This window comes from Tursiops truncatus, chromosome 3, assembly GCF_011762595.2.
Source record: "Tursiops truncatus isolate mTurTru1 chromosome 3, mTurTru1.mat.Y, whole genome shotgun sequence".
Taxonomy (NCBI): domain Eukaryota; kingdom Metazoa; phylum Chordata; class Mammalia; order Artiodactyla; family Delphinidae; genus Tursiops; species Tursiops truncatus.
The window spans coordinates 96,300,666-97,454,098 of record NC_047036.1 but is presented as its reverse complement, the minus strand read 5'-3'; the positions used below and the strand labels follow the sequence as shown (position 1 = coordinate 97,454,098).

The window sequence follows — 1,153,433 nt, the reverse complement described above, 5'->3', positions numbered from 1 at the left end:
CAACTTTACCAGATTCATTGATTGGCTCTAGTAGTTTTCTAGTGGCATCTTTAGGATTCTCTATGTATTGTATCAAGTCATCTGCAAACAGTGACAGCTTTACTTCTTCTTTTCCAATTTGTATTCCTTTTATTTCTTTATCGTCTCTGATTGCCATGGCTAGGACTTCCACAACTATGTTGGATAATAGTGGTGAGAGTGGACATCCTTGTCTTGTTCCTGATCTTAGAGGAAATGCTTTCAGTTTTTCACCATTGAGAATGATGTTTGCTGTGCGTTTGTCATATATGGCCTTTATTATGTTGAGGTAGGTTCCCTCTATGCCCACTTTCTGGAGAGTTTTTATCATAAATGGTATTGAATTTTGTGAAAAGCATTTTCGGCATCTATTGAGATGATCATACGGTTTTTATTCTTCAATTTGTTCATATGGTGTATCACATTTATTGATTTGCATATTATGAAGAATCCTTGCATCCCTGGGATAAGTCCCACTTGATCGTGATGTTTGATCCATTTAATGTGTTGTTAGATTCTGTTTGCTAGTATTTTGTTGAGGATTTTTGCATCTATATTAATCAGTGATACTGGTTTGTAATTTTTTTTTTTTGGTAGTATCTTTGTCTGGTTTTGGTAGCAGGGTGATGGTGGCCTCATAGAAAGAGTTATGGAGTGTTCCTTCCTCTGCAATTTTTGGAAGAGTTTGAGAAGGATGGGTGTTAGCTCTTTAAATGTTTGGTAGCATTCACCTATGAAGCAATCTGGTCCTGGACTTTTGTTTGTTGGAAATTTTAAATCACAATTTCAATTTCATTACTTGTGATTGATCTCTTCATATTTTGTATGTCTTCCTGGTTCATTCTTGGAAGGTTATACCTTTCTGAGAATTTATCCATTTCTTCCAGGTTGTCCATTTTATTGGCATAGAGTTGCTTGTAGTAGTCTCTTAGGATCCCTTGTATTTCTGCAGTGTCTTTTGTAACTTCTCCTTTTTCATTTCTAATTTTATTGATTTGAGTCCTCTCACTCTTTTTCTTGATGAGTCTGCCTAATGCTTTATCAATTTTGTTTATCGTCTCAAAGAACCACGTTTTAATTTCATTGATCTTTGCTATTGTTTTCTTTGTTTCCTTTTCATTTATTTCTGCTCTGGTCTTAATGATTTCTTTCCTTCTGCTAACTTTGGGTTTTGTTTGCTCTTATTTCTCTGGTTCCTTTAGGTGTAAGGTTAGATTGTTTATTTGAGATTTTTCTTGTTTCTTGAGGTAGGCTTGTATAGCTATAAACTTCCCTCTTAGAACTGCTTTTGCTGCATTCCATAGGTTTTGGATCGACATGTTTTCATCTTCATTCTTCTCTAGGTATTTTTTGATTTCCTCTTTGATTTCTTCAGTGATCTCTTGGTTATTTAGTAACGTATTGTTTAGCCTCCATGTATTTGTGTTTCTTACATTTTTTTCCCTGTTACTTGCTTTCTAATCTCATAGTGTTGTGGTCAGAAAAGATGCTTGATATGATTTCAATTTCTTAAATTTACTGAGGATTGATTTGTGACCCAAGATGTGATCTATCCTGGAGAATGTTCCGTACACACTTGAGAAGAAAGTGTAATCTGCTGTTTTGGGATGGAATGTCCTGTAAATATGAAGTAAATATATCTGGTCTGTTGTGTCATTTAAAGCTTGTGTTTCCTTATTAATTTTCTGTTTGGATGATCTGTCCATTAGCGTAAGTGAGGTGTTAAAATCCCCCACTATTATTGTGTTACTGTCAGTTTCCTCTTTTACAGCTGTTAGCAGTTGCCTTATATATTGAGGTGCTCCTGTGTTGGGTGCATATATATTTATAATTGTTATATCTTCTTCTTGGATTGATCCCTTGATCATTAAGTAGTGTCCTTCCTTGTCTCTTGTAACATTATTTTAAAATCTATTTTATCTGATATGAATAATGCTACTGCAGCTTTCTTTTGATTTCCATTTGCATGGAATATCTTTTTCCATTCCCTTACTTTCAGTCTGTATGTGTCCCTAGGTCTGAAGTGGGTCTCTTGTAGACAGCTTATATATGGGTCTTGTGTTTTTATCCATTCAGCAAGCCTCTGTCTTTTGGTTGGAGCATTTAATCCATTCACGTTTAAGGTAATTATCGATATGTATGTTCCTATGACCATTTTCTTAATTGTTTTGGGTTTGTTTTTTTTAGGTCCTTTTCTTCTCTTGTGTTTCCCACTTAGAGAAGTTCCTTTAGCATTTGTTGTAGAGCTGGTTTGGTGGTGCTGAATTCTCTTAGCTTTTGCTGGTCTGTAAAGCTTTTGATTTCTTCATCGAATCTGAATGAGATCCTTGCCAGGTAGAGTAATCTTGGTTGTAGGTTCTTCCCTTTCATTAAGTATATCATGCCACTCCCTTCTGACTTGTAGAGTTTCTGCTGAGAAATCAGCTGTTAACCTTATGGGAGTTCCCTTGTATGTTATTTGTCGTTTTTTTCCTTGCTGCTTTCAATAATTTTTCTTTGTCTTTAATTTTTGCCAGTTTGATTACTGTGTGTCTTGGCGTGTTTCTCCTTGGGTTTATCCTGTATGGGACTCCCTGCACTTCCTGGACTAGGGTGGCTATTTCCTTTCCCATATTAGGGAAATTTTCTACTATAACCTCTTCAAATATTTTCTTGGGTCCTTTCTCTCTCTCTTCTTGTTCTGGGACCCCTATAATGTGAATGTTGTTGTGTTTAATGTTGTCCCAGAGGTCTCTTAGGCTGTCTTCATTTCTTTTCATTCTTTTTTCTTTATTCTGTTCTGCAGCAGTGAATTCCACCATTCTGTCTTCCAGGTCACTTATCCGTTCTTTTGCCTCAGTTATTTTCCTATTGATTCCTTCTAGTGTATTTTTCATATCAGTTATTTTGTTGTTCATCTGTTTGTTATTTAATTCTTCTGGATGTTTGTTAAACATTTCTTGCATCTTCTCCATCATTGCCTCCATTCTTTTTCCGATGTCCTGGATCATCTTCACTATCATTATTGTGAATTCTTTTTCTGGAAGGTTGCCTATCTCCACTTCATTTAGTTGTTTTTCTGGGATTTTACCTTCTTCCTTCATCTGATACATAGCCCCCTGCTTTTTCATCTTGTCTCTCTTTCTGTGAATGTGGTTTTTGTTCCACAGCCTGCAGAATTGTAGTTCTTCTTTCTTCTGCTGTCTGCCCTCTGGTGGATGAGGCTATCTAAGAGGCTTGTGTAGCCATCAGTCTTGAGAACAGTAAGTCCCTCCCCTGGTCACAAAGATTCCTTTATGAAATACAGTAGAAAATTTTTATAAAATTATTGAAGTTATTTCTTTAAAAATATACCTGCATATATATATCCCAAGGAGCACTATCCCCATCAGAATAATTGGGTCAGGATGTTATACATATATTCCACAATATTTTAGGAATCTATCTGGAATTGCATCCACAACATGGATCAATTCTTTTCATATTCTTAAAGGTAAGAAAATTATCTCTTGATTGTTTATTTATTATTCAAATACTTCAGTGCAGAATATGAAAGTGGAAATCGACCTAGTTTTACTGTGAAAATATGGTGAAGAAATTGTAGTTTGTTCCTTTTGAGTTGAAAAGAAAACCCAAACACTTCACCATTTTTGTACATCAAGCCTAATTGCTCTTGTAGTATAAATCCTTCATGAAGGTGTCCATTGATTTGAAAGAAAGTCAACATTTATATTACTTTTTCATCGGACACTTGGACATTGTAAGGCTTCAGAGTGTTGGGGATCTCTTCTGATTTGTTTAATTACTGATTAATATTTTCTGTAATATTAAATTTTTTGGCCCCCCAAAAATCATCTTAATTTTTTACTCAAAGTCTATGACAAAATAATTGCTAACGTTTTTTCATGTTAATTTTATTTTACAGTCATCTTTCTTTCATCTAAATTTGACTTCCAATAATCCAATCTACCTTAATGAACATTTTCATTTGAAATTTTCGTGGATCTTACAGGTAATTAGGTAACATTTCTTCATATAGAATTGTGGATATCTTTTCTTTTACTTTAAAACTTTTGGGGAGCCCAAACCTTTGTACCTTAACATAACTTCATCTGTATAAGCTTTTAACAGGTCAAAATATCTTTCAACAAAAACTTATTTTTTGATCAGTATTATAACCAGTCACTTTTATGCTGACCTGAAACAGCAGGAATGTACAAGAGCAATATCAAGACTTTACTAGCTGATCTTGACTGATATCGAATATGTAGCTGCAAGTTGTAATGTTACAGTATTTTCTGCTTTTATCAGTCTTCTTTTCTATAACAACAATAATTAACTTCCCATTGTTGGTTGTGAATCCCAGCTTGCTTGCTTTCACTGGACCCTGTTCTGTTACTGATTACTGAGAGTTCTGATGAAGGGGAATTGTTATTAATTGCATTTGTGGCAAGATTTCTGTCCTGCCTAAACCCCCATTTTACTTTCAACCCCAGGGAGTTGGGCTTGATCATATTTAAACCTCAAAGACTTTCTTTTCATCTTTCTCACCTAAAGTCTAGACCTTGCTTTCTCCCTAAAACCTCATCTAGGTCCATTTAAAGTCATCGAAAGAGTGGGTGACTGGACAGTACACTCTGGCCTGTAACAGCATCTATTGAAAAAAACCTAGAGTGGGGAGGAGCAATAGGAGAATTCAGTTCCTCATTGACCTTCACCTTCTGGAGCACAGCACAAAAATGTGACAGTGCTGAATGAAGGCTCTGGACAAGGGCCCCAGCCCTTGGAATGTAGGATTTTGAAGATGAATTATTGGAGGATGTATCAGCCCTTCCCCTGGCATCGTCAGGAGCTGGGATCCAAGCCTTAGGGTTACAGCTGTGTAACACAGTAGAATCTGGACTTGTTCTGTCCCCTCGGTATTTGCTAAATCATCTCTCTACAGAAGGCTAGCTACTGTTCTGTGGAGCTTCCCTGCATTCTCAACCTAGTTCACCTTTATCTCACACACTAAGGTGGCCATTGATAGAAGAGAGCAAACATTGCCTTAGTCCGCTTCTAATCATGACCTTGTCTTCCTCTTACCAAAGCATCCAGTCACTAGTCCTAAGGAAGATGGTGAGTGGGACATCATTCCGTGGTACTTCTTGCCTCAGGTTTGTCACAGACTCATTCAAGAGAGTTGCTCCCTGATGGTAGAGTTGGAGATGCTGTGATGAACAATTTGTTTTAGATATATAGATATGACAGACTGGTCGCCTGTGAAATAAAATGTTTCTACAACCTGCACATTGTTTAATTTAAAAGAAATAGTTGCTGGCATTTCATATTGGAAATTTCACTTAAGAATTCAGATTTCTGTTTTCTTTCAAAAAATTAAAAGATTTTGCCTCCTTGAGCTTATATTCCTCCGTGGCAACAGTCAGATGGAGGTCAGTGTTGCCTGACCTCCATACCTTTGGACAGGTATTCTTCAGTTTCCACTTTTCCCTGGCCTAGCACAGTCACATGTGTTACTTGCCTGGCTCCTGTGGTCATTTGAGCCTCTACCTTTTGTTTTCGAATCCCACTGTAGGTATAGCTGCTGATATATTGCTCCCATCATGTCTGTCTAATCTAAAGGTACAAAAATGGAACAGATTAACAGTGACAAGAATATTGTTTCTAAGATTTTTCAGTTTTTACTGTGGACATGGACATTTGCCAGAAGCGTTAGTGTAAGCTTTCTGGTGGAAAACAATCATATTTCTATATGAACTGAGTTGCTTGTTCAAAATCTTTGTTCCTTGGGGTGGAGGCAGGGTTAGTGAGGACATATTCTGCTGCTTCTGTCTGCACTTGAAACATTTTACACAATTTTGATTCCAACTAGAGTACTTGAGTAAAAATTTCATTGTATAGGAATAATGAGCAAATTGTTTTGAAGGAATAGTGTCTGTCTTGAACATAAGTGACAAGCACGAGACAGTGGGTTACAAAGCACTGGATCTAACTGATCACAGATTCAGAGGCTGCTCACCTTCCACTGTTCTCTACACCTTCCTAGAATGTTTATATCTGGCGGGGGGGGGGGTGGTGAGTAGGGCATATTGAAGATGCATACCAGAGACTAAAGCAAAAGTGTTTATGTTTCTGTTGCTTTCATGTAAATCTAGAGTTTTTATGTAAGATCTTGATGCTCTGCTTTATTTTAATTTTTACTCCTAAGTTGAGACAAGGTGTTAAAAGCATATGTTATAGAATGTGCACCTGAGGAAGTATTTTAATTTTGTTAGGTGAATGTAAAACTGTTGAAGTGGCTAGCTTTTCTGGAGAGCATCAAGAGTAGGGTGGGTGTGGAGCAGTAAATGAAGAAGAGAGAAAATGGGGAGGGGGAGGGAGGGAAAGAGAAAGAAGGGGAGAGAATGCCCATGTGTGTATGTAATATGTAGTACTGTAGGATTTCAGGGAAGAAGTTACACTGAATTGGAAACAGTTCTGGGCACCTCTGAGATGAAACTGAATATAGAGTTGAAATGCCAGTGCCTTCTCTTGCTTACTTTTCTACACATCTGCTCTCCTGGCTGGTACTGACATTAGCATTTTTCGAGTCTTAAGGAATTTTAAGGTAGAGTAATTGATCAAATCAGTAAGAATTACTCAAAAGATGGGGCAAATCAGTTTCATTGACTTTTAGAAAACTCTTGATCTGAATGTGAAGTGGCATCTAAGAGGCAAATGGGGCAGAGCTGCTAGCAGATTGTAGACAGTTCATTTCCAAGGCCATGCGATTATTTCAGTATCGACCAAGGCCTGCAAACACTGCGCAGAAGTATCCGTTTCCTTTTTATTTTCAACTTATAACAAACCAAACAAAAATTGCACTACGTTTTGGAATCATCAGTTGCCTCTCATGATGAAATCAAAGATGTAATTTGAGATCTTAATATGCAAATTTTATTTATGAAAAGTTTAAATGATTATATTCCTGCAAAACACTCTGATTTATAACTTGAAGATATAAACATATACTAATAAGCTTATTTAGTCAGTCAAAAAAAATCTAAAATAACAATACATTAATGATAAACAGTATAATGCTATATATGTCAGCATGGTCTGTGTATTTTTATACTAAACATTAAGGGCGGGAACCTTAAATCAGATGTTTCCAAGCTAGTCTTTAATTGAAATTGTTGTTAATTTAAATGTGGGTGCTTGAAAGGAAAAAAATGTGAGACAGAGAAAGCCTCACAGGTGCCAGATCATCTTAGTGGAAGCCTGGAACCTGAGAGAAGAATCATTTAATGTTTTGGTCAAAAAAATGCTTCTGAAACCCTATAAACTGATGTAGAATTTATCAGGGTTATAAACCCATAATGAATTTTAGGGACCAATTTCTGTAAGCCACCTCCTAGTTTAATGATATAATCTTATTAACTTGTGCATCCTATATTGTCACACAATAAATATTAAGTTAATAACAAGATGAATGATTTATTTAGATGCTAAGATCCTTGTTCAGTATTATGGTAGCTGGTTATTCAGAGAACTTTAAAATTTAAGCATATTATTGGATGCCCAAAACTCTGATTTGCTTAGATAACCTAAAAATTCATATGGTTAAACTAAGAAGACAGTGTAAAATCCCTCTGAAAGCCTGATTCTTGAAGGGAGTCCTAATCATGGAAGAAGAAAGGACTTTGAGGAAATCACTCTGTGTGCTCACCTTTCCCACCTAGTATTTTTTATTTGGGTGAAATCAGATTAATATAATCATCAAAGAATGCTTCTGGAAGAATGGGGTAAGACTGCAGGAAGTGGGAGGAAGTCATAAATTATTCTCCCTAATAGGATACATGTGGAGGGGAGGAAGCACCAATTTTGCTGTTTGCTTTGTTTGTATTAGAGGTTTTATGGTTGATTTATGTCAAATAACAGATCTTTTCTGACTCTGGTTTCTGGAGCTTCCTTCCTCACATGGACTCCTCTTGGTGTTACTGCTCATTTAGTGGTTGTGGAGTGCCCTGAAGCTGGGGTCAGGGAACTACTGTTTGAGGGCCAAATGAGGTCTTCCACTTGTGTTTGTAAGGCCCTGGAATTGAGAATGGCTTTTACATTTTTAAGTGGTTGAGAAAAAGCAGAGGAAGCATAATATTTAGTAACAGGTCAAAATTGTATAAAATCCAAATTTTGGTGTCCACAACTACATTGTTATTGGCACATAGCCACATTCATTTGTTTACATATTGTCTATGGCTGCTGTCACACGACAACAGTGGAGATGAGTACTTGCAGTAGAACTGTATGGTTGGTTAAGCCTAAAATATGAACTCTCTGGTCCCTTACAGAAGTTTGCCAATCCCTACCCTTAAAATACGGAATTTAGGAAGAACACCTTGATGTTCTTTCTTAAGATCTGGGCATCAGTGACATAAAATCACCTGTGGCAATTGTAAAAATTCAGATTCCTGGGTTCCAGTGCTATACTTTCTACTAAATAAAAACCCATGGAGCCATGTAGACTGTGGAGTTTGCATTTTAAACTAGTGTTCCATCAGGTGGTTTTTCCAATCAATATGGAACCAGAATCATTGCTTTGTACAGGGAAAGGGAACTGGGCTTCTGGATGTCTAGAACTGACTTAGTCTAGATAGGCTACCTGATTTTACATGACATGTTGTTTATAGATTATTTGAGATAGGCTAGAGCCTTCTCTCTGAATTTTATATTTTTCTGTGATCTCTTGTCATTTGCAGAGCTCCTAGGAAGACTTGCTATATTGAAATAAGGTCTTATTTGTTTTATTGTATGAAATGATGGTCTCCAAAGTGGAATGTGCATACTCAGAGTCTGTAATCCTCTCACTTCCAGGAAGAATATATTAGAATTATTAATTTTCCTTTGTAACTTAATTTTTTGTGAATGAAATACATGTACAAAGCTTAAACATTAAAGAGTTTATAACAGAAAAATAGTGTTTCCCAGTTACACCCATTGCTACCCTTATTCCTTTTCCCCAGAGGCTCTTTCCTTTGCCACTTAAATAGTACATCCATACTACTATTTCTTGATTTTTCTATTGTAGACATTACCTGTTGACTTTTGTTGTGAAAGATGAGGATTTTGTTCTCCTATATTCTGCTTACTCATACTCTTGCCTTACTGCCATTGTCTCAGTATGATTATGTAAAATTTTTCTTTAACATTCAGTATTTACATTATTACAATGGATTGATTGCTTTCTAGATCTACTACATAGCTATCATCCTTTGACTTTTCTTCACTATCTTGGAATTCCTTTGCCTCTTTTCTTTGTTGATTTCTTAGTTTGTTTTGTCTCATGTTTTCCTTTTTGTTGCTTTTCTCCCTGATTTTGATGGATCCCATTCTCCAGTGACTTCCTGGTAGAAGGTATGTGGGAGATAAACTTTTCAAGAATTTGCATGTCTGAACTGCCTTGATTGATAGTTTTGATGAAGATAGTGTTGTAGTTTAAAAATATTTTTTTTTCTTCATAAGGCATTATTTCCTCTACTTCCAAGTTCCAAAGTTGCTATCAAGAAATTCAATGTCATGTTGATTTCTGATGCTTTGTTTTTCTCTGGGAACTTTTATAAAAGTTCCTTTCTCATCCAGTGATCTGGAATTTCACAATTATATGTCTTATTGTAGATATTTCTTCATTTATTGTGCAGTGTACTTGGTTCCTTTCAATCTAGACACTCATATCCTTTAGTTCTGAAAACCTTTTCTTGTATTATTTTTGTTTTAGTTACTTCCTTTTTCTCTTTTTAGAACTCCTATTAATTAGATATGGGAACTTCTATGTTGATTTTAATTTTCTTATTTCTTTCCTGTTTTCCATCTGTTTTGTGGTCCTACTTTCTGGTATATTTTGTCATTCTTATCTCCCAATCCTTATATTGAACTAGTTTTTGGCTAACATTTTTATCTCCAAGAGGTCTTTCTTTTTCTATGTTTATTCTTTGACTATAACACATTATTCTTGTTTCAGAGTTATGATAGCTTCTCTTAGAGCTCTGACTATAGTTTGTTGTTTTTAACCTGTGCTTTATTTCTTCTGAGTGCCTATTTTTCTCTATTAGTTTTGATCTCTATTTTTCATGCTAGAGACCTTTCTCAAATTTCTGGTGATCTTTGGCTCTTTGTTCATATTAATGAATGAGACACTAAAAAGCTTAATGAAATTTCTGTATGTACAATTGAGGCTTATCTATTGGGGAGCTTCATAATAGGGTAGAAAGGCAATGAGCAGGTTTTTTCGCTTTGGAATGGCCAAATAGTGTAGCTGTTCGTTTACCAGTTCCATTTCCTCAGAGGAATCTCTAGTTTCATGCATGGATAGAATAAACTTGACTTCTAGCATTCTGGTAGCTGAATAAAGGAAGGGGACTGGAGGTCTCATCTTTCTGTGTGTAGAATTTAACTTAATCATTCTCAGTACAGTGCCTCACTCAACCATGCAAAGCTTTCTAGAAAGTAAACTTACTGTCTTTTGCTGGAATGTGTAGGTTGCGGTGAGGTGTGAGGGGAGTCATTTAGCTATGTAAAGTGGAGATGGGATCTTCCAACCAGTCCTCATGTTCCAACCAAAACTTCTACACAGTGCCTCTAGTTTCTAAGTGCTTCTAGAAGAAATCTGTATTGTGAATTGAACTTTCTAGTCACTTTACTTCTCTCAGGCCCCCACCCCTGCCCCCATTACTTGCAAGATTTCAGGTTTCTGTCATCTCTAAATCTTTTACTGTCACTTTTGTGGGGTTGGGACAAAGTAGTGATAAATGTGCATGTATAATCTACTATGTTTAATGGGTCATACAGAACTCTTTATTTTTCTAAATGATTTAATTAAAAATTCATATTGATGTATGTATTTTACTGATTTAATAGTAAAGAAACACATGTATGTAATTTATACATATATATTTGGAAATGTGCTCAAAATATTAACTGCTGGAGATATTGGATAAGAACCACATTTAGAAACTACTTATTTTAAAGATATATAGTTAAATTTTTGAAAAATATTTGAATATAAAGATAGGAGTTGATCTGAGGATTTCTTAAATTGAAATACTAAAAATTTTGCAAGAGAAAAACATAATAAAGTTCAGTTGTATAGCTTTCCAGAGATATTGTACATGAGGTTTTTCTTTTTGGTGATTTATTAGGCTAGAAAAGTTCTAAAGTTCCTCCTAAGTCTAATATTCTATGATTTATAAAAATCAGATTTAAAGTGGTAAAATACTATATTAGGGTCAGTTTTGAATAAGCAAAACAGAATGCAGAGTAATAGTTACATGTATAATGTGTTTCGTAGTTGTAACTTCATCTTTACTATTTATAGCTAAAGATTTATCTGATTGGCATGACTTACAGAAGATGTTCCTCAGTAGGGCTTATGCACAGCTCCCTGACACTTTGAAAGAAAGGTCTTGTCTTGGTGGGAAAAACATCCATCCATTTCACTGGGCTATCTTTCATGTGGAATGAAAGTAATTAGATGTCTGGCTTTAGTAGTATAGTATTAAGTCTTATCTTGAGGACACCTAAGGTTTATGTAATACCCAGGCATCAGTCAATTAGACCGAGAAAAAAACAAGTCAATTTTATGAGTCTGCATGAGTCAGGCATTTGATTATCCTGAGAAAACAGAGGTCTGGCTCCTTTCAGTGAAGCTTTCCTTCTGCAATCGATTAACTGCTGACTCTTATTATATTGACCCTCACTAATTTTGTTGCCTGGTCTGTCATGCCTTATCTGGAGTGAGAGGGAGGCTCCTCTGTACATATCAACAACTGATGAGGTTAGGGGGGCACTATCTATTCTGGGATGGATCTTCATAGTGTGTGTCTGTGTGGAGGGCCGTTCTTGAGCTTGTACCTAACACATTTTCTTAGACCAGGTCGCGAGTTATAGCTCTCTGTTTTACACATAAAAGAGTTATTGGACAACCAGCCCCAGTATAGATATTTACAAATTAGAATTTGACTTTGTCTTTACTTTATTCTTTTGGTTCTTATGTTATATTCTTACTAATATAAAATCCTGCCTTTACGTGGAAATGGAGTTTAGAGACTCAATAAATTAATTCTTCCCAGCTAAGGATTAGCTCATGCTATTTCATTTTACTCTCAGCTTCTTTGTATCAAAAATTTTAGTGGCTTGTTGAAAACAACAAACTTGACCTAATTCTTTAATTAGTGTAGACAATTAGTATACTCAAAGTCTAATGCTGCTGGTTTCATGTTATTTGTTGGATATCATTTGGGTCTCTATATCCATTCCCTAAATTGTCTAAAATTTGTTTGTTGGGTGAAGTCATATCAGATTTCTATAATTTTAAGACAAAATTTCTAAAATCAAGCTGAATTATATGTTAGATATTGGACATAGAATGAGGAATTCACTGGAATAACCTTATTGCTGAATGAGCTATCCAGAGTGGGATATGATCCATCACTGCGGAATACTTCTCCCCAACTTGATACCTTATCACCTAAGCTCAAACTGAAACGCGACATTTATAAAGAGAGATGCATTTAGATCCAAACAAGCGGACATTCTAGAAAGGCAGGTTAGTGTAGGCTTAAGAGTACAAACTTACTCCTATTTTGACTGTCTCACGTAATATTTGTAAAATGGAGCTACTAAGAATTTATTTAGTTCTCATCTGAGCCTGAAGACCTTCATCTTTTTCTTCTCTCCAACACGTACCTGTACTCTTACTAGATGAAGTAATGTGCAGGTTCCTGAACATCCTGTTTTATTTTTCATCTCTACACTGTCATTTCCCCTACCCATGATTATCTTTTTCTTCTGAATCTGCATGGTCATTTTTCAAGACAAAGTTGATGTCTTTTTCTTTTTTCCTGTGAAACTGCTGACTAACCAAAGTAGGGTAGAGAACTCCTTCCTTTATTATCCTTTGTAATACCTATCAAGTATTACAGCCTTTGTCACACTGTGTAGTTATTTTATTAACATGCAAGTCTCTCTTTTAGGACTGTGCACTCCAGGTGCTCAATACATGTTGAATGAATGCTATTTATTATGCCTAGAATGTGTTGGATCAGTTGTCAATTGCTGCATAAATCCCTAGATGTATGGATGAAAGCAACTCTGATTTGTTTGCACATTTTTTCTTTGGTCTCACTTGAGCTCACTCATGTGGCTGCAGTTAGCTGGCAGCTTGACTGGGGATAAGAGGATCTCATATGGCCTTCCTCATGTGTCTGGTGCCTCAGTTGGAATAGTTGGGATGACTGATCCTCTCTCTCTTTGTGATCTTTCATCTGGGCTTCTTCACATGATGGCGGGCTAGTCCTAATGAATGGGTGCTTATAAAGCCTCCATGGTGTCATATTTGCTGATATTCCCTTGACCAAAGCAGGTCATGTGGCTGAGTTCAGAGTCAGTGTGGGAAAGGACTCTACAAGGACCTGGATGCCAGGACACATGGTTCACTGGGGACCACTAATGTAACAATTCAGGATGTGCACTTACCTCCATGGTCTAGCTGTTAAAGAGCTTTTGTTCAAAACTCCCTTTGATCATTTTTCTCCTCTAAAAAGCCTTCAATGACCCCCTAAAGCTTTTCTTACATGTTTCTATTGCTCATAGTCCCCAGTTATCTTGCCTGGGAGCAGCAGTGAGGTGCTCAACCAGAACTTAGAGAATGTTATTCATTTATACTTCACCTTGTTCCAGAAAAATTTAAGGCAGCAACTTGGAAATAGAGGACGTAGGGTCACCTTGGAAACTTTAACTGTGTAATATATAAGATTTAATACATATCGACTCCAAGTTCAAGTCAGTCTTTACTGAAGGTATCAATATATCTAAAAGAAATATATTGTTTTCCAAATTTCAGTTTTGAAAAGATAAAGGCAAAAAAACCCAGTACTCTGTGCTGATAAGGGTTCAGGGAGAAGGGCACTCTTATGTACTGTGGGATTGGAATTGCAACTGTTCTGTAAAACCATTTGGCAGTCTGTATTGAGACCTTAAGAAGTTCATATTGAGTCAAGTCCAGTGATTCCACTTCTAGAAAATCATTCTAAGGGAATAATCAGAGACAGTTTTGTGCAAAGATGTTTAGTGAGGCATTATTTATACAGAGAAAAGGGAAAAAAATCCAAATTGGGAAATGATGACATTATGGAACAGTTATGTAATGGAATATTATGCAACTGATAAGAAGTCTATAGGAAGAAATTGTTATGACTTTGGAAATTGCTCACAATGTAAAATGTAAGTGATTCAAAGGTATATAGAGGATTAATTCAATTCTGTAAAACCCTGTGTGTGTGAGTGTGTATGGGTGTGTGTGTGTGTGTGTGTGTGTGTATTGTCAGTGATCACAAACGTATTAACACACTCTGTTTGGCACTAGGGCTTATCTGGAAAGAAGAAAGACATGTTTACTTCCCTTACTCTGCTTACAGATTAGTGGGGAAAATTGTTGCTGAATGGCGTTGATGCTGATGGGGTAATAGCCATATTTATACTGGAAATGGAAAGACCAAGAAGAAAAAGGAGCAAGCAAGAAAGCTTGTTGGTTTGAAAAGACTGAGTGAATTTTGAAGGGGTTAAATATATTTTGGGGGTGGGAGAGAATTGAGAGAGAATAAATCAAATGAGGTAAAAGGGTTTTTAAGAATTTCTGCTAGATATATTCCTGCTTTTTCTTTTATTTAGCGAGGGACTTTTGCAAATACTTAAGTTACTCTTCAGTTATTTTAGATGCTGAACTGAAATACCTTTGGGTATGACACCATGCTGACATGAAACATTCCAGAGCCCCCAGCTTACCATGGGATACATATACATATGTATGTATATGTATGTGCATATATACATACATTCATCATCTATCTGTCTATCTATGCAAATGTAATAAAGATTGGGGGGAAATGCATTCCAATATCTAGGAGGTGATTACAGCTAATTTAAATTTTGTTCTCAGTTTTTCTGTAGTCATAAAAATATGTACATACATTAAAATTAAGTATATTAAAAAAATGAGTTAATGAGGAAGTACGTTGGTCATCAGGGAAAGCATGCTGTTGCCTTGGCCAGGGGTAGGGTGACTGTCGTCTTGACTGTTCAGGTATTCTCAGCAGGTCTCACTAGTGTGGAGTTGGATTCTTCATGGTGTCATAGCCTGAAGTCATCAAATGTGTGTTGCCTTCAAGTAATTTCCCTAGTTTTGACTCTGTAATTATCTAGGTATTTTTCTGCATATAAGTGAGGTTGAGAATGTGTAGGTAGATCTGTCTTCAGAAGCAGAATGAACATGCTGTGTCATCACAAGCCCTCTGTCCCTAATCCTCGTGACAGTGCAAGTTTCATTATAAACTAGTTAGTTAGAATTCTGGGTTATGCATTAGTATTGTTAAGCTCAGTTAATATAAGTTAATGTTACAGAGACAGATTCATGCTTGGTGTGCTGACAAAATCAGATTTCTGAGCTTTCCAGGGAGGAGGCCAGGCCACGTACATGCAAATTTAGCAAGGTAAGTCCATCCTGAGAAGCTTCTTGGCAGTTTGCCGCCTGTTCTGTTAACACTTGCACCTGAATGTGTGTTCATTTCCCTTAATACTCTACATTATTTACTTAAACTTTATAGAATCTCGTCCATTTTCTTGTTTTCCTTACCACAGGGAAGAACCTTTGAAAGCAGATATTTCTTTTTCATTTTTTAGCACTTAGCACAGTACCTGGCATAAAGTATGTATTTAATTAACATTTAACATTTAAGAAAACAAATATATTAATTGAGGTTAATTACCAGACATAGTTAACCATATATACAAGGGCAAATATAGACAGATTTTGGAATATCCACTCTTTTGGATTATTTATACTTTTCTTTACATATGTTAACCTAATAATCAAATAACTGTACTTATAAACTATTATTCTGTCTTCTTCTCATCCCCTGTACAATTCTCTGTGTGAGCATTGTTGCAGTGTTATTAGAGGTGGGTGATGTTTAAGTGTGTGTTAGGCCATAAATGCAATCACTATTCTGTTCTGACATAGTATCGCTTGTAAGAAATGACAGGACTGGTGGATGTAATCCAGTGTAGCTAAGGTAAGAAATCAGTGTATCTGTAGATAAAGCTTAAGTTTGTTCCAATGACATTTTCTTCCATAAGAAATCTGCAAAATGAATGCACTGAGGGCTCAAGAATGAGGAGAGTATTGGCATTTTCGCTCCTTCTCTGTAAAACTGATTGAAACAGACGGGGAAGAAAGGTAAATACCTGTGACCTCCTTTCAGTGGGCCTCTGCAGAAGTCGTTTGGCATGAAATGAGGCCTGCAGTGAAGGGTCCTTCGGGGGGCCCCTCAGGTTTCCCCTCATCCAGTGGGATTTCTTTTTTACTCTCAGTAACGCTTTTGTGCTCCCAGGAGGAAAACAGCTAACAAGCTTAGATATGAACAATGGGCTCCACATGTATCGTGCAAATTTCTCAAATTTCATTTGCACAAAACTGCTGAATGACATTTCCTCAGCTCTAACTACTGTCCATACCTCTGGGGAATGTGAGCAGCATGGCGAGGTCAGCCCCACAATGAGGCGGCTTTCTGGGCTTCAATAGGCACTTTATGCCTGTTCAAAAAGAAACACTTTGAAGGCTCGCTCTCTCCATCACAGGGCATGTGAACACTGCTGTGCAGAGAGAGAGCTAGCTCAGGCTGAGCCAAGAGGAATTAGGCTAACCTTGCTGAGGGATCCCAGAACTGGCTCTGAGGTTGGTGGGAGGGTGACTTGGGTTTGAAGCTGGCAACCTAACATGTGGTCGGTTTAGAGTAACCCTTTGTGCTGGACTCATGTCTGAAATACATTTGACTCTTTTACTCATAGGCAGGGTTTTTTTGTTTTTGTTTTCTTGCTTGTTTTAGATTAGGGCCCTACTTCCCTTTTAAACTGTTTCTATATATTTTACATACTACTTAATATTATATAGGCCAAATGTAATAATTATCTTTGAGAATAATACGTAAAAGGAATTTTTGAATTATCTACCATTTCAAACCCATTGTTCTCTGTCATTGCAGTTTTCAGGGAAAACTTTTATTCTAGAGGAAATGTTTTGTAGTAGATTTCAGTGAAAAAAAGTTAAGAAAAGTTTAAGAAAAAATTAAGAAAACTTTAGTGAGAAAAAAATTAAGGAAAATTCAGTGAAAATAAATAATTCTGATTTTGGGGTTATAAAGAAGCGAGAAGAAATATTCCATTGTGTGTTAGATTATAGCTGCAAAAGCTGAGAGGCCTATGATCTGGAAGAATTTGTAATTCCTGAGGTTTAGCATAAGAGGAAAACAGAATCTAGAGAAAGAGGGAAAAGTATTAACTGATGCACAGTCATATTGGCAATACACATTTCCATAGGGTAGCATCTCATTTATATGAAATCATTACAGCCAGTGATTTTAGTGGTTATTAACAGAAAACCAACACAAATGGGCTTAAGCAAAAGGGGAATTAAATGGCTGTCAAAAATGAAAGGTATTAAGTAAGGGCTGTTCGATGAAGGGGCTCAGATTACATCACCAGGACTCCATTTCTCTCCATCTCTCCATTTCTGCTTCTTCCAGATTGTCTTCCCTGCATGGGCAGCAGCATTGCTGCACCTGTTCCAGCCTCAGAGCTTCACTACCCTCTGCCTCTTTTCCAGGTGATCCTGGAAAACCTCTGGGATTCACTCTGATTGAACTGATTTAGATCACATGCCCACCCCCTCGTCAACCATCAGTATAATGTAGGGAAATACTATGCACTGGTTGCCTTAGGCCTGGGTCTCTGACTTCCTCTGGGGCCTGAGGAGCCCTGAACAGTCCAGTGGATTGAAAGAGAACAAGGGGTAAATTCTGAAAATTAAGGATATAAGAAGGTGTAATGGAAGCTGGAAAGGCAACGGTAAGTGTCTATCACATCTAACAAAATGTAACTTGTTTAAAAACGTATAATTTTCTTGTCTAGTTAAATAGTTTATTTTTAAAAACAGTATTTTGTGAAAGTGCTACCTGGTGAATAAAATTTCCTGTTTTTAGTAATTGATAGATTTTCGAATTTCTATGCTGACTTGTGTGAGGCTAATCATATTTAATATCTTCCTCATATAGGCTTTCCTAAAAATGTTTATTGAGAAGGTGTGGACTAAATAGGAATTTATATCCTTTATATCCTATGTCCTCCCCATCTCAGTCCTAGAAATACGAGTGAATCTCTCACAAATTGCACTCCATGAGCTAGTGTGTATTTTTGATGCAACCCCCCTCGGTGGGGTGGAGTGAACTCTTTTCAGATAGACTATAGATTATTCTCTATAGGAGTAATACCTATGGAAATGTAACTAAGTCAGGGTCAGATCTAGGTAGGTGAGTTGGAATGAGAAGACCCTATCCAGTGGCCCCTGCCCCTGATGTATTCAGGAGCCTCCAGGCTCTCACACTCCACCCCTTGGTGTTAGAAGTGAGGGGCCGTCTCAGATAGGTTGGCTTGCTGAATCTCTAATCTGTTCTCTCTGGAGTCTTTTTGTATCATGTTATTTCTGCAAGTCTCTGTCTTTCTTCGTGTTTGTTGCAAGATACTTGAGTCCCATTCACGTCTGATCTTATGTAACACATTAACCCTTTCCACATTTTTTTTCCCGACCACAACCCCATATGTGTGATTACTTGCCTCTCATCAGTCCAAGACTTGAGAATTCAGTGTTTGATCTTTATTAACTCTTCTATGCCTAGGGATGCATTTAAGATATTAAATAATTTCAATTATTAGAAGGACACCAATATAGAATGCAGATAATAAAGGTTGTGACGCTTAGCTGAAGGCAGGTATTCCTAAAATAATTTAATCCTATTCTATCTTTTCTTAATAACCTTGCTTTAATCGTAAACTTTAACATTCCAGTGTCCTCATGGAAAGAACTAGAGTTATTTCTGTGCAGATGACTCCAGGTTGTTGAGCTTTCTTAGTTTGGGTGTTTCTCTGTTTCTGATAGCTGTCTCTTCAGAGAACTATCGATATAGCTGATTTTAGGAGACCGCTGGGCTTCCCTCTTATTTTCTAAGATGAGGAGAACTGAAATGGCTTGCATGTAGCATGTAATTGAAATGCATGCTTTTAATGCACTTATTTTGGAGCATTTAGTTTGGCTTCCTCGGTGTCTCCTTTCTCTCTCTTCTAGTATTTTCTGGGTTCTGGGAGTGAAAAAAAAGGTAAGGAGAAACTGAGTCTTTGCATTTTGCAAAAGACAAATGTCTAATTTTTGCTTTGAAGGACATCGATAAAACCATCTAATCTTAGTGACTTCATGCTTTATAAATGAACAAATGGTTTTATTTCAGTTATTCTATTAATAATATTTTCAAATAATGGAAGAAACTCACTGAGTGAGTGCATGTTCATTTTGCTGTTGGCAAAAAGATGTGAAATAAAGCAGCAATAGGTAGGCATGGCCCTTAGCTGGACCATGATGTGGGTGAGGTTTGACTCAGGAACCCTCACACATCCCCTCTGTTGTCCTTCTCCTCTTTCCTGGACCTCATTCTCCAACTGTCCTTGCTTCTAGATATGCAGGGCTCTCAGGCTGCTCTGCCTGCCAAGACCCTCCAACTCCAGGCAACGCATCATGCCCTCGTCTGGTCTTCCAACCAGTTATCTAAACTAGACAAAGCAGATTCCTAAACTTGCCGTCTGGATCCCAGTTTGCTGCCACTACTGGAGATGAGTGTCACTACTGGAACTAAGCCTCATTAAGGTCTTAATGCACTGTAATGCTTAATATATTATTTCTCCCAAGGTTACTGGCATTTTGATAAGAAACTCTTAAGGCGCATTTACATTTAAGGCAAGGGAATGATCATCCTAAAGAGGAATTTCAGGCAAGTCTATGGTCCGGTTGGTCTAGAAAGGGGGCAGCTTTCTCTGTCTCCTCTGGGACAGACAAATCCCCTTCTTCCTGGACTTTCTTCACATCTCTCTCCTTCAGGAGAGTTTTTGAGAAATCCTCCCTTATAGCCAGAGTGGCAAGGGATTACTTTCCAGCTCTTTTCTCACCAGGTGCACATCCAGGTTTGGCCCATTTGTAATCATTCCCACCAATTCTTAGAAGGACCTCCCTTGGATACAGCCCTATTCCAGATTTGGTCCTCCTACCATTTCCACCCCACTTGACCATTCTGAAGCCATATTCCCTCTGCTTTGTGATAGAGCCCTGTTGCCTTCCATCTGGAATTGTTCCAGAAATGCCATATCTATAATATGAACTTACTTTGTGAATATTAATATCTCCTTGGGGCTGTGGATTCTTCTCCCAGGTTTTCTCATTTTTTTACCCCCTTCTCTCTAGCTCTGGCTCTCTGTCTCCCACTGTCCTGCATTGCCCACTCTGCCCTGCAGACATTGTTGCAAACGGTGGAGTTACAATACAGAGCATGGTAAGTGCATGTGGATGACACAAAGCATTTTGTAGTAAAGGAAGATTCATGATTTGAACCTCGGTTGCCTTGCAGAGTATACTCATTCCATTCCATCACAGATGCGTACCCCTTCCCGCTTCCCCCAGAGTCTTCATTTTTCAAAGATAAAACATTTCATCCCTCCTAGGATAGGATTACCAGATTTTTCATCATTCTGACCATTTTCTTACAGGAAAATCCACTTTGTCAATGTCTCACTGAAAATTTGGTGTCCAAAAAGGAACAAATATAGGCAGCATGAGAATTCACATAAGCGTATTATCATCCAGCCCACATTTCTCCATCTTGTTCACAAAGATATCATAGGAGACTTTATAAAAATGCCTTACTGAAATCTTTGCATGGATTTACCATGTCAAAAAAGAAATTGGATTATTTGATATAAAACATAACACAAACACACAAGCACATGTGGGACATTTACACATTACAACTGAAGTGTGCAAAACAAGTAGTATTCTTTATTTTCCATAAGTGATCTCACCTTGTCCTCAATCCTATATTCCATTTGGGAGCAGGAAAAATAAATCTAAAACTTACTTGGTAATTGAGTTTCTTCTGTTTTTAAATAGTCTGTTAGGTGAGCTCAGTGTCTTTTGGATAAATATTTATTCAAATTCAGAATTCAAACTTCTGCCAGAAAAGGATATTCCCCTCCTTTCAAAGATTTGCCCCTCTGCTTCCTGCTCCCTAGGGTGCTATATGGGTATCAGTGAGGGGGGCCTCAAGGAAACCATTGTAGGGTAGTTAGTCCTTTTCAGGGTCTTTGTGCTGTCTTTGGGATCTTCTCCAGTCATTGTGGAGATGTTCCTTATCTCTCGATCATTGAGGGTCCTGCTGGCGTCTGCTGCTGAGTCTTTGGCAAAGCTCAGTGTAAAATGTCTACCTGCTGTAAGTTGTAGCCCATTTTCTTGCCCTGAAGAGTCCAGGTAAAAAGTGCAGGAGACAGAAAAGATGACAGTGAGATGATGACTGTGTGGGGTTAAGAATGGGCCATGCATTTCAGGCTTTTTTTTTCCTTTTTTAAAAAAAATACTTTCTGATATATTTTTTTGCTGTTGTTTTAAATTTATTTATTTATTTTTGGCTGCGTTGGGTCTTCGTTGCTGTGTGCGGGCTTTCTCTAGTTGTGGCGAACAGGGGCTACTCTTTGTTGCAGTGTGTGGGCTTCTCATTGCGGTGGCTTCTCTTGTTGCGGAGCATGGGCTCTAGGCACGTGGGCCTCAGTAGTTGTGGTGCACGGGCTCAGTAGCTGTGGTGCAAAGGTTTAGTTGTTCCATGGTATGTGGGATCTTCCCGGACCAGGGCTCCAACCCATGTCCCCTGTGTTGGCAGGCGGGTTCTTAACCACTGCGCCACTAGGGAAGCCCATCATTTCAGGCTGTTGACTTGGCAAGAGTTGGCATAGCTACCATGGCTCAGGCTGCAGGTCGAGCTGTTGCTCAAGTCAGCCTCGGGCCCCCTGGTCCATCTCAGCTGGGAGTTTGGGGGTGGGGAGAGAGCTGTAGAGGAGCGCTTCGGCAGGTCTGTGATCTCAACGTGGAAATCTGTGTTTCAGGTATTCAGTTTCAGAAATGTGAGGATTTCAATACAAGTGCTCATGTGCAGGCTTTATTTGCGAGAGCAAACCAACCTCTATCATCATGGAAACAGGGGGCAGAGTGGACAGAGCATAGGCTTGGAGACAGAACTGGGGTTATTCCTACTGACTCCCTATTGACCCTGGAAAAGTTACTGAACTTTCCTGAACCTCAGTTTCATCGTCTGTACAACAGGGGTAATAGATGCCTGTATGATTAAAGAAAAACAGTGTTCATCAATAAATGACAGCTATACATGTAAATCATAACAATATCTTCTCAGCACAAACACTGTTTTTCTAACATTCCGAGGAGGTTACAGCTTGCTTCTTTTACCATTGGTTGGCTTCATTAAGTATGACATTTCCCCCCCAATGCAACCATTTTTCTTTGAGACAAATGCCTTTTTTTTTTCCTCAGAGGGATGCATTTCTCCCTCTTCCTGACAGAGCCCAGGATACCTATGAACATCCTTCCGCTCCCTCCCCTTGGGGATCCTGGGCCACACTGGCCCTGCATCACTGCTATCATTACTCTGCCCAGGGAGTACTGGTAGAAGCTCCCTTTGTGGCTTGTTGATGTCAATTCTGAGGACGTACAAGATGGATTAAGAAAAGTCCTCTAATCGTTTTTACTTTTCAGGAAGCCAAATGTTTTTCAAATCAGAAGCAAAAGATTTAGCACAGGTAGGCCAGGCCCACATCTTTTTCAAGAAAGAGCCAATGAAACTCTCGTTTTCCCCATAGGCCCTGATATATTTCCCACTGGGCCTCATCTCCCTGTCATGCTTTAAACCTTCCCTTCCTGATCTTCCTTCTTGAGACCTCTTGGCCAAGCCCTACTCTGTTCTGTATCCAGAGTGTGATTGAGGATGGAGGCAGGAAAGGCAGAGACATCCTGTGTGTGAAGAGCGAGACCAGTTCTATTCTTGTGGTTGTGTAGGTGGGCTTTTTTTTCCAACAGGTGCTGGGTACTCCCTCTATTTACTTAATCTAATTTCTGCAGCAAAGTTACAAAACACAAGGACAACTACTTTTCCAACCAGTATTTGACCCCTAATGCCATGGGGAGCATGGCAGTCTTGTCCCAAACCTGAGTTCCTTTCCTCTTTAACAGGGGAAAGTGGTTCCAAATAGTAATGTACGTCTTGTGTTCTCTAATGACTGCCCTTTGCCTGACTGTCTTTGGGGTGGGGGGAGAACTGCAAGTGAGTGGGATATTAGTAGTACAGTCATCTCTCTCTCTTGCTGACAGAGAAGTCTCAAGCTTTTGAAGCCAAGAAGTGGAGTTAGATGCAATCCTGGTCTTTCCAGTGTGGCTAACCTGGTCTCAAAGAAGCATTTGCAGTATTAAAAGTTAGTTCAAAGGCAACTTGGTCTGGGATCTCTGTAACCTGTGAAGAGCTCTAGAGATCTTTGGAGGTCTTTTTCTAGGAGTCCAGGAGTCCATGATTCTATTGTACAATACACATTATTCACTGGCTTGGGGAAAATGAGGCCAACATGTGACTAGGGGTATGCAATAGTACCAGATGACCATAAGGTGGCACTAGTAGTACTTATAAGGTTGCCACTGGAGAAACATGAGGTAACTGATGGAGCGCTTGCTTCCTTCCAACTGGCTAAAAGTGACACAACTGTGTTTTGTTAACACCATGTTACACAGAGCTTTTTTGGTGGGTTTCTGCTTTTACCCAAACCGTTGCAGCCTACTTTCCTGCTGTGTTAGGAGTGTTACTTACAATGAATTCAAAGACCGGAAGGTTTTGTTTGTGGAAATTTGCTCTATGTATTTATGATGCTTTCTATTCTTTGAAGCTTTGACAAAAACAGCCCCCAGTTCTCTGGGAAATGAGAGAACCCATTTGTTTAGCAACTGTTCGTCCACTTTGGAAATGTTCCAGAGGTCTAGCTGCAAGGTTGTTATTGTCTGTCCTGTCAAGCTTTTTGCTGTCAAGGCTTTTAATATTCTTTGTGTGAGTTTAATGTAAAATGGCACCAAGTTAATGCTGCCTTTAACATGACTGGTAGACTGCCTCATGAATAAGTAACTCTGTCTATATATTTTTAATAGGAAAAGAACTTACTTAAAAGGAACTTGAAAGCCACCAAGAAAGTTGGGAGAAACTCAGCAAGAAGCCTCCCTGACTATTCTACTTTGTTTAGCAAAGGAAGGTTTTTCAGAGAAAGTAATTGGCAGCCATCCTAGTAATGGCAACATAGAAACCCATCCTCTTCTCCATTTGCTCGGAGCATTCTGGAACAAGGAGCTGCCAGTTATGACAGGAACTACAGCAGAGATTCCAATTTTTCTGTAAGGATCTAAATAGTGAATATTTTAGGCTTTGTGGGCCGTTAGGTCTCAGTTGCTGCTGCTCTACTCTGACACTGTAGCTCAAAAGCAGCCTAGTATGTAATTGAGTGGGCATGGCTTTGTTCCAATAAAACTTTATTTACTAAAACAGATGGCAAGGGACTTCCCTGGTGGCACAGGTGGATGGGAGTCCACCTTCCAATGTGAGGGACATGGGCTCGATCCCTGGTCTGGGAGGATCCCGCATGCCGCGGAGCAACTAAGCCCGTGTGCCACGGCTGCTGAGCCTGAGCTCTGGAGCCCGCGAGCCACAGCTACTGAGCCCGAGAGCCACAACTGCTGAGGCCCGTGCACCTAGAGCCCGTGCTCCGCAACAAAGGAAGCCACCGCGATGAGAGGCCCGCGCACTGCAATGAGGAGTGACCCCTGCTCGCCACAACTAGAGAAAGCCCGTGTGCAGCAACAAAGACCCAACGCAGACAAAATAAAAAAAACAAAAACCAGATGGCAAGCTGGATTTGGCAGATGACATTCATCAATGGCTATAGTTTGTAGACCCCTGAACAGGGGAATGGAGACTTAACTTTTCCTTCTCTGCTGCGGATGTTTCCTTTTTTTTTTTTTTTTTTGCGGTACGCGGGTCTCTCACTGCTGTGGCCTCTCCCGTTGTGGAGCACAGGCTCCGGACGCGCAGGATAAGCGGCCATGGCTCACGGGCCCAGCCGCTCTGCGGCATGTGGGATCCTCCCGGACCAGGGCACGAACCCCCGTCACCTGCATCGGCAGGCGGACTCTCAACCACTGCGCCACCAGGGAAGCCCGGATGTTTCCTTTTTGATCCTCTTGTTTTGCTAGGGTAGCAGCTGAGGGTGGTCCAGATGTATTTGGCCTTGTCCTCATGGATTTCCCACTATTATAGGAACAAAAGGGGAAGGGCAGGTTCTGTTTCTGTGGCCACTGCAAGTAGGGTAAATCCCTATTATAAGTAATGGGCAGTGGCCATTTGTGTCATCACCTCAGTTTTTAAAAGTGAGGGTTGTATTGTGTCAAGTGGATTCAGCATAATCTTCTGGTGGCATTATATTTGGCCAATAGTCATCCTTTAGAATAGGAGTTGGCACAGGATATAGCCTGTTGGCCCAATCTTCCTTCCACCCGTTTTGGTAAATAAAGTTTTATTGGAACACAGCCATGCTCATTTGCTTACGCATCATCCATTGCTGCTTTTGCTTTAAAATGACAGTTAAGTAGTTGCTACAGAGACTTTATAACCTACAGAGTTTGAGATATTAACTATCTGGCCCTCTATAGAAAAAGTTTGCCGACCTTTTTCAGACTCTGTGACAAAGAACTAGTTTTTCTTTCTTAAAATTCATCATGATGATGTTGTCATCTTCTGTCCATGACTGGTAGCAGCTTGTGCCACATGCAACTCACCACACAAATGCTGAAACCCTACACTGGCTCATTCCTTTTGAAGGACATGAGTCCACTGCTCCTTGGATGTGGCCACATGTCAGTGTCAATGTCGCATGACTATGAAAGTTTTAAATCCTTACATCTAATTCTTGTACTTACCTAGTAGTGGACTAGGAACAGGCAGCTTGCAGAGCAGTGGCTTGGTTCTAGGGCAGTGCATCAACCATCAACTTCACTTGAATATCTTGTTAAAATGCAGATTCTGATACATTCAGTAAATCTAGGGTAGAGCTTGTCATTCAGAATTTCTAACAAATTCTGGAAGATGTATATTGATGCTACTGCTTCGTGGACTGTTCTTAGAGTGGCACTGCTCTAGAGGTATTTCTAAAGCAGTCAAATTAGACACCAGTATAGCCTCTACTCACAGAATGGTGCTGATTCCGTTTGACTGATGAGGACAATGTTTCTTAGAGAAGTGAAGCAATTTGCATTGGCAACCAAGAATGAAATGCAGATGCCATTAATCAAGGGATGCCTAAGAAATGTGGACACCCTTATCCTACCCCATGTATAATATTTTAACCCAGAACAAATTGCTCTTAATCTCCCTCTCCCCTCCCTACCCCACTTCCTTAGTTTGCTTCTTCCTCTCATGTGATTATATGAAGAGTCTCCAGATCTTCATTTGGCCCTGCAAGAAACTGGGAAAAAAATGTATCAGGCAGGAAATGGAATCCTTTATACATTCTTGTAACATTAGTGTTCAAAAAATATACTCAAGGGATTGGGCAAATGCTTTTCTGTGTCATTTGCGTCACTGTTGCTACCACATATGCCAGTCTTTGGATTTTCATCAAGATCTGTGTCAGCATAGTTGAATTTTGCTACTTTCTTGCCCTCCCTTCGCTGCTGTTTATCAGGAGCTTTTTGTGTAGTTCAGCTGCTGTTTATCAGTTTAAATGATCTGGGCCACTGAGAAGAACAGGAAAAGAGGATAATAAAGTCTAACTTCCTGGGTTGCTTACCATGAAAAGTTTATTTAGGAGCTGAATCTCCTTTTAAAAGATTCACTCCATATAGTACATTAAAAATGCTGATGAGGGGCTTCCCTGGTGGCACAGTGGTTGAGAGTCCACCTGCCGATGCAGGGGACACGGGTTTGTGCCCGATCTGGGAGGATCCCACATGCCGCGGAGCGGCTGGGCCCGTGAGCCATGGCCGCTGATCCTGCGCGTCCGGAGCCTGTGCTGCGCAATGGGAGAGGCCACAGCAGTGAGAGGCCTGCGTACCGCAAAAAAAAAAAAAATGCTGATGATGTTTGCTCATCAGTTCTACAACAAACATTGCTTTGTATTTGTGTACTGTTGCTGCATAGTTTTTCAGAAATGTTTCCGTTGGAGTTAATTCATAATGCATCAAAGCTAAGTTGTAGCCATGTTCTCTTCTAAAACAAAGTATCAACCCGGGACAAAGTCATTTGTATCAAATTCTTTGTTAGGCCCTTTCTTCTTCTTCTTCTAGTACATTTGCCTCTCTAAAGTTTTCCAGAGACAATATCAAAACCATGATAACTTTTTGCTGATGATTTGGCCAATGTTGGAGTAATGTCACAATGGCATTTGAAAATGAAGGATTCTAAACTATTGTCAAAGCACGACTGTGTTGTCTGTGATGCTTCACGTGTTGAACGAGTTACCTAAGGTGGTAAGAATCAAAATATAACATCCTTGTTGCTTGAAATCAGAACATTTCATCCTTGGAAAATCCATAAAACTGTCAAGATGAAATAGATTTCCATAGGCTAAGATCTTAAATTTACCAGCAAGAGGAGAAAGAAGGCACCCACAACTCAACACATGCACGTTTGTTTTCCTCCTTCCCAGCCATGGAATGTGATCACCCATCCTTCTGTATGCTCTTGTCATTAGCTTCAGGGCCATCCACCCGGGCCTCCTATATATATCAACCTGTTCTTGTTCTTCCTGCCACTCCTCCAGTTCAGGTGCTTTCCATCATCTTGTGTCTTTTTTTTTTTTTTTTTTTTTTTTTTTTTTTTGCAGTACGCGGGCCTCTCACTGTTGTGGCCTCTTCCATTGCGGAGCACAGGCTCCAGATGTGCAGGCTCAGCGGCCATGGCTCACGGGCCCAGCCGCTCTGCGGCATGTGGGATCTTCCCGGACCGGGGCACGAACCCGCGTCCCCTGCATCAGCAGGCGGACTCTCAACCACTGCGCCACCAGGGAAGCCCTCATCATCTTGTGTCTTGACTTCTGACAAGCTCCTGAGTGATCTAACTGCCTAAAGTCTTATTCTTCCCATGCCCTCTTACCATCTGTCTGGAACTCAGAGCCTATATGTCATTTCTTTTCCTGAGACTTATCACAAAAGGGATGACATTCCTTCACCTCTGCATGCTCTATCAGACCCTCTCTTATCAGGCTCCCATGTTTCTCCACTCCTACCTCCCACCACTCCTTGCATTGCCCTTAACACTTTAGTAATATGGAACTATGTGTAGTTTACAGAAATGTCATGCTATGTCACGCCTTGAGGCTTTGGTCATGATTTCCCATCTGTCTGTAAAAATCTATCCCAGTGGTTTTCAACCAGAGGCAATTTTGCTCTGCTGGGTGAGAGCTGTCAATGTTTGGAGACATCTTATGTTGTCATAACTTGGGGAGGGATGCTACTGTCATCTAGTGGGGAGGGGCTAGGGATGCATGAACATCCTCCCACTACAAAGAATTATCTGGCCTAAATGTCAGTAGTGCCAATGCTGAGAAACCTTGCTCCTCCTCAACATTTCTAGCAGGATAAGTTGTTTCCCCATCATGAACGTAGGACATTCTCTCCTCTAGCAAATTGTTCTTGATCCTTCTTCTCTTCGTCTTGGTGCAGCGCCCCTCCACTGTGTTATGAAATTGTTCTCTGGGTATACCTCTACTGTCACTGCACAGGTCATATATTACTATAATTTTATTTTATTTCATTTTTAATAAAGTTAATACAGATGTAACAAGCAGGCTCAGGTTATCCCAGAATGCTGGCTAAATCTCACATTCTTGGTTCAGAGCAAAGCCAGCAGGTGGCTCAGCTACCTCCTCTCAGGGTTAAGATCTAAACAAATTCAGAAATTAGCTCAACGCCACCCGCCTTCCCTCCACACAAGGAGAAGACAGGCTATCCTCCCCTCACATTTCTGTGGAGGAGATGCTCCTTTTCCTAAGGCCAGATGGAGGTCCCCAAAGAATTCCTGTTTGTTTGTTTGTTTAAAGGAAACCTATGAAAAAGGTGACTGTCACTTTTTCTTTTTAATAAATTTATTTATTTATTTTTGGCTGCTGTTGGGTCTTCATTGCTGCGCTCGGACTTCCTTTAGTTGCGGCAAGCGGGGGCTACTCTTCGTTGCGATGAGCGGGTTTCTCATTGCGGTGGCTTCTCTTGTTGCAGAGCACGGGCTCTAGGCACGCGGGCTTCAGTAGCTGTGACTCGCGGGCTTCAGTAGTTGTGGCTCGAGGGCTCTAGAGCGCAGGCTCAGTAGTTGTGGCGCACGGGCTTAGTTGCTCCGCGGCATGTGGGATCTTCCCGGACAAGGGCTCGAACCCGTGTCCCCTGCATTGGCAGGCGGACTCTCAACCATTTCCCCACCAGGGAAGTCCCGTGACTGTCATTTTTATCCCTTTTTTGGATGTCTGCTTTGCCAGAGAATTAGGGACAATGAGGTGGGGGAGTGAACTTTTACCAGGGCATCATGTTGGAGCCACCATCTGTCCACACCAGCCACCCAGAGAACATATACAGTGAGCAAGAACAGCAATTACTGCCATCCTCAGGCAGGATTGTGACCTGGCCCAGTCAGGAGGGCACTTCTTATTTCTCCTCCTGCTACCTCAGCCCCACCCTCATAGGGAAGGAAGCAGCAGCAGGTAGAGGAAGGAGAGAGGAATGATGTGAAAACCAGACCATGCAGCCCACCTGTCCATTTCAGGCCAGTCAAGTCAGAGCTCTGGCCTATGCCTAGGGTTGGGATGGGTAAGAGAGATGAGATTAGAATCAGATGTAACACTGAAACTTTTAAAATAAGTAGGGCCAAGTCTTAGGAAATGAAAGGATACTGTTTGTATAAGTCAGAATGTCTGAAAACTTTTAAAATTTGGATCAAGATGATATTAAGGAAGGCATTACTTATTTAAGACATCTAGGAATAGTTACTGGCAAAAAAAAAAAAAATCAGGTTTACATCCCAATGAGTAGACATTCCTCAATAAGCTAGTTATATATATCCATGATAAAAATTTCAGGGCTTCCCTGGTGGCGCAGTGGTTGAGAGTCTGCCTGCCGATGCAGGGGACATGGGTTCGTGCCCTGGTCCGGGAAGATCCCACATGCCGCAGAGCGGCTGTGCCCATGAGCCATGGCCGCTGAGCCTGTGCTCCGCAACGGGAGAGGCCGCAACAGTGAGAGGCCTGCCTACCGCAAAAAAAAAAAAAAAAAAAAAAAAAAATTCAAACAGTACAGAAAGAGATAATGATTATGTAATAATGACATAATCTATTTTTCAACACAATATTGAAGGTCTTTGGGTCCTTCATTCTTCTTAAAGGCCATTCTTCACTATAGATGTGTGTCATGAAGTTTGGAGCTTCTTGGGTGCCTTCCATATTATGGGAGACTGTCATTTCAGAAAGCCTCCTGCAAGCCTGGGGTGTGAGGTGACAGGTTGGCGCCAATGCTGTTGTGCAGTGTCACTCAGAAGGAAAGGGACAAAGCTACCTTGCCTATCCCAGTCCTTCTATCAGCCTCCACCAGACCCACGTAACCTACGCTAATGTCAGTATATAAAGCTCTTTTCTGAAGGGTTGAGTATTCGAAGAAAGACTTTATAGAGGTATAAGTTCTAGTTAACTCAGAAGTTGCCTTGTACTCCCCAAGGGAAGGCATTTCAAACTTATGACCTGTGTATCCTGTGTCCACCTCTAACTGGCTTCATACTCTACTGTGTGTGTGCATGCACGCACAAACACCACAAACAAGTGCACGTGCACACACGCACACGCATGCACGTTCTTGTGCAACCCCATCTTTGGGTCTCTTGGTCTCACAGGACAACTCTACTCCTTTCCATAGGAGATCTCTCTCCCTGGGTTCCTTTTGGCTTCTCACAATGCGAGAAATGTCTCAGACTGTGTGTCCTCTCAAGCTTTGCCCTTCTTCTCTGCCCTTCACACAGGCTCTGGAGGAAAAGGGGCTGTGTCCTCCCCTCTCTGTAGGACTGGTGACCTACCTAATTTGCTGAGCCTAGTATAAAATGAAAATATGGGACCTTTTGTCAAAAAAATTCTTAAGAATTTAAAAATGGTGACAACAGAGCACTAAGCCAGACACAGGGGCCCTCCTGAGCATGTGGCCCTGTGACTGGGCCCTGCCCTCTGTGAGAGCAGGAGCCCAGCTACTGCCTTTACTGGGTTGTCTCTGAAGGGAGCACAACTTTAAAAACCATGAATTAATTTTCCTCAGAGATAACATGGTCATATACATCTCTATAAAAGAGCATTTCCCTGCTGGCCTGACCCTGGCTTTGCCCTCCAGGAGCAATATGTGACCTGTCATGGTGCTGCAGTGCATGTGGGTCTTTGCCATCACCAGGGCCTGAGAGCAGCCTAAAGGGAAGGACTTACATGCTGGCTTTTCCTGCTCCTCTCTTGCTGAAAGAATGTGCTGTTACCAGCTGGCTTATCTTGATTCGTTCTTCCTCTGACAGAAGAAGAAGGAGGGAGTCTCTATTCCTTCTCTTTTTGTGGTAAAATATACATAACATAAAATTCACCGTCTTAACTATTTTTAAGTGCACAGTTCAGTGGCATGAAATATATTCATACTGTTGTGAAGACACACCACTATCCATTTCCAGATTTTTTTCATCATCCCAAATCTCATTCCTTTTATTGCATCTATTACCCTGGATCAAAAGCCCCTTGGAGGCTGAGAACATGACTTAATCATTTTTGAATTTCCACGGCTTTTCATATAGTAGACACTCAATACACTTACTAAACTGCATTTACATTCAGCAGAGGGAAACAGAGAGGGAAGTTGCTGTAGCTGTACCCACGGAAATGAAAGGAAGTCTATGGACAGTTAGTAATATTTGCCGTCCTTATTGATGCCACCCTTTCTGTTCCCAGGAAATAATGTGAATAGATTATCTCATATATAAGTTAAGTCCTTTGTGATGTCCTGCTAGCTTTTAATTATAGAACATCCAGGAATTTCCTGTAAATTGAGTAATATGCCCCTAAATGTATAAAGCTGTGTCTTAAATCTTTTCATGAAAGAAAGAAAAAACCCAAGGAAAAATTAACAACCAAGCTTGTACTTGCATCTCATCCTGAATTCTTCCATGGGTCCAATCCTTTTTCAAATGAACGAGAATTCCATTTGACCAAAAGTTTTTTATTGCTTAATGTGAGGAAACCACTTTTTATCTGTTTGAAAACTGTTTGGTCAGATGTATCTAAAATACAAGTTTAGGAAAGGAAGGGCTCAGTCTAATCAGTGTCCTCTACTTACAGGGGTCACTTCAAGAATTCAATAAATATTTTTATATGATTCCTTAAAGTTCAGATGCTGGAGGGAAGTCTAGCAAATTAGTAAGACCAGATGTTGAAGAAATTTTCTGATGGGAAGAAGATGGTCAAAGGGTCAAAGGGTTTTAGCTTAAAATAAATAGTTTGAAATGAAAAGAGAAAAGATGAAAAGCAGGCAAGTAAAGGGAGGAATGTTGTGATTGCTGAATACGGGTATATCCAAAAAAATGACCACTTTCTGATAAACGTAAGCAGGTAGATACAGGCCAAAATAAAGCTGCCTAGAGTGTGCTGAAACAAAATTGCTCTGATGTACTACTGTGGTATATATTTCCTGGAAGTGTTTTGGGGTGTTAGAAAAGATGAGGGAAAATATAGCTGGGCCTAGGAAAGGAGTCTCAATCGCACTGTTGCGAGGAGCAGGCTGTATTTCTCCTCTTCCTCATAAGAGGAGCCATTATTCCCTGTTGGTCACTTTTTTGAGACCCACAATTATATCTGGGAGTTTATACTAGTTCTCAGGTGTGTGGGGGAAAAGCAGAGACCATTTGTCTACAAAAATCCCTTTGTTTGGAGTCATCAGATAATGATAATCATATATGATGCTTGCTCAGGAATGTCTTAACATCTGCCTTTGAGTACCATTCCCTTATATCTTGTTCTAAATTGTAGCTATGTTAGGGAAAGATTTGTAATTATGTCTGAGTATTTACAAGAGGCGTTTAATTTTTGTGTTGGTTGGAGTAACAGCTGCTGCAACAAATAAGCTGTAACATTTCAGTTGGATAACACAGTGGGTTTTCCTGGTCCATGGGCAGATGACTTTCCTCCTTGTGGTAATTTGGGGCCCCAGACTCCTACCATCTTGTGGCTCTTCCATCTCCTAGGGTCTCAAAGTCCTTTGCATGAAGCCAGTGGAAGGGGGAAGACTGTAAGGAGAACATGCTCGTTTCCTGTCTAAATTGTCATTAGATAACACAGATGGGATCTTTTAACTTATAGAATAAAGGATAATGTAGATTTGTCTGGCATTCTCCAAATTTTAACCCAAAACTACTATGATAGTTTATTAATTTACCAAACTTCTTTAAAAAACCCTGACAAATTTAAAGAGGAGTTTAGCTTTCTGAAGTTAACTGTATACAGTTGACCTTTGAACAATGCAGGGGCTGGGGTGCTGACCCTCATGCACAGTTGAAAATTCGCTTATAACTTTACAGTCATGCCTCCATATGGTTCTGCCTCCATGGATTCAACCAACCATGGATTGTGTAATACTGTAGTAAGTATTTAGTGAAAGAAATCTGCATGTAAGTGGACCTGTGCAGTTCAAACCTGTGTTGTTCAAGGGTCACCCATGTAAGTAAAATGTGTTAGTGTGTGTTTCAATGCTGGTGTACATTCAAGTTCAAAAAGTACTCATGTTCAAGAACAGAGACTGGAAAAATTCCTGTCTACAAATTGATGTGTTTGTAGGTTTCATGGGCTTTATAAATCATAAACAATCATAATACAGTTTATCATACAAATGAAAAGGCCCTGGAGTTTATCATTGCCCTCACTATTCACAATACACTCTTATTCCTGGAGTAATCACTGATCAAATCCTTAAAAATTAATTTTGTAGTTTGCTTCAGTAAAGGATTCCACTCTCCTCCATGCTTTTGTTGTAGTTAGTATAATTGACCAGAACCATTTAGTCTTATCACCCACATGTCTCTCCTTCTTGCTTATATTCATATAAACCTCTCTGCTATAAGCTGAATTTCAGGAATTCAGGCTCCTGGAAGGAATAGCAAAAGAATTAGTAACAGAAACATTTGACTATTGGTAGTTAACACAGGGAATGGGTACTGCTGTGATATATATGATTCTGTATGATATACAAGGAGTTCGTTTATGGGTACCTGTGACTGAGTCAGGATTTCTAGGATGGGATCCTGTAGTAGAAGACAGTGTGAAGTGAGTGGTTTCTGCTTGAGACCATCAGAACAAGGTAACCCAGGTGCTTTATCACTGGACAGATATAAACAAGTCTTCTCTAATTATTACCTCCACTTTACAGTTAAAGAAACTAGGGCTCAGAAAGTGTAAGGAACTTGCAAAATTCCTTGGTTACTGAGTGGCAGAACCGAGGAGCAGAGGACTTCAGTTTGTCTGATGCCAATTTTTGTTTGTTGTTTGCTTTTTAATTGCCAGTAGGCCCAGGAGGACCAAAGACTGATGGATGATTTCTGAGGAACTGAAAAGAACTTCGTTGGAGGGAACACTTTGGCATATAGAAGTTGGTGTGAGGATTCCTGAAAACCACCTAAGAGACCTGAGCTGTAGGTGAAGAAGGCCTAGCCAAGTTTTGCCTTTTTGTGTCACTGGTGGTGAGAGTGTGAAACAGGTTAGAGAATGGGATTCTCTCACCCCTGCTTGGATGCTTTTAAGGGCACCCTGCTCCTAGGCCAGTCTGACTCTCTTTCACATAAACTTGGGGTCTTTAGTTCTTTGGTTCTGCCATTTGAATACAAAGGAAGGTATGCTTTATCTCATTATGATAATGCAAATAAGATGTTCTTAAAACCAAAGGACCAGCGTCACCAATGTCAGTCATTATAACTTAAACTAAATTAGTTACCCGTGGTGTGTTAAGCTTCTGGTGGTGCTTGGGAGAAATACCAGTTTCTACATCTTTTAGATGATGGAGACAATGACACACAACAATAGAAGCAGTAAATGCTTGTAAAATGCTGACTGAATGCTTACTACATGCCAGACACTATTCTAAGCATTTCTTATATCAACTCATTTAACCCTCATAACAATCTGGAGGTAAAGCGTGATTAGGGGCTTTTATGAGGTCACACAGGCAGAGAAAAGTCAAATGGAGATTTGAATCTACAGTCTTAACCATTATGCCAGCTTGATTATCTTTTAGATATTTTAAACTCAAAGAAAGCACTGATATTTAGTGTGAAGTACACTGAAAGTAACTCTTGCCATTAAGAAGCTTAAGTTTAAAGTACTTGTTTTCCTAAAAGTGGTTGTAGTATATTGAGACTATGATTTTAAATATTTCCCCTAGCTTTTATAATAGTAACAATAAACCATTTTTAAGAGGGAAAAATACATTTTATTTCCCCTAAATTTACCATTTTATAAATTTACTTTTTTTTTTTTTTTTTTTTTTTTTTTGGGTACGCGGGCCTCTCACCGTTGTGGCCCCTCCCGCTGTGGAGCACAGGCTCCGGATGCGCAGGCTCAGCGGCCATGGCTCACGGGCCCAGCCGCTCCGCGGCATGTGGGATCTTCCCGGACCGGGGGCACGGACCCGTGTCCTCTGCATCGGCAGGCGGACTCCCAACCACTGCGCCACCAGGGAAGCCCAATATTTCAAGCAATTGATTTAAATGTTATTGAGTTCCTAAAATAAGAAACAAAGTAATAAGTTAAGAGAGAGGCATAGTTATTCTTGGTACTGAGGCCTGAAAATAGACAAACCATGAGAATATGTTGAGCACCCACTTGTGTTTACAGAGAATGCAAAGATGGTTCTTGGCTTAAAGGATTTTAGGGTACGATATCACATTTGCACCAGTATATAGGAATATGAAACATGCCTCTCAACTGGGTCCTCAACCCTACCTGGCATCTCTGCTGTATTTCTTGTTCCTTATTCTCCCACTCTCCCCAATGACTTTTTAAACCTTCTCTACTTTCTTCAGATTTCCTAATCGTCTTTACTCACCTCTCACCTTTCCCTGTCTCAGAAGATGACCTACTTCAAAAACAAAATGGAAACTATCAGGAAACTGGGAAATGAGTCGGTTTACCACCACAAAGGAATCTCTATACATCTGCACTTCTTTCCTCTTCTCTTGGCATGCAATCGTGGAACTGTTCCTTCTTGCTAAGAACAATTCTTTCGCCTATGATATAGATTCTTTTCTTTCTTGAAAACCTGTGCTAAACATGATCCCTTCTCTCTTGTATACTTAACCTCTCTTTCATTGGCATTGAAGTATGCTCCAGACTCCTTAATCTTAGAAAATGCCCTCTTTGACCCTGCATCCATATCCAAGACCAACACATTCTCTCTGACCTCCCCATTTATAGCCAAACTTCCCAACTGCCAGTCTGTGCTCACTGCCTCCTTCACCCTACTTACTAATAACCCTTCAAGCCATTTCACTCTGGATCCACCCAGATGGCACTTGTAAGATCACCAGTGTCCTTGATGGCACTAAATCTTATGAACATCCTTTAACTTTGTGAGTTCTTCAGTTATTTCCAAAAAACTTCCTCCTTATTTTGATGAAAGAGGCAGAGTTCACTTCTGTGACTCACAACCAAAGAATCCCAGTGGATACTGTAAGTCTCCAACTTTATATTGCACTGTTCCCCCCTTTGATCTTTATGCTCACTCACACTGTCCTTTTTTCAGTTCCTTGAGCGAGTTCTATTTCTCCTACCACAGGGCTTTGGCACATACTGTATCCCTCATGTAGAATCTCTTCCTCTCCCTCTTCACTTGATAATTTTATTCCTTCAGATGCACATCAAATGCCCCTTCTTCTAGGGAACCTTCCCTAGACCCCCAGACTTGATCAGTTTCCCTTGTTATATATTCTGAAAGCCCAGAGATACAGTTTAATATCCTTCTAGAGGATATGAAGATAGGTCTCTACCTACCTAGGTGATAGCATCTGAGTTTTAATTCCATCCACATTGTGACATTCTAAAAGACATGTAATGGATCCTTCAAGTAGGTTGTGTGTGGCTAGTGTTTGAACAGCTTGCCATATCCTCTTAAGTCAAAGTGTTTATTTCCTGATGACTCAAGTTCTTACTTATGTTTACATTGTTATCCATTTTCAACTCAATGTACCAAAGATACATTGAGTGCTGAATATATAGAAGATTCTAGAGAATATAAAACAATAATGCAAATTCTTCAAGCTTATAATTTGGTGGGAGATGATGTGGGGACAGGATAATATCACCTACTCTATTATTTCATTGCCTCTTTTCCAACCTTCATAGATTGGAAATTAGGCTTTATTTTAGATTTTTTCTTTTCTTACATCCCTTTCTTTCATTATTATAGATCTGTGAATATCTATGCATCTGAGACCAAGTCAGATGGCAGAACAACTTCTGGGAAGAAGTTCTTGATGACAAATGACCATCTCTTTCCCTAACCTTGATTCAAAGTAGAGGCAAGTAGTAATTGAGACTTGAGGTGGGTCTTAAACTTGGAAAAATAAAAGAATTATTTATTAATATTTTAACACAGCTTGAATACCTATTGAGAAAACTCTGGGCTTTGTTTTTCACTGCTGCCAATTCATGAAAGAACAGGATGAATGTTCACCTTCTGAGTGTAAACTGCTCGTTGCCTTCCCCAATATCCAATCTGGCCATATGGGACAAAGACTACTTTCCAGCTTCCCTCATAACTAGTCTGATTCTGTGACTATGTGCTGGCCAATGAGGTGTAGTGAAAGATTATGACAGTGCTGGGAAATCTTATAAGACATCTGGCATGCACCCTTTACCCTCTTCCATGTGGTCAATGCATGAGCAATCACCTTAGGTCATGGATGGCATGCTAAAATTGGTGGAGTGGGGAGACCTTCAAGATGGCAGAGGAGTAAGATGTGGAGATCACCTTCCTCCCCACAAATACATCAGAAATACTCTACATGTGGAACAACTCCTACAGAACATCTACTGAACGCTGGCAGAAGACCTCAGACCTCCCAAAAGGCAAGAAACTCTCCACGTACCTGGGTAGGGCAAAAGAAAAAAAAAAAACCCAGAGACAAAAGAATAGGGGCGGGGACTGCACCAGTGGGAGAGAGCTGTGAAGGAGGGAAGGTTTCCACACACTAGGAAGCCCCTTCACTGGTGGGGACGGGGTGGGGGGAAGCTTCGGAGCCACAGACGAGAGCGCAGTAACAGTGGAGCAGAGAGCAAAGAGGAGAGATTCCCGCACAGAGGATCGCTGCCAACCAGCACTCACCAGCCGGAGAGGCTTGTCTGCTCACCCGCCGGGATAGAGGGCAGGGGGAGAGGGGGTGGGCTGGGAGCTGAGGCTCCGGCTTCGGAGGCTAGATCCCAGGGAGAGGACTGGGGTTGGCTGCGTGATCACAGCCTGAAGGGGGCTAGTGCACCACAGCTAGCCGGGAGGGAGTCCGGGAAAAAGTCTAGACCTGCCTAAGAGGCAAGAGACCGTTGTTTTGGGGTGTGCGAGGAGAGGGGATTAAGAGCTCTGCTTAAAGGAGCTCCAGAGATGGGCAGGAGGCGCGGCTATCAGCGCGGACCCCAGAGACGGGCAATAGACGCTAAGGCTGCTGCTGCCGCCACCAAGAAGCCTGTGTGCGAGCACAGGTCACCATCCACACCTCCCCTCCTGGGAGCCTGTGCAGCCCGCCACTGCCAGGGTCCCGGGATCCAGGGACAACTTCCCCGGGAGAACACACGGCGTGCCTCAGGATGGTGCAATGTCATGTTGGCCTCTGCTGCTGCAGGTTCGTCCCAAATTTGTACCACTCCCTCCACTGGTCTGAGTGAGCCAGAGCCCACTAATCCACTGCTCCTTTAACTCCGTCCTATCTGGGATGGAATAGACTCCCTCAGGCGACCTACACGCAGAGGCGGGGCCAACTCCAAAGCTGAACCCCAGGAGCTGTGCAAACAAAGAAGAGAAAGGGAAATCTCTCCCAGCAGCCTCAGGAGCAGTGGATTAAATACCCACATTCAACTCGATGTACTCTGCATCTGTGTAATACCTGAATAGACAATGAATCATCCCAAAATTGAGGTGGTGGACTTTGGGAGCAACTGTAGACTTCGTGTTTGCTTTCTGCATCTAATTTGTTCCTGGCTTTATGTTTATCTTAGTTTAGTATTTAGAGTTTATTATCATTGGTAGATTTGTTTATTGATTTGGATGCTCTCTTCTTCCTTTTTTTTTTAATATATATATATTTTTTCCTTTTTCTCTTTTTGTGGATGTGTATGTGTATGCTTCTTTGTGTGATTTTGTCTGTACAGCTTTACTTTTACCATTTATCCTAGGGTTGTGTCTGTACATTTTTTTTTTTTTTTTTTTTTTTTTTGGTATGCAGGCCTTTCACTGTTGTGGCCTCTCCCATTGCGGAGCACAGGCTCCGGACGCGCAGGCTCAGCGGCCATGGCTCACAGGCCCAGCTGCTCTGCGGCATGTGGGATCTTCCCGGACCGGGGCATGAACTCGCATCCCCTGCATCGGCAGGTGGACTCTCAACCACTGCGACAGCAGGGAAGCCCAATTTTTAAAAATTTTAATAATTATTTAAAATTTTTTATTTAATAACTTTATTTTTTTCTTTCTTTCTGTTTTTCTCCCTTTTCTTCTGAGCCATATGGCTGACAGGGTCTTGGTGCTCTTGCTGGGTGTCAGGCCTGTGCTTCTGAGGTGGGAGAGCCGAGTTCAGGATATTGGTCCACCAGAGACCTCCCATCTCCATGTAATACCAAACGGCGAAAGATCTCCCAGAGATCTCCATCTTAATATTAAGACCCAGCTCCACACAACAACCAGCAAGCTAGAGTGCTGAACACCCTATGCCAAACAACTAGCAAGACAGGAACATAACCCCACCTGTTAGCAGAGAGGCAGCCTAAAATCATAATAAGTTCACAGACACCCCAAAATGCACCACCAGACGTGGTACTGCCCAACAGAAAGACAAGATCCAGCCTCATCCACCAGAACACAGGTACTAGTCCCCTCCACCAGGAAGCCTACACAACCCACTGACCCAACCTTAGCCACTGGAGGCAGACACCAAAACAATGGGAACTATGAACCTGCAGCCTACATAAAGGAGACTCCAAACACAGTAATTTAAGCAAAATGAGAAGACAGAGAAACACACAGCAGATGAAGGAGCAAGGTAAAAACCCACCAGACCAAACAAATGAAGAGCAAATAGGCAGTCTACCTGAAAAAGAATTCAGAGTAATAAGAGTAAAGATGAGCCAACAATCTTGGAAATAAAATGGAAAAATACAAGTTTTAACAAGGATCTAGAAGAACTAAAGAGCAAACAAACAATGAGGAAAAACACAATAAATGAAATTAAAAATCCTCTAGAAGGAATCAGTAGCAGAATAACTGAGGCAGAAGAACGGATAAGTGAGCTGGAAGATAAAATACTGGAAATAACTACCACAGAGCAGAACAAAGAAAAAAGAATGAAAAGAATTGAGGAGAGTCTCAGAGACCTCTGGGACAACATTAAACACACCAACATTCGAATTATCGGGGCCCCAGAAGAAGAAAAGAGAAAGAAAGGGACTGAGAAAATATTTGAAGAGATTATAGTTGACAACTTCCCTAATATGGGAAAGGAAATAGGCAATCAAGTCCAGGAAGCACAGAGAGTCCCATACAGGATAAATCCAAGGAGAAGCATGCCAAGACACACATTAATCGAACTATCAAAACTTAAATACAAAGAAAAAATATTAAAAGCAGCAAGGGAAAAACAATAAATAACATACAAGGGAATCCCCATGAGGTTAAGAGCTGATCTCTCAGCAGAAGCTCTGCAAGCCACAAGGGAGTGGCAGGACATATTTAAAGTTATGAAAGGGAAAAGCCTACAACCAAGATTACTCTACCCAGCAAGGATCTCATTCAGATTTGATAGAGAAATTAAAACCTTTACAGGCAAGCAAACACTGAGAGAATTCAGCACCACCAAACCAGCTTTAGAACAAATGCTAAAGGAACTTCTCTAGGGAGGAAACACAAGAGAAGGAAAAGACCTACAATAAACAAACCCCCCAAAATTAAGAAAATGGTAATAGGAACATACATATTACCTTAATGTAAATGGATTAATTTACCTTAATGTAATAATTACCTTAAATGTAAATGGATTTTACATTACCTTAATAATTACCTTAATATTAATAAGGTATTAATTAATAATTAATACTTACCTTAAATGTAATTACCTTAAATTAATAATTACCTTATTAATAATTACCTTAAATATTAATAATTACCTTAAATGTAAATGGATTAAATCCTTCAGCCAAAAGACGTAGACTGGCTGAATGGATACAAAAACAAGACCTGTATATATGCTCTCTATAAGAGACCCGCTTCTGACCTAGGGATACATACAGACTGAAAGTGAGGGGATGGAAAAAGATATTCCATGCAAATGGAAATCAAAAGAAAGCTGGAATAGCGATTCTCATATCAGACAAAATAGACTTAAAAAAAAAGACTATTACAAGAGACAAAGAAGGACACTGCATAATGATCAAGGGATCAATCCAAGAAGAAGATATAACAATTGTAATTATTTATGCAACCAATATAGGAGCACCTCAATACATAAGGCAAATGCTAACAACCATAAAAGGGGAAATCGACAGTAACAATCATCGTAGGGGACTTTAACACCCCACTTTCACCAGTGGACAGATCATCCAAAATGATAATAAGGAAGCACAAGCTTTAAATGATACATTAAACATGATGGACTTAATTGATATTTATAGGATATTCCATCCAAAGAACAGCAGAATACACTTTCTTCTCAAGTGCTCATGGAACATTCTCCAGGATAGATCATATCTTGGGTCACAAATCAAGCCTTGGTAAATGTAAGAAAACTGAAATCATATCAAGTAACTTTTCTGACCACAATGCTATGAGACTAGATATCAATTACAGGAAAAAATCTTTAAAAAATACAAACACGTGGTGGCTTAATGATACACTACTTAAAAACGAAGTGATCACTGAAGAAATCAAAGAGGAAATCAAAAAATACCTAGAAACAAATGACAATGAAAACAAGATGACCCAACCCTATGGGATGCAGCAAAAGCAGTTCTAAGAAGGAAGTTTATAGCAATACAATCCTACTTCAAGAAACATGAAACATCTCAAATAAACAACCTAACCTTACACCTAAAGCAATCAGAGAAAGAACAAAAAAACCCCAAAGTTAGCAGACGGAAAGAAATCATAAAGATCAGATCAGAAATAAATGAAGGAAATGATAGCAAAGATCAATAAAACTAAAAGCTGGTTCTTGAGACGATAAACAAAACTCATAAACCATTAGCCAGACTCATCAAAAAAAAAGTGAGAAGACTCAAATCAATAGAATTAGAAATGAAAAAGGAGAAGTAACATCTGCCACTGCAGAAATACAAAGGATCATGAGAGATTACCACAAGCAAGTATATGCCAATAAAATGGACAACCTGGAAGAAATGGACGAAGTCTTAGAAAAGCACAACCTTCTGAGACTGAACCGGGAAGAAGTAGAAAACATAAACAGACCAATCACAAGCACTGAAATTGAAACTGTGATGAAAAATGTTCCAACAAACAAAAGCCCAGAACCAGATGGCTTCAAGGGCAAATTCTATCAAACATTTAGAGAAGAGCTAACACCTATCCCTCTCAAACTCCTCCAAAATATAGCAGAGGGAGGAACACTCCCAAACTCATTCTGCGAGGCCACCATCACCCTGATACCAAAGCCAAAGATGTCACAAAGAAAGAAAACTACAGGCCAATATCACTGATGAACATACATGCAAAAATCCTCAACAAAATACTACCAAACAGAGTCCAACAGCACATTAAAAGGATGATACACCATGATGAAGTGCAGTTTTTCCCAGGAATGCAAGGATTGTTCTATATACTCAAATCAATCAATCTGATACACCATATTAACAAACTGAAAGATAAAAACCATATGATAATATCAATAGATGCAGAAAAAGCTTTTGATAGAATTCAGAACCGATTTATGATAAAAACCATCCTGAAAGTAGGCAAAGAGGGAACTTACCTCAACATAATAAAGGCCATATATGACAAACCCACAGCCAACATCGTCCTCAATGGTGAAAACCTGAAACCATTTTCACTACAATCAGGAACAAGACCAGGTTGCCCACTCTAACCATTATTATTCAACATAGTTTTGGAAGTTTTAGCCACAGCAGTCAGAGACAAAAAAGAAATAAAAGGAATACAAATCGGAAAAGAAGAATTAAAACTGTCACTGTTTACAGATGACATGATTCTATACATAGAGAATCCTAAAGATGCTACCAGAAAACTACTAGAGCTAATCAATGATTTCGGTAAAGTAGCAGGATACAAAATTAATGCACAGAAATCTCTGGCATTCCTGTACACTATTGATGAAAAATCTGAAAGAGAAATTAAGCAAGCACTCCCATTTACCACTGCAACAAAAAGAATAAAATACCTAGGAATAAACCTACTTAAGGAGACAAAAGACCTGTATGCAGAAAATTATAAGACACTGATGAAGGAAATTAAAGATGATATGAACAGATTTAGAGATATACCATGTTCTTGGATTGGAAGAATCAACATTGTGAAAATGACTATACTACCCAAAGCAATCTATAGATTCAATGCAATCCGTATCAAACTACCAATGACATTTTTCACAGAACTAGAACATAAAATTTCACAGTTTGTATGGAAACACTAGAGACCCTGAATAGCCAAAGCAATCTTGAGAAAGAAAAACGAAGCTGGAGGAATCAGGCTCCCTGACTTCAGACTATACTGCAAAGCTACAGTAATCAAGACAGTATGGTAGTGACACAAATACAGAAATATAGATCAATGGAATAGGATAGAAAACCCAGAAATAAACCCACGCACATATGATCACCTTATCTTTGATAAAGGAGGCAAGAATATACAATGGAGAAAAACATCCTCTTCAGTAAGTCATGCTAGGAAAACTGGACAGCTACAGGTAAAAGAATGAAATTAGAACACTCCCTAACATCATACACAAACATAAACTCAAAGTGGATTTAAGACCTAAATGTCAGGCCAGACACTATTAAACTCTTAGAGGAAAGCATAGGCAGAACATTCTATGACATAAATCACAGCAAGATCCTTTTTGGCTCACATCCTAGAGAAATGGAAATAAAAATAAAAACAAACAAATGGGACGTAATGAAACTTAAAAGCTTTTGCACAGCAAAGCAAGCCATAAACAAGATGAAAAGACAGCCCTCAGAATGGGAGAAAATATTTGCATATCAAGAAACTGACCAAGGTTTAACCTCCAAATTTTACAAGCAGCTCATGCAACTCAGTATCAAAAAAACAAACAATCCAATCAAAAAATGGGCAGCAGACCTAAATAAACATTTCTCCAAAGAAGATATCCAGATTGCCAACAAACACATGAAAGGATGCTTAGCATCACTAATCATTAGAGAAATGCAAATGAAAACTACAGTTATGTATCTCACACCAGTCAGAATGGCCATCATCAAAAAATCTACAAACAATAAATGCTGGACAGGGTGTGGAGGAAAGGAAACCCTCTTACACTGTTGGTGGGAATGCAAATTGATACAGCCCCTATGGAGAACAGTATGGAGGTTCCTTAAAAAACTAAAAATAGAGCTACCATACGACCCAGCAATCCCACTACTGGACATATACCCTGGGAAAACCATAATTCAAAAATAGTCATGTACCACAATGTTCACTGCAGCTCTATTTACAATAGCCATGACATGGAAGCAACCTAAATGTCCATCGACAGATGAATGGATAAAGAAGATGTGGCACATATATACAATGGAATATTACTCAGCCATAAAAAGAAACGAAATTGAGTTATTTGTAGTGAGATGGACGGACCTAGAGTCTGTCATACAGAGTGAAGTAAGTCAGAAAGAGAAAAACAAATACCGTATGCTAACACATATGTATGGAATCTAAAAAAAAGAAAAAATATGCTCATGAAGAACGTAGGGGCAAGAGGGGAATAAAGACACAGACCTACTGGAGAATGGACTTCAGGACATGGGGAAGGGGAATGGTAAGGTGGGACAAAGTAAGAGAGTGGCATGGACATATATACACTACCAAACATAAAATAGATAGCTAGTGGGAAGCTGCCGCATCGCACAGGGAGATCAGCTCGGTTCCTTGTGACCACCTAGAGGGGTGGGATAGGGAGGGTGGGAGGGAAGGAGACGCAAGAGCGAAGCGATATGGGGACATATGTATATGTATAACTGATTCACTTTGTTATAAAGCAGAAACTAATACACCATTGTAAAGTAATTATACTCCAATAAAGATGTTAAAAAATAAAATAAAATAAAATTGGTGGAGCATTAAGATAGAAGACTCCATACAAGCTCAAGGGGCTATGTCAGAACTTCTTTTAAGGGATATAAGGTAAAAATTTGTCTTTTATAAGCCACTGTTATTTTCTAGTTTGTTTCACAAGCAGCTGAACCCAATCCTAGCTGAATCCCCCACTATACCACCATCAGGAATATCATAAAACCTGGATTTTTTTTTTTTTTTTTTTTTTTTTGTGGTACGTGGGCCTCTTACTGTTGTGGCCTCTCCCGTTGCAGGGCAACAGGCTCCGGACACGCAGGCTTAGCGACCATGGCTCACAGGCACAGCCGCTACGCGGCATGTGGGATCTTCCCGGACAAGGGCTCGAACCCGTGTCCCCTGCATCGGCAGGCGGACTCTCAACCACTGCGCCACCAGGGAAGCCCAAACCTGGATTTTATTTGTCTCCTGAGAAAGGCAAACCAGATATTTTTGTGTTTCTAGGGCCTGAGGTCAATTCTTCTATAAGGACAAGCCATCAAAAACCGCTGAGAGATAGCAAAATAGGTATGAATAATTTTTTTGTTTGTTTGAGAAATGGGAAGGGAAAGGACTTAAGAGGAAAATGATCGGCATTCTGGAATATTGTATGGTACTTGAGGACTGGGAAAGGCACTGGGGTTTATAGTTTCAGTTAGTAATGGAGATCTGATCTCACTGAAAAGCAATGCCTTTGTGGATGGAGGACTATCACATGGAGATAGCCATGTGGTGCCCATGGAGACTGGATGCTGGATGCTATATTCTTGGGTGCTTCAGTGAGTGTTCTCTATCGCTGCTGAGCTTGGGATGGAGAGAGGACTATGGGAGCAGTCATTTCCTTCACCATAGATTTAGAGTATCAGTGACCAAAATAGAATAGCAACTCCTGTCCCATTCTTCTGGACCCCATGGCTCTAGATGTCTTGTTTGAAAGAATGGAAGGGAAGGCAATCCAAGAAGATGACTTTTGTTGGATTTCTCAAAAGACTTATTCTGTGGGGGTATTGAGCCAGAATTGATTCATTGTGGAACACCAAGAAATGTTATGTTTCTTACCCCTCTTGTAGTAATTTGTACCATTAGTGTAGGACGGAATGTTCATGATTTCATTTTACTTTTCACTCAAAGCCCACAGGTATTTCTCCATTCAAAATGTGTATCTTATTTCAACATCCCAAGTGCCAAAGCATTTAGGTTAAAGTTTCATAGCAGGAGATTAATTCACTTGATAAATTCAACAAATAAATTGAACTTATACTTTGTGCCAGACACTGTTATAGGCCATTGGTATTAATCACAGAGCAAAGACAAATCCCTGCCCTCCTTGGAGCTTACTTTCTATGTGGTGGACAGACAATAAACACAATAAATTACTAAATGGGGTATGCTAGAGAGTGATTTAGTAGGAGTCAGAGTAAAGAGATACAACATACTTTTATTTCCTGGCTGCATTAAACCTAGAGAGAGGCAAATCTCTCTGTGTTAGGTAAATATACCCAATGAGAGAGTGCAATCCAGTGCATTTTAAGAGAATGGCCCTTAGTAAGGATCATAGAGAATTCCTAAAATTGTGCAAAATAGTGGTCTTGGGTATCACTGAAAACCCTGCCAAAAGCAGCAGATTTGAGGAGCAGATGTTTGATCCCAAACATTTTGCTGCTTATAAACAGAGCAGTGCATTGACAAGAGGTAAAGACGTTAAAAATACAAAAGAAGAATCAATTTGTTGCTTTCCTAATGCTAAGGACTGTGGTAAAGTGGGAGTGTTAGTGACAGTCTCCAAGGAGAGAGATTCATTTCTGCTTGCCTTTGAAAATTTTTCCTTTTACAGCAAACTTCCTGAAATGTGTGTAGATTGAGAACACTTTCGTCTGATAGGCTGAGTGATTATATTGTGTGTTGGCTTTAGTACAGGTCACTGTCTGTACAGAGTGAGGATGGCTTGACAGCTTCTGTTGGGAAACATATGCTGGATTTGGAGTGTTGGTTTTAGCAGGTGGCCCTGAGGGGAGGGGCCTACGGAGTAGACAATCAGGTGTTACGAGAAAGGAGAGAATCATTAAAAAGCGTGAGGATGTAGGGCAAGGTTTAAGGGTCCCTGGTCATTTAGGAAAAGGGAGGATAGAACAGAGGGCTGGGAAAGGGGAGAGCTGGGAAGCCACTATTTAACATGTCCAGAGCTGAGCTGGGCCAGGCCAGGGAGAATATTCAAGGGCTGCGTGGGGCCAGGAAGGCTAGAAATGTGGACCTTCTCCTTGGAGTTGGGGAAAGGAGTTTTGACTTGGAACTGAGAGCTGATTTTGAAGACTAAGAAAGAATATTTAGGTGATTCTAAGGTTTACAGGCTGACTCTGCACATTGCCATAAAAGGGCATTTTCATCCATGCCTGACAGGTAAAAAATTAGCTGCTAAAGCATATACCATGCTATGGCTGTGGCACTGCTGTTCTAAAGAGAGATGTTGACTTTACCCTGGATGTGGTTATCTCAGGATATAAATCATCTGACATAGGCTGATTGCACAGAGTAGGTAGTTGAGATGTTTCTGGAATTTTGAATTCAAAGTAGCCATTCAACTACAGCTGCAGTTCAATGGCTCCTTTGGCTTTCAGTATTTAGTCCTTCCCTGAGAAGTCAGGCCATGTTTTCTCTTGGCATAATATATGAAAAGTTTAACCAGAAGCTGCAGATGTTTTCTTCTTGTCACTTTGTGTGTGTGTGTGTGTGTGTATAGTTATATATAGCATATGACTATATACTATGACGTATGTGAATATATGGTTATGGCTATATATGGTATATAAAACTATATATAACATATATGCATAGTTATATATAGCTCTACATATGTAACACAAAGTGACAAGAAATACGTATAGTTATAGATATACTTATATATGTAACTATATATATAACTATATGTAAGCATATATATATAAATATATAGTGTTTTATAACTTTGGAACATTTTATGTGCTTTTGAAAAGATTCATTTTACTCTTTAAAAAAGCTAGGTTTACAGTTTGGAAATGCTGTCACTAAGTGGTAGATGCCTAGTGTTTTGAGCCACAGGATTTTAATTTTTCCCAATTCAGATGAGGTTCTCTTTTTAAGCTCCAGCAGTAATTTTCCTTCTCTCTCTCTCAATGGTAAATACATATATATGTAAATATGCACACATAAATACATAGAGGTATATATGTACTCTTACATACACACATATACATATTCGCCTTAGAAAAACCAGTTGAGCATGGGAAACACTATGTTTAAATACGGTACTCTGGAGCAATTTTCTAATGAAATAATTTGGTACATTTTTCACTAACTTTTTGTCTGTCACCACTTTTTCTAATTTTAATATATTTCACACCCAGACTTGAATTACCAAATTTGATTTAAAGCTCACCCTATTTCTCTTCCTGGGGTGATTTCATGGCTCTGGGACCTCAAGCTCTTGGATCAAAGCTTTGCTGCATCTCAGCAGCTGTCATAACTACTCTAGAGAGAGCAGTTTGAGTCCTTCCAAGCTCATCAAAGAGAAGGTGTTAGTTTGCCTTTCTCACACCCCTGCTTTCAGAACATCTGCTTCCTGTCTCCTGTATGCAGTAGGCTACTGGGAAGAAAATGTGTAATAGAGGGTGATTCTGCTGAGAGGATAAATGCCCTCCTGGCTAGGTCTTCTTCAATCTGCAAATGTCTTCTTGCCAATTTGCTCTTGATAAGTTTGAGAGCATTTGGTTGATCATGGTATGCCAGCAAGGATTCTGGGCAAGGAGTCAGGTGATCTTAATGACTGTCCAACTCTGCTATGAGGTAGCTGTGTCACTTCAGGCAAATCATGTGTTCTCTGATTCCCCATGATTTCACCTGTAAAAAGAGACAATGGGATATTATGACCTTAAATTTCTTTAAACTTCTATGATACTAAATCTATTCTTGACACCCTTCTTATCATAATGATCTTACATATATTTAGTGATTTTTCCCAAGTCATAGCTGACTTTAGTCCTAATCATTACATTCATGTACAACCTTTATAAAAATTGAAATTACAAGATTCCTGCATATAACCAAAACCCTTTGAACAAATTTAAACAGAAGATCCATCCAAGTTTTATTTGATTTTATTTTTGCTCTAGATTCTTCTACTGAAGTCTCTTTATCAGATATCTGTTGAAGAATTGTCATTACACATTAATGTACTACTTTTTTGAGAACTTCTTCATGGACATTCACCATAATATTACAAACTACCTTTTGAAATGAAAAATGCAAAACCATATGATGAATAACTTAGTGATAATTCTAATAAATGCAAATGTAGTTCTCCAAAAAGACATGTTAGTTGGACAGAATAAAAAACATCCCAAGAGTTTCCAGCTGGAGTGGAGTTGAGGACATGAAGTGAGTAAGGGCTCCTGGGGAGAGGGATTTGAGGCCAACAGAAGAACTGCAACATCCTAAACATTTAAAGGATTGGCAGAGGAAGGGGAGCCCTCAAAGGAGACTGAGAAGAAATGAGAGGTAGGAGATGAAGCAGAGGAGCCTTCAGTCAAAGAAGCAAGGAGGAGAAAATTTCAGAAAAGTGGAACTGGTCAGTAGTGAAAAATGTTGTAAGGAGGCAAAATAAAATAAGGATTTAAAAGGATCTTTTGCTCGGAAGAAATCTACTCAAGCTACAGCAATTGGGATTTATTTTAAGGATACTTATGGAATTTCAGGTAGACCTGAGAACAAAAACAAAACACAACTGGACCACAAAAGCACCAGCCACTGGAATCTGGAAAGCCACCAGGAACCAAAGCTATTCCCTCCACCCCTTTCCCAGGGGCCACTTCTGAGCAACTGCTGCTATCTGTTCTCAGCCAACATCCTTCTCTGTGGTTTCTCATATCTGGCCACAGTGGCCTACATTCCCTCCTCACCAACTGCTAAATTTCCTTTGATCTTTGTTCAAATTTGGGAGAGAGAGAACCTAGCCAAGCTTTTCTTTTTGAGCCTGTACACACAAATCGCTAGTTTCTGGCCCATCCTATGGGTTGGCTGCCTTTAGATTAGATATCTTGTGGTTAATCAGTTGTGAGAGCTCTGGAGTTGCTTGGGGTGAATCTCATGGTAGAGAGAACATCCAGGCCTATTTGACAGAGCCTGTGATCCATGGCACAGCAGATTCATTCAGAAGGACTGTGGACTGGCTACTTTAAGTCAGAGGAGAAGTTTGGCAGGTGAATTGATCAGCATGTCTAGTACAGGGCCCATTAGATTTAGGTACTGAATTGCCCATATAATTTTTGAAAGAGTGCTTTCAGTAGAATGGTGTAGGGTGGCAATCACATTATAATGGAATGAGAGTTGAGTGGGAGGTGTACAAGTGAACACAATATGTGTAGACTAGATATCTCAGGCAGGACAGTGGGACTTGGCATAGAGGGGAAAGAGATAAAGATGGAAGCTAAAGGAAGTGCATAGACTTGATAAAGTACATTTTTTAAAGACTGAAAATATAGGAGTAATTTTAGTAATTTATTTTATGAATGGAATTAAGGAAAGATTGACTGTAGAGAAAGAGAGAGAGGATGATGAATGGAACAGATTTGCTGAGAGCAGAGAGCAAGTGGAAGGATACAACTGAGATGGCAGGAGGATGGGAGAAATAACTATTGGAGAACTAACAGTGACTGCTACAAATACAGATGTCCTTTCTCAATGAATGGTAAGACTGCATGCTCAGGTTACAAAATTATCATTGCTTATTTAGATTAAAAAAATACATAGATACAGGCTTTGAGCCAGCTAAGACATTTTCACCAAGGGGAAGGCATAGTAATATCATGTAAAATTTGAATTAATTTTTACAGAAACTTGACTTAGCCCCCTAATGTTTCTTGGGTAAAGGCTATTGGTTGGAAGAACTTCTGTTGATTGATCTGTGTGCACAGTTTTCCCCCTGTCAGGTTGCCCTTTGTTGAAATGGCTAGTACAGGTCTAGTAAAAGTCTGCTTCATTGTGGGACTAAAAATACCAGAATAGTAAACGTTCACTAGCCTAGATTATTCTTTTAAAAAGCTTGTTTTAAGCTTATTGGATTGCTTATTTTTTTCATAGAAATGCTATATGATATGAAGATATATTCCCCCAATTCATGTCTTCTGTAAGATATTTGAATTTAAGTTTTTTGTCTTGTCAGATATTGCTTTACTAAGTTCTGCAATATATACTGATAGGGATAGAAAATTAGTTTGCTGTGTCTTAATTCTTTCCAACTTGAATAAGAACAGTACAGAATTTACCAACATTGTTTCATTCAACAGGCATTTATTTTGAATTTCAACGTGAAATTCAGTTTGTAGATGCTTCTTGGTATGTGAACATGAAAGACTCAAAGTACCTGCTCTCAGGGAGCTCACATTATTTGCGCACATCTTCTTCCACTACTTGAAACACTAACTTTAGTTGTTAAAGAACCAAAGTGCTGTTTGGGTGTGCTCCCATATCACTTTTTATACTTTTTCTCAATTTAGCTTTAATTTGTCTTTAAAAACTGAATTTTTAAAAAGAATCTAGGAACTTGTATTATCTCAATCACTGTTAATTGTTTGTTTTTCCATGGTTTGTCCTCTCTTCATGAATTACTGGTTGTAAAACTGGATATTGACTTAAAAAAATGATACTCTATACCCTGAGTCTGTACATTGCTTTTTTTAAATTGAAGTATAATTGACATACAATATCATATTAGTTTCAGGTGTACATTGTATGAGTCAATATTTATATACACTTTGAAGTGGTCACCATGTTAAGTCTAGTTACCAACTGTCACCATACAAAGTTATTACAATATCATTGACCACATTCCCTATGTTGTACATTACCTCCCCACGAATTATTTATTTTATAACTGGAAGTTTGTATCCCAGTCCTCTTTATCTCTTTGTCTGCCTCCCTCCACTAAACCCCTGTCCTCTGGCAACCACCTGATTCCACTTATATGTGGAATCTAAAAAACAAAACAGACAAACACAACAAAACAGAAACAGACTCATAGATACAGAAAACAAACTGGTAGGTTGCTTCTTTAATGTCTCTGAACTTTAAGTCCACGAATCCTCAGTCTCCCAAGTCTGAGGAAAATATGCAGGACTCTGGGTCTTCACCTAGATGCCTAGAGGGTATCTGTCTCTTGGGAAGGGCTTGACATCCAAAGATCCAAAGCGCTAACAGTGCACTTTATGAACAATGGATTTAACTTTAAAAATAGGTGCTATGTTTGAAAAATAAAGTCTAGCTGATTACATTTAGGGCTTCCAAAAGCTACATGTATGAATATAGGTCTTCCTCTGGTCACCCACAGCACCAGGCACATTGGTTTTCATTGCATTCCAGTTGTTCACTTTTATATGTTCCCCAAAGACAGCAATTTCTTTTTTTTTTTTTGCGGTACGCGGGCCTCTCACTACTGTGACCTCTCCCGTTGCGGAGCACAGGCTTCAGACGTGCTGGTTCAGCAGCCATGGCTCACGGGCTTAGCCACTCCGCGGCATGTGGGATCTTCCTGGACCAGGGCACGAACCCGTGTCCCCTGCATCGGCAGGTGGACTCTCAACCACTGCGCCACCAGGGAAGCCCAGCAATTTCTTAAGAGCTGGTGCTATTTTCTTTTATTGTGAGCTGGACTCTTTAGCCATTATGTCTTCCATGCATTGTTCTGAGATCCACACATGCCACGTTTCAGTATTATGATTTGTTCACGATTAGTCTTATGCTTATGTACTGAAAGAGTTGTAATGTGAACTGCTGCCCCAACTCAAACTTTCTCCACCCCAAATTCTAAGCTAAGTCTAGGGAGACATATTTCTTCTGATATGGTTTGCCTGTGCCCACCTGAATCTTTCATTCACCTGTGGCCTTACACTTAGGCCAGATTTGCTGGTTACCTACCTGGAATAATTTGATGCATGCTAATGAGGTTATCAGATACTCTGCTGCATCACTAGGGTCTACAATTCCATCACTGAAGATGTACTCCTATCTTAGTCTGTTCAGGCTGTGATAACAAATTACCATAGATTGGGCAACTTATGAACAACAGAAAGTTATTTCACACAGTTTAATTCTGGAGACTGGGAAGGCCAACATCTATGTGCTGGCAGATTCGGTGTCTGGTGAAAACCCACTTTCTGGTTCACAGATGGCTCTCTTTTTTCTGTGTGCTCACATGGCAGAAAGGCACAACTCTGGTCTCTTCAGCTGCACTCTCATGACCTAATCACCTCCCAAAAGCCCCACCTCCTCATACCATCACATTCAGGATTAGACTTCAACATATGAACCAGGGAGGGGGGACATAAACATTCAGTCCTTGCAACTTCTATTATGCTACTTCCACGACCTCCTCAAGTGATAGCACGTTTGTCTAAGACGAAGTATGTTGTTTTCATTGTGCCTGCTTCCACTAGCTGTGATGGTCTGTGGTCTCAAGCCACCAGTGGCTCAGGTGGCCAAGACTTATGGGTTGTTGCTGTGCTTGTTCTGCGGTCCCTTGGCCAATTTGCTATGCATAGTCAGCTCGTAGACTGTCAACATAAACCTCAGTGGGCGAGGGAGGAAAGCTTTGCTTTTTGGCAGCTGTATGAAGCAACAGTGAGAGTCTTCATGTCACTCTCTCCACCTGCACCCTTCTTTTCACTTCTGCCTCGTGACACCCTTTCCCTTCCTCCTCTTTTCCATCACTGCCGTAAATGTTTCTGTGAACTTCCCAGCAACACTCCCTCCAAAATTAACCATCCCTTTCAGAAAATGATGTTTCAGAATTTTAGTACATTTAAATCTAAATGATATGGTTTGAAGGTAAACATATGTGAAAGTTTGCTTTACCTAGTGTAACAGCTGCTTATGTGAAAAGTTATTTGTCAACTGAATTTTTGGAAAAGTAAATATGTTTTAAGTGCTCCAAGGGAAATTTTTATTTAAAGGAACCCAGCAGTGAGACTTCCAGAAAGACTCTCTTTTTGGGATACAAGTAATACAAATTGTTCTTTGAGTTTGGAGTTTAAAGAGAGTCTCTCTCTTTTTTTTATTTACAGGTGATATTCTGTCCTGTAGAAATTGTTTTATGTGTGTGTGTGTGTGTGTGTGTGTGTGTATGTGTGGTTTTGGTATTTCTCTTCTTTATTTTATTTTATTTGTTTAATATAGCAGGTTCTTATTAGTTATCTATTTTATACATATTAGTATGTATATGTCAATCCCAATCTCCCAGGTCATCCTCCCCCCGCCCACTGCTTTCATCCCTTGGTGTCCATACGTTTGTTTTCTACGTTTGTTTTCTACATCTGTGTCTCTATTTCTGCCTTGCAAACCAGTTCATCTGTACCATTTTTCTAGAGTCCACATATATGCATTAATATTCTGTTGTGTAGAAATTGGGATTGTGTTCTTATTACAGCATTGGGGTTATTTTCAGATAATGATGCAATAGTTCACAGTATGAACCTGAATTAAATATCAAAACTAATTAATAAGTTAACGAATCTCAATCTCTATCTCTATCTCTCTATTTCTCTCTCTCACAAACACACACACACACAAACAGACTTGTGACACAAATATATGTATAAATTACACTGCAGTTGAAGTGTGGAAGGAAAGGAGCGACTGTTTAATTCTGAGTACTGAAGGAGACTGAAACTTGATTAATTTTGAAGAGTTTAAGTTGTAAATTACAAAACAATTTGCAGATCTTGATAGGAGTTTTCTCTGGGGACTGTTTTGTCTTTCAGTTATAGCTAGCTTGAAATTTTTAATAATATGTGAACTTTATTTTTAAATCATAATGATTTAAGATTCTTTTAGCACAGTGGGTACCATCACTTTGTGCTTGGTAACCTGTATTTCATCTACCTAGGGGAATTTATTAGGGAGTCAAAGCCTATTTTTTATAACTGGTCTTTCTGCCAGAGTCCAGCGATATTTCTTTTAAAAACAAAAAAAGTATGTGGGCAAACTCATTTAATCACCATCTATTCTGAAGTTCCCTCTTCTTCCTGATGTTCGTTTTGTTGTCTTTAATAACATAATTGCTCAGATTGTTAAAGAAACTGGAACAGGGAGGATAGTTTTATATTCCAGGTCTTTAGACATCCTGCTGTATTTTCCTGGCTTCAGACAGCCAAGGGTCTCAGTAGGAGGATCTTGACAGATGACTATTGTCCGTCTAAATGAAATTAGTACCATGTTGTAGCTGAGCATAACTTCCCCCAACTTAGAATTTCCTTTGTCTCCTTTAAATCCTGTACATTGCAGAGACATAGAAAAATGCAAATAAAACCTAAGCAAAGAGTATCAATTGTACGTCTCCTGTAAAGAACACAATTGCTACAGAGTGAGAAGGATTCTCTCTGAAGTTGCTTTACATCATCTCAGCCACCTGGTTTTGAGTTTTTCTTTCTTTTTTTTTTTTTTGTTAAATATTATTTATGTGATTATTGAGGTTTTGGCATCCTTTTATTTTTTTTAAAGTTTAATTTTATTTAAAAAAATTTTTGGCCACACCACATGGCTTGTGGGATCTTAGTTCCCCAACCAGGGATTGAACCCAGGCCCTAGGCAGTGAGAATGTGGAGTCCTAACCACTGGACCACTAGGGAATTCCCTTGAGTTTTTCATAGGGATAAAAAATCCAGAAACTAATGATAGTGGTTAGATTTGTTCTATATTCCATTTGTGGCAACCCAGAACTTCTGATAGGTCTGAGACCAATTAAAACTTCTCATGGGATACTATCCTTTATGCATTTTACTAAACATAAGTGATAAATAATATTATAATACTTATGTAATCATGGTCACAGAGACAGGTCATAGACTCCCTAAAATCCTGACCCCAGTAAAACTTAAAAGATGATAATGGAATATTATAAAACAATGGGAAAGCTATAGATTAGTGCATAAACAATATTGGGGAAATCAGTGAAAGTTAGCCTCATCCCTTCCCACCTCATATATAAAAATAAATCCCAGAAAGGTTAGAGTTTAGTGTAAAATATGAACATATAAAACCCATAGAAGAAAATACAGGTCACTATTCATCTTATTCCTTTTGAAATGCTATAACAAAAATACCATAGACTGGGTGGGTTAAACAACAAACATTTATTTCTCACAGTTCTGGAGGCTGAGAACTCCAAGATCAAAGCACTGGCAGATTCCGTATCTGGTGAGAGCTTGCTTCCTGGTTAATAGGTGGCTGCCTTCTCACTGTGTCCTCACAAGGTGGAAGGAGGAAGGGTGCTTTCTGGAGTCTCTTTATAAGGGCAGTAATCCCATTCATGAGTGCTCCATCCTCATGACCTAATCACTTCCTAGAGGCCCCACCTCCTAATACCATCACATTGGTTGTTAGGATTTCAGCACATGAATTTTGGGGGGACATGAACATTCAGTCCATTGCACTATTAAACTAAAGGGACAGATTTCTAAGCATGAAAATCAATAGAACAAATGATGTAAAAATTGCTTTATTTTACATTAATATTTTTGACCTGTGGGAGGATTAATATTTTGGAACTGTGGGAGGATAGCCTGTAACAAGTATAATTCTACTTTAACATTTTCTCACACCATATACAAAAATAAACTCAAAATGGACTAAAGACCTAAATGTAAGACCTAAGACCATAAAACTCCCACAAGAAAACATTGGCAGAATAGTCTTTGACATAAGTTGTAGCAATATTTTCTTGGATCTGTCTCCTAAGGCAAAGGAAACAAAAGCAAAAATAAACAAAGGGGACCCAATTAAACTTAAAAGCTTTTGCACAGCTAAGGAAATGATTGATAAAATGAAAAAAAAACCTAATGAATGGGAGAAAATATTTGCAAATCATTTGACAGAAAAGGAGTTAATCTCCAAAATATATAAACAGCTCATACAGCTCAATAGCAAAAAAAAAAAAAAAAAAAAAAAAAAAAACACCAAAAAACACCAAAAAACAAAAAAATGAACAACCCAGTTGAAAAACTGACAGAAACCCTAAATAGACATTTTTCCAAAGAAGACATACAGATGAGCAACAGGCACATGAAAAGATGCTCTACATCATTTATCATCAATGAAATGCAAATCAAAACCACAATGAAGGGCTTCCCTGGTGGCGCAGTGGTTGAGAGTCCGCCTGCCGATGCAGGGGACGCGGGTTCGTGCCCCGGTCTGGGAGGATCCCACATGCCGCGGAGCGGCTGGGCCCGTGAGCCATGGCCGCTGAGCCTGCGCGTCCGGACCCTGTGCTCCACAACGGGAGAGGCCACAACAGTGAGAGGCCCGCATACCGCAAAAAAAAAAAAAAAAAAAAAAAAAAAACCACAATGAAATATCACATCATACCTGTTAGAAGAGCTATCATCAAAAAGAATAGAAATAACAAGTATTTGCTAGTGAGGATGTGGAGAAGAAGGAACCCATTGGTACAGTCACTATGGAAAACAGTATGGAGAATCCTCAAAAAAACTAAAAATAGAAGTAGTATATGATCCAGCAATTCCACTCCTGGGTATTTATCCAAAGAAAACAAGAACACTAATTCAAAAAGATACCAAGATATGGAAGCAACCTAAATATCCATCAACAGATGAGTGGATAAAGAAGATGTGGTGTATACACACACACACACACACACGCACATGCACACACACACACACACACACACAGTGGAAAACTACTCAGACATAAAAAGAATGAAAATTTGCCATTTGCAACAACATGGATGGACATGGAAGGTATTATGTTTAGTGAAATAAGTCAGACAGGGAAAGGCAAATACTATATATTGACACTTGTATGTGGAATCTAAAAAATAAAACAAACAACTGAATATAACAAAACAGAAACAGATTCATAGGTAATAGATAACAAACTAGTGGTTACCTGTGGGGAGAGGGAAGGAGGAGGGGCAAGACAGGGGTAGGGAATTAAGAGATCCAAACTACTCTGTATAATATAAATAAGCTTCAAGGATATATTGTGCGGTACAGGGAATATAGGCAATACTTTATAGTAACTTTAAATGTAGTATAATGTATAAAATTTTGAATCACTATGTTGTACACCTGAAACTAATGTAATATTATAAGCAAACTATACTTCAATTAAAAATAAAAGAAAATCAATAGAACAAATGATGCAAGAAAAATTGCTTTATTTTACATTAACATTGGGTTGGCCAAAAAGTACTAACTTTTTGGCTAGCCTAATATTTGACCTGTTTTGGAACTATGGGAGAATGGTCTCTAGTTTCTGAGTTGTTGGACGAGCTGCTGCTGTTATAACCTTGAAAGGTATGATTCTCAGAGACATTGCTGGTGGACTAAATAAAGGTAATGAGCATGTCATGGAATGTAAGCTGGGGAAAAGTCATGTAAATAGCCTTATAAGTGTGTTTCAAGTCTATTAGCTTTTTGAAATCATACAGGAGTAGCACAACTTATACTCACTTCAATACCCTTAATTTGTCACTTCTGTATCTCTCCTACTCTCCCTATTAGGAAAATTTGTCACAATTCAACATTTATGAAATTGTAGCAGTGAGAACTTAAAGTGGAAAAAGGGAGAAGAAAATAAAAGAGAGGAAGCATAAAATGAGAGGAAAGGAGAGAAGAGTCAGAAGAAATAAGTGGAAGAATGGGGGGACAGCCTCTATGCCAATGTGAGGTTAGAAAAGCAGACTGGAGAATAAACAAACAGAAGAGGAGGGTGATGGAGTAGGTGGGGTGGAACTAGATCCTTCTTTTCAGTCTTTGACATCAAATTGTGGTCCCATGTACATAGTAGCTGTGTCTCTAGAACCCCAAAACACTTGGTTCTATTCTCTGTTCCCAGTGAGTTGCGTGTGGTCCTCCTCTCTTGGCATTCTTGATTGGCACCCCTTTCTTAATATTCCAGGCCTTGAGCTTCTTCTGTATCAAGGACTGAGCCTTCCCTAGACATTCCCCTCTCTTGTTAGGCTGGCAGACCTTTCTTCAGTACAGATTCCAGACATGCCCAAAGCTGTATTCAGCTTGTCTTTCCAGGGAAGCTGATTTTCCTGATGTTATGTATTTCCCATTTGCCTCAAATTGCAGTCCTTTGGCTGGTATAGGTTGCACTTTGTTCAGGTGTTGGCCTTTTGGAAGGCTTTCTCTGGTGCCTTATGGATTCCTTGGAGCAAAGGCCTCTTTGATTTCTGGGTTAACAGAGGGCTTTGGCTTCTTGTGGCCACAGATCATGCTTTTGGTTCTTTCTCTCCAGCTTGCTTGTAGGATTGTCATCCCACCTCTTCCTGTTACAGCCCTGCCTACAATCAGCCTCATGAAAAGTTGAAAACTACCTGTCTATCTCCCTGAGAGCCTAATTTTCCCTCTAGTTATACCATCCACTCGGTGGGTGCCACCCTAAGAGGTAGCAGTAACTGTGGATGAACAGACTGTAGTTAGGAAATTCCATGCCTTCTAAGGGATGGTTGCCCATCCAGGCTGACTTAACTCTTCAAGAGAAGGATGGAGCTAATAAAGAGCAAGGTGTATCTATTCAAACAGCTAATATATATAATTCACTGGTAATTAGAACTGTTGATTCATTTGTAAGATTTCTATAATACCACAGGTTGTTTTAGTTAATTAAAAATTTTAGACTTTGGCTACAGTATCTCATGTGAACTAACTGTGATTGAGAAGGTCATGGTCATATAGCACAGAAGCAAAGAATCACTTCCTCTTGGGTAGAACTGCTGAGATTGTAGGTAGAACTTTATGACCCAATTCCAGTGCCAGTCATGAAAAATGCATTTTCTTTTTCATGCTTTTGCCAGTTGGACAACCTTGTACTTCAAACCGCTTTGCATCTTGGCAAGTACCTTCCTTTATCTTCATTCTTCAAGACAAAAGCTGCCTGCCTTGTACTTTTGATCTGCTTGAGAGAAGCTGAGGTGAGGTAAGATCAGAGGCATTTCCTCTGAACAGAGTGCTGGACATTTACCCTTGATATTTCCACCTGAGTATACAAAAATCTAGCCAGGCCAGTGAGGGCAGTTGATGTTCTTTCTCCAGAACTGCATAACTGGCTCTGGCTCTTGGTCACCAAGAGGTTCTTCCTGCTTCTTTCTGGCCCTCTCCATGCATTTTGCTTTTACTTCCTCTAGCTGTCCACCCCTTGACCCTTTCTAATATACTGTGTTCTCTCATGAATACTTCTCTCTCATGGTAGTCTTTTTGATTTCTTAAGCATGGCTTGTTGTAAAACTTCAAGACTGTGGGTTATTTAGTTATGACTTTGCTTTGATCCTGGGCCAACACTTTTCTTTTGAAAGAATCTTCTTGTATAAATACATTAAAACTACTGAAGGGATCCTCCCCACATTGACATGAGGAAGACAGAGGGCTGCTCCTTCCAGAAACCAAGATTTCTAAGGAAACACGATTGGCTTCCTGCCCAAAAGATTGCTGTGGATGTTGAACCACAGTGGCAAAGAGTGGGCATGTCAGATGGATGAGTTGTGCTGGGTACTGTTGGGTACATCTCATAAAAGGCAAAAAGCTGGAGACCAGGATGGGATCAAGGAATAGAAATCCAGGATGTAATTTATCGATCTTGTTTTTTGTGAAAGGAAAAAATATGACTGTGTTGGCTGGAAATTTGAAAGCACTCCTACTTGAAAAATTTATCCAAACAGGCAACTGATCAGAATACACCCAATATTTCACTTTCTTGAAAATGAAATCTGAGTTATAGTCATCCTCAGAGTTTGGGGTTTTTGAAAATACTTGTGGGGCTCACATTATGAAAATGTACCAGTTGATATGCTCCTTCCTCTAGTCTCTTTCAAGATTTTGGTTTGCTAGTGTCTGCTTTCTAAGTCATCAGCTAGCATACATGTGAAAAGATACAATTTTAAACAACGTACGTAAACTTGTATTCAATGACCAAAGCTACTAATACAGCTACTAAATGCCACATTGTGACATTAGCTGGTATTACTGTTGTGTGGCATGTTTAAACTAATTTTTAAAGGGGGAATTTAAAATAGGTTTAAAAATTGGGGAATTTTGTCTGATGTTTGATTTGTATGAATAGATTGTATACTATGAATTTATGATAATATGATTAGAAAACAGCAATGCTGAGGTATAAAAGTGTTGGAAATACGAAGTTAAAACTGAACTACAAATTATGCTAAATTTGAACTCTAGGTTACTTGGATGGTAAATAGGACAAAGGAGACATTCAGGAACACAGACATGCCCATTAAGGACCATCATGTTTCTTCTTAAAATGCATGTGAGCTGATGGTAAAAATCTCACTATTTTTTCTCTGAAGTTGTGTCAGTAGTTTGTCATTATACTTTAAAGTATACAAATAGTATTGGCTCCTAAAACACATTTTATTAAGGCAAGTTGCAGTTCTTAGTTATGCTTACATGTATCTGTCACATTTAATTTGTCACATTAAATTCGTGTTTATATTGTTTTTGCATCTCAGGAATATATTTCAATTATATATCACACCTCTTATTTACTTGTGCTGCCCAAATGTCAAATGTGATTTCACAATTGTAAATTTCTATGTAATAATTTATAAACAAATATAGGCATAACTTGACAGGTCTCCAGTAATAACAACTAAAGTCACATATGCACAGGCAACACATCACAATCCCAACTGGACAACTGTGTTTTTATGATGCAGTCAATTTCAGATATGTTTGAAATTGTGAAAAGAATGTGAATCATGTAATATAGTCAGTACAAGAATTCTTTTCTCATTACACACAGCCCTCCCCCATCCCTTACCCCAACTGGGCTGGGTAATAAAATAAAACAATGCAACATACTTAAAGTACCTTGGATATGTGTTGTATTATCAAAACTCATTAATACACTTAGTGGAAAGAAACCAACTTTGATGTCAATTCCATTACTTATCCCAGGCTAAATTCCTTATTAGCACTCATTCTTTTTCTCACTTCAGGAGAATAAATTCTAATTCAGAGAAGTTGAAGAGTGACCTGATGTGTCCATCTCAGCCTATTGATAGTGACACTATCTGCTAGAAATGACTGAGGGACTCACCTGGGCCCTTATTACTTGTGGCGAGCCCCACAGACATTTCCTGCACCAGAGCTGATGCTGTGGCTGGACTGGCCTTTGTGGTTCTTATAATGACTGTAGGACACACCTCAACGACAACCATCAGGGAACTCTGGGGGGCGAAAAAAAGGCTTACTTTCAGGTCCGAAGAGACACACAATGAGGTGGAGGTTGAGAGAGATGGAGGGAGCTTGGACCTGGGACTCTGCCTTCATTAGGGTTGAGGGTGGGATACCTGGGTTTTGAGGGTTCACTATTGGTGAATTTAAGACATAAGAGTGGGAATTAGGGAGCAGGAATGAAGAAGCAGAGTCACTCAAGTGATCAGTTACCTAAGTTCTCCAGGGCTCTCTAAAAGGGGGACTTCATGGGTGAGGGTTCCTGGTTCTTTATCTAGCTGGTTCGCTAGTAGCTGTGTCATACAGCTGGCAGTGTGTTTATTTGAGATGGATGTCTTTGAAATGATGTCTTGGCAATCAAAAGCTTAATGTCAGGCACTTACACTATATTTGAAGTCCAAGAAAGGACTTGAAGCAGGAAGAAAACCTATCTCTTATGCCCAGTCCTCTTGAATGGCTACTAAAATCCTCTGACCTCTCCCCAGCATTCATATTTTTTTCTTTGTTTTTATATTAGGGCATATTTTACTTGAAATTTCAAAAAAATTCAAATTAGAATTCATGTTTGAAGCTAGAAGATGCTAATTTGCAAGTTATTTCATAATAAGTAGACATTTTAATATTAGGTTGAATTTGGGGTATAAACTTGACATGAGTAAAACATGGCTAAGGTAGGTGATCAGCGTGAATAATCATGTATGTTACTTTCTGGCATGACCTTTAGTAGGAGAGACAAGGAGTTTATCAAACATCTCAAGAGTGGAAAATTCAGTTTAAAAACTAATTCTTAGGAGGTCAGCATTTTCCATAAAATCCTCTGTACCTTTGCCTTTATGAGTCTGACTAAGGAGGTGTTCTAAATTCATCTGTTTTGTGAGGGAAGACTCATCTGTTAGGGTGAAGAATGATTTTTCCACCCACTTCTTTGCCAGTTTTCAAAATAGCTGTGGCAAAGAGCCTGCTGGCAGGCAACCCCCAGTTCCATGAATGGGCTTTATTTTTTAATCAGAGGACTTGTTATCCTTGACAGGTGGACTCTAGCTGCTTAGTGTTTGATACACATACTTGCACTAAGGAATCCTGAACCTTACCCAGTGAAGGGAAAGAAATCCTCTCATCAGGATCCCACTGGGGACTGATGTTCAGGAAGCTTCTGTGGTGTTGTGGAACTGTCACCTGCGATCCTGCATGGGGTAAGGGACATGCACACAATGTGAATTTAATAGCTGTAAGGGCAGAAAATGCAGGACTCTTTCCTCCGCTCTACCCAGTACTGCAAGTACCCAAAGAAAATCTGTTTTAATCAATTAAGATGCATGCCCACACTACAGAATATTTGATTTGCAGACAGTTAATATAATCTGAATTTCATCTTCTTAAAGGAAAAGGCCCTGTGCAAGGTTTCTGGATTTGCACAGCAAATCAATCCCAGTTCTGGATTGAGAAGCCATTTGGAGAAAGGTGGAGAAATTTGTGAATATATTAAAATCCACTGGCTTATATATATCAAATGAGTGAATTTTATGGTATGTGAATTATATCTCAATAAAGCTGTTGCCAAAAAAAAAGATAAAAATTCTCATGTTACCACCTACCAGGTAAAGAAATTGAACATTTATTCAAGAAATTGAACATCTATTGTTTTCATAGTTGCTTCCTGTTTCTGTCAACTGATACTGGTTTTGCATTTACTGTAGTCATATGAAACTTTCTTTCCAAGAAATCTTTTTTAGTAAAATCAGTGAGCTATTGTGCAGATATCTGAAGTTTGAGAAACCTAAAGTGTGCATTGTGTATTATTGGAGTTCATTTGCTTCAGAACATAACCATATTCATCTGTTTATCCTTTCATTAATTTGTTTAGTTTTTTGGGTGCCTACCCTGCATCAGGCATGGGCTAACTGCCTTTCCTGGAGCTCAATGTCTATAGGGATGGTAGGCATGGCTAAGTGTCTTAATCAGACTGTAAATGCTGAGATGCAGGGTCCACTGTTTTGGAGGAGATTGTTTCAGAGTTTTAGGAATACATGAGACAAATAGGAAAGGGAGGAAAATCATCAGGGAAATAAATATGGATGGCAAACACTTTAAAGTATAGTCAATGCACTATGAAGTTTTCTTTCTTTCCTCCCCCCTTCCTCCCTTCATTCTTTTTTTCCTTCCTTCCTTCAAAAGATAAACTGAAGCATGTTAAAAATTTTAAGTGTCTATTTGAGCAAAAATTTTTTGGAATTGAGCAGCACCAAACCAGAAGTTGTTAGAAGTGCTCTGGAGCCAGGGGAAACCCTCGTGTAGAGAAAGTGGGAAGCAAAGAAAGAAAATTATTTGGTTGGCTAGAGCTCAAAGCCTACTTGGCTGTTTGTGATTGGTTGTCTTTTGAGTTTTGATTTCACAACCTTGAGTCGTTTGCAGGCTTAGATTTTGATTTGCTTATGTGGGCCGCCAGGACATTAAAGCCACATCAGTCTAATGGACCCTTCCTTCCCTTCCTCCCTCTCTTTCCTCCTTCCTTCCTTCTTTCCTTCCTTTCTTTTTAGCAGGATCCAAGTGGCTTGAAAAAATTTAATCCTTAATAAGATATTTTGGGTTTCTTACCACTTCAAATAAAGCTTACTACTTGAGCTACAGTTTAAAAAGCTGTACAAACATACAAAAAACCAAGCACTACCACCATAAAAACTACATTTAATCATAGTTGGCAAAACCTAAGGATTTCTTGTGGTAATGTTTCTGGATTCTAGCTTAAACTTACCGATTGAGGCTGGAGAGACCAAATGCTCTTATTCTGAGAAAAGAAACACTGCAGTTCAGAAACCCCTTCAATACTGATAAGTGAATGTTTTTCTAGGCTTAGTGGTTTATATATATTTTTGGCTTTGTAGGACTGTCTCTGTATTCCAGATGAAGTCAATTACATTCATTGACATTCCTACTACAGTGAATGGAATCTTCTTGTGCATTTCTAAAAGAATTAAAGTTAGAACAAAGGCCAGGTAGCAAATAATTCTTGTTGTTTGTCTGATTTGGTCTACTAAAATGACAGTTGCATGTTTAAAGTTCAAATTAAAAATATAAACAATTCACTCAGGAGATTATGACATACTGTAATGCAAATATCCAAAACTTCATCTAGTCAGAGCTCAAAGCTGTTTTATTTAGGAAACTTGCACAAGCCTCTTAGATGGCCTCATCCACCAGAGGGCAGACAGCAGAAGCAAGAAGAACTACAATCCCGCAGCCTGTGGAACAAAAACCACATTCACAGAGAGATAGACAAGATGAAAAGGCAGAGGGCTATGTACCAGATGAAGGAACAAGATAAAACCCCAGAAAAACAAGTAAATGAAGTGGAGATAGGCAACCTTCCAGAAAAAGAATTCACAATAATGAGAGTGAAGATGATCCAGGACCTTGGAAAAAGAATGGAGGCAAAGATCTAGAAGATGCAAGAACTGTTTAACATCGACCTAGAAGAATTAAAGAACAAACAAAGAGAGATGAACAATATAATAACTGAAATGAAAAATACACTAGAAGGAATCAATAGCAGAATAACTGAGGCAGAAGAACAGATAAGTGACCTGGAAAACAGAATGGTGGAATTCACTTCTGTGGAACAGAATAAAGAAAAAAGAATGAAGGAAATGAAGACAGCCTAAGAGACCTCTAGGACAACATTAAACGCAACAACATTTGCATTATAGGGGTTCCAGAAGGAGAAGAGAGAGAGAAAGGACCTGAGAAAATATTTGAAGAGATAATAGTTGAAAATTTCCCTAACATAGGAAAGGAAATAGCCACACAAGTCCAGGAAGCACAGAGAGTCCCATACAGGATAAACCTAAGGAGAAACACGCCAAGACACATAGTAATCAAACTGGCAAAAATTAAAGACAAAGAAAAATAATTGAAAACAGCAAGGGAAAAACGACAAATAACATACAAGGGACCTCCCATATTGTTAACAGCTGATTTCTCAGCAGAAACACTACAAGCCAGAAGGGAGTGGCATGATATACTTAAAGTGATGAAAGGGAAGAATGTACAACTAAGATTACTCTACCTAGCAAGGATCTCTTTCAGATTCAATGGAGAAATCAAAAGCTTTACAGACAAGCAAAAACTAAGAGAATTCAGAACCAGCAAACAAGCTCTACAACAAATGCTAAAGGAACTTCTCTAAGTGGGAAACACAAGAGAAGAAAAGGGCCTACAAAAACAAACCCAAAACAATTAAGAAAATGGTCATAGGAACATACATATCGATAGTTACCTAAAACGTGAATGGATTGAATGCTCCAGCCAAAAGACACAGGCTTGCTGAATGGATACAAAAAGAAGACCCGTATATATGCTATCTACAAAGACCCACCGCAGACCTAGGGACACATACAGACTGAATGTGAGGGTATGGAAAAGATATTCCATGCAAATGGAAATCAAAAGAAAGCTGGAGTAGCAATACTCATATCAGATAAAAAAAGACTTTAAAATAAAGAATGTTACAAGAGAGAAGGAAGGGCACTACATAATGATCAAGGGATCAATCCAAGAAGAAGATATAACAATTATAAATACATATGCACCAGACATAGGAGAACCTGAATACATAAAGCAACTGCTAACAGCTATAAAAGAGGAAATCGACAGTAACACAATAATAGTGGGGGACTTTAGCACCTCACTTACATCAATGGGCAGTTCATCCAAACTGAAAATTAATAAGGAAACACAAGCTTTAAATGACACAATAGACCACATAGATTAATTGATATTTACAGGACATTCCATACCCAAATAGCAGATTACACTTTCTTCTCAAGTGCACATGGAACATTCTCCAGGATAGATCACATCTTGGGTCACAAATCAAGCCTCAGTAAATTTAAGAAAATTGAAATCATATGAAGCATCTTTTCCGACCACAACACTATGAGATTAGAAATCAATTACAGGGAGTAAAACATAAAAAACACAAATACATGGAGGCTAAACAATACATTACTAAATAACAAAGAGATCACTGAAGAAATCAAAGAGGAAATAAGAAAGCACCTGGAGACAAATGACAATGAAAATGCGACAATGCAAAACCTATGGGATGCAGCAAAAGCAGTTCTAAAAGGGAAGTTTATAGCAATACAAGCCTACCTCAAGAAACAAGAAAAATCTCAAATAAGCAATCTAACCTTACACCTAAAGGAACTAGAGAAAGACGAACAAACAAAACCCAAAGTGAGCAGAAGGAAGAAATCATAAAGATCAGAGCAGAAATAAATGAAATAGAGACAAGGAAAACAATAGCAAAGATCAATAAAACTAAAAGGGGGTTCTTTGAGAAGATAAACAAAATTGATAAACCATTAGTCAGACTCATCAAGAAAACGTGGGAGAGGACTCAAAACAATAAAATTAGAAATGAAAATGGAGAAGTTACAACAGACACCACAGAAATACAAAGCATCCTAAGAGCCTACTACAAGCAAATCTTTGCCAATAAAATGGACAACCTGGAAGAAATGGACAAATTCTTAGAAAGATATGACCTTCCAAGACTGAACCAGGAAGAAATACAGAATATGAACAGACCAATTACAAGTAATGAAATTGAAACTGTGACTAAAAATCTTCCGGGTTTCCTTGGTGGTGCAGTGGTTGAGAGTCCGCCTGCCGATGCAGGGGACACAGGTTCGTGTACTGGTCCAGGAAGATCCCACATGCCGCGGAGCGGCTGGGCCCGTGAGCCATGACCGCTAAGCCTGCGCGTTCGGAGCCTGTGTTCCGCAACGGGAGAGACCACAACAGTGAGAGGCCGGCGTACAGCAAAAAAAAAAAAAATCTTCCAACAAACAAAAGTCCAGGACCAGATGGCTTCACAAGCGAATTCTCTCAAACATTTAAAGAAGAGCTAACACCCATCCTTCTCAAACTCTTCCACTCTTCCAAAACATTTCAGAGGAAGGAACACTCCAAAACTCATTCTATGAGGCCACCATCACCCTGATACTAAAACCAGACAAAGATACTGCAAAAAAAGAAAATTACACACCAGTATCACTGATGAATATAGATGCAAAAATCCTCAACAAAATTCTAGCAAACAGAGTCCAACAATACATTAAAAGGGTCATACACCATGATCAAGTGGGATTTATCCCAGTGATGCAAGGATTCTTCAATACATGCAAATCAATCAGTGTGATACACCATATTAACAAATTGAAGAATAAAAACCATATGATCATCTCAACAGATGCAGAAAATGCTTTTGACAAAATCAACACCCATTTATGATAAAAAACACTCTAGAAAGTGGGCATAGAGGGAACCTACCTCAACATAGTAAAGGCCATATACAACAAACCCACAGCAAACATCATTCTCAGTGTTGAAAAACTGAAAGCATTTCCTCTAAGTTGAGGAACAAGACAAGGACGTCCACTTTCATCACTATTATTCAACATAGTTTTGGAGTCCTAGCCATGGCAATCAGAGAAGAAAAACAAATAAAAGGAATACAAATTGGAAAAGAAGAAGTAAAACTGTCACTTTTTGCAGATGACATGATACTATACATAGAGAATCCTAAAGATGCCACCAGAAAACTACTAGAGCTAATCAAGGAATTTGGTAAAGTTGCAGGATACAAACTTAATGCACAGAAATCTCTTGCATTCCTATACACTAATGATGAAAAATCTGAAAGAGAAATTAAGGAAACACTCCCATTTACCATTGCAACAAAAAGAATAAAATACCTAGGAATAAATCTACCTAGGGAGACAAAAGACCTGTATGCAGAAAACTATAAGACACTGATGAAAGAAGTTAAAGATGATACCAACAAATAGAGAGATATACCATGTTCTTGGATTGGAAGAATCAATATTGTGAAAATGACTATACCACCCAAAACAATCTATAGATTCAATGCAATCCCTATCAATCCCTATCAAATTACCAATGGCATTTCTTAAGGAAGTATAACAAAAAATCTTAAAATTTGTGTGGAACACAAAAGACCCCGAATAGACAAAGCAGTCTTGAGGGAAAATAACAGAGCTGGAAGAATCAGATTCCCTGTCTTCAGAGTATACTACAAAGCTACAGTAATCAAGACAATATGGTACTGGCACAAAAACAGAAATATAGATGAATGGAACAAGGTAGAAAGCGCAGAGTTAAGCCCATGCACCTATGGTCAACTAATCTATGACAAAGGAGGTAAGGATATACAATGGAGAAAAGGCAGTCTCTTAAATAAGTGGTGCTGGGAAAACTGGACAGCTACATGTAAAAGAATGAAATTAGAACACTCCCTAACACCATACACAAAAATAAACAAAATGGATTAGAGACACAAATGTAAGACTGGACACTATAAAACTCTTAGAGGAAAACATAGGAAAAACACTCTTTGACATAAATCATAGCAAGATCTTTTTTGATCCACCTCCTAGAGTAATGGAAATAGAAACAAAAATAAACAAATGGGACCTAATGAAACCTCAAAGCTTTTGCACAGCAAAGGAAACCATAAACAAGACGAAAAGACAACCTTCAGAATGGGAGAAAATATTTGCCAACGAATCAATGGGCAAAGGATTAATCTCCAAAAAATATAAACAGCTCATGCAGCTCAATATTAGAAAAACAAACAACCCAATCCAAAAATGGGCAGAAGACCTAAATAGACATTTCTCCAAAGAAGACATACAGATGGCCAAGAAGCACATGAAACGCTCCATGACATCACTAATTATTAGAGAAATGCAAATCAAAACTACAATGAGGTATCACCTCACACCAGTTAGAAGGGACACCATCAGAAAATCTACTAACAACAAATGCTGGAGAGGGTGTGGAGAAAAGGGAACCCTCTTGCACTGTTGGTGGGAATGTAAACTGATACAGCCACTATGGAGAACCGTATGGAGGTTCCTTAAAAAACTAAAAATAGAATTACCATATGACCCAGCAATCCCACTGCTGGGCATATACCCAGAGAAAACCATAATTCAGAAAAACACATGCACCCCAATGTTCATTGCAGCACTATATACAATGGCCAGGTCATGGAAACAACCTAAATGCCCATCGACAGAAGAATAGATAAAGAAGATGTTGTACATATATACAATGGAATATTACTCAGCCATAAAAACGAACGAAAGTGGGTCATTTGTTGAGACATGGATGGATCTAGAGACTGTCATACAGAGTGAAATAAGTCAGAAAGAGAAAAACAAATATCGTATATTAACACATATATGTGGAACCTAGAAAAATGGTACAGATATACCAGTTTTCAGGGCAGAAGTTGAGACACAGATGTAGAGAACAAATGTATGGACACCAAGGGGGCCAAGAGACAGGGGGTGAGGGTGGTGGTGTGATAAATTGGGAGATTGGGATTGATATGTATACACTGATGTGTATAAAATGGATGACTAATAAGAACCTGCTCTATAATAAGTAAGTAAAATAAAATTAAAAAAACAAAAAAGTATATGCCAGGCTGCTCATGTGACCATCAGCCTGTCTGACCCTTCCCTCCCCTCCCCTGGCCACCCCCATCTATTCATCAGACGTTCTCAGCCTTAATTGAAATTGAGCACACAGTGATTACCAAAATGTGCCATGGTTCATACAGCACATAGTACTTCATAATCTCATAGGGAATGTGACACAAAATGATGAGATAGGTCGTTTACACCCTGCCGACTTTCTGAAAGTGTGTTACATAGCCTAACTTTTAAAAATGCAATGAGAATTAACACAAGGTAATAGCCAGGCTTGGGCGTTTTTACATGCATATAGGAGAAGATAAAGAAGTAGAAATTAAATCACCAAAAAAAAAAAAAAAAAGAAAAAAAATAGCTCTTTTATTTAGTCTGTCAACAAATATTCACTGCATATTTCTGGGTCTGGTGAAACAAGCAAAGTGTCACAGAGCTGAGTTCATTTTCATTCCCTGCCTTCTTCTCCTTTTCCTATTTCTGTTGCCCTTTTTCTACTCTTGGAGACTCACTCTCATTTGTGGAGCTATATTCAATCAAATCAATTAATTTTTAAATTCTTAGTCTTTTTCTACATATGTACATACCATCACTCCTGTCCTTACAATATAGATCAGACAGTTTCTCCCTTAAACATGGGCCATTGTGCTTGCTTCCCTATTGGTTTCTGTGATGTTGGATCAGAGATAGTTTTCTTTTGGGGATTCACTTTCCAAAGAGGCAATGGTACGAGTTTGGTTGTTGATAGGCCAGTGCTGCTCCAAGGGCTGGGATTAGAGCATGGGAGAGCACTTAAACAGGGTGAGTGATCTGGAAAGACCCTGGAAGCAGGCAAGAAGAGGAAGTCAGGACACATAGGCTGAATAGCAGGCATGGTATCATGGTCACAAGCAACAGGCTGAGGACAGAGAAGCAGGTTGGTATCATGGGGTCCTTCCAGCAGGTAGTAGGTTCTTCCTGATGTTGGACTCCAGGTTCTGTGAGGACTGATGACAGCAAACCCTGGCATTATATATCATCCCCAAATGAGACCGAGCTCCAACTCTATGCCTCAGCCAGTCTGATGTACTTACCTCTCTCCATATTCACTTTGTTCTTCTCCTTCCTCATGTATTTGTTATAACTTCTTTTTGTAATTCTATCCAGAATTCAAAATCCAACTTAATGCTAGCTTTCTTTAAGCTTTCTCTGACTACCTTAACTAGAAATATTTTTCTCTTTCAAATTCACATTCTGAAGAGGCAAAGGATGACCATTTATTTGAGTACCTATATGTGTAAAATTTTAATTTGAGGTTGTTTTGTTGAATACTTATTTGAACCTTGTATAAAGGGTATCCCCAATATTAAGATGTGAAGAATGATTCTAGAGAGTGATAATACTGTCTTCCTTTTTAATTTGTCATGACCTATCTATTAGGATTCTGAAATAACATAAAAGTATAGGAAAGACTAGAGATGTCTTGGCTGGATGACTTTTAGGAGATTTTGTTGGCTACATGATGCTCAATCTATTATGGGACTCAGATAATATCCTGGTATAATTTGACTGAAGAGAAGGAAACATTCACAATAAGTTTATAAATGAATACATTATGGTATTTCCCTAGTATCCTCCCAGTCCTGACTCACTGCATCTATACATACAACCAAACGATGCAGCAGGAGACATCCTGAGATTGGATCACCTAGGGAGAGAGTGGACAGAGAAGAGAGGAAGGTCCATGACTAAATACTACAGTATCCTCTCATCTAGGGAGCATTCAGTTGCTGCAGAAACTTCCCATATATTGACAAAAATGAGGGCAGAAAATAGAGGTTCATGGTGATTTTGATAGATACCCTTTCTATGAAGTGGTGGGCAAAAACTTGATCATAGTAGTTAGATGAGAGATGTAGAAAGCTTTTCTGTGAAGGGAGGGGAGAAATGGGCAGAGCTTGGAGGCAGATGTGTGTCAAGGGATTATTTGTTGAGCTGGGAAATAATATGGCAAACTTATCTACTGATGGAAATAATGCCAGAAAGAGTAATAAAATACTTTTTTTTTGAAGGCGGGACAGTGATTAAAATTGTTGAGTAGGAGGGGGGAATGGAATCCATACAGACATAGAGGGGTTGACTTTACACAGGATGGGGGCATCTTAGACAGGGTTAAGGCTACTGTGCTTATTATAATAGGAGGAAAACCAGATGAGTACTGGTGCAAACCTACTAATGATTTGGTTGGGGAAGATAGGTTGCTCTTATCTGATTGCATTTATTTGGTCTCTCTGAAGAATGAGAAGTTTATTGCAGAAGAGAGGAGAAGTTGTACAATGATTAACTCAGATAGTAGGAAGGCAGATTTACTTGGGAAGTGTGACAGAATTGCTGGTTAATACTGAGGGCACATTTGAGAATTGTGGACATAATATTTAAAGGGAGATATGTCATATGTCATGAGTGATTTTCTCCTAAACTATTTAGCTGTGTAGACATAGTCATATTGTATGTAGAGAGTTGGAATTTTCCAGAGTTTGTTTGCCAGATACATATGATGCCAGGAAGGGGGGCAAAGGAGCTAAGAGTATTTTCAAGGAAGTTATTAGAGTTCCCAGACCATGGAATCTAAGCTGGGTTGGAGGAAAGTGAGAACATGGAAGTGTGCGAACACTGAGAGAGCTCAGTGGACTGGAAGTCCCTGCAGGGAGGAAGAATGATTGGAATTGAGCACATGAATACATCATTTGGAAGGACAGGAGAAAGTGGGCACTCAAGATTTTGAATGTGGTGTGACAGCAAGGTCTGGAGTGAGTGGATACGAGGTGGAAGAGATATTTGGAGGAAAGGAAGTTCAGCAACTGAGAGGCTAAGATATAGGAAACCAGGCATACATGGACACTGAGATCAGCAAGAATGTAGAAAGTATTGTTAGAGAGAAATACATCTCTCCAGATGTCAGTCTTTCCCAAATGAAGGAAAGTGACTTCACGGTCAACAGATGACATCAGCAAGTGGCTGGTGACACAGCAGTGTGTTGTGGGCTTCAGAAGAGCAGACGAGAGGAGGAAGACAGGCAATGTCTTGGCAGTGGTAGGTAGGTCGGGGTCAAAAATCTTCAACTCGGGTTCAGGGGCTGTGGGAGAAAACATAGCCGTCATCTGAGAAGGCCTCAGGGGAAGCAGTCTCTTTGAGGCATAGTCAAGTTGCAATCGGAGCTGAGGATAAACAGAATTTGTTCATAAGTGACCATGAATGTCGTAGGGTACAGTTGAGAGTTTATGTGTTTGGGAATAGACAGGAAATGAGGACATATAAGAAGAGAGGTGAGGTTGGTCAACCTAGAAGGTGATTTGAATAGAAAGCATTGCGAGCCTGGACAGTGATCATCCTGTAGGTCAGGTGGCGTGGTGGCTTGGGAGAGGGTGAGAGCCCCCTCCATGGGACAAATTTCCTGGTAGTCCCTATGGCGGTGGTGGCCCTGAGGAAGCTATAATAAACCAGTGAGGACATCTGTGTGGTCTGTTCTATGCCTTTCAAAGCCATTCTGCCTCGGGGAGATAACGTAGGTCTTTGTCAGAGAATGGAGGAAGGGAAACCCTGAATTTTTTCTGCTCCTGAATACACTACGTACATGTACACTAATATATACCTCTTACGTTCCTTGGCTTCACCTGCCGTCAGAAGAATGGCACCTTATGTGCAGGAAAACTGTAGAAACCAATGTGCTTAGCCCCCAGAGACTTGGATAACAGGAAGTTCTGTCTTTTTTCTGCATCCTTTCCCCCAGATCCTCTTTTTATACGTCCTCTGGAAATAGAGCTTCTCAAAATTTTGTCTCCCTGTTTTGTGGTCTGCTGTCAGTTACTTGGTGGTTCATGGTGGCTAACCTTGCTGCTACCTGTGCCACTGCTGACCTCCTCGAGGTCCACTGATCCCTGGTGTTCTCTCTCTGACCATTCAATTAGCCCCCTCTGTTTCTGTCCTCATAGAACCATAGGGTCCCAAAAGACCTTAAAGATTTATAGACTGTACCAGGAGCCATAGGTTCCCCTAATATTCAGGCCTACTCTTCAGTCTGACCCACGCTGCTGGACTTATTCTTTCTGGTGATATTCTTTGAGGAGCCCATTACCCTCTATTGGCCTGAAACCCAACTGGGAACTGTGTTCTCACTCTCTTTCATGAGCTCATAGATTCTGTGCTAATCAATGAATGTGACTAGGTATCTCTTTTAGTGTCCCTCAATAATCAATCACCTGTAAAGAAACTTCTGAAGAGTAGTAACAGTTGGGAGACTTGTTAGTCTAAATTAGAAGTTCTCAGATTTTGACCTGCATCAGAATTATCTGGGGCTGTTAAATCACAGATTGCTGGACCCATCTCCAGACCTTTTTTTTCTGTAGGCCTAGATGGAGCCAGAGAATTTGATAACTTCTCAAGTGACATAATGCTGCAGGTCATGGAACCACACTTTGCGAACCACTGGACTGGAGCATACTGAAGACTTTGAAATTACATTGCCTAAGGCAAAATGCCAGTCCAACAAAATTTTAACTATGATTCAGTCAAAATATTCACATATTATAGAAATTAAAGTTGAATTAATATTCTTAATTATAATCTTCTTGAAGATAGTCACCGTTTCTTTTTTCACCATTTCTTTTTGCATCGTCTGCAGTAGAACTCAGAATTAAAGGAGTAAAGTAAAACTCAAGATGAAAGGATATAGTTGATGTCATTACCTCTCTGGAAATATGTCTGAAAATGGCTACATCCAGGCAAAAGTGGTTCAGATAGTGAATGGCTTCAGAGCCTAAGAGCTGTAGGAGGGCCAGCCTATCTTAAAGGGAGCTGTCATTCATCTAACCATCAGTCAATCCCACCTCTGGGTGTTCTGATCAATCCTATATCTTTCCTTTTCACAGATAATGAGATCAATTATGTTGAAATGAGTGTTTTGCCCATTGGATAATTTGAGTGAGAATAAAAGTACTTACTACTCCAATAGACTGAAGCAAAAAAACCCTTTTTTGTTTTCTCTCTCTTTTTAACAAAAGATGGCCATTCTGGAAGGGAGAAGAGAGATAAGAAAATAACTCATGTGAAATCAGAGCCCATAATCACACATCCCAGAGAGATAGGAGTCTTAGGGCTGGAGGAGTAATCAGCAATCAGTTACGATAGCTCTTCTCACCTGGAGAAAAGGAAAAATTATCATATTACTCTCATAATTCCTAGGCTTCTCATACATTAAAGATTTCATCGTTAGTTATTTAGGTGGCTAGTTTCAGAGTCAAATTTCTCTCTATATAACAGCTTTTGTTGTTTAAGAATATGCAGCCTGTCTCTGACTCCCTTGCTCATCACTGGCCATCAGCCTAGTAGAGGTTAAGTCCCACAAAACTGAGTAAAAACTTTGTAATTTCTGTCATTATGTTAGGATTTGTACATTGTTCTGTGAGAATGGGATGAAGTGGAGCAGGCAGAGTGGGACTCTGACATGAGCTGTAGACCCATGAGGACGCTCAAGAACTAGGGGAAATAAGAGAGAGGGGAGAACGGAAGGGAGAGAGATGTGTAGGTAGGGAAGGTCCAGGGTTTTGAAATACAGGACTTTGAACTTGGATCTAGTAAATTCTACAATACACAGTAATTTTCCCATTGTGAAAGTGAAAACCAATGGCTTATGTTAGGATGAATGAATAGCAACATAGAATTGGACAGTGAGTCACTGACTCAGAAGGGAGAGTTCAAACCTTGGTGGAGTCTGTTTTTGCAGTGCTTGATTCTGTCACAAGAATTAAATGAGGGGTTGCTCTTTCCACTCCACTCCCAGTATCATCTTCTCTAGTGCAAAGGCAGTATATGGCATATTGATTTTAGTGGATATTCTCTTTCCTTTTAGGACCTCGTGCTCTCTATTTCAGATTTCCAAGGGCACTTGTTTCGCGGTTTTGAGTTTCTGTTATCAAAACCCTAAGTTCAAAGGGCAGAATCAATGTCATCACCTATTACTCACCAACACAATCCATTTATTTGCAGTGCTTAAAAAGTTCCCCTGAGGACTTGGCATAGTTTGAGTTTCTGTAAGTAATTGCCTGGCATATCTGATACCTTGGCAGAGCTTCTCATCTTAGCTAATATCTTCCAGAGATTACTTTACAGTTCATTTACTTGGGCAAGGGCTAAAATGTCCTGAGTCTCTATGTGTTGAGGGTAAATGTGAATATTGAAGTAGAAGGCTAAAAATGTGAGCTTTTATTCTTGATGTTCTTGTCCTCTATTATAATTCCTTAGGCTATATATTTAGGAATAAGAAGCAAAGTGCCTTAGATGGTCCCATGGTTATCATATTCACCCCGCAGCAGTCTTGGAAGGCACAGGCAGTAATTCTACAGCGGCAGTTGTGCTATAAGTTTTCCTTTACCCCTCTCACTTTTAGGTGGCTATTGCTGGGGGGTTCACTTATAAATCTGTGAAGAGCTGTTTTAGCCAAGTTATAGAAGAGATATTTTCATCCAAGATATGCTATTTGTAAGAGAGCTAATCACTCTTTATCAAACTTTATGCAAATAAAGCCAAATTAGATTTATTAAGGTGATGAAAGAGAATAGGGACTTTTTAATGGGTAGCAATGCTGTGCATTATCTAAATGCAAGGCAGATGTAATGATGCATTAGAAATGCCGAGAAAATTTAATCAGTGCAGAAAAAATATAATGAAATGGTTGTTTAAACACTGTAAAGCTAATGTTAGAGTAATTACTTCCCATTGAGCAAGGCGTAAAGCACATTACCCAGGCTCTGTTTGATTAGTCATCCTGCCTGCAACATCTGGCCCTTTGATCCATTTTGATTTTAATATAATTACTAAACTTCTGAATTTAAGTTTTGGAATGAATGACTAAATAAAACAACTTCTGTAGGAGACAAAGTTTTTACTAGTTTGTGACAGATTAAAACCTTGTCCCTCACACTCACTTCTCCCTCCCCGCCATGTTCACCCTCCCTTTTCCATCATGAAAGAGAACCCTGAAATCCAGAATGGTGGACTTCCTTGCCTTTAAGATTAGGTAGCAAATACTTTAAAATATTTTGGTTCTGTGGGTGGTCTTTCTCTTGATATACAGGTAGAAATAGTGATATTTAGAACAATTATTTTATACCTACTGATAGGAAAGGAGCAGAAAGAATAGGTTATAAGAACTAATATCTCTGCTTTCTCTTTGTGGCAGTTTACATTTCTTGTTGAAAATTTAGAAAATACAGATAATAAAAATAAGAAAATAAATATCACCCGTAATCCTATTTCCTAGATGTAAATGTTATTGATATTTGGGGAGAATTTCTTACTAAAACATGACAGTTAATCTAGTCTATTCCTCTAATCTAATAATCATATAACTCAGAAATTAGCATTGTGGTTAAGACTACAGGAGCAGGAGTCTGATTACCTGGGTCCAAATCCTGATTTCACCTTGGGCAAATTATTTGTTTTCTTGATGCCTCATTTTCTCCACTATAAGTTAAAGATAGTAATAGTGACTACTTCATACGATTGTTGTGAAATTTAAATGAGATAATACATGCAGTGGGCTTATAACAATGCGAAACACATAACGAGTATTTATGTCAGCTATTACTACTACCATTACCTTGCTTTTTCTCTAATTATAAGAATTGTATTTTGCATATATTTTTATAATATACCTTTTTTCTACTTAGCAACATAATATGTCTATGTTTTATGACATAAATATTTTTTATAATATTTTTCTTAATAGATACATTGTATTCTGTTATAAGGACCATAGTTTGTTTATTTAACTAATAGTTTGTTTATTTAACTAATTGCTGATTGATGGGTTTTCAGGCTCTCTGAAAGTTTAAAATTTTATAAACAATATTTCCTTAGAACTCTTTCTTAGGAATGAAATTGCTGGGTAAAAATGCATTAACATTGAAAAACTTTTGACATGTATAGTGAAATTGCTCTCTATAAAAGTGGTAACATGTCTCTTTCTCCCCTTCTTTCCTAAAGCTGAGTATTATTAGGCCACAGGGAAAAAAATTTAACAATTTAGTGGGCAAAAAGTGGTATGTCATGGTTTCTTTAATTTGAATTAATATTTTTCCTGTATCCTGGGATTTTCCATTCTGTCAATTTCCTATTCATATCCTCTACTCATATATTTTTGAGGCATTAGTCTTGTACTTTTAAGTCTTGGTATTTTTTAGAGCTTAAGGAGATTAACTTTTTGCAAATATTTCCCCCAGTTTATACTTTGCTTTTAATCTTGTTTTATGGTTTTTATTTTGGTTATGTAGAACTTTTAAAAGTTTTATGTAGTCAAATTACTCATTATTTTTGTTTCTGATTTCTAGTTTTGACATGAAATTTAGAGCATTTAGAAAGTCTTATGTGTGTTTTTAGGTAACTGTTTTAGGGTTTTATTTTGACATTATCTTTTAAGTCAATTTGAACTTTTTTTTGAGGTAGGGATCCAAATCAATCAATCAATTTTTTAATTGTATTTTCTTATGTTTATTCTATATTTGACAACTTCATTAAATCTCTTTATTCATATGAATAATCTTTTGCAGGTGATACTATTGGGATTTCAGGTTAAAAATTTGAGAATAGTTTTACATACATTATTCAGACACATGATTGATTATATCACAAATGTATATAGCATCTGTTGCCCAACTGTGAGAGTCATGTTCTTGAAAATTATATGGCAGAAGAATCTGTGGTTGAGGAAGAGGGGGCCAGGTTCTAAGTAAATCTGTGAAGGCTCTTTGGAATGGTTTTTCCATTCACCAAATTAAGACAAGTAAGTTCCTACTCAAAATAATGACAAGGCCAGTGACATTTTATACCCACTTAATATTAAGGGGCACAGTGCAAATCATTGCCATTCACATCTCTTCAACTTTGGTAGGTCCAGCCTTTTCACTGAGATTCATGTATGTTTGTTTTACTCTCTTTACACAAGATGGATTCAAAGAGGAAAGGAATATTTCTCCAGGGATAGATTCAGGTTCTGTGGCACCTGAAGATTATACAGTTTGGGAGACCCTTTTTAAGAAAAAGAATACAAGCTTAAAAATACACTGTTAGGTACTGATTAGATATGAGTGCTGATTTAGAATGAGAGAAATCAAAACATACAACACATTAAAGGAAAGCTGGCCAATACTACAAACTTCACAAAATTCGGAAACTAACATAATATTTTTATTAAGAAACTGCATGAGGCATTTTGGCTGCATAATTTTCCTTACATTTTACATAACAATTTTATAATCTAGGTTTCTTTAGAGAGAATAAGATACATCAATCCTTCCTCTAGCATGCTTTGTTTAAGGTGAGGTTTGAGGGGGAAAGGGGACACACAGTTGGGAGAGCTGGAGGTGGTGTGACAATATGGATGTGGCCTACAGCACCTGGCACTGGAAGTATGTAGATGGTAGAAAAGAGATGTGTGAAGTTGACAGTGAACCACATAAATATATACCTGATACCAAACTAAACATATCTCTCCTCAACTTTCCCATATCCAGATCCCCAAAATGTTGGCAGCAACTCAGTGCCACCCCAAATAAGAAGAAGGGTGATGGAAGGGCAGTCTAAATGGAAAGAACCCCAGTCTTGATCAATTTTTAAAAATACCTTACTTTTGCAAATTTTATAAGAACACGTGATCTTGTGAATTCATTGCCAAGGTTCTTCCCAGGGCCTTAGAAGGGGCCCAGGCAAGTGCGGAGGAATGAAGGTTAAGCTTCATTAGTTTCATAGTAAATTTGCCTTTGTGTATCAGATATTCCATTCAAATATTTAATGTCTTTGTCATTTTATGTCTAAGTCTTGCTATGACTGCCATCATAGTTTTTGAGATGCAAAATTAGTTAGATAATTGACATAGAAAATACTTTATCACCTCAGATGAGTAGATATTCCCTAGTGTGTAGGGTTCCTGAGTTTAAACTCTTCCTGAAAATCTTTCTGTAAGAACATTAGAAGAATTTGTCAGAGCACTAGGAATTATCTCTACACTCCTGCACCTGTGCCTTAATGCCTTCCCCCCTTACACATGGTCCAACTTCATTTTTTATTTTTAATATTTTCCTCATTGTGCCTTGCATCTTTTTTTCTTAACATCTTTATTGGTGTATAATTGCTTTACAATGTTGTGTTAGTTTCTGCTTTATAACAAAGTGAATCAGCTATACGTATACATACACCCCATATCCCCTCCCTCTTGTGTCTCCCTCCCTCCCACCCTCCCTGTCCCACAACTCTAGGGGGACACAAAGCACCGAGCTGATCTCCCTGTGCTATGCGGCTGTTTCCCACTAGCTATCTATTTTACATTTGGTAGTGTATATATGTCCATGTCACTCTCTCACTTTGTCCCAGCTTACACTTCCCCCTCCCCGTGTCCTCAAGTCCATTCTCTACGTCTATGTCTTTATTCCTTTTCTGCCCCTAGGTTCTTTTTTCTTTTTTTAGATTCCACATATATGTGTTAGCATATGGTATTTGTTTTTCTCTTTCTGACTTACTTCACTCTGTATGACAGACTCTAGGTCCATCCACCTCATTACAAATAACTCAATTTTGTTTCTTTTTATGGCTGAGTAATATTCCATTGTATATATGTGCCACATCTTCTTTATCCATTCATCTGTCAATGGACACTTAGGTTGCTTCCGTGTCCTGGCTATTGTAAATAGAGCTGCAATGAACATTGTGGTACATGACTCTTTTTGAATTATGGTTTTCTCAGGGTATATGCCCAGTAGTGAGATTGCTGGGTCATATGGTAGTTCTATTTTTAGTTTTTAAGGAACCTCAATACTGTTCTCCATAATGGCTGTATCAATTTACATTCCCACCAAGAGTGCAAGAGGGTTCCCTTTTCTCCACACTCTCTCCAGCATTTATGTTTGTAGATGTTTTGATGATGGCCATTCTGACTGGTGTGAGGGGATACCTCATTGTAGTTTTGATTTGTATTTCTCTAATGATTAGTGATGTTGAGCATCCTTTCATGTGTTTGTTGGAAATCTGTATATCTACTTTGGAGAAATGTCTATTTAGGTCTTCTGCCCATGTTTGGATTGAGTTGTTTGTTTTTTTGATATTGAGGTTCATGTAAATTTTGGAGATTAATCCTTTGTCAGTTGCTTCATTTGCAAATATTTTCTCCCATTCTTAGGGTTATTTTTCATCTTGTTTATGGTTTCCTTTGCTGTGCAAGAGCTTTGACGTTTCATTAGGTCCAATTTGTTTATTTTTGGTTTTATTTCCATTTCTCTAGGAGGTAGGTCAAAAAGGATCTTGCTGTGATTTATGTCATAGAGTGTTCTGCCTGTGTTTTCCTCTAAGAGTTTTATAGTGTCTGGTCTTACGTTTAGGTCTCGAATCCATTTTGAGTTTATTTTTGTGTATGATGTTAGGGAGTGTTCTAATTTCATTCTTTTACATGTAGTGGTCCACTTTTCCCAGCACCACTTACTGAAAGGGCTGTCTTTTCTCGATTGTATATTCTTGCCTCCTTTATCAAAAATAAGGTGACCATATGTGCGTGAGTTGATCTCTGGACTTTCTATGCTATTCCATTGATCTATGTTTCTGTTTTTGTGCCAGCACCATACTGTCTTGATTACTGTAGCTTTGTAGTATAATCTGAAGTCTGGGAGCCTGATTCCTCCAGCTCCATTTTTCTTTCCCAAGATTTGCCTTGCATCTTTTAAGCAACAACTTTATTGAGCTGTATATTACCTTTTAATATGCCCATATAGAGTGTGGAATTCAGTGTCTTTAGTATATTCAGTATACTAGTATATATTCAGTATTCAGTATATATTTAGTTGTGCATCCATCACCACAATTTTAGCACAGATTTATTACTCCCAAAAGAAATTCTGCACCCCTTATCCATTATTCCTTGAGTCCCCATCCCTAAGCAACCACTAATCTACTTTCTGTGTCAATAGATTTCCCTACTATGGGCATTTCACATAAATTGAATCTCACAATATGTGGTCCTTGTGACTACTTTCTTTTACTTTGCATTGTGTTTTCAAGTTCATCTATTTTGTAGCATGTCTGAGCACTTCATTTATTTTATTTCTGAAAAATATTCCATTGTATAGATACAACACATTTTATTTATCCAATTATTGCTTGATATATTTTTGTTCTGTTTCTACCTCTTGACTATAATTAATAATATTTCTTTGAATATTTGTGTAAACATTTTTGTGTAGATGTATATTTTAACTTCTGTTGAGTATACACCTAGAAGTGGAATTGCTGAGGCATAAGATAACTCTATGTTTAACATGTTGAGGGACTGCCAAACCGTTTTCCAAAGTGGCTGCACCATTTTCCATTCCTACCTGCAGTGTATGAAAATTTCAGATTCTCCACAGCTTTATCAATACTTGTTATCTAATGTTTTATTCTAGCCATTCTAGTGAGTGTGAAGTGGTACCTTATTGTGGTTTCAATTTGCATTTTCCTAATGGATAATGCCAACTTTACTTTGTCACAATTTTCTCTGTCTGTCTCAGAGGTGCCAGCAGAAGAATCTCTACTCTTTTCTCCTTGCCTTTTGCTTTATCTTCTTTCTTTACACCCCTTAATATCTGTCAGTTCAGGGCCAAACTTGGAAATCACTCTGGATATTTCAGGAAGGATTTAATATAGGGACTTAGAAACTTGGAAAGACCAGAGGAGCAGAAGTCAGAGAGCTACCTCTTATCTATTGATTTCAAGTGTTTAGACTGTAGCTGGAATCCAAAGATCAGGAAACTGCTCCAGCTGTGGTTTCTGTTGCTGCTGTAATTGCCTGTCTCCATCTGGAATCCCAAATCCTGAGGCTGGCTACAAAACCTCACATCTCTTTGAACCTCTTGGTCCGTAGTAATAGCAACAGGAAGATGGCCTCCTCCTTACTCCCCAAACTCCTGCAAATGTATCTCATTGGAAAAACTTAATATGCACCTTGAACCTATTTTTTTCATGTTCAAGACCCATCTTTACAGGAAAGTATATAGAAAGGGGTGAGAATTAATGCTAAATGCTCATAGACCATAACCAGCCACTGTTAGTTCCCTCATGACCTGGTTGAAAACATTGACTATGAATATTTCCTCTCCCCCCATGTCTTTTGCTATCAGTAGCAGCAATGGGTCTGGGGTTTGGTTGAAAGTATAATGGGTAGAATTGGGGACTGAAAGGAACCAAGAAGGGCTCAATTTACATCAGATTTATATTGGAAAGTGTAACGAGTTCATATTGAAAGAAAAGCTTTGCTCAGAAAAACCCTGAATTATGGGGAGAGAAGACCCAGTTTGGGCTGAATTTTGAGGAACTATTTGGGGGAGGGCTGAAGAGTAAGATTAGGAGCGTGGTACAAGTGCCAAGCTGTACTGAGGGCTACTTATTACAAATGGATGGGTGAAGAGGGCTTTATACTCTTGAGTATAATGTAGAGTGATCCCTTTGGCATTTTTCAAGAGACTGAATTAATGATTTAGATTGCCTTTCGGTTTTTTATGGATTTCAAATTTAATGTCTTTTTCTGAATGTGACACCATGCTGGACCTGGTTGAGAAGGAACCCACCTTTATTCTGGATTCATCCTCTTTTTCTAAGTATTATTAATAAGAGTGGCTCAACTTTTATGTGAACTGAACTGAAATTTTCATGGTTGGGGAGAAGCAATCAGTTATAAAACTATCAGAACTTTGAGTGAGAGATATTTGTAGTTAGCTGGATCTCTCTTCTCTCATACCTATAGCAGTGGCTCCCTGGGAACACCCCTCACCCTGCAATATGTCTGAACTTCTTAATTGAGATGGACAAGATGATAAGGAAGGCAGGGGATATTTGACTTTCATTGGAATAAAACACACTATCCCAAACCTAATTAATGAGAACCTCTTTGTAATTAAACTATTCTATATATTGTGTTTAAAGTCTGTTTTGTTATATTCAAAATATGTTTAGAGGTATTCATTGTGAAAAAGATTTGACAATTCTAAGAATAGACTCCCAAGAAACAGCTTCTCTTAGTAGAATAAACTTACTTAAAGTGGAAGGCTCTTGAGAGTAGAGTTAGTTATTTTTAATACAGAGCTTAGTAAAAAGGTCTCACCACCCTGATAAGCTTCAGAAGAGGTGCTGCTTGACTGTGTATTTGTCAAGTGGATCAGGGTAAACTTGGTTCTCTTCTGGGGAAAACTTAATCATAAGGATGCTAGATTCTTTGCCCTAGTCTTCCCTTTTGTTTTAAGCATTGGTTTAGGTTGGAGGAAGACTCATTTCTAATTCCAAAGAGAATCCACAAAAACACTTTGGAAGTCAGGAAAGAGAAGGATTAAATTAGAATACATTGGAAGGCAGAGGTGAGAGGCTTTCCTCTAAGATTTCAGGGATAGCACAAAAGAATCATGCATTTCAGGGCTTCACTGGTGGTCCAGTGGTTTAGAATCTGCCTTCCAAACAGGGGACGCGGGTTTGATCCCTGGTCAGGGAACTAAGATCCCACATACCATGGGACAACTAAGCTTGTGCGCTTTAGAGCCTGCATGCCGCAACTACTGAACCCATGCCCTCAGGAGCCCGTGTGCCATGCCACAACTAGAGAGAAGCCTGCGTGCCACAAGGAAGAGCCCAGAAGAGCCCACGTGACACAACAAAAAGATCCCGCATGACAATGAATATCCAGCATGCCGCAACTAAGACCGGAAGCAGCCAAAAATGAAAAAAAAAAGAATCATGCGTTTCTTTTAACAAATAGATTGAATGTTAAAATCAAAGGCAGTGGGGACATATGTATGTGTATAACTGATTCACTGTTATAAAGCAGAAACTGACACACCATTGTAAAGCAATTATACTCTAATAAAGATGTTAAAAAAAATCGAAGGCAGTTTCAGAATTTTAGAATTGGAATGGACTTTAGAATTTATCTTGTCTGTTCTATCATGTTTCTGAGGAGGAGGTTGAAAAGCACAGAAGAGTGTTAAATTTCCTTAAGGTCATACAGGTTGAATTTTGCCACTGGTCCATTAGATCTTCTACTGTGCTAAGATCTATGTGCTGAGAAGCCATACTGGAATTTAGTGTTGTCTTCTTTATATGAAAGTCAGAACTGCTGAAACAGGAGTAGAAGAGCCACTCAGAGCAATGCATATGATCTAGAAGATTTCACTTTAAGAAAAGGCCTAAGTATGTTTGCTACCCAAGATTGGGCAGGAGAGACTGACAATGAGGAGAACCAGAGTTAGGGTTGTGCCTCAATATAATATCTCTCTGTAACTTACTGAAGCTGGTGGCCCTGTGTTAATTTATCTCTTATGAAGAGTAGTTTACAAATCAAGATTTTAAAATACAATGCTTGACTGAATTGTCTGTTTTTAGCTTGGGTCTCGGCTCCTCATGTTTATACTTGAAGATAATGGAATTTCATAATTGTGTTGCCTACAAGGTTTTTGTTTGTTTCCTAATGGGTGAAGTTGGCCGTTGCTTATATATAAGAGGGCTCCTTGTCTAAGATAGTTTACCAACTGGTCCATCACTAGGGTTTGAATGCTGCCACTAGGGAGTCATTCCTTTGACTTAAGCTTTTCTTCATCTGGCTATTTTTTTTTTTGTTTTTAATTCATATATCCCTGGAAAAGTGGGTGTGAAGAAACAATTTTCCCTTAATTGACAGTTTGCCCTGCATTCTGATGTTTGGAATAAAGATTTTCAGGCATTGCAAGACCCTGAATCATTAGTTTTATTCTCTCTACTCCTGTTACTAAAACGGGTTCTAGTTCTTAAATTGGATAGTGGGCTTGTGTATGTCCTTTGTATTATTATGCTTCATAGCTTATATATGTTTCACGTGTATTCCATTGTATACATTGAATATTACATACTAAAATATTTAAAAATTAAGTTATTGCATGCAACAGAGACTTGAGAATAGGGGGTCATTTAAAATTTTCATGTATGTCAGTATTTTAAACAAAGCACTTAAAATATCTTGACCAAGAGTATATCATATTTTGAAAGCCAACATCTGAACAGGAAGCATCTTTTTAATTCTTTTTATTTTCAACTGATGATTCTTATTAGGGTCTAATCTAGCTAGATACTGCGATGTATGACTTAGATAAAAGAGTCACATTTGTTCTGAGTACTTATGAAATGCTCCATGCAGATTTCAGACTGGATATATGACTGCTGTTGGCTCCACATCCAAACTTAAAGTTGTAGAATTTTCGAAACATGGGAGATCTAATTCAGAGGAGTAAAACTGATCGTTCGTTTTGGAAAAACTTTGAACAACATTCAGTTAGATGTGTAATCCTGGGATTTAGTGTGGTAGGAAATGGGGAATGGGAGGAGGCCTTTCTTGCTCTGAGTTGTTGAGACTGTGGATACGCAATGCCAGCTAAGGCCAGCTACATCAGAAGGAATGATGTGCAGTTCTGCTTTTCTTCCATCTATTTTGAACAGATAACCCAGGGGTTGAGTGTTGTCTATTGCATTAGTCAGGGTTCTCCAGAAAAACAACAATCAAAGATACACACACACACGTGTACGTGTGTCCATGTGCGTGTGTGTGTGTAGACAGATAGAGAGATTTATTATGAGGAGTTGACTCATGTGATGAACGGAGGCTGAGAAGTCCCAGGATCCGCCATCTGCAAAGGGGAAACCTGTGAGAAAGTTGGTCATGTAATTCAGTCTGAGTTTGAAGGCCTGAGAACCAGGGGAGCCAATGGTGTAAATCTCAGTCCAGCAGAAGGAGAAGATGAGATGAGATGTCCCAGTTTAAGCAGTGAGGCAGGAAAAAAAGAAACAAACTCCTCTTTCTTCTGCCTTTTGTTCTATTGAGGCCCTCAGTGGATTGGATGATGCCCAGTCACACTGGAGAGGGCCATCTACTTTACTGAGTCCACCAAGTCAAAAGCTAATTTCACCCGGAAACATTCTCATAGACACGCCCAGAAATAATATTTAATCTGGGCACCTGGTGGCCAGTGAGGTTGGCACATAAAATTAACCATTATACTTGTGTTATGACTACAAACCTTCCCTTGGGTTCTTCTGTACCTGTTATGTGCTTTCCTGTCTAGAAACTGAAATGAGCCTGGCATGAGTGCAAGGCAGCATATAAAATGGTCCACTAATAGTCTTCTACAAGAGTGAAGCATTTTTACATCCTGCTGAAATGTATTGTCATGCTTTATTTTATTGGATCCCCTATCAACCCCAGTAGTTACAGGGCTCAATTTTTCTTATTCTCATTTTATGGGTAATTAAACTGAGGTCTAGAGAGGTGAAGTGACTTGCCCAAGATCACTTGGCTAGTAAGTGGCAGAGCTGGATCTAGATTATGGCTTAAGATTATAGATCAAGTCTTCTGATTTTTAATATTGCTTTCTCTTCTTGATAAGAAATCATGCTGTTGACAAGCTGACCACTTCGTGTGTTCAAGTAACTCTGTATTCTGATTTCAACTTCTAAAAAAAGCAAGGAAAGGAAGAAATGCCACCTGAACCTGATGTTTCTCTAGACTAAGATGTTCCACATACCTTCTTGCATTGGTATAATAAGTGACAATTTAAATTTTTAGAATTTCTATAAGTGCCTAATATAGAACCATGGAGAATTTATGGGAGAAGGTAGTCTGCTTATTCTCTGTGTTATTACTCTGCAGGGCCACTTAAAGTGGGTTTGGGTCCCAGTGGAAAAAATTGGGCATCTCTCAGTAAGGGAGAGACATGTATTGAAATGAAACTAGTTGATCAAGACCACCTTACTGGGTTTCTGGTTCACCCCAAAAGTGTGGGTTTATATTGATATACCACATCAACAAGAAGGTATTATCAACAAGGCCTGATAATTTGTACCTGCTTCTTCTCTGCCCTGATATTTTGTTAGGTGGGTTTATATAATTTGGTCTTCTCTAGGGGCTAGCTTACCTCTTGTTCCAGGGACCGTGGATGCTGGGTGTGTTTGTGTATCCTGAAAGATCCAGACATTACTGTGGGTTCCTCCTGCAGCTCTGCTTTGATTTGCAGCTGTTGTTGGTATTACAGCACTTCCTAGATCCCTGATCCACCCCATGATTTAACCCCAGAACCTCTTGTTCTTTGTGGCTGCCTGTTAGGTTGGACTGGCAGTGCCTTTTGTTTCCAAATAGACGGCAGCTGTACTGCACTGTAGCCTCATGTTTCCCTGTGTCTGGTCACCAGCTTGTGGTCACCTATGACAGCTCTCCAAAGACCAGCTGCTCAGGTCAGATGTTAGCAAGGTCAATAAAAATAATTACAAGAAAAATGAAACATTTAAAAGGGTCATTGAACTTCCCCAAATGAAACTTATGTAATCACAGATTCTTGTTTTATTGCTCTCATTGGGCTGGAAATGATAAATGTATGCACATAAAAATTGAAACCATAAGACAAACTGGGAACTTTGAAAAGAGCCTCTTCCTACTTCTTCCATTTTTAAGGTGAAGGGCTGCTCCCCCAAGCACCCACTTTGGGAGACTCATTTTTGAAACTTATGGTTATCTTTATTGTCCTCCCAAAGGTACAAACAAGGTGACCAGAGTCAGATACTGACAGGGGACAGCAGACTACACACACGAGTGGGGTCACCTGGGTGGGGACCTCTGTGAACTGCAGAATGCTTCCACTCCCAAAGCAGGTAGGGGCTGCTCCATTCCAGAAGTTGGCTGTTAGTAATCCAGGCCCTGTGTTGCCATATCTTCTGATTTCAACTCAAACCAGAAACCTGGGTTTTAATCCTTGGTAACTAATTCAAGTTAAAACAACAACATCAGTGGCACTGCAGGGCAGGCCAATGAGAACACATCTGTGGGCCAATGTTGCTGGTATGCTGTCCCTGGGTTTTGCTTTTCTTCAGACTACAGCCCAAGAAATGCCCTGAATAGCTTTCTGTTTTTCCTTCTCATGTGGCTACACAATGGTTGTTGATTTAAAGTGCAACAGGAAAAAAAAAATTTAATGCAGCGCTAATAATTGAAATAACTATGGGTCAGAAAAAAGAAAAGTGCAGCTGATAATGTACAAGTGCTCTGTACAGCGTTCTGGCCCTTTCCAGTTTATGCTGGTCTCTTCCCTGCCTCTGTGTGTATAGTCTACTTTTACTTTTTTTGCTCTTTCCTGTTTCACTCCTGGTCTACCCAGATCCCTCTCTCTGCAGGATCACTCCTGAATGTTCCCAAGCCTCAACCTGGCTGCTGGTTGATCTTGGCCTTGCCTGAGTGGCTAGAGTTTTTCATCGGAGTCAGCTATCCTCCCCCTCTAGAACACAGTCTCTAACTGTTCCAGAACCCAACACACTTCTCTCTGGTGGTTTTTCGTGCTCACATTTCTTCAGTTCTCCAAGGTCTGGGTCTCTCTGCTTTTAATCATTTAATTCTATTTCCTGATCAAAGCTCTCCTGGCTCATGGTCCAAGCATAACAGATGATGGAACACATTATTATTGTTATGCATCTAACATTAGATATGTGTTTTATATATATATATATATATAATTTTTCCATATGATTAAGAGTTAACAGATTACAAAGTTACAATATCATCAGACAATATCACAATATCCCTGCATGTAGATGGGAAAGGGTTATTAATCCCATATAAATAATTTTATTAAATACTGCATGGGTACAAAGGAATACTACAATGTATGTGGGAGATATTAAAAGTAACACCAACAGGGCTTCCCTGGTGGCGCAGTGGTTGAGAGTCCGCCTGCCGATGCAGGGGACACGGGTTCGTGCCCCGGTCCGGGAAGATCCCACATGCCGCGGAGTGGCTAGGCCTGTGCGTCCGCAGCCTGTGCTCCGCAACGGGAGAGGCCACAACAGTGAGAGGCCCGCGTACCAGAAAAAAAAAAAGTAACACCAACACACAGATGTGGGTCCTACTCAGTTTAAGATATTGAATGTTTCCAGTACTTTTGAAGGTCCTTGTGTATCTTTCAAGAGCCCATCCACCTTTTGCTGGCTTTTCAGAGGAAACTAATATGCTTAATTTTGTGTTTGTTATCCTTTTGCTTTGTTTGAATATGTAAAAATTTGTTCAGTGTTGCAGCTTTTGAATTTTACATATAAGAAATTATACTGTATGTGGTCCTATTGACTTACAGTTTTGCTGAGTCTTGTAGTTTTTTTGAGATTTATCTGTGTTGATGGGGCTACCTGTAGTTAATTATTTTCTATTGCTGAATAGTATTTCATTGATTAAAAATTCTACAATTTATCTTCCAGTCTACTGGTATGACTAGCAGGACTGTTTCCTTTTTTTCCCCTATTACAAAATTGTTATTATGAATAACTATACTCTGATTGTAGCTGGCTAGGAATGAACTGTATGTAGATACCTAGGATCGTAGGATATGCATATATACAATACACATACATGGGACAATGCCAAATTGTTTCTCAAAGCAATTGCACAAATTTACATTACACTAGCAATGTCTAAATATCTGTTGCTTTAACTCTTTCCTAGCTTCTGTCATTTTTAGGCTTTTTTACTTTTGCCAGTCTGGTGGACCTACAATAGTATTTTTTTGTGTGTGGTTCTAATTTGCATTTAATGCAGTTTAGATTGAGAATCTTTTTAAATGCTTGTGTTTCCTCTTCTGTAAAGTAAATGCTCCTGTCTTTCACCACTTTTTCCCGCTTTTGTTTTGTATTTTTCTAGTTGATTTGTACTTCTCTATAGATTCTGAATATGAATCCTTTGTTAGTCCTAAGTGTCACGAATTTTCTTTCAGTTTATAGCCTGTCTTTTTATTTATTTATTTTTTATGATAGCCTTCTGCCAACAGAAGTTCTCAATTTTAATTTAGTTGAATACATTACTCTTTTCCTTTACAACTTATGGTTGTGTGTGTGTCTTTTTAAAGGAATCCTCTATTCCCAAGATCAGATTTTCCTCTTTATAATACATATTGATATCTGGTGGGGGTATCCCTCTACGTCTACATTCTTCTTCTTCAGGAGTGTCTTGACTACTTTTGATTTTTTTAAAATTAAAGTATAGTTGATTTTTTTTTCTTTTTTTAAAAATTAATTAATTAATTTTTGGCTGCATTGGGTCTTCGTTGCTGCACGCGGGCTTTCTCTAGTTGCAACGAGTGGGGGCTTCTCATTGTGGTGGCTTCTCTTGTTGCGGAGCATGGGCTCTAGGAGCGCGGGCTTCAGTAGTTGTGGCACATGGGCTCAGTAGTTGTGGCTCACAGACTCTAGAGCACAGGCTCAGTAGTTGTGGCACACGGGCTCAGTTGCTTCGTGGCATGTGGGATCTTCCCAGACCAGGGCTTGAACCCGTGTCCCCTGTATTGGCAGGTGGATTCTTAACTACTGCGCCATCAGGGAAGCCCTAAAGTATAGTTGATTTACAATATTTTAATAGTTTCAGCTGCATAGCAAAGTGATTCAATTATATATATATATATATATATATATATATATATATATATACACATATCTATTCTTACTCAGATTCTCTTCCATTATAGGTTATTACAAGATATTGAATATAGTTCCCTGTGCTATACAGTAGGACCTTGTTGTGTATCTATTTTATTTATAGTAGTTTGTATCTGTTAATCCCAAACTCCTAATTTATCTGTCCCCCAGCCTTTCCCCTCTGGTAACCATAAGTTTGTTTTCCATGACTATGAGTCTGTTTCTGTGACCTTTTGTTTCTTACATAAATTTAGAAGAACCAGCTTATAAAGCATTGTAAAAAGCCTGGATTTTTATCAGAATTAATGTATCTCAGATCAGTTTGAGAAGAATTTACTTTTTTATGGCTTTTAAGTCTTCATATCTATGAACATATTATATTATTAATTGATTTAGATCTTCTTTAATTTCATTTAATGAAATTTTATTGTTTTACACATACGGTGCTCACATATCTTTTATTACATTTATTTCTAGGTACCTTGGTTTTTTGTTGCTATTATAAATGGTGTTTTAAAAAAACATTAGTTAAATGGGTCATTTTTGGTAGCAAGTAAAACAATACAATTATATGTATGGATTTCATCTAGCTACTTTGTAAACAAATAATTTAACTGATTCTCTTGGGTTTTATACAGGGAAAATGAAATTATCTATAACTAATGACAGATTGTTTCTTCTTTTCCACTCCTTATCTATTTATTTTCCTTACCAAAATGTGCTGACTGGGACCTCCAGCACATTATGGTAAAGAAAATGATAATGGTCATATGGGCATCCTTCTATTTTTCTTGATTTAAATATGATTGTTTTCAATTAAGCCATGATGTATAATGTTTTCTGTGAGCTTTTATAGATTCTTTTATATTTCCTAGCAATTTTAATTTAATTTAATTAAAAAATTTTTTTAATTTAATTTTATTTATTTTTTAATACAGCAGGTTCTTATTACTCATCCATTTTATACACATCAGTGTATGCATGTCAATCCTAATTGCCTAGTTCATCACACCACCAGCCCACACCCCCGCAGCTCTCCCCCCTTGGTGTCCATATGTTTGTTCTCAACACCTGTGTCTCAACTTCTGCCCTGCAAACCGGTTCATCTGTACAATTTTTCTAGGTTCCACATACATGTGTTAATATACGATATTTGTTTTTCTCTTTCTGACTCACTTCACTCTGTATGACAGTCTCTAGATCCATCCACGTCTCAACAAATGACCCAATTTCGTTCCTTTTTATGGCTGAGTAATATTCCATTGTATACATGTACCACATCTTCTTTATCCATTCGTCTGTCAGTGGGTATGTAGGTTGCTTCCATGACCTGGCTATTGTAATTAGTGCTGCAATGAACATTGGGGTGCAGGTGTTTTTTTCAATTGTGCTTTTCTCTGGGTATATGCCCAGTAGTGGGTTTGCTGGATCATATGGTAATTTTATTTTTAGTTCTTTAAGGAACCTCCATACTGTTCTCCATAGTGGCTGTATTAATTTACATTCCCACCAAGAGTGCAAGAGGGTTCCCTTTTCTCCACACCCTCCCCAGCATTTGTTGTTTGTAGATTTTCTGATGATGCCCATTCTAACTGGTGTGAGGTGATACCTCATTGCAGTTTTGATTTGCATTTCTCTAATAAATAGTGATGTTGAGCAGCTTTTCATGCGCTTCTTGGCCATCTGTATGTCTTCTTTGGAGAAATGTCTATTTAGGTCTTCTGCCCATTTTTGGATTGGGTTGTTTGTTTTTTTAATATTGAGCTGCATGAGCTGTTTATATATTTAGGAGATTAATCCTTTGCCCATTAATTCATTTGCAAATATTTTCTCCCATTCTGAGGGTTGTCTTTTTATCTTGTTTATGGTTTCCTTTGCTGTGCAAAAACTTTGAAGTTTCATTAGGTCCCATTTGTTTATTTTTGTTTTTATTTCCATTACTCTAGGAGGTGGATCAAAAAAGATCTAGCTGTGATTTATGTCAAAGAGTGTTCTTCCTATGTTTTCCCCTAACAGTTTTATAGTGTCTGGTCTTACATTTAGGTCTCGAATCCATTTTGAGTTTATTTTTGTGTGTGGTGTTAGGGAGTGTTCTAATTTCATTCTTTTACATGTAGCAGTCCAGTTTTCCCAGCACCACTTAGTGAAGAGACTGTCTTTTCTCCATTGTATATCCTTGCCTCCTTTGTCATAGATTAGTTGACCATAGGTGCGTGGGTTTATCTCTGGGCTTTCTATCTTGTTCCATTGATCTATGTTTCTGTTTTTGTGCCAGTACCATATTGTCTTGATTACTGTAGCTTTCTAGTATAGTCTGAAGTCAGGGAGTCTGATCCCTCCAGCTCTGTTTTGTTCCTTCAAGACTGCTTTGACTATTCGGGGTCTTTGTGTCTCCATACAAATTTTAAGATTTTTTGTTCTAGTTCCGTAAAAAATGCTGTTGGTAGTTTGATAGGGATTACATTGAATCTGTAGATTGCTTTGGGTAGCATAGTCATTTTCACAATATTGATTCTTCCAATCCACGAACATGGTATATCTCTCCATCTGTTGGTATCATCTTTAGTTACTTTCATCAGTGTCTTATAGTTTTCTGCATATGGGTCTTTTGTTTCCTTTGGTAGGTTTATTCCTAGGTATTTTATTCTTTTTGTTGCAGTGGTAAATGGGAGGGTTTCCTTAATTTCTCTTTCATATTTTTTATCATTAATGTAGAGGAATGCAAGAGACTTCCGTGCATTAATTTTGTATCCTGCAAGTTTACAAAATCATTGATTAGTTCTAGTAGTTTTCTGGTGGCATCTTTAGTATTCTCTATGTATAGTATCATGTCATCTGCAAACAGTAACAGTTTTACTTCTTTTCCAATTTGTATTCCTTTTATTTCTTTTTCTTCTCTGATTGCTATGGCTAGGACTTCGAAAACTATGTTGAATAATAGTGGTGAGAGTGGATATCCTTGTCTTGTTCCTGACCTTAGAGGAAATGCTTTCAGGTTTTTACCATTGAGAGTGATGTTTGCTGTGGGTTTGTTGCATATGGCCTTTATTATGTTGAGGTAGGTTCCCTCTATGCCCACTTTCTGGAGAGTTTTTATCATAAATGGGTGTTGAATTTTGTCAAATCCTTTTTCTGCATCTATTGAGATGATCATATGGTTTTTATTCTTCAATTTGTTAATATGGTGTATCATATTGATTGATTTGCGTTTATTGAAGAATCCATGCATCCCTGGGATAAATCCCACTTGGTCATGGTGTATGATCCTTCTAATGTGTTGTTGGATTCTGTTTGCTAGCATTATTTTGAGGATTTTTGCATCTATATTCATTAGTGATATTGGCCTGTAGTTTTCTTTATTTGTGACATCTTTGTCTGGTTTTGGTATCAGGGTGATGGTGGCCTCGTAGAGTGAGTTTGGGAGTGTTCCTTCCTCTGCAATTTTTTGGAAGAGTTTGAGAAGGATGGGTGTTAGCTCTTTTGTAAGTGTTTGATAGAATTCACCTGTGAAGCCACATGGTCCTGGACTTTTTTTTGTTGTAAGATTTTTTTATTATGGTTTCAATTTCATTACTTGTGAGAGGTCTGTTTATATTTTCTAATTCTTCTTGGCTCAGTCTTGGAAAATTGTACCTTTCTAAGAGTTTGTCTATTCTTTGTGGTTGTCCATTTTATTGTCATATACTTTTTTGTAGTGGTCTCTTATAATCCTTTGTATTCCTATGGTGTTGGTTGTGATTTCTTTTTTTCATTTCTAATGATACTGATTTGTGTCTTCTCCCTTTTTTTCTTGATGAGTCTGGCTAAGGCTTTATCAATTTTGTTTATCTTCTCAAAGAACCAGCTTTTAGTTTCATTGATCTTTGCTATAAGATATAGAAGAACTAAAGAACAAAAAATAGAGATGAACAACACAATAAATGAAATGAAAAATACACTGGAAGGAATCAATAACAATAACTGAGGCAGAAAAATGAGTAAGTGAGCTGGAAGACAAAATGGTGGAAATAACTGCTGAGGAGCAGAATAAAGAGAAAAGAATGAAAGGAATTGAAGACAATCTCAGAGACCTCTGGGACAACACTATATGCACCAACCTTTGTATTATAGGTCCCAGAAGAAGAAGAGAAAAAGAAAGGGTCTGAAAAAATATTTGAAGAAGTTATAGTGGAAAACTTCCCTAACATGGGAAGGGAAATAATCACCCAAGTCCAGGAAGCTCAGAGAGTCCCATACAGGATAAACCCTAGAAGAAACACAACAAGATTCATATTAATCAAACTAACAAAAAGTAAATTCAAAGAAAAAATATTAAAAGCAGCAAGGGAAAAACAAAAAACATACAAAGGTGTCCCCATAAGGTCATCAGCTGAATTTCAGCAGAAACTCTGCAGGCCAGAAGGGATTGGCAGAACATACTTAAAATGATGAAAGAGAAAAGCCTACAATGAAGATTATTCTACCCAGGAAGCTTACTCTACCCAAACCTGATTTATAATCTTACTTCAGTTCTGGAAGACTCTCAGCCACTCTCTCTTTGTGTATTTCATCTCCTTCTTTCTTTCTTTCCTGCTGGATATTGATTAGATTATGTTAGCCTTTTTTACTCTATCCGCCATGCTTTTTAACCTCCTTTGGTTTATTTTTTGTGATCTTTTTGCCTATTTTTGCTGCATCCTGAATGTCTTCAAATTTACCTTTGAGTTTGCAAATTCTCTGTTCAGCTGTGTCTAGTTTACCATTTATTTCATGCATATATTTTTAAAATTTCAAGTATATTTTCTTTAAGTTTTTCAAAATTTATTTATTTTAGTTACTCTCTTCTTATATTTTAAGTATTCTTTTTTATATCTTTAAACATATTTAATACACTTATTATTTTTTTTTTTTTTTTGCGGTACGTGGGCCTCTCACTGTTGTGGCCTCTCCCATTGCGGAGCACAGGCTACGGATGCCCAGGCTCAGCGGCCATGGCTCACGGGCCCAGCCGCTCAACGGCATGTGGGATCTTCCCGGACCGGGGCACGAACCCGTGTCCCCTGCATCGGCAGGCGGACTCTCAACCACTGCACCACGAGGGAAGCCCTAATACACTTATTTTATAATCTGAGTTTGATAATTTCAGTGGATAAAATCTTTGTAGATCTGATTTCTTCTGGTTCTTGGGGGTTTTTTTTTTGTGTGTGTTTTATGGTATTATTCTATGGACTCTGAGCTTATATTCCTTAGAAAGTTATTTAATGGGATTTTTATAGTCTGAAAAAAATGTGCATTCCTCCAAATAGGATTTATGTTTGTTTTTGATGGATGTTTGGTGACACTACTGATGTAGGAAATTATGTAATTAGGTTGATGTTTTTTGGATCACAAAGATAGTGTTAGAACTCAGGCTAGAAGCATATATGGTGACTGGTGATGGTTATGAAATATCAGGAGACCAGTGGCCAGGTTGAGAAATGTTAAGTTTCTTTTTTGTCCCTTGCTGAAAGGAACATTTATTTCTATTTTACTCTTCCATAGGTCTTTAGAGTCTACTTTATGAAGACATTTCCTATTAGACAGCTGTAGGCAGCTTGAGGCTTGTTTCCTTTCCCCTTTTAAAACTGAGGCTCAGGGTCACTGGGCTAACTTGATGACCTCAGGATGAAAACCTTCTTCGGAGCTCTGCTCACCTTTCTATATTCCAGTGTTCACTTCTTTTTTTCCTGCCCTGAAGAGTCCTTATTGCTTGCCATGGCAGTAATGGATTTTAAAAGATTTTTAAAATATGTTATTCAGTATTTTTGGTTATTGTCAGTGGGAGGGCTGCTCACAGTATCTGTTCCACTGTACTGTTTGAAATGAAGTCCAGTTATTCCCATATTTAAAGATGAGGAAATTCAAGTTTAGAGAAGCCACATGTCTGCCCCAGGTCACGGGAGTTGAAGGTGTCAAGGTGGAAGATAGTAGATCCCATCCCAATTGCCCTTGTTATTTCCTGGCCTTCTGAAGACTTTAATGATCAGTTAAAAGGAGTACACATAATAAAAATTCAAATAGAGAAATTGTTTTCTAAAAGATTTTAAAGCATTTTTCCTATTTGGAAAGGTACTCACAAACTGTTAAACAATCTTCTATTAAGAAAACAGAGTAAGCATTAATATCTTTTGATTTAGAGGCTGACATAACAGGAATTCACAACCAGCTAAGGGCAGTGCATGAAATTTTTCCAAGTCAGTTTTGGGAAGTTTGAAAGTAGCTTTTATTTTTCAAATAATTGAGACAAAAATCTTAAAAATAGTGCACAATGATCATTATGTAATTTTGATATTCCCACTTGGAAAGCAAGAATCAAATTATGCAGGTATATTTTCAAAACAGCAAACAAATTGGCAGATTTTAAAAATAAAGGTTTGTGACTTTGGGGAGCACTTCATACTGAAGAATGTGTTAGATGACTCCTGTTGTAAATTTCTAGATTTAAGGCAAACTTTTCTTTCCTTAGGTAATTGTATGAACACTAATCAGAGCATATGAGGTGAGGAAAAAGAGACAGCCAATTCCATGTCCCTGATGTCTGGGTGCCAGTTGGTATGGTAGCTACTTTTGGTGTAACCCTATAATATGAAAGGCAGTTATAGGATAATTTGAGATGGAAACAGGTGAAGCTCAAATAATTTCAGGCTGAGAAGAGATGAGCAAATGGCAGCTAATCCAAGCATACCTGCCACAGTTACTGTAGTGTTTGGACAGGCATGTCTCCTAATGTGATTTTTGTTATGCTCAGGTTAAAGACTTGGGTTTTAGATCAACAATGTGCAAATTTGGTTTATCACCTGTGTTCAAAAAAGAGATGACAGAATTCTAGGAGGAGACCTTCAGTGTTTGCCAAGAGCCCCAGGAGAAACATTATTCTGCTTAGGTCTCTCATAGAACAAAAACTCTGACTAGAAATGTGAAATTATTTGTATTAGAGACTAAGGAATGGTTAACATTCCAAGAATACTCTTGAAACTGCACTCTTCATGTGTATGTGTCTTTCTGTGCTTACATATTTAAAGTAAGTTTGCTTTCCATTTGGTGGTTTTAGCCCATCCAGGACTTTGTGATTTTGCAGTAATTGTACTCAAAGCAAATGAATCACAGAGAAGTACTCAATGCTGATCCCACCCAGCTGGTTCTGTAATCACTGGCACCACAAAGGATAGGAAACAAATCGTATAGCCCGATTTGTCCTTGTCAGAAGCACAACAATGCTTAGGACTAAAACCCAAAGTTATACATGACTAAAAAGAGCAATTTGTCAAGCGTTTCATTGGCACAAATTGAGATGAAATGAGGTCCCGGGCTCTTGAGGTCACTTTGCAACAGGAAGAATTCATTATCTAACTATACACAGAGGAAAATGGCTCATAATTGTATTTGCTTGTAAAGGGTGAGTGCCCACACATAAAGCCAAAGTGGCAGAGGTCACTTACAAGAAATAAATTACATAAAAGCAAAGACTCAAGTGTCCCTTGGCTGATAGCCTCTTGCTTCTTTCTCCCATTCAGGGCTGCTTTGGGGCATATTGCTTAATGTATTGAAGGAAATATTTGGGGAGGTCTTTGTTGTTTATGCGAAAATCACTTGCACAGATCCTGCTAATTTGTCTACTGAAAACACAATGTAGTCTTATATGTCTCTCCTCCTTTGGTGGGGGGAGTTTATTCCCCATCCTTCCCCATATTCCATTTTTATTCTGAAATGCACGTTTTCTCTTAAGACATTTTATGGTATTCCCTCCATTATGGGGAGAAGGTGCAGCCTTCTCATTGGGTGGTTACTGATGGGGTATTGGTTTCAGTTTAGAAAGTGGAGAGAAAGGAAGTGCCCATTGAACACATCAAATCTGAGGAGTGCATTTTTCAACATATTCATAAATACCTTGGAACAGAGGAGTGATTGCTATATTTTCTGTTGGGCAGAGCAGGGAAGATAACAACAAAAATCAAAGACATTTTAAATGAAAAAGAAAAATAGCATGGCTAAAGAGGATGGATTTAAATAAGGATGGGGAAAGGAAGTGGATGTAGAGATCAATTCCCTTAATCTCTTCCCATACTTCAACCCTCCCCAAACTCAGACATCAGGAGGGAAGGACTGGAGAGGCTCACATGTCAAGTCCTGTGGCCATTTTTCATTCGTGCCCATTTTCTCTCATCCAATCAAGTCTCTTAGTCTTTTAAGTCTCTTTTAAAAGTTATTTTCTAATAACGTGGCCTCATTCATTCTCTTTCTCACTTTTTTTAATGGCTACCACCACTGATAGAGATTGTGTTGAACCTGTAGATCACGTTGGGTAGTATGGACATCTTAACTATATTATGTCTTCCAATACATGAACATGGATGTTTTTCCATTTGTTTTTGACCTTTTAAAATTCTTTCAGCCGTGTCTTTTCATGGTTCTCAGGTGTTGTTATAGGTAACTGCTGCATGTATGTCTTACAATTTTTCTTGAGTGGTGGGTGACTTTGGACATGATGGTGGTGCCCTCCATTGAGATACAGGATACATGAAAAGAAGCAGTATGTAGGACATGGGGGAAGCCATGAGCCAGTGCTGGCTCTGCTGAGTTTTAAATACTAGTGTGGCATCTACAAAATATATTGATGCTTAGATGCAGAGATTTGGAACTAGACATCAATGATGGATAAAACTGAAAGAATGGGTGAAGATGCTTAGGGAATGTATATACAGAGAGGGAGAAAAAAATCTGTTCTTTCATCCCCATTCTCCCCAATAATAAACCATCTAAGTGAGACAGTCTTCCCAACCTGCTAACCCTACTTCTACTTTGAGTGCGTGCTACAGCAACCAACAGGAAAGGGGGAAACATTAAAAGGAAAATTCAGACAAATAGTACTAAGTGTCAAGGGAGCAAAAGTGTGGATACCTGATTACTGCTTCCTTTCAGCGGCCTGAAGACTGTATTTAACAACGATGATTTATCCAGTAAGATCTCCCTCCAAGGGCTTGTAAGTCATATGATTCTTTTCTCATTTCCCCTGATAGAAATAACTTTGGTCTTGAAAGCTTGGGGAGGAAGAGACTTAGTTCCATTTCTCCTTGTCCAACCATTTTCTCATTGTTCTCTCTGGATTCCAGTTTAATTGAAAAACCCAAATGATTTCAATAAGGCCTTTTTTTCTTGTCCAAAAGAACCCAATCTCCTTTGGATGCCATGTAAGACATTTAAAAGTGGCATAGATTTTCTCTAGTCTAGAATGATTTAAATGTGATTTAGCATTGAAGGGGACTGGACTGGGTGGACAAACAGTTCTGTCATTCAATCAGAGAAGTGAGACGACAGTAAAGAGAGTGAGTCCCTTCAGCTTCCTCCAGCCCCTCCTCCCAAGGAACTGGTAGACTTTCTCAATTCCTAAGTATTTCTTGGTCCAATTTTCAACCCTTTTTCATTATTTTCTTATGATTTAGATGTGAAGGGGATGGAAGAGATATGATTATGGAATATTAAATTTTATGTCTAATTGTTATTAGAATGTAACTTCCATGAGGGCAGGGGCCTTGCCTGTTTTGTTCACAACTTCATCTGCAGTGCTGAGAACAGTGCCTAGCATGCAGTAGTCACTCACTAGAGAGTTACTGAAGTAATTTTATGGTCAGACCATGTATTGGATATGTGTTCATTTTTGGTTTGGAAAATATGGTAACTGTGACCATGTGAATTTGCATTAAACACAATTACTAACACATTTTAATAAGTTATTTTATAGTTACTTTGATGGCTTTTCCGAATACCTTAGTTTACTGTTTGATCTTGGGTTTGCCATTGGATACTGCTATCAGATGTGAAAAGGCAGCAATGTCTTTTTGGCAAGTTTGATTTAGACTTTGCATTAATTGTTACTTGTCTGGTCTACAAAGAGGCCTTGATAATTGACAGTTGTATTCAAGTCCTGAAAGAACTCAGAGAGCTGGCGATTAGGGGTACCTTCTAGTTGTCACTTTGATTTTGTTGGGATTGTACTTCAATGCTTTGCCTAAGAGCACTAGGAGAGAGACAGTTTTCCTTTACAGGCTCCCTGTAGAAAAACTTCATGAGAGTGGGGAAAAAAAAGGCACCTACTGACTTACTTTTCATCTGGAATTAATGCAATCAGCAAAATCTAAAGAAGGTAGATAAAGTATGTTTTCATTTCAATGAGATCAAGATTTTAAAAGACTTTGAGCTACTAATCCCTCTCCCTTCTTTCTGTTACTTTTTCCTTTTTCTTCAATTCAATGTATGCATCAAAGCTACATCTCAGACATGACCAGAACAATCAGAAGCAAGGTGAAAATGCACTGCATGATGATTGAACACCATTACTTCACAGAACAGCACAGATCTAAGATGGGGTTCGTAGTAGTGCCCCATCCTGCTTACAAACACACCAGGAAGTAGAATGAAAGGCTTCAGTTTGGATTATCCTGAGGCTCTTCAGCAGCCATGGAAATTGATATACTCTTTAATGAGAGGTAAAAACCATTAAAGAAAGTCGGGTGCCAGAAAATGGAGGGGACATGACTGTTTTCTCTGTGGTCAGGACCAGTTTCCATATATCCTCTCATGGTTTCTGGAAATGACTTTGCATTGACAACTGAGACTATCGCACCTGGGGGTGTCTGGGGGAGTGGGAAAATGCTGGAGGGTTAGGTGCTCTGACTTGCTAATTAGGTTAAATTTAGACAGTGTGATGCGTTTGTAAGTGAAATGCTGTGATCGTAGAAGAGGTAGCTACGAACCCCACAGCACAAGCAGAAATAAAACAAAATCAAAACAAGGTATATTGGGGAACTCACAGTTGTTTAAATCAATATCAGGCAGTTTTTGCCTTCTATACTGTGGAAATTGGGCTCACTATTTAAACTGGGGATACCAACAGAGTGGAAGAAAATACTAACTTGGAAAATGTTTTAGCTTGTGCATTATGGAAAGTGAGCTTTTAGAAATTTAGTTTCTTAGATTGGGTGGACAATCTCTCACCAAATTTTAAAATGGTCAGTTTTAAGCTGGGATATCTAAAGAGGGAGCTTGCTCTGTAGACTTTAGTTTCTCCCCTTCTGGGATTCAGGAAATCTTACGTTCTCACTGACTTGGCATGCCACGGAAAATACTTTGAAAAAGGGGATAGATGGAATTAGGGGAGATTATATTAATATGAGATCTACCCCCAAAGACAGAAGGCTGCATGCCTCTCCCTTGTTTAGTTAAAATTCTGTGTGGCAATTTGGAGGCAAAAATCTTTACCTGAACCATCTACCTAATGAAAAATCAGGTCTAGATAAAAGGGTTTGTGTAGATTGTGGTAGGAGTCTTGGGTAATGAAGGAGTAATGGCTCACGGTGGAAGGCAGTGGAGCAGAGCAGTTAGGAACTCAGGCTCGGGACCATTCTGCTTGGATTTGGGTCCCCACTGTGGGTCCTTGGGCCCTGAGCAAGTTACTTAGTGTCCCAGTTTGGATTTTCTAGGGCATAGACTCTGAGATGAGTTTAGCATACAAGTTACTTACTCTGGAGTGTTATTGGTCTAACACCTGAGGAAAGGAGGGGACAGAAGCAGGACCGGGCAGAGAGACAAGTCGGGCAGCCATGTCGCAGAGCTCTGGAGCCAGTACGGCCCTACAGAATTGTCTTGAGAAGGGCAGAGATATCCTCACAGTGGTCAGTCATTGGAGGTGGGTCACCCTGAGCTGGGGAGTGACTTTAGTAGAGGCAGCTCTGCTGCTTAGACATCCTTGAAGGGCTGGGAGTGGAAAGCTCTCTGCCAGCAGCTGGGGCAACGGTCCTTCAGGGAAGGGAGATCTGGGTGGCATCAGTGTCCATGACACTTAGCTTCTCTGGACCTCTGTTTCCTAAGAATATTTATTTAAGAATTAAATGAGATGACACAAGTGCTTAGAACTTGGCTCATGTGGAGTAAATAATTGATTATTGCAGGTACCAGGTAGAGGTTAAATAATTAGTCCAGGGTCTCCCAGGTGGTAACGTAAGAAAGACCTCCCTAGCCACAGCTGGCTGGACTCCCCTTCCTCCTTACTGGACAACAGTGTTTCCCCTGTCCCTTTCCTCCCCTCTCCTTTCCTGCTACAGAGTTCTCTCCTCCCACCTGTAGCCCCTTTCTCTGGCTTGCCACTTGTCTCTAGTGATGGGCTAGGGCATCTAGTTGGGGCAGGAGAGCTGGAAGGAAGGAGGAGAGGTAAAAACTCTGGACGGCTCTCTGACTCCAGACTCATGGCCCTCTGCCTCGCTCTCCCACATTTCGGTCCCCATTCCCATCCCCCCAGTCTCCATTCTTTGTATTTCGTGCCCCATCCTAGGTCCAGAGTGCAATGCTAGAATGTTCTTTTTGGGGTAAGATGTTAGTGCTTTCATCTGAAACTTAGATGAATCTTAACTCTAGTTATTTTTGTATTAAAAGATACATATTGTAGACCTTCTATGGGAAAATCTTTTCCTAGTGCCTCAAACTGACATATGAATAAATGATTAATAAGTTGAGCTGCCTATATATTCTTCCTTCTTGAGTTACAAGTTGAATAGCCAATTAGATTTTTTTTCCTTATGATTTCTTCCATCATAAATGCATTGATGCACAACATTGTAAAGCAACTATACTCCAATAAAAATTTAAAAAATAACACTGCAAATGAAAAAAAATAAATACATTGATGGGAAAACTTTTGTAGATAAATTACTATATGCATAGTATTCTACGGAATACAATGAAGTAAAACAATCTGTATTTTCAAAAAACTTATAGGCTAGTTCAGGGTTGTATTACACAATAAAAATTAGGGCTGAATTTTTAGAAGATTCTGTTTATGTGATACTTAATTCCTCTGGGTTTGCAGCACAAACTTAAAAGTGAAAACTTTTAATTGTTGATGTTAAATGCAGCATATATACATTATACAGATGAGAGAGAGAAATAGGAATGTAAATAATTTGTAATAACTAAGCAGTCAACCCAATGATGAAATCTATCAGCTGTCCTCAGTCCTACCAAAGCTTTCTCTTCATGACTTTCAGGTTCTCATTCACCCAAGGGTCATAGCAAGTAGAAGGCCAAATTTCTATTGCCTCTTTTCTTCTTCTTCTTTCTTCTTCTACAGCCGCCCTCTTACTTATTTCTCCCCAGGGGAAGAAGAATGACAATTTCATTGGTGACGTTGAAGGAGAAAATGGGCATGGACAGTCCATTCTTTCTTTTCTTTTTAGAGGAGGGCATGCTCATAAAATGCCTCAGTTCTCCTACCAGAGGGAATCCTGTCCTGGTGCAGTACTTCCTAGAACTCAGTGAGTAAGTCTAATTATGGAATTCAGGGTTGTGAAGCCCACTGACCCACAAATATAAATCACATTTTACAATATCAGCTTAACTCAATCAGTAAGATGTTGATACTGTGTTTGGATTTCATCTGTCTTATTCTTATCAAATTCACAATTTGAACTTGATTGGTTCAAAGCCCAGGTGGGAATTAGGCATGTCATTTATCAATCTCCACTTAATCCTAAAGGCCAGGTGTTAGAGTTTCCTAAGGCATTAACCCCAGACTCAGACCACCATTAACCCCAGACTCAGACCAGAATTAGGTAGGAACTGCTAACGTGAGTAGAACTTCTTCAATTCACCTAAACAAATTGTTATTAAGCTCCTGAGATGGGCTAGATGGTGCATGAAGCCCAGAGGACATAGATGTTAACAGGACATGCCCAAAGAACTTTGGATCCTACAAAAAGTAGTGGCATACCAGAGATAAACCCATGGACCTATGGTCAACTAGTCTATGACAAAGGAGGCAAGGATATACAATGGAGAAAAGACAGTCTCTTCAATAAGTGGTGCTGGGAAAACTGGACAGCTACATGTAAAAGAATGAAATTAGAACACCCCCTAACACCATACACAAAAATAAACTCAAAATGGATTAGAGACCTAAATGTAAGACCAGACACTATAAAACTCTTAGAGGAAAACATAGGAAGAACACTCTTTGGCATATGTCACAGCAAGATCTTTTTTGATCCACCTCCTAGAATAATGGAAATAAAAACAAAAATAAACAAATGGGACCTAATGAAACTTCAAAGCTTTTGCACAGCAAAGGAAACCATAAACAAGACGAAAAGACAGCCCTCAGAATGGGAGAAAATATTTGCAAACGAATCAATGGACAAAGGATTAATCTCCTAAATATATAAACAGCTCATGCAGCTCAATATTAAAAAAACAAACAACCCAATCCAAAAATGGGCAGAAGACCTAAATAGACATTTCTCCAAAGAAGACATACAGATGCCTAAGAAGCACATGAAAAGCTGCTCAACATCACTATTTATTAGAGAAATGCAAATCAAAACTGCAGTGAGGTATCACCTCACACCAGTTAGAATGGGTACCATCAGAAAATCTACAAACAACAAATGCTGGAGAGGGTGTGGAGAAAAGGGAACTCTCTTGCACTGTTGGTGGGAATGTAAATTGATACAGCCAGTATGGAGAACAGTGTGGAGGTTCCTTAAAAAACTAAAAATAGAATTACCATATGATCCAGCAATCCCACTACTGGGCATATACCCAGAGAAAACAATAATCCAAAAAGACACATGCACTCCAATGTTCATTGCAGCACTGTTTACAATAGCCAGGTCCTGGGAGCAACCTAAATGCCCATTGACAGACAAATGGATAAAGAAGATGTGGTACATGTATACAATGGAATATTACTCAGCCATAAAAAGGAAAAAAATTGGGTCATTTGTTGAGACGTGGATGGATCTAGAGACTGTCAGTCATACAGAGTGAAGTAAGTGAGAAAAAGAAAAACAAATATCCTATATTAACGCATATATGTGTAACCTAGAAAAATGGTACACATGAACTGGTTTACAGGGCAGAAATAGAGACACAGATGTAGAGAACAAACGTATGGACACCAAGGGGGGAAAGCTGTGGGGGGTGATGGTGGTGGTGTAATGAATTGGGAGATTGAGATTGACATGTGTACACTGATGTGTATAAAATTGATGACTAATAAGGACCTGCCATATAAAAAAATAAATAAAATAAGATTCAAAAGTTTTTAAAAAAAAAGTAGTGGCATAGAGGAGTAGAGGGAGGGTCAACCAGGGGTCAGGATGGAAGAGTGGTTATTCTTTTTCTCTATCTATAATACTGTTACTGCATAAGCAGCACTTGGATTAGGCTGTGGGTTCAACTGTCACCCTGGTGACAAGACTAGTGAAAAGTAGTTTGATATTCCTCCTCCCATGCCAAGTTTTGCATAGTGGATATAATAATCATATTGCTTACATACAGCAGTATAGATGAGATAAAGAATATGTGCCTTGGCACTTGCCCGACTAGGTTCAGCTCCTTGCTTTCTAGCTGTGTAACCATGGATAAGTTACTTACCTCGTCTGTGTCTCTGATTCCTCACATGAGAAGCAAGGATGATAATAGTAACTGCATCATAGTGTTATGGTGAGGATAAAGTGAGCTGATACAAGCAGAGTGCTGAGAACAGTGCCTGTCATAGAGGGGTTCTCATAATAGGTTAGCTCCTTTTGTTATTAGTTGTTATCAAGAATGTGTATGTGTGTCGAGAAGTTAGCTAAACTACTCTGTGATATTGCTGGCCATCCACTAACTCTTGGGGCCCAAAAGTTCCAGGGGTGATCCTGAAAGATGTGGGGGAAATCTCAGGGTGGCTGTCCACTATTACGTGGGACCTTGTGGTGGCTGTCGTTGATGAATGGGGGCTGCCAAGAGATCTGGAGAACAATGGTCTCTAATGGTTCTGCTATTGTATCAAAGTGAGACTTTCGTAACTGGTTAAGCTAGCTTTCTAGAAGGAATTGGCATTTCTCTTGGGCCTTTGAGATGTAAATGATCTACCTCTGCTCTCTGGAACTTTAATTTTATGTGATCTCTAAGAGTAAAAGAGAAAATAAAAGAGCTTTTAGGCAAACTCTCTAGAAACAATTATGTTTTGGGAATGTCTATCTAATATAGTCTCTCCAGATTTTGGTAACTTGAAACTAAACTAAAGTTGAAAGAAGAGAATTCATGGGTCGTTTCAAATAGGATAAAATATTGGAACATTAATTGCTGAGTGGGTCTCAGTTTACCTACCTTTGCCTGCTTAGGAGAGGAAGACTAAAGCATTAAGTTTTCCAATCAGGAAATCACAGTTACTTGCTTCTTGGTTTTTGCTAGAGATTAAGGTTTTCAAGGGTTAGGATTATAATTGGTTATAATTTCTGTTACCAAGTTTCTTTATCAATTACATTGTGATCAGGTGTTTAACAGTGACTTTTTAAGTCTTTTGTCATTTATAGATAGTTATTGTTATACTCTGATTTCTTTTTCAAAAGTGCTTCATCTTCAAGAAGATTCATAGGAAGGACCTTTTGACCATAACAGGTGTCTGATAAATTTCAGATTATACTGCTGAACTGGGTAAGAACTTAGAGAATCCTATTGGGAGAACTGATGGCTTCATAAAAAGTTAACAAAAGGATTGGTTACTGAGTGAACTGGTGAATATGGTTATAATTTATATGGGTTTTGTCTGGAATGTTACTGGTTTTGATCTGTGTTTTCCAGATAGAGGGAAGCCCTTCCCCTCAATTTAGTTTTTTTTTTTTTTTTTTTTTTTGCGGTATGCGGGCCTCTCACTGTTGTGGCCTCTCCCGTTGCAGCGCACAGGCTCCGGACGCGCAGGCTCAGCGGCCATGGCTCACGGGTCCAGCCGCTCAGCGGCATGTGGGATCTTCCCGGACCGGGGCACGAACCCGTGTCCCCTGCGTCGGCAGGCGGACTCTCAACCACTGCGCCACCAGGGAAGCCCCAATTTAGTTTTGACTTACAGCAATTGGGTAAACCACACCTGTGGGGAGAATTGAAATATTTTTCTTTTCTCTCTGCCTGGTCCCTCCAGAAATTGGACTCCTGGGTTCCAAGCAGCCTTATCAGGCAGATGGGAAAGACTGTCTCCTGGCATGTGCTGGAATCTTGATATTTTGGAGACCTCTAGAAGGGAGAAATGCACCAAGGTGAAGCCTTATGACAGGCCTTTGGCATGGCTTTCTTGGCCTTGAGAGGCCTTTTGGGAATTCAGTCTGAGACTCCTGAGGAGTTCCCCCTCAGCCAGTTTGCAGGAGTCTATATGGTCAGTTGACTAGTCTTATTTTGCAAACAAATTAGTTTTGATTGGCTGTGTTTGGTGGAGATGACAGTAATTTTAGAGAGAACAATATTATGTTTCAGTGGATATTAAATTCTAGTTCTGTTAATTGTATTTATGAAAGTTCTTGTGTTAGCCATACTTCTGCTCTGATGTTCTGGATGGAAAGAAAATTATCTAGTGAACTTGACACAGATATAACTACTCTTGAAGTATGACACTACTTGCTTTAAGTCTGCTGCTAAAAGCACATGTAAAATGCTTGTGTGAAAACTGGGTATAAGTGATAAAATGTATGGCCTATCTAGTGTTTCCCAATTAACATACCTCTGAGCCTGTTCGCGAGATCTGATTAGTTTTCCCCCACCATGAATGACTGGGCGAATATAAAGGAGGCCTAGCACCAAGGAACATGATCTGAACCTGGGGTAGGAGTCAGCACTCCAGCATCGCGGGACATATATTTTGATCATCAGAGCTTTCTATTGGAAGATTTGCAATCAAAAGGAGAAATGATGGAAAAATCTGCACATATTGAGGTTTGGGAGAGTGATTCTGGCTTATACATGGTTTAACTTAAATTTTACTGACCAGAGCAGCCTGTTTTGTGGCCTTTCAGACATGTGTTGTACATCTGCTTTGGCCATTGAGGAAGGGAATGCATTTGAAAGTCAAAATGGAGTAACTGTGGTTCAGACATCCAAGGTAAAATGAGGTGGCCATTGTATACGTGATTTTGGACACGTTCCTGTATTACTGAAAACTTGAGCCTTCTGTACTGTTTTGCAGACCAGGACAAAACCACAGGCAGGTGTGGCATTATCTCACATAGGGTTACTGCTTGTATTTTGCTTAATGGTCATAATCTTCCCATGTTGTGCCTGTTAGATGTCTTACATTTCGTCTGAGGGAGGAAATCTATTCGAGGACTGAGCCGCAACACTGACTTCACTGGGAAATGAGTCTAACTGCCAGGTTTACAGCGAGATGCCATTGTCCTCCTCTGGACTTCCATGAAAACTTGACCCAGCTACTGTGGCTATGTGGGGACTACTGACCGTGGGGGAGACTTCACCACCTTCCCGTTCCACGTGCCAACACATCAGAAGGACCCTTGTTGGTGAACGTTGCTGTACAACTGACAGCTCATGGGCCCCCCTGGGCTATGCTATGTGCGCAGAGTGGAATAGGTTGGCTTCTGTATACACAAGTCCAACTATTGGGATTAACTGTTTTTTGTTTGGGAAGATGTAATGGGTCCACCCCTAATGGTACCCGACATAACCTGGGGTGGCAGACCTAAATTTTGACTGCTCAGACTCCTGGATAGGCCATCAGAATGTTTCTTTTAAAACCAAGCCTTCCCCTCCCCGTGGGGGTGGCTATGGGTTTGTGAAAACTAGGGGTGGCCTTTTCTTCCTTATAACTGGACAGGGCACTGCTGCTATTGACTCCCTTTCCATTGACCCGGTAAATGCTTGGCTCCAAAATGTGCCCACATCCTGGAAAAATGACTGTCCTGAGTATACTGGGTATCTTACTCTTGATGCTCTCTGGCTGCTGCTGTCTGTATTGTATTGTGGCGTCTGGTTGCAGCGACCTTAGGGAATTGCGGAAGAGGGGGTGAACCAAGATGGTAAGGGTCATGCAGGGTAGGGAGGGGTAGAGTGTATGGTCAGGCCTCTCAAGATGGCTGTTGTCTTGCTCTCTGTACATCCACCCGCCCTACCAGTGCCTGCTTCACCGATATCCTAAGCATTGGACTGACCTTCCCACATGCTTGTGCCAGGCCCCAGCTGGTGATTATTCTCATCAAAGGGGAGGTGAGGGGCGTGCCCTTCTACTGGTTTCCCTGGTAACTAATGAGCCCACCTGATGTCAATTCCCCTGTAACTGGTAATCTCCCCTTCCCCCGGAGGGATGACTGCCACCACATCCTGCCTGCCGTCTGCTACAAGCAGTAGGGTGACGCTCCAGGACCCTGATTCAGACGTGTAAGCTCCCCCATCCATTAAACCATTGATGTCTCTGAAAAAAAAAAATCAACCTGTGGCAGTGAGAGACACTGTAGTTTGCCACAGTGGTTTGCAGTTTGGCCAAATCCCACTTGTTTTAGATGAGTGGTGAAATACAAGGTCAAACCTTAATGTTCTTTATTCAATTGGGAGCTACAGATATTTGTTTCAAATGCTCATTCTGATTGTGTTTGAAAATTTGGACAAACTCCTTATCATTGAATTTAAAAAGCCATTGATTGAATGCCTAATGGGTATATGGGTCCATACCAGGAACTTAGTTATTATGTAGTTTAACCTAATAATAACCATTGGAGGTAGATGTGTTATTATCTTGGTTTGACAGATAAGAAAATTAAAGTTTAGAATCTTTCTAAAAAGGCAGTAAGACAGAAGTTGCTAGAATTTGAACTCAGGTCTTCTATAAGAGTTCTTAAAAGTTACACAGATTTAATGAGGTCATTCCATGTATTATTAGCACATTGTCTACTACTTTCATGAATTTTAGAAATGCAGATAATCACCAAGAAGAAAATAAAAATCTCCCATAATATCACAGCTCAGTAATAGCCACTATTTAAAATTTGGAGTATTTTCATCTGGTTTTACTGCATATGTATATGTTTGTTTTTTCCCACAAAAGTGAACTTCTGCGTTCTATGTTATTTTAAAAGCCCCCTCTAAGTAATATGTTATGAAGATTTTTTCCATATTAATAAATAGTTTTCTAAAACTTGATTTTAAATAGTCACATTTCATCAGTGGATGAATAAAGCCATTATTATTCAAATGTATGTTTCCCATTTTACTTTATTTTAAACAATGATGCCATAAACATCTTTGTATATAATTCTTGTGCATATCTCTATTCCCTTAGGGTAGACTTTAGAAGAATAATTGCTGTATAAGAGGTTATTCCAGTTATCTATTGCTGTGTAACAAACCAACCCCAAACTTAGCCGCGCTAAATAACCCCCATTTTATTATGCTCATGGATGCTTGTTAGGAATTCAGAGAGGACACAGCAGGGGTGGTTGTTTTCTGTTGTATGATGTCTGAGATCTCCCCCAGGAGACTCAAATGCTGGGCTCAGCTAGGACTGTTGACTGTTGTTCTACATGTGGTCTCTGCAGCCTGGTGATCTCAGTGTAGTGCTTTTATGACTCGGCTCAAGGCTCCAAGAGTTATGTCAGTGGCACACGGCAGATGTATATGGGCTTTATGAACTAGGCTTGAAGGTCACTTGATGTCATTTTTGCTGTACTCCTTTGGTTGAAGCAGTCACAATCCTGCCCCAATTCAGGGAGGAGAGGATATAGATCCCTACCTCTCAATGGAAGGAGTGTCAAAGAATTTACAGCCATGTTTCAAAACTACCAGAGACGATATAAACCACTTGCAAGATTTTGACATATATTATCAGGTTGCCCCCCAGAAATGTTATATAAACCAACACTTTTGCCCATAGTGTCTGATAGTATACTCTTACCCACTCTGGATATTACAATTTTAAGAGATATTTGTCAATTTGATAAGCAAAAGCTAGTATATCATGTTGCTGTAATTTTCAAATATCTGAATACTAGTGAGATTTTGTATGTATTTTTTTCAGTCACTTTTCAAAATTTTATGTAAAGTTTCTATTTTGTGCTTTATTTTTCTGTTGGAGTAGTCATCTTTTTTCTCATTAATTTGGTAGGTGTTGTTTACATATTAAGACTAAATCAAGGTGTTCTGATTCTAAATTGAGTTCTTTTGCCACCATTCCTTAGCAACTCTAATGAATAAACATTTTTAGTACTATGTATAAGGCACTGTTTACTTGTAATCCAGACTCTGCCTCTTCCAAGCTATGTGACTTGAACAATTAAATTACACCTCCTGTACCTTGGTTTCGTCTCCTGTAATACTGGGATATTAATATTCCTATCTCATTGGTTATTGTGAAGCTTCAGTAATGTAAATGCTTAGAAGAAGGCTTATTACATGCTAAGTGTCCAATAAGTGGTTATTCTTAATATTATTACTGTCACCATAATGGTTGAATATGAGACAGATATTTGTGAGTATTCTAGCGATTATTTCTTTTTTTTTTTTTTTTTGAGGTACGCGGGCCTCTCACTGTTGTGGCCTCTCCCGTTGCGGAGCACAGGCTCCGGACGCGCAGGCTCAGCGGCCATGGCTCACGGGCCCAGCCGCTCCGCGGCATGTGGGATCTTCCCGGACCGGGGCACGAACCCGTGTCCCCTGCATCGGCAGGCGGACTCTCAACCACTGCGCCACCAGGGAAGCCCCGTCTAGCGATTATTTCTATTGTCCAATTTGTAACTGTAACTGAGGATCTGTAGTCATGTCAAAGGCATTTGGCTTTTGAATTCAAAAGAGTCATGGTTACTCGGAGAAAGGTTTCATTTTTGCTTATTTAAAAATTTTTTTTTATTGGAGTGTAATTGCTTTACAATGGTGTGTTAGTTTCTGCTTTATAACAAAGTGCATCAGCTATACGTATACATATACCCCCATATCCCCTCCCTCTTGCATCTCCCTCCCACCCTCCCTATCCCACCCCTCTAGGTGGTCACAAAGCACCAAGCTGATCTCCCAGTGCTGTGCCACTGCTTCCCACTATTTGCTTATTATTTTAAACTTGGTTCTCAAGTTTTCCAAAGGAGGAAAGTCACTAACAATGCTGGATGGGCTCTGGAGCAGGGTTGTGGGGGCATCTTAGTTAATGGGTGAGACACTTGGAAATAATCACCGTTCTTGATTGCCATGCCAATGTAATTAAAAAAGTGGGCGGGGCACTATTTGTTTATGAAACTCCTGAGACAAAAACTAAATTTGATGGCATTTCCTCTGTTTCTTTCATTTGTCTCTCAATTCCATCAGACTGATTGAGCACAGAAATGAGCATTGTGGAGTGCATTGTAGAGCAGCATTGATGAAAGAAAAATAAAACCGTTTCTTTAGAAGGATAAGTCCCAAAGGACACTCATTGTTTCGAATCAGGAGAGGCTCTGGAAACAAAAGGCCAGGGCCTGGGTCTGAAGTGACCGTAGGCAGGGCTCAGTCCTCAGGCTCTGGTTACCTCCAAGTGGGCACCTTCCTCCCCCACCCAGCACATCCTCCTTGTGCTCTTTCCTTTCAGAGCCTCAAGGGGGTGTTAGAGTGCCATGCATTGGTGGATGGGAGATGGGGGATGGGGAGGAGGTACCACCCCAGGGCACCGAACATTTTATTGTCTCCAAAGAGGGCTTCTCTGGCTTCAGCCCAGCTGTCCCTGTGTGATAACCACCATGGCTAATACTACAGTGATGGGCCACTTTGTGTCTCCGCCTCACCGCCTCTGATCACTGTGAAATATGAGTTAGGGGAGTTTTCTGTAACAAATGCCTGCTTGACTGAGCCCCTATTCAGGCTTCCGGTGTCAGCACTTGTCCCAGACAGCCGCTTCAGCTGCTCCAGCCAGACAGTGACAGATTCAGCCTCCTGCTTAGACTGTCAGGGGAGTCCCCCCCTCAGGCTTGGGCTTGTTACAGGGCTCTGGGCCACACCTGTGCTTCCAAATGTCAGTGAGCATGAGAGCCAGCCGCTTTCCACCACCCTTCTTGTCAAGGTCAGCTGGCATGATGGGGGAGGGGACCTCCTGAATTGAGACAGACCTGCGTCTTTTGTCCTTTGCCCCTGCCTCATCAGGCAGGCCTTTTAATACCAACGGCCCAGGACTTGTCAAAGAAAGCATTTGAGGGGATCTTGGGTAAAAACCAAAAACCAAAAACCAAAAAAACTTGCCTGGAGATAATTAGTCCAGGCAAGTTTACTTCTTTGAAGTATCCTTTCCAAGTTCTCTTTAATATTATCTGGTTAGTCTTGGTTGATACGAAGGGAAGGAGAGCAAAGCTAGTTATACATGGTAAGAAAGAAAGGGTTCACGTTAGTGAACTTTTGAGATTCTGCCAGGGTTGGCCATATGGTGATCATAATGATGATTTATAAATCAGAAGTTGCAATCTGATGGCCCATGGATTGAATTTGGCACAAAAGATTTTTATTTGGCCTCTATTGTTTGTTCATTTTTAATAGAACTTGATGCTAATATTTAGAATTCAGAATATTTCATGTACAAATGTGATTTCTGGCTTCTTTTTAAAAAACTAAGCTCTGGCAATACTGGGCTTGCATTCTTGCATAGGGACAATTGGGGTAAACCACGTTGTTGTCCCTGCTGACGTTAGAGAGGGCACAAACTCTGTAGTTTGCCACAGTCCTCACCTCTCCCTATTGTTACACCCAACCTGCTTCTCTCATTTCTATTCTATGGATGATCCCTATAGATATTTGAGCTGGTGATCCCTGGTATAAAGGCTGTGCTTCAATTCTATACTTAATGTTTAATGAGCTCTATCTAGTAAGTGCCCCCCTCTGCCCCGACTGAGATGATATGTGATGGGGCATTTCTTGAACTGTCATGATTTAAATGCAATGAATAATAGGGAGGGAAAAAAAATGGTGGTTTTATTGATATGTGAGGACTGTAGTTCACCATTGCTGGGCCTTAGCTCTGGACTTTAGACGTATGTTCCGTAAGTGATAAACTTTGGGACAAGTTTGGTGTTTCTACTGAAAGGGGAAGAGAAACACAGTAATTGAAAACTATTATGTTATCTCATTTTTAATCCTTTCAAAAGTCCTTCCAAGTTAGTGATATGGTCTCCTTTCCATGAGTGAGGAAATGGAGCTCAGTGTTAAGAACCGTTCTCAATGCTTTAAAGCTGGAAATTAAGGGAACCTGGACTTAACATTTATGTAAAAGTCCTTGCTCTCCTCTACAACAAATTGCCCGACCAAATGGAATCCTGTGGCATCTATTTAGGCTAAAAGTCAAGTAGAGCTGAAGAGATAATGGATACTAGCTTCATCAAATAGGCTGCATTTGGACTTTAGAAGCCTGTATCTAAGAGCCTCTGATAATTTTTAAAAAATGAAAATGCCTTATTCATGATGAGGATTTTTTTCCTTAAAATAATTTTTTTTAACCTACATGATATGCAGATCAAAATGGTGCTTTACTGAATTTGACAATGAAAATAATAAGAGCAAACATTACAGAGCACTTACTATGTGTTCATATAGATTACCTTATTTAACCCTCTCAACACCCATACAAGATAGGTAAAGTATCCCTATTTTATGGATGAGGAAACTGAGGCACAGAGAGATGATGCTGAGAGATTGGAGTAAACTACTTGATAAACCATTGGGTATGTTGGGATCAGAATCAACGCAGCTTAGCCTTCTACCTTTCCGACCCCTGATGAATACTAGCCAAGATATTGGACATGCTGTAACCACTGTCTTTCTATCATCTACATAGCTGTGCAAATCAGCTATCCCCTGTTCTCCAAACGTAATACTGAAAAAAACCCTTGAGGGTTTGTTTGCCCAAATAGAAATCTTGAAAGTGCTTCCACAAGTGATGGCTTAGAAGGTCATGAGCAGTTCTGATAGCTTTAAATAAATTGTTTTGAAATGATTGCTAGGGTTGGATCTCTTATGGTTAAGTGTTATGTTGTGGGAATTGTCTGAATTTTCAAATATAATGAGTTTTATCGATCATAAGAAAAAAGTGTTTTGGATGATAGTAACTCTACTGTGCTAAGTTTGCTGTTTGAAGTCTGCATAGATTGTGTTAGTTTAAATGTTTGAAGTATTTGAATAGAATGCATTTGAGGTATAGGAAAGTGATTAAGTCCTCTCTATCCCTGTCACTGAGGGACCTTACAGAGTTATGCTGTGCAGCATGAAGTAGAGAAGTTACCTGGAATATGTTTGAAAGTCTAGTCCCTGTTGCCTATCTTTGAAGAATTTCTTGCGGCCATTTACTCTTAAGGCAGTTGGAGGCTGGTCTATGTCTTTTGAGGCCCAGAGCCCAGTGACCACTCTGACACTTTGCTGTCACAGAGAACACATGAGCAACAGTTATGTTAGCCTGCTTTTCCTATTATTCCTCCCCATTCCTGGGCTAAGTTGGGATCTAAGAGGTGTCTATAAAGCTTGTGTGCATGCAGCCACACAACTGGCTACTGTGCATTCCCTTGTTGTGACCAAAGTCATTTTGTTTGGGGGAGTAATTAGGTAGAAAATGACCTGAGCAGCTCATGGTAAAGGCATTATGAAACCTCTCATTACAGATTTAAATGGTAGTCATATGACATAATCTCCTACCCTCTCTAGAGACAGAATGGATTTGAATAATTAGAAAAGCTATGCTTGCCCTAGGTTTTATCTCTGCTGGTTCAGTAGAAACTGGGCTGAACTCAGTATGTTTTGTGCTATTACACACTGTGTTTCCTTGTGGGCTACTTTCCCCTGACAATATCCTACATCTCAATATTCCCATAGTTAATCTCAGGCCTTTTCTCATTGCTTCCCTTCTGTATGCTCCTAGATGATTTTGTTTAAAAACCACCTATGTTGGGGCTTCCCTGGTGGCGCAGTGGTTGAGAGTCCTCCTGCCGATGCAGGGGACACGGGTTTGTGCCCCGGTCTGGGAAAATCTGACATGCCCGTGTCTGGCTGGGCCCGTGAGCCATGGCTCCTGAGCCTGCGTGTCCAGAGCCTGTGCTCCACAACAGGAGAGGCCACAACAGTGAGTGGCCCGCATACCGCACAAAAACAAAACAAAACAAAAAACCAAAAAAACCCCCAAAAAACCCACCTATGTCTTTAGCTTTAACATTAAAATCTGTTGACTCCTAAAGAAAACAACTTCAGACCTTTTCTTTCTCCTGAGCTGGAGTCCTGTATTACCTATCCCTGTAGATACTCCATTGGCTTCTCAAAAGCATTAGGCTTTAAACTAAGCTCATTACCTTCCTTACTATCTCACCTGCTCCTCTTTCTGCATTTCTTACTTGTGTGAAGTATGTATCAAACTTCATTATGCATAAATTTTGACTCATGAAGTGTAGGATGGCGTGAGGAATCGACATTGTTTGCAAACACCTCTAGTGGTTCTGATGTTTGTGGTCCACATACAACACTGAGAAAAGCAGCTTAATGAATGTGCCCCTTTCCACCTCATCACATGAACTAGAAATCTTGGAATCATCCTAGACTCATCCTTCTGCTCAACTCACGTCCACTTCCCCAGTGTGTTTTAAATCAGCCCCTTTCTCTCTACTGCCGGTACTGCCCCCTTTATTCTATCCTAGATCATCCCAACCGAATCTTTTCTCCTTGGCTTGCTCTTGTCCCCTTTAATCCACTTTCTACCATGCCACGAGGGTGATCGTTCCAAAATGCAAATATCATATTGCTACTTCCCTTCTCAAAAGTTTTCAGTGGCTTTCTATTCTGAAGGATAAAGGTAAACTTTTAGCATGGCATATTAATTCTTTCATGATCAGACCCTGGCATACACATCCAGCTTCACCTTTCTGTCAGTCTCTTATTTCAACCCACGTTCCAAATACATTAAGCCATTTGCAAGCCTGAACATTTTTTAGTTTCTGTATCCTCTGTGCTACTATGCCGGATAATCTTTGTGCTTCAAATACCCTTCCTTTTTTTTGGCTGGCCAAATTTTACTGTCATCCAGTGAATCAAGTCAAGCATTTCCAACTTGGAGAAGACTTCCGTGACCTTGGCTGACTGATTTAAATATGTCTCTCCTTAAATTTCTTTAGAAGTCTGTGTCTATAGATAGCAGAGCCGTTATTAGAGTGTGATACTTATTGGTTTACTTCTTTAAAACTAGAATGTGACTTTCTTGAGAGCCTTGATTATATCTTCAATTTCTCTGTGTCCAGTACCTATCACAGTGCCTGGCATTTAGTAGGCATGCAAAAGATACTTGAGAATGAATGAATGGCCAAATATTTTTAAACACTTTGGTAAGATTGTAGCCACATTGATATTCAGAATGCGAAGAAATGTCCTTTCAACATGGCCCTTGCAAAATAGGTGACTCTCTTGCCTTAGCAATGGAAAGTTTCCATCAGTTTCATTTTGGTTCCTCCCAAGATGGGGAGGTATATGTGAAGATCAGCTTATTACTTTGTTACCCTTCCCAAAGCTGTTTTTGCCAGGTCCAAGTTCTTAGAGTATACAAAGGAAGCTGGTGTTCCACTGCTAAAATCAAAATCCAACCAGAGCCTTCAAGGTGATTTTAACATGAGGATTTCAAGCCTAATTTGTACCAAATCAAATGGAAATTTCAGGGACTCTGCTTTCAGTTCAGTATAAGCAGTTGGATTTTCCAGAACAAGAGGGTGGGCTCCAAGTAGCGAAATCACTTCTCCTCACTGGAACTCACACAGAAGCCAGGCTGTTGTAAAAGTAATTCCTCCTTTTGGTTGGGAGTCTGGAGTCAATGGCAACTTGCTTATTTAAACATTGTTTTATTCAAACATTGTGCTCTCTTGTTTCTTATTAAGTATAGTAATTCAGTCCACGTTCAACTGCGTTTATTGAGCAACTATAAAGACTCTGTAATTTTGTCACAGGCTTTGTGTTCAAAGAGGAACAGGTCACTGTCACTGTCATAGAGGAGACAGCATCTAAACAAACAACCTAGCCTTAGAAGTCCCTTGCTGACAATTTCTCAAAGTCCTCCTCCACATCAAACAAATAAGAACAGAGTTGGAAGTCAGGATGAAAGAAACTTCTGTTTTCTGTTGTGAGAAAAATATTTCCTTAAGGAATGATGACATCTGCAATGTTTTAAGTGAGAATGTACCAGTGCTCTGCAGACACCTCATTTTGTTTTCTTAGAAAAGAACATTTCAGAGGATAAGTATGTTTGTTTGATATAATAAAGGTGATCCTAGAAAAATTCATGTTTTCAGAACAAGAAAACCAGTGTGGCTTCTGTCTAACCGAGGCCTCTGGGTGGAGGGCAGGCTGGAAGAAACTGCCTCAGGCAGAACTACACTGGGAAGGGCTGGGGAGTGGGCTCAGTGTCTTTGAGAGCAGCCTAGAAGAAAGATGTGATCAAGTGAAGTGGTAAGTAGGATCTACTAGGATATATCTTTGGTTAATTGAGAATTGTATCATCTGAATCCTACTTTAGATTTTAAAAGTATGCCACTCCTCTAGTTTAAAAATCATTTTTAAAAGAAGTTAGTTAAGGAAACTTGCACAAGCCTCTTAGACAGCCTCATCCACCAGAGGGCAGACAGCAGAAGCAAGAAGAACTACAGTCCTGCAGCCTGTGGAACAAAAACCACATTCACAAAAATATAGACAAGATGAAAAGGCAGAGGGCTATGTACCAGATGAAGGAACAAGATAAAACCCCAGAAAACAATTAAATGAAGTGGAGATAGGCAACCTTCCAGAAAGAGAATTCAGAATAATGAGAGTGAAGATGATCCAGGACCTCGGAAAAAGAATGGAGGCAAAGTTTGAGAAGATGCAAGAACTGTTTAACAACGACCTAGAAGAATTAAAGAACAAACAAAGAGAGATGAACAATACAATAACTGAAATGAAAAATAGACTAGAAGGAATCAATAGCAGAATAACTGAGGCAGAAGAACGGATAAGTGACCTGGAAGACAGAATGGTGGAATTCACTTCTGCAGAACAGAATAAAGAAAAAAGAATGAAAACAAATGAAGACAGCCTAAGAGACCTCTGGGACAACATTAAACGCAACAACATTCACATTATAGGGGTCCCAGAAGGAGAAGAGAGAAAGGACCAGAGAAAATATTTGAAGAGATTATAGTTGAAAACTTCTCAAATAAACAATCTAACCTTACACCTAAAGGAACTAGAGAAAGAAGAACCAACAAAACCCAAAGTTAGCAGAAGGAAAGAAATCATAAAGATCAGAACAGAAATAAATGAAATAGAAACAAAGAAAACAATAGCAAAGTTCAATAAAAGTAAAAGCTGGTTCTTTCAGAAGATAAAATTGATAAATCTTTAGCTAAACTAATCAAGAAAAAGAGGGAGAGGACTCAAATCAATAAAATTAGAAATGAAGAAGGAGAAGTTACAACAGACACCACAGAAATACACAGCATCCTAAGAGACTACTACAAGCAACTCTTTGCCAATAAAATGGACAACCTGGAAGAAATGGACAAATTTTTAGAAAGGTATAACCTTCCAAGACTGAACCAGGAAAAAATAGAAAATATGAACAGACCAATCAAAAGTAATGAAATTGAAATTGTGATTAAAAATCTTCCAACAAACAAAAGTCCAGGACCAGATGGCTTCACAGGTGAATTCTATCAAACATTTAGAGAAGAGCTAACACCCATCCTTCTCAAACTCTTCCAAAAAATTGCAGAGGAAGGACACTCCCAAACTCATTCTATGAGGCCACCATCACCCTGATACCAAAACCAGACAAAAATATTACAAAAAAAAAAATTACACACCAATATCACTGATGAATATAGATGCAAAAATCCTCAACAAAATACTAGCAAACAGAATCCAACAGCACATTAAAAGGATCATGCACCATGATCAAGTGGGATTTATCCCAGGGATGCAAGGATTCTTCAATATATGCAAATCAATTAATGTCATAAACCATATTCACAAATTGAAGAATAAAAACCATATGATCATCTCAATAGATGCAGAAAAAGCTTTTGACAAAATTCAACACCCATTTATGAGAAAAACTCTCCAGAAAGTGGGCATAGAGGGAACCTACCTCAACATAATAAAGGCCATATATGACAAATCCACAGCCAACATCATTCTCAATGGTGAAAAACTGAAAGCATTTCCTCTAAGATCAGGAACAAGACAGGGATGTCCACTCCACCACATTATTCAATATAGTTTTGGAAGTCCTAGCCACGGCAATCAGAGAAGTAAAAGAAATAAAAGGAATACAAATTGGAAAAGAAGAAGTAAAGTTTTCACTGTCTGCAGATGACATGATACTATACATAGAGAATCCTAAAGATACCACCAGAAAACTACTAGAGCTAATCAAGGAATTTGGTAAAGTTGCAGGATACAAACAATGCACAGAAATCTCTTGCATTCCTATACAATAATGATGAAAAATCTGAAAGAGAAATTAAGGAAATACTCCCATTTACCACTGCAACAAAAAGAATAAAATACCTAGGAATAAACCTACCTAAAGAGACAAAAGACTTGTATGCAGAAAACTATAAGGCACTGATGAGAGAGATTAAGGATGATACCAACAGATGGAGAGATATACCATGTTCTTGGATTGGAAGAATCAATATTATGAAAATGACTATACTACTCAAAGCAATCTACAGATTCAGTGCAATCCCTATCAAATTACCAATGGCATTTTTTATGGAACTAGAACAAAAAATCTTATAATTTGTATGGCGACACAAAAGCCCCGAATAGCCAAAGCAGTCTTGAGGGAAAAAAACGGAGCTGGAGGAATCAGACTCCCTGACTTCAGACTATACTACAAAGTTACAGTAATCAAGACAATATGGTACTGGCACAATAACAGAAACATAGATCAATGGAACAAGATAGGAAGCCCAGAGATAAACCCACGCACCTATGGTCAACTAACCTATGACAATGGAGGCAAAAATATACAATGGAAAAAAGACAGTCTCTTCAATAAGTGGTGCTGGGAAAACTGGACAGCTACATGTAAAAGAATGAAATTAGAACACTCCCTAACACCATACACAAAAATAAACTCAAAATGGATTAGAGACCTAAATGTAAGACCGGACCCTGTAAAATTCAGAGGAAAACACAGGAAGAACACTCTTTGACATTAATCACAGCAAGATTTTTTTGATCTACCTCCTAGAGTAATGGAAATAAAAACAAAAATAAACAAATGGGACCTAATGAAACTTAAAGCTTTTTCACAGCATAGGAAATCATAAACAAGTCAAAAAGACAACTCTCAGAATGGGAGAAAATATTTGCAAATGAATCAATGGACAAAGGATTAATCTCCAAAATATATAAACAGCTCATGCAGCTCAATACTAAAAAAACAAACAACCCAATCCAAAAATGGGGTGAAGACCTAAATAGACATTTCTGCAAGAAAACATATAGATGGCCAAGAAGCACATGAAAAGCTGCTCAACATCACTATTTATTAGAGAAATGTAAATCAAAACTACAATGAGATATCACCTCACACCAGTTAGAATGGGCTCATTGGAAAGTCTACAGACAACAAATGCTGGAGAGGGTGTGGAGAAAAGGGAACCCTCTTGTACTGTTTGTGGGAATATAAATTGATACAGCCAGTATGGAGAACAGTGTGGAGGTTCCTTAAAAAACTAAAAATAGAATTACCATATGACCCAGCAATCCCACTACTGGACATATACCCTGAGAAAACCATAATTCAAAAATACACATGCACCCCAATGTTCATCGCAGCACTATTTACAATAGCCAGGTCATGGAAGCAACATAAATGCCATTGACACACGAATGGATAAAGAAGATGTGGTACATATATACAATGGAATATTACTCTGCCATAAAAAATATGAAATTGAGTTATTTGTAGTGAAGTGGATTGACCGAGAGACTGTCATACAGAGTGAAGTAAGTCAGAAAGAGAAAAACAAATATCGCATATTAACACATTTATGTGGAACCTAGAAAAGTTGTACAGATGAACTGGTTTGCAGGGCAGAAATTGAGACACAGATGTAGAGAACAAACGTATGGACACGAAGGGGAGAAAGCGGCAGGGTGGTGGGTGTGGTGGTGTGATGAACTGGGCGATTGGGATTGACATGTATACACTGATGTGTATAAAATTGATGACTAATAAGAACCTGCTCTCTAAAAATAAAAAGTAGTTAGTTAAGCTTACTCTATGAAATGATGTGAAATGGTAACTTTAAATAAAGGGGAAGAAAATAGTACAATTGGTTATGTTTCTTAGCCTCATATCAAACTTATTTGTTTATTTATGATTTTCCCCCCAGAGAGGGATAATTCTATTCTTTTCTCCATAAAACACATTTATGTCACTGATGAGTTGGCTGCAGATTCTTTCTCTAAGTAGAGTATTCCTTGAATATGATATTACCCATTCAAACATCTGATGTCTTCTGGATATTTCTGGAAGCAGAGTTGCTCTGTTTCTTCATATGCTGGAGAGCAGGACATATGTAAGAGTTTCCGGCATTGCTGTCTCCTGGGGGAAGCTGTCTTTTGACCGACCGTGGGTGATTAGATGATGGAAGGCAAAGAACTTTTGCTTGCCTGGAACTAGGCCCAGAGGAATGGATTGTGCGGCTGCCTCCCACCCAGGAGCCAGCAGAGCCTCTATCAGGGAGTAGAACTTTTAGAACATAGGAAAAGTCTCAGGAAGATTATTTTGAACAGGGGAACTTACATTTTTTCAACATTTATGAAAATTTTAACTCTTGTTTTTGTCAATACCCAGGGCAGGAGTTGGGTTCAGTAGGATGCTTGGTAACTTTATTAAGGTCAATCACTCAGGACTTCCTACTGAACTAAAAGGGTAGCGTAACATCACTCATTCTTAGAGGGACCCCTCAACCAGCTGGTGCTGAACAATCAGGGACTCCAGATTATTCCTCATCTGTCCAGTACCAGCAGCCAACTTACTTCCTTCTGCTTGCATGTCAAGCATGGAAAGAAGCTGGGAGTTGAATTCAGCTTCCAGATAGAATATTTGTAAAATCCAGTCTACTCAATTTCACCAAATGCAGCAATTTGGATTGTAGTATACTGTTAAAATAAATCTCCATAGGAAGCAAATGTGATACTATGAATTTATGTCAGTTATTGTCCTACAGATTATAGTATTATCATATATCAACTTGTCATAAATTACTCAATAAATCACCTATAGAACTTAGAGGGGTGAACCCAAGTTTTGTCTTGTTGCTCTTTATTATGTTAAACCAAAAAGGTGTTTTGAGGGTACTATGATGGCATAGTTAGACTGGTTATCCATGCCCATCCTTTCAACACAGAATAAGAAGACTTTGAAAAAACTGTGAAATCCTTAGAGTGGGTCTCTACATAATATGATAAACCCTGCATAATAGGTTAAAGATGGGGTTTCCTTTGGAGAGAACACTACAGTTGTACTACTGAATTTTGGTTTGATTTGAGGCTAGAGTCTTAAGGATCCTACCCCCCAAAGAAGAAATTATCCCCTTTAGGGTGGATTCTTGAAGTTTTTGGTGTTTATGAGCTTCTGTGGGGGCACTTAGGGATCCAGGTATTATGCAGGCTGGGATTCTGATTGTCAATCAGGAAATCACTTAGGTTCTGTGGGTGCCATTCCCTTATCTTTAAAGGAGAGAAGGTTGAATTGGATGCTTTATTAGATATCTTCTTGATCCAAAGTTCACCTTAGTTATAGGGAAGTCATTTACTCACTGTGATATAGATTCACTTTCCTGTCATTCACTCATTCAATAGATATGTATAGACTATGTACTTAAGTTTTAAGTACTATGCTAGGTTATGGGATATGCCTATATTGGTGAATAGCAGAGTCTTGCTTCCAAGGAGTCCAGTGTATAATATATATGTGGAGAGTGGGGGTGATAACTGATACAGATGAATCAATAACAAGTATACAGTGTAATGCATGATAATGAAGTGTCCGGTGCCTTGGAAATGCAAAGGAAGGATACCTCACTTAGTCTTTGGAGGTGGGAATGGATATAGATGGCTTCCAGGAGGAAATGACATTTATTTATTTATTTATTTAATGTTAAAATAATAATAAACATTTATTATTATTTTTATATGTTAACATTTTATTTAAAATTTTTTTTAAGATCTTTATTGGAGTATAATTGCTTTACAATAGTGTGTTGGTTTCTGCTTTATAAAAAAGTAAATCAGCTACACATATACATATATCCCCATATCTCCCCCTCTTGTGTCTCCCTCCCACCCTCCCTATCCCACCCCTCTAGGTGGTCATAAAGCACCGAGCTGATCTCCCTGTGCTATGCAGCTGCTTCCCACTAGCTATCTATTTTACATTTGGTAGTGTATATATGTCCATGCCACTCTCTCACTTCGTCCCATCTTACCCTCCCCCCCCACACACACCCTGTGTCCTCAAGTCCATTCTCTACGTCTGTGTCTTTATTCCTGTACTGCCCCTAGGTTCATCAGAACCAATTTTTTTCTTTTTTTTCTTTTAGATTCCATATATATGTGTTACCATACGGTATTTGTTTTTCTATTTCTGACTTACTTCACTCTGTATTACAGACTCTAGGTCCATCCACCTCACTACAAATAACTCAATTTCATTTCTTTTTATGGCTGAGTAATATTCCATTGTATGTATGTGCCACATTTTCTTTATCCATTTATCCAATGATGGACACTTTGGTTGCTTCCATCTCCTGGCTATTGTAAATAGAGCTGCAATGAACATTTTGGTACATGACTCTTTTTGAATTATGGTTTTCTCAGAGTATATGCCCAGTAGTGGGATTGCTGGGTTGTATGGTAGTTCTATTTTTAGTTTTTTAAGGAACTTCCATACTGTTCTCCATAGTGACTGTATCAATTAACATTCCCACCAACAGTGCAAGAGGGTTCATTTTTCTCCACACCCTCTCCAGCATTTATTGTTTGTAGATTTTTTGATGATGGCCATTCTGAGTGGTGTGAGGTGATACCTCATTGTACTTTTGATTTGCACTTCGCTAATGAGTAGTGATGTTGAGCATCCTTTCATGTGTTTGCTGGCAATCTGTATATCTTCTTTGGAGAAATGTCTATTTAGGTCTTCTGCCCATGTTTGGATTGGGTTGTTTGTTTCTTAGATATTGAGCTGCATGAACTGCTTGTAAATTTTGGAGATTAATCCTTTGTCAGTTGCAGATATTTTCTCCCATTCTGAGGGTTGTATTTTCGTCTTGTTTATGTTTTCCCTTGCCCTGCAAAAGCTTTTAAGTTTCATTAGGTCCCATTTGTTTATTTTTATTTTTATTTCCATTTCTCTAGGAAGTGCGTCAAAAAGGATTTTGCTGTGATTTATGTCATAGAGTGTTCTGCCTGTGTTTTCCTATAAGAGTTTTATAGTGTCTGACCTTACATTTAGGTCTTTAATCCATTTTGAGTTTATTTTTGTGTATGGTGTTAGGGAGTGTTCTAATTTCATTCTTTTACATGTAGCTGTCCAGTTTCCCCAGCACCACTTATTGAAGAGGCTGTCTTTTTTCCATTGTATATTCTTGCCTCCTTTATCAAAAGTAAGGTGACCATATGTTCGTGGGTTTATCTTTGGACTTTCTATCCTGTTCCATTGATCTATATTTCTGTTTTTGTGCAAGTACCATACTGTCTTGATTACTGTAGCTTTGTAGTATAGTCTGAAGTCAGGGAGTCTGATTCCTCCAGCTCCGTTTTTCTTTCTCAGGATTGCTTTGGCTATTCGGGGTCTTTTGTGTTTCCATACAAATTGTGAAATTTCTTTGTTGTAGTTATGTGAAAAATGCCATTGGTAGTTTCATAGGGATTGCATTGAATCTATAGATTGCTTTGGTAGTATAGTCATTTTCACAATGCTGAATCTTCCAATCCAAGAACATGCTATATCTCTCCATCTGTTTGTATCATCTTTAATTTCTTTCATCAGTGTCTTATAATTTTCTGCATACAGTTCTTTTGTCTTCTTGGGCAGATTTATTCCCAGGTATTTTATTCTTTTTGTTGCAGTGGTAAATGGGAGTGTTTCCTTAATTTCTTTCAGATTTTTCATCATTATTGTATAGGAACGCAAGAGATTTCTGTGCATTAATTTTGTATCCTGCTACTTTACCGAATTCCTTGATTAGCTCTAGTAGTTTTCTGGTAGCATCTTAGGATTCTCTATGTATAGTGTCATGTAATCTGCAGACAGTGAAAATTTTACTTCTTCTTTTCTGATTTGCATTACTTTTATTTCTTTTTCTTCTCTGATTGCTGTGGCCATGACTTCCAAAACTATGTTGAATAATGGTGGTGAGATTGGACAACCTTGTCTTGTTCCTGATCTTAGAGGAAATGCTTTGTTTTTCACCACTGAGAATGATGGTGGCTGTGCCTTTTTCATATATGGTCTTTATTGTGTTGAGGTAGGTTCCCTCTATGCCTACTTTCTGGAGAGTTTTTCTCATAAATGGGTGTTGAATTTTGTCAAAAGCTTTTTCTGCATCTGTTGAGATGATCATATGGTTTTTATCCTTCAATTTGTGAATATGGTTTATGACATTGATTGATTTGCATATATTGAAGAATCCTTGCATTCCTGGGATAAACCTCCCTTGATCATGGTGTATGATCCTTTTAATGTGCTGCTGGATTCTGTTTGCTAGTATTTTGTTGAGGATCTTGCATCTATGTTCATCAGTGATATTGGCCTGCAGTTTTCTGGAAATGACATTTAAATTCAGCCCTGAAAGAGTTCTGCTGAGCAAGAGGATGAGGGATTAGAGCTGCACAGTGGGTCATATTCAGAGGAAAGGGTTTGCACAAGGATTGAGAGAGCAAGAGGGAAAAGGAGAGAGAGACAGAGGGAGAATGAAAAATGTTCTTATGAGACTGGAGGGAAGTCAGCACGAATGCTACAGTGTAGAGTGAAGGGGGGAAATGGAACCGGAAAGTGGTATGAGCGCAGGTCATGAAGTGCATTGTACTTTGAACCAGGGAGTTTGGATGTTATTCTGAAGATTGGCAGAGAAATGGGGAACTTTTAAAGCAGCAGAGTGAAGCCATTGGCACTTTGCTTTAGAAGGATCTTTGACTGCTGTGTGTAGAAGGCGTCGTGGGGTTGGGGAAGGGTGTTTAGCTGGGGAACACTGGACTGGAGGGGGAAACCAGTCAAGATGCTTCTATTTCTTGACAGGGTCACCAGCTGTGTAATTGGAGGAGTTTTCCAGGCTGGTGGATATGGATCCTGAGGCTGCTGAGCTAGGAGTGAATGATGAGAGGGCACCAGATGCTGCTCTCTAAAGTTGGCCCCCCTCTGTGAGGGTCTCATCAGGCCAGAGAGGAGCTGCTCACCACCTCTTCTAACTTAGGTACTAACCGAGGCATGTCTCCTGTCCAGATTGGGGCTGGCAGTTGCAACCTCACCAGGAGTGGAGAGAAAGAGCCAACTCCCTTGAAAGCTGATAGAAAGGAACTGAGGCTCCATGGGACACCATCAGTGAGGATTTGCTCATTGCCTGGCTGAGTTGTCCAAACAAGGCCATATGCCCCACAGTTTCTTTCCATACCCTTGAATGACCTTGTCACTCTCAGCTTTTACTTTGTTGACTCACATGATACCTGGACTTGCCAAAGAATGTGCGAATCCCTCCTGTGTTGGAAGCAGACATCTTGGTCATGCTTGCAAGGGGCTGCAGGGCCCTGGACAAGGGACCTATCAGACACCCAGACAGATTCAGGGCTACAAAGAAAAAGAGGTATGCATGATGAGAATATTTACATCATGGAAATCAGCAAATGCTACAAGTCAGAGTTTGATTTATTAGTTTGTTACTTGTCTAAACTTAAGAAAGTAATTGAGAAAAATGTAAAAAATGCAGATTAAACCAAAAGTGTGGTGTGTCTGTGGCCACCACACTATGAATAGCACAGAACATTAAGGAAATATTCTCCCAGTATTTGAAAACTATTATGCAGTTCAGCACAATAGTCACTCACTTCATTGCCAGATGGTGAGGTTCTGAAATATGTAGTGCTAAAATTGAAAGAAATTTCAATTTAATGAGTATAGTTTATATCAGGATAACAATAGTTTAATAGTAGATCACATTTCAGACTTAATGACAACAAATTTATTGGGAAAGAGTGAATTGGAATGGAACTCCATTTGTCAAATCATGGTTGAACTGCAATCATAGGTTGCATACAGATATGAGAGTTCAGCAACAATCAACAAAAGCACCCTGTAATATTCAACTGGCTATAAAGAACTTATGACACAGTACTGAATACTCTATTATTTGTAAATTATATGTCTTTAATATTATTAAAATTAATAATAAATGTATGTGCTTTTATGTAAAAAACAAAAATAAAGAAAAACAGACATGGCTGTGTGTCTCAGGGCCCTTCTGAGGTCAGGTTGACAGGCGAAGGGCACATATATGAGAGCACAAATATTTGGCAGCTGTAGCATATCCCATTCACACTTGGAGAGCAGTATGGACTTTCTAGTCCAGTACCGTGGGCTGGGGTTGGGGGATGAGGGTTGCCAATCTGTCTACTCATAGAAATCAGTACTTGTGCCTCATCTTTGCTGTGCTTTATTTCTGGGCCTCAGCCATAACCACTGGTGTTAGTGCTTGATGAGCCTGTGTGAGGCCCATGGAAGGCCTGTGCTTTCTGAAGGGGTGCTTTGACTGTGTTATCTTGGATTTCATTTTGTCTGTCACCATCACATATGACTGTATGTTTAACTCCCTCAGTGGGCTGTGATTCCTTGAGAAAAGCAAATACACTTATCCATCCTGGTTTTCCTGTACGCTAAGCAGGGTGGGTGCCTTGCACCCAGTACATGCCCAATAAATGCTTCTTGGAATAGAAGGGACTGTGTGCTATGGGCTTAGGTTTTGTCACTCAACTTTTAAGAGTTTAAGACGGAAGGGAGGTCCTGTAGTCAGGGTATGCTGCCATCAGTCATGTACTTTAAATTATTGGATTCTAAATTTTGGTGGTTTCAGGATAGATGAGATCCTATACACAGAACAATTTCTGGGGGGCTCACAGCCCACAGCCACTGGTGGATCTATGGAAAGCACAGTTTCACATATTCACAATGGTCTTGAAGACCATTCATTGATCATTAGTCATCATCTTACAACCTGTTCCCCACGTAGAAGGCCCTGTGCTCAGTGCTTTACATACAACATTTCTTAATTCTCACCACAACCCGTGAAATTCTATGTTTAACATGTGAACACCTAGGCCCACAGAGATAATGGCCTTTATTCAAGCTTAAGTCCTGTTAGAGCTGACACTCAGACCTAGATCTGCCTGACTCCAAAGCTCTTCTCCTTTCACTGCACGGCTCACTGGTTGTGTTGGTGGGAATGGATAGGTGGACCAGCTTCACTGGCCCTGGAGGACTGAGGACAGGTATGTATGTGCAAGGATTTACTTCCTGGAAGTTGCCACGGAGAACTACCACAAACTCCAAATTCCCTCCTTCTAGCCCAGTGATAATGACAGATGGTCGCCATAACTTCTAGGTATGTCCAGGTATGATTTTTTTAAAAAATAAATTTATTTATTTATTTTTGGCTGCATTGGGGTCTTCGTTGCTGCATGTGGCTTTCTCTAGTTGCGGTGAGTGGGGGCTACTCTTCGTTGCGGTGCCCGGGCTTCTCTTGTTGCGTAGCTCGGGCTCTAGGCACGCGGGCTTCAGTAGGTGTGGCTTATGGGCTCTAGACTGCAGGCTCAGTAGTTGTGGCACACGGGCTTAGTTGCTCCATGGCATGTGGGATCTTCCCAGACCAGGGCTCAAACCCGTGTCCCCTGCATTGGCAGGTGGATTCTTAACCACTGAGCCACCAGGGAAGCCCATGTCCAGGTATGATCTTGAACAAAAGGAAGAGGGATGTGATTCTGGCAGGGGACCATTTCTGGGTAGGACAATGGTGTGCGTGTTTTGGGGCAGGGAGTTGCTGACTGCAGGTCTCTTGGCCCTCTAGCTGACAGCTGTAGGGGCATAAACAGCAGCCTTGCAGCTTGGCGATTCTGTTTAGGCTCTGTGTAAGGTGACCTGAGCAGGTGGTACCTAGTTTCTACCAAATAGTCACACTTATGCTACAAACTCATGTGGGGGCCGGCAAACTTGTTTAGGGGAGCAGAGAGGCTGTTTCCCTGCATGGCTTACCCAGATTGAGGGGTTGGAGGGGAGAAGCAGCAGGTGTAGAAGACAGGAAGTCTAGAAACAGCAAGGGATAAAGCAATCAAAGCCCGACTAATTACTAACATTGTTGAAATAGTCTGTTTTTCTGTTTCTGAGTTTTTACGGCAGGTAGAATCATTCCTTCCTCTTGGTGTCTTGGGTGCATGGAGAAGACAGTGTTCTCAAGTGTGCTTGGGGTTTGGCAGAGTTGTAGGAACTGAAGGTGTTATTACTACAGTGTAGCAATTTTTACTTGGGCAACCACCCTGATCTTTTCTTGTGAACGCAGTCAAGAAGTGGAGACACAATATCCAAAATCCTGAAGTTTTTGTTGGGAAAGTAAAAGATACTCTTTAATGTCACGTTCATAATACTAGAGAAAGTTCCCCTTCCTCTCCTGTGGACTGCATTTTGGAAGATGAGGGTAGAATTATAGAACTGAGCATGTAGCTTTGATTTATCTGTTTCCATTATTTTTTCTTTGTGGGAGGGAGATGGCATTTTTGTTTAAAAAGTGTCTGGAAAAAAAACCCTATTTTAATTAAGGGCATTTTCCTAGTGATGTTAGACATAGTTTCTTAGAAATCTTTGCCATTGGCAGAAGAAATGGTTGGAATATTTTTAAGGTAATCTATCAACAGCGCTGAATTGTCTGTTTTACCTGCATAGTGAGTGTACAGTAATCCCTTTCATTCTGGCAAGTTTAATTCATTCAGTGAAGCTGTGAGTGGTCACTTTTAGGTATGGCTCTTACATGATCAAGGCCTGCTGTGACAGGGAGAAAACAAAAAGATAAATTGTGGTCATGCAGCAGAGCAAATGATTCTGGCCCTACCTGGCTTCACTACTATTCCCCCTAACAAAACAAGTGTGATGAGAATTGATCTGTTTACAGAGAGACAAGTTTAGAGCACAGTGACCCGTTCCTGGCTCACCACGTACTCTAGACTCATTAAATCCATTTCAGTCTTCTGTCTCCTTTGTTGAAAAAGCTTTCAATAGCACTACTGACTGAAACAACTTCAATTAGTAACTTGGCTTTTGAGAATCTGTGTAGTTTGGTTGGTATGTGCACAACTCATTTAACTGAGTTAAATCAAAGAAAATTGCACAGACATTAACCTTACCAAACAAAGAAATGTGCAACAAACTTTTTGATTGAATTTTGGCTGCATTTTTCAAATGATACATCTTATTTTGAAGTCCTTTCAGTCTGAATAAAACCCATAATTATGAATGGCAGTAGTTGTAGCAACCAGAGCTTATTTGAATCAACTCTTATGGGTAAAGGTCCATCTATGGCCTGGGTGTGAAATGTTCAATTTGTCCACCTTTTCTATACAGTCCAGTAATCAACAGACTTCAGACACAGGTTTTAGGGGGAGAAAAACTGTGATCCTGAGATGTGAAATATCTTGACATAAAGTTTTGTTCCAAGATCACTATGGGGTATTTCTTTAACATTCTCTTGCAGTCATTAAAATGATTCTTAGCTAAGAAGTGGATACATAGGAATGAATATAAATGTGAACTTCTGGCTTTATGCAGTAATAAGTTCGGCGAGAGCCTGGGGTGAAGAATGCTTCCATGACATCATCAGAATAAAACAATTTTGTGCTTCAAAGGACACCACCAAGAGAGTGAAAGGACAACCCACAGAATGGGAGAAAAGTTTCGAAAATCGTACATCTGATACAGTATATCTAAAATATATAAAGGATTATTATAACTCAGTAATAAAAAGAACCCAATTAAAAAATGGATAAAGGGTCTGAATAGACATTTCTCCAAAGAGGATATATAAATGACCAATAAGCATTTGAAAAGATGTTCAACATCATCAGCCATCAAGGAAATGCATTTCAAAACTACAGTGAGGGGCTTCCCTGGTGGCGCAGTGGTTGAGAATCTGCCTGCTAATGCAGGGGACACGGGTTTGAGCCCTGGTCTGGGAGGATCCTACATGCTGCGGAGCAACTGGGCCCGTGAGCCACAACTACTGAGCCTGCGCGTCTGGAGCCTGTGCTCTGCAACAAGAGAGGCCGCGATAGTGAGAGGCCCGCGCACCGCGATGAAGAGTGGCCCCCGTTTGCCACAACTGGAGAAAGCCCTCGCACAGAAACGAAGACCCAACACAGCAAAAATAAATAAATTAATTAATAAACTCCTACCCCCAACATCTTCTAAAAAAAAAAAAAACTACAGTGAGTTACTACTTAATACTCATGAGGATGGCTATAGTCAAAAAGAAATAATAGGAAAAAACTATAATTTGAAAAGATACATGTACCCCAATGTTCACTGCAGCACTGTTTACAACAGCCAAGACATGGAAGCAAGCTAAGTGTCCACCAACAGAGGAATAGATAAAGAAGATGAAGACGTGGTATATATGTGCATATATATATATATATATATATATATATATTACTCAGCCATGAAAAAGAATGAAATAATGACATTTGTAGCAACATGGATGGACCTTATGGAGCTTATCATGCTAAGTAAAGTAAGCCAGACAGAGAACGACAACTATCATGTGATATTGCTTATCTGTGGAATCTAAAAATATAATACAAACAAATTTATTTACAAAACAGAAATAGACTCACAGACATAGAAAACAAACTTATGGTTACCAAAGGGGAAAGCAGGGGAGGCATAAATTGGGAATTTGAGAGTAACTGTTACACACTACTATATACATAAAATAGATAACCATCAAGGACCTACCTACTGTATAGCACAGGGAACTATATTCCATATCTTGTAGTAACCTATAGTGGAAAAGAATCTAAAAAAGAATATATATATATATATATATATGTATATGTATAACTGAATTACTTTGCTGTACACCTGAAACTAACACAACATTGTAAATCAACTATACTTCAATAAAAATTTTTTAAAAAGACATAATAACAAGTATTAGTGAGGAGGTGGAGAAATCAGAACCTTCATATATTGCTGGTGGAAATGTAAAAGGATGCAACTGCTTTGGCAAACAGTCTGGCAGGCCTTCAAATGGTTAAACAGAGAGATTTTTAAAAATCAATTGGAAATCTTTAAGGGAGAAAAATACAAGATTATATGAGAACCCTACAAACTCCTGGTTTGACCAAGCAAAGCTAAATCCCAGGATTGGGTGTAATGACACAGAGGAATTATCTTTCAATGTTTTCTGCTTTTGTAAACAGGAACACATTTTGTAGGAAATGTGATGGTTTATAAGTATTCCATTAATGGCCAAAGCAGGTAGGGCACAAACTTGGAACTAAAAAGGAGAGAAAAACAGAGAGGAAAAGACCCATTTCTAAAGTGCAAGAAGCCTTTGAATCTGATGTTTTTGTTCCACCTGATTCAAGGGCTTGTGGTGACTTTCTGCGCACCTGTTTGTCTGTTGTTGGGAGATAAAGAATCAAAGCTCTGCCCGTGGCTACTTTCCTTAAAACTACAGCTTACTGAAGGTTTTGTGTGTCAGCTGCCTGTGTAGTGTGCATGGGATATACACTGTTAAAAAGAAAGTATAACAGAGTCTGCAGGCTGAGGCAACATTGGAAATTCTCCAGCCATCCTGCAGAGCATGCACAAAAGAGATGTTTAAAGCAAGGCTTTATTTTGAAAGGAAATCCTTAAGGGAACACATTTTAAAATTCTTTAAAAGTCTTTGGCACATGAAAGTGAAACTACCAGAGGGAAGACGAAGAAGTTAGACACGGTCGAAGTTCAAACTTCAGGGAAGTTACCCGTTTTCCATTCTTCCTCATTGGATCAGCTCTCCTGTTTTCATTCACTACCTTACTGAATGATGAAGGAGAAAAAGGAACTTCAGAAGAAAAGGACATAAAGTTCCTACCAATGAATTGGATTTAAATAGCACCCAGGTGTCTGACAAAACAAAAACCAACCAAATAAAAAGACCCCAAAACAATAGTACCGTTAATCAGAAACCTGCTCTCATGTAGAAGCACTATTTATGCTATGGCTTCATCAAAGGATTTAGGGTTATAGGAAATTTTGCCTTTCCACTCACCTTCTTTTTTGGTACAAGTGTGTGTTTGAAGAGCTTAATTAAAAAATATAAAATAAAATAAAAAGAACTAGGAGAGACTGAAACAGAAGTCCTTCAGAGCTAGAGCTCAAAGATTTTTGCCATATGCTTTCCTAACATGGCTTACCTATGCTGTGTGATTGTTGGCATATTGTTTTATTAATCGATGCTGGCTTTTCTGCATGCTAATCAGTGGATACATACAGATATTGATGTTAATTAGTGTTCCGTTAAAAAAACCAAAACACTTATATGTGAGGCACTCTTTGGCATGTGCATTTATAGTTAACTTGGCCCCCACTTGGGCTGACCTCTTATGATATTAACAATTTAGTTTAGTATAACACCTTTTATGCTGTAGATATTTCTACAAAGGAATTAACAGCAGGACTGTAAAAAAGCCAAGTAGCCTATAAATATTTTCTATTCATGTTGAAATAGTTGTCCACAGGTTGTGCTTTTAGTCTTTGGGAACAGACATCAGGGATGGCTTCACTCTCTCTCATTTCAGCGAGAACTCAGAGAAAAAGGTGGACACCTGTACTCCAAGATCACATTGTCATATCCACCTTAGGCCTCTGATGTACTTAGCTCTTGCTGATGATAAATTGTTTCTGGAGTACTATTGAGAGAACTTGGATTCCAGACATTGGCACTTTGATCTTGGATGAGTTCCTTAATCTCTTTTGAACTCTGTTTTCCCTTTTTCAAGTAAGAAGATTGGACCAGATGAACTCTCTCATCCTTTCTAGCTCTCAGATTCCATTATTTTGTAATTTATATAATGCTGCTTCAGGACTTCCATTCTTAGAACAGGTCAGTTCTATCATAAAATGTAGAACAGGTAAAGCCTATAGGACAGGGACATTACATTTATCTTTATTTTCCTTATTAAGAAAGGAAAATATGTCTGCATATAGAGAGACACATAAACACACATATACACAGCACATTAAAAGAATAATCTTTTTTATTAGTAATTGAATTGAACTTTGCAGGTAAATTTTCATTCCATTATCCCAATTACTTATGACCCTGTTATAAATTTCACCAGCCTGCAAAACCACTAGCCCACCAAAGCCAATTGCTATCAATTCCTTTCTCAATTAACAAGGAATTATTTTGCATCCAATGTGTTCACACTGTGCTAGGACTTCTAGGACAATCAAAGGAATTTAAAACTTAGTCCAATTAAGAATAAACCAAAGCTACATTCTTTGGTATTAATTGTGTATATAATAGGGATTTAAGGAGGAGGAAAACATAGAAAGTGGTTCTAGTTAGAGAAAGCTTTATTGGCTTTGTGACACATGAGTAGGACTCTGGAGGTTGGGCAAGATATGGGCATTCCAGTAAGAGGATGGAACAAATTATCAAAAGCAAATAAATGGAGATGGTACCAATAATGCCATGAGCAGGGGAAAGAGAGTGGAGGGAGTTTACTGACACAAACAAACCACATTGCTATGGGACACTATCATGAAGGTGTTTTGACCTGAGGTCACGGCAACATCGACAAGGTATTTTGAAGAAATCATCAGGGAGGGATAAATCCTCATGGCCCCAGATTACCTCCTCTATGGAATATTCCATACGTTCTCAGATGGAATTGAAGTGTACATTGCATGTTCTTCTTCCATTTATTTTATAAGTGTTGGAGTTAAGATGGTGTTTGTTAAGGAAATCTGAACTATCTGAAAACTACCTTGGCCCAGCCTACTTCCTCTTGAGGTCTTCAAGGGAGATGTAATGCACAGAGTGATCTTTTAAAAATGTAAAGCAGGGGCTTCCCTGGTGGCGCAGTGGTTGAGAGTCCGCCTGCCGATGCAGGGGACACGGGTTCGTGCCCCGGTCCGGGAAGATCCCACATGCCGCTGAGCGGCTGGGCCCGTGAGCCATGGCCGCTGAGCCTGCGCATCTGGAGCCTGGGCTCCGCAACGGGAGAGGCCACAACAGTGAGAGGCCTGCGTACCGCAAAAAAAAAATAAAATAAAATAAAATGTAAAGCATACAGCGTCACTCTTGTGCTTAAAATCTTCTAATGGACTTCCAGCTTCACTCTGATGTGTAAAAATCTTGAAAGTCATCACTTTCATCCTTACATAAAGAAAAAGCTAGTCACACTGAAAACTAATGAGTTTTTTTTGACCCATCAGAGAACTGGGGTCTCAGGACAGACCACTACCGTGAAATTTGGAGAGACAGGTGCATCTGGAGAGCTATAACCAAGATCTGTTTACCTTGAGCAGAAGCTGCTGGAGCCATAGACGGGAAGGAACACTTAAGTGGTAATTTTGATTAATTGCTAAAGGCTAAGTGTGGACAAATTTGAGAGTGAGAAACACCTGGGGGACCACATTTTAGGAGTTTTATGTCCAGGAACCCCACCAGGTTCTCATGGTAAAGATTTGACAGAGAAGGGAAGAGTAATTATTGTGAAATATTCACAGAGCTTCCTCCATAGCCAAGGGACACTCTCTAGGGGAAAAGGCTTACCATATCCCAGCTGGGGAAAAGGCATTCCTTTCACTCCAGCTCCCTCTAGCCTCCTTGTCTTGCCTGAAGTTAGGGTGGGGGTGCGGGTCAGGGAAGACATAGTTGACAGGGTCAGGAAGAAAAAGAAACTATCTGTGGAGAAACACTGTGAAGCTCACAGCTTGAATATGCAGATCAACCAGAAGATTAGTGAGGTTTAATTGGAAGATTATAGGACATTCTGCCTCTCCTACACTTTACCACATCAATAAGGATCTAGTATGATAAGCCAATTATAATTGAAAGAGCTGCAAGACACAGACTCTTTTCAGGGAGGAGAATACTTAGTGAAGTGAAAGCCAAGGGGAGAGATAAAAACAAGGACACAGAAAGAATTTGAAGCTTCAGGTACTGATAACTACAGCAGATATTAAACATAGCACAACTCATAGCCAGATTAACATAAACACTCACACTGAAGGCCTATATACCTCAGTTCCTATTACCTGATACATGTGAAACTTTCAACACAAATTACAAGGCATGCCAAAAGGCAAGAAAAAACAGTCTGAAGAGACAAGGCCATCATCAGAACCAGACTCAGATATGACCCAGGTGTTGGAATTATCAAACAGGGGATTTAAAATAGCTCTGATTGATGTGTTAAGGACTCTAATGGAAACAGTAGACAACATGCAAAAACAAATGGGTAACATAACAGAGATGGAAACTCTATGAAAGTATCAAAAGGAAATGCTAGATATCAAAACAGAAATGAAAAATTCCTTTGATGGGCTCATCAGTGGACTCAACATGGCCAATGAAAGGATCAGTGACATTAAAGATAGGACAATAGAGACTTCCCAAAGTGAAATGTAAAAGGAAAAATGAAAAAAATTAGAACATTAAAGAACTGTGAGACAATTTCAAAAGTGTAACATATACAATTAGACTAACAAAGGAGAAGAAAGTAGCAGAAGAAATATTTGAAGGAATGATGATTGCGACCTTCCCAAATTAATAACATATATCAAATTACAGATCCAGGAGCTCAGAGAACACTAAGCAGGATAATACCAAAAACAAACAAACCAAAAACCAAAAAAAAAAACAAAAAACCCAAACAAAAAACAAATCCTGACCTTGGCATATTATATTTGAATTACAGAAAATCCAAAACAAATAGAAGGTTTTTAACAAGAGTTAAAAAACAAAAAAACAAAATTTACCTTACCTATGGAAAAACAAGGATAAGAAACCATGAAAATAAGAAGAGAACAAAGTAAAATATTTAAAGTGTTGAAAGAGAAACCCTCACCAACCTAGAATTCTATATCCAACCAAAATACCCTTCAAAATTGAAAAACATGTAGACTTTCTCAAACAAAAACAGAGGAAATTCATTGCCAGTAGAACTGCCTTACAAAAAATGATAAAAGATTGTTCTTCAGGGAGAAGAAAAATGATATGGGACAGAAATTTGGATCTACATAAATAAAGGAAGCATATTGGAGAAGGAATAAATGAAGGTAAAATAAAATATTTTATTTAAAAGATAACTGTTTTTCAATTGAAGTATAGTTGATTGACAATGTTGTGTTAGTTTCAGGTGTACAGCAAAGTGATTCAGTTATACGTATATATCTCTCTATATATCTACTCTTTTTCAGATTCTTTTTCATTAGAGGTTATTACAAGATACTGAATATAGTTTCCTGTGGTATACAGTAGGTCCTTGTTGTTTACCTATTTTATGTATAGTAGTTTGTATTTGCTAATCACAACTTCCTAATTTATCCTTTCCCCCACCCCCTTTCCCCTTTGGTAACCATAAGTTTGTTTTCTATGTCTGTGAATCTGTTTCTATTTCATAAATATGCTCATTTGTGTCATATTTTAGATTCCATATATAAGCTATATCATATGGTATTTGTCTTTGATGTACTTCACTTAGTATGATAATCTCTAGGTCTATCCATGTTGCTGCAAATGACACTATTTCATTTTTTTTCATGGCTGAATAATATCCCATTATATATATATATATATGTATATATATATATATATATATGTATATATATGTATATATGTATATGTATACACACACACACACACACACACATATACACCACATCTTCTTTATCCATTCATCTGTGGATGGACATTTAGGTTGCTTCCATGTCTTGGCTATTGTAAATAGTGCTGCAGTGAACATTGGAGTGCATGTATCTTTTCGAATTATAGTTTTCTCTGGATATATGCCTAGGAGTGGGCTCCCAGGATCATATGGTAATTTTTTTTTTGAATTTTTGAATTTTATTTTTTCATACAGCAGGTTCTTATTAGTTATCCATTTTATATACATCAGTGTATCCATGTCAATCCCAATCTCCCATTTCAACCCCCACCCCCTACCCCCCACCACTTTCCCTACTTAGTGTGCATACGTTTGTTCTCTACATCTGTCTCAATTTCTCTATTTTTAAAGGAACCTCCATATTGTTCTCCATAATGAAGAAGCCTAATTTAAATATAAAGACTCAGATAGGTTAAAACCTTCCAGTGGCTTTCTGTGGCACTTAGAATAAAATCCACATTTCTTATTAAGGGCTAGAAGGACCTGTGGTCTGACCTCTGTTACCTCTCTGACTCCATGGTCTTACTGCTCTTCTCTCTGATCATTTTGCTCCCAAATAGAATTCTCCAGGTACACTACTACCTTGTGACATTTGTATATGCTGCTCCCTCTTCCTTTTTAAAATTAATTAATTAATTAATTAATTTATTTTTGGCTGCTTTGGGTCTTCGTTGCTGCGTGCGGGCTTTCTCCAGTTGTGGTGAGCGGGGGCTACTCTTCATTGCAGTGCACAGGCTTCTCGTTGCAGTGGCTTGTTTGTTGTAGAGCATGGGCTCTAGGCATGCGGGCTTCAGTAGTTGTGGCACGTGGGCTCAGTAGTTGTGGCTCGCGGGCTCTAGAGCACAGGCTCAGTAGTTGTGGCACCCAGGCTTAGTTGCTCCATGGCATGTGGGATCTTCCCAGACCAGGGCTCAAATTTGTCCCCTGCATTGGCAGGCGGATTCTTAACCATAGTGCCACCAGGGAAACCTGCTCCCCGTTGCTGTGATGCTCTTTCCTCACGTCTTCAGGGCTTGCTCCCTTACTACTTTTATGTCATTATTCAAATGTTACCTCTTCAGAAGGTCTTCCATGATCCTGTGTTTAAAAATCTTGACCTTCCCTCCATACTCCCTATGGCTTTTCTCTGTTTCATTTTCTCTATAGCTATAAACCCTCTGATGTTCTTACATCTTACATTTGTGTTTATAAACTCTTTATCCACTGGAATGAAACTCCATGAAGTAAAATTTAAAAACAATTATTTTTTTAATACTATATATATCCCCAGAGCTTAGGTAGTGCTTGGTACAGAGTAGGTCTTGAAAAATATGTATTGCATGTTTGAAGGAAAAATGGACACGTTGTTAAATGCTGTGTCCTTAGTGTCCAGAACAATGCCTAGAAGAATGGGAGCTGAATAAAATACTTGTTGAATGAGTGAAAGTGTCACCTTATTGTTAGCTGAATTTTAAACTTAAACTCCATTAAACTCTAGTGAGCTAGGCTACTCCCTGTGGAGGGTTCCTTTTTCTCAAGCAGGATGGGCCTCAGATGAGCTCAGATCAAGCAGGCCTTGAGATCTTCTCTGTCTTTTCCCCAGTGCTCTACCTGTGATTTTCTGTGATATACCAAGGCCAGTTTGTACCAGTTTCTGAGAGACCATTGTTAAATTTTCAGGAAATTTGGAAGTGAGCTCTTAAGCTTGAACTCAGTCATGGTGGGAGTATTTATACCAGAGACAGAGATAGACTCTACCAATCAGTGCTCCCCATCCTACCATGCCCCTCCCTCCCTCCTAGGCTTGTGTGTCCATCTTTTACTAGCACACCAGTGGGGGACAGGAAGGAGATGGGAGAGATATTATTCTTCCCTCAGTAGTTTTAAAATGGGAACATACATTTTGATTTACCTGGGGAACTTAAAATACACACACATACATGAATATCCAATACCTGGATTCCATTCCAGACCCCACTGGGTTAGAGCAGTGATATATTCATTCCCTATCGCTGCCATAACAAATTACCACAAACAATGGCTTAAAAACAACAAAATCTTTTTCTTTTACATTTATGAAGTCTAAAATCAAGGTGTCAGTAAGGCTGCATTCCCTCTGTAGGATTCAGGAGACAATCTGTTTCCACACCTTTTCCAGCTTTTCCAGGCCACCTCTATTCCTTGGCTCATGGCCCCTCCTTGTAGCAGTCTAACCTCTTTCTTCCATCATTACCTCTCTTACTACTGACTGACTCACAGGTTTTGGGAATTATGACATGGATATCTTTGGACAGTTATTCAGGCTCACAAGTGGTTTTCAACCTTGGCTAAACATTAGAATCACATAGGGAGCTTAAAAATTCTTATGCTCAGGCTATATCCCAGAAGAATTAAAAGAGAATTTCTGGGCTGGGACTCAGGCAGTCTTATATTAAAGACTCTTCAGGTGATTCCACAGTGCATGCAGTGAAGATTAATAAAGAATGGGTTAGAGGTTCCATGATGGGATCAGGGTGTATGCTTAACAGCATCTCCAGAGGTCTAAAGAGCACCCTGATTTAGAACTCCTGCACATAAAGGTAAGAGGATTTATTAATTTATGTTCTGCTTATGTGTTGATTTTTCACCCTAGAGAGACTGTGAGTTCGTCAGGTTCAGGGCCATGTTTTGCTTATCTTTGTCAGCACAGGATAATGTGTGATAAATATTTGCTTAGTGCATTAATAAATATTTTTTTTAAAAAAACACTCATACAAATGTTCGCAACCCTGTCTACTACAAGATGCTTGCAATCTTTCTAATGTTTGTGGACCGTTACAAACTTGTTAGGGGTGTCTGGAAGGGGTAGAGAAGGGCTGAGTCATTTCAGTGGGAGAGGAAAATCGCTTTGCCCCTCATCGCTCTTGCCTGGTGGCTCACCCATTTTCTTCACGCGTTTCCCACTCAGGCTCTGCCTTCTCCTAGTGCAAACTATGGGGAAAATACTCTGCTCATTCAGAGGAAGGATATTTCATACTCCCCAGAAATGTGAGTGTTGTAAGTTTAAGAAGATAGCCCACATCTGGAGGAGGTGATGACAAGTAGTTTATGTCAAGATTTTTTTTATTAACTTGGAGCAACTACTTTTTTATTTATTATTTTTTATTTATTTTTTAATTTTTTTTACATCTTTATTGGAGTATAATTGCTTTACAATGGTGTGTTTGTTTCTGCTTTATAACAAAGTGAATCAGTTATACATATACATATGTTCCCATATCTCTTCCCTCTTGCATATCCCTCCCTCCCACCCTCCCTATCCCATCCCTCCAGGTGGTCACAAAGCACCGAGCTGATCTCCCTGTGCTATGCGGCTGCCTCCCACTAGCTATCTACCTTACGTCTGGTAGTGTATATATGTCCATGCCTCTCTCTCACTTTGTCACAGCTTATCCCTCCCCCTCCCCATATCCTCAAGTCCATTCTCTAGTAGGTCTGTGTCTTTATTCCTGTCTTACCCCTAGGTTCTTCATGACATTTTTTTTCTTAGATTCCATATATATGTGTTAGCATATAGTATTTGTTTTTCTCTTTCTGACTTACTTCACTCTGTATGACAGACTCTAGGTCCATCCACCTCACTACAAATAACTCAATTTCGTTTCTTTTTATGGCTGAGTAATATTCCACTGTATATATGTGCCACATCTTCTTTATCCATTCATCCCATGAGGGACACTTCAGTTGCTTCCATCTCCTGGCTATTGTAAATAGAGCTGCAATGAACATTTTGGTACATGACTCTTTTTGAATTATGGTTTTCTCAGGGTATATGCCCAGTAGTGGGATTGCTGGGTCATATGGTAGTTTTATTTGTAGTTTTTTAAGGAACGTCCGTACTGTTCTCCATAGTGGCTGAGACCTCCCTATACACAGATGCATATTGCGAGGGTTTAAAGAAATGTGATTCTGCTTTGAGTCTGAGACACTGAGTTTATCAGAGACAGGCAGGTGATATTCAAGGGAGGGGGGTCATTGATCCCTCCTCTTCCCCTCACCCACACTGCTCTGGCCACACTGGCCATCTCATTGTTTGTTGAATGTTCCAGGCAAGGCCTACCCTTCTGCCTGAGAGACTTTGGTTGAGCTGGCTGTTTTTCCTTCTTGGATGTTCTTCCCCAAGAAATCTACTTAGCTAACTCCCTTGTCAAGTTCAAGTCTTCCTCCATGAAGTTACCCCCATCACACTCCTGTTCTTTTTGCCCTGATCTACTTTTTATTTTTATAAGGTATTAACCATAACCTAGTGACAGTTAAGTAGGATGCTCATTTTTTAATTTCTTTGTCTCTACCTCCTGGAATGTAAGCCCTGCAAAGGCAGGGATCTTAATCTGTTTTGTTCACTGATGTACCTCAAGCCCCCAGAACAGCTCCTGGCACATAGCTGGTGCTCAATAAACAGTTGTTGAATGAATGAATGAATGCGAGAAAAGGATTCCAACAGCAAACAGAGAAACTAGAGAAACACAGAGTTTGGAGGAAAAAGCTGGGAACTGTTCAGTAAGGGGCTGGTGTGGAGAAAATAGGATGCAGTGTCCAGCATCTGTGGAGAGAGAGAAAACTTATGTCCAGGCCAATGAGAGAGGAGCTATAGAGAAGCCAGCTGTGAGGAATGAGGTTGGGATGTCAATTGCAGTTTTGATTAAAGTTAAAAGGGGGAGGAATTACGGTCCAATGGAAGAGACCTATTACTCCTGAGAAATCCAGAAAAGGCTAAAGATGGTAATTTAACTTGGGAATTGGAAGTGGAAGTGTGTAGGTACTAATCATTTATAAGCTAAAAGTTCAGTGCTTTAGAATGAGGCTACAGAAGACAAAAGGGCATTTAAGGAGAGTGCTGACGAGCAGTGCCTGGAAAGAATTATGCTTAATATATCTACACCTGAGCTGTCAACAAAAATGGTAATGGTGCGATTGAGTGCTTTAATTAAATCTGAGCTGTGCTGACCGTACAATGTGAAAGTGTAAGCATTGTTGTACTTCAGTGGAATATGACTTGTGTGAAATCCCCTCACTCTCTGGCCACGCATCTGACTTGTGTGTGCTGAACTCCTCTGAATAATCAGTGGTTGTGGCTGCATGATGTTAGAGGAAGCAACCTAGAAGGAATGCCCTAGGGATATTAGAAACAGGGGAGCAGGCCGAAACCAAGGGTATAGGGTAGCACACCACTCCCCTATAATGCCCAGTCAGAGCCAGCAGGGACCATATTTTATACTATTCCTGTCTGCCTCGCGGATCTTAGCAGAGTGATAAGTAAGCACTTGGAACTGATTAGAATTGATATCTGGGGGTAGATGGTGGTACAGGGAACTTTTTTTTTTTTTTTTTGCGAAGGGTTCAAAGAGGGAGGGATTTGAAATGTAGTTTCTATAGTTCCCTACCCTACCCTATCCTATCCTGTACTGGAAATGAGAAGGCAAGCCAACCCCAGGACTATTAGGTAATACCAACTGATTGATCATATAAACCTTCTTAGACATCAGGCTTTATGTCTCATCAAGGGAAGGAATTTCTTTAAAATCTGCACCACGATCGATTGGATACTCAGTAAACATGAGCAGCAGTTTGTTTTCTCTTTCCTGGTCTGGGCAAATGAAGTATTTCTGGTAAGCTAGACAATTCCACCTGCCTCATGGGTTCTGTGATTTGGGAAGGGTGAAGGGTGGAGGGCAGATGGATTGAAGGATCAAGGTGGAGTGGCACTGGCTTATGGCTACGACATCCTCCTTCAGTTTATTCTTCCCATGATTCCTTCTGAAATGGCTCTTAAAAATAAGCAAGTGGCTGCTAACACTATCACACAAAGTTTTATGAAGTTACAGCACCCTTTTCTCCTTGTCTCTGAATCTACTGATGAGTTTTTTTATATCTTCTTCTTGGATCGATCCCTTGATCATTATGTAGTGTCCTTCTTTGTCTCTTCTAATAGTCTTTATTTTAAAGTCTATTTTGTCTGATATGAGAATTGCTACTCCAGCTTTCTTTTGGTTTCCATTTGCATGAAATATCTTTTTCCATCCCCTTACTTTCAGTCTGTATGTGTCTCTAGGTCTGAAGTGGGTCTCTTGTAGACAGCAAATATATGGGTCTTGTTTTTGTATCCATTCAGCCAATCTGTGTCCTTTGGTGGGAGCATTTAATCCATTTACATTTAAGGTAATTATCGATATGTATGTTCCTATTCCCATTTTCTTAATTGTTTTGTGTTCGTTATTGTAGGTTTTTTCCTTCTCTTGTGTTTCTTGCCTAGAGAAGTTCCTTTAGCAGTTGTTGTAAAGCTGGTTTGGTGGTGCTGAACTCTCTCAGCTTTTTCTTGTCTGTAAAGGTTTTAATTTCTCCATCAAATCTGAATGAGATCCTTGCTGGGTAGAGTAATCCTGGTTGCAGGTTTTTTCTCCTTCATCACTCTAAATATGTCCTGCCAGTCCCTTCTGGCTTGCAGAGTTTCTGCTGAAAGATCAGCTGTTAACCTTATGGGGATTCCCTTGTGTGTTATTTGTTGTTTTTCCCTTGCTGCTTTTAACATGTTTTCTTTGTATTTAATTTTTGACAGTTTGATTAATATGTGTCTTGGCGTATTTCTCCTTGGATTTATCCTGTATGGGACTCTCTGTGCTTCCTGGACTTGATTAACTATTTCCTTTCCCATATTAGGGAAGTTTTCAACTATAATCTCTTCAAATATTTTCTCAGTCCCTTTCTTTCTCTCTTCTTCTTCTGGAACCCCTATAATTCACATGTTGGTGCATTTAATATTGTCCCAGAGGTCTCTCAGACTGTCCTCAGTTCTTTTCATTCTTTTTTCTTTATTCTGCTCTGCAGTAGTTATTTCCACTATTTTATCTTCCTGGTCACTTATCCGTTCTTCTTACTCAGTTATTCTGCTATTGATCCTATCTTGAGTATTTTTAATTTCATTTATTGTGTTGTTCATCGTTGTTTGTTTCATCTTTAGTTCTTCTAGGTCCTTGTTAAATGTTTCTTGCATTTTGTCCATTCTATTTCCAAGATTTTGGATCATCTTTACAATCATTATTCTGAATTCTTTTTCAGGTAGACTGCCTATTTCCTCTTCATTTGTTAGGTCTGGTGGGTTTTTATCTTGCTCCTTCATCTGCTGTGTGTTTTTCTGTCTTCTCATTTTGCTTATCTTACTGTGTTTGGGGTCTCCTTTTTGCAGGCTGCAGGTTCATAGTTCCTGTTGTTTTTGGTGTCTGTCCCCAGTGGCTAAGTTTGGTTCAGTGGGTTGCGTAGGCTTCCTGGTGGAGGGGACTAGTGCCTGTGTTCTGGTGGATGAGGCTGGATCTTGTCTTTCTGGTGGGCAGGTCCACGTCTGGTGGTGTGTTTTGGGGTGTCTGTGGACTTATTATGATTTTAGGCTGCCTCTCTGCTAATGGGTGGGGTTGTGTTCCTGTCTCACTAGTTGCTTGGCATAGGATGTCCAGCACTGTAGCTTGCTGGCTGTTGAGTGAAGCTGGGTGCTGGTGTAGAGAATGAGATCTCTGGGAGATTTTTTCTGTTTGATATTATGTGGAGCTGGGAGGTCTCTTGTGGACCAGTGTCCTCTAGTTGGCTCTCCCACCTCAGAGGCACAGTATTGACTCCTGACTGCAGCACCAAGAGCCTTTCATCCACACGGCTCAGAATAAAAGGGAGAAAATGTAGAAAGAAAGAATTAGTAGAAGTAGAAAGAAAGAAAGAAAGGAGTGAGGGAGTGAGGGAGGGAGGAAGGAAGGAAGGAGGGATGGAAGGAAAAAAGAAAGAAAGAAGATAAAGTAAAATAAAGTAAGATAAAATATAATAAAGTTATTAAAATAAAAAAAATTCTTAAAAAAAACGGACGGCTAGAGCCCTAGGAGAAATGGTGGAAGCAAAGCTATACAGACAAAATCTCACACAGAAGCATACACATACACGCTCAGAAAAAGAGGAAATGGGGAAAAAATCATAAACTTTGCTCTCAAAGTCCACCTCTTCAATTTGGCATGATTCGTTGTCTATTCATGTATTCCACAGATGCAGGGTACATCAAGTTGATTGTGGAGCTTTTTTGTTTGTTTGTTTTTGCGGTACACGGGCCTCTTACTGTTGCGGCCTCTCCCGTTGCGGAGCCTGTGGGCCTCTCACTGTTGTGGCCTCTCCCGTTGCGGCGCACAGGCTCCAGACGCGCAGGCTCAGCGACCATGGCTCACGTGACGCAGCCGCTCCGCGGCATGTGGGATCTTCGCGGACTGGGGCACGAACCCATGCCTCTGCATCGGCAGGCGGACTCTCAACCACTGCGCCACCAGGAAAGTCCGATTGGGAAACTTTAATCCGCTGCTTCTGAGGCTGCTGGGAGAGATTTCCCTTTCTCTCACAGCTCCCAGGGGCTCAGCTTTGGATTTGGCCCCGCCTCTGCGTGTAGGTCGCCGGAGGGCGTCCGTTCTTCGCTCAGACAGGACGGGGTTAAAGGAGCCGCTGACTCGGGGGCTCTGGCTCACTCAGGCCGGGGGAGGCCGGCGCACGGAGTGCGGGGCGAGCCTGCGGCGGCAGACGCCAGCGTGACGTTGCACTAGCCTGATGCGCGCCGTGCGTTCTCCCGGGTAAGTTGTCCCTGGATCCCGGGAACCTGGCAGTGGCGTGCTGAAGGCGGTGTGGATAGTGACCAGTGCTGGCACACAGGCTTCTTGGTGGCGACAGCAGCAGCCTTAGCGTCTCATGCCCGTCTCTGGGGTCCGCGCTTTTAGCCGCGGCTCGCGCCCGTCTCTGGAGCTCCTTTAAGCAGCGCTCTTCATCCCCTCTCCTCGAGCACCAGGAAACAAAGAGGGAAGAAAAAGTCTCTTGCCTCTTCGGCAGGTCCAGACTTTTTCCCGAACTCCCTCCCGGCTAGCCGTGACGCACTAACCCCCTGCAGGCTGTGTTCACGCCGCCAACCCCAGTCCTCTCCCTGCGCTCTGACCGAAGCCCGAGCCTCAGCTCCCAGACCCGCCCGCCCCGGCGGGGGAGCAGACAAGCCTCTCGGGCTGGTGAGTGCCTGTCGGCCCTGATCCTCTGTGCGGGAATCTCTCTCCTTTGCCCTCCGCTCCCCTGTTGCTGTGCTCTCCTCCGCAGCTCCGAAGCTTTCCCTCTGCGTCACCCGTAGTCTCCGCCCGCGAAGGGGCTTCCTAGTGTGTGAAAATCTTTCCTCCTTCACAGCTCCCTCCCACTGGTGCAGGTCCCGTCCCTATCCTTTTGTCTCTGTTTATTCTTTTTTCTTTTGCCCTACCCAGGTACGTGGGGGGGGGGGTTTCTTCCCTTTTGGGAGGTCTGAGGTCTTCTGCCAGCGTTCAGTAGGTGTTCTGTAGGACTTGTTCCACGTGTGGATGTATTTCTGGTGTATCTGTGGGGAGGAAGGTGATTTCTGCGTCTTACTCTTCCGCCATCTTCCCGGAAGCCAATCTACTGATGAGTTTTGATCCCTGGCTTCTTCCCAATCTTGTTAGGCTTTAATTACTGACATAATGGATATGTTGTTATTTTCTGTAAACTCTACAAATAGGTCTTAAATAACCTAATTAGTGTTGAGGTTAATTAATAGGGAGGAAATTGGCCTCATGAGAAAAGGGCAGATTTGTATACAATGTCATTACACACTGAAGTCTGGAAACAGAAAGAGGGAAATATAGAATGCTGTTTTTTAGGATAATTAGACTAGGCTCCGTTTATGTACTTACTGAGAAGTGGAATACTTACCCTGATGTATCGCACTGTAAAGAACATTCTGGAAACAGCTGAGATCCTCTTCATTAGTAAGTTGCTGTGGCAAACTTTCCCTTCTAAGTTATTGACTCTTTAGTGCTTTAGGAAAACAGAACTTTAAAACCTGGAAAATAGAAAACCGTGCTCTACCTGGCCCAAAGACATATACAAAATGATTAAAAACGCCAAACTAGATAAAACATCAAGCTCATTAGCCCTTTGAGTATGTACTGTATCAAAAAACAGCAAGAGAACTGTCTGCTTTACTGAAATAAAAATACATAGAATTTATAATATTAGTCATTTCTATCAGTTGCCAAATGAAAATCACTATGTATTTTTCTAGCTCTTTAAATAAAAATTATGAAAGAAAAATGACTCAGTGTTCTGGGTGTCATAATGCTGATTCTAAACAAAGAACACAGATCAGCCTACTAAAGGACTGGTTAGTAAGCCTGTGATTTCATTCTTGACCTGACAAGGGACCAAAAGGACAAATATTCTTCCATCTTATCTTCCACCAGGCTTTGGGTGGGAAAACTTAGTGTAAACAGTGGATAATTTTACTAGTTTTATTGAGTTCTGTAAGAGGTTCCCATTAGTGAGTATTTTAAGTAGTCTGTGTACAAAAAACATGATGATGGAGGAAGTTGAAGGGCAAAGACTAAAAGATGTCCCCATATCTGTGGTATTAGGTATAGATTTTGAGTGTAAGATGTTCAGGAAAATGGAATCAGGAAGAACAGCAAAGAAAGGATGCTGTGGGAATTTCAGAGGAATTGTTCCATGTCTCGGGCAATTTTATTTTCAGTAGACACAAAAAGGTAGAATGAAGATGGTAGCTATGGAAGTGGTCCCAGAATATCTAAGGGGAAGGTAGGCCAGGAAGATGGCTGGAGGGATGATGCAGAGTCTGTGGGAAGAAAGCCCAGGAGCTAAAAATAGATTTGATTTTCTGTTTTGCCCAGTTTCTAGGTAAAACTTCCTTTTGTGCTGGGAAGAGATGAAAATACATTTCTTATTGCCAGGCTGAATGTTTGGCCAGAATACAATTCACCCTTTGTGTGCTAACAGTCTGTACACCTTTAGCAAACCCAGGTCTTGATAGTACAGTGCGTTGCGGACAGCTGGCTGCCTAGTGCCTCATCTTGAAGCTTGGAATAGTGAAGTTAAAACCACTGACTTTCTGAAAGAACAGTTTGCGGAAGGCAAGAAATGGTATCTGCTTGTGTTAACAACCTGCTAAATTTTGAGTTGTTCTCAAGGGCAGTTTTTGAGGCTTCCTACCATCTCTGATGACAACTATAAATATATTTGCAGCTTTATTAAATTTTCTTACTTTTTTTTCCTTTTGGCTACTCTTTCAGTTCAGGACATTTAGCAGGGCCCATTACCTGCTCTTTACGTTGGTTTTTTACTTAAGCCTCCTTGGACCTTGAAAATGTGAAGTCTTGAGAGGAAACGAATCATATAGTTTTTAAGGTTGGAAAGAGACCATGAAGGTCAACATTTATCATTTTTATTTACCGTAAGGTTCTTAAGACATTTTACAAAGATCATTGTGCCTGAACTAGAGAATGAAGCAGGGCTAAAAATAAATAATCTAGCAACTGTGAAGACTGAATTAGCTCTAAGGACTGTAATCCCTATTTGGGGTTTCCATTGTTTAGAATTATTAACAGAGTCTGATAACCTGGGCTAACAGGGAGTAACAGCTTTCATGGAGACAGTGGGCCTTTTAGGGACAAGCATGGTGACATGCCAAGCTGTTATTCGAGGGGGTTGCTCTCCAGGCAGTAACTGGGCTGTGCAATGTGATGGGGAAGCAATGTGAAGCTGAAACATAGGGGAGACCACATAGCTGTGGCTGGTCTCATAACAGGTGGCTGGCCCTCCCTACACACTTAAAATAGACATGCATAATTTCCTAGAGAGATTGGGGGTCAGTTTATTACCAGTGAAAAAGGAAGATATTTCTTTACCTTTTAGCAGGAAAAAAGAAAGCTAAAATATACTTGTACTAGGCTAAGATCTGATACTGAAATTTAGCATAGGATAGCTTTAGAAGGCTGAGCAGAAAGGCTGGATTTTTTTGAATCCTCTAAATATCTTGCACAGAATTGTATTCTATTGTGGACCACCTCAACAAAGGACTCTAGAACCTTTCTAAACTAAGGATCTCCTGTAGCTGGGAGGCAGGATAGTTCTTGAATAAGGACTTGTGTACCTGTCCATGCACTATCCGTTGAATGGAATAAGAGTTTCTTTGGTCCTGCTATGTGACAGACATTGTGTTAGACCCTGGAGATGGAAAGACAGGAAGACTTAGTTCCTGCCTAGAAGGGGAAAACAAAAGACATGTCTAAATGGATGTCCTGCTGACAATGTAACTTGTGATCTGTTGGTGAAGGGCTGAAATATGACTTTGTTACCCTGGGGAGAGTATATTGTTTTTTAGGCATGGAAGGTAGCTCCCTTTTCCCAAAGGTGGCCATAGTCCTACTCTCCCTGCCCCAATTTAACTTCCCATACTAAGGAGGCAAGTAGGGTTGATACACTTTGGTAGGGCAGCAGGATAAAGAACATGATCAGAAGTCTATGGGGATGCCTCTCCTGCATGACCATCTGAGAGGATGGTGTGTAGCTTGACTATCTGTTAAAGGAGACGTACTGAGACATTTTGCTTTTCAGAGGATGAAAAGGAAAATTGTTTTTAATCTAGGGGATGAGAGTCTCCAAAGAGTATAGAGGAGTGGAGAGCGGGTGTGTAAGGGCAGACATTGAATCATCTCTGACACAGCATTCCTCACTTGGCCGATGCCCAGGATGTGGTGGATATGGGGCTCTCAAAGCCTTGGGAATCCAAGCCTGGGTCATTTGTGGCTGAGGTTAATTTCCAGGAATGGACTCATTCTCTTTTGAAATGCCACAGATGGCCTGTGGAAAGACTTGGAACTCTGCCCCGACCCTCCACAGAGGACATCCCAGGTCAGTTAGGAGCATCAGGTGAGCACCTCCTCAGGCCCTCACTGTGGCACTTCCAGATCCCGCTTCCTCAGCTCCTCCTCTTCCCCTTTTGTATTAGGAGGTGTGCTTTCTCCTGGTACAGGCCAGGGCTTCCAATCCTCAGGACATTCCATAATTATCCCCTTTCCAGCTTACATGTTTAGCTGTGATTGCTCAACTCTAGCCTTCTCATCCAGATTTAAGCATTAAAAAAATTTCTTTGAGAACAAAATCTCCTTCAACTCAAATCCTTTGCTGCTAGCGTCTCCTCGCCTTCGAGACCAAACTTTTTAAATTTGTGTATGTACACGGTTGTCATTTCCTCACCTTCCATTTTCCTCATTTTGACTTCTGCCTCATCATGCCACCAAACCAACTCTCATTAAAGTCACCTGTGACTTCTCTGTCACTAAAGCCAGTGACAGTTTTCATTCCTCCTTTTATTTAATTACTCATGGCATGCCCTCCGTCTTGAAACATTCTCCCTCTTGGCTCTGATGAAGCAACTCCCTCCTGGTTTCCCTCTACTTTGCTGACCACAGCCTTTTGCCTCTTCCTTTCTCTAGCCGTTGAATGTTGGAATTCCTCAAGCTTTGGACCTAACCTCTTCTCTCTTTTCACTGAGCACTCTCATCTTTAGTGGAACTCTGCTGATTTTACTGATCCAATATCTCTTACTCCTTCTTTTGGTGCCAACCCATCCCTATTTTTTTTTTGTTGGGGAGGAAGCACCTCCCCACAGCCATTGTGTGTGTGGTCTTAATGGGACCACCGGTAAAAGTTCCCTGCTCTTTCTTGAACAGCAAATTAGAATTTCACCTCTGGGAATATTTATCTCAAATGCCAGAGGATGGAAGAAATTGGGGGCTGAATTATTCCTATGGTGTGAACTCTGAAGTTACTGTTCATTGATTTCCACTGCCTCAGTCCCCAGAGCTGGCCTGGTACTTCCCTTCTTAAGCGTAAACCTTTTTTTGAGAGCTATGCCATATTTCCTTGTACTAAATTATTTTATTTAGTATCACATTTTTTTTTTGTTTAAGCTTAGCCAAGGAGGATTTCTAATTCTTGCAACCAAAAGATTGTGACTGATACAGATCCTAGCCTCAAGTGTCATCTCTGTACAGATGATTTTCCAACTTGTATCTCCAGCCCCAAACTCTCCTCTGAGCTCGATTATTATTTCCATTTACCTACCTGACATTTCCAAAGCACCTTAAATTCAATGTGTCTAAGACTGAACTCATGGTCTATATTTTCTCTGCATTGTACCATCATCCATTAGTTAAACGAGTCAGAAGCCCAGGAGTTGATACTTTTCACACCTCCCCTGCTGCATATCCAGTGTATCAAGAAGTCTTTTTGATTTTACTACCTAAACTTCTCCCAGGTCTGCCTACTTCTCTTTCTTCTGTTATCTCCCTCGTCCAAGTTACCAACATCTTTCTGGATGAATGTAGAAGCCTCCTAACTTGATAACCAGTATCCACTATTCCCCTCTTCCATTCCTTTCTCAACACTGTGACCAGAATAATATTTTCAAAATGCAAGCCTGTTGGTATTACCCCTGTTTAAAACCTTTCAATGGCTTTTCATTGCTTTTACAATAATGACACAAATTCTTAACTTGGCTTACAGGACCCTGCATTGTCTAGACTGTTCACGTCACTCCACATCTCAACTCTCTCCCTCTTTCAGATTCTTAAAGACATTAGGTTTCCTTCACAGGTTCTTTGCTTGTATTGTGCTCTCTTCCTAGAAGGCTCTTTCCTACTGGAGTCTAGAGCACAGATTTGAGGATTGGCAAAATGTGGATTTGAACTCAGCTTAGGTTATTTTCACTTTATTTATTATATGTATCTTTCATTTGTTTATTTGGTGATCTAGCAAATGTAGATCAAAATTACACGACAGTATGAATGATCTGGTCCTTCTCTTGTGCAGGAGGGAAACCCAGGGAGTTGGATGACTGAATAGGGCCCACTGCCTCTTTTAGGTTGGATGCAAGGGAGGGCAGCAAACATCAGAATTCAAGGGCCTACATTATAATCGTAAAAGGAATTCCTGGTTGTACTAGTTGTGTTTCTGGGTTTATTCAAGTTTTCAGTTAGACTGGATGTGGCATACTACATTCCTTCATCATGATACCTTCTCATCACTAGATGTTAATTTAACCATCACTTGTCCAAAGTCTTCTCTAATCCCCACCCTTCCCCCCATTCTTGTGTAGTTTAAATAGGGGATTATGTTCCACATCTCTAGGACTATATATTCTCATAATAGACTTAGATGTGAATGGTCATTTGGAATTAGGTGGAGAAACTGCCTTTGGCTTAAATAATGAGGGCAAATTATTATCTTATATAAGGAGTGTGTGAGGGTATCCTGGTGGCAGGAGGAGGGGAGACTCGAAGATTGCTTAATTCTCCTCAATGATGGCATCATCTATTTTCTACCATCTTCATTGTGTCATTTTAGCTTTCCAAATGCTTCCACCTTGTCTGCCATAGGACATATACAATGAAAGAAGAGGGCCTGGTTCTTGGTACCTATCTCTGTATAAAGGCAAGAAAGTATTTCACAGATTTGACCCCAGTAGTCTTTTTTTTTTCTTGGTTAAATCTCTAACTTTATTTTATTTTTTTTAAACCATCTTTGTTGGCGTATAATTGCTTTACGTTGTGTTAGTTGCTGCCATATAATAAAGTGAATCAGCTATATGTATACATATAATCCCATATCCCCTCCCTCTTGCGTCTCCCTCCCACCCTCCCTATCACAACCCTCTAGGTGGTCACAAAGCACCAAGCTGATCTCCCTGTGCTATGCGGCTGCTTCCCACTAGCTATCTATTTTACATTTGGTAGTGTATATATGTCACTACCACTCTCTCATTTTGTCTCACTTACCCTTCCCCCTCCCCATGTCCTTAAGTCCATTCTCTACATCTGCGTCTTTATTTCTGTCCTGATCCTAGGTTCATCAGAAACATTTTTTTTTACATTCCGTATATATGTGTTCACATATGGTATTTGTTTTTCTCTTTCTGACTTACTTCACTCTGTATGACAGACTCTAGGTCCATCCACCTCACTACAAATAACTCAATTTCATTTCTTTTTTATGGCTGAGTAATATTCCATTGTATATATGTCCCACATCTTCTTTATCCATTCATCTGTCAGTGGACACTTAGGGTGCTTCCATGTCCTGGCTATTATAGATACAGCTGCAATGAACATTGTGGTACATGACTCTTTTTTTTTTTTTCGTGTTTATTTATTTTTACTTGTTGACAGTTTGCTTTATTTATTTATTTATGGCTGTGTTGGGTCTTCGTTGCTGTGCGAGGGCTTTCTCTAGTTGTGGCAAACGGGGGCCACTCTTCATCACGGGGCGAGGGCCTCTCACTATCACCGCCTCTCTTATTGCGGAGCACAGGCTCCAGACGCACAGGCTCAGTAATTGTGGCTCACGGGCCCAGTTGCTCCGCGGCATGTGGGATCTTCCCAGACCAGGGCTCGAACCCGTGTCCCCTGCATTGGCAGGTGGATTCTTAACCACTGCACCACCAGGGAAGCCCTACATGACTCTTTGAATTACGGTTTTCTCAGCGTATAGGCCCAGTAGGAGATTGCTGGGTCGTATGGTAGTTCCATTTTTAGTTTTTTAAGGAACTTCCAAACTGTTCTCCATAGTGGCTGTATCAATTTACATTCCCAAAAACAGTATAAGAGGGTTTCCTTTCCTCCACACCCTGCCCAGCATTTTTTGTTTGTAGATTTTTTGATAATGTCCATTCTGACTGGTGTGAGATACATCACTATAGTTTTCATTTGCATTTCTCTAATGATCAGTTATGCTGAGTATCCTTTCATGTGTTTGTTGGCAATCTGTATATCTTCTTTGGAGAAATGTCTATTTAGGTCTTCTGCCCGTTTTTGGATTGGGTTGTTTGTTTTTTTGATATGGAGCTGCATGAGCTGCTTGTAAATTTTGGAGATTAATCCTTTGTCAGTTGCTTCATTTGCAAATATTTTCTCCCATTCTGAGGGTTGTATTTTCGTCTTGTTTATATTTTCCTTTGCTGTGCAAAAGATTTTAAGTTTCATTAGGTCCCATTTGTTTATTTTTGTTTTTATTTCCATTTCTCTAGGAGGTGTGTCAAAAAGGATCTTGCTGTGATTTATGTCATAGAGTGTTCTGCCTATGTTTTCCTATAAGAGTTTTATAGTGTCTGGCCTTACATTGAGGTGTTTAATCCATTTTGAGTTTATTTTTGTGTATGGTGTTAGGGAGTTTTCTAATTTCATTCTTTTACATGTAGCTGGTTTTGGTATCAGGGTGATGGTGCCTTGTAGAATGAGTTTGGGAGTGTTCCTCCTTCTGCTATATTTTGGAAGAGTTTGAGAAGGATAGGTGTTAGCTCTTCTCTAAATGTTTGATAGAATTCACCTGTGAAGCCATCTGGTCCTGGGCTTTTGTTTGTTGGAAGATATTTAATCACAGTTTCAATTTCAGTGCTTGTGATTGAACTGTTTATATTTTCTATTTCTTCCTGATTCAGTCTCGGAAGTTTGTGCATTTCTAAGAATGTGTCCATTTCTTCCAGGTTGTCCATTTTATTGGCATATAGTTGCATCTCTCATGATCCTTTGTATTTGTGCAGTGTCAGTTGTTACTTATCCTGTTTCATTTCTAATTCTGTTGATTTGAGTCTTCTCCCTTTTTTCTTGATGAGTCTGGCTAATGGTTTATCAATTTTGTTTATCTTCTCAAAGAACCAGCTTTTAGTTTTATTGATCTTTGCTATCGTTTCCTTCATTTCTTTTTCATTTATTTCTGATCGGATCTTTATTATTTCTTTCCTTCTGCTAACTTTGGGTTTTTTTGTTCTTCTTTCTCTAATTGCTTCAGGTGTAAGTTTACGTTGTTTGAGATTTTTCTTGTTTCTTGAGGTAGGATTGTATTGCTATAAACTTCCCTCTTAGAACTGCTTTTGCTGCATCCCATAGGTTTTGGGTTGTCATGTTTTCTGTGTTATTTGCTTCTAGGTATTTTTTATTTCCTCTTTGATTTCTTCAGTGATATTTTAGTTATTAAGTAGTGTATTGTTTAGCCTCCATGTGTTTGTGTTTTTTACAGATTTTTTCCTGTAATTGTTATCTAGTCATATAGCACTGTGGTCAGAAGAGATACTTGATACGATTTCCATTTTCTTAAATTTACCAGTGCTTGATTTGTGAACCAAGATATGATCTATCCTGGAGAATGTTCCATGAGCACTTGAAAAGAAAGTGTATTCTGTTGTTTTTGGATGGATTGTTCTATAAATATCAATTAAGTCCATCTTGTTTAATGTATCATTTAAAGCTTGTGTTTCCTTATTTATTTTCATTTTGGTTGATCTGTCCATTGGTGCAAGTGGGGTGTTAAAGTCCCCTACTATGATTGTGTTACTGTCAATTTCCCCTTTCATGGCTGTTATCATTCACCTTATGTATTGAGGTGCTCCTATGTTGGGTGCATAAATATTTACAATTGTTATATCTTCTTCTTGGATCGATCCCTTGATCATTATGTAGTGTCCTTCTTTGTCTCTTCTAATAGTCTTTATTTTAAAGTATTTTGTGTGATGTGAGAATTGCTACTCCAGCTTTCTTTTGATTTCTATTTGCATGGAATATCTTTTTCCATCCCCTCATTTTCATTCTGTATGTGTCCCTAGGTCTGAAGTGGGTCTCTTATAGACAGCTTATATACGGGACTTTTTGTTGTATCTGTTCAGCCTTTCTGTGTCTTCTGGTTGGAGCATTTAATCTGTTTACATTTAAGGTAACTATCTATATGTATGTTCCTATTACCATTTTCTTAATTGTTTTGTGTTTGTTATTGTAGGTCTTTTCCTTCTCTTGTGTTTCCTGCCTAGAGAAGTTCCTTTAGCATTTGTTGTAAAGCTGGTTTGGTGGTGCTGAATTCTCTTAGCTTTTGCTTGTCTGTAAAGGTTTTAATTTCTCTGTGGAATCTGAATGAGATCCTTTCTGGATAGAGTAATCTTGGTTGTAAGTTTTTCCTTTTCATCACTTTAAATATGTTTTGCGGCTCCCTTCTGGCTTGCAGAGTTTCTGCTGAAAGATCAGCTGTTAAACTTATAGGGATTCCCTTGTATGTTATTTGTTGCTTTTCCCTGCTGCTTTTAATATTTTTTCTTTGTATTTAATTTTTGATAGTTTGATTAATATGTGTTTTGGTGTGTTTCTCCTTGGATTTATCCTGTATGGGACTCTCTGTGCTTCGTATACTTGATTGACTATTTCTTTCCCATATTAAGGAAGTTTTCAACTATAATCTCTTCAAATATTTTCTCAGTCTCTTTCTTTTTCTCTTCTTCTTCTGGGACCTCTATAGTTCAGATGTTGGTGTGTTTAATGTTGTCCTAGAGGTCTCTGAGACTGTCCTCCATTCTTTTCATTCTTTTTTCTTTATTCTGCTCTGTGGTAGTTATTTCCACTATTTTACTTCCAGGTCACTTATCTGTTCTTCTGCCTCAGTTATTCTGCTACTGATTCCTTCTAGAGAATTTCTGATTTCATTTATTGTGTTGTTCATCATTGTTTGTTTGCTCTTTAGTTCTTCTAGGTCCTCGTTAAAACTTTCGTCTGTTTTCTCCATTTTATTTCTAAGGTTTTTGGATCATCTTAACTATTATTACTCTGAATTCTTTTTCAGGTAGATTGCTTATTTTCTCTTCATTTGTTTGATGGGTTTTTACCTCGCTCTTTCAAGTGCTGAGTATTTCTCTGTCTTCTCATTTTACTTAAATTACTGTGTCTGGGGTCTCCTTTTTGCAAGCTCTAGGTTTGTAGTTCCCATTGTTTTTGGTGTCTGACCCCAGTGGGTAAGTTTGGTTCAGTGAGTTGTGTAGGCTTCCTGGTGGGGGGACTGGTGCCTGTGTTCTGGTGGATGAGGCTGTATCTTGTCTTTCTGGTGGTCAGGACCGTGTCCAGTGGTGTGTCTGTGAGCTTATTATGATCTTAGGCAGCCTCTCTGCTAATGGGTGGGGTTGTGTTCCTGTCTTGCTAGTTGTTTGGCATGGGGTGTCCAGCACTGGAACTTGCTAGTCATTGAGTGGATCTGGGTCTTAACGTTGAGATGGAGATCTCTGAGAGAACTCTTGCCGATTGATATTACATGGGGCCAGGATGTCTCTGCTGGTCCAATGTGCTGATCTTGGCTCTCCCACCTCAGAGGTGCTCCTGACACGGGCCGGAGTACCAAGACCCTGTCAGCTACATGGCTCAGAGGCAAGGGAGGAAAAAAAGAAAGAAAAATAAAACTTTGGGGAAGTCTGAGGTCTTCTGCCAGCATTCAGTAGATGTTCTGTAGGAGTTGTTCCACATGTAGGTGTGTTTTTTATGTATTTGTGGGGAGGAAGGTGATCTCCATGTCTTACTCTCCACCATCTTGAAGGTCCTTCTGACCCCAGTAGTCTTATCTTCATGTCTCTTGCCCCACATGAATATGTGCATATTGCATATTTGCAGTAATTGCTAGAAGGAGAATCATACTTGTTGACTTAAACCATTAAGGACTTGCACTTGAGCTCAGGCTAGGATCCCCGTCGTGATTCCCATGGAAGGGCACACACAGAATGACAACTCTACCAACTAGGAAGAGAGAGAAGAGGATGTTGTGCAGGCCACCTGCTGTGTCTGTGACATCCCCAGTCACAGGGTACTTTGTAAAAGCTCCTATAGAACCATGCTTCTTTTCTCTGGAGCATTTCTCTCAGTTTGTTATTACATATTTACTAATGTTATTGTTAAAGTATGTCTCCTCCATTCATCTAAGTCTTTCATCAGAACAAACTCTGACTCTCAGTCACTGGTACTTAGCACAGTCTGGCTCATAACAGGCGCTTACTAAATACATGTAGACTGTATGAGCCAATGAGCCAAGGCTCTGTTCCTTTTGGGTATGGAAGCAGGACTGGCTTCCCTTTCCAGACTCCATACATCCCTAGGATCTTGGGCCATGGTGGGGTGAATCCCCAGGAAGGAGATCCAGGACTCCCAGTTGCGTTCAGTCCTCATTATTTGCAGATTCTGAATTTGTGACTTTGCCTACTAGTTAAATTTATTGTAACCCCCAAATTAATACTCGCAGCAGTTTTGCAAGTCATTTGCAAACATACACAGAGTGACAAAAATGTGAATTGCCCAACCTACATGCTCCCTGCTGAAGTAGAGCAAGATGACACCCTGCCTCATTGTTTCAGCTCTCATACTGTAAATGTGTCTTTTTTGTGGTCTATTTAGTGCCATGTTTTTTTACATTTTTGTGAAACGTAAGGGTTGTCTAGTGCCTCTAAATACAAAAAGGCTATAATGTACTAAACAGACAAAGATACGTGTGTTAGATAAGCTTCATTCAGGCATGAGTTTTTGTGCTGTTGGCTGTGAGTTCAATGTTACTGAACCGCCAATATATATTTTAAAAGGGGTCTTTAAACAGAAACTCACATAAAACAAGGTTATGTATTCACTGATGAAATATTGTGACCAGAGGCTTACAGGAACCTAACCCTGTTTTTCCCCTAGGAACAATGGTTTAGTATTTGCTAACTCAGAGTTCCAAGCAACTTTATGGAACATAACTACTATGAATAATGAGAATCTGCTGTGCTCTTTTTATTTCAGTGAAGAGTAAATGAGATAAGACTATATTAGCTCTTGCACACTGTAGAAATATTCATAAGATTAAATGGTTAACACTAAAGCTTTGTAGACAGAAATTACATAGGCCTGCTTTTAACATTTTTAAACAAGAGTACAGATGGTTCTCCCAATCCCATTCTCTTCCCATTTCTGACTTTATCCTATACCAGGAAGAACCTTGCATGCCTGTGTGAACACTTCAAACTCCATGTCCAAGTTCCATTCATAATTTACCTGCCTCCAAATTCTTGGAGCCCTTACTCCAGATATCTGCCCCTTGGTGATACCTATAGCCAATGGGTGAGTATACTGGTGTCATGGTCTACACTTGGGAGTTAGGCCAGGGAATAGGCCTTTCTAAGCCCTGGAAGAGGGCTCAGAGACATTGGGCAGGAAATAATAGGATCCCAGCTATTGGGTTTAGAAGGTGGGGAGACATAGACTTTGGGTGTTCAAGTCCTTGTACTTTTCCCCTGACACCTTGCCCCATGGAGAAGGTCACAGTCAGATGGATGAAAGACAGAGTAGGACCTTATAGAGTACTGGGCTTAGCATAGGAGCCCTAGTTTGCAAAGTCTAAGGTAAGTACTGTGTATGGAGTATGTTGTGGTACAAAAGTGGTTAATTCTATTTCCAAATTAGGTAGAAGATGTGGGGGAGGGAGGAAGCAGGACATTCTCTATAGGAAAATGACATATGAACTCAGGTTTTAGAAGTGATTAGGAACTTTCTAGGTGTGTTGAGGTAAGGATGGGGTTGGGAGGAGAAAATATGTCAGGCAGAAGCTGGAGTATGAACAAAATTAAGGAATCACATAATAAGCTAGTGTTTTCAATGAGCTGTGAGTAATTCAGTAGGGCTACAGCATAGTATGAAAGGTGTGGAGGCTCAGAGTGTCTGGGCCTTGCCTGTCGTATTAAAGGGTTTATCCTTTATCTTGCTGGTGTTGGGGAATTATCTACTGACAACATCCAACTTCTGTTTTAGTTATAGCAATATGCATGTTGGATTGGAGAAGTGTAGGGTTGGAAGGAGGACTTTGGAAGTAGCTATGAGTATATTGTGATGTTTCCAGGTGAAAGGTGAAGAGAGCTGAACCTCAGTCATAGCACTATGGGATAATGAAAAAGAGTGTGAGTAGGAATGATGAAAATTTATATTTATTATGTAAGAGGCAGTGTCCCAAGTGTTTTACAGATATGATTTAATCCTTATATCAATCCTGAGCAATAGGTACTGTTATTTATCCCTATTTAATAGATGAAGAAGCTCAGGCAAAGAAAGGTTAAATAAACCACTTACTATGGACTGAATATGTGTTCCCTCAAAATTCATATGTTAAAGCCCTAATTGCTAATCTGATGGTATTTGGAGTTGGGGTCTTTGGGAGATAATTAAGTGTAGAAAAGTTATAGGATAGATCCCCCATCATGGGATTACTGCCCCTATAAGAGGAAGAGGAAAGCAGAGCTTCACCATGTGTGGATACAGCAAGAAGGCAACCGGATGTAAAGCAGGAAATGGGCTCTCACCAAGATCCTAACCATGCTGGCCCCCTGATCTCAGACTTCCAGCTTCCTGAACTGTCAGAAATAAATTTTTGTTGTTTAAGCCTTACTATCTATGGTATTTTTGTTGTAGCAGCCTGCGCTAAGACATTGTTCAAGGTCATATTTTTAGTAGCTATTGCTCTAGAGCCTATGTTCTTAACCACTAAGATGAACTGAGAGGAGAGATGAGGCAGAATTTGAGGGATCATAGGGAGGTCTCATCTTCAGGACCTGATGACAGATTAAATTTGGAGGATGAGAAAGAAAAGATGCTTCTAGGATTGACTCCAGATGTGACGAGAAGATTCTGGTGCCAATTAGAAATGGAAAATACAAAAAGAGGAGTGATTCTGGGAGGAAGAGGCTGTGTTCCCCTTGGGGCATTCTGAGCTTGAGGTGATGGTGGCACATTCAAGTAGAGACACCCAGCAGGCAGGTCCTGGAGCTCAGAGGACAGGTCAGTCAGGAGGGTGGCATCCAGTGCAAGGTAAAGGCTTCTCATCTTCGGTGAGCATCGTTTAGCTAACAGAGGACTAGTGGAAAAGCCTGGAAGTGACTCATTTGCCCAAAACGTAGCATAAGGTAGACAATAAAAGTATAAACGATAGAGCTTTATCATTTACCAGCAGTACAACCGCAGTGAGTTATTTAACCTTTCCAGCCCTCGTTTTTTGAATCTGTAAAATTGAAATGATAAAAAACACGTCTCCGTCATGGTATGATTATGAGGATTAAATGGACTAAATACCTGAAAGTATTTAGAACAGGGCTTGGCACGTAATAAGGGATAGGTAATTCTTTTACTTATGGCAGGTTTTTCTATAAAGAAAGTTTAATTCCAATGCAGAGTCAATCTCTTCCTGTTTCTGTCTGTCTTTCTCTCTCTGCAACAATATTACAATCTTTTGAGGAAATTCCTTCCTAAAGCAAGTCTCTGTAAAGCAAATCCCCTTTTGCCATAGGAGATTTTACTGAAGTGAAGTAATAACAGGTACACACTACATTCAGATACACACACAAAAATGTTGCTTATTTATTTTTTTTCTGTAAATTTCTTCATCTCCTTGGGCTCCTGCTGAATACTAAACAAATCAAATATAATCCAACAGAAAAATTTTAATCCTCTTCAGGAACTTAAAACAATAGTGACAATGCTGACATCTTACAGATTGTCTTCTCCTTCCAGACTTTTCTCCAAGATGGAGCCTGGGTGTATGGTGTTGGGGGTGGGAATTGGATATTCTTGAAGTCGCAGCAAGAGGGTGGCCTGAGACCCACTGTGGGGCTTTATCCTTTCACGGGGGCCTTTGATTTCTGAGGTCATCATTGTTGGCCTGGTGTTGGCATTTAGTTCTCATGTCTGTGGCTGGTGAATTCATGATGGATTCTGTCAGCCTGATCAAGCCCCAGCCTTGTCCTTGCTGGCTCTTGCCCCACACCTGAGGTCTCGTGTGCCTCCTTTCAGCCCCAGGCTGCGTGACCTGCTGTATAGCCCAGAGCCCGGGGTCATTTCACCCCATCACGACAAACCCTCAGATAAGGTCCTGAGGTAGACCATCTTTGACTTCCACTATGCAACCCCATGGACTGGGATACGATCCAGGCCCTTCCATCTCCCACGGGAGCCCAGGATGGCTGGGGAGCCCTAGCTCAGGTGATTTCCCTTCCTCAAATACATTGTGCCATTACTCCCAGTCTGAAGCAGCAGGTTGGGGTGGGTGTGTAAGTATGCACGCTCTCTTAGTCACAAACCAGGATGTGGCCACAGCTCTGCTCTGTTTTGAGTTTTCTGTTCAACCTAATTATCATAATTTCTTCTCCGTGACTTGAGGCACTGGAGTATGCTGTCAGAAAGGCCAAATCCAGACGAGTGGGACAGAACAGACTTTTCATCTCCCCTTTTGTTTTGTGGGATAGTCTCCATGGCATAGGCACTTCCTTAATGAGGTGATCTTTCATTTTCTCCTTTCCTGGAGCTAAGGGGGAAATGAAAATACATTGATTGTTCCAGTGATACTAATGCCGGGAGCTTTTGTTTCTGGTCAAAGACTTGGCCGTTGATACAAGCCACCAAAACCCTCAAAGGAAAGATAAGACAGCTATAAAACTCCACAAAAGCTGTTTTAAATATTATAAAATCATTTTAATACACTTTGTACCTGGCATATGTAAGGAATTCCACAGTATCATGTGTTGATTGAGTATAGAAAATTAAGCTCAGTTGTGTCATAAATTGGACTTCTTTAAAACCAGCATGCTAACATAATAAGCCTTCATTAAATATTTAATTTGCTAAAATTTAGCCTGCTTTTTAGAATGTGGTTAAGTCTCCTATGGGCAGGATAGTAATTAATCCATACTCTTACTAGCGATGTGTTCCGAAAAATGTTACTTAACTCTGTACCTAAGATGCCCAGTTTGTAAAATGGGAATATTAATAATATCTACATTATAGGGTTATTGTGAGGATTAGATTAGAACAGTGCTTGGCACATGGTGAGTACTATTTTTACATTTGTTACATTCATCATGATTTGGGAAGGTTGAGTCTTAGTGTATTAACCAGTGCTTTTCTTTCACTGCTACAAACATGGGTTTGTTTTTCTTTTTATTATTTTATATTATATGTCATTGCAGCAGCCAAACATTTGAGGTCACTTATGATATCTGTAATTGTGACAGTTTGGAAAACAAAAATTCGTTTTCATTCATTCATTGTTTTTCAGATGGCTAAGATCTTGTTCACTCAGATATGCCATGATATTCTTTTTGCCTCTCTCTTTCTCTCTCTCAAAATTCTTTGAGCACTAAATAATTTAGAGAGTACCATGATTTTAGTCACTTTTGAATCTATTTATATACAGAATTCTTTCAATGGCAGAAGATACAGTGTCATAGCATTTGCTAATCATAGCTACACCCTCAAAGGTTGTATCAAAGATGAGGAAAGGTAACAGAGATGAATGTTAGATATTTGAGGAAGGAAGGAGCTTTAAACCATCTTCTTGTTTAAATTTGTATTTCTGGGATTACTAGTGAGGTGGTCCCCTCCTCCCATTTGTTTGTTCACTAGTTGATTATTTTCTTTTCTAAATTGCCTGTTCCTGTCCTTCGTCCATTTACCTGTTGGGATTCTTACTGGTTTGCACCTTGATTAGCATGAGCTCCTCAGAATTCTTAAAACCTGTTTGCAGCAAATATTTGTTTTTACCAGTTGTCTTTTGATTTCAGATATGAAAAAGTTTTGCAGTTTTACCTAATCAAACTATTGACTATGTTTTAAGACTTCATATGTTGCTTTTAAGGTTGGAGAATTTTCCTCTCCGTAGACATTTGGTGGCCACTTAGGTTGTGCCAAAGTTTGTAAATTTTGTCTTGTTAAAGCATTTAACTCTAATTTTACTTATTTTATATTTGTCCAAGTAAAATACAAAGTATCTCCTCTGAGAGGTTCCAAAGGGGACAGTGTGAGTCCTTAGTGAGGGGAGAAGTACTGGGAGAGGGTGTCATGCTTTACCCCCCAACACACTGCCGTCCTTGCCACCCCCTATTCCTCTGAGCTCCCACAGCCTTTGCCTGTATCATCAACGTTGATATTTATTATATATGGTCTGAGTACAATAAAAAATTGTCTAGATTTCCTCCATTTGCCAATTTTTTGTTACTATCATGAGTCTCAAATAATATGCTATTAGGGCTTCCCTGGTGGCGCAGTGGTTGAGAGTCCGCCTGCCGATACAGGGGACACGGGTTCGTGCCGCGGTTCGGGAAGATCCCTCATGCTGCGGAGCGGCTGGGCCCGTGAGCCATGGCCGCTGGGCCTGCACGTCCAGAGCCTGTTCTCCGCAACGGGAGAGGCCACAACAGTGAGAGGCCCGCGTCCCGCAAAAAAAAAAAAAAAAAAAAAAAAAAATGCTATTAAAGAAAACTTCATCAAAAAAAAAAAGCATTTAACTCTTTATCTCCTTAGATCATTTACTGCTCATTGCTTGAGATATGTATATAAACTAATTTTTTTGAACAAAAGGAGAGACTTTTAACACCATTTATTGAATTCATGGTACTCCTTTGATCACATATTATTTTGCTCTGTACCTGCACAGTAGCCTGTGGCTGTGTGTGACAATTGAGCACCTCAGTATATTGCTGGGCCAAACTGAGATGTGCTGTGTCAAATACATACTGGATTTTAAACACTGAGAAGAACAACAACAAAAGAATGAAAACATCTCAATAATGTTTTGATATTTATGACATGTGGAAATGATAATATTTGGGTATAATAAAAGATATGATATATAATGATATATAGTATATTGATGATATGTAAATAATATATAAGTATTATTAAAATTAATTTCACTTTTTACCTTTTAAAGTGTGGGTATTAGAAAATTTGTAAATTGTATATGTGACTCATATTACGTTTCTGTTGGACACCTGCTCTATACATTAGGGTTTCTTTCTATACTGTTGAGTTTTTTTCTCAGTGCTGTCTGCAGATTTAATGATTGTAGTTTTATGATATGTTTTCAGGTCTGGTTGAGCTAATTTCTTTCATTTCTATTCTTTACCATTTTTTCTTATTTATTTTTGCCTGTTTCTTCTTGTAGATAATTTAAACATTTTTTTTTTTTGCTAAGTTCCAAGAAAATTAAATCCCTCTGGGACTTTGATTTAAGTCACATAAAATTTATAAATTGATTTTGAAGGAAGTGTCATCTTTATAAGACTAAATCCTTTTTTCCCCCCAAGGAAATGATATTTCGTTTCACTTTTTTATCTTTTCTTTTACATTTCTTAGCAAACCTTGTTTTTTCTTCACATAAACTGTATATATATTTTATTTGGATTATTGTTAGGTATTGTGTTTTTATTTTATTGTAAACATCATTATTATTCCAATACATTTTCTAAGTGGTTTATGTTGGTTTACAAAAAGTGACCTTTAAAAATATACCTTGCAACCATTTTTACTGAGCTTTTAAAAAATTAATTCTAATAGTTTTTCAGCTGATTCTCTTGAGTTATTCTCCTTCTCAAATTAAAATGCCATATCATATTAAGTTCAAATGAGCTTCTATAATTCTCTCCAAAATTCTAGCTGTAGAAATCAAATCTTTGAAAAAAGTAGAATGTTTAGGTATAAAGTCCTGTTGTTTATTTCAGATGGAATTTTATTAGAACTTACCTATAATATTGGAGATCACAGAGGTAGAGTGTTTTTTTTGTGTGTCTGTTTTTGTTTCCAAGGACTTGATGAAAAGATTAGCGAAACTGGTATATGATTCATGCATCACAGCTTAAATATACTTGGGACAGTGTATGCATGTGTGAGCATGTGTGTGTAAGATTAGTTGTAAGAAAAATTGTTGACTTCTGATAGTTGCCTTTTGCTGGGTATTTGAGGTTGCACTCATCACCTCAGATGGTTAGAAAGGCTAGCTGAATAGCTTTTCAATTGGAACTTCACCTTGAAACTCTCAGCCTTTTTATTTAATCTCTGAGAGCCTGGGGCTTAAGTTTCATTCTTGCTACATGATTATAGGAATTCAATTTTTATTTGGTCTTAAACATTTTTCCTTTTTTGCTTTCTGCCCATATCCTTTTACTAATGCATTTAAAAAGCTCTTTTTTTTTCCTGGTAGAATGAATAATACTTTTTTTTCATTAAAAAATAGTAGTTTATTTTTAACAAAAATCTTTGAGCACAAAATCACTCAGGTATTACAGTGATTTTAGTCATTTCTGAATCTATTTATATGCAGAGTTATTTCTCATTGCATTCTCTTACAGTAGCTGCAGCAATACAAGGCAAGGTAAGAAAGAGAAGAGCCTGGGGGAAGAACATGCCCTCATTAGTAGGAGTGTTGTTAATCAACACTATCAGAGATCAAATCCAATTAATATAAATCTTCCAAAAGATAACCCCGTATTTGTAGGTTAACTTCAACCCTTGTCTTAAGGGAGTAAAAGAATTTTCTCTATTGATGTATTTAAACAAAATTAACTGACTACCCACCACAAAATGTTTCCTCTCTTGGTAATTTATGGGGCAAGAGACAGGCTCCAGACTTCTGTCGTGCTCCTGTGGGCATGCACCGAACCCCCAACCCACCACCAGAATTCCATCAGGGTGCTGCCACATGGATGGCAGAAAACATGAATCGCCATTTGGAAACATGAAATTGCCGTTATGTTATACATAGTATATGTTAAGTACACACAGACACACACACACACATACACTTAATGTGGAATGAAGTCTTTACTGAAAAATGTTACATTGATATGGTGCAGGTGTATGTGTGTGTGTTTGTGTGATGGTGAAGCTGTGTCATTCCCACCTACTGGGACTTTACGTAAAGGGAGATTATTGTGCTTGGTATGTGGAATATGACTATCTTGCCAAGTAGTCTAGTTGTTTAGCTTATTTCCTGGGTAATATAGTCAGAAAAGCAAAACCCATAGAATTTAAGGTGTTAACACATCTCTTCAGCCCCGAGTGAGAAATCACTTTAAATGAAACAAGAATATGTTCATTTGTATTCCAAGTAGAGATGGAAAAATATCTTATAAATTTTTAATCCACCAAGTGGCATGTATTGTCCTGGGTCAGGCTGCGTATGAAACCTCCATTTGGAAGGGAAACTGCTGTGATGCAGAGGATAGAGCCACTCCTTCCTCCACCCTCAACCCCAACAAATACCAAAATGATGAATTTTAATGAAGGAGTAAAATGATGGGAGTTTATTCTTCGCTACATCCTATTCACTGAAGCAACATGGAGTTTTCTTTCCCCTCAAACCAACACGGACCTCGAACCGTGTTTTAAACTGGAAGAAAAAGTACTCATAGGAACGAAAGAAATACATACATATTTTAAAATACAGTATATTTTAAAACAGAACATATTATATTACCATAACAGTAAGATGCATTACATTGGCTAACTCTAAAGTATAAAAAATGAAAGCATTGTTTATAATTATTTATCAATTATTAATTCTAAATTATTAATATTATTTATTAAGATTAAGCATAATCTTACTAAATTACATCACATTTAAAAATGATTAATTATTATTGTACAAATCAATCTTTACTAATTAAATCCAAATGTTTACAGTATAAATTGTCAAAGTTACTAAAAAGATATATAATATCAAATAGATGATTAATTTTCTACTGCCCACTTATTTATGACCAGAAGTAGGAGATCAAAACATCTTAGGAAATCTTATAGGTGAGTATGAATATACCTTTCAACCAAAAAGCAAAAGTGAGGTTATAAGGTTTTAGGATTGTTTTTGACTAGGATTGTTTATATATTTTGGGTATGGAGTTTATGTATTTCAGGTAGAGTTTGTGTGTTTCAGGGAGAGCTTATCTGTTTCAGGTTTAGAGTGTTTAGCCAACGGACATGTGTCTGCACTTAATAGTACAGTAAAAGTAAGACCCTCTGAATAGCTGAGTAGCCAAAATTCTCTTAAACTCTGTCATATACCAAATTCTCCACTGTAATTTAGGGCACAACATAGTACTAGTACATTACTTAGTTATTCAGTTATTGTCGAGGACTCGGGATATTTTCAGAGTATGGATTTCTCTCGGCACATAACTGAAGTGGGGACCTGGATGAATATTTCCTGCCTGAAATATCTTGTTGAGAGATCCTGCCCCTGAAGTTCATGGGGTGAACTCAGATAATGGCAGCTGTTAGAAAAACATGCTTTTGGTATACTGTAGTTTTATTAAAAAGAGCATTGTAATAAGAATAGGATTTGGTGGTAAAACTCAATAGGCAGTAAAATATTTAAAAATGGTACTGACTAAAGTTCGGTGGGCATCATAGGTTATGACATTCTCTCTGAGCGAGAAGGTCAGAATTTCAGTGGTGCCAGAAATTAAGGCCTACTGATGTGTTAGGTCATGGGAGAGGCCTGGTCCACAGTAGGAAGGGGAACCCCCTGATGCCCAAGAGGACCTTTGATGTTTGCCCTCGGCAGGCTCTGACTCACCTCTATTTCTGATCTTGGACTGAACAACCTCCTAACTAACCTAATTGGTGGTCTAGCATATTCCTCCTGCTGTTTGGCCCCGACTCAAATGACAACGGCTAGATAATTAAGCTCTTTCTTAGTTGCCTCAAGCCTGACCTTTGTGACAGCTTTGGTCAGCAGGCTGGCTGACCCTGCAGAGCCCTTTTGCCATCATCCCCTTAGTTTGCTGGGATGGAGTTTTAGCATCCCTCCACTCAGGTCTTCTCACTGGGTGCTTGTACTAGTCCCTTCCTTGTGTCAGGCAAACAGCTCTCTTAACACTGGACATGCCCAAATTATTAAAGCACCATAAATTACATCCCACAGTGGCCTTGCACTTGACTGCCTCCACCCCTTATCTTGTTCACCCCCTTTGACCCCGCTGAGTAGCCGTTCTTCACACGACATTCTTGACAAGGTTGTTTACTCTGCATGTCCAATGAGACTGTGCCTTATGTAGTTAAGTTCTCAGCTTTGAGCTATGCCTGAGAGGGCAGACTTTTCAGTTGCTAAAAGAATTAACCTTTTAGCTGAGGATGGCCTTTACTGCTAGAGGTGCTTTCATAGCCCACGTTTAGGACCATTTAAGAATATTGCTAAATTTATGGAGATTTTTACATCTACATATAGATCAGTTTCGCAAGTCATAGTAACCCAGGGTGAGTAACCATCTGTGCCAGCTGTGTAGTTAAGAATGCCAACTTGTTCTGAAAATGGCTCTGTACAGTCAACGCGATTATTTATGAAAATAGGAGAAAGGAATGGCAGTGATACTCAAATCCACTCATAATTTCAGACCTCATTTGGATGAGTTGTTCAACCCGCTCTCTGCCTGCTCGAGGGAAGAAGTGGCAAAGGGGTCACAGGGTGGACATGTTAGATTCTCAGGAGATTAGGATTCTTGGGTGTGAGAGAAAATGCTTCTTAGTTTTACAAATGTTCATTGAGTTGTTTAGACTGATTTGATAAGTGCATCTAGAGCTCTCACAAAGTAGGTGTTTGACAAATTCTAATTCCCCTCCCCCTTAGTAGTTCCTGGCTTATTTGTTTGTGGATACTGGCTGCATTTATTCACATCGATTGCACCTGCATCCCAAATACTCCGTGCTGCCAACCTGCTCTCTCTCCTTCCTGCCCCCTCTCCCTCTCTGTCCCGCTCTGTCACACACCACACCCTCCACTTTATTTATTTATTTTTAACATCTTTATTGGAGTATAATTGCTTTACAATGTTGTGTTAGTTTCTGCTGTATAACAAAGTGACTCAGCTATACATATATCCCCATATCTCCTGCCTCTTGTGTCTCCCTCCCACCCTCCCTATCCCACCCCTCTAGATGATCACAAAGCACCAAGCTGATCTCCCTGTGCTATGCAGCTGCTTCCCACTAGCTATCTATTTTACATTTGGTAGTATATGTAAGTCCATGCCAGTCTCTCACTTTGTCCCAGCTTACCCTTGCCCCTCCCGTGTCCTCAAGTCCATTCTCTACATCTGCGTCTTTATTCCTGTCCTGCCCCTAGGTTCATCAGAACCACTTTTTTTTTAGATTCCATATATATGTGTTAGCATGCAGTATTTGTTTTTCTCTTTCTGACTTACTTCACTCTGTATGACAGACTCTAGGTCCATCCACCTCACTACAAATAACTCAATTTCGTTTCTTTTTATGGCTGAGTACTATTCCATTGTATATATGTGCTACATCTTCTTTATCCATTCATCTGTTGATGGACACTTAGGTTGCTTCCATGTCCTGGCTATTGGAAATAGTGCTGCAATGAACATTGTGATACATGTCTCTTTTTGAATTATGGTTTTCTCCGGGTATATGCCCAGTAGTGGGATTGCTGGGTCATATGGTAGTTCTATCTTTAGTTTTTAAGGAACCTCCATACTGTTCTCCATAGTGGCTGTATCAATTTACATTCCCACCAGCAGTGCAAGAGGGTTCCCTTTTCTCCACACCCTCTCCAGCATTTATTGTCTGTAGATTTTTTGATGATGCCCATTCTGACTGGTGTGAGGTGATACCTCATCACACACTCCACTTTAGATGCCCTGCACAAAGGGGCACTCTCACAGTCTTAAACACCACCCTTCCATTTTCTTCTTCCCCTTTTGTCCCAGTGTCTTTTCACTTTCTTATTTCTTGTTCTTCCCTGCTTGTCACAGAGTTAGAGGACTTGATCCCAGTGAAGGGGTTGAGAAAGGAGGATGAGAGATGGCAGCAAGGAGTAGGATAAAGGCCTTTAAACTTGGTACAGCTGAAGAATTTTCCTATTCAAAGGGTACCTCTTGAACGTGGATCAAGTGGTAGTTGTACGTTGTCCTACTTTTGATGGCACTTGAGGATGCAGCCATGATTGTAGGGTGAAGGGGGAGCAGAAAGATTGAACAGAGCAGATTCAGAATTATCTCAAACACAAAGTAGGAAAAACACAGTGATTTCACAAACATACTCCCTGAAAAACACTGAACACGAAACTCGAGGATGCTGGATGGAGCCCTCACTTAAAATGGAATAGGACACAGAGCCTTGAGCTTTCTAGGCTTTTATGTGCCTCTGTACAGTGAAGCAGGGCTGTAGAATGGAAGATTTTGAGAGGAGGGAAGGCTGGGCTGGGTGGAAGGAAGAAATATCCTCTGCTCATTGTGGCTATAGGGAAGCAACTCTATCGGGGCTGTCTGCAGGTTCCCTGGGATTCATGTGAAATTCTTCCACTTATTGTCGTGAATAAGAGAGTTCTCACTGAAACATAAAACAACCATGGTTTCCCTAATTTCTATTGAAAAATAAGTTAATGGATAGAATTTAAGTTGTCAAATCTTTGGCTTCTGCTGCTTATCAGCAGTACAGTCTGAAACAAGGTGATCTATAATTTAACCCCAAATGACACCATTTTAATTTCGACCGATTGCCATAGCTCAGTGCTCTCAGAGACCTCCCTGCCACCGTGCGTCCTGCCATCTTGGAAAGCAAGATGTAGTTGTAAGAGCACAAATCTTGGAGTTAAAGTCCTGCCTTCCTACTTAGCCTCTTCTACTTCCTAGCTTGCTTATCCCCAGGGAAGCCCCTTCACCTCTCTGGATCTCAGATTTCACTGAGATTCTGCAAATTGAGACACTAACAACTGAAGCACAGAGTTGTCATGATGATTAATTGCAAATACGTGTGTTTGAAGTGCTCGGCCCTTACCACAGTGTATGACACATACATGCGCACGATATGTTTTCCCTCTTTCTTTCTTTCTTTTTCCTGAACAAGCAAGAAAACCACAAATAGAGGAAACACAGTTTTTAAGACAATATGGTTTCTTCATATGGTTTTTAAGACAATATGGTTCTTCAAAGTAACCTAGACCAGTGTTTTCAGACTTTCATGAAATTTTATCTAAAAACTCTCTATAAAACAGATCATATGGAGCTTGGGTAAGGGCCTGGGGCTTCCATGCTTCAGTTCCCCAGGCAGCACTTACATTGTGCTCTGTGTGAACAGCACCCCAAATTCCATGTAAAGAGTGACCTCTGGAGTTGTGCACTGAGATGTATTCTTTGGTGTCTCCATAAGCTACATCAACTCTGTGCCATTGGTAATTTACTAGAATTACTAATTTGCTTATTTATCTGAGATATTTTAATGGCATCATGCTGGATTCACAGAGAATATATCAGAATTCTACACCACCTTTTCTCTGAAACTAGAAGGAGAGAAGAACATGCTTAGAGGACGCTGAAGCACCAAGGGTTTGGACCTGAGGTACACGTACAGTTCCCTTGAGGCATTTCATTGTGAGAAAGGACATTCCGTTTTTAAGCAACGTGGGCCAGCTCTCAGCACACTTCTCAAGGGTTATTGCTTGTCCTTGGGTTTACTCTGATGCCTGAGGTCAAGATGAGCTAGAATACTTACTCAAATCCCTGGCACGTTGTGCATTTCCTGCTGATAATGTGTAAACAATAGATTTTAATAGAAAGTTAAGGAAAAAGTTTCTTAAATAACCGAACTCCCTTATATCTGCTTACTGATGCGTAACTCGCTGGAACATCAGCACCCAGAATATTGAATCCCTTTTACACAATTAGGTTGTGCGCTTAAGCATACTAACAAGGTGTGAGTGTGGGATGTTTATCTTCTTCCTGAGGATTATAAATTCTTTTGGCAGATACTGTCTCTTTCTATTTCGCTGTGTAATATGTGCCTAGAGGCAACTGTTCTTTGCCGGAGTGCATCCTCCAAACAACAGAAATCGATGGTTAAAGGATGGCCTGAAATATGTGTCTCAAAGATGTTATATTTTCCCCCACTAATACACGCACCAGCCACTTGGTGCTGTCCTGCCGCTTCTGTTGTATTTATTATGTTGATTTTTCAAAATAGATCTTTATTTTGTTATCCTTTGAAGAAGAGAAATAAAAATTGATGAAGTATAAATGCCATTCTTTGTTTTTGATTTGGGATAAATGACTTAAATGGCTAAAGCAAGAATTAGATTTTAATCCTAAACTGCAGTTGGCAATATTTTGAGATTTGGAAAATGTCTTACGTTCTCATTGTTTTTGAGTTTTGTTTGTTTTGCTTTTTTCCAATCTTGTTGTATCTAAGAACTGAAGTAAAAGTCTTGATCAGCTGCTCTTCTGATGTTTCTAACCCAGTCTCCATCAGGCAATTGAATGAGAGGTCATACTTTTGGAGTCTGATTGCTGGGTCAGAGAGGATTGAAGCTGTTCTTATTGTCAGGAGGGGAGCTGTCACAAAGAGTTACAAAGAGACAAGGAGCAAGAGAAAGAAGGAGAAGAAAAAATTACTATGTCTCTGGATTTTCTTAACCCAGTGGTCCCTATGACTATACTAACTATTTGTGAGTGATCAGAGTTACGTTGTAGATTTAAGTTGACATCCACCAGGGTAGTTCTAGCAGGTATTTTCTTTTCATCCTTTACGACCAGATTTGAAAGCAATGGTACGCCTTACCATCTCATGACTTAGTAACAGGTGCTTCATAATTGTCTGCTCGGCATCCAGGGTTGGGCTCACACAGATGTGGCAGGGGCTGTGTGCTTACTCCTTGCAGGACATCAGTTTGACATATTGGTTATCTGCTTCCTCCACTCTGCTAATCACAGTGGATCTCAGTCCTTATGTGTGAAACCAAGAGAAGTGATTCAAAATGAAAATGAGTATTAATAATCTGTCACAAAGGTGGACGCTGGCTGTAATTCATTCTGAGTAATGCTGGTAAGGACTATGAACACATGCTTGAGAGTCTTCAGACATATGACTGATTCTGTCACACGGAAGCAGCTGTGTGCAGCTATACCCCTGCAAGCTCCAATGTGTGTGTGTGTGTCTACATCTTCTATAGGAACGTCGTTTTCTTGTATCTGATATCACCCAAAATAAGCATCCCATTAGTTGGGGCTGGATCATAGTTCTGTCATAGAGATAGATTTTTGTGTGTGGTGGTATTACACCTCTAACGCGGATGGCAATATGTTTTCAGTAAAGGCCTGATAATTCTTGATATTATCCTCATTTTGTAGATGAGTCCGTTGGAAGTTGTGTGTAAATGCTACATATCATCATTTTATATATATTTTATATGTATATCAAACTTGCCGTTTTGGAAAACAAATACAAGCTTCTTTTTCTGAGTCTGCATCCAGAGGTAAGGAAAGAAAAGTAGAAACTTGCTCAGCTTATTAGCCAAGAAATAGATTCAATGGCAATTGGGCTTTAATTAGGGAAGAGGATTCTAGGCTGAGTTGGGAAAGTCAGTGGTCAGAAGATTTGAATGTGTTACGGGCAGGGAGAGGACTGTCTGCACAGTGTCTCATGGCCCCAGGGAAGTCATATACCTTCCTGTCTCTTTTGTACAGAGTTGGCAGTTCTTTTTTCTTCAAGCCTCGAGGGAAATGTGTGGAACAGAAAAATGGTGCCAGGGAGGTACAAGCAACAGGGAGAAGTCTGAAGGTAAATCTTTGCAGGTTGTTAAAGGCCCAAGAAAATCCTGCTGAAGTGCTGGTGCTGAGTTTGTGTGGTGGGCAGCTTGAGGCCCTAAGGAAATTCCAATCCTCTTCGATAGAGCAAGTAACAATAATAATAACAATGGCAGAGAGAGCAGTAGCCACAATGATCCTCTGGACAGCTGACATTTACGGAGTGATCTCTAGGTGTAGGTTTCTGTGGTAAGCATAGGACATGCATAATCTCATTTAATACAGTAGTCACAGAAAGATGAGATTATCACACCCATTTTACAAATGAGGAAATTGAAGTATGGGGAAGTTAAATCACTTGCTTTAGGTCACATAACTAGTGTTAATGATAAGTTAAATTTAAGCAAAAAGAACCATATCGCTCTTAGGTGTTTGTAGCTCTGTAGCTTTTTTCTGGAAGAGTAAAGCAATGTTTCTCACTCCTGGCTGTGCTTTAGAATCACTTGGGGGAGCTTTAAAAACTGGTGCCTGATCCTGCCTCCCGGACATTCTTTCATTGATCTGGGGTGTGACTTGGGAGTTTTCCTTTTTGTTTTGCGGTATGCGGGCCTCTCACTGTTGTGGCCTCTCCCGTTGCAGAGCACAGGCCCCGGACGCGCAGGCTCAGCGGCCATGGCTCACGGGTTCAGCCGCTCCGCGGCATGTGGGATCTTCCCGGACCGGGGCACGAACCTGTGTCCCCTGCATTGGCAGGCGTACTCTCAACCACTGTGCCACCAGGGAAGCCCAGACTTGGGAGTTTTAAAAGCTCCCCAGGAGATTCTAATGTGGTGGACTGCTCTAAAGTAACTTCTCTTCTGTTTTCTCTAGACTTTCATTTGATTTCATCATTTAATTTAACCATAATTTGTGAGCATCTTATTTATTATCTGATACCTTGTTTTGTCTGTCCCTCGTAGCAGAATATAGCTCTGTGAAGGCACAAACGGTGTCTGTCTTACCCACCCCTATATCTTCAGAGTCTGTGTTGCATAAATGAAAATGAGTGAGTATCATCTCTCTGTAGAATTAGTTAATCACCTATCAGAAAGTATCCATGCTTCAGTTTTTAAAGCCAGTGTTTAACACTTTTATTGAAATAGTCATTTACTTAAGGTGTGAGGGCTGCTGACAATTTCTTCTTATAAGCAACCCCATAAGACAGTCAGGTGGAGGAGGAACGGAAAACAACAGGAGCTCAGGGGGGTCAGTGGTGTGGAGCTGTGCTCCTGCGAGGAACATTCTTTATACAAGGATGTTTCAGGAGAACTGGGCTTTCACTTGGTTTAAAATGACATTTTAATCTTCGATCTAATTTTTGATAGAAACCTTTAAAATCAATGTAAATGAGGAAGCTTGATGGATGCTGTAGGATGGATGAAGATAACCTGGACTGGGAACCTTTGGTTTACCCCGTGCTGCAGGGGAACAATCTGCTTTCACAGCGTGCATACTGGCGTGGGCTGGGCTGGGCTGTGCAGGGGCTTGTCACAAGCAAGGCTCCCTTGTGTCTAGCTTAGTTCTGGGCTAGGTGATTAATGCAATCAAAAGGCATCTTTCAACCTGGAGAATAATTCAGGCCCCAACAGCTCATCAATCTGCTATTGCTTTGCAGAGCAAAAATTTAATATATAATAAAAAATGTTTTCACTGCTTCAAAAGGAATGAAAATTTCTTTGTAAAATTATTTCTCATTTTAAGGTGAACCATCATCACACCATTAATGCTTGATCATACACTTAATTTGAAATCCAAATACTGAAGATTTAAACTGAAATTTTACCCATAAGATGAAATGGTTAACTTGGTAAGTTGTGATCTCTGCATGTGGTTCCAATACTTACAACGATAGGATGTGGAAGAGAAGCTGGAAGTAAAGCTGAGTGGGAACACACTGAGTCGGGGTATGTGTTTATATAATTAGTGTCATGGACTATTTTAAATTTTATTTAACAGACATTTTAATAATACTGATATATACCAGTATGAGCACATTACAAATATTAACTCATTATATAAACTCTATGAATTAGGTATACTATTGTTATCTCTATTGCAGACAAGGCACTAAGACACAGAGAGGTTAAGTGACTTGTTTGATCACACAACGCATAAGTGATAAGCTAGGATACACACCCCTCAGTAGGAAGGGGAAATGTTTCTGGCAGGTTTCTGTCACAGGCTGTAAGTGCTAGTGATGATAGAGCAGGTGGATGCTGAAGAGATTTGGGAGAAAGGGCACCCACAGTTTAGGATACGTTACATCTGCAATGCCCATTGGGCATCTGCAGTAGCAGAAGAACCAAGATTCATGATCTTAATGCCAGGTGGCATTGCTACTTGATGCACATATACTTGTTGGGACTCCAAACCTTGAAGAGGCCTTATTTTGACAACTTTCCAGCAGGAAATGTCCATAGGAGGTAGTCTATCCCAGCTGACAGACATTTTTGTACTATACACATGTTTTTAAGTCTAATAGAAGAATTAGGTGTCATCAAGTAAAATATATATATATGATTAGGTATTTTTTAAAGCTGTGGTTAATCAGATCATGACAGAGTTATATGAATAAATTTAAACCATTATTAATGTTTCTAATGCTAAGCATTTACAGGTAAAATCAATATTTTTCTTAAAGTAATGACTCTAGATACTGGATTATACCATTTAAGCATAAAACTTTCTGTGATAAATATGCATTGGGGAATGATCTCACATCTAACTTTTCTTTTAGGAAAAGTTAAAAGGTTGGAACAAAACCATGTATAACAATTTATTATTTTATCTAGAAATAAATTTTTTCAGTAATAAATATGCATTTAAAACATTACAAAAGTGTGTATTCTGAAGTACTGTATGAATTCTAAGAAGCAAGAAAAATGACTGTTAATCAGCTACTGGATTAATGTTTATTATAACTAGTAATTTGTGTTTATTATAACTAGCAATTATGATAGAGATGTATATTTTATATGCTATAGTACTTTGGGGCTTCTCATATAAGTTATATATCAGCGTTAATAGGAACATCCTTTTAATATGAAGCTTAACAATTTTATTGTTCTTTCCATTCTTTATTTCCTTAAGGAGGTCTAAAGTATAAGTTCTCTCTGCCTTCAAAGAAAGAGGAACTTGGAAAGTTAGTTTAGTGAAAGAGTAAAGAATGTGAGCTCTAGAGACAGACTTGTATAAGTTCAAATCCCAGCTCCAGCACTTATTAGCTGCATGGCCTTGGGCAAATTATTTAATTTTTGTATGCCACAGTTTCCTAATCTATAAAAGTGGGATAAAAATTATGCCAACCTCTAGTAGATGTGGGAATTAGGTGAGTTCATATATATAGCAATTAGGACAATGCATACATATAGTAAATGTTCAGTTAACAGCAGATATTATTATTAGTCAAAAGCTAATGACTATTAATAACTTTTGCCCAATAATTATATCTCAAGGTCTTTGACTCAAGCTCGTGGAATAATGTGCTCTCCAAGCCTATTATGAAAGACTAAAGAGAGAGAATAATAGTAGTTCATGCTTGTTGAGTGCTTACTGTGCGTCAGGCTCTTTTCCAGGCACTTCGCATGTACACTTTTAGTATGTCAAGAAGAAAGAAGAAAAAGGAAGTAATAGAGAAAATGTCTTCGCTAACATGATGAAGAACTTTCCTATATCTAAAAGATCCCCTAAGTTGGCATGAGAGACCTCTGGTCCTGGTAGAAGGGCCTTTGGTCTGGCTTTCTAGCAGCTCAGCCCTGAGTGAAGTGGCTGATTGGTGCTTCTGGGCCCATGAGACCATAGGCACTTTTTTTTTTTTTTTTGCGGTACGCGGGCCTCTCACTGTTGTGGCCTCTCCCGTTGCGGAGCACAGGCTCCGGACGCGCAGGCTCAGCGGCCATGGCTCACGGGCCCAGCCGCTCCGTGGCATGTGGGATCTTCCCGGATCAGGGCACGAACCCGTGTCCCCTGCATCGGCAGGCGGACTCTCAACCACTGCGCCACCAGGGAAGCCCCCATAGGCACTTTTGTAAAAGATTTCTGATGGAAACAATTCCATCAGGGAAGTATCAAAGGACCCTCAAAGTACGGTCGATTTTCCGACTTGAGTCTTGCCCTGCAGATTGGACAGCTGTCACTAGAGGGTGCACTGCTCATGTTTGCGCATAACGACTAGGCTGGGTCTCCTTTCCATGGACATCTCCAGAAGATTTCACTCAGAAATCTAGAGCAGTCCTTTCACAGGGAGAGCTACCTCCCCAGTATAGAGACTGACCTACTCGGCGTGTACATCTGTCCTCTTCTCACAGCACTCCGGCATGTCTGTAAGACCAGAAAGGGTGATGGGGCCCTGATCAGTCAGAGGAGTGAGTGGACATTACTGTGGAGGTGAACTGAAGCCTCTTAAAACTTCCTGAGCTGTGACAGTGATTAATGATCCTTACATTGCATTAATATTTGGTATATATTTGTGCTTATTTCGGAGACTATGTCCTATAGCAAGATAGGAGAGGTATATTCTATACCTATTTCCGTAAGTCTGTGTGAACTTAGGCAAGTCATTTACTATGGTACCCATTTTCATCATCTGAAGATTTAAGCAACTGGATTATAAGGTGATGTAAAAAATTTCTAACAGTTATCACTTTGAACTCAGTTTGATGATTTTGAATGCTTATAGAAGATCTGGCTTATAGAATGCTTATAGAAGATCTTTGAAGCAAGATTATAATATAGGGGTATGGTTTGCAGATTGCCAGGAAGGAGGGCTGATGAAAGGACAGAGGCTCCTGGATCAGACTTTAGGGACTGGAGTAATAAGTTTTCCAAGGAAGGAAAAATAGGCTGGAGACTAGAAAACAAGATGATGACTGCTGGAGAAAGTAATTAAGGTCCTTGCCCTCTGGTGATATCAGGCAGCAGTTTGGAGATATTTGTGCTTTCGGTAGATTTGCAGGATTTTTTATGGACTAAGCTCAATAATTTACAGATTATTTTTGATTTCCTTAGGTGATTTGATCTTCTTAACCCTGAGAAGTTGAAGAATAGAAAGCTATGTATTAGGTGCCTGGACAGAAGGGAAAAGATAGAAGAATTGCAGCAATAGTTTTTTAGCTTCTTGGTCCCCAGTCCTTGACTGCAGGATATAATCTTCCACAAATCCAGGCATACTTTCTTTAGAGAGAAATGTGGCATAGAGTGAAGAGATATTAATCACTCCTTGTGGACCATGGTTATAGCTGTATGAGTGGCACATATAACTGTGACCTTGAAGAGAACCAAGGAATAGAAATGGGTCTCAGGGGATAGATACATGCCAGCTGTAGCAGTTGTGACTCCCAGCTCCTGTGCAGCAGAATTGAACCATCTTCTCATTGGTTTCTCTTTGTTAAAGCATCAAAAGTGGGTATTTATCTGTCATTGGTTTATTTCTTCCTCATAAAATGGAGAATGTATATAATTACTTTCTCTTACATAGAGATATATTTTTTAATAAATTTAAAAAGTACTTTTTTGGGGGTTAGTTTCAGTGTGTCAGCAGAGAGTTATCTTTCGATACGCTATTCTCACTTTTCAGATTTTTCACATTGTCATAGAATTTTCTTTTTCTTTTTTGGTAACAAAAGGGGGAGATAAAAATTCTGTAGAGGGCTGTTTCCTTGCCTAAGCTGAAATCTCTGTTATATTTTCTTACTCTAAACTTCTGAGGCAGAAGTTCTCAAACTTCCTCAGATCATGATGCCCTTAGTAGTCCAGCACATTTTTTATAGTACACCTTGGCCAAAGAAATACCTCCTAATTGTTCTGTTTATTAATTAGTTAGGTTCAAACAACTTAGGTATTTATACCCAACAACTTAATAGCCATTTGAAAATTCAAAAATATATATATTCTTAAATAACCACAATTACTTATTAATGGGATATGTGTATCTGTTCGGCACTTCGCAGTTTCTCAGATTTTGGAATCAAATTGTACCTCCCTCGCTTCCTGTTCCATATTGATTTTCTGAAATACTTACTTTATATCACAGCAATTGCCCAAAACTTAGCTTTGTGGAGATGTGACCATCATGGGAAGGAGTATAGTGTGATCTAACGCTGAGACTAAGAACTGTCTCAACCTAGGAGTTTGTGCTATGTGTGAAAGATGTCAAATATTACAATTTTTTTTTCTCAAAAATTTAAAACAATTGAGATCACTGTGGTGTCCCAGGGTGTGCTGGTGCACAGTTTGGCACCAGCTGTGACTCTGAGGTTAGATAATGGAACTTAAAGTGTGGAATTTAAAGAAATTCCACTGTAATAGAGGGTTGAGCAGCTAAAAACTTCTCCATTGCCTGTCACTATCTAGATAGTGGGAAGTTGAGAAATTACAGTTTGAGCAACCAGGAAGGCAGCTGTGGTTCTAGCAACGAGAAAGGATGATGGCTTTCTTGGGAAGAAGATGAGAGAACAATCTTGGCTTACTCTGACTCAAGGAATACCGTGAAGGTCCTAGGGAGACAGAGCCAAGTTCACACCAAGGTGTCCAGCCTTCACTTCCTGGTGAAGTGTGTAGGTTTTATACATGTAAAAGGCCCAGATAATCTCAGTGTCTGTAGAGCTTTACCGTGTAATGTTTGGTATATGTATCATATAAAATTTTATGCTACTTAAACTCACTGGAGTTTGTGAGTTTGATTCTCTTCCTGCATTTCATAAAAACTCATGTGCAAAGAGGCAATATGCTGTCAGCATTCTTTTTGGAGTTCAGGTGTTTTATTTATTACTACTTGCTGTTATAACATTTCCTAAAATGTGTTCCATGGGAATTAATTGGTGCCACTTGAAAATAATATTCTGTAGTTAGATATGGGTTTTTTTTGTTTTACTTTGTTTTAATTTATTTTATTGAAGTATAGTTGAGTTACAATGTTGTGTTAATTTCTACTGTACAGCAAATTAATGCAGTTATACATATATAAAAATTCTTTTTCATATTCTTTTCCATTATGGTTTATCACAGGGTATTGAATAGATTTCCCTGTGCATTATAGTAGGACCTTGTTGTTATCCATTCTGTATATAATAGTTTGCATCTGCTAATCCCAAACTCCCAGTCCATCCCTGCCCCCCACCCCCCATCCCAGCAACCACACATCTGTTCTCTATGTCTGTGAGTCTGTTCTGTACGTCTGTGAATCTGTTTCTGTTTTGTGGATCCGTTCATTTGTGTCATATTTTAGACTCCATATATAAGTGATATCATATGGTATTTGTCTTTCTCTTTCTGACTTACTTCACTTAGTATGATGAACTCTAGGTCCATCCATGTTGCTGTAAATGGCATTATTTCATTCTTTTTTATGGCTGAGTAGTATTCCATTGTATATATGTACCACATGTAGTTAGTTACCTTTGGTGAATACTGGATTAAAACAAATTAAGCAAGGATTCATAAAGCCTTTAATATGGTAGTGGACATTACCAAGCTTCAAGAGGAGAAATAATAGCAGTGTACATTCCCCAAGATTTGTTGAGCAAGGAAAGTTGATATATTTAAAGAAACATCTTATAAGACTCATGTTTCATAGAATACCCTTGGGAAAAAAATAGCTCCAATGGATCTATTTAACCTGCATTTTACAAAAACTAATATTTGAATAGATATTTGTGGATCAGGTCTCTGATCAATCTGATACTGTCTTCTAGGCAGGCTTACAACTTCCAGCTCTAACATTATATTTATGGGAGAGTGCAATCTGTTCTAAGGTCATTCTTTTGCATACTGGTAGTCTATAATGCACTATGGTTAAAGTATGGATCATCTGTACAGTATTATTGGGTTTTCAATACACTAATGCTGAGTTATGTTTATAACACAATCCAGAATTCATTGACAGTCTCCTTGCAGGTGAACACATCTAGTCATTAGAATAAAACAATGCATATTCATTTCCAGGCATCTGTAAAGTCTCCAAGTCTATTAATGCATCCATATTTTTCCTTTAAAGTCCTAATTATATGTTGTGCCACATAAGTTTGGGTCCCTCATTAAAAACAAAACAAACTCTCTTCCTTTTCTGTGTTTTAGACAAGTTGGGAAAGAAAAGAAAACGGAAAATATGAAGACCAAAATATCACAAAACACAAGCTAAATGGTCAGGTTAATACTGAACATCAAAATTAGGCAGACTTAGCCATTCAGCTCAAGTTAGCATTAGAGTGGGGCAGGCTTCTCTCTGCAGGGATAGACTCTGCACAATTTGTGCCTTGGGGGAGTAGAGGGAAATGTGTGCTTGCCTCAGATGAAGCCAGTTCTATAAAAGGAGAATGGGGCTGAGCCTAGCATACCTATTTTGCTCCCCAAATTTACCTGTCTCAGGAGGAGTGTGAGTTTGGGATCAGGGATTACACTGATTCACACCCTTCAGAGGAGGGAAAGATCAGGAGGAGGGAAGAAGGATTTCCAGTAACATCTGAGAGTTACTGGGAAAGGCTCAGGAAGTCCCTGTTTGGTGCTGAGATCATCATGTCACTGTTCAGAGACTTCCAATTCATGACTCAGTGTATTTTTATGTGTTACATTTTGGAAAGCTTGCTTAGTTCCAGACTAAGCTTGCTTCTTAGTTCTAGACTCTTAGAGAAAGCAGTTGTGTATCTACTCTTTGGTTTATGGTAGAGAATAAGGACCTACTCAATCTAAATCAGAAAAAGAACAAGCTCTTGCTCTAAATAACTGAGATGAAAAGAAATGATTGCCTTGTGCTTATAAAAATGGCTATCATGAGATTTCATGTTAATGACTGTCAGGTCGTACTATTTGGCTTCTGTGTTTCTCTTTCCATAGAGAGCATGTCCAACCTAGTGTTGATAGGAAAGCTAATGAAGAGCGTGGTATTATGCTAACCCAGGGTTAGAATCAGCATTTGTTTCTAGCTGCTAAGGCTTCATAACAAAACTAAAAGTAGTCCAGATACATGTATTTCTTTATATCTTGTTTTAATTGAATGTCTTTAAAAATATGTAGTGACTAAGAATACTGTTCAAAATACATTTTAGTCAGCTTAATATTGAAACTTTTATTATTATTATTATTTTTAGAAATAAAGGATTATTGAATAGCAAAAGTATCCCTTCTTCTCTCATTTCTTTTTTATTCAGTTCACCATACTTATGGCTGCACTGAATATACAAATTTTGATGCTATAACCATTCACTCTTCCTCTTCTGATGGCTGCATATTCAAATAGTAGACAAAATATCTAAGAAAAAATAGATATCTTCTTGAATGTGGAGTTTTCTGTCTCAAACATGTATAATGAAAATATACGTGTACATAGAGGGAGTAAGGGTTTATAGAAGCTGAAATATCAGATACATAGACATTGTTTCTAGAGTAAATAAATTGATTTCATTAAAGAAATGTGGAAACATTTTAAAGGGATTTCTTCAAGTCACTATTTTATTTAAAAAGTCTTATTCAAGGTAATAGAGCCCAGTAGTTAGGATTTGGGAGATCCATTTCTGTGGAAGTGAATTCTCAAGAGTGCTGTAAGAAGGAAGAACTGTAATTTTTGCTCCCTAGATTTGAATATGGCAGTGGTTAATTTTAGAGCGTGAGGGACATTGTTTGAAGCAGAGCTTGACCCATCGAGAGGCAACTGGGAAAAAGCGGGGAGGAACAGAAGTTGCCCCCAGCACAGCTGAAGGAACTTCAGTTCTCCGACACGCTGGTCAGTGACACAAAAAAATCCAGCATGCAAACAGGAAAAAGTGGTTTTGAAGCTAAGGCAGTCCAAGACACCCACGATCACTTTGAAAACCTTTTCAGCATTCACCTCAGGAAACGACCCTTCACATTTCTTGTGCACATTCTGACTGGCAGCCTACAATTGGGAGGTCAAGGAAGATGAGTATAAAATCCAGAACTTGCTTACGTAAGGCCAGATTCATATGCAAGTTCGAGTGGTTCAGTGGTGTGGTGGAGGGTGGTGATGGAGAGGGCGGGAAGGAGAGTTGTCATCATGGTGATTTGTTTTGGGTTTAAGAGTGCTTAGAAAATACAAAATGTTAAAGAATTAATTTTGACTGAAAAAAAATTGTAAAATGCTTCAACTTTGATCTATTTATGACACAGTTGGGAGTAAGAGGGATGGAAATGTTAAATCTGTGGGTGTCGGGTACTCAAGTAGACCTCTGAGTCACAGAAAATTAACTTGGGATATACTCTACTCACCATTTGGTCCAACTTCTGTACTTTGTAACTGTGGAAATCATATCTTAGAGAAGTTCAGTTTACAAGAACCTTACCATGGCTCTGTAGAACAACCAAGACTAGCCTCTGGTGCTGTCTTTGTTCTCAAAGGCCTAAAACAAAGGTACTATAACAGTGTGTTACAGGCTTAGATAGGGAAGCTACAACAGAGGCCGAAGAAATTGATCTCTTGCTTGAATTCGAATGAATTTGATTACCATGTTCCCAAGTCCCTGTGGATCTAAAGGTAGTACTTTAAGTAATAGCATTTCTTTGGTTAAAATTTTTTAAAAAGTTTAATTGAAACCACTTTTCCCAAAGTTAAGTAGAAAATATTTTTATCAGTGGGTCAGACATGCTGGAATAGTGATGTCTTATTGAAGGAGACAGCATTTCTGCCTAACCTAATTAGTTTACCTTGAGCCCTAACTGTCTTTGGCTGAAAGTGATAACTAAAAGCACTTCTGTGAGCTTCTCATTAGCTCATGGGGGTATTCACTGTGCACATCCCTGCATCTGTCAGTAAATGTGTCTTAAATCATAGCTTTGGGTATGGCTGGACAGCCTGAACAACGCCGGCTTTCATGCGGGGCCAGGATATAGATTCTGTGCAAATGGGACGCACTCTCACTCTTGGCTCATACCGTGGACTCATAATCCTTTCCTTCCAGGAATCTCACCAAACAACCAAATTGCAGGTTTCCTTTAAGTGAAATTCCAGCCTATCCTTATTAACTTCTGGTACTTTTTACTCAACTCTAAGACTTTTGGTTTTAGTGCCTGTGAATTGCAAGAGTGTGCTTATTAGTGACTAGTATAAGAAGAGGGAACTTGGGGCTGGTGTAGAAAAGAATGTTGAAGTTTCTATTAAAGTCAACTAAAGACTTTTGGCAGTGAAGCCTTGGGAGAGATAGCTGAGGGAAAGTGGAGGAGGAAAAGGAAAAGGAAATGGAGTGGTTTGCGGGGAGACTAGGAAGGGAGAAGAATGAATAGAAAGAGATTGTTGTAGTAACTACAGTCCTGTTCATTAAGTATCTGTTGTAGTAACTACAGTCCTGTAGTAACTACAGGACTGTTCATTAAGTATTTCTAGCTCTCCTTTCCTGTGCAAATGGACAATTATACTCTCCCCTTCAGACGTTAGTCATGGCCGTGTGGCTTTTTTGGCTCATACAACATGAATGGACATGACAATGTGCCATTCCAGGCAGAAACAGAAAGAATGTGCTTCTCCACATTTCCTCCTTTCTGCTGTAATCTTAGAAGCGCCCTGTCAGCTTGATCCCTGAGTGGCAGTGATGAGCAGCGTCCTCTGCCAACTTGCACTGGACAGGTTGTGTGAGCCGGGAAATAAACCTTTGTTAAGGCATTGAGATTTTGTTCTTGTAACATAACCTGATTTATCCTATCTAATACAGAAACTAGAACCTAGAAGGTGGGAGCTGGTATAAAAAAGCTATAAATAGGTGGATCTGGCCTAGCTGCTAAGTAGCAAAGAAACTTGTCAGAGGCTGGAAAGACCATGATCCACTGGGGCCTGTGCAAGGAGCATTCTCCACCCCTGGGGTGGGGAACCCTGACGTGCCTGCCCAGAGGGATTTCAGAATTTTTGCAAACCAGTGACCTCTGTAGGTCTTCTATTCTTTTTATCTTTGTATGTTGGCAGGAGTTGGGCCTACAACTTAACGTCTTTTTGGTTCCTAGGTTTCTAGATCAAGAGGAGTTACATCTATACCTTTTACAGAGACTCATGTATTGCTCAGAAATCTTAACCATGCTTCAACATGGTGAAAATCTAAACTAAACAAAAAATCTAAGACCAATGAAGGAAAAATGATTGCAACACATGACAGAAGAGGGATAAGTCATTGTTATATTAGGAACACTTATAAAACAGTAAAGAAGAATCCAACAGAACAATAGATGATGCACAAAGGATATAAACAGTTATTGTGTTAGTCTGGGGCCTCTGAGAGGTGGCTGCCAAGACAGGATGAAATGTGCAAGAGGACGTGCATGTGAGAGGAAATGAGGAAGGAGCTACAAGAGGCTGAGATGGCTCTCAGACCAAAATGCGAGTCTGATGCTGAGGGAGAGAGGGATGGAAGTTTGAGTAAAAGGGTCCTAAGGAAGCTTAGGACCATGCAGTCTAAGGAAACTTCTGCAAGGTTGTTGGGGACTCCTTGAGCCAAAGTTGCTGTCTGAGAATTCCCAAGAATGGGCCGGTTGGGGTGCCCCTGCCATCCTCAGTGGATGGCTGGGAGCAGAGGACAGCAGCTGGGACCCTTGATCAGCTGCACGCCCTGTAGCTGGAGGTCTGCAAGACACGTTCTTTCTGGTCAGCACTGTCAACTTAAAGATGTGAAACACGTGCTGAGATGAGCAACATCCAATGGATTTCAAAATAACACAATGACAAGAAATTCCTTTTTCATCCCTCAATAGGTGAAACATTAAACTACTTGATGGCATAATAGGTTGACAGAGATGGGAGAAAGAGCTCGCTCATCCTTCAGTTATGAGAGCGTAAACTTGTATAACCTTCCCAGAGATAATTTTCTATCTCTCTCAGAATCACAGATGCATATGCCTCTGGCCCAGCAAGCAATTCTATCTTTCTAATGTATCCCATAGATACATTCACACATGCACAGAGTAGTATGTTCCAAGATATTTATCTGAGCAATGATCGTAACGGCAAAAGATTGGAGAAAACTTAAATGCCCATCAATAAGGAACCAATTATATACAATATTTCTATCCATAAAATTAAATATATGCCTTTAAAGCAATGAGGCATGTAACGATAAGGCACACTATCCAAGATACAAGTTTAAGTTAAAAAAAGAAGATGCAGGGACTTCCCTGGTGGTCCACTGGTTAAGACTTCGCCTTCCCGTGCAGGGGGTGTGGGTTCGATCCCTGGTCAGGGAGCTAAGATCCCACGTGCCTCACGGCTTAAAAACAAACAAACAAAAAACCCCCCACCAAAACATAAAACAGAAGCAATATTGTAACAAATTCAATAAAGACTTTAAAAATGGTCCACATCAAAAAAATAATCTTAAAAAAAAAGAAGATGTAAAGCAATGGTAAAATACGCTAACATTTGTGTTTTAAAAGAGGAGTCCTATATATACATATCATTTGTACATTTGTATCTCTGGCAGGCCATATAAGAAACTAATGACAGTGACTGCCCCTGGGGACATATTCAGTGGATATTTGGGACCAGAAGTGGTAAGGAGGCTTAACTTTTCACTGGGTTTCTTTTTTTAAATTCAAGTATGGTTGATTTATAATATCACTTTAGTTTCAGAGGTACAGCACAGCGATTCAGTTATATATATATATAACTTCATATATATATATAATGTTATTCCAGGTACACTGGAATCTTGTGCTAAGACAATTTTTTTTTCCTCAAATGGTGGTTGAATTTATTTGCTTGATCAATAATGGACTAGGACAATTTTTGCTGTATTAGGAAGATTTGCCTTTTACCAGAATCTGCCCTATAATGAACAGTACTATGACACTCTAGAGAGAAACCAGAATATAGTGTTACAATCAAGTTTGGAGACATGATTTTAAGATTCCATTTATCACTTTGCAAAAGATATTTTTGAAAACAAACCCAAACTCCACGTTTTCCTCGAAGGTCACACATTAGTATGACGCAGGGGGAGCTATTAATGAAGAACGCAATATGAATACTTCCACTGTTTTCAAGGAGAATCAGAACAAGAGACATTATTTTTTTTAAAAAGGGATGGCCGTTTTTTGCATCTGTATCTTCGAACGTATGTTCTAGACTCCCATCTGCATCTCTGAAATATGGTATTCCAGGATCACACAACTGAAGGGATCTTAGGGATTTTTTTTTCTCCTCTTATTTTATAGATGAAAAAACTGGAGCCCAGAGTAATTAAATTAAATTTCCCAAGGTCCCATACAACTAGAAGAAAAGTCAAATTTTCGTACTTCCATCGTCAGAACACTTAAGGGTAGCATGGCCCTGTCTTTTCAAATGTAGTGTCTCTGACCACTTCTGATCACACTACCCAGGGGCTCAGGAAATCCTTTAGGTGGGCTTCTCGTGTATGCTTTCTTTCCTACCACTTGCTTAGGTCTTCGCAGAAAGATTCCCTGTTGCTACGCATTTCCCGGTGAGCCAAATAGCAAGGCTGGCATGAAGAAATGAGATTGCTCATTTTTCTCCATTTAAAAATTTATCTTGAGCCTTTTTTTCTTCTCACGATTACCATATGAGTATTGATTTTAATGAATGCTGCCTATTAAGATTCCCCTTAGGTTCCGAAGCCAGCCTGGTAATTAACTGTTACGCTTTCCTCTTGCTGGCAGTATTGTTAGGTGAGTTACTGCCACTCTCAGTCACAAAGTGGGATCAATGTTCCTCTATGGCTCTGCCCTTAAGGGTCCAGACACAGATGGAGTTCCTGTCTCAGGTGGTTTTCCCTATCTTGTTACAGACATGAGAGTAGGAAAACAAGGCTCTCAGGTTGAATGACGCTTTCCCTATTCAGTAAGGCAGATCCACTTGTATCAGATCCTTCAAATGGTGTGTATGTTGTTAGCAAGTATTTTGGTCATGTCCGGATGGATTTTTTGATGCTTGCCTGATGTTGAAAACTGCTGATGGCATAATATCAGACCGCGTCCCTTCGTATTTCCTGGTACTTTCGTTGGGAGGAATAGGGCTTGAAACAAGATTTATAGTCAGTATTGTCTTCTGCTTTCATTTCATCCTGAATTCTGGGAATGGTAAAGAATTCTTCTCAGTAATTTATTGGATATATGAAATCTAATCTCCCAGAAAATGAATGTGATGTTTAGAGTTTCAGAAGAAAATTTTTGAGACTCAACTCTCAATGTGTATATTTTGGACTTATGCAGATTTTACTGAGCAAGTTTGTATTTGGGTTTGTAGTTACGATGTAATAGGTGTTTGGGATAATGATGGTAATTCTGGGCTTTGTTTGTAGATAACCAATTAGTAATTGGGTGAGAGCCATGACAACAATGCTTTTAGATTAAATCAAAACCCTTGCCATTTTCTGGGGCCTGTTATTGAGGTCAATCCATTATTTTTAGTGAAACAGCTAAATGGTTTAATGTACTCTCTGTGATGTTCAGAATCTCTGGTTTACTGATGAGACTACAAAGCTCTGCATTCTCTTGAACGAATAGTGAAGGTGGAGAGTGTCCAGGCCCATCTGTTCCTCATGTGCCAAGCGCCCTTCCTTTATGATTGCCTTTCCCTCCTAGGGTGTCCCGTCTGCCTCACAGACTCTCTCTTGGGTACCTTGAAACCTTTGCAGTCAGAGTTTCTTTTCTCAGGCTGGTAGTCAAGACTGTCAGTCAATGCTGAGGATTTCATTCCCTTGTGATTTTATGTTCTTGCCTGGTCAATCTGAGAGAGTCTGACTTGAATGGAAGTTGAACTCACATCTTGAAGGCCAAAGCTGGAATAACTGGGTCAGAGAACTCAGAGTAGTCATTATAAAAAATTATGCAATCAGATGACTATCTTCTCTCCTTTGCTCCTCGGTAATATACTTAAGCAACTATCACATGGCAGGCTGAAATGAGGCATTTTGTGCCCCTTGTCTTATGTTTAGCAAAACATCGCTGGACAAGAAAAATATAGGGATGCCTTGAAGCATAACACTGATTTGCAGGATTGTCATGGACTTTCAGAAAGAAATGACAGGTTATTGACCCATTGTTGGTATAGTTAAACAATTCAGTCATTCAGTCATTTGTTATTGAGCACATAGTATTTACATATCACCATCATGAGATACATGAAGTAAACTATATGTTTCCTGCCCTCAAGGGGAATATATCTAGGAGTGATTGAGTCTGATCAAAGACAGTGCTGTCTGTGAAGCAAATGAACTGAAGTGGGAACAATGACAGTGCCTGTGAACAGCTGTCACACCAATGAGCCAGAGGAGAGGGTATTCATGTATTCAGCTCAGAAAAGACTTTGGTCACATGTAACTACGTGTAGGAACACGACTCACAGCTGGATTTTAAGGGCAATTATGCAACTAGGGCAATACTAAGCAAGACTGATTTCCCTTTAGACTCAAGTCCTGCGAAATAGGAATGTGTTCTCTATCTCCTTTCACGGCAATGCTTAATGGTGCGCCTGTGCGACAACAGAACCATCCTTTAAGGGAGAAAGTGAGTGACAGTTATTGACAAAATTTGCTGGGAATTAATTTTCTGCAGTTCCCTAGTGAGCACATGCATTTTCTATTTCAAGATCATTGTTGCCCATGACAGAAATGTAAGATAAAATGGGGCTATGTTTGATACATGTTAAACATAATACAGTATACTTCCAGGGGAAAAATGTTCAAATTTGTTCCAAAGAAGTTTACATAGAGGCTAAAGTTTCTGGTAATGAAACACTCAGTGTTTGAATACTAACTCACCTTGAGTTTGTTTAATACTGTTACATTCTGAGGCCTGATTGCTTCAGGTGTCTGATGTATGGTTATTTCCAATGTTCCTCTTCTAGAAGATGGTGCTCCTGGGAAGAATAAACAGGACATTTTATTTTTTTAAGCAGCTTCTTTAAAGTTACTCACAGCTTATCCTCTGAAAGGATTACTTTAGAGGAATAAACAGGATGCCAAATACGATCTAAATGCAAGTTTGGTATTACTAAATGACCCCAAAATAGGATGGTAGATAAAAGCATACCTCTGGAATCAGACTGCCGGATTAGCTTTGAATCTTAGCTCTGACACTTACTAGCTGTGTGATCTTGACCAAGTTACTTAACCTCTCTGTGCCTTGAAAGGTCTACCATATAAAGTTGTTGTGAGGATTAAATGTCAAAAAGAAAAGTCAAAAGAATTAAATAATTCAATAGTAACTCAAGTTGTATATCCAGTACGTAACCTATTGGAAATAGTCCCGAGTATTCCTACCTTAGAGCAAGTGCTCAAAAAGTACTTGTGGTTGTGGTTGTCATTATCTCAAACCCTAGACATTCTATTTACTGATATATGGGCCACCAAGTTTCATGTCTGTCAGTGGCTGCTTGACTTTGTAACCCAGAAACATTTTTAGTGTCGGTGGAATGACTATGATTCCTTACATGAAGGCCTAGGCTAATTCCCAAGACCACTGCTTCTTTCCCAAATGCTACACATTGGATAAATTTCCCTTTATTTACTTTGTATATAATTTATTCCCTATTGCCAAGAAGGATTCAAAGTGTTGATCAGAGGTCTAAGTCCTCCAGCTGCGTTGGCATTTCCTGGGGGGTCATTTCCCAGTTGTGTACAGAGATCCTGGGGGGTCGTTTCACAGTTGTGTACAGAGACCTCATTGTTCTCTGTTACCACTTGGTTGAACAAGTGTGACACAGTCCCTTGTTGGAGACAAATCTGGGCAGGTTTGCTGAGTGTGGAATTTCCGTTGAAAAATCTAATGCAGGGTCTAAAGGATCCTCTTTGGCTCCATGCTGAGCATAATTGAACTGATGTCAGAGTGTTCTTATACAAGAGCTACCTCCCATCCCACCAGGACTGTCAATATTTCCATAGCACCTGCAACGTGCAAGGGAGGAAATATTCGTTTACCTTCAGAATATTTATTTCTAAATCAGAAAGCATTGTGTGTCAAATTTTCCCAGTGTCTGTGGAATGGATATATGTATGTATGTATGTATATCTGTATGTATGTATGGTTATCTGTATGTATGTATGGTTATCTGTATGTATGTATGTATATCTGTATGTTTATATGTATGTATGTATATATGGATATATATGTGTGTGTATGGATGTATATATGTATGTATGGATGTATATATGTTTGTATGTATGGATATATGTATGCATGTATGGATATATGTATGTATGTATATATGTATGTATATATGGATGGATGGATATGTATATATGTGTGTATGGATATGTATATATGTGTGTATGGATGTATATACATGTATATGGATGTATATATGCTTGTCTGGATGTATATATGTATGTATGTATGTATATATGGATGTATGGATGTATATATGTATATATGTGTGTATGGATGTATATATGTGTGTATGGATTTATATATGTGTATGTATGTATATATGTATGTATATATGGATATATGTATGATATGTATATATGTATGGATGGATATGTATATGTGTGTATGGATATGTATATATGTGTGTATGGATGTATATATGGATGGATGGATGTATATATGTATGTATACATATATTTTTACTTTATATAGTAAGTGTGTGTGTATATATTTTTGTATGTAAAACACAGCTTATCCATTATCCTACTGATGGACCATTTAGATGTTTCTGGTAAGAAATATTTAAAGTGATGTGCAGATGAAATAAAAGTACATGAACATGTCATGTTAGAGCAAATCATCATCAAAATACAGAAAGAGGAAGGAAATGGAGAACTGTATCTTTATTTTTTAAAAAAAGCTTTATAAATTACTGCATTGTGTAAGTGTTAGTTAAAAAAAGCTTTGTAAATTACTGCATTGTGTAATGGTTCTTGACAAAGGAAAATAAATGTTCCCTAACAGTGTGTGGGGACATGCACTTGGTCCATGTCTCAGTGCTTACCCTCTTTAGAAGCCACGAAGCCAGGGCTGCTGGTTATGTTCTGCAACAGCCCTTCCCCTGATCAAGATGAGATTTTCTCATCATCAGACCCTCTCAAGTTCAGCCTCTTGGCCTTCAACTGCTGTGAGGCCCAATGTCAAGGACCTTCTAGCTTCCACTGCTTTGGCAAGGAATTCAAGGGAACTATCTATCACACCATGTAATTTAAAAGCAGAACCATCCTAAGGAATCCAGGTCACAGAAGGTAGGATATAGGATATATTGGAAAGTCCCTTACTAGGTTACTGCCAGACACCCAGATGGGGTGGGGAGGAAGGGTACTTGACCTGTGTCTTCTCAGCATGGGGTCCTCTCCTGATAGTGCTTCACTCACTGTGCATTGAACGTTCCACATAGCATGATTTACTGGTGCTAAAAGCCTCTTTGCTGACTCGTTCATTTTGCTCTGACAGTTGGCTTGTGATGTGGGTATTATTTTATACAAGTGCATTACCTTTTGTTGTTTAGAGCTAATAGATCTACTCATTTAATTGCAAACTGTGTTTAGTCTTCTAATTAAATGGAGAGGGGCAGAATGCAAACATGAAACAACAAAGATGTATGTGAGCAGGATTGAGGGAGAAATAATGGAAAGAGTGCTGGACTAGGCATCCCTGGGTTTGAGTCCTGCTCTCCAGGTTCCTGTCTACTGGGGCTGGTCCAAGGATATCTGAAGCTCTGTCTAATGCTTGATTCATTCTGTGAAATCTCCATGTCTTTTCTCGTTTTTCATGGCAGGCCACATGGTGTCCCTCTCCCTTTGATTCCTTATAATTTTTCCAGGCCAGGGGCAGGGTCAAATCTGTCTATCTATCTATCTTCCTCCCTCCCTCCCTCCCTCTCCCTCTCCCTGTCTCTCTCTCTCTCTCTCTCTCTCTTCCTTCTCTTCTATTTCCATTTCTTGCTCCCTTCCTCCCTTCCTTCCTTTCTCCTTCCCTTCCTTCCTTTCCTCCCCTTTTTGTCCCCTCCCTCCCTCCTTTCCTTCCATCCTTTTTGTTCTTATTATCCTTTCTCAAGGCTCCCAAACAGGAGATGGGGAAGTGAACCATATTTTGTTGAGGGTCTTCTATTTGCCAGGAATTTGACCTATATTATGTCACTGAATCCTTGGAACAATGCTGAACACTGGGACTGATTTTTTTCATTATTTTTCATATTTTTAAAACTAAATTTATTTATTTATCTTTTTATTTTTGGCTGTGTTGGGTCTTTGTTGCTGCACACAGGCTTTCTCCAGTTGTGGTGAGCGGGGGCTACTCTTTGTTGCAGTGGCTTCTCTTGTTGCGGAGCATGGGCTCTAGGCAAACTGGCTTCATTAGTTGTGGCCCGTGGGCTCAGTAGTTGTGGCTCGCGGGCTCTAGAGCTCAGGCTCAGTAGTTGTGATGCATGGGCTTAGTTGCTCTGTGGCATGTGGGATCTTTCCGGACCAGGGCTCGAACCCATGTCCCCTGCATTGGCAGGCAGATTCTTAACCCCTGTGCCACCAGGGAAGCCCCTTTTTTCATATTTTTATTATTTCATTTTAAGGAGGAGGAAACTGAACATCAGAGATGTGAAATACCTTGGCCAAAATCACATGGTTAACATTGGCAAACCTACATCTATCTAAGTCCAAAACTCTATGATCTTCTCTTTACAGAGCATCACCCCCTCTTGAGAGTGAACCATTGCTTTGAAGAGCTGACCGTGTTCCAGCTTTTATGAGTAGGATCTTGGTGGCTCACACAGGGCCTTCTCTCTTCACTGTTCCTAACTGCACACTAAGCTAGACAGTTCCAACTTTCTTTTAGCTTCTTCAAAGTAAGTGTGGGGTTCCTTCATCTGTAGAATTCAGGATTCTTAAACTTTTACAGATCATAAAGATAGAAAATCTGATGAAAGTTATCCTCATGAATTTAAAGACACACACACACACACACTTCACACTTTTGTATAATAATTGCAGGGTATTCAGAGGCCCCCTGAGGCCTAACTCTGGACCCCTGTTAAAGGTTAGTCAATTAGGAAGATTACTTTTCACAGGTCAGGGTTTGGGAAGGTATCCAATCTTCCCTATCCTGGGCACACAAATTCTTTTTTCAGCACCCTGTGAGGGCATGGCGTCCATGCCTTATCCCAGGTGAAGTTTTTTCTAGATAACTATTTGCATGTGTGTACCTGGCTTGCTTGGACTGGTGAGCTCAGTGGGGCAACTAACTAGAGATGATCAATTTGGTTGGGGTCTGTACTGTGCCTCACTCTCTCCACCTGAAATACTGGCATGATTCCTGTTTTCTCTGCTTCTTAGAGCAAAGGTAAAAGGAGATAAGGTGTGAGAGCACTTCGAAAGTCAATCTACATGCCCATGTGTCCCTGAGGAGAATCCTCTGGGCTTGGCCATTTTTCACATAGCCTATCATTCCAAGCCTTTTTCTTGAATCATATTGCTTCAAAACAGCTGTAGCTGACAGTTCTCAGACTTTCTGAAGGAAGGGAAAATTTGGTATTCCACCTAAGGCTTAGCTGGAGACCAGCCACCTGCTGGTGTCCTTCCCAGCTGCTCAGGCCTTTCATTTTATGTATTTATTTTTTTAAGATTTTTTTTTTAATGTGGACCATTAAAAAAAAAGTCTTTATTGAATTTGTTACAATACTGCTTCTGTTTTATGTTTTGGCCCTTTGGCCATGAGGCATGTGGGACCCTAGCTCCTTGACCAGGGATCAAACCTGCACCCCCTGCACTGGAAGGCGAAGTCTTAACCACTGGACTGCCAGGGAAGTCCCAGGCCTTTCATTTTAAGTGCACTCTGGAGCTTAGATTGGACAGACCCTTCCATTCTTCATTTTTCTCTGAGTGCTGCCCAGTGCTGCTGGCAAATTTATAGCTGGCTGGTTTTGTTAATTAGAAAAAAAGTCTGATGCTTGAATATTATGGAAGTCATCGAGTACTGTAAGCACCTTTCAGGTTTCACCATCAATGCAGGGAAACATGACACCTGTCCTTAAATGCTTGGCACAATCATTTTATGCTGTGGATTTGAAGTTTGGGATGTGTCATGGTAGTCTCCCTGCTGTTCATTTAGGTAAAGACTCCGTGGTACTCAAGCCGTAACGCGGTCTTATTATAGGCATGGCTCTGGTGTCATTCACAGAGTGAGCAATTCTGCTTTATTTTCTCATTGCGATGCAAAAGATGCTTGCAACTTTAATGCTGTCTTTGCTGCCTTTTGGAGCCCTTTTTAGGACTAATAATTTGACTTTGCACTAATGAGATTATACCCAGCAGGGGCAGATATTTTCCTTTTTAATTTTCATTCCTATTATTTAATTGGCATTACACACACATAATGAGACCAGAAAAAAGCACCCTGTAGCAATCTGTTCAATACAAATAACTCAGGCAGATGCAGCCAGATGTATCCATGGTGACCTCCCTGATTCTTGCACTACCCACACATTAGGGAAGATGGCCCAGAAAACTTCCCTCCCTGTTTGCCAAATGTGTCAGAGATGTGCTCTCTCCCTCCCTCCTCCCACAAGAAAGGGCATTTAGCCAAATCCATGTGTCTCTCTATACTGAGAGTTGTCTGCTCAGTACCTGTGTGAGTGACGTAGTCTAGGGTTCTGAGTAGGTACTGGTCCCTGGTGTTAGTACTGGCTGACTGCCCTGTGACCCCAGTGTTGTAGACAAAGATGTTCTCCATCTGTCTCCAGGGCCTTTTTTACAATATTCTTAGTGGAAGAGAAATATTGAACTTAATGGAAAGCTATCAGAATGGGTAACACACGTGAAAACTTCCTTCTTGTGTACCAGGTTTCTGTATTAAAACCAGCCTTCTCTTCTGAAAAAAGATATCTTTTAGGGTCATTAGGAGTTTAAGGAGTTCTCTGATCAGTCACAGTGGTTTTAATCCTTCAAAACCTTTCCCTGGGTTCAGGATCCCAGGATCCACTGGTGTGCAACAGCACTGTCACATGGTAACAACCATGGGGCTCCCTTTAATACACTGTACGTACTTCCTTTCTTCCAAAACAGGCTAGGTGACCATCATTCCAAATTCCACATCCCATGGAGCAGATTGGGGGATTCTGCAGCGTGTCCTAGAACTTTCCTTTGTTTGTACAGCATGTGGAACCTGAAAGTTTCCATTCCTAAAATATACAGGACATGAACGTGATATTGTCCATTTTGCCATTGAAGGAAAGGTGCAAAGGAAGTGTCACTCTACCTCATTTATGCTGTGTCTGCTCTTGTGCTTTTCTCCACCGCAAAGCTTGTTCTTTCCCGGTGTTTCCCATTACAGTGAAATGCACCAGCATCCTGGTAATACAGAAACATAGGAGATATCTTTAAAACTCCCTCCCTCTTGTCAATGCATTTACTTGTATTCATTTCCACCTCTGCCACCATGACCAAGCACCTATCTGTAATACAGGATCAGGATAATCACCATCCAACCATCTTCCCTTTTCAAAAAAGCAACTAGATTGCTGTTGTAGGAATACCTGTACAAGTCAGATCATTTTGCTCTTATATTTACAACCTTTCAATGGCTTCCCGTTGAACTTCAGCAAAACAAAACTTCAAACCAAACCAAAACCAAAACCAAACCCGAAATCCATGAAATCCTTGCCATGGGGTCTGTGTGTTCTGAGATCTGGCCATTGCCTATTAAGATGTCAACATCTCTTGTTTGGATTATTAGATTATTATAGCCACCTCTTTATTTGGCTTCGTTTCATTCTTAGATGAAAGCAAAGTTTTTAGCGTACCCCCCTCACCCCCCCACCCTGGCTCTGCATTGTGTGTCCTTTGGCTCTGCAGCCGTATCTTGCTCTACTCTTCCCTTTGTTCCCCCTGGTGAGCCACAGCACGTTTTCAGTACCTAGTCCTGGGGATTCTGTACCTGCTTGTGACTTGATCTGGAAAATCCTTCCTCCTCTTACTCCCCCTTTATCTTGAGAGCAGCTTAAACAGTGTTTCTCCAGAGCATTCTTCCTGGTTCTCAAGGTCACGTCATGGGCTCTGTTATCCAAGCTTCTAAGACTGTGGCCCTTTCCTATGTACCACTTGCTGTGAACATCCATTTATAAAGTGACTCTGATTTCCTATTTTCTCAGTGAGAAGATCTAAAATTTTGTTCCAAGCATGAATCAGTAAACTTTAAGAGATACAGATGAAATAGTCAAGAGTTATTATATTTAATTGCAGCGCACTACATGTTTAAAATCACATTATATAAAATAATGTGAATTTAGAGACATGCTTTTTTCTACTTTCATTTTTTCCATGCTCTTCCCATTCATCTTTGACATCGTGTCTTCATCATCACCGAAGCCACTTTTTGAATTCTCTAATGCAGTTTTGTGAGTCTTGTCACCTTCAGTTCTATCTAAGTTGTTTGAGATACAGGACTTTTTGAATCATGCATGATGCTGTCACTGGAAATTTATCCCAAGCCACTAGAACCCATTTGTGTAACATTAGGGCAGGTTTTTTTTTTTTTTTTCATTTGTCCCATGAGTATGTATTTATGATGGCCACACTCTAACCACTCACTGTATTCCTGTAAAAGTGATCTTTAAAGGCTTGTTTACAATGACATTCAACATTTGCAATTGTTAGGTCATCCCCCAGGAAGAATTACTAAATCTTCATTAAATTCCATTTCTTCTTTATTACCAGTTATATCTGTTCTAGGTTAGTTTGCTAAAAGACAATTCAGTGAACAACTAATTTGCTGAAGTTACCTGTTTCTTTTCACTATTTAATGTTAGTCAACAGACTTTTATTTTGTCTTCCTAACAGCATTTAATGAATGTTAAACTGGTCTCTGTCTTTCTATTAAGAAAGACATGGGTCTTTCTTAATAGAACCTCCCTTTTCTTTAGGTATCCGCTCTCCTCACAGCCATGGCACCTGAGAAAGCTGACCCTGTCTCTGTTTCAACGTATTTCCTTGGGTGATGTAAGGTGAGGCCAGTTGCCTCATAAAAGAGATAATAAAAGAGAAAGGAGAGTTTTACAGTTTTGTTAGATTTGCAGTTCGCTGGAGAAAACACAGCACACCACACAGGGACACTCAGGGGGAACACCAAGTTCCTTCTTGAGCCAGAGAAAGGGAGCAGAGCTCTGGTTTCCATAGGAAATAATGGGAAAGACAGGGGAGGCAGTCTCAGGATTTGCCACCTAAGTTTGAAAGCGGCCCCCCATGAAATTCATGTTCACTGTGATTGTTAGAGTATATTGTTTGGGGCTATGTAAAGTTTCCACATGGTTTTGGTGGGAGCCAGGGTTTACTTGGGAACAAGTAATAGCCATCTTATAGGTGTTAAAGCATTGATTTACAGAAATTAAAAAAATGGTTAAAACAATCCCCACTTCAAGTGTAAGTCCCTGATGAGCCTAGGCCATATACAGTGTTCCCTTGGTGATAGATGACACAAGTTTGCTCAATTCTACCTTATATTGAGAAGGACTCAGAGATCATGACCTTGACATCTGAGGCCATGGCAGGATTGCACACTTCACGCTGGAGGCGTGGAATATTGAGACCTAGATAAGGTGAATTCCATCTCAGCAGAGGCCGATGTGGGCAGAGGATTTTTATGGACAAGATGTCCCATTCCTCCTGATGCCAACAGACCACACATGGACCATAGATCACCCCCAGGGAGAAATGAAAGAGAAAGAGGAGTGAGAGGGGATAAGGATGGAATGTTTACCCAAATGAATCTGAGTGTGGGGGAGGGAGGAATAACCTCCTAGGACTGGCCCAGTGTACTTGAATTAACATGCTCATGTTTCCACCACGGGGGTCTTCGAACTAAGCTGAGATGTTCAGAAATAAAGGAAGCGAGGCTGTCAGATTCATCCCTGCTCAGGAGCGGATATCTTATCATTTTTTTTTTTTGTATGAAGTTTTATTGAGCTGTAATTGACATATAACATTGTATAAATTTAAGGTGTTCAGTGTGTTGATTTGGTGAACTTATATATTGCAGAATTATTACCACTATAGCATGAGCTAACACTTCCACCTGTGACATACCATGTGGGATGGGGGCGAGAACATTAAAAATTTACTCTCTTAGCAGCTTTCAAGTATATAATTATGGTTATCTATAATCACCATGCTCTACGGTAAATCCCCAGAATATATTCATCTTATAACTGAAAGTTTGTGCCTTGTGATCAGTATCTCCCCATTTCCCCCACCCCCCAGCCCCTGGCAATCATCATTCTACTTTGTTTCTATGAGTGTGATTTTTTTAGATGCCACATATAAGTGACATCATACAGTATTTGTCTTTGGCTTATTTCACTTAGCATAATGCCCTCAAGGTCTATCCATGTTGTCACAAATGGCAGGATTTCCCTCTTTCTTGTGGCTGAATAATATTCCATTGTATATGTTTGCCACATCTTTATCCATTCATCTTTTGGTGGACACCTAGGTTGTTTCCATGTCTTGTCTATTGTGAATGATGCTGCAATGAACACAGGAGTGCAAATATCTCTTTGAGATACTTGATTTCATTTTCTTTGGATATATATTCACATACAAAAAGTCTACATTTTTACACTCCCCCCACATTTTGTATTTTTGATGTTTTGTCTTTTTCATGTTGTGTGTCCATTAATAAATTATTGTAGTTATATTTATTCTTAATACTTTTGTCTTTATAAGTGACTTACCCACCACTATTACAATATTAGCATATTCTGAATTTAACTATATATTTTACCTTTGTCAGTGAATTTTATACTTTCATATGTTCTCATGTTACTAAATAGCTTATTAGTGGCTTTCATTTCAGCTTGAAGAACTCTTTTTAGCATTTCTTGTAAGGCTGATCTAGTGGTGATAAACTCCTTCGACTTTTGCTTGTCTGGAAAACTCTATCTCTCCTTCAGTTCTGAAGGACAACTTTGCTGTGTATAGTATTCTTGGTTGGCAGTTTTTTTCTTTCAGCACTTTGAATATATCATCCCACTTGTTTCTGGCCTGTAAAGTTTCTGCTGAAAAATCTACTTGTAGTCTTATGAGGGTTCCCTTGTAGGTAACAAGTTGCTTTTCTTTTGTTGCTTTTAAGTCTGTCTCCTTGCCTTTAAGCAAATATCCTATCTTGACATCTTTAAATTGCCTTTTGTACAGAGGTTCCTAGCCACATTTCTCCTTTGTAAGTTTGTTGTCTCAGTTGGTTTTCCCTGTACTTTAGCCTGCTCACTGTTCTTTTAGTATGGAACCCTCATGGGTGTCGTCAAAACCACAGGGGTCTAAGCCAACAGTGAATTGTGTTACATTGGATCTACTGGCTTGGATGTAATAAGTAGAAACTGACTAGATAGCTTTTTCAAATTATTTATATTTATATTGGATTGTTTGGCACAAAAATACTGATGTAAGATTATTTAATCTTTCTAGACTAAAAGGCCACAATACTTCAGCCCCTTGGTGGATATCAGAGATTGTCTTTCAGTCATCTTGCAGGAATGGAAGATTGCAAGCTCTTTTCCTCTCTCTCTCTGTCTCTCTCTTTCTCTGTCTCCATCTCTCTGTCTCTGTCCCTCAGATACTAGATATTATGTGATAATGCTCTGCAAATTAAGTACTAACTACCTTTCACATTTTTAAGTTGTGACTTAAAATTTTTCATTCTATATTCAAATGTTCCAGAGAATATAATTTCCTATATTTGGTAAATGTTTACATCTTAAAAACAAACTTTCAGATGGTTCTTTTAAATGTATCCAACAAATATACATTCCATAGTAATTTGATTCCCACTATCATCTTTTTCAAAAATGCCTGAAGAAGCTCTTTTTTAACAGTAGGAAATCTTGCATCATTTCTTCTTGTCCTAGCAATCAAATTTCGATTTCACTTCTTACACAGAAAAGTATTCTAATGTAATATATTGTTATGTTTGAAAGTCTTCAACCTCATCATACTTCTCTAGGACAAAAATAACTATATAAATTTAAACTTAAAAAAGTTCCTATAAACTTATGGCTCTAAAGTGTGAATATTTTCTTCTAGATTGAGTATCATTACAATTATTGTTCATATATTATGGATCAAACAACATGCATTTATTAAAAATTATGATCAGTTATTATGCACAAAAGTAGAATTTTTATTAGGAATGCATCCCATAATGAAATGGATTGGGGGAAATTGTTAAGATGCCTTGCTTAAAAGAGCATTCATCCTGTTCCTTTGTTGTGCCAAGGTAAGATTTGCCAAGTATACTTTTCTTTTGTTAAGTAACAAAAGGTATGTTGTGAAAGGGGTGAGGACCAGTGTAACCTTGGGCACTGTCTGTCTCAAGAAAATCAGTTTTAGGAATGTACATAGAGGAGCTGAGCCTCACACTCCTTAGAATGTCTTTGTGTTACCCTCAGGGGTGTCCATACCCTACTTTGAAGACCATTGTCATTCCATATGAGAAATGTGGCAGGGATGTGTTTCAGCAAAGTTATCACCCCACTTTCAGGCTCACACTTGGGAAAGAGAGATGCCAGAACATGCTGTGGTCTACTCTGCAGTCTGGGGATGCTTCCTATGGCAGTTAGGTACCTGAAGAAAAATGACTATTCTGCCATGGCTGGGAGAGTAAACTGATATATTTTTAACGTGGAAAATATCTGAAAAGCAAGTTAAACATGATAGATGACCATTTCTTGGAGAACAACCAAAATTCTCAGGTGCTAGGGAATTAGCATAACTCAGTGAATGCTAAACTGAACTTATTTTTAGAAATCTACAGAGATTTGTTGTGATACAAAGCAACTGCATTATTATGAAGGGTAAAATGACTTCAGAAATCACAAGATATGCTGAGGTCCAAATGAACACAATATCAGAGCGATATCAAAGGGAAATCTGAAACGATTTATTACAGCAGGCAGGAATACCTTCGGGGAAGGTTTCTTTCCCCCAGGTTAGCTAATATACAAGCCAAGTGGATATGTCCAATGTAAGACAAATAATGGTTTTATAGAATTGCACAACTGAACTGCTTTGATGGAATTGGATCAACGGAACACAGGAGAAGGAACACATTTGTACAGGGTGAAGTATTGTCTTGGAATGCAGTGTGTCATGAAATTTGGCTTTCAAAATGAGCTCAGTTTAATTTTGAGAATAGCCATTTGAATTGAAAATAAGCCTTTAGAACTGGAAAAGGCACAATAATAGTGCTGGGCTGAGCTGCAGAGAGAATCTGGGGCTTTATTGAGGTTTGGTGGCAAACTTTGGTTTAACCTGCCCTTTTCTAGTTTCCTGGGCTGGTCTGGTGTCCCTCCTTGAGACTTGACAGGTGCACACGCTGGACCACCGTGCCAGACTTCTGTGAGGTCTCAATCACAGGATCCACTTCTTGATAACTTTGCTACTGGGCAAAAGATTACACAACAGCAAAGATCGCCAGTGACCTTCTGCTTTCACCTTGGTGTTTTGGCAGGTGTGATATACTATTTTAATATAGAAATTGTTATAGAGTGGTGCAGTTCTGGACACTTCAGCAAAATTTTTTGAGGGCAAGTGCAAGGGTTTTTCCTCTGCATTTATTTATGCTCTGGCTCTCTGATGATGTACCTTTATTGAGGAGATGTAAATGTCTGTAGAAACTGTTCATTTATTTTCTGATATCTCTGGTGGTAGTGATTTTTTTTTTTTTTTTTTTTGGATTCTGCGTCTAAGGAAGATAATTGTTTTGAGACTGTTATTTTCTATCCTTGGGGGTCTCTGGTAATTTCAAATGATGTCATTAAATACTCAGAAGGAGAAATAGGTCATTATTTACATTTAAAGGGGTATACTTTATAAAATATAGTAATTATATATAATAATTCTCTGCAGGTTTTTAACTTGAACCAAAATTATATGAAAATAGTTTAAAATTCTGAAGTTAACAAGTAAGGGAAAAATGGGTTATATTCCCCTAATATTGTTGTATATATTTTGCAGAATCCAGGCTGTTTTTTTGGCAAGGCCGTAAATATTAGATGAAAATATCATTGATCCAAGTATATTTACTCTTTAATTCCATGAATATTCTAGCTACATACATGACAAATCTATAGTGTCATCATATTTATGTTCAAAGTAATTGAGTCATAAATATATGACCGGAATTATTCCCCTCAAATTTTGCATGTTCATGCCAACAAATCACTTTGAGCAATAGTCATTAGAACATTTCCGTTGCTCCTGCCATACGTACAGATCAGGATCTCGAGGTACCCTGAGAAAACATAAAGGGAGTAGGGGAAGGGGTGGTGAGGATGGGGGAGCAAAATGCTTACTTGGGATTAAATGGCCTTTCCTATAAATCAGGAGGAAAGTTGTCAGCTGGGTACTTTCTCATTTGCAGCATGTATTAGCAGCAGGAAAATGAGGCAAAGCGTCCTCTGAAGCAAAACATTACCTACAATGCAATTCATTCTCACTGGAATCTCTCTTGTCCTAGAAGCTCTTATTGAAGATGAATGAAGTGAGGCCCCATCCAGGCCGCTCCTCCACAGGCACTTCCTATTAGTAGCATCTTTATTTCCCCACCTGAAGTACTCTTGCCCTTCCAAGCAACAGGAGTCAGATGAGGTGAGTGTATGCCGAGTTAACTCCCTCTATACAAAAAGGAATGTTTTGCAATATTAAAAACCAGGAGTGTTTGGATCATGTCATTCCAGAGGTTGGTTGTGAGATAGCTTCAAATTTCTCTGAACCCACTGCAAAGTAATCATACTCTGCTGTTCCTGGAAATTCTATGTATTGGCCTGGAGTCATGGGAGTTTTTCCACAGCACTCAGGAAGTCACACCAGTCCTGGCCATCTTTTTGGACTCATAGCAAAATGTCAACAGTCCCAAGGACCACATGAGAAATACCCAAAATGTCAGACTGTCTTACGTCTCTGAAAAAAAGTTTGCTATAATTTACTGCTTGTTTTCATCTGGCCCTCCCTATCTGTCTAAGCTTATTTCTCCTGATGTCAAACTGGTTTCTTCCCTACCAGTCAGGTCTTCCTCTTTTCCAGGTGGTTCCCGTGTCATGCTCTTCCCCACTATAGCCTCTGCTCATTCTTCTCTTCCTGCCCCCTGATCCCTTCAACTGTCCAACTTTGAAAGCCCCTGCCTGTTGCGATTTGTATTTTCCCTCCAGCCCATGGACTTTCTGTAATGCTCACTGACTTCCCCAGTGTGCCTCTGTTCGGGATGTCAGGGAAAAAAAATACTCCTAGAGTTGCAGATAAATCTTACAAAAAGGGGCCAGTAATGAGGTGCTATGGTAACGGCCAAAATTAAATCTTTTACTTATCGTTCTTTGGTGTCCATTTTGTCTTTGCAATCATGTCCTTGAATCCTTGTGATCCTGCTTTGGTAATACATGAACAGGAAGAGCATCTGAATGACACCCTCCTTCTAATGACCCTTAACACCTAGGACAGTCATCTTGCTTGTGTTTTTCTGGTTCTAATTTTTGGATAATATATAGTAAGAGCGCTCAAGTCCTGAGTTGAGCAAAATGCTATCTGTAGCTACAGAGAGAGCTGGCATAATGAGTGTTTAGTTTTGTAACCTTTCCAGTTGAACTGGCAGAAGAGCAGTGGTTTGGGCTTGGTTGTGGGGTGAGACTGTTGACAGTGTCTTCTACAATGCCTGATTTTATGGAGGTCTCTCTTACTTGGCTTTGGGGCAAGTGCCAGGAAGAAGAGTTTCTCTTTCCATGAACACTATTATTCCTTATGGAAGGCTGAATAATGTCCCCACAGATAACCAGGTCCTAATTTCAGGAGCCTATACTTGAATTCTTGTAGCCCTTATATGGTGAAAGCGACTTTGAAGTTGATTAAGTTTAGGATCCTGAGATGGGGAGATTTTTGGGATTATCCACGTGGGACCTAAATGTAATCACAAATGTTCATTTAAGGGGGAACAGAGGAAGATTTGACGGGAGAGATAGAGGTGATGTGATGACTGAAGTAAGATAATTTTTCTAGTCTTCAAGGTATAAGAAGGTGCCATAAGCCAAGGATTGAAGCTCTCAAAGGTAGACAAGGCAGGAAACCAGATTCTCCCCTGCCTCTAGAAGAGGGGCAGCCTTGCCAACACTTTGATTTTGGCCCAGCAAAAGTGATATTGGGCTTCTGACCTCCAGAACTGTAAGAGATTACATGTGTGTGTTTGAAGGTACCAAGTTTGTGGTAAGTTGTTTTAGCAGTTTCTGTATATATATGTGTGTGTGTGTGTGTGTGTGTGAGTGTGAGAGAGACAGAGAGAGACAGAGAGAGAGAGAAAGGTGAGGCAAGGTGACATGGGACTGGCTGTGTCTATTGGAAGTTCCTGCACTGAGAATGTGGGTTGCTTAGTGCCTTTGTTCATAGCTCTGGTCCTTAGCAATTAAAGCTGTGGAAACAGGGAAAAAAATCCCATTAGATTCCATTAGGCACCCAATGCTCTCCTGTAACATCTGTAATGGTACAGTCTAAAACAATAGGTCCTGGAACCCTTTCAAAAGCAAGAACTTTCATATGTAATTAGAGGGGATTGCTTGTATAAGATTTCTCCTTTTCACTGCCACCTTGGCTCAAGTAAGGGATCCATTTGACATCAGGGCAGTACCATGATTGTGTAATCAGTTGTCAGAACGGGATTTTTTTTTTTTTCTCTCATTTTGCTGAGGTCTTAAAGCCTGAGAACAAAACAATAGAACCCATATTTCAAAGTGAGTGCCAGCTCTCCTGTACAGGACTGGCATAAGAGGTGGCCCCAAATCAGTTCTGTAACTTTACCTGGAGGATACCTAAGAGACTGGGGCAGAAAAGGAGAGAATGCCTTAGGAAAAAGCTTGTCGGAGAGCTGCGGCTTCCTCTCCCCCCATCCTCAAGCTGAGAGAGAGGGGCTTTAGGAAGTCTATTTGCAGAATTTAAAATTCTCCTGCGGAATTTGTAGGGGCATAAGGGACACATTTCTGAGGAAGTGCCTGTAGCTGTGTGCCTGGCTGCACTGACATACACACAAAGCTACACTAGAAGCCATTTCTCCCTCCTTCAATAGCAGGACCAAAAAATAGCACATGTTTTCCTGTGGACCGTGTGGCTCTGTAATGATGGTGGTGGAGGGGAGCTGACCTGGGCTCAGCCCAAGAAGCCCACATGGATGTGACAACACAGGGGAGTCTATATGGGGCATCTGCTGGGGATCCAGGAGCTGAGAGGGTTGGAACCAACCTGCTGGAGGAGGCATCACCCACATCCAGGGAGCCTTGGTTAGAGGTCACCAGAGGGGGGTCTCCATGTTACCCTCCAAGGGCCTCATGACCCAAAGAGCTGGGTCAACATTTGCCAAATGTCAGATCACAAAAGAACCAACCATGCTAAGACTGTCCTTTCACCTATGGCCTCCTCCCTTGGGTTCAGTCCTGGAGGATCAAACGCCTTGGCTATCGCTGAGGCAGGAGGACTGGAACAAGAAAGCTGGGAAAAGGACAGGTAACCCAACAGGCCTGCTTCCCTCCCTGGTTTCTAGGCCTAAAAACAGTAACATGTTGGAGAAGGAAAGGGACTCTAGATAAGAGCTTGAGGTTTTGATTTTCATGTTTGAGCAATTATTTCCAAAATGAAACTGTTTTGTGCCTAAAGCAAACTGAAAAAAAGTGAGGGATCTGCCAGAGATTTCATCCAAGAGGCAGGGAAGAATGAGTCTGCTGATGAGATTTGAATGGGTAGTAAATGAAAGATTCAGTTTTCTGCTTGTGCCCTATGGGGTGTGGCTTGTTCCATTAAACAACTACAGCTGTTCCTGTCTAATTCGAATGCAGAGTAGCTGGGTTGCTTTAGATAGAGCCCTAGGTAATCTTTTAATAATATATGCTTAGCCAGTCTTAGGAAAGGTGAAACTTCCATGCACTTTAGGGGTGCTTTAGCTGCACCCCTCCCGTGACAGTGCCACCATAGAGTAGATCAGTGTGTGATGCAGGGGTGTTCTGACTTGGCTCCCTCACCCACATCTGGCCTCTTTCTTCCTAGTTTAGTGGAATGCAGGCTCAAGGCTTTGGTGTGCTTTGCCTCTGTTTCCATTAGTGTTTTCAAGGCTAAATTCTATAAACATTACTTCTGTTCTGCCTTCCACTTTAACCCCATTTTCCTCTCCTCACTCTCAAATCTCTCTTCCAGTCATTGCCCGAAGTGTTCTTTGGGTACAGCAGTAAGGATTGCAGGAGGAATCGGTGGTGGGTCAGGGGTCATAGTCAAAGCCACAGCCAGGATGGAAGATGAATTTCCCTTTCCACTGTTGTTGCAGGGACTCTTGCTGAAAGGACAATATGGGGTGAAATATGGGGTGAAATTGAGAAGGTGGCCTATAGAAAAGGAGAATCAGTTTTTGGCTCAGATTGTGGGTGTGTCTCAGTAAAAGACTGACCCCGCCTTTTTTAAGCTGTACTTTTTAGAGGAAGAAAGATTGATTTAGTGAGTCGTGTCTGAAATCCACTGAAACATACATTTGTAGGCTCAGAACTGTGCACTGGATTGATCTGGACTTAATGCAGTTCATCAATGCTTGTTGAAGCAATCATGGTTAAAAGGCTACACTAGCAATGCTGAAAAGCTGAGGGTTGAATGGGTTTCAACTTTCCTCAGCATTGAGCCAGAAACTCCTCATTTGTTTTCCTTTTCTGAGCATCACCTCATGCTATTCAGACAAGGTGACAACCATGCCTGAAGAAGCTCTGTTAAGCCAATTTACCTCAGTGTGTGGCTGCAGATTTTAGAGGAAAGCTATGAGTGATGAGAGATTGTTCTCCCAGCTCAGCAGAGCTTTCCAGTGACCAAATTACCGAGCTATTCTCTCAAAAGAGTCACCAGGTTAACCTAGTGACTCTAGTCTGCCTTCTACCACTCAAGCCTGTGTGACCTTGGCAAGTCATTTAACCTGACAGGCCTTTAACTGCTTCGCTTATAAATGGTGGAAGGAGGCCCACGTGAGCTACAATTCTGTAGTTTTCTGACTTCTGTTGATGGCCAGTCAGTGCGGATCTGTGGGTCATCTTACTATGGGTCAGGCTTTGTGATGTCACAAACAAGTCTTGATGGCTGAAGTGGTCTGACCAGTAGGGTCTGGCCTGGCATCTGAAGACACACCAGGGTTTCAGCACATTTGCCATCCTGCCTCTCACTGCCAATAAATGACCAGAACTTCATGCAGATTCAAAGAAAGAGAGCTAAAATACTTTCTTTTAGAGTTAAAAGTAGATCCTGGCCTTCTTGTTTCTATGTATTTAACATTTCAATATAATATTATACTATTTCTATTAATTCTTAAAAAAAGACTTGTATAATCAGATTCAACTCATTACTCCTAGATAAGATATCAAGGCTGTGTGTATAATTGGCTCTGTTTAATGTACCTTTTGTTGTTCTCAGACATTATTTTGGGTGGAGGTAGATTAGGAAGACTGTTTGGCCTCTTTCCCTGTGCTGGGTTGTGTGGCATGTGGTGAGAGAGAGAAAACCTGACTCCTGCTCTAAAAGAGAGACAAGAGTTGGAGATGAGACATATGAATGAGAAAGAGATGATACAGAAAGGAAATTCTGCCCTAATAGATATGCGGCTCCCAGGTGTGGAGGGCCCAGGTGAGGACTGGGTGGTATGTGTGTAGGTGGAGATGTTTATAGCCTGTCTTACTACATATGGTAGAGGATTTGTCTTCAAAGCTTTGGTTTCCTCAGCCACTCTCTGCCCACTGAGAGTATCTGTGGCGTGTCGGCTCAGTTCAGGCTATGAGTCTCTGCAGTTTGGTTCCCCATGACCCTCTCCTGGTGAGATGTGTGCCTTATCACCCTGTACTTCCCAAGGGGAGTCATTATATCCCTGATTCCTTATGCAATTCTCTCTCTTCCTAAGTTTCTGTAAGCTTTATCTTGCTTACTGTTGTTTTCCCAATGACTGGCATTTATCCATTGAAGTACTTATTGATCAAAAAAGATCACTGATAATTAAAATAATAATCTGCTACTCTTGAAAGACTGAAGTTTCCAGGATAGGTTTAATGATGTTCTTCTACTTGGCCTCTCTCTGGTTATATTCCATTTCTCACATGGTTGACTGAACATATTAGATGTTATTAATTCAACAGAGAATAATTTTGCATCGTCATGTCTATGTGTCAGGAAGGGTTCTGGGTTCAGGGTTTAAAGGGATGAACAAAATAGACCAGATCCTTGCTGTCTTGGAGAGCAAGAGGAGAAAGACAGCAACTAAATAGCAAACAAGTAAACAAGGACAGTTTAGATAGCACTTTGTGCATGATGTTCTAGAGATTGACAGGGTGGGCGGTAAGGGAAGGCCTGAGAAGGGAATCTTTGAACCAGCCATGAAAGATGGGAAGGCTCTGGGCCGTGTAAATGGTGGTGGTAGCAGGTGTAGGGGAGTTTAGGCGAAGACGGAGGTCCAGACATAGGGACAGGCTTGGAGTGTGTAAGGACCAGAGAGAAGGCCTGAGTGGCTGGCGGGGAAGTGAGTGAGGGTGAGTTTAATTACCATGCAGCTGGGGTGGGAGCCAGAGGTGAGGTCATTTAGGGCATATTATAGGCCATAGGGATCAGCCTGAGTTCTGGGAGGTAACCAAAGGCATAATTCAGCTGGGTTATGTGGAGAGAGCGTTGATGTGGGCCGGGCTTCGGAAAAGCAACCAGCCTTGCGCGGTACCCCAGGGCTGGCGAAGGGAGGTGGGCAAGGGGAGAGGGCAGCTCCTGGCTCTGGAGGGACACAGCCAGATCACAGTGACCCAGCAGGGAGGGAGCTGCGAGAAAGCCATGCCTTCATTCCCCTCCAAGTTCCGGAGTTCCCATAGGTGCCTCCCACTAGTCAACCCAGCCACAAGCAGGAGGCCAGGGGAGCCCACGGATACAGGCCTACGTAAGGGTGACCGTCCCAGGGCATGGAGAAGAGTCCAGCTTACCCTTATGACAAATTTGGATTTTAACCTGACGCGTAATGGAAAGCCATTGGGGGATTTTTGACAAGGAGAGTGACGTGGTCTGATGTCTGTTTTGAAGACATTACCTGGGCTACCCTGTGGAGACTGGACTGTAGGAGGCTGAGATGGAGGCAGGCTGCCATTAGGAGACCCATGGCTGCCCCCCAGCCTCTGCCCAGTGGGATCCAGTCACTGCAGACTGGCTCCTGGCCCTCCCTGATGTGGTAACGTGGGCTGATCATTTGTCCAGGACCACACTTAAATGTTCCATGCTGGGTTGTTTTTTGAGGTTCCTGGTGTGGCATGGTGGTCTGGGGTGGCAGCCTGACAGCTCTGTGGGGCACTGACCATGGCACTATTTCTAGTTTTCAGTTGGTTTCAGGCTTGACACTGGGTGACTAGCTAAGGATGGTCCTCCTCACGTAAAACTGCCCCCTCCCTGTGCTGAGTGTGGCTCAGTGAGGGGGCATCTGTGGGAATGCTCTGAGGAGAAGCTCGCTCTTGTTTCTGTTTTATGGCCTCATGATAATCCTGGTCATTCCTGGGGGCTGGTCTCTCTAAATTGGGCCTTAGTGAAGGAAAATTGGATTTGAAGAGGTTTTCTGAGAAAGCTTCATAATAGGTTGGTCATCCTGGGAAGGAAGTATCTACTCATGTGTGTGTTTGTGAACAGAGGGGAGGGCGAGGGAAGGAGGGAGAGTGACAGAGGAAGAAGAGAGGAAGTGACAGGACTCAGTGACATTTTGATGAGTTCAGCTTATCTTCCAGAATGTTTTGTAGAAAATGTTCTAAGGTGTGCCCTGCCCGAGTTGAGAATAAAGGCGAAATTCCTGAAAATTAAAAAAAGCGGGCTTCCCTGGTGGCGCAGTGGTTGAGAATCTGCCTGCTAATGCAGGAGACACGGGTTCGAGCCCTGGTCTGGGAGGATCCCACATGCCGCAGAGCAACTAGGCCCATGAGCCACACCTACTGAGCCTGCGCATCTGGAGCCTGTGCTCTGCAACAAGAGGCCGCGATAGTGAGAGGCCTGCGCACCGCAATGAAGAGTGGCCCCCGCTTGCCACAACTAAAGAAAGCCCTCTTACAGAAACGAAGACCCAACACAGCAAAAATAAATTAAAAAAGAAAAGTGCATTAAAACCTCATACACCATGATCAAGCAAGATTTATAAAAAATAAATAAATAAAAAAATAATAAAAATTAAAAAAGCACCCACAAAATTTTCCTTCCCTTTTTCATTTCAGGTGTTGGACTTACCAATCGGAGACACTGAGATGCTTTATATAATTTCTGATGCTATCTGTAATTCCAACTTTAAGTGAGGGTCACCCTAAAAATCTGTAGAAAGAGTGTTGTTGAGTCAAAAACCAACCTAACTTTTGACTTACTCCATCTTAAGTCTGGGCGGTATAGTTGATTGGATGCTTGAAGTTTGATAGTATATTTCTGTTGTCAAATAGAATTTTGATAGCATGGTAAGGAACAGAAAAGAATGGCTTTGGTTTTCCAAAAAAGGATATTTTTAAAAACAGGTTACAGTTTTCCAGATTGAAATTGCTAATGAATAAATCAGATGCTAATGATGGATAATATTTGAATACTCTGTTAAAGAAATATTGATCTAAATTGTTCAAGAATCTTTGAATGATTAGTTAGTATTCCAGGGATGGCTGTCACGTAATGAGATGGCTTTTAACAAACTCATTAAAACTCATTCAATTGACAAAAAATACATTGAATGTGGACTGTTTGTAAGGCAAGTGAGGGAAACTAAAATGCATAAAACATAGTCTCTGCACCCAAGGAGCTTGTGTATTGTAAGAATTTTGCACTTCAGTATAATCACCTGGGGAAGCTACCGTCTGTTTTCAATGAGATCATTCCTGCTGAACATTTAGGAACCGCTTTGGAATTGTCTTTGGAGCCATTTTTAACACATTTGCATGTGTGCACATGCACACACCGCACATACACACACACACACAGGTGCAGTCATTATCACTTTCATTTCTGTAGAACAGGGGTCAGAAAAATATGGCCAGCCAGTCAAATCTAGCCTGCTGTCTTTTTGGCATGACCCCAGAGCTAAGAATGGTTCTTACAGTTTTAAATGGTTGAAAAAAATCAAAACAAGAATAATATATTGTGACACATGAAACTTGCATGAAGTTCAAATTTCAGTGTTCATAAATAATGTTTTATTGGAACACAGCAAAGTTTATTCATTTATGAACTGTCAGTGGCTACTTTCATGCTACAATGGCAGAGTTGAGTAGTTTTGACAGAGACCATATGGTCCTCAAAGCCTAAAATATTTACTATCTGATTGTTTACAGAATCATGTCTTTAGGATATATAAATATATATAAACACACACATATACATATATATATGTATATATACACACATATATATATATTTTTTAAGAGTCTTCAGTTAGATCCTCTACCTTCTTTCACAAATTTGATGCTAAATTACTTTTTCCCAATTTTCAAAGCTCACACTTTTCCTCAGAGATAGAATATTTCACTTTACTTTATGACCATTCAAGGGAATCTTTTTCAGGCTTTGAAGTAGTTCCCAAAGAGTTCCCCAATCCTGTGAGCAGTGGTCACGTTGTTCCTGCACTGAAGGGGGAGGTCCCTGAGTTTGTTAGGATGTAAGGAGTAGGGAGAAGGAAAAGCCTTCTCAGTTACCCTCCAGGAAGGCCTCAGAGAGAAACAGAGCCGTGCTCAGGTGCAACAGAAGCAGAGGAGTCCACTCTCTTTGCCCCAGTGGCTTGCCTTTGTGTTCCTACTCTCTGCTGTGTTCACTATGACTCTCCTTCTGAGGCCGTTGACTGCCATCTCTTTCTTCTGATATTCCTGACCCTGGGGCCTCTGTTTACTGGTGGTTTCTATGGTCCCATTGCTTCTGCTTTCTCACATTCAGACATCCTAAGAAGGAGGATTTTATTGGGTCTGTCAGTCTCTACCCAGAGAAATATGCCTTTGATGTGCAGAGGGCTTGACCTAGGTGTAGATGACAGTGAGGGCAGCGAGAAAAAGCAGGCGCGTTACCCTCCTTTGGGATGTGTTTGCTCTTGGCCATCGGTTGATCTATTGCTCTCTAAACATGCACTGGTATATAGATGTCCAGGCATCAGGATACTGCTCACACTGCAGGTGTCCTCCCCATGACTGAGGTAGACAGCCAAACACTATCACCTTGCTGAATCAGTATGGTGAGAAAATGCTAGCAGTGGCCACTCACTGCGGCTGAGTGTAAAATTTTCTGTGAGGAGATGAAATGCATATGTCATCCCACATTATCCAGATAAATTGAAAGGAGGAGAGCAAGTCAGGCAGAGGCAAGTTTGAAGTACTCAGTGACCTTTAAACTTGGGGGCCCAGTAGAGCTTAGTCCAAGCCTGTTTACATGTCTGCAATTGTATGTCTCTACAACAAAAATGTGATTTTTTTGTGAGTTCATTGGCATAGGCAGAGGTCCTCATGTGATATAAAAAAATTTGAACCTGTACAATGAACCGTCTGCATTTCAAAGCTCCAGACCTATTTACAGTTTCCTGGACCAACCCCTCTCTCCATCTGTTGTTGCCACTTGCACCTTTCCTCCCACCATTTTATTTAAACATTTTAAGTAGAGTCAGAGTAAACCAGAGGATAATAGAACACTCATTCTAGAGATACGTTGTTCTGTTCTAGACAAGGATCTAGGACACACAGAATCAAAAGTGTCCTCAACCCCAGCAGACAAGCTCAATGGCGCTGCACAGGTGAGCATCCCTCATTACTTTCTTCTCTGTGACAGTCACATTGTCTGCCTCTCTTGAACATCTAGGGCACTCCACTGTGGTGTAAATGGGATTCCCTCTGGAGAATTTAACTCTTTTTAACGCCAGGTTGACTTCGTCTCCTAAAACTTGGGTCTCCAGCTCTGGGAAGCAAAGGGGGTGAAGGCTGTGACTGTGAACACTTTGACCTTGGCACTCTCTCATGACAAAGTGGTTGTGACCGGGCAATTTGAACAATATTAAAGGTGGGTTTTCACCAGGATTTCTTGCATATTAAGAATTAAGAATTAAAATGCTTCTTAGGATTGTAGCGGCAGGTATGTGCTTTTTGGGAAGGGTGAGGCTAGAGGTTCTTTATGTATTCTTTTATGAAATATTTATTGATTACTTTTGATGTATTTGTTGTCTCCCTTTTTACTGTTCTCCCTTCAACCGACTTTGCTTTTGCCATCAAATATCTGCATTACCTCCAACCATATGAGTGGACTTTGAGTGGCTGTCACTTTCTACCCCACCAAGTAGTTTCTACCCAATTGTTCCTCTTCATGAGAGAATAAAAAAGAAAAACATAAAATTATCCCCTTGGCCATACCTATTTCTGTCTGTAGGAACATGGTGGAAGGCAAATGCTGTGGTAAAGCTTGATACCTGGCTTGTAGCACAGCTTAACAGCAAGATGGGGGGAAGTTAATTAACCATCCAGGTCAGAGACAGAAGCGAGAAGCACGTTTCAGAGCTCCAGACAGTTTTGAGCATCAGGATAATTTTAGAAAGAATAAGCATTTTGAAATTATGGAGCAGTCTCTATCAAAGTGATAACAGCTGGTACCAACTTGACAAATCAAGGCATTTTATAAGAAAGATAAACTGCATACTTCCTGTGAAACCCAGCCAGACGAATATCATCAGGGATTATAGCAAAAGCACTTCCTACTGTCGAGTCAACACACAACCTAGTTGACCTTTTATAAATGGATGAAAATAAGTTTAGCAAAACTCAGTAAGATATATTGAAAGATAGGCTGGAGGTGAATGGTAGGAGGGCTGAGCAATTTCACTAACCCAACCAGTTGGCAATAATTGGTAAAGCGCCTTCTCCCCTGAGAGCTGGGGACAAATGTGGCCACCCATTGGTAAGCCTGCTCATTGCTTGGAGGGCACTTTATTGACTATATTTGCCGCTTTTGGAGTGTATTTCTCCCATGAACTTTAACAGTCATAGCCATGAATCTGAACCTCGTGACTGGTAAATGTTCTCCGGCCTAGACAATAAGTGCCCCAGCTTCGCTTCATTATGTGTTTTCTGCCAAAGCTGTGGCCTTGAGGCCTTGCAGTATCTGTCTTGCAGCCCAAGGCTGTTATCTGGGCAGCACATTTCCATTTCCTTGGACATTATCTCTTTTGAATACCCCTCACTGAAAATGAGCCATTTTGAGGAGATTACACCACAGTCAACATCTTTCTGTGGGAGCCATAAGCGGTTTTGTCAGTGTATGTCTAGTTTCAGTCCCTTGTTATTTTCCTTTCCTGTGTCAGGGACACACACCAGCACGGTCTTTCACCGGAGCTTGAATACAATTCTTTAATCAGTGATCACTTTACTTTTCCTCTCCCCACTCCCAGCTCCAAAGAATCATTTAATTAGGTCCAGTGGTATGAAATCCATTTCTCAAACGTGAGCCAACGCCTGCAACTTCAGCTGAGCACAGAGCTCACAGAATTCCCTGTGGGACCCCGCGGGAGACTGAACTCCAAGGGCAATGGGGCCAAGCTCTCCAGATGCAATGGGATGCAGATGGCCCCTCGTTCCCTGTGGCTCAGTAACGAGGCCCAGTATTTACAGTGCCCTCATTGCTTGCCGACTGTGCTAGCGTTTTTCTCTTCAATTTGGATCTTGGCCTTCGCTGTGCCCCTCTCGTGAAGCACGTGCCATTATGATTTTAAAATAATGGGAAGAGTGCTGTGGCACTGCTCGTTGGTGATACGACGCTCAAAATGTCTGCAGAGTGCGGAGTAAGTGAAATGTTTTGACAGAGAGAAGTATGTGTTGTCAACGATGCTTTACCCATGGTTGAGAGGGGAAATTGAAGCTGTACTTCAGCAGGGTTCAGATGCTGATGACCAACATGATCTCCTTAATACAAATGACTACAGCTCATTTTGTTTTCCTTTATGCCTCATTCTTCTCTAATGAAATGCCCAATTAAAAGCATAGCTCATGTGCTTAAAAAAAAAAAAGGCTTAGGAAGGATTCTGGGAAGGAGCAGTGACAGGAGTAATCCCTCATCACGGAGAAAATCGTCATACTCTTGTGAAGAAACGGTCTGTGTGGTGACCTCCTGTGTCCTGTGTGGAGAGTTTAAAGAAGACTCAAAAGTAACCTTTTAAAGATAGAAGGTTGCATATATATATTTGTGTGTGTCTGTGTGTGTGAGAGAGAGAGAGAGAGAAAGGGAAGGAAGGGGGGGGAGAGAGGGAGAAAGGAAAGATATGAATTATTATTTTTTTTTAAATTAATTAATTAATTTATGTTTGGCTGTGTTGGGTCTTCATTGCTGCACACGGGCTTTCTCTAGTTGCAGCGAGCAGGGGCTACTCTTCCTTGCAGTGTGTGGGCTTCTCACTGCGGTGGCTTCTCTTGTTGCGGAGCACGGGCTCTAGGCATGTGGGCTTCAGTAGTTGTGGCACGTGGGCTCAGTAACTGTGGCTCATGGGCTCTAGAGCGCAGGTTCAGTAGTTGTAGCACACGGGCTTAGTTGCTCCATGGCATGTGGGATATTCCCAGACCAGGGCTCTGAACCCGTGTCCCCTGCATTGGCAGACGGATTCTTAACCACTGAGCCACCAGGGAAGCCCAAGATATGCATTATTTGTGATATGTCAAACAACAGACACAGTAGAGTCTGTATCCCCAGAAGAGTGATACGTTTAGCACAACTTGTGAATTTATCTCTGGGATTAAGTGGAGTATGGAACGCTGTAGCTGTGTATTGTCTCCTAGCAAAATGAAGTTCACTCTCTTTCCCTGGCAGGTGTGTTCCTGTCAAGAGCTTGTTCAGAGTGGGCACACGGGTAGCTCCCAGAGCCCTGCTGACCATTATCTTCACATTTAGTTCTACATTGTGGAAGCTGCTCTCTCTACTTTTTTTTTTCTTTTTTTTTTGCTTAGAGAACGTCCTTGATAAGAGAAAATGTTGACAACTTTCCCTTTCTTGAGAATCACTAAGGAAACATTTCTTCTTGTCAATCTCCTTTCATGTGCTGTGCAGGAGAAAGGAAAGGGGGTATTGCTTTGGGGAATAACCTTGACTTTCAACATGCATTTAACAACCAATATTTTCTTGAGCAACTACCATGTGCAGGAATCTTTTATTTGCTAGTCATTACAGGTCATATAAAAATGAATGAAGCTAAGTTCATGTCTTTTGGTAGCTTGGCACATTCTCATTTAAAAAATTAATTACCTAATTGGGGAGGCTATAAAAGAGCTACTAGATAGTAAGGAAACGTGTATGGGCACACAAAGACTGAGGTGAAAGTGGGGGGTATGGAGGCAGTTCACCCAGGGTGCAGGCAATAAGAAGGTGTATTGTTAATAGAAAATTTAAAAATAATGGAACTGTTGAAGATAGTCTGTTTTTTGTTAACACCGCAAATGAGCAATTCTAAACAACGTTAGGAACAAAATACTCCTCCCTTACCCCCTCCCACTTTCCCCCTTTGTTATGCAACTGCTCAGAAAGCAATTACAAAGAGGACTTTTGAACGATAGAAATGTGATTGGAATGTGTTGCTCCCATTACAGTGAGTGTTTTGAAAGAGATAACATACATTTAGAGTATTTATTTAAAAGGAAAAAGAGAAGTCATTCCACTTTACACATCTCCTTTGTATATTAATTTGGATCTTGACTTATGAATTTATATCTAGTCATATGTGAGTTTGTCTAAATCCTCTCTAGATTAAGATCCACAAGGGCAGGGCTGTCCCTTGTTCATTAAGTGTCCATAGGTTCTGACCAGTACCGTATACATAATTGGGTCCCAACATATGATGGATGACTCAAACGAGGTTAGCAGCAAAACAGTATTTTACTTGTGTTTTTATCAGTCATGTGTATGAGAATCAGTATATGAGGGGAAGGCCCTGGCCCTGCTTTAGAGGGTCTTTCTGTTACCGGTGCTGTTTGGAGAGAGAGATATTCTCCAGCTGCTGGTGCTTACAAAGGTCTGAGGTTTATACACACATGACATGGTGCCCACTACCACCAGCATTAAGGAAAATGGGGAAGGGGATGCTTCCCTCTGTGTCCATAAAAATACACCCTGGATTGCTTGGCAATGAGTACCAATTGATGTTCTTTCCACACCTTCTTATTTGCATGCAATGAACATCAAGAAGGATGGGGGGGAAAGAAGAATAAATTTGGTTTGTCTCAGGAACCACACTCCTAAGTGTGAGTCCTCATGGCAGTTCAGCTTCTGTAGGAGATAAGGGAAATGGGGGCTGGAGAACAGTTTGACCACTGACTAACTCTTCAGTATTGGAAAATACTGAATGAACATAACACTTGTAAAGATAGTCGTTGGGTCAATAATCATGGGCAGTTCCTGGATACCAGGTCAAAATGAGCTTGGCCTTGGGGAAAAAATTACCTTCCTGAAGTTTAATGTTAATGTTTTATGGAAAAGTTATGATAGGAGATTAGGGGAAGCTTGGGTGTCAGGAGTCTTTTTACCATTTTGATTGCTACCTTAATGTTTCCTGGGTAAGGGTCTAAGATTGAAGGGAGAATGTATGGCCTCTGGCATGTTTAACATCTATCCCACCTTCCAAGGAACCTTCCAGATGGAGAGTGGCCTTGGGTGGACCGTCTTGTGAACTGAAAAGCAGTTCACTTGGGCTGGATGAATGTCATCTGGAACTTGAAGATGTGGCCTAGGTTCTGGGATAATGAGGTAGGGAGAGGACAAACAACCCAGGGATTTTCATTCCTGTTTAATCTAGAAACATGTAGGGTCATTTTTTAGCTCCTGGGTTGTGGTGGTAGAGTGCAGAGAAGCTGGAAAATAACCACATTTCTCTACTACAAGCTCTATCTATTGGGGTTTGCCAGTAAGAATTTTGTTGACTGATGTGTAAGTGCTTTTGCACTTGTAGACTTGACATGAGATCCAAATGAAAGAGATACCCAAATGTCTAGCTTTGTTTTTGCTCCCTGAGAAGAACTCCTGGACTTTTTCACTATCCTTTCTGGAAAAAACAACTGACTGGGCAACCCTAACCTGGTACTGATAAAGAAAGTATACCTGGCAGAATATATGAATTTTAGAAAATGATTCTTGCCTTAGGAAACATTGTATATGCAATATATATGTTTCTTGGTTTTATGGTAATATGCGTTGCTAGATAAGTGAATGTAGGAACCATAATTATCACCATTTTTCTTATAGGAAGTCTTTGGGTAAATTGCAACATGATCTCTTTTGCTCTCCTCCATCTGCCATTTGCTATTCAGAGAATAAAAACAATACAGTTCCAAGCATGACCTTGGGCAAGTCTCTTAACAGTTTTAAGCCTGTCATCTATGAAATGTCAGGGTTGGACCCAGTGACTTCTGAGGTCCCTGATCTGGATGCAGGAAGAGGAAGGTGAAGCTATATGTACACCCCCTGTCATAGTTTACATTTCCTTCGTGGTGAAGAAATACTTTTTCATAGATGCAGGCCTTCGAATAGTGTTTTCTCTTTTTACTCTAAAGCAAGATTTTCGACTTTGCAAAAACCATTTGGGATAAAGTGGAACAATTAAAACTGCTATTGAAACATTATTTTTAGGTCTGCACATTATTTCACAAAACCATTCTTTTTGTCTCTTCTTTGTCAAAGGACTTAGGCAGCTTGTTTCTCTGGCTTTCATCAAATATCTTTCTTCTTTCCTGTTCAAAATAAGCTGTTTCCTTTTTACTGGCTATATGAAAGCCTGTGTATTCTGCTTTTCCTGATATCAACCCAGCGATGGCAGTACCGGGGTTCACGTCACTGCAGACAGTCAATTTCAAAGGCTAGTTTGGAGACAGAGGGATGAAAAACAAGCTGCAGTTTTCCTCTTCAGATCTCTCCAGGACATACTGTCTGTGTATTATTTCAGAAAACCCACTCAGAAGTAGACTGTTTCCTTCCCTGACTTGGCACCAAATCAAGAAGTGGCACATAATGTATTGTTGTATTTATTATGCATCATTTTGCTGCTGACACCGGGGCCATCAAATATTGGTAAATTTACAGCCAGGGAAGTCCAGCCATCATGCCTGATGTGAAGGACAAAGTATTATGTTATTCATCTCCAGCCCTGGCCCTTTATGATCAGACGGTGAGCAATATACTTATCAAAGTAAAAATAACCTTCACTTTAGGCAACATACTTGTCCTTAATCACCAGAATAAGAACGCATAAGCAGCTTCTCTCTTGATACTGGAATGGAGGCTGAGTTGATGTTAAGTTTTCAGTATTTTGTAATTTGCCGATAGCAGTGTGCTCAATTAAATTTTAATTCACAAGTTATGTGTATATAATACTGGAGAAGTGGAAAAACTTTTGTAGTTTAAAAATACATGGTCTAAATGTGCGTATCATACTTATGATAGACATGTGCATACTTATTATTTTTTTCTTTTGGGTCAAAGCTAAGGCCAGTTCTTCTATTTCTATGCCCTGGTCCACAGCAGTTAAGAGCTTAGATGCTAGAGGCAGAAGGATGTGAGTTTGAATCTCTGTGATATAGTAACAATAACAGTACCTACCTTAGAGGTGTTTCAAGGATTAAATGAGATTGCATATATGGAAAAGTTATTAGTATGGTGCCTGGTACATTATAAGAACATGAGGAAAATTTGCCTTTGTTATTACTGCTCCCTCTCCTTTGTGTGTGTGTGTGTGCGTGTGTGTGTGTGTGTGTGTGTATTACATATATATGTACGTTTGTTAAGGCACAAGATGGTCCTTGGAGGCATATAGTTTTGAGAACCTGACTGAGATGACTCAGAAGGCACAGCAAAGCAGTAAAAATAATTCTTAGTTGATAAGGCATTTGTTTACTGTGCTTACCTCAAGTCAAACCTACCCTGTTAAAAAATGTGTCACTGTTTAGGGTTAGTTTAATCTATATAGTGGCCATCTGAGCATTTAAAGATAGGGTGTTTATTTGGAAATAGGCAGGTTTGGGAAGGTAGTCACCGCTGTGTCTGTGAGCTGCTGTTTGGCCAAATGTAAACGACAAAGCACAATTAGAAAATGAACTCCAAAACTCTTCCAGGAGGCAGGGAGAACCTATGGAATTTGGTCATTCTTCCTGGCTGGCACCTGGAGGTTACATTAGTTGATGAACGTCCTCTGAGCAGTAAAGTCAGAGTGATGGCATTTGCTTACTTGGGTTGTCAAAATTCCCTTGTGATGATGGTGGGTGAGTTGTTAGATGGTGAGTTGGAGAAATGGACCTGAGAAGAGAAATATTGGGAAATAAAATGACTGGCCATTTTATTTACAGAACAGTTGGCCTGAGAGTTTTTTTTGTGTTATTTTTGCTGTTTTTCCCTTATGTCTGTAGGACTAAGTTTGGGCAAATTAAGTGTTAATGGGCTGTAATTTCAGACCAATAGTCAAAAAACAAAAAACTACAAGACAAGCAGTAGAGGACTCTGTTTGAAGTGAAAATTACAGTTTGAGTATTTTTATCTCTTCCTTTTCCCTCTTTCTTCAGACTAAGTAAAACGGACAGGTAGAGCTGTTAGAAGATGCTCGTGATTCATCACACACACACACACACACACACACACACACACACACACACACACACACACACACACACACACTCCAAAACCACAAAACAAAAATCTTACCCAAATCCACTGAAAAGTTCCCATTCAAGCAACATGTGTATCACATAAAAATTACTTGGCTTTCACAAGAACCACCGTTCTGAGGACCCATAATGTATATTAGTAGGTGAAGAAAGCTTTATTGGGAAGGACTATAAAACCTTGGCGGTCATAAACTCTGGAAATAGATTCCAGAATGAAAATGCTATTAGAGCCCAGAGCACAGGCTGAGTTCGTGTGGGGCTGAGTAAGTAAAGGTTTTTGTCCTGAATTACAGAGTACAGTTGCTGAGTTGTCTTCTGGTCTCCTCCACCTCTACCGCTTCCTCCTCCTTTTAGCCCACTTGTTGCTTTCTGAATGTAACCCTGCAGTTAATACAGAATATACAGTTTAATGAAATGGTAAACTTTTGGCTGGATAAATTTTTTTAAAGATTTCATTATAAATTTTCATGAGATGTCTTGGTTAGCATTTGGGACCAAACAAGAAACCCGTCAAATTAGTGTGTTCTCCTTCAGAGGCACAGCTCTCTCCAGAAGTTATGCCTTGTGTACGCGGATGCCTCTCGGGGCTCTGGGGGAAGCCCAGCTCTGTCTTGTCCTGTGTACACTTTGGAAGCCTAGAAACCAACCCGTCTGAGAGTTAGCTTTCCAAATGGCCTCCCTCTTTCCTGACATCGCAGTCAGAGCCTACGTTTTCACAGTCTTTGTAAAACCACGAAGGAGTGTTTTTTACCGGATTTACAGCTCTGATCTGTGGACATCCACACTGGGTGCCCACTAGAGTTTTTGCCAAGGTCTGGGGGTCCCACCACGACCTCCCACAGTACGGCCGCAGCACGTATGTTTCCTGAGCAAACTCGGTGCTGCTGACGGTGTGCACATTTTCAGTCTATAAATCCTCTGTATTCCCATGCCTGTTCTCTAGGCCTTCAGCCAGTACTCCATAGTACGTGAGAATGCCACATTTCCCAAGAGAGCTCAGCCCTCTTACCTGGACCGTGTGGATAAACCTCCAGGTGCTGAACAGGAAGCATTCTAGCTCAGACAGTGCTCTCCTTTGACCAGGGTCCCAGGGCAGGGCTCAGGCTTTTTTTTTTTTTTTTTTAATACATTTATTTATTTATTTATTTTTGGCTGCGTTGGGTCTTTGTTGCCGCGCACTGGCTTTCTCTAGTTGCGGCGAGCAGGGGCTACTCTTCGTTGTGGTGTCCGGGCTTCTCATTGCGCTGGCTTCTCTTGTTGTGGAGCACGGGCTCTAGGCACGCGGGCTTCAGTAGTTGTGGCATGTGGGCTCAGTAGTTGTGGCTCCCGGGCTCGAGAGCGCAGGCTCAGTAGTGGTGGTGCACGGGCTTAGTTGCTCCGCGGCATGAGGGATCTTCCCGGACCAGGGCTCGAACCCATGTCCCTTGCATGGCAGGTGGATTCTTAACCACTGCGCCACCAGGGAAGCCTAGGGCTCAGGCTTTTTACGGGCAGGTGCATTCAGCTGCCCCTGACAGTGCGGTGGCTGACCACTCTATTCTGACTGTGGAAGGTGGCAATGTGTTCATTTGGCTTAGGGTTTAATTGAGTCACAGACACTTCTTTTGTTTTCTTTCTAGTAGGATGATTGGGCTTCCCAAGGTTGGCAGCACCAGCAGTGAAACCATCTCCTGTAGAAAGTGAAGGCGTGGCTTTAATAAAGAGTTGACAGTTGTGGATGAGTCCTTGGAGTTGGGAGAGCAAATGTCACATGTATTAGCTTTAATCACATGATTCATTTTCTTCCACTGGGATTTTAACAATTGTAACATCTTCTCATTTAAAATTCTGAAAGAAGAACAAGCCAGTGGGGAACCTGGGGTGGCGAGAAAGAAATAGAGCCAGGCAAACGCTGAGTATAGTTCAGGCAGTGGTCATGTGTCACATCGTAAATGTAGGACAGTGAAGTTGGTGAAGGTGGGTGAGGGTACTAACAAGGGGAAAGGGAGGCGTCTCTGCTTTGGATTGCTCACTTAGCTATGGAGATGGTATGTGGTGTGATAGGCAGGGGAAGAGGAGGGTGGAAGGGAAAAGGGAAAAGGACAGATCCTGGAATCGCAAACAGAATGCTTATTACTCCTGAGCAAGACCACAGAGCTTCTCCCCTCTTTCATTCCACACACCTTCACAGATTGCTTACTCTGTGCCAGGGATTGTGCCCTCGGGTTACTGGCTTGTCATCTTGTCACATCTACATCTTTATTAAATGTTTCCATCAGTCCATGCTTGCTAGGTGCTCTAAGGGAGTTAACTGGAGTCAACTGCCTGAATTCTGTGGAAAAGACAAGATGCATATGCTTCTTCTGTTACAGTGTTCAGTGTTTGGAAATGAACAGTCGTGCATTGTTATGCAAACGCCAAGGTAATAGAATGTGTATAAGTTACAATAAGTGCAATTACTCACAGGAAAGTTTGTTGGCGCTTAGTTATGTTATTGTGTTCACTGCAGATTATGGCTTGTTACTTTCTGTTCCTTTAATATACTTTACCCACTTAAGTTTTGAAACAGAAATGAAATGCTGGTGTATCATCATTTTGCAAGAAAGATATATATGTTTCTTCTATTGCATTAGACAGGTTAATATGTTTTTGCATTTTATAACAGTGAACTTTATTAGCATGATGAAATTAATGCATTCAGGGCAATATCTTCCGAACCAGTTGTTACCAATAGATAAAGTCTGATATGGTAATTGCCAACTGAATGTTGGATCAGGATTATTACTGAAGTAAAATCATTCACTGTGGGATGATCAGAGCTACAATATTGTGAATGATAAAAGAGATGCCTTTACTCCCTAGTTTTTTTTTTTTTTTTTTTTTTAGGTATGCGGGCCTCTCACTGTTGTGGCCTCTCCTGTTGTGGAGCACAGGCTCCGGACGCGCAGGCTCAATGGCCATGGCTCACGGGCCCAGCCGCTCCGCGGCACGTGGGATCCTCCCGGACCAGGGCACGAACCCGTGTCCCCTGCATCGGCAGGAGGACTCTCAACCACTGTGCCACCAGGAAAGCCCACTCCCTAGTTTTAATTAGCTGTTAAGGAGGTGTCCTGAGTGATTTTGAAAGTCCTGTCTTATCAATATTGTTATTTAGAAATGATTTACAACATTGTTACAGAGACTGCTAATGTATCTATCATTAAAGGTCTATCATTGTTTCCATTATGAATTCTGTTGTTTGAAGGCTTTACAGACATGGCTTAAATATTCAAAGCTTTGTGTGTATCTTTCTTTAAAACATACTCTACGGTCTTAAAACCACCAGAGTTACTGTTTAAGGATGGACTATCATTGACCTTATTTGTTCATTTGACAATGCCCAGCTTCAGTCCTTTAAAAAGATGGAAGCCTAATTTTATAGGAGGAAATGACTTATTGCCTTTATCCATTGATTGATTGTGTTTGGAAGTGAGTCTTTCTTTTTTTAATAAATTTATTTATTTATTTGTTTAGGCTGCATTGGGTTTTCATTGCTGGGCTTCAGTAGTTGTGGCATGTGGGCTCAGTAGTTGTGGCTCCCGGGCTCTAGGGCTCAGGCTCAGTAGTTGTGACGCATGGGCTTAGTTGCTCTGCGGCACGTGGGATCTTCCCAGAGCAGGGCTCGAACCCATGTCACCTGCATTGGCAGGTGGATTCTTAACCACCACGCCACCAGGGAAGTCACTGGAAGTGAATCTTGATCACCCTGGAAATCTTCATGAGTAGATTTGATATAATACATCTTCTGCCATTTAATTACCTATCAGGCTTTTCTAATATTAACACTTTGAAACGTTAATAAAGTCTTCAGAAGTATCTAATTTTTGATCTGAGGTGGTATTGAGTGAAATTTCCTTATTGGTCAATTACTGAATATAAATAGAAACATGTTTGAAGAAAAATATTCTTCAAAAGGTTAGAACCCACATTACAATGACTGTTCCTAAATAATCTGTTTGCAGAATCACAGTTCTGTAAGTTAAATCATATTTGCATTCACTGAATTTACACCATTGCATCATTTCCAGGTACAACTGAAGGACTGTGGCCTTTGGATTCATGGTTGTACAAACCTTGGGGTTTTTTTCGAAATGTCATTTATCTGTTCAGTTTTTTTACTGAAGTGTAGTTTATTTACAATATTGTTAGTTTTAGGTGTACAGCATAGTGATTCAGTATTTTTGCAGATTATATTCCATTATAGGTTATGAGATACCAGGTATAATTCTCTGTACTATACAGTATATCCTTGTTGCTTATCTATTTTATACATAGTAGTTTGTATCTGTTAATCCCATACCCCTAATTTGTCCCCTGCCCCCTTCCCATTTGGTAATCACAAGTTTGTTTTCTATATCTTTAAGTCGTTTTCTGTTTTGTATATACATTCATTTGTATTATTTTTAGATTCCGCATATAAGTGATACCATAGAGTAGTTGTCTTTCTCTGTCTTATTTCACTAGGCGTAATGTTTCCTATGTCCATCCATGTTGCAGCAAATGGCAGAATTTAATTCTTTTTTATGGCTGAGTAATATTCCTTTATATATACATATGCCACATTTTTATCCAGTCAGCTGTTGTTGGGCACTGGGTTGCTTCTATGTCTTGGCTATTGTAAATAGTGCTGCTGTGAACATTGAGGTGTGTGTATCTTTTAGAATTTACTGTTTCCATTTTTTCCAGATATAATATATACTCAGGAGTAGAATTGGTAGATCATATGGTAGTTCTATTTTTAGTTTTTTAAGGAACCTCCATACTGTTCTCCATAATGGCTGTACCAATTTACATTCCCACCAACAGTGTATGAGGATTCCCTTTTCTCCACACCCTATCCAGCATTTGTTATTTGTAGACTTTTTGATGATGGCCATTCTTACAGGTGTGAGGTGATACCTTATTGTGGTTTTGATTTGCATTTCCATAATAATTAGTGATGTTGAGCTTTTTTTTACGTTCCTGCTAACCACCTGTATGTCTTCTTTGGAAAAACACCTGCTCAAGTCTTCTGCACATTTTTTGATTGGATTGTTTGTTTTTGATATTGAATTGCATGAACTGTTTGCATATTTTGGATATTAACTCCTTGTCGCTTGCATCATTTGCAAATATTTTCTCCGTTCTGTAGGCTCTCTTCATTTTGTGGATGGTTTCCTTTGCTGTACACAAGGTTTTGATTTTAATTAGGTCCCATTTATTTATTTTTACTTTGATTTCTTTTGCCTTGGGGGACTGATCTAAGAAAATACTGCTATGATTTATGTCAGAGAATATTTTGCCTATGTTCTCTTCTAGGAGTTTTATGGTTTCACATTTAGGTCTTTAAACCATTTTGAGTTTATTTTTGGATATGGTGTGAAGAAATGTTGTAATCTCATTGTTTTACATGTGACTATCTAGTTTTCCTAGCACCACTTGTTAAAGAGACTGTCTTTTCTCCATTGTATATTCTTGCCTCCTTTATCATAGATTAATAGACTGTAGGTGTGTGGATTCCTTGGGTTTTTCGATTTACCAGGTACTCATACTTCACAAAGGTCATTTCTAAGGAAGTGAAAAACTTTCACAGAAGTTTTGTTTTGAGATAGAAGGGACCATAGCAATTACCTACTCTTACTTATGGCTTACAATTGAGAAAAAAGAGACCAAAAGAGATTTTTTTGTATAGAGTCAGGTGTATATTTAGTTCAAAGACTCTGTATGAGAATCTAGCCTCACCTAGCAGTATTTATTTGTGCTAACTGTTCACCTTGCATTGTTATTGAGTAACACTATATATATATATGTGTGTGTGTGTGTATATATATATATATATAGAGAGAGAGAGAGAGAGAGAGAGAGAGGGAGAGAGAGGGAGAGAGAGAGAGAGATGGAAGTAATAAAGTAAATTAGATGGTAAGTCACTCACTCTGAGATCAAAATTCTGTACCTTCATTATTCAGTTATGGAATTTGAACAGATTGTGACTCCCAGTTTATTTGACTCTCAGTGGGATAAGCTGGTAGGCTTCAGGGATGATGGCTTTCTCAGAATAAAGGATAATTTACATCACAGAAATCCTCAGTGATAATGGGTCCCAACGAGCTGAGAAGAGATTTTCTTGCCCCTTAAGGGGGCTATTAATTTGGGTGCAAGTGCGTCCATTTCCATTTTAGTAGCTAATATAAAACTGTTGAAAAATCCCAAATAACTGGTACCATATTTCCAGTTTATTGCAATAATATGTTGGTGCCAGGATTGCCCCACCAATTATTCCAGTTTGGCATTTTTTTACTCTTTCTCATATTATTACATAGTTTTGCAACTGGACAAAATTTATTTATGGCCTCTGGAGAGGTATATTACTTCTACTACTGCCAGAGCTAATCAATGCCTCAAGGAATTTGTCTTTAAGTAGCAGAGTGATGCCTGGAGGACTTTTTGAGGCAACTGCCCTTTTGAAGGCATGGGGTACCTGAAGTTCTATTATCCTGGTTATCTACATCTTCTAAAGCTGTGCTTTTCAACTATGGTGGTACATCAGAATCAACGGAGGATCTTGTATGAAGTACGAATGCCTGGGCCCTACCCCTGGTGACTCTAACCTGGCATGAGACCTGGGCACTGGTAGCTTTTAAAACCTCCCCAGGTAATTCAGTAAGGGTTGAGAAGCACCGATTGAAACATGATGGCCCCTTCCTAGCATTGTGTAATTTGAGGAGATCCTTTTATCATGGGAGAAATCACCCATCATGTAGCAGTCTAGGAGCTCTCATGAAGAAAGAGTTGGAGCTGACAGCTTCACTGCGGATGGCCTCAATATGATGGCTAAGTGTGTTAACACTCAGATGTTCTGTGTTCGCCTAAGGGTCTAACTGTTACTTATTTATGTTTAACCTAACAACACTAAAACTCTGAAAACCAAATCGATTCCAGCAATGTATGTTACCCAAAGAAATGAATGTTTTTAGTTATTTCTCTTCCGTTACTATGAGAGTCAACCAATATTGAATGACTTCTGCTGATGTTAATAAGTAGATGTTTCAGCATTGTCATTCATTGATTCAAAATATTTGTTTTATCCTTTTACGTATCAGGCACCAGAACAGTCTTACAAGCCAACACATCGGTATCTTCATAACCAAAATTCACTGTGGAAATAGACAAATAATTTTTTTAGAGTTACCTTTGGTACCTCAAAATCTTTGAGACAAGTGCTTTAAAGTGTCATGTGATAGGCAATTGTATGGCTTTTCCAATCGAGGAAGTCTGACAGTTTTTACTCGTGCTGGACGATAGGCATTAGAAAACTGACAGTAAAGGCTCTAGAGTTTCTATGTAATTACCAAGCTCCAGTGCAGTGGTTCTAAACGGTTAGTTCTCAAGGCACAGACTTCCAAACCAGAGAATTTTTGATAGTATTTGTGAATGATGTAAAAGATAAAGAATGAATAAAAAAATAAGCACAGAATTATTTATAATGGAGAAAATTAGAGAAGTAAAAACACCCAACAGAAGGGATTAGTTAACTATTATGGCCTATCTGTATGATGGAATGTTATAATATGGATTAAAATTTTTTAAAGACAACGGGATAGTGCGCACATCATGTAGAGGAAAAGCTGCTAGAGACTGTCATACAGAGTGAAGTAAGTCAGAAGGAGGAAAACAAATACCGTATATTAACACATATATGTGGAACCTAAAAAAATGGTACCGATGAACCGGTTTGCAAGGCAGAAATAGAGACACAGATGTAGAGAACAAATGTATGGACACCAAGGGGGGAAAGCAGGGGGGTGGGTGGTGGTGGTGGGATGAACTGGGAGATTGGGATTGACATATATACACTAATATGTATAAAACAGATAACTAATAAAAAAAACCCAATAGCGATAGTGTGATGCTCTCTAAATTGCACAAATATTCCCATTGACTCTGTTTTTCTCCATCCTCTGGACACTTAGGGGTGATGGCAAAGTCAAGGATATCAGCAGATTGTCTCTCTTCTTCTGGACTCTTACCCAGGCATAGGGTGTTTGAGGAGCTGCTTTTTCAAGGCCTGGGTTTCCAATTTACGGTGATTTTTTCCAAGCATGATGCTGGAATATCCTGGGCTAGACAATGTGGGTATGTAACTAAAAGATTTCCTTCCTAGCAATGACTTGGACCAAAGTCAACTGGAGAAGTGATAGGTCAGCAGTCAGTCCCTTACAGCTCTTTTACCTAATGGAAGTCATCAATTCCATTCACTACATTATTCTTTGCAGCACAGCACCCCTCTCAAATCCCTCCAAAACCTTCTCCCAGGGGGAAGCTCACTAGACCAAATGTACTTCCAGGGCTTGTTAGTGTTTTTCTCATTTGTGATTTGTTTTTCTCATTCTAGTGATATAACAGAAAGTAGTGGTTTTCAAAGTGTGGTTCCCTGGGTCCACAGCATCAGCATCACCAGGAATTTAAACTTTAAAAAATGGTTACTAGTTAACTATAATGTTTTTCTTTCCTTTATAATAATATTTCTCACTCAATAATTTATAGAATTATCATAGCTAAAACGTGCATAGCGCTTATGTTTTATTGAACATTCTTCCATGTGTTTTCCAAATGTTAACTCATTTAATCATTATAATCACATTATGAAGTAGGTGGTATTAGTTCTCTATTTTATGGGGAAGAAGACTGGACACAGAGAAGATCAGTAACTCACCCAAAGTCATGCAACTATAAAAAATGTTCATAGGGGCTTCCCTGGTGGCACAGTGGTTGGGAGTCTGCCTGCCGATACAGGGAGCACGGGTTCGCGCCCTGGTCCGGGAGGATCCCATGTGCCGCGGAGTGGCTGGGCCCGTGAGCCATGGCCGCTGAGCCTGCGCGTCCGGAGCCTGTGTTCCGCAACGGGAGAGGCCACAGAGGTGAGAGGCCCGTGTACCACAAAAAAAAAAAAAAAAAATGTTCATAGGAAAAATATTGAAAGCAAATATCCACTGTAAGCAGTGTGTTATTTCTGGGTGTGGGAACTACAGATTAGCTTTAAATTTCTTCCGTGTACTTTTCTGTATTTTCCAAAACAAATACACAGTACACTTGCTATCAGAAAAAAAGTCAAAATATTGAAAAGAACTAAGGCAGAAGTCTCAGAGAAGACCTGGAGTAAGGGTGAGCCAGGACAGGAGAGAGGAGGAGTTGTGATTTATAAAAAACCTTCTCCCTCAGGTCAGGTCTTCCAGGATCCTGGCAGGTGCTGAGCAAGTGAGGAAATAGAGCCCTGCACGTAGGTGTGTGGGCATCAGAACTGGAAGCCCAGGAAGGGCATGACAGTGAGCAATCTGATCTTTCCAACACTTTAAAAGGTTTCGAAACTTATTATCTTTGTGGGTAGGCAGTGGTAAAGTGCATTTTATCACAATCTGTTTAGGAGACATTCGTTGGTGGAAAACTCAGCCCTCTGCATCCAAGGTATGAGGAAAATTTGACCATAAAATAACGCCCTGACTCATCTTTAATTAAGTGTGCAATGTGGGAAAGGAATTAGTGTCTTCTAGTGCATGGGAGGTATGGAGAAACAGCTGTAAGCTTTCAAAATGGCCCATTATTAGCAGTCTGCACCGAATCGATCAGTACCCACAGCTCAGTTAGCCCTTAAACAAGCTGGGCAATAGCTGAAGTAATTATTTGGGGTACATTATTGCTGTTGTAAAATATAACCAGTGTATTATTACAGCAAAAAGAGATGTTTTTGCTTAATTTCTCTCTTCAGTCCACCTCTCTTCGACTAGATCTCCTTGCCAGGGCTCTGGAAGAATGATTTTTTTGTTTCCTTCCCTACATTGGCAGGAGAGTCTCAGGCATATGAACGCAGCTAGACAAGACACATCTTGTAAAGGTTTTCCATTTTAATATCCCTTAATGACCAATAATGAATTCTTTATGGTTAATCTGCTGTTCTCATGAAAACAATCTAGATGGTTTTAAAAAATCAATCATTAATGAGCAGTAAGTGACAGCTCCCCAACAACACAGCTGTATTTTTGTAAAAGTGATTAAACATTGTCTGCATTCATAATTGCATGGTTACTAAGAATGTTGAGCACTAAGTCAAGCATTGTTGCTAATGATGACAGATTATGATGCTACAAATGCTTTGGAGTTATGGGGCTAAATTTTCAAAGGCAGTCCTTGGAGCGGAATGCACATAGACCCACTAAGTATTCAATTTTCATGGACCATTACCAGGTTTGTGCATGGCATTTGGGAACTCTGCAGTTGAGGCTCTTTTGAAAATCTGGCCCATTATGACAGAAAGCATCTGTAATTAACAGTAACTGATCTCCCTCTGCGCAGTGTTGGTGAAAGGTATAAAATGCTCTGTGTGTGGTTTGATGGAGCCCAAAGCCCCTCTGATGAAGAGTCCTGAAGGCTGAAAGTAAGGCAAAGAGAATCTCGAGGGTTGTAATTCAGCCTCACATGTTGGTGTAAATATCAAGAGTTTTGCAATGAGGTGAGAGAGTAGGCAAGTCATTCGGAAGGGGACTTGGTGATACCTTCATTGATTATTTGCCTCTCTCATTTTGGCCTTAAAACTACTCACTAAACCTTGGGAATTCCTGGATTGTCATTCACAGGTCTAATCATTTAAAATCTGAGATTGTCCCATGGTCCATTGGGGATTGATAACTGTGCTGAGGGATGAATTTCAATCAGAGTGAGTCACCCAGTGATTGAGAACATCCCATCTGCTGCTCAGTCTGTCTTTACTCTGATCAGGTATGAAGTCATTCTATCTATGAAGCCATAATTAATCACAGTTGATAAGGAAGATTGCAGGCTAAAAAGGAATTGATGAATTTGGGGATTCTTGGAAACATCTTGTATCTCTCTGGGATGGTGAGGGTCTGATGGATAGTTTGGTAGCGTTATGTCTTGTGCTGCTATTTACTTATTCCAGTTTGTATGGATATCTTCTCTTGACAATACCTTGGCCAAGAGAGCAGGGACCATGTGCATTATTCCTTTGGCTTCGTTATAGCACCTCAATCAGTGTTGCTTTTTCTGGATCAGCTAGCCCTTATCTGAGCAGAGGATTACAGACTGCAAAGCAGACTGTTACGAGCATGTTTATTTTAAAGTTTATTAGAGTATAGTTGATTTATGATGTTGTGTTAGTTTCAGGTATATAGCAAAGTGATTCAGTTATACATATACATATATTCATTCTTTTTCAGATTCATTTTCAGGTTATTACAGAATATTGAGTAGAGTTCCCTGTTCTATACAGTAGGTCCTTGTTGCTTATATTTTATATATAATACTGTATATATGTCATTCCCAAACTCCTAATTTATCCCTTGGATGGACCTAGAGATTATCGTACTAAGTGAAGTAAGTCAGACAGAGGAAGACAAGTATCATATAATATTGCTCATATGTGGAATATAATTTTAAAAAATGATACAAATGAATGTGTTTACAAAACAGAAACAGACTCACAGATTTCAAAAACGAGCATGGTTTTAAGATGCCTGGGTTTCAAATGCTACTCTGTCACTCACTAGTGACATTCCAGACCTCTTGGGACCTTACTTTTTCTCATCAGTAACATAGGAGGGATGGGTAGGTGCTTGTTAGGGTTATTGTGAAAAGTCAGCAAGATAAGTATTTGAAACTCTTAGAAAAGTGACTAGGATTTAGTATGTGCTTGATAAATTAGTTGTTCCTGTTTTATCATTGTTAAGGCCACAGTTCTAGGTCCTGAATGAGTAAGTAGTACAGTTGAGGCTGGGATCTCTTTAGCAAATCTGGGTCATTCCTTGTAGATCTAAGAGAAATGAGGTACTGCCCTCAGTCCACGTGTTAAGTGGCTGTAGCTGATGAGCAGTTACTTATATGTTATGGGCTGAACTGTGTTCCTCCTACACGTAAGACGGCACAAGCATATTGTAGAGAGAGGAGAGAAGGACACTAGCTCCGCTGGACAGACCTGCCCAGAGACATGACAGCTTTCATAGTCAGAGGGTCCCACAACCCTGGTCCCAGCATCTGAAATCATACCCAGAGCTGCTGTAGGGCCACATTCAGGACTAGGATTGAAACATTAGTGGGGCAGAGCTTTCTGGAGCCTATAATGACAACAGAGAGACCTGGAATGATGCTTGCTCTGACTTCTGCCAGGGACTCCTGCCCTCTTAAAGAGCCCTCCTATTTACAGCTCAGACTTCTGGTGCCTGTGTCTGTGGGCAGGGGAGCAGTTTTCCCCCATGCCCTATAATCGGCTTAATTATTTTTCTTCCATTGTTTATTGTTTAAAATATGAGGGTATAAGCGTACATACATTTGTTCCCCACCTCTTCTTGTCACGTACATGTGGTATACTGTGCACAGTTTTTCACTTTGCTTTTGTTTACGTAACAGTATGTTCTGGAGATGTCTTGTAGGGATATATGTATCAGTCTTTTCTATTCCTTTTTGCCATGTTTTCCACTGAGTGGATGTACCATAGTCTAGTCAACTAGTCTTTCAATTGATGGGCATTTGGGGTGGGGTGGGGGGACATTTCTTGATGAAATAGCAGAGACTGGATAGCATTTAAACATCCTCTAGGCCACAGTACTTTCCCCCATCTCCTTTCTCTTCCTTGGGTGTTTGCTCTCTAACAAATTAGTGGGCCTACATCACAGGACAGTCCAAAATACACGCTGAATGAAGTTGAACCATGAAGAAAGAATGGGTTTTAGCCTTGGTCTTAGTTCCCCTCACTTCTATCCCAGTACCCTTTGGATTCTTGATCTCTAACTGCAGAAATCTTAAAAATATGACAGAATTAAAACCAAAGGCAGAAATGCGTGGTGTTATAAAATTTTATAAAATGCGTGGTGCTCAACATTTTTAAATGATTTTTAAAAATAAAACAATGGTGGGGGGGACGGGGGGATTGTGTGGCTCCAGGGATTTAATAAAAAACTTGAACTTTTAGCTTTAATACTCTACTTTACTTTAATGGCCAATGTCTTCATTTGGCAAATGAAAACCATACTGGTTGTTACCCACTTCTCTTTGTGGATGGAGACTAGTATTGCTAAATTATTGGCAAATATTTTGTAAACATGAAACGCTAAAGGGTGATAGTAATTTGCATGGTAACGGCCAGGAACCAGGTCTTTGTATCACACTGGCATAAATGATTAACAAGAAGATTAGGCAGAACACCCTGTGTTTGGGAGGCTTCACAGAAACTGGCAAATGCCAAGGTGTGCAAATGTCCTTTTCCTCTGATGAAGTAAGGTAACCTCAGACTGTATATTGTTACATATGATCATTATTGCCCTGGATAGAACTTATGATTTGCTGCAACCCAATAACAACTCTCCCCTTTGAGTAGCCCAGGCAATGCCCCTGACCTCCAACTCCTGCCGCTGCCCTTCTTATTTATCCTGGTCTTTCCCACTTTTTGTCTTTATTTTTATTGTCCCCAAGCCAAGAACTGACTCTTTGTTGCACTCAGTCATAGCAAATCCTACACAGAGACCCCACCTTCAAACTCAGTTCAATCTAGTGCCCCCTCCTCTAGTGTGGCATTGAGACTGGTATAACTGGCAGTTTCTTTAACCTCTCTGAGGCTCACCTTCATGATCTATAAACCAGAAAGTGTGATATTTACTGCTCAGGATTATTATGAGGATTAAATGAGATAATGTAAGCAATTAATGGGCAGTAAATTTAGGCCCACTCTAAGATGCTCTCTTTGACTCCTCTCCCTTTCAACGACACCTCCCTTGTTAGAATTCCTGTTACATTTATGAGACTTCAATCTGTGACACACACCTTGAGGCCTGAACAAGAATGGTTTTGCATTGTCCTTTTGTGTTGTGTGTATAAAAACCCCACATCCCATGTCTTTCAGGTTGCCTTCTGGGGAGCAGAGGCTAAATTTTAATTGAGCATCTACTGAAGGTCTAAATAAAACTTAGAACCAGATTTTTAGAGCTAGAAGGGAATGTAGGGATGTGTCATGTTGTATTTCCAGAATGGTCACCACAATAACCCCCATCTGTCATGCTCTTCTACAGTATGAGCTTGCTATTTCCCCCATCCAGAGGTGAAGTCTCATTCTTCTCCTTTGACTCTAAGCAAGCTTGTAACCATTTCAACCAGTAGAATAAGTGGAAGGGACACTATGTGACTTCCAAGATTAGGTCATACAATGTCATGCAGCTTCTCCCTGGTTGAACAGGATCATCACAGTTTGGAGTTCCCTGTCTCTTGTAAGAAGTTCAGCTTTCCTGAGGCTGCCATGCTGTGAGGAAGCCCAGGCCACATGGAGAGGCAACCAGACAAGTAAATGAAGATACAATCTTGAAAGTGGATCTTCCAGCCCTCACTGTTCTAGCCCCAGCCATTTGGGTCTCCTTCTGGAAGTCCCAGATATCATGGGGTAGAGAAAAGCTGTCCCACTGTGTTCTTTCCACATTCCCGACCCGTAGAACCCATGAGCACAGTAACATGGTTGCAGTTTTATGCTGCTGAATTTAGGGCAGTTTGTTATGCAGCAAAGATAATTGGAACAAGGGATGGCAATTTGACTATCATATTTTGGAAATCTCCTTAGGCCAGAGAATGTAAATGAATCATTTTATTTAAATACAGACTTAGTGATAGAATCATTCTTAAGCACTGGCTGTCAGGCCTGAATCTCCATGCACTATTTATTACATCGTGTACCCTCCTAGCTCTGGATGTCAGCTTATCATGTTTGCATAGTCAAAACTTGACTTCAGGCCTCTATTCTCACACATTCTAAGAAGCACTCTGCTCACATAGTAAGCCACGAGGAAATGAATTACATTATAAGCCTAGCAGATAAGATTTAGTTGCAGGCTTTAGGTAGGGAGGGACACTGGGAGCTCCTAGGTAAGGAACAGAGATGAAGAAATGGAAATGGAGAGGAGGGGACACAGTGTGCTGAGGATGGAGCCTTGCAGGGGAGGAAGCGGGAAGTGGCACAGCAGGATGAAAATCACAAGGCCCTGGTGGAAAAAGAGGGTTGAAATAGTTTCAACTCTATTGAGGCCAACAACTGTGTGCCGACAAGAAGAAGGTTGATGAGCAGCTCTAGCCAGCCTCTTACTGTCTACAGATCAAGGGGAGTGTGGGGGGTGGTATATGGAGTAAGAAGGAGCAGGGGGATTCGGCCTGAGAGGAGAGAGGAGGCTGCAGGAGGGAGGGGGAGAGACTTGGGAAGTCTACGGAGCTCTACTGAGGAGAGAGGTGGGGAGCTAAGCAAAGAAGCAGGGGAACAGCTGGCCATAAGTATCCAAAAAAAAAAAAATTGGGAAATATTAGAGACAGTGGGAGACGATGAGGGGAATAAAATAAAAGCACAAACAAAAAGTTCAAAGAGAGCACTTGAGATAGAAGTTGAAGCAGTAAAGAGCGTCTGGAAGAGATGGGGAAAATGGAGATTGAGACATATTTTGCATGACAATAGTGAGTCAGTTTTTGATGAAAGAAAATAGTTTGGTGAGAGTTTAAGTGGCGTGATGTGTGTTGAATTACCTGCTTACAAAGAAGGCCATATTGTATCTAAGATGTTCCCAAAAGTGAAATTTAAGATGCCATTTTATTATAAGAGAAATTATACATATATAAACTTAAAAAATGGATGTCCTTGGAACTGGATTTTCTTGGATTACTAAGGGAGAGCAATAGCATTAAGCAGTAAAACCTGTAATTATAACAAAGCGATTAAAATTCAATAAGAGAGTGTTCATTGTTTAACCAATACCTGTATTTGAGACCAAAGAGGACGAGAAATACAAGTAGGTAATTTATCTAGCTCACACTCTGGAGTTCTTTCAGAGATCTAGAGACCTTCTTGCACTTATACTTTGACTTCTTAGTACCTTAAGACGGAAATCTTGATGAAGAAGATGATGATAATGACACTGGTGATGCTGGTAGTAGTGGTGGTGATGGTGGTGGTAAGGATGATGACGCTTCCTATATGCTAGGCACTGTCCTAAACGCTTTACTTATAGTAACTAAGATAATCTCCCAGCAATCATTTGGGGTCACTTAAATGCCTTTGGTTATGTTCATTTTATGGATGAGGCACACTTCTCTTTTTTTCACTTCCTCATGTCCATGTCTATTTTTTGTCTAAGTAATGGGAAAGGATTAGAAAGAAAACCTAAAGCGTGGTAAACCAGCAATAAATAGCAGCTTTTTGCAAGGTCTTGGTCATCCTCAGGACCTCCTCAGCCCCACTCACTGAGGCTCTGCTCAGGAGTGAACCTCATGTCCCACACTGCTAGAATATTTGCTTATTAATGAAATGATGGATATGATTAATAGAGTGGTTATTATTTCAGATTATGGGAGAGCGGACATTATAAGGCCACCTAAGGATGGGGTTTTATTCTTTAGTGGCTGTTTGATGTAAAGGAAAGAATAGGAACTCTGGAGTTGGACAGGGCTCTGAATTTGAATCTTGGCTCCACTTCTTACTATTTGTTTGACTTTGGACAATTTATTTATCATTGTTTTATTCACTTGTAAAATGGGGCTAATACCATCCATTTTGCAGGGTCACACTGCAGTTAAGTGAAATGAGAGATTTAAAGTGCCTAGGAAAGTGCTTGAGAATTAGCTGAGGTTCAAATTTATTACTTCTGCTTTTTTATAGAACTGATAATCAGTGGTTGCCGATATTTGATAATAATCAAATCAAATGTTGATACAGGCTTTATAGGTGAGGCTGAAAACTTTGTATTTTCATGTGCACATGGATTATGTATCTTCATTATGAAATGACCACTGAATGAAAAGTTGGAAAATAATTGAGATTTAAGCAAATGAGAAAAAAATGCTTAAAAGAGAAAACTGCAACTATCTTTTAATGTCGAGAACCCATCTGTGGTAGGCAGAATAACAACTCCTCAAATGTGTCCACATCATACTCCCTGGAATCCGTGGATGTGTTACCTTATGTGGCAAAAGGAACTGTGCAGATGGGATTAAGTTAATGTCCTTGAGATGGGAGATTATCCTGGACTATCTAAGTGGGCCCAATATAATCACATGGGTCTTAAAAATCAGAGAACTTTCCAACTGCGGTCAGAAAAGAGATGTGATGGTAGAAGATGATCAGAGAGATGCAACATTACCGGCTCTAAAGATGGAGGAAGGAGCTGTGAGCCAATGTATGCGGGGAGCCCCTAGAAGATGGAAAAGGCAAGGAGATATATTCTCCCCTAGAGTCTCCAGAAGGGAACACACCCCTGCTGACACATTGATTTTAGTGCATTGAGACCCATGTTGGACTTGCAGTCTACAGAATTGTAAGGTAATAAGTTTGTGTATCTATTAGAGGTGTAGCTGCCTTTGTCCACATGATCCCTGTTGGGAATAGCCTTAGTTCTGGCAGTCTCTCAGCCTTCATGACCAGAGCCTCCCTTTTAGTAGAGTCCTTTCGAAGGCATGTTATGTTAGCCTCTTTTTGGAGAGTCTTAACATTGACCTTATATTTCTGTGGCCTGCTCCCTCTGTGAACCATTCACAATCACATGTGCACCACAGGGCTGCCTGCTTGGTCAGAGTTAATTTGAACAGAAGAGGTTGCTTGGCCCAGTCTGGGCCAACAAGAGTCTCTTTCCCAGGAGTTTGGATTGGGTTGAGGGAGAGGTTAGTCTCAGCCTCTGCGTGTGGCTCGAACTGACATGGTGTAAGCTTGAGGGCTGGGTGGTGGCCGTGGGCATGGAGAAGGTAAAAATTAGGTCTGTAGGGAGAGGAGCCTGAGGCTGATGGACAGAGCAGAGCAGAGATGAGGGTCTGAGAGGAAGACCAGGAAGATGGTGGCCATGTTCTGGCTGGCTTTTAGTCAACACTTTTACCCCTACTGGGCCCAGGTGTATCCCTGCCCCAGATTCTATAAGATAACATTGTACCATTATAAAAATGTCCTTTTTTTAAAAAAACCTTTCTAAGAGGTTTTCTGTTACCTGCGGACAGAAGAGCCTTCGCTGAAACACCTACTGTGATGAAGATGAATCAAGAGAATGGGAAGTTTTCATTAATGTCACTTTGGGTCTTCATTTGTGCTTTATTGCCAGGAGACCTACAGAAAAGATTCAGAGCAATCTGATTATTCTGTAGGCCAGAGAGCATTTTGTAGTTCTACAACTGTAGCTGGAGCTCATGGCAGCGCCTGCCTTGTGGGGATGGAGCTCCCTGGCTATAGAATGCTTCTTTAGGCTCTGCCCAAATGCATCCGATTCTCACTTTCAAAATTAATGCTGGCAGAGGGCTATTTTTTTTTAACTTTTTATTTTATATTGGAGTATAGTTGATTAACAATGTTATGATAGTTTCAGGTGTACGGTAAAGTGATTCAGTTATACATATACATGGATCTATGCTTTTTCAAATTCTTTTCCCATTTAGGTTGTTACATAATATTGAGCAGAGTTCCCTGTGCTATACAGTAGGTCCTTGTTGCTTATCCATTTAAAATATAGCAGTGTGTACATGTCAATCCCAAACTCCCTAACTATCCCTCTCCCCCTCCCTTACCCCGGTAACCGTAAGTTTGTTCTCTAAGTCTGTGACCTAAATGTCCATCGACAGAGGAATGGATAAAGAAGATGTGGTATATATATATACAGTGGAATATTACTCAGCCATAATAATGCCATTTGCAGCAACATGATGGACCTAGAGATTGTCATACTGAGTGACGTAAGTCAAACAGAGAAAGAGAAATGTCGTATGATATCGATTATATGCAGAATCTAAAAAGAAATGATACAAATGAACTTATGTACAAGGCAGAGGGGTATTTTTAAATCAGGATTTTGCAATTCCAGCTGACATTTCTGCAGCAAACTTAAATATACAAACATAGTGCCTTGAGGACCGAACCTTACTTAGTGCTTTTATAGTTATTTAATTTTGAGACTATGCCTGGTAGAAATTATGGTTTCTTGGAGGAGAACTTGTAGCCATTAATGGTAGTTTTCTAATTATCATTAACTCATAGAATTTAAAAAGCAACCATAAAAATCATGTTATTCAACTCTTTTATTATGCAGACAGGAAATATGCACAGAAAGGTTAAATGGCTTATTTTATGATCTTGACTGGGTCTGTATGTGTATCTCTATGCAGAATTACCAAGCTCATAATTATTTAGAGAATGAATTATCAGAGAACACAGAAATCTTTGGACTGAAATAGTTCTGTGAATATCAAGTAATTTTCTATAATGCATAGAAAATATTACCTTTTTTTAATAAATTGAAATTATTTCTGTAAGCGCAGAGAAATACAATTTCTTTGATAGACTGGATGTTATTAACAAGGAGTCAGCCCTAAAGATAAATTATCCATGCATTTATTCATCTTCACATTCCTTCCTTCCTCTCTCCCTCCTTCCCTCCTTCCCTCCCTCCCTCCTTCCCTCCTTCCCTCCCTCCCTCCTTCCCTCCTTCCCTCCCTCCCTCCTTCCCTCCTTCCCTCCCTCCCTCCTTCCCTCCTTCCCTCCCTCCCTCCTTCCCTCCTTCCCTCCCTCCCTCCTTCCCTCCCTCCCTCCCTTCCTCCCTCCCTGCCTTCCTTCCTTCCCTCCAATTATCATTTATAGAGCACCTACCATATACCTAACAATTTCTACAACCTGGAGATGCAGTAGTAAAGTAGTATGCCCTCATAGGGTTCTCCTCTTGTGGAGACTTTACCTTTGTGGAGCTTACGTTTGAGTTGGGAGAACAGAAAATAAACATATAAATAAATGTGTAAGATAATTTTCGATAATGACAAAGTGCTATGAAGAAAAAAAAGTAGTAATGTGGTAGAGAATAATAGGCAGGTGTAACATAGGCTATGATTTCTTGGAGTGAGGCGGTAACATTTAGCTGATCTAGTTATCCATCTATCACCTATCTACCCTATCGTCTTTCATTACATAAAACAACTTGATGATTACTATTTAGTATCAGAATACAGAGATTAAGTCACTTTCCTTAATCACAGAGTTCATGATTTTAAATCTAGCTTTATTTCCATTGCTTCTACTACCACCTCAAAAGGGTACTGGATTTGGAACCCGTTCTCAAAGAATTCATATTCAAGTTGGAGAGAGAAAACACAAATATTATAGGATAATATTTCAAAGTACCAGTTGGTTTCTGCCCTTCTCCACAGTCCTTGCAGAATCCCTTAACTGTATCCCAAAGATTTCTCCTATGGTCCCCACTCTCTCCCCTGGAGGCCCCCAACAGAGACATGAGAAACCAGAAAAAAACCCTGTAAAAATTAGACCATTTGTTTGGGTAGCTGCTGGTCAATGTAAGGGAAAAATTCAGATGCACATTTTAGTGTTCATTTTCCCTGATCTGAGGATCTAGACTGTAAAACTTCAATGTTACTGAATCAAACACCCTCTCTCACCAGTTCCAGTCGGCTGTGAGGAAACTTAGTCACCACTGACTTACTGGTTTCATTGGTAGACCTTGAATCTCACCAATCCCCAGGAGTCATCTCCTCTCATCCAGTATGGAGTCGCGGTTGTCCTATGAAAAGGTCTGCCCAGATCTGACCTATTTTATCTGCTACCCCAGGGGCATGCAAACTCCACGGATGGGAGGGTGGAGAGATGATGGTGACATGAAGGGGAAGTTTCAATTCTGACAAAGAAGGTGCTACGTATTCTCTGAAATCACTTGTGTTGTGTATGGCCATATTGGTTATCTGTTGCCACAATAATGCGTCATAACAAACCACTCCACATATCAGGGGCTTAAAACATAGGCATTTACTTAGTCTGTGGGTTGGTGAGTTAGTCTGGGCTTGGCTGAGTTTTTCTGGTCGCAGCTAGGCTCATTCCTATGTCTGGTGTTGGGCTTTTGGCTGACCTAAGATAGCTCCTGCTGGGATGACTGGGGCCACTCAGCAGTCCACATGTCTATCATCTATTAGGCCAGCCTATGCTTGTTCTCATGGCAATTGTCGAAGAGTGAGAGGAGTCAAGACCGATTATGCAAGGGCTTTTTAATCAAGCGTCTTATTGACCAAACAAGTCTCATGACCAAGATCAGAGTCATATGGAAGGGAACTGCGTATTTGCAAGGCAGAGAACATGGATTTAAGGAAAGGGGAGGAAATTGGGGCCATTAATGCAATCAGTAACACCGCGGGTTACACACAGTTGGAGTGTTAAGGGTTACCCACTTACCAAATACTCTGGGCATAGTTTAAAGGGAAGGTTGGAGTGGAGAGAAACTGGATGCAGGGAGCATGGACAGGAATGTGTCCAGGGGAATAAGAGCAATGCCCGAATCTGGGGTGACTTGGAAAATGGAAGTGGAGTGGTGAGAGATATTGCCCAGCTTGGCTATGCCATGCCTGAAGCCATGCAGAGGACATGCAGGAAGCAAGGTGGACCCTGAAGTCAGTGCTCTGGAGGGTGGTAGTGACCGTCACAGGCAGGGAACCCACTCATGCCTAGCAGATGAGGGTCTAGAGATAACCTGTGAAGTGACATGAGTAGATCAGGTATGTGGGAGACAGAGCAGCAGAAAAGCAGCATGGTGGGAGGGTTGTCTGATTAGACCTACAGGCAGCTGGGAGGATAATGGCTGTGCGTCCTGGTGAGGCCAGAAGCTTGGGGGAGGCGGGGTTTGAAGCTGCTGGACAATAATTTTGATTCATCATGCTGGAGAATTGGGAGTTTTCCCAGGGCTCTAAGGAGGGTGGGTATGTCTCACTGGGTTACCCTGCATGTGCTCTCAAGACACATTATCTAAAGCGTTATGCCTGAGGAGACCTCCAAGTAGGTGGGGGTATTTTCATGTGCCCAGCCCAGGACTCCCTGCTTCCCCACAGTTGCCAGGCCCTGCTGCAGCTCTAATCAATTTCATTGGTTTCACTTTTGTCCCCCCTGTTCCCCAGCTCACATCCAGGTGCTTGAATCTCTCTTTCTTGTATCCTATCTAGTTCAGTAAGCAATTGTAAAACCGGGCAATCAGGAAGAAGCCAAGCATTCTAAATCTTATTTTTCTGTTTTTCCAATAAAAAGGTCTTTTCAAGACACCCAAAGTGGAAAGTGTTTTGAATTGCTTTCTTTGGTAGTTTTTGAATTCCTCAGGATCACTGTTGATAACATTCAGAATTTCTGGGCCACAGCACTAGGCTTAAAATAGTTTGAAGGCTTCTGGGGCAACCACCTGATATCAGAAGTGATTTGTTACCCATGTTAAGGAAGAAAATCAGATGTCATATTATACAAGGTTAATGAGTAACAACTGTTCCATGGCTTGAGCAAGGCCCAGGCCGACTACCCTACTGTCTCCCTGCTCCGGAGAGAGCCGCAGCGTTGTAGGTAAAATAGAAGTTATTAAATACCGACATTATTTTTTCTAGGTCTTAGATCCGCCCCATCTATCTCTGTCTCCTTTGTCCTTGTGAGGCAGCTCCTGCCATTTGAAGTCAGCTGAGTCTCTGTGAAAGGCCAAGTTGTCTCCGCATTGTCAAGGAGACCAGAAAATAGAACCTGGATAGCAAAACAAATTCTTTGTGGGAGTAGGTGATGCTTGAATGTGGAAAATCTGAAACCACGTAGATTTCCAGCTGCTTCTCCTGGAGCTGACCTCTGCTGGGGTTTCGTGAGGGGCTGTCTCCAATCTAACATTAAGCAGCCATTGTGTAATCACCAGTCATGAAATAACTTGTTCTATGCCTGTATTTCACAAAGTGTGGTCTCTGGTCCTGAAGCATCAGATTCACTCGTAAAAATATCTCTGGGTCTGGGTCGTCAGAATCTGCATGTTTTTAAAGCATGCGTCCCAGGTAAATCTCATACTCCCTGATGGATAAGAATCCACTGTCCTAGGGGGTAAGTGTACATTTATTTGTTATTATTTGTATGCTTCAGGAAAACATATAGCAGCAGCAGCAAATTAAAAATAGGATTCTTGCTTGTGGCTATGTCAGACCATTTAAGCTGACTTCTGGCTTCATGGCATTTTCTCACAGCCCCTCATCGTTCCATCGTTGGTTGAGTTAGCTGGGTGTGGTGGAGATGACTAGTTATGCACTGACAATTCGTGCTCTCCCCTCCTGGTGACACAGAGTTGTTCCTGGGAAGTGGCTGCCCAGCCACGGACACCTTGGCTCACTTGACTCCAAAAATGGCCTGTGACTAGTTCTCCCAGTGGAAAGGAGCTAAAATGATGTGTGTCATATCGTCCCCTTTGACCTGGGTGCGGAGGGTCTGAGGCCCAAGTAAGGGATGAATGGAGCCTGGGTCCCTGGATTACCATGTGCCAGGAGTACCTGCTTTGGACTTTTGCCTCAGTGAAAAGTGAGCTTTTATAGTGTCGAGCTACTGAGATTTTGAGGTATCAATAGCTTTTGTTACCCCAGGTAAATCGTAGAGTTTGGCCTATTAGGTAGTTCTGGGTGAGAACTATGTTCTTTCCTAGCTCAGATTTAAGATATATACAGGTTTCTCAAACACACCTAGTCCTCTTCTGAAAAGTAGCACCAGTCTTAGGAAAGTGGGTCCAAGTCCCAGTTCTGCTACGTACTGCCTGTGTAATTTTAGACAAATCACTCAATGACTTGAGCCTCAGCTTTTTCCATTATTTAGTGAGAATAATAATACGGTATTACTTGCCTCTCAAGATGTGTGTGAAGGTCACGCATTTGCTTGTGAATACATGTTGCAAACTTGAAGTGCTGTTATACAAATAGGAGGGATGACTCAGTTCTTTTCTTACAGACCTGGAGCGAAATGCTATTTTCTACCTTCAATATTTTCAATAGCTTCCGAAGTCTTGATTTTTTTTCCCCTTTAGAAAATGAGGATACTAAAATTTACTTGCATTATTGTGAGGATAAAATGAGATAATATATATGATGGTGTCCAGCACAAGACCAAGCATATTGCTGGAACTCAGAAAAGTGTTAGTTCCCTTCCGTGTGGCATTGTGTGCTTCACGGGTGTAATTCAGGGAGAGTCCACGTAGGCCGATGATAAAATGAACTGAGTTCTCCTGTTGCTTGTATTTTATTCACCTCTGTCAACACGTGAGATGCTTTTCACTGTATCTTCGGTCCTGTTCTTCCCCGTTCTTGATGATGGCAGGAAAGATGGCCACGGATGGGCTTTGTGCCTGTGTGTAAGCGTTGCCTCCTTCCATTTCTTCTCCTACAAAGATGGAAACTCTAGTCATGGTGAGTCTGATGGAGAGCTTACTGAAGCCCCCCGCCAGCCTGACCCTGACAGTCAGACCCTCGTTTTGCTAATGCTTCCTCACCTGTTGTCCTTTTCTGTTCCCGGTTTCATCTTCACTTGGCTTCTTCTTTCCCCTGGAGTCCTCTTGCTAATTTACTTGATCAGAAATTCAAGACACAGAAAACTGGTTCTAAAATAATATTTTATAAGTGTAATGATAATTCCTGCAGTTTGTCTACTGTGCTACCGTTTTTCAAAGTACTTTCACCTGAGTTATTTTGTTTGCTCACTCTTGGTTTTCACAGACTCACAGCTATGAAAGACTTACAGTTCTTTTGCTTATCGTAGGTGCATTTATTGGGCATAATACCATGTAAGGCTTCTGAGAGGATGGGGTGGAGGGTAGAGGGGAAAGAGAGCTAATATTTATCAATTATGCATTTTTTGCCAAGTTAGTTTTAATCGAAGGTAGCTAATTTCATTCTCTCAATAATTTTTCCGAAGTATCCCAAGTGCCTAGCCCAATTCTGATGGGTGTTTAAAGTTCTGTCAACTGTAAAATTCCATAGGGAGTGTAAAAAACTCATCCAAAGTCAAAAAGCTACTTGGTGGTGGAGATGAGGTTTAAGTTCTGGTCTCTTTGCTCCCATAGCCCATGCTCTTTTCTTGGTGTTAATGTCTCTGGAAGATGGATCAAGGGACATTAGTAATTGCTGTACAAACAGTCACATGTCCAGTTATTTGGGGAGCAAAGACACAAACATGTGAGTAAGGCAAGGGATTCTTTCTCTCATCCTCCCTCCTCTCCTTTCCTCCTGCTACATTTATTATCCATTATGTGGCACCCAGTGTTCCAGGCTCTGGGCTACAGCATCCCCCATCTTGTAGCTATCAGTCTAATGGGCAAGACAAATTGGTAAACAGCTAGACAAATAATCTAATGTGCAGTAATGATAACTGCTAAGAAGGACAGTAAAGCAGGGCAAGAGGTAAACAGCAACAGAGCTTGTATATTGGATGGGGTGGTCAGGGGAGGTGACATTTGTGTAGGTGACACCTGAGTTGGTGACATCTGAGCGGCGACTTGAATGAAGAGAAAGTTTGCAAGGAGGTGGGGTGGGGAAGGGAACAGCACATGTGAGACCCAAGGCAGGAACTGGCTTAGTGTTTTGTGAGTTCAGAGTGCATCTGGGTTGGAGAAAACCCAGGAGGGTTTTGGGCGTGAAGCTGGAAAGTTCAGGAGAGGCTTGTGGGTGGGCTGTGAAGACTTCAGATTTTGCTCTGAGTGAAGTTAGAAGCCCTTAGAGAATTTTGTCAGAGAAGTGATAGGATCTGACTTAACATTTAAAGAGAATCATGGTAGATATTGTGTGTAGATTAGATTTTAGGTGGCAAGGAGCCCAGTTTAGAGTCTATTGCATTTGACCACACATGAGAAAACCCAGCATGAATGGTACTGAAAACAAATACTTCAACACTTCATTCTTTCATTTTGCTCTTATCTTTGGATCTTTAATTTCCATTCTTTGTAATTCTCTTTAAATTTCTTATATTCTTCCTATGTTCAAGGTACTGTGAAAGTTGCCTTTCGTGTCTTTATCCCTTTCTTTAAACCTTTTCCTACCATCTAGATATTTTTTCTAAACCAAATTACAGGTTGTTCCACTTATCTCAACAGAGGTAGAAAGAAATCAATTGCTTTGGTTTTTTGATAACACTAACCTAGCTGCAGACCTGAAACGAAATGAACTGACATGAGACTGATGGCAGGCCAGCCCGCCTTCAGCGACAACACGCTTTCTCAATGACAGCAGGCTAACCCTGGAAACAGTTGGGACAAAGGCCTGAGTTTGTAATCGGCTTCAAACTTGGACTCTTCCATGTGGGTAGCACTTGCTGTTTTCCCACTGAAGAGGGTGATTGAATGGAGACGATTATACATCACATGCCACTAAGAGCTATTAATATAGGTAGAATAATTGAGCAAGCATACTTGCTGGAAAATGTAACTACTTTACACATCATTGTAAAATGTTTTCCAGGCTATACTGGCATCCCTTCAGCCATGAAAACATTCAGATGTTAAGAAAAAAAAAAAAAAAGATGCTTCCTGAACACTTAACCATAAAAGTAAATGATATTGCTTTAGACTGCTCTGTTAACACTCCAACCATCTACACATGGAAGTTATTACATACCCTGTGTTTGTTTAAATGTTGATGTTGTCATGCCAGCTCTGTTGTTTGTTAGTATAATGCTTACTTCTGTGCAAATGAGTGAACAGCCCAATACCCTTCAACAGCTTTTTTTTGGAAACATTCCTCTGCTAAAGAACGAGTCTCTCCTAAATACATTATGATGATTTTATGTCTTCTCTCTAATTTACAATATTCTTGGGTTTTGAAGCTGGATTATGTTCATGTATAATTACTCTCACATTGCTACGAGGGGCCAAATTGCGGGAATGATAGAGCATCTGAAGACTGGATCTGGGAAGAGTTTTAAGCAGGTCAGCTGCCTTTGCTCATGCTGTTTCCCAATACACATGGCATTTTCTATCAGCATGTACTTGTCCAAATCCTCTTGCTTAAAGGTCAAGCTTAAACCTCACTTCCTGGAAGAAGTTGTACTTGAGTCGTTTAGCACATGTAATCACTCTCCTTTCTCAGAGAAAAGGGACAAGAATGGATAGTTTCTTAGCAACTCCTGTGTTGGATCATCACCTATCTCATCTAATGTTTACACAAGACTCCGTGAAATAGGTATTATTATTTTGGTTTGGCAAAGGGAAATGAACTGACATATCCACGGTCACATAGCTAGGAGGTAGGACAGTCAGGATGTGAATTCAGGTCTGTCTGACAGTAAAACTCTTTCTACCATGCTGTATGACTTCTTAGAACTTTCAAGGTGTTTAGAGCAAGATACACATTCCTTAGCACTGCCTTGGATACCGTTGCTTGGTATTTGCAATTGTTTCATGTGTGGGTTTTCTACTCCCAGCAATGGTTGAATGCCTTTGAAAGCAGTTCCTAGAAACACAAAGAAGACGTGTCCTCCACCTCGTGGCAGTTTGGCACAGAGTTACAGACATGAAGTGAAAGATATTTCCTAGCCCATTATAGGGAGTCTGATGGAAGTCTACAGAGGATACTGAGGGAGACACAAAGGATGGAGTGGTCTCCTTCTTCTACCTGTGGACGTTGGGGTAAGGGTGGGTGGGAACAGAAAAGATTTTGTAGAGAGATGATACTTTAGTTCTTCAGATGAGCAGGTATTTGTCAGGAACCAGGAAGATTTGGTTCAGGGGAAGGGGAACTGAGGAGAGGCTCAAAGGGGAAAACATCCCGGGCAACAAGAAGGCGGCACTGGGCCAGGAACCCCAGCCAGGTGTGTGTGCTGCAGAGTGGTAAACAGCTCAGTATGCTTGGATCACACATTGAGAGGGCAGGGCAAGGGGGACATCCAGACAAGAGGCTAGAGGGAGAGGAGGGCAGGGGCCAGGACGTGGGTTTCTTGAATACTTACCGAGTTTGAATTTTTTTTTTTTTTTTTTCGGTACGCGGGCCTCTCACTGTTGTGGCCTCTCCTGTTTCAGAGCACAGGCTCCGGATGCGCAGGCTCAGCGGCCATGGCTCACGGGCCCAGCCGCTCCGCGGCATGTGGGATCTTCCCAGACCGGGGCACGAACCCGTGTCCCCTGCATCGGCAGGCGGACTCTCAACCACTGCGCCACCAGGGAAGCCCCCGAGTTTGAATTTTATTCATTGTTTCTTATGCCATTGAAAGAGTTTAAACAGGGGTACAGTTTAATTCAACACAGAACTTTGTTTTTTTTTTTTTTTTAACATCTTTATTGGAGTATAATTGCTTTACAATGGTATGTTAGTTTCAGCTTCACAACAAAATGAATCAGTTATATATATACACATGTTCCCATATCTCTTCCCGCTTGCGTCTCCCTCCCTCCCACCCTCCCTATCCCACCCCTCCAGGCGGTCCCAAAGCACCGAGCTGATCTCCCTGTGCTATGCGGCTGCTTCCCACTAGCTATCTACCTTACGTTTGGTAGTGTATATATGTCCATGCCTCTTTATCGCTTTGTCACCGTTTACCCTTCCCCCTCCCCATAGCCTCAAGTCCATTCTCTAGTAAGTCTGTGTCTTTATTCCTGTTTCACCCCTAGGTTTTTCATGACATTTTTTTTTCTTAGATTCCATATATGTGTGTTAGCATACGGTATTTGTCTCTCTCTTTCTGACTTACTTCACTCTGTATGACAGACTCTAGGTCTATCCACCTCATTACAAATAGCTCAATTTCGTCTCTTTTTATGGCTGAGTAATATTCCATTGTATATATGTGCCACATCTTCTTTATCCATTCATCCGATGATGGACACTTAGGTTGTTTCCATCTCTGGGCTATTGTAAATAGAGCTGCAATGAACATTTTGGTACATGACTCTTTTTGAATTATGGTTTTCTCTTTGTTTTGTATATGTATGTGGTAGGGGAATTATTTGAAAGGTACTTAAATAGTGGACGGGAGGGCAGTTAGGAGACTATTGCAGTTATCCTGGCGGGAGGTGAGGAGGAACTGGATTAGTGAGGCACCATGAGGTGGGAGGGTAGTCATGGAGACGGAGGCAGCCTAGCTTTCTTCTGTGAACTGCCTGGACTGCTTCTTGTGGGCAGGGGTCATCTCATACTCTGTTGGTCTTTACAGCACAATCCCAAACACGTGGACTCCCTATTTCTTATGCCTGCAGTGCTAAGAGCTGCATTTGCTGTAAAATAATGAATCAGAGTGGAGATGACTGCAAAGCATGACAGTCCTTTAGCATTTGAACTGCCGCAAGACAGGGAGTGAAACTTAGCCCTCCTTTCTGCAGTGTCCCCATGTGGGCAAAATTACCATCATCATTAGCTGGTATTAGAAGCAGTAGATGAAAATAACTTTCGAATTAAAAATAATGTTTTCAGGAAAGCCAGGAGGAGAAATCAGAATGATTTACCAAAATAATTTTTCTAGCAGGACTCTGGCTATTTATATGCCCATATAAGTGAAACTGAATTATATGAACGAGTGTTAAAGCAATATAAGTGTTTCAAGTTCTTAATTGTGTGTCCTTGAAGCCTATCATATTTGCGATGGGTAGGTGTAAATCTGTGTTGACAGGTGTAAATTTACACTAATAAATTAATAACACAAGTAAGAAGGCAAACCCCAGCTCCTAGGATGCTGGGTTAGCTATAGAACTAACAGTATCAAGAAAACACAGATCCAATGTCACAGATCCAATCCAATCAATTCCGATCGATTTTTTCTCTTGATTAGACTAAGATGTGTACAGATGAAATTATAACACTTGGTATTTTTCTCACCTGTGTTTTTCACTTATTAAACTTATTCATCACACTTCTCTACCATTTCTATATCTAGAGGTCTGCTTTAAAGGTGAACCAAAAAAATTAAATACACAGCATCTCTAATGAAGGCTCTGGCAGAGTTTTCCATTCTCTCTATGTGCTGTGACACTGTGAACCTCAGCAAGCTGTTTATCTTCCACGTTCCAATTTCTAGGTTTCTTCTCAAGATCTGTGACAGCTCAGTAAGTGAATGTTTTCTTGTTTTGGGTCCTCTGTACTTCATCTCAAATCTCCTCAAAAAGGGGGAATTCTGGGCTTCCCTGGTGGCGCAGTGGTTGAGAGTCTGCCTGCCGATGCAGGGGACACGGGTTCGTGCCCCGGTCCAAGAAGATCCCACATGCCGTGGAGCGGCTGGGCCCGTGAGCCATGGCCGCTGAGCCTGCGCGTCCGGAGCCTGTGCTCCGCAACGGGAGAGGCCACAACAGTGAGAGGCCCGCGTACCGCAAAAAAAAAAACAAAAAAAACAAAAAACGGGGGGGAGGGGATTCTGTCTTGTCATCTTTGATCATCTTCAGTTCCTAATAAAATGTCTTGGCACCTAACAGGTGTCATTTAGTCTATGCTAGATGAATAAGGACAAATGTCTGTCTTTCTGGTACAGGGAATATTGTTTTTTGGTGTGAGATTGGGTGAAAGAAGGAGATACTAGTGAACTGAATTGATAGAAATCATTGAGAAAGTAGGAAAACACCCGGCATGGCAAATGATATGTTCAATTTTATGTAGGCTGAGTTCACCAAAACCATCACCTTAAACGAAACCATTTTGGTGGGTCTTTATTTTTAACAAGAGAACAAATCCATACTTTTATTTATTTACTTTTCAATAAGTTTAAATCCTTGAAGGGTACAGCATCACTTGGATTCTGTGTCCAATGGCCTTAGCAGGAAGGTTGCTTCGGAATTTGGCACAAATCATGCCACTGTTTCCATCAATGCAAGTTACATTTCCCCAGATTACTCTGGTTTTGTTCAATTTTCCACCAGGAATTACTGTGTTGTTCTTTGCTTTGTGCACCTAAGCACACCTCTGGCCTACATAGAATTCAGTTTCATCTCAAGCATAAACACCTTTAATTTTAAGAAGAGCTGTGTGCTCCCTCAAGTTCCGGGGACCCCACTTATAGCCAGCAAAAATGGCCTTGGACCACAGCCTTCCAGACGTATTTGTCAGTTTAGAAGTCCTGTGCCCAGTAGGCTTCCACGGGCTCCAAGGCAGCTGAGAGAGCCTTTCTGGTGTGATCTTCAGAATATTGACCTCTTAAGCTCTGAACCATGAACAATTATTTTTTAACAGTAATATCCACTTAAAAATTCAGACTTAGAAGAACAAGTCTTCAGGAACTTCATTCTGAAAAAGTGAGATGCTACAAAATCTTAATCATATGTACAGATAGCTAAACCCTGAAGGCCTGCATGCACAGCTCGAGTGGTTATATTGTTAGCTCTGCCTCTAGTGGGGGGGTTGAGCTAGGTGGGACACCAGTCACCCTCATGGTCACCTGGGCTGCTCTGCCTCTTCAAATTGACTAGGCAAGACTCTCCATCCTCTTGATCTTGGAAGAAATGATTTTAGCTTTTCACCATTGAGTATGATGTTAGCTGTGGGTTTGTCATCTATGGCCTTTATTATGTTGAGGTAGGTTCCCTCTATGCCCAGTTTCTGGAGAGTTTTTATCATGAATGGGTGTTAAAAGTTATCAAAAGCTTTTTCTTCATCTATTGAGATGATTGTATGGTTTTTATTCTTCAATTTGTTTCTGTGGTGTATCACACTGATTGATTTGTAGATATTGAAAAAATCATTGCATCACAGGGATAAATCCCACTTGATCATGGTGTATGATCCTTTTAATGTGTTGTTGGATTTGGTTTGCTAGTATTTTGTTGAGGATTTTTGTGTCTATGATCATCAGTGATACTGGCCTGTAATTTTCTTTTTTTGTGATATCTTTGTCTGGTTTTGGTATCAGGGTGATGGTGGCCTCATAGAATGGATTTGGGAGTGTTCCTTCCTCTGCAACTTTTTAGAATAGTTTCTGAAGTATAGGTGTTAACTCTTCTCTAGGTGTTTGATAGAATTTTCCTGTGAAGCCATCTGGTCCTGGACTTTTGTTTTTTTGGAGTTTTAAAATTACTGATTCAGTTTCATTACTGATAATTATTCATCTGTTCATATTTCCTTTTTCTTCCTGGTTCATCTTGGGAGATTGTACATTTCTAAGAATTTGTCCATTTCTTCTAGGTTGTCTCCATACGCAGTCTGCCTGTACTAGTTTCCTACTGCTGCCATAACAGTTTACCACACATTTACTCATTTACAGCCACTTCCACATTTCTGTAGATCAGAAGTCTTTGTGGATTCTACTGGGTTCTCTGTTCCCGTTCTTACAAGGCCAAAATCAAGGTGCCAAACAGGCTGGGCTCTTCCCTGGAAGCTCTGGGGAAGAATCCATTTCCAGGTTCATTCTGATTGTTGGCAGAAACAGGTTTTTGCAGTTGTAGGACTGAGATCCTCATTTCCTTACTGGCTGTCAGTCAAGGTCCGCTCCCTGTTCCAGGGGTCCCCTGGGTTCCTTCCCATGTGGCCCCCTCCATCTTTAAGCCGGCACTGGTCCATTGAATCCTTCTCTTGCTTCAAACCTATCATACTTCCCCTTTGCCTTTCTCTTCTACCACCAGCCAGAATATGTTCTCTGCTTTTAAGGATGCATGTGTTACATTGGGTTCCTCAAACAGTCCAGGGTAATCTCCCCATGTTAAGGTGAACAGGCTAGAAGCCTTAAAATTCCACCTGCAAAGTCCTTTTTGTCATGTAACAAAACATATTCGTGTGTGTGATATCTTAGAGTCACAGTTTCTGGGGACTAGGGTGAGGCATTTTTAAGAGGCCATCTTAGAAATTCTGTTACCACACCTCCCCAAAAGGAGGCCTTCTATAGAGGGTATCTATGGGTAACAGTCCATTAACAAAGCACTGTCACTTTGCATATAGCCTCGATGAGTTCCCTTTAGGTCTAGTTTCTGAAAGTGAGACATTTTATTTGATTAATAGCAAAAGAAACCAGGTCATCAGCAATAAAAGGACTGAAACTTAGGACGTGTTTCATGTGCATGTAGGAACTTGCCTGTGCACAGAAGGTGTCAGTTCATCTCGTGGTCGCTCAGCTATGTTATGGGTACTGGTAGCACCATGTGTCGTGCTTTGAATATATCGTATCTCAGTGCAGCATTGAGTGAGAACATGGATGCTGATGATTATCAAATCTCAGGTAGTAAATTTATGTAGTGGGAATTACCACTCTTTGGGATAAAGCTTCCTTTTTTTTTCCAAGCTAGAAAATGCTTACAGGAACAATTCATGTCATGAAGGACTATCACTGTATATATGCTCCTATCACCAGCTTCCAGGTGACATGCAAGAGAAGCTATTTAACTTTTAGTTACTAATTCAATAAGGAATTTCAATAACCCAACAAATTAAAATAAGTGGGAAGTGCAGATTTAATACTTGAACGTATACCGTCAATCTTAAACTTGCTAAATAAGAAAATCAAACTCATTTTCATACTGAAGAATAAAGGGATTACTATGTAGTATTTGACCCCCAAAAGGTGTTGTTAAGGTAATGTTATAATCGATGGAAACTGAGAATTTAGGAAATGAGAGAATATAGAGCCATACGTCAAAAGTGCCCTAAGACAGATACAGGTAGTAAATCTCTACATTACATATTTTATACAAGATGCCTATTTTATACATTCTGTTTTATATATCCCCCCCACCTTGTATGTTTTTCAGGCTTGTTGGTTTGCTTATTAGCTTTTAGAGTATGGACTTTTTTTTTTTAATAGATCTTTATTGGAGTATAATTTCTTCACAATACTGTGTTAGTTTCTGTTGTACACCAGAGTGAATCAGCCATATACATACATATATCCCCATATCCTCTCCCTTTTGAGCCTCCCTCCCACCCTCCCTATCCCACCCCTCTAGGTCATCGCAAAGCACTGAGCTGATCTCCCTGTGCTATGCTGCTGCTTCCCACTAGCTAACTATTTTACATTTGGTAGTGTATATATGTCGATGCTACTCAACATCACTAATTATTAGTATGTACTTTTATGGAAGAAAAATATGTAATGATTTGGGATGGGAAAGAAATGTTATAATAGTAAAGAAGGCATTAACTAGATTTATTTAAATTTAAAAATAAATGTGAAGTGGTATAATATGGATGACTGTATACTGACCTGATAAGCAATTTCCATACATAACTTTTGATGACATTGTGAGATGTTATGACCATTGGTGAGATATCATATTCTGCAGACATTTCTGTGTCTTTAACATGAGAATGATGGAATCGTCTCTAAGTTTTCTCCCGTGAGACCACTTGTAAGAGCAAAGCTAGTTGGTACTTATTTAATGCACTGAGGTCCTTTGCAGGGCACCTTTAAAGCACTATTTTGATTTAATTCTGAATCAACTGTATTCCTGAGTTTGGAAAATCAAATTTTAACATGAACTTGCAAATAGCCCCAGTGCTTCACCCCTAATTCATATTCCAGCAACCTTCACTGTAGCAGGAAGCAGAGTCAAGCTGTTGCCATGAAGATTGTTTCAAGAGCTCAGAAATCCTCCAGGGACCCCTTTATCACTGCTTTTCAAAGAAGCCTTTATTCCTCTCTTCTCCTGTTTCCTGCAAAGGGAGTTGTGTCTAATACTTGAGGACATGGTGGGGCCTACAAGGACCTGAGGACTCCTCCAGGACTGTGATCTTCGGAATTGTGAAATCTATCATTCTGGTCCTTATCCTTCTTTCTTCCCACTCTGCCACATTGTAACAAATGCTGTTGTTTGTGAAACTTTACTGTATGGTAAAACCTGCTTTTTCATTTTTAAAGGACTGTGCTCCCAGGCCAATTGGCATTTGTCTTGTTTTAAGTCTTCTGTGTAAAGGTCCATCAGACTCATTAAAGTAACATTTTTGGACTGTATTATCTATTTGAAGATCTTAATTGATATACAATTTTCTTTATTAATGGGCACCAAAAAGTGTCTTAATCTAAGCCAATAATGTTAACTTTTATTTCCAGGTATGTTATGCTTAAATTTTTTTTTCCTCTGAAAGGTGATGAGATAGTAAAAAAAAAAAAAAAGTAGAAAAAAGTGTGTATTGATATTGCTAATTACAGATATGAATGTATAGGCAAAGTTAGTATATGGATTTAATGTATTTTCAGTAAATTTAGAAAGAAAAATCATCTCATGTATTTCATCTTATATGAGGTAACTGGGAATTGCTATTTCCCTTCTGAAAGGAAAAATAGAAGCTTCTTATTTTATTTTTTTGGCCACACCCAGTGGCATGCAGGATCTTAGTTCCCCGACCAGGGATCAAACCTATGCCCACTGCAGTGGAAGCGAAGAATCCTAACCATTGGACCATCAGGGAATTCCCAGGAAAAATTGAAGCTTTTTAACGTCACAACATTCTTAGGGAAGCATAGTTGTCCTATTTCATAGGGGACATGGAGAAAGAGAAAATAATGTAGATTTTTAAGGAGGCTAAAGGTGGTAGACTTTCTCAATCATATTTATACTCAGTCCAATAGATCTTAACATTTTCTTCTGAAGAGAATATTAATCTTGGTCATGCATTATCAGACTAGGCCGTGAGTACATCCTGGCAGAATATGGATGTATATGAAAGTAGAATATGAATATATATGAAATGTATTATATGCAATATATATATTATTTATAATGAGGCAGAAGCTAAATTTGTATTTATTTTTGAGCTAAAACATTAGAGTTCAGGAATTCCCTGGCAGTCCAGTGGTTAGGACTTGGTGCTTTCACTGCCAGGGCCAGGGTTCAATCCCTGGTTGAGGAACTAAGATCCTGCAAGCTGCGTGGTGTGGCCTAAATAAATAAATAAAATAAAACATTAGAGTTCAAAGACATTACAGCTTATGGGAAAGCAGAACTGATGCATGAAGTATGAATTTATTCTTCTCTGAAGTAAGGGCTTTTTCAGTGGCAAAGCTTGAGAATGCTGATCTGTATGATGGAGAAATTAGTGTTTGGACAAGAAATAAACTAATATATTCTGTTATGGTCTGAAAGGAAAATAATACTTGCCTTCAGGTAGTTAGAATTACTGTACAGATCCAGGCTCACAGTAGGATGACCATTTTTCCCATTTTCAATTATTTGAGGACATAAAAACAAAACAAATACCATTATTGAGTACCTGCTATATACAAGCCAGAACTGTATGTACTGAATTGGCCAGGACAGGCAGAATTCATGGCCATAAGGAGGGCAGGCCCTGGCCAAGATTCAGGGTAGCAGGAAAGGTCTAGCCAGGTGGATGGAACATAATGTCCCATAACATGTAGAAATTGACAAGTGGGAACAAATGATTTCTTAGCAAGTTAGAGGCCTCGGGCTGGTCTAAAGGAGGTAAAAAGAATATATTGACAAACAGGTGGAAACAAAATAATGAAATGTCCAGAGGGAAGTATTTGGAAAGCATCAAGTCGACCTGGTTGCAGGTAGGAAAACCAACTCCTTGGGAGCGGAAGAAAGTGACCTGCAAGACTTCTAGTTGAGCGAAATCAAGGCATAGGGCTTATCATCAACCTGGGACTCAGCAGGCAGGAACCTTCCGGGGATCTGGGGTCAAGCCTGTTTATGGTTTCTTAGAAAACTGCTGTCTTGAATGGGATTGGGGTGAGGCTGACAGCAAGTGGGATTTGATGCTTGTCCCTCAGTACTGACCCGAGTAGCTCATGATGGTTATCTTGTCAGCAAAGGGGACTAATTCTAGAGCTCAGAATAAGGAAGAAAATGCAGACAGTAGTCATATATATAGTCTCAGGTGAGGAGTGAGGAAAGCTTCTGGCACCGCTCCAGTTGTTATGCAGGTGCAAAAATTATTTAACTTTTTCTTTCTGTCTTGAATGGATATGCTACCTATTTGGTGGCATAACACACAGATTCAAATTAAACGTCAATGTATACTTTAATGTTTTAATCAATGTACATACTAAATGATTTGAATTGGAAAAGGAATTTTGGGAACAGAATCCAACGTTAAGCTTGACAGGAAGTGAATATTTGGACAAGGAATACTGGAGCATTCTACTATGGCATATGTTCACGTTTAGAATAAGACTATATTTTTCAAACCAATCTAGGGATACAAAACCAAATCTATATAGAATGGGAATATTAGATGAAAAATTCGCTTGTTAGAATGGAATTCAGACCTTCCATGTGGAACTGCAGGAGAAGTGCAGTCAGCAGTGACCCGTAGGAATGAGGACCTGGCTTGATGGAGGGAGAATGGGAGAGTCTGGTCCAGCGAGGACAGAAGTACAGTTAGGAAGAGCCCTGGAAAACCAGTTCTCTTTCAAGCTGCACTGGAAGTAGGCATGCACTTGCTTATGCTAGACTTGAGCTTTGTGTGGCAAGCAGGATCAGTACACAGCACCCCCCTTTCTTTGCCCGTTCAGTCGCTGCTCTTGGGGTTTCGCAAGCTGCCTGCTCACATGAATCTCCATTTTGTCCACGCCTGGCAATAGCTGCTCGGAACCTCGCCTCTGGCAGCTCATGATTTCAAGTATCCAGACCTGTCATGATGCTCTCCAGGAGAGGCGTCAGGCTGTCATCCGGTATTAGGCAGCCCCCAGCTGACACAAAAGGCCTTTCACTGAGTGCCCTTCTCTCTCAAGCTTTTGCATTGCATATTTTGATAGCGGTTGAGGTAAGAAACAAGTTCAGAATCCAAACTGAGGCATTCAGTTGCTCTCCTAACCACTTGGCCTAATTTCTTTAGTCACTATTTTGCGGTTTGAGCCAAGTTTGCATAGTTTTTGACAATTTCAGGGCCTTAGATGCAAGCATTGATTTCTTCAGAAGGGCTGTTCCATGGGTCATGAAGACTGAGCAGCTGGGCACTTTCTTCTCATCCTCGTCATAGCCAAGGAAATGAAAAGACCACAGGTTTAAGAAAACTCGATGAAGCTAATCTTTCTTCCTCTGGACCCAGCTCAAGTCCTCTTCATTCTTCAGCAGAAGAATGTCAGGCCCTGCCTCTGAGGTGCTTCTCTTGCCATAGATGATGTGAAGACCACAGGTTTAAGAAAACTCGATGAAGCTAATCTTTCTTCCTCTGGACCCAGCTCAAGTCTGCTTCATTCTTCAGCAGAAGAATGTCAGGCCCTGCCTCTGAGGTGCTTCTCTTGCCATAGATGATGTGACACAACCATACTCTTGACCAGAATCTAAGACAAATCTTGACCTTAGCATGTGAGAATTACAGAGTTTTACCCAGATTTCTTCTTGCTGTTACTCTGCTACTGACCTGTATGCCTATTGTGATAACTAGGGTTCAAACTTGTTAACAATTTTGATAAAATGATTTTTCTTTCGTGCTTTTCTTGGTGCCCCTATCTTTGTTTATTATATATGTATGCTTCCAGAATCAGGGTCCAATATACTTGTGTAGTGGGTGTTTATTTATGGCTATTGTTTAAACATTATGCCTTCTTTGGTAACCACATCCCAAATTTCTTCAGGGGCCATGCCTTCCCCAGTTGCAGAGATGGAATACATGACCCAGTTTTAAGTCATTCATGTTTCACTAGCCCGTGACATGGGTTCAAGGCTAGGCATGTGACTCAAGCAGGTTCCATCAGAGTGAGAATGAGCGCTGTTTTGTAGACTCTATCAATAAACACAGGCTTTAATTTTTGCAAGCTAAGGTCTAAGGAACTGTATGTTTTGGAGCTTTAGCAATCATGTATGGGCCATTGATGGTGACTGTGTTAAACAATGAAGCTAACATACAGAGGAGAGGAGAGCTAAGTAGAGGTGACAGAAGCAGACCATCTTGTGACGTCATTTGAATCCTTCCAAGAATCCATGTCTTTATTTTTTTTTTAATTGAAGTATAGTTGGTTTACAATGTTGTGTTAGTTTCTGGTGTGTAGCAGCGTGATTCCATTATATATAGGTGTCTCAAGAATCTGTGTCTTAACCCAACTGTGAGTCAGTTTATTCTCTACTTTGCTTCAACAAGTTTGTCTTGGATTTTTGGTATCTTGAATTTAAAAAAAAGTAACTGAGCATTTCAGTCTAATGCTTGGGCTTGGCTACTTGCTGACAGGCTTCTTGATATCACCTGTGGCCTGGGTCTTTGATCTTCTTCACCCACCTTCATACTTTCTATGCTGGGTTTACACCCTGTTGGGACATGTTGATATTTCATATTCAATTCCGATGCTCTTTTATAGTCTGGATGAAATTCCAAGATATAATAACTGTGTTTTTCCCCTTGAGTATTTTAGGAAAGCTTAATGACTCAATAAATAAATTACCTCTTCAGTAACTCAAAGTGGAGAGGCTTCAAGGAATTTCACATAACTGACCACCGGGTACACAAATATATTAAGGTCAGTGGCTCATTAGTTTTTCTTTCTCTAGCGTTGATGTTGTTATATCATTTTACTGTCTTTGATCATGACCTTTCTGACATTCTACTTGGCTGGCAAGTAACAAGATAACTGCTCATAAAGGGAAGAGATGATGAAAGAGATTTCTGTAATAGATTTTACTATAATGGGATCAGAATGGCAGGGAAAGAAAAGGAGTAGTTAGAAGCAAAACAGCCCAGGTTCTCACTACCATGCATTTTGTGGTTTTCTGAGAAATTAAAGATGACCTGAGAAGCGAGGTTCAAACAACACATTTTGAAATCAGTAACAGTCCTAGGGACCTTCTCCTATAGACCATGGACTGTGTGAGAATGGAGGTTGGTTCTGGGTATCATGTCGAAGCCCAATCTGTGTTTCAAAATAAAGGCCAACTTAAGCCTTTTAGCAATACTAACAATGCCCTGTGGTAAAAGTTCCCATTCTACTCCTTGTGGTATCCAGTACCTCTTTTAACCCTAATTGTACCTTTTTAATTGGAGCTTTCCCCAAACTCTTCTTTTTTTTATGGTTCATTCTGTGCTGAGGGGATACAGATGCCTCATGGGTCAAAACCAAACCAAACTGCTCCACAGCAAATTGAGAAACACCTGAAGTTTCCTCTATTCTTGACCCTCTCTTTCCTTGATTGCTTCCAGCTCTCCTTCTCTGCCCTTCCACTGAGGTTCTCCCCTCTGCTTTTTGATTCTTATCCATTGTGTAAAACATTTCAGCTCAGTGCTAAGAAAGTAGCTAGGAAAGAAGCTTGCAATATGAGGGGCAGAGAGGCTTCTGGAGATAAGGGGGAGTGACAAGGGCTTGATGCTTTTAATTTGAAAAGTCTTCATAGAAGAGCTTAAATATGAACAGTTTTGAAAAAAGAGTCATCATGATTTAAGCAAAGAAAATGTAAGGGATTACTAGGAAAATGAGTCAGCTGGAGAAGATAGTCCACCTTTTTTAGTTAGAATTAGATTCAGTTGTTAATAGGAAATATTAGACTTAAAAATATTAAACAAAAAAATGTTTATGAAACATCAGTATGTTAGTATGTTAACGTGACACTTTAAACACTACTCTGGTGCTTTGTGGTCATTAGGGATCCAGGATCCTATCATTCTTCTCTTACCATCTGAGGTCATGGCTTACATTCTTGAAAGTATTACCTCTTGGTTCAAAATGGCTTCTGAAGCTCTAGTCACCAAATGTGTTTTGTAGTTGGGAAGAAGGAAAAGAGGCAAAAGGGGAAATTTTTCTTACAGTGAAGTTGGTTTCCTTTAAGCAGTTTTCCCAGAATTCCCATACAGGACTTCTGTTTATCTCATTGGCCAGAGCTTGGTCACATGGACATACCTTGCTGTAACATTGTCTGGGAAATGTAGTCTTTTAACTGGTTGCATTTCCATCCCACATAAAATCTATTCTTGTAAGTAAGGAAGGAGGAGGGAATGGCTCTTGGATAGCAGCTTGTACTCTGCTAAAAAAATCCTTGAAATCTATGGTTGCTTTTTAGGAGATACACTAAGTTATTAGAAGATTTACAGACCTGCAAGGAATTTGGTTCTTCTTATTTTCAATGTATGAATTGGTAAGAGTCTTAGTAAGAATATTGGCCTTGAGTGTAATGACTTGGGTATAAGAGGATGGAAACTGTAATTTCTGAGAAGGGGTTTATAACATTTGGTTATAAAGTAAAGTAGAGAAGGATGTAAAAATATTTTAAAGTTTGGGGGTTAAGTATGACAAAAATGGTCAAACAGAAGTTAGAAAGGGATGAGTAGCCCAGTAAAATATATGAATTGAACACTGAAAAAATTGAGGTAGATTTCAGTTGTATGCTTGTGGTACTGGACAAGGGTGGGGAGAAAGCCTAAAACAGAGTAAACAATGGGTAGTAGTATTTAGAAGTAAAACCAGTGCATTCTAGTGTTGAGGTTGGCCATCTGGTTGAGAGACAAGTCATGTAAAGTATATGAGTGAAGGGGAACACTTGCAACACAATAGGGAATATTGGAAATTGTAGGGGATATTCTAAAGGGGCAGCTGCTGCTTGGCAGCCAATCATTGCCATCAAAGAAATCAGGCTTAGGTTTTCTACTTTTTCAGGAGAAGATAGAAATCCAGACTTCTATATAACCTTCCAGATTTAAAAATAATTTTGCGGGTCAAGCAAATATGTCTGAAAACTGGATTTGCCCAATGGATCAGTTTTGCAGCTTCTGATCTAGTTCAACATCTTTATTTTACTGAGACTGAGAGAGATCTAGTGACTTGCCCAGGGTAACGTAGCTCATCAGTAGATCCCTGCCTCTTGACTCCCCTTTGTCTTCCTACTTTTAGAGCTCAGAAAGTCACATGGAACTGTTTGGTGGAAAGGAATAATCAGGGGAATTAGGCGTTTCACATAGGTTTGCAGTTAACTCCAAAAGTGCCTAGCACAGTGCTTAGCATTCAGGGGCATCTATCAATGTCAGCTCAGTCTCTATGTGAATTGTTCAAAACATGTAGGTTAATGAATGAAATAGAGGAAAAGGCAAAAGCAAAAGAGTAATTATCACACCTTGGGGAGTCCCCATAATTAACCATGGAAACAAGATAATGAATTAGCAAAGATGGCATCCAAGGAGCAGTCAGAAGCAGCCAGGATTTCTTTGTGAACCTCGTGCCTTTACCTTTGCCCTAATTACAGCTTTAGGCTGTAAATGTTTTAATTTGGGGGTAATTTGCAGCCCTTTAATAAATTTCTTTCCAATTATACTGCCACCTTAAACTTATAGCCTCATAAGAAAGTGTGGTCTTCAGAGAATATTTCTTCTCCCCTTAGTTGAAATTAGATAGATTGATTAATTTTGGCTTAAATTTCTAAAAATGTGCAGTTGTATCTTGAGATTATCCCACCATTAGTGGTTAAGTGTCTCCAGAATAAGTAATTACTGTCACTAAAAGACAAATTTGTCAGAAGAAATGTCCTTTGAAAATCCCCTTTTCGGTATAAATATGTCCTTACGTGTCACCAAAATTTGCTGTGTTATCTCAGTAACAGAGATCACAGGGAAATAATTTTTGAAGTGACCAATTCTATTTTAGGTTTTAATGTGCATAGTGAAATATATTTGTAAGACACTGTTTAAAGTTCTTAGGAGAGAAGTCCCTAGAAACTAGAATTTTTAATTTAATGCTCATGTTAGAATCTTGACTAGAGAACACAATGGAAAGACCTTGGGGATCTGGTAGATTCCATAGGCAGTTTATCTCAGAACTAACTGCTTTTGCAGTAGATTTTGCTTACAGTAGTAATAGCCTGTATTTATAATTTGTTCTCCTGGAAATTATCTCACAAAACTGAATTACCTACAAGGTCAGTGGTGCTGGACTAAGGTTACATACTGGTAAATTTTTTTTTTTTATTGGATTTATCACTATAATACCCCAGCTAAACAGTGCTGGAATGCAGTCACTAAAAAGAGAAGAAAAAATGTCTGTTAATCATTTGATGTTTAGCCATGCCCTTATACTTTTTTCCTTTCCTTTTTAGTTCCAAGTCACATATAAAATACCTGCTGATCTCAACAAGAAAATGAGATTCTTCTCTGCTATCTCCTGAAGCTGCTGTGACCATAAAACTAAAAAATTACATTTTGTCTCCTTGCCCATAAAGAATGCCCACCAGAGCGTGTCCAATATCTTATCTTTCTACCCAGATAGTGCTTGTTGCTAAATACACAGAGCCTGATTTTACAATCTTCACTCAACTCTGACTTCCACCATTTTCAGTGGGGGGGGCGGTGGGGGTGGAAATTCTTATGAAAGGTTTATAAATGATGTGAAAATGGGCTATAATTTTGTAACTTGCTTTCATTGTCATCTGGGATCTGTTGAGATTCTTTTGAGTAGAGTCAACCCAGTTCAGAGTTGTGTGCTACAAGTCTGCAGGATGGAGGAGAGAAAGCATGACCTCATCATTTGGATGGGAGTTTCTGACATTGCAGGGGCAAAGATGATGAAAATCAAAGATACGCTTGATCATAGTTTTTTTTGTTTTGTTTTGTTTTGCTTTTTTTGCGGTACGCGGGCCTCTCACTGTTGTGGCCTCTCCCGTTGCGGAGCACAGGCTCCGGATGCGCAGGCTCAGAGGCCATGGGCTCACAGGACCAGCCACTCCGCAGCATGTGGGATCTTCCCGGACTGGGGCACGAACCCGTGTCCCCTGCCTCGGCAGGCGGACTCTCAACCACTGCGCCACCAGGGAAGCCCCAATTATAGAGTTTTGAAAGCAACTCTAAAGCTCCCAGGGTGGACAGAAAAGAGGCCTTTCCCATCTCCACTGCATCCTGAGAAATGAGATGCAGCAAGAAAGATTTCAGGTTCTTAAATTTAGGGGTGTCACATAGCCCTCTGAGAATCAGATAAAAATTATGAACATTTTCACCAGAAAAACTATCCATAAAGATACATACATAGAATTTTGACAACTTGTGTTTTTATTTATTAAAAATTTGAAAGTATTTATTCCCTAAATATTTCTCTGGATTGTTTGGGGGTCCTGGGGCCCAGGTTATGAATTCCTGGACCTCTGAGGATGATTGTGGAAACTTACCTTGGACATCTGTGTAATTTGTGTCCTCCAGCTACACTTACCTAATCTTATATTCGGGGTGATGTTAACAGTAATAACCTGTGCTGTGTCTTTTGTGCCTGTCTGCTGCAAAGTTCTTTTCTCTCCCCCCAAGTAATCATATCTGGAAGTCCTTGAGCTGTTTCGGTTGTGTTCATGATCAAGGGCAGACAGTGGTCATATGATGTCCTCTGGTCCTGATGCCTTTGCTGGACACTGATGCCCCCTCTGTTGGACAGCTTTTGTTCCCCTGACCGTGGCCACCTCTGTCAGGCACTGATGACCGCCTGATGGATGATGGCGCATCCCTGCCACTTCTGCTGTGGCCCATGGTGTCCTGCTTCTGCTGAAGCATTGGAGACTTTGAGGGGCTACGCATGCTCTGTCTTTTCCAGATTTCCAGTGATTCCAGGTGCTGTGTCAAGGAGAATGCTTTTCTCTCCTTTGTGTAACTGTTATTCCAATTAGATGGTTTCTAATGAGTTCTGATTTAACACTGTTTAGCAAGACAGAACCTTAACTTTTATTTCTACTTCCTTCCTCCTTGGTGTGAAGGGCAAACCCAAGTGACCCCCGATGTACTCAGAATCCTCAGTCTCCTGCCACGATTGAAGTTTGTCTCTGGTCCAGTGGTGTTTGCCCGACTCACTCTCACTTTGGGAGCTCCTCATGCAAAACCATTCCAGGGGCCTATTCCCTACTTTATTGGGGGTACTCAGAATTTGCCCTCAACAAGGAAAGGACCAGCATAGATTTAAACTAGAAGATTCAAGAACATCAATATTTAAGAATAATATAGACGATAGTGTGACCTTTGGGGCTTAGGCATCTTTTTTGGAGATATTTTGGAGAGCTCTTCCAGATGTCTGTGTGCCCCTCCAGAGACAAACTCTTTGTAATTCTACTCTGCCCTACATCCAAGCCAGTGTAGTAGTGTGAAAAATTGCATTAACGAACTTCCAGGCTCTTGCTGGAAATACGTACCTTCTTTATTGTAAATAACTCCATACAGTACCTGTAATAAGTTAGAATCAGGATGATCTTTCTGTCATGATTCTGTTTTTTAGACAACTCATGTACCTCAAACTCCATAGGAATCAATAAAATATGAATCTGAAATAATGCTGAATTTTAAAGCTTAGCATGCGATGTATGGAAAAAATGCCTCACCATTTTTCTCGCTGTCGTTTGAAGGTAGAGGTGTAGATTCATCAAACATTGGAAACACATTTTGAAAATGCCGATATCTCCATCAGTTATAGATTTGTCATAATGCTGACGCCTCCTGCTGTCCCACTGTATTCTTCACTCCTAATCATTTGTCCTCTCCTTGACATGCTGCACTGTGTTCACCCAGCTCAGGGTTGTGCTCTCTCCAGTGTTTTGCACGCCCTCACCTTCAATTTCCTACCAAGCCCATTGGCCATCCTGAAATCAAACAGGGAATTTCCAAACCAGTCTTCATCCATTTGTCTTATGAACTTTCTCTCCCTCCATATCAATTGCATTTTCTCTCATAAATTCTATTATTTAAGACAAGTTTTAAAATATTGAAATATTTTGAGGGACTCCTAGCATAGAAATATATGGGGTTAACTGGGATGTGAAAATAAAATGGAACTTGGTCTTTTCTGAGCTTGATATAATTTCTTTGTGAAGCTTATCTCTTAGGTTTCTATATAGTGTGGGGTGGTGGGGGTTGGTAGGAAAGGAGAATTCTGAAGTTGCAAAATAATTCTCTGACTCCTTAATAAGCTCTTTTGTCTGGCATTCTCTTTCAGGTAGATGCTTGGTTTTCAGCTTTTCTCTCTAGCTCCTTTCTGATATGGCGTCTTGCCTCATGTAGGAGGAGGGCCCTATGTTATCCTGTGGTGTCGGGGCAGAGGGCCTCATTTTCTGCCAGACATCCTCTGGATCTTCTCTGTTCTCGTTGGCCTAGTGTGCATTGAGGTGCATCTGACCCCTGGACTCAGAAATGTGTGCTGTCATTGCTGAAGTCTGTGACTCTGGCCATTTTCTTTCTTTTTTTTTTTAATTTCTAGTCTTTTCTCATGCTTTTATTTTTATTTATTTATTTTTGGTTGCATTGGGTCTTCATTGCTGCGCATGGGCTTTCTCTAGTTGCGGCGAGCGGGGGCTATTCTTTGTTGTGGTGCATGTGCTTCTCATTGCGGTGGCTTCTCTTGTTGTGGAGCACGGGCTCTAGGTGCGCGGGCTCAGTAGTTGTGGCTCGCGGGCTCTAGAGCTCAGGCTCAGTAGTTGCGGCACACAGGCTTAGTCATTCCGCGACATGTGAAATCTTCCCGGACCAGGGATCAAACCCGTGTCTCCTGCATTGGCAGGCGGATTCTTAACCACTGCGCCACTTTTGGGAAGTCCCCCAGACCACATATCATTCTGAAGAAAAGGGGATCATATGAATGGTAATAAGTACTATTGTTCTGCTCCTCATCTTTATCTTTTATCTGGGAACTCTAGTCCCACGCAAAGTTTTCTGTGTTTATTTCTATGATTCTTTCTCACATGTTTCTCTACGGAGCGTGAATGTATAACCAATCATCCTCCATGGCCTCTGCTATCTGGGAAGCCCTGCTCATCCCTTCCATGGTTGTCCAACACTGACAATGGGGGTGATGCTGTTTAGCCAAGGATGCCGTATCTGTTTACCTGCAAACCGAGTGCCCTCTGCTGCTCTGCAAATGCTTGTTGCAGGGTCCTTGGGGAACCTGACTGCTGTGGTCATGCCGCTGCTGCCAGTCGGGGGGGCCGTGCCTCCTGGCTGCTTCCTGTCCTGCCCTAGCTGCACTCAGATGTGCAGAACCCTTCCCACACAGGGCCATGAGGAAGTGGCGAGCAGGTCTCTCTCCTCCTGGTACACTAGTCAGACTTCTTAAGTCTCAGGGAGTTTTGAGGATAAAAAGCTTATTCAGTATTCACTTGCCACTCAGTTCCATGCACAGCAAATATAACCTTCTTGCTCCTCTTTTGGTCACTGGGGTGTTGCTAGTGGGTCAAGCCTGTAAGCCTTATTTCCTCTTTTGGGATTTTTTTGTGTGTTTGATCTTTGGGAGGTTCCTTAATTTCTCATGCAAAATGTGTAGGTTCTTCCAACCTGTTTTCCAGACACTATATCACAGTCTTTGTAAAATATATGCTTAATCTGGAGCTCCTACCTCCACATATAATTTAAATAAAGATTTACAGATTTACACTTTTCTGTTTACAACTGTAAATATACCAAGCAATCCCTTATAAATCTTTCGGTCTCTTATTTTCTGGTTTACCACATGGTTTCAACAAATTAAAGAAACACTTAAAATATCTGAATCCTCTCCCCACTCCCCCCATTTCATGATAATGGGAATAATTGATTAAACAATCTCTTCGTGTGAGATTTTCTTTTCGGTAAAGGCTTGTCTTTCAGGTTTTTCTCCTCCAGCTCTTTCTAAAGGTGGTATCTTATATTACATCTCCCTTGTTACATTGGTTTGTATGACTTTCCAAAGGAATCTGTTGCTTTCAAATTGGGGAAAAGTAAATTAAATGTAGTGAGATGGAATGAAATGACCCTGCCCCCCATTAAGATCATAAATAATCTATTGGGAGATTGCATATCCATCCTGGTTGACTCAGACAGAGCCATTCTCAGCTAATGTGTGGGCCGCTGGTGATAAAAGCAGGAACAAGTAGGAGTCAAATGTTCCTTTAGCAAATGATGTCAGTTATTTCTCAAGGTTCCCAAGAAGTAGCTTTAAAATCATCTTACTACGGGGAGCATGTTTCCTTCAGGTGAGAAGAGTGGACTGAGCCTCCCTAGGATAATTAATTGATTAATTAACTAATAATTAATCAATTCCTAGTATGATGAGATGTGCTTGCCCTTAGTCAGGGAGGAATTTAGCACCAGGCTTCTGTGGAAATAAATGAAGACCAACCAAATGGGACCAAGCAAAGGCTATTTGTTCAGAGCTTACAAGGGAGTCAGATACCATCGCTTTCGTTTTGGCAGAAACTCAAAGGTAGGCAGAAGAGTGGGAAAACTTCAAAATATGCCCTGAATGGAGGCCGTTGGCCTGGGGAAGCTTAGGTGGGCTGACTGGAAGTGGAGCAGCCTATGTGATTGGTTCAGTGTACATACTTGGCTTCTTCTGGTTGGTCCTCAGTTGGAAGGGGGACAAAAATGAAGGAAGCCATCAGTTATTAATCAAGTTCTGGCTCTTTGGGCTAATTGTTACAGGGGTTCTTGTTTGGCTTCCTGGACTGGTGGCTGGAGATAGTGGTCTGGCTTCCTGCAAGCCTGACGTAACAGGCTGCCTTCCTGGTCTCTTTACTGTAGATCATGGGTTGGTGGTTGCTGCAGAAGGTGGGCCAGAATATTGCTGCATGGCCTGGCCACAGTCTGTTCGTATATTCAGTCTCTCATTTCACTTGTGGAGAGTCAACCAAAATCAGGCTCCTTACTGTTTCCCTTCACACAGTTACAGCACCAGAGCTCATCCATCCTTTTGAAGCAGAATAAAACCTCCATGAACTTCCAGCTGAAACAGAAGCCACAAGAATTTTCAAAAATCAATTAGGAATAGGAAGCTAGCAGTGCTCAAACAGTGGAGGGTGGGGGTTCTTTGGATGAGCGAGGTGGAACCCTGGCCAGGAGACAGTTGCTTACAGATAGGCTGAGGGAAGGTGACGTGGGAGACTTGGGGTGATGAGAGAATGAGTAAGGAAAGCGTCTATATGCAGCAACCTCCCAAGGCCTGAATTCTCACCTCTTGGATCTTCCTTGAGTTGCTCTGAGAAAATGGGCTAGAAATAGAGCCCTAATTCCCAATCTTCTTTCTCTGATTTGCTTTGAGATGCTTGTCTGATGCCTCAGTGAAAGAAGCACTTATACCGGCACGTCAGTGTGGCTTCGGTGGAGTAGGAAGGGCACTGTGGTGCTGGAGACGGACACGGTCCATATCAGCTGGTTGGGCCCTGGATGTGTTGAGAGCTCCCCTCAGCCTGCCAACCAACGAAGACCATTAGCTGGAAAGGCCTACAGGCAAACGGGCATCTCCTCTGAGTAGGAGGCAGCAAAGCCACTTTCCCTGATCTCTTTTCTTTCTTTAAAAATTTTATTGAAGTATAGTTGATTTACAACGTTGTGTTAATTTCTTCTGTGCAGCAAAGTGACTCAGTTATACATAATATATATTCTTTTTCATATTCTTTTCCTTTATGGTTTGTCACAGAATACTGAATATAGTTCTGTCTGCTATACAGTGTGATTTAGGTGGTTTAACCATCCTATGTATAATAGGTTGCCTCTGCTAATCCCAAACTCCCAATCCTTCCCTCCCCTACCCCACCTCCTCCTTGGCAACCACAGGTCTGTTCTCTGTATCTGTGAGTCCATTTGTGTTTTGTAGATAGGTTCATTTGTGTCATACTTTAGATTCCACATATAAGTGATATCATATGGTATTTGTCTTTCTCTGAGTTACATAGCTAGGTCAATTCATGTTGCTGCAAATGGCAGTATTTCATTCTTTTTTATGGTTAATTAATATTCCATTGTATATATATACCACATCTTCGTCTTTTTTTTTTTTGGGGGGGGGTACGCGGGCCTCTCACTGTTGTGGCCTCTCCTGTTGCGGAGCACAGGCTCCAGATGCGCAGGCCCAGCGGCCATGGCTCACGGGCCCAGCCGCTCAGCGGCATGTGGGATTTTCCCAGACCGGGGCACAAACCCGTGTCCCCTGCATCGGCAGGCGGACTCTCAACCACTGCGCCACCAGGGAAGCCCCCACATCTTCTTTATCTGTTCATCTGTGGATAGACATTTAGGTTGTTTCCATGTCTTGGCTGTTGTAAATAGTGCTGCTATGAATGTAGGGGTGCATGTACCTTTTCGAATGATAGTTTTGTCCGGGTATATGCCCAGTAGTGGTATTGCTGGACTTGGCAACTCTACTTTTAGTTTTTGAGGCACCTCCATATTGTTTTCCATAGTGGCTGCACCAATTTGCATTCCCACCAACAGTGCAAGAGGGTTCCCTTTTCTCCACAACCTCTCCAGCATTTGTTATTTGTAGACATTTTAAAGATGGCCACTCTGACCAGTGTGGGGTGGTACCTCATTGTAGTTTTGATTTGCATTTCTCTAATAATTAGCGATATGGAACATATTTTCATGTGCCTGTTGGCCATCTGTATGTCTTCTTTGGAGAAATGTCTATTTAGGTCTTCTGCCCATTTTTTGAGTGGGTTGTTTTTTGTTGCTGTTGTTGAGTTGTATGAGCTGTTTGTCTATTTTGGAAATTAAGCCCTTGTCAGTAGCATCATTTGCAAATATTTTCTCCCATTCTGCAGGTTGTCTTTTCGTTTTGTTAAAAGCTTGTAAGTTTAATTAGGTCCCATTTGCTCATTTTTGTTTTTATTTCTATTGTCTTGCACTTTCCCTGATCTTATTCTCAGGCTCCTTGGCAAAGAAAGGGGAAGCCCATAACCACCTGGACAATATCAAACACCATCTCCTGCCCCAAACAAACAAACAAAATAGAACAAAGTTGAAGCTAGCCTAAAGATCAAACTTCCCTAAATTATAACTCAGCCCTTATTCGAGAACAGAATACCCAAATACATAAATAATGTCTCTAATCTGGCTTTGATACAGGAGTTGAAACAAAACATTGAACCAGATTTATTTACTTTTGATGGGTAGGTTTTCTTTGCCAGATATTGGTTTTACTGATCAAAAAAAAAAAAAAAAATCTTCCCTTTAGGAAAGTGATCATAATATCCAGGGCACCAAACTTCTTGTACATAGATTTTGTAGAGTGATCTTTTTCATGATGAAAACATTCCGATTTGATTTACTTAATCAAAAGAAGATTTCTGAGGATTAGTCAAACTTCAGTCATTTAGGGTATGATGCACTGAACTATAAAAAAGAAACCAGTTCTTCAGATATTTGAAGGCTTGTGTTTATACTTTCAATTCTTCTGAAATATTGTTATTAACTTGTATAGTCCTTCCATGATGTGAGTATAGCTTTTATTAAAAGTCATACTGTTTTCTGACTCAGGGAGTTTTGATTCTAGATTAAATCAAGTTTAATTTAGATGATGCTGCTGAAAGTGAGAACAATCCTGTTTGAATAGTACCGTCACAAAGGGAATTGTTTCATCCATCTATCTGTATGGAATGCGTATTTGGGAGTGACAAACTTACCAGAATGCCACACAAATAGCTGGGGACCCAGATATAAGGATACGTGGTCAGAGCAGAACTTAGAGCTCTGAAAAAATTTTGAAAGGCAAGGAGAGGAAGAAACCTCAGACCAAGTGACCTGGCTTGGGTGTCTGGTCCAATAGAGGAAGGCAAGTATCATCTTACTTAACTGCCTTCTGCATATGAAGTCAAAACATTGTGGGCTGTGCTGCTGAGACGTAGCGCTGAGCCACAATAGGATTAGCCTAGAGCTCTTTAAATTCTATCTGCTTTTAAGATAGTAACAGATTCAGAGTCTGGGACAAGACCAAACACACAGGGGAGCACAGTGGTCCCAGATTCAAGGACTAAGGGGGTGTCGGGGCATGAGGGCAAGTAGGCCCCAGAGAAGATGGGAGAACCTGGGGAGAGCACGAGGGATCGATTGGGAGGTTTGGCTCAGAGGAACTGACTGCCCCAAATAATGGTAAATGCTCGTCAGAGTTTCTTTAAGGAGAGTTCAGGGATCATGTTTTGAGCAAAATGTTCTAGTGTCTTTAGAAAGCATTGTTATTTGAGCCTCACATATGGGATGCATGTGTCTGCTCTTCTTTTATTGTTTCCTTATCGTGCTTTGGCACAACTTTGGCACAAGCCTTTTCTCCCACTTTCTAGACCTGTGCTATATGCTGCTGACTGGTCAGATGGATGCGAGCTTGTGCCTGACTAAGCTACCAAACGATGCAGGCGCTTACCTGTATGTGGCCAGGCAGTGAGCATATCAGACTGGCTCTGAATTCATGTGATCACTGGCTAGGAACAACAAAGGACACACTGTTCTCTGCTCTGTCCAGTTCCACCAGGCTAGCTCTCTGCTGATTTCAAAGTTATAATATCCTCACCCCAACACATCATCTCCCTTCCTTTCCACCCTCACTTTCAAACTCTGATGACACAGGTCTAAGAGGTTGGTTAATCTTTATCTTCAATTCTTTTCCCATCTATCTCTATCTCTTATTAAGTCTGTTTAATTTGCCCTTTGCCATGTTTCAGCTGACTCTACTCTGGTAATTGTCCTGTTGTGCTTAGTTTTTTCCAGTTGTCTCCTAGCATGTCCTGCTGCTGGCAGTATCTCTCTTCCTGAAACCAATTTTTTTAGGATGATTTCCTGTTTAAGGTCCACAGTTCTTATGGGTTCAGGCACTTTTGCCTTGTGTGCCGGATCTCTCACCAATGAACCCCATCTCCTGGCTTGTTTTGTTTCCCTGCTCCCTCCATCCTGACCCCTGCACCTGGGTAAAGCCTTTTCCTGACTCCATGCCCCAAGAGCCTGAGATGGCCTCCCCTCTGCTCTGCTATTCTAATCCTACCTGTCAGGCAAAGCCCAACCTGACACTCATATTCACCGAGAAGTTTTTCCAGTCAAACTCTAGTCCACAGTGATTGCTTCCTTACACCAGTTTTCTATTTCATCATAAATAACCAGCATTGCCACAGAGCTTCTCCAAAAACACTTTCATATATAGCCTATGCTGCTATCTAGTATAATCTCTTAAGTTAGTATCCATTAAGCCAATTTTCTTAGCTGCTGGTGGTCAAGATTTTTTAAAAAATATATTAATTTTATTTTAATTGGAGGGATTTCTCTTTCTATATTTTGGGTCGAGACTAGAGGTTAGTGCAGCAAGTGCAGATTAGATTTTATATTTAATGTTTCAAGGAATATGTATTTTTCAGCTGGAGACAGATTCAGGTGGTGACAGAAATGAGAATAGAACAGTTTTATGTAAGGACGGGAATAAATTGAGCTAGATGATTATACTTGTATCAAATGACTGAACCTCAGAAAAAAATATAAACTGTATTAAATCAACAGCAACACCGTATATCATGTATCTTCTACGTTGTAGATTAGAAAATGATTCGTTGATTATTTTGCTGTGTTTTCAGAACATCTGAAAACTAATAATTTTCTATTTATAAGAGATAATTCTGAAATTTTTTATTTATTCAGTCATACATTTGTAATTAATGTTTATTGGTTCAGTTGAGAAAATATTGAAGAAGTTTTCATTCAAGAAAGGGTTTCTTTTGATAATACATTAACACAGAAACATAGGGAACCATTTTACCATCTTTTAAAAACAGCCTTGTGGAAATCAAAAAGCTGTTTGAGTGAGGAGGTCTATATTTTAATGTTTCTTAAAAAATTATGTTAGTCTCTTTCATGTTGCGAGGAATAAAACGTTATTAGCTCTCTTGCTTAGTGGGTGTTTCTGTGAGGGATAGATCTGGAAGTAAATGAGGCAAGGAACTGTTTCCACAACTGCAGATAGGCCACGAGGAGCTCCTGGGTGCTGTGCAGGTCACCACAGCTGCGGTCCTCCTCTCCAATGTTATGGTGCCTTTGCAAATTTGTCTTTGCCAGTCACTCCCCTGACCACCTCTCAGCTCTCCTCTTTACCTACAACTTCTGTTGCCTCTGGGCATCTGTCTACTGCAGTCTCTCTGTATCCCTCTACTGTTATCCATCCTGATGTTCTGCTGAGTTCTTGAAGTCATGTCAGAATTTCCTAAAAATATCCAGCAGACTCTGTATTTTATCACCCACTTCTTGAGCCAAGGCTGTCTACAGCCTGTTAGAGTTTGGACACCAATCCTCGGTCCAATTAGGTATAGTCAGAGTGGGAGGAGTCATGCTGTTCAAACCTCTCACGAGGCAGGTTGTGACCAGGCCTCACTTGATTGGTAATTTTATCCTAGGCTAGCGTGGACTTCGCAGCAGCAGGACATTTGTTTCAGCAGGGTCCCAGAAGAGCTAGATGTGGGGATGCTGCAACTTCATGCTGAGAAACTCGTAAGACAATCTAAAAGCCAGAATATCAGTGTCTTTATTTAAAATGAGAAGTTTAGCTATCATGCCAATCAGATATTTGTGACTGCCTGGCCAATTTGTTTTTTCTCCCTGTAGGCAGAGCGGAACCATGGGCAGATTAGCCAGACAACTGGCCAGAGTAGCAAGGAACAAAGTGGCCTAAACAGTTTTGGATTCCCACTTGTGACTCCTCACAAAACGGGCCAAATGGAAATTGGTTCCATTTCTGATTCAGTAGGTTAGTACTCAGTAGAGACTTATTGAATGTGAAAGTTCTTGATTACACCTTTTGGTGGAAATAAAGATCAATCCTTGTCAGCAACAATTTCTTTGAGTTCTTTTCCAAAATAAACCACCACCTTGCATTTTGGACTGAGAGATAGAGCCCCAAACTCTGAGATCTCCTGGTTCCAAAAAGTACAAGACAGAAAGCATTGGACTCTGACTTTTCTCCCTCTTTGTCACCTATCCTGGGGCAGAAGCATCCTTTGTCCTTATTCCGCCCTAGGCACTGTGGCTTTACATATGTTAATACCTTAATCCAAATTGAATGAGGCCCTCTAAAAACCTGTTCTGGGATGGTAGATAGTGGTACACGCAAAATCAATCTCTCCCTGAAATGCTTCAGACGTTAATTTAGTAGAACCATTAATTTAATGTTAACAATCTAATTCCAAACATTCATTTAAGATTTTGATTCTCTCACAGTATCTTAAATCAATAATATATTTTTTAGCCTAGGATCCTTTCTACCATTTTAAGAGGATTTTACATATTTCTGATCCCATCCATTACCTGTTGATTCAGTGTGTTCGTTGGGTGCTGCAGGAAAGTGTTCAAATATGTGGCCCTCTGTTGATTTCAAAGCCTAATTCTTGGACAGCCAAACTATTTCCTGGTTCTTCACAATCCCCCTTACCTGTCTTTCCTGCTAAAATCATCAGCAACTTGAGGCCTGGGTGGAGTCTTAATGCCAGTACCTGGCATTCTGACATGCAGCTGGTATTTAGTTGAGGTTCAACTAAATTTAGTTGAGAAAATTCTCTGTTGCCTGTATATCCTGGTGATTTTTATAACAAATGCCTATAGATACAGACTGAGAGTAGATTTCAGGAGTTAGTGAATTCAGCATAGGAGTCAACTTAAATCCTTCAATGTGTAGAATGGACACCACAGTAAGAAACACATCTTTCCTTTTCTGTTAAGGATATGATTTCAGTATTGATTCAATTTGGTAGTTGAGGGTAAATTGACAGAATATCAGCCCACATTACAAGAAAATGTCATAGTATGTTGCTTAAGTACTTGGAGTTGAACACTTTATCAAGAAGTATGAAATGAGCACCAGGCCAGCCAAGGCCATGCTCTGTTTATTGTGATTGAAGCCAAAAAAGGATAAGACTCCTTTTGACGTGTTTACTCTTTGTGCGTGGCAATGATTTATCCCAATCTGTGATTGTTCTTAATTTCTAGAGATATGATTGTGACCTTTGCTTCTTGTAAGAGAGCTGTGTTTGGACATCTTTCAATGACTTCAAATGCATATATATGAAAATATGTATTATATATTTATATAATGTGTGTGTATATATATATATATATATACACACACACACATATATATACACATATATATACACATATAGGTTTTTTCTTCTGCGTAGCCATCAAAGTGTAAGCAGTTACTCTCTTTTTAAGAACCATTATCTAATATTAGCAGCAGTACAAAGTGTGCTCTTATATATTATCTGGTACATTAATTAAACTGAATGGGGTAGTGAGAACGTATTCACAGTGTTGGAACTAATGACTCAGTGCATTAGTAGTGATAGAGAAGGCACACTGGAAGACAAATGTCTTGTTTTAATTGCACTATTGTACCATTTGAATACAGAGAGTGGCATTTCTTTCAAATTGTCTGTAAGTAAAGTCTGTCATTATATGAATGGTAAAGTACCCCCCTCTATGTCTCCAGACTAACTAATGTTTAGTAAATATTTTTCCTTTGTTGATTATGTCCATTCAGGGACAGTAAAATCATTGCTGCTAATGTAATTCTAAATGGGTATTGATACCAATTATGGTTATTATACTGTTGAAAAATTAGGCACTATGAGAGCCTTAGAATTACATTAGAAAAGAAAGTGTATATGTACTTTTTAAAAACTAGCAGTACCAATTAATAATTAAAATCTGTATTCAAGAACTCATGACAAAATAGACATAAAAATAAGTAACATATCATTTAGTAACATGAGTTTCACAACTAATGTTTGCTTTGTTAATAGCTATATCTCCAGCACCTAGAGGAATGCCTGGCACATAGTACATTATCAATAAGAATTTGTTGAATGAAAGAAAGTCATATAAAGTATCCTATGATCCTTTTTCTCATGGGTACTTAAGGTTTATTTATGTTTCAGTCCATTCAGTCTTCCAAGACAAAAATACCAAAGACTGGGTAGCTTTAACAACAGAAACTTATTTCTCACAGTTCTGGATGCTGGAAGTCCAAGATCAAGGTGCCAGCAGATTTGGTGTCCAGTGAGAGATTGCTTCCTGGTTCATAGATGGCTGTCCTTTTGTTATAATCTCACATGGCAGAAGGGAGCTCCTCTTTTATAAGGTCACTAACCCCTTTCACGAGGGCTCAGCCCTAATCATCCCCCAAAGGCCCTAGCTCCAGATACCATCACACTGGGGGAATAGGTTTCAATATATAAATATTGGGAGGACACAACTATTCATTCTATAGCAATTTCCAAACTACCTACTGCCTTAGTTCATTAGGATTGGACTTGAAATATAATATTAAAATTGCTGAATGCCTCTCCTCAAATATTAAGCAGTAACGAGTTCCCTGTTAAAAATTTGAAAAACGGGGAGGGGGAAGGGTAAGCTGGGATGAAGTGAGAGTGGCATGGACATATGTACACTACCAAATGTAAAATAGATAGCTAGTGGGAAGCAGCTGCATAGCACAGGGAGATCAGCTCGGTGCTTTGTGACCACCTAGAGGGGTGGGATAGGGAGGGTGGGAGGGAGATGAAAGAGGGAGGAGATATGGGGATATATGTATACATATAGCTGATTCACTCTGTTATAAAGCAGAAACTAACACACCATTGTAAAGCAATTATACTCCAATAAAGATGTTAAAAAAAAGAAATTTGAGAAACTAGCTCTAAGAAGTTAGTCAATTTGGCTGCAGTCATATGGCTGTGCAACAACATAGCTGTCCTCTGGTCGCCTCATACTTCTAGCTCTGACCTCTGTGTGCAACATGCCTCACTCATGACTAATGGAGGAAACAATGTCAGGACTCCATTTGTGTAAGAAATAGAGTATAACATCCATCTATAGGTAACTGATAAGTTTAATAGAACTATGAGCTAGGTTTGTATTATTGACATTTTTTAGAGTGAAGAAACTGAGGTAATTTACTTGCAGTAAGCAGTACAGTGTTAGAACATCATGAAAAGACTTTAAATGCCAATGTCTAAGTAGCCTTCATAGACAGAATTATTTAATGATTATTATGGCAATCTGATATTAAAAACACGAAGCCTGATGAGGAGGAATTCGTTTGTCTGAATCTTTTGAGGCCCTAGATATTTAAAAATTCTGTTGAAGTAACAGATGACTTCAAATCTCTATAGGTTTCAACAATGTTGATGTGGCATGTAGATTGGTTGTATCTCTGACGTAGAGGCTAAAGAAATAGCCCCAGGCTAAAGGCACAGTCCCTGTCTGGGACCTACCATACTATTGGCAGAAGGGAAGGAGCAACAGAGCCAATAGAAATGCCTGGTGATTCTTAAATCTTCTGCTCCGGTGTGGCGAACATCATGTCTACTGGCCAAAGCAAGTCCTGTGGTCGAGCTCAACTCCAGTGGAGCAATAACGTATATTCATTCCCATAATAGGAACTGAAAGTCAGGTGGCAAATGGGTGGTGATGTAGGATTCCTCTTGTGGAAAAAAGGAGTGAGTAATTAGGAACATGACCCATTGTACTCCTCCATCTGTATTCCTTTCACAGAGCTGCTGTAACAAAGGAACACAATTGCGGGGGGGGGGCACTTAACACAACAGAAATGTATTCTCTCACAGTTCTGGAGGCTAGAAGTCGGAATCAAGGTCTTAGCAGGGTCATGATCCCTCTGAGACTCGGCAGGGTCCTTCCTTGCCTTTTCCTGGCTTCTGGTGGTAGTTGTTCAGCCTTGGCATTCCTTGGCTTGCACCTCTCAAATGTGGTTGTTTGTTTGTTTGTTTGTTTTCTGCTATGATTTATTAATGAACTATTTATTAGAAGATTCAGTCGTGGAAAGATGAAAAGGAAAAGCATAAAATATAAGTATAAAATTTAATATTAATAAATTGAGTTGGTTACAAAATCCCAGAAGTGTCCATTAATTCACCTTTAAAAAAGTATACACACAACACACTTTTATTTAATACATAAATGTCCACATCTATTATAATGTCTTTAGAAATTGCAATAAGATCACCTTGATGCTTTTTTTGCCCTCTATTCTGTTTTCTGATACTAGATACTAACATTGCCTATCCTGCTTCATTGCTTTTGTGTGTGTGTGTGTGTGTGTGTGTGATTCTGTGTTTGAGTAACATGCTTGGTAGCACCTTTCTTTTAACTTTGCTTTGATACTTTTTATGTTTCTGTTGCAAAAACCACACAACTAAAAATTACATATTTGGATAATGTTTTTTATTCCAACTATTTATACTACTGTCATTAGAAATGCCACTGATCTTACTTGCCTCATTCTGGTTTTTATTCTTAATACATACTTTTCCTATTTTCCTGATGATTATAATGCAAATGTTACCAAATTTTGATTCTTCTGGTGGTTTGGAAGTTATACATGCTGCTCTTCTTCAACTAATAAGTCTCTGTGACACATTACAATTATATACCTGTACAAATAATTATATATGAATTTATTTTTTCTTAATCATTGGTGAAAAAGAATTAAGGAATTACCATACTTTAATCCCCTTTCTTCTTTTAAGGTAGAAAATTTAGCATGCCCTTCAGTTTTGTAATGGTCTATGATTTCTCACCTAGCTTATTAATACCAAATAATTTTTGAAATTATTATTTTTAAAATTATGTTTGGAATAATTATTTAGACTAAGTCAACATTAACTGATATTTGATACCTACTCTTAGGTCCCTAATCCTGAGTTCTTATTTTTGATTAAAATGTGTCAACTGGTGCACCTTTTCCATTAGAAGGGTACAAAGATTTCTGAGCACTTACATACATGCAAATATGTTTGCACATATAAATGTCAAACTGATGACTGACATAAAACATATTTACTCTCAAAACTATGTAGCTACTGTTCCCTTGTCTTAGGACAGTTAGTGTTTAAAGGTGAAGTCTATGTCCAGACCAACTTTCCTTTTTTTTGTTCCTCCGTTTCCCCTCCCCCTTTAAAAAGTTTCCATATTTTACATATTTTCTTAATTTTTCCTCCTTGTAGGTGTGTCATATGTGTATTCAGGTTTGGTATGCATATGCAGAGCTTTTTTCAGCCCAGTTAGATTTTTTTGGCAATCTTCAAAGTTAGCTCTCCTTCATTTCAATAACATGACGTCAGATGTCCTTTCTCTGACTTTTGCAATCGCAAGAGTACCTCTCATTCATTACTATCACCAGTTCCTTTTCCTCTGTATTCATAGAGTGATTCTCAATGTTCATCTCAAAATTTCATTTTCTGCTTTGTCAATTCTGCTTTTAATGAATATTTTAAATGTGTGACTGAACTTTTAGTTTCTTTACATCTTAATAGCTCATTAAGCTCCATTTTTATTAACATATCCCTTTTATCCATTTTCCTCCATATCTTTGTTCTTCATTTTATTGTTATTTATTATTATTTTTTAAACATCTTTATTGGAGTATAATTGCTTTACAATGTTGTGTTAGTTTCTGCTGCATAACAAAGTGAATCAGCTATATGTATACATATATCATCATATCCCTTCCCTCTTGCATCTCCCTCCCACCTCCCTATCCCACCCCTGTAGGTGGTCACAAAGCACAGAGCTGATCTCCCTGTGCTATGTGGCTGCTTCCCACTAGCTATCTATTTTACATTTGGTAGTGTGTATATGTGAATGCTACTCTCTCACTATGTCCCAGCTTACCCTTCCCCCTCCCTGTGTCCTCAAGTCCATGCTCTACATCTGCGTCTTTATTCCTGTCCTGCCCCTAGGTTCTTTTTTTTTTTGTAGATTCCATATATATGTGTTAGCATACGGTATTTGTTTTTCTCTTTCTGACTTACTTCACTCTGTATGACATAATCTACGTCCATCGACCTCACTACAAATAACTCAATTTCATTTCCTTTTATGGCTGAGTAATATTTCCTTGTATATATGTGCCACATCTTCTTTATCCATTCATCTGTGAATGGACACTTAGGTTGCTTCCATGGCCTGGCTATTGTAAATAGAGCTGCAATGAACATTGTGGTACAGGACTCTTTTTGAATTATGGTTTTCTCCAGGTATATGCCCAGTAGTGGGATTGCTGGCTTATATGGTAGTTCTATTTTTAGTTTTTTAAGGAACCTCCATACTGTTCATCACAGTGGCTGTATCAATTTACATTCCCACCAACAGTGCAAGAGGGTCCCCTTTTGTCCACACCCTCTCCAGCATTTATTGTTTGTAGATTTTTTGATGATGTCCATTCTGACTGGTGTGAGATGATACCTCACTGTAGTTTTGATTTGCATTTCTCTAATGATTAGTGATGTTGAGCAGCTTTTCGTGTGTTTGTTGGCCATCTGTATGTCTTCTTTGGAGAAATGTCTATTTAGGTCTTGTGCCCATTATTGGATTGGGTTGTTTGTTTTTTTGTTATTGAGTTGCATGAACTGCTTATATATTTTGGATATTAATCCTACGTCAGTTGTTTCGTTTGCAAATATTTTCTCCCATTCTGAGGATTGTCTTTTGGTCTCCCATTCTGAGGATTGTCTTTTGGTCTTGTTTATGGTTTCCTTTGTCCTGCAAAGGTTTTAAGTTTCATTAGGTCCCATTTGTTTATTTTTGTTTTTATTTCCATTTCTCTAGGATGTGTGTCAAAAAGGATCTTGCAGTGATTTATGTCACAGAGTGTTCTGCCTGTGTTTTCTTCTAAGAGTTTTACAGTGTCTAGCCTTACATTTAGGTCTTTAATATATTTTGAGTTTATTTTTGTGTATGGTGTTAGGAAGTGTTCAAATTTCATTCTTTTACATGTAGCTGTCCAGTTTTCCCAGCACCACTTAGTGAAGAGGCTGTCTTTTCTCCATTGTATATTCTTGCCTCCTTTATCAAAGATAAGTGGACCATAGGTGCATGGGTTTATCTCTGGGCTTTCTATCCTGTTCCATTAATCTATATTTCAGTTTTTGTGCTAGTACCATATTGTCTTGATTACTGTAGCTTTGTAGTATAGTCTGAAGTCAGGGAGCTTGATTTCTCCAGCTCCATTTTTCTTTCTCAAGATTGCTTTGGCTATTCGGGGTCTTTGTGTTTCCATACAAATTGTAAAATGTTTTGTTCTAGTTCTGTGAAAAATGCCATTGATAGTTTGATAGGGATTGCATTGAATCTGTAGATTGCTTTGGGTAGTAGAGTCATCTTCACAATGTTGATTCTTCCAATCCAAGAACATGGAATATCTCTTCATCTCTTTGTATCTTCTTTAATTTCTTTCATCAGTGTCTTATCGTTTTCTGCATACATGTCTTTTGTCTCCTTAGGTAAGTTTTTTCCTAGGCATTTCATCCTTTTTCTTGCTATCGTGAATGGGAGTGTTTCCTTAATTTCTCTTTCAGACTTTTCATCAGTAGTGTATAAGAATGCAAGAGAGTGTTGTGCATTAATTTTGTATCCTGCAACTTTACCAAATTCCTTTATTGGCTGTAATAGTTTTCTGGTGGCAACTTTAGGATTCTCTATGTATAGTATCATGTCATCTGCAAACAGTGACAGTTTTACTTCTACTTTTCCGATTTGGATTCCTTTTATTTCTTTTTCTTCTCTGATTGCTGTGGCTAAAACTTCCAAAACTATGTTGAATAATAGTGGTGAGATTGGGCAGCCTTGTCCTGTTCCTGATCTTAGAGGAAATGGTTTCAGCTTTTCACCATTGAGAACAGTCTTGGTTGTGGGTTTGTCATATATGGCCTTTATTATGCTGAGGTAGGTTCCCTCTATGCCTACGTTCTAGAGAGTTTTTATCATAAATTGGTGTTGAATTTTGTCAAAAGCTTTTTCTCCATCTATTGAGATGATCTAATGGTTTTTATCCTTCAGTTTGTTTATATGGTGTATCACATTGATTGATTTGCGTATACTAAAGAATCCTTGCATTCCTGGGATAAACCCCACTTGATCATGGTGTATGATCCTTTTAATGTGCTGTTGGATTCTGTAGGCTAGTATTTTGTTGAGGATTTTTGCATCTATGTTCATCAGTGATATTGGTCTGTAGTTTTCTTTCTTTGTGACATCTTTGTCTGGTTTTGGTATCAGGGTGATGTAGCTCATAGAAGTAGTTTGGGAGTGTTCCTCCCTCTGCTATATTTTGGAAGAGCTTGAGAAGGATAGGTGTTAGCTCTTCTCTAAATGTTTGATAGAATTCGCCTGTGAAGCCACCTGGTCCTGGGCTTTTGTTTGTTGGAAGATTTTTAATCACAGTTTCAATTTCAGTGTTTGTGATTGGTCTGTGTATATTTTCTGTTTTTTCCTGGTTCAGTCTTGGATGGTTGTGCTTTTCTAAGACTTTGTCCAATTCTTCCAGGTTGTCCATTTTATTGGCATATAATTTTTGTCGTAATCTCTCATGGTCCTTTGTGTTTCTGCAGTGTCATGTTGTTATTTCTCCTTTTTCGTTTCTAATTCTGTTGATTTGAGTCTTCTACCTTTTTTTCTTGATAGCCTGGCTAACTTTTTACCAATTTTGTTTATCTTCTCAAAGAACCAGCTTTTAATTTTATTGATCTTTGCTTTGTTTTCTTCATTTCTTTTTCATTTATTTCTGATCTGATCTTTATGATTTCTTTCCTTCTGCTAACTTTGGGTTTTTTGTTCTTCTTTCTCTAATTGCTTTAGGTGTAAGGTTAGGTTGTTTATTTCTGATTTTTCAAGTTTCTTGAGGTAGGATTATATTGCTATAAACTTCCCTCTTAGAAATGCTCTTGCTGCATCCCATAGATTTTGGGTCCTTGTGTTTTCATTGTCATTTATTTCTAGTTATGTTTTTATTTCCTCTTTGATTTCTTCAGTGATCTCTTGGTTATTTAGTAATGCATTATTTAGCCTCCATGTGTTTGTAATTTTTACAGTTTTTTTCCCCTGTAATTGATATCTAATCTCACAACGTTGTGGTCAGAAAAGATACTTGATACTGTTTCAATCTTCTTAAATTTACCAAGGCTTGATTTGTGACCCAAGATATGATCTATCCTGGAGAACGTTCCATGAGAAGTTGTGAAGAACATGTATTCTGCTGTTTTGGGATGGCATGTCCTATTAATATCAATTAAGTCCATGTTGTTTAATGTGTCATTTAAAGCTTGTGTTTCCTTATGTATTTTCATTTTGGATGATCCGTCCATTGGTGAAAGTAGGGTGTTAAAGTCCCCTACTATGATTTTGTTACTGTTGATTTCCCCTTTTATGGCTGTCAACATTTGCCTTATGTATTGAGGTGCTTCTCTGTTGCATGCATAAATATTTGCAATTGTTATATCTTCTTCTTGGATTGATCCCTTGATCATTATGTAGTGTCCTTCTTTGTCTCTTTTAATAGTCTTTATTTTAAAGTCTATTTTGTCTGGTATGAGAATTGCTACTCCAGCTTTCTTTTGGTTTCCATTTGCATGGAATATCTTTTTCCATCCCCTCACTTTCAGTCTGTATGTGTCCCTAGGTCTGAAGTGGGTCTCTTGTAGAGAGTATATATACAGGTCTTGTGTTCATATCCATTCAGCTAGTCTATGTCTTTTGGTTGGAGCATTTAATCCATTTACATTTAAGGTAATTATCAATATGCATGTTCCTATTACCATTTTCTTAATTGTTTTGGGTTTGTTTTTGTAGGTCTTTTCCTTCTCTTGTGTTTCCTACCTAGAGAAGTTCCTTTAGTGTTTGTTGTAAAGCTGGTTTGGTGGTGCTGAATTCTCTTAGCTTTTGCTTGTCTGTAAAGGTTTTAATTTTTCTGTTGAACCTGAGTGAGATCCTTGCTGGGTAGAGTAACCTTTTTTTTGTAGCTTTTTCACTTTTATCTCTTTAAATATGTCTTGCCACTCCCCTGTGGCTTGCAGAGTTTCTGCTGAAAGATAAGCTTTTAACCTTATGGGGATTCCCTTATATGTTATTTGTTGTTTTTCCCTTGCTGCTTTAAATATTGTTTCTTTACATTTAATTTTTGATTGTTTGATTTATATGTGTCTTGGCATGTTTCTCCTTGGATTTATCCTGTATAGGACTCTCTGCGCTTCCTGGACTTGATTAACTATTTCCTTTCCCATGTTTCGGAATTTTTCAACTATAATCTCTTAAAATATTTTCTCAGACCCTTTCTTTTTCTCTTCTTTTTCTGGAACCCCTGTTATTCAAATGTTGGTGCATTTAATTTGTCCCAGAGGTCTCTGAGACTGTCCTCAATTATTTTCAGTTTTTTTCTTTATTCTGTTCTGTGGCAGTTATTCCACTATTTTACCTTCCAGATCACTTATCCATTCTTCTGCCTCAGTTATTCTGCTACTGATTCCTTCTAGAGAATTTTTAATTTTATTTATTGTGTTGTTCATCATTGTTTGTTTGCTCTTTAGTTCTTCCAGATACTTGTAAAACGTTTCTTGTATTTTCTCCATTCTATTTCTAAGACTTTGATTCATCTTTACTATCATTACTCTGAATTCTTTTTCATGTAGACTGCCTATTTCCTCTTCATTTGTTTGGCAGGTGGGTTTTTACCTTGCTCCCTCATTTGCTGCATATTTCTCTGTCTTCTCATTTTGTTTAACTTACTGTGTTTGGGGTCTCATTTTTGCAGGCTGCAGGTCCATAGTTCCCATTGTTTCTGGTGTCTGCCCCCAGTGGATTAGGTTGGTTCAGTGGCTTGTGTAGGTTTTCTGGTGGAGGGGACTGGTGCCTGTGTTCTGGTCAGTGGGGCTGGATTTTGTCCTTCTGATGGGCAGGGCTGTGTCTGGTGTTGTGTTTTGGGGTGTTTGTGACCTTAGTATGACTTTAGGCAGCCTCTCTGATAATGGGTGTGGTTGTGTTCCTGTCTTGCTAGTTGTTTGGCATGGGGTGTCCAGCACTGGAGCTTGCTGGCCATTGGGTAGAGTTGGGTTTTAGCGTTGAGATGGGGATCTCTGGGAGAGCTCTCGCTGATTGGTATTACATGGGGCTGGGAGGTCTCTGGTGGTGCAATGTCCTAGACTTGGCTCTCCCTCCTTGGAAACTCAGGCCTAACACCCAGCTGGAGCACCAAGATCCTGCCAGCCAGGTAGCTCAGAAGAAAAGGAAGAAAGAAAAGAAAAAAAGAAGAAAAAAACAGAACAGATAGAATCCCAAACCAAATGGTAAAAACAAATCTAAACAGGCAAAATCACACAAAGAAACATACATACACACACTCATAAAAAGAAAACAAAGGAACAAACAACAACAACAAAATGAACAGCCAGAACACTAGGACAAATGGTGAAAGTAAACCTAGACAGACAATGTCACACAAAGAAACATACACATACACACTCACAAAAAAAGAAAAAAGAAAAAAAATTTTAATGAAAAGATATGTAAAAAAATAATAAAATAAAATAAGTAAAAAATTTAAAAAGTAACAGAGCAACAAAACCCATAAACAAATCCACCAATGATAACAAGCACTAAAAGCTAAACTAAGATAAACATAAAAACCAGAAACAAATCAGACTCAGAACAAATCTGGTCTACAATTGCTCCCAAAGTCCACTGCCTCAATTTTGGGATGATTCTTTGTCTATTCAGGTATTCCACCAATGCAGGGTTCATCAAGTTGATTGTGGCGATTTAATCTGCTGCTCCTGAGGCTGCTGGGAGAGATTTCCCTTTCTCTTCTTTGTTTGCACAGCTCTTGGGGTTCAGCTTTGGATTTGGCCCTGCCTCTGTGTGTAGGCCAACCTCAGGCATCTGTTCCCTGCACAGACAGGAGGTAGTTAAAGCAGTGGCTGATTAGGGGGCTCTTGCTCACTCAGGCCAGGGAGATGGAGGGGTATGGTAGTCATAATTGGAATTCATGGTGAGCCTGCAGCAGCAGAGGCTGGCGTGACCTTGCACCAGCCTGAGGCACGCCATGTGTTCTCCCGGGGAAGTTGTCCCTGGATCATGGGAGCCTGGCAGTGGCGGGCTGCACAGGCTCCCAGGAGGGGAGGTGTGGATAGTGACCTGTGCTTGCACACAGGCTTCTTGTTGGCAGTGGCGGCAGCGTTAGTGGTTCATGCCCGTCTCTGAGGTCCGAGCTGATAGCCCTGGCTCATGCCCACGTCTGGATCTCCTTTAGGCGGTGCTCTGAATCTCCTCTCCTCATGCACCCCAAAACAATGGTCTTTTGCCTCTTAGGCAGGTACAGACTTTTTCCTGGACTTCCTCCAGGCTAACTGTGGTGCACTAGCCCCCTTCAGGCTGTGATCACACAGCCAACCCCAGTCCTCTCCCTGGGGTCTGACCTCCGAAGTCTGAGCCTCAGCTTCCAGCCCCCACCCGGCCCAGCGGGTGAACAGGTTGGGACTGCTTGTTGGCACTGATCCTCTGTGCAGGAATCTCTCCACTTTGCCCTCTGTACCTCTGTTGCTGCGCTCTCCTCCATGTCTCTGAAGCTTCCCCCCACGCTCAGCCCCCGTCTCCGCCAGTGAAGGGTCTTCCTAGTGTATGGAAACTTTTCCTTCTTCACAGCTCCCTGCCCAAGGTGCAGGTCCTGTCCCTATTCTTTTGTCTCTGTTTTTTCTTTTTTCTTTTGCCCTACCCAGGTACTTGGGGGAGTTTCTTGCCTTTCGGGAAGTCTGAGGTCTTCTGCTAGCGTTCGGTAGGTGTCCTGAAGGAATTGTCCCATATGTAGAGGTATTTTTGATGTATTTGTGGGGAGGAAGATGATCTCCATGTCTTACCCCTCCGCCATCTTCAAGATAGTTTCCCTTCTCAAATTTTTAAATAGGGAACTTGTTACTGCTTAATTTTGAGGAGAGGCAGTTGACATTTTTAATATTATATTGCAAGTCCAATCCTAATGAACTAAGACAGTAAGTAGTTTGGAAGTTGCTATAGAATGAATAGTTGTGTCCTCCCAATATTCATATGTTGAAACCTATTCCAGTCTCTGCCTGTTGTCACGTGGCATTCTCCCTGTGTGTCATTCTGTTCATATGGCATGTTCCTCTTTTTATAAGGACACCAGTTACAGTGGATTAGGGGTCCACTGTTCTCATCTTAACACTTTTTAACTTGAGTCTATCTGCAAAGAACCTATTTCCAAATGAGGTCACATTCACAGGTACCAGGTTTAGGACTTCAACATATCTTTCAGAAGCACACAGTTCAACCCATAACACTGTCCTAGCTTATTTCCCACCCCTGTAATGAGGTTCTCTCTCATCCTCTACCTGTCACCCCCATTCTAAACCACTTACTTTTTTCTAAATATCTTATTTGTGCTCTTTGATTGATGGATATCTCATTTGTGTCTCTTTACCAGTGTCTCCTATTTCATAATCTAATTGGACATTGTTGATCCAAATATAACCACTTAGTTAAATTTATTCCTGTTCTTACATAATCTAATAGGACTGGATGCAAAATAAATCAATGGATTTTAATGTAACAGAATATGAAAATTGCACTAATATGATTTCAGATTCCTCATTGCAACCAATCTTTGAGAAACTATGTCCACTTTGGGTTATATCAAACAACAATATTCACAATTGTTTGGCAAGGCTAGGAAGATGCTTACCAGCCTTTACACAGCATATTACAATAGATTGCAATAGGCCTGGTCCATTGCTCCTCTTCTCTCTCCTTTATCTTCATCCATCCTTCTGTGTTGGCTCCATCCTTACCCTCCATTACACAGGTTTAGTTCTCCACATCAGAACACTAGGCACTTTGAAATTATTGGCTTTCTTCCAGCAGTATTTGCCATTGTTGACCATTTTTTCCTGTGTTTTATGACATCACACTTTCCTGATCTTCTTCCTACCTCTCAGTAAGCTTCTTTTACCCCCTTTGTTAACTCCTCCTCGTCTAACTCCCCCTTAAATATTGGTGTTCCTCAGGACTCAGTGTTGGATTTTTGCTCCTCCACTTCTGCACTCTCCCTGGACAATCAGTTATATCTACTGTTTGATTTCAATGACTGTCTTCAAGCTAATGACTCAAATCTCTACATTCTACCCCATCCTTACCCCTGAGTTCGAGTCCTGTATACGTAAATGATTTATGTGACATCTTACCTAGGATGTCTCCAAAGCACCTGAACCTCAGCCTGCTCAGAACTCAACTAAACATCTTATCTTTTAAACACTGTCCTCAGTGAATGTCATGGAAATTAGAAGCATGGATTCTGAAACAGTGAGCCAGATCAAATCCTGGCTCCAACACTTACTGGCTGTGTGATATAGAGCAAACTACTTACCTTCTATGTTCCCTTTTTCTAATTTGTATAATATGAATAGCAGTTGTACATACCTCAAAATTTTGTTGTATTAGTGAGGCTATATGTAGAAGGCTGAGAATGGTGCTAGACAAATAGAAAATATCAATGAATGTCAGCTATTACTTTCTACCCTGATGCTCTGACATGAAACCTGGGTGTCATTCTTGAAATCTCCAACTCCCTAACTTCCTCCCATTTACATTCAGTCAGTTACCAAATCCTAGTGATTTTTCTGACTAATGATTTCTAAAACCTACTTATGGATCACTATTGCCATTATGACAATCTTCATCCCATTTCTGGATAGAACTCACCCCAGTAACTGATTTTCCTAGTCTATCCCTGGCCCCTCCTTGGCAGTCTCCACAGTACAGCCAAATCTATTTGTTACCAACAACTTTATTATATCACTGTCATTCATAAGACTCAATAATGGCTCCCTCATTAGTGCTAGTAGTGGGGCTGAGCTCTCCCAACATTGGGACAATGAGATGAAAGAGACTGGAAGCTGAGCTGCTGCAGTATTCCTCCAAGGAGAGAGTAGAGAAAGCATAAGATTCTACCCACAATCCCAGCATGAGGCTCCTAAGTTCTGAGGAGGAGGATCTGTCCTATATTTCTTTTTTCCTGATGCCTCCTTCAAGGAAATTCAAAAACTCTGATGTGAGCTTGGAACAAGGGGAGTCAAAATAGAAACAGAGCACTCAGATAATCAGGTGGGAAGATGTGGCCTGGGGAAGCAAGAAAGTTAAAGTCTAATTATATTATCTCTTTGCAACATTCTTGCTCAATGATAGTGCTTACCAGTGTCATCAGAGCAAAACTTAAACTGAAAGGCTGATTTCTAATTTGTACTGTTTGCTGTTTAAATGTTACTATTATAAAGCCAAAACAAAACGAAAATAGATTTTTCAGTTGAGAATTTCACCTACAGCCTTGTGCCCACTCAAGAGAAATATTTCAGAATGAAATACTCCAAAGAGTTTGGCCTCCTGGCATGCTTTCCTAACAATTAAATCAGGATGCCTCCACCAGCCATTTCAAAGACATTTCCTGTTTGAAGCAGTCTGCCCACTCAGTGTGAGAGGATGTAGCTGATTATCCTCCTGTAAACAAGGAAAGACCTTCAGGTGGTCTGACTTGGAAGGAGAACCTGGCTGTGGGAGAGAGAGGAAGCCACAGCCAGGGAAGGAAGCTTCAGGGCGCAGAGAAAAAGGTGTGGAGGGAGGAAATTTAGAGCATAAAATGAACTGGGAAAGATCCAAACAAGGTGCAGTGGGAAAGTGCTGCTGGTATTGCTCATCCTGGGAATGCTGGGCCCCTTCTGTGGGTGAAGGACTGAAGCTGCTCATCTCATTGAAACAAGGTAATCAGGAAAATGTCAGACTAAGGGTGCACTAGGAAAACATTTTATTGTGAACGTTTTGAATTTTTTGTGTAGTGGCTAAAGCAGGATGTAAAGTACGGGAGATCCTGAGATATCAAAGAAAAAATGCACTGGATGTAGTTAAACAGGCAAGAGAGACTTTATTCAAGACCATTGCAATAGAATAGAGAGATTGAACTCAGGTCTCCTGGAATGAAAGGCAGCAGTGTTAAAAGTGCTGAGACGAACCAGCAGTAATTCCTGGAAGACGTCAGGGAGGAGGCTGATGAATGTGATTAGGCCACCTGTGCTTCCTAATTGGTGCTTATTGAAGTTAAGCTCCTATACTTCTCCAAAGACCAGGAGATAGGGATGCTGTCCCCTTGATGATTATGTTTCAAAGCGGTGGCTCCCAGGTCCTTGAGAAAGACATTCCTGGGTTGTAATAATGGCAAGAAGCTTTTATAAAGATTTACTCAAAGGGGCAGAGAAAGAATTTATGATAGAAAGTTTTCTAAAGTAAATGCTGTAAGTAAAGGGAGGTCAGGGACCTAGAGTCAGAAAGAAGCCTGTCTAAAGTTTAGTGAAGCTGAGGGGAATGTTAAGTCCATCTTTGTCAATATGGGTTAGGTGTCTGATGGTGTGTTTAAATGACCAGTGAGACCAGGTAAAGATATAAATTGTTGCTTCTCTAAAAGTCAACTCACTGACTTAAACAATAAAGGGAATGTATTGGTTCATGTAACTGAAACTTCCAGGTAAAGTTTGGTTTGATTCTGGGCAGAAAAAGTTTTGTAACTCAGCTGGACCCTATGGAGCTTTCCCAGGACAGACTCCCCCGTGTCCTCTGCCTGGCTCTTGTTTGTAGAAAAACTCTAGCCTCCTAGGTCTTCCCCAGGTTCCGAAGAATAAATTTAATCAGAGATGTGAGAAAATGCAAAAGCAAAGGACAAAATCATAATAGTTTAGCCATTAAACAAAGTCAAGGACCTTTAGTTCCCCCTCAAGGGCTATAGACAATATTCTGAGCCATGTCCTCTGAACTGTTTTGCAGATACTGAAACCCCCACCAGGTGGAAGAAGTTAACTGTATGCTGCCCGCAAGCATGTAGACCCCAGACTGGTTGGAACCAGAAGGTTGATGATGTTGACTCCCAATTGCCTCACCACCAACCAATCAGAAGTATGTTCATAAGCTGATCGTGTACCCTGGCAACAATCTCCCTCACCCTGTCTTTAAAAACCTTTCCGTGAAAGTCATCAGGGAGTTCGGGACTTTTAAGCACTAGCTGCCTGGACTCCTTTCTTGGTGCCCTGCAATAAACACTGCATTTTCCTTCACCACAGTCCAGTGTCAGTAGATTGGTTTTACTGCGGGAGGATGAGGGACCCAAGTTTGGTCTGGTAACAGTTCCTTGTTCTCAATATCTCTGCTTTGTTTCCTTGATCCTGACATCAGTGTGAGAGCAGTTCTTCTCTTAGAGTTTCAAGGTGGCTGCCAGCAGTTTCCAGGACTAAAATGTTCTTCTCTACATCCAACAGGAAGAGAGTTTTGGCAGCAACTCAGGAAAAGAAGGAAGGAGCTTTTCTTTCCCAGAAGCCCAGCAAATATCTCCTGAAGCTCCGTTGGGCTCTTGTTGAGTCACACATTTATCCCTGAAGCAGTCACCTGGCCAGAGGGATGGACTTGGCTGATCTCCTTGAGTTAGGGGTAGAGCCTATCAGTTTGCTTGGGTTGCCATAACAAAGTACCACATAGTGTGTGGCTTAAAATATTAGAAATGTATTCCCTCACAGTTTTGTAGGCCAGAAATTCAAAATCAAGGTGTTGGTAGGACAATGCTTTCTTGAAGGCTTTAGGGGAGAGTTTGTGGCATGCCTTTCTTTTGGTGCTGCCAGTAATCCTTGGCATTCCTGGGCTTGCAGCTGCCCAACTCCCATCTCTGCCTCTGTTGCTACACGTAATTCTTCTTCATGTGCCTATGTCCAAATTTCCCTCTTTTATTAAAGATACCAGTTATATTAGATTTGGGCTTACCCTAATGATCTCATCTTACTTGATTATATCCACAAAGACTCTATTTCCAAACAAAAGGTCGCATTCACAGGTACTGGAGGTTAGGACTTCAACATATCTCTTTGTGTGTGTGTGTGTGTGTGTGTGTGTGTGTGTGTGCGCACGCGCGCGCGCGCGTGTGTGTGTTAGTGGCCACAATTCAATCCATAACAGGATGAATTCACTTATCAAGGCTTCTTTGGTTATTAGAAGGGGTAAATGGATGCTGCAGAGACAATTGAAAAACACCTGTACATTATGTATGTATGTTAGAAATAATCATAATTATAGGTGTCCTGCTCTCTGATTTCCATCTCCTATTTCAGGAGCCCTCTTTCTCTAAAATTCCCACTCCAGTAATTCTGCTCTCCTTATAGGACCTCCCATCCATTGACCCCACCACCTCACTTCCCTCTCTATTTGGCTTGGATTGCAAAGTTCTCTTTATAATAACTCTCTTGCACATGCACTTCACCTCCTTCCCTTGGTGAAGTGCATTGGACAACACCATGACCCTGTCTAAATCTGACTCTTGGTTAGCTCTGCCCCTGAGCCTGAGCCTCTGAACATGGCTACAGAAAAACACACTTAAATGCTGGTGGGTCTCACTTAAAATTTATGACCACAAACCTTAAATGGCCACTCAATACCGCTCAGCAGTCCTATTATATACATTTCTCTTATTGATTAATTCCCCCACTCTCTCACATACCTCTTTCACATCTTCCCCTTTCTTCAAACCTCCTATACTCCCCTCAGAATCCTAATGGCCATCTGATGCCTTTGTTTCTTGTTTATTGATAAAAAGAAGGAAACAGAATAGAACCTTTTAATCCACCAATCATGAAATCTACCAAAATACCCACAACTGTACTCATAAACTTTGCTGCCTCTCCTGGAACAGTGGGTGAACTACCTGTACTCCCACTGAGGGCAGACTTACCTAGTTGTGCCCTTTGCTTCTGCCATTCCCCTCTCCCCAGCACCATTTCCCTCCATCTACAGGATCATTTCCATAAGCATATAATATACCATAACATCTCCATTATTTGAAGAGTTCTCACCTGTTTTCATATCCCTCTGAAGGTATTTGCTCATTTTTTTCTTCCTTTTAGTATAAAACTTTATGAAAGAGCTAGACTCCACTAGTCTCTACTGTCTACTCCAGTTGGACTCTCCTCACCAAGACTTTATTTAAGCAGCTCTTGTAAGGTCCTCACCCACCTCTACCTCGCCAAATCCATTGGCCAGTCTCAGTCTTTATCTTACTTACCCTCCTGGCAGCTTTTGATACATTTGTTCACTTCCTTGTTTTGGAAACACTTCCTCCACTTCTGGGAGCCACACAGTTGCAGTTAGACCACATGTCTGGGAAGCACAGCACCTCACCGGCTACTTCTCTCACTGCCTCTCTTCCCAACATCCAAATGTTGAAGTGCCCCAGGGTGTGGTCCTCAGCCTTCCATTCTCTCCAGCTATATTCACTCCAAAGGTGATCTCAGTCATCCCATGGCTTTATACGGCATCCAAATGCTGATGGCTCCTGAATTTGTGTCTGTGGCACCTTACCTGTACCCTGAACTCTAAACTCATACACCTGGCTGCCTGTTTTACAATCCATTTAGGTCTCTGCTAAGTATCACAAATTATTATGTCCCAAACAGAACTCTTGATTTCTGCTGCTAATCCTTTTCCTTCCTAAATCAGCCTCATCTTATTATATGAGTGCAGCACATGCTCATTTGTATGGAGTCATCCTTGGTTCTTCCCATTCTGTTACACTTCACATTCAATCTACCGACAAAACTTTCCAGGTCTACTATCAAAAGATATCCTGGAACAAAAAGAGGTATCCTGAACCCCATCGCTCTGACCATATCCACTCTTAGCTGACCCTAGGCCAGCCCACTATTATCTCTTCTTAGTAATTTCAATACTTGCCAATGTGGCTTTCCTGTTCCACTCTTTCCTCCTTACAGACTATTTCCCTAGCAGCCAAAATGATTTTTTTTAGGTCGTTAATTGCATCATATCTTGTCATATCCTGTCAATCTTCCAATGAATAGACTATTGTCCAAAGTCCTTATCATGGCTCATGAGGCTTCACATGATTTAGCACCTGTTCTCATTTTCAATCTCATCTGCTGTTTCTCCTACCACTACCCCAGCTCCCTCCATCACTCTAACCCACCTTCTTTTTCTTTCATAGCACTTAATACTTCCTGAATACCATATTATATATATTTGTTTTTTCACTGCTGTATCCTTAGCACCTAGAACAGTTCCTGGCACATTGAAGGTGCTCACTCAGTAAACATGGCTTGAATAATAGTAATAATATTACCAACAGCTCATATTTAAACATTTTATATAAGCCATGTACTTAGTGCTCCACATGGATTATTTTATTTAGTAACATGATTCCCTTGACCTATGAATACCATGGCTTATTTTTTCAGGACTGTCCACTCTTCCTAAAAGAATGATGTTCTTGTGTTCTTCTTGCAACACACAGAATCACAGTTTCACGCAGATCATCTCTGGTACCCACACGGTCTCGGACTCAAGAATACAGCTGTCCTTCTGACACTCTCTCTGGGCCAAAGTTGAGAATGATTTACTTGGAGTCAGTTTGCCAACAACAGGGACTACAAATTTGCTGATTCACTCAGTTCTTGAGGAAAAATCAATTGTGTCAAATCATCTTGCAGTCTGCTAAGAAACATTGTGAGTACAAGTCAATTCAATATTAATTTAGTACTTTGTATTTGACACTGCTTGACACTGAGCTAAAGTTCACTGTCTGGCCCCATAAAACAGCATGATGGGCTGCACTTCTATTGTTTTATTAGTCCCTACTACTGTTTATACCACCACCAGTACCTCCACTATAATGACTACTACTGCTACTTCTACAGCTACTGGATAAATTTTATAAGGCACTCGGTATACGATAGGCACTCTTCTGATCATTTCTATTTAATACAACAGCTCTTATCATATAGGAACTATTAATACATCTATTTTATAAATGTATAAGTCAAAGCACAAAGCAGTTAAGTAACTTGCTCAAAGTCACATAGCTAGTAGTGGAAGAAGGAAGATATAAGTTCTAATGCCAGACCTTTGCTCTGCCCTGTACTCAGCATCTCATTAACAATGGCAGATATAGAGAGGATGCATCGAAGGAACACTTACTTTGTATATTTTAATGTGTTAGTGGTGTAAGCGATCTGAATGATTTGACTGCATGAGCTGCAAATACAATCATATTGTTTTATTTTTCAAATTAATTGTGTGAGATCGCTCATTTTTATCAGTGAGATTATCTCATACCACTGAGGCCTTCCTTCCTCACTCTCTCTGACTGTCCAAGAACCTAAGAGGTTTCCTCAGTCTCCCTGGGGTGGCTGATCTTCCAAATAGCAGGTGGACAGTTGGGTTATTGGCTCAGTGCCCTCCTGCTTGCGTTCCTCCTCAGTGCTACATGGTGTTGCTTTTGATGGCTGGTCCCCGATCATACACAGAGTTCTGCTCAGTCTCCTGCTATAATTATGTATCACCAGTTCATCCAGTCAGCAACTGTTTTTAGTGACCACATACTACATGGCAGGCCCTGGGCTGTGCTACCAGCTGGACTACAAAGAAGGTCAAGAGAGACAAACCACCTCTTTATGGAGCTTACACTAGTGAGAAAGTTTGACAGTAAACAAGGAACTCAATACCTCTGTAAAATATCTACCTATCATTATTAATCCTTAAAGAAAAGAAACAGGAAGTAAGGGGTGTGGGTCTATAAAAGGTCATTGTGGAGGACATCTGTAAGGAGGGACCATTTCAACTGAGACCGAGAGTTATGGAAATGTTCTAAAATTAGATTATGGTAATGGCTGCACAACTCTGTGAATATGCTAAAGAAACATTGAATTGTTTGATTTGGCCTGGTGAACGCTATGGTATGTAAATCATGTATCAATAAAACTGTTTAAAAGAACAGATATTGACATCCAGCAGAGATATGACCAGAAGTAGACTGCCCTGTATTTTCATTTTCACTTACCCTTTGAGGAGTCTATTTTATGAATTGGGTAAATTCTCAGTTTTTCCTGTTGCTTTGAGATTTGGCCTTCTTGAGTGGGTTATCTATTGTCTATCAGTGGTACAGCTTTCATATTTCTACTGCTGTTTTCTCTCTGTTGTTCCATATCCCTGTGAGTTTATGCCCTTAAAAAATTCCCTGTTGGGCTTCCCTGGTGGCGCAGTGGTTGAGAGTCCGCCTGCTGATGCAGGGGACACGGGTTTGTGCCCCGGTCCGGGAGGATCCCACATGCCGCGGAGCGGCTGGGCCCGGGAGCCATGGCCGCTGAGCCTGCGCGTCCGGAGGCTGTGCTCCGCAACGGGAGAGGCCACGGCGGTGAGAGGCCCGCGTACCGCAAAAAAAAAAGAAAAGAAAAAAATTCCCTGTGCTATGGTTTTGGTGAAGTTCAGGAAAAAGCAAAATTAGTTGTGTGTATTCAATCTGTAATCTTAGCTAAGAACTCCCACTATATTTTCTACATGATGACTTTGTATGAATGCTTTTGTTCCGTGGTGACAACTACTTAGTTTTATCACTTCTAATAGTTTTAAAATTTTCTTGGGTATTCTGAGGATATGATTATATTAAGTGCATATCATAATCACACCTAAATTTTGCCAATATTTATGTTTTATTTCTCTTGGGTAGTACTTTTAGAAAATGTGAAATAATAATGGTGATAGTGGACGTTTTTGATTTCGTCTCCCTAAAAGTTAAAGAGAATGCTTCAAAGATTTCACCAGAAAGCATGATGGCTTGGTTTGAAATACGTCTTTACAAGAAAAGCAAAACAAACAACAACAACAAACTGAGATCTGAATGATGGGAGAAGCCAGCTGGACAAAGAGGCAAGGGAAGAGCATTTCATTCAGTGGTAAGTCAAGAAAAAGAAGGGAGATCAGAGTGGTAGAGCTTGGTGACCATGGAGAAGAGTGGATGGTGTTGAGTGGCTGGAGATGCAGAGGTAGGCATGCCTGACCATGTAGTGATTTCTAGAACACAGGGGCAGGGTAAACATAGAGGGTACAATTCCTTGCCATTTCTGATGAACAGCTTGGCTTTTGTGACGTATTTGACCTCTGCTTCTAGCTGTCAGGTCTGCCACCTCCATTGCCCACTTCTCCCTGATCTGATGGACTGGATTAGCTCACTCTGTAGGGCAGTGTTGGGGGGTTGAGAAAGGGAATGCTGCTGTATCTCTGAAGCCGAACTGTGGTTCTCATTTTATTATTGGCTTGGGCAGTCTTCCCTGTAGTCTGCTGCTGCAGGGTGACTTTGTCCTTCACTGAGTGGCTTCTCTCCCTACCCACCATCCCCCCTGCCAGTCCACTGGTGAGCTCATAGCCAGGACCCTCAGCTATCCTCTGTGTCCTCCTTGGAGTGTGCAGGAATATGCCTCTCTGTGTTTAATTATGTCACACTGCAATTTCTACTTTGCTGTTACCTTTCTGTTTTGTCGTGAGCCTTTCTTAAGGCACTTGATGTTTTTCTAAATTTTTCTTTAGGAAGTAAGGTAGAAGTCCTCTGCTTGGGCCAGAATTTTCTGATTACTTTTGACATTACCATTCTGGATTTTTCAGCCTGCAATGTGGGGGTGGATATGGGAAGCTAGGCAAACCGTTTGACTTTCACCTGCTCTTTCTCTCTTCTCGCCCCAGTCGTAGAAGGACGTTTTACTCACCTGTGAAGGTATTTCCCATTTTTTCTACCATCTGCCTCTCTGCGCTATGGCTTCTAGCGAAGCTTTGTGCTCAGACCTCCTTGCTTTTGATGCATGAAGCGAAACTTTGGGGATGCACTTTCCTTTCTCCGCAAACGCTGGCTACTCGATCAACAATAATCTAAGTGGAAACACAAAGCTGAGTGATGATTTTTAAGTTCTAGGCTGAGTTCAGCTCTTTCTGTGGAGGATTCATGCCCTTGAGTCAATGAGTTAGCTGTAGGGAGTAGGGCAAAATGATTTACATGGAAAGAAACATTTATCATAATGAAGACATTACTGTGTAATGTCTTAACAGTATTGTTCCTGTGATACTGTGTGGAGAAGGTTTTGAAGCTGAGTCAGTATAATTGGTTGAATGCTGAGCCCAATTAGCACAATGAGTTATTGGCACAGCAGAAGGCAATGGGCTTTTGGTGCTTATCTAACTTACATTACAATCTAGTAGAACCATAGATGTTCAAGTGTCGGCCCTTCCCCAGTTAGCTCTTATAATACAAGAGGAAACTGAGACCAGCCCTGCCCTCATGTCATATTCCAAGAATAGATATCAAGTACTTTTATTCCACCACGGTAATTCCATTTTAGTTGTGCATTTTTTCAATAATCTAACTTAAGCTGTCTGTGCATTTCCCCAACTGATTTTCGTAAGTAAAGGGTGTCCATGTGACCTAACTTAACCTAATCACACTCAACTGTTGTTTTTTTATTTCATGCCTGGGAAAGAGTCTCTCTCTCCCTCCTTTTGGATGTGCCAGAGAAGCCTGCAACCCCACTGCTTCTGACAGTCATCTTGTGACTAAGGTAAGACAGCCTTGGGATGAAGCAGATCATATATGTGGCAGAAAAGGGAGAGAGAAGGGTCTGGGTTAACCAAACAGCTCTGAAGTCTCTTTTACTTCTGAACTTATTGTCATGTGAGACAATAAATTTCCCAATTGTTTCAGCCAACTTGAGACAGGATTTCTGTTTTTTTTGTTTTGTTTTTCAGCCCACGTCCTTTATCTGGCATAAATGGGTTGGGGAGAGTAGTAGATTGGGGCCAGGAAATTGACATCCCTACTAGAGATGCTGAGACAATGAATTAAAAAGCCAAAAGTAATAGAGGATAATTTGGGGAGGAGAGTGAAGTGGGAGTGGGTGCAAAAAGCCCCTTGTATCTCAAGTACTTTAACAACAGCGGACCTGTAATGTATGCTTCACCGTTGTGATGAGGAAAGGGTAGGCATGCGTAGTGTTTGGGTTAGGGGAAGAGAGGAATGAAAGTAACTAATATTTATTGAGAATTTAGGTTCTTGGCACTGATTTTCACTTTGTACACATTACCACATTTTTGCCTCTCATCAGAGAGATAGATGCTTAGAGACAGAAACCTGAGGTGCTAAATAACGTACCCATAATTACACAGCTAGTATGATCTGATCCCAGTTCAAGCTCATCTACCACAGTGCTTTGTAAATCTTTCACCATCTACAGCATGATTTAATAACTTAAGAAGGCAAAAAAGTTACATTTTTAAAAGGAGCCCATCAAATGCTAGGGTAAGAGGAGGTATACCTCCCACCTCTATTCAGAATAGCTCATTTCTTAAGAGTTTAGAGCATTTGCACTAATTGTTTCAGTGTTTTAAGAGCAGAACACCCTGAGCTTTTGAATACTTACCACAAGACTGACAAACAAATCAGTCATCTGAAAGATATCAGCATGAAGGTCCATAAATCCTAATGCTTGGGAAGTCGGGGAAGTCCTCTTACTTCTTTTATGCTGCCCAATACTACAAAGCTAGGGAGGAGAGACAGAGCCCTGGTGCTTGATGGATTTCTTTTTGCTGGAATTGTTGAAAAGATAAATGAAGCAGAATTTAGGGGATATTAATTGTATAATATAATCTCTCCTCCTTTCCAATGTCATCTTTTCCTTCTATTCTTTCCTTTTAAAGATGATTGAGAAAAGATTGATTCCGTAAGATTCTGGGAAAGGCGGGTCAGCATGGTTTGGTTTGCATTTTCTATTGTATGTTTTTTTCTCCCCAGAATCATTTTTTTCTCCTAGGAAGCTTCTTTTTATCAAGATGACATCCAATGAACTTAATTTTTATTCTCTCCTAGTTTAGCCAAGAGTCCAGAGCCACATTCTTGGGGAGAATCATACATTATCATTTGGAGGAATTCTGACATCTTTTCCTTAAGGAAAATGTTGAGTTCCCTAAAACATGTGATTACACAGAAGTTATCTTTTAAATTTATATCTTAAATAATCAGTTTCTTCCCTCTAGTAGCGTCTCTTAAGTATCTAGATAGTTCTGGAGTAAGACTTCATGTGAATCTCCTTTTTTTTTTTTTTTTTTTTTTTTTTTTTTTGCTGTACACGGGCTACTCACTGTTGTGGCCTCTCCCTCTGCGGAGCACAGGCCCCGGACACGCAGGCTCAGCGGCCATGGCTCACGGGCCCAGCCGCTCCACAGCATGTGGGATCTTCCCGGACCGGGGCACGAACCCGTGTCCCCTGCATTGGCAGGCAGACTCTCAACCACTGCGCCACCAGGGAAGCCCAAATCTCCTTTTCTTAATCATTAGTCCTGCCTTGATTATTCAGGAAAAAATCTTTTAGGGTAGTGTGATTATTAGGAGCATTTGAAAAATGAAATCTTTTTTTTTCTAATTAAATGTTGTTTTTGTTTTTTTTGCTTTTGTGTTTCAGAAGGTAATAAAGTGAGTCGTATGAAGTTTCCATTTGTGTGGGTCAAAAATGGTCAAGTACTGGCACTTTCATATGGTTCAGCCTAATCCTAATATCGACATTCCAAGTGTTCACAAATTTTGCATGAATCTCTCATAAATAGTTCCTCTTCTTTCTCTCATAAATTTTCTGACTGGGAAAAAAACTTAAAAATGAATTTCTTTTTTTGAGTTTCTGGGGACAATCATTCACATTGAATATTTCCTTGCAAATGAATCAGCTGTTGTGTTTTTTACCCTTCTATTTTGAAACACATCCTGACATATTTTTTTCTTCCCAAGAATTCATGGTGCAATTGCATGATGAACTCTCATAGCAAAAGTAAAATATCTATCTTTCGTGTTATTTATTGGGAACATTAGTAGAATAAACTTTGAATGCATTGCAAAATAGCCCTAATTAAAACAGAGTAAATATCTTCTTGCCTGCTTGTGGCAATATTTCTTAGTTTATTTAAAAGTATGTTCGTAAATTCACTAAAAGTAAATCATGTGGCCTACTAAGAAGGAAAGAGTATATGATTTAAAATAAAATAATGAGAAACCAGATTTTAATCTTGATGTAAGTATGCTTACTTTATACTACAATTACCGAGAGTAGGTCCTTAAAAATATTCAGTTCTCTGGAAAAAAAATATCATTTAATTGCACACTAGTTTTTAATTGAGGGCCAGCAAATGTAAAGTAGTTGAAATCTATGCATTTTACTTTTAATTTTGGTCCTTTTTAAGTACACAGGGTTTAAAACGTTACATTTCCAATGACAAAAACAGTGTTCACAATCACTCTGATATTGTTTTGGTGGGAATGGGTAGAGTGTTTCCTAGGTGATAAAAAGTGAGGCAATAACAAGGCACACCTGCCCCTGAAGGTTACAGAACCTTTGTAAAATCCCCCTAGGGCTGCACCCTCCCCCACATATTGATCTGTTAGAAGTCTGTGTTTCCACCCTCACCTCCCTCAGGTCTTAAGGGACCCAAAAGTTGTGATGCGTCTGTGTGGGGATTCTTTCATCTTCCTCGCTGCTGAGCCTTTTCTTTTTCTTATTCACTTCATGTGGAGGTGCAGGGCTTTGCTAAACTGGACATGCTCACTGACTAGGGCAGCATAAGCTAACGGGGGCATAGAGTATGTGGATGACTTTTTTTTTTTTTTGGTCTTTTCTTTCTCTGTTGGCAGTTTTTTAATCTGAGGGTTTCCTGCATTCTTCTACTTAGGAAACCGGCGACTGGTCCTTCTACCCCTAACTCTCACAGAATTTCCTGGGAGTTCTGGGGATAGACACAGTGCAGGGCCCATTTCTCAGGGACCAATCAGCATCTTGGTTCTGAAGAAGAATATTCTAACTTTCTCTTCTCCCAGCCCTAGGGGCATATCGGTGGGTTTGTAATGTGGTATGGGAAGGCTGTAGCCTGACATTTTCTCTTCCTGATTTGTTTTCCGAATCTATTTATTTTTCTTCCTCAAGGTTTGAATTTCCCAAGGCCTTGGCTTTTGAAACTTAGAAGCCAAGAATAATCTAGCTGATTGAAAAAGGGGGGTGGGGATAAGAAAAGGCCAAGAGATAACAGAAAATGGGGATGGAGACCAGCATTGGTTATTTAGAAAACATCTCTCCACGTATCATTACTTATTTTCCTTCATTAACCATATCTAGTCAGCCATATGTCCTGTGGATATGAACACTGTGGTATATTTTGAATTCATTTTGTCCTTTCCAGGGAAGGTTCAGGGAAACTTTTATTGGCTTCACACTTCCTGCAGAATAAACTCCAAACTTATCAGAATAGCACTCATATTTATCTGAAATTGAATCCCAGTTACCCTTGTTTCAGCTTTTCCCACATGCTACCCACCTGATAGTCTACCAACTCATTTCTTGAAAATGTCATTCACATTGCTACCTTTATGTCTTTGCTCCCGCTAATCTCTTTATCTAGAGTCTTTTTGCTGCCTTTTGAAAACGTATTCATATTTATTATGAAAAGCCCAGGTTAAATGCTGCCTTATCCAAGAAGCCTTCTTGGGTTTCTTCAGACAAAAACTACTGGGTTTGGGGGAACCATTTTACCCACTGGCTTTCTTTTTTCTTACGTGTGCAAGCATTTAAAAAAAATGTTGTCTTGTTTAATATTATTTAAGTGTTCAACATCTCAGTAGATTTTAGACACCTAGAAGGAAATAGCTGTGTCTTATTCTGAAACGTAACAAGGATTTCTGACTTTTTTCTGTTGGCTAGCCCTTTTCGCTGCTCTAACAAAAGCCAAATAGCAGCTGCTTTTTCTGTTTTGTAACTCAGCCACCCTCAATACTGTTTCCATCTCATGGTCTCAGATTAGGGTGACCAGAAGATCCTGCAACAGGAACAAATGTGAGTGTCCTGGGAAACCAGCCATATATATGGTCATCGTATCTGAACTGACTGCTCTTTGTAAAGGAATGAAAAGTAGGGAGGGGTGAAAGGATGAAGATGACAGCCTTCTCAAAGCTGTACTCATCACTTTCATTCCATCCAGAAAGACAGAACGTAGTCACAAGGGCACGCTTAACTGCGATGGAAGCTGAGAACGTGTAACCAGGTATGATATTCCCAGTTAAATTCAGGGGCTGTTAGTAGAAGAAGGAGGGGAGGCTGGGTATTGAGGGGCAGCAAGTAGTCTCTGCTACACAGACTGAATTTGAACACTCCCTTTTAAGTCAGATAATTGATAACTGAAATTTCTACAAACTTGTAGGGAGGAGTGCTTTCCTTTGGGAGACTGGGGAAGTGTAGTACTGTTTTCAACTCTTCCATTTAATAACTAGACCGCCTCTTTTTCAAGACAAGGTACCTACTAAAAATTTCTGAGAAAGATGTATTGAGAAAGCAGACCAAGAAATATAATATGTGAGTCTTTTGTATTTTCAGAATAGGTTTTGTTATAAAATTAACTGAAAGACTATACTGAAAATGCTATCCCAGTAAATACAGTTGAGAGGAAATTGGTGAGGAAAACTTAAAATTAAACCAGAAGTTTTACATCAAGGTATTAGGACTTGCTCTTTGAGCTCTATGCTGGCGGTTTTGAGGTTTCACACTGGCATTACATCCAGTAGAACTATGTCTTTAGCTCCCTTCACTAATTGGCCACATCATCCAGTGGGTGAAGCCAGTTTGGAGGAATTTAGCGGTAGGCACCCGTGGTGTGCTCATGGGAAGGGGTAGGCCAGCACATCTCCAAGGGGTTAGATTTTAGAGTAGGTGAAAGCCTCCCTTGTAGATACAGCTTTTTAATCAGTGGTGACCTCAATATGTCATCTCACATGTTTTAAAGGAATCTGAAATACAACAGCTACTCCTTAAATTTGAATGTATGCTTTCTCCTCTCTCTGCAACCCCAATTTTGCTATCAGTCACGGTTGCTAATATCCCTGCTGTCTTCAGCCTAGCTGCCAACTCTGTCAGTTACTGAAATATTGTTTATGCAGGAGCAATTTATTTTTTGAGAGATGAAAAGCAGATTGCAAAAGCAAACTATTGCCAACTTGTTGGAATGGATTCCAGTTTGGAACACTTCAATATAATTTTTGAATTATTATTTATTATTTTATGTTGATTGGTCAAGTGCTTCTCCAATAATTCATAAAAAAATTATTCTAAGCTTGAAATAATTGTCTGTGTGTGTGTGTTGTAAGATAACTGATTATGTATTCTTGAAATTATTGGATGTATGACAGATGAATTATGATAGTGCTTTAGTGTGATATGTTTTTTTCATGTAACACATATGTGCTGTATATAATTTATGTGTAGAGGCATATTTTAATGTATTTTATATCTTAACTTCAGTAGTTTGTAATTTTTTTCTAAAGAACTTTTTATATTTTTTGCTATTTTAAAAAAATTATGAGAATGCAAGTAAAGCAAAGTGATTTTTATTTTATACAGTGGTCTCTCTCATGTCTTAGAAAAGATAAACGATAACAAACATTTCTGTTTAGAACATGTTGAACTTTGTGGGAAGAAAATGATTCTTAAAACTGGACTTTGTGCCTTTCATTTATTTTTCTTCCTGTTTTTTTTTTTTTTTTGGCGTTACGTGGGCCTCTAACTGTTGTGGCCTCTCTCGTTGCGGAGCACAGGCTCCGGACGCGCAAGCGCAGCGGCCATGGCCCACGGGCCCAGCCACTCCGCGGCACGCGGGATCCTCCCGGACCGGGGCACGAACCCACGTCCCCTGCATCGGCAGGCGGACTCCCAACCACTGCGCCACCAGGGAAGCCCTTTCTTCCTTTTTTATTACATAAATATGCTGTTTTCTTTCTAGTCTCTCTCCCTTTCATTTCCCCCACCCCTATTTTTTTTGTCTTTATATTTTCTGATTTTTTTACCCCCATCTTCTCACTTTTTTATCTACATGTAGAACTTGTGTAAGTTCTAAGTTACTTTGCTCTTTTGGCATTGATTATCTCAGAAAATTTTCACAATATAACCACTATTGTATACTTAGGACATCTGAATTGTTTATGAATTTTATCTCAGGTAGCATAACTGAAAAGGTGTTGGTGACGTTCTAGCTCTTTCTCTTTCTGTATTGCTCTCTTCTCTCTACTTTATATTTTATAAACAGAATAATATCAAACATCATTATAACTTCCTTAAGGGAGAAGAAAAATAGCCGGGACCTTTTATTTCATAACAGCAGTTATTATTTCTGCTTCCAGGCATACTGATTGTTGTTTAGTTTGACCTCTATTAACTTGTTGAATAATTCTATTAAATGGGTTTTTAAAATTTTTTATTTCTTGACTGAAAGTGCAACTAACCTCCATGCTATTTGAGAACAAACCTCCATTTTTCATTGAGATTATACCAAATGGTAAAATGGAGGAGCTCCCTTTTTCCCTCTGGACAGAATGAAAAGAAATCCTTTTTTTTTTTTTTTTTAAAGTAGAATTGTTTAAAAAATACTAAAAAAAGTTAAACAACTGCCTGAATAAAAGGCATAACACAGACATTTCAGAAACCAGTTTTCCATCTTAGTTTTTCCCCCAGGTTTTCTGAGGGTTGTATGGCAGTCATCACAGTGGTTATGAAGAACTAGGCTATGGTAGGGTCTATGTGGTTGTAATACTCACTGTTTTTTTTTTAATATAATTACAGTATTTTATTTCATTTTATATTGAGAAATTTATATACTAAATGAAACAAGTGTCTTGTAATGTTCACTGTTTGGCTTTTTATTATTTTATTTGACATGTAAAACATCTTCCTGTAATAGCAAGCAATACCTATAGCAATTGTAGGCAGATCACCTTAGTACGTAGCCTGTGGTATAATTTAGTGTATAGGCTTGTTCAGGAATCAAGCAAATGGTTAAACAGTTATTACAGAAATTAAATTTATTTTTATTTTTCTGACTATGTATAATTTAAATTACTTTATTTGAATTGGGGGGCAATTATAAAATCAGCATATCTACTACTGCTAGAAGCCAACTAAACCAACTTACCATTTCATATTTTCGCATCAAATAGTGCACAGTGCTCTCTAATTATGCCTTGTGTCTGCCCTGAAATAGTTTGGAATGGATAATAATGATACTGTGGTTAAAAAAAAAAAAAAAAGAGTGGTAAACAGGCTTTTTTTTAAAGTTGAGACCTTATTTATTTAGTTAGACTTGACAATTGATTCTGTATTATATATTCCAGTTACTGGCTAGCAAGTATTTTTTAGGTGTGTAGATGTCCCAGAAAGTGTGAGTTCCATGCTGCAGTAAATATACTTGGTCAAATATCTGAGTGAACCCTCACAAGCAAGGGAGAGAATAAATAGAGGAAAATGCTGCAAATAAAAGGAGATAAGTTTTTTTAAGGGTTAATTATGTTAGCAGTGAACATTTGTTAAGGTCCTCAGAATTTGTTACCTATATAACTGTACTATCTAAACTAGTTTCTCTGCCCACGGTCTTCATCGGTACATTCTTCACATAGTTTCTGCCTTCATATGTAAATTGATTATTACATGCTCCAATTTAGAATCCCTCGTTGATCCATTTTCACCTATAGGATAGTCTATGTTCATGGATGTGTTCAAGGCCCTCCATGTCTAGTCTTGGTCAATAGCATCATTGATTTCACCCGCTCTTGTCCAGTCTACTGAGGAGCTGACAATTGCTGGGATACTCTAGGATTTCCCTAGCTTCTGAGCCTTTAATAAGTCCTCCTCCACCTCTAACTCTGCCACTGACTTTTACCTTGCTCTTGTGCTTCTGGGCCCAGCTCAGTATCAGCTTTTCTGAGAAGAACTCCCTAATCCTAAACCCCAAATCTTTGGGCTAGGAGCTCCTATGTCCTTCCAAATACTCAGTGTATAATGTTACCGTATCATGCATTTACTTGCCTGACTCACCACTAATCTGACTGTGTAAATATATATCGTGGTCATTTATCAGCTAAAATGTCTTTGAGATTATAATGAAACTGGTTTCTTCTACCAGATACATTGGGATCTCTCTATTCTCCGTAGTTTCTGAGACTATCTGGCAGGTAGGGGCTAACTATGCCTTTACTATTCCTCTCTGATTCTGAGGCAGGTTACCAACCTTTTCTGGATTCCCTCTTTCAGTCAATGCAAAAGGGAAGTATAGAGATTATTTTCATATGGATATGTTATTTTATGCTATATAGAAGGCAAAGAAAGCTACAGTCTGGTTGGAGAAAACATTTAGTCTCTTTGTAATAAAGGAATGAATAAATGAATGAATAAATGCATTAGAGATTCATAAAATATTACAATGACTCAAATATCCATATCTTATCAGAAACCTGTTCATTTTTTTTTTTTTTGCCGTATGCGGGCCTCTCACTGTTGTGGCCTCTCCTGTGCGGAGCACAGGCTCCAGACGCGCAGGCTCAGCGGCCATGGCTCACAGGTCCAGCCGCTCCGCGGCATGTGGGATCCTCCCGGACCGGGGCACGAACTCACGTCCCCTGCATCAGCAGGCGGACTCTCAACCACTGCGCCACCAGGGAAGCCCAAACCTGTTCATTTTTGACTTTAATATATGAAGGGTATATTGTTCTAGTATTATATTTAACGTTAATTCATTCCTTTATCTGTTTAATTTTACTTATCTATCACAAAATTATTACCTGCTTACTATGTGCCAAGAACTGTGCTAGGTACTGGCAACGACTAAAATATCATCCCTGCTCTCAGAGAGCTCATAGTTGTAGAAGAGAAGAGCTTCTTCATCTCCCTTCAGAGGACTATAATATAATTCAAATAGATCTGATAATAATGGTTTTGAGAAATGTCTTATAGTTTTTTCCTACAGAAGACCTATTTTTGAAATATTTCTTGAATAAGTGAAAGGGAAACTTCAAATTCACAATTTGAAAAGAAAATTAAGAATAGCCAGCTACCAATAAACAGTACAGTGGATTCACTTTCATTGCCTGATGGTGAAGCTGTGTTCTACAGATCAATGAAAATAACACCCTGAAGTAGAGGGACTTCAGAAAAGAGAGAAATTTACACTCCTTTCTTACTTGATTATTTGTTAATAGCTTAATATTTCACATAGTACCAGAGAATATTGCTGTGGTGACATTCAATAATAGAAATAAGGCAATAATAGAAATAATTAATAATCTATTCATAGAAATCATGATAAAATATTAGGAAAGCACAATCTGACTATGATAGTAATAGAAAATAAAATGGCACAGTATGAAAACAGTGACAAATGATATATGCTTTGTTTTTCCAATTTTGATTTTTCAATGGGTGAATCTGTTTAAAATGGTTAATTGCATTTAGTTTTTAAAAATGTATTTATAAAATTTTCTTGGCTAAAATGTTTAGGTTTTTGTTCACCAAATTCCAGAAAAGGGATGCTTTGTGACTAATTCTGCTTACTATGCAAAGTTTCCAAGCAATGAATTAGTTAGGATTTAGGAAGTAACCTTAAAAAATCTGGCCCTCACCCCCATCAACTGAGTGATCTTTGCATCTTTCCACTTGATCTATAAAGAGAAAAAACGTGTATGAATTTATTCTGACCACTGCATGTATGATCCTAATCAATGTTTGGGAATCTTAGATCCAGCTTAATTCTCTTGCCATTTGGCAAGATTTTCAGGTCTAACTCTTCTGATTCTTTATTTCTTGTAAGGCATTAACCCCTTTTATTAACTACTGGGAGGATCTGGGGAAGAGGATGGTGGGAACAAGAGAGGGCTCGGGGTGGGAAGAGGTTTGAACTGGGGTTATGGACATGATTTGGGGCTTCAGGGGTTTTCTCAGTCCCAGCTTAACAAGCACTCAAGAAGGACATTGTGCTGCTTTGGCAGAAAGTGCAGATTGATGTCTTCCTGTGAATGCTGTGCTTTGTAACAAGCCCTGGTGGTCAGTTAAAGGTATCTGGGTTTCTGAAGAGACTGTTTGATTTGAAGCCAGTCCAGGCCTGGGAGTGGATGGCAGTTGCCGCCTTTTCTGTATAGGCTGGGAAGAAACTTGGTTCCCAGGATTCTAGAGCCTGAGTTGGTGTAAGGGGGTTGCCTGTAAAAGATTTCCTGAATGAATTCAAATGGTGTCTGTCAAAGGAATTGGGCCCTGTGGATCCGTTAACAGAAAACTACACGGTTGCGTAGTGATTTGGGTAGATGGATATATAAAGGAAAGTGCAAAGAATCTCAAGCACTTCTAAGAACAAGATTATTATACAGTCCTTTTGTTTCTGCAGTTGTGTCAGCTGACATCAGTTTTCTTATCTCTATGCTAAGAAGCCTCCAGAGCGGCTATGTGAAACAATCTGTACTACAAGTAGTTTCTCTTCTTTAAAAGAAAAAATTCCACTGAAAAATCTGTGGAAGGATATATACCAAACTATTATCACTAATTTCCTTGTGAGTGGGTGGTAGTGGGAATAGGAAGTATAGTGATGGTGATGGTGACAGGGAGATCTTAAAACTTTTTTATTTATACATTTTACATTGTTTGAATACCAAAACAAATTAAGTAAAAATGAAGTAAATATAATAGCAGATTTTTCTTCCAAGAACATTAATTGTTGAGGTTGTAGAATCCCAATAATAAACACAACACTTTTAACCAAAAAAAATACACGGACGTAAACTCACTGTTTAAAAAAACTAATGCTAACAGTCATCACAGTGAATGGAACAGAGCCATCTCCAGGGTGCTTACCTTCCACTGAGTTCTCAGTGCTTTTTAATCTTTTTGGTGTTTACTGTATTTCTGAGCTGAGGGAAAAGGACAGGTATACTTATTTCCATTTCAGGAGGGAAAAAACTTCAAGATGGAAAGTTGCCTACTGAGAATAGTGGAATAAATTATGGAGCATTCATATACTGCTTTAAAAGAGATGGATATATTTTGACTTAGGAAGAAGTCTACAATATGTTAAGTGGAAAAAAATAAAATAAAACCAAAACAATTAAAAATATACAAAACACACACCAGCACACATGGAAACACTGTTGTGATTAAAGGGATAATATCTGTGAGATTGGATTATAAATTATTTTTACTTCATGTTTCAATTCTTTATTGTAAAATTTAAACATAAAAGTATAATGCACACATGTATACATATATACACCATTATGTATATACACTTTATATATATATAATTAAAAATACATAAGATCACAGAAAGACTATTTATCTATCCAGGCTGTAGTATATCCCTCTCCAGATGCATCTGGTCTCATCCTGCCTCTTATTTTCCAGGTAACCACTCTCTGTCTTTTGCCTGACTCATTCCCTTACTTTAAGAGTTGATTTACTTTCTATGTATTTTATCTAAGTGATATATTGCTTGGTCTGGAAAAACTGAGTCCCCACACAAATCTATTACCTTTAGATGAAGACTCCCTGGAGAAGAAATCAACAGTGTCTGATTCATTGGCTTCAGGCAACTTTATAGTTTCCAAGAGTCCTCTCTCAGAAAAGTCAGTTTACAAGCTTCTGATTGAGTCCTGGGAAAATGGGGCTTATACACATAAAAGGGTATCTAGCAGGACTAATTCTGAATAGGCAATATGTAGTCAGAAGGAGTAGACTGCTTTCTGTTTTGTTCTTTTAAGGTCACCATGGTCTACTTTGCAAGTCTCAGGTTATCCAAAGATGGAACAGTTCTGTCAGATGAAATGAGTGAACTTGCCTGCTTTGGGGTACAGGGCATTTGGAGGAGAACAGGAGCTTCCCCAATAATCAAGACAAACAGGGCAAAGAGATCATCTGTGCCAGACTTATCTAGGCATTGTGTCATCAGACAAATAGAACTATATGATTAGAACCCTTGAATGTCTGTCTCTGGAGTGATACTCTTCCAGCCTGGACTGCTTACCATTTATCCCTGTGCACAGTTGGTACCCTGGGATCTCTCTTCCCTGTCTTGAGTATTCCTTTTGCTTTCTTGTCTCTCTACTGGGTTAGATCCCCTGTTTCCTGATACAAATGTCTTTTTATTTGTTTGCCTGTTTCCTCTTTCTTGTTTTGTTAGCACACATCCTCTAGTAGATTTTTGAGAAAGGATGGGAGGAATATACATTTTTAAGACATTTTAAGTTTGAATGTCTTTATGTCTTTATCTTACCTCCATAATGATTGATAATTTAGCTGGGTATAGAATTCTATTTTGTAAATCAATATCCTTCCGAATTTTGATTTTACTTCTTCACTGTCTCCTTGCTTTCAGGGTTGTTATTGAGAAGTCCAAAGTTATCTGATTCCTCACACTGTCTATGTGATGTGGGCTTCCCTGTTCTACCTCACTCTGCAGAAACATGTGGAATTTTCTCTTTGTCACCAATGTTCTGAAAAACCAAGTGACACTTTGATACAAGTGTTTTTTGATCTACTGTGCTGGGCACTCAGTGGGTCATTTCAATCTGGCAATTCAGGTTGAATGATTTTATTGGTAATTTCTCCCTCTTTCCATGTTCTCTGTTCTCTCTTTTTGGAAAACCTATTATTTGGCTGCATCTGATGAACTATTCTTCCTGATTCTCTTATCTTTTCATAGCTATTTTCTATCTTTGGGTCTTCTGCTCTACTTTCTGGAGAAGTTTCCTCTTCTTGACCTATTAATGCCTCTACTGGGTTTTTCATTTCTGCCGTCATGTGTTTTAACTTTCATGAGCTCTTTTTTATTCCCTATAAGATCTTTTTTAAAAAGTGTCCAGTTTGTATTATAGTATCTTCTTTCATCTCTTTGAGAATACTAATGAAAATGGTTATTTAAGATTTTCTTCTGTCATAGTGTCTGTTTCCTCAGAGTTGTCTTTATGTAAGTTTACTTGTACTCTACCTTCTACTCTGCCTTCTAGGTTAGAGGTTTTTCTGATCAACCTGGACTATCTCTAATGATGAAAATGCCCCCTCCCCATGTGTGGGTCTTGTTGATATTATGCCTTATGTTGGGTGGCTTGGGTGGGTTCTTTGTGGGGGCAACTTTGAATGAGAATATCTTTAAGTCTTTCTTCTTGGGCTAGACTGATTCTCTAGGGAAGAACCTTGTATTCTTCCACTGAGAACATAAAAATCTAGTTGCTGGAATTCTAGAAGTGAAGTTGAAGTTTTTGCTTTCAGAATTGGCAATGAATATAGACATCCAGTTTACAGGCAGATGCTTTCAACTGTGCATGGCATCTTCCAGCCAGAGAGCCTCAGACATTAAATCTAAAAATTTCTGCTGAGATGAGAGAAGGGAAGTTGCCCAGCAACATATATTAGAGGATCTAATTACCGATCTACTGCTTCTGAGCTTTCCCACAGTTTTTAAAATTATAGACCCCTTTCCCCAATTCTTCCCCAGTTCTAGAGGTTTCACATGTTTCCACGTCCTGAGCTTTCAAGAATTCTGTGGCATAAATAAGATTATTACACAATTTTCTCTATTAGCAGAGAATTTAGCTTTCTTCCAACTACTGAATCAGTTACTACACACCCGTCTCCTTTGCAGCATCCAGTGTTTTATTGTCCTCTCCTCTTCACCCTCTTCTTATGTATGGATTTATGTCTTTAAGAAATCCTTTTTACTCTAGTTCAGTGGGGTTATGAGAGAAAACAAATTTGAATGAAGAAATTTGGCTGCTTAAACTAGGATGACTTTTTAAAGTCTTTCTGTAGTCTGTGTGTGTGTTTAAGAATTATATGTTACTTTAATGATCCTAAAAATACTAATGCTGTGTTCATTTTGACCCCCAAAATAAGTGTTATGATAATAAGTAAAAAAGAACCAAATATTTTTGTGTCTTTCCAATATCTATACAAGAAGTTGAGAAAATAAGAAATTTCTCCAAATTCCTTATGGACTACTTAAGTTACTCTGTCAGAAGATTGACATAGTTATGAGTGTCCTGCACAGCAAAAGTTGTGGGGACTCATACTGACCAGACACATGTACTTATAATATGTGTGTGTATATATATATATTATATATATATATAATGCATATACATCTATTTAAGAGAATAGGTGATATTGTGAAAATTTATTCTGGGTAAAGAATGGATATGTAGAACAAGGTGATAGGGAGCTAAACTGAGCCCAGGAATGGAGAGCCCGTGTTCGGCCTCTTGCATCCTGGAGGCCTCCAGAGTGCACACTCCATATCTGTGGGTTACAGTCATTCTCTCCAGCACATCATGTGGGCAGCTGCCTTCCGCTATGTCTAGAACTTTCTCTAATTCCTCATCAAATACCATATCCTGTTGCTTCAGGATCTTTTCTGCTTAATCGTTTGGAAACAAATATTGCTAAATTCTCCAGGGTTGTCATTGATTTAATATATGGCTATTTGTGGTTTACAGATTTGTAAATTACCAGGGATTTCCTGGAAATGATACATTCACCCTAAGATTATCTCCACTGGTATTCATTTCAGGAGGCAATATTGGATGGGCTTAAAATGAGCTAAATTGTAGTGCTCTGAAGGTTAATTATAGCAGGCGTAGAATTAGCCTTCTGTCCTAATGGGTTAAAAAATGTACATCAACATCACTGACTCCCTAGTAAAGGCATGAAGCATTAAGGGTATTTCTTTGTAATCATGGGTCAGTATTTGAGATTTGTATCAGCTTGTCGGTATTGTTACTGAAAACAGTGAGGTTGATAACAGTGAAATTGATGTACGCCCGGAGGGTTCTGCTCTTGAGGTTGTGTGAATATTCCACAATTTATTTGTCTGATTATGGCCATTTGGGTAGTTTCAAGCTTAAAGTTACTATGAAAGTGTTACTATAATATTCTAGTACATGTGTTTGTTGAATAAATGTATTCATTTCTGTTGGATATATACTTAGGAGTAGAATTGCTTGGTAATGAAGATATCCATGCTTTCAGCTTTAGTGGGTATTGCCAAAGAGTTTTCTGAAGTGCTTGTACCAATTTACAATTCCATGCAGAGGATTTTTAGATGGTTAGGAAATATTGCAGACTAACATGGTAAATGAGGAAATTCCTTTCTTGATGACTCTCTCTATACATAAATTAATTACTTTAAGTGGTACTTGAATATAAGTTTTACCTGGTGGAAGACACCAACTTGGTTGGTTCTTAAATAATTCCTACACTCATTTACTTAACTTAATTATTAATGACTTCTGTGTCCAAATTATTTTTCCATTCTATTCTTTTTAGAAAATATTACTAAAGAAGGCAAAGCATCATGTTATAACTATCCCTTACTGTAGCTTTCTGAGATCACAATTGATTCAATTCTAATCAGTAAACTATTTTGCAGTCTTCTGGTTATTGCAGGTTTATGATGTTTAAAGAACCACCTCCCCCCCCCCAACCATTAGCTATTGTGTAAATTCTTGTGAGAAACAGGAAAACAAATCTTCCATAGAGCCATGAAATTTTTCAAAGAGAAGCATGATTAAGATGAAATTTGAAGTCTACCTAATTCAATTCAGGAGCCTGAGGAAATTTGGATAAGTATGAGAAAGTTTAGAAAATTAAACTTGTAATACATGCCAATTAAATTTAAAGAAAAAGAGGGCTCATCTGAAATTAAAATAAATAAATAAATAAAAGACATGCCCAAATTGAGAGCCAGTCTGGTTGTTGGGGAACGGGAGAAGGGCACATGGGGTAAGGCAGCTCAGAGCAACAAGCTTTAAATGCTCATTAGAAAAACTCTTCCTTTTTTCCCCATCCATGTGTATTCCTTTGAAATGCCCCAGCATTGTCTAGCTATCAAATGCAAATTATTTTAATTGATTAAATTTAACTAGTAACAACCCTATGTGCAGGGTGGGCAGGTAAACTAACAGGGAGACTGGGCTCCCTTGTACACACTTTTCCCTTTGCTGTCCCACTGTGATTTGTAAGTTAAAGGCTTGGCGTAGTAAGCTATTAATTCATGGGCCTTGGTTTGTTTGTTTAACGTTTTCTTTACTCGTTTTTTAAAAAATTAATTAATTTATTTTTGGCTGCATTGGGTCTTTGTTGCTGCACGCAGGCTTTCTCTAGTTGCGGCGAGCAGGGCCTACTCTTCCGTGCAGTGCGCGGGCTTCTCACTGCGGTGGCTTCTCTTGTTGTGGAGCACGGGCTCTAGGAGCACAGTCTTCAGTAGTTGTGGTATGCCGGCTCAGTAGCTGTGGCTCATGAGCTCTAGAGCATAGGTTTGGTAGTTGTGGTGCATGGGCTTAGGTGCTCTGCAGCATGTGGGATCTTCCCGCACCAGGGATCAAACCCGTGTCCCCTGCATCGGCAGGTGGATTCTTAACCACCTGCGCCACCAGGGAAGTCTCTTTTACTCTTTATTATGGAAATTTTCAAATATTCACAAAAGTAGAGAGCAAGATGTAATGAGTCTGATATACCCATCACCCAGCCTCAGCAATCATTGGAATCGGCCAGTCTTGTTTTATCTGTACAGGAACTCACTTCACCCCACCTCCACCCAGCTTATGATGAAGCAAAGCCTAGACTCCATAACTATTTCATTTTGAAATATTTCAACATATCTTTAAAAGAGAGGGTCTTTTCTTTAAAAATATAATTGCAGTATCGTTATCACACCTAGAACAAAATACTTGATGTGTGTTAAATCTTTTTCTGTTGCATTGATCAGGGAAAATTTGAACTCAAGCCTTGGATTAGATAATCATGTCCTTTGCCTTAAAGTTCTCATTACTGTATATAGTTCATTGCAGATGATCATGATACATTTTCTGTTCAAAGCTACTCAAGTTGATGATAGAGTTTTAATAACTAGTTTCTTTACTTTATCTTCTTATATTTCTCTTACCTATATCAACATTTCTTCATCAAATGGCATTGTCTGATGGTGCAGATATCTGATACGTCCTTTTCTATTACTGCCTAGGTGTCTTTTTTTTTTTTTTTTTTTTTTTTTTTTTTGCGTTACGCAGGCCTCTCACTGTTGTGGCTTCTCCCTTTGCGGAGCGCAGACTCTGGACGTGCAGGCTCAGCGGCCATGGCTCACGGGCCCAGCCGCTTCGCGGCATGTGGGATCTTCTCGGACCGGGTCACGAACCCGTGTCCCCTGCATCGGCAGGCGGACTCTCAACCACTGCGCCACCAGGGAAGCCCTGCCTAGGTGTCTTAATTGGAGTTTGGTGTCCTTTAGCTACAAATAATAAGAAATGAATTCAAATATAGCATTTTGTTCAGCATTTAAAAATTTCTCCTGCATAATGTAGACCTTTGGCAAAGGTACCTAGAGTGGTGTTCCTGTGCTTGACACCAGGGGTTCTCTAGATTAGATCGTCTGAGCCCAGAGAGATTCCCGTGACACCATCAGGAACATGCAGTATCATTAACCATGGTACAGCCATTTAGTGCTTTGAAAAACTAGGGTATGCTGCAGGTCTACTTCTGTCTCTGCTAAAAGTCAGTGAGTGATGGATAAAGAGTAATCAATGAAACCAGTAGAGTTGGGCTCTTGCTCTCAAGGCATGTTCATGGACTCTTGCTCTCAAGGCATGTTCATGTTCTATAGGAAAGGAATCATCTCCAGTGATATCCTTGCTTTATACAAAACCTGTGGATGCTTTTAAGCATCTGAGAAACAGATGGGTAAAGTTTGCAATGAATACAAAGCAGTATAATTTGGATATTTTTAGGAAAAAGAAGAGGTTCAGAATTATATTGGAGTCTCTGCGTTCTCCTCTAAACCAAGAACAGACTGTTGTCCTACTTCTACAGGCTGTAACTCAAGATGTTGTATTGCCTCATGCAGTGGTGCTGTGCAAATTTGAAGGTTGCAGGGCATTTCCCAATTCCACTGGCTATTACAGTGACATGGATGGCTTGAGTGGGAGTTGGACTGTACCTCTAAATTCTTCAGCTCTCCATTGCCAGTGGGCAGTGATTACTTTTCTCTACCTCATGTCTTTTCCATGTTGCCAGTTCCATCAGGAAAGATGAAGTTATGCTACAATAATAAAACCCCAACATCTCTCAGGCTTATTTTTTACTCACATAAAATCTGCTGAAGGTCAAGGCATCTCTTTGGGAGCAGTTGTCTTCTGTGTGTTGGTGGAATGATGTTCAGACTTATTTCTTTGAATATTGCTAAAACTCTATACTTTGTTCAGTATTTTTGTGAGGAGACAGCAAAATGATGCCACTTCTTCCTTTCTGTTTCTTTTTTTTCCTTTTATCTAATAGCACCTCCACATCAACATGTGCTTCCACAAACACTTTGACAGTGGATGAGAAAGCATGGAGAATGGTGCACCAGCTCCTCAATGCTTCCATGTGGAAGCGGTGGGTGTCCTTTGTTATTGAATCCAATCCGATGCTCGCCGCTTACAAAATCAATACTCACAAATGGTAGAAGGGAAAGATGGCTTTAATCAGAATGCTGGAAATCTGGGGAGATGGTAGACTCAGAGCCCCCAGATTCTGCTCGGCCATGAAAGTTTTAAAGGGAAGAAGGGAAGTAATCTCAGTTAATCATTGAGATGGGGGTGTGGTCAGAGTCGTCTCCATCACCTCACTGTGTGCAGGTTTATTGACTTCTTGTGATACTCCTCTAGATGTTGTTTTTTTTTTTTAACATCTTTATTGGAGTATAATTGCTTTACAATGGTGTGTTAGTTTCTGCTTTATAACAAAGTGAATCAGTTATACATATACATATGTTCTTGTTCACACAGTTTGGTCACACAGTTTGTTCGGGAGATGACCGAAGGGGAAGCTAGGGAGGAGATCTGGTCGTCTGTTAATTAGTTATTCTTCATTTCTACTTCTTTAATTTACAGAAAGAACCAACAAGTTAGGCAAGGTATTGTGTGATTAAAAGATTTGAAAGGTGCTTTGGGCTGGAGAAGAGTAGAGCATGGGGGTACCAGGCTTAAGGTTAGTGACAAGACAGAGGGGTGTCTCCTGCAGAGAGCTCTTTTCTGCAAAAATCTTTTTCCTGCCAAAAGCTGCTTGCACTTCCCGCTCACATTTTATTGGCTAAAGCAAGTCACCCAGCCAGGGTCAAGTTTAAGGGGGCAAGGACATGCAGTCCTTCCATGTAACCAGAATGAGAGAAAATTGGAAGTCCTGGTGGGTCTCACAGATGTCTATCACACTAGTTATATTCTGAAATTATTTCTTCAAATATTGCTAAAACTCTATACTTAATGTTCACCATGTTGGTGAGGAGACAAAATAAGACACCAGTTTTTTTCTTTTCTTTTTTTTTTTATTTCTCTTAACCACAAACAGTTTTTATTTTTCCCTAAACTTTGTGTATTACCACAAATATTTTGACTGCTGTAGATCAGCGTTTCTCAAGTTTCAATGTGCATCCAGATCATCCAGTATCTTGTTTAAGCGCAGATTTTTGTTCGGTAGGTCAGGGTTGGAGCCCCAGGTTCTGCATTTTTAAAGAGCTCCCAGGTAATGCTGCTGCTGGCCTGCGGAGCGCGCTTTGAATAGCAAGGCTTTGGTCTGTCACTCTACTTAGAGAGGGAGAGCCGTCGTGATTTTAGTTGGATTCAAACAGAAATTTAGGCCATTAGTTTTTGTCTCTCCCCTACGTCTGAATTAAGGGCAGTGTCTCATGGTGATTGTTGTCAAACGTGGGAAGACTGTCAGTGTGACTCGAAAGCCTACTTCTGAAAGATAATTGGTTTTGTGTTCATTCATATTAAAACAGGACTGCAAGGAAGAAAGGAGACCTAATTGAACACTCAGAGCATCCCACTAAAAGCCAGCGTCTAATTATGGTGGGGCCCACACAGCAGGGACACTGAAGGGAAGAGGAGATACTAAAAACATCTTTATATTCTTTTGCTCTGAAGAGCACTTCCTGAGATCAAATGTAATTTGAGCTAAGGAGGCAGCGACTGACAAGCTTTACCGCCAGCAAGCATCTCAGAGACAGGCGCTCAGAGCGTTTGTCATCATGCTTCGATTTTGCCTAATTATTAATAGAACACTTCTTTGTTTCCCCCCGATCCTTTACTGATTAAGATTCTTGCATGTTTTAAAGCATTTTACTTATCGCTCAGGATTCCAGATGAGTTGCCATTTGGCTCCACGATGCAGACTGGCTTCGGAGGGCTGCATTAGAATCCTGTGGATGTGCACTTGGGTAGGAATGAGGCTGGACTGGATAACAGCACTCCTGGGCACTGCACAGTTTACCCAGAGCCTGTGTTTTTCCTTTGCTCATTTGTAATGCCAGCCCATGGTGGTAGAATAGGTGTATTGCTATAAATTAACAGTCATATCTCATACTTCTCATTCTGGAGGTGTAATTCAAAGAACTGTCACAAGGATAGCAAAACTACATATTCTTCTTTATAGTAATCGCCATAAAAAAAATCCCAATTACTTTAAATTGCCATAAAATGACTTCAAAATCAACCCCAGCCCTGCTGCCCTTGATTTTCTTGCAATTAGTTCAAAGATCAAGAGATGGAGCAGTAAGTTTTGGGGTATATAATATAGCAGTTACATTTTTCATGATCAAGGAACTTTTAGTTTACAGCTTCTTTCCTTTAAAGTAATTCATTGAAGGGGACAATAATTCTAGGTCCGTTCCCTTATTCTGCTGACACTCAATTTCTGGGGCTTGGACATATTTCACTTCTCTTTTTATCATTGAAATATTTACAACTCTAACATCTTTGCAGATGCTTGGTTTTTATGTAATAAACTGTAACTCACTGGTATTAGCCCAAGGGATTCAGCAGTGCCCAAATCCTGCCTTGGCAAAGCCACTCCTCTTCAGGTGGCCCCGATGAAGATGGACCCCCATACTGGACAATTACAAAGGCAAATACTCTTTGGGTCCACGTGTCCGATCTCCCAGTGCAGGAATCTTTGTTAAACCAGGCTGTAACAGAAGGCTTCTACTGGAGGTTTGAAACCATTTTTTCTTAACCCTAAAATTAAACCCTAATTTTACCATCAACAGATGAACATAAGAAGAGCACCCAAAGGAATCAGAGCATCCACCCATGTTTAGGTAAATGAAGTGAGTGATATGTCAGTGACTGCCCCAATGGGAAATGCTCTGGCACACTTAGTCCCTACACAGAGTGGAGTGGGTGTCCCCATGGGTTTAGGCACCTTTGAAGGTTGAATTACCTTCAGTGCAATGCTTCTTCCCGTTTGCTAATTGCACATAGAGATATCAAGTTCTAGTACAAATTCAGAAACTCCAGGGACCCATCTATTCTTCCACCGATCCATTTGTCCCTCCATTAGTCCGTCCATCCAATCTATCAAGATAAAAAAAGTGGGAAGTGATGGTGTCTGTTTATCCTTCTCTGACTATAATAGGTGTTCTGGTGTCTTTTCCACTGTTTTCCCCAAAAGCAGTCATGTACAGCAATTGCCTTAGAAATTACAAATATATTTTTGAAAAATGTATTTTAATGGGAGGCAGAATGGATGGTGTGGTGCAGAGTACTAGATCAAATAAATTTATCCAAAGGCATTGTATCCCCCAACTGCAAATCACTTGATTTTCCCCTATATTTGGAATGTTAGACATATCCATGGATGCAGTTTTTAATAGTTACTTTCATTCATTTTTACTCTAGACCAATATGAAAAGCATATGGAAATGGTCTATTAGTTCAAGGTATTTTTCTCCCCTTAATGGAACAATTTTAGAAAATTTCAATGGGTGTTTCTCCTTAGATGTTATGAAACACCTAATCTGATGCAAGTTTGTCCCAGGATAGGTGCTTTTGTTCATTTTCTAGGTACTTCCTTGGTCATGCTGTCCACCCCTATATTTTGATGCCCCAAATCTGCTAAAAGCTCCTGCTGAGAATGTTTCTAACACTGACATTACTTAGAGTTGACTTTCGTCAGGAAACTTTCACATTTGATTATGTCTTATCTCTGTTGTATAGCCAGCCTCTTCGCGTCAGCTGAATGCTTCTCTTTGGTCTGTATCCTGGTCTCTCGACCCCTCCCTCATTCCTGTCCAGCCACCATACTATTTTTCTTTTCCACTAGCCTATATACAATGTCTCCTTTTCCGCACTTAACACTTAACCAGTTACCCAATTTAATGTGACTCTGGTCCCATTGCTTCACTGAAACAGTTCTTTCTAAAGTCACTAAGAATTTTTTTTTTTTTTTTTTTTTTTTTTTAGGTACGCGGGCCTCTCACTGTTGTGGCCTCTCGTGTTGCGGAGCACAGGCTCCGGACGCGCAGGCTCAGTGGCCATGGCTCACGGGCCCAGCCGCTCTGCGGCATGTGGGATCTTCCCGGACCGGGGCACGAACCCATGTGCCCTGTATCAGCAGGCGGACCGTCAACCACTGCGCCACCAGGGAAGCCCTAAAGTCACTAAGAATTTTTACATTGCTAACCCAAAGGATGTTTTTTGTTTTTATCATATATAACTTTTGAATTTTATTCAACACTGTTGGTCCATGCTGTCTTGAAACAATCTCTTAGCTTGCTGTCCATGATATTATTTACACCTGCATTTCTGTGTGTGGGGTGTGTGTGTGTGTCTGTCTGTTTCCTTTTCAGGCTCCTTCTCCATGATGCTTTTCTGTGATTATAGAGCTTCTTTAAGCTTGGTCCTGGGTCTGCTCACCATCTTACTTGCTAAGCCTCTCCCTTGGCAATAGCATTTATACTTAAGGCTTCAATCGCTTCCTATGAATAAGTGACTCACAAATTTATATCTATAGTAAGACCTCTTCTCCTGGCTCTAGGTTACCCGCTCTCCCTGCATTCTTGACCTTTCTTGTGGATAAGTTACAGATATTTCAAAATCAGTGAGATTAAAACTAAACTCTAACACTCTTACCCAGAGCCTGACCTTCTTCTCTGGGGTTCTAGTTCTGCGTGGCATCACCATTCATCTAAGATATGCCATCTAGATTCTCAGGAGTCATCCTTAATATCTCATTTTCATCATCTTTTTTTTTTTTTTTGCGGTACGTGGGCCTCTCACTGCTGTGGCCTCTCCCGTTGCGGAGCACAGGCTCCGGACGCGCAGGCTCAGCGGCCATGGCTCACGGGCCCAGCTGCTCCGCGGCATGTGGGATCTTCCCGGACTGGGGCACGAACCCGCGTCCCCTGCATCGGCAGGTGGACTCTCAATCACTGTGCCACCAGGGAAGCCCTCATCATCTTTTTATAAACTCATTCAACATTTATTCCACAAATATGTATGAAATGCTATTGTGTGCCAGGCACTGTTTTTAGTGCGAGATATACATTATCAAATAAGTCCATATCCAATCCATCACCCAGTCCTGTCAGTTTTACCTCTTACGTCTAACCTACTGCCTCCATTTCATCCCTTCTACTCCAAGCGGTCACCACCTCTCACTATACTGCAGTCACCTTCTATCTAGTCTAGCTGCACAGTTGCTGGAACAGACTTTCCAAAGGCTGACCATATCACCCTAGCCCACCTCTACTTCCTGTTCTTGTTTAAATCCCCCAGTGCTCTTGTAATTAAAAAAAAAAAAAGTCATGAGTGTGACTTGCTGGCTATGACTGCTTCCACTTGCCCCTCCTACTCCAGCCACTTTCCATCCCTTTTGCCACATATTCTTGGAATATTGTTCCCTCCATCTTTTGTATAATCTCATTTCCTAGCCCAGCACCACCCTCACTGGTATAGAGACACTTCCCCTGCCTCCCTAGACTAAATCTAATGCCATTACTCTGCACTCTCTTGGAGCAAGGCCACGTCTTTATTTTCTCCCCATAGCATCTGCAGTGCTTAATACAGTGCCTGGCACATATTCGGTATTCATTAATATTCATAAATGAACAAATAATAGCTTCTTACCTCATTTTTATGAAAATAAATTACCCAGACCTTTTGCCCATTTGCTCATCATAACGGAATTCTTTGGATTGCCGGGGCCTTTACTGACACTTTTCTTAGTCTCTACCTAGACTATTTGTCCCTGAAGTGACCTTTTAACCAGTTAAATGTAGGCACTGTCATATCTGATTATTTAAGATGCAGCAGAGAACATCAGATTATTAACACTAAACCAAAGATAATCATTGGGGGATATGTAAATTAACATCAATTACTTGCATTTATCAAAATTTTCATTTAAACACATAGTTGAGATGTACACAGTTGCATAAATTATTTTAAAAAGCGATATTCATAGGAGAAAACCTTGTAATTATGCTGGAAGTGGAAAGATGACTGACAGAGAAGATGGAACTATTTATGTTTCTTAAAGTAATTTAGAAAAGTGCCCATGCAGTTCAGTTATGGTCTTGTGACTCTGCTAAAGTCAGATGCTAAAACTTGACATGTTTGAATTCATATTTTGTCTCCTCTTCCTTATACTGCCTGCTTCCTGCAGTGCCTTTGAGAAGTAAAGTGGAGAAAAAAGTGGGTCAAACAAGAGTGTGGAACCTGGATAAGCCACCAAATTAAAAATGAATTCAAAGATTAATAAAAGTTAAAAAAAACTCACCTGCTGCGATTATCCATAGGTGACATGCATTGGCCACATGATCTTGAGAAGACCTCTTTACTTCTTAATAAAATGGGATCAGTAATATATGGCAGGACTGTTCACGATAGCTAAAACATGGAGGCAACCTAAATGTCCATCGACAGATGAATGGACAAAGAAGATGTGAAATGTATATATGTACATATGTACATATATATAATGGAATATTACTCAACCATAAAAAATGAAATAATTCCATTTGCAGCAGCATGGATGGACCTAGAGATTATCATACTAAGTGAAGTAAGTCAAAAAGAGAAAGACAGATATATCACTTATATGTGGAATCTAAAAAAATGATACAAATGAACTTATTTACAAAACAGAAATAGACTCACAGACATAGGAAACAAACTTATGGTTACCAAAGGGGAAAGGGGGAGAGGGATAACTTAGAAGTTTGGGATTAACATATACACACTACTATATATAAAATAAATAACCAACAAGGACCTACTGTATAGCACAGGAACTATATACAATATCTTAAACTGTAATGGAAAAGAAACTGAAAAAGTATATGTGTGTATATATACATATATATACATATATATAAATGAATCATTTATGCTATATATATACATATATATAAATGAATCATTTATGCTATACACCTGAAACATTGTAAATCAACTATACTTCAATAGAAAAATAATATATGGCAGGAAGGATTAAACGAGGTAATATATGTGAATGCTCTGTTGAACCTTGTACCACACAGTTAGCTCATATGAACATTTTTTTTATTATTGTAATTAACCTGGCCTCCTGACTTCTTGGGATTCCTTATGTCTAAGACTTTTTGAAATGGCAAACAGTTTTTAATGAGTTCTATGTGCTAAACAATTCCAAGTACCTTATAAATATTAATTCATTTAATCCTTGTGTCAACTTTACCATGAAATAAATAATATTATGATAACCCTCATTTATAGATTAAGAAACTGAGGTAAAAGGAAGTTAAATATCTTGCCAGAGATTAAAATCTCATAACTAGGAAGCAGTGGCTTATATCTGGAAAATAATGGCCTCATTCTAGGAAATTCCACATCTTAGCTAAAACTCCACCTTTCTAACTTACCCTTCACCCATAAGGCATGTACTACATGTCTGAGGTTTAACTGCTAGGAAGAAAAATTCTTTTCTCCATTTTCCATTTGAGTGTCCCACTGGAGTGTCCCACTGGTTTCACTTTGTATCTCAGGCCAGTGCTCTGCTACAGGTTCTTACTTCAAGATAGGATTTACTGTTCTACTTTAGTTTCCTTTCAGGATACCATGCCAGAGTGCTTTTGAAATTTTGTTATTCTCTGCATCAATGATTTGTCCTTTGAAATAGAGAAATAACGTTTATCATCCTGACATTGGGAAATCTGGATTATGCCATTTGTTCCTTTTTAGCCTTGTTTTAGGTAGTGAATCAGGCAAGCTATGGAGCTACCTTGCTTAGAGATGAGATGTTATCCCTAATAAGAGTCTCTTGGTGTTGGCATGTTGTACATAGAAGATTTTTTTCCAGAACATTCTACCTCATGCAGAAATGTTTTCCTTTTCGTAGATTTTTTTTTTCTGCCTTCTTCTTCCTTCTTACATATGACAAGGGATTCAGTTTAGGTGTTGAGGCCTTAGATAGCTCTTCTGACATAATAGCCAGAGTATATTTATTAATCTCCATTATTTCTCTAAGGTGATTTTGAGGATACAAGTCTCAGAACTAATGATTTGATCTGACTTTTAGGATGACAAGATTAAATTACCTGTGAATAATCTTTGCTGTATAGGCCAGGGAGTTGTTTCATATATATATGTTTGTCTATTTCAAATTTAGCAAATAGCTTTAAGAATTTCTCAGCCTAAATTTGAGTAGATTTTGAGTCTCAAAGCAAAATCCTACAGATGTGGTTATTAGAATGGTAAACTTTTTTTCAATGCTGATTTTGAACTATTGTAATAATCATATTTTTAGTTAAGTAGAAAAATGTTTAAGAATGGGAAATGTTCAACTTTGTCAAATTTTCTGATTCTCTCTTGTGCTTTGGATACTCTGGAATTATGCTATATTTGACCTGATTAAGCTGAATATAATAGAAGGTAATTCTTTCATGTTTTATATATAAAATCAGTGGGAAGCAATGAGAGATAAATAATATCTTGCTCTTTTAGACTTTCTGAGGATGTAAACTGGGGTTACCAAATAAATATAGGACACCTAGTTACATTTGAATTTGAGGTAAACAGTGAATATTTTTAAAACTATAAGTATGTACCAAATATCACATGGGACATGTTTATACTTTAAAAAATTTTATTATATAGCAGGGTGCCCTGTATTTTTATTTGCTAAATTTGGCAAACCTGCCCTAGTTCCACCCTAGTTCTATTTAGAGCTAAGAATTTTATCATTTCTAAAAGTCAAATTGACCCCCAAATGGGATTTAAAGCCATTGTGAAAATAATCAGATAAATAAATACATAAAAGAGGCCCATGCAAAGACTGTGATTAATTCAGTTTTGTCCACTTAAGACCCATAAGGAAGAACAATAAAATCACCCCTCCCCCCCATGCTAAATCTGTCCTGGAGACAGGCTAGCAGGCTGGGAGTGGAGGCCCCTAAGCCTTACCATAGAAGCACAGCTACCCCACCGGCTCAGTTCTGCCACTCTCAGACTGGATCAGCCTTCTTTATTGATAGCCCTGTTACACAGGATGTGAAAGCAGCCCAGACACCATACTGCTGCTGGAAAATTCTGTATCCAGTGCACTTCCTTCCCCTTGCTCCCCTGCTTTCTTCCTGTCCTGCCTTTTGTCCATCCTTGCCCTATACAGGTAGATTCTGCAACAGCCATCAAACACTGTGGAGGAAGCATGCTTACATAATCCACCCCTCAAACTCATCCCCAATACTTAGCACAATGTTTTGGAACTTGTAGATATTAAAAAATTATTACACAAATCAAAATGCTGTAATCCTATCACAGCAAGTGCCGAAAAAGTGTTTAGATTCTGTTTGGGACGTTAGATTAAAATATATATATATATAGTTGAGAAAATCCTATTTGAAAAATGTTGTTGACTGGGTTTATCATGGTTTTTTCTGTAATTGCATTGACCTCTATCATGGGAATGGGTCTTTGCTACGAACCCTAAATTGCCAAGCCAATCCCTTTCTAATTTATGTAAACAATAGTATTATTAAAACCATGATAAATACGCCCTTTCCCTCTTAAATACATATTAATGAGAGTGAAAGTCCCTTCATCATGGATAAGAATTAAGGTGAAGTCTATTTAATTTAACTATTGTTTGTTTGTTTGTTTAAATAGGATACTTTTACAAATTTTCCAAGCTTTTTCAGTTTCTCCAGGTTGGGCCTAATCTATTGAAAAAATAAACTAAAAGTAGTCTTGATATTAAAAAAAAAAAGTATAATTTCATTTGGTGGATCTTATTTCACTCACTTTTTTAGTGATTCATAGTGTGCATCTTTCTGTGGCTAAAGCAAAGTGTTGTTTGTCTGAGCTTTGATCCAGAGATGCAAACAGAGCACATAAGATGAGCACACACACAAACACACATTCTTTTCCGCTATAGGTTATTACAAGTTATTTAAGATTCTTTTCCATTATAGGTTATTACAAGATATTGAATATAGTCCCCGTGCTATACAATAGGTCCCTGTTGTTTATCTATTTTATATATAGTAATGTGTATGTGTTAATCCCAAATTCCTAATTTATCCCAATCCCCCCTTTCCCCTTTGGTCACCATAAATTTGTTTTCTATGTCTGTGAGTCTACTTCTGTTTTGTAAATAAGTTCATTTGTATCATTTTTTTAGATTCCACATATAAGAGATATCATATGATATTTGTCTTTCTCTTTCTGACCAAACTTCAGTACTCTTAATTCCATCTAGGGAGCTGGGTACCAGGCAGGCTTTTTTCTCCTGCCTTACATACTTCCCATCAAGAATATCATTGATCCAGATACTGAAATCATCTATAACTCTACATTGAAAAAGAAAACATTGTTGATGGAAGAAGAAACTTCTTAGAAAACTGAGTCTCCTTTTTGGCTCCAGAAAATGGCTAACCACTTACTGAGAAAACTTGAACTAAGAAAAGTATGTTCAGAACACTGACAGTTCAGTCAGGATTGTTATTCTAACAGAAAAATATTTGACCTCTAGGCAAGGGCTTTGACCCTGTGCCCTTTCCTCCAAATAGGCTGTCTGGCTGTCAGACACTCAGATAACTTTTTCCATCCTGTGACAGCTTCTACACTGGAAATGACAGTCTGCCTACAGTGGGACAACATGTGGCCTCTTGGTGGAGTGTAGCAGAGGAGAGACGTCACTGGTTCTTTAAGGCTCTCATATGTGACTGGCTCAGTTAATAGTGAGAGTAGGGTATATTCAGGCACTCCTCAGGGACCAGACAGTTCATGACAACACACTTTTGTTCAGATCAGCTGAGGTAATGGCAAGCAGAGTATTCTTCGATTTTAGTTATTCTCAAATTCCTTCTTACAAGGTTACCTTATGCTGGACACCTGGGTGAGTAACGTTTCCATCTCATTTCCTCACATATTGAAGACCTAAGAGGTCTTCCTAATCTAGCAAGGGTGAGGGAAGTAGAGGTGAGTCGCTGAAAGAAAGAGCCATTATCATGGTCAGTAGTCTATTGATTTCATTTGTGGACAGAAGTGTACCACCATTCAAATGTTTGTGGATCCTTTCCTTCTTTAGGAAAGTATATGAATCTTTTTGCCTGGAATCATCATCCTTCTCAACGTATTTATTTGAGTGATTATTTTGTGCAAACCACAATGTTAGTTCTAACCTGAATTTTCCAATTTTTACTGTCACCATCCTTAGGAAGCCCACATTCAAGCCTACCAGCTGAGCTGCCTTGCAATTGTGAGGTACACCACAGTAAAGGACAGAACATTCACGACTGGAAACTGGGTTTCTTGTGGTAGTGCTGCCACACATTTACTCTTTATTCCTGAAGAAACTTAACTCTGAAGTTTGTCATCATTACCAGACAAGAGGAGTCAACTGAATGTTCCTTAAAGGGTCCTCCAAACCAACAATTGAGAGATGTCAGGTGACCTTTTCGTCAAAGGGCTTCTCATGATCGTGAGCGTTAAGTGACCTGCTCTTCAGGCCCTTGTTTTGGGTTTGCCTTGTTGTATAGGGATTGTGCTGTGTCTGCACAACATTCACTTTCAAAAGATACACTCATATAGGCCATTTTTCAGTTGAGTCTAGAGGCAGTTATCTTCCAAGCATGCTATCTGTGGCACTCTGTCAAGCTCTGAAGTGTCATATTACTCAGAATGGTCCACTTATAAATAGGCTGGGTTCAAAACACAGACTTTTTTTTTTTTTTTTTTTAAATAAGCTAAGCCTCTCTGCGGTTTCAGGCTGCTCTCAAATGTTTGTCCATTGACTCTATTTTATTCCTAGAGAATAGCCTTACTCTCTTTGTCTCTGGTTTGAATAAGAACAACAACAACAAATTGATGAGAGCTTCATTTGTAAAGGGAAGGAGGGGGCAGAGAGAAGGCTAAGGATGTGTGTGGGTGTGTTTGTGTGTGTGTGGGCAGCTTCAGGGAGGAAAAGCATTTGCGAGATGTTTTCCTGGAGGAGCAGTTTCACATTTGTTTTGGTGTAAATTGAGCCAGAAGTTTGAAAATAAGAAGCGACTTCATAAACGCTCGCTCCCTGTATAAACACCTTGTTAAATCAATGCAGCATTTGGACCAATTTCGTTTTTCTAATTCCATGGTACACTTGGGAAAGCAGAAGGCGTTTTGCATTGTGCAAAATCTGGTATTTGGTTATTTGGAGAAGGCGGCTTTACCTACTAGGTCACAGTAAATGACTACAGATGCTGAGAATATGTTGATGGTGTCAGTGGTGAAATCTTTGCTACACAGATTGTGAAAAATTACAGGAGGGCAGGAAATAATTTATTTTGCTAACAATCTATTTCCCATCTGCAGTTTGTACCTGTTGAAGCTGGAAGTCCTTGCCTCCCCTCCTCAAAGTCCGTCTCCTTTCTTTGACAGATGTGCAACCCTTGAAGCCTTCAGTATTATTAACAGCAACGTTTAGAGTCTACCGGGGATTAATTTAATTTTTTTGGTGTGTGTTTTTACAATAGTTTCAAGATGCTGGAATGCAGATATAGTTCTTGTTAAAAAAAAATAGTTTAGACAGGTGGATTCATTTAGCTACCCAGCAAGATCTGATGGCTTTTTCTAAAATTAAATTCTGAAGAAGAAAATCTAACAGACAACTCCATCCACATACACAAGCACATACCACACTAATATGTATACACAGTGTGGTAGTGACGTCCAGACCAAACAAGAGGTGCTTTCTTACATGGAAATTGATTGGGTTTTAATTAATTAATCATTTATTTATTTATGGCTGCGTTGGGTCTTCGTTGCTGCGCGTGGGCTTTCTCTAGTTGCAGTGAGCAGTGGCTACTCTTCGTTGTAGTGCGTGGGCTTCTCATTGCGGTGGCTTCTTTTGTTGTGGAACACGGGCTCTAGGTGCGTGGGCTCAGGAGTTGTGGCGCACGGGCTAAGTTGCTCCGCAGCATGTGGGATCTTCCCGGACCAGGGATCGAGCCCGTGTCTCCTGCACTGGCAGGCGGATTCTTAACCACTGCGCCACCAGGGAGGTCCTAATTAATTTTTAAAAGTATGTCTTAAACTTTGGCCCATTTTCACCTCGGATGAGCTATGATATGTTAAATAGATATTTCTATGACTTTGTTCTTACTCACCCTTTATTTCTCAATAATTGAACCCTCCAGGTTCTAATGGAAAGTAAGAGGTTGTTTATATGTTGAGGGTGGGCAGGTGTTACATTTTATTTTACATGTTGGTTTGTAGCTGACACAGTTAGAAAACCCCTTTGTCCTGTTTTTTCAAGGTGCATGGGAACTCCATTTCAATGCTGAAGAGATAGGTAGAGTTATAAGTTATATGAGTTGTAGATATGCTGATAACAAGTTATTCTTTTCTTATAGCTTTTCCAAGAAATCATTCTGGAGGAGAGGCAGCAGGAAGTCTGTCTTGCTGTTCTTGGAGCACACAGAGAGTGACATACTCAGGAAAAAATGAAAATGTTTAATTTTTATACTTTCACCTCAGTTTGAAATGCAGATGAAAGTTGCATTTTTATTTATGGCTTGAAGGATAGCAAGGCCTGATAACAAATCATAAAGAAAGATGGAAGCCTCAATAGCAAACTTTATGTTGAAAATGTCATCGTTTGTCACATATCAGTGGCTAAAAAAAGGAGAAAAACCTTGGATTTGTGCAATACTCCAAACTTTAAACATAGCTGAAATTACGCTGTGCAGTGGGCCATTCAAAGAGCACATGCAAAGGCCTGGGCTCTTCTCTGGTTCAGCAATTGTCCTGTGTACACTCTGGAAGCCTAGAAACCATTCTGTGTGAGAGTTAGCTTTCCAAGTGGCCTCCCTCTTTCCTGACATTGCAGTCTTAAAAGTGCCAGCAGGGCTTCCCTGGTGGCGCAGTGGCTGGGAGTCCACCTGCCGATGCAGGGGACACGGGTTCGTGCCCCGGTCCGGGAAGATCCCACGTGCAGCAGAGCGGCTGGGCCCGTGAGCCATGGCCGCTGAGCCTGCGTGTCTGGAGCCTGCGCTCTGCAACGGGAGAGGCCACAACAGTGAGAGGCCCGCGTACTGCAAAAAAAAAAAAAGTGCCAGTGTTGTCGCAATCTTTGTAAGACATAGACAAGGAGACACTTTGATTAGAATGACTGTTGCAATAGGGAGGTTGCTCTGATTTCAGAAATCTGCAAGCATGTCAAACTTATACAGAAAAATGTTTTTATCTGTTACAAAGTTTTCCCCTAATACCCTGTGCCTCTGTCCATATGAGGGACCACACTTTGCACAGAAAGGCAGGGGTCAAAAAGAGAGCTAAGTGTATTGAATTAGTGCATTTGGTGGTATGGAGGTTAGAGGGCAAGCAGCCTCGAGATTTCTCATGGTCACCTAATAGCATTAATGCCCTGTAAAAATAACTCAATATTGAGCAGGTAGACTCCAGGCATATAATGAAGTAGGGACCTTTATACTGAGCATTCCATTTTTTTTTGATATATGAAAATTTATTTATATGCATATAAAAAGAACCTTCAAGTCTGTGTCTTTTCCTCCTTTCCTCTCAGAAATAGCATCTACTCAATAGGTGCTCTTTGCTACTTGGAAGTTTGATGTTATTTATTTATTTATTTTTAAACTTTTTATTTTATATTGGGGTACAGTTGCTTAACTGCGTTGTGTTAGTTTCAGGTGTATAGCAGCGTTGGGCCCGGTTAGTACTTGGATGGGAGCATTCCATCTTAATTCCTCATAGCTATTTTTTTTCCTTCCTCCAACCTCCAAATACTGCTGTGTACCTGTACCTGCCATCTGCAACACACAGAAACACAAGAAGACAGCCCTCAACCCCTATTTCTGTTTGCAGTTGGAGATCTCACCAGGTTTGCTAGCTGCTGTTCATTACCTCCCTTCTCTAAAATGTTCCCTGATGATAGTTAGACGTGTGACCCATTTCTCAGCGTGGCTGCCTTACACAAGCTTGTATGTCACATAAAGATGTAATAGACACTGGAGAAAATATTCTGGGCTGGGGGTCCTTTCAAATATTGTCATAAACAGGGTTACTTTCTCTATTTGAAGGAATGGCAATATTAGACTATCAAAGATGGTTGGAGATTAAAAGAAGGACACAGGATAAAGAAAACATGGCTGCTTCTTAAAACAAAGAGAGACCCGAATGATTAAAAGTAAACGAAAATATTGGGTTGGCCAAAAAGTTCATTCGAGTGTTTCCGTAATATCTTATGGAAAAACCTGAATGAACTTTTTGGCCAGCCCAACATTTTCAATGTTAATTTTTGTGGCTATGATGTAGTAAACTGAGAGACAGTGTCTAAACATAGACCCTGGAATCAGATGACTTAGGCTTTTACCCAGTCCTATGTTTTATTTGCTTGGGCAAGTCATCCAGTCTCTTTGAACATTACCTTCTTTGATTTATAAATTAGGAATGGTTATTCAGAGGATCCTAAAGAGATGATGCAAGTCTATATAAACATGGAAGGTGTGTAAAGGTGTTGGATATCATTTATAATAGGTAGTGTCCAACCTTTTTTTTTAGAAACATTGCCTGCTTGCAAGTTGATTAAGGACCTATTAGCTATGATATGTGTAGTGGAAAAAAGAGTGAACAGGGAGTGGCAAAGCAGACTTCTAAAATATTGGGACAATTATGTAAATAGCTTGAATTTATTGATTTAATGCTAATTATTTTTAGCTTGAGTGAGTTTGTCAGACATATAACGGTTATATCAATATACCTTAGCTAGTTGGATTGGTTTAATTTTCCATGTAATTTTCAAGGCCGCATTGAACAGCCAATAGCTGTCATATGGGATATTAGAGAACATTGCCGTTACTTTACACTAAAGAGTTGTCATTTGGGGCAATGGTTTTAGAGAAAAGTGTAGCAATAAATGCACTGTTAGATTTATATTTATCCATTCCATTGGAAGAGCTTCAAAAGGAAAGAAAAGAAAATGCACGTCAACAACCCTAATGAAATCAGTTTTATTTCAATGATTTACACATAAAATTTTCATTCTTCATACTATAATGAAGAGAGAATGGTAGCGACTCATTCTGCTAAAGAAGACTGTTGAAACTCCCTTGGTTGGAAACGGAGAAGCCACTCATCATTTATAAGTCTAGTGACCCGAATATCTTTGACCAGTATTCACAGAAACTAGTGACCAAAATTCATTGCTGGAATATGTGAATTATTAATAAAGCTTCTGGAAATCCCCAGGTTTCAGGGAAGCATATGTGGCCAAGGAGAAATAAGAGATATACAAGTAAACTATTTCTGTGACTCTTTATAAGGGGAGTTTTTAGAGAAGCCCACGGAAGTCTATAAATCATGAGACACCAAGTAAGGGCACCCGGGAAGTTGCTCTAGTGACCTCCAAGGTGCTGTGTTTACCTTTCTGCAGCTCCCAGTTATGTGCAGTGGCATGTGGCTGGATGCTGTAGGAGAAGGTGAAAGGAGCGTTCCTTTAGTTCACAATGCTAGAAATCTGAGGGCCCTTGACGTCATCTGGTTTAAACTTCTCTTTTGGTGGATGAGGGGAATGAGATCCAAGTATTTGTCTGAATTCCACAAATACTTATTGCCCCAAGGAAACAGGTGGGGGTAATTAACAATTATTATATACTTGTTATTTTTCAGTATATTCTATACCACAAAGCTACATTTGGGTATTATATCTATTTCACAGATGAGAAAATTGAGGTTCAATAAAAATAAGAAACTTTCATAAAATTCACTGGCTGATTATTTGCAGGAACTGAACTCAGAACGACCTCACCTTTCCACTATGTGAGAGTATCTCCTCAGGAGCAGAATTAATTGTGATGAAGAAATTCACCTCGATTCTAAAGCATTGGTTTCTTTCTCTTTTGTACTATGATTTGCTGTGAAACTGTTGAATATGATTAGATGAGGTGGAAGAAATAACCCAAGAAAGGAGACAGGAAGAAAAAAAAATTCTATGAAGATGAAGTAATATCAGTGCTAGGATGGAGAAACTGGTTAAGTGCGTGAATGTGATAAAGCAGAGTAAGAGAAGGAAAGTAAATTCACTACTTTGGGAGCCATGTACAGATCTGAGAGCCTAGAAAATTAAGCTGTACCTTTACTGGAAAATACAGAAAACTAGACTATGTGAAATCCTAATGATGCAAGAAGCACATAGAACTACAACTCTTAAGAGTTACTAGTGGTTAGTATCTTTCAGCTGAGGACTCCAGAAAAAAGTAAATTGACATGCCTCCCCTGGTACTGAGATATAAATCTAAGCCATAAATGAGACCTGCTTAGACTCATTGTAACCACTAAGCAATTAACTCCAGCTGGGATTGAAGGAACAAACAAAACATTTGTTTCCAAACTATGTTCCAAAGGAAACTTCAATAAGAAGGGAAGAGAGGCTTTGTGCTGAAATAAGCTTAGGCAATATACTCAGTGGAATTCCCTGGTGGTCCCTGGTGGTCCCGTGGGTAAGATTCCACACTCCCAATTCAGAGGGTCTGGGTTCAATCCCTGGTTGGGGAACTAGATCCCGCATGCATGCTACAACTAAGAGTCCACATGCTGCAACTAAAGAGCCTGCATCAGTGGTCCCCAAACTTTCCTCTTTCATGGAAGACAGTTTTTCCACGGACGGGGGTGGGGGTAGGGTTGGTTCAGGCTGCAATGTGAGTGATGGTTCAGGAAGTAATGCGAGTGACGGGGAGCAGCAGATGAAGCTTTGCTCGCTGGCCCAGCGCTCACCTCCTGCTGTGCGGCTCGGTAGCGGTCCACAGCCTGGGGGTTGGGGACCCCTGTCCTGCATGCTGCAGTTAAGACCTGGCGCAGGCTAAGTAAATAAATATTAAAAAAACAAAACAAAACAAAACTTTGCTCTTGGACAGTGTCAGGAAAGAAACCTGATATACTTTGTTTAGCCAGAATTTTCTGGAGAGATTTGACCATGGAACACTTTTTCAGTAACATATGTATTACTGTATGGAACAAAGTTTTTCAACATGCAGTACTTGAATACCTGGTGATATTCGTTGGCAGTCAAGTGATTTGATAGTTCAAAAGAAAAAAGTAAAGACATAATTTTGTTTACATATATTTCAGTGTCTTGAAATAGAAGATTAATCACTAGATTTTCAGAAATTCCAGTATTTTCGTTTGTCTTATATGTGCTACATGTACTAAATTGATCAGTTCATCTTGATTTGAATTCAGTTATCAGGGAATAGTTTTGGTTAAAGTATTTGTATATCATTTGCTTATTGCTTAAAGTCAAGTTCACATTTTATTTTTACAGTTGTGCATTTTAGCCCCAATTCATGAAAAATTGATTAAAATGCTTTATAAAGCTAAATGTCATGCTAAAAATTATAAAGTAAATGTATCATCTCAAAGTCTTGTGGATATAGAACATATATCTATAGGTTCTCAGAAAAATTAATCAAGTGCAATAAGTTCACAGAAGCAGCCAAAAGAAAAAACTGCAGGTAAGAGATAGGATGAACATTCAGATGGATATGTGAGAATATTATTTCATAGGATCTGCAACTTATTTATTGCTAGAATTCTGTGAAATATCGACAAAAAGCCATATTTTTTATGATGCTATTTTCAAAATACTGGTAAATCCGTCAAATCAATCCAGATTATTCTAGAACAAGAATAAAAATAAAATTAAGCCTATTTGGAGAACTGCTGAGATCTCCAAGCTGTCAGAGCACAGTGATCACAGCTTTGGGGACAAGAAGAGGAAGCAAAAGGAAATTGATGAAACTGGAAAGCTGGAGAAATTCCAAATCCTTGGGAGCTTTAAAAAAAAAGTTTACATAAGAAATTATTAAGTCTTGTTATTCAGTCGAAGGAGATAGTAAATTTACTGTGAGTTTTTTTTTGTTTTAACTGAAGTATAGTTACTTTACAATATTGTGTTAGTTTCAGGTGTACAGCATAGTGATTCAGTATTTTGCAGATTATTATCCTATTACACGTTATTACAAGATAATGTGTATAATACCCTGTGTTATACAGTAAATCCTTGTTGCTTCTGTTTTATATATAGTAGTTTTTATCTGTTAGTTCCATACCCCTAATTTGTCCTTCTCCCCTTTGGTAACCACAAGTTTGCTTTCTATGTCTGTGAGTCTGTTTCTGTTTTGTATATACATTCAATTGAATTAGATTTAGATTCCACATATAAGTGATATCATATAGTATTAGTATTTGTCTTTCTCTGACATTTCATCAAGCATAATATTGTCTAGGTCTATCCACATTACTGCAAGTGACAGTATTTCATTCCTTTTTAAAGCTGAATAATAATCCATTGTGTGTATATATATATATATATATATATATATATATATATATACACACACACACCATTTTTTTTTTTTTTTTTTTTTTTTTTTGCGGTACGCGGGCCTCTCACTGCCGTGGCCCCTCCCGCCGCGGAGCACAGGCTCCGGACGCGCAGGCGCAGTGGCCAAGGCTCACGGGCCCAGCTGATCCGCGGCACGCGGGACCCTCCCGGACCGGGGCACGAACCCGCGTCCCCTGCATCGGCAGGCGGACTCCCATCCACTGCACCACCAGGGAAGCCCACCATTTCTTTTTAATACAATCGTCTGTTGATGGGCGCTTGGGTTGCTTCCATGTCTTGGCTGTTGTAAATAGTGCTGAATATCGGGGTTGCATGTATCTTTTTGAATTACAGTTTTTGTTTTTTTCTGGATATTTACCAGGATTGGAATTGTTGGATCATATGGTAGTCCTATTTTTAGTTTTTTAAGAAACCTATACTGTGAGATTTTTAAAAATTTTATTAATTTTTTTGCAGTACGCAGGCCTCTCACTGTTGTGGCCTCTCCCGTTGTGGAGCACAGGCTCCGGACGCGCAGGCTCAGCGGCCATAGCTCACGGGCCCAGCCGCTCCACGGCATGTGGGATCTTACCGGACCTGGGCACGAACCCGTGTCCCCTGCATCGGCAGGCAGACTCTGAACCACTGCACCACCAGGGAAGCCCACTGAGAGATTTTTTGATACTACAGTCCTCAAAAAAAAAAAAAGAAAAAGGCATGAGTCCTGATGTTGCCAAAAAGATGATAAACTAGTATAATTAATGTTCAGAAAGAAATTTACAATTTCTTTTTAGCTTACAACTTATAATTTTAAAATCAAATAACACTGTTGGATGTTGCATAATATCAAGGGTAAATGATTTAGAAAGGCAATTATCATACGCTTACTAAATACTAAGCAATTTCAGGTAGGTAACACCAGTGATGTGCTGACCATGGATACACTCTTGGTAAATATCCAGTGAGTTTATGGAGAAAAGTACTCAGTGACACACTGTTTTGATCATCATTAAATATAATGCCACAGAAAGATATTTTAAAATTGTAAATGATTATGTATTTGAGCTATGCTGCAGAGTAGTAAAAGTGTTCTGAGATTGGTATGGCAGAGTATAAGTCATTTGTACGGGAAGGAATAGCATTCCTGGGTGGGTAAAAGGTTGCCTTGAACACCACAGAACAAACAGCTTTATCCACAGTAAATGTTTGGTTGGACACAATTTCTTTCTCTTCATTCAATAAAATTAAATAGTGAAAATTATTTATACAGTGACATTACTGTCAGTGTTCATACTTCTTTTCAGTGTGTTTGAGAAGAAATGGACAGATTCTATAGGACTGGTTTTTCACTGGAGTATTCTGGCTGTCAATGGGAAACAGGTACTCCCACCAGTTTTTGAAATGAAGATGATACAGAATATTTCTTCTTGATATTTATTATGGCAGTAATTTCAATGGCTTCTTCAAATGATGAATCTTAGTGATATGTTTGAATCTTAAAGTCTAAACTCAGTGCTTAAAAACAGAAATGTGATTTTATTTTTTAAATTAATGTATACCAAGATCTAAAATAAGACTGAATTATGGAGCAAATGGCTCAAACCATGAATTTGAATCTTACTAGTGCTTGATGATTTTCTGCACTCATCAGAGAAAAAACATTGATAATATAACTTGATTATATTTGACATCGATAACTAAATTCTATGACAAAATTATTTTCTAGGGCTTAATACAGTGTAGCCAATGGAAACAAATTTATTTGCTACAGTCTTCCAAATTAAAGCATTTTAATGTGGTGTGGTTACCAATCTATATTCTGAAGGAGCATTGAAAATTGTGTTTTATGTGAAATTTCTTCATAGTTTTTGGATCATTGTTTACCTTTTTCCTTAGAACTATCTAAATTTGCTGCCATTCTGGATCACTTATAAGACTAAGAATATAAATCAACCCAGTTGTGTACCTAACATATAACTAATTTTACTGCTCATCACTGACATTATGCAGAGATTTGGTGAAAGATTAGAAAAAATATTTTCCCTACAGTTGATAGGAAATTAATGAAAATATTAATTTCAATATACATTTTATTTTTGTAACTTAAAATTATAATACTGAAAGCTTACATAAAATAGTGATATGGATGTTTGATGAATAGTTTATAGATGAAATGTTTGAGAAACATTGATGTAGAGTATTTTAGAAAATGCTAGATGAGAAACTCAAGGGTTTGGAGGTGTGGAATGGAAAGACAATTAGCAATGGAAATCCCATGGTTTCTAATACCAAAAGTGAAATAAGAGAAGGTGTGAGTTAGATGCTCAGATAATTCTATAAAAAAGAGTTCTGTTCATGAGGACACATGTGACTAAGAGAATACACTGGTGAAATACCACTGGGAATTGGGAAATAAGAAATAATGGAGGAAGCAACACACTTTGGTGTTGATTCTTTTATTCATTCATCCAGTTATGAATAGAATATTTTCTGAAGCTGGAGAGGTTAAGTAGTTAGTTGATATAAAAATGAGTAAGGTGTCTGAGGTAAGACTAGAGCCTGTGTCTGTTTGAGTCATAACCAGTGCTCTGGACCTTTGGTGACTGCCATTGACTGAATAATACAACCAGAACAAAACCCATTTTTTTGAGAAATAGCATGAGTTGGATTTTGTGTGTGTAAAACCAAGGGTCTATGTGATATCTGCCTGGGATATCATTTATGCAGTTGGATATAAAGGTCTGTGGTTGAGAGGAGCTGTCTGAGCTAGAGATAACAAATGAGGTGTCACTGTATTACATGTAAATCCTGGAATCAATATGAATTTACCTAAGGAAAAAGTTGAGGGTGAAAAGAGAAGAGAGTCTAGAAAATTATACTTGATATTTAAAAGTTAGGTATAATCTTGATATTTAAAAATTAGACAGAGGAGAAGAAGTTAGAGAAGACCAAGAAAGAACAATTAGTAAGATAAGAGGAAAACTGGTGGAGTGCGGTATCACAGAATTGAAAGGAAGAGAATGTATGAGAATGGCCAAATATGTGGAATTCTACTGAGAAGTCAAGAAAAATAAGGAGGTCAGTGTTCATAGCAGCACTGTTTACAGTAGTCAAGATATGGAAGCAACCTCAGTATCCATCAACAGATAAATGGGTAAAGAAGATGTGGTATATATATACACAATGGAATACTACTCAGCCATAAAAAAGAAGGAAATTTTGCCCTTTGCAGCAACATGGATGGACTTGGAGGGCATTATGCTAAGTGAAAATAAGTCAGAGAGAGAAAGACATACTGTATGCTTTGACTTATATGTGGAACCTAAAAAATACAACAAACTAGTGAATATAACAAAAAAGAAGCAGACTCACAGATATAGAGAAGAAACTAGTGATTACTAGTGGGGAGAGGGAAGGGCTAAGGGAAAATATAAGGGCAGGGGAGAAAGAGGTACCAACTATTACATATAAAATAAACTACAAGGCTATATTGTACAACACTGGGAATATAGCCAATATTTTATAATAACTATAAATGGAGTATAAACTTTAAAAATTGTGAATCACTATATTGTATAACTCTAACTTGTACATAAACTATACTTCAATAAAAAAATTAAAATAGTACTTTTACTTAAAAAAAAAAAGAAAAAGGAGGAAAAATTCCACACTGTTCCTCTTCCCTTTTGTTTGTTTTCACACATCTGCTCCTGAATGTCACTTTTCTCTTTAAGAGGTGTGTGTGTGCGTGTGTGTGCGTGTGCGTGCGTGCGCACAGTTCAAGGGCTCATGGGTTAGTTTTAATATTGAAATATGGACTTAGGAAAGAAGTGAAGACATGTATCCAAGTTATTCTATGGGACAGTGTAATGACATAACTGAATTCAAAAGCAAATTTTAAAGTCCTTCTCATAGATGAATAATAAACCTGGTGATTTGACAAAGAAAGTGTTTAATTTTATTCTAAAATTATAAACAACTACACTGAGATCTGATTTCATGAAGATGTTTATTTTTAGAAAAAATACCTGCTAAAAGCCCATTCCTGCAAAAATATTACATGGAAAATAAAGAAGAACCTTCTCTTTTTTGACCATTTTCCTACCTATGTGAATAAGGATTTACTTAATATTGTGTCATATTTTTAAAAATGATATTAATATTACAAAAGAAAGAAACGGTGGGGGAAATGGATCATTCTAATTCATTAGAAAGTTTTTCTCTACTAATTAAAAAACTTGGCTTCCTAATCAACACTTTTTTGAAACATAAAGCTTATATCATAGAAGCAGTATCATCTAGGTATTAGAGGTACAAATTGGAAGATCATTTGTCTGGATTCTTAATTACTGAGCCTGCTCTATATGGTACCAAAATTTATAGACTTAGCCAGAGTTGTTTTGTTGTTATACCCAAGATCTGTACAATTTATTTTTGATATGGTGGTTATGGTACTACATTAAATTATCTGTGTATCCATTCCCTAAAAATGTAGAATGTAATAAACAAGTATTTCGGTTTCAAAACAAATCAATTCTGGTTAAATTTAAATGCAAAAGGTGTTTGTTCAGAAGAATTAATTCATCACTTCCCTTATTCATCAAATACGCACTGAGCACCTACCAAAGGCTAAGCTCCACTCTGGGCTTAGGAGATAGAGCAGGGGACAAAGCTAAGTTCCACTCTCAGGAGGCTTATATTTCTACTTCAGAAGATGGACTCTAAACATATTTAATATTTTGAATGTTGAAAATTGATGGAAAGAACAATAAAGCAGGATTTGGACACTGGAATTGATGAGAAGTACATGAATTAGTCTCAGAAAAATGTGAATAAGGAAGGCTTAGCAGTTATGGCCACAGCCAAAATCATCTGGGAAAGATGCTGCTAGCTCTGCCTTGGGAATTGTGAGCACTAGGATTCTGGGCATTGGCTTCTGTACCATGACCTTGCTTGTGTACCTCACTCCAGAGTCCGACACAGGGCAGGGACCTCTGATGGCAGAGTGGAGATCTTGCATCCATATTGAGCTACTCCTTGTCGCCATTTCTAGTGGAAGTCTGACTCTGTCACCCAACAATCTTGGGTTTTCCCCAAATTGGGGATGCCAGGTAAAATACAGGATAACTAGTTAGATTTGAATTTTAGATAAATAGCAGTTAACTTTTTGGTATAAATTTGTTCATATTTAATTAAGTGTCCTTTGTTTGTTTTTGCTAATTCTGACAACCCTACCCCAAAGAGGAAAGGTGTTAGGATGCCGAGCAGCCCCCAAATGACGAATGTCTATTAAAATCAGTTAAATGTGAAGATTCTAGGAAGACCATTACACAAAACCAGAATCATAGTACAGAGTAACAAGTGCCATAAAAGGAGTGTATACAAAGATCTGTGGGAGAACATCTGAGAAAGCGATTTTTTTTTTCTGACTACAAGTTGGCTGGACATTTGGCCAAAGCTGCAGATTGGGGGTGAATTTTGAGCTGGGTCTCAAAATGAGTACAAGTTGGCCAGGTAAGAAAAAAGAAGGAGGGTGTATACCCAGAGAAAACCATAATTCAAAAAGACACATACACCCCAATGTTCATTGCAGCACTATTTACAATAGCCAGGTCATGGAATTAACCTAAATGCCCATCGACAGACGAATGGATAAAGAAGATGTGGTATATATATACAATGGAATATTACTCAGCCATAAAAAGGAATGAAATTGGTTCATTTGTAGAGACGTGGATGGACCTAGAGACTGTCATACAGAGTGAAGTAAGAAAGAGAAAAACAAATATCGTCTATTAATGCATATATCTGGAATCTAGAAAAATGGTACAGATGAACCGGTTTGCAGGGCAGAAATAGAGACACAGATGTAGAGAACAAATGTACGGACACCAAGGGGGTAAGAGGGGCGGTGGTGGTGGTGGATGAATTGGGAGATTGGGATTGACATATATACACTAATATGTGTAAAATAGGTAACTAATAAGAACCTCCTGTATAAAACTATATAATAAAATTCAAAAATCAATCAAACAATAAAAGAAAAAAGGAGAGAGACTTCACCAGCAGAGAGAATGATATGGACCAAGGTGCAGAGTCATAAAGTGACTGTCATGAGTTTAGAATGGTTTGCATGAAGAACTTATGTGTATAAGGACTGACTGGAGACAGGTCTGGACAGGGAGCTTAGGATGAAGTTGGGAAGGGTTTTAAGTAGTAAAAGAAACAGGGATCTTTTTGAATCAGCTGAGTTTTGAAAGCTTGCTTTAGCTGTAGAACTATTCATGAATTTGTTTATGGTTTTATATTTGTTAAAGCATCTTAAGTCTCCAAGAGAAAAAAAAATACCTTAAGTTGCTCGGTTCTTATTAAAAGTGTGCTCGTTGGGTGGGAAGAGACTCTCAGTGTCTGGTACGTGGAGGCTGTGAAAGGATGACCTAAAGCCAGAATGAATAGTAAACCAGGGGTGAATTACAATACTGGGTGTTGATACATGGTGAAAATCTGTGAGGCGACAGCAGGACCTTTGGTACAGCTACTTAGATGGCAATTAGGCTGGGTGAAAATGAATGGAGACGAAGAGAACCGCGGAGGTGACGAGCGAGTGAAGGTGCGTTAGATGTGCAAGTTAATGAGGTTATGGGTGAGTAAGTATAATGACTCTCCAGGACTTCTCCTTTAATGGCATGTTTACCCACTCTTCCTAAGCAACAGAGAGGAAAAGCTGAGCCCTTGAAATTGAATCATAGGTTTTATTCAAGGAGAAAGTGCGTTGTAGCAGAAGGCAGAGTAAGTGTTTTATTACTTTGAGATTTTTTATTCAGAGAACAGACTCCTGTGGACTTTGGTAAATACTTGTCTGTAGTTTTTCAGGGGAAATCAGTAGGAGATGTTTGAATAGCTACGCATGAGAAGACAAATTCAGTTGTCACCCGGTTGGCCTATAGTTTGAAGGTTTTAATCAAATAGAAGTGTAATGTCAAGTTTACTTTTTCATGGCTTAAAATAATTTTCATCATATCAGTTTTCACTTCTTTCGTCATTTCATTGGTTTTTAGATATATCGTAAGCATTTTGAGTCATATCAAGCCTGAAGACTTTGACACATCAAATGAAATACTTTCCTAACCTCTTTAAAAAATTGTTTTTTGTGTTCTATGTCTTTGGGGGTGTGTGTATATATGTGTGTATACATATATATATATTTAATTTTACCTCTTTCTGAGTATATACACTACTGGAGGAAGAGAAGCCATAGACAAAACAATTAGCAACATAATATTTTAAATGGCTTTTTAAAAGAGCTGCTGAGAAACTACTTGATTACTTACATGTTTCATTATTTTTAACATCTGCCTCTGCCTCTCACATTAATATGAATAATGGGGAGTTTGTGTACAAGCTTCTGAATAGGCCCTATAGTTGTTCACATAATAGATTTATGCCATTATGCTGTAGAAGATATATACAAATACATATGTATGTATTTACAAACATGCAATTCAAATGTGCGTTTTTGGAATTCATATTGTATAAAGAGCCAATAATTAATATTTGAGCACAGGTAATGGGAGAATAGATGAACTAGAACCAACTTTGCCAAAGAGTAGGAAGTGTGCATTGAGATAAGGGAGGATTAAATAGAGGTAAATGAAAAACTGACCACAAAAAGAGGAAATATTGAGAGTATTTGGTCAAATTTGATTTAGCTGAGTTTCTGGAAACAGACTTTCTTCTAAAGGAATAACATTGGAAAACTGAGGATAACAAGGGGAAATAGAACACCATTGTGAAGGTGCCAAAGGAAGGTCAGAAAAGCAGTTTTGTCTTGATAGAAAGAATTATAGCCATTAATGGCCGGGAACGACAGTATCTTCTTTGAAAACCTGAGTTCTAGAACTTCCCTGACCACGGAGCAGAGTGTTCTGGAGATTAGAAAAGAGTTAGTCTATGTTAGATAAAACTTAATCCATTTCAGTAAAATTCTACAATTTCCCTGTGGAGAGCCTGAATACCTTTTGGTATACTTATTCTTCAGTGCTTTGTCTTCTTTGATGCAATTGTAAAATAATATCTTTTCCTTTTAAGTTTTCTAGTTTCCTGCTCTTGTATAGACATGTGTCTGACTTTCATATAGCTAGCCACCTTGTCCAGAGATCCAATAATTTTGTGTTTTTAAAATGTAGTTGATAAAATCATTTGCAAATAATAACAGCTTTATTTCCTTAATTGTAACCTGTACGTTTCTGATCTCTTTCTATTGTGCTAGTTAGGGCCTGTAATTCAGTATTGAATAGAAATAATACTAATGAGTATTCCTGTACCATTCCTGACTTTTAAATTATTTTAAAAATTTTATTTTATTGTGGTAAGAACATTTAACCTGAGATCTACCCTCTTAACAAGTTTTTAAGTGTACAATGCAGTATTGTTAACTATGGACACAATGCTGTATAGCAGATGTCTACTACTTATTCACATTGCTTAACTGAAACTTTATGCCCATTGATTAACAACTTCCCATTTTCTCCTCCCACTGGTCCCTGGCAACCATCATTCCACTCTCTGATTCTATGAGTTTGACTATTTTAGATACCTTATATAAATGGAATTATGCAAATATTTGTCCTTCTGTGACTGGCTCATTTTCCTAGCATGGAAGTCAAGTTTCATCCATTTTGTTACTTATTGCATAATTTCCTTCCTTTTGAAGGCTGAATAATATTTCATTATATGTATACACCACATTTTCTTTATTCATTTATCTGTCCATGGGCATTTAGATTGTTTTCTCATTTTGGCTATTGTGAATAGTGCTGCAACAAACATGAGCTTACTCCCATGTCTTTGAGATCTTTATTTCAATACTTTTGAATAAGTACCCAGAAGTGGATCATATGGTAGTCCTACTTTTAATTTTTTGAGGAACCACCATACTGTTTTCCATAGCTGCTGGATAAGTTTGCATTCCTACCAGCAGTATATAAAGGTTCCAATTTCTCCACATCCACCCCAACAGTTGTTATCTGTTTTTTTTTTTTAATAGTAGACATCTTAAGTGTGAGGTCAAATTTCATTGTGGTTTTGATTTGTATTTTCTTAATGATATTGTGCATCTTTACATATACCTATTGGCCATTTGTATGACTTTTTTTGGAGAAATGTCTGCTTAAACATTCAGCCCATTCTTAAATTGGTTTTTAGTTTTTTGTTACTGAGTTATCAGAGTTCTTTATATATTTTGAAAATGAACCCCTCATCAGATACATGGTTTGCAAATATTTTTACCCGTTCCATAGGTTGAATTTCACTGTTTATTGTTTCCTTTGCTGTGCAGAAGCTTTCCAGTTTTATGTAGTCCCACTTTTCTATTTTTGCTTTTGTTGCTTGTGCTTTTAGTATCATATCCATGAAATCACTACCTAGACCAAAGTCTCCCTGGGACAAGCTTACCCCTGTGTTGTCTTCTGCAAGTTTTATAGTTTCAGGTCTTCATTTAAAGTCCTTAATACATTTTAAGCTTTTAAATCTACTTTGTATATGATGGAAGATGAGGATCCAGTTTCATTCTTTTGCATGTGGCTGTCAAGTTTTCCCAACATCATTTGTTGAAGAGACTATTTTTTTTCCCCACTCTATATTCTTGGCTACTTTGTTGAAAATTAATTGACCATATAAGCATGGATTTATTTCTGGGCTCTCTATTCTGTTCCATTGAGCTGTGTTTCTGTTTTTATGCCAATATCTTGCTGTTTTCATTACTATAGCTTTGTAACATATTTTGAAATCAGGAAGTGTGATGCCTTCAGCTTTGTTCTTCTTGATCAAGATTGAATTGGCTATTCAGAGTCTTTTGTGGTTACAATTTTCGAATTGATTTCTCTATTTCTCTAAAAAAATGCCAGTGGGATTTTGAAACATTTGATACGTGAACATTTTAACAATAGTATTTCTTCCAATCCATTAACATGGGATTTTTTAAAAATTTGTTTTTATCTTTAATTTCTTTCATCAATGTTTTATAGTTTTCAGTGTGTAAGTCTTTCATGTCCTTAGTTAAATTTATTCTTAAGTGTCTTGTTCTTTTCAGTGCTATTGTAATGAGATTAGTTCCCTAATTTCCTTTTCAGGTAGTTCATTGTTAGTGTATAGAAATGTAACTAGTTTTTGTATATTGTTTTTGTATCCTGCAACTTTACTAAATTTGCTTATTATTTGTAGCAGTTTTTTATGGAGTCTTTATTTTCTATAAGTAAGATCATGTCATATGCAAACAGGACAGTATTACTTTTCTTTTCTCATTAAATGGCTTTTATTTCTTTTTCTTGCCTAATTTTTCTGGCCAGGAGTATATTGACTAGAAGTGGTGAGAATGAGCATCCTTGCTTTATCCCTGATCTTAGAGGAGAAGCATTCAGTTTTTTTACTCTCAACTGCAATGTTGGTTGTGGCCTTCTCGTATATAGCCTTTAATACGTTGAGGTGATCTCCTTCTATTCCTAGTTTGTTGAAAGCTTTTATCATGAAAGGGTGTTGAATTTGCCAAATGCTTTTCCTACCTCTTTTGAGATGATACATGATTTTTATCTTTTATTCTGTTAATGTGTATCATGCCAACTGATTTTCATATGTTCAACCATCCTTGCATCTTAGGGTTAATGTGTAATAGTCTTTTAATTTGGTGTTGAATTCAGCTTCCTAGTATTTTGTTGAGATTTTTTACATCTATATTCATCATGGGTATTGGCCAGTAGTTTTCTTTTTTTATGGTATCTTTATTGGGCTTTAGTGTCAGGGTAATTCTATTCTCATAAAATAAGTTTGGGAGCATTCCCTTTTTCTTTTCAACATTTTGGAGGAGTTTGAGAAGGTTTGGCATTAGTTCTTTAAATGTGTGGTAAAATTCATCAGTGAAGCCATCTGGTCCTGGGCTTTGCTTTGGGGAGGTTTTCAATTACTGATTCAATCTCTTTACTAGTAATTGGTCTTTTCAGATTTTCTGTTGCATCATGATTCAGTCTTGTTAGGTTGTATGTTTCTAAAAATTCATTTCTTTACGTTGTATAATTTGGTGCATAATTTTTCATAGTAGTCTTTGTATTTTTGTATTATTTGTTGTAATGTCTCCTCTTTCATTTATAATTTTATTTGAGTTCTCTTTTTTCTTGGTTCAAATATAGGTAAAGATTTGTGTATTTTGGTTATCTTTTAAAAAAATCAGCTCTTGCTTTAATCTTTTCTGTTGTCTTCTTAGTTTCTGTTTAATTTATTTCCATTCTGATCTTTGTTATTTCCTTCCTTCTAACAACTTTGGGCTTTGTTTGTTCCTCTTTTTCTAGTTTCCTGAGGCATAAAGTTAGGTTGTCTATTTGAACCCTTTCTTTTTTCTTTTTTTCTTTTTTTAACATCTTCATTGGGGTATAATTGCTTTACAATGGTGTGTTAGTTTCTGCTTTATAACAAAGTGAATCAGTTATACATATACATATGTTCCCATATCTCTTCCCTCTTGCATCTCCCTCCCTCCCACCCTCCCTATCCCACCCCTCCAGGCGGTCACAAAGCACTGAGCCGATATCCCTGTACCATGCGGCTGCTTCCCACTAGCTATCTACCTTACGTTTGATAGTGTATATATGTCCATGCCTCTCTCTCGCCCTGTCACAGCTCACCCTTCCCCCTCCCCATATCCTCAAGTCCGTTCTCCAGTAGGTCTGTGTCTTTATTCCTGTCTTACCCCTAGGTTCTTCATGACATTTTTTTTCTTAAATTCCATGTATATGTGTTAGCATACGGTATTTGTCTTTCTCTTTCTGACTTACTTCACTCTGTATGACAGACTCTAGGTCTATCCACCTCATTACAAATAGCTCAATTTCGTTTCTTTTTATGGCTGAGTAATATTCCATTGTATATATGTGCCACATCTTCTTTATCCATTCATCCAATGATGGACACTTAGGTTGTTTCCATCTCCAGGCTATTGTAAATAGAGCTGCAATGAACATTTTGGTACATGACTCTTTTGAATTTTGGTTTTCTCAGGGTATATGCCCAGTAGTGGGATTACTGGGTCATATGTTACTTCTATTTGTAGTTTGTTAAGGAACTTCCATACTGTTCTCCATAGTGGGTGAATCAATTCACATTCCCACCAACAGTGCAAGAGGGTTCCCTTTTCTCCACACCCTCTCCAGCATTTATTGTTTCTAGATTTTTTGGTGATGGCCATTCTGACTGATGTGAGATGATATCTCATTGTAGTTTTGATTTGCATTTCTCTAATGATTAATGATGTTGAGCTTTCTTTCAGTTGTTTGTTGGCAATCTGTATATCTTCTTTGGAGAAATGTCTGTTTAGGTCTTCTGTCCATTTTTGGATTGGGTTGTTTGTTTTTTTGATATTGAGCTGCATGAGCTGCTTGTAAATTTTGGAAATTAATCCTTTGTCAGTTGCTTCATTTGCAAAAATTTTCTCCAATTCTGAGGGTTGTCTTTTGGTCTTGTTTATGGTTTCCTTTGCTGTGCAAAAGCTTTGAAGTTTCATTAGGTCCCATTTGTTTATTTTTGTTTTTATTTCCATTTCTCTAGGAGGTGGGTCAAAAAGGATCTTGCTGTGATTTATGTCATAGAGTGTTCTGCCTAGGTTTTCCTCTAAGAGATTGATAGTCTCTGGCCTTACATTTAGGTCTTTAATCCATTTTGAGCTTATTTTTGTGTATGGTGTTAGGGAGTGATCTAATCTCACACTTTTACATGTACCTGTCCAGTTTTCCGAGCACCACTTAGTGAAGAGACTGTCCTTTCTCCACTGTACATTCCTGCCATCTTTATCAAAGATAAGGTGTCAATATGTGCATGGGTTTATCTCTGGGCTTTCTATCCAGTTCCATTGATCTATCTTTCTGTTTTTGTGCCAGCACCATACTGTCTTGAATACTGTAGCTTTGTAATATAGTCTGAAGTCAGGGAGCCTGATTCCTCCAGCTCCATTTTTTGTTCTCAAGATTGCTTTGGCTATTCGGGGTCTTTTGTGTTTCCATACAAATTGTGAAATTTTTTGTTCTAGTTCTGTGAAAAATGCCATTGGTAGTTTGATAGGGATTGCATTGAATCTATAGATTGCTTTGGGTAGTAGAGTCATTTTCACAATGTTGATTCTTCCAATCCAAGAACATGGTATATCTCTCCATCTATTTGTATCATCTTTAATTCCTTTCATCAGTGTCTTATAATTTTCTGCATACAGGTCTTTTGTCTCCTTAGGTAGGTTTATTCCTAGATATTTTATTCTTTTTGTTGCAATGGTAAATGGGAGTGTTTTCTTGATTTCACTTTCAGATTTTTCATCATTGGTATATAGGAATGCCAGAGATTTCTGTGCATTAATTTTGTATCCTGCTACTTTACCAAATTCATTGATTAGCTCTAGTAGTTTTCTGGTAGCATCTTTAGGATTCTCTATGTATAGTATCATGTCATCTGCAAACAGTGACAGCTTTACTTCTTCTTTTCCGATTTGGATTCCTTTTATTTCCTTTTCTTCTCTGATTGCTATGGCTAAAACTTCCAAACCTATGTTGAATAAGAGTGGTGAGAGTGGGCAACCTTGTCTTGTTCCTGATGTTAGTGGAAATGCTTTTAGTTTTTCACCATTGAGGATGATGTTGGCTGTGGGCTTGTCATATATGGCCTTTATTATGTTGAGGAAAGTTCCCTCTATGCCTACTTTCTGCAGGGTTTTTATCATAAATGGGTGTTGAATTTTGTCAAAAGCTTTCTCTGCATCTATTGAGATGATCATATGGTTTTTCTCCTTCAATTTGTTAATGTGGTTTATCACATTGATAGATTTGCGTATATTAAAGAATCCTTGCATTCCTGGAATAAACCCCACTTGATCATGGTGTATGATCCTTTTAATGTGCTGTTGGATTCTGTTTGCTAGTATTTTGTTGAGGATTTTTGCATCTATGTTCATCAGCGATATTGGCCTGTAGTTTTCTTTCTTTGTGACATCCTTGTCTGGTTTTGGTATCAAGGTGATGGTAGCCTCGTAGAAGGAATTTGGGAGTGTTCCTCCCTCTGCTATATTTTGGAAGAGTTTGAGGATAGGTGTTAGCTCTTCTCTAAATGTTTGATAGAATTCGCCTGTGAAGCCATCTGGTCATGGGCTTTTGTTTGTTGGAAGATTTTTAATCACAGTTTCAATTTCAGTGCTTGTGATTGGTCTGTTCATATTTTCTATTTCTTCCTGATTCAGTCTTGGCAGGTTGTGCATTTCTAAGAATTTGTCCATTTCTTCCAGATTGTCCATTTTATTGGCATAGAGTTGCTTGTAGTAATCTCTCATGATGTTTTGTATTTCTGCAGTGTCAGTTGTTACTTCTCCTGTTTCATTTCTAATTCTATTCATTTGAGTCTTCTCCCTTTTTTTCTTGATGAGTCTGGCTAATGGTTTATCTATTTTGTTTATCTTCTCAAAGAAGCAGCTTTTAGTTTTATTGATCTTTGCTATTGTTTCCTTCATTTCTTTTTCATTTATTTCTGATCTGATTTTTATGATTTCTTTCCTTCTGCTAACTTTGGGGTTTTTTTGTTCTTCTTTCTCTAATTGCTTTAGGTGCAAGGTTAGGGTGTTTATTCGAGATATTTCTTGCTTCTTATGGTGGGCTTGTACTGCTATAAACTTCCTTCTTAGCACTGCTTTTGCTGCATGCCATAGGTTTTGGGTCATTGTGTCTCCATTGTCATTTGTTTCTAGGTATTTTTTTATTTCCTCTTTGATTTCTTCAGTGATCACTTCGTTATTAAGTAGTGTATTGTTTAGCCTCCATGTGTTTGTATTTTTTACAGATCTTTTCCTGTAATTGATATCTAGTCTCATGGTGTTGTGGTCAGAAAAGATACTTGATACAATTTCAATTTTCTTAAATTTACCAAGGATTGATTTGTGACCCAAGATATGATCTATCCTGGAGAATGTTCAATGAGCACTTGAGAAAAATGTGTACTCTGTTGTTTTTGGATGGATTGTCCTATAAATATCAATTAAGTCCATCTTGTTTAATGTATCATTTAAAGCTTGTGTTTCCTTATTTATTTTCATTTTGGATGATCTGTCCATTGGTGAAAGTGGGGTGTTGAAGTCCCCTACTATGAATGTGTTACTGTCGATTTCCCCTTTTATGGCTGTTAGTTTTTGCCTTATGTATTGAGGTGCTCCTATGTTGGGTGCATAAATATTTACAATTGTTATATCTTCTTCTTGGATCGATCCCTTGATCATTATGTAGTGTCCTTCTTTGTCTCTTGTAATAGTTTTTATTTTAATGTCAATTTTGTCTGATATGAGAATTGCTACTCCAGCTTTCTTTTGGTTTCCATTTGCATGGAATATCTTTTTCCATCCCCTTACTTTCAGTCTGTATGTATCTCTAGGTCTGAAGTGGGTCTCTTGTAGACAGCATATATATGGGTCTTGTTTTTGTATCCATTCAGCCAATCTGTGTCTTTTGGTGGGAGCATTTAGTCCATTTACATTTTAGGTAATTATCGATATGTATTTTCCTATTCCCATTTTCTAAATTGTTTTGGGTTTGTTATTATAGGTCTTTTCCTTCTCTTGTGTTTCTTGTCTAGAGAAGTGCCTTTAGCATTTGTTGTAAAGCTGGTTTGGTGGTGCTGAACTCTCTCAGCTTTTGCTTGTCTGTAAAGGTTTTAATTTCTCCATCAAATCTGAATGAGATCCTTGCTGGGTAGAGTAATCTTGGTTGTAGATTTTTCTCCTTCATTACTTTAAATATGTCCTGCCAGTCCCTTCTGGCTTGCAGAGTTTCTGCTGAAAGATCAGCTGTTAACCTTATGGGGATTCCCTTGTGTGTTACTTGTTGTTTTTCCCTTGCTGCTTTTAATATATTTTCTTTGTATTTAATTTTTGACAGTTTGATTAATATATGTCTTGGCATGTTTCTCCTTGGATTTATCCTGTATGGGACTCTCTGTGCTTCCTGGACTTGATTAACTATTTCCTTTCCCATATTGGGGAAGTTTTCAACTATAATCTCTTCAGATATTTTCTCAGTCCCTTTCTTTTCCTCTTCTTCTTCTGGAACCCCTATAATTTGAATGTTGGTGTGTTTAATGTTGTCCCAGAGGTCTCTGAGACTGTCCTCAGTTCTTTTCATTCTTTTCTCTTTATTCTGCTCTGCAGTAGTTATTTCCACTATTTTATCTTCCAGGTCCCTTATCCGTTCTTCTGCCTCAGTTATTCTGCTATTGATCCAATCTAGAGTATTTTTATTTTCATTTATTGTGTTGTTCATCATTGCTTGTTTCATGTTTAGTTTTTCTAGTTCCATGTTAAATGTTTCTTGCTTTTTCTCTATTCTATTTCCAAGATTTTGGATCATCTTAACTATCATCATTCTGAATTCTTTTTCAGGTTGACTGCCTGTTTCCTCTTCATTTGTTAGGTCTGGTGGGTTTTTATCTTGGTCCTTCATCTGCTGTGTGTTTTTCTGTCTTCTCATTTTGCTTGTCTTACTGTGTTTGGTGTCTCCTTTTTGCAGGCTGCAGGTTCATAGTTCCCCTTGTTTTTTGTTTCTGTCCCCAGTGGCTAAAGTTGGTTCAGTGGGTTGTGTATGCTTCCTGTTAGAGGGGACTAGTGCCTGTGTTCTGGTGGATGAAGCTGGATCTTGTCTTTCTGGTGGGCAGGTCCACGACTTAGTATGATTTTAAGCAGCCTCTCTTCTAATGGGTGGGGTTGTGTTCCTGTCTTGCTAGTTGTTTGGCATAGGGTGTCCAGCACTGTAGCTTTCTGGTCATTGAGTGAAGCTGGGTGCTGGTGTTGAGGTGGAGATCTCTGGTAGATTTTCGCCGTTTGATATTATGTGGAGCTGGGAGGTCTCTTGTGGACCAGTGTCCTGCAGTTGGCTCTCCCACCTCAGAGGCACAGCACTGACTCCTGGTTGAAGCACCAAGAGCCTTTCATCCACATCGCTCAGAATAAAAGGGAGAAAAAGTAGAAAGAAAGAAAGAAGCAAGAGAGTAAAATAAAATAAAACAAAGTAAGATAATACAAAGTTATTAAAATAAAACATTATTATTAAGAAGAAGATTTTTGAAAAGCAAAAAAAACAACAAAAAACAGACGGATAGAAGCCTAGGACAAATGGTGAAAGCAAAGCTATACAGACAAGATCTCACACAGAAGCATACACATACACACTCACAAAAAGAGGAAAAGGGGAAAAAGTAGTAAATCTTGCTCTCAAAGTCCGCCCCCTTAATTTCGGATGATTCGTTGTGTATTCATGTATTCCACAGATGCAGGGTACATCAAGTTGATTGTGGGGATTTAATCCTCTGCTCCTGAGGCTGCTGGGAGGGATTTCCCTTTCTCCTCTTTGTTTGCACAGCTCCCGGGGCTCAGCTTTGGATTTGGCCCTGCCTCTGCGTGTAGGTCACCAGAGGGTGTCTGTTCTTCGCTCAGACAGGACGGGGTTAAAGGAGCAGCTGACTCTGGGGCTCTGGCTCACTCAAGCTGCGGGGAAGGAGGTGTGCAGATGCGCGGCGAGTGTGCGGTGGCAAAGGCCGGTGGGACGTTGCACCAACCTGAGGCGCGCTGTGCGTTCTCCCGGGAAAGTTGTCTCTGGATCCCGGGACCCTGGCAGTGGCGGGCTGAAGCGGGGTGTGGATAGTGACCTGTGCTGGCACACAGGCTTCTTGGTGGCTGCAGCAGCAGCCTTAGCATCTCATGCCCGTCTCTGGGGTCCGCGCTGTTAGCCGCGGCTCGCGCCAATCTCTGGAGCTCCTTTAAGCGGCTCTGTGAATCCCCTCTCCTCGGCACCAAGAAACAAAGAGGTAAGAAAAAGTCTCTTGCCTCTTCGGCAGGTCCAGACTTTTCCCCGGACTCCCTCCCGGCTAGCCGTGATCCGCCAACCCCCTGCAGGCTGTGTTCATGTTGCCAACACCAGTCCTCTCCCTGTGCTCTGACTGAAGCCGGAGCCTCAGCTCCCAGCCCCGCCCGCCCCGGCGGGTGAGCAGACAAACCTCTCGCGCTGGTGAGTGCCGGTCGGCCCTGATCCTCTGTGCGGGAATCTCTCTCCTTTGCCCTCCGCTCCCCTGTTGCTGTGCTCTCCTCCGCGGCCTCGAAGCTTCCCCCCTTCGCCACCCGCAGTGTCAGCCCGCGAAGGGGCTTCCTAGTGTGTGGAAACCTTTCCTCCTTCAGAGCTCCCTCCCACTGGTGCCGGTCCTGTCCCTATCCTTTTGTCTCTGTTTATTCTTTTTTCTTTTGCCCTACCCAGGTACGTGGGGGGGTTTCTTGCCTTTTGGGAGGTCTGAGGTCTTCTGCCAGCGTTCAGTCGGTGTTCTGTAGGAGTTGTTCCATGTGTAGATGTATTTCTGGTGTATCTGTGGGGAGGAAGGTGATCTCCACATCTTACTCTTCTGCCGTCTTCCCCCTCTCTCCCTCTCCGTTCTTAATAGCGCTGTTTCTCTTAAAGTGTATTTTATTTGATATTAATATAGGTAGTCCGGTTTTATTTTGGTTACTATTTCCCTGATAGGTCTTTTTCTATTGTTTCCCCCCAATATTTGTATGTCCTTTGCTTTTGGTGTGTTACTTACAAGCAGCATTTATCTGTCTTCAACCTTTAATTTTCCAATTTAGTATATTTATATTGATTTTAATTGTTGATATACTTGGGCCTATTTTTACCTACTTTACCAGTTTATTATTTAAGTTTGTTCCTTTTCCTGTGTCTTTTTCACTCTATTACTTTTATGATTTGAGTTGATATTTAAACCTCTCTCCAAGTAAGACAGGAGTTTAGCACTTTCTCTATCAATGGATTTTCCACCCCTAAACCCAAATCAGTGCCTCTCCTCCCCTCTCTTAACACCCACCCCAAGCCTTCTACATATAGACACATAAACAATAGTTAAAAATAAACTTTGTTTTTCTGGAGATTTCAGGGTTTTTTTTTGAACTTCAATCTCTATTTCTTTCAGGGTTGATGATCTTGGCCAAAGGATCCAACAGTTTTACTAGATTTACATCTTATCAGAATTGAAACCCTGTTTTTTAGAGTTGGTATGTATTATATAGCTTTTTTACTTCTAATTTGTGTACTCTTGCATAGCTGATTCCCTGAGGTTATTTGTGCCACAGTTAAGTAAAATTGGAATTATAACCAGTGTATTTTGTGTTTTGCTTTACATGAGGCACTTTGGATAGAGGGTACAAGTTGTCTAACTTTTTCTTCTTGTTGAAGGGGGTGGGTGTTAAACTTATTGTAAACTTTTTTTTAAAGGTTAAAATTTAAAATTTATTTCCTCATAATTTTTAAAATAGCTGATCTTTATTTCAGATGTTGGAGAGATAGGCCAATTTGGATGTAGGAATTCCTATCAACTCTCACCATTTGGAGAAATATTTACAGTTACTCAAGACCATTGGTATAGTTTAGATTCACAGCCCTTCTTAGGTCATTTTTGTTCACCAGTTCTGTAACACATTTAGTAAGCACTGGCATGGGCTTTTTTCAATATCATAACAATATTGAGGTGTTGACCTCCATTACTTTGTTGAATTTTCCACTTTCATTATCTGGTACTCAACCCTGTGGATCCTAAAATATGATTTTGTCTGCCCTTTAAGACACTTTTGTCTAGAGTGAACTCATTTTATTACCTTATCTCACAACTGATATTTTAAACTGAGTTTTCTGTTATGTCTGTTTATTAAGCAAATATTACCGCCACAGAAACTAAGTTACCCTAATAGTGTTTGGATTGCAGATTCTTAAAATTCTTTCAGTCAGAAAATATTTACTGAGAATATGCCATGTGTCAGACTTTGCCCTGGTAGTGGAAGATTTAATGATAAATAAGTCCAACTATTCCTGCCTTTTTAAAGACATATGCCTAAGAAACCGAGTTAATACCCTATGAGATTCAGACTTTGAATTTCAACTTTTGTTAATTTAGTATGAATATTTACTACACAGGAATAAGAATTTTAAAGTCTTTAAGATTCTCATATTCTCCCTCCCTGTGGGCATATCAGTGTAATCAGCAGGTAGCTGGTGTGCATGGATTCAGAAGACGGACTTTTCCAGTGGATGTGTATTACAGCAGGGATTGTCCTATAAATTGCTCTTTTTTCCTTTTTTGGTTTTTGAACAAGAATGTGAGAATAATCATTGTCACAATCCTCTCAATCAATCCTCTCAATCAATGGAGAAATCTCTCAAATGGAGATCAATCCTCTCAAATGGAGAAACTCTTTCTTTAAATATCAAATCAGGTGGTAACCCAGTCTTACTGGCTTTGGGACCAATTTTCTTCATTAAATTTGTATCTGAATTTGTTTTGATTTTTTTGTTATTAGTTGGTTTTAAACAGAAGTTGAACTCTCAGTAGGGCATTCTCATTCCTATTTTCTAGATTTTGTTTTTTTTTGGAGGAGGGATGGAACCTTACTATACATACCAAGTACACATAATTAACTTTTTTTGCATTATTTCAAAAGTGCTAGTAATTTTACACTTAATTCACAATAAATCTCTTTCAAATAGAATTGTAATTTTAATTTATTTTGAATTACTTTGGTATTTTTAATTTAGTTTTGTCTTTGAATTTTAGATAAATGGATAGAATGCTCCCTGTAGTGAACTTCAGGTATGCAAGTGTTCTGATAAAGTATTTGCAAATGGAACATTTTAATACATGGATTATAATTCATAGTTTATTCCTTTCCATACATTCATGCCAGAAACTACATAAATATATAGGATATTTGGGTTTTTTAAAATTTTTATTGAAATATAGTTGATTTATAATGTTGTATTAGTTTCAGGTATACAGCAAAGTGAAGATATATGTAAATATATATATATATATAAAATATATATCTATTACAGTTTGTTTTCCATTATAGGTTATTACAAGATATTGAATACAGGTCTCTGGGTTATACAGTAGGCCCCTGTTGGTTATCTATTTTATATATAGTAGTGTGTATATATTAATCCCAAACTCCCAATTTATTGCTCCCCACCACTTTCCCCTTGGTAACCATAAGTTTGTTTTCTACGTCTGTGTAGATCTTTGATATGACCAGGCTCTTGCTTATAGGACAGATGTAATCCAACTTGTTGTATGAATATCCTGGCTAGTATTAGAACCTGAAAATAAATATTAACTTAAGAAAATGCACATTAACTAAGGCTTGGAGAACTGCAGTGAAAATCAATCTTAGGAACATTCTGTCATTATTTCAGTTTTTTGTGCTCAATCTTGATTTCACTGTTCCTTACCTGAACAGTGCTATATTTGTGTTCCTTAGGTTTGTGTCATTTTAGAAAAATGGGTGGACCAGAACACAAGGACATAAAATTGGATTGTAACCATAACATGATATTTCTGTCATGTTATCTGTTTGTAGTTAAGAATCCATATGAACACCTTTGGTATAGAAAAAATGATGTTTTGTTTTACTCTGCTGAAATCAAGGGCTGAACTGTTCAGGAAGACAGAGTTGGTGGTATTGTCAGAGGCTGCTCTGTGTGGGTGAAAAGCCTGATTTATTAACTGAAATTAAGTCCTAAAGAACACATGAAAGCAGACATAGTGGAACCAAAATCTATCAAGATTTAATAGCTAAGCTCATGAATTTCCAAAGTAACCTGTGGATAAAAGTTTAATTTTTTTTTCAAAAAAGGGACTTACTGTGTACTTCTAACTTTAATAGTGGATCAAAAGGAAAAATGGTTTTTCTCTGCATGAGTGAAATGGGTAAAAGCAAGTTATGGAATTTGGTATAATGGAAAATTTTATGAAAGGAATGAAATTGAGATTGGTATCCCTCATTGGCAGTTTGCAGAGAGTTTGTACAGAAGAGAAACAAAGCAGAATGAAAGAAACCAGTAGAGTTCTCCTTAGACACATCAGAATGGTAAAGAAGCAAAACAGTGTGGACAATGCTAGGAAGCTGCACAGAACTTCTGCATCTTTTTCTGCACTAATGCAACCTAGACTTTCAGAGCCTCAGTTTTTACCTACCTTCTCTACTGATGTTTTATTGGTAAACCATGTTCTTAAATTCAGTTTAAATGTATCTCTTGGTCAAAACCTGTAACCAGAACAGAGATTGATGCCATGAAATGCAGAGAAGGATTGGGAGAAAACCTATCACAAATTGCAGGCCTGTGTTTCAATCCAGATAGTCTAAGGGTAGAGTGAATTCTAAAGTTTGCACTTGCAAGATCAAGATGACTGAGACTTGAAAGCAAACATCCTCCCCATTTGCCTTTATCTGCTTTATGTGAAAATACCCAAATTGACAGTGAAATGACTGTCCTGAGAAACATACTGTGTGTGTGTGTGTGTTTGCCTGTGTTGTGGTAGATTGGTGAAAATAAAATTGAGAAAGAGGGAAAGAGCTTAAATGTTTATCTTTTGATACATACCTGCCTATTTTCAGGAAGAATATAGTGTATGTCCCATTTAAATGCTAGCGAGACAGGTTGTGTGATTAGGGTTTACACAGAGAGATTTGTATGTGAAAGCTTTGCACTGTACAAGATTCTTTAATTAAAATAGCCCCTTAGGGGGAGACCTTCAAGATGGTGGAGGAGTAGGACGCGGAGATCACCTTCTTCCCCACAGATGCATCAGAAATACATCTACACGTGGAACAACTCCTACAGAACACCCACTGAACGCTGGCAGAAGACCTCAGACCTCCCAAAAGGCAAGAAACTCCCCACGTACCTGGGTAGGGCAAAAGAAAAAAGAAAAAACAGAGACAAAAGAATAGGGACGGGACCTGCACCAGTGGGAGGAAGCTGTGAAGGAGGAAAGGTTTCCACACACTAGGAAGCCCCTTCGCGGGCGGAGACTGCAGGTGGCGGACGCGGGGAGCTTCGGAGCCACGGAAGAGAGCACAGCCACTGGGGTGCGGAGGGCAAAGTGGAGAGATTCCCACACAGAGTATCGGTGCCGACCGGCACTCACCAGCCTGAGAGACTTGTCTGCTCACCCGCCGGGGCAGGCGGGGTTGGGAGCTGAGGCTCGGGCTTCGGAGCTTAGATCCCAGGGAAAGGACTGGGGTTGGTGGCGTGAACACAGCCTGAAGGGGTTAGTGTGCCACGGCTAGCCGGGAGGGAGTCCGGGTAAAGTCTGGAGGTGCCGAAGAGACAAGAAACTTTTTCTTCCCTCTTTGTTTCCTGGTGTGCGAGGAGAGGGGATTCAGAGCGCCGCTTAAAGGAGCTCCAGAGACTGGCGTGAGCCGCGGCTATCAGCGTGGACCCCAGAGACGGGCATGAGACGCTAAGGCTGCTGCTGCAGCCACCAAGAAGCCTGTGTGCAAGCACAGACAGGTCGCTATCCACACCTCCTCTCCCAGGAGCCTGTGTAGCCCGCCACTGCCAGGGTCCCGTGATCCAGGGACAGCTTCCCTGGGAGAACACACGGCGCACCTCAGGCTGTTGCAACATCACTCCGGCCTCTGACGCTGCAGGCTCGCCCCGCATTCCATACCCAGCCCTCCCCCCCTACCTGAGTGAGCCAGAGCCCCCTAATCAGCTGCTCCTTTAACCCCCTCCTGTCTGGGTGGGGAACAGACGTCCTCAGGTAACCTACATGCAGAAGCAGGGCCAATCCAAAGCTGAACCTCAGGAGTTGTGCAAACAAAGAAGACAAAGGGAAGTTTCTCCCAGCAGCCTCAGGAGCAGCGGATTAAATCTCCACAGTCAACTTGATGTACCCTGCATCTGTGGAATACCTGAAGAGACAACGGATCATCCCAAAATTGAGGCAGTGGACTTCGGGAGCAAATGTAGACTTGGGGTTTGCTGTATGTGACTGAATGGTTATTGGTTTATCTTAGTTTAGTATTTAGAGTTTATTATCATTGCTGGATTTGTTTATTGATTTGGTTGCTCTCTTCCTTTTTGTTATATATATATTTCTTTTCCTTTTTCACTTTTCGTGAGTGTATATATGTATGCTTCTTTGTGTGATTTTGTCTGTATAGCTTTGCTTTTACCATTTGTCCTAGTGTTTTGTCTGTCCTTTTTTTTTTAATATAGTTTTTAGCACTTGTTATCATTTGTGGATTTATTTTTTTGTTTGGTTGTTCTCTTTTTTCTTTTTTTAAATTATTTTTTATTTTCAATAATTTTTAATTTTTTTTATTTTAATAATTTTCTTTCTCTCCTTTCTTTCTCTATTTCTTTATTTCTCTTGTTCTCTTTTTCTTTCTCTCTCTCTCTTTTTCTCTTTCTTTCTCTCTCTCTCTCTCTCTCTTTTCTGCTGAGCTGTGTGGCTGACAGGGTCGTGATGCTCCGGCCAGGTGTCAGGCCTGTGCCTCTGAGGTGGGAGAGCCAAGTTCAGGACATTGGTCCACCAGACACCTCTCAGCTCCATATAATATGAAAAGGCAAAAGCTTTCCCAGAGGTCTCCATCTCAAGGCTCCACTCAACAACCAGCAAGCTACAGTGCTGGACACCCTGTTCAAAGCAACCAGTAAGACAGGAACACAACCCCACTCATTAGCAGAGAGGATGCCTAAAATCGTAATAAGGTCACAGACACCCTAAAACACACCAATGGACACGACCTGCCTACCAGAAAGACAAGATCCAGCCTCATCCACCAGAACACAGGCACTAGTCCCCTCCACCAGGAAGCCTATGAACCCACTGAACAAACCTTAGCCACTGGGGGAAGACACCAAAAACAACGGAAACTACGAACCTGCAGCCTGCAAAAAGGAGACCCCAAACAGAGTAAGTTAAGCAAAATGAGAAGACAGAAAAACACACAGCAGATGAAGGAGCAAGGTAAAAACCCTCCAGACTAAACAAATGAAGGGGAAATAGGCAGTCTACCTGAAAATGAATTCAGAGTAATGATGGTAAAGATGATCCAAAATCTTGGAATTAGAACAGAGAAAGTACAAGAAATGTTTAACAAAGACCTTGAATAACTAAAGAGCAAAATGATAAACAACACAATAAATGAAATTAAAAATTCTCTAGAAGGAATCAATACCAGAATAACTGAGGCAGAAGAACGGATAACTGACCTGGAAGATAAAATCGTGGAAATAACTACTGCAGAGCAGAATAAAGAAAAATGAATGAAAAGAATTGAAGACAGTCTCAGAGACCTCTGGGAAACATTAAGTGCATCAACATTTGAATTATAGAGAACCCAGAAGAAGAAGAGAAAAAGAAAGGGACTGAGAAAATACTTGAAGAGATTATAGTTGAAAACTTCCCTAATATGGGAAAGGAAATAGTCAAGTCCAGGAAGTGCAGAGAGTCCCATACAGGATAAATCTAAGGAGAAACACGCCAATACACATACTAATCAAACTATCAGAAATTAAATACAAAGAAAAAATATTAAAAGCAGCAAGGGAAAGAAAACAAATAACATACAAGGGAATCCCCATAAGGTTAACAGCTGATCTTTCAGCAGAAACTCTGCAAGCCAAAAGGGAGTGGCAAGGCATATTTAAAGTGATGAAAGGGAAAAAATTACAATCATGATTACTCTACCCAGCAAGGATCTCATACATATTTGACAGACAAATTAAAACCTTTATAGACAAACAAAAGCTAAGAGAATTCACCACCACCAAACAAGTTTACAACAAATGCTAAAGGAACTTCTCTAGGCAGGAAAGACAAGAGAAGGAAAAGACCTACAATAAACAAACCCAAAATAATTTTAAAAATGGTAATAGGAATATACATATCAATAGTTACCTTAAATGTAAATGGATTAAATGCTTCCACCAAAAGACATAGACTGGCTGAATGGATACAAAAACAAGACCCGTATATATGCTGTCTACAAGAAACCCACTTCAGACCTAGGGATGCATACAGACTGAAAGTGTCGGGATCCAAAAAGATATTCCATGCCAATGGAAATCAAAAGAAAGCTGGAGTAGCAATTCTCATATCAGACAAAATAGACTTTAAAATAAAGACTATTACAAGAGACAAAGAAGGACACTACATAATGATCAAGGGATCGATCCAAGAAGAAGATACAACAATTGTAAATATTTATGCACCCAACATAGGAGCACCTCGATACGTAAGGCAAATGCTAACAGCCATAAAAGAAGAAATCGAGAGTAACACAATCATAGTAGGGGACTTTAACACCCCACTTTCACCAATGGACAGATTATCCAAATTGAAAATAAATAAGGAAACAGAGCTATAAATGATACATTAAACAAGATGGACTTATTGATATTTATAGGACATTCCATCCAAAAACAACACAATACATTTTCTTCTCAAGTGCTCATGGAGCACTCTACAGAGTAGATCATATCTTGGGTCACAAATCAAGCCTTGGTAAATTTAAGAAAATTGAAATTGTATCAAGTATCTTTTCCAACCACAATGCTATGAGACTAGATATTAGTTACAGAAAAAATCTGTAAAGAATACAAACACATGGATGCTAAATAATACACTACATAATAATCAAGAGATCACTGAAGGAATCAAAGCAGAAATCAGAAAATACGTACAAACAAATGACAATGTAAACACGACAACCCAAAACCTATGGGAGGCAGCAAAAGCAGATCTAAGAGGGAAGTTTATAGCAGTACAATCCTACCTCAAGAAACAAGAAACATCTCAAATAAACAACCTAAACTTACACCTAAAGAAATTAGAGAAAGAAGAACAAAAAACCCTCAAAGTTAGCAGAAGGAAAGAAATCATAAAGATCAGATCAGAAATAAATGAAAAAACAATGAAGGAAATGATAGCAAAGATCAATAAAACTAAAACCTGGTTCTTTGAGACGATAAACAAAATTCGTAAACCATTAGCCAGACTCATCAAGAAAAACAGGGAGAAGACTCAGATCAACAGAATTAGAAATGAAAAAGGGGAAGTAACAACTGACACTGCAGAAATACAAAGGATCATGAGAGATTACTACAAGCAACTATATGCCAATAAAATGGACGACCTGGAAGAAATGGACAAATTATTAGAAAAGCACAACCTTCCGAGACTGAACCAGGAAGAAATAGAAAATATGAACAGACCAATCACAAGCACTGAAATTGAGACTGTGATGAAAAATCTTCCAACAAACAAAAGCCCAGGACCAGATGGCTTCACAGGTGAATTCTATCAAACATTTAGAGAAGAGCTAACACCTGTCCTTCTCAAACTCTTCCAAAATATAGCAGAGGGAAGAACACTCCCAAACTCACTCTACGAGGCCACCATGACCCTGCTACCAAAACCAGACAAAGATGTCGCAAAGAAAGAAAACTACAGGCCAACATCGCTGATGAACATAGATGCAAAAATCCTCAACAAAATACTAGCAAACAGAATCCAACAGCACATTAAAAGGATCATGCACCATGATCAAGTGGGGTTTAAACCAGGAATGCAAGGATTCTTCAATATACGCAAATCAATCAATGTGCTATTGAAGGATAAAAACCATATGATCATCTCAATAAATGCAGAAAAATCTTTCAACAAATTTCAACACCATTTATGATAAAAACCACCAGAAAGTAAGCATAGAGGGAACTTACCTCAACATAATAGAGGCCATATATGCCAAACCCACAGCCAACATTGGTCTCAATGGTGAATAATTGAAATCTTTTCCTCTAAGATCAGGAACAAGACAGGGTTTTACACTCTCACCACTATTATTCAACATAGTTGTGGAAGTTTTAGCCACAGCAATCAAAGAAGAAAAAGAAATAAAAGGAACCCAAATCTGAAAAACAGAAGTAAAGCTGTCAGTGTTTGCAGATGACATGATACTGTACATAGAGAATCCTAAAGATGCTACCAGAAAACTACTAGAGCTAATCAATGAATTTGGTAAAGTAGCAGGATTCAAAATTAATGCGCAGAAATCTCTTGCATTCCTATACACTAATGATGAAAAATCTGAAAGAGAAATTAAGGAAACACTCCCATTTACCATTGCAACAAAAACAATAAAATACCTAGGAGTAAACCTACCTTAAGGAGACAAAAGACCTGTATGCAGAAAACTATAAGACACTGATGAAAGAAATTAAAGATGGTACAAAGAGATGGAGAGATATTCCATGTTGTTGGTTTGGAAGAAGCAACATTGTGAAAATGACTATACTACCCAAAGCCATCTACAGATTCAGTGCAGTCCCTATCAAACTACCAATGGCATTTTTCATAGAACTAGAACAAACAATTTCACAATTTGTGTGGGAACACAAAAGACCCCAAATAGCCAAAGCAATCTGGAGAAAGAAAAATGGAGCTAGAGGCATCAGGTGCCCAGACTTCAGACTATACTACAAAGCTACAGTAATGAAGACAATGTGGTACTGGCACAAAAACAGAAATATAGATTAATGGAACAGGATAGAAAGCTCAGAGATAACCCCACACACATATGGTCACCTTGTTTTTGATAATGGAGGCAAGAACATACAATGGAGAAAAGACAGCCTCTTCAATAAGTGGTGCTGGGGAAACTGGACAGCAACATGTAAAAGAATGAAATTAGAACACTCCCTAACACCATACACAAAAATAAGCTCAAAATGGATTAAAGACCTCAATGTAAGGCCAGACACTATAAAACTCTTAGAGGAAAACCTAGGCAGAACACTCTATGACATAAATCACAGCAAGGTCCTTTTTGACCCACCTCCTAAAGAAATGGATGTAAAACCAAAAATAAACAAATGGGAGCTAATGAAACTTAAAAGCTTTTGCATAGCAAAGGAAACCATAAACAATATGAAAAGACAACCCTGAAAATTTGAGAAAATATTTGCAAATGAAGCAACTGGCAAAATATTAATCTCCAAAATTTACAAGCACCTCATGCAGCTCAATATCCAAAAAAACAAACAACCCAATGCAAACATGGGCAGAAGACCTAAATAGACATTTCTCCAAAGAAGATATACAGGTTGCCAACAAACACATGAAAGCGTGCTCAACATCACTAATCATTAGGGAAATGAAAATGAAAACTACAATGAAGTATCACCTCACACTGATCAGAATGGCCATCATCAAAACATCTACAAACAGTAAATGCTGGAGAGGGTGTGGAGAAAAGGGAACCCTCTTGCACTGTTCGTGGTAATATAAATTGATACAGCCACTATGGAGAACAATATGGAGGTTCCTTAAAAATCTAAAAATAGAACTACCATATAACCCAGCAATCCAACTACTGGGCATATACCCTGAGAAAACCATAATTCAAAACCAGTCATGTACCACAATGTTCCTTGCAGCACTATTTACAATAGCCAGGACATGGAAGCATCCTAAGTGTCCATCGACAGATGAATGGATAAAGAGGATGTGGCACATATATACAATGGTACAATGGAATACTACTCAGCCATAAAAAGAAATGAAATTGAGTTATTTGTAGTGAGGTGGATGGACCTAGAGACCATCATACAGAGTGAAGTAAGTCAGAAAGAGAAAAATAAATGCCGTATGCTAACACATATATATGGAATCTAAAAAAAAAAAGGGTTCTTAAGAACATTGTGGCAGGACAGGAATTAAGACGCAGATGTAGAGAATGGGCTTGAAGACACGGGGAGGGGGAAGTGGAAGCAGGGAAGTAGTGAGAGCGTGGCATGGACTTATATACACTACCAAATGTAAAATAGATAGCTAGCGGGAAACAGCTGCATAGCACAGGGCGATCAGCTTGGTGCTTTGTGACCACATAGAGGGGTGTAATAGGGAGGGTGTGATGGAGATACACGAGGGAGGAGATATGGGGATATATGTATACATATAGCTGATTCACTTTGTTAAAAAACAGAAACTAACACGCCATTATACTTCAATAAATATGTTAAGAAATAAATAGCCCCTTACTCACTTTGATTCCGAGTTTTCTTGCCTTCAGCCAAATAATTTCCTTGATTAAGTCTCCAGGAAGAGCTGACACAGTCTAAGTGTATGGCTCTGTCTGTAGGCCCATCTTTCCACAAAGTCATAAGTGTCTTCTGTAAACCTGGAAGGAAGCCCCTCCCCTACCTTTTCACACACACAGTTCTCTTGACATCGTCCAGTTCAGAGACTTCAGGCACAATTGTCAGATATGGAAACTAGCCAAATCATCCAAACTCCATTTACTGTGGGAAACTAGAGGACAGAATACCCGTGAGAAACATCTGATAGCAAAGATGAACAGTGTGTGTTGTAGATGTCTGCAATTTCAGGAGACGCTGAGATTGGAAGAGGATAAGGAGAGCTATAGAGAAAAACTTCAGAAGTTAGTGAATATATTGGAGGGAAAGAGGTGTCCAAGAATATGTTGATTTTGGAGATGGAGAAAACTGTGACGAGTTAAGCAAGGAGACAGGATCTGTGAGATGATGGAGCCAATGCATGTGAAAGTGTGTCATGTTGGAAAGATGGAAGAAACCTGGCTTAGCAGGTTTGGGATTGTGGAGGATGTGACCAAACTGAGAGAGCCAGGCAAGTTCCTCCTCCCACTAGAAGGCTCCCAACACTCCTTACAGAACCAGTGGAGTGATGAAAATGGTTCATGATCGCTTTAGGATGTGACAGCTGAGTTATGGCTGCTTCCTCGTAAGAGTGCAGGTACCACAGGCTGACAGATACCAGGTGGCCGGTGTTAGGGAGATGCCGGGAGCATTTAAAAGGATCTAATTCTAGGATATGGAATAGATATGAAACTCTCTTATAGCTTGGTTCTCTTATTCTTATATGTGATAGGACTTTCAGACCTAATTGAAATCTAATGAGCAGAACCAGTAGGTTTCATTCAGATAGAGCATTTTAACTTTGACCAGAAGGCATTTTCATTGATTTTTAAAGACTTTATTGTAGTTTTGTGTTTTTAATACTGAATTTAAGACAAATTCTTCCACAAAAGCTGGCTGACAAGTTTGTTGAATCATTTTTTTTTTGTATTCACATGAATTCTCATTGAATATTCTATAACCACATATTGATATAATGCCATTTTTTGGTCTAGTTATTACCTATCTCCTATTGTGCTAAGTGAATCAAGATGATGTGATCAATTATGTCTTTTTCTGTAAATAATCAGTTAGAGCTTCTAATGTGGAACATACATTTTTCTAACAAAAGTGTATTTCTGCGAGGAAAGGGTGGTAGATACTGTGGGGTGATAGAAAGGGGGTTTTCACCTTCTGCCAGGCGGTTTCCTATACTTGCTGATCATCACCAGCTCCCTGGGATACTGCTCAGTCATTCAAATGCAAGTCTCCCAATCCCTCTTGTAGTTTAGTGTATTGAGGGTGGAGGAGGTAACTTGAGAGACATTTGCATCTAACCAGTCAGTCAGGTGGATGCCAGTGGGCTTCTCTTATTCCTATATATCCCACTGCAAGCATGTATGATCCCCATCTTTTCCAGCAGAAAGACTTGCACACTCTTTGAGTTGTGGTTCCCTATTTCATATGCTAGCTAGTTTTCAGGGATTCCTCAACATTTTGAGGTCCCTCTGACACTTATTGATTTGGGGGGGCTGCTATAGACTTAATTTATATATAATTTAATGTCATTTCTAGAGAATCTGGTGAGAAGGAGAGAAACATGAATGTGCTCAGTCCATTACTTTACTCCTCTCCTGCAGATAAGATGGATTTTGTTTCTCTGGATGGAAGTAATTTGGGCATAAAAATAGGTTTCTATTTCCAATAGTATGCAAGTGCTCTCATATACACAACTGCTATTATTGTCTTATTTTATTTTGTATATATTTGACATCTTTCTCCAGTCTGATTAGAAGAAGAATTATCCACATTATTTTCACTTCTCTAAGGAAGAGGTGGTCCAGTAAAAAAAAAAAACTGAAGGAGAGACCAGGTGGCCAACTGTCTTCTGAGTCACTTGCATTCTGTTTATTTCTCCTTTTTATGAATTTCTCTGAGTATACATCACACTGAATTGGCATGTCATGAGGTAAACAGCCACAGAAATACAGATGCCATTTCCATTTTGGGTCAGCAGAAATACACATTCTAGATCAGCAATCAGCAATCAGCCTGGAGTCAAAAAGTGTGGTATTTTGTTAGGGTTGATTTAGTAGTCTTTAAATAAAAAAAAAAAAACCCATTGTATGTTGAACTTAAATTATTGTAGAATTCATTCTATTTAATCCTATTTAATATTCTATTTAGGTCTTTTTTTGGGATGAGATGTTCCTTACCAACCAACCCTGTTTGCCCAGGATTAAGTGTTCTGTGCCCTGGCAGTCTGCTCAGTGTATCCAGTGATAACTGGCATTTTTAATTTACCTGAGACCTAGCTACTTTGTTTTCAGTCTTTCACTAGATCTGTGAAAATGTGTTTTCTATAATCTAATTCCTTAATATATATCAGGTAGCAATAGAGAAATAGCTATAGAAACATAAGGCTGAATTATCCATTGGTTTGGAATGTTCAAATTTTCTCTTTTTTTATTGTATATCAGATTGCAAGGAGTGACATAGATGAACAATGAAATTTTTATTTCTATATTTCTGAGAAAACAATACTGTAAGATTAGCTATCACTTTAGAATGTTATTTTAATCATAATGTGAAACTGTTAATTTTTCTTTTCTCTGATTTTTAGTATTAGAAAATATTGCATCAGGATGATTCTGTATGCTTCAGATATGTGTTCATCTTTTATTGCTTATTATCTTTTAACTATGTATTTGAAAACTTATAAAGAAATTCTGCCAAAGAATTAGTATGTGAAGGGAGTTCATACTCAATGATATTATAGAAAAATATTTTGGAGTACTGGAAAAGAAAACTGTAATATTCTTATAAACAAATATTTGTTGGGTGTGTCCTTTGGGAAAGGCCCTGTTGTAGGAGTTAAAAACAAAGATATTAAAAACCAAACCTGTGCCTTTATGAGCTAACATTCTATAGAGAATAAATGAAACATATACACATACAAAGTGAGACGACAAAAATGAAGTTGCTAATAACATAAAACAAATAAATAAATAAATCTATATACAAGTAAATTGTCTAACTTCACTAAGTTGAGGCTAATTTTTACTTTATTTCAGTCTCTAGGAAATTTATTCTATATCCGAATTCTATAAATGTCTAAAAGGGTTTGCACACTACTGACATCTTTTGGGGGGGTAAAACATATTTTCTGAGTAAAAGTTTATCAGGAAAAGCTTTATAAATTTTTAAACTATGTTGAAATGGTATTATGCTTGGTCAGTCTCCAAATTTTTTTATCTTGATATCTCACTTTTTAACCCTCTTTGAACCATCTAACCTTTTAGGAGTAGCTCTCCCATCCTTATATTTAATATTTGTTTAGTGCTTACTATAAGGCACATGTGCTTTATGTACTTAATCACTTTTTTTTTTTTTTTTTTTTTTGCGGTACACCGGCCTCTCACTGTTGTGGCCTCTCCCGTTGCGGAGCCCAGGCTCCGGACGCGCAGGCTCAGCGGCCATGGCTCACGGGCCCAGCCGCTCCCCGGAATGTGAGACCTTCCCGGACCGGGGCACGAACCCGTGTCCCCTGCATCGGCAGGCGGACTCTCAACCACTGCGCCACCAGGGAAGCTCTTAATCACTTTTAGTCCTTGTGCATGATCACACAAAAAGGATGGATACAGTTGGGAATTTAAGCACTGAAGTTTACCATTGATTCAACAGCATGATGAGTCACCCTAACAATGAATCAAATGATATTTTAGTTGAATATTTTGCATATAACATGTGGATGTCCAGTACACACTTGATGATTGACAAACCGGTGGCTGCTGATGACACAGAAAGTCCAGTGCAATGTTTATGTCATCTCGGTTCCATTTTTAACACTTCATCTGTGTTCATTTTAGCACAAGAAATCTAATAAGTCTTGTTGACTAGCCTTGGCGGGCCCTGAGAATCAAATTGGAGAGCAGGCTTGGTAGATATAAGTTTCAGGGTTTGGGAGCTATGTAAAAATGATCAAAAGGGATGCCTTTCCTTATTTCTAATATCCTAATTCCCTCTTGAAATTTCCCTAATGCTTATTTCAGGATATGTGACCTCTTAACTGGTAATCGATTGGTTCTTCTGTATTAACCAATCTGTCTTGACAGTTCAGTTAATAGTTCAATCAGGTAGTAACAGATTTTTGATTGATAATCTTTGGGTTAGGTCAGAATAGTAAAGATGGCTGTACAGTTAGTGAAATATCATTTTGAGTACACATTCACATGATCTTTCATGTGAGTCATGGGCTTCTCCTTTAAACTCTAACTCTGCTCCTAGCACACCTTGTCTCTTGTGTACTTAAAAGTGAAAAATCACTAGATTCCTAAAGTAGGTTTAATTTATCCCATACAGTACAAGTCTTTTCCCCCACAGATGTTTAGAGACACAGCAGGAAAGATTGCATATTCATAATAGCATGAAAGAGCAGATCCTGGCTAAATATTATCAACATAGAGTATTTCTTCTGGCCCATGTTTTACCATTTGTCTTGAATTGCTAAACATACAAGGCAGCATGTGAAGTATATTTATGCAGCTGTAATTGTGATGATGATTATTTTTTTCCCCAAGTCCTGCTGGGCAGTAGATCTTTCTAGAAGAAATAAAATCATCTCCTGTTTCTGATTAGTATACTGCATAATCTGATTTCAAGCTAACAAAGAAGATATACTGATTCAGTTTAGCCACGTTGGAATATGGTCCTGTGGATTTAATGAAGATGCTTTCAGGAATTAAAAATAATCTGAAAATAAAGATGGAAGTCATGACATATTTTAAAACTAAAGAGATCTCTTCATGTAAGCTGGCCAGTTCAGTTTCTGTCAAGCCTAACCACATGCTATCGTGATATTAAGTCAAAAAACAAGCACATTTCAGTGGCACAGATAATAGAAAATGACAGGGTTCGGATGCACTTTTGCTTATGTGTTGTGTTATCTGGATAATTTCTAAATTTTTCCAATCAGACATCAAGATAGATAAAAGTCTGGCTTGATTTTTAAAAATCATATTTAGTAGATCTAAGGCAGTTTGAAGACAAATGGAATCTTTGAATTTCTGGTGGGCAATTTCTAGCATAGACTTCTCGTTTTCAATACAAATTGAATTATATGAATAAGTAGTAGCTCAACAAGCTACAGAAATAAAATAGCAAACATTTACACATACATCGAATCCTCCCTTACCTCCCCTATCATCAGAAATGGAGTTATTTGAATTGAAATTATGTAATTATTGCATATCTTATGGTGTTGAAGAGTTTCTTCCCATGGAAACTGAGGATATCTGCTTCTTTTAATATTGACAAAATTAATTTTATTAGGCTGTGGAATTCGACGAATTTGGGGTTGACTTAGAAGTGAGTATCCCCTGTTATACTTCAATCCCTATCATATAGTGGTATATACAATAGCCATATTGTATTAAGATAACTATTATCTAGAGCAGATCATTCATTTGATTTACATTTCTATTTTCTTATCTGGAAAATGGGGATAATAATACTTAGCTTATAGTGTTGTTAAGAGGATTTAAAAAGTTAAACTTAATAAAGTGCTTAGCAGAAGGTAAGTTTGGTTAGTCTTACTTCTGTGGTCTCAATTGCCTATTTCGGGAAGTTCTTTCTATCACTTTTAGGTCCTTAGGTGACTACTGTATTGAACTCATACTGAAGAGTTCATTAAAAGAGATCTCAGATCTGCTTAGATACATTATCTAATTTAGTCCTAGATCCCGTTACAGAGAACACACGCAATATGAACACTGGGACATGAATTTATTTGGTTGGGGTAAAATACCAAAGAAACAAGGTTAAAGATTTAATTTCTCTTTGAACTGGTCACCCATGAGGGCACAATTAAAATTTATCAGTTATCTATTATATGCCAGTCATTGCTTAAGGTATTTTATTTTTGTAAATTATCTCAGGAGAGCCTCACCTTATGACTGTTTTGCAAGGTGAGAATCTGAACCTCAAAATGTGAAGTAACCTCTACTAAGTCAGAAAGTAAGCAGTGAAGCCTAAATTCAAACCTGGATTTTACTACATTTGTAGTTTAGTCCCCTGACTCTATGACATTGGACTGAAATTACAAATACTGCACACTGTGTTACAAATGCAAGTTATTTAGCACAAAGGCAACTATGCGACTGTGTGAAAGGACCTGAATAGATATTTAGAGCCAATTGCAAATCTTAGACAAGAAAGTTCTATCAATTTGCTCTCTGATTCTCTATCAGAGAATTCATTGTTGGGTTTGCTGGTAATCACCCATATTACAAGTCTCAAAAGGAATCTGAAATAATTCTAAATTGAATCATTTAAACAATCCATTCAAATTACAAAATTCTTAGTTATGTTTTGAAAGATTTTATTCAAAGTTGGGGCAATTTCGCCCTATATTACAAGTGTTCTGAATTCTTTAGTGAAAATGGCATTCCTTTAACTTAGATATAAAAGAAGAATGACCTTTAATGCAAATGAATAAGAAATCTAAAGAACCATATATATGATATGAACTTAATATTTTTCCTTACTTTTGTTCCTCATTTAAAAGTTAAAGTTCAACTCTACTATTCAATGAGTTCCCAAATTTTATAGATCAAATTGTCCTCTGTCTTTAGGCTGTGTCTCTCATTGGGATTACAAACCATATGCAAGGATTTCAACCCATTGAAGGAATCATCGTGCAGTCTGAAGAAGATTCAGCCCAGATACAGAGCTTTGTTTCGGTGGTGAGCTTGAATCATTTTCCTTCATTGTAGTTTCATTCTGAAATGCTCTATAATATTGCATCTGATAAATACATGCAACCTCTCTTTGCTTAGTGGATTCCAAGTGAAGTGTGTGAAATATATTGTCTTGAGCTGGTATTGTCCTTTTGGTCATCTGGTCCACCATCTGACTTTCTTATTCTGCCTTGTTTCTTAGGAAGAAATCTCTAAATTTCATGAGATCCCTGTGTAGCTGGGGGTATATGTAGGTGGGGATAGTATGTGAGCAGTTGCTCAGAAGTTGAGTAATGTGGCAGTAGGGTACCTGTTAAAAGGAAAAGTTTGAAATCCTGGAAGAAATAAAATATGAAAATTATATTTAAATGAAGTTTTCCAGTTTTGTCTTTGATATTAAACTGATGAGGTAATCTGCTTTCAGAAGTTAAAATAGAGATCTAAAGGTTATAATAATATCAATGCAAAAATAGCACAGAGAGAGGAAGAGGTGGAGAGTTCATTTAAATATGAGAATCATTTGCGGAGATGTAATGGCTCTATTAATATTAATTACGCCATTATCATTCACTGCTCTCAAAATCAAAAATTGCCAGTCTATACCTTAAACTGGCAGAGAGACTGAAATGTAAACAGAAGTTGACAACCTTGCTTCTATGCACACAGGTTGTCCATGATTCTTAGTTTAAAAACATTCTAACCAATCTAACATTGAGAAAAGTCTAGGTTTGGCAGAAAAGCTCTGGAGGTGAAGAATTTGTTACTTCCAAGTGTTGCTCTTATGGTACCTTGAGCTTGGCTTTCCACTAGTTTTTGAAGTGCTGAAGTTGCCTCGTCTCAGGTTCTAGTTCCCTCATAGGTCTGCTTAAACTCCTTTGTGAGGGGTAGGGGAAGAAAGAGAGTGCTGTCTAGCCTCCAAAGGGGCTCTTAACAGCAAGGAGAAAACCAAAGGGACAAATGTCTGTTTCCAGCTAGCCGGGATAGAGGGTATGGCCTGTTCAGAAAACCATTACTTAGACTAGAAGGTTTTCATAATTTGAGGATGGGTGATGGTGGAGATAAAGATTTTTATGCCTGAAAAACTATCCCATCTGGGATAGGATAGTCTTTTAACTCTGCACATTGATCTTTTTTTTCTTGAAGCAATTGACATTTAACAAGGAAGAAAACAACATTTTGAAGGTTGTATTTATTTGTTTAATAGTGTCACTGACCTAGTGTTTGGAAGAGAATGTTTTTATGTGCAGTTTAAAATGTTTAATATTGAGTCCTAAACAGATCCATTTCATTAAATTCTCAAGACTTTGATTTTCACCCCATTAAGTTCCATTATTAAAATTACCAGGTGATATCTGAAAAGTTATATCTCTAATAATTGCACAGGTCTCTTCCTCCTTTTTAAATGTAAAATGCTATTTTAAATGAATCATAGCATGTATTTAGCTGCCAGTTTGAATCCCCACATCTGGGAATCGTCCCAAGATTACGCACTTCCTGTCTGGAGGAGGTCACATTCTCGGTATGAGCCTCAACAGCAATGATTTGATGCAGCAGTAAAAAGAGGTACCCCAAGTGAGTCCATGTGATAAAATATGGGAAAGGGGTATGGATGTCTTGGGTCCTCAATGGATGATGATAATTAAACCTCCAAATTTGAATTTCTCCTCTTTTTTTATAACTATGCCTACCCTGAAAAAAAAAAAAAGATTTGAAATATGGGCAGAGGGGTGTGGTGCCATATGGCATCACAAACAAAATTACCCAAACACTTCAGAAACAAGCAGGGCGCATTTCTCCCTCCATTCAGTAACCATATGAACTCAACACGTTAGAAGCTCCCTTCAAGTTGATTCAAATGAGCTCTTTGTCTTTTGGGCTCCAGTGTGTTTCCTTGAAACAAAAACCAGGGCACCTTGGAGAGGAGTTACAACAAGGTCCTTGCAGGGTCTGAATCCAATATTGCAAAGGTTGTAGAACTACTTTTTAAGTGAAAGAATTTTCTGAAGAAGCAAGAAGATGTATAACAAAAGAATCATTGTCACCAACAAGCAGCAAGCCTGCTTTTGGCACAGAACTGTTCTGGGAGTTGTTTATAGAAAATTAAAGAGAACTATTTTTGCCCTAATGGGGTTTATCATTGGAGAAGGACAGTTTTGTTTTATGATAAACAATGGGCACACAGACATTTTTATAAAGTCCTGAGAATAAATTGATAACTAAAGAAGCAGTGAAATATCCAGGAAATATTAGTAAAATGTGGATATGGGTTATTTGTGGATCCTTGATTCCTAACCTCTGAACCCAAACTTTCTGTTCCTTCTTGCATGACCTATAGTTGCACATGTTTTCTTGCTGATATCCGTCACAACAGCTCTTTTGATTTTTTTCTTTGAAGTTACCGTTTGGCTTATTTAAAACATACAGACTGCCTAAGGACCAGGAAACCTTGTGCCATCTATGGGATTGCATACTCAATATATAAACTAAACACCTAAAATTGAATTGAGAATATAATATAAATCATAGGAAAGAAAATCCCAAGAAGTATTTACCGGAAGTAATTAGAGCAAAAAAAGAGATTTCCAGAGGTCTAGAAATGTATCTGACAAAGCTGAGAGAGAGACAAAGTTTAGACATTTAAAAGGATCCTGTATTAGTTCTAGATCCAGTTTAAGTGCTCAGTCGGAGACCACTGATTTTCAGTTAAAGTAACTATGTTGATTTGAGTAGTTGGTGAAAGTTTAAAAGGTAAAGTTAATGAATGAATAATTAATTTAATAAATACTTTTGAATACATGTTAGGAAACCAGTTTAGTCAACATTTTAAGTGGCCTCACTACAGGACAATTGGAACAGAATAAAAGCACGAGTTACTTCATTTTTGTTAGCTACACAGTTTCCAAGGTATTTAATCACTTTTGGAGTTTTAATTAGACAAGTTTTAATATTCAGACATTTTTTGAACTTTGGACACCACTGATTAATTTTAGTTCTTTATTTAGCATATATAGCATCATGCTAGTTACCAAAATAATAATTGAGTTACTGTAACACTTCATTATTGAAAAGTCAGACTCTTGACAGCCTCAAAACTATTAAGATTTGCAATAGGTTGAATTTTTTTCCTTTCCATTATGGTTTATTACAGGATATTGAATATAGTTCCCTGCGCTATACAATAGGACCTTGTTGTTTATCCCTTCTTTATATAATAGGTTGCATATGCTAGTTCTAAACTCTCAATCCAGCCCTCCCCTCTCCCTCCTCCCCCTTGGCAATCACAAGTCTGTTCTCTATGTCTGTGAGTCTGTTTCTGCTTCATAGATAAGTTCATTTGTGTTATATTTTAGATTCCACATGTAAGTGATATCATATGGTATTTGTCTTTCTCTTTCTGACTTACTTTACTTAGTATAATAATCTCTAGGTCCATCCATGTTACTGCAAATGGCATTATTTCATTCTTTTTCATGATTAATATTCTATTGTATACATTATATACACCACATCGTCTTGATCCATTCATCTGTCCATGGACATTTAGGTTGTTTCCATGTCTTGGCTATTGTAAATAGTGCTGCTATGAACACTGAGGTGCATGTGTCTTTTTGAATTATAGTTTTGTCATATATGCCCAGAAGTGGGATTGCTGGATCATATGGCAACGCTATTTTTAGTTTTTTGATGAAACGCCATACTGTTTTCCATAGTGGCTGCACCAATTTACATTCCTGCAAACAGTGTAGGAGGGTTCCCTTTCACCACACCCTCTCCGACATTTGTTACTTGTATACTTTCTAATCATGGCCATTCTGACCAGTGTGAGGTGGTACCACATGGTAGTTTTGATTTGCAATTCTTTAATAATTAGTGATGATGAGTATCTTTTCATGTGCCTCTTGGTTATCTGTAGGTCTTCTTTGGAGAAATGTGTATTTAGGTCTTCTGCCCATTTTTTGAATCGGTTGTTTGCTTTTTTGTTATTGAGTTGTATGCGCTGTTTGTATATTTTGGAAATGAAGCCTTTGTCAGTCGCATCATTTGAAAATATTTTCTCCCAGTCCATTGGTTGTCTTTTCATTTTGTTTATGGTTTCTTTTGCTGTGCAAAAGTTTATAAGTTTAATTAGGTCCCATGTAATAGATTGAATTTTTAAATGTACTCACACATACAACACAGCACACACACTTGGGTCTAACTATCCATTCACACATGTTTGAATATTACCTTATTAACAGCTTGAAGATGACTTTATTTAAAAGTTAAGAACAAAGAGGGCTTTGAAATATTTGCTAGTCCAGAATATTAATCACTAAATACCCATCTTCTTTTCCACATTTCTTCCATCATCCCTGACAAGCTTATGAATGTCCTGGCTTCTGTAGCATAACCTAACCCTAAACTTGCTGGAACCACAGAGTTAAGCCATCTGTGTTGCCAGAGAAGCAAGTGTGACTCTGGGTCACTGAAGTGCAGTCTCAGAGTCCAGAAGCAGGCCTTTCTTCCCTTGCCTGTTTATTTTTAAACTCTTTTTTGAAAAATCAAAGTTTGCAATTGCCAAAGCGGTTCAACAGCTAACTAATCCATAGTTCATTTCAATTGATCTTTAAAGTTCACAAAGATACATTTTTCTAAGTGGCTGGCCCCTATATACATGTCAACATAAATCAGTGTAGATCACACAAGTGACCCAGAGCTCTGAAGGTAAAGCTCTGTATTGGCCATCTAAAAAGTTGTTGGAACAGACTTGCCCTTTGGTAGAAACACATTGGGATGGAATAACGTTTCTTGTGCCTGAAGACAAACAATCAAGTGATGTCATTCGTGCTTGAAGAGGGCATCAAAGCATCTTCTATTTAAACAAATGGAGCAACAGATTCTAATAGAAAAACAAAGTTACTTTCTATGACTCCAATGTGCTTTATTGATGGAAGTTGTATAGTTTGCTTCCCTTAAGATTGTTTACTAAAACAACTTGCAATATGACTTGAAAATGTTCCATATTTATAAACTGATTTTTTTAATTATGCAATTTTCATATCAATTTTACTTTGGAAAAAGCAATATAAAACATAAAAACTCATTACATTCTCCAACTCTAAAGGGTCTGTAGCAAAAAAATGCTAAATACTATTCCTAAGCCATAGACTTAGGGACAACACATTGGGGAATAATAATGATAATGCGTTCTATATGATATAGTGTGAGGATTACCTAAATTGATAAAGTAGTGATGTGCAGCTTAACTACAAGTTAAGATCTATATCACTTGATCTTAAAATTGTTTACTTGAAAATCAACTTTATTGTTAAGGTAGTCAAAAGAAGTATATGCATTTCTCAAGCATTAGCCATAAATTGAGAACTTTGATTGTGGACACAAATTAACTATTGGAGGCTTCTCCTTTTTAAAATTATGCTTAATTTTGCTATCTTTATCTAGGTTTTTTATCATCTTAGTTAGAGTTTAAGGAAAATATATTTTATTGTATTTTAGTTACCCCATGAATGCATAAAAGCTAAAAATAGTCAAGAAAAAGGATAAAAGTAAAGGTGTTAGAAATGATATATGATGGAACAGTGGAAACCTCTTTGAGACCCCTTTATTTGTTATCTGCCATTGTTCCTTTATGGTTTATTGCTTTAATGTTGGGTTTTAAACCTATAGGTCTTTGTGACTGCTTTCTTGAAATCAGTTTATTATGTACTTAATTGGCCTGACTCTACTATTTGTACTTGTATATTTATACAGGTGGTAGACCACAACCTAGAAGTCTCTACACATCAAGAATCTTAGACTTACTGTGACTTTACTTTGAATTCTTAAAATAAATGAGTTTTCTGCTTTCCTTTTTTGCAAACAATCAACATTTCTCAGTTGTAAGGCAAAGAGGCATAACCAGGGCTTGAATGCTAGTTTTCCCTATTAACATAGTTAAAGAAAGTGGTTAGTGACTCCTCTCTCCCAAGATTGCTGAGTGGGGAATAAATATGAAGGGAAAAATTATGCTGTTTAGTAAGTAGTTAATGAAGCAGTAAGTAGTTAATTTTAGTAAGTAGTTTTAGTAGTTAATTTTAGTAGTTAATTTTAGTAAGTAGTTTAGTTTAGTAGTTTAGTTTAGTAGTTTTAGTTTAGTAGTTTAGTTTAGTAGTAGTTTTAGTTTTAGTTTTAGTTTTAGTAGTTTTAGTTTAGTAGTTTAGTAGTTAATTTTAGTAAGTAGTTAATTTTCTTGGATGAAATTGCTGTCATTATGATCCTTTTGCCGTTTGTGTGGGGGATCTGTTACAAAATTATTCAATGTGTATTAAACTCTTGATATTTATCCTGTGTATCTCATCCTCCTCCAAGCTTCCTTGCTTGAATAAATATAACTTCTTTTGACCCAACTGTACAAACCAGAAACATGGGAGTGATCCTGGACTCTCTTAGCCCCAATATACATATTGAATCCATCTACTTCTCTTCATCTTCACTGTACCCCTAAACCAAGCCACAGTCACTTTTATTTAGACTATTTCAGTAGCCTTGTAACTGGTCCCTCCATCTTGCTCTTAATTTCTTCCAATTCATTTGTTATGAAGCAGCCAGGATAGTTTTTGTTTCTTGGGGTTTTTTTTAAACAATAAAAAAACTTAAAATGCCCCAGTGACTTTCTGGTGTATTTGAGATACGTAAAGTAGAATATCCTTAAGAGAGTTTTTTAGGCTCTGCACAATCTGGTCCCTATCTACTGTTCTGTGTTCATCTTGAGCCATTCTCTCCTTTGATTCATTGCTATTTCAAATACACTGGCCTTAATTTAGTTTTCCAAAGGGACAAAGCTCTTTCCCACCTGAGAACTTTCAGACTTGATGCTCCCTCTGGTTGAAACACTTCTTCCACTACTTCCAGTACTACAGACTGTGCCTACTCATTCTTCAAGTCTCAGATTAAATGCTACTTCCTCATTGAGGGGATCCCTGGAGGACCAATTTAAACTAGATATACCCTGTTATTCTCTTTCGTAGTGTGCTGTAAAGTGTGAATTCTGCAAGCCAGGGTGCTAAAACCCTGCACATTCCAAAGAAAGGTCTGTTATAGGACTGTCTCATAAAAGATGAATACTAGGCCTTTGGGGATATTCTGCCTGATAAGAAATTTTTGTATGCTTGAGGCCTTAAACTTACACAGTGCCATTTTGGTTAGATAGCTTATCTAAACAATGCTATTGATGATGAATGTCTACTTTTGCCATGAGGAATAAAATCTGAGTAGTTGAGGTCAGTCATACAGGAGTTACATATCTATGTGACTGGATCTCAGTTAAAACCCTGAACGTCAATGCTCAGTGAGTTTCTGTGGTTGGCAGTGCTTTAAATGTGTTGTGTCACATTGTTGCTGGAAGAGTGAAGTGCACTCCCATGCAACTGCACTGTGAGGGATGTCCTGGAAGCTTGCACCTGGTTTCTCCTAGATTTTTCCCCATCTGCCTTTTCCCTTTGCTGATTTTAATTGTGTTCTTTCTCTGTAATAAACTGTAACTGTGAGCATAACTGCTCTCCTGAGTACTGTGAGTTTTTCTAGAGAATCATTAGGACTGAAAATAATAGGAACTCAATATCTTGTTTTTTTCCTTCAAAACAATGATCTCCATTTATCATTATATATAATTGTTTATTTAATTTTTTTCTTGATTTCTACACATTCTACTGGAAATTAGGAAGTGCATTATTTTCTTTCTTTCAGTTTACCTTATTCTTGGCATAGCACAGTAGGTACTCAATAAATATCTGTGGAATGCAAAGTATATTTATAGTATTGGGTGAAAACAAAAATTTAAATAGCTCTAAAGAAGTTTAAATAAGATATGATAATGTTGTTCTTCAATTTGATTTTAGCCTTTAAATATTATGATTTAGATTTACTACCCCAATAAGTAGTATATAATTGGAAACAGAAAGTCACCAAAAAGGCCACGACTAGAAAAAGAAATTTACAAAGGAAAAAATCTCATTGTTAAAGGCAAATACACAGTAAAGATAATAGATCAACTATTTGTAAAACTAGTAGGAAGGTTAAAACAGAAAAGTAGCAAATCACCTATATCCACAATGAGTAGTTAAGGGATACACACAACAAAAAGATGTAAAATATGATGTCAGAACAATAAATTTGGGGAGGCAGTAAAAATGCATGGTTGTTAAAAGTCATTTGAAATGATGAGATCCGCAACTTAAAATGATCATGTATATATGTGTATATCTACTTACCTCATGGTAACCACAAACCAAAAATATATAAAAGATACACAAAAAAGAGAAAGGAATTCAAACATAACATTAGATAGTCATCAAATCACAAGGGAAGAGAACCGTAGAAGAATAAAGGAACAAAAAAAGAGCTATAAAAACAACACCAAAACAATTAGCAAAATGACAGTACATCTTTAGATGTAAATGGACTAAATGTTCCAATCAAAAGACATAGAGTGGCTGAATGGATCCAAAAATAAGACCCATATATATGCTACCTACAAGAGACTCACTTCTGATCCAAAGATGCACAGAGACTAAAAGTGAGAGGCTAGAGAAAGGTATTCCATGTAAATGGAAACAAAAAAAAAGCTGGAGTAGTAATACTCGTATCAGACAAAATAGACTTTAGAAGAAAGATTGCAATAAGAGACAAAGAAGGACATTACATAATGATCAAGGGATCAGTCAAAGAAGAAGATATAACCAATGTAAATATGTATACACGCAACATAGGAGCACCTAAATACATAAAGCAACTATTAAAAAAAGTAAAGGAAGAAGTCGACAGTAACACAATAATAGGGGACTTTAACACCCCACTTATATCAGTGGACAGATTATCCAGACAAGAAATCAATAAGGAAACAGTGACCTTAAGTAACACATTAGACCAGAGGGACTTAACTGATACCTATAGAGCATTCCATCTGAATGCAGCAGAATACACATTGTTTTCAAGTGCACATGGAACATTCTCTAGGACAGATCACACGCTGGGCCACAAAATAAGTCTCAGTAAATTTAAGAAGATTGAAATAATATCAAGCAACATTTCTGATCACAACAGTATGAAACTAGGAATCAGCTACAAGAAAAAAGTGCAAAGAACACAAACATGTGGAGGTTAAACAATATGCTACTAAACGACGAATGAGTCACTAAAGAAATGAAAAAAGAAATAAAAACATACCTGGAGACAAATGAAAATGAAAGCAAAATGATCCAAAATCTATGGTATACAATAAAAGCAATTCTAAGAGGGAAGTTTGTAGTGGTACAAGCTTACCTCAGGAAACAAGAAAAATCTCAAATAAGCAATCCAACCTTACACCTAAAGGAACTAGAAAAAGAACAAACCCAAAGTTAGTAAAAGGAAAGAAATCATAAATATCAGAGCAGAACTAAATGAAATAGAGATAAGAAAAACACTAGAAAAGGTCAATGCTAATAAGAGCTGGTTCTTTGAAAAGATAAACATATTGATAAACCGTTAGCCAGACTCATCAAAAAAAAAAAAAAAAAAAAAAAGAGAGCCCAAATCAGTAAAACAGAAATGAAAAATAAATTATAACTGACACCACAGAAATACAAATGATTGTAAGAGATTACTATGAACAATTATACACCAATAAAATAAGCAACATAGAAGAAATAGGAAAATTTCTAGAAATGTACAATCTCCCAAGATTGAATTAGGAAGAAATAGAAAATATAAACAATTTACCAGTAACAAAATTGAATAAGTAATAGAAGAAAATCTACCAACAAACAAAAGTCCAGAACCAATGGTTTCTCACAATTCTACCAAAAGTTTAGAGCAGAGTTAACACCAATTCTTCTCAAACGTTTCCAAAAAAATGTGGAGGAGGGAACACTTCCAAACTCATTCTACAAGGCCAGTATCACCCTGATACCAAAACCAAAGATATTCCAAAAATAAAAAAGAGAGAGAAAATTATAGATCAATATCACTGATGAACATAGGTGTAAAAATCTTCAAGATATTATCAAACCAAATTCAACAATATATTAAAAGGATCATACACCATGATCAAGTGGGATGTATCCCAGTGATGCAAGGATGGTTCAATATTTGCAAATCAATCACTGTGAAACACCATATTAACAAAAGGAAGGATAAAAATCACATGATTATATCAATAGATGCAGAAAGCCTTTTGGCAAAAGTCAGCGTCCATTTATGATAAAAAACCTCAACAAAGTAGGCATAGAGGATACATACCTCAACATTATAAAGGCCATGTATGACAGACCACAGCCAACATCATACTCAATGGTGAAAAGCTGAAAGCATTTCCTCTAAGATCAGGAATAAGACAAGGATGTCCACTGTCATCACTTTTATTCAATATAGTATCAGAAATCGTAGCCACAGTAAAGAAATGAACTTTTGGAGAAGAAAAAGAAATGAATACAAATTGGAAAGGAAGAAGTAAAACTATGACATGATAGAATGCATAGAAAATCCTGAAGATACCACCAAAGAACTACTAGAACTGATGAATGAATTCAGTAAATTAGCAGGATACAAAATTAGCATGCAGAAATCTGTGTTTCTATATACTAATGACAAACTATCAGAAATAGAAATTAAGAAAACAATCCCCTTTACAATCACATCAAAAACAATAAAATACCTAGGAATAAATCTAATTAAGGAGTTAAAAAACCTTTACTTGTAAAACTATAAGACACTGATGAAAGAAATTGAGATGAGAGATTGGTTCAAGATGGTGGAGTAGAAGGATGTGTGCTCACTCCCTCTTGCGAGATCACTGGAATCACAACTAACTGCTGAGCAATCATCGACAGGAGGGCACTGGAACTAACCAAAAAAGATGCCCCACATCCAAGAACAGGGGAGAAGCCACAGTGAGATGGTAGGAGGGGTGCAATCACAATAAAATCAAATCCCATGGCTGCTGGGTGGGTGACTCACAAACTGGAGAACACTTATACAACAGAAGATGACCCACTGGAGTAAAGGTTCTGAGCCCACGTCAGGCTACCCAACCTCAGGGTCCAGAAACGGGAGAAGGAATTTCTAGAGAATCAGATTTTGAAGGCTGGTGGGTTTGATTGTGGGACTTTGACAGGACTGGGGAGAGCAAAGACTCCACTCTTGGAAGGCATGCAAAAAGTAGTGTGTGCATCAGGACCCAGGGGAGGGAGCGGTGACCCTATGGGAGACCTAACCAGACCTACGTGCTAGTGTTGGAGGGTCTCCTGCACAGATGGGGGGCGGCTGTGTCTCACCACAGGCACAAGGGTACTGACAGCAGAAGTTCTGGGAAGTACTCTTTGGCATGAGCCCTCCCAGAGTCCACCATTAGCCCCATCAAAGAGCCAGGTAGGCTCCAGTGCTGGGTGGCCTCAGACCAAACAACCAACAGGGAAGGAACCAAGCCCCACCCATAAGCAGACAAACAGATTAAAGTTTTACTGAGCTCTGCCCACCAGAGCAACACCCAGCTCTACCCACCACCAGTCCCTCCCATCAGGAAGCTTGCACAGCCTCTTAGATAACCTCATCCACGAGAGGGCAGACAGCAGAAGCAAGAAGAATGACTATCCTGCAGCCTGTGGAACAAAAAGCAGATTCACAGAAAGATAGACAAAATGAAAAGGCAGAGGACTATGTACCAGATGAAGCAACAAGATAAAACCCCAGAAAAACAACTAAATGAAGTGGAGATCAGCAACCTTCCAGAAAAAGAATTCAGAATAATGGTAATGAAGGTGATCCAAGACCTCAGAAAAAGAAAGGAGACAAAGTTCGAGAAGATGCAAGAAATGTTTAATAAAGACCTAGAAGAATTAAAGAACAAATGCCTAGAAGAATTAAAGAACAAACAGAGATGAACAATACAATAACTGAAATGAAAAATACACTAGGAGGAATCAATAGCAGAATAACCGAGGCAGAAAAACGGATAAGTGACCTGGAAGACAGAATGGTGGAATTCACTGCCACAGAACAGGATAAAGAAAACAGAATGAAAAGAAATGAACACAGCCTAAGAGACCTCTGGGACAACATTAAATGTACCAACATTCGGCTTATAGGGGTCCCAGAAGGAAAAGAGAGAGAGAAAGACCTGAGAAAATATTTGAAGAGATTATATTCGAAAACTTCCCTAACATGGCAAAGGAAATAGCCACCCAAGTCCAGGAAGTGTAGAGGGTCTCAGGAAGGATAAACCCAAGTAGAAACACACTGAGACACATGGTAATCAAACTGACAAAAATTAAAGAAAAAGAAAAATTATTAAAAGCAACAAGGGAAAAACCACAAATAAAATACAAGGGAACTCCCATAAGGTTAACAGCTGACTTCTCAGCAGAAACTATATAAGGCAGAAGGGAGTGGCATGATATATTTAAAGTGATGAAAGGGAAGAACCTACAACCAAGATTACTCTACCCAGCAAGGATCTCATTCAGATTCGATGGAGAAATCAAAAACATTACAGAAAAACAAAGCTAAGAGAATACAGCACCACCAAACCAGCTCTCCAACAAATGCTAAATGAACTTCTCTAAACGGGAAACACAAGAGAAGAAAAGGACCTACAAAAACAAAGCCAAAAATAGTTAAGAAAATGGTAATACGGACATACACATCAATAATTACCTTAAATGTGAATGGATTAAATGCTCCAACCAAGAGACACAGGCTTGCTGAATGGATACAAAAATAAGACCCATATATATGCTGCCTACAAGAGACCCACTTCACACCTAAGGACACATACATACTGAAAGTGAGTGGATGGAAAAATATATTCCACTCAAATGGAAATCAAAAGAAAGCTGGGAGTAGCAATACTTATATCAGATAAAATAGATATTAAAATAAAGAATGTTACAAGAGACAAGGAAGGACACTACATAATGATCAAGGGATCAATCCAAGAAGAAGATATAACAATTATAAATATATGTGCACCCAGCATAGGAGCACCTCAATATGTAAGGCAAATGCTAACAGCTATAAAAGACGAAATCAACAGTAACACAATAAGAGTGGAGGATTTTAACACCTCACTTACACCAATGGACAGATCATCCAGACAGAAAATTAATAAGGAAACACAAGCTTTAAATGACACAATAGACCAGATAGATTTAATTGATATTTATAGCACATTCCATTCAACAACAGCAGACTACACTTTCTTCTCAAGTGCTCATGGAACATTCTCCAGGATAGATCACATCTTGGGTCACAAATCAAGCCTTGGTAAATTTAAGAAAATTGAAATCATATCAAGGATGTTTTCCAACTGCAACACTATGAGGTTAGAAATAAGTTCCAGGGGAAAAAATGTAAAAAACACAAACACATGGAGGCTAAACAATACATTACTAAATAACGAAGAGATTACTGAAGAAATCAAAGAGGAAATCAAAAAATACCTAGAGATAAATGACAACAACAACCCAACGATCCAAAACCTATGGGATGCAGCAAAAGCAGTTCTAAGAGGGAAGTTTATAGCTATACAAGCCTACCTCAAGAAACAAGAAAAATCTCAAATAAACAATCTAACCTTACACCTAAAGCAACTAGAGAAAGATGAAGAAGCAAAATCCAAAGTTGGTAAAAGGAAAGAAGTCATAAAATCAGAGCAGAAATAAATGAAATAAAAACAAAGAAAACAATAGCAAAGATCAATAAAAGTAAAAGGTGGTTCTTTCAGAAGATAAACAAAATTGATAAACCTTTAGCTAAACTCGTCAAGAAAATGAGGGAGAGGACTTAAATCATTAAAATTAGAAATGAAAAAGGAGAAGTTACAATGGGCACTCCAGAAATACAAAGCATCATAAGAGGCTACTACAAGCAACTCTATGCCAATAAAACGGACAACCTGGAAGAAATGGACAAATTTTTAGAAAGGTATAACCTTCCAAGACTGAACCAGGAAGAAATAGAAAATATGAATAGACCAATCACAAGTAATGAAGTTGAAATTGTGATTAAAAATCTTCCAACAAACAAAAGCCCAGGAACAGATGGCTTCACAGGTGAATTCTATCAAAAATTTAGAGCAGAGCTAACACCCATCCTTCTCCAACTCTTCCAAAAAATTGCAGAGGAAGGAACACTCCCAAACTCATTCTGTGAAGCCAGCATCAACCTGATACCAAAACCAGACAGAGATACTTTTAAAAAAGAAAATTTCAGACCAATATCACTGATGAATATAGATACAAAAATCCTCAACAAAATACTAGCAAACAGAATCTAACAACACATTAAAAGGATCATATACCATGATCAAGTTGGATTTATCCCAGAGGTGCAAGGATTCTTCAATATATGCAAATCAATCAATGTGCTACACCATACTAACAAATTGAAGAATAAAAACAATATGATCATCTCAATAGATGCAGAAAAAGCTTTTGACAAAATTCAGCACCAATTTATGATAAAAACTCTCCAGAATGTGGGCATAGAGGGAACCACCTCAGCATAATAAAGGCTATATATGACAAACCCACAGCAAACATCATTCTCAATGGTGAAAAACTGAAAGCATTTCCTCTAAGATCAGGAACGAGACAAGGATGTCCACTCTCACCACTATTATTCAACATAGTTTTTGAAGTCCTAGCCACAGCAATCAGAGAAGAAAAAGAAGTAAAAGGAATCCAAATCAGAAGAGAAGAAGTAAAGCTGTCAGTGTTTGTAGATGACATGATACCATACATGTATGCTACCAGAAAACTACTAGAGCTAATCAATGAACTTGGTAAAGTAGCAGGATACAAAATTAATGCACAGAAGTCTCTTGCATTCCTATACACTAACAATGAAAGATCAGAAAGAGAAATTAAGGAAACAATCCCATTCACCACTGCAACAGAAAGAATAAAATACCTAGGAATAAACCTACCTAAGGAGGTAAAAGACCTATACTCAGAAAACAATAAGACACTGGTGAAAGAAATAAAAAATGACATAAACAGGTGGAGAGATATACCATGTTCTTGGCTTGGAAGAATCAATATTGTGAAAATGACTATACTACCTAGATCAATCTACAGATTCAATGCAATCCCTATCAAATTACCAATGGCATTTTTTACAGAACTAGAACATAATATCTTAAAATTTGTCTGGAGACACAAAAGACCCTGAATAGCCAAAGCAATGTTAAGTGAAAAAAACGGAGCTGGAGGAAACAGACTCCCTATCTTCAGACTGTACTACAAAGCTACAGTCATCAAGACAATATGGTACTGGCACAAAAACAGAAATATATTTCAATGGAACAGGTTAGAAAGCCCAGAGATAAACCCACATACATGTGGTCAACTAATCTGTGGCAAAAGAGGCAAGGGTATACACTGGAGAAAAGACAGTCTCTTCAATAAGTGGTGCTGGGAAAACTGAACAGCTACATGTAAAAGAATGAAATTAGATTAGTCCCTAACACCATACACAAAAATAAACTAAAAATGGATTAAAGACCTAAATGTAAGACTGGACACTATAAAACTCTTAGAGGAAAATATAGGAAGAACAATCTTTGACATAAATCACAGCAAGATCTTTTTTGACACACCTAGAGTAATGGAAATAAAAACAAAAATAAACAGATGGGACCCAATGAAACTTAAAAGCTTTTGCACAGCAAAGGAAACTATAAACAAGATGAAACGACAACCCTCAGAATGGAAAAAAATATTTACAAACAAATCGACAAAGAAGTATTCTCCAAAATATATAAACAGCTCATGCAGCTCAATATTAAAAAAACAAACAACCCAATCAAAGTATGGGCAGAAAACCTAAAAAGACATCTCTCCAAAAAAGACATACAGATGACCAGGAGACACTTGAAAAGCTGCTCAACATCACTAATTATTAGAGAAATGCAAATCATAACTACAATGAGGTATCACCTCACACCAGTTAGAATGAGCATCATCAGCAAATCTACAAACAACATATGCTGGAGAGGGTGTGGAGCAAAGGGACCGTCTTGCACTGTTGGTCGGAATGTAAATTGATACAGCCATTACGGAGAACATTATAGAGGTTCCTTAAAAAACTAAAAATAGAATTATCATATGACACAGCAATCCCACTACTGAAAATATACCCTGAGAAAACCACAATTCAAAATGACACATGCACCCCAATGTTTACTGCAGCAGTATTTACAATAGCCAGGTCATGGAATCCACCTAAATGCCCATTGACAGATGAATGTATAAAGAAGATGTGGTACATATATACAATAGAGTATTACTCAGCCATGAAAAGGAATAAAATTGGGTCATTTGTAGAGATGTGGGTGGATCTAGAGACTGTCATACAGAGTGAAGTAAGTCAGAAAGAGAAAAACAAATTTCCTATATTAACGCATGTATGTGGAATCTAGAAAAATGGTACAGATGAACTGGTTTGCAAGGTAAAATGGAGACACAGATGTAGAGAACAAATGTATGGACACCAAGGGCGGATAGTGGAGGGGCGGGCATGATTGTGGGATGAACTGGGAGGTTGAGGTTGACATATATACACTAATATGTATAAAATAGATAACTAATAAGAACCTGCTGTATAAAAAATAAATAAAATTCAAAGAAAATTGAAGATGATACAAATGGATGGAAAGATATGCTGTGCTCATTGACTGGAGAATAGTATTGTTAAAATTACCATACTACTTAAAATAATCTACAGACTCAATGCAATCCCTATCAAAATAACATTGGAATTTTTCACAGAACTAGAACTAATAGTTCTAAAATTTGTGTGGAAATTCAAAAGACCTCAAAGAGCCAAAAAAAACCTTAAGAACAAAGTTGGAGGTATCATGCTCCCTGATTTCAAATTATACTACAAGGCTACAGCCATCCGAACAGTATGCTACACGTACAAAAACAGACACATATATCAGTGGAACAGAATAGAGAGACCAGCAATGAACCCACACTTATATTGGCATTTAATTTATGACAAAGAAGGCAAGAAAATACAATGGGAAAAGATAGTCTGTTCAATAAATGGTTTGGGAAAACTGGACAACTATATACAAAAGAACCAAATGAACTACCTTCTCATACCATATACAAAAATAAACCCAGAATGGTTTAAAGACTTAAATGGAAAACCTGAAATCATGAAACTTCTAGAAGAAAATATAGGCAGTATGGTCTTTCATATTAGTCTTAGCAATATTGTTTTGCATATGCCTCCTCAGGCAAGGGAAACAAAAGTAACAATAAACAAGCCGAACTACATCAAAGTAAAAAGTTTTCATACAGCAAAGGAAGCTATCAACAAAATGAAAAGACCACTTAGTGGGAGAAGATATTTGCAAATGATATATCTGACAAGGGGTTAGTATCCAAAATATACAAAAAACTCATACAACTCAACATAAAAAAAAATTCAATTGAAAAATGGACAGAGGACCTGAATAGATATTTTTCCAAAGAAGACATAAAGATGGCCAACAGGCACATGAAAAGTTGCTCAATATCACTAATCATCAGGGAACTGCAAATCAAAACCACAAGGAGATGTCAACTCACACGTTTCTGAATGGCTATTATCAAAAAGAATAGAGGGCTTCCCTGGTGGCGCAGTGGTTGAGAGTCCGCCTGCCGATGCAGGGGACACAGGTTCGTGCCCCGGTCTGGGAAGACCCCACATGCCACGGAGCTCCTAGGCCTGTGAGCCATAGCCACTGAGCCTGCGCGCCATAGCCACTGAGCCTGCGCGTCTGGAGCCTGTGCTCAGAAACGGGAGAGACCATAACAGTGAGAGGCCCGCATACCGCAAAAAAAAAAAAAAAAGAAGAAGAATAGAAATAAGTTTTGGCAAGGATGAGGAGATAAGGGAATCCTCATACCCTGTTGGGGGGAATGTAAGTTGGTGCAGTCTTTATGGACAACAGTATGGAGATTCCTCAAAAAAACTTGAAATAGAACTACCATACAAATCCAGCAATTCCACTGCTGGGTATCTATCTGAAGAAAATGAAAACACTAATTCATAAAGATATATGCACTCTTCTGTTAATTATAGAATTATTTACAATAGCCAAATTATGGAAGAAACCTAAGTGCCCATCAATAGATGAATGGATATAGAGGATATGATGCACACACACACACGCAACACACACTAGAATATTACTTAGCCTTAAAAAGTAAAATCTCACCATTTGCAAATACATGGATGGACCTAGAGCATTTTAGGCTAAGTGAGATAAGTCAGGCAGAGAAAAACAGATACTGTATGATTTCACTTATATGTGGAATCTACAAAACAAAACAAAGCAACAAACACAGTAAAACAGAAACAGAGTCATAGATACAGAGAACAAACAGGTTGTTGCCAGAGGGGGAGGGGTGGGGGAGGAGAGAAATAGGAGGTGAGGGAGTTTAAGAGGTACAAACTTGCAGTTACAAAATAAGTAAGTCATGAAATGTACAGTGTGGGGAATATAGTCAATAATTATGTAGTATCTTTGTATGGTGAAAGATAATAATTAGACTTATCATGATATCATTTTCAAATGTATAGAAACGTAGAATCACTATGTTGTGTACCAGGAAGTAACATAGAGTTGTAGATCAATTATACCTGAAAAACAAACAAACTCATAGAAAAAGGGACCAGATTTGTGCTTCCCAGAGGCGAAAGGTGGAGGGAAGGGGGAATTGGATGTAGGTAGTCAAAATGTACAAACTTCCAGTTATAAGTAAGTATGTACTAGAGATGTAATGTACAACATGATAAATATAATTAACACTGCTGTATATTATATGTGAAAGTTATTGAGTAAATCCTGAGAGTTCTCATCACAAGGAAAAAATATTTTTTTCTGTTTCTTTTGTTTTGTATCTATATGGGATGATGGATATTCACAAACTTATTGTGGTAATCATTTCATGATGTTTGTGAGTCAAATCATGATGCTGTACACCTTAAACTTATACAGTGCTCCATGTCAATTATAGCTCAGTAAAACTGGAAGGAAAAAAAGACATTCAAAAACTGCAAAGAGTCACCAAGATTTCACCTGGCTTTACAGATTTGTGGTAATAACTAGTAATTCTAATAACTGTTTTCACTCAGTTCTCTGAGTTAGTATTTGCTTGTCACATTTGTATAGAATTTCTACAATAATGGTTAAATTTAATATAGAGAATTTTGGGAATATAAGGGAGAGACAAAACAATGCAATTTTCAGGTTGGCTTATGAAAACAAAGTGACAGTATTGTATATTAGATCTCTAGGACTTATTCATCAGGCATAACTGAAACTTTATACCCTTTGACCAATATCTCCCCATTTCACTCTGCCCCCAGCCCCTTTTAACCACTGTTCTATACTCTGCTTCTATGAGTCTGACTATTTTAGATTCCATATATAAGCGAGATCATGCAGTATTTATCTTTCTGTGTTCTGCTTATTTCATTTAGCATAAATCCTCCAGAGTCATCTATGCTGTTGCATTGGCAGGGTTTCTTTCTTTTTTAAAGCTGAATATATTTTATATGCATATCTATGTCAATCTCTATCTATCTATATAGCTATATACCTGTGTGTCTGTCTACCTATTATCTGTCTCACATTTTCTTTATTTATCTGTCAGTGGACACTTAAGTTGTTTCTTTATCTTGAATTTTGTGAATAATGCTGCAGTGAACATGGGAGTGTTATTATCTTTTTAGGATGCCAATTTCAATACTTTTGGATAGTACCCAGAAGTAGGATTGCTGGATCATATGGTAGTTTTATTTTTAATTTTTTGAGAAAACTCCATATTGTTTTCCATAATAGCTATACCAGTTACATACCCACCAACAGTGTACAGTGTTCCCTTTTTTCCACATTTTCCCCAGCATTTGTTATCTGTTATCTTTTTGATGGTAGCCATTCTAACAGATGTGATAACAGAGGTGATATCTCACTGTGATTTTGCTTTGCATTTCTCCAATAATTAGTGAAAATTAATGATAGCATCTTTTCATATACTTTCGGTGATTTGTATGTCTTCTTTTGAGAAATGTCTGTTTAGGTCCTTTGCCTATTTAAAAAATTGGGTTATTTGTTGTTTTTTCATTTTTTTGCTCTCAAGTTGTATAAATTTCCTATATATATTGGAAATTAACCCATGTCAGATAGATGGTTTGCAAAATTTTATCTCATTCTTTAGGTTGCCTTTTCACTCTGATGATTGTTTTCTTTGCTGTGCAGAAGCTTTTTAGTTTGATGGAATCCCACTTTTCTATTTTTGCTTTTGTTGCCTGTGATTTTGGTGTCATATTCAAAAAATTATTTTCTAGACCAATGTCAAGAAGTTTTATATCTATGTTTCATACTAGTAGTTTTACAGTTTCAACTCATGTGTTTAAGTCTAATCCATTTTGAGATGATTTTTCATATATGGTTTAAAATGAGGTCAATCTCATTCTTCTGGATGTGGATATCATTTCCCCAAGAACATTTATTGAAGATACTATCCTTTCTCCATTGTGTGTTCTTGGCAACCTTTTCAAAGATCAGTTGACTATAGATGTGTGGGTTTATTTCTGGGTTCTGTATTCTGTTTCATTGGCATATATGTCTGCTTTTGTTCTTGTATCATACTCTTTTGATTACTGTAGTTTTGTAATATATTTTGAAATGAGGTAGTGCAATGCCTCCAGCTTTGATGTTCTTGCTCAAGAGTGCTTTGACTGTTTGGGGTCTTTTATTGTTCTATACGGATTTTAGGATTTTTTTTCTATTTCTATAAAAATTTGGGATTTTGATAGAGATTGCCTTGAAGAAAACAATGTTCTGGAGATCTACTATACAATATTGTGACTATAGTTAGTAATAATGTATTGTATACCTTATAGTGGTTAACAGGGTAGATATTACATATTCTCACCACCACCATAACAAATATAGGATGATAAATAAGTGAGGCCATGGATATGGCCTTAATTAGCTTGATTGTGATGATTATTTCACAGTGGATACATATGATAAATCATCAAGTTGTACACCTTCAATATATAATGTTTTTAATTGTCATTTATACCTCAGCAAAGCTGGGGGGGGAAAGAAAATAAAATGAGGAAGTAAGTGATGAGCTGTCACTGGAAGGAGAATTCTAAAGCTGTGAAGAGGATAATTAATTAAAGAATTTTTTAACTTGCTCTTGACCCACATTTTAAATTGCAGAGTTAGTAAACCAGGACTAGAATTCTCCAAAGAATGAAGTGGAATAGACACAAGCTTGACTTATAAATAGAAAGAATAGGGGTAATGAAAATTAATTTAGGAGGTAAAAATATTATCTATTGTAGTAACTGATAAGAAGCATCTACTATTTTTCTGCATGTCCTTGAATTTGTCTCCGTGTTCTGAGCAACTTGTAGTTATCCTTCCATTGTCCTACAACACTGCTGTTGGTGGAAACTGACATGGGAGGAAGTAGAGGGAAGAAGTCAGGGGGCTCTCAGAAAACCAGTCATGATATGGGTCTGGTAACTGAAAGTGAGTACCCATTTCCAAAGATTCTAGACCTGATGCTTCTAATACATCTTGTAATATTAATGTCAATATCACTAATTTTCCTAAATCAGATAGCCTTTGTTGCATGTGTTGAAATGCTCATTTTCTCTCTGTAAAGTAGGGGATACTGAAGTGGTCCTGTTTGGTTTTAGTCTGCATGGCATTCGTTCCTCTTCTTGTAAAGCACCTAGATTTCCCATTAAGGATCTGTCTTTCCCTGGCCATGGCCTGGGCCTGTGACATTTGCTGTTCCAGTCAGATTTACACCTGGGACCTTAAATCTAGAGTAGAAATATCAGCCAGGAACTGGTTTTTCCCAGCTGCTAAGCCCTGAAGAAACAGTCACTAATTTTCCTATCTGTGTTCTCAGAAGTGTCCTAGGTCTTCATTTTTCTGAGGCAAAATACCTGTGTTGAGTCCATGAGATACCAAATCCAGGCAGAGCTGGAGCCTCAAGGTTGAGGAGTATTAATCTCTTGCTGCCAGGAAGGTCCACCTAGTGAAGTGAGGTGTGGCGTGGCAATGTGTTTGTGGGCTGATAGAGATGTGTACAATCAGTTGTGGGCTGATGGAGATGTGTACAATCAGATGTGTTTATAGGACCTGACAATGTCCCTTATGGAAATAGTGCTTTTATTCTAATTTGTTAATACATGGTCTATCACTGAAATAAACGCTTCTTAGTATACTTTTAACTGAAAAACTGGATCTGGTAACTGTTGCTCCACAGTAGAGTGAATTTAGTGAAAGAAGCTTCCGGATTTTGGCTACTGAACTACTCTTTTTTTTTTCTATTCACTCATTGTCATTCAATAAACATTTAAAGAGTATATACTATATATAACACACTGTGCTATGGCCTAATGGAGCTGCCTTCTAGCACATTTTTGTATGACCAAAATGATTAGTTTTGGTAGAGAGAAGCTTAGAAGACTTGAGGGAAAATGTCATTTCAGACAGATAGGGATCCATGAAGTTTTAAAGACGTTTAAGAGATTGTGGTTCTGCAAAACGACTGCCCTTGTTGACAGTTCCCAAATACAGTCTAGTATTTAACTTCATAAGATTTCAAAAGATTCTCTTACTAACTAACCTTAATTCTTCTCCTAAAATCCATTTCTGCCCTCTCCCGCATCATTGCATCTATAGAATAGCTGATTCCTTATGATAATCCTTCATTTAGTTGATAGTGTTAATGAAAAATCCTTTATATAGTTAAGGCAATTACTGAGTCACTTTTCAGCTTTTTTCCTCTTCAGGGTAAGTAATCTAATTATGTCAACCTTTATATCATAATTAAACTAAAGATTGCTTTAGAAGAGTTTAATCACATTAGTGAAATATCCTCCAGTCAAAGCAGGTGTCTGGCGAGGAGAACTGTAGTTAGTGGCCTTGTAAAGCTAAAGAGGTTTCCAATTATGTGCTATTCTGTGCTGTAAACTTCCATCTGGCAAAGACCTGGGGGAAACAAACAAACAAACAAAAATCAGGCACAACTGTTGGCTCTCAGTGGGGCTTGACACTTGAGTAAACTATCTAAAACAGGTCTGAATCATGCCCCATTGATTAAAAAGATCCCAAGTACAGGATACTCAGTGTTTTTGCAATAATATGCTAGAAAATCAGCTTTCAAATTAAACAAGTTTGAATCTGATATCTGCCCAGTGAAAGTGTAGAACCACCTTAGAATTATCAGGCTAAGTGATAATTCTAGATAATTTCGAGATAATATGACATGTCTTCTGCCCTCTGCTGGGGACAATAGTGGGGCATTGCTGTATGACCTTGCCATCTTGCCATGAATCAAGGTATGTTTTTGCCATTAGTACAGTGGTCCCCCCTTGTTCTTGGGGGATACGCTTCAAGTTTCCCAGGGGATGCCTGAAACCCCTGTGGATAGTACCCTGTATATGCTATGTTTTTTCCTGTACATATATACCTATGATAAAGTTTAATTTATAAATGAGACTCAGTAAGAAATTAGCAACAATAGCTAATAATAAAATAGAACGATTATTACAATATACTAAAATAAAGGTTATGTGAATGTGGTCTTTGTCACTCTTACAATATCTTGTTGTACAAAGTTAGTGTCTTTTAACTAAGCACTTATCATGCACTGTGGCCATAATTTTTGCAGTTTGAGGCGTGACAGGAAAACTAGCACACATTTCTTTTTCCTTTTTCACAATTTCATGGATAGAAGATTTGTTCTTAGTGTAGATCTTAGCAACGTCAGCATACAATTTTTTTCTTTCCTTATTAAGTCGAGAACTTTCATCTTTTCACTTAAAGGAAGTATAGCTTTAAGTGTACAGCTTCTCTGGCAGATTCAAATTGCCAGAATCGCTACTCTTGCACTTTAAAGAGGGCCATTATTAAGTAAAGTAAGAGTTACTTGAACACAAGCGCTGCGATACTGTGACGGGTCCGTTAGATAACTGAGAGGACTACTAAGTTACCAAGGGGTGGGGTACCCTGGATAAAGGGATGATTCATGTCCTGGAGAGACAGAGCCGGTTGGCTTGAGATTTCGTCATGCTACTCAAAACAGTGCAAAATTTTAAACTTATGAATTGTTTATTTCTGGAATTTTCCATGTAATATTTTCAGACTGAAGTTGACCACGGGTAACTGAAACTGTGGACAGTGAAATCATGGATAAAGGGGGACTACAGTGACTCTTTGGCCATAATTGTTCCGCACTTTTTTTTTTTAAACTACCCATTTCTTACCTTTAACATAGATAGAGTTTAACATATTCTCTACATATCGTAGACAAAATGTATGCTCCAAATAACTTTATGTCCATCAGTCTCTTTGACCATCTCTATTACTTCCTCTTCTGACGGCTATCGAAATCTTAAAATGGGAAATTATTGTGGTGGTCCCACACTTCCCTGAAGGGAAGACGAAGCTGACTTGAAATTTGAATCAGAAGCTCTATGACTTCTCAGCTTCAGCTCTTTCTGGTGCTATTGTCCTAATCATAGGATGTCCTTGGGCCGAGACTAGGATGAGCCAAGAGAGCTATCCAAGGTGCAGCCTTCAAGGGGGTGCTGACTCTCAGAGTTCTGCAAGTGCCAACTCTGAGTGCCTCCTAGCCCTGGCTCTGCAGACTTTGTCCCAGTGATGGATGCCAGCGGCATACGGACGTATTAGAATATGGCTGGGAGAGGAGATCACACTTTTGCTGCAATTCTATGGCAGTTTGACCCATGTATCAGTGGAATACGAATTCTGTGGATCCAGTAGAGGGATCTTATGTATCAGCAAACTAGGACTAAACCGAGATCTGTATTCTGGTCCCTCTGATTTTTTTTCTTCTCTTTTGCCTTGTTCTGACATTACAGACTGAACTGTGTTCTCCCAAAATTCACGTTTTGAAGTACTAACCATCGATATATCAGGATATGACTGTTTGTGGACATAAGGCCTTTAAAGAAGTAATTAAGGTGAAGTGAGCTCATATAGGTGGGTCCTAATCCAGTGTTGCTGGTGTCCTTATTAGAAGAGGCAGAGATACCAGGAATGTGTGTGCCCGGAGGAAAGGTCATGTGAGGCCATAGCAAGAAGGTAACCGTCTGCATCCGAGGAGAGAGGCCTCGGGAGAAACCAAACTTGTCAACACCTTGGTCTCAGACTTCCAGCCTCCAAAACTGTGAGAAAATAAATTTCCGTTATTCAGGCCACCAGTCTGGTATTTGTTACGGCAGCCCTAGCAAACAAATACAGCTGATCATATAGCCAACGCTATGCTGGAAAGGTCTTAGGACATGAAAAATGTTCCCTTTCTAGCCCTGCCTATGACCCTTCTGAGATGCTCACACATGAACACTTAGTTTATCATTTTATTTTTTAACTTCAAAGAAGCTATTCTTGGATTAAGAAATCCCTTTATGAGGCATAATTAGAATTTGAGGCCAAGCCAAGGAAGATCTCTAGAGATTTCTCTTTGCTTTTGGAATAGGACTGTAAATTTTAATGGGTTGGTTCAGTGTTCTTTAAGTTCGAGGCCATGCTCAGTCCCTGCTGTTATTACCTACAGGAGAAAAGAAATCAACTCGATGTCATCCTTGAATGATGGACTATGCCTTTCTTCAAAACAGAAAGCTGGCTAATTTCCATAATGTACATTTAATGATTGGAACCATTTATTTGTCTTCCCAGTTCTTTGACTTAATTTCAGGTTAAAGCACATCTATCCTCTTTTCTCTTAAACACACACACACACATATAATATGTATACATATGTAATATAAATATATTAACATATAATAAATATATATAATATTTATACACAATATGTATATATACATATATACACATATATAGATATAAACTTCAATAGCAATAAATTAAAATGTTTAAGAATGGACCAAAAGAACACTTTTTTCAGGGAATGAAGACAACCCTTAATAGTTTATCAGAAGTTGTGGTGTTGAGAGCCAGTAATGTATGAGAAAACCCCACGACTAGAGTGCTAGGGTTGATTCCACAGCCAACTGGGCTTAAGTGTCCGTATCTATAAAAAGAGGGTGTTGGGCTAGATCATCTCTAATTCTGTCATGGAAGAATTCTATAACAAAAGGTAAAAAAAAAACCAAAAAAAAAAACCAATAGTTGGAAAACTAGCTGGTTTTCCACATTATCTGAACCTCTACTTTATCCTAGCTGAGTTGAAAAATTCTAAGTGAACCTCTTTCTGATCCAGCAACTATATCCGAGCCATACCTCCAGGTAATCTATATTCAGCATTTGAAATTCACACTCTAAGCCAAATTTTCAAACCCAATACCTCTAGGCCAGGAAAAGGGCTGAGTGGGGGTAGTGGTGAGCTGAAGACCAGAGCTCGTAGACTGTCTAAAGGGTCCCCCCAGGATTCTGCCCTATATGACATGGCTGTCATGAAAGAGGATAGGATCCATGGTTCCAGAGTTTCAGATTTTCTAAGAGAAGCCAGACATCCAAATTTTAATATCAAATCTCCTATTTTTTAAAATGTTGGCAACCAATAACAGTTTGGTTTTTTTTAAATTTTGTATAGGGCAAATAAACATACCCACCATTACTCTTTAACATAGGAGCTATGCAGGCATTCCCTGGCACTGGGTTCACGGTGTCCACCTCTGTGCAAAGTCTGTGACAGTGGTTTAAAAACTCTGTTTCCTCAGAGTCCAGGAGATCCTCAGGGCTCCTTATGTATAGTTGTCTTACTATTATTTTGACTTGGCCTAAAATTTCATTTGAACTAAGGTTGTTTCCATAAATATATGTAAAGTGTTTGAAACTGTACTGGGCACATAGCAAGAACTATTTAACCGTTAGCTACTGTTACTATTATTAGTAAATAGTTTGTAAGACGTTTTATAGGAATCCTGAGGTATTGTCCTAATTATTCTACCATGTTGTTCTGAAGAAAGACCATCTTTCACTTTCATGAAATTCAAAAGCATTTTAAAGCATCTTTAAAGTTTTTATGATATTCAGAAATAGCTATACCTTATTATGTAAGGCTTTAATGGGCAAAAATCCGGAGAGAGCCTTTGCTAGTTTGCAACCTCACTTTTGCTGTTTTTGCTTTTAGATTAAAATTTACAGTTTCATTATTTATCTAGGTTACCCACAGCTGGGACTGACTTGGCGGATTTTACCTTTGGATCTGAGAGTACAAATACATCCATCAATATTCGATTTCCCAAAGGTCTGCTAATTCTCATGAATAATCACTACAATCATGGCAAATTTTCAGAGATTGTAACTGGATCATTCTCCTGCAATTGCCGTGAAGAAAGTCTGTATTAGAAGCTACTTAACTTAATGATCCTCTCACATTCTGGCCCCTGACCTACCTTTCTAGTCTTGCACTCCAACAATGAGGAGTATTTCACTTTCTTCCTTTGCTTACAGCATTATTTGTGCCCAGGATGCCTCTTATCTTCCTTCGATGGTCATAATCTTTCCCATCTTTCAGTGCTAGTTTCAAATTCTGCCTCTTCCAGGAAACCTTCTTGCTCCTTCAATACTAAAATCACCTTGCACCAGCCCTGACATTTTCTTCCTTTGAGACCTCTTAGCTGTTTATTGTTGTCTCTTTTTTTTTTTTTTTTTTTTGCGGTACGCGGGCCTCTCACTGTTGTGACCTCTCCCACTGCGGAGCACAGGCTCCGGACGCGCAGGCTCAGCAGCCATGGCTCACGGGCCCAGCCGCTCCGCGGCACGCGGGATCCTCCCGGACCGGGGCACGAACCCGCGTCCCCTGCATCGGCAGGCGGACTCCCAACCACTGTGCCACCAGGGAAGCCCTATTGTTGTCTCTTTTAAGGTACTCAGCAAGTTCTTCTTATGTGTGTATGTATACTTTTTATAGCGCCTTACTAGATTTTCTGCTTCATGAGAATATGTAGATAATCAACATTTTCTGAGGCAATATTACACATATAATTAAAGGAGGAATGTCCCCGTACCCTGGCTTAGAGATCTTGGCTCTTGGTCCCCTTTTAACTTTCAGTTGTTAAACCTTTCTATAGCCAGTGGTTGTAGTAGCACCTCATAAATTTTCTTTCATTCACATTTGAGCTCAAGTGATATGGGGACAAGCCATTTTCTCTTAATTTTGTTCTTACAGATAGTACCTTTTCTTGGCTCTGTAACATTCCATATTCTTAGTGATATCTTAAGTTCGTAGGTATCCTAGAATGTTTTGGAGATCCCTTTTGGATCGGGGTAAATTCAGATTGTGAAGCCTACCATTCTTTAATATTGCCATAATTTCCCACAGAAGGCTGTGTAAACCTTGAAATTCACTTTGCTTAGGGCTATGGGAGAACCCTTATAGAATAAGCTAAACACAAAGTGGCTTTCAGATGCCGACGCTCTGGTGTCTAAGGGCTCACAGATGATAAGTGAGGACAAGAATCTCAGAAGCCACTTGACTCTCAGGGAGAGCTCTCTTTGCCACAAATCAGGTGCTCACACACTCCTGTTTAGCTGGAACAGAACCCAGTTGTGCTCGTTGTTCCTGTGTAAAGATTAATAGTGACCCCTTGTACCCTCAAAAAGTGTCTCAGTTTAGATAATATATAGTCCCTCTACTCATAAAATAGCTTACTTATTATGAAATGTCAGTACACTCTTGGAGACCTGTGAATCAAGAGGGAATCGGTAACTAAATTGGAATGAACAGAAGACTTACTCCTTAGAGCTGGGATCTTTTTCTTTCTGAGTTCAGTACACTTACTAAGATCCTGCAATTTAGAGTGATTCCTTATCTTCTTAAGATGTTTCTGATGACTCCGCGGTGCTCTGGCAATGTCTGTGTGGCAGGGCGGGGCGGGGGATGGATGTGGTGAGGATGTAGAGGTGGGTGCTCCTACTGGTAAGATACAGAGTCATTGATTTTCTGTTATAGTGGGGTTGGCACAGTTAACTGTGGTAACAGGGAACCCAAAGGCTTTGCTAGCCAGCCTTGGTGACAGTGGGACGTGCCTGAACTGATGACTGTGGCAGAACGGGCATCTTTAGGAAGTGTTTGCCTCCTGAGAGATCCCTGAATTCAACTAAGAGCTCTGGATGTTCCCTTTTAGATGAATCTCTCTCTGGCCTTGCTTAGATTACATTATAAACAACAGGATTCACACACCCATTTGTTTTTCTGAGCTCTATACCATAATATTTCAAACTCACTTATCCTTCCAACGCCCTTGTGAGCTCATACCTCATCTTTGAGATTTGGAGGTAATGCTCTTTCTCTTGACTACTCTGTGACAGTGCTATGCAGGCTGAGTTGGAGACAAAAACTCAAGGTATGTTTGAAAAGAGACAGAATGTAATAAAATTACAGTTATCAGAAGACTTACTTTGAAGTTTGACTGCACAACTCCTAAGTCAGGAGACTTTTCTCAGATTTCTCAGTTTATTCTTAACTCCCAGTCACGCAGCAGATTCTCCCCTGTGTTACCTGAACACAAACTGTTCTCACTGATTGGCTTAGGAGCCTGATAACCTGGATTTGATTTGGGGGCTAATGGAAACATCCTGGAAAAATTAAAGTCATCAATGATATTTCCTGAATTTTCTGAGTAGATTCTGTAGTGCAGTGGTTAAAAGCACAAGCCTTGTAGCTAGGCTGGAGAGGGTCAAGTTCTTATCCCCCCACTTACTAGCTGTGTGATTCATGCTACGTTCCTATTGTCTCTAAATCTCAGATTCCCTATCTTTAAAACAGAGATGATGATGCTGATGGTGAAGATGATGATGATGAATTTACTTGGCAGGGTTGTTAGGAGGTATTTGTAAGATAACGCATGTTGGGAATTTAGCACTGTGTCTGGCCCTTAGGAAGGACCAGGTATTTTTATTAACCCTGTGTTTCTGATGCTATGACATCCAGGGCCTTGCTGACCCTGGAGAGACTACTCCTCCCAGGGGGCTGGCCAATTCCTAGACATAGTAAGTGACTCACTTGCAAGGGTGCCTTTCATATATGTGAACTCATCAATCCAGAACCCACACCTCCACCACCTCCTCTCTTGGTTTTGTACGCTCAGAACCAGTATTCCTCTGCCTTAATCATCCCAGGACCAGGCATCAGACAACTAGGCACAATCCTTATGCCCCAGAGTGTGCTGACGCTTTTCAGACTACCAATCCTAACCTGCTTTCTCTGCCTTACCCATTCCTTCCCATGGAAGCCACAATAAAGGCTCTTGCCTGCATTTTCCCCTTGCTCCTTCTGCCTCCTGAGTGACTGGTGCTTCTGTGTTGGCCCCTGTGTGGCAGTGGCATGCCCCTTCCTTTTGGGAACTATGAGTAACAAAGTAATTTTTCCATAGCAATTGTCTGCTGATCTATTGGCCTCACTATACCTGTATAATAATAAAATCTACATCTTAAGACAGTACTTTATTTATGATGATGATGATTTTAATAGAGAGGACTTAAACGGATTCATTAACCCTATAGCTGCTGCTTATTCACTAATGTTTTCATACAGATAATTTATCAAGATATAAACACACCAAATTTTGAATTTTTGCTTAGAAAATTGGAGGACTTAGAAGGCAGGGGATTTGAATTCTAGAGTTAAAAACATCACAACAAGGGGGCTTCCCTGGTGGCGCAGTGGTTGAGAGTCCGCCTGCCAAGGCAGGGGACACGGGTTCGTGCACGGTCCGGGAAGATCCCACATGCCGCGGAGCAGCTGGGCCCGTGAGCCATGGCTGCTGAGCCTGCACGTCCGGAGCCTGTGCTCCGCAATGGGAGAGACCACAACAGTGAGAGGCCCGCGTACTGCAAAACAAAAAAAAAACCCATCACAACATTTTACTTGAACAAATTTCTCAGCTTCTTGATGTGACAGTCTTTGCTTTTAAAATAAATAAATAAAATATCACAGAGTCCTTGTCAGCTTCTTGATGTGACAGTCTTTGCTTTTAAAATAAATAAATAAAATGTCACAGAGTCCTTGTTTTAAAAATAAATAGATAACACAATCAGGTTGATAAAAATTGACTATTTGAAGAATAAAATAAAGTGTTTTGACAATACAAGTTGGGAAATGTTATGTTACATAGGGAAATCTGTGACCCAATTTGACAAAGAATAAAGAGCCATCTTATTTCCATTGATAAAGAAATGTCATATGTCTCAATCATTTTATGCAAGAAAAATGAGGCAAAGCTAATATAGAGACCACATCTAGGGAAATAAATTCTAAACTATAAGTGAACAATGCATGTGATGAATTATGCATGATTTTAAATTAGTTAATGAAATAGATTCATATTAAATGATAATGAAGGATTTCTGGGCCTAGTTTTGAATTTGATGTTGAAGTAAATCACTGGGCTAGAATTCCTACTGACAGCCATGGCAGTGTAAATCTCTCCATGTGGCCTGTTCAATGCATCCTCCTTAATGAGGAAGGAGGGAGGAGGGCGTTGGAAGTGTTGCAACACTGAAATACAGAAGTGAGGCTGCAGGTGGATAAGGGACTAAAATACGGACAGAGAAAATAGCATGTAGGCGTTTGCTTATGAATGAACATTTTCAGCTAAGTCATTTACAGGTCAGTCTCCACATGACCTTAGAGTGGGGGTCTGTTTTCTCCTTGACTGATCTGACCTCTTCTAGCCAATTTCCCCATTCCTTCTTTTTTGATGTTTCTTTAGTCACATAGGTAGTGATTTGCCTTCAGCGCTTCCTGCTTTCCATGCTTGTTGGCCAGTTAGCTCAGCTGGTGGTAATGAGGCCATCGGTCAGTTCTGGAGGCAGCAGGGAGGGTCATTCGTCCTTTGGCGATGTGTTTCCATGGCTGGAGCCAGCTGTCAGGCTTTTTTGCAAGAATAGTGGATTTTGTTGTTGTTGTCAGTACCTACTAAATATCAGGTGCTTCACATGCCTTGTCTAAATGAATCCTCACAATTTCCCTTTGAGCTGAGTGTACCCTTCACATATCCTTCACTCGTCAGGACACCTGGACTCATGGAGGGCAAATGATTTGGCCAAGTTCCCATACTTAGTAAGTAACCAAGCTAGAAAGTAAGATCAGAGCTATCTCACTCCAAAGCTTGTGCTTTTAACCAGTGATTACTTTGCAAATGTCTACCTGGTCACAGGGAGACATGGGTAAGAGTAAAGCTAAATGTATCAGGAGCATTTGTCACCACTGGGAAAAACTCCAAGTATTTTGTCTATTTATGGCTTCATCTTTATATGTTAAGGATGGCACACTCACATTTGGCTTCATGTGTTTGTACCTGGTTCTCTTTCTTGACCTTTCTAGAGGTTAGAAATAAACAAATGAGCAAACAACTGCTAATCCTAGTAACTTCTAAACAACCTCTGTGAAGTGAATGAATATAAATATTCCCTTGAATTCAGTATACAGAAGTAGATTATTTTTTACCAGGTTTTCTGAATGAGACCTGGTGGGAATAGAAGCTAGCTTTTCCTCTCTGGTTTATTACTTATGTTGTTTGAGTATTTTTTTCCCTCTCAGTTCTTCATAAACACCTACTAACCGATTCCCCATTGTACTCTGGGGAAAGCATATAATTAAAGTAATTTTAAAAAAATAATGGAACAGAAACACTGACGATACCCCAGTTTTTTGTTACCTTCTCATACCCTTCAGTTATAAATCTATTTCCCATGCACTATTACTAGAATCGCACATTGTGAAAGTTTATGACTTCATTTTAGGATGATTTCTTTAAGATACTCTATTAGAAACTGTGAAAACATGCCTCTGAACATAATGTTTTCACACAGCATATGTACTATTAATTTTTGAAAATGCGCCTTCCAAAACCTATTACATTTGTCACACTGTGATGGAAACATTTACTCCTGGAAATGGTGTTAAGGCCATAAAGGCAAGCAGCCTCAGAAGGTGCGTCATTATCGTTACCTTATCTGTATGTACGTCCTCTCCTGCCAGACACCAGCTTTCATCAAGTTAGCAACTACACGACAAGGCAATGACAAAATTAGGTTTTCAAAAGTTCATTTTGGGAGTTGGCATTTTGCTTGAGCCCTTCCCTCCTGTGTTAGTCAGTTTGGGCTGCCATACAAAATATCATGGACTGGCTGGCCTCAACAACGGGAATTTATTTCTCACATTTTGGAGGCTGGGAAGTCTAAGATCAAGGTACCAGCTAGTTTGGTTTCCTGGTGAAGACTAACTTTCTGCTATGCAGAGGTTCACCTTCTTGCTGTGTCCTCACGTGGAAGAGAGAGAGAGAGAGAGAGCGAGCGAGCAAGCGAGTGAGTGCACACTCTGGTATCTTTTCTTATAAGGGCACTAATCCCATCATGAGGGCCTCATCTAAACTTAATTATCTCCCAAAGCCCCATCTCCAAATACCAACACATTAGGGGTTAGGGCTTCAACATATGAATTTGGCGTGTGTGTGTGTGTGTGTGTGTGTGTGTGTGTGTGTGTGCAGGGGGGTGAGCACAATTTAGTCCATAGCACCTACGCTAACTATTACAGCTATAATAGAAGGCTAATAGTTCAAGGAAACATAAATGTGAACTCGGCTCTGAGCTCTCCTCCAGGCCTGGCCTCCTTGGGTCTCATCAGGCTTCCTTTCCACTATACATTCTACCCATCTCCACCTGTGCTCAGACCAGTCCCTCTGATGGTCTTTTCCCCTGCTCCATCATTCATGTCTAAATTCTGTCTGTCATTCAGCATACATCTCAAATGCTACTCCTTCTAAGCATTTTCTGCTGCTTACAACCAGAAATCATTTATTTACACTCTGGTGTCCCTGGCCTCTTGAATCTGTCCCCTTGAGGTTCCTACCATTTTCAAGTATGTATTACTCTTGCTCACATGTGAGTCTGGCCTTCTCTTTTAACGGTAGCTGGATTTGTTTTAATCAGATATGGTAAGACACACAGACATAGAAATGATTGTCATGAAGACAGAAGTTGTTATTACACTCACAGTCCCCTGGAGACAGGCATAGCACAGCATGCAGGGTCTCATGGGAAGCAGAGAGGAGAGATGAGCAGGCAGAGAGAGAGGGGGTAGTAGGCTGAACCCTTCCTGTGGTTTCCTCAGGAGGAAAGAGGAGAAGTAGGGGAAGCAGAGGTAGGATTTGGGGTAGTTTGCACGGTTGCTGTGGGCTCTGGGCTCTAGGGGCTCTATGGGCTCCCAGGAAAGTTGTTTTACTATCTCTAGGAAGTAGCTAGTTCTGGGAGGGGTAGTCCCTCTGGGGTCATTGAGGCTCCAGATAGCAGAGCATCAAAATTACAGAATACAAAAGAGTATAGTTAATATACCTTCCTTTGTTCAAAATCCCTCTTAAATAACTCCATTAACAGAGGTGCTTATTGGGAAGATCAAGAATGAGGGTCCTTGGTATGTGAAACTTTAGGTAAAATCACAATGTCAGGCCTGGATGATAAGAGGGCTGAGCGGGCTGAGACTGGAAGATTGTTGAAAGACACTCTCAGATCCTCCATCTCTTGCTCTGTCTGCCCCCTTCTCTCTCTGCCCACTTCTTCCCACTTCTCATGGACTGCCTCACCGTCTTACTCTAGATTGTTTTCTTCCTTGCAGCTTTTTCCTACTCGTGTTTCTTCTCAGAATTCATATAAATTTCCACTCTGATCCCTCATGGCCCTGTTGTAGCTGTGTCCTCCCTTTGATACAAACCCTCAGCTACTGCAGACCCACTGATTCTTTCCATATCACAGGATTTGCATTCCTAGGAGAGGTCTGTGTTTGGCTTTACAGCTTCGTAGAGCAAAGTTTGTGGGACCCGAGGAGACAGGGCAGCTTCCCTCAGAAGAGGTGGTGCATGTGGCAGGGCCCATGATTAACACGTGTGATTGGTGTTGAATTAAGAAGGGAAGAGCTCACAGATGTTCATCCTCAAGAAGCTCCAATCTAGAAGAGGGGAAGTGGTTCATATGAACAGTGTCATTCATGCAAATAAGCTCTGTGCAGAACAGCAAAGTGATATATGGGTAACATTTCCTTTCTTTTTTAAAAATTTTTATTGGAGTATAGTTGATTTACAATGTTGTGTCAGTTTCAGGTGTACAGCAAAGTGAATCAGTTTTTTATTTGTAGTGATAATAATAACAATAGTAATAATAAAATCTAACATGTACGGATTACTTATAAAATGCCAGAAAATTGTGCTGTACATATGTATCCTCATTTAATCCTCAAAACAACCCCTTCAGGGAAGCTTTATTAACATAATCATTTTCTAGATTATAAAAATAAGGCATAGAGAGGTTAAGTTACTTGCCCAAGGACGCACAGATAGTGTCAGAGCTGAGATTCAAACCCGGAAATTTTGACAATTGTCTATGCTGATAACCATTATATGCATAAGTGGACAATATTTTCCATATTCTTCTGATGTGACGTATCAGACTTCATATGAGACAAGCTAAAGGCCCATACATTAAGCGATTCTGTAGAACATGCAAATCATTTTACTTGATCTATAACTTGTCTGAATATTAGTAAAGTTATTACTGCTGACAAATGACCTTAGTCTAAGGAAAGAATACACCTGTGTAACAATGCAAAGATGATGTGTATCATATGCTTGGTTGACATTTTTGGAGACATTCATAGCTTTCAGGGAATGGACATTTGGGAAAATACACATAATTTTCCTGGTAACTTAGGCTTACTCATCCCAGGAAGGATAAGAACTGCCATATAAACAGGATTCACTTGCTTCTTGTTGAGAAGCAACATAGCCTTCCATGGGGAAAATATTACTTTGACAAGCAACAGAAACTTTCATTTCATGAATTTCACTGAACCAGTCACACTCTCAACACTGCCTTGTTCAAACAAAAGAACTCTCTCCAGCTCTCAACCCAAACAACCAGATGGTAAGCTAGTACTTTCTATACATGTTGCTATTCAAGTATGTTTTCCAGCATCTTGGCTGCCAGGGGATGCCATTGCTAGTGTAAATATGTCATTGATAATTTGTCAGTTTGCCCTACTAATGACGGAAACTGTGACTGTCAAAATGATTAAAAAATTGTCTAAGCAATAGCTGTTAACTCAGAAATTTTGAAGAGTATCTTGCAGTGGAACAAATATGAGGATGGCAAGTTGATCTGGATCTTAGTAGGTATCCCTTTAGCTACATGGAGGCCATACAGTTCCCACCGATGGCTTAGAAGAGGAGCCCTATGAGTTCAATGCCTTTCTTACGCTGGTATATGTGGGAAAAAAATGACAAGGCTTCCATCAACATTTTAAAGTATTCTAGAAGTTCACATTCTCATTGCTATATTTTCTTTTTTCTTATTATTTGTATGCATGTCCCAAATCTAACACACAGAGAAAGATTATTCTTTAAAAAGAGAATTATTTTTATTTTATTGAACCAAGATGGAATGTCACCTTTTAGAAATGTCCATCCCATGTTTTGTTTGTTTGTTTCATGTATAAAATGAATTCAGTTGTGTGCCTTGAACAAAGCAAGAGACACATGTAGTTACTTCAAGAAATACACTGAGTTGAAAGATATACAAACAGAAAGCAACCCAAGGAAAAATAAATTGTTGATTATGTTGTTTCAGAAAAGCTGGGTCAAGAAAGCGGGAATAAAAGAAAAAGATAGGGCTTCCCTGGTGGCGCAGTGGTTGAGAGTCCGCCTGCCGATGCAGGGGACAGGGGTTCGTGTCCCGGTCCGGGAGGATCCCACATGCTGCGGAGCGGCTGGGCCCTTGAGCCATGGCCGCTGAGCCTGCGCATCCGGAGCCTGTGCTCTGCAACGGGAGAGGCCACGACAGTGAGAGGCCCGCGTACTGCAAAAAAAAAAAAAAAAAGAAAAAATAGAAAAAAAAGAAAAGGATATACATTTATAGTAGAAGACAAAAAAAGAAAAATCCCCATCTTGAAAGTCACCCCCATAATATAGAGAAATTGATAACAGTCTACTTGCAGTAATCCACAGTTCTTTGGCAATATTTTAGTATGTTCCAGAAAAATCACTACGATGTGCTAGGCATATGATTCTACTTCAGCTCCTTCCCAACTGGCCAAATTTCTCCTTTTATTTTTGAGTTTGATAATACTGTTAACAAAAATCACAACTAAACCCGAATAATTTATGGGCCTGGCAATAAGATATATAAACCGCAAATAAATGTATTTAGTAAGATATTAGTATCTTGCATCAGAAATACATGTTAAAATATTACTGCACTGGCCCTTTGAAAAGGAAGTTGGTTCTGTTACTTTATTTACTTACTAGGTTTTATTGCAGGCTGTATTATATTTTGACAATTCTGTAGTGAAAGTGTATTCTGATGCCACTTAGGACTGTAGAGTGGTGCTAAATTCTTAGATAATGGAATAAAACTGCTTGGAAAACATATGTTTAAGTAAACTATGGTTTGTCCAATTTGGTTTAGAAGTGTCTTTAACTCACAAGAAAACAATGCAATTCCATAAAAGAGCAATAATTTTAAAAAATGGGAAAAGTTGTTGGAGATGTTAATTTTACCTTTTAGAGAGGCTGCCTGTGGCAGGCCAGGAGAGAAATCTTAGCCTGGAGGGCAGTCACTCTCCTGCAGAAAATGCAGGGAGGTGAGTGCAGTGTGGGCTGCAGAGAAGTGCCTTCTTTTTTTTTACTTCTCATTTTTATTTATTTATTTTTTTATTGAAGTGTAGTTGATTTACAGTGTTGTGTTAGTTTCAGGTATACAGCAAAATGATTTGGATGAATATTATATATATAAAATATATATTATACATATAAAATATAATATATATTATACATAGATTCTTTTTCAGATTCTTTTCCATTATAGGTTTTTACAAAATACTGAGTGGAGTTCCCTGTGCTGTACAGTAGGACATTGTTGTTTATCTATTTTTTATACAGTAGTGTGTATATGTTATTCCCAAACTCCGAATTTATTCCTTCCCCGCCCTTCCCTTTTGGTAACCATAAGTTTGTTGTCTTTTATTCTTTTCTAATTTTTATTGGAGCATAGTTGCTTTGCAATATTGTGTTAGTTTCTACTGTACAGCAAAGTGAATCAGTTATATGTATACATATATCCCCTCTTTTTTGGATTTCCTTCCCATTTAGGTCACCACAGAGCAATGAGTAGAGTTCCCTGTGCTATACAGTAGGTTCTCATTGGTTATCTATTTTATACATAGTATCAATAGTGTGTATGTGTCAATCCCAATCTCCCAATTCATCCCACTCCGACCTTCATACATTTGTTTTTTCTATGTCTGTGGGTCTATTTCTGTTTTGTATATAAGTTCATTTGTATCATTTTTTTAAAGATTCCACATATAAGTGATATCATATGATATTTGTCTTTCTCTGACTTAGTTCACTTAGTATGATAATCTCTAGGTCCATCCATGTTGCTACAAATAGCATTATTTCATTATTTTTTGTGGCTGAGTAATATTCTACTGTGTGTATATATACATATATATATATATATATATATATATATATATATATATAGGCTAGTGTAAGTGGTGCTGCAGTGAACACTGGGGTGCCTGTACCTTGTTTGCCTTGGGCCTTCTACTGGGCCTTGGGGAAGGGCTCCAGTCGTATCAAAGGACTTTGTTTTTTCCTCTCAGATCACAGATCTCCTGCTACCATACAAACCTAGAAAACTTCCTAAGAGGGGATTCTTGTGTAAGCGCCTCAGTGGCCTTTAATATGCCAGCAGGCTGCTAAGGGGATTGAAAGTAGGACCTTGGGTACTTGTATCGCCACCCTCTTATTTCCTCTATGCTCCTATTTTTTTTCTCATCAGGTTCTCATGAGGTTTATATTTGGACTGTTAGTCTTGGTCTTCGGGTCTTTCAAACCATGCAAGAATGATGTCATTGCCCTTGGTCCTTCGGTCTTCTCTCATTCCTCAAACCTGATCTACAAAGTGTGACTACAGAGTCCTAGTCTTAGTCCCACTATGGGATGAAAGGTCATTCTTAGCATATAAAATCCTGATCCCTTACTCTAAAAAACTTTTATCTCCCAGTATTAAAGTCTTACTCTAAAATTTACCAACTGTGCAATTTTCATGAACTTGTGAAAGCCATGTATGTTATCATCTACTGACAAACAATAACGACTGTATTAGAATATGTAGAAATATGTTTAAAAATAAATTTATTTGGTAATGTGAGTGACTGTTTCTGCTGATAGTTATTCTTGATTTATGGGCATGAAAATTCTTTTGACAGACTATTGAGAAGGGACTGATAAAGAGATCAGGAGATGAACTCCTGAAGTTTACTTGGGTGAGTTTCTTTTTTTGAAACTATATCAGGATTATCAGTTCTTTGAGAAATACCACATGAATTAAAGTAAATTGTCCTGGTTAAATCAGAAAAAAAGGCCATCAACAATTATAATTTTGAATACAATTTGAAAATATGATTAATATGATCAATAGTTTATGTACCAGACATATTTGACTTACTCTTTTCAGTGTCTTAGCCACTGGGGTACTGATATAGGAAGGAGTGGTATAAGTATTTTCAGCTTTAAAAATAATGATGGTTTGGTTGTGTTATATTGGCAAAAACTTGTCTTTAGATGTATAGTTCACCTGATTGAAGCCTTATTAATCTCTACTCTGGGTAGATGATCTTGAGAGACATTTGGCAGTGGAATGTGTCATGGTTAGGTTAAGGCTAGGTTAAAATACCTAATTTTAGTACATTCCACAGTTATTAGTTATTGGGAAAGCAAAGGCACTGATATAGAACAATAGAGAAATTATTCCATGTCTTGCTTGCTGTAAGTGTAGATCTTAATAGCAAGCAGAGATCTCTGATGAAGTGTTCATGACAGGGTAACACATTGGTAAGAGTGGGAGAGACATAGCTTCTGCTTCCCTAGCACAGTTTGTTGAGGAGTTTCCTTGTGCTCTCAGCTGCTCAAGAGGAAAATAAACTGATGGGCAAAGCAAAAGAGAAATACAGAAGATGACAGAAGACATACAAAATTGCTGTACTGCTTCAGCTAAGCTTCCATAGTGGCATATCAGGTACACAGATGAAGTACATCATGGTGTTTTGCAGAAAGAAGCTATCCAAGTGTATAAGGTCACACACTGGGGAAATGGAACCACCTTAAACTGAGAAATAGACTCTTCCTTCCTTTACCAACATTTGATTGCCTATTGTTGGTGAGTCCAGCCTGTGGGTTCTCTCCTTTCTCACACTGACCTGGAGGATGGGTATAACTTTTGCCTCTGGATTCCTCTGTAGACCAATAAAGTAAGTAGAAATCCAACGGTGATATAAAAGTGGTTCTGGAATTTTCAGAGTACGCAGGATCCTGTGAGTCTGGGGAAGTGGACTCCAGAGTTGTTGAAGCAAACTCGCACATGCTGAGTCTCCTTTCAGCTTCTCCTGAAGTCCTGGCTGTGAAGCAGTGCACTGCCTGGACGCCCTGAGGCTGTACCAGCCCCTGGTCTCCCAGTCCCACAGTCTGTGAGCTGAGTAAATATGCTTTATCCTCCAAGAATAGTGAAGGCTGCCCCTCAGAAGCAGAAGCTGCAACACCTGGAGATGCTGGACAAGACGACAGCAGGGCCAGCAGGGCAGGTGACTGAGGAGGTGGATAGAAACAGGAGGCAGGGAAGGTGGGATGAGATCATACATGACAGGGAAAACTCAGTCAGAGGCATATCTCTGGAATCACAACTGCTTCAGAGAAGAAAGTGTGTATGGCTGTAAGACAGTAAGGAAAGATATCCAGGTTGAAGCAGGTCAAAGCAAAATAGGATAGGAAAAGAATTCTTTGGTAAAATGAATTGCTTAAAGAGTGTCAAGTGGTCCAACAAGGAGATGTGAGTGGCATAATACCACTAATAGAGAGCATTGAATCCTCATAAGACAACTGACATGTGCTTGACCAATTTATGAAAAAATACTGGAGAAAAACAAAAGATCTCATGTTGAAGAACATGCTGTGATCAAGGACTTTATTCTCTGTGTTTTCCCTCCCAGGAAAACACAGAGAATTATTTTAAAATTAAATCACTCTTAGTATATATAATTACTATTAACATTTTGATGTATTTACTTCCTCTGTTTTTCTATGTATACCTTAGTTCTTTTCTTCATATTCTATTATGCAAGTAATTTTATATCTACCCTTTTCACTTAATATTATCATATGATTTTCCCACATAACTTAAACTATTGGTAAACTTCATTTTAAATGACGCATTACATTGCATCCTATGAATGTATAAGATTAACTTAGCTATTATCCTGCTTGTTGATGTTTACATTATTTCTATTTTGTTTTTATCATTAATGCCATGATAAATACATTGTTCATGTAACAACTACATCTTAAAATTATTTTCTTGGGTGTGATTTCTAGTTATAGAATATTAAGTCAGGAATTTATTGTAAAGGCTCTTAATTTATCTGACAGTTTTTGTACCAGGAGTCTTCCTATACAGCTGTTTACAGGAGGGCCTATCTCCTTCCTTGCTTAATGATGTTGAGTATTTAAATTTCAAACTCTTCGTTATTTAAGAGAAGAAAAATGGTATCTTCTTTGAAGTGTTTTCTCTGAATACCAGTAAGGGTGAACATTTTTCGTATATTTTATTCATATATCCAGCATATATTTATGAGGAAATACTGTGTCTCAGGTAGTGAACCAGGAGCTAGGGACACGAGGGGGAAAAAAAAAGTCCTTCATCTCATCTAGAGAGTGTAGATGACAAAGGAAAATGAAGCAGGGTAATGAGATAAAATATAAGGTAGATGCCTATTTTTGAAAGACAGGTCAAGGAAAACCACTCTGAAAAGATGATAGTTGAACAAAATATAAATGCAGTGAATGGATAAGCCATGGGAACATCTGGGGGCAAATCATGCCATGCAGAAGGACCAGTTGGACAGTGGCTTTGAGAGAGGCATATGCCTGGTACATTTGAGCAGTTGTGAGGAGGATGGCATAGAGGGTAGAGAGTGAGGGGTATGGGTAACAGTAGGAAATTCCTTTAGAGGAGTAGCTGGGTGTAAGATGCTGTAGACCATGATAAGGAATCAGAATTTTATTGGAAAGTCTATTCTTTCCCACTGATCTGCAGCACTTCCTCTGTTGTATATTAAGTCCATATATGTGTGTGTCTGTTTCTGTTCTACTTCTCTTTATGTCTATTCTTGTGTTAATGCCACATTGTCTTAAATATTTGGGCTTTAAAATAAATCTTGATATTTGGTATTACAGAAATTCCCATCTTGTTCTTTTTCTTCAAGGATGTCTCGAAGACATTGCACTTTTATATACATTTTAAAGCTAACTTGTCAAGATGAGTAATATGACAATAACAATAAAAATTGGCTGGGATTTGGTTGGGAATAAATTCAAGCTATAAATTGATTTGGAAAGAATGGAAATCTTTAAAATAGTGAGTCTTTCAATCTGTAAATATGGTACCCCTCACAATTTATTAAGGCCTGCTTTAATGTTTCTCAGTAAACTTTTTATAAGTTTCCTTGCAGAGGTTTATATATGTTTTGTTGTATTTATTACTAGATATTATATATTTTATACCATTATAAATAGTATCTCTTACATTTTGTTTTTATTACTTGTATATAGAAATAAAATTTATTTTTGTAAACTTACTTTGAATCTAGCAATCTCAATAAACTCTTTTATTAAATAAAAATACTTATGTGTATATTTTAGAAATCCTACGTATACAATCACATCATCCAAAATTAATGAGGCTGTTGTTCCTTCTTATCTAATCCCTATAATTTTCATTCCATTACCAAACTGCATAGAACGTCCAGTATGAGATCCTCATGTAGTGCATTCAAGGAAAATATTTTTACTATTTAATCATTAAGTATGATATATAGTTTAAAAAATAGTTAGCTTTTATCAGATGAAGGAATTGGCTCTATTCTTAGTTTGATAAGAGGTTTTTTGTTTATTCTTTTAATAGCATATTCATTATAATTTTGAATTTTACCACTTTTTATCACATCTGTTGAGATGATAGGATAATTTTCTCTTTAATCAAATAACTATTGATTGATTTTTCTCATATTTAAATACCTTGTCTTCTTGTCACACGATCAATTTGGTTATAATATATTAAGCTTTTTCTATATTGTTGAATTTCATTTGCTATTTTTTGTTTTTAAGATTTTTTCACATGTGCGTTCATAAGTGAAAATGACAAGTACTTTTACTTTCTCATTTTTTCCTTGTTGGATTTTGATTTCAAGGTTATTATGGTCTTGTAAAATGAGCTGGGAGTATTACCTCAATTTTTGTTTTCTGGCAGGTTATGTAAGACAGGAAATTTTTTTATCTATTAACTTTTGGAAAATTTTCAGTGAAGCCATGTGAGACTAAAGATTTCTTTGTAAAAAGGCCTTATTTTTAAATATTACTGATTCTATTTCTTTAATGGTTATAGGATAATTCAGAATCTCTCTTCCCTCTCTCTCTCTCTCTCATTTTGGTAAGCTATTTTTTTAAAGAAACTTGTCCATTTCACTTAAAATTGCAAACTTATTATCGTAAAGTTTAAAAATATCCCACATCATTTTAATGTCTGTAATATAAAGGGTGATAATCTCTTTTTCATTCCCGATATTGGTTTATGTATATCTTTTTTCATAATCACTCCCTTCAATATTTATTTATATTTTAATTATTTTTAATTAACCTCTTTCTTTGCTATTCCACTCTATTGTATATTTGTTTTCTATTAGTTTATTATCTTTTGTTATAGTCAGTATTTCCTTTACTCTATGTTCTTTGAAGTTCTTTTGCTGTTCTTTGATTTACAATACCTTCTTGAGATAAAAACTCATTAATTTTCAAACTTTGTTTCTTCCCGAAATTCAGTTCAAATTATTTTCTGTTTACTGTTTTAATTTATTATTTTACTTATGGCTTACTTATTAATAGTTTTATTAATTTCCAAGAGATTTTCTAGCTATTTGTATGATTTCAGTACTTTGGAATTTGCTGAATTTTGCTTTAAACTTAATATTTTCAATTATCAGTTTAAAAAACTTTTACATCTGCTTATATTATATATTAGTTATATTATAACTAATGTTTATTCTGCAAGTTTCTATGTATATCCAGTAGGTCAATTATGTTTGTTATTTTTGTTCCTTTATATCCTTTTTTTCCCCCTCTCTTGAGTTACTGAGAATTATGTGTTAAATTATGTGTTAAATTCCATAATCCATGATGATGGATTTTTCTATTTCTCTTTGTATATTCTGAGGCTCTTTCTTTAAGAATAAGCACATTTATAACTGTTATATCTTCCTGGTCAATTAAACCTTTTATAATTATTAATACAGGCACACCCATTTTTTTCATCCAGTTTATTAATCTTTGTTATTTAACTGGAACTTTTAGGCCATTTATATTGACTATAATTACTGATGTATTTGGAGTTTAATCTAGTGTCTTATTTTGTGTTCCTCAATTATACATATATATATATTTTTTCCTTTCATTGTTTTCCTGCTTGTAGAATGACTATTCATTCACTTTTTTTCTGCACTAGTTTAGATGTTACATACTCAGTTTTTATTATTTTAGCAGATCCTAAATTTACAACACACATTCTTAACATTAACACCTAAGGTTAATCTATATCTTTATTCTCCTTCTGGAAAATACAAGGACCATTTTATCCAGTGTCCAGCCCTTTGGGGGTCTCAGCTTGAAGCAGGGTGGATATCCTGACACTCACCACCTTGAGCAGACTCTAGGTCATTATTTCTGCCCTTGTAACTTGATGATGCTGCCTAACTTCAGCACACATTGGAAGATTTATGAAAATGCCTTCAGGGCAAAAGCAGCTTTGGTTCTCTTAGAATTCTGCCTACCCCTCTGGGTTTATGCTTCCTCCCAGAATTTGGCCTGATAGTTCTTTGCTATCTGGGCGGCTCTTCAAAGCTCTTAAAGTATATTTTTAAATACATTATTTAATTTACCTTAGGAGAAAAGTTGGTACAAATAATGGACCCCATTAGAATGGAAAAGGAAGGCTAAATTTTTAAATATATTATTCAGGTAGTAACCTTTTCTTCCTATATTTGTGGCAAAGTTTTGAATTTTTATTTAACCTTTTCTTTGAGCACTCTGCCTTTCCACATGTGCTTAGAAAGGTTATTCCAACTTGTAATCAGATATTTATTCACACTTTCTTCTAATTTGTTACGTTTTTAATACTAAATCTTTAATCCATCTGTATTCTTTGATATAAAGTATGTCCCGAGGAATTAAATGGAGTCTTTTTTCCCAGATAGCCCTAAAAGCTTACCAGAATATTTTGTTGAAATTATCTTCCAGTATTCTATCAACTTGTAATACCTCCCTAATTTTATAGATTTTCCTAATTTTCTTCCATTGATGTAATTGTTTATACTTGTATTAGTATCACACACTTAATGTTGCACTCTTATAGTGTATTTTAATCTCTTAAAGTCCAGTCTCCATTTATTGTTATTCTTATAAAAATCAGTATGCATACTTTAAAATTTGCAACTTCAAAATATTAATTTAATTAGAAATGATAGGAACCACTATCAAACTCTTAGAGGAAAACATAGGCAGAACACTCTATGACATAAATCACAGCAAGATCCTTTTTGACCCACCTCCTAGAGAAATGGAAATAAAAACAAAAATAAACAAATGGGACCTAATGAAACTTCAAAGCTTTTGCACAGCAAAGGAAACCATAAACAAGACCAAAATACAACCCTCAGAATGGGAGAAAATATTTGCAAATGAAGCAACTGACAAAGCATTAATCTCCAAAACATACAAGCAACTCATGCAGCTCCATATCAAAAAAACAAACAACCCAATCCAAAAATGGGCAGAAGACCTAAATAGACATTTCTCCAAAGAAGATATACAGAATGCCAACAAACACGTGAAAGAATGATCAACATCATTAATCATTAGAGAAATGCAAATCAAAACTACAGTGAGGTATCCCCTCATACAGGTCAGAATTGCCATCATCAAAAAATCTACGAACAGTAAATGCTGGAGAGGGTGAGGAGAAAACGGAACCCTCTTGCACTGTTGGTGGGAATCTAAATTGATACAGCCACTATGGAGAACAGTATGGAGGTTCCTTAAAAAACTAGAACTACCATATGACCCAGCAGTCCGACTACTGGACATATACCTTGAAAAAACCATAATTCAAAAAGTGTCATGTACTGGGGCTTCCCTGGTGGGCAGTGCTTGAGAGTCCGCCTGCCGATGCAGGGGACACGGGTTCGTGCCCCGGTCCGGGAAGATCCCACATGCCGCAGAGTGGCTAGGCCCGTGAGCCATGGCCGCTGAGCCTGCACGTCCGGAGCCTGTGCTTTGCAACGGGAGAGGCCACAACAGTGAGAGGCCTGCGTACCGCAAAAAAAAAAAAAAAAAAAGTGTCATGTACCAAAATATTCATTGCAGCTCTTTTTACAATAGCCAGGACATGGAAGCAACCTAAGTGTCCATCAACAGATGAATGGATAAAGAAGATGTGGCATATATACACAATGGAATATTATGCAGCCATAAAAAGGAACGAAATTGAGTTATTTGTAATGAGATGGAGGGACCTTGTGTTTGTCATACAGAGTGAAGTAAGTCAGAAAGAAAAAAACAAATACCGTATGCTAACACATATATATAGAATCTTAAAAAAAATGATCAGAAGAACCTAGGGGCAAGACAGGAATAAAGATACAGACCTACTAGAGAATGGACTTGAGGATATGGGGAGGGGGAAGGGTAAGCTGGGACAAAGTGAGAGAGTGGCATGGACATATATACACTACCAAACATAAAATGGATAGCTAGTGGGAAGCAGCCGCATAGCACAGGGAGATCAGCTCAGTGCTTTGTGACCACCTATAGGGGTGGGATAGGGAGGGTGGGAGGGAGGGAGATGCAAGAGGGAAGAGATGTGGGGACATATGTATATGTATAACTGATTCACTTTGTTATAAAGCAGAAACTAACACACCATTGTAAAGCAATTATACTCCAATAAATATATTTTAAAAAAAAGGATGAGGGAAGAGCATTGGAGATTTCTATGGATTTTGCTGCAAGGGGGAGCAGGAAAATGAAATGTTAGCTAGCAGTGGGAGGAGTAGGATAAACAGATTTTTTTTTTTTTTTTTTTTTTTTTTTTTTTTTTTTTTTTGGTACACGGGCCTCTCACTGTCGTGACCTCTCCCGTTGCGGAGCACAGGCTCCGGACGCGCCGGCTCAGCGGCCATGGCTCACGGGCCCAGCTGCTCCGCGGCATGTGGGATCTTCCCGGACCGGGGCACGAACCCGTGTCCCCTGCATCGGCAGGCGGACTCTCAACCACTACGCCACCAGGGAAGCCCAAACAGATTTTTTTAAAATGATGGAACTGGTCCAGAAAAGAGGGAAAAATTGATGATGCAGAAGAGAGAGGGGAGAATTACTGGAGCAAAGTCCCTGAGTAGGGAAAAGGGCTAGGATCTTTTATACTAATGGGAGGATTGGCTTAAAATAAAACATGGATATGTCATCCCTAGCGTCAGTCAAGAAGTCTATTAGGTGGGTAAATGTGCTGCTGGGTTATCCATAAACAATATGTAATAAACTTGTGTTTAAATTTTTTTCATAAATGATATAATGTGAAAAAAAATGATAGGAACATATTTATCCCATAGTTACGATACAGTATAGTGTCTGTTGACTCGTGTACTTACAGAAAGTGAAAACATTAATAATTTTTCAATGTCTATAATTTAGGATATATTATCAACTTATTGCTATAGATATTGTTGGCCTGAGGCAGACTGGAGGCACATCTTGAAGTGCACACATTTATAAAATGTATACAATTCATTCATTTGTTCTGAGCATCCTAAAACCAAAGCAGGAAGAAATAAGATCCAGAACTTTCTCACTGTTTGGATTTATAAAAATAGAAAAAAATATATGGGTTAGATAAATAATTTTACAAATTACTTATGCAATTACAAATACTAGTAAAGAAAACTTTGTCATCTAGTTTTCAGTGCAACAATAGAATACAGTTCCTGGATTCTTGGTTATTTTCAGAAAAGCTGATGTACCATTCAGAGAACCTATTTATTTTGTAATGGTCAATAAAAGAGTATTAAAGGAAGAACATCTAATATAGACAATTATAAAAATCTATTGACTGATTTTTGACAGGAGGTTAATTAAGAGATCTTTCAATGTTTATGTGATTATAGAAGATACTCTTTTCATTCAGGCTGACAATTCTGACAGAATAATAAATAATCTTTTTCAGATATATTAGAGCATAGCATAGAAACTTTTCTTCAGAAAAATCTTTAATTCAGGAGAAACGTGTTTCAGGTTCCTTTAGTTGATTAAAAAAGGTCTTAGGAAATATTATGATGGATGTGTATCGAAGCTTACATCATTGTCAAAAAAAATCCTCCATTAGGTTGTCTGCCTTTAGTTTCTTATTTGCAATCAGTTTAAGAGCTCTATTAGGAAAGTCAGAAATCCTTTTCTTGATTTTAAATTTATATTCAGAATTTTTAAGAGTCTTTTAAAGAAAGGCTTCTGCCCTGACCCTGCAGTGAGTGTACCGTGGTTCCTGTAGAGAGGTGAGACAGCTATCTGAGGAAGAATTTTTCTTCAAGGATCAGCATATTCATTATTTGTGACAATCAGAACTTCTAAGAAAATGTGTTCTAAAAGATAACATTTAGGCAAAGATTGTATGTGAAAGAATAGGACATCTAAACTATCTTGTAGATCAGAAAGCGTGGTTATTGTTATTGTGATGCTTAACACTATTCGTGCCTCTTTAAAAAAACAACAAATACGTGTCACTGTTTACTTTTTATATAGTGTGAAAAAACAAAATAATAGTTTTAAAGTGCCAGTCAAAAAAATTCTATGAAAATTTGTAGAAATATTTCTTGAGAAATCAGTGTCTTACTTTTCATATCTAGGATAAGAATTCATTTTGAGGAAATATATGCTGTACCACGCAATTGTACATTTGAAGTAGTCAAGGCTGAGGCAAATACAGGACAGAAGAAATTCTGACATCAAATGAAAAGTTCAGAGAATATATAGCCACAGTTGTAAATTATTCACTTTTTTTTTTTTTTTGCGGTACGTGGGCCTCTCACTGTTGTGGCCTCTCCCGTTGTGGAGCACAGGCTCCGGATGCGCAGGCTCAGCGGCCATGGCTCACGGGCCCAGCCGCTCCGCAGCATGTGGGATCTTCCCGGACCGGGGCACGAACCCGTGTCCCCTGCATCGGCAGGCGGACTCTCAACCACTGTGCCACCAGGGAAGCCCTATTCGCTTTTTAATCACACAGGATCTTCCTGACATCAAATTTGTTCCTTTGAACAGTATTATCTTTGCTTTTCTGAAGTACCTTTTCCAGAAAACTTGTTCTTAATTAAATTTTAAGAGATCTCAATTACCTAATTCACCTTAAAAAGGACCAATGTACAAATCTATCCAGTAAGCATTCTCAGGTTCTCAGGGCTTCAGGGAAGTAGTTCATAAGGTTTTCATAACAAAACCATTTTATCATCTACCCCTCTTGATGCTGTGTTCCTTTACACTTTCCCTTTGGGATGGCTTTGTGGACACCTGGCCACCTCTCTGTGGAGGGTGTCCAACTCTCAGATAGACACAATGTGAGTGTAAATCAACTCCTATACATCATAAAAGGCAATTTGAAATAGTGGAACCAAGGTGGTTTTGACAGAAATTGTATAAGGAACCAGAAAATAATAAAGAGAATTGAGGTTTGGGCCACAGAAACAGTATCTTTGAACTTATCAAGTATGGCCTTTAGGAATTTATTGAAAAAACAAAATAGATGTCATGGAGAGGCGTGGTCTGAGTTGACTTGATGCAGAATTACAGAAAGGATACTTTCATAGTATAATATTTTAAATGGGAAAGAACTCTACATGATAGTAGTCCATCAAAAAAGTGTATTTGAAAATCCAACACCTTAATGTTAAAAGAGATATAGTCATACATGAAAACCGTTCATCAGAAACTTAACAGTGTTCCATACTATTTATCAGTATCAGGATAAACAGTAAAAAAAAAAAAAAAAGTACTCACGTGCACTGGAAGGCCTGAAATTCCATGCACTGCCTTGACATTTTTGAGCCTCACAGGCTCCCCAATGCCTAGTTGTGAGTTCCCTGCTCTCGTCATTTCTGCCCCTACCTAGGGAGAAAGGCTCCCACTCAGCTAGTTCTCCTGTCACCTGGACCAGCTGCACCCCACCGGGACCTCAACATAATAGATTCCACTTCCCTTCCCTGCCAGCCAGAGAAATTACTCAGGCCAGTCCCATCCCCCCGTGGGAACCAGGGTCACCTCACCCTCTTGCCACTACAAAGCCTGTCTCCCACAGGCCCTGCTGGTTCACTCTGCTCTCAAGTGCGGCCCTATGTGACCCAGCACGGCAGGCGATATTCTCCCCCCCAAGGCTGAGTGTGTGACAAAGTGCTGGTGTCATCTGTCCGGTGTAAGGTGTTTTGTATTTGGCCATCTCAGATCTTTCAGGGCCTGAGATCCCTCCTTCCCCAGAAGAGTAAGGGGGTGTGGGCGGATGATGAGAATAGCATGTAGATATAAACTCCTGTGCTGCTCTTATCCTTCTCCTCTCAGCTTTAAAGCAAGGTCAAATCAGGAGTTAGTCTCTTAGGAAGTTTTCGTTTTATTGCCAGTTTTTGCAATGATTTGTGGGACTTCTCCAAATGCAGTGCAATTTACTATTCTTTCTCTACCTGTAAAAGATAGTTCATCAAGTTCAAATCCGATAGTCCAATAGAAAGGGAACAATAGAGACATAACAGTGGAAGAAACTATAATGCTTTTTATGACTATTCCTTGAATCCAGTCCAAACTGGACTGGTTAGAAATCACTTTCTAAGAAGAAACACTATTCTTTAAAAACATAATTTTTATGAACCCTGGTTAGTATGCATGGTGCAGAACTTGTGGCACTGTATGAAGAAAATAAATCATTCTAATATGTTTACCAAAGCTTATAGATACCAGTGACAATGAGAATGGGAGTTAAGTCCGTAGATTAGGGGTTACAAACTCAAATAGTGACAGGAACCAGGCAGGTAATTAAATGGGTGAAGCAGGGTGGATGATGATCTAATGTTAAATGTTGGCAACTAATTAAAATGTTATAAAAATGCTGTGTAAGCCAAACAAAACACATCTGTGGACCACATGTCCAAGGGCGACCCTAAAACAACTTTTAAAATCCTACTAATTCTTCAAGGCCAGCACTGTATGCCTGTTTTTCCAAGAATCCTATTAGAGCAGAGGAGGCCCAAGCTAATCCTGACTTTCTGGGGGCTTTTATTGAACTAATTATCAGAATTAAAAACTATAGCACCTTTGCCATCTCACTATTTCCTCAGTGGTGTTTTTATTCTTCAAGAGACTGAAGGTCTTTGGGAACAGAGACCATGTATTATGTTGCTTCCATTCTCCTAATAGCGGCAGCATTTTTAAGTACTCAGTTGAAAATGATAATAATAATAATAATAGTAGTAGTAGTAGAAGGAATAGGAGTAGCTAACATTCATGAAGGTCTTTCCATGATTCTGACCTATTTCTATTAGCTTTTACATGTGTTACTTAATCTTAGAGCAATCTTGTGAGGGAGACACTACCATCATCCCATTTTACTGATTAGAAAACTGAGGTACCGCAAACTTAAGTGACTAGTCCAGGTCACACAGCTGGTGAGGGGTGAAGCCAGTAAACCTCGCCATTCTGATTCTATAACCTGTTTGCTTAGCCTCTATGCTACAACTATTCAACAAAATTAACTCTAGCTAAATGTACCAAAATGTTTACTATAGAGTTAATCAGTCTTAAGATGGCAGGCTGAACTACCATTCTGTTTTATTCCCATTCCTATTCCCTGTTTTTTGTCCATTTTTGATCCTAGTAAGAAATGGAATAGTAGAGTTAATTAACACAGTCATACCCATAAGGTATCAAAATAGCTAGGTGATTTGGTCTAACTCTCTGTTCAAAATTAAATGTAATGTCAATTAAGTTCACCAGTCTGGTAATTTTATGTGTGCAACTGGCACTTTAACAGACAAGAAATATTGAATAGTTTTGTGAGAAAAACTTAGGGGAAAAGAGGAAAGTCCTCAGTGGTAAGGAAATTGCTTTCTGTAATTTTGCTGCTCTGAATCAATTATTGATGGGATGAATAGGTTTTCTGCCTCTGGGTGTATCAATGTTTGACCCCTGCTTCATTTGTTTCTTCTCTACATGGAAAAGAAACTATTAATGTATTGGGCCATCTCAGTGTGCAATCAGGATTAGAAAAATATCTGATAATCATTTATGAAAGCATTTATGAGATTGTATTACTAATTGTTACTATTCTTTGCTTATGTAACAATAGAGCTCATGTTGTAATACACAAACAATGACTGTATCCTCCCTCTTGAATTTGATATGAAACTTTGCCCTTCACACCGAGTCATGTATTTCCTGGTATGTTCTGACACCACTTGAGAATTCGCTTGGCTCTATGGCTAAGCGAGAGAAGTCTCAACAGTTTAATTTTCAGTGCCAGGATATATGCACTATAGGAAGCTCCAGAAAAGAAAAAGGTAGAATCCCTGGTTTTATCTATTCTAAGTCTTCTCCTGGCCAGATCACTTTCAAGATGTGTTTTTAATGTCTGTACAGCTGCACACACATATGGCACATGGCCTTTGGACAACCCTTTGACATGGCTGTGGACATGATGTAGCTAATTTGCTATTTGTCCTTAAAGTTTCTCACAGATGGTCAGGCTGAAACCCACCAGCACCCCACCACATACCTGCACCTGACATTGCATCATCACCACCATGTGTCTCAGCCCTTCTGCTGCAGTCAAAGCTTGTCTATCTACCGCGGGCTTCTCACTATTGTGGCCTTTCCCGTTGCGGAGCACAGGCTCCGGACGCGCAGCCTCAGCGGCCATGGCTCACGGGCCCAGCCGCTCCACGGCATGTGGGATCTTCCCGGACCGGGGCACGAACTCGTGTCCCCTGCATCGGCAGGTGGACTCTCAACCACTGCGCCACCAGGGAAGCCCAAAGCTTGTCTATCTTAAGGGTCATTCCCTTAGGACCGTGTATTCTTTTAAATGATGATGGGTGCTAATGGAATAATTTGATAGACAAATCTCTGATAATTTTACTCTTCTCAAGTAAAAGTCAATTTTAGGCTAGTTAAAATGCCCAGCACCTTTAGAAGGTCTTTAAGGAGCGACAGAAAAATTAGAAATTTCTGACAGACCAGTCAAGAGGAGATATTTTGGTGAGTGAGTCCTTTTATAACTCTACAACTTATGCAAGCTAAGTAGAGACTGGCTCCCTACAACTCTTGGGGTGCACATTGATTCAGGTAACAGTGAACTGGCCATTGTGCCACAAGTAGTGTGCGCATGCACACACACATACACACACACACACACACACACACACACGTGTACAACCTGCCAGGGTGTATAAACATTAACAGACTTGTGGACTGACTGACTAAAAGCATAGCAGTGAAAAGATATGAATTCAAATAGTATAACAAAGCACGTGTAGAAGATTTTATCCAATTTAATTTGACATACAAATTTTAATTTGGCATAATCCGGTGATACACAGAAAATTTTGACAACAGAAATATTTGACTGTTGAGGAATGTTTGAATATATTTTGTTATACCCATCAATGAATGTTATATTATGCAACTATTTAAATAGTCACAAAACAAGGTTAAGTGAAAAAAAATTCAATAAGTGTGTATAAATGTGTGTGCACACACATGAACACACACATATATATCCTACATATTCCACTATATAAGATAGGAAGTCTATAAAATGATACCTGAGCAATGTTTCTGTGTTTCTGAGGATGGCTTTAATGTTCAGCTTTATATTTCTTTGAAGTTTGGACAATTTACTTGTATTATTTAAAAAATACTTGATAGACAAATGTGATGGTAATGAAAGAAATTGACCTATATGTGCTATGACAACATCAGCATTTGGTTTGCTGATAGATGAAGAGGCAAACAGGCCTCCAGTCCTGCTTCTCCCTAACTACAAGGCTGAAAATTTTTAAGCCAAGGAGGCTACAATTTGCAGGGCAGAGTACTCGAGAGGAGATTTCTGCACAAAGAGAGAGAGCTCTGGAGATCCTCTCAGAGCTTCTCTCGAGTCTTCAGCTGATACTGATCAGTTCATGAGGAAATTATTTAAGCCCAGTGAAAGAACTGCTCATAAGGGCAGACAAAAATAATCCACACAGCTTGCAGAGGGCCAGGAAGGGTTCATGTTCTCCCAGACAGCATGGGGAAAACTTGTAAAGCGTGGGACACCAGACAGAGCACTCAAAAGGGTGCTTGGCCAAGCGGGGCCTAGACTAAAACTGCTCTGATTCCACCAAGCAAAGCTTGAACTATATCCTTGACAGGATTAAACTGTTTCTCAATAAATTAACTGTACCTAAGAACAAAGCTCAAGGACATTTAAAGGAATATAAATGTATACAACACACAGGGTAAAATTTTCAAAGTCTGGCCTCTCATCTAAAATTATTAGTCATGCAAAGAAGCAAGAAAATGCAACCTATAATGAGGAGAAAATTAGTCAATAGAAAGAAACAGAAATGACACAGATGGTAGAATTGATAGAAAAGGAAAGTAAGTTATAAATATATTCCATATATTCAAGAAAGTAGAGGAAAGAATGAGCATATTAAGGAGGAATATGGAAGATATGAAAAAGGCCGTACTTAAACTTTTAGAGATAAAATAATACAATGTTTGAGATGAAAAATACACTAGATGAGATTAATAGCAGATTAACTGCTGATTAAACATTGCAGAAGAAAAGATAAGCGAATATGAGGGCATAATAAAACAAACTAACCAAAATTTAACATAGAGAAGAAAAGACAAAAAAAAAACCCCAAAAACTATGTAAGCTCTGGGATGACTCCAAGTGTCCTCATATATGTGTAATGCAGAGTCCCCAAAAGAAAGGAGGCTGGTGCAGAGAAACTATTTAAACAATAACAGCTCAAGAGAATGAGAAGCCACCAACTGGGAGAAAATATTTATAAAAGATGAATCTGATAAGGGATTGTTATCCAAAATATTAATTTTAAATTAATTAGTTTTAAATTCTTAAAACTCAACAATAAGAAAATGAACAACCTGATTAAAAAATGGGCGAAAGATCTGAACAGACACTCATCAAAGAAGATGTACAGATGGCAAGCAAGCATATGAAAAGATGTTTGACATCATGTCAGTGGGGAAATATAGATTAAAACTACAATGAGATACCACTACACACATGTTAGAATGGCCAAAATCCAATACACTGGTAACACCAAATGCTGGTGAGGATGTGGAGTAGTAGGAACTCTCAGTCATTGCTGGTGGGAATGAAACATGGTACAGCTACGTTAAGAGATAGTTTGGCAGTTTCTTACAAAATGAAACATACTTTTTACCATGAAATCCAGCAGTTTCAACCTTGGTATTTACTGAAATGAACTGAAAATTTATTTCCACACAGAAACCTTGCATGAATTTTTTATATATATATACTTTAAAAATTTATTATTATTTTTTGGCTGTGTTGGGTCTTTGTTGCTGCGTGCGGGCTTTCTCTAGTTGCAGCGAGCGGGGGCTACTCTTCATTGAGGTGCGTGGGCTTCTCATTGAGGTGGCTTCTCTTGTTGTGGAGCACGGGCTCTAGGTGCATGGGCTTCAGTAGCTGGAGCACACGGGCCTCAGTAGTTGCGGCGCATGGGCTCTAGGGCGCGCAGACTCAGTAGTGGCTGGTGCACTCTCTAGAGTGCAGTCTCAGTAATTGTGGCTCATGGGCTTAGTTGCTCCGTGGCATGTGGGATCCTCCTGGGCCCAGGATCGAACCTGTGTTCCCTGCATTGGCAGGTGGATTCTTAACCACTGTGCCACCAGGGAAGTCCTGCATGAATGTTTACAGTAGCGTTATTTATAATTGCCCCAAACTGGAAGCAACCAAGATGTCTTTCATTAGGTGAATGAATAAGTAAACTGTGATAGGTCCAGACTATGGAATGTTATTCTGCACTAAAAACAAATGAGCTATCAAGCCATGAAAAAACATGGCAGAAACTTAAATGCATATTACTAAGTGAAAAAAGCCAATCTGAAAAGGGTACATACTGTATAATTCCAACCATATGACATTATGAAAAAGGCAAAACTATAGAGTTAGTAAAAGGATTAGTGGTTGCCAGTGGTTGTGGGGAGGAAGGGATGAATAGGAGGAGCACAGGGGATATTAAGGACAGTGAACTGTTCTGTATGATACTACAACAGTGGATGCATGTCATTATATATTCATCAAAACCCATAGAATATACAACACCCAGAGTTAACTCTAATGTTAACTATGGACTTTGGATGATAATGATGTGTCAATGTAAATTCTTTGTACTTTTTGCTGAATTTCACTGTGAACTTAAAACTTCTCCAAAAAGTGAAGTTTATTAACTAAAACACAGTGGCCAGAATTTTTCCAAATTTGTTAAAAATGATAAAGACAGAGGTCCACAAAATTCAACAGGGAATAAATATTAAAAAAATAAACAAAGAAAACTGTACCACAAAAATCCTAGTCAAATTATTTATAACTAGTGATAGGGAGAAAATCTTAAAAGCACTAAAAGAAATGCATTATGTACAGAGGCACAAAGATAAGAGCAGTAGCAGACATTTTCTCAGCAGTAATAGAAGCCAGAAAAAAGTGGAGCAACTTATTTAAAATATTGAGGGAAACAAAAACTGGTCAACCTCAAATTCTATGTCCAATGAGAATATCTTTTAGAAGGAAGATAAAAGATAGCTGCTTTCAGATATACAAAAGCTAAAAGAATTGATCACTAGATTTGTACTTACAGAAATGACAAAGGAATTCCTTTGGACAGAAGAAAAAAATGTTACCAGATACCAATCGGAGCATAAACAAAGGAAGAGAATTGGAAATAGGAAAATGATAAAAAAGGCCTGTGTTCTTACTTTATCTTAAAAAAATCTCTTTAAAATATAATTGAGTGTTTTCATCTGCATTTCTCTAATGATTAGTGATGTTGAGCATCCTTTCACGTGTTTGTTGGCCATCTGTATGTCTTCATTGGAGAAATGTCTATTTAGGTCTTCTGGCCATTTTTGGATTGGGTTGTTTGTTTTTTTGATATTGAGCTGCATGCGCTGCTTGTATATTTTGGAGATTAATCCTTTATCAGTTGCTTCATTTGCAAATTTACTCAGCCATAAAAAGAAACGAAATCGAGATATTTGTAGTGAGGTGGATGGACCTAGAGACTGTCATACAGAGTGAAGTAAGTCAGAAAGAGAAAAACAAATACTGTATGCTAACACATATATATGGAATCTAAAAAAAAAAAAAAAAAATGGTTCTGAAGAACCTAGAGGCAGGACAGGAATAAGGATGCAGATGTAGCGAATGGACTTGAGGACACGGGGAGGGGAAAGGATAAGCTGGGACGAAGTGAGAGAGTGGCACTGGCATATATACACTACCAAATGTAAACTAGATAGCTAGTGGGAAGCAACTGCATAGTACAGGGAGATCAGCTCGGTGCTTTGTGTCCAACTAGAATGGTGGGATAGGGAGAGTGGGAGGGAGACGCAAGAGGGAGGAGATATGGGGATATATGTATACATATAGCTGATTCACTTTGTTATAAAGCAGAAACCAACACACCATGTAAAGCAATTATACTCCAATAAAGATGTTAAAATATATATATAATTGAGTGTTTAAAATTAACAAGGCTGAATTGTGGAATTTATAATGTATGTAGACGTAAAATGAATGACCACAATAGAGCAAAGGCTGGGAGAGGAGAAATGTAAGTATAATGTGGTAAGGCTCTTTTATTGCATGGGAAGTAGGTTAACATTAATTGAAGGGAGACTATGATAAGTTAAAGAAGTATGCAAAAATCTCTAATGAAACCACACAACAAAAGAAAACCAACAAAAACCATCTACAAAGGGGCATAGCCTGTAGGTCAATACGGAAGATAAGAAGGAATCATAAAAATATTTTATCCAAAAGAAAGTTGAATAGGAGTGAAAATGGGACAAAAAATAAGTGGGGCAAATAGAAAATAACAAGCAAGATGGTAGAGTTAAACACAGCTGTACTAATAACTGCATAATATGTATATGACTTAATGCTCCACTCAAAAGGCAGAGTCATATGCTTCAAAAAGCAAGTTCCCACTATAAACTGCTTACAGGATACATATTTTAAGTATAAAGGCACAAATAGGTTAAAAGTAAAAGGATGAAATAATATATGACATGCAAACATTAATCAACAGAAAGCTAGAGTGGCTTGGGTTTAGCTAAGGTATGTTAAATTGAACACCAAATGCGTGAACTAAAAGTGATTGAATAGTACTTCACAGAAAAAAGAAAGTGATTAAATAGCACTTCATGAAATTGAAGAGTTTGCTTTTTAAAAGACATTGTTACAGAAATGAAAAGAGAAGTCATTGACTGGGAGAAATAACTTCAAAATATATAGCTGACAAAGGATTTGTTTTTAGACTATACAAAGAGCTAAATATTATATAATTCAATATTAATAAGACAAACAACCCAATTTAAAAAGGGCCCAAAGACTTGAACAGACACTTTACTAAAGAAGATACATGGATATCATATTGACATTTTACAAGTTGCTCAATATCAATAGTCCTTTATGGAAATGTAAATTAAAACCACAAAGAACTACTCACACATAGCCTCTAGAGTCAGTAATACTAAAACACTAATTATTTCAAGAGTGGGCAAGGACTTGGAAGAACTGGAACTCTCATACACCCTGGTGGGAATGTAAAATAGTAAACATTTTAGAAAACTGTTTGCCCATTTCTTCAAAAGGAAAACATACACCTACCAAATGACCAAGATATTTTACTCCTAAGCATTTATCCGAGAGAAATCAAAGCTTTTGTTTACAGAAAGATTTACATAAATGTTCATAGCAGCTTTATTTGTAATAGCTAAAAATTGGAAATAACTCAAATATCCATCAAGAGACGAATGGATACACTTTGTGGTATATCCATATAATGGAAAACTGATTAATGACAAAAAAGAATGAACTTTGAACAAACACAACAACATGGATGAGTCTCAAAATAATTATGCTGCATTAAAGAAGCCAGTTGCCCCCCCAACAAAAATGAATACATATTATATGATTCCATTTATATAAAATTTTAGAGAAGGAAAATTAATCTATTTGAAATAAGACAGATCAGTGGTTGCCTGGGAGGAGGGTAAGTCATGGAAGGTGGGGGGGAGATGCATAACAAAGGGGAACAAAGAGACTGTGGAGATAAGAGTTATGTTCCTCATCTTAATTGTGGTGATTCTCTCATGAATGTGTACATATGTCAAAACTAATCAAACTGTAGTCTTTAAATATGTGCAGTTTTGTATATGCCAGTTATACCGCAATAAAGCTGTAATTTTTTTTGAAGATTCCAGATGAGATGTCTGTTGAGTGGGAAGGGCCTGAGAATACAGCTACCTGAAACCAGAGTATAACTCTCTGGATGCTGGTTAGCCTCTACAGTGGGTTGGGGCTTCCAGGTTGATAACAGAGAGCTGCCTAGTGAGAGAGCTTCTTTATGAGTCCTCAGGGTTTGGCTTTTCGGAGCAATCTATTGTACTGTTTAGTTTAATACGGTTTATGTTCCATTGCATTGCAATATAGATCAATGGAAAGAGGAAAGGCAGATTATTTGTAGGTTAAATCAGAGGTCCCCAACCTTTGAGACACCAGGGACCGGTTTCGTGGAAGACAGTTTTTCCACGGACCAGGGGTGAGGGGGTGAGGGCACGGTTTGGGGATGATTCAAGCTCATTACATTTATTGTGCACTTTATTTCTGTTATTATTACATTGTAATATGTAATGAAATAATTATATGACTCACCAAAATGCAGAATCAGTGGGAGCCCTGAGCTCCTTTTCATTTGCCACTCACTGATAGGGTTATGATACGAGTCTTCAAGCAATTGATTTATTATGGTCTCTGTGCAGTCAAACCTCTCTGCTAATGATAATCTGTATTTGCAGCCACAGATTATTTGCAGATAATCTGTATTTGCAGTAGGGTTTGCACTCCTATGAGAATCTAATGCCGCCGCTGATCTGACAGGAGGCGGGGCTCAGGCAGTAATGCGAGTGATGGGGAGCAGCTGTAAATACAGATGAAGCTTCACTGGCTTGCCCACCGCTCACCTCCTGCTGTGCGGCCTGGTTCCTAACAGGCCATGGACTGGTACCGGGGGTTGGGGACCCCTGGGCTAAATAGCAAGGTAGCACAATACAGCTACCAGGCACTAGCTTTGATAGTTACGACTTAGAGCCAAAACATAGATAATAAAAATGTGTGGGAAATGATCTGGGACTAAAAATCATGAAGAATGGTTTTCTAGAGCCACATATAAAAAGTCACCTCATCATTCAATATCCAAATATGCCCCTATACCGTTACAATGTGGTTAACATTAAGGTGGTGTAAAGTATAAATATTTTGTGTGAAATAGATTAATTTTATCTAAAAGTTTCAGCAAAAATTTATTTTTATTTTTGCTTTATTATTGATATCTTTCATTAGTGTAGTACATCTATTACAAGTGATGAGCCAATACATTACCAGTAGTGTCCATGGTTATATGAGGTTCACACTTTGTGTTGTACATTCTATTGGTTTTGACAAACATATGTATCCTGTTACCTGTATCCACAGGATAATACAGAGTAATTTAATTGCCCTAAAAATTCCCTGTAATTTACCAATCATCTTTCCTTCCCTTCAAATGAGGTCCTGGCAACCAGTGATCTTTTCACTGTCTCTGTAGTTACATCTCTTCCAGAATGTTGTTATGTTTAGAATCATACAGTATGCTGCTTTTTCAGATTGGCTTCTTTTACTTAGCAATGTGCAGTTAAGATTCCTCCATGTCTTTTCATGGCTTAATAAGTCATTTCTTTTTATTGAACAGTAACATTCCATTTTATGGATGTGGCACAGTTTATCCATTCGTCTATTGAGGGATGTTTTGATTGCTTCCAAGTTTTAGCAATTATGAATAGAGTAGCTATAAACAAAAAGATGATTTTAAAATATCCATGTTATAATATCTGTATTGTGTTGTTCTAAGAAATATGTTAATATCCCTGTACATACCTTGAAAAAGATGCTGAGGGGAAAGGTAAGCCTTTAGAGTTTGTTTGACTTTATTAGTAGAACTAAAACTTAAGGAGGGACAAGCTGAACTCAGCAATTGAGACTTAAATATTATTGTTTGTTGTATTATTATCTATGTTCCATGTTTTCAGAGTCTTCAGAGTCCTACATTAAATTCCAAAGGGGATTGGATAAAGGGCCCTCAGAAACATGGTAGAAAAAATAAACTTGTCAATAATGTATGATGACAAAAATTACTGTGGTTACTATTGCTATTAAAACATTAGCATGGAAGTGAATAAGTGTAAAACATTCTCCAAGGCTATGGGGAATGTTTATAACTGCCCTAAGCATACTATGTAATTATGGAATATGTTATGGTTCAATTTGTTCTAAGACATTATAACAATTGCAATATTTCACTCCTCAGGAAAAAAAACAACTACCATGTACACACCTTAAATATTGCGGACACATTTCACCTTTGTACCATATGTGTCAGGCTATGGGCTGTGGGTTTATGGTAACTGAGAGCAGACACTTCTGTCTAAAATATAACTCACTTGTCTTGATTTTACTAATTTTGATATGTGATGAAATATTTGTTTTTAATAGAGAAAAACAGATTGGGTTTGCATGAGTAAGACTTTCTTTAATTGTAATTCCTTTTTTGAAATTCTCTGTTAAATTTTATGGTATAGACCTAGAATCCAGAAATTACTTATTAGTGATCCATATTTTCTGTGCAAATCTATGCAGAGATTCTACACAGCTGAGATTCACACAGTGGATGCACAAAAGATAAAACCATGGATTGTCATTATAAAAATTTTGACCAATTAAAGTTATTTTTAACTCATAAATATTTTATCAAGGGATTTGTAACAAGATCTCTCAACTTTGTTTTAGAAAATCCTTAAAATGATTTAGTAATTATGAAAATATATGAGACAGAATAATGATGAATTCATGGAAACACTGAAACCATAACACGGTTACATGTTAAGGTACAAAATGTAATGTGCTCCATGGGATAAAACTCTCTTCCTGCCCAGTATGATATTGAGTCCAATATTGTCTAAATGTGCAGGTGAGCACAGGCTTGCCTTGACGCCACAAATTACATTTGGTATCCTAATCATTTATCACCTCCTTGCATATCTTCAGGAATAATGGCTAATTGAACAATATTATCACACAGAATATTGCAGAAAATTTTAATGAGGCAGAAAAATGTCAACATTTCATTGGGTGATAGGTTTTGTTCAGAGCAGCTGGAAGTTATGAATTGCCAATTAGGAAAACTTTGGTAATCTGTAATCTATGTTGCTTGTCCAGGATTTATCTGAGTTTGGCAGCCATAAATTTGGAAATAGAATAATGACCTGGGGATATTCCCTTATGTTGTCTAATATATTTGTGTAAAATTTTCAATTTCACGTGTTACAGATTGAAGCAACATAAAAGTCAGCATTTGAAAGGTGAATCTTTATCATTTTAATTAGTAAAACTCATTATATTGGTTTATTAACTTTTTTCCCTCTGTGCAATATAAGGTAAAGAGGAAAATTAAAATTAACACTTAACCAGTTGATTTGATTAATGTAGACAGCTTAAGTAGTTATTCCAGGTCTCAAAAGCAGATTGTTTTCCCTCAAAGAATTGTATGATCTGTATGATGAACAGACTGTATAATTGTAAAATAACTTGTTAAATTTCTGCTGTTTGAGCCTAATTTCACCAATTGCCCACGTAACAACTAATTTTGCAGAATCTTCATGGGAAAAAAGTGCTCACTGAAGAACTCACAAATAAAATGTGTAAATGATTTCTTTATGTGAGTAAATAATTTTGATTAAAATTTTTCCTAAATGGAGAATAAGGGTATCTGGAATCTTCCATGTACACTTCTGCTTCTGTGATGGCTCTTTTGGGGAACAGTTCTCAACATTGCAGTTAGAACCATGCACCTTTGATCCTTTTAGATTTGGAAGATATCTTATTTGATTTCTATATAAAAATCTTGTTTTAGTTTACCAGAAGGTAAAAATAGAAGGAATGAAAAATTATGAGATGGAAAAGTACATGAGTCATAATATTTAAAAGACAATTTATTCTGATCAGCTAAATTGCCCTAATTAAAATGCACAAACTCTGACATTAAAATTTTGTTCTCCACATGGAAATTATTTCTGTCCTTGGAACTTGCCCCACTTGTTACAAAAGAATATTATAAAAAGATCATAATTACCTACACGCTTTGTCACGGTGTCCATTTTTCCCACCAAGGGAATGACCAGTGTCACCTGAAAACAAAAAACTCTCTTATTTACTAATGATGCCTATATTTTTCCTTTTTGTCATTTTTTTTCCCCCTTATGTATGTGGCACCTCGAATTTTTTATGCCTCTATGCTATCCTGCTGTGAGAAAGAATAGTAATTACATCTAATTAGAAAAGATTAAAATGCTATGACTCACAGAAATAATGAAAGTTGATTATGTTTTATACAAGGCATAAATCCCAAACCTACATTTTACACTTGAAATTAGCTTACCACCTGATCAGCGGCGTAATAACAGTGTGGAGAATGTTCATCACGGTGCTTGTTTTGCTAAGTGCACTCCAGTCACTCCTCGCCCCCCAGGTCTCAGCCTTGTCACCAAACATCCATCTTTCCTTAAGTCGAAAAAGGAGAGGCCAGTTTGATTTTTCTTTAAACCTTAGTTGACTTTATAATGTTTTGATTTTATTTATTTTAGGTATGTTTAGTCCCAGTACCATGAGCGAACTAGGTAACATCCATAGTCTAAAAAGAACTAGCCAAACAATTTCTTAGTTTTCTCTTTGAACAGGCTCCAGCACCAAAGATTTTCTAGGTTAAAACAGATAAAGTGCAATCTAGAGCTGATTGTTTCCTGTTAAACAATGAGGATCTTTTCCCATCATGGGCTCAGTGTGAAAGTTCATTGCAGTTCTAGTCCAGTCCACAGAGATCTTTCCTGCACACAGGCATTGTTGTCTAACATATGCAGTTTTATAGTAGAGCAGAGGGAGACATTACACACAAATAGACTTGTGCCGTAAACACATATGGGCATAAGGGATTGTTTAGAAGGAAAGAGAAAAAGAAGCCAACATCAAAACTTCAAAAGGACTGAACTGCAATTCTAGAATGCAAGAAATTCTCTTTTGTCTATCTACCTATCTGACATGAATATCATAACGTTCTGAAGTATAATGTGTTAAAATATGTTTAAGTCCCATAAGATATTTCTGACAACGCATGGCGTCATGTGAACATGGCCCCATTACTCTGAATCAGATCCCCCCTTGGGGAGATAAGCTGCTTTTACTCCACAGGTGGATGTATGTGAGCAGCAGCCGTATTATGTGTAGCCAGGTCTGTGGTCTCGGTAACTGAGAACTGACAAGATTAGATACTATGAGGTGTATTTATGTGATGAGACCATTTTTCTGTGATCTCTTCTCAGTGTGCAACGAAGAAAAAAAAGTTATTGAAACTTCTGTTAACAACTTTGCAGTCAAAAAAAGAAAAAGAAAAAGATTGGAAGCATGGCAAAGAAATGTACAAAGTTATCTCTAGGGAGAAAACATTGGTAAATATGACTCCATTCTAAATGAAGAGAAGGAAAATACAGTGCCTTCCAGAAATTGAGCATGGCTGTTTTTAAAAGGAGCAATTCTTTTATTGTAATACTTGTAGGCTCACCTCTTTGATTGCTTCTTTTGCATGGAGGAGTTTCAATGGAAATAAAAGCGTATCACAAACCAAGAGTGGCATTTCCAAATGGATTCTGTGAAGGTTATAATATAGGAATAATAATCTAGTATTAGTTCTATGTTGGAAAAAATGAATAAATATGTGTTCTTAAATGCTATCTCATATAGAAGTAGAGTCAGAGTTCAAGTTATTCCTATAGCATATATTTATGTACGTGTACTTCTCTCCATGTCTTTCCTTTCATGTAAACTTCATAGTCAATCATTATAATGATCCCTTTGCAAACATCCCTGATTCCCTTCAATCTCTCTTGCTTTGTCAGACTCATTTGGTAAAACTACAATCCAGGCAAAATCTCTCACTCTGCTGTGTACCTGCAACTGCGTAGATGAATGTGGCTTCAGAAAACTGAAAACAAAACAAAAGCCACAACTCTGCTGCCTTTCTCAATGACCGCAAACTTTAAATGCTCGTGCCTGGGTCTAGCACTTGTCCCACTTTCTCTCATGTTTTATACTATCTCCCTTCTCCTCAAACCTCCCAATTCTCCTCCCTTCTCAGATGATGTCCTTGCATCCTATTTCCCTAAGAAAATTGAAATAGTCAGAAGAGATATTTCACAGCCTCCCAGCACCATGCTCTGCCTTCTCACTTTTCAAAGTAAGAAATGTCTGAAGCGCTTTGTAAAGCATGTCCCTTAAATTTGTGCACAAAATCTATCCCATCTCATTCACTCAAGAACATCATACTAACAATTCTCCCCTCCTCCTACATCATAAATTCCCCCCTCTCTATGTGATCATTCCTATGAGTACACTAATTTGTAATTTTGCCAATATTTAAAAAAACCTCTTTACTTACTCCATTTTCTCCATCAGTTAACACTCGATTTCTTTGCTCCCCTTTATAGCAAAATTCCTTAAGCAGGCTTATACACGTGGTCTACAATTTCACTCCTCCCATTCCCCCTTCAGTTCATTCCACTCAGTTTCTCACCTCTGCCTTTTCCTAAAAATTGCTTTTGTCAAATCACCAGAGACCACGCAAAGAAAAGTCCAGTAGTTAATTCTCAGTCCTCTCTTACCTGACTTATCAGCAGCATTTGACACAATGGATCATTCCTCTTTGATACACCTTCTTTACTTGGCTTCCAGGGTAACATATTGATACAGTTTTGGTTTTGCTCCTGTAACACTCTTGTTAGTCTCCTTTGCTGGTTGCAGTATGTTTTTCCTTTGCTATTTAAGAATATCTAATACTAGCATTAAAAAAAAAATAGAGAAAAAACAAACAAGGATAACTTTCTTTGCAAGATAAAAGGAGTAAAAGCCTCTAAACCTTTGAATAGAGGAAATGTGTGTTTGCTCTGGGAAACTTCCATCTACTAAGCTTCTTGCTTTCTTTTAGCCTTAGTCCTCATATCCACAGTCCGCAGGAAGGCTGACATGGCCAGGAGAAAGTAGTGTAAACATTACATAATATAAGATTTGGGTAGTGTGGTGTTTACAGCGTGTTTGCATCCTATCCTAACCATTAATAGGCCTTGTTTTCCACCTTGCTTTTCATTATATGTTTTAATTGATTGACTAAAGCAATGCTTTGAATACCTTTATATGGTTTGTGAGCCATTCTGTTTCATGACCTTTGGGATAGCTGCCTAGTGGTGCACTTGGAGGCTACCACTGTCTGGAAGTCATTTCTCCCTTGCAAAAAAAGAAAAAACAGCTTTTTCTCCCTAATCTTTTATTGTGGGAATGCCTTTGGGCTCAGATTCCTTTATGTTTTTCTCTATCTAAGGTATCCCTTGGTGATCTCATTCATTCTCATGAATTTAAGAACCATCATAGGTACTCAAGCCTCCCCAATACATAGTTCTAGTACAGACCCCTCTAATGAACTTTACACCTTCCTGTTGTATATCTTGATATGTAAATATCTCAAGCTCTAGATGTCTGAAACTGAACTAATTCTCCAAATCCTTTTTGACCTATAGACTCTTTCATCTCAGTTGATGACAACTGTCTTTTCAATTGCTTATGCTTAAAACCTTGAGGTCACTGTTTTTTCTTGTGTGTTTTTTTTTTTTTTTTTTTTATGTCACATCCAATCACCACCACACTGTTACCATCCTGATCTAAGCCATCAGCCCTTCTCACCTGGTTACTCCTCTGGTCTGCAGCCTGGTCTTCTAATTTGACACCTGCCAACCCCCATAGTCTACTTTCAACATAGTAACCGGAGGGATTTTTAAGAATACAAGACAAGTTATACCACTTCTGCTCACAAGCCTAAAGTGATATCTGGTCTTACTGAGAGTAAAGCCAGGCCTGTCAATCAGTTGTAAGCTTCTACGTGGTTTGGCCTCTAGACCATGGTCTTTCTGATCTCATCTCCAGTTCTCTTCTCCTTTCTCACTCTAATCTTCATGAATTTCTTTATGACTCCTCAAATACACAAGGGCCTTTGCACAGGTTGTACCTTTGTCTGGAATGTTCCTTTTCCCAGATACTTATATGGCTAGATCCCTCATCTTTATCAAGTCACTGGTTCAAAAGCTACCTTCTCAATGACATCTACCCTGTGCACCCTATTTTAAATTGTAAATTGGTCCTTGCCTGATACTCCCAATTTCCTTCTCCTGCTCTGCTTTTTCCATTACTCTGGTGAAAATACATTATTCACTCATTTTGCTTCTTGTCTATTGTCTGTTTTACTAGCTCCCCAGGGAAAGAGATATTTGTCTGTTTATTTCACCTAAACCAGAGGGTCTCACACTTTAGTGTGCAACAGAATCACCTGGAGGGCGTATTAAATCACACATTGCTGGACCCTACTACCAGAGTTTCTGATTCATAAGTATATTGTAGGATCCAAAAATTTGTATTTCTAACAAGTTCGCAATGATACTAAGGCTGCTAGTCCAGGGACCATACTTTGAGAACCACTGAACTAGAAAATTCCTGGCGTATCATAAGTGCCTAATAAATAGCTGTTAAATGAATTAATAAAGTATCTCATTTTAATTTGTATATGTGAGTACTGTTTATATTCAATACTTCTAATGTGATAATATTCTGTTTTTCTTTTATAAATTTCTTATTTGTTTTCACTATCACTTTGTTATTAGGATGTTTATTATTTTTTTATTAATATAAATATTTATATATATTTTTTTCACATAAGCTTTATTATAATTTAAGAAAAGTTGATTTTCAGTGCCATTCAGTGAGTCCAAAATGTCATAGCAGTGTAACAGCATCAACAAGAAATGTTCCAGTTAGAGGTCTAAAGAACATTTTAAAAACCATGTTAGGGATTAATATGCTTATTGAGAATATTAACTTTTGTCTGCCATATGTTTGGAAGGCATACTTTCTGTTTTGGCTTCTGCCATTTAATATTGTTTATGCTTTCTTTATGATGACAAATTTAAATTTGGGCCATCAAAATTATTAATGACCGTGTGTAAATTTTGACTCTGTATGTTGATTTAGAAAATCTTCCCCCTTCCTGAGATTAGATACATATTCATCAACATTTTCTTATTATTATTGTAATATGTTATATTATTACTATTCTTTTATTTTCTTTATGCTTCCTCACTTTCTATTTTACTCTTTATGTGATATTTCACATATGGCGTTTAAAAAAATCTTTTAACCTACTTTCTATATATAAGCCAGTAGGTTTACATTATCATATCTTTATGGTAGCTTTTGATATTTGATAGGGCAATTTCTTCCTTATTTAGTTTCCTAAAGAGTTTGATAATTCGTTTTATTTTCTTTAGGGGAAACATCATCAAATTAAAGTACTGTTAAAAGTTTTACTGAAATTACATTCCAGCTATAGATTAACATTTGGGGAATTTACATTTCTACAAAATAGAAATACTTTTGCTATTTAGGATCACAGAATATCACTGGTTGTCATAATTTTTGTGTTCTTCAGTATACTTTTATAGTTTTCTTCATATTTGTTAGACTTTATAATTCTTTGTTTAATCTTAAGCCTTATGTCATTTGTGAATATGATCCAGTTTTCAGTATATCTTCTAATTGATTATTATTTGCACATATCCAAGTGATTGATTTTTACATATAATTTTAGTAACAGTCTGTCTTATTGAACTATCCTATTAATTTTTTTTCTGTTGTCCCTTCTGTGTCCAGAAAGAGTATCATAACATTTATAAATAATGATGATATTCTTCCTCCTTTTTAATTTTTTAAATGTTTTATTTTCATATTTTATTTTCTTGTTCTGTTGCATTAGCTAGAAATTTCAACATTTGTTAACATAATAGTAGAGTTAGTGACCATCTCTTTTGAAGTTAATTATTTGCTGAAGGATATTTTTCATTTTTATGTTATCCAACTATATGTCTATTATTAGTTTACAGAGATATTTTAAAATTAGAAATAAAATTGAAATTTTTTCAGTTATACTATAAATTCATAAGGCTCTATACTTGGGAGATATGAGAGAATGCTATGTCTGAATTTTTGTGGGCCCCACCCCCCAAATTGATACGTTGAAATCCTAGTCCCCTAAGGTGATGGTAGTAATGGGTGAAACCTTTGGGAAGTGCTTATGTCATGAGGATGGATCCCTCATGAGTGGGATTAGTGCTTTTATAAAAGACATACCACAGAGCCCCCTAGCCCTTCCACCATGTGAGAATACAATAAGTCTACAACTCAGAAGAAAGTCCTCACCTGACGTTACTGGCATCTTGACCTTGAATTTTCAGACCCCAGAAGTGAGTTAAATAAACTTCTGTTGCTTATAAGCTACCCGGTCTGTAGTATTTTGTGATAGCAGCCTGGACAGACTAAAACAGGAATGTATGTACTAAAGAATCTAGCATCGATGATAGTCTAGAAAATTATTTTCTGTATTGTTCAAAGGTGAAAATGAAAACACATGATGGATTTATAAGTTTGTCATTGAGATTACTTTCAGTTATTTAAAAAATATGGGCCAGGCACACACACACACACATACACAAACACACACACACACACACACACACACTCACACACACTCACACACTATGCATGTACAGTTTAAATAGTTGAAAAGGAGTGAAGAGACAATACATCACACTCAGGCATACCCACAGCATGGGATGGTTCATTTTAGAAATATGATCATATTTTATCTTTAGACCAAAAATGCTCTAAGACATTTAGGGTAGTGTAAGCTTAGCTTGGGAGAAGATAGCTGGCTTTCAGAATATAGGTGTGTATAAGTTTTGTAGCCCAGGCACCAAGCTGACCCAGAGGAAGTCAAAATCTTGGATAGCTCTGTGGGCCCTCAGGGTCTTTGGCTGGGAGGATAGTATTTATTCCTTCTTGTAACCGGTAGACAAACAAGGTTGGCCTGGTTGTGTTTGTTTGAAACTCTAGCCTAGTTCAAACACAGCTATCCATCAGAGATCAGTGGAATACTCTGGAGCATTGGAAGGTAGAGTTGTTGGGATGGTGGTATTTTGCCTTTTTCCTCTTCAAGTTTGTCATTTCTTAAACCAGGATACAACTGTATGCTAGTCCATGGATGAGTTTTGGACTTTTTGAGAGCGCTCTGAAAGTAATTACAGATTTTGTGTATGTGTATGCGTGCATATGTTAAGGAAAACTACCATGGACAGAAAGATCCTTGATGGGAAATTTCTCATCTCATTCCATTTTGTATTCTCAGTCTCTAAGACTATTCCTTAACTGAGGTGCATATCAATCAATGAAAGAAAGAAAGAAAGGAAGGAAGGAAGGAAGGGAGAAAGAAAGAAAGCAAGAAAAAGAAATGAATAGCTCATGAGAGAGATTGTTAATATATCTCTCAGTATTACAATGGCTTCAAGTTATAAATATTGTTCTTTCACTGTATCTTAAAGAATTTTCTAATTTATATTCTTGACTTGAGAATATTTTTAAACCTTTGAGAAGTGTATTTGTAAACATGTTTCTGAGATTCCCCTGCCTCTAATTAGTTCTTTTCCTTTTCTTCTCTGGTAATAATAAACAGTATAATTATTTACCTTTACTAAATAGTCGATGCCTAATCAGTTCTACTAACGTACTTTGTTCAGACTTTTACCATAAAAAATGAATGAATATAATACAACAACGAATTTTTCAATGTTTACATGACATTCTGATGTTGTTTTGATATTAAATTCTCTTCATTTTTGGTAAAGACTGCTTTACTTCCTATTAGGAATTCTGTAATAGTGTATTCTCAATTACAGTCAATTATCTTATTACTTAAAATAGTTTTCACCTTCAGGTAAAAATGCATCTCTTAAGCAGATAAACAAATAATCTAAAAGTCCTATATTAATATTTAAGTAACTTTTTCTGTCTTAGTCTCTTTTTGCTCTGCTATTTAGCTTCTTTCACAAACATCTAACTTGCCTTCATTTGAATTAAGCAGGCAGAATAGTTTTCGGTAAAATTTGGGTTTTAATTTATGCATCATCTTCTTTAGAACTCTGGAGTATCAGCATTACTGCATTGCAGGTTTCAAACATGACTCTTAATGTAGCCAGATTTTCATAGCATGCTGTCTAGTTCTGGAATTCTGTGAATAAAAAAAATAAATGCTAATTGTATTCTTTCTTTGGCTACTAAGTAGTAAGTAGTAGTAAGTAGGCAAAAGAGAACCCTAAATTTTATATAATATCACTTTTAGCTCTCATCTTATTAGTCCTCATTATTTACCACAGAGTGTTAATAAGTTGATATGTTTACCCTACATGTAGGCATTAATAAAACTTAGAAGTTTGTACTCCCATTTAGCTAAAATGTTGATAAGTTGATGACAGTTAAGAAATAGATCATTGCTGCCAGGAGGGAAGGAATTTTTTCAAAGAAATTCTCTAACACTTTTTCTTCAAACCTATTATGGAATGGGTACAGCTGCAAAACGTCGGCACTCACAAGGGGCTTTGCTCATGACACCATGTCTCAGATGTCACTCACAGAGTTTCCCGCACAGAGAACGCACTGTAACGGCTCTCCCCTTCTTGAAATAAGTACTTTATGGAAACAGTGGGGCAGGTGTACTGAGGCCAATGAGATGACAAGATACAAGGAGGGTCCCAAGTTCAAGGGTGAGCTGATTTGCCCATGGGGAAGTAATGCCACTTAGGAGTGCACCCTGGTTGATCTAATCCAATTGTTGTTTCTCCTTGAAAAGATTCAGAAAAATTGGTGGAAAAGGATAAGGGCTTTGTGAGAGCTCTTGTACAGAGTGTCCTCACACTCAAGTAATGGGCAAAAGCAAGTGGAAGCCATAGCAACATCTACTCCTGCAAATCATGCTCTGTTTCTGTTTTGTTGTTGTTGTTGTTGTTAATTGGTCCTGTAGAGGGAATGTAGTTTGTTCAGGATTAATGCTATCATCTCTCTCATAAACTATTGCAGCAGCCTCCTCTGTGTTATCACTCTCATGTTTGTGATTCTTACCCCACATACATAGTAGACCTAATATTCTTTTTTGTTTGTTTGTTTTTTAATCTGCCTGATCATTGTCACTGTAAACTCTGTGGAATTTTAAATTGTTATCCTGGCCTCAAGGCCCTGAAGTGTCTGCCTCCTTCTGATTTCTCTGACGTCATCTTGTACAACTCTGAGACCTATTCATTATCATCTAGATATCCTGGCCTCGTATTATATTTTTCTCCAAGAATTCAAACTTGTTTATACCTCAGACTTGTTTTTCTCATCCCTGAAGTAACCTGCCTTCCCCCCTGCTCTGCCACACACCCCCAAAAGTTCTTTGCTTTGGTGGTTCTTCAGAATTCAAACCTCAGCTCAAACACCTCTTTCTTAGATATGCCTTCCTGATCTACTCATTTTAAATTAGCATCTCTTATTCACTATTATAATACTTTTATTTTCTCCATATCCCTTACAAGTAACAGGCATTACATTTTGATTTACTTGCTTCCTTTTTCTTTTCAGGTTTCTTTGGCAAGAATGTATACCCCATGTGAGTAGAGTACATGTCTGGCTTTCAAGATGGTACCCTAGCATCAAGGACAGTGCCTGACAGACAGAAGGCACTCGATAGATGTTTGCTAAGTATGTAACTGAGTAACTCCATTATGAATAAATAAATGTAGTGATTTTTAGTAACCACATTCTGTGAGTAGTACAGAGTTTTCCCTGTGCCAGTCACCAACTCTGGTGTGCCCTAGATATCATTTGTCTAAAAAAGCCCAAAGTCATTTCTTGGTTTATATTAGGAAAATCTTACCGAAAACCAAAATGAGTGGTTCATTTATTTATTCATTCAACATAAATTCATAATTCAACACCCAAAGGAATATAGAGACCCTGCCTTTTGCCTCCGTAGACAATTGTTAATGGTTCTTGGAAATGTCTTGACGAATAGGAGTTAGCACTGCAGATCAAAGGTCAACGTGGGCAGTAGTTCCAGGCAGATAATGCAGGAAGAGGAGAGACAAAAGGGTGCATTTTGGAGATTTCAGGAATCTGAGGGTGTCTGATCTGAGAATGGCTGTGGAGTGGTGATGAGTTTGGAAAGATGGACAGGAAGTAATTTGGAGAGTCTGTTAGTATCGATCACAAACTTGGCATCCAATTTCATAACAAATACCAAGGTTGCAGAACTCTGGTGGCCAGGGCAGGGTTGTGCAGATCAGAGGTGGAAGTGAGGATGAGATGTACAGAGCATGGGTGAAACTTGTCCAAGCATTACAGAGAAGTTCTTTGAACAGCTGAGGGGATTTGTCCTGGACTGGGCAAAGTATAGCATATGCATTTGTTGGAGGAGGTCATCCAGAGGATATGAAAGTGCTTGACCTGAGAGCTGGACCCCTTCCCCTGTCCTTGGACTGTCTGTTCTACTATTCCCATGCTAGCAGCCATTTCAAGGATGCAGGCTTGAGAGAACGATGTGTTGTTGAGGCCATCTGGATGGTACATGTGACTGAACCCAGGTAAGGCCCCCACATAAACTTTAAAGATTCTGGCATGTGGGTTTGAAACCATGGGTTAAATCCATTTCACCTGCTTTCACTAATCAAGGTCGTCTTAAGACTCGCATGCCCTCCAAGCAGCCTGTTGCCGAAACAATAAGATGTTTGCTTGAGTTATTTTCCAAGAACTTGGAGTCAGCTGTGTCTAGTTCCAGCTGCGCTGGTTAAGACTAGATTAGGACCCCTGACCTTTCAACTTGGTATGCACGAGAGTCTTCAAGGCCCTTTTGACTTCAGAGGGCTGAAAACTCCGCCCTCAGAACGTGCGGACGCCTGGAGCCTAGTTACGCCTGCGCAGGAGGACGATTACTGCACCTTTTCCCAGTTACATTTCCTGAGATCCTCTCACCACGCCGCTTTTTCATTCTTTATGACACAAATACCTTGCCTTCAGAGAGGCAGATTCAAGATTCATTCTCCCGTTTCATTCCCTGCCTGTTTTGGCTTAGGGGATGTCAGGCAAGAGCAACCTGGTTTGGTAAAAGGTTCGGAGATCCTGTCTTTCGACTGCCCAAGACAAACCTGGTGAGTAACTTCCCTTGCTTATGAAAACGGCCACCAGCAACCAACTTGGAGTGGGCTGCCCCTTCCTGTGGTCTGCTTGCCCTCCAGTGCAGGGTTCAGGAGTTTGAGTGGTGTTGCTTACTGGCTGTGTGACCTTTGTCCCATTAGCTCGTGTGATCCCCGGTTTCTAGGGCAAGAGTGACTGAGACTGGTTCCTGGTATCACAGTTTGTACGTTTTATAGAGGTTGTGTTAGAGAAATGCCTAAGATATGAGTCATATGCTACATTGCCATTTTAAATCACTCATGATAGCTGTGTAAAGAAAATATTGACATTGCTTGCTAGAGCTGTGTTGTGAATGAGCTGTGGAGGAAGTTGGCTGAGATATTAGAGTAGGCACTTGCAGAAAAGCTGAGACGAAGGTATAAAGGGGACCGTGCAAGGAAAATCATGGCTGGGGTCGTCCTCAGTAGCAGATAACAGTTTGACCTTATTTGCATAACTAAGGTAATTAAAAACCCTCTTCGTGCCTGGTAGCTCATGTATCTCTTGAGTCCTGGTGGACACATCTGTGGGAAGTGGCCTCGCTTTGGAAGAGGGGCTGAGCACTTGTAGTGGCTACCTGACTCTGGCAGCATCACAAACCCTTAAATTGAGCCTCCTTAAATGAAGTATTGGATGAATGACTGTATTTTTTATGGGGCATTTAGGAGCACCGGATGCTCCTGCCAGAATGTATGAATTCATTTGTCCTCACAAGAATCTTATGACATAGGTATTATTAACTACTCCCATTTTGCAGGTGAGAAAACTAATCTAGGAAGAGATTAAATAGCTTGTGTGAGGTTACACAACCCACATTTGCTGGAGCTGGAATTCAATCCCAGGCGTGATAGTCTGGGTAGGCTGCTTGACCACTGCTCTACGTTGAGACCACACTATTTCAGCAGATCTCAAATTTTAATACGTATCAGAAACACTTGGGGACTTGATTAAAATAGTTATGTGGGCCCAACCTCAAGGAACCATTTTTCTTTGCCCAGTATCTGCAGGTGTCCCTGGTTCTCGGGATTTTGCTGAATATCCAATTAAGGACCATTGCTTTTGCCTGTGAGGCAACTGCCTTGTAATGAAACATACTCCTTTCCATAAAATAGTAATGATAATGAAGTTTAGTCAGGACTGGATTGAGAAACTAATGGGAGAACACACATGAAAACACTTGGCAAATCACTAACTCTCAGACTGGCCAGAAACACCTAGGTAGTTAATTACAATGAAGTCCCTGGTGCTCACCTGTAACTACTTGATAAACAGTATCGTTTGATAAAGAAGGCAGTGCAGTTGGGAAGCATAAGTGTTTGAGCAAGAATGATCTTAGCTCAAAGTTGTGTGCAGGTTACACTCTATAGTGCGTTGAATATCACCTAAATGCTTTGGGTCACGGTTTTTCCTCAGAAAAGTGCAGGTGGAAATTCTTCTGCAGACCTCCACAAAGATCAAAGGAAGGGGTACATCTGTGGTACTTGAAGGTGGGCATCACACATTAGTTGCTTTCCTTTAGAAGTGAGCAGAAATCCCCCATGACTTTAAAGTCCAAAGCATTTGTTTTCAATGATAAAATATGCATTAGCTCCTTTTCTCCTGCTGTTATAATATTCAGTCATTATAATTTTACAGAAAGAAATTTTCTCGTACTGACTTTAATGGTTTATCTCTCAAACTGCCAGATGGTTCCATCAACAACTTAAGAAATTTATGAAATTAATCCCTTCTAAACTTCACATTTAATTCTGTTTCAGTGGCTTCAAACCACAGCTTTCATTTGAATTCTGAGAAAATTGGAGAATGATTTTCCTCATAAACTCCAAAATGCTGTTTTGCTCGCCTCCTTTGAGCAGTGCCTGATATAGCTACAAAGGGATAAACAAGTCTGGCACACAATTTTGCATTAGGCTCCAAGAGATTTCATTTTTCTTCATAATCCTAATGAAACAAACATGAGACCAGCAGAGAGTTGGGTGGGAAGGGTGGGACTTTTCTATTAGGTGTTGTATTTCTTCTTTTGTTTTTGCTTTTGTTTCAATTGTGTTCTTCAGCTAAGAACTAAAAAGAGGTTAGAAAAGTTCACCATTCCCCAGTGCCATCCCACCACGGCTCCATCACACAAGGCATTTCAGTTTCACTTCAATTAGATCAAGGAGTTAGAGTCTGAACTACTGTGGCCCAAGAGATATACTCAGGTCTAAGGCAGACCCTCACCCCTTGCCATTCTGACTCATACAGATCCTCAGCATGGAAGGATTTTTCCTCAGGAATTATTATATGAATTTTCCTAAAGGGGCTCATTCCCTTTTTTTTATATTTTAAATAAATGGCTCGTAGTCATCATCAATTTCTATGTTTATTTAGGAGAAATATTGCTTCTTATTCTGGACTTGGAGAATATAGACTGAGTTCCATTTTTAGCTGTATGACTTATTACCGTGAAACCTTGATTAAGTCAGGCAGCCTCATTATTCAACTGTTACATATCATATAATTCAGTGTTTTCTTAAGAATTCAAATTTGCCACGTGGGGAACAAATGTTAATGGTTAACTAGACATCTGGAGTCTGAGAATCCTTACTGGAGAGTGGCAAGTTAACTGAGAAATGACTCGGAGTTATGAATAAATCCTGAATGATACTTCAGTTGATATGTAAACCAGATCGATCACTAGGGCTGAATGGGTAGAGCACTAAGTCATTGATCAGTTACTGCAAAGAATTATATTATCCCAGTATGAAGGACAATTGTAACACCAGCACTCAGTCGATTGACTATGCATTTATATTGTCTTCCCACCACGGATGGACTCCCTGCCACGTTCTCTGCAATGGCTTTTCTAACCCTTCTCATTCAAGCCCATTCCCTCCTGCCTTTTTCTGAACAGTCTGACTTCCTACTTTAATGAGAAGATCAGATCACCTGAGTTGGCCTCCCTCAAAGTCTTTCCTCTATCATGTGTGTCTCCATTTCTCCACAAATCTTCTGAGATGAACGCTGCAACCTATTTTTTTTTACTTTGTCTGCTTTCAATTCTCTGGGACCTTGCTCCTTTCTCATCTTTCACCTTTAATCTCTCTCTCTTCTTAATAATTTCCCTTCTACTTCAAAATATGCTTACACTTTTCTATGGTCTATAAACGCAATAAATAAAAAGTGCTTCCTTCTCCCTCAAACTATTTTTATTTTATGCCTTTACCTTCAAAGGTAGTCCCCATGTTCTGGTCTTCCTAACTCTCCATCTCCCCTTTGTGACATGCTGTGTCCTACCACTGTGACTCCCATGCCACACAATCTCCTCTCTCACTGATCATAGATGACCTTTTAGACACAACTTTCTGGTTTATTTCAGTCCTCTTCTATCTCCTCTTCCTCCTCTCTCTCCGCCAGCAGTTCTGCAATGTTTGAAACTTCCTTCTTTTTAAATTCTCCCTTGTGCCTTTCATATTGGCTTTCCTCTGTCTTTATAAATCATCATTTTTTTTTTCTTTTTTTGCGGTACACAGGCCTCTCATTGTTGTGGCCTCTCCCATTGTGGAGCACAGGCTCCGGACGCGCAGGCTCAGCGGCCATGGCTCACGGGCCCAGCCGCTCCGCGGCATGTGGGATCCTCCCGGACCGGGGCACGAACCCGTGTCCCCTGCATCGGCAGGCGGACTCTCAACCACTGCGCCACCAGGGAAGCCCTAAATCATCATTTTTGCTCATTTATTTACTGGCTTTTCTTTCCTTCTTAGGCCTTTCATATGTTTACCTTTCCATGGACTTTTTTTTTTTTTTGCTTGTAACAACAAAATTTTATGTCTCATCAACCTATATGCCCATCACAGATTAGCTGGAGTTTCTGTTTCTCATGGTCACTGATGAACACAAGCTGATGGCCAGGGGATCCACCTCAACACATACATTCAAAATCTCCAGGGCAAGGACAAGAGAATGTGATAAATCATAAAATGGTGCTTAAAGCTTCTACCTAGTAAGAGATTCATATCACTTCTGTGCATATTTCACTGGTCAAAGACAGTCATGTGGTTAAGCCCAGCTTCTGAATGCAGTCCTATCGTACATCTTAAGAAAGGTCACTTCAATGTTCAGTCAGTGGCCCTAACGACTGCCACACAAAACATAGGCATCCTGCTTTCAAGGATCTTTTGTAAGGCCTCTTATCTCATGTCTCCTCATCAGCTCATCCTTTTCTCCTTTTTCAAATATTGTCTCCATGAAGAAGTCTTTGACATGTAGATTTGCCTTTTGCTCCAGTCAAATGATTCTCTTCCCTAAATTATTGCAAATCATTATTAATATTCATCTACAAGACTTAACCTGTTCTCATGATATAGGAATTAACATTTTTGTTCTTGACTTATGTATACTATCTTAGACTTTATATGTATCTTTGACAGGATCTGGGTCTAAGTTATCTTTTTGTAGTGTTCTATCTACATTGAATGCTACGGTTGTTGAAACTCTATTCTCAACAAGGGACTTGACTTTACACAGTGTATTCTAGATATTCATTAAACTTGATGAATTAAATTGAGGGCACTCTGGACACGGGGAGGGGGAAGGATAATCTGCGACAAAGTGAGAGAGTGGCATGGACATATATATACTACCAAATGTAAAATAGATAGCTGGTGGGAAGCAGTAGCATAGCACAGGGAGATCAGCTCGGTGCTTTGTGACCACCTAGAGGGGTGGGATAGGGAGGATGGGAGGGAGGGAGATGCAAGAGGGAGGAGGTATGGGGATATATGTATACGCATAGCTGATTCACTTTGTTATACAGCACAAACTAACACACCATTGTAAAGAAATTATACTCCAATAAATGTTAAAATAAATAAGTAAATAAATAAACTGAGGGCACTCTGAATCACTTTAAAAAATTGAGGCTATAGATCAAGAAATAAGAGGAGCAAAATTCTTTGCTATACAACATTCTTTTCTTTGCAATTTACTCTCATAGTATGCAGTGCATAATGTGACCAGGAAGATGCAAGAAGAAATAAGCATAATAGGTCTAGTGAGCTTTCTTTACTTACCAAAATGGCTCAAAGATACTGTGAAATATGCAAGTGCTGATATGGATTGGCTAAGCCTTTACCATTTCCACTTAAGTCCTATCCTTAATGATGTTCTGGTCCCCCAACCAATCTAACACTCTACTGTCAGCATTCTTCACTTGGAAGGAATGGAGAAAGTTGGAGAAGGAAGTGAAATTCAGCACTACACTTGATTCACTGTCCTCAGCAGCATGGGCCTGGATATATTCTCATTCTATACTGATTTCCACCTTATTGCTTCTTTTTTTCTGGCCTCAGTTAACTCCCCCAAAATAATAGGACATACTTTATTATGTATGATATATACATAATCTGTGTACAGTAATAAGCACATTTCAGGCTCTGTTGAATGTTTTTAAAATTTAGGAAATACCAGCTTATAGTAAACTTTCATAGTTACCTCAAGTTTTTTGTGGAGTAAAGCAAGAATATGAGTAAATCAGATGAAGCTCTTAGATCTGTAAATGAATACACTAATGGAATGAACTGTGAGCTGTGCCTTAATGGAAGCTGCATATTCAGATCAGAGGCTTATTTTTTTTAACAGAAATGAAAAAAGAGACCAGATTTGGACCAAAGAATCACAGTCGAAAGTGGCATTAAGTAGAGATGCCTCCACAAGAACAGGGAGTCTGATTCAGCATAATGAGAGACAGAATTCAGTAGATAGAGTGGGAACTGGTTCAGAAGACATCTCTGCTGATCTGAAGGAAGGTGGGATAGTTACCTGAAAAGAAAAATAATTTTTTCTTTTTTCCTAATGTAGAACAGTGCATTAAATGCCTGAGATAATTCAGTGTCTGAGATAATTCAGTGCCTGAGATAATTCTGTCTCTCTCTGTCTCTGTCTTTGTTCCCCTCCCTCTTCCTCAACAATCTATTGCCCCTACCTGTGAGTAACTTATGAAAAATCTCTCACTACTGTTACAGAGTTAACCAGATGACTCCAGTATGACTGACATAACCTTTGCGAATCTACTCAGTGCCTTCTTTTATCTTTGGCTCTCCATAAAAACCACTCTTTGCTGGGAGGATTTGGGGAATGGACTGAGCAGTCAAAGAACCAGTTATTTAGTTAACCTGGGTAATTGGCATCAGTATTTAGTGATTATATAATAATAATAATCATTATTAAATAGTAGTTCTTTTTCAGTGATTTATAAAGTAGTGGCTTATAGCCCATTTCTTTTCATGTCTTAGTTGCTGTGTTCCCTGAAACTTGGTTTGTCTGTTCTTTGTCTTAAACTTAGTAGTAATTTAGTCAGTATGTATCTAATTTTGACATGTAAATCAGTCTGAATTTTCTTCTGAAACATGAGCAGAGTGATTTAGATTGAACAGAAAGGAGAAATTTATTTTTTTTACTGAAATAACTTCTGCAACCATCATACCCACCAATTGAATGGCTTTCTATTCAGCAGAATCACTTATATACAAACACAACTTTCACTTTAAGATTACCTTGGTTTCCAGTTACAAAATTGGATTCATGAGTCTGCATGTTTTCCTTGCAAACAGTTTTTTTCCAGCTTGATTTCTGAACAGGTGAATGAACAACTGGGTAATATAATTTCTCCTTCCCCTTCAAAGAAATAAAAAAATTGAAGCAAAATAGAATTGATTTAATGGTGAATGATTGACTCTTTTTTACTAGTAAAAAATGGAAGGCTCTGAAAATGTGCCTCCTATCTTTTGCTTATTTCCCAAAAGATGTACCTGATGTCTCTGTATTATATTGTGGGTTGGCAAAGGTGATTTATGTGTAAGCCAAATGCAAAGCTGTCAGAAATTGCTGTCATAGAATATTCTTCTTCTAAATAGTTGAAATGGACAGTGTCTCATAAGACCCACACCTGGACACATGAATGTTTAATCAAAAGAAGGAATTTAAGTACTAGACTCTGTCTCTGATCATCCTGGAATGATAGTTTAAAAAAATAGATTTAAAAAATCTCTCTTGAGGAGGTCCTTCAAGATGGCAGAGGAGTAAGACGTGGAGATCACCTTCCTCACCACAAATACATCAAAAATACATCTACATGTGGAACAACTCCTATAAAACACCTACTGAATGCTGGCAGAAGACCTCAGGCTTCCCAAAAGGAAAGAAACTCCCCATGTACCTGGCTGTGTGGCTGACAGGGTCTTGGTGCTCTAGCTGGGTGTCAGGCCTGAGCTTGTGAGGTGGGAGAGCCGAGTTCAGAACATTGGACCACCAGAGACCTCCTGGCCCCACATAATAGCAATTGGGGAGGGCTCTCCCAGAGATCTCTGTCTCTGTCTCAAGGCTAAGACCCAGCTCCACTCAATAATGAGCAAGTTCCAGTGCTGGACACCCCATACCAAACAAATAGCAAGACAGAAAACAACCCCACCCATTAGCAGAGAGGCTGTGTAAAATCATAATAAGTTCACAGGCTCCCCAAAACACACCACCGGACGTGGTACTGCACACCAGAAAGACAAGATCCTGCTTCAACCACCAGAACACAGGCACCAGTCCCCTCCACCAGGAAGCCTACCCAACCCACTGAACCAACCTCACCCACTGGGGACAGACACCAAAAACCATGGGAACTACGTACCTACAGCCTGTGTAAAGGAGACCCCAAACACAGTAAGTTAAGCAAAATGAGAAGACAGAGAAATACGCAGCAGATAAAGGAGAAAGGTAAAAACCCAACAGACCAAACAATTTAAGAAGAAATAGGCAGTCTACCTGAAAAAGAATTCAGAGTAATGACAGTAAAGTTGATCCAAAATCTTGGAAATAAAATGGAGCAAATACAAGAAACTTTTAGAAGAACTAAAGAGCAAACAAATAATGATGAACAACACAATAAATGAAATTAAAAATTCTCTAGAAGGAATCAATAGCAGAATAACTGAGGCAGAAGAATGCATTAGTGACCTGGAAGGTTAAATAGTGGAAATAACTACCACAGAGCAGAATAAACAAAAAAGAATGAAAAGAATTGAGGACAGTCTCAGAGATCTCTGGGAAACATAAAACACACCAACATTCGAATTATAGGGGTCTCAGAAGTAGAAGAGAAAATAAAGGGACTGTGAAAATATTTGAAGAGATTATAGATGAAAGCTTCCCTAATATGGGAAAAGAAGTGCAGAGAGTCCCATAGAGGATAAATCCAAGGAGAAACATGCCAAGGCACATATTAATCAAACTATCAAAAATTAAATGCAAAGAAAAAATATTTAAAGTGGCAAGGGAGAAGCAACAAATAACATACAAGGGAATCCCCATAAATTTAACAGCTGATCTTTCAGCAGAAACTCTGCAAGCCAGAAGGGAGTGGCAGGATATATTTAAAGTGATGAAAGGGAAAAATCTACAACCAAGATTACTCTACCCAGCAAGGATCTCATTCAGATTTGACAGAAAAATTAAAACCTTTACAAACAAGCAATAGCTAAGAGAACTCAGCACCACCAAGGAAACACAAGAGAAGGAAAAGACCTACAATAACAAACCCAAAACAATTAAGAAAATGGTAATAGGAGCATACATGTTGATAACTACCTTAAATGTAAATGGACTAAATGCTCCCACCAAAAGACAGACTGGCTGAATGGATACAAAAACAAGACCTGTATATATGCTGTCTACAAGAGACCCACTTCAGACCTAGGGACACATACAGACTGAAAGTGAGGGGATGGAAAAAGATATTCCATGCAAATGGAAATTAAAAGAAAGCTGGAGTAGCAATTCTCATATCAGACAAAATAGACTTTAAAATAAAGACTATTACAGTAGACAGAGAAGGACACTACATAATGATCAAGGGATTAATCCAAGAAGAAGATATAACAATTGTAAATATTTATGCACCCAACATAGGAGCATCTCAATACATAAGGCAAACACTAACAGCCATAAAAGGGGAAATTGACAGTAACATAATAATAGTAAGGGAGTTTAACAACCCACTTTCACCAATGGACAGATCATCCAAAATGAAAATAAATAAGGAAACACAAGTTTTAAATGATACATTAAACAAGATATATTTACAGGATATTGCATCCAAAAACAACAGAATACACTTTTTTCTCGAGTGCTCATGGAACAATCTATAGGATAGATCATATCTTGGGGCACAAATCAAGCCTTAGTAAATTTATGAAAATTGAAAACGTATCAAGTATCTTTTCTGAACACAACGCTATGATACTAGATATGAATTACAGGAAAATAACTGTAAAAAATACAAACACATGGATGCTAAACAATACGCTACTAAGTATCCAAGAGATCACTGAAGAAATCAAAGAGGAAATCAAAAAATACCTAGAAACAAATGACAATGAAAACACGACGCCCAAAACCAATGGGATGCAGTGAAAGCAGTTCTAAGAGAGTTTATAGCAATACAATCGTACCTCAAGAAACATGAAACATCTCAAATAAACAACCTGACCTTACACCTAAAGCAAATATACAAAGAAGAACAAAAAAACCCCAAAGTTAGCAGAAGGAAAGAAATCATAAAGATCAGATCAGAAAAAAAGAAAAATAATGAAGGAAACAACAGCAAAGATTACTAAAACTAAAAGCTCGTTCTTTGAGACGATAAACAAAATTCATAAACCATTAGCCAGACTCATCAAGAAAAAAAGTAAGATTCAAATCAACAGAATTAGAAATGAAAAAAAGAAATAACAACTTACACTGTAGAAATACAAAGAATCATGAGAGATTACTACAAGCAACTCTATACCAATTAAATGGACAAACTGGAAGAAAAGGACAAATGCTTAGAAAAGCACTACGTTCTGAGACAGAACCAGGAAGAAATACAAAATTGAAATAGACCAATCACAAGTACTGAAATTGAAACTGATTAAAAATCTTCCAACAAACAACAACCCAGGACCAGATGGCTTCACGGGTGAATTCTATCAAACATTTAGAGAAGAGCTAACACCTATCCTTCTCAAACTCTTCCAAAATATAACAGAGGGAGGAACACTCCCAAACTCATTGTACGAGGCCACAATCACCATGATACCAAAATGAGACAAAGATGTCACAAAAAAAGAAAACTACTGGCCGACATCAGTGATGAATATAGGTGCAAAAATCCTCAACAAAATACTAGCAAACAGAATCCAGCAGCACATTAATAGGATCATACACCTTGATCAACTGGCGTTTATCCCAGGAATGCAAGGATTCCTCAATACATGCAAATAAATCAATGTGATACACCATATTAACAAACTGAAGGATAAAAATCATATGATCATCTCAACTGATGCAAAAAAATCTTTTGACAAAATGCAACACCCATTTATGAAAAAACTCTCCAGAATGTAGGCATAGAGGGAACTTACCTCAATGTAATACAGGCCATATATGACAAACCCACAGCCAACATCATTCTCAATGGTGAAAAACTGAAACCGTGTCCTCTAAGATCAGGAACAAGACAAGGTTGCCCACTCTCACCACTTATTCAACATAGTTTTGGAAGTTTTAGCCACAGCTGTCAGACGAAAAAGAAATAAAAAGAATCCAAATCTGAAAGGAAGAAGTAAAGCTGTCAGTGTTTGCAGATGACATGATACTCTACATAGAGAATCCTAAAGATGCTACCAGAAGACTACTAGAGCTAATCAATGAATTTGGTAAAGTAGCAGGAAATTTGGTAAAGTAGCAAAATTAATGTGCAAAAATGTCTTGCATTCCTATACACTAATGATGAAAAATCTGGAAGAGAAATTAAGGAAACACTACTATTAACCATTGCAACAAAAAGAATAAAATACCTTGGAATAAACCTACCTAAGGAGACAAAAGACCTGTATGCAGAAAACTGTAAGACACTGATGAAAGAAATTAAAGATGGTACAAACAGATGGAGAGAGATACCATGTTTGTGGATTGGAAGAATCAGCATTGTGAAAATGACTCTACTACCCAAAGCAATCTACAGATTCAGTGCAATCCCTATCAAACTACCACTGGTATTTTTCACAGAACTAGAACAAAAAAATTCACAATTTGTATGGAAACACAAAAGACTCCGAATAGCCAAAGCAATCTTGAGAAAGAAAAACGGAGCTGGAGGAATCTGGCTCCCTGACTTCAGACTATACTACAAAGTTACAGTAATCAAGACAGTATGGTACTGGAACAAAAACAGAAATATAGATCAATGGAACAGGACAGAAAGCCCAGAGGTAAACTCACGCACATATGGTCACCTTATTTTTGATAAAGCAGGCAAGAATATAAAGTGGAGAAAAGATAGCCTCTTCAATAAGTTGTTCTGGGAAAACTGGACAGCTACATGTAAAAGAATGAAATTATAACACTCCCTAATATCATACACAAAAATAAACTCAAAACGGATTAAAGACCTAAATGTTAGGCCAGACACTATAAAACTCTTATAGGAAAACATAGGCAGTACACTCTATGACATAAATCATAGCAAGATCCTTTTTGACCCACGTCTTAGGGAAATGGAAATAAAAACAAAAATAAACAAATGGGACCTAATGAAACGTAAAATCTTTTGCACAGCGAAGGAAACCATAAACAAGACGAAAAGACAACCCTTAGAATGGGAGAAAATATTTGCAAATGAAGCAACTGTCAAAGGGTTATTCTCCAATATATACAAGCAGCTCATGTGGCTCAATATCAAAAAAACAAACAACCGAATCCAAAAATGGGCAGAAGACCTAAATATACATTTCTCCAAAGAACATATACAGATTGGCATGAAACACATGAAAGGATGCTCAACATCACTATCATTAGAGAAATGGAAATCAAAACTACAGTGAGGTATTACCTTACACCTGTCAGAAAGGCCATCATCAAAAGATCTAGAAACAATAAATGCTGGAGAAGGTGTGGAGAAAAGGCAACCCTCTTGCACTGTTTGTGGGAATGTAAATTGATTCAGCCAGTATGGAGGACAGTATGGAGGTTCCTTAAAAAACTGCAAATAGGACTACCATATGACCCAGCAGTCGCACTTCTGGACATATACCCTGAGAAAACCATAATTTAAAAAGAGTCATGTACCACATTGTTCATTGCAGCACGATTTAAAATAGCCAGGACATGGAAGCAACCTAAGTGTCCTTTGACAGATGAATGGATAAAGAAGATGTGACACATATATGTGATGGAATATTACTCAGCCATAAAAGAAACAAAATTGAGTTATTCGTAGTGAGATGGATGGACCTAGAGTCTGTCATACAGAGTGAAGTAAGTCAGAAAGAGAAAAACAAATACTGTATGCTAACACATATATGTTGAATCTAAAAAAAAGAAATGGTTCTGATGAACCTGGGGACAGGACAGGAATAAAGACGCAGACGTAGAGAATGGACTTGAGGACATGGGGAGGGGTAAGGGTAAGCTGAGACGAAGTGAGAGGGTGGCACTGACATATATACACTACCAAGTGTAAAATAGATAGCTAGTGGGAAGCAGCCGCATAGCACAGGGAGATCAGCTCCGTGCTTTGTGACCACCTAGAGGGGTTGGATAGGGAGGGTGGGAGGGAGACACAACAGCGAGGGGGTATGGGGATATATGTATACGTATAGCTGATTCAGTTTTTTATACAGCAGCAATTAACACAAGAATGTAAAGCAATGATACTCCAATAAATATGTTAAAAAATATCTCTCTTCCTTTGTTTTCATGTGTTTATTTCAGCTTGTAGTGGCAAAGTGGGGAGAGATATTGCTTGTTAGTACATTGTGAATGGAAAGTCAGTTTTTCTTTTGCAGGCAAATGGGAAGTGAATAAGTTTGTGTCACTTAGGTTGAGAAAACCGTTAGAACTGCACTGTGGATACTATAGAATACCTTCCGATTCCATCAATTCTTTTTTTCTAAATTTATTTATTTAATTTATTTATTTTGGCTCTGTTGGGTCTTCACTGCTGTGTGCGGGCCCTCTCCAGCTGCGGCAAGTGGGGGCCAGTCCTCACTTCAGTGCATGGGCCTCTCATTGTGGTGGCATCTCCCACCGTGGAGCATGGCCTCCTGGTGCACAGGCTTAGCAGTTGTGGCTCATGGGCTCTAGAGCACAGGCTCAGTAGTTGTAGTGCACGGGCCCAGTTGCTCTGCAGCATGTGGGATCCTCCTGGACCAGGGCTTCAACCTGTGTCCCCTGCACTGGCAGGTGGATCCCAACTACTGTGTTACCAGGGAAGTCCCCAATTCCATCAATTCTTGATGTCACTTTGGATAGTATGTTATTGTAGGGTAGTCTCAATGTGATGTCTGTCCTCATTTCTTTACTTTGGCCTGTGGAAGATTTGAAAGTAGTGGCTTGGTGAGTTAGGCTAACCTTGATCTCCAAGATACCACATTGCTAAGTATGGTATGTGATAATAAAATCTTGTCCTATTTTGAACTATTAGTTTAATGCTGTATTAACAACAACAACAAAAATGGTTTGCTTTCAGTATTAAAACTATAATTCAGATGTATTTTTGCATTTGTGATTGTAATTTTACGAGCTATCAATATTTTCTAATAAAGGAGCCAGCATAGGGATATTTTAAAAAACCTGCCTTCAGGTAGATTGTCTCACATTAGGCTTTCTGCTTAACTCTGTGTGTCCTTCATGGGGCATTGCTTGAATTCTAAATACTCCACACGTGTTTAGTTTTGCAAGGAGGCCCTGAACTCCACTACTACCCATTTTATGCCTTTTAGGAAATAATTGTCTTTTTCAGTCACATTCAAATAAATATTTTTGGTACTCAGTACAACCTGATTCTGATTATGCAGCATTCAAAATTCAAGGGATCAAATCACCAGCAATTCGCTTCCCCAAGTTGCTTTCTTAAATCAGCCTGTAAATAGATTTATGTTGCCTGTGGATATAAAGCAGTAGAGTAAAACTAAACCTTCCTGATTTCCAAATCAGCATTTAAAGAGCTATAATTCATATTTAATGAAGAAAAACAGCTAAATAAGCAACCACAAGCATTTAACTAGAGACTTCATGCTCATAAAGTTTTTATCCCCTGCTAAAAGCCTTTTACCATATCTTTTTATTATACTTTGATACAAAATGCTAAGAGGAAGTTGGATATTGTTAGACTGCTATTAAATTATAAGAGAACAAATATTAGGAATAAATTTCAGCTCAGTTAACTAGGACAAGATTGGTAATTTTCCTAACTTGTACTCAACGTTTAAGTCTTCAAAGAGAGAAAATGTTTTATTGCCAACAGAACATGAAACAATATTGATGCCAGATGTCTCTGACCTTTTGTGAAAGAATAAAGCACTTTCTATTTCAAGGTTGGTCATCCTGTTTATAAATAGGTACAGTGTGGTGAAAACTGACTTTGTTTTACCTGTGAGATTGGGTTCGGCCATTTCCCCTGAAATAAAGATGGGCTGCTGAGAGCTGCTGCCTGAAAGCAAAATACACAATTGACAGCATAGTGTACGTGTATTTGGGGGTTTGTCGCTGCTCAAGTATTCATGCCTCAGATCTCCATCATTGAAAAACATCCTATCTGAATGTCAAAACCAAGATCAGCACTAGCTGAAATGAAAGAATACAGTGTTTGAGAGCTAGCTGATTCCCTAAGACATGGTTTTCTTGGTTTCAGGTCTCCATTTTGCTTCACATTTGGTCTTATTTTCTAAACCAGACTAGTACTGAAGAGGAAAGATGAGACATGTTTAGAGATTATGAATCATCAAGAATGTTACTTTAAATAGACACAGATTTCAGCATGTTTACTTGGCCACCATTTACAACCACACTTAAGAATGAATGTACCATCCGTTCTTCCAGGCATGACCAGTTATTCTGGACAAGTAAAACTGGCACCGTTAGGCCCAAACGAATTCAGTTGCCTAATCAGCTTCAAGCTCAAAAAGAGTCCTACTAATATTAAAGGCATTTATTGACTTTTACTTATATCCCCAACTCTTTCTTTAACAAAGTCATCACATATAGCAGTTTGTAAATTTAATCGTTTTGAAGAACAAGAGGACAGCAGATTATTTTTGTGTGCGTGGTGTGTTTCAATCTTCTAAACCGTACTTGCCTTTCCGGAAAGGACAGCAGCACCATAGCAACCCTTTCCTTTCCTTCCTTTCTGTGGCACAGTCTGATCAGTGTCCAAAGACTAGGTGATCCTATGAAGAATTCTCCATATACTTGGGAATAAAATTTAAACTGACCTCTGACTCAAAGTCCAGTGCAAAAGAAAGATGACTTTGGATTTCTTCTGAGTTGAATGGAGTGCTCTGTTGATCTCTGCAATGAAATATAAGTGGTACCCAATGGACTGCTATTTTAATGAAGCAGAGCAAATTCAATGAATTGCCCAATTCTCTTGGGCCCTTTAGAAAACTACTCAGCGCATGGTTTTAATGGAGAAATGGCACAAGGAAATTGAGTACGTGGTCTCCCAATACTCATCCATTATGGCCATATATCTGAATCACTGCTTCAGATTATGTAGGTCCTTAATAAAAGAGTTTAAGACTGGAGTGGGGTCTGGTATTCAAGCCATGGGTTATATGTGTAGAATGAATGACTCTGACTCCGAAGGACATCTGCATCCAGTGACCTGTTGATTCGTTTATGAAGATGCTTGAATCTTTTAAGTATCAGAATCTTCCATAGAGATTATTCTCATACTCTTTCGCTGCTTTGGGCAGTCAGCTTTGGTGTGTCAGGTTAGCACTTGTGGGCTTACCTTACATCTACACTATAGTACTCATCATTAGCTTAGGTGGACCATTCTTAGGAATGAAATGAGTACAATTCTGATAATCTAACACAGGAGTGCATTAATTTGGTTTAGCATTCCTATGATATAGCATTTTAAAAATAGCTATGGTACTAAACAGTTGATTAATGCATGTGTGTCTGGGGCATTGATGCTGCTCCAGTAACATGCTATATATGCCTTGAATCTAATTATGAAAACTGTATATGTTTATTATAGAAATTTGGAACCTGTGGGAAAAGTACAAAGGGAAAACTCTTACAGCTTATATATATATCAGAAATATATGTTATATATTATGATATAATTTATATATTTAAAGTTCTGATTTTCCTTCCATTTTTATGTTTTAGTTATTAATGAGTATATTTCTGCACTACTGTTTTTGTTTTATCACATTCCATGTTGATATAACTTGATTTATTTAACCAATTCATTAATTATAGACATTTAGATTGTTTCCAAATTTATAGCATAATAAATAACGCTGTAATATGAATAACCATTTGTAGAAATGTTTGTGCAATCTACTGCTTCTTCAGGATGATTTTTAAGAGTAGAAGTATTCTAACAACTGAGTAGCTCATTACAGTGATTCTTATATATATTGCCAAGTCGCCTTCCATAAAGGTCATACCCATTTTCATTCTCACAAACATATCATGGGAATTTGTGTCCCCGTACTATAGCCAACACTGAGAATTCTTATTTTTTAAAAAAATAATGGCCAATGAATAGACAGTCAATGCTATTTCACTGTAAAGATTCACATTTGATTGCTTAAAATGTTGAATGATTTTCACTTGCTTATCAGCAATGTACACATCTTATTCAGTGTACTGTCTGCTTCTGTCATCTGCTCAAGTCTTTCCTACAGGATATTTGCTTTATTCATATTGATTTTAAGACCTCTTTATATATTAATAATATCAACACATCTTTTTGTCATATATATTAAAATATCATTTTGTGATTCAGAAAGGGGCATTTCCCAGAAGGTTTTGTTTCCTACATTTTACTTAGGATAACTTTAAAACGGGTGGGCACAGTGACTCAGCATTTGGGAAAAGAAGCCAAGGAATGTGCTGCACATGGGAGAATAGAGGAATGAAGAGAAGTGGTTGAAGACCAGAGTTGACATTTGTATATTTGAACTCATATAACGGAGGCAAAGAATTTACTGGATTTTCTTACATAACCACTCGAGAACCATTAAGAATTTCCCCCCTCAAACAGTAATTTGTGGTAGGAAAGGTTAATATGTGATTGATAGGTCAGGTAAGGTGAGTGAACTATTCTATGTGATTAAGGTGATGGATGGTTAGAAAGGTACATTAACTCTTAAGGTCATTAAGCTTCCACATGGTTGAACCCTGCAGTTGAAATTTACTTTAAAAGAAGGTGATCTTTTAGATGTCTTTTTTAAAGAGAGATTTACTCAAGCCCACCCAATGGGGCTTGGGGTAAGTGTGTGGCCTGTACACACTAGCTTTTTGGATCCCATATCCTGGGTTAACAGCATTAAAAATGATCAGATTACTGAAGATGGTGCCTTTCGCCACTAACATTGTCTGTCTGGTATGTATTTAGGAGTTGTTTTTTCTCCAGGGCTCTTCTGACTTTAGCTTGAAAAAATTTTGTCCCCTCCTGGGAACATTGTTTATTTACTTTCACTGTGTTATCCATTATTCCAAGGACTTTAGAACCATTAGGGAGATGGATATTGCATGTTCTTCCATGGCAAAGAAATTCTAATCAAGAGGATGTCACTTTTCATTCTGTTCATTGAAGGCTGGAATGTTGAGCCGACTTCACTGACAGCTTTCACGAGCCCATCATTTAAGATAATGGATAAAATGGAACACTTTATTGAAGCAGGATTCATTTCTTAGCAGAGCAGGAATACACTACATCACTTATGTTTGCAATACAAATGTGTGGTCAAGGGGGGATATATTCACAGATATATTCACAGATATATCGTGATGTTTTTATGTTCTTTAGTAAATTTTAATCTTTCTTCTTCCTATTAGTACAAATGTGGCAGAGGCCTTTTTTTGATCTCAGCATGCAATCCTGGAAAAAAAACTTGGGCGGCTGAAGTATGTACCATACAGGGTTATGAGGATTAAAAATGATAAAGCTTGGGAAAGTGCTTTGAAAAAATTGTGAAGCACTTTATAAATACTGGGTACAGTGATGATTATTTCCAGGCCAAGTACATGTTGGCCTTTGCTCCAACTTTGAAAGGTCACTAGCAGTGACAGAAAGTGAATGATAACACTGATGAAGGTGAAGATTAAGGATAAAAACCTCAGGACAGGGGAAGCATATCTGCTAAAACCATTAAGCTTGGAGGAGGAAGAATTTGTTCTTGGGGTGTGGTGGGCAGTAGGGTTGCTTTGTTTTTGCTCAGACACCTGTATAGACCCCATGTGATGATTAAGAATCTAGCAGATCAATGTATATTAGAATAAATATAATTTGTCTGTAAAGTATATAATTATGCAGATATTACTGCTAAGTGAAAAAAAAGTGAGAAATTAAAAAAATGTTTAGTAAATAATAGTAGCAAGGGGATACAGATATAGTAAGAATCATGAAGAAAGGACATTTGGGAAATGCTGGGCTAGGTTATCTTTACTTTCATCTTAAGCCCTAATAGTTAAAGTACATAGTTTCTTAAGGATGACACGAAGGTCAGTGGGAACCATTACAATGGTATCTCTTCTGTATAGCATCAGTCACTCCAGAAATTGCAGTATGACTTTAGAGCACAATGAGTATAGCTGGCATGAGTCTCAATACGCATCAAAGACAGAACAAGAAAGAGACCTGCATCCAGTGCTAGGCCAGAGCAGCAGCACACTTCAAGTGCACAGAGAATTCAGGGGCTGCTGACCCTCCCTGGTCACTTCGTCACATCTTTTCTGTTATATTATCTCTACGTACAAGGCTGCCTGTGTCATTTCACTCATCCAGTGGGTTCTGAAAAGTCCAACCATTCCATTCTGGAAGGAGGGATATGTAAAGGCCGCTCAGTGACACCTTCCTTTGCTGCCTTTCTTGTGCTTTTTAATAGCCAAATGTTTTAGAAAGTCTCTATTTACAGAAGAGAATTCTTAAACCTTTTTAGGTACCATTTATAGGAGAATTTTGACCAACCATTCGACTGCTGCAGACCATCTTGAGCATCTGATTGTATTGCCTTATTATTCAGTGATGAGAAAGCAGTGAGACTGCGTGGTCTCCTGCTGAATCTGTGAAAGAAATGAGAAGCGACACCCACTGGGTTGCAGTCTATTCATCAATAGTAATCCAGTATTTTATAGAACTCTTACCAAAAGTAACAAAGTTACTTGTATCCAATACTTTTTGAAAAATAGAATTGCAATTGAATAACTACTTGTTTGTTTTGCTCTTTTTATTGGCTCTATCAGCCCCATTAGCAGTCATTAATGCTTTAGCTTGCAGTTCAAAATGCCCTTTTAATGCTCCTCAAGTGAAACACAGGCAGAACAAAAAGTGAAAAGAGAGTCTCTTTACCAATATTTTCTGCTAGGAAATTAATTTTTTTACAGATATATATGTATGTATATCTAGATATATTTCATAAATTATTACCTAGTTGTCTCAGTACCATTCATGGAAAAATCCTCTTTTCTTTTTGAATTGAAATGCATCATCAACTGAGTTATCATATATACTTCCCTCTGTTTATTTTTTTTAAATTGAGTAACATTAGTTTATAACATTACATAATTTTCATGTGGACAACACTATAGTTCCACTTCTGTATACACTATAGCATGCTCACCACCAGAAGTTTAATTTCTCCCTTTTAGTTGACCCCCTTTCCCCATTTCGAACCATACAGTTGACCCCCTTTCCCCATTTCATTTTGCCCCCAATCTTCTTCCCTTCTGGTAACAACTACTCTGATTTCTATATCTTTGTGTTTGTTTTTGGTTTGGTTTGGTTTGTTCATTTCTTTTGTTATTTATTTTTTAAAATATTCCACATATGAGTGAAATCATATGGTATTTTGTCTTTTTCCATCCAACTTATTTCACTTAGCCTAATACCCTCTAGGTCCACCTCTGTTGTTGCAAATGGCAAGATTTTATCTTTTTTCTGGCTAAGTAGCATTTCATTGTGTGTGTGTGTGTCTGTGTCTGTGTGTGTGTGTGTCTGTGTATGTATATATATACATATATGTATGTATACATACACACATACACACACAGACACACACACACACACCCCCCCCGCATCATCTTCATCCATTCATCTGTCAATGAGCACTTAGGTTGTTTCTGTATCTTGGCTGTAGTAAATAATGCTGGTGGCTCTTCTGGAGGCAAAATATAGTTGGGTCTTATTTTTTTAATCCAGCCAGCCACTGTGTGTCTTTTGGTGAATTAAATCCATTTACATTTAGGATGATTATTGATAAATAAGGTCTTAGCACTGCCATTTTATCTTTTGTTTTCTGGTTGCTTTATATCTTTCTTTTTTCTTTTTCCTTGTGTTTCTGTCTGCTGTTTTATTTTGGTGGTTTCCTATGATACTTTTCTTATTTTCCTTTTTCTTACTTTTCATGTCCCTCCTCTAGATTTTTGTTTTGTGTTTACCATGAAGTGTGTAAAAACATCTCATAGATGAAATAGTCTTTTTTCTGCTGATAGCATCTTATCTTCATTTACCTATACAGCTTCATCCTTTTTCTCTTCCCCCTTTATATTTTTCTTGTTTCAAATTATTCCTTTTTATGTTGTAATTTTGCTACCAAATAGAAGTAGTTATAGTTATTTTCACTGCTTTTTGTTCCCATTTAAACTTTCTGCTATAATTGTCTGACTACCTATTTTGATATAGAGTTGCAGTTTTCAGATTCTGTCATCTTCTCAAAGTTTTGTGTGTTTTGCCTTTTCATTTCAACATTTCCTGTAAGGCAGGTTTAGTGGTGATCTCCTTCCACTTTGTTTTTCTGGGAAAGCCTTTATTTCTCCTTCATATCTGAATGATAACTTTGCTGGATAGAGTATTCTTGGATGAAAGTTTTTTAATCTTTCAAAATTTTGAATATGTCATTCCACTGTCTCCTGGCCTGTAGAGTTTCTGCTGGGAAATCTTATGACAGCCTAATGAGGTTTCCTTTGTAGGTTACTGTCTTTTTTTCACCCCTGGCTGCCTTTAAAATTCTTTGTCATTGACTTCTGATGGTTTTAATACAATGTGTCTTGGAGAAGTTCTTTTCCATTGTGGTAATTAGGGATGTTCTCTTAGCTTCATGGTCTTGTGAACCCAGTTCCTTCCCCAGTTTGGGAAGTTCACAGCTATTATTTCTTTAAATAACCTCTGTTCCCTTTTCCCTCTTTTCTCCTTCTGGCATACCCGTTATCCTTATGAGTCAGATCGTTCCCAATAGAGTCAGATACTTTATCATAAAATTTCTTCATTTTTTTTAGATGTTAGTTTTCTGTCTTCTTCTACCCTTATTTCTAGAATTCTATCTTCGAGCTTGCTGATTCTCTCTTCCATATTGTCTGCTCGGTTTACAAAGCTTCCTAATGAGGTCTTCATTCCAGCTATTGAGTTCTTCAGCTCCTGAACTTCTGTTTGGTTCTTTTTTGGAGTTTCAGTCTCTTTGGTAAGGTATTCCTTCTGTTCGTTAATTTTATTCCTGAGCTCATTGAACTGCCTTTCTGATTTTCTTGAAGGCTGTTGAGTTTCTTCATGACAGCTGTTTTGAATTCTTTATCAGATTGCAATATTCCATGACTTTAATTTGGGTTTCTGGAGAATTGTCATTTTCTTTTTGTGACACCATATTCCCTTGGTTTTTCATGGTCCTTGATGAGTTGTTCCTCTGCTGGTTCATTTGAAGTAGTGAACACCTTTCTAACAACAGGTTAGTAATTAGGGTTCTTTTTTTTTTTTTTTTTTTTGGTTTTCAGTAGGTGGCACAATAGCACAAATTTTTGATTTCTCTTACCAGAGCTGCCTCTGGCTATATTTGAGAATTCACAGTTTAAACCCTCCACTGCCTCTACCAGAGGTGTAGTCTAGTGCACCTGTTGTTGCTGTTTGTTCCTCTGGGATTGCTGGTGACTTGATGCTGCAGGTGTCACTACTGTTGCTGAGATGGTGGACACCTACATCTGGGGTTGCCTTCGTCTTGGGCTGCCCCACCATCGGGGGAGAGGGAGGTTGGGAGGGGAATTGGGGTCACTCATTGGCTCCTCGGAAGCTGGAGAGGTGGGGTTACAGCCCTCACTAGAAGTGAAATTGAATTTGTACTTAAAAAAAAAAACACTCCCAGCAAACAAAAGCCCAGGACTAAATGGCCTGGGGAATTCTACCAAACATATGAAGAATAGCTAATACCTATCCTTTTCAAACTATTCCAAAAAATTGAAGAGGATGGGACACTCCCAAATTCATTCTGCCAGGCCACCATTACCTTGATACTAAAACCAGACAAAGACAAATTTGCAAAAAAAAAAAAAAAAAATTATAGGCCAATATCTGATGTTATTGATGCAAAAATCCTCAACAAAAATGTTAGCAAACCAAATCCAACAATATATAAAAAGGATCATACACCATGATCAAGTTGGTTTTATTCTGGGATCACAAGAATGGTTCAATATTCATGAATCAATCAATATGTTACTGTCAGGGGGCTAGGACTACAGGCACCACCTCTGCTGCTCCCCCAGTTATACCTCCTCTACGTGTTCCAGTCCATCCACCTTTAGATGCAGAGATGTGCAGAGCTCTTGGCATTCTGGTGTGCTGGGCAGAGGAAGCTCTGCTGAGTTATGGATGTTTCACTGGTTTCAGATTGAAGGGGAGACAAAGGGAATGTCTTAAGCCACCTTAAGCCATCATGATGCTGACATCACTTCGTACTTCCTTTCATTTCTTAGGCATAGCATAGCCCCTAAATCTTTTAATGTTTGGAAATAATACGTAATTTGTGATACCCATTTTTCATATGATATACTTTATTGATTTGTTTCATTGCTATTCTAATTGACAAGTGTTACACTCCTAGTTTATTAAGACCTTATTGTTATTCAGCAAATAGTTTTCTTTCTTTTTTAGATGAAGGATATACCTTAAGATTTGTGCATTGATGTGGTATAACGTTTGTTACATCAAAAGCACAGATAGGGGCTTCCCTGATGGTGCAGTGGTTGAGAGTCCGCCTGCCGATGCAGGGGACACGGGTTCGTGCCCCGGTCCGGGAAGATCCCACATGCCGCGGAGTGGCTGGGTCCGTGAGCCATGGCCGCTGAGCCTGCGCGTCCGGAGCCTGTGCTCTGCAACGGGAGAGGCCACGGCAGTGAGAGGCCTGCGTACCTCAAAAAAAACAAAAACAAAAACAAACAGATAATGGCTAGTCATTGTATTCCATGGCTTGATCATAAATGAATCACACACAGTGTTTCCAGTTAATTAATGTTTGTTGAAAGGTAAGGGATGGTTTATGTAGACAGCTTCACTTAGAATATTGGGATGTTATTGCTGAAAGAGAGAAGGAAAACTATAATTTCTAAGCTTTTATGGTGGTAGGCACCATGCCAGGTACTTTAGTGGCTTATTTCATTTAATCCTTACAACAGTTCTATAAAATGGCAATATTAGTACTGTTTTACAGATAACATTACAAACCAAGATATGCACATTAAGAAACATGGCTAAGGTCTAAAGAAGACCTTAGCTTGGACTGAAATCTGAAATCCATAGTCTTTGGTATTCCAGCCAGCTTAGAGAATACCTCGAACAACTTTTAAGAAATTTTTATTAGAAATGAACTTGGGAGAGTTGAATTCTTGCTCAGTTTTGTGAAGCAAATTCATGAAAGACCAAGGACAGAAATCCATTCTTCTGGTTCTTAGTTATTTACAATTTTTACATTGTCTATCTATTTTACCCAGGAAATTACAGCATAGACTCACTGCCTGATTTTGAATGCAGCTTTATCATTTACTGGATATGTGATCTTGAAAGTGTATGAAACAGAAATAAAAACAGAATCTACCTCTTAGGGACATTGCAACTAAATATATGTAAAGAGATTGTGTGCATGGTAAGTGCTCAGTTTTGAGTAAATTCTGCTACTAATGGTAACCCTGGGATCACATTCTATCTCTTATCAGTGTCAGATCACAAGAACAAACCAGTGGTCACTCTTTAATACACTGGTATAAATTTAAATCTATGTATTATCTTTTATATAGAGTACTTTAATTAGTTTGTATCTTATTTATCATTTTATCAAAGTTTGCCAGCTACAGTGAGAAGATGAAAAGAATATTTAGAACCTGTGTTGATACAAAGGGAGGGTAGGTACATAGGCATTTTAGAGAATTCCTGAAATCGTGTTAATTGACACAAGCCACCCACCAAGTTTATACCTGAGGCTTACAGTGGGATAAAGAAAGTCATTGTTTAAAGATCATTTCCCACATAGTCAGGAGCAGACATACTTAGAGCTGTGTGCTGTAATGACTGCAGAGAAAATGTCAGAGTAGTAAGCTACTTTTGGATGTTAGTGTAAAGCTCTAGGAGACTTTGTGTATGAAGGAGTAGTAACAGGAAAACAGATGTGACTTTTTATATGTGTATTAGGATGAGGGCCAATTTGATCCATACATTTAAGGAGTTTGGAAAGTCCTCTAAACTGAGATTTAGGGAACTGATTTTGAATCTTGACCTTGGTACTGACTAGTTTTATTCCTTTGAAAAACTGTGTAAGCTTGTATTGTCTAAAACAGTAGACATTATTCACACGTGAATATTTATGGTATTTTAATCAATATAAATTTAAAATTAAAAATCAGTTTTTCTGTTGCATTACCCACAAGTGTTCATTAGTGGATTAGTTACATGTGGCTACTATATTGAGCAATGCAGAGTAACATTTCCATCTTTGTAGAAAGTTCTGTTTGACAGCATTGAAAATTTTCTGGCCTCGCTTTTTACCTCTGTAAAATAAGAGGGTGGGACTCCATTGTTTCTCTTAGTCTAATATTGTAAGACTTGTTTGATGACAACTCATACTGGGACGGGTAAGCTTAGGTTGTGTTTTGCTCTACTCTCCATGAAGATTCCAGTAACAGTTGCAAATAAAACTTGGAAGAATTCTGTGATAAGCATCCTGCAGTGTCACCAATAGCCACTGCCTTTCGTCTTCTATCCCCTCCTCCTTTTCCTCCTTCCCTTCCTCTTTTTTATTTCCTCTTCCTCTTCTTTTTTGTCTTGAAAGAAAGAGGGCATTTGTCCTGAACCATAAAGTTAGCTTTGTAAAAGTGACATTATCTGCCACTCTTAACGTGGTGGTGATAATCCAGACAGGCTAGATTACATGTGGTAACAGATGGCTCCCGAATCTCAGTAGTTTAAAACAACAGGGTTATTTCTCTCTCATGTTCAATATCTGCTGAGGCTCACTATGGGCTTTGCTTTGCATCATCCTTACTCCTGGATCTAGGCTTCTAGAACAAATAGTTCTTCACTGTAGCAAAGGGGAAAAAGGAGCAGGGAGTCACATCCTTGCATAAAAACTTCTTCCCAGGAGTGCCCATGTCACCTATGCTCACATTGCCTTGGCCAAGGTGAATTCATCGCCATATTTAACCTCCATAGTGTAGAGAGAAATACAAGGCTGCAATGTCCCTGGGAAGCAAACTGGAAAAATTTGATGGAACGTATGAATGACTACCACAATATTCATAGGTTCACATCCAATAAAAATGCTACCCACGGGACTAACAGTGGAGGATCAAACACTTCAGGGGCAGTAGCTGAGTGACACCACTGCTGTGAATTACAGTCTTCATGCCCATTGTCCTGCACATTGTTGCCACACAGAAATGCTTGATCCAGTTACTAGATTTCCTCTTCCTCTTCCTTTTCAGGAGAAGCTAGAGATATATATTGTTATGTGAAGTATCTTTAAAAATATTGGGTTACTGTTTATAAACATGTGGATCAAAGAATGTACAGTACAGCCAGATGGAGCTTGCGACTCCTGAACTTTGGAATGGAAGGGAGGTGAAAGCAGGTAGTGGAGAGACAATGGCATGCGAAGAAGGAGACCTGAGTGTTGATCCTAGTAATATGATGCACTACCTGTGTGACATTGAGTGAGGCACTTACCCTCTCTTTCCTCATCTATAAAACAGGTAGATTGTGCAAGATTCATGACAACGCTAAGTATTTTGGACTGGTTCCAGCTGTTCTAGGAGCTACCTGAGGTCATAGACGAAGTTATTTCTCCATCTCTTTGCACCTGATAGTGTAAATTTGATATAAATTAAACCATACTTCCTTTCTCCATTCTGCTAGGCACTGGGGCAGGGACTAGAGATCTGAGAGGGAGATTCAAGTTTCATAGACATGTCAGTGCCCTAGGACAACATGATCTCTAATGTTCTTTTTTTTTAAAAACAGAAAAATAATGGCACTGTGTAAAGTATCTTGAAAGGTGGGTTGGTAAATTGAGAGCTTTGACTTCAACGTTAGACAGATTTGCTAACTGTATCACCTGACCTGATCTCATCACTCTGTGCTTCAGATTCTTTATCCATAAAGATGCAATAATAGGGAATTCCCTGGAGGTCCAGTGGTTCGGGCTCCGAGCTTCCACTGCAGGAGGCAGAGGTCCAATCCCTAGTCAGGGAACTAAGGTCCTACATGCCGTGTGACCAAAAAAAAAAAAAAAAGGGATGCAGTAATAAAAAATGGCATTTACTTCATAAAGCTGTTGGGAAGGTTAAATAAGATAATACATATAAAATGCCTAATATTTAAGTTTTCTGAGCTATTGTTGTTGTGCCCCAACTTCTTCCCCTACCAACCTTCTCCCACATGTGATACCCCTGGAACCTAATCATGTGATCCCACAAGCGTTCACTGAGATTGTGCTCGACATGTGACAGAAGGAACTGTTAGCTTTTTCATTTCCTAATTTTTTCTAATCAGATCTTATGTAAATGTAACTTTTGCCTTTGGAATTAGGAACCCACAAAGGGGATAGCTTTAGGGGCATTCTTGTCTTAGACTTGTTTTATATGACAATTTCAGTTTAAAAATTTTATCTATACTAACCAGAGGAGATATTCATTGTGCTACAAGTCTGGTAAGAAACATGAAATAAATGCTTTGATACCACTGATGTGAATCCCATTGACATAACTAAGGCCAGCAAAATTGTTCTTCGGACTTTGTGTCTCCAAGTTAGAAACATGTTGGCAATTAGAAAAGTAAATATTTCTTGAAATTTATTGAAGTTGTGTTTTCCTTGTGATGAATTTGGAGACCTGTGGGTACCAAGGCTAACTGGAATAATTTCATCTTCAAAGAACATTAGGCTTGATTTAAAGCTCTGAAGACCCTCTGAAATTTAAATTACTGTGGCATCATTTTATTGGGCATTTATCTATATTATCATTGCAACAATCAGAGATGATCATTGCATTATTGAGTAGCCAGAAAATAATTAAATACGTCATATCTATGATCCTAGGCAAAGTTTATTTTCATTGGAAAAGATTCATTGCATGAACTAGGTTATACTCGAGTAAAATCTCTTTAACTGTCTGTTACATACACCATATGATTCTGAAACTACTTACTTAAAAGATGACTTTGGGTTCTTGTTTTTGTAGTTTTTTTTATCATGAACACTCTACTCATCTGTTAAAACATTTGGCTTTTATTACACTCACTTCGTCTGTGGAGAAAACCTACTTTGTTTCTCAAAGGCAAAATTGAGCTGTTTTTCTCTCGTTCAAGTAGATCTTGTCATAAATGCTAGTTATTAAGTTCAAAAGGAACATACACTTTTGGAATCAAGTAAAATTATAGTTCTTCATTGGAGCTGCTCACAAAAGACAAAATCAGTATCTTTTATAGAAGTACAATATGTTCTTTTTTTAAAAAAAGGCTTACTGTAGCTTTTCCCCCCGATTTAAAAATTACACATACCCCTTGCAAATATGCAGGTGTATCACATTACCCTATCATGCAGAAATAATACTGTTGATTTTTTGAAATATTACTTTTGTCTTTCCCCATGCACACAGAAGCATAAACATTACAGACCCAAATAATTCCAAATTACTTATAACAGATTTAAATAGGGACATTTTTATGTGGTCATATTTTATTCTACTTTTTCAAATGTCTGGGTTCCTAGTTACAGAAGACATTTGCTGGTGGAAGCTATAATTCTTTTTTTTTTTTTTTTCTTTTGGTACGCGGGCCTCTCACTGCTGTGGCCTCTCCCGTCGCAGAGCACAGGCTCCGGACGCGCAGGCCCAGCGGCCACGGCCCACGGGCCCAGCCGCTCTGCGGCACGCAGGATCCGCCTGGACCAGGGCACGAACCCACGTCCCCTGCATTGGCAGGCGGACCCCCAACCACTGCGCCACCAGGGAAGCCCTATAATTCTTGTTTAAACGTTGAGGGTTAAAAATTTAGTTGATGCGTTTCTTTGCCTTTTACTTGCCTTTCCTCTTTTGAATGGACTAGCTTTCAGCCTTTTAGAGGGTGGGCAGAGAAAAGGGAAGACACTGATCTCCACATAAGTCAGTTTTGCTAAGAGCCCAGAGCTGGAGGGGTAGAGAACAGATATTAGACACCAGGCAAACAGTTTAATACAGAATTAAATAGAGCACAAGGGTAACAAGAAAAATAAATAACACCTGTAATGTGTCTGCATCTTTTCTAAATTAAACAATCACTTTAAACTAATATACCAGTAAAATAGCAATAGCAGCCCTATTTTAATTGAAATGAAGATAGGTAACCATGTTAAAAACAGTCTTAAATCCAGATTTGTCCAAGATGCATATTTTTCCTGGAACGAGTAGTATACATAAAGTTTTGGTTTTCCTTCACCAGAGTGCTTATTCATTATTAAAAATTTCCAGATTCTGTGCCCATATCACTAGTGTACTGGTTCATTTTTAGAGTACTCCAGCGCATATCATTTTGTGTGGATTTCAACTGTTTGATTCCCCTTCCTTCTGAGATCAAATAGCTAGCTCCGTATTCAGAGCATCAGAAGAAGGGTACTATTACCTTTGTCTGTAACTTAAAAATCCATAGAGTCTAATGTATTGTACTAGACGCAAAGAAAATGAAGCCCAGAGGATGGCATGACACTGGGCAAGTTTTTGTTGAACTCATAAGGGAAAAAGAGAGCATCTTCCTGTTGTCGTGGTGGGTGATTACGCTGTTCACACTGTTTCTTTGTCAGAGTCACCTTTTCAAAGCACTACCTTGAGTAACTCAACTCTTGGCCTGATGTAAAGTAAGTACTTAGGATACATCATTCAATTACTTGAGAATTATTAGGAACTCGACTCACTCAAGTCATTGATAAGACCAATTCTTTCGATGTCCAAGGTTAGGAGGAGATTCAGGACTACAATTAAGTTTGTAATGTTAAATTCCATTGCACGGTCTCATGGTAGAAACATCTCCCAGCAGCCTGCTGGGCAATCTTCCCAGTTCCCCTGCTTGATTTCCAAGTGGCTGAAGCCAGGAATGATTTTGCTTTGACAGTCAGCTAATGAGCCTTTGCATCACCTTTCCAACTGCCTTGTACTCAGTGGAAGTGATCAAAACACCTAAAGAAGGTTCACATATCCAAAGGGTCTTCAGATTTCTACTCTAAAGTAGGTTACTTTGAAAATGGATTTGGCTTTTCCCTACCCTCCAATTCCTTATAATCTCTCTCTAAATAGGTAATAAACTCTATTTATGTTCCTCATCTCTTACTTTGTGCAACCCCCTAGAGCAATGAATTTCTATAAAATGAACACATGAATGAAAGAATGAGGGAGTTCTCCTTCAAAGAAATCTATAGGATAAGACGCGTGATGCCTGTCTGGAAAAGCACAGCAAGCCTTTCCTGAAGGGGTGTGAGGGCAAAGATCTAAAGCCAGAAAAGAGCATTCAAGGCGGGAAAGTCATCCATTTTGACTGAGGGTAGAGTGTGTCCGTGAAGAAAAGACTGGAGAGTTTGGTTCGCTGTATAGCACAGCTTTAACTATGTATATGTAAAATTGTCCAGAATTGACTTTTACATGTTACCATAACTACTAGACTGCAACAGTAATCGTTACACAGATGAATGCCATATAAACCTAGAATTCATGTGGTCTAATCTTAGCATGAAGCCAGGTAACAGCGGTCTAGTAAGGAAAAATGAAATATGTGTATATATATCTCTATCTCTATCTATCCATCTAACCAGCCAACCTGTTTAAAACTATAGCAGCAACAACAACAACAAACTAGGTTAGTACCTTAATGCTCAGCACAGCTTCTTAAAATTCCTAAAGGTGGTTCTCTTAATTCCAAACATTATTAAAGTCCTGGTTATCTTAAGGAGAAGATTCTCTATTGCCTTCCTATTTTCCACCTACAGTTGAACTCCTCGATCTCCCTTTCAGTTACACCCACCTCAGCTTTTTATTGTGAAGATTACCTTAGCCTCTGTGAATCTTAAGGTTTCCTTTTCCTTCCCCCCATTTCCGGAATTTAAACATCTTGGATCTGGTCCAGCAGAAGAAATCTTACCCCTTAGCAGGGGAGAGGCAGAAAAAGCAAGCTTTTTTTTTTTTTTTTTTCTCTGATCTCTGCCACACAAAGAATTGCTAATTAAGAATAATGTGCTGTAAAGGATAACACATGGTATTTTGTGTCAGAGGACCAGGGCTTAAGCCAATAATTCCATTTCTTTCTAACTGGGTTACCTTGGGCAAATGAATTAACCACCACTTGGGTTCCTCATCTGTTAAATGGGGACGGTAATTATACTAACTTCACAGTGAGGAGGGGTGTGTGTATGTGTGTGTTCACTCGCAAAGAGCCACATAAATGATAGTTATTAGTGATTTTTGTTTTTTGAGATTATTGAGTCAGTTCATCAAGTTCTTTTGGGAAGAAAATTGTTCTCCTTTTCTTGTGAGATCCTGTCCTCACACTCCCAGTGTTCTCCTGCTCAGTCCTGCAGGAGTGTGTGAAGGCTCTGGGCTGCCTGAACATCTCTCTCTCTTCTGGGCCCTCAGTAACACTTTACTCTTGGGGATTTTCTTGTCCAAGACACATTGTTTAATGTAACGCCTTATTTTCGCTCTTTGTAACACTGCCACTATTGCTTCTCGAGATGTCTTTACAACGTCTTGTTAAGCTAAAGGCTATTTTGCCCATTTAAAGTTAAGCATGTGCTACCACTGAAAACTTAACCTTACCCAGTGCCTTCTCTTTCAGCTCAATCTAAGATAATTTAAATCAGTGACTTTTATTTTATCTGAGGCTGCTGTAACAAAATGCCACAGACTGGATAGTTTGTAAACAATAGAAATTTATGTCTTATAGTTCTGGAGGCTGGAAGTCCCAGATCAGGATGCCAGCATGGTCAGATGGGAGCCCTCTGCAGGGTAGCTGACTTCTCCTTGCATCCTCATGAGGTGGAAGGGGCTTGGGAGCTCCGTGGCGTCTCTTAAAGGCATTAATCTCATTCATGAGGGCTCCACCGTCATGCTTAAGTGCCTCCCAAAGACCCCACTGCCTAATAACATCATATTAGGGGGTTTGAATTTCAACATAAGAATTTTGGGGGGACACAAATACTCAGACCATAGCAACTTTGATTTTAAAAAAAAGCAATGCAGAAGTAAACTCTATCAGCTTCCCTTGTGAAAAGCACCAGCTGAAGTTGTCAGAATACACAACTTAATTGCTTTTTGTCTATTTCCTGGTGAAGGGCCATTTAGGCTTGAGGAGCTATATTTTATTTTATTTTATTGGCTTATTGTTTTTTTTAACATCTTTATTGGAATATAATTGCTTTACAATATTGTGTTAGTTTCTGCTGTATAACAAAGTGAATCAGCTATATGTATACATATATCCCCATATCTCCTGCCTCTTGCATCTCCCTCCCACCCTCCCTATCCCACCCCTCTAGGTGGTCACAAAGCACCGAGCTGATCTCCCTGTGCTATGCGCCGGCTTCCCACTAGCTATCTATTTTACATTTGGTAGTGTACATATGTCACTGCTACTCTCTCACTTCTTAGTCCCAGATTACCCTTCCCCCTCTCCGTGTCCTCAAGTCCATTCTCTATGTCTGTGTCTTTATTCCTGTCCTGCCCCTAGGTTCTTCAGAACCTTTTTTTTTTCAGATTCCATATATATGTGTTATCATATGGCATTTATTTTTCTCTTTCTGACTTACTTCACTCTGTATGACACACTCTAGGTCCATCCACCTCACTACAAATAACTCAATTTTGTTTCTTTTTATGGCTGAGTAATATTCCATTGTATATATGTGCCACATCTTCTTTATCCATTCATCTGTCAATGGACACTTAGGTTGCTTCCATGTTGTGGGTATTGTAAATAGTGCTACAGTGAACATTGTGGTACATGACTCTTTTCGAATTATGGTTTTCTCAGGTTTTCTCTTTTCGAATTATGCCCAGTAGTGGGATTTTTGGGTCATATGGTAGTTCTATTTTTAGTTTTTTAAGGAACCTCCATGCTGTTCTCCATAGTGGCTATATCAATTTACATTCCCACCAACAGTGTAAGAGGGTTCCCTTTTCTCCACACCCTCTCCAGCATTTATTGTTTGTAGATTTTTTGATGATGGACATCCTGACCTGTGTGAGGTGATACCTCCTTGTAGTTTTGATTTTCATTTCTCTAAGGAGCTATATTTTAAATAGACTTGGTGTACTCTTGTGCTCTCTCACGTCTATATTAACAAGGTCAAAATCAAACTAGTAGCCAGGAAATGCTAATAATGGGGCTAAAAGTGACTTGGTCTCTGACCTTATGCATTACTTGCTATTATTTTTGTCTTAGTCTTCGTTATCTACTGCTATTTCCCAAGGAAAAGACCTGTTTTGAGTCAACAGAATGGTTAAACCCATACCACTGATGTCATTATTCCTTAGTCATTGAGATTCTAATTTAATTTATGTACTACTTTAGTAGTGCAGGAAATTAACTGATGAGTCAATTTGTTTTAGACAATTGTAAAGCACAGATGTATAGCAATGCTTTTGAATTAAGAAGAACATTGCTTCACTGCACCCCCTTTATGATACTTGGCATTTTATTAATATCGTAGAGATAAAATCTGATTACATGAGATTACCAAGACAGAAGCCACATTAAGTGAATGATAGCTACTGACTGGGTCTCTGGGATGTATTCATCAGGCCCATGATGAGGGGCAAAGCAGAGCCATCCATGGAACCTCATCTCTTATAAAATGGGGAGTGGCTTTCCCTAGGCTGCCTGCGGGTGGCATGTGGTTGCCAGGGCGTCAGGACAGGGGGCTGTTTAAAACTCTTACTTGCCTGCTGACAGCAGCTATCAGCTTACTGCAGGGACTTTTGTTCTGAAAACAGCGCTTCCTTGTACAGCATGCCAGGGGAACGCTGTGGCTTTCAGGACTGGTTGTCAGGGGTGGGGCTAGGGGAGTCCCGCACATACATGACACTTTGCATTTCATCATGCAGCTGCAAAGAGGGCACTGCATTGTAGGAACACGGGACTTAATTATTACAGTTGGGGTAGTCCTCGGAGAGGTCTGGAAAGAAAAATATTTGGAAATTATTCTTAAATATGAGTACAATTTCATTCTTTTAGTTCCCGCCCCATTCCAAATCATGGACTTTAGAGTCAGTCTAACTTGTAATTTGTTTTCTAGTTAAACCTATTAATAGCTGTGTGACATAGGGGACATAACATTACAATTCTGAGCACAGTTTACTTATTTTCAAAATGGAGCTCGTGTGTGTGTGTGTGTGTGTGTGTGTGTGTGTGTGTGTGTGTTTTAAATAAGATTACAAGTCTAAACTAGGGCCTGAAACACAGGAGGTACTGAATACATGCAGTCTCTTTCCACCTTTAATTAGTCTCATCTTTAGTGATTGGCTCAGTTTGACCCTGCAAAACTGTTTGTAACATATTTGTTCTAAGCAGTGTGTTTTCTAGGATACTGACAATGTGAATAACAGGAGCTCTGAATCAAAGTACCCTTTATACAAGATTAGAAAGGGACAGACTCAGAGCTGAGAGGAAATAGATTAATTTCAGCTTCAATGTTTATAAGTTTATTGGTGTGACATAGTACAAATGGGCTGCCAAGGCTAACAAAGCGTTTGTGTCTAGGGACAGATTTTAGATCGCATCTCTCTCTGTCTTATTAGGTATCATCCCCTCCTCCACTCCCACATCGACTTCAGTATGGGCTGTAGATGTTTGGCTGCTGTTTTTTTTATAGCAGGGTTTCTCTCTTTGGAGAGGAGTATTTCTTCCAAGTTAAAGAATATAAATTGAGACATGGAGAGTTGAAATGTCTCAAAGAAAAGTGATGAAAGTGATGAAAAGGATGAAGGGTTGACTAAATTGATCTTTAAAGACAGTCTAAAGGCACTCTGATTATTGCATCTCATGAGAAGAGTTTAACGGTGATAGGGAACAAAACAAACCTCCAATAAATAACATACACGTGCCAGTGAATAGCTGTTTTCTATTTCCCTTCAAAGGGAGAGGAAAGGGGCTTCTTTTCAATACTAACACAATTTGGATGCAACTTTAAGATGCAGTTCTTGCCTGTAATGGGTAGCAGAGACTGGAATTCAGCTAACAAGTGAGCCTGTGAGATTTCTTCCTCAAAAGAGTTTTGTTAAAAACAAGACTCACAGTCTTTCTGATGTGGAGGAAGAGCATCTTGCTCTTCCATTCGTGACAAAAGAGTTGGATTTCTTTTTTTCCTATGACCTGTGGAGGAACCATCTAGGTACAGACCTCAAACTAGACTCTGCTTTTAACTAGTTTAATTGTCTATAGTTGTGTGTAAAATTTCATTTGATGGAAGGGTTATGCTGATAAAGTGTTTCACATCTACCAATCAAATGAGAGGTGGAAGAATTTACCTATCATTGGCTAAAGGAAATGAAAACCGTGTGCACAGCTATGATGCTTTCCATTTGCATTTCCATTTCTCATTGATTCCTCACCATAGTCCTATGAGGTAGGGATGATTATCCCCATTTTCTGGATGAGAAAACTGAAACTTAGAGAAGTAGATCACTTGTGCACGCTGGTGCCTGACTCTAAAGCCTGTGCTTGCTCCATAGTCCCACGTGGCCTCCGTGCTCCCCTAAGTACCTATGACTGAGGGCCTGAAGGCAGGGTGTGGCCCTTATCTTCCAGGAGGGCACAGTGAGAATAAGATGGAGATCAGGTCTGGAGGATGACTTTTGAAGAATTCACCTTCTCTTACATTTCCTATTTATTTAGAAATACTGTCTTATGAGTCCCTAATCAGAAAACTAACCTTTAAGAAATCAATATAGACCCTCAGATATTTCTGCAAATTGGAGAATTTAGTAAAGTAACATTTACACTGATTTCCTACTTTAATTTTATCGTTTGGGTAAACGTTTCTTCAGTGGTTTATTCTTCATTTTTGTGAAATTTGAAATAATCTTGAATGTTAGTATTAAAATGTGATCGTTGCTATTTCTCAGTCTATCAAACCAGATCTTTTCAGGTAGAGATTTTTGAATTATGGGAACATTTCATCACTGGATTAAACAGTTTGAGAACACTTTCCAGGTGACGGTATTATTGGGAAAGTAAAGGAGACTATGAGGAAAAGATAAAGAAGAGAAACTAAGCAGAGATAAAACAATCAAAGGTGGTAGCACTGGTTTCTAAACTGAGAAATCATCTGATTTCACGCAGTATTTTAGAAACAAAGCCTCTTCCGTTTGTGGCTTTAACCCCAGACTAATCCATGGCTTTGCTTGTATTCTCTTCTTGACCTTGGAAAATACACATGTTTAAAAAATACCATCATTGCTATATATCAGGAGAAGCTTCAGAATGAAATTAATTCATCTTTGTTAAAATATTTTTGCGTGTTTCATTTCCTAAACACACCATGAGGTGATCGTTTATTTCTAGAATAATCATTTTCCAGGAAAGCTGGTACTTACGGTGAAAATATGTGAAACTGGAAATTACCCACATGTCCGGAAATACTGGAATGGATAAGTGTGTTATGCTTATGCAGTGGAATACCACACAGCAAATAGAAAGAAGCTCTGTATCCACCTGCAACAAAAGGAATGAATCTCACAGTGGGATGGTGAGCAAACAAAGCCAGACACCAAAGAGTCCACAGTGTATAAATGTACGTGCTCTACAGTTCCATTTATACAAAGGTCAAAAACTGGCAAAACTAATCTATGCGGTTGCAAGTCGGCATAGGAATTTCCTCTGGGAAGGGAATGGCAGCTAGGAGGAGGCACAAAAGGAGTTTCTGGGGCGCTGCTAATGTTCTGATCTTTGGTGTGGGTGCTTGATATTATGGGTGTGTTGAGTTTGTGAGAATCCACCGAGCTGTGCAGTCAAAATTTGTGCATGTTTCTGTATCTATGGTTCTTCAATTCAGGTTCACTAATAGTCCAATCTAAATAAAACAAGCCACTAAACACGTAACAAACTTACTGATGGGAAGTTTAGGCATCAAAAATAGTCTTTTGAAATTAGAATGCCATGACGTAAGGGTTATCATACTTTATTGATTTTTACAGTGCACTTATTTTCAAATTATATCATCTTTAAAATTAAAGCATACATAATGATTTGTAGTATCTTATTATAATTAGCAGTGATTTCTCTCTCTTAATTGTAAATGGTGTCTTACTACTGATGTGCTAGATTTGATGAAATACAGTATTAAAAACTGTTACATGATATAAATAAATTCCTAAATAAATGGCAGATTGTTATTTGTATAGAAGAATTCACTGTTTTTATTTTAAACATACTAAGGGGAAGTTTTACAGCATTTTATAACATTTCTACAAAATTTGGAGGACTTATGTAATTAAACCTCACATATTTTTAAATAAGAAAAATGGAGAAAATTTAATTTATCAGATTCTAAAATATATTCTAAAAGTACAGAATTAAACTGAAGTAGATAAGTAGAGTATATCCAAAAAATAACCAAATGCATATGAGAATATAGTGTATATTGAAAATGGCATTTAAAATCAGGGTGGAAAGTTCAGGAAAAAAAAAGGAAATGAGTGAAATGTGGCTGGTCCTTCAGTCTGTCACTTTTAGTCTATGTTTCCAAAGATTATGCATGAGAGACAGGAGCTATCTGAGTTTTGGCTTATGACAGACAAGACTGTCAGTCTCCATGTGTCAAGGGTAACTACTCTTCTCCTTGGGAAGTGCTTGTGTTTGCCTGAGAACCATATTTGGTTCCTTTCACTTCTGAGGTCTCCAATTATCTTCTGGATAGGAAGCAGGCCAGCCTTATGTGAATGTATTAGTCCATCAACCGAGAAAAATCTCAGCCCTGAAAAATGACTTAAACAAATGAAAAATACTGCCTAAAAGTCAGCCTACTAAATGTATTTCATGTTACGACCCCCAAATTTAAGAGGATCCTCTACTCTAACTCCTGAAATTAACTGATGCTCTAAGGGAGGTGGCAGCGGTGGTGGGGATGCTTGGGCTTTTTTAACGTGTAATTTGTTAAAGGGAAATGTTAGGGAAATTCTGTTTCCAGGAGAAACTATTTCTTATTAATGGAGTACATGAAACTCATAGGACACTGCACTGATTGCTCTCTTGTCAGCTAAAAAAAAAAGTTAGGTCAGGTGAAAAAAACAAAAAAAATTTCAATTACATTTACAGCAGCAGCTGAAGGGGAACAAAATCAATGAAAGGAGCATACTTATTAGAGACCTGCAGTTGCCATTAAACTGAAACTAAATCACAGTGACAGTGTCTGAACTTCAGATAAATTGCTTTGAATTCTGAATGGGAGCCTGGAGAAATAATGGAAATGATATTGAGGTTGGTGGAAAAAAGGGTTAGAACTTTTTATAGCCATTGCTTCTCTGGATCTTGTAGATACTGTCAAAATCAAATACCGATTTGTTCTCTTTTTTATTTTTCATTTATTTATTTTTTGTGGAGGGGATTCTGTTGTTTCTCCAGCAGATAATTCCACCTTTTATGTTCTCCTGGCATTGAAAGGCTGGAGAATTATGATACTCAGATGTTGAGAGTAGAAGCAGAGCTTGCTGGGAACCCAAAGCAAGGTAACCTCCAAGGAGAAAGCTGTCCTCTCTGAAGAGAGGGCAGATTGAGAAAGGAGTGGGTGCAGGGCCAGCCAGCTCTGCCCTGCTCACTCAATGGAGACACACATCATTTTGGCCTAGAGGTCTCTCCTAAGCTTCATCTGTGTTGAAAGGCATGAGTCTTTTTTTCCCCAACTTTTGTGCTTCCTTGAGCTGTGCCTTTCATCAGGCTCACTAGATATGCCTCATAGTGGGCGTTCGAGCTTTGGCAAATGGGCCTGAAATGCTGCCCATGGCTTTATTGAGCACAGGCAACTTACCAGCACTCAGAGGACAACACCAGGGGTTTTCTCACAACAAACAATGCAACATAAAACTGCAGACAAATCACCGAGATGATCATACTACCATCTATAAATATTACACCCATAGATAGGTGTAATAGGAAGATAGGAAGAACATTCAAAAGAGGTGAACAATAAAGTTCTAACATCACAAAGAGTGAATCTTCACAAACAGCTTTTCTGACCTCGTGGTCTTTCTTTCACAAGACCTCTTAGGATCCTGGCCATTTTAAAGTTTCTCATCATTGAGGGTTCACTAATTTACTGTTTTTAAGGGAAGGAAAATAGAGAATAATAACTAGAGGAAGAAAGCAGAAGAGGGATTTTATTTTTATTTTTCTAGGTAAAAGAGACTGAAGCATGTTTCCAGGCAAAGGAGAAAGACTTCTAGAGGTTGAAGGCACGAGAAAGACATGATGATTAGTAAACAGGGCAGCATCTTTTGGGAGACATGAGTGGGCAAGACATGAAACACACTGGAGGGATTTGTGTTGCAGGGGGAACATCCAGACACCAGGAGGGATGATGAATGCAGGGGAAAGAAGCAGGAGCTGAGGAAATTCTCACAAGATAGGCCTGCTTTTCTTAGTGAAGAAAGAGGCAAGGCCACTAGCCAAGAGTGGGGTTGAGGGGGTAAATGATTTGAGGAGAAGGGGAAACATTTGGGTTAAAAGACAGAGGGAGATTCACAAAGAGCTCATTAGTCAAGTCTAAAGACTAGGTGAGATAGAAGATCATGCACTTCTAATTGCATCAATACATCCTATTGTGTGCTTTTTTTTTTTTCTTTAGTGGAGCTAAGTCAGAACGTACAAGAGAAGCTGAGGGGATGGTTTGATTCTCAGTCACAAAAGTACTGGGACATGTGATTTGATTCGCTGTTTTACCCCAGCACCTGGGATAGTGCCTGTATCAAGTAGGTGCTAGGGTAATGGAATTGAAGACTCCAGAGATGAAGCATTTCAAGATAATATTATATTGTTTTATGTCTTAACTTATTTATACATCTCGTCTCCTTCACTGACTTACGCGTTCTTTGAAGGTGGGACCTTTTATTTCTTGGCATTTTTCTTGGCACCTAGCACACAATCAATAAAGAAGGAATAAATGAATATTTATTATTATTATTACCTGCATAATATTGAGCCTCAGCCTCAGAGCTGACTTTCCATTCAACCACAAGTCATTCCCTCGGCAACCCTGCACATTAATTCTCTTGCCATAAAGCAACTAAGTCACTTTTTTTCCCATTCATGCATTCTGTGAGAAATAATTCAATGACTGTGGTAAATAACTCTAAGTTTCTGGTATTTTTGTTTTTATACCTCAGTATGTAAAAGACCAATTCATTTCTTAAGTATTACTTTTCATCTAGATCAACATATTCCGTGTTTTTGTATTACCTTAAAGACATGCAGCTTCTTAGATCCCATTTTGGGAAAGACTGTAGAAATTTGTCAGTGATCATGCATTAGATAAGAATTTATTGAGCACCCGTTGTGCTAATGAGTGCATAAGAAAGTACCCACTACAGATGGGCATTTAGAAGTATTAAGCATGATTTCTGAGCTGACTCTGATAGAAAATAATAGTGAACCATATGTGGTGATGCATCATTACATCCTAAATGACCTGGTGCATTGCATTGGTGCTGTGGGAATTTTAAGGAGCTGAGATCAATGAGGACTTGCATATGCAGATGGGAATTTACTGATGAGGTGGGATTGGGCAGAGTTGAGGAATGGGTATAATCTGCAAAGATAGGAAGAACATTCAAAAGAGGTGAGCAATAAAGTTCTAACATCACAAATGTTTTGCTCCTCTTAGAAGTAAGGGTGTATCGGACTCTCCGAATGCTACCTAGCCCAGTGATGCCCGTCATTCATCAAAGTGGGCTCTTGCAGCTATATAGGTACTAGAGGCTCACCTGTCTGGTCTTAGTGGATTGGACCAGGCATAAACACCTGAACCAAATTGAGTGGGATTCTCTCGCTCGTGAATTTGTAGTTAGAATCAAGAGACTCATGTTTGGTTACTGGAACAGAGGATAAGAAAACTCAGGCCTTAATGATTTCTCCTTCAGAGAGAAAAAAATGAGGTAGCTTTGCAGAGAGAAGGATGACAGAAGACGTTGAGGTTTTTCAAAGCTTTCTTGCTTTTGGAGCTGGTCCTTTGTTCACAGTATTCCCTTATTCTTTTGATGTTTGCATAATCTGAACTGATATCCATTGTGTCACCCCTGATATTCATAATTTGGGTCTTCTGTTTTTATTCTTGTAATATATTTATGAATTTAATTGATCTTTTCAAATAACCAACTCTGTTTTATTAATTTTTTTCCCTATGTTTTTCCCCTAATTGCTTTTCTATTTCATAAACTTCCACTTTTACATTTATTATTTCCTTCCATTTGCTTGCTTTGGGTTTATTTTTCTTTTATTTTTTCTAGGTTCTTAAAATGAGAGCTTAGATTATTGATTTGAGACTTTTTATCTTTTCTAATGTATGCATTTAGTGCTATAAAATTTCCTCTCAGCAGTACTTTAACTTTGTTCCACAAATTTTCATAGACTCTATCCTCATCTTAATATAATTTAAAAAATTTACCTGAGTCTTTCTCTTTGACTGTGGGTTAATTAAAATTGTGTTGTTTATTTACCAAGTGTTTGGAGATTTTTCTGTTCTTTTTATTATTTCGAGTTTGATTCAACTCTAGTCAGGGAACACACTCTGCATGATTTCAAGTGTTTTAAATTCGTTTAGGTTTGTTTTGTGCTCAGGATGTAGTCTATCTTGCTATATGTTCCATGGGCCCTTGAAAATATGTATAGTGTTGTTATGTTGAGTACTCTTTAAATGTTGATTAGGTTCTGTTAGTTGATGGTGTTGAGTTCTGTATTACTACAGATTTTATGTCTATTTTTTCCCAAAATTGTTGAGGGATATGTGTTGAGTTTCTAACTGTAATTGTGAATTTGTATATTTCTCCCTTCAGTGCCATCAGTTTTTACTTTGAGGATTTTGTAGCTCTGTTTGGTTATACACATTTAAAATTACTATCTCATCTTGGTGATTTGACCCTTTTATCATTACATAATGTTCGTCTTTGACTCTGGTAATTTTCTTTGCCTTGAGGTCTACTTAATCTGGTATTAATGTGCTTACTCCTACTTTCCTTCAGTTAATGTGTGCATGATATACCTTGTTCTGTCTTCTTACTTTCAACCTGCCTATATATATTTGAAGTGAGTTTCTTGTAGACAGCAAAGTTGGGTAATATTTTTTAATCTGCTCTTTCAATATCTGTCTTTTAATTTGGGTATTTAGACCATATACATTTAATGTAATTATTGGTATTTAGAGGTTACTATGTGATTTAATTTTTGTTTTCTGTTTTTTCTCTTTGGTTTCTGTTTCTGTTTTTCTACCTCTCTGTAGGTTACTTGAACATTTTTGTAGAATTCCATTTTTATGTATCTATAGACCTTTTTAGTGTTTCTTTTCATGTAGCATTTTTAGTAATTGCTCTAGGTATTATACTATGTATATATAAAAATTATAAGCTTACGTTGTTCTTTATCATTTTGAGTGATGTATGGAAACATTCCCTTCCTTTTTGCCATTTACCCTCCCCCATTTATAATATAATTGTTTTAGATGATTCATCAATCTATATTTAGAACTACATCAGTGTAATATTTTTTGCTTCCATGATGAAACATAATATAGAAAACACAAGAAGTGAAGGAAATCCTATTGTATTTACTAAATATTTTTTCTCATTGTATTCTTTCACTTTTTCATGTTATTTTTTATAATTTCATTTCTGTTTAGAAAAGTTTCTTTAGCCATTTTTTCAGTGTAGGTGTATTGATAACAACGTCTCTTACTTTTCTTTCATCTGAGAATGTCTTTTATTTCTCTGTAGGCATTGCTTTTTTTAAAATTGAAGTATAGTTGATTTACAGTATTATATAAATTTTAGGTGTATGACAAAGTGATTCACAGTTTTTAAAGTTATACTCCATTCATAGTTACTATAAAATATTGGCTATATTCCCTGTGCTGTACAATATATCCTAGTAGCTTATTTATTTTATACACTGTAGTTTGTACCTATTAATCCCTTACCCTTATCTTGCCCAAACTAGTTATCAATTAGCTTGTTCTCTGTATCTGTGATTCTGTTTCCTTTTTGTTAAATTCACTAGTTTGTTTTATCTTTTTAGATTCCATAGATAAGTGATAGCATACAGTATTTGTCTTCCTCTGTATGACTTATTTCTCTAAGTCTAACACTGTCCAAGTCCATCCATGTTGCTGCAAATGGAAAATTTCATTCTTCTTTATGGCTGAGTAGTGTTCCATTGTGTGTGTGTGTTGTGTATGTGTTTACCACATCTTCTTTATTCATTCATCTGTTGATGAAGACTTAGGTTGCTTCCACGTCTTGGCTATCATATAATAAATAATACTGGTATGAACATCGGGGTGCATATATCTTTTCAAATTAATGTTTTTGGTTTCTTTGAATATATACCCAAGAGTGGTATTGCTACATCATATGGTAGTCCTATTTTTAGTTTTTTGAGGAACCTCCATACTATTTTCCACAATGGCTGCACCAAGTTACATTCCTAACACAGTGTACAAAGGTTCACTTTTATCCACATCCTCACCAACATTTGTTAATCTGTGGTCTTTTTGATGATAGCCATTCTGACAGGTGTGAGGTGTTATTTCAGTTTTGATTTGCATTTCTCTGACGATTAATGATGTTGAGCATCTTTTCATATGCCTGTTAGCCATATGTATTTCTGCTTTGGAAAAATGTCTCTTCAGGTCTTCTGCCCATTTTTAAATTAGATTATTTGTTTGTTTGATGTTGAGCTGTATGAACTGCTTATACATTTTGGCTATTAACCCCTTATTGGTTGTATCATTTGAAAATATTTTCTCTCATTCCAAAGGTTGTCTTTTCATTTTGCCAGTGTTTTCCTTTGCTGTGCAAAAACTTTTAATTAGGTCCCTTTGTTTATTTTTGCTTCTGTTTCCTTTCCCTTAGGAGACAGATCCAAAAAATACTGCTATGATTTATGTCAGAGAGTGTTCTACTGTGTTTTCTTCTAGGAGTTTTATGGTTTCTGGTCTTTTAGGTCATTAATCCATTTTGAGTGTATTTTTATATATGGTATGAAAGAATGTTCTAATTTGATTCTTTTACATGTAGCTGCCCAGTTTTCCCGGAACCATTTATTGAAGAAACTATTGTTTCCCCATTGTATATTCTTGAATCCTTTGTTGTAGATTAACTGACCATAAATGTGTGGGTTTATTTTTGGATTCTGTATTCTGTTCCATTCATGTATGTGTCTGTTTTTGTGCCAGTACCATATTATTTTGATAACTGTAGTTTTGTAGTATAGTCTGAAGTCAGAGAGCGTGATACCTCCAGCTCTGTTCTTTCTCAAGATTGTTTTTGGCTATTTGTGTCTTTTGTGTTTCCACACAAATTTAAAAATTATTCTAGTTCTGTGAAAAATGTCATGTGTCTTTTGATAGGAATTGCATTGAATCTGTAGATTGCCTTCGGTAGTATGGTCATTTTTTTTTTTTAACATCTTTACTGGAGTATAATTGCTTTACAATGGTGTGTTAGTTTCTGCTTTACAACAAAATGAATCAGTTATACATATACATATGTTCCCATATCTCTTCTCTCTGGCGTCTCCCTCCCTCCCACCCTCCCTATCCCACCCCTCCAGGCAGTCACAAAGCACCGAGCTGATCTCCTTGTGCTATGTGGCTTCTTCCCACTAGCTATCTACCTTACGTTTGGTAGTGTATATATGTCCATGCCTCTCTCTCGCTTTCTCACAGCTTACCCTTCCCCCTCCCCATATCCTCAAGTCCATTCTCTAGTAGGTCTGTGTCTTTATTCCTGTCTTACCGCTAGGTTCTTCATGACATTTTTTTTTCTTAAATTCCATATATATGTGTTAGCATACAGTATTTGTCTCTCTCTTTCTGACTTACTTCACTCTGTATGACACACTCTAGGTCTATCCACCTCATTACAAATAGCTCAATTTCGTTTCTTTTTATGGCTGAGTAATATTCCATTGTATATATGTGCCACATCTTCTTTATCCATTCATCCAATGATGGACACTTAGGTTGTTTCCATCTCTGGGCTACTGTAAATAGAGCTGCAATGAACATTTTGGTACATGACTATTTTTGAATTATGGTTTTCTCAGGGTATATGCCCAGTAGTGGGATTGCTGGGTCATATGGTAGTTCTATTTGTAGTTTTTTAAGGAACCTCCATACTGTTCTCCACGGTGGCTGTATCAATTTAAATTCCCACCAACAGTGCAAGAGGGTTCCCTTTTCTCCACACCCTCTCCAGCATTTATTGTTTCTAGATTTTATGGTGATGGCCATTCTGACTGGTGTGAGACGATATCTCATTGTAGTTTTGATTTGCATTTCTCTAATGATTAGTGATGTTGAGCATTCTTTCATGTGTTTGTTGGCAGTCTGTATATCTTCTTTGGAGAAATGTCTATTTAGGTCTTCTGCCCATTTTTGGATTGGGTTGTTTCTTTGTTTGTTATTAAGCTGCATGAGCTGCTTATAAATTTTGAAGATTAATTCTTTGTCAGTTGCTTCATTTACAAATATTTTCTCCCATTCTGAGGGTTGTCTTTTGGTCTTGTTTATGGTTTCCTTTGCTGTGCAAAAGCTTTGAAGTTTCATTAGGTCCCATTTGTTTATTTTTGTTTTTATGTCCATTTCTCTAGGAGGTGGGTCAGAAAGGATCTTGCTGTGATTTATGTCATAGAGTGTCCTGCCTATATTTTCCTCTAAGAGTTTGATAGTTTCTGGCCTTACATTGAGGTCTTTAATCCATTTTGAGCTTATTTTTGTGTATGGTGTTAGGGAGTGATCTAATCTCATACTTTTACATGTACCAGTCCAGTTTTCCCAGAACAACTTATTGAAGAGGCTGTCCTTTCTCCACTGTACATTCCTGCCCCCTTTATCAAAGATAAGGTGACCATATGTGTGTGGGTTTATCTCTGGGCTTTCTATCCTGTTCCATTGATCTATCTTTCTATTTTTGTGCCAATACCATACTGTCTTGATTACTGTAGCTTTGTAGTATAGTGTGAAGTCAGGGAGCCTGATTCCTCCAGCTCCGTTTTTCGTTCTTAAGATTGCTTTGGCTATTGAGGATCTTTTGTGTTTCCATACAAATTGTGAAATTTTTTGTTCTAGTTCTGTGAAAAATGCCAGTGGTAGTTTGATAGGCATTGCATTGAATCTGTAGATTGCTTTGGGTAGTAGAGTCATTTTCACAGTGTTGATTCTTCCAATCCAAGAACATGGTATATCTCTCCATCTATTTGTATCATCTTTAATTTCTTTCATCAGTATCTTATAATTTTCTGCATACAGGTCTTTTGACTCCTTAGGTAGGTTTATTCCTAGATATTTTATTCTTTTTGTTGCAATGGTAAATGGGAGTGTTTTCTTGATTTCACTTTCAGATTTTTCATCATTAGTGTATAGGAATGCCAGAGATTTCTGTGCATTAATTTTGTATCCTGCAACTTTACCAAATTCATTGATTAGCTCTAGTATTTTCTGGTAGCATCTTTAGGATTCTCTATGTATAGTATCATGTCATCTGCAAACAGTGACAGCTTTACTTCTTCTCTTCCAATTTGTATTCCTTTTATTTCCTTTTCTTCTCTGATTGCTGGGGCTAAAACTTCCAAAACTATGTTCAATAAGAGTGGTGAGAGTGGGCAGCCTTGTCGTGTTCCTGATCTTAGTGGAAATGCTTTCAGTTTTTCATCATTGAGGACAATGTTGGCTGTGGGTTTGTCATATATGGCCTTTATTATGTTGAGGAAAGTTCCCTCTATGCCTACTTTCTGCAGGGTTTTTATCATAAATTGGTGTTGAATTTTGTCGAAAGGTTTCTCTGCATCGATTGAGATGATCATATGGGTTTTCTCCTTCAATTTGTTAATATGGTGTATCACGTTGATTGATTTGCATATATTGAAGGATCCTTGCATTACTGGAATAAACCCCACTTGATCATGGCGTGTGATCCGTTTAATGTGCTGTTGGATTCTGTTTGCTAGTATTTTGTTGAGGATTTTTGCATCTATGTTCATCAGTGATATTGGCCTTTAGTTTTCTTTCTTTGTGACATCCTTGTCTGGTTTTGGTATCAGAGTGATAGTGGCCTCGTAGAATGAGTTTAGGAGTGTTCCTCCCTCTGCTATATTTTGGAAGAGTTTGAGAAGGATAGGTGTTAGCTCTTCTCTAAATGTTTGACAGAATTCGCCTGTGAAGACATCTGGTCCTGGGCTCTTGTTTGTTGGAAGATTTTTTATCACAGTTTCAATTTCAGTGCTTGTGATTGGTCTGTTCATATTTTCTGTTTCTTTGTGATTCAGTCTTGGCAGGTTGGTCATTTCTAAGGATTTGTGTATTTCTTCCAGGTTGTCCATTTTATTGGCATAGAGTTGGTTGTAGTAATGTCTCATGATGTTTTGTATTTCTGCAGTGTCAGTTGTTACTTCTCCTTTTTCATTTCTAATTCTATTCATTTGACTCTTCTCCCTTTTTTTCTTGATGAGTCTGGCTAATCGTTTATCAATTTTGTTTATCTTCTCAAAGAACCAGCTTTTAGTTGTATTGATCTTTGCTATCGTTTCCTTCATTTCTTTTTCATTTATTTCTGATCTGATTTTTATGATTTCTTTCCTTCTGCTAACTTCGGGGTTTTTTTGTTCTTCTTTCTCTAATTGCTTTAGGTGCAAGTTTAGGTTGTTTATTCAAGATGTTTCCTGTTTCTTAAGGTAGGATTGTATTGCTGTAAACTTCCCTCTTAAAACTGCTTTTGCTGCATCCCATAGAGTTTGGGTTGTCGTGTCTCCATTGTTATTTGTTTCTAGGTATTTTTTGATTTCCTCTTTGATTTCTTCAGTGATCACTTCGTTATTAAGTAGTGTATTGTTTAGCCTCCATGTGTTTGTATTTTTTATAGATCTTTTCCTGTAATTGATATCTAGTCTCATAGCATTGTGGTCAGAAAAGATACTTGATACAATTTTAATTTTCTTAAATTTACCAATGCTTGATTTGTGACCCAAGATATGATCTATCCTGGAGAATTTCCATGAGCACTTGAGAAAAATGTGTTTTCTGTTGTTTTTGGATGGATTGTCCTATAAATATCAATTATGTCCATCATGTTTAATGTATCATTTAAAACTTGTGTTTCGTTATTTATTTTCATTTTGGATGATCTGTCCATTGGTGAAAGTGGGGTGTTAAAGTCCCTTACAATGAATGTGTTACAGTCAATTTCCCCTTTTATGGCTGTTAGGATTTGCCTTATGTATTGAGGTGCTCCTATGTTGGGTGCATAAATATTTACAATTGTTATATCTTCTTCTTGGATCAATCCCTTGATCATTATGTAGTATCCTTCTTTGTCTTTTCTAATAGTCTTTATTTTAAAGTCTATTTTGTCTGATATGAGAATTGCTACTCCAGCTTTCTTTTGGTTTCCATTTGCATGGAATATCTTTTTCCATCCCCTTACTTTCAGTCTGTATGTGTCTGTAGGTCTGAAGTGGGTCTCTTGTAGACGGCAAATATATGCATCTTGTTTTTGTATCCATTCAGCCAATCTGTGTCTTTTGGTGGGAGCATTTAATCCATTTACATTTAAGGTAATTATCGATATGTATGTTCCTATTCCCATTTTCTTAATAGTTTTGGGTTCTTTATTTTAGGTCTTTTCCTTCTCTTGTGTTTCTTGCCTAGAGAAGTTCCTTTAGCAGTTGTTGTAGAGGTTTTCCTTGTCTGTAAAGGTTTTAATTTCTTCATCAAATCTGAAAGAGATCCTTGCTGGGTAGAGTAATCTTGGTTGCAGGTTTTTCTCCTTCATCACTCTAAATATGTCCTGCCAGTCCCTTCTGGCTTGTAGTTTCTGCTGAAAGATCAGCTGTTAACCGTATGGGGATTCCCTTGTGTGTTATTTGTTGTTTTTCCCTTGCTGCTTTTTACATGTTTTCTTTGTATTTAATTTTTGACAGTTTGATTAATATGTGTCTTGGCGTATTTCTCCTTGGATTTGTCCTGTATGGGACTCTCTGTGCTTCCTGGACTTGATTAACTATTTCCTTTCCCATATTAGGGAAGTTTTCAACTATAATCTCTTCAAATATCTTCTCAGTCCCTTTCTTTTTCTCTTCTTCTGGAACCCCTATAATTCGAGTGTTGTTGCGTTTAATGTTGTCCCAGAGGTCTCTGAGACTGTCCTCAGTTCTTTTCATTCTTCTTTCTTTTTTCTGCTCTGCAGTAGTTATTTCTACTATTTTATCTTCCAGGTCACTTATCTGTTCTTCTGCCTCAGTTATTCTGCTATTGATCCCATCTAGAGTATTTTTAATTTCATTTATTGTGTTGTTCATCGTTGTTTGTTTCATCTTTAGTTCTTCTAGGTCCTTGTTAAATGTTTCTTGCATTTTGTCTATTGTATTTCCAAGATTTTGGATCATCTTTACTATCATTATTCTGAATTCTTTTTCAGGTAGACTGCCTGTTTCCTCTTCATTTGTTAGGTCTGGTGGGTTTTTATCTTGCTCCTTCATCTGCTGTGTGTTTTTCTGTCTTCTCATTTTGCTTATCTTACTGTGTTTGGGGTCTCCTTTTTGCAGGCTGCAGGTTTGTAGTTCTCGTTGTTTTTGATGTCTGTCTTCAGTGGCTAAGGTTGGTTCAGTGGGTTGTGTATGCTTCCTGGTGGATGGCACTAGTGCCTGTATTCTGGTGGATGAGGCTGGATCTTGTCTTTCTGGTGGGCAGGTCCCCGTTTGGTGGTGTGTTTTGGGGTGTCTTTGGACTTATGATTTTAGGCAGCCTCTCTGCTAATGGGTGGGGTTGTGTTCCTGTCTCGCTAGTTGTTTGGTATAGGATGTCCAGCACTGTAGCTTGCTGGTCGGTGAGTGAAGCTGGGTGCTGGTGTTGAGATGGAGATCTCTGGGAGATTTTCGCCGTTTGATATTATGTGGTGCTGGGAGGTGTCTTGTGGACCGGTGTCCTGAAGTTGGCTCTCCCACCTCAGAGGCACAGCCCTGACTCCTGGCTGCAGCACCAAGAGCCTTTCATCCACGTGGCTCAGAATAAGAGGGAGAAAAAGTAGAAAGAAAGAATTAGTAGAAGGGGGGGGGAGGGAGGGAGGCAGGGAGAGAGAGAGAGAGAGAAAGAAAGAAAGAAAGGAAAGAAAGAAAGAAAGAAAAAGAAAGGAGGGAAGGAGGAAGGGAGGGAGGGAGGGAAGGAAAAAAAGAAAGAAAGGCCTTCCCTGGTGGTGCAGCGGTTGAGAGTCCGCCTGCTGATGCAGGGGACATGGGTTAATGCCCTGGTCCGGGAAGATCCCACATGCCGTGGACCGGCTAGCCCCGTGAGCCATGGCCGCTGAGCCTGCACGTCCAGAGCCTGTGCTCCGCAATGGGAGAGGCCACAACAGTGAGAGGCCCGTGTACTGCAAAAAAAAAAGAAAAAAAGAAAGAAGATAAAGTAAAATAAAATAAAGTATGATAAAATATAATAAAGTTATTAAAATAAAAAAAATAATTATTAAGAGAAAAAATGGACGGATAGAACCCTAGGACAAATGGTGGAAGCAAAGCTATACAGACAAAATCTCACACAGAAGCATACACACTCACAAAAAGAGGAGAAGTGGAAAAAATCATAAATCTTGCTCTCAAAGTCCACCTCCTTAATTTGGGATGATTCACTGTCTATTCATGTATTCCACAGATGCAGGGTACATCAAGTTGATTGTGGAGCTTTAATCCGATGCTTCTGAGGCTGCTGGGAGAGATTTCCCCTTCTCTTCTTTGTTCTCACAGCTCCCTGGGGCTCAGCTTTGGATTTGGCCCCGCCTCTGCGTGTAGGTCAGGTCGCCGGAGGGCGTCTGTTCTTCGCTCAGACAGGATGGGGTTAAAGGAGCCGCTGATTCGGAGGCTCTGGCTCACTCAGGCCAGGGGAGGGCGGGGCACGGAGCGCGGGGCGAGCCTGCGGCTGCAGAGGCCAGCGTGACGTTTCACTAGCCTGAGGCATGCCGTGCGTTCTCCCGGGTAAGTTGTCCCTGGATCCCAGGTCCCTGGCAGTGGCGTGCTGAAGCGGGGTGTGGATAGTGACCTGTGCTGGCACACAGGCTTCTTGGTGGCGACAGCAGCAGCCTTAGCGTCTCATGCCCGTCTCTGGGGTCCGCGCTTTTAGCCGCGGCTCGCACCCATCTCTGGAGCTCCTTTAAGCAGCGCTCTTAATCCCCTCTCCTCGAGCACCAGGAAACAAAGAGGGAAGAAAAAGTCTCTTGCCTCTTCGGCAGGTCCAGACTTTTCCCCGGAGTTCCTCCCAGCCAGCCGGGGCGCACTAACGCCCTGCAGGCTGTGTTCACGCAAGCCGGAGCCTCAGCTCCCAGCCCCGCCCGCCCTGGCGAGGGAGCAGACAAGCCTCTCGGGCTGGTGAGTGCTGGTCGGCACCGATTCTCTGTGTGGGAATCTCTCCGCTTTGCCCTCCGCACTCCTGTTGCTGTGCTCTCCTCCGCGGCTCCGAAGCTTCCCCCTCCGCCACCCACAGTCTGTGCCCGCGAAGGGGCTTCCTAGTGTGTGGAACCTTTCCTCCTTCACAGCTCCCTCCCACTGGTGCAGGTCCCGTCCCTATCCTTTTGTCTCTGTTTATTCTTTTTTGTTTTGCCTACCCAGGTACGTGGGGAGTTTCTTGCCTTTTGGGAGGTCTGAGGTCTTCTGCCAGCGTTCAGTAGGTGTGCTGTAGGAGTTGTTCCACGTGTAGATGTATTTCTGGTGTATCTGTGGGGAGGAAGGTGATCTCCGCGTTTTACTCCTCCGCCATCTTCCCGGAAACCCCAGTATGGTCATTTTAACAGTATTAATTCTTCCAATACATGAACGTGGTATATCTTTCCACTTCTTTGTGTTGTCTTCAGTTTCTTTTATCAGTGTCTTAAAATTTTCTGAATATAGGTTTTTACCTCCTTAGGTAGGTGTATTCCTAGGTATTTTACTCTGTTTGATACAATTGTAAATGGGATTGTTTCCTTAATTTCTCTTTCATATAGTTCATTGTTAGTGTATGGAAATAAAACAGATCTCTGTATATTAATTTTGTTTCCTGCAACTTTACCAAATTCATTGATGAGCTCCAGGTGTTTTTTGTGGCATCTTGAGGATTTTATATGTATAGTATCATGTCATCTGCAAACAGTGACAGTTTTACTTCTTTCTTTCCAATTCAGATTCATTTCATATATTGTCTGATTACTGTGGCTAGGACTTTTAATACTGTGTTAAATAAAAGTAGCAGGAGTGCTCGTCCTTGTCTTGCTCCTGATCTTAGAGGAAATATTTTCTGCTTTTCACCATTGAGTATGATGTTGGCTGTAGGTTTGTTATGACCGTTAATATATTGAAGCATGTTTCTTCTATACCCACTTTATTGAGACTTTTTATTATAAATGGATGGTGAACTTTTCTGCATCTATTGAGGTAACCATGTGATTTTTATCCTTCCTTGTGTTAATGTGATGTTTCACATTGTTTGATTTGCAAATATTGAGCCATCCTTGTGTCCCTGGGATACATCCCACTTGATCATGGAGTATTATCCTTTTAATATATTTTTGAATTCCATTTGCTAATATTTTCTTGAGGAATTTTACATCTATATTCATTGGCCTATAATTTTCTTTTTTTTTGTGATATATATACTTGGTATATGGGTTGGCCTCATAGAATGAGTTCAGAAGTGTTCTTTCCTCTGCAATTTTTTTGAATAGTTTGAGAAGGATAGGTCTTAACTCATCTCTAAATGTTTAGTGTGTGAAGCCATCAGGTCCTTGCCTTTTGTTTTTTGGGTATTTTTTAATTACTGATTTAGTTTCACTACTAGTAATTGGTTGGTTCCTATTTTCTGTTTCTTCCTGATTCATTCTTGGAAGATTATGCAATTGCAATTATTGGTCACCCACTTGGGGGTATGGGACTTGACTATATCACGACTCTGCCTCTTCTACCGTCTCGTTGTGGTTCCTTCTTTATATCTTTAGTTGCAGAAGATCTTTTCTGGTAGATGGTTGTTCTGTAAATAGTTGTAATTTTGTTGTGCCAATGAGAGGAGGTGAGCTCAGGGTCTTTCTACTCCACCGTCGTCGTTGATCTTTCCATCTAAGAATGTCTTGATTTCCCCTTTATTCCTGAAGAATATTTTTGCTGGGTAAATATCTAAATTGTTCCTTCAGCACTTGAACAATATTGTGTCACTGCCTTCTGATATCTATGGTTTCTAATGAGAAATTTGTTGTCATTCAAATTGATTTTTTTCCTGTAGTTTAGGTGTCCTTTTTCTCTTGCTGCTTTCAAAATTTTTTTTTTTTTTTAATTTTCCCCAGTTCATGGTGTGTCGTGCAGTGGGTTTCCTTGTAATATCCTATTGGTGTTCACTAAATTTATTGAATCTGTAGGTTTATGTCTCTTGCTAAATTTGAGACATTTTCAGGTATTATTTGTATGGGTACTTTTTAGCTTTACTCTGTTTCTCCTCTCCTTTCTTATGACATAATATATTCTGACAGTATTGATGATATATTTATGTCACACAGGTCCCTAATGTGCTGTTCATTTCTTTCTCACAGTCTATCTTTCCTATGTTCTTGAGAATGGGTTCTTTCTATTGTTCTGTCTTCACGTTCACTGCTTCATTTGTTCATTGCATTCTACTGTTGAGTCCTTCCACTAAGCTTTTTATTTCAGTTATTGTATTTTCCAGTTGTATAATTGTATAATTTCCATTTAGTTCTTTGCTGATACTTTCTATTTCTTTGCTGAGGCTTTCTACTTTTTTTTCTCATTTGTTTATTGATTATTGTATAATGGTAATTGCTTATTGAAGACCTTTTTTTTTTTCCCTCATGACTGTTTTCACATCTTTGTCAGATAATTCCAACATCTTGTCATCTCAGTGTTAGCATCTATTGATTGTCTTTTATTGTTAAGCTTGTGATCTTCCCGATTCTTGGTACGAGGAGTGATTTTTGGTTAAAAGTTACACAATTTAGTTTTACATTATGTGTACCTCAGTTTTATTCAACTCTTCTGTTTTAACTGGCTTTCTCTGACACTACATCTGAGATGGAAGCATGCCATCTCATTCTTTTCAAGTGTGGATAAATGTCCAGTTTCCCCAGTAGCCCTCTGTTGACACCCAAGGGCTGGAAGGTGGGGGCTCCTCATCAATGCCAGATGGAGGTGGAAGTCCAGGACCCGCATATGATTTCCGCTGACAACAACCCTGTTGGGGAGGGACTGGTTCCCTTCCATTGGTGGTGAAAGTTCCAGCTTCTTCCTCATTTTTCACAATCCAGCAGGGGATGGTGGTGCCTCATTATCGCCTGACCATGTTGGGGGTCTAGGCACTCCACCCAGCCTTGGCTGGCATGCGTGGGGGTGGGGTCACAGTTCTTTCTGTGCTGTTTGGCTGGGTTAGAGTGGCTGTTGTCTATAAAGTTTTCTATCTTGCTAAGCTATCCTTTCCCTAATTATTTGGCTACAGAGGGCAGGCTTTTGTTTGCCTGTGCTTGGTGGCATTTCTGGTTTAATGGCTTCTTCAGTTCCAAGTCTGGGGATATATGAAGTAAAAACAGAACAAAACAAACCAGGAAACTCACGATTCTGTTGATTTCTGGGCCCTGAGGTCCCTAGACCGTCTACGTTATTTTCTCCAGCTTTCAGTCTTCTTATGTTTGTGTTATATACAATGTCCAGGATTTTTAGTTATGCTTAGCAATAGAAATATGGAAAAGTATTATCTACACCATCTTTCTCCTTTAATATGTTTTTATTGAAAGTTTTTTTTTCCATTTTAAATCTCTGCTTATCCCTTGTTAATTGTGTGCTGAATTTATGCTGCAGTCAATATAAAAAATGTCATTGATGTCGATGCCATTGTTAAGTTATTTCTGAGGATAAAGGCATTTTGTTACCTTGCCAAATAGAAATAGAGATAATTGGTTTGTGGGCTCCTAATGTGAGTCTGTTTGAGTCAGATAACACATGAGAGGTTGTATGAAGAAGTAGTGTTTGTTATCAACCTGATGTAAAACTGGGTGAAATGGCGTGCTCCTGCTAAAAGATTGTCATTGCTTGAATTTAGCATTGACACATTAAGGAATCACTCATTTAGAATGACATTCTTGTGGGTTCCTTGTTCATGGGTAACTGTTGATTTAGGCCATGTTTCTAGATCCTGCTTGGAGGGTATAAATATTCTAATATATCCTTCTTTATGTTTCTGAGACCATCTTGCATGACGTTGCTACTTTTATGTACTCCTAAAACTTGAAGATAATTTCCAGTTTTTTCTTCACTTTATTTTACACATCTTCTGTATTCCTAGTTAGAATTCGTCTAAAGTCAAGGAAGAGTAAATATGCATGTATTTTTCCTTTTAAGAGTCAAGTTGCAATGAACTCTTAAAACTTATTTGCAAATCTACTTCCCTGGGCTATATTCCCAAAGAAAGTTTACTTGAATTTACATAAGACCATAATGTTTGTCTTGAAAGATCTCAAGACTTCCTAGAATTGCTAAGAACACATTCACTGAATTTCCCCAAGAGGAACTAACTCTAGGTAAAGCTCCTAAACTAAGAGACTCAAATCTTTCCTGTTAGCTCATTTTCTCTGGAGGAAGCTTTCTCATTTATTTTCCATCTGGAAGACTTTGCTGAGATGGAGTTCATAGCAGTGCATCCTCATGGAATATATCAGTGTCCTGGCATATAACCTGCCTGTGGATAGATTTCATCAGAACTAATGGGAAGATGAATGTGTTTACCTCTGAATACAGAGTTTCTCCTTACTAAAAGTTGCTCTTTCATTTAGACACAAGTCAAAGGGAAAATTTATACCATGGACAGATTGAGAGTAACCAAGATGCAAATTTATTAATTATGACTTCTGTAATTAAAATGAGATATCACAGAGCAATCCCAGGCTTATGCTAGAATGAATGACCTCCCACTGCAATCTGTTTTTTGTAGTGTTGGCTGTATCTCAGGCATAAATGGATGATGGCTTCACTAGTTGTGTCAAAAGATCTATATTGAAAAGTGGTAAAATTTTCTTGGGCTTTGTGCAAGCGTATAATGTCCCACACCACTAATGACCTGCTGTGTGAGCCATGGTAAGATTTATTGACTTAGGAGCAGAGTATCAGCAGGAGGAATGAGATAGCTCAAGCCTGGGTTGTTGTTCATCTAAGAACGTTTTCCCCGCCAGCAGGTTGGATGTGCTACAAGGAGCCCTCCAATAGGGGAACCCTACCCCTGCATTGACCGACTTACAGAGGTTTAGACTAGTCCAAGTGGGTGTGGAGGAAACAGTTTACTAAGTAAAAGTAGTTGTAACAGGTTATCTCCAGGCCCATAAGACAATCTTGGGAGACTTTGGGAGCTTATTTTGGGAGTTTTATACCAAGGTCACTAACATCAACCAGAGACCTTGCTGTATTTCTCTAGCCATCGAGTCTAGCTGGAGCAGGCTTCAGGGAAGGAGATCAAAAAGTCCCCATCAGTTTTCTTCTGAGACCAACATTTTGTGTCTTACTGGATTAAAATCATAATTCACTACGTGGACTTGGAAATTCTCAGGCTTCTGGCAGATAGGTCCTGTACTCTTCCTGCCCCAACATGTGAAGCTGCTCTCAGAGCAGCCTTTTCTGAGTACCAGGCCAATGCTCCATCAATCTCCACTTCTGAGTGCTCTCCTCAGATGTAGATTGGCTTTATACAACACACTTTAGTTAGTTTTTCTTTTAAAGAACACAGTGTGTGTTGACTACCTATTTGCCAGGCACTAGTAGGTGCTTGACATGGACTAACTGCTTTAACTCTCATAATGCTAAGATGGAGGTATTCATTAACCCAGTTTACATGTGAGGAATTGTAACCCAAAGAGGTTAAATACTTGCCCAAAGTCAGAGAGCAAGTAACAGCAATGTGCCCTGCTGTCATAGACTTATACAAAGCTGGAAGTGATAAAGAAGTTTACAGATACATAAGCAACAAGTTCAGAGATTAAAAAGTGCTATGAAGGGAATAAAACAAGGTGATGTGATAGCATCCCTGGAAGGAGTGCTAATTTACTTCAGGTGGTCAAGATAATCTCATAAAGAAGTGGCACAGAATCGGAGACTTGGTCGATTAAAAGGAACCAGGTCAGAGAGGGTTGGGGGCTGAGTCTCATAGGAAGGGCAGAAGGTCAGGGGACTTAAGAAGGAAATGAAGCTAGCGTGCTTGAGAGAGACAGAGACCAGATGTGCGGGGGAACGAGACAATGGTAAGAGATGAGGTGGGAGAGGGGCATGAGGGTCAGACTTGATAAGGGCTTGACATTTCATTTGTAAACAACACCACCACACAGCTCTATATGACACTATCTGTGTGCCAAGCACTGTTGATACAACTTTATATATGTCATTCATCTTCATAGCTATCGAATGAGGTAGTATCATTACTAGTCTCATTTTATAGGTGAGAAAACCAAAGCACAGAGAGTAAAGTAACGAGTTATTGGAATGCAGTGGGAAACAACTGGAGGAATTAGAGCAGAGGAGTAACACAATCTGATTTTAAAAATAGCACTGTGGCTTCTGTGTGGAAAATAGATTAGGGGCTGTGGGAGAAACTAGCTAGAACATCCAGGCAAGAGACGATGGTAGACCGTTCTAGGGTATTATTAATAAAAGGGGAAATTGAACGAAAGGGTTTGGTATATTTTGTACCTTCTACTGGAGTGGACATAGGTGAAATTAAATGAGAAGTTAAGTCTGACTTCTGGGTTTGTTTGAACAACTAGGTGGATGGCAGTGTCCTATATGACAGTAAATGATAGGGAAGACAACGGGAACGTGTTAGGACACAATGATTTGGCCATGTTAAAATCGTGGCATGTTTTAGACATCCCAGGGGAGATGTCAAGTAGAAAGATGGATATATGAAGTTCAGAACTCACAGGAGAAGTTATATAATGTTGGTGTGCACACTAGCCAAAGGCTTCGGTGGAGGTTTGTTTCCATAAATAAATCTGGGGCCAAAGTTTGTTTTTGTGGTAGAAGCCTGAACGGGGAGTTTCTGCTGTTCAAAGACTCATTAGGGATTCATGTGTTTCTTCTCAGAAAATAACAAAATTGTTTATGTTTCTAATGAAATGTCCTTCCTAGTGTCAGGAGAGGGAGAAGTCCATTCTTAGGCTTTTTTTCTTTTGGATACATTCAGCCACAGGATCTCACATTCTAAGATTTCATTGCTGTGACATCAGTCAGTACAGTTCTACAGAAGTTCAAGGAGAATGTTGTTTAAAGCATGTTCAGCTTAGTCTGCCCTTGGCAACAGGAAGGGTGCAAGGTGAGTACGAACTTCTGAAAGATGACAGCTGCCCAAACACAAATGGTATTTTCAAAGAGAGTTCAAACTGAGCATATTTAAAATGGGCAGTGCAAAGTTGGGGATTTTCTTTGTCCTGTGGCATGAATAGGGCAATGATTATTTTCATGAGGTCCTAGTTTATAGCTTGTTTATTTATGCCTGGATGGTTCTCCCTTAATCTGAATTTGTTTTTCAAACATTTAGCAAAATTTCAACATTGAGTAGATAGGATGTGTTGGGCTTGCCTTATATTACTTATTCTTTTCTATGGAAAGCGGAAATCCGATAAACATCTCTTCCTGAATTCTAAAATATGAATGCACTTTGATATGAGAAATAGCAAGAAAATGTCACCTACTGTACTCCACTTTATCTCCTTAGCTACTTCTAATACTAGTGTTCTGTGAAGATCCAGAGATACTTTTTCTTCAGTTTGGGGAAGCGCATTTTCAATATTGTAATGATGTCTCTGAAATGGGAATGTGTCTTAACAATTGTCATTGTGGTTTTTTCTTAGTAGTATGTAAAATAATGGTGTATTTTATAATTGATGACACTTTATATTGCTGAAAATCATTAGTGAACAGGGCTAACATCTAATAACAGGTAAAGGGCCATCACGTGGAAAAGGGAAATGGACCTTTAGTGCCAATATTGGAATTAGGGTTATAAAATAAGAATTGTTGGTTGGGCATTCCTTGATTGTGATGCTTTTTGATAAATAACCCATATTTTTTGGGGGGGGACCCCAAAGCAGTGTTTTTATAATGACATATAAATTATTTTCTCAAAAAATTTTCATTCAGTCTTCTTAAGTTTGAATTCCCATGAGATGCATTTCAAGCTTTTGATTATGTTGCGGAGTTTACAGTTTATTCAACATTGCTAACTCACTTTTTCTTCAGTGAACTGAGAAATGAAACAGAAGCTACAAATAAAAATTCTCCAGTTTAAGAATCTGTAGACCCAGGTTGATCTCTGTTTATTAGATAGTCAAGAATTATTGGCATTTTTTTTGGAGGCTGAGAGATGCAATTAAGAGATTCTTAACAATAATTTGTAATACTCAATTGTTCATCAACATTTTCCTCTTTAAATGATGGGCTCGATAGCTCATTTCCCAGAACTTGTCAATTATTTTCTGTGTCCTTTGCTTTGCCGTTATGCCTTGATAAAGTCAACTTTGAGAAACAGAATCATCTGGACTGGGTAGGACATTTGTCAATATTGGATTTATGGGGGAGGGTGTCTGTCCCAGTCATGCTACTGTTCTAAAGCCTTGACATCTAGTCCATCAATGTGCCTGTAAAAGGACAACCCCATATCTAAAGCGACAGAGTCTATTTGTAGTTGTGCAGGCAGTTAGCAAAGCTACCTATGAAATACCCCAGAGAGGAAGAGGTGAGAGATAGAGTATAAATTGGTAAGATCCTCAGAAGAGCTCAGTTTCCTGAACAGAGCTACGTACTGTCCCTCCTCTCAAGACAATAAAAGCATTTCCAGGAGATAATCCTTTGATTCTCCCCCTCCCTGTCTTCCCTAGCTCCCATAAACCCACAGCAACTTGGCAATTTATTTGCAGAGGTACTCCTGTTACCATTTGACTAGAGAAAAACTTTCAGGGAGCAATGGGCCTATATGATGTTTTCCTTACATTGTGTAGTGTGGTATGGTTGACAGGTTTTGCATATGTTGTTTCTGTTGTTTTCTCATATTTTTCTCTTCGCTTCACCCTTCTTGGAATAAGACCCTTTCCCCCTCTTCTCTGGGGCCACAGTCCATATGAAGATAAGATAATACAAGGGGCTTTTGCTAGAGAGAAAAAAAATAGATTGTTTTAGCATGATATACCAGAGTCTTACTGAAAGTGATAGACAGTATTAGTCAGAGAAAGATGAGTTTCTGTAGTAGCTGTTTCATTTTGAGGTTAGGTCTGAAAGGACCATTTTTCTTCATTTCTTCCCCCTATAGGTGAGACCTGAAAGGTGGACCACCCCCGCCAAAAGGAGGCAAATGAGCATTTTAGTAATCCTAACCCCATAATGCCCATCAGCCCCTACTCTCAAAGCCGCAATAAACCACAACAAACAAGCAAGAAAACCCTGTTTGTTAATGAAATGCTTGTTTTATAAATGAAGCTTTAATAGGTCTACTAGGCTCCACCTCCCACTCCACCATCATTTAAAAGATTACTGCTCCTAAATAACATCTGTGTAGAGATTCTGGAATAGCCCCAACTCCTACCCATTCCATTGGGCAAAAAACCAGCCTTAATGGCAGCTGAGGGCAACGGCCGTGAGGACAAAAGGAGTAAGACCCTCTGGACTGGGCAGTGAAAAGTCTTGAGGGCACATATAGGGGACAGAGGTGGGGGATGATGTTGGAGAGTAGCTTCTCTCTGAGGCCTGCAGAAGTGGGCTCTGAATGGACTGAGGGATGACTGGGGAGAAAAAGAAAAGAACACAAAAATAAAATTTTGTGTATGCTTGATGGTTTAATTGTGAGGGCTTATAAATAACAGACTGACCCATTCTACTCTTCCAAATGGCAATCGGATCACATCATCTTAGGTAACGGATGGTAAATCATGGTTGCTAAAGCTGGCAAAGGTGAATCATGTTTGTCACTAACTTGAAGTGAAGGAAAAATAACCTTGTACTTCTGAGATCTTGAATTGGTCCATGAAGTGATTTGATGACCTTCCATTTCTTCAGATGTAAAATAGGGGTATTGGATCAGATAACTCCTCCAGTCCCTCCATCTCTTTCAAATTTTCTGTGCCAATTTATTGGTTTAGTCAGTTATGACACAAATGGGTATGAGCAGAGAGTTTTTGCTTCTGAGACAAAACCAAAACAATAAAACCCATCTTAAGTGTCACCTCTATCAGACAGCATTGGTCTATCTGTTCTTTGAAATGTAACTGATGAGTGCTACAGGGGAACTAATCTATTTTAACTAGTCTCTTAGGTAGTCACTTTAATCTTAGGTTCATGTTACTCTTCTTATCACTCTTCATTTTACCTCTGAATTTATAGTTATCAGGTTTATCAAAGTGACCCAGAGGTCTGGTCATTACAGGTAAAATCAGTGGGTATGTTGCTGAGTCTCTTATCTGCTCTGTCTCTAGAAAAACTTCCCTTCCATCTATGATCTTAAATTAATTTAGCTATAAATATTAAATGTTAAAAATTTCTTTGGCTACAGACAAAATTAAAGAGAGATAACTGGTTCTTGACAGATGAAGTAAGGATTTTCATATCTAGAGATATCTCCTAGTAATGAGTTTCTTTACCTTTTACTATCTCAAAAACAAAGAAACAAACAAAACCAAGCATAGACAGAGACCCAGGCAAAGAATTGTTTAAGCAAAACAGTATAACAAGTATGAACAGAGGACCAGGGAGAGAATTAATATGGGTCTCAGTGATAGTCCCAATATTCTATTTTCAGATTTCTTTGAAATAGTGATAGATTTCTCTCTTTATCTTATTTTTTCTTAAACTTATTTATTTTTTTGGCTGCGCTGTGCAGCATGTGAGATCTTAGTTCCCCAAGCAGGGATCGAACTCACGCCCCCTGCATTGGAAGTGCAGAGTCTTAACCACTGGACCGCGAGGGAAGTCCCTATCTCTTTATCTAACTTAAATATTTTTCTGCATTTCATTCTGATTGCAATGGTGCCATTGGCATGTAAGGGTTTAGACCCAGGATTTCTCCAAAATTATCTTGGCCTATGGAGAGAGGAAGCTCCACAGTAAAGCTCATGTACATCCTCCCCTCATATACACGTATCACCCACCCATGGTATTTGATTTAATATTTCATAAAAATGAAGGACCAAGAACAAGAATCCAGCATTTTATTTGGTAAAGCATTATGCCTTCACACACTCATAACTACACCTGACAAGTCTCATTTTAAGAAAGGGAAAACATTTGGAAGAGAGTATCAAAGGAAAAGAAAAATCTCAAATTGAAGTTACCGTGTTCTTAAGAACAGTATAAACAATTCACTGTTGACATTTACAAAACAGTTAAGCATGTAGAAAAGCGAATCAGGGTTTCATATGGTATAAATAATACTCAACCATCATAAATATGCAGCCAGCCGCCAGCATGTGGAGTCACTTGGCTCCAGCACATTTTCTTCTCTCAGTCCTGTTCCTCTGACATCCTATAGTCACTTACCCTGGAGGTCAGATTTAGGTAAAATCCAGTAGAGATTGTTTATGCCATAGGAGGGCACGGTTTTATACTATATGTGGTATAAATAGGATAGTATTTTTGCATTCTGTAGCCATAGGGACAAAAGTTCCAGTGTTCAGTGATTATGTTGGATAACTCCAGGGGGCCCCGCTCACATGATATTCTACTTATATAGACTGGAGCAGGGTTTCTCAACCTCTTGACAATTTATAGGGAGGAGTTAGACATAGGGAGAATGAGGGACCACTGATGATGAATCCTCAAGGAATCTTTTTAATAAGGACCCTTTGGAAATTATTCTCCTCAAAGACAAAAAATTGCTGCTGTTCCTAAGATGCATGACAATTAAACACTGTGTAATATCAGAACCAAGTAGGCAGACATCCTCAGTATTGTCAAGAATTAGGGCATTGTTTGTTAGTATAAAAAAACCCCTACAATCTACATAAAAGGAGTCATAATTTAAGTATTCATTAATTGAAATTTTTAATTTTATCAATCATAAAGGTATTTCAGTGAACTTTATATATACTACTACTTTTATGTGTAAATAGTATTTAGGCTACACACAATGTTTCATAGTCTCATGGTTTTCTCTGTGGTCTGGTCTGCCAGAGGTTCAGGATCTGCAGGTTGGGAATCGCTCAGATAAAATATCGAATAAAAACGGGGGACCCTTCACAGATTTTGTTTCATGTTTCACTGCAAAGATAATACAGAAAATTCCTGTATAATATTACTTAATGGATTAAGAAAGCCTAAGACATAGAACTTATTGAAAACTCTGCCGGCAAACGCACCAGGCCTGATCAAAGAATAAATACGAGTTTTTAAAAACAAACAGTAGAAATTTATGTAATCTGCGTCTCATGCTGGAAGATAGTTCCTGCAGTGCTTGCACAAGGGGAGTAGTAACTAGTAGTTACATAAGATAGAAATTGCCAGAGTCAATAGACTTTTATAAATGTTTATTGTAATTTTCAAACAAGAGTAGAAAATAGCATAATAAACTGCCATGTACACATCCTCCAGCCTCAACAGTCATCAACGTTTTGCAATGCTGTTTCATCTGTCTTCCCAATTTTTTTCTACATTATTTAAAAACAAATTCCATATACCATAAATTCTTTAGAATATTATTACTAATGGGTAATCATTTTTTCATAAATATATTGCAATTATCATGATTAATAATATTAATATCTAATAACTAGTCCATGTTTAATTTGCCTAATTACTTAAAACATCTTTTTACTATTGGTTTAAGTCAAAATTTAAACAAAGTACATACATTACACATCCTCAATGTTTATAATTTTTTATTCTCTATGGCAGTCTCTCCTCTCCTTTTTTTCTCCTTGCCATTTATTTGTGGAAAAATGAACTAGATTTGGAAGAATTTTTTACATTCTGGATTTGGCTGCCTGTTTCTTTGTGACATCATTTACTAATTTATCTTTTTCATTCATTCCCTGTATTTCCTGTAAAGGGTCAATCTAGGGAATTCCCTGGCAGTCCAGTGGTTAGGACTCCACCATACTTTCACTGCTGAGGGTGTGGGTTCAATTTCTAGTCAAAAAAAAAAAAAGGTCAATCTAAAGTATTAATTTGATTAGGTTCTCTCTCCCCTTTTTTTTTTTTCTTTTAGCTAAAGAACTTCAAATGGTACTCTAGGAAGTGCTGTGAACTTTCTAGTGCATCACGCTGAGAGGAAGCCCCACTTTTAGTGGTGCTAAGATGGGTTAGTGTTCTCATCCCCATAAGTGTATTATAAGGTTTCTCATCAGCCTTTCACCTAATGATTACCCGTTAATAATCACTGCCAAGATCCTTTTCTTCTTTAGAGGTTACAGTATGGTGATTTTAATTTTATAATTTCTCCTGCAGTTATCACTAAAATTCCTCTGTAGAGAATAACTTTCCTTCATATAATATTGTTACCTCAAAATACAGTTTTAACAAGAATGCAGAATAAAGATTTGATTACACGTCTTTATCAACTTGCAGTGTAATGAGTTCATATTTTAACATCTTTAAAGTTGACTAGAGATTTAAAAAAAAATTTTGATGTGCTCTAATCAGTTTCAGACATTTTTCTTTCTGGTGCTCAAATTACCCAATTTTGGACCAATAGGAGCTTGTTGGCTCTTGTATCTTTTTTTATGTCTCTAGTCTCTAATAATCTTTACAGTCTTTCTTGTTCTTTGCCACAAGATGTCCCAGCCTCATTTTGGATATTCCCAGACCTGGAATCACCCATTTTTACCAAATAACCTTTGTTCTTTTAGTAGGAAGTGACAGTTTGATTTGAAAATGAGGACGCTAAATTTGCCCATTGTTTCTAAATTACCTTTTTTTTTAATTCCTGTTCAGTGAACAGGACTTGACACCCAAACTTCTTTATACAGTAGTCTCCCCTTATCTGCAGTTTCACTTTTTATGGTTTCAGTTACCCATAGACAACCATGGTCTGAACATACTAAATGGAAAATTCCAGAAATAAACAATTCATAAGTTTTAAATGGCGTGGCATTCTAAATTATATAATGAAATCTTACGCTGTCCTGCTCCCTCCCACCTGGAATGTGAATCATCCCTTTGTCTTGCGTACCCATGCTGTATACACTATTCATTCATTAGTATAGGAAAAAACGTAGTATGTATAGGGTTTGGTACTATCCATGGTTTCAGGCTTCCACTGGGCAGTCTTGGAAACATATCCTCCATGGATAAGGTGGGACTACTGTATAGAGAAAATATTTCATGAGTTCATAGAAATAGTGGTAATTCAAATTTCAGATATTAGGTTACTTAGCTTTGATTTTTATATTCATATCTTCTCCTTTTAGTTTGAAAATCTTGGTTCCTAGTGGCATAATTACTTGGTTCTTTTATCCTACAATATGCTCATAATAGTTTCAAAATAACATGCCAGCATTTCTACTACTAATAAGACCACTGAGTACAATTTAAGATTTCTTTCTCATTCTTTGTGTCCTTAAGATATAACCCACAAGGACTGTATAACGAAAACATTTTATTTTTAATCTCTCAATATCGTTGCTTTGTATGGTTGTTCCACCAACCTAACATACAGGTAAATTCATTTGCTTCAATTTCTTTTCAAAATACAAGGATGCTTTTTTGTTGTTTAACTTTAGTTTTATTAGTTATGTAAAACATTTACAATGCTCCCAAGTAAAAACTCAAAATAGAAGTACAACTTTCATTCTTATCCTTGCTCCTCTTATATGTAACAATTTTTGGTAGCTTTGGTATATCTTTCTGTTTTTTTAAATAATATGTATGCACACACATAGTATATATAGTATATATGTATGTGTATATACGTGTGCATTGACTCAATACCCACACATGTGGGTATGTTTGTACCTACACACACACACACACACACACACACACACACACACACACACTCACTCACTCACTCTTCCAACCACACCCCCACCCAACAACTTGTCTTGGTGATCACTGTATAACAGTAGAGCGAGGTTGTCCTCATTCATTTTTCTAGCTACGGAGTACTCCATTAGTGTTTTATTCAAGCAGTCTCCTAATTATGGACATTGATTTTTCTCCAGTATTTGCTTATTACAAATACTGTTACAATGAATAATCTTTGTATATGACATTTTGTACTACTGTCAGTGTATTTTTAAGAAACTTCCTAGTGGTGGGATTGCTGAGATAAGGGTAATTGTATACATAATTTTGCTAGACATCAAATTCCCTTGGATTATATCATTTTGCATTCCCACCAGCAGTGTATGAGAGTGCCTGATTCCCTGCAGGACAACCACAGAGAATGTCAAAATTTTAGATGTTTGCCAATTGAATTGGTGAGAAATCATATCTGAGAATAAGTTTAATTTGCATTTTTTATTTGAATGAGCATCTTTATTCTTTCATTCTTTTTTTTTTAACAAATTCTCAAGGGAGTTTTTGGTCTTTATTCTTCTCAAATGTTTAATGTTCTTTGTATTTCCTAGGGTATTAAACTTTTATCTATGATATGTTATTGATATTTTATTTTCTAGTCACAGTTTTTATTCTTATGGGGTGTGTGTGTTTGCTATGCAGACATTATTTTTTAAATTTACAGAAATTTGCTAGTCACATCTCTATATTGATTTTAGACATTGATCATAATTAGGAAAGTGTTCTCCAGTCTGGATTATAAAGAAAGTTACCCATTTTATTCTAGCACGTGTATGGTTAGTTTTTTTTTTTACATTTCAGTCTCTGATGCATTTGAAATTTATCATGATGTGAGGAATGATCCAAATATATACTATTCCATGTGACTGTACAATTTTCTAAGCTGATTTGAGTTGCTGTGTTTATTATATTTTAAGCTTCCCTATGGACTAGGATTCATTTTTGGACTTTCTGTTCCATTCTCCTAATAAGTCTGGTCATTCATGTGCCAATACCATAGTTTAATTATATAAGCTTTATAATGTATTTTAATATCTGGAAGAAGTACCCTTCCCCCACTTCTTAGGATTTCTCTGGCTATTATTTGGTTATTTTTACATACAGACTTTAAAATGAACTTGTATAACTTTAGAAACAATTCTTATGGTATCTTTATTGAGGTTGTATTAAATTTATAAAGTAATTTAGAGAAAATTACAATCTTCGTAATGTTGTGTTTTTCTGTTCAAGAACATGGAATGTATTTTCCCTTCTTCACATATATTTTTGTGTATTTTAGGAATGTTTTACAATAAAATATTATTTTAAGTAAAGCATTTAATGAAACATGTTACTATAGCCACACTTCCTTAGTTATATTGACAAGTGAGCTGAACTTTCTAACTTGAAATATTCACATTGATTGATATGAAGTCAATGGATGTCTGTCATGGTAAGTAAGTTTCTATTGAAAAATATTCAAGGTAATCTTTAGCCCTTGTATTGCCATTCCTTGTTTCAATTTCACTGCACGTGCAATTAAATACAAGTATCTACTCCTTAAAATGCATCAGAACCTGAGCAAAAGTTCAAATTTAGTTTTATTTTCTTTACCTTATATTTTTATCTGCATAAACCTCTGTATTATTTTGATCAAGTTAAATAAATTGAATATTTAATAATGCAAAATGTCAGTTCATACAAAAGAAAAACAATCTACCTGAAGCTTGTGCAGGCCTTGTGGTTGGGCTCCTTTACTTAATGTGTAACAGAACTGTCTTTTGTCACTTTGGTGATCTAGGTTAGAAGACCCTCCAGGACAGCGTTGTGTACAGTGGTTCTCAAATGGGAGTGGTACCTTGCCATCCATGGGGCATCTGGTAGTAGGTGGAGGTGATTTTTGTTTGACATATAAACAGGGGGGAGAGCACTGTTACCATTTTGTAGACAAGACTAGGAAAGCAAATGTCTTGCTAGAAGGAGAGTCCTCGTGATGGAGAATTGTATTGCCCAAGTTCTGGGTGAGGTATTGGAAGTCTCTCAGGATATCTGGATTCCTTGTTTTTGTGTTCCATGGTTAGGATTCCATTAATTATTCGTGCAGAATTCCCACTGAATTTAGATTCCTATTGAGTGAGGGCATAATTCGAATCAGACCAGTTGCTTATTTGTCATATTATTTATGTGTGACCAGGAGCAAAGTTGTGTGCCTTTTTATAGTAGAGTCCATAAATCAATAAACACTATGTAATATTCCAGAGAATATGAAGTTATATTTGTGAAGGTCTGTTTTCTTAAGCTGAGTGCTTATATATTTTTGTGCTGGACTTTCAGATTGAACAGAAATTAATTAAAATTATGTTTTCCCCAATGCATCTTCCTGCAGGAGAAAAAAGCCATAGTCAAGGGAAACTGAGCCATTGGCAGAACTTTAGTATTTCCAGTTCTCACACTGCAGTAGTGACATGGCAAAAATACGGCCTTTGCTGAAGAATTCCAAACAGTATTTCACTATTGCTATGAGATTGTACTTTGAACACCCTTGGTTTGCTAGCGGGTCCTAAATATCTGATCCATGGTGTGGCAAAATTGTTCACCCTTTTCTGAAAAGGAATATTTTATCTAAGTTTATGCTTTTGAATCTACATACCAAAATCAATACTTTTCTTCAAGGTGCCATTTCTGGAAACAAGGTCATTAAACTTCAATTGAGAGAGCCGGTCTTATTATTTTAATGGTAATACTTGGCAAGATGGTCTTTGGAAAATAAATATAATTGTTCTGTGTACTGGCTTAGGGAAGAACAAACAGTAAAAACCAAAAGAAAATATTAGGTAATCATTTAACTCTTCTAAAAGGAAGAAGATGTTAACTTCAAAGGTAAATGGACTCATCAGATACGTACTGAGATAGAAAACAAATGTAAGAAGATTAATGCTAAGTATCAACAGAAGCTTTTTCTTTTAGATTCCAAGCACCAGAGCCTACCCAAACTAAAAAGCCTTCAGCTCTGTGAGGCACTACTGCAGTTTTGCTTAAATATGTCAGAAGTGGGCACAGGAAATAAGAGTTGGCAGTTTTCCCACGTGTTATAGAAAGACGGAAGCCCATCATGAATGAGAGCACACAAACACTACATTTGCCATCTGCATAGCTTCCAAAGCTCTTGTATTTTAGAGCAGTAGCCTGCCAAAATCCCAGCAAGCCAAAACCAGAATAAAACCCCCAATCTGAAAGAGAGAATATGGCAAATAATAAAATCATCCAGACAGCAGAGAAGTAAAATTGCAGAAAATCAGCCTGAAACAACAAAACTGTCAAGCAGTGTTGAGAGAGCTAGGAAATGCCTACAAAAGAGGATTTGAAAGAAAACTGAAGGCTGAGGATACTACAAACCATTGTTCAGTTGAAAGGTTTTGCAAAGCAAGTGTGCTGGCTGGTAAGAAAATATTAAGCCTTTCCAGAAAATTCTTACTTCTTCCTCGTTTCTAATATTTTAGCTATCTTTGTTTGAGGTAAAGCAAACTTTATGTCTTTGAACTGTTGGGTCCCATTTTATTTTGATAATAGAATGGACTTCTGAGAGAGATTCAAAATAAGTCAGGGTTTAATAGCTCTTAATTTGTTTTGGGGGCTATATTAAAAGTTAGAAACCAAATAAACACAGCTTTGCAACATTTAGAGCTAATAAACTTCAGGACATTTTTAAGCAGTTGCTAAGGTGATTTTGACTTTGATTTTTCATAGGTTAGTAGTGCACCTCTAGCAATCAAAATGTATCAAGCTCTTCCAATATATATTAATAAATCAATCAGGAAGAAACAGGTATATATAGGGTTTTTTTTGAAGTGACCTAAGCTTCATCTAAGGAATGAAAAGGAAAATTTAAATTAATTCTAGTTTTAGGCTGTAGACCACCTCTAATCTCACTCCCGCCCCCCTCACATTCACAATCGTATCCAAAGAGCAATATTGAAGGTCTCTCCCGTTTTCCTAAAAAAACGGAAGATAAAAGCATGATAGTAAGGTATTTGCCAAACAGATTAAAAATGTGTGTGTATATATCTTTTATTAAATACTCAGTTTATGCAGTCTTTTCCTAGTCTCTGGCTGAGGCATTTTTTTTCTCCAAATCCAGTTAAAGATGATAAGGGACAATTAGGTTTTCTATCCGGTTGATAATTGCACTGCAGGGCAGTGTTCTGCAGAAATTATCCTTATTAATGGTCATCTAGAATGGGAAGTGCCTCCATATTATATCACTAGACTCTGAGATCTGGACAGCCCTTCTGTTCAGTGCTCAAAGCCTATAGACAAGCCTTGTTCTCTTAGGTCCCAAGAAATGCTCAAGACATACAGAGATTGGGCACACGCTAGACTCAATGTGCTTTGAGATCGGAGGAGGTGAGTAAGCTTTGCAAGACTAGGAAACACAGTGGTGTTTCTAGTTTAGCATTCTTAAGAAGGAGGGCAGTTTGCTTTATCTGTTAGCACATCAAGAAACATGAAAATAAGGAGTGGGGAGAAGTGCATTGTTAGGGACAAAGAGAACGTCAAAGAGTAGAAAGCGGGCTTCCCTGATGGCACAGTGGTTGAGTCTGCCTGCCGATGCACGGGACACAGGTTCGTGCCCCGGTCCGGGAAGATCCCACATGCTGCGGAGTGGCTGGGCCCGTGGGCCATGGCCGCTGAGCCTGCGCGTCCGGAGCCTGTGCTCCATAACGGGAGACGCCGCGACAGTGAGAGGACTGCGTACCGCAAAAAAAATAAAAATAAAAAAATAAAAGAGAAGAAAGCTATGAGGAGCTATTACTTTACTTTGGCCTCCTAGATCTTCACCAGGCAAGGGTGAGAGGGGGATTCATCCTTTTTCTGGGCACTTTTGCTCCAGGAAAGGGAAACAGAATGGGGTATTTCTGCTCCTGAGTATATATTCAAGGTGTCTAGGGTCTATGTAGGAAGCTGGAGGAGCAAGACAGTTGAGTCTGGACTTTTCTCTAGGGACGGTGGCAACTCCTCCAAGATAGAAACATCTTTTAGCTGTTTTTCCAAGCAGCCCTCTGCTTGGAAAATCCTTGTCTCAAACCAGATTAGTGGAGAACAGGGACCTGCAGTTTGGTCCCAGTGAGAATGAGCTTAGGGTACCCTGTGGAGTACTGAGGAGAGCAGAAATCAAGAGGCTGGCGAGATTACTGCAGATCAACTTGGCAGCTCACTATTTCCCAACTCAGTGCAAGAGCCCAACAGGCTCCTTACAAGCAGAGACTATATCTTAGACCCCTTTGTATCACTGGTTTTAATATGTTCTTTGATACACAGTGAGTGCTCAATAAATGGTTTTTTGAATAAATGAATATCCCAGTATAATGTGGCTCTGAAGTTATTTAAACTAGGCTTGAAGGCTGACTCTGCTATTTTTTAGGTGTGTAACCTTGGGCAAGTTAATTAATCTCTCTGCACCTCAGTTACTACATCTACAAAATTATAATAATCATACCTAGATTGCTGTGAATATTAAACAAGTATCTATTGAAAATATCTAGCGGGATGTCTCTACTTTTCTCTCTTCCATCATTTCTTCCCTGTGCTCACTCCTTTCCTTGAACTATCTTTAAGTTTTGCTTTTGTATTCATTTGCCAAGACTGATCTCAAGCATGGTTTTCTCTGTGAAGATTTTCTCCTTCCCTGCTTTTTCCCTTTCTTCCCAATTAAGCGGGTATAAACTTTCCTTTAAGCCCGTGTACTATTTTATTTGCTTTGTAATCATAATTCAAAGTCAGTGTGGTTGTGTTTTATTCAATGACTCATATTTGTGGGATGGGTTGTACTTTTTCTTATTAAAATATCTTTTCCATATGAAAAATATATCAGTAAAAATAACAAAGAAAAACCATTATGCAGAAGAAAAGTTTAATCTGGAAAAGTGTTCTGTGTAGTTGGGAATCTATGCACCCTTAGTAAGTCAGTTTGCTCTCTGAGATGAACTAGTACAGCAATCAATTTTAAAGGGTTGACATTAATTATAATTTTTTTTTATAATTATAGAACTTATATTAAGTTCTGCCCACCTAGAACTTATATTAATGAGTCTTTGTACTGTGTATCATTTGACAGTGACAAGAAACAAGATTCTTTATGATTCTTTATGTTATTCTTTATGTTATTCTTTACAAGATCTTTACAAGATTCTTTATGTTATTCAACTATGCAAATTAGAAGAATAGATGAAGTTTCTAGTCCAATGGATGAGTCAACCTGATCCTCCTTTTTTGCGAGTCCTGAGTATGGTTTAAGATGATATTCTAACAGCTTTTCTAATGGAGTATCTTTTGATACTGAGAAAGAAAATGAGAAGTAAAGAATTATGGATAATAGAGTCAAAATCTAACTAAAACTCCTTAGTTGAAATAGTCCTTACAAATGACCTAATTCATTGCCTACAATTGTTTTACAGGCAAGGAATCAGATCCAGAGAAGAGACTTCGTTGAATCGCAAAACTGGTAAGTAGCAAAGAACAGAAGAGATTGCAGTTCTGGCTCTCTTTTCCCACCACCACCAGATACTATTTTTATTTCTACTTGTTTAACTAATTTTCTCACTTGGAAAGCCATTCCTACCTGTGTTTTAAGCTGTGTCCATCTGATGTCAAGACAAAAGGCTGAAGAGTAGAATATTCAGATAACTCTGTTTGTTATTAGGGGAACATATAGTTAATCATGGTTAATTGAATGGCTTTCCTTTTCTTAAAATATTACTTTGGGCAGGGGAGTAATAGATTCAGCATTCTCAGCTCCAGAGCAAGTCCACGAGGAAGAATCCGAGGAGGTAAGATATTTGTGTTAATTCCTTCTTTTATGGTATGTTCATTGTAAAGATGGTTGTTACTCCATCATGCAATAGAAATGTGAGGACTGTTGAGCATTTAAATTGCAAATAAGATATTTTTTAATCCATTTTCTAAAATACTGCATAATTCAGAGTTGTTACTGTACTCGTATGGGGAAGAGAATCTTAGCATTTCTTTATTAGCTTTAGTTTCCAGTAATCAGTAATTACATAATAAAGAGGTAAAATTGGGTGTTTAGCACAAATATGTAACTACCACATTCCTGTATTATAAACAGCCCTTGACTGTGATCATCAGTGGAGGGGGAAGTTTGAATACCATCTCTCTGGGACTCCCTGGAAATCCCAGCTGAGAACCTCGAACATTCACTTCTACTCTTGTTTCTCTCTTTCTGATGTGATAATGAAAGTGGTATATTAACTTCTTATTGTGAATAATTCCACTGCAGAATTATTTGAATTCAATAAGCTACGTCCTTGGCTACAATGAATATGTTCTCACTCTAGTTTGTGCAAAATGAGCAGACATTTACCTTCTTCTCTCCATTATATAACTGAAATGTCCAAAAGTACCCCCCGAGATTGGACACTGACTGAATGTTTGATAATATTAAGAATGAACTGAGGTATGTTTTTTAGAAGTGATAATGGTACTGCGATTATGTTTTGTTGAAAACAAGACAACGTGCCCCAAATGGAGTTGCTTGTGCTAAATCCTATGTCACCAAACTGATGCTTAATTATAGTTTTGGCTGTCTCAGAAATGGAGTCATAGGTCAGGAATCATCTCATCAGCACTAGTTAGGTAATTGGCCTGATAGACCCCGTCATCCCCTAAAGGAAAGTGATCTTGCCATAACCAATCTTCTTTTCTGCGTAGTGTAACTTCCTTGTTCCTGCTCCTTTCTACCCATAAAAGTGTTTCATTTCGTACCGTTCCTGGGAGCTCCTTTCTATATGCTAGATTAAATGCTGCCTGATTCATGTTTTACTGAGTAAAGCCAATATGATCTTTAAAATTTACTAAGTTGAATTCTGTTTTTTAGCAGTTTTTTAAAAAAATAGTCCTTAATATTTAGAGGTATGTACAGAAATATTTATGGGTGACATAATATGACGTCTGTAATTTGCTTCAAAATAACTATGTAGGGGGGTAATTGGGAAATATGTGAAACAAGACTGGCCAGAAGTTGGTAATTGTTGAAGAAGGACAGTCATTATAATTTTCTCTTTACCTTTGCTAATGCTTGAAATTTTTCAAATAAAAAATTCCAAAAAATAGGTAAAATAATTTTTTTTTTCTTGCTTTAGAAAAGGCTGCCAACATGGTTGGTCAAACTCTACCAGTTAATACATTATAGGGTCATGAACTAAAAACTCATGTAACTCTAATAAAGTATCAATGCAAAAAAAACAGGTTGGGGGTGGGGGAGATATCTAACAAAACAACAACGAAACCTACCTATTAATTCTTGACACATGTTAACTTTGTTATTATTGATAACATGAGGGCATATATTTCAATTTAATAAGAAGGTATATGACACTTTCTACATGCCATGTTAAATGCTGGGAATATAAAGGTGATTAGACATCATCTATAACTATATAATGTGTTTTAAGTGGTATAAATAGGTTAGAATAAAATGCTGTGGGAAACCAAATGAAAGAACAAGTTATTCTTCAGGGGTTGAGAATAAGGACCATGAAAAGGTGACAACTGAGGTAGATTTTGAATGCGTTTGCTGTGTAGGAAAGGATTCTGTTGCTAAATAGGTTTATCAAGCACTATTTAATTTGTGTTACTCTCTCTATAAGGATATTTCCTGAGGGAGCATTCTTCCCCATGTTCAGTGGCTCTAGGTAGTCTCCATTGAACCACCATTGATAGGGGCTGTAGGCCACTCATTCATTTATTCATTTGATCAGGATGATTCCCTTAGGAGAAATAGGTAGATGAAAGGGGAAAAATGGCCCAGTAAGAAACTGAGACGGTGGTATGTTAATGGCAGTGTCATGGAAGAGAATCCCTAATTGATAAACTCTCTTACCCAGCTTTTATAGTACTTCACTCTTGATCTAGCATCCTCAAGGTTCACTCCTGGGGATACTCTCCTGGTTTTTGTTGCTAGATACAGGTTAGGTCCTACAGATCTTTCAACATGTAATCCTCTCCTTCTTTGGTACGCCCAGCATTTCTGGTTTGGGCCATGCTATGACTTTACCCTATTTATGGATCTGATGGCCAAGGGGGAAGGAGGGACAAATCCTGCAGAGGGCACGCCTTGTCTTAGGAACAACCTTGCTTCATTATAGGTATTTAAGTCGTCTTCAAGCAAGGGTGGGGTTGAGGGGAGACGACTTTATCTTCTAACAAGAGGTGAAATCTAGTTCACTTCCGCATGAACAGAGGGTTCAGGTGAATCTGCAGTTTGTTTCTCAAGTGCATCTTCTCAAATAACCCTTTATGAAATTTCCCATTCCTTTATTCTCGGGACTCTCAGAGCCCTCAAAAGAAAAAGAGTGAGAGAAGTTAGGAAAGGGCATGGCAAGGAGCTAAACACATACGTAGTTTCCTTTGGATTCTAGCTTTAGCCAGATCCTTTGGGGAGCAAAAGGGCCAGAGGCTGGCTGTGGACTGCCCTGGGGTGAGTCAAATAGCTTCTTGGCTCCCGTTTAGTCAGGGTGAAACTCTGGATAAGAGGCAGCTGTGAGCTGTGAGCAACCAACATCTATAGCAGGGTGAGGGATGGGTGTGCTGGCCTGGTAAAGGGAATCTGGTTGGGCAAAACATCACCCATGTAGATGCAAAATAAATCAGTCGATCTAAGAACAAAATGGAAAATGTTATTAGAGCCAAACAGGATTAAAACCTGGGAACTGCCTTTCATAAAGCTGTGAGAACCGTTTTGCCCCTTAGAGGTGAAAGCACAGTTATGTAAGTTTTGGAAACAGAGGGCTGTACGTTATTGACAGTTTCCACAATCCAGATCCACACATACAAAGCAAGTGGAGGGTCATGGGTCATCGTGGAAGGAAGGTTATCTCCTAAGGAGATCTGGTTAGTGTGGATGCACAATATACACTAAAGGGAAGGGAGGAGTCCCAAATGGGCAAAGAAAAACTTTAAATTTTTCTTGTTTTGCCATAAAATATGAATTTTATTTCATCACCCACTAAAAACCTCATTCTAGCCTTCATTTTTTCCTGCTTCTATTCTTTCCATTGCTCAAATTATTTTATATAGTTCTTTAAAAAATTTTGGTCTATTCCTATTTATTCATTCAGTAAAGATAGAAGAAACATCTACCATCCGCTAGACACTGTTCTAAGCAATGGGGATACACTAATGCAGATACGGTCCTTGCCCTTATGAAACATGCATTCTAGTGGCCAGTGAGGATATTAAACACATTAATTTCAGATAGTTATACATAGCAGTGAGAAAATAAAATAGACATTCTGATAGCGATTGTGGTTTGTTTAATGAAGATGCAGTTTTATATGGTTTATTGGTTTATAAACCAGTCTTTCAGAAGTCTAGTCATCAGAAGTAGACATGATAGAGGGTGGATGAATAAAGAACAGAATAGCGGTGGAGAGAGCAAATCTGTGTGGGAAGTAGAGGTCTGCGGGAGATTGGTGTGTCTATATTCCAATGTATTGAATATATCTGAAATTCTTTAAAGACGATTGCTGAGTAGTGTCTTAATTTGATATTTATCAGTTATCAAGACATGAGAACATGCAAATGTGGTAGAGAATTTACTGTTTTTTTCCTCGGAAGTAGTGAGAAGCTACTGAAGTTCTTTAAGCAGTAAATAGGTTGTTATAAATCTATTCAGGGAGAGAGTCTATGTTTATACAAATGTTTCTGTATACATGTTTATATGTAGGTATTTGTGTATGTACTTAGGAATAGATAAGTATAGATATACATATATATATTTTAAAATTAGACTAATACACTGTTCTTTGTTTTTTATGTAGTACATCAGTAGATAATTCTGCCTTCCTCTTCTTTTTTAGATTAGATAGTATTCTGTTACGGATATAATTTACTTAACTTATTCACAAGGATAGATATTTACATTATTTCTAAACCTTTGCTAATACAAAGAGTTCTGCCATAAATATTTTTGACCATGTGCATTTGTATACCTATGTAAGTATATTTGTGGGATACTTTCCTAGAAATTGAATGTAGTATCAAATCTTAAATTCCCCAGATTTTGCCAAACAGCCCTCCATAGAGTTTGTATCAATTTATGCTCCCACCCATGGGATATGATTGTCTTTTTTTCCTCATCTCTTATCCAAACACTGTTACCTTCAGACTTTTTGATGTTGATGATCAGACTTTTCCAATCTGAATTGGATGTGTGATATACCATTTGAATTTGAATTTGATTATTATGAGTGAGTTTGAGTACACACATATATATATATATATATATATATATATGCTTAAAAGTTATTGGATTGCAGAAGGGGGTATATTTGAGAGATATTTAGAAGGTAAAATCAAAATATCGAAGGAGTTAATGAGAAGGTCAGGCCTGCATCCCATAGCTCCAAAATTATAAACCAATGAAAGTTACATTCCTAAAGTTTTCCTAGGATTCAGCTCAAAGGCTACCTTCAGTATAACTTCCCTGACTTCTCCAGAAATGTGAATCGCTCCTCTTGTGCTCCATTAGCCTTCTGCACATATATCTGCTCAAGTCCTTACTACACTATGTGTGTGTTTTTTACAAATTATTTGTTTCAAAGTCTTACACACTTGTAGCAAAAATCCAAACAATATAGGAATGCCTGCTGTATGTTATGTTCCCATTTTGTTCTTTTAAGCCTACCTCTCAAAGGGAATTCCTTAGGGACTGACTTGTACAAATCCCCAAATTTCCATTATTATATTCTTTGCTTATAAAAATATAAAATACATTTACGCATATAGTTAAAAACAATGTCATGATCAAATAATATATATATATAAACTTGTATTTTTTTCAACAACAGTAATCTTTTTTCCCAGTTGATACATACAAATCTGTCTAATCCTCTTTAAGAGCTCAGAGAATTTTTTAAATGGATATGACCTAATTAATCAAAATATTTCTTTATAAATGGGTACTTCAGACTGTCCCCAGTTTTTTTCCTATTACTTATAATGCTACTATAAATCTATCTATATCTGTCTATCTATCTGTCTATCCATACATCTATCCATCCATCTACCTATCTTGAAGTACTTGTACTTTCATTTCAGTTGGACACTTTCCCAGAGTAGGTTTTTTGGTGCAAAGGGTAGGCAATTTTAAAGTTTAATAGATATTTCCAGATGATTTTTCCCCAAAATTTGTCATAATTTATAAGCTTAATAAGAGTGTCTGGGAGAAAATATTTTCCTATGCCTTTACCAGGGCTGAACGTTGTGTCTTTAAAGATCTTGTCAAATTATTGGACAAAAGTTTGGTACTTACTTGTTTTTATAATTTGCATATTTCTCTATTACTGAGATTGTGATTCTTTAGCATTTTATGATATGTGAAACACCTTTTCATAGCATTTGTCCATTTTTATAGTGGGTAGCTTATGCATTTTAGAACTTTTTTGTTTATTTGGGATATTGTAGGTTTTTAAAGTGTTTTCCTCTAATCTTTTATTTATCTTTTGACTTTGCTTATGGGGTCTATGGCCTTATATATATATATATATTTCTTCATGGAGAGATATCTACATTTTCTTTTTTGGCTTATGAGTATCTACTGTTATTTAAGATCTCCTGAAGTGTAAGGTTATAAAATATTCTCCTAGATTTATTTTAAAATTTTTATATTTTTTCCTTTTATATGTAGTTCTTTGATGCACCTGTAGTGAAAATTTTGATATGGTGTATTAATATTAAATTTTTCCGGCTAATGATGGATTTTATAAAAAAAAAAATCCCTGAGTTCTAAGAATGAGGAAACCAAGGCTTACAGAAGCCAAGGGACTTGACCAAAATTACCCAAATGAGTTGTTTATTGTTAATATGGCGATGCTTAGACATTACACCATAGACAGGAGGGTTTCCCACTGTGGAGATGTCCAAGAAAGAAAAGCATACATGTTTCAGAACAGGATCAAGTGTCAGTGTTCCTAGCCAAGACAATCTCAAGTTTCCTTATAAGACAAAGGGAATCCAAAAGATTCAGAGAAAGGAGGAAGTGGTGCTGGGGATGAGATAACCATCTTGGCTAAGTAGAAGTGGCACCAGCCTCAGGTCCTCTGAATTAAATGCACACACACGCAGGCATGCACACACGCAGTAGTTCTGTATACTACAGGGAGGACTATACGCCATATAGGGATCTGGGATCTTGCTCTGGCTCCATCGTAAACAATCTCTCACTTAGCTTCAATGGGTCTGAGTTTACTTATTGCACAGAATTATTTCACTTTCTCTAGTGCCAGAATCCCTATCCCTCATATTTTTTTAAAAAACTTCATGAAAGAAATTTACATACATTTTGCAGGTGAGAAAACTGCATCTTTGGTTAACCCAAGGTCATTTAACCCATGAGTAGCAGAGTGAGTTTGTCTCCCCAGTTGTGTCTGACTCTTCAAGGCCACAATCTTTCTAGTTTTAATACATTCAGTTCAGTTAGTAGATGAAATAAACTGCACTGCCATTATCTGTCTGTATGTGGGCAGAAGTCCCTTGGATTTATCAACCTCTTTAGATTCTTCAGCACTTTGCTACATAGTAACTTTTTCATGGTTCAGATGCCTGCAGATGTGATGATCTTCCAGGTTTCTCTGCTTACAGTCTCGGGAAACTGGCAACTGCAGCAAATTGCATTACTGTTGAGATGTTGGAAACTAAAGGAAATAACGGTTTCTTAGCACATACCTTCCTAAAAGTAATTCCTCTCCATGCTCGTACTTAAAGCAGATAGTAGAATAGTCATAGATGGCTGAGAAGGTTGGGGATCACTACGTATCACCACAGCAATTGGAGCCCAAAGTAGCCATCATCAGCCTCAAAGTACTGAATCTACAGATGCCTTCAGCAGAGACTTTCTCCTGTTTTTAGTATGTAGTGAGGAAGGGAGAATCCAAATGCATAAAACATCATATGGCCATTTAGGTGCTAAGACTTAATTTTGTAGTTAGTAAAATAATGAATCATGAAGTACTGGCAGGTTTTCACATAGGTGCATCAGAGTTTCGCTCTGCCTTGGGATGTAGCAACATCTTTCCTCTGCATTTCTTGGGAACTGCATAATTGTGGTAGGTATTCCTAGTAGAAAACTCTATCAAAATATGTACGCTGCCATCATACTGTACCGTGAAATGCTGTGATTTAAAACGGCAGCTGAAGGATCATCAGTCATTTGTCCAAATGGGCACACTGAAATAAATGAATATACTGAATTGTTTTAGATGAGAGCTGTGGCTTTGGTGTCCTCAGACATGTGGCTCAAGCATCAGTGTCAAATCCTGCTCGGCTGAATTCTGCTTAATCAAAGATTAGCCGTTTGTTTTGATTTTGAGTAATTAAGTAGAAAACCTGAAAGGCTGATTAGTATTTCATCTTAATTCTGAATATGGAACAGGAGATATTCATTCTAAAGGGTTCAGATATATTTATTTGAAGTAATTTTATTTATCTCAAAAGTATTTGTAGATAACGTTGACTGTCCCAGACTCTCTCCAACAGCTTGCCTGGCATTCAATCTTTTTGTTTCTATTTGCATCACAAAGATGCTAAAAACTGCAATAAGCAAATCCTATGTAACGGCAAATGTGTAAGTTTTTAGTTTTATGCTTGCTATCACTCACCCCAATTTCTCTTCTCACTGTTCCTTCTGTTAGAAGCCTATGTCCTGATTAAAAATATGTAGGTGGCAGAGCCTCTGATTTCCTAGGATGGAGAAAACCAAGTTAGGTATAATTATTTTTCTACTGAAAGTTCTCTCTGTTTACAGACGAACTTTCATCTAATGAACTTGTAAAATACTCACCAAGAAAAATTAACTATTCTCTGGAAAAAGATTCTGAGGCAGGTGGTGTTAGTGGAAGGCTTGGGCAACTGTCCCGTGATACCAGCTGGGGTCACTGGTAGAGGGGTCAGGGATGCCCGAAGCTCACGTGGTCTCATAGTCTTATGGATAGGAGCACTTAGGCCCATGTGCTGGATATATCCAGCTCTCATTACACTCCATTTCTTTATAGGATGGGCATAAAGAGGAGGTCTTTGTAAGCATGAGAAGAGTCTTGCAAACCAAGCCAGGGGCCTTGCAGATGGAGCTTCCTTCCAGCACCTGGAGACCTTGTGGAAAGTTGAGTCCATGGGCAGTCTCTCCTGCTGCAGCTTCTTGCCAGACAGCCAGGAAAGAGCCACTGAGACCATCTTGCGGTCCTTCCTCTCTCCACACAGTGACAACATAATTCTCATTTAGTAAGAAAAAATAATTAAGGAACCAGTTACTGTCCTGGGTGGTTAAGGAAAACACAATTTACGGAAGTGTATCTTGAGGTACTTAATGCCTTGAACCTTTTCTCCCTGTTAACCATATTTTTCTCTCTACCTCGTGCAATGTGTGCCAGTGATTTTAACTCAGCTTCACACTAAAACAATCAAATGGGTTTCTTTAAAAGTATGAAAATTTATGGCTTCAGTGTATGAGTATACACAGAAGGCCTACTCTTTCTCAATACACTTGAGTAATTCTCATTAATGTCAACAGGGTTTGTGAATGCATATCAAAGAAAAGTGAAATGCATTTGGAAACCCTTTAACTGATCATTCACACAAAAACACTGTTTTGTTATATATATTATAACATGATGAAATTTGCTCTTACTTGTTTCTCTAAGTTGAGGCAATATGCGTCAATGTTCATTTCTTTAAATGTCATGAGTGTACACTTTCTGCATTGGAAAAATTAATCAGAAATGTAGATGTAGCCAAAAATTAATTTCAGGCCAAGTTTCATGGTGTAAGAAGAGTACATGACTGATGGCATTTTCATTGCTGTGGTTGTGGGCGTGACTTTTTCAAAAACTGCAGTTTTGAAATTGACAATGCAGCATCATAATCCTTTTTTCATGCAGGAAACACCCACTTAAAATAGTTTTCATTTTTCTCTGAATTCCCGTAGGCAGATAATTTTCACAGTCAAGTTGCATAGAAACACTTCATTCGTAAAAGGTAACATCTGAGATGTATCAATGAAACATTCATGACCTCTGCTTTTCTGAGCAGTAAGCATTGACTTTGAAACTGCCCAATTCTTTCCTTTGAAAAAGATCAAAAAACACCTGCGTGGAGAGGTGTGTGTGTGTGTGTGTGTGTGTGTGTGTCTGTGTCTGTCTGTCTGTCTGTCTGTCTCTACATGTAATTGTAATGAGAAGTCATGCAGTGATGGCTTGGAATCCTTGAGTGCAGTAGCCATGTCTGTTCAATCAGTAGTGTAGTCTTGATGCCTACGACTGGGCGTGGCATGTAGTAAGCACCTATGAAAATTTGGAAAATACATTTGCAAGTGGTGTTCTTGAACCCTTCAGGCTCTATGGATAGGCAATGTCAGCCTACCTGTCAATTCACCAGTTTATATTAATAGTTGAGAGTCACAGTGTTGTCCTGATTTTCCAAGAATATCCTGAAGCGGTCAAGACAAATGTGTAAATGTTTGCCTTATGGATTTTATGTTGTTTACGTTCCTGTTTATTAGAAGTGATACTGTAAAAACTGAATGATGACAGACCTTGTTATTTTGACATTATACTAAGAATGTTTGGTTAAAAGCAGAAGAAGAACTTGCGTGGAAAATGTTTTACTATTCAGGCAATACGTTGCAATTTATTTTAAAGAGTACTCATAAAAGCATCATCAATAATTTTATGTAAAATGAACATGGAGATCGTTTACAATGTAGCTGTTTATCAGTTAAAGTCCATGCAAGTGTAGCTGGAGCCAGCTACCTGATATACAGTGATGTCTTTGCTCTTCTTTTCCAGTGGGAAAAATCTATTGGAAATTCTACTTGTGATAGAAAAATAGCAGCAGCACTCACTGACTAGAGAGGTTGCATAAGGATTGGGGAATCTGGGTGTTTTCATTTCTGCCCTAGTTCAAACATATTCAGAAATGCCTGTCTCTGCTTTGGAAACATGCTTTATGAGATCTTGACATTTTACAGTCACAGAAGTTTCCTTAAGTACTTGCACAGAACTTTTTATTCAGATTGGGGAGAAAGAATATGCAGATTTATTTTATTATTGTAGAAGTTAGAATATAGGAAAACAGCAATTTAAGAAAGAACACACATTAGATATGTATAGTATTCTATTTCTCTGATTCCTTTTTTTAAGTAGACCTAAATTAGTATGGAAAACATGCAACTTAATTCCCTTTTTATTACCTTAAATGTAAGACATCATTATACAGTAGGAGATTAGGGGAACATTTTATGTAAGTTATATAAGATTAGAGAATGCTTCCTATAAGGAGATTTTGGGATTTAAAAGCCTGATTTCCTCCTGAATATTTCTGTCTTTTCATAAATGCACATTTTTCTGGAAACACATGGATAAGATTTTGGTCACAAACAAGGTTGTTTTTAAATACAGATGAGGAGAGACTGTTTAATTTGGAATGTGAAGTTTTTTGGCTTGTTTTGTTTGCTTGTGTTGAGTCAATTTTACTTAGTCTAAGCTAGGACTGAGGAAAAAGTAGGTACGTTCCCATATGACCCTTCAGTAATCCTGCAGAATTGAAAGCTCCAGCAACTTTTATAGTGGTTCTGAATGTTTTCCCATAGAGCGGGAAGTCATCGTGAACCTAAGCATGTGAAAAAGTCTTCTAATTATGACCATGTTGGGCTCTGAAAAGCTATAAATCTTTTTTTTTTTTTTTGCGGTACGCGGGCCTCTCATTGTTGTGGCCTCTCCCGTTGCGGAGCACAGGCTCCGGATGCGCAGGCTCAGCGGCCATGGCTCACGGGCCCAGCCGCTCCCCGGCATGTGGGATCTTCCCGGACCGGGGCATGAACCCGTGTCCCCTGCATCGGCAGGCGGACTCTCAACCACTGCGCCACCAGGGAAGCCCTATAAATCCATTTTTAAAGTTCATTTATTCCTATGACTAGTGACTAAAATGAACTTCACCTTGCTGGTTCTCCATGAATTACATTCAGTACTCATGCCTTCAATAAATATTTTTGGAGCATCTACTCTGAACTTGGTACAGTCATGGCCATTGAGGACACAGCAATAAAAGTATAGAAAGAAATATATCTTTAATGTTAGGAAATGAGAATGACTATAAATAAAAGTAAAATATGGAATGACCTAAAGAATGATAAGGGCTGTAGTTTTGCATTTGGTGGTCAGGAAAGAGTTCTCCGAGGAGGTGATATTTGAACAGAAACATGAGTGAGGTGATGAATAAAGTGAGGGTGTTAACTGTGTATATATCTGGAGGATTAATGTTCCAGAAAAGGGAAACCAGGGGTGTGAACAGCTTAAGGCATGGCTGTGTTTAGCGCGTTGAATGGCCGTGAGGGAGGGGGAAAAGGTATGAAAATGAAGTCAGAGCTGTAGTCAGGCTCTGTATCATGTACATCCTTCTAGGCGTGGTGAGGGCTTAGGATTCTAAGTGTTATCACTCTGGCTGCTGAGTTTAGGAATGTAAAAGTACAAGCACAGACTTTATTTAGGAGGCTAATGTACATCTCAACTAGAGATGGTAGTGGGTTCGACTGATGGGATAATGGTGAAACTGGTAAGAAGTAATTAGATTTTGTTGGTAGATTGGTTGTGGGTTAGAGACTGGCAACTGACAATAGTCTGAGAATTTCCATCTCAATATTTTCAAGCTGAGTATTTTCAGATGTTGTTATTCTTGAGCCAATATATATTTTTAGGCTTTAAAAATATATTATAGAGTAGTTTTGTCTGCTCTGAAAAATCTATTAAGCTTGGTAAACACCCCCAGATGATCTCTGCTGTTCTTTGACCTTCGCCACGTGGCCTGCTCTTCCTTAGAGCCGTAGGCTTCTCTTAAATTATTATTAAGCTAATAGGTGCTCAAATGGCCCTTTATCTTCTAGCTCTACTCATAAAATCCAGTTCACAAATCATATTCCTTTATTGCTGACTCATCCTTCATTCTTCATTCTTTAACTCATTCAACAAATATTTATCCCTCTAACAAATAAGTAGGTATCTACTTACTGTGTGCTAGGTATCTAGGACTAAGCAAAACAGACAGAATTTCACCCTCAGGCAAATTACTTCCAAAGGAAGGAGAGAGTAACCAAATAGATGAGTAAATGTATATCGTTTACCATGTGCTGGTAAGCACTGTGGAGAAGACTAAAGCAAGAAGGTGGAGAGGATACACTGAGTTAGACGGGGAAGAAAGGAGTAATATGGTTTTGACTGAATGTCAAGGCCTCTTTGAAAAGATGATATCAGAGGAAAAGCTCAAAGTAGGTAAGGGAACAAGCCATGTGTGTATGTGGAACAAAATTGGTCCAAGGAAAGGAAATCTTATGTGCAAAGGCACAGAGGTGGGAGTGTGCCCAGTGAGTTCTTGGAATAGTTAGGACACCAGTGTGGCGAAACAGCTTGAGCAAGAGGAAGCCGAGTACTAGGTGGGGCAAAAAGTACCAGATGGGGCACCTGGGGCTGGGGGGCAGTTATTAGATCTTTGAATGAGAAAAGAAGACACTGGAAGATTTTGAGTAGGGGAGTGACGTGTTATTGTGTTGGGATCAGTCTGTTGCTGTGTTCAGAATGAGAATGGAGGGTGGAGGTAAACACAGAAGAAGACAGATTGGGAGGTTGTGGCCTTATTGCCATTACTGGTGGCACAGGCACAGTGCCCCATACTTGTTCAAAGATCTGCTTGCTGTCCTTAAGAGTCATTCTCACTACTGAAAGATTTATCCCCATATACATGGAAGGTATTTGCTATTTTTTCACCAGCTCTCTTTCCTGTTGAGATTGTAAGCCTCCTCTTAGTAGAACTTTACATCTTCTGAGTATGTCTTTTTGTTTTGTTTTGTTTTACTAAGAGTTACAAAGGATAGAACAAATAATGCTTGCAAAACATCTCAAGACGAAGCCAAGCACTGTGAATAGTATTCTGTAGATAAGGACCAATGTACAAATCTATAAAGATTCTGAAATTACAGGCACTAATGCTAATGCCATCTCTAGGAAGTGGGCAGGTTGACTTCCTTTTTTGATAGAGTAAAATGAATATAATTTGGTTGGTATTTATGAAAATGTAGAAGTTGACAATTTTTTTTTTTTTTTTTTCGGTACGCGGGCCTCTCAACACCGTGGCCTTTCCCGTCCCGGAGCACAGGCTCCGGACGCACAGGCCCAGCGGCCATGGCTCACGGGCCCTGCCGCTCCGCAGCACGTGGGATCCTCCCAGACCGGGGCACGAACCCGCGTCCCCTGCATCGGCAGGCGGACTCCCAACCACTGCGCCACCAGGAAAGCCCAGAAGTTGACAATTTAAGTAGAGCAGTCCCCGTCTGTATTCTTATTAATCCACAAGTATATAATTATACCTCTATATGGTTTTTACAGATATATTCACTGTGAAGTTTATTTGTCATCCCCAGATACTATAGCTCACCACTTTTAAAAAATGGACTGTATGGTAGTTCTTTATGATATCTCAACAGTAGCCAGATTTCTCAAGCCTCATTTCATGTTGTGTTCCTACATGTCTGACTGAAGGGTTTGTGTCAAGCTTCTCTACTAAGGAACAGCGAAAGCTAAAAACGTAACAGTGGGAAGTTCTTTTGTTTACTTTCAAAGGATTGTTTATCTGAAGATAAAAGAATAGAAATACATTCGTAAGTAACTTTGGGGCTATTATTTTTTTTGCAAGAAAAACCTACCTATAGCATATAGTATAGAAGGAAGAGTTAGAAATACAACATGAACAAAAAAAAACATCTCTAGGAAATAAAAGACACCACCAAAAGATATAGCCCAATTTTCACATCCACTGGATAATATAAGGAATATGTCATGTGTGCTCAGGAATGATTAGGATTTACCTTCTAGAGACTAGACGACCACATTGTTCCAAAGAATCCAGCCTGACTGTAAGTGGGCAATCAGAGAACTACTGACAAGCTCATTCCTCCTAAGCCCAGTGCTTCCAAACTGCAGTGTATTTAGCAACGCCCTTCCCTGGACATAGGGGAGCTGCCCTTTGTCTTGGCTCTCCTGGGGGAGACCTCTTTTGTTCCTGTCTGAATCATTGTGCAGCTGCTGGCTGGAGGGAGAGAGGGGGAAAGAATGAAATCTAGTGCAAAACAAAGGCAAATAGTTCAGGAATCTCAGAAAACAAAGGGTTGCTGGATGTTAATGAGAGCATATATAGGGGAAGTAGATTCTGACATTTAGGTGACATGCATGAAATGAGAATAGTATTAAGAAACACATGGACAAGCCAGCTTTCACCTGCTCCTGGATTTGGTTTCTCACTTAGGTCATCTGCCTTTTGTCCTCTTCTGCTAATAATATTTTCAAAATGGAGATATCCTTTAAAATCGAAAAGTATAAATGTCTGATATAAAAGTTAGGTCAAACCAAAAATATTCGACACGGAAAATTAAATTCTCTCCCAGTCCCCATAACTTTACTCCTCAGAGACAACCATTATTATTATTATCACCAATAGAATTTATTTTTGTGAGCAGTTTTAGATCCACAGCAAAATTGAGTGAGAAGATACAGGGACTTCCTACATATCCCTGCCTAACACATAACATAGCCTTCTCCACTATCAACATTCCCCCATCAGAGTGATACATTTATTACAATTGATGGACTGACACCGACACATTATTATCATCCAAAGTCCAGAGTTTACATTAGAGTTCACCCTTGGTGGTGTACATCCTGTGGGTCTTGACAACTGTATAATGATATGTGTGCACCATTACAGTATCATACAGAGGATCTTCATTGCCCTAAAAATCCTTTGTGCTCCACCTACTTATCCCTGCCCCCCTCCAATCCCTGGCAACCACTGATCTTTTTACTGAGAGACAGCCATTACTAATACATGTATATTTGTCACCAAACTCAGGTTTGGCTGCTCATCGCTCAAGAATCCACTACTGAGAGACAAAGTATTGGGTAAAAGGCAAGATCACTTTATTGAGGAAGCCAGCAGTCCTGGGGAGAAGGTGGACTCATGTCCCATAGCATCAACTCCTCACTGCCCATCAGGGGGCAAGAGCTTTTACAGGGGAGTTTCGGGGGCATATAAGTGGGGAGAGAAGGCTACATGCAGAACAACATAGTCAGCTCTGACAGTCGTCTTGAAATTGGTCAGGCAGTGGTCTGATCAGTGTCATCTTGATTGTTTTAGGTACAGTTAATCTTCAACTCTGGGGATGGTTTGTTCCCATTTCCTTGAGGCCTGTTCTTGGAATTGTGTAAGATGGAGCAGCTTATGTCATGGCTCCAGTCTGTTCATCATAGAGTTAACTTTTTTCACCTGGTGAGGATTTCAATATCTGTAAAACAGCTCCAAGGAGATGGCTCAGAATATTATCTAGAGCCCTTGAGGAGGAACTAAAGGTCCTCAGCTTTGTTTAATGGCTAAGTCATGTTTGCCTGCTTTCCTTTGCTTCTGCATTTTCTCACTTCTTTGATTAAATTTATTTTTTGACTAAAGTTTTCTACAGACAAGAGGAAGGTGGAGAACATGGGTGTGTGTGTGGGGGGAGTCTTTCTTGGGACAGCCCCGTAGGGTCCTGCTCCTGTACATATTTGTAAATACCTTACCAAGACTTTTTAATTCATCTATAAACATACCTAGAGGTGTAAACTATAAGCTGATAGCTTATTCAACACCATGAACATCTTTCCATGTCCATTTCTTGTTCATTATGTTGGCTGCAATGATACCTGATTATATAAAAGTACTAAGTTAATTTTTAACCCACCCACTACTGCTGTTGGAAAGTTGCTACACACGTTTTTTTCATGTAAACAGTATTACAGTGAACATTCTTATATATATACATATTTGTTCTTATCTGTGACTTCTTTATAGATTAAATTCAGACAATATACATATTTTAATTTGGATACATACTTACATATTGTCCTCTAGAAAAGCTAATATTAATTTACAGTCTGACCAGAAAAGAGTTTATGAGAGTGCCTTTTTATATCAAAGTCAGCATTGAAATTTATCATTATTTTCTGGATGTGTAAAGATTTAAAAGATTGATATTTCACTGCTATTCTAGTTTGATGTATTCAATTATTAGTGAGATTAAACATATTTTATTTTCCATTGATCACAGTATGTCTTTTTGAGACTTGCTCATTGATGTATTTTACCCAGGTTTCTAATTGTGCTTTCATTATACATCCTACTCCTCAGAAATTTAAAATTTTAATTAGTTGATCCACCAGTCTTTTCATTGATGGCCTTAAATAATACTTTGGAGGGCTTTTCCTGACCCAAGTTCAGACAAAAAAGCTATCTCTGGTGTTCTTATGCTATATTTTTACACTTATAACCCTAAGTTATTTATAAATTATCCTTGCCTGGGCTTTCATTCTAAATGCCAGAGAGAACCCCAATGTTTATGCTGGACTTTTGGTAAGACTTCTGTTTCCGTATTCCATTTGGCTTAAATAAATTAAAATATAATGACCAGTTTTTTCCTTCTAAAATAACACCTAAATATCAGCCATCATTGGAGACCATAAAGCTAGTCCAGAACACACCTGCGAGTGTCAAAAACATAGGAATGAAGAAACAGGAAGGGAGCATTCAAGTGCACATATACTCTGGAGCTAAGTCAGCTGCCCAGGCCTGTTAAGCCAGGACCCAGCTGCCAGGCTTTCATTTCAGAGAAGAGGAAAGACCAAGAATGAAAAGAAATGTCTGGGGCTTATTCAGGAGGAAGCAGCCTTGATTACTACCTTATTTTTGCCAGAATCCTGATAAGAACAGAGAAAGAGAACCAGAGAGATCCAGGGCTTCTCTGCTAAGAGCCAGACTATAATACTTTAATAATGTTGATGGGACTCATTCATTTAACAAAAAATTATCACAAGCCTATTCTGACTGTTAATGTTCTAGGTGCTGTGGCTACAAGAGTAGACAAAACACAGAGCTGTAGTCATGCAAGTTTATATTCTCACCAAGTAGACAGACAATTAATAGTATAAGTGTATATAATATGTTTTGTTAAATAATGGAATATTTATGGAGATAGTGATTTGTGTTAGAAAGCAAAACGTGCCAGCGAGGATGGATAGTAAGGGTTGCCTGGGTGCTATTTGAGATATGTTGGTCAGGGAACGCCTCACTGAACAGGGACATTTAATAAACCCTATAACCTCGTGGTTTTCCAGTTAGACAACCTGACATATGGTTGCATCTTGAACACATCATATGTGTGATGCCGCGGTATTTTTGCTTAAAACTCGCTTCCCTTTATTGGCTCAGATAATTATGAAGATGATGTGGAGCATTCGGAGAGCGTATTTGTCAGACTAAAAGCAGTATTTTTCTGGAGCTGTTTATAAGACAGACAAAAAACGTCAAAGATGCCAGCGCTAACATATAAAACTCTGAAGGATGGTGAAGTAGCCTGTCAGCTGCTTTACTTGGAGGACAGTCATATTGGGCTTACAAGTTATGAGATTTCTATCTTTATTTTTACATAAAGGTGCTGGGAAGAATATTTACTAAATTAGTGATTTAATTTTATGGAAACGAAAAACAGTTAATTTATTTTAGGAAAGATTTGTGTGTTTAAGAAACCAGAATTTTAAAAAGATTAGGAAGGATGGGAGAACCTAAGAAAGTTCTTTCCTCTCAAATATCTTCTCCATCAGCTAGTAGGGGTCTAACACACCATTTATTGCTACCTTGAAAGAATGCAAACACTGTTGGGAGAGGATGACTTCAGCCAATGTCCGTGAAAGGAGTTATTGTAACTCATGTCTTAAAATCCTAGTGAGCATGGATACAAGCTCAGAATTATTTTTAAGTTACTACTGTGGGTGAATATTAGCAACAGATGAATCAACCCTTGCAGTGAACATATGTATTTATCCCTTTTATATATTGTTTACCCATTATATCCATCGATGAACTTATCAAACGTATTCCTGAGAGTTGATTTGTGATAGAAAGCAAGGGAAAGAAAGCAGGATTACATAAAGGGAAGCTAGATAGGTATCCAAAATAAACTTTTTCATACTTTTGTAAAAGATTTTAGCGAAGAATTACATCTTGTTTCAGGAGTCCAGAATACTGCCGTTTTTATTCTAGGAAATCTGCTGGAAGAAAAGTATTACCAGTATCTCCTATAGCTAAGTCTACATATTGGTAAAGGAGGAGAGAAAAATTAGGGTGGAGGGGGAAGGAAAGGAAGGGAAACTTGGAGAAACATGAAACTTTCTGTAGTCATATGAAAAAGCAGAAATCAAATGGAAAATTCTCTCAAGTGATTGGTAAGAAACACATGTAAAAGGAATAATTAATGTGAAGATGCTGATAAAAATGAAATGCTTATTTTTGCAATTGAAAAACCAGTATTCATGTTTTTAAACTATTTCTGATTAGCAGATATTACTCCAGACCAATTTTTATACTACAAAATCCAGCCAAAAGTACTATTTCAATATAGTTCCCTAGCATTTTAACTATTACTTAATTTTGTTGTCATCACACTCTACCAAAGAAGGTACATCATTCATTGTTACATCCATTTTACAATAGAGATATATACACACACATTCAATCACGCATATATGTATACTTACATATATATGTGTGTATACACACATACATATGTTGATCTATCATCAGTCTGTTATCAATGATCTATAAAATGGTATCCTCCTCTCACAGTATATTAATAACAGAAACAAAATGAAAACTCTCTTCTTGTCATTTTGAGAATAGATTGCAGACTGAGTATCAACTCTTCTAATTGTCATTATAAAGAAAAAACTGAGCCCAGGGAGGCTAGAGTTTGCATAACGAGCCATGTCAGATTGGCACACCAGTTGTATTGGTTTCCAGCTGGTGTTTGGTCCTTTATACTGACATAGAAAACCTTAATGAGAATAACCTACTTCATGGACAACAGGCTAGCTCCTGGAGAAGCTTGTTTACTCTTCCAGCCTGAGAGAACTGTGGGATCTGATTGAGCACATAGTTTAAATGAGGCAATTCTTGCCCATCCTGCTCTCCTGAGTCATCTCCCATCTGTGGTTTCTGGGCCCATCTCTGCAGAAGAGCGCTTAGTGCATAAATAGACCCTGAACGGGTGAGAGAGAAGCACAGCACAACCGTTTCCTGTGGTTATTGAGTCTGTGCTCTTCAATAATTTCTCTGATACTGAGACTCAAAGCACAGTAGAAGATTCTGCTGTCCTTGAAAACTTAGCGATCAGGGGGAAGAAACTGCCCTTCCATGTCCCATATATAGATGTATCATTGATTAGGTCTCTCCCTCACCCCTCTCTCTCACACCTGCCTGATTCACACCAGTAAGTTAAGATAAATTACACTATCTTAATATTCATTTTATTGTGCTTTACATTCACCTTCAGTATTCACTTTGTGTTGTTTTTACATCTGTCATCTATAGGGAAATGAGTACACATAAAAATACATATGTGATAGAAGGAAAACTTGATAATAGTCAAGGATGCTTATTTCTTAAGGCTCAATGAATACAAAAGCAAGAGTAAATTTTATGTAGAGAAGGTACTATTTTTATTTTTTGAGGAAGATAATGTACACAGAATTACAAACAATAATATATCCAACACCTAGAGTTAATAGTGGTTGACGTTTCTTCATATTTGCTTCTAGATGTTTTTAATCTAAAGAGATTATTATTACTATATACTATGGCTATTATAGATATGACTAACCTTTCCTTTTACCAACATCTACATTCCTATTCTTCTTCAACTCCAGAGGCAACCAATACCATACATTTAGTATTTATCATTTTATTCCATTTTACCCATAGAGGAATGCATTCACAAACAATCCAAGAGTATTATTTTTGGTGTATTTTTTAATTGCCACACATTAAAAGATGATGTATAGATCATTTTACTTCTTGCAGCATTATATTTTTGAGATGTATCCATAGTTTCTCTGCTTTATAATATTCCATCCTGAGATCATGTCCTAACATATGAATGTTTTTATCCATTTCTCTACTTGTACACACAGAGGTTATTCCCTTAATTTTGCTGTTAAGGAGAAATGCTTCTTTGTGTGTGTCTCTTTGTATACGTGTGTAAGAGTTCTATTAGGTATGCACTCAGATTGCAAATGCTGCATTGAGCCATGTGGTACACATGTTCTTAAATTCACTGCTGAGTGCCAAATTATCCTCTAAGTGACTGTATCCATTTATGCTTCTACAAGCTATATCTGAGAGAACCATTTTTTCCCCAGATCTTCCCAATAGTTGATATTATCAGACATACCAGTTTTTACTATTTCAGTAAATTAAGTGAAATGTTGTTGTGTTAATAATTCATTTCTTCAATATTATTAGTGAGGTTGGATGACTTTTCATAATTTATTGGCTGTTCTGGTTTCCACTTTTCATCTCTTTTCTGATTGACTATTTTTTAAATTATTGATTTGTAGGTGCTCTTTACAAAGTCTAGAGTTTAGAGGCGTTAAGGAATAAGTCTTAATGCTTTTGGCTTGAGAAACTAGAAGTAGGAGCTGTTATTTACTAATAAGGATGGGGTTTAAGTTTTTCTTTCTTTTTTTTAAAGTATCAATACATCAGTTTATTAGAATAGTGATAAAACTATTTCAAATAGCTTTCTTCATTCTTCTGCAGATTAATTCTATAGAGAAAGCAGCACTAATTTTGGTTGGCTCTGAAAGCCAAGAGCAATACAGATTCTGGTTCCTTCTTAGCTCGGGATGAAGCTGATTACGTTCAGCCGGCATTATTGGTGGTGGCATGAATCGCATCAGTGATGAAAATGGCACCAACTAACATAGACATCTCCATCTCTCTTCTAGAGCTCCCTTTCTCCCAGTGGCTTTGGGCCCACTTTAGGGAGGAATTTGACTTTGGCTAGGGGTGAGTCTCACAGCAGTTAAAAATGTCAATTTTATTTTCTAGAGGATGCCACACATTGTTTGATCTATTGAAGAATCTAGCTCAGCTGATGCTCCCCTAGCTTTAGATGGTATGTGATGTAGATAAGATTGCAGATATCACCAGAAAATCTAAATGTGTTAACTCTGAACTAAAGAGATGGATACCAATTCTTTGGCTGTTACACATGATGTAATACTTTTTTTTTTAATATGAATTTTATTTTATTTAGTTTTTATACAACAGGTTCTTAATAGTTATCTATTTTATACATATTAGTGTATATATGTCAATCCCAGTCTCCCAGTTCATTCCACCACCACCCCTGCCCCTGCTTTCCCCCCTTGGTGTCCATATATTGGTTCTCTACAACTATGTCTCTATTTCTGCCTTGCAAACTGGTTCACCTGTACCATTTTTCTAGATTCCACATATATGCATTAATATACAGTATTTGTTTTTCTCTTTCTGACTTCACTCTGTATGACAGTCACTAGGTCCAGCCACGTCTCTACAAATGAACCAATTCCATTCCTTTTTATGGCTGAGTAATATTCCATTGCATATATGTACCACATCTTCTTTACCCATTCGCCTGTTGATGGGCATTTAGGTTGCTTCCATGACGTGGCTACTGTAAATAGTGCTGCAGTGAACATTGGGGTGCATATGTCTTTCTGAATTATGGTTTTCTCTGGGTATACACCCAGTAGTGGGATTGCTGTGTCATATGGTAATTCTATTTTTAGTTTTTTAAGGAACCTCCATACTGTTCTCCATAGTGGCTGTATCAATTTATATTCCCACCAACAGTGCAAGAGGGTTCCCTTTTCTCCACACCCTCTCTAGCATTTGTTGTTTGTAGATTTTCTGATGATGCCCATTCTCACTGATGTGAGGTGATACCTCATTGTAGTTTTGATTGGCATTTCTCTAATAATTAGTGATGTCAAGCAGCTTTTCGTGTACCTCTTGGCCATCTGTATGTCTTTCGAGAAATGTCTATTTAGGTCTTCTGCCCATTTTTTGACTGGGTTGTTTGTTTTTCTAATATTGAGCTGCATGAGCTGTTTATATATTTTGGAGGTTAATCCTTTGTCCGTTGATTCGTTTGCAAATACGTTCTCCCATTCTGAGGTTTGTCTTTTCTTCTTGTTTATAGTTTCCTTTGTTGTGCAAAAGCTTTTAAGTTTCATTAGGTCCCATTTGTTTATTTTTGTTTTTATTTCCATTACTCTAGGAGGTGGCTCAAAAAAGATTTTGCTGTGATTTCTGTCAAAGAGTGTTCTGCCTATGTTTTCCTCTAAGAGTTTTATAGTGTCCGGTCTTATATTTAGGTCTTTAAGCCATTTTGAGTTTATTTTTGTATATGGTGTTAGGAAGTGTTCTGATTTTATTCTTTTACATGTAGCTGTTCAGTTTTCCCAGCACCACTTATTGAAGAGACTGTCTTTTCTCCATTGTATATCCTTGCCTCCTTTGTCATAGATTAGTTGACCATAGATGTATGGATTTATCTGTGGGCTTTCTATCCTTTTCCATTGATCTATAGTTCTGTTTTTGTGCCAGTACCATATTGTCTTGATGACTGTAGCTTTGTAGTATAGTCTGAAGTCAGGGAGTCTGATTCCTCCAGCTCCATTTTTTTCCCCTCAAGATTGCTTTGGCTGTTTGGGGTCCTTTGTGTCACCATACAAATTTTAAGATTTTTTGTTCTAGCTCTGTAAAAAATGCCATTGGTAATTTGATAGGGATTGCATCGAATCTGTAGATTGCTTTGGGTAGTATAGTCATTTTCACAGTATTGATTCTTCCAATTCAAGAACATGATATATCTCTCCATCTGTTTGTGTCATCTTTGATTTCTTTCATCAGTGTCTTATAGTTTTCTGACTGCAGGTCTTTTGCCTCCTTAGGTAGGTTTATTCCTAGGTATTTTATTCTTTTTGTTGCAGTGGTGAGTGGGATTGTTTCCTTAATTTCTCTTTCTGATCTTTCGTTGTTAGTGTATAGGAATGCCAGAGATTTCTGTGCATTAATTTTCTATCCTGCAACTTTGCCAAATTCATTGATTAGCTCTAGTAGGTTTCTGATGGCATCTTCATGTGTTCATGAGAGAGTGGTTTGTAGTTTTAATTTTTTTGTAATATCTTTGTTTTTGGAATTAGGGTAATGCTGGCCTCATAGATTGAGTTACGAAGTAACTCAAGTCTCTCTGCTTCTATTTTCTGGAAGAGATTATAGAGAATTGGTATCATTCCTTCCTTAGATGTTTGGTAAATTTTATTTTTATACTCTTTTTTTTCTCAGTCTCCATTTGTGGAGTAATTTTTATCCTTCCTGAATATATATTTTAGTAATCCCTTCAGTGCATGCACATTAGTGTGTAGAAATTCTTTGGCATATCTTATGTCTGAACACATCTTCATTTTATTTTCATGCTTGTTTGTTGGGATTTTAGGCTGATATACATATTTCCTTGGCACTTTGACAGTATTATTATTTTATTGTTATCTCATTTCTGGTTTTGATGATGAATTTGCTATCCAGTTTGAATGGACCTGTGTTCATTCTGACAGGTGTGATCCTCAGGTACCCATTTCTGAGTATTGCCTTTTTTTCCCCATGTGGAAAATGTTAAGAATTTTTTGCTAATAATTTTTACATCTAGGTCAGTGTATAAAAACTCATCTTTGGAATTCTTTTAGTCCAACTTCCGGTCTGAAGAATTATATTTCCAGTTATTAAACATTTTTATTCTGTAATTATCTGTATACTTTTCTCCCATTCTCACTAATATTTCCTTCTGGAATTTCTACTTATTCTCTTTTTCCTACCTTCTTTTTTGTACTGTTTGTTTCTTTATAACTTTCTGCTACTCTATGAGTGACTTGTGATTTTTTATTTCATTATAGTAATTTATTCTTCAGCATCTCTACAGTTGTAGTTATTGAATGTTTTATTTAAATAAGTATGTTTTATATATTATTTTTCCTTGATTATTTTTTATATCTGCCTGCCTTTTATAACATTCTCTTTTTTTGGATTCTATTTTTGCTCTCTTGAAACCTACTTATTTTATTTTTGTATCCCTTTTTTAGATTCCACATATAAGAAATATCATATAACATTTGTCTTTCTCTTTCTGACTTACTTCACTTAGTATGATAATCTCCAGGTCCATCCATGTTGCTGCAAATGCCGTTATATCATTCTTTTATATGGCTGAGTAATATTCCATTGTGTGTGTATATATACATACATATATATATGTGTGTATATATATATATATATATATACTGAAACTAAACATTGTAAATAAACTCTACTCCAATAAAAATAACAAAAAAAGAAAGAAACCTACTAACTTCAAAAATCCCTTTCAAATTGTTCTGTAGTCTAGTTCTTTGACTGTAAATTTTCTAGTTTATTGATTCTATGGACTCTATTTTGTTTTATTAATATGTAGTTTTCTTCCATAGGTATACTCTGGAGAATTTCCTCATTCCCTTTTCCAGTGACCCTATAGGTTTCATCAGATCTGAACCAATATTTAGGTTTGTTTCTCAGTTTAAGGGCTCTGTAACTGAAGGGTGGGGTCAATTTACACCACCCCACCTGCCACTGCCTGCCTGTGCCCCACCCCCAACATAGCTCACTGCTTGTCCTATGGTTCTTATTTGGTGTGGGTAGGGCATTCTCTTTTTCCACACATGTTCACACACGTTTCAAGCTGCTAGAACTTGGTGGCTGAAAAGAAAATTTCAAGTCACCATTCACTTAAGTAATAGCCATTTCCTAGACCCCAGTTTTATAGAGGGAACCAAGTGCTATTTCCCTGACTTGAGAAATAAGATCTTCTGAATCTGTTGTCTTTCAAGATTGGCTTAAAACTTCAGCCCCTAGGGCATATATCTAGTCCCCTTTCTCCATGGTTCACATAGCTTCGGTCCTTGCTGGGTTTCTGATACATGGATATTTTCCTCCTTTACCTTCAAGCTTGTTTGTGTATTTCCCCCAAACAGCCTTAATTGAGAAGAGATGGATATACCTGTGTTAGCTCAATTCATCATCTTGACTGGTAATCCCAGAAACTATTATCTTCTGGGAAAACAAAACAAAACTTTTAAAGTGAAGCTTAAGTGCCTAATGACTACTACTGAAGTTTTTGGCCATCCTTTGGAGTGAATGTCTTTATGATTCTTTGTTGTAGCTGTTCTTTTTACAATTACTATCTCTGTGTTCAGTCCAGTAGTTTAAAAAAGGAAGATTTCTCTAGTTGCTCCAGTCAGTTTTCCTGCTAGGTGAAAACAGAATATTGGAACAGAGTTCCTTTCTTTAGTTCCCATTTCTGTTCTCTTTAAGGACCTTCTGGACAGGTACAGGTACCCTCACTAATTAGTTAAACTTTTGTGCTTTGAATTTTAATGAGACTCAGGCATATCAAGAGCAAGTCTGAATAATCACTAGATCATTTAGGAGGAACCTCCTTTGTCAAACAATTTCTTTTTAATTTTTGTCTTGTAGATTAGAAGCGTAACTGAAAATACAGTTACACCCTCATAACTGATAATATATTTACATCCTCCAATACCACTGTGGGTATTGCAGTGAGTACTGAGATACAACAGTGAATGAAACAAAACACACCCAGTACCTTCATGGCGTTTACACCATGTAATGAGAGGATGAGCAAACTATGGCTGAAAGCTGTTGGAACAGAGCCACACCCATTTGTTTACTTATTGTCTATGGATGCTTTCTCTCTCAAGGGCAAAGTTTAATATTTGAAACAAAGACCATATGCCCAGCAAAGCCTAATCTATTTACTCACAAGTCATTTATAGAAAAGGTATAACAGAAGACAGACACCTTAAGCACTTAAATTCAAAAATTCAACTAAGTAGGGTCTCTGAGAAGCAAGAATTGAAGGTCTCAGAGTGTAATCATGGGAGGTATTTCTTGTCTGAGGGAATGGCTTTTGGTTTAATGGGCATTTAGGAATGTGTAAGTCTTACAAGTTAAGGGAAGGAGAGAGAAAATGTTCACTAGAGCATTTGGGGCAAAGAGACAGCACATGCAAAGGGTCAGCTTAGCACAATACAGGAACAGGAAGAAGGATCCTGTATCTGAAGTAGAGAAAGTTAGAATGGCACAAAATGAGGCTAGAGAGGTAGGCAAGGGCCAGATGACACAAAGGTTATTAGTTTTGATGAAACAAAATTATTTTTAAGGCAGGACAAGAAAATTTTTAAACATAAAATTCTCTCTGCCCATTTGAGCCACTACACCCTCCCCTTTAGTGTGCATTGTGTATCTGTGTTATACATTAACTAGAGCCCCTTGGAAGATACAGGAATGCCTACTCAAAACCAAAAACAATTTCCTCCTGAAGCCAGCAAGGTAACTCCTAAGGAGAAAACATTCCTTTCTCAATCCTCTTCCTTTCTCAATTCTCTAAGGGGTCTGGATGACCCACTACTCACCTGGTTGGATTATGTAAACTGTCAGCATGTTACTTTGATGTATAACCCTTTGTCTCAAAAACTTATATTACTGTTCTTTGACTTCTAGTGGATGGAGCAGTCCTCAGTGCTTTCTGAAAGACTGTTTTCCAGGTTATAATCCTCAGGTTGGCTCAAATAAAATTTTCCATTTCTTTCTTACATTGACTGTCAATTAATTTTTTCATCAACAGGTTTTGTTAGTGTTTTAGGCATTTTCTTAGGAACAATAGAAGCTATTGAAGGCTTTTCAAGCGAAAAGGGACAGTTATTACAATTTTCCACATGAAACTGAGTGGTGACCTGGACTTTGGTAATGAGCGAGAAGATGGTATAGTGGATGGATTTAATTTGATGTGGGTGTTTTGGGAAATGGAGAAATCACTATGACTCTCAGGTTTCCACTTCAGAGACTGTCATTTAATAAGATAGTGGACACAGGGAGAGGGCCAGGGTGGGGTGGGAGAACTCATGAATTAAATTTTAAGGGTACATTGACTTTGAGGTATGTGTTGAATCAGCAGCTGGCTATGCTGGTCTGGAGCCAAGAAGAGAGACAGTTATGGGTATGCAAGTGGTCATTTTAAGCTAGTTTATTTTTTCGCCCAGAATGAACAAAAACAACAGAAAAGACCTGATGGTATATTTCTGACTATTTGTAGGTTATTTGAGAAACCTCTGTGATGTTGGCTACCCTTGGGCTTTAATTGTGAAGAACCTTGTATGGAAACCTTGTTTGCTGCAGCCTTGTAGTACCATTCTGTACCTTTGGTCAGGGAAACATCTATTGAGCTTTTATTTCTATTTCTCTGGGCTAAGTAGGCAATAAAAACATAGCCCAGGGCTGGGCGTACAGAAATATAGAGTCATCATAGGACCCCTTGTGTGTTACAGATTCCTCAGAAGTATAACATTCTCACAAAAGTTACATCTGGACTCCTCAAATTGGGTAAAATCATATGTGTTCAAAATGTGATCAGAATAGGACTTATGATAGAAACTCAAAGATATTCTACATATAGGACCTTTGTGGTAATGAATTTCTTCTGTTCTGGTTAATGTCCTTTTAGGTACATTTTTGAACCAAGACTTTGCTAGGTGGACTAGCTTGTGGGTAGATAAACTTACCTACTTCCGAATCCGTTTCCCACCAGACTGATACCTTATCATTTAATCAAAGGATATAACTTCTGGGATGAGAAAGTATATTTCTAATAATAGCAAATATTAATCTATGTGTGCTTATATACTTCTTTAACTATACGTTTATATATCCAGTAATAAAAAATTGATTCCAAGTGCCAGTGCTCAAGAAAATTTATTTTATCATTAATATGATTGTTTTTTCTTTTTGTTTGTTTTTTTGCGGTACGCGGGCCTCTCACTGTTGTGGCCTCTCCCGTTGCGGAGCACAGGCTCCGGACACGCAGGCTCAGCGGCCATGGCTCACGGGCCCAGCCGCTCCGCGGCATGTGGGGTCTTCCCGGGCCGGGGCACGAACCCACGTCCCCTGCATCGGCAGGCGGACTCTCAACTACTGCGTCACCAGGGAAGCCCTAATATGATTGTTTTTGTTGTGTGATTTGTTTAGCATTGTTTGCATAAATTAAGGAAATTTATACAGTATCCCCAGGCGGCAATCAAATACAAATCTAACAAGTAGAAAAATGTTGGCAGGCTAACTTTTCGGTGTTTTGTTGATCTTGTACTGTTAAAAACACATTTTCACTCTCAGGACTATGGGAGATGTTTAGAAATGGCCCCAAAGTCCCAAAATCCTCAATAAAGTTGCTCTGCCTAGATTGAAATATCTGCACTGGTAGACAGGGATAAAATAGTTTCTACCTGGGCTTCCCTGGTGGCGTTGTGGTTGACAGTCCGCCTGCCGATGCAGGGGACGCGGGTTCGTGCTCCGGTCCGGGAGGATCCCTCGTGCCGCGGAGCGCCTGGGCCCGTGAGCCATGGCCGCTGAGCCTGTGCGTCCGGAGCCTGTGCTCCGCAGTGGGAGAGGCCACAACAGTGAGAAGCCCCCATACCGCAAAAAAAAAAAAAAAAAAAAAAAAAAGTTTCTACCTTATGATCACTGATGGCAACATTAAGTAAGGAAGTTAACATCTTAAACCTGAGGCTGGAAAATAAGTTAGGTTATTCTACAACTAATGGCAAGGAAGTGACAAAATTCTGTTAAAGGGAAAAGAATGGGGCATATTAACTGCACTTTTAAATCAGCGGTCATCTGAACAAAAGTGCAGCCAATATGTTTATAAATTACTTGTAAGAAAAGATAAGATGAGGTAAGATCTGTTACTTGTGCAGATGGGATATTAGGGTGTAGTAATATTGCAGTAAGTTGGAACATTTTAAATATATGATATAAAAGTAACTGGTTATAAAACAATACAAAACAAAAAAAGTAACTGGTTATAAGATATATATATATATATATATATATATATATATATATATAACATTTTTGAATTTAAAAGACTAAAAAACATGTCATGATATAATCTATTAGAGGGAAATAGCAGGTGTGTGCAGTATTGCTTCAAGCTTAACACTCATGGTTTGGAGGTTTAATCAAAATGAATTAGCTTCCACAAAAGTGACCCTAAGGTAGATTGTTCATTATCATTCTCAATTAGTTAGTCCTCCGTTTTTCTCATGTTTAATGGTCAAATTTGAATACATGCGGGCGGGGACAGCTGTGGGTGATTCCTTTCCAAGCTACTCAGTTCAGTTCCTGCCAAGATTTCCCTAGTGTCAATTGCAATGTCAATTGTAATTGTTAGTGTTTTCAGAAGAGTGCTTGAAGATTAAGCACTATTTTCCAAATGAAGATTTTAAATCCTATAATTGAATGTTTTGTGTTTGTTTGAATCAGCTATTTCTTTTTTCTAAGTTTGTACCATCATTTTAGAAAATAGACCCCAATTTTAGCAGTGGTGCCCTGTGGGTTGCAGGATTATAGCAGTAATTTTAATTTTTTTCTGTGTTTTGTAAACTTTCAAAATTATTTGCATTATATTAAAAAAAACTATTGTGTTATTAAAGTAAGACATATGAATGGTTAAAAATTAAGATGATGCTAAAGGGCTGATAATTAAAAATAGTAGCCTCTGCTCCACACTTCCCCACGCCACATTGCTATCCTCAAAGTCTTCATTCCCAACACATTTGTCTATTTGTTCTATTTACATCCATATTTAAAACATGAAAATATATTTATACTGCTATTGAAAAACATTTCAGTTGCAGCTATTTTCTACTGATGGCTAAATATGAAAGATGAGGCTTTGGCATTATTACCATGACCTTCACCCCACGTTCCCCCCACCACCACACACACTCTCACCCTCTCATACTTTCCCTCCTTCCAGCCTGCCAGTGTGATTGTCTTTCATTTGTTTGTCTTGGTTAAATGACTACACAGGGATTGCATTGTGATGACTATGTATACTGTCTCTGTCTGTATTGTTCAAAGGTCAATCCTGTAGTGTACCAGAATGTATTAACTGTCTTGTCATCATTGGCTTATGCTTATTTCTACTTATTGCTAATTAATTCCTGAACTCTGTTAGAATGGTAAGCCTCTCACAGGGTGGGTCAAACATATCAGTTCAACTGTCAGTTTAGAGGGATGTCTTAGAGGGATGTTTACAGAGTATTTCCTTCTGCTCCAACTTGGACTGGACTCTTTCTTCTGTGGTGGGTTCTAAGCATCCTGGCAATTTCCTTCACCATTTTTTTTTTTTCCTTTTGGTGATGGGGCCTATTTCCTGGTTCCTGTGACTTCCTTTTGCTTATTGCCTTGTTTCAGTAGAGCACATTCTCCAGTAACTTCCTTAAAAAAAGGTGGTACCACAGGTTAAACTTTTTGTTACGTCAAATGCCTTTATTTTACTTTTATGCTTGATTGATAGTCTAACTAGGTACAGAATTTAGACGATAAAATATTTCCTCTTGGAATTTTGTAGTATTACTTGTTTTTTACTTTTGAGTGAGAATTATGGTGTTTTGATTCCCAGTCTCTTATATGTGACCTAATTTTTCTCACGATAAACTGTTGTAGAATCCTGAATTTATTCTTGATATTTCTGAAATATCAGCAGGGCATGCCTTGCTGCTGGTAATTTTTACTTATTGTTCTGTGTGTTTATACATCACATTTGTTTTGAATTATTTTCAGGTTTTCAGTCCAGGGAATTTTTTTTGTTGTTATTTAATAGTTTCCTCTCTGTATTTTCTCTGCTCTTTCTAGACTCATAATATTTGGATGTTTGACCTTGTGGACAGAACTGTTAATTCCTTGACTTTTCCCCCAATTTTTTACTTCAACTTTTCTGTTGATTTTTTGTTTTAATTTCTGATATTGCTTTTGTAACTTCCTAGATACTTCCCTTATTTTGAATGTTCTTTTTTGTAGATGTCTCTTCTTATGTTTAAACTGAAATTTTTCATTGAGATAATTGTAGATTTATATGCAGTTGTAAGAAAAACTGCAGAGTTGTCATACACACTTTACTTGGTTCCCTCCAATGGTAATATTTTGTTGAACTATAGAATAATTTCACAGTTATGATATTAAGATCGATATAATCCACCCAGTGAATTCAGATTTTCTCAGGTTTACTTGTACTTGTGTGGATGTGGATTTAGTTCTGTAAGATTTTCTCACATGTATAGATTTGTGTATTTACCTCCACAGTAAAGTTCCTTCACTACAGGGATGCCTTGTGTTGCACTTTTATAACCAAACCTATCTCCCCCTACTTCTCTAACCTCCATTTCTAAAATTATATGAATATAGTTATACACTGTGTATCTTTTTGAGGCTGACTTTTTCCACTAGGAATAATGCCTTTGAGATTCATTCAAGTTATTGTGTGTATCTATAGTTCATTCCTTTTACTGCTTAGTAGTATCCAATGCTATGGCTCTACCACCATTTGCTTAACTATTCACCTGTTGAATGGCACCTGGTAAGAATCCATTTCTTGGCTATTACAAATAGAGCTCCTATGAACATTCATGTACAGCCTGTTATGTAAATATGAGTTTTCATTTCTCTAGGATAAACGCCTAAGAGTGTAATTGCTAGGTCATATGGTAATTGTTCATTTGAAAAGAACCTGCTAAGCTGTTTCTCAGAGTGTCTCTACTATCTTATATTTGGATCACTAACATGTGAGTGATCTGGTTTCTCTTCAGTCTTGCCAGAATTTGGGTTGCCACCATTTTTTTACTTTAGCCATTCTAATGGGTGTGCAGTGCAGTCTCAGTGTGGTTTTCGTTTCATATTTTCCTGATGACTATGAAGTGGAACATCTTTTTATGGCTTGTTGGCAATCTTCTTCATTGAAATGCTCTTTATGTCTTTTGCCCACTTCATAATTGGATTGTTTGTTTTCTTACTGTAGAGCTTTGAGGATTCCTTATACAATCTAAATACTACTCCTTTTTTTTTTTTTTTTTTTTTTTTGCGGTACGCGGGCCTCTCACTGTTGTGGCCTCTCCCGTTGTGGGGCACAGGCTCCGGACACGCAGGCTCAGTGGCCATGGTTCATGGGCCCAGCTGCTCCGCGGCATGTGGGATCTTCCTGGACTGGGGCATGACCCGTGTCCCCTGCATGGGCAGGCGGACTCTCAACCGCTGCGCCACCAGGGAAGCCCACTACTCCTTTTTGGATATGTGGTTTGTAAAAATTTTCTCCCAGTTTATAATTTACCTCTTCATCCTCTTCATGTGGACTTTCAAAGTGCAAATGATGAAGTCTAATTTGTCAGATTTTCTTTTTATGGATTATAATTTTGGTGTCAAGTCTAAGAACTCCTTGCCTAGCCCTAGATCTTGAAGATTTTCTTCTACAATTTTTAAAAATATTGTATGTTTTAAGTTTGTAATCCATTTTGAGTTTTGAATAAAGTGTGAAGTTTAGGTCAGTGTTTGTATTTTTGCCTGTGGATGTGCAGTTGTTCCAGCAGCATTTGGTAAAAAAGGTTATTCTTCCTCTATTGAACGGCTATTCTACTTTTGTAGAAAATGAGTTTGGCACATTTGTGTGGGACTATTTCTTGTTTCTGTATTGGTTCCTTTCACCTACACGTCTATCCCTTTGCCAATACTACTATTCTATATAGTACTATATGGTTACTATGGCTATATAGTAAGCCTTAATATTGGGTGGATACATGGGATTTTTTATTACTGTCTTATAAAGCCTTGAGATCTGGAGTAAAAAAAGTTAAGATCTATATAGGATCTCAATAAGAATAAAGGTTAGGAGTTAGAAAATCTGGGTACAAGGAGGGATTTAGGTTTGTAACTAACTGGCAGTGTGTTGGACTTAGTAGTAGTAGTAAGTAAAATAAACTGTCAATAAAGATGAGATATCTTTTATACACTCCTTATTATGAGTCAGGATTTAAAACTATAACCACATTTTTTGGTATTTTTACTGTAGTAAAATATGCATAAAATTTAACATTTTAACTGTTTTATAAGTGTACAATTCATTGACATTAGTACATTCACTGTGTTGTGAAACCAGTGCCACTATCCATTTCCAGAATTTTTTTTATTATCCCAGGCAGAAACTCTGTATTCATTAAGTAATAACTCCCCATTTCCCCCAGCCCCTCAGTCCCTAATAATGACAATTGTACTTTCTGTCTCTATGAATTTGTCTGTTCTGGATACCTCATATAAGTAGAGTCATATAATATTTGTACTTTCGTGTCTGACTTATTTTACTTAGAAGAATGTTTTCAAGATTGATCCATATTGAGCATGTACTAGAATTTCATTCCTTTTTATGGCTGAATAATATTCCATCGTATGTGTATACCACATTTTGCTTATCTCTTCTTCTGTTGATGGCCATTTGGGTGGTTTCCACCTTTTGGCTATTTACATGCTTTAAAAACTCTCCAAACCCCCACTTTAACCAGGGGAGCTCCATCTTTAAGTGATTTACATTTTGCCTGAACAAAAGATTCTGTTTCTAAAATCAATCTGAAACGAGATACTTTAAATGAAATGAATATTCTATTATCTCTCAAATTTGAAAGTTCTGACAATATCTATTTTGATAAGAAGCATATGTGTTAAAATTTGCAAGGTGATTGAATAACTTAGGATAAAAAAAGGGATGTGATTTTCTAATTAAGTTGAGGGATCTCTGTATGGAAAAGTTGTGAAATATATTCTCAAAGAATACTCAGTCCTCTATCTTGCGCATCTTTCTGTCTCCACCTTTTATTGTCTTTCAGTGTTTTTACAATGATATTTGTGGAAAACTAATAATAATGCAAATAACTTTTGTTCATAGAAATATAAATCAGTCTTGTCTGATGGAATGCAATTGATCATTAACCCACGGAAGGACAGTCTTGCATATTTTTATTAATGTGTTTCAGAATTTTGATTGACCTATGTAAATGAGGTCAACATTTTATTGGTAGTAACATCTTGCTGAATCCCACATTAATGAATAAATTAAAATGTTTATAAGTGTTCATTATATATTTGTATGAGTCATGACATTACCATTTTGGGGAAATAATCATTTAACAACATATTGATCTGGGCTTATAAAACCACTCACAGAACCACAGAATTCTGGAGTTGCATGAGCAGACTCCAGAGGTCATGACTTGCCTCCATACTTCTCCTCACATTGCACAGGATGCAGCAGCTCCACTAACAAGCTCAGAATCATCCAGCATGGGATTTACAGATTTGGAGGCAATTCCAAGGCTCAAATTAGGTCTCAGTCTTAAAGCAAGAAAACTCTGGCTTGAACTAGAGTTTTACATGTTAGTGGAAAATACAGACATTTTATAAATCTAAGCAGAGAATGTTTGGAATAGACAGAAAATGCATTCTGCTGATAGAGAACTGTGTGAACACATTGACCCAACCCAAGCACCAATCTGCCTCCACTTTCATAAACTTTTACCTTGAGAAGGTTGAAATAACTTTGTGACTTTATTTCTATTATGTTATTCATGTAGTTGCTTCTGTGATATGTAAATATTGGCATCCTCAACATTTTAGGCTAATTATATGTTGAGGTGAGTATATTCAAAATGGGCTGCATTTAGAAATCTAAAATATTTAAGTTTATTCTTTAGTTTTTCTTTATAAATAACCAGGAAGGGTGTTAAAGATTAAGAGTTGGAACTGAACCTATCAACATGTATCAGGAGTCTTTAATTTGGAAAATTCACTTAGCGGTGAGGGAAACAAATGTATTTTCCAAGAAGGAAACAGAGGTCACAAACTTTACGTACTAGATCCTTTTCTTAATATATATATACCGTAGGTAGCCTAAGTGACATTTCAGTGCAAAGGGAAACTTGCTATTGTAATTTCATCATGGGTATTAGGCAGAGTACAAATATGAAGAGTGAAGAAAGTAAGTATGTTGTCATATGCTTCTAAATCACATTCGCGTTGTTCCTGTAAATGGTTTCTCACTCTCTGACATACAAAGTTGTTTACACAGTTTTTAAGAATAGTTCCTTTCCTTTCTGAATACTTATCCTGAGCACTCTCTCTCTCTCAATTTGAACCTAGAGGACTTATGCATTTGCATCATTGATTCGGCATTCATAGCAACCATACGTTTGTTTCTATATTCACTCACTCATTCAACACCATTTACTGAGAACCTCTATGAACCAGGGTCTGAGCTGAGTATTATCATTAGACTTTGGTCTTGAGGGATGAAGAAAAGTTTTTCAGGTAAGAATACAACGTCAAAAAGTTGGAACAGCATCTGCAAAGGCATGGGATGGTGAAAGGGCATGGTACTTTCCAGAAAAGTGTCAATACTTAGAGCATAAAGTCCTCGTAGTAGTTGGAATTGAGGTTGGAGACAGAGGTGAGGAAGTCCTGCTTTGAAGGGGATTATACTATGATAAGAAATCATGTTGTTAGTTAAATCACCCTATGTTTCTTCTTCCTAACTGGATTATATGCTCCTGGATCCCAGAGATTACATAGTATATTCTTAATTATTTGGACATTTTTATAATTTATTTCCTGGATTTAGTTAATAAAATACAGTAATAATATAACAAGTATTGCTGATTAACTCTCAATATACATTCTCTCCTTTTCCCCTGTATAGGATCCATACATTTCAGCAGGTCTATGCAGGATAGAGGTGTGTAGATGTGTTTGTGTGTGTGTATATGAACACATGTTCTAACTAGAAGGTCCCTGCTCAGCTGGAAGTCCATGAAAACATGGACTTAATATTTTGTTCTCAGCTGTTCCCCAGAGCCTAGGACAGTGTCAGCCATGTTGTAGGTGTTGAACAAATCTGTTGAATTGATTAAGCAATTATACAATAGGGGTAGTTGGAATGGTATGGCTTTGTGAAGAAAGAAGACATTTTCATGTAAAACATGCACAACTTATAAATCAGAGAACATAATTGGAACTGAAAAAAAATGAATTCAACAAACAGGTTGAGATGCTACACATTTTCTTTCACGTGTGCTGGAAGATGACGGATAAAAGATCTTTTCAAGTGACTCATTAGGAAAATAAAAGAGGAAATGATCGATGGAAAAATCACACAAGTAAGATAGAAAAACCTAAATGTCAAAGAGAAAAATAGCTTTCAACAAAGAAAACTGAAGAAAATACTGGTTAGTTAGTTACTAGTTGGGTAATTAATCAAAGAACACGTTGCAGTAAGAAAAACTGCACTGCTAAGACTATAAATTGAGGCTGGCTCCCGCCATCCTGGAGTTTAGGATTTTAAATTGGTATGAGTTTGTGTTCAAGCGAGAGATTCATCATACTCTCCCAATGCAAAGCTAAGGTGCAAAACCCGAGTGTTGAGAATCATGCCTCGAGTTTAGTTTTGAATGAATAAAAAGAGACAAAGCATAATTTGCCCTATTTTATGTTTTAATATTGCATTGAAAAAAGAATTTATTTGAAGAATATCAATAGGATGATTGAAGTATTCAAAATAAATAGAGAAAATTACCAATAAGGTATGTTCTCATTAAACCTTTCAAAAATATTTAATAAGGACCTACTGTGTGCAGACACTGGGTATGCTACTAAGGGGAAAATATGATGGATAAGACAATACCAGTTCATGCCCTAATGGCTTTAATTCAAGGGAAAGAGAGAGTGAAATACACACACAGACACACACAGACACATACATACACATACACAAAGTAACTAAAGAAAAAAATAGCAAATACCTATTTCTTATGAAGGACATGGACAAAAAGCAGAGAGAGAAAGTGATACAGAGTGGAGGTATTCTCTTGAATAGCATGATAGGGAACGCTCTTTGAGAGAATGAATTTAAGCTGATATGTTAAGATGAGAAGAGAATGATACGCAAAGAGTTGAGGGAAAAGTGTTCCTGGCAGAGGGAATAGTATGTGAAAAGTTCCGAGAGAAAGAGTTTTTTAGCCCAGAATTGCAGAAAGCTCAGGTGTCCAAGTTATAGTGAATGAAGAGGAAGATGGAGAAGGGTGAGCTTGGAGCACAGACTAGCTTGGAGCTAGATCAGATGAGCTTTATGTTCCATGGAATGGAGGTCCGCTTTATTCAAGGGCAGAGGAAAGCTCTTGGAGGAGAACAAAAATAGGGCAGTGAGGCCTTGTCCTCATTTCCTTGTGAAACAATCAGAAATTAAGTTAAAATATAGTTACTTTTTCAGCAACATATCCACTCTTTTGAGTCAGATTTAGAAAAATGCCTCCTGGAAATATATTCATGTTTTTAGTAAACCAGACTAAGACTGTTGTACTTCTTTATGCTGCTGTTCCTGGAAACAAAATTTATAGCTGTATATAGGTTAACTATGTTATATCCTTTTTTTTTTTTTTTTTTTGCTCCATGCAGATATGTTTCAGGAGAAATGATTTGACCTTTGCTGAATCTAAATCCACAAGTCATTTGAACTGATTAACACCCTGGAACTTTTCTTTCTGAAAATCTCATATGTACTTATCTTGATCTCAAGCTGAATATCCTGATAATTAGCTTTGTTATATTGGAAAGTGAAAAGACAAAAAAATGGTTATGCTTGCATCACAGACATAGTTTTGCCATTTCTAAGTATTCTTATTAGCCTTGTCTTGAAGAGTGACATAGAAGAAATATAGGTCTGAAATGCTGGTTACATAATTCTAATACACATTAAAATGAGCACAAAACAACAACACTAGAAATCATTGTTTATCATTTATCAAGTAAAATTATCTTGGGTACCACCAATGTTACATAAAACATATTTTAGAGAAAAATTGGCATCAGCCATTAAGATCATTTCTTCATAGAGCCCAAGCATGCCCCTAAACCATCACTTGGGTGGATAGACACAGTATCTGTGCCTTCTAAAAATTCAGTAGCAACAAACTGTGACAGAGGCATAAGCAAAAATCGAGCCTGACTCTCTTCTAATAATCTGTGCTTCCTGTAAACTGCTGAAGCATGGGACAACTCGATAGACCGTGTTTACAGTCCGTGAATTCCTGTTGGACACTCTTGGCTGAAAGAACTTCCAACTTTCAGTTCTACACTAGGTCACTGGAAATAACTCTTAAGTCTACTGATCAGAAGCTTCCGACTAGAGAAGACAAGTGAAGAGCAGCTTGACCCATACAGGTGGGCCCTTCTCACGTCTAGCTTCTCAAAGTCAAAAACACTTGGTTACACAGAAGTCTTTTGCCTGCTAGCAATTAAGAAATGAGAACAATTGAGAAAGTAAGAAATAAATTAATGACTAAAAGCAAAATTAACGTTGAACCTAATTTGGATGAGCTAGAGTGTCTTGGTCAGTGAAAAAGACATGCCACCTAATTGTGTTGAAATCTTCATCGGAAGCTCTATTTTGACTCTTTCCTCAAGGAGAAGGTGTGTAGTTTGTCATCTTAAAAAGTAGAAATTCATTTGTTAAGTCTAATTTAACCTTCAGAAACATGCTTTAAAACAAACTTCTGAATCTACTCGATTGCTTTTTGCCCTGGTTGAGGATCTATTTTTATTGATTAGGCTTCTGAACTGTTCACTATTACGTTGTCAACTGTTGTAATATTAATTGGTTTAGTTCCATAAGCTGCACTGAAAGGAATGGCATTAGTCAAATTTGTCATGATTGGGTGTGAAACTGCAATGTTTAAATGTCATCATGAACAATCTCTACAATCTGTTATATATTACCGTGGCCTCTGGTCTTCAGCAATACAGAATGTCACCATGTGTGGCCTTTCTTCCCTTTGGAATGGCATATGTGCACATATTTATGTGTGTATTATACATGTGTGTATATGTTCTTTCATACTATGAATGATCATGTATCTTTAAGCTGATTTGCTATTGATGAAAGATGCTACGAAAGGGTACTGTTGTGATAAACAGACAGAAAAATTAAATGAAAAAGAAGTCATAAAAGGTTTGAGAAAGAAAGAAGTTACATGTTTGTTTGTTTATTTATTTATTTATTTATTTATTTATTTTGCGGTACGTGGGCCTCTCACTGTTGTGGCCTCTCTCGTTGTGGAGCACAGGCTTCTGACGCGCAGGCTCAGCGGCCATGGCTCAGGGGCCCAGCCGCTCCACGGCATGTGGGATCTTCCCAGACCGGGGCACGAACCTGTGTCCCCTGCATCGGCAGGCGGGACTCTCAACCACTGCACCACCAGGGAAGCCCACATGTTCTTTTAGTGTTACCAGCTTGACAAAAGGAAATAGTGTCCATATAATCAATGAAAGAGAAATAAGGGAAGATATTAGATAGGGAGACATAATTAATAGTAGTATCATTTCTTCCCTTAGATTCTCTTCCAGAGATGACGTATCTCAGTATCACATTAATGATGTTCAAAGGTGGGAACTACAACTTTTGCCTCACTATAATTGACTAATACCATTTTGACAGGATATACTATCATTTTACTAGCTCTTTTTTGGTAATATTTCCTTAACCGAAGAATATATTCAACTCTTAGGTGATTTTACCCAAGGGGGTAAAAATTTTTTCTTAGGGGGACAGAAATCCTACTCTTTTAATGTATAAAGCACAGATATACATAGAATACATAAACAGATATACAGTACATCTGTAATGTTAAAACTGGGGGCAACATGGAAAGCAATGCCTAGAAAGTCTCCTTGGGGAGTGATACGGAAGAATGGGTGAAGAACACCACTCTAGACTTTGTGACCTCTAAGGTCTCTTTTAGTGTTATCTTTCCATGATTATGGACTTTTACATCTTGAATACCTTTATTATATCATTACAAAATGGAGGCAAAAAGAATGTTTTGAAATGAACAATGCACATCATTAGCAATACCAGCAGCATAGTTTAGAGCTTATGGAAGTGCTGGGTATAGTAAGGAGTACTCTGGGAGAAATTAAAAGAGTGTAGATTTCATTCCCTTCATATCCGAAGACACTATTTGCATGGCAGATGGGATCTGGAACTAGAGTCATCTTCTTGAGGATGGAGTGTGGGGAAAAGGACTGGTAAAGAGACCTGGTAGAATTTGTGGTAGAATTCATTTGTAAGTACATCAGTTTCTATATATCCTTATTAAAATTTAGAAACATTTAATCCTGAATGTTTATACATTTACCCTTATCTCATTTCTTTGATATATTATGGAAGCAATTTCAAAAAGATAAAATAAAAAAGGGAGAAAATGACAAATTGATAATCATTTTATATTGCCCTTGTAATTGCATAGTGCTTTGTGCATATAAAATAAATTGCCATTGATTTTCATTCTTGACATGCAGTGCATGTCAATTTGAAGGAGTTAAAATGAATTTCAAGGGCATCCTTCTGGCTTTTTTATAGGGATGGGGGAGTATACCAGTATGTTCTTAAGGCTTTTAGGTATGTAACTGTAGGCACACACTGTTACATCTATACCATTTTATAATTTTAGATGCTTTCAAAAATATAGCTTACACTGTTAATGTACTTAGAAAAGGCTAGTAAAAATCAGAGTTATGCCTCCATAAAATATAAGCTTCATTAGCTGACTCAAGGAACTGTGTCACTCCACTTCTGAAAACAGCTCTGCCACTCAAATAGATGGAAAAGAACAGTTTTTATTCAGTCAATTTAGAGAGCAAGGAAATATACATACAGTTCTGAAAAGTATTGTTGTTTGTATTTATTTATTTTAATGGAGGGAGAATTGAAGTATAAAACAAAATTTATGTGATCCTTAAGACATGAATAACAAACTCGGAGAAATTAGACATCAGAATGCTTATTCTCCTTTTAAATTTTTATTTTTAGAATTGTCAATAAAATGGTAAGAAATAATTCTTAAACTAGAATGCTAGGTATGAATTAATGGATAGATACAGAATGAGTGAAAGTCTAGTTATGGCATCTGGGACTCTTGTTCAGAACAGTTAATTATGGCTATCTGTTTAGAGTGACATTCATTAAATTTCATAAATATATATATAAACTTGAGTTTACGAACATGTGTAGAACACTTATGGTGTCAATATAGTACATGTAATTGATATTTTCTAGAAAGAGAGAATATATAAAAGCTTAATAAATAAGAAAGTGTTTGGACTTTCCTGGTGGTGCAGTGGTTAAGAATCCACCTTCCAATGTAGGGGACACAGGTTCAAGCCCTGGTCCGGGAAGATCCCACATGTCACAGAGCAACTAACCCCATGTTCCACAACTACTGAGCCTGAGCTCTAGAGCCCGCGAGCCACAGCTAGTGAAGCCCGCACGCCTCAACGAAGAGTAGCCCCCGCTCACCACAACTAGAGAAAGCCTGTGCACAGCAATGAATACCCAGCGCAGCCAAAAATAAATAAATTAATTAATTTTTAAAAAAGATGTTTTTTTCAAATCTCATCATGCATGATCACATCTTTTTGTTTATTTGTGTTTCAAGCTTCCAACTAGGGGATCAATATACAACTTCAACAGTACATTTCTACTTTATTATTCATTTTCTAAGAGCTAAATATAAGGGATTGTATAAACCTGTATATGTACTTCCCAGTGTTGAGTCATATCTTACTCAGTTGCTTCATTTAGTGGCACTTGAAGAACATAAAATATATTTTAAAGTAGATTTATTTTATATTGAAAAAATACAAATCCTACACAAGAAGGAATAGGTGCTTCTAAAGATGATAAATTCATTAAAAAAATAATTTTATCTATTCTTGCCACCATTAGGCCTTGTTAAATCTCTGAGCTCTTAACATAAAATGCCATTCACCCAAAATAGCAATATTTATGACAGGAGCAAGAAATCGAGTTCTTTTAATTAATTTGTTTTCAAGTTTTTCATCATACATATTATTGCCAAGAAGTTTAATCCTCAAATTGACCAAGTTAATTTTGTGGGGTTGGGATTTGATCCAGATCATGCTACACTGCAGCATGTTATCCCTTAATAAATGGTTATGTTAGCTCAACTGAAGCTCCTAAAAAATTCAAATATTCTGCTTCAAAATCTGAATTCTTCTAGGATCCTTTCAAAGCTGAAAACCTCAATTTATCATCCAGATGAGCTGTGTAAAATGAGCATTTAATACTTTAAGAGGCATCCTTACCTCCTGAGTTGAAATGGCTTCTTTCACAGGGAGAACACTGCCACCCTGTAAGGTGGCTGTCTGTGTAAGTTCTTGGTGGGTGGTGAGTGATGGGGTGGATTGGAGCCAAGAAATGAAAGGAAGAGAAAGGAAGGAACGTACACAGAGCCACTTGGGCTAAGATAATGTGAATTCTGCCCTCAGATCAAGTTTCTCAATTAAATGTCAGATAATGGCCCTATTATTTCCCCACATTTATATGCTATTTTTATTGTTCTCATTTCTTTTCTGTAACATTGAGACAGACCCAGAGAACTTCCTGGGGTGTTGCAAACAGAACCTGCACAGTGGTAGTATTGTTCTAGTGAGAACAGAAAAAGAATGAAGGGGGAGAGTTGGAAAGAAAATCTACTCACGAGTAAAGTCATGTTATTTTTAAACTTTGAAGGCTGTTTTAAAATAAGAGACTGTTAATACTGTAGTAACTCAAGTCTATATACTACTGTAGTAATTCAAGTCTATATACTACTGTGCACTATATTTTGCCTCAATTTGGTGATTGGAGTAGAACTCAGGTCAAAGTTTAATTTTTATTCTATGTTTGCTTTAAAAATCCCAAACCTAATTTACTTTTGGAATGAGATTTTTCCAATAATATTGTGGGGTGACTTTCATGTCATTCTAGGTAAATATATTATGTTAGAGAAAGGAATAAATTTGTTCTTTTCTCTTTTTTTTACCCAAAACAAATTTGTTTGCTAAACTTGATGTGCATGTAGAGTAGACCTCATGCCACATGATTTGAGTTTATAATTTATCCTATTTTCTTAACACAAAATTCAAATATGATTGGACAGTAAATGGTTAAAGAAAACATGAACCTTCCAAGGTCACACAGTGGAAACAATGGATCAACTTCCTAAATGGAAATTGGTGAATAAAAATTCAACTAGAGTCCAGATAAATCTCTATTGATAGAAAAGTGATTCTGGATGGTTTTAAAGCCTATTTTAAAAGAATCAACAGCAGTAAATAGTTTACAATTAGAGTGAGCTTGTTGATAATGTGCTATACCTTGTAAATCCGCATGGAAGGGCCCAGCCACCTTCAAATTCGTACACCTATAAGTACGATATAAGTTGTTCCTGCCTTTGGGCTTAAATGCTCAACTCTCTAGACAATGGTTTCTACTGCAGATTCTCCTGAGGAGAGAGATGTATTAGGATGCTATGATTCCTGACCATAAATCAAAATTGTTGTAATCTATGACAGCAGAGCCTGTGGCTGTGAAAGAGCACTGAGCACTTTAGACAGAGCGTGATAAGAAAAAAATATTTAATGTCTTCACTACTTCAGTCTTTTGCTCTGAGGTCAATCCTGAGTAGATAGCTAGAGCAAGTTAAAAAAATGAATAGACTGTTGAAAGGTAATGGTGGATACATATTACACCTTTGTCAAAACTTATAGACTTTACAACCCGAAAAGTAAAACATAATGTAAACTATAGACTTTAATTAATAATATATCAGTATTGGCTCATTAATACTAACAAATGCACCACACATATGCAGCATATTGATGTAGGGAAAACTGGTATGTGTGTGTATGGGGGTGGGAAAGTGTATAAGAACTCTCTGTACTTTACACTCATTTTTCTGTAACCCTAAAGTTGCTCTAAAATAATTAAAAATTAATGGAAAATAATCTTAAAAAAACTTTATTTTTGGCCACATCGCTCAGCTTGCGGGGATCTCAGTTCCCGACCGGGGATTCAACCTGGGCCGTGGCAGTGAAAGCCCAGAATACTAACTACTAGACCACCAGGGAACTCCTGGAAAATAATCTTTTAAAAAGGAAATTATACACAACTGTTAATGATTCCCCCCTTTTGTAATATTTTTAAATTCTTCCCATTATATTATTAATAAAAAACTTTGGGATGTGCTGAAATCTTATTAATACTTATGTCTTCTGGTTGTCCCAACCAGGAAAATTTATCACCTTACTGTGTTATAAAAAATAAATAAATAAAAATAAATTTTAAAATATATGTGGTGAAAGACCTAATTTAAATTCCCCTGTCCTGGAAAAGAGGGAAAAGGTCAGTCACTGGCCTGTGAGGTCAGAGTGCAGACAATTGCTTTATGACTTAATGCTGAGTCATCATGTAATTTCTCAATAGCAAATAAGATCCTACTCACATAACATATCAAAAAAAAAAAAAAACCACATCTGTTTTTTCATGCTTTAGTTGGGAAAATAATAAAATTATTTTAAAAATTAATATTATGAAAACACAGTTAAGGTGAACTGATTTCAACTCATACATGTACTCACTTCTGCCATTATTCATCTCTTGTCTCTCTTTGGATTCCATGGAAATAAAGGTATAAAAATATTAAATTAATTCATAACCAAAAATTGATGTAAACATATTTACAGATGAAACAATTAGGAAATATTGCTAGCTGTATATTATATACACCATTGTTTATATCTTATTTATTTAAAACTTATATCTGGGAGCTCTTATCATATTAATACATACAGACCTAACTCATTTGTAGGCTCCGTAATAATTTCACTAGTTCCCTATTTACAGTTTTTTGTTTTGTTTTTTTTACAAATAAAAATATTTCAATTAGCTTGAACATAGTTTTGTGTACAAGTGAAAGAGCATGCATAGTATGAATTATTGGAAATGAATTTTGGAGTCAAAGAACATGTGCATTTAAAATTTTGACACTGTTAATTCAACAATGTCATAGTTTTAAAAATCTAATGAAATATTCTATAGGTTTAGTTGACACAAATGTTTGATGATGAATCCAATTAAGAGAGAAGCCAATATTAGAACTGTGCAAAGCTCAAACTCATATAGTTTTAACTCAGTACAAAGTTAACTATGTAAACAGATATCACAAAACTTCACAGCAGAGTGAAAAGCTTCCACCATGATTTCCAAGCTGAAACCATTGTGCCATTATGATTCCACTTAGAAAGTTACACTTAATGTGTGAGAATCCTTTTTTAGATACACAGGAGATGTTTCCAGCTTAACTCTATCCCTGAAGACGGCCCAAGTTTGACCCACAGTTGGTTTAGTTCATCTTAGCATTCTTTCCCATTGGAGTATTTCTTTGCTCATTGTACTAAAACCTGATTAGAAATCATTTTTATCAAAAACCAAATTGTAAATTCATGTCCTTCACCTTCATTTTCTTTGGATTGCAGCAAAAATGTCATTAAAAAAAAAAAAAAAGGAGGTCTACCTTATGTGAGAAATTCCTCTAGGTACCAATTTTGCCCTCGGGCTACAAACTTGCTCTTGTGGATCAGGAGTGTTCTCTGGCATTTGGTGGCTGTTTAGGGTAATAGCCAGTGCAGTTACAGCCCACCAATAACAGCAGGATGCCCCTTCTCCTGTAGGGTCTGCTCAACAAAACTTTGAAGGAAGAAGGAGACTGTGATTGTAATGCATACTTCAAGGGGACGCTGTGGAGATAAAGTTGAAAACCACCATCTGGATTAAGAGCCATGCTGAGGCATGCCTAATGATGGGAGCTCTGATTATATACCCCATACTGTCTGGAAACAGCATAATAATTGTTTTTAATACATGGTATGTAGGTCATACAGCTTTATTCAAGTGAACTGTAAAGGTTTGCCTTCTCTCACTTTATTAAAAAAAACATTGAAATTACCTATATTTTCCTGAAATAGTGACCCTGAAAACACACATGGGCAAGTAGTTTAACTAAACAACATGCTTGTTTTATATATTAATGCACTTTCCTCTACAAAGAACAAGTCCTTATAAAGTTTTAAGTGAACTGTGAAAAGTCTATGCCATTATTATCCAAATGTTCTTTAATCCAAGGTTAACCATTGTAATGTGAGAACAGGCACCACTGAGCCCTAATAGGAAGCAGTAGGGTTTTGTCTGAGTACCCTGGTGTTCGCCTGATGTTTTCCTAATGTGGCAGTGTGAACTCACGCCACTCAGAGCATCGGGTTGAAATCAAACCTCAGAGGTCTTTGTTGAAAAAATCTGAAACCATTCTGGAGATGCTTGGAGTACAACTCTAGGCTACTTGACTTACTCCATAATGTTTAATGGGCCAAGTTCTCACCTTGTCCTTTCAGGCTGAAGGCCTAATCTGGGTATGAAGTTGAAATTCAGTTTGAGCTGTAGTCCCAGATGAGCTTTGGAAAGCAGCAGAGCAAGTGCAGAATTTATTTTACTGCGTGCACAGACACTGATGTTTAATTTCAATTTTTTTTAAAGTTAGCTTTTTCAGGGATGGGATTTAAGCAACGGCATGTACTGAATGCTGAGTAGAGTGCAGCATGGCTTTGATCCTCTCTGTGAGCACAGGTGGGCTGCTAGAGGCTGAGACTTGAAAGCTCAGATTTTGTAGAATTTCATTCCCTTATGACTACGATGCTCTGTGTTTTTTGAGGCGTTCCCAAGCAAAAAAGTTACTAGTAGTGGGGTCCCCAGTTGCACCAAGGAATTGTGCTACCTCCTCCTATCTACCCCATCTGTTCCTAGCCTCCTAGACATGTGCTTCAGTCTTAAATCTTGGGGATGGAAGGGTCTTTGCCTAATGCTGGGTCACTGTCTGCTCCTCAGTTGTGCTATTCTAAAAAGAGGAGAGGGAGGTAAGGTTGGCTGGTCATGGGTTTGCAACACTTACCATGTGCCTGGCATGGCTTGTAGCTCTTTTACATACACTAGTTCTTTTAAGCCATAAAGCTGTCTTACAATGTAGGGTTATCATCTTTGTTTTAAGGATGAGAACAGTGAGACTTAACTGATGTACTCAGAGTACACCACTAGTAAGTGGCAGATCTAGATTGATTCCAGTCTGTCTGATGCCAAAGCTTGTGCTTTGCTTTATCCACTAAGTTCTCACCACCTCCAAACTCTATCTGCTTTGTACCAGTGTGTATGATTGGGTGATGAGGAAGAAAGTTAGAGGTATTATTTTCCATTATTGATAATGTTCTAAACATGCACATAATATAATTGCAGAATGAAAACTTTGAATTTCACTTTAAAATTGGTAATGTAGTTCTCTGTACATCTTTTTTGCTCATATGTATTGTATCCTTTTAGTTTGAATTTTGATTTATGAACCTTCTAGAACTCGATGTGAAAATGATTGTAAATTTTTAAATATGTGTAGTTTTAAATATATTTGTTTTTCTTGAAGGTTATCAATTTCAGACCATATTTATTTTCCTTTTTTACTATTCTGTGAGTAGACCCTTAGAAATGTGGACCTACCCTATTTGTTACACTCGTTTTTCTCCTCTTGACTACTGTCTTTGTTGTAATTTTTCTTCTGCTTTACTATAAATTAAGCTTTCTCTTGCTATGTTCTCCCTGCAAGTTATGGACTGCTTTTCCATTGACAACAGCACTACTTTTAAAAATTACTTGATTGCTACAGCTGCATCTCACTCTGATTATTTTTCAGTCATTAAAATTTGCTTTCTACTAAAGATACAGTCTTAACTTCTGGCTTCATCGAGTCATTTAATTTGCTCAGAGTGTCTGAAATAGAGCTCAGAGTTGAGAGGCAGTCACTAAAATACAGCTATTTAAATACGCTTACCCTTTAAAACCTCCTCTTTCTGTATTTGATTTTATGATCATTAATATCTTCCTGTCACTGTCTTCATTCATCTTATTATCATTTCAGGTACTCTTAAATTTTAGACTAAGTTATATTAAATTCCTGATATTTTAATGTTTGCCCTCCTTTCATCTCCTTTTCTTAATTTTATACATGGCTGTTTATATTTATTTCTTGTTTGAAGACACATGGTTTATTTTCACATTTTTCTCAATATAATACTTAGTTGTTTTCATTGTTTAATGAAAGAATCTTAACTAAACATCATTATTTTGTTTGCTAGTTTATAAGATAATCATGAAATGATTGGTTAGATCACAAATAAGTGGTCTTATTTGATTTCATTGGTCAAACACGTTTCCAATCATTTTGGTATGTTAATTGGTTGGGCTCTATTGCTCTATTGTGTATGCAACATGTTTAAGGGTGGCAACAAAAATGGCAGGAAAAATTGTCTTCGCTATAAAATAGTTGGACTGGTTGGGTACTCAGACACTTTCTTCTGCTATTTGGTGTAACAGCTAAAGGACTTCCTGCTACATACTGAAGTTCTTTACTTTGGAATTTGATCCTGTCATCTCTATGGGTCACATTCTCTTCCCTTTTTAAGGTAATGTGTGAGATGCCTACTTGGATATAATCTGCCCTTCAGAAGAGAATGACTCCTCATATAGTACAGTTAAATACAATGAGTGGCTCTTGTAGTTGGAAGGACATTGGAAAGGTCTCTAAAATTGGCTTTGGCTCAGAGCATGAATGCCTTGGAAATTTTTCACTTGTGCTTTACACAATCTAATTTTAATATATAGTTTAAGTAATTTTTTTACGGATGATGTTAACTTTCTTTTCTTCTAGATACTAGAGAACTTTAGATTCTGTGCATCTATCATTTTCTCTTGCTTTTATTCCACCATGATTTAATTAATTTCAATTAAATGCCAATACAAAGACTCTCTTTTCATGTTCTTTAAACGTTCTGTCTTCTCCCAGCACTGTTTGTCAGATGGGCAAATCCTTCCATTTCCATGGATCTGTCTTGGCTCATTTTTAGCTTCTCTTTTATTTATTTTTTGTCTTGCATTTTTTTCTGCTACTATTAATCTTGCCATTTTCATTTGTTTAGTATTTTTTAAAATGTCCAGTTTTTGCCAGAGTAGTTTGATTTAGCTTTTATTATTTCTCATTGAGACTTTCGTAATTCCATTTATACAAGATATTTTACCTTTGGCCTTTAGTCATATTTAGCATTTAGGACACAATAGCTAAATATATTTAGCCTTTTCCTCAGAGATCTCATTTTTAGGCTATTTATCAAAGGATGTTACTAGATACTACTAAAACTTGGGCTCCTCCACCCTATCCCTGTAAATGTGTTGTGAATAAGACATGTGCTCATAGACATTTTTCTTTTTAAGGAATTTCATCATTATTTATTCTCACTTAAAAAAATCCTTTCGAATATTTCACTTCTTTCCTTTTTAACAAAAGTAGTCTTATGTAAAGGGTAATATTTTTTTTAGGAATTTCTTCATTTAAATTCACTTTAGTCCAAAGATTCTTTGCACAGAAACTTCTGTTGTGTCTGTGTCAAACTCCTTGGTGTGACATTGAATATGGCCTGTACAGTATGCCACTTTCCCAGTATGTCTTTTTTATCATTTATTTGTTTTGCCTCTCAGTAATCCAGATGAAATCTAGTTGGACTACTTGGTTTTCCTGACCACACCCTAATTTTATACTTTTAATAATGTTTTCTTTCTACAAAATTTCTTCTTCCCATTTAGACCCTCCACTATCCTCTCTCTTTTCTATTATACCTGTGATGCAAGGGGCCACGAAGAGCAGTGATGAAGTAAATGTCATGAGCCAGGTAACTTCCAGCAGGAAACACCAATGTCAGGCCACATCTACCCTTATTCAGACTTTTTCAGGTGTGCAGGCTCCTGGTCCAAGGGGAGCTGCAGCATATTCTGTGGGCCAATCAGTATTACCCACACACACATTTTCCCCCAAAAGCCCATGTAATGACTTCCTGTAAGCAAGTCTTTGTTGTTGTTTTTTTTTCCTTTGTTTTTACTTTTACCTTGTAATATATACTTTTTATGAAAAGAAATACCTAGAGGAATGTTGCATACTGACTGAATGCCGTCAGAAATAAAAATGGTTTGAAGTATAACCAAATGGGCTAGTGTTCAGATAATCTGTAGTAATAAATAGGAACCATGTAAACATTGGGGAGACGTTGGGGCCTGAGTGTGGAAGAGTCAGGAAGGGTGTCCCACATGGACAAATGGAGATGGGTCAGAATATGTCTCCATCATTCTTCCAGTGACAGTACCAAAGAAAAGCTCTGAGGGAGGTAAAGAAGGTGCCCACAAAAAGTCTCCATTAGTCCTTCCTCCATAAGTTACCAGCAACTAATCTAAAAATGCCCATATGTCTGTTCTTAAGCTGCTTCTTAAAGAAATTCTGGAGCTTTCTCTAGTGACCCAGGCGCTGGCTACAGGCACTGGAAGTAACAAAAAGGTTAAGCAAACCAAAATGGCACAGTTCAACGGACACTTTGTACTTTGACATCATGAGGGCCATTCCTGTTGAGCCTGTGTGTGTTTGCACATTTCCTTTCCATAGGCCATCCTCCCCCACCACTAACTTGTGGTGAGGGAATAGGGTGTACATCACATACATTACTAGAATGTTACTTACATCTTTGCTTTTATTTTATTTCAATAGGGTGTTTCTAGAGACTAGCTAAATAGTTGCTTGAACTTGATTAACCTAAGTCACTGGAAGAATTGTCTTTCTGTTGCCAATCATTTACACATTTATCCAATATTTATATTGACTACCTACTTAGAAAGTTTCCTGAAACTTAGCCCTTTGGCTCTATAAGCCTCTGTTTTATTGTTTCCTCAGGAAAATCTGGAAATCTAGACTGGATCTGCATTTTTTTTTTCCCTCTACATCTTTCATCTTCTCTTATTTTCGTCTCTTTATTTCCTTTAGAATAACGCACATGTTTATCCTTAACACAAGTGATAGTGATTTTTATTCCCCAATAGCTATTCATTTTACTAACTTTAACAGATTATAAATTTACTCCAGATTTATTCTTTTTCTCTTAAGTCAAATCCTTGAATTTCACCTCATCATGTTATTTTTTGTGTCCCTTTGTTCCTGATTTGAAAATTACCTGTGTTATTTCTCTCTTTTTTTTGGTGGACTTCTGAAATCATATTTCTTGTAAGTTGAACTTCCTCATAGATTTGGAGAAATATCCTGCTTGCCTTTGTCCTAGTGTTTCTTATATACTCTGCAAGAAATTTATCTAATCCCAGTGCTTCCCAAAAGACTGACAGGTTGGAGTATCAGCTCCTTTCCATTGGCGTGCTAACAGCTTCAGGCTTTCAGATCTAAACCTGAAGGAAAAGAAGATGTCATCAATTCTACTTGAATCCCCTGCCAAGTGGTCATTTATTAAAAAAAAAATAAGAAAAGTACTGGGCTGATACAGATTTTCCTGTGCTGAGTATTGAATTGTCTAATTCAGTTCTACTCCAAGTGTGGTTCACAGACTAGTGCAAGTTTGTAAAATGTTTGCTAAGGGTCTACAAAAGATCAGTAAAGAAATGGAAAGTAAGGCTTTTGAAACCTTTTTTTAAAATCACAATTAAAAGAATTTTATGTCTGTTGAATCTAACAGTTAAAATAAATTATTTTGTATGATGGGTGATTAGTTTAATTTCCAAGTGATTCATTTTTACTGTAATTTTTAAAAGTTTCATACAGAAACAGATTGGAAATTTTAAAAAATGAATAAACTGTTTCTTCACAAAAGATAATTTGATAAGCACTGGCCTAAATAAGCAACAGAACACTCAGCAGTTAGCTTTTTATTCATGAATTCTGGACGCTGTGCTCCTATGCTATTCCAGTCATTAAATTCTGTTGTAGTTTCTAAATGACGGTAGGATGAGAAGAATTAATGAGAACAAGGGGAAGCAGAAATGGCTTAGAATCTGGCTGATCTGGAGATAAATTGCATGGACTTGAATAGCAGCCTTTTATTGGGCAGTGGTGATACTGCATTAAGGAACTAGAACTCAATCGCTGGGCTTATATTTCCCTCACTTAACAGGGTTTAGGGAACATGTTTGGTCAGTGCCCTTCAGACCTGGCCTATAGGGTTAGATAAAGAATGGACTTTTGAATCAATCCCTATAGGAGGTGCATTCAGTGTGCACTGCCATCCTGCCCCTACCCGGGACTGGGGCACATTGTCTAAAGTAGACAATTTTTGTTTTCAGGCGTTTTCTCAATTATTATTTATTTGAATATTTCATGAGGACTATTAGGAAGGGCCCTATGGCCAGTTAATCTGCTGCCTCAGTTTCCCAGAAAACCTCCCACTATAGCTTATAAAGGACACCTCTTTGTTTTCCTTTACTCACAAAGAAAAACATGTGTACCTTCTGTACTTTCTTCATGAACACATTCCAAGAGATATATTGAAGTTTCAGAAAAGAGCCTTTTCATGAGAGAGATTTCTAGCATGGAGACAGCTCTGTTAAGAGGAACTAATGATATATTGATGAATGGGAATTGAGCTTGAGGTTATCCTTTTTTTCTTCCTTTATCTACCATCTAACTCTGACACTTTGGGCCCTTTAGTATTGAATTTCTGCTTTGGAGCAAAATTCTACCCTATAATAGTCATTTCAGTTCTATTTATCTGAGGTAGATAAGATACAAACCCTGCTGGATCATGATCTTTGTCATCCATAGTAATCCCCAGCATCAGCCAGCTTCAGCAATAGATAACCTTCTCCATAATCATTTTGTTTGAGAAATACTCTATTGCCTTTTACACAAAAAACGTATACCTTTTCAGAGTGTAAATAAAACTTTCCCCGAAGACATGCCAGTAGGCATAAACACTTGCCAACGAAATGCTCTCTTACCAGCTGGAGGTAGTGACAATGAAATGTCATGAAAGCACTGAATCTGGAAACCCTCTGCCAGTGGAAATTGATTGCCTTCCCTGCCCATACATTTTTCTGGGAAATAAGATCCTCTCTCTCTAATTTCATGTTAAGAGCCTTCCAGTACACCTTCCATGTCTTGCTCCCATACACAGATGCAGCTAAATATTAAATAAGAAGCCAATAAAATTGTTTAATCTAATATTATGTGTCAAACTTGCCAACCTGTTTTTAAAAACAGATTTCTTGATACATGAACACTTTTTCAGCATTTTAGATGTCCTGAGTATTTTTTATCTTGCCTCAGAGCAGCCGTCGCTGCTGATATTCAAAAGTGTCTTCTTCAAATCCTTACCTGACATTGTAACATCAACCTGTGTTTAACACAGTGGAAGGTGGGGCAAATTTTCAACTATTCTAGATAATGCAGCAGAAAAGTGATGAATGGTAGAAAGGAAATTATGTGCTAAATTACAGGTAAATTCCCTTCAGGTTTAAAACTTTTAGTCAATGATTATAAATGTATACAGTCTTAACAAAAAAATTAAATGAAAACTAACTTCTGAAAGAACTTAATCTGATCACATTCCCACTTCGACATTACTCATCTCTGTCAAAACAGGATTTGAAAGCAGACAAAATGACATCACCCAAATGTTCTTTTTTCAGTAATATTAGTGGGTATTAAATTCAGATTTGTAATCTATTTTCACTTAATTTATCTCAGTATCTGTGTAAATCTGTCTCAACATAAAACTCACATTCCATCTAAAGAAAATTGTAGTGAAGAAAGGAAGAAAAACTGAGGGTGACATTTTATAGTATGATTGAAAGAAATGCTTTATGTCAACCTAAAGTGGGCCCCTTGATTTTAGGGTGAATTTGTGATCTGAAAAACTTTGAGACAGAATCCCATTATGAATGAACAGCCATGAACCCTCTGTGGTCGGAAACAAGAGGAACGGAAGCTTCAGTACTTGGGAAAAATGTTCCCTGGGATGTTTTAATTTAAAAAGGCTTGCTGGGCGCATGTGAATGAGAGGAGTCTTGTCCAACCATTAGGGTTCCCTGGCAGTCATCAACTCTGTCAGTATCAACCTTCTCTGTGCATTGACGTTAGGAATGGAGGCTGTCGTACATCAGCGTGGCCTGCCCCAAACCATTGAAAACTATTGGGTCACATATTCAAAGCCTCAGCACTGCCATTTCTGTGGCTCAGCAGGGCTTTCCAGGATGCTTGGAATCTCTGTACCTTTCTTGTTCTCAAAGTGCATCCCTTACAGCTGGCACCTTTAGTAATCATCTGCTCACCACTGCTAGCTAACAGGCTGGTATAGCCCAGCCCTAGGACTTTCGCAGGACTTGGCAAACTTTTAAAAATGCAAGTCCCAGAAAAATGTTTATCCCTCACTTCCCCAGAGTGGGGGGGGTCTTGTGAATTTTGTGGCAGTCCAGTTTTACGAAGATTTGGCTTTATCTCTTACTTAGAGTTACAGGTCAATATCTCATATCTTGGTAATTGTGTCTGCATCTTCAAGAATGTACTGTTTTGTCAGTTTTCAGTTTAAAATCAGCTTAGCATACCTCTAGATCTTTGCTTCTGTACTCCAAGTTAACATGACCTAAGGCTCATTATAATGTCTGCATATCATACCTTCTTAGTAATAAGTTGCTAAGCAATTTAATTCAGGTAAAATACATCCTTCTGATTTGAACCACATCACTGCCTAGCCTGTACAGGTATTCAGTATCTTTTGAATGAAGTAGATGCATGGAAAACTCATCTTAACCTCACATTTCTATTTTCAAAGTATATTTTATTTATTTATTAAAAGAAAAATAGATTTTTTATTTTAAACTATTAGGCTCTGACTAGAGATTAGTTTCTTATTGTGAAATGCATACATTAATACATTCAAAAGTTTTAAAAAATAAACTTTTTATCATAAAAATGTTTAAATCTAGAAAAGACTATGAATTAAAGTTTAGACTGAGCCCCTTTTCTTAGCTAAATCAAGCAAAAAGCTCATAAAAGTACAATGATAAATTTTTTCCATTTTATCCTAACAGATAGAATGCTAACTAAATATGTATTAAGTTTGTAGATTCAGCCTGTTCAACCTCTATGATATGAACATAATTGTTCATTTAAGAAAAGACAGCTTAAAAATTCTGGTTACTAAAGAGGAAAAAGACAGGGGGAGGGACAAATTAGGAGTACGGGATTAACAGATATAAACTATTATATGTAAAATAGATAAGCACCAGGTTTTACTGTATAGCACAGGCAATTATACCCAATATCTTGTAATAGCCTATGCTGGAATATAATCTGTAAAAAACAAAAAAACAAAAACAAAAAACCAAACATGAATCACTATGTTGTATACCCGAAACTAAAACAATATTGTAAATCAACTATATTTCAGTAAAAAAAGAAAGGACAGTTTATTACGTAGACTACAACAAATAGGATGAAATTTTGATTGGGTCACTGATATTTAAGGAAATGATTTTATGATTTTTGACTTGTTTAGCTATAAATTCTACTGACAGAGCTACATGGGAATATATACAATTGCAAAAGAATAAAATATTATGTTGATAGATTTTAGATTGTAATTTTGAACATAGATTATTTTTTTTCCCGTATAGAAACTAAGCCATTTATATTGTGTTTGGTTACTAGGAGAGTTTTGAGAATCTTACTTAATTTAAAAAGTACTTAAAATCACTTGAGGCACCAGTAATAACATCACTACTTAACTGTCGCTTTTGACAGCAGTTTAGTGTGAAACAGCCTAATTTTCACTAGAGCTGTTAGGAGCCAAACTCCCTTGCTGAAGGGGTGAGCTGAAAGATTCTCTTTTATCCAGTCTTATTCGATAAGAGGTAAACTTTACTCAAGGGAATGGTTAATAGTGACAAAAACCTCAGTTTGCCAGCTTTCAGTCTAGTTCTTTTGTTACTATAATACATAGCTAAGGACTACCTGAACTGAGTTACATGTGAAATTTTTTTGTACCATATTCTGAATGGTGAAAATCATTGTTTTTTTTTTAACATCTTTATTGGAGTATAATTGCTTTATAATGGTGTGTTAGTTTCTGCTGTATAACAAAGTGAATCAGCTGTACATATACATATGTTCCCATATCTCCTCCCTCTCTCATCTCCCTTCCAGCCTCCCTATCCCACCCCTCTAGGTGGTCGCAAAGCACCGAGCTGATCTCCCTGTGGCTGCTTCCCATTAGCTATCTATTTCACATTTGGTAGTATATATATGTCCATGCCACTCTCTCCCTTTGTCCCAGCTTACCCTTCCCCCTCCCTGTGTCCTCAAGTCCATTCTCTACGTCTTTGTCTTAATTATGGTCATCAGAACCATTTTTTTTTTTAGATTCCATATATATGTGTTAGCATACGGTATTTATTTTTCTTTCTGACTTACTTCCCTCTGTATGACAGTCTCTAGGTCCATCCACCTCAGTACAAATAACTCAATTTTGTTTCTTTTTATGGCTGAGTAATATTCCATTGTATATATTGCCACATCTTCTTTATCCATTCATCTGTCGATAGACACTTTGGTTGCTTCCGTGTCCTGGCTATTGTAAATAGTGCTGCAATGAACATTGTGGTACCTGACTCTTTTTGAATTATGGTTTTCTCAGGGTATATGCCCAGTAGTGGGATTGCTGGGTCGTATGGTAGTTCCATTTTTAGTTTTTTAAGGAACCTCCATACTGTTCTCCATAGTGGCTGTATCAATTTACATTCCCACCAACAGTGCAATAGGGTTCCCTTTTCCCCACACCCTCTCTAGCATTTATTGTTTGTAGATTATTTTGTTGATGGCCATTCTGACCTGTGTGAGGGGATACCTCATTGTGGTTTTGATTTGCATTTCTCTAATGATTAGTGATGTTGACCATCCTTTCATGTGCTTGTTGGAAATCTGTATATCTTCTTTGTAGAAATGTCTATTTAGGTCTTCTGCCCATTTTTGGATTGGGCTGTTTGTTTTTTTAATGTTGAGCTGCATGAGCTGCTTGTATATTTTGGAGATTAATCCTTTTTGTCAGTTGCTTCATTTGCAAATATTTTCTCCCATTCTGAGGTTGTCTTTTCGTCCTGTTTATTGTTTCCTTTGCTGTGCAAAAGCTTTTAAGTTTCATTAGGTCCCATTTGTCTATTTTTGTTTTTATTTCCATTTCTCTAGGAGGTGGATGAAAAGGATTTTGTGGTGGTTTATGTCATAGAGTGTTCTGCCTATGCTTTCCTTTTTGTATATGGTGTTAGGGAGTGTTCTAATTTCATTCTTTTACATGTAGCTGTCCAGTTTTCCCAGCACCACTTATTGAAGAGGCTCTCGTTCCTCCACTGTATATTCTTGCTTCCTTTATCAAAAATAAGGTGACCATATGTGCGTGGGTTTATCTCTGGGCTTTCTATCCTGTTCCATTGATCTATCTTTCTGTTTTTGTGCCAGTACCATACTGTCTTATTTACTCTAGCTTTGTAGTAGAGTCTGAAGTCAGGGAGCGTGATTCCTCCAGCTCTGTTTTTCTTTCTCAAGATTGCTTTGGCTATTCGGGATCTTTTGTGATTCCATAGAAATTGTGAATTTTTTTGTTCTAGTTCTGTGAAAAATGCCATTGGCAGTTTGATAGGGATTGCATTGAATCTGTAGATTTCTTTGGGTAGTATAGTCATTTTCACAATATTGATTCTTCCAATCTAAGAACATGGTATATCTCTTCATCCATTTGTATCATCTTTAATCTCTTTCATCAGTGCCGTATAGTTTTCTGCATACAGTTTGAAAATCATTATTTTTCGTGGAATTATAAAATACGATAGTGGAGTATGTCAAAGCTCTATGATAGTTAACAAATATTTCTTAGGAAACATTTATTATTGCTTGTTATGTGTCAGGCTATGTGAAGGATAGACATGTAAGAGCCTCTCCTGCCCTGTCTAGTGGAGAATCATTGTCTTGAGATTTGAAAAAAACGAAGGGTACTGCCTAAAATACCCTCTACTTAACCCTCATCAGTGGATGAAACTTTTAATCTTTTTAATAATGTACACAAGTAAGGCTAAACTATGTTTTCAATGTGATTTATTTTTCTTACTTTTATATCCCTTTGATTATTTGGACCGGACTTGTAAAACAGTGAAATAGAGTGTTTTTTCTCCTTTACACAGCTCTGTTGACCATTTTCTGGCATGTGGCAAAATAGTGTAGATGAGCATACAATACTGTGGGGAAAATATTTTCAAACAATCAGGAATATTTTGTCAATCATAGTAGTTTATCTTTTTCCTTTGCATGTTTAATTATTGCATCCTTTGCAATATATAAAATTTTTAAATCCATTTAATTCCAATGGCCATTTGTCAACTCCCTTCTGGGATTTTCCTTTTTAGTAGAAATAAATAACTAATAGGTATTCATTTGGAAATGTGAAACATAAAAGCCTCAGTGATATTCTTCCACCAAAGCAAAATTGTGTTTTGAACAGGGCCTCTGGGAAAAAGAGTTTAAAAAAAAAATCACAAATTCTTCTCTTTCTGATTATAGATAACCAGATCAGGATAATCCTTAGGATCATAATTTAATGTCATGCTAACTTTAAAAAGGCATATATAATGATGAAAGTTATCTTTTAAGTTAAAAGATAACTTAAAACTTAAGTTAACTTAAGTTTTAACTTTTAACTTAAAATATTTTCTCAGATTCCACTGAGAGCAAATGACAGTAAAATAAATCCTTAGTTATATTCAGTATTAAAATTTTCACTTTAGTAATTTTCTTTTAGATAAATTTATTTACCCCTAATGATAACTGTAAATTAATATTAACTTGAAAAAGTTATTGGCTGTTTCTACAGACATCAACCAACTTGTCCATATTAATTAGCTGACTGGTTTTTAATCAGGCATAAATGAGTTGTTTAAATTAACCATAATATGTTAGGAAAGGAAACCATAAAGTTAGAAGGCAAAACCAGATTCCTCTAAACCCAGCTGTCAATTGGAATCAAACTTTGTTGGGAACCAGAGCCCACTTGACATAAAAAGTATGGGATTATGATCCCTTTGTCTTAATTTTACTATTAAAATCTGTAGAAGAGCAGAACATATATCTTACCCTTTTAGCTAATAGATTGTGCCTGTTAGGTCTCCAGATGGGTCACCAAAATAACCTGTTGCTCAAACAAGAGAGAGCAGTTCCCTGATAAGTCTTAGTAATGACTCCAAAATAGGAGGTATCACTGGATGATACATGCATAATGTTTATTGGTAGTTTAAGGCAGGTGTTTTCATATGAGGTGGAGTGGACGGACGCTGATTGGAATTGTGCACATTTTTATTTATTATTTTTTTAACATCTTTATTAGAGTATAATTGCTTTACAATGGTGTGTTAGTTTCTGCTGTATAACAAAGTGAATCAGCTATATGTATTCATATATCCCCATATCCCCTCCCTCTTGCATCTCCCTCCCACCCTCCCTATCCCACCCCTCTAGGTGGTCACACAGCACTGAGCTGATCTGTCTGTGTGCGCATTTTTAGATGTAATAATTTAGGACTAGTGGACACAGCGAGGAGAGAGTTTGAAAATAAACCTTGAAGACTCAACAGTTGTTTGATAAGCCCAACTGAGCAGTCTTTTGTCTGCAAAGGGGCTGATGATGCCTAGTTGAATCAGGTAAATAGATTGTCTAAAAGTTCCTGAAAGAAACAATACAGTTATTTGTAATTTCATCTTCCTGGGACAGACGTAAATATTATTAGAATTTCTATCAATAAACTTGAAGTTCTATTTTCTAATTAGCTGATTACTATCTAATAGTTGTCATTACTAATAAAGATTATCTAATAAGATATATACCAGATATATATATTGACGCATGTTAACCAGATCAAAGTCTGGGAATAACCCTATAACTGCACATAGAATTTGTTTTGGTTATACCTATACATATAGATTTATTTACGGTTTGGGTGGAACAGTGTGATCAAATTCTGAACAGGTCAAAGAACTTAAGGTTTTTAACCAGCCCCATTAGAATCTTTTAGTCTCTAGAAATTTTGAAATGAAGATTATCTCTGTTCATAGATTAAAAAATAAAGTGATTTTCTTTGGCCCAGGCTGAAAAGCTGAAGATAGATAGGTGGCAGGATAAGAAGAGTATATAATATAAATCTTCAGTTTTTATTTTAAGTACTGAGCAGCAGCACTTCAGCAAGTCTGTGACTGCACTTCATGTTATGTACTGTTCTACCTGTAGTATGTAGATGTGTTTGTTTAAAGGCTAATAGATAGCTCTGACCCCTTCTCTTTTCTCCTGCTCTCTGTTCATAGTTATGGTGATGTATGAGGTTCTAATTGGCATAGCAAAAGCTTTCAAAAACCTTGTTGCATTTTTTCTTTTTTTTGTCGAAGTTTGAATGCCTTTACAAAACAAAACAAAAAATCTCTCCTGACCATTTATCTTCCTGCAGTTTGAATTGCATAGTTCCTCTTCAATTTCTTTCTGGGGCTTGCTCCTGACTACACATTCAGGAAGAACACACTTCTCTTGAATCTTGTTACTAATATTTTTACTTACATTATCTCAAGTATATAGCTGGAGTATACCAGTGGCTAAAACACATAAGCCGTATTTATGCCCAGAAAATGAGTTGAAATGTTGAATGTTTTAGATTAAATAATCTAAATAATCCAATGCACCCCTCCTTCCCCCAAACATATATTTTTTAGTTTTATAGCCCAATATTTGTCTCAGTTTTTCACTTTGCATATGTGGGTACAATCATGTTGGAATTTTAAACTCTAATTTCCAAAAATGATTATTAATGTAGAAGAAATTATAGTATGGTAAAAATGAATAAACTACACCCTTCATTCATTTGTTTTTTAACATTCTGAATTAACAGCACTTTTTTACTGGAAAAACAGAAAATAAAAACTCATTACAAAAATGGATTCATAATGGAAAAATAGTAGAATTTTATTCCATTACCTGTTCAACAACTTGATTTACACATGTATTTTATATCATGGAAATTCTTCTGTTTATTTCTTGTGCACAGCATCATTGTTTCTTTTCTTTTTTTCTAATAAACTATGGCAGAATGGAAGCAGCTTAGGTAGATTGGGAGAGCATGTGATTCAAAAGATGTGAGTTTTAGTCCGAGCTCTTTTACTTATCAGATATATCTAATTAAGGCATTTATGTAACTGCATTAAGATTCCATTTTCTCATCTGGCAACCAGAATAGCTGCATTTACTCCATAGGGTGGGTGGTTGTGAGGTTAGAAATGAGGCAGCACTAGTGCTGTTCCTTCCCTCTTGTGGTCTCTGTTACTATGCCAGGCAAGTAATAGATGTTCAGTTAAGTTTGAACAGACAGCAGACGTGCTCCCTGGGACCTATTGGAAACTTTCCCATGGCAGATGTTCCGAATGTCAGAGGAAAAGTGTTTCGGAGTTTGTAGCTTGTACAGACTCCCACATTTAACTGGTGGTGAAAATGAAGTCCAAAGAGATCAAGCTGCTTGCTCAGAATTCACCTGGTCAGTGGCACATCTGAAACCACAACTCATCTCCTGACATCTAGTCTGGTGCCTTTTATATTACCCGTAAGGTTATGTAATCCACGAAAGTTATATTTTGTTTTGTAAGTCATTATGATAGAACTAAAAAAAAGTAGAACAAGTATTTCTCTAATCATTTGGTAAATTCAAAATGGGCCAACACTCTTTCTATAGTAAAATATGTTAACATTAATCAAAGGATTGCAGATAATGAAGATTCCACTTGCACACTGCTGTACTGAGTCATTTACACAAGATGCATTTACTGAGTATCTGAGTACCTGCCATTTGTGTGTAACCTTGGGGTAGTCCCAGGGAATGCCCAGAGGAAAGCACAAGCCCTCTAGTGGACAGAAACATATACAAATGACTTCACCACATCCTAGCAAGGGCTCAAAAGAGGTGAGGGGGCGCTAGGGAGCAGAAGGTAGATTTTGAAACAAAAATAGGAATCTTCCAAGTGGATTGAGCAAAGGACAACATTTCCGTTAGAAGAAGTACATAGCAGGGGCTAATACAGAGAAGAATACATCAACATAAAATACTGAATAAACTAAGTAATTTTAGTTGGATGGAACTTTGCCTTCAAATGGGCCAGCAGTGGTATACAAAGCTGACCAAGTCAACGAAGGCAGACTCTGGGAGCTCCCAATATTTCATGCCAAGGAGTTTAGCCTTTACTGTGTGGCTTTATATTTCAACATATTATCTAAATAATTAAGTTGTAGAAAATAACTATCAAGTTATCTAACAGAAATTCAGAAGAGTTACATAATAGTTGTTAATATATTCAACAAATGTTTCTTATACATTTGCTTGGTGATTTGAACAGAATCTCTCTATAACTCACGGGACTTACGGGGAAAAATGATCAGTCTCAAATACAGCAGAAAAGCTACTGAGAAATTAACCTTCGACCTGTGGTACCACCATTAGTGCCCACAATGAAAACTTATCACACAAGCATTTCAATATGATTAAAGTGAGCAGTATTCAATGGAATATAACTATGCAAGAATCCTTATTTTTTAATTAGTAAGACATATGGGTAGAAACATTTCATGTGTTCTTTTTAGGGTGGGGAAAAGAGGATATTTCTTGCCCATATCCTTAGTATATCAACAGTGACCCAGCAACAATAAACAGGCATAACACAGGGACGGGGGTGAAATGGCACAAATATTGTCACACTCTGAAATCTGCAGTGCAGCGGGGATTTCTCCCCCTCTGTTTTCCACTCTGCAGAGATTATGAAAATCAATTTCCTATCATTGTTTAAATTAATATTCTCATCTGGTAGATGGCTAAAAGTGACACCCAGGAGTTTACTGTCTAGGGAAAGAAGGAAAGACATTCAAAAATTAATAGCATCATTGTCTAGTATAAAGATAACTGAAAAGCAAGCTGTTTACATAAAAATGGGCATTTTAAGGGAAGAAAAGCATTAAGCAGTAATAAAAACAGAGATACATCTGTCCTTTATTTTTCCTTTTGAATGCGTTCAACAAAGGAGAAATTTTTCAAGTGTGTTTATTCCCCATGAGCAGGACATTAACTGGCAATATGTAGAAACACTAACAATGAGAAAAAAAATTATCAGGGCTTCCAAACTGGTTAGAAACCTGAGATGGTTGCCTAGGCAGTCTGCCATCTGAAGTCTGGTTTTGATCAGTGGTGAGAAGATATACACAAATATGCCTTGTTGAGTTCCACCTATACCTTTGCTTATTTATTTTATTTACTTATTTTTTATTTTTCTTTATTGAAATATATTCTTATACTAATATTATACTAATGTTATATAAGTTTCAGGTTACAACTTAGTGATTTGATTTTTTTCTAGATTATATTCCATTTAAAGATATTATAAAATATTGGCTGTATTCCCTGTGCTGTACAATATATCCTTGTAGCTTATTTTATACATAGTAGTTTGTACTTCTTATTCCCTTACCACTGTCTTGATCGTCCCTCCTTCCCTCTCCCCACTGGTAACCACAAGTTTGTTCTCTATCTCTGTGAGTCTGCTTCTGTTTTTTTAAATTTATTAGTTTTATTTTTAAATTCCACATATAAGTGATAACATATAGTATTTATCCTTCTCTGTCTGACTTGTTTCACTAAGCATAATATGCTCCAGGTCCATCCGTGTTGTTACAAATGGCAAAATTACAGTCTTTATTGTGGATCAGTAATATTCCATGTATATAAATACTGTGTCTTCTCTATCCATTCATCTATTGATAGATTGCAACATGCGGGTTGCTTCCATATCTTGGCTATTGTAAACAGTGCTGCTATGAATATTGAGGTGCATGTATCTTTTTGAATTAGTGTTTTCATTTTCTTTGGATATATCCCCAGGAGTGGAATTACTAGATCATATGATAGTTGTATTTTTAGTTTTTGAGGAGCCTCCATACTGTTTTCCACAGTGTCTGCACCAATTTACATTCCTACCAACAGTCTACAACGGTTCCCTTATCTCCAGATTCTCATTGACACTTCTTATTTGTGGTCTTTTTGGTGATAGCCATTCTGACAGATGTGAGGTGATATCTCATTGTGGTTTTGAATTGCATTTCTCTGATGATTGCTGATGTTGAGCACTTTTTCATGTGCCTGTTGGTCATCTGTATGTCTTCTTTGGAAAAATGTCTATTCAGGTCTTCTGCCCATTTTTAATTGAGTTGTTTGTTTTTTGACATTGAGTTGTATGAGCTGTTTATATATTTTGGATAGTAACCCCTTATGAGTCATAAAACTTGCAAATATTTTTTCCCATTTAGTAGGTTGTCTTTTTATTTTGTTATTGGTTTCTTTTGCTGTGCAGAAGCTTTTAAGTTTAATTAAGTCCCATTTGTTTATTTTTGCTTCTGTTTCCTTTGCCTTAGGAGACAGAGGCAAAAAAATATTGCTAAGATTTGTGTCATAGAGTGTTTTGCCCAAGTTTTCTTCTGGAAGTTTTATGGTTTCCAGTCTTATATTTAAGCCTTTAATCCATTTTGAGTTTATTTTTGTATATGGTGTGAGAAGATGTTCTAATTTCATTTTTTTACATGTAGCCGTCCAGTTTTTCCAGCACCTCTATTGAAGAGAATGTCTCCTCTACATTGTATACTCTTGCCTCCTGTTATAAATCAATTACCATACTTGTGTGGGTTTATTTCTGGGCTCTCTGTTCTGTTCCACTGATCTATGTGTCTGTGTTTGTGCTAGTATGATACTGTTTTGATTACTGTAGCTTTGTAGTATAGTCTGAAGTCAAGGAGCATGATCTCTCCAGCTGTTTCAAATGTGGATTAAATCTGATTGTTACTGATGTGAAAATAACATGCGACTAGATTTTTTTCAATAAATATTTTAAAATTGTATCATTTTGAATAGATTGGACCTCTATTTATCAATCTTATCTGGGCACAATAAACATTGAGGAATAATACTGAGTCCATGATCTTATTTTTGCTCCTCTGCTCCATCTCTGGATCCATTTATCAAGCTTTTTACTCCTGTGGGTCAGCTTCTAGCTCTGGCAGTTGAGGTTGAACATGTTTTCAGCATGGGTGCATTGCTTCATGTTTTGGGACTGGTATTGCATGAAGCGAGAGGCTGTCCAGTCTTCCTCCAGTGGAATGGAAAGGGAGCCGACTTGTTCTCACCTTAAGTCCTTCAGCCTCAGTAGACACCAGAGCTATACTTTTTCTTCTGTCACTAAAAGCTTCATCACTCTGATTCCAGACACACCCTGGGAAAATCACCCTCATAGAATTGTTATAGGATGATGTGAGATAATATTGTGACAGCAGTTTTTAAAATCACACATTTGGTTAATACATTATTACCAAGGGTGAAAATGCCATAACAGTATCTCCCAAATATACTCAGAGAGATCCTCCCAAGGATTGTGGGTAGGAAGGGCTTGGCAGTTAAAAATAAACAAAAGCAGAGCAAAATTTTTTATTGCTGAGAGAACAAAACCAGGGATGACTCAGAAAAGAGTTCAGATTCAGATCTTTAATTTTACTTTTAGGATCAGATGAACTAGGTGAGCTTTTAGAAAAAGAATTGGTACATCTGGTTCTGCGTTCCAGAAATGGTGTGGGTTTAGACCGGCATTCCCTCTCCAGCTGACACCCATCTTTACTTCATGGGTTTCACGGTTCTAGTTATGCTTCAACTCATGAGCTGCAGAGGCCTGGGAAAATGATTTCATTCTTCTTTGAACAAGAAGCACTTATGATTTTCTCACTGTGACCCCTCATGTGTTTCTTTGCTACATATAGAGGCTGGATAACAAAATTTAAAATGAATCTTTGTAAAAGCACCTTTGTCTTCGTAATGCCCGTTAGAGCTGGACATTGCCCATGCCAACTTTCTGAAGCATGGTACCATGTAGTCTTTGATGTATGCTCTTTAAACATACAGGTTTATGTGAAAAATTCTTCAACCTGTGTGTTTTGGAAGCAGGGTGGGAAAGGGAGGGAGAAGGAAGGGGGAAAGTTTGCAATAAATTAAAAAATGACTAACATGTCAGTTGTGATTTTGATTCCTGCCAGTTTGGCTAATGTCTCAACTTTTGAAAGACACTGAGTGGAAACTTGTTTTTTTCAAATCAGTCATGAGAAATGAAAGAAGAGGAAATGGTTATCTACAAAGTGTAAAGCACATTTTCTTTGGTGCTGAATTTTAGCCTGGAATGAATTTTTATGACCATATTATAAACCTCTGAAAATAGAGTTTAGTGGAAGTGTCGAAACGGCCTTAAATATATTTTACTGGCAAATGTGCTTCTGGAATGATTTTTGTAAAGGTAAAGATAATAATTTTATGCAATCCATATGTATGTGTGTTTTAAAACATTTGAGGGGTTAGTTATTTTCAGCATAACTAGCACATAATCAAAGATGGAACAGAATGATTTGAAGAGTTTTTCAAGAAGAAATTACACATGCTGCCTGTCAAAGGTTCTGCATAATTCATTTCATTTTAATACTGTGGTGCATTTAGCTCCTTACAATCTAAACACCAGGGAAGATAGATCAGTCTGGTATGATTCCAGAATTTCCTCCTCAGAGATGAATACCCGTTTCATTTCTGATGAGAGTATTCAATCAAAGTGTGAAAAAAACCTCTCTTTGTCCAGTCAGGATATATGTGGTTCTAAATCCAACAATTGATTTGAGAATTTAGAAACAACAGAAATGTATTTTTCCACGAAACAATATCATCTTTATTGAGTGATATTTGAAAGGATAATAAGACAATTATGATCGGTATATGCAGTATTTTAACACAGGACTCTCTGTTCGCAGATATATTCTTACAATAAAGTGTAATTAAAATTTGAAGAAAAATAGTATCTCCCTTAATAGACATCTGATTTTCCTCCATTTTAGGGTAGTTTAGACTAATTTGGCCAAGTTGCTAAGGGGAAAAGGCTTCAAGTTTTTTGCAACTTCTCTTCAGTTGCCACCAAGGCAAGAAATACCAACTGAGAAAATGCTTAGGCTGGGAGAAAATCATAAACCATTTTTGTAGGAACTTTCGAAGCAAATGTAAATTTTGGATACTTCTGAACTTGGATGCACAAGGAAGAAAGTAAGGTAATAAGGAAGAAGAACAAAAGGGAAATCTACTATTTAGATAGATTGTGGGAAAAGTGTTTAAATAGAAGCTTATAGGAAAAAGAAAAGTAAACTCTTTTTAATAGATGTCTCCTATAAAGTATGGTCCCATGTGACTCTGCCCTCATCATACCACACCGTGTTTTGTATTTGTTCTGGGTGCTACACTTTAGGAGGAGTGATGGCACAGTGAGGCATGTTGAAGGAATGTGCCTCAGATGATTAGGTGTCTGAAGACAGTAGCTGAGGAGGTATGGAAAAGCCTTTACTCAATCCAGCTCGTGAAGTAAAGACCTAGTAATGGAATACAATACCATCTTCAAGTATTATTGAAAATAGGATTCTGGGTGGCTCTGAGGAGGAAGTATGAGGACCAGTGGTTCTAATTAAGCTAAGTGGAGTTATCCTCAAAACAAATAAGAACTGTTTAATAATTAGCGCTCTCTGTAGATGGACTATTTCACCATAAACTAGTGAGTTTCCTGTCACTGGAGGCTTTCAGGAGAAACTGAGGGGCTTAGTAAGAATTCATTTATCATGTGGTGTGGCGAACCATATACTTCCTTAGAGTCTTTCTGACTGTGACAACCTACATATCTTTGAGGGAGCTGTGTGTGCAGAATCACTCTTTACTGGGGAGGGACTATAGGTGGAATATGTCAATACTGACATATCCTGAATCACTGACCTTCCTGTGCCAAGTATTGTCCTTGAGTGTTGCGTGCAGGTAAACAGGTTTCTGAAATAAAAGAAAGTAGGTTTGCTCTTTGCAAAAAAATCACTAAAGGAAACCTAAAGTACCTTTGCATCTCACTTTTTACTCTACTTTCAGATAAAAGTGAACATTAAAGCAAGAAAACACTGGGAAGAAAAGAAATGCTGTTGTGACTTTTAATAAGGGACCTTTGAGTACTGAGAATATCTGGGTGACAGCTCAAACTATTTTATAGTTATTGCTTGTTGTTCTAGATGTCAAGCCTGCCTGTTGTAAACCTGAAGCTCAGTAGATTTTCAACTCAGCCTTGATCTAGCGTGCTCTCTGGTGTGTGGGCAATGAGTTTCCAGCAACAATTTGCCCCCTTGATGGACAGGGTTGGTAAGAGAATTTATTGCGATAATGGCAATAAGTTATTCATTCTGGCTTATTGTAGCCACCTATTAATTTCTGTTTCTATTATTATAAAAACTGTGATTACTCAGCTACACAAGCTATAAGCAAGTATGTCCCTTTTTACAGAGGATATCAACACCGACTGTAGCTTCTGTGAATTTGGGTGCTTTTAAAACATTTTGGTGCTGGGATCTTACTCTATACCAGTTAAATCAGTGTCTCTGGGGTCGGAGCCCAGGCATTAGTATTAATTTCTCTAGGAGATTCTAACGTACAGTGTCAAGATTCACTGTACTAAGTTATTGGATATACCATAAACAAAGCCAAGTACCTAATTATAGAAAAAAATGGTTGTTTGATTTAATGTGAAATTATCTAGAAATAGCTGATCACTAATTTAGGTCAGTGCAAGAAATGAACATGAAGGAAGAGTAAGCAGAATGTTTTTCCAGGTTCCCATTTTTCCTGGTATATTTACATTTTGAAATGAATCCTGATGGAGGCTTTCCTGAACTGAACATAATACAATGAACCAGAATGTTCCAATAAATGAGATCAACATTATTGGAATTAGTAACATGGGTTTGGCCAAAAAGTTCATTCAGTTAGTGAACACGTTCAATAAAGTTCTTCGTGGAAATTAAAAATGTGTCTTTTATTTTTATGGACACTGAATGAACTTTTTGGCCAACCCAATATATTGGGCTAGTTTGTGAGTATGGCCAATAGAAGATGCTTCATAAGGAGGTATAATTCTCATAAAAGATGTACAAAAACAGACCTCAGAGTATCAACCTGGAACCATTTCTTAGTGTATAACACAAAGGGATCCTGAGGATGTTGACAACTTATCTCAGTTCACTGAGTCTTTGTCACATATGTTGGCCCCAAAATAATCAAAAGGAGTTGTAATATGACAGAGTATGTTGGCTTATTCAAAAGCAATAATTTTATGCAGGGAGATGTGCTCTTAATACCGACAGCCAGCAATTGGTATGTTCGGTGTATCACTGAAACATAATATAAATTTATTAGTTACCAGTTAGGGTGTCAGTAGTGAAGCAGACACTACCGGAAACAGAGATGAGAATGTGTGAGAGTAGACTGATACTTTGAAGAGTTCACTGGTATATGATATTTGTCCCTGTGTCAGAACTGTGACGTTCTTTCAACAGAAAGTAAGTTATCTTCCTTCTTAGCCTGCATCAGTGTGCACCCCTGCTTTCCACTCCCCCAAATAATAGTTCTTTGCTACATGGGTAATGAGGAGTAGGAATTTTGTGGTTTGAAGCAGGATCCCTGTGGAATTTCTTTGAACTACAGACACCCTGCTACTTGCTCTGTCTTTCTTGTTTTTACCAGTTTAGCACAAACGTTGCCTTTCAACGTGACGACATGTTCAAAGCAAAACATAAAATTGTGTTAGTTTAAAGGACTCATTAATTTCCTTTGTACTCCAAATCCTCTGCATTAACAATTGCAATATGTGCTGATTCTGTATTAAAACTTACTCCATTTTGGTTGCTATTAACTTCAAAGGAAACCTGAAAATAGAGTGTAAGAGAATTAAATTCTCGTGTTGAAAAATTAACACATTACTGACAACTGACACACTTTTTAGTTTCTCTCACTTATGACATTTTAAAGTTTTTCTGTTTGTACAACAGATCTGTGGTTGTACAGTATTGCTGTACAACAGTATTGCTCCTTAAAGATGAAGCCTTGGACCCATCCAGTCCGTGTCGTTCTGTGAATGCTTGTGGTATGGTTGCGTTAATACCTTCCGCACTCCGAATGTCATCCTGGTTTGTGTGTGTGTAACTGTGTGTGTATGTGTGTGTGTTTAGAAATTAAGCATAAAGATACTTGATATCTAAAATTATAAACTAGAAGCAAAAATGAGTCAATTGAAGGCAAAGGATTTTAATTTATGTTACTGTGCTTAAAAATTATCCATTACTTTAAATAATTTGTTATCTTTCACCTTATCAGAATTGTCAGTGTATACAGATATTGAGCCTGAACTTCTGATTCCAGTATTAATAATATAAATATAAGTATAAATATATGTGTGATTCAGATTACCTCTTACTGAGAGAAATAACAAGGTTATCAATTTAGAAAAACAAATGCATGTAGTGGCCCCAAATTAGTATAACCTTAATGAATAAATTCTAATCATTTTCCCCTTTCCATGATGATGATAAACTCAGTTTGGTATTTTGCAGTGACCAGTGCTAAGCAAGATAAAAGGCAATGCAGTTGCTAGGTGATATCAATAATTCATTCATTTGATACTAAGCAGAAAATTTAAATCCCAAGATGATATGACAGTTTTTGAAGAACATCTATATCTAGCATAAAATAGATGTCAATTTCTTAGGATGTCTTTCTTCTGAATGAATAAAAAATACTTTCTTCTGAATGAAAAAAAACTTTTGCTATAAAATGATCTTTAAAATCTGTTTTATAATTTCCCAATTTAATTTACCATTTTAGTTCCACATCTGTCTAAACAAACAAACAAAAAACACATGTAGGCAAAAACTCAAATTATCCTACCAGTTTTTCTCTATTATTTCTCATGTTGCTCCCCGCAGAGTTGAAGCTCATGATTGTGTTTTCAAAATCATTTCACTTGAAAATGAGTAGAACCCTCCTAACTCCAAGCTTCTGGAGGATTATTTTTTCTGGGGGTGGTGAGAATGCTGTAAAATCTGCAGGGTTTTTCTCCTTTAAAACAAACGGAGACTTTGAGCTGATGTTTCAGAGGGCTGGTGAAGTCCTTGTGTGCCGCCTCCTCTGTTGGATTCAGAGACAGTGCTCTTGGGAGCTCCACCTGCTGTCATCATGTGGTATGTCTTACCATTCAGTCAGTGCAATCGAGTGAAATCTTCACATTAGATCTTACTGATATTTCTGCTTCATCTCTTTCCCAGTTAGTTCTTGAATAAGTATTCCCTGTGAAGTTAGCGATAGGTGGCTATTTCTGTTCTATTTGTGTTGTTTTATCATGTTTTTCCGTGTAACCTTAAAAACATGTGTAGCCAAAAAAAAAAAAAAAGCGTAACGCTGAGTACAATGAAAGAGTTCATGAAGTGCTTAACATAGTAGGCAAAGATGGAAAAGATATGACAAACTCTAATCCTACAGAGTACAGAGACTGCTCAGGTGGGGATCAAGTGGCGACCTTATGCCGCATTCATAGCAAAGTCACTGTTTAGCTCCAAGTGATGATTTTCATGTAGAAATAACAGCACTAATTCTCCAGCCCTGCTAAAATTTCAAGAGTAGCCCGTGCTCTGGAATTTTACATATAATGTCCCAACATTTAAATTTTAGCTTAATTTTAAAAATTCAGGTAAAAAAATGATCTGTCAGAAGGATTTGACTTTTAACATATAAACTTTTCCTTTTGAAACCAAGCAATGCTCTGAATATATTCATATATATATATATATATATATATATATATATATATATATATAAAAGAACAGGAAATGGAAGCTAGCATCTCTATGTGTTTCTTCTTTTGCTACTCATGGTATATCTTGGAAGTAGTGCGAACAGCTCTCATCATCATCCAAGGTGGTCCGTGGCCATGTTCTTAACAGCTGTATGAAGCTAATCACGTTCTTCAAATTCTCTTACACTCAGTGTCTTTGTGTACATGAGACTGAGGATGCAACTAGATTAAGTGTCAGTCAGCCTCGTACAGTTTCTTGCATTTAAATGCCCATTTTAATTTTTGTTTTTACATTTTTATTGTTTCCCTTGAGTCAAACTAAAGAATCAAGAGCTTTCTTCATTTGTACATGATCACACAGATTGAGTGCTGACTTACAGACTTCTGAGTACCTCTTCTGTTGGACTCTGAGGACAATAATACCTCTTTCTGAGAGGTATTGACTTTACAGTTCAAACTCACATTAGGCTCAAGTTTTCATTGTGTCACATTATAAGCAGACATTGGCTTTTTAGTTTTTTACATTTTCCCCACTTGCTCCAGCACGATGAACAATGATTTATGACCTCCAGGTCTTAGGAAGAATTTCTCAGGACTTTACCGAATCAGTTTCCAGTTGTATTTTAGAGGCATGGACAACTACAGGGAATTATGAATTAAGGAACATTTAAAGGGGTCACCGTTACCAGATTCTCATATTTCCAATGGTTTCTTTCAAATTCCTGTTTTTCTCTTAGTAATACTTCATTCTGTTCATAATAATTGAGAATAGCTGGATTTAATGTTGGAGCAGATTTCCCCTAACAGATTTTTCAACACAGCAGTAATTCCATTAGTGAGAGAGGGCTAATGCTATCATCGCAGCCTCTTCTCAGAATTTTCTAAGGTATTTTGAAATATTTTTTCAAAACTATTAGGAACAGTATTATTTTCATCTCCCTCTTGAAATGGTTCTCCATACTCCCTATCCTTACATTCTTGTTTTCTCTGAATCTTTATCACATGATTTTGATCATTTGTATTCCTTCTATTCTGCCATTTCCTGGTTTCTTGTCATCTAAATAATTCATAGAAAAGTGAAACAAAGGCTTGCTCTTAATTTTAAATCAATCCTAGAAGACTCTAAAATTCTCTATAGGGAACTCAACTCAGGGAACACTTTTACAATATGTTGTCATGCCTGGAACTTGCCTAAATGTGACAGGTGAAACTAACATGATCACCAGGTGAATAACAAAGGCTAATACAGACTTGATTACCTGGATTCAGACAAAAGACAAAGCAAAAGCTGGGTTGCTCAGCCTCATGTTTATCATCAAGGTACTGAAGGGAGGAGAGAACTATCCCTCCCTTTCTCAACTCAGAGAAGCAGTGGTAGATAAGATTGGGTACAGTTTCAGGACAGCGACTCTCCATGTCTGTTATCAGGCAGAGTTGCTGGTATTAAAGGATCAAGTAGTTGACTTTGTCTTTTCCTCCTCTTCTATCAGAAAAGCTACTGGGTTAAGAGTGAGTTTGGATATGGATACCATCAAGTTTATTAGTCCAAGCAAAAGATGATTATACCCTAGATTAAGGCAGCATTAAGTTGGGTTGGTTAAATGTGAAGGAACGGAGAAATGCTTTAGAGGTAAACTCTGGCTAAATATGGGGAGAATAATGAGTTAAAGCAGATTATATCAGATAGCTTGTGGGTTTCTAAACTCAGATTCTAGACTGCTGGTTAAGACAGTTCAGAAATAGTGAATACAGGTTTGGGGGGGAAGAATGAGTTAAGTTACAATATGTTGAGTTGGAAATATTGTGTTGAAGCATCCAGGTATAAGCATCCAGCAATAAGTATAATATACAGATTTGAATCTCAGAAAGAAGCTTAGCAGGATATATAGTACGGAATTACCAGAGGAGAACAAGAAATTGAGGCCATTCCCTGCATATACATGGAGAGTGGTGCATTCTAAGGAACACAAACATTGAAGGAGTGATAAGAGGGAAAGGAATCTGTAGGGAAACTGAGCAGTAACCAATGAGATTAAATGTAATGACTGGAGAATGCCGTCCTAGATGTCAAGGGAAATGTTTGACACTGAAGACAATGGCTTGAGCAATGAATAAATTAATAAATGAATGAAAGAAATTAGACTTAGACAAGAGAAATTTTAGAAGTTAAGGTAGAGGTGACCTGAAGAGTAGGTATGAAAATGTAGTTTTATTATTATGAGGAAGAGAGCAAGAGAACCAGGAAGTCAACAAAATTAAGAGAGATTTCGCTTATTCAGTTGATGTGTTTCTTTAATTTTTAAAAAAATTTTTGACGGAAGAAATTTGCACATGCTTACAGGTGGTGGGGGTGTGAGGTGAGGGATATAGCAGAGAGAGAAAGCATGAAATTATAGGAGATGGAAAAAGTAACCAAGAGTAAGTCTCAGAGGGTATGGATCTGAGCAAAGGCAAAACAATTGCTCTTCGTCCCAGCGGCATGGACATATATACACTACCAAATGTAAAATAGATAGCTAGTGGGAAGCCGGCGCATAGCACAGGGAGATCAGCTCGGTGCTTTGTGACCACCTAGAGGGGTGGGATAGGGAGGGTGGGAGGGAGGGAGACGCAAGAGGAAGGAGATATGGGAATATATGTATACGTATAGCTGATTCACTTTGTTATACAGCAGAAACTAACACACCATTGTAAAGCAATTATACTCCAATAAAGATGTTAAAAAAAAAATTGCTCTTGCAATGTAGAAGGCACTAGCAACAGGGAGGCTTGCGGGTGAAGACATAATGACTTGTGTAGGAGCAGGAAAAGAATTTGGGGCCTCAGTTTCTTCTTTAGTAAAAAGAAGAGTTTTCCGACATGGTAGGCTTGAGTATATTAATGAATGGTTGGAACAACCATTTTGGGAAATGGGAAAAGCTGTTGAATGGGGTCGTATGAAAAGAACGGTGCGTGACACTAGCTTTTTTTAAAATTTAGTATTAAAATTTAGGGAGGTGGTAAGGAGCCCATTAGCATTGAGGAAAAGCTGAAGGTTGAAATAGTCAGATCATCAAAAGGCTTTCACAGGCCTGGGGCTCCCAGTCACCCAGTTTACAGAATCCTGAGTTTCTCCTACAAGATACAGATCAATTCTAGGAGTCTGTTTGGATGGGCGATTTCCTGCTGAGGTTCAAACTGCCTTGAGCCTTCAGTGCAGTTTGAAAAGTTTGTGAGTTATAAAGGAAGGGCTTCAACGGGGGAGGAAATGGGAAAACCATTTATATCAACAAATTGGTAACATCAGCCTCTAAGGTATCCATTAACTAATTAGACACAATTTCAGTGCAAGGAATTTGTCTCAGTGTTGCTCACTTGGAACTGATGAAAAGTGCTTTTATTCTGTGTGCTTGCAACTGCAGCAAGTCACCTTTGTGCTGGGTGCTCAGCCACGTCTTTCCAGCTCACTCATCTGTGGCTGAATTTAATGAGACCTACATCTTGCTGTGCAGTAGGTTGTGGGAATGATTCTGATGATTATTAAATCATTTTCCCAAGTCATGCTAATCTTTGAAATGTTTAATTTCCCAAATCCCAAATCATCTAGTAAAATGAAAAATGCTGCAGAAGCAGCAGAGCTCCCATCCCTTTGCCTAAAGTGCGTATTTTCTCCCATCTCCTTGTATTTACCGACACGCATTATGGGAATTAAAAAGCAGCAGTAACCCACATCAGGAGGTTCTTGCTGTTTGTCTGGAGACCTGAGTTTGAAAGTGGAGAAAGAGAACCAACACAAAACAAAAAGTTTGTCAAGGCAAAATTTTATGTCTGTGGTGAGATGTATAAAGTCCACAGTTTTATTATTTGGAAATTCATGAACTGAACTCTTAAGATGCTTATTTATGAATACATTATTGGCAGATTGTGAGTTGTTTAAAAGACATTTGGGAAACTTACTTATGGCCTGTCCATTATAGTCAAGGTGACCATACACACAGTTTGTCCAGCAAAGTCCATTTACATAAGTTGTCTCTGATGTAATAATTAGTAGTGTCCTCCTTTCACTTTGGTTTAAAAGATTAATTCTGTGTTCATCTTACTTAGGTATAGAAAGTGTGCATTATATTTGATACAGGCTAGCAGGTGACAAAATAAATCTTACTTGTGAATTTGGATAATCGATCAGCTTAATTTTCCTTGAAGGACGTGTTGTGAAGTGACCCCTCATACAAACACTTGCTCTCTTAGGAATGGTAAGAATTCCTGAATTTATGCAACTTCTCAAAATATAGGAAAATGTGATTACTACTACAGTTGTGCCAGTCACAACTTGTTAGCAAATTTATATTTTACTGTAAATTTAATAGTTTGAAAATATTGTCAGAATAAGATCTTGAAAATGCTACATATTTTCTTCCATCAGTAATGCTAAGTGAGGGATGAATCATTTCTACCTGTGAAGTTCAGAAAAATAAATATTTGATAGTTCAGTCACCTTTGAAAAATGGGCTGCTTTTGAGAAACTCATTAGATTCTTTTATCACTTTTACTTAGAGAGTATTGAAATTGCTTCTGAAATAATCAATGTGTACTACCAGACTCAAGAGGAACATGTTATGTCAATATGAAATCAAAGTGCAATTAAGGTGTTGGACTGTGTATATAACTTGATAATTTTTTACTTGATTTCAAGAACTTCAGTCATTTCCATGCCCGTTATGAAGGATTAGAAAAGTACAAATGAAAAAATAATTACATTATTTTAAGAAGTTTGGCAATTACCATTCTGACTCTTTTATTGAACAAGATGCAACCTATAGGGCATTAAGCAGAAGCCCAAAGTGAAAAGGTGAAAGTTCTTGACTTAATAAGGAAGGAAAAATAATTGTACGCTGAGGTTGCTAAAATCTCTAGTAAGAATGAATCTTCTATCCATGACATTGTGAAGAAGGAAAAAAAAATTCATGTTACTTTTGCTGTCGCCCCACAAACTGCAAAAGTTACAGCCACGGTTCATGATAAGTGCTTAGTTAAACTCGAAAAGGCGTTCAATCTGCACAGTAAGATTTTAGGAACAACAGAGACCACATTCACATAACTTTTATTACAATATACTATTTTGTTTTATTTTATTAGTTATTATTAATCTTTTACTGTGCTTAACTTATAAATTAAACTTTATCATAGCTATGTATGTATAGGAAGAATCTATATAGGATTCCATATTGTCTGCAGTTTTAGGCATCCACTGGGGGTCTCGGAACATATCCCTGATGGGTAAGTGGGGCTATTGTGTGTGTGTTATTTTCTCACTCTGTCAAACCTCTAACACATATATTCTGGAGGTGGGAGATCATAAGTGCTGTTAAAATTTATTTTATAGTCTGTTAGCATGTTGTAGATAGGCGGTCTAGCACCTCACTGTAGAACAGAGGTTGGCAAACTTTAGCCTGCTGGCCAGATATAACTTGCTACGTATTTTTGTGTGACTTGTGCTCCAAGAATGAGTTTTACACTTTTAAACAGTAGAAGAGAAAAATGAAAAGAGTAGTATTTTGTGATATGTAAAATGATAAGCAATCCAAATTTCCATGTCTGTCTAAGTTTTCATTGGAATACAGCCATGCCTGTTCATTTGCATGTTATCTGTGGCTGCATTCTCCATATGATGGTACAGCTGAGTGATTAAAATGCTATGAACTGAAAAGTCTAAAATATTTACTATTTAGTCCTTTTCAGAAAAATGACTGATCCTTACTATAGAGTGTGGTTGTACTTGGCATCCTTTATATTGTTCTTGGCTATTGGGGTTTTGGTTGAAATTGAGAGAGTATAAGTTCCATTTTTAACATCTTGTTACACGGCGTATGGAAACTGTTAAAATATTATTACTCTCTTAATTTATGATTTTTAAATAAATGTGACATTTTTAATATGACTTGTTAGTTTACCATTATCCATCTAGATAGAGATTTTAAAGAACACAGATAATACACTATGCTTTCTCATCAGGGATATTCAGGGCTGGAAATGGTGTTAAAACCATTTAATGGTTTTAATCGTTAAAACCATTTAATGATTCAGGCCTAAGAATCATTCATAACATATAATATTTAACTTCTGGTCCAAAGCTTAGGAATCAAGGTATAAGTTACTAGGAACCTCAGAATGTTGGTGGTTTGTTGGCAGTGCCTGGCGGGATGAATACTCTAGGTGTGTTTGCTTGTTTTCAGTTGGTTTTATTTTCTTCTTAAAGTTTCAGAAGAGTAGCAATTTATGACCATGGTCTTCCAGCAACTTACACTGAAATATGAGCACTATCTGAAGAAACAAAAAAGGAATCACAAAATGATAACAGATGAGAAGAAATGATAGTTGGGAGAGTCATAAGTGAAACATGGGTAAAAATTACCAGCAGCCCTATCACCACAGCATTCCACAAAATAATTTACATAATTGTTTCCAGAATTTGAAGTTTGGCATGACTGGCTACTAACTATCATATGAAAACTCCCTTAAGATTTAGGCAAAAGCTAGAAATATAAATCTGCTCTGACCCCCACTGGACTACTTGGTAGTTTCAGAGTATATGTTTCATTTTGCATTCTTTGTGCATTGGCTCAGAAGATTTCATTAGGCCAGGGGCACATTTGCCACCTTTGTTTTTGCCTGTTGAAATTTTACCTGGTCTTCGGGACCCAACTCAATTTTACCTCTGCTGTAGCATTAATTGCACTTTCTCTTTTTCTCTCATTGTTCTCTTACAGTACTTTATTATTGTTTCCAATATTTTAATGCCATATTTTGATTTGCTGTAAAGTTATTTTCATTTGCATCTTCATCTCCTTATCTTGCTTTTGAGAGTAGGAACCATGTCTTGAATGTTTTGTCTTCACCACAATGCTGGTACTTAATAGGTTTCACAAAAGCTAGCTATTGAAAAAAATGTGGACTTCTAAGCTTAATAAGCTTATTTAAGTTTAATAAATTTTAAGCATATGTCAGAAAAGTGACCTGTGTACCTCCTGCAAAGTTATAGTATTTTATTTTCCATGTATTTCCAGAAAAACCAATTATGCAATGTACGATTAGTTTTTATATAATTACTGTGTAATGAAAGCTTTACTACCATGTCCATGCTTGCTCTATCTACCTACCTACATACCTATTTATTTATTTATAATTTTGTAAGATTTAATCAGGCTGAATCTTGAAGTATTTGGAAGATAAGAGTATACTGTATGCATATATAAAAATTGAAAGAAGTCAGAAAGTCCAGAGTCCAGAAGGTCATTCATATAGATAAGCATTCAGAGTGCTATCAGATGACAGGGGGTTTCTATAAATAGTGGTCTTACTAACTAGAGTTTGAGTTGTTGATGGGCTTGGCTTCGCCAATTAAGCTTTGCTAGAATACTCTTCTGTAAGACATTGGGGAATTTCCTTTATGGAGTTCTTTCAAGTTTTAGATATATATAATTCTGCTTCGGATAGTTTCAGGCCCAGAGTCCTGCATAAAAGAAGTAAAATTGGCTATGTGGTAATTGAGTCCCATTTAGCAAGTGCTTACAATTTGACTTGATTTTGTCATCTTTATTCCAAAAAATGCCTGTATTAAAATGGTACCATATTGTCATATAAAGACACTGGTTCTAAAAAAAAATTAAGAGAATTTTTTTCAAGAATCATAATGGTATCTTCTGACTAGGCATTTAAGTAATATATCGTTGACTGGCTTAACACCAATTGAATAAGTAAAAAGACAACATAATAGAGAAATTACAGCGTTGTGGAAGTTCATGATGTTTGTTCAAAATCTATTTATGTGTATCTATTCACATCAAATTACCCACATTTCTTTATCAAGGGCATTTTACAAGCTGAAAAAAAATACTTCACATTGAACATGGTCATTATGCAGACTTATTTTGGAATTTCTCCATCTTGTTCCCCAAGAATAGCCAAATGATTTAATACAAATGTTCCCGAGGTATTATTAGGCACTGGTTTTAAATTTTACTTTCAACACTGTTCTTTAGATATCATTTAATTTTCCTACCTTAATTTTTCCAATTTCTAAATGCTATGACTATGACTGCTTCATGAGAGCAATTGATGAAAGTTCATCAAACTTTATTTAAAAATATATTTGATTTTTTAAAATGAAACATACAAAGAATATGTTACATAGGGCATCATTTTATGTAATGACAACATAACTTACTGTACGTATTGTCTATTCCAATGGACAAATCATATTGCTATTTGTATCATCCCCTGGAATGGCATGCTTAGAGGAAAGTATGCATTTTAGCCAGCATCCAGGCTTATTCACATGATTGGGGGCAATCTGGAAGACCTAACACCCATACTGCTATGTATTAGTTTGTGTGTGGAAATTGCGTTTTCAGAAACAATGGAATTTGGAGAAAGACCCTTTCCCCACTTTCTCTGAAGGGAGGCAGTGGGAGAGGGGGACATCTCAGTGAAAAGTACAATTTCTTTACCATGATGCAAAGATTTAAGGTAGAAGGTAAAGAGAATGTGGCTAAATAATAGTGTAAATATTCTGTGGATTACTTGGGGTGTTTCGTTTTCTTCTTCACATTCCATTTTTGTCCCTTGACCCTTCCTCATTTCAGATGTTACACATGAGTGATCCTTTGCTTTAGGGAAACTTACTACTGTATAACCAGAGAAGAAAGATATCACATTTTTTACTTTTATGCTGTAAAACGGTGGTCCAGGTGTCAGACAGAAAGACTGGAAGACTGTGCAGTCAAGCAGAACCACCTTTCCTTTCAGGAGAGATGAAGATCCTCTGAATTCAGGAGGGAGAGGAAAGATGGAACAGAAGAGTAAGGCACTGAAAATGGTCTCTTGGAAAGAGATGCTGGAGAAACTGAGAGGTCTTTTCTCACAGTTGCCAAGGAGATTTCTTCCTCTAGGCCCTGTGCTCCATAAGCACACTCAAAGCAGATGCTACACTGAGAGAGGAAGAAGAAGGGAAATGCAATGTGAACAAACTGAGTTTACGTTCAAGGGTTCGAGTTCAGCCTTAATTAGCAAGATTATATTTTACACTTCTAGATGAAATGGGACTTCCAGCTAGAGAGAAAATTCAGTTTTTAAAACATTTAGCAAGTAAAATTCTTGTACCCCTGATGGGCTTCACATACTATTGACATTTAACTGTCAAGATCAGGTTAAGGACAAACAGCAAGGTGAGTTCTCAGTGTTTCTTGCTTCTCTTGCCTTTAACACCTTGCTTCTGACTTTCTTCCTGTGGCTCGTTTAGCTGTCATATTGAACTGAACATGCAGCTTGCACGGTGGCCATCACCATCATGCTACCTTCCACCCCATACAGTGTCTTTTCCCATGTACTCTCCTTTTCTGGTGAGCAAAATTTGTTTACCTTTCTCATGTAGGTTTCCCTTAGGACACTACGACATCATCTCACAAACCAGTCAGATGCAACTTCTGTTTTTCCGTTTTGACAAATGTGAGGAATAATGGATTTTATCTGTAATCAGTGCTAACTAGATTATGATTCTTGATTGGGTTTCAGGGGTAGGTATATAAAAATTCATAGTACGTGTGTGGAATGGAATTCAGAGGGAAAAAAATCTTCACACTTGATTTTGATACAGCACACCACCACCCCGTGATCTGTAGCACACACCTTGAATCCTTAGCGAGTCATTTCTTGCTGTGATATAAATAGTGAACAATTACATGCTATAGAACAATTCTTTGAGCATCTGCATTTTAATAGATGTTTTAAAATGTGCAATTTGTGGAAAAAATAGTTGATTTGATTATACGAAAATAAAAGGCCTCTTTTCAGTAAGAGGAACCACAGATAAACAGACCAACGATCAGTTAAAAGAAGAAATGCATAATATTGAAAACTGATGAAGATATTCCTATTAGTAAACCTTTAAAATGTTTGTGTTCGGGCTTCCCTGGTGGCGCAGTGGTTCAGAGTCCACTTGCCGATGCAGGGGACACGGGTTCGTGCCCCGGTCCGGGAAGATCCCACGTGCCGCGGAGCGGCTGGGCCCGTGAGCCATGGCCGCTGAGCCTGCACGTCCGGAGCCTGTGCTCCGCAACGGGAGAGGCCACAACAGTGGCCCGCGTACCGCAAAAAAAAAAAAAAAAAAAAAGTTTGTGTCCTTATTTGATACTTTAGTTATATACCTGTAGACAATATATGATTATAGACTCAAATTTAATTGTATAACATACACATATGTGTTTGGGTATATAATGAATATATATTATACATATAAAAACATATGCCCTATATAAACACAGTACATTATATACTATATATACACTATATATAAATACACACACACTTGACAGATATATATATATATATATCAAGGGCCATTGTTTACTGTTATTCCCTGATTTCTTCATTTTCGTCTATGGTATGGTCTCTGTTTTTGATTCATTTGTTATCTGGTCAGAATCCTTTCTTGTTTCCCTTGGATTCTTGAATGTCCACAGTATTTTTATTTTTCCTAGATAGGTGAATGATATATTGGCTGAGTGTGGAATTCTAAAGTTGCAGTCTCCTTTTTACGACTTGTGGATATAGTTACACTCTTTTAGCTTCACATACTGCAGAAGAATAGTCTAATACCAATCTTTCAGCACCATTTTGGTATGTTGGAGGTGAGGGATACAGACATAGGACATATTAAAACATATTAATAGTAGGCTGATCTCAAATATTCCCTAGGCATGCACAGATCTCATAATGCGTAATTTTCCCCAGTGTTCAAGCTTTAAGGTTCTATGCCAGGGGCTGCAAGCTCAGTCTCAGGTAGACTTTCACAGAACCAAGTCATCTCTTTTATTGGGATCATTAGTGGAGAGAAATGGAGCTGCATTCCATTTCCTCAGAATCCTCTGCTCTATCTATTTCTTTATCCTCTCTGACTTAAAATTTTAGAAAGCTCAAATTGTTAGGTTGTCATCACAAACCTCGATATAGAGTTAATTCTGGTACCTTTATCAGTTAATCACTAAGCAAAATCTAGTCTAGACTCATGCTATTCTATTGGAATTTACAGCTGCTTCAAACTTGACTATGCACATGTATAATTACCTAGTATAATTACCTAGTTTCACCTAAGCAGATTGTAAGTCTCAAGTGAACACTTCTCAAAATAGGAAAATAATGACGTACTGAGGGTAAAAAGAAATTGAAGAGCATGTCTAAAAGGCCCTTAAAAGTAGTTTTACTTCGAGTGGGCATGTTGCTAATGGAGCAGAAAATAAACTCTCTTCAGGTGCCAGTGAAGGGCTGTTTGCCACTTAAGTATTTCAGAACTAGTATAGTCTCCAGGCATATTGAAGGGCACACCAACCTCTGCTGCTATATTTTCACAAGTAGAACCAGGGTAGAGCTGCCGGTAGAAGTGTACATTATCATCTACATTGGGAAAACAGCCATGACATTACTGATTTTCATTCTTAATTTTGTCAGATTAAGATAGAATTATGGATGGAAGTTTTCTTCTTTGAGGGAAATGATTTGGAAAAACAAACTCAGGAAGATCATTTTGTGGACATTCTCCTTAGAAAATTCTATTAAAATGCTGACAACCTGAAACATGGGGAGTATGTGAGGAAGGAAACACCTTACACCCATGGGATGCTCAAATACTAAATTATATTGCTTCTCACTTTAGCACTGGTGAGCACTGCTTCGCTTAGTGTATTGACTCCAGATGCTGTGACATACTCAATTCATTTAGGAGAGCTCAGATTTCCTGCACAGTGGTTCAGTGGTTACATTCTGGATGTAATACATATGTCCCAGCACCGTAACTAATGGCTACAACATGTATATCTGAAACAGTACTTCCATTCTGTTCCCAAGTAGGTACCACTCAAGCTACTGGGGACTGAGGTGTATAAAATCTCAGGAATTGACAATTAGAGGTAGTACACTGAAATATTTGGACCACAGTGGTAGAAATATAATTTGAATATTTTCACTGATAAATAATTCCATTTATTCTTGCCCTCATTTAATTCTCCTGAAAACCCCTATTGGATAAGTATTGCTATTACCTGTCACTTGCCTAAGATTATACAGCATGTGCCAGAGTTGGGACTTAAGCCCAACTCCTGATTCCAGGATCACTGCTCTTCCTTGTCTCATGAGCTTTGAAGCTTTTCTGTGATTACTCTGTACCTCAGTTTTCTCAAACCTAAAATAGGGATAGATAAATTAAGGTTGATAAAACACTGAGCACCTGACATATGTTATGCATTCAAGGAATAGCTATTGTTATTATTACAATAATTATTATTAAGTATATATTATATACTAGCTATGAGTCTAAGAATCTTATGTATCTTACAACCCAGGGAATGGTAGATATCAAATAAAAACTTGAAGGAGTGATGTGTGCTACCAAGGAGAAGAGTAAGGTACCTTGGGAAAATATGATGATGGTTTATTGTAATCTTTTGGTCAGGGAAAGTTTCCCTCTGGAGATGACACTTAAGCTGTGTTATAAAAGGTGAATTTAGCATTAGAATTATCAGACTAGAGAGGACTAGTGGGAAGAATACTACATAAAAATACTGTAGACTCAGTCCAGGGCTGGAAGATGCAGGACCTTCTAGTCCGAGTAAAGATTTTGGGTTTATCCCAAGAGCAACTGGAGGTAGTTAAAGGATTTCAACAGGAGAGTGATATGATCAGCTACGAATTTAAAGATCACTCTGAATGCTGTGTAAAGAATAGATTAGACCTAGGCAAGACTGGATGTGTAGAGATCAATTAGGCCATTTCAGCAGCGCCTATGAGAGATTAATATTGCTGTGAATAAGGGTGTTCCTGGTGTATTCAAGGACTATCTAGGACTAGGGAAAAGAATGGATAGGCGAACTGTGTCCTTCTGTATAGTCCTTTTTTCTTCTTTTTTTTTTCCTTTTACTTGCCACTAAAACAGGACCCTAGTGTAGCTACTGATCCTGGACTGCATTTGTTTCTGGGTTAAACCTGTGATCATAGATTCCAGCCCAACTTCCCTTTTGTCTCCTCCTGCAGTCTCATTTCCAAACTCAGCTTTAAACCTCCCAGAACTGCCAGCATCCTCCCCCTTCCTTACTCCCACCTTCGCACTACTATTCAAGGAGATTCTGGTACTATTATAAGCAAATATTTGTCTACACTAAAATTTTTTAATGAACACACACTCTGCATCTTAACATTAGAAAATGGCCTTTTCAATAAAAGACCATCTTGCTTAGTCTACTTGGTTGGAGATAATGCAATAATTTGTTCCCATTTACTGACTGAATAAGCAGATGAGGTGATTCTACTCATTTCAAGCAGTGACCACTTTTATGGGCAAACTGGAGAGTTAGGTTGAGAGCCTTGATTACTAGACTGATACCTTTAATTTATCATGGAAAGGTCAGAATGTTTTTGAAGCAAAAGTACATGATTAGGCCACAGTTCAGGAAGATAAACTTGCAGCGATAGGTTTTGGAGTGGGAAATAGATTGAAAGTCTATAGGAGCAAAAAAGTGTGGTGAATGGACAAGTCATGGATCTAAGGTTACATAAATTTGTATTTGGATCTTGCCACAATCACTTATTTAACAGACATTTGAGTTTCTATTAGCTATGATAATGAGATGAGGTGAATTTGGAAAGGTAGCCAAATTATGTTCTACCTTCTGGCCCAGGGTATGAAATTTAAGTTTTATTATAAATTCAGGAGGATGATATTAGAAGGCCTTCATAGGAAAAGAGCATTATTTAAGCATTATAAAAGATCACTGCAGGGCTTCCCTGGTGGCGCAGTGGTTGAGAGTCCACCTGCTGGTGCAGGGGACACGGGTTCATGCCCCGGTCCGGGAAGATCCCACATGCCGTGGAGCGGCTGGGCCCGTGAGCCATGGCCGCTGAGCCTGCACGTTGGAGCCTGTGCTCCACAACGGGAGAGGCCACAACAGTGAGAGGCCCGCGTACCGCAAAAAAAAAAAAAAAAAAAAAAAAAAAAAAAAAAATCACTGCAGATCTTAAGGGTGATGGATTGGTTGAAACTGAGACTATGCAAGGAGTAAAAAAGAAACCTTAAGCAATCTAATGTAGCTTCAATTAGATACTGGAACCTACTGCACCAATAACCCCAAAGTATGTTCACATCAATTAAATAAAACAGACATCTTATAACATAAAATTATGACACTGGAATAGAATGCCAACTAAAAGGATTGGATGATCAAGTTGAGGAATGCTCCCACAGGATAGAGCAAAAGGTCAAAGAGATAGAAAACTGCTGTTTTAGCAGGTCCATCCTCCAAATAATAGGCATTCTAGAAAGAGAAAGTAGAGAAAATGGAGGAGTAGAAATTGTCAAGGAATTACATTTCTCAGAACTAAATGTTATGAATTGCCAGACTTAAAGGATTCACCATGTAACTGGCACAGTAGATGAAAATGTCAGAACATTTCAGACAGATCTTCTAGGATTAAAAAATAAAGTTTCATGTAAATGATCAGAATCATAGTGACTTCAGACTTTTTTAGCAACAATCCTGAAAGGTAGATGATAATGAAGTAATGCTGTCAAAATCCTGAGTGAAATGCTTTCCATTCTAGAATCTAGAATATTTTACTTTACTAAATTATCAATTAAGAGTAAGAATAGGCAAAGAAATGTTCAGATATGCAAAATGTTAAAAGGTTTTACCTCTCACTCTTTCTCAGAAAGCTATGAGAGGATGTACTCCACAAAGATGAGGAGTAAATCAAGAAAGAGGAAGCATGGGGCCCATGAAACAGCACAGGTATTAACAACAGCAAATAGAATATTCAGGATGATGATGGAGGAGGATGCCAGATTGATACTTGTGTATCAGGTTTAAAGTTCAACCAGTCCAAATTGAATAGGTGGGAAGATAGTAGAAAGGAAGGATGAAATTGAGATACTATAAAATATGTTTAATGTATTTAAGAAAAATCTCACAGCTGGGGGAGAATGGGGGTTAAATTTATTATAAATATCTAGAATAACTAAACATGGATGGCTTGGCTATAAGTAGCATTTATGCATCAAAATAATGTAAATACTGCATAGTTACATAATCAAAATTACAATAAAAATGTGTCATAAGGATGAAGTTATAGGAAGTGAATATGTGGTTTCTGGAAGGGAATGGTAAGAGAGCCAAATCCTCATCTTCTATAGATGGAAGTGAATAGATAATACTGCAAAATGAAAAATCAAGAAGTAGTATATCATATAAATATAGCATGTTTTATAGACACAAATAGACACACACACACAAACACACACAAGATAAATACCAAATGAATTGAAAGTGATTATCTCTGAGGAGCTGACTATGAACTGACTATGAGCTGACTTCTTTTCTAATGTAAATGGTGGAATTATTTGATTTCTTTTAACCACTCATATGTTTAACTGATAAAAGTTACGACTAAATTTTTCAAACTGTTATTCTTTTTGTTTTGTTAAGAGTGGATTTTAGTGAAGAGACATAAGAAGGGGAGAAGGGAGGGTCTTCAGGAGGATGATAATGCCATTAATCCCAGTAACACTGGGGCATTGCAGTAGTAGGTATTGGAAAGTTTCCAATTTTGTCTGGTTATCAGACATTAGAATGGGTGATGGTAATATAGATAGAATTGTATCAAAGAGAAGGGTAGAAGTGCATATGTTTAGAATCAATCTTGGAAGTAGAGCCAATAGAACTTAGAGATGAAGGAAGTGGGAGAGAAGGAAAAATAATGAGTGATTACCACTTTGGTTCCTTGCTCAACTAGGTGGATCATAGCCTTATAAGGTGAGAACACTAGAAAAAGAAGTGGTTTTAGGGAAAAGTCAAGGATTTTTTTCTTTTTTATTTCTTTGGACATCATGTTCAGTTGGGGTTGCCTACTAGGCATCCAAGTGCAGAGCTCAGGAAGGCATTTGATAGCTAGCTACTTGTTAACCTACTTTTCTTCCCTGGAAAATCCTAACCTCCTGAGTGTCAGGACTTAGTCATTTTCATCTCTCTTCATAGTTTATGCAGTTAGGGAAATAACAGCATTAGAGTTGAAGTTCCTGGTTCTCCGTAACTCACTAGTGACAATGGATCCTTGTTGTTTCACCCTTTTTCCCCGCCTAGTAAAACACATAATAATTCTTGTCGTCTCAGTTCCCTGAAGGAATATTGTGAGCATCAGTGAGATATCTGCAAAGCATATTGAGCTTTTGGGGGAAGAAAGCTGTTTTATAAATTATGAAGTATTAGAATGTTGACAGGCTGTGAGGTGCTGGCTAGAAATATTCTGTGCTTGTCCAATCAAAAGAAAAATGTAAAACATTAGATAAAAAGGTGGACCTGTCTTAAAGTTGTGAAGGTTGCTTCTTTTTTCTTTGTCTTGTTCTCCCATCCCCCACCCCGCATTGTCTTTATCCATAAGTAGCACTATTAAATAAAATGTTAATCCTCAAGTGTCTGGTGGGAGATGGGAGGGAAGGATTTAATTTACGAAGTGATTTGAATGAAGTTAGTATAATGTATTAGAGTTACCAAAGGTGCAGAGCTAAAAAAAATGAGAAAGGAAAGGAAAGCATAAAAATTTGATGAGGACTGCCGTTTGCTGCCTTCTCTTCTGCTCTGTTTCATTCCTTTTAGCCTCTCTGCTCTGCTCCATTTCTCTTTCTTTCATGTATTTCACTATGCCAGCAATACACGAGCAGATTAAGAGGTTTGTCAGGTCAACATGTTTAAATTTTTCTGATATTTCATATTCTGTGAATATTCCCTTTAATATGAAAGCCCAAGGGCATTGCACAGCTTCAGTTTACATCTTCTTAGAATCTGATATTGAGAAAGCAGTGGATTAACACTACACTGTTCTAAACTAACTAATTTATATTGAAGTTTCTTTGTATTTATTTGCCAGTGAAAAACTAAAAGTGAGATTGTGACGTAGGATTTTATAAATGTCAAAGAAAACAGAAAGCATTTTTGACTTAGAGCACAAAGGAATCCCTGCCCTGCTGCTTGCTAGTTTTGCCAAGTTACCTATCCTCCCTAAGCGTAATTTTCTCATTTATACAATGCCAATGAAATAGAACCTATCCGTAAGCTTATTATGAGGGTTAAATAAGATAATTACTATAATGTGCTAAATATAGTGCTTGCTGCTATCTATTTGTGCCTTTTATCATTTATTACTTGTCTTAAACATGCTTTCTGCGTATGTATTCATTTATACTTATGACTTAAGAGTAAACCATGCCATGCAGTGCGTGCGTGCGTGCGTGTGTGAAATTTCTGGGAGAAATAATATGAGCTATTTGCAACTGTACACATGGGAAGAGGTCGGTCAAGAGAAAAGCAAATCAGTTAGCTGAGGGTGAACACTTTAATCCTTGCCTTGAATTGAAGGTAAATGTGAAATAAAAAATCGTGTAAGTTATAGATACATTCATTGGGCCATATAATGAGAGCTGAAAAATTCTTTCCAAATGGCCTAATCAGTCCTCTTCATATATTCTGAAGCAGTTAAATAAACTTCTAGGACACCAGTCAGGGGTATTCACACTGCATTGGCTACTTATAAACACATTCTGAGCTAAACACTAAGCTCAGGCTTAGTCCATGTGTATTATTACTGTGGAGTTTAGTTTTACCATAATACATTTTTCCGGGACATGTGGGGAAAAAGAACATTTAATTATTGAGGTAAATGTGGCTTGCAGAACTTACTAAATAATCCAATCTTAAGATAAAAAAGGGACAGCAATATTCCTTGGCATTTACCAGTAGCAACTCTGATTGTCCATCAAGTCAAGGTAATATATATCCTAAACATTTAAAATTAAATGAAAATCCATTGCAAAGTTAACTGAACATCTGAGGAAATAAATCCAATTAAAATGCTGTTCAAGTACTTCCTCAGTCATACTAAAACCATTTAAAAACGAAGATTTGTTAGAATAGGACTGGTAAATAGTAATCGAAGTAGAGAGGATGAGTAAATAATTGATAAATTAGAATTTTTAAAAATGAACAAATAGATCTCAAATTAGTAATATAATCTTGTACTTTAACAAACTAGAGAAAGTAGAACCTGTTAAACCCAATGAAAACTGAAGGAAGAAAAAATAAAGATAAAAACAGGAATCGATGAAATCGGAAACAGAGAGCAAACAAAGTAATCAGGGAAGCCTAAAGCTACCTCTTTGAAATAGTCAATCAAATTGGTAAATTTCTAGTCATACTAACCAAGAAAAACAGAAGATACAAATTACCCACATCAGAGAATGAAAGGACATCACTACAGACCCATAGACATTAAAAGGATCTAAGAGAGTACTGTGTTCATGAAATCAATAATCAGTTCTTTAAAATATATAAACTACCAAAACTACACATGGTCAAAATGACCACAGTGAAAAACCAGTACACATTCACTAAAATGAATCGACTGAGTATACCAAGTATTGACAAGAATGTTGAGAAATTATAGCCATCATATGCTGCCAGTGAGAATATAAAGTGTTAAAATATCTTCAGAAAACAATCCAGCATTTTCATAAAAGGTAAACTGACTCTTAACATGTAACCTAGCTATTCTACTCCTAGATAATTTATTCAATAAAAATGAAGGTGTATATCCAACAAAGATTTAGACCCACATCATGATAGTGGCTTTGTTCTCAATAATCCCCAAACTGGAAACTACCCAAATGACTGTCTATAGACGAATGGATAGAAAATTGTAGTGTAGCCACAAAATGGAACATTGCTCATCAATATAAAGGGATAACTTTTGATAAATGCGATAACATAGGTGAATCTCAAAATCATTATGCTGGGTGAAAAAGACATGACAAAAAAATGAGCACACAGTGATTGTTTTCATTTATATAAAATTCTAGAAAATAAAACCCAATATATAGAACTAGAAAACAGATCTGTGCTTGCCTGTAGTTGGGTTTGAAGAGAAAGATGTTGTACAGTGTGGCAGAAAGAAGATTTTGGTGATGATGAAAATGTTCATTGTTTCTGATGTGATGATGGTTTCATGGGTGTGTGTATATATATATATATATTTAAACCTCTCCATTTTGTATGCTTTACATATATGCAGTTTACTGTACACTATATCTCAAAAAACTATAAAAAAATAGAATAAATAGATCTTAATAAATGGAGGGAAATATCAAATTCGTGAATAGGAGGACTCAACTTTGAAAATATAAGTCCCAGCAAATTAGTTTACAATTTCAATGTAATTCCAACCAATATCTCAATAGTTTTTCTGGAGAAATGTTTAAATACAAGTAAAGGTATGGGGCCAAGAGTATTTTGAAGACAGTTTTGAAAACAAGCCAAGCATAGGATTATGATATGTTAAAAAGTATGATATTTTAAAACATTACAGCAAAGGAAAAATCAAATCAGTGGAAGAAAGTAAGGAGATTGAAAATGGACTGAAATATTTTTCAGAACTTGACATGTGACAGTAAACCATTAAAATTACTAAACTTTTAGGCTCTTCAATAAATAATGATAAGAAAATTGATAATACTTTTTCATATATAGGCTACACTTCGGAATTTTTCAGGATTAGTACTTCTGAAGCTTATAGTCTTCTAAGGGTGCTGTCTGCATTTGTACCCCCTAAGAGTGAGTGCCTTCCAAAGTTTTGCACTCTGGGTGCCTCACTTGCCTTGTTACTACCTGACCACCATTAACTTTGAGCTGGAACCCAATGTCTACATGTTCCATGTGATACTTAACTGTATGTTTACCAGCCCTCAGAGGAACTTGAAGTCTGGTTTCTCACCACCTGGCTGTTCAGGGAACTTCACACCCCATAATGTGGCTCTGAATTAGTAGCACCTCTAAGAGTAGGGCAGAAAGAAGTAAAAGCACACTCTGGAAGACGACGTTACAGTCCTGGATCTTAAATTATTTCCCAAATGCTGTTTTCAAATACAATGTGCAGTACATAGTCTAAGGTAATCAGGCGCATAAGGAAACAAGATACTATCTTTAAGTACTATCAGAAATAATGGGCAACAGAAACAAACTCCTCAACCTATGGATACATCTTCGAAATATAATGTTAAATGAAAAAGGTGAGCCCAGAAAAATATATGAAGTAAATGGAAGAGCACAGAAGCAAGCAAAATTTAAAAATACGATTTATGCATACCTACAGACATGATTAAGTAACTTTTAAAAAGTAAGGAAATCTTAAACATAAAAATGAGACAGTAGTTAGCTTTGGAGAAAAGGACAAGGTAGGGATAGGGGAAGAGGATGAAACGGTTGATATGTTTTAGTGACAAATTCACAGGTGGTTATTATATTTTTCTATTTCACAAATTAATATATATTCTACATATAATGTTATGTGTATATTTAAAAATATAATAGAAATGAGATTGTTCACTGTCCTTCAATTTTATTATTTTTCAATCTGTGATAAATTATTAGTGATACATACCATAGGCAAATAATTGTATCCTAAGTTAATAACGGCTTTTACAGATCAATAAGAAAAGACAAAAATAAATGCAACAGCAAATATATAGAAAAATAAATTTCATAAAAGTAAACAGTATTCAGGTATACACAAATTACAGCTAGGAGATAGACATAATTTTCAGGCCCGTCAGAGGCACAGACATTTAAAAGGGTGACGACAATACCAAGACTTCGTGATTATGTTGGAAGATCAGAACACTCATGGCAGAACTATAAACTGGTGTAGCCATGTTAGAAATTTGGCATTGTCAAAACCAAAGATGTCAATATTTTATGACAGTAAATATATTAGCAATACTAGATCTGAATGTGTACCTGAGAGAAACTTATGTAAAGGATGTTTATTTCAACATCAGAAAACATGCCAGTAAATAAATTGTGGAATATTCATGTAATGGAATGCTATGTAAGTGTTAAAATAAATGAACTAAATTGACGTTTTAATAAGAATAGATCTCAATAACTAATGAGAACCTGCTGTATAGCACAGGGAACTCCACTTCGCTGTTCAGTAGAAACTAACACACATTGTAAAACAACTATACCCCAATTAAAAAAAAAAAATCTCAAAAATAACGTTGAGTACAAAGTAGGTTACAGAATTATATAAACAATATAAAACATTTATTCAAAGATGTAAAAAGAACACTGACATATTATACATTTGGTGGATTCATACATATTAAATGTACACAAACCAAGGAAGATTCTGATTTTATCTGTCATGTTTTATTCATTGACAGTATATCTGAAGCAAATAAGGCAAAATTTTAACATTTTAAGTCTGGGATATGGTTCATGCCTCTTTTAAAAATCTTATTTTTTTCTGTTCTTTTAAAAATGTTAAATATATATGTATGTACAGACATATATATATACACATATATATTTAAGAAGCCTTTACAAAGTTTATGAAATCTTCAAATACTTGTTGCAAAAGTACTCCTCTTTATAGCTATGCTGTGAAAGTCAAATATTATGTGAACAGTATTTATCATGCATGCATTCATAAATGTTCTTGGAAAATATATATAAAAGGTAAAACATTACATCTAAACTATTCTTTTTCTTTTGAATAAGTGAATAATTGCCATTGCAATCTAAATTTCGTTCAATATTGATAAAATATAATTAGTTTAATGTAATTTTATTTTTGTTTTCAAACTAAAATCCTAAACAAGCTTAAAATATTTGCTATGAAACTTTGATAATATTGTAGGTAGATTCCTTTTGTGTCTTTTTTTTTTTTAATTTTTGAAATTTTTTTGGCTGCATTGGGTCTTCATTGCTGCGTGTGGGCTTTCTCTAGTTGCAGCAAGTGGGGGCTACTCTTTGTTGCGGTGCGCGGGCTTCTCATTGCGGTGGCTTCTCTTGTTGCAGAGTCGGGCTCTAGGCACGTGGGCTTCAGTAGTTGTAGCACTTGGGCTCAGTAGTTGTGGCTCACGGGCTTAGTTGCTCCGCAGCATGTGGGATCTTCCCCGACCTGGGATCGAACCTATGTCCCTGCATTGGCAGGCGGATTCATAACCACTGCACCACCAGGGAAGTCTCTGTGTCCTTTTCTAAGATATTTTTCCAAGCAAAAAAAGACTTTCTGTTTTGGAAAAGAACTGCAATATTCCCTGGACACTCTAGATGGGGAAAATAATTTTCTTGCAAAAATTTAGTTAAACTGACAATATATTATAAATAGCACTCTCAAATACCAATTTTATATTCATTTCTCTAAAGTATTTCTTCTTTCTCAATTTGCATCTTCCTAAGCATCAAGACCCACTAATTAGATTCATGCATATAGTAAAGAATGTGTGTATAAGTGTGTGTGTGTGTGTGTGTGTGTTCATATGGTGATGAGGGGGAAAGGTAGGCAACTGGAAACTTCCACATCCAGTTCGGTGAAGCGCATATATTACACTCTCTTGATAACAAAGAGACTACGTAACAAATACTCAAGTGACAAACTCTCAAAGTACAAACTTTAAGTAAAGGTTTATAAAGCAGATATGCTCTTTTTTTTTTTAAGGAAAACCCTGCAATTAAGGTTAGTAAAAATAGTTTGGCTTTTGAGAATGTAGACATCAGATATGTATGAATCTAAGCTGATAATCTGAAAGTAGAGCTGCCCATTTGGGCACAAACTGCCCTCTCCAATGTAATAATAGATCTCTGATTTCATTTGGAGCAGCAATGTATTCAGCTGGAAGATTATATTTTCTCGCCTCAGTTGCCTTGAGGAGTGATTAATGAGCTATGAGTGAAAGCAATTGAGTGGGGTTACCAGAATAACTCTTCTTAGGGCTCTGACTTGTCTGGGAGAACTGTTTGTTGTGCCCCTTCCCTTCCTGGAAAATGGATGTGATGGCTGGAAATCATCAGCCATCCTATGATGCTGAGAGCAGAGGACATATGCTTAAGATGGTGACGGAAAGTAAAGATAGTAGGAGCTTAATTCCTTAATGACTTTGTAGAGCTGACATACCAGATTGGAATTCATATACTTCAGTTTTATACGAGAAAATAAACCACTAAATTAAGGGAAAAAATTACTGTACTCAGACTCTGTTACTAACAGCTGTATGCAATTACTAATTAATACATGGCCTGAAAAATTCATACTAATTAACCAAGCTAAATCCTCCTGTGATGCATATCCATTTGTGGGAAAACGGGGGGGGGGGAAAATAAGGTATTTGGATTTGATCTGGAAGTTAAAGTGTTCTGAAAGAAAATCAGGTGATCATAGTAAAATACAAAATTACTTCAGTAGTTGACGTGATGAGAATTAGGAAAGCGGTGTTGACTAAGCTGATAAAGGTAATAGAAGCTACGAAAGTTAAAAATTTTAAAGGATGAGGACATTGGTGCTTTAAAAAATCCAATTTAAGAGCATTTTAAGGAATATAGGGGAAAAGAGCAGTAAGCTAAAGGAGAGAAATGTCAATGATAAGCATAAAAGTGGTTTTTGAAACAGTTTAGATAACATAGGCCAAGCAATTTTCAACTGCTGAAATTTGCAAGCAGAATTTTTGAAGGATGCCAACTTTTACTTATGTTTGGTGAGGAAATAATTTACTTTAGAAATACAGTGGCCACATCAGTAAAGAACAAGGAAGATCACATAATAATCATACTAATGAGAGAATTAAGGCACCATAATGATTTCCCACAACTAGTTAGTATAGAGTCTCAAGACAGAATTCACTTCTAATAACCATATGACATAGAAGTTATTAGAAGTATTTTCTAAAGTATATATCTAAGATATATTTTATTCTGAAAAATACAGATTTATGTTTAAATATAAATCACTTTACTTGATCTAATTCTCTAGCAATGTAAAATAAATTTCTATTTAAGAGAGACTTTACCTTATTTGGGATATTTAAGTCAAATATTAATTTCAGTTCTAAAATAATTTAAGACTATAGACTATATGTAATTGAGAAATAGAAAAGTTGTAACCTTATAAAACTCAAGTTTTCTGATGCCACTAAGGACAGAAAACCCAAAATATCTGTTCAAAATTTTTCTATCCATTTGTCAAAATGATAAAACCAAAGTAATACACACAAAAACTTCTAAAAGTTAGACATTTTACATAATTAAATATGGCATTAAAGGCAAGTAACTTTTTCTCAGAGACCAACTAAATAATGAGCAATTTTGCATAAAATATGCACTTAGAGGGGGAAAAAACTAAGTTATAACAAGTCCAAATAAATTTTTCTAACATTAACCTTCACTACAATCTTATCTCAGAAAAACTGAAATGCACAGACACAACCAACCAAACAAAAGATGTCTATTGAATTCTGGTGAAAATGGCAACATGTAATCAAAAGGGAGCTATTTTATACATTCTATTGCTATTGTCTCTCAATACTTTTGTAAATTCTACACTGTTCAAAAATAGGTTGCTGGGACTTCCCTGGTGGCTCAGTGGTTAAGAATCCGCCTGCCACTGCAGGGAACATGGGTTCAAGCCCTGGTCCGGGAAGATCCCACATGCTGTGGAGCAACTAAGCCCGTGCGCCACAGCTACTGAGCCTGGGCTCTAGAGCCCGCGAGCCACAACTACTGAAGCCCGCGTGCCTAGAACCCGTGCTCTGCAACAAGAGAAACCAGAGCAAAGAGAAGCCCACACACTACAACAAAGAGTAGTCCCCACTCACAACTAGAGAAAGCCCGTGCACAGTAACGAAGACCCAACACAGCCAAAAATAAACAAATAATTAAAAAAAAATTTATAACATTAAAAAAAAAAAGGTTGCTTTCTTTTGTATGATCTAGAACAATTTATGTAACAGATTTTCTATTTCTTTAAAGTTTGAATACATCACTGGTAATACAATTAGGAATCAAATACATTTTGGAGGTAGGTAATTTTTCAAAAAAATTGCATATTCTTTCATGGTCACTGCAGTACTGATACTTTATTTTCATTTAGAATCAATTTTAATTGTTTTTCTTCTGAAACCATATACTAAAGGTTTCTTTTCTGACTCTGTTGAGAAATCTTATTTAGATTGGTCTGAAGTATAAAAAACAACTCATTGAGAAAAATCCAGACAAAGAAGTAGTGAATTAAAATAGCAAATTGAAAAGTATGGTTTCTTTGTTACAAGAACTTGTGGTATATATTAAATACATTTAATTACAGAACTAAAACAGAATAACAGGAGAAATCACAGTTATAGACAAGAATATAAATATTGAAAATCTTTGAAAAGAAAAAATAAGAATGTAAGATTTAACAAGATGATGGACATATAATCAAAGAAATCAGATGCATAGTACATATGATTGGTTTGAATTTATCTACCAAGCCATAAAATTTCACAGAGCTTAAAAACTACAACAGTAAAACAAAAACAATACAATCATAAAAATGCAACGTAACACATTAAAGTAAAATAATAAATAAATGAATAAATCCTTACCAAAATTAAAAGCATAAATAAATGTGACAGTTTAATTCTGAAGTTTGTGAGGTGTGGTAGGCTGGAGTAATCACAGTGATTTTAAAAGTACTAATGCTAATGGCCTCATCTTTCATTCTGCTCATGCTTTCTTTTGTACCCATTTCTTGCTGTTTAACTTATTTTTTCCATCTTGACTATATTTTATTTCCCTTTATTTTCTCCATTGTGTTGGAAGTTCAAATGCTACCTCTTTAAGAACTTTTATTACCCTTCTTATTGTAAAACAAAACAGAAACAACAACAACAAAAGAAACAGAAATAGACACACACACACAAAATAAATAGCTTAATGAGATAATAGTAGGTAAACACTCTTGTAATCATCACATAAAGGAAACAGAATTTTGCCAGCCACCACAGATGTTGCTCAATGTGTCCTGTGCTGATCAGAAACCCTTCCTCCACCTAAAATTAGCTGTTAGTCTGACTATTATAGTAGTCACTTCCTTTCATCAAGTCACTTCCTTGTTGTATAGTTCTGTCGCTCAAGTGTGTATCCTTACACAGTAGAGTTAAGTCTTGCCAATTTGAAAAACCAACCATGTTTTTAACTCTCTTTTAACCTATAAGTTCCTTTTCCATTCATTTCTTTTTCTTTGTATCTGTTGAAGAACAAAGGACATTTGATCTGTAGAGATGGCTGGTCTAGATTTAGTTGATTGCATGCTAGTGATACAGTTCAACACATTTCTCTGTCCTCTGTATGGTCTATAAATGGACAGCTGGATCCAGAGGCATTTTCCAACTCAGGTTCTATCATTTTAGCAAAAGCAGAGGTGATGTTCTGTTCTTCCAACAGGGAGAACTTAATATTTGGTGATCTTTTTGTGATGTCACAGTTGTTCCTATTCAATATCTAGATCCACTAATTAATTGGGGATTGCAAATCTATCATGTTCTCACTTATTTGTAGGAATACTTTAATAAAGAAATTCTTTTTCCAATCTATTAATTGGTTATCCAGTGTTAAATTTGTGTAAGGTAGGATGAATAGTAGTTTTCAAGACAATGAATTCTCTATAGTCCTCCAAAGGTGATTAATTAATTTAAAAAATCATTATTATTATTGTGTTAATTTAAACATTTGAAAATACCATTTTGAAGCTCAGAAATCTCCATCTTTGGTCATATAAGACCTCTTCAATTTGTCTCTTGACAAATTGAGTGTGTCCTTAGTATCTGGACTGAGAATTTTAGAGTCAACTTGTACACTTCCTGCCCCAGTTCTGTAATCTGCAGTTTCTCTAGGAAGTCCTATTTTTTTTTTTTTTAACTTTGAAATGATACTTCAAGAAGACAGTCTGGTTTCTGGGGATGCCCGTTGATGTTTGGTTGCTTATTATATCTGAGCCTCTTCACTGGATTAAGTTAGGATAAATCTGTTTCTATCTTTATCTGTCTATATCTATATCTACAACTATATGCATGTGACATGCTTCATGAGTTGATACTTTGTGAATTGATCATTCTAATCAAGTTTAGGAGTACAGGGTTTTTATTTAAAGTCTTCTGTATTATATTTCTACCATCTTTTTCCACTTGAGAAGCCTTGTTCTCAAGGGCACGCAGGGTGATAGAATTACAATTACAGTTACTCAATTTCTTTATCCCACAACACACAAAAAGCAGTCTCAAACTAACAATTGAATAACAATACTAAAAATATTACCACTTATAGTACCACAACAATGCTAGGCAGATTCCATTTACTGTTAAAATGTTTTCTCCAAATATTTTTAACAGCTTTATTAAGTTTTGAATTAAGAATTTATGTACCATAAAATTTGGTTATATCAAATGTAAGATTGAATGGTTTTTGGTACATTTACAGAGTTTTATAACCATGACCACAATTAATTTTAGTGCATTTCATTCATCCCTCAAAGAAATACTGCCCCATTTGTAGTCACTCCCTATTCCTACCAATAGGTTGTTAGTATTTTTTATATATTCTGGATCCAAGTTCCTTATCAGATATATGATAGGCAAATATTTTGTCACACTTTGTAGGTTTTCTTTTGACATTCTCTGTGGTTTCTTTTAAAGTGCAAAAGTTTAAAATGTTGATGCAGTCCAATTAACTTTAAAAAAAAATGCTTTTGGTCTTGTGTCTGAGAAACCATTGCCTAACCCAAGGTCAAGAAGATTTACTGCTATGTGTTATTCTGAGAGTTTTATAGCTTTAGATTTTACATTTAGGTTTATGATTAATTTTGAGTTTATTTTTCCACGTGGTGTGAGGTAGGGATCCAAATTTATGCTTTTGCATGAGCATATCCAGTCATCCCAGTACCATTTCTTAAAAGATTATTTTTTCCTCCATTGAATTTTCTTCACAACATTATTACAATTTGGTTGACCATAAATATAAGGGGTTATTTCTGATTCTCAATTTAATTCCATTTATCTGTATATCTATTTTTATGTCAGTACCTGCTATCTTGATTATTATAGCTTTGTAGTAAGTTTTGATACTAGGAAGTGCAAGTCCTCAAATTTTGTTCTTTCTCAAGATTATTTTCACTATTCTTGGTTCTTTCATTTGTATATGAATTTTAGCATCAGTTTACCAACTTCTTCAAAAAGGTCAGTTGTGATTTTTGGTAGGGATTCTGTTAAATCTGTAAATGAATTTAATGAGTATTGCTATCTTACAATATTAAATATTCTGATCCATGAACATGTAATGTCTTCCCTTTTATTTCAACAATGTTGTGTAAGTACAAGTCCTATACCTCGTTTGTTAAATTTATTTCTAGGCAATTTTTCTGATGCTGTTGGGAATGGAAATTGGTTTCTTAATATCATATTCAGTTTTTTCATTGAGAGTATATAGAAATCAAATTGACTTTTACATACTAATCTTGGATCCTGTCACCTTGCTGAGCTTGTTTATTTGTTCTAGTAGTTGCATAGTGGATTCTTAGGATTTTCCATATGCAAGATTATGTTATTTACAAATAAAGATAGTTTTGTGTCTTGCCTTCCAGTCTGGATGCCTTTTATTCCTTTTTCTTGCCCAACTCACCTCCAAAAATATTCTAAACAAAACAAATTGAGAAAAAAGCCTATTCAGTTACTCAGGTCCTATTTTTCCTTCACCTTCCCTCTCTATTTTGTGGCAGGGTGATATTGGTAGATATATTTTGCTATTCTTTTGAATACTTGCATTATAGCCTGCCAATAATAAAGGAAGTCTATTAACATTTCTAGTGCATTTATTCTGCAACAGACTTTGGTATAGACATCCTTTTTAACCTTATAATGTCAATATTACTACTTTCTTATTGTGGCTAAGGAACCAATGATCAGGAGTTGTATAATTTGACATTTTGGTGATGGGTTTGAAATTTCATCCCAGTCTACTTCAGGCTATAGGTCATGTTCTTTCCAATATACCTTACCAATTTGCTTTTCATGTTGCTTAATATGTACTCATTCATTTTCTGAAATAAAAAATCTATAAAATATCAAGTTTTATGCAATGCCAATTTTTCACTGTATTAAATTAATTTTGAGTTTTCTATTTTTTTCTGTCAAAGGGAAAAAATTATGCTCCAAATTTCAAAACCCTGACCTTGTTATGTTACTTGGTTGTCAGAAGTTCTGTTTTTTTCTTCATGTTTGAATAGATTCATTGCTGTTTTACCCTTCACTGAAACACTACAGCTAGAGGAAGACTTTGATGAAGAAATAAAGTCCACTGAATTGAGTTAACCATTGCAACCATCACAAAAGTCAGAGGTCAAAAACAGCAATAATCATCTGGCATCCTTTCATAAATGGAAGATCCCAGTAAACTATGGAATAGTAGATTCAACAATATAATACTAAACAACTAAGAGATAGTTCTATCTTTAGTGTGCAAATGAAAATGTCTCAAGACTTCACAAATCTATTCTAAGTCATTCTTTTCCAGCAAAATGCTTGCATTTGTATTATATCACTTAATTCATACAACTGTTGACCCTTATAACAAAACAAAGAAACAAACAAAAAATAAAAGGGGCACAAAGATACAAACAATAAAAAAAAGAAAAAAGATATAGACGATATAATAACATTAAACCTATGAGGATTAAATAAATATTATTCTTGAAACAAGGATCAATTTTTCCATTCTTCTGTACCCTTTTTGTTCTCTCCAGAGAATATTAGTCACATTTTAGATATTTTTAAATAAATATTAAACAACATTTTGTTTATAGATATTGCTACTCTAGGCTGTAATATGATCGGGGTAAATCTAGTATGATGTGGTTTATGGTGGTTCTTTACAAAAGTAGGTGTTTCCTGCCATCATTACACTTCTTTGCCATAATTATGAACAGTTGTACAATTACTTAATTAAAAATGAACTCACTTTTTACTTAAATGAATTTTAATGAATATAAGTATATATTTATATATACATAAACATATGCACATGTATACACACACGTACATACTGCCAAGATCATATCCTAGATATCTTTTAGCACAAATAACTTGTCACTTGCTTTAAAAAGTAAAAATATTTGTCTTTATAAAACCTAGGATCATTTATCATCAGTAGTATACATTCTATACTTTGGATAAACACTATTGTAGAAATACCATTTTGTGCAAATAGCTATTCTGGCAAAGAACGTGAAATTCTATGATCAGTGTCATCAAGCATTTTTGTGTAAAAAGGGTCATATTTTAAGCAACAGATTGATTAATAGATGTCTGGGATCATGATGGTGGGACTGAAGGTAAAAGAAAGGTCTTGCAGAAGGAGAATAAGGAAAATGAAGAGTGACACTGAAAAACATTTTCTAAGAGAGTGTCAAAGTGTCTTATTTGTACTATTACTTGTTTTATCAGTCAACACTAGCTTAGGGTAGAGCACAGCATTTCTTCCTTTGCTGGTAACTGAGATAGATGAATATAGTAAATGGCGCTTTCCTTAAACCTACCTTTTCTATTTTCAGAAAACCCAATTTTAATATCAGTATCTTAACATAAAAAGCAATAGATATATGGTTACCATTGTTGAGAATAAGGTAATATTAACAGTTTTAGGGGAATATTTGCTTCCGCAAAACAGAAAAATTACAGTAACATACAATATTTCTTTCTGGGTATGCATATGCATGCATATATAATGTCATTCTGTGTCAGTGTTTCATGAAACCCTCTGAAGCCAATCCATGGTGCCAGGAAAAGGACTCATGGTTTAAAGCATATTTATGGAATAACTAAAATCTCTTAGAAAAAGTGCTTTTAAAAGGTAATCTCTGCTTATTTTATAAAGTGCGTTTTTACTGAGATCTTTTTTGGACTCAGGTTTGGATCACATATTTCTCAAGAGACTTATCCTCAAAAAATGGAATCTTCATGGGATTCTAATGTACACTTCCTAGAACATTTATTAATTTAGATGAAAAACGTGTATTACTTTTAAAATTCTAAATGGACTGTTTATGTTTCCAGTACTCTCAGGTTTGATTTATCTTTAATTTTAGATGTCTACAAATGCTGAAGAGTTTTCCTATTCTGTTCATAGTGTCTCATTTAGGACATGGGTGAGTTTAGTTTAAAATTAAATTAGACTTGCAAAGAATATTTTTCTGACTACATACAGGTAGTAAATAGTGCACAGATCATGTTGCTGTTCCATTTATAAAATATCTTTAGCTGATGGTTCCAGGGCTGGGGAGAACACTGCTGCAAAGACTATGCTCTGTCCTTGTATTTAATGTAAAAATTTGTTCTTGTTCAAGCAGAATTCATAGTGTGGTGTATTAGTTTCAATGCCATTAACTACCTTATAACAGGTAAAGTCATGCTATGGTGCCTGTACAAGATGTCCAGTAGAAAAAAATCAAATTACGATTGATGCTTGCAATCTTTATACCACAAAGAGCATTTATTATGTGTGACCCAAAGAAATATATTATTGAATTTAAAATAAGTAAGAGCGCCTTTATTTTTCAGCAATGCTAGAAGATTTATGTATGTGCTTCTGGTTTAGGCCACAGGTGGAGACCGATATTTGTCATTGTTATTGTAATTTGAATTAAAATTCAGAGCCAAATATAAGAGAAAAAAATTGTTCTTACTTTGAAGATTTGCTACCTTTGAAAAGAAAGCAAGCAAGCAAACAAAAAAACCTGTTTGATGTGATTTGGAAAATACTCGATATTGTGTATCTCAGAAGGGACAGATGAAATAATACAATTTTTCAAAGCCTATCCAAAGTGTTGTAAACATTTTCTGACCTACAACTTTATATCATATAGTAAAAAAAAGGTGCAACATGACTTTTGAGGCTAAAATGTGATTGGGTACTCAGGCATTGGTAGGGCAGTGGTTAAAAGTGAGTTTCTTGGGGTCAAAATTCTTAGGGTGCCTCGTGGTTCCACCCCTTACTAAGGTTTAACTCCAGCCAGGTTACTCAATTACTTTACACTTCAGTACCTAGCTTTTAGATATTTTGTTTTTAGAATTAAAATTCATAGTACCTGCAAAGCACTTCAAATAGTGTAAATAGTAAATGATAACATTAATATGCATTTTTAGTTTATAGTTTCAGGTTATTTTCTATTCAATATTAGGCTGAATATTCAATCAATACTTATTAATTGATCAACTGATTATAGCTTGCACTGGCTACTTTCACATTTTGCAACAAAAGTGTAGAAGCCAATGGGTGTTGCTTTCTGATGGTTAGTTCCCACACAGATTGCTGAAGTTCAAGTATTCCAGGTTAGGAGGCATGAATGATGACTACAGGCTACTTTTCATTAAAGCTGCCGATTTTTCCCTGGAAGAAAGAAATGGAAGTAGAACAAGTGGGTATGCAGTAGAGAATGTAAAACTACTGAATATCTCAGCCCTGATTATCTGGAAAAGTTGGTCATATGGACCTAAGCTTGGACCGTTAATTAAAAACACAATTCTAGGTTAATCAAGTGCTTATCTAATTGTCTACCTTCAGGAAACGACTTAGGGTGATTTTCAGGATTTTTCACTGGTAAAAAGACTTCACCTCCCTGTATATGGTCCCTGAGGAAGAACTAATTAGTGATTGTGAAATGGTCATCCAATCCGCTCTGCTTCACTGTCACCAACAGACTGTAATTTAGAAAAGCACACTCATTTATGAATAAACTTTCCCACCTATATCGAAAATAAATCATTAGCTCATGCATCATTACCAGTCTCTCTTTGTAATTTCTGAGCAGGTATTCTAAATTACTGAGAAACAAATCCAAAGTAACATTTGAGGAGAGTTAATTAAATAGCATCACTGAGTCTATTCAGTGCCAGACAGTGTATCAAGCACTGGAAATATAAAGACAAATGCGATAGGTTGACTTTTCTCAAAGACAGCACACAATCAAAATATTTCATGGCAATCCTTGAGACAACGTATCTTCTAGCATCGTGACCAGGGCTCCAGCATTGCCACATCTAATGGCCATGGTGACCTGGAGCAGCCGCTGAGGCTGTGCATGCCTAATGGGTTTTAACTCCTTCACTCCTCTCAGCTGCACTTTGAGATAGGTACCATTTTGTCCCTATTTTCCACATGACAGAATGCGATAGGAGACAAAGCAACGTAGAACCAAATTTGTTGTCTATAGTTAGCAAGTGCAAAGCACTGTATAAAATGAAAAATGACCTTCTCCTAGAGTTAATTTATTGTCCTACTCTTGTGTTCTTCTGGCCCAGTTTATTTAAACTTTATCCTGCTTTTTTTTTTTTTTTTTTTTTTTAGTGTACTTTTAAACCGCCTCACATATTTATGAGGTGGGAAACGCATACCGTTTCCTCCACTGGCTTCTGTGATGCAGTAGCTTCTTGGGTTTTCTTTTAACTTCTAATGACTTATCTAGATGTTCTGCAGACTCAGCTTCTAACTTCCACTGAGAGTAGATTTTCACATGGCTGGAGACAGTCTCCACTTCCTACTCTATAGGCAGTCTGTTCCTTTTCCACAGCCTTAACTTCTACCGAAATACAACTTATCCATAGTTTATTATCTCTCATTCCATCTTCTCTTCTGAGTACAAAACAAATACATTCATCCATCTCCTAGAAATCTCTTGATGGAACTTCAATAATTTACTCATTATTTCTACCCATATCCTCCAACGAAAGAAAACAAAATCATGGTCCTCTTTTAGTGGTTGATGCAACCATTCACCCAATTTCTCAGCCAAACAATTAGAAGTCATACTAACTCTTTTTTTTTAGTTTAATTTTATTTATTTTTTATACAGCAGGTTCTTATTAGTTATCCATTTTATACATATTAGTGTATATATGTCAACCCCAACTCTTATCATTCCTTACTGCACTTCCTATATTCATCTCTGAAGTGTTCTCAAAATCATCCACTTTTCTTTATGCCTACCACCAACACTCTAGTTCAAGGTATCTATCAGAACTTTCCTAAACTTCTGAAATAGCCTTCTAACTAGTTTGCCTACAAACATAGGTCTGACACTGGACTCTCCAATCCACAGAAGTCTAAGTGATCTTTTCAATGCTAAAATCTTCAAAATGGCTTTTTGGTACTCTCAGTGTTGAGGAAAGATGACTCCTTAAAATGGCCCACAGGGCCCTTTATTGTCTGGGTCCTCAAAGCTACAGTTAGCTGCTTCATTTCCTTGTACTTATCATGGTCCTGCCCATTACAGGACATTTCCACATGTTGTTTTCTCTGTCTGGAATGCTTTTACCTCTCCTCTTTGCCTAATTAATATAAACCTATCTCATCCTTCATGTTTCTCCTGGTGAGGTCAAATTCCCTATTATAGGTTGCCATGTTATTATGAACCTTTATGTCATAACACTTTTAATAGTTGTAAATTTGATATATATATTTAAATTTAATATTCTGACAGACATGAGAAATAATTCAATACATAAGTTTTTTCTGAATTTATAAGCAATTTGATGGCAAGTTGGTTCTGTTAACATTATATTATCTGTAGCAAGACAAAAATTATGTATTTGAATAGAGTTACTTCTGGTCATTTTTGGAATGAGATGGAGTAAAAATAAAATAAATAGGCCCTCTGGAGTGTGATGAATGCAAAACATAATGCTTCCTATTTGAAGGGCTCCTGCTTCCTTAATAGTTTGGAAAATCATACCCAAAGATAGCATCTGAATACAGGTTCAGAAATTTGGAGATACAAAGGGTATATACTGGCTCTGTGCTGTTCAGTGTGATAGCCACTAGCCACCTGTGGTTGTTTATACTTAAATTTTAATTCATTAAAACTAAATAATATAAGCCACAGTTTCTCAGTCATACTAACCACATTTCAAATGCTTAATAGCCACAACCAATCAGACAGTGCAGATATGAAACATTTCCATCGTTGCAGAAAACTAGCACATAGCATTGCCCTAGACAGCTCCCACTAAGGATAGAAATGTTAAGTGGAATTAGAAAGAAAAATAACTGAGGAATTTCTGAGGTAAAATTAATTGCTTTCAAAGCAAAAACTCTTAAGTTACAAGTAAATTTTAATGAATTTCCCTTAAGCAGTTTGTGCTGGCTCATAAAATGCAGTCATATCTTTCCTAAAGTGCCTTTCTCCTCAGAGAATTCTATTTATAGATACATGAAAATTTCCTCATGTTTTCTACAAGACAAATTGAAGAACAAATTCAAAGCTGTCCATTAAACTGCAGAAAGCAGTTGTAATAAAATTGGACTTGAAATTTTCTAGGTGTAAATATTTATCTAGAAAGTTATGTTCTTGTTTAAAATTTAGGGTTTTCTAATAGATATAGTTTACACAGAAAAGACCTCTATCCCCTTCATCCCTGTTTATTTTCATAAGGGACTCTTTCACCTCTTGTCAGTGTATTTGAAGGAGAAGTCAGAAGGTACACTTGCATTTTTCACAGAATAAGGTTGAAACGCCACATGAAAACTTTTGGGGTCATTAATCCATTCATTTGACATATATTCACAGAAACTGTTCTTTGTGCTAGGCTCTGATGGGAAGGGGAAGTAAACATTAGCCAGAAGAAGGAGGGCACTGGACAAGACAGACTATTATGGGTAGTGAACACTTTGAGCAAAGGACTAGAAGTGAGAAGAAACATATAAAACTTCACGTAATTGTGTCTGGCTGAATTATGACATAGTTATTACCAGGCACATTTTATGGATGGAGAAGCAGATGCAGAGAGGAAACATGTTTACCCTTTTGTGGAGAGTTATTACGAGAGTTGAAGCAGAACACAGGTCTTTGGGTGTGAACCCACTGTTCATCCCTTTGAAACTTGATTTCCCTAATAGACTGAAAGCATCTAGAGACACTCATCAATACCCCTTCTTGGGAGGCTTGGGAAAAATAGAAATTCTTGGGCACCTCAAACAAATGACTCAAATTTAAGAGTGTAAAAGATTGGGTTGGAAAAGGTTGTATAAGATGGGGCACTGAAATCTGAGAAACTGTGCTCAAATCCTGGCTCTGCTTTATATTAGCTGTGCAACTTTGCACCAGCCTTTGATCTGTGGGTCTCAGTTTTTCAGTCTGTAAAATGTTCCTAAAAACAACAACATCCAACTCATACAAGGAGCATGTATGAGCTGGATTTTTAGAAGTTATATATAATCTGGAATTCTAAGGTATTCCCTAGGAGGGAGAAATGGATATGGATATCCCAGGGTATGAAACCACGTAAGTTTTAAAAGATGCAGAATCATGAAGGAGTGTGGAGTATTTGGAGACAGAGAAGAAAGTTGGTGTGGCTGGAACATAGGATGTGGATATTTGTGTGTGAATCAGGTCATTGGAAGCTGGGGAGAGTGATGAGAGATGAAGCTGGAGAAATAATGTGAGGACACAGAACCAGGCACACTTTCAAGTTGAAACTTCATATTATCTTTATATTGTCAGTGCCTAGCAGGGAACTAGACACTTAAATTCATGCTTTTGAAATAGGTGGACAGATAGGTCTATGGATAGATGAATGGTTGGATGGACGGATATTGAGTACATTTAGCTGAAGTAAAGACATTATGTATAAAGCTCCTAGCTTTGATTATATTCTTTAGCTATTTGAGGCACTAGAAAGTTTTTTAAAGCAGGAAAATTGGGTGACCAAATTTACATTTTTAAAGTTGGAAGTAGTATGGAGAACTGACCCGGAGTGAGGAGCGGATATGGGCAGGACAGTTACAAAGGAGGTTGTTAGGATATTCTAGGGAAGAGATGTTAAATGCTCTAAGTAGGGATGTAGAGAAGAAATGCAGTTTAAGAGCATTTCAGGTAGAGGCGATAGAAAGTGTAAAGGTGTTTACATGGGGCAGGAGACATAGATGTGTGAGACAAATGAATTTCTTCATCTGGAAAAATAATGAAAATTTACTTTTCAGATTCTTTTCCATAATAGATTATTACAAGATATTGAATATAGTTCCCTGTGCTATACAGTAGGTCCTTGTTGTTTATCTATTTTATATATAGTAGTGTTTATCTGTTAATCCCCAATTCTCAATTTATCCCTCCCCTCCCTTTCCCCTTTGGTAACCATAAGTTTGTTTTCTGTGTCTGTGAGTCTGTTTCTGTTTTGTAAATAAATTCACTTGTGTCTTTAGATTCCACATATAAGTGATATCATATGATATTTGTCTGTCTTTGACTTATTTCACAGAGTATGATAATCTCTAGGTCCATCCATGTTGCTGCAAATGGCATTATTTCATTCTTTTTTATGACTGAGTAATATTCCATTGTGTATATGTGTATGTTTGTGTGTGTGTGTGTGTGTGTGTATTTGCCACATTTTCCTTATCCATTCATCTGTCGATGGACACTTAGGTTGCTTCCACGTCTCGGCTATTGTAAATAGTGTGGCTTATGAACACTGGGGTGCATGTATCTTTTCAAATTAGAGTTTTCATCTTTTCTGGGTATATGTCCAGGAATGGAATTGCTGGATCATATGGTAACTCTATTTTTAGTTTTTTAAGGAACCTCCATCCTGTTTTCCATAGTAGCTGCACCAATTTACCTTACCATCAACAGTGTAGGAGGGTTCCCTTTCTTCACACCCTCTAGCATTTATTGTTTGTAGACTTTTTGGTGATGGCCATTCTGACCAGTGTGAGGTGATACCTCATTGTAGTTTTGATTTGCATTTCTTTATTAATTCATGATGTTGAACATCTTTTCATGTTCCTGTTGGCCATGTCTAAATCCATTCTGAGGTCAAAATATATGATCTAATGTTATCACTTCAGCAACTTTTTTCAGGCAACTCTCCAGTAATCTGTACTTTACCCACTAAACTGTGTTCTGTGTGGTCCCTTAACCCTCACTGAGTCGTAGTTGATGGCTCACTTTCTTATAACACATACTAAACTGCTTAGTGTTTAAAGGCAAACACTGTGTCTTATTCATTCTTTTATCCCCAGCTTCTAAAACAGTGCCTAACATATAGCAGGTACTCAACAGATATTTTTAAAATTATTAATGAATACATGAATGAATGAACTTCTAACTAGGGGACACTATGGGATCCTATGGCTCTCTCAGGGATTTACAGCTGCCATCTAAAGTTCAGAATACCTTGAGTTTGGTCACCATTCTGGCATCATTTCTAAGTTTTCTGTTGTGCTGGGTTCTGAGGGACTAAGACTCTTTGGAATGATGTGAATCCCCAGGCACTGGCTTTCTTCCTTCAGTTTTGTCTTTTCCTCTATAAAGGTGTCTGAGAATAAGGAATTTTCTAGGCTAGTTCCTTCTCAGCACCATCCTTTCTTGGGGTGGATAGCAGAGGGCTTTTCCTGAGACTTGAAAACTGTGAAGATCCCTCAGGTTCAGGATGTAGATCAACTCTTCATTCAAATATTACCAGATGACATAGTGTAACAGAAAGCCAAACCCAAAATATCACACGTGGAAAGAAAAGCAAACAAAAAATAAGACCTTGGGGCTTCCCTGGTGGCGCAGTGGCTGGGAGTCCGCCTGCCAATGCAGGGGACACGGGTTCGTGCTCCGGTCTGGGAAGATCCTACATGCCGCGGAGCGGCTGGGCCCATGAGCCATGGCCGCTGAGCCTGCGTGTCCGGAGCCTGTGCTCCACAACGGGAGAGGCCACATCAGTGAGAGGCCCGCGTACCGCAAAAAAAAAATAAAATAAAATAAGACCTTGATGATGTTGGTGCTTTGTAGGTTATACTTCATGATTACTTTCCTATGAGAAGAGGTTCTTAGGTGATTATGGATAAGTTGGGAAGAAATATACAATCATATTTTCAGTACCAATTCATCAGTCTTGCAATAACTGAATTCAGGGATACTATATTGTAAATATCATGTGATGTTTTACATCACTTTAATGGTCAAATTCCCTTGTTTCAAATAAATGAAATACATTGCCCTGAATATTGAAACAAAATTATTTCAAGACTGATTTTCCACTACCCAGTTTAATAAATTATTTCACACTAGGGATGCATAAAATAAATACCTTTAAGAAACAACAGTTTTGTTTTAATGAAATTTTATTTTTTTTGACTGAATAGAAATGTGTTTCTTCACAAATTTGCACTTGGGATTTATTTATCTATTTGAATTAGTCAATTTATTTAAATTTTCTGCTGCTTCTATGAATATGAAATTTATTAATATATTACTGTATTTTTGCTTTAAGTTTGGAAGTCACGTATCCAAAATGAGAACATTTGGTGGGTGCATCAATATTCCTAGCATTGATACCTAGATATCCCAGCAGGACACCTCTCAAACTCAGAGGATAAGGTGCACGATTAACATATGATACCTGAAGTTAGAGACTCAACAGGGCAAGATTAGGTTATTTCAAAGACCAAGCATTCTCTAGGCCGTGATTCAGTAGTAAAAGTTTCCCTCTGTTCTAATGAGGGACCACATTAACAACCAAAGAAAGAATAAATCCAGAAAGAGGGAAATGGTCAGTTGCAATCTAAGGAAGATGACAGCAAAGATTAGTGTGTTGACTTGCTCTTCAGTGACATGCAGAAGAAAGGGTCACTGACAAAATGCCTGGACGTGCATGTTCTAGTGGCAGGGATGCCTGCTCCCAGTACTGTGAATTCGTTGTCATAACCTGATGCCCTGGGCCACTAATAGTGCCGTGAATCTTCACTGTTGTGATTCAGTGTGTACAAAGTAAAATTGGATAAGAATTTGGTTATCTGTTACTTAATGGTACACTACCTCAAAAGTTCATGGCTTAGAACAACAGCTAATTAATTCTCATGGTGTTATTGGTTGATCAGGAATAGCTGGGGAGTTCTCCCTTGGAGTCTCTCATGGTAGATGGGGTTGGAGACATCTGAAGGCTCAGTTGGACTAGATGTCCAAAATAGTTTCTTTATTCACACGTCTAACACTTCACCTGGGGGCTGGCTGAGCATCTTTTTCTCTTTGTAACTTCTCCACATCTTGCTTGGTTTTCCTCATAGCATGGTAGTCTCAGGTTTTAAGTCAGACATCTTATAAGGCTGCTGACTCCCCAGAGAGAGAATTTGCTTAGATATAGGCAGAAGCTGCAAGACTTTTTATGACTAAGTGAATACAGCATCAGTTGTGTTATATTCTGTGAGTCAGAGAGAAGTCAATGGGCCAAACCAGATTTGTAATGAGGGAACTACGAGAAAGCCCATTGGAGGCTCATCTTTGGAGATTAGATACAACAGATGGTTAAAAGCTAGAGCAACTTCTTGAGGCACTTAGCCTAGAAACAACTTCCATGTTTTGTGTTACGGATATTTATTTATTTGCAGACTGTTTAATTTTAAAAATAATAAATAGACACGTACAAAAACAATAGAAACATTTTATAACGGTGTTGAATGAAAAATAAATCTTAACACTACCAGCTTCCTTAATCCCATCTCCACATCCTATGTAAGCATTTTTGGTTACATTCTTCATTGTCATTATAAAACAAAATTATATGTTAGCAATTCTGTTGCTTGAGTTATCACTTTAGATAATAGATTCAAGCTCCTGTCTTCAAAAATGGATAAACTGATGCCCTTTATACTTTTTTCATTTCCCTTCCAAACAAATTTTACTATATTTTAATTTTGTTTATTTTATTGCTTTCATAATTTTTAACAATATATTTAACTCTTTATTACATGCGTGATTAAAAGTACAGGGTATTTCTTGGTTCATAATTACCAAAATGGAGTAAATTATCATACTTTACCATTTCAAACATTATTATACTTTACAGTAATGAACTCTATTTTACATTTTAAGGTTGGTAAAATCTTCAATTTGTCTATAAATATAACTAAGTCTTCACTTCTCATTGTTATATTGACTCTAAAATTTTTGGGGGGAGGTGTGTATAAAGTTGTTTAACATATTATAATCATGTGTCACTCTTCAGAACCAAATGGTATGATCGATCCTGTGGAAAAAAAATGTAATCATATGTCATTTTAAACCTGTGCTACATGAATGAGAGTATTTCAGTGTCAAGCTCAAATGTATGTTTTTCCTCTAAACACTGTATTTGTTCAAAATTATAATCTGCTTCTCATTTGGACCATTTCCTTCTTGAATGGTATTTTTACTCTTTTACAATGCTTTTCTTTTCTTCTTGACTGATCTATTATTAAGTTCTTCAAACTCTTTGATGATGGTATTTCCTGAATTAAGATATCAATCTACTTTTTAGTGATTTTTGAAGATCTTTGACTTCTTGTGGTAGGCAGCCTCTAAGATGTCCCCCAGTGATCTTCATCCCTGGCCTCACTCCCCGTGTAATCCTTTCTTGTTATATGTGGGTGAGGCTTATTTGCTTCTCGTGAATCAATTACGGCAGAAGTTATAGGATGTCATTCCTAAAATTAAGTTATAAAAATTTGTGGCTTCTCTTTTGGGCACTCTCTCTTTTGTCACCTGCCTAAGAAAAAGGCACCTGCTATTCATGAGGGAGCCCTCTAGTGAGACCTGTCCACAACCATGGAAGCAAGAAGGTCCCCGGGTTGAGCCTTCAGATGAAACTGAAGCCAGAATCAACGGGTTGATCGCAACCTGTTGCAATCATGAGTGATCCTGAACTACAGGTACCCAGCTAAACTGCATCCAGATTTCTGACTCACATAACTGTGAGATAATAAATGTTTCTTATTTTAAACTGCTAAATTTGGGGAATCATTTGTGTTATAGAGAAATAGATAAATAAAACAGATTTTGGTACCTGGAAGTGGGGTGCTACTAAAACCCCTGAAATGTGGAAGTGGTTTTGAAACAGGCATTTGGCTTTGAGGAGAGTATTACTGAAAGTCTAAAGTGAATTAAAGAAGTTATTAACTAGGAGGTGCATGGTCTTTGGTAAGGTTGCTCTTGAGGGCTTGCAGGAATTGAGGTAGATGTTATTGAAAGCTGGAGAAAAGGGGGCACTTCTTACATAGTGGCAGAAATTTAACAACACTGTTGTGTGCAGTAACTTGGAAAGTAGAAAATGTGCTTAATGAACTGAATGATCTAGCAAAGGCGACTTACAAGCAAAGTGGTGAAGGTGATGTCTAGTTCTCCTTGATGCCTTTGGTAAAATGAAAGAGAAAAGAGGCAACTTGAGGGAAGGATTGTTAAATACGAGGAGTCAGCAAGTGATGTTTTGAAAATTCTTAGTTTCTACAGATGGCAAATGATGCTAAATTAAGAAATGGCTTCCAGGGAAGGATCAAACCCAGGCCCCAGCCAGAAAAGCACATTCCAAAGATGCAGCCAAGGGTGTAACTTTAAAATATCCTTTTTTTTAAAATCTCAGATCTAAGGTGATGTGTCAGCATATTCTGTAGGCAAAAGGCCCTCAAGGGAGAATGAAAGTGTTCTTTACAGATCTCAGTAAAGCAAGAGAGATTTTATAAAGGGCTTCTCTTAAAGAAATTTGTGGCTTTTGTTTAATAGCGTGAAGCTCAAGAGGATTCGAAGGAGGCCCTTAGTGTTTAAGAAATGCTGCAGAAATATCCACCAGCTTGGATTGAGGAGGACAGAATGTTAAGTTGAGGAAAGATCCTGAAAGCCTAGAATTCTGCTGCCGAGGAGCAGGCTGAGAAAGCTGGTCAGCTACCGACACATGACACCTTTCATGAAAAAGGAAAGGTGACATAGGGGACAAAAATAAGAGTCCAGTGGGCAGAGCCAAGAGCTATAGAGAATTATTCCTGGATCTTGAGATCTAATTAAGGAACTTCCAAGATTTGCCTGGATTTCAGAATTTCTGTGGAGCAGTGACACCCTTGTGCCTTCTACTTTCTCCCTTTTTGAACAGGAATATCTATAGCAGTTATCCTCTCGCTGTCCCTCTGTTGCACATTAGTGCGTGTAGCAAGACGACGTATCTCTTTAGTTGTGCGGGTCTGCAGGTAGATCGAAGCTATATGCAAGGAGTCCCACCCAAGGAGTCTCTTCGCACATGGAACTGATTAGATGATGATTCTGAAGTTTGAACTGATGATGTGATTGTATGTCACTTCCAAGATGAGATCCTAAAATATCTATAGTTTCCATCCTGAGTGCTTTCTTTTGTTCTCTTGTGGATTGCTCCCCCTGGAGGAAGCCAGCTGCAATTTTGAGGACCAGCTCTGTGGAGAGGCCCATGGGGCAAGGGACCATGACCTGGCAATAACAGCGTGAGTGATCATCCAGTTGAGGCTGGAGGAAAGCTTTGGCCAGGGCTGCAGTCTTATCTGAAAGCTCTATTTACCAGGTTTAGAGAGAATCCACTTCTATGCCATGAAGGTACTCCTGAGCCTAAGAAACTGTGTGATATATAATACATGTTTGTTGTTTTAAGCTGCTAAGTTTTGGGGTAGTTTCCAATGTAGCAGTAGGCAAGTATTACAGGTGGGGGAATGCCAACTGACTAAGATGTTAAATGAAAGAGAAAAATTTGCCTCAATTAAAAAAACCAGTCCGCCTGTTTCAGCATATAAATATCTCGAGAGGTGTTGGGCCAGATTGTTTGTGGAAATCAGGGTTTCTCTAGGAGGAAAGGAAATGATATCATATAGCTCATCTCTTTTCCATGAGATCTAGAGTTAGGAAGTTTTATCTGGGTACACTGGTATTACCCTGTTCATAGCCTAGTGGCATTATATACAACAGAGTCCCTGAATGTTTTGATAAGAGCAAAGGGAATAAAGGCCAGCAGAGTGACTTGCACAGAATTGGATGAGATGAATGGGAATCAGTGTGTTAGTTGGCCAGAATGGTAGGTACTGGAAAGGGCCCTGGATCACCTCTACTGGGGGGGCATGACAGAAATAAGTAGGCATAAGTAGGGGTGTAATGTTTTGGCACTCCTCATAATGCATGGAACAAGGGTATTTAATCCCACTTATTATGTTCCAGAATCAGCTTTCATAGAGAGCCACACTGTTTACAATTGATCATTAGAAATACATTTCCTAGTGGGTAGAGCACAGTCATCAGGGCATTACATGCTAAGTTTTTCCCTCCCTCCCTTCCTCCCTTCTTACCTTCCTCCCTTCCTAATATTTGAGTGTCCACTATCTTATAGTTTCTGCTTTATATGCTGAAGTTATAACAAAAAAGCAGAACGGATCAAATCCTTGCCCTCTTGAGGCTTTCTTACCTGTACATGGGTCTTATGTTCTAGCTGGTTCTAAAAGAATCTGCTTGGTCCCACTGCCTCTCTTGACTTGTGAGCATGGCTAAAGGAAGGTGTCTAAAGACCTTTGATCTCGAGTGCACTGATCAGTGTGCCAAAGTGATGTTCACTGAAGCTAAAGCTGACGAATTCACCTACTTCTGTGGGTGAAATGCTACTGTACCACAAGTATAGCAGCAGAGGAAGGGGATTTTGGATTAACTACTGTGCTTCAGCTATGGTCTGTCGAGACCGGTTTCTACTCAGCAGCCGATGGCCACTTTCATAGTCAAGGCACTGACATAGGACCACGTCAGCCTATATGCTCTCTTTCGCAGAACTCTCCTAAACACTTGGAAATTCACTGACAGAAAGCACAGGAGATTGAGGACTTGGAGGGAGGCATCTTTTTGCTTCCATTCCATCTGGTGAGTTTCTGCATCCCACCCAGGAAACTAAGAGTTGCAGGTCATACTACTCAGCCATAAAATGAATGAAATTTTGCCATTTGCAACAACATGGGTGGACCTGGAGGGTATTATGCTTAGTGAAATAGACAGAGAAAGACAAATACTCTATGTTACCACTTAGATGGGGAATCTAAAAAATGAACGAACGAATATGAAACAGACTCAGAAAGAATAAACTAGTGGTTACCAGTGGGGATGGCAGTGGGGGAGGAACAACATAGGGGTAGAGGATTAAGAGGTACAGACTACTAGGTACAAAATAAATAAACTTCAAGGATATATTGTACCATGCAGGGAATATAGCCAATATTTTATAGTAACTTTAAATTGAGTATAATCTTTAAAAATGTTGTCATGTTGTACACTGGAAACTAATTAATAATGTAAATCAACTATAACTCAAAAGAAAGTTGCAAATCAATCTGTAAAGCAGTAGATCCCATTTATATATGTTATGAGGCATATTAAATTCTGATTCTGAAGCTAGAACAATTTAATTTATTAAAATGACCTCAACAAATATACTCTTGATTAAATTAAAACCTGCTTTAATAAGCCTATGTGAAACATTATTTGTGACTAAACATTTATTTTACAAGTACATTCACACTACTATACACACACACATACACTCATGCATCTTATTCAGCTGAGGTTATATTAAGAAGAAAGACTGCAGTGACAGGCAAAATATTTTTAAAATGTGTACAAGTGGATTCATAACCTTTTGAGTCAAATCCATATGGCAAATAATACTTATAAGGCAAATATTTTGCAAATGTTTTTGCCCTTCTCACTGCAGTTGTAAAAGTCCTAGCCAAGGTTTAGCAACTGACAATAGTTTGTGGAAATGTTAGCCAAACGAGTACTCTGCTATTAGTGGCCAAAGTAAATACATGTTTTATTGCCAGTGCTTCAAGCTAACATTTTCATAAAGGCATGTTTACCAAGGAGTAAACATCTCCAGTTGTAACCTAAGGCAGGTATGTGACTGGATAAAGGAGATGCCTGTTATTTTATTTTGTCATTGTGTGAATTATAGACATATTTTTGTATCGCATAAAAAGAGTGCATATAAAACTTTGTTACAATAGCAGGGGTATTTGTTAATGACTCACTTTCTCCTGCGTATCATAGATTAAAATGATACAATCGCTTGGTTCATAGACTTTACAGTCGGTTGTTCTTAAGGAATTACTCCCCAAATGTATATTACTTTGATCATCATCCAGCATGCTAGATAATTTGGGTATAATTTTTGCAAATAAGTGTTTTTTTTATTTTCAAAGTTGTCTTACAAGTTTTAGTAAAATAAGCCAATTTTGCATCATTCTACATTTCTTCTAAATCTTATCCAGATGATGGACTAATTCTATGCTTTCATTGCCACTTTTGAGACAATAACAAGATGGAGAGATTTAATAGCTAGCATGTTTAGTGAAGTACAAAACTTGCTAAAGTATTCATGCATTCTAAATGAGGATTGGGCAGTGATTCCATTTTTTCCCCCTCCCTGACCAATAAAATGACAAAACGTTTTAAGGGACAAAACAATAGCAGGTGCTATCCTTTATAAAGTACAAAACGTACTTCAATCTCTGATGGTTCATTTCGTGATATGTATGTTGAAGAGAACAGAAACTAGTTGAGGATTAGTCACATATCATGAATTTCTAACTATAATAAAATGAGAAAATAGTACATTAGGATGGTATGTATGGCCAACGCTATTTTAAGTCCATGATCATTTTAGAAAAGGTACATCACTTTGTGGATTAGATATTCTTGTTTCATTGCTATAGCGAGATAACTAATGAGTTAAATTTAGCTTAAAAGAAAGGTTTTCAATCTCTGGGCTGGTTTGGGAATTTCCACACATCTGGACACGAAGCTCTTTTTTTTTTTTTTTTTTTACTGATAGGGAATCTGTGATGTTGTCAGTGAATTACCTACACTTAAAATTATTGAGTCAGTTGCCAATGTTTCTTACTCTGGGGAAATACCTCTGCCTAGCTCTAAGAGAGGAAAAAAGCTCTTTCTCTGAAATATATTTCTCTTGAAGTCAGCATTAAATCTGTTAGTGTTAATGCCTCTTTTGATCCTAATAAATTATGACCCAAAAGGCTGTAGTCTCTTTCAATGCATTCTAGTCCTGTGTGTCTCTTTTACCACAGGTAGGCTGGGAATAGTGCATCTAGCTCATCTAATGCTATTGAAACTCAGTGAAGGGTCAGGACTGAGAGGGAGCGATACCTACGAATGTGTCAGTAATTGCTCATCACCAGCTGACATGAAAAATAGTTGGACTGACAGTGGCTTGGCAGTTGAGCCTCCAGGTAAAGAAGCTTCCAGCTAAAATGTATTAAAGCTGGGATGACACCCGAAAGCCCTCAACTATGTCAGACTTGGACTGAACAAGGAGCATACAGATTCTCTGTGCATATGTTTAATGCTTTCTGCTCATGCCTCCTTTATTTTGATGAATTCAAGCCTTTTTCCCTTCTATTTATGAAGGTTTGGACTAATGATGTTTACCTGTGCCTGAAGAGAACATGAGCACATTTGTCTCAAATTTTTGAAATAGCGAGAGAAATCTTCTTGTTTTACTGAACTCAAACTGACGATTATAATCCCTTAGAACAATATTTCTCCTGGGGAAAATGCATTGCAATAGGAAGTTTCTTCCAAATATATAACTAAAAATGGGTGATCTTCAGTTATGTTCAGCTTTTCTTAGTTTATTTATCACCATCATCATCATCATCACCGTCACAATGATAACAGTGACCACATTAATGTAGGAGAGCAACTTTTCACAAACAGAATGGACCCAAAAAATTTGGCTGAGGAAGTATTTCTTATTTGATCACCAGTGGAATCACAATAAAAAAAGAAAGGAAATTCTTCCTCCTTTAAGGAGTATGGCTTTGCATTCTAAGTAGAGGTAACAGGCCATTTTTGAAGGTCTAACTAAAGCATACCTGGGAAATCAGTCATCATGTTACCTAAGACATAGAAGGAAAAAGGATGATATATTAAATTGAAAAAGTGTGTTCCTCTATGGAGGTGGCTGTCAGAATGGGGAAAGGGCAGTTTGTAGGACTATTCAGTTGGTACAGATTAGAACCCTGGCCAACTGCTGCACCCTGGAGATGGATGACTAAGTATGCTGGGTGGGTATTTGGGGAGACCTGGCAATTAAATAACGTGACCTTGGGCACATGCCAAAAGTACTTTTTGCATAACTTGCAAGGGATTGCTGAGTGGGCATTGTGGCGACGGCTCAGAGAGATAGTGTCCGGGAGATGGTAATAGACAAGAGTCCAAGAGAGGCAGTGCATAGCAGGGCCTCAAGTAATGCAGCAACACTGTGGCCTGAAGCCAGGGTCTTTCTCTGTTAGTTTTCCAGGATAGTCTAAGTCCAGGAAATCTATGTGATTGGTTAGAGAGGAAAAGGAGCTCCAGTAATGCCTGAGTTTGGGCTTTGTGCTGATCTTGGTTTATAGGCTGTTAGAGCCAGATTTGCTTTACTTTAGAAAAACGGAGAACATTAGCATTTCTTGCTCTTGGGGTATTGTGGGGCAACTAATATCTGCTATATTAACAACAACATTTTCATTAGTTTCCTATTATGTTCTCATGTACGCTTTATCTATAATACTTGCAAAAACCTTGTTAGGTAAGTTTCTCTTGATTTTCTTAGATATCTTCATGTGTCTATTATAATACTCACTATGTCAGTACTATTTAACTATAATAACTAAAAACTATAGTTATTTAACCACGAACTTATTTATTTGGCAGATGTTTATTGTTTACCTACTATGTATCAAACACTGCTCTAGGTGTTGGAAATAAATAAAAGAAACAAGGTCCCTGCTGTCTAAAAAGTGAAGACGCTAAACCAGAGGCATTTTGATGTCAGGGACCATATACTGTTTATCCTCTTATTCCCATGTGCCTGGAGGTAGAATAAGGAAATTGACATTTGTTGTGCACTTACTTTGTTCTTTGGTAAGCCATTTTGTATTGTATACAGAATACAGCTTTAGCAGAAAGGGAGTAGATTGGAAGGGTTCCAGGACAGCCCTAGTGACCAAGGGACTAGAACTGAGCGACCTCAGTCTCTCTCTATCCATCAGTTATATTAGCTTTGTTCTTTCCTGCTACACGCAGTCTTTCTCTACTTGGTGGAGCATTTTTACCAGCTTCTCCAGATCTGTTGTCTTGAAGTTTTATGGTCTGATAGACAAAGAAACATTTATCCCAGCAGTAACTGTCCTGACTTTGGGACAAATGCCCCACCCTGGAAATTTACCAGGAAGATGAGGCCCCTGCAATAGGTGCAGATTGGGTCTAGTGATCACCTCTAAATTTAGCACACAGGGCTAGCTCCCAGAAGACAGAACCTGAACTGGGTATACGCCAGGTAGACTAACACAGCTACCACACGTAATTCTTATAACAACTCTCTCAACAAGTATATCATATTCCATATTTTACAAAAAATTGTGTCTCAAAGACATTAAATAACTATATTCACTCAGCTTGTGGAGGTGAGATTCAAACCCTGTTCTGCCAGCTAGAAATCTGGTGCTCTTTTTGCTATGCTGTACTATTTCCGTGATGCCTGGAACATGATAGTTCCTAAGTAATAGTCACTGAATAAATGCATAAGTACCAAACTATATGTAGCTAGGATAATCCAGAAGAACCTATGTAGTTTTTACTCAGAATTTAAATTGTAATGTATGTAAGCCTATGAATTTTTAGATTTGAAATGAGAATACTCAACATGATAGATGTATAAATATGTATATGAACACGCAGTGCTATATCTGGGGAGCTATGAATTCCAAAGTACAGAAATAATTATTTCAGTTTCTGTATAAAACATACTACTTTCAATTCTTAGAGAAGACTTTTTTAAGTTTTAAAATGGCCAAAACCACTTTTATTTTGACAAAATGAGTCAGCTAAATGTATTCTCTGGAATATTGAGAAGAATCTTCTTACTAAAATGGCTTCTAACGGTTGAGACATTTTCCATCATGGTTGAGACAGCTTGGCACCTCCTTCTGCGCTTGTGTCTTATGGTGGTGAAATCTATAGGTGAGTTCTGACTGACTGGCAGCGGTCACTTGTCAGTGGCTGTATGCGAGGATCAGCATAGGTCCTAAATATTGACTGCAGAGCTTATCTAAGGTGCCCCAATGTAAGTTGCCTTTAAACAGGTATGCTCCTAAGAAGCACTTTACAAAAACCCAGCTTCAGATGGCTTAGCCAAGAATAGTCTTACTTGTAGAACTGATGGGTATGCTGACAGTAAAGGGAGGGCAGTGACAAAACGGAAACAGGATCAGAGTGGACACTCCTTGTGGAATATCTTCAGGCACCCAAAGAAAGATTATGTTTTCCGGCTTTCCTTCAGTTATATTATATTTATTATTTATATTATATATTTTTATATATTATATAATATATTATATAGTATATTATATAGTATATATTATTTTATATATTATATATATTTATATTATATATTTATATTATATATATTATATATATTATATTCAGTTATATTATATTATATTCCTTCAGTTATATTATATCACAGGTCAGCAAAATTTTTCTTTAAAGGGCATTTTCTATCAAGCCTAAAATGTTTCAGGCTTTGTGGGCCATGGAGTCTCTGTTGCAGCTACTTAACCTTGCTATTGCAGGGCAAAAGCAGCCTAGACACACATAAGCAACTAGACATGGCTGTGTCACCCCAAAAATTAATTTATAAAAACTGGTGGGAGACGATATTTAGCCCACAGGCCAGAGTTTGCTGCCCCCTCACTTACATGTAAGCTATTATTTCATCCATGTCATCTCCATACTTCTATTGAACTATTTCCTATGCAGTGCTCTGTATTAGTTAGAAAAGAATGTGATGATATCAGTAGCTTTGGGGGGTTATAAATCTAACATGAAAGACTAGAGAAAAAGCCATAATGTTTCATAACTAATGCAAACATAAAGCTTTTTACAAGTTTAAGGGAGAGATCTCTTCTAGAGTATATGGTCATATGAGAAAGGAGGATCTAAACAAAATAACTTGAAGAACAGATTGTAAAAGAAGAGCGTAGAGAGTATTAAATATATAGGGGATGGCAAAGAACAAAGATAGCAAGGAAAAGTAGGGACATGTTAAAGGAAAAGTCATTGTGACTTGAATCTTGAACAGTATGAAGGAGTTGGGTTCAGATTGTGTAGGACCTTGAGTGTTAGGTTAAGAAATTTGAGTTTTATTTTTAAGCAGAGGGCTTGAAAATAGCAGGGGAGTGATGTGAGCTTTATAGTGAGAAAGTGAATGTGCGGTTTGTAAATAGTTTGGATTGGAGGGCAGAGAGCTTGGAAGTAAAGAGACTAGGTAGGAAGTAATTGGAATTGTCCAAATGAATGGAGTGAAGACTTGGATCAACGTTTTGGGAAGTGGAAGTAAAAAAATATATATTTAATACAAAAGAAAAAAAACAAAAAAAAAAATGGATATGAAAGACTCGTAAGAATTAGAATGATTGAATATAGTGGGTTAAGAAAAGAGAGAAGTCAAGAAATACTTTTAGGGGCCAAGCCTGAATAACTAGGAGAAAAGTACTCATATTTAAAGAAATAGGAAAGTCAAGAGGTAAGGCCTATTTGGGGAGAAATGTGATTAATTTAGCCTTGAATATATGATGCAAAATGAAGAAAGAAAAAAAAGGTTGAGTCCAATAACATGAGGCATTCTGCTCACGTAGAAAGTTTCTTATCATTGAGAGTTGCATAATGGGAATATGTAACTGAAATTGCTTAACTCTTTTATATTAAACTACTAGATCATGACTTATAATAGCAGACTAGCAATTACACTACCAATCTTCTTGGACCAGCTATCAGCCACAAAGAGTAGTAATTCTCTTGTTTATTTCGTAAGCGAGAGTACAGAGAACAGATGTGATAGAGAATATTGGAAGTAGAATTAAACCATGATCGTCACATATTTTATTAAATGTCAGTGATCATTGTTTTAAGGATTAATGGCTAACTCATGGTTTGAATTACAGTACATTTCATTACTGATAGTGATCAAATGATGTAAAATTGTAAAAGCTGCATCACTCTAAATCATGTTTTATAAACTGAGGCATATGTTTTGATAAAGAACAAAAAAGAAACCCAGCTAAATCATGAATCTCATAATTACTGGCTGATAAGGGAATAAAATGCTAGGTTGGATTTTCAGAATCTCTGTTTTTAATTAGGTCGTTGATAATGTCATTTGGTAATCAACTTTAATTCCAAGTTGAGAATTAGGGACACTTGTATTTTTCAAGTGACAAAAGGACATTGGTTAATGAAAGCTAGCATATGAAAATGACATTTTAAATGCTTAACTGCTTAATAATTTATAGCATTTCAATAGGATCTGTTTTTCTTTTGCTGAAAGGTTTGGAGAATATCCCAGATGTTATAAAAATTAATTCTAAGACCACTTCTGTGTTGTGAAGGAGCCCCAGTAGTATCTATATTTTGTAGAGTGTGGCCTTGGTACAGATTAGTTTGATAAATAAGCTGCCTGATTTTTCCCAGAATCTCACAGAAAGCAGGGTTTAAGGTACGTGAGGGAAGCTCTGTATCCATTCCTCTGTTTTGGTGCTTTGTTCAAGACTATTACAGGCCTAGAGAAGATGAACTATAAATAGGAAGTGTAAAGAATTTTACTTTGCATCTGAAAGTCAGCAAACAGTGGACATTGGTGAAAGTAGAGAGCAGAATTTTCTTCTGAATTCAGTAATAATTTCTTTTTTTTTTAAACATCTTTATTGGAGTATAATTGCTTTACAATGGTGTGTTAGTTTCTGCTTTATAACAAAGTGAATCAGTTATACATATACACATGTCCCCATATCTCTTCCCTCTTGCGTCTCCCTCCCTCCCTCCCACCCTCCCTCTCCCACCCCTCTAGGTGATCACAAAGCACGGAGCTGATCTCCCTGTGCTATGCGGCTGCTTCCCACTAGCTATCTATTTTACGTTTGGTAGTGTATGTATGTCCATGCCTCTCTCTCGCTTTGTCCCAGCTTACCCTTCTCCCTCCCCATATCCTCAAGTCCATTTTCTAGTAGGTCTGTGTCTTTATTCCCGTCTTGCCCCTAGGTTCGTAATTTCTTAAGAGGATGAACTCTTCAAAAATCAACAGACCTGTTGCTATCAAGAAAAAGGGGCAAGAGTAATATGGTGAAACTCCCTTCTTCTCAGCTGAGATGTCTGAAAGACACCAACTAAGGGTTGTCACTTAACATGTATAAAGGCATAGAGAAAATTTGATTCATGGATATTCTGAAGTAGAGTACTTGAAGGATTTTGACGGGATACATTTTGAAATGTCTGTGTGTGCAGAGGTTGGGTTCAGAGGTAAGAAACCAGAGGTCACATAAAGTAACAAAAGGGGGCTAAACTAAAAAGTTTAATGGTTTGGTGATTTAAAGGCTAGTACTGTACATTTCCTCAGAATCTGAGCAGTCCCAGCACAGTCTGCAGGGGGTGCCTTCAGGTACCCTGAGCCTATAAACTAACAATTTGTATGCTAAGACTTAGCCAACCAAAATTTCCAAGTTTACTCCAATGCACAATTCAATGCAAATATGTGTATTTTGGTGGAAGTTTTTCAAATAGCAAAACAACACGGGTGACAACGCACGCAAATGTGTGCCCCAGCAGCAGTCTGCCCTCCTTGCTTTGGCTTTTACTGTTGATTTGAGCTTCGTGCTGGCTCTTTTTGTTTGTTTTTTTGTTTTTAATTAATTAATTTTTGGTTGCGTTGGGTCTTCGTTGCTGCGCGCGGGCTTTCTCTAGTTGCCGCGAGCAGGGGCTACTCTTCGTTGCGGTGCGCAGGCTTCTCATTGAGGTGGCTTCTCTTGTTGCGGAGCACGGGCTCTAGGCGCATGGGCTTCAGTAGTTGTGGCTCACGGGCTTCAGTAGTTGTGGCACACAGGCTCAGTAGTTGTGGCTCGCGGGCTCTAGAGCGCAGGCTCAGTAGTTGTGGCGCACGGGCTTAGTTGTTCCGAGGCATGTAGGATCTTCCCGGACCAGGGCTCAAACCTGTGTCCCCTGAATTGGCAGGCAGATTCTTAACCACTGAGCCACCAGGGAAGTCCTCTTGTTGGCTGTTTTATGGTGAAAGACTAACCACAGACTCTGGAGATAAGGACCTGAGGAGATTCAAGCAACATACTCAGAACAAAATACCAGCTGACCTTGGGAGGAGAACGGAAGACTTGCACATTTCACATCCCAACCAGAAAAGCAGTCACATTTTTAATATGCAAACAGTTTTACTAGTTCTCTCCTAGTTTATCAAATACAGCAAGTGTGGAGTCTGAGCTCAGATTATGTTTAGCCTCTTGCATTTTTCCTAGAAAGTAATTTCGGTGAGCATCAGATTAAGGGCAGCTTCATTAATAACTGCAGCAGCCACTGTGGTCTGTAGGGTAGTTATACTAAATGTATTTACATACAAGAGTGATTATTCTTTAGTCTCTATGGAGATAGGGAAATGTACATAGCTAATGCCAACCATTAAGACCTATATTAGGTTGAGGTGGTATGATAGTGAACTGCTTCAGGATTTGGAAAGAAACTTGGAATTATGTGTTAGCGTTGACAAGTAAATGCGACTGTTATTCCACATTAGATAATATCTTCAGCACACGTGGACATAATCTATGAAAATATGCTCTTTTGTAATTCGGACAGTGGAAAACATCACTTTAACTTTTTCCCAGCTCCAAGCTCACGTTTTTTGAGAGAAGGCAATGTGAAGAATGACACAATTGATTAGGAAAGTAAGTGACTGGCACTTGAATACAAGTGGCTTCTTTCCGTCAAGAATGGAGTTCATTATTTGCCACTGTTCAAAGAATGACATAAAGCCAATAAAGCACTTTGTGCAATTTTTCAATCACTCCTTAACAAGTATATAGTTTCTGTATGTGAGCCAGTGCCACAAGATTGTCAGGGTATATGTGCGATTTGGAAATTTATTAGATGTGAAAAGTATTTTTATTTTTCTAATTCACACTTGCTCTTTTCTGATTTTCCAGCCTTTATTTTGGAGCTCTAAACTAGCGAAGACACTCAAACCAGTATCATTTCTCTTGCTCCATGAAAACTGATGCATCATACAAAAAGGCTCCTAGATTTGAACAAATTTACGACTTAATAACGCTGTTCAAAATATCCAGTGTTGTGGTTCATCTCCTACTAGTGCCCTTTGACCTTTGGAATAGTAGATAAATTCTGTTCCACTCTATGTCCCTAAAAGTCACTGGGATGTTTTATTTTACTTTCTTTGAGTCTGTAACATCTTTCTGAACTTTGCTTATAAACCATAGGAGAAGTATATAACATGCATTATTTTGTCCAGTGTCATCATCAGATTTGTTGAGCTTCCTTTTTTAAATGAGTGAAAAATAATTTTTATCATGTAAAAAAGTGAGAGTGTAGCTTATATTTAATAACTATCATGTACAATGTCAAGTTATGGTAGTTTTTCCAACTTTATTTTTGTTTTCTTTATAGTGTCTGAAAATTGCACGGAGCCAATTTTAGAAAAGTAGGAGAAAAGGAACACTTTTGTATACTATTGGCATTGATTTAATAAGTTGTTTATCTCATGATATAATTAAAGGACATTGATTAAGGTTAAATCTCATTGATGAAATAGGTATAACAGAAGCAGAGTAGCGTAATTTAATTATTCGTATGACATTGATAATTACTGTGCATATAGATTTAAAAACAAGAAAACTAGGGCTTCCCTGGTGGTGCAGTGGTTGAGAGTCCGCCTGCCGATGCAGGGAATACGGGTTTGTGCCCCGGTCCGGGAGGATCCCACATGCCGTGGAGCGGCTGGGCCCGTGAGCCATGGCCGCTGAGCCTGCGCATCCGGAGCCTGTGCTCCGCAACGGGAGAGGCCACAACAGTGAGAGGCCCGCGTACCGCAAAAAAAAAAAAAAAAAAAAAAAAAAAAAAAAAAAAAAGAAAACTAGCACAAGGTAGGTGTGACACTGCAGAGAAAAAATCTTGCACTAAATCAAATGCACTATTCTCTCCAAGCAAAAATAAATGTTTACAGACACAAATCACACTGGAGTGTGTATTCATACACACACAAATTGACATTAGCAATCATTTCAAATGATGTTTTAATAGTTTTATTAGAGATATGAAAAGATGTTAACTGAAGAAGGTTGTGAGAAAGTTGGTGACTGAAAGAAGTAGTAGAAGAATAAAGAGAAAGATCAAGCATCCTTGAGATCCTGTGAGAAACGGTCAGGATTCTAGTGAGGTCTTGCCTCCTTTGGTGAATGTGACTCTGAGTCCCAGGCAACCCTTATTGTGATATTTAGATTTTTATTTTCTTTTATTAGAGTTTTGGTATTTTCATGCATAAAAATCCTGTGAAATTTTGTTTTATTTATACTTGAGTATTTCTTTTTTGGGTGCTATCATAAATGGTAAGTCTTTAAGAATTTTTCAAATTCTAGTTTTTCATTGCTGGTATATATAATAATACAAAAATAATTGACTTTCATCCTTGTTTATTGGTTTCAGGAGGGTTTGGGGGGTCAGCTGGAGGCGTTTCTACATAGACACTAATGTCATCTGTAAACAAAGTTTGATTTACTTCCCTATCTGTATACCTCTTATTTCCTTTCCTTATCTTTGTTACTAGCTAGGACTTGCAGTATAATGTTAAATACCAGTTATGAGAGAGGACAGGTTTGTGATAGATTTCACATGGTTCTTTTAATATGCTGCTGAATTTGGTTGTTAGTACAGGCATACCTTGAAGATATAACAGGTTCTGTTCCAGACCACTGCAATAAAATGAATATTGTAATAAAGCAAGTCACACGAACTTTTTGGTTTCCTAGTGCATATAAAAGTTATGTTTACACTATACTTTAGTCTATGAAGTATGCAATAGCATTATATCTAAAAAAGGTGCATGCCTTAATTTAAAAATACTTTATTACTAAAAACTGCTAACTATCATCTGAGCCTTCAGTGAGTTGTAATCTTTTTGTAGTAGTAAAGATCACTGATCACAGATATCAGAACAAACATAATAATAATGAAAAAGTTTCAAATATTGTGAGAATTCCCACCATGTGACACAGAAACATGAAGTGAACAAATGCTGTTGGAAAAATGATGCTGATAGAATTGCTCCATGCAGGATTGCCACAAACCTTCAATTTGTAAAAATGCAATATCTGTAAAGTGCAATGAGGCGAAGTGCAGTGAAATGAGGTATCCCCGTATTTTGCTGAGGAATTTTGCATCACATGTTCAAAAGGCATGTTGGTCTGTGGTTTTCTTTTCTTATAGTATCTTTGTCTGGCTTTGCTATCACGGTAGTGTAACCTCAAGAAAATGAGTTAGGAAGTATTTACTCTTCAGTCTTTTGGAAAGGTTTTAGAAGGAATGGTGTTCTTCTTTAAACGTTTGGTCAAATTCACCAATGAAACCATCTGATCCAGGGCTTTTGTCTGTTGGGAGATTTTAGATTATTGATTCAATCTCCTTATTAGTTATAAGTCTGTTCAGATTAGTCTTGGTATGTTTTTGTGTTTCTGGGAATTTTAAAATTCCATTTAGGTTATCCAATTTGTTGGATTAAAATTGTTCATAATACTCTCTTATAATCTTTTTATTTCTGCAGAGTTGGTGGTAATATCTGCACTGTCATTTCTGATTTTAGTAGCAGCTAATCTCTGGTTTAGTCTAACATAAAAAATAAAATGTGACTTAAAGAAGGTAGCCTGTATTAGTTTCCTATCGCCACTGTAACAAATTACCACAAACTTAGTGGCTAAAAGCAAAGCAAATGTATGATCTTACAGTTCTAGAGATCAGAAGTCTGAAAAATATTTCACTGGGCTAAAGCTCAGGTGTTGACAGGGCTGTGTTCCTTTCAGGAGACTCTAGAAGAGAATCCATTTTCTTGCTTATCCATCTTCTAAAATTTGTCCTCATTTCTTAGTTCATTGCTCCCTTCCATCTCCAAGGTCAGCGATAGGTAGTTTAGCCTTTCTTCTATGTTAGCACTCTGATACTATCCTTTTTCTTCCCACTTCCACTTTTAAGAACCCTTGTAACTACATTGAGCCTACCCAAATAATCCAAGATAAATTTCCCTATTCTAAGATTATCTAATTAGCAACCTTAATAGCACCTGCAATGGTATTTCCCTCATACCATATAACATAACATATTCATAGGTTCTGAAAATTAGGACATCAACATCTTTGCCGGGGCCATGATTCTGCCTACCATATACACCATCTTGATTTTGTTTAAGGTCACTTATTTATGTATTTCATTTTTATTCAATTTGGAGATTAAAGGTGGAGCATGGGGGATATGAAGTACTGGGTTGGGATTATCCTAGCACCTAATCTTTTCTTTCTCTTGATTGACACTTGAGAGTTGATTTGCTGGAGGTATCTATGTAAAGCGAGGAGTCCAGCCTTCTCACCTGGGTAGCAGAATGGAGGGGGTTCTCATAAAAAGGAAGAACCTCTTAGGAGCTGTAGATTTGGTTGCGAGGGATGAGGAGTTCAGTTTGAAATTGAACTTAAATTACCAAATGGATTTTTCTTACATAGTTAAATAGGAACATGAGGCTTAGGAAAGAAAAATTTGTGAAGGTAAAACTTTAGGAGTTGTTCACATAGAGACGGTAATTAAAATCAGAGAAGTGGCTACGGTCTTAGGAGTACTTATAGAATACAAAGAGAATGCCTTACCTAGAAATGAAAAGAGAAGCATTAAAGGGCCAGGTTCAGACTGAATCCTCTGCAAAGAAGACTGAGGAAGAGCGGACAGACAGAGCAACACTATAAGAGGGTGGTATTATGGGCGTCAGCGGAGAAGAGTATCTCTAGAAGCGGGGGGACAATCAAAAGTCCTAAATGATACAGAAAGCTAATTAAGCCAGAGCCTGAAAAGAGGCAGTTGAATTTAGCTACAAATTCAATTTAGCTATAAATTCAAGGCAGCTGAATTTAGCTACAAATTCAATTTAGCTATAAATTCAAGGCAGTTGAATTTAGCTATAAACCCTGATAAGAGCTCGACTAGTGCCTTGGTGAAAATAGTAACCACCATCAAGTAGGCCGCAGTCAAGTAAGTAGCTGACTGAAGAGCAGTGAGGCGCTATCTGAAGGGGACAAGGAGAGAACATGGGAGAAACCTGGGCACATGCCATGCCATGACTGAAACCGTAAGAAGGACTTGTGTTGAGGGTACAGGATAAGGAAGAAATGGGAAGTAAAGGCCTTGAGTAGAAAGGAAAGATGTATCAGCAAGGAATTACTCGAAAACAGGAATATCTCCTTCTCCGAAATCAGAATAGAAATGAAAGAATGAGCTAAAATACAGTTACCTAGTTTTCTTTTGACAGTCTACAGTTTGGAAAGTCTCGTTTGATTGCTGTCATTTTCTCTGCGAATAAGGAACAATGTCTCTGTAAAGAGCATTTTCTCTGTGAGTAAGGAACTGAAGAGGAAGGTGGAGGGGAGGGGTTGGAGAGATTTGTGAAGAGTAAGTTTGAAGTAGCTGTGCCTGATAAGCATGGGACAAGACAATACTATCAGTCTAGCAAATAAACTCCTACAGCTCAGCCTTGTTTCCCTTAAGATACCAATCCCCGTTGGCAGTTTCAGTTATAAAAACATTGTGGTAATCAGACTTCTAAGGTAGCTCCCAAGGATCCCCACTTCCTGATATTTACACCCTGTCTAATCCTCTCAACCTAAGCGTGGGCTTGGTGACTTGCTACTAATAAATAGAATATTGCCAAAGTGATGGAATGCCACTCCTGAGGTTAGGTTGTAAAAGACTGTGACTTCCATCTTTCTAGCACTTTCTTTCTTGCTTGTCCACTTGCCCACTCTGATGAGATCAGCTGCCGTGTTGTGAGCTGCCCTTGGAGAGATCCCCGTGGCAAGGAACCAAGGAGGGGGAGGGCTCTGGTTAGTATCTGGGAGGAGACTGAGCCCCTCAGTCCAACATCCCATGAAGAACTAAATCTTGGAACAACAAGGTGAGCAACTGTAGAAATGGATCTTCTATCACTTGAACCTTAAAATGACAACAGCTCTGTTCAGCTCCTTGACTGTAGCCTTGTGAGAGATCGGAGCCAGAGGATCAGCTAAGCTGTGCTGGGATTCTTGACATGCTATGATATAATGAATACTGTTGCTTTAAGCCACTAAGTTTTGAAGTAATATATTATGCAGCTAGAGATAACTAATGTGGACTTCTGTCCTGTTTTAGGGATTTATCTTTGATTGCTTTCAGTAGAGAACAAGGTGTAAGCCAGATGCATGGTGAGTTTAAGAAGAAGTTTCTTAAGAAAAAGAACCTCAGTTAAAATGTAGGTGCTTCAGTTAATGAATTCAAGCCTTATTTGAATTTTAGAAGATTAACTAGCAATCTTATTCTCCAATCTTCAAGTGAGACTTACATTAAACAGAGCAGTTCTGTATCACCCTTTGTTATCAGTGAGATGAAAAATCTCAGACTGTTAGGACAAATCTGAACCTAGGCTTCTTGTTCTCAGTTAAGGACTTATATAAAGCAAGTTTTATCCTAACAGAAACAAAGGGATTAAGCACTAGATTCACAAAGATAATTTTTACAAGTGAAGCCTGGAACACAGAAACGTCTTCTTTGCATAGATAAGGGCTCACTATATTCTTGACCGATAATAGGGAACATTATTGATTCACACAACATGTCTTACCCCTCCCAACAAATCCAACATGGGCATATCCTTCAAGAGAATACTGTTCACTAACAGAAAATTAACTCAATCTCCAAGGTCTCATGCATATTTTATTTCTTTAAGATTAAGAGTCAGCAATAGTCAACTGCAAACATGATCAAGGATCATGAATAAAGTGACTCGATGTTTGTAAAGAGCATTGGTCAGCTTAGGTCGTTACAATTAAGAATTTATAAGACACACTGGACATTTTAGGGAGATTTATCCACTTAGAAAAGAGTAGAGGTGTTTTGGGGACTTTTTCAGATAAGGATGCACTCTGAGAGGACTAATTCTTTAAGTTCTTATTACATACTCCCTTGATCTGCATCCTAAAATGAAAATGTTGGGTCATCTAATTCCGGCTCCTTTGTTCCTTTCATTGAGAATCTACCGTAAGTCAGATCCTGTGCTAGAAAGTAAGGAGTTAAAGGCGAACATTAGCCAGTTCTGAATTAAACTAACAAAAGAGTTAAACTGTATAGCTATATCAGGTTCAACTAGCAGCTAGTGTAAGCCTAAAAATGCAAAGTGTGAAACACTGTTATCTAGTGTGTGATGTATGACGTGCCATTCACCTCAGCTCTCCAGGTTATTGGTGATGACCTGCTCACAGGATAGCTAGCATGTTGTCTCTGTCTTGGTCTTCACAGGAATCATTCTCTTATTAGTCTGTCTTCAGTTGTTCCTACCAGTATTTGCAACTTTTAGGGAGGAGTATTTGTTTGTTGCAAAAATAATTTAGTTTCTCAACCTCACTCGAAGTTGGTCAGATATTTAAATATTTACTACACCGATTCCAGCTATGTTATTTTTTTTCTCCTCTGCTTGTATTTTTAATTATCATAATTGGTATTGGAGCTATTTTTTTTTAAGTAAAGGAAGACCCAACTCCAATCGCTTAAGTAAAACAAAAGTAAAAGCAAAGTAAAGCAAAACAAAAACAAAGCAAAAGATAATCATTTATAGTCTCAAGCTGAGAAGCCCAGGGGTAGGAATAGCTTCAGGTACCTACGGTGTTCAGGGCTCAGCCTCTCACTGTCCCATACTGTGCTTTATGCTGAGGTGACACAATCCCAGGTACTTTGACAGTGGCGAGATGACACAGGGCCAGAAAATTTGTCTGTAAAGTGCTACATAGTAAATGCTTTCAGCTTTGTAGACTATATGGCCTCTGTCACAGCTACACAACTCTGACATTGCAGTGCCAAAGCAGCCACAAATATTATATAAATGATTGGTGTGCTGTGTTCCAATAAAATTTTCTTCACAAAAACAAGCAGTTATACTTTGCTGACCCAGTGCACAACCCTGGGCAGTACCTATTTTTACATCTCTCATCCCTGTCCAGAAGAAGGTGATTCACTGTGCCTAGAGGTATATAAAAGTCATGGACCCCATACTTAGGTACTCATCCCAGCACTAAACACAAAGTAATGAAACAGTGTTTAGCATAAAGCAGCGGAGGGTAAGGAGAACTTCACCATTGTGATTCTCCGTACTCAGGATGGGGACAGGGCCAAGGAGGGCTGAGATCCATTGTCACCTGCACTGTTCAGTGAAACTTCCTTTACATGCTGCTGACTGCTCTCTGCCAGCCTGGTGAGATAATTTCTATGATCTTGTTATCCAAATGCCTGTACCTCTAAGAATTTTTCTGGAACCTCACTACACATTTTTCTATGATCCAAGACAATGTCAAGACTTCCATTTTGAGTTTATTTTTTTGTGTATGGTGTTAGAGAATGTTCTAATTTCATTCTTTTAAATGTAGCTGTCCAGTCTTCCCAGCACCACTTACTGAAGAGACTGTCTTTTCTCCATTGTATATTTTTGCCTTCTTTTTTGTGTTATACTAAATCATATTAATTTCATAAGATTTATTTAATCTGATTTTTTTTTCTGGCAAAATCCCAAAGCAGGGGTTTATTATAAATAGGAGAGAGGTTGGGGGAGGTACCTGGTAAAGTATTAAGTAAAAGTTACAGCCATTGTAAAACAAGGCCACCAAATCCTTACCACATTTTCTTTTTTCAATTGACTCTAAGTTCACATAAGCCTGGTTCCTCACCCTTTGTCAGTCTCCGCTCTGAACTTCCATCTTCCCACACCTCCTTCCTCCCTCGGCCTCTGACACCCAAATCAAAAAAAAAAAAACACCACAAAAAAACGACTTTCAGTGTGTTGTACACATGAGAACTGTGACACATGCCCATGACCTTAACACTGTATTTGAGACTTCCTTGAAGTTTATGTAATTTTTGGAGCTCTATACCTTGTATTTGCTATGCATGTATGATCATATATATATATACACATATATATGATCATACATCTATGATCAGCTGGAGTTAGAATGCAGATTCCTAGTTCTTGCCCCAGACCTACTAAATCTGACCCGAATCAGGAAAGGACCCAGGGAATTGACATTTTCAACCACTATCTGAGGTGATTCCTATGAACAGGAAAATATTACTTTAATATTGCTTTAACTTCTACCATGTTCACTTGCATTATATTTGGGATTAGAGTTAGACATGCTCTTTAAAAATGTGACCCGGGCTTCCCTGGTAGCGCAGTGGTTGAGAGTCCGCCTGCCGATGCAGGGGACACCGGTTTGTGCCCCGGTCCGGGAGGATCCCACATGCCGCAGAGCGGCTGGGCCCGTGAGCCATGGCCGCTGAGCCTGTGCGTCCGGAGCCTGTGCTCCGCAACGGGAGAGGCCACAGCAGTGAGCGGCCCGCATACCGCAAAAAAATAAAAAAAATTAAAATGTGATCCAAGTGTTGACATTCTCTGATTTATATCAGAGAGTAGTCTTCTAACATGGCTGCATATTAGAATCACCTGGGAGCTTTTAAAAAATACTGGTGACTGGAGGCCATCTCCTCCTCAGGATACTGACTGACTGCATGGTACAAACCACTGGTATAAGAAGTGCTTACACTAAAACATATGCAAGTTGTTCCTTGTTTCCTTTTTTTTTTAGAGCAAGGCTTATTCAGTGCTGACATAATTTAACTGAAAAACTGTTGCAATACCATTCTCATTTTGGAAACTTCTTCATCTATTCGGGACAAGCTGTGGTAGGAGAGTAGGATCTAAATAAATACACTTATTTGCATTATATATGAAATGTTCAAATTTTAAATGAGGAAATTTCTAAATCTCTACTGTTGTTTCATCCCAAAATCATGTCACCAGTATATTTTCATGGGTAAATATTCAGTTGCTGTTTATGCAAACTAACAAGAAATTATCTTTTCCTAAAATGCTTAACTTATATTTCACAAATTAAATTATGGTATAAATATACCTAAATTTACAGTGATTAAAATGGCACAGTATTTGGAAATAGTTATTTAGTTCTTAGGTATTTCTTTTAAGATGGGAGTAAAATTCAGAATCTGGGATGCTAAGCTAAGTGATCAGGCCAAGGTCACACACTCAGATTTTCACAGGCAAATTCAGTGAGTTAAGTGAGATCAGCATAAGTGTACAAGAGATATAAGAGGCGGGCACTATGGAGTGGCAAAAGAAGTAGATGGATTATTCTAGATGCCAACAGTGTATAATTTCCAGTAATTCTCAAAACCTGTCTGAAGTAGTAATGTTATTTTCTCCCTTCTTGGGTGGGGAGACAAACACTCTGCCATAAAGAATGTATAGTTACTAGACCCCTGATTCTATCCAAACCCGCACTCTTAGCTCCTATCATTCTGCCTCACAGATGGGAATACAGTAGGATTAAAAGGGTAGAAGATTAGAGTTGGCGAGGAGGCAGTAAAGATTGTTAGAAATGGAGCTTCAGTATTGTTTCATATAATTCGTCACCCTAAAAATTTGTCATCTTTGTCCTATCTGAAAATTGTCTATAAATTGACTTGCATCTTGCTTATGGGTCTAGACAAGTTTTGGAAAGTAACCATTAGACGATGCTGACAAAAGAGTGCCAGCTGGTGGGCAAACACAATGCTTAAAGAACACAATCACAGAGCACTGTGAATGGTGACATGGAGACTGACAGTGGGGGAGCTCTGTGCCAACAATAGGAGCCAAGAGTGTGGAATCCAAGGTAACTGATTTAAGGGCCCGCAGGCCAGACTGCATCAGGCAGATGGCCCAGCAGGTGCTCAGGTGTCCAGCCCATGAGAAGGAGGCACCCAGCCAAGCAGAACCCCACCCCTGTCTGTATCCAGAGAGAATAAACAACAAGAGAAAGGATTCCTGGAGAGAGAGAATTGCAGAGGCCCAGTAGAAGGACTGGATCAAATAGCAGCCCAGAGCTGGACCAGGAGAAACTGTGGAATTGGAATTTGGAGTGGTTCAGTTCCTCCTGGCTCATGTTGAATTGGTCCTAGGAACTGAGAGTGAAGCTGAGACTATAGAAGGAGTTCTAGTGGTTCTTGTCTGTGGGGAGAACTGAGTTTACAAACATTAAGAAGCAGGCTTCTCCTGTCCTTTCTACAAATGTTGGCTCACAGGCTGACCTCTGCATATCCAATATAAACAGCTCTCTTCTGGTCCTAGCATCTGCGTTATATAAAAGAAAATCTGGACTTGATGTCATTAATTGGGTACAGTTCATCACAGGGTGAATCTCTTCATATAATTCATATGTCACTTGTAGATGTTCGGACTACTGTTCATCAAAAAAATCTACTTGAAGAAAAAAATCTATTTGAAATTTTCTTAAGGTCAAATTTAAATAAAAACAGGTAGATATAAGAATGAAGCCTTGATTTCTCTGACCCCCAGATGATACAGTAAGCATGCTTACTGGTCTCCCTTCATCTAAGACCCAATTAATATAATAGCAGAGAAAAAAATTTTAACGAAATAAATTCAAACCAATGAAGAAATTATGATGGAATGAGGTTATTAGTGGATGACTGATTTCAACATATTTTTGGAAGACAGAGATCAAATCATAGGGTTTTAACAGATCAAGTGGAAAGGAGGGAGTTATAGCCCAGAATACTCAAAGGGATTGAGAAGGGAGAAAGGTGATCTCTCTTGCAGCACCTCCAGATTTGGGTTCATATGGTAATGCGAGAAGAGGCTAAAAATAGGTGGTTAACTGAAAACTTAACCAGGGAGCATATGCACTGGAGATCTCTCTTGCCTCCTCCTTCCATACTAGCTTATGAGCACCCTAATATGGACCTCTCTGGTAAAAGGGAGGGCTCTTTCCTAAGGAGATTAAGTCAGCTAATCAAAGAGGACTAGGGCTGGAAGGGTGGGTGTTGATCTCCAAAGTGATGCCCTCCTTAGTCTGACATTTGGGAAGCCCGGACTTAGTGAAAAACTACTCATCCATTTGGAGGTAAACCAAATACCCCAAGTCAAACTATGCCCCTATACTCAGAACCCTCAGTTAACCTTTCTATCACCTAATTTTTAACCCTGAAAGGATAACAATGGATCACTAAGTACTTGAAGAAAATCAGCAATATGAAAAAGAAAGACCCAAATAAACAGACCTGATCCCAGGGAAAAAGTGAAAATTCAGAGGACAGAAGAGGAAAAAAAAATCCTGTAAATATCCTCAGAATAATTGAAGATGACCTTGTACCCAAAGAACATGAACAGAATGTTAAGAGAAAGGACCATTAAAAAATAATAAAGATAATGTAGAAATTTAAAATTATCATTATTCCGTACAAGGTTTAGAAAAAGTAAAGATAATACAATCATGTAGACTATAAAATAAAAACAAGATATGGCAAAATTGTTCAAGGTATGAATGAATCAACCTAGCAGGAGCAAAGGAACTGCTCGTCAGCAGCATTAGGTGTTAGAATGAAATGGAACAATATCTTTAAATTTTCAAGGGAAAATAGCTTTTAACCTAAAATTCTATACACAGCTAAATTATGAATTATGTTTTAATTATGTTTTAGTTGTGAAATTTAATTATCGTATTGTTATATTTAATTATATGATAGCAACAAATAGGTCTATTAAGTGATTTGTTCAATTAAAAGAGGAAACCTGTTAGTTCTAAGGCAAAAAAAAAAGTCTCCACAGATGAAGAATGAAATGGCGTCTGCCAATAGGAAGGGCCAGTAAGAGAAGACATTAATGGGATGAACAAGTTATGGTTCTTCCATCAACAATAAAAAGAAAGACAGAAACTGCAAGTGGATGTGGTGGGGTAGACAGAGAGGGGAACTGCCTGGTAAAGTCATGGTTTACATGGATGCTACGTAACTTTGGCTGCCGTGAATGGGTCCCTGGAGTGGTATCAAAATCCCGAAGCTCAGGCTACATCCCAGACCAATTACGTCAGAACTGGGTTGTTGGCATCCAGGAAACTTACATGTATCTGAAATTCCCCAGGTAATTCCAATGTGCAGCCAAGTTTTAGGACTCCTCTTCTCATTATAAGCAAGGTAAGTTTGACATGATTTTGAGGAATTGAAGGAAAATAAGAAAAGATAATTATTTTGACTTTGATGCTAGGAATCAAAGAGATTCTGACAAGGAAAATAGAAATTCTATTATCCTTTGCTGTGTAGTTAACTATTTTTACAGTTAAAGAAGATAAGATTCATTTTGTTTTTAACTTTTAGTATCAATTTATAGACAGTGTTATAATAGAAATTCTACTTTGGGTTGATTATCTCTCATTCATCACTTAGCAGGGGTTTACATATTTTAAATATTCTCTTAGAATGTTTTTGAAAGATGAACAATGAATATTTATAACATCATTTGTTTTGGACCAATTTAAATTAAGAATTAACAATATCCCCTCACTTCATTGTGTCCCTGCTTCAAATGTAAATTCCTCAGAGGAACCCTCCCCACCATATGTACACACCCCAGCCACATACGAAATAGCAGCCTCCATCATTATTACTCTCTTACTCCCCTTAATTTTTCTTCATAGCACATATCAGCACCTAACTTTTTTATGCATCTATTTTTGTCTCTCATTCCCACTTTTCTGAAAGTAGGCTCAGTGAAAGGCAAAAAAAAAAAAAAAAAGTTTACTGCTTATATCAAGCAAGAGTGGAAACTTAGGAAGCACTCCATAAATACATACTAAATCAATCAATGAATGGATGGAACTGTAAAGTCTGCAAGAGAGCATGGACTATGCCTTATTCCTCTTCTATTCCGCTATCAATCAGAGTGTTTTTTGAACCTAGCTACAAATATCCACAGGTCCATGATAAGACAGAGTATAGGTCTGTTCCCAGGGAGCAAATTTAGTTGATCTACCTGATCTAAGACGTCTTACATTTATATCTAAACATATTCTTTAATATCCAATTATTTCCAAAGCCCTGGATAAGGTAGTAAGAAACCTGTCTTGTTTCCTGATACCCATTATATGACTACTGACCTTACTGTATTCATTTCCGCTTCCATTCAAACCATTGCCTCCCAGCCAAGTTTAAGATGAGATATGAAAAAAATCTAGTTAAGAGATTTGAACATCAACGCATCCATTATACATGAAAATGTGTGATTCTCAAATTGTTATAAAATAATACTCATACAAGTAGTTAGCACGTTTCAAAATTTTATTCAGTTCATTAATACAGGATGACAAAGGTGATTTAATGAGGATATGAGAAATTCAGATTTATAAGGTCAGTGGAAAAAGAAATTTGGGTTGAGATTGCTTGGTCTGATAAAAAACTCATTAATATCCTGTAAGGCAATAAGCTCTAACCTTTAGGGGATACCTTCTCCATCAAACAGAAAAAAAGAGAAAGTCACACATGGTTCATTGTCCACAAATCAACCTCTAACTTTACAGAGTTATGACATACGAGCCTTAATCAACTGTGAATAGTAAATCAAAATTATATCCCATGAGAGAATCAAATGACCCTCAGGCAGTCTTGTCAGAGAATACTGTAGTATAACATTTTAAAAAATTATAGAATTCTTAAAAAAAAATTATAGAACTCTTCTTTTTGCATTGTTTTCAAGTTTTGCTTATTTTATTTCCCTGAACACACACTAGGGAACTAGCCCTAAATGGTGTGGTGGGAAAATATAATAAGTGAAATAAGTCAGAGAAAGACAAATAATATATGATATCTCTTATATGTGGAAGCTAAAAATTAAAACAAACTTGTGACTATAACAAAAAGGAAGCAGACTCACAGATACAGAGAAGAAACTAGGGGTTACCAGTGGGGGAGAGGAAAGGGGGGAGGGGCAGTAAAGGCAGGGGACTAAGAGGTACTAACTATTATGTATGAAATAAATAAGCTACAGGGATACATTGTACAACACAGGGAATATAGCCAAAAGTTTATAATAACAATAATTGGAGTATAACCTTTAAAAATTGAGAATCACTGTGTTGTATACCTGTAACTTATATAATATTGTACATCAACTGTATCTCAATAAAAAAAGAAAATATATTAATTTTAAGGGGAAGAAAATGATGTTGAAACAGCAGAGACAATATAATACATGAATATTTTGGAAAAGGGGCCCAAAGTCATCTCACTTTAAAACTGATGGAGATAATTTCTATTTAATTACATTTGCCTCACTCCTCCAAGTGATACAAAGAAGTTTCTTAGAAGAATTATGTTGTAAAACACATACTGCTTCTTCTTTTTTAAAAATAAACTCAGTCATTTATATCTAGTTGTATACAAATGCTTAGTATGCTAGTAATAACCAATATTTTTTAGCTTTAAATGGAGTATAATCTATAAAACTATTGAATCATGATGTTGTACACCAGAGACTAATATAATATTGTAAATCAATTATACTTCAATTTTAAAAAAGTAAAAATTGGAGGAAACCTAAAAAAATAGAATAAAGTTGCTAGGCCATAAGAACAGGCTTTATCCAATATGCTGGAGAGTGCTAAGCTTTTTCCGTTTTGGAGTACTTGCCTGGAGATGACTTCAGTCATTTCCTTTGTTGAATTCTATTGTCTTGGGGTCTAGGAGGCCCAGGGCTGAGTGCTGATGCTTCTACCTTGAAGTCGTCCTACTTGTTTCTTTGTGGCTTCTACTAACACTAACCGTGCCAGAGGTGCAAGTACTTGACCATAACCTGTTTGGTGCTATCTTCTAATTGTTACATGACTGTAAGCCATGTCTTTCTCAAACACTGTATGCCACTTGAGGTGCACTTTTTATCCATCCTTTGTAGAGCCAGGGAATGGGATCTAAGTGACTACAAGGCCCTCCTACAGTAGGGCCTCTACTCGTCTCTTCCAATTCCAAAAAATGTGGAAAAACCACTGCTCCCTTTTAAGGCCAAATTAAGGGGAAATCGCAGTAAGTGAAATATTTACTGATCACTTTCTCTTTCCTCATCTCTTCTGTCTCCTGGTGCTTCTCTTTTTTCCTGCCTGATGCCCAGCAGCTTCCTGACATACCTTTGTTCTTAAGGGCTGTTAGTGTGTCTCACCTGCTTTCTTTGGAGGGTGCTTAAGTCTCTGGACTGCTTACAGTCCAATAAGTACAATAAATTGTTATTTCCTTACTGATTATACCCCTTATGATAATTCATATTTATATTAGGAAAAATCTTAAGTCTCACAATATTTCATGGGTTTGGCAGAAGGTTTGACTATTATTATTTTATAAAGACATTGAAATATAAAATGCCTTGCTTAGCATTGTGAAGTGAGTCTGGCTGGTACAATGGCTCTCATTCCTAACCCAGGGAACTTGGGTTGGTTGGTTCTGCTAAAAATGTGTATTTAGCAGGGAATTTGTGGGCTCTGAAGTTAGGATGCCTGAGATTGATTTTGAACCTTGTCCTGGACTGTACCAGTGGTTCTGAAATGTGGGCTCTGGACCAACACTGTCAGCATCATGTGGGAATTTGTACAAGTGTAAATTCTTAGACCCCCCCCACTCTAAATCTTCTAAATCATAAACTCTTGAAGTAGAAACATATATTCTGTTGTAGCAAGTTCTCCAGATATTCCTCCATGATAAAATTTGAGAACAATTGGACTACACTGTGTGTCTCAGCCTGAATAAGATAGTTATACTCCTTTGAGTAAATCCACATCCTCGTTGGTAAAAAAGGGTTAATAATACAACCTCTACTCAGGCAGTAGTCCTACGGATTAAGTGAAAAAAATCCATGTAAGTAGCTTAATATAGTGCTTGGCACAGAAGAACTATTCAATACATCTTAGTTATTCTTACTAGCTGTTATTCTCTGACCCTTGAGCCCTTTATTATTGATTGCCTGGAACCTAATATGGCTTTGCCACTCTTCCCAACTCTGTCTCCTTTAACCCTTATTCTTACAAGTGGAGGAAGAAGTTCTAGAGAGAATAAATCAGTCAGTTTGGGGTTTAGGTAATATGGATACTACTAGTTCTGTATGTTATTAAAATTCTCTTACTTTTACTTCCTCCACCATGATATTGGGATGATCATTTCTTTGTGTGGTTGTTGAGAATCAAATATGACTGAGTGTGTAAAGCCTCTATAGTAGGGAGAATATTAGGTGTCCAACATACATAGCTGCTGCTCCTGCTATTTTATTCACTCTCCTTCTGGCTTCTGACTTTCTTTCCCTCTCATTGTTATTATTTGTGTTTTGTTTCACAAATCTCTAAGGCCTGATACTAGAAGGAAACCAAGATTTTCAAAAATAGTTATGCCCCATCTCAATACATCTGAATTAGATGCTTCCCATCTCTTAGTATCTTAGGTCACATTCCTCAAGAAGCACACTGAGATCAGAGTTTGTGTGCAAGAATTTTATTGGAAAGAGTTCTCGGAAACAATACCTGTGAGGGAGAAAGGAAGGAAAGAATAGCAGAGGGAGAAGTTGAACTGCCATTTAAATGCAACAGAGGCCTAAGCCAAAATCCCATGGGTAGTTCTGAAGTTGGGATGATTCTTCAGAGTTATCCTAGATTCAAGCAAAATGCTCAATGCAAAGATACAAAATCACTCTTGTATCTTTGCATCCACCAATCAAGAAATGTGGGCTGCTCAGGTGAAGGGGTAGATTCCTGGAAAGGGAGTCATCTGTGATCCATCAGTCACCAGCACTCCCCAGAGTTGGGAGAATGAGTGTCTGGGTCCTAAAGGGGTCCTAGGTGGTCCTAGTATCAACTATACTTCACTCTTATACCACCATTACCTTGCTTCACATAGTAAGTTCAACTTATCTGGGAAAGCTCCTCTAGGATTCTGGTTGTTCCCTTTCCCTGGAGAATCTCAGGAAAGGAAGGTTAACAGGATGAATTATAACCTTGATGCTGCAGCCAGTCTCAGGCCAGCGACTGACATTCATCATCTCCCTTCTCTACTGTTCATTCTAATTTCTCTTCACCAGCAGTACCTCCACTGAACTACATGGCTTAAATAGTAGAGTGACACAGTTCCTGGTCTCTCAGGGATCAAGAATCTGCTGTTGTCCTTGTGCACTTATCAAATTCTAACAGTGGAGTTACTAAAGATGTCCTTCTGGATCACCTGCCCCCATTGGAGGCTGTTGTAGCCTCATGTCCTGCCAAAGTAGTCATCATTTCCTTACCTTCTAGTCTTTTGGAAGGAACCAGGTGGCAGTCATAGCTTAAAATTTAATGGAATATTTACTGTGTCCCCTGTTTGAAGTATTTCCCCTGGGAACAAGGACCTGTAAATCCATAGAGCCTACAACTGAAAGGATGGGAAGCACAAAGAATCCTAGTGGGTGACTTGGAGTTATGGCAAGTGAGCCATTGCTATTTTCAACCCTTCATTCCTTAACCAATAGGTATTCTATCTATTGAAGACACAGCCCCTGTTAATGATCTCAGATTTAAGGAATATATTGCATCATGCAGTTTGTTGCCTCATCTTTGCAGTGTGTTTTCTCTACGTTGGTGCTACAGATATGCCTTCAAGTTGCTGTTCCGTTGCTCTTTCGTTATGGCACCTTTGGGTGGTATAGAATTTGATGGTATGAGTGGCTCCCGTGATTATGGTACTACTCCTGTACTGACTGTTATAATATAGATCCTTTCATTTAAGGTTAGATAATGTTATAGAAACCATGTAGGTGGATCAAGAACTCTGTAAGATCTTGGGTAGTATTACTGGCTAAGGCAAACCATATCCATTATATAGCTCAACCCCAGCAATATTAATAGATGCCCCTCTTGGAGTAGAGGGGGTCCAATGTAGTCAACCTGCCACCAGGTGCCTAGTTGTACTCATGAAAGAATGGTGTTATATCTGGGACTTGGCATTAGTCTCTGTTGCTGAAAGGTTTGATATTCAGTAGCAGTAGTAGCTAGATAAGCACTGGTGAGGAATATATGCTGTTGAGCCCATGAAGAACCTCCACCCTGCCACCATGGCTCCTATATTCACAAGCCCATTGTGCAAGCACTGGGGTGGCCAGTGGCAGAGGCTGACTGATAGCAAATGGTTGAATCACTCTTCTGTGGTGGCATTAACATGTGACACAATAATCTTCACCCTTCATGCACCGCCCCATAAGTGCATCACATGGTCTTTCCCAGAAACCCTTGATGGTAATATTCCGATCTTTTCTTCTCAGGACTCTGACCATCCAGCTAAGCTATTCCCTACTGCCCAGTAGTCCAAGTTTATTAATCTGCTTAATACTGCCCACTGGAGGATTTCTCCTTACCATTGTCTATCAAAGGCACCCTGAGTTGAGCTATATTTTAGAATCAGTCATTTTGAGACTTGCACATACATATTTTGCTGACCTATACATGGTACAAGTTGGGCCTCTTTCTTCCACCATTCTTCCCCATCATGCTGATGGGCCCATCACCTTATACTTAGTACATCTGTCTAATAGAATCCTGCTCCTGATCTTAGGTTCAACCTTCAGATTCTCTGTCAGGGCCCAGTAACATGCCAAGAACTGTTTTTCAAACGGTGTATGTCTTCTCTACTGAGTAGTAGACCGATGTGATGTTCTGTGAGATATTCAGATAATTCAGATCCCTTTGTACTATATTGTTACTTAGGTTGGGAGAGTTGACATAGCCCTCAGGTCAGACTGTAATACTTTACTGGTCTCTCTGATTGTCACACTTATACTTAAGTTGATAATTAATCACTCTTAGCCTTCCTTTTATTCAGTGCAATCACAGTATTCAACAACAGCCATCCAATTCCAATACACTTGGAATTATCGTTTCTGAATCTTTAGAATGCCTGAGATAGTACATCCATCCACCTTCAACTGACAGACCATCCCAGCTCAACTTCTGTGAAAGTTTAACAATTTCATGGTTACAGCATGCCAGGAGCTAACAGTATTTTCCTTGCCACTAGTAATTGGGTCCTCATTATGTGCAATGTGGAAGGCAGTAGAGTTCCCAAATCTCATATATTTCATTTAAATTTACTTTTTATAAAAATTTTGAAAGAAAAGATTCAAGAAAAATTAAACGAACTCTTTTTCTTGAAACTTCTGGGAACAAGTCACCAACAGAACGTCTGATCACCCCCAGATACTCGGTGTATTATTTTACAAAGAAACACATCCTCCTATTTAACCTCAATACAACCATCAAAATCAGGAAATTAGCACTGAAATATTACTACTATCTAATCCTCAAACTCGATAAAAATTTTATGAATTGTCCCATTAATTAGGCCCTTATACAAAAGTTTTCAATACAGAATGACATATTGCATTTTACTGTCATATCTCTTTAGTTTTTTCTAATCTGGAATAGTTCTTCAGTCTTTCCTTGACTTTCATGATATTGATATTTTTCAAGGTTACAGGCAATTTATTTTGTAGGTTGTTTCTCAGTTTGGGTTTAACTGATGCTTCTTCCTGGTTAGATTTGGCTTATATAGTGTCATTTGGCAGGAATGTCAAAGAAATAATGCTGTTATTCATATGTCATACCAAGTTGCACATATATTTGATTTATCTCATTGCTAGTTGACTAATTTGATATCTTAAAAGAGTCTTCACTGTAAAGTTACTCTTTTATTCTTTGGTGTTAAGTATTTCGTTAGGAGATATTTTTGATCTAAATAAATATACCTTTTTATTTATTTATCCCTATTTATTTATCCCTATATCTTTGAATCAAACTTTTAATTTTGTTTTTTTTGCGGTACGCGGGCCTCTCACTGTTGTGGCCTCTCCCATTGCGGAGCACAGGCTCCGGACGCGCAGGCTCAGCGGCCATGGCTCACGGGCCCAGCCGCTCCACGGCATGTGGGATCTCCCCAGACCGGGGCACGAACCCGTGTCCCCTGCATCGGCAGGCGGACTCTCAACCACTGTGCCACCAGGGAAACCCAAACTTTTAATTAATTAATTATACCACTATATACTCATGAATTCATATTTTATTCTCTGGTTTTAATTTGTTACCATCACTACTCACGTTGATGCTCAAATTGTTCCAGATTTGGCCAGCGGAGCCCCTTCAAGATGTTCTCTTGAGATATCTCATCATCTTGATCACTTCCTTATTTTGTCTCAGAAAGATGTTCCACGCTCATCTTGTACTTCCTCTCCCTCAGCCCTGGAGTTAGTCATTTCTCTAAGTTGTTCTGTTTTTTTTTAAGTGGAGAATGAAATTTAGAAGCAAAAATGTGGCTGTTAATTATACACATTGCTATTGGGGTATCACTGCTATCAGGCCCTCTCACTGCACAGAGCTAGAGAATGTGTGTATGTAAATATATGAAATATATATTTAGATATAAATATTCAATTATAAATATGTATAATATTATAAACATGTATAGTATTACATACATACTGATATACTCAGTGTATTTACTTTTTTGATCAATCTCTCTGTATATAACCAATTTCCTGCCTCCTTTCAACAATCCCCATGCAGACACCCTACCTAACTCACTTTGGCTGATTCCCTACTCCAAGCTGCTGTTGCTTCACCCCTTATACAAACATCCTCCTCACTGGGCTTCTAAAGCCATTACTGGGCTTGAACTGCTGCTGTAGCCCTGGAGGGATTTCCTTCTTACCATCCCCCAACTTCAGTAGTCATGGGGCTGACCTCCCGCTGCTCCAAGCAAAATCGCTCCCCATTTCAAAGACTCTGTGCAGGCCAACCTCCCCTCTGATGCCTTCCTCACTCCACTGAGTCTCTGACTGTCCCCCTTGTGCCACCCTCTGCTTGAGTGTCTTGTTGAATTCCTACCTTGCTCATATTCTAATTCACAGTGCCTTGGGACTCCTGGTCCTTTCCCCATGTATATATCTTTCTCATCTTGCTTCACTATCAGCTACTGCCTAGTTGAGAGTCCACATTCAAAGATCACTTAAGCACCAGCTCTCTTTGCTTGGGTTTCTGGAGAAGCTGATTCTGAAGGAAAAGTTGCATGCAGGAATTTTATTGTTATTTCTGGGAATAACACCTGTGAGGGACTGAGAGTGGCATTCAAGCTCAGGGGAGGTTCTGCAGCTTTGATTCCTTTAGCGTTATCTCAAACCAGGGTACACATGAGGTCTTTGACCTGTCACATCAACCAGTCATTGGATGCTGGCTGCACCCAGGGAGGTGGCAACTGTGGGATGGTTGACGCTTCCCGAAGGGAGAATCTGAGCAACAAACCACAGCATCCACTTGATTTGGTTTCTGAAGCTGGATAATAATAGAATCAATTGAGTTAGCTTTCTAAAAATAAAGATTCTTAGACTACATCCCCAAAGAGTGTATTTCAGTAACACTTGGATGGGGCCTAAGGAATCTGTTTCTTTTAAAAGTCCCAGATGATTCAATATTTGTCCTGTTTAGCTACAGTCGGCCTTAGTTAAATATTATTATTTTCTGTGACTGAGATTTTTGCTCTCAGAGTAGGCAGAAGGCACTTGAACTTCACAACTTGCAATTCTCATAAGTGTTCTCCTTGGTTGTACTTCATGCCCTCTCTCCTGATGGTTGATCAAGGTGCAATGCGTTTTTTGTTTTGTTTTGTTTTCTGTGGTTGTGAAACGGAATTACTTCCAAAGAGACCATACTTGCCATCCACATCACACAAGAGAAGCTCAGTGTTACATGTTTCAGTATTTTTGTGTAGGCTTTAAGGTAGTACATAAAATATTCTATAGTTGTTAAAAAAGGAGCTATGGATTGTGTATCATATAATTCTTACTTTCAAACATGTTGAAAATCATGTCATTGGTGCTTTCAGTTTTCATGTTTTCAGATCAGGACAAGGCAGTTTTGGTGATAGCCTTTTTCTACACTGGAAAGATTATTATGAACGTCAGCCAGATAAGAGTCCCCTTAGAAAGAAAAGCCACAATCCTACAGCATGAATACCAAGCCATATCCAAGTCTCTTAAATGGAGAAGCAGCAGGAAGGATCCGTTTCCTTGTAGCTTTTCAGAAGTTCTTTGCAGGGAAAGCTAGGTGTACGTGACAGCTCTGTATGTAGATACCTTATTCTGAGAAAATTTGCCGAGCAGTATGAACAAGGCAAGAGGAGGAGAGGGCTCCTGGAGGATCCACTTCTGCCGCCACGTGGATGTCTGAAGCTGTGGCAAGTCTAGAGAAAGTGGAGATCTTAGGGCAAAAGTTCTAAATAGTGTGAGCAAGTACAGAGATTTCCATGCTATTTCTCTACACAATGCAACCTCATGTTCTCTCAGTGGTGGTGGTAGTCCACTGCCCATAATCCTCTAGTACCAGCAGAGTACTGGAGTTTTTGACACTTTATAAAACATATTTTGAGTTTTATGACACTTTATAAAACATATCTTGAAAACATATGAAAGGTTTTTCCCCCTACGAGGATAGTCCTATCTCCTTCCTATCTCCCCAGCTTTGCAGCACAGTACGGGTTTGACAGGGTGAAATTCGAGAGTCATATAGGATCATTATGAGAGAAAGCTCATGCACTGTATAGTTAATTATACATCAGTGTTTTGTTAAGGCGTTCAAAGAAAGATTTTCAAACTAAATCAGAAGCTCTCCCTTTATGTTATGAAACTATTATCTAGACATATCCTGGAGAGTGTACAGACCTTAAAAATAATGACCTATGTTTCCATTATAAAGAGATGTCTGTTCCACCCATCTGCTCTTCAGTGCATTGTGAATTTTCTTTATGTGTTATTTTTTCAGTATAGAATTGTGGAATCTAAAGTAGAAAATACATCATTTATTTATTACACTGAAAAGATAAATGGCAATTGACATTTTGTACAAATTAAAGTTTCTTATTTCTATTCATTCAGATAGCAAATGTTTATTTGGTACTTACTATACCTGAGACACTATGTGAGATGCTGGGGAAGGTGAAGATGTTTAGATTCAAGGTTAATTGCTGAGTGGCTTTTGGATCTCCTTTGACTATCTTTAAACATCAAACCTATACTTTCTAAATTATTTTTCTAAAATGATATAAGGTAACTATATAAAGTATAAAATATGACACATATAATTGGGTTTTTATTGTTTTTCAAAATTGTATTTGTTTTTCCTCCGTAGTTAGGAAGACAAAAAGCTGACTGAAATCAATTGAATGGAAAAACACCTATCTTCTCCCATTTTCCTTTAGAATGTAGGAAGAATTTTACATAAAGATTGAAAAAATTAAACCAGAGGAGTTGAAATATTTGAGGTTTCACAATTGGTCTGAAAAGTCAGGATTTTATAGTGATATCTGTGACAGATGAAACTGAGTGAGAATTAGAAACAAGATTCAATTCAGATTCAGTCAGAGAAACATGATTCTGGAGAATACTATTGACTAAGTGGAGAACATCATATGTACAGAAATATGTTCCCCAAAAAAGAAATATTCTTTAAAAGGTCAGTTTTGAACATCAAATCTATTGATTTTCTGTCTCTCTGTAACAAATTACCACAAACTTTGTAGCTTAAAACAACACAGATATATTAGGTCACAGTTTCTGTGGGTCAGAAGTTTGGGCAGTGTTAGCTGGGTCTTCTGCTCAAGTGCTCCTCAGACTGTAGTCCAGGTGTTGGGCAGGGCTGGGGTCTCGTCTAGGGCTGAAGAGCCTCTTGGAAGTTCGTGTAGTTGTTGGCAGAAGTCATTACCTTGCAGGTATAGAACTCATGGAGGTTGTATCTTCAAGGCCAGAAGCGGTTGGCACTTCACTTTCTTTTACGGGCTCAACTGATTTGGTCAGGTCTACCCAGGATAATCTCCATTTTGATTAACTCACAGTCAATTTATTAGTAACCCAATCAATGAGGTGATATCCTATCATCTTGACAAGTCCTGCACAAACGCAAGGGAAGGGTATTATACAGGATATGTATACCAGAGGATGGAGGATCTTAGAATTCTGCCTATCACAATATCTGAAGCATATTTTTAAAGAGGAAAACTACTACTTAAGTTACTGGTAAATAAAGGATTAATTGTTTGGAATTTGAAACTTTCCTGCTTTTACTCATTTAATGTCTTGACTATTATCACAGGAGGCAACCAGCTCAAAATGTGATCAATCCATGTTCAGTTTCAGCTGATCTGCCTAATCTGGGTGTATTTGTTATCTGTCTATGAACCATAGACAGTATTCAAAGAATTTTCTCTAAGGGCTCGTTTCCCTTCAGAGTAATAAGGAGACTAGTAAGAAACACAGCATATAATTAGCAGATGCTGACTGTGATATACTCATTCTTTGAGTGATTCAGTGCACATCCTACGTTTCCAGATCCATACCCTGTGACAGATGATCCATGAACCACAAAGTAAACCTGTCAAGAAATCAGGATAGTGACTTCTCTTCATGCATAGAGTATTGCCATAGTTGTCATAGAAATCAATCGGAGATTCTTTTTTTATTTTTTCATATTTCCACAATCCTTCCTTTGACAATTAACAGGTCTTCAGAGAGTTGTATCCTCTTTAAGTATGCAGTGAAAGATATACCAGCTCAAGGAAAATAAAAATCTTGACTACTTTCTTTCGTCTTCTGTATATTGTTGACAAGTGGCATAACTTAAATTCCTTTTTATACCCCCTTCTTCACATGACTAATTTCTACACATGGCTGACACCTCATAATATGATGGAACTAAGCTTTACTTCTAACTGACTCTCAATTATAATACTGCCAGGCTGCTGTTAAGTGGACATTTTGCATTGTTATAAGATTACTGGACTGAGCAGTATTTCTGTAGCTCAACATCAGCATAATCTAATCTACTTCCTGGCTGCAATGTTACCATACAAAAATGGAGATCAGGCAGAATTCCAGGAGCCAGAGTCACACCACCCGCTGGCTGGCTGTTTTGCCAGAGCACCAAGGAATGACGGAATTAAGAAGTGCTATAGTCAACTCACATAATGAAGATAAAAACGATAATTAGCCTTGTGGTAATTTGAATTACTCAGGTAAATCTTTGTTGTGCTGTAAGGTGTTCTAGCAATCGATTGTGAACAGTTGAATCTGTTGGGATTTTTGTTGTTTTCAGAAACGGGGAGAGTAATGGCAATTTTATCAAAATGAAAATAAATTGACATAATTTTGCATGTAGAAACTGTAGCCTGTCTAGAGCCCGAGCATTAGGCATGGCCCCAGTAAAATTCAGTAGAAATGAGCAAACTACAGCTCCTAAGCAACCTGAGCACATCTTGTCCTAACTTGACTGCAGCAAAATTATGTTATAGTCATGTATGCATAAAGTTGAACGACATTATGAAAGTGGCCATCTTAAGCTTTTGATAATTTGTGGTCTTTTTTTCTTAAATATTGTTATAAAATTAAAACTAACAGCTTAACTTTCAATTAATGCAATTTATAGAACACTCATATTTATTTTATCTGAGCAGTAACTGCTAAAGGATCTGATGAGGGACGCATTTGCTTTGTCACACTGTCAATCTGAGTTCTAATACGTCACACAGTGATTAATAACCAATTCAAAATCTGTCAACGAGTTCTCACTATCTGTAGGATTTCGGTGAGGCTACAGCTCAAAAAAGGGTTTTAGTAAGTCAGAAAATGGAACTGAGTCTTTACTGGGGAATTGTTCAGATAGAGATCTAAAATGACTGAGTAAATTCATGACCTTTTAATTACTGAGGGTGGTTCAATGGTACATGATTTTAAGAGGCTGTCTGTTATCAATGGAAGCGTGCATATAAAATATTCTTTGCAGTGCCAAATGTCATACATTTAACAATATAGAAGACAAAAAATCTAGACAAATACAAATACCTGAAGAAGAAAAATTATCCCAAGTAATTAATTCTGGGTATTTCCACAAATTGTGAGTCTATATAATTTCATGATTGGGGCAGGGCTCTGAGAGCCCAGGTGATTTTTTTTTTCATCTCCCAGCTTCAACACCTTCCTGAGGATATATTTTCTTACATATAATAATAATAAATAATAATAAATAAAAACATCCAGGGTGTCTTCAGTTTTATGAGACCTCAATTGTACACAAATTGGGAAAATTTAGAGAAAAATCAAATCAAGAATTAGATATGAAAGTGTACATTTACTTAGGATGAGAAAAATTTTAACAAATTGCTAATTTTAAAAAGCTGACCAATACCGGTAAAATTACAAAACCCAGAAGAAAATCATTATATTTTAATTAATTAAATGCCTAATACAACTCTATAGTATTTCTTTACTACTTATTTTTGGCTTTAAACTTCAATTGTCATTTCATATGAGTATAATTTAATACTATTTTCTATAGAGTGTAGGGAGATAATTTTTGATTATCTTTTGAAAACTTTTTTATGTTATTGATAATTTGAAAATTTTCTTTCAGCTTCGCAACTTATTGTAATGTCAGGTAAATACTGTACTATCGCTGTCAAATATGGGGAAAAAGTTTTATCAAATTTTTTTTTTTAATGAGATGTAAGAATTGGAGGAACTTTGCACAGGCTAGCTTTTCATGCTACATTACTATGTATTTCAAACCTTTTTTTCCCTCCATTATCCTCATTCTTTCAGTGCTAACCTCAGTAGGACATATTAATTGCTTCATAATATCACTGCTCTGCATCTTTTGGTGTCAACAATGAGGGAGTTAATACAGTGGGCTGTGAGAATTTCCTGGAAGTCATACCTGTACCAAAATGGCCAGGAATTGCTAAAATATGCAGACATGACTGTGATCCTTATGTGTAGACCTAACTAAATCAAACTCAATTGTTCCCAGCTCAGCTACTTCATAGCCACTCCAAACGTGATTCTACATAAGCAGCAGTGTGTCGGAGAGTAAATTGGAGCAGAAAGAGACAGCAGTTTCAACCAATTTTGGTTAAAGTGTCCTGTGTTTGCAAATCCTACAAAAATATATAGAGTGCATTGCTATAAGGGATCCAATAAGGAAGAGGCTCTGACATTTAAGCTTAATTACTATGTTGGTTAATTCACATCTGAATTAAAGGCAGACATGAAAGGGACTTGATATTTGACTTGATATTTGAAACCAATTCAAGCAAGTGGTAAATGCTATAAAAGAATGAAAGATCATCATTACCACTGGTATTAGGATAAGCAGATGTCCTGAGAATACACAAGATGAATCTTTAGGGAAAAGTCCTGTTCAATTTTGCATTTTGCAAATTGAATAATACACTTAGGGAGTTTATGGTGATGTTCATAATTTTATATGAGAGATATTTACAACTAATTATCTTTGATGGTAGGAGCAAGAATATGAGAGGGAATTATTCTTTCATTTCAAATGATTTTGAGTAACATCTTTAAACTTGCTGTCGACTAAGATTTTTGTTATTGTTTTAAAAAATTGTCATTAAAATAAAATCAATATCTAACTTTTATTTCCTCCATTTATTCTTTTCTTCCATTTAATTTTAAGTGCCTCAAGGGAATGGGCAATGTTTTATCATTTTGTTTGCTTGTTTGTTTATTACCTCTAGTGCCAGACTCACAATGGTCACTTAATAAATATTGTTTGCCTCATGGTATCATACTTCTGCATTCATTTTATCTTCGTTTATCTTTCATGCTTTCCATTCTCATAAATCTAATGACTTTGCTTAACCCTTTACTTGCTCTCTCCATGGTAATTTTTTTTCTGATGATACTCATTTTAGAAAGTTTTGAAAGATTAAAAATATAAAGACACAGTTAACAGTCATGTAGGATAGCAATCACTGTTACTATTTTAGATATTTTCTTCCAATGTTTTTCTTGTGAATTTTGCATTGTACAAGTCATGTTATATATAAGATTTGGCCTGTTCTTATCAAAGTAGAACCTGTGCATAAATTAAAAATCCAATAAAGCTAAAATAATTATAATAAAAACCTTCACTTCTCCTTATATCTCTAGTTCTACTCCCCAAAACATTTGCACCCTTGGTTCATTTCTCATGGCATTTGGTAATTTGCTTCAGTATTTCTAAAACAAAGAAAATGTTATGCAACTCTTGATTTCTCTTTTTTTTGGCATTATGTAGTAAATCTTTCGTCTGTTTGATTCAGTAGAGTTTATCTTGTAAAATCTCTCTCTTTGTCTCTCACTCCAATAATTTGATGGAATCGTAGCACAATCTTTCTTGCAATCAGCATTTACTATGACTACACTACTGAATCAAGGACCACACAATGATTATTTTCCTTCTTATATAACTTCAAAAATGATTCTTTCTTTTCTATTTGCTTGATTTCAATGGAATTATCAAATTCATTAAAATACTTAACTCACTTGTTACATAATACTTCTTTTTCTTCAAAAACTTAAGCACAAATCATTTATTAGTTGCATTTTTAAAAATTTTCTGGAGCCTCTTCTTGCAGCCCTCTTTCCTCCTCTAGTCTGGGCTGTTCTGTAATAAGAATTTGCAAATGCCATTTACTTTTTTATTTTGTTAATGGTTTTCCTTAAATCTAAAATTAAAATTTTTATGTCATTGTATCTTTTTCTCTGTAATGTCCTTCAGTATTTTTTGGCTGTCAAACAGCTATTGCAGGGAACCACTATTTATTAAACATGGCATAACAGAGCTGCTCTGAATGAAATGGGGACAAGACCTAGAGCCGACCTACTAGGCCTCCTTTCCCACTTATCCATTTATTGCCTCAGCCTAAAATTACCCTTTAATAACTGCTCTGCAATAATGGATGGGATTCCTTTAAACTGTGCTTTAAAGTGAGCACAGTGTTGCACTTTCTCAGTAGAGGATGTTGGAGGGACTTTGCAGGAGGAAAGAGCTTCTTTGTGGGTTCAGCAGCTGCATCACTAATCAGCAGTATATTCTCCACCAGCTGCTGCTCGGCTGTGCTTCAGGCTTGTTTCCTATTTGCTCATTGACTTTGGGCCACCTCTGAGCTGGGCATCCCAGTGCACTTCTCTGCCATCCAGTGGGCTGCCACCATGCCTTCTCCAGTGAGGTCTGATCCTAGCCTTAGAGAGAAGACCTCCTTTCCAAGTTTCCCTTCCTTAGATACTCTCTCTCAGCAATGCAGTGCCCTTTAGCATTCTCTTTACACCTTATAGTTACTCTGTAATCATGGTTTAATAATTTGTTTAATGAACTTTTCCTGTTCAAATCACTGAGTGGTTTCTGTCTCCTGCTTGGACCTAGATTTACATATCTCCCTTTTGAACCCTCAGGTCCTTCAAGGAAACCAAAAGCTCCCAAGAACATTTTGAAACTGGCAATCTAAAATATATATCAATTAATTTGAATTAGAGTGTATGCACAGAGCAAATTAATTCTGAATGACCAATTCAACTCAGTTTTCCTACTATTAAGTAACCCTTTTGTTTCAGTCAGATTGGCATGGCTGAACTCTTTCACTGAAACTGGTTTTTATATACCCAAAATAACAATACACTAAACCAGGACTCAGCAAACCAATCTTCTTGTCCTTTCTGTCCCATGAGAATAGAGCAAATTCTGAATGAAATGAGCTTCATTTTCCAAATCCGTAATATGGAGAATTTGAGCTTGGTTTTTACGATTCTTAGAATTCTTAATCTTTATCATTGAAAGTGTTTATAATGGTTCCATTACACACTAACTGCTCTCAAAGGTAGTTCACTCCCATCTTTGTGAACTATTTTAAACATTTTACAGAAAAGAGATTCAAGTCTAAGACTCCTGTCACCACAGAAGATGACTCAGTACAGCCCCAGGAAACATGTGAAACTAGAATTGCTGGAAGAATGAAAATCTTGCTTCCAATGCTGGTGGAAGGATGAAGTGGATTTTTAATTATTTTTTTCTGAGATTTTAATCTTTGTCTCTGGAATTCCCTAGGGGATTTCCCACTGATGATAGAGTGACCTCAATGGGATGAAACAGAGCAGACCTCACAGGATCCTGAAGACTTTTGCAGGGTTTCTAAATAATGCTTCAAAAACTAGAAAAGATCCTTTTTAAAGGATTTTTTTTTATCATAAAGGAGAATTTAGAAAGTAAAAGTATGAAGTAACAAACATCAGCCTTGATTCTACCATCCAGAAAAAGGCACTGTTAACTTTTTGAAATATGTTCTGTAACTTTCCCTGTTGCATATATATTTGCATATATCATATACTGTATGCCAGGCACTGTTCTAGATGCGGAAAATACACGGAGGTAAATAGTCACAGCTCCTGTGCACAGGGTACTCACATACTATATAGGTAATTTTGCTTTCTGTTTCTGGAATTTAACAGTTTTTGTAAACAGTTTTCCAAGCCTTTAGATAGTTTCTATAGAACATGCATGATATTTAATGATGTTCTATCACATGGCTTTTACTTAATGTTGAAATGTTATTTCAAATTTATATGATAAATAATTCTGCAGTAAGTATAATTGTGTAGAGATTGTTGTGTACATTCTTTCCTTAGTTTAAATTCCTAGAAATAGAAATCCTAGGCCAAAACAATAATACTTTTGAGGCTCTTAATGTGCATCATCAAATTACCTTGTGAAAGGTTTTGAAAATTACAGCCGCCTCCCACCCTTCCTTGCAGGAGTGTGCCTGTGCAGGTTATCTGATGTTTGCCCCTCTATATCTACTCTGCCCTGTGCTCCACAAGACTTTTGCACTAGAAGACTGACCTGTGAATCTCCATTCCTCTCTGGCTTCTTGCTGAGTTCAAGCAAAGTAAGCATCCACTGGAGATCAGTGGGAAGGAAGAAAGTGAGGTCATGTATTTATTCCCTTTTCTTTGTTCCTGGTCGGTTGCTAGTGGCTGTAGGATAAAGGCCATAGCTCCTGTCAGTTGGCCTGTGTTACACAGTTCTCCCTCATCCCAGGGGTTACTAGCAACTGCTCTCTTCCCTTGTTCCTACCAGCCTAGATGTGGCAATCTCTTCCACTATTCCCATTGTAGGGATGATTTTCTTTGTTGCTCTTTGCAAGTAAACTCCCTTTATTTATCTTTTAACATCTTTATTGGAGTATAATTGCTTTACAATGGTGTGTTAGTTTCTGCTTTATAACAAAGTGAATCAGTTATACATATACATATATCCCCATATCTCTTCCCTCTTGTGTCTCCCTCCCTTCCACCCTCCCTTTAATTATTCAGTTTCAGTATGCTATCTTTTTCCTGCTAGACCTCTGACAGACACAATGCCAATTTAAATGCACTTCTTAAAAAAAAGCTGTAGGTAATAATATATGTAATACATGAACTAACTCAGTGTCATGCAATTATATTTTAACTTTATTTGTGATTACTCTAGAGATGAATATCTTTTCATGTATTTATAAGGCACTATTTTTTTTCTACTGGGGATTATGCATCATCTTTTTTCTAGTTTTTATTGCAGTTATTAATTTTTTCTCATCGATTTTATTGAGCTCTTTACATATTAAAGACACTAATACTTAGTCTATTATATTGATTTAAATATGTTTTATTCAGTTTACCATTTAGCATCAGTTGGTGAAACGGTGTATGGTATTTCTGTAATACCAAAATTTTGCTTTGCTTTTGGGATCAAATCTATCATCTTTTCCAGTATTCTTTTAAAAATTAGCATTTCAGTCATAGAAATGTTGTTAATGCCATGAATGCTTTAGACTCTACGTGCATTTCATGGCTGTGCAAAGAAAAGTATCTCAGAAAGGTTAGAGTACTTATCTGGGTTTCATTTGCTCTTCTGTTTCTATATTGTGACATGTTACTCTCCATCATTGACTTAACCTATTTACTGATCATTTTTATCTAGTTCTTTTGGTCTGCATAAATGGTTCAGGTTTTCATTGTTAAGATAAATCTTACAGAGAAATGAACAGATCCAGAGTGCACAGTTCAAGTTTGACAAATGTAAAGACTATGTAACCAACACTCCCATCAAATATTATATATCCTTACTGATCTTTTTATCTACCAGGTCTATCGGTATAAAGAAGGGGTATTAATCTCGTCAGTTATGAATGCGGTTTTGCCTATTCTTTTTTCATCTGTCATATATATTTCGCGTGTTTTGAAGCTCTCATTAGGTGCTGACACGTTGAGAATTTTTTCATATCTTCTGGATGATTTTTTTTTAACATTTTTGTTGAAGTATCATTTCAACATTTTTCATTTCAACATTTCATCATTTCAACATTCATTCAAAATTTTGTTGAAGTATCATTTATATGCCATAAAAATTATCCATTTTAAGAGTACAGTGAATTTTAGTACATTTGTACACTCAAGCAGCTATCTGGATTTATAATATTCCCATCATCATAAAAACTTCCCTCGTATCCTTTTTTTTTTCCTTTTTTGCGGTACGCAGGCCTCTCACTGTTGTGGCCTCTCCCGTTGCGGAGCACAGGCTCCGGATGCGCAGGCTAAACGGCCATGGCTCACGGGCTCAGCTGCTCCGCGGCATGTGGGATCTTCCCGGACCGGGGCACGAACCCGTGTCCCCTGCATCGGCAGGCGGACTCTCAACCACTGCGCCAACAGGGAAGGCCCCCTCAAATCCTTTTAAAATCAATACTCCTCTCCCACTCCTAAACTCAAGGAACAACTGATTTGTCTTCTGTCATAATTTTGCCTTTTCTAGAAACTTCATATAAATAGAATCATACAATATGTGGTTTTTAGTGTTTGACTTCTTTTACATAACATAATGATTTTGAGGTACTTCCATGTTGTTATGTACATCAATTCTTCATTATTTTTTATTGATGAGTAGTTTTCTATTGTTTGGTTGTACCTCATTTTGTTCATTCACCTGTTGATGGACATTTGGGTTGTTTCCAATTTTTAGGTATTATCTGTATTTCTGCTGTGGATACTCATGAGACTTGGTGTGGCTGTATGTTTGCTTTTTCTCTTTCGTAAATATCTAGAACTAGAATTGCTGGATTGTATGTTAGCTACTTAATTTTAAATAAAAATTCTAGAATGTTTTCCAAAGTGACTCCGCCATTTTACATTCCAAACATCATTGTATGGGTGTAACAGTTTTTCAACATCTTTGCCAACACTTGATAATGTTAGTCTTTCTAATTTTAGCCATCCCATTGGGATATAGTGATATTTCATTATGATTTTAATTTACATTTCCCTAATGAATAATGATATTGAGCAAACTTTCACGTACTTTTTGCTATTTGTATATTTTCTGGAGGAATGTCTATTCAAATAATTTGTCCATTTTTAATGGAACTATTGGTCTTTTTATTATTTAGTTGTATATGTTCTCTATTTTTCTAGATAAAATTACTCTACTGAATATATTTTTTGAAAATGTTTCCTCTCAGAATGGGGCTCACCTTTTCATTTTGTTAATAGTACATTTTAAAGAACAAAATTTTTCAATTTTGACAAAGTTCAAATTATCAATTATTTCAAAAATTCCTGCTTTTTATGTACTACCTGATAAATCTTCACCTAACCAAGTCACACAGTTTTCTACTGTGTTTCTTCTGCAAGTTTTATATTAGGCATTTCAACTAGGTCTGTGATCCATTTTTAGGAAGTTTTTGGTTGTGTCCTGAAGTTAAGATTGAGGTTTGTTTAGTTTTGTATTGTTGCACTTGAATATCTAATTGTTCCAGCACCATTTATTGAGATACTATATTTACTGAAAATACTGTTTATTAAAAGCACTATTTATTGAAAATATAATTTATAACAATTTCCTCCCTCATCTGTGTTATGAGCCTGACAATACAGTGTTATAATTGGGCTTTAAACAGTCAAATGGTTTTTAAAATGCATTAATGAAAGAAAAAAATATATACACAAAAAACATATATATATATATATATATATATATATATGCATGCACGTGTGTGTGTTGTGGGGAGAGAGTGCACACAAGACTTTTGGGAATGTTTTCACTTTTATTAAAGGATAGTGTCATTGGATATATAATTCTTGGTTGATAGTTTTCTTTTGTTTGGTCTACAATGCCTCTGGTTAGAAGTTGAGTGTTAATCATGTTATTGTTCTTCTGTATGTAATGTGTGGTACTTTCTTCTTGCTGCTTTCAAGATTCATTGTTTTGGGATTGGATAATTTTAGTGATTTCTCTTTGGGTTCACTGTTGCTAACTTCTACCATCTCAAATCTGTCTTTGGGCCCATCTAGTGAAACTTTCCCTTCAATTACTTTACTTCTAAGCTCTTGAATTTTCATTTGGTTCTTTGCGTAGTTTCAGTTTCTCTGCTGATAACCCCATTTATTGACTCAGTGACAACACATTCTTTGAACGTATTTAGATTAGCTGCTTTGAGTTCTCATGCTAGGTGGTTTCACTGAGCTGGGAAAGCAGAGAACAGACCAGTTTCCATGGACTGCTTTGTTTCCTGAGTATGGGTATAAGTCACACTTACTGCTTTCTGATTGAAAACTGAACACTGTCAGTAGTATGTTGGAGCAACTTTGGATTCCTTTTTTAATTTTTCCAAAAGTTTTTGGGTTTTGTTTGTTTCCTTAACTTGCCTTGACTTAAACAGAGTCCATCTCCCCATAGAAGTGTGTAGCTGCTGCTCAATTCTTTCTCTGCCTTCCGAGAGATAGGTCCTGCATCTGTGTGGTTGAATGCTCAGCCACTGACTTGGGCTTGGGCAGAGGTTATGCACAGTCAGACATCTTAAATCTGTAATGTTTTTGCTTTCTGCTACACGGGCTGTGTATGATGAGCATACTGGAAGTCTGCAAGTTCTCATGTCTCCCCTGGCTTTCAATTTTGCTGTGCTTCATGACTTTCCCACACTCATGTATAGTGTATTGGTCAGACAGATGTGTGGGAAGTTTATTATCTCAGCTCTTCTATTGATCTCTCAATCCGTGACCTCCTAGTTGGTTTACCACCTGCCCTGAACCAAGATCACGACCTCTGATTTCTGCCTTTCTCAACTCGGTAAATTGATGGTCTGTTTGGGCTCTCCCTCCCTGCTATATGACAGGAAGTACTCCCTGACAGAGAACCAGAATGTGTGTGGCAGTCCACTTTGTGTCTTCTCTTTTTCTCAAGTATCATGAACCTTTGTTGCCTGTTGTTTAGTGTCTTAAGACATTTGCCTCATATATGTTGTGTGTTGCTCTTTAGAGTGGAAGGCAAGTTCAATACCAGTGACTCTAAACATGAAATGATGGGAAATCTAGTGTTCAGATTTCCTATATAAATGTATAAGGCCATAGAATGTCAATTTTATTTTAGACTTTTGAAACAATCTGATTATTTTAAATACTATAATTCTTTGTATCGTGTAAGTATATTTAATATTCACAAATGAGTTTTATTCCACCCCCTTTATCCCTTTTCTGAAGTCCCAATATTTCTAGGTTGTATTAACGTTCACATCACCTCAAGGCTCTGGGGAAATTTTTAGAGATGATGACTGAAGCAGAATTTGAGTTGCAACACTAACAGCACCACCAATAATAGTATCATCAAAACATTTGTCAAGAATCTACTCTATTTTGGACTTACTGTAAAAGTTGGGGAGTCAAATACCTGATAAGGGATAATCCCTCTTCTAATGCTTACAGTTTATTAGGGGAGAGAGAAAATACGTATTATAAGATATATGATACTGCAGGTCACCCAACGTTAAATATTTTTTGAGTGAGTAGTGAAACATTAGGTGGTCATAAAGAAGGTCATATGGATTTCATGGGAAGAGACTGAATAGATAAAAGAGGTCTTAAGCACCCCTCATAGGGAGTAGGCAATAAAATAAATGAGTATAGTGAGAAACTTTTAAGATAAAAGAGGCAATACCAAACACTTGTAATAAATAGTAACTAATTTTCACCTTCATAACTGCAAGAAAATAGGGGACGGTTGTGACTGGAGTGTAAATTACCTTATAAAAGAGGAACCACTACTTAGCTTCTGCTGCTTATTGTCTAAAATAATGCCAACCCACATGTTGCCAGACATCCCCAGTTTTTCAAAAAGTTTAGAAATCTAAATTTTTTGTGCAAAATCTCCCAATTTTTAAATGTCAGAACCAGTAAAATATTTTATCACCATAGAGGCCACAGAACTCATGTCTGAGAATGAATTTGGCATTCAGGGTACCAGTCTGTGACCTCAAAGTTCACACATTCTGAAAGATGGATTAAGTCTGTGGCAGGAGAATTTGTCTTAAACATGTTCTGTGCTAGAAATAATGACTTAATGGCTTAGCATAGTCAGCTATGCTACTTCCCTGCAGCATTTGATGCTTGCTGTTACAACTTCATAAGCATAAAATAATGGAAACACCTCTATATCCTTTAGAAAACAGATGCATTTGAATTTTATTTAGAAATTCATGACTAAAAGTTGTAAACAGAATCATTATTTTTATGTACTTAGTGTTTGGATTCAGGGCTCTTTAGGTTTGTAAAATTAACATATTTTAAAAGAGAGAAAAAAGCTCCCTTGCAAATACCAGCTTAGTGTGGCACAGCAGATTGCAATGTCTCTACAGGGGCTGTGAGCTCATCACTGAGCATCATACCCAGATATTTTACCAATTTAAAATGCATGTTATTTACCAGCTAGATTGTAATATCTTTGGTAAGCCATCAAATCTACAGTCTCAATATCTGTTCCAACATTTTTAAAGTGTATATTAGGCTCAGATAACCTAATAGAGAATAAATTCTTTAAGAGTAGTAATGCCCTAGAAAATAGATGTTCTGTTTGAACTGCCTTACTGCTTAGTTTAGACTTGAGTGTATATATCATTTGAGATTCAAGTTGGCTTCCTTCTACCAAAGCACAATTTCAACTGTAAAAAAAAAAAAAAGAAGAGTGAGAAAATAGTTTCTTACATATCTAGAAGTATATTTAAAGCAACATTTTGATTATTAGTTAAGTGTAAATGAATTGAAACTATGTGAATATTGATTCATTCAAAAAATATGGATATAAAATAAATACAGGGCAAGATTAAACAGAGAAGTGAAGTGTTCCTGCTGAAGCTGAACTATCTGAGGACTGCTGAAGTCCTATCCCTAAGTGAATGCAGCCATCATTCCAGGACAGTTCTCTTTTGTGTGTGCATCTGTGTGTGTGTCTGCATACATATGTACCTCTTTGCCTGTGTGTGTTTCTGTGTGTGTGTATTTCATGCAGCAGTTTATCTAGTAAATGAGCTAAATTAATTTTGTTCACTGTTTTAGGTAACATCTCTGCAGTTGTTAACATTTTACCAGGTGCTGGCTTTGACTTCATTTCCATTGAGCTTAGAAACTAGATATAAGTAATATAAGTAATTAGTGTAACTTTGACCTCCAATTCTATCATTGTAGGCTTTTGAAACTTAATCTCTTCTTAATTGTATCTTGTTTAGTCAAAGTCCTAAATGGCTAATCATGTTGTCAGTTAATTTCTTTTCAAATAATTCACAAAATCATTTGATGGAAATCTCTTTTTTGTTTTATTTTCTTTTTTGTTTCATTCTCCTGATCTTTTTTCCTTTTGTATCTTTTTCTTCATTTACAAGGGTTTTTTTGGAGAAAAATAGAATAAAATTAAGATTACATTTAAATAGAAAATGTAATGAGTCTCAATAATTTGGTTTAATATGAAACACTTCCTTTTGTACAAAGAAACCTCAAACTTCTTTATTGTTTAAAATCAAAGTATATGAGTCATCTCTTTTTGAATGTGAAATCAGTTGCACAGTCCATTCATTGTATCATTGGTTTAATTTCTCTAATTATGAGTACAACTAGAGACAATCTATGTAACTAAAGCTTGGGGGGGGCACGGATTGAAATATATATATGCAATTAAACACTATATAACAAATCTTCATTTCTCACTGATTTCTGTCAAATACATACTAAATGAGTTCTTTAAAATATTTGAGGAGAACAAAGATAAATCTGAACTCGTTTGAAGGAAGTTCTATATATAGAAGTTAAATAAATTCTTTTTTGTTCTTAGAATGCCCTTGACTGCTGGTTTAGATGGTTACTAATCTTATTTAAGTGGAATTAAATATATCACAGTTGTAAGAAAGACAATTCCATTAGTTAAAGCCCACAAGCCACGCTATATCTTAAACGACCTTGTTTTGATTTTATTTCTGCTTTGAAGTCTACTTGTTGCACTTTTATTTGTGTGTAGTGTATCTTTTTTCCACAAATTCATATTTTTACCTTCTTTCCCATCTAAGAGTCAATGTCTTTGCCTTGCAAGAAGTTTTTCCTTTTACCTGATTTTGCTGAGGGTAAATGCACTGATTTGGGGGTATTCTCATATACCATATTCTAAGTCAGGAGAGTTTTCTGGCTCCAAATTTTCACAGTATCTAGAAATTCTGTTGAAGTTTATAAGCACAAATTTAAACTTAAATATTGATTTTATACCTTGATTTAAAAATTCTATGTCAGTGACATTTTACATATTGGGTCATTACATAAGAATCCATTTGTTTGACTTTGAATATTTAGAATATCTTTTCCTGTAGTGATGATATATAACATGGCTTTCAGATCATTTTTGGTGAAAAGTGGAGTTTCTTTGGAAGTATACTGAGAGCAGTGAGATTGGGATAGTGGGCAGGGCCCTGGACAAGCACAGCTCATGAATAATTAAAATGCAATTTTACTTTTATCTTCCATTGTCTTGAAGCTTGGTTCAATGGGATAATGTTTCCTTGTCCCTAGATGGCAACTCTAGCTCATCTCATGCCTTTTATGTTCTCTTCTAGACAACAAATAGCTAAGTCCTAATACTACTTTCAGTTGCAAACAGTAATTCAATACAATTTTTAGAATGTAAAATTTAAGATACTGATGGAACCACTGATCTGGGTTTCAAAGATGGTTAAAGCTGAAGTTCTTAGTTGGTCTTGATGAAAATTCAACCTGAATCTTTCTCTCCTGGAGCATTCTTATAGCTTCTTCATAGGTTTTTTTTTTTTCAGGGCCCTTGACTGGAGGGCTGACACTTATTCATCTCTATTCCCTGTGTTATCTTTGCATTAATTTCTCAGCTCTTGGTGTTTGGTGGTAGGCATCTAGGTTCTTTCCGCTCAGGTCTTCTGCTGTTTGACTCTTCGTATAGTCTCATCTCTTCCACAGGAAACTCACGTGCCTACCTTGGACTAACTCAGAACTGGTCCCAATGCAGCAGCAGATTGATCCCAACATGGATCATATACTTCTGGCTCTATCATTGAGGACACTAGTTACCTCCTGTCTTGTTCTCTAGATTTTCTTGTTTGAGAGTCAGATGCAAATTTTTAGCTGCTTTAGTTTTATAAATGATAGTCAGATGTTAATTCCTGTGCCCCTCAAAATTTCAGAATACGCAAGGCCAAGATCTCTAAATCATTCCCCTGAAGCTTTCCTAGGTTACCTTAATGCGAAGGTGCGTGATGTGCATCTCCCTTGAATCTTCCATATGGAGGGAGAATATAGGAAAAGCACTATGAAAGGTCTTTCTCTACAAAAATCCTCCATCTTCACTATCACTGACTCTGTGTATATTCAGGAATTTTGGAAAAGTTTCTGGTGACATTTGATCATAAATTTGTCTGGCGTGTGTGGTAGTCTGTCTCACACATATTTCATTACCATTCTTTTACGTAACTTGAGTTTGTTTTAAAAAAGGCTTTTATAGTTTTCGAAAGTTTGCAAAGCACTAATCAGATGGTATAGATTTAATTAAGAAATACAGGGAAAACCCAGCAAGAAAAACTTTATAAAATTAAGAATTTAAAGAATTTCTTTTTGAAAATTAATTTTTCTACTCATTACCTTTAGAGAGTTGACCTAGAGTTCAAACAGTGGGTAAAACTAATGCCTTTATTGAAAGAAAATCTAGGGAAATTACCTTTCAAATGACCTATGGAAATAACCTTCATCTTCTTAAAATCAAGGAGAAATTCAAATCAGATTCTACACTCATGTTGAATATTAATATTCAGAATATTCTCTGTGATATGGAATATATTGTCTATTTAACGATTTGTATAAGGTAATTGCTCTTGTGCATGCTCCTGTGTGAAATTAATTGAAATAATGGAAATCAGTACTATTTATATTTGAGTAAATGGTCATAGTTTCTGAGATAGGAATAATCTCAGAGATCATTTAGCTCAACACTTTCACTTTATAGGTAAATGTATAATGATAACAGTACTCATATTTGTATAGAACTTTGCAGAATGTGGGAACCCAGAGAAGTTATTAGTCTTTTTCAAGGTTAAAGAGACCTGCATTAGAACCCACATTTTCAAATTCTCAGCTTACGTCTTTATAGTATTGTGCAATGATTGGTAATTCATTTTCAGCTTGGGAAACTGCATGGTAAAACTGAAATATTTATACTAAAAAAATATAAAGTATATTTCTGTTCTAGACCTCTAAGGGGCAACTACAAAGATGCTGGTTATTAACATAATGAAAATTATCATGACAATTTCCTTTTAATTCCAGGAGCAAACTCAACCACATCTATATAAGTGAAAAGAGAAGGCATATAATGTAATGGAGAATGTGTACACAGCCTTCTAAACTATTTAGGTGATAGGAATTTTCAGTTTTAAGATGAATAAATGCTTTTCTACCAAAGACGTGATAGAACATTTAGAAAGAAACTTCTTTTCCTTAATTTTTAGTTTCCTATTTTCTGTCAACATTGTCATAAAAAATGAGTATTCAGTTAATCAGCATATTGATAATCAGAGAGTAGAAATACAGAGATTTCTTTTACAACTTGTTTTCTTCGCTTATTTTGATTTTGATTACCTGTGAAAGACAATGAAAATCATTCTTCATCAGCCAAGTTTTGTTGTCACTGCTGCTCTTAATCTAGATTCTGAGTCAGACTTCTTAATAGGTGAAGAGAATAAAAATGAAACTTAAAATAGCTAGAGAGAAACACACTGTAAATACCTGGAGAATTAAAAAAAATAAAGGGTTTGTAGGCTACTTATGTGCAAATGAAGGCATTTAATTATAATGTGTCTTCAGTGGTAAATGGGAAAAAAAGTCTTGAATAAATTTTCCGTTATAAAATGAGAAATCGTCATGCTTTGCCCTTTTCATTTGTTTCTTGAGAAAGGTGAACTTGTCTAAAAAAATGTATACCAGCAGATTTGCTTTTATTCAGTTAATGAACTACAGTAACTTGGGAAATGGCACTGTGTTGGATGGTATTAGAGGGCAGGAATGATAACACGTCTACATTATTAAATTAATAGTAGGATTTTTTTAAAACTAATTTTATTCTCAATCAATTTTTCCTAGCAAATAATGAGTGACAGGTAAGAGAGGTCACAAGCGTTGCATAGGCTCAAGCATAAGCCTAGACAACATCTCAGTGTCCCGTAAAGGACCACAAGTCCCCAGGGTGGTAAGTCATTTTCAGATTAGAAATAAGCTTTTTGAGTTCAGGGTTAAGGACTCACTAATGTACCAGAAGCTGTCTTCTGAAGTGTCAGTATAGCCAATAGTGCTTTCTGGAGAAGAAACAATTCATTGAAGGTCCTGTCCGCTTTTAAGCCTGTAGCATACAGGATGTAAAATTGGTATATTAGAGTAGATAATGGGGCATGTTTAGAGTGTCACAGCTACTCCTCCTGCCCACACACAAGAAAGTTCAGCACGGGACAAAAGAGGGAAATTAAGTATGACATGAGTAAGAGGCAGTTGGCAAACAATGGAAGAATCACGGACAAAAACACGATTACAAGAGAAAAACATTTTCTTTATTCTGTGTTCTAATATCACAATTAATTCCATATTCATATTTTCTATTACAATTAGTATATTTATGTTGCTATGAAAATCGCTTTTGTCATTATCCATTTTTTTGCTATGATCCACACTGAAAATGCACCGCGATTCCTTTTTACTGATGATATTAGACTGTGAGATACATTTACAGAAACAGTTCCAAAACCACCTTTTTTAAGAGAATCATTTTTCTTCTAAGAATACATATTGCAGATAATCTTTTTTTTTTTTTTTTTTGCGGTACGTGGGCCTCTCACTGTTGTGGCCTCTCCCGTTGCGGAGCACGGGCTCCGGACACTCAGGCTCAGTGGCCATGGCTCACGGGCCCAGCCGCTCCGCGGCATGTGGGATCTTCCCGGACCGGGGCACGAACCCGTGTCCCCTGTATTGGCAGGCGGACTCTCAACCACCACGCCACCAGGAAAGCCCTTGCAGATAATCTTTAAATTCACTTTGAGTCCCTGGAATATAGGGACTATGGAATATAATAAAAATCAATTGTTGAAAAAGAAATCAACTGCTATCAGCTTTCATAAAAGCTGTTCAGCTTTACCAAATAGTGGCTTTAGTTTTGCTTTAGGCTAAGGTTCATGTTGGATAGTGCAACACTTTTTTTCTACCGCAGTAGTCTAGTTTCATGTACATGAACCCAAAGAGTGATATCTTTGAAGAGGTGGTATTAGTTTAAGTAAAACCACAAAAACATTTTCTTGTGACGAAAAAGGTTTGAATGGGCCTCACAAAACTAATATTAAGTTTTCTGTCGTTTACCTCATTACTTTGGTAGATGACTTGGCTTGAAGATAGCGAAGCACAGAATCAGCACCCTGGGTCTTTGCTATTTCTGCAGGGCTGCAGATACACATTTCATACAATTTATACAGAAATTATGTATGTTTAGTACACTTCCTTAGAATATCTGTGAACTGGACTAGAAATTATGCCTTTATTATGATTCTTCAAGACGTTGCTGTTTCAGAGTGTGAGTGGAAACAATAGTTATTAATAAGCAAAACCAGAAAACCAGCAAATACTAAAGAGTCATTGTTTATATATTATGCACGCTATTTGCCTGTGTGCACAAAAATCGGTACAAAGTTTATTCTTCCTTTGAAAATTCTGGAAAAAATCATGAGGTAATGTTTATTACTTTGGAAATCGACTTAAAATTTGTAATCATATGTAACTCAATAATAAGTTTCATTTTTCAAAACAGAAATAGGTTTGTACTCCTCCTTGAGAACATACTAAATGTTTCCTTTATAAATAAAGGATGAGGATGTTTACTTCAAATGGCCCTTTAAGACAATTTTAGGGCATTCATGTATTTCCTAAACTCTCATTTATGAGCCATAATCCTGAGTGTCATGTAGATTCTGAAGTACTTGAACGGAGTAACTCAGTATAAGAGGGTGAGCCTGACCCATGGCTATGGTGTTTCCCTTTAGCTTGCTTTAATTCTATGGCATGTATTACTGTGTTATCTCAACACTTGTCTATGTACGTATTGTTAATTGGCTCATTGATGAAGTCATGTGATGACTTGTCCCCACAAATGAAACAAAAAACCCCAGCTTCCCATTTCTAGACTTTAAATCCATATATCCTTTAGAGATGGTGCTGAGAAATCAGGAAGTTAACGGTCTATGGAGGTCTAAAGCTAAGAACTCACTTCCTTGTGTAATGGGCATGGTTAGCAGTTAACTAACCACAAACTAACAGGTACACAATCAGCAGCATAATGGCTTTTTTTTTTAACATCTTTATTGGAGTATAATTGCCTTACAATGGTGTGTTAGTTTCTGCTGTATAACAAAATGAATCAGCTATACGTATACATAGATCCCCATATCTCCTCCCTCTTGCGTCTCCCTCCCACCCTCCCCATCCCACCCCTCTAGGTGGACACAAAGCACCGAGCTGATCTCCCTGTGCCATGCGGCTGCTTCCCACTAGCTATGGCTTTTTAAAAGTTAGCTCAAGTTACCTTTTATTGATCCAGTGTAGAATGATATTGTGCATATACCATATATCTGCAGTACTGTGATTTATTAGAAATATTTATTTGGTCATTCAGATGACCAAAGTGTATTTCTCATATATTTTTGGTCTTCATCCACAGTGCCTGGCTCACAGCTCCCAAAATCCCAGTAATTTCCCGAGGGTTGAGAGTGATAAAGTTATCATGTTATGTTAAACAGGCAACTTTGGGAAAGCACCTAAGAATGCAAGCTGTTCGCAAATGGAGCCAATAAGGTGATAGAGGATTGGAACTTTCCTTCCCACCCCCTGACCTTTGAGGAGAGGAGAGGGCACCCCTTCGCCACCCCCCTAGGCCGAATAAATCGCCAACGGCCAATGATTTAATCAATCGCGTCTTTGTAATGAAGCCTTCATAAAACCCCAAAAGGACGGTTTGGAGAGCTTCTAGGTTGGTGAACACTTGGTGTCCGGGGAGAGTCAGGAGTTTAGAGAGGGCTTTGGAAGCTCCGAGCCCTTTCCCTATACCTTACCCTGTGCATCTCTTCCACCTGCCTGTTTCTGAGTATTTGGTAATCTGGTGAGTAAAATGCTTCTCTGAGTTCTGTGAGCCACTCTAATAATTAAGCAAACTCGAGGAGAAGATCTTGAGAACCTCTGATCTATGGTCAGTTGCCCAGAAGTACAGGTAACAACCTAGACTTGGAATTGGCATCCTGAATAGGAGGGGATCATTGGAACCTCCATTCTGTAGCTGGTAGGCTAGAAGCATGGGTTAACTTTTTGGGCTCACAGCTTGTGTCTGAAGTGGTGGTAGGGGTCAGGGGAGTCTTGTAGGACTGAGCCCTTAACCTGTGAAATCTGATGCTGTCTTTAGGTAGGTAGTGTTAGAATGAACACTCTGCCGGTGTCTGAGAATCGATTGTTGGTGTCGGGGGGCGGTCCCCCCAGCCCCACATGGGAAACTGACTCTCAGAACACCCAAAATAGACGCTGAAGTTGGTTTCCGCGGTTTAGCATTTATTCTGGAAGAAATTTTATACCAGGTGAGGTGATTTGCTGAAATTTCGGATGCTGTTTATTCTGGTTATTCCATGAAACCAGGACTATACTTCTGGTTCCATGTAGGCACCAACTTACTGGACATCATTTTGTGCCCGTATTGTCTTTGAACTAATTCTCTATAGGCACTGCTGGTCGGGAACTCACAGGGTACTAGCACATGGAATTGGATCAGTGCACGTTCATAGTGGCTGGATTAATACCGTTAGTGAATATCATCAGTGCACTTACGGAGCAATAGTACTTACTCCTATGAGTCTCCAGTGTTATGAAACTGTTTTTATGATTGGAACCATTGAAGATAACCCAAACTCCAGGTGTCAGATCCCTGACTTAAAAGTAGGTACCATTTTATTGAGCTCCTCTTAAGTTCTTTTGAGACACTGAGGCTGTAGCAGTATAACTGTAGGTTTATATGAATTTGAGAATTTATGATATTTTTGATTTCTTTAAATAATTTTGCTAAAAAACCTTTTCAGCAAACTGTATATATTCTATGAAAGTCTTGAAATCTTATCAAGCAATATTTTTGCTGACCCACATCAGGGAAAAAATAACTTATGCTCCATGCACTCTGATCTCCGAAAAAAAATTAGAGAAATTATTTTTTTAAAAAGCTATAAAAATCCATCTGTAAAGGTTTAAAACTAAACAAACAGAAAACTACAAATCTAAAAACAAAAATCAGACCACACAAGTCATCCAGAACCAGCCCTAGGGCTTTGAGCAGGGCTAAAGCAACCCATGGAACCAATAAATTATATATGCATCCGAAAATCTGGGTCAAGAGCCAACAAAATTTACTTTATTCTTAGACTGGTTAATAAGCATGCCTTACTTGTCTTCCTTAAACATGTCTGTGTTATTCAGAGCTTCATTAGGAACTCCTCAATGTTGCTCAGACAATTTTTGCCATGCACTTTGACCCCATAGGAGGTCATGTTGTTGAAGTGATGGTTCCCGATCCCGTGCTATTATATGTTACCATGAATTCCAAGGTATCCACATTCAGGTACAATAACTAGCATAGTGATGGCTGTAAGAAATGCTGGAACATCTGATGTAGGGCTAGTGGGGTGGGAGGGAGAGTAGGGACCATCTATTGAGATGTTTTCAAGCAAGGATTGTGCAAGTTCTAAATTAAGGCTTGGTTTAAGCAGGTATTGCTGACTCAGGCTCTGCTTACTTGGTGGTCTTGTCATTCAAATACAAGAAGTAACACAGGCTTCACTGCTGTGGATCTAGGCAAATGGTCTTTTGTAGCAATGGCCAACGTGATTTGCTTTGTACAAGAGGAACAATGCACAAATGACAGAGGAATTCATGAGGTTAAACTTGGGGTTTATAGGGGCGCTCTATATAAAGTGTTGATAGGAACTGAATGGCTAAGCAGGAGTCTTTTCCAGAAGTTCAGTCATTACTGTTGGCAACACATGGATGCCAGGAGTCCAGGAGGCAAGCTTGTGTGTTGGATAGGATTGTGGATTCTGGGGTTAAGTCACAAGAGTTCAAATGCAAGTTCTCAACTCATGGTACAACTTTAGGCAAGTTATGTGACTCTGTGAGCTGCAGTTCCTTATCTTTAAAATAGAAATTATTAAAGTATGTAAATAAGTGAACGTGTTTATAGCAGCAAATAAACAATCAAATAATATTATTTAAATACTGCTTTGGTAAAATTGTTTTTGCATGTGGTTTAGGCTGGAGGTATAGGGCTTCAGTGATTATAGTTGAAGAGGTCATGAGAAGTCTAGTGATCTTGGAGATCTAGCACCACTTTGGAGTTTCCCATTTACAAATGAGCAGACAATAAACAGGATGAGATGACAGCCATGAACATCTCTCTCTAAATCTTCTTCTCCACCTAAGCATAAATGCGTTCTATGCTCTCACTGTCCTCTCACGGACACTTCAACTCCTCTCTTTTCATGTTTTCCTTGTTCCAGTTTCATCACTTTTATTTCTGTCAATTTAAGTTCCTTTGATTTGTTCCTCAGCAAGTCCTGTTGTATGTAAATGTGTGTGAGTATGGATGTGTTAATAATGAAAAGAAAGAACAGATTTTTTTTTATTAAGAGTTTTTTAGAGCAGTTGTATGTTTATGGAAAAATCCAAAAAGTACAGAGAATCCCCTATATTCTTTTTTTTTTTTTTTTTTTTTGGCCACACCATGAGGCTTGTGGGATCTTAATTCCCCGACCAGGGATTGAACCTGGGCCCTCCGCAGTGAAGGCACCGAGTCCTAACCACTGAACCACCAGGGAATTCCCCCATATATTCTTTAATCCTTCCCCTCAGCCACCATTTTTGCTATTATTTACATCTTGTATTAATAAGGTACATAGGTTAAAACTAAGGAGTCAATACTGTTACGTTATTATTAACTAAAGTCCATAGTTTCTCAGTCAAACTACATTGTTTGTATTGTATATTTTATGGCTTTTGACAAGGTATAATGACATGTATTTAAATACCATTAGAGGGCTTCCCTGGTGGCTCAGTGGTTGAGAGTCCGCCTGCCAATGCAGGGGACACGGGTTTGTGCCCTGGTCTGGGAAGATCCCACATGCCGCGGAGCGGCTGGGCCCGTGAGCCATGGTTGCTGAGCCTGCACATCTGGAGCCTGTGCTCCGCAGCGGGAGAGGCCACGGCGGTGGGGGGGCCTGAGTACCGCAAATAAATAAATAAATAAATACCATTAGACTATCACACAGAACTCTAGGTTCACTGGCCTAAACCTCTCCTGTCGTCCACCTATTCATCCTTTCCTCCCTCATAACTCCTGTCAACCACTGATCTTTTTACTGTCTCCATGGTTTTACTTTTTCCAAAATGTCACGTAGCTGGAATCATACAGTATGTAGCCTTTTCATAGTTGTTTCCTTCACTTACTAACATGCATTTAAAGTTCTTCTATGTCTTTTTTGTGGTATGATAGCTCACTGTTTGATCACTGGATAATATAGCATTGTATAGGTATAGCACAGTTGATTTGTTCACCTATTGAAGGATATCTTAATTGCTTCCAAGTTTTGACATTTATGAATAAGGCTGCTGTAAACATTCACATGCAGGTTTTTGTGTGGACCTAAGTTTCACTCATTTGGGTGAATGGAAAAAAGAGCTATTGCTGCATCATAGGATAAGAAAATGTTTAGTTTTGTAAGAAACTACCAAATTGTCTTCCAAAGTGGTTGCATTCCCACCAGCAGTGAATGAGAATCCCTGTTACTCCACATCTTCACCAGCATTTGGTATTGTCACTGTTGGTGGATTCTTTTAAAGGATCTACTTTCTTGAAGTTTTCGTGGGTGCAGTGCTAGTTGCTATAACAAAAAGACCTGAAACATTCAGTGACTTAAGTTTTATTTCTCTCTCATGTGAGCAGCTATTGCGATATGACAGGTGACACTGCTGTCCTCAGTCATTCAGGGACCCAGACTGAGAGTGGCTCTGCTGTCTTCAGTGGATCTTCTTCCAAGGTCACTCTTCTCATGACCATTCCAGGCAGCAGAAGGGGGAGAAGTATGCTAAGGAGGCACAACCACTTTTTAAATGTTTCAGCCTAGAAGTGGTATGAACCGATTCTGCACCATTCCCATGATGAAAACTAGTCATGTGACTATTCCTAGCTGCAAGGTCAGCTGGATAACGTAGTCCCTGTCTGGCCAGTGGCTCCCAGGCAACAACTTGATTAGTGTGGAAGGTCAGAGCAGATTTTGGAGGATATCTAGTGATCCTCCACACATTTGCTGGAACAGTTCATTGTATCAGTTGTGATAAAATGAATTTTATAATTCCCTCATTTCAGGCACTAATGGCAGTTCAGTTAAGAAAGAAAAACGGCAAGGATTTCCTGGAGTCAGTGATAATTGGGCGTAACTCTGTCCAAGACATAGTGTGATCATTGGCTTTTAACATTAGACTTTATCAGGAATACTTTTTCACAGTGCTTGAATAAGATGATTGGGTATCCCATTTTCATATCTTCCAGAAAGCAGTGGTTCTGAGGAGCAGAAAGCTCTTCTAACTTAATTGGAAAATTAAAAAAAAAAAAACAATATATTTTCAGCATATTGGTTCTGGTTGGGGAAGAGGGGGGCATCAAGAAAATAACTACAGATTTCTAAATCCAGTCATCTCTGTGTACTCCTGTTGCTATTCCCCTCCTTATGCACACAGTAATTTAGGTTTTGTTTTGACAAGAACATAGAGATATTCATAAACTGAGAGGCAATATTTAGAGATTTAGTGAGTATCTTGTCAGAAATAAATAATAAGTGCCCTAAAGTTTTGAAAGCATGGTTTAGACATTAGTTGACTGGAACCGTAGAGACTATTTATTACAAATAAAGTTTAAATCAATTCAAGCCTTTAAAAGGTAATCCAAATACGTATTTGACAGGCCCTCCAAATCTGTTTGGCTTAAGATTAAATAAAAAAACCAATAGTTATTTAACCACACCAGTAAATTAGCAGGTTTCAATTAGCAATTTTATTGTCAATCTACCCTTTCTTTCTCACATAAAATGTTCTCAGTTGATACATTTCCATATTCCTATTTGGAAACAAAGAAGCAAGGAAGGAAGGAAGGTGGGAAGGAAGGGTCAGGTCAGAGGGAGGGAGGGAGGGAGGAAGGAAGAGATAGCTTTAAACTAGATGCATGAGTTTTAAAATAGCAAGAAAACACTTGTTACTTGTCACCAATGTAATAATTATTCATCAACATGCTAGCAGTTCTCCAGAAGCAGAAAACTATATAGGCAGATGCCGTGTGTTCAATTTACAGTCTGCAGTTGGTTTATGCCAAAACTCCAAAAAAATTTAAAAGTCTAATTTTTTGAGACCCCTCTCTCCTTTAGGATCATTGGGCTGAAATTCAGTCAGTTTGAATTGAGGGATTCTTCCTTTCACTGGGAAGATGCCATGAATATACACTTGAAAATTTTCTTTTTAATCACAATTATTTCTGGCTGCCAGACTATCTTTTATCTTTTTCTCATGAATAAAAACAATTTCTGAAATGAACCACTGTACGATTCTGAAGACCAAATCTATGAACCAAGATACTCGCAAAATTTAATCTGTACACCAGTTTTTGAGCAGTCAGTCATTAATGTTAAATAAGCAAATGTCCATATATTTTAAAAAGATAGGTGTCCTAGGCAGATGTTTTACACTACACTTCTTTTAGGATCTAAGAGATTTTAAAACACTCTCAGTAATTATTTTCTCAGAGAGAAACCATTTGTTGCAACCTGTGAGAGACAATCAAAATAAATATGTTTTGAGCATGCATTTATTCTAGAGCTATATCTGGTTCTTGAAAGCAGAGATGTTGGCAGCACTGCTTTCTGTTACTATGGCTATGTCTCTATTACTGGTCCCTTTGAGGAGTTACTTAACTTTTTTTTTTTAATTGAAGTATAGTTACAATATTATGTTAATTTCAAGTGTATAGCATAGTGATTCAATATTTTTATAGATTCTACTCTTTTTAAAGTTATTATCAAATATTGGCGGGGCTTCCCTGGTGGCGCAGTGGTTGAGAGTCCGCCTGCCGATGCAGGCGACACAGGTTCGTGCCCCGGTCCGGGAGGATCCCTCATGCCGCGGAGCGACTGGGCCCGTGAGCCATGGCCGCTGAGCCTGTGCGTCTGGAGCCTGTGCTCCGCAACGGGAGAGGCCACAACAGTGAGAGGCCCGTGTATCGCAAAAAAAAACCCATATATATATATATATATATATAGGCTATATTCCCTGTGCTGTATAATATATCCTTGTAGCTTATGCGTTTTATATATAGTAGTTTGTACCTTTTTTGTTTTTGTTTTGTTTTTGTTTGTTTGTTTGTTTGTGGTACACGGGCCTCTCACTGCTGCAGCCCCTCCCGCCGCGGAGCACAGGCTCCGGACGTGCAGGCCCCGTGGCCACGGCCCACGGGCCCAGCCGCTCCACGGCATGTGGGATCTTCCCAGACCGGGGCACGAACCCGTGTCCCCTGCATCGGCAGGTGGACTCTCAACCACTGTGCCACCAGGGAAGCCCAGTAGTTTGTACCTTTTAATCCCCTAACCATGTCTTGTCCCTTCCCTCTTCCTTCTCTTCACTGGTAACCACTAGTTTGTTCTCTATACCTGTGAGTCTGTTTCTGTTTTGTTATATTCATTTTTTGGTTTTATTTTTTAGATTCTACATGTAAACAATGACATACGGTATTTGTCTTTTCTCTCTCTGACTTATTTCACTAAGCATAGTATCCTCCAGTTCCATACATGTTGTTGCAAATGGCAATATTTCATTCATTTTTATTGCTGAGTAATATTCCATTGTATGTATATATGTCACATCTTCTTTATTCATTTATCCGTTGATGGACACTTAGGTTGCTCTGTATCTTGGCATAGTAATTAACACAGCTATGAAAATTGAGGTGCATGAATCTTTTCAAATTAGTGTTTTCCTTTTATTCCAATATATGCCTAGGAGTGGAACTGTTATTTCAAATGGTGGTTGTTTTTTGAGCATGTTCCATACTGTTTGTGACAGTTGCTGCACCAATTTACATTCCGACCAGCAGTGTACAACGATTCTCTTTTTTCCACATCCTTGCCATCATTTGTTATTTGTGGTCTTTTTGATGATAGCCATTCTGACAGATGTGTACTGTTATCTCATTGTGGTTTTGATTTACGTTACCCTGATGATTAACGATGGTAGGCATCTTTTCATGTGCCTTTTGGCCATCCGTATGTCTTCTTTGCAAAAATCTCTATTCAGGTCTTCTGGAGGTCTACTCAACTTTGACACTATATCAAAATGTGTGGAGAAGGAACACAGCAGCATGATTTACAGCATAGTTCTTCACTGTGGGTTTCTGTGCCTCATCTTGTTTTCTAATTTTTCCTCCGTGTTCCTCTTGGCAGGTTCATTCTCACTGTCTTTCGTATTAGAAACAACATGGCAGATCTGAGATATTTCAGGAGCATGGCATTTTTATTTTTACAGTGCAAACTAAAGAGGAGCTCTCCTTAAATGAGGTCAGTTTGAAATTGGCCAACTTGTTTTACGAAGCCACTTCTGAGTAACCAACTTCTGAGTGTTAAGACTGTTTTTTCTCCTTTAGCTCATATAGTGGATCCATGTGAACTAAAGTTTATTCCAATAATCTTTGTTCTGTTGACTCCAATATTCTCTTCTGTAGTTCAGGAGGTAATAAAGTTCATGTTTATGGGATCACAGCATCTCAGAGATGGCATCTATCATAAGAGCTATGAGAAGAGTCCCTGTCTTTTTAAAAAATAACAACTCAGCTATAAGCTAGTTTAACTGCTTTCTTTTCAGAAAAAATGGTGTTTAAACTTATTGGTATGTGTTTGAAAATTTCACAAGACAATTATTTTTAGTGTTGTGGTTCAAATTTTGTGGAAAATGCATTGATCAAGAAGGCAAATCAAAGTACAGTCTTTTCAGTTACTTACAAAATAATGATCTAGAATTAATCTTCCTACGTGGTATATAATATCCTTATTAAAAGGTTAATTAGTAGCTCCCCACACACAGGAGGGTGATACTTGAGGATCATTTCCAGCCTAAATTGTAATCATTCTCTGTTTATCAATATAATAATGGGAGATGGAAAACTTCAGCAACTTGATGTTTCTTCAGTAACTCTAGTAATTTACAAGCAAGAGTAAAGAACTGTACCTTAACACTGATACATCTTTTGTACATTACCACATGCACTCATTAAATACCCTTTAATTAAACCAGAGGGAATAAGGTATTATAGGTTCTTTTTATCATTTTGCCTAATTATATTTCATGTTTACACATAAAATGGAGGTAAAAATAATGCATTAAAAGTGTTTAGCCTTTTAGACTTCTCCAAAACATTTTCACAAAAAACTTATAATTTGATCTTCACAATAACCCTATGGGGAACCGCATATTAGTAGGCCTAGCCCCTTTGATTACAAATGAGACAACTGGGGCCCACAGGAATTGTGTGACAAGTGTTAGTTACAAAGACAATAAGTGGCAGAGCAGAAATTGAATCTAGGTCTTGTGATTGAACTTACATGTCTTATTAACATCCTATTAAAAACAAATAAAACTTATCTCTATGACTGAGTCAAACTCTGGCCTTTTTCCTTTATCCCCCTAAGTTGTCTGAGTAATCTATATGTAAGGCCTGTTTCCTCATATCCTGCTGACTCTTGAACCTTTTTACAATTTGTTTTCCTCATTGTACTATTTTCTTCATGGTTATCACTGATTTTTCTATTTCATTCTTTATCCATTTTGCACCTCTTCCTTCCTTCCTTCCTTCCTTCCTTCCTTCCTTCCTTCCTTCCTTCCTTCCTTCCTTCCTTCCTCCCTCCCTCCCTCCCTCCCTCCCTCCCTCCCTCCCTCCCTCCCTCCCTTCCTTCCCTTCTTTCCTTCCTCCCTCCCTCCCTCCCTCCCTCTCTTCCTCTCTTCCTCTCTTCCTTCCTTCCTTTCTTCCTTCCATCCTCCCTTGTTTTCCAAAACAATGTACTCTTCTGTTTTTTGTCTCTCTCAGATTCCTTCTCAGATTCCTTCACTAGCCATCCTAGAAGAAAAATAATTAATATCTACCAGAGAGTAGTCCTTCGTAGGGCAACTGCCATGTGCCTGGTGTCCCCAGGAGTACCCTTAGTCTATCTACAAAATTTGCTGAAAAGACTCACAGGAATCAGCAAAGATGTTATACTCATGGTTATAGTGTATTACACAAAAAGATTACAGTGTAAAATCAGCAAAGGGAAAAGGCCCAAGGAGAAACAAGGCACACTCTTCCAGATGTTCCCTCCCAATGGAGTTGCATGGGATGGGGACTGGCTTCATTCTCCCAACAGTAATATGTGATAACACATGGAAATTGTTACCAGTTAGGACGTTCACTCAAGTCTTGATGGCCTGGGTTTTTATTGAGGGTCATTCACATAGGCATACAGCAACATCCATGTTTCTAACCTCAGCTACTCAGACTCCAGCCCCGCAGAGTAAAAGTAGGTGCTCGTCATACATCACATGGTTAGCATAAGCTATGTGATTAAGCTGGTACTTCATGGCCCAAGGCCTCAGATATACAAAAACACTTATATCAGACAGAATATTCAAAGGTCATTTCCCAGGAGCTGGTAAAGGGCCAGTCATGAATACAAGCCCTTTTTTGGAAGGAGTTGAGTTTGAAGAACTCAGCCTGCTGAATTAACCCCTTCCTGCACATACCCTACTCACAGGCACTTCTGTCTTATGCTTCAGCCCTGATAATTTCTGATGAGACCGAGGATGACCACACCTATCCTAAGGGTAGGTTACTTATGAGGTAATTTGGAATTTTGTTTTGGAAAAAACATAGGATTGTCATCAGAGAGATCAGACTTAGCAACATATTTTTTGTGTCCTCTTGGGCAAATTAGAATCCTTGAAAAACACACATACTCAATAAATGTTAGTTCTTGGACCTCTCTTAAAACTCTCACATTCTCAGATATGAGTTTCACCTTTCTGTAGTCATCATGGTGGCCCTTGCTGTGTCTTGCCTTGTAACTGCTTCATGATTGGTCTTTTTGACTCCAAACTGAACAGCTGTGTGCACAGCACTTTCCTCCCACCTGGCCTGCTGCTGTAGCTGTAAATCATCCTTTATATAGCTGAACAAATTCCTTTGTTAAAAGGCATCTTTGATCATTCTACTCTTCTTGTCAAAACGCTTTTATGGTTCCCAGTTGCTCACAGATGAAAATTCACTCTACTTAGCCTGGCAGTCAATCTTTTCCTCAATTTGTTTCTAACCTACATTTCAAGATTTGTCTTTCTTTACTTTGCTTATGATGCATATTTTATTTGAAACTATTTTAAAGTTTGTACATAGAAAAAATGTTATGGTTTCTGGGTTTTGGAGTTTTGTTTTTATTGTTTACTCATTTGCTTTTTTGGTCTTTTTTGCTTTCCAATCAAGATCATAAAAATGCTCTCCATTTTTTAAAAATTGTATCATTGTTTTAAATTTATATTATGATTCTGCTACTATAATATACCTTGAATTTAGTTTGTTTTTCATTTTTTTATATTTTAACATCTTTATTGAAGTGTAACTGTTTTACAATAGTGTGTTAGTTTCTGCTTTATATCAAAGTGAATCAGCTATACATATACATATATCCCCATATCTCTTCCCTCTTGCATCTCCCTACCTCCCACCCTCCCCATCCCACCCATCTAGGTGGTTACAAAGCACCCAGCTGTTCTCCCTGTGCTTTGGAATTTGTTTTGGGTCATGGTTTATGAAAGGCATGTGATTTTGTTTTCTCCAAATTTTCCCAAAAGTCTTTATTGAAACTCTACTTCACTAAGTTGCAATGCTATAGGTGTCATAAAATTAGTTTTCATGAATACACGAGTTTGCTTCTTGACCTTTCATTGTTTTCCATCAATATATTTACACATTTTTTAACAACAAAATCATGCTTAAAATTTCACGAATTTTACATTTATTGATATCTTTCATCTGATGTACATGTACCATGTAATTGTCCCTTTAAAGATATTTTTAGCTCTTCTGTCACACATTTTCCCCCATATATGTTTAAGATAAGCTTAACCTAGTAAATTAAACTTTATTGAAATTTTAATAGGGATTACCTTAGTATCATGGATTATTTTATAAACAATGGGCATTTTAACATATTTTGTCTTTCCATAGAAAAAAACAGTATGCCTCCCCACCACTTTTTTTTTTTTTTCTGTTGTGGTTTTAGTTTACCTTGTTGCAGTTGTTTCAATTATAGCTTTATTTTTCCTAATATATTTTTTATCTTTCTACTTTCATATTGTTTTTTATTCTTTGATATTGTACTGCTCCATTTTTTCTTTCTTTTATTTACCACTCCATGAAGCTTGTGGGATGTTGGTTCCCAGGCTGGAGGTTGGGCCTGAGCTCCTGTGGTGGGAGCTCTGAGTCCAAACTGCTGGACTAACAGAGAACCTCAGACCCCAGGGAATATTAATTGGAGTGAGGCCTACCAGAGGTCCTCATCTCAGCACCAAGACCCAGCTCTATCCAACTGACTGCAAACTCCAGTGCTGGACATCTCAGGCCAAACAACCAGTAAGACAGGAATATAGCACCACACATCAAAATGAAACGACAAAAAATATGTTACAGACGAAGGAGCAAGATAAAAACCCACAAGACCAAATAAATGAAGATGAAATAGGCAAACTACCTGAAAAAGAATCAGAGTAATGATAGTAAAGATGATACAAAATCTCAGAAACAGAATGGAGAAAATACAAGAAGCATTTAACAAGGATCTAGAAGAACTAAAGAGCAAACAAATAGTGATGAACAACACAGTTACTGAAATTAAAAATACTCTAGAAGGAATCAATAGCAGAATAACTGAGGCAGAAGAACGGATAAGTGATCTGGAAGATAAAATGGAGCAAACACCTGCCAGGGAGCAGAATAAAGAAAAAAAAAAGAAAAGAATTGAGGACAGTCTCAGAGACCTCTGAGACAATATTAAACACACCAACATTTGAATAATAGGGGTCCCAGAAGAAGAAGAGAAAAAGAAAGGGCCTGAGAAAATATTCAAAGAGATTATAGTCAAACACTTCCCTAACATGGGAAAAGAAACAGTCAATCAAGTCCAGGAAGTGCAGAGAGTCCCATACAGGATAAACCCAAAGAGAAACATGCCAAGACATATATTAATCAAACTATCAAAAATTAACCACAAAGAAAAAATATTAAAAGCAGCAAGGGAAAAGCAAAAAATAACATACAAGGGAATCCCCATAAGGTTCACAGCTGATTTTTCAGCAAAAAATCTGCAAGCCAGAAGGGAGGGGCAGGACATATTTAAAGTGATGAAAGGGAAAATCCTACAACCAAGGTTACTCTACCCAGCAAGGATCTCATTCAGATTTGACAGAGAAATTAAAACCTTTACAGACAAGCAAAAGCTAAGAGAATTCAGCACCACCAAACCACCTTTAGAACACATGCTAAAGGAACTTCTCTAGGCAGGAAACACAAGAGAAGGAAAAGACCTAAAAAAACAAACCCAAAACAATTCAGAAAATGGTAATAGGAACATATATATCGATAATTACCTTAAATGTAAATGGATTAGGTGGTTCAGCCAAAAGCAATCCACTGGCTGAATGGATACAAAAACAAGACCCGTATATATGCTGTGTACAAGAGACACAATTCAGACCTAGGGGCACATACAGACTGAAAGTGAGGGGATGGAAAAAGATATTCCATGCATAAACATAAGTTTATGTAAACAGAGTCATGATTTTGCTTCTCAAAAATGTGTTCATATACTAATAAGATACAGTAGAACCAAGGTTCATTTTTTTCTGATTACTACAAAGACTTTTCTGTTCAATTTCAAATAAAATGATGTAGTTATTTGGAAAAAAAAAGAGGGAGAGGATATGGGGATATACCTATGCATTTAGCTGATTCACTTTGTTATACAACAGAAACTAACACAACATTGTAAAGCAACTATACTCCGATAAAGATGTTAAAAAAAAAAATACAGAGGTACTGCTTGGTAATACCTAATGCTAGTGTTCATATATAGGTACCTAAAAACACTTCGTTAATTTTCTTAATTGTCTTCTACCTCCTAATTTGGTGCTTTATTGACTGTAGTGTCCAGTGGTCATGTGAATTCCTAAGATCACATGACAAATTACTAAGGCTAACTCCATCTAGATTTTCCAAAGCATTTTGGTTTTCTAGTAATACTTCATATTGTAGAAGAAAGTTGCCTTACATAGAATCTAGAACAAGTCATAATCCCTGGCCAGTTGTTCTTTACCCTCTGCCATGTCACCACTCTGTGTGATCATAGTTTACTATTCCTCAGTCTGTAACCTGTACTTTTGTTGGTAGATGTGTGTATAGATGTGTAGATATCCTTTTAGTTTAAAAAAAAAAAGAAAAGAACAGAAGAGAATAAAATTAGCTTTTCCGTTTCTTTGGGAAATTGTTTCACCATTACCTCTTTTTTTTTTTTTTTTTTTTTTTTTTGCGGTACGCGGGCCTCTCACTGTTGTGGCCTCTCCCGTTGCGGAGCACAGGCTCTGGACGCGCAGGCTCAGTGGCCATGGCTCATGGGCCCAGCCGCTCTGCAGCATGTGGGATCTTCCCGGACCGGGGCACGAACCCGTGTCCCCTGCATCGGCAGGTGGACTCTCAACCACTGTGCCACCAGGGAAGCCCTCACCATTACCTTTTTCAAATAAAAGATTAAATTTTTCACAGAAATATTTTTAAACTTTTATCATTGAAAATTTAACCTTGAACCCATTATATGAAACAATCTGCTTTTATTGAAGTCAGAGAAGTGTTTCTGATAGGAAAGAGAAACTGGATTTCAGACTGAGGATCTATTTTGGTTCTGGATGGTCACACTCTGAAAACCTTTTCAGTTAGATAAATTATCCCAATGATACATTCACCTTTGTGCTCCTGTACTCTGAACTACACAGTGTTTGGAGATTGTTCACCAGGAAGTTTACCTGTAATACTTTAAATGATGCAAATTTAGCATTTTTAAATGATAAAATATGGTTCCTAATTTCTCCAGTGTGCCACACAAATGGTGCTAAAAAAATCTTTCCCCAAATGGATATGTGATATTTTCATTTAAACTGTATTCTTTGGTACATTATGTTGCCACTAAGCTTTTGTGTGTAACATCCATTTTCAACAATGATTCAGCGTGTTACTGCTATGTGACAGCCCTGGGGTTGATAACTTTGGACATCTAGAAGCAGTAGGTAAAATAAAGGATGAAAAGTGCCAGGGCTAGGCAAATCCTAAGCTCTTGGTCAGTTATACTTGGTAAGTTTGACTAAGGAGGCTTGTGGTTTAAAAGATAGAAATAATTTTCAACTGCAGAAATATGAAAAAAAAAAGTCTATGGAAGAGATAACACTTAATTTGAGAAGTCTGTAAAATATGAGCAGAACTCAGATAGGCAGAGGGAGATTAAAAGAGCCTTTCATGCTGAGGGAATTACAGAGCAAACCAGGCAGGCTGGGAACACAGGGTGTGTGCAGGTCTCAACAGGCAGCCCATCCTATTTATAGCACAGAGGAGAATGAGGAGACGTGGAGGCACGGTTGACTGAGACCAGTTCAGTGAGGACTTCTTGGCACTAAGCTACATTTTCATAACTCACTTGGTGGGAGCAAGAGAAACATGAAAGTGTTTTATAAAAGGGAAGATGCATTATGTAAAGTGTTTACTCTGGAAGCGGTAGGTAGAAAGATGTAGATGGAGAAAAAAATAAAAGCAGGTCAGTTAAGAGGCCACATTCAGAATTCAGGTATGAGGTGACAGTGTTTGCATTAGGAGGTACCTGTGGAATTAAAAGGAAAGGACATATACTAAAGGTGTTAAGAAAGACTAACTGGGCTTGATGTCTGGGGAGAATGTAGTGGGTAAAAAAGAAGAAATCACATCTTTACAAATGTAAGATCAAACAAAAAGTCTATTATCCTAATAGAAATCATCCTGCAAAGTGTATTTGTTATCTTGTATCTCAGTGCCCAATGTATCTTTTATAAGGCATTTACTGCATATTTTTTCCCTTTCAGAGTATATTTTTCTATTTCCATTTGTTAAAGAATTAAATGAACTCCTTTGCTCTATCTCATAAGTAGTCTAATAGTTTAATATTCTGCATTCAACTTTCATTGAGATGGTTTCAGTAAACAAATATTAGCTTTCTGTATTTTAGTGCTTGCACAGGATCTCATGAATTTTTATTTTTAATAAAAAACTGACTCACTGATTGCTAGATCCTTTATTCTTTAGCTTATTTGCACCATCTAAGCATCTTTGCTTCTTCCAGTTTCATTATTTTCTCTCAGTCTAAACCCTCAATGAAGTCCTATGGTTGAATCTATCATTAAATACGTTTTCCAAAAATCAAAAAATATTTCTTTGCCTCAAACATTATCTTGGAAGTTAAAAAAAGAAAGGCTTTTCTGTTCAACACTTATGGTTAACCTACGAAGCAACAAATGCTTTCTTTAGAAAGTTTTTATGCTTCATTGAGAAACAAAGATGCAATTAATTATCTGTTATTTAAGGGGTCTTGCAGTGGAGAGATAACATTATCCCTGCCTAGAAAAAAGTGGGATTTTTGGTTAGAAACCTGGCAAAAATATGAAAATTAGGAAGGCAACTAGGTTCTTCCCATGAGATGTTGCACATCAGAGAGAACCAGCCTGAGTAAAGTGAAGGGACATTTATAGATGGAAGCTGCTTTTTTTTTTTTTTTTTTTGCGGTACGTGGGCCTCTCACTGTTGTGGCCTCTCCCGTTGCGGAGCACAGGCTCCGGACGCGCAGGCTCAGCAGCCATGGCTCACGGGCCTAGCTGCTCCGCGGCATGTGGGATCTTCCTGGACCGGGGCATGAACCTGCGTCCCCTGCATCGGCAGGTGGACTCTCAACCACTGCGCCACCAGGGAAGCCCAGGAAGCTGCTTTTAATGGCTTCTGATAGGAAGTTGTCCTGAATCCTTGAAGGGTTGTGTGAGACACCTGCTATACCTTGAAAACATTGATCAATTATAGGAGGGTTATGTCTAATTAACAAACTCAATAGAAAGATTAGACAATATAATTATTCAAGAAAGAAAATACTCTTGGATACAGGAAAATGTTGACATGCAGAGATACAGTGAGTATGTTATAAAGCATAGGAATTAAAAATTATTGAAGAGGTGGTCATTTTTATTATTTAATTAAATGTCTTCAAACTAGGTATAAATTGTGTATATTTATAAATATAGTGTTCTATACTATTTATGCAGTTTCTTTTAAAATCATCTCCCATTCTGATGAAAAGTACATAAATGATGGTGTTTAACAGTCTCCTTATTTATTTTGGAGATTCTGGCAATTTAGGCCACAAAGAATACTAGATTTCACAATTGCCAACAGAAAACAAAAATTATGGTGGATAGTTTGGAACTTATTTTTATGCTTCACTGAGATAAAAGTTTATTGGAAAACATTCTTTCCTACCAAAAAGAGTTGATGTGAGCAAATTCTGGTTGCTCTGTCCCCAGTGATCATTGGTGAGCAAGTTAGCCTCTGATTGCTTGTACAGCAGGATGGAAGTTCTTGTCCTCTGAATAACTTTTGCTTCCTTTGTTCCTCCCCATCTTCACCCATTTGGCAAAAGGGGGTTTGATTCCATTCACCCTTCCTTGCCAATCACTAGACCTGTCACGGAGGGAGACATTTCAGATAATACTGCAAAGATTCTGCAGGAGAGAGTATTGCTTGCTTTTAGATGCTCCATTCTGAAAAGTTGAGGATCCAGGAAAACAGTGCTGGTTTACCTCCCTGGGTCAACAGCATCAGCAGGACTTATTGACTTGATTGTGTGGGGCTGTGTAACAGTAAAGCAAGACCCCTTCGGGTAGGGAGGCTGGGCCGAATAGAGGGCAGAGAAGAGAAATAAGTGAGGTTGCCAGGCATTCAAGGGATATAGGCCATACATAAACCAAAATATCTCCACTGGCCAAGGACTGTGAGAGCATTCGTGATTGACACAAGCTTGTGTCACACACGTACACACAGATATATCACATACACACATATTCTTTATTTTTAATGAAACCACCCTTATTAAATGTGTTTCCTAGAATGTTGCTGTTTTCTAAAGGCAGAGTCTGTAGGAGGCTTAGAGATTATGCTTTAGTTTATCAGTATTATTAGTGACCATAGTTAAGAGCAGGCAAAAGGAAAAATATGGCTTCAAGATTTTCTTAATAGGGTAGAGATGAGGTGGGGAGAAGCCTCGGGTGTTTTACCCAGCAATGGGATCCTTGTGCTAGCAAGAAATAATTGTGCTGGTTACATTGAACCATGATCCATTCCGAAGGGACTGAAGCTCTTTCATGAATGACAACTTATTCTTAAATATTTTTCCCCTTGAATTTTTATAATCATGGTACCAAGAAAGTAGATGTAATTAAGGTTGAAATGAGATTTCTATTAGGAAACTGATGGCTGAGATTTAATATTTATCCCAGCTACAGTGCATGAGACTCAATCCGATCCCCAGTCCATTAGGGTTGCTTAAATTTTTCCTTTATAAAAATTTTACTCTAGTACTCATGACATTTTTATGGAAAAAGTTTATTATTTTGGCAGTAATGACATTTGTTAGCACATGACTTGGTGTTTATTTGGAAAAGTATAGCTGGACTAATGTATAAAGTTATTGACATTCTTAGTTTGTCCATCACCCTTATTAGAGAAAAAAATAACATCTGGAAGCATTTAAGATTTGTATATTGCAGTATTTTGAACTACTTAGCAGTTTTCTTACAATAGAAACTAATCCTTTCACCTTCATATGTACTCATTCGATCTCCTCTACCCTCTTTTATTTTTCTTCTTTTTTCCTCTGCTACCCTCCAATCCAGGAAGCTTAATATAAAAAAATCACAGTTGGGCAGACAGCTGGTCTTTGTAGAAGATTTAACACTTTGCGTATTTTGAATACAGTTTTGTAGCTGCTGGAAACTGAAATATAAATAAAACAAAAAAATGTGAGTGAGAAAAACATCCTACAATGAAGCCAGATCTTTAAGGATTCTTTTTCAAGCGAAGACATTATTTTCTTCTTGGTTTTATGGTACAAACAGAATACATTCATGGATCGCATCAAATTGATAGAGCTCAATTTCAAGAATATATAGATGATAGGATATGATCAGTAGAGAATCCACTGTATATTATAACTCAATGAGAACCTCTTGTGAATTTTTGTTAATGTTCCCATTGCAGGAATTTCAGTAGTAAATGATTTACAAATAGTCAATTTAAGATGTACTCACACAAAAAGATGGAGCACTGGAAACAAGCAAATGCCTGAAGAAGTATTATCTCAAGAATATATTGAGTGATAAAATCAACAGTAATGCCAAGCTTCTACCTTGGCCCCAAACATCTGCCCGCGAAGTTTCCAATGCTTAAGTTACATGTGGTTCTGGTGTCCCAGTTTGGAATTCAGAATTGATTTTCCCATAGAAACAATGTAAAGAAATTATGGGTGGGTTTCACTGAATTAGCACAATTATTATGCTGTTTTAGGGGTACATGAGTGAAAGTATAATTATAACTGACCTTAGTTGAGTATACTAGGCAATGTGTTAAATACTTTATATGCACTTTACCATTAAACATTCACAGTAAAGCTCTTAAGATAGATAATGCTGTTATCCCAACTGTATAGATGAGGAAACTGATAGAACAAGAAATTAAGTAATTTGTCCAAGATTATTCAGATTGCAAGAGGAGGAGATGGACTTTCCTGTCAAGCAGGTTAATTCCAAAGGCCAGTCTGGTGGTAGCACTATATCATTACAATGAGATACGAGGCTTTTGTGTGTGTGTGTTTTTCTGGGAACATAATCATTTATTCATGTAACTGTTCCTCTGAGAAACTATTTTCGGAAATTTTGGAATATAGCCACTATGTTTCACCCGTAAGGGAAAAGTATATTAAAAGACTTATTGAGTGGCACACACCGGCACTGGCTTAGCACGGTAGAACGAGCTCCTTTATAATTCTGACCCAGCATGAGCCGCAGCCACCCTCCGCCTCTTTAGGAGACTCTCCAAGACCAGCAGGCAGCTTCACAATGTAATTGGCACATCTTTGACCCTTCTAGGCAATCAGTTATTTGCAAGATATGGGGACAGACAATATGCTTTAAAATTAGCCCTATCAGGAGGACCTTCAAGATGGTGGAGGAGTAAGACGTGGAGATCACCTTCCTCCCCACAAATACATCAAAAATACATCTACACGTGGAACACTCATACAGAACACCTACTGAATGCTGGCGGAAGACCTCAGACTTCCCAAAAGGCAAGAAACTCCCCACGTCCCTGGTTAGGACAAAAGAAAAAACGGGGCAAAAGAAAAAACAGAGACAAAAGAATAGGGACGGGACCTGCACCAGTGGGAGGGAGCTGTGAAGGAGGAAAGGTTTCCACACACTAGGAAGCCCCTTCATGGGCGGAGACTGCGGGTGGTGGAGGGGGGTAAGCTTCGGGAGGAGAGCACAGCAACAGGGGTGCAGAGGGCGAAGCGGAGAGATTCCCACACAGAGGATCGGTGCCGACCAGCACTCACCAGCCTGAGAGGCTTGTCTGCTCACCCACCAGGGTAGGTGGGGGATGGGAGCTGAGACTTGGGCTTCAGAGGTCAGATCCCAGGGAAAGGACTGAGGTTAGCTGTGTAAACACAGACTGAAGGGGGGTAGTGCACCACAGCTAACTGGGAGGGAGTCTGGGAAAAAGTCTGGAACTGCCTAAGAGTCAAGACACAATTGTTTCGGGCTGCGTGAAGAGAGGAGATTCAGAGCACCGCCTAAATGAACTTCAGAGACAGGCATGAGCCACGGCTATCAGCACAGACATCAGAGACAGGCATGAAACCCTAAGGCTACTGCTGCAGCCACCAAGAAGCCAGTGTGCAAGCACAGGTCACTATCCACACCCCTCTTGGGAGCCTATGCAGCCCGCCACTGCCAGGGTCCCGTGATCCAGGGACAACTTCCCCAAGAGAACACACAGCATGCCTCAGGCTGTTGCAACATCACAATGAGCTCTGCCACCTCAGGCTCACCCTGCATTCCGTACCCTCCCTCCCCCTGGTCTCAGTGAGCCAGAGCCCCCTAATCAGCCGCTCCATTAACTCCCTCCTGTCTGGGCAAAGAACAGATGCTAGAAGGCGACCTACACACAGAGGCGGGGCCAAATCCAAAGCTGAACCCCAGGAACTGTGCGAGCAAAGAAGAGAAAGGGAAATCTCTCCGAGCAGCCCCAGGAGCAGTGGATTAAATCTTGACAATCAACTTGATGTACCCTGCTTCTGTGGAATACCTGAATAGACAAGGAATGATTCCAAAATTGAGGCAGTGGACCTTGGGAGCAACTGTAGACTTGGGGTTTGCTGTATGGCACTGACTAGTTTCTGATTTTTATGTTTATCTTAGTATAGTTTATAGCACTTGTTATCACTGATGAATTCATTTATTGATTTGGTAGCTCTCTTCTTTTTTTTAAACTTAATATATTTTATTTTTTATTTTAATAACTTTATTTTATTTTGTTTCTGTTTTTTCTACCTTTTCTTCTGAGCCATGTGGCTGACAGTGTCTTGGTGCTCTGGCCAGTGTCAGGCCTGAGCCTCTGAGGTGGGAGAGCCAAGTTCAAGACATTAGACCACCAGAGAAGTCCTGGCCCCACATAATATCAATCACCGAGAGCTCTCCCACAGATCTCTGTCTCAACACTAAGACACAGCTCCACTCAACAACCAGCAAGCTCCAGTGCTGGACACCCCATGCCAAACAACTAGAAAGGCAGGAACACAACCCCACACATTAGCAGAGAGGCTGCCTAAAATCATAATAAGTTCACAGACACACCACAACACACCACCAGACATGGTCCTGCCCACCAGGAAGACAAGATCCAGCCTTATCCACCAGAACACAGGCATCAGTCTCCTCCACCAGGAAGCCTACACAATCCACTAAACCAGCCTAACACACTGGGGGCAAACACCAAAAACAACAGGAACTATGAACGTGCAGCCTGTGAAAACTAGACCGCAAACACAGTAAGTTAAGAAAAATGAGAAGACAGAGAAATACGAAGCAGATGGAGGAGCAAAGTAAAAATGACCAGACCAAAAAAATGAAGAGGAAATAGGCAGTATACCAGAAAAACAATTCAGAGTAATGATAGTAAATATGATCCAAAATCTTGGAAGTAGAATGGAGAAAATACAAGAAATGTTTAACAAGGACCTAGAAGAACTAAAGAGCAAACAATTATGGACAACACAATAAATGAAATTAAAAATTCTCTGGAAGGAATCAATAACAGAATAACTGAGGCAGAAGAATGGATAAGTGACCTGGAAGATAAAATAGTGGAAATAACTACCACAGTGTAGAATAAAGAAAAAAGAATGAAAAAAATTGAGGACAGTCTCAGATGCCTCTGGGACAATATTAAACACACCAACATTCAAATTATAGGGGTCCCAGAAGAAGAAGAGAAGAAGAAAGGGACTGAGAAAATATTTGAAGAGATTATAGTTGAAAACTTCCCTAATATGGGAAAGGAAACAGGCAATCAAGTCCAGGAAGCACAGAGAGTCCCATACAGGATAAATCCAAAGAGAAACACGGCAAGACAAATATTAATCAAACTATCAAAAATTAAAGAAAAACTATTAAAAGCAGCAAGGGAAAAGCAACAAATAACATACAAGGGAACCACCATAAGCTTAATAGTTGACCATTCAGCAGAAACTCTGCAAGCCAAAAAGGAGTGGCAGGACATATTTAAAGTGATGAAAGGGAAAAACCTACAACCAAGATTACTCTACCCAGCCAGGATCTCATTCAGATTCAACAGAGAAATTAAAACCTTTAAAGACAAGCAGAAGCTAAGAGAATTCTGCACCACCAAACCAGCTTTATAGCAAATGCTACAAGAACTTCACTAGGCAGGGAACACAAGAGAAGGAAAAGACCTAAAAGAACAAACCCCCCAAAATTAAGAAAACGGTAATAAGAACACACATATCGATAATTACCTTAAATGTAAATGGATTAAGTGCTCCAACCAAAAGACATAGACTGGGTGAATGGATACAAAAACGAGACCCATATTTATGCTGTCTACAACAGACCCACTTCAGACCTAGGGACACATACAGACTGAAAGTGAGGGGATGGAAAAAGATATTCCATGAAAATGGAAATCAAAAGAAAGCTGGATTAGCAATTCTAATATCAGACAAAATCGACTTAAAAATAAAGTCTATTACAAGAGACAGAGAAGGGCACTACGTAATGACCAGGGATCAATCCAAGAAGAAGATAAAACAATTGTAAATATTTATGCACCCCACATAGGAGCACCTCAATACATAAGGCAAATGCTAATAGCCATTAAAGGAGAAATCAACAGTAACACATGATAGTAGAGGCCTTTAACACCCCACTTTCACCAATGGACAGATAATCCAAAATGAAAATAAATAAGGAAACAAGCTTTAAATGACACATTAAACAAGATGGAGTTAATTGATATCTATAGGACATTCCATCCAAAAAGAACAGAATACACTTTCTTCTCAAGTGCTCATGGAACATTCTCCAGGATAAATCATATCTTGGGTCACAAATCTAGCCTTGGTAAATTTAAGAAAATTGAACTCATATCAAGTATCTTTTCTGACCACAACACTATGAGACTAGACATCAATTGCAGGAAAAAATCTGTAAAAAATACAAACACATGGAGGCTAGACAATGCAATACTAAATAACCAAGAGATCACTGAAGAAATCAAAGAGGAAATCAAAAATTACCTAGAAACAAATGACAATGAAAACACAATGACCCAAAACCTATGGGATGCAGCAAAAGCAGTTCTAAGAGGGAAATTGATAGCAATACGATCCAACCTCAAGACACAAGAAACATCTCTAATAAACAACCTAACCTTACACCTAAAGAAATTAGAGAAAGAAGAACAAGAAAACCCAAAGTTAGAAGAAGGAAAGAAATCATAAAGATCAGACCAGAAATAAACGAAAAAGAAATGAAGGAAATGATAGCAAAGTTCAGTAAAACTAAAAGCTGGTTCTTTGAGAAGATAAACCAAATTGATAAACCATTAGCCAGAGTCATTAAGAAAAACAGGGAGAAGACTCAAATCAACAGAATTAGAAATAAAACAAGAGAAGTAACAAATGACACTGCACAAATACAAAGGATCATGAGAGAATATTACAAGTCAATAAACTACTATATGCCAATAAAATGGACAAACTGGAAGAAATGGACAAATTTTTAGAAAAACACAACCTTGCAAGACTGAACCAGGAAGAAATAGAAAATAAAAACAATCACAAGCACTGAAATTGAAACTGATTAGAACTCTTCCAACAAAGGAAAGTGCAGGACCAGGTGGCTTCACAGGCAAATTCTATCAAACATTTAGAGAAGAGCTAACATGTATCCTTCTCAAACTCGTCCAAAATATAGCAGAGGAAGGAACACTCCCAAACTCATTCAACGAGGTCACCCTCACCCTGATACCAAAACCAGACAAAGATGTTACAAAAAAAGAAAACTACAGGCCAGTATCTCTGATGCACATAGATGCAAAAATCCTCAACAAAATACTAGCAAACAGAATCCAACAGCACATTAAAAGGATCGTACACCATGATCAAGTGGAGTTTATCCCAGGAATGCAAGGATTCTTCAGTCTATGCAAATCAATCAGTGTTATAGACTGTATTGACAAATTGAAGGATAAAAACCATATGATTATCTCAATAGAGGCAGAAAAAGCTTTTGACAAAATTCAACACCCATTTGTAATAAAAATCCTCCAGAAGGTAGGCATAGAGGGAACCTACCTCAACATAATAAAGGCCATATATGACAAACCCACAGCCAACATCGTTCTCAATGGTAAAAAACTGAAACCATTTCCTTTAATATCAGGAACAAGACAAGGTTGCCCACTCTCACCACTATTATTCAACATAGTTTTGGAAGTTTTAGCCACACCAATCAGAGATGAAAAAGAAATAAAAGGAATCCAAATCAGAAGAGAAGAAGTAAAAGTGTCACTGTGTGCAGATGACATGATACTATACAGAGAATCCTAAAGATGCCACCAGAAAACTAGAGCTACTCAGTGAATTTGGTAAAGTAGCAGGATACAAAATTAATGCACAGAAATTTCTTGTGTTCCTGTACGTTAATGATGAAAAATCCGAAGAGAAATTAAGGAAACACTCCCATTTACCATTGCAACAAAAAGGATAAGATACCTAGGAATAAGCCTACTTAAGGAGACAAAAGACCTGTATGCAGAAAACTATAAGACACTAATGAGAGAAATTAAAGATGATACAAATAGATGGAGAGATATATCATGTTCTTGGATTGGAAGAATCAACATTGTGAAAATGACTGTACTACCCAAAGCAATCTACAGATTCAATGCAATCCCTATCAAACTACCAATGGCATTTTTCACAGAACTAGAACAAATAATTTCCCAATTTGTATCGAAACACAAAAAACCCCGAATAGCCAAAGCAATCTTGAGAAAGAAAAACGGAGCTGGAGCAGTCGGGCTCCCAGACTTCAGACTATACTACAAAGCTACAGTAATCAAGACAGTATAGTACTGGCATAGAAACAGAAAGATAGATCAATGGAACAGGATAGAAAGCCCAGAGATAAACCCATGCACATATGGTCACCTTATGTTTTCATAAAGTAGGCAAGAATATACAATGGAGAAAAGACAGCCTCTTCAGTAAGTAGTGCTGGGAAAACTGGACAGCTACATGTAAAAGAATGAAATTTGAACACTTCCTAACACCATACACAAAAGTAAATTCAAAATGGATTAAAGATCTAAATGTAAGCCTGGACGCTGTAAAACTCTTAGTGGAAAGTGTAGGCACAACACTCTATGACATAAATCACAGGAAGATCCTTTTTGACCCACCTCCTAGAGAAATGGATATAAAAACAAAAAATAAACAAATGGCACCAGTGAAAAATAAAAGCTTTTGCACAGCAAAGGAAACTATAAACAAGACGAAAAGACAGCACTCAGAATGGGAGAAGATATTTGCAAATGAAGCCAAGCAACTGACAAAGGATTAATCTCCAAAATATACAAGCAGCTCATGTAGCTCAATATCAAGAAAACAAACAACCCAATCCAAAAATGGGCACAAGACCTACGTAGACATTTCTCCAAAGAAGATATACAGATTGCCAACAAACACATGAATAGATGGTCAACATCACTAATCATTAGAGAAATGCAAATCAAAACTACAATGAGGTATCACCTCACACTGGTCAGAATGGCCATCATTAAAATATCTACAAACAATAAATGCTGGTGAGGGTGTGGAGAAAAGGGAACTCTCTTGCACTGTTGATGGGAATGTAAATTGATATAGCCACTATGGAGAACAGTATGGAGGTTCCTTAAAAAACTAAAAATAGAACTACCATATGACCCAGCAATCCCACTATTGGGCATATACCCTGAGAAAACCATCATTCAAAAAGAGTCATGTACCACAATGTTCATTGTAGCTGTATTTACAGTAGCGAGGACATGGAAGAAACCTAGGTGTCCATCATCAGACGAATGGATAAAGATGTGGCACATATATACAATGGAATATTACTCAGCCATAAAAATAAACAAAATTGAGTTATTTGTAGTGAGGTGGATGGACCTTGCATTTGTCATACAGAGTGAAGGAATCAGAAAGAGAAAAACAAATACCATATGCTAACACATATATATGGAATCTAAAAAAGAAAAAAAAAGGTTGTTAAGAGCCTAGGGGCAGGAAAGGAATAAAGACACAGATGTAGAGAATTGACCTGAGGACACGGAGAGGGGGAACCTTAAGCTGGGGCGAAGTGAGAGAGTGGCATTGACGTATATACACTACCAAATGTAAAATAGATAGTTAGCGGGTAGCAGCTGCATAGCACAGGGAAATCAGCTCAGTGCTTTGTGACCACCTAGAGGGGTGGCATAGGGAGGGCGGGAGGCAGATAAAAGAGGGAGGGGATATGGGGATATATGTATACGTATAGCTGATTCACTTTGTTATATAGCAGAAACTAATACAACATTGTAAAGCAATTATACTCCAACAAAGATATTTTAAAAAATAAGTAAATAAAAATAAAATACTTATTACTTTGAATTATGCTGAATATGCATGTCAAAAGCAGCGTGTCAACTCATTTCATTTAAATCTATCAGTATCCTTATCAGTTGTTTCTTTTCTGTCTATCCAGATACTGTCTTGTTTAATATATTGAGTAGTTGGTAATCCACCTGAGGTTTACACAATTGCTTACTCTCATTGCCAGAGAAAACTCTTCTTGTCTGTGTTTATTTAGGCTGCACCGTTTGCATGGAACACTTAGAAAATCAGCAGTATGGCATAGTAGCTATCACTACAGGTTTTGGAGACAGATTCTCTTAGTTCACATCCCACCTTGCTACTTACTAGCCATGTCATTTTGGGCAAGTTACTTACCCTCTCGATGCCTATTTCTCTATCTGAATGGGGACAATAATAATTCACTATTAGTTCAAAACTAGTTCATGTTACTAGGATTGTTAGAGGATTAGCCCTTCAAATCTCAAAATATTTATATGCTACTTCTAATTTGACCTCCAAAAATATAAGAATTTAAACGTTAGAAGTAGGAAGTAGAGTAAAAATAACTTAATGGTATGTTTGTGAAAACAAGGGAAGAAGGAAGGTAAATGGAAAAAAGGAAAAGATTAAGTCTACATGGAGACAGAGATTCCTTCCAAAGAAAGGTGACAGATCAGTTTTGCTTAGTTCATTGCCTTGCCTAAAACACACCAAGAAAAGCATGTGTTATTTATAATTTAAGGAGATGAATTAATATACTGAGAGGAGATGAGATAGTATGACTAATGAAGATGAAAATGAAAACAGTTGAATTGCCTTTTTGCCCTGAATGACTATATAGCTTTAGGATATTGGGTAGGATTAATTATGTTACTACCACTAACCCCAATCTTGTCAGAGAACATTTTCAGTGGAATCCTACCCACTCTCTGTTATGTACTGAAGTGAAGGAGGGAAAAGAAGAAGCAGACAAAGCCTCATTAAGGGAGATGATTTCTTTGCAACTCTGCTTTCTGCTACACCCTGTGCAAAGCACTCTGTTCTCCATGGCCTGAGAAAAGGCCCTGGACAGGCTATCAAGAGCAATATAGTATTCTATGTGGGGTGGTATCCTTGGTGAAGAAAAGGGGGTTTTGTCCTACCAAAGTTGTTTCTATACTAAAATGTTTGGAAATTATTGATTTAATATATGATCAGTGACTAAAAATCTGTTTATATAAACAATGTAGTGACTTCTCTATGAGCATAAAAGCCTAGAACACTTTAGCACAAGTCCCATGTAGAAGTCAGGCTGAATGATATTTTTGTTTGCTTTAATCACTGCAGAATATATTTATAACTAGGACAAATCTATTATCTATAGTATAACTGGGTTAAACCAAAAGAAAAAAAAAAAGACCCCAGAGCATAAGTTTTGCTTTTCACTGTGAATATTTCTCAGAGTTAGGAAAAAATTTTCAATTGTAGGATAGAGAGAACAAAACTAGTTTCTGGAACTATAAATGAAAAGGTAATTGTTGTGGAAAAGTACTCAAAATTGTACCGTCTCTTTCTCTTTGATGATTAACAGCTTCTTAAAAAAAGGAATGACTTGACTCATGCCAGCTACCTGTATATAATCTGATGAGAGACAGAGACTGCTGGCTCCATCTGTCTTCTTTTCCCCATTGAATTAGAACTACTGGGAGTCTTGAAATATCAGACTGATTTATTTTGCCTAAGTAAATCTATAATGTTTGCTCCAAATGTTGTGTAATTTCATTTGGGGTTTTCTTGAGCCAAGAGCTGCTGAATGAGTCTACTTCGAAGCTGGGTCACCTTGCTGTGAGTTTGCTAGCTAGGTCACAATGTGAGAGAAACACAAATAGTGACAAAACCATGAGAGGGTTGGGGGCACTGCAGAGGCAAGAACCCAGTTTTGGCATTCTTGTTAAAATGCCTGAGCCAAGTGCTTATGCTGCCTGGAGGCTGCTTGTTTTGCAAACCGTCGCATACTCTTTTAGAGCATACTCAATCTAGCAGTTTATTGGCTTCCAGTTTTTCTTCCAGCAATATTAATCTATTGCTGAATATTTAAAATGTAATCCCTTTGGATGTTCAGTAACAAGCAGTAGCCCTGATCGTTTAATTTGTCTGGCATCAGAGAGGAGAAAAAAGGCTGATGCTAAACAGGAATTGCTAGGAGAGAGAAATCAGTAAATTTGTTTGCCTATTACCAGCATCACATGAGACTTTGCTCCCCTTTCAGGGTCTACTGTGGAATATGGTGGCTCTTTGGTGTCACTGCCAAGCAAAGAGGGCGTGAGACACCTATATTTTTCTACCTTCAAAATCACTAGGGAAATTGAAGTTGTAAATAAAATCAGATTTAAATTTTATTCTGCTCAAATTTTGAGTCTCTGATGAATTAAAAACATATGCTTTTTCCCAAGTTGTTTATTTGGCATGATGTGTGTTTAGTTACTTAGAAATTAAGACTCTTATTTGAGCTATATGCAGTATGATATTTAAGTAGTCTGTTTGGAACCCAAAGTCATGTACCATCAAAATGTTTTAAATGATGGTGAAATTCATAGATCAACCTATAAAAATATATTCAACCCATAACAGACATTGTGGATAGAATCTTGTTATCACATCTTAAAGCTAACTGTAAAAATTATAATATTTTCATAGAAAAATGCACTTACAGATCCAAATTGGGTTGACCAGAAAGTATAATTCCTGCTAAGGCCCTGGATATGGGGGTAATGACAACTCAAAATGGCTTAAAGACTTAAATATAAGACATGACACCATAAAGCTCCTAGAAGAGAACATAGGCAAAACGTTCTCTGACATAAATCATACCAATGTGTTCTTAGGTCAGTCTCCCAAGGCAATAGAAATAAAAGCGAAAATAAACAAATGGGACCTAATCAAACTTATAAGCTTTTGCACAGCAAAGGAAACCATAAGCAAAATGAAAAGACAACCTATGGACTGGGAGAAAATATTTGCAAATGATGTGACTGACGAGGGCTTAATTTCCAAAGTATACAAACAGCCCATACAATTCAATAACAAAAAACCCAAACAACCCAATCAAAAAATGGGCAGAAGACCTAAATAGACGTTTCTCCAAAGAAGGTATACAGATGGCCAACAGGCACATGAAAATATGCTCAACATCACTAATCATTAAAGAAATGATTAGTCAAAACTACATTGTAGTCAAAACTACAATGACGTACCATCTCACAAAAGTCAGAATGGCCATCATTAAAAAGGCTACAAATAATAAATGCTGGAGAGGTTGCAGAGAAAAGGAAACCCTCTTACACTGTTGGTGAGAATGTAAATTGGTGCAGCCACTATGGAAAATGGTATGGAGGGTCCTCAAAAAACTGAGAGTTGCCATATGATCCAGCAATCCCACTCCTGGGCGTATACCCAGATAAAAGTATAATTTGAAAAGATATATGGACACTTATGTTCACAGCAGCACTATGTATATGTATACATACACATACATATACATACAATGGAATATTACTTAGCCATTAAAAAAAGAATGAAATAATGCCATTTGCAGCAACATGGATGGACCTAGAGATTATCATACTAAGTGAAGTAAGTCAGAAGGAGAAAGACAAATACCATATGATATCACTTATATGCGGAATCTAAAATATGACACAAATGAACATATCTACAAAACAGAAACGGACTCACAGACATAGAGAACAGACTTGTAGTTGCCGAGTTGGGGAGGAGTGAAGTATTGGAAGTTTGGGATTAGCAGATGCAAACCATTATATATAGGATGGTTAAACAACAAGGCCCTACTGTATAGCACAGGGAACTATACTCAGTATCCTGTGATAAACCATAATGGAAAAGAATATGAAAAACAATATATGTGTGTATAACTGAATCGCTTTGCTGTACAGCAGAAATTACATTGTAAATCAACTATACTTCAATAAAAATTTTTAGAAAGTTTACATTTTATTAGCAAAGACATACATATAAACAAAGATATGCATTAATCTATTAATGTATTCTAGACATTGTGAGAAAAATGACCATAGGCTATTTTATATTTCCTATTGCTGCTCTAACAAACACACAAACTTAGTGATGTAACACAACACATATCTGTTCTCTTACAGTTCTGGAGATCAGAAGTCCTAAAATGAAAGCATTGACAGGCTGTGTTGTTTCTGGAGATCTATGGGAGAATCCATTTCCCTGACTTTTCTAGCTTCTAGAAGTTGCCTGCATTCCTTCACTTGTGGTCCTACTCTCCATCTTTAACACCAGCAGCATAGCATCTTCCAGTTTCCCTCTCTCTTTCTCTTCCTGCTTTCATCATTGCATTGTCTTTTCTGACTCTGACCCTCCTGCCTACTTCTTATAAGGATTCTTGTGGTTATATTGGGATCAGCTGGATAATCAAGCATAATCTCCCCTTTTTAAGATCTTTAATCAGATCTCCCCTTTTACCATGTAAGGTAACATATTCATGGGTTCTGGGGATTTGGATGTGGATGTTGTGGGGAATACAATATTTAATCTACCATAGCTCTGGTGGAGTCCAGTGGAAGGATATTTTGAATTTTAAGAGTGGGTGGATGTAGTATATCAGAAGAGACTTCTTTGAAGTATTAGTGCTTGAGTCAAGATTTGGTCATTGAGTAAGTATTCGTTAGGGGAGCACCAAGGTATCCAGCAGTGGGCAGTGTGAAAAATTCTCACATGGGAAGGCAAAGACAAAGATATGCTCAGAGAACTGCAGGTAGTTTGACTTGCCTAAAACATAATTTTATAGGGGAGATATCCAAAGGGATTAAACTGGAGGTAGATGCTTGGATGAAAACATACAGAACCTTAGTGTCAAACCAAGGGGTCTAGGTTAGGATTGGTGCTCTGACTTGTGAACTCTAGCCACCTTGGATCCCCAAGCTCTCAGTTTTGTTTTGTTTTCTTTTTAAATTTTTATTGGAGTATAATTGATTTACAATGTTGTGTTACTTTCTGATGTACAGCAAAGTGAGTCAGTTATACATATACATATATCTACTCTTTTTAAGATTCTTTTCCCATATAGGTCATTACAGAGTACTGAGTAGAGTTCCCTGTGCTATACAGTAGGTCCTTATTAGTTGTCTGTTTTATATATGGTAGTGTGTATATGTCAATCCCAATCTCCCAGTTTATCCCTCCCCCCCTTACCCACTTGTAATCATAAGTTTGTTTTCTACATCTGTAACTTTATTTCTGTTTTGTAGGTAAGTGCATTTGTAGCCTTTTTTTAGATTCCACATATAAGTGGTATCATATGATATTTGTCTTTCTCTGTCTGACTTCCTTCACTCAGTATGACAATCTCTAGGTCCATCCATGTAGCTGCAAATAGCATTCTTTCTTTTTTTTTCTAATTCAGGGAAACCAGTGGACTCTAGTCATGTTCTCTCTGCATGTGTTGCAACTCAGAAACTTTTTCCAGGTAGTAAGCTGCTGCCATTGTTTTGTTTCCTATATCCCATTTGTTTCCCAGCTCTCAAGGGTCCTTCACTGCCAGATGTCTGATACATTGAGTTCTGTTGTTTGATAAAATGAAAAAGTAGATTTCGTATGTGCTATAATGTCTGTTCCAGTTGAGACTGAACTTCCTTGCCCCGATTTAAAAAAATAATAATGAGGCTAGAGATGTAGTCGAGTTCACCTTTGAGGGCAGACTTCCTTTATTTTAGGAAAAACAGCTTAATGGGCTTTTTCATTATGCTAATTAAAGCAGAGACATTGGAAATTTCAAGAAAATGAAGATGGAAAAAGACGTTTGTTTTGCATCTATAAACAATCTAATTTTAGAAAACAAATTACTTTCTTCTATGAGGTCCTCAGGGTGGTTGAAGGTCTAGACACCAGGGTGAGGAGGCATGTTGAGTCATAGCCACAGGTTTGGCTGTTAGTGACCCCTATAAAATTTCATAAACTAGGGGTTCAGAAGTAAGATATTAAGGAAGTGTCTTGGCTTGTGAATTCTGGTCATAACTTAATTCCAATTATACATATATAATTTTTTTCCCCGAGGTTCGGTTTCTTCCTTTTATCTTGAAGTTTCAGGAAAGTTCAGTTAAACTTCTCAATCAAGTCTTACTTGAAATCTAGACTGATTGAAATTTAGGGAGAGACCTGTGTCTAAATTTGGACAAGTGATACAGAAGGAATGATGGCAGTCTGGGATGACTTGTATGCAATGTCAAGATGTGACTGACAGAGAAATTCTGAATAGATGTCTTCAGTGAGACCAGTGGTGGATCAGACAAGGGACAGCCTTCTTGTGTTTATGGAATGTTGAGTAAATTCCATGAGGATTCCCAGAAATATGTGGAGAGGGAAATCCAATAAAGTTGGATTTCTTGTGAAGTCTAATGGGAGCTTGCACTATTTTTATTAAGATATTAAAGGGAAATGCCTGGAAACCTACAGGCCATATATCTCTATTAACATAGCCACCAAATTATAAGTAATGTGGCTTAGATATGAATTCCAATCTTTCTTCCTATTGGCGAAAGCATATCTATGTATGGCTAAAGAAAAGGTCTTTGTCCTCAATATATCCACATCATGATTTTTCTCATCATTTTTCAGGTCATCAGTTAATATTCTTGATCCTACATGACTGTACTTCTTTTACTAATCAGCACCAGAATCATCACCTTCTTGATTTAGAGTGTTTTTAGTAACAGCATAAAATTCTTAATCTCCCTAAATAAATTATTCACATATCAGACTTTAATTACAGAGTCTTTATAAACTGTATATTTATGGTTATGGTTACTGCTGGTTATGGTTATGTCATTCAGAAAGGCATGCTGGCAGTGAAATTTCTCTCTAGGGTGAAAATGCCAGTGACCTCATTCCCTTCCAAGTAATGTCTCTTATAAGAAGAATGTATAATCTTTTCTACTTTGCAACCTCCCTGACACTGCTTAACCTACTGCAGTTTGCTTTCTGACACTTCCATTCCACAGAAAGAGCATCCAACAATATCAGCCATAACAGACTAACTGCAAAATCTGTCACTGTGTAGTCCTTTTCGTATTTGTCATCTCAAACACATCTGACATTGTTGTACACTTTGTCCCTCTTGCAACTCTCTCCCCTCTTAACTTCCATTGAAACATTCTTTTATTTTTCTTCTACATTTTGGGTAATTCCTCCCCAATTTCTACCCAGCTCTTACAGATTCATATGCCATAGACTTTTTCTCTTTTATCCTATCTTAATCTGTTTGATTTGCTCTAACAAAATTCCATAGACTAGGTAGTTTATGAACAACAGAAATTTATTTCTCACAGTTCTGGAGGCTGGAAGCCTGAGTTCAGGGTGTCAGCAGCCAGCTCTTTTCTTCCAGGCTGCAGACTTCTCATGGTATCCTCACATGGTGGAGGGGGCTAGGGAGCTCTCTAGGGTTTCTTTTATAGAGGTACTAATCCCATTCATGAGGGCAGAGCCTCATGACCTACCCACCTCCCAAAGGCCCCACCTCCCAATACCATCACATTGGGCATTAGAAATTTAACATATGTATTTTGTGGGGACACAAACATTCAGACCATAGCATACCCTACACTCAAGGGTCTACCATAATTTTTATGCCCATGATTTCTAGATCTGTACCTCTTGTTCAGACATTTTCTTTGAATTCCAGAGCAGACTACACAATGTTTACTTGTACGTTTTTCTAACTCTTCATGCTGACCATTAACAGTATGGAATTTATTAACCTACTCCCTAAGCCCAAATGAAACCACTATTCACCCAATCTCCAACTTAAAACATTAGAGTTTATGTGCTGTAGAGAGCAGATCCTGACACAAGGACTGAAGTGTTAACACTTTATTTGAGAAATGCAAGCCCAGGATGGTGAGGATGAGGGAAAAAGGAACACAAGGCAAGGAAAGATGTAAGCCATGTGATGTGACACATTGTTATGTTGATACCATCTTTACAAGAAACTACAAAGGAGAATAGCAAGTCCTTCATAAAGTGTGTTTTCTGGGCATGCAGAACTTTTCTGATCGTATTAAGAGTTGAAACCATGCCTTGAAGTGCTCTACAGAAGAGAGAATAGTGGAGAAATTTATCTGCCTGATTCTCTCCATAGTCTCACATTTTCTACTGTTCAGTATTCACACCCTGAGGAACTAATTTTCAGATTGCATCGTCCAGGCTCTTGGTGGTCAGTCAAGAAGTCAGGTTGCCTCCTCAGACGGAACACTAACCCAGGGAGAAAGAGAAGTAGGTGATTAAGGAAATCTGAGAAAGTTCACAAGGTCAGCATCATCCCAATCCATTCTCCTGAATTTATTTCTATATCTCAATCTCTACATCAGATTATTTACCAAGTACCATTATTTCTACCTCATAAGTATATCTCAAATATGTCCCCTTCTCTTATTTTATGCTCTTAATTTTTATTGAGAACCATTTCAACAATTTCTCAATTATTCACCCAAACCTGACCTTGCTTCCCTTCACTGTATTCTTTTTCATGATGTCAGAGTAATTTGTTTTTAAAGTATAAATCTTGCTATTTTACTACCTAAAAATCCTTCAGTGGCTCCCCACTGACTCTAGAGTAAAATCATTGTCCTTACCATGGACAGAGGCAAAAGTTCTCATAATCTAGGTCTTTCTTAAATCTTTAGCCTCTTCCCTCATCACGTTTCATATAGTACCTTATGATCAGACTATGATCATCTATTGCCAGGTTACCCAAATATGCCATGCTACCTTTTTCATTTGTATATTCATATCATGTTGCTCTCCATCTTCTGTTCTTTACCTGGCTAAGTTCTATTCAACCTTCTAGATAAGTTCAAGATGAAAAACCAATAAAAATATTTAGTTATTTATTCACAGCAAATATTCACTGAGCTATTCTTACGTATCAGACATTACACTAGTTCTGACTATGCAGAATTTAACAGAGCAAGCAAAAATCCACCCCCGCCAGAACTCATATTCCAGTGAAAGGGGTAGGCAATAAAGGAATAAGTAAAATACATAAAATGTTGGCTAGTGAGAAGTGACCAAAAAAATTAGAGAGCAGCAGTAAGAACTCTTTGGATAATTTTAGATAGGATGGCCTGGGAAGATCTCACTACAGAGGTGACTTGAGTAAAGACCTAAAGAAGGTAAGGGAGTGTGCCATCTTGGGGAAAAGCAGATCAGGCACAAAGGAAAGTAATTGCAGAGTGATTGAGGAATTACAAGAAAACAAGGAAAGCTGGAATAGTTAATAAAGGGAGAATAGTAGGAAATGAGGTTAAAAATGTAGTAAGAGGCCCCATTATAGGGATATGGAGACCATTGTATGACTTTGGCTTTTTCTTTGAGTGAACAGGAAGCCATTGAAGGATTTTAAATGGAAGGCAAAGAATGACCTGGACTATTACATTGAGAGTGGATACTAAGAGGGCAAAGACTGAAATTAGGAGACTACTTAGTAGGTTACTGTAATAATCCAATGTGAGATGATAGTGGTTTGTCTAGGATGGTGGTGATCGAGGGTGATGAGTTAGTAGTTAAATTCTGCACATACTTAAAGGATATAGCTGAGAGTTGAGATGTAGAGTATGAGAATTTGGCATAAGCAACTGAGATGGAAAGACAGAGGGGGAGGTTTGGGAAGGAGTATAAGGAGGTCAGTTTTGGGCATGTCAAGTTTGAGATGACCATGAGTTACCCAAGTAAGAATGTCAAGTCCGCAGTTGGATAATTTAGTCTGGACTTCAGGGAAAGGTACTTGCTAGAGAGATGCATTTAAGAATGATTATCATGGAGAAGGCAGTTAAATCCATAAGGTTGGATGGCTTTCTTTCTCACTCAGAGTAAAAGCCAAAATCCTATAATCACTGAGGAAGGAGTTATAAATCAAAAATAGAAAATGTTCACAGACAAGGGACATTCCGAAATGTAAGGATTAAAGATTTGAAGGAACCAGAAAAAGGGCTGAGAAGGAACTGCCAGTCAAGTAGAAAGAAAACCAAAAATCATCGTGTCTTGGGATAGTGATTAAGACAAGTTGGCCTTAATAAATAAATGGTTTAAACACAGCAGACATTTGTTTCTCCCTCACCTAACAATTCAAGCCAGATGTTCTGGGATAGGGGGTTGCCTGTCTTTCACACAGTGAGTCAGATATTCATGTTCTCTCTAACTTATGGCTGGTTCCTCCATCCCTTGTGGATTCACTGTTATTTGCATTTAGCAGCTCAAGGAGGAATAACGTTAGAGGATGTATATCCACTTCTTAATTTACTGGACCTGGAAATGGTACAGACCTCTTCCACTTATACTTCCATATCTTATTACTCAGTCATATAGTCATACCTATCTGTGAGTGAGACTTGGAAATGTGGTAATGCTATGTGTACCATAAGAAGAAATCGATTTTTTTTTTAATGTATGAATAGCTAGCAGTGTGTGTCATCCCCAGTGAAGAAATTTTCCAAGCTGAAATTTTCCAATCCTCTGACTTTTAATTTTCCTTTAATTGCTATTTTTCCCATAATGGATTCATTGACAGCATTTATTTTATATCCCTGATGGGTTTCGTATTGACTGGGCACTTAGATGTTCAACAGATATTGTTACATATAAAGGTGAAAGCATTCAAGTTGGAAGATGTTTATAGTTTACAAAATAAATGAGTAGTTCAGGTATAACTTCAGGTATAACTGAAGTGGGTTCAGGTGCCCACTTCTTTGATGGGTAATATGAGGCTCAGAGAAGTTAAGTGTCTTGCTAAAAACCACATAGCTAGTAAGTAATGGATTTGGCCCTTGAATTCCATGTTCTCTGATTTCAGGAATATGAATAGACTTGATCATTCTTCTCCATTTTGATTCACTTGCAGGAAACCTAAAGTGAAAATGAGATATTTAAATAGCTAACTATGAAGTGTAATTTACTGACAGTTTTACTCTGTCCTCTATTTAAGTGTTGATCTTGGATTATGACACAGACCATGAGCTATTCTGGTTCTCTAATGACATTATGTTGGCCAGAGAGTCTGGTGGCACAGACGTTGGCATTACAATTTAAAATTACTGAGACAAGCTGGAAAAGAAAACAAATGAAATTCAGCAGGGACAATTCAATTAAAGGACTACAGTATAGAAGGAGGAAGAATATAAACACAGAAATAATCTTAAAACAGAGTAGAATGCAATGCCTAATAGGAGAGTTCCATGTGAAGTGTCAGGAAAGTTCAGTAGAGAAAACCTAATCTCACCTTGATTCGGGTCAAGGCTACAGCAAATTTTGTGCTATTGGAGGAGCCCAGATTCCAATTTTAGTTTGTGGAGCCACGAGTGCCTTTCAGAGTGTGAGAGTGCCATCTCAAAGTGGTTTAAACAATAAAGCAAGATAATTTGCTCATATCATTAAAAAGTCTTAAAGCAAGATAATTTGCTCATGTCATTAAAAAGTCTCAAACTAGCCTATTCATTTTAGTTTTGTTGTTTGTGGATGAACATTGGCTGCAGGTAAGCAGCTGCTTTAGTGGTAATAGGGTCAGTTTCTATCTTAGAGTGCGGAGTGGAGTGGAACACATGTCCTGAGATTCCTTGAGAAAGTCCTGGGACTCACTCTGGTTGGCCTGGCCTAGACCAAATGCTTGAGTCATAGACCTCAGGGAGGAGCCACGTCTCTGGAACCACATGATACCCAAATGGAAATGAGTGGTGTTTAAAAGCTAGAGAGGTACCCCAGAGTCCAGAGCAGAAAGGGAGGGGATTTCAGGCATAAAGAATTATTTTAAAGAAGCAATGTATCAGGGCAAGATTAAGGTGTGTTTTATTATTCTATGTTTGGTGCCTAGAATCATAATTGACAGATAGTGCTCAATATATTTTTATTAAATAAATGAATGAATAACTCCATGAATAAATAAAAGCATACTCCAGTTCGGCTGGAGCATATGATATACAAATAGGAAGATGTAAAGTAGGCAGTGTATCAATGGCAGATAAGCAAAAACAAAATTTTGTAAACTATATAAAGCGACTCTCATTTTTTTTTTTTTTTTTTTTTTGTGGTATGCGGGCCTCTGACTGTTGTGGCCTCTCCCGTTGCGGAGCACAGGCCTCGGACACACGGGCTCAGCGGCCATGGCTCACGGGCCCAGCCGCTCCGCGGCATGTGGGATCTTCCCGGACCGGGGCGTGAACCCATGTCCCCTGCATCGGCAGGCAGACTCTCAACTACTGCGCCACCAGGGAAGCCCGCAACTCTCATTTTTAACTATTCTTGGGGCAGTTTTGCTACTGACCTGTTATTACCCACTGAGCCAGCTGTGCCTCACTGCCCTCCTTGCTCTTGGATGACTTCCTGCTGCTCAGGAGTGCCTGTAAGAATACACACACATTTTGAGTGTAGCCTAAACCAGCTATAAATATGAAGGTATGTTCTATGCAAAATTATTCACATACTGCATTCCAAAACAAACAAACAAAAAATGAAATGTGTTATCATCAGCTGCTATTTGAGATGATCTGTGCCACTGTTCTCCTCCGTTAGTTTGGGTAATTGGGCCGAGCCTGTATACAAATGCAAAATGGGACATCACTGGCAATGGACAAGTGCAGTATAAGGGATCTAGGAGTTAAGGCTGATCACTAGCTGAATTAGTCAGAGGTGGTTTCTATTGTTACCAACAAAGCTAACAAAATCCTCCTCCAAACTCTTTACCAGTAATTGTAATGGATGAAGTTTAGATATACAGTAATGAGAATGGCACAACATGTACATCCAAATAGAAGCTGACTTTCAAAATAGTCATCTTGGTACATTATACACATGTTCAATTAAGCTGTCCTTGTTCATACTTGGGAAACTCTCCTTTAGTGTAAGTTTCAATTCATAACTAAGTAAAAAGATCTATCTGGTTATTTCATTTTGTTTAACTTTATTTTGTTTTGTTGTGTTTGATTTTGAATTTGCTTACTGTTGTTTTGTTTAGCAGTCGAATAGATAATGCACTCATTATTCACCAAGTTGTTAATTTCAAATGACTGGATTGTGTTTAAAAATTAAATCCGTTTTCAACATTGATGATGAGTCCATACCATGAATTTTCAAAAGAATGTGCTGTGGGATCAGAAGAAAAATTTTAAAGAATTCTAAGTCTATCTTGACCAACAGAAAATCACCTGAGAAAGAAGACGTTTTCTCAGAGTAGGCTTATTTTATCAGTAAACACCTTAGCTGTATGCACCCACTCTGAAATTTCTGTTAAAGCATCAGACTTCATACTCTTCCCCTTCATACTATACCTTATACTAGACAAGTACATCAAGATGTGCAGCTGTTATGTGTGTGTAATATTTATACATCAATATTATGTTGCTACATGCTATTCTATAAAATCTCAATACAGTATAAAAACTGCTGAACTTTTTTCATAATGCTTAATATTGGTCATGTTCTTGTTGATCATTCCCTTGTTAGCTAACTTTCCTCTGAGTGTCTGATTAATAAAGATGAGGAACTATGGAGAAAATCCGAAAGAGCACACTGTAGATGTTTAGTAGAAGGAAAATATAATCAGTTCCAGCAATAGCTTAGATTTAATCTGGACAAAATAAACCAAGGAGTAGTTTACCAGTAAGTTTCATGTGTATGAAAGATACACTTAAGAGTTAGTAATCATATTTTCTCTATTTCTGTTTGGGTAAATACAATGGATAGAGGATGTCTGTCAGACGTAAGAAAATAGTTTATTAATTAATATTAATAGTGAAAGAGTAGAACAGGTTTTTAAAAGAGCTACAAGATATTATATAGCACTGAGAAAAAGAAAATCTGACTTTCATTTCAACATAATTACGTACCAGGAGCCATCTGGATTAGTCACCTGCACCTTGTAATGCCCCCCAATGTTCAGTCTTTCTCAGTGGATTCATTGTTGAGGTCTCCACAACCCCTGGCTGGGACTGACTCACTCATGCACTGCCTCCAAGACAGCTCATGCTACACCCAGAGCTCTTCCCCATTTTGCCTTGCACCTTCTACATAGCTAGTTCCTGAAATCCTGCTTCCATTCCTATGCTTTGCTGTCTGCTTTTGGATACCTCAGACAAGCCACATTCTACCCTCTGAAATCTTAATTTCAGACTTCCCCGAGCACCCTCCAGATTGCTTGCAAAATTATTGCTCCTACAGCTGTTTTTCATTTTCATTGGGATTTTCTCTCTACTTCTATTTTACGTTTCTGTACCTCATTCTACATTTCTTCCTTCTCCACTGAAGCTAATTTGATAGTCTATCACTTCATTTATATTCTAGGAATAACCTAAACTATCTTGATGGCTTGTCCTGGAGAAATCCCCAACCTTTATGGGTCTAACCATTTGCCTTCTCTGAGCCTACACTCAGAATGCAGACCTGTTAAAAGATAATCCTGAAATAGAGTAGATTAGAACTACCACACATTCATAGACACAGGTTCACGGGAAACATCAACGTTTCCCTGCTCATACTTTTACTTTCCACAGTTTGTATAGTTCTATGAGTTTTTGACAAAATATATACAATTGTAAAATCATTACTACACCCAGTGTATAGAACAGTTTCGTCACGTGACAAATCCCCTTGTGCCCCTTTGTAGATAACCCCTCCCTCCATCCCCAGCCCGTGGCAACTGCTTATCTTTTTTCAGTCCTTTTAGTTTTGATTTTTCCAAAATATCATATTAATAGAATTGTACAATAGGTCGCCTTTGAGTCTAGCTTTTTTCACTTAGCATAGTGCATTTGAGATTCATCCACCCTGTCGTTAAGTATCAAAAATGAATGCCTTTTAATTGTTGAGTTGATTCATTGTGTGTGTAGACCATAGTTTGTTTATAAATTCACCAGTTGAGGGACATGTTGCGTTTTTTCAGGTTTTGGTAATTATGAATAAAACTACTATACCATTCATCTCCAGGTTAAAAATGATATGTTTTAATTTTATCTGGGTAAATACCTAGGGCCTGATTGCTGAATCACATGGTAGACCTATGTTTAACTTTAAAAGAAACTGGTGAACTATTTTCCAAAGTAACTAATATTTTCAGTCTTACTAACAGTATAATTGCTTCCATTGCTGCCCATGCCCTAAGCACATAGTATTATCAGTTCTTGATTTTAGCCATTGTAATAGATATAAAGGGGCATCATTTGTGATTTCAATTTGCGTTTGCCTAGTGACTAATTTTGTTGAACATACTTTTCATATGCATATTTGCTAACCAAATAGCTTCTTTAGTGATATATCTGTTCAAATCTTTTTAGTACTGGGTTATTTTCTTATTATTGAGTTTTGAGGGATGTATACATAGTCTGGATAAAAGTCCTTTATCATATATGAGCAACATGTATATAAAAATTTGCTCCCAATATGTGGTATATTTTTTATTTTCTCAGTAGTAATAGAAGTTTTCAACTTTTATGAAATCCAATTAACCCGCTTTTTCTTAAGTAATCCATGTTTTTAGTGTCCTAAAAAGTTGTTGCCTAGGCAAAGGTCACAATGATTTCTGCTATGTTTTCTTCTTAGACTGTCGCTTCTGTTCAATTGGATCTATGTGTCTGTGCTTTCAACGGTACTACAGTTTCTTGATTCCTGCAGCTTCATAATTAATGTCTGGAAATGATGTAGTGAAGCTTCTCCAATATTACTCTTCTCTTTCAAACTTGTTTTGGCTATTTTAAGTTATTTGCCCTTCCCAATAAATTTTTAAATCAGTTTTTCAGTCTCTTCAGAAAAAAATACCACTTAGATTTTGGTTGATTTTGCATTGAACTTATAGGTAAGTTTGGAGAGAATTGACTTTTTTTTTTTTTTTCTTTTTGCGGTACGTGGGCCTCTCACTGTTGTGGCCTCTCCCGTTGCGGAGCACAGGCTCAGCGGCCATGGCTCACGGGCCTAGCCGCTCCGTGGCATGTGGGATCTTCCCGGACCACGGCACGAACCCATGTCCCCTGCATCGGCAGGCGGATTCTCAACCACTGCGCCACCAGGGAAGCCCGAGAATTGACATTTTAACACTATTGTGTCTTCCAAACCATAAACACAATGTAGCTCTTCACTTATTTAGGTCTTTGCTAATTTTTTCTCATCAGTGTTTTATAGGTTGCAGTATATAGCTGTTGCACATTTTTTAGTTTATATCTAAGTGTTTTTTGATGCTATTGAAAATTATACTTTTTAAAGTTTCAATTTCCAATTGTCTGTTGCTCTAGCAATAAAAGTGATTTTTGTATGTTAAGTGTGTATCTTGCAACCTTGCTAACTAGTAGCTCTCTTGGCATTTTGTTGTTGCTATGGTTACCCATAGTACTGTCTTAGTTTCACCTCAGAGTTTTTGCCCCTGTCCCAGTGGCAGACATCTGATATTGTTACTCTTTGTTTCTGCTGGGGAAGGAAAAAATTCCCTCTACTCTTTCTAGGTTCTTCTGGCTGTTCTAAGAATTAAATTGGCTTGAGACAGATTAACAGGAGAAGATCAAATTTAATGACATACATACGGGTCCATAAGGAAAATGAGACCTCTCGACATTCAAACCATTGAGGCTTACATGCAGTCCTGAACTAGGGAGAAGGGAGTAGGGAGGGGCCTGGGACTTCAATGGGAAGGAAGGCGCTTCACAGGAGGATGAAAAGGAGCAAATGTTGGTAAACGGATGGTTGCTGGGCCATGCAGAAACCGTGGGACAGAGAGAGGAGTTTTTACCAACAGACTTTGCCAAGTTTCCACAGTCTACCACACCTAGCTCAAAGCCTTTGTAGTTAGCTCTGTGGTCGCCTTCTTCCTAGGATAAGCCCCTCATTTAAATTCTTTTAGACAGTTAACGGGGAGGAGATAAAAGTTCTTCCTGAGCCTTTTGTTTCTTAAAAACAACCAGCCTGGGCTTCCCTGGTGGCGCGGTGGTTGAGAATCCGCCTGCTAATGCAGGGGACACGGGTTCGGGCCCTGGTCTGGGAGGATCCCACATGCCGCGGAGCAACTAGGCCCGTGAGCCACAACTACTGAGCCTGCGCGTCTGGAGCTTGTGCTCCACAACAAGAGAGGCCGTGACAGTGAGAGGCCCGCGCACCGCGATGAAGAGTGGCCCCCGCTCGCCACAACTAGAGAAAGCCCTCGCACAGAAACCAAGACCCAACACAGCAAAAATTAATTAATTAATTAATAAAAGGTGTTGTTATAAAAAAAAAGACCTGGCACAGCCAAATAAATAAATAAATATATTAAAAAATAAATAAATAAATAAAAATAAAATAAAATAAAAACAACCAGCCTAAAATAATCCTCATGCCAAGAAACATGTTTTGGGGTGACAGTTTTTGCTCCGCTACCTTTGTGAGCCTGTTGCGCAGATGGAGTGGTATTCTCTGTTGCCCTTTTCATCCTCAGTCTTACGCAGCCTCTGTGTGCCCTGGTCTTGGGAGTGGAACATGCTCAGTGACCCTGCCCCTTCCAAGCAAGTGTGGGTCCTGGGTAGTCATCTGCCTCTCACCAGAGACAGAGCGTTCTTTGTTGTGTTACTAACCTGTGCCCTAGCCCCAGCCACAGTGAGTCTTCACAGGTATCTTATGGCTGACAGTTTTTGCCGCCCTTCCCCAAGTTGCTCAAGGTTTTTGCTCCTAAAGGAAGAAAGTTCCAGCCCAGGCTCTCCACCTTCTCCACAGCGGTGTTTGCTTTTCTACCTCAGGCAGCACCATCAGGAGGCTTCTTTTCTGTCCCCAGTCTTTTTTGCAGCCACGTGTGAGATCTAAGGAGAAGAGCTTGCAAGTGGCTGTGAAATTCCCTTGTGTCTGTGGTCACCAGGTCTCCGGTTTGCTCACACTTGGTCTTTAGATATTCACAAACATTTTAGCTGAAAGCTTCCTACTCTTTGAACGGCAACCCTGTCTTTCTCCCAGATCCCTCTGCCATATAAGCCAGCACTGAGCCCTCCTCTCTTGAAGGTGCCTGTCTTTCCTTAGATTTCAGGCTACTTGGTTGCTTTGTGACTTTAGGTCTCTGAGGGGGTCCAAGAGAAGTTGATTTGCAGATCTTCCTCCTTCTTGGTAGAATGAGAGCAGTACTTTTCTACTCTACTGCCTACTAAATGGAAGCTGGAAATCTGCTTTAGTTTTATCCATAATTTTTTTTTGTCAGTCAGTAATAAAGCTGGTTAACTTGAGTTTCAGTTTTTAGTGACTGGCACGAAATAATGGAGAGACGATTATTTTGCATGGACAATCAACATTTTTTATCTTATATCATGCTACGTAAAGCATATTCATACCTACCACATCCCCACTCCAACAAGATTGTCAGTCCTGAGACCCTTCTGTGTAGGCATTCTCTGGAGCTGCACTTTTCATCTGGCTCAACTAGAGTGACGTGATATTCCATCCTTTATGTAATAAAATGATGGAAAATGATCCTATTCTTTTTTCTCTCTCTAAATATTATTTCTCCCATCTGTTGGCTAAAGAAGTCTCTTCTATGTTGTGTTACAAAAGATTTTTCTTAATATGTCTTTTGAGTACTTCTCATATCCTACAAGTTATTACTTCTCTTGACTCAACTTCATTTTGAAAGGCACTTCTTGCATAAGCTCTACAGTACTTTTTGTCAAGTTTCAGACAAATTGTAATTCCTGTCTTTCGTGAGCTCCTGGATCTTTTCATGGGTGAAAATTACTGGTATAGAATAAAGACGCAGATGTAGAGAATGGACTTGAGGACACGGGGAGGGGGAAGGGGAAGCGGAGACGAAGCGAGAGAGTGGCATGGACATATGTACACTACCAAATGTAAAATAGTTATCTAGTGGGAAGCAGCCGCATAGCACAGGGAGATCAGCTCGGTGCTTTGTGACCACCTAGAGGGGTGGGATAGGGAATGTGGGAGGGAGACGCAAGAGGGAGGAGATATGGGGATATATGTATATGTATAGCTGATTCACTTTGTTATACAGCAGAAACTAACACACCATTGTAAAGCAATTATACTCCAATAAAGATGTTAAAAAAATAGTGGTATGTATTTCAAGATCTTCTTTATGTGGCTGCCTTTTGTTTCAAGTTCTAATGTTTAATGAAAGTATCAAGTAGGTACTTGTCAAGATTTGACTTTTGTTCTCCACTCAAATCTACCTCTTTTGCTTTATAAAAACCTTGTTCAAAATGCTGTTTTCTTTGTCATTAAGACTCTTCTATTCTTATTTACTTTTCATAGGTTTGAACCATCTTTCCAGCCTTATTTTCCACTTATAATGTGGTAAAAAGAACTCTGAACTATGAGATAGGAGACTGCATTTTAGTCTGAGCGTGGCTACTTTCTGGTGGTGGCTTTTTTTTTACTTTTAATTAAAGATTTACTTTTTTATTCCTCTTTTCATAAGCAGTGCCTTATTCAGTCCTAACCAGTGAAAGATATTTTATATCTTCTGTTGGATTAATATATGCTGTTTCATTATTTTCCTTTTAGAAAATTATGCTTAATTCCTAATTCCAGTATGTTTTCAGACAAGAGAAAAAGCAATTTGTTTATTTTTAGCTGAAGATAAACAAATCTATATATTTTAATCTTTCAGCAATTCTGCTTATTGCTAGAATTCTCGGTCCAAAGTTGCCCTTATCCTTAGATATTATTTCAGCTTTTTATCTACTAGCAGGTGAATGCCGAAATGTGATTAGCTTCACCAGTATTGTTTTAAAAAGCTCACATTGATTGCCTAACTCAGTACTTTTTACTAAGAAACTTGGACCTGTAGAAAAAGAAGTGTTTTTTTAAAGGCATTTTTTACAGACTTTATTGGCTTTTATAGTTCCCTCCTGGTCACTGTATGTTTGTCTCTGTCTCCCTCCTCCATTTTTGAAAAAGTAATAGACTTTATTTTTTAGAGCAGTTAGCAAATTGATCAGAAAGTAAGGAGAGTTTTCATATACCCCCTTTCTCTCCCCCTCCCAGAATTTCTCTTAATATTAACATCTTGCACTTGTGTGGTACATTTATTACAATTGATAAGCCAATATTGATTCATTATTATTAACAAAAGTCCATAGTTTACATTAGGGTTCACTCTTGGTGTTGTACATTCTATGGGTTTGGACAAATGTATTAATACAATGACATGTAATCCACCATTACAGAATCAAACAGAGTAATTGTTTTACTGCCCTAAAAATACACTGTGCACTACTTATTCATCCTTCCCTCTATCTTTCTGAGCCTCTGGCAAGCACTGATCTTTTTACTGTCTTCATTGTTTTACTTTTCCAGAATGTCATATAGTTAGAATTATACAGTATGTAGCCTTTTTAAATAGGCTTTGTTCACTTAGAAATATTCATTTACGTTTCCTCCATGACTTTTTATGGTTTAAAGGCTCACTTTTTATCCCTGAGTATCCCTTTTTATTCCATTATGTGGAGGTATCACAGTTTTTTGTTTGTTTGTTTTTTATCCATTCATCTATCGAAGGACACCTTGATTGCCTCTAAGTCTTGACAATCATGAATGAAACTGCTACAAAGATACCTTCCTTCATCTTTGTAAGTGAAATATAATCCCTAGCCTTCTTCAGAGTGTGTTTTACCCACAGTCACTAAGGTCTTCACTCTACTGAGTCACAGCTTATTGGGTCAAAGAGAGCATACAACCCAAGGTGGACATCTATTGCATTGTCCACTGAGTTGACAGTGGCTCTTACGACTCCTGATGTTAGAAGTCTGTACAATAGCCACAGCCTGTAATAGCCATTGTCAAAAACCAATAAAAACCTCTATTTTGGAGATTTTGAATTTGAAATATTCAGAAACATCTTTCATTGGTTTAAAATTCTACTGTAAAGAGAGATGGATATATGCTTCCAAAGATGACTATTTAACTGAGTTGCTAGACTTAGGAGCAAGAAGGGACCACAGAGAGAGGAGGCAATTAAATGGGAAGATGCCTGTGCCAAAGATAAACCTCAGCAGATTTACACGCTTGTCTGGAGTTGCCCAGGACTGAGGCTGCAGTGGCAATAGCCTCACGAAGAACAAACTTGAAGAATAGTGAATAAAATGGACCACACTTAAAATCTCAAGTCTCAAATCCACTTGGTAACACTCTAGGAAATTTCTCCTTTAATTCCTTTGTACATGTGTCGGGAATTCCATTCTTTTCTCTTGCTTTATTAAAAATTAGCCTGTTAGGTCTTACTGAAGGCTGTGTAAACAAGAGTCGCTGATATGAATGATTGGTTAAGACTATTAAGAGAATATGAGAAATAGATCAAAAAGCAAAAAATTTTTAGAAAACAGTAGAATTGAGGCTATTTCTGCAAAGGAGATGCTTTACTATCATAATATGACACTGCTTTCTGTAAAATGTTTCTCAATTTTATTTTCCAGTTAATTCTGTGGAAAATATTTTGACATTTTTTTCTCCAGTGTATGCTGTTCGCTATTTTTACTTCCCCTTACGTCCCCCACGAGGCTCAGCTGTCCCAAATAATTTATTAGGAGGTAAATCTAATTGGACATTTGTATTTGTGTATCTTAATGAATGGAACTGACGTTAATATTTTCAATAATAGAATATAAGGAATATTTTCAAGGGAGAAGGAATAAGAAAGATGCTGGTGCGGCTGATGAAAGCTAGCGTTTTTCTAATCCCTTACTCTTGGTGCTGGAACCAGTGGTTTACATTCATTTTTTCATTTAATCTTCTGACAAATGTATGTAGACTTGAGGCAAAGAAGAATTAAGAGGTGCTGATTAGGCAGTGATTTGAAGTTGGAACAAAAATAGAAGTTGACTGTGATGCCGTAGAGAAATGGCAGCCTATGAGAAGGTCCATGCGTGATTGACAGAGGAGCATGTACAGAAGAAAAGGGTGGATAATGAGTGCACATTCTACAGATGGCTCTTTTGGGTCCCTCAAAGAAGGTGCAAAGTGATGCCCCAGTTAAACAGAGCTTACTCTCTAAGAGAGCCCAGAGAGCTGCTTCCTATTGGCCATTTTTATGACTACAAAGAGAGCGCATCTTCTCCACCCCACTCTCCCCAAATGCCAAAATCTCAGGCTAAAAGATTTGTGTCTAAGTCCTTCTGTCTTCCTTGTTCCACATTTCTGAATTATTTCCAATTTTAAGTTTTCCTGGATCCTAGGACTAATGCCTAACTTCCAATTATGTTAAATTAACTTGGCATGACTTAGGCTACCTTAATTCTCCTAGAGTCCTTCCTTAACCCCTGGTGAAGCAGTTTTAACTGCAAACACAGAATTGAAGCAGGTGTACATGGCAAAGGATTAGGCAATTGCAGGTGCTTTATATGAACATCCTACAATGTGTTCATGGGGTTTCTAATATCTAAATGCAACTGAAGTGGTCTTGCAGAGAAGAAGGTAGAGGGAATCATTTATCTTTTGTAATCTGCTTATGAGAATAATATTTTCTCAAGTTTTATTCTGTCAACAACAGAGAGTCTGGTATTAGAAGTTTTACACATTATGAATATGTTTATTTTCACATATGCATGATTTCATACTTCACATTGCTTATAATTCACATTCCCTTTGTTAAGATCACTTGTGTCCTTTAACTGAGCAGGCCAATGAAACATGATTTTGTGGGAAATATTTGCAACTAACCACATCTCAGAGTAATTTCAAGTAATAACGTTAAATGAGGTACAAATTACAGGGAAATGTAGTTTGAATATGTTGCCTAATGAATGAAAAAAATATTTGAAGCATTAACAACAGATTAAACATTCAGACTCAAAGATGGAATTTGGAATGATTTTACATGTTGCATCAAAGCAAGGAAAAAGCAACTCCTACTCCCAGGAAGCCCATGGTTTTGGAGGAGCAATCAAAGCTATTCTGAAGAGTTTGAGGGCAAAATGGATGGCCTCCCTTTAGTTGTGTCTCATTTCTGACTATTACGTGGGAAAGAAATGGCTGCTAGGGAAAAAATGTTTTAATACTGGCTGCCTGGTGTGATAAAATTCACTCTGAGCCCATAATACCCATTAGTCCTTCTTTTCTACTAAACCCAATGTCGAAAAAAAAAAAAAAGTAACACATATACACACACATAAAAAACAAAACCAGTACAAAGAAGTGAATTAACAGGAATTTTACATTTTTACCTAAAAAGATGATCCTCACATATTTCAATATACTGTTTGTGAGGGCTTATATGGTGAAATAAATCCTGTTTTCTAACATTTCCCCTCTCAAGCCATCCCTAAAAACTTGCAGTGTTGCATTGGGGTCATTAAATGGTACTGATATTTATAAGGATAATTAAGAATATCGTGCTCCTTTGTAAAATTTCTTTAGCAAAAGAGCTAAATTTATACAGGTATGATGTATTTTCTTTTTCTTCAAGCTAAATGGAAGCATTACAAAGGAAGTACAGCAATAGTTATATTAGGACAGTTGCCAAATAGACACACATAAAAGTCAGAGAGGTTGACCTGTCTGGGAGAGGTCAGAAACTCCCTGGCAAGTATCTTGGCCACCCGTCACTCAGTAACTGAGGTATTGATTCTGAGAGTTAGTTCTTCAGGCTCCACCCTGTCATGGATGTTTGTCTTCATTATCTTTTTTCATCTGGCAGCTCTTTGCTATGACTGCTGTTCTAATAGCTGGCTTTTAAAATTGCAGGGCCTTAAGGTTAGAAGGCATTTCGCAGACCACTGACTACTATCCGTCATTAATTCATTAACTGAGTTCCTTTTGTAGGATGTGGAACGTACTACCATCCTTTCTCTGCTAGAATGCCTCTGGGATCAGGGGCTCACAACTGGTCTGGCTAGGTCTGGCTGCTTATTGAGTATCTTGTTACATTTTCAGTTAATCAACATTAAATGAAAAGTCAGGGTAGGGAGTGGCCTTCCTCGTCTCCTGAACCATTGTCATAGTTTCTGTGGCACAGGAAACTGGATTTAGAGGACAGCTGGATTCAGAACCTGGATTTCCTTAATTCCATGCTGTCTTATCAGTACTTCTTTCTCATAGATGCACACCTTAGGTTCACAAAGGAGATACACACACACACACACACACACACACACACACACACGGATAAAATGGCACTCATTAGTCTTAGGGGTCTTTGTTTTAACTCCAATGCCATCTCCTGGTGAGCTGGTTGAACCCTGTGAAGGACTCTTTTGCCTACAGAAGGCAGCCAACCTTCCACATATACACAGTTTTTGTGTGTGTGTGTGTGTGTGTGTGTGTGTGTGTGTGAAGGTTAAATAAAAGCTACTCTTGAAAATTTAGAAGAAACAATTTTTTTTTCTAAAATTTAAGAATTAGTCTGCCCACACTAGCAAAACATCTTTTAAGACAAGGGTAAACAACTGTGAGAAAATTCGAAAACAGACCACAGCCTGCAAAAGCAAGAGACCATTTCTCTGGCCTGGTTGCCTTTGACCTCTCTGCCTCTTGTGGATACGATTCTACATATTTACCAGGTGTTAGCCCCTCATCTACTCTTTGGGGCTTTCACATCAGATAGCATATATATCATAGTGATAGGCAAAGAAAATTACTTAGAGACGCACTAAAAAGTAATGAATCAGTTTTTGGCACAAGTCTTTTTGGTCATGCTCGAGTAATTCATTTGAATGCCTTGCCTCACAGCTGAACTTTGTTAGGTAATTTTTGAATTGAGTTACTAGTGAACATTATCAAGTGATGAGGGCTTTATTGGAACTTGTCCCATTTGGCTCTTCAGTTAGCTGTGTGTAGCTAAAGTAAGATAATTTTCATGTTGTTCACCAGAACAATCCAATTTGAATGAATAATGAATTGTTATCTTTAGAAAACACAAAGGGGATACAATGTCTTTACCATTAAGTTCAGGGAACCCAGTATCTGTGCTTTAAATCTGGTTCTTTAGCATTTTGGTGTATGACCTTCAACAAGCATTTTAAATGTAAAGAAACTAAAACTATCTAAAACCTGTAGATAATTTCATAAACATACTACTTACCAAAATGATCTATATAAGACTTAGGAATATAACAGCCGAAGAGATAGAAGAAATTAACTTCGAAGTCATGGGAGGGAGGGAGGGCCTTTGGAATGTGGTACTTTTCCTTGGGCCTTAGAGTGGAAATCTGTCATTTTCTTTAGCTTTTCATTCTTTCAGTTACTTCCTTCATTTGATAAACTCTCTGCCATATAAGTCATGTTAGGAAGCAGAGCCCACCTCCGGCCTATATGCTGGGAAACACACATCTTCATTTTACACACATTTTAAGCAGAGAAGGTAGGTTCCACCAATTGGAAGCTGAATCTGGAGCTAATTATACAAAAAGGCAAAGAAAGGCAGGAGACAATTTGTTCTGGGCATTGAGATGTCAAAACCACTTCCAGCTTCCAAGGGTGGTCATGTGGAAGCAGCAGCAGCAACAGTGTCCTGTTCAAGGGATGGTGCTGTACCAGGTCTGTGTCTAGTGTCCCGAGGTAGCTGCAGCAGTGCTCTCACCACACTGATCCTATGGTGTGATTTTGGATGTGGTTCTCTAGCTGCATATATGCATGTTTCCTTAGCCATTCTATGAGTCTGTGATTTACCCCCAAATAGATGTATATTTTAAATATAAAATATTTATATTGTATATAATTTAATTTTTTTAATTAATTTTTTTTTTTTTTTTTTTGCGGTACCCGGGCCTCTCACTGTTGTGGCCTCTCCCGTTGCGGAGCACAGGCTCCGGACGCGCAGGCTCAGTGGCCATGGCTCACAGGCCCAGCCGCTCTGCGGCATGTGGGATCTTCCCGGACTGGGGCACGAACCTGTGTCCCCTGCATCGGCAGGCGGACTCTCAACCACTGCGCCACCAGGGAAGCCCCTAATTTTTTATTCTGTTTAAATCAGTCAGATTTAGTTGCTGTTGCTTGCAATCAAGAATCCTAATGGATTCAGTACTGGACAAGCTACTATGCATGATTGAAATCAGCCCCTCCAAGGACATAAAACGTTAAGAATTTTATTCATCTTCCTTTCCTTGTCCTCACCATACACAGTCATTCTCCCACACCAATCCCTCTAGGCAGGAAAGGGCCATGGAATAATTTAAGATTCTGAAAAATTGAATTAAACTGTTCCAAATGGGCTATTGTACGCTCTTAGAATTCAAAATAAACATTGTTGAATTGTAAGTGATTTAATATTTAGAAGTAATAGGTTTCACATAGTGGAAGAATCCATTTAGTATATCTTTGTACCCATATTATAAGAGCGTGAGAAGACTTCACAGCTTTTCCTATTTAAAGGGATAATGCTGCTGTTCTAAGGGCTTTTATCAAAGAAGAGACCACTGTTATGGTCAATTCATTATATTTTCAGTTTTGTTCACTATCTGACTTACGGTTGATTTTAGTATTGGTCTGGTACTAAAATATTCTTTTCCTCTTAGCTTTCACCCAGAAGTTTTTTTTTTTTTTTAATTCTTACCACCAATTGATATCCCTTGACAGCCGGTGGGCTCTCATTGTAACATGTATTGCATTTTATATCAGTACACTACCCTGATTTTAGTCCATGTTAGGCTTTGCATCACTAAGAAGGTATTATGACATTATATTTTGGATGAGAAATAATATTAGCATGGGTGAAAATGTATGTCTTGTGCTCTTTCCCTCTGAGACTTGGATGGTGTTCTTTTGCCCTTATCTACCCTGCTTTTATTCCTGAGAACTCATTGCACATTAAAGTGAGCGTTGATAGAGGCAAGGGGGAGATCATAGAACAGCAATAATTACTAATACTGCCTAGTATCTAGTGTGTTGTCCTCTATGCCAGGCACTGTACAAGGTGGGGCACATAATGAAGTCTTTCCCATGAGGTAGACACTTGTATTCCTATTTCTCACGAATAGTTTGAAACATAGTAAGATTAAGAGTTGTCCATGTTCACACAGTGAGTGAGAAACCTAGGATTTGTATCTTTAAATTCCAGATGAAAATTCCTGAGCCTTTTGCCTCTTTTTATGTAATTATGTTCCATTCTCAGAGTGTGTGTCCACCAAGGGAACCTCAGTAGCAATATCTTCACTGAGATAAAGGACCCATAGGCAGGGACCATGATATTTATCTTTGTAACTCTTGATCTGAAACTTTTTTGCATCACAGATGATTAGAATCCAATAAAAATTGTGTGCATCTGTATACACACACAATATATATGTATAATACATACACAGTTTGGGGCTCACTCCTTAACTCTAGTATAAGATCCTGCTTTAGATGCCTGTATATTGCCTGATACACTGCAGGAGCTCAGTCAATGAATGACGAAATACTGTTGCCTATGATGTATGGGTAATGTCCCAAATGTCATCATTTCATATATTGCCTGTGGAAATAGAGGCTTTGAGAGTTGTCCTCAGGATCCTGACACCCACTGCTAACCATTATTGTTGAGAAGAGATGACTTCCAAGAGAGCAGGGTTTTGTGATTGACAAAAGAGCTTATCCATGTCCTCTGAGCTAATATATAACACAGCTCCTTGCAGTGCTCATTCCTGTTAAATAATAATGTTATTGCTGTCAACCTTATTCAATTAATTTGAAAATTTTAATACCTGTTAATTCACTGAGAACAGTGTAAAAAATGTTGTATTCTTCCTCATCAATACATTGTTTCCTCTCAATATTTCGGGGGGGATTCAGCCTGTCTATCATTCAGAAACATGGGCCAAGTATTCCTAAAAGATACAATTCATGGGCTTTTAAACTATTATTTAAAATATATATTCAACACAGTCCAATTTGAGAGATGAAAGCATCCAAGAGACAGAGATATTTATCACATGGGGTACATTTCCCGGTAGTTAAGACATCCTGTCTAGCGGATGCTCTGAAGTGCCACCTAATCCATTTTTCGGGACCAAGGCACTTATTTCCTCAGCTGTGAGGGAGGCAGGGTTGCTGTCTGTCGATGACCCACAGCTGAGTTCTCCTCAATGCTTGCCCTCAGCCAGAGAGTTACACCCTCTTCTTATGTCTGGTTGATGGAGAGGTACTAAATGCTGACTTCTTGTCTCAGTTTGGGACAGTTTTGAAAGGCCACACCAGTTCCATAGCCTGGAGAATTGACTGAGGCCTCTCTTGGAAATCCAGTCATGTTTCAACTTCTCCCTCTATTCAGTCCTGTTTTGCTCACTTTCTTAAAGTGATGCCCTACACTGCCTCCCAGCAAACCTCCTGCGTACAGATACCCATATCAGAGTCTATTTTTCAGGAAACCAACCCAAGGCACATTAAGAAAGGTTCTTGAGACTGTGAAGTCCTAGGGCAGTATTCTCCTAGGCTGCAAGGCTCTCTGAGCAATTGCCACCTGGTAATGGAACTTTCTTTCTTTGGTGGCCAGATACCAAGCTTCTATGCCTTAGGAATATAGTTGCCTGGTATAACCTGTTTTTATACTCCAGTTGTAAGTCATGATATGTTTGAATGTTATTTTTGAAATGTAAGAGTGTTACTGGCTTATCTGAACATTTTAAAAGGATGGATGCATTACTTGTCCCTGGGGAACCCAAACGTAAGTGGCTCAATGCTTTCTTGTTCCGTCTTATTGGTAATGTGACAATTGAATGGTCCTTTCAGTGTTCAGTGGCTGTTTCTCTGGACAGGCTATGGCAACAAGACAGACACTCAGTTAATGCTGTTGAATTGTGTTCTCCGTAGCCAGCTAAAGAAGGAGAATTTCTCTATTGGCTGGACAAGGGCAGGAAAGGGATAAGGACCCATAATGGTCCTCATTCTTTCTCACAAAAACTCTGACTGAGGTGGTGAAAACGTAACTTTTTGTTTTAATTGACAATCGTCCCTCTCTCCCACACTGGATGACAGAACACAGTTACAAATAATGCTTGTGTTTCTTCCATACATTTGAATCTCTATCTCCATATAAAGACCCTACTCATATAGGAAAATCTAGTTGCAAATCTAGAAGTCAAAATTATCATCAGACTAAACCAAGGCACCTTGGTATATTGATTACATTTTAATGTTAAAATAATCATAGAACCTGAAAGGAAAATAATATACAATCAATATGGATAGTTATAAAGCAGAGAATAAAATCTCAGTCTCCATTTTACTAGCCCCTCTCACTGAAGGTAACTACTACTGATAGTTTTTTTTGGGGGGGGGGTTCTTTCTGGGGAACAAAATCATATTCATATGTGGCGTGTAGTCTCATGTATACCGAATCCAGAAGCTTCCCCCAGTCAACTGCCACTCGAGTTTGGATACCATCCTCTGTTAAGAATTCAGGAAAAGAAACTTTGAAGAACCCTGTGCTGAGTGTGTTTCTTTGTATTGTGAGTTTTCCTAGAATTATCTCACCAGAGTCTCAATATGAGATACTGCCTTGTGCGCAGGTGAATTCAGTGAGCAGTTTCCTTCTACCTTTTATTCTGTTTTCACAGTATGTGACTCCAGCCATGAGGAACAAAGCTGTTGCCTGCAGATAAAATGCCACATAAACAAGTTGACAAGGGTAGAAAACATATGGTAAAGTTGGTACATGTTGTTAAATGTAAATGCCATTTGAAATCATCTTTTTAATTACTACACACTTGGCTACGATGATCTGAAACCAGAATATCTAGTTATTCCATTAAACAGTCATTCAAAAAAGGAAAATGAAAGAAAGAAGGCAGCTGATTGACTATATCTGTAGAGATGTGAGGGACGGGGAGTAAAACTTCTATGATGATTTAGATAAAACTCATGATTAACTGAAACTTCTTTCAATCAATTATTTATTATAAAAATAAGCATTAGATGAATAGGAATTTTAAAAAAAACATAAGCTCAGTGTGTAATTTGCTTTCTTATTGGTATGAAATTTTATTTAGATCCTTCTTTAATGCTCATTTAATCCTTTATTTATTTATTTACTGAGATTTGGCCTTGTACAAAGCTGGGTTTTAGTTACTGAAGATACATGGCAAAGAAGCCAAACAAGGTTCTTGACCTCTATTGCTAACATTTAGTATGGATACAGACTCACTAACTTAAAAAGATTTCTCTGACTCGTTTATTGGATGGTCTCAATATGGTGGGCTTCACTTTTCTGAAACCACTGACATTTAAGATGCATGTAGTCTACTAAGAGAAGGCCACTACTATTGTCCTACTTCACAAACTTGGTTCTCAGTTAATTAGTTAATAGATGCCTTACCAAAGGAAAAGGCTTTAAGTAGTCTTGGCATATATTAATTATACTGTGAGTTCTTAAAAAGTAATTACTCTTAGTGGGTTAAAACACATTTGGGTACTATGTTTGAAACTGACATGCCTCCTTTTCTACACTGTCGGCAATTAACTGAAAAAGTTCCACATATAATGTAATTATCAGTTAGTTACTGTTAACCCAGGCAAACAAAAGTTAATTTCAAATAAAAGGTGAAATCAGCAGCTCAAAAAAGAGATACTTGATCAGGGGCATGTTTTGTTCTTTCATTCTTTCTTTACCCCCTCCTGACTCCTGCTGGGTTACTTCCAAGACTAGATCAGCCGAATGAGGTTCAGAAGAAAATAGGCAAATGTGATGCTCTAGTCAGCCCTGTGCCTTCTCCAGGTCAGAAGCAGGCATCCGTTTTCGGGTTCACACCTCGCTCTAGAATCTTGGTGATACAAGTCATGTTCTTCTAAGAACTCTCTCTCATCCTTCACCATGTGGTCGGTCCCCTGGAGATGAGCCTTTGAGTGCTGTAACTCCGTGAGCTTCCAGCCTGGGAGGAAAATGCTAATCTCTCTTTTTGCAACTTCCTTCCATGAGTGCTTCTCTAAGGGTGGAAACACTACTCCTGTGTTTTATCTGAAGGGATAGGGAGGATAAAAGCATAATTTACTCCTTGCCTTTATTATTTCCCTTCTGAGAATTCTGTCTCAAATTTCTAGTCTTTTCTTAAGTAGCTTGGATGGGGTGGTGGTGACTGGTCCTGCTGTTGTTTAGTAAGTCCTTCAAGGATGTTTCTCGTACTTCTCTTTAGGAGGTCTGGTTGCTTATCAAGGTTCTCATCCTTTTGGCTTTAGTGAAAATTTGCAGGCCACAAAAAAGTCTCATTTAATAGCTTATTACCTATAATAAAATTACAGGTAATCGTAAGTGCTATTATGAAAAAAAAGAAGCCAGATAAGGGAAAAACGAGTAACAAAGTAACTTTCCCAAGGCAGAGAGGAAGGGGGAAATTCCCTTCTCCCTTCCTCCTGCTCCTGTTTCCCTGCCAGGACCTGCCATAGGCCAAAGCCAGTCAGTCGCCCCCTGATGGGAGAGCCTGAGAATGCAGGCTGGAGGGGTCAGTGTCCCAAGGTACAGAGCAGAGCCAGAGGGAGAGCAGGCACCAAGAGGGGCATGTGCGCAGGCCAGCTCCTCTGGCTTCCCTGCTGTCTGACTGTAACTTGGCGACTCAGAAAACGATCGGGTTTTAATTGTTTAATTGCTTCGGGTTCCGATAAATTTCGCTTTTTGAGTCAGAAGAAAAAGTGATGGCATTTCAGCTCAGAGCTTCACCAGGCTCTAGGAGGATTGTTTCTCCAATGAGCTTTGTATGAGGGTCCTTCAGACAGAAGACAGCATGCTTTGGGGAACAGAAAGAGAACATACAGCAACCTCTCTAATCCCTGTGTGCTTGTACAGCCCTGTGCGTTTCAAGTTTTTCATGGCCTTTATTTAATTCATGAAAAGCTGTTTTTAAAATATAAAGCAAGTTTTTTTCCCCACTCTGATAGCATCTTATTTATAAATAAGATATGTATACTTAAATATGTGTTTCTATACACTAAAGAGAAGTGTCCAATAACATTATAAAGTAGAAAAATAAAACAAATTCTATGTTTTTGGAACTTTATTTTAATTTGACTCTTTTGTAATAAAATATAGATTTAATTGTTTATCTATAACTCAAATTAGAAGTACAGTTTTAGAATTTCACATTCATTAATCAGGTACCATTTTGTATTGTCGTTTTTTACCATACCATAAAACATTGTTCACATCAAATAATATTTTTTTATGACTTAGGTTAGATTGAGCTCCTGTATGGTAAAACTATTTTGTAAAACTTTATAATCTTCAGAAAAGCCAGTTTTCATGATTTCTTCACTGTGAGTTTTATGCACAATCGTTTCTAAGTCCTTCTAATCAGATTACAATTGACCCCCATATTATTACTAAAATCATCAGAGGAAAAGATGTCAAACTTGTCATCAGTTTTCCCTTCCACTTGAAAAATCCTCATTGGGCATGTGTCTAACCATTCTATCTTACATTTCTAGACTTCTTTTATTTGTTCTTCAGTCTGGGAAGCAGAAATTTTTCCTGAGTGTTGATTCCTTTCTCTCTATATACATATACTTGTTTTCTCTGCATTTGGCCCATAAAATCCAGTTTCTTTAGTATTTTGTTAAAATTGTATGTTAAGGTTTAACTCATACAGCTTGTGTAACACAAATCCCACTTCTCTCCCTACCTAAAAGAAAAGAAAAAAACAACTTTGATTAAAGTTGCTTATTTTGTAGGTCAGTTAAATTGCCATTACTTAAGAAACTACATTCTGGGTCTTGTTTTAGCTGCTGGGGATACGAAATAGTAACACACAGTTCCTATGCTCAAGGAGTTTACAACAATTAAAAAGGAAAAGGAGGGCATCTTGTTTGTTTGAAATATGAACTTCGGGGTCCAGAATTTTTAAGTGTACAGTTAAGTGTCATTAAGCACATTCACCCTGTTGTCCTACCATCACCACCATGCATCTACAGAACTCTTTTTATTTTACAAAACTGAAACTCTGTACCTATTAAGCAATAACTCCTCATTGCCACCCTCCTGCAACCCCAGCACCAAAGAACCACCATTCTATTTTCTGTCTGTGTGAATTTGACTACTGTAGGTACTTCAAATAAGTGAAATTTTACAATATTTCTCCTTTTATGACTGACTTATTTCACTTGGCATAATGTCCTCAAACTTCATGCAAGTTGTAGCATGTGATAGAATTACCTTCTTTTTTAAAGTTAAATAATATTCCATTATATGTGTACAGTGCATTTTGTTTATCCATTCATCTGTTGATGGGCACTTGGGTTGCTTCTGCATTGGCTATTGCAAATAATGCTGCTAATAACATGGGAATGCAAGTATCTTTTTGAGACCTTGATTTCAATTATTTTGAGTATATGCCCAGAAGTGGAATTGCTAGATCATATTGTAATTCTATTTTTAAGTTTTGAGGAACCCTCGTACTGCTTTCCTTCACAGCTGCACCATTTCACATTCCCACCAGCAGTATACAAGGATTCCTATTTTGTTATTTTCTGTTTGTTTTTCTGATAGTAGCCGTTCTGTTGGATGCGAGATGGTATTTCATGGTGGTTTTGATCTACATCAGCCCAGTGATTTGTGATGTTGCGCATCTTTTCACATGCTTATTGACCATTTGTATATCTTCTTTGAAGAAGTATCTGTTTAACTCATTTGCTCATTTTAAAAATTGGATTATTGGGGTTTTTTGTTACTGTTATTTCAGGCCTATTTAAACATTATAAACTTGTTAACTCATGCATTATTTCAGTAAATATTTATTGAGCACTATTTATCTATTTAGTGTTAATTATATTAAGAATTTTTATTAGGAAATGTATTTTGGCCTGATATACGGAAATTCACTTCATTCTGATTTCCAAATAATGTAACTTCTCCTACACTGTTAGAGTTATAAATAGTGAAGGAATTACTTTTATGAGGCAAGAGAGAATCTTAGAATTTTATCCTTGTAATTGATGAAGGCACTACCTGGAAACGTTATGGTGCTCTAGTGTTTTAAGTTCACTGTTTAACTGTGGTGGATGAATTATAGGTAAGTATAAATTAGTTTTTTACATAGAGTAATTTTCAAACAATATTCCCTCAAGCAAGTAATGGCAGAAATTAGTGTTTTTTTATGGGACTGTAACTATCTGGGCATCTGCTGCTGCTGAGTTTTGGAATCTATTGCATTTTTGGATAAATATAGTGATGGAAAGAAACTGTCTTCCAAAAGTGGTATGTCAATCCTGATGAAACTAGTCTTAATTAAAGGTAAAATATCAAATAGTTTGCAAAGTCTTTTCTTGCTTTATGATTTTGTAATAATAAAGAGAATATTAATCATTGTCAATTATATTTTTTATATAATTAAATTATTAACTCTTTGATTTTTCCTTTCTTTAAAATGGGGGCAACAAGAAACTGTAATTTATCTTGGCCACAATTGGGAAATTGTGTCTTAGAAATTTTTAAATCATCAAGTCCAGTAGTTACTTGTTCCCACAGGTTCACCTGGAGGGCTTATTTAAAATGATGATCCCCACCGTCTGAGACTTTGATTTAGCATATGTTGGGTTAAATTTTAAAAATCTGTAATTTTAGCCAGTACCCCAAAGGATTCTGATATAGCCTATTCATTATTATTTTGGGTAATAATTAGTCCAACTCCGTAATTTATAGGATTAGCAGAGTGAGGTTTAGCCTAGTAAAGTTACTTGGCCACATCAACAGTAAGTGACTAAGCTTGGATTTGACCCCGATATGCCTTATTCCATAACCATATGTGAATTGTCAATGTTTAAAGAAATAAATAAAATAGCTAACAATTAGTTACATGTTATTTATACTGAAACCATTCCTATTCTTTTTCATTTTTGAAAATAAACTCTAGAATCTATCAGAGATTCAGCTTTGTTGGTATAAACCTTGATCCTCATTGTATATATAGATGCTAGAAGGTGAGCTAGGTAGAATCAAGATGGAATCTATGCTTTACTTTGAAAGTTACTTACAGAAATCATCTACTGTATGCTTTTTTATAAAACTTGGCATTAATTTTTTTTTTTTAAATAATGAAGTGCACCCTGTAGGAGAAATTTGTGCTGATTTGGATACCAGATATTTGTGTATGTCACTATTGTTACTGTTAGTGTACATAATGGTTAAGATTTGGGCATTAAACCAGACTACCTGGGATCAAATCCTGGACCTACTACTTAATATCTCCATAACTTGGGCAATTTTCCTGTCCTTTCTGGACCTTGATTCTCTTATTTGGAAAATGAGGATATCATAATCATTATATCTCACAGAATTGTTATGAGAGTTAAATTAGATGAATCATATAAATAATATGAACAGTACTAGGAACACAGATAAAACATAGCAAATTTAACCCTATTTACCTGGATGACTTGTATAACTTATCCATGTACTCATGGGTTAAAAATCTCTTTATACTTGAATATTGTACCCGAATGATATGAGAGTAATTATTCTAGGTGAGCGAGTCAGGAAATTATCGTGGGCATAGCTGGTATTCGAAATGCAAAAAACACACAAACAAGAAATAAACCAGCATTTCTGAAAGGCACGTAGAATGAAAGAAAATGAAGTTTCTTTTCTAATCACACTCCTTTTCTGCTTGATCTTAATAGAGTCCATCCAAGGTGCTAAAAGTGGTCTAGGAAGAATCCCGCTTTCCCCATTAGAAAATTTTAATGGAAAATTCCCAACTGAATCTTATGTATTTTTGATCCTTGGCCTCCTTGGCCTTCATATATAGTGTCAGCCAAGTTCAAGCAGAGAGATTAATTGATAATTAAATTGAAGGTAGAACTTGAATTATCTGAGCCCTTATTCTATGTGTCTGAAACTCTAGGTGAAGAGCTGCTTTAGAAAATACTCTTCCAACTATTTCTAGCTATCACATCTTGCCTTAAAGGTCTGAAAACTTATCAATGATATCAAGATTGGGTAGTTTGTCATTTTGATACCTTTAATTTGCTTTAATTCAACTGATATTTCTGTTATTAGCGTTTAGTAATTTTATTAGTTGACAGTTGTTGAAATTGACTTGCAACATGTATCTCTTCTTCTTCTGCTGTTACCTAACTCATCAGTTATAGATGGAAACCATTTTGTTTTCTTCATTACATTATCATTTTCAGTCATCCTCAGAAACTGGAAAGTCGGATGGCTTTCCTCTGAATTTTAAATACAAGGTTTGTCTGAATATGCTACGTGTCAAGCATCCCCTACTTGTGAGCCTTTAAATCAGTGCTTCTAAAGCATCACTGTGTTTAAAAGCCACATGGGATGTTTGTTAAAGCTCTGTTTCCTAGCCTCCCAACTCGAAAGACTCTGACTTAATAGATATGGATTGGGCCTAGAAACCCATGTTTTTAATAGAAACCTGACAATATTTAAGGATGTAGGCCAGGAACGATACTTACAGAAACTGCTAGACTAAACTTAATCTCATATTGGAAAATCAGTTATTACTTCCTACTCCCATAGGGAGAAGTTCAGAAACTTACTTTGGAGACAGGCTCTCTCTCTGTTATAAAATAGATTGTTCTGACTTGGGGCTTCACAGTGGGCTGTAGCACGGAGTAGTTCAAAGAACACCCTCTTTGTTGCTTTAACCTTGACTTTTATCAGCTGAGTAACCCTTGCAAAGCCACTTAAGGTCTCTCCTTTTCTATAAATAACAGTATAACAGAGGCAGTTGGGAGGATTAAGAGAAATAAGAGCTGTCTGGAAAGATGTTGCCATTGTGCCTGGTATATCATGAGAAATCAATACATGTTAGTTCTTTTCCCATCTATCTGCCTCATTTCTGCCACTTATCTTTCTTGACTCTGAGTCTTCATGACCTCTGCCTCTGGAATATTTACTAGCATTTAAGCCACTTCTTTGCCTTGATCTTTTGCTTCAGTGTGACTTTGGCTGTTGGGTTCTGAATCTTTCCTCTTCTTGTCCCATTAGTCCAAATGAACTCACTACTTTGACACCATAATGCTGCTTTCATTGAGTACTGAACTTAAATTCTAAATTTAATTATTTGACACTATTCATACATGCCAATTATGAATTCTTAAAGCAGAATTATAGATCCAAAAAACTGGAGTAATTAAAACGTTATTTACTTAAAATATATTTATTATTCTGTAAACTCTATTCTATATTGTCTTAAATACGTTTCCTGTCTAGTGGTCTATCTCTTCTGGGGAATTAAAATATAATTTGACACCTTTTTTTTTCTTAGTGACTGCTTAACAAAAGCATCTCTTAAATAAAGTGAAGGGGCCCTAGTATTGGTCACAATATGAAGTCGGTCCAGTTCTCTCAAAGCCCAAGTTACTGCTACCCCGGAATAATAATTTAAACATTTATAACGTCTTGCCTCCTGAGAGTTAAGCAGCTTCTAAACAGAACTTGCTTTCAAGGAATACTTTGTGTTCAGAGAAACTAGTTCATTAGTTTGAAGAGAAAGCTTACATTTCAAAGTACAGAGACATAATAAGTCTATTTTTGGTGTAGTTGAGTGCTCCTAAAGAAAGTTATTATAGAGATGCTACATTGATTTCAAGACTTTAAAATGCAAGTGTATATCATGGAAAATGCCAGAAAGCACTGCGTGACTAAGTCTCCTCTGCTCAGAACCCACAAATTATATTTAACTAAATAATCACAATGTACTGATGCATGGGGAATTTCATATCTCAAATCTTCTGAATAGATCTATTTAGGATACTTGTTGAATGTGAGGTAAATAATATGACATTTATAAAGATACATGCACATATCCATGCACCTACATATGTTTATAACTGTGTAAATAAATGATTTGATTATTTAACATCAATGCTTTTATTCACCCTTTCAAGCAAGTATCACATGCTGATTATGTGCCAAGAACTACATCAGGTTCTGCACGAAATACAAGCAGAAAGTAAAGAGTTTCAAGACATGAGTACTCTCAAACTCTGTTGGTGAGGCTGTAAATTGATACATTTTTGCAGGACAATTGGACAGAACTATTTGAAATGTATATATCTTTGATCCTACATTGCCACTGACACTTCTGGAAGTTTCTTTAAAGGGAAATTGTGTGTGTGTGTGTGTGCGTGTGTGTGTGTACATGTGTAAAGAAATATATGTGATTTTAATTGCATGATGTTTTATGATAATAAATGAGAATCAACTCAAATACCCCTCAGTTGAACAGTTGTTAAGTACATGGGAAACAAGAACCTTGCAGTATATTATTCATAATGAAGTAATTCCATACTATGAAGGTAGCCTTACAAAGTAAAACAAGTTGCTGACCAATATGTATATCATGGTTACATTTTTGTTTAAAAAGTCAAACTATGACAATAAAAATAATACATGCACACTAAGATAGGTAGAGAAATATTAAAAATATTGAAGGCAGTTATCTCTAGAGGATGGGGTAATGGGAATTTCATTCTCTATAATATGTATTTCTATAATATTTAATATTGTAAAACATGCAATTTTTTATCCAGAAAAATAACAAAGTTTTTTTATTCATTTTCCCTTTTTTAAAAAAAAATTTATTGGAGTATAGTTGATTTACAATGTTGTGTTAGTTTCAGGTGTACAGAAAAGTGAATCAGTTATACATATACATATAGCCACTCTTTTTTAGATTCTTTTCCTATATAGGCCATTACAGAGTATTGAGTAGAGATCCCTGTGCTACACATTAGGTCCTTATTAGTTATCTGTTTTATATATAGTAGTGTGTATATGTCAATCCCAATCTCCCAATTTATCCCTCCCTCTTTAGCCCGTGGTAACCATAAGTTTGTTTTCTACATCTGTAACTCTGTTTCTGTTTTGTAGATAAATGCATTTGTACCCTTTTTTAGATTCCACATATACATGATATGATATTTGTCTTTGTCTGACTTACTTCACTCAGTATGACAATCTTTAGGTCCATCCATGTGGCTGCAAATGCCATTATTTCATTCTTTTTTATGGCTGAGTACTATTCCTTTGTATATATGTCCCACATTTTCTTTATCCATTCTTCTGTTGATGGACATTTAGGTTGCTTCCATGTCCTGGCTCTTGTAAACAGTGCTGCAGTGAACACTGGGGTGCATGTATCTTTTCAAATTATGGTTTTCTCTGGATATATGCCCCAGAGTGGGATTGCTGGATCATATGGAAGCTCTGTTTTTAGTTTTTAAGGAAACCCCATACTGTTCTCCACAGTGGCTGTACCAATGTACATTCAACAGTTGCTTTACGTGTAAGGTTAGGTTGTTTATTTGAGATTTTTTTCTTGCTTCTTGAGGTAAGATTGTATTGCTGTAAACTTCCCTCTCAGAACTGCTTTTGCAGCATCCCATAGGTTTTGGATCGTCATGTTTTGGTTGTCATTTCATTGTCTCTAGGTATTTTTTGATTTCCTCTTTGATTTCTTCAGTGATCCATTGGTTATTTAGTAACATATTGTTTAGCCTCTATGTATTGTGTTTTTTTACAGTTTGTTTCTGTAATTGATTTCTAGTCTCATTGCATTGTGGTCGAAAAAGATGCTTGATATGATATCAGTTTTCTTAAATTTACCAAGGCTCAATTTGTGACCCAAGATGTGATCTATCCTGGAGAATATTCCTTGTGCACTTGAGAAGAAAGTGTATTTTGCTGCTTTGGGATGGAATGTCCTATAAATATCAATTAAGTCCATCTGTTCTAATGTGTCATTTAAGGTTTGTGTTTTCTTATTTTCTGTCTGGATGATCTATCCATTGGCGTAAGTGGGGCATGAAAGTCCCCCACAGTTATTGTGTTAACTGTTGATTTCCCCTTTTATGGCTGTTAGCATTTGGCTTATATATTGAGGTGCTCCTATGTTGGGTGCATATATATTGACTGTTGTTATATCTTCTTTTGGATTGATCCCTTGATCATTATGTAGTGTCCTTCCTTATCTCTTGTAATAGTTTTTATTTTAAAGTCTATTTTGTCTGATATGAGAATTGCTCCTCCAGCTTTTTTTAAATTTCCATTTGCATGGAATATCTTTTTCCGTCCCTTTACTTTCAGTCTGTATCTGTCCCCAGGTCTGAAGTAGGTCTCTTGTAGACAGCATATATACAGGTCTTATTTTTGTATCCATTCAGCCAGTCTGTGTCTTTTGGTTGGAGAATTTAATCCATTTACATTTAAAGTGATTATGGATATGTATGTTCCTACTGCCATTTTCTTAATTGTTTTGGGTTTGCTTTTGTAGGTCTTTTTTCTTCCCTTCCTCTTTTGTTCTCCTGTGGTTTGATGATCATCTTTAGTGCTGTGTTGCTTTTCCTTTTGTGTGTGTGTATCTACTGTAGATTTTTTGGTTTGCACTTCCCATGTAGTTTTCGTAAAGCAGACTATATATATATATACAAGGTTGTTTTAAGTTGCTGGTCTCTTAATTTCAAATGCAATTCCCACTTCCTGCACTTGTACTCTCCTCTTCTTGTGGTTGCTGTTTTTGATATCATATTTGTGTATGGATGATTTCCTGCTTCTGCTGTATGTTTGCCTTTACCAGTGAGCTTTCCCATTTGTGATTTTCTTGTTTCTAATTGTGGCTTCTTTTGTTTTTTGTTTTGTTTTTTCCCCTGTCTAGAGAAGTTCCCTTAGCTTTTGTTGTAAAGATGGTTTGGTGGTGCTGAATTCTCTTAGCTTTGCTTCTCCGTAAAGCTTTTAATTTCTCCCTCAAATCTGAATGAGAGCCTTACTGGGTAGAGTATTCTTGGTTGTAGGTTTTTCCCTTTCATCATTTTAAATATATCATGCCACTCCCTTCTGGCCTACAGAGTTTCTGCTGAAAAATCAGCTGATAACCTTATGGGGATCCCTTGTATGTTATTTGTTGCTTTTCTCTTGTTGCTTTAATATTTTTTCTTTGTATTTAATTTTTGTTAGTTTGAGTAATATGAATCTGGGCATGTTCCTTCTTGGGTTTATCCTGTATGGGATTCTCTGTGCTTCCTGGAGTTGGGTGACTATTTCCTTTCCCATATTAGGGAAGTTTTGGACTATAATCTCTTCAAATATTTTCTCAGGCCCTTTCTCCTTTTCTTCTTCTTCTGGAACCCCTATAATTCAAATGTTGGTGCATTTAATGTTGTCCCCGATGTCTCTGAGACTGTCCTCATTTCTTTTCATTCTTTTTTCTTTATTCTGTTCTGTGGCAGTGATTTCCACCATTCTGTCTTCCACCTCACTTATCTGTTCTTCTGCCTCAGTTATTCTGCTCCTGATTCCTCTTAATATATTTTTCATTTCATTTATTGTATTGTTAATCTCTGTTTGTTTCTTCTTTAGTCCTTCTAGGTCTTTGTTAAACATTTCTTGTATCTTCTTGATCCATGCCTCTATTCTTTTTCCAAGATCTTGGATCATCTTTACTATCATTATTCTGAATTCTTTTTCAGGTAGATTGCTGTTCTCCTCTTCATTTAGTTGTTCTTGTAGATTTTTTTTTTTTTTTTTTTTTTTTGCAGTACGTGGGCCTCTCACCGCTGTGGCTTCTCCCATTGTGGAGCACAGGCCCCAGACGCACAGGCTCAGCGGCCATGGCTCACGGGCCCAGCCACTCTGCGGCATGTGGGATCCTCCCGCCCGGGGCACGAACCCGCGTCCCCTGCATCGGCAGGCGGACTCCCAACCACTGCGCCACCAGGGAAGCCCTGTTCTTGTAGATTTTTATCTTACTCCTTTGTCTGCAACATATTTCTCTGTCATCTCATTTTGTCTAAATTACTGTGGTTGTGGTCTCCTTTCCATAGGCTGCAGGATTGTAGTTCCTCTTGCTTCTGGTGTCTGCCCCCGGTGGGTGAGGTTGGCACAAATGCGTGTGCCGTTATTCCCTTGATAGGGGGTTTGACTGGTGTTGTGGTGACCAGAGATTGCCCTGGATATTGAGCAGGGGCTCCCCTTTGCTCTGTGTTTGTCATTGCCCTGTCAGGGGCAGGGTCTGCTCACTAGTTGTTGGAGTAGAGGTCCTCAGATCTGTTTCTTGGCTGTGTTTCTGATCTGTGATGCGAGATAGGCTGGATGGGAGCACTCCCACTGGGAGAGAAGCCACTGAGTATTCCTCCGCTGCAGCTGTTCACCCGTGAATGTGCTCTGTTGTGTCCCCTTTTGCCCATTGTGCAGGCTCACAAAGTACATTTTGTTGGCACTGCTCTTGGTCCCACCGTAACTGTGGATATGCTGGCACTTGGCCCTGATGACTCTCAGGTATTGTTTTCACCAGGCCACCAGCACAGATCCACTGAGGTCAGGTCCCAGGACTGCAGCAGTCATGTGCCTGGACTGGTTGTGGGAGCCATGGAGGCTGCTTGGACTCTGGCCTGGCCCAGCCCTGTGTATACGTGCCCACAAAGCCCACAGCTGCTAAAGCCAGACCTGTCCCAGTTGCAGGAGCACTTGTTGTCCTTTTGGATGTTTCACAGGCACTGAATTTAGGAAGCCATCAGCGGAGGTGTAAGTCTGCAGTTCACGCAGCCGCAAGGGGAGATTTCAGCTCTTCTTCCTTAGTCACACGGCCTCTGGGGCTCAGCTGTTGGGTTAGCCCCACCTCTGCATGTGTTCCTCCCGCTGGAATCTGCTATAGAGGTTGACAGAACACACGAGCCTGTCAGGCAGGAAGGAGCTGAGGTTGTGAGTGGGGTGAGAAGGCCACCCAGGCGGGAGGGCGCTGGGGTAGCAGTCGTAACATGTGAGCCCTTCAGGCAGTGATCGGGGCAAGCAGGCTGCCCAGGAGGGGAGGGGGGATAGAGGAGGCGATGGCAAGAGCCCACTCCCTCAGGAGTCCTCTGTAGTGCCTATGGAGGCAGGGACTGGTGCACGAGGAGAGGGGCTACAGTGTTGACCATGCCCTTTGTGCATCACTCAACAATGGCGCTTTGCTTCTGTGGCGGTCTGGGCTTCCTCCACGAGCATTTCTGGTTGCAGAGCTCCTCACTCCTGTCCCCTCAGGCTGTTTCCTCACTGCCAACAGCAGTCCCCTCCCCCAGTCTGCTCTCCAAACCCCATGTTCCAGCACCCAACCCCCAGCCCCCACGTGCACCAACAGACACCTCTCTCAGGCTGGGACATGCAGGGCTGTGGCACAGGCCACCTGAATAGGTCACTCTGTCCTGCTTGCCACAGACCAGTTGCTGGGCTCTCCTCCGAGCCCCCAAGGCTACCCTTCTGTCCCAGCTAATCTCCCCACTGGTGAGAGGGCTTCCCCAGATGTGGGAACCTCTCCTCACCTTCAGCTCCCCACCAGGGGTGCAGGTCCTGTCCTGTTTCCTCTCCTCTTCCTTTTCCCTTCTTCTTGCTTTCATCCTACCTGGTTACATAGGGATCTTTCTTGTCCTTTTAGGTGTTCTCTGCTACTGTTCAGCAGGTGCTCTGTGAGAACTGTTCCATTTGTAGATGTATTCTTGATGTGTTTGTGGGGAGAGATGAATTCCACATTCTCCTACTCCTCTGCCACCTTGGAAAGTTTCCTCTTTTTCCTTTTTTAAAAAACATCCCCTTAATGGCCTACAATCTAGTATGGGAAGCAGATGTGTGTACCAGGCTTTATGGAGTTAAGTCACTTGTTTGAAGTCAAATGCTCATCAGAGATGGTGGAACCAGAAGCTAGATTCCAACTCCTTAGGCAACAGCCTAGTATCTTGTCAAAGTGTGTGTCCTTCCTGGCTCCCCAGGTGACTAGGAATGCTTGACTGTATGATCGACATCCTAGAAGTAACAGCCATTTAAAAATACCTGTAAACTTTTACAGCTTTTTATTAAAGAGAAGCTATACTAGAAGACAGAATTGGCAGCAGACTTAAAAAATTAGGAACCAACTAAAGACCATTATTCTTTAAAAAAATGTTCAAAATGTTTGTGTGATTTTTAAAAAAGTAATATTTTATTTTTAACTTAACATAATAGGTTGGAACAATCACAGCTTCAGGAAGGGAAAATTATAGATATAAACTTTCAAAGATGGCAGGAGATTGAGCTCTCTCTTGCTTTAGTGCATTACAATATGTATTTTTTTCCTTTACCAACGTTACAAATCCATTTAACTGTCAAGGAACTTAAATGTATCCAAGCATTGTGTTTCATTTGGAGATTGATTGGATAAGAATGAAAGATAAAACGTGTTTATTTGAAAGGACTGTATTTACTCTTATTTTCAACAACTTTATGTGAAAGCAGGAAATTTAACCTGTCAATGGATTGTGGTCAAATCTTTGCCTCCCTTCAGGGTTAAATTTCTGTGTTGATGTAAGTGGGAGCCTGCACTTCCATGTTTACAGCTCTTAGTGCCGGCTCTAAAAGTTTGCCATATTCCTGCGACTTTCAGAGTAGATGCTAGAAAGTCAGAAGTTGCTGTTCCTTGCTCTATCATCTTCTAAGTCTCCATCATCTTGAATCTTTTTATCTGCGGCTTGAAGTTCACTGCCAGCTGGGGGACTTATGTTTCTGTGACCATAAGTGATGATCTAATAATTTTCCCATTTTCCTAAGCAGGCGGGTGGAAACTATTTCTGTTGTAAATGGCGGCTGTAATAAATAATAGGATTTATTCAGCTAAATCCTCTTTATATCCTGCAGAGTAAAGCAGAACTATCTTAATGGCAGGGGATAAGGGGGTAATGTTGTTGGCAGAGTCTTGATTTTATTACTTTGCACTCTCCTTAGCTTCTCTGAGCCGCATCCAGCTGAAAAATAACCTTTTTGGTTCAGAGCTTGCCAAATCTCAGCATGCCATCTTGGCACAGAAGCTCTAAGGTGAGAGATGGAGGGGACTGCTGTTTGGAGACTGTACAGGGGTGAAAGGCCAGCAGATTCTAACATGAGTGGTGACCCCTTTTCAATTGGTGAAAGAGGTACTGAGTAGGACTGCAGCGCAATCAGCAGCCTGCCTCAGGTTTCTTCTGGAGTCCTTCAGAAGCCATGCATCTCCCAGGACATTTTCTTTGTCCCTGCCCCTGAAGAGGCTTCCACTTGCAGGATCTTAAGGAAATGCACGTGAAGGCACACACATGTGTATACACAAACACACACATGCTGACACACATGCATGCGTGCACGCGCACACACACACACACACACACACACACACACACACACGCACAGCCCTTCGTGGCACCTTTCAAAGCACTGAAGTCCTGAGTGTGGTTCCTAGTTGATTGATGGGTGGGTTTGCTTGACAGATGCCTTGTCTCGACTTCAATAGGTTTTGGTGTAGAATGGGAATAAGGTAACATTTATTGAGGAATTATATATTACACTCTGTGTTAGGCTTTTTACAATCCTTATCTCATTCAAGGAGCCTATGAAGTGGATGAGGTAGCTAATATTATCCCCATTATCAAAGTAAAGAAATTGAGACTCACAGAATTTAAACAAACTTTTCAATTCCATGCAAGAGCTGGGATTCAGATTTCTGGGGTTTCTCATTCCAAAATTCACGTGCCTTTCATGATATAATGCTTAGTAAATAAAGCAGGATTTAGGATCATGATGTGGTGATACAAATATTAGGGGAAAATTGCCGAAGTGTTTTCAAGGAGTGGTAGAATTTCCTTTGTTACACTTTGTTATATTTTCTGAAATGAGCCTATATATTTTACCTTCAGAAAAGGCACATAATGCACTCGATTCTGTTTACATTGAATGAGCAAATAATTTACCTGGTAAATTTACCAGGTAGGTTTTGCCATCTTCTTTTTACCAAGGAGTCTGAGGAGCAGGAAGGGTGTTTGGTTTACCCAGTGTCATAGAACTTACACGTAACAGCTTTAGGAAAATCTATGGGAAAAGAGTCCTTATCTTGCTACATTAAGCTCCTGAGAGCGTGTCTTAAAGGCCCCACTTTGTTTTAGCGATCTGATGCTTAGGGCAATAAACTCTGACCTACCCATTGTTTGAATATTCAGCTTAATTTATGTTCTAGTTCTATTTGGAGTTGTAAGGTTACCTATTTATATTTTTATCATTTTTCAATTTTCACAAACATTGGGTCTTCTGGACCTTGGGGTAGTATTTCTGATCCCCAAAATCCCACTGGAGAATTTTTGTTGTTGTTGTTGTTAACTATTTTGTTGTAGTTGTTAAGTTGCGATGCGATGTTGAGGTACATTTTAAAAATACTAATTCAAATATTTAATTATATTCATTATCACTAGGATAATGACATGCCCTACATGGTGATAAATAAAAGGAGGTGTATCTGCTACATGATACAGAAGATTATTCAGATCCCTACTCGGATCCTAGACTTTTGTATAAGCTGATGCTGAATATCTGGAATAATACAGAGCGCTGCTCTGGTAAAGGGAGTCTTGCTGCTTTCTTCTAGCTCCCCTGTAGCATTGCTTGGTCATGTGTTTGGATCAACTGCCCTGCATATCAGGCGTCTATAGACAGCTGTTTTCCTAGCACAGAAGGATATTCTAGTTTGTGTTTTGTTTGTTTGTTTGTTTGTTTGTTGGTGGTACGCGGGCCTCTCACCGCTGTGGCCTCTCCCATCGCGGAGCACAGGCTCCGGACACGCAGGATCAGCGGTCATGGCTCACGGGCCCAGCCGCTCCGCGGCATGTGGGATCTTCCCGGACCGGGGCACAAACCCGTGTCCCCTGCATCGGCAGGCGGACTCCCAACCACTGCGCCACCAGGGAAGCCCTAGTTTGTGTTTTTACTTCCTATTACTTGGTAAGAGCAACTGGCATTGGAAGTCACGTATGAGGAGCCATTGAGGAGAGAAAGACATGACTTTTCCAAAATGTCCACCTTATACCTTAATCCTTTTAGACTGTCAACGCTGTTTCTCCCCTTTTGATATATGAATAAGTGCAGGAGGGCTAAGTAGAAGCAATTTTTGGCTAATAGTTTTTAGGGATTCATTGACATCCAGCTGATTGTCAAGATAGATCAGGGGCTCAAAATCTGGAAAGAAATAAGGGGAATTGGGACTAGAGAAGTGGGACCAAGTAAAGGAAAAGAGATGGTTAGGCAGGAGGTCGGAGATTCATTGTCACCCTATTAGGGCTATTTTTAAAGCATTGTGTCTGGATCTCCCAGGTAAGCCTGGGTTTGTTTTGTTGCTGCTGCCACCATATGAAGAAAACAACATGAACCTCTTTCTGCATGAACCAGTACTTAGGTAATTAAAATGCCAGAATGACTCATCAGGTGGAACACGAACAGTGATGCCTGTCTCTGTTGTTTTCAGCTTTTGAAGAGCATCTAGGTAAATAATGTCCCTGAATTTAACTGTTGTGTGACTTTACTTTAGAAATAGTTCACAGTTGTTCACAATCGTAAGCTGGAGTGTAACGTGGTACAGTGTTGAGCAACAATTCTTGGTCCCACATGTACAATATAAATTTTATCTTTATTGCCCTATATTATTTATAACTTATTCAGGGGGAAATGGAGGAGGTTGTCTGGGCAGAAACATAGAGGCAACTAAAATATTGTTATGGTGAGCATGGATTCCATTTTATCTATACTTACGTTTTTGTAATATATCAAATAATATAAGTTTAGTGTACTTTGAAACTGGCTCTCGTTTTTTATGTAAAGGTCAGATATTGAGGGAAGTGTACATATTAGAGATGTTATTTGTATAGAGGTAGAAGAGAGAGTGAGGAGAGTTATAAAGGGGGGGGTGAACCAAACTTAAATGATTTAATAAAACAATGGCTCATGACAGATGATATACAGAAAGGAAGCAATTAATAAAGCTATAGTTGGAAGAGAGCAAATATAAATATGATGTAGTACAATGCATTTTAGTGGATGCAACTTTTAAACTAAGGATTTTGATAACTCTACATTTTTAATTATTCTGCCTTCTTGTAAAACATCTATTCATTCTACAGCGAATCATGACTTCTTAACTACAGGGAAGACCTGGGGAGAGAGGGGTGACTTGTGAAACTGTATATCCTCTGATAAACATGGAGAGACCATCTCTAATCATTTAAGATGATTTTGTTTGTTTTTGCTCTTAAATCCAGGTGACATAATTGCTAGTCCTATGATGTAAGCTTCCTAAGCATTTTTAAAGACATTAGTGCATAAATCAGTAGATGGCATTGGCCACACACGAGAAGAAACCGCTGTCTGTTCATTGAACTAAACACAGTAAATTGCTTTATGGAGAATCCATTTTGTGATTATAGTCAACCTTTGCTCGTTACTGTATTTGTATACACCTCACCTTTAGTGCTTTACTATGTCAAGGTAGCAAAGACATGCTAGGCTCAATAATATAAATAGAATTTTGAATTATTGTGGTTTTGGTTAATTAAGCACTGTTTTTCTCTAGGGAGCACTCTAGACTATGATTTAGTAGTATTAAAGAGTTATTGTGGGGCTTCCCTGGTGGCACAGTGGTTAAGAATCCGCCTGCCAATGCAGGGGACAAGGGTTCAAGCCCTGGTCCAGGAAGGTCCCACATGCCACGGAGCAACTAAGCCTGTGCACCACAACTACTGAGCCTGCGCTCTAGAGCCTGCGAGCCACAACTACTGAGCCTGCGTGCCACAACTACTGAAACCCACACGCCTAGAGCCCGTGCTCCATAACAAGAGAAGCTACCACAATGAGAAACCCGCGCACCACAACGAAGAGTAGCCCCCGTTCACTGCAACTAGAGAAAGCCTGCGCACAGCAACGAAGACCCAACGCAGCCAAAAATAAAAATTAAATTAAAAAGAAAAGAGATATTGTGTAGCTCCGCCTGTGTGTGTGTGTATATATATATATTCATTGTCTTCAGATGACAAATTTTTCCAAGTTTGTGCCTTTTTGTGTTCAGTTTCTTTCCTTTTAGATGAATCATAGCACTTAAGCAGAAGTTAAACTCAGGAAAGAAAAAGAATGCCATGTTAAGCTGTCAACTTGGCTTCCTTAGTGATAGTTTAAATTTTAAAATAGACAACTACAACAATTCATTAAATAAAGGTCATGAGATTTCTTTGGGTATCAGCCCATATCATATTTATTTTCCATGACCAAATATTTGGATATCCAATTAGATAGAAGTAGTATGCTAAACTTGTGAAATTAACAAGAAGTTATTTTTATTTAATGTGCCATTTTGGGGAAGATATTATGCAGAAGACTATTTTCTAGACAGAAAGAGTTTTTACGAAGTTTTTGTCTATGACCTTCCACATTGCACACTGCTTAAAATCCCACTGAGATCTCCCATTAGATGAGACTTTTTTTTTAATTGGCGTTTAATTGCTTTACAATGGTGTGTTAGTTTCTGCTTTATAACAAAGTGAATCAGTTATACATATACATATGTCCCCATATCTCTTCCCTCTTGCATCTGCCTCCCTCCCACCCTCCCTATCCCACCCCTCCAGGCGGTCACAAAGCACCGAACTGATCTCCCTGTGCTATGCGGCTGCTTCCCACTACCTATCTGCCTTACGTTTGGTAGTGTATATATGTCCATGCCTCTCTCTCGCTTTGTCACAGCTTACCCTTCCCCCGCCCCATATCCTCAAGTCCATTCTCTAGTAGGTCTGTGTCTTTATTCCTGTCTTACCCCTAGGTCCTTCATGACATTTTTTTTCCCTTAAATTCCATATATATGTGTTAGCATATGGTATTTGTCTTTCTCTTTCTGACTTACTTCACTCTGTATGACAGACTCTAGGTCTCTCCACCTCATTACAAATAGCTCAATTTCGTTTCTTTTTATGGCTGGGTAATATTCCATTGTATATATGTGCCACATCTTCTTTATCCATTCATCCGATGATGGACACTTAGGTTGTTTCCATCTCTGGGCTATTGTAAATAGGGCTGCAATGAACATTTTGGTACATGACTCTTTTTTTAGACTTTTAAATGTTCTTCCTCAGCTTTCAGGCATTCTGTTTCATTCCCCCCTTTGGACCTAGTGTCATTAACCACACAGAGGCAACAGGCTTATAGTTCTTAAATAGTTCCAGTTTCTTGACAGTTTGAAAAGCTACAGAGGCTTTCTATGTATACCAAAAATAAATTGTCCATCCCAGCTAAAATATGTCTAATGGTTTACATTCTTTACAAGTAACTTATCTGATTTGTGAAATGCATGATAAGGCCATTATATTTACAGTGATGATATTTATAACAAGTAGTTTGTAAGAACATGACATATGACCACAACCACATGAGGATACGGAAATAGATATATCAATTAGTTATGCATGAGATGTGGATCTTATTATTATCATTAATCTATTAAGTGAACTGACTAAACCAAGCAGTGATATTTACATATGAGGATAATGAAGATTTATTGCAAAGTTGTCTTCATCAGTACCTCTTTTCTGAAGCTTACCAATGAAGTTACTCAAGGGTAATTAAATTTTGGAAAGGTTCTCATTTAATTTTCTGCATAACTTTAAAGTTAAATTATGGGAATTCCCTGGTGGTCCAGTGGCTAGGACTGCACACTTGCAGTGCAGGGGGGCCCAGGTTTGATCCCTGATTGGGGAACCAAGATCTCGCAAGCCACATGGTACAGCCAAAAATAAATAAGTTAATTTAAAAAAATAAAGTTAAATTATAATAATGAATATGCTGGTAAAGACTATGCCCCAACTTCGAACATTGTATTGGAAAGTTGTTAAAAAGATCTAATTTGTGCTTGGTCCTCTTATAAATATCAATCAATATTTTCTTATTCTGAGGATATTGAAATTAATATGAATTTCAATTGAATCTTATACAGCATATTATATACTCTGCAAAATATTTTTGTAATATATCAAATAATATAAGCTTAGTATATCATGAAACTGAAATGAGCAAAAGTGAATATTTGTCGAATAAACTATAATTTGTCAATTCAGAAAATCTTGTAAATGAATGTAACATAATAGATCATTTTTAGTACCTTGTTTTGTATCTTTAGGTAATGGATGATATGAAGGAAGTTAGACTTCAGACATTTCAGAAAATATGAAGATATTTCTCCACACCATGAGATTCTGGAAAATAATTTAATCTTAGAATGCTTTCAGAACTTTCATATTGATTATGAAGACTATTTCAGTGAAGAAGAAAATACGAATGTAGTGAAAGAATCCAGTGTGGCTCCATGAACATTTGAATTTGGGCTTTAGGTAGTCAGATAAAAACGTTGGAAAAAAAAGATAAACATATGAGACTAGGAGAATGATTCAAAACTTGGTAGGAAACTAAAAGCCAAAGTGTAAGGTGAAACAAATTTTACTAAGAACTAAAGGCAATGAGAAAGGAATTTTAATGTTTGATTTGATATGGATATGTAACTTATGACCAACTATGCAATATTAATGATAACTCCATGAAAAGAGAATTCCTCACTTTGACTTTTGCTTTTGTATCTGATAAAAAGAAGAGAGATATTAAGGGGAAAATACATGCTGCTTTAGATTTTAAGACAGAGAGATATTCATTACCTCTCTGAATACTATGAAATCAAACGTTGGATGGATATTTTTTCAAGTTTTATTGAGGTACGATTGCAAAATCATAGGATATTTAACGTGTACAATGTGATGATTTGATATACATATACTTTGCGAAAGGATTCCTCCCGAGTTAATTAATGCATCCTTAATATGTATTTTAAATGAATGTGATATTTTCAGGGACCAATTTGTCTTGGTTTTCATTGGAGATGAAGAAAATATGCTACATTCCATGTTAATTGGATGCTACTCCGGCTAATTGGAGGTTAAATCACCTTGGCTGAGAGTAAATAGACTCTAAGACCAATAAAGGATTTAAAAGTCTTACGAGCCAGAAGAGGTGGAGAATTCTGTGGGAAGACGTGTGGACAGAGCTGGTGGGCGCGTAGGGAGGGCACTTTGACGGAGCGGGGGATCTGGCCCTCTGCTCCAGGATAATAGAAGGGACCACTGCAAACAGACCAAAGAGCTGTCTGCAGTGAGCAGTCACATTGTACTGGCATCAAACATGTACTTAAGAAATTAAGACAGTAAAGTGTCTGTAACCTTTCTTCATCTTCCAACTATGAGGTAGTAGCTAACACTTCACCAAAAATAATTGAGTAAAATACAACGAAATTTGAATATATCAGAAAGGCCAAGATTCTGGAGAGAGAGAAAATGCACCAAGGTATACCCTCCGTCAGTTTTTCAGCTTAGGGCATTTGCTAATTAAGAAAAAGCAGTAGCCCAGAGCATATCAAATTTCACTGGGCTGGAGAGAAAAGAAAACAATATCTAAACAAAATGGTTTTCAAGCTACCAACGAAGACAACAGTTAATGAGACAAGATCCTGGAGAAAAGAATTGTGTATGTATGCGATGAGACACAAAGAACTAAAAGAAAGTCAGCTATTAAAAACACTAAAATGATAACCAGAGATTTATGAAGTCTCACAGTGCTATAGAAACAAAAATTTGTAACTTTAGGCTTCGTTAAGTAAGAAGGGTCATGGTAAACACCTAAGGCTTTCAGTTGAAATCCCTGATGGTTTATTACAACTGATGTAAGAGCAATTCATAAATAGATCAGCCCTCATAATGTCTGAACACACCCTCGAATAGATCTGCCTATATTCTCTCTGGCAGCTAGAAGCAGCATAATTTCTCTCTAGAGATCTATGGTAACATAACACCTAGAGCTTCAATACTTTTTCACAATAAACAGCCAATATTCATTAAACTACCAGGGATTTCAAGACTGAGGATCAATAACCAAAAGCCAAGAAACAACACAATAGAAATAGACCAACAGCTAAGCCAGGTATTGAAATTATGAGATATGGGCTTCAAAATAACTGCAATTAACATGTTAACCATAGATAAAAATATGGAAAAACTGAGCTAGAGTCTGTAAAAAAAGAAATATTAAAGCTGAAGAGAAGACTAAAAGCATGGGAGTCTAGGTCTACAGAAAATAAATTGGAGCATGAGAGAAAAAAATGATTGAAAATACAGAAAAGAGCACAAGAGGCATGAGGAATATCGTGCAAAAGTCTGATGTATGTATAAATGGATTTAGAGAGAGAACGAAGGGCAGAAGCAGCATTTGAAGGGCAAATATGACAGGAATTCTCCCAAATTGATGAAATAGATCAAGCCATAGATAAAACTGGAAATGACATCACAATAGTTCATACAGTTAAAGATGAATCTTTGTTTTCATAAATTCATTCTAATAATGAGAAAATATCAAAGAAATTGAAGAGAAGTCTACAAAATAATTTGTAGCACTTTTAAAAAGTGTTGAGATTATAAAAGACAAGAGAAAAACAGGAAGTGACACTACTGGATGACTAACAATTGAATGCAATTTGGAATCCTAGATTGGTTCTGGGAATGGGAAAAGGAGATTAATGAAAAACGCTGTTGAAATTTTAATAAGATTTATAGTTTAGTTAGTAGTATTGTATTGCTATGTTAATAGTATTATAATGCTATGTTAATTTCCTGTTTTTAATAACTGCTCTATAGTTATAAATATGTTAACTTTAGGGTGAGCTGCATGAAAGATATACAGGAACTTTCTGTACTATTTTTGAGACTTTTCTATAAGTCTAAAATTATTCAAAATAAATAGTTTAAGATTATAATAAACATATAATCAAATATTACATCTTTTTTTTAAATCTTATTTTTATTTATTTATTTATTTTTGGCTGTGTTGGGTCGTTGTTTCTGTGCATGGGCTTTCTCTAGTTGCGGCGAGTGAGGGCCATTCTTCATCGCGGTGTGCGGGCCTCTCACTGTCGTGGCCTCTCCCGTTGCAGAGCACAGGCTCCAGACGCGCAGGCTCAGTAGTTGTGGGTCACGGGCCTATCCGCTCCGCGGCATGTGGGATCTTCCCAGACCAGGGCTCGAACCGGTGTCCCCTGCATTAGCAGGCGAATTCTTAACCACTGCGCTACCAGGGAAGCCCCTACATCATATTTTTAAAATGTTGAATGCCACAAAATATTTAGCACAGTCTACCTGATTAATTCATTCTGTGAGTTTTCTTTCTATCTGTATTTACATGAAGAGTATCCTGAATTGTCATGATGAGTAGTTCAATAACAGCTAATCTTTGCAAATAGTTAGTGAGTAAATAGGGTTTTTAATATTCTGTAGTTAAAATACATGATAGAAATAAATACTATAGAGGCTAAGTTGGACTTGTAACCATAATGCAGATTTTTTAAAAATAAAAGCATCATTATTCTTATTAGTTTTACAAATAAAGCCTTACAAGCTTATATTTATAAAATAATTTTATCCTAATAATGTGGCAATTAAATTAAGTTTAAATGTACAAGGATTTTATGTATGATTTCATTAGCAAAAAGCAAGTTGCTTCTAAGAAAGTTGCTAAACTACTTCACAGAACTACGAACACATTTATGGCAGGGATTATATTTACAATGCCTAAAAGAGTGCTTAATCATGCATATTTGATAATTAAGTTGATAGACTATGTGTTTAACAGGCATAGATAAACCTAGATTTTTTTTTAAGTTTTTTTTTTTTTTTTCTGATGTGGACCATTTTTAAAGTCTTTATTGAATTCATTACAATATTGCTTCTGTTTTATGTTTTGGTTTTTTGGCCGCGAGGCATGTGGGATCCTAGCTCCCCGACCAGGGATCGAACCTGCACCCTCTGCATTGGAAGGCAAATTCTTAACCACTGGACTGCCAGGGAAATCCCCAAACCTATATTTGATTGTCTTAAATTTCTTGAACAATAGCACTCTTCCACATGTATTAAAATAATCAACTTTTCAAAATGCTACATAACTTCTTAGTTATTAAACCAAATGATAAAATGTCTTCCATAAATAGCTATAAACTGATCTCCATTTCAACTACCATTTTGGCACAGATGTGAGCCTAATATCTCCTTCAAATTGGTATGATCTTATTAAGAGCTGAATTTGAATGTTACTGACCTCCATTACAGACCACTTAAAGCTATGAAGAATAACCAAAGCTAACACAACTACTGAATCAACCTAATCCTCACAAGTTGACCGTACTACATCCTGGAATGTAAAAAATACAGACTTTGGGATGTTATTGGAAGGAGATACTTGAATATTTGAAGGTACAAAACATGCACTTGGCTGAACGCATATACCAAGGATGGGGGAAGTGAAACGCAACTACATAGAACTGAATTTTTTTTCTGGAAACTGAGTCTGACACGTGATAAGCTTGCCTGATATATGCCTCAGTTATGCAAAAATACATAAGTCACTTGCCCATGGTCTATAAAACATTCCACAAATGCACTGAGGTCTGCTGGAAAAAGGAAGGAAGGAAGAAAAAGAAGCTTTTAATGCGTATTTCAGTCTCTAGGAAAACCCTGAAATAATGTGAAGTCTGTATCCTGTGATAAACAGGATTGTGATTATGATGAAAATGAACTTGAGCCAACCCAGAGTTTCGATGTGGATTTTTCCAGTTGATCAGGACTTTTTTGTCCCTGGTAGAGGAATGAGGCATAGTTTAATACCTACCCAATTATTTCAATACTGATTTTTAGATAATCTTAGGTAAAACCACAGTCACTTTTTAGGACTTAAAAGGAAACAGACCATATTAGCCATATTATTGTTATACATACGAGGAATGCAATTTCGCTTTGATATAAAGCTTTACAAAAAAATTCTTTTTTAAGATCTTCCCACTTAACTTGTAACCATAGGTATTTTTGTTCTTCTTAAAGAAACTCACTGATGGACAAGGAAGATGAATAGTCTGCCCAGGAATCACAATGTTGGTGTTTCTTTCTCCTAATTCATTCACAAAGATGATTTTTCCGTGGTAACCAAAAGTACTCTGTGGAAAATTCTTCATTATTTTGTCCTTTAAATAAATAGGGATTATTTCGTATTTTATTCAGATTACATCCAAATTGGTGAAGTCAGTATGAGCCAAAGTATTTTCTAAGACATAGATATTTTTAGATTTTTTTGTCATTAAACTTTCACCATAACAAATCTTTTTTTTTTTTATTTTATTTTATTTTATTTATTTACTTTTGGCTGCATTGGGTCTTCGTTGCTGCGCTCGGTCTTTCTCTAGTTGCGGGGAGCAGGGGCTACTCTTTGTTGCAGTGCGCGGGCTTCTGACTGCGGTGGCTTCTCTTGTTGCAGAGCACTGGCTCTAGGCGCACAGGCCCAGTAGTTGTGGCTCACGGGCTCTAGAGCACAGGCTCGGTAGTTGTGGCGCACGGGCTTAGTTGCTCCGTGGCATGTGGGATCTTCCCGGACCAGGGTTTGAACCCGTGTCCCCTGCATTGGCAGGCGGATTCTTAACCACTGCGCCACCAGAGAAGCCCCCCACCATAACAAATCTTAAAGGAAATAACAATATACTGAATGGCTCTTCTATGGCCCCAACCTGGAGACTACTTGCTTACTTATACAGTCATATCCTGAGGTCAACTGCTTCAATCTTTTGCAGTTTCTGATCAACTATGGGGGGAAAAAAATGAGTCTACCCTAGATTCTGTGTTGGAAAAAGATGAAATCTGGCGAGGTCAATTGGGCACAAAGCTGGGTAATTTCCAAATAGGATTGAGTAAAGCAGCAAGCTGAATCTTTTCCTCACCACCCTCTGTGCCTTCCTGCTAGGAATGGAATTGACTAGCAGGTGGGAGTTTGGGATCTAGAAGCAACTCTAACGTTTAAGAGATGAGTTTGATAATTTATTCTTTTTTAAGGTAATTTTTAGATTTTGAAGTTTGTCATTTCTCAGCACTCTCATAAGAATTGGGTTCAAAAATTATTATTTATCAGGAGCATTAACTATAGAAACACTGTTGATAATGGCATTGAGAATTGTCACACACCTACTTGCCCAGTGCCTTTTTGTGGAAGAAATAGCAGACAGTAAGACAGGTTTTATTCGTTTTACTCTCTGCAGTGCCCATCAGGAGGGAAGAATTTGCTAATCTAAATTAGAGCAGGTTGGTAAATTATGTACATCTTTACAAACTTATTTAGTAGTTTTCATAACCTTCAGGTTCAATTTTACTCTAGATTCATGGTCTATAGAGATGGATTTCACAATAATTAGGTGGATTTATGGTTTCAGGATTTGCAACATACACATATTGGTTTAGCTATGTAAAAAGCACGTGCATAGCAGTGTTTATTGCTGGTTGTTTATTTAGCTGCCTATCAGTTCACGGTTGCTTGCTGAATTGTTTCTTTTTGCCTGGCAGAAATGTTAAGGTACCTGCTTTTATTGCTATGTATTGTCTACAACCTTCAGCCAAAATTATTAAGCAGATTTTGTTCAGTAAACCTTCATTCATTTTAAACAGTTTTCTTTACCTGCAATCATTTGTATTTTTCAGGAATATTTTTCTGATTTGACTGACCTTTTTTTTTTTAAATGGTAATTCACCAAATAGTATGTGGGAAAGTGGCTTCTAAAATCCTTTAGGTATTTGAACAGTTTAAAAGATTTAATTTTCCTCTCACCCTGACACATACCTCTTTTTCTGTCATTTGTGTGTGTCTGTATATACAATTTTATAGCCTTTCACTTCCTGAGAAAGAAGAAATGCCATATAATGAGTGGCCATTTAAGTTAATGGTAATTTTTGGTTTACAGTATCCGTATAAACTGGCAGCACAGTTATTATTTCAAATACATTATTCCATTTTCCTCATGAATATATTTATACTTGTCAGCGTGAGTGCTTTCTGAATTTGGGGTGAGAGTTTCTGTTAACCATTGCCCATTTGCAACAATTTGCGTGAATTTTATCTTCTGAGTATCTCTCAAATTCCTGGTATCCATTCCATCGCAACTGCAATCAGCACAGAAAGCTATTAAAATAATCTAACTTATAAAATTGGAAACCTGAACCCCTACTTTTGTTTGCCCTCTGGATGATCCAGTTGAAATTCTTCTGTTACAATTAAGTGATCCTCAAAAATGTAATTCTGGCCATGCTGCTTCATGTCTTTGAAAATCCCTTAATGACCCCACATTGACTGTAAGGTAAAGCCCAAACTCCAAAAATGACAAATAAGCCTTTCCCTTTCTTCCTGATCTTCCTGCTTTTTACCCAGCCTCACATCCTGCCATTCCCTCAGAGTAAACTAGTCCAACCAGTGTAAACTAGTCCAGCCATAGCAAACTATCCTTAGTTCCTGTGAATCTCTTTTCACCCCTCTCACGTGTTTGCCACAAATGCACCCCATCCACCCCCAGCTTGCCCAGCGGGCAATTCCCAAGAATTATGTAAGAAAGTCATAGTGTGAGCTCATCTGAGAAGCTTTGGAATTCCTCTCTTTCAAGTGGGCCACTTTATTCCTTACTCTCATTTGCTCCCTGTGTCTTCCTTTTCATAAAAGTTGTCACCCGGTGTTAAAATCACTGTTTTTATCACCTGATCTTTCTTTTGGGAAAATGACTTATTTTACTCATTTAAAAATCTTTGTGCTGGGCTTCCCTGGTGGCGCAGTGGTTGAGAGTCCGCCTGCCGATGCAGGGGACGCGGGTTCGTGCCACAGTCCGGGCAGATCCCACGTGTCGCGGAGCGGCTGGGCCCGTGAGCCATGGCCGCTGAGCCTGCGCGTCCGGAGCCTGTGCTCCGCAACGGGAGAGGCCACAGCAGTGAGAGGCCCGCGTACCGCAAAAAAAAAAAAAAAAAAAAAAAAAAAAAAACAAAAAACTTTGTGCTTAGCCAAGTATCTTGCAGGAAATAAATGTTGGTTTAAGAAGTATTTACATGTGGTAAGGAGAAGGAATATAGCACATTGGCATATTTATCTTCATTGTCCTCAATTATCTTTGGCGTAGACCCTATTTCACTTGCCAAATTATTTGAGTCTGGAAGAAAATTATTTCCCCGCCTATGATAAAGATTTTGTGTTTTTACGGCCTTGTTGAAGGGGGTTGAGTTCCAATTTCTCTCTATTAAATATAATTTATGTTAATATCCCCCTCTCTATCCCTGTTGTCATTACCTCAGGAGGCAATTTAAATACACTCTAGTAAGTCAAACTTGACCTTGTCTTACCACAAACCTCACCTATGCGAGAGTTACATCAATGGAAGGATGTCGTGTATGTTTTTTCTCTTTCCCCTTGTGGAAATGACAATTTTGAGTCTCTTAAATTGATTTTTTTAATCCTAGTCATTTCCAGGATTTCAGAATGTGGTTAAACTTTGATGCTTCTGATGCAAGATAGCCCAGCATCCTCTCTGTTGAGATATTTTTCCTGCCTACTCCCCCTATAGCCACCCTCCCTGGGGCCTAAACAACTCAAACGCTTAGTTCACGTCTCAGCTGAAATATCACTTCTTCAAGGAAGCTTTTCATGATTGTCCAAGGCAGAGCCCAGTCACTTTAACTTACTTCCCCAAGCCCTACATTTGTCTTTAAGAGCACTTATTACTTTGCAACCTGATGGTATATTCACATCTCTGTACTGATCACTGAAGTATAAAACTGTGGAGGATAGACACCACCCCCTGCACTGTTAAACCCATGTTCTGGAATTGTTCCTGAATAATAAATACTTATTAAGTAAATTTAAACGTTTTCTTTTTTAGCACTGAAATTAATTCTTTTGAAAATTAAGCTTACGTTTTTCGAAATATCCATATAGAAATATAAAACCTAGAACCTGCAAAACTAAGCTTGCGAATTACTGTTTTATAATTCAGTATAGGCTTTCTGATGGTTAAAACACATCTAATCTTTGTTACCCTCTTACATTTCATAGAACGTGGTTATGTTGCTTTTTCATGTCAGGAAGCTTCAGTAGTGTTATTGTTTGGTTCTGGTTGATGAGAGCTCCTGAGCTGTTCAAAAAATAGCTGATTCAGAACATGATCAGGGAATGTCAGTGTCAATTTCCTGATGAGCCATGATTACTTGTGAGCGAGGACACAACCATGTTTGAGAGGCATGGCTGAGTGGACAGGTGCCATCTGGCTGGAGAATAGACAGGAGAACTGTCATTATAGGAAAATCCACAAGTAAAACTGTTGACAGTAAAAATGAATCTTTTATGGGTGTGAGATGGATTGTAATTATAGTTAATTAAGGATATCAGGAGAGGCACAAACTGAGTCAGTATCCAATGTAGCCCTTGGCTTTACTGTGCTGTGTGACAGACGCTCTGGCTATCGGCTCCCTTTTACTTGAGGACACTCAAATTTTCACTTAAAATATACAGGGTCCTTTATAATTAGTGAACAGCAGAGTCCTACTGCAGACTCATTGCATGGATATTGTGTGTTTTATTCCCTATCCCCAAATTTCTCCAAGACTGCTGAATCCCACTCAGTCTTGGAACCAGTGTAGGTAGCTGGAGGATTTTGTTCAGTGACCTGCCAGTTAGTTGCTCAGTGCTCTGACAGATTCTTAGGTTATAGAGACATGCTACTCTCCTTTTTGAATGAGTGAATAAACACCTACTTAACTACTTGGTACTTTAGTAAATCTCCCCAATTCTCACATTTCAGTACATGCCTTTAAAAATGTTTCTCCTGATAAATTTCTCACTTGTAGTCTTTTTGTAAATGATATTTAGAAAATACACTCATGAAAATGACATAGTGCACACCGTACCAACCCTTGTTGTAATCGCTGTCCCCTGATGTTTAATGAACTCACATTTATACATAGCCCATCCATCTCTTCCCCTCACCAGGACACAGTGTTGTTTTCATTTTATCTAGGCTCTTTTCCTTTTAGCATTCAGTGCACTGTCAAACCTACCTTATCTGAAGTAAATGATGTTACTTGTTCTCCTATGAGAACACAGTAAATATCAGTAGGTAAATAGAAGCTCTGGTAACTCCTGCAATGTCAACTTTATCTTTGTCACCATTATGGTGATGGAAAGCATGCAGAGCCTGTTGGTCCATTCCATCTCCCTTCCGACATCCCTTGCAGTTGGGGGAATGTGACTAATGTGTAACTACACATGAGTTTTAATTACTCGGAATACCATAAGCAGCAGGTAAAGTCTCAATATTCAAACATCCTCAGAGGCCCAAGAATCATAAGCCACATTATTGACATTCATTTGTCCATTTATTCATGGGAGTCTCAAGCTTAAGTAGGAAGATTTGACCTATTTAAGGAGTTAGGGAAATGTTTCTATGTGGAAAGGACTCTTGTTCTAGTACATCAATGATCGGCGGGAATTAACTTGAACAAGGAGGAAAAGACAGAAACCTTCCAAGCAGTGGATATATCAGAAGTCTTTTTAGTGAAGAGACGTGCTGAGTACAAGAGACAAAAGGAGGTTGGTGTGGCTAAAATGAAGAGGCTGAGGTATCAGCGTGGTTTGAGATAATGTTGAAGAGATAGGTGGAAGCCATACTGTACAAAACCTTGTTACCCAAGTTAAAGATCTTTTTTTTCTTTTTTCCCCGCAAAACCAAGGAGAAGACTCTGAAATTTTTACAGAGTATGAGTGTGTGGCATGTGTGTCTGTGCACATATCTGTGTTTCACTGTGTCTGTGTGTTTGGATGAGTGATATAATCAAATTCAGTTAATCTAGTCCACAAATTTGGGGGCACTGCTCTATGTGCTGAGATAAGTTCTGTATATAAGACATGAAATCTTTGATTTCATGGGAGCATACATTCTCATAGGAAAAGCCAGAAGAAACCACAGAAAAAAAACAGAAAGACAAATAATGAAATGATATAATTTCACATAATATCATGCACTTTGAGGAAGATTAAGAGTAAGAGGATGGATACAAAATGACAGGTTATGATGATCAGCATAACAATTGTTAGGAAGCAAGCTGTGGGAAGATGTGGGGAAGAGCATGCTACTCTGTGAAGAGTAAGTGAAAGGCTTTAAGGGAGGTATGAGCTTATTGTGTTTGAGGAATGGCAGGAAGTCTATGGAAGAGGCACTATGGTAGGATGAGAGTTGAGATAAATTAAGATAGTCGGGGCTTAGATACCAAGGTGTTACCAGGTGTATTTATTAGTGTCTCCCCACCACGAGGTATGGTCAACGGATTATGAAGAGCACAGGAGGATATAAGGATAGATGCAAAGCGTAGGAAGCCTGTTGCTATAAATCGGGCAAGAGAAGATGGTGGTTTGTGGAGGAGGATCAGAGTCTAGACAGGTGTTCAAGGTACAACCAACAATACTCGCTGATGGATTAGATAGAGAATGTAGGTGGAGAGAAGATGGAGAGGAAAACTAACCTTGTTTTGGGCCTATGAAGCTGGGTGAATGATGATGGCATACGCTGAAATGGAGAAGATTGGGAGAAGAAAGGATTTGAGGAGAAATTAAGTATCCTATCATATTGTATTTTGGGCATTTTATCATGTCAGAGTAGACATTCTGACATGCCTACTAGGTATACAAGTAGAGATATGATTATGAAGTTGGATATGAGTATGGTTTGCATTTAAAAAATATCTCTGCCTTTGACATGGAACAGATGGTTGGGGAAGCACTCTTATCTCACACCCTACTCTTAGTAACCAAACTGTAGTCAAAGTGTGGTTTAAATACACATACTTAAAGGAGGAGGTGGTTTAAGAAGGTGATGTAGTCATAGTGAAGAGTTCCAAACATAACTTGGGTTTCATAGTCGAGTGGGGTACGAGGTTTAAATGTTTCTCTAGGTGTTAGCTGTCTGCCAAATTAACTTGGTTCTCGTTTCCTGATGGAGGAGGAATATGAGACATCCTCCCTTTTCCATTTAATTATATAACTCCTCCACAGAGCAGCATGTAAGGCTGCAGACTGTGCATGTACAACTTCAGGAGCCATGCCCCAAGGATGCATGCTAACCCTAACGCTAACCAACCCTAACCCTAACCCTAACCCTAGCCCTTGGAGTTGAGCAAACTGGTAGACTTTCTCCTACTCTACTGATGAGTATAAAGCTATGCTGTATAATACAGTAGTCACTGGCAACATACTGCTATTTAAATTTAAATCAATTTAAATCAAAGCAATGATATTGGAAATTCAGTTGTTTGGTAACACTCACTTTATTCCGTGCGCTCAATAACCAGGTGAGGCTGGTGGCTGTCATGTTGAACAGGGCACACACACAATATTTCTACCACAGGAAGTTCTTTCGAACAGCACTGTTATAGAGAGAAATGGATTGGAGTTTAGAATTATTTTTGTCTTTTAGTTCAATATCTAGTGAGACTAAAAGCAAATGTTTCTTTAGTCTGGAGAATCTAGTCTAGATTCAGATTTAATTGGGAGTTTATGATAGAGACTATCAAATAAGTTGAAGCCATATATTCTTGAATTTCTCCTGTACGGGCTTTACCTTAAAAATATTAAATACACACACACACGCACACACACACACACACACACACACACACACACCATCTCATATAACAAAACAACAAATCATTGCTTTTCCAAATTGAGGCCTGGGAACATGTCTTCTGCATTAATGCAACAAAATATAATGAAAAGTAGAGCCGGTCAAAGCTTGTTCATTCTATTTAGATTCCTAGAAAGGTACTTTCTATTCCTTTTGTCCCAATTTGATGAAGCTTTGCCCCTATAGTGAATTATGTAAGTTGTAAACAAAGAGCTACATTATTACAAGCAAAGCCTAATGTAATATCAGCTTTTAATGGTCTTTTATAAACCTGGTGTGAACAGCAGCGCCTCACAGAAAAGCAGCACGATTGATTTAAAGAAAACTCATTTTGCACACCAAGTAGTACAAGAATAAAGGACATCCCACCAAACAATGAATTGTATTGAAGTAGAAAAATATGTGAGGCAAGACTGCCAAATTATTTATCTTTCATTAAAGGAGAAAATCACACATAATTATCTCTGGTAAATGAGCATGCTTGTGAAAGTTGGCAATGAGCTCAAAATAATAACCATAAAAATATTCTACACTTTCAAGTTAAATAACTGTCTGTTTTTATATAAGTTGTAGGAAAGGGACTTCTGAACAAGGAATGCTTTCTAAAGGGAGTGGAGATAGCCCTTTGAGCCCTTTCTAAAGGGAGTGGAGATAGCCCTTTGAGCCCTGCTTGATCCTCACTACAGATGGCACACCGTGGATCTCTGCAACCAAGTGGAGTAGCTAATCCAGGCTGAAAGTAATTTTTCCTATCCTTGTAACTAAATTACTGAGCAATTACAATGTGTAGCTTTATAATTCATGCATAAGCAAGTAACAATTGAATGCTTTTTAGCCAGAGACACTTAGACTTTCATGCCTGGAAAGGAAGCAGATATGCAACACTCTGTGGTTTTATTCGTGTGTGTGTGTGTGTGTGTGTGTGTGTGTTGCAAAATTAAATAGCATGGGCCAGAGGTAGATACCAAACAAGAATTTGCATTTCAGCATGGAGATAATGTGCAGGTGTCATCTCTTAGCTCTCAGCGTCAGGAGCAAAAAGTCTCAGCCTACTAAACCTGAGAGCTTTCAGATTTTAGAATAGCATCGCTTTTGGTTCTGAAGATAAACCTATCGGTATGTAGGAAGCAAGGATCTGCCAAATCAAAAGTTTTGCTGTTCAGAGAAACTCTCTCTCTGTTTCTCTCTCTTTTTTAAGGGGCAAACTGCTCAGTCTGTAAATATTTCTGGCAGAACTTCTGAATAGGCATCTCTTGATATTCACTGAAGAATCTTGTCATCTTAGAAAAAGTGAATATATGCTCCAGCTCTTAACTGTTCTAGGAGAAACTGGAGTTTGGAAGATTTTTGTTTTGCTAGTATGATCTGGTGAATGTTTTTGTAAACTCTGAGACTTCTGAGAGAGTTAAAAATTTACCTCAGAAAAAACCTGGCTGTCTCTGACCACTGACCACTTTTCCATGATTTATAGTTGCTTCAGGAGCTCATACAAATGTTCACTAATACTGTTGTGTTAATTAACGATTATAACACCTCCACCTTCCAGCCCCCCCCCCTTTTCTTGCTGTCCTTTAAATAGAAGTCTAGATTCCCTTTTTATGGACAATATTTTCCTTTAAAAAACAGTGTACCTTATTTTCTAAAACCATATCTTGGTGTTCTTTTTTTTTTTTTGGCTTGGAGGAGCTCTTAGACCTTTCTCCTTTTTTGACCATTTCCCAACTCACATAGATGACCTGAGTTCACAACAGCCATTGCTTGTCACAAGGAAAGATAATTTTAGGAGACACATTGGTACACTGTTTGCTCTCACTTTATTTTACCTCGACAGATTATTTAGATTTAAAGGCTCTCTTTCACTCTATTGTCAAAGGTAGCAACTTAGATTTTATAGTACCAACTTCTTCATAGAATTGTTGAATGTCAGAGCTGGAAAAAAGCTGAAAAATAATCGTGTCTATCTCCTTATGTTTAAAGATTTAAAAATGATGATTTAGACACAGATGGAACTCATGAACATCAAAGATGAGTCTAAGGTTTAGGTCTCTGGATACCCATCTTTTCCCATACCTTGCATTCTCATACGGTTTCCCCACAGAGCTAAGTCTCTAACTTACTGCCTCTCCTTCCAAGTGGAGTTGCCAACATTACCCCTTTCCTGGTCTCTGGAGGGTATGATTCTTTCCTTGTGTGCCCCACACTCATTCTCAAGCCTTACTGACCCTTTGTGGCTACCACCCACTGTCTGTGTGACAGCTTCATTCCTCTCTGTGATCCGCTGACATCTATTTTCCCAGCCATCATTTTCTTTCTCCTCTTTTGTCTCTGTGCCTGGGAGTTTATCTGAAATCTGTTCTCAGGATAAACTACTCAGGCTATAAATTTCCCTTATAGGAATTTTGGACAGGAACAGCCTGACTTTTCTTAGAACTTTGTCACGTCGAAGAATTAGAAAATATGCTTCATCTTCTCACAGGAGACATCCCTCAGCAAAGCAGGAAACAAAAAGAAGTTTTAGTGTTTCTTAGGTGTACTCTATTCTCTTTATGCTTTCCCTTCTAATTTTTTAGTAAGTAATTCACTTCCTGAATTATCATGAGGGTACAGTATTGGTAATAACAACAATAATAAGAAACGCATAATGAGATAGAGAATTCGGGGTGATAAATCATATTGAACAGAACAAAGAGCTCAATTCGAATCTAGGATCTAAATATATCATAATTATTACTGGTAAAGATGAATTGAGTACTGCTGTTGGAACCATCTTCCACGTTGAATTGATTGTAGGTTTTCAGAAAAGTATAGTTCCCTCCAAAGAAGAGAAAACCTGCCTGGTTACAAGCAGGGGTTGGGAAGCAGAGAAGTGACCTGACTGCGACCCATGACATAGGGAGGAGGAGAGGGGACAGAAACCCAAGGGAAGAGCCTCCTCCAAGAAGTGACCTCTGACTCAGTCACTGCCTGACCCACAATCGTGAACTAATGAAAGTGAGGTTCTTTCCAGTCATCCTCATTAGGGATGTCCCTCCTTTCAGGAGGATTGAGTAAGGGTCAGGAAGGATTGTCAAAAGATTAATTTTCAGTACTTCCAAGAAGTTAAAAGTAATGAGGCAGCTACCCATTTACGTGTGGAATCAGGAATATAGAAATGGAATTTTTTTTTAAAAAAAAAAGCTTCTTTAGATACTAATGAATGACAACTGAAGTTAAGAAAAAGGTAAGCTTCTCTTTCAGTAGCATCTCTCATGCATCAGACTAGTGATGCTAGTGGTTCACATACTTCATCTCATGTAACCCTATCAAGAACTCTTTAGGGCTTCCCTGGTGGCGCAGTGGTTGAAAGTCCGCCTGCTGATGCAGGGAACACGGGTTCGTGCCCGGGTCCGGGAAGATCCCACATGCCGCGGAGCGGCTGGGTCCGTGAGCCATGGCCACTCGCTGAGCCTGCGCTTCCGGAGCCTGTGCTCCACAACGGGAGAGGCCACAACAGTGAGAGGCCCGCGTGCCGCAAAAAAAAAAAAAAAAAAAAAAGAACTGTATAAAATAGCATAACAGAAGAATTCATCCCCCCTCCCAAATACTCCCTACCACAATTCATGTCAGTGCAGAAGGCCCTGGAATTTAAATATCACCTTAGGGAGAAAGCAGAGAGGGAAAAACCTTCACAGTTGAAGTTTAAATAGTTAATAACTGAATTTACCAAAAAGTTACTTACTATTTTCTGGCACAACAGAATGGGAAAAGGAAAATAAAGGAAGATACAATTTTCCTTGATCTAAATACTTTTCTTGAAAATTCATAAATTTGCACATAATATATTTGAAAACCTTAACAAGGTAAACTTGGAAAGCAGGTCAGTCACGGTGGCTGAGCTTGGGGAGGGGTCTCCAGTACAGAGAGGATTCTGGGCATGGGAGGATTTGTAGCAACATGACAAAAGTAACAAAATGCAAATCCCCTGTTAAGAGGAGATGTGGAGAGAAAATTTAAGCCAAGGGCATAGAGCCAAAAAAGAGTTACTTAGCCTAGACCTTAGGCTCAAAAGTAGCATGGGGTTGTGGCGGCACTATTGTTATAGAGTGTCCTGGGATCCTCTCCTTTCTTGGAAGAGAATCCATCTTGAAGTCTGAGTCTGAGCTGAGTCGATGTGTGGGGATTATTTGGCCCAGCTAAGGGAAGTGGAGAGAGTAGGGGCAGGTGGTCTCACTGGTTATAATTGGAATCCTCCTGGTTTGTTCTTCTAAAACAACTCTCACCAATTTGAACATTAAAATATAATTTAAGATTTGTAATACAATATATATAATAAAAAATATATGTGATATAATAAAATATAATATTAAAATATAATACTTAAGACTGTACATTTGAACTTTAGTTGCATTAAATTTCAGCTTCTTTTTGTGGGCAAGCATCTTTTACTCTCACTTTTTAAGGCAGATGAAGGATTCATCTACAAAGTATTAGACTTGTCAGGTTGACTTCATTCAGCTGATACACAGACCTTCAGACAATTGTTTCTTTTTCTTTCTTCTACTAAGAATCAAATTCAGATGAAGTTAGGGAAAGAAAACACAGGATAAACACAACATCTTTGACTTAAAAGAGACATCAGAAGCAAATACTCCAGCATCCCAGCCATGTAGACGTACCTTCTGGAGCATCCGTGAGGGAAGGTCTGTCTTCCAGTCTCCCTTCCATTGGTCCGTCTCTCTAAGGTCCATAGACTATGTCCTAGGAATCTAAGGGGACACACTCTGCAAAGGGATACAAGGAGGAAAAAGCTATTAGTTTGAAATGAGAGTAAAGGAAGAAATTTGGAAAATCTGTCATTCTTAGTAACATTAAAGAGTACCCTAAATGTAATATAGACCTTGGGTCAATAATGTCTTTCTTAAACCTTTTCTTCAAATTTAAATAATTTTCCATATTATCAGTTTTCAGTTCTCTTCATTAATTTAGCTTACCTTATTCCAAAATAAATTAAAAATACCATAGAAGCACAAAAAATTGTAGCACACCAACAGACGTGTGAAGAAAATTAAAATAATGACTGACAAAAAAAGAGACAAGAAAAGTGGGTAATACAAAAATATATAAGGTTGTTCTGTCTACTTACAGTGGGTGGTTATTATGGACTGAATGTTTGTGTCCTTCCAAAGTCCATATGTTGAAATCCTAACCTTCAGTATGATGGTATAGGAGGTGTCGCCTTTGGGGGTGATTAAGTCATGAGGGTGGAGCCCTAATCAGTGGGATTAGTGTCCTTACAAGAAGAGACACTAGAAAGCTTGCTTCCTCTGTATCTTCTGACCTGTGAAGACACAGCAAAAACATGGCTATCTGTAAACCAGGCAGAGGATTCTCAGCAGAACCCAACAATTCTGGTACCCTAATTTCAGACTTCCAGCCTCCAGAACTGTGAGAAATCAATATGTGTTGTTTAAGCCTCCTAGTCCACGTTTTTGTGTTGCAGCAGCCTGAGTAGACTAACAGCTAAGACACTAGTCATGTGATGCTATTCACATAGTTACATAGGGAAAATTTATTTTCTTTGAAGTCATCGAATTGATTTAAATAAAGGTTTATCCTTTAGTTTTCTACCTTAACTTTGCATCAGACTTTTATTTACAAATGGACATATACTTTGACCAAGTCAGAGCTTCATAAAATCCTTTTGTTTGTACAATGCTAGTAAATAGGTCCTGGGTATTTTCTATTTATATTTGTTCATTTTTCTCAAAATAGGACTTCACAGTGTTGAGGTTAAATGACTTCAGAAGATTCTAAAGGAATAAATCTGTCTTTAAGTTTAAAAATATCCTTGCCCTCCTGAAGCTCATATATCCTATTTCTGTAGTTTTTAATGAGTTGTACATTCGAATCACTGAGGGAAACTAAGAAAGTACTGATGTTTGGATCCCATTCCAAAATATTCTGAGGTAATTGGTCTGGAGTGTGACCTGGGTGTCCTCAGACTTTTAAAAATCTCCACAGGTGTTTTTAAAATGCAGCCAAAATTGAGAACCACTGTACTAGTATAAAATAGGGCCATATATGCAATTTAAGGCAAAATATTTTTTTTATTAAACACTTTGTTAAATTAAATCTCATATTTATTTATGGCATTTAAACTCTAGAAAAGTGAAACAAATCAAGAGACATATTTTATGAGAGTTGTTGAAATAAGAGGCCTAGACGTAAAACACCAAGTGGGCCTGTGATTATAAAGCTAAAAGATGGTGGTGGAGGGAGAGCCTGAGACTTGTATAAATATCTTCATCAAATGGCCGTTCTTTGGCCAAAACATCATATTGCGTTTTGACGCCTGATGCTTCTTTCAGACAACTCACATACGTGACAGTATAGTATTTTGCTACAAGATTAAATAGCTGGGCCTGAAAGAAAAAAGTTTTTTCTTTTGCATGTTTCTTTCAAAGTCAAAGTATTTCTTAACTGGGAGGCTGTAAACAAGTGTCCACGGCTATTGTCGTTTATTCTTGTGGATGGGAGGGTGGATGCAGTGCATGTATGAAATCTCTTAATACACAATTCCAACCTCAGATCACATGCCAAGTACCCAATTCCAGGAAATTATGGGTCATCTATTTTTTAAATTGTGAATGTATGCTTGTGGGGGCAAGGTTGAATTAAGAGATTTTTCTCCACCCTCCCCGCCCCCACCAAAAAAAATGATGTGTTTTTTTTTCCTGGAAAAACTGTCTTGGAGGAGCTGAGCTATCCAACTATGTCACCAACCACCTCAGTCTTGTTTCAGCACTCCAAAACACGTGGAACGCTTCTTTTAATTGATGCCTGTATAGGTTTGCATTTAAGTGTTTCTCCCCTATGCTTATTTAGCTGCTGATTTGAAATGAAGTAGCAGAGTGCTTGTCAAACTTTTATGTACAAAAACACCTGGCTGTCAACAACTGTAGAGAGTCTGAGACTTTAACTTACCTTCAAGCAAATAAGTTAGGCTCCCACAGTTTCACTTGTACTGGCAGAAGACGTGAGGCTCATGGTCCAGAGACAAAATAATTTATTATTCATGGCACAGCAGACAGCATGAGGTTGATGTCTACATTGGTTTCTCTTGCTCCTCAAGACCCATGGGGCAATGCAGAGTAGCCCATGGGGAGGCCATGCATACTGTGGGTTTGCATAGCAGCTGAGGAACCTCCAGTGTAGGAAGTCTTAATCTTTGGAAGAGTTGCAAACAAACCTGCTCTACCTTTGCCCCAGAGAGAGACATTATCTTTATTAACCTCAAAAGTAAACATATTTACCCGCTATGCTATGGTGGGAGATACCATCTTTGTCTTCCAAGACTGCTGTGCAAATATCCTTGAAAACAAATGTTGTCAATGCCTCTGCTCAGAGGACATGATTCCCATTGAGAAAGGTCTCCCAACACTGGGATCTTGTTTGAATTAAAATTCTGGTTTAGTTAGTTTGGAGTGGTGCCTAAGATTTTACATTGCTAACAAGCTCCCAGGTGATGCCCATTACCAAATAGCAAGGAAGTAGTGAGCACATTTATTGCCATCTGTAACTTAGCATACTGTCTTGATATTAATGTGTAGCAAAAAAAAGTTGGACGTGGGTGTCTGTGATGATGATGCGCTGGGATAAGGCTAACTACTACCTCTCCTAAAGCACAGCATACTACAATTTAGCTCCCTTCTTCCCCCCTCTCTCACACATTCCTGTACACACACACATATACACACTCGGTGTGTGTGTGTGTGTATAGTGAAATCCTAACCCCTAATGTACATACACGTGCACATGTGCACACATGCTCGCACACACACACATATGTATGAAATGACACACCTAATGTAGTAAACTTCGAACATTATATAATGCCCGCACATTCCTGTCATCATAAGACCTCTTTGCTATTTAGGTTTTTAAGGAGAAAATCTCATGCTGCGGTGAAGAGTATGGTATACAGAGTCAAACGGGCTGGATTCAAATTTGTATTCTGCCACTAGGTCTGTGAACTTTGGCTAGTTACTAAACCTATTTGTGACTCATTTTCCATAATTGTAAAACAGAGATGATGTAATCAGTAGGTGTCAAGTGTGTAGAGGAAAATCTTGTCCTTAATAATAGCTATATAAATATTTGTTATTATTGCTGGATCTGCTAACACTTTCTTTTTGGTTTCATATATCCCTTGAAACCAAATTGTGAAATTAATTGGCAAAAGAACATGCTCTGCTACAGAGAAATGCCAAAATTGAAGTTTATGGTATTAAGAAGTTGTCATCAAATAAATTCTCGTTCTCATCAATATCATGTTATATTATTAAAAACCCAGTAGCTATAAACTTCTAGCCATTATAAAAGTAGAATTATGCTCTGCTTTATGAAATGTGGATATATATATTTATTGTCTGAAATTTCACAGGATAAGTATATAATTAATATTCTTTCAGTACCATACCTTAAAATACCATAAATACACATAATACATATGACAGTTCTATATGATAACGTTGATCAAAAGTTAATATATTGGGTTGGCCCAAAAGTTCATTTGGTTTGAAGTAAAAAGAAAGACACATTTTTCATTTTCATGAAGACCTTTATTGAACAACGTATTCACTAACCGAATGAACTTTTGGGCCAACCCAGTACTATTGACCCATCGAGTTAAATAAACATTTAATTAATAGTTTATCGTATACCATTACATGTAGATTTATCTCATTTATGCCAGTTTTTTGATATTACTTGCAAGCATCAATGATTTGTACGTGTAACAAAGATGTTCAATGTTATTTGTATTTATAGAATGGATTTTTAGAAGTGACATTGCTGGCTGAAAACGTATGTACACCTAAAATTTTCTTAGACACCACTAAAGTATCTTCCAAAGAAGACAGTACACATTTATACTCCCAACAAAAATGTATGAAGTTTCTCCTTTCCACCCATGCTTACACTATGATAAACTTTCTGACTTTTTCTAAACTGAGAGAGAAAAATTGATATCACAAAATTTTGATGTGCTTTTCTTTATATAATTGTGTTGGTTATTTTAAGATTTGTGTAAGGGTGTGTGGGTGTGTGTGTGTGAGTTGGGTTGTTACCCTTTTTTAATTTTAAACTTATTTATCCATATTAATGATCATCCGTATCAACAGCTGGGGTCCTTCAAAAATCCAGAGATGCTTTAGGGGATGTTATTAAGTTTTGTCAGTATCGTTTTTCAAATAAGGAGAGTTAGAAATAAAGAACTTTGGTAAGAAATAGGGGAAGGTCACATAAATTGATGGCTAAAGGTAATGAGGACATTTTTTTTCATTTTCACCAGGTAATTAAATGCCCCATTCATTCAGTGGAGAATATCTGTGAAAAACATGCTCATTGTTTTCCTTTTAAAGCTCAATCGGATGCTCTTTTTTACCTTTTGAGTACTTTATAGTTAGGCATTTAAACTTAATTCTTTCCATCCATCTGTGCAGCTTCCATGCTGAAATGCACAAGGTCAGCAAAGTACATCAAAGATATTTAAAGATATTGCTTAGGCTTGTGACCTCTGGACATTTGAATAGATCATTTTTATGTACCCTGGTCTTAGATAAATGTCTCTTCCAAAGTAAAGTTATGCATCTTTCAGATTTGTTAAAGCAGTTAATTCAAGGCTATTAGCAACATTCAGAAAAAAATATTATGCCTGTTTGATTTATTCATTAGATATATTTCCTCTGGAAAATATTGAACAGTATAAACTATATTTGAGATAATGAAATATTCTGTAGCTATAAATATAATGCACAGTGATAATCATATAAAGGCAGATATAAATAGATGTATTAAAGTTATGAATCATTTTATTCTAGAGTATTTGGCAGAGATTAATTTAAACATAGAATTTCAGTACAAGTTACCTAATCAGAAAATAACCTTTACAGAAATATATTTAGAAATTGAAATGTTGTCTTGTGAGAGAATTGGCTTGACTAATGCTTTGTGGAGTAGCTATTTTAGAGTGTTGATTGATATGATCCTCTTTTTAATGATATCAAATAAAACATTGATTTTAAGTTCTCAGAGGAAATTTAATAAAATCTAGTATATGAATCTCCTTATATATGGAGATATTTCTGGTCCGTTCGCTCTTGGAAAGTTTATCTCAACCTGCCCCTCAAGAAATGATGATAGGTTTGAAGAAATACATTCACATGATGAAAATATGATTCTCTTAAAGAAATAAGCTGTCATATTTTTGAAAGGGTACCAGTATTTTTGAGGAAGCGAGATGATATAATAAAAATAGCTTTTAGTAGTTTAATAGCAATAGATTGAGCGTGTATTTTATTTTCAATATTTCTTTAAAAATATAAATAATGTTTTAATGCAAATGTAGAAAAGTGAAGAAAAACCTAACAAGCTTCTAGGAGATGTGATGCTGCTGGATTGTGGACCACACTTTGAGTGGCAAAGCTTTGGAGCACTTTTTACTTTGGAGCCAAACTATGCATTCTAACACTTATGGGAACCTGGATGAATTACACTAAGCTTCAGTTCCCTAATCTGTGATATGGGATCTTGATGAATTTACCTTATACATTTATTGTGAAGATTACATGAGTGAATACACAGAAAGACCTTTTAATAGTCCCTGACAGGTGGTAGGAATTTTTGACACTATCATTTTAATTTTTAACTTTTTCTAACTGAGCAATAATATGTTGTGATAGGGATACAGAAATCATCACCAGAGACTTTAGAAATCATCTAGGCAAAGTACCTTGTTTTACAGTTTAAGAGTTCTGATTGGTTAAGTGACAGAGGAAAGAGCATATATTAGTCTCCTGGTATACATACTGGAGCTTGTTGCCACCATGTTCTTGCCCCTATAATTGATATTTTAACTATAAGTGTCTCAAATGTTTTTTGAGAAATTCATCAAGTTAAGCTACAATATAGATGTGTAAAAACAAACAAAAATTACCAAAAGGCCAATCATATTCTTTGTCAGCTAGAAACCCCAGCTTTCCTTCAAAGTGACCTAAGAGCGATTTGCTATTATGCTAGTCTTTGCTACAATAGTGATGTGTTGCTACCCTCAAAAGTATAAGCAACATCTCTGCTACTGAATTTTCTTTGAATGAGATAGAGAACTGAAAAAAAATATAGGATGGATGGGATTCATTTCAACCTCCTGCAGCCCATGCATTGATGGTCTTTGCTCACAAGAATGTGGTTGAGTATGAATGAAGCATGCGTGGCGTGATGGGAAAGGTGGGTTAGGGAAAACGTAACTCCTCTGCAGCCAGAGGATGCTCCTCTGGTTCTGGGATATATTACGTCACTGTTGGAAAAAGCATTTGTATTCAAGTGCCTGACTAAATCTAAAGATCGTAAAGAACAAAAGCTGCTTCTTGTGTTTTCTTATTGCTTTATAATATCAACTGGTGTTTGCTCTCCAGAAAAGGTAATTGTAGCTATCTTCCTATCCTAGGGATTTTTCTTTTTTATAGCCTGGATAACTGGATAATGATTTAAGAGTTACTAAATAATTACTGTGGGTCAGGTACCATATTTGGTATTGAGGAAGGTACAGTTACAGGTAAAGCAAAGTTCAGCTTCCGAGGAATGCGTAATCTAGAAGAGTGTACAAGGCTACTCACCTATAGTTACAATTCAAGGGACAATGAGATAACTATTAATAATATTGCTAGTATTCTGAGAAGGGAGTCATTTTTTCAGTGGACTCTTCCAGAAGGAAGGGATACTTAAGCTTGCCTAGAACATTGGAAAGAATTTTAATACACAGGCAGAGAGGGGCTTATCGGATAGGAGTGCAGATAACAAAGAGCAAATCCTGGGCAAGTTCTGGCCACACAGATATTCACATTTGGCTTCAGCATAAATTGTATAGCTAGTGGTGGGAGAAGAGGGTGTTTTAGGACCAGGTCATAAGGAACTTTGTTGTGGTAAAGAATTTGGACTGTTTTTCTTCTAATGGAAATGGCGAAACCCTAACAGTTTTTACACAACAGAGCTGACAGCAGAATTGTGCTCCCTGGGCATGCCATGATGAAATGGTGGATCTGGGACAAAGATTAGTGAAAATTCCAGAGGGAAAGTCAGGATAATCTGTGGCTGTAGGCTTCTTCCTGCTTGATGATGTGTCAGAAGGCTGAGACTAAATAACCCATAGTTACTATATAAATCTACTTGCCATGTAACCTCGATATCATATCTATTAGACTGTATGATTAAAATCTATTTTCCGCTCTGTCAGCACAATAGAGTAAATAGGTAGCCATAGAAGCTGTGGTGTGAGCACCATCTGAAAAATGATTTCGCTATATTCTGAATCCAGACAGAAGCTTGACTCTTAGTCAGATCTAAGGAATAAAGAACATTGGCTTTGACAGAAGAGATTGTGTTTCTAATGGTAACAACTAGTAAGGAAATTATTTCAATTAGCCAAAATTGATGGAAGCCAGAGGGGAGATTGAAAACAAATAAAATAATATAGCAAAAAGGTTATAAGATTTAAGGAAGAATTAGTATATTCAAAGGCTAATTTTTTTAATATCTTGCACCTAATATTAGCCTAAATTATAGAAATTTTTGTTTAACTTCTATAAAACAAAAAAGATCTGTTTTAAATTTGGATCAGAGAAACTATCAATGAAATCTTGGTGGTTTGTCAAAAACCATTTTGGGGTATCTTGCAATTAGTTCTTAAAACAGTTCTATTTCAGAGTTGTTATTAACTCCCACTTCACAGATGAGGAAACAGTCCTGGAGAGATAAGATGATTTTCCTACGTTCATACAGTTAGCATATAGCAGAGCCAAAGCTGGAACCAAGATCTGTTGACTCTAAATCCCATACTTAAAATGTTCTCTCTTGTTGCCTCAAGCTCCATTAAGCTATTTTACAAGAGAATTACAAGGCAGGGTTATTTCAGTCGTTGAATTTGAAGTCAGAGTACCCAAGTTTATGTTTGGGCTCTGCTCCTGAACTAACTGGTGTGATCATATATGAATTGCTAATTATTTTTGGACTTCATTGTAAGATCGTGGTATTTGTTACCTGCTAGACTAATGGAAAAACTCGATGTGAACTCACCTAGCAGTCCTGAAGAAATGAGTAAGTTAAGCTCAATATTATATAAATAATATCAATGTTTAATATTGAATTAAGCATTAATGATGATGGTGAGAACATTGGTTGTGCTTTGTGAAGTTCATATCTTGCTTTTAGCATGTTCCTGTTGGTTCTTGTGTTTAAATGGACAGAGTTATTTCCATCTGTCCAAAATATATACAGTGTCAATTTAGAGGCAGAAAACTAAGCGTAAATGGTAGATAAGAAGCAATTTGGGATAACGGTAGACATTTGGTTTTTAAGTCCTTCATACTTGGTTTGATTTTCAGCCCAGACACCCCTGGCTGTATGTATATAGGTAAATTACTTAACTTGAAATATTTCCATATTTACAAAATGAGGATATTAAAACATGTAGTTAAAGTTGTTATGAGGATCTGAGGTTCTATACGTAAAAACCTGGCAAATAGTAAAAGGCAGATACTACCATAGTTATTAAACTAATTTTCCATTTAATTCTCTTGTGTAGATGAAAACTGGACAATGACATGACAAAGAAGCTAGCCTTGGCAAAAAAATATTTTATTTTCCTTCTGAAAATTTAGTAACAACAAAGAAGTTCAACAAAGAAGTTGATCACCAGGGCCAAAAAATCACAAAGTCCACATTCTTAGGTCGTTTCTTGACCTTTACTGTTCTGTCAGTGCTGAGAAACATAGAACTATATACTGACAAAAAAAGTGGGTAATGTGCTCATGAGATTGAAGTCCCTTTACTACAAAACAATCTTATATTTAGGTAAACAGATGATAAGAGTTTTTTGAGATCATATGTACACAGGAAGTTTGTATATTAGTTAATTTATAATCTGTAACAGGATTTATACTCTCTCAGAAATAATGTGAAAGGAAATAATTAAAAATAAAAGTATACCAAAGGATAACTTCCTTTGATGATTGCTCATATAGGGGCTCAAGGTTGTAAAATGAGTAATCTGAGGTCAGGCTACTCAGTTTTATTCTGACTTTTTCTGTACTACCTGGTCGAGGTTAGAAAATTTGACTTTAAGTTTCAGCGTCTTCACTTGGTTAAAAATAATAAAAATAAAAAAGGACTGCAGCTGCCTCTTAAGGTTGTAGAGATTAATAAGAATATTTATGTAAAGTATATAATACATAGCCCACCCCAAGTGCCATTATTTCTACCATAGTCAGGGACATCAGCCATCAGTGTGGAGCCTGTCGTCCTATAGAAGATGCTGGGCATGGGGCTGACTCTGCCCTGAGTGGAATGTTCCTTTGTGTTCAGTACATAGTCATGACTTATTTGCTTGCCATTTTTAAATCTTTCTTTCCAAAATAGGTTAGAATGCTTTATGATTATTTGAAATTTCTGGTTCTTTGATTACAAACTGATGACAGTTTTCTATTTCTGTCTATGAATGCCTTAATCTGTTTGCAGTACCAAATTTGGAATATTTAACTAATTGAAACCAATTTACAAAAATAAAATCAACTCTTAGCTTTTGAGATAGACCCATAATTTTTCACCTCTGGTTTCTCTGCATGCCAGAGTGCACACTTCCATGGGCAAATCTCATTTTCCCTTGAAAATCTGTAGGCATAAATTTGCAAGTCATTTTCAAAATTTTGCTTCATTATGCCTAATCCTTTTTGGAATCACACTAAACTATTTGCTTCAATAATTTCCTCTGGGAACTAGTTCCGTGGGTTAACCCAGCTATATGCAGAGAAGTATTTCTTTTTGTCTATTCTTAATTTCTTGCTTTTTAATGCTATTGTATCTTATTAAAATGGAGCATCTAATTTATATTCTCTGTACCACTTATTCAAACTTATTAAAAAAAAAACCTCTGTGTGATTGATGGGATATATGCATATGTTGATATCTGCATTACTTTTTAATATTGATATTCTGTTAAAATATTAGGAAAACGCGTAAAAATAGCACAAGTAGTCTACAACTTACTCATAATTTGGGCACCAAACTCTTGTTTGTAGGTTTGTTTTATTGAATATAGAATGGACTCTCCATAATAATGATTTAAGAAATAGTGATTAGAATATAGTTCAGTTAAATATATATTTATGGAGCACACACTCTGTATCAGGCTCTGTGTCCTGTTCACTATTGGGGACATGATCTCTGACCTCATGGGGACTCTACAACAGCAGTCCCCAACCTTTTTGGCACCAGGGACTGCTTTTGTGGAAGACAGTTTTTCCATGGAATGTGGTGGGGTGGGGGGATGGTTCAGGCCATAATGGGAGCGATGGGTGGCAGATGAAGCTTCGCGCGCTCGCCCAGCAGCTCACCTCCTGCTGTGCGGCCCAGTTCCTAACAGGCTGCAGACCGGTACTGCATCCGTGGCCTGAGGGTTGGGGACCCCTGCTCTACAGCATACCTGTTAGTAGTAGTAGTAGCAGCAGCAACAAGAGCAGCTACCATTTACTGAGAACTTATGCTAAATACTGTCCTAAATTTTATATGTACATGATCTCATTTATCCTTCCCAAGTGCCCAATGAAGTAGATACATTTGTAGGGACTCCTTCCAACCTCGGGTCTGAAAACAAGCCCTGCTGGCCTCTGTCTCAACAGTGATGGCAAGAGCAGGCATGCCAGTGGAAGGGGATAGAAAGGTCCCACATGAGGTGCCCTGAAGAGAGGTCTGCCTTTTATCTATAAATGGATGAAAAGAGTCTGAAGCCCCAGACATGGACTGGCTCATCCACTTACGCCATGTTTACCTTCTTAAGTTGATATTTTAAGAAGCAAATTGTAAATGGGAAGGACTTTCAAGGAAGAATCGGCTAACTGATGAAAGAATAAAATGGACAGATATTAGGAGAATAGAGTAGGAGAATCTCTTAAAAGAACATCAGATTTTTAAAAAAAGCAAAGCAAAATACTTTCCTAAAAATATTGCTCAAAGTCAGATGGATTTGTGTTTTTTTATTGAGAAGACATTTCCACTACAAGTGAAAACCTCATGGCTTTCTAATATTGACTCAGATTCAAGGTATTTAAAGAGGAAAAGCCAGATATCATGGGATAGAGTCCAAGAGATTACCTTGTTATTCACATGCAGATGACTGCATGGTGAATGGACTATTATGGCTAGAGTGCTGTAAACCTCTGTTCTGGAAGCTTCATGGGTTGAATTGGATGGAAGAGTTTATGAAGCAAACCTTGATACCTGCATACATTTTAAATTGGCAGAACAACTTTGAATATTTTCCTGTTGGGGGGTGAATAAACTAATCTGTAGAACGTTTTATTTATCTCTAGATTATGCAAGCCTATGATTCTGTCATTAGAAATTGTCTGAATAATTACTAAAACATAAAAGCTGCATCATTATTAAAACATGAAACAGAGGCTGTTTATCAGAAAATTAACCAGATGTCTTTGAACTTAAAATTCCACAAGAGTAGATTCTTTTGAGATTACCTCCTGGGGAAAGCATGATTATCTAATCATAATAAAAGTTTTCCTTTCTCTGTTTACAAAATTGACTGATGTGGTTTTCAGAAAATTAGACAATTCAGAAGTTGAGAAAAAGACAGAAAATGAATGGTAAATTTGTAAAATGTCCTAAACTTTTTAACTTTATTTTTTCCTAATCTCAGTGTCTGAATTTGAAGAAGTTGTAGACATTCTTTTGTTGTTGTTGTTAGAATGCTTTGTTAGTCTAACATGAATAAATTATCTGAAAGAAAAAAAAACAAAATAATAAAAATAGTTTAAAAACAATTAAACCATTTGGTGAAAGTATCTAAATATTGGAAACTCAGAGTTCACACCAGTTAGTTATATTTGTCTCTGCTAAATTGCTTCAGATAGTTTAAAGCTCATGGTATTATGAAGCTGGAACATCTTGGAGATTATTCTAAGCAGCTTATTTTTACAAATGAGAAAATTGAAACAAGACATTATGACTTACCCAGGTGACATAAATTGGCAAAACTGTTACTGGAAGCCAGTTGTTAGAAATCTCAGTTTATCTTTTTTCTGTTTATTCCATTAAATTGCCCTTAAAATGAAAAACAAAACAAAACAAAACACTTCTCCCTCTACTCTGCATTTACAAGAGATGTTAAATAGTGAACATACAGGGTAAGTGCTTTTCAAAAAAAATAGTAATAAAGTGGTGATATACAGATGCTGATTTTTTACTGCTGTATTTAAGGACAGCATGAGAAAATGAGAAAAATGACTGGCTTTGAGTGGATAAGTCTACCCGTATATTCTATTCTCTGTACTGCAGTGATGAAAAAGATCAGGTCTAATTTCATGTTTCTAGAGACTCGGATGGCTGCTGGTTGTTGGAGGTATCTCCTGAAAACTAGCAAGTTTAAAATATGAACTAATAATAAAAAAGAACCTTCATAATAATGCTAACTAAATAGGAAAATAAAAAGAGGGACTAAAAGATCTAAATGCAGATGAAGGAAATTGGCCCTCGTGTCTGTGGTCTCTCTCTGGAGAGGCAGGGCGAACGTACCTCAAGTGTGGGTGTTTTAGAGCCAGCTGGTCTGATGACTTATCCTGCTGACCAGTTCTCAGCTGACTTGGGATAGGACCTCTGTAAATCCCCAGAGCTCTTTGTCTGTGTAACCCTCTCTTTTCTGCACTCTGCCCTGCTATTTCTAGCTGACTTGGCCTCTCTGCACTTCTAACCCAGGCCACTCAATGAAAGGAGACAATTGGGTTCTTCTTGGGTTTCCACTTCTGGTGTTGTAGGCTAAGAATCACTCCAGGCATTACACCGGGGCTAGTGTGAGGCTTATCTTGTTTGTTTTCTGTGCTTTCCCATGTCTGAAAACCATTGTTTCATATTTTTGTCTGTTTTTTTCAGTTGTATCAGGTGAGAGGGTCAATCTACTCTCAGTAATGCCATTTTGGCTGACAGAAAGTCTTTTTTATGTTTTCATGCAAATGTTGTGACATAATCTGGGTTTACCCATCTCTGACCATCTCTCTAAGCCTAGATGAGAATCAGATATGGGAAGATGATTTAAGACTGAGGAGAGTTCAGGTACCGGGAAAAAGAAGCCCGAGGACGGGGTATGGTCAGGGATATATCTGCAGTACCTTACATAATGTTGACACATGCGTTTATATTTTATTACAAAATAAACGAATCAAACTGTCCAACTCTCTACCTTTGTCCTATAAATTATTAGAACGACTAGCTTGAGGGAATAATGCAGAGATTGTGTTTCACATCATTTTGTCTCCCATAACCATCCTCCCTTAAACAATTTTGTTTTTATGCATTACACACACAACGTCTTGCTACCTTTCACACTGAGTGTTGCACAGAATACTAGAATTGAGCATTCTAGTGAAAACTGTGAGCTCTCTCTCTCCTTGGATTTATATGAACAAATACAAACAAAAAAAGAAGTTTGACAGAGCTTTTGCTTCTCCCCTGAAGTTCCTTTGTGTGTTTTCATGCCAACCTCAGCATCCATTTTTCTTATCTCAAGGCTTTTCCTCTCCTTAACTCAGATGATTTACAGAAATTTGCCCAATAAATAACCTAGTTAACCTAACTTCTGTTTTGGCATACTTCTATATTTATTGGCTAGAAGATCCCCTCTTGGCAATTTTAGCTGTAAATCACGTCTTGTATTTAGAAAAATGCATTCAGATATATTTTTTGCTTTGAAATTAACCAGGTGAAAAAGGCACAGGTAGGCAATAATGAGTTAAATGGTTTTGATTTACATCTTTGCTTTTTTTTGTTTTTGCGGTACGCAGGCCTCTCACCTTTGCGGCCTCTCCCGCTTGCGGAGCACAGGCTCCGGAAGCGCAGGCTCAGCAGCCATGGCTCACGGGCCCAGCAGCTCCGCAGCATATGGGATCTTCCCAGACCAGGGCATGAACCCGTGTCTCCTGCATCAGCAGGCGGACTCTCAACCACTGCGCCACCAGGGAAGCCCCATCTTTGCTTTTTATTCAAAAAGTAGCTAGGATCTTCAGAGGTAGGAGGGGGATATGATACATAAGAACACTATCTCTGTCCCTCAAAACCTACAAAATAAACCCAAATAAATAAACATCAGAAAAAAATAATAAAACGAAAGAGAATGCATTGCTATATATTTTGAAAAGACATAGTCAAAGAATAAAAGAGAAGGTTTCAAATAACTTCTTTGCTTAATCAGCTCCAATTCCCTTCCTATGCAGAGTATATCCCATCCTATGCACATGTGGGGAAAAAAAAAAGGTTAAGGGACATATCATGAAAAATCTCCTCAATATCTGGCCCCTGCACTCAATGTGGTGAAAACTAGAATGAGCCAGAGGAAAAGTTCCCCTTAAAAGGAAGTTCAGAGAAAAAAAAAATTTGTAGTTAGAATATATTCCAAAATCTTTGCTTGGCCTATAGAGTGCTATATGGCCTGATGCCTGCCTGCCTCTCTCTACTATTTCAAATCATTTACCTCTCAATTCAGCCAAACCGGTTAGGAGCTTGGTCTTTGCCAGAAATGCTCTTATGCAAGATCTTCCTATAATTAGCTTCTTTTATTTTTGTTTAGATCTTTATGACAGAAGTGATTGCTTTAGCAAATATTCATGATGAAATGAGCAGAATTCATTTCAATTCCTAAGTCTGAATAGGGCTTGCACTTGTGGGCTTAGTGATGGAAGAGAACAATGACAAGGAGTACTTCTGGGTAGAGGGGAGGGTACAAATGTTTCAGTTTCTTCATCTGGAGTGTGTGTAAAGTTTGTGTCTAGGCTTGGACATTGATTCTTGAATGTGTTTAGTTTGTAAAACTCCATTGAGCTGTAAAATTATTTGTTCTAGTTCTATGGAAAATGTCATGGGCATTTTGATAGGGACTGCTTTAAATCTGTAGATTGCTTTGGGTATTACGGCTATTTTAACAACATTAATTCTTCCTATCCAAGAGCATGGGATATCTTTCCATTTCTTTGTATCATCGTCAGTTTCCTTCATTATTGTTTGATAATTTTCAAAGTGTACTTCTTTCACCTCCCTGGTTAAGTTTATTTTTAGATATTCTTTCTGATGTGATTTTTTTCTGCTTTTCTTCCAGATAGTTCATTATTAGTGTATAGAAAATCAACAGATTTCTGTATATTAATCTTATATCCTACAACTTTACTGAATTTATTTATTCTTATAATTTTTTGGTGGGGATTTTAGAGTTTTTTATATAAAGTATCATGTCATCTGCAAATAGTGACAGTTTTACTTTTCCCTTGCAAGTTAGATGACTTTTCTTTTTCTTGTCTGATGGCTGTGGCTAGAATTCCCAATAGTACCTTAAATAGAAGTGGAGAAAGTGAACATCCTTGTCTTTGTCCTCATTTTAGAGGAAAGACTTTCTGTTACTCATCATTCATGATAATGGTAGCTGTGGGTTTGTTATAAATGGCTTTTACTATGTTGAGATATGTTCCTTCTGTACCCACTCTGATGAGAGATTTTATCATGAATGGATGTTGAATTTTGTCAAATGCTTTTTCTGCATTTTTTTGACTAGATCATGTGATTTTTACCCTTGCTTTTGTTAATGTGGTGTATCACATTGATTGGTACGCAAATATTGAACTATTCAAGGGTCCTTAGAATAAATCCCACTTGATCATTGTGTATGATCCTTTTCTATATATTGTTGAATTCAGTTTGCTAATATTTTGCTAAGAATTTTTCTCTCTATATTCATGAAAGATATTAGCTTTTAATGTGGACAATTTTTACAGTCTTTATTGAATTTGTTACAATATTGCTCCTGTTTTATGTTTTTTTGGGTTTTTGGCCATGAGGCATTTGGGATCTTAGCTCCCTGACCAGGGATTGAACCCACACCCCCTGCATTGGAAGGCGAAGTCTAACCACTGGACTGCCAGGGAAGTCCCTGTAATTTTCTTTTTTTCTAGTGTCTTTGTCTGGTTTTGTTATCAGGGTATTGGCGGCCTCGTAGAATGAATTTGGGAGTGTTGCATCTCTTCAGTTTTTTCGAATAGTTTGAGAAGAATAAGTATTAGCTCTTCTTTATATATTTGGTAAAATTCCCCTTGAAGCCATCTGGTCCTGGACTTTTGTTTGCTGGGAGTTTTTTTTATTACAAATTCAAATTCATGAGTGGTGACTGGTTAGTTTAAATTGCCTGTTTCTTCATGATTCAGTCTTAGCAGGTTGTATGTACCTTGAAATTTGTCCATTTCTTCTAGGTTGTCTAATTTGTTGGCATATACCTCATTGTAGTAGTCTCTTATGATTTTTTATTTTTTGGTATGTTTGTGGTATCAGTTATTTCTCTTTTTTCATTTCTTATTTGGTTTATTTGGGTCTTCTCTTTTTCCTTCTTGGTGAACCTGGCTAAAAGTTTATCAGTTTTGTTTATCTTTTCAAAAAAACCAACTCTAGGTTTCATTGATCTTTTCTGGTTTTTGTTTTGTTCTCTATTTCATTCATTCTGTGATCTTTATTGCTTTCTTCCTCTTGCTGACTTTGGGCTTTGTTTCTTCTTATTTTTCTGATTCCTTTAGGTGGTAGGTTAGGTTGTTTATTTGAGATTTTTCTTATTTCTTGAGGAAGGCCTTTACCACTATAAACTTTCCTCTTAAAATTGCTTTTGCTGAATTCTATCGATTTTGGAGTGATGTGTTTCCATTTTCATTTTTATCAAGGTATTTCTGATTTCCTTTTGATTTCTTCATTGACCCACTGGGTTTTTAGTAGCATGTTGTTTACTCTTCATGTGTTTTTTCTTTTCCCATTTTTCTTTCTATAGTTGATTTCTAGTTGCATACCTTTGTAGTCAGAAAAAAATTATTGACATAATTTCCATCCTCTTAAATTTGGTGAGACTTGTACTATGGCCTAGCATGTGATCTGTCCAGGAGACCATTCCATTTATACTTGAAAAGATTGTGTATTCTGCTGAGATCCCTTAAGCTGTTTTCATTTTTCATATTTGTTTTTATTTTTGCTGTTGTCATTAGGTGATTTCCATTATTCTATCTTCCAGATCACTTGTGTGTTCTTTGTATCACTTAGTCTGCTATTCATTTGTTCTAATGTGTTGTTAATTTCATCTATTGAATTCTTCATTTCTGATTGGGTCTTTTTTATATATTCTAATTCCTTGTTAAATATGCACTGGGTACCTGGATTCTTTTCCCTAAAATTCAGTTAACATTTTTATTACTAATGCTTTGAATTCTTTATCTAGTAAACTGTTTATTTCTGTTTTGTTATTTATTAAGATTTTCTTATTGCTCTTTCAGTTGAGACCCATTCTTCTGCCTTTTCATTTTGCTTAATTTTCCTTTCCTCTATGAATTTAGATGAAACAGTTACGTATTGCTGTATTGAAAAGGTGTTCTTATGTGCGAGCATTCCTACAGAGACTGTGTGTGCCCAATGCCTTTGGTGGGAGATCTGGAGTTGTTGTTGTTTTTTTTTAAATTGAGGTAGAGTTAATTTACAATGTTGAGCTCTTTTTCATATTATTTTCCATTATGGTTTATTACAGGATATCGAATATAGGTCCCTGTGCTATGCAATAGGACCTTGTTGTTTATCCATTTGATATATAATAACTTGCATCTGCTAGTCCCAAACTCACAATCCAACCCTTCCCACACCCCTTTCCCATTGGCAACCACAAGTCTGTTCTCTATGTTTGTGAGTCTGTTTCTGTTTCTTAGATAAGTTCATTTGTGTCATATTTTAGACTCCACATATAGGTGATACCATATGGTACTTGTCTTTCTCTTTCTGACTTACTTCATTTAATATGATAATCTCTAGGTTCTTCCATGTAGCTGCAAAGGGCATTATTTAATTTTTTTAATGGCTGAGTAATATTCCATCGAATATATATACAAATATTCTTTATCCGTTCACCTGCTGATGGACATTTAGGTTGTTTCCATGTATTGGCTATTGTAAATAGTGCTGCTATGAACATAGGGGTGCATGTATCTTTTTCAATTATAGTTTTGTCCAGATATATGCTCAGGAGTGGGATTTCTGGGTCGTATGGCAAGTCTGTTTTTAGTTTTTTGAGGAACCTCCATACTGTGGAGATCTGGATTTCATGTTGATCCAAGTCATGTATTTTCTCAGGATGTGCTAGCACCTATCACATCAGCAGGAGGTGAGACTGGGTGAGATAAGGCTTCCACTCTGCTCAGTGGCTGTCTCTTCCCTATTAGTGTTGGGATCTGATCTCAAGTTGCTGGAGCAGAAGCCCTGAGGGTTGGACCCAAGCTGGGACTGTTCCCTTTGAGTGTTTGCTTTGCACTTTATCAGCCCTGGGATCTTTGCCCCAGAGTTGGAGGCATTCTGCAACAAGATGTGCCCATGAGAGCTCTAGACTTGTGGTAGCCACAGACAGAGGTCCAAGTTGTCTCTAATGAGCTGCCTGTGCAGGCACCAGTAATTGTTTCCCTTACTCCAAGCAGATGCAGCCTCAGGTTCAAGTCCCTTTTTTTCCTCACAGCAGATTGCTCCCCTCAGCCTCGACAGCCCCCACCCTGTTGTGAAACTGCATTTTAGGGCAGGCGGGGCCTGCATGGACACTTGGCATGTATTTGGGGGTGAGCTATGGTAGACTGGATGTCTGTTGTCAGAGTTCTGGGCCGCTTGAGTAAGAGTCAGCGATAGCCACTGCTGCCGCACTCAGATGCTGCTCAGGGACCAAGTCACCTCTATTTTTCACAGCTGAGCTTTCTCCATATTTGTGGTAGCCCTAAATCCAGAGCTGCACTGTGATGTGGAGTAAATGGGGCTGGAGCATTCGCTTGGTTCAGGCTGGGACACACAGTGAAGCTGTTATAAGAGCCACTGGAGCTGTCCTCAGACCTCCCTCTCTGCCTTTTTTGGGAACAAGCCAGCGTGGACGTGCTCCTCAGGAGCAGAGCCCAGGCTTCTCACAGCTTTCCTGTTGGTCCCAGGAGTCTGCCAAGCAGTCAAGGGGGCTCATCTCCCCAGTGCAGACCCCTAGTACTGGGCACCCAGCCTGTGGCTCTAACCCCTCACTCCCCAGGGCAAGTCTCTACCAGTGTCCCTTCTCCTCTGGGTTCCCTCCCAGGAGCACAGGTTCTGACCTGACTGCTACCGAATTATGTGTGGATCTTTATTACAGTCTTGGTTTTACAGGAGTCTTTCTGCCAGTTTCCATTAGTTTTCAGTGAGAGGAGTTCCACATGTAGATATATTTTTGATCTGTTCATGAAGAAGGTGAGTTTCACGTCTTCTTGCTCTGCCATCTTGCTCAATCTCTCTCTACGAATTTGATGAGTAATCCCATCAGAACTATTGCATGGTTGGCTGCTAGATCACATTTGTCCTCTGAAATATTCCCACCTATGGCCTCCTGCTCCAAAAGCTCAAGGAGGCTCTTGCTTTAAGACAGCATCAGGCACACGTCATAGCAACAATGATGGGGAGACTCCCCTTTGTTACAATCACCCTTGCCCGTTTTACCTGGCTGAGCTTTAAAAATCAGAAGTTATTGTTTTAAATGTACACATAAGATAAGCAAAAGATGGGAGGAAAATCAAAGTGGGGAGGGGTGGGGAAAAAAGAAGACCCCAGGACCTCAGAACCTATACCATATCCAATTGAATTCAACCTACAACGCATTAGGTATTCTTATAATCTTTTAGTTTTCACTTACAATATGGAATGTATTATAGGATAAAAGGTGAGAAAGTCTGAAATGACAACTGTACAGAAGCCTAGCCTGGAGGTATGAGGTATTGCAGCATAGAAAGCAATAAGCGATCAGAAATAAGAAATAGAAGTGCTCTTCTTAGTAAACTGGTCAAAAAGCAGAGAAGCAGCCTAGGTGTGAAATTGTGACTGTTTGCAGTGCATGACTGAAGTGGACCATTTGGATTCAACCAATCCTACAACTTAACTGATATTCCAGGCCTAACATGATTTAAGGTTATTTAGGATGTATCCCTTTAAAAAAAATCCTGTACCAGTTTCTTTCCCTGAAACCTTCATCCCACAGGGCCTAACCCCTCTGTGTTGTATTAAAGTTTTCCTGCCTTTCCTAGCAATAAATTCAGGTGAACATTCACTAGGTCTGAAAGTCTTTATTTTTCCCTTATCAACTCAAAACATGATTTGTATTTAAAGTTCTACCATTGCATTCTAAACAGATTTTTTATTTATCTCCCACATATATACCCCTTCATGTATTTAATTATTGAATAATTGGGTAATTAGTGTCTTGAATATATTACACAGTGAAGGAATTCTCAGTAACTTATTATGGAAGTGTTTGGGATGTTTAAGTGGTATTTGGGTAAAATTGGTTAAGATTTTGAAATAGACCGGGAACAAAATATTCTTCACATTTTACAATTGTAGAACAAAGGCTCCTGTTATTCAAAAATTTGATATTCAGTGCCTTTTCAGAATTGGGTTAATTCAGATAAAGGAATGCCTGTATTAGCAAATTGAACTAAATGATACAGAAATATAATATGTCAGTATACCATGGCCAGTTAAGGTTCATGCCATGAATTAAAAAAAAAAAAAGAGCCTCACTCAATGGTAACAAATACATACTTTAGAGAATGAGGCAGTTGAAAAAATACTAATGTTATTACCATGCCAGTTACTAAATTCTTATATTTTGAATAGTTTTTCAGTTGATTTTATGAGGGAAGTTTCTAGTATTATAGTCAAATTGTCTGAGAGAAAGTGAACATTTTTTCTACTCCTTTATAATTTTTATATTTCTTATTTCTGCCTCTTGTCAAGTTACATCAGCGAGTTCTTCTAGAAAAGGGCCAAATAACAGTGGCAGAGTAGGACTAAACAACAGTGATGACATTGGGGATTGATACCTTGTTCCTGACTTAATAAATATGGATATGCTGTATATGATTAAGTTGCATGTCATGCAAGTGGGAAAATACTAGGATTATTCCATACATAGGATTGAGAAATGACCAGCCACTTCATTGTATATGTGTCTTTGTCAATACACCAAAATATTTTTCAGATGAAGTAAAGCTTTAATTTTAAAGATTTAATTTATAAACTTGTTAGAAAAAAGTAAGAATAAATTTATTTATTAGAGTAAGGTATGCTATTCTGAACAATACAGGAAACTAAGAATCTATAAAGACAAATATTAGGTAATTTGACTGCTTTTATATGATAAACATAACCAACAAAACATTAAATGATACATCATACATTGTGAAAAAATACTATATTGCAAATTTCAGGCAAAAAGCAAATTTACTTGCTACAGTGATTCCATGCAAGTTAATGAGAAAAATATTTAAAAATTTACAGAAAAAGTAGATAGGACTTCCCTGGTGGTGCAGTGGCTAAGCACCTGCCTGCCAATGCAGGGGACATGGGTTCAATCCCTGGCCTGGGAAGATCCCACATGCCGCGGAGCAGCAAAGCCTGTGCACCACAACTACTGAGCCTGCACTCTAAAGCCCGCGAGCCACAACTACTGAGCCTGCGAGCCACAACTACTGAAGCCCGTGCGTCTGGAGCCCGTGCTCCGCAACAAGATAAGCCACAGCAAGCAAAGCCCATGTACCCCAATGAAGACTAGCCTCCACTTGCCACAACTAGAGAAAGTCTGCGCATAGAAACAAAGACCCAATGCAGCCAAAAATAAATAAATAAATAAATAAAATTTTTAAAAAAAGAAAAAATAGATAAGTTACATGCATGATTATTTCACAGAATAAAAAATAAAAATGTTAATAAATATATTAAAGCTTATTCTCACTTATAATTAAGTAAATGTAATGTAAGGCAAAATAACAAATAGATAATATTTTAACCCATCATATTGGCAACTATTTAAAAATCTTAATGATACTCAGTGTTGACACATAAATTGGGGAACAGGAACTCTTCTATATTTCATGAAAGAAGCCAAGATATACAAACAGGGTGTGCTTTGCAGCATTATTCATAATAGTAAAAAGCTAGAGTATACTAAATCTCCATTAGTTAGGAAGTGACTAAAAAAATTATAACTGTACATGTCAGCTGTTAAACAGAATGAATGAAATAAAATCTATGTTTTGATATGGTATCATGGGATTCTCTTGATCAAAAATAAACAAGTAAATACTATATATGCCAGTGTATACACTTTATCAGAAGGATACGTTTGTAAAACTGTGGTTACCTTTGAGAAAATGTACAGAGGAGACTGGATGTGGGAATGGATAAAAGGATATTTGCATTTCATATCAAAGCCTTTTGTATGTATTTTCTAACCACTTACATGCAATATACATTTTAATGTCAGCAGGGGTTTTGTGAGTGATAGGATTAAGAATTTTTTGTTTATCTCTGCATAATATTCTTTAACAGCAGAATAAAAATATAAAGATTAAAGTAAAAATTAGCTACCTCAAATATTTTTTCATGAATAGATATTCTTACAGGCATTTTCCCGCAACTGTACTTTAGGGTGATTTTTCTAGATTTTTTAAATATCAGAATTGTAAATTAAGTCATCTATTAAACAATCTGAGCTTGAAATGATATTAACTTGAAATAGAATTAATTTTCTCCCATCTCTCTTTCAAATAATATGTATTTATGCATATCAAATCATCCTTTATCATCACTAAACCATTGCACAGTTTTCCTGTCAGTTTTGTTTAATTAAAAGCACAGGTAGGTCCACTTTAAACCTCTGATCTCATCTTCCCCACTCCGCCTTGACCTTGGCTAGAGGGACCTGGGGATGGACAGTTCTTTACATCCTCTCCCTCCTTCTTCTGGTATTGGAGTAGGAAGGATGCATCAGAGACAAGAAACAAAATCTTTTCCTCCTGAAACCAAGCATGAAATTGCATGATTTCTTTTGGGTGGCTGAATCTAAATACTCCTTGGATCACATGTGTAAATTTTTTGGAATGTCCTTCAAAAGCCTCTCCATTACCCAGTTTCCTAGTATATAAGATCTAACTCCAACGTCCTCATCTTTTTCCAATCCAACACTCTTTCTTGGTGGGGTGGGAAGTGGTAAGCATCTAAACCCCAGCTAAGGGAAACCACAGTTGATTCTGCTGATTAGCTTTCACTCTCCCTCTAATTTCCTCCTTACTTCTTATAGTGATGAGGGCAAGGAGTACAGGTTGTACAAACAGATGCCCTTAACCAGCTAGTTCGCCTTTGATAAGATGTAGGAAAGAGGGAGTGCTGACTCCTATTGGGCCCAATTCCAGGACAGCAAGAAGATTACCATCCAATCTCATTTTCCAATAAATTCTTTCATAATATCCTAATACACCCCAAAAGCTAGTTATCTTTTTAAACTTGAGTAAGTCTTTGATGCTAGGGATCAGTAAGTTTGTCCTAAATCTCTTGTTAGATTTAAGATTTCTTGAGGATATTACTGTGTTGATAGTACTAATATTTATTCCATGCCTATGAGAGGAGAAATGATATGGCATAAGAGGCTAGAAAGATAAAACTAGAATAAGATCCTTGAAAGTATTTTATTCTACAAAAAATGAGACTTTTGCCCTGTCAGTAATGAGAAGCCTCTGAAAAGTCAAAGTTTACATGGAGTTTCAGGGAAAGAAAAGTAATGGGATTTGTTAAATGATAGAATTTAAAGGAGACATAGATGATACCCCAAATACCATTTTGGGAAACTGGCAAAATGATGTTGCTATTTATTTTAATAGTGAAAACTTTAGCAAATTCGGAGAGGAGATTATTACTTCAATTCTAGATGTAGAGCAGTTGGCTGTATATATTTGTTTAAAGCTCTGGGTAAAGATCTAAGTTAAAACGGGAATTTGGCAGTCATTAGTCATAATCAGTGGGTATAGATTAGGGTTTCTCAGCCTTGACACTACTGATATTCTGTACAGAATGATTCGTTGTTGTGGGGAGCTGTCCTTTGCATTGTAGGTGCTTAGCAGCATCCCTGGCTTTTCTCTCTAGGTGTCACAAACGCTCAATCTGTGACAACTAAAAATGTCTCCAGACATTGTCAGCTGTCCCCTGGAGGTCAAAATTGCTCCTGATTGAGAAGCACTGGCATAGAGGATATAACCAAGGAAAAGAGTTAGGTTGAAAATTTACTAGGATAGAGAAAAATTACCAGAGTTGCACCAACATTAATTGGATAGGCAAAAGAAGAACCATTTTCAAAGTGCAGTGAAGAAAGTCTAAATGAACCAGAGGAACGTGAAATCATAAAATTATGAGTAGAGAGGATTTCACAGAAGATGTGATAAATTATATCAAAGCTATAAAAATAAGATAAACATATTCATTTTCTATTGATGATATAGCAAACCTGGTGACTTAAAACTGTGGAATTTTGTTTTCTTATGGCTCTGAAGATCAGAAGTTTGATGAGTGTCTTGCTGAGCAAATGTCAAGGAGTCATAAGAGCTGTGTTTCTTTCAGGAGGCTCTAGGGGAAAATCTGTCTCTTTGCCCTTTGTAGTTTCTAGAGGCTGCCCACTTTCCTTGACTTGTGGTCCCTTTTCTGCATCTCCAAAGACAGCAGCATTGCATCTCTTTGACCTTTCCTCCTTTGTCACATATCACATCTCTGTTTTTGACCACAGCTTGGAAATGTTCTCTGTTTTAAGGGTTCGTGTGATTCGATTGGCTGCTCTAATAACAGGATTGCTATGGATAATCCAGGCTACTCTCTCTATCTCACTGTCTTTAATTTAGTGGCACATACAGAGTATCTTTAGCCATGTGCTGTAGTATAGTCTCAAATTCTGGGATTAGGACATGGACATCTTGGGAGGGGGATTATTTTGCCTTCCATAATGAATCAGTGAAGGATGTTCAGATTTAGGTAACTCACACTAGTCATTTTCCTTTAAGTTGAAATATTTTCTCATTAATCGTCCATGCCTACAATTCTTTTTTGCTTCTTCAATGCAAATGCCTTTAAAATAAGTGTCTGTATAAATATGAACAATTTAGATATGTTTTTGATGTCTGTTAAGTTGGAAATCAATAACAAAGACAGAAAAGGAAACACATTCATTTGAATATTTAGAAGCATACTTCCAAATAGCCATGGTCACACACATTAAAAGAGAAATCTTAATGAAAATTAGAAAAATATTTTCATTAAGAAATATTACATGTAAAAATTTGTGAGATGCAGATAAAGCTTCACTGTGAGGAGTATAATCTGATAGGTTTGTATTAGAATGAAATAGATTTATATTAGGCTAGTGAGCAAAGGGTATATTTCAAGTAATTAAAAAAGAAACAGAAAATAAAAGAGGGTACAATAGAGAACTTCTTCTGCCAGTGTCCTTGTCCTCACAGTGAGCCACAGCCACTCCCTGCCTCTGCAGGAGACCCTCCAACACTATCAGATGGGGAAATTTGAGACTTAGAGAGTTTGGTCACCAAATGTTAAGAAGTTAACCAGCCATGTGGAGGACAGTCTCTTGGTGCTCCAGCCAGGCATCAGTGCTCTGCCTCTGAGGTGGGAGAGACAAGTTCAGGACACTGGTCCACAAGAGACCTCCCAGCTCTATGTAATATCAAATCGCAAACATCTCCCAGAGATCTCCATCTCAACACCAACACCCAGCTTCACTCAACGACCAGCAAGCTACAGTGCTGGACACCCTATGCCAAACAACTAGCAAGACAGGAACACAGCCCCATCCATAGCAGAGAGGCTGCCTAAAATCATAATAAGGCAACAGACAACCCCAAAACACACCACCAGACATGGACCTGCCCACCAGAAAGACAAGATCCAGCATCATCCACCAGAACAGAGGCACTAGTTCCCTCCACCAGGAAACCTACACAACCCACTGAACCAACCTTAGCCACTGGGGACAGACACCAAAAACACCGACAACTACGAACCTGCACCATGCGAAAAGGAGACCCCAAACACAGTAAGATAAGCAAAATGAAAAGACAGAAAAACACTGAAAGAGCAGTGTTTTTGGAATGGAGCAAGGTGAAAACCCACCAGACCTAACAAATGAAGAGAAAATAGGCAGTCTACCTGAAAAAGAATTCAGAATAATGATAGTAAAGATGATCCAAAATCTTGGAAATAGAATAAATGCAAGAAACATTTAACAAGGACGTAGAAGAACTAAACAGGAAACAAGCAATGATGAACAACACAATAAATGAAATTAAAATACTCTAGAAGGGATCAGTAGCAGAATAACTGAGGGAGAAGAATGGATAAGTGACCTGGAAGATAAAATAGCGGAAATAGCTACTGCAGAGTAAAGAAAAAAGAATGAAAAGAACTGAGGACAGTCTCAGAGACCTCTGGGACAACATTAAATGCACCAACATTTGAATTACAGGGGTCCTAGAAGAAGAAGAGAAAAAAAGAAGGGTCTGAGAAAATATTTGAAGAGATTATAGTTGAAAACTTCCCTAATTTGGGAAAGGAAATAGTCCATCAAGTCCAGGAAGCACAGACAGTACCATACAGGATAAACCCAAAGAGAAACACTGCAAGACACATATTAATCAAACTATCAAAAATTAAATAGAAAGAAAAAATATTAAAAGCAGAAAGGGAAAAGCAACAAATAACATACAAAGGAATCCCCATAAGATTAGGTTAACAGAAATTCTGCAAGCCAGAAGGGAGTGGCAGGACATATTTAAAGTGAAGAAAGGGAAAAACCTACAACCAAGATTACTCTACCCAGCAAGAATATCATTCAGATTCACTGGAGAAGTTAAAACCTTTACAGATAAGCAAAAGTTAAGAGAATTCAGCACCACCAAACCAGCTTTACAACAAATGTTAAAGGAACTTCTCTAGGCAAGAAACACAAGAGAAGGAAAAGACCTACAATAACGAACCCAAAACAATTAGGAAAATGGGAATAGGAACATACATATCGATAATTACCTTAAATGTGAATGGATTAAATACTCCCACCAAAAGACACAGACTGGCTGAATGGATACAAAAGCAAGACCCGTATATATGCTGTCTACAAGAGACTCACTTCAGAACTAGGAACACATACAGACTGAAAGTGAGGGGATGGAAAAAGATATTCCATGCAAATGGAAACCAGAAGAAAGCTGGAGTAGCAATTCCCATATAAGACAAATTAGACTTTAAAAAGAGCCAAAGAAGGACACTACATAATGATCAAGGGATCGATCCAAGAAGAAGCTATAACAATTGTAAATATTTATGAACCCAACATAGGAGCACTTCAATACATAAGGCAAATACTAACAGCCATAAAAGGGGGTATCGACAGTAACACAATCATAGTAGGGGACTTTAACACCCCACTTTCACCAATGGACATATCATCGGAAATGAAAATAAATAAGGAAACACAAGCTTTAAATGATACATTAAACAAGATGGACTTAATTGATATTTATAGGACATTCCATCCAAAAACAACAGAATACACATTTTTCTCAAGTGCTCATGGAATATTCTCCAGGATAGATCATATCTTGGGTCACAAATCAAGCCTTGGTAAATTTAAGATAATTGAAATTGGATCAAGTATCTTTTCCAACCACAGTGCTATGAGGCTAGATATCAATTACAGGAAAAGATCTGTAAAAAATAAAAACACATGGAAGCTAAACAATACACTACTTAATAATGAAGTGATCACTGAAGAAATCAAAGAGGAAATCAAAAAATACCTAGAAACAAATGACAATGGAGACACGATGACCAAAAACCTATGGGATGCAGCAAAAGCAGTTCTAAGAGGGAAGTTTATAGCAATACAGTCCTACCTTAAGAAACAGGAAACATCTCAAATAAACAACCTAACCTTGAACCTAAAACAATTAGAGAGAAAAGAACAAAATAACCCCAAAGTTAGCAGAACTAAAGAAATCATAAGGATCAGATGAGAAATAAATGAAAAAGAAATGAAGAAACAATAGCAAATATCAATAAAACTAACACGTGGTTCTTTGAGAAGATAAACAAAATTGATAAACCATTACCCAGATTCATGAAGAAAAAGAGGGAGAAGACTCAAATCGATAGAATTAGAAATGAAAAAGGAGAAGTAACAACTGACACTGCAGAAATACAAAGGATCATGAGAGATTACTACAAGCAACTCTATGCCAATAAAATGGACAACCTGGAAGAAATGGACAAATTCTTACAAATGCACAACGTGCTGAGACTGAACCAGGAAGAAATAGAAAATATGAAGAGACGAATCACAAGCACTGAAATTGAAACTGTGATTAAAAATCTTCCAACAAACAAAAGCCCAGGACCAGATGGCTTCACTGGCGAATTCTATCAAACATGTAGAGAAGAGCTAACACCTATCCTTCTCAAACTCTTCCAAAATATAGCAGAGGGAGGAATACTTCCAAACTCATTCTACGAGGCCACCATCACCCTGATACCAAAACCAGACAAAGATGTCACAAAGAAAGAAAACTACAGGCCAATATCACTGATGAACATAGATGCAAAAATCCTCAACAAAATACTAGCAAACAGAATCCAACAGCACATTAAAAGGATCATACACCATGATCAAGTGGGGTTTAGTCCAGGAATGCAAGGATTCCTCAATATACACAAATCAATCAACGTGATACACCATATTAGCAAATTGAAGGAGAAAAACCATATGATCATCTCAATAGATGCAGAGAAAGCTTTCAACAAAATTCAACACCCATTTATGATAAAAACCCTGCAGAAAGTACACATAGACGGAACTTTCCTCAACATAATAAAGGCCATATATGACAAACCCACAGCCAACATAGTCCTCAATGGTGAAAAACTGAAACCAATCCCACTAAGATCAGGAACAAGACAAGGTTGCCCACTCTCACCTTAAACTATGTTGAAAACTTATTCAACATAGTTTTCGAAGTTTAACCACAGCAGTCAGTGAAGAAAAAGAAATAAAAGAAATCCAAATCAGGAAAGAAGAAGTAAAGCTGTCACTGTTTGCAGATGACATGATACTATACATAGAGAATCCTAAAGATGCTATCAGAAAACTACTGGCTAGTCAATGAATTTGGTAAAGTAGCAGAATACAAAATTAATCCACAGAAATCTCTGGTATTCTTATACACTAGTGTTGAAAAATCTGAAAGTGAAATTAAGAAAACACTCCCATTTACCATTGCAACAAAAAGAATAAAATATTTAGGAATAAACCTACCTAAGGAGACAAAAGACCTGTATGCAGAAAACTATAACTGATGAAAGAAATTAAAGATGATACAAATAGATGGAGAGATACACCATCTTCTTGGATTGGAAGAATCAACATTGTGACAATGACTCTACTACTGAAAGCAATCTACAGATTCAATGCAGTCCCTATCAAAGTACCACTGGCATTTTTCACAGAACTAGAATAAAAAATTTCACAATTTGTATGGAAACACAAAAGACCCCAAATAGCCAAGGCAATCTTGAGAATGAAAAGTGGAGCTGGAGGAATCAGGGTCCCTGACTTCAGACTACACTACAAAGCTACAGTAATCAAGACAGTATGGTACTGGCACAAAAACAGAAAGATAGATCAGTGGAACAGGATAGAAAGCCTAGAGATAAACCCACGCACATATGGTCACCTTATATTTGATAAAGTAGGCAAGAATATACAGTGGAGAAAAGACAGCCTCTTCAGTAAGTGGTGCTGGGAAAATTTGACAGCTACATGTAAAAGTATGAAATTAGAACACACCCTAACACCATACACAAAAATAAACTCAAAATGGATTAAAGACCTAAATGTAAGGCCAGACACTATCAAACTCTGAGAGGAGAACATAGGCAGAACATTCTATGACATAAATCACAGCAAGATCCTTTTTGACCCACCTCCTAAGAAATGGAAATAAAAACAAAAATAAACACATGGGACCTAATGAAACTTAAAAGTTTTTGCACAGCAAAGGAATCCATAACAAGACCAAAAGCCAACCCTCAGAATAGGAAAAAAAGATATTTGCAAATGAAGCAACTGACAAAGGATTAATCCCCAAAATTCACAAGCAGCTCATGCACCTCAATAACAAAAAAACAAACAGCCCAATCCAAAAATGGGCAGAAGACCTAAATAGACATTTATCCAAAGAAGATATCCAGATTGCCAACAAACACAGGATAGAATGCTCAGCATCATTAATCATTAGAGAAATGCAAATCAAAACTACAATGAGATATCATCTCACACCGGTCAGAATGGCCATCATCAAAAAATCTAGAAACAATAAATGCTGGAGAGGGTGTGGAGAAAAGGGAACTCTCTTGCATTGTTGGTGGGAATGTAAATTGATACAGCCGCTATGGAGAACAGTATGGAGGTTCCTTAAAAAACTACAAATAGAACTATCATACGACCCAGCAATCCCACTACTGGGCATATACCCTGAGAAAACCATAATTCAAAAATAGTCATGTACCAAAATGTTCATTGCAGCTCTATTTACAATAGCCAGGACATGGAAGCAACCTAAGTGTCCATCAACAGATGAATGGATAAAGAAGATATGGCACATACATGCAATGGAATATTACTCAGCCATAAAAAGAAACGAAATTGAGTTATTTGTAGTGAGTGGATGAACTTAGAATCTGTCATACAGAGTGAAGTAAGTCGGAAAGAGAAAAACAAATACCATATGTTAACACATATATATGCAATCTAAGAAGAAAAAAAGGTCATGAAGAACGTAGGGGTAAGACGGGAATAAAGACACAGACCTACTAGAGCATGGACTTGAGGATATTGAGAGGCGGGAGGGTAAGCTGTGACAAAGTGAGAGAGTGGCATGGACATATATACACTACCAAACGTAAAATAGATAGCTAGTGGGAAGTAGCCGCGTAGCACAGGGAGATCAGTTAGGTGGTTTGTGACCACCTAGAGAGGTGGGATAGGGAGGGTGGGAGGGAGGGAGACGCAAGAGGGAAGAGATATGGGAACATATGTATATGTATAACTGATTCACTTTGTTATAAAGCAGAAACTAACACAGCATTGGAAAGCAATTATACTCCAATAAAGATGTTTAAAAAAAAGGGGGTACAATAGAAAAATTGTTGGCAAGAAAATAAAAAAGAAAGGAGGTATAATGAAATGAAGGTAAACTTCTAATGGGAGGAGGCAGTAGGGCGTGAGACTGAAAATGAGTAGTGTGAGTTCCCTGGGGCTTGGGTGGTGATGAATCCCCCAGGTTTTGTTGAGGAGTCTGTCTCAGAAAGGAGTAAACTTCACTGTAAGAAGAGAGAATGAGGAAGGATAGGTGTGAATGCAGGAAACTTTGTTACTTAGGTGGCTGAGAATTTACAGAATGCATCCGCTTTTCCTTGGAAAAATAAAGCAAAATTTATTTTGTAAGGTGGATGTCAGGGATCTGCAGGGAGTTTGAGAAAACTGGAAAATATATGAAATGTTCACTTAGACATAGGAGATCAAACTAGGGAAACATGAGAAGTGTGTATGGACATTGTTGAGTAGTTAGAGCAGGTCTCTGTTAATTGATATCTGTGAGCTCAGAGTAAACCATGAGAATTTGCCATAGACATTCACCCAAAACTGTGTTACTGAACTGCAGTTCGACAACAGGTTGTGGGTGAAGGAAAGTACAGTGTTTATTTGCAGGGCACTGAGCAGGGAAGAAAGGGCAGCTCTTGCTCAAAAGACTGGAGGTTGCTGATGGCATTTAGGAAAGGGTTTTTAAAGGCAACATTTGGGGACGAGGGTTGCAGTCATGGACTTCATTCTGATTGTTTGGCAGTGAGGTAATAGGGTGATGTTTGAGGAATCTCAGTCATCATCCTTCTGGTTTCATCCAGTCTGGTCTGCGTGCTTGTGGTCAGCATGTAATCATTATCCTTCACCTGAGTGGAGTTGTTATTTTCTGCAGAACAACTAAAGATATGCATCAGATATCCCTTGAGGAGTAACTAGGACTTTGTTTTATTGCTGAACTATAGTTTTTTTTTTCTAAATTTTTATTGGAGTCTAGTTGATTTACAATGTTGTGTTAGTTTCAGGTGTACAGCAAACTGAATCAGTTATACACATACGTATATCCACGTTTTTTTTAGATTCTTTTCCCATATAGGCCATTACAGTGTACTGAGTAGAGTTCCCCGTGCTATACGGCAGTTTCTTATTAGTTACCTATTTACAAACTAGAAGTAGAGTCATGGATGTAGAAAACAAACTTATGGTTACCAGGGGATAAGGGGGCAGAGAGGGATAAATTGGAAGATTGGGATTGATATGAAATATAGTTTCTTGATTGTTTTTCCTTTGTTTCGGCATTCCCTCACTTTCCTAATTAGTAGTCGCTTGAATCTGCTCTTTGGAACGCAGAAAAGGCCTAGGGAAAAAAAGCCTTTTCTACAGACAAGAAATGGGAGTCCTGAGGGGCTTTTGTACCCAGGAAGGCCCCACAGGATCCCACTCAGTTTCAGTTCCCCCTTTTCTTTGATACTCATTAATACTGAGGGGAACAGGGGCAGGAAAAGAAAGGGAATAAAGTTTTAGATAGAGAGGTTAATCGTAAACTCGGCAGGGGAACTCGTTTTTCGCGGGGACTCAGTTTCAGCTGTTATTGAAAACTGGGCCAAATCTTCCTTCAAACCCTGTCAAAATTATATTCCATTGCTTCTAGATGTAGATCTTTGGGATGCATCCTTAATGTCCCACTCTATGCCTGTGTGGGGGAAGAAAAATAATTTTTCCTCTACCCTTTTAGGTTCTTGACTGAGACCAACCCTCCCAATCCCCTGTAACAAAAGGAGAAAAACAAATAGAAGTTTAATAACATGTGTAGTTCCTGTAGACATGGGAGATACCCAGGAAAACTGAGCAACTCCCTGAAATGGTCCAAGATACCACCTTAAATACCATCTTAAGCTAAAGACAAAAGAAGTTGCTGGCATTGGGGATTCGGTCATGGGAAGTTACCAGGTAAAGCACAGTGAACAGGGCTGATTTAGGTCATTGCCTTCTGCATTGATAAGAGTTTCTACAGATTTATAGTCAACCTTCTCTTCCTAGTACCAAGAGGAAGACATTCTTACAAATGAAGATTTCCCTTATAAATGTAGATCTCCTGAAAGGGTAACTTCTACTTTGTTTTCAGAGCTTCACCTGTATCTATTGTTTCTTAAAAATAACTAGCTCAAAATAACCAATATGCCAAAAAGGCATATTTGGGGGTGGTAGATTTTGCTGCCTTTCACCTGGAATCATAAACATTTCACATTCTTTTTTAAAAGAGAGAATTTCATTCTGGAAATGCTGGCAGACCTTAGCTAGTAGGCCATAGTTACATTACATTCAGAAATGTTTAAGACCTTCCATTGCTAAGATTTAATTTAAGATTAAAATTGTTCATTCAGCTTGCATATTACACAAGTCTCATTTTTTAAACTAAATGGCTATTTCTATTTTTAAATCATTGTTGGTCTCATTGCTGCCCCAAATGTCATATTCATTTTGTGTTCGTGCAACTGTTTAGAACCATAGCTGCTTAAATTTGTGAATTTTTTTTTATTCTTTCTTCTTGCCTTTTTCTTGACTATACATATACATGCTGCTGATTGAAACAGTATCCACTTATAAACACATACTACACAATCAATGATTTCCAACTTGAAGCCTGAGATCCTTGGGCACTATAAACATTTCTGAATAATCAAACTCTACCACATATTTTACATTACTACTATAGGCCTTAAATGGTTTGTCTGCTTATCCTCCATATTGGTGTTTTTCTTCTGTTGCTCTCAAGGTAGATGACTAAGAACCTCTGCTGTAAATTGTTTTTTCTGTTTTGTGAGCTCTTCTGGAAATCAGGTGAGCAATGGTCCAGAACTGAGGTTTTTCCCCAGAACTGAGGGGTTCCCAGAATGTGAAATCAGAAATCAAGGACAATCCTGGGCAAACTGATAAAATCAGTCATCATATCTGAAAGCCAAACTAGATCCCAAGTTTGTATTATCTCTGTTTCTGGTCAGAATTCAATGTCACCAGTTTGTCATTATTTAATTTTTTCTTATATTAATAAATGTAATAGTTACCTTCATGTGTTCTATCTTACAAGTTTGACTTTAAAAGTCCTACAAAATGTGCATTTTAAATGAGGTGCACACAAAAAAATTTAAGAAGCCAGTTTGGAGAAGTAATATTTGCTCTGAAAAACGCTATTTGCATTTACATGTATGAACATTTACAGAGAACAGCATCTCAAAAAGTCTGGAAATAATTTGAGGTTGCAGACCATGCAACGTTTTGCCTTAGGTCTGAAATCAAGTGTCAAGATATTTTACCAGGTTTGTCTGACACAATAAAAGTGAATAAATATATGAGTTGGGGGAACAGAGTATTGTTGACTTACAGGAAGACACACAGCATAAGAGTTGTGAGTTTAAATTTTATTCAGGGTCTTACTGAGGACTATAGCCCAGAAGACAGCTCTGAGGAACTGCTATGAAAAGGTGGGGGAAGAACCAGTATATATATATATATATATATATATATATATATATATATATATATATATATATTTATATATATATTTATATAAGTATATATAAGTATATTTATTTTATATATATATAAGTATAATATAAGTATATTATATATAATTATATATAAAGTATATATATAAATATATATAAAGTATATATAAGTATAATATATATATAATTATAATATATATAATTATATATATAAGTATATTTATATTATATAAATATATATAAGTATATATAAATATATTTATTTATTTATTTATCTTTTGGCTAGGAAATATGGTAGTCAAACACACATCTTGGTAAAAGATTACTGCTAATCTCAAAGAATAGATATCTCAAGTTAATGATTTTAGTGCTTTCCTATGAATGGGAAGATGCAAGAATCTGCAGTCATTGAAATTCTTCCTGAGATATGCATCTATCTAAAGGTGCGTTTAAACAAAGCGCAGAGTAGCTCACCCTGTTTTTCATTCTGAATTCCTCTCAGAGTGCATTCTTGGTGGGTTGCAACATTACCCTTGTGTAACTGGGTGATGGGTGAGTCTCTTTGTCCTTTTCTGTTGTTATTGTTCACAGTATTATCTAAGTCATGAAAGTAGAGATTGTAGGGGTGGAAACATTCTCCCTTCTTTCTTTCTAGTTTCTTTGTCTAGTCTAATAATTAAATTGACATAGAGAGATAAACAGGAGAAAATAACAAAATTACGTACATGCAGGAGCCTATAAAGATATGAAGACTAAAAAGGCAGCCAGGCAATTGAGGCTTATATAACATCATGAGCTAAGAAAAGGGTAGGGGTCTGGGGATACAAAGGCGAGAAAGGCCATTCATGGGAGGGCAGAGGGGATGTTAAGAAAACAAAGGTTACCCTGTTATGCAGATAAGTTGCTTAGGTCAAAGGGTGTCTCTGGTAATAGTTCTCTTCCTGGTATAGGCCCCTGGTATAGGCAGCTGAGGGGAAGGTAAAGAGCTTTTCCTGAATTTGTTGGGTTTTGATTGCTTTTAGCTCAAAATAATCCTCATGCCAAAGTGGCATATTTTGGGGTGACAAGTTCTGCTCCCCTTCAAGATCAAAAGTGAGACTTTTTTCCTTAAAGCTTTTTTTCATACAATTATATTAATTTCCTTGGTTTGGACTTTAATAATACACTAAATTAGAGTATAGCACAGGTGGTTGTGGGCATAAATATTTTAGTGAAAAGTTTCAAGGACATAGCTCTAATGCATTAAAATTATCTCAGCTTCTTTTTCTCACATCCCACATTGGATGTCACAGGAGTAGTGAGGGTGCAAGTTTAACAGAATAAAATGGAGCAAGTAGGCCTTTTTCACAAAGTAAATCTTGGTCAAATTCCTTAACCTCAGAAGTAAATTTTTAAAAACCTAAAGTATTGAAAAGGGGCATATTTACAGGCAAAGAGTCAAATCCACTTGGTGATTTTGAGGGGGCTATGTTCTAGTTTGGTGAGAATAGGACTGAGTTGACGCCCTGCATTCAATTTGTGCTTTTCCTGGAATTTCTTTTCTGTTCTTTCCGGAGGGGGAGGGCCGAAAAAAGGACCATTCCAGGGCGCGGCGCTGGGCTTGCCACATTTGGGAGCGCCGCCTGAAGTTGGCGCACAGCCTCCCGACGCCCTGCCGTTGGGCTGGTGGAGGCCGCAGCACTGCTAGGGTTGTATCAGTCCTCCTGTTTGCACTATTTCTTTTTGCGACCATGGCCCCGCCTTAAGTATTTCTAATTAAGAAACAAAACCTCAGGAGACCGAAACTTAACCAGCCGCTCTCGCTTCTATAATTACGCCTGCTGACCCCCCCCCCCCCGCAACCGTCCAACCAATCAGACGGCGACTAGCGTCTCTGTTTAAAAGTCAACCAATCGGTGACTAGCGTCTCTGTTTAAAAGTCAACCAATCGGTGACTAGCGTCTCTGTTTAAAAGTCAACCAATCGGTGACTAGCGTCTCTGTTTAAAAGTCAACCAATCGGTGACTAGTGTCTTTGTTTAAAAGTCAACCAATCGGCGACTATATTTGTACCGGTCTATAAAAGAGCTGTACTAATCTCCGCCAGGGCCTCTTAGCGTCACGGGCAAGGAGTGCGCGGAGGTCCAGGTTCGAACCTGCAATAAATGACCCTTGCCGTTTGGCTTTGACTCTCGACTCTGGTGGTCTTGTGGAGGGGCCTCGCGACCTTGGGCATTTCATTTGGGGGCTCGTCCGGGATGCCCCCAAGCCCACCAGACATCAGGTCAACGGGTCATCGCTGACAACCGATCGGTAAGTAAGCCGGCTCAGGGTACCTTCTGTTTTGGGGACTAGGACAGTCCTGGCGGACGCGCTATAGGACACCTAGTCGGGTGTGGTTGGAGACGTCCACCACGACCCATCTGGGGCTGGCAGCCCATCTGAAGCGCGCACGCGATAACCTCCCCTTCCTCCTTTTACAGACTCCGCTATTGGGACTGCTCTTAATCACTTTTGTTTTCAGAGTAACCTTTTCTAATCAATCTCTTACAGGACCTAGACATGGGCCAAGCACAGAGTACCCCCCTCTCCCTCCTTCTCGCTAATTTCGGGATGTAAAGTCCCGAGGACACAACTTCAGTCTGGATATCTGGAGAAGAAAACTAATTACCTTCTGCCGCTCTGAATGGCCAACTTTCGGGGTTGGCTGGCCCACCGAGGGTACCTTTTGTCTTCCTATAATCCTAAAAGTTAAATCTAGAGTTTTCTTGCCAGGAAAAGAAGGCCATCCGGACCAGATCCCCTACATCCTGGTATGGCAGGACCTGGTAGAAAACCCTCCTCCCTGGATGACCCCCTTTTTGTCATCAGGGTCATATAAGATCCTTGCGGCCCGACCAACTAAACCTCCCAAGCCTCAGACCCGAACTGCACCCATACTCTCTGACAGCCAAGACCTCCTTCTCCTAGACCCCCCCCCATATCAATCTCCCCCTGTGGCCCCACAACCAGTCCCCCTTCCTGCTCCTGGCTCTGCTCCTCTCCCCTTGGTAGAACCTCCTGCAGCCCCTCCCGGAGGGCCACCCAGGCCAGAACCGGAGGACCGAGAGGCAGAGGCACTACCGGTCCCCCTGCCCAATGAAAATAATTCCCAGGGGCCGGCTTGGGCGCACTCGCGGACGCACTCAGCGCGACCCAGGGTTCCGCCATCCTGATTCTACCAGAGCCCTACCCCTGCGAGAAATAGGCCCTCCCGATGAGACAGGGAACCCCCGACTCCAGTATTGGCCATTTTCTACCAGTGACCTATATAATTGGAAAACCCAGAATGCCCGTTTTTCTGATAATCCTAAAGACTTGATAGCTCTTCTAGATAGCGTTATGTTCACTCATCAGCCCACCTGGGATGACTGCCAACAGCTCCTCCGGATCCTATTCACTACCGAAGAACGGGAGCGAATCCAGCTGGAGGCGAGAAAACTGGTTCCTGGAGATGATGGTCAACCCACCGCTAACCCTGACCTCATCAATGCAGCCTTTCCCTTAACTCGCCCCCCGCAGGATGATTGGGACTATAACACCGGAGAAGGTAGGGGACGACTGCTCATTTATCGCCAGACTCTAATGGCGGGTCTCCGGGCTGCCGCGCGCAAGCCCACTAATTTGGCCAAGGTATATTCAATCATGCAAGGTAAAACAGAAACTCCCTCCTCTTATTTAGAAAGATTAATGGAAGCCTTTAGGCAGTATACCCCTATGGATCCAGAGGCCCCCGAAAATCAGGCCGCCATTGTAATGTCCTTCGTTAACCAGGCAGCCCCTGATATTAAAAAGAAACTCCAGAAGTTAGAAGATCTGGAGGGCAAACAGATACAGGACTTACTCCGTATCGCCCAGCGCGTCTTTAATAACCGGGACGCCCCAGAGGATAAACAACTTAAAGCCACTGAGAAAATGACTAAAGTCTTGGCCGCCATTGTTCAGAAAGACCAAGAGGGCCCCCCAGCCACTCGACCTTCCAGGCGACCATTGGATAGAGATCAATGTGCCTATTGCAAGGAAAAGGGCCACTGGGCTCGGGAATGCCCCAAGAAAAGGCAGCCTCGCCCCAACCAGGGGCAATGGCAACCGAACGCCACCCCAGTCCTGTTTACACATGATACAAAGTAGGGGGGACGGGGTTCGGACCCCCTCCCCGAACCCAGGGTAACCCTACGAGTGGAGGGGAAACCAGTCCAATTCCTGGTGGATACAGGGGCACAGCATTCGGTCTTGGTTAAGCCCCACGGGAAAATTTCTAACAAATCCTCCTGGGTCCAGGGAGCTACGGGAGTTAAACGTTACCTTTGGACCACTCAGAGAACTGTGGACTTGGGCACGGGAAGGGTAACCCATACCTTTCTGGTCATTCCCGATAGCCCTTGCCCCTTACTGGGGAGAGACTTACTCACTAAAATGGGAGCACAAATTCATTTTCGGCCAGAGGGGCCAATCGTAACAGACCCTCACGACCAACCCATATCTGTGCTCACCCTGAACTTGGAAGATGAGTACCGACTTCACCAGGAACCACCCTCCCAAAATCAAGATATAGAGTTATGGCTTCAGCAGTTCCCCGAAGCATGGGCAGAAACAGGGGGGATGGGACTAGCCAAACACCGCCCAGCCCTATTCATAGAGATCAAACCGGGGGCAGATCCTGCACGTGTCCGACAGTATCCCATGCCCCTAGAGGCCAAGACTGGTATCACTCCTCATATTCGCCGGCTTCTTGACCTGGGGATACTGCGTCCCTGCCAGTCGGCCTGGAATACACCCCTGCTGCCAGTCCGCAAACCTAACAGTAAAGACTACCGCCCAGTGCAGGACCTGAGGGAAGTTAACAGACGGGTCATAGACATCCATCCTACTGTGCCCAATCCATATACTCTTTTGAGCGCCCTTTGTCCAGAAAAACAATGGTATACTGTGCTGGACCTCAAAGATGCCTTTTTTAGTTTACCCTTGGCGCCCAAAAGTCAAGAACTCTTTGCCTTCGAATGGTCAGATCCCGAGAGAGGTATAAACGGACAACTCACCTGGACCAGACTTCCCCAAGGATTCAAAAACTCGCCTACCTTGTTTGATGAGGCCCTACACGAGGATCTCAGTGAGTACCGGAGACAAAACCCCAATGTAACCCTTCTGCAGTATGTTGATGATCTCTTAATAGCTGCTGAGACCGCTGAAGCCTGCCTGCAGGGAACCAGAAACCTCCTACGGACTCTCGGCACCCTGGGATACCGAGCCTCTGCCAAGAAAGCACAGATCTGCAGGCCTGAGGTAACTTACCTGGGATACCTATTGAAAGGGGGGCAACGATGGCTCACAGATGCACGGAAGGAAACCGTCCTCCGCATCCCCAGACCCACCACGCCTCGACAGGTGAGGGAATTTTTGGGGCCGGCTGGGTTCTGCCGTTTATGGATACCCAAATTTGCTGAAATGGCCAAACCGCTATACCTAGCCACCAAAGAGCAGACGCCCTTTGAATGGACAGAAGAGGCTGAGCAGTCATTTCAGCAGATCAAAACTGCCTTGCTGTCCGCACCCGCCCTGGGTCTCCCTGATGTCTCCAAGCCCTTCCACCTCTTTGTAGATGAAAGCAAAGGCATAGCTAAGGCCGTGTTGACCCAGCCCCTCGGTCCTTGGCCCCGGCCTGTTGCTTACCTATCAAAAAAATTGGACCCAGTGGCTGCCGGCTGGCCTCCTTGCCTCCGGATGATCGCCGCCACGGCCCTAATGGTAAAGGATGCTGACAAACTAACTATGGGGCAGGAGTTACATGTCACCACCCCCCACGCCATCGACGGGGTTCTCAAACAGCCTCCCGACCGATGGATGAGCAATGCTCGATTGGTCCACTACCAGGGTCTACTGTTAAATCCCCTCAGAATCAGCTACACTCCGCCGCGGGCATTAAACCCTGCCTCCCTATTACCTGACCCAGATTTGGACTCCCCACTCCATGACTGTGCAGATGGTACTGGCCCAGATCCATGGGGTTCGGGAAGACCTACGTGACCAGCCCCTACCGGATGCACAAGTCACATGGTTCACTGACGGCAGCAGCTTTGTCCAGCAAGGTCAGAGGTATGCGGGGGCAGCAGTAACATCAGAAACTGAGGTGATATGGGCAGAGACTCTCCCCCCAGGGACCTCAGCCCAAAAAGCTGAATTAATTGCCCTGACCCAAGCTCTCAAGATGAGCAAAGGCCAAAAAGCTACCATATACACAGACAGCCGGTATGCTTTCGCTACCGCACATATACATGGGGCAATATACCGAGAGCGGGGACTACTCACAGCAGAGGGCAAAGACATCAAGAACAAAGAGGAAATCCTGGCCTTGCTAGCGGCCATATGGGAACCCAAAAAGCTAGCCATTGTACACTGCCCGGGGCATCAAAAACCCACGAATCCAGTCACCCGAGGCAACAATTTGGCAGACCAGACGGCTCGAAAGGCGGCACACACTCCAATACCATTACTTCCCCTGCAACTGCCGGATCCAGGCCCCCGGGAACTACCGCCCCAACCCGACTACTCGGAGGATGACATCAGATGGATGAGCAAGCTTCCTCTAACCCAGGTTAGAGACGGATGGTGGCGGGACGCTAAAAACAATATCCTCCTTCCTGAGAGACTAGGAACCCTGGTCCTTGAACGGATCCACCGTAGCACCCACTTGGGCGCCCGACGGCTACAGGATCTCATCAGGCAGACTGGACTTAAAATTAAAAATGTCTCCGAGAAGACTGAACGACTGGTTGCTGACTGTGCAGTCTGCCAACTCCATAATGCCAGCACCCACCCGCCAACCACTGGCATCCGGGAGAGAGGAAACCAGCCTGGAGCCTACTGGGAAGTGGACTTCACGGAGGTAAAGCCTGGCAAATATGGGTATAAATATTTACTGGTGTTTATAGATACCTTTTCAGGTTGGACTGAGGCATTCCCAACCAAGAATGAGACTGCACGAATAGTAGCTAAGAAGCTACTAGAAGAGATCCTGCCCAGGTATGGCTTTCCAGTTATGATAGGGTCCGACAACGGGCCAGCCTTCGTTTCTAAGGTAAGTCAGGATCTGGCTTCCATACTTGGGGCTAATTGGAAATTACATTGTGCATACCGCCCCCAGAGTTCAGGACAGGTAGAAAGGATGAATAGAACTCTAAAAGAGACCTTGACTAAATTGACCATGGAGACTGGCGCTAACTGGGTAGTCCTACTCCCCTACGCTCTGTTTAGGGTGCGAAATTCCCCCTATAAGCTAGGATTTACTCCCTATGAAATAATGCATGGTAGGCCTCCTCCTATCATCCCTAATCTAAAGACTAACCTTATCCAATTGGACCCAGAAAATAATCTCCTGTCTTCCCTCCAAGCCTTACAGCGGATACACGAGACAATCTGGCCCAAACTAAAAGAGCTATATGCAACAGGACCCCCACCTACTCCACACCAGCTCCGGCCAGGTGACTGGGTCCTTGTCAAACGCCATCGACAAGAGACCCTAGAACCCAGGTGGAAAGGACCTTACCAGATCATCCTGACAACGCCGACAGCCATTAAGGTGGACAGCATAGCTGCCTGGATCCATCACACGCACGTCAAGCCGGTGGACCCATTTTCTGACCTCATCAAGTCCACTAAAGCTGACGTCACCTGGACTGTTGACCGGAGTAAGAACAATCCCCTCAAACTGACTTTGCGCCGTACCCTCCCCCATGATGACCAAGGTACTGCTGATAGCCCTAATGATAGTCCTAACCCTCAACCCTCGGGCCACGAGAGGAGGATTCGGCCCTCCCCCCAATAAGAATACTTTAATACAACTACTATATGGTGCACCGTGCGAGTGCAGGGGAGGTACTATGGAGACTCCTGTTGTTCCCCGAGGGTATACTCATATGCAGGACTGCGGGGGCATAACTGCGTATCTTGTTCAGGAATATAGGGTTACCGGGGCCTCTCAAAACTGGCAATGCTACCATAAGCCTAAGCCACTTCCCCCTCGAGCTACTTGCCCCTGTTCTACCTTCCAGGAATCAATGCATAGCATGTGCTATTCCTCTTACCAGCAATGTATAGGGGCCAATAACAAGACTTATTTCACAGCCATACTACAGAATAATAAAAGCCCCACCATTAGTGATGATAATAAATACCTTCAGGCTGGATGCACTGGCACCCCCGGGACCCCGGTATGCTGGAATACCAGGGCCCCCACACATATGTCAGACGGTGGGGGGCCCCAGGACGCAGTGCGCCAGATAGAAACCCGAAGACAAATAGAAGAGGCCTATCGGCATCTGTACCCACAGCTCAGCTACCACCCCCTAATTCTCCCTAAGGTCGATCCCTCTGAATTGGACTCCCAGACCATGTCCATACTAGAAGCTACTTTTGCGCTTTTGAATACCACCAACCCCAACTTAGCACAGGATTGCTGGCTCTGCCTTCCTCAAGGACCGCCCCGCCCTATAGCCATCCCCACCTTCGCCAATTTAAATATCAGCGAACGATGTAACCCTACTTCACTCCCCGAGCCGTTCCCCATACAATTTTCAAAATTTTCAACCACCTTTAATACCTCATGCTTTGTCAAGAACGATTCCCTCTCTAACGCCAGTATTGACTTGGGAATCCTTTCATCCACTGGATGTAGTCAATATATCCCCGTGAACTCCTCCCTCTGTAGTCCTAATACCACTGTCTTTGTCTGTGGAAGTAACCTAGCATACACCTATTTACCCCCGAATTGGACAGGGGTCTGCACCCTGGCCACCCTTCTCCCCAATGTAGACCTGATCTCGGGAGACACCCCGTTGCCCATTCCCAGCTTTGACCTCTGGGCAGGCAGAACCAAACGAGCCATTACAGTCCTACCCCTCCTGGTAGGATTAGGAATTACAGGAGCTGTGGCCACAGGGAGTACAGGTCTTGGGGTCTCCCTTCACTCCTATAGTCAGCTGTCTAGGCAATTAATAGAAGATGTAGAAACTCTCTCTGGGACCATTCAGGACTTACAGGACCAATTAGATTCGCTGGCCGAGGTGGTCCTACAGAATAGGAGGGGCTTAGACTTACTGACAGCTGAACAGGGTGGGATATGCCTCGCCCTAAAAGAAAAATGTTGTTTCTATGCAAATAAATCAGGCATTGTAAGAAATAAGATCCACCAGCTCCAGGAAGACCTAGCTCGCCGCCGGCAAGAATTAGCGGATAATCCCCTTTGGTCAGGATTTCATGGGATGCTCCCCTTCCTCCTCCCCATCCTGGGCCCTCTACTATGCCTCCTTCTCCTCCTCACTATAGGCCCCTGTATACTCAGTAAAGTCATGAATTTTGTTCGCGAAAGAATAAATACAGTCCAGCTAATGATATTAAGAACACAATATCAGCCCTGCGAGGCCTCAGAAATTGAAGAAACGGAGCCTTGAGGACCCAAGATTGGCTCCTCTGGTTCATGAGAAAGGGGGGAATGAGGGGGCTATGTTCTAGTTTGGTGAGAATAGGACTGAGTTGACGCCCTGCATTCAATTTGTGCTTTTCCTGGAATTTCTTTTCTGTTCTTTCCGGAGGGGGAGGGCCGAAAAAAGGACCATTCCAGGGCGCGGCGCTGGGCTTGCCACATTTGGGAGCGCCGCCTGAAGTTGGGCGCACAGCCTCCCGACGCCCTGCCGTTGGGCTGGTGGAGGCCGCAGCACTGCTAGGGTTGTATCAGTCCTCCTGTTTGCACTATTTCTTTTTGCGACCATGGCCCCGCCTTAAGTATTTCTAATTAAGAAACAAAACCTCAGGAGACCGAAACTTAACCAGCCGCTCTCGCTTCTATAATTACGCCTGCTGACCCCCCCCCCCCGCAACCGTCCAACCAATCAGACGGCGACTAGCGTCTCTGTTTAAAAGTCAACCAATCGGTGACTAGCGTCTCTGTTTAAAAGTCAACCAATCGGTGACTAGCGTCTCTGTTTAAAAGTCAACCAATCGGTGACTAGCGTCTCTGTTTAAAAGTCAACCAATCGGTGACTAGTGTCTTTGTTTAAAAGTCAACCAATCGGCGACTATATTTGTACCGGTCTATAAAAGAGCTGTACTAATCTCCGCCAGGGCCTCTTAGCGTCACGGGCAAGGAGTGCGCGGAGGTCCAGGTTCGAACCTGCAATAAATGACCCTTGCCGTTTGGCTTTGACTCTCGACTCTGGTGGTCTTGTGGAGGGGCCTCGCGACCTTGGGCATTTCAATTTTGGTCCCGGGAGAATGGAAAAAACCAATTGTACAGAGTACAGCACGTATATTTTACAACAGGTGTACTTCTGGACACTGTGGTCTAGAGAGGAAAAACTGTGCAAATGTGGATAAATGTTTACATCACTGAGAGATAGGATGATCTGTTAGAAGTAAGCCAGAGGTGATATTTTTAAACATGTTTCTTTTCCCCCAGGGTAATTAAAGCCAAGAATAACTACTATTCTTGGGAAGAATGTGAGGATGGTAATGCCATGTTTTTGTGTGAATCACATCTGTGTGGATGAGGTGTAAAGATTTCCCAGGAAGAATTTGTGACTTTTGAGGAGAATGTCTCAAATAAAATTACTCTGTCTTGATATAGGAGAATGAAGGAAGGGGAGACGATCAGTGACTTAGTATGTGAACGAAGAGGGTTAAGATCAGAGGAGAAGGATCTTGATAATGACAGGTTTTTCTGACAAGACCCTCAGAACCCATCAAGGTGTTGATTGAGTTCCAAGAGCAGGCCAGGCATGCAGAGTGGTTGTAATTGTAGAGCACACAATTGAAACTAGTGTCACCAGGTGACTTGTCTAACTTTCATCTGTTTTCCTAGAAGGGGGTGAATGAATGAGAAGAGAGACTCAGCAGTACCACCACTGCTGTCCTCTCCCCACCCTGTCTCCTCCGTTTTCATCTGGCAGAAGTGTGAGCAAGGCGACTGAAGTAGCTAGAGGGACTCACATTTTATAATACACCTTCCCTGTCTTGAGAATTTGTCCAGAGAGTAAGTTGGATGTATGGTGGCTGGTAAGGATAGTTCATTCTTCTAATTATAAACCAAGGACCTAGGCGACTCCTTCCCTTAATCAACATTTATGTAAAAGTTTGAATTTTTATGTGTATTTCCTCCTTTCACCTGCTAATTTCTAATCAGCAGTCAAATTCACAATGATAAAGCCAGGGCAATGCTGTGGGGAGAAGGCCCTGCATTATTTAACCCTGGCCTATTTCTATCCCTAAATGTGGGGGGCCTCACTCTACCAAGGCTGTTTTATCTAAATCCAAAGAGTGCATCTGAAACCTTCTTGAAAGCCCAATTTTTCTTCCTTTTTTATATTGATTTGTTTATAGCACTGCCACATGCATTGATTTATCCTCTTACCTACTGTCAAAGCAGCCCTGTTCTGATGTTGAACATGGGCCATTTCAGGTAATTTATCACAAAGTGGCTCAACAGTGCCAAGTTTCTCTAAACCCCTTTCTGAATGTGTTTTCTTACTCAAAAGCAACCACTTTGTGGAGTGACCCCTGCACCTGGTGTGTCAAGATTCAATAACTAATTGAATGCACAGTGATTTCAGTTTTCCACCTGAGACAGTCTTGGTAATCCAACTGAGGCTTATCTCTCACAGCGAGACCTATGAATCAGTTCAGTTAGTCCATCAATCCAGGCTCTGTCAAGGAAAAAAAAAAAAAGAAAGAAGGAAGGAGAGAAAGAATTGTTAGCAAAATTGCACCCTTCCACATTTGTACTCAGCAAGCAAATAATCATCAGCACACTGAATCTGTGTTACGAAGTGGAGTAAATATAGCCTTCTATTGAAATCCTGGGCACATAGAAGGAAAACAAAGCGCTCATTTGTGTTGAACACATTTTACTTAACAATGAAGGTCTAAATCCCAATTTCATCTTTACTGTCATGAGCATAACCTATTTTTATATATAATAGGTATTATTGTTGTACAAAATATATGCTTCTTACAGTATAAGAACAAGGTGATCTAACAATTCTGAGGCTGTGGGTCAGTTCCCCGAGATTCTGAAATGTGGCTTAATATACAGAAAGTTTACTAGGGAATGTCCCAGGAAGGGAAGGAAGCTGGATTATGCAGAGGAAGAAATTGGGCTCCTATGCAGTAATACCAAAGCCTCATCCTACCCCATGAGGAGCCTGACGCTTGGGTTGCCCATACATAATGTCCAGATTTGGGGTTAGGTCCTTGTACCCTTGATCATTCGCTGTATGCAGGATGCTCAGGCGAGGGGGCATGACCTTGGCCAAGGTGATGATCCTCAAGTTCAGGAGAGAACTTAGATGAGAGCACTCCCAGCAGTTGAGGGAACAAACCTGTGAATTCTAAAGGGGAATCTGGGCTGCACAGCACAGTGTTCACTATATCAGGTAAATGACAGCTATAACCAACAATTTTAGGCATCCAGACAGATGCAGGAAGAAAAAAAAAGGTCAGGAGAAATACGAGTAAATTAACTGTTGTATTTCTTCCCAGAATAAACACTGGTGAAACTCCTTGAACACGAATGTCCCATTGTTAGATTCCTGATTATTTCAATTCTTTAAGCATAGTTTGGTTGAGATGAGCATGGTTTAACTCCACAAAGGTATATCACTAATGTTGTCTGATGGTTTAGCTAACATGCCAAGAGATTTTTAATAGCATCTCAGGAGCAAAGGGCATACCTAGGCTCAAAGAGTGGGTAGCCACAGATGTTATCACTTTCCCAGGGATTTTGTTGTTGTTGTTCAAGGAATATTTGAGAAATAGGTGAGTATCCACAGACCACAAATTCTGGTTTTATGGTTAGAAGGCAGAGAGGCCACCAGTGACTTGCACTGTACTAAACTGGAGATAATAGGTAAGGTAATACAGTTTGTGAATTTAAGAACAAGTGATAGGAGTTAGAAGAGTTGATTTAAGTTAGTTGACTCATAGGCAACTGGTGCTTTAAAAGAAAAGTTTTATACAGGAAGCAAAAATATCTGCTCAAAGAAAAGACATGGAGAAAGACAGCTGGGAGTGATGGGGGGTGACTTGTTTTCTCTAGGGCAGGTCTTCTCCACCTCAGCATTATTGACATGTGGGGTTGGATAATTCTTCATTGTTGGTGCTGTCCTGTGCATTGCGGACGTTAAGCATCATTCCCGGGGCTTTACCCCTGTAAAATGAAGAATGTTGCCTGTGCCCCACTTCTGCAAGGTTTAATTCATTAGCTGCTGCACTTGCTGGCCAGCAATGCACCGTGGAAGGAATTCAGGACAAAAAAAAACCAGGATGAGGCACTCTGTGCTTTGGAAGAACAGTCCCCTCAGATGGTTAGATGTATGTCTCAGGAAGAATTTTTTTTTTTTTTTTTTTTTTTGGCAGTACACAGGCCTCTCACTGTTGTGGCCTCTCCCGTTGCGGAGCACAGGCTCCGGACGCGCAGGCTCAGTGGCCATGGCTTACGGGCCCAGCCGCTCCGCGGCATCTTCCCGGACCGGGGCACGAACCCGTGTCCCCTGCATCGGCAGGCTGGCTCCCAACCACTGCACCACCAGGGAAGCCCTCTCAGGAAGAATTTTAATGAACCCAAATTCTCGCAGCTTCCTATATGTAGGAAAGCACTAAAATCATTAGCTTGAGTTATGGGTTCTTTTAGACTAGCAGTAATCTTTTACCAAGGTATAAGCTTTACTGCCCTTATTCCCTAGCCAAAATTCCTACATTTACTGGCTTCTCTCCCTACCTCTTCAGAACAGTTCTTTCAGGGGTTCTGAGAGGCTGTTTCCCAAGCTATAGTCCTGAGTAAAGTCCCTGAATAAAACTGAAATTCACAGCACTTATACTCTGCCTTTTTCTTTCGGTCAGCACCCACCAAGTGCCAGTAGTAACCCCACCTAACATCATGATGATCAAAAATGTTTCCAGATATTGCCAGTTGTGCCTGGGGGTAAAACTGCCTCCCACTCTCATCCTCCGCCAAGAACAACTGATCTGTAAATAATGTGCTCTCAGGGATATTAGTGCATGCGCTGTGAAGCACTGCTAAGTAAGCCTGGAGAGAAACTGTATTTTAATTACAAAAAAAAAATTCGTTTTAATCCTATTTTGTGTTGTTGTTGTTGGATAATACTATCCTCTGTTCATCTAATGAATGTGTTCCTCACTTAATACTTATCGTTCTCTAGGTCAAGGTAGCTAGCTGTGTGTGCACCAGGAAGAGTGTAATTGGGAAAGATGGAAATTGGATGTAGAAAGGATGAAAAACATAATGGAGGAAGTAGTTGGCTGTTTAATGTAATCCTCAGATTTGGAAAGTATCTTGGGGGCGGGTTATCGCTGGAAACATCTAATAGTTATATTTTAAGGCGTATATGATAATCAAGACTTTCTTGGACTGCATGATAAGAGTTCAGTCATTTCATTCTTCGTGTGAATTTTTAATAGCAATTTTTAATGTTATGCATATATTAGGAGCCCTTTTCTCATTTTCCACTTATGTGAATCGAAGAAAATGCAATTCAATGTTACCTGATTCTAAGCGGCTATATATCATGTTGCATAAGACACTAATACAACATAATGTTAAATAGTATAATGGACATTTCAAATTGTGCTATCACTTTTTTCCGTCTCGGGGACAGTTTTATAATATTTTTAGATTTATAGTGCTATATGAGTTTTATTAAGCAGGAGTGTCCCATTTCCTTTCACACACTTAGAAAATAAACATTGTGCCAGATTTATCTGTTCCCACAGCTGTGTGTGTGTAAATGTCAGAGCAAGACATGTTATGTTAGATTGGAATCTATTATCATTCATGAAAATAAGTTGCATTTGTATAGTTATGAAAATGGGACAGAAAGCTAAAAAGAAAATCCCAATTAAATTCTTCTAGAACATAAAGCAATAATAAAGAGAATCTATATTTTGCTTAGGCATTACGAAGACTTTGCTTGCAAATTCTTTATCTTTGTTGGTCTTGTGTTTTCGTATATTGAAACTCCAAGTAGGTTTATGTTAAAGACTTTTTCTTTAGCCAATGCAAATTTAAATATCTTTGTAGTGCGGATTGTATTCAGCTTAGTTCTTTACAGACCCTATTCCGCCTCCCTCATATATTATCAATTGAAGGCAGCATTGCTGCCCATTTGCAAGTTACTATATAAGCACAGAGAGGAGCAAGAATGTAGTATTTTGAGAAATGAACATTTAAAATGTTAACCAAAATAAATTCTTGAAGTTTCGTTCAGTAACATTGGACTCTTTTCTGTTCCCTGAATCACACCTTGATTCCCATTTTTGCCTCTTTATATTCCCTCCCAACTGAATACCTTCAGTCTGAACTCTGATTGATCAAATCATTCTCAATTTAAATGCCATCTTTTTCCTGGTGTCTTAAATAAGTTGTAATCCCGTCTTTGCTGGGTCTCTCAGGCTGCAACACCTCTGAATGAGGTTATGCCTTCTTTTTTGCTAATGGCTTCCATCCTCAGCTTCTGGTTTTCCAGGGTTGATTACCTACCCCTTTCAGGTTGTCTTCCTTCAGCTGGACATAAACTTGCTGTAGGGTGGCTCTGTCTCTCAGTAGATTATATCTGTTTTGGGAGAAAATTCTCCATGTGTCTTTTGTGTTCCTGTATGTCTTCTGAGCCGAGGCACTGTCTGCCTTTGTTCCAGACTACCTTTTCAGGAATGTTTGTATAGAGAGCTGTCTTGGAAGACAGAGAATTTCGAACTCCAGGGCAAAGGGAAGTTTGTTTGTTGTTCCGTAAAATAAAAATAATATCTCGCTCTCGGGAAGATGTCATACAGACTACTGCTCATTATAAAAGCCCTGTGTTCTTTAAGCTCAGGGTTCCTCTCTTTTGATACAGCCCAGTGCTTGTGAAAGTGTGTCCTAGTTCTCTTGTATCACCCTGTGGGAATTGGAGCTTGGGGAACTAGTGCAAATACTGATTCTCTGGCTACTGTTTTCTGTGACAAGTAAATCATCTTTTTGTCTCTGACTCAGTAGTCTCGTGTCTCCTGTCAGTATCCAGGAAATAAGGGCAACATAACTTGCTAGCTCGAAAATAGGCTGAAGTCTCAGACCCTTCACAAGACCCTTCCTTGTCTGTGGAAAATGTCCACCCCAACTTCCTCACCTGCCAGTGGGTTACTTCTTAGACACTGCCCTCTTCTCTCTGCCCTGCTGCCTCCTGTCTTCAGAACAGGTGTGTGTCAGCCCACAGTTACATGAGACTTCAGACTCAAGGGAAACATCTCTTTTCACATGGTCTTTTCAAAGCCTCTTCTTTCTAAGATCATGCTGAAGGAAGTAGCACCCCATCCCCTTGAAGGGGGGCTTATGCTATGGAAGCAACTCTTTCCAAAGAATCTTTACAAACATTTATTTTTTCTTCTCTAATCTGTTGAATTTTTATTTTCTTAGTCTAAGTAAGAGTAAATAAGAAGGGCCTAAGCATGATAGAATTAGTTTTTGAAAACCTACATTGAAAATGTGCCTTTGATATACATCCTCACTGTTATATTGGGTATCTATCACATTAAGGCCTTCGTAGAAACTGAAGCAAGAAAAATCCCGTTTTAAGTTTCTTTTTACATATAGTTTAAAACATGCAGAAACTTATTGTTTAAGAAAACATTTCTAATTAAGTTACTGGAGCATGCATGGGAACTTTAGACACCAAATTCAGGCAAGTGTACATACCCAGACATGAGCGGGGGTGAGTAGAATGGGAGAATAGAAAAGGAAAAAGCTTCAACTGTATTTTTAAGAGAGGGGTCAGAAGTGGGGACAAGTGACAAAACATGAAGATTTGACATAAAATGGAACTGAGCGTTAAACATGTGGTATTTTCTATCTCCATCTCTGTACTGTTCTGCATCCTAGACAGACTTTATTAACAAATAATAAGTAATGTTTACAGTGCTATATTTTCTTGATTATTTCAGAATTACTACGTATTTTCCTAATACTTGAATGACAGCCTGTCAGGTTATATAGTTCTTGGAATTCACTTCGTTTCTCAGAGTTCCAAATTCATTGCTCTACTGTCTTTTGAGATTAGATGTTGCAGTGGTTTAAGTTTGAGGCCACCAACATTATCTCCTTTTGGTTTAATTGTATTTCTGCCCTAATCATACAAGATTCTTCTCTGACACCCTATTTTTTATCATCATCATCACCCTCAAAATCATCTAATATGAAGATAATAGCCAATATTTTAAAATCCCTTCTTTTTGTTGAGGATGGCTCTAAACAAATAGCTTATACTAATTTGTTTAATTCTCATTATAACCCTCTGTAAGGTATGAGTCATTGTTGTTCATCTTTTATATACGGATAAACAGGCACACAGAATGTATTACACAAGCTTATAGAGATAGTGGTAATCTGGGTTTGAACACAAGCAATATGGCTCCAGACCCTGTATTCTTAACCACTATGCTATGGTGCCTTTCCAGTCATATATAAATTGTTCAAATAAAACATAAATACATGCACAATTTCTAAGCATTAAAATAATACATATACAGACAATAAAAGCTGAAACTCCTTTGCTTACCTGTCCCACTTCCCTCTGTAGAAACAAGTAATGTTAACACTTGAGCTTGTATCCTTATTTTTTATTTATCATACAAGCATGTACTCATATAGAGCATAGGTATTCTCTGCAATCAATAAGATCATAACATAATGTTTTTCTATAATTTAAAATATGAATATATATATATGTGTATATATATAGGAAAGCCTCATGTCTGTGAACTTAGATCTGCCTAATGTATTTCTGAGCATTCCAAATGTCAATGAACCATGAACTTATTTAACCACTCATCTGTTGAGTAACATTCTGCCACTGAAACTTAAAGACACACATAAAATAATTATGTCATTGATGTGACATACTTATTTCATAATTGAGGCATATATGTTTGTTAGATTCAGTTGAAGGCTATTATAGGGGCATACTAGATGGTTCTCTCATATGCATCTTTCTTTGATGTCTGACACGTACCAGACACACTAGAAGAAGAAAAATGACATACCTGTGGATTGGGCAAACTTACACTGTGTGGGCTTTTTCCTAATTTCTTGCCTACCAAGACTGGAGTGATCATTCTAAGGATTCTCAGCCCTGTATATATGCCAATAACTATCCTAAAAATGCACAATTATGAGGACCATTCATTAACTGCACTTAAGAGGTAGTCAAGCTTAGGTGCTTGTCAAATTGCCTTTTCAGAAACTTCTCATACTTCAAAGTTTACCCTTACAAGCAATTTGTCTGAATAGTAAGTGTCACTTGGACACTTGGGTCCTTCATTTGCAAAGGGTTAAACTTTTGGATAAAGAACAGACACTGACTATCTCGTGGATTGTCTTTGAGTAGGGAAACTTAACCTCTACACTGTTTTTCATCTTACCCACCTGTCATTCTATCTTAGCTTTGTGCCAACTTACTTTTTAGGGGAGAATTTGTTCATGCTTGTCAAAGCTCTTTTTTTTTTTTAAAGAAGATGTTGGGGGTAGGAGTTTATTAATTAATTAATTTATTTTTGCTGTGTTGGGTCTTCGTTTCTGTGCGAGGGCTTTCTCTAGTTGTGGCAATAGGGCGCCACTCTTCATCGCGGTGCCCGGGCCTCTCACTATCGCAGCCTCCTGTTGTGGAGCACAGGCTCCAGACGCACAGGTTCAGTATTTGTGGCTCACGGGCCCAGTTGCTCCGCGGCATGTGGGATCCCCCCAGACCAGGGCTCGAACCCGTGTCCCCCGCATTAGCAGGCAGACTCTCAACCGCTGCGCCACCAGGGAAGCCCGTCAAAGCTCTTTAATATCCTTAACTGAAACGTGTTCTAATAAATAGAATAATGTTAACATAATAATGTGAATGAGAGTAAGAGATAGGAAAAATTAACTCAGAGAACCTTTAGCTAGCTATTTTCATTTTAAAATGAAAATATTAGATCACAAATAAAGATCCCTTATAAGCATGGCATTTGCATATAGAGTTATAAGGATTTAATAGTGGGACTGAGCACAGCAAAGCGTGACAGTCTTAACCACAGACTTTTGATGTTTAAGAAAAGCCATAATACTGAGTTCTCTTATTTTCTGTGGCAGTAAATCAGATGATTTAAATGAATTCTGAGACTGGATCTTTCTGCTTATTTCAGAAATAGATAGCATGTCTTAAGCAATTAATTCAAAGTCTATTTTTCTTTAACCTGATGGCAGAGGGTAGGAGGGAGGCTTGTTTCAAAACAAGTTGAACATTTTCAAATATTTGTGCTTACCACTCTGACAACAATAGAAAATCAAGTTTCCATATGATACTAGCTTCTTCAGCTATAGAATTACCATGAGAGTTATCTTTACTTTACTAAAGACTATCACAAGCAGAAGAAAAATGGGTAGTGTACAAGGGAGTGAGACAATATATTTGAAAAGAGTTTCAGATAGCTCACCCCAAATTTTCTGATATTATCTCATTTGAGTGTACAAACTCACGATGTATTCAAACCAATTTAGATTGTATATTCTACTGTTTTCCAATAGGATAGTGTTTTGCCCATCTATTATCTGAATGTAAAGGTATATAGTAAAACACTATTTTGAAACAGTAACTGACCAGATGCTGGAAAATGTACCTGGAGACTTACATGGTGGACTTTGAAACCTTTTTAGAGCACAAGGGTTCACTATATGCTGTTTAGGTTTAATTATCACTTTTTAAATAAGATTAAAGAAGTTACTCTAATGGATACCACATGGTCGTTTATTCTTTGTTCCATTAGCAAGTCTGTGTTATTTTAAAAAGAAAATAACTCTGGCTCTATTTCCACGTCAATGAAATGACAATAGCAAAATTTTTTGTGCTGATTTTTGTTTGTTTACTTTTTGTTCTTTATTGCAGTGTGCTGATCAAGGGAAAGTGCATATCTTGAACTTTTGTCGTTGATGTTTGTTCCTAACCCATTAGCCTTTATTTTTTCTTCCATTGAACAGCTATCATAAAGCATTTATCATGAGTATGGCTACAGAAACTTTAGGGGTTATCATGTTCCCTTATTCAGGATTTTTGAGGCTCTCCAGAGAAAGCTTACATCTCCCCCATGTCTTTTCCCTGCATTCTCCTAAGCATCTAGTCAGAGTGGCAAACTTCAGATTTCCTGGAATCTCATCAATTTCATGCTTTCATCAGAAATCATCCTCTTGCCCAAATCGTGACAACTCCCAGCCTTCTTGCAGAGAGAAGTCCAGCCATTCATCTTCTCAAACCTTTCATTCTGGAACTGGATCTGTGCTGTTCTAAGCATAAATAGAGGGTCTGGTGATGCTTTTGTTTGGTTTAGGTTTCTAAGCGTCTCATTTTGATGAATCGTTACCCCTGAACATTTACAGAGAAAATATATGGTTTTGAAATTAGGTTAAGTGGACCCTCTAAAGGAGCCTCACAGTGTTCTGTTTCTCCTCTGTGTACCCCGGGTTCCTAAGGCTGCTGTGAGATCCCTATGGGTTGTACTACCAGGGGCTAAGACTGAATTTGGGAGAAGGTCAAACCCAAGCCACATTTCAAACCTGGGGTGTATGTGGGGTGCACTTCTAAGAACCCACAAACACAACACACCTCAAGCAGAAGCTGGCATTTGTATACTGTCACAGAAAGACAACCCTCACAAGAACTAAGAACAGAGAGGATATTACAAAGCAACCCTGGGTCTTTACACAGCAAAGCTCTGTCTCCCCTGTGCTGATTTGCCCCAACACCAGACAGAGGGTGTGTGTGGAAGGAAACCTTGCCTTTCTCTCTTTGTCGCTGGGTAGCTGCCTGTTCATTCTCTGTAGTCTCTGTGGTGGTGGAGAATGAGGAAAGAGACACAGAAAAGGTCTGTTGTTTTTATTTAATTGAAAGTAAGATCATGACTTAAAAAGAACTGACTCAAAGAACTGAATCTCAGTAAAAATGGATTGAGATTATGAGTGGCCAGGAAAAGGGAGAGCAAGAAATATTTAATACTTATTAACAAAGTCACTATCCTATAGGAAAAGGGATTGGATGTGATATAGCTGGGGCAGATGTTTGAAAAAATAAAACTGCTTTAGGTTTTATTTCAACAAGTTGAAATTCAAGAATAAACTGGTTATATAATCAAGTAAGGTGATGGGGGTAAGACTGAAAATAAGTCCTTGTAAAAATTTTTTTCTCTTTTCTCCTTAATGCAGCTGTAAAAAATAAGTGCTGACAACTGAGAATCTTGGTGCTGGTTTAACAGTGTCTGAGGTATTTGTTATTTTCACTATCCTATCAAACGACTTTATGTTTCTTTTATCTTGAATTTGAGAACCCTTTCTTAATTCTCTATAGCCCTAGGGAATCTGTTTTAGTTTCTCATTTTGGATCTGGTTCCATTTAACTCAGCCTCAGAGTCCCTTAATTAGTGCATTCCTTAACTAGCCATCAACACTGTAAACTCACCAGGATCCTTTGTGTTCTGTTTCTTAGGATGTTTGCTGCCTCCAGATTATGGGTGACATGGAGGAGCGAATAGATAGTGAGAACATTTCCCAAGGAGTGTAGTGGCAGTAGTTAATGGAAAGGTTCTCTCGAAGTTCAGACATTTGGATGGAGGGAGTCAGGGGTCGAGGACTGCTCAGAGAACTCTTAACTTATTAAGTCAAAAGTAATTGCATCGGTGCAAAATTTCAAGCGGTGGTCACACAAAGGATATGAGAAGTGCAGGAGAGAAGCCACTGGGCTTCGCTGTTAGCTGTACTCAGTTACAGAGGTAAGGAGTTGAGTCCCAGCTACTGAGCCTGGAGAGAGAGCTTGATCTAGGATGCGGAGATATCACAAGGTTCTTCTAAGCCCTGGGACGAGGCAATTGATGGTCTGAGGTTAAATGGCTCAGTCATTAAAATAGCTGCAGCTGGTTGATGGACAAGAGTGATTTTCCTTGGCATGAGGTATGTTGCAGGTGGGAACTGAGAGTAAATAAAGGCATTAGGTGCAGAGCTACTTTTATAAAAACTTTTAGTCTGAAAGGGAGGAATATTTAGGTTTCAGAGAAGAGTTAACGTCTCAGTGATCTTGAAATACATCCTTTTGTTATCATACTACATTAATGTTTATTTTATAGGCTTCTGTGATGAAGACTGTTCAGTTCTCTTGCGCTTCCCTCCTGTGCTCTAAGCTACATAAGACGCTGTATTTCCTAACCTCCATGGCAGTTGGGTGAAGCTTTGTGACTGAATTCTGTAATTGCATTAACAAGGATATAGAGAACAATATGAAAGAACTAGTAGGACAGCTGTCATCTTTTACTTTAGTAATTTCAATTATAGTAATTTCTGATTTAAAAATACATTTTAGGTAAATAGATGGAGAAAGGGAAGAAAGAATGAAATATGGATCTGTTTTATAATCTGTGTCAAATGCAGGGTGGACAATTTATGTTATCAGATGCCTTTCTAGCATTTATGGAGAGGATCACAGTTGACTCCCAAGCAGAAAGGCTCATAAAAAGATAAAACAGCACAAAGATACTCTTCAAGATATTTTCTCAACCAAGATGGGTCCTATATGGTCAGGCCACTCAAGGCGGCTGTTGTCTTGCTCTCTGTACATCCCCTGCTCGACCAGTGCCTGCTTCACCTACACCCTACTCACATGACTGACCTTCCTACATACTTGCCCCAGGCCCAGCTAGTGATTGTTCTTATCACAGGGATGGTGGGGAGCGTGCCCCTTTGCTAGTTTCCCTGGTAACGATGAGTCAACCTTACATCAACTCCCCCTATAACTGGCAATCTGGCAATTTCCCCCCGCCCCCTTCCTTAGCGACGACTGCAGCCATGTCCTGCCTGCCTGCCGTCTGCCACACATGGTGGGGTATACCTCCAGGTCCTTGCTTCAAACATGTAAGCTCCCCCATCCTAAACCCCTGATTTCTCTGTTGCTGACTCCAAGCTCTTTCTTAGGTCTTAAAGCTGGGCAGGTACAGGCCTTGTAGGCCTGTGGGGTACAGCCCAATAGGTCCAATTTCTAACAGCTTAAATGCCTGCAGGATTCTCCCTGGCTATATCTTTTCACTGCTTTGCCTGCATTATGATAATAACACAGTACTAATCCTCAAGAGTTGTCCTTACTTCCACAGGCATAACTTTTCATATTATAAAATGAGATTTTTAAAGAAAAATTGAGTATTTGTAGAAATTATAAAAGAGATTACAATACAGTCTGTGAGTATGCGGTTAGAATAGTGGTGTGACTGCTGCTTAGTTGCTCCGAATTCAGCTAAGAAGGAAAACAGTTGCTTCATGCCAAGTCATAATTAGCTTAAATGTTTTAACAGGTCACTTTGTCAGTAGCCTCCATCCATTAAAGTTATTTTTGTCTCCAAATTTGTACCTATGTCCTTAAGAGGTTATCCTAAAATAACATGAAATAGGTCACAAAATTTGAGCTGTTGAATTTGATAAACTTTGAATTAAACAAAGAAAAGATCAAAGCAATTACATGAATATGCATTTTTGACTGATTTCCGTAGCATACCATTGGAAACAATTAACAAGAAGCATTCATTTGTATATCAGCTTTCTAGTCATTGAAGACCTTCATTCACTGCTCAGTGAGGTCTCTTGTTTGGGGCGATGAAGTGGGGGAAGGAGGAAAGAGATATAAAGAGTACAGAAAATGTTCCTTTACCTTATTCATTTTTATAACCCACGCCATTTTTTTTTTTTTTTTTTTTTTTTTTTTTGGTAGGCGGGCCTCTCACTGTTGTGGCCTCTCCCGTTGCGGAGCACAGGCTCCGGACGTGCAGGCTCAGCGGCCATGGCTCACGGATCTAGCCGCTACGCGGCATGTGGGATCTTCCCGGACCGGGGCACGAACCCGTGTCCCCTGCATCGGCAGGCGGACTCTCAACCACTGTGCCACCAGGGAAGCCCAACCCACGCCATTTTTGATAGTGTTAACTGACCTCGGCTCATTACAGTAGATGAAGTTAAACTTTCTTTGGGGTAGGATGAAGTCTCAGTTATTGGATTCTAGTACTAGAATCAAATTTGTCTGTACACTCAAGGTCAGCATCCTATGTCACCTTGCACACTCAGGCATTTACTCTGAAATCACCCGGGTTCCTGTGCTTTCTGTTCTCAGTGTTCAGACTAGATTTGGCTTACTTTCACTCCCTCAGAGTGTTGAGCAGGCTTGTGATTGCCTTCAATCAGAATAAATAAGGAGATTACCATGGCACAACAAATAAATTATAGGCTAAGTCCTGTCACAATAATAGTTTTCATTTTTCTAACAGATTGGCTTGGGAGATCTTGAAGAATTTGCACATATGGTTTCCCCTGTTTTGCTGATAGGAAAACAGACCCTGGCACCAGTTTAGAATTAAAAATCTCAGGGACCAAAGTTTAAAACAGACAACTCACATTTTAGAAATTTGGACTTGGTTCATTAGAGCAGGATAATAAAAACATGACCAGGATCTGCATGCTTCCGCCATTGGGAGGAGGTGGATATGCTGATTCTGCTAAAAAAATACTTGGTAAAGAATTTATTGTTTCCTGCTTTGAGACTTCGAAAGCATTTAGAAAATGCAGAATGTGAATCCTAAAAAATAATAGTAAAGGGTCATATGCTAACTGCCATCTGCTAGGAAACTCTGGAAACACATTTGCCACTTTGAATAAGTAATTTGTGGAGTACAATCTACCTGTCAAAACACCAAAATGTTCTGTGTGGTTAAATATGTTAATACAATTACCCAAAGTCAGTAGAAGGAAAGAAACCATAAAGATCCGAGCAGAAATAGATGAAATAGAAACGAAGAAAACAATAGCAAAGATGAATAAAACTAAAAGCTGGTTCTTTGAGAAGATAAACAAAATTGACAAACCCTTAGTCAGACTCATCAAGAAAAAAAGGGAGAGGACGCAAATCAATAAAACTAGAAACGAAAAAGGAGAAATCACACCTGACACCGCAGAAATACAAAAGATTATAAGCTACTACTACAAAAAACTATATGCCGGTAAAATGGGCAACCACCAAGAAATGGACAAATTCTTGGAAAGGTACAATTTTCCAAGACTGAACCAGGAAGAATTAGAAAATATAAACAGACCTATCACAAGTAATGAAATTGAAACTGTGATTAAAAATCTTCCAACAAACAAAAGTCCAGGACCAGATGGCTTCACAGGTGAATTCTATCAAACATTTACAGAAGAGCTAACACCGATCCTTCTCAAACTCTTCCAAAAATATTGCAGAGGGAGGAACACTCCCAAATTCATTCTATGAAGTGACCATCACCCTGATACCAAAACCAGAAAAAGATATAACAAAAAAAGAAAATTACAGACCAGTATCACTGAGGAACATAGATGCAAAACTCCTCAACAAAATAGTAGCAAACAGAATCCAACAGCACATTAAAAGGATCATACACCATGATCAAGTGGGATTTATCCCAGGAATGCAAGGATTCTTCAATATATGCAAATCAATCAATGTGATACACCATATTAACAAATTAAGGAATAAAAGCTATATGATCATCTCCATTGATGTAGAAAAAGATTTGACAAAATTCAACACCCATTTACGATAAAAACTCTCCAGAAAATGGGCATAGAGGGGACCTACCTCAACATAATAAAGGCCATACATGACAGACCCACAGCCAACATCATACTCAATGGTGAAAAACTGAAAGCATTTCCACTAAGATCAGGAACAAGACAATGATGTCCACTCTCGCCACACTTATTCAATATCATTTTGGAAATCCTAGCCATGGCAATCAGAGAAGAAAAAGAAATAAAAGGAATACCAATGGGAAAAGAAGAAGTAAAGCTGTCACTGTATGCAGATGACATGATACTATACATAGAAAATCCTAAAGATGCCACCAGAAAATTACTAGAGCTAATCAGTGAAGCTGGTAAGGTTGCAGGATACAAAATTAATGCACAGAAATTGCTGGCATTCTATACACTAATGATGAAAAATCTGAAAGAGAAATTAAGGAAACAATCCCATTTACCATTGCAACAAAAAGAATAAAATATCTGGGAATAAACCTACCTAAGGAGGTGAAAGACTTGTACTCAAAAAACTATAAAACACTGATGAAAGAAATCAAAGTTGATATAAACAGATGGAGAAATATACCATGTTCTTGGATTGGAAGAATCAGTATTGTGAAAATGACTGTTCTGCCCAAAGCAATCTACAGATTCAGTGCAATCCCTATCAAACTACCAATGTCATTTTTCACAAAATTAGAACAAAAAATTTTACAATTCATATGGAAACACAGAAGACCCTGAATAGCCAAAGCAATCTTGAGAACGAAAATCGGAGCTGGAGGAATCAGGCTCCCTGACTAGAGCCTATACTATAAAGCTACACTAATCAAGACAGTATGGTAGTGGCACAAAAACAGAAAGATAGATCAATGGAACAGGATAGAAAGCTCAGAGATAAACCCATGCACATATGGCCACCTAATTTATGACAAAGGAGTCAAGAACATACAATGGAGAAAAGACAGCTTCTTCAATAAGTGGTGCTGGGAAAACTGGACAGCTACATGTAAAAGAATGAAATTAGAACACTCCCTAACACCATACACAAAAATAAACTCAAAATGGATTAAAGACCTAAACGTAAGACCCGACACTATAAAACTCTTAGAGGAAAACAAAGGAAAACCACCTTTTGACATAAACCACAGCAAGATCTTTTTTGACCCACCTCCTAGAGTAATGAAAATAAAAACGAAAATAAACAAATGGGAGCTAATTAAATTTAAAAGCTTTTGCACAGCAAAGGAAACCATAAATGACAAAAAGACAACCCTCAGAATGGGAGGAAATATTTGCAAATGAAATAACGGACAAAGGATTAATCTCCAAAATATACAAACAACTCATGCTGCTCAATATAAAAAAACCAAACAAGCCAATTAAAAAATGGGCTGAATACCTAAATAGACATTTCACCAAGGAAGACATACAGATGGCCAAGAGGCACATGAAAAGATGCTCAACATCACTAGTTATTCAAGAAATGCAAATCAAAACTACAATGCGGTATCACCTCACACTGGTCAGAATGTCCATTATCAAAAAATCTAGAAAAAATAAATGCTGGAAAGGGTGTGGTGAAAAGGGAATCCTCCTGCACTATTGGTGGGAATGTAAGTTGGTACAGCCACTATGCAGAACAGTATGGAGGTTCCTTAGAAAACTAAAAATAGAACTACCATATGACCCAGCAATCCCACTACTGGGCATATACCCCGAGAAGACCAGAATTCAAAAAGAGACATGTATCACAATGTTCATTGCAGCACTATTTACAATAGTCAGGTCATGGAAGCAACCTAAGTGTCCATCGACAGATGAATGGATGAAGAAGATATAGCAATATATACAATGGACTATTACTCAGCCATAAAAAGAAATGAAATTGAGTTATTTGTAGTGAGGTGGATGAACCTAGAGTCTGTCATACAGAGTGAAGTAAGTCAGGAAGAGAAAAAACAAACATCGTATGCTAACACAAATATATGGAATCTAAAAAAAAGAATGGTACTGATGAACCTAGTGGCAGGGTAGGAATAAAGATGCAGACATAGAGAATGGACTTGAGGACACAGAGCGTGGGTAGGGGGAAGCTGAGGCAAAGTGAGAGTAGCATCGACATATATACACTATCAAATGTAAAATAGTTAGCTAGTGGGAAGCAGCAGCATAGCACAGGGAGATCAGCTCGGTGCTTTGCGATGACCTAGATGGGGTGGGATAGGGAGGGTGGGAGGGAGGCTCAAGAGGGAGGAGATATGGGGATATATGTATGCATATGGCTGATTCACTTTGTTGTACAACAGAAACACAGTATTGTGAAGTAATTATACTCTAATAAAGATCTATTAAAAATAATATTTCATTATTGTTACATAATCTTGTTATGAAATATATTAATCATAATCCTTATACATATTATGTGTTATATATTATGTGAACATGTATATTATATTTTATGTATATAAACACATACATATGTATTATATACTATGTACTAATAAATAAAATAGAACATATTAGTATAAACAAAAAAAACGAAACAAAAACGAAGTAATGTAATTGGCTGGCCTTAATAGACATCAGCTCTACGGGCAGCATCACTAAAATTAAGAGTTATGCTGGAGATGGGACCAAGAAGCTGCAAATGAAGCCTGATGTGCACACAGAGGGGCTATAGGCACATCAGGATTTCCTGGGGGAAATATTCATTAGACTGTACATCTGGTAGAGTACTTCAGAAATCTGTGCCTCCTAAATGATCCTTTGGTAGATTTGTTTTAAAATAGTACCCACCCCCACATCCATTTCAAAGGCAAACATACATATGATGATCTTAAATACATTAATATATTCACTAAACGTATTGCTCAGACAAATGATAGCTTACTAAATGGTAGTAGTGCGGAGGAATGAAAACCTCCCTATCTCCTACTATTAGAGAACTTAAAAAATATGTGTACAGGGGTAGATTAAAGATGGTTGTAAACTGTTTGATACTTCTCTTATCAAGAAATGGAGGTCTGTGTTTCTTCCCCTTAAGTATGAGCAGACTCTGTGATTGTATTGGTCAGTAAAATATTGCTAAGTGATTTTGTGTCAGTTTCCAGTCAGGCCATAGACGTGGAAAGTGTCCATTTCATATCTCTCAGAGCAGTCACTTTTGGAACACAGGTGTGAGGAAACCAAAACAATCTCATTGGAGAGGCTCCTATGGAGAGGAACTGTGGCCCCAGATCCCAGTTCTAAATGAGTTTACATTAGCAGCCAAGCCAAAGTGCTATCTTTGAAGGTGTCCCTCTACCCTAGTCCGGCTACCCTAGCTCATTCCACATGGAGTGGAGATGAACTGTCTCTTATGGGGCCTTGCCCACCTTGCAGATTTTTGACCCAAATAATTGAGTGTTGTAATTTGAGGCCACTATGTTTTGGGGCATTTTGTAAGGCAAATGATAGGTTATTGGAATGCTCATCAGTAATAGCTAAGCAAATACATCAATAAGCTGATATTTTCTTTTACTTCACAATTTCTATTGTCTTTCTTGACTTGAAACACATTTACCCCAATAAAGTACTCAGCTGCTATTTTCTCTAGGTCAGTGTTCCTAATCAATAGCTCAGAATCTGTTTTTAAAACTTGATTCCAAACTTGTTAGATCTCTAAACCGTCTGTTGCCGTTCACTCTATAGATATACATTGCTTTTTTTGGCTTTCTGAAATTCTCATCAGGATAAAGAAGACTGCTGACAAGCACCTTCACTCATGATCACAAAGAATGTAGAAAGGAAAAGCTTCTTACAATAATTAGAGGGCTTAGCCATGTTGTTAGCAATAGAAGTATTTTTGATTTGTGTGTTTCTTTTTATTGAAGTATAATTGATTTATAATAATATATTAGTTTCAGGTGTACAGCATAGGGATTTAGTGTTTTTACAGATTATACTCCATTAAAAGTTATTATAAGATAATGGCTATAATTTCCAGTACTATACAATATATCTTTGCTGCTTATCTATATTATACCTAGTAGTTAGTATCTCTTAAAATCCCATACCCCTATCTTGCCCCTCTACCCTTCTTTCTCCCCACTGGTAACCACTAGTTTGTTTTCCATATCTATGAGTCTGTTTTGTTTTGCTGTATACATTTGTTTAATTTTTTAGATTCAACATATAAGTGGTACCATACAGCATTTGTCTTTCTGTGTCTGACACTTCACTAAGCATAATATTCTCTGGGTCAATTGATGTTGCTACAAATTGCCAAATTTCATTCTTTTTATGGCTGAGTAATATTCAGTTATGTGTGTATGTGTGTGTGTATCTCACTTCTTCTGTATCCATTCTTTTGTTTATGGACACTTGGATTGCTTCCATATCTTGGCTTTTAAAAATAATGCTGCTATGAACATTGGGGTGTTTTCAAATGAGTGTTATTATTTTTTCTGAATATATACCCAGGAGTAGAGTTGCTAAATGATATGGTAGTTCTATTTTTAGTTTTTTGAGGAACCTCTGTACTTTTTTCCATAGTGGCTGTACCAGTTTACTTTCCCACCAACAGTGTAGGAGGGTTCCCTTTTCTGTGCATCCTCTCCAACATTTTTTACTTGTAGTCTTTTTGATGATAGGCATTCTGACAGGTGTGAAATGATATCTTGTTGTTTCGATTTGCATTTCTCTGATGATTAGTGATTTGAACATCTTTACATGAACCTGTTGTCCATCTGTATGTCTTCTTTGGAAAAATGACTGTTCAGATCTTCTTCTGTCCATTTTTTTGATTGGGTTGCTTGGTTTTTTTGATATTTTTTTATATTGAGTTACATGAGCTGTTTATATATTTTGGGTATTAACCCCTTGAAGTTTAATTAGTTCCCATTTGTTTATTTTTGCTTTAATTTTTTTTTTGACAGATCCAAAAAGTATTGCTACAATTTATATTGAAGAGTGTTCTGCCTATGTTCTCAACTAGGAGTTTTATGATTTCAGGTCTTACATTTAGGTCTTTAAACCATTTTGAGTTTACCTTTGTATATGGTATGAGAGAATATTCTAATCTCATTGTTTTACATGCAGCTGTCCATTTTCCCCAGTACTATTTGTTGAAGAGAATGTCTTTTTTTCCATTATATATTCCTACCTCCTTTGTCGTAGAGTAATTGACCATAGATGCATGGGTTTATTTCTGGGCTCTCTATTCTGTTCCTTTGATCTATGTGTCTGTTTTTGTGCCAGTACTGTGCTGTTTGGATTATTGTAGCTTTGTAGTGTAGTCTGAAGTCAGGGAGGGTTATTCCTCTAGGGTTTCTGTGGTTGGTTTGTTTTTTTAATCCAAACATCACTTTGGCAATTTAGGATATTTTGTGATTCCATATGAATTTTTAGGATTATTTTTTCCAGTTCTGTGAAAAATGTCATAGGCATTTAGATAGTGATTGTATTAAATCTTTCAATAGCTTTGGGAAGTTTGGCCATTTTCATAATATTAATTCTTCCAATCCAAGTGCATGGGATATCTTTCCATTTCTTTGTACCATCTTCAATTTCTTTCATCAGTGTTTTATAGTTTGTAGAGTATAGATCTTTCACTTTTGTGGTTAAGTTCATTCCTAGACATTTTATTCCTTTTCATGCCATCTTTTTTTTTTCTTAACATCTTTATTGGAGTATAATTGCTTTACAAAGGTGTGTTACTTTCTGCTTCATAACAAAGTGAATCAGTTATACATATACATATGTTCCCATATCTCTTCCCTCTTGCATCTCCCTCCCTCCCACCCTCCCTATCCCACCCCTCTAGGTGGTAACAAACCACCTAGCTGATCTCCCTGTGCTATGCAGCTGCTTCCCACTAGCTATCTATTATACATTTGGTAGTGTATATATGTCCATGCCACTCTCTCACTTTGTCACAGCTTACCCTCCCACTTCCCCATATCCTCAAGTCCATGCTCTAGTAGGTCTGTGTCTTTATTCCCATCTTACCCCTAGGTACTTCATGACCTTTTTTTTTTTTTTCCTTAGATTCCATATATATGTGTTAGCATACGGTATTTGTTTTTCTCTTTCTGAGTTACTTCACTCTGTATGACAGACTCTAGGTCCATCCACCTCACTACAAGTAACTCAGTTTTGTTTCTTTTTATGGCTGAGTAATATTCCATTGCATATATGTGCCACATCTTCTTTATCCATTCATCTGTTGATGGACACTTAGGTTGCTTCCATGTCCTGGCTATTGTAAATAGAGCTGCAATGAACATTGTGGTACATGACTCTTTTTGAATTATGATTTTCTCAGGGTATATGCCCAGTTGTGGGATTGCTGGGTCGTATGGTAGTTCTATTTGTAGTTTTTTAAGGAGCCTCCATACTGTTCTCCATAGTGGCTGTACCAATTCACATTCCCACCGACAGTGCAAGAGGGTTCCCTTTTCTCCACACCCTCTCCAGCATTTATTGTTTCTAGATTTTTTGATGATGGCCATTCTGACTGGTGTGAGATGATACCTCATTGTAGTTTTGATTTGCATTTCTCTAACGATAAATGATGTTGAGCATTCTTTCATGTGTTTGTTGGCAGACTGTGTATCTTCTTTGGAGAAATGTCTATTTAGGTCTTCGGCCCATTTTTGGATTGGGTTGTTTGTTTTTTTGTTATTGAGCTGCATGAGCTACTTATAAATTTTGGAGATTAATCCTTTGTCAGTTGCTTCATTTGCAAATATTTTCTCCCATTCTGAGGGTTGTCTTTTGGTCTTGTTTATGGTTTCCTTTGCTGTGCAAAAACTTTGAAGTTTCCTAAGGTCCCATTTGTTTATTTTTGTTTTTATTTCCATTTCTCTAGGAGGTGGGTCAAAAAGGATGCCATCTTAAATGGGATTATTTTCTTGCATTCTCTTTCTGATAGTTCATTATTAGTGTATAGAAAAGCAATAAATTTCTGTATATTCATCTTGTATCCTGCAACTTTGTTGAATTCATTTATTAGTCCTAATAAGCTTTTAGTAGAGACTTTAGGGTTTTCCATATACAGTATCATGTCATTTGCAAACAGTGACAGTTTTGCTTCTCCACTTCCAATTTGAATGTCTTTTATTTCTTTTTCTTGTCTGATTTCTGTGGCTAGGACTCCAATACTCTGTTAAATAGAAGTGGCGAGACTGGGAAGCTTGTCTTTGTCCTCAGTTTAGAGGAAAGTCTTTCAGCTTTTCACTGTTGAGGATGATGTTAGATGTGGTATGTCATAAATGGCGTTTATTATGTTGAGATTTGTTCCCTCCATACATATTTTAATGGGAGTTTTTATCATGAATGGATGTTGAATTTTTCAAATGCTTTTTCTTTGTCTGTTTATATGATCATATGATTTTTATCCTTCCTTTTGTTAATGTGGTATATAACACTGATTGGTTTATGAATATTGAGCCATCTAAGGGTCCCTGGAATAAGTTGAACTTGATCATGGTGTACAATACTTTTAATATATTGTTGAATTTGGTTTGCTGACATTTTGGTGAGAATTTTTTCATCTGTATTCATCAAAGATATTGGCCTGTAATATTCATTTTTTGTAATGTCTTTGTCTGGTTTTGGTATCAGAGTAATGGTGGCCTCAAAGAATGAGTTTGGGTTTTCCTTCCTTCTCAATGTTTTGGACTGTTTTGAGAAAGATAGGTATTAGCACTTGTTAATTTGTTTGGTAGACTTCCCCATGAATCTGTTCAGTATTGGTTTTTTGACTGCTGAGATTTTTTTTAAATTATAAATTCAGTTTCACCACTACTGATTGGTTTGTTCAAATTATCTGTTTCTTCTTGATTCAGTCTTGGCAGTTTGTATGTATCTTAAAATTTGTCCATTTCTTCTAGGTTGTCCAGTTTGTTGACATGTAACTGTTCATAGTATCCTCTTATGATTTATTGTATCTCTGTGGTATTGGTAGTTATTTCTCCTCTTTCATTTCTTATTTTGTTTATTTGGATCCTCTCTCTTATCCTTTTCATGAGCCTGGCTAAAGGTACATCAGTTTTGTTTATCTTTCCATAAAAAGAGCTCTTGGTTTCATTCATCTTTTCTGTACTTTTTTTTGTTATTTTTTTTGCGGTACGCGGGCCTCTCACTGTTGTGGCCCCTCCCGTTGCAGAGCACAGGCTCCGGACACGCAGCCTCAGCGGCCATGGCTCACGGGCCCAGCCGCTCCACTGCATGTAGGATCTTCCCGGACTGGGGCACGAACCTGTGTCCCCTGCATCGGCAGGTGGACTCTCAACCACTGTGCCACCAGGGAAGCCCTCTGTTGTTTTTTTAATTTTATTTTTTTAAATTTCCTCTCTGATCTTTATTATTTCCTTCCTTCTGCTGACTTTGGTCTTTGTTTCTTCTTTTTTTTTTAACTCCTTTAGGTGGTAGGTCAGGTTGTTTGATGTTGTTTTTTTTTTTGAGTGAGGACTTTACTACTATAAACTTTCCTCTTAGAACTGCTTTTGTTGCATCTCAAAGATTTTGGAAGTGTTGTGTTTCTATTTTCATTTGTCTCAAGGTATTTTCTGATTTCCTCTTTGGTTTCTTCACTGACCCCTTGCTTTCTTTTTTTTTCTTTTTTTAGTAGTGTGTTGTTTAGTCTCCATGTGTTTGATCTTTCCCCATTTTTCTTTCTGTAGTTGATTTCTAGTTTCATACCTTTGTGGGAAGACAAAAATGCTTAACATAATGTCTGTCCTCTTACATTTGTTGAGACTTGTTTTGTGGCCTAGCATGTGATCTATCCTGGAAAAAGTTTCATTTGCACTTGAAAAGAATGTATTCTGCTGTTTTTGTATGGAATGTCCTGTAGATATCTATTAAGTCCAACATTTATATTGTGTCATTTAAGATCACTGTTGCCTTACTGATGTTCTGTCTGAATGATCTATTAATGCAGGTGGGATGTTAAAATTCCCTAATATTACTGTACTATTGTCAGTTACTTCCTTTATGTGCCAGTGTTTGCTTTTATATTTAGGTGCTCCTGTATTGGGTGCATATACATCAGTGAGTGTAATAAACTCTTCTTGTACTGATCCCTTTATCATTATATAATGCCCATCTTTATCTTTGTTATTGCTTTTGTTTCAAATTCTCTTTTATCTGATATGATATTGATACCCAATCTTTCTTATAGTTTCCATTTGCATGAAATATCTTTTTCTATCTTCTCACTTTTAGTCTGTGTGTGTGCTTAGCTCTGAAGTGAGTTTCTTGTAGGCAGGATATACATGTGTCTCTTTTTCCCAGTCAGCCACACTATGTCTTTTGATTTGAGCATTTAGTTCATTGATAATTAGAGTAATTATTGATAAGTATGTACTTATTGCCATTTATTACTTATTTTCTGGTTGTTTTTGTAGTTCTCCTCTCTTCCTTTCTTTTTCTTTTTGTTTCTTCCCTTTCATTTGATGATTTTATTTAGTAGTATACTTGTGTTCCTGTCTTGTGTATCTGTTGTAGGTTTTTATTTGTGGTTACCATTGGGGTCGTATATGTTGGCCTATAGCTGTATCTTCTTGTTTGAAACTGGTAGTCATTTAGTTCAAACGCATTCTAGAATATCTACATTTTTCTCCCCTCCCCCACATCTTGTGTTCCTGATGTCATACGTCTCCATGGTTATCCTTTTACTGTTTATTGTAGTTATAGTTGCTTGTACAATTTTTGTTTTTTTTTTAATCTTTGTACTGGCTTTTTAAAGTGGTTGATTCTCAGCTCTTACTATATATTTGCCTTTCCTGGTGGGATTTTACCTTTCCTATTGATTCTTCTTTTCCACTTAGACAGGACCCTTTAACATTTCTTTTAGGGTTGGTTTTGTATTGAGGAACTTTTTTAGTTTTTGTTTGTCTGAGAAGTCATTTATCTCTCCTTTATTCTAAAAGATAATCATATTAGATAGAGTATCCTTGATTTCAGGTATTCCCTTTCAGCACCTTGAATATATCATACCACCCCCTTCTGGCCTGCAGTTTTTCTGCAGAGAAATAAGCTGATAGCTTTTTAGGAATTCCTTTGTATACGACCCTTTGTTTTTATCTTGCTGCCTTTAGAACTCTCTTTCTATCTTTGAATTTGCCATTTTAATTATGATATGTCTTGGCATGGGTCTGTTTAGGTTCATCTTGTTTAAGATCCTCTGTGCCTCCTGTACCTAGATATCTCTTTCCTTCTTCAGGCTTGGGAAGTTTTCAGGCATACTTTTCTCAAATATATTTTAGATTCTCTTCTCTCTCTCTTATCGTTCTGGGACCTCTATAATACAAATGTTGGTATTCTTAATGTTATCTGAGAGATCTCTTATTCTGTTTTCATTAAAAAAAATTTTTTTAAATCTTCTGATTAGGTGATTTCTATTATTCTGTCTTTCACATCACTTATACATTCTTCTGTATCACTTAGCCTGCTGTTCATTCCTTCTAGTGTGTTTTTTATTCAGGTATTACATTTTTCGTATTGGATTGGGTGTTTTTTATATTTTCTAGTTCATTGTTAAATATACACTGTGTACGTCTCTTCTCTTCCCTAATTCAGTTCACATATTTATTACCAATGCTTTGAATTCTTAATCTTGTAGATTTTTATTTCTGTTTTATTATTTATGTATTAGGGGTTTTCTCTTGCTCTTTAAATTGAGACCAGTTCCTCTGCCTTTTCATTTCACTTAATTCTTTTTGCCTCTATTGCAGTCTTGAAAGGGTTATTGTGTGTCTGTGTGCGAGTGTCCCTATACAGACTGCTTGTCCCCAGTGCCATTGGTGGGAGAGCTGAATTTGACATGGACACAAGTTATGTCTTTCCTCATGGTGTGTTGGCAACTCTTACCTTGGTAGTCAGTGGGGCTGGAGATGGATAGGCTAGACTTCAGCTGGGTGTGAGGCAGTGCTTCCCCTCTGCTCAGTGGCCATCACCACCCTTTCAGGAGTGGGTTCTGACTCCAAGTTGCTAGAGCAGTAGCCCTGAGGGTTGGGCCTGAGCTGGCTGTGCTTTTCTTAAGTATGTGTTTTCTCCTTTCCCTACACTGTGACCCTTGCCTCAGCAAGGCATTGCAGGGGAGGGGGGTTATGCAGAAGCAAGTGGGGCCCGTGTGGGCTGTTGGCCTGTGTTGGCTCCAGGCAGAGGTCCAAGCTGTCTTCAATGAGGTACCTGTGTAGGTGCCTGCGATTGGTTTTCCTCATTCCACTCAGGCTCAGCCTCTGGTGCAAGTCCCCTTTGTCTCCTACAGCTGATCACTGCCTCCAGCCTCTGCCACCCCTGCCCTGTTGTGGAGCTACACTTCAGGGCCGTGGGTACCAGCATGGACTCTCGACATGTATCAGTGGGTGTGAGCTGTGGTGGAGTGGCTGCTGTAAGAGATCTGGACTGTTTCTAATGCACTGCTTGATTTATGCCAATGGTGGTTGTCACCACCCTCCCAGGCTCTTCTTCAGACCAGGTCACCTCTGTGTCCCACGGTCAGGTATTCTTCCTGCATGGCTGCCCCATATCCAGTTCTGCTCTGTGATGTGGAAGGAGTGAGGCTAGATTGTTTGCTTGGCTTGGGTTGTGGGAAACCTGGCAGCCAATAGAGCAGACCTCTCTCCACCCTGCCTGGGGGCAAACCAGCATCTCTATGCTCCTCCTCAGTAGTGGAGCCCAGGCTTCCTTCAGTCTTCCTGTTAACCCCTGAGGTCCTCCAACCGGCAAAGTGAGCTCGTCTCTGCTGCGTAGGACCCCAGGACTGGGTTGCCCAAGCTATGGTTTTCACCACTCACTCCCCAGGGTGCGTGTCTGCCCATGTATTCTCCCTTTTCCTCTGGGTCCCTTCCTGGGGCACGGGTCCCAACTCGATTGCTTTTCTTGCCTTCCTACACAGTTGATTACATGTGTATCTTTCTTATAGCCTTGGTTGTACAGAAAAGTCCTTCTACCAGTTTCCAGTTAGTTTTCAGTGAGAATTGTTCCACATGTAGATATATTTTTGATGTGATTTTGGGGGGAAATTTATCCTCTTACTCTGCCATCTTGATGAATCTACTTCATGTATTTCTATAAGATGTGAGACATCTCACTTTCAGAAATCACAGTTAATGTATAAATTACTACAATGATAACACTATTAGTAAATTAATAGGACTCATCTGTACACATGTGCTCTGAATCTTGTCTCTTATAGATTCTTTGTGAATTATGACTTTTCCTCCTACATGTCTAACTTCTCTGTCTAGTGACGTGTTCAAGTCTTTACCTTACTTTAAATAAACTGAGTCATCCTTCAGCCTACATATCTTTTCATATTTTTTATTATCCAAATTTTTAGAAGAGTAATTTCTACCCTTGATTTATCTCCCTTATTTCATTCACTGTTTCACTGATATAACTCTCAGTGAGTCACCAATGACTTTTATATTCTGAACCTAAAGAATTCTTTAGTTCCAGTGTAATCTTCTGCATAATAGTTAACATTGATAACCATTTCTTCTTCTTAAAATACTATTTCTTTGACCTCTGTGGCACTGCCATCATCACGTTTTCTCCTATTTCTGTGATTTCTCCTTTTTAGGTCCCTTGAAATTCCCATCAGATTCTTTTCTTTTCTCTTTCTAGATGGTCCTCTTCATACCCATGGCAAAAATTTCTCTTTGGGTCAGAACTCTCTGTTGAGTTCCAAACCTTTATACCTATGTTCCTATTTGATACCTCCACCTTTCCCATATTTAACTATCATTTTCCTCTTGTCCACTTGTGACCAAGCTGTCCTATCCTTTATGTTACCAATCTCAGTGAGTGACAACATTCTCATTTGTCCAAGAAAATCCAGGAATCAAGTTTGATTCTTCTCTCTCTCTCTGTTATGTCTCCCAAGTTCAATCAGTCACTAAGGGCTGCTTTTCCTATGCCCTTAAACTCACCCAACTCTGTCTACTTCTTTCCAATTACACTGTTCCAGCCCTAGTCTGGGCAGTCATCACCTGATATCTCTTACCCCTTCCCTCTGACTCCTCTACTGATCACTCCAGTCCATTCTTTTACATTCCATTCGAAATAATCTTTCTGAAATGCTAATCTAAATATGCCATTCTCCTATGTAAAAATCTTCCATGACACCTATACCCTGTTTGGATGTAGGATCTTTCACATTTCCTGCTTCCCAGAGTTCTTTTCCCCCTGCTTGCCTTTCATTGGCTGTGGACTTTGCACAGTTGCCATTCAAATTCTTTTTCTAAACCTCATTGGAAAACACCAGCTTGCAGTTCAAGTCACCGTGATAAATGGCAGAGGGGCTAGATCACCTTTCTTCATAGACTGCTTTTCTGTGACATGCTGGGCAAACTTCAAGTTGTACCACATTTAAAATGAGACCAAAAGCATTTGAACTTTGACAAAACATCTCTTAAGAATCCTACCTGCTAACTTTAGTGTGCCATTTATTTTGATTAAATATCCCTTTTGAACCCACAACCTTCTGTTATTCTCTATGAGACAGCTCTTGACAACATTTTGCTGAATGATAGTAGCATGTGTCACATTAAATTTTTCTTTGCCTTGTTTCCCTTTTCAAACTAAAGCCAGTCTGTTTCTGAAGGTTGCCTGTCCATTGACAGGACATACTAGGACCCTATGATGATCTAAATCCATTCATGTTATCCTTCTTCATGTAGGAATGTATACACTGATGTTTACTTGCAGTGAGAATCAACAGATGATGATTGTTTTTTGGGGTGTAATCTGATCTTTAAAAGACAAATCTGTATGTTTACTTTTTTCAGATTTGTGTAATTCCAGTTCAGACGGTGTGTTGGCTAACATATATCTTTTAAGACTGATTTTTTGTTTACTCTGAAAACTCAGGGTTTTAAATCAGTGTTGGTTTTTTTTTGCGGTACGCGGGCCCCTCACTGTTGTGGCCTCTCCCGTTGTAGAGCATAGGCTACGGACGCGCAGGCTCAGAGGCCATGGCCCACAGGCCCAGCCGCTCTGCGGCATGTGGGATCTTCCCGGACAGGGGCACGAACTCGTGTCGCCTGCATCGGCAGATGGACTCTCAACCACTGCGCCACCAGGGAAGCCCTTAAATCAGTGTTTTTAAACACTTCTAGTTACACACCAATGCAATAGCAAAGCCCAAGGAAACGCTCAAAACAACTCAGCTTTCACTTATTGATTTACAAATTGAGTAGCTGATCTCATAAACAATGCATAGAGCCATAGTCTGAGTCAGATATCTCTAAGCTTAAAGTTTTGCTTTTAATAGCCTCATATAGTGCTACTGTGTTAGTTATAAATGTTAAAAAATAAAAAGTTTTAGAAGTCATTCCTCCTCACTAAAAAAAGTAGGAAATGCAAACAAAAGGTGAACAAAAATTAAATTTTACATGTTCCTTATGTATTAGGAATAAGGTCTGTTAACTTTCTTTAGTGCTGTCCTTCAGTTATACACAATTCTGCTATATAATATATATTCAATAAGTATGATAAATAGTAGTTGAGTGAATGGAGAAAAGTATATAAATGTAAATAATGGTACTTTTTCATGTCTTAAATTTGTCCCTTAATGTGACACTGATAAAAGCACACTGTCCATTATATAAGCAATAATTTCCCTATAGGCAACATTTTTTCTATTATTAGGCATCTAAATAATTCCTTATTATAGATAAATGTAATTATGAAATAACTTGGGCATATATCTTATCTGCATTTTAAAATATCTGCATTTTAAAATGATTTTGTTATCTAATATGTTTGTATATCTTTTAAAAGTTGTTGATAAATATTATCAAATTCCTTTTCAGAATGATTGTATTTAATTCGTACTCCCAGCAAAAATGGCTGAGAATATCTGTTGCATAGTACCTTTATTATATTAAACGTTATTATTTTAAAATGTGAATTTCATGGCACAGTCATTTTATATTATTTGAATTAAAATGTTTTTTAGTACTCTGGCTAAACAGTTTGCATTTACCAGCACTTTGACTTCTGTGGGTTTTCTGTGTGAACCTATTGACAAGATTTTTTTCTAACACTTATTGAACACCAGGCACTATTCTGAGTGTTTTATATGTATTGATTTACTTGATCCTCACAACAACCTTGTGAATATTGGGATATTCCTATAATCCCCATTTTACAGATGAAGGAAATAGATAGCTGGGATGATTTCTGATGTTGTGTAAGAAGATATAATATGATAATTTTGTTATATATTTGTGGAAAATTTTTTATTAATTTTTATTGGAGTATAGTTGCTTTACAATGTTGTGTTAGTTTCTGCTGTACAGCAAAGTGAATCAGCTATATGTATACATATATCCCTTCTTTTTTGGATTTCCTTCCCATTTAGGTCATCATAGAACATTGGGTAAAGTTCCCTGTGCTATACAGTAGGTTCTCATTAGTTATCTATTTTATACATAGTATCAATAGTGTATATATGTCAATCTCAATCTCCTAATTCATCCCACCACCCCCCTTCGTATCCATGTTTGTTCTCTACATCTGTGTCTCTATTTCTGCTTTGCAAATAAGACCATCAATACCATTTTTCTAGATTCCACATATAGGCATTAATATACGATGTTTGGTTTTCTCTTTCTGACTTACTTCACTCTGTATGACAGTTTCTAGGTTCATCCTCATCTCTGCAAATGACCCAGTTTCATTCCTTTTTATGGCTGAGTATGTGGAAACTCTTTACATATTAAAAATATTAGCCAGGATAAGGAAATGTATGGCAAATTTTTCCATGTTATACGAATTGTCTTTTGTTAGTTTTACCAATACATTTTATGTTGTAAGTTCAATCATTATACCATCATGTTCATTAAAAGTTTAAGTTCATAGGGTTATATATTTATATATTATCCCTGTATTTTATTGGGTTTTTATTGTTTTATAAAAACACAATAATTGGGTTTTTATAAAACCCAATTATTGTTTTATTTTGTTTCTTTATAACTCTTATCCATTTGGAAATCATGTGTTATGTTAAATGAAAATCTCACTTTATTTTCCCTCTTGTGATACCCCAAGAAGTATACTGAGCATATGTACATCTCTGTCTTCAACAAGAAAAATTTTTTTTTCTCTTACCATATATGATACATTATGTAGTATCTGGATATATTATGCTTTCTTACACAGTAGCATAAATATGTATCTAACATTTGGCATTTATTTGTTCTATTTAAAACTTCTTTATTTGGTGCCACTTATAAGTAATTCTGAAACACATGGCAATTCATAATCTATATCTTTTATTTACATGATTTATCCTTTAATTAGTTATAGCTCTTTCATGCTTGTTATGTCTTAGATGAGCCAAGTCAACATTTATTTTATGGTCAACATTTAAGTGCATGTAAGAACGCATGGGGCTGTGAAAGCTTTACATGGCAAATAAGATGTCAATAAGGGTAGTATTTTTGCAAATTTCAAGACATTTTAAAATGCCCTCCAATGTTATTTAATAGGATTTATTTGATTAGTGTCTATTTGAAAGTTCTGAATTGTACTGTAATTGTCACTGTTCAAAGAGTACTTCTCAGTGACAGTGTGTATATGATATGCCATTACAGTTCAATTAGGATAGACTTTGATCATATATAATACTTTTCATGCAGTAATAATGAATTTATTGTTTGTCTGCCTCATAATAGATATTGTGCTAGGTTTTTAATATATAAACTTTACATCACTTTTATCAGCTTCATTTTTCACAACTACTGTATTCCTAGATATATTTGTAGATACAGATATTGAAACTTATAGAGGTTAAATCACTGCTTGAAGGTCACACAGCTAATAAGTGCTAGGGCGAACATTTGAACATACATGTCTGAATCTTTATGTTTAATACAATATTTAAATAAACGGTTGGTGTCTTCATAGACTCTCTGATTAGTTTCACCAGTATTTACGAATTACTAAATCACTAAGGTTAAAATTAATATGAAGTCAGAAGACATCTCCACATGTAAATATATTTAACTTTGTTTTATTTTTTGCTTTTTCCAACGTATCTAATAAACGCATAGACACCATGGATCCAATGGGAGTTACACATGTAACTTTCAGCAATTTTTCTAAAATGCCCTCCAATTTGCATCACTGCTTTTTTCTCTTCTGGTGATAAAGACTCACCCTTATACACTGTTGGTGAGAATATAAATTGGTGTAGCCACTATGGAAAACAATATGGAGGTTCCTTTAAAAAAAAAAATAGAGTTACTATATGATCCGGCAATCAAACTCTTGGGTATATATCCAGAAAATACAAAACGTCTAATTTGAAAAATAGTACATGCACCCCAATGTTCATAGCAGCACTATTTATAGTAGCAAAGACATTGAAACAGCCAAAGGGCCCATCAACAGACAATTGGCTTAAGAATATGTGATATATATATATATATATATATGATATATATATATATACATATTTCAACCATAAAAGAGATCAAAATATTGCCATTTGCAGCAACATGGATGGACTTAGAGAATATTATACTTAGTGAAGTAAGACAAAGGCAAATACTATATCACTTATATGCAGAATCTAAAAAATAATACAAGTGAATCTGTGTACAAAACAGAAACAGACCCACAGACTTAAAAAACAAACTTATGATTACCAGAGAGGAGAGAGAGAGGTGGAGGAACAAATTAGGAGTATGGGATTAACAGATACAAACTACTATATATAAAATAGATAAGCAACAAGCATTTACTGTATAGCATAAGAAATTATATTTATATGTTATAATAACCTATAATGGAAAATAATCTGAAAAAAATATATATATAACTAGAAAAAAAACAGAGTCATAGAGACTGTATCCATTTGTAATAACCTTACTATTATGTGGTGATGTTTAGGGTGTCATTAATTTTATTGCAAACTTTAAGAGTATTTTTATTCTCCCTAGGGATCTTGATATGGGTTTATAGCAGAAATTCTTTTTAGTGCAGAGTAGAAAAATTCTAGAAAAAGTAACATATCTTTCAAACAAATTGAATGTCTTTTAAAAAATAAGCACTATCATATAATTAGTATTTCAGAGTTCACAGCTATTCTTTTCTCCCACATTGTTTTTCACTGACCGTATGATGCCTTATACAATAATAAATATGATGAAATCAAATTTTGTGTATGTATAACATTTCTTTTAAAATACACATGATACCAAAGTTAAACAGGAAAAGATTAAATCACAACCTTATTAAACCTAGAACATGAGACACAAAGCAAAAAGTTTTTTAAAAAGCAGAAAGGCAAATAAATGAAATAGAAAAATAAGAGAAAAAAACCATTGAAACTGAGTTGTGTTTTTTGAAAAGATACACAAATTTAATAAACTTAAGCTAGACTAAGAAACAAAGAGAAGACTTAAAATCAGAAATGAAAGAAGAGACATTAGAACTGACAACACAGAAATAAAGGGGATTATAAGAGATTTTATGCCAACAAATTGGATAACCCAGAACAAATGGATAAATTCCTAGAAATGTACAACAGGCCAAAATTAAATCATGAAGAAAGACAGCACCTAAACAGATCCATAACTAGTATGGAGATTGTATCAGTATCTAAAAACCTTCCCATAAATAAAGAAAACCCCAGGACCAGATGGCATCACTATTGAATTCTACAAAACATTCAAAGAAGAATCCTTTGAATCAAGTCAGTTCCTCTCAAACTCTTCCAAAAAAGTCATACTAGTCTAAGTGAGAGTTACATATAAAATAGTAGTTTCTAAAGTAGCTGATTACCAAGATCATTTGAGAGTCTTTTAAAAGACAGAGATTATGAAATCTCTTCCCCAGAAGTTATGATTCAAGTCAAGGCCTTGATGTCAGTATTTTAAATATCTGACTCTGACGCAGAGTTTGGTTTTCATTGATGTGATCACCTCTTAAGAACTGTTGTCTCTTGCTAGGGGAATGGTGGTCAGGTGCTGACCATATGTGATACTTCAGGTCTTCTTCCTTCATCTTTCGTCTTGTGATCTTCACAACCTTTCTCCATTTTCAAGCTCTATTGAGATATATCTGGATTTACCTAAGAAGAGTCTTTCTGAAAATCCTCCTCCAAAATCACTACTGGGTTTAGAGATGGCTTCCTGGGGTACTTTGACCTTTTTGTGGTCTATCATAGGAATTGACCCTGTTTCTCTAATCCATTGCTGTAGAAAAACTACAGCTCTTTCTTTTCATAACTATCTTTCTCTTGCAGTCTAAAGTCAAATAATATAGAATCTTCTCCTTCCCATACAGTAACTAAATAGGAATTAATACAGTTTTGAGTTTATTGTCTGTATCCTTTTTAAGGGTTTTCACTAATAGTAACAAGTAGAAAGCAAAGAATGAAACAGAGTTCACCAACATTTTAAGGTCAGCTATCCAAGTTGTCTTTGAAGTGTAACCACTAAAACGATCTTCATTCCTCCTCTTTAACTTCAGGGGAGTTAGAGACAGCCAGGCAAGCCTTCTAGCTAATATTTTATACTTTAGATTAATGTGTCACTACTCTTTAACCTCTTAGATTCCCTTTTTCATACTCATCTTTGATTTTACCATAATTCACATAGGTGGGGGCAAGCAAATATGGCTCTGTGGACTCTTGGCTCGAACTAGGGAAGAAAGATAATTTATCTTAGCAAAAAAACTAGAAGAATGATACAGGTGAACTTATTTGCAAAACAGAATAGAGACACAGACGTAGAGAAGGGAAGTATGGATACCAGGGTGGAAGGGGAGCTGGGATGAAGTGGGAGAGTGGGATTGACATATATACACTACTATGTATAAAATAGATAACTAATGAGAACCTACTGTATAGCACAGGGAATTCTGCTCAGTGCTCTCTGGTGACTTAAATGGGAAGGAAATCAAAAAAAGAGGCAATATATGTATACATATAGCTGATTCACTTTTCTGTACAGCAGAAACTAACACAACATTGTAAAGCAAATATACTCCAGTACAAATTAATTTAAAAAAAAAAAAAACCTACCAAAGTGGAAATCTTAGCATCATTGTTCTTATGTGGTGCCAGAATCATTTTGGGTGATCTCAGGTTAAGTGGGTAATCACTTCCAAGCTATCATGGTTCTCACATAGTGGAGGGATTTCACTTAATGCACTTTTGGAGTTAACTTAATGCACAATACAGGATTTTTTTGAGGTGATTCCTAGATAATAATTTCCTCTTTCCTACATTTTCTGGTAATCAGTGTCAAGCCTCACATTCTCTATTGATGTTTGATTTTTTGTTAGGGATAAGTAGGAGGCTTGAATAGGAAATATTAGAAACTACTCACATAAGCATAGTGCTTTACATAAATAGAAAATTTCAAGGTAGTCTGGTTGATTATGTTTGTCATGTGTTAAAATAATTATCGCATATAAATAAAGCAACCAATTTAAAATACTTATCCTCAAAGACCCTCTTCCTTCCTTCAATTTTTTTCTCTCTCTCTGTTCTTTTGAGTTTTGAGGGTTCTTATTTTGGGAAGGAATTAAAGAAGAGTTCTGCGAAGGTGCTATAGAGAAAATGTCTGCACAACGATGTGGCTACCAGTTATGAAAATTTGGCATCTCCAAATGAAATGCTCCATAATATGCAGAATATAAAAGTATTTCCAAAGGAGCTTGTGATTTGTCAACGTAGGATATGTTCCAAGTTATATAAGTTTTAAAATGTCATTTACAATGGAAACATCTTGTCATTCTTTGCATTTTATTTTAGTACATCTTAAATACTGTGATTTATGATATACAATGTAGTTCTATAAGATAATGATGTTTATACAATACATATGAGTTCCTGTTTTAATTGTCTGGCACAGGATTCATGTGTATGTACAGTAATTTTTTATGCTGTGGGGAATTAGAGAAGTCTCATCCTTTGAAAACTGGTGTGTCTGCTGATGCCTCTCACCTGTGTGCCCCATAGGCACTCTCTAAACACCAGAAGAGTGATTACGTGTACAACAACTTCCTTTGACCTGTCCGTTTTGTTTTGTTTTAGATCTCAGGCTGAGGAACCTGTTGTTGCTTACACCAAGGTGCCATTACCTCCACAATGACTCAGCAACCCTGCACAGCATGAGGTACTGTGACATTTTTTTTTTTTTTATTCTGCTCATGTTCGGATGTAAGAATGTTTTTCTGTAGAGAGATTGCATTATTCTAGACCAAGCCCTCAAGTGCTTTTGAAATGATACCATTGTTGATACTTGGGAGAAGTAAAAGGACAGCCACAAGGAGCGGTCCCCCAGAGAACGTCTTGTTGCCCCATATGTTCCTCTTTTAGGTGAATGTATTTATGACTTTCCTTTAAGAGCAGGATTCAGAAAGGTCATCAGTGGTCTAAGATGTCAGAATTAGAAGTGTTGTCCAATCATTTGATTCTGAGAATTAAGCAAATATGATGCTGATTGACTTTTTCAAGAAATTAAGCATGATGTCATTGGGTGGAACTGGGCCACAGAACCATAAAGAAGAGAGAATGGCCCACTTGTTCTGTACACTTTAATTTAGTTGATACTTTTTTCTGCCTGTTGGAGTTGATACTTTTTTCTGCCTGTCTTGCTTGTCAGTTTATTAAAGTAGGCATTGGCTTCGTTAATTCAATTTGTTTCTTCAGTATTTATTAGTGCCTTGTTTTGTTCTCCTAAGGTGGCAAATTTCTTGTTGTAGTTTTTATATGTCTCATCAATAAAAAGTACTTTGGGATGTAAATTGGCTTTGGCTGGGAGTTGCCTCATCAGTAAAAATTGTTTTTGGACACAAATGTGGCTTGTCTGTGATTTGGCTCAAGTATGAATTTTGCATTATTTTAGAAAATTGTTGTTCTACCATGAGATACTACAGTTATAAAACTATCAATAAAATGTTCAATTCTATTCAATTAAATTAAATATATGATTGGCAATTAGTACGTGCCCAACTTGTATAAAATTTCAAATTTAATATATGTGTAAAAGGCATGAATTACTTTGGAAAAACCAAATATATGGTTGGTATGCTTAAGGTTATATATGCTTAATGATTAGAGGACTACATAATAGAGAGTAGTGTTAGTTATCAAAACTATCAAACCAACATGTTTATTGATTCTAATTTTTGCTTACTTTCTGAGACTTGAGTTGTGATGTGTATTTGTTGTATATGCTTAATGCCGAACATCTTCCTTTTCGTCCCTGTTCTTAACCACTGACCAGCTGTTTTGAAACTTACGGCTAGTTTTCTAACTGGTTGGTGTCTTGTAATATGCTGGTGATAATGACAATAAATTCTATGGAATGGAAGCTGAAACAGTGAAAACTACATAATTATTGGGCAGAAAATATTGATGGAGGGTTTGCAGAAAAACCCTGGGCATGAGATACAAAGACTACAAAGATGGTTGTGACAGGGCAGAGAAGTCAGAAGCTACTCCAGGCAGGAATAGGAGCAAGAACAAAAGGCTTCAGTGTTGGATGAGCATGATATGATCGGAAGGTGTAGAGATGGATTACCTGCAATAGAAGGTGACTCCATAGGAGTCATGGAGACAATTCATAGGCAAAGAAGGTCCTGATAATAGAATATGGGCTTGGGCTTTGGGGATTGGGTGTTGGAAAAGTTTGATAGGTTACGAGAAGCCTCTGTACAGACTCTGAACAGGGAAGCAGCACTATGAATCAGTTTTTCTACCTCTGTTGGTCACTTGGAAATCAGGAGGACGTTTCTGGGAGAGGTATCTGGATACAAGAAAAGGTAAGAGAAAGAAGATATAGTGGGCTTCATATACACATCTGGGAGAAGAATGAGCATCAGGGAAGATGGAAAAAGCTATAAGGTCTATCTCAGATCAGACAGCTTTTGAACAGTGGGCACGTGTGGCATAAACCCTTGGTAGAGAACACTGTAGATATTGAAGTAAAGGGGCAAGTACATGAAAACGATACTGGGCTGAACATTCAGATAAATATAGCTGATAGATATATGCAAAATTAAAAAGAAAAGGTGATAAAGGAGCAAACAGGAAGAACAAAATGTTATTTTAGTTCAAACATGAACATAAAGGAAGGACAACATCCTTGAAGACAAACATTATAACTTATTCCTTTTATAAAATCACAAATAATCCTTTGAACCTGACATCACTCTATATGTACTTGTTAAATGATGAATAAATGAGTGAAAGAAGCCTTATCATTAGCAGCTGATTAAAGTAGAATTGAAACAAAAGTGGCTCCCAGGTTTTGAGATGGAATGACTAAAGGATGGGATGCATTTGAAGTGGAGTGGTGTAGTAGGGAGAATAATGGCCCTCAGAGATGTTTATATACTTGTTCTGCATCCTGTGAATATGTTAGGTTATATGGCTTACAAATGTCTTTAGGTTACAAATGCCTTTTAAGCAGGTTAGGTTACAAATGCCTTTTAAGCATCTAAAACATCAATGCTTTAATCTTTTTGGAGAGTTAAATTGCATACTTTTATTCTTTCTCGTAATCCTCATTGAAAAGAAGAAGGCTAGAAAGGAAATTAACATTTATTGAAGACAATATGTGTCAGATATTGAAATAGATCTTATACTTGAAATGGGGATTTTTTAAAAATGTTAAACTGATTTACCAAGCTTCACTGTGCTTTTCCAAGCATTTAAACCAATTCATTCATCACTTCTGGAGGATAGAAGATGCCATATAGAACAGGGATTGGCAAACTTTATCTGTAGAAGACCCATTAAGCTTTTTGAGCCAGATATCATCTTTGTCTCATATTCTTCTTTGGCTTTTGGTTTCTTTGATCATTTTTTTAGCAACGTCTTTTATTTATTTATTTTTAAAATTTTATGGAAGTATAGTTGATTTACACTGTTGTGTTAATTTCTGCTATACAGCAAAGTGATTGAGTTATACATATATATTATTTTTCATATTATTTTCCATTATGGTTTATCACAGGATATTGAATATAATTCCCTGTGCTATACAGTAGGACCTTGTTTATCTGTCCTATATATAATAGCTTTAGCAACATCTTGTAAATGTAAAATCTATTCTTAGCTCATGGACCATTCAAAAACAGACTCAGTTTGGCCCAGGGACTGGATTTGGCTTGCATACTGTAGTTTGCCAACTACAACAAATAGGGCAATGCTGAGTTTTATCATAGTGAGAAAATATCCTTGCAACCCAGATTTAGTTGAGACAGAAAAGCATTTTTTCCCCTTCTAATTTCATTTCATCTATCAAGAACTAGTTCTGGGGAAACTGGATTATTTTTACTATTACCTATAGCACAGAAGAATGGATTTAAGGGATATTCCTAAAAGACAAGATAGAGACGTAGAAAGACCTTCTGGAGCTGAGAGGTGAAGCCAAAGTAAAAGAAAGTGGGAGAAATGCAAATGGTTGGACATTAGTGCTCTTGCATTTTTTTCGAACTCCCAAGTCAAATCACAAGGGTAGGGGTAACAAATATCTAGTAAGGTTTGGAGGGGAAGATTCCAGAAGACAGGGAGTTGTTATGTTCTCCCAATGTATAGACCAAGAAAATTATAGCTCATTAAAGAGATACCTTATCCCAAATTTTTTAAATGTTGTAGAGCAACTTTGGTAGAAGGTGGTGGTCGACATGGCCTGAGTATCTCTTCTGACATACTTAGTTGCTGATGGCTTGTAGGAGAGTTACAAGTATCGTAATGCCCTGGAAGCAAGAAGCTACGGTACTGAAAGGACTGGTGGGTAAGAAGAAGCCTGGTGTTTAAGACAAGGCTGTTTCAAAGCTTCATAATAGTGGAATCTATAAGGGACTACAAACTTCAAAAGCATATACAATTTTGATGACCGGATAGACAAATTTAGCAGCAGAGTATCCAGGGACAAGACCAGAGTGACTGTCTCCCAGTGAGTATCAGTAGAACAGTGTGGTGGACATTACTACTTCTCAAGATTCAGTCAAGCAGTAATGGAATACAAATGGCCAAAATTTTCTGATACTCCTCCCATCATACAGTGGGGATTATACCACCATCCCCTTGGATCAGGTCAGGTTCTGTGAATGCTCTGACCAACATAATGTGATGGAAATAACATTGTGCCAGTTTTCATACCTAGGCCTTCAGGGGAAGGCACATTTTTCTTCCTGTCTCTTGAAACACTTGCTCTTGGGACACACCCTCTGGGCATCTCCAAACTCATTGTTTTGAGAAGCCCAAACTACAGGAGGAAGCTTCATGCAGGCATTCAGGTCAACAGCCTCAGCTGAGCTGCCAGTCACACCCAGTGATATGAGAGAGCCAGGTTAGATGCCTAACCCAACTGATACCTTAGAGATATCTGTAACTTCAGCTGATTTCAGATTGCTTCTGTATGAGAAACCTCAAGTGATAACCCTCCAACAGACCCCAGTTAGTCACAGAGCCATGAGAGACAGTACAACAACACAGTAGATAATTGCAAGACAGGCAAAGAACACTTCATCACTACATGGAGAAGAGCTCTCCAGGTGAATCTCCCAACCCAGGAGTGGATTTGTTATGAGTGAGAAGTAGCCTTTCATATATGAAGCCACTTAGATTTCACGGTTAATTTTTACCACAGCTAAACATATGGTTTCTCAAAAAAAAATGTGGGTTTTGGAGCTCAGCAGTTATCAAAATATGGTCTGCAGAACTGGGAATCCCTGAGATCCTTTTAGGCAATCTACAAGGTCAGACTATTTTTATATAATTCTAAGATATATTTTGATGTTTGCATCATGGTGCAGAAGCAATAAAGGTCAAAACTGCTGGTGCGTTAACATAAATCCAGATGGTGGCACCAAACCTAAACTCCATGAATATTTTGTTTTACATGACAAAAGGGACTTTGAAAGTATAATTAAAGTTATTGGCCTTAATATAGGGAGATTATCCTGGATCTTCCTGGTGGGATCAATCTAATTACACAAGCCTTTCAAGCAGGGAAATTTTTCTACAAAGATGCAAAAGAAATGTGGCAGAAGAGGAGGTCAGAGAGATTCAGAGTATGAGTATGTAACATGCCATTTCATGTTTGAAGATGGAAAGAGCAGCATGGCTGGCAATGCAGAAAGCTCCTTCCTGGCTGACAGGACTATAAGGAACCAGAGATCATAGCCTATAAGCACAGGGAACTAAGTTCTGCCAACATCTTGACCTGAATGACCCTGGCAGCAGATGCTCCCCCAGAGCCTCCAGATAAAAGACCAGGCTTGCCAGTGCCTTGATTTTACGCTTGTGAGACCCAGAGCTAAGAACCAGCTAAGTCCAAGTGGACTTCTGAACAACAAAACTGTGAGGTCATAAACTAGTGGTAATTTATTATGGCAACAATAGAAAACTAATACATTTGAAAAACTTTTGTTACCTTAAGCTTGATAGACATTTCTCATGAGATCAGTGGTGATATTAATAAATGTTTTGGGACTTTGTAGAATGAAATGTGTCAACCATATGGAAGATCCGCATAACTATTCAACCAGTATTTTCCAAGAGATGTTACAAAATCATGCATGAGTGGAAGAGCTATTCAAATTGCGAGGTAAACCTGAGTATAAAAAGAGCACAAATAATTCATTGATGTGGTTTCAGATTACTTAGGTACTACTTACTTTTAAGATGCTTTCACTCATTGAGTTGGATTTTGTTGTAGTTTCAAAGAATAGCCACAGTTATATGAAAAGGCTATTAGAATACTCCTTTCTTTTCTAATAAATATGTGTATGAGGCAGGATTTTCTTCAAATATTTCAACTAAACATATCTCAGCAGATTGACTGAAGTATTTATGAAAATCCAAGTATCTTCTATTAAGTCAGATAGCCAGACATTAGATTTGTAAAATGTAAAGAAATGCCATCCTTACCACAGATTTTTTTGAAAATTTTATTTTTTACAAGAATATTATTTGTGTTAATATATAATGAATTTTTATTGTTATTTTAAAATTAATTGTGCATTTAACATTTTTCTGTTTTGATTACTAACGTGGTAAATAGAAAGAAATGGCCCACATAAACATATAAATAATGCATCCCAGATAAACAAAAACTTTTTGGGTTTCTTTTTTTTTAATTGAAGTATAATTGATATACAATATTATATAAGTTACAGGTGTACAATATAGTGATCACAATTTTTAAAGGTTACACTCCATTTATAGTTATTATAAAATATTGGCTGTATTCCCTGTGTTGTAGAATACACCCTTGTAGCTTATCTTATGCATAATAGTTTTTACCTCTTAATCGCCTACCCCTACATTGCCCCTTCTCCCCATCCCTCTCCCCCCTGGTAACCACTAACTTGTTCTCTATATCTGTAAGTCTCTTTCCTTTTTTGTTACGTTGACTAGTTTGTTTGGGTTTCTTAATAGTTTTAATGTGAAAGGGATCCTGAGATCAAGACATTTGAGAAACAATGCCTTCATCAATCCCCACGAATAAGGATTGCACAAGAACCAGAGAGCCCTCATTCTGGGTCTTTAAGAGGAGATGAGCTCTCTCTTCTTCTATCTGTACCTGAAGCATTTTGAAAAAGAGGAAGGAGAGGAAAGATGCTTTGAGAAGGTGAAGCAGTCTTGGTTTTGAATTTGAGCTTTGAACTGACCGAAAAAGTAAGCCCGAAAGAGTCTGTTTTAACCAGAAGAAACCAAGTTGTTTTCCATCGGCCAGGTTAAGTTTACCTAGCTTGCACCCTCACCCCTTTGGTTATCAGCAAAACCAGAATCCAGAACATAATAAAATCAATTTTAAATTGTACTTTACCTCCATTTTATAAATGATAAAATTGAGAGAAAGTAGTAATGGCACTTATTGCATAAATAGCTCCACACTGCCTTCTGAGCGGTGTGTAGATCCCTGTGTGGACACTGCCTAGTGTGGCCAGTTTCTTGGCAGTGTTATCTGCCACCAGAATTTTATATCCTGTGTGCTTTCGGGAAATCTGGTGATTTTATGCTTCCTGAATACAACAGCCTTCTTTCCTCCCAAGCCCTGTGCATTTCTTTTCTGTCTTTAGAATGCCCTTTTCCTTCTTATACACCTGGGGATCTTATATTTTAAAAAGACAATTCTTATGTCACCTTTTGTGTGAAGCCTACTCTGATTAACTCCCCTAAGATCTCTACCAAGCATGATTAATTCCTTCCTTCTCTGTCTCCCGTAATATTTCACACTTATCCTAAATAGAACTATAAAATGTTTAGTGGGGTTTTTTAGGGGGTGAAAAATGTGGTAGCATGCTGTTTTCCTGACAAGTTGTAGAATTCTACTTTTCCACTTTTGACTTTCTATTGTACTTTTACTTTTTCTCTGTTCATCCCATCTGGCTACTCCATTCATGTTGGCAGCAGAACTTTTAGTCCACCCGAATATGTCAGTTGAGATGCAGTTGTGCAGGAAGCAGAAGACTTACTGTGAAACTTTGGGCAGGGGGACTGTTTATTTGTTGATTGTGCCCACTGTATTATAAACTCTTGGAAGACAGGATTCTATCTTTGTGTTCCCAGCATAGTTCTTGGCACATTTACATGCAATGCTGAGTAAATATGTGGCAGATGAGTGCCTGAGTGATAAAATGTTTGAATTGGATAATCTCATTCTTTCGAAAGGTCCTTCCAATTCTTTAGCTCTTTTTCTCTGAACTGCCTTTCTCATTTTCTCCATTGATTTTTCTTTTTATTTCCAATTTTGTTTTATTTTCCATTGTCTTTTTTGGTATCTAGAATTCTTTCATTTTCTCTGATTTTTTTCCTACATTTTAACACAAATAAATACGCAGACTTCTAATTTAAAATGTCTTCAGTTAGCAGCTTTCCATGTAGACCTTCCCATCTCTATTTTCCCACCAATGTATGCTTGGAGATAAAGAGGAAATTTCACATCACTACCTTAAGTAAAGATGAACAAAGTGCCTCTTGCCATTATAGTGAAGGTATATTTTAACTGAAAGAAATTTTCAGTGACCCATTCATGGCTTAAATGATTTTATATTGATGATGAAGAGAATCATGACAACCATAACCAAACACAGCCACCAAATATACACTATAACTATAAACACTTAGCAGCATATAATATTTTCTAAGCCTTTAGGAAACCAGGAATATGGTTATTGCATTTACCATCTGGGTCCAATAAACCTTTTTTATAATTATCTGTCATTTTATGAAAAATTTACAGAAGTAAGAATAAAGAGATAATAAAAATAACTAGAATTGTTGATAATCTAAACATAGCAACATTTTTTGTATCAAGAGAACTGTGGTGTACAAACAGATAAAAGGTGAAAGAATACTGTCACATATACTTTTAGGAAAATAGGATCAACTGGGTTCTTGCTGTGAAATATTACATGCATGCTTAGGTCCAGGTCCTACTTGCTTTATGACTAACTAGTAGGGAATATATTTTTTCTTTATGTTCTTAGAAAGACATTGTCCACTTAGAAGTTCTTAAGTTTTAAGAAAATTCATCTCAGATTTCACTTATACAAACAATTTCATTCTCATTATTAAAGTCTAGAGTATACTCTTTGACTTGTGAAACATCTCCCTTTGTCACTTTTCTTCCTTTGGTATTTTGGGTGGAAATTCAAAAATTCTGAATTCTCATTTGTGTTCAATAAAAATTAAAAACAAAATACAAAGGGTATCTTCAGTCTTCTTTTATACCTTCTTGAAAGAGGGTATAAAACTTTTGACAAGTAAGAAAATTGAGAAGAACATTATATTACCCTTTGGGCTATTCCATCATGTTTTCTATATTCCTATTTTAGTTATTTTAAACATCAGTGGTGATAAGTGATGCGTAGTGAAGATTAATGATAAAATAGTCTCTAGAATGATGAATAATAAAATATATCACAATATAGAAAAATTAAACACTAAAGTTCCACAATGTAGCATATATATATATATACAGAGCTCAGTGGATTGATATGATAATGGCAAGACTGAGTATGTTTCTTATGTTTTTGCAAAATGAGTAAAATTTCTCTCTGATACTGGGAAAACCTTAAACAAGAATAGAAGTTATTAAATATTAATTCTCACAAATATTTAGAACTGCTCAAAAAACTCAAAAACAAAATTTGATCTGATGGATACTGATCATACACGGAGGATTAACGTGTGCCAGCATTGTAGCAGCATTGAGGAGACATTATTCCTCTTTGTCCTTCATTTTTCCTGTTCTATTCAGAATAACTAATCAAGGCAGGAAGTTGAGCATGTTGGAAAGGGGCGGAGCACAGAGGCTGCTAGAAGCACATTTTATCACACAGATTATAGGATCATAGAGCCTATAAATGAGGCTCTATGGGCAGATTGGAGCCTGGATGAACTTTAGTAGTAATTTGAGCTCCAGATGGCTCTTCATTTCTCATCCTGTTCTCAGTGATCACAACCACAGTAGAGAATTCATACTGAAAATTGAGCATTAGGCTGGGAACCTTGCATATAGGCCTGTTCTACTTCTCAACTCTAAGTGAAGCTTTTAACCAGAATAATAGTATAGATCTAAAATCTAAGTATAGATCTAAGGTCCACTTCCCTGTGGGCAAACATTGGATCAAGAGAGAATTTCTCATTCAAATAACAGAAAGAATTTTAAATTAAAAAAACAAACAAACAAAAGCAAGCTAACCAGCATGGAACCTGCAAACAAATATTATAGCACAAGAGATATGGAATATAATCCTAAACTGATTTTCAGTATAATGCATGATGATACGGCCTCTACTCAACAGAAGCAAAAAAATTTTTAAAAGTGATTGTGCAAAATAAAAATTTCAAGGAGAATTTAAATTGTAGTATAAATAAACTCCTTATCATAGTGGGTAAGGAAGGGATCTGATATTGCAGACAATGAATCCAGGATGTAGATTTCTATTTAAAATAGAAATAAAAGACACATAACTACGGAAGTAGATGAAAATGTGAAGTGCAGATAATGGCATCCCATCAAAGACTTTTCTTAAAAAGTTCAGAAAAACTACAATGAGGAAAAAATTCAAATCAATAGTGTTCGCTACAAGAGCAACTACTATATACCTAGTTCCTAGATCATGACTGGATTCCTAGTCACTTGATTAATATTTCCTAATGGATGAATCAAGGAAAGATTAATTGCTGATAACTAAGTGTTGTCAAATGATAGTCTATAACCGAATAGGGCTGGCAGATATATTTTATTTGGCCCATACAATGTCACTCATAAAAAAAAAGTTAATCTAACATTTAGATTGTGTGATTTCGTGTCTTCTCTTGAAAAATTAGACTGGGCATACGTAGTCTCCATTTCCAAATGGCAACTATTTCTTAAGTTTGAGTGGCAGCTGCTCCCTTTAGGTGGGGCCTGCATTTTCTCTTAGGATCCACTTCACTGTTTACTTATCTAGACACTGGAGTTATTGGAGTTTATGACCCCTGCTTTACAACAAAGAAAGAGAATCAGTAAGAGCACATTAAAATGGCTTATAGGGCTTCCCTGGTGGTGCAGTGGTTGAGAGTCCGCCTGCCGATGCAGGGGACGTGGGTCCAGGAAGATCCCACATGCCGTGGAGCGGCTAGTCCCGTGAGCCATGGCCGCTGAGCCTGCGCGTCCGGAGCCTGTGCTCCGCAACGGGAGAGGCCACAACAGTGAGAGGCCCGCGTACCGCAAAAAATAAATAAATAAATAAATAAATAAGGCTTATAACCATGCAAGTATATCTGAAGAGAGGTCAATGAGTCTAGACACATTCTGGCAAAACAATTAATTACAAAGATCAAAAAAATTTTTTGCAAGCATCTGTGCTAAAAATATGGTTTCCCTAACAAATAAGTCAGAATGAATTCAGAGTTTTACTCTTTAGCAACAAATATGACACAACATTGGAGAAATAACTACAAAGTTTCAAGAGAAAATTTTACAATTTGTAAAGTTTATACTGAAATTATTTTTCTGAATGCAACATTTTCTAGGGGGAAGAAAGCATTAAAAACACATTACCAACATGTTCTTGAAAAAAAAAAATATATATATACATACATTCTACAGTCAGGTAAAGCTCAAGAATAGTGAATGTTTTGTTTAATAGGATGGAGATGAGCTCTGAAGCTATTTAAACATAGAATTGCCCAAATAATTATTGTATGTATGGCCATGACAATAAATAGTAGTGTCAAAGTAATTCCAAAAACAGGAAAGAACAACAAAAACACATATGCCAAACTCCAAACCCCATACTAACAAAGGTTAAAAAATAGACATGTCATCAAAGGGCAGTGAAAACATGCTGAGTTATATATAAAAAGAAGAGATGCAACAGATACCAATTAGTTCGACTTTGATAATCAGGTAAATTCAGGTTAAAGGATGCTTTTGGAAAATTTAAAGCTGAATAGTATATACAAAACAGTAAGTAAACAAAACAACACATAACAATATAACAGTGATGATCTTGCCATACCCAAATGGGAACATAAAATTCACCAGAAGAGAAATATAACCATCTGTAACCACAAGGCATCTGCTGCAATCATGACAACAGTTACCATTTATTGAGTTCAGGATTTATTGTTGGATGCTGCAGATTGGGTACCTACTTGTACTAATTGGTCCACTTCTATTGGCTAATCCATTGAATTCACAACAGAGTCATACTGATGTAGATATTATTACTCACACCTTTAAAATGAAGAAACAGAATTTGGGCAATCTGAAACAATCCATCCATCTAGTACTGGATAACATGAGAATTCAATCCCCAGAAACATCAGACTACTTTTCCCACTAAGTGACAATCTAATTCACTAGGGATGACTAGTAAGCAAACTCAGACTAACTGCAGGCAGCGACAAATAGAGAGAGGACTTCACCCAAACTGAGGCAGTAAATGTTTTCAAGTGACATTTCCAAAAGATTTTTGAAATTGCTTTTGTAAGAAAAAAAAATAGAATTTTGTTAGAATCGTTTATACATATTTTAAAGTCTAGTATTTTTCTTTTTAAAAACATTTCAGTAAGTGTGTGTTTGGGGAGTGGGGACTATAATCACTTCAGTGCTTAGGACATGAAAAAAATGTTTACCTAAATCAGTGTGCCCCGAGTTGTGGTCTGCACATCACTTATGTTCTAATCTCTGAGGGGGAGTGATAAAAATATGGGGTGCACCCAGCCCTACCTGAGGCCTCTTGAATTGAAATTTCTCGTGGTGAGACCTAAAAGGCTAAGGGTTTAACATGCTCCCCAGGTGCCTTTAAAGCACACTGGAATGTAAAGACAAGTATTTAGATAAAAGCTAGATGAAGCTAGACTTTTTCTGGCTGGGTATCACTTATTCTAGGTTTTCTGTTGCCCTTTTTGGTAGGCAGCATCTAGAGAAGCACCCAACTGATATTCTCTCCTGGTTGTGACTCCCCCATGTAGACCTTGTGTAGTCTACTTCCTCAGTGTCAGCTGGACCTTGCTTCTACTGCATAGAATGTGACAAAGTGATGGGACTTCACTTCTAAGATTAGGTTACAAAGAGACAATATGCAGCTCAGGCCTTGGGTGTGCTCTCTCTTCCTTTCCCTTATAGACATCTCACCATGGGGAGGCCAGCTGCCATGTTGTGAGGCTGACCTCAGGAGAGGCCCAAGAGAGTGGGTTTGGAATCAGATCCTTCAGCCCCAGGTGATCCTTGAGATGAGGGTAGCCCGTGCTGACAGCTGGACTGCCACATCGTCATGAGGACCTTAATTAAACCAGCTGCACTGTGCCCTGACTCCTGACCCATAGAAACTATGAGATAGTAAATACATTCTGTAAGCTGCTAAATTCCGGGGTAATTTGCTACACAATATATAATGCTCCTTCCTTTAAGGCATAAAACACATAGGATTGTTCATTAGCATTCTTACGATCCCAGCTGTCTTTATATTCCTCTCTTTAGACTGTTATTTCCCTAGCTTCTCCTCTCATGGCCTCTTCAGGATCCCCATGGCCTAGTTTCCTTGCCATCTAATGATCTTTGACTCAAATTTATATATTCAACCAGTCCAATTCCTAGATCAGGTCAGCCTGGACAGTAAGCCTGGTCTCTCAACTTTGAGATCCAGGTAGACAAGGACACGTTGCTGCTATTTACCTCATTTATGAACATCATTATTAAAATTCAACAGCAAACGTCTCCATTTAACTATATCCCAAGGGACCTTAGAAAGATGTCAACATAGCAGTCTCCTTTCAAGAGGTTGAGTTGCTCAGGCCAACTAAGTTTATAGGATTAGAAATTATTTGAGGGTTATTCACATAGAGCTGATAGTTAAATCCAAAAGAAAAGATGTGAGAATGTAGAGGCTAAAAAATGTTTGATGTAGTGTGTGTGTGTGTGTGTGTGTGTGTGTGTGTGTGTGTGTGTGAATGTGTGTGTGTTAGGGAGGTATAATAGTTTTTGTAAATCTAGTCTTTTTGTCACCTAACCGTTCTATAACATTTGTTAACATCACCTAATTTGTAATAAACATGCACGTGAACTTGATTTAGAAAAGCTTTATTACCACTAACTTACTTTCCTAGGACATTGAAGAATTTCTTTGGGTAGCCAAACACCTAAGGTCATTGCCTAAGAGTAAATCTTTTGAAATGGCAATAAGATGATGTAGAGGGCATGGTACTGTCCTCTAAATTTTCCTTAAATTCGCTGAGCTGTGAAGACTGGGTCTAATGTACTCTATTGTGGCTTGAACCTCTTCAGAGAGTATGTGATTCACAGTGTTGTGAAACAATGCTGACGGGGACTCTGGCCAAGAACCTCCCTATAGTATATGGTAGCTAGACAATGACTTTGTCTACTGATGCCAAATCAACTGATATGTTCTGTCAAAGCTACTAGTCAAGCTGTTTATTTGCCATTGGGGAGAGAAAATGACCAGAAGATTGCCTGGATTTTGCAATTTACAACTGCCTTTCCTGGCACCATCAAGACAGACTTACTGCTGGAGCTCTGTACTTCAACCTTTTATTCCCTAAGCTAGTAGTTTGTGTTAACACTATGGGACTGAAAACATGGGCTTTGAGGTCAGAGTACCTGGGTTAGGATTCTGGCCCCATCACCTACTAGTTCTGTGTCCTTGCCCAGAGTATTTGAATTTTCAGACTCAGTTTCCTCATCTGTAAATGGTTATCAAAATAGTAATTCACTCCTGAGGAGGAGTTAGTGAAAATAAAAGAGGAAAATACATGGAAAAAATTTAAAACACTGGCTGGCATATAGCACTTAATAAATGTTAGCTATTAATATTTTACTATTATAAATATTATTAATAGCTCTTAATTCTATAAAATTACCCTTAACTTCAGTGAAAAATCCTTTTTCTAAGCAATCATTTTAAAACTCCACTAATCTTTACTTTCATAGTTAGAACATTGAGCCCTTTTAGGAGACTACAGTTCTGATCAAAGTTGAAGGCTTTAATTTTTAAAATTTAAAATATTAAAGTTAAAGGCAAAATTAAATATATAATTACAAATGTTAGTACTTAACTGTAAAATCGGGGCATCTTAAACTGTATATTTCTCCAATGTATTTTTTAATTTAAAATGTAAAACTTTACATTTGTCAGTAGTAAGTACTTATTTACTGAAAATTAAAAAAAAAAAATTGGTTCTCCTTTAGGTTTGAAAAGAGGTTGTCCCAACCATAACGACTTTTATGTAATTTTTCCTCAAATAAATTGTCCTTACTGCTTTATTCATTACTAATGAAAAAGTTTTATATTTCCCCTTTACATTTGCATAGATAAGAAATCATGTGTTCATAATGCGGGTGCATACCCCAAGCATAAGTGCTTTTCTGATGAAGAATTGGTAGAAGTAGCCAGATGTTCATTCTTCTGCCAGCATGATCATCATTTAGCTGGGAATCCAAAATTTGTTTCTTGTTTTTTCTTTTCTTTATTTTTTATCCTCGGAGGCAACTATAACTGAACCACCTTGCTACACGAGGTCAGTGTAGTCACAATGCCTTTTTGTTGTTATGACATCCGCACCCTAAATTTAGATAAGGTAACGCAGATTGGCAAGCACGTCTGGATCCTTAGAGGCCTTGACCAGGTCAATCCATTAGTCACAGAGTCTGGCTGATTAAATTCTACTTATCATTCTTGATTTAGTGGCATTTACACTAATGTTGGCATAAGGTCTTTGCTTATTTAGTTCAACAAGAATTTCTTTAAAACTATATTGTATTTTGAGAAGAATATCCCATTCTAGTCTATCTTCCTTGCAAACTAATATGTGTCAGAATGATTATCATAGTGACTGAACCTCCTAACCTATTCTTAAAACAGAAATCTAGTTTTAAAACTTTACTGTCATTTCCGTATTTAATGACTGCATTCAGAACAGCCCTGGAACTTAGAAATGTTCCAAAACCAAAGGATGTTTGGTACTTCTTCCAATTGCCACAGCTTTGAAAAGGCATTTACCCAGGAGGGATATCAAATAAACAATAGGTGAGTGTTCTAGATATACTCACCTCAGAGGTATATGACATTGCTGTGTATTTATAGCATATTCTAAAATATTAGACTACTCTATGTTTTACACCCAAAGTAGCACTGTTATTATTCCCAAGAAGATGCATTGCACTCTCAGAAGTTGATTCATTACTTAAATTGCTCATTCAATGATTATTTGTTAAATTTGTTGAATTTATTAAATTATTTTGGATCCTGTAATTATAATAGTGAACAAACTTACTTTATGGAACTTACTGTTTAGTGGGAGGAGACAAACAACCAAATCAACACGTTATGAGTCAGATGGTAAAAAATGCTATGGGAAAAAAAAAAAGGTACAAGAAATAGGAAAGCAGGGAGGGCAGGAGGGGATGGTATAATTAATGTAGTTAGATGAGATCTCTCTGCAAAGGCAATGTTGCAGCACTGAAGGAAATGAAGGGGCTAGTCGTATTTAGGATATGCCAATATATAGGGGCGTGATTGGCATCATAACAGATCAAGGAACGGTGATAAGACTAACGTGTCTGAAGCAAAATGAACAAGAGGAAGAGTAGTAGGGGATACAGTCAAAGGGTTAGGGGGTGAAGGAGTTATCATACTGAACCTTGGAGGGAATTGTAAAGACTCTGACTCCTACTTAGATCGAGCTGGCAAACATGGGAGAGTCCTGAGTAGAGGAGGGAGATGAATTTTCTTATATTTTAAAAGGATTGCTCTGGTTGTTATGTGAGAATAGACTGAAGAATTTAGGGCATGAGAGAGGCCAAAGGCCAATTACTAGTCCAAGTAGATGAGAACTGAAAATTGGCCATTGGATTTAACAGCGTGAAGACCATATTGTGACTTTGACAAGAACACCATTTAAGTTAATTAAATCTGCCTAATATATACTAAGCATCTAATATATACTTATATATAGACCAGTAATCTATAAACTCCCACTCTCAAGAAGTTAATGGGGTAGAAGAATAAATAAGTGAATTACAGGAATAAAAGTGACTCAATGTATATTAGAAATGTTAAAATCTGGAGTAATTTTAAAGATGGAGTGGAATGAGGTAGAAATTCTGGAAAGGATAAAAAGCAGATAGACAGGAAACTCAGTATATGTTTGGGAAATAGTGAATCATACAATTTAATTTAAACCCTGGTCGCAGGTGTGGAAGCAGGGAGAAATTAAGCTGGCACAGTCATGTGGAGTATTAAGCACACATTTCTCCCCCTATACTCTAGTAGAATTAAAAACTGGATTCTAACCAAGACACAACAGGAAATAAAAGAAAATAAAACATTGTTTTCCAATTTTTTTTTTTTGGCTATATATCATTTTTCTCAACCAAGGATAGCATCATACTCATTTTGGAATTTTTTTTTAAAGAGAGATAGGGCAAGGATGATTTTTTTAATTAATGAAAGTTACAAGTCAATCAGAAGATATTATAGCTTTCAGCCTCTATGCAGTGAATAAATTGGTGATATACCATTTAAGGAAAGACTGTTAAACACGCAAGTGGAAATTAACAGGAAGACAATTAGTAGGAAATTTTAATATATCATTTTCAGTTCTTGCCAGGAAAAAACATGCAAAAAAGTAGTAAGGCTTTTTTCTACTAAATTGATAAAAATAAATGTATTTATCTTGTAAGCATAGATTATGGCTCTGTTCAAATATTCACCTGATATAGATAAAATCGGAATAAAAATTAGTCTACACATTATTAGAGTCAGTCTAATAGAGAAGTGAATACTGGCTGCTCTAGCCCAGCACTGTGTAATAAAACATTTAGCAGTGATGAAATGCTCTGCATTTGCATATTTCATATCACCTTCCTGTACAATATTACAGCTACTAGACATATGTGGCTAGTGCATACTTCAAATGTGGCCAGTGTGACTGAAGAACTCAATTTTTAATGCTATTTAATTTTAATTGATTTAAATTTAAATACTCACGTGGAGGGTAGTGGCTTATATATTAAGTAACCTACCTCTAGCATTTTATGTTTATGTTTCCAAGAGATTGAATTAAACAAACTTCTCCATCTAGCCATTAATGTCAGGTTTTGCAGATAGGTGGATTCAGAAGTTATGTGTATTATTTCTGACTTTTTAAATAATGAATGTTTTAATTGCAGCCTAAAGTAAATTCCAGTTTTGTAAATGTTCTTTGGATGCATATAGTTCACTTTATATACACTCTTGTATATAGAGTCTTGTAATGTCAGTCAGTAATAGCTCAATTGCTGAAAACAGAGTAGATGTGATTTCGAAGTCTTTGCAGATTAGTACTGTTGTGTTAGAGAGTCTATACAGACACTTTACATTTAAGAGTGTTTTATTATAAATGTAGTTTTGGTAGGTTACAAAAAAAGAATCAAATGGTGCCTAGCTAACAAAACATGTAATAACTAAGAGAGAGGTCTTTTTTCTAAAAGTCTGATCAGCAATAAGATGACTTAAAGCTTCCTAGTTTTCTGAGAGCTAATGAAAACTAATTTGAGGCTTTGAACATATTCTTTATTCATGTATTAAATATATCTTATGGAAGTTAATGCACTTTCATACCACCTGACATAACAGAAAAGCAGTACACCATTTCCAATGTCCTGAAATGTCTGAAACTTGAAATTGCTCAATAGCTGCACTGTTTAGTTCTGATCAGGTTCAAAAAGCAGCAAGTGATTTATTATGACAGTAATTTAATGGAATTCGCTCAAGATTAGTATCCTAAACTAAACATTGAACATATTCCTCCTTGTAACAGTTTTGGAATCATGTGTTCCCTTTCCGAATAAATGCAAACATAAATCTAAGCGATCAAGGAAATAAATGAACCAAATCATGCCAGTGACCCATACATGCAGCTACTATCATAACAAATGAATTTACATCATTGAGGAAAAACATGTACATTCAAATGTGTTCAGGAAAACAGAACATAGCTACAAATAATATTAGAAAAGTAGTGTGGGGATAGCATTTCAGAAACATCAAGAGCAATTGGAAAAATCAATTTTCTTTATATTAAAAATAGCTGTAAATATCAAGTAATTCAGCTACAGAGAATGCAAAAGCACTGTTTCTAAAAGTATTTTCTAAAACTGTGGACCAAGTGTAAATTCTAATTTTTCAATAAGTCTCCTGAATATAAGAAATTGGGAACCATCTAGTGGTACCTGCATACTCATCAAAGAGGTATTGTATATTACACTGCCAAATGGACATCAATCAGATATTATTCTCAGCTTCACTTTTACTGTTTCACTTCCTTGACTAGATTAAGGTTATAAAGTATCCCCCCACAAAGTGGAAACTTATATTCATACCAGTATGTGTTTGCATATATGTGAGTATGTGTGTGTATTGTATGCATGTATTTGGAAATAGAAAATTGTGCCTTTTTACTGTATACTTCCTGTTTCTGGGACCTATGGGTATAAAGGTTAGAAATATAGTTTGAAAAATTAAACTATTAGAAGGTAATTTGAGGGAATTCCCTGGCAGTCCAGTGGGTAGGGAGTGGCATGGCCAAAAAGAAAGTAATTTGATTTTCTGAGAATTTAGAGAAGTATTTTGTTGTATATTATACAGGTCATTAATATATGTTGTATTTAATACTAAAAATAAACAACATTTTGTGAAAGAAACTTAACTAAAACCTGGAAATAAGGCAGAAAGGACTTTATCTTCTTTCAGTGTCATACTAGAGTGCTAACTATCAAACTAGGTCATCTGAATTTCTAAGGGAATGTGACTTATTTGACTTAACGTTTACTATTAATCAGGACCCAGATTCTTTAAAGTTAGAGATTAACTTGGAGAAAATAGATAATCTGCAAGCTATTTTTGTGCAGTGGTGATGCTATTGATTTGTCTTATAGAGAAGATAATTTCCAAGGTTATGATTTTATTAATCATTTAAAAAAATCTAAACTCTTTTTTTCCAAATTTTTTTCACTTATTATATGTCTGTCTTTTTGTATTCTCTCTTGAACCATTTTTGTCATTCTGTTGGCCCATAATTAATGAGTCAAACAAAACTTTGACACATGCTCACTATGAATTCATATGATAATTATGTTTTTAACATTTTGTTCTTGATCACTATTATATTTTGTTGATAGGATTTTTAAAAGCTAGTAGAATTTAATGGAATGCTTGGTGTGATGTATCATTAGAAAAAAACCATAAGGTTACATGATGTTTGAGGCTGAAGTAAACTGAGAAAGAGTATCTCTGGGAAATAGCTTACAATTCTCCACATACCATCTGTTCATCACCATCAATGCAATGACCATCAGAAGCAAGAGGAGGCAAATCTGTGAACTGACAATTTAGTAGTGTTTTTAAACTCTCATTATCATTAATGCAAAATTCATTAAATTATCTGTTGTGGGCTTCCCTGGTGGCGCAGTGGTTGAGAGTCCGCCTGCCGATGCAGGGGACACGGGTTTGTGCCCTGGTCCGGGAAGATCCCACATGCCGCGGGGCGGCTGGGCCCGTGAGCCATGGCCGCTGAGCCTGCGCGTCCAGAGCCTGTGCTCCGCAACGGGAGAGGCCACAGCAGTGAGGCCAGTGTACCTCAAGGAAAAAAAAAATAATTATCTGTTGTGCTGAGTAGTAGATGGATCAATTTAACAACATGGCTCTTGTCTCCTGGGAACAGACAGACATGATAAATGCAAAGGCAAACTGACATATACATAAGTTTATCACCATGAACAGATTAAATGGATAAGATGAACATTTGTGGGCTTCCCTGGTGGCGCAGTGGTTGAGAGTCCGCCTGCCAATGCAGGGGACACGGGTTCGTGCTCCGGTCCGGGAAGATCTCACATGCCGTGGAGCAGCTGGGCCCGTGAGCCATGGCCGCTGAGCCTGCGCATCCAGAGCCTGTGCTCCGCAACGGGAGAGGCCACAACAGTGAGAGGCCCGAGTACCACAAAAAAAAAAAAAAAAAAAAAAAAAAAAGATGAACATTTGTTTAAAAAATAAAAGAAAATGTGAATCTCATTCAGAAGTTACAGAACACTGTGGCCTTTATTCAGTCTTGCAAATTTATTTTGGGGATTTAATTATGAGAGGTGGCTGTGGACATTTTTGTAATATTTAAAATTGTTTTACTCTAAGTCAGTGACCCAGTGGTCATGGTTGGGAATCTAGTGCTAAGAACTGCGGGGTGGGCGGGGTCTCTAGAAACTATTCGGGTTGGTTTCTATGCTTAATGAACATGTCCAAATAATGTGTTCTGTTAATCAGTCTTGTGTCAGTTATATTATGCTTTTTTCTATGCAATCTGTTTGTCAGTCAAAAACTCTGCAATAGCCTTTTAAATACTTATTTTGAAACCAAGATCTGGGTGCTATGTGAGCTCATTGATACTTGCAGGTCATTGCTTCTAGGGCCTATCCAGGGACAGAGCTGAGAAATTTAACTATGACTTCATACTAATATCTCCAATTTTAGTCCAACCTCAAAGGCTTCTCCTTACTTTTCCACAATTCATATTTTTCTACCCTATTCCACATTAGGACCATGACCTGAACCTGTAGTGATGTCACCTCTCTCAATTCTGATACTATTAATATACATCTTTTCTCTTCTTTCATGGTTAATCTGGATAGAGATTTATCAATTTATTTTTTTAAGTTTATTTGTATTTTGTATTAGAGTATAGTTGATTTACAATGTTGTATTAGTTTCAGGTGTACAGCTAAGTGATTCAGTTATACATATACATATATCCATTCTTTTTCAGACTCTTTTCCCATATAGGTTATGACAGAGTATTGAGTATAGGTCCCTGTGTTTACAGTAGGTCCTTGCTGATTATCTACTTTATATATAGTAATGTATATATGTTAGAATCGGCTTTGCCTTCCACAATGGCTTGTGGCAGGGACAAGGTGGAGCGGGAAGATGTAAGATCATGCACATCTAGGATGTACAGATTTTTCTCTTTTTAGTTATTTTATTTTGATGTTCAGACATTTTCTATATTCAGTTATGCTGAAGGCATGCTTTTTGTATAGAATTTTTTTTCTTGGTTTTGTATTTTTTTGTTTTTTAATTTATTATTATTATATTTTTTATAAATTTATTTATTTTTGCCTGTGTTGGGTCTTCACTGCTGCACACAGGCTTTCTCTAGTTGCAGCAAGTGGGGGCTACTCTTTGTTGCGATGAGCAGGCTCCTCCTCATGGCGGCTTCTCTCTGCAGAGCACTGGCTCGGCAGTTGTGGCTCATGGGCTGTAGAGCACAGCCTCAGTAGTTGTGGTGCATGGGCTTAGTTGCTCATGGGCTTCAGCAGTTGTGGCTCATGGGCTGTAGAGCACAGCCTCAGTAGTTGTGGTGCATGGGCTTAGTTGCTCCGTGGCATGTGGGATTCTCCCAGACCAGGGCTCGAACCCGTATCCCCTGCATTGGCAGGCAGACTCCCAACCACTGTGCCACCAGGGAAGCCCCTGATTTGTATTGTTTTTGAAGGGATTATTGAAAGATGAGTATCTTGGAGGCCACTATTGTCTTTCAATATCTGGGAATCCAGAATGTAAGTTTTTAATCTATTAAAACAATGTTGGTTTGAGAATATTTTAATATAAATCAGTTATTGGTTATATTACTACATTGACTTTACTAATGAATGTTTAAAAGACCCTTGAACTATTTCTGATTCTTTAAAAAGTCGTAATAAATTAGGAATGATGGGTATTCTTTAATATAATAAATTATATTTATCCCAAAATACTGTCACTATTATATACAATGATCCAAAACTCATCATTTCCATTAATAGCAGTAATAAGCCAAGTACATCTGCTATCAAAATTATTATTTAATATTGTCTTAGAAGTTATAAAGAAAGCAATAAGTCAGGAAGCAGTAACAGAGGTATACAAGTTGTAGAAGATGAGAAAAATACATTATTTCAAATACTATTTAAATATAATTAAGAATTAACCACTTAAGAATTATGTGTCTAGTGTAGAAGAGACAACATAAATACGGATATTTCAGACTTAGTTAAAATAGTAATAACCCTCTGGGAAATTATTGAAATGAAAAATTCCATTCACAAATTAGCAAAACTAAATTATATATATTTCAAAAAGAAAAGAAGAATAAATGATACCAAAATAAATATGACAAAAAATGAAAACTTAGTAAGAATAAAAAAGAAGAAAATTAAGTATATATCAAAGTTGAAGGCTCAGTATTGTAATACGATAAATCCTTCATTAAATTTGAAATCATTTTGGTAAGTTAAATTAAAAACAAAAAGGTTAATTTTGCTCAATATTGCTTTATGTTTACAATAGTTCATCTGTTAGAATAACTATTATTTTGAAAAAAGATTCTAATAGGAAATACAATGCCAAAGTTTAAAACATAAGAGTCAAAACAGTCTGTGATTGGAGCAGGACTAGTCTAATTGTGAACATATGAGAGAAATGTACTTGCCCACTAAAAAAAAAAAAATATTTTGCAAAATATTTAATATTCTATGAAATTATCAATATTTTTCCATTCTTTACCTACAATGTTTGTCAAGAAATTAGCATATATGTTATTAATTTAAATATCTTTAGAAATGATATGTGCATTCAAAAATAACTTTAAACTAGGTGTGTTCAAATTCTTTGTACTTTTTGTATTTTCTAAATTTCATATAGTGAAATTAAAAATAATTAAATGTTTTAAAAACCTATTCTTTACCTCATGATTTTATTGCCAGATATGTTTCCTATTAATAATGAGAGATGTTCACAAGGATATATTTATATGTATATTAATTAGTGTTATTTACAGTCAGTAAGATAATTATGTTGGAAAAATGAGAGTTGTTAAATTAAGTTACATGCTTACATAACATTAAATAATGTTACCTTTTTAAATAAATTTCAAAGTTGACTTAATGTCAATTTCAAAATATTGAGTGAAAAGGCAGTGTACATCAATATAGGTAATTACAGTTAACATAACTGAAAGCAAAAAAAGAGTCACACACACACTAAATGTAGTTACCTCCACATGACTGTATTATAGGTGATTAAAAAGCAACTTTCTGGAGCACCTTAAAGATGCCGGAGGAGTAAAACGCGGAGATCACCTTCCTCCCCACAAATACATCAAAAATACATCTGCATGTGGAACAACTCCTACAGAACAGCTACTGAATGCTGGCAGAAACCTCAGATTTCCCAAGGGCAAGAAACTCCCCACGTACCTGGGTAGGGCAAAAGAAAAAAGAAAAAACAGAGACAAAAGAAAAGGGACAGGACCTGCCCCTTGGGGAGGGAGCTGTGAAGGAGGAAAAGTTTCCACACACTAGGAAGACCCTTCAGTGGTGGAGACAGCGAGTGGCGGGGGGGAAGCTTCTGAGCCACGGAGGAGAGCGCAGCAACAGGGGTGCGGAGCGCAAAGCGGAGAGATTCCCGCACAGACGATCGGTGCCGACCGGCACTCACCAGCCCGAGAGGCTTGTCTGCTCACCTGCCGGGATGGGCGGGGCTGGGAGCTGAGGATCGGGCTTCGGAGGTCAGATGTCCAGGGAGAGGACTAGTGTTGGCTGCGTGAATACAGCCCAAAGCGGGCTAGTGCGCCACAGCTAACCTGGAGGGAATCCAGGAAAAATTCTGGAAGTGCCTAAGAGTCAAGAGACCATTGTTTTGGGGTGTGCAAGGAGAGGAGATTCAGAGCACTGCCTAAACTAGCTTCAGAGACGGGCCTAAGCCACGGCTATCAGCCCAGACACCAGAAACGGGCATGAAACGCTAAGGCTGCTGCTACAGCCACCAGGAATCCTGTGTGCAAGCACAGGTCACTATCCACACCTCCCCTCCCAGGAGACTGTGAAGCCTGCCACTGCCAGGGTCCTGTGATCCAGGGACAACTTTCCCAGAAGAATACAGAGTGTGCCTCAGGCTGTTGCAACATCATGCAGGCTCGTGCCACATTGTGTACCCTTCCCTCCCCCGAGCCTGAGTGAGCCAGAGCCCCCTAATCAGCCACTCCTTTAACTGCCTGCTATCTGGGCAAAGAAGAGATGGCAGAGGGTGACCTACACGCAGAGCCCGGGCCAAATCCAAAGCTGAACGCTAGGAGCTGTGTGAACAAAGAAGAGAAAGGGAGATCTCTCCCAGCAGCCTCAGGAGCAGTGGATTATATCTCCACAATCAACTTGATGTACCCTGCATCTGTGGAATACCTGAATAGGCAACAAATCATCCCAAAATTGAGGCAGTGGACTTTGGGAGCAACTGTAGACTTGGGGTTTGCTGTATGTGACACACTAGTTACTGATTTATATGTTTGTCATAGTTTAGTTTTTAGTGCTTGTTATCATTGGTGGATGTGCTTATTGGTTTGGTTGCTCTCTTATTTTTTTATTACTTCTTTTATTTATTTCAATAATATATTTAAACTTTTTTTAATTTTAATAACTTTATTATATTTATTATTATTTTTTCTTTCTTTCTTTTTTTCTCCCTTTTCTTCTGAGCTGTGTGGCTGATGGGTTTTGGTGCTCTAGTCAGGTGTCAGGCCTGGGCCTCTGAGGTGGGAGAGCCGAGTTCAGGACACTGGACCACCAGAGACCTCCCAGCCCCATGTAATATCAATCAGTGAGAGCTCTCCCAGAGACCTCCATCTCAATGATAAGACCCAGCTCCACTCAACGAGCAGGAAGCTCCATTGTGGGACAGCTGGACACCCCATGACAAACAACTAGCAAGATAGGAACACAACAAGCCGGCCCATCAGCAGAAAGGCTGTCTAAAATCATAATAAGTTCACAAACACCCCAGAACATACCACCAGATGTGGTGCTGCCCACCAGAATGACAAGATCCAGCCTCATCCAACAGAACACAGTCACCAGTCCCCTCTACCAGGATGCCTACACAACTCAGTGAATCAACCTTACCAACTGGGGGCAGACACCAAAAACAACAGGAACTACAAATCTGCAGCCTGCAAAAAGGAGACCCCAAACACAGTAAGTTAAGTAAAATGAGAAGACAGAAAAACACACAGCAGATGAAGGAGCAAGGTAAAAACCCACCAGACCATACAAATGAAGAGGAAATAGGCAGTCTACCTGAAAAAGAATTCAAAGTAATGATGATAAAGATGATCCAAAGTCTTGCAAATAGAATGGAGATAATACAAGAAACGTTTAACAAGGACCTAGAAGAACTAAAGACCAAACAAAAAATGATGAACACAATAAATGAAATTAAAATTCTCTAGAGGGAAGCAAGAGCAGAATAACTGAGGCAGAAGAACAGATAAGTGACATGGAAGATAAAATAGTGGAAATAACTACCACAGAGCAGAATAAAGAAAAAAAGAATGAAAAGAATTGAAGACAATCTCAGAGACCTCTGGGACAATATTAAATGCCCCAACATTCAAATTGTAGGGGTCCCAGAAAAAGAAGAGAAAAAGAAAGGGACTGAGAAAATATTTGAACACATTATAGTTGAAAACTTCCCTAATATGGGAAAGGAAATAGTCCATCAAATCCAGAAAGCACAGAGAGTCCCATACAGGATAAATCCAAGGATAAACATGCCAAGACACCTATTAAGCAAACTATCAAAAATTAAATACAAAGAAAACATATTAAAAGCAGTAAGGTAAAAGCAACAAATAACATACAAGGGGATCCCCATAATGTAAACAGCTGAACTTTCAGCAGAAACTCTGCAAGCCACAAGGGAGTGGCATGACATACTTAAAGTGATGAAAGGGAAAAGCCTACAACCAAGAATACTCTACCCAGCAAGGCTCTCATTCAGATTTGAGGGAGAAATTGAAACCTTTAGAGACAATCAAAGCCTAAGAGAATTCAGCACCACCAAACCAGCTCTACAACAAATGCTAAAGGAACTTCTCTAGGAAGGAAACACAAGAGAGGGAAAAGACCTAGAATAACAAACCCAAAACAATTAAGAAAATAGTAATAGGAATATAAATATTGATAACTGCCTTAAATGTAAATGGATTAAATGCACCAACCAAAAGACAGAGACTGCTGAATGGATACAAAAACAAGACCTGTACATATGCTGTCTACAAGAGACCCACTTCACACCTAGGAACACATACAGACTGCAAGTGAGGGGATGGAAAAAGATATTCCATGCAAATGGAAATCAAAAAAAGCTGGAGTAGCGATTCTCATATCAGACAAAACAAACTTTAAAATAAAGACTATTACAAGAGACAAAGAAGGACACAACATAATGATCAAGGGATCAATCCAAGAAGTGGATATAAAAATTAAAATATTTATGTACCCAACATAGGAGCACCTCAATACATAAGGCAAATACTAACAGCCATAAAAGGGGAAATTGACAGTAACAAAATCATACTAGGGGACTTTAAGACCACACTTCCACCACTGGACAGATCATCAAAAATGAAAATAAATAAGGAAACACAAGCTTTAAACGATACATTAAACAAGATGGAATTAATTGATATTTATAGGACAATCCATCCAAAAACAACAGAATACACTTCCTTCTCAACTGCTCATGGAACATTCTCCAGGATAGATCATATATTGGGTCACAAATCAAGCCTTGGTAAATTTAAGAAAATTGAAATTGTATCAAGTATATTTTCCGACCACAACACTATGAGACTAGATATCAGTTACAGGAAAAGAAAATGTAAAACAATACAAACACATGGAGCCTACTAAACAATACATTACTAAACCACCAAGAGATCACTGAAGAAATCAAAGAGGAAATCAAAACATACCTAGAAACAAATGACACTGAAAACACGATGACCCAAAACCTATGGGATGCAGCAAAAGTAGTTCTAAGAGGAGAATTTATAGCAATACAATCCTACCTCAAGAAACATCTCAAATAAACAACCTAACCTTACACCTAAAGCAATTAGAGAAAGAAGAACAAAAAAACCCCCCAAAGTTAGCAGAAGGAAAGAAATCATAAAGATCAGATCAGAAATAAATGAAACAGAAATGAAGAAAATGATAGCAAAGATAAATAAAACTGAAAGCTGGTTCTTTGAGAAGATAAACAATATTGATAAACCATTAGCCAGACTCAGCAAGAAAAAAAGTGAGAAGACTCAAATCAACAGAATTAGAAATGAAAAAGAAGAAGTAACAATTGACACTGAAGAAATAGAAAGGATCATGAGAGATTACTACAGACAACTGTATGCCAATAAAATGGACAACCTGGAAGAAATGGACAAATTCTTAGAAAAGCACAACCTCCCAAGACTGAACCAGGCAGAAATAGAAAATATAAACAGAACAATCACAAGCACTGAAATTGAAACTGATTAAAAATGTTCCAACAGGGCTTCCCTGGTGGTGCAGTGGTTGAGAGTCTGCCTGCAGATGCAGGGGACATGGGTTCGTGCCCCTGTCTGGGAAGATCCCACACGCCGTGGAGTAGCTGGGCCCATAAGCCATGGCCGCTGAGCCTGTGCGTCTGGAGCCTGTGCTCCGCAACGGGAGAGGCCACAACAGTGAGAGGCCCGCGTACTAAAAAAAAAAAAAAAAAGTTCCAACAAACAAAAACTCAGGACCAGATGGCTTCAAGGGCAAATTCTATGAAACATTTAGAGAAGAGCTAACACCTATTCTTCTCAAACTCTTTCAAAATATAGCAGAGGGAGGAACACTCCCAAACTCATTCTATGAGGCACCCTGATACCAAAACCAGACAAAGATGCCACAAAAAAAGCAAACTACAGGCCAATATCACTGATGAACATAGATGCAGAAATCCTCAGCAAAATGCTAGCAAACAGAATCCAGCAGCACATTTAAAGGATCATGCACCATGATCAAGTGGGGTTTATCCCAGGAATGCAAGAATTCTTCAATATACATAAATCAATGAATGTGATACACCATATTAACAAACTGAAGGATAAAAACCATATGTTCATCTCCACAGATGCAGGAAAACTTTTGACAAAATTCAACACCCATTTATGATAAAAACCCTGCAGAAAGTAGGCACGGAGGGAGTTTACCTCAACATAATAAAGGCCATATATGACAAACCCACAGCCAACATCGTTCTTAGTGGTGAAATACTGAAACCATTTCCTCTAAGGTCAGGAACAAGACAATGTTGCCTACTCCCACCACTATTATTCAACTTAGATTTGGAAGTTTTACCCACAGCAATCAGAGAAGAAAAAGAAATAAAAGGAATCCAAATTAGAAAAGAAGAAGTAAAGCTGTCACTGTTTGCAAATGACATGATACTATACATAGAGAATCCTAAATATGCTACGAGAAAACTACTAGACCTAATCAGTGAATTTGGTAAAATAGCAAGATACAAAATTAATTCACAGAAATCTCTTGTGTTCCTATACACTAGTGATGAAAAACCTGAAAGAGAAATTAAGGAAACACTCCCATTTACCAATGAAGCAAAGAGAATAAGATACCTAGGAATAAGCCTACCGAAGGAGACAAAAGACCTGTATGCAGAAAACTATAAGACATTGATGAAAAAAATTAAATATGATACAAACAGATGGAGAGATATACCACGTTATTGGATTGGAAGAATCAACATTGTGAAAATGACTATACTACCCAAAGCAATCTACAGATTCGAGGCAATCCCTATCAAAATACCAATGACATTTTTCACAAAACCAGAGCAAAAAATTTCACTATTTGTACGGAAGCACAAAAGACCCCAAATAACCAAAACAATCTTGAGAAAGAAAAATGGAGCTGGAGGAATCAGGCTCCCAGACTTCAGACTATACTACAAAGCTACAGTAATCAAGACAGTATGGTACTGGAACAGAAACAAAAATATATATCAATGGAACAGGATGGAAAGCCCAGAGATAAACCCACACACATATGGTCACCTTACCTTTGATAAAGAAGGAAAGAGAATACAATGGAGAAAAGACAACCTCTTCAATAAGTGGTGCTGGGAAAACTGGACAGCTACATGTAAAAGAATGATATTAGAACACTCCCTAACACCATACACAAAAATTAACCCAAAATGGATTAAAGGCCTAAATGTAAGGCCAGACACTGTGAAACTCTTAGAGGAAAACACAGGCAGAACACTCTATGACACAAATCACAGCAAGATCCTTTTTGACCCACCTCCTAGAGAAATGGAAATAAAAACAAAAATAAACAAGTGGGACCTAATGAAACTTAAAAGCTTTTGCACAGCAAAGGAAACCATAAGCAAGACAAAAATACAACCCTCAGAATGGGAGAAAATATTTGCAAATGAAGCAACTGACAAAGCATTAATCTCCAAAATATACCAGCAGCTCATGCAGCTCAATATCCAAAAAATAAACAACCCAATCCAAAAATGGGCAGAAGATCTAAATAGACATTTCTCCAAAGAAGATATACAGATTACCAAAAAAACACATGAAAAGATGCTCAACATCACGAATCATTAGAGAAATGCAAATCAAAACTACAATGAGGTATCACCTCACAGCAGTCTGAATGGCATCATCAAAAAATCTACAAAACAATAAATGCTGGAGAGGGTGTGGAGAAAAGCGAACCCTCTTGCATTGTTGGTGGGAATGTAAATTGATACAGCCACTATGGAGAGCATTATGGAAGTTCCTTAAAAAACTAAAAGTAGAACTACCATACGACCCAGCAATCCCACTACTGGGCATATACCCTGAGGAAACCATAATTCAAAAAGAGTCATGTACCACAATGTTCATTGCAGCTCTGTCTATACTAGCCAGGACATCGAAGCCACCTAAGTGTCCATCGACAGATGAATGGATAAAGAAGATGTGGCACATGTATACAATGGAATATTAGTCAGCCATATAAAGAAATGAAGTTGAATTATTTGTAGTGAGGTGGATGGACCTAGAGCCTGTCATACAGAGTGAAGTAAGTCAGAAAGAGAAAAAGAAATACCTTATGCTAACACATATATATTGAATTAAAAAACAGAAAAGTTTCTGAAGAACCTAGGGACAGGACAGGAATGAAGATGCAGACATAGAGAATGGACTTGAGAACATGTGGAGGGGGAAGGTTAAGCTGGGTCGAAGTGAGAGAATGGCATGGACATATATACACTACCAAATATAAAATAGATAGTTAGTGGGAAGCAGTCGCATTGCACAGGTAGAGCAGCTCAGTGCTTTGTGACCACCTATAGGGGTAGGATAGGGAGGGTGGGAGGGAGACGCAAGAGGGATGGGATATGGGGATATATGTATACGTATAGCTGATTCACTGTTATACAGCAGAAACTAACACAACAATGCAATGCAGTTATACTCCAATAAAGATGTTTAAAAAAATAAAGAATTATGGTGAGTGAAAGAAGCCAGACCATATAAATAAATAAATACCTATGATTAAAAAAGCACAGCTTTCTGTATGAAACATTCTGAAAAAACTGTTTAATTTGTTATCAGAAATAAAACAATAGAAAATTTATTTAATAGAGTGATAAATCAATAGGTCAAATGCTACATAAACCTTAATGAGATAAGGCTTGAAATGTGTCAAATGGAATTGAATAAAGAGAAGGCCTTGAGAGACCCTTTACACTGGAGCCTGCTGGCAGACATCACCTATCAGTAAGTAGGTGAGCGGCAGTGAATGAGTATTAAAGGGGCAGTCTACTCTTTTAAGGAACACAGCGGTAAAGAGTGATAGGGCAATAGTGGGAAACATGGGGTAGTAATAAAGTTTTGATCCTAGATGAAATGCCGATGGAAAGACCCATGAAAGAAGAGAAGGGAAAAGAATAGAGAGTGGTCATGTGATTGATGATATGAAGTTCTTGAGAAAAAAGAAGGAAATAATTGGGATGCAGCATGTAGATGAAAGAATTAGATAAGAGGTTGCATATCTTTGTCACAGTACCTAAAGGAGGGGATAAAAAATGGAAGAAGACTCAAATAAATATTTAGGTTGGGGCCAAAGTATGGTGGGATGTTTTTCTTATATTTGTGATTTTCTTTATAAAATACGAGAGTAGTAGCCTTGCTTAAAAGATAGACCATTTTCCCCACTAATCTATAATGCTGCAAATAAATTTGTACTCATAAATATTCATAGTTCTAAAGGAAAATATCTATTCATACTCATTAGTATTTCCAGAACACTTAGCTAGTATGTTGTGTTATAAATACAAAAAGAAAAACCTCTGTTTGTTGGTGATTGGCCTAATAACACCAGCTTTGAAAAAAATTCAAATCACAATCTTGGATTTGACAGTTTAATGCATGTAGAAATTTTCTTTTTTTTTTGGACCTACAACACATTGTATGACTACTCTTGTTCAGTGTTGTGGAACTATACATTTCTCAGTCATCTGTTTGATAGCAAGATGTTTAAAAATGTCAACTATTGATAAGGTTTTAAGAATGGAAAATTGTTGCATATTGTTATTTTAAGTAAAGTTAATGTAACTACTCTGGAAAATAATTTGGAATTCTGAGTAAAGTTAAAGACAGCACTTTTGAATTCTACCACACATAAACTTTCATATGTATAAGGAAATATTATACAGATGGTCATTCAAGCACTGTTATATTAGCAAAGAAATGGAAAAACCTTCATTTCCTAGTAATAGAGGAGTAGAGGAAATGTGGTTTATTTACTTGATGAAATGTTGTAGATATAAAAATGAATTTATTACATAAAAATAATTGCCAAATGTATGCTAAATAAAAAATCAAGTTGTAAAAGGATACATATAGTATGATATAATCAGTATCTTACTGATGACTATAAATACTGAAAAAAATATAAAAATAAATCGGGACAATTTAGAGAACGACTTTAGGGGTATGGGTACCAATTGGTAGAAAGGGAGAAATGATAAGGAGTGGAGCTTTAGCTGCATCTGAAACTTTTCAGTTAGAAATTTCTTAAAATTAAAAAAAATAATTTAAAAAGTTATTTGCGTAAGTCAAATACAGTTTTTAATCAAATGCACAAACATTTACCTCTGTGACTGCCTATATTGAAAACAGATGAGCTTTAACTAAAATTGTAGCTCACTAATTGGGGACTTAAAAATTAATGTGTAATATGAAGTATTTTTATATTTAAGATTAAAAATAAGTATTTATGAAGTAAAATATTTGAGAAGATAAATGAGGCAGATCAGCAGTCAGATGGGATGAAAAAAACTCCACCCAAGATCTGTCAAAGAACTCAGGAATTGATCCTCACCTAAGAACTAGGATTTTGAGATTCAAACTAAAAAAAAAAGAAAAAAGAAAAGGAAAAAACTTTAAAAATCTGCTGTTGAAGTACAAATTAAATAATTTTGCACTGTTGTGAAATATTATATTAGGATTATTTACTGGAAGTTACAGACAATTATAAGCTCAAGGAAACACTGCTTAATAATGTAGAGATACGTTTATCTGAATGAATCCCAATGGTGTAGAATTTTATACATCCTAAAAAATCCATTCAATTGAACAATATTTTAAGCCAGCGTTTAGGATTTTATAGAAAACATAATTAGTTCTCCCAACTCAAAGATTTCAAGATTCTTTCCCTGAGGTTTAAGAGTATGTGTCCAGATTCAATGGATATGAAAATTATAGTTTAATTTAGATTAAGCTAATTTTAGATTAAAAATAATAGAAGAAATATTTATCCCTTATCAGTCATATCATTCACAAATATTTTCCTCCATTCAGTAGGTTGTCTTTTTGTTTTGTTGTTGGTTTCCTTTGCTGTGCAAAAGCTTTTAAGTTTAATTAGGTCCTATTTGTTTATTTTTGTTTTTATTTCCTTTAGGCGATGGATCCAAAAAAATATTACTGCAGTTTATGTCAGAGAGTGTTCTGCCTATGTTTTCGTCCAGTAGTTTTATAGTATCCAGTCTTACATTTAGGTCTTTAAATCATTTTGAGTTTAGTTTTGTATATGGTGTTAGAGAATGTTCTAATTTCATTCTTTTACATGTAGCTGTCCAGTTTTCCCAGCACTACTTATTGAAGAGACTATCTTTTCTCCATTGTCTATTCTTGCATCCTTTGTCATAGATTAATTGACCATAAGTATATGGGTTTATTTCTGGGCTCTCTATCTGGTTCCATTGATCTATGTGTCTGTTTTTGTGCCACTATTATACTGTTTTGATTACTGTAACTTAGTAGTATAGTCTGAAGGCAGGGAGTGTGATTCTTCCAGCTCTGTTCTTTTTTCTCAAGATTGTTTTGGCTATTTAGGGTCTTTTGTGTTTCCATATAAATTTTGAAATTATTTGTTCTAGTTCTGTGAAAATGTCCTTGATGTTTTGATAGGGATTGCTTTGAATCTGTTGATTGCCTTGTATAGTGAGGTCATTTTAACAAATTGATTGTTCAAATCCAAGAACACGGCATATCTTTCCATCTGTTTGTGTCATCTTCAATATCTTTCCTCAGTTTCTTATAGTTTTCTTTTGTTTGTTGGGAGTTTTTAAATTACTGATTCATATAAATAGCTCTTACAAATCAGCATCAAATAAACAAACAACCTAATTAAAAACAGCAGAAGAAATTAATAGACATTTTTCCAAAGAGGAAATGCAGGTGCATGAAAAGATGCTCAACATCACTAATCATCAGGGAAATGCAAATCAAAACCACATGAGATATCACCTCACACCCATCAGAATGGTTGTCACCAAAAAGACCACAAATAGCAAATGTTGACGAGGTTATGGGGAAAAGGGAACTCTGCTGCACTGTTGGTGGGAATGTAAATTGGTTCAGCCACTATAGAAAACAGTAGTAGGTTTCTAAAAAAAGTAACAATAGAACTATCATGTGATCCAGCAATTCCAGTCCTAGGTATATATCTGAAAAAAAGAAAATATGAATTTGAAAAGATACATGCACCCCAGTGTTCACAGCAGCATTATTTACAGTTGTCAAGGTATGGAAACAACCTAAACGTCCATCAACAGATGAATGGATAAAGGAGATGTGGTGTATTTATATACAATGGAATACTACTCAGCCATAAAAAAGAAGGAAATTTTGCCATTTGACTTGGAAGGCAATATGCTAAGTGAAATACGTCAGACAGAGAAAGACAAATACTGTATGATATCACTTACATGTGGAACCTAAAAAATAGAACAAAATAGTTAATATAACAAAAAAGAAGCAGACTCACAGGTATAGAGAACAAACTAGTGGTTATCAGTGGGGAGCAATGAGGGACAATATAGGGGTTGGGGTGTGGGAGGTACAAACTATTTGGTGTAAAATATGCTACAAGGATGTATTGTACAACGTGGTGAATTTAGCCAATATTTTGTAGTAACTGTAAATGTAAAATAACCTTTAAAAATTTATTTAAAAAATAAGTTAAAAAATAAAAATAACAGAAGGAAGAAAGAGAGGCAGGAAGGAAGAAAGGAAAAAAGGATTCTTTTACTTTTATGTTTAGAGAAAGTGATGTTCCGAGGTTCTGGTAAGTTCTATTTCTTGAATTGGGTGGGCTTTCACAGGTGTGCTCAACTTGTGATAATACATTTATCTTTATGATCTGTGCTTTATCTTTATGATCTGTGAAATTTTTGTACCATACTTCAATAAAAAAAGAAGAACTCTGTGGCATTTAAATTTTGTAAGTTCAGAGTCAAATGACATGTCAAAGTGAAGTCAGTGAAGTACATCTTTTGTAGAATACTATAGGTGTGAAAAGTACCATGACCTCAAAAGTCATTAAATCTCATTTTTACTCTTTGAGATTCATAGATGAAAAACAAACATGGAATAGGATATTGAATCTGTAAAGCTTCTCTGAGGGCTTAATGAACTCAGGAGAGAAAGGACATTTTGAAATTTCTAATACTAAAATATTAACGTCAATGTTTAATCAAGCACAACGTTTTTTTCTTTCCATAGGTTCCAATTTATATTGATCATGGTGATGAGATGCTGACATTCCATTATTATTTGAATGCATCTTGTCCATGTGTTGCCTAAAAGTATTCACTTCTTGAGTCTGAGTAAACATGGAACAATATGGAAACGAAGGCTACAGTATGGAAATGAGGGCTATTGTACTTTCAAATATGTTGATAGAATAGAGCTGCAAAAGTCCACATAAAAAATCTGGATATGAACTAGTAACTACAATTACCAACTTGATGCCTTTTGTGAAAGGCTTTATTAATTCTAATTTGATCACCTTTCAAACCACTTACCTTAAATATATTAGATTACACTCTGCTATGAGGTATCACAGCCATTTTCTGGGGCACAACCCCAGCCTACCTTTACGGTTTTTTTTTTTTTTGCTGTACGCGGGCCTCTCACTGCTGTGGCCTCTCCCGTTGTGGAGCACAGGCTCCGGATGCGCAGGCTCAGCAGCCATGGCTCACGGGCCCAGCCACTACACGGTACGTGGGATCTTCCCAGACTGGGGCACGAACCTGTGTCCCCCGCATCGGCAGGCGGATTCTCAACCACTGCGCCACCAGGGAAGCCCCCCAGCCTACTATTAATGGAGGACAGGGGAGAAATTATTTCCTTTATAATTTACACTGACTTGTACCAGGAATCTGCTTGGATAATCCTAGAAGCGACTTGTGCTGTGAGTTGATGTAACTGATATCTTAGCTGAGCTTCTTTCCGAACGTATTTGAGAGCACCCTGATTCCTTAGTCAATCAAGCTTTTATCTAACAAAGTCATACATTTTTGTCAAGATTTTTTTAATAGAACAAATTCCAAAAATTGAATGTTTAAAATGCTAAAATAACTCTGTATGCTCATTTCCTTTTTAATAGTTTTTCTACTCATCCCAGGGACATGTATTCAGTCCTGCTGAAATAGTGATGAAAACAATAGTTAACATTTGTTATGCACTTTACAAACACTGTCACAACAATCTTAAAAGGCAGTTAGATTCATTTATCCTTTTTTAGAAGGTGTAAATTGGAAGTCCAGGCAAATACGTAAGTAACTTCCTAGACTCTCAAACAAAGCCCCTTCCAACATGGACTCGACACCTTCCACATGTTTTCTGTTGAGAAATGGCCTATTTAGCCTCTTAATCCATAGGTTTAATTCCTAGGGACATCTTTGATTATTTCTTCCTCAGACTCCATTTGTCTATTCTAGTTGTATAAAAATTATAAATAAAAAAATAAACAGTAGAAAAATAAAAGCAAAGAAATAATAGTTATACTAGAAAAAACCATAAATGTTAAAATGGGAAAAGCCTTTCTAAGTATAACATAAAATATGTAATTATAAATGAAAAGACTAATAAAATTTTAATTATAATAAAAAGAAATGAAATGAATATATTTTTGTATAGCAAAAACATCAAAAGTCAAGAAAAAGATAAACTGGGAAAATCTTAGTGAAAAGTAAAGAACCAATTGTGCTAATAAAAAATATTTAAAATTAATCAAAGATAAAAATCCTAATAAAATAGAATAGAATTCTATTTTATTCATATAGAATTAAAAAAGTGATAAAACAAATCTTGGGGAAAATTGAGGGGGAGGAGGCTTTACTGATGAAGTATAATTTGGCAGGATTTAAAAATTAGATTAAAATATTCCTGTTGATCGCCTTACCAATTCCAATTCTAGGGACAGTATCCAAGAGAAAATGATATATCTGACACAAAGATTTATCTAAGAGATAGACAATTGTTATAAACAACAACCATGCTACGTATAATAGAGAAAAAGGAAGAACTACCTGTGTCTAATAGTTGTGAAGTGAAAAGAAAACAAACAAAAGACAAACACCTCTTACCAAGATTTACAAGGCTGTGTGTTCTGCATATGTTCATTGATTCTGTTTTATGCTAGTGTTCACTATCCACTGTCCTCTTAAACGTTGTCTTTTTGTTTTCCCTGAAGTGCTGTTCATTTTATTCCATTCCATCCAACATTCTTATCTCTTCGCCTCATAAACTTTGCTTCATTCATCTCTCACCACCTTCATTCCCATGCCCATTCTCCTGAGCATCCGTAGTAACTTATGAATGATCATTCCCCTTCTCATTCCATGTTTTTCTCTGTTGCATTTTGAGTTCAGTGAAGACAAAGACAAAGACTGTATCTAACTTACTTTGCTGTATCCCTAACATATATCATGACTAGCACCTGTTAGGCACTTAATAAATGCTCACTGAATTAACTAATGAATTATTTTGTGTCTACACAGTAGAATAGAGTTCATCCAATACAGTGATGTCATAGTATATTTGATGACTTAAAAATAGTTCATGACATAGAACTAACCAAAAGCAATTATCCAGTCACCTACTACCTCTAATTCTTAACATGTGTACTCCCTCCCTTGAGACCAACAGGACTCACTAATCATGTCCATCGGATACTGCTTATGTTAGTGGTTGCAAGATGCTCAAGACTTCTAGGTACTTCATTATATTTTGGATTCTACTCTGTTTAAGGCTCTGAATATCCTTTTATTCTGATCTTCATCTTCCTTTCTCAAATTCTTTCCATTCTTCTACCATACTCTTTAAAAGCAAACATCAGTCATTAGTCAACACTTCTATAATCTCAGTGTTCTCTCTTCTTGCTCTAATAAAAAAACGCCTTTTCCTAAGTTAACTCTTCTCCTGATGTCCTCTCATGTGGTGGCTCTTTTTTCTTCACACATCTATCATGCTCTTGGACCTGACGTAAAACACATATCCTCCTTGTTCCTCAATACCATTTCCAGACTATCCTGCCTCCCTTCTTCCAAAAAACCTTCAGTTCTGAATATCATGTCACCAGAGCATACAATCCAAGAACCCTCAATCATCTACCAATCCCCAGGTCACGTCCCCTCAAACCTTGAAGATTTTATCTCCTGTCTCTCTCCAATGCTACTCCTTTCCTATGGTCATAATCTAGACAGTATATAACCTGTGATGCAACTTTTTGATACTCTTAATTTTGGTCACCTTACTCTTCTGCCTGATACCTCTAATTTTTCAAGCTCACTTTTTTTCCCCATTTCATCAATTTCTTGACCACACAAAGTACAATTGCAGTTTACCCATTGAGTTCTTTGCTTACAGGGCTTAAAATCCGTAACTCTTCATTATAATCACTTTCTTGTATAAATTTTAATTTCTTACCCATTTCCCTTTAATTATATTTGTCTAGCAAGTATCCAATTCTTGTTAAATCCAACTGCAACAATCTGGAAAAGCAAAACCTACAAAACAATGCTGATACTGTTTCATTTTAAATTCATGGTTACTAATCTTAAATGGATTTTATTAAAGTGTAGAAACCTTTCTCAATTTCCCTAGACAGTGTCTCTCTGCTGTCCTAGATGACGGATTCATACTTATATTCTGTCTTCTCAGGCATTCCCAGTGCCTTCCTCACTCTCACCCCACAGCTCATGAGGAGAAAACTGAAAAAAGCAGAATCAGAAGAGATCTTCCACTTGTGTCCACCACATCAACTCTGCCTACCTGCATCTATATATTTTGCTTTTCTTCCTGTTAGTATGGATTAATTTTCTGTGCTCCTATCTGAGGCCAACCACCGCACTTGTGCACCAGACACAGCCCTTCTCACTTTGTACTCCAGCATTTCTTTCTCTTCGGCATCCTATTTTTTCTCATCTCTACCAGATCATTCCTATCAGCTTAGCAAAAAATGCTATAAAAAATAAAAATAATCCTCTACTATCCTGTGGAATAACCCTCTATTGATATCACAATCCCCTCAAGCTACCAGCCTATTTCTTTGTTCTACTTGACAGCAAAACCCTTCTGAAGGAAGTCTGCTTCATTTCTCTAATTCCCACCTTCTGATATCATTTGATACCATTCTAAATAGATTTTTGCCCCATCATTCATAAAACAACTTCTATAAGGTCATCAATAGCTTGGTTGACCATATAACATATATCTAAGCCTGGGCATCTTTGAGAGTGAATGGGAGCAGGAATGATTATTACACTGAGGCATTGGGCGTAAAGCGGGACTGCCTCAGACAACATATGGTTGCCCTACCAATGACTGCAAGGTTGCTAAATCCAGTTGTCTAATCTCAGGTCTCATTTTACTTGACCTTCTTGTAACACTGGAAACAATTCATTAGTACTTTCTGTATGAAGTACTGTATTCTCTTGGCATCTAGGTCACTGAACAACCATGGGTTTGCTCTTAACTTGCTGACTGATTTTTTTAGTCTCCTTTGCAGATTTTTCCTTATATGTACAACCTCCAGATTGTGGAGTTTGCTAGTACTCAGCCCTTAATCCTTTTTTCTCTTCTTTTTTTCTCTACTATATTCACCCAGTTGATTATTATTTAATTCTTGTCAATTGTACATCTCTACTCAGAAGGCTCCACTGAACTCCAAACTCACCCATCCAACTTGCTACTCAGTATCTACATTTGCTTGTATAATAGACCCCTTAAACTTAACATCAGTGGTAACTTCTTCCTCTCAAAGCCTTGGAGTCATTCTGGATTATACTTTCGCTTATATATGTCTGAATGCATTTCTACTATCTGTACTGCTATCACCCTGGTTCAAGCCATCATTTTCTCTCACCTGGATTATTTTAACAGCTTCCTTACTAATTTCCTTGTTTCTCCCTCAAGCTTTCTCCCCATGCCCCACATACACAAGCTATTCTCAACACAACATCCAAGATGATCATTGGACCATTATAAACCAGAGCATGCCACCCCTCTGCTCAAAACTCTGGCATGGCAAACCATTTCATTCAGTTGTCAAATTCCAAGTGCTCTAGTGGCCTGTAAAACCCTACTTTATCATACCCCACCCCATCTCCTAGTCTTTTCTTCCTTACCTATGCTGTTCCTGCCACACTGGCTTTCTTCCTAAACATGTGTGGCATCACTTGCTTCCTGAAAGGCTCTTCCCAAAAATTTCTGTGTGATTGTCACCCTTCACTTCTTTAAGTCTTTTCAAACATCCCTTTGATAGCAAGGCTTCCCTGACCGACTTATTTTAAATTGCACCCCCTCCCCACCAACTATTATGGCCTCTCTGTTCTCCTGCATTGCTTTATATTCTTCATAGCACTTATCACTTCATAGCATGTAGCACTTATCTGACTGTCTATCTGTCATCTACATGCGTGCACACACACCCTGGTATGTCTCCTTCCACTGGAATGTAAACTCCAGAAGGATAGCATCTCCTGCCTTTCCTACTGCTTTTTCCTCATCTCCAAGAATAGTAGCTGAAGCATAGTAGATACTGAAAAGATCTGTGTTGAATGAATGTTTGAATGACTAATCCAATATGGAGTTGATTAAATATAGCCATAATAACAATGACAACTACTATCACTGCTGGGCACATTTTAAGTAATTTTCATATTTTTAAACCTCATATGCATAGAGAGAAAAGAGTCAGTAAGGGTATCCATAAAATTGTTAATAGAAGTTATCTTTGGGTGTTGAGATTATAAAATTTTTATCTATTTTATTTTCCTGCCTATCTTTTCTAAATGTTCTACTGTACACCTATCTTATTATAATAAAAAAGAAGATTTTTGTTCCTCTTTTTATTCTTCTTTTTATTTTTCTTGTAATCAGGATCTCTCAAGAGACCAAGATTGATTTCGGAAAAAGATATTTAAAAAGTAGCATTTCACAAGCAATGAATAGCTCTTATCCTGGCTTTTAGTTTATATGACATTTGCTTACTATATTTATTCTAAACACCTATTGTGAGTCTTTAAGAGAAAAAAGTAAATGAGAAAATCTGTCCACAGAAATAATTGTCAGATAATAAGTAAGGCCTACTTATCAAGGCATTTCTAGCTTATATAAGACAAGAAAAACTGAATTATAGTTCCCTGATTTCAGCACTGAAATGAAATTAAAGAGTGCAAAATCAGAAAAGGATCAAACAAAAATCTCCAGTCGCCCAAATTTCCAATAATGCTATATTCATGATTTGAAAAAATGAACTAATCTATTCCCTGCAATGCAATAATAATTTAAAACATAAAGCAAAAATAAAATCTCACACACTAAAATATACTGAGGCCACTTTAAAATAGGCTTATAGACTCAAGTTTTGCTTATAATATGACTTTGCAATAATTGAAGCTAATTGAATTTGGGAAGTGTCGGCACTATTTATAAGCAAAACCAAATGCTATGAACTTTTCAAGCTCAAATCTGATTTAAGCTTCAGTGAACTCAATTTACAAATTCAGACTCTTTATTTGCTGAATAAAATGCATATGAGGTGGGAGGGGACATGATTTCATCAGCAACTAATTGGGAGTTTATATTTATACATTCTATTCTATTTTTTCCAAATTATAGAAATACTTGTAACCTTGAAGTAAAGATTTGAAAGTGAGGGATGGAAAAAAGCAACCAAGGTGGGTCAATTTGTCTCCTATTAGTCAGAAATCTTTTTCTAGGAATGTAAATGGGGGAATGAAACACTTTGACACTTCTTTTTTTTGAGGATTACTTTAGACCAAGAATGCCAGAATAGTTGATGCTCCTCGGGTTGTTAACCTGTCCAAATCGCAGCTATAGAGTGTCACCATCAGGAATCAAAATAGTGTAAACATATTTAAAGGAGTCTTATTTCTGGCCCTGGACATGTGGCGCCAAAGAGCAAAGGCTTTGTAATAGCACAAACTATGAAGGGTGAGCAAGATGACAGGATTAGCAGGAGCCTGTCAGATGACAGTATGAAACGAGATGAGGGATAATGGATCTAAATTCTTGGGTGCCAATAAAGAGAATACAAAATGATAAAAGAGATCCGTTAGAAGGACTGAGATGACATGCTCTTCTGATGACAATGCACAAAGGAAATATACTGTGTCAGTGAATCTAGTAGCCCTGCTGCTATAGACTCTGAACACCAGGTCATGGAATTGTCAGATATGATTGCTTTTCTTCATGAAGACCTCGCTGCCTCGGTGCTATAGAAATAGGAGAATTAGAATGCAAGTCCTTTATTAGGAGGCTGATGAACCATACAGATATCCCTACAAGGACAAGCAGTAGTCAGAATGCCATGATAGAGGGCTTTCTTTATCTTCTTTCTAGGAGGATTGCATTCAGTTCACCTGGTCCTATTTATTCACCTTTCCCCAAAGACTATTTGTCCTACTTTTTAATGGTTTACTTGATGTGTTTCTTTTAGTGTATGTCCCACTTTCTTCAGTTCTTTGCCATAACTGGAATGATGGCTCAGTACCTGTCTTCTCTTTATGGATTCTTCTCTGTTGTTCCATCAGTGATCTCAGTCTCCAGGCTCAGGTCAGTGTGAGTCTGGGATCTGGGATCTGGGATCTCCAGGCTCAGGTCAGTGTGAACTGGGATCTGTCTTGACTTCTGCCCCACATCTTCTGGGCCACCATGTTGCCAAAGCTGCATGGTGTGCAACACCCACAGGGACCTAGGCAGCTATTCTAACTCAAGCATGAACTTAACAAGTATGAGAGAGTTAACAACTTTCAGCCAATCCTTAATAAATAGGGGACTACAGGATCCAGTGAATAAATACTTCCTACTTATGTCTCTCGGGTAGACAATTCGAAAACACTTTCTCCATGGAGAGATTTTAACTGATGGGAAATTTTAGCTACATCCAATCAAGTATTATTTCTCGCTCCTTTCTTCCTGCCTTCTTCCCTTCCTCCCCTCCATCTCTTTCTCCCTTACTTCGTTCTTCCCTTTATTATTTCTTATAAGACTTTATTGACAGGGAGGGTAATGACTGCACAAAATAAATAAAAATACCATCTTAGAATGAACCATATTACATGAAAAAGTGAAATTAATGTATCAAGGTGATATCTTTAGAAAGTGTTCATCGTTCCATACATCAGGAATTTTGAGACTTCTAGTTGGATATACATCTTAATTATAAATTGATTGTGGTTAGAAAAAATATTTTTCTCACTTCACCAGTACTTTTTTCTTCTATAAATTTATTTTTTAATAAAAATTTCAAACATTCAAAAAAGTCAGTTATATAATGAATACCAATACACCCATCACTGGATTTAACAATTGTTAACATTTGGGAAGTTTGCTTCATCAATTTTTTTGCTGAAGTAGTTTTACAGTAAATTATAAAAATCATGCATTGATTTCTATGTACTTCAATAAGGTGTTACTAATAAATAAGGACTTTATGTTAAATACCACAAAATACCTTTATTTATTTATTTTCTCAGAGTAGCTTTATTCATAATCTATAAAAACTGGAAACAAACCAGATAAACATCCAAAAGTAAATCCATTAACAAACCATGCTGTATTTACACTACAGAATACTCCTCAGCTATAAAAAGGAACAATCTCATACATGCTAACATCAGATGGTTCTCTAAAGCAATTGTATCAATCTATATATCCCTACCAGCACTATATGAGAGCTTCCAGTGCACTTGCCACTTGGGGGGGGGGGTTTAGATTTTTGTCACTCTGATAACTATAATACTTTAAACAGTGTTTTTTAAAAAAAGTAGCACTGGTACAGGAATACACAGATTGATGGAAGAGAATAGAGAGGCCAAGGATAGACCCACACTTTGGTGGGACCTTGGTAGATGCCACCCAATATCTTTATCACACCTACCAATAATTTCCTAATACCATCTAACATTTACCCCATATTCAGTTTCATGCAAAACCTCTTGATAAGATCAAATTAAGGATCAGATCAGATCCAATTAAGAATATCATGTTATATTTAATTTTTGTTTCACTGAAGTTCCTTTTCATTTAAAACAAAACTTTCTTTTAATGACTTTTGACAAAACTCAGCTAGTTGTCTTATAGAATGTTCTACCTTCTGGATTTGTCAGTTTGTTTCCTCCGGATGCCATTGAGTTTGTTCCTTACCCTGCATTTTGTGTAAATCAAAAATTAGATGTAAATAATTGATTAGATTCAGGTTAAATATTTTCAAGAAGGAAGTTTCATAGAGGATGTAGCATTATAATATTTTATTTCATCAGATTCCCATATGAAATACTATATTTACGGGGAGTCTATTTTGTAGTGAACACTGAACCCAGAACTGGAAATATATTGGGAAGGAAGACCTATTAAATCTTTGCTCACACAGACCTCAAGCTCTTCTAGTTTCCAACCTTTCTCAGACATAGGACACTTTCTGGCTGAAAAGAAATGTTTCTCTTTAGTCTAGGTAGTTGTCCTGCTTCCCTTTTTGTAATTTTTTTTTAGTTAGTAAATGTATGAATTATTTATTTTCTATGTGTTTTATAGATACTGTTATTTTTATTGAGTTATAATTAACATACAACATAATATTAATTTTAGGTGTACAACATAATGATTTGGTATTTTTATACATTATGAAATGATCACCACAATAAGACCACTACCATCTGTAGTAGTGGTCAACATACAAAGTTGTTACAATATTATTGACTACATTACCTGTGTACATTACACCTTTGTATCTTATTTGTCTTATAGCTGGAAGTTTATACCTCTTAAACCACTTCAACTATTTCTTTTTTTCCCCATCACCCTCCCATCTGGTAACCACCCACCATTTTTTTCTCAGTATCTATGACTCCATTTCTGTTTTATTTTGTTTGTTCCTTTGTTTTTTATTTTTATTTTTAAAATCTGTGCTGTTTTCAATTATTTTCGAACACTTAGTCCTGGACATTTTGAGGGCCAGTATCATTTAGAGCCCAGCAGTCCTTGTGAATATTTTTTTAATAAATTTATTGATTTGTTTGTTTTTGGCTGCATTGGGTCTTTTGTTGCTGCACGCAGGGTTTCTCTAGTTGCAGTGAGTGGGGGCTACTCGTAGTTGGGGTGCATGGGCTTCTCATTGCGGTGGCTTCTCTTTGTTGCAGAGCACAGGCTCTAGACACGCAGGCTTCAGCAGTTATGGCTCGTGGGCTCTAGAACACAGGCTCAGTAGTTGTGGTGCATGGGTTTAGTTGCTCTGTGTCATGTCGGATCTTCCCGGACCAGGGCTCGAACCTGTGTCCCCTGCATTGGCAGGTGGCTTCTTAACCATGGCGCCACCGGGGAAGTCCCAGTTTTGTATTTTTAATACAAGGACGTTTTGTACCTTTTGTGTCACAAGTTTCATAACTGATGTACCTTTGCTTCTGATTCTTAAATACATTTATAAGGATGTTATCTTCTACTTTTCTTCTTATTGAATAAACAAGCACGTGGGGCCTGAAATTGATCCTAAAACATGTGGCCATGGTCAGGTTTAACAGTTCACTGCCTAATTATTTAATTATATTCATAGTGAGACCCTTAGGCATGCTGATGGTCAGATAACCAGGCAAGGCATTTGCTATTCTATTGACCAACTCCTGTTAAATAATCCAGCATGTTCCGCATTCCAACAAGCCATTTTCATCTAATTTAATATTTTCTCACAATCACAGTTTTCCTTCTTGGAACTGTCCCACTTATTTTTCTTTTAACTATCAAATTTATCTTTAAACCCTTTGCCCTAACTCTGTATGTTTCTCTTTAATAAGGTAGTGTAGTTTCTTCATAAATATTCAGTGAAAAATAGAATCTCATTCTATGGATTTATCGTATGGTTGCTAACTTCAAACCACCACCTCCTCCCTCTTACCAAGCATCATCTCCCTGCCAACGTGGTAGAAATGTTCTTCTTACTTTTTACATACTAATATTAATATATAATTTATTTATCCATCCAAAGTTGACTTTGATATTTATTTTGATACAAGTTTATCAATACTATAATGTTCAGTGTTGAAATAAAGATAATGTCTTTATTCTGCTCAGGATTCTAGGAAATGGATCTAGTTAGTCAGTCAACATTAAGAAATCTCTTTCAGTAGGAAATCTTTCTTTTTCCCAAAGAATATAGACCTATTTTCTTCTCTCAAGGAACTTCTAGCTCAGTGGTTAACAAAATTTTAATGGGGCCATCAGCATTAGCATCACTTGAAAAACTTTTGGAAATGCAAATTCTGGGAACCCACCTTAGCCCTACTCAATCAGAAACTTTAAGGGTGGGCCCCAAGAATCTGTGTTTATGCAAGCCTTCCAGGTGATTCTGCCTATGCTAAAGTTTGAAAAATACTGTTCTAGCCTAAGAGATACTATTATGGTAATATACAAATAGTATGTTAGGTTACAAGGAATCTATCTCCCTTTAGTGTAATTTCACAGATCAGCCTAACTAAATTGCCTCCAATTAATTCAGTCATTCAAAATACAGATCTGAACGAATTTCTTTGTCTTTTCCTTTGTAAAAAATGTAAAAGTGCTAAAAGAGAAAACTGAAGGAGAATAAACATAACATAGTCTTTCCTCAATAATATTGAAAGTATATTTCCCTCTAAGTCCTTAGACAGCTATAAGTTTTCCTCTGTGAATTACATTGCTGAAGTAAGTGACAGAATGATTATTGTATTCATTTTTTTGAGCTATTGGAGAAAAAGTGACAGTGACTCATAGAATAACAGAAATTAGAGACGAAGGAGATCCGACCTCATGTATCATCCAGTCTATTCACTTGTCTGAACAAAATCATTTCTTGCAATGTATTTTCTGGTCTTTTAAGCCTTATTTTTTAAACTAGATAACATATTTGGTCTTGTATAAATCAGATTTTTTTTTTTTTTTTTTTTGCGGTATGTGGGCCTCTCACTGTTGTGGCCTCTCCCATTGCGGAGCACAGGCTCCGGATGCGCAGGCTCTGTGGCCATGGCTCACAGGCCCAGCCGCTCCGCGGCATGTGGGATCTTCCCACCAGGGAAGCCCCTAATTCAGATTTTTATATAAAGTCTCTCTTCTATATATAGACGCAACCTAGCATTTTTCTATTTTCAATACATTTGGGTTGGGAATATTCCAATCTGAAACATTCATTAAGCTCTTGATCTGATGTGCTTATAGGGATATTTGATTCTTTCATTCCCCATGTTACAACTTTATTCAGCCCTACCCCAGGGCTCTTCTCAAAATGAGTTTCTCAGGTTGGTCTTCTTGACATATTCTTCAATATTTTTTAAGTATCTAGCTTAAGCAAAACATGCAATTAGAGGAGCTGAGTAGAATATAAAATGTGTCAGAGTATTTGCACCACTGAGATAAAAGAAAACCAAACTAAAGCAGAACAAAACAGAATGCCATTTTAATGGAATCTGACAGAACATTGAATTGCTCTGAAAAACTTTAGGTAGATACTAAGTGCTTAGGAAGCTATTCTTTTAACACTGTGTAGCAGATTTGCAGTTCAAGTGTACATGCCCCTTCCTTCCTTCTTCCCTCCGTCCCTTTCTCTCTCTCTCTCTCTCCCCCTTGCCAGTCTCTCTCTCTCTCTCTCTCTCTCTCTTTCTTTCCCTCCTTTCCTTCTCCCTTCCACCCTCCCTCCCTTCCTCCCCGCCTCTTCTTTTTTTGTGTCATTATTCAATTATTTCACAAATATTTATTGAATAACCTTCATGTACCAAAGGGCTTTACTTATGAGCTGTGTAAATTTAGATGGTACTTAACATTACTATACTACAATTTCCTCTTCTGTAAAATAATAGCAACCTCCTAGAATTGTTGAGAGGATGAAATGACACACTGCCTGTGAAAATGCTTACAACAAGTTCAACACATAGTAAGACTGGGGTATCATCCCTCATTTAAACATCAAAAATATCATTGTTTAATAAGAATGATGATGTTCCTACTTAAGATGTGATTAACAGTCTGTTCTAAGTGTCCTGAACATCCAAACTGGTGCGTCTTTTAAAAATACATAGATACGGAGCAAGAGGTATGTGCATGTTCGTGTGCACACATGCATGAGTTCTTGCTTGCCTGTTTTAGGAAGATGTGGAATATCACACTGATAAGCAGAGCTCTGGGGACTGGTTTAGTGGGTAACCGTGCATTTCTAAAAGCCTTGAAGGCAGTAGATTCGGTGCACAAAGAAAACCTGCACATCAGATTAGCATGTTTAGTGAATTTAGAAAGCCAGTCCTGCAATTTAAGTGCTACACAGGAGAAATTTTTGAAAATATTTTCTACTTTCTGGTTTTAACAAGTGGCTCTTAGAAGTGGACAATTATATGTGTGACTTGATTACATATGTCTTTGAGCTTTAGTTTTTATATTCAATATATTTGAAGTATCATGACCGTGATTTAAATCTTATTAATAATATTATAAAAATTCAGTGATATTAAAACATTTGAAAGGCTTTTGCTGTGAAATATGAGATGTTTGCTCCTAGTATTTTTATTATAGCCCATGTTTCATTCCATTAATAATTATCAATCTTTTTTGGTGCATCAGTGATATTTGCCATAGAAATTCTAATCTGATCAGATCTGGAAACAGAATGACCCAGTTGGTCAGTATCCTTACTTGGAAAAGTAACAAAAAGCCCTCACTTTTTAGAAGATTTTTTTTTAACATCTTTATTGGAGTATGATTGCTTTACAATGCTGTGTTAGTTTCTGCTTTATAACAAGAAAGATTTTTGAATAATTACTTGATTTGGGGAAACCTGGTGATCAACTACTGTCAGATTAACCACCACAACAAAAATTCTTTCTTTTTTTCCTACTACTATTATTGGCCCATCCATTCCAGTTTCATTCAACTTAATTCTTAGCAAAACATAATGACATTCAGTTAAACTATCACCCACTGGCCTTAGATCTCAACTTTTTACCCAGGTTTCTTCCAGCCTTTTGCTTTTTCCTTTCTAGGAAATGAAATGTTTACCTCCAGGACTGCTATCCTGGCTTCAGAAGCACATGAATACATTCTCTTTTAGCTTAGTGATATAGGAACTAGAGAAGAATGTAAAAATAGCTGAATGGAGGAGCGTGGTATTTATAAATGAAGGTTTCAATGTGTTGCTAAGATAAAATGAATATTAAAATGTGTTAAATAATTACTCCTTAAAACATTTACAAAAGGAGAATAGCCTCAGATTTCAGTGGTACCAAAATGTGAAATGACTTATGTCTAGTGGTCCCCAAACTGAAGATGCTGTGTAAGAAATCAGTGCTGTAGAATTATATAACCACATTTTATGTATTTTGCTTACACACCATCTAAACCAGTATCATTCAGTTAGTTTCAATATGATGAGTCATTCACTTTTCAAAACGTGGCTAGGACAAAGAAAATATACAGTTATATCCCTAAGGAATCCCTCTCTATAATATCCTCCCCAGGATGCAAATTACATATTTATATAACCTTAATATCCATTGTGATTTGGTTGCAAACTAATAACCAAATTCGTGTTTGTGTGTGTGTGTGTGTGTGTGTGTGTGTGTGTGACAGAGAGAGAGAGAGAGAGAGAGAGAGAGACAGAAGAAAAAGGGAGAGAGTGTGCATAGGTATATTAAGATTCAAAAGGATGATTAAATAGAGATAAAAATATAGTTAAGATATAACATACATATATATATAAACTACGTAGCATGCAAATATACATGTTTATGCTTATATATTTTCCATATTTAGTATCAAACTTTTTTTCAAGTAGAAGGGTATACAGAAAAGCTAGATTCAAGACTTTACTCCTTTTTCAGCATTTTATTAACAATTAAAAGCTACAGAGGTAGGTTTATTTTTATTTAATGTGTAGATTTTTCATTATACAGGGTATAAGGACTAAAGATGGAAATTTTACTATAGCACCTCTGTTTTTTTGAAGTAGACATTTTATTGAAATATAAATATTTAGAAAAATGCACAAATCACAAGTGTACAACTCAAATATTTTAACAAAGTGAGCATAACCTTGTAAAGAGCTCCCTGTGAAGAAAAAACATTACTGTCACCTCCCAAGTCCCTTCCATGCCTCACCCCAGTCACATGCCCAGTCCCTCATGGGTCTGCCAATACCAAGGATAACCACTATCCTGACTTCCATCATTAGGGACCATTTCTGTTCTTGAACAAATCAAAGTATGTAGTTCGTGTTCTTTTATGTCTGCCTTTTATCTTTTAACATTATGTTTGTGAGACCATTCAGGCTGTTGCTTTAGCAATAATTTGTTCACTCACTTTCATTTTTTTGTATTTCACCGTATGAACACATATATCAGAAATTATTTATTGAATCTTCTGGTAAGAAATTTAGGGTGTTCCCAGTTTTTGGTGGTTAATAATGCTATTAATAATGCTGTTATAAACATTATTTTACATGCCTTTGATGAACATATGTATGTATTTTTGTTGGGTATATTCCAAGAGTGAAATGTCTGTACCATATTATATACACATGTTGAAAATACCATACTTCTAACAAATATGTAGCACATGCCCCTTTTTTTTGAGTGTGACAAGCCATTTTAGAAGGCAAAGGGGGCTTCCCTGGTGGTGCAGTGGTTAAGCATCCAACTGCCAATGAATGGGACATGGGTTCAAGCCCTGGTCCAGGAAGATACCACATGCTTCAGAGCAACTAAGCCCGTGTGCCACAACTACTGAGCCTGCGCTCTAGAGCCTGTGAGCCACAACTACTGAGCCCACATGCTGCAACCACTGAAGCTTGTGTGCCTAGAGCCTGTGCTCTGCAACAAGAGAAGCCACCACAATGAGAAGCCCACACACTGCAACAGAGTAGCCCCCACTTGCCACAACTAGAGAAAACCCATGCACAGCTAAAAATAAATAAATTTATTTTTAAAAAAAAGAAGGCAAAGGACAGGATTTTATGTAGTATCCTTTTCTTATCATTTAACAGTTGTTCCGTGGTGAATTTTCCATGAATAAAATAGCTTTTGTCATTGGGTATGCTGCCATCTTTCTCAGAAAGTAAATTGACTCTTTTTTTTTTTTTTTAAACAACAACTATGTAGTAAATTCAGTATCTATTTTCCTCTGTGAAATATTAACAAATGTTCCTGGCATATAATGCAGTGTCTAGTAAACAGAGAGTATTCTTTAAAAAGGTGTTTTTCACCAAAGAAGATATACAGATGTCAAATAAGCATATGAAAAGATGTGCAGAGTTCAGGTTCAAGATGGCAGAGTAGAAGGACACGCACTCACTCCCTCTTGCAAGAGCACCAGAATCACAACTAACTGCTGAACAATCATTGACAGGAAGACACTGGAACTCACCAAAACAGATACCCCACATCCAAAGACAAAGGAGAAGCCACAATGAGATGGTAGGAGGGGTAAAATCACAATAAAATCAAATCCCATAACTGCTGGGTGGGTGACTCACAAACTGAAGAACACTTATACCACAGAAGTCCACCCACTGGAGTGAAGGTTCTGAGCCCCACGTCAGGCTTCCCAACCTGGGGGTCCAGAAATGGGAGGAAGAATTCCTAGAGAATCAGACTTTGAAGGCTAGCGGGATTTGATTGCAGGATTTCGACAGGACTGGGGGAAACAGAGACTCCACTCTTGGAGGGCACACACAAAGTAGAGTGCGCATCAGGACTCAGGGGAAGGAGCAGTGGCCCCACAGGAGTCTGTACTATACCTACCTGCTAATGTTGGAGGGTGTCCTGCAGAGGAAGGGTGTGGCTCTGGCTCACTGTGAGGACAAGGATGCTGTCAGCAGAAGTTCTGGAAAGTACTCCGTGGTGTGTGCCCTCCCAGAGTCCGCCATTAGCCCCACCAAAGAGCGGGGTAGGCTCCGGTGTTGGGTCTCCTCAGGCCAAACAACCAACAGGGAGGGAACCCAGCCCCACCCATCAGCAGACAACTGAGCTCTTTACTGAGCTCTGCCCACCAGAGCAACACTCAGCTCTACCCACCATCTCTCCCTCCCATCAGTAAACTTGCACAAGCAGCTGAGATAGCCTCATCCACCAGAGGGCAGACAGCAGAAGCAAGAAGAACTACAATCCTTCAGCCTGTGGAACAAAAACCACGTTCCCAGAAAGACAGACAAGATGAAAAGGTGGAGGACTATGTACCAGATGAAGGAACAAGATAAAACCCCAGAAAAACAATGAATGAAGTGGAGATAGGCAACCTTCCAGAAAAAGAATTCAGAATAATGATAGCGAAGATGATCCAGGACCTCAGAAAAAGAATGGAGGCAAAGATTGAGAATGTGCAAGAAATGTTTAATGAAGAGCTAGAAGAATTAAAGAATAAACACCTAGAAGAATTAAAGAACAAACAAACATAGATGAACAATACAATAGCTGAAATGAAAAATACACTAGAAGAAATCAATAGCAGAATAACTGAGGCAGAAGAACGGATAAGTGACCTGGAAGACAGAATGGTGGAATTCACTTCCATGGAACAGAATAAAGAAAAAAGAATGAAAACAAATGAAGACAGTCTAAGATACCTCTAGACCAACATTAAACACAACAACATTCGCATTATAGGGGTCCCAGAAGGAGAGGAAACAGAGAAAGAACCTGAGAAAATATTTGAAGAGATTATACTTGAAAACTTCCCTAACATGGGAAAGGAAATAGCCACCCAAGTCCAGGAAGCACAGAGAGTCCCATACAGGATAAACCCAAGGAGAAACACGCCGAGACACATAGTAATCAAATTGACAAAAATTAAAGACAAAGAAAAATTATTCAAAGCAACAAGGGAAAAATGACAACATATAAGGGAACTCCCATAAGGTTAACAGCAGATTTCTCAGGAGAAACTCTACAAGCCAGAAGGGAATGGCATGACATATTTAAAGTGATGAAAGGTAAGAACCTGCAACCAAGATTACTGTACCTGGCAAGGATCTCATTCACATTTGAAGGAGAAATCAAAAGCTTTACAGACAAGCAAAAGCTAGGAGAATTCAGCACCACCAAACCAGCTCTACAACAAATGCTAAAGGAAGTTATTCTCTAAGTGGGAAACACAAGAGAAGAAAAGGACCTACAAAAACAAACCAATAACAATTAAGAAAATGGTAATAGGAACATACATATTGATAATAACCTTAAACGTGAATGGATTAAAAGCTCCAACGAAAAGACACAGGCTCGCTGAATGGATACAAAAACAAGACCCATACATATGCAGTCTACAAGAGACCCACTTCAGACCTAGGGACACATAGAGACTGAAAGTGAGGGGATGGAAAAGATATTCCATGCAAATGGAAATCAAAAGAAAGCTGGAGTAGCAATACTAATATCAGATAAAATAGACTTTAAAATAAAGAATGTTACAAGAGACAAGGAAGGACACTACATAATGATCAAGGGATCAATCCAAGAAGAAGATATAACAATTATAAAAATATATGCACCCAAAATAGGAGCACCTCAATACATAAAGCAACTGCTAACAGCTATAGAAGAGGAAATTGACAGTAACACAGTAATAGTGGGGGACTTTAACACCTCACTTACAGCAATGGACAGAACATCCAAACAGAAAATTAATAAGGAAATGCAAACATTAAATGACACAATAGACCAGATAGATTTAATTGATATTTATAGGACATTCCATCCAAAAACAGCAGATTACACTTTCTTCTCAAGGGCACATGGAACATTCTCCAGGATAGATCACTTCTTGGGTCACAAATCTAGCCTCAGTAAATTTAAGAAAATTAAAATCATATCTAGCATCTTTTCTCACCATGACACTATGAGATTAGACATCAATTACAGGGAGAAAAACGTAAAAACACAAACACATGGAGGCTAAAGAATACGTTACTGAATAACCAAGAGGTCACTGAAGAAATCAAAGAGGAAATCAAAAAATACCTAGAGACAAATTAACGAAAACCTGACGATGCAAAACCTATGGGATGCAGCAAAAGCAGTTCTAAGAGGGAAGTTTATAGCAATACAAGGCTACCTCAAGAAACAAGATAAATCTCAAATAAACAATCTAACCTTACACCTAAAGGAACTAGAGAAAGAAGAACAAACAAAACCAAAAGTTAGTAGAAGGAAAGAAATCATAAAGATCAGAGCAGAAGTAAATGAAATAGAAACAAAGAAAACAGTAGCAAAGATCAATAAAACTAAAAGCTGGTTCTTTGAGAAGATAAACAAAATTGATCAACCATTAGCCAGACGCATCAAGAAAAATAGGGAGAGGGGCTTCCCTGGTGGCGCAGTGGTTGAAAGTCCGCCTGCCGAATCAGGGGACACGGGTTCGTGCCCCGGTCTGGGAAGATCCCACATGCCGCAAAGCGGCTAGGCCCATGAGCCATGGCCGCTGAGCCTGCGCATCTGGAGCCTCTGCTCTGCAACGGGAGAGGCCACAACAGTGAGAGGCCTGCGTACTGCAAAAAAAAAAAAAAAAAAGTAAAAGAGGGAGAAGAATCAAATCAATAAAATTAGAAATGTAAAAAGAGAACTTACAGTGGACTCTGCAGAAATGCAAAGCATCCTAAGAGACTACCACAAGCAACTCTATGTCAATAAAATGGACAACGTAGAAGAAATGGACAAATTCTTAGAAAGGTACAACCTTCCAAGACTGAACCAGGAAGAAATAAAAAATATAGAGAGACCAATCACAAGAGGTGAAATTGAAACTGTGATTAAAAATCTTCCAACAAACAAAAGTCCAGGACCAGATGGCTTCAGAGGTGAATTCTATCAAACATTTAGAGAAGAGCTAACACCTATACTTCTCAAAATCTTCAAAAATTTGCAAAGGAAGGAACACTCTCAAACTCGTTTTATGAGGCCACCATCACCCTGATACCAAAACTAGACAAAGATACTACAAAAAAAGAAAATTACAGGCCAATATCACTCATGAATATAGATGCAAAAATCCTCAACAAAATACTAGCAAACAGAATCCAACAACACATTAAAAGGATCATGCACCATGATCAAGTGGGATTTATCCCAGCAATGCAAGGATTCTTCAATATATGGAAATCAGTCAATGTGATACACCATATTAACAAACTGAAGAATAAAAACCATATGATTATCTCGATAGATGCAGAAAAAGCTTTTGACAGAATTCAACACCTATTTATAATAGAAACTCTCTAGCAAGTGGGCATAGAGGCAAGCTACCTCAACATAATAAAGGCAATATACAACAAACCCACAGCAAGCATCATTCTCAATGGTGAAAAACTGAAAGCCTTTCCTCTAAGATCAGGAGCAAGACAAGGATATCCACTCTCCCCACTATTATTCAACATAGTTTTGGAAGTCTTAACCACGGCAATCAGAGGAGAAAAATAAAAGGAATACAGATTGGAAAAGAAGAAGTAAAACTTTCACTGTTTACAGATGACATGATACTATACATAGAGAATCCTAAAGATGCCACCAGAAAACTACTAGAGCTAATCAATGAAGTTGGTAAAGTTTCAGGGTACAAAATTAATGTGCAGAAATCTCTTGCATTCCTATACACTAATGATGAAAAATCAGAAAGAGAAATTAAAGAAACACTCCCATGCACCATTGCAACAGAAAGAATAAAATACCTAGGAATAAACCTATCTAGAGAGACAAAAGACCTGTATGCAGAAAACTATAAGATAATGATAAAAGAAGGTAAAGATGATACAAACAGATGGAGAGATATACCATGTTCTTGGATTGGAAGAATCAATATTGTGAAAATGACTCTACTACCCAAAGCAATCTACAGATTTAATGCAATCCCTATCAAATTACCAATGGCATTTTTTACAGAACAGGAACAAAAAATCTTAAAATTTGTATGGAGACACAAAAGACCCCGAATAGCCAAAGCAGCCTTGAGGGAAAAAAAACAGAGCTGGAAGAATAAGATTCCCTGACTTCAGACTATACTGCAAAGCTACAGTAATCAAGACAATATGGTATTGTCACAAAAACAGAAATATAGATCAATGGAACAGGATAGAAAGCCAAGAGATAAACCCATGCACCTATGGTCAACTAATCTATGACAAAGGAAGCAAGGATATATAATGGAGAAAAGACAGTCTCTTCAATAAGTGGTGTTGGGAAAACTGGACAGCTACATGTAAAAGAATGAAATTAGAACACTCCCTAACACCATATGCAAAAATAAACTCAAAATGGATTAGAGACCTGAATTTAAGACTGGACACTATAAAACTCTTAGAGCAAAACATAGGAAGACACCCTATGACATAAATCACCGCAAGATCATTTTTGATGCACCTCCTAGAGTATTGGAAAAAAAACAAAAATAAACAAATGGGACCTAATGAAACTTAAAAGCTTTTGCACAGCAAAGGAAACCATAAACAAGACACAAAGACAACCCTCAGAGTGGGAGAAAATATTTGCAAACGAATCAACGGGCAAAGGATTAATCTCCAAAATATTTAAACACCTCATGCAGTTCAATATTAAAAAAACAACTCAGTCAAAAAATGGGCAGGCCTAAATAGACATTTCTCCAAAGAAGACCTACAGATGGCCAAAAGCACATGAAAAGCTGCTCAACATCACTAATCATTAGAGAAATGCAAATCAAAACTACAATGAGGTTATCACCTCACACCAGTTAGAATGAGCATCATCAGAAAATCTACAAACAAATGCTGGAGAGGATGTGGAGAAAAGGGAACCCTTCTGCACTGTTTGTGGGAACGTAAATTGATACAGCCACTATGGAGAACATTATGGAGGTTCCTTAAAAAACTAAAACTAGAACTACCGTAAGATGCAGCAATCCTACTACTGGGCATATACCCTGAGAAAACCATAATTCAAAAAGGCACATGCACCCTAATGTTCACTGCAGCTCTATTTACAATAGCCAGGTCATGGAAGCAACCTAAATGCCCATCAACAGATGAATGGATAAAGAAGATGTGGTACATATATACAATGGAATATTACTCAGCTATAAAAATGAACAAAATTGGGGCATTTGTAGAGACATGGATGGATCTAGAGACTATCCTACAGAGTGAAGTAAGTCAGAAAGAGAAAAATAGCTATCGTATATTAACACATATATGTGGAACCTAGAAAAATGGCACAGATCAACTGGTTTGCAGGGCAGAAATAGAGACACAGATGTAGAGAACAAACGTATGGACACCAAGCAGGGAAAGTGGTGGTTGGGGAGTGTTGTGGTGTGATGAATTGGGAGATTGGGATTGACATATATACACTAATATGTATAAAATGGATAACTAATAAGAACTTGCTGTATAAAAAATAAATAAAATAAAATTCAAAAAAAAGAAAAGATATGCAATATATGTGGAAATTGCAAATTAAAACAATGAGATATTACTATACATTAGTAGAATGGCTGAAATTCAAAATATCAATAACACCAAATGTTGGCAAGGATGCAGATCAATAGGAACTTTCATTTATTGCTGGTGGGAATGCAAAATGGTACAGCCACTTTGGAGAACAGTTTGGCAGATTCTTACAGATGAAACAAACTCTTACCTTACAATCCAGCAATTATGCTCCTTGGTGTTTACTAAATGAGTTGAAAACATATGTCCACACAAAACACTGCACATGAATGTTTATAGCAGCTTTATTTACAATTGCCAAAATTTGGAAGCAAGTGAGATGTCCTTCATTAGATGAATGGATAAACAAACCATTATACATCCAGACAATGGAATATTACATAGCAATAAAACAAAATGAGAGTTTAAGCAATGAAAAGACATGGAAGACCTTTACACCTACAACTCAATTAAAAGAAAACAACCAAAAATAGGCAGAACACCTAAGTAGACATTTTTCCAAAGATGACTTAGAGATGGCCAACAAGCACATGAAACGATGGTCAACATTGCTAACTGTTAGAGAAGTGCAAATCAAATCAACAATGAGATATCACCTCACACCTGTCAGATGGCTATTGTCAAAAAGTCCAGAAATAACACATGTTGGAGAGGATGCAGAAAAAAGGGAACCCTTGTACACTGTTGGTAGGAATGGAAATTGTTGCAGCCATTATGGACAACAGTACAGATGTTCCTTATGAAAGTAAAAATAGAGTTGGCCTATAATCCTGCAATGCCACTCCTGGACATATGTCTGGAGAAAACCATAATTTGAAAAGATCCATGTATCCCAATGTTCATTGCAACACTGTTTACAATAGCCAAGACATGGAAGCAATCTAAAGGTCCATCAACAGATGAATGGATAAAGAAGATGTGATACACACACACACACTCACACACACACACACACACACACACACACACACACACATATATAATGGAATATTACTCAGCCATAAAAAAGAATGAAATAATACCATTTGCAGCAACATGGATGGACCTAGAGATTATCATACTAAGTGAAGTAAGCCAGACAGAGAAATACAAATATCATATGATATTGCTTACATGCAGAATTTTAAAAATAATACAAGGGAATGTATATGTAAAACAGACACAGACTTAAAGATATAGAAAATAAACAAGTGGTTATCAAAGGAGAGGGGGAAGGGAAGGGGCAAGATGGGGGTATGGGCTTAAAAGATATAAACTATTATGTATAAAAGAGGTAAGCAACAAGCACAGAGAAATATAGCCTTTGTCTTATAACTTTTAATGGAGTATAATCTGTAAAAATACTAAATCATTATGCTGTACACCTGAAACTAATATTGTGAATCAACTCTACTTCAATTAAAAAAAGACATGGAGGGACTTTAAAGACAAATTGCTAAATCAAAGAAGCCAGTCTGAAAAGACAACATACTATACAGTTCCAATGATATGACATTGTGGGAAAAATCAGTATAAAGATCCGTTGTTGCTAGGGTTTCAGTGGAAGGGAGGGATGGACGATGAATAGGTGGAGAATTAGGAATTTTTAGGACAGCAAAACTGTTCTGTATGTTATAGTAAAGATGGACACATTATATATTTGTTAAAACCAATGGAAAGAAATTCACAACACAGAGAGTAAACCTTAATGTAACCTATGGACGTTAGTTAAATATAATGTGTCTATAACAGTTCATCAGTGAAAACTAATTTACCACATGAATTCACGATGTAAATAATAGGGGAAACTCTATGGGGGTCAAGAGGGGTGTGTGTGAAAACTATGTGTATTTTCCAATCAATTTTTTCTGTAAACCTAAAATTGCTTTAAATAATAAAGTCTGTTAATTTAAAAAATGTGTTCCTGATGAAGGCCTCAACACATTTTCTTCAATTTCTCATCCTTTCCATTCAGATGGCATATCAAAGTGCTAAGTCCTGAGCCAGGAAGAAGTGGAAGTAACCTTCTACTTTACTTGTACTTTACTACTGAACCTGTACTTCAATCTTTGTGTGCAGAATTCTCTTTGTCACCTATCCCCCGAATCCAGTTTTAAATAAAGTTTGAGTTATTTCAAATGAAAGACAAACAAGCTGTACATCTCTTTGGGACTGTATGATTAGGGAATTTAAAGAACAAAATTCTTATGATGTTTGAATGAATAACAATTATCATCCAGAGCTTAATCTTTTTATAGTCCATTTACATGGAAAATGAATCATAATAAGATGTCAAGCCCCAGGGAGTATGATAAATTGTTACCTTCTCTATGCTTTGGGGTGTTTTTTCATGCTCCACTGCTTTCCACTTAGAAGACTTGTTGGGAGTGTTTCTCATATTTTAGAGAAAGTACATTTAAAAAATTGAACTCCAGTCTCTTCTAGAATATCAGAAAGATCCACCCTGTTCAACATTTTCTGCTTGATATATAATTTTAGAGAGAAATTTGGAGAGAAAAAAGTTGAAAATCAACCTAATTTTTTAATGCATTTGGTTTTATATTTTTTCCTGCTTATGTTCTGAAAGAATGTCTATACCATTCCATTGATCTGTATGTCAAAAACACAAATGGCCTTTTAACCATGTAACCTCAGAAAATGAGCACTCATTAGTAAAAATCAGATAGATGTGGTTTCATGAAAGTGTGGATGGTGAGATATAGGAAACAGAGAAAAATATTCTTTATGAAATTTTGCTATAATGAGGATCTTAAAAGTGGAGCTACTGAAGGGTAATACAAGGTCTAAAGAAGACAATTTTAAGATGGAAGAAATTAGAGCATGTCAGTATGCTGCTGGAAATGATACAGTAGAGATGGGAAATGCATGGTGAGACAAAGGGGGAGGATTGCTGGAGAGATATACTTGAGTAGGTGAGAGGGAATGAAATTCAGGGCATGAGTAGCAGGACTGGCCTCAGATGTGAGCATGGACAATTGATTGAGAGTAACAGGAGGGAATGTTGAATGCATTGGCTGCATATGCAGGAGGGTGGGGAGAGGAAGCAGTGGGAACCTGTGGATGTTCTTTTCTAATTGCACCTCAGAAAAATAGGAAACTCAGCAATTGAATTATGATGACAAAGGACTAGGAGATAGAAATTTGAAAAGAGAGGAGGAGAGTTTAAAAAGTTTGCCATAGGGGCTTCCCTCGTGGCTCAGTGGTTGAGAATCTGCCTGCTAATGCAGGGGACACGGGTTCGAGCCCTGGTCTGGGAGGATCCCACGTGCCGCGGAGCAGCTAGGTCCGTGAGCCACAACTACTGAGCCTGCGCGTCTGGAGCCTGTGCTCTGCAACAAGAGAGGCCACGATAGTGAGAGGCCCGTGCACCGCGATGAAGAGTGGCCCCCACTTGCCACAACTAGAGAAAGCCCTCACACAGAAACGAAGATGCAACACAGCAAAAATAAACTAATTAATTAATAAACTCCTACCCCCAACATCTTAAAAAAAAAAAAAAAAGGAAAGTTTGCCATAAGCATGGAAATGGAAATGGGAAAAATATAGCAAGAAATACATCCTGTTGTGTTTATTATTGGACTTATACAGCTAATCATAGCATTAAGTACTTTGTTTTGAATTCTAAGAAATAATACTATTAAATCATTAATAGTGAGACTGAATATACAAATGGACCATAGCCAGATCTTATATGAGAATAAATTTCTGACCCACAGCTCTATAGAAATAATATAGAGTCAAGACTCTATCAACACATGTCCTTTCTGTCACACACAGTCTTGCTCTGTGTCCCTTGACCTGTCTTCTTTCTGTGCATGTCTGTCTCTGTGTCTCTTCTTTTCTTATAAGGACAATAGTCATATTGGATAGGAGCCCACCATACTCCAGTATGACCTATCTTAACTAATCACATCTGGAATGACCTTATTTCTAAATAAGGTCACATCCTGAGGTACTGGCCTTAGGACTTCAACATGTCACTTTTGGGGACACACTTCAGCTCATAACAGAGGGCAAGGCAAAGTGTACAAAGTTCTTAGCTGCTCATTAGTTAATTAAGGACTATTTTGTATTGCTGTTTTAATATTTTCTATATATTTGTTTACTCCCTACTTTATTTTACAGAGGATTGGAGGCAGCTTTAACAAAAATATATAAAATAAAATTGTGATTAAGAAAAATATAAATAGAACAAGACAATGCAAAATATAAGTAAAACTAAGATGAGCAAGAAAAAGAAGTAAAGATAGAATAAAGGTTAGGGAAAGAGAATACACTGGCTGAGTACAGTGTAGGGGCAATTACACAGATCTGAGTTTGAATAATAGCTTCCCTATTCACTGCTATGTGAACACGGGAAAGCCATCTAACTTCCCTTTCTCATCTGTAATAAGAATAATCTTTTTAGTCAGCATGAAACCTTTCATTCAGGATACAAAATTTAAAGAGGCAGTTTTTCTAAACTTAGCACCATGCCTGACAAAAGATATGTAGTAAATGATAGTACTTTCTCATATATTAACTTTAAGAAAACAAATATAGTAACATTTTTACTCTGAGTGTTCAAATTTGCCTTTGAGCTCCCAAGAAGCCATGGAAGAGGATTATATTAATGGAATATATAATCATCACATTCAGACAAGGAAAAGTTCTTTAGAGGAAGCCAAACTTTTGAACTTACAATTTCCCAGAGATACTTCCATGTGAAACTTTGTAGAGATCATTCTGAATTATACAGTGAAAATGTTCTTTCAAAAAGCAGTATTGGATATTTTGAATGCTTTTTTCCTTAGGACATTCTCTGAGAAAATTTAAATCAATCATCAAAGAACTAAGATAAATTTTACTAGAGTGTGTGCTGTTTGGTGGAATATATAGTTTTTATTCTTCCACAAGTACCACTTTCTTCACTCATTTTTTTTTGGGGAGGGAATAAATAACAGAGTCTGAGTTTGAGGTGAGATGAGAGTTTGCATTATAATTATGTTGATCCAGTAGAATTACTCTTCGATTTGTGTCATTGATTTCACTCAACTAATAGTTAAGTGCCTCCTATACATCCACTATTCTCTGCCTCAGAATTGACAGTAAGTGGAAACAAGAATTTCTGTCTTTTTTGTGCTTACCCTCTAATGGAAGGAGGCAGAGAACAAAGAATTGTAAAAGTGGTTGTACCCTTGCATGAAGGTAAATAGGTTGCTACCCCTGCCTAAAGTTACCACCATAACCATCCAGAATACATAGTCTGTTTCTTCTCAATATAACAGCAGAAATAGCTTAGAAAGAGAGAGAGAGAGGAAGTGGTGTCAGACAGGGTCTCAGAAGAAGATTACATGGAGCGCTCTCTAGAAAAGACAGCCAGGAATCCAGATGATACTGCTATTGGAGGTCATAGTAAAGGCGGTTCTGATTCTATCCCCAGTTTCACAGGCTGTGAGTCTAGCTCCCCTACATATGATTTCTCTAAACTCCTAAGCTTACTTAGTATCCACCTTCTAGGAGAGATGAAGGCTGGGACAGACTGGCCTTGTGGCAGTGGCATCATCATGGCATCTTCCATGATGCCATGAAGTTAAAAAATTCTCAGAAATCTTGAATCACAGTTATAGGGAAAGATCATGTGAAAAACTGAACTGCTGCCCACCATTTTTCTGGCTTCCCACCTGCTTTGCATTCTTTTTCTAGTAGCCTATACTTCCCATAGGAGATCCGTGCACAATCACAGGACAGAGTCCTGTTCCTCTGGCCCTCATCTGTTCTCCCTTGTCTAGCAGCCCAGTCAGGCCAATGTGTCATTCCAAAGATCCTTAAAAATCTCGTGACAATTTTTTCCACTTAATTAAAAATGAAAATTACTTTTTCTTATATTTTCTTTTAATTTAAATTAAATTAAAAGAATTAATTAAATTCTTTTATTTAATTTAATTAAATTTAATTTAATTAATTTCTCTTAATTTTCTTTTATTTATAATCTGATAAAAAAAATTTAGAAAATGTCTAGTCCACTTTAGGTAGAAGTTTTGTGGATATTGAGGAAGATGAGAAAATAACCTTTCACTCTGTCACACCCAAGTTGAATTTTTCAGCATAATAGGCTGGTATACTCATCCCAATTACTCCCAACTACATCTATCTATGTGACTGGAAATAATAAATATTATCTTAAGGAATTTGGAGATCTGTGTGTATGTGTGTGTGTTCGTGTGTGTGTGTGTGTGTATGAATATTCTAGCACTGGTTTTAAAGGTTTAAAAAAATAACAGTGACAATGTTGAAATTTACTTGAGTCATATAGTCCCAGAAAACAGTAACAGTTGAGAAATCCCTCCATCTTTTTTCTCTGAAAACCTCCTTACCATTTTGTGTTCTGAGAAACTGCTAACCACAAAGGACCACTTTGCCCTTGGTATTCCAAAATAATAGCCACCCCCATCCTTCCTTATGACATTTTTAAAACCCCAATTGTTCTCCCTTTTCTTTCATACGTTCCTCACTAGTAGACATTCTCCCTATTGCAATAAACTACATGAAATCATCTCCTTAATTATCTTGTGCATTATATCTTAGCAGCCACTATCTTTTTTATTTTTACAAAGTCAACACAAACTTTTGAATTAAACAGTTTTTTAATGAATCAACCCTTTAGAAATATTATTTTATAAAGACTTAGAATGCATGCTATTTTTCTTTTTTTAAAAAAAAATTCACTGGCTAAGTTAGAACAATAGACATATCTTTTAGTTTTACAGAAAATGCACAAAATGAGAATAGATTTGCTTTTTGCAATTTTTTTCACAACTTCTCTTATAAGAAATATGTTTTGGAGGTAAAATTTTATTTACTGTATGTTAAACCAACCAATATGAAAGTTCTTTAAGTTTCTTAAAAATGTGTTCAGCTTTTTTATGATGAAACTTTTAACCTGGGGAGTCCTTTTAACACACAGGGCAGTTAATCTTCTTTACTTAAGCCTGTATCTGTGAATAAATATTTTGTTAGACTCTTACATGGGTAAAATTAGAGAACCAGAGAGTTGTAATCCTCTAAAGAAATAGCAGTATTTGTTTTCATTTAATGGAAGAGTTATTTTTCACTCATTTTTATTTATTTATTTTTAACATCTTTATTGGAGTATAATTGCTTTACAATGGTGTGTTAGTTTCTGCTTTATAACAAAGTGAATCAGTTATACATATACATATGTTCCCATATCTCTTCCCTCTTGCATCTCCCTCCCTCCCACCCTCCCTATCCCACCCCTCTAGGTGGTCACAAAGCACCGAGCTACCTAGTTTTACTACTGGAATATTCTGAAAATTGTCACTTACAGATATAGATCATTTATCCTGAGTCAAATCATCAGTTCTTTGGAGGATCAAAAACCTGCACGCTAAAAGACAAATGGCAATTCTATTTTAAAGTATTCAGGTATAACTGGAAAGTACATGTCCATATTAGATAATTTAAAGTTGCCCCTTTTAAAAGCAGTTATTGCTGCTTCTTTCAGAGCCGGAGCCTGTCCTGGATTTATAGGATTCCTATTAACTTAGAATAATTCAAACGACTTTTCTTTTTGTCCAAAAAGCAGGGAGAGAATACCTCAGCACATGACTCAAGTGAACAAAATTATGAGATGTATTTATCTATTTAAGAAAATGAAGTATTTTGAAACTCTTTAGTAGCAATTTTTTACACAATTGCAATGTAAACAACATCTATATATACACACACACATATATACATACATATATGTACATACATATACCAATATAAATAAATATATATATATATATATATATATATATGTACCAATGTTTTGATATATTTATTGGGGCCATTCTTAACTATTCATTAAAGCAATACAAAACAAAGAAACCTTTAGCCAGTCAACCGCCCAGTGGTGAATGCCACTTTCATGCCACCTGAAATAAAACCATATATCTTCAAGGACATTCTATAGCACACAGATATCACTGAGTTCAGACTTTGCATCTGTTTTATATCACTGCATTCATTGGTTAATCACCACAAGGGGAAAGTTACGTGACGATTCCTATCACCACTTAGCCACTCCAAATGAGGACACTGTTTTCAAACATGATAAACTTACCCAGAGCAGGAAAACGCAAAGGAAGTTTCTTGTTTAATCCCGGATGAAGATTTTTTCTGACTCTATTTTAATTATCTTCTTTGATTATAAATGAGAAGACTTTCCTCTGGTTTGTCTGGTTTCACGTTCTTATAATTAATGTAGCAGTGGGGGGTGTTCAAATGTAGTGCTTCCTGAAATGGGAAATACCAGAAATTAATATGGCAGTATGTTACATGGAAGGATTCTGTAGTCACTTAAGTGATGAGACACTGCACACTCTGTTCACGTAATGGAAATCCAATGTTGAGAGTTAGTTAACTACTCCATGATATTGCTGCCTCACCATCTATTTTGTGTGGCCAGGGGCCCTGAAGGGGCCTCGGACTGACGCTATCTCCTCCTGAGATTGCAGGCTCTATATGACAGCCTACAGAGTCACAAGCAGATGTAAGCTCTTGGTATGACTTCCCTAGGAGCCCCTGTGAGCGACAGTCTCCCCTACCTTCCAGGACCTTCTCCTTGTGTGCCCCTTAGATAAGTCCCCTGTGAGCGACAGTCTCCCCTACCTTCCAGGACCTTCTCCTTGTGTGCCCCTTAGATAAGTCCCCTGTGAGCTTATCCAAACTGTGGTCTTTTTGGTTTGAATTGACCAATCTGGCCTTAACCCAGAAACCCCAAAGTTTCCCCTATGGTTGCTAATAAAAGCATGCGCCCCAGGTTCTGTCATTCTCTCTGTCTGCACTCTTCCTTGACCTCCCTGTGTGGCCCCTTGTGACATGCCATTTACTTCCTCCAGAACCTGTGAATAATAAACTTCTCTCTGTCAGTTTCCCTTATGGTCTTTTGTTGAACCATCCAACACACGAGACTGTACTTAAATGTTAATGTAACAAAGTCACATCTCTCAAAATGCATCTTCTTAAAGACCCTAAGTCTTGCAGTAAAAATGTTTAATTTTATTTAAATGTATTTAATGTTTAATTTTATTTAATTATGAGTGAACAAGTTTGGGTAATTCTACACTAATACATTAGGTGGTTTCAAGTAACATAAACTTGTAAGCTCTCATCTATACTGGACCTTATTATAAATATATGCAGGAAAGCAAAAAATCTTTTCAATAGCCTCATAGTCAGGTCTCATAGAGGAATTTTTTTTTAATTTTTAATATATTTTTTATTTATTTTATTCATCCATAGTTGATTTACAATGTTGTGTTAATTTCTGCTGTACAGCAAAGTGATTGTTATACATATATTATTCTTTTTTCTATATTATTTTCCATTATGGTTTATCATAGAATATTGAATATATTTCCCTTTGCTATACAGACAGTCCTTGTTGTTTATCCATCCTATATATGAGTTTGCATCTGCTAATCCCAAACTCCCAATCCATCCCTTCTGCACACCCCTGCCGCTCGCAACCACAAGTCTGTTTTCTGTGTTTGTGAGTCTGTTTCGAAGATAAGTTTATTTGTGTCATATTTTAGATTCCACACATAAGTGATATCATATGGTATTTGTCTTTCTCTTTCTGACTTACTTCACTTAGCATGATAATCTCTAGGTCCATCCATGTTGCTGCAAATGGCATTTCATTCTTTTTTATGGCTGAGTAGTATTCCATTGTATATATGTACCACATTTTGTTTATCCATTCATTTGTCAATGGACATTTTGGTTGTTTCCATGTCTTGGCTATTGTGAACAGTGCTGCTATGAACATTGTGGTACATGTATCTTTTCGAATTATAGTTTTGTTTGGGTATATGCCAGGAGTGGGATTGCTGTATCATATGGCAACTCTATTTTTAGTTTTTTGAGGAACCTCCATACTGTTCTCCTTAGTGGCTGCACCAACTTACATTCCCACCAACAGTATAAGAGCGTTCCCTTTTCTCCACACCCTCTCCAGCATTTGTTATTTGTAGACTTTCTCATCATGGCCATTCTGACTGGAGTGAGGTAGTACCTCACTGTAGTTTTGATTTGCATTTCATCACAGAGGAATATTTTGTTACTCATGGTTTACAGGCATCCAAATGATGATCAGAATAAGATTGATGCTATGGTGATCTGATCCTCCAATCGGCAGAGGCATTACTATTCCCTTTCTCTGATACCATTATGGAAACCCAATTGACCAATAGTAGAAGGAGGAATGGGAGCAGTAGAAGCACTGACAAGAAGATCTCAAATTGGATCACAAAAGAGAATTGGTTGGATTAATCAGTCACAAGCCAGTATAGGCACCTCTTCTCCAAGACACCTCAGTGAAGGAGGTGGCTAGACTGGACACTTTTAGAATCATAGATCATCATGCTTTGTGTCACATGACTTACTCCTTTGCTCATAGCTAATTGGGCCAAAGTCAAGGCAGTTGACTTGGGGTTGTATGCCTTATTTATTATATGTTAAATTGTTATATGTACAGGGGTCGCTTTCTGAACCATCTATTTTTTTAAATTGGACTAGCAGTTTTTCAGGGCCACTGAAATGAATTGACAACTGTCAACCTATATTTTAATCACTTGGTGTAACTTCTGAAACAATTTTTCAAGGCCAGTATTATACCCATTAGTACTTCTAAGCTAAGATTCGGCAGACTGTCCAAGTTTAGTAAAGTGTCAGAGATTCAAAGCCTGTTTGGTTCAACACCTAAGCTAAAGTTTCTTTGATCTGTCACCATCTTCCTCTCTTGCTTACTCTACAGCTAAATAGACTCGAGCATCAGTCCACCCCCACCTTTCATGATTCTTCTTTGTGGGGTTGCTTCATCAAAGAGAAGTTATGTGTAGTAGAACAGATGCCCTTGTATCCTTCTCATTTTTTTCTGTGTCTCACAGAAATAATCATTGGAATTTACGAGGAAATCAATGTTATGTCTACTGAACTTGGCCTAATATACATATGTAGGAAAAGTTGTTAGGGAATTAATTGACCTCTATCCTATTTTAGGTTTGTTGTAAAATACATTCATTCATTCAGTTTAGTCAGATCCTGTCTCTGCCTTAAAATTGTCTTTATGGAAATACTGACTGATGCAGAATCCCTGTTAGGAATATAAGATGACTATGATACTTAGAAGTGTTTTCTTCCTTCCTCAAAATGAGAAATAACTACCCAGCCAAGAAAAACTAGGTCTGCACAAGTTTAACTTCTTAGTCAACATCTGAAGTAAAGTTGTAACCTTGGTAAATGAATTTGCTTGTGCCTACCTCTCTTCCTCTGTAATATAGAACTTGTCTATCATAACTGTTAGCATTTATGTATTGAGGGTGATTTTTACATAGAGAGCCCGAGAGAAGAATCCACTCATCTCAGATTTTCTGGTTGTATTTTAGCCTCCCAGCTTTTCTCATACATAAATGGTTTTTAGAACCTTGAGATGGGAAGGTCGGACTTAGTTTCTATCACCAATACTGTCTCACATTGTACAATTATGTTAAGTTCGATATTCAAAAAAGCCTGGTTTTATTGATCCAGCCAATATATTGCAAAAAGATTCTAGGACCCTGAATATTCCAGTCCTTTGAACTGTGGAAAAACACTAGGACAGCGTGAGAACATACTGTACAAAGTACTCAACGGCCTGAGAAATATTTGGCCTTGGATGAAGTAATAGATAAAAGGCTTATTCCTAGGACTGAGTGGCATAGCTCAACCTCTGTCTAAAACAGAGGATGGACAGTCAAAAATATTTTTCTGCTCCAGAAAAAGGGGTTTTTGGAAATGATCTTTTAAGAAGTCAGGAAAGGGTAAGTGTTTGTTAGTTTTACTCTTGAGCCCCAAAAGGTGCCTGCCAATTCTAACCAGTCTGATTGTACCATACAACAGATCTGTCTACCCATGGTGATAAGCCATTTGTGGGGATCCTCGCTTCTGTAACATATTCCTGTCTTCCAAGTATCATCTCTCTTCATTTTATTTTTGTCTAACCTAACCATTTGCTTTTGTCCAACAGATTTAGTTTACTATTTAGTTTTCAGCTATATTTATGTCGCCTGCCCCATATAGACCAGACCCAAGGAAATGCTGCCTTTCTGTATCACTTTGCTCTGACTGGTGGCTGGCATGGGCTCCACTTTCTCCCCTAATATACTTTGGATATTTTACCCCTGGTGTTTTGCCTATTTTAAAGGGTAATCTATATGATCCATTTTTTCTGCTCTCCTTCTATGCCCTTCTTCTGCTTCTCCTTTCACTGACTTTATTACTACCAAACACCTCATTTTTCAGTCTGGCTTTACTTTCTTTTGGTGTCATAAACTCAGAGCCAAGCAATTTTGTCAGATACTTGGTAAACATTTTTATCTTTAAATTCTGGCCTTTCTTTGGCTTTGGAAAGTTGTCTTATTTCTTTTTTTATTAGATTTTTAATGGGTAGTTTTAGGTTTATAGAAAAATTGCATAGAAAGTATAGAGTTCCCATATTACATACCCCACACACACCCCTCCTTTCCCCACACACAGTTTCACCTATTAACATCTGTCATTAGTGCCCTACATTTGTTACAATTATTTAACTTTTACTGATACATTATTATTAACTAAAGTCCACACTTTACATTAGGGTTCATTCTTTATATTGTGCAGTTCTAGGGGTTTTAACACGTGTAGAATGACATGTATCCACCATTATAGTATCTTAGAGAACAGTTTTGCACCCCTAAGATTGCCCTCTGCTCCACCTATTCATCTCTACCCCTCTCTCTGAACCCCTGAAAAACACTATTTTACTGTCTCTTTAGTTTTGACTCTTCCAGAATGTCATATTGTTAGAATCATATAGTAGGTACCTTTTGCAGACTGGCTTCTTTCACTTAGCAATACGTATGTAGGGTTCCTCTATGTGCTTCCGTAACTTGATAGCTCATTTCTTTATTCACATACATTTAATTTTATTTCATTGATCACTTTGTTTTTTTCTGTTCCATTTGGCCATTCTCATCTCTTAGATTCTTTAATGTGTGACCTCTTAGGCCTGTCCTCCTGGTATTTATTTCATCATATTTATCCTTTTTGTCTTTTCCTCTGAATTCTAAGAGAATGTCATGACAACTTAAAATTGAAGTAACTTTTTTCAGATTTTAATCAGCAATAGTGCTTTTCATTTCCATGAATTATTTCAGATTTCCAATGACTTCAATCTGTCTAGATGCCTCTCTCCTAGAACGAGCTCTCATCTTTATTGCTTGAATGCCTTCCTATCTTGTCTCTCTACATCTCCTTTTGGCCTCTGCCAACCTAATTCCCACAGAGTTGCCAGAGTGATATTCAAAAACCAAATTTGGTCATGTCATTTTCTTGCTCACAATTCTTCAGTTTTCCATTATTCTTAGGATAAAATTCAAAATCCTCAACATAGCTCCCTAGACTCTGGATGAGCTAGCCCTTTCTTCTAGGACCTCCAGCCTAACCTGTATCTTTCCTCCCTCAATCTTTCGGTTTGGCCTCTTGGTTCTTGGAACATATTATTTATTCTCATTTCTAATGATTCTTATATGATTTTTATTCTGCCTGCTTCGTGTTTTCCCCAAGTCTTGCCTGGCTAATTCCAACTCATGTTTTCCTTCCCAGTTTAAATGTCATTTGTTCAGGGAAGCCTTCCGCGGTTCCACAAATCAGGTCAGCAGCCTGCTGTTGTGTGTGTTACTTGTGGTGTGGTTCCCCACCATAGTGCTGTATGCACACTTGTGATTTATTTTAATTAAGTGGGATGAGACGAATAGTTTACCACTTAAATGCAGACTTTGTTAAGGACAGGAAGTGTGTCTTCTTCATTCACAACAGGGTCCTCAGAGCCTAGCTCAGTCCCTGCAACATGGCAGTATACAATAAATACTTGTTGAAGAAATTGTTTTCCTCACCTCTTTCCTTTTTTGCATAGGACTATTCTAGTTTCATAGATCCACTATCTCAAAATCTTGTTAAAAATACAAAGTTGGGCTTCCCTGGTGGCACAGTGGTTGAGAGTCCGCCTGCCGATGCAGGGAACGCGGGTTCGTGCCCTGGTCCGGGAGGATTCCCACATGCCGCGGAGCGGCTGGGCCCGTGAGCCATGGCTGCTGAGCCTGCGCGTCCGGAGCCTCTGCTCCGCAACGGGAGAGGCCACCACAGTGAGAGGCCCGCGTATCGCAAAAAAAAAAAAAAAAAAAAAAAAAAAAATACAAAGTAAACATTTGAAAATTCCATTTTCTTCTTTGTACTGTATTTCAGAGGATGTGTTTGCTCTGATTTCTTTGAAACACATTATCTTTTTGAGGATTTTTTAAAATTCTACTTACTGTGCTAGTGTTAATCTCATTGATAAGGATAAATAAGTTGAAATAGAAATAAGGTATTTTGGGGGGAATTAGTGAGGATACCTATCTTAAATTGCAGTAAATGTACTATTTTGCCCCCAGCTTTCATCTGGATTGGAAACACTTACTATGCAAATTCAGAGATATGGCAGCCTGAGAAGAGTGAGGAGAAAATGAGAGCAGGAATTGGAAATTGTGCCTCTGCAATGAAGAGTTTCTGTTTCATGTTTCCCAAAACTATCAGGAGCCCTGTTTGGGGCCTGCAATGGCTGCTCTCGTCAGAAGCCAGTCCCTGCAGGGTCCCTTTTACAGAGCAGGAGGCTTTCTGTCCAGTGCAACAAACAGAACTTTTCTACAGGGATCAGTTGGTTTCAAATGGGTCTCCTGATTGTCCCACAGGTGGCCTCACCTCTCAACCCACCCTGTCTGTCAAAGATGTGGACAGGATTCCACCACTGTTTGCTTTAGTCATTTGTTATGCAGATCATTCTTAGGTAAACAAGAGGTAGTTGTTTTTTTCTTTAACTTCATCTCATGTTCTGTAGATGTAGCTGAAATTTGTCATTGTTTCTGACATGGATCCCATTTTTCTATTATTATGCATGCGTCTCCCTAATTTAGATCACTTCGTGGAAGTTTTAGAGAGCAAAAATTGCTCCCAAAGTAGCTCGTGCTCACCTTGTCCTTTTCCTTCTCTCACATCCATTTAAAATATGACTTCCTTATGTGTTTATAGGCAGTTATTGATATGCACAAGCTACAGTCTTCTGCCTATTTCCCAGGACACTAAATGGGAAGGTGAGGTAGTAGAGGTGATGGGAGGGATCCAGGCCTTTTGTGAAACTGGTGGTCTCATTGTGCAGGCATTAGTGATGAAAGCTTCACAGCGCCGTGAGAGAGAGAGGTAGTTAATCAGCTCAGCTTCTACAGCAGATCCCTAGCCTTAGGTGTTTAGGGTGTCATGGGCCTTGATTCCACTTCTCTCTTTTTATTCCCAAGACATGTGCTACGGTGTATTTCGGTCTGGGTCATCTTCACTTTGCCAAGGACTTGCTTGGTTACTGGCACTCTTCATCCTCTGTCAATGAGTTAATTAGGTTCATCTCTGTTTGCAGCCTGTTGGAAGTGGAGCAATTATTGGGGTTAACCAGTGATAGGGATGAGAATCTGCTTCCCAGGTTATGATCCTCAGTTTGGCTCAAATAAATTTCCTCTTTTTTTCTTCTTAACTTGATAGTTAATTAAATTTCCACTGACATCCTATGACTAGTAAGTTGCAGAATAGAAATTAAAATCCTGACAGTCTGGCTTCAAGAATATAACAGGGCATGTAACGTTCCATAGTGTTTATATAATATGAGATTTTTTTTCCTTTTTTACTATTTGTACTTTATAATGCCTTTCCTTTTTTTTTGGTGGGGGTGTGAATCATAGAGGGTCACCATTCAGTGATCCAAATGAGAAATAAAATATAATAGTTCAACTGTACTGGCATTATCACTGTCAATCATCCTGGGTATAAGATGATCTTTTGAGAAGGAACAGCAACTAGGTCTTGTGCAAGGTAATTGATCACTAAAATAATGGACTTCTGGGCTTCCCTGGTGGCGCAGTGGTTGAGAGTCCGCCTGCCAATGCGGGAGACGCGGGTTCGTGCCCCGGTCCGGGAAGATCCCACATGCCGTGGAGCAGCTGGGCCCGTGAGCCATGGCTGCTGAGCCTGCGCGTCCGGAGCCTGTGCTCTGCAATGGGAGAGGCCGCAGCAGTGAGAGGCCTGTGTACCGCAAAAAAAAAAAATAAATAAATAATGGATTTCTGGAATCTTCATTTGTTCCTTTTAAAAAGATCAACTTAAAGAGAAAATCTAACCATCTGTTATGGACTGAATGTTTGTGTCCCCTCAAAATGTATATGTTGAAATCATAACACCCAATGTGATGGTATTTAGAAGTGAAACCCTTAGGAGGTAATTAGGTTTAGATAAGGTGATGAGGGTGGGAAGCTCATAATGAAATTAGTGTCCTTCTAAAAAGAGGGTAAGAGATCAGAGCCCTCCCTCTCTCTGCCCTATGAGGACAAACAAAAGTAGGTCATCTGCAAGCCAAGGAGAGGGCCCACACCAGAACCCAACCATGTCAGCACCCAATCTCAGACTTCCCATCTCCAGAACTGTGAGAAATGAATATCTGTTGTTTAAGCCACCCATTCTATGATGTTCTGTTGTAGTCAAACTGACTAAAACAGTAGTACCTAGATTATTACTTAATATTACCCTAAATATAAAATAAAAAACACATTGATTTAAAGGAAAAGCTTGCTGCTTGATGCCTGTCCTTTGGAATTCTGAACCTTTCACTCCTTGATCTGTAAGATGGACCTTTTTATATATGGAAGAATTTTCAAGGCAGTTTCCCTGATCTTTGGTCAAAAATTCTCCTGATATACCAAAATATATCAAAAAAAAGTAGAGATTTTATTTTCACCTTAATTTTTTACATTTCTCAATTAAGGCAAAGAAATATACAAACCCCACTCAATAAATAGCCAGCCTCAGGCATCAGTATCTCTGCCTAGATATTTTTCCTCCTGCCTGGGAATCCTCGTGCAGTAGCTTTTTTCTGGTTATGGCAGAAGGAGCTCCCTAAGTGACATTGAACCCAGGTCACATATGTAGTTGGCCCAAACTTTACTGTTAATCAATTGTCTTAGCCATTTTATGGTTTTTATCTAATTGTTCATTCGTGGGCTGAGCTAATACCTTGCAGCCAAGCAAATTTTTATGACTCTGTGTATAATTTCTGAACAACTAGGGTGTATAATGGAAATGAAAGTGCTGACACAGTGCTTTCTCTAGTGGCATGAGTGGCCTCAGTATTACAAAGCACACTTTTATTGCATCCTTCCACCAGGTCATTTATATGAAGCATAGATTGAAATATAATTTAGAAGTGTGATGTTGGTACTTGAACCCAGTAGCAAGAATATGAAAACCATCAAACAAATAAACAGATAAATGTAAATGATCCAGAAATAGAAAATGACTGACTCAGCAAGGCCTCTAATAATTTAAACATGGCTATTAGAATCTTTTAGAGGGCGTGTCTAAATCAGGCTTTTTGAAATAAATATTTCCCTTAGTTCTGATCCAAATCACCTTTGACTTGAAATATTAAGATAGTTGAGACTACAGTGCTTTTGGCCTAAATTAAAAAACGAACAAACAAACAATAACTCCCTTGCCTTTCTTATTTTTTTAAATAAAGGCTAACATTGTGTGTGTGTGTCTGTGTGTGTGTGTAAGGGTAATCTTGGGATGCTAAATTAAGGGAACAATATTATTGACCGTATCCATCCTTTCTATAATGTAACCACAATACTTTTTTTTTTTTTTTTAACAAACTAGAAAGTAAAATAAGCAAGAGAATAGGAAAATGAAGAAGGCCTTTTCTCTCTTTGACAGTATTTACTAAACATCATCAAGGTAGTTAGACTCCAGGCATTGGGTGGTTGATTAGGAGGGTTGATTCTGAAATCTCACATGTTGATAAATTCAGCAAACATCATAATGGACTGATATTGTAGAAGGAAAAGGAGGAGATGAGTTAGTAACTGAGCATTTTTATCTTATCTAAGGTCTGCTTTTTCATCCTCTTTCTTCTTCTCTCTTTTCTTTCCAGACCCTACTCCTACCCCAACCTCATTGATTACAAAAGTGAAATGTAGGTGGAGAGACAATATTAGTCTGGAAATATCAGAAATATCTACTTAATAAACAGGAGAATGGATGAGTGCAAGTAAGAGGAGAATAAGCTGAATTGGGGAAATGTAGTTTTCACATGATCTTGATGTACTAATTCCATATTTAAGAGCACTAGATTCTGCCAGAATTTTAGAAATACATTCTAAGTAGTGCCATTTTTTGTTATTAACCTTATTCCTCTTTTTGAGCTCATCTCCCACCCTAAGTTTCTTCTTACCTGTCCTATAGGCTGTCAAGTGCCTTTCTGATGCTTTGGGGTTATTGGAAACCTCCTAGTTTATATAAGTGTATGCATCTCCCTACCCCAACCCTCATGTGTTTTTTTTTCTTAATTAATTTTTATTGGAGTATAGTTGCTTTACAATGTTGTGTTAGTTTCTACTGTACAGCAAAGTGAATCAGGTATAACTATACATATATCCCCTCTTTTTTGGATTTCCTTCCCATTTAGGTCACCACAGAGCATCAGAGTTCCCTGTTGCTATACAGTAGGTTCTGATTAGTTATCTATTTTGTATATCATATCAATAGTGTATATACGTCATTCCCAATCCCCCATTCCTCCCACACCTCCAACCTCTCATGTTTTTTCTCCTTCCTTCTCTATCCAATCACATTTCAGAGAAATTTCTAATCTCTCAGCTAAATGCTGTTTTTATGAACATGATCCACACTCAAGTATCAATATAATAAATATGGAACAATTCCCATAATGATTTTTTTTGCATTTTGAAAAAAATACATTGTTTTCCCAAATGACTCTCTATGTGGAAAAATATTTTAGTTAAGAACTTTTACATTTTTACTCTTTTCTAGCCACCTCCTGGCTCAGGCATTCTCTGTCATCCTATTTAATCAGTGTCTCTAGCCTAGGTGGAATATTAGAAAGAGCATGGACATCAGAACTCACATCTAGCCTCAAATACCAGCTCCCTCAACAATGAGCTCAGTGACCTTGACCAAGTTATCAAATCATGATAACCTTTTGGGCCTTCTGCAAGAAGCTGGTAATAACTACTTCATGAAAGTGGTACAAGATGACATACATAAAGCAACTGGAAGAGTACCTCATTGCAGGCACTCGATAAATATGGTATCTATTGATTAAATGATTCAAATTTAATAGTATCATAAGTGCTAAGGTAGAAAATACTTGAGATAATTGAGTTACATCCTCCTTATTTACAGATGAGAAAGCTGAGGTTCAAGAGAAGGCAAGTGTTTTATCAAAGGTCACTAAATAATTAGAACTGGGGTTAGATCTAGAGCTGAAGCATGATTTAATTAATGTTGTTTATATTATTCTGTACACCTGCCCCTCAAAGCCCTGTATTGTTTTGAATTTTGCTGCTTTTGATTACTATGCCCTTCTACCCACACCCTATTTTAGGACAAGTCACCCTTTCCTCTCTCGTCTTTCTTTTTCTTCTAAAAGAGAAAATTATCTTATTATCTCATAATTGTGGCCTATGAAAGTAACTGCACTGTTGCTCACTGAGTACCACCCTCTCTTGCACACGCCATTCCTATCAATAAGTAGTTCCATAGCCTCCACCATAGCCTCAACTTTAGATCTGCCACATTTGATTCTTTGTCCACGTTGCTAATTTCTCCTGGACAATTGGTTCTTAATTTTGCCTCCTCAAACTCTTCTAACAGTTGAAATGACCATCCTTTTCTAGAACATTCTATTTTCTAAATATTTCCTAGTCTAGGATGTAAAATGTATATATGCATTTCATGGTAATGTAAAATTACTTTCATAGAAACTTAAAATGATTAAACAACATGTTACAGATATCATTTCTCATCACAGGAAGACACTGACTTCCAAATTTTTATATCTTACTGCAAAACAGGGGAAGAAAAGTCCACATTCTTCAAAAAGAAAATAGCTTGAAACAGTCAGATTTAACATGCTTCAGTTTCTGGATTTCTGTTTCCCTAATTGTTGTCCCACTGATTTTTTTCTCAGTAGTCCCTGTAAGTGTCCAAATTGCCAGAACAAAAACCCCATATTAAAAATATATAATTACTTACATTTTTATCAATTATAAAATATTTTGAAAATCTGTAAATTATGTACTCTTTTTTTAATATTAAAGAAACAAAACTTAAGAGATAAAGCTTCATCCAATCCCTTCCACTTTTCTTTCTGCAAGAGCAACCATTAACCTGAAGTTGGCTCTTCTCATTCTAATTCATGTTCTTTCCAATTGAAATACATACAAATATACACATAAGCCATAAATAGTATTGCTGTTTTAGACAAATTACAATATTATATTGTAGATATATTTTGCATAACTAATTTTTTCTTTTCAGCATTTTATGTTTCAGTCATGTGTTGAAACATGTATTTCTAATCCATGAATTTCAACTGCTAAAAAAGGTTTCATTTTATGCATATACCAGAGTTTAGTTATTACATCCTGTTTTTTGGCTATGATCAGTAATGTCAGGTGACCATTCCTGGACATGCTTCTTTTTGTACTCATGCAAGAGCATCTATACGGAGAATGCCTGAAAACAGGAATTGCTGGTTTACAGGTATGAAGATCTTAAACCTAACTACATATTGACAGATTGTTTTCTACAGTAATTGTTTTCTACAGTAATTTACACCAGCAGCGTAACATTTCATCATCTTCCTTGACAACTCCATGTGGAACCAGACTTTAAAGTTAATTTGCTTTAAAATTTTTTTTAAGTTATTGTTAGATTTTTCCCCTTTGGTATGAAACATATTTTTGAACCTAGAAGCAATAACACCCCAAAACAATGAGAATTCCTAGCTTCTGGATTTTGGTTTCCTTACTAAAAGGAATCAGGCCTCCTAGGACTGATTCAGGGAAAGTATGAGATGAGCCTGGAACATCTTCCAGAAAGTACTAAGGAAAAAGGAGGAAGCAAAATAACATAGGAACCAGTTTGATGGGATTTCCATTGTGAAATCCAGAACAATTTAAGCATTAAAAATAAATAATAGCCATAATGGATTATCACACTTTGGGAAAATAAACTATACTGATACCAAAATATGAGTAACAAAAACATAATAAAGGTAGAAAGGATGACAGATTTAGAAAACCATCATTTTACAAAAATCATAGTAAAAATTGACACAGACAAATATCATTGCTGGATACTAAAACCAAAAGTTCATTGACAAATAAGATATTTACATAATTTCAAAGTATCTTCCCACAGGTTACTCACTAATTATAAAGGGATTATAAAATACCTTTGAAGCAAAGAAATCTGGCAGAAACTACCATAAATAGATGATCAGGTTAAAATAACCAAGAAGAGAATAAGCTGGGACTTCCCTGGCAGTCCATTGGTTAAGACTTCACCTTCCAATGCAGGGGATGTGGGTTTGATCCTTGGTCGGGGAGCTAAGATCCTACACACCTCGTAGCCAAAAAACCAAAACATAAACCAGACGCAATATTGTAACAAATTCAATAAATACTTAAAAAAAGAAGAATAGAATAAGCTGACATCAAGTTCCTTCTGATATATTTGAGAAAGATAAAATATCACCTATGTAATGTTTCTGATAAAAATGTATAAGCTGAATTGAATAATGAAGAAACAATGAGAAAAACCCAAACTGAGGGATCTCCTACAAAACATTGGGTGTGTACTCTTTAAAACAGCAAGGTTATGAAAGATAAAGAAAAGGGAGGAACTCTTTCATGTTAATGGAGACAAAAGACACTGTGAGGACCATCAGTGACATTTAAACATGAACTATATTACGTAATAACATGTTAATGTTAAATTTTTAAAACCTGCTCAGTGGTTTGGTAAGAGAAGTATTTAGGGGTGAAGGGTCATGATCTCTACACTTACTGTCAAATGTTTCAGCCCCCCCAAAAGAATAAGAATAATGTGTTTATTATTTTATTATTACAGGTGTACATGTCTTGACCATTACTGGTAGTATTAGTTTCATAATAATTTTAGAATGTTCCCATTAAAAATCTATTTGGAATTTAGTTTCATTTTATTGAATTTATAGTTTAATTTGCGGAAGACTGACATTTTATGATATTGAACCATTCTATCCAGGATCATGATATATCTCTTATTTTTTATTAGATCTATTATATTCTCCAATAAAATTGTATAATTTTCTTAAATTACATTTTACTTCTTAAAAACCAAACTAGGGATGAAGTTAGTTTTCATATATTCATCTTGCTAAACTCTCCAATTGATTCTACTAGAACCTGTGGGTTCTCAGAATATTGCACATACATAAGCATATCATTCTCTAAATAATGTCAGATATTTTCCTTCCTTTGCTTTTTAATCTTCCCATACTTTTAAAATATATATTTTTTATCTTATTGCACTAGTTCAGTTCAACAGCTATTGAGCTGTTAGAATATTGGTTAGAAATAGACATAACAGATATCTTTATCTTGTTCCTGACCTTAAATGGAACACTTTCAATAGCTCACTATTTAGTCTCATGTTTGCTATAGGTTTGGGTCAATAATTTTATTAAGCTCATGAAGCTCTCTCTTCTTCCTAGTTTACTTAGAACTTATTTTTATTATTATGAATGCCTTTTGGATTTATCAAACATCTTTTATTCTGTAAATATTGGAATGATAGTATTGTATTTTTGTCCTTTCATCTGTTAATGTGGTGATTACCTTATTACATTTTTTCTAATGTTAAAGCATCTTTGCATGTCTGAAATGAATTCTTATTGGTCTTGATGAATGTGTTTTTACATTCTGAAATCACATTGACAATATTTCATTTAAGACTTTTGAACTTACATTCATATACAAAATTGGCCTTTCCTTTTCCTGTCTTAAACTGTCTTGTTTGTTACAATAGTATATTAGTCCACACATTTTTATCTTTTTCTGTACCCTGGATCTTTGTTCTTTGTAGATATAGTGGAAGTCGCTTATAAAATTATATAGCCCTAGTATTTTTTAAAAAGTTATTGTCATGCAGAGCTTTAAAGTTAACAAAAGTTATTTGGAATAGGAGTTATATAGAAAGTGTAGATATTATTATTCTCATTTTACAGTTAAAGAAACCAAGCCATAGAAATTAGAAGGCTTTGCTTATGGTCATATGGCATTTACACGGGGAAGGAACTAGGATTAGAACTTCAGTCTTCTCACTAAGGCACCATCTTCCTTTCCTTTTTTTTTTTTTTATCTGTTGAAGCACAGTTGATTAAGTAGAAGCTGAAGCCATTGTTGGTGATTTTATCTTTTCTTTCAAGGCCTGATATGAGTACTCTGTCATCACTAAGGCCACAAGTGACCAGCAGTCAGCAAGTGATACGCCTTGATAGATGATCTCCAAGGAGAATAATTCTGCAAACACTTAAATGCAAAGAACATTTGGAACCTGTCAAAATACCCAGTTAATATTTGGATCACCTTGCAGTGTTTCTGTACTTTTTTTTTCTCTAGGGAGGAATAGTAATGTCCTAGAAACCAGAGGGATTTGAATTCTTACAACTGTTGTTTTCAAAGGTCTTAATTTGATTTTGTCATCCTCTTGATAGGGACCATCAGGTGGTGACTGTATTATATGCAGACTTCAAAGTTTTATTCTCTCTTGCCACTTGATGAAAGCTCTCTTGAGAGCACAAATGCAAATACTCTCACTTCAGCAGGCAGAGTTTAATCTGCAGCCCTGGTGTGTGGATTCTCCATCACAGAGCAAGATTCACTAAATCTGTCTTTTGCTGTGACGCTGGGGAAGCCATCACTTGTCATCCTGTTCAGTAGAGCATGTTGTAGCACCTGCTTTATATTGTACCTTGCCACAAAGTATCCTTTCTGGTAGAACCTCAAACAACCAAGTATTCTCATTTTTCCAAATGCCAGGGGAGAAAAGGGGGTATATACTGATTTGAGCCAAACTTCAGCTGTGTGATAAGGTATTGACTATGTCCGCTTTTCTCTTTAATAAAAGATAACTGTAGAGAAAAAAGCTAAACCTCATAAACCAACAAATCATTTCCTTTCCAATTTTGAATGGCATTTCTCATCCATTGAGACAATTAAGCAGAGATTAAGATAAAATAGGATTTTGCAAAAGCTTTTTAAAAACTTCAGTCAGCTTGATTTTATTTTAAATTTCTACAATCCTTGTAACTATATTTTACTATTTTCCATTTTCTGAAATATATCTGGCATTTTGAAAAAAGTCAACACATATGAAATACATTTTCATACATGTTAGAATATTTATTATTGTGATAAGTCTATGAAAAGGGTATTGTTACTTCTAATTTACAAATGAAGAGCTTTAAGTTAGGGACTTCCCTGGTGGTCCAGTGGTTAGGAGTCCGAGCTTCCACTGAAGGGGGCTCGAGTTCAATCCCTGGTCAGGGAACGAAGATCCCTCACGCAGCACGGAGAAGACAAATCAAAAGAACTTCAGGGGCTTCCCTGGTGGCGCAGTGGTTGGCAGTCTGCCTGCCGATGCAGGGGACGCGGGTTCTTGCCCCGCCCGGTCCGGGAGGATCCCACACGCCGCGGAGCGGCTGAGCCCGTGAGCCATGGCCGCTGAGCCTGCGCGTCCGGAGCCTGTGCTCCGCAACGGGAGAGGCCACAGCAGTGAGAGGCCCGCGTACCGCGGAAAAAAAAAAAAAAAAAAAAAAAGAAATTAAAGTTAGATAAGTTTAAGTAATATACCCAAGGTCATTACAAAGCTAGAGAACTGCTTTTAATTTGTAGCAGGCACTGTTAGTTACATATCAAAGCAATTGGCCCTCTCCACTGTTCCTTTCTTGTGTAAAACCTAGGATTTACTCTGATGCCACCTTTCCCCAGTGCTACCTACCACTAGCTAAGGAAAGGTAGTTCAATTTCTAGCTCAGGGCTAATGTGGATCTTCTAAGCCTATCATTAGTACCCCAACTCTTCTTGCCTGTGTTGGGTTTAGTGTTTAGACATAGGGTGTAGTTCTGGTTAATGTGATATTAAGGAAGATCTACTAGGGGGTATTTTAGAAAGATTTTTTATTCTTAAAAAGAGTGGTTGCTGTTTCTTCTGCTGTGTGTTGTCTCTGCATGTGATAACTGCTATGGCAATGACTTTGTATTGTTGAGGGGAGCCAGCATGAGAATAAGACCAGTTCTCTGAGAATGACAGGGCAGAGAGAAAGTTTCTAGGTCTCCGAGGGTATGTTATGCTCCTGAATCCACCAACCTTGGAGACATTTCAACTCATTTCAACCTCCTTATTTTGAGGAGAAATTCATTTAACTTTGTTGAAGCCATTTGGTCTATATCCAAAGTCATCTTAACTGATACACGATAGCCAGGATGTCTGACTCAAAAGCCAGCAACAGTTTTTCACAGAAACACCACAACAGGTAGCCTCCATGTGAATCCATTTTTCACTGAATAATTATAGCTGTCAAGTAGAATTAACATCATCATTTAGAAACAGAGTTCACCAATTCAAATGCCTAATGGAGCCAGTCAGTTAACTTAAGTGGGTAGGTTAGGCTTTTGGAAGCCTGGAGAACAGAGGAGCGGCAAAACTAACCTCCAGCAAATTGCTGACCAGTATTTCCAGACCTACCGGTTTTTTAAAAGAAGGCTTCAAAAGCAGGATCTGGGGGGAGGACAATCTCTTGATTTTTAAATTTTGACCACTAATTTATTTAAAAAACACACAAGCGGAACAAAGTTGAGTTGTTTACTTGTGATTTTGCAACCCCCACCTTAAAAGACTACCATTCTTTTTATATCTATAATTTGTGTAATATGTTAAATAATTTGTGTGAGTTTTACACTAGCCTTCAAAACCACAAAGCCATGTATCTTTTTGAATTATGGTTTTCTCCAGATATATGCCCAGGTATGGGATTGCTGGATCATACCGTAGCTCTATTTTTAGCTTTTTAAGGAACATCCATACTGTTCGCCATAATGGCTGCACCAGTTTACATTTCCACCAACAGTGTAGGAGGCCTCCCTTTTCTCCACACTCTCTCCAGCGTTTATTGTTTGTAGATTTTTTGATGATGGCCATTCAACTGGTATGAGGTGACACCTCACTGTAATCTTGATTTGCATTTTTCTAACAATTAGTGATGTTGAACATCTTTTCATATGCCCCTTGGCCATCTATATGTATTCTCTGGAAACAGAAACTCTGGAAACGGAGTTACAGATGTAGAAAATAAACTTATGGTTACCATGGGGTAAGGGGGGGTAAATTGGAAGATTGGGATTGACATGTACACACTACTATATATAAAATAAATAACTAATAAGGACCTACTGTGTAGCACAGGGAACTCTACTCAATACTCTGTAATGGCCTACATGGGAAAAGAATCTAAAAAAGAGTGGATATATGTATATGTATAACTGATTCACTTTGTTGTACACCTGAAACTAACACAACATTGTAAATGAACTATACCCCAATAAAAAAACACACACACACAGAAAAACCCCACAAACCCAGCAGTGCCAGGGAAATGGTTCTTTATCCCCACTCTAACCTGAGCAGAAACAACACAAGCTGGACCTAGGACTTGGATTTACACCTATGAGGGTGTTTTGGATTTACACCTATGAGGGTGTTTTGTTTTGAGAAATCATTGCATCTGCAGAAATTCTAAGTTTTAGTTCTCAAGAAAAATAGTGTTTTGCTTTTTGTTTTTATGGAAAGTTTTCTTTTATGACTCCAAGTGTTCCAAAGATTTTTTAAAGCTTTAGGACTGTGGGAGCTTATGGTAAGATTTTGAAATTCATCTAATGCTAGGTTGAAATGTCACAGGCTTACTCAAGCCTTTAAGGAATAGCCAGAGCTTAAGAATGAGTGAATTCAAGGAAGGGCTTCAGAATTTTATGATCACAATTTGACATATTTAGCCTGGAAGAATGGTAGTGGGAAAAATGTTTTCCTTTCTTATTCCTTGCTTTTATTTATTTATTTTTATTTATTTATTTATTTTTTTGCGGTACGCGGGCCTCTCACGGTTGTGGCCTCTCCTGTTGCGGAGCACAGGCTCCGGAAGCGCAGGCTCAGAGGCCATGGCTCACGGGCCCAGCCGCTCCGCGGCACGTGGGATCTTCCCAGACCGGGGCACGAACCTGCGTCCCCTGCATCAGCAGGCGGACTCTCAACCACTGCGCCACCAGGGAAGCCCTATTCTTTGCTTTTAAACTGCATTTTTCCTAATTATTAATATAGTGCATGAGCATTCTAGAACATCTGGAAAGTAGCCAAAATTATAAAATATCAGAATGTATGTTAATAAAATTGTCACCAATCAGAGGCAACTAATACTAGTATTTTGTCATAATTTCTCCAAATGCTCTTATTTTTTCCAAATTTTTGTCTTACATATTTGGGATCACATTACAAAATAATTTCTGTATCCTGTTTTCTCATTTTAACATTATTGAGTCTAGAGTTTAGTTCTGAGTTTTGAAACCAGTCCAATTTGTGTTTATTTTTAGATAATAACACTTTTTTTTCTCTGCCTAGAAGCCTTTAGGATTTTACAAATTTATACTTGATATTCAAATGTTGTGCCAGCATGTACCTTATACTAATTTGCCTGGAATGCATTTGATTTGTGGCAATAGTTTTCTTTGTCATTTCATGAACATTTCTTTTAAATGTTCTGCTTCTGTCTCACTTGTGGGCTCTTTTGGGAATCTTAATTCTTCAGTCATATCTGTTGTTTTTCCTCTCCAAGCTTTTAAAAAAAAAATTATTTCAGGATTTTTATTTGCCATCTGAGGCATATTCAGGTTTTTTATTGAAAACATTAATAATTCAAACTCTTGATTCCCTCTCTTATAATATCTTTTTATAGGCCTGGTTTTATTTTTTTTTAATACTCTATAAAGCAAAATGAAGAAATATCACTTGAAAGAATTTTTTTCTAAAAGGCAAGGTGAAGAGAGTGTCCTCAGACCTCTTATATATTCCCCACTACCAGCAAGAACAACCTTTCGGTACATTCCGCCAGCATTCAACGTGCCTGCTTACCCACTTAGTCCACATTTCCACAGGCAAGTAAGCATTGCGGGTGCAATGCAACTCTTCCCACTTCTGGCCATCTATAGTCATGTTACAGGCTGGAAAGTGATTTCACCTGAATTAAATTTGGAACTTAAGAGCTTAAATTTACAGTTTATCAGAGTAAGTTGATTACAGGTACGTATCATCATGCCCACATGAATAATTAAAAGAAAATGAAGCAAGGAAAAAGTTATAAACACAAAAAGTCATATATAAGTAGGACTAGGAACATGACAAATGAGACAGCAGTGGAAAAGAGATTCCAACCAGTTTGGGAAAGATATAAGATAGACAGTGGAGTAGTCATAAGAATAGCAGAAATGGCTAAAGTCGAAATACTCCTATAAAGCCATAATGATGAGAAAATCTACCCATTAGAGCCCCCAGAGAGTCTCAGGGAATACTGAAGGCCAGGATGAAGCCTGAGATAGAAAAATATGGTGAAATGTTTCTCTCCCAATAGCATGTAACCAGAATACTACCCTTCCCCAATCACTACAGATCAGAGAGTAATTAAACTGAAGGATTTCTTGGACTGTGCAGCATAAGTCAGAGAGGAGGATGTGATAATGGGCAGGGCTGACTCTGGGGGATATTGTGGGAAAGTATGCTTATAAACTATGAGGTCCCTACACTTCCTCGCTTGGTGATTCTCAGAAGGCCAATAATTGGGTGTGTGTAAGATTTTGTTTTGAAGCTCTGACCAAGGAAACAGTAATGTTTCCCTTACCTTGACTAAACTTTAGACAGATTTCTTCCTCATTCCAGGCATACCTTGTTTTATTGTGCTTTGCAGAGTTTGTGGTTTTTACAAATTGAAGGTTTGTGGCAACCCTGTATCCAAGAAGTCTATTGGCACCATTTTTTCCAATAGCATTTTCTCACCTTGTGTCTGTGTCACATTTTAGTAATTCTTGCAATATTTTAAACTTTCCTATTATTATTATTATATGTATTATGATGATCTGTGGTCACTGATCTTCAATCTCACTGCTGTAATTGTTTTGGGCACCACAAACCATACGCATATGAGATGGGACACAATTTATCGATAAATGTGTACATTTTGACTGCTTCACTGACTAGCCTTCCCCCATCTCTCTCCCTCTCCTTGGACCTCCCTATTCTCTAAGACACAACAATACTGAAATTAAGCCAATTAATAACCCTACAATAGCCTCTAAGTGTTCAAGTGAAAGGAAGAATTGCATGTCTCTTTCAAAAGCTAGAAATGATTAAGCTTAGTGAGGAAGACATGTTGAAAGCCAAGAATGACCAAAAGCTAGGCCTCTTGCACCAGTTAGCCAAACTGTGAATGCAAAGGAAAAGTCACTGAAGGAAATTAAAAGTGCTACTCCAGTGAACACACAAATGAGAAGAAAGTGAAACAGCCTTATTGCTGTTATGGAGAAAGTGTGAGTGGTCTGCATAGGAGATCAAACCAGCCACAACATCCCCTTAAGTCAAACCTAATCCAGAGCAAGGCCCTAACTCTATTCAATTCTGTGAAGGCTGAGAGAAGTGAGGAAGCTGCAGAAGAAAATCGTGAAGCTAACAGAGGTTGGTTTATGAGGAAAGAAAAGGGAAGAAACGGTCTCCATAGTATCAAAGTGTAAGACGAAGCAACAAATGCTGATGTCGAAGCTACAGCAACTTGTCCAGAAGATCTAACTAAGATAACGAATGACAATCTGGCTAAGATAATAGACAACATAATTTTAATGTAGACAAAAGCCTTTTCTTGGAGGAAGATGCCATCTAGGACCTTCATAACTAGAGAGAAGTCAATGCCTGGATTGAAAACCTCAAAGGACAGCCTAACTTTCTTATTAGGGGTTAATGCAGCTGATGACTTCAAATTGAAGCCAGTGCTCATTGACCATTCCTAAAGTCTTAGGGCTCTTAAGCATTATGCTAAATCTACTTTGCTTATGCTCTATAAATGGAACAAAAAAAGCCTGGATGACAGGACATCTATTTACAACATGTTTACTGAATATTTTCAGCCTCGTGTGGAGGCTTACTGCTTAGAAAAAAAAAGATTCCTTTAAAAATATTACCACTCACTGATAATGCACCTGGTTAACCAAGAGCTCTGATGGAGATGTACAACAAGATTCGTGTTGTTTTCATGCCTGCTAATACAACATCCGTTCTGCAGCCCTTGGATCAAGGAACAATTTCAACTTTTAAGTCTTACTCTTTATGTAACACATTTCGTAAGCTATAGCTGCCATAGATAGTGATTCCTTTTATGGACCTGGGCAAAGGCAATTGAAAACCTGGAAAGGATTCACCTAGACCCTGTGATTTTATGGGAAGAAGTAAAAATATCAACATTCACAGGAGTCTGAAAGAAGTTGATTCCAACCCTCAACCAGGATGACTTTGAGGGGTTCAAGACTTCATTGGAAGAAGTAACTGCAGATGTGGTGGAAATAGCAAGAGAACTAGAATTAGAAGTGGAGCCTGAAGATGTGACTGAATTGTTGCAGTCTCATGATAAAATTTGAACATATGAGGAACTGCTTCTTATTCATGAGCAAAGAAAGTGATTTCTTGAGATGGATATACTGCTGGTGAAGATACTGCGCAGATTGTTGAAATAACAACAAAGTCTTTAGAATATTATATAAACTTGGTTAATAAAGCAGTGGCAGGACTTGAGATGATTGACTCCAATTTTGAAAGAAGCTCTGTGGCTAAAATTGTTTCAAACAGCATTGCATGCTACAGAGAAATTGTTTGATGGAGCACACTTCATTTTTGTCTTATTTTAAGAAATTGCCAGAGCCACCCGAACCTTCAGCAACCACCACCCTGATCAATAAGGAGACATTAACATGGAGGCAAGACCCTCCACCAGCAAAAAGAATTACAACTAGCTGAAGCCTCAGAGGATGGTTAGCATATTTTAGCAATAAAGTATTCTAAATTAAGGTATATACTTTGAATTGTTAGACATAATGCTATTGTTACAGTATACAATAGACAACAGTACAGTGTAAATATAACTTTTATATGTACTGGGAAGCCACAAAATTTGTGTGACTCATTTTATTGCAATATTGACTTTATGGTGGTGGTCAGAAACCAAACCTGCCATATCTCTAAGGTATACAAGTATAGGACCCTGACTGCCCTTTTTTTAGAGCATTTACTGTTTTTTTCCCTTAACATCTTTGTTGGAGTATAATTGCTTTACAGTGTTGTGTTAGTTTCTGCTGTATAACAAAGTGAATCAGCTATATGCATACATATATCCCCATATCTCCTCCCTCTTGCGCCTCCCTCCCACCCTCCTTATCCCACCCCTCTAGGTGGTCCCAAAGCACTGCACTGATCTCCCTGTGCCATGCAGCTGCTTCCCACTAGCTATCTGTTTTACATTTGGTAGTGTATATATGTCAGTGCTATTCTCACTTTGTCCCAGTTTACCCTTCCCCCTCCCCATGTCCTCAAGTCCATTCTCTACATCTGTGTCTTTATTCCTGTCCTGCCCCTAGGTTCATCAAAACCATTTCTTTTTTTAAGATGCCATATATATTTGTTAGCATACGGTATTTGTTTTTCTCTTTCTGACTTCACTCTGGATGACAGACAGTAAGTCCATCCACCTCACTACAAACAACTCAATTTCATTTCTTTTTATGCCTGAGTAATATTCCATTGTATACATGTGCCACATCTTTATCCATTCATATGTCAATGGACACGTAGGTTGCTTCCATGTCCTGGCTTTTGTAAATAGTCCTGCAATGAAAACTGTGGTACATGAGACTTTTAGAATTATGGTTTTCTCAGGGTATATGCCCAGTAATGGGATTGCTGGGTCATATGGTAGTTCTACTTTTAGTTTTTTAAGAAACCTCCATACTGTTCTCCATAGTGGCTGTATCAGTTTACGTTTCCACCAACAGTGCAAGAGGGTTGCCTTTTCTCCACACTCGTTCCAGCATTTATTGTTTGTAGATTTTTTGATGATGGCCATTCTGACTGCTGTGAGGTGATACCTTATTGTACTTTTAATTTGCATTTATCTAATGATTAGTGATGTTGATCATCTTTCCATATGTTTGTTGGCAAGCTGTATATCTTCTTTGGAGAAATGTCTGTTTAGGCCTTCTGCCCATTTTTGGATTGCGTTGTTTGTTTTTCTGGATATTGAGTTGAATGAGCTGCTTGTATATTTTGGAGATTAATGCTTTGTCAGTAGCTTCGTTTGCATATATTTTCTTCCATTCTGAGGGTTGTCGTCATCTTGTTATGGTTTCCTTTGCTGTGCAAAAGCTTTTAAGTTTCATTAGGTCCCATTTGTTTATTTTTGGTTTTATTTCCATTTTTCTAGGAGGTGGGTCAAAAAGGATCAAAAAGGATCAAATCACAGCAATCAATTGCTGTGATTTATGTCATAGAGTGTTCTGTCCAGGTTTTCCTCTAAGAGTTTTATACTGCCTGGCCTTACATTTAGGTCTTTAATCCATTTTGAGTTTATTTTTGTGTATGGTGTTAGGGAGTGTTCTAATATCATTCTTTTACATGTAGCTGTCCAGTGTTCCCAGCACCACTTATTGAAGAGGCTCTCTTTTCTCCATTGTATTCTCTTTCCTTCTTTATCAAAGGTAAGGTGACCATATGTGTGTGGGCTTATCTCTGGGCTTTCTATCCTGTTCCATTGATCTATGTATCTGTTTTTGTGCCAGTACCATACTGTCTTGATTACTGTAGCTTTGTAGTATACTCTGGGAGCCTGATTCCTCCAGCTCCATTTTTCTTTCTCAAGATTGTTTTGGTTATTCAGGGTCTTTTGTGTTTCTGTACAAATTGTGAAATTTTTTGTTCTAGTTTTGTGAAAAATTTCATTGGTAGTTTGATAGGGATTGCCGTGAATCTGTAGATTGCTTTGGGTAGTAGAGTCATTTTCACAATGTTGATTCTCCCAATCCAAGAACATGGTATATCTCTCCGTTTGTATCATCTTTAATTTCTTTCATCAGTGTCTTATAGTTTTCTTCATATAGGTCTTTTGTCTCCTTAGGCAGGTTTATTCCTAGGTATTTTATTCTTTTTGTTGCAGTGGTAAATGGGAGTGTTTCCTTAATTTCTCTTTCATATTTTTCATCATTATTGTATGGGAATGCAAGAGATTTCTGTGCATTAATTTTGTATCCTGCTACTTTACCAAATTCATTGATTAGCTCTAGTAGTTTTCTGGTAGCACCTTTAGGATTCTCTATGCATAGTATCATGTCATTTGCAAACAGTGACAATTTTACTTCTTCTTTTCTGATTTGGATTCCTTTTATTACTCTTTCTTCTCTGATTGCTGTGGGTAAAACTTCCAAAGCTAAGATGAATAATAGTCATGGAATTGGGCAACCTTGTCTTGTTCCTGATCTTAGAGGAAGTGGTTTCAGTATTTCACCATTGAGAATGATGTTGGCTGTCGGTTTGTCATATATGGCCTTTATTATGTTGAGGTAAACTCCCTCTATGCCTACTTTCTGAAGGGTTTTTATCATAAATGGGTGTTGAATTTTGTCAAAAGCTTTTCCTGCATCTATTGAGATGATCATATGTTTTTTATCCTTCAGTTTGTTAATATGGTGTATCACATTGATTGATTTGTGTATACTGAAGAATCCTTGCATTCCTGTGATAAACCCCACTTGATCATGGTGTACGATCCTTTAAATGTGCTGCTGGATTCTGTTTGCTAGTATTTTGCTGAGGATTTCTGTGTCTATGTTCATCAGTGATATTGGCCTGTAGTTTTCTTTTTTTGCGGCATCTTTGTCTGGTTTTGGTATCAGGGTGATGGTGGCCTTGTAGAATGAGTTTGGGAGTGCTCCTCCCTCTACTATATGTTGGAAGAGTTTGAGAAGGATAGGTGTTAGCTCTTCTCTAAATGTTTGATAGGATTTGCCCTTGAAGCCATCTGGTCCTGAGCTGTTGTTTGTTGGAACATTTTTCATCATAGTTTCAATTTCAGTGCTTTTGATTGGTCTGTTTATATTTTCTGTTTCTCCCTGGTTCAGTCTCGGGAGGTTGTGCTTTTCTAAGAATTTGTCCATTTCTTCCAGGTTGACCATTTTATTGGCATACAGCTGTTTGTAGTAATCTCTCACGATCCTTTCTATTTCTTCAGTGTCAATTGTTACTTCTTCTTTTTCATTTTTAATTCTGTTGATTTGAGTCTTCTCCCTTTTTTTCTTCATGAGTCTAGCTAATGGTTTATCAATTTTGTTTATCTTCTCAAAGAACCAGCTTTTAGTTTTGTTGATCTTTGCTGTTGTTTCCTTCATTTCTTTTTCATTTATTTCTGATCTGATCTTTATGATTTCTTTCCTTCTACTAACTTTGGGGGTTTTTTGTTCTTCTTTCTCTAATCGCTTTAGGTGTAAGGTTAGGTTGTTTATTTGAGATGTTTCTTGTTTCTGGAGGTAGGATTGTATTGCTATAAACTTCCCTCTTAGAACTGCTTTTGCTACATACCACAGGTTTTGGGGCATTGTGTTTTCATTGTCATTTGTTTCTAAGCACTTTTTAATTTCCTTTTTGATTTCTTCAGTGATCTCTTGGTTATTTAGTAATGTATTGTTTAGCCTCCATGTGTTTGTATTTTTACAGATTTTTCCCTGTAATTGATATCTAGTCTCAGAGTGTTGTGGTCAGAAAAGATACTTGATAGATTTCAGTTTTCTTAAATTTACCAAGGCTTGATTTGTGACCCAAGGTATGATCTAATCTGGAGAATGTTCTTGAGAGGAGCACTTGAGAAGAAAGTGTAGTGTATTGTTTTTGGATGGAATGTTCTATAAATATCAATTAAGTCTATCTTGTTAAATGTGTCATTTAAATCTTGTGTTTCCTTATTTATTTCATTTTGGATGATCTGTCCATTGGTGAAAGTGGGGTGTTAAAGTCCCCTACTATGATTGTGTTACTGTCGACTTCCCCTTTTATGGCTGTTAGCATCTTCCTTATGTATTGAAGTGCTCCTATTTTGGGTACACAAATATTTACAATTGTTATATCTTCTTCTTGGATCAATCCCTTGATCATTATGTAGTGTCCTTCTTTGTCCTTGTAATAGTGTTTATTTTAAAGTCTATTTTGTCTGATATGAGAATTGCTACTCCAGCTTTCTTCTCATTTCCATTTGCATGGAATACCTTTTTCCATCCCCTCACTTCAGTCTGTATGTGTCTCTCGGTCTGAAGTGGGTATCTTGTAGACAGTATATATAAGGGTCTTGTTTTTGTATCTATTCAGCCAGTCTGTGTCTTTTGGTGGGGGCATTTAATCCATTTACATTTAAGGTAATTATCAATATGTATGTTCCTATTCCCATTTTCTTAATTGTTTTGGGTTTGTTATTGTAGGTCTTTTCCTTCTCTTGTGTTTCTTGCCTAGAGAAGTTCCTTTAGCATTTGTTGTAAAGCTGGTTTGGTGGTGCTGAATTCTCTTAACTTTTGCTTATCTGTAAAGGTTTTAATTTCTCCATCGAATCTGAATGATATCCTTGCTGGGTAGAGTAACCTTGGTTGTAGGTTTTTCCCTTTCATCACTTTAAATATGTCCTGCCACTCCCTTCTGGCTTGCAGAATTTCTGCTGAAGATTAGCTGTTAACCTAATCTTATGGGGATTCCTTTGTATGTTATTTGTTGCTTTTCCCTTTCTGCTTTTAATATTTTTTCTTTGTATTTAATTTTTGATAGTTTGATTAATATGTTTCTTGCAGTGTTTCTCTTTGGGTTTATCCCGTCTGTGCTTCCTGGACTTGATAGACTATTTCCTTTCCCAAGTTAGGGAAGTTTTTGACTATAGTCTCTTCAAATATTTTCTCAGACTCTTCTTTTTTTTGTCTTCTTCTTCTAGGAACCCTGTAATTCAAATGTGGGTGCATTTAATGTTCTCCCAGAGGTCTCTGAGGCTGTCCTCAATTCTTTTCATTCCCTTTTTCTTTATTCTTCTCCTTGGCAGTTATTTCCACCACTTTATCTTCCAGCTCACTTATCCGTTCTTCTGCCTCAGTTATTCTGTTATTAATTCCTTTTAAAGTATTTTTAATTTCAGTAATTGTGGTGTTCATCACTGTTTGTTTGCTCTTTAGCTCTTCTAGATCCTTGTTAAATGGTTCTTATATTTTCTCCATTCTGTTTCTGAGATTTTGGATCATCTTTACTATCATTACTCTGAGTTCTTTTTCAGGTACATTTCCTATTTCATCTTCATTTATTTGGTCTTGTAGGTTTTTACTTTGCTCTTTCATCTGTACCATATTTTTTTGTCATTTCATTTTTTTTTTAATGGGTGATGCTGTATTCCTGTCTTACTGGTTGTTTGGGCTGAGACATCCAGCACTGGAGTTTGCAGGTGTTAGATAGATCTGGGTCTTGGTGCTGAGATGAGGTCCTCTGGGAGGCCTCAGTGTGATTTATATTCCCTGGGGTCTGAGGTTCTCTGTTAGACCAGTGGTTTGGACATGGAGCTCCCACCACAGGAGCTTGGGCCTGACCTCTGGCCTGGGAACCAAGATCCCACAAGCTTTGTGGTGCAGTTAAAAAAAAAAAAAAGAAGAAATAAAGAAAAAAAGTAGCAGTACAATATCCAAGAATAAAAAACAAAATAAAATTAGAAACATAAAATGTATATTAGGAAAAATAAAACTATAATTGAAACAACTTCAATAGGGTAGAAATAAAACCACAGCAGGAGAAAGGCAAAAAGAAACCGGGGGGGGGGGGGGGTGGCAACAAGCCAAAAGGAGTGATCCCTAACAAAGTATAAAGAATAAAATAAAATTAGAAAAATAAAAGATTTATTAGGAAAAATAAAAATATGAAACAATCAAGAATAGTGAATCAACAAGGTAAAACAGAACCCCAATCTAAAAGAGGAAAAAAGAAAAGAAAAAGAAGAAAAAAAGCCTTGGCTATAGGGGCAGAGTTTAGGCGGGGGTGGGGGTGGGGGGGTGGAACTTAGGCAGGGGTGGGGTTTAGGGTGGGGTGGGACCTAGCCGGGGCGACATTCATCATGGGGCGGGGCCTCTGCTTAGGACCTGTGTGCAGAAGGGGAGAGGCCACACATAGAAAGGAGGGCCTCTGGAGTGTGGGGTTCCAGAGTTTGGAGTTAGGGTCCTGGGGGGTAGGGGCAGGGCTTGGGCTCTGCACAGCAGGAGGGGGGCTCTGAGGGCACAGAACTAGGCCCAGGAGCCCAACAGGCTTCCCGGTGCCTAAGTGGACAGGGAAAGCATTGGCCCCGTTCCCTTCTGTTCCTTCATGCCCCTGCCCCAGTGTCTCTCCCAGGTTCTCTCTCATAGCTGCTGGACCCCTAACTATGGGTGGGTCCCGCTGGGTGTAGGAACTCCTTCCCTCCCACTGCCACCCCTCAGGGGTGCTGGTCCCATAGGTCTGGCCTTTACTTTTGCTCCCCCTTCCATCCCTCCCATCCCCTCTGGACCCACATGGCTGGAGGGGGCCTAGGTGGGCAGAGGATCAGGCTCGGGATCTCAACAGGTTCCTAGGGGCCCAAGTGGGCAGGGGAAACCTGGCCACACTCCCTTTTGATCCTCTGCCCTCCCAGTGGTTCTCCAATTTCCCACTTTGGGTGTGGGAATCCCTTCCCCTCCCCCAGACACCCCTCAGGGGCAGTGATCCCATCCCACCACCACTTCTCCTCCCCCTTAACCCTCCCCATGCCCCACTTCCTACCCAGTCGCTGGGAGTTCCTCCTGTCCCCTTAGGTGTCTGTGGTCCCCCACAGATGCCTGGTAGGTTCCCTAGTTGTGAGGAGAGGTAAATTCTGCATCCTTCTAGTATACCATCTTGACTCCACCCCCACTAGAGCATTTACTTCAGAAAATTTTATAATTATAAATTATTTCTCTGCCCTTTTGAGATGTAAATCTTCAACAACTCAGGAATGTCTTTTTCAAGGACCTGGGATCCCTCCCTTTGAAATGTAATCTTCAAAAAAGATAGTGGCCCTCTCTCCCAGTCTCTGTGGCAGGGTCAGAATCTGACTTCCATAGGAGCCCATTAGGAAACACAGGTGGCCTAATCACATTGATTATCCTCTTCCCAACATACTCCAGTAGTTTGCCAGTAGCTTACTCCATGCTTAAAACTCTCTCATCTTTTGTTTCACAGGAGTTGAGTTCAATCTCTTCCCCTTATTGTAATAGTCTTGAATAGAGTCTTCCTTGCCTGTTTCATTCTATCAGTTGTAGTTTTGTTTGTTTGTTTGTTTGTTTTTGGACAGCTCAAAGATCTCAGAGTAAAGACCTGCAGACACTGAAATGTGTGAGGTCATAAGTGTTTTATTTTCGAACTGTAGGGAAGTTCATTAATGGCAAGGCCTGCTCACATACACAGAGCCTTTCATGCATCTCTCTTAAGTAGGTACCAGCAGCCAAGACTCAGTAGACATTTGAGAAAAGCTTCCACTGGGAAATAAAGAGAAGAAAAGCCCAAGAGAGCATTTAACTTAAGTGTGCAGAGAAAGGCAGAGACAGAGAGTACGTGATGTAAAAGAGTATCTAAGCCAGAGGTGTAATGAAATTAGAGTGCTATAATTTGATTTGTTCTGAAAGAGGTTAGAATACAGAGGGACTCCATAATTTGTTAGTAAGTATGGTAAAATTTCAACGGTTTGAATTAAAAGAATAAAAATGGAATGGTAACTTTATAAAAGATGTGAGGAAAAAAAAAGAATGAAGAATTCAAAAGAGAGAAAGAACACTTAGTCCTCCATCCCAAGACAGAAAAGAAATGTAGAAATAAAGGAAGCAAAAGAAAACAGGAAAAATAAAAGAAAGGAATATGTTTTTTAAAAGCCTAAAAATGCCATTATGCAAAATAAATATAAACTTGCCAATTAAAAGGTAGAGATTGTAAGAATATATTCTTCAAAAAAAATTAGGTTTGTGCTGGTTACAAGAGACATACTTAAAATATAAGGACACAGTAAAGTCAAAATAAACAGACAGAAAAAGGTATACTAGATAAATACTAACCAAAAGGAAGGTAACAAACTTCTTTTCTATAGCCTCTTTATATGCTCTTAGCCCAGGTTTATTAGTGGTGTTGCTTAAATGTTTTATATCCTATCAATTTTGATCTGTCATTCTATTAGTTACTGAAAGAAATATGATAAATCTTCCATCATGCTGGTTATTTTGTTGAATTTTTTTTTGCTTCATATGTTTTGAGACTACATATTAGGTGCCAGAAGCTTAGAAATACTATGACTTCTTAGTAAGTTTCCTTTTTTTTTAAATCAAAATATAATGAGCCCAGTTATAATTAGTAACATGGTTTTTCTTAGTTTGTTTAATCTGTTATTAACATAGCCACCTCAGCTTTACTTTGTATTTTCCTAGTATGTTCTTTTATTTATTTATTTATTTTAAATACCCATCTTTTCTTAGGCATTGTATTTTTGATGTTTGTCTTGTTAATAGCTTAATCTTTTAATCTTACCTGATAATCTTTTTAACAGACTCATATATTACATTTAGAGTTATTGTTCTAAAAATATGTTTGGATTTATTTCCACCATTAATTTTTGTGTTTTCTAAATACCATTCTTCACTGCTTCTTTTTTGTGATTTCTTGACTGCTTTTATATTAGTAGGAAAATGTAACAAGATCCAAACAAATAATATTTCACTTCTTCCTAATAATTCAATGATATAAGATTGTATTCATTCTGGACAAATCTTTTACCTTAGATATATATATTTTTTAACTTATCAATTAATTTATTTTTTGGCTGCATTGGGTCTTTGTTGCTGTGCACAGGCTTCCTCTAGTTGTGGCAAGCAGGGGCTACTCTTCATTGCGGTGCATGGACTTCTCATTGCCGTGGCTTCTCTTGTTGTGGAGCACAGGCTCTAGGCACGCAGGCCTCAGTAGTTGCGGCACCTGGGCTCAGTAGTTGTGGCTCGCAGGCTGTAGAGCACAGGCTCAGTAGTTGTGGCACATGGGCTTAGTTGCTCTGTGGCATGTGGGATCTTCCTGGAACAGGGCTCGAACCTGTGTCCCCTGCATTAGCAGGAGGATTCTTAACCACTGTGCCACCAGGGAAGTCCAATCTTAGATATTACTAATCAAGGTTTTAATTTCACAAATGTTAATTCCAAAATTAGTAAATTTCATTAGTATTATTTTATACATCAGTATCAATTTAAACTCATTGTTGATCATTTTCTTGAGCTGTAGACCTTCCTTAGAGTATAATTTCTCTTCCTCTTGATATTTTTACAAGTTGCATCATGAGAAACTCTTGGTGGTAAGCTCTTATTTTTTTTTTAATATTTTTGGATATACCTTTATCTCATCTTTATTGTTGAATTACAGTTTGATGTTTTACAAATCATAAATTGATAAATATTTCTTCTCAGGAATTTGACCATATTTTCCCCCTTTTTTTGTTGTTGTCATTGATTAGTCTGGTGTCTGACTAAATGATATCCCTTTCTAGATAATCTCTCTTTTCCTTCCAGTTGCTTCTATTTATTTATTTATTTTTGGTAACATAACAGAGAAAGGATTCATTTCAGTGACTTTATATAGTACTAAATGTAAATCTTTAATATCATGCATCTAAAGTGTTATAAAAATTGTAAACTTTATTCAGTGGTTTCCAGTTGCTTTTGATAACTTTTTGATTCTGTGCTCTTTTGTTTCACTATTATGTATCAAAGTGTGGATTTATTATTTATCTTGACTCCAATTTGTTAGGCTCTCTGAATTTGTAAATTTATGTCTTTCATGAATACTGGGAATTTCTCAGATGTTCTTTTTGTATGTTTTTTCTCCCCCATTCTCTGTTCTTTTTTCTGGAAACTACTTCTAATTTAGACGTGATTCTTTCCCTGTTTCTGAGCCTCATTTCATCTCCATCTCTATGTCTTTCTAGGCTTTTTTCTATTATTATTATTTATCATTATTTTCATGATGTTTAAAACATTCTTATGTTTTTTGGTTGTACCTTTTCTTAAAGTATTTTAAACATATTTATTTAAGGTTTGATATTTAGTAAGTCGACCATCTGAAATTCTTTCTGACATTTTTATCTGTACAGTCTCATTCATGTGGCTAATTTCATTATGTTTTTAAAAACTGAGTTGTATTTTTAGATTTAAAGAAATGCTATGAGGCTCTAGTTTTTATGTTATTTTTTTTTCTTTTTGGCCAGGAACTCTAGACTGTTACCAAACTTGGAACCCTCTTCAGCTCTTTTCTTGGGACGCTTTGGGCCATTCTACTACTGTACATTTAAATCTTTAATTGTGTGAAGAGAGGGATTTTATTATGATTTCTGGAGGAGACATATATTCCATCCAAATTCCAGGCCAGGCAGTCAGGTGTCTTTTTGTTTTCTTTTTTCAAACTGACAGTGAGATCAGATTTTTTTCCCAGACCATCTTCACTGAGGGTAGATTAGGGGGTATCTTATTTTCACTTACATTCTCAGTTTTAATGCCACCAGCAAGTTCCCTAACTCTTAAGAGCTCCTCCGTGCATTTAAAGGGGTGTTTATAGTTGTATCCCAATATTTCTTGGTGTTTGGTAATTGGAGATTTTCAGGATATTTAGTCTGCTGTTTAATTACAGAGGTCAATATAATCATTCTCTATATTGAAAGCCATTTACATTTATTTTTATATTTATACTTATAAATTTACCAAGACCTAGACATACCAAACGTGTTTTAAATAGAAGCATCATACAGGAAAGTAGTGAGATTTTTTTGGGTCCTCATAGGTTTGTTTTCTTCAGATTTTGCTTCTCCTTTTGCAATATATTTTTAAGAAGCTAAGACTCCTTAAATAAGTTCAAGGTTAAAGAAAATAAGCTGAAAACAAATTAGGAAAAATGTCTGCAAAGATTTCTGTTTCAAAGAATAAAAGAGCCCCTGGGAATATATCTAAGTGCATGAGATTGAGCACTGAGAAGGAGAGAATGAGGCCAGAATGCTCTCACCACAAAAAGGAAAAAATCCTAAGTACTGCAGGTAAATAAAGGCTGGCATCTCTTGTATTTGACCTCTGTAGCCCTTGCATGTCCCACTGGCATTTTAGAGCCCACTTTGCTCTTTCCTCCTATACTGGGACCAGATAATGAAAAGTCTTGTGGGACTAAACTGTCAACAATAAGTAAAACATCCAATTTACATGGTAGACACTTCTTTATTATTGAACCAGCTTATCTAGTCTCCAAACTTATTTTTCTTTCTAATAGCCTGGACTTGGGTTGTTTATCTACTTTTATTACTAAGTCTGCCAAAACTTAAATTGGTTAAGCATTGATGTTTTTTCATTTATACAGTGCATCTTATTTGTATGTTATGGTTTGGCATTACAAACAAAAATAAGAATATAATCACAAGGTCATTTTAAAAAACTGGCAGTACATTTCTCTCTTTTCCTCTCTTTCTCCCTCCCTCCCTCCTTCTCCCCTTCTTCCTTCCTTCCATCTCTCTCTCTCTCTCTTTTTCTTCTTTTCTTGGGCAGATAGTATTTATCCAGGAGGCAGATACGATGAAGAAACGAGGAAGAGGTCAGCAGAAACAAAATGATAGATACATCTCATTTTGATAGATGTATCACTGATACATCATTTTCAGTGATGCCTTTGAAATTTGCCCCCAAACCTAACGGTTACATAAAGCAACCATTATATTCTTGATTCTTTATTTTTTAGAGCAGTTTTAGGATCATAGCAAAATTGAGCAGAAGGTAGAGATATTTCCCATGTAAGCCCTGCCCCTACAAATGAATAGCCTCCTCCATTATCAATATCCCCCAGCAGAAAGGTGCATCAGTTACAACTGATGAACCTACAATGACATCGTTATCACCTAGTCTGTAATTTACATTAGGGTTCATTCTTGGTGTTATACGTTCTGAGTTTGGACCAAATTCTAATGGCATGTACTCACTGTTACAGCATCATATACAGTAATTTCACTGCCCTAAAAACCCTTTGTGTTCCACCTGTTTCCTTCCTTCCTTCCTGACTCTGGCAACCCTGATCTTTTTAATGTCTCCATAATATTGCCTTTCCTAAAATGTCATGGAGTTGGAATCATATAGAAATCAGCCTTTTCAGATTGGTTTCTTTCACTTGATAATATGCATTTAAGTTCCCTGCATGTCTTTTCATGGCTTGATAGCTGATTTTTTTTTAGCGGTAAATAATATTCCATTGTCTTGATGTACAATAGTTGTTTTTCTATTCACCTACTGAAGGATATCTTGATTGCTTCGAAGTTTTAGAAAGTATAAATAAAACTGCTATAGACATTCATGTGCAGGTTTGTGTGTCAACATAAGTTTTCAACACCTTTGGATAAATACCAAGGAGGACAATTACTGGATCAAATGGTAAGAGTATTATTTTTAATTTTCTAAGAAATCACCAAACTGTTTTCCAAAGTGGCTATACCACTTAGCATTCTCACCAGCAATAAATGAGAGTTGATGTTGCTCTGCATTCTTACCAGCATTTGGCATTGCCAGTGTTCTGGATTTTGGCCACTCTAACAGGTGTACAGTGGTATCTCATTGCTGCTTTAATTTACATTTCCCTGATGACATACGATGTTCATCTGCTTATTTGCCATCTGTGTACCTTTTTGGATGAGGTGTCTGTTAAGTTATTTGACCTGTATTTTAATCAGGTTTTTTCTTATGGTTGAGTTTTAAAAGTTCTTTGTATATTTTGGATAACACTCTTTATCAGGTATACCTTTTGCAAATGTTTTCTCCCAGTCTGTGTATTGTTTTCTTGTTCTCTTGACATTGTCTTTCAAAAAGCAGAAATTTAAAATTTTAATGAAGTCCAGCTTATTAATTCTTTCTTTCATGGTTCATGCCTTTGGTATTGTACCTAAAAAGTCATTGTCAAACCTAAGGACATATAGATTTTCTATGTTATCTACTAGGAGATGTATAATTTATATTTTACATTAAGTCTGTGATTCATTTTGAGTTTTTTTGCAGAAGGTTTAAGGTCTTTGTCTAGATTCATTTTCTGCATACTTATGTCCAGTTGTTCCAATTGTAGGCTATAGTTGTCCATCATATTCCTGTTGATTGATGATGTTGCTGACTTCGTTATTGATTTTCTGCCCCCTGGATCTGTCCATTTCTGATAGAAGGGTGTTGAGGTCTCCAATTATGATAGTGGATTCATGTATTTCTCCTTGTAATTCTATCACTTTTGCCTCATGTACTGTATTTGGGTGCTCTATTGTTAGGTGCATACACATTAAGGATTATGTCTCTTTGAAGAATTGACCCCTTTATCATTATGTAATGTCCTTACTTATCCCTGATAACTTTCCTGGGTCTGAAATCTACTCTTCCTGAAATTAATATAGTTTACTTCTACTTTCTTTTGATTGGTGTTGGCATAGTATATCTCTCTCCATCTATTCACTTATAAGCTATGTGTGTTTATATTTAAAGTGGATATCTTAAAAACATAGTGTATAGTTGGGTCATTTTTTTTTAATCCACTTTGAGAATCTCTGTCTTAATTGGTGCATTTACACCACTCATGTTCAAAGTGATTGTTGACAATGATTACAAATCTGAAAGAGAAATTAAGGAAACAGTTCCATTTACCACTGCAACAAAAAGAATAAAATACTTTGGAATAAACATACCCAAGAAGACAAAAGACCAGTATGCAGAAAAATATAAGACACTGATGAAAGAAATTAAAGATGAGACAAACAGATGGAGAGATATACCATGTTCTTGGATTGGAAGAATCAACATTGTGAAAATGACTCTACTACCCAAAGCAATCTACAGATTCAATGCAATCTCTATCAAACTACCAATGGCATTTTTTCACAGAACTAGAACAAAAACTTTCACAATTTTTATGGAAACACAAAAGACCCAAATAGCCAAAGCAATCTTGAGAAAGAAAAACGGAGCTGGAGGAATCAGGCTCCCTGACTTCAGACTATACTACAATCTACAGTAATCAAGACAGTATGGTTCTGGCACAACAACAGATATATAGATCAATGGAACAGGATACAAAGCCCAGAGATAAATCCACACACATATGGTCACCTTATCTTTGATAAAGGAGGCAAGAGAATACAATGGAGAAAAGACAGCCTGTTCAATAATAGTATCTCTCTCTATCTATTCACTTATAATCTATGTGTGTTTATATTTAAAGTGGATATCTTAAATGGTGCTGGGTGCTGGGAAAACTGGACAGCTACATGTAGCAGAATGAAATTAGAACACTCCCTAACACCATGCACAAAAATAAACTCAAAATGGATTAGAGACCTAAATGTAAGGCCACACACTATCAAACTCTTAGAGGAAAACATAGGGAGAACACTCTATGACATAAATCACAGCAAGATCCTTTTTGACCCACCTCTTAGAGAAATGGAAATAAAAACAAAAATAAACAAATGGGACCTAATGAAACTTAAAAGCTTTTGTACAGCAAAGGAATCCATTAACAAGATGAAAATACAACCCTCAGAATGGGAGAAAATATTTGCCAACGAAGCAACTGACAAAGCATTAATCTCCAAAATATACAAGCAGCTCATGTAGCTCAATATCCAAAAAACAAACAAAACAACCCAATCCAAAAATAGGCAGAAGACCTAAATAGACATTTCTCCAAAGAAGATATACAAATTGCCAACAAACACTTGAAAAGATACTCAACATCACTAATCATTAGAGAAATGCAAATCAAAACTACAATGACAACATATGACCTCACACAGGTCAGAATGGCCATCATCAAAAAATCTACAAACAATAAATGCTGTAGAGGGTGTGGAGAAAAGGGTATCGTCTTGCACTGTTCATGGGAATGTAACTTGATACAGCCACTATGGAGAACAGTATGGAGGTCCCTTAAAAAACTACAAATAGAACTACCATACGACCCAGCAATCCCACTGCTGGGCATATACCCTGAGAAAACCATAATTCAGAAAGAGTCATTTACCACAATGTTCATTGAAGCACTATTTACAATAGCCAGGACATGGAAGCAACCTAAGTGTCCATCGACAGATGAATGGATAAAGAAGATGTGTTACATATATATAATGGAATATTACTCGCCATAAAAAGAAACAAAATTGTATTATTTGTAGTGAGGTGGATGGACCTAGAGTCTGTCATACAGAGTGAAGTCAGAAAGAGAAAAACAAATACCATATGCTAACACATGTACATGGAATCTAAAAAAAGAAAAACAAATGCCTCTGATGAACCTAAGGGCAGGACAGGAATAACGACACAGGCATAGAGAATGGACTTGAGGACACAGGGAGGGGGAATGTTAAGCTGGGATGAAGTAAGAGTGTAGTGTTGACATATATACACTACTAAATGTAAAATAGCTAGTGGGAAGCAGCCGAATAGCACAGGGAGATCAGCTCAGTGCTTTGCGACCACCTAGGGGATGGATTAGGAGGGTGGGAGGGAGATGCAAGAGGGAGCGTATATGGGGATATATGTATGCATATAGCTGATTCACTTTGTTATACAGCAGAAAGTAACACAACACTGTAAAGCCATTATACTCCAGTAAAGATGTTAAAATAAAAAAAAAAACCTACTGCCATCCTACCTGATATTTTTCTTGCCGTGGATATGGGCGGCTAGCTACACCACTTGAAAATTGTTTGTCTGAAAATAGCAGGTATGTCACACCTGTTTCAGAATGTTTTTCATAGAAAGAAAGCCTCAAGTGGGGTCTTCCCTGGTGGTGCAGCAGTTAGGAATGCACCTGCCAATGCAGGGGACATGGGTTCGAGCCCTGGTCTGGGAAGATCCCACATGCCATGGAGCAGCTAAGCCCATGTGCCACAACTACTGAGCCTGCACTCTACTGCCCGCGATCCACAACTACTGAAGCCCATGCACCTAGAGCCTGTGCTCCACAGCAAGATAAGCCACCGCAATGAGAAGCCCGCACACCACAAGGAAGAGTAGACCCTCCTTGCCGCAACTAGAGAAAGCCTGCCTGCAGCAACAAAGACCCAATGCAACCAAAAATAAATATTTGATATGCATGCCTAGATAATACACACAAGCACAGACACATTAAAAACACAGTCTTTTTGTTTTGTTTATGGTTTCCTTTGCTGTGTAAAAGCCTTTGAGTTTAGTTAGGTCCCATTTGTTTATTTTTGTTTTTATTTTCATTACTTTAGGAGGTGGATCCAAAAAGATATTGTTGCAATTTATGTCAAAGTGTTTTGCCTGTGTTTTTCCTGTAAGAGTTTATAGTATCCGACCTTACATTTAGGTCTCTAATCCATTTTGAGTTTTTTTTGTGTGTGTATGGTGTTAGGAAGTGTTTTAATTTCATTCTTTTACATGTAGCTGTCCAGTTTTCCCAGCACCACTTATTGAAGAGACTTTCTTTTCTCCATTGTTTATTCTTGTCTCCTTTGTCATAGATTAATTGACTATGGGTGCGTGGATTTATTTCTGGGCTTTCTATTTTGTTCCATTGATCTATATTTCTGTTTTGTGCCAGTACCATACTGTTTTGACAACTGTAGCTTTATAGTATAGTCTGAAATTGGGGAGGCTGATTCCTCCAGCTCTGTTTTTCTTTCTCAAATTGCTTTGGCTATTCAGGGTCTTTTGTGTCTCCATACAAATTAAAAAAAATTTTGTTCTAGTTCTGCGAAAAATGCCATTCACAATTTGATAAGGATTGCATTGAATCTGTAGATCGTCTTGAGTAGTGTAGTCATTTTGAAGATATTGATTCTTCCAGTTCAAGAACATGGCATATCTTTCCATCTGTTTATGTCACCTTCGATTTCTTTCATCAGCATCTTTTTTTTTGCGGTACGCGGGCCTCTCACTGTTGTGGCCTCTCCCGTTGCGGAGCACAGGCTCCGGACGCACAGGCTCAGTGGCCTTGGCTCACGGGCCTAGCCACTCCACGGTATGTGGGATCCTCCTGGACCGGGACACAAACCTGTGTCCTCTGCATCAGCAGGCGGACTCTCAACCACTGCGCCACCAGGGAAGCCCCTCATCAGCATCTTATAGTTTATGGAGTACAGGTCTTTTGCCTCCTTAGGTAGGTTTATTCCCAGATACTTTATTCTTTTTGATGTGATGGTAAATGGGATTGTTTCCTTAATTTCTCTTCCTGATCTTTTGTTGTTAGTGTATAGGAATGTGAGGGATTTCTGTGTATTAACTTTGTATTCTGCAACCTTATCAAATTCACTGATGAGCTCTACTAGTTTTCTAGTAGCATCTTTAGAATTTTCTATGCATAGTATCATGTCATCTGCAAACAATGAGAATTTTACTTTGTCTTTTCCAATTTGGATCCCTTTTATTTCTTTTTCTTCTCTGATTGCCATGGCTAGAACTTCCAAAACTATGTTGAAGAAAAGTGACGAGAGTGGACATCCTTGTCTTGTTCCTGATCTTAGAGGAAATGCTTTCAGCTTTTCAGTGTTGAACGTGATATTACCTGTGGGTTTGTCATATATGGCCTTTATCTCACAGACATAGAAAATAAATTTATGGCTACCAAAGGGGAAAGGTAGGGGGGGAGGGATAAATTAGGAGGTTGGGATTGACAGATGCACACTACTATATTTAAAATATAGATAACCAACAAGGATATACTGTATAGTTTAGGGAACTCTACTCAATAATCAGTAATAACCTAATAGGAAAAGAACTTGAAAAAGAATAGTTATATGTATAACTGAAGCAGTTTGCTGTATACCTGAACCTAACACAACACTGTAAATCAACTATACTCCAATAAAAAAAAAGAACAAAGTCTTCAGCATGGCTGGCCATTCAGAAGACATGTGTAGGTGAATATTTGTAAATCTATGGGTGTTTGTTCCTGAAAGGAAAAAAAAAAAGAATCCTGCTTTAGTTTCTTTTAAAAGCTCATAGAATTCATAGGAAGATTTAAGATTTTGAGAAACATCAATTATGATTTAGTATAGGGGTGTGAAATATAAAATAGGAGAAAAGTGCTTTCTAGCTAAGAGTAACTCAGATCTGTATGTCAGAACCAGGGTTAACTCTTCTCTATTCCCACTGCACACTCATAACATGAATATAAAATGTCCTTCTTACTTCCTGGGTAGGGATGCTCTTCATTTGAAATACTGGAAGTGATTTTACTTTTTGTGCACCTGACAAAGGCATTAAACTTAGGACAGACAGCTAAAACTGGCATAAGTTCAAGAACGGTTAAGTAGAAGCTTGGCAGACCCAATGCTTCTGCAAGGCTCTGTCTTCAAGCACTCATGGAGCACATTTAGTAATCAAGGGAGCTAGCAGATGGCCTAAGAGGCACCTCACACACTTCTTGTTGTGTTCCTTGTTCAAATAACCAAAGAGGAAACATACCACTTTTCATTAGCGTTATCACATTGGATTGCAATACATATCGAGGGCAGGTATTTGAAACCTGTATTATACATAACCTTAGAATAGTAACACCGAGCGAGATATAAAGTATAAGTACTGACATATGTTAGTAGCATATAACAGGCCCACTCAAATAAGTGTTTCAGTATATTTGAAAATGATCATTAGAAATTTAAGTAAATTTATGGCTTTCTGCTGTACTATTTTAAGATAGCACAAAAGATATCTTAATTAAAAAATTGTGCATTAGTCTTTTTGAAATTCAGACATCTAAGTTAACAGGCATTCTTCATACAGCAAATGCTGTAAAACTGTTATTATTCAGAGAATTAGCAGCTGACTTAAGATGAAATCATGAGTCCAGGACCAGAAACTAGGCTTCCAAATGGTTACTCAAATCTCAGATCACTTAAATTTCCACACTGTGTTTTGTCTATTTAATCTGCACAGCCTCTGCTGAGGCCCTTCACTTTCAACCGTCTCAGTATTTCCTTCTGAAGCCCTCACCATGCACAAGACACAGAACCCAACACACACAAACTGTACTTGCTCTCTCAGGCACTTCTATTCTCAGCTGTTATGACCGGGAATTATAATCTGCTTTTAATGGCATTATACATTTTTAATTAGTCTAGAATTATTTATTGAGAATGTCATGATGAAAATGGCCAGAATATTCTAAAATTTAAGGTGTAGGATACTGCAAAGCCTTAGATTCTATTGCATTCACCCATTCAGGTCTTGGTTTACGTGTGTAGAAATAACTGTCCTGATTATCAAAGTTGTCTCCGAGGATTAAATATGAATGTATTTATAAGTGTTTTAGACATCATCAGTTGTTATTTTTAGCTCTTGATCAGAAACTGCCACTGCCACAAAAATGAACTGTTTTCTTTAGTTTGTAACTTGAGGAAATACAGACAGATGCTCAAAATATTTTTAAAATGAATACATTTCTCAGGTCTTTACTCCAGATTAAGTTGCTCCAGCTGCTGCCCTTATACCTGCTACTGATTTATCTCTGTCTTATATTTAAATATGAGGAATTCTCCTATTTTAATAGCAAATGCCAACTGCTACAGAAAGCTTGTTTTAACCCCTCCAGCTGGACAGCACAAATTGATTCAATATGTACGTTGAGAATCTACATTGTGCCTGACCCTGTGGCAGGGCTCTGTATTCTTTTTCTGGCCTTCCTTAGTATGTTTTCTATGCTTTCTTTAGGAAACATGCCCTGTTCCCCCTCAAATTATTTATTAAAGCACATGTTTCATTTCTTACTGTAGTGCATGAGCTCCTGAAAGCCAGACTCTGTGCTTAATTTACGTTTATATTTGCTGCAACATCTTTTACAGTATTTCACAATGAATCCTTAATAGGAAGCCCCTGAATGTATCAGTGAATAAATGGATATATGAATGTGATTCCTTAGCTTCATTTTTCCTGATATTTCTACCTCCAGGCACTGCTCTGTTTTTATTCATTTTCCAACATATTAGAGTAACACTCTTAAAATAGATTAGCCTCGTGCAATACAAAAACATTTCTTTACCAAGGTCATTTTTATAATTAAGTTTCCTCCCACTTTTCTGACAGTGTCCTCTTTCAGGCTTTTCTTTCTTAGCCTACTCCTTAAATTTTAATGTTTCTTAGAGTTCTGCCTTTGAAATTACTTTTGCTTTTTTCCCATAATTCTCTGAGAGTTTTCACCCATTCTCATTTTCAATTATATTTATTTAAGAATGAATTTCAAATCTCGACTTCAAATCCAGAGTCTTCTCCTAAATCTATCTGTTCATCCAACCCTACAGCCCAGGATCCCTTGGATGATCCAAGGAACATCCTACACAACATGTCAAAGTGGCAACTCATCATCTCTGTGCTTCCCCAGCTCCCCATTGCTCTTCCTTTTCAAAGTCTATTCTGCTAGGGAATGACACACAGACTCGCCAGTCAGTTGCCCAAGACAGACCCCGAGGCACCTTTCCTAACTCTGTATTCTCCCTTTCCTACTATTAACACTAATATATTAATATATCTCTGGAATCCACTCACCTCACTCTACTCTCAGTGATACTTTACTACTTAAGGCCATTATCATCTCCTTCAAATACCACATTAATGTCTACTAACTATAGTATTGTATTCCTCTATGATAGACTCTGATCTCCTATCATTTACCCCACTAGAGCCAAGAAAATGTTCCTAAAGATAAAATCTGATTATGAAGCTCCGCTGCTTAAAAGCCTATCACAGGGTCCCTACTGTGCTTAGAATAGAGTCCAAAAGCTTTCTGTGGTTTACAAGGTCCTATGTAATCTACCATCTATTTACTTCTATTTATCTATTTATCTTCCCTCCTTACCAGTTTCCCCCAACGATGCTCACAATTTCTCCTAGTTCCTGGAACACATCCTGCTCTTTCCTTTCCACGTGTGAACCCCTGCCTGCTCCAGGCTTCACTCCCACCCCACCAGATCATAGACCCCGTGTCACTCTTGCACTCTTTGTACTCCTGATGTACACTGGGTTCGCCCATAAACATAGCTCAAGTTCTTTAAAGTACTTCTTGTTCATTATTGCCCACGTTCATATGCTCTTCACTTAATCTTATCTCTATCTTTTATATTTACACTATAGATTTTTTCTTAAAACACTAATTGGTACTGCATGATATTTACACTTCATTGTATCTGCAGACACATTTGTACTGTTATTTGCTCAATTGATATATGATTATATAATATATATATAAAATAATTTTAAAAACATAGATTTCTTATGAACTCATATTATTGGGCTCACACAGACGACTTAATGATTCGTTGTGGTTAGCATCAAATACATTGGTTTATAATTTCAGCAGTTCACCATTTAACAGTTTGGAAAGGGCATTTTTAAAATTATGAGAGATATACCAAGTAATGAAATGGCATTGCATTTCTGCCAGGGAGTTTTCTTAGACATTGAGAATAAATTTTAATTGTAAAATAATTATAACTTTTCAAATTAACCTATTCTGGAATTTAGAATTTCCGTCGATGATTTTAAGATACATTCAATCTTAAGTACTGAAGGAACTCTTGTTTGCTTCCCTGAGACAAATTGATGATCATATTTTCTACTGCTCAGCATCTCATAGCATAATCTTATTCAGTTTTATAGGTTCAGAATAATTTGCACAAGTGTATATGGCTAAAAAATGACTAAAGATGAAAATTTGTACATGTTGCCATTTTCCTCTTTTCTTAGTTTAGGGTAGAGCTTCTCTATTGTCTTGAATAATTCAGATTTCTTTTTTTTGCAGAAGAAAAATGAGAAAGGTGATTCAAACTGAGGCAGACTAGGCATTTCCAATTGACAGCTATAACCTTGTATAAGCAAATCCATCCTGTTATAGATAAAGTGCTGAATGTTTTCACTTCCTTTTTTTGTAAAAGAGGTCAGAGTGTCCAACTGGCAGTATCTTGGAGCCCAAGGGAGGTTTGTAATGTTATTCTCCATCTAGTAAGATGTATTAGGACTCTTTATTGAAACACAGAACAAGGTCTCGACATTTTTTGACTTTTTAGAAAACTTTATTTGGAGATAGAGTAGAAAAATGCCTACCAAACTAAAAGTAACTAGAACATATCTGTCAGGCTTACACATTTTGTGTGCTGTAAATCCTAGAATATGTTGAGTTGAAAATATTTAGTAAGATTAAGGCATAGCAAGATATTTTCACCTTGGTTCAGTAAGTCACTAATATATAAAAATACATAAATATAAATATCTTTTTGAATAAACTTTATGCCATTAAATTAGTGAATTGAATGCATATGGTATATCAACAGTACTAAAGAATTGGATTGACAGATGCTTTTTATTTTAGTCACAAAAAAAGGTATGTGATTTCAGTAATAGGAAAAGTTTTTTTTTTTTTTTTTTTTTAAAGCTCCCGTTAAAGAATACAAATTAATCACAACACCATGGAGAAAGTGTTCAGGATTCATTTCTATGTACACATGAAACACTCAAAGTCAAAATGCTGTTTTAAACTAATGAGGAAAATCAGGACAAAAGAAATATTGTTTTGAATCTACCAAAAAAAGGATACAGGAGGATCAAGATCACAAAAATAACTAAAGGCAGCATTGCTGAGATAAGAAAATCAGCATTATGCCCTGCAAAGCAGCAGTGCCCTTGAAAATTTAACAGCTTGGATTAACTGTAACTACTACATGGTGACTATCATAGAAATCCTGAAAACAATCTTTATTCTTTTATAGGAGGGCTGGTTATAACTGTTGCCAACATGTGAGTCTAGAAATTCATTTCATGGAAAAGAATAGCAATATGCTTTCCAGAAAGATATCTATTTTTTTAATAGGCTGATTGAGAAAGAAGAATTAGGGAAAACAAATTTCTAGAACTTCCTCCCAAAAAAGGATCATTATATCTGTTCTAATCTGATAACGCTTGCAAATTTTCAGCATGTTAAGATGGAAAAAAATGCTATTATAAACATTTTGGTTTCTCCATCTTTTATCCTCATCTTTCTTTTAAAAAAAAACTTTCAAAAGCTCCCTTTTGCATCTTATATTTCTCAATTAAATTTCAGCACTGTCAATTAGTTGATGCTATGCCAGGTGGTGTACAATTTGTTTTTTTATAGTAAATAGGATTAATATTTATAAATTAATTGAATTTATCATGTTCGCTACAAAATTCTAAGCACTCCACAGGCAATTTTGGTCCAGAGCTCCCAATCTTAAATACGGCGCTATAAATGACATTGCTTCTTTGGGATGTGTGGTTTCTTCCATTTTTGTGATACGTATTCTGATTGTACGTATTGTAAAACTGTTGTTCAGGAGTGAAAGTCACTTAGCTTGGGAGTGAATCTGGAGATCAAAGAGACATTTCTGGTCTGTTGTTTTTTTAAGTATACACGAGTTCCTGTGACCCAATAAATTATTTTTCACTTTGTGTAGAGTGGCTCAGGGAAGAGAAATAACTGAAATTGATGGTAATGCAAATTATTGGAAAGTAAAGAGGTCAGACAGGTGATGATTTCTAGCTAGAAACTTCTCTTTTGTATTTTAAAGACAATTAGCTGTCTGAAGAACTTTCATAAATTTTTCAGCATTTATATCCTTGAATTTATGGAAGGTAAAATGAACTGTAAGTGGCATTTGCAAATTTTGTGAAACTTGAAGGTCCCATCAATATCAAGTTTATTTTCCCTCAAGCCGTCTTCTATTTACTCTCAGATAAGCTATATTAATCGTTTTATTTTTGTCACCTTGCTTGGATCTTCCAGTCGCCTTCAGTTTTTCAAATCTTATCCATCTTTACCTCCCAGCCTTCATTTTTATTTTTCCTTGGCTCCAGGAAAGATGAATTACATGGCTAGGCATCCCTCCATTTTTTACTGAGAACCTCATTCTCTGAATGATTAAAAAACAACATTTACCAGAAATGTGTGTGGTGTGTGCCTGTGACCGTGTATTGATTTCTACTTTTTTTCCCCTTACTAGATTGTAAGTCCTTTGAGGGCAGAGTCCATATTGCATTTTTCTCTACCGCTCAGGCTGGGATGCTGCTGGTAATTTCTAAATATTTTTAAATGATAGATTTATAAAACAAGTAGAACTTGGGTTATCCATCTTAATGAATCCTACTTCAGTGAGTCAGGATGAATCTCACCAGGGTAGAAGCAACTCTCATTTTAAATTCAACATGATTTTAGTATTCAACAGTAGCTTTGCCTTGACCTTTCCTTGTAATTGCCTGAAGACATCCTCAATGATTGCAGGGTTCACTCTGAGGCATTCTACATTAGTGTCCCATAAATCATTGATCTTAAGAGTAAAAAACTGAAAAACTAAAAAGTTTGCCACCTTGTTTTAAAAAAGTACAGTGACTGGGTGATTCCAAAATCAGAGTGGGTGGGTGGATGTGACGGTTAATTTTATATATGTCAACTTGTCTGGGTCATGGTGCCAAGATATTTGGTCCAACATTGTTCTGGATGTTTCTGTAAGGGTATTTTGGGATGAGATTAACATTTAGATCGGTAGACTTTGAGTAAAGTAAACGATTTGATACATATTTATATTGCACAATGATTACCACAATAAGGTTAGTTAACGAATCCTTCACTTCCCATAATTACCATTTTGTTGCTGTTGTTGTTATGATGAGAATATTAAAGCTCTACACATAGCAACTTTAAAGTATATGATACAATATTGTTGACCATAGTTACTATGATGTAATTAGATCTCCAGAACCTATACATATTATAACTTAAAGTTTGTACCCTTTGACCAGTATCTCTCCATTTTCCCTACCGCTCAGCCCCAGGCAACCAATTTTCCAATCTCTCTATGAGTTCAGTGTCTTTAAATTTCACTTATAAATGAGATCATGTGGTATTTTTTGTCTGTCTGACATATAAATTAGCACAATGCCCTCAAAGTCCATCCATGTTGTTGCAAATGGCAGGATTTCCTTCTTTCTCACAACTGAATACATATATAACACATTCTTTATCCATTCATCTTTCGATGGATAATTAGGCTGTTTCCATATCTTGGCTATTGAATAATGCTGCAATGAACATGGGAATACAGATATCTCTTCAGATAAGGATTTTATTTAATCTTCTTTGAATATATACACAGAAGTGGGATTGCTAGATCACATGGTAGGTCTATTTTTAATATTTTGAGGAATCTCCATTCTGTTTCCCATCATGGCTCTACCAATTTACATTCCCACTAACAGCACATCAGGGTTTCCTTTTCCTTGCTTGATTCCTCTGGCTAGGACTTAACAGTACTATTTTGAATAGGAGTGGTGAGATTTGACGTCCTTTGTTTTATTTCTGATCTTAGAGGGAAAGCTTCAACCTATTTCACTCTTGAGTATGATGTTACCTGTGGACTTGTCCTATATGGCCTTTATTATATTGAGATATGTTTAATCCACTTTGTTGAGAGTTCCTATCATGAGGGATATTGAATTTTATTGAATGCTTTTTCAGCATCTATTAAGATTATCGTATGATTTTTATCTTTCATTCTATTAATATCATGTATCACATTTATTGATTTGCTTATGTTGAACCATCCTTACATTCCAGGAGTTAAACCCACTTGATCATGGTGTATGATCCTTTTAATGTGTTGATGAATTCAGTTTGCTAATATTTTAATGAGAATTTTTGCATCCAAATTCTTGAGGGATATTAGCCTGGAGTGGTTTTTTTGTTTGTTTTTGTTTTGTTTTTTCTTTGTAGTGTCCTTATTTAGCTTTGGTATCAGGGTAACGCTGGCCTTGTAAAATGAGTTTGGGAGTGTCCCTTTCTCATCAATTTTTCTGGTAGTGTTTGAGAAGGAATGGCATTAATTCTTCTTTAAATGCTTGGTAGAATTCATCCATGATATTATCTTGTCCTGGACTTTTTGGGAGGTTTTTGATTACTGACTCAATCTTCTTACCTAGTATTGGGCTGTTCAGATGTTCTATTTCTTCATGATTCAGGTTTCTTAGTTTGCGTGTTTCTATGAATTGATCAATTCCTTCTAGGATGTCCAATTTTTCACATAATGTTCATAGTAGTGTCTTGTAATCCTTGTGATTGTGATTATGTTATATAAGTCTCCATCTTTGAGACTGAAGAGACAGATTCTCTTGTTGGCTTTGAAGAAGTAAGCTACCATGTCGTTAGAGGGCCATATAGAGAGAAGCTGATAAGTGTTGAGAGTGGCCCCCAATCAACAGCCAGCAAGAAGATGAGGGCCTCAGTGCTACAACTGCAAAGAACTACTTTTGCCAACAACCTGAATGAACCCTGAAGAGGATCCTGGACTCAGATGAGAACACAGCTTAGCTGACACATTGATTTCACCCTTGTGAGACCCTGAGCAGAAAATCCAGTTGTACTGAACCTGTAACACTGACCATGGAAGCTGTGATAACAAATGGGTATTCTTGTAACCTGCTAAGCTTTAGTAATTTGTTATACAGCAATAGAAAACTAATACGTTATGTAAGGACTTTTTCTAGCATTTGCTTTTTGGAGCACTAATTTCATGCGTAAATTATCAGGAAAGGAAGATAAGATCAACAATTATGTTCTAGATCGTAGTTCAGATATGAGTAAGGGAACAGCCTATATTGTTTGGTGATTAGAGCCCACGTTCTTGAATCAGATCTCTGCAGTCTGAACCCTGGCTTCACCAATTAGTAACTCTTCCACTTTGGGAAAATTGCTTAATTGTTGTATCTTTCAGTTTCCGCATTTAAAAAATGGGCCTAAAATAAATAACATCCATATCACAAGGATAATTAATTATTAAATGAGATAAAACATGAAAACATTTACAAAGTCTTTCAAATTGTAAAATACCAATAAATTAGTGATTATTTAGAAAAAAAAGGAAACTATGTCTCACCCAGATAAGCCAGGTAAAAAATGAACAGGGAATTACAGAGGGCAGGTGATAAGCAGGTAAGAAAAGTGAGGATGATAAATATTCTTAAAAAAACAAGTGATAAATAAGAATTGTAAATGACTAACATTGAGGGTTGTTATGGGCTGAATTGTGTCCACTCAAAATTCATATATCGGAGTCCTAATTCCTAGTATATCAGAGTGTGTCTGTATTTGGAGATAGGTCTTTAAAGTGGTGATTAAGTTAAAACAAAGCCATTAGGATGGGCCCTAGTCCAATCTGACTGGTGTCCTTATAGGAAGAGGATATTTGGACATACAAAAGGACTCCAGGGATACACACACGGAGGAAACACCATGTGAGGACACAGTGAGATGATTGGCCATTTGCAAGCTAGGGAAAGAGACCTCAGAAGAACACAACACTGCTGGAACCTTGATCTTGGACTTCTGGCCTCCAGAACTGTGAGAAAATATAATAAATTTCTGTTGTTTAAGCCACCTAATTTGTGGGACTTGGTTATGGCAATTGGAGCAGACTGAGACCAGGATATGTGATTTCTTCTTCACTTTGCCTCTCCAGATGCATTCCTCTCTACCCTGCTCTGAGCAACAGGCGGCTTCTTCTCTTCCCTACTTCATCTCTGAATTTCTCGTTGGTGCCAAGGCTGCAGCTCTCACTGGACTCCTATCTTTTCTTTGACCCTTCCCCTCGGATATTAGTAAAGGCCTTCTGCTTTCCTGAGTTTCTTGGTGCCTCAACCTCCTGTGTTTGTTTCTTTACAACATCTCACACCACCTGAGATGATCAGAACCTGACTAAGAGAGAGGGGAAACTTAGGTCTGTGGAGTAAGTGGTGGGCAGAGAATATAAAGATAAAATGCCATTTGGGGAAAATGGGTACAAGCAAGTAGAACAATTGTCTTAAACTGGTGGAACTGAAGGGGCTATCAGTAAGGAGTTTATTAGCTGACCTGATCCATGTGGGGAGATAATGAATTATTGAAAGGCAGCAAAAAGAGTTCACTTTTGCTCTCTCACCCCACATTTACTCCTTAGATTTTTGTCATGAGTCCCAAGGCTTTAAATATCATATAAATATATATATGTACAAGTGTATATGTGCATATATATGTACATGTGTGTGTATTTAAGACTCTTCTATCAGTCAGGGTTCTTAGCAATGAATAATAGAACCAAGTAAAACATATTACAGGATACATAGCTGCTCAAGGAATCATCTTTGAGACCTGAGAACTGGGCTTGGAGGCTTCCCCTGGGCCCTAAACCACAGACTTCTCCAGTAGATAGACCACTGCAGCCACACCTGTGCTTACACTGCCATCCATACAGGCACTGTGGGTCCTCTTGGAGCTTTTTCAGGCTTCCTCTGTCTTCTACACTTCTCTCACTTGGATGGATCCCCTCAGCATCTGCCTCTTTGTCATGATCAGTTCTGTGGTTTAGGGTTCTCTCCAGCACCCTAAGTTCATTTCCAGAAAGTCGTTCCCCTTTTCTTGACCTGACTCACTCCTTTAAATCTCCCCGGTCTTAGATCAAACATTACTGCCACAGAGAATTCTTCTCTGAACATTTTAACTAATATCTGTGACTTACCCGGTGATTCTCCATCCCTTTGTCCTATTTTTTCATAGCAATTATCACCATCTGAAACCATATGACTTTATTTTTTGTTTATTATTATTACTTTGCCTATCACTGCCTTAATATTTAAGTTCTATTAGATCAGTTCTAATAGGTTAGATTACAGTTCTTTTCTGTCTTGTTCAGCTCTGTTCTCCTAGCTCTGAGAATAGTGCCTAAGATGAATGGATGCTCCCAATATTTTGTTGAATGAATAAATGAAGTACTCTAAAGGCCCAGGGGAAGCAGTATCCAACTCTGGTCAGCTGCCTAGGAGTGAGAGAAAGACTTCTCATGGGTGCTAACATTTGAGTTAGATTTTAAAGAATCAGGAGTTTTTTCAGACAGAGATAGAAAGGTATCAGGGAGAAAGTAACACTTGCACATAAGCCCAGAGTGATGAAAGGCACAGAGTGAGATGCTTAGTGAGTAGCTCAGGGTGCTGGGAGCAAAGAGTGCGTGTGAAATAGGAATGGCAGCCAAGTCTAAAGGCAGCTGGCGTCCAGATTGTCAAAGGTCTGTACATCAGGTTTAAAGTGTATTTGTTTGACATTAGGACAAAAGATGAAAGTCTTTAAAGCAGGGGTCTGATATGGTCAGATTTGTTTAAAGGCAGCGATTCTCATAGTGTGGTCTGTGGCTCCATGGGAGTTCCTAAGACACATTCAGGGGGTCTGCAAAGTTAAAATTTTTTTTTTCTTTTTCGTAATACTGACGTTATTTGCTTTTTTTTCACTGGCTTGCTATTTGCACTGATGTTTGAAAAGCAATGAAGGGTAAAACTCCTGGTGTCTTAGCACACATGAAGTTAGGAGTACCAAATAGTACTAGTAGTCTTTATATTCTTGCAGTTAAAAACAAAGATCCAGTGTCACTTAAGAAAGTCCTTGGTGAAATAATACAAATTATTGATTTTATTAAATCATGACCCTTGAGTAAATGTTTTTTTTTCATATTCTGTGTGGTAAAATGGGAAGTATACATAAAGCAGTTTGTATGCAAACCATAACTGTCTTAAGAAAGAACTTTTTTGTTGGAGTGTCTAGCTGAATAGTTCATGGAAAATAATTTTTACTTGAAAGAATAACAGATAATAAATATTGTTACTCATATGTGGGTATTGACATATATATTGCAAAAATGAACGAGTGAAGTGAGGCTGTCACTTCAAGGAAAACAACTAAGAGTATTTGTTGCAAATAATAACATTTGTGTTTTCAAAGAAAAATTGGAGTTTTGGAAAATCTGTATTTGCCTCTGATAGCCTAATGGCTTCCTAATACTTAAAGTCATTTCTGGTGAGATCAGTGGGATTGATGAATGCTGTTTTATTGATATTTTATAATGAAAAGTGTCAACATTTCAACGATTGGTATAATTCAATGAATGAATGTTTTCCAAATGACTATTTCATTGTGCTAAAAAAAATGTTGCATGGGTAAAATCCTTTAAAATGCAAGATAAATCAATGGATTTTAATGGAAAAGATTATAAAAAGTTACTTGATATATTTTCACATTCTTTAATTACACCTAACCTTTAAGACTCTACCCTCTTGTTGTGTTTTGATGTAATATCAAATAATTATCTGAAAAAAACTGAAAAATATTCTTTTTTCCAACTGCACAGCTGTTTAGTCCATATTCTCTTCATATATCTTAACTAAATGGAACTCACCAGACTGAATGCATATCTAGATTTGAGAATTCCAGTTGTCTTCTGTTAAGCCATATATTAAAGAAATTTGCAAAAAGGTAAGATGAGGTGCTTTTTGCTAATTTTTTTTCTTTTGGAAAACATAGTTTTTAGTTATGTTAACATGGGATTAATGAGTTTTTGTTATTTTTAAATAAATTGGTGACTAAATATTTTATAAAGGTTTCAACTATAATTTCTAGTACAAGCAATCTTCCATCTTCCATTTACACTGTACTATGCTAAACAAAACCTAGGCGCCCTGGAACTCTGTCTTTGCTTTTTGCACAGCCTTGTGATAACTCAGGTAAAATCTCTCATATACTTGAGTTTGAGTTAATGTGGTAACATATGAAGTAAGGACCATCTGTAGAGTAAATACTGATAACCCACACAAACACAAATTCCTTGGGGTCCTCAGTAATTTTTTTAAGTGTATAAAATTGTCCTGTTACCAACATTTGAAAACTGCCATTTACAGAAAGATATTCAGGAGAACAATTAGATAAGCATAGCCTGTTTTTCAAGAAAGTAGAGAGGAGGCTGATGGGGTAGCTACCCCTCCTCACAGAAAGAGAACAAAATCATTAATTCCACTGTTGCTTTAGGGATAAAGAGGAAAGACAGGATTTGAGAGACTTTGAGGTTGCTGATTTGGTAGAAATATATTGTGAATGTCTGAATTTTAAAGCTGGGTTATTAGGTGAATGATGAGAATGCTATGAATTCAGAGAACCTTTGTTTTTTGGGTTTTTTTTTAAACTTTCATCTCACAAGATTTTTAACATATTAAGCCTGACAGGATTTTTTTCTTTTTTTTTTTGATCCAGTTACCGAACTTGCTGAGGCTTCTCTTGAAGGAATATGACAACACCAACTCATTTGGTAGACTCTTTTGTTGTGTGTGAGCAAGAATTTTAAGCTGGTATTAATTCAAACAATTTCTATTTTTCCCCTATTTTATTGGGAAATTCTGGGTATGTAGTAAATATGTAGAAGTTTAAAACTTAACTATAAGATTTTTAAAATTTTTAGGGCAGTGTTTGTAAGCATATTCTAAAAGGAAAAGTTAAAATTGGGCTGGGACATGAGGTAAAGCGTAATGTTTCTATGGGTGTTATTTTTCCCCCTCAGTGCCTTTGATTTACAGTCTTCAGCCTCAGTCACAGTCTGTTGCAACTGTCTGAGCCCTGGTCCCAGAAGACTGCTCTCCCACGCTTCCTCTGGCCATCTGGAACAGCCTTTATGCACCTAATTGACTCCATGACTCTTCTTTTCCCATTTCTGAGCTTCCTGTTTCTTTTTAATCTATGACCTCTCATCTTCCTTCTAATAAAATAATCACATTCTTTCTTCTCTTTTCAAATGCTTAGTCATTCCCTGACTTTAATGTGGCTATTTGTAACCTTCTCAAACCTCTTCCTAGTAATAGCTTGAGATGTCACCTATGACATACTTTCTCATCAGATTCTTATGGTTTTATGTGAATTCATGGTCACTGAGTTAAACTCAATATAAATGATGGCATGAAATAGTAGCAATGTTACCCGTTGTTTAAGCCAATGTGCAAAGCATGGAGGACTAATCCTACTTTACTTTATAATTTTAATGTAGTATATAATTTACAAGGCATGTTTGTTTGTTTATCACTAGTATCTTTTTGGAACTCACAACAGCTCTACACAGAAGGCAAGGCAAGTATTACAATGTTAATACTATTTCCTTATTTATAAAAGTAAGTAGTGAAAAATTTCTTGATGACTAAGATCATATTTTGCAGAGTGAGTCCCTAAGCCTCAGAGTCCCGCTTTAGTGTTCTTTTCCCTAGTTCATGACATTCCCAAGAAACTTAGAAATTGTTTAAAATGAAAAAAGTCAACCATTCAGTAAGGTACAGGGCAGTTTTCTTTACCACCTATAAAATGTATTATTTAAACAAACAAAAACTCAGTAATTTAAATCTCTTCTTTTCATCACTCAGGTCATCAGCCCTAACTGGTGGTCTTCTAGTAGTTTCTCAGCACCTAACATTCCCAAAGGTGAGTCAGATATTAAGAAATGCTAAATGTATGGAAATGGTTCAAAGAAAAATAATGACACATAGATTGGAGAAATTTATATATAAGATTAAAGGAGCATGTGTATTTAATTAAGTCTAAGTTGGGAGAGAACAATGAAATCATCAAATAATGCATGATAATGTTTACTATTTCCCATAGGATATCATTATTTAAAATAAGATATCAAAGAATTGGGTTTGAATCATATATAATACCCAAATCTGTACATCCTTCTGTCAGTTTTCTGGTATATTTCGTATATATTTCATATATATTTTGTATATTTGCCTTGATGACATATTTCTCCTGTGGACTCCCGAGACCACAGGAAACCCTGGAAAACTGCTCTGACAATGCTCTCACTTGCTAACAAACATACCTTACACAAAGTTTTACAAATTCACGTTTAGCTAGTGGGACACAGCATGAACTATAAGTCACTAAATGTTACCAGGGTACCAATCTAAGGGGCTCTCTTCCTTATCCATGTATTCTTGGGCCACTATATTGGGAACCATGTCACTTCCTAGAATAAAACATCACCTATGGAATCATTGGGATATTCGGAAAATATATGCTCACTCATTGAACACTTAAAGGAGTGGGATGAGAGTGTCATGTGCAACACTTCCTCACATGACTTGCTGAGCTCAGCTGCCAGGTTGCAGCCATTTTGCATGACAAACTCTGGTCTGAAGCACCAGGTACAAGGCCTCTACATTGCACCCTATGAGCAAATGAAACTAGATGGAGCACAAAGGAAAAGAGAAAAGAAAAACATATTGCTACTATTAAAGTTAAAAATTGGGAAGGAGAGACAAGATGGAGGAGTAGAAGGACTTGAGCTCACTTCCTCTCACGAAAACACCAAACTCACAACTAACTGCTGAACAACCATCAACAAAAAAGACTTGCACCAACCAAAAAAGGTATTCTACATCCAAAGACAAAGAAGAAGCCACAAGACAGTAGGAGGGGCACTTTTGTAATATAATCAAATCCCATATCCTCCAAGTGGGCAACCCACAAACTGGAAAATAATTATATTGCAGAGGTTCTCCCACAGGAGTGAGAGGTCTAAGACCCATGTCAGGCTCCCCAGCCTGGGGGGGGGTCTGGCATTAGGAGGAGGAGCACCCAGAGCATTTGGCTTTGAAGGTGAGTGGGGCTTGAGTTGGAGCTCCACAGGAATGGGGAAAACAAACAGAGATTCCACTCTTGGAGGGCGTACACAAGCTTTCATGTGCACTGGGACCCAGGGCAAAGCAATGACTCCATAAGAGCTTGGGCCAGACCTACCTGGGGGGTCTTGGAGGGTCTCTTTGTGAGGCAGGGGTTGGCTGTGGCTCACTGTGGGGGCAGGACATTGGTGGCAGAGGTCCCAGGGAATACTCACCACAGTGAGCTCTCCTAGAGGTCACCATTTTGGCACCAAGACCTGGCCTTACCCAACAGCCTGTAGACTCCAGTGTTGGGACACCTCAGGACAAACAACCAACGTGGTGGGAACACAGCCCCAGCCCATCATCAGACAGGCTACCTAAAGTCGTCCTGAGACAATAGCAGCCTATAAACAAAGCCCTTGACATGGCCCTGCCCACCGGAAGGAAAAGACCCAGCTCCATTCACTGGGGATCAGCACCAGCCCCTCCCACCAGAAAGCCTGCACAAGCCCCTGGACCCACCTCACCCACCAGGGGCAGACATGACACCAGAACCAATCCTGCATCCTGAGAACGGAGACCACAAACACAGAAAGTTAGACAAAATGAGACATCAGAGAAATATATTCCAGAAAGAAGGAACAAGGTAAAACCCCAGAAGAAGAACTAAGTGAAGTAGAGATAGATAGATAGGCAATCTATCAGAAAAAGAATTCAGAGTAATGATAGTAAAGATGATCCAAGATCTCCAAAAAAGAATTGAGGCACAGACAGAGAGGATACAAGAAATGTTTAATAAAGAGCTAGAAGCTTTAAAGGACAAACAAACAGAGATGAACAATACAATAACTGAAATGAAAAATACACTGGAAGGAATCCATACCAGAATAAATGAGGCAGAAGAAAGAATAAGTGAGCTGGACTACACTTCTGTGGAGCACGATACAAAAAGAAGAATGAAAATAAATGAGGACAGTCTAAGAGACCTCTGGGACAACATGAAATGCACCAAGATTTGCATTATAGGTGTCCCAGAAGGAGAAGAGAGAGAGAAATGGCATGAGAAAATATTTGAGGAAATAATAGCTGAAAACTTCCCTAATATGGGAAAGGAAACAATCCAAGAATCACAGAGAATCCCATACCAGGTAAACCCGAGGTGGAATACCCCAAGACATTTGTTAATCAAATTGGCAAAAATTAAAGACATAGAGAAAATATTAAAAGCAACAAAGGAAAAACAACAAATAATATTGAAGGGAATCCCCCAAAAGGTTATCAGCTGATTTTTTTCAGAAGGAACTCTGCAGGCCAGAAGGGAGTGGCATGATATATTTAAGGTGATGAAAGGGAAAAACCTACAACTAAGAATACTCAACGCAGCAAGGCTCTTGTTCAGATTTGACAGAGAAATCAAAAGTTTTACAGACAAGCAAAAGCTAAAAGAATTCAGCAACACCAAACCAGCTTTACAACAAATGCCAGAGAAACTTCTTTAAGCAGAAAAGAAAGGGACACAACTAGAAACAAAAATATCACAAACGGGAAAGCTCACTGTTAAAGGCAAACATACAGTAAAGGAAGGAAATCTTCCACACACAAATATGATATAAAAATTAGCAATCGTGAGAAGAGGAGAGTACAAATGCACAATATTCACAGCAACTTTGAACAATCTTGTAAATATATAGATTGCTCTTTCAAAACATCATGGTAACCACAAACCAAAATGCTACAATAGATACACACACAAAAAAGAAAAAGCAATCCAAACACAACACTAAAGATAGCCATCAAGTTGCAAAAGAGGAAAGGAGGAAAAAAGACCTACAAAAACAAATCCAAAACAATTAACAAAATGGCAATAAGTATACACATGTCGATAATTACCTTAAATGTAAATGGATTAAATGCTCCAACCAAAAGACTCGCTGAATGGATACAAAGCAAGACCCATATATATGCTCTCTACCAGACACCCACTTCAGACCTAGGGACACATACAGACTGAAAGAGGGGATGGGAAAATATATTCCATGCAAATGGAAATCAAAAGAAAGCTGGAGTAGCAATACTCATATCAGACAAAATAGACTTTAAAATCAAGACTGTTACAAGAGACAAGGAAGGGTACTATATACTGATCAAGGGATCAATCCAAGAAGAAGATATAACAATTGTAAATATATATACACCCAACATAGGAGCAACTCAATACATAAGGAAAATGCTAACAGCCATAAAAAGAGAAATCAACAGTAACACAATAATAGTGCAGGACTTTACCACCCCACTTACGTCGATGGACAGATCATCCAGACAGAAAGTCAATAAGGAAACACAGGCCTTAAAGGACACATTAGACCAGATCGACTTAATTGCTATTTATAGAACATTCCATCTAAAAGCAGCAGAATACATATTCTTCTCAAGTATACATGGAAGATTATCCAGGATAGATCACATGCTGGGCCACAAAGTGAGCCTTGGTAAATTTAAGAAAATTGAAATCGTATCAAGCATCTTCTCCAACCACAATGCTATGAGATTAGAAATCAAGTACAAGAAAAAAAATACTGTAAAAAACACAAGGACGTTGAAGCTAAACAGCATGTTACTAAATAATCAATGGATCACTGAAGAAATCAAAGAAGAAATGAGAAATACCTAGAGACAAGTGACAATAAAAACATGATGACCCAAAACCAATGGGATACAGCAAAAGCTGTTCTAAGAGGGAATTTTATAGCAATACAGTCTTACTTCAGGAAACAAGAAAAATCTCAAATAAACAACCTAACTGTACACCTAAAGCAACTAGAGAAAGAAGAACAAACAAACCCCAAAGTTAGTAGATGGAAAGGAATCATAATTATCAGAGTAGAAATAAATGAAATAGAGATGAAGAAAACAATAGAAAAGATCAATGAAATTAAAAGCTGGTTCTTTGAAAAGATAAACAAAATTGATAAACCTTTAGCCAGACTCATGAAGAGAAAAATTGAGAGGGCTCAAATCAATAAAATTAGAAATGAAAAAGGAGAAGTTACAGCAGACACTATAGAAATACAAAGCATCGTAAGAGACCACTACAAGCAATTTATGCCAATCAAATGGACAACCTAGAAGAAATGACAAATTCTTATGAAGGTACAATCTTCCAAGCCTGAACTGGGAAGAAATAGAAAATATGAACAGACCAATTACAAGTACTGAAATTGAAACTGTGATTAAAAGACTTCCAACAAACAAAAGTCCAGGACCAACTGGCTTCACAGGCAAATTCTAGAAAACATTTAGAGAAGCACTAACACCTATCCTTCTCAAACTCTTCCAAAAAAATTGCAGAGGATAGAATACTCCCAAACTCATTCTATGTGGCCACCATCACCCTGATACCAAAACCAGACAAAGATACCACAAAAAAAGAAAATTACAGCACAATACCATTGATGAACATACATGCAAAAATCCTCAACATAATACTAGCAAATCAAATCCAACAATACATTAAAAGGATCATACAACATGATCAAGTAGTATTTATCCCAGGGATACAAGGATTCTTCAATATATGCAAATTAATCAGTGTGATATATGACATCAATAAATTGAAGACTAAAAAGCATATGATCTTTGATGATGGCCATTGCAGCTCTATTTACAATAGCCAGGACATGGAAGCAACCTAAGTGTCCATCGACAGATGAATGGATAAAGAAGATGTGGCACATATATACAATGGAATATTACTCAGCCATAAAAAGAAACGAAACTGAGTTATTTGTAGTGAGGTGGATGGATCTAGAGTCTGTCATACAGAGTGAAGTAAGTCAGAAAGAGAAAAACAAATACCGTATGCTAACACATATATATGAAATCTAAAAAAAAAAAAAAAAAAGGTTCTGAAGAACGTAGGGGCAGGACAGGAATAAAGATGCAGACGTAGAGAATGGACTTGAGGACACAGGGAGGGGGAAGGGTAAGCTGGGACAAAGTGAGAGAGTGGCATGGACTTATATATACCACCAAATGTAAAATAGATAGCTAGTGGGAAGCAGACGCATAGCACAGGGAGACTAGCTTGGTGCTTTGTGAACACCTAGCAGGGTGGGATAGGGAGGGTGGGGACGGAGATGCAAGAGGGAGGAGATATGGGGATATATGTATATGTATAGCTAACTCACTTTGTTATAAAGCAGAAACTAACACACCATTGTAAAGCAATTATACTCCAATAAAGATGTTAAAAAAAAACAAAACATAGGATTATTAATTAAAAAAAAAAAAAAGAATCCAAATTGGAAAAGATGTTTGCAGGTGACATGATACTATACATAGAAAATCCTAAAGATGCTACCAGAAAACTACTAGAGCTCATCAGTGAATTTGGCATGGTTGCAGGATGCAAAATTAATACACAGAAATCTCTTGCATTCCTATACACTAACAATGAAAGATCAGCAAGAGAAATTAAAGAAACAATCCCATTCACCATCACATCAAAAAGAATAAAATAATATAATCTCCAAAATATACAAACAGCTCATGTAGCTCAACATCAAAAAAACAAACAACCCAGTCAAAAAATGGGAAGAACACCTGAATAGATATTTCTCTAAAGAAGACATACAGATGGCCAAGAGGCACATGAAAAGATGCTCAATATCACTAATTATTAGAGAAATGCAAATCAAAACTACAATGAGATATCACCTCACACTGGTCAGAATGGCCATCATCAAAAATTCTACAAACAGTAAATGCTGGAGAGGGTATGGAGAAAAGGGAATCCTTGTACACTGTTGGCTGGAATGTAAATTGGTACAACCAGTATGGAGAACAGTATGGAGGGTCCTTAAAAAACTAAAAATAGTACTACCATATGATCCAACAATCCCACTCCTGGACATATATATGGAGAAAACTATAGTTCAAAAAGATACATGCACCCCACTGTTCATTGCAGCACTATTTCTAATAGCCAAAGCATGGAAGCACTCTAAATGTCCATCAACAGAGGAATGGATAAGATGTGGTACATATATACAATGGAATATTACTCAGCCATAAAAAAGAATGAAATAATGCCGTATGCAGCAACATGGCTGGACCTAGAGATTATCATACTAAGTCAAGTAAGTCAAACAGAGAAGGACAAGTATCATATGATATCACGTATATGTGTAATCTAAAAAAAATGATACAAATGAACTTATCTACAAAACAGAAACAGACTCACAGAAAACAAAATTATGGTTACCAAAGGGGAAAAGTTGGGGGGAGGGATAAATTAGGAGTTTGGGGTTAACATATACACACTACAATATATAAAGTAGATAATCAACAAAGACCTACTGTATAGCACAGGGAACTCTACCAATAATCTGTAATAACCTAATGGGAAAAGAATCTGTAAAAGAATTGCTATATGTATATGTATAACTGAATCACTTTGCTGTATACCTGAAACCAAGACAACATTGTAAATCAGCTATACTCTAATATACAATAAAAATTAAATTATAAAAAATAAAGTAATAGAATGAGACAGTTTTCCTGTTCTTGAATCAAGTGCACATTTTTGTATTGTTCTTCTATGTGCTTTTACGTTCTCCTTTTCTCTGACTTTTCTTCTGCTTTCCAGAAAGTGATATTTGAATTTTTCTGAACCTATTATTTCCAAATACTCAGCCAACCCTTGTTTCAGATTACATTAGCTGGTAATGTAATCCTCTTGTGTTGTCTTGTGGTCTTCATGGATTATGTATTTTTTATAGTTATGTGCATAGGGAACTAATTTTGATTACAATGGGGGAATGATGGAATAACCTTACAGTTTCTGTGTTTACCTTTTTGTCCAACAATTTTGATGTTGTGTGTGCTGTATAAATAGATGTATTCATATTTTATTCCAAATTGATTGAACTTGGCCATACAATAATATGATCATGAATTTATGGAGTGCACTGTTTAAGTGACATGCACTGTTTTACACACTGGAGATACAGGAGTAAATCAGGTGCATTCACTTCTCCATATTAGCTCACTGTCTTCAAGTTTCAAGAGCACTTACCCCATCATGTTACCACTATGTGTCTGAGCTAGACAGAAGCATTGTATGTCATGAGAAGATATAGGAGAGAGCAACTCACCCAACCCAGGTAACAGAGAAGTCTTCCTTGTGTCGAGTACACTGTTTCTGTAACAGCTTTCATTTATCTAACACTTTCTGGCTGACCAAATGTGTTCTCATTTGGCCATTTTGAAAATGTTTGTGGCATAGCGATTATTCATTGCTATGTTTTGCCCTTGAGAAAGCAGATGTATGACACAGTTTATGAGACTAGTTTAAGGTCACAAAAAGGATAAGGCAATGAGACTTAGGCCTGTATTTTCTGTCTAGGAGTACAAAATTCTTCTATTGTGCCATGTCTAGAAGCCATTCTCTCTTGGCATTTTTAGAGTCCATGCTTTTATCATGGCAAAAGATAATACTGCTTCTCAGAGGCCTTCATCTAAATGAAAACTGAAGAAAATAGTTTCCATCTGTAGCTCACATTTTCATCAGAGGGGCTGCTGAGAAGTTCTTTAGCATTACTAGTAGGTACATTCTAAAGAAAAATTGTGCAATTTCCATCCATTTTTCCTTTCATTTACTTTGGACTCACTCTAAGAACATCATCTACTTTTCTTTATATGCACCCTGACATCCACCTTAACAAAACATTCTGTCCTGTCCTTTCTGTTATTAATTCCTCTAGTGAACTGGTACCATTTTTTTTTTTCATTTTTCCATTTTGGGTAAATGTGTACTTATAAAGAAAGCCTAGAGGGAGATTTGCTTCTGTACAGAATAAAGACAGACAAGCTGGCCATTATAGCTCTATGCCTGCCTAGAGAAATGCATCAATCATTTCCTAAGTAAGTGAGTAAAAATATATAAAAATTTAGTTGAAAGGACTGTACTTAGTATCTGTTTTTGCAAGTCTCTAATCCCTCTGATGTTTCGTTATGTCCCTGCTGGAAGAAGAGAGATCCAAACAGTTGAGAGCTGTAACTGACTGGGCAGATGGAAGTCTTCACTTTAAGCTTTATAAACACCTGTTTTTGAAATTGGAGACCAGTATTTTATATTCCTTTTCATGCAGTATCCTCATGTCTGTATTCTTACTCGTAATGCCCAGAGATTGCACCCATTGGAATATTCAGTTTTTCATCATGGAACCTGACGTCCTGAACTGTCAGTCACTGAACAGTTGGGTTGAATGTCACCCACACCCTAGAAGAGGGATTAAATGGCATTTCAAAACAAGAGCTAAGTGTCTGTGGCAGCATAGGTATTTCTCAGTGGCTGACAGAATGATGTGAGTATAGATTGCCTAAGTGAAACAGATTTGGTAGAACAGTTTCAATTATGTACCCAAAGAAAGATTTTGGACCAAATGCAGCCTCATCAAATGCAGTTCAGTGAGTTTGAAAGCAGGTGTAAATGTAGGGGAACCAAGAATTGTAGACCATGTAATTATTTGAAAATGTTCAGCATCCAATATACTTTGAAGATTATAGACAGGGGCTAGCCTTGTTAAATAAGTTACAATTTAAAAATTGCATTTTGGGCTAAACTCAAAGGAAGGACAAATTATCACTGTTGTGCTTTACTTTAAAAATGAAATTAAATGCACCGTGTGGCAGTGTAATAGTTTACATATATTATTAGGGCAAAATTTTATGTTTTCCTAATTTAATTAGCTGAAAAGATAAAACTAGAATTTCTCCAATTTCTTTACATATCTTGACTTTGATTTAAAATTGTTTTCTCCCATGTCAAAAGATGTCTTTTTTTTTTTTTTTTTTTTTTGCGGTATGTGGGCCTCTCACTGCCGTGGCCTCTCCCGCTTGTGGAACACAGGCTCCGCACGTGCAGGCCCAGTGGCCATGGCTCACGGGCCCAGCCGCTCCACAGCATGTGGGATCCTCCCAGACCGGGGCATGAACCCGTGTCCAGCCGCTCCACAGCATGTGGGATCCTCCCAGACCGGGGCATGAACCCGTGTCCCCTGCATCGGCAGGTGGACTCTCAACCACTGCGCCACCAGGGAAGCCCTCAAAAGATGTCTTTAATTATCTATCCATTCAACAGATATTTGTGAATACCTGATAGTTGTTTGTCCTCCCTAGAAAATATACCAACACAAACAAACTGGTGATGGTGAGAACCACCTACATTAATAAATGGTTGTCTTCCTCCCTTGAGAATAAAATGAGCTGAGTGAACTTATCAATAAATCCTAAAATAACAAAGGACGTGAAAGAAAATTATACCTATCATAGTCTGCTATTAGCATGAATATCAGCTAATATCACCTTATTCATCAGAGGAAAATTCCTGAGATGCTTTTTTGCCTTCTAAATATATGTCTATTGTTTCGCCTTATTTTCATATAGAAGCCAATTTAAAGATTCTTTAGGCTTCAATGAGCAGAAGTCTTTTGACTCATGAAATAATGTCAATCCACAAAGCCAACATTTCCCAGTATTGTCATTCATTAAATGCACGGTTATAAAAACTGAGACTGGGTTATGAAGGAATAATTTGAAGACAGCAAAAGAAACATCTACCTCTACTCCAACCTCCCAAAACATAGAACAACTGTTACAGGTGAAAATTGCCCACAGACTAAAAAACAAAACAAAAAAACCCTACTCTTTAATTTAAAGATGTGAGAGCCCTAAGTGTATCATATATTGTTCTTGATAGAGAGAAAGATGGCGCTCAGCTTCACTGCCTGCACACTGTCCAGGCTCACCAAAATATAACTTGTTGCTCTGAGGAAATAGGTGCTCTTCTATATTGCTAGTGGGGATGCAAATGATTCTATACCTATTGCAGGAAAGTCGGTAATATCTAACAAAACCACATTTTTCTTTTGATACAGTAACCCTGCTTTTAGAAATTGATCTTGAGGATATACCACACCAACAATGCAAAATTATGTGTGCACACATATATAGTCCCCCAGACACAGAAAACAAACTTATGGTTACCAAAGAGCAGGGAGGGTGGAATAAATTAGGAGTTTGGGATTAACACATACACCCTACTATATAGATCACCAATAAGGACCTACTGTATAGCACAGTAGGTGAATTATACTCAATATTTTATAATAAACTATAAGGGAAAAAATATGGAAAAAAATAGATACATATGTATGTATAACTGAATCACTCTGCTGCACACCTGAAACAAAATATGCACATAGTGGAGCACTACACAGGCATGCAACAGAATGAGGAAGGTCTCTATGAACTGACAGAGTGTGAGTTCTAGGAAAAGTTGTTAAATTAAAACATAAACTTTAAAAGTGCTTATATAGTGTGCTAGTCTTCATGTAAGAAAAGGAAATATCAGAAGAACGTGTATCTGTTTTTCATTTCAAAGAGAAACTCAGGAAAGAAAATAAAGATTGAGGTTAGGTGGTGGCAGTAATAGTATTGAAGGGAGGGAATGACACCTCTGAGGCATCTTTTATTACATTTTTGAATTTGAAAATATGTTAATACTCTTTAAAATAGAATAATGAAATTAAATCAATAAAAATAGGAAGGAGTGGAACAAAAAATGAAAGCAAACTGAAACAAATGTTAATCCTGTTTGTATTGCAAGTGAAGACTATACCCAAGCTGAAGCGATAAAGAATTCATCAAAGGAAGGAGAGAGGAAGGAAGGAAGGAGAAAGAGAGGCAAGGAGGGGAGAGAGGAAGAAAGGGAAGGACAGAGGGAGGAGAGAAGGAAGACAGAAAAATAGAGAAAAGAATGAATCCAAGTAATTTGTGAACACAGTATTTGACTATATAATATCAGTTTGGGGCAGGGTTGGATGTAGCAAAGGGAAGAGTTGGTAAGGAGTCCTGAATTCAGTGTAGCATGCTTGTTTATTGCAGTGGTACAGGTGAAGCAATTCTGAACTATTTTGCATCTAATATTGGATTGAACAAATGTCACTGTATTGATTTTGCTGGGAACCAGGGTTCTCACTGTGAAGACAGAGAAATTCAAATATAGAATGGGGGATGGTATTCCTGTGGATTGGAATTGAAGGATTTGTGTGAATTTTATATTTGTATGTACATGTGTATATTTATATGCACATGTAAATATATACATGTTACTGTATTTGTATTATGTATATATGTATTCGGGTATTTCTTAGATAAGTCCCCTGAGATGGCCAAGAAGTAAAGACACCCAAGAGCAGTGAGCATACCTGGTGCTGAGGTTTTAGTCTCTAATACTATTCCTCACTAAAAGGAACGAAGACTTCAGAGAAAAGGCTTCTTTCAGGGTTGGGACAGAGAGGGTACAAGATGATAAGGCTCACTTTGCTATAACAGAGTAAAGGAAGTGCCACAAAAATGATCAGAGAATGTCACAAGGACATAGAAACCAGCTTAAAGGGGCTCCAACTGGCCAATTTAAGACAGTTTGAACATCAAAATAATTAAATACAGTAAAAAAAAATTAAATCATGGAAAAGTAGGAATTCATGTCCATACCAAATATGAACAAGATGAATAAGCACATAAATAAACAGAGTAGAATGGAGGGTTCTTGCTTACAACAGAATGTAATGGTTTGCTGACAAATGCAGAATAAAATCATTATTTTGTAACCATCAGGCTAAATTAGATCAAGCAAGATTCATCAATGAATGCTAAATCAAGGGAAAATTTTGATGAGGATCAAGATATGTACATGGTCTACGGTATCTCCCCATGGACTACTTATTAGTTGCAAGAAGAAAAAACAATAATTATACAGCGAAGAAATCAAATAACACTTGGAGCAGGTGGATCACAATTAACATAACTAACAAGAGACAGGTGGTCATATGTGGCTCCAGATGTGACGCCCTGAGGACACAACTTCACTATTCAATATCCCAGCAGAGAATGCATATTCTTAATTTAATCATGATGAAGTATTAGCCAAACACACAATGAGAAGCTTTTTTTCCAAAGGGAGAAGCTATATTCTTCAAAATACATCTACAGATAGAGCAAATACAATTAGGTAAAATGCTAATGACAGGTGCACTGGGTGAAGAATATAAGGGTGTTCTGCATACCATTTTTATTTTTACAAAGTTTTATTACCTTGACATAATTTCCAAATCAAAACTTGGTGAAAAAGTATAGTCTGGTAGTCAGTACTTCCTGTTCACAGACAAGAAGCTGAGCAATAATAGAGGATTTTTCTTGACTGATCAAATTTCTCTTTGTAGACATGAGAAGAAAACCAGAATGGCCTGAGATTAGAGACAAACCAATCTGCCCAAAGATAAGAAGTAAAATAAACAAATTGAAAAATGATGCTTGAAGAAAACTATATATTTAAGCTAATGGAGAAGAATAATTCAGGGAAATTCTGATTAATACTGTGATAGAAATTTTTGAAAAGGTATTAAAATTTTTAGCAGCTATTATGTAAATAGAATACTCAGAGGATAAGAATATAATTCCTGGAAATCCAACGTGTGTTTGCCAAAATGAAACAGTTTAATAGGAGACCTAGAAAAGAGACTCAAGCAAATCTTTTATTTCAAAGAACAAAATTTCAGAGATGAAAAATCTAAGAGAAAAGTTAGGACATATAAATCAATATGAGAAACACAAGAAAATACATGAAATTTAACCTTCTTCTAATAGCTTTCGCAAAAAGAGAGAACAAAGAAAATTAAGATGTATTGTGAGACTGGGAGAAGAAGTCAAAGAAATAACAAAGAAATTTCCCATATCTGAAAAAAGTTTCATAACCTTGAAGACATCTACTGAATGCCTAGTACAATGAGTGACAAAGATCCACATCTAGACATATCAGAGTGAAACTGTAGAACACAAGGAGTAAAGAAGATAATAAAAAACTTCTGAAAGAGATATAGAACAAAGAATGTACAGATTTCATATAAAGGGCAGAAGATCTTTCATAAGATATTAAATTAGCAAAAGATACCAGAATACAATGTAGCAGTGCCTTCAATATTTCAGGAGAAATAAACTTGTATTATTCACCCTTAAATCATTAAACAAGAGCATGAGACAATAGTTGTATTTTTTAACAATTTACTTCCTTTGAATCAATTTTGAAATCTCAACTTCAGTAAAACTGATAAAGAGATTTAAGTAAGAGTGTTTCAAGAGACTTGGGCAACAAGAAACAATAATTAAACTAGATCAGGAATTAAAATAAATTCCAAGATTATTTCCATGCATAAGTTCCAGAAAATAAGTTCATGTTCATAAAGTAGGTTACATTATACAGAAGCACAAGTTTCTTTAATCAGTAAGAAAACATAACAAATAAGTAGAAACTCTAGGTAAATGAAAGACCTATGCAGGACGTTTATAGTCTAACCTTTAAAAAAAAAACATGACACAAATACATAGTATTAATATAGGAGAGCAGTTGTATGAATGGTGATAAATGCACAGTTGTGTAAACCAACACCACATTCAATACGCAGAACTCTTCCCTCACACCCAAATTATTCACTTACCCTGTCCATCTTTAGTCACCTACTTTCCCACCCTTAATGTCTAGAAAACACTGATCTATTCTTTTCTCTTAAAATTTTGCCTTTTCTACTTATGCTAAGTGAAGTAAGTCAGACAGAGAAAGACAAATACTGTACGATCTCACTTATATGTAGAATCTAAATTTTTGTTTAAAAAAAAAAACACAACAAACTCACAGAAAAAGAGATTAGTCTTGTGGTTACTAGAGGCTGTGTGTGGGGGGAGGGAGAATTGGAGGAAGGTGGTCAGAAGGTATATACTCCCAGTTATAAGATACGCAAGTACAAGGGTTGTAATGTATAACATGATGACTATAAGTAACACTACTGTGTGATATATAGGAAAGTTGTTTAGAGAGTAGCTCCTAAGAGTTCTCATCACGAGGAGATTTCTTTCCCCTTTTCTTTTTATTGTATCTCTATGAGATGATGGATATTAACTAAACCTATTGTGGTAATTATTTCACAATATATGGAAATCAAATCATCATGCTGTACATTTTAAATTTATACAGCGATGTATGTCAATTATTTCTCAATAAGAATGGAAAAAAAATTGCCTTTTCCTGAATGTTGTATAAACTCAATCAAAGAATATGTAATCTTTTGGGTCTGGCTCCTGTCACTAACCATAATGTATTTGAGATTTATATGTTATTGCATGTAATGAGTTTGTTCTTTTCATTGCTCTGTAGGGTGGATATACCACACAATTTGTCTATCCATTCACCAGTTGAAGGGCTTTTCAATTGTTTCAAGTTATTCTGAGTAAAGCTGTTAAAAATATTTGCATACAGGTTATTGTGTGTATGTGAATTTTATGTCCCAAATGATTGCTGATGCTGAGAATTTTTCATGTGCTTATTTTATTTTTTTTTTGCGGTATATGTGCCTCTCACTGTTGTGGCCTCTCCCGTTGCGGAGCACAGGCTCTGGACGCGCAGGCCCAGCGGCCATGGCTCACGGGCCCAGCTGCTCCGTGGCATGTGGGATCTTCCCGGACCGGGACACGAACCTGCGTCCCCTGCATCAGCAGGCGGACTCCCAACCACTGCGCCACCAGGGAAGCCCTCATGTGCTTATTTTATTTGCCATTTGTATGACTTTGGTGAAGTGTCTGTTAAAATCTTTTGCCCATTTTTATTGTATTGTTTTCTTATTGTTGAGTTTTGAGAGCTCTTTATGCTGAATACAAGTCCTTGGTCACATATGTAACATGCAAGTATTTTCTTCTAGTGTTTGGCTTGTTTTCTTTCATTTAACAGTGTCTTCCAAAGAGCAAAACTTATAATTTTATGAAATCCAATTTTTCACTTTTTTTGTATCTAATAATTGTTTGTCTAACCCAAATGTAGCAATACTTTTTCCTATTTTTTCCTAAAAATTTTATAGTAGCACCTTTTACATTTAGCTGTGTGATAAATTTCAAGTTAATCTCTGCATAAACTGGAAGGCATTGGGTTCATTCAGAGAAGAGATTGAGAATATTAAGATTAGATAATATCAGACCATGAGTTCTAGAGATCACTATGGAAAAATTTGAGAGATTGAGGAGGGATGGAGGTTTGATTTGGATTAAAGGGTATAAGAGATACAGCTAAGGAAGAATCCTCTGGTAAGTGACCACAGGGTGAGCTGTGTTTCTTGTTTTCATTGTGTCAACTATGAGGTGAAGCATAGGTAATGATGGTCTTTTATAGATATTCATGTGTAAGGTGATGAGCACTGGGATGTTGTAGAATTGGTTTGTGTGACACCACAGATCGTCTCTGTCATGCCTAAGTCCTCTGCCTGAAGCCTCAGTCTATCCTTTCACTTCCTAGCTAGAAGAGTTATAGAAATGGCTTGTATCATTCTTTTGGTCATTTGCCAGATGGATGCTACTTTTATTGCCACCATTACCTGTAGAGAAGCCCTACATGATAGAGTTGTCAACAGCAGACACATAGAGGCTCTTTGCTCCTCAGTGGTTAACCTCAGGGCATGGTCACACTTGGCAACAGCAAAGGTATTAAGCCTCTGAGGGGAGGAAAGTGTTTTCATAAAGAGTAAAGGAGTTCCCTGGGAACCTTATTTAGTCACTTACTGAATGGGGCTGTTGAGAGGCCTGGACCATACCCTCTGGAAACTCAGCCAATGGCTGTGTGGAGACTGGCAAGCATCGAAGTGGACAATAGTATCAGAATGTTCATATATAACCAAAGGGAGACACAAAGATGTGTATATGAATAATGCACCTTTCCAAAAGAGCAAATAACATTTAGGGAGAAAAATATTACAAAAGAGGAAAGAGGATGAGACTCATGTCCCATTGGAGTATAAGTTGAAACAAAAGTTCTGCCCAAAGAAGAAGCAACCAGTGTATTTTGGTGAGTTTGGCCAGCATTATTATTTAAATTCTTTGCACATGGAACACTCTCTAGGATAAATCACATGCTGGGCCCCAAAGCAAACCTCAGTAAATTTAAGAAAATTGAAATCATATCAAGCACCTTTTATGACCAAAACAGTGTGAGATTAGAAATCAACTACCAAAAAAAAAAAAGAAAAAAACCAAAAGACTGTAAAAAACACAAATACATGGAAGCTAAACAATATATTCAATATTATTAACCAACAAATAGATCACTGAAGAAATCAAAGAGGAAATAAAAAAATACCTAGAGACAAATGAAAATGGACATGATGATCCAAAACCTATGGGATGCAGCAAAAACAGTTCTGAGAGGGAAGTTTATAGCAATACAGTCTTACCTAGAAGAATCTCAAATAAACAACCTAACTGTACACCTAAAGCAACTAGAGAAAAAAGAACAAACAAAACCCAAAGTTAGTAGAAGGAAAGAAATCATAAAGATCAGAGAGGAAATAAATGCCATATGGATGAAGAAAACAATAGAAAAGATCAATGAAACTAAAAGCTGGTTCTTTGAAAAGATAAACAAAATTGATAAACCTTTGGGCAGACTCATCAAGAAAAAAAGGGAGAGGGCTCAAATCAATAACGTTAGAAATGAAAAAAGGAGAAGTTACAAAAGACACCACAAAAATACAAAGGATCATAAGGGCCTACTACAAGCAACTATATCCAAAAAAGAAAAAAAAAAAATTCTTCGAAGTGGTCTATTTGCTGACATGCCAAGGTTTATGAAAGAGGACAGTGAGATAAAGCATATTCTTGGGGTAGAAAAGTTGTTAGAAATAGATAAATGTACTCAATGCTAATAATTCCCAAAGATCCATGGTAAATAGTTTATCAAGGTGTACTTGGCCCTTATTTCATCTCATTAACCCTAATACAAAAGTGATTCCTAATGCTAAAAAAAGTTGAGACACAATTATATGTTTCTAGAACTGCATTATAGTAGAATTATGATGTTTGCCTACATTACTTTTCTATTGCTGTGAACAAGGTATGTCAAAATTAGCAGTTTAATTATAATGCCTGCTTATCAGCTCACAGTACTTACATAGCAGGTCTGGGCCTGAGGTAGCTGGCCTGAGCCTCAGGGTTTTAGGCAGAAATCAGGTGCCAGCAGGACTTTGGGGAAGAACCTGCTTCCAAACTCAGGCTGTTGGCAGAACCAGCTTCTTATGGTTATAGGCTTAGGTCCTGTTTTCTTGCTGGGTGTTGGCTGGGGTGCTTTCAGATCTTAGATGGTGCTCACATTCCTTGCCACCTGCTTCCCCCTCCAGCCTCAGTATTTGAATCTTCAAAGCCAGAGACAGAGAATCTCCCTCACATGGAATTCCTCTTGCAGCTTGTTTCTTTAAGCGCTCACCTGATTAGGTCAGGGCCAAGGAGAATCTCCCTTCACAAACCTTATCACAAGAGTGATATGTCAACATATTTACGGGTCCACCCACACTCAGGATGGAAGAGATGGTAGAAGAATGTGAGTCACTGGGGTCTCCTTAGAATATGACCTACTACACTGCATCATATATGTAGGGCACTGGAGCAAAAGATAATTATTTTTATAAGTTAATTTAGAGGAAAGAGAAATTCATTTTAAGTTTTCTAAAGCTGTGTGAGAATACTGGGGGTGAATCATGCCCAGTGAGATTCCACCACTGTGGGTCAGTCACAGTGGAAGCCTAAACTGCATTGTTTTAGTAGTTCAGGGAAGAAGATGGGTCACTAAAAAGAGAAGATAATTCAAGTATAAGATAATTACTGTATGTAAGTGAAATTAGAAAAATACAAAATCATTGTTTTTTGTGGTTTTCTTCTCTCCTGATTCTTTCCATTCCACTCTTTGTTGAGGCATTCACTGAATCTGGCTTCCTGAGACTTGACATCTCCTTCAAAAGGATGTCTTTTATTGAACCATCTGTGACTAACCCAATGTTAACTGGATAATCACTAAAAATGGGTAAAGGAGGGCTTATGAAGATGCCTCCTTTATGCCAAAATAAATGTTTTGATAGAGGCCTTTAAAAACTTAATCAGAACATATGAATTTCTTGTAAAGGTAATGGTGATGATGGAGCTGGAACCTGATTTATTAAGTAAACTGGACTCAGCTTGATGTTAGAAGGAAGGAACATAATTATTTTTTACATCTGCTATTTTTAATCAGCTCTAGGGGATGTACCTTTCCTCCCAGAATGAAATCTAAGACAATCTCACTGCTTTTCTTGACATCCTCAAACAATATATTAATGGCCCTACTTTTGAAATAATAAAAAATTTTTCCAGTCCGTATAATATAAAAACTACAAACTATCATCCATCTTAAAACCTCCTCTTGAGATTTCAGACGATTTGTGGTCCAGTTATTATTGTTCTATAATAAATTACTTTAAAACTGATCTGTCTAAAGCAACTATTTTATCTTGCGTACTGCTTTATGGATCAGGAACTTGGAAAAGACTCAGCTGGGCGGTTTTCACTTGGGCTTTTTAATGCAACTGTGGTTAGATGCTGGCTCTGATAGTCGCCCTCTGAAGACTCACCTGGATGGATGTCCAGGATGGCTCACTCACCCAGCTGGCAATTGATGCTGCCTACTTTCTGTGTGCTCAGCAGTGGCTGTTGAAAAGGATGCCTATATGTAGCTATTCCATGTGGCTTGAAGACTGAGCAATTGTTTGGAGTTCAGGGTTCAAAAAAAAAAAAGGAATATCCCAGAGGAAACCTGAAAGCTGCATTGCACTTATAACTTAGCGTAGGGCATCATATAGCTTCACTTCTGCCAAATCCTTTTGATCAAAAGAGTCATAAGCCACACAAATTCAAAGAGACTGGATATATTACTTCTTGACTGGAAGATACCAAAGAAATTTGTGACCATAGATTAAAACTATCACAGCTCCCTTCTACAAGGAGACATCTTGCTCACCAGAACGACGTATATTGCCCTTATATCAGTGGAAGATCAGCTGGCTCCCAGTGCTGCCTGTCTCCTCTCTTTAATCCCCTACAACCAGGTCCCAACCATCCCAAGGCTTTTAACTTTAGATCTCAACACATGTTTAGGTATCAACCTACACATTCACAAAAATTCAGAGGTTGCAAGAGAAATCCTCTAAGCACTTCTTTTGGCTTTATGTGATGGAGAATCACCCTTCTCCCGTGGGTGTGTGTGTGTGTGTGTGTGTGTGTGAGTGATTGTGTGTACACTGAAACTAGTATACTAACAATCCTTTCCAAAGAAATCTGAAGGACTTTTTTAACCTTCATGTTGATCTTTACTAATATAGGCTTGAGTGGTGATGTGCTAAGTGTCCCCAGACTGTTTCAAAATCTCTTATCATCCTATGAACTAAATCTGGCAATCGCCTGAAATACAAACAGCATTATATGACATATTTCAGTATCATATAACAGATCTATACTTCTAATTATCTAGGTACCTTATTTTTTACTTATACAGAAACCTAAAAAATAAAATGTTTAACGTTGCCTCTTAATAATACAACACTTTTGAGCTCTAGTAGTTTTCTGGTAGCATCGTTAGCATTTTCTGTGTATCAATGAATCCAGTAAAGTTGCAGGATACAAAATCAATACACAGAAATCTCTTGCATTCCTATACACTAACAATGAAAGATCAGAAAGAGAAATTAAGGAAACAATCCCATTTACCATCACATCAAAAAGAAGAAAATACCTTGGAATAAACCTACCTAAGGAGGCAAAAGACCTATACTCTGAACACTATAAGACACTGATGAAAGAAAATGAAGATGACACAGATGGAAAGATATACCATATTCTTGGATTGGAAGAATCAATATTGTCAAAATGACTATACTAACCAAGGCAATCTAGAGTTTCAATGCAATCCCTATCAAACTGCCAATGGCATTTTTCACAGAAATAGAACAAAAAACCTTAAAATTTGTATGGAAACACAAAAGACCGCAAATAGCCAAAGCAATCCTGAGAAAGAAAAACAGAGCCAGAGGGATCAGGTTCCCTGACTTCAGACTATACTACAAAGCTGTAGTCATCAAAAGTATGGTACTGGCACAAAACAGAAATACGGGTCAATGGAACAAGATAGAAAGCCCAGAAATAAACCCATGCACCTGTGGTCAATTAATCTAAGACAGGGAGACAAGAATACACAATGGAGAGAAGATAGTCTCTTTAATAAGTGGTGCTGGGAAAACGTGACAGCAACATGTAAAAGAATGAAATTAGAACATTCTCTAACTACATACACAAAAATAAACTCAGAATGATTCAAAGGTCTAAATGTAAGTCCAGACACTATAAAACTCTTAGAGGAAAACATAGGCAGAATACTCTTTGACATAAATCGCAGCAATATCTTTTGGATCCACATCCTAGAGTAATGAAAATAAAAACAAAAATTTAAAAATGGGACCTAATTAAACTTAAAAGCTTTTGCACATTAAAGGAAACCATAAACAAAATGAAAAGACAACCCACAGAATGAGAGAAAATATTTGCAAATTAAGCGACCAACAATCTCCAAAATATACAAACAGCTCAATATCAAAAAACAAAAAACCCAATCAAAAATGGGCAGAAGATCTAAATAGACATTTCTCCAAAGAAAACATACAGATAGCCAAGATGCACATGAAAAGATGTTCAATGTAGCTAATTATTAGAGAAATGCAAATCAAAACTACAATGAGGTATCACCTCACACCGGTCAGAAAGGCCATCATCAAAAAGTCTACAAACAATAATGCTGGAGAGGGTGTGGAGAAAAGGGAACCCTCCTACACTGTTAGTGGGAATGTAAATTTGTACAACCACTATGGAGAACAGTATGGAGGTTCCTTACAAAACTAAAAACAGAACTACCATACGATCCAGCAATCCCACTCCTGGACATATATCCAGGGAAAACCATAATTTGAAAAGATATATGCACCCCAATGTTCATTGCAGCACTATTTCCAAATAGCCAAGACATGGAAGCAACCTAAATGTCCAGGAATGGTTAAAGAAGATGTGATACATACATACAATGGAATATTACTCAGCCATAAAATAGAATGAAATAATGCCATTTGCAGCAACATGGAAGGATCTAGAGATGATCATACTAAATGAAGTAAGTCAGACAGAGAAGAACAAATATTATATGATATTACTCTTATGTGGAATCTAATTTTAAAAAATGATATAAATGAACTTATTTGCAAAACAAAAACAGACTCACAAATTTCAAAAACAAACTTGTGGTTACCAAAGAAGAAAAGTGGGGGATGGGGGATAAATTGGGACCTTGGGATTGACATACACACACTACTATATCTAAAGTAGATAATCAAAAAGGACCTATTGTTAAACACAGGGAACTCTGCTCAATATTCTGTAATAACCTATATGGGAAAAAAATCTGAAAAAGAATGAATATATGCATATGTGTAACTGAATCACTATGTTGTACACCTCAAACTAACACAACGTTGTAAATAAACTATACTCCAATAAAATTTTTTTAAAAAACCAGTTTTATCTGAAGAAAGCATTGCCAACAAATTTGGTGCATCTTCTTCTCTCCTCAAAAACAGTTTCAGTGTTTTGTTATTTATGATAGAAAGATCCACATGAAGTACGGCAAGCAGACGAGAAGGTTGTCAACCATTCGAGTTGCCCAATGCCAGGAGCTTTTTAATAGGCAATATCTTAATAGAAGCTTAGATATACTTTTTTATTTTTTTGCCGTATTAATATAAAAGTTTATTAGAGGTCATGCTGTGTAATAAATGACTCATCATTATATTGGAGATTCATTTGAAATTAGAATAAGCCTGGAAGTTCTTTTCTAAAAATTCAATACAGACTGCACAAGGTATGGAAACAGGAAGTAGTCAAAGAGCATTTCACAGCCCCAATCTGCACAGCTCCCTAGAGGTTTAGAACATATGCCAAGGAGACGCCACAGTTTATATTGATCACATTAACCCCTTGATACATAGAGCCATTGATATTTTAGAGTAGTTGGTTTAGAAGAACTTGGCACTAATAAAGAAAAAAAATGTATATATGCAAGAAATAGTTTTCAAACTTTAATTTATCTAGAAAATGTATCATGTATTATGCAAGAACTATGAAATGATTCCCAGAAAGGAATGCACAGCGAGCAACCTTAAAATGCTTGCAAAGCAATGGAAAACCCATTCAAGTTAAATGACAGAACTCTTTCCTCCTGGGTTCCTCAATTCATATTATTCATGTGACATTGGACCTCTATGAATAATTTTTAGTGTTGCTCCATGCAATACACTTTGTGTAAGAGAAAGAGGTGTGGTTCTATCTTCCCGAGATTTGACCTTAGAGGATAACACACTATTGATAGCTCATAAAGCAGAACGCCTCTGCTGATGGCCATAGGCCTCTGGAGAATGGGCAGAGGTTGCTGTTATCATTCAGCAGGCAGATTTGATCATCATCAGTCTTATTTTCTAAGAGCATGTCAGAATGACTGAACAGATTCCTACAGAGCAGTTCCCTTAAAGTTCTGAGAGGACACCAGTTGGGAGATCCATTTGAAAAGAAGAAAGAAATCTGCAGTTGTTGGCATTGTGAAGTAGCTATGTGTCACTTTTATTAACTTCAACCCTACTGGATACTATTGTATCATGGTATGCAGTATTCACGGCTATTAAAAAATATTGCATCATAATATCAACATGGCCAAGTCCTTTATTTCATGCACAGAATTTTGTTGCACAGAGATACACAGCAGGTAAGAAAGAAAGCTTCTGTCTTCTAAGGCCTGTGAAGAAAGGTTCCCAGAAGAGGGATTGCTTACCAGTCTTCCTCATCTGGAAATTTCCAATTCAGAGAAATACTGGGGTTGGGCGATTTAGGTATAAGGAATAAAACATACAAAGGCTAAGAGAAAGTACAGAGAAAAAACTGAAAATAATGTAACTAAAGCCAGATACAAATGAAAGATGTGTTAAATCACAAGATCAATGTATGTGAGAATTAGGCAGAACTCAAAAGTCTTTATGGAAATCTGTTTTGCCATGAATTGGGGGTCATGCATAATGCTGTGTGTCTCAACTGCACTTTCCTTCAGAGTACAGTAGGTAGAATTCATCTCACTGTTGCATTTTAATGGTCCTAAGGGATTTGCTTAAATGAATGCCCTCTACAATAACTTTCAGCAATTCCTATACAAATAAAAGCTTATAAATTATCTTGTGCTGCTTCAAAAGTATTTGTATACTCTTAAGTTGTTTAGACATCTCCCAAGTGGTCTGCTTATGTAATATTGTTTTGTAGAACATTTATTTCCTTTGCAGAATACTCAGAAGAAAAATTTGGTCCAGTTTATCTGTCCAAAGTGTTATAAATGATATCTAATGGGGGTCTTATGAATTATTATATACAATTTCAGTCATTTAAAGTTAATGCCTGGGATAGTAAGAGAAGTTTGAAAGCCAACTTCTTATGGGTATATTTGAACTGAGTAGTGTGTGTATGCATGCGTGTGTGTGTGTGTGTGAGCAATTTGAGAGCAAATTTTCATTCATTATAATGTTATTTGAATTTTTCTTTTCACCTTGTATTTCTTATTTTTCACATGACACCTACACGGGAATAGTGCAATATAATGTAGGAGGTATGAATTTTTAATCACAAAATTCAAGTGTTCAAATATGTAACTTCCTTTTATTTATATAACTGAACTGAATTTGGTCTGGTTTATTCATCTATGCTTGAAGGACGTCTGACATAACAGAATACCATAGACTAGGTGGCTTATAAATAACAGAAATTTTTTTCTCACAGTGCTGGAGTCGGGAAGTCTGAGATCAGGGTGCCAGCATAATTGAGTTCTGGGGAGAGCCTTCTTCTGGGTTGCAGACTGCTGATTTTCCCCTGTGTCCTCACATGGGAGAAGGGGCAAGGAAACAATCTGGAGTATCTTTTATAAGGGCACTGATGCTATTCATGAGAGCCCTGTCTTCATGACAATCACCTTCCAAAGGCCCCTCTAAATACCATCTCATTGGGGATTAAGTTTCAACATAGAATTTTAGGGGGCACAAACATTCAGTCCATGTCAGATGGGAAAATTAACCTTACATAATCAAAGTAACTCACTAATTTTTAGTTTAAAACCCAGTCTCAAAGGGGAAAGGGAGGGGGAGGGATAAATTAGGAGTTTGGGATTAAAATATGGACACTACTATATAGAGATACCCAATGAGGACCTACTGTATAGCACAGGGAACTATACTCAATATCTTTTAATAACCTGTAAATTCAGCTCCTTATAAAAAAATGGCAAGATTTACAGTTATAGAAGGAATTAAATGATTAACGCTCTATCATAATAGGTAAAAAAAAAAAAAATAATGCACTGGCAAAAATAAATAATTAAAGGAGGCAGGACCTCCTGAATGGCAGAGTATGAAGATTGGTGGACTTTCTCCTCAACAAAACAATTTTACTTGTGAAAATTATTTTAAACAGAAAAGCAAACCAGCAATTATTCAAAGTCTCTGGAAATTATCCTAAGGGCAAACAGCAAACGGAGAAACAATCATTAAAGAAAATCTACTAAATCTCAGTAAGAACATAACTGTAGAACATAACTGACCCATGTTCTAATCCCTTACCACCACAAATGCCCCCACCTCTGCAAGCTTTGCGTTACAGAAGCTCTACCCTGAGTGTTCTACAATTAGCAGGTGAGGACTAAGAAGGTGGAGCGCTCTCTCTCTCTCCCCCATTATCCAGTTTGGGGATATGATTTCACCCTCGCAAAGGCAGGCTGCTGGGTTTTCTCATCCCCTCCTGTTGCCTGTTGCAGAAGGTCTACCCCAGCCAAGTATGACTGAAAGGACTAGGTATCCATTCCCCTATCTATCCCCTACCCATGGAGCAGAAGCTCTACTCAAAATGTTGTGGGGTGAGAATAAAGAGGCCCCAGTGATCTCTACCTGAGATTGGTTGCAGGGTGGAAGTTCCATGTTAGAAGAGTCAAACTGAGAAGACTACAAGTTGTCACTGCCCCCATCCTATAACCACTCAGTGAAGATATCACTTCAGAAAAATTTAGCTCCCCCCTCAACCCACCAAGTTTCAGTGGAGTAGTTCTGGTGTTCTGTCCAGAATAAAGGCAGGCCGTAGAATTGATGGAGTCTGAATTTATTTGAAATAGAGCATGGAGAACTTCATGCCTAAGGGTATTGGAGGTTTTGGTAGAGAACAATTAAGAGAAGGCTGGTAGGGACTTCCCTTCCAGTCCAGTGGTTAAGACTTCGCCTACCAATGCCAGAGGCGCAGTTTCAATCCCTGGTCAGGAGGTAAGATCCCACATACCTCGCGGCCAAAAAAAAAAATACCACAACATAAAACAGAAGCAATATTGTAACAAATTCAATAAAGACTCAAAAAAGAAGAGAAGGCTGGTAGCTCCATGATACAAGCAAAATGTTAGAGCAGCCAGAAGTCTACTAAACTAGAAAAGAATAACAAACTAAAACAAAACTTTGAAGAAGGAAAGGAGATAACAAAGATCAGAACAGAAACAAATAAAACAGAGAATAGAAAAACAACAGGGGAAAAAAGAAAAAAAAATACAATGAAACTAGGAATTAGTTTTTTAAAAAATTGCCAAACCTTTAGCTAGACTTAGCAAGAAAAAAGTAGGACTTAAATAAATGAAATTATTAATGAAAGAGGAGACATTATAATTTATACCACAGAACTACAAAGGATCAGAAGAGACTACTATGAACAAGTGTGTGCCAATAAATTAAACAGAAGAAAATGATAAATTCCTAGGAATTGTACAACCTGCCAAGAATGAATCATGAAGAAATAGAAAATCTGATCAGCCTCACAATGAGTAAGGTGATTGAATCAGTAATCAAAACCTCCTCCCATAAAAAAAGCCCAGGTCCAGGTGTCTTCACTGGTGAATTCTACCAAATATTTAAAGAAGAAATAATGCCAGTTCTTCTCAAAATTTTCTAAAAATTTGAAGAGCAGGGAATACTCGCAAACCTATTTTACAAGGCCAGCATAACCCTGATGCCAAAGCCAGATAAGGACACTATGAGAAGGGAAAACCACAAGATAATATCCCTAATGAATATAGATGAAAAACTCTCAATATATATACACTACCAAACGTAAAATAGATAGCTAGTGGGAAGCAGCCGCATAGCACAGGGAGATCAGCTCGGTGCCTTGTGACCACCTAGAGGGGTGGTATAGGGAGGGTGGGAGGGAGGGAGACGCAAGAGGGAAGAGATATGGGAACATATGTATATGTATAACTGATTCACTTTGTTATAAAGCAGACACTAACATACCATTGTAAAGCAATTATACTCCAATAAAGATGTTAATAAATAAATAAATAAATAAAAAATAAAGGCTTGCAAACCAAATTGATCAGTACATTGAAAAGATTATATACCATGATCAAGTGGGGTTTATCCCTGGGATGCAATGATGGTTAACAGAATGAAATTAGTAGACTAAATGATAAAATAATCTCAACAGATACAGAAAAAGTATTCAGAAAATTCAACATCCTTTTATGACACAAACTCTTAATAAAGTAGGTGTAGACTGAATGTACCTCAACACAATAAAGCTCATACATGACAGTCTCACAGCTAACATCATACTCAATGGTGAAAGGTTGAAAGTTTTCCCTTTAAGATGAGAAACAAGACAAGTGTGCCCACTCTCACTACTCCTATTCAGCATTATACCTGAAGTCCTAACCACAGCAATCAGGTGAGCAATCTGAAAGTAATTAGTAAAATTGTGTCTGTGTGCTAATGATGTGATCTTGTATATAGAAAAATCTTAAAAACTCCACCAAAACACTCTTCAAAGTCATCAATGAATTCAGTAAAGCTTCATGATACAAAATCAACATACGAAAATTATTTGTGTTTCTTTACCAATAAACTCTCTGAAAAAAGTAAACATTCTCATTTACAATAGCCTCAAAATAATAAAATACTAAAGAATAAATTTCACCAAGGAAATGAATGATCTATACACCAACAATCATAAGACACTGATGAAAAACATAAAGACACAGATGTAGAGAATGTACTTGAGGACTTGGGGAGGGGAAGGGTAAGCTGGGATGAAGTGAGAGAGTGGCATGGACTAATATACACTACCAAATGTAAAACAGATAGCTAGTGGGAAGCAGCTGCATCGCATGGGGAGATCAGCTTGGTGCTTTGTGACCACCTAGAGGGGTGGGAGAGGGAGGGTGGGAGGGAGGGAGGGAGGGGGTGGGAGGGAGGGAGGGGGTGGGAGGGAGGGAGGGAGACGCAAGAGGGAGGAGATATGGGGACATATGTATATGTATAGCTGATTCACTTTGTTATAAAGCAGAAACTAACACACTCCAATAAAGATGTTTAAAAAATAAATAAAGATACCCCTAGTTACTTTAATTATGTGAGAAATATATTCCCTTTGTTAGTTAAGCCAGATCTAGTCACTTACAACAAAAACAATCCTGACTTACTCAGCACTCACTTCTATCTGCCTTGAATTACGGTTACTAGTATCTCCTCCACTTGACTCCAAGTTCCTTGAAGGTAGTTATCTTTGAACCCTCCAAACTACCCCAACACTATATGTTAGTGTAGCATAAAGAAGCAACCCCCCCCAAATTAAAAAATAAATAAATAAACAAATCCCATGTTCTTGGATCATTAGAGTTAATATTGTTAAAATGTCTACACTACCCACAGCCATCTATAGATTCAGTGCAAGCCCTGTCAAAATTAGAACAGCAATTTTCACAAAAATAGATGAAACAATCAGTCGTGAGGATACAGTTAAATTCAAGCCTTCATGCATATTCCTGATGGTAAAGAAAATTGTGCAGCTACTTTGGAAAACAGTTTGGCAATTGCTCGAAATGTCAAAATGTTAACATGTGACCTAGCAATTATATTCTATGTATGCAGCCAAGAGGAATGAAAAAATATGTCCATGCAAAACTTGTACACAAATGTTCATAGCAGCACTATTCATAATATACAACAAACAGAACATCCAAAATGCCCATCAACTCATGAATATATAAATATAATGTGGCATTTCACACAATGGAATATAGTTCAGCCATAAAAAGGAATGAATATGGATGAATCTTGAAAATACTATGCTACGAGAAGGAACCTAGACACAAAAGACCACATTTTTTATAATGACTTTTACACGAAATGTCCCAAATAGGCAAATCTATAGAGACAGAAATGAGATTAGGTTTTACATAGACCTGGGAGATAGAAGAGTAAAAACAGAGAATGAAATTCAATAGGTATCTTTTTGAGGGGAAGAAAATATTCTAAAATTAGATTGAGGTGATAGTTGCATGATCCTCTGAATTTACTAAAATCATTGACTTACATATTTTAAATGGGTGAATTCTATGGTATAAAAATTACAGGTCAGCAATACTGTTTAAAATTGATGCTAACATTTATGGAAAGTTCTCACATGTCCCTCACTTTTCTAAGAAAGTTATAATAATTATTTAATCCGGACAAAAATTTTTATGAGGCAATTATTAATATCTTCCTCAATTTACAGGGCTGGGCACTGAAGCTTACAGCACTTAAATAACTTGCTGAAAGTCAGACAGTATTTAGATGTTCGGGTTGGAATCCATACCCAGGCAGTCTGGCTCAAAATTTCTTGCTTTAAACACACACTTCTGCTGTATTATATTGCTCAGAACTTACATTTCTATTCTGTTCCTGTTACTTACAGAAGTCATAGAATTATAGTAAGATTTCTGGAGAATATGCTGTCTTCCAGCCAAAGCTAATTGGGGCAAGCACTAATGTGAGTATACCCTGCCCCATAGGGCCTTCTGGCCTTTGCCATTACCTGATATGTTCTTACCCTCCTTACTCTAATTTAAATCCTGCTCACTCTTCAAGGCCAAGCCCAAAGCGATCTCCAGGATCACTCCTAGGCCAGTGTGGCTGTTCCCTTTCTTGTCCCATAATGTTCTTTATATGCCTGTAGTACACTGCTTTTCCTAGTACATTATAATTATTTGTTTTCATATCTGTTTTTCTCATTAGAGTGAAAGTCTCAAGAATAGGGAACACTGCTGTTTTTGTACTTGCATCCTTCAGCATTGCTATTTGGAAAATAGCAGACATTCAATAAACACTAAATGAAAGAAGGGAGAGAGGCTATAGAATAGATATTAATTTCCTTAACCTTACAGAATTTCGGATGCAGTTAGAAAATCACACACCAAATAGTGAATAACTACTCATGCAACAGAAAATCTAGGTGAGGTGGGCAGTATAGTTCTTTTGTTTTTTGTTTTTTTTGCAGTACGCGGGCCTCTCACTGCTGTGGCCTCTCCCGTTGCGGATCACAGGCTCCAGACGCGCAGGCTCAGCGGCCATGGCTCACGGGCCCAGCCACTCTGCGGCATGTGGGATCTTCCCAGACCGGGGCACGAACCCGCGTCCCCTGCATCGGCAGGCAGACTCTCAACCACTGCGCCACCAGGGAAGCCCGGCAGTATAGTTTTGAGATGCACATTTCTAGGCCATCTAATATACATTTAAATCATAGCCTTTGCTTCTGGACAACACTGTAGTTTTTCCAGCAATTAAACTTCATCTTCTTTGATAATTACTATGCAGCCAGGTGTTGATGCTTCATATTAACTAGTAAAGTCAACCTCAAGCATGTCATTATATCTCTAAGCCAAGGTCAGAATTCTAAATGTTTTGATTTGCCAGTTCTATTTTAAAAGTATGTTACTCATTCAAATAGAGGTTGAATATGCCAGGGTTTGATCCCACTGGCATGCCATTTGGAAATGGATATTCCAGACACTGCCTGGTTTAGTATTTTGAACTAAAGCCTGCTGGCCTGGGAATGTCATTACTTCTGGAGAACATGATTTACCTGTGTGACTTTTCAATCAGCAAATTATTTAAAAAATAAATCTAAAAAGGAAAATATTGTTCTTGCCAGGATGAGCAAAACATTTTCTTCTTTTATAGTGTGTAACTGAAAAAATCTGCCAAATGCAAAGCCTTTTTTTCCAAAAGTAATGAGAATATATGACTTAGATATAGTCAAACCCATTTTTTTTTCTTCTTGGTATTGAAGCCATATACCTTTACTTTAACTCTCAAGTCACTTGAACATGTTAGGGGAATTATCAGTCAATTGCTAAACAGCATATCTGATCTGCATTTGCCCCAAAGCATTAGAGTTGCCTAAAAGTCATTGCATCCCGCAAGAATCCAATGTATTCTAGAGACATGATTTGCATGGTGGTAGTATCAGGACTCCATTCCTCTAAAAGCAAGCATGATTCAATGCAGAAAAAATCATGAGTTGGTGTGGAACACGGAGCTCATTGACACAAACCAGGCATTTTGTTTTCATTCAAAGTCTACTCTGTTTTATGAGGGTGCATGATAAATTTGACTTCAAGAGAAATCACAAAATTATAGCAGAAGTATTGAGATAATGTACTCTCCTCCCCAGCTAAAGATATGTCTAGGTGATGGTTATGTATGCCAGGGATGTGTTAGAGATGTTAACTTAAAAATTTAATTTTAGAGGTTTTTAAAGCAGATGAGGTGAGAGGAGGACAGTTTGGCATACAAAATAAAAAGATCAATAAAAACAGGCATGATAACATGTGGCTTTGGGTGCTGACAGAGGGGAACTATGCGGTGATCAGAGATGACACAGAGTGGTAGGAAGGGAATGGATAAAAGACGTTATGTTGTGTGCCCTGTTAAGGAGTCTGAACTTAATTCTTTAGGTATGGTAAAAACCTCAAAAAGTTTGTATGTAAGTAGAATAGAAGATGGTGTGGTCAGTGTTCCATTTTATGTAAACCATTCTGGCAATGGTGTAGAGCCAGATTGTTAGGAGGCAATAGAAACAGGCCCAATAAAGATTACGAAGGTCTGAGTGAACAGGAAAGTAGCGGGATGGAGGGGAAAGAATTGACATGAGAGACTGGAAGTAGATTTATCTGACAGAAGTATGTGGTAGGTGGGACGAAGAACTTCTGAGGAGGTGATTGGTGGATGGTGGCATTTTCACTGGCCTCCTCTACCTTATGTTTATATTGACTAGTGGGATTATCTGTTTTTATACTGCAGATTTTGAAGAAAATATGTTTTCTTACATAATATGTTCCTAGATTACTTGGAATCATGAAGAAGAGTTTCTTTGACATGTTCATTTGTTCAACATCAAATGTCGTTATAGGATCAAGGAAACTGATACACGACCAAAATTTAAGGGAGCAATGTTTTGGAGATATATAATCTCTATACTATATAAACATGAAGCGCTCACCCAAAAAGAAAAAGTGAACAGAAATCTAATTCTTTTGACACTCTGCTTATGATTTCAGGAAAGTGATGTTCAGATTTTGTGCTTTTCATGTTATAATATTTAAAACCTAGCACAGCAAGCCATAGCACACAAGATAACACCTTGCATCAGGCAATCTTTATTGTTATACTGAATTAAAACATATGATTTTCATCACCTTCAATTAATATTATCACTTAGTCTTACTTTAGTCATCAACAAAAGGGGTGGGGCATTTTTATAAGATAGTCTTTAGGGTCACTTTTAATTCCATAATATTATTTTAGCATTAAATTCTGAAAAGCATCACTTAGCAAAGAAGCATTTTACCATCTTAGCTTAAGATGCTAAGGTGACATTAAAACAAATCTTCTCTCTTTCCTCAAATAAAATTAGATATGTGAACATTTTGTCTGTTGTAACCTCTGGTGAGAAATAGGTTTCCTGGTAATTTTTAGGGTCTAAGCAGATGTACACTGCTATAATTTTTAAGTGTAGGAAGTAAGTATGTCTGAACAACATATCCAGATTTACTCTCCTTTGTAATCGTATCTTCATTCCTGAAGTTGAGAGATTAGAGACACACTGACACATTGTGCAAAACAGTAGTGTTGAAATTGAGTCACTTTGGTTCACTGTTATTCCCCCAAACAGAGCAAAAAAAAAAAAAAGATTTCCAAAGACGCCACCACTGTATAGGTATGAAATAGTTATGCCTCGGGTGTGAATTTCCTCAGCAATAGATAAGACTATCAGCAATGAGGGCAACTTTAAATGTTTGAAATGTCACAAATCTGGCCTTGGAGTAATTTTTCAAATATTCAGAATTTGGATGTTTATTTTTCTAAATTGGCCATGAGTGGCTTCCTTTTTGCAAACTAGACCCATGGAAAGTTTCAATTTTTACAGTCACTTTCTAAGTTACACATATGCAAAAATAATCAAAGAGTAAGAACAGCATTTTCCTTTCATCCTTTTGTAACTTAAAAACAGCAATGCAAGTTTGGCTCACACACCACGCAAACTTTCATCTTTTACTGGAGCCCATTAGATCAAAAGGATAATGTTACAGAAAGATGTGAACGGATGGAACAGGCTGTCAAATAGTGAGTTTGCTCTTTTTTGCTTCTAATTTTTGAGAAGTCCCTTTATTAAAAAGAAAAAAAAATGCTGTACTTTAAACCACCATAAGTGAAGCCAAAGACATCTCATATATGTGTAAAACTGGTAAAATTAATAATGAAATTAAAAGAATTCACGTTTATAAACCTTAGAGAGAGTACATTTTTAACGTTTAATTTTAATATATGAGTTATAAAGATTTATCCTCCAATTATTATTTTAGTGTCATGAAGTGTGTTTTAAAGTGAAAATGGTATTTGTTAAGCTCCCCTGCAGCTTCTATGTTCTGTTAAGAAAAGCAAGATAACCAAAAAGTAGAGTCTCGGTCAGCATCAAGCAGAGGAGCAGAAGCATTTTAATAAGTTGGATGTTCCTACTTCCGTATTTGGCTTCTTGTGATCCCTTAAAATGGCATGTGTAGGGCTTCCCTGGTGGCGCAGTGGTTGGGAGTCCGCCTGCCGATGCAGGGGACCGCGGGTTTGTGCCCCGGTCCGGGAGGATCCCGCATGCCGCGGAGCGGCTGGGCCTGTGAGCCATGGCCGCTGAGCCTGTGCGTCCGGAGCCTGTGCTCCGCAACGGGAGAGGCCACAGCAGTGAGAGGCCCGCATACCGAAAAAAAAAAAAAAAAAAAAAGGCATGTGCACTGTAACGTGGTAATTTGGTGTCATGCAGAATTGAGTAAAATACTCTGGTACCTGACTTAAAATAAATATCTCTGAAAATAAGCCATAGAGATAAAAGAATAAGTTTCTCTTTAAAAGTAAAGATGAACACCTCATTTACTATGAAAGTAATTGAGTTATGGCCAGTTTTGCAAAGTCTAGGGGTATGTTTTATATAAAAGAGTATACACTTGTATATACATGTAAATCACGACTATAATGACATAAAGATTGTCCTTAATGCAATGCTATTGATATGATTGCTACTTATTTTTAAAATAATATTTTACTGACCTGAAATTAGTAAGGAATTAGATGTTTCAAATAAGCTCTTTAAAAGTAATGGACCACATCCTTGGATTCTAAAATAACATTTATATTATATTTAATAGAATGTACATAATAGAAATCTTTCCAAAATCTAAATGCCCATACTACTGCTCAATGAAATATCTATTCTTGTTATAGTAGGCACATAACTGGACTACATTTCTTAGCCTTACTTGAAATTAAGTGTGGTTATTTGCCTTAGTTCCAGCCAATGGCACTTGGGCAGAAGTGACAGATGCCACTTCTAGACCTACCTCAAACAAAACTCCCCTTACGCTCTTTCATTCTGACTAGAAGAAAGAGGACCTTCCAACTTTGGAAGCCAAGTGTTGAAGGTGGAGGAGGCTTTGTCTCAAATTGACTCCATGGAGGAAGGTCACCCCACCACCCTATGTTCCAGCCTAATACTGTTACATAAACATGAAATAGACTTCTATTGTGTTTGGACCATTATACACTTTGGAGTCTATTTGTTATTGCATTTAGCCTATCCTAAGTAATACATCAATACTTTTTAATAAAAAAAAATCCTGAACATAACATTTTTTGTTGGGGTCATCATCAAATACTCATAAAATGGCCTACTTCACACTTTCTCCTCCTACCACTAATATCCCACACCTCATCCCCATTCTGACTCTATGATGGTATGTTTACCTCATGTTTCCTTGAGAGTATAGAAACAGACTGAAATTCCCTTATCTACACACCATGTTAAACTGCCTCCTTCCCCACATTTCTATTCATGTGTTTCTTTCTTTCCTGTTTCATTAATAATAAAAAATTAGGACTTTCCTGGTGGCACAGTGGTTAAGAATCCACCTGCCAATTCAGGGGACATGGGTTCGAACCCTGGTCCGGGAAGATCCCACATGCCACGGAACGACAAAGCCCGTGGACCACAAATACTGAGTTTGTGCTCTAGACGTGAGCCACAGCTACTGAAGCCCGTGCACCTAGAGCCCATACTCCGCAACAAGAGAAGCCACCGCAATGAGAAGCCCTTGTACCACAACAAAGAGTAGCCCCTGCTCACTGCAACTAGAGAAAGCTGGCATGCAGCAACGAAGACCCAATGCAGCCAAAAATAAATAAATTAATTTTAAAAATTAATAATAATAAATTAAAAGAAGCAATTAGATTGTGTGAAAAAAGACTTAACAAAATCTGTTCTTTGGGCCTGAGAATTTGAACTTCATTTAGCTCTCTAACTTTGTTCCTCTGGTAACTGATAAAAAATGCTATGTTAACCATATTATCAGGCAGTATTGCTTACAACGAAAATGTCACCTGATATACTACATCTGGATTGAATGTAACTTTCATCCTTCCTGTGTGGTGGCTCTTGTAACTGGTATGTCTTCTGTGCAGTCTCTGGAATTGATGTGTATAGAATTCTTATAAGAGATATTAACTTCTGTGGGACATGAATCTTTTAAGTTCGAGTGACTCCTGCACCTCTTGATGTGAACTCACATCCCAGCCGTCAAGCTGTGATCTAAGATGAGGACAGCTACTGGGAGGTTCTGTGAACTACCACATGGGCTGCTGCAAGAACTTTTCAAAGGAATGCCTGTTGTTGTCCCCCTATAAAGCTGTCATTCTCACCTATCTCTCTCTGAGCAGTCCAGTCCTAGGGTGGCCTGTGGTAGTCCTGTGAATCTGAATATTTAGCTGAAACCAAGAAGGTCCTTAGTGGGCTTTGCCCGTCTCTAATCCTATCCCCACTCTCTGTTCCATTAGTCCAGCAAGCATCCCTCCTCTACTTCAGCAGAACTCTGGAGGCTTGTTCCCTTGGGAAGGTAAACAGAAGAGCCTCTAGAATAGGAGAAGTTAGACACAGTTGTGTGTAGGAGTACTGTACGAAAACAGGGTGTTGGTATTTGTATACCAATTCCTAACTAAAGGTAACAACTTAATTCTACATTTGTTAACACTCAACCTAACTTAAATTTAAATTCCAAAAGTATATACTGTACCAATTACAGGAACTTTTTCTTAAAAGACTATTTTTAAAAATGGAATGAAAAAAATGGAATGTATCATGTAGCCATGTATACAAAAAGAGAGTTTGATTTATAGGATACATGGAAATGTGGATGTTAAATAAAATATATAAATAAACAGTATGATTTTGACTAACTAAATTATCATCTTAAATGGTCCTCAGTCAAACGAAGTGAATTCAGATAAAGAGTACTATTCTAACTGTAAAATAAAATGAAGAAAAAAAAAGTAACAGGATTTTTAAAAGAAAGATGAGTTCCATGCTTTTTTATTCAGAAGAAGTCATCTGATTTAGGAATACTTACACACTTTATGTAGGTATATATATATATAGTATATGTATGGATACATGTGTATATCAGTATCCACTTATTTAAATAGGCATATGAATATGCATATATTTGCATGTGTTTCATGAAATGCCAAGTCTGACATATTCCATGTAAATAAATGGATTTTTATTTGTCCAAATGGTTTTCTAATAAATTAAAATTATGTTTCTTTGGGTACTAGAGTATCAGTTTGAAAAATAAAAAAGCCACAGTATTTCACAGCTCCAATCATCAGGATGTAGAGTCTATATTTCTACCTATAGAATTGTTGCTTGGCCATGTGTTTTTAATTGGTTAGTGGACCTTAGCAAATGTTATGCAAGCAATATTTTGATAAACACTATCACCTCGCGGCTTTCCCACTCTCACTACTGTGAACCCTGAGACCATGACAGGCAGAAGCCCGGGCTAGCCCTCTGCGAATGAGAAATCATGTGGAAATACCTAGATATTCACGTTCTCTCAACCATCCAGCTGAGAACCCAGACCATGAGAACTACCCAGAAAGTCCACAGAACATTGCAAAAGAATAAATATAAACATATATTGTTTGAAGTTGTTAGGTCTTAGGGTAACTCTCTATACAGCAAAAGATAAGATAGAGACATACCTAGAAACTCAGTGTTGCCAAACAAAATATAAGACATGTGGCATTAGATTTGGAACCAGGAAGCAGGAAGAAGCTGGAAAAGCTGTGAATAAATTGTTAGTAAGCTAGATAGAACAATGGGTGGGAAATGCTTACTGAAGTCTGGAAAAATGGCATGGAAATGTCTACAACAGACTGGAAAAATAGCAACCCACGTTATAAAGCAACAAAACAACTGGCAAAACTATTGCCTGTAATAACTTGGAAGACAGAAAGTGTACCTAAGCAACTTTTGGATTTTGGATAATGAAATCTCCAAACAGAATGTTGAAAGTATCAGTGGATGGGCTTCCCTGGTGGCGCAGTGGTTGGGAGTCCGCCTGCTGATGCAGGGGACACAGGTTCGTGCCCCAGTCCAGGAGGATCCCACATGCCGCGGAGCGGCTGGGCCCGTGAGCCATGGCCGCTGAGCCTGCGCGTCCGGAGCCTGTGCTCCGCAACGGGAGAGGCCACAACGGTGAGAGGCCCACGTACCGCAAAAAAAAAAAAAAAAGAAAAGAAAAGAAAGTATCAGTGGGTGCGTATGGTTGTATACAAGCTGAAGAAAGAACTATTCAGATTGCAAGAAGAACTTAGAGGAGAGGAGCCATTGTTTGCACGGTTGGAAAACAAATGAGTCTCCCTAGCTTAGAAAAAAGAATTCTCAACACGAGACAAGATGTAGAGCCAGAGGCAAAATCAAGGATCCACTATAAACTCCCTTGTTAAAGTCCTCTGAAAGACTCAGCTAGATTAAAGGCCTATGAATCGAAGGTTGCTGCACCATGCCAATGTGACGCCTGGCCCAGAGTAGAAAGAGGCTTGTCTTTAAAAGAAATGAAAATGTGGCTTTCAGGGCGTGGAATGGGCCTGAATCAGATCCATAAGAAACCAATCTTAGACTAAAAACATAAACACAACTCAAAATGAAAACAAAAATGGCCATGTGGCCCTTAAATTTTTTACTCATAAGAAGCAGAGTGAGAAAATTTCTCAGCTGCAAATATAGACCATTTTTTGGTGCAAAAGGAAGGATATCTCAGAGAGCAGAGTCAAAAGCCAGAGGATGAAGCCCAAAGCAGTACGGAACTGTGGTACTGAGGAGGCTCTCCTAAGGACAAGAAGTGGTCTCCAATCAGGAAACATTTTCTGCCCCTGGAACAGGCTGGATTTCAGAACTGCTACAAATCAGTGACTGTCATGCTCTTCTTTTTGACCGGCAGTATCTGTTGTAGCTAACCTCTCTCTGTGTCAACACTGTATGTTGGATGTGTGTGATGCATATAACTTGTCTTTTAAGTTCACAGGTTTCTGGATCGAGAACTCCATCCAAGGAGGCTCCTCTGGATCTAGAACTATCTACTCATTAGATGACACTTTTCGGGGCACTGGTATGGGTAGAGGTTTACTTTATCTGTGGGTGGAATGGAACTAATTAAAGCCAGAGAACCAAGTGAGCTAAACTGAGAAAATGCTGACAGTATTTCACAGGAAGTTGTAAAGTCTGCTTCTTCATCTCTTGAGTTTCAGTTTGGCTGTGACTTGCTTTGACAATGGCATGTATGTAAAAAGGATGCAAGAAAACGCATACAGTGGGATTGCATACTGGGGCTTCCTCTCTTTTGCTGTTGGGAACCCTGCGACTATCATGCAAAGAATCCCAATTTAGCTTCTTGGAGATGAGGGACCACAAAGAGAGAGGTCCCAGCCACTGACAGAGAAGTTTTAGCTGAGGTCTCCATCCTATGAGTGAGGCCATCCGAAACCACTCAGCCCCAGCTGACCCAGCCCACATATCCTACTGAATTCTGAGCAGTAATAAAGATGGACTATTTTAAGCCATTAAAATTTAGGGTGGCTTGTTATTCAGCCAAAGATAGTGGTAATCTACAGTCTTTATAAAGTAATCATAATTTGTCTTAATTTTCACAGTGCCCTTATTACTGATTTAATAATATAGCTTCCCAAGATCAGTAATTTATTAATTAATTTGCCTAATTTAACTATAACTGGAATTTCTTGAACTTATCTTTTTCTCACTGCTTACAACTAACAATTGGTCACAGAGCTGGTGGTATCTCTCTAGGATGAAGGACACATTTCTCTAAATAGGCCTGGAAGAGACTCCGAACAGAATGAGGAAGAGAGCAAAGCCAGCGGCGCATGTGCTATGATGATTCTTTGAGAGCCCAATGATGCTTGTTCCTAGCCCTAGAGCTCCCATTTCTTGGCTTTGGAAAGCAAGGCATAGCACAAACTACTCTTAGTGACTTTGTAGGCTAGAAACAGTTGCTAGAGGTGCCAGATAATTCTTGAAGAATGGATGCTCATTTTTAAGAAGAGTTGTCTAATCCCTTGCTACTCAAAGTACTGTATGGTTCTCAGACCAGCAACACTGGCGTCACCTGGGAGCTTGTTAGAAATTCAGATTTACAGACCCTACCCCAGACCCACTGAGTCAGACTCTGCATGTTAACATAATCCCTGGGAGACTGTATATACATTAAAGTTTGGGAAGCATTGGTCTGTTCTCTGGTCAAAGGCATACAGGTCATTCTACTAAATGTACTCAAAATTTCTCCAAAACCACTAACTGAAATTTTATGGTCCCTCAAACTCAGAGCCCCTCTTTGTTGCCATGAAAACCGTGAAGTCATAAGTGCATCCTCTAAAGTCAAACAACTCAAATTCCCCAGGGCGAATCATATGTAGTTGAAAATGTTCTATCAGTTTTGACTAAAAAATCAGCAATTTTATAGGGATCAACCATGTACTTTGAGAAGCATGATACAGTACAAAGGACATGGGCCTTAGAGCCATGCTTGTCTATGTTAAAAATACCCCAATTTCTCTACCTGTCTGTTACGTGACCTTGGGAAAAATTACTTAATCTCTTGAGTTTCAGTTGCCTCACTTGAAAAATATGGATAATAATTGTTTATTCACAATGTAATTAAATAGGTTCAATAAGAAAATATATGTGATTATGCCTAACGCAATGCCTGGTTCATGGTAGAAACTACATTAGTGTGTGTTTTCCTTATGACAGGGATTTGGCTGCCAAAATGAAAAAAAACAGTAAGACATTTAAATCAATTTGAAAAATGACTATTTAGGGGTTCTGAGTTGCTGGTCTCAAGGTTTTAAGGCAGGAAGTGATATTTGAATACTCAAGGAGGTATTTCCTTGTGATCCCCTAATGCTTTTTCAGTTGTTACTGGGTACTTAGGAAGACCATTCCACCCTCTTTTAGGATATCAGGTCTCTAGCTGATTGTTTTGCCAGGTTGTACAAAAGCATGCCCCACAGGTCTGAAAGAACTGAATTGCTTATTCTTTTTCTTATTTTTTTCCCCTTCAGCAATGTGACCTTCCTTTTAGAGTGTTAGCAATGAACTCAGGAAAGAGTTTACACTGCCAGCTGTGGGTTCAGATAAACGGATTTATATTAATCCACTGAGTAATTGGGAACATTTCATCTAATAAGGCACTTTGCTTAGCTCATGCCAGCTGACTGAGGTGAATACAAGATTTGCTGTATCATCTGCTTAGAAGAATAAATTTGATTGTGAACATACTTCCATGGTGTCATACTATATCACTAAAGAAAAACGGGGAAGTTAGGGGCTGACCTGAAAGATACAACAATTTCAACTGAATTAATATCCCACTGAGATCTTCAAACACCATTCCCCAGAGGCCAGCTTCAAGCATTACTAGAGCAATTACATTTCATATTAGACTGTTTCACGCAAGGAATGAAATAAAACTGTCTATTCATTTTATAGTTTAAACAGACTTGAAATGTAGCAGGAGGGAATCTTTTTCTAATCATCCATACTAACACATCCCACAGAGTGACATGTTAAAGAAGTAAAAGTCAGAGAAGAAGATGAAACATAAAGGAAAAATACAAGCCATTGAATTTTAAAAGTCTCACTTTCTGCAAATTATATATAGGAAAGCAGAGAATATCAGCATTAGGATCAGGCAGAAATACAGGCTGGCAAGGCTGTACCTAATGGGAAATACTCTATTAGTGATCATCAATTGCATTTTGCATGGGCTTCCAGTAACATGGTACCTTTATAAATATGTAATTTCAATCTATAATTCAATTATATTTACCATAAGCCTTGTTTAGAGAAAATTTACTACTTTAGAACTCATGGAAACAATATAAATCTGTGTTTATTGATGAAGCAGGGCTGTAAGTGCTCAAGAAGTCCTTAATAGAAAGATATCATCATGAGTAACATATGGGAGCATAAAGTGGTCATATAAAATGTGTTATTTACCAAGATAAAAGTATTATCTAAAACTGTAGTTTCCACAGGTGAAAAAAATGTAGAAAGCACCTACATTCACATACTCTGGAAGGACATTAAAACCTGTTTGAATTACTACTAAGGGAGGCACAGCATATGAAGATCTGACTTGCCAGAGCCAAAATGAAGTTTATCTTCACATTCTGGCCTATATGATAAAGAGACAAATCATATTGTGGTCGGCAGCAAATTGGAGCACAGCCATGTTGTATGAATTAAGAGCGAACAAAGAGAGGTTACTTAGAGAAAAGACAAAACAACAAGGCAACCCGAAATGGCTCTTGAAAATGCACATGGACGCTATTAAATACACTCGTTTGGCTCTTATGTTTGGACTTAGAGGCACAGAAAAGGCCATTCAGGTTAGTCTAATCAGCTGCTTTTCTTGATGAGAAAGTCTCGTTTTAAAGTAGTTACAGGCTCAAAGTTCCAACATCATTTAAGATTTCTGGGTTCTATTCCTTGCTCTGAAATTGACTTCAACATTTTTATTTTTTCCATTAAAATTCACTGATAATAAATACTGGATAGTTACAGATCCCTTAGTTTCCTCATATCATCGCTTCTCATACACACCAGTGTCACAATCTTTGTCATATTCACATAAATTATATCTTAGTCCTTATTCAGTATTGTTAGTATTTGTTCTTCAAATAATTCGTTATATTATTTTAACTTGTCATAAATGCATTGTGAAAGTTATAAATCTGAGGTATGTGATGTTTAATAATGAACATATATAATTACATTATTATTAAGATAAAGAGATTCATTTGGTTATAGTCTGTAATCATATCATGTATCTCACTTTGGGAAACACTGTCATCTACTTCTGTCTCCAACAAATATTTATTGAACTATTACTGATTACAGAACGCTGTGTTAGGGGCTACGTTGGAAGATACCTAAAGATGTATAAAAATATGGTCTAGGTTTCTAAAATTTAATAGAAGATAGAGGCATGTAAACAAATGGTGTAAAGGAGAAAAGAGGAATGGGGACAAGTGCTAAGTTGAAGCTGAACTTGACATTAAATGGTCTCAAGGTTGTACATTTGAGCACCACCATTTCTGTCCATGAATGTCATACACTCTGTACTGTGTCCCAGAAAACAAAGCTATGGAAACTGGAGTGAATGGGAATCACAATTCCTTCCTAGGGAGCAACTGTGAAAGAGAAGTGTCCTTTTCAGTTTTTACATATAATATTTGAACTTTGTTTTAATCTTATCTCAATCTACAATTTTATCTAGCTTTGCTTATTGCACCAGAAATGCACCATGTCAGGGGCTCTTAGCAGGCATGATATTCTACTACAGAGACCTGCAAGCAGAACGAAAGAAAACTGAAAGCCCAGAGCCAACTAATGTTTCTAAGTTGCAGGGCTCCATTTGGGAAAAATTCCCTCTGAACACCAAATCATATTTCTGGGGCAATCAATGTTTTTAATTAAAAACAAGCAATCCACATCCACTAAGTTTGACACGTTTTGATCCTTTACATGTTAATTCATGAAGATGGAACTTCAATAGGCTCATTATTTTGCATCTAAAGATTCTTGTTCTCTGACTCAGCCAGGTTCCAGACTCTGCTTTACAACTATTAGAGAAAGTGGAAGGGACATGATATATTTTTGTTGCAAGAGCATATGCCTTCTGGTTTCTGTCTGCAATAAATGTGGACGAAAGATCAGCCCTGTTCCCATACAAAGAGCAAATGGGTCATTATTGCCTCAGGCAACTAAAGTAATGCATGAGCCCGGTTTACCCTGCAGTACCTTTTTTTTAGGTGTACATAAGTGGGAACCAACAGGAAGATACTTTGTCCTTTTTGCCTCTTCTCCGTCAGCAATTCTTTCATTAATTCTACCAGTGCTTGTGCTTGAATAGAGCCATGAAACAAACCAAGAACCAAGATATTTAAACTTTGAACGTGACTGGGAGCTGTGGTTGAATTTTATTAAGGCACATAGAGTTTAAGGTGGAAATAAACTTCAATAGATACTCATGGTGGAGCTAGGAGAGAAAATCTTCCAGGGATACCAAGCCTTCCATGAGAAGTTGCTGAGAGAGTGAGGGGGAGAGAGGGGAAGAACAGAGGGATAGCTGGCTCCAGCTGTCTATGGAGCAGCTGTTTCTCTGAAGTTTCTCCAGCCGTGGATGCCTCACAAACACAACAGAAGCCACACTTCCCGAGTAATTCTGGGTACAATTGGAAAGGGTTGTATTATTCTACCAAGCAACGATGCCACTTGTTTTCCTCAGAGTGCTACTGATTTTAGAGATCACTAGAGGAAAGTTCTATATTTGAAAGGATATTCCTAGCCAAAGCGCTCACCCTATGAAATACCATATCTACCCTCGTTCAAAAGGCAGAGACTCGGGGCTTCCCTAGTGGCGCAGTGGTTGAGAGTCCGCCTGCCGATACAGGGGACACGGGTTCGTGCCCCGGTCCGGGAAGATCCCACATGCCGCGGAGCAGCTGGGCCCGTGAGCCATGGCCACTGAGCTTGCGCGTCCAGAGCCTGTGCTCTGCAACGGGAGAGGCCACAACAGTGAGAGGCCCGCGTACCACAAAAAAAAAAAAGGCAGAGACTCCATTGACCTCCAGGGCACTGGATACGTCTCAATAAGTTGATCAGCCTGTTGACTGATGGAATTTACTAACAACATGTATCTCCTAGAGAATGTTCAGAGGAGTTTAAGTTTGGGGTGCTATCTAGTTATTGCTGTTTTTCTAGCATGCTGATTATGTTGCTGTTCTTAATTATGCAAATGTACCCAGAGGCTTTGGCAGTAGGCAAAGGCTTTGTATAAACATGAGTAGACATGAACGCATACACATCCATCCTGCTGCTGTCTTGTCATCTCTTTGTGTCTATGATTTTTTTCAGTCCACTTCCATGTACAGCATTACCATAGCAATCACACACACATGCACACTATATTTTGCATTTTCTAAGAATTAACCCTCCAAATAAAAAATGGGAAGAAAGAAAGAGAGAAAGAAAGAAAGAAAGAGAGAGAGAGAGAGAAAGAAAGAAAGAAAGGAAGAAAGAGAAGGAGAGAAAGAGAAAGGAAAGGAAAGGAAAGGAAAGGAAAGGAAAGGAGGAAGAAATGAAGGAAAGAGACACCTTTCACATATTCTTATTTGCCACTTTTGCCACTGTAGTACTTTATCTAGGGGTCATTTTTCCTTTCTCACGTTTTAAAGATATTAGGGCCTTTCCATCAAAGGCTTTTTAGAGTATAGGATTCATAAGAAGGCAAGCCCCCATTGAATCCCACCCACGTCCCAAAAGAACTCATTAATAAGTTGTCGGAGTAATAAGGCTATTTCACTGCATGGTTTATGGGAACAGCCTCTCTTTTAGGCTGTATCTGGATTTAATTGTAGACACCACATTCCAGTGTGGTAGCTGCTCAGGCAAGTGTGACAGTTCTCTCAACTGGCACCTCTTCTTTGCCTTCCTCATTGGATACTAGGGCCAGGATTCCTAGTAGGAATGTCCTTGTTTAGGGTGGTTTTCACACAAAAAAACCCAAAATAAAACAAAATTTAGCTCTTATAGCGCTCACAATTCCATGTCTAGAAGAAGATGAATTGATTTCTGGGTTATCCATTGGATTGCCCATGCATAGGAGCAATTTGTTTATAGCACCTGCTTATCCACTTTCCAATATGTCTGTCTCCAGGTTGAGTGACATTCACTTTTCTTTTAAGTGTCCAGGATATCAAGCTGCCCTCTGGCTCTTTAGGATGCATGTACTTTGGGAGGCCCTCCTTATAGGTCACTCCATGCACAGATATCTTTACTCCAAAATTACTTGCCCTGTGTCTTCTTTCTTTAGTTTCTTGGCCTATGACTAGATAGCCAACTGGATGTTAATTTAAACAAGAATCTTAAACAACAATTATAATTGTTAATTTCATTACCCTACCCAAATAGCAATTATAAATTTTACTGCCCCTTTGATGGCAAATGATAAGAAACAACAGAATTTCAGGAATGTCAGCATGTATAGTAGGTACCCTAGTTCATGGAGTAATTTTAGAAATGGGAAGAAGGCAATGGCTTCTTCTGATTCTGTCCCATCTAACAACTGATATTTAAAATTCAACAGCTTATCATCTATAAGCTTAAAAATCGGAAGTAGAATGTAAAGGATGCTACTTAATTCAATGTTCTGAACCTTGAGTCCACAGAATCCACAAGACATTCATGAATGGGCATCAAAGGTGTAAAAATATTACATCTTTATTTTCACTAATCTCTAGCTAAATTTAGTATTATCTTCCATTATTACTGCAACATGTACAGTAATATTAGCAGAAATTGCAACTTTGTAACCAACAGAAGTTACATGTATTTTCATATCATGTTATGGTTGTTGCAAATATGGCAAAACATGGTTTTCCTTCATCATTCCCTAGAAATTATAATCATTATTAGACTTGCTACCAGAATTTTATTAGAGTGCTAATTAAAGTACATATATATTACAGTTTAAAAAAATATTTTGGTAACTGTATTTCAATGTAAATTATTTCTTTTATATGATTATTTTAAAATAATTTAAGAACATCATTCTGAGAAGGGGTTCCATAAGCATCCACTAGACTGCTGAAGTGGTCCATTGCACAACAGTTTAAAGAACCATTGTTTTAAATCATTATTATTCATTTGCACCACAGTACAAAGAAAGGATCTGGAAGCAATTTTCACAGTTAAGAGGCTACTTCACACATGTGGTGGCAGAGGGAATTCATGGATGAAAAACAAGGTTCTAAGAAGTTGGGGCCATCAAAAGGCATAGTGGTATACTTCACTGCTTACATTTTCTATAGGGAAGAACCCCCCCCACACACAAATTATAGGGAAACAACTTTTAGACACACACAACAAGATCAACCTTTTCCTCCAGCTTCCTTGTTTATCCTGCCATTCCTCCTCTCTAATACCTATTTGGATCATCCTATTGTTCATGATGCTTCCACCACAGGAAGGTAGAAGAAAACAAAACAGATAGAGATTAAGCTAGAAGATATACAATCATGAGAGTAGCATTGATGAGATGCTAACATGGAAATTAGAATAAAATAGCAACCTAGAAATATGTTGCCATCTATCCCTGGATTCTGGAAACTCAGTATATTTTTCCATGAGGAATGTTAGCCTCATAAGCACGTTCCATATATACAGGGGACCATAACTCCATTTGTACTTTCAGGCTAGTGAGACCTAGGAAAAGTTGAATTTCTTTAGCAGTCAAAGTCCATTAAGACTCATCCCCCTTTCTCTACATCTGTGTCTCTATTCCTGCCCTGGAAATAGGTTCATCTGTACTAATTTTCTAGATTCCACATATATGCGTTAATATATGATATTTGTTTTTCTCTTTCTGACTTACTTCACTCTGTATGACAGACTCTATGTCCATCGGGGAGGGTGGGATGAATTGGGAGATTAAGTTTGACATAAATACGCTACCTACCATATGTAAATAGACAGCTAGTGGGAACCTACAGTATAGCACAGGGAGCTCAGCTCAGTGCTCTGTAATGACCTAGATGGGTGGGATGGGGGGTGGGTGAGGGAGGTCCAGGAGGAAGGGGATATATGTACACATATAGCTGATTCACTTCATTGTACAGCAGAAACTAACACAACATTGTAGAGCCTGACACCCCCCACATCCATCATGTAGATCCTCAATTCCCTTCTCGAGCACATTGGATTATATACAAGCACTTCCAGGTTAATTATCTGGCACCCCTGTCCAAAAACAGTTTGCCAGCTTCAGTTATCTCTTGAGGTTGGGGCAGCAAGGAGGAGTTGTTTTCAACTGTTAACAGCAAAGTCTTTGGAACCAAGTGACATCATTTACACAATTGTGGACAAGGTATTAATCTCTGCCTAGGCTTCTGGACTTGTAAAACCGAGACAACAAGAGTGCTTGCCTCATAGGATGTTGTGAGGATTCAGTGAGGAAATAGGTGTAAATAATTGAGATATTGCCTGGCACATAGTAAATATTCAGAAAATGCTAGTCATTATTACTATTGCTATTATGCCTGCCCTATTCTTTCCCACCTTCTCTGGCTCTCTCTCATTTAGTACTGCTTCCTGAAAAGCATCTAGGACTCCTACGTTTCCTACAGAAAACCAGGGTTGGCCCCTCCATGAGAACACTGAAAACTGTGACCAGGTCTTGCATTCCAGGCCCCGAGAAGAGAATGTCGTTGATGAATTGGGGACACACTGGTTTCTGCACAGAATATGGATCTTACCTCTGCACCTCTCACACCTGTTTCCTAGGCACAAAAGCAATGTAATTTTGGGCCCTCTTAAATAATTTCCCTTAAGCATCAGTGAGAACCCTTTCTCTGTGTTTCATATTTCTTAATTATAAAGTGGGATAATAGCATCTGCATTCTATGGTTTTCATAAAATTTAAATGTAGAGTATCTAACATCTAAACCAACCTCATTTCTTCGTCTCAAACTTAAGGTATGAACAGGCTGGATCAGAGTTCAGAAAGCATCTATGCTCTATATGAAAATCAACATTTCTCTAAAGCAAAACAACAATTCCTTGTTGTTCTTGATGTTCAATTGCCCCACTAATGTGAAAGCAGGGAAGTGCAATCATAGTATTCATTAGGCTGAAGATACATATTCTTTGTCAGTCTCCCCAATGATTAATTTCTCATTTACTTTCTATTTGTCTCTCTTTTATAAACATGCTCTTTCTGTCTTCTGGAGCCAAAGGCAATACTATCAAGGCCTGACTATGTTCTATTTTCTTGATAACTCCAAATAAAAATGATGAAGATATCTTTTGGTTTAAACCAGAATATTCCAAATATTGAGCAACTGCTCAAGCAATTTCCTATTAGCTCGTATTCATTTGGGAAATCATTTATGTATAAAAACAATCTTAGATTGGTTCAAGAGGGCAGAGTAGAAGGAAGTGCACTCACTACCTCTTGTGGGAGAACCAGAATCACAACTAACTGCTAAACAGTCATTGACACTGGAACTCACCAAAAAAGATACCCCACATCCAAAGACAAAGGAGAAGCCGCAATGAGATGGTAGGAGGGGCACAATCACTGTAAAATCAAATCCCATAACTGCTGGGTGGGTGACTCACAAACTGGGGAACAATTATACCACAGAAGTTCACCCACTGGAGTGAAGGTTCTGAGCCCTACATCAGGCTTCCCAACCTGGGGGTTCAGCAACAGGAGGAGGAATTACCAGAGAATCAGACTTTGAAGGCTAGCAGGATTTGATTGCAGGACTTTGACAGGACTGGGGGAAACAGAGACTCCACTCTTGGAGGGCACACACAAAATAGTGAATGCATCGGGACCCAGGGGGAAGAGCAGTGACCCCATAGGAGACAACCAGACCTACCTGCTAGTGTTGGAGGGTCTCCTGCAGAGGTGGAGGGTGGCTGTGGCTCACCTTTGGAACAGGACACTTGCAGCACAAGATGTGGGAAGTACTCCTTGGCGTGAGCCCTCCTGGAGCCTGCCATTAGCCCCAACAAAGAGCCTCTGGCCTCCAGTGCTGGGTCACGTCAGGACAAAAAACCAGCAGGGAGGGAACTCAGCCCCACCCATCAGCAGACAAGCAGATTAAAATTTTACTGAGCTCTTCCCACCAGAGCAACACCCAGCTCTACCCACCACCAGTCCCTCCCATTAGGAAGCTTGTACAAGCCTCTTAGATACCCTCATCCACCAGAGGTCAGACAGCAGAAGCAAGAACTACAATCCTGCAGCCTGTGGAACAAAAACCACGTTCACATATAGACAAAATGAAAATGCAGAGGGCTATGTACCAGATGAGGGACAAGATAAAACCCCAGAAAAACAATTAAATGAAGTAGAGATAGACAACCTTCCAGAAAAAGGATTCAGAATAATGATAGTGAAGATGACCAAGGACCTCGGAGAAAGAATGGAGGCAAAGATCGAGAAGATGCAAGAAATGTTTAACAAAGACCTAGAAGAATTAAAGAACAAACAAACAGAGATGAACGATACAATAACTAAAATGAAAAATGCACTAGAACAAATCAATAGCAGAATAACTGAGGCAGAAGAATGGATAAGAGACCTGGAAGACAGAATGTTGAAATTCACTGCCATGGAACAGAACAAATTTTAAAAAATGAAAACAGCCTAAGAGACCTCTGGGACAACATTAAATGCACCAACATTCACATTACAGGGGTCCCTGAAGGAGAACACAGAGGGAAAGGACCCAAGAAATTAATTGAAGAGATTAAAGTTAAAAACTTCCCTAACATGGGAAAGGTAATAGCCACCCAAGCCCAGGAAGCACAGAGAGTCCCATACAGGATAAATCCAAGGAGAAACATGCTGAAAAACATAGTAATCCAATTGACAAAAATTAAAGACAAAGAAAAATTATTAAAAGCAACAAGGGAAAAATGACAAATAACATACAAGGGAACTCCCATAAGGTTAACAGCTGATTTCTCAGCAAAACTCTACAAGCCAAAAGGGAGTGGCACAATATATTTAAAGTGATGAAATGGAAGAAACTACAAACAAGATTACTCTACCTGGCAAGGACCTCATTCAGATTTGACAGAGAAGTCAAAAGTTTAATGATAAGCAAAAGCTAAGAGAATTTAGCACCACCAAACCAGCTCTACAACAAATGCTAAAGGAACTTCTCTAAGTGGGAAACACAACAAAAGAAAAGGACCTACAAAAACAAACCCAAAACAATTAAGAAAATGGTAATAGGAACATATATATTGATAATTACTTAAATGTGAATGGATTAAATGCTCCAACAAAAAGACACAGGCTCGCTGAATGGATACAAAAACAAGACCCATATTTATGCTGTCTACAAGAGATCCACTTCAGACCTAGGGACACATTCAGACTGAAAGTGAGGTGATGGAAAAAAGATATTCCATGGAAATGGAAATCAGAAGAAAGCTGGAGTAGCAATATTCGTAGCAGATAAAATAGACTTTAAAATAAAGAATGTTACAAGAGACAAGGAAGGACACTACATAATGATCAAGGGATCAATCCAAGAAGATGTAACAATTATAAATATATATGCACCCAACATAGGAGCACCTCGATACATAAGGCAACTCTAACAGCTATAAAAGGGAAAATTGACAGTAACACAATAATGGGGGGGGGGGGACTTTAACACCTGACTTACACCAATGGACAGATCATCCAGACAGAAAATTAATAAGAAAACACAAGCTTTAAATGACACAATAGACCAGATAGATTTAATTGATATTTATAAAACATTCCATCTGAAAACAGCAGATTACACTTTCTTCTCAAGTGCACATGGAACATTCTCCAGGATAGATCACATCTTGGGGCACAAATCAAGCCTCGGTAAATTTAGGAAAATTAAACTCATATCAAGCATCTTTTCAGACCACAGCGCTATGAGATTAGAGATAAATTACAGGGAAAAAAAATAAAAAGCACAAACACATTGGAGGCTAAACAATACATTACTAGATAACCAAAAGATCACTGAAGAAATCAAAGAGGAAATCAAAAAATAACTAGAGACAAATGACAAAGAAAACACAATGATCCAAAACCTATGGGATGCAGCAAAAGCAGTTCTAAGAGGGAAGTTTACAGCAATACAAGGCTACCTCAAGAACAAGAAAAATCTCAAATAAACCATCTAACCTTATACCTAAAGGAACTAGAGAAAGAAGAACAAACAAAACCCAAAGTTAGCAAAAGGAAAGAAATTATAAAGATCAGAACAGAAATAAATGAAGTAGAAACAAAGGAAACAATAGCAAAGATCAATAAAACTAAAAGCTGGTTCTTTGAAAACATAAACAAAGAGTCATCAAGAAAAAGGGGGAGTGGAATCAAATCAATAAGATTAGAAATGAAAAAGGAGAAGTCACAATGGACACCACAGAAATACAAAGCATCATAAGAGACTACTATATGCAACACTATGGCAATAAAATGGACAACCTGGAAGAAATGGACAAATCTTAGAAAGGTATAACCTTCCAAGACTGAACCAGGAAGAAATAGAAAATATGAACAGACCAATCACAAGTAATGAAATTGAAACTGTGATTAAAAATCTTTCAATAAACAAAAGTCCAGGACCAGATGGCTTCAGAGGTGAATTTTATCAAACATTTAGAGAAGAGCTAACACCCAACCTTCTCAAACTCTTTCAAAAAATTGCAGAGGAAGGAACACTCCCAAACTCATTCTACAAGGCCACCAACACCCTGATGTGAAAACCAGACAAAGATACTACATAAAAAGAAAATTACAGACCAATATCACTGATGAATATAGATGAAAAACTCCTCAACAAAATACTAGCAAACAGAGTCCAACAACACATTAAAAGGAACATACACCATGATCAAGTGGGATTTATGCAAGGGATGCAAGGATTCTCCAGTATATGCAAATCAATCAATGTGATACACCATATTAACAAATTGAAGAATAAAAACCATATGATCATCTCAATAGATGCAGAAGAAGCGTCTGACAAAATTCAACACTGATTTATTATAAAAACTCTCCAGAAATTGGGCATAGAGGGAAACTAACTCAACATAATAAAAGCCATATATGACAAAATCACAGCAGACATCCTTCTCAATGGTGAAAACCTGAAAGCATTTCCTCTAAGATCAGGCACAAGAAAAGAATGTCCAGTCTTGCCACTATTATTCAACATAGTTTTGGAAGTCCTAGCCCTGACAATCAGAGAAGAAAAAGAAATAAAAGTAATCCAAATTGGAAAAGAAGAAGTAAAACTGTCACTGTTTGCAAATGACATGATACTATACATAGAAAATCCTAAAGATGCCACCAGAAAACGAGTAGAATTAATCAATGAATTTGGTAAAGCTGCAGGATACAAACTTAATGCACAGAAATCTCTTGCATTCCTATACACAAAAAACAAAAGATCAGAAAGAGAAATTAAGGAAGCAATCCCATTCATCATTGCAACAAAAAGAATAAAATGCCTAGGAATAAACCTACCTAAGGAGGTAAAAGACCTGTACTCAGAAAACTATAAGACACTGATGAAAGAAATCAAAGATGACAGACAGAGAGATTTACCATGTTCTTGGATTGGAAGAATCAATATCTTGAAAATGAATATACTACCCAAAGCAATCTACAGATTCAATGCAATCCCTAACCAATTACCAATGGCATTTTTTACAGAACAGGAACAAAATATCTTAAAATTTGTATGGAGACACAAAAGACCCCGAATAGCCAAAGAATCTTGAGGGAAATAAAATGGAGCTGGATGACTCAGACTCCCTGACTTCAGACTATACTACAAAGCTACTGTCATCAAGACAATATGGTATTGGCACAAAAACAAAAATGTAGATCAATGGAACAGAATAGAAAGCCCAGATGTAAACCCATGCACTTATGGTCAACTAATCTATGACAAAGGAGGCAGGATAAATGATGGAGAAAAGACAGTCTCTTCAATAAGTAGTGCTGGGAAAACTGGACAGCTACATTTAAAAGAATGAAATTAGAACACTCCTTAACACCATATGGAAAAATAAACTCAAAATGGATTAAAGACCTAAATATAAGACCAGACACTATAAAACTCTTAGAGGAAAACATAGGAAGAACACTCTTTGACATAAATCACAGCAAGATCTTTTTTGATCCACCTCCTAGAGTAATGGAAATAAAAACAAAAATAAACAAATGGGACCAAATGAAACTTAAAAGCTTTTGCACAGCAAAGGAAACCATAAACAAGACAAAAAGGCAATCCTCAGAACGGGAGAAAGTATTTGCAAACAAATCAATGGACAAAGGATTCATCTCCAAAATATACAAGAAGCTCATGCAGCTCAGTATTAAAAAAACAAACAACCCAACCCCAAAATGGGCAGAAGACCTAAATAGACACTTCTCCAAAGAACACATACAGATGGGCAAGAGGCACATGAAAAGCTGCTCAACATCACTAATTATTAGAGAAATGCAAATCAAAACTACAATGAGGTATCACCTTACACTGTTCGGAATGGGCATCATCAGAAAATCTACAAACAACAAATGCTGGGGAGAGTGTGGGGAAAAGGGAACCCTCTTGCACTGTTGGTGGGAATGTAAATTGATACAGCCACTTTGGAGAACATTATGGAGGTTCCTTAAAAAACTAAAAATAGAATTACCATATGACCCAGCAATCCCACTACTGGGCATATACCCAGAGAAAACCATAATTCAGAAAGACACATGCACCCCAATGTTCACTGCAGCAGTATTTACAATAGCCAGGTCATGGAAGCAACCTAAATGCCCATCGACAGACTAATGCATAAAGAAGATGTGGTACATATATACAATGGAATATTACTCAGCCATAAAATGGAATGAAATTGGGTCATTTGTAGAGACATGGATGGATATGGAGACTGTCATACAGAATGAAGTAAGTCAGAAAGAGAAAAACAAATATCGTATATTAATGCATATATGTGGAATCTAGAAAAATGATACAGATGAACTGGTTTGCAAGGCAGAAATAGAGACACAGATGTAGAGAACAAACATATGGACACCAAGTGGGAAAAGCGGGAGTCGGGGTAGGATGAGTTGGGAGATTGGGATTGACATACACACACTAATATGTATAAAATAGATAACTAATAAGAACCTGGTGTATAATAAAATAAAATAAAATTCAAAAAAAATAAAAATCTTAGGATATAAAGCATATTTTCTAAAGTTTGTTTTATTAAATATTTCTCATTTCACCTTGAAGGGTTGAAATTCAATTTGAATCTACAAGTATTTATTGTTTATTTCATATATGAAAGATACTGTCAGGTGCAGTGTGGGATATGCATAATAGGTAGTATTTGTAGAGCATACTATCAGATAGATTAGCAAAGTTCTAGGAAAGATCATTATTATTGCTATTTTGCAGATGATCAAAGTGGGTCTCAAAAAGGTTACAGACCTCATCCCTAGTCCATCACAGAACTTCTGTGCGCCAGCTATGTTTATCAAACCCAAGTCTTTTGATGCTGTATTCCTCATTCTTCCCAAGAAAACATCAAAGTTCCATTCTAGCCATCAATGAACACAGAATACATTAGGATATATAGGTCACTCTAACAATTGACATAATAAGTTACAACTGAGGTTCAGAAAAATTGCTATAAAATACGGAGGAACAAAACTTTTCTAGTGACTTAGAAAGGCATCATGGAAAATGGAATTGTATCTGGATTTGAAGGATTATTTGTGATTTTTAGTGTTGGGTATAACGGGACTTTGCAGAGAGAAGTAATTTTCTTGGTCTAGAGCTTTGCAAACATCAAAAGTTTTCTTCAGAAATAAGTCTGGTTGATACAGATTGGGAAGGGCTATTAGCCATTAATGGTAGTACCTCCCATTCTAGGTAGTTCCAAGTAGACCTGGTGATATTTAGAGATGCAGCAGAACAGCATTCCTTATGACTTGGCCCAGTACAGAACATTCTCAGTCTTTCAGGGGCACCCTAAGCCTTATCATCCCACAGGCTCCTCACTTGTTTTCCCAAATCTGTTGATTCAATCCTATAATATGTATTTGAATAGTGTATTAATCTTATAAATGCAGATCTACAGAATGATACTAAAGAGCAGGGAAGGAAGCTGTTTAGGAGAGTATTGATCTAGATAAGGACATCATGGTGTTTTACAATCCATAATGAGACCCCTTCATGATACCTTGACACCTCTGGTGATACATCACCATACATCCAGAATCCTTCAGTTTATTCACGGAAAATATTTGCTATTACTTTTGATTCTTCCTCCAGTCTTCCTGTCATCTAACCCAATGCCTTTTTGCTTTGCAATTCGTCTTCCTTGTGTTTTCTGCACTTTACTTTATTCAGGAAGTATTTAAAACTACTGTTAAGTTACACAATTGGGAACAGCTTGATCAGAGTTGTGCTTTAATAATATTTTTCTTGCACACAATGTGAATTCAAAGAAAGAATTATAATAAGATAGATCCTCTTATTGATATTGTTTCCAAGACAGGGAAGACAATTCTTAACTAGATTATTATTAGCAGTGATAGAAAGGAAAGGGATACATGTAAAAGACAGCAAGGAAGTATAATTTACTTCCATACTATTTTACAAGATTCAGCACCATAATGCAAACCTACCATAGGAAGGACTCTTAGGTTTGGAGCCCATCTGACTGGAACAGCAGCTTCTGCAAATGGAGATTATGGTGAGAAATGGGGGCATATATAAGGAGAAAGTGGATGGTTATCAACATAGGATTCTTTAGCTGAAGGAAAGAGTAAAGGAGAGAAATGAGGTCTGAAGGCAAATCTTAGGGGAGATTTAAGATAAACATGAGGGACAGGAATAGGAGGTAGCAAAGGAAGAGTCAGAGAGATGGGGAATAATTCAGTGTTCTAGAGTCCAGCAAAAAGGAGAGTAAACAACCAGATACATGCTGTAGAGAGAGCAAGTGTTTGTGATGAAGGAGTCACTGGTAACTTCTGAAAGAGAAGAGCAATAGGAGAGTAGTGTGGCTCGAAGCTACCCTGCCTAGTGTAGAACAGGAAGCTGGAGCTAAAGAACCAGTAGTAGACCCAGCGCATCCCTTTCATTGTGAGAACTTCAAATGGTCTGATGCCATTGTTCTTCCTGACTATATTCCCTCCATATTATCTCAATAAATTAATAATTGTATTGAATGATAACCTAACACTTAAAAACTTACCTTGCATAGTAGGAATTCAGCGTGGGAAAGATTGCATTTGATGGTTTATCTTGGATTTGGATTGAAAGATAGCCTCACAATAGGAAAGTAAGATTAACCATGAACGATTCTAAGTAACTACTTAGAAGCAGAAGGTGGTCTAGTGACATGGCAGCCCATGTACATGTAGGTAAGTTTATTTTCCAGTCACCTACTTTACAACTTCTTACACTTATTTCTTATTTTGTATCTGCCTAATGCCAGCCAGAGAAAGCAGGGTGGTCACAAAATACACACCATCACCATATATCCAAAAGCTCTGCGAACAATATACATGTTCTGAGACCAATCAAACTCTATTAAGAGAAAAACTGAATGGGCATTTTAGTAATCCTCAGTACTCGTACATCCTGATCGTTTGATAAAAGGTATTAATTTTCATTTTGGTTGTACATAATCTATCAAGGATGGCAGCAGTTTCCACAATTTTCTCTTTGATCTTCTCTGCAGAACTAGAATTCTGGATTAATTTTACCAGGGACAACGATTTAAACACAGCAGTGTTGAGTCAAGCATTACCCTTTCATTTCCAACTTGCCATGGAAACATATATCTTTTCTTGCAATGTATTAAAGTTTTGATCAAATGCATGCCACATTAAATGTTTGCAGCCATATAGTGAATACATTTTGGCTATTTAAAAATCAGCCAAGATTTACAGTATAATTCCATTGCTGAAGTTATCCGTGACAAAGCCAGACAAAGCCAAAACTCCTCATACTTACAGTAAAGTGTAATTTATTATGTTTCATTAAGACATCCAAATATGAGGTACATTAGGGTTCTGGGTGGCATGCTGGGTGCAAGATTTTGTAGTTTGCAATTCCTTCTGTAAAATCTATCATTTATAGTATATAAAAATCTCCTGTTTCTGTCTGTGAATGTTGACACAACTGTTGGGGCTTGTCCCACAGCCGGCATAATGCTGTAAGCAGCAACAGGAGGAAGTTCACTTTCCCTTTGTACATTATATGAGAGTACATAAGCTTTGTATTTATGTACTCTCATATAATGCTTAGAGATAACTGAGTCTGCTCTCTTTAAATTATTGATCCACCCACTAAAGAAGGGCACTAAAAATATCTTGGGGTCATATGTTCCTAGAAAGAACAGTGACTCCTTTTAAATAATTATGTTTATATTTGAAAGCTTTTCATTCATTTACAGATAGTTATTGAACACTAACTATGTGCAGGAACTCTGCTAGACATTATGGATATAAAGAACCAATTCATTTTCAATGTCTTGTTTAACTCTTTGTCTTTTTGTCTATAATAGGCAGCCTATGCTTATTTAACTCATTTAATCTTTCCATCAAGATCAACTTCTCAATTGCTTTGTATTCCATTCTGGGGCACTTTTCCTTTTATGGAAATGTCTCCCATGTGTAGATGGCTGGAACTTAATGTCAAAGGGCAGGTGTGTTTTCTGTTTTGGTTCATCATACGCGCACATCCATATTTCATCTTGGACATCATATTATACGATAGGCTCATGCCTTAGTGTAACCTTGGCTCACTTCCAGTGTTGCTGCTTTCTATTTTTCAGCACAAAATCCCTGTGGTTTGGCTTATTAAGTCCCAGATGTATTCACTTGGACTCTTTCCCTCAGGAAGCCTGAGGTCCCGGGGTGGTAGTGTCTGAGACAAATGCTCAAAATTTCCTGGAATGAGTCCTGATTCTGGCTTCATGATGCTGTCACTTACCCTTCATGGAGAGCTATCACTGCCAGGTCATTATTTCCCTGCTGAAGCCACTCCCTGCAATTCTATTTGGGAGGCTTCATATCCCAGTTTTCTATGAGGCATCCAGATGAACCGATATGAATTTCATGGTTGGGGAAATTTATTCATGAAATCTGGACTTTTGCCTTGATGTTGTCCATTGACCTTTAGGTCTTTAAGCAGATACGGTAGTCCAGAAGCTATTGCTTAATTATACTCCTTTGGGAGAAGTGAGTTGAAGTGAGTTCAGGCAATCATATGGATCAATTAAAAAGTATAACAGAGAAATGGAAAACCAAAGCCAAAAAATATACAGTGTACTTTGAGAAACAGAAAAAAATTAATCTATGTGTTAGAATTCAGGATATTAGTTATCTTTCAGAGAATAGTGCCTGGGAGGAGATACGAGGGGACTTCAGTGTTGCTTGTAATGTCCTACCTCTTGATCCAGGCGCTGGTAATATGGGTGGGCTCATTTTGCACATAATTAGACACAACAAGTTGTATACTTACAATTTGTGTGCTTTTCCATTGGTATATTATACTTCAGTAAAAATTACCTAAAAGAAAACAAAAGAATTTAGATGTTAACTAATCATGTCCATTAACTGTAAGTAGAAGGTAACTTGATACATTTATTTTGTATCATGATACTGAGGCCATACGTTTTTAAACACAGAGGAACGAGTGACTAACACCAGTAACTAAATATCTTAAAAATGATGTTTAAAATAACAGGCACAAAGATATCAAAACAAATTATATTTTTCAGCATTTTGAAAGAAACTGATTTTCACTTCATTCTTGAAGCTTCTATGTTTTTCCTATCCTGCAGGGAGAAAATTGAAGTAAAATGATATTTTCTTGGCTCAGGATCCTTAGAAAGTCACTAGGAACGGAAAGTAGATTAGCCTCATAGTCTCGGTGGCTTAGCAGAAAATTTCACAAGTCAAAGGGAGTTTGAAAGTAAACCTTTACCGCTCCCCCCAATTTAACATGTTTGCCAGCCCATACTCATGCTGTTATCAAAGTGGCTCATTTTAAATTCTTTACACATACATGTAATGAATAATACAAAATTCCTCTACCTTCAAACCGTGACATTGCTGTCTGATTTACCAAGGTTCAAGGAAAAGAAGAAACCACTTAGTGATGAGTAAATCAGCCAAACTAAATCTTTTAATTTAATCTGATTCTGTTGCAGTCACATAGACATGACAGAAATGAACTCTTATAAAAAAGGAAAAATGACAGTAATTTTAAAATGGTTTGTAAAACAATTACAAAACATGGAGAAAGAATCTCCATCATTTAGAAAATGAAGACAGCCTTGCTATTTCCATCAATGAATAACTGATTGATTGCAAATGATACATTCCTATTATTAATGAAACCTGACAATTCCATTAGACTAATAAACAACAACTGCATGTTAATTCTCTTGATGAGCTTATCATTCATTTTTCCAGGGTTGAGGAATGCAAAACGAAAGCGAGAGTATTTAGAAGGTGAAATGAAGGTATAACTTTAAGGATTAGAAAACAGTTTATGTTTCTCTCCTCCTAAATCAAATGATAAAGAAGAATGTTAGGGCTTCTAATCTATATGGAGTTACGCTGTCAATTCTCAAGTAATCCATTCAACAGTTTTTACTGTTTGAACAGCTACATTTTAGTCAGTCGATTTATTGACTATTAGTCCACTCTTTCTAATTCTCTGGAGCCAGGTGCTTAAATCACCCAAACAAATTTGAGACCAAGAGCCCATGAGAGTAAACTCTGTTTTATCCAACTTAAAAAGAAGAACAATACCCCCAAATATACGATCTTCAAAGTAATTTGGTTTTAATAGGTTGATTCTGTGAGATTCAATAACTCTCTGTCCTTGAGCAAATTACTCTACCACTAATGAGGACTGGTTTTTGCACTTTGAATACAAAAGTGTGTTGAGACACTGAAGTAACGATACAAGGTCATACCAAATAACAACTTATTTCCATATGGCTAGATCTGTGAGGGTCCAAATAAGAATTCTATTAATTGCAGAAAATATGAGGAAAACACATGTGCAAATGAAACTACCCAATACAGAATTTGAAGAATACCATATTTATTTTGCAATTTATTTAGCTGTAAAAGGTAAAATATAAAAGCTTAATTATATGCATAAGTGACAATTCCAAATGATTCTTATATATGTCAATCTCCTTTGAGATATACCTATATATTTGTTATTTTAATGGAAACAACAAATTAAATTTACTGAAAATGTATTTCAGGGAACCAATTATTTACTCATTCACCCTCTTGAAAAAATAGTTGCTAAATACTTGTGCTTTGTGCTAAACTCTTTGGGAGGAAAAATATCAAGTGAGACTTCAACTCTCCAAGGAGTTTGAAAAGCATTAGTGGAGAAAGACTTCTAATGTTGCTTTTTGTTGTAGATTGAATTTATTTCTCTGTTTCATTGTTAATATAAAGGACATAGAGAAGTATTTTTTTAAATCTACAGAAGTGCAGAGAAAGTAGAGATCTCAAGTGAATGGAATAATCAGAGATGTTTTCAAGGAGGAGTTCATCCGAACCAGGGGTTACCAACATAAAGGTCTACAGGGTACAGGAGAGTGACATAAATGAACAAAGTGGGTAAACCATTTCTAAGAGAAAGGGAAGTGGCAGAGACTAAGGAAAAAGGGAGAGTGTGTGTTCTTTTTAAAAGGAAAAACCTTTCCTTAGTTTTGGCTAATTATAATCCTTATGTGGCAAAGGCTTCTGATTTCTCAAGAGAAGCCACAACTCTGGATTTTTAGGTGCAATCTCCATCCTTTCAAATTTGGAAAAATTATATATATATGCAAATATAAGTTATATATCTATATATAATTTGTAAAATTATATATAATATACAAACTGATTGTATTATTTATATAAACTCATATATGTGTAAGTGTGTGTATATACAAACACAAAAACAATCAGTTTTTTAAAAAATATACCTAAAGTCATATTTGACCTACATACAGTTTCCAATCTCAACACTATATCATGGCTTTGGTTAGATGGCTGAATGTAAAAAAAAAAAATGGAGAAGAGAGAGCTCTCTAGGAGAAAAAATCATATGGGGAAGGGCAAGGGAAGGTCAGTTGACATTAAGAGGTCTCAGTTGACTCGTGTGTGTGTGTGTGTGTGTGTCTGTGTCTGTGTCTGTGTGTGTCTGTGTGTGTGTGTGTTTATTTGTGTTTACATATACAGTGGAGCCAGAATTAGATATTGATGGTAGAACACATGGTTATTGACTACCATAATAATGAGTTTGGAACTTTTTTGAAAGCCCTAGAAACTGCCAAAAGGTTTTCAGGAAAGGAGTGACTCCATACAATTACCTTGTAGGATTTACTAGATTAGAGGCTCCAAACATAGAGACCTCTCAGCTTCCTACTGTACTAGCTTAGCAATAAAGTGACTGCAGCCTGACCTGAAATAGTAACTAGAGCCATGGAGGGGAAGGAGTGGACAGGAGAGACACTGTCATGGAACAGGACTTGAAAACTGAATAGATGTAGGGAGAGGTTTAAAGGAGATTACAAGATTTATTCTCAAATTTCTTGTCTTTTTGCCTGTGAAGATGTAGAGCCATTAATGTTAAGACAAAAGGCTATGAACTGGTATAAGCAGATATTTATGCATTAACTTTAAGCATGTTAAAATGGTAGTGTTTACAAAGTCCTCAAGTCTAACTTTGGAGACATTTTGAAATCAGTTTTAAGCCATAACTGAGGTGGAAATAATGTGAACACATAATTTATTTTATTTTATTCCTTATTGTATTTAAAAATATGAATACAATTTTTTTCAACTAAATTGAATTTTAAAATTCTGATCGATTACCTTCTAAGAGACAGACAGTGAGCGCTTATGCAAACAACTCACACTTCCAGTTTTGTTTTGAGAAGGTTTCCATTACTATAGATAAGCCTAGTAAAATATGACCCTTAAAAAATTAACTAAACATTCTGTTTTGAATTTTATCTCTGTGGGGTACAAAAAGAAGAGTATTCATTTTTGTCATAGCACTTTTGAGATCACTTCCCATGCAAGTACTTTTTTCATCAAATAGACTCTTCTGGATCATTTTTGGCACTCTAGACTTGGGACCAAGCAACTGTAATGCCTCAGAGAGACAGTGCTATCATTGAATGTCTTAAAATGTCAGGTGGATCGATGAGCAACTGGAGTAGTTGTGAAGCAACTGTTTTATTTTGAAAAAGAAACTGAGCTTGCAACAAATAACACATCTACAATCAGATGACTACAAAAAAAATTGGTCATATCGACCTAATATTAGTGTTTTTCCAAACTCTGTATTATATAAACTTTGCTCAGTTGGGAAAGCTGAGACTTTCTGATTAACTGGTTATTGTATCAGAGTCTAGGCAAAATATGGTTTTTTTTCTTTTACATTGTGGTAAAAGAAAGAATATGTTTTTTTTTTCTTTTACATTGTGGCACTCAGTTTCTCCTCTCAATCTGAAAACATTAGTGTTTCTGTTTTAGTGACCTTCTGGAATTAGTTATTTGATACTTTCTTCTCTTTGTTGTTCTACTTCCCAGATTTTTTTAAACTTTGTCTTCCAGAATTTCTTCTGATCTTTGTTGTTGTATTGTTTTGTGTATTCATTTTCAAGGGAATTTTTCTTATCAAAGTATTCTTTTTGCAGGTATAGCTCCTGTTCCTGTTTAATGGATGCAATTTAGTTTCTAAGGCTATTACATATTTTTTCTTTTTGTGGGGGGCACATAGTTTTCTTCTGCTATCTTCAATGACTCTTTTCTGATTTCTTTCTTTTTTTTTGTTTTTTTTCTAACCTTTGTATTTCATGTTAAAAGCTTTGTTTTAATGTCTTGTAATCCTTGACTGTTCCTTTATAGTTAATGGAAAGTGAAGCACTGCAAAGATGTTTACAAATTCTATTTGCATAGGTGGGCTTTGTCCACTAATGGCTTTACTGTAGAATAAACTTGTTTAGCCATTTCATTTGGAAACTCTAATCACTGGCATCTATAGATTTTGTCTCTTGTCCCAGTCAGTTTCCTAGAAAAGTCTTTAGTCCAGAGATAAGCAAACTTTTTCTATCGAAGTCCAGAGAGCAAATATTTTACACTTTATCAGTTAGATAGTCTTTGCTGTGACTATTCAATTCTGTCATGGTAGCACAGAAGCAGACACAGACAATACAAAATGAAGGATGTGGCTGTGTTGAAATAAGACTTTACTATTATGTAAACAGTCATCAGGCCATTGTTTCCAACCCCTGTTCGAATCTCCTGCTGTGGGCTATAAACTTGAGTACCAAGGTTGTGTCTAGTGAAAGAAGGGGACCAGAGACACGGCCACTTAACGTGGTCTTTTAATAAATCCCTCTGTTTTCATTATGATATCCCATCCTCACCTGTAACTTGTGTATTCGTGATTAAAGTGTTTCTACCAATCCCCAGAAAGTAAATTTCCAGTCTTCGGCTGTGAAGGGTAGTGGGGAACAACCAACTTTACAGAGTGTGGCATATGGTCTCAGAGGCATTCAAACAGTACACCTGTTTTCAGCAATGACCTATTCCGCTAATATCAGCTGTACTTGGTGCCTTCAGTCCTGAGCCTTTCCAGGGCTCTACATCACAAATGAGCTTGAAGCTGGCCTCCCCCATTGCTGGTTTACATTTTTTTCTGATCTGCATTACCACCTATAAGTCAATAACATCCATCCAAATGTTTTCTGGTTTCCAATATTGTGTTGCTGTATTTGTCTCTCCTGTTTTCTTTGTACTTTCAGGTTTTTACTTTTCAAAAATCCTTTAACTGACATTTTAGTAGAGATTCTGATGGAATTAGCAGTGAATATGTGTGATGAGTGTTCCATCTTTAACTGGAGCCTTCAGAAAATAGATAGATAGATAGATATTCTGATCTTTGATATTCTGGTCTTAATGTCATCCATTTGCAACTGTAATATCATTACAATCAAGAGTCTACTTTTACATGTAGGTTTACTTGATACTTTACTTGATCTTGAAGATATTTCATATCTCTGAAATACGAGATGGCAAACTACAGTTTATAGTTTTTACTCTTTCAATTTCCAAGTGAAAAAAAAGATTGCTTCAAAGTAGGATAAACACAGTTTTATATATTCACCCCAGTTAGTTTTATATATTCTACCTTCCCTCATGCCCCAGGTCACTAAAATCCCCACTTTCCAATACTTTCATAAAATGAAGTCAATAACTTTATATCTTTTCCACAGGCTATTCCCCCAAATATGAACACCAGGCAGGTGTTCACACTCATTTAATATTGAAATAGAATGAATAAGCATTCATTCTACTGTGGGAAACCTTGAGCCCTCCTAATGCAGCTTACACATCTCTCTTCATCCTTCTTCTCTATCCTATTCCTCTTTTATGCTCTCTGTCTTATCTCTTGATTCCTTTTCTATGTCCATTCTTTTTTTTTTTTTTGGCCGATCATTATTATGACTCATATTAGTTTTCTATTTCTGTATAACAAATTACCACAAACTTGATGGCTTAAAGCAACACCCATTTATTAGCTCACAGATGTACAGACTTGAGTAAGCTAGACTGGATTCTATGCTCAGGGCTAAAATCATGGTGCTGGCTGGAGTCTCTGGGAAAGAATTCACTTTCAAGCTCATTTTTGTTGGCAGAATTCAGTTCTTTGCAGTTGTAGGACTGAGGTCTCAGTTTCCTTGTCGGCTGTCAGCCAGGGGCCTCTCTCAATTTCCCAAGGCCATCACATTCCTTCTCACTTGACTGCATTCATCTTCAAAGAAACAATGGTGTGAGTCCTTCTCAGCCTCCATGTTTCTTTGACTTTCTTTTCTGCTACCAGTCAGAGAAAGCCCTCTTCTTTTACAGACTCATGTGATTAGGTCAGATTGACCTGGATAATCTCCCCACCTCAAGAGCAACTAGATGATATACTATAAGCACAGGGGTGATATCTTGATGCATAAGCAGGTTCTGTAGATTAAGTTAGGACATCACTGAAGGGTCATTTTAGAAATTCCACCTATCACACTTCTATTCATTCTATAGAAGTGCCACTGGCAGCAGGAGTATATAATAGGTTTTACTCAAAGTCTGGGTTAGCAGAGAGGACTGAGTTATAACTCAACACGTAGAATGGATTAAAATAGAATATCAGGTATCACTGTCCTGAAAAACTTCTTCCCTATTCCCTGCCTTGGGGAATTTCTTGATGGCCTTGCCTTCAGTTGGGCCCCAGCCTCCAGTGCTTTTGTGGGACTCATCTCCTTTTCTTTTCCTCATATCTCTATTTCCAAATTTAAAGTACCTCAGTGGTTAGATTCTGCAGTTTCCAGATAAAAACTTCCAGATTACTGTTTACTTCCACCAGCAGAACACTATACTTACAAACTCTCTCCGAGACAATTCTCAGACTGTTGGGCAAGTGAGAAGATTCACTTTTCATATCGAAATATGCCTATTAACAAAGTGAAAAATTTCTTCCTAAAAACGACTCTGCTTTTTTCTTATCCCTACCATTTCAAACCATTTATATGTTCTTATTCTTACAAACTCCTACTCTTATACTCAAGTTTTTTTAAATTAGTGAACATTAGATAAAATAATACATGTAAACTACTCAGTATATTCTCAGAAACATAGCTAGAAACAAATGTTGGCAAACATTTTTATTGGAGATAGAGTGGAACCGTGGATCATTTAGAATTCCTCAATTAGCATCATTTAAACAGCTGCCTATATGTAAGGGTGTAGAAATGCATTAAAGCCAGGCAAATAGATGATAAAAGTCAAAACCAAAACCAACAAAAACCATAACTCTTTGAGCAAGATCTCTAGCAAGGATTAATGTAATCATCTGGTCATCTTTCACCATTATGTGAGTGGAAACAGCTAGGCAGCCAGTAGAGAGAACACAACTTAACTTAGTTAGACTCTCCTGTCTCACTAATTGAAGGGTTTTGTACACCCTCAGGCCAGAGACCTTGTCTCCTGTGTTTTAGGCAATAAGAAGTATGCAGTCAATGCTCGATAAGTAATAATAATTAATATTGACTCTCATTCCCTGGGCAGTACTTCAAGTATTGATGATGTCAGAGAGGATTATGTCTCCCAGGAAAACATGTAGGATAAATTTCCTGGCTGGGCCCCAATTAGAAGGAGAGGAGAAAAAGGAACTGAAGTGTATTATGAAATAAGTCACAAAGCTCAGGAAAAACTATCACAAACACAGAAGGATACTCAAGTCATTTGTCCTCCTGTCTTTTTGACCTCTTCCCCTTCTTTTAGTTGATGTATGTTTAATTCGTTATCTAATCAACACCCATAAATCCATAACTTAACCCAAGAAATAAAACAATAGCAAATAATAAACAAATTACCTAACAACAGGAAAACAGAGAGACAGACAAAGAGAACTGATGCTTGCCAAACTTCTGCAGTTGGCTTTGGAGACCCCTTGCTATGCGAAAGTGGGCAACACTTCGGTGCCTGGATGTTGAAGAGAGCTGGGTAGGAGAGATACCGATGAGGGATGTAGGGAGGCTGGGGAGAGAGGATACTCCCAGGAGCTAGAGTAGCAGTGACTTACCAACTAGTATGGAATTAGGTCGGTCACTTAACAGCCTCTCTCCAGAAGTAAGCACCATTTGTGAATTTTATATCATTATTCTATTATGCACATATATAAACACTCATACCCACACACACACATATTTTCCATGATTATTAAGCATTTTATCTTTCAGTAAATTTGTAAAGGACATTAAATGCAGGAGTTTTTATGTGATAAGGAATACCTCTCAGTTTAATTCAAAAATCCAATAAATATGTTTCAGAGCTCTGTTCGGTATGCCGGTAACCGGGAAATGGAATTTTAGGGGACATCATTCCCCCAAGTTCAGTGAAAATGAAACAAACAAAGAAAAAAAATAGACCAACTATATCTCTATCCATCTATCTATCATCTATACATATACACACTCAGGTTCCTTTTTTTTTTTTTTTTTTTGTGGTACGCGGGCCTCTCACTATTGTGGCCTCTCCCGCTGCGGAGCCCAGGTTCCAGACGCGCAGGCTCAGCGGCCATGGCTCACGGGCCCAGCCGCTCCGTGGCATGTGGGATCTTCCCGGACCGGGGCACGAACCTGTGTCCCCTGCATCGGCAGGCGGACTCTCAACCACTGCACCACCAGGGTAAGCCCCACACTGAGGTTTCTTTTAGTTTGAGATCTTTCACTTTACTAATTTTGATCAATCATCAGTGTTTGATGACCTCTAGTCCTCCTCATATCCATGTATTGGTTTGGAGCATGACTAGATTAATGAACCAGCTGAGAAGATCAGCACCTAGTCCTCCCTATCTCTCAGTGGAAAGAGCTGTCTGGATACGAACACATTCATAATGTCATCCTAGGGAATTCAAACCCACCTTACAATATGACTGTTATTCAATCAGCAATAATCTTTGTCACACAAAAATATATCAGATACTGGTTTTATTTCTGTTAAAATTAGTTAAGAAAAGTAAATTTTCAGAGTGTTTTTGTGAAACTGAGAATCAGAGTAGGCCTTTCTTAATAAGTTAGCCCTAGAGATCTGAAGTCAGATATTTGTGGGGAGAGCCTCTATAATTATTTTGAATTTTTGTTGTTGTTGTTGTAAACCTTATGGTTCTTCAGTGTCCTTCTCTGTTAACATTGCCATCACCTAGAATTAGTTTCATGCCTGAACTACTGCATTCCAAGATGGCAAACACAGCTCCATGGTCAATCCTTGCTTCGCTAATGGTAACTCTGATCACATAACAGATGTGAAGCTTAGAGAATAAATATCCTCCATCAGGACCAACGTGCTTTATTTATGTCTATATATATATATATATATATATATATATATATATAGACATATATGTATACACATACACACACACATATATATATCTAAAAAGGTAATCACAGGGCTTCCCTGGTGACGCAGTGGTTGAGAGTCCGCCTGCCGATGCAGGGGACGCGGGTTCGTGCCCCGGTCCGGGAAGATCCCACATGCCGCAGAGCGGCTGGGCCCGTGAGCCATGGCCGCTGAGTCTGTGCGTCCGGAGCCTGTGCTCCACAACGGGAGAGGCCACGGAGAGGCCACAACAGTGAGAGGCCCGCGTACCAAAAAAAGATAATCACAGAAACCATTTTCCATTTTCTGATCCAATATCAGCTAACTGCTAATTTTCCTTTGAAAACAACAGAAATAAGCATTTCAAATCAGTGTTATTATAAATATCCAAAATGTATGATCATTTTGAAGAAAACACTCTGACACTTCACATAACTTCATTTTAATTCTGAATAAGTCTATCTTCTGACTTTTATTTTGTAGTTAACATCCTGTATTCTGATATGTAGAGCTGAGAATATGGGCGACAGTAGATATTGAAAAGTAGATAATATGAAAAAAGCTAGTGGAGTAAATTTACATAAAACATGATAAAGTGAATATTTACCCAACAAATTAACTACTAAAATTTAGCTTAAGGTACACTTAAGATATAGAAATTCTTTAATTTGACAAATACTTCTCTGGCAAGAACTCGGTTGTTTTTGATACTTTCTTTCTATAGGCCATTTTAAACATTCCTTGCTTTGTTTTCTCTCCACTAATTAGTCTTTAAATATCCAATGATATTTCTCAGGATAACAAAGTGAGCTAATCTTTACATTTGAAATTTCAACAACCAGACTGAAAAAAGCTCAAGCAACTTTCCATTCAATAACTTCAGGCCAAGAATTCAGACATAAGTTAACTTATTGTTTACATGCCGTATCCTGCCAAATTCTGGATATAGATTTAGAGAATCTGTGATAGAGAAACCCTTAAATATTTAGTAATTCAATTTCAATTGTAATTTTGGGGGAGGGGATTTGTATGTGATTTTTTCTAAATTAACTTTATGAGAAAATCGTACCTTCTTGACTTTCAGTATAAAGAATAAAGAATGAGTAAAGAATGCTAATGAGGTTTATACTAAAGCTTTCTTTTTGAGGATTTTTTAAAAAAGAAATCTTGCATTATTCTTATTTAATCTCCCTTACTTTGATGATGAGCACAATTAAGTTAACCAAAAAGATCAAGTGTGTATGCATCCTCAATTCAGTCAATGCAGTTCTCTGCTGAATTTCACTCACTGCCTTAAATTGAGAAGAACTGAGGATGAAATGCCTGAGAAGCTCTGTTCCCTTCTCATGGCTGCCACTCTTAGAAGCCTGGCCATAGCAACAGTTTACCTGGCAAAGATGTTCCGAAAACGTTGTGAATTGCCAGACTCTCATCCCCTCTTCTGGGGTTTTCTTGTGAATTGATTTATTTATTAGCACTAGGCATGTTTGCTTTTTAAAATGAGGTATGTTAGTCATTTTGGGAGCAGATGTGTATGACCTCCTGACTCTAAACCCAACAAGTTACAAATGCTCTTCCACACCCACTCTGATAAAGTATTATTTTCTTAAGCCAGTGGCTGAGTTCTGCATCTCCTGAGTCAGAAGAAAATGATATATGTTTTCCCTTCTGGAAATTTCAATATGTAGCTCTTTTCTCTTCTCCATACATTTCATTTGTTGAAACTAGATGGAACATTAAGTTTTAAATGTTTTATCAATTTATCAGGAAGAAATCATTTTACAAAATATATATTTTATGGTTAAGGTGTCAGTAAGATTTTTATAGTGATTGAAATGTTTTAAAGCTAATTGGGAAAAATTAAGAATTTTAAAACATTTACCTTTGGTAAAATATGAAGGAGTCATTGTTTAATTTTAAAGACAATAGCAAAAGTAGGTTTTACTTAAAACATAATGATGGTTTAAGTCAACTCCCAAGATCCCAAGGCTATTTATTTGCTTGGTTATATAACACACTGAAAGACTTTTCACTAGAAATGATTAATGTTTTATGGTCAGCTGAAGACATTAAAAAACAAATAAGTCATACCATTTTTAACCTCTGTACTTACAGTAATAGGAAAATTTGTAAACCAATTGAAATTGGCCTTTGTAGTTATTCTGCAATTCAGGGTAATTCCAAATATATGCAATCATTCCCAGCTAATTGCCATAGATGGAAGTTCTTGCACTTAGAAATCAGAGCTATTTTAAATATTAATACTCCTTACAGGATGCCTTATTAAAAACTTGTGTCAGTCATGTCAAAACTCCAGTGACTTTGCAATTGGAAGGGTCTCATTGGATCAGGGTAGCAAGTCTAAACATGTACAACTTCTTTCAATAAAAGTAATCCAGTAGTTAAGCTTGGGATACATACAATCACAAAGTGTTAGAGCATTTCAGGTTTTGTGCAGTTATTGAGCTGATAAATGATTTGCAAAATATTTTAAAGCTTATATCCAATGAACATTTAAAATACTGAACATACATAAAAGTGGAAATAAACCCCAAAAGGTTTTAACTTTTTAAAAAAGTGGAGAGAAAGAGCAATTTTCTGAAGTTATTCTTTTATCTGGCAGCCTAGCTAAGAGAGAAGTGCTTTGGAACTGTCCAGGAAAATATATTTGAATTGCATTCTGCAATTTTTCTATGAAAAATTGAATGATGAAATGTCATGAGGTGACCTATGACATGTGGTACAAGAATGGTCTGGGGCAGAGAGCCTCACAAAACCGCATTATTGCTAAGATGAAGAGAACCTCATGTGATTATTGAAACAGAAGTGTGGGCATATTGGTGTGGAATTGTTTACACTTCTTGATATCAATCGGATCTGTCTCTTGGCTCATGGCCTTAAAAAATGTTAGTTAGGGGCTTCCTTGGTGGTGCAGTGGTTGAGAGTCTGCCTGCCGATGTAGGGGACACGGGTTCGTGCCCCAGTCCGGGAAGATCCCATATGCCGTGGAGCGGCTGGGCCCGTGAGCCACGGCCGCTGAGCCTGCATGTCCGGAGCCTGTGCTCCACAGCGGAAGAGGCCACAACAGTGAGAGGCCCGCGTACCGCAAAAAAAAATTAAAAAAAAAAAAAAAAACAGTTAGTTAAAAGCCTGTGGTGTACCCCTGCAACTGCAAGTGGTTCTGGAGTGTTCTCCAAGGCTCAATGGTAGGATGGACCCAGCAACTCACAGCAACTTTGTTTGAAAGATGATAAATACTCTCTCGGGTAGGGGGAGCGCTATGGAAAGAAACTAGCAGCATGCATATTATTGTTAGAAGCCAAGGTAATCTTTCAAGCAGGGAATTTGCTGCTGTCAGAGGAAGACTAGACTTATTTATTTATCATTGAGAATTTCCCTTTCTGTAGAGGATGACCATCTAGGGTCCTAAATAAGAGACAGACGTTAACACAGAGCACAGGAGTAAGCATAAATCTACCCATTCCTGTGAGATCTACTGGTTTTGCCTCTAATAAGATAACTTTTTTTCTCAGAGGCAGGGGGAGATGAATGCATGAGGGTAGGGAGAGAATAGATTTTTCTCCTTAAAACTTAGAAGCTATTTTCATAGAAAAATTATAATACTTCAATCAACTACCATTTATTAAGCCAGGTGCTTTTTATTCTTCACCTATCTAAATGCTCACAAACTGTCAATAGAAGTTAGGTGTTAGTATTCTCATTTTACAGATGCGGACACAGATGCTCACTGAAGAAAAACAACTTGCCCAAGATCACATATATACTTGGACCACGGCAGGATTCAGAGCTGGGATGCCAGACTCCAAAGAGCAACACTTCCTCTGACCTGCACTGCTGTCCCTGCTTTCTTGAAGACTTTCCACAAACTCAAGATGTACTTAAAGTTTTCTTAGGTGTGACATGTATTTGGAGATCTCTCAGGCCTAATGCAACCAGTCTCTGTGTAGCATGTTGAGGAAAAGGGATTTCTAAATTAAGAAACATTTTGTTCAAAAGTTTGAAGTTTGATATATTTACAACTTGTCTGTTACTGCTTCCTGATCGTTGTCCACCTCTGTATTGCAGCCTGTTTACACTGCAGACTGAAAGGTTGGTGGTGATCATAGAGACAGCAAAACACACCAATAAAAACATAAGGTATGTGCATGGGATTATACTTTATACGTAACTGTAAACACATCGGCTACCCATATCAGTGGAGACGGGAAGCGGGGTATACCTTGTGCCAGTATTTCTCATAGGAGCTGAGAATTATCTGAAACTTCACGTGAAACGGTCTATTTTGTTTTTTTTCTTTTTTGCGGTACGTGGGCCTCTCACCGCTGTGGCCTCTCCCGCTGCGGAGCACAGGCTCCGGACACGCAGGCTCAGCAGCCAGGGCTCACGGGCCCAGCCGCTCTGTGGCATGTGGGATCTTCCTTGACCGGGGCACGAACCTGTGTCCCCTGCATCGGCAGGCGGACTCTCAACCACTGCGCCACCAGGGAAGCCCAAAATGGTCTATTTTTATCAAGCCATTTTAGTTGGTGATCAGCACCATGACTGTCAAAAAGCATTATTACCTACTCTGTATTTTTAAATGTCCAATTATTCTTTTTCTCTCCTGGACTTTCAGTATTAAATACACTAAAGTGCTGAAGTTTGACTGTATTGATTATAGCCAGCATTAATCCTTCAAAATAAGCATTAGATCTCAAAAGACCTCATTTGAATCAAGTATAAAGAACAAGCGTCTGCTCTTTGGCATTCATGAAACAATATTTCATGCTTTCAGTATATGCACTTTAGAAAACTGTAAAGGCCAAACACTCCCTCTTTATCATTGTGATTAGACTTGTAAATGCTGTGACAATTAGCTCCTGAAATCCTTCAGGATTCATCCTTGAAAGAAAGAGCCAAGGACTTACATCGTGGAGAGAGGGAGGTGAGGTTTATGTCTCAGGGTATTAAAACATGCATTATGTGTTAGTGGTTGGGAAGAGAAGGGCCTGGACCAACCTTCCTTTGCCTAGTGTGACCGAAGGAAACCCAGGACTCCTGGCTGGACAATATTCACATCAGGTACTATCAGGTACTATGTCTTTCACTGATGTCAATTCAGATGGAGGCATTTAAGGATTGGGGGAATGATTTCAAATCTTTCTTCAGCTTCAACATAAATGGATTCATAGATGGAGTAGAAAATGGAAAGGCAGAGAAAAAAAAAAACAAAACTTGTGTTTTGGAATTACTCAAAATTCTGATTCAGCTCCATGGCCACAGAACCCTTTTCTGCATGTGAATAAAAATGTGTTTTCTCTGGCAAGGGCCTACAGAAGTGTTCTTTTCATGCAGAGGAAATGACCCAGGTATGAAAGTTTTTCTTATTTCTCTGCCATTAAAAATATCCAGTTTAGTGTTTTGGCATGTCTTTTAAATACACATAGCTTGCCATTAGTGACTTGTTATCTGTTTCAACTTTATGCTATAAAATTTTACCATGAATGAGTCTCTCAAACAAGACAGTTAGCCTCTTGATCCTAGTTTGACATTTTAAAGTAAGGTTACCGTGAAGATCGGCATTAATCTAATCAGTTCAAAGACCATAAAGCTATGACCCCAAGGAAAACAGTCACATTGGGTGAAAAACCTATTCTATGATTTTCTTTCAGACACCCATATTAAAATGCTTATGTTTTTCAAATTTTGTGATTATAAATCCTTCAATATTTCTCATCATGAATAGAATTACTTCATTCCTCTTGGAGGTGAGTTTATTTAAGTCAGTTTATGGTGTCTGCACAGATGTGGTAGAAAATGGTCTTTTTGCATGGTGACCATGCTATCACGACTGTGTTTAGGTCAGCCCTCTCTGAAATATTAAGAAGGGAGTGAGTTTGTCTTTGGTGCTTCTCATCTGATTACTTTCATTCTTCTCCCCCTGCCTCTACCATCTACAAAAACACCTGGTTTATACCTTCCTAGTCTTTAGGATGATCAACTGAGGCTGTGTGAATGGTCGCTTAAACTACAATCAGTTTTTTCATTATATTGTGAGCATGGAAAGACTCCTTGTCCTTGGGTGAAATGTCTTAATTTCTGTCAAAACTGGAATTACTGACCTGATATAAAAGAAAGCAAAAACTAAGGGTATTCTTGATTGAGGAGCTCATCTTCTTCTCTAGCTCTCTGTTGCAACCTGAGAAAGAGACATTGTCTATATTCTCTTATAAATTTGTTGAATGTTTCATCTCTGTGTTAATCCTAGCACAGAAGTGATGTCCTGAATTCAATTACCAGAATATATTTTTACTGTCTGTGCAGCTGTTTTATAATAAGCAACCCTTTATAGTTAACTGCATCTTTAGACAATTATCTTTAACTAATACACTTTAGTGTGTTATTTATTTAGCAATGTATCATCAAGAAATAAGAGAATCTCTCTAGGAAACCTCTAGTAGTCTCCTATCTGTCTACATTCACCTGGCTATAAGCACCTCCTAAGGTTAATGACCATTCACTTCCACTTTCCATATCTTTTGGTAGTTAGTCTTACAAAGAAGTGGATTCCAGGAAATATTGCTCCAAAACGCAGAGGGAATGCGAGTGATTCCAGGCTAACAGGAGTCAGTCCATTAAGGTTTTGAATAAACTCAAAATGGATTAAAGACCTAAATATAAGACCAGATACTATAAAACTGTTAGAGGAAAACACAGGCAGAACACTCTTTGACACAAATCACAGCAGTATCTTTTCCAATCCGTCTCCTAGAGTAGTGGAAATAAAGCCAAAAATAAACAAATGGGACCTAATTAAACTTAAAAAGCTTTTGCACAGCAAAGGAAACCATAAACAAAAATCCAACTCACAGAATGGGAGAAAATATTTGCAAATGATGAGAACGCCAAGGGATTAATCTCCAAAATTTACAAATAACTCATGTGGCTCAATATCTAAGAAACAATCCAATAAAAAATGGGCAGAAGACCTAAATAGACAGTTCTCCAAAGAAGACATACAGATGAACAAGAGGCACATGAAAAGATGTTCAGCATCACTAATTATTAGAGAAATGCAAATCAAAACTACAATGAGGTATCACCTTACGCCGGTTAGAATGGCCATCATCAAAAAACCTACAAACAATAAATGCTGGTGAGGGTGTTGAGAAAAGGGAATCCTCCTATGCTGTTGATGGGAATGTAAATTGGTACAGCCACTATGGAGAACAGTAAGGTGGTTCCTTAAAAAACTAAAAATAGAGCTACCATATGATATAGCAATCCCATTCCTGGGCATATATCTGGAGAAAAACATAGTTCAAAAAGATAGACGCACTCCAATGTTCAATGCAGTGCTGTTTACAATAGCCAAAACATGGAAGCAACCTAAATGTCCATCAACAGATGAATGGATAAAGATGATGTGGTACATATATACAATGGAATATTACTCAGCCATAAAAAAGAATAAGATAATGCCATTTGCAGCAACATGAATGGACCTGGAGATTATCATATTAAGTGTAGTAAGTCAGACAGAGAAAGACAGACAGTACCATATGATTCCACTTATATGCAGAATCTTAAAAAATGATACGAATGAACTTATTTACAAAACAGAAACAGACTCACGGACTTAGAGAACAAACTTATGGTTACCGGGGGGAAGGGTGTAGGGGAGGGATAGATTGGGAGTTTGGGATTGATATGTACACACAGCTGTATTTAAAATAGATAAACAACAAAGAACTATTGTATAGCACAGGGAACTCTGTTCAATACTCTGTAATAACCTAAATGGGAAAAAAATTTTTAAAGAATGGATGTATGTATAACTGAATCACTTTGCTGTACACCTGAAACTAACACAATATTGTTAATCAACTGTACTCCAATATAAAATAAATTTTTTTTAATAAATACAAATTTTAAAAAATGTCTGTTGTGCTATCAGAAATCACCAGCAATCACTGCATACTATGGCAGATATCCAACAAGAATGATTCTAGGCTCCAGCATATCCTAAACTATAGGGCAATCTGATCCCCGTTATGCTCTGCAGTTGTGGCAACACTCAGATACAGTACACTGGGATCCTCACTCTCTTTTCGGCAGCCCCTCAAGTGTGGTGTTGGAGAGAATTCCTTGGTGAGAAGGAAAGGCTACCTTTTAAGTCCTTACAGCAGAGGCTCAGTAGGGAATATCAGATCAGCATTTTCACCTACATGTTTTATGTCTTGTATATTTCAGTTCACCCAGACATAAGCACAGAGGCTGGCACCTCGAAGGCACCTAATACATTTCATGAAATAAACAGACACATAAAAGAGTGCCCTTGACACTTTACTCTTGCCACGCTATTTGTGTCTTCCCTTCCTAAATTTGCTACTTAGCGTGTGCTCTTTTCTTCAAATATTTTTTTCTTCCAGAAATGGTTATCCTTTCTCCTAGGTATCCCCAGGTGGCCTCTCCCTCCCTCTGTGTTTATTACTTTATTCTCTCCCTGTGCGAGCTCTGGTAGCCGCACTTTACTGCTCATCTCTGACTGTGCATTCCATCACCAAAGTCTGAGGAACTAGATTACAACTTACTTAATGATTAGGTCTGAAATGAATGAAATTAGGGCATTGGTGAAAATCCAAAATATTGTCCATTAAGTTAGATGCACAAACACTTGCACAAGACCTTTATGTCATCAGGTTTGGCTGTTAAAAATACTCCATTCTTCATCCTGAGTTTCGGAGAAGTTGTGAAGAACTGAGTCTACTAGCTGAATGGCCTTTTTGAAAATAGGGCAGCATTGCAAACATTTCACTACCAACTGTATTTGCTAACATCTATCTTTCCCCATTGCTGTTAGCAAACTTTCTAGTCTTTAAAGCATGGCCACATAAGGGTTAAAAGACTCTCTTACCCAAAGCAGGGTAGGGGCCACCATCTGCATCTGCAATGAGGTGCCCATTTTAGCGGCAAGTTCTTCTCCAATGTGTGTTCTAGATCCCAATGCTATCATCATAGAATCTCTGGGGTTGTTGTTGAAGAAAAAATGAGATAAGATTTTTAAAATGTCAAGCCCAGTGTGAAACATAGAGATATTCAATTTGATAGCTCATTTTACCACAATCAATCAGGCAATACACTACTTCTACAAACTTACTGTGGTCCAATGGAAAACATGGTATTGTGTCTACATCCGCCTTCATTCTCATTGAGAAGATCTTACATTTCCTGAGAAATATTTCCAATGCTTTCCATCCCTATTGTCACTTCTTCCCAGAGTCTCATCACTGTTCTATGGACTCATTAATATTGCTCCCTTCTCTCAGGCTTCCTGACTTTAGTTCATTTCCCACAATGCTGGTAGAATTCACTCCTAAAAATAAGCCTTATTAGCACGCTTCCTTCAAATCTTTTGATTGGCTCCTCTTGCCTAGATAAACTGCTTTATTTATTGTAAGTCTCCTTCAAGGTTTTTATTTCCTAATATGCATTGTGAATCTCTAAGATGGGGACATATGTCACAGTTCTACTAATGCATTCTCCACTAAAACTTTTTATTTTTCAACAGAGCTTATTTGGGGAATTATTTACATAGGAACACACAGGGCCAGGCTGGCTGACAGTAGTTAAATCCAAACCTCTCAGTACAAATACTCAAAATCTGTTGGCAATCCCCCTCTCAAATCTCAGCTTCTTTCTGCTTCATACTCACTTTTTGCTCCAAACCTACTATTCTCAAATAACATTCTTTGTGGTTTTGTCCCCTCCTTTGCAGGTAATGTTACTGACCTCGAAGCACTCTCCCCAAATCTTCTACCACACTTCTCCTTCTACTCAAACTGCTCAACTTGGTGACCTACTGATCCTTTAAGAAACAGCTGAAGTGCTATTTTCTCTGAAGCTATTTCATTCTTCTATCTCCTGAGCAATGTGGGTACTCTGGGAGTTTAAAAGGAAGAATAAACTGTGTTCATACTTCTCTTATAACTTTTTCACATTGCTATGTGAAACTCTGTCTCCCTCATTAAAATACATTCCATATGGGCAGGCATGGCCATGCTTTATTCTTTTTGTAGCTCCTTTTCTGGTTCACTGCCTAATATATATGGAGATGGTGTATAATGAATGTTTACTAAATTATTTGCTAAATATGCCACAGATAGAAGATAGAATGGTATGTGTCACACATACACACATGCATGCACATGCACACATACAAACTGCCACAAGTGATGTAGTTAATAATTTTTATCTTCAGGAAAGTGAGTATTTACTACACAGGTCCATGAATCTCTGGAAATTCTGATTTCTCTGTTTCCAGTCATACATATCCTATAATCTGTACTCCTTAGGAACTATAAACTCCCCAAAGTCACTGTAGAATATCCTGCTGAACAAGGATATGGCTGTTCTATTTTGTGCCAAAGTCAACATGACAGCAACCCCAGCTGACATGTAAGGTTCTTCCTGAGCTCCTCAGAGGCAGCTCCTGTGCAAACGTGCAAGAGGAAGCTCCGATCACTTCTTTGAAAACCCACTTTGTCATTATTGGTTGATGATCCTCAGACCATTACCCACTCATATCTCAGCCTGACACTCGATAAGGATTTCAACAGAAGAGCAGCTGTTTCATATTATCTGCCTCTCTGTGAACAGTGGCCAGGTACTGCCCCATTCCAATTGCTTTATGAATGTGTGAGAAACATGGCCAGTTGCCAAAGACAGCATCCACATGATTGTTTGAAACAACGCCCCAGACATAAAAAGAAAGGAAAAAAAAATCCCTCACAGATTGCAATGTGTACAATTTTGGCTGTTTTGCACATCCTCTGCAGCTGTGCATTCATGATGCTATATTTAAGCAAAAATCTGTGTAAAAATTAGTAACTAGGAGATGGAAGTTTAGTGGCCATTTTAAGGGTTTGGCTGCAGTGGCTGCCAAAATCCTCTCCATCCAGAATAAGCTCTGCCTGTCTTGTAATCAACTGGAGGTAGGATGTGACCCCTTGCTGGAATTTAATATTTTCATACATTGTAGGACTTTTCCCAAAAGTTAGCAAACCCTCATTATTTTTTTAATACATCTTTATTGGAGTATAATTGCTTCACAATGCTGTGTTAGTTTCTGTTGTACAACAAAGTGAATCAGCTATATGCATACATATATCCCCATATCCCCTCCCTCTTGTGTCTCCCTCCCACCCTCCCTATCCCACCCCTGTAGGTGGTCACAAAGCACCGAGCTGATCTCCCTGTGCTATGCGGCTGCTTCCCACTAGCCATCTATTTTACATTTGGTAGTGTATATATGTCAATGCTACTCTCACTTCGTCCCAGCTAACCCTTCCCCCTCCCTGTGTCCTCAAGTCCATTCTCTATGTCTGTGACTTTATTCCTGCCCTGCCACTAGGTTTATCAGTACTATTTTTTTAGGTTCCATATATATGAGTTAGCATATGGTATTTATTTTTCTCTTTCTGACTTAACTTCACTCTGTATGACAGACTCTAGGTCCATCCACCTCACTACAAATAACTCAATTTCGTTTCTTTTTATGGAGAGTAATATTCCATTGTATATATGTGCCACATCTTCTTTATCCATTCATCTGTCAATGGACATTTAGGTTGCTTCCATGTCCTGGCTATTGTAAATAGTGCTGCAATGAACATTGTGGTACATGTCTCTTTTTGCATTATGGTTTTCTCAGGGTATATGCCCAGTAGTGGGATTGCTGGGTCATATGATAGTTCTATTTTTAGTTCTTTTATGAAAAGGATTACTGTCACTTTGTGCTGATTCTTTTAGAATCACAACTGTCATAAAGTTGGGACTTTGAACAGTCATGAAAAGAGAAACTTTCAAGAAGGCATATGTGTCAACTTAGTACTTCTTATGCCCTTCCTTTTTCACTCTGAGGAAATTGATACTAAAATTGTAATTAATGGGGAGAAGGTTGCTCAGTTGAAATATGTAAGACCAATTGCTTATCTGTAGGATGCAAATCCAAGTTTAAGAGGCACCACCAAATTCTCATTGTCTGCCAGCAGAAATACTTCAGACAATCTCTGCCTAATGAAGAAGGAAAATAAAATATCCCATGAATCCATTTATTGATGAAGAAAGGAATATGAATCATAATGACTACCAGAAGGGAAAAAATTCTTCGGGTTTTTATAAAAGGCCTTGTTTTTAAAGGTATGTAAAAGTTAGCACCTTTGAATAAGTTTTCTACTTAGAACTCAGTGAAGTCTCCAGAAAATGAGAAGTAAAATCACCTTAACTAATCTCACAATGCTTGGCCTTTTCAAGGAACATACTATAGTGTACCAACAGAGTTCAGCTGATCCATTAACATCTTCTCTGAAAAGCACTATCATCTTTTTCCAGAAACCTGTGAAGCTTAGATTTCTCTAAATCTTATTTGCCAATTACACACTTCAAATATTTTTATAGTCCTGAAAATAGAGCTGGTCATTACATTTGATGTCTTTTTCATATATGTTGACTATTAGTGAATTTTAAAAATTTCATCCAATCCATTTCTCAAAACTAATCTCCAATGTGGAACAACTTCTTGCCACCAATTTGCTCATGTCTATTTTTCCTCAAATTCTGAGTTAGAATCTTAAAGAGTTACTCTTTCCAAGAAATTTCTCACCACCACTTTGATTCATAATTATTTCATTTGTAAGAAGTTAATCTGTGCTAGAGTTATGCTTCTTTAAATGTTGTTCTTCATTTTTATGTTCCTTTTTTAAAATACACTTTTGATATTAGAATAGTTTTAGATTTGCAGAAAAGTTGAAGAAAGTAGAGTTCTCAAATACTACCCTCCTGTTTTCCCCTATAGTTAGCATCTTACATAAGTACAGTGCATTGATCAAAATTAATGAGCTAATATATATTATTATTATCAACTAAACTCCATACTTTACTCATATTTTCTTCCTTTTACCTAATGTCCTTTATCCAGGATACCAGATAGCACTTGGTCATCCTGTCTCCTTAAGCTCCTCTAAACTGTAACAATTTCTCAGATTTGCCTTGTTTTTAATGATCTTGTCAATTTTGAGAAGTACTAATTACATATTTTTCAGAATATCCCTCAACTGGGTATTATCTGATGTTTTTCTCATGATTAGACTGGGGTTATGGGTTTTGGGGAGAAAGGCCACAGAGATAAAGGGCCATTCCCATCACATCATGACAAAGGTACATGCCATCAATGTGATTTTTTTACTGTTGATACTGATATTGATCACCTGGCTAAGGTTAGTATACACACAGATATTTCTTGCTTTGTCTGCTGAGAAGGGCTATGGCAATGACACCTGTCACAGCTACTACCCAGATCTTGGTTTTAATACCACACTACAATAAAAGAACCAGGCCTCCTAGAAGAAAGGGATGATTTTAACACTAGGGCAGGAGATGAACCTGAAATGAACCTGGGGCACCTTATAATGCCAGACAGTAAGGAAGCACTCAAAACAAAATCACAAAAAGGAGAGTATGTCAAACATGGGGCTGATCCCACAGGACCCTACTGAAAGAGCTCCCAATGGCTAAAGCTGAAAAATACAGGCAAAATGATAATATGATTATGAGTTTCTTTGTTAAATGCAATTTGATTAACACATCATTCTGAAAAAAATCACATTGTTTCTTTCTCCATTTAGGATAAGGGTTATAAGCAAATATTCTGGAATCAGACTGACCAAGTTTCAATTATGGCTTCAGTTCTTATATATTACCCTGGTCAAGTTGCTTAAGCTATCTGTATTTCAATTTTCTTATCAAAATATTGGATAATGAGAAAATTATGAAATGCTAGTCTATAGTGCTGGGTACATGGTAAGCACTCAGTAAATATGAGCTTTTGTTAAAAATTTGTCTGCAGGGCTTCCCTGGTGGCGCAGTGGTTTAGAGTCCACCTGCCGATGCAGGGGACGCGGGTTCGTGCCCCGGTCCGGGAGGATCCCACATGCCGCGAAGCGGGTGGGCCCATGAGCCATGGCCGCTGAGCCTGTGCGTCCGGAGCCTGTGCTCCACAACGGGAGAGGCCACAACAGTGAGAGGCCCGCGTACCGCAAAAAAAAAAAGAAAAAATTTGTCTGCAGTACACACTCAGTAAAATTAGCTCTTTTCATTGCCTAAATGACAAGTTATTCCTTGATAATTTTAGGAGCGATATTTTCAATGTGTACAGAGTTTATTGTAGAGATGCTAAATTAATTTGCTAAAATTCATTTATTACCTATAAAATGCCATATTTCAATATTTATAATTCCCACTAATAGATTTCTAGATAAGTTCTGAAATAGTTGCTAAGACTTGCTTTGATTTTTACAATGATTAAATTGCATATTTGGTTTTAATATAGTTGCTTATTCTTGATGTAACAATGTAGCTTTGGGCTATGACTACCTAATGTCACAATTGTCCAATTCTGTTATTTCTGTGAAAGTTTCAGTTAGAATGTTTGTTTGATGTCCAGTAGATAAGATCATTGAAAACTGACTGAAAAGTAAAGGAACAAACCAGAAATCAGTTGTGTTAAACTTGGATGAACCCAGACTTTGTCAGACATTCTAAAATAGCCAATAATGTCACTAAGTGAGAGGAGCAAGGAGTGGCTGGTGGAAGAAGGTATCGTGGGCTGTGGCACTGGCCCCATTAGGGTACAAAGTAACCTCCCAAGCTCAAGACCTATCCTCCCATTGCTTAATATGAAGAACAATATTTTTTTCAAAAACTTATAGGAAGTGTTAAACAAATTTTATTGAAATAATACCCCCTTTTATTCCATTCAAAACCAGATTGCCATCCCTAAATCCCTACTGTAAAAAACTTCTAGAAACATCCCTGCATCTATACACAAGGTTTGACTACAACAGTCATAAACTCATTACTGTGAACAAAGATATTTATCTATTTAATCCAAATGTTGAGTCACTATCAAGTTGCTTTGAATACTACATCAGTCAGCCCCCCACTGAGTTCTTCCTCTTTCCTTTTCTAGGGAAAAACTCCTGCCTTTAAATTCATTTGAGGTTGTATTTTGGCTTTGTGTGTGCCTCCTTGGAGCTGGAGAACAGAAAAATTACCATTTGATGCCCTTAGCTCTGACAGGATCCCCAGAACTAGGGAAGCCATCTGATGGTCTACTGATATATGAATAGCCCAGAGTGAAACCAGATCCTCACTGTGGATGAAGAAGTGTCACACAGGGGCAGTGTGGATTATAACCACCTTTCAATGATAATTAGAAAATCTACTGTTTCTGTCGCTGACTCCTCCGAGGAACTTAGTGATGCCTTAGGCTCTAAGCCGGCTTTAATTCAGGTGATCTGAATAAAATGTTACATTCTTGACTTACTGCATAAAACTATCCTTTGTCTTAATCCACTGATTGATCTCATGTAAACTGGACTTGCCCCTTACCAACCTGAAAGCTCAATGAGGTTGATAACCCCATGTGTCCTAAAATTTAACACAATGCCTACTGTACGCTAGATGTTTAATAAGTGTATGTTGAAATTACATAATTTCTTCAGTTATAGCTTATGCTAAAGATTCTAAGTTGAACTCCTCTTTGCTCTGTTTTCATGTTACACTCCTTTGGGGGGAAATAGAGAAAAATCAAACAGATAGTAAAGATGTGTTATCTTCACCAGGACTATGATAAAGTATTAATCAATTCCTTATCTTCTGATGATTTCAAAATACAAGCAAGGGGGAAGAAATGAGGAGTAATCAGATGTAGTCTGCACAAAGAAGTGTTTTTCTAGACAAATGGGAGGACAGGGACAAGCAGTACTTTCAATCAACTCAACGATGACATGTGATTCCAAGCTGAGTAGGATAGCATCACTGGATCTGTTTCAGGGGGCCTTGCCTTTTTTAATTAGTGTTCTATGTTCTACGTTAGTTTTAATTAGTGTTCTTAGTGTTCTATTATAGTGTTCATCCTTTCTATAAAGGATGATCTTGCTGCTGTAATGGTTGAACAGGTAAGAAATCTGATACATTTACTGTCACAATCAGAGTTCTTATCATATACATTTCCTGGGGAATAGTGAACTATACATACAAGATCTGACCCTGTATTTTACAGAGTGGGAAGTTTTCTGACACTCACAGACCTGTAATTTTACTTATAAACATTTTCAAGTATCATCTAACACAGGGACCATTGCTTGAGCTTCCCACACACACACACACATGCACACACACAAATTTAGTCATCCTCTACTGCCTACAGAACAAAGCTAATCTGCTTTGTCTGGTACTCAAGGCTTAATATAGACTTGGAATCAGACAGATCTTAGTTCAAATTCTGGCCTGCATTTACTAGATGGTCTGAAGTAAGTGCAGTCACCTCTCCTAGACTCCCCATTTGTAAAATGAAAATAGTGATTCCCATCTCAGAGGTTTACTAAAAAGTTCACTAAGGTAATAATTTACAAAGGTTTATCCAGATATGTCCAGGCCATTGTTCAGTACCTGGCACACAATAAACTATAACCATTTCTGTTTTTCTTTTTACAGTTAATATTATTATTCTGCAGCCTCACTCAAACACTCTTTCTTTTTCTATCATTTTCACTGTTACCCTATATGAATACATTATTTAGTTTTTCTACCTATTTATTGTCCAGTTGATTTTCTTGACCCTTTATTTCGTTCATATTATTACCTCCTAATCATAGGTAAGTATGACTATTTCTGCATAAGCTAAGATGTGATGGATAATATTTGGTAACATTAATCAAATTTAAATATGCTTGGACCAAATAAAAGAGGTTATTGACCCAAGAAATCAATCTAGGCAAGATCAGGTAGAGCAGATCTGAGAGAGAACTGAAACCAGGGACTGGAAGGTCCTCTGAGTGTTCTCTGTATCTTATCTGTGAGTCGGCTTCATCCAAGCCACCTTTTCCACGCCTCCAGAACAGGGGCAGCCACGGGCAGCTCCAAGGTTTTCATCTTCTCACCTTTGCCACATGAGGGAAATGGGATTCTATTGTTAACTTATTCAAAATATCGTGGAGAAAAGCTGCGATTGGCTCACATGTGCCCCGTGCCAAATGAAGGGCCATGTTCAACAAGATGGACCACAATGAATGTCTCGACATGATTCAGGTGCCCAGACTCCATGTGGCTGAGAGAAGAGAGGTTATCTAAGAAGATGGCAGTTTTCTCAGGAACTCCATATTACAGTTTGGCGAATAAGTGAACAAATTCAACAAAATAAAGAGTATGCTCTTTCAGATAAGGCTTGGGAACTTGTAGAAAAAAGCAAAACAGTGAATATCTAGGAGCCAGTTGTAAACTTAACCACAACTATCAATCACAGCAGATTTGCAGAGCTCTATTTTGGTAGATCACATAGATAATCCAAGAGAGTCTTATCTGAGTAATAAGCTTATGGCATTCTCATTGTGGAATTAAACCAGGTATTTGGCCTTTAGGATATTTTTTAATACCATAGAGTTTAAGCTTAGGTTCTAGGTTATGTTGCTTAATTTCTGTTTTAGCCACAAGAAATATCTGGGGATGGGAAGATTACCTACAGCATCTACTGCCTACACACTGGATTATATATATGAACATGCTTTACATTTTTAGGCATTTAGTCATCAAGGTATATTTTTTCAATCTATTATATAAATGATGACTGCTTTTATCCTACTCTTAATACAAATCATCTCATTATCTCTTGCCTTTTATTTTAGATCAATTACCTAATATAAATAGTTAAACATTATGGTTTTCTTAGAGACCCTCAAATAACTGATGGTTGTCTAATATGCATTGTATCACAGCCTGCAACAAGAACAAAAGCTTACCAGTTAAAGTCAACTGAGGGATCTTTCTCTTTAAATTGCCCTCTCTACCACAGTTATCTTTTCTCACTGAGATCTAACCTTGCTTCTCAGACAAGAATAGAGCTTTCATCCCAGATCTATGACTTAACATATGATCTAAGCTCTTCTGGACTACTTTGGGGACAAAATACTGAAAGTATGAGATTTTCAAAAAACATTATTCATGCAAAATTAACATTAATTAGTACCACGCAAAAGTAAGTGAAATAAAGAAAAGGACACATCCATTAACTATCAGTCCTAGAATGACCAACATTATTTAATTTAAAAGTTCCTTCATATTTTTTATGAATGTAGTTTTGATTGTTTTTGACATAATCACATTTCACATCTAACTTTGTGTTCTTCTGAATATGTATCAATACTATAATCTTAAGCATTTACAAGTTAATGTACAGCCTTCTTAATGATTTTAAAGAGAGCAACACAATTCATTGATGTTATTCAAAATTTTCATATTATCATTTCTGTTTGTACATTAAAAAAAATTTATGATATTTCAAACTTTTTACTATTAATATTTATAAACATTCTCATGCATTTTAAATTTTTTTCCCTTATTTTAGATTTATAAAGTGAAATTCTGAGTAAGAAGGTACAAAGCTTCTTTTAAGAACTTTTATCCAAAAAATGTTTTTAAGAGGTAAAGTAATCCAATTTTCTCTCAGCTTTAACTTCCTATTTTCTTTATAATCAATTGAGGTGACTCAATATAACTTGAAAGTTTGTCTTTCAAAAGATTCCCAGAGGACCATTTAAAAAAAGTTAAAGGTCTTAGAGCCATTTTAAAGACACAGTACTGTAAGTAAGATGTGTTATCACATTCTGGGTTCTTCCTACAAGTCTGTCACCTTATTATTTCTAGTTCATTAACAGCTCTTCAAAAACTGTATTCTCTGAAGTAGTAGCCAATATCCTGCTTTGCCTGTTTTCAAAGATACCAGTGAAATAATAAATCCAGGAAGTTCCCTTAACTAAGCAGAAAGACTTCCTCACAATTTTAGGAGAAGAATTGTACTGGTGAGACCTTATTCTATCAAAATATTTCCATCTAGGACTTCCATGCTGTCCTTAATTTCTCCCAAATTATTTAAATCAGGTTTACTGAGCTATCATTTACTTATAATAAAATTCATATTTTTTATTATATAGTTCAATGAGACTTGACAAATAGTCATGTTTCTGCACCACAAGGAAGATTTAGAATATTTCCATCACCCCAAAAAGTTTCCTTATAACCCTTTGTAGACAATTCCCCCTCGTCTCACTCAGCCCCTAGTAGCCAGTGATCCAACTGTATACTGACAGTGTAGTATTGTGTTTTCCAGAATGTCATGTGAATGGAATCATGTAGGCTTTTGTATCTAGTTTCTTTAACTCAGCATAATGCTTTTGAGGTTCAAATATTGTGCTGCATGTATCAATAGTTTGCTCCTTTTTATTGCTGAGGATCAGCAATATATATATATATATGGATATAACACAATTTGTGTATCTGTTTACCAGTTAATTGACATTTTGGTTGTTTCTAGTTTGTGGATGTTGTGAATAAAGCTGTCATAAATATTCAGGTATTTGTCTGTGGGTGGGAATACTTTTTGGTTTGTCTTAGGTATGCCTAGGTGTGAGAATGCAGAATCTTGTGGAAAGTGTTTAAATTTATAAAAAAAATTATAAAAATTCTCTGCCATTATCTCTTTAAACATTTATTCTGCCTCTTTTCTCTCTCTTGTTCCTTTAGGGCTTCAATTATTCTTGTGTTAGATTGTTTGATATTGTCTCTAAGTCAATAAGTCAATCGGGTCAATAATTAAACTGAGTTTGTGGGGTTTTTTTGTTGTTGTTGCTATATTTAACTTCAATGCATCACACTTCAGCAGTGCCCTGATGTCACCTTATTTAATTTGGTTCCTGGAGTGGAGTGTCCTATGACCTCTACTCTCTGATGGTCTCAGAGAAAAGTTATGATTTTGTAGATTATCTGGATTTTTCTTTTTGTTAAAAGGGAAACAACAACACGGAAGCAGAATGCCTCCTCAAATGCTTTTGTTGACACATCAATGCAGCTAAAATATAGCTCTGGGCCTATAGGTCAGAACGATAAGATAGTACAGGGAAAACTAAGTTCACTCATTTTATTTTCTACTTTTCCAGTTCCCATTTCATTTCAGACACATTTCTTTTTTGTAATGTCAAATTAAGAATATTCCAAGTTAAAATATTTTTTTAAGGAGGAAAGGGAAAACGGCAATGCTTGGGAAGATATTTAAAAATTCTCCTTGGAAACCATGTGACATTTTTCCCAGTCAGATCAAATGACTTTTTGATGTGTTAATTATGGAAATTTTCCTTATGCCCTATCCAGCCTGGGATGTTGATAAATGATCATAGAGAAAGTATGTCAAAACATATGAGGAGAGACTTCTCATTGTCTTATATATTTCCCTGCCAAAGTGGAAAGAAAAATAGCACTGCTTTAACTCATTCTCTCATCAATCCCCAATTCTATACAAGCCAGAGAATCTCCCTCCACAAACCTTTGGCATATGTTTGAAATCCTGTTTCCCTATTGATAAATTCACCATTGGAAGCAATTAAACAAGGGAAGGATATACACATGCTCTTTCACGAGTGGTTTTCTTCTAAAATCCAGCCTTTAGCCATAAAAGTCTAGAAATTCCTTTTATTACCTCACTCAGAGTCAACTAGACCCAAATACTTTTGATAAATCCTTACTAATAACTGAAATGCCAATTTATTTATTTATTTAAAATAAAATCATGACTAAAAAACCCTTAGCTTTATGCTTGGTATATAGGATATTCTCAATAAATCTTGACTTTTTTTCTGTCATTATGATAATTGTTGTCATTACCCTTATAACAAAAGATGGACTGAAGCCAAGACATTGATTAGTTTTTGATGAGGCAATGCAGTGAACTGGCTGTCCACCAAAGCTCATGCTTGCTCTTCTATAACAGAGTTACTGTTGGGAGGTGAATGTCCAGTCAGTAATTATATTTCCAAGACTCCCTTGTATCTATGTGTGATCACATACCTAATTTTCATCATTATGAGGAGAAAATTAAGCTTATATTTTATATGTCTTTTTCACTTTTTCTATTTTTTATTGGCTTTTACATTGACCTATGATGAATTAGAAATCTTAAAAAATAGTCCTTTAATATAGATGGCTTGACTAGAACTTCAATAAAATATTGCTATTATCCCTTGCAGAAATAGCATCTCTCTCTGTAGTACTATCAGGCACTTACTTCTAGCTAAATAACCTATACAAGGATGCTCTCAATGAGACCTGACAGCCTCATCCTCTTCCACTCAAACGATGAATTGTTTTAAACAGCTTAGCTTAACGTGAGTACTTTCTTGATGGGAATATTTTTGGCTATCAATATAAAAAGTTATTTCCAAATTTCTCATAGGTTTTGAATGCTTACCTTCCTTATTCACAAGTGCTACTTCTACCGTTTAATAGTCCATTGATTCTTGTTAATTATAATCAAAATATCCTTCCTTTCGACCTTTGCCTGAATTGCCTTTCACCTGGCTCCTGTCTACCTTACTTGAATATATTCTCATAGGCCCTTTTCCACTTCCTCTGAAACTCCCGGACCCTTTACTAATTGTAAAATAAATGAAGTGGCCCCCATGGCTTTGGATGTCCAGCCGTGGATGTTCTGCAAGGCTTGTATACCACATATATGTCTTTTCCCACAGAGATTCTTGCTTTAGCTCACTTTTAATATCTAGAGTAAACATTTAAAAAATTAACTAACTTTATATCTTTGCAGTGTGGTTGATATAGTCAACTACATAGCAGCTATTTCAGCAGTTTGACTTTTCCTTTAACAACATGAGGAATGCTCATTCAAACACTACGTTCTATAAAAAATGCAATATTTGAGTAAGAGAAGGTCTCTTTTCTCAAGGTGATTTTAATGCCAATTACCATAATATAAGATAGAGTGACAAGGGTGCTTCTAATATCCAATTATTCAATATGTTGCATTGTAATAACCTTTACATTTACTTTTGCCTTCTGCAATCCATGCTCTTATGTTCCTCAAATGCAATGAAGTATTACCTTTTTCTCTCTCTTTTAAGAAATAGATACATTTTATCTATAGTTCCTTCAATTGGCACAAAACAAGCATTCAATAAATGCTTTTTTTTTTTTTTAAGTTTTTGAACTTCTCTTTCGGGAGACAAGAATCTTTACCTGAGTATAGTGATAGAATCTAGATAGCTATCTCCTCTCCCATCTAAGGGCTGATAACTGCAGCCTAGCACAAGTGCCATGGTTTGTGGAGCCAGAGGGCACTCACTTCAAATCCTTGCCACACTCTTTAGTCTTGAATGAACTTAAGCATACCACTCAGCCTGTTTCAGCCTCAGTTTCTTCATTTGCTAAAATATACCACTCAGGATTTTATTGTAGAGATTAAAGTATGTGGCAATGACTAGGCCAAGAATACAAAAGGACTACTTTTCATCTGGTTCAATTCCAATTGTTTTATTCATGCTGAGATTTAGCAAAGCAATGTGATTTGTCCTGAAATATTTTGTAAGTTAATGTAGCAAAGCTGGTCAGAAAATACTTATATCCTCAGTTCCAGTTTTGTGATGGCTTCATTTCTTTCTCTAAGGATTATTTATCCCTAAGACAATTCTCTTAAGGGTTAGGTGCCCAAAATAAAGTTAAAAGATGAAGGTAAATAATTTATAAGAAACACATCTGATGTTAAAAATAAAAAGCTAAAGCCCTACAAAAAAATCACAATACTTGGCTTTATAGGAACTCTCTCCTAATCTAAAATGTCCTTTAAGTACTCGTAGGAAGAAGGTAGTACATGGTTTATGGAGTGGACCAGTGGAGAACATTGAAGAGTCTTCCTCAGAACCATTGGCAGGGAGAAAAAATTATATTAAGTGTCTGTAAATTCAAGGTACTCACAGGGCCCTGAAAAAAGTGTATCTATAACATGGAAACATTCTGAAAATTTTCAACTCAAGGTGTCATTCCTTCTGCCAACTTCCCATTTCCATATCTTGCTAACCCAGCCTCTTGTCTCAGCATTATCCCACGGCTAAACAGTGTTCCTTTCATCTTCTCTTTTCATTCAAATCCACTTGCTTGTGAGGGATCTGGGAAGTAGTCAAGAGAACTAAAACAATGAGTGTTTCCTCTAGACCTGGCATGGGCTACTGAAGAGAGACATTTTGGATTTAACACTCTTAGTTTGGAATGTATTAGAATCAAAGCAGATGTAGTATTGTTATACCTCGATAACCTCTGCATAATTTAGAAGGATGTGAACTGTGCTTTTTATGAAAATGACGATGCCAAATGCTTACAGATGCTAAGATAGCAGTATTGGAGAAATTGGAAGCAATGTTATTGTCAAATCAAAAAATGTAAAAATGTGTCTGTATGTGTGTGTATGTTTTCATTTTTCAGCAGCAGGAAATGATGCCACAAGGGGAAGTCTGGTCTGTGAGGTGAAAGAAGAAAAATAATCACATTGATTTGAAGTTATGTCGATGAAAGAAAACTACTGGAAAGAAAAATATATAAAAGGTCAATGAAACTCACAAGAGGAGGCACTGGTCATAATTTTAACAGGTAAAACCTGTTATCCTCTGTAGCCAGCTCAGTGGTCCTTTCCAATTTCCCTGCACATTATATTTCTCTGGCTGTCACCCTTTGCCTTAATATTTCTAGTCTCCACTCACCTGCCTTTTCTTTCTCTCTGGGCAGAGATACCAGCACATTTGCAAGTTTTCCTGTTACTACAAACAGGCTTCTTCCTTTAGAATGGGCATAATCTCACTGACATGTGGAACCTTAAAAAATCAAATTCATAAAACAGAGAGTAGAATGGTAGTTGTCAGGGACAAGAGGGTGGGGAAAATGGAGAGATGTTGGTCAAAGGGCATAAAGGTTTATTTATGGAGGATGAATGAGTTCTAGAGATCTAAGGTATGGTGGCATGGTGACTATAGTTAATAATACTCTATCTGATACTTGACATTTACTAAGAGAGTAGCTCTCAAGTATTCTTACTACACACAAAAAATATGGTAACAATGTGAGGTGACAGATATATTAATTAACTTGATTATAGTAATAATTTCACAATGTGTATATATATATATAAAATTACATTGTACACCTTAAATACTTACAATTTTTGTTTGTAAATTATACCTCAATAAAGTTAGAGGAGAAAAAAAAAAGAAAGAGCTATTTTCCCAATGCATCTAGACAGGCCCATCTCAGAGCTGGTCTAATTTTACTTTGGGTGAAGATACCTACTCTGCTGCAGCCTCAATGATTTCCCTCCCTGAGGTAATCCTATAGTGCTAACAAACTCACTTTCCTTTGCATGTTCCTATATTTTCATTGGCCCTTCCATTAAGTGGAAAGCACCCAGAGCATCTTGATGATGTTATTTCATTAATGTCTAACATCACCTAAACCTGGGTTTATGATATATTCTATAGTAAATGTTGGCTTGCAGGCAGTTTTTTATACAAATTAATATGTTAAGTGGTCAGATAGATGTAAAAATAGATAACTTCCTGCTGTCAGGGGTTTACAGTTTCTTTTTTAGGGGTTTACAATTTTATCCTGGGGAAGAGGCAAGCATATGTCACTTCTCACATTGTGTGCATTTATCTTTGTGTGCTCATCTGATGGACAAAGGAGAAGATTTGAGACAGAGGCTTGCCTGGGAGAAGTTGGGAAATGTTCTATAGACATATCCTCTAATATTGGTCTCATTATTACAAGAAGAGCCATTATTTAATTTATTAGACACTTTATATATGCCAAGCACACACTTAAGTATGTTTTATTCTCAGTGTGGAACAGATAGCACTGTGTCCTCTAGCATTAGATGAATGATCCTACAGCTGGTGGGAAGCAGATCTACTGAACCCAGGATTTTAATTTCACAGTTTATAATACAGTTCTGAATCCCACTGGCTATGGCTCCTCGAGACTCCCCTCTGTTGAAAAGTGAGGAAGAGTTTACCAGGTAGAAAAGAGAGAGATCTCTGGGAGCTCTGATCAAGGAGGCATCATTCATGTTCTGGAAAAATCAGCAGGTAGCTGGAGAATATACAGGATCATAAACGAAGTGCACTTACATTGGGTTTGAATGGTGAATGCATTCTGGCCTGGTGGCCATTGTTGTTAGCGTCCTCAGTATTTTTCTCTTTCATCTTCGTATTAGAAACTTAAACAATTTGTATGGAAACACAAGAGACCTCGAATAACCAAAGCAATCTTGAGAAAAAAACAGAGCTGGAGGAATTAGGCTCCCTGACCTCAGATTATACTACAAAGCTACAGTCATCAAAACAGTATGGTACAGGAACAGCAACAGAAATATAGATCAATGGAACAGGATAGAAAGCCCAGAGACAAACCCAAGCACCTATGGTCAATTAATCCACAACAAAGGAGGCAAGAATATGCAAGAAAAGACAGTCTCTTCAATAAGTGGTGCTGGGAAAACTGGACAGCTACATGTAAAAGAATAAAACATTCTGTAATACCACACACAAAAGTAAACTCAAAATGGATTTAAGACCTAAATTATAGAACTCTTAGAGGAAAACATAGGCAGAATACTCTTTGACATAAATCACAGAAATACCTAGTGGATCCACCTCCTAGAGTAAATGAAAATAAAAACAAAAATAAACAAATGAGACGTAATTAAACTCAAAAGCTTCTGCACAGCAAAGGAAACCATAAACAAAGAGAAAAGATAACCCACAGAATGGGAAAAAATATTTGCAAATGATGTGACCAACAAGGGATTAATCTCCAAAATTTACAAACAGGTCATGAAGCTCAATATAAAAAACAAACAAGCAAACAACCCAATCAAAAAAAAATGGGCAGAAGATCTGAATAGACATTTCTCCAAAGAAGACATACAGATGGCCGAAAAGCACATGAAAAGATGCTTAACATCACTAATTATTAGAGAAATGCGAATCAAAACTACAATGAGGTGTCACCTCACACTGGTCAGAATGGTCATCACCAAAAAACCCACAAACAATAAACGCTGGAGAGGGTGTGGAGAAAAGGGAACCCTCCTACACTGTTGGTGGGAATGTTAATTGGTACAGCTACTTTGGAGAACAGTATGGAGGTTCTTTAAAAAGCTAAAAATAGAGCTACCGTATGATCCAGCAATCCCACTCCTGGGCATATATCCAGAGAAAACCATAATTCTAAAAGATACATACACCCCAATATTCATTGCCGCACTATTTCCAATAGCCAAGACATGGAAGAAACCTAAATGTCCATCAACAGATGTATGGATAAAGAAGATGTGGTACAAATATACAATGGAATATTACTCAGCCATTAAAAAGAATGAAATGATGCCATTTGCAGCAACATGGATGGACCCAGAGATTAGCATACTAAGTGAAGTAAGTCAGGCAAAGACAAATATCATATGATATCACTTATATGTGGAATCTAAAAAATCAACTTATTTACAAAACAGAAGCAGACTTAGAAAACAAACTTATGGTTACCAAAGGGGATAAAGTAGGAGTTTGGGATTAACATATACACACTACTATACATAAAATAGATAATCAATAAGGTCCTACTGTATAGCACAGGGAACTCTACTCAATATTCTGTAATAACCTAAATGGGAAAAAAATTTAAAAATAGATATATGTATAACTGAATCATTTTGCTGTACACCTGAAACTAACACAACATTATAAATCAACTATATTCTAATATAAAATAAAAAAATTTTTTTTAAATCAAAAAAATAAATTTCCCAGCTATGATGTTTAAGTAAGAAAATCCCACATGTATAGCTAGGGGAATGAACCCAACTGGACTCTACTAATAAACATACCCCAGTTCCCCAGTCATAGTGGCCATATGACATAACTCAAGCTAATCAGGTCAATGAGACTCAGTTTGGGGACTTATGTAATGAGGTATGGGGAAAATGACAGTTTCTATTTTTAGTGACTATGAATTAGAATACATGTAGTCTCTGCAATGGATGATTGCAATTTGTGGATTATGAGGGTAAAAGCCTGGCTGAGACAGGTATCAGTAATGAGGCAGCAGTCCTAAAAATGTGGAGAGAAACTAGACATTGATTTTGTCATTTAGGTCCTTGATCAAATCTCAGTTCAAGTTTTCATCTGAGTCACTGCATTCCTTTCATTGTTTAAAGTTTGAGCTGAGTTCTCTTGCAACTAGAATTTATCAATAAATACTTCATAAGACACACTGTAGCTGCAGTTTCCCCAAAATAGAAGTGGAAATGCTGATTTTCAGTATAAAGAAATGTGACAAAAATACATGCTGAAAAGCAAAGAATGGAAGCTCTTTTTTGTTGTTGTTGTTGTTGGCAAGTGAAGAAACTAATATTTATTGAATAACTACTGAACGCCAGGCACTGGGTCAGTTATTGCCATGTACATTACCTTATGTAACACTTCCAACTGTATGAAATAACCGTACTATACCTATTTTATGGTTGAGGTTCTGAGAGCTTAGGCAAGTCGACAAAGGTCACACAGCTAAAAGGTGATGGAGCCACGAGTAAAACTAATGTTTTTCTGACTAGGAAGCACATGTGCGCATTGCAATGTAATAAAAATTCTCAGTATGAAACTGTCAACTAGAGTAGCATGGAGTATAACTAGCCCAGTGTAAAACCATAAGGCATAAGAATGTCATTATTTTGTAGGAGACTCAAACTGCTTTCTCTCTCTGAATATCTTAGAAAATCCATCCCAAATGATAAGTTAGATCAAGGGATACTGATGTTTCCCCTATTATAGAAATAGCCAGAGATCACTGACAAAAGAGACAAGTACCCCTGGGGATCTGAAGATGAGTGGCTTTGTCACTGAACTAAAATTCAGTTGCATATGGGCACCCTTTTGATTTCCAGGATCATTTTTTGAGATTATCATCTGGCCCCATTGAAGCATTTTCCCCAGATGATTCAGGCATATCTCTGACTCTTTTGACAAGATTTAGTAGAAAATTGATATTTCAAAGAAAATAAGACCTTCTTATTAAGAAATGAATGTCTGGGAACTTAAAGCATCAAAATTTATAATTTTTAAGACTTAAAGTCCTGAGTCCCCTAAATCTAGCTAGGATTAATACTAAGTAAAATTGCCAACGTAATCTGCTAAACACACTCATATTGATATATTATTATTCATAAGACCCAGCTATTTTTTTTTACTCTTTCTGAAGGATATTGGGGGGTTTTTATTTTATTTTGTTAAGGCGCAAAGGCATTACCCAGGGATCTCAAAAAACTTCCCACAGAGCCTAGAAGGAAATATAAATGAGTTAGAACAGATGAGGTGGAGAGGCTACCTAGAGAAAAGCCAGTCTGAAGGGAAGATTCAGCTGAATGGGACCACTTGGGATCCAAGTCTGTTATTTCAAGAGCTTCTGATCTTTCAAGAGAATCCAGAAACCTATAGTTTTAGATAAACACTCCTAATATTTAAATGCTGTCAACTAATCCGTTAATTTGTAGACTCATCTGATGACCAGCTTTCTGCCTCTAACTTCACCCCCAATATGGGACATTAACAAAGGTATTTTCTTTTTTTTTTATCATCAGCCAACAGTCTTGCATTTTCTGCCCCATAATAAATATGGTCATGCTGCAAGTCTTTTTCACATCACAGCAAAGGGAGGAGAATAAAAAAAGGAAAAGCCACCTTTCCGGATTGTCAGAAAAGCCACAAGCTGTAAAGCGAGCTTTGAGGCCCAAAGGTCCTGGGCACCTATGGTGGCAGGCAGTACAGCCATAATTGCAACAGTGCCTACAATGTAAAGTTAGGTGTAAAGAAGGATCTTAAGTTTGACATGCAGTGATTGGTGTCACACTTCAAAGCAGATTTTTGAAGCTGAATAGAAAAAAAAAAAATTAATATGATACAACAAACACTTTCAAAGCATAGACTGCTGATCTCATCTGTCAAGGCTTGTTTTTACCTATTACCAGCTACTTTTAACGTGTCAAGGAAGATTACCCTATTGATCATGGAAATAGAAGCTATTTCATGAAATTTTCTTGGCCCTGATCACTATCAAATAATTACAGGAAATTACTTCCCACTGGTGTTTGAAAGGCTTCTTTCGGGGCCTATTTGCCCATTTAAACTAGTTTTGTGTGTCACTGGATTCTTGGGAGGTAATGGATGTGTTTTAATTACATTTGAATTGCCAGGCTTTGTGTCTAAGGTGCACATTTTTGCACTGAAAGGAAAAGCAATCAGCAATTTTTAATAAGGAAAATCTTTAGCTCTGACTTTGCTGTCACCACATCTTACCAAAATGGTTTGGGGATGGTGTGGTTGACACTTAAAACATGTAGTGTGACAAGCAGAGGGTAAATATGTTTCTGTATTTCTTCATAGAACTGGGTTTTTTGATGGAAGAAATTTTGTGAAGTGAGAATGATGAGATTAAATTTTAATTGCAATCATGACAGTTGGCATGTACTTGAGCACTTTTACATCTCAGCAGAATCCAGAAAAGATGCCATGCAGCCTAGATCTCCTTCAAAGAAAGTAAAGTTCTATAAGAAAGTATGAGTTAAGAGCCCGTTGTAAGCCTACAAGAATTAGAGCCCTGGAAGATATAAATGTTCTTACATGTTAATAGATAGGCCAGTGCTCTTACCATGGGCCCCCTGGCCTTGCAAAAAGTGGATGGAATGTCTTGAATAATCAAGAAAGTTCTTCCAGGAAAAAAAGTGCATGAAGGAAAGCTCAAGGGTCCCAGGTTTCTCTGGTTGGTGAGAAAGGAAACATCTTCCTACTTGTCAAAGAGATGGTAGATGGTAGATGGTAGAAATATTCCTGTGTGGCTACTAGGTGTAAATATGTTAATACCGTTTAAGCATACAATAGATATTTATAGAACTGCAAGGGAAAAATGAGACCAGAATAGGTCTGTATACCCTGGGACATGATATAAATCACAGTCTTTGCACAATCTTTCTATACATTTACAACAATAATTTCATCTTTTTGCTCTAACCTTCCTACCTTTAAGGAAGAAATGATATAGAGAAAAATACTTGCTACAGCCAGTGGACTGGATTTAGGACCCCCATCCTAACAAGGGAAAAGAATAGGACAGGTTCCAACTTTAAGAGCAACATGGAATAGAGTGACTTGGAGATTATCTGGACATTCAAGGAAACATCCTGGCCCAACAGGCACTGTGTCCATTGATGATAATGCTGAATTCTAATCTCCATTGTTAGTGCAATAAAACTTGTAAACGTTCTTGCTCTACCAGGACTGGCTCAGGAGCTTGGTGAAGACTGAGTCACAGTGCGGTGGGGTTTTGAGAACTTCTGCCGTGAAAGCTGAGGAAAGCGGATCCCAACAGATTCATGGAAATATCTATAGATTTAGAATAATGGAATAGGAAGAAATCGCTATGAAGCATCCATTCTGTCTTTTGCCACCAAGTAAATTTCTCTGCCAGCCAGGACCAAGGAAATGTTTTACCTAAACACAGATAGACTATAACATGTCTTTACTCCCCCTCCCCCAAGTGTAACAAGAAGAAAAAAAAGTAGATTTTTCTTCTTTTCTAACATAAGCACTTAACTCTGTACATTTCCTATAAGTGCTTCTTTAAGTGTATCTCGCACATTTTGATACGATGTGCCTTAATTATCATTAAGTTTTAAATGTTTTCTAAATTCCCTTGTTTTTTTTCTTTGATCCATGAGTTATTTAAAAGTGTGATGCTCAATATTCAAACATTGGTGGCTTTTCATCATAGCTTATTATTATTGATTTCTGATTTAATTCTCTTGCTATCAGAGATTTTATTCTGTAGGTATTCAGTCATTTGTATTTTATCATTTACTTTACAGTCCATTTTTGATGAATAGTCCATGTCTACTTGAAAAGACTTTTTATCCTGCTGTTGTTGCACGAACTAATGTGGAAATGCAATTAGATAATGTCAAGGTGGATTTTAAAGTTTTTTGCAAGCCTCCTATATCTTTATTAATCCTTTTGTCTGGTTTTCTTCCAAATACTGATCCAGGGTGTTAAGATATCCAACTTTTGTCTTTTTTTTTCCCTTTAGTTCTTCCAATTTCTATTTCATACATTTCAAAACTCTGCTATTAGGTACATGTGCAGTTGTGACCTTTAAGTCTTCCTTTAGGATTGAACTTTTTTCATAATTACTTTTTATCATTATCTCTTGTAATATTCATCTTGAAATCTATTTTGTCTGATAATAATACAAGCAATATGGCTTTGTCGTGCTGTTTGCAAGACATGTTTTAAACTGTAATTTTACTTCAAGCTATCTGTGTCGTCAAATCAAAGTCCATCTTTTGGCATTAATATATTTCACATCTTGTTTTCTTATCCAATATTTACTCTATTGGTATTTGATAAAATTATTGATACTAATTGATTTAGGCATTTTGCTGTTTTCTATCCATGTCACCTGTTTGTTGTTCTTATGTTCTTTCTGTCCTGCCTTCTTAGATTATTAGAATATTTTATTAGAATTCCAATTTTAACTCATTTAGTGACATTCTAGTTACTTCCTTGCTTTTTTGCATGTGCATGGCTGTTCTATGCATCCTTGATCTATCTCAGTCTGTGTGGACATTGTTCTGTGTCACATAACATGCAACAATATATTTTCATCAAACTACTCTACCTCACACATCGTGCTACTGTCGTCATATACACCACATTCATATACACTGTGAACTCCACAATACCATGTTACAAGGTTTGATTTTAAAAGTTATTTAGTTTTTAAAGAAATTAAGAGAAGAAAATTCTATCCTCTTTTACTTTCACCAATATATCATTTCTAGTGCTTTTCATTTCTTCTCAGTTTGCATCTGGTAGAATTCTTTTTCAGCTCCACGACTTTAGCATTTCTCGTAGGTCTGCAAACAACAGATTATCTCAGTTTTCATCTATCGAAAACGTCTTTAGTTTGTCTTTCTTTTTGAAGGATATTTTTGATGAATAGAGAATTCTGGGCTGATTCTCTTATTTTGGCACTTTAAGACTGCAATTATATTGTCTTTTTGCCTCCCAAGTTTCTGATGAGAATTCTTACCGTTTTTTTCCCTGCATGAAATTTGATTTCTTTCTTTATCACCAGTTTTTAGTTATTGGAGCATGGAGTATGGTCTGCCTGGCTATGTCTTTTTTTTGCATTTTATCCTGCTTGGAATAAATAACTTCTGTATCTATAAGGTAATGTTTACAATAAATTTAGGCTACGGAGTTTTTAAATTCGTAAGTTTATGTTTTTCACCAAATTTGTGATATTTTCAGCAATTGTTTCTTTACATATTTTTTTCCTGCCTCATTCTCCTCTCCATTTAAAACTTAAAGTACAGACATGTGTGACCACTTTATATTGTTTCATGGGTCAATCATTTTTCTTTTCAAATTGAATAATTTTATATATCTTCAACTTCACTGACTTTTTTTTTTTTCCATTTCCAATCTGACTCGATGTGTATATGGTGAATTTTTCTTACAGTATTGACCTTTTAAATTTTAAAATTTCTATTTGGTTGGGTTTTTTAAAATATTATTTAAATTTCCCTACTAAGTTTCATTCTTTATTTATTATAAACATATAGCCCTTTGAGCCCTTGAACATATTTACAATGACTGCTTTAAAGTTTTTGTCTGATAATTCAGATGTTTATGTCACCTCAGTTTAGTTATAATTGATTGTTTTTTTCTCTTGGCTATGGTTCAAGAGAAATGTGATAATAGGTCACATTTTTTATGTTTCTTTTTATGTCTAATTACTTTTTATTTTATACTACACATTTTGGAAGACACATTATAGAGATTCTGGATTTTTCTTACCTCTCTCTGAATATTATTCAGTTTTATTCTAGAGGTAGGTATTTAAGAGTCAACTCTCATTCCATTTCTACCTCTCTAATAGAAAGTTACTCTCTGATTACTCTCTAGTGCCAGTAAGTAGTTGTGTTTATTTTAAAATATGTTTCCAGTGTTTATAATTGTTATCTGTGACAGGGTATGTTACTGTTCTGCAGTTTCTGGAAGGGAAACCTCTTGTTTTCATTTCAAATCACCATCACCTTTCACCTAAAAGTATGCCTTTTATTTAGTATCTCTGCCTCTTGGCCTGTGTTTCCTACCTAGCATATAAAAATGATCTTTTCAAAACATATACCATATTGCTGTCATTCACTTGCTCAAAAATCTCTAGTGGCTTTTCATCACAGAATAAAATCTACATGTCTTACTACAGACAACATAATCTGGCCATGCTTACCTATCTGAGTTCATCTCTTAGTATCTCCCCACTCCTCCTGCCCCAGTCACCATGTCACACTTCAGCCTTTTTCCCTGAACATGCCCGGTTTGACAAGCTTAGTTCCTATATGGGATATTTACACTGGCTGTTAATTCTATCCAGACTACACCCCTCCATACAGATTATCACTACATGGCTTATTCTTGACTTTCTGATCTCAGATTAGAAGTTACTTGATCTCAGATTAGAAGTTACTTGCTCAGAAGACAACTTCCTAACCACTCAGTCATAAGTAGTGTGAACCAGAGCAATTAATTTCAAATCACTGTTTTTATTCTTTGTATTAGCTATCACAAACTGAAATTATCTAATTTATGTATTTAACACATTTATTGTGTTTTATTGACACTGAGTATAAACTCTAAAAGAGCAGGGAAGCTCTTTTCTCTTCCCTTATATACCTAGTTCTTAGTATAATGCCTGGTGCACAGTTGGCACTCAATACACCCTTGGTGAATAAAGGAATAAGTGTATAAATTGCAAGCAATTGTTGGAAATGGACAGAGGCGTGAGATGAACAAAAGTCTTCCACAAGAGCATAGTCCTCCCTCCTATATGCTATATTCACTTTTAAGGTGTGGGCGCTTAATCACACTAATAATATGTCAAATCATTAAACATAATCAACCCCACATCAGCACCACTGTATAGACAGGCATTGGAATGCATTTGACTAAGACATGTGCTTCATGGTAGGCAGGTTTAGTGCCTTTCCCAGAAGTTTCCCTCTTCACAGTAATTGACCTGTCAGCACTTTGCCTGCATGCCTGCATTGTAGGCAAGTGACAGTTTAGCAAGAAGTTGACTACAATACTCTAAACTGCAGGATTCCTGCTTTACTGTCTCAGAAAACAAAAGATTTTAACTCAGAGAAGCAAGGACATGCAGAGGTTGAATATCCATAACAAATGAACACAATTTTTAAAAGCAGGCAGAGAAAAATGATAAGGTAGTGCCAAGCTGGACATTCAAAATCCCAATGCAATGTACCTTCTCCTGTCTGGGTCTTCGTCAGCTTGTAAAACTACATCTTGAACAGACTTGCATTTTCTTTCAACAATTCACATATTTCTTTTGTGCATGTGCCCAGGAGACCATTTGGTACAAACTGTCCATCTGCCTTTGTGTTCCCAGATTTTAACACCATTCACCTTGGATCCCTTCTGATTATATTTTTGCCAGGGTGAAGATTGTTTATAAGCCCACTGCTTATGTGAACTGTTCTGCAATGGGTCTCTATGCTCTCTGTCTAACAAGAGGAATACGTTGCCTGCATTCAACTCAAGAGCTGAGTTTTCCTATTGCAAACAGACATTTGCAGGGACATGGAAAATTATGTGGCAAGAGATAGCCAGTGGGAATTTATAAATGACATCTATGCCACTGAAAGCTGACTTGATCTGAAATGTATGCCAATCAACTTGGCAGACCGGAAAGGCATGACTACTATTAAGAATCAGGTCAATATCTATGCACTGATTGATTACTATATAATCAGAGTTCAGGTCAATATCTATGCATTGATTGTTTACTACATGATTAGAAAGGGGGTACAAATGGAATATGAGTCATCTCTTTATTACCTACAATATTAGCAAAAAACAAGAAGTTTGGAATACCTCCTTCTGTAAGGAAGGCTATTGTCTCCTTATGGAGATAAAAGATGTACCTATAGAAGAATGAATAAAGGGGAAACAGTACTTGATTAAATATTACCGTGTGAACTCTGGACAGTATATGGAAACTATGAATGGGTATCTCCTCATCTTTACTTGGGCTATTTTGCTATCTGACCTTAATTTATCCAGCATGCTTACGGGCATTAGCAATGCAGAGAGCTGGAGATCTTTTTAATAAGGATAAGTATGAAGATGAATAGCTTTGGAGCCATACTGCTCAGGTTGGCATTCTGGCTCCACTACATGTTAGCTGTATAACTTTATATATGTTCCCTACTTAAGAGAACATTGCATCATCTTTAAAATGAGGATAATAACACTTCATAATAATAATTTATAAGTACTTATACCATTAGGTCGGGAGGTAAATGGATTTAATAAGTATAAAGTACTTAGGTAAAAGATACCAATAACTTCCTAGTTGTTGTTAGCTATTCTTATTATTACTATTACAACTTTCCAGGTATGTCATCTCCCATCAGAATTAGGCTTTGCATCACTATCCATCGTTGAAGACAAAGTCACAAGGGCAAGGAGTGATTCAACAACTTGCCCAAGGTCACACAGCTAGGAAGTGGCAGAGCCAGAATTCAAACCCAAGACAATATGACATGGAAAATGTCTATAAAGTAACTCTTCTGTTATAATAACAAATGCATCAAATTTATTTAATCCTGCAATGTTTTGACAGTCATGGTTCCTGACAGTGGCCTGACTCCTTTGTTGAGAAGGAAACAGAATTCCAATGAATTCAGTTCTCTGCTTTTACTTCTGAAGGCGAAGAGCACTAAATATCACAGCTAGAATTCTCTGATTTTAAAGCCCATGTTATTTTTCTTTTCTCTTCTTCTATTCTATTCTATTCTATTCTGTATTTTGCCAACAGATAAGCTACTCTTTATTTCCAGATCAACTACAATAATGTGGTTCCCAAATTTCCTTGAGTATGAATTTTTTCTTCTGCATAGTCTATAGATAATGTAGAGAGTGGTAAACAGTTCTCTATATCAAACTAGGGAATTGCAAATGACCTAGGTAACAAATAGAAGAAGGAAAAACATCTCTCTCCTCCCGGGTGTATTTCCAGACAGGTAAGCACAGCTATGGCTCTAGACCCATAATTATATCTTCTATTTAAAAGCACTATGAATAGTCACATTTGCTGTATAAAAAAACACACATATGCCACTACTCTTACCAGAAATGCATATGGTTTTTATTTTTAATGGTTATATTTTTTCACAGCTTTCTCAATAGTCACTCAATTAGTATAATGGAAAATTAAGACACCTTTTAATCTTTCTTTTTCTCTGACTATGTTCTGGTCATTATAGTTATCTCTCTTGCTTATTATTATTCTGATGTATATTACACTTAATAGGGGAACATTTCTTCTCCATAAGTTGTACAAACCTTTCAAAAATTTAAATATATTTGCAGTAAGCCTGATATTTGTAAATTGTTCTTTTGAAGGCTGGGAAGAATTCACTGGTAGACAACTATGTAAGTTAAAATCGTAAGCTGTTCTTCTCTTAGTATCTGATGTCATTGTACAGTTATTAAAATTAGGATGGTCCATTGGTCTATGCAGCAAGTGCCCCAATTCATTACAAGTTTTTTTTTTTACAACCCTTTTAGGACAGGTTGCACAACAAAACACTAGTGTTCAAGCCTCAGAGTTTTCTCACAGAACCCATGTATATACACAAAGATGAACTGTCTTGCTAGTGAACAAAGATTGTATTCATATAAAGATTGAAAGTACCTCTATCTGCCTGTTTACTAATATCCTGTCTTGTATCTCAATACTGCTCAAGACAGTTAAACAGAAAGTGCACGTCATGGTAACAGACAGCTATCAAAAATTTTTCTGAATGTCAAACAGCTCTGAAAATGCATTTGTCCCTTTTTCTTAACAAAACATTCAACAAAAAAAAACAAAAACAGAAAAAAACCTACTGCACTTTGAAGGGAGATCAAGATGGTAGAGTATAAGGATGTAGAACTCACCTCCCCACACAAACACATCAAAAATGCATTTACATGTGGAGCAATTCTTATTGAAAACTCACTGAAGATTGGCAGAAAGACCCTTTCAGAGCCAAGGCTGTAATAAAGATGCACACAGAATCAGGCAGGAAGAAAGAGAAGCAATCAGGTCAGGACCTGTGCCCCTGGGAGGGGACTCAGAAGAGGAGGTGGCTTACAAGGGTGAAGAGCCTCCCTGGGGAGTGAGTGGTTTGAGCCAGGGGTCCGAACCAGGAAGATGAGTCCCCTTGGTTGGTAGGAGGGCTGGTGGAACAGGAGGGATGTGGGAGGTCTGGACTCTGCTCCTGAAGAACGTGCACACACTTGCTTACTCCTGAAGCAGGGTGGAGAGGATGGACTGAAACTGCGTGGGACAGTGGCCAGTTTCCTGCAACTGCCCCAGCACATGCCTGAGGCAAGCACTTGCTATGGCTCTGCTTGCCCCACAAGGCAGCTTCACACTGGAGTAAGGGCTGCAGTTACTGAGGGGAGAGCTCATTTGCAAGGGGCAAAGATGGCTCAGACCCAGAGACAGGAGCATCTTAGCAGGGGCAGCCATTACTGGTTCTTATGGAGGCAGCACATCAGAAGCAGTCTGGGAATCTGACCGCAGGTGGTGCTACCACAGTGAATGCCCAAACCCATGCTGAGGGCCTGAACCTGCCCTCTTGCTCCAGCACCTTTTTCCTCTGGGGCAAAGTTGCTGGTACTGGAAGGAAGGAGGAGAGGTCACACTTAAAGCAAACAGAGCTAGCTTGGACCCAACCCTCAGGACTTTCAGTAACTTTGAACCTGTCCTCACGCCCCCATAGGGTAGTTCTGTCCACTGAACAAAGCAGCCCCAGCTAAAACCTGTCTCTGGCCCTAGCCCTCCATCTCCAGCCCCACCTCTTACCATGGTGCTAGCTGCCATCACACTCTGGGGAAAGACATGACTGACTCAGGCACACATCAGATCCAGCTCTCCCACCAAAGCCACTGGGCACACAGAGACTATATAGGGATGCATCCACACAAGGACACCCCTTCAAAACCTCAAAAGGTAACTTTTTAACCTAATTTCATAGAGACAGAAAAAGTTAAGCAAAATTTAAAAACAGAGGAATTTGTTTTAATTGAGAGAACAAGAGAAAACTTCTGAAAAACAAATAATAAAACACATAAATAATTTACAAGATAAAATGTTCAAAGTACAAGTTATAAAAATACTAACTGAATTAACGAAAAAATAGATAAACAGAGTGAGAATTTTGACAAGTACCTAGAAAATATAAAAAAGAAACAGGAATTGCTGGGAAAGATGGCAGAAGAGTAAGACGCGGAGATCACCTTCCTCCCCACAGACACACCAGAAATACATCTACACGTGGAACAGCTCCTACAGAACACCTACTGAACGCTGGCAGAAGACCTCCGACCTCTCAAAAGGCAAGAAACCCCCCACGTAGCTGGGTAGGGCAAAAGAAAAAAGACTAAACAGAGACAAAAGGATAGGGACGGGACCTGCATCAGTGGGAGGGAGCTGTGAAGGAGGAAAAGTTTCCACACACTAGGAAGCCCCTTCTCGGGTGGAGACTGCGGGTGGCGGAGGGGGAAAGCTTCGGAGCCGTGGAGGAGAGTGCAGCAACAGGGGTGCAGAGGGAAAAGCAGAGAAATTCCCGCACAGAGGATCGGTGCCGACCAGCACTCACCAGGCCGAGAGGCTCTTCTGCTCACTCACCGGGGCGGGCGGGGCTGGGACCTGAGGCTCGGGCTTCGGTCGGAGCACCTGGAGAGGACTGGGGTTGGCGGCGTGAACACAGCCTGAAGGGGTTAGTGCACCACGGCTAGCCGGGAGGGAGTCCGGGGAAAAGTCTGGACCTGCCGAAGAGGCAAGAGACTTTTTCTTCCCTCTTTGTTTCCTGGTGCTCGAGGAGAGGGGATGAAGAGAGCTGCTTAAAGGAGCTCCAGAGACGGGCGCAAGCCGAGGCTAAAAGCGCGGACCCCAGAGACGGGCATGGGACGCTAAGGCTGCTGCTGCCGCCAACAAGAAGCCTGTGTGCGAGTACAGGTCACTATCCACACCCCTCTTCCGGGGAGCCTGTGAAGCCCGACACTGCCAGAGTCCCGGGATCCAGGGACAACTCCCCCGGAAGAACGCACGGCGCGCCTCAGGCTGGTGCAACGTCACGCCGGCCTCTGCCACCGCAGGCTCGCCCCACACTCCGTGCCCCTCCCTCCCCCCGGCCTGAGTGAGCCAGAGCCCCCGAATCAGCGGCTCCTTTAACCCTGTCCTGTCTGAGTGAAAAACAGACGGCCTCCGGTGACCTACACGCAGAAGCGGGGCCGGATCCAAAGCTGAGCCCCTGGGAGCTCTGAGAACAAAGAAGAGAAAGGGAAATCTCTCCCAGCAGCCTCAGAAGCAGCGGATTAAAGCTCCACAATCAACTTGATGTACGCTGCATCTGTGGAATACATGAATAGACAACGAATCATCCCAAATTAAGGAGGTGGACTCTGAGAGGAAGATTTATGATTTTTTCCCCATTTCCTCTTTTTGTCAGTGTGTATCTGTATGCTTATGTGTAAGATTTTGTCTGTATAGCTTTGCATCCACCATTTGTCCTAGGGTTCTATCCATCCGTTTGTTTTAATTGCTTTTTTCTTTTTTTCTCTTAAAAATTATTTTTTTATTTTAATAACTATTATATTTTATCTTACTTTATTTGATTTCACTTTATCTTCTTTCTTTCTTTTTTCCTTCCCTCCTTCCTTCCTTCCTCCCTCCCTCCCTCCCTCCCTCCCACCTTTCTTTCTTTCTATCTTTCTTTCTTTCTACTTCTACTAATTCTTTCTTTCTACTTTATCTCCCTTTTATTCTGAGCAGAGTGGATGAAAGGCTCTTGGTGCTGCAGCCAGGAGTCAGTGCTGTCACTCTGAGGTGGGAGACCCAACTTCAGGACACTAGTCCACAAGAGACCTCCCAGCTCCACATAATATCAAACGGCGAAAATTTCCCAGAGATCTCCATCTCAACACCAGCACCCAGCTTCACTCAACGACCAGCAAGCTACAGTGATGGACATCCTATGCGAAACAACTAGCAAGACATGAACACAACCCCACCCATTAGCAGAAAGGCTGCCTAAAATCATAAAAAGTCCACTGACACCCCAAAACACACCATCAGACGTGGACCTGCCCACCAGAAAGACAAGATCCAGCCTCATCCACCAGAACACAGGCACTAGTCCCCTCCACCATAAAGCCTACACACCCACTGAACCAACCTTAGCCACTGGGGACAGACACCAAAGAAAACGGGAACTACAAACCTGCAGCCTGCAAAAAGGAGACCCCAACCACAGTAAGATAAGCAAAATGAGAAGACAGAAAAACACACAGCAGATGAAGGAGCAAGATAAAAACCCACCAGACCTAACAAATGAAGAGGAAATAGGCAGTCTACCTGAAAAAGAATTCAGAATAATGATAGTAAAGATGATCCAAAATCTTGGAAAGAGAAGAGACAAAATGCAAGAAACATTTAACAAGGACCTAGAAGAACTAAAGATGAAACAAACAACGATGAACAACACAATAAATGAAATGAAAAATACTATAGATGGGATCAATAGCAGAATAACTGAGGCAGAAGAACAGATTAGTGACCTGGAAGACAAAATAGTGGAAATGACTACTGCAGAGCAGAATAAAGAAAAAAGAATGAAAAGAACTGAAGACAGTCTCAGAGACCTCTGGGACAACATCAAACGCACCAACATTCGAATTATAGGGGTTCCAGAAGAAGAAGAGAAAAAGAAAGGGACTGGGAAAGTATTTGAATAGATTATAGTTGAAAACTTCCCTAATATGGGAAAGGAAATAGTTAATCAAGTCCAGAAAGCACAGAGAGTCCCATACAGGATAAATCCAAGGAGAAATATGCCAAGACACATATTAATCAAACTGTCAAAAATTAAATACAAAGAAAACATATTAAAATCAGCAAGGGAAAAACAACAAATAACACACAAGGGAATCCCCATAAGGTTAACAGCTGATCTTTCAGTAGAAACTCTGCAAGCCAGAAGGCACTGGCAGGACATATTTAAAGTGATGAAGGAGAAAAATCTGCAACCAAGATTACTCTACCCAGCAAGGATCTCATTCAGATTTGATGGAGAAATTAAAACCTTTACAGACAAGCAAAAGCTGAGAGAGGTCAGCACCACCACACCAGCTTTACAACAAATGCTAAAGGAACTTCTCTAGGCAAGAAACACAATAGAAGGGAAAGACCTACAATAACGAACCCAAAACAATTAAGAAAACGGGAATAGGAACATACATATCGATAATTACCTTAAATGTAAATGGACTAAATGCTCCCACCAAAAGACACAGATTGGCTGAATGGATACAAAAACAAGACCCATATATTTGCTGTCTACAAGAGACCCACTTCAGACCTACAGAAACATACAGACGGAAAGTAAGGGGATGGAAAAAGATATTTCATGCAAATGGAAACCAAAAGAAAGCTGGAGTAGCAGTACTCATATCAAACAAAATAGACTTTAAAATAAAGACTATTAGAAGAGACAAAGAAGGACACTACATAATGATCAAGGGATTGATCCAAGAAGAAGATATAACAATTGTAAATATTTATGCTCCCAACATAGGAGCACCACAATACAAAAGGCAAATACTAACAGCCATAAAAGGGGAAATCGACAGTAACACATTCATAGTAGGGGACTTTAACACCCCACTTTCACCAATGGACAGATCATCCAAAATGAAAATAAATAAGGAAACACAAGCTTTAAATGATACATTAAACAAGATGGACCTAATTGATATTTAAAGGACATTCCATCCAAAAACAAAAGAATACACATTTTTCTCAAGTGCTCATGGAACATTCTCCAGGATAGATCATATCTTGGGTCACAAATCAAGCCTTGGTAAATTTAAGAAAATTGAAATTATATCAAGTATCTTTTCTGACCACAATGCTATGAGACTAGATGTCAATTACAGGAAAAGATCTGTAAAAAATACAAACACATGGAGGCTAAACAATATACTACTTAATAACGAAGTGATCACTGAAGAAATCAAACAAGAAATCAAAAAAATACCCAGAAACAAATGACAATGGAGACACGATGACCCAAAATCTATGGGATGCAGCAAAAGCAGTTCTAAGAGGGAAGTTTATAGCCATACAATCCTACCTTAAGAAACAGGAAACATCTTGAATAAACAACCTAACCTTACACCTAAAGCAATTAGAGAAAGAAAAACAAAAAAAAAACCCCAAAGTTAGCAGAAGGAAAGAAATCATAAAAATCAGATCAGAAATAAATGAAAAAGAAATGAAGGAAACGATAGCAAAGATCAATAAAACTAAAAGCTGGTTCTTTGAGAAGATAAACAAAATTGATAAACCATTAGCCAGACTCATCAAGAAAAAAAGGGAGAAGACTCAAATCAATAGAATTAGAAATGAGAAAGGAGAAGTAACAACTGACACTGCAGGAATACAAAAGATCATTAGAGATTACTACAAGCAACTCTATGCCAATAAAATGGACAACCTGGAAGAAATGGACAAATTCTTAGAAATGTACAACCTGCCAAGATTGAATCAGGAAGAAATAGAAAATATGAACAGACCAATCACAAGCACTGAAATTGAAACTGTGATTAAAAATGTTCCAACAAACAAAAGCCCAGGACCAGATGGCTTCCCAGGCAAATTCTATCAAATATTTAGAGAAGAGCTAACACCTATCCTTCTCAAACTCTTCCAGAATATAGCAGAGGGAGGAACACTCCTAAACTCATTCTATGAGGCCACCATCACCCTGATACCAAAACCAGACAAGGATGTCACAAAGAAAGAAAACTACAGGCCAATATCACTGATGAACATAGATGCAAATATCCTCAACAAAATACTAGCAAACAGAATCTAACACCACATTAAACAGATCATACATCATGATCAAGTGGGGTTTATTCCAGGAATGCAAGGATTCTTCAATATACGTAAATCAATCAATGTGATACACCATATTAACAAACTGAAGGAGAAAAACCATACGATCATCTCAATAGATGCAGAGAAAGCTTTCGACAAAATTCAACACCTATTTATGACAGAAACCCTGCAGAAAGTAGGCATAGAGGGAACTTTCCTCAACATAATAAAGGCCATATATGACAAACCCACAGCCAACATCATCCTCAATGGTGAAAAATGGAAAGTATTTCCCCTAAGATCAGGAAAAAGACAAGGTTGCCCACTCTCACCACTCTTATTCATCATAGTTTTGGAAGTTTTAGCCACAGCAATCAGAGAAGAAAAGGAAATAAAAGGAATACAAATCAGAAAAGCAGAAGTAAAGCTGTCACTGTTTGCAGATGACATGATACTATACATAGAGAATCCTAAAGATGCTACCAGAAAACTACTAGAGCTAATCAATAATTTGGTAAAGTAGCAGGATACAAAATTAATGAACAGAAATCTCTGGCATTCCTATACACTAATGATGAAAAATCTGAAAGTGAAGTCAAGAAAACACTCCCATTTACCATTGCAAAAAAAAGAATAAAATATCTAGGAATAAACCTACCTAAGGAGACAAAAGACCTGTATGCAGAAAATTATAAGACACTGATGAAAGAAATTAAAGATGATACAGATAGATGGAGAGATATACCATGCTATTGGATTGGAAGAATCAACATTGTGAAAATGACTCTACTACCCAAAGCAATCTACAGATTCAATGCAATCCCTATCAAACTACCACTAGCATTTTTTACAGAACTAGAACAAAAAATTCCACAATTTGTATGGAAACACAAAAGACCCCGAATAGCCAAAGCAATCTTGAGAACGAAAAACAGAGTTGGAGGAATCAGGGTCCCTGACTTCAGACTATACTACAAAGCTACAGTAATCAAGACAGTATGGTACTGGCACAAAAACAGAAAGATAGGTCAATGGAATAGGATAGAAAGCCGAGAGATAAACCCACACACATATGGTCACCTTAACTTTAATAAAGGAGGCAGGAATGTACAGTGGAGAAAGGACAGCCTCTTCAATAAGTGGTGCTGGGAAAACTGGACAGGTACATGTAAAAGTATGAGATTAGATCACTCCCTAACACCATACAGAAGAATAAGCTCAAAATGCATTAACGACCTAAATGTAAGGCCAGAAACTATCAAACTCTTAGAGGAAAACATAGGCAGAACACTCTATGACATAAATCACAGCAAGATCCTTTCTGACCCACCTCCTAGGGAAATGGAAATAAAAACAAAAATAAACAAATGGGACTTAATGAAACTTAAAAGCTTTTGCACAGCAAAGGAAACCATAAACAAGACCAAAAGACAACCCTCAGAATGGGAGAAAATCTTTGCAAATGAAGCAACTGACAAAGGATTAATCTCCAAAATTTATAAGTAGCTCATGCAGCTCAATAACAAAAAAACAAACAACCCAATCCAAAAATGGGCCGAAGACCTAAATAGACATTTCTCCAAAGAAGATACACAGTCTGCCAACAAACACATGAAAGAATGCTCAACATCATTTATCGTTAGAGAAATGCAAATCAAAACTACAATGAGGTATCATCTAACACCAGTCAGAATGGCCATCATCAAAAAATCTAGAAACAATAAATGCTAGAAAGGGTGTGGAGAAAAGGGAACCCTCTTGCACTGTTGGTGGGAATGTAAACTGATAAAGCCACTGTGGAGAACAGTATGGAGGTTCCTCAAAAAACTACAAATAGAACTACCATATGACCCAGCAATCCCACTACTGGGCATATACCCTTAGAAAACCATAATTCAAAAAGAATCATGTACCAAAATTTTCATTGCAACTCTATTTACAATAGCCCAGAGATGGAAACAATCTCAGTGTCCATCAACAGATGAATGGATACAGAAGATGTGGCACATATATACAATGGAATATTACTCAGCCATAAAAAGAAATGGAATTGAGCTATTTGTAATGAGGTGGATAGACCTAGAGTCTGTCATACAGAGTGAAGTAAGTCAGAAAGAGAAAGACAAATACCGTATGCTAACACATACGTATGGAATTTAAGAAAAAAAAAGTGTCATGAAGAACCTAGGGTTAAGACAGGAATAAAGACACAAACCTACTAGAGAACGGACTTGAGGATATGGGGAGGGGGAAGGGTGAGCTGTGACAAAGCGAGAGAGAGGCATGGACATATATACACTACCAAATGTAAGGTAGATAGCTAGTGGGAAGCAGCTGCATAGCATAGGGCGATCAGCTCGGTGCTTTGTTACTGCCTGGAGGGGTGGGATAGGGAGGGTGGGAGGGAGGGTGATGCAAGAGGGAAGAGATATGGGGACATATGTATATGTATAAGTGATTCACTTTGTTATAAAGCAGAAACTAATACACCATTGTAAAGCAATTATAGTCCAATAAAGATTAAAAAAAAAAAAACACTCCTAGAGCTAATAAATGAGTTCAGCAAGGTCACGAGAGTTAGGTCGACACATAAAACTCAATCACGTTTCTATATACTAACAATGAACATGTAAAAAAAAAAAAAGAAACAGTCAAAATTGAAGAATACATTAACTAAAAAAAAAGAAAAATGGTTCTGAAGAACCTACGGGCAGGACAGGAATAAAGACTCAGAGGTGGAGAATGAACTTGAGGACACGGGGAGGGGGAAGGGTAAGCTGGGACAAAGTGAGAGAGAGGCATGGACATATATACACTACCAAATGTAAAATAGATAGCTAGTGGGAAGCAGCTGCATAGCAGAGGGAGATCAGCTCGGTGCTTTGTGACCACCTAGAGGGGTGGGATGGGCAGGGTGGGAGAGAGACACAAGACGGAGGAGATATGGGGATGTGTGTATATGTATAGCTGATTCATTTTGTTATAAAGCAGGAGCTATCACACCATTGTGGAGCAATTATACTCCAATAAAGATGTTTTTAAAAAAAAGAAAACAAATATAACCTAGAAATTATTAGTCATAAATAGAATGCTTTCATTTTCTGGTCTTGTCTATTCCTAATAATCATAGCATTTATTGAAAAACAAACATACTAAAAGGAATTAAGAGCAGACTATCAGAAGAATGCATAACTGACCTTAAATATAGAATAATGGAAATCACCCAATCAGAAGAGCAGAAAGAAAAACAAATTTAAAAAATGAGAACAGCTTAAGGAACTCCTAGGACAACATCAGGAGCACCAACATCTGCATTATAGGGATCCCAAAAGAAGAAAACTGAGAAAATGATGAAAAGTATATTTGAAAAAATTATGGTTGAAAACGTCTCAAACATGAAGTAGGAAACAGATATCCAGGTACAGGGAGGGCAAGAGGTTCCAAAAAAATGAACCAAACAGACTCACAATAGGACCATAGTTAAAATGGCAGAAGTTAAAGAGAGAATTCTAAAGGGAGCAAGAGAAAAATAAGTAATCACATACAAGGGAATCCCTATTAAGCTGTGAGCTGATTTCTCTGCAGAAATTCAAAAGTGCTAAAAAGGAAAAACATGTAACCTAGGATATTCTAGTCAGTAAGATTATCATTAAAAATTAAAGGAGAGGGCTTCCCTGGTGGCGCAGTGGTTGAGAGTCCGCCTGCCAATGCAGGGGACGTGGGTTCATGCCCCGGTCCAGAAGGATCCCACATGCCACGGAGCGGCTGGGCCCGTGGGCCATGGCCGCTGGGCCTGCGTGTCCGGAGCCTGTGTCTGCAGTGGGAGAGGCCACAGCAGTGAGAGGCCCGCATACTGCAAAAAAAAAAGAAAAAAAAAAAAAAAGGAGAAATAGAGAACTTCTCAGACAAGCAAAAACTAAAAGAGTTCATCAGTAGTAAACCAACTCTAAAAGAAATGTTAAAGGGTCTTCTCTAAGTGGAAAAGAAAAGGCTATAAGAAGAAGTAACTATCTATAGGAAAAAGAAAAATCTTACTAATAAAGACAAAAATATAGTAAAGTCTGATGATCAACCATTTAAATAAGCTAGAACAAAGATTAAAAGACAAAAATTGTAAAAAAAACCCCAAAACATTTATAACCACTCTAATCAGCAAAGGATAAACATGAAGATGTGAAATATGACATCAAAAACACAAAATATGGGAGAGGGGAATAAAAACCATAGATCTTTTAGCATGTGTTTTAATTTAAATGACTACTGGTTTAAAACAAGTAGATATAGTTATAGCTCAACATATATGGAGCCTATGGTAACCACAAACCAAAAACTTACAGTAGATGCACAAAAACTACAAAGAAAGGAATGTAAGAATACCACCAAAGAAAATCACCAAATCATGAGGGAAGAAACTTAAATAAGATGAAAATTAACATAGAAGAACTTCAAAGCAACCAGAAAATACAAACTATTCCAGAAAAATTGAAGAGAGGGAGTACTCCCAAATTTATTCTATAAGGTCATCATTACCCTAATACTGAAAGCAGATAGAGACACTAAAAAATAGAAAATTACAGTTCAACATACCTAATGAATACAGATGCAAAAATCCTCAACAAAATATTAGCAAACTGAATCAACAATATATAAAAAGGATCACACATCATGATCAAGTGAAATTTATTTCAGTGATGCAAGGATGAGTTAATATCTGCAAATCAATTACTGCAATACACCACATTAACAAACAATAAAAATCACATGATCATCTCAATAGATGCAGGAAAAGCATTTGACAAAATTCAATGCCCATTCATGATAAAAATTGTCATCAAATTGTGTATAGAGGAAACACTTCTCAACATAATAAAGGCCATTTGTAACTCATATCTAACATCATACTCTGGTGAAAAGTTTAAAGCTTGTCCTGTAAAATCAGGAATAAGACAAGGATGACCAGGGACTTCCCTGGTTGTCCAGTGGTTAAGAATCCATCTTGCAATGCAGAGGATGCCAGTTCGATCCCTGGTCAGGAAACTAAGATCCCACATGCTGGGGGGTAACTAAGTCCATGCACTGCAACTACTGAGCCCCTGCACCACAACTAGAGAGCCTGTGTGCCACAACTACAGAGCCCACGTGCTCTGGAGCCCATGCACCACAACTAGAGAGCCTGAATGCTGCAAATACAGAACCCACGTGCCACAACTAGAGAGAAGCCTGTGTGCCACAACTAGAGAAAAGCCCATGCACCACAACAAAGAGCCTGCATGCTGCAGCGAAAGATCCTGCATGCCACAACTAAGACCCAATGCAGCAAAAAAATAAGTAAATAAATAAATAAATATTTTTAAAAAGACAAGTATGCCCACTATCACCACTTTAATTTAACATGGTATGAGAAGTCCTAGCCACAGCAGTTAGAAAAATGAAAAAAAAAAAAGGCATCTAAATCAAAGGGAAATAATAAAACTTTCACTATTTGCAGAGGACATGATACTATATATAGAAAATCCTGAAGTCCTCACAAACATTAGAACTAATAGATGAATTCAGTAGTTACAAGATACAAGATTAATACACAGAAATCTATTGCTTTTCTATACACTAATAATAAACTATCAGAAAGTTAAAAACAATAAAACGATCCTATTTAAAATCCCATCAGAAAGACTAAAATGCCTAGGAATAAACTTAACCAAGGAGGTGAAAGATCTGTATTCAGAAAACAATAAAACACTGATGAAGAAAGTTGAAGATGATGCAAAGAAATAGACATCCCATGTTCATGGAAGAGTTACTATTGTTAAAATGTCTATATTAAAAGCAATCTACAGATTTAATGCAATCCCTATCAAAATACCTATGACTTTTTCACAGAACTACAACAAATAGTCCTTAAATTTATATGGAACCACCAAAGACCCCAAATTGCCAAAGCAATCTTAAGAAAAAAGAACAAAGCTTGGGGTATCAGGCTCCCTGACTTCAGACTATACTACAAAGCTAATCAAAACAGCAAGGTATTGGTACAAAAACATTCACATAGATCAATGGAACAGAACAGAGAGCCCAGAAATAAACCCATGTACTTATGGTCAATTAATCTACAACAAAGGAGATAAGAATATACAATGGAGAAAATAAATGGTGCTTGGAAAACTGGACAGCTATATGTAAAAGAATGAATGAATTAGAAAGTTTTCTCACAGTGCATACAAAAGTGAACTCAAAACAGATTAAAGTCCCAAATATAAGACCAGAAACCATAAAACTTCAAGCAGAGAACATAGGCAGAACACTCTTTGACATAAATCGTAGCTATCTTTTTTGGACCTGTCTCCTATGGCAAAAGAAACAAAAGTAAAAATAAACAAATGGGACCCAGTTAAACTTAAAAACTTTTGCACAGTGAAAGAAACCATCAACAAAATGAAAAGACAACCTACTGAATGGGAAAAAATTAATTGCAAATGATGTGGCCAATAAGAGTTTAATAACCAAAATATATAAACAGCTATACAACTCAATATCAAAAAACCAAACAAACTAATTAAAAAATAAGCAGAGGACCTGAATAGACATTTTTCCAAAGACATACAGATGGCCAACAGGCACATGGAAAGATGCTCATCATCTCCAATCATCAGAGAAATGTAAATCAAAACCACAATGAGATATTACCTCACATCTGTCAGAATGACTATCATCAAAAAGACCAAAAGTAAATGCTGGAGAGGGTGTGGATAAAGGTAACCCTTGTACACTGCTGGAGGAAATGTAAATTGGTGCAGTCACTAGGGAAAACAGTAAGGAGGTTCTTCAAAAACCTAAAAATAGAACTACCAAATGATCCACCAATTCCACTCCTGGGTATATAGCCGAATAAAACAAAAACACCAAAAAACCCACTAATTAGAAAGATACATGAACCCCAATGTTCACAGCAGCACTATTTACAACAGCTAAAATATGGAAGTGGCTGTCAACAGACAAATGGATAAAGATGTTATATATATATATATATATATATATATATATATATATATATATATATATAGGGATTTCTTCCACACACACATACAATGGAATATTAGTCATAATAAATGAAAATCTGCCATTTGCAGCAATCTGGATGGTACTAGAGAATATTATACTTAGTGAAATATGTCAGACAAAGAACGAGAATTACTGTATGATATCACTTATATGTGGAGTATGAAAAATAAAATAAACTTGTGAATATAACAAAAAAGAAGCAGACGCACAGATAGAAAAAAAAATAGCTAGCGGTTACGAGAGGGAGAAAGAAGGGGGAGGGGCAAGTTAAGGGTAGGAGATTGAGAGATACAAACTACTATGTATAAAATGGATAAGCAGCAAGAGTATATTGCATAGCACAGATATATCTATTATGTTATAAGAACTTTGATGTATAATCTATAAAAATATTGAATGATTTTGTACACCTGAAACTAATATTTATTGTAAATCAACTATATTGCAACAGAAAAATTTTAAAAAGAAACATAAAACAAGAGATAAAAAAATAACCCTACCTTTTACCTTTTAAAAATGATTACATTTATATTTAATTACAAAGATAATACATAGTTGTTTCAATAATTTAAGTAATATGAAGATGACCCAAAATACTGAAATACCTACCTCCAACCCCAGACTCCTCAGATTAAAATAAATGTGACTATTTGATGACATATTATTTTTAGCAAAATGTTATATGCTCATACATATATGTATATACATACAAGTGTATATATGTGGCATTTTTAAACAGACTCCAATTTCTTTCTACAAAAACAGATTTTTTGAAAATCTCTAAAACATTTTTTATACGAGCATATTATTCCACAGTATAAGTATACTATATTTTGCTCCCCTATACGAACATTCAATTTATTTTGCCAATCTAAAAATAATATATAATCAACATCTTGATGAACATGCCCTTAAGTACTTAAAATGGATTCTCAATATTGAAAATTGCTAAGTTGGAGTATATGTACATCTAATTTCTAGATACGGCCAAATTTATTTCCCAAAATTTTATAAAAATTCATTTTCACAATAGCAATCTATGAGTATCCATTTCGATAAATCCTTACCAACAAGAAACTTAATATTCTCCTTAATTTTGCCTATTTTATGAATGAAAAATGTTATCAATTTTTATAATTTGTATTTCCCTGATTGCTGGTAAGGTTGACCATCTGTTCATGCATTTATTGGCCAATTTGATTTCCTCTTCTATGAAATGCCCATTTATATCCTTTATCCATTTGTTTTTGGCCTGTTAATATTATTTTTTTTCTTTACTGATTTGTAGTAGCTCTTTTAAAATTAGGCATATTAACCCTTGGCTTGATTATATTGAATGCATTTTTCAGTTTAAACTTCAATACTTAATGTTCTCATGTTTTCTATGTACAAATACTTTAATTGGGCTTCCCTGGTGGTGCAGTGGTTGAGAGTCCGCCTGTCGATGCAGGGGATGCGGGTTCGTGCCCCAGTCGGGGAGGATCCCGCATGCCGCAGAGCGGCTGGGCCCGTGAGCCATGGCCGCTGGGCCTGCACATCTGGAGCCTGTGCTCTGCAGCAGGAGAGGCCGCAGCGGTGAGAGGTCCGTATACCGCGCAAATAAACCAAAAACAACCAAAAAAACCTTTAATTTTTATGCAGGATAGTGTGCCCTACGACCTCCTCTGTATCTGTATATTCTTCCTTAGTGATCCATCTAGTCCTGTGGCTCTAAACATCATTTGTATGCAGATGTTTCCCAAGTGTCTCCAGCCCTGACCTCTAGAGTTCTAGACCAATATATGTAACTGCCTACTAAACGGCTTCACACGGAGATCGAGTACCATTTTAAACTTCACGTTTCCAGAAGAGAATTCTGCAATCCATGCGGCACACTCTCCTGCCAGTCTTACATCCCTCCCCATCTCAGTAGATTGTAGGCATCCTCACTCACTCAACTACTCAAGCCAAAATTCTTAGGCATTAATCTTCTTTCCTCTCTTTCCTTAATACCCTTCCCTGAATCCTTCAGCCAATTCCATTACTCTAACTCTAAAATATGTCCTGTGTCTATCTGCTTCTCTCAATATCTGTTATTACTCTTTTAGCCCAAAGCACCATCAGTTGTTACCTATTAGTGTAATATCCAATAAAACTTTCTTCCCTTCATCCATTTTTTGTCTCATACTATCCATTCTGTAAACATCAGAGTAATATAATAATATTTTAAAATCAAAATCAGAACAATTTATTTTGAGCTAACAACTCTCTGATAGCTTCCCACTATACTTCAAATAAAATTCAAACCCTTTCCAGACTGACTAGGGCCTAAACAATGCCAGCCTTGACTAGCTCTCCCCCATGTTTTACCAATCTCCCCCTCACTCACTACATTCTGGCTCACCACATTGGGTGGCTTTCAATTCTTTAACATGCCATGCTTATTGCATTTGCAGAGACTTTAGGCTTGCCGTTTTCTCTTTCTGGAATGCCCATTTCTAGACCTTTCTATGGTTTCCCCCTTATTATTTAGGTCCCAGCTCAAATGCCATCTCCATACAGAGGTTTCTCTGGCCATAGTGTCTAAAGTAGCAGCTCATCCTTTGCTTATCCCATAACATATTCCAATATTGCTCTTTGCAACAGGTATCACTCACTAAAATCATTCTATTTTCTTGGCCTCCATCAGTAGGATGTACACTCCATTAAAAGCTGGGCTGAGTCTGCCTTATTTATTAGAGAATCACTAGCATCTTGAATAGGACCAGTCACAGAGCAGGTGTTCAATAATTGTTCGTTAGACAGATGAATATCTATATTATGCTTTATGGTTTCTGAATGTTCTAACTCTTAAAAAGCATTCCTCGGGGCTTCCCTGGTGGCGCAGTGGTTGAGAGTCCGCCTGCCGATGCAGGGGACGCGGGTTCGTGCCCCGGTCCGGGAGGATCCCACGTGCCGCGGAGCGGCTGGGCCCGTGAGCCATGGCCGCTGAGCCTGCGCGTCTGGAGCCTGTGCTCCACAATGGGAGAGGCCGCAGCGGTGAGAGGCCCGTGTACCGCAAAAAAAAAAAAAAAAAAAAAAAAAAAAAAAAGCATTCCTCAATAATGTTTTATTGGTTTTATTTACATTTATTTATTTATTTTTATATTTCGATCCAATCCATCTACAGTTCATTTTTATAAATGAATCAATGTGTAATTCTAGATGTTTCCATATGGATAACAAATTATGCCAGTACCATTATTATATAAATTATTTTAATGACATCTGTGTCATCTATAAGTACATATACATATACTTTTGCAAACTTTATTAATTTATTTTTCTCTTATGTGCAGTTATAATATTTTATTTTAGTACAGGATAGTTATAGGATGCTTTCTTATCTAGCATGGGAAAGCTTTCTATATTACGATTTAAACTTATTGTCATTTTAAAATAACTTTATTGTAATCTTTTTTTCCTAGAAATTTTCATCAGTGATTATCAAAAATTGTTGGCTTCCATTAGAATAATCATGGCTTTGCTATTTTGATCTACTTTTGTAATGCAGTATGTTCTAAAATTTCCTAATTTGATAGAAGTTCTATGAAATGGACATTAAAAGCATGTCCACTTTATGTTCTCTTGGCTGATAATGCATTTCCTTATTAATTCTTTCTAAAATACTGTCGAGAACAAATTATTACATAATTTTAGGTCAGCATTCCCTGCATTGTCTCTGTCCCTCTTTTTCCCATAATGATAACCAGTATCATTTCAGAATGAAATGACCTGAGTGAATGTAGTTTCACCTGTTACATGGTTTTCTCCTGGTATATAAAGACACTAAGAGGTTTTTGAAATGTGTTAAGGAATGTGAAAGGTAAGAAAAGAAATAAATTCATTAAAAACAAATCAGAATTACTTGGTCTGGGAAATTTACCTCCTTGGATTGGGAGCACACACTTTGAAACAAAGGGTAAAATAGACCATGAAGGATGGTTTTTCAAGCAATTTTTTTCCAAGGAAAACATTATTTCCTGGTGGGAAATATTTGTCTTATTAGTTCCTTAACATTCCATACAGGTTGCTTTTTAAGACAACATTTATGAAACTAGAAAGTAACTTTGAATGGAATTATGTAGTTTATGACCATCATGCACCACGAATGGCTGTACCCATGGCCCTGTCACTTCAATAGGGAAGTGTTGCTAGCAGGACGCTGCAGAAAATATGACGTGCGCTACTGGTGCCAATGTAATATCTTGGGTTCTATTAATAAAAGTATGCCCTCCGTGAAGCCATTCCTTATAAATCCTTCAATGAGCATATTTGGCAGAGAAAACAGACCTGAAGTGACTCTGACTATGGCAATCCATAAAGTCAGTTCTCTCTATCTTGTTCCAGGCCAGTTCTGTTACACTGGAAAAATCCTTTGTGTAGTAATGGACAGAGACACTTTCTGGTTACCTTAGTTAACAAAGCTGTATGTTGGGTAGAAACTTACTACAAGATTTTACAGGGAGTAGGGAAGACTGTGGGGAGTATCAACAGTCTTGCTGGCAGGCCTCACAGAGTACAGAACAGATCAGAGTAAACCCTCTAAGTTCAACTCTAGCTACTAAATCCCCAAGAGAAGCACTTGACACTTCATCCCTTAGCTTTTTTTTTTTTTTTTTTGGCGGTACGCGGGCCTCTCACTGTTGTGGCCTCTCCCGTTGCGGAGCACAGGCTCCCGACGCGCAGGCTCAGCGGCCATGGCTCACGGTCCCAGCCGCTCCACGGCATGTGGGATCTTCCCAGACCGGGGCACGAACCCGTGTCCTCTGCATCGGCAGGCGGACTCTCAACCACTGCGCCACCAGGGAAGCCCCATCCCTTAGCTTTTAATGCATCTGGTTACTCAGCTATTCTTTCTTTTGTGCCCGCTGCCATCTCCCTAGTGAATCTACATTCTACTCTTCCCTTTATTATGATACTTGCTTTCTCATGGCTCATTGCACTCTCTCTACATGCTATTTTACCAAATTCACTACCTTGTATATTTCACATTTAAAGTCCCCAAGAAAGATATGATCTGAATAGTTCAGCAAGTCATCACTGAGTGTAAAGGTTTAGCAGAGCTCGTGCCCTGGGCCATGTGATAGTTCCTTGGTCTGGCTTGGGTTAGATCCCACTCCTCAATCTGGATAGTGGGAGACAGTAGAATGGGACACTGAGATCCATTTATAAAGGACCATCCAGAAGAGGGATACAGGCAAGGACTGCCTTCACAGCATCCTGAAATTCTTGCTTATGTATCAGATAAATTAATAAATGCCAGAGTTCTGAGTACGGACTAAATTGCTTTCTGTCTAGTTAAAAAAGATAGACAAAGGCAACTAATTATTCAGCCAAAGGCATCTAATTATTCTTAGAAACTTCTTTCATGATTTCTTGGTTCAGTCTTTCATTTCTCCATGTCTTATTTTGGATTATTGTAAAAGATTCCCTGTGTAAATCATAGAATATCAGATTATGGGTATCTTCATAATAATTATCACAAATACTCAACGATGAGTTTTAAACTAAAACTACAGTGAACAGATTCTTGGTCTGCCTAGGAAATGACTGTTTCTTATTCTTTGTGTCTGTCTGTGAAAGGATACATCCTGCAGGGGAGAAGAAAAATATGGTATTCACCTTGCCTCAAATAGCAAGCTTTTGTTTGTTTGGTTGGTTGGTTTTCTCTTTAAGTTTGGAGGAAGATCATTTATCCATCCTTATATTTCTCACTACAGCTGCAAAGAATACTTCACATAGTAGGTCCTTAGGGAACATTTTCAAAAAGAAAAAGAGAATCTAGGAACATGGTTAAATCAAAAATGAACTGTCATTATGAAATCCTGTTTTGAAGGAAACTCAAAGTACTGGAAAATATTTGTGAATCAAGCAGGATGCACCCAAAATACTATAATATGGAAACACATGCTAGTTTTCACGTTCCTTCTCCCTTAAATGCATTCCAAAGTCCAAAGCAAATTTGTCTTACTGCATATAGAGACATAATAGCACATTGCTATACACTTTAAAGCTCTTATCATTTACATTTCAAAGGAAGAGATTTTGTTTCATCAGTTCATATCATGATGATCAGTAGAATCATTAATATGAAAAACTAAAACCTCCATCAATTTTCTGGGCTCCAGAGCTTTGCAAAATTCTAATATCTTTAAGCGGATTCTATTTTGTGTTCTTTCCCTATCTTAAAAAATCCATAAAACTAGAGAGGATGATTTATGAAACACAATGAGATAATATTCTACTGAATATACTTTCAAACTGTGAATGGGGAGATCCAGCATAAGCAGTGAACATTTGATATGAAGTTCTTTGGGACTTTTAGTTATTTTTTTCTTTTTTATGCATTTTATTTGAGTGGGTTTTTAATAAAGTCAAGCATGGATTATTCATTTAGTCCTACTCAAAGTCCCAGGTGATTTGCACACCTTCTTTTACTTCCTGCTTGTCAAGGTCAGATATAATGAAAACAAAGGTTAAGAAAATACAGCTTCATATCTCAGATACCTTTGCATTTTTTCATCTGCTAATTTTTCAGGAAAGGTGAAGGCTCTGAAACACCCTGTGTCTCCATGTTATCTGACCTCACAGTCTTTTTGCTTGCATCCAGTTCATTTTCATCTGTCCTTTTGCAATACTGAATTTTGAAATTACCCATATTATATATAAATGCAATCTCATTAGAAAAAGATTCACACAATTTTTGATTATCAAAAGCACTTCAAAATACACAGTGAATATTTTTAAAATGGTTTTGTATGATAAAATAATATATCCCCTAACTTTATTTCTAAAACAAGGCAGGAAGCGCCCTCCCCATTTCATATTAAAATTAGCTGGGACTTTTATTTCTTTTTTGTTTCTTTGTTTTTTCTTTTTACTTTATGCATCAAAAATTAATTAGCAGCAAACAGAAGTTTTATTCTTCTAGTTAGCTTTCATGAGTTTGTTAAATCACATTTCCCTATCTTGGATCTTTTTTCTTCTGTTACTGAATCACATTCTCAAGCAATATTTTTCAGAGATTTATTGGGGGTAAAACTGAACCATTGCTTGTCTGAAAATATTTTTTGTCTTTCCACAAGAATATAATTTGGTTGAATATACTCATTCAGGTTCAAAACATTTTTCAGCAGAAGTCTGAAGATAATGTTTCACTGTTTTATTGAAATCAATATTGTTATCAAGAAATATGATGCTTTGGAAAAATCTGGATTTAAATTTTGATTACTTGTTTGTCTTTCCTCTCTGGAAGCATTTAGGATTTTTCTCTTTAACCTCAGGTTTCTGAAATTTCATGATGGTGTGTCCAGCACTGAGTCTTTTTACAGTTATTCTGTGTGACTTTCGGTGAATCTCTCAGGGTGAAGACTTCCACTTTTCTTACAATCTGCAAGTTTGCTTGCTGTGTTTTACTTCTGTAATTCTTTCTTTTTTTAAAAAATTCTCTATCTTCTAGAACTCCTGTTAGACTGATATAGAAAATTCAGGATCTGTACTATTATCTCAACTTTTCTCATCTTTTATTTCTATGCCATTTTGTACTACATTCTAAGATAAGTCCTCAGATTTTTATTATGTACACATTTCAGTTCTCTACAGAGAATACAGTCAAAGAGGGCTCAGGTTCAAACATCTGTTTTCATTGACTTAGGAACATTCATTCATTCAGTATACACTACTTCTGTATCTCCAGGGTTCTAGATACTCTCCTCAGTCCCATGAGAGATACAGACAGAAACAAGGCAAGGTCTCTTACTTCTAGAAACTTTGTGGGTTATAAGAAATAAAACGATGCATGTGTGACTGATGCATAGAAGTAGAGGAAAATGAAATAAGGTATGGTTAAACGTACAGGAAGAAACCAGATGATGAAGAATGAAGACCTTGAATGCTATGAACAGGAATTTAGATGTTATGTGAAGTATGGAGGGAAGCAAACATTGGGTTTTAAAAAGGGTGGTAATGTGATCTGATTTATTATTTTTAAGATTATTCTGACTGCCTTGGGAAAAGTAGATTGAAGGGAAACAAGAGTAGGAGTAGGAGACTATTGCAGGAGGTCATCACAAGGATGCGTTTAGCTTTATGTGTCAGCAGTGCAGATGGAGAGAAATGGACAAATGTAAGATATATTTAGGAGCATACATGTCATGACTTGCTAATGAACTGAATATGGAACTTAAGAGGGAATGAGGAATCAAAGATGGTTCTTGAGATTTTGGCTTACATAATGAGCTCCAAGGAGGTTTGAGGGTGACAGTGTTATTTTTGAGGTAATTTTTACCATTTGAATGGGTTTTTAAAAGTAAATAAATGGATGAAAAATTACGGAAAGAGTGTAGGGAGGCAATAATAGGCAAGACTGTAGACCCAGTGCCTAGTGCAGTGCCTAAAACATCAGATTTCAAAAATATGTGAGAACTGGGCTTCCCTGGTGGCGCAGTGGTTGAGAGTCCGCCTGCCAATGCAGGGGACGCGGGTTTGTGCCCCGGTCCGGGAAGATCCCACATGCTGCAGAGCGGCTGGGCCCGTGAGCCATGGCCGCTGAGCCTGCGCATCCGGAGCCTGTGCTCCACAATGGGAGAGGCCCGCAAATGCAATATATATATATATATATATATATGTGAGAACTCATGATGAATTAATAAATCCACATGAAAGGAATTGAATAAATATATGGATCATTTGCTAATCATTTTTTAAAAGTAAAACCCATGTACTAAATCTCGCTTCCCAATAAGCCCTCACAAATTTAAAATAAAACTGTCTCAACTGTAAATTGGTAATTTGACCTTATGTTAATAAATATTTTCAGATGAATATGGTTTCCATAAATGAATGTTGCCAGTTCATAATCATCCTTGGATTCTTTTGTATTATAGTACTTTATTTTTATTATGTCCTGTGAAGCCACCTTTTAAAGTATAGAGAAATAATGGGGGATATGAAGTCATTTTCGCTCTTGGTCCTTCTACCATCTGCTGGTCTCCTGGATTTCAATTATGATGCAAAAAAAAGGGACCTGTTGCAGAGATACATGCGAGCACACAAGAGTCCATGAAGTACCTGTGGAATCTTTGTACCTTATATGTACCTGTGTTGCTCTTTTCTCAAATCTCTTTTGTTGTACCTACCTCTTCTGTCTTTCTCATGTCCTCAAAATAATAGCCTGCTTTTCTAAAGATAAACCACTTAGACTCCTCAAAATTCTATAACTCAAAAAACATTACCATTCTTGTCAAAGTACTTTGGTAGATAATATATTCTCCCATAAATCAGTCATGCTCCTCTTTTTTTTTTTTTTAGTATCTTTATTGGAGTATAATTGCTTTATAATGGTGTGTTAGTTTCTGCTTTCTAACAAAGTGAATCAGCTATACGTACACATATATCCCATATCCCCTCCCTCCTGTGTCTCCCTCCCACCCTCCTTATCCCATATAAAATGGACTTGAGGACATGGGGAGGGGGAAGAGCTGATGAGTTTTGAAGGTAATGAGAGTTGTAGTAGTAACTGTGCTGGCTGGGACTTGTAGTGGGAAGTGTATTAGAGGATGGTGGACAGTAAGATTGTGATGGGAAGGAAAGAGGGAAGGGTACTGTATACCAGAAGGAAACAATAAAATCACTTGTAGGTCTATTACTTCTTCTACTACTCTGTTCAGCTTAACACACAGTATTTGTTGAACTCATCATTGTATGGTTGAGTACCGTTTGTTAAAAAATAAAATGTTGCTTTCTAAGACAATAAACAACTTCTCTTTCCATCACTGACATTAATAATGGGGTAGAAACCTCTGATTCACAATGAGATAAAATCACAGTTGTTTTAGGTTTTCTAGGTAATCTCAGGACATTTCTCCTGACAGGTACACATCTTTGCTTATACATCTATAAGGAAGATAAAAGTACATAATAAGTAACTGTATAGATTACAGATTGGGTAAAAAGTTAAAGTAGTCTCCTGTGTGTCTTAAAATGCAAACATCACTGTATGTTTTTAAGCATTAAAAAAAATCCCTGTATTGTTAAGTATGTAAGGAATGATACTAATGCTAAAATTCTATTAAATTCAAATTCTAACTTACAACAGGAACCCTTGTGATCCCTTTTGTATAATTTGCCACTCTGAAATTTTAAAAATTTCTCAGTGTTGAACCTGTTCACGTCATAGACACTACAACTTCTGATACTGTCAACTGGAAGTTGGAAATATGCTTGAAATTATCTAAATAGCCAAGTCAAGGCTTGGTTGTTACTTGTGGGTACATTTGATGCACTTACAACAATAAATGGCTCTTATATTTCCAAAATAGAAATTTTGGAAATGTAATTCAGAAGAGCAACATCCTGAAATATTTTTAGGATTGGTATCTTGATACCAATCCTGATATCTTTAGGACTGGTACTTGCTGCTTTAGAAAAAAGGACATTCTCAAAGCTACTGAGTAATATTGCAGATATGTTTTTGCCAGTTAATCTCCTTCCCATCAAACACTATGGGCTTTTGACAAATGTTTTCCTGATTCATTCTTCAATCACAAGGTTTATGACAATCTCCATCTGCCACTTTGCTATTTTTGCACCAGTTTGGATATAACAAAGAATGTGGACATTTGCTTTGTCCATGCAGTTAATATGTATATCCTATTTTCTAATAAAGACTGTATGTCCTATTGATAGTGAACAAATTTGGTGACAAAAATATATACATGACAGCTTGAATTGTTCAACACAAATGCACTCTCTTAAAATAACCAGTAAAATAGCAATGCCTTCTATGGACAACAGCTGGTGGGGTGGAAATATTAGAAAGAGCACAGTATTTGTAGGCAGTCAGAACTAACAGGGTCTGAATAAGATACCTAAACCTCACTTTCCTTATGAATTGGCTAAGGTGAAAACTTAATTCACTTCACAGTAGTGTTAAGAAAAGAGAACAGCTGAGGTCAAAGTCCCCAGTTACTGCCAGTCAGTGGAGCCACAATATATTCATGGCCTGAAGTAGGGGTCTCAAACTCAAGTACAAGATTTAAGACAAAGGAGTGTTAGCGCCTGGGTAGAATTGACAAGTTCAAGACTTTTTAAAGTATTTAAACTCATTATTTTTATTTCCTAAAGTAGTCTTAACAAAACAGGCCTGCTGAAGATTTTGAGAACCCTAGTCCAGGGCCCAGGGGGAGCGTCTGTGCTTTTCAAATACCCATAAGCAGGACTCTTGCATGTTTATCTCCGTAAGCCTGTGTCATACCTCAAAGTGCCCATTCATCTTTCTCAGGGCCAGACCAAAGGTTTTAATTCAAAGGAAATTAATGGCCATACGATTACAATTCTCTCAACTTGTCTATTGCTGCAATTAATAACTATGTGTCTTCCCTAAGATCGATTTCCTCACCTATTCTAGTTCACCTGCCAGTGGTCAACCCCTATAATCATGTTCTGGATCTGAACTCATCTCCCTCCCCAGGGATCACCCATCTGTAGTCTCCTCTTGCTTTTGTATGTTCATTATCTTTCACTATATGAACTCATCTATAAATATATCAGCTTATTTAAATACTACAGTTGAAAATCAACATACAATGGTTCATACAAGGAAAAATCCATCAATTGAACCTCAACAAAAATGGTTTGCTCTTCAAAAGACCCTGTTAAGAGGACAAAAAGAGAAGTTAAAGATGGGGACAAAATATTTGTAAACCGCATGCCTGACAAAGAACTATTATCTAAAATACATAAAGAACTTTTCAAACTCAACAGTAAAATAAACAATCCAATTAAAAATGGGCATGGCTATAAACCATAAAGTGGAATAAAGAAAAAGCTTAATATAATTACCATGAATGCAGATGATCCTACAATATTAAAAAAAATTGAGAGTAGATAATAAATAAGGAAGACATAATTTAATTTCATGGTAATTTGTTGGTTAGAGTGGAGAAAACATCAAAACTCTCAAAACAACTCAAATTTATTAAAAAAATTAAAACAGGAAGAACAGAAATGACAAATGAATATGGTCCACTGTGCCAGGAAAGGTAATGAAATTTAAAATTCAAAGATAAAGAGAGACTCTTTGGATTATCTGTATACTAAAATTAGTTACATGGAGGCTGGAAACACTAGGCTACACTCCTCTTTCCCAACAGTAACGTACAATACCAAACGGCAATAGAACGATGCCAAGAAAATTCTGAAACGGAAATAGTTTGATCCAAGAATCATATTCCTGGCTTCACCCTTAGAGCACCTCCTATCAGCCATAATCTGCACCTGTTTCACTTCCTTTACCACGTGGTTCTTAACTCCATGATGTGGAATACCTATTGGCCTGCTGGGCATTCACAGGTTAGGTGGGCAACTCAGGAATATGGGAAAGATAACACCTTATGGGTTTACCCTCAACTGATTAATGATGGAAGCTGATAGAAAAATTCACCTCTTTTATCCCTTAGCTGAACAATTCTGAAATACATTTTAAACAGCTTCATAGGAAGGCCTAGGGGGAACAACCCTATTTCCCTACACCAGTGACTAACTCAGTTTTAGCCTCTGCAAGACCTCCATTCTCTGGGATCACTGATCAAAATAAATTGCTTTATGAGAGACTTTTTTCTCCAGTTCTGCTTTCCAGAGGGAACTCAGACTAAAACATATGATACCAACAAAATATCAAATAAGGTAGAAAACAAACACGCAGAATGATATTCTGGAACTGAATCATTCACAAGTGAGGTACTGCTAAGAACCACACTGCTGATGCAAGGTGGGTAGAGTTAATCCCATGATATTCTGCAGATTCGTGATTATTAAGAGGCAGGTCAGGATGAGGTACAGATGACAGTGAAGGATTGGCCTGTGTGGCTGCTGTAGCACTTGGGTGTTACAGGGTCAGTGATAAGTATAAGGATTGTGCCTAATGATGTGATAGCCTTAAGCAAATAAAAACTGTCAACCCAAAGCAATTTGTGAAATGAAGAAGGCCTCAAGATTTACATGTAAAAGTAGTAGAACATCAAATGAGATGAATGTGAGACTGAGTGCACAGGAAGATAGTGGGACCTTGATATTTGGATAGATATACTTGATATTCTTACAGCCCTACCCCCAGACTTCCCCATACACTCTGGACTGGTAGAAGCAGCTCCCTCTGCATCTTTATAAGCAAGCAGCCTCCTATTGCCTAGAGATGCTATGAAGACCTCACCTGAGGAAGGGGCCAGGCAAAATGAAACCTGGTCTCTTCAACATCCTTCATTCCCTCCCTGCTTGCAGGCCAATAACTACAGAACAAATCAAGCACAGAATGCATTTTCTACTCAGAGGAAATAGCATTCATTCACAAAGAATTGTAAGATTTGGCTTGTTGGTACTAGCAGAAACAAGCAGAGTGGGTCTTGAAGATACTGAACTGGGGAAGTATGGACTATAAGCCTGGATGGGGAGAATTCATTGACATAGGAGCACTATTCTGGACACAGTATGTCATGTTCTGGCAAGGACATGTGGAACTATTCTTATTAGTTAACCATTGCTGTGTAACAAAGTGCCATGCATCTAACAGCTGTAACAGCACACTTTTATTATCCCCGTTTCTGTGGGTTAGGAGTCTGGGTATTGCTTAGCTTGTCCCTCTGCTTCTGAGTCTCACAAGGCTGCAATCAAGGTATTAACTTGGGCTGCAGTTTTAATCCAAGCTTTGACTGGGGAAGGATCCACTTCCAAGCGTATTCCATTGCTGGTAGAATTCACTTCCTATGTTCTACTGGACTGAGGGCCTCAGTTTTTGGTTGGCTGTTAGCCAGCAGCTTCCCTCACCTCAGTTTCTTGACATATGGCCTCTCTATAGAGCAGCTCACAGTATAGTTGCTTGCTTTATCTAAGCCAGCAAGGGAGAGAGAGAGTATCCTAACAGGATGTGTTACAATGTTAACTAACACGATAACTGAAATGATATGCCATCACCTTAGGCATAATCTGTTGGGTAGAAACAAATCAGAGTTTCTGCCCATACTCAAGTGGAAGGGATTATACAAGATCAAGAGGACCAGGAGGCAGGGATGTTTGGGGGCCATCTTAGAGGGGTTTTTTCTGCCACATTAATACACTGCTGGGAGGACCCAGGAAGCTTGCTCAACAGCCTCAGGTAAATGAGGAGAAGCTCCTGGAACTTGGAAGAGAATTGGTGAAAAGTTCAGAAGACTCAGGTAGATGGGGATATTAAAATGAATTCACTATGTTCAACTGGAGACTCCACCACCTGATTGCTCCACAGAGAAACACGCCCTTCACTAAAGCAGTAAGAAGTAAGTTCCTGGGGAGGGGCGGTTGTTTCTCTGTACACAGAACTGACCAAAGGAGATGCTGCTATAGAACTGGGCTCCCTGGTGCTTGGGGATCCTGGCATGGCAAAAGCCAGATAGAAGCACTCAACAGAAAGGAGTAAGATGAATGGCACTTCTATCAAGGCAGCAAGGCCCTCACTTATATTTTATATACCAGAAACAGGCACATAAGTTTATGAGAAATGTTTATCCCAAATGTCTATATGTATCTTTGTTTATGTCTGATTTAGGATGTACTCATACATCAAAGTGAAGTAAGGCAATAGGATTGAACTACATTTTGGAAACACTTGTGATATAAGATATAGTACATGGATTTGTAATGATTCTGACATTGAGAATGTTGCATAAACTTGTTGAACTTCAGGTTTTCTATTTTTTTGGGTCTGTAAAATACTTCTTGGATGCTTTTTTGGGCCAAGCATTATTCCAGAAGCTGGTGATATAATGCTGTGCCACAGATTTGCTGGATCCCTGATACGCTGGCATACCAATGGAAGATGTAGAGACTAAAGAAAATCTAAAAACATACATAATAACCTTACTGACAATGTCCTGAAGAAAAAAGCATGGTGACAGGTAGAGAGTTTTGAGGACTACTGTAGATGGAATGGTGAAGAAATCCTTCATGAATAGGTGAAATTTGAGCAGACCTGAATAAACTGAGGAAGGCTTATGACTTCTTGGGAACAGCAAGTACAAAGGCCCTGCATAGAGAACATGACTAGAATATCCAAGGCATCATAAGGAGGCCAGAGTGGCTGCCACTCAGGGAAACAGTGATGGAAGTGTTAGGAAGTAGGGTCACAGGAGATGTTGGAATTCAGATCATTCAGATAATTTTTTGATGATTAACTCAGATAATATTTATAGTATTTTTGGCATACAACAGTGTCCAGCTCAAAGGGCCAACTTTAGTTTTTACTTCATCTGAAAGAAGCATATCATGGGAATTTTAAAGGACCAAGGTTAGGTTTCATAAAACCTACAACTCTCAGATAAAATAAATTGAATATGTGACAGACTTATCATTCTATGTAAAGCTGGTAAAGAGACTAATAAAGGGTTTTATAGATTTGGCCTACATAATGAACACCTTCTTCAATAGAGTAAAATACATTTTTTAATATAACCCCTGGTGTTTCCAACCAGAAGGATCTTAATTACCAAGGAGGCTGAAGTTCACAGAATAATCTGAAGAAGCAGTGACTGGAAATGAAGAAGTTACTGGAGTCACTTAAGCCCACTTTGCATTCAACAAGCTTTGTTTCAGAGAAGAAAAGTTGTGTCATAGATCAAACAAATATCAGATCAAACAGTTCAGGAATACTGGGTCTGGTAGGCTGAGTGTGGTCCCAGGATGTCATCTTCCTTATCTCTCCATAACCTGTGATAAGTTACCTTATATAGCCAAAGAGACTTTTCAGATGTGATTGGATCTCAGGATCTTGAGATGGAGAGATGATCCTGGATTATCCAGGTAGGCAAATGTAATCACAGGGGTCATTGTGAGGGGGAAACAGGAAGGCCAGAGCCAGAGAGAAAAATGGGAATATGCTACATTTCTGGCTTTGAAAATGAAAGATAAAACCATGAGTCAAGGAACGCTGGCAGCCCGGAGAAGCTGGACAAGACAAGGAAAGGGATTCTCCCTTAGCGACTGCAGAAGGGATGCAGCACTGCTGACACTATAATGTTTAGCCCAGTGAGAACAATGTTAGATTTCTGACCCTCAGAACCATAAGATAATAAAGGAGTGTTGTTTTAAGCCACTAAGTGTGTGGTAATTTGTTATAGCAGCCATAGGAAACTAATACCTCTGGGAATAGAAGACAACAGTTAGTATGAAAAAAACTATACCCAAAAGAGATAATATAAAGAAGTAGCCCAAATAAAGACTTTTGAAAAAGAGTCTACAAAAGCTTTAGAATGGGCTAGATGTTGTCCAGTCTCCCAAGGTAACTAGAAGTGAAGAATGACAACCCTCATCCAATATCATTCCTAAGTATGCTTGTGTTGAAATGTATGAGAGTGCACATAGATTATGGAATGTAATAGCTGACAGTATTGCTGCATTACTGTTTTTCTTAAAGCTTCCCTACCAGAGATGAACATGGCCCCTGAAAGTCCCACAGCCTGCCTCGCTTACTAAATCCTGGCCCCGTCACTTACTAAATCTGTGACTGATGGAAGTCCCCTAAACTTTGTGCCTCATTTCTTATCTGTAACATGTCAAGTTAATAATGTCTAACTCATAGGGTTTCTGTGAGCATTAACAGAGTGAATATGTAAAAGCATCTAGAACACTGTCTGACACATAGTAAGTACCTGCAAGATTTCATCATGTGATTCTTAAGTTCCCACATTACCAGAGTGAGAATAACATTTAATATACTAACATATTTGCAAGACAAAGAAAAAAAGGTATATGTTTCACATTCTAGCTAGTATTTTACAACATTTTTCCTATTTTTTTACAATTATTTTATATTAATTTATAGAAGTCTTTCATGAAATTCATAAATACCATGATATTTAGACTATGCTGACAAGATTGCAAAAATATATTTAGGAAAGTAAATACAGGCATTAAGTTATGGGTGACAGAGATTTAGTACCAAAAACATATTACCTAGAGGAAATGTCTTCTCAATTTATTTGCTATGAATTTCTTGACTTATATTTTGCAGGAAATATTTCTGAACAATTTTTTCCATGCTGTCATATAGATGATCAGCATTGAGAGGAGATCAAGATGGTGGAGTAGGAGGACAATGAGCTCACTGTCCCCCCAGAAACACATAAAAAATACATCTACATGTGGAGCAAATGTCACTGAAGACAAATTGAAGCATGGCAGAAAGACTCTTATACAACCAAGGCTGTAAGAAAGATCCACAAGGATTCAGGTAGGAAGATAAGGGAAGTGATGGGGTCAGGACCTGCACCCCTGTGATGGGACACAAAAGAGGAAGAATTACATGGGCTGAGATACCTTCCCTGCGGGGTGAGCAGTTTAAACCACAGACCACAGCTCTAGGGTCTGACACTGATGAGTCCCCTTGGCTGCTCTGAAGACCAATGGGACTGTGGTTACTGTAGGGTTACTGTGAGAAACTTGAACTGTATTCATGAAGGGTATGCACATGCTCAAAAAAGGCAGAGGAAAAAACTGAGACAGGCTGGGACTCTGGCCAGTTTCCCATGACTGTGCCAGCATGTGGCCCAGCCCATGCTGAGGGCCTATTCCAGTCTATCCTGCTCTGTGGCACAGCTCCCCAGTAATCGGAAGGCTGGCATTGCCAAGGACAGTGAGCAATTGTGGGGGACAGAGAGCAGGCTTGACCCAGAACTACATGTGAACAGGGCAAGAGAAGGTACTTGTGGAGGCAGTAGATTGGGAGCATTCTGGAACTCTGACTGGAGTGCCATGCCAGGACTACCACAGCACATGCCCCAGTCTGCACTGGGTGCCACTCTAGCACCTCTTGCTCCAGCACTGCTCCCCTCTGGAATGAAGGTGCCAATGCTGGGACAGGGGAGAGCATACACTTAGAGGGAACAGAACCAGCTTGGACCGGAACCTCAGGGCTTTTGATCTAGCACCTTGGGACCAGTCCCTGCACCCAATACAGTGGTATCAGCCACTGATCATAGGACAGCCCCAACTAACACCTGGCTCTGGCTCTAGCCTTACATCTCTAGCCACACCTCCCACCAAGGTGATAGATGCCAGCACACCCTGGGGGAAGATGTGACTTGTGCTCACTTCAGATCCAGTTCTCCCAGCAGAGGCACTGGACACACACAGAATGCACAGGGACACTTCCACATAAGGACACCACTTCAAGACTGGGATAGGTAGCTGTTTCACCTAATTTCTTAGAGAAAGTTAAGTCAAATGTGAAGACAGAGGAATTTGTTTCAAATGAAAGAACAACAGAAAAACCTGAAAAATAATCTCATGAAACAGATAAATAGTTTACCAGATAAAGAATTCAAAGCATTAGTAATAAAAATGCTAACTGAACTTGGGAAAATAAAAGATGTTCACTGTGAGAATTTTAACAAGGAACTAGAAAATATAAAAAAGAACCAGTCAGAGCTGAAAAATAAAATAACTGAAATGAAAAACACATTAGAAGGAATTAACAGAACACTAGCAGATACAGAAGAATACATAAGTGACCCGGAAGATAGAAAAATGGAAATCACCCAATCAGAACACCAAAAACAAAAGCAGTTTTAAAAATTGAGCACAGTTTAAGGGACCTGTGAGACAATATCAAGCATATTAATATTTGCATTATATGGGTCCCAGAAGGACAAGAGTAAAAAGGGTCAAAAATATATTTTACGAAATTATGACTGAAAACTTCCAGAACCTGATGAAGAAAACAGATATCCAGGTACACAGGAAACACAGAGCATCCCAAACGAGGGGAACCTAAAGAGACACTCACCAAGACACATAATTAAAATGGCAAAAATTAAAGATAAAGCTAAAAGCAGGAAGAGAAAAAAAAACACATAGAAGGGAATCCCCTTAAGGCTATCAGCTGAATTTTATTCAAAAACTTTGCAGGCTGGAAGGGAGTGGCATGATATATTTAAAGAACTGAAAAGGAAAACCCTACATACTAGGAAATTCTAACCAGCAATATTATCATTCAAAATTGAAGGGGAGAAAAAGAACTTCTCAAACAAGCAAAAACTAAAGGAGTTCATCAACATTAATCTACCCTAAAAGAGATAATAAGTGTCTTCTCTAAGTGGGAAAAAAAAGGCTACAATAAGAAGTAAGAATTTATAGGAAAGGAAAAATCCCACTAGTCAAGGCAAATATATAATAAAGGCTGTGAATCAACAATTTAATAAGGTAGTACAAAGATTAAAAGAAAAAATTGTAAAATTTACTATAACTACATAAACAGTTAAGGGATAAACATGAAGATGTAAACTATGACATCAAAAACACAGAACATGGTGGAAGGCAGTAAAAATGAAAATCTTTTAGAATGTGTTGAAATGAAATGACTATTAGTTTAAAACAAGTAGATATATTTATAAATAACTCAACATATATGAACCGCATGGTCAACACAGATCAAAACCTACAATAGAAACACAAAACTAGAAAGGAACACAAGTATATCACTAAAGAAAATTATCAAACCATAAGAAAAGAAACTAAAAGAAGAAGAAAAGAAGAGAGAAGTACTAAAACAAAAAACAAAAAAAACAACCAGAAAACAAGTAACAAGATAGCATTAAGTACATATTTATCAATAATCACTTAAATGTCAAAGACTAAATGCTCCAATCAAAAGACACAGGGTGCCTGAGTGGATGAAAAACAAGATCCTTCTATTGCTGCTTACAAGAGACTCAACACAGCTAAAAACACACACAGACTGAAAGCAAGGGAATGGAAAAAGATATTGCATGCAAATGGAAATGACAAGAAAATTGGAGTACCAATACACATATCAGACAAAACAGACTTTGGAAAAAAAGTCTATAACAAAAGAAAAGTAGGGGCATTTTATAATAATAAAATTATCAATATAAGAAGATGATATAACATTTGTTTACATAAGTGCATTTAATATAGGAGCACCTACTTATATAAAGCAAATATCAACAAACATAAAGGGAGAAATTGACAATAATACAATAATAGCATAGGACTTTAACACCCCACTTACATCAATGGAAAGATCGTCAGAAAAGAAAATCCATAAGGAAAGAGCAGTCTTAATGGAACAATTAGATCAGTTGGATTTCATAGATATCTACAGGACACTTCAATCAAAAACAGGAGAATACACAGTCTTTTCAAGTGCACATGTTATGTTCTCCAGGATAGATCATATGCTAGGTCACAAAAAATTCACAACAAATTTAAGACGATAGAAATTATATAAAGCAATTTTTTCCAATCACAATGATATGAAACTAGAAATCAATTACAAAAAAAAGTAAAAATACAAAATGTGGAGACGAAACAACAGCTACTAAAAATCCAATGGATCGATGAAGAAATTGAAGAGGAAATCAGAAAATATATTGACACAAGTGAAAATGGAAACACAATTTTCCAAAATCTATGGGACACTGAAAGCAGTTCTAAGATGGCAGTTTATAGTGATACAGGCCTACCTCAAGAAATAAGAAATATCTCGTAGGAAAGTGCAGTTGTGCCCAGAGGTAGTTGAAGCTCAGTTGAGCCTCACATCCCCCTTCAGGTGGATTATTTTAGAGCATAAAATACAGCTCTCAAGGATGTAGAGGGCAAGGGTTGTAACTCTTTTATTTCTCTTCTTGGGGTTCTAATCAGTGCTTTGGTTTTTCATTTCACCTTGGTATTCAGAAAATATTAATTTCTAAATGTACAGTGACAATTGGGATTACCATTGTACTTTAACTTAAGAAATAAGTAGAAGACTAATTCATATGAAAGTAATATAACTTAAAAATTGTGACTGAGGCTCAGATCTACAGGAACTAAAGGAGCAGGCTGTGTGGCTGACAGGCTGTCTTGGTGCTCCAACCAGGTGTCGGGCCTGTGCCCTTGAGGTGGAAGAGCCGAGTTCAGGACATTGGCCCACCAGAGACCTCCCAGATCCACATAATATCAGATGGTGAAAGCTGTCCCAGAAATCTCCATCTCAATACTAAGACCCAGCTCCACTCAACGACCAGCAAGCTACAGTGCTGGACACACTATGGCAAACAACTAGCAAGACAGGAACAGCACCACACCCATTAGCAGAGAGGCTGCCCAAAGCCACAATAAGGTCACAGACACCCCAAAACACACCACCACATGCGGACCTACTCACCAGAAAGACAAGATCCAGCCACATCCAGCAGAACACAGGTACTAGTCCCTTCCAAAAGGAAGCCTACACAACCCACTGAACCAACCTTAGCCACCGGTGGCAGACACCAAACACAACGGGAACTACAAACCTGCAGCCTGCAAAAAGGAGACCCCAAACACAGTAAGGGAAGCAAAATGAGAAGACAGAGAAATACAGAGCAGATGAAGAAGCAAGGTAAAAACCTACCAGAACAAACAAATGAATAGGAAATAGGCAGTCTACCTGAAAAAGAATTCAGAGTAATGATAGTAAAGATGATCCAAAATCTTGGAAATAGAATGGAGAAAATACAAGAAACGCTTAACAAGGACCTAGAAGAACTAAAGAGCAAACAAACAGTGATGAAAAACACAATAAATGAAATTAAAAATTCTCTAGAAGGAATCAATAGCAGAATAACTGAGGCAGAAGAACGGATAAGTGACCTGGAAGATAAAATAGTGGAAATAACTACTGCAGAGCAGAATAAAGAAAAAAGAGGGACTTCCCTTGTGGTGCGGTGGTTAAGAATCCACCTGCCAATGCAGGGGACACAGGTTTGAGCCCTGGTCCGGGAAGATACCAAATGCCACTGAGCAACTAAGCCTGTGTGCCACAACTAGTGAGCCTGTGCTCTAGAGCCTGCGAGCCACAGTTACTGAGCCCAGGTGCCACAACTACTGAAGCCTGCACACCTAGAGCCCATGTTCCACAATGAGAAGCCACCGCAATAAGAAGCCCATGCACCACAAAGAAGAGTAGCCCCCGCTCGCTGCAAATAGAGAACGCCCATGCGCAGCAACAAAGACCCAATGAAGCCATAAATAAATATATAAATATATAATTTAAAAAAAAAAAGAAAAAGAAAAAAGAATGAATATAATTGAGGACCGTGTCAGAGACCTCTGGGACAATATTAAATGTACCAACATTCGAAGCATATGGGTCCCAGAAGAAGAAGAGAAAAAGGAAGGGACTGAGAAAATATTTGAAGAGATTATAGTTGAAAACTTCCCTAATATGGGAAAGGAAACAGTCAATCAAGTCCAGGAAGCACAGAGTCCCATACAGGATAAACCCAAGGAGAAACATGCCAAGACACATATTAATCAAACTATCAAAAATTAAATACAAAGAACAAATATTAAAAGCAGCAAGGGAAAAACAACAAACAACATACAAGGGAATCCCGTTAAGGTTAACAGCTGATCTTTCAGCAGAAACTGTAAGCCAGAAGGAAAAGGCAGGACATATTTAAAGTGATGAAATGGAAAAACCTACAACCAAGGTTACTCCACTCAGCAAGGATCTCATATAGATTCGACGGAGAAATTAAAACCTTTACAGACAAGCAAAAGTTAAGAGAATTCAGCACCACCAAACCAGCTTTACAACAAATGCTAAAGGAACTTCTATAGGCAAGAAACACAAGAGAAGTAAAAGACCTACAATAACAAACCCAAAACAATTAAGAAATTGTTAATAGGAACATACATATCGATAACTACCTTAAATGTAAATGGATTAAATACTCCAACCAAAAGACACAGACTGGCTGAATGGATACAAAAACATGACTCGTATATATGCTGTCTACAAGAGACCCACTTCAGACCTAGGGACATATACAGACTGAAAGTGAGGGGATAGAAAAAGATATTCCATGCAACTGGAAATCAAAAGAAAGCTGGAGTAGCAATTCTCATATCAGACAAAATAGACTTTAAAATAAAGACTATTAGAAAAGACAAAGAAGGACACAACATAATAATCAAGGGATCAATCCAAGAAGAAGATATAACAATTGTAAATATTTATGTACCTAACAAAGGAGCACCTCAATACATAAGGTAAATGCTAACAGCCATAAAAGGGGAAATTGAAAGTAACACAATCATAGTAGGGAACTTTAACACCCCACGTTCACCAATGGACCAATCATCCACAATGAAAATAAATAAGGAAACACAGCTTTAAATTATACATTAAACAAGATGGACTTAATTGGTATTTATAGGACATTCCATCCAAAAACAACAGAATACACTTTCTTCTCAAGTGCTCATGGAACATTCTCCAAGATACATCATATCTTGTGTCACAAATTAAGCCTTGGTAAATTTAAGAAAACTGAAATTGTACCACGTAACTTTTCTGACCACAACATTATGAGACTAGATATCAATTACAGGAAAAAAACTAAAAAATACAAACACATGGAGGCTAAACAATACACTACTAAATAACCAAGAGATCACTGAAGAAAGCAAAGAGGAAATAAAAAAATACCTAGAAACAAATGACAATGAAAACATGATGACCCAAATCCTATGGGATGCAGCCAATGCAGTTTTAAGAGGGAAGTTTATAGCAATACAATCCTACCTCAAGAAACAAGAAACATCTCAAATAAACAACCTAACCTTATACCTAAAGCAATTAGAGAAAGAAGAACAAAGAACCCCTAAAGTTAGCAGAAGGAAAGAAATCATGAAAATTGGATCAGAAATAAATGAAAAAGAAATGAAGAAAACAATAGCAAAGATCAATAAAACTAAAAGGTGGTTCTTTGAGAAGATAAATAAAATTGATAAACCATTAGCCAGACTCATCAAGAAAAAAAGGCAGAAGACTCAGATCAATAGAATTAGAAATGAAAAAGGAGAAGTAACAACTGACACTGCAGAAATACAAAGGATCATGAGAGATTACTACAAGCAACTCTATGCCAATAAAATTGACAACCTGGAAGAAATGGACAAATTCTTAGAAAAGCACAACCTTCTGAGACTGAACCAGGATGAAATAGAAAATATAAACAGACCAAGCACAAGCACTGAAATTGAGACTGTGATTAAAAATCTTCCAACAGTGCTGGGAGGCCACCGTAGGAAACACTGTCGCTCTGGAAACAGGAGCAAGCCCTGTTGAAGACACTTGTTTTGGACTGGGACACGGAGCCGTGGCAACGGGACCGTGCTTTTTTGGTTATGCAGAGGGTCGGGGGCATGGACGTGTCCTTTGTGAAGGGTGACAGTGTCAGTGCCTGCGCTTCCCTGGTGGTGCTCAGCTACCCTGAGCTCGAGGTCCTCCAGTAAGCCCCCTTCATCCTGCAAGACCAGGAGTTACTCCCAGTACCCACTCATTCATCTTTATCACACTGGGATGGAATTGGCTTGTGTGTCTCCCCTAACAGAATGCAAACTCCACAATGGTAGGAACCATGCTGTCTTGCCCACTGGCTGTAGCTTCTGCACCTAGTTCAATGCCTGGCACATAGAAGACGATCGAATAGATATGTGAATGAATGAACAGCGTGCCCACGATTTCTTTGGAGTCAACAGCTCTGGAAGCCTTGGCTAAAGAAGAAGAGGTTTCCTTGATGAGGAAACCTCTGCTCTGCAGCTTCAGCATTTCCCCCTCCCTGCTCCTCTGCCTGCTCCCAAAGCTACCACCTTCCTGCCTCAATGTCATTGTGCTTTACTTGGAAGATCCTTTAGTCAAAATTCAGCAGAAATATATTGACACCTGACTCAGAGTTTGGTGAGGAATAATTGAGATCATGCATGGAAAGCATTTAGTATAATGGGCGTGTGGTAAGCCCTCAAAAAGTAAGTGCTAAGCCACTGTTAATTCTGAGGATGACTTCTCGCTTTTCAAGACTGAGTTCACTTGTTCCCATTGCTCTATACCTTTCCGTACCTGCAGAATTAACCACCCCCTCGTCTCTGTTCTAGGCCTCTTTCTTATGCATGTGCTATTACAGTACTTCTCACACTATTAAAATTATCAGTTTAGGAGGTACTCACAGATCTTACAGCCTGTTAACAGAGCACTCTCCTTTTGCAGTAGTCTTCCTCCCCTCATTGCAATAATAGTTTTGAATAGTTCCCCTTACCTCAAAGAAAAGTTATTGGTATATTCTGGTTTTCCCACCATCTGTAGGTTCTGAAGGGCAGGGTTATACTGTATTTCTTTTGGAACCCCAGCACTGAGCAAAGTACTTGCTACTTGGATGTAGTCAGCACTTGTCATCCTGTGCTATGGAAGCTTAGACTAGGGAATGATCTTGGAATAGTCTGGTCCCAAATGCCCAACCATGGATCTATGCAACGAGAGTCACCTGGAAGTGCATTTAGAAATATAGATTCCATAGGCAAATCCATAGAGACAGAAAGTAGATTTGTGGTTGCCAAGGGCTAGGGAGTGGGATGGAGGGTGACTGCTAATGGGTATAAGAATTACCTAGGGGTGGTGAAAATGTTCTAAAATTAGATTATGGTAATGGTTGCACAAGTCTGTAAATACCAGAAAGCACTGAATTATACTCTTCAGATAATTTTATGGTAATAATTATATCTCAATAAAGTTGTAAAAAAAAATTATTCCAGGGCCCCCACCCCCTTTATTGATATTTACCTTTTTAAACAATCCTTCCTGTGATTCCAAAGCAAAGCCAGGCTGTGAATCACTGGTCTCCCTTTCACACAGCCAGGAATCCTTTCCTCGCCATGACTGACAAATTGTGGCCTCACACCAGAGCTGGTTCCATAGTTGGAAGCCTGGTTAGTATGTTCTTTTCCACATGGAGCTGAAATTTAGTTATTTGTGACTTCTGCCTTAAGGTGCAGAGCACAGGACAAACCTTTCCTACCCTCCCATTTGAGGACAGTCCTGTGTTCTCCTGAGTCTCACTGAGTGATTTCCAGCTCCTTCACTTGCTGTTGGCCCTCCAGCCTGCCCTCAGTGAGCAGGGCCCATTTTTACATCCAGAACCCAGAACTGAATCGAGTACCTCAAATGCATTTCAGCTTTTTGGTTCAACCGTTTGGTGGGCCTAATGCACAATGGCAGCTTAGGTTGAAACTTGCGTATCTTCACAGAGATTACTGACCAGATCATGCCCACATGCTAACTATACAACTGATTTTTCCTTCTCCCAGAATTTTTTTTTTGACATCTTTATTGGAGTGTAAGTGCTTTATAATGTTGTGTTAGTTTCTGCTGTATAACAAACTGAATCAGCTATATGTATGCACATATCCCCATATCCCCTCCCTCTTGTGTTTCCCTCCCTCCGACCCTCCCTGTCCCACAGCTCGGAGCACCGAGCTGATCTCCCTGTGCAGTGCTGCTGCTTCCCACTAGCTATCTATTTTACGTTTGGTAGTGTGTATGTGTCAATGTTACTCTCTCACTTCGTCCCTTCTCCCAGACTTTTAACTTGAAAATGTGTTCACATACTGAAAAGTTGAAAGAATAATACATTGAACACCGTAAAAAAAAAAAAAAAAAAAAAAAAAAAACTTCCAACAAATGCCCAGGATCAGGTGGCTTCCCAGGTGAATTCTATCAAACATTTAGAGAAGAGCTAACACCTATCCTTCTCAAACTCTTCCAAAATATAGCAGATGGAGGAACATTCCCAAACTCATTCTACGAGGCCACCATCACCCTGATACCAAAACCAGACAGAGACGTCACAAAGAAAGAAAACTACAGGCCAATATCACTGATGCACATCGATGCAAAAATCCTCAACAAAATACTAGCAAACAGAATCCAACAGCACATTAAAAGGATCATACACCATGATCAAGTGGGGTTTATTCCAGGAATGCAAGGATTCTTCAATACACACAAATCAATCAACGTGATAAACCATATTAACAAATAGAAGGAGAAAAACCATATGATCATCTCCATAGATGCAGAAAAAGCTTTTGACAAAATTCAACACCGATTTATGATAAAATCTCTCCAGAAAGTAGGCATAGAGGGAACTTACCTCAACATAGTAAAGGTCATATATGACAACCCCACAGCCAACATCATCCTCAAAGGTGAAAAACTGAAACCATTTCCACTAAGATCAGGAACAAGACAAGGTTGTACACTATTACCATTATTATTCAACATAGTTTTGTAAGTTTTAGCCACAGCAATCAGAGAAGAAAAAGAAATTAAAGAAATCCAAATTGGAAAAGAAGCAAAGCAGTCACTGTTTGCAGATGACATGGTACTATACATAGAGAATCCTAAAGATGCTACCAGAAAACTGCTAGAGCTAATCCATGAATTTGGTGGAGTAGCAGGATACAAAATGTATGCACAGAAATCTCTTGCATTCCTACACACTAATGATGAAAAATCTGAAAGAGAAATTAAGGAAACACTTCCATTTACCATTGCAACAAAAAGAATAAAATACCTAGGAATAAACCTACCTAAGGAGACAAAAGACCTGTATGCAGAAAACTATAAGACACTGATAAAAGGAATTAAAGATGATACAAACAGATGGAGAAATATACCATGTTCTTGGATTGGAAGAATCAATATTGTGAAAATGACTCTACTACCCAAAGCAATCTACAGATTCAATGCAATCCCTATCAAAATTCCGAAGACATTTTTCACAGAACTAGAACAAAAAATTTCACAAGCTGTAGGGAAACACAAAAGACTCTGAAGAGCCAAAGCAATCTTGAGAAAGAAAAACGGAGCTGAAGGAATCAGGCTCCCAGACTTCAGACTATACTACAAAGGCACAGCAATCAAGAGAGTATGGTACTGGCACAAAAACAGAAATATAGGTCAATGGAACAGGATAGAAGCCCAGAGATAAACCCACGCACATATGGTCACCTTATTTTTGATAGAGGAGGCAAGAATATACAATGGAGAAAAGACAGCCTCTTCAATAAGTGGTTCTGGGAAAAACTGGACAGCTACATGTTAAAGAATGAAGTTAGAACACTCCCTAACACCATACACAAAAATAAACTCAAATGGATTAAAGACCTACATGTAAGGCCAGACACTATCAAACTCTTAAAGGAAAACATAGGTAGAACACTCTATGCCATAAATCACAGCAAGAACCTTTTTGGACCCACCTCCTACAGAAATGGAAATAAAAACAAAAATAAGCAAATATGACCTAATGAAACTTAAAAGCTTCTGAACAGCAAAGGAAAACATAAACAAGACAAACCTCAGAATGGGAGAAAATATTTACAAATGAAGGAACTGATAAAGGATTAATCTCCAAAATTCACAAGTAGCTCATGCAGCTCAATATCAAAAAAACAAACAACCCAATCCAAAAATGGGCAGAAGACCTAAATAGACATTTCTCCAAAGAAGATATACAGATTGCCAACAAACACATTAAAGGATGCTCAACATCACTAATCATTAGAGAAATGCAAATCAAAACTACAATGAGGTATCACCTCACACCAGTCAGAATGGCCATCATCAAAAAATCTACAAACAGGGCTTTCCTGGTGGTGCAGTGGTTGAGAGTCCTCCTGCCGATGCAGGGGACACGGGTTCGTGCCCCGGTGTGGGAAGATCCCACATGCTGTGGAGTGGCTGGGCCCGTGAGCCATGGCCGCTGAGCCTGCACGTCCAGAGCCTGTGCTCTGCCACGTGAGAGGCCACAGCAGTGAGAAGCCCGCGTACCACAAAAAAAAAAAAAAAAAAATCTACAAACAATAAATGCTGGAGAGGGTGTGGAGAAAAGGGTACCCTCTTGCAGTGTTGGTGGGAATGTAAATTGATACAGCCACTATGGAGAACAGTATGGAGGTTCCTTAAAAAACTACAAATAGAACTACCATACAATGCAGCAATCCTACTATTGGGCATATACCCTGAGAAAACCATAACTCAAAAAGAGTCATGTACCACAATGTTCACTGCAGCTCTACTTACAATAGCCAGGACCTGGAAACAACCTAAGTGTCCATCCAAAACTTTTTGATCATCTCCCATTACTAAAGCAAATAAACAAGAAGCAAACACACACACACACACAAAGAAAGAAATAAGACAAATCTCAAATAAACAACCTAACCTATCATCTGAAGGAATTTAAAAAAGAAGAACAACAAGCCCAACATCAGCAAAACGATGGGAATAATAAGGATCAGAGAGGAAAAAAATAACACAGAAAGAAAAGATCAATAAAACTAAGAGATGGTTTTTTTGAAAAGATAATCAAAACTGATAAGTCTTTAGCCAGGCTCACCAAGAAGAAAAAAGAGAAGATCCAAATCAACAAAATAAGAAATGAAAGAGGAGAAATAAAAACCAGTATCACCGAAATACAAAAAATCCTAAGAGAATACTATGAACAGTTATACGCCAACAAATTCGTAAACCTAGGAGAAATGGATATATTTCTAGAAACATACAGCCTGCCAAGACTGAATCAGGAAGAAACAGATAGTATGAACAGACCAATCACTACTAATGAAATTGAATTTGTAATCAAAAAACTCCCAGCAAACAAAATTCCAGGACCAGATGGCTTCACAGGGGAATTTTACAAAACACATAAAGAATAGTTAATACCTATCTTTCTCAAGCTATTCCAAATTTATTCTACAAAGTCAACTTTACCCTGATACCAAAACCAGATAAAGGCACTACAAGAAAAGAAAATTACAGGCCAATATATCTGATAAATATTGATGCAAAGATCCTCAACAAAATATTAGAAAACCAAATTCAACAATGTGTGAAATGGATCATACACCATGATTAAGTGGGATTTATTTCAGAAAGCAAGGTGAGTTCAATATTTGCAAATCAATCAATGTGATAAACCACATTAACAAAAGGAAGGATAAAAATAACATTATCAATAGACATAGAAAAAAGTTTGACAAAATTCAACAACCATTTATGATTGAAACTCTCATTAAAGTTGATATAGAGGGAACATATGTTACCAAAATAAAGTCTTGTTATTACAAATCCACAGCTAATATCATACTCAGTGGTGAAAAGTGCAAAGCTTTTCCTCTAAAATCAGGAACAAGACAAGGATGCTCATACACTTCACTTCTAATTAACACAGTATTGGAAGTCCTATCTACAGCAATCAGACAAGAAAAAGAAATGAAAAACACCCAGATTGGAAGGGAAAAAATAAAACTATCACTATCTGCAGATGATATAATATTATACGTAGAAAACCCTCAAGTCTCCACCAAAAAAAACGATTAGAACTAATAAATGACTTCAGTTTAGTTGTAGGAAACAAGATTAGTATATAGAAGCTTGTTGCTTATCTATATCCTGAAAATGATCTATCAGAAAGAGAAAGGAAGAAAACAATACCATTTAAAATTGAATCAAAAAAAAAAAAAAAAAAAGAACAAACTACCTAGGAGTAACTTCAGTCAAAGAGGTGAAAGACCTATACTCTGAAAACCCTAAAACACTGATGAAGGAAACTGAAGATGATACAAAAAGATGGAAAGAAATCCCATGTTATGGGCTGGAAGAATTAATATTGTTAAAATGTCCACACTACCCAAAGGAATGTACGGATTTAATGCAATCCTTGTCAAAATACTCATGGCATTTTTCACAGAACTAGAACAAATTATCTAAAATTTATATGAAGCCACAAAAGATACTAAGTAGTCAAGGTGATCTTAAGAAAAAAGAACAAAACTGGAGGTTTCATGCTCTCTCACTTCAGACTATACCGCAAAGATACAGTAATCAAAACAATATGGTACTGGCAAAAAAACAGACATGGATCAATGGAACAAAATAGCTCAAAAATAAAACCACTTATATTAACTAATCTATGTTAAAGGAGGTAAGAATATACAATGTAGAAAAGACAGTCTCTTCAATAAATGGTGCTGGGAAAACTGGACAGCTATATGTAAAAGAATAAAAGAATTAGGACATTTCCTCACACCATATACAAAAATAAACTCAAAATGGATTAAAGATCTAAATGTAAGACCAGAAACCATAAAACTCCTAGTAAAGAAAAGAGGCAGGTCACTCTTTGATATAAATCGTAGCACTATTTTTTGGATCTGTTTCCTCAGGCAAAGGGAAAAAAAGCAAAAAGAAACAAATGGTACCTAATAACACTTAAATGCTTTTGCACAACAGAGGAATCTATCAATAAAATGAAAAGACAAACTACGGAATGGGAGAAAATATTTGCCAGTGATATGACCAATAAGGGGTTAATATCCAAAATATATAAACAGCTCATACAAATCAATATAAAAAAATGAACAAACCAATTAAAAACTAGGTAGAATACCTAAATAGACATGTTTCAAAAGAAAACATACATATGGCCAACAGGCACATGGAAAGAAGCTGACAGTCTCTAATCAGAGAAATGCAAATCAAAACCACAATGAGATATCACCTCATACCTGTCAGATTAGCTATCATCAAAATGACCACAGATAACAAATGTTGGCGAGGATGTGAAGAAAGGGAAACCCTTGTATACTGTTGGTAGGAATGGAAATTGGTACAGCACTATGGAAAACAGTATGGATATTCCTCAAAAGCTAAAAATAGAACTACATATGATTTAGCAATTCCACTCTTGTATATATCCAAAGAAAACAAAAACATTAGAAAAGACATAGGGACTCCAATGTTCATAGCAACATCATTAACAATAGCCATCATATGGAAGCAGCCTAAGTGTCTTTAAACAAATGAATGGGTAAAGAAGATACACACACACACACACACACACACACAGAGACATACACACAATGGAATATTAGCCATAAGAGGAAAAATTCTGCCATGTACAACATAGATGGACCTGGAGGTTATTATTCTTAGTGTAATAAGTCAGACAGAGAAAGACAAATCTCTATGTTATCACCTATATGTGGAATCTAAAAAGGTAAGACAAAGAATGAATATAACAAAACAGAAAGAGACTCTAAGGTATAAAATACAAACTAGTGGTTACCAGTGGTGAAGTGGAAGGGAGGAGAAGCAAGATAGGGGTAGGAGATTAAGAGGTACAGACTACTATATACAAGATAAATGAAGTACAAGTTTATATTGTATCGTACAGGAAGGATAGCCAATATTTTATAGTAACTTTAAATGGAATATAATCTATAAAAATATTGAATCAATTTGTTGTATATCTGAAACTAATATATATTGTAAGTCAACTATACCGCAATATTTTTTTTAAATCCTGAATGGTAGAGGAGAGAAGTAAAATATAGAGAGCCTGGGTAAAGGGAACTAGAATGTAAGCTTCAGGAGACAGCAATGACTATCTGTATTATTCACCATAATAATCCTGTCCCTGGCTCAGGGCTTGGAAAAGAGTAGCCATTCAATTAATATTGTTAGATGGATGAATACATGAACTGAAAGTTCCCGGTGCCAACTCTGAGTCAGATAATCAGTTAATCTTCATAAAAACCTTGTAAGATAAATATTGGTATTCTTATTTTATTTGTACTCTTTTTATTAATATTCTTGTTTAACTTATGATAAAACTCATGCCCAGAGGATTTCACTAATTTGCTCAAGATTATGACATTGGGATTCAGAACCAAGTCTACATAACTCCATCACCTGAAGTCTTTACATATCCACATTAAAAACACAAGTCTTTAGATAAAACTGTGGTCACAGTTTCCAGGGCACAAATGTATGGTCAGCCCACATGAGGTGGGGAGAGCAGGAGGCCGAGCGACTACCACTTTTGAAGTTGTATAAATGGGCACTATTCCATCAATACAACTGAACTGAATCACTTTGTTCTATACCTGAATCTAACACAACATTGCTAATCAACTATACTCCAGTGTAAAAAAAAAAGTCATAAAAAAAGAAAACTAAAAAAAAAAAAAAAAAAAAAGGAAGGCACTAACAGTATTAACTAAGATATCTGTTCCTTGCAAATAACAGTAACCGTCTACCAAGATGAGTACTTGATTTCACGTACCCCTTTGCCAAAATCACATGTATACTGGCCTCCCTCTTTCCCTCTTTGGAACAGTCCTCAGAGCTCTCTGAGAGACTGTCTCCCGGGTTATAATCCTCAGGTTGGCTCAAATAAAAATTTCCATTTCTTTTTAAAAAAAATACAAATGAACCCTTTGCCTTTGAATAACAAATGTTTTCTCCAACATAAGTTAAAATTTAGTTAGGATATACTACCTAAAATTGTGAGCACACTTTATATCACATTGCTACCCATCAGCAGAGGTAGACTTATGCAGATCAGGACCTGTAAGTTCAGTCATTTGGGACAGGCCAGTTCAGGGCAGGTAGACTCATTCATAGAGAAAAATCTGTTTCTTAACTGAAAACTGTTGTTCATAATGAAGTCCAGGCAGACCAGCTCAGATCCATCATCCCCTGCAGCCCAAACAGCTCTGTTACATGCCCTGCTGATGGTGAGTCAATAGAATCATCATATACAAGGGCTGCTCAAACATGCGCTTATTAATTGTTGACATGTTGATGGTTGCTACCTATGCTCGCTGCAGTAATTCCTCCTATGCAAAATTTATAGCTTGCACCCCTAGGAAATGCCTATATAACATTTTTCAGTGTTGCCACTTATTTGGCTGACATCTGTGTATCTTTTTGTCATTTTCTTAGTATTTCAGTAGGTTTCTGCCAACACCTCTACCCCAAGTTTGGTAGGAAAGTTTTAGTTTTGATGGAGCAGATGAATCCCAATTCTATACCCAATGAAAATTTTTAGTATACAAACTGTAGATATCTTTAGGGACTGCATTTATACTAGAGATATATTTTTAAATCATGTTAGATAACCAACAGTGAGTCGTTTTCACAGAGTTCATAAACCCAAACTTTCTGATTAGAGTTCTCTGGATTTAGTTCTGTTCGGTCATGATTATGTTTTCATGTCACAATTTAAAACGGAAAAGGAAAACATTGTTAAGGGTCAACTACTGAAAGATGATCCATACACTCATAACTATATGCCAAGTATTGGAATATCAATAAGCTTGTCCAAGATCAGGGACTGTGTCACATGCATCTATGTAACCCCATGTGCTGAATGTATGAGTTTATTTGCACATTTTAAACACTTGCTTGAGTTTGTGATTGCATTAACGAAGTACATATTGTGACATTTGAGAAGACTTAGCACAAAACTCATGAAGGTAAAGATCCCTCCTATCCAAGCCTCACCATAAAACCCACATTAAATACATTTTTGCATATTTGCCACCACACATTCTCAGACTCAGTATTCAGTTCTTCCTATTAGTCAGCCTTAAACAGAAACTTTTGTCTAGTGATCAGTACTGCTCATATACCCATAAGTATTTGGTATGAAAAAATAGCTGATGATGAGTTATGATTATGGTAAATAATAATTACAATGGCTATTAATTTTTTTCAATAGTCTGACTAGTCTTGTTTAAATAGTGGTCAAAGCCACATAACATTTTAAAATATGGTAAATCTATTCAAGACAAAGTATGACTTTTCTAATCTTCCTGTTGAGGCATATTCATGTTTTGATATTTTATATGGACTTTTAAGATATTACCCATGATCTCCAAAGAAAGTACTTTATTTAAAAATATACTGAACTTCATATTGAATTTATAAAATAAGTTATTAGAAGTAGATTTATATATAAACATTAACTAAGGAAGATTTAATTTGTTTTAAATAAATTTATTTATTTATTTATTCATTTTTGACTGCGTTGGGTCTTCGTTGCTGCGTGTAGGCTTTCTCTAGTTGTGGCGAGCAGGGACTACTCTTTGTTGTGGTGCACAGGCTTCTCATTGTGGTGGCTTCTCTTGTTGCAGAGCTTGGGCTCTAGGCATGTGGGCTTTGGTAGTTGTGGCACACGGGCTTCAGTACTTCTGGCTCAGAGGCTCTAGAGTGCAGGCTCAGTAGTTGTGGCTCACGGGCTTAGTTGCTCCGTGGCATGTGGGGTCTTCCCAGACCAGGGCTCGAACCCATGTGCCCTGCATTGGCAGGCAGATTCTTAACCACTGCACCATCAGGGAAACCCAGGAAAATTTAATTTTTAATAAATATATCTGAATTGATCATTTGGAATTATATGGACATATTCATATTAAATCAAAGAGAAGTAAATGGATACAAAGAAGTAAAAATCTATCATTTCTATATGCAGATGAAGTGCCTATGTGAAGTTTTTCAACCTTACTTAAATGTTGTAACTCAGAAAAAGAGCAAAGGAAAAAAGAAGCTAATCCAGAGTTATATAATATATTCAAGTTCCCCCTATTTTCTTACAATAAAACAAAAGTTGTTTCCTTCCATTTATCTTTTCATTTGTGAAAGCCATTGGTGTGGTGTCTATCAGCTCTCTTTAAATCAAACTAATATTGGCTAATATAGTTTAGCTGCAGGAACTAAGTAACCGAGAATTGATAAAAATTACTGTGACAATTTCACTGTAGAAAACATAAGGACTCATCCATAATGTATTCATTGATTGAAGAAGTATTGAACCTAGCTATTTCATCAGAAATCACTTTCCTTTCCTTCCTTCCATGCTTCCTGTATTTTCTACTCCTTCTTTTGTCTAATAACTATTGTGCTGCTATCATATGACCAGCAGCTGCTAAATAGGAGGAGGAATCTGAATAACTAGGATTCATGGTTCCTGTTGATGAATCAACATCTTAGGTTAGTTCTTAATCAGATCTTATCCAGGCTATTTTAACAGCTTCTTAAATGGTCTTCTACTCTATTCTTTCCTCAGTTGAATTCATTCTCCATTCTGTAGACAGTTTTCTCCATGACTGTGTCACTCAACTGTCTGTAAACTATTAATGTCTGTTATACAAACACACCCGTCTCTCATACACTTTATTTTTGTAATGTAATTTTACTTTCTATTGAAGTCTAGTTGATTTACAATGCTGTGCCAATCTCTGCTGTACAGCAAAGTGACTCAGTTATATATAGATATCCTTTCTTTATATTCTTTTCCATTATGGTTTATCACAGGATATTGAATATAGTTCCCTGTGCTATACGGTACTTGCTCTTGCTTGAATAGGTCATCAGATTGCCTGTCTCCATACCTTACAGATGCATTTCATATGTTTGGAAGATCCTCCCTTTACCACAATCTGCTTTCCAAATTGTTCTCTATTATTTAACATTCACAATGTATTTAAAGTTTCCTCTTCTGATTCTAGAATAAATTATTTGTATCTTACACTGAGTTCTCATAGAATTTTATGCATAGCTCTTACTAATAGCAGTATTATTATGATGGCTATTATCTTGTTTGTTACACCTTTCTCTCTACTATGCTCCCTGAGGAAATGGACTGAGTTTGAACATGTTTTTGTCTCCTATCACTTGCCATAACCTATATATCCTATGTACACCATACATCAGTGGTTTTCAAACCTTTGTAACACAATCCCTCGTGTGACTTAAAAAACATATATGGAGAGGGGCCTGGGCTTCAGGTAAAACCTTTTAAAGTAAAACATTTTAAACTGGACCCAGGTAATTGCATTTCTATTGCACTAATGAAAGCAAATAATGCCTCATAGAGACTTTTGGGAAAACTACTTTTATCAAGATTCCCACACATGACAGCAGTTAAATATATAATTTTGGTGAGATGGAAGCTGAAGGAATTGCCTCAGCCCCCCACTGTGGCTGAGAATGCTGTACTGTTTCTTGAGCCTTCTACAGCTAATCCAGCTGTATAGCTGGTATTCCCATGAGCTCTGTGAGTTTTCTGTGGGACTCTTCAGAAACCACTAATACTTATAATAATATTTACTGAATACATGTGTGAGGTATGGTCCCAAACAAAGACTCATTAAACATCTAATTTATACAATAACCATATGAGTGATTATCTCTATTTTATGGTTGAAAAAATTGAGACTTGGTTGTAAAACCAAGTATGTAATCCATCCAGAGTCAAAAAGCTTGGAGTCAGGTAGAGCCAGGGTTAGAACACATGCAGTTAAAGTTCACAGTTTGTGTTTCTATACTGCCTCTTATGAAAAATCAGCTATTGAACTCAATTGGTACAATGGGGCCAAGAGAAGAGCTGAAGATCTCCAAAACAAGAACAGAACTAAACTAGATCAACAATCATTGTTAGAGAATTTGAATTTATCTGCTGAAACTTCATTTTAAAAGTAAACAACGTAGGGCTTCCCTGGTGGCGCAGTGGTTGAGAGTACGCCTGCCGATGCAGGGGACACGGGTTCGTGCCCCGGTCTGGGAAGGTCTCACATGCCACGGAATGGCTAGGCTTGTGAGCCATGGCTGCTGAGCCTGCGCATCCGGGGCCTGTGCCCCACAACGGGAGAGGCCACAACAGTGAGAGGCCCCCATACCGCAAAAAAAAAAAAAAAAAAAGTAAACAAAGTATGCCTTTCCCTAGTTAGTATCATGCAACTTTTTCAAGGACCTTGACACAGCAAACTCACCCACATATGCCTACATATGTACATTTTTATTTATTCATTGTAACAATTCAGTTAAATATTTTTATCTCCATGTTAGAGAGAATATAAGTGAGTGCCCAGGTTCATACAGTTAGGGAGGAGTAAAGCAGGGACTCACACCCAGGTCTAGAAATTTCAAGGTTCATTATTTTTGTTTGGTTTGTTTGTACTTTTCCCTCCCAACTTTGATATCTATGTCATTGATTCTTCTCTCTCTAAAGCTGTCAAAATTAAATAGTGGTCTCATGTACTATACTACCAGGCACAGGGTAGGAAGGAGTGCAACAAAAGGGGGAGGATACAACTGCCTAACTTGCTTTAGTGTATATTTATGTTTATTGCATGACTGATATTCATTCTTTTATTACATGATGCTATGGCATTTCATTCATCAGTTCATTTGTTTAAGGGTTTTGACCTTTTCTTGCATGCAGTGAACTTCCTGGGATCCAAATATGTTGAGATTTATACAGCTCAATAATCTCTTAACTCATCTGATTGAAATATGACGCTATCCCTCCCAGTTTTGCACAGATGAACTGTAAATCAGTAACTGATTTTTACTTTACTCACTCCTCCCCACACTATCTTGACATTCACCATAGTACCAGAACAACAATTTTCTGTGTATTTACTGATGTGTTTCTCCTTTAAAAGTAGTAAGATAGTTTGAAAATAATTTGACTACTATAAATAGCAGTAATAGATGATCTGAAATTGATCTGTGAGTTTAGAATTCTCATTCCTTTAGTCAATTGTACATATATTTGTATGTTTGTATTTATATAGACACTGATGCTTCTAAGGCATCAGAATGTGTTGTTCAGTACATCTCTGAAGTTGCAAACATGTATTGTCTTTGTTAAGAAAATACCACTATGCCCTGAAGGTAAGTATTAAAATGCCTGATTTATAACACAATGATGAGTTATCTTCATTGAATGAAAGATACAACTGGAGACAATTAACCTAGTAATATCCCTTTAATGACGATGACTTCCAATAATTATCAGTATAGCATTTCTTTCAGAATCATCTACTTCAGGTTTTCTGTCAAAGTAGTCTTTCAGAAGTAAATGAACATTATTTGATCTTTCCTTTTCTTAGGAAGTTTGTGGAAACAAAGTTGAATATCCCTGTTGAGACAGAAAAATATCTCCTGATTTTACCTCATGTATGGTGGCATGGGCACTGTGATTTGTAGATTCAGCCCATTAACAAATACTTTGATAGGAAGGACTTTTCCACCTACTAAAAGAAACATTTTTGAATGCTGTTCTGCTACTTTTTAGTAGATGTGTAAAGTGTTTGATAGCTCTGTTCCACGATTGTTTCCTTTAGGCACTTCAAAAAATTGCAACAAGATAGTTTATATTATTAGTTTTGCTGAAAAGAGTAGATAAGGAAGAGACAGAACAAAGACATATTTGTTCAGTTTTAACTGGTTTTCAGGAAGATCTGGACGTTTGAGAAGTACTTCTAAGTAGCTCGTTTCAGTTGTAAAACCAAAAAGTAGTTCATTTCAGTTGTAAAACCAAAGAGCTTGATTTCCAAGAAAATCTTTTTTTTCATAAACAATTATTTCACATCTTGAGAGATGAAGAAATAACATTTTCCAGATATGATTCATATTCATGGACCTTCATGATTTTCCCAGGCTGAAACTGTCATGGAATAAGCCTCGGTGCTGGCAGGAAGCAGGACAATTGCCTCTCCTTCTCGGCTGACATTTCCGTGGGCCATGTGTGCCTCTGGCTGCTGCAGCCCCTCCTACTCTTTAGTCTGTGGGATATTTCCTCTTCTCTTTCCCAGTTGCCAGGCACCAATTAGCTCATACAGGAGACACTAGGTTTGGCTTTGTGCTGTCAGACCAATCTCATCTTCATTTCCTTTTCTTATTTTTATTTTCTTCAAGTTTCATTCTTTGTTGTTTCTTTTTTTTCTGTTTCTTCTTTTTCCCACTCATCACTTCCTGAACTAGCTAAGGATGTCTGCTTCACAAGTCTCCATACAGACCCATCTCCAGTTAGTGGTGAATTTCCATGTCAAGCTGGCACTTTTCTTCTTCCTTCTCATTTTTTCAGCCTTCCTCTGTCCAAATCTTGCATTCCAGAATTTGACTTTCCTGGAAGTTTCAAAATTAGGCTTTCAGCTTTATGAAGTCCCTCTCTATAGAAAATTTCATGTAAATATTTTGCGCTAAATTTCCTGGAACAGTTTATTTCATCCTCACTTGAGATGTGTGTCCATTTTCAAAGAATGAACCTGATTGGATTTGCTGCCATTTAGATGATTCCCAGAAGGAATCCAAATGAGAAGCACATGGAAGGATCAACTCACAAAAGTACTTTCTCTGCGCTGGTGCGTCATGCTTATTTGTTTCCTTCTGTTTTGAAGTCAATTAAATTTGGTTTTCTCCAGACTACTGCTAAATTTGGTTAAGAAAACTCCAAACTGTAAATGTTAAGTCTGAAACACCCTAAAAGTCTCTGCAGTAGAAAATAGGTCTTATTCTAAATGTAAAAGGTACATGGGGACAGTGTTATATGAATGTTATGAAAGAGATTCACAAATTCCTCATGTCAAATCCTCAGTACAGTATAGTATAATGTTCTGTTGCCAAGTATGTAATAGAAAGGTCAAAAGTATGTGAAATGACAATGTCAAGGGTGAAACATGTTACACTGCTAATAGTTTTGAGATGGTACAATTTGTTCACCTATAAAAATTCACCTCACTAATAATCATCAATATAAAAGACAAAAACCAAAAACACAGATTCAATAGTAGATATATCCAAGTTATCAGTTACCCCAACACCATTTTACAGCTGACTATTCTTTTATACCAAGGCTAGGCTCTTCAGAAACAACTCAAGGGGAAAGAGTGGGAAGTGGAGAAAACTGGCAAATAAAAGATAATAAGTAAAATTTAG

At 37.9% G+C, this 1,153,433-nt stretch overlaps 4 long non-coding RNA genes and 1 pseudogene across 5 annotated transcripts; 3 read left to right on the top strand and 2 right to left on the bottom strand.

Moving 5' to 3' along the window:
- The first annotated feature begins 6,394 nt into the window (after positions 1–6,394).
- LOC109550802 (uncharacterized) lies at positions 6,395–45,432 on the top strand. Of its 2 annotated transcripts, none has more exons than XR_004525852.2 (3): positions 6,395–17,931; positions 34,600–34,792; positions 37,496–45,432. It is a non-coding gene; the product is annotated as an uncharacterized lncRNA (long non-coding RNA). The 2 variants fall into 2 exon arrangements; XR_012330825.1 differs by lacking the exon at positions 37,496–45,432 and having other exon boundaries at positions 6,395–16,264; positions 17,610–17,931; positions 34,600–35,579.
- Positions 45,433–209,092: 163,660 nt separating this feature from the next.
- LOC141278212 (uncharacterized) lies at positions 209,093–301,903 on the top strand. The gene is made up of 3 exons (XR_012330559.1): positions 209,093–209,171; positions 298,181–298,309; positions 301,698–301,903. It is a non-coding gene; the product is annotated as an uncharacterized lncRNA (long non-coding RNA).
- On the bottom strand, positions 257,623–264,485 carry LOC101322257 (large ribosomal subunit protein eL33 pseudogene; annotated as a pseudogene).
- On the bottom strand, positions 301,885–317,720 carry LOC141278213 (uncharacterized). The gene is made up of 3 exons (XR_012330560.1): positions 317,585–317,720; positions 316,912–316,967; positions 301,885–301,894 (listed from the first exon to the last, which is right to left on the bottom strand). It is a non-coding gene; the product is annotated as an uncharacterized lncRNA (long non-coding RNA).
- On the top strand, positions 310,045–1,010,614 carry LOC141278211 (uncharacterized). The gene is made up of 11 exons (XR_012330558.1): positions 310,045–310,297; positions 361,609–361,778; positions 362,728–362,809; positions 380,387–380,497; positions 527,229–527,275; positions 874,307–874,388; positions 879,730–879,836; positions 993,300–993,424; positions 994,196–994,290; positions 995,347–995,404; positions 1,010,096–1,010,614. It is a non-coding gene; the product is annotated as an uncharacterized lncRNA (long non-coding RNA).
- The last annotated feature ends 142,819 nt before the right edge of the window (positions 1,010,615–1,153,433 follow it).